This window comes from Mobula birostris, chromosome 9 (genome assembly GCF_030028105.1).
Source record: "Mobula birostris isolate sMobBir1 chromosome 9, sMobBir1.hap1, whole genome shotgun sequence".
NCBI lineage: Eukaryota > Metazoa > Chordata > Chondrichthyes > Myliobatiformes > Myliobatidae > Mobula > Mobula birostris.
The window spans coordinates 143,221,268-144,191,631 of NC_092378.1; the positions used below are offsets into that span (position 1 = coordinate 143,221,268).

At 42.8% G+C, this 970,364-nt stretch overlaps 1 protein-coding gene and 1 non-coding gene across 5 annotated transcripts; both read left to right on the forward strand.

Annotated features, from left to right (window-relative positions):
• Positions 1–370,474: 370,474 nt before the first annotated feature.
• cacna1ha (calcium channel, voltage-dependent, T type, alpha 1H subunit a) lies at positions 370,475–881,308 on the forward strand. 4 transcript variants are annotated; one of them, XM_072269033.1, is made up of 33 exons: positions 370,475–370,586; positions 522,183–522,316; positions 532,910–533,007; positions 559,247–559,406; positions 589,013–589,322; positions 637,774–637,866; positions 649,532–650,318; positions 657,367–657,758; positions 748,857–749,008; positions 753,043–753,228; positions 754,125–754,242; positions 758,885–759,040; positions 764,886–764,970; positions 765,059–765,267; positions 775,113–775,562; positions 777,933–778,033; positions 782,147–782,270; positions 782,483–782,551; positions 784,315–784,499; positions 795,136–795,262; positions 797,480–797,605; positions 798,841–798,930; positions 805,797–805,989; positions 810,593–810,744; positions 815,475–815,584; positions 833,513–833,646; positions 846,895–846,965; positions 849,804–849,882; positions 850,501–850,622; positions 857,330–857,659; positions 871,359–871,545; positions 874,985–875,049; positions 879,051–881,308. In XM_072269033.1, the coding sequence occupies exons 2-33, from the start codon at positions 522,222–522,224 to the stop codon at positions 880,224–880,226; spliced, it is 6,732 nt and encodes a 2,243-aa protein (XP_072125134.1). In that variant the 5' UTR covers positions 370,475–370,586; positions 522,183–522,221; the 3' UTR covers positions 880,227–881,308. The 4 variants fall into 4 exon arrangements, with proteins under 4 accessions (XP_072125134.1, XP_072125135.1, XP_072125133.1 ...); XM_072269034.1 differs by lacking the exon at positions 370,475–370,586 and adding an exon at positions 521,244–521,369; XM_072269032.1 differs by lacking the exon at positions 370,475–370,586 and adding an exon at positions 521,263–521,369 and having other exon boundaries at positions 798,841–798,882.
• On the forward strand, positions 492,035–492,139 carry LOC140203509 (U6 spliceosomal RNA). The gene has a single exon (XR_011887380.1). It is a non-coding gene; the product is annotated as a U6 spliceosomal RNA (small nuclear RNA).
• Positions 881,309–970,364: the final 89,056 nt, after the last annotated feature.

Genomic DNA, 970,364 nt, shown 5'->3' on the forward strand with positions numbered 1-970,364 from the left:
TGATTCCAAATCTCTAAAGGAACTCAGCAGGTCAAGCAGCATCTATGGAAATGAATAAACAGCCGCCATTTAGCACCAGGACTAATGAATGGTCTCGGTCCGAAATGTCGACTGTATAGATTTGCTTCAGTTCTTCCAGCATTTCTCCCTATTACCCAGGACATGCCCTCTTCTCATTGTTACTGTCAGGTAGGAGGTACAGAAGCCCGAAGGCACACACTCAGCGATTCAGGAACAGCTTCCCCTCTGCCATCCGATTTCTAAATGGACATTGAACCCATGAACACCACCTCACTTTTTTATTATTTCTATTTTTGTACTATTTTTAATTTAACTATTTAATAGTCTTATATACTTCCTGTAATTTAGTTTTTAAAAAATATATTTATCACATATTGCATTGTACTGCTGCTGCTAAGTTAACAAATTTCACGACATATGCCGATGATATTAAACCTGATTCTGATTTTGTGTGTGTAGAATTTAATCTGGAATTTAAGAAAATGTATTTATGATACCCATCCTTCCTGAGTGTGGCTGAGAAGTCATTTCAGGCATGAGACACAAGGTACAGCGGAGGCTGTAATCTGGACTTCAGACCAGGCTGAGGCTGGTTTCCATGTTATGCTGAGCTGTGTCCACACCTGTTTCCACTTTATTGTGTTCTTGTGCAGAGCAGTTACCATACCAAGCCATTACCCTTGAACCCATGAGACCGAAAGAAGAGAAATGCAAGGTTTGACTCAAAAAAGGACAGGAATGGGCAATGAACGTTTGTCTCACTATTAATGCCCGGATCTTGAATAAGGGACACATTTAAAATATTCTTCCACCCAACTCAAACTAAACGTTTCATGATTCTGGTCATTTTGTCCTAATAGATGCTACACCTCCAACCAAATTTAAAGACAGGACACAAGGATCATTTGAAATTTCTTTCATAGTAACTCCAACTTTGACCACTGTTATCTGTGCTCTCTTTCTCACTGAAAGTGTTAGATAATACAGTATATGTTTACTTTGATATCAATAATTAAAGTATACATCTGCTTCACAATTGTGTTAAATATTTTATTTTGGCCATAAGTATTTCAGCAGTGACATGAGAAATTCTGAAAACCTAAAGCAACACACACAAAATGCTAAAGGAACTCAGCAGGTCAAGCAGCATCTACAGAGAGGAATAAACAGTTGACGTTTTGGACTCAGACCCTTCTTCAGGACTGAAGAGGAAGGGGGAAGATATCAGAATAAAAAGGTGGGGGGGGGAGAGAGGAAGTTGAAGTCAGGTGGTAGGAAAGGTAAAGAGCTGGAGAGGAAAGAATCTGATAGGAGAGGAGAGTGGACAGTAAGAGAACGGGAAGGAGGAGGGGACTCAGGGGGGTTGGTAGGCAGGTGAGAAGAAGTAAAAGGTCAGAGTGGGGAATAGAAGAAGAGGGAAGGGAATATTTCATCAGTGCTGTCTACAATATCAGCTCTAGTTGTCATAAAGGGTTGTGGATCTGTGGAATGCTCTGCCTCAGAAGGCAATGGAGGCCAACTCTCTGGATTCTTTCAAGAGAGAGTTAGATAGAGCTCTTAAAGATAGCGGAGTCAAGGGATATGGGGAGAAGGCAGGAACGGGGTACTGATTGTGGAAGATCAGCCATGATCACAGTGAATGGTGGTGCTGGCTCGAAGGGCCGAATGGCCTACTCCTGCACCTATTTGTAACAGATTGGAGATATATGTTACCAACAGATCACTGCCTGCACTAGGAGTCGGCAGCCAGCTGCCGCTAGTATTTGGGTTGCCACGGTAACTCCGTCTGTAAGGAGTTCATGCACCCACCCCATGTGAATGTGTGTTTCCTCTGGGTGCTCCAGTTTCCTCCCATGTTTCAAAGACGTACCAGTTAGTAGGTTAATTGGTCATTGTAAATTGACCTGTGATTCGGTGAGGGTTAAATAGGCGGGTTGCTGGGTGCCATGGCTCATTGGGCTGGAAGGGCCTGTTCGGAGTTGTATCTCGAAATAAATAAAAATAAAAGTCACGTAAAAAGCATTCTGAGGGAAGTATGCATGTGTGGTGGCTCAAAGTAGATCAGGGCTGGGAGATCTGCGAGAGGGGTTATTATGGTGGATTAGCTCCATGCGCAAAATAAAATCCTCCCTCAGTTTCCATTTGGTCAGGGATTTTGTTAGACAGTGTGGGAACAGGCCCTTTGGCCCATCTCATCCATGTCCCAAGCTCTCTGCTTGCCCTACTTGCCTGTGTTTTACCCAAATTCCTCGTAACATCCATCTAACTGTCCATTCAACCCTGTAATTACCGCCTCCTCTGGCAGCTCATTCCATATACCCGCCGCCCTTTGCATGATAGGTTGTCCCTCAGGGCCATTTTGACCTTTTTCCTCTCACCTTATAAACCTTTATTTATTTTTATCGAGACACACTGTGGACTAGGCCCTCCGGCCCTTCGGGCAGTGCTGGCCAGTAACTCCTGGTTTAGCCTAGCCTAATCACAGGACAACTTATAATGACCAATTAACTGGTTCAAACTTCCTTATGCTGGGAAAAAGACTGAGACTATTCACTTCTTTTATGCCCTTCATGAATTTATTAATGTTTACAAAGTCATCCATCAGCCTCCTACGCTCAAGGGAAACCAGTGCCAGCCTATCCAGCCTCTTCCTAGGTTCAAAGTTCAAAGTAAAACTGGTTATCAGGGTACATTCATGTCACCCCATACAACTTTGAGATTCTTTTTTTGCCGGCATACTTATCAAATCTATCGAACAGTAACTGTAAACAGGAACAATGAACAAGAAACAACGCAAATGCAAATTTAAATAAAGAGCAATAGATAATGAGTATGAAGTAACAAGATAAAAAGTACTTAAGGTGAGACCATTAGTTGTGGGAACACCAGAAATAGAATGAGTGTAATTATCCCCTTTTGTTTTAGAGCCTGATGGCTGAGGGGTAGCAACTGTTCCTGAACCTGGTGTTGTGAGTCCTGAGGCACCTGTACCTTTGCTCGATGGAAGCAATGAGAAGAGAGCAAGGCCTGAGTGGTGAGGATCTTTGATGATGGATGCTGCTTTTCACTGGCAATGTTTCATGTAGATATGCTCAATGGTTGGAAGGGCTCTACTGTGATATACTGGGCCAAATCCAGCACCTTTTGTAGCATTTTCTGCTCAAAGGCATTGCTGTTTCCATACCAGGCAGTGATGCACAGTCATTATTCTTTCCACCACACATCTACAGAAATTTACCAAGATTTTTAATGACATGCCGAATCTTCACAGACTCCTGAGGAGGTAGAGGAGCTGTTCTGCTTTCTTTGCAATTATATTTATATGATGGGTCCAGGACAGGTCCTCTGAGAAAGTGACACCCAGGAATTTAAAGCTACTGATCCTCTCCACCCCTCATCCTCTGACGATGACTGGCTTGTGGAGCACTGCTCTCCAGCTCCTGAAAGCTGCAAATCAGTTCCTTGGTCTTATTGACATTGAGCGAGAGGTTGATGTTATGACACCACTCAGCCAATTTTTCAGTCTCCCTCCTGTATGCTGATTCATCACCACCTTTGATTCAGCCCACAACAGTGGTGTCATCAGCAAACTTGTATATGGTGCTGGAGCTGTACTTAGCCACACAGTCATAGGGATAAAGTGAGTAGAGCAGAGGGCTAAGCACACACCCCTGCGGTGCTCCTGTGCTGATGGAGATTGTAGAGGAGATGTTTTTGCCAATCCAGACTGACTGGGGTCTGCAAGTGAGGGAATCCAGGAGGTCTGTGACGTCCAGGTCCAGGTCTTGGAGTTTTCTGATTAGTTTTGAGGGGGTGATGGTATTAAATGCTGAGCTGTAATTGATAAAGGGCACACTGATGTCCAGATGTTCCAGGGCTGTGTGAAGACCCAATGAGATAGCATCTGCTGTGGACTGCTGTGGTATGTGAATTGGAGCAGTTCCAAGTCACCACTCAGACGGGAGCTGATAGGCTTCAACACCAGCCTCTCAAAACACTTCATCACTGTGAATGTAAGTGCCACTGGGTGACAGTCACTGAGGCAGGTTACCACACTCCTCCTGGGCACCGGCACTGGTATGACTGAAGCCTGCTTGAAGCAGGTGAGTACCACACACTGCTGGAGCGAGAGGTTGAAGATATCTCTGAACACACCAGCTAATTGGTCGGCACAAGTCTTCAGTATTCGGTCAGGCACTCCATCAGGACCAGATGCTTTTCTTGGATTCACTGTCCTGAAGACAGCCCCCTCATGTCAACTGCAGATACTGAGAGTAAAAGATCATTTGGAAACATGGGGGTGTGCGATGTTTCCTCCCCGTTCTGGTGGACAATGCAAACAGAGAAGGCATTGAGCTCATCTGGAAGTGAAGCTCTACCGTCCCCCATGTCGCAAGGTTTAACTTTGTAGGAGGTTATGGCATTCAAACCCTGTCACTCAGCCCTGGGGCCTCAGCAGCCACAGGTAAGAAATATTCATTTAAGACTCCTGCCCACTTCCTTTGGCTCAACAAAGGTTTACCCCACCGATATTTTAGGAGACCGGCTCTGTCCATAGCTACACTTTACTTTGAATATACTCCTAGTCATTGAGTACGTAGCACAGAACCAGGCCCTTCAGCCCATCTAGTCATGCTGAACTATTAACCTGTCTACTCCTATTGACCTGCACCCAGACTATAGCTCTCCACTCTGCTCCCATCAAATTTCACTTAATTACTGAAATCGAACCTGCATTCACAACTTCCACTGGCAGCTTGTTCCACATTCTCACCACCCTCCCCCTCGTGTTCTCCGAAAACATTTCATCCTCAACCTATGACCTCCGGTCTCACACAACCTCAGTGGGAAAAGGCCTGCTTGCATTTACCTTATCTACATCCCTCATAATTCTGCATACCTCTCTCAAGTCTCCCCTCATTCTCCCATGATCCAGGGAATAAAGTCATAATCTATTCAGTCTTACCCTATAACTCAGATTGTCCCTTCCCAGCAACATCCTTATAAAATTACTCTGCACCCGCTCAATCTTATTGGTATTTTTCCTCTAGATAGATGACCAGATCCGCACACAATACTCCAAATTTGGCCCCACCAATGTCTTGTATAACATCCCAACTCCTGTATGTAGTTTTATAACAGTGGGGTGGAAGCTGGTCTCGAGCCTGGTGGCTTTTGAGGCATTGATCGTGTGGATAGTCAGAGGCTTTCTCTCAGGGCTGAAATGGTTAGCACGAGAGGGCACAGTTTTAAGGTGCTTGGAAGTAGGTACAGAGGAGATATCAGGGGTAAGTTTTTTACGCTGAGAGTGGTGAGTGCGTGGAATGGGCTGCCGGCGATGATGGTGGAGGTGAATACAATAGGGTCTTTTAAGAGACTTCTGGACAGATACATGGAGCTTGGAAAAATAGAGGGCTATGGGTAACCCTAGGTAATTTCTAAAGTAAGTAATGTTCGGCACAGCATTGTGGGCCGAAGGGCCTGTATTGTGGTGTAGGTTTTCTATATTTCTATCTTCTGCCCAATAGATGAGAGGAGAGAAAGTCCAGGGTAGGAAGCAGTGAGAAGTATACTTGCCTGGGTTTCATCTCTTAAGTTACAGAGAAAGGTTGAACAAGTTAGGTCTTTATTCTTTGGAGCATAGAAGGTTGAGGGGGGACTTGATAGAGGTGTTTAAAATTATGAGGGGGATTGATAGAGTTGACATGGATAGGCTTTTTCCATTGAGAGTGGGGAAGATTAAAACAAGAGGACATGAGTTGAGAGTTAAAGGACAAAAGTTTAGGGGTAACATGAGGGGGAACTTCTTTACTCAGAGAGTGGTAGCTGTGTGGAACGAGCTTCCAGCAGAAGTGGTTGAGGCAGGTTCGATGTTGTCGTTTAAAGTTAAATTGGATAGACATATGGACAGGAAAGGAATGGAGGGTTATGGGCTGAGTACAGGTCAGTGGGACTAGGAGAGAGTAAGAGTTTGGCACGGACTAGAAGGGCCAAGATGGCCTGTTTCCGTGCTGTAATTGTTATATGGTTAATATGGTTATATACCATAGTCCTTTGGTGTGTGTTTCAGTGATTGTGGGGAGGGAGGAAGAGTTGCTCTTCCCAAGAGTTGATCCTACCCCCTAATGCAGGAACTGCAGTGGTCAGGTTGTACACAGGAACTCCCACTAACATTAGTTTTAGTAATGCTTGCTTGTAAGGAGTCCTTAGAAGTCAGTATCTGAAATTCATGGGAAATACATACCTAATTTATCATCCGTAGCTGTCAGGAAAAGTGACGATCCCTTGATTTTATAAAGAAGAGTTCAACATGATAATACTCCTAAAGGAAGTGCATAACAGATGAGCCACCAGCACTAACTTCAATCGGTACATGGGTATATCTACGTTATAAGATTTGCATTCTACACAGGTTAAACGGATGGAAAATTTATGCAATGATTTGTAAGCTTCATAGGTGACAAAGGGAGGAATAATATGCTTATTGGAGCCTAGGGACTTGTAAGGTGCAGGGCAGTATTCCGACTCCAGAAATGGACGACATTTCCATTGAGGTAAAGGTTGAACACATCCAAACAACCGAACTGCCGCTGAAGATAATCAAACAACCTTCCAAAATGCATAAAATGCTGTATTCATGCAAGGGTGTTGTGTTATTCTATTTCTAATCGGTTATACAACTATTAGCTCTCAAGTTGATGGTTATATAATCTTAGATGGCAAAATCAACATCATTATTGACGGCTGCCCCAATAGGAATGAGATTGAGAGTTATGAAATCACGAATGAGTTATTAGATTTTTGGACAATGTTATAGATTTATACCATTGTCCGGTTTAAGATGGCACTGGTGAAGCACAGCGACGACTTTCTGGCAGCAAAAAAAGCTATTCAATACTTTATTAATCACACTTTTTCTTGAAAATTATCACTGCAGTCAGTAGCCTGTAACTTCCCTTTTGGAGTTGAGCTTTTCAACTGCCTGTATAACCCTGCCATTTTTCAGTGTGAACTGAAGTCTCGATGGCGCAGGACAATTGTGGTGTGGTGTGTACAGGCAATGGGGCCTGAGCCTGAGAGTGGGGAATAAGCCAATGCTTGGCTGCTGAAGTGGACTTGGGGGCGATTTGAAGTGGCAGAACCAAGGTGAGGCAGAGTCAGGGCCTGAGAGCGAGGAACAGGTTGAGGTTTGACCAGGCCAGACTGCACAGGTCAGGGTATTGGGGCTGGAAACGAGGGGTGCGCTGGTCTGTGAGGTTTACTCATCTCTGCAATGAACTGAGGCTGTGACCTGCAACTAACGAGTTCCTGGATCGGCTGTCACTGATTTCACGGCTCTGAACTCTCTTTCGTGAACCTTCAGTTCTGAAGGTTATTTACTTACTTTTATTGCTTGCAGGATTTGTTTTTTTTCTGCGCAGTAGGTGTTTGATTACCTTTTTTTAATGGGTTCTATTGGGTTTCCTTGTTTTGTGGCTGCCTGTAAGGGGATGTATCTCAAGGTTGTGTGTGTGTGTGTGTGTATATATATATATATGTATATGTATATATATGTGTGTATATATATATGTATATATATATGTATATGTGTGTGTGTGTATATATATATATATGTGTGTGTGTGTGTGTATGTATATATATCTATATATATATATTTCATGATAAATGTACTTTAAACTTCTGGAGAGACAGAGGTGAAAGAAAGAGAGAGAGCGACGAGGGAGTTGCATTATTGATAAGGGGAACATCAGGGTCCCACTTAGAGAGGATGTCCCAAGGGTGTGTCCAGCAAAGGTACGTGGGTTAAATTTAGAAATAAAAAGATAGGAGGGGGGAATACTTTGATGGATTACTTGGATTTCTTTGCTTCTCTCCATGGATGCTGCCTGACTTGCTGAGTTTTGTGTCTGTTCCTCAAGATTCCCAGCAGCTGCAGAATCTCTGGTGTTTACTACTTTGATGGAACTGTATCATAGGCACTCCGATGCACAGAAAAATTTGGAGGGGTATGTATGTCAGGAAATCACAGATTGGAGTAGGAATAATAGGCCTGGAATAGTGGGTAGTTTAATCCCTAATATTTACCAAGACTGCCTTAGTGCTGGCGGCAGAATTTGTTAAGTGTATCCAGGAAAGTTTTCTGAAGCAATATGTAGATCACCCTACTAACAAGGGGCACAATACTTGACCTCATCTTTAGATCTAGATTTAGATTTAGAGACACAGCATGATAAGGGGTCCTTCTGATCCAATGAATCTGTGCTTCCCTATTACACCCATATGATCAATACATAGCCTCAAGATTCAGGGGAGTAGATTTAGGACAGAGATAAGGAGGAACTGCTTTTCCCAGCAAGTGGTGAATCTGTGGAATTCTCTGCCCAATGAAGCAGCGGAGGCTACCTCAGTAAATATATTTTAGACAAGGTTGGATCGATTTTTGCATAGTAGGGGAATTAAGGGTTATGGGGAGAAGGCAAGTAGGTGGAGATGAGTCCATGGCCAGATCAGCCATGATCTTATTGAATGGCAGAGCAGGCTCGACGGGCCAGATGGCCGACTCCTGCTCCTATTTCTTATGTTCTTATGTTACATCGTCAGAACATGGAAGGTAACCGCATGTGGTCTTGGGGAGAACATGAAAACTCCTTACAGACAGCGGAGGCAATGAACCCAGATCACTGGCACTGTCATAGCTTTACACTAAGCACTATGCTACCCTGTCACTCTTAGGAAAGAAGACATAAGACCATTAGATATAGGAGGTAAATTAGACCATTCGGCCTAATCAAGTTCTAACATTTCACCACTCCCAGGCTAAAGAAATTCCTCCTCATCTCCATTCTAAATGGACATTCCTGTATTCTGAGGCTGTGTCCTCTAGTCTTGAACATTCTGTCCATATCTTCTCTATTGAGGCCTTTCAACAGACAATGGGTTTCAATAAGATTTCTCCTCAGTCTTCTGAATTTCAGTGAGTACAGGTCCAGGCCCAGAGCCGTCAAACACTCTTCATATGATAAGCCTTTCAATCCTGGAATTAATTTTGTGAACCTCCTTTGAGGCTAGGCAAGTGAATCTGTGTTGATGGGAGATCATTTGGGACCTATGACCATAATTCAGTTAGTTGGTCCTCAATTTAAAGTCCTAAATTGGGAGAAATTGCTATCCAAGATCTTAAATGATATGATAGTCCCTTGTAATTTCCATGGCATCAGGCAAAAACTCTCAAAAGTTGAGTGGGAGAAGTTGTTTGCAAATCAGGGGATGTCTGGCAAGTGGAAGGTATTTAAAAATGAAATAAGAAGCGTTCAGGGCCAGTATGTTCCTGTTAGAGACCATAGGAGAAAGGAGTAGAATCAGGCCATTCAGCCCATCGAGTCTGCTCCGGCATTTCATCATGGCTGATCCATTTTCCCTCTCAACCCTATTCTCCTGTCTTCTCCCTGTAACCGTTCACACTCTGACCAATCAAGAACCTATCAACACCTGCCTTAAATACACCAAATGACCTGGCCTCCACAGCCACCTGTGGCAACAAATTCTACTGATTCACCACCCTCTGGCACAAGAAATTCCTCCTCATCTCCTTCATTCAGAGTGAAGGGTGAGGCTAGCAACATTAGGGAACCTTGGTTGATGAAGGGGATTAGGAAAAAAGAGAAGGCATATGTCAGGTATGGGCAGCTGGGATCAAGTGAATCATAGGTTTATAGAGCAATCAAGCATGAATTCAGGCCCTTTGGCCCAATCGGGCCATGCTGACCGCAGTGCCCACCCAGCTAGTCCCAATATTTTGGCATTTGACCAATATCCCTCCAATCCCCATCCTCTCAATGATGCATGCACATCTAAAAACCGCTGCATACATTAAACTGACATTCTTCGCTACCAAACTTATCCAAGGTCTTAAATAATATGATAGTCTCTTGTAGAGTATATAAGAAATAGGAAGACACTTAAGAAAGAGATTAGGTGGGAAAAAAAGGCCATGTGATATCCCTGAAAGATAAAGTAAAGGAGAAACCTAAAAGATTCGTTGAAACCCGGATCTGGGCCGTACCCTCCAAATATCCGAACCTGCATCTCGGTTTTTTTTGCACTACCTTACTTTCCATTTTTTAAATTTTCTATTTATGATTTATAATTTAAATTCTTAATATTTACTGTCGATTTGTAATCCAGGGAGCGGGAAGCGCAGAATCAAATATCGCTGTGATGATTGTATGTTTTAGTATCGATTGTTTGGCGACAATAAAGTATAAAGTATAAAGTAAGATTCTTTTAGATTTGAGTAACAGAGGATGAGAGGTGACCTGATAGAGGTGTACAAGATAATGAGAGACATTTATCGTGTGGATAGTCAGAGGCTTTTTCCCAGGGCTGAAATTTCTGGCATGAGAGGGCATAGTTTTAAGGTGCTTGGAAGGAGGTACAGAGGAGATATCAGGGGTAAGTTTTTTATGTAGAGAGTGGTGAGTGCGTGGAATGGGCTGCTGGCGATGGTGGTGGAGGCGGAAGTGATAGGGTCTTTTCAGAGACTTCTGGATAGGTACCTAGAGCTTAGAAAAATAGAGGGCTATGGATAAACCTAGATAATTCTAAGGTAAGGACATGTTCGGCACAGCTTTGTGGGCCGAAGGGCCTGTATTGTGCTGTAGGTTCTCTATGTTTCTATGTTTCTAGCGTCTTATAATAGTATAACAGTGGATAAGTACATAGAATGAGATTCGATGAGGAAATGTATCAAATGAGTCAGAGAATTTTTACAAAATTCTGGTGGGGGAAGTCTAAGGCCAGAGGACACAACCTCAGAATAGAGGGATATCCATTTAGAATGGAGATGAGGACGAATTTCTTTAACCAGAGAGTGGTAAATCTGTTCAATTCATTGCCACAGGTGACAAAGGAGCCTAAATCATTGGGTATATTTAAGGTAGTGGTTGATATATTCTTGATTAGTCATGGCATGAAGGGAGAAGGCAGGAGATTGGGGCTGGAAGGGAAATGTGTCAGCCATGATGAGATGGAAGAGTAGGTTCAATGGGCCAAATGGCCTAATTCTGCTCCTATATGTGATCCTCTTATGGTCTAATGGACCATAATATAAGGAAATCCAAGAAACTAGGGGCAGGATTAAATGGAAGTCATTTCACCTCTGTAAGATGGCATAAAAACAGTTAATTAAAGACTGGTTTAAATTTGTCAACAAAATAACCCTGAGGCAAATGCAACAGAAGAGTCAATGGATATTTTGAGAAAGGCAGATGCATTTTGCACCCCATCCCAAAGCACTTTCCATTCAAAGAGAAGCTCCCTGAAGTGTAGTACCAATCGTAGTATAGGAAGCACTGCTTGATCTGATCTGATTCTCATTGTTGAGGTCACCAAAAGTGAGAATCCGGAAAGACAAGCGAACATTCGTCCATCTCATTGTGGCTTGTATTTATATTGAGCAAGGTTAAAACAGCAGGCTCATTCAAAACCCCTACACCCACACCACTTCACAACTCTAGCAAATTTCTACGGCTGTCTGTGGAGAGCGTTCTGACTGGTTGTATCAACACCTGATATAGAGGGACCAGTGCACAAGATCAGGAAAAGCTACAAAGGGTTGTAAACACAGCCATCTCAATCATGGGCACTCACCTCCCCACCACAGGGCATCTTCAATAGTGCACAACCTAGCGATCCGCTGATTTAATCATGGTACAACTTATAATGACCAATTAACCTACCAACTGGTATGTCTTTGGACCGTGGGAGGAAACCAGGGCACCCAGAGGAAACCCACATGGTCACGGGGAGAATGTATAAGCTCCTTACAGGCAGCAGTGGGAATTGAACCTGGATCACTGGTACTGTAAAGTGTTGTGCTAACCACTACACTACCATGTTGGCCCAATGAACGTTACCTCACTAACTTTTTTCTCTTTGTTGTACTACTTATGCAAGTTAATTTTTTAAATATATTTCTTTCCTTAATTTATAGTATTTTCATGCATTGCTGCCACCAAATAACATTTATAATAAATCATAGGTCAGTGATAATACACCCGATTCTGACTCTGATTTAAAACAAACAAAATGCTGTTTGGTCAGGACATATTCATGACCTTCCAATTACCTGCATAAAGAAAAATGGAAGATGCATGGTCTGACTGTTTGTGCCTTGCTATTGGGTCACATTAGTTGCCCGACTATTCTGGCATTGGTTAGAGGGGTGTTGTGTTGTGAAGTGTTGGCTTGCGGGGTGTTAGGCTTGGTGAGTTTCGTCAGGTTAAATGTGGGGTGTTGTGTTGTGGATGTTGGGTTGGTGGGTTGTTGCATTTTCGGATATTGGGCTGGAAGGGTGTTGGGTCTTTGGTGAGATGTATTGTGGGGTATTACGTTGGTGTGGTGTTGTGTTATGAGATGTTGGCGTGGTAGCATTGGGTTGTTGGGGAGATATATTGCGGGGTGTCGCGTTCTGAGATATCGGGTTGGTTGGGTGATGCTTTGTGGGGGTGTCGGGTTGTGGGGTATTGGGTTGTTGGTGTTAGGCTAGTCGGATATTGGATTGTGTAGGGTGTTGGGTTGGTGAGATATTGCATTGCGTGGTTTTGTTTTGTGGGTTTTAGGTTTCATGGTGTTGGGCTGGTGCGGTGTTTCGTTGGCGGTTGTGGTATTGGGGATGTAAAGTTGGTGGGGTTTTCATCTGCTGTGTTGGATTGGTGTAGTGTTAGGTTGCTGGGGTGTTGAGTTATGGGTGTTGGGTTTGTGCTGGTGTGGTCTGGTGTGTTTCCTCAGTGCCATGTCAGGCTGGGCGTTTGTTGGGATTGTAGTGGGCAATGGTGGGTTGTTGGACTCATGTCGTTTGCACCTCTGGAGTGCTGGACTTTTGTGGCATTGGCTCAGCATACTGTCATTCTGGTGATGTTTACGGACCAGTGAGGTGTTGGGCCTGCGATGTGTTTATAGACGCAGTGTTGGATTTCTGAGATATTGAAAGTCTAGTTGTGGAATCAGAGGGGTGTGTCATTGGCGGATTGGTTTTGCCTGCGGGGTGCAAGGCCAGTGGCTGTTGGGCTGGCGAGTTCTTGCGCAGGTGAGATTTTGGACCTATGGGTGCCTGTCCTGCGAGGCATTGCCTCGGTGACTTGTTGGGTCAATGGGATGGTGGGTTGTTGGCCCTGTGGAGTGTTGGGCCTCTGAGGTGTTGTTGTTGATGTAGGTGTACAGGTCCGATTCCCACTGTTGTTAAACGTTCAGCACCTTGGAAATACGTAGGGTGCCATTCATCCAGAGCTGGATCTATTCATGTGAAAGGTTGGAGAGAGCACAAAACTGCTCCCTAAATTAGTTATGGGTTTTAAACAATATTAGAGGGTTAGTGCGATCACTTGAGTTGAGTACGATGTTCTCCTAAGGTGTTGTCTATTGGTGGGTCCCCAGTTGGCTGTAGAGGCCGATCTGGGATCCACATATTCTGGTGCAGTGTGGGCGAGAGTAAGTGGTGACTGTGGTTAGTGGTTGGGTCTTTGGGTTGTTCAATCTCTCCTTTCACAGCCGTCACTTGTTCTCTGTGGCAGAGCGGAAGTCGTTCTCATGTAACCCAGCTCCCTCTTGAACGGATTTCCTCCAGGTGCATCTATTGAAAGCAATGTCTTCCTAGCTTTTTAGATATAATGTTGAATTTCTTCAGCCTGATTTTGATGTTACGTTTGACACATTTCCCTTGGCCACCAGGGACTTGCTGAACTTCCTTCAACTGGGAGTAAAGGTTCTGTTTGGGGAGATGAGTTAGGCATCTGGATGACATGACCTATCCATCGGAGCTGGAGATGCTGTTCATGTTGGCCTCCTCCAGTACACTGGTGTTAGTGCATCTGTCCTTCCAGCTGATCCTCAAAATCTTTAGTAAGGATCTTACACTAAATTGCTAAAGAGTATTGGCAGGATAAACAGCAGTGTAGGAGTATTTGCAGCTGCATTTAAGCTACTGTTAATTGGGCCTAAGGCTCCAAAGCTCTGCTCATGCTGATGTTTAATGAAGACATCCACTGTTAGTTTAGTAAGAAGCCCCCACCCCTCATGCAATATGCAGTGTCTGACCTCACTGCTGAGTCTCATGTCATTATCCCGCATTTCGCTGCTGGTCTCAGTGATTGAGGTGATGGTTTTCGAAAATGCCCCAGGTGACGACAGCTCGATGATTAATTGTGTTGTGTGCTCTCAGCTCTCTTCTCCTTCACACTAGAGGTTTCCCACACGCTGTAATCCTGCGTATGTCTGAAGATTGTGTGGAAACCTCGTTCCGGCGATACGGCAAGAGCTAGTAAATCAAATCACGCGAACTGTCAACCCGTCTAATCTCTTTGAGATTGCTGACGTTAATAAGTGTATTTTTGTAGAGGCATATCTGCAAGACATGTAGACAATCACTGTTATTGTACATAAATTTCAGCAAAGCTCTCGTGAATTCATTAATGGTAATTGGAACATTGAGAGTACAAGTTGGTGTTTTCAGATTCAGATTTGTTTTTCATATTTACATTGAAACATACAGTGAAATGCATTGTTCGTGTTATCAAACAACACACCTAAGGCTGTGACGGGGACAGCAGCTAGTGTCACTACACATTCTGGCACCAACTTAGCTTGCCCACAATGCTCAGCAGAACAACACAGAACACAAGAAGCAACAAAACATGAGAGACAGGAATAAATCAGTCGATATTTTGTGCTGATACTCTTCAGCAGTCCGAGGAAGTGCAGGAGCAGCCGGCGAGGTCAGGAAGTGCAGGAGCAGCCCGTCAGTGTCACCATGCGTCTGGTGCGAACGTCCAATGCCCGCAGGATTCCTTAAAGGTTAGTTTGCAGGTTGAGTCGGTGGTGAGGAAGGCAAATGCATTGTTAGCATTAATTTCCAGATGACTAGAATATAAAAGTGAGGGTGTAATGCTGAGGATTTATAAAGGTGAGGTCTCATTTGGTGTATTGTGAGCAGTTTTGGGTCCCTATTTAAGAAAGGATATGCTGACACTGGAAAGGGTTCAAAGAGGTCCATGAAAATGATTCCGGGATTGAAATGCTTATCATATGAGGAGAGTTTGATGGCTCTGGGGCTGTTTTCACTGGAATTCAGAAGAATGAGGGGAGTTCTCTTTGAACAGTAATGTTGAAAGATTAGATAGGGCCGGGGGGAACAGTCTCAAAATAGAGGGACATCCATTTAGAATGGAGATGAGGAAGAAGTTCTTTAGCCAGAGAGTGATGAATCTGTGGAATTTGTTGCCACGGGTGGCTGTGGAGGCCAGGTCATTGCGTATATTTAAGGCAGAGGTTGGTAGGTTTTTGATTAGTCAGGGCATGAAGGGATAAAGGGAGATGGCAGGAGATTAGGTCTGAGAGGGAAATGAATCAGCCATGATGGAATGGCCTAATTCTGCTCCTATATCTTATGGTTTAATTTCTTAATTCTAACCTGTACGTCTTTTGAATGTGGGAGGAAAGCTGAACACCTGGAGGAACTCATGCGGTCACAGGGAGAATGTACAAACTCCTAACAGATGGTGGTGGGAATTGAATCTGGGTCGCTGGCACTGTAGAGTGTTGTTCTCACTGCACTGCTACAGTGCTGTCACCTGGAGATCTATCACAAATGCTTCTTCATCAAAAGCCTGGAACTCTGTGCCCCACCATCACTGGCGTACTGTAATCCTGAAGAAGATGCATGCTTAATGGCTTGGACAATGCATGCCTTTGAGATGATCCACCCATACAGAGTTCAGCCTGTTAAAGACATCAGGTCCAGCTGGCTTTGCCTGAAATATCACATCCTGTGAACGGACAACAGAATGAAAGTGTTTACCAGTGGCAGGTTTAAAAGTCTGAAGTCTATCCAATATCAAAAAGCCTGAACAGAGTGGGTGTGGAGAGATTGTTTCCTATACTGGGGAAGCCTAGGACCAGGGGGCACAGTCTCAGAAGAGAAAGACATTCCTTTAGAACAGAGATAAGGAGGAATTTTTCTAGCCATAGGTTGGTGAATCTGTGGAATTCATTGCCACATATGGCTGCGGAAGTCAAATTTTTAGGTATATTTAAAACAGAAGTTGATAGGTTCTTGATTAGTAAGGGTGTCAGAGGTTACAGAGAGAAGGAAACAGAATGTGTTTGAGAGGGATAATAGATCAACTATGATGGAATGACGGAGCAGAGTTGACAGACTGAATGGCCTAATTCTGCTCCTATGTCCTATGGTCTTATGATCTAAAGTAGTGGTCACCAACCTTCTTAAGCCCAAGATCCCCTACTTTGACCTTAGTGAAAGGCAAGATCTACCTACTAAATCATTTAGAGAAAAAAACAGCTCAGATTGTACTTCCAATTTGAGGCCTTTTATTTGGGCTAATTGTATTTGAATTACACAAAATACATTTGTCAAACTTCCAAATTAATTCAAACAAGAAAACACTGTAACTAGCATATCAAACAGGCCATAGCTGTCTTTCTTTAAGAATGTTACAATACTTCACACCTTTAATTCTAAGTTTCATTATTTAATTTTATTTCAACACGAAAAATAAATGAATAAAAATTGACTGTTGCACTCAGTGCGATGACTTGGGCTGAATACTTTCTGCTAGTTCCCTGAAATTTGGCTCATAACTACAGACAGCCAGTCTGAGACAGTCTGTGAGGTGTCTGTCAGTAAGACAGCTCCTGCACTTAGATTTAATAATTTTCATCTGTAAAAATGCAATTTGACATAGATAAGTTGACCCGAAGTAGGCACTGACTTTTAGTGCTATAAAACCAACGTGCACACCGTGCATTGCTGGGGCCCCATCAGTAGTAATTGCCACCAGTTTATGAATGGGGATGTCACTTTCACAGACATATTTTTTAAACTCATTGTAAATATCCTCACCTCTGGTTCTCTCCTTTAATTTCAAAAGAGTGAGGAAGTCCTGCTTTGTTGTAAAATTCTGGAAATCCATTCTGACAAATATAACAAGCTGAGCTGTTTGCATTACATCCAGGGATTCATCGAACTGTAGTGAAAAATATTCACGTCCTCTGACGTTGATTCTACCCTCCTTGTCACTGTTGCAGGGCCAAGCGGTATATTATGTATTGTGGTTGTGATGTCATTTTTGTTTCTAAAGTCATTAAAAACAGTCTCTGTGGTAATGGCCATTGCTTCCTTGAATAAGTCGCCATCTGTAAAAGGCTTCTTGTGTTTAGCCAAAAGGTGATTTACACGAAATGATGCTTCAATAGCAGCCTTATTTTGAACAGCATGTTTTGTGAAAAACGATTGCTGGGCCTTCAACCCAGATTTCAGCTCCTCAACTTTCCTGGCACGAATTGCGCTCTTTGGGGGGTAGGTGTCTTTAAGTTTCTGGTGGTTGGTGTTGTGGTGACGCTCCAGATTCCCTCTTTTAGTCAGTGCTAGTGTTTGGTGGCACAATGTACACGTACACACTTGTCTTTCACCGAGGTAAATAGAAATTCCTCTTCCCATTCTGGATGGAATTTGTACGTTTTCACCTTCTTACATGGAGCCTCCACCAGGCTGTCAGGATATCACGAGTGAGTGCCGTATATTGATGTTTGCGACAGTCTGTACTCTAATCTAATCTAATTGGTCACTTTGATGCAGCACAGGCTACGCTGAAAACGCGGTGCATGGCGGGGGAGCTACACACATGCGTACTAGGCAGAAAGAACGGAACTAAAACCCCGCAACCCGGAAACAATCTCTCTTTACAACCAGCTTTCAGTAGCGAAAGTATTGCTATATTACTATTATCCTAATTAGTATTACTTAATTTTTATAATACTCACATTATAATAGGGAAGGAGGGAGAAGATGGAGAAGATGATAGGGAGGGAGGAGAAAATGGCAGCACGACGCAGCTCGCAGCGGCTATCCAGTGGTGATGTCTGTTATTTGTCAAGTAGGGTACCGTGCACAATCCTGATTTGATGGAGATGTACGTGAGAGCACAGAGGAACATCTGGTGAAACTTCTGAAATGCCTGCTTCGCTGCTGCTGCTACTGTGTGGTCCAGAATCTCTGGAGGAGAAGGTCCCGAGTCCTCGGCTTTGCTTGTTGCTCAGCGGCCGGGGCGGGGTCGAAGCGCTCGGCAGAGGATGGTGCTTGGAGAGGCTGTGTCGGAGGGGCTGGTCGGAGGCTCGAAGACTCAGAGTCTGCTGCGGTCGGGTGCTTCCAATGGTGCTTTGGCGGCGCTTGGAGGTTTGTGGCAGGGAGAGTTTCTCCATTCTGCCACCTGTGTGAGATGATGAGTCTATTGGGACATTGAGACTTTTTTTTAACCGTGCCCTTGGTCTGCTCTTTATCAAATTATGGTATTGCTTTGCACTGTTGTAACTATATGTTATAATGATGTGCTTTTGTCAGTTTTAGTCTTGGTTTGTCCTGTGTTTCTGTGACATCATTCTGGAGGAACGTTGTATCATTTTTTAATGCATGCATTTCTAAATGACAATAAATGAGGACTGAGCATCCTCATAATCTAATCTAATCTAATTACAACAGTATCTGTGTATTTATTTTTGATTTTTTTCAGGATCTACTGGGAAAGTCTCAAAGATTGACTGGTCAATCGCGATCGACGGGTTGGCGACCACTAATCTAAAGGTACCAAATTTCAAAGTTCAAAGTTCAAAGTAAAATTTATTATCAGAGTACATATTGGCGCCACATACAACCCCGAGATTCTTTTTCCTGTGGCCATACTTTGCAACTTTTATAGAGCAGTAACTGTAAACAGGATCAATGAACAACAAACTGTGCAAATACAAATATAAATAAATCACAAGCATGAATTAACAAGATGAAGAGTACTTAAAGTGAGACCATCGATTGTGAGAAAACCAGAATGGAATGTGTGTAGTTATCCCCTTTTGTTCAAGAGCTTGATGGTCTAACTGTTCTTCAACATGTTGGTTCAAGTCCTGAGGCTCCTGTGCCTTCTACCTGATGGCAACAGCAAGAAAAGGGCATGGCCTGGGTGGTGAGGATCCTTGATGATGGATGCTGCTTTTCTACAGCAACGTTTCATGTAGGTATGCTCAATGGTTGGGAAGGCTTTATCCGTGATGCACTGGGCTAAATCCACTACTTTTTGTAGGATTTTCTGCTCAAAGGCATTGCTGTTTCCGTACCAGGCTGTAATGCAACCAGCCAGCACACTTTCCACATCACATCTATAGAGGTTTGCCAAGGGTTTTGATGACATGCTGAATCTCCACAGGCTGCTGAGGAAGTAGAGACACTGTTGTGCTTTCTTTGCAATTATATTTATATGATGGGTCCAGGACAGGTCCTCTGAGATAGTGACATCCAGGAATTTAAAGTTACTGACACTCTCCACCTCTGATCCTCCAATGATTACTGGCTCATAGACCTCTGGTTTCCCTCTCCTGAAGTCTACAATCAGTTCCTTGGTCTTATTACATTGAGTGAGAGGTTGTTGTTATGACACCACACAGCCAAGTTTTCAATCTCCCTCTTGTATGCTGATTCATCACCACCTTTGATTAAACCCACAACAGTGGTGTCATCAGCAAACTTGTATGTGGTGTTGGAGCCGTACACAGTCATATGTGTAAATTGAGCAGATCAGGGGACTAAGCACACATCCCTGTGGTGCTCCTGTGCTGATGGAGATTGTGGAGGAGATGTTTTTGCCAATTCAAACTGACTGGGGTCTGCAAGTGAGGAAATCCAGAATCCAATTGCACAAGTCCCAAAGGGGCATGATAATACGCTGGACAATTCTCCCTGTGACATTGCTCAGGCTGCTGAAGACTTGAGGTGATGAAAACTGCTCGGTAATTGTACACGTTCTCCGCACATGGTTATAAGTGATGGGACTTACACCTCGAGGGGTTTGATGTTATGGTGTTCATCGAGCTTGGCAATTAGCTTGCAGTCGTTTCATCACCAGTCGTGGGGACCGCGCATTTGTTGGTATTTCTCTCTGGGAGTACTTGTGTTTATGTAGCCCCCCACTCATTTGCCTCAATCCTGATTGGCTACCTCTTCAGTTGACCTTTGAATTCTATTGGCTCACATTTCTTTGGCTCTTGGGTGTCCCAGTGAGAAACACCAACAACTGTGCACTGAGAATGACACCTTGACTGTTGATGAAACATCTGCAAGCTCATTGCCAAGCTCGGCAAGCACTGTAACATCAAATGCCTCAAACCAAGCTACCAATATTCATCACCATCCTAAACGTCAAAGGCTTTCTCCATTGATCAAAATGAAGTCGAAATATCCATTCTGAAGGAAATTGTTGGCTTTGGTTGGCATCAGTTCTCAGAACATGAGACATTCTTCCTGTTAGATGCAAAACTGGTAAAAAAAAAACTGCTGCCCATTTGGTCTCACGTGTCAATGACCATCACAGAGGAGTCATCCTTCAGATATCGATTTAACAACGGTGCCTAATTTTCATCTTCAGTGGACTTGCCAAGGTACAATTGCACTCTCCTTTTATTTATTATCATAGGTTCTGGAGGATTTTGAGTTAATCTTTTTCCTAGTTAAACTTTATGGAATAATGGAAAACAAACCATTGATCTTTCAGATGGAAAGATCTAAATAGGTTCTCCCATTGCTGTTAGCTGAAACTCTACACTCAAAGTCTCTTACGCTTTGCTAATTGCATTGAACTCACTGGGTTCACTGAGCAATTGAGTAAATGTGATTGGATTCCATTAAGAATTGGCCTACAAGATTACATCTTAATCAGTTTTTGAGTCCACCATTGAGTTGCCCTTCACTTCCTCCTTGCAGCTGAGCATCTCTCCTCTCAGGTCAGCTACTTGTCTGTTTTTATTTGGTTTCTGTGCTTTGTTCAGTAGACAGAGTCACCAGATGAGAGAACTCAAATTTTAACCGTATTTGCCTATCTCTTGTTTGGTGATATCTTTGTGCACGCGGCTTATATACTGATGTGCTTTTTTTTTAAGCATTTAACCTACCAAAATACTTCTTGCTGCAAATAGAACCTTTACCTTGTAAGAGAAATACTATTACACCTTTCCATAGATGGCTAAAGAAATTCCTTCTAATTTCTGTTCTAAATGGACATACCTCTATTCTGAGGTTGTGTTCTCTGGTCCTAAACTCACCCACTATAGGAAACATCTGCTCCACATCCACTCTATCTAAGCCTTTCAATGCTTGATAAGTTTCAATGAGATCCCCACGCATTCTTCTAAAATCTAGCAAGCCAGGTCCTGAGCCATCAAATGCTCTTCATATGTTAAACTTTTCATTTCTGGAATCATTTTTGTGAATCTCCTCTTGATGCTTTCCAATGCCAACACATCTTTGCTTAGGTAAGGGACCCAAAACTGCTTACAGACTGACTTTGTGCAGTTTGACCAACCTCTTATAAAGACTCTGTGCCACATCCTTGCTCTTATATTCTCGTCCACTCAAAATGAATGCTAACATTACATTTGCCTTCTTTACCACTGACTCAACCTGCACATTAACCTTTAGGGAATCCTCCCAAATCCCTTTGCATCTCTGACTTCTGAATTTCCTCCCCATTTAGAAATTAGTCTATGCCTTTGTTCCTTCCACCACAGTGCATAACCATAAACTTCTCTGCACTATATTCCATCTGCCACTTTGCCCATTCTCCTAATCTGTCTAAGTTCTTCTGCAGGTTCCCAGCTTGCTCAACACTACCTGCCCCTACTTTAGTATCGTCTGCGAACCTAACCACAAAGCTCTCAATTCTGTCATCCAAATCGTTGATATACAGCATGAAAAGAAGCGGTCCCAATACTGACCCCTACGGAACTTCACTTGTCACCGGCAGCCAACCAGAATAGGCCCCCTTTATTCTGACTCTTTGCTTCCTGTCAGTTAGTCAATCTTTTATCCATGCTAGGAATTTTCCTGTAATACTATGGGGTCTTATCTTGTTGAGCAGCCTTATATGCAGCACCTGGTCAAAGGCCTTCTGAAAATCTATGTAAACAACATCTACTCATTCTTCTTTGTCTATCCTGTCCATTATTTCCCCAAAGGATTTCAACAGATTTGTCAGGCGAGATTTCCCCTTAAGGAAACTATGCTAACCTTGGCCTACTTTATCACACACTTCCAAGAACCCCGAAACATCATTCCTAATAATGGACTCCAATATCTTCACTATCTCTGAAGTCAGGCTAACTGGCCTATAGTTTCCTTTCTTCTGCCTCCCTCTCTTCTTGAAGAGTGGAGTAGCATTTGCAATTTTCCAGTCCTCTGGAATAATTCCAGAATATAATCTTGAAGGATCATTACTAATGCCTCCACAATCACTTCAGCTATCTCTTTCAGAGCCCTTGGGTATATTCCACCTGGTCCAAGTGACTGATGCAAAATATTTAGTAAATTTATCAGCCATTTTTTATTCTCCATTACTACCTCTCCAGTGTCATTTTCCAACAGTCCAGTATCTACTCTCACCTATTTTTATTCTTTATATGTCTAAAAAACTTTTAGTATCCTCGCTGATATTCTTGGCTAGCAGACCTTCATATTTTATCTTCTCTCTCCTTATGGTTTTTGAAGTTGCCTTCCGTTGTTTTTTAAAATCTTCCCAATCCTCTAACTTCCAACTCAATTTTTGCTATTTATATGCTCTTTCTTTTGGTTTTATGCTGTTTTTGACTTTCCTTGGCATCCATGGTTGTGCCATCTTGCCTTTAGAATCTTCTTCATCTTTGGGATGTAGGTATCCTGCACCTTCCAAATTGCCAACCAGAAGACACAGCCATAGCTGCTGTGACATCATCCCAGCTAGTGTCCCATCCAGTCAGCTTTGGCCAGCTCCTCTCTCATGCCTCTATCATTTCCTTTAGTTCACTGTAATACTGATACATCTGACTTTATATTCTCCCCCTCAAGATGCTGGGTGAATTCCATCATATTATGATCCCTATCTCCTGAGGTTCCTTTACTTTAAGCTCCCTAACAAATCTGGTTCATTACATAACACCTAATTCAGAATTGCCTTTCTCTTAGTGGGCTCAACCACAAGCTGTCTTTAAAAGCCACCTTGTATTCATTCTACAAATTCCCTCTCTTGGGATCCTGCACTAGCCTAATTTTCCTAATCTACCCTCATACTGAAATTCCCAATGACTATTACAACATTGTCCTTATTACATTCCTCTTCTATTTCCTGTTGAAATTTATATCCCATGTCCTGGCCATTGTTTGAGTGTCTGTATATTACTCCCATCAGGGTCTTTTTTACCCTCACAGTTTCTTAACTCTACCCACAATGATTCAATTCCTTCTGACCCTAAGTCACCTGTTTCTAAGGATTTGATTTCATGTTATACTAGCAGAGCCACCCCACCCTCTCTGCCTACCTGCCTGTCCTGTCAATACAATGGGTATCTTTGGAAGTTAAGCTACCAACTATGATCTTCTTTCTGTCATGCCTCAGTGATGCCCACGATATCATACCTGCCAAACTCTAACTGTGCTAAAAGATCATCTGCCTTACTCCACGTACTGCAAGCATTCAGATATAACACCATCATGTCCTGTATTCATCACCCTTTTCAATTTTGCCTCCAAGTTACGCCTTAACTTATCCCACTGACTGCAATTTTGCCCCATCATTTTCTTGTCCTTCCTCACAGTCTCACTAGTCATTGTGTCGATTTATATACCAACTATCCCATCCTCGCCCGTATCACTCCAGTTCCCATTCCCCTGCCAACTTAGTTTAAATCCTCCCCAACAACTGTAGCAAAGCTGTCCTCCAGGATATTGGTCTCTCTTAAGTTCAGGTGCAACCCATCCTTTTTGTAAGGGTTATACCTTCCCCAGAAGGGATCCCAATGATCCAGTAATCTGAAACCCTGCCCCCCTGTGCCACTCCCTCAGCCACTCATTCATCTGTACTTCCATCCTATGCCTGCCCTGACTAGCACGTGGTACTGGGTGTGATACAAAGATTACTACCTTTGAGGTCCTGCTCTACAGAGTCTTCCCTAACTCCCTATACCCTCTGCCCAGGACCTCTCCCACCCCCCCCCCCGCTACCTATGCCAATGGTGCCAATTCGCACCACAACTTCAGGCTGATCACCCTCCCTCTTGAGAACCTTCCGCAGCTGCTCGGAGTCATCCTGGACAACACACCTTCGTGCCTTCTCTTTCATGGCAACAGAATCTGCTGTCCATCCCCCTAACTATCGAATCTCCGATCACTATCACTCTGCCCAACTTTACTCTTCCCTACTGAGCCTCAGAGCCGGTCACAGTCCGAATGGCCCGCTGCTGCTGCTGTGCCCTGATAGGTCATCCACCACCACCCCCCCCCCAGCAGTATTCAAAGGAGGTAGACTTGTTGCTGAAGGGAATGGCCACAGGGGAACACTGCACTGACTGCTTACTTTTCTTACTTCTCTTGATGGTCACCCACCTACTGTCTGAAGACTGCACTCTGGGTGTGTCCACCTCAATGAAAGACTCATCATTGACATTTTCGGCCCCCTGGGTGCACCCAGCTCCAGCTCCATCTCCTTGAACTTGTCAGGCAGGAGCAGAAGGTGCGTGCGCTTTCTGCAGACGTAGTCATCAGGGAGACTGTCAGGTACCCTGAAATCTTACATCTCACAGGAGGAGCATTCCACTGCCTGAACTACCATCCTACCTACACTTGTTATGCCTCCAACTTCTCAAACTTAAGCTCTAGCCTGCGCCTGTTCTCACCAAAGCCTGACCACTCTAACACTGGCCCACACTAACAATGACCGCTCCGCTTAAACTTCATTCCTTTTCATTGGCCATTGCTAATTAATTCTGATTACTATTGACCCAAGCAATCTCCCGCTCCACAGTTAAGTCCCGCAGGCTCCGCTTTCTTTTTAAAACTGGCGCATTAAGTCCACAAGAAACTGTCTCCAGCTCACTCCATGATCACCCATTCCGCAGACTGGAGCCGTCAGGCCACACTCAATACAGATGCGTAATTCCTTGAAAGTGGCATCTCAGATAGATAGGGTCATAAAGAGAGCTATTATCGCATTGGTCTTTATGAATCAGAGTACTGAGCACAGGTGAGGTCTAATGTAGAGAATTAAACTATGTTCAGTTCTGGTCACTCACTTACAAGAAAGATTTCAATAAGATTGAAAGAGTGCAGTAAACAAGTTACAAGGATGTTGCCCGGAATTTTGGACCTGTATTGAATAGGTTAGGACTTTATCCCCTAGAGCGTAAGGGAATAAGGGGTGATATGATAGAGGTAATCAAAACTATGAGGGGTTTAGGGATATAGATAGCGTAAATGTAAGGAGGCTTTTTCCACTGAGGTTGGGTGAGACTAGAAATAGAGGTCATAGGTTAAAGGTGAAATGTTTAAAGGGAGCATGAGGGGGAATTTTTTCATTCAGAGAGTGGTGAGAGTGTGGAACGATCCGCCTGTGGAAGTGGCGGATGCGGGTTAGGTTTCAACATTTAAGAGAAATTTAGATCAGCACATGGATGGCGCGGGGTGCGTGTGGAGGGCTACAGTCTGGGTTCAAATCAATAGGATTAGGCAGATTAATAGTTTGACATGGACTAGCTAGGGGGAAGGGCCTGTTTCTGTGCTGTAGTGCTGTATTCAGGGGAAACCCAATGGCCATGGAGAGTACTTCGAACTCTATGCAGACAGAACCCAAAGTCGGGATTGAACCTGTGTCACTGGGGTCCATGAAGCAACATGCCAACCCGCTGAAATACATTGCAGGCATTGTCACGAGTTGTAATGTAGAAAATACGTTCATCATATTTAGAAATAAAAATGAGAAGTGTGTTAATTCCCTGCTTAGTTTTATTTATTTTAGTTAGAGATGCAGCAGGGTGACAGGTCCCCCGATCTATCCAATTATATCTATATGACCAATTAACTGACTAAAACATACGCCTTTGGACTGTGGGAGGAGACCAGAGCAGCTGGAAGAAACCTAGATGGTCACAGCGAGAATGTACAAACTCTTTAATTACATTTATTTCTCTGTATTGTATTTACTGACAGAGTGTTTGCTTCATGTGTTAGATGCTGAAAATAGGAGCTGGATTATGTTGGTCATGATTTCTTAGAGTCGTAGAACACTGCAATACAGTAACAGGCCCTTCATCCCATCTAGTCCATGCCAAACTATTGATCTGCCTACTCCCATTGACCTGCACCTGGACCGTCGCCCTATACCCATCCCATCCAAATCTCTCGTAAATGTTGAAATCAAATCCAAATTCACCATTTCTGCTGGCAGCTCGTTCCACACGCTCACCACCCTCTGAGTGAAGAAGTTTGTCCTCATGTTCCCCCGAAACAGTTCACCTTTCACCTTTAACCCATTCCTTTTGATTTTTGTCTCACCCAACCTCTGTGGAAAAAAACCTATCTATACACCTCATAATTTTGTATACCTCTATGAATTCTCCCCTCATTCTCCTAAGTTCTAGGAAATAAAGTTCTAACCTATTCAATCCTTTCCCAATAACTCATGTCCTAAAGTCCTGGCAACATCCTTGTAAAATTTCTCTGCATTCTTTCAGGCTGATTGATATCTTTCCTGTAGGTAGGTGACCAGAACTGAGCACAGTACTTCAAGTTAGGCTCACTAATGTCTTGTACCATTTCAACATAACATAGCAAATGCCGTTCTCAATACTTCGATTTATGAAGGCCAATGTGCCAAAAGCTCTCTTTACAACCCTGTCTACTTGTGACACCACTTCCAAGGAACTATGGATGTGTATTTCCAGGTCCTTCTTTTCTGCCACACTTCTCGGTGCCCTACTGCTCATCATGTAACTCTGTTTGGTCCTACCAAAGTGTAACACCTCACACGTCTGCATTAAGTTCCATCTGCCATTTTTCAGCCCATTTTCCCAGCTGCTCCAGATCCTGCTGCAAGCTTTGATAGTCTCCCTTGCTGCCTGCTTTGCCTCCAGTCCTGGTGTCGTCCACAAATTTACTGATCCAGTTTACCACATTATCATTCAGATTGTTGAAAAAGATGACAAAAGCAACAATGGACCTGGCACTGATCCCTGCGGCACATCACTAGTCACAGTCCGCCAGTCAGAGAGGCAATCATCTACTACCGCACTCTGGCTTCTACCGCAAAGCCAATGTCTAACCCAATATACCCCGTGGCCTATTTCTCATGCTCATCTCCCATTGGATGCCTGTAATTATATTTACCTACTGAGGCCGAGCGGATCCTCATGCTCTGCTGGTCTTGCCATTGTGGCTGCTCCAGGTGGCCACTGGGGTTCAGATAGAGGGAATCCAAGGCCTTGCCCATGGATGGTCTTGAAAGTCTCCTGCTATCAAAGCCTTTCTCAATGAACAATCTGCTGGGAAAACTCAACGGCCCAGAGAGCATCTGTGGGAGGAAAGGGATTGTTAGAATCATGAGGAGCATTGATAAGGTTGAAAAGCACAGTCTTTTTCCTCGTAGGAGAATCTAAAACTAGAGGGAATAGGTTTACGTTGAGAAGGGAAAGATTTAATGGGAGCCTGAGGGACAGGCTTTTCACACGTAGGATGGTGGGTACACATCAGAGGAGGTTGTAGAGGCGGACACAATAACAACATTTGAGACTTTAGACGGGTACATGGTTAGGAAAGGTTTTAGAGGGGTGTAGGATGAACACAGGCAAATCGGACTAGCTTAGGTAGACATCATTGTTGGCATTATTAGCTGTGAAGGCAATCTAACAACCTTCCTAAAAAAAACCGTGGTCAGCTGCCCTGTTGCCCATCATCCTTATGTTCAGCTCAAATCAGTTTGCAAAATAATTTTCCCCAGCAAAGTGAGGAACTCCCTGGAACTGACGTAATAATCACATCGAACAGTACAGCACAGAGTTAATGCGATTATTCGAGTTGAGTTTGGTGGGTCCTCAAGTAGCTGTGGTGGCTGATCTGGGATCCAAATGTTCTAGAGCATTGTGGACAAGAGGAAGTGGCAGCTATGCTAAGTGGTTCCGTAAAGTTGTCATAGCTGGGGGAGGTAGATGTGATGAACTCCCACTACCTACTAAATGTTCCCAATGGCGTGCATCTCAAATAGCCTCTGACAACCAAGTCCAGCTCCTGGCCTTCACGTGGGACTTGGTTACTAAGCCCGGAGGAAATGTTTCTACTGACAGGAGAAGGGGCCAGGTTACTGGCACTTTCAAACCGGTCACTTTGGGCAGATGGGGCTCGTCAGCTGTGGCTGGCAGCTCATCTAGGAGAAGAAAAACTGATCTCTAACATCTGCTGCCTTGCGGCTGTACCCACCCATGGTGAAAGTTTTGGGAATAAAACCTGAGGGAAAAATCCAGACGTTGAGTTCAATGCTGACTGGCAACTCCTGTGCCGCCACTGGTGCCAAACTGTATCAGTCCCTGCCGTTCCTTTGGATTCATCGGCAGCGTGGAGAGGAGGAGCCTGCTGCATGGGCAACAGCTTGCTCTCCATAACGTTCAGCTCTGGCTGCGTATCACGTAAACAGCTAGGACGCAACATCTTTGGTCAACCCCAATCAGCAGAGGGCCTCGATTAGTGTTCGGGTTTTTTGGTTATTCAGTACAGTACAGGCCCTTTGGCCCATGATGTTATATCAAACCTTTATCCTACTCCAAGATCAACCTAACCCTTCCCTCCCACATAGCCCTCTATTTTCCTTTCATCTGGGTGACTATGGTCTCTTCAGTATCTCTAATGTATCTGTCTTGACCACCACCCCTGCTAGCACATTCCCCACACTTATCATACTCTGTGTGAAAAACGTACCTCTGACATCCCCCTATACTATCCTCCCAACACCTTATAAGTATGTCAGCTGATATTAGTCTCTGGGACAAAGATGCTGGCTATGCCTCTTATCATTTTGTACACTTCTATCAAGTCACCTCTCATCCTCCTTCGCTCCAAAGAGAAAAGTCCCGGCTCACTCAACCTTTCCTCATAAGACATGCTCTCTAATCCAGGCAGCATCCTGGTAAATCTCCTCTGCACTCTCTCTAAAGCTTCCCCATCCTTCCTATAACAAGGCAACAATACTTTAACTGTGGTCTAACCAGGGTTTTATAGAGCTGCACCATCACCTTGCAGTTCTTGAACTCAATCCCCCGACTAACACACCACACATCTGTGACCATTTCAAGTGCTCGAGGATTTCCTTCACTGTTCATCACTTGACGAGACCGTAGCATAGCTCTGAGCTCAATAATGTGGACAATCCTGTGTCTTTTTAGTAGCTGCTTCTTCAATCTCCCTAGGGGTAAGCACTTGATGAGACAAGAAAAGATTCAAGATTGTTTAAGGTCAATTCCAGTACGCATGTTAAAGGAGAACAACATAATTGTAACTCTGGATCTGATACAGTACAAAAAAAACACAATATGATGAACATAGAATAATACAGCACAGTACAGGCCCTTCGGCCCACAATGTTGTGCCGACCCTCAAACCCTGCCTCCCATATAACCCCCCACCTTAAATTCCTCCATATACCTGTCTAGCAGTCTCTTAAATTTCACTAGTGTATCTGCCTCCACCACTGACTCAGGCAGTGCATTCCACGCACCAACCACTCTCTGAGTAAAAAACCTTCCTCTAATATCCCCCTTGAACTTCCCACCCCTTACCTTAAAGCCATGTCCTCTTGTATTGAGCAGTGGTGCCCTGGGGAAGAGGCGCTGGCTGTCCACTCTATCTATTCCTCTTAATATCTTGTATACCTCTATCATGTCTCCTCTCATCCTCCTTCTCTCCAAAGAGTAAAACCCTAGCTCCCTTAATCTCTGATCATAATGCATACTCTCTAAACCAGGCAGCATCCTGGTAAATCTCTTCTGAACCCTTTCCAGTGCTTCCACATCCTTCCTATAAGTGAGGCGACCAGAAATGGACACAGTACTCCAAGTGTGGCCTAACCAGAGTTTTATAGAGCTGCATCATTACCTTGCGACTCTTAAACTCGACTTATGAAAGCTAACACCCCATAAGCTTTCTTAACTACCCTATCTACCTGTGAGGCAACTTTCAGGGATCTGTGGACATATACCCCCAGATCCCTCTGCTCCTCCACACTACCAAGTATCCTGCCATTTACTTTGTACTCTGCCTTGGAGTTTGTCCTTCCACACAATAATAAAAAACACAATAAATATAGATACATAAAATAGCTTACATAGATACCATATACAGCCATATACAGTACAACCCTGAGATTCATTTCCTTAGGGCATACACAGCAAATCCAAGAAACACAACAGAATCAATGAAAGACCATATCCAACAGGGTGGACTAACAACCAATGCACAATAGACAACAAACTGTACAAATACAAATGAATAAATGATAATAAATAAGCAATAAATATCGAGACCATGAGATGAAGAGTTTCTTGTAAGTGAGTCCATAGGCTGTGGCAACAGATCAGTGATGGGGTAAGTGATGTTGAGTGACATTATCCCCTCTGGTTCAGGAACCCGAGGTTGAGGGGTAATAACTGTTCCTTGACCTGGTGATGTGAGTCCCGAGGCTCCTGTACCTTCTTATTAATGGCAGCAGCCTGGATGATGGGGGTTTCAACAGTGTAATGGTTGAGGGGTAATAGCTGTTTTTCACCCTGGTGATGTGAGTCCTGAGGCTCCTTCTTGCTGCACTGAAGGGAGAGCATATTCTGGATGGTGGGGGTCCCTGATGACAGATGCTGCTTTCCTGCAACAGCGTTTCATGTAAGCGTGCACAATGGAGGGGAGAGCTTTACCAGTAAATACAGTGCAGTATTGTGTACAATTTTAATCTTCTTGACCAAGATGGAGTGTCCTTGCTGCTATAAAGGTTAATGAAAATGTGGATACCATTTGCCTATTGTGCCCTGCCTTTCTTAAAATGTTGAGTGCGGGTTACTAATCCCTGAATAGCATAACATGCTGAAGGGATCTCTCTGTTCCTGAGTTTGTCATCCCTTTTAACAAAACAAGGTTTCATCCTCAAAAAAAAGAAAGATCACAGCCATTAGGACTACTTTCAGTGGTAATAGATAATGCAGTGAGCTCCGAAAGGCCCCAGTGAAGTTATCAAATAATGGTGAATGAAAAATGATTTGATTTTAGATTGCTTAATTTAAAGAACGCCCAGGGTTTCGCTGCCTCCAAAATTCGATTCATTCTTGGGTACTCTGAATAATTGCTTTGTGAAAACTTGAGGTGTTTTATAAGAACCTGCAGGCTGGTGTTAATTTCTCTGTTGATGGTCATTTATGAGGGAACCATTCCACCATATCACACGTTTATGAAGGGATTGTGAAAATTGTCTATTTCCTCATCTGGTGTTTTAGCAGGAGAATTAAATTTCATTTCCCACAGACTCGTTCGTTGTCCACCTCCGCTGTTTTCTGAAAAGGTTACTGCTTCTGTTGTGAGAGTGTTTCGAGGGTGCTTATTACTGTATAGACTGTGTTGCAGAAATCAAGTCTAAGACACTTATTTGTCTTGTGTGGCATTTATCATCTGCAAAAACAGATCAAGAAGAAAAGGTTAGTTAGATTGTCAGCTGGCTTAATGCAATTTTATTTCAAAACAAAATTTCAAATGAAACATTACACCAAATGCTGCCTACTTACAGAGGGTGCACAACTTGAGGTCACACAGTACACAGTCTCCCTCAGTAATCATCTGCCAAAAATGAAACTCTGTGGATAGATATGCACATAATTGCACAATTACACTGAGGATATATATGTGGTGTTCTCCTGAAAGCTAGCATATTTAAATTCTGTGTATTTCTTTTTTCTTTACTTTTTTTCCTCCTTATTTCCTTCCTTTCTTTTTTTGCTCAATTTTCCTGTCCATTTCTGTCTCTCCCTTTTCCTCCATGTCTCTCTTCCACCCTCTTGCTTTCTCTTCTGCTCTCTGCGTTCCTTCCTCCTCTTCTCCATATCCTCATCCAAAGTTTTCCCTGCCTCTCTATCTTTTTTTCCTACGTTCTCACGCTCTCTCCTTCCCCTCCTTCTAACCGTGCTCCGACAACTCATGATCTCATCCCTCTGCCAATCATTTTGCTCAGGCAGTTCCTGAAAAGACAGACCTGAAGGAACTCACATTTGTTTTTGTTTAATTGGTTTCTGGGATCTGAGTAGAGCTATTAGGACTTGATGTTTCATCCCTATGATAAGTTGGCACTCTCGATGTTGGCAGTGGGTTTGGAGTGGTGACAAGGAGGGAGGGTAGGTAGGTCATCAGGGTCATCAGGTGAGCACCCTCCTTCTTTGACATCTCGTTGATAAGCCCACGACGTCTCCAGAGGGCTCAACGGTGCTACCTGGCGTCCCAGATACACTGCCTTCAGTTCCATACCCTCCTGTCTTCATCTTGCAGCCCAGTTGTTGCCTTTCCTTTTAATCTAAATCCAATTGCTGCTTTCTTCTGCTGCGTTTGACAAGGACTTGATTGCTTGTTGGAGGGAGTGACACCTCACCCCCATCTTTTTCAATAGACTGGTCGTAGATGTAGCCACGAATCCCCTGCATCCCACTTCTACAGGGAAAATCTTGGTCTTCCAGCCGTTCTGGGCAGCTTCAGTTGCCAGTTCAGAGTACTTGGTCTTTTTCCTCTCATAGTCATAGTCATACTTTATTGATCCCGGGGGAAATTGGTTTTTGTTACAGTTGCACCATAAATAATAAATAGTAATAAAACCATAAATAGTTAAATAGTAAAATGTAAATTATGCCAGGAAATGTCCAGGACCAGCCTATTGGCTCAAGGTTTCTGACCCTCCAAGGGAGGAGTTGTAAAGTTTGATGGCCACAGGCAGGAATGAGTTCCTATGACGCTCTGTGTTGCATCTCGGTGGAATGAGTCTCTGGCTGAATGTACTCCTGTGCCCACCCAGTACATTATGTAGTGGGTGGGAGACATTGTCCAAGATGGCATGCAACTTGGACAGCATCCTCTTTACAGACACCACCGTCAGAGAGTCCAGTTCCATCCTCACAACATCACTGGCCTTACGAACGAGTTTGTTAATTCTGTTGGTGTCTGCTACCCTCAGCCTGCTGCCCCAGCACACAACAGCAAACATGATAGCACTGGCCACCACAGACTCGTAGAACACTCTCAGCATCGCCCGGCAGATGTTAAAGGACCTCAGTCTCCTCAGGAAGTAGAGACGGCTCTGACCCTTCTTGTAGACAGCCTCAGTGTTCTTTGACCAGTCCAGTTTATTGTCAATTCGTATCCCCAGGTATTTGTAATCCTCCACCATGTCCACACTCTCATAAGCTTCTTCGACACCATCTTCCCATGGTACTGTCAATTCCACAATGTATGCCAGCTTGGCTGCTGTGGACCACAGGACCATGTCTGGCCGGGCTGTTGTAGCTGCAATGTCTGGGGGAAACAGTACTTTACATGGCTCCGTTGCTGTTATAATATTGCAGACAGTTATTGACAGGAACGGTGGAGTAGATTGTTAGTCTATTCGTAGTCAATCTGATCAACCATTCTAGTGAGCTGCTCAGCCCCTTCTATCTCCTACCTCAATCACCCCACTACTCTGTAAACACTCTAAACCACTTTTTATAAAGCTGTTGACATTGTAAATACATGCTGGTATTTATGCACATTTTATTCCAATATCTGTTCTTTAAGTTTATCCTTTATATAATTGTCATGTGGGGGGTTAGTTTACTTGTCGGTTGAAAGCTGGTCATTGATTGGCCCGTTTGAAGGATGCAGTAGCTCCTTCCCATTGGTTGCCACGGCACCGGTGTCCGGTTTCAGGTGCGTTTCTCTTTGTCACCCGGCACTTATTTCCACATTGGGGTTGTGACCAGTGCTGAAAGTACGCTGCAGACACAGTGGGGCCCATGCTCACTCTTAGCTAAGTACTTGTCTGCTGTAGTTGTGAAACTTGACCGGGAGGGGGCTTAGGTGCTTGGTCAAATGTTTTACTGTTTGTAAATAAATGATTAATGTGCTCATTAGTAGTTAGTGTCTTCTGTCTCACTCGCCAAATCTGGGAACCTGCTTCCACGGTGCAATAATTCTTCATCCTTTATAAATGTTGAATGGTGTTTATTGTTGCATGTCATACCAACACACCACCGCAAGTTCCTAATATGTGTAAGTATATATGGCAAATAAAAATGATCCTTATATACAAGGCATATTTAAAATTCTTCCAGAACCCTAACTAGGGGTGACACAATAGTGTGGTTCCATTCCCGCCCCTGTCTGTAAGGAGGTTGTACGTTCTCCCCAAGACCACGTGGGTTTCCTCTGTCTCTTGCAAAAACGCCATCCCCTTCTCGCAATTCCTCCGTCTCCGCCGCATCTGCTCTCAGGATGAGGCTTTTCATTCCAGGACAAAGGAGATGTCCTCCTTTTTTAAAGAAAGGGGCTTCCCTTCCTCCGCCATCAACTCTGTTCTCAAACGCATCTCTCCCATTTCAGGCACATCTGCTCTCACCCCATCCTCTCGCCACCCCACTAGGAATAGGGTTCCCCTTGTCCTCACCTACCACCCCACCAGCCTCCGGGTCCAACAGATAATTCTCCGTAACTTCCGCCACCTCCAACGGGACCCACCACTAAGCACATCTTTCCCACCACCCCTGCTTTCTGCAGGGATCGCTCCCTACGCGACTCCCTTGTCCATTCGTTCCCCCCATCCCTCCCCACCGATCTCCCTCCTGGCACTTATCCTTGTAAGCGGAACAAGTGCTACACATGCCCTTACACTTCCTCCCTTACCACCATTCAGGGCCCCAGACAGTCCTTCCAGGTGAGGCGACACTTCACCTGTGAGTCGGCTGGGGTGATATACTGCGTCCGGTGCTCCCGATGTGGCCTTCTATATATTGGCGAGACCCGACGCAGACTGGGAGACCATTTTGCTGAACACCTACGCTCTGTCTGCCAGAGAAAGCAGGATCTCCCAGTGGCCACACATTTTAATTCCAAGTCCCATTCCCATTCTGATATGTCTATCCACGGCCTCCTCTACTGTAAAGATGAAGCCACACTCAGGTTGGAGGAACAACACCTTATATTCCGTCTGGGTAGCCTCCAACCTGATGGCGTGAACATTGACTTCTCTAACTTCCGTTAATGCCCCACCTCCCCCCCATACCCCATCTGTATTTTATTTATTATATATATATATATATTCTATTTCTCTCTCTCTCCTTTTTCTCCCTCTGTCCCTCTCACTATATCCCTTGCCCATCCTCTGGGTCCCCCCCCCTTGTCTTTCTCCCTGGGCCTCCTGTCCCATGATCCTCTCATATCCCCTTTGCCAATCACCTGTCCAGCTCTTGGCTCCATCCCTCCCCCTCCTGTCTTCTCCTATCATTTTGGATCTCCCCCTCCCCCTCCCACTTTCAAATCTTTTACTCACTCTTCCTTCAGTTAGTCCTATCGAAGGGTCTCGGCCCGAAACGTCGACTGTACCTCTTCCTAGAGATGCTGCCTGGCCTGCTGCGTTCACCAGCAACTTTTATATGAATTGGCCACATGGGTGTAATTGGGCAGTGCAGGTTGATTGGACCAGAAGGGCCAGTTACCACACCTGCATCTCCAAACAGACAAGTAAAGTTGAAATGTCTGCGCGAAACGGCTGTACTTTTCCAGAGATGTTGCCTGACATGCTGAGTTGGTGTGTGTTGCTTTGGGTTTCCAGCATCTTCAGGCTTTCTTGTGTTTGTAATGAATAAATAAATGCATATTATCTGATTTACTTATTGACATAGAGCATGGTATAGGCCCTTCCAGCCCTTTGAGCCGTGCTGCCCCAGTAACTAGTTAACAATAACACGTCACTTTTCTTCAGCTTGGATTTTATTATTTTTAATTCTGGTACTAGAAAGATTGCAGAATTTCCAGACCAACAGGGCTAGGCATGCCTGTCGGTTTGATTATACTCCTGTAAAGGAGCTTCATTATGGTAAAGATGCTAGATTTGAACAGTGATGTTACGGTACGTGGACATCGGGATGAGAGGAAATTACTAATCTGGGACAATGGAATAAAATAAAGGAATATCAAATTAGCTACCCAGTGCAGCCAAAAGTTAACATTCACAATATTGACCAATAGGGATGAATGATCCATGTTGGAAATAATGCTTCAAATGAGTATCCTCATGATCCACTACTGCTGCAGTGATTCAGAATGGAGGACCAACACGTCATATTCCATTTGAATGGCGATTTCTCAATATCCAGTAATTTCAAACCCTCCCATTTCTCTCCATTTCCATTCCCCCTTTTGGCTCTGGCTCTCTTCTCTTCACCTGCCCATCACCCCCATCTGGTGGCCCTCCTCCTTCCCTTTCTTCCATGGTACGTTCTCCTCTTCTATCAGATCACTTCTTTTGGAGCACCAAATTTCTTGGTGTTCACCTGGAGGAGAATCTCACCTGGTCCCTCAACACCAGCTCCATAGCAAAAAAAAGCCCAGCAGCATCTTTACTTTCTGCGAAGGCTGAGAAAAGTCCATCTCCCACTCCCATCCTCACCACATTCTGCAGAGGTTGTATTGAGAGCATCCTGAGCAGCTGCATCACTGCCTGGTTCGGAAATTGCACCATCTTGGATCGCAAGACCCTGCAGTGAATAGTGAGCTCAGCTGAGAAGATCATCGGGGTCTCTCTTCCCGCCATTACAGACACTTACACCACACGCTGCATCCGCAAAGCAAACAGCATTAAGAAGGATCCCACGCACCCCTCATACAAACTCTTCTCCCTCCTGCCATCTGGCAAAAGGCACTGAAGCATTCAGGCTCTCACGACCAGACTATGTAACAGTTTCTTCCTCTAGGCCATCAGACTCCTCAATACCCAGAGCCTGGACTGACACCAACCTGCTGCCCTCTACTGTGCCTACTGTCTTGTTTATTATTTATTGTAATGTCTGCACTGTTCTGTGCACTTTATGCAGTCCTGGGTAGGTCTGTAGTCTAGTGTAGTGTTTGTGTTGTTTTACGTAGTTCAGTGTAGTTTTTGTATTGTCTCATGTAGCCCTATGGTCCTGAAAAACATTGTCTCGTTTTCATTGTGTTCTGTACCAGCAGTTATGGTCAAAATGGCAATAAAAAGTGACTTGACTTGACTTCTTCAGCCCTTTACCTTTTCCACCTATCACCTCCCTGCTTCTCACTTCATCCTCCCTCCCCCTCCCGCCTACCTTCCCACTCACCAGGATTTACCTGTCACCCTCCTCTCCCCCTACCTTCTCATTCTGCCTTCTTCCCTCTACCTTTCCAGTCATGATGAAGGGTCTCGGCCCAAAATGTCAACTCTTCATTCCTCTCCGTAGGAGCTGCCTGACCCGCTGAGTTCCTCCAGCATCTTGTGTGCATTATTCCGGATTTCTGGCCTCTGCAGAATCGCATGTGTTTATGATACCCTGCTAACCTTATCAGCTGCAGCTTCTGATCTCTCTCAAAAGCATAAATGAAATGCAGATGCTGGAATCAGAGTTATAAAGCCATATGTCGCAAATTAGTCTTCGTGGGCCCATCAAGCCCAATGAGTGTTCACAGTTCTCCCATTTTATACTTTCCCTAACCCCACCCACAGTCCCATCAGTTCTCCTCAGATTCTACCATTCTACCGAAGAGCAATTAGGCCAAATGGTTTAACTGGTTTCTGGGACGCAAAGCAAATGCAATGTTAGCATTCACTTTGAGAGGACTAGGATACAAAAGCAAGGATGTAATGCTGAGGCTTTATGAAACATTGGCTAGACCCACTTAGAGTACTGTGAGCAGTTTTGAGCCCATATCTAAGAAAGGAAGTGCTGGCTTCAGAGAGGGGGGCCACAGGAGACTCACGAGAATGATCCTGGGAATGAGAAGGTTAACATATGAGGAGCATTTGATGGCTCCAGCCCTGTACTCACTGGAGTTTAGAAGTAAGAGGGGGAATCTCTTTGAAACCTATTGAATATTAATAGGCCCTGATAGAGTCGACCTGGAGAGGATGTTTCCTATAGTGGGGTAGTCTAGGACCAGAGGGCACACCCTCAGAATACAAGGATGTCCCTTTGGAATAGAGATGAGGAGGAATATTTTTAGGTGGGGGAGTGGAGGAGTGGTGAATCTGTGGAATTCATTGCCACAAATGGGCATGGAAACCAAGTTATTGGGCATATTTAAAGCGGAGGTTGATAGGTTCTTGATTAGTAAGAGTGTCAAATGTTACAGGGAGAAGGCAGGAGAATGAGGCTGAGAGGAATAATAAATCAGCCACGTTGGGATGGTGGAACAGACTCGATGGGCTGAATGGCCTAATTCTGCTGCTATGTCTTATTGCCTGTGGAAGCACCTTCACCATAAAAAATTAATTTCCATGAGGAAGCTCTCTGCTTTCTTCCCACGGGCAATTAGGGATGGAATGTCCAGCAACATCAGCTTCTAATAAATGAACAAAAAGATATTTTACAGGTTCCTCAACATTCTTTTCCTTCGTGCATTTCCCCCATAACTCATTCCTTTCAAGAAACACAAATTTACTGGTAAATTATGATTCACAAGCATCTACGTTATTCTTTGAATTCATGATCTGGGTCAAATTCTCTCAGATTCTATCATCATGAATTAAATGAGTGTTTGACCCAGATCATGAATCCAAAGAATAACATAGACACTCTCTCTCACTCCTTTTATTTTTATGAGTGATCTCTCCGAGAGAGACCTTTGGAAGACTGTTCCAGATTTGACTCCCATTTAGCACAGTTGCCCGACATTCTTTTCTACACCATTGTCCCACATATTTATAAGGGCAGAAAAAGACAGGAAAACAAGGACGCAGGAAGACAGTTTGCCTGGTTTTCTTTCGAAAGGCAGTCAGAGGGAGTCTGAGTCAAAATTGAGTCAAAACTAAAGCAAAACACTGCTGATGTCAGAAGTCTGAAATAAAACAGATTTATTTACAGCCTTGCAAGGTAGGGAAGTCTAGATTGATGTTACACTTGTATAAACATTTGTTAGACCACATTTGGAGACTGTGTACACTTTATGTGCCACACTACAGGAAGGATTTAGAGAGGGTGCAGAAGATTCTCATAGGAGCAGAATTAGACCATTTGGCCCATCGATTGTACTATGCCATTTGTTGATAACTGTTTTATTATCTCTCTCAACCTCATTTTCCCCACAACCTTTGACACTCTTATTAGTCAAGAACCACTCTAGAGATACAAGATCTATAACCTGGAACAAAAAAATTGCGGGTGGAATGTTGCAAGTTAGGCAGCCTCCGTGGAGGCAAAGGGATGGTCAATATTTCATGCCGGTCATGCATTGAACTGAATTGTCAACATATATTTGCCTTCACAGATGCTGCCTGTCCCGTAGAGTTCTGCCAGCAGTTTGATTTTTGCCCACAAAGTTGAAGTCAATTTATTATCAAGTACATATAGATTATCATATTGTATGGCATTGAGATTCATTTTCTTGCAAGTATTTACAGGAAAATAAGAAATACAATATAATTCACAGAAAAAATGCCTAAACAAAGACTGACAAACCACCAATTTGCAAAAGAAGACAAATTATGCAAATAAAAAAAAATAGCATTGAGTATATGAGTTGATGTGTCCTTGAAAATGAGTCAGTAAAGTGAATCCTTGAGTTTCTGATCCATAATCCTCTCTGGGATATTGATGGTGTAGAAAGTTGGTGATAGAAGTGCGATTCAAAGTTTGAAGTACATATATGTACTAGGTTGCTTGGTGAAGATGTGACTCTACAGGCACTCCTTCCCTGTACTAGACTGACAGCCACCCTTGGGCAAGGTGTAGCACCTGCTTAGCCCCTCTGATCAGGATCATATGAAGCCATGGGGGCAGATGGTGGATGGTGATAAGAGCAGCTGGTCCATATCACAAGTCCTTGTTTTGCGACTGCTAACGCCAGACAGACAATCTCTGAAGAGTACTTGTAATGTCTGGGGCTCCCCCGTCTTGTAAAGACACTGCCCAGAAGAAGGCAATGCCAAACCACTTCTGTAAAAACTTACCAAGAACAATCATGGTCACGGAAAGACCGTGACCACCCACACCATAAGACACGGTGCATAATGACGTCGATGACTGCAGAGGATCAGAAAAAGCTGCAAAGGTTTGTCAGCTCGGCCAGCTCCATCATAAGCACTGACTTGCCCACCATCAAGGACACCTTCAAAAGATGTTGCCTCAGAAAGGTGATATCCATCATTAAAGACCCCCATCAACCAGGACATGCTATCTTCTTATTGCTACCTTCAGAGAGGAGGTACAGAACCCTCGAGACGCACACTCAACATATCATTCTTCCTCTCTGCCTTCAAATTTCTGAATGGACAGTGAACCAACCTATGAACACTACTACTTCAGTAGTTTTGTTCTCATTTTGCACTACGTATATAATTTTATTTTCTTATTATAAATGATATTGCACTGTTCTGCTACCCCGACAAGATGTTAATGATAATAAACCTGGTTCTGATTCACTTTCTTGTCACTCCTCCCTGCGACTTGTGGCCCATCGGATGACAACCTTGCCATTTCTTTAGCATTTTGTCTGCTTTTTGCGAGGCCGAGGTGCTCACTCGACACTCAACCCGGCACGGAAAGAAAGCGTGCAAGGAGCTGGCGGGATTCGAACCTGGGACCGCTCGCCTTGAAGTCCAGTGCTGATACCACCACACCACCGGCTGGCATTCTCATTTTCATTCTTACTGGTCACTTAATTAGCCCCAGCTTGAATGATGTCCTGATCTTGCTCAGGTACTCAAAGAACTTCTTACTTAACTTGTCACACCCTTCATTTTACAATTAATACTAAAAATGATGATTAACCAATGTGGAATAATTATTTCCTCAGTCTCTTTTTTGAACTTGGTTGTGTCCTGTATATTAGGCATGGCTCTTGTCTGACCCAGACAACATGTTAAAACATCACAGGGGAAGTCACAGTAAAGGAGAAGTATGTCCCTTACACAGGAACCTCATGCTGTAGATAATTGAATGCAATTTAGTTTTAATGAAGTGATTTGATTGAATCCAATCTCCTGGGCTATAACGAAAAATTGCTTATTATGTGTTTTATAATCTAAGATTATTGGATTGGCTGCAATGAATTTGTGAATAAAGATGTATTAGTGCACATGCAGCTGTAAGCTGTGGAATAAAAGTCTGAACCAAATCCCTACTCAAAGCTAAAATATCAGGGAAGTGAGGCTTGGATATTTTTCCACAAACTACAACATATTTTCTGTGAGATGCAAAGGAATTTAGTGAGTTAATGGAATGCTTAATGCACAGAGGGACTTAATGCATTGTTGCTGGTGCATTCTGTATGAACACAAGAGATTCACTCAGTGTCGGCAAGACCAAACAGCTGATTGTGGACTTCAGAAAGGGATCACAAACCAATCCTCACAGAGGAATCAGTTGTGGAGAGAGTGAGCAATTTCAAGTTCTTGGGTGTCAATATCTCTGAGGACCTAACCTGGACCCAACATATCAATGCAGCTATAAAGAAGGCAAGATAGTGACTATATGTTCATTTGGAGTTTGAAGAGATTTCATATGCCAGCTAAAACACACAAAAACTTCTACAAATGTACCGTGGAGAGCATTCTGACTGGCTGCATCACCGCCTGGTATGGGTGGCGGGGGGAGGCTACTGCACAAGATCGAAGTGAGTTGTAGAAACTCGTTAAATTAGTCAGCTCCATCATGGGTACTAGCCTCCACGGTATCCGAGACGTCTTCAAGGAGTGGTTGCTTAGGAAGGTGGTGTTCATCATGAAGGATCCTCACCACCCAGGACATGTCCTCTTCACACTGTTACCATCAGGGAGGAGGCACAGAAGCCTGAAGGCACACTCATCAATTCAGGAAAAGCTTCTTTCCCTCTGCCATCTGATTTCTAAACGGACATTGAATCCATAAACACTACCACACCTCTTTATTATTTGTTTTTGCACTACTTTTAATTTAACTATTTAATAGACATACATATATATATACTCACTACTTACTGTAATTCAGTTTTTTCTCTATATTTATTTATCAGTACTGCTGCTGTAAAGTTACACATTTCACTACAAATGCCGGTGACATTAAACCTGATTCTGATTCTGCAGATGCTGGAAATCCAGAGCAACTCACACAAAATGCTGGAGGAACTCAGCAGGTCAGAAAGCATCTATGGAGAGGAATGAACAGTCGTTGTTTCGGGCCAAAAATTTTCATCAGGACTGGAAAGGAAGGGGGAAGGAGCCATCCTCTATGAAAGCCTCCAGCCCCTGCATTGGCATCAAATAACATGTGATGCACTTTGTAATGTTGTTTGCGCAAAATTCACTTTGCTGGCGTGGAGTTAAGTGGCGCTCATACGACCATCCACCACCTGCTCCCATGGCGTCACGTGACCCTGATCGGGGAGGGGGCTATCTACGCAGATGCTACACCTTGCCCAAGGGTGACTGTCAGGCTAGCAGAGTGCCTTACACCTCCTTTGGTAGAAACGTATCTCCACTCCTCCACCCAATACAGAGCTGTAGCTTAGCTAATAACACCATCTCCTCTTTGGTCTGATGGTTCAAATTCCTCTCTAATAACCAGAGTGGGCAAGATCTAGGCTGCTGCCCCACTGCAACATGGAGGGAGGGCAGTAGTGAAAGGTTCAAAGTAATTCTCTTACTCGAAGTATGTATATGTCACCATAAATGTACAGCCTCGAGATTCCTTTTCTTGCAGGCATTTTCATTAAAAGAAATGAAATACAATAGAATAGAATGCATATTGTTGTTAAATCAAGGCCCTGTCTATTCTTTCCAGAGAGATAAAGGATTCCACTTGATTGTTTCAGAGGAGGGCAGGAAAGTTTCCTTTTATATCCCTGCCAGTTTCCTCCTCAATAAATAAGTCAGGTTGTGAAAGGCCAGAATGTCACTCTCAGTCACTTGCACTAAATGCGTGTCACAAATACATCTTTTTGCTTACATGTTCTTTGTGGAGTTTTATTTTGACAGTGCAGTGTATTACACAGTTGCTATTATGCAATGATTGATTGATGGTCGTATCCGATGATGGCAGTTAGATTTGCGCAGTTCTTTGATGATGTGAACCGCACAAGGAAAGCTGTGTAGGCGAGTTTCTTAAAGTGGAAAAGCTGTTGAACTGGGATAGGTCCACTCTCTTGACCTCAGATGACCAGGTCCATTGACATGAGCATTTGGTTGTAGTGGGTGACCATGAATCCTAGATATGCCCTTTGCTCTCCATGAACGTTGCAGAACCACCTTCCTGGCCGCTGGATCTACCCAGTCCACCGGAGCGAACTTCACGTGCTAGGACAGGCACATCCCTATCTCATCAAGGTATGAAGCCCACTGGCTACCCTCACCTGGTTAAGCCCACCGGTCGAAGTGGTGTACCGGGGTGTGGCCGCTGTCGCATGCCAGCAGCTACTTGGTGGTCCGGTGGTATCATAAGTGAGTGAGCTGCCCCAGATTGGAGATGAGAAGCTCCTTCACCAGAGGTGCTACCTCTCCCTGGAACCCCATACACCCTTATACAATACACTTGGCTTAAATGAGTGAGGATTCATTCCCAGAAGTTCAAAAATGTCAGTTTTTATTCTATTAACTCAAATGGAATCCTTGCAGTCCAATGTTTTCAATCCATTTTGCAAGATAATGTAACTAAATATCCCCTGAAACCTTAGTTTACTTACGCATAACAGACAGTTCACAGCTAAAGTAACAGATTTGTGTGAGAAGCTTTTCAATGTTTGGAACAATCAAATTATGTACGTGCAATCTTTATTTATAAAAGCTGTGTTAGTACCTGTTTGTGAAGAAGCATTACCTAGAAATAAAGGTCTCGTGGGTTTATTTTCACATATACGTACCCACTGGGAAAGGCAGGCAAGGGCAAAGAGAGAAGTTCTATTATTCAGTTGCCTTTGTTGAAGTAAATGAAAATAGTCAATAGACTGAGACAACTAATTATTTTCTGCAAAAGAAATTAGTGCCTTTGGTTTGAGTTGCAATAATAGGGGACTTCAAAGCTCCTCGGATTTTTCAAATACCCCACAGCTACTAAGTGTCATAGAGGAAGTCATTCATATTCCTTAAAATGTTGTTATTTTCTCTTGGGCATTCTGTAATGTTTCTGCATTTGTGTTATCATCTTCCTCTGTCCTTGCACTCTACCTGTCTGTCTCTTCCCCCACCTCCAGGTTTCTCTCCCCTTCTTCCTTCATATTCTCACTCTCTCTTCCCTTTCTTTTGTCCAGCCCTCCCTTGCACTCTTCATCGATGTCTCCCTCAATTCTTGTTCCATTTCCCAAGCAATATTCTGTGTTTTCAGCACTCTCTATCTTCTCCCCCTCTCTTAAAAGAACGTAAGAAATAGGAACAGGATTTAGGCTTCCTGGCTTGTCGAACCTGCTCCTCTATTCAATAAGATCATAGCTGTTATGGCAGTGGACCCAACTTCATATTTTCCCCACAACCCTTAATTCCCCTGTTATGCAAAAATCTATCTAACTGTGTCATAGATGTAGTTGATGGAGGTGGTCTCTGCTGCATCCCTGGGCAGAAAATTCCACAGATTCACTACTCTCTAGGAAAAACAATTTTCCATTATCTCTATCCTAAATCTCCTGAATCATGAGGGTATGTCTCTTTGTTCTAGTGTTATTCACCAGTGGAAACAATTGTCTTGCTTCTATTTTTAAAAAATAATTTTATATATTTCAATGACATCGTCTCTTATTCTTCTGAATTCCAGCCATTATAGTCTCAAACAACTCAGTCTGTCCTCATAGGTTAACCCTCTCATCTCCAGAGTTAACCTGGTGAATCTCCTCTGCACTGCCTCCAAAGCCAGTACCTCTTTCCTCAAGTAAGGAGACCAGAACTGCACAGCAGTGTAATGGTTAGCACAATGCATTACGGTTCCAGTGACCTGGGTTTAATTCCCGCTGCTGCCTGTTCTCTCCGTAACCGTGTGGATTTCATTTGGGTGCTCTGGTTTCCTCCCACAGTCCAAAGATGTACCAGTTGGTAGGTTAGTTGGTCATTGTATATTGTCCCTTTATTAGGCTCTGATTAAATCAGGGATTGCTGGACAACGTGGCTCCAAGGACCTGTAAAGGGCCAGAACTGTGCAGAAGTCTTTGATATCCTAGCTATATATATGTTTTGCACAGTACATCGAACCTACTCCAAAATCAACCTTACCCTTTACTCCCACAATTTTTCAAGAATTGAGGGAGACTTCTATTTTTCTATCAACCATGTGTCTATATACAGTGCCTATAAAAAGTATTCACATCCCCCCCCTTGGAAGTTTTCATGTTTTATTGTTTTCCAATATTGGATTTAATCTGGTTTTTTTTTTTGACACTGATCAACAGAAAAAGACTGTCATGTCAAAATGAAAACAGATCTCTACAAAGTGATCTAAATTAATTACAAATATAAAACACAAATAATTGACTGAATTAGTATTCATACCCTTTCATATGATGTACCTAATCATCAATGGTGCAGCCAATTGGTTTTAGAAGTCATATAGAACAGTACAGCACAGGCCCTTCAGCCCACAAGGTTGTGCCAACCCTTAAACCCTGCCTCCCATATACCCTCACCTTAAATTCCTCCATATACCTGTCTAGTAGTCTCTTAAATTTCACTAGTGTATCTGCCTCCACCACTGACTCAGGCAGTGCATTCCACGCACCAGCCACTCTCTGAGTAAAAAACCTTCCTCTAATATCCCCCTTGAACTTCCCACCCCTTACCTTAAAGCCATGTCCTCTTGTATTGAGCAGTGGTGCCCTGGGGAAGAGGCACTGGCTGTCCACTCTATCTATTCCTCTTAATATCTTGTACACCTCTCTCATGTCTCCTCTCATCCTCCTTCTCTCCAGAGCATAAAGCCCTAGCTCCCTTAATCTCTGATCATAATGCATACTCTCCAAACCAGGCAGCATCCTGGTAAATCTCCTCTGTACCCTTTCCAAAACTTTCACATCCTTCCTATAATGAGGCAATCAGAACTGGACACAGTACTCCAAGTGTGCCCTAACCAGAATTTTACAGAGCTGCATCATTACCCTACAACTCTTAAACTCTAACCCTCAACTTATGAAAGCTAACACCCCATAAGCTTTCTTAATTACATAATCAGCTAAATGGAGATCACCTCTGTGCAGTCAAGGTGTTTCAACTAATTGTAGTAAAAATACACCTGTTTCTGGAAGGTCCAACTGTTGGTGAGTCAGTATCCTGGCAAGAACTATACCATGGAGGCAAAAGAACATTTCAAGCAACTGCATGAAAAGATTATTGAAAAATACAAGTCAGGAGATAGATACAAGAAAATTACCAAGTCACAGAATGTCCCTTGGAGTACAGATAAGTCCATCATCAAGAAATGGAAAGAATATGATACAGCTGTAAGGCTACCTAGAGCAGGCCATCCTCAAAACCAGAATGACTGTTCAAGAAGGGGGCTAGTGAGGGAGGCCACCAAGAGACCCATGACAACTCTGGAGAAGTTACAAGCTTCAGTGGATGAGATGGAAGAGACCGCGGATACAGCAACTTTTGCCCGGGTGCTTCACCAGTTGCACCATTATGGGAGAGTGGCAAAGAGAAAGCCATAGTTGAAAAAAAAAACTCATATGAAATCTTGGTTGGAGTTTGGCAGCAGGCACGTGGGAGACTCTGAAGTCAGCTGGACGAAGGTTCTATCGTCTGAAAATAAAATTGAGCTTGTTGATTATCAGACTAAACACTACTTTTGGTGTAAGACAAACACAGCACATCATCAAAAACACACCATGAGGCATGGTGGTGCTTGCATCATGCTTTGGGGATGCTTCCCTGTGGCAGACCCTGGAAGGCTTGTGAAGGTAAAGGGTAAAATGACTGCAGCAAAATACAGGGAAACCCTAGAGGAAAACCTGATGCAGTCTGCAAGCAAACTGTGACTTGGGAGAAGAGTTGTATTCCAGCAAGACAATGACCTCCAAGCATTAAGCCAAAGCTACACATGAATGGCTTAAAAACAACAAAGTTAATGTCCTGGAGTGGCCAAGTCGGGGTCCAGTCCTCAATCTAATTGAGAATTTCTGGCTGGACTTGAAAAGGGCTGTTCATTTATGATTCCCATGCAATCTGACAGAGTTTGAGTAGTTTTATAATGAAGAATGGGGAAAATTTGCAGTTTCCTGATGTGCAAAGCAGATAGAGACCTATCCACACAGACTCAAGGCTGTAATTGCTGCCAAAGGTCCATCTACTAAATACTGATTTGAAGGAGGTGGGTAATTATGCAATCAATTATTTTGTGTATAATAGTAATAAATTTAGACTAATTTGTAGAAATTAGTTTTGACTTTGACACAAAAGAGTCTCTTCTGTAGGTCAGTGTCAAAAGAGCCAAATTAAATCCACTGTGATTCAATGTCGTAAAAAATAAAACATGAAAACTTCAAAAGGTGGTGATGGTGGGGGGTGAATACTTTTTTTTATAGGCACTGTATGTCGTAAAATTTGTTAACTTTGTGGCAGCAATACAATGCAATACATGATAATACGGGGGAGAAAACTGAATTACACTAAGCATGGACATATACATATCTCATATAGTTAAGTTAAATATGTAGTGCACGATTAATAATTTCAGTAAAGTTTGTAATGAGTAACTGATGAGGAGTAGACTCAGTGTTGTCCCATTATGCACAAAACAATAATATTTCTTTGTAGAATAGCTTTCTGCATTCTAGATAAGAAAAACATTGGGCATTGAAACCTATGGAATAGGAAGGCCTAGATAATTTGGATGTGGAGAGTCTGTTTCCTGTAGAAAAATGGAGGGCTATGTGGGAGGGAAGGGTTAGATTGATCTTGGAGTATATTCAAAGGTTGCCACAACATTGAGGGCTGAAGGGCCTGTACTGTTCTTAAGGCATCCGTTAGTCTTGCGAGGCCATGGATCTGCGCCTGGAAAGTCTTCACTCTCCAGGGCGCAGGCCTGGGCAAGGTTGTATGGAAGACCAGCAGTTGCCCATGCTGCAAGTCTCCCCTCTCCACGACACCAATATTGTCCAAGGGAAGGGCATTAGGACCCATACAGCTTGGCACCAGTGTCATCACAGAGCAATGTGTGATTAAGTGCCTTGCTCAAGGACACAACACATTGCCTCGGCTGGAGCTTGAACTCACAACCTTCAGGTCACTAGTCCAATGCCTTAACCACTTGGCCACGTGCCCACACACTGTTCTATGTTCTGTGAAACAGAAATTTTGACAAAAGTTATTGAGGGTCATCCGAAAGAAAGGTAGTTTCATTAATTACAGGTCTACAGGAAAGTAAAGTGAACTGATTCCCTTTCACGCACTCAGACTATACTTCTCACCACTTTGGTTAAGCAACCAAGAGGATCAAAGATCCTCACCCATCCCAGACATTCTCTCTTCTCCCCCCTCTGATTGTGGTGAAGGTACAAAAGCCTGAAAGCACATACAACAAATCTCAAGGACAGTTTTATCTCTCTGTTTATAGAAGCATTGAACTGACCCCTTGTATGATGAGATGGATTCTGGGCCTCACCATCTATCTCGTTATGGCCTTGCACGTTATCTTCTGCCTGCAGTGTACCTTCCCTGTACCACTTTACTCTGCTTTCTGCTACTGTTTTCCCTTGTGCTCTCTCAGTGCAGCGATGTGATGAAATTATCTGTATGGATGGCATGCAAAACAGACTTTTCCACTGAACCTCGGTACATAAGACATTAAGACATAGGAGCAGAATTAGACTGCTTGGCCCATTAGGTCTGCTCCGCCATTTCATCATGGCTGATCCATTTCCCTCTTGACCCCATTCTCCTGCTTTCTCCCTGTAACCTTTCACTCCCTGACTAATAAAGAGCCTATCAGCTACTTCCTTAAATACATCCAATGACCTGGCCTCCACAGCCACCTATAGTAATGAATTCCACAGATTAACTACCTTCTGGCTAAAGAATTTCCTCCTCATTTCCATTCTAAAATGTACGTCCTTCTATTCTGAGTCTGTGCCCTCTGGTACTAGACTCCCTCACCATGGGAAACATCTTCTCCACATTCACTCTATCTAGGCTTTTGAACATTTGATAGGTTTCAATGAGGTTGTTCCCTGCCCCCCCCATTCTTCTCAATTCCAGCGAGTAAAGGCTCAGGGCCACCAATTGCTCCTTGTAAGACAAGCCTTTCATTCCTGGAATCAATTTTTGACAATAATAAACCAATTTACTGAAAGAGGGTGAAAAGGACTAATTTTAAAGTTCAAAGTCCATTTATTATCTAAGTATGTATACATTATACAATCTTGACATTTATCTCCTTACAGGCAGCCACAAAACAAGAAACCTAAAAGAATCTACAAAAAAATACTGACAAAAACCTCAGCAGGCCCACAGCCTCAGTTCAGCACATAGCGAAGTAAATGTCGTGGAGTTTTGAGGAGGCCCACAGCCCCCGTTCAGCACATAGCAGAGTAAATGTCGCAGAGTGCAGAGATAGGCCCACAGCCTCCATTCAGCACATAGCAGGGTAAATGTCACAGAGACCAGAGTAGGCCCACAGCCTCAGCCTCAGCCTCAGGTCAGCAACAAGCAGAGTAAACATCGTGAAGCAGTGAGCAGAACCAGCTGACCCTTGCCTCTGGCCCCAAATATGCCCCTCCTCCACTTTACAGGTCCTGACTCTCTCAAATATGGCTCCACCTTGCTCCGACGACTCCTCGAACATGCCTCGACCTCTCCAGCTCCGTTTCTCATCTACTCACTTCGATCCTCGACTGAGTCTTGCCTTTGCAAGCCTCTTCATTGTTTGCAGTGATTGTTTACCAGAATTTTTTTTTACAGAAAATGTTTGATTAATAAAGCATTTATTTGTATTTCTTTACGAACTGTGAGTAAATTGTCACTCTTCTTCAGCAGCGCCATCTTAAGCTGGAGCCAGTATGGAGGATGTGGGATGAATGGCCTCATTGTTATTGTAAGTACATAATATAAAAATGTAATAGATGCAGCAAGGGCATAATGTGCATATAATCAACCACTGTTAGCAATAAAGTGATCACTTTGATCAGCAGACAAATTAATACTTCTCTTTACCTTTTGAATAATGTTATCACGATATTCAGCCTTAATGTTGAAGACAGAATTATTGAGACATTGAAAAGCTCATTGCAAGAGGCAAGGGAATGAATATTCAGCAGAGTCATCTGAATTTCTTCCCATTGCTGATGTTCAGGAAGTGTTAATCTGTTCAAAGCAAATGGGATTAACTCCTCTGTTAAAACAGCAGAAAACCAGAATTTGACACAAATCCAACTGTGGAAATTAAGAGTCGGCCATATTATTCATGAGGACTGTGGTCTCTTCAACAAACGCACCCCAATTTACATGGCGTATACAGTTTTGGCAGCTGGTATGCAAACCAGTTCCTTGCCCGGGTCAATCTTTGGACTAAATTCCAGTTAATTTCTTTTTCATCTTTCTCTGAGAATTAGTATTTCTTCTCTTCAAGATCTAATTAGAGCCGTTGATTTGCAAGAGGGTAGATGGTCCTTCCTAGTGGATTTTAATCTCCCTGGAAGCCTCTTGCGGTGTTGTGCTGTTAATTAAAGGCACTTTGACACCCCCACTCCCACGCGTATTTACAGATAGTGAAGGCAAAGACTCTTTGCTAGGGCTTTACTCTTTGGAGAGAAGGAGGATGAGAGGAGACATGATAGAGGTGTACAAGATAATAAGAGGAATAGATAGAGTGGATAGCCAGCGCCTCTTCCCCAGGGCACCACTGCTCAATACAAGAGGACATGGCTTTAAGGTAAGGGGAGGGAAGTTCAAGGGGGATATTAGAGGAAGGTTTTTTACTCAGAGAGTGGTTGGTGCGTGGAATGCACTGCCTGAGTCAGTGGTGGAGGCAGATACACTAGTGAAGTTTAAGAGGCTACTAGACAAGTATATGGAGGAATTTAAGGTGGGGGCTTATATGGGAGGCAGGGTTTGAGGGTCGGCACAACATTGTGGGCTGAAGGGCCTGTACTGTGCTGTACTATTCTATGTTCTTGTGCGTTGAAATCTGCAGCCCCTTCAATCCCTGTGCTTTATCTCCCTCCTCCATTTTTGTAGCTATTACAGCTTGGAGTGTCAGAGTTTGAAGTCCAGTTCCGGCGTTCTCTGTAAGCAAGCTTGTTTGTCTCTCCTGGTGAGTGTGTGCATTTCCTCCAACAGTCCAAAGTCATACGGTTAGTAGGTTAATTAGTCATTTGTCTCTCCTGGTGAGTGTGTGCATTTCCTCCAACAGTCCAAAGTCATACGGTTAGTAGGTTAATTAGTCATTGTAAATTTTCCAATGATCAGGCTAGGGTTTTTGGGTGGCACGGCTTGTCAGGCTGAAAGGGCCTGTTCAGCACTATCTCCAAATAAATGACAATAAGGATGATGGTGAATGTTGCTAGCTTAGGTGGAGGCATTTGATGTCGCAATGTTCGCCGAACTGGGCAGTTTGTTCGCGGACGTTTCATCACCAGCTGAGGTGAGGATATCGCCTTGACTGGTTTTGTAACTGTACATTGAGGATGTCGCCTTGACTGGTGATGAGACGTCTGCAAGCTTAAAAATGAAAAGTCTGCCATCTAGAAATTTGTTGGTAGAACCTCAGATGGAGAGGAGACGAGAGGGCGTACGGTAGCGAGATACTCCAACTAGTGGAGTGGTGTCGCAGTGACAACCTGGCACTCAACGTCAGTAAGACGGAAGAGCTGATTGTGGGCTTCAGGAAGGGTAAGACAAAGGAACACACACCAATCCTCAGAGCGTTCAGAAATGGAGAGAATGAGCAGTTTCAAGTCGAGTGTCAAGATCTCTGAGGATCTAACCTGGTTCCAAGTTATTGATGCAGCTATAAAGAAGCAAGACAGCGGCTATACTTCATGAGGAGTTTGAAGAGATTTGGTATGTCAATGAAAACACTCAAAAACTTCTATAAGATGTACTGTGGAGAACATTCTGGTAGGCTGCATCACTGACTGGTGTGTGGGGGGGGGGGTTGCAGCTTTATGGGAGAGTAGCAAAGAGAAAGCCACTGTAGGGGGTGGGAAGGAGGAAACTCACATGAAATCTTGGCTGGAGTTTGCCAGGAGGCATGTGGGTGACTGAAGTCAGCTGAAAGATAGTCTGATGAAACCAAAATTGAGCTTTTTGGCAATCTGACAAAACACTATGTTTAGCATAAGGCCAACACCACACATCATCAAACACACCATCCCTACCGTGAAGCATGGTGGTGGCCGCATCATGCTGTGGGGATGCTTCACTGCAGCAGGCCCTGGAAGGCTTGTGAAGATGGAAGGTAAAATGAATGCAGCAAAATACAGGGAAATCCTGGAGGAAAACCTGATACAGTCTGCAAGAGAACTGCGACTTGGGAGAAGATGTCTTTTCCATCAAGACAATGACCCCCAAGCATAAAGCCAAAGCCACAAAGGAATAGCTTAATTACAACAAAGTTAATGTCCTGGAGTGGACAAGTCAAAGTCCAGACCTCAATCCAATTGAGAACTTGTGGCTGGACTTGAGAAGGGCTGTTCACTTACGATCCCCATGCAATCTGACAGAGCTTGAGCAGTTTTGTAAAGAAGAAAGGGGAAAATTTGCAGTGTCCTGACATGCAAAACTGATGAAGACCTCTCCACACAGACTCAAGGCTATAATTGCTGTCAGAGGTTCATCTACTAAATGCTGATTTGGAGGGGGTGAATACTTGTGCAATCAATTACTTTGTGTTTTATATCATAACTAATTTAGGTCACTTTTGTAGAAATCTGTTTTCACTTTGAGAGTATTTTTTGTTGATCAGTGTCAAAAAAGCCAAATTAAATCCATTGTGATTTAATGTTGTAAAACAATAAAACATGAAAACTTCCAAGGGGGTGAATACATTTTATAGGCACTGTAGAGGCATCAGAGAGCTGGTTATGGTGCCTACATTGGAATGTACAGTTATGTTCTTGCACTGTACTATGTTGTATGTTTAACAGTCTATCAATTTCTTCAGCCAATCTCGTTCAGAGTGCCCCAAACAGGGGTCCATGGACCCTTCAGTTAACAATAAGGCTCCATTGCATAAAAAGGTTGGGAACTCCTGATCTAATGATTTTTTTTTTCCATTAACACGAGAGATTCTGCAGATGCTGGAAATCCAGAGCAACACACGCAAAATTGCTGGAGGAACTCAGCAGGTCAGGCAGCGTTGATGGAACAGTCGATGTTTCATCAAGGCTAGGAATGAAGGGAGAAGATGCTGGAATAAAAAGGTAGGGGTGGGAATGAGGACAAATTAGAAAGTGATAGTTGAAGCCAGGGGAGTGGGAAAGGTAAAGGGTTGGAGAAGAAGGAATCTGAATGGAGAAGGGAGTGGTTCATGGGAGAAAGGGAAGAAGGAGGGACACTGGGGGGAAGTGATGGGAAGATGAAGAGAAAAAGTAAGAGGCCAGTGTAGGACCATTCCCTGGCATCAACTATCACCTTCTAGCTTGTCCTCACTACCCTACTCCAACCCATTTTTATTCCGGCATCTTCCCCCTTCCTTTCCAGTCCTGACTGCTTATTCATTTCCATGACCTGATTTCCTTCAGCATTTTGCATGGGCTTCTCTGGTCTGCTCATTGTTAGTTCATTCATTCAAAGTTCTGTTTCAGCATCTGAGGGGAGTCAGAAACTCATAAATCTGCTGCAATGGTATAAGGGGGATTAAGTGAACAGAAATGCTCTCCCTTCTAAATACCACCTTTTCTGTGGTGAAGAATTATTCAGCATTAATTCCTAATCTGTCTGATGTCAATATTCCATTAGAAGCAGCTTTGAAGCAACAGAACATTGAACAAAACAACCTATTAATTTGCATAGGCTAGGAAGTTAATTTTACTGCACTGTATCTGAAAAGTACTGCTTTTAAGAGAATAATGCAGATATTATTTTAAAATCTCCCAGTTTATTTCTTTTTGTACCAAAGTTGATTTACATTGATAGTTCGGAACAGTCTCCTCACCAACTGTAATGGGTCTCGAGCTGGAATGCTGCTAGGTTCTGCTCACATGACAGCTATGGTACACTGGCGCTAAACCGAGGGTGCTTATTCCAGTCTGACAGCAAGAAATCCACTGCATATGGTTCTTGCATCGTGTACATCATGTATTAATGGGTAATTACATTATAAATGCTTTCTATTTTTATAAAACCCTGTTTTATAGATGTACATTGTTCTTAGTTTTTAAAGGGGGTACAGTACTATGCGAAAGTCTTTGGCGCATATACATAGCTGGAGAGCCTCCGGCCTTTGTACTGTCAACGTGGAGTGGGGAGCAAGTTTGTAAATCTGGTGGGAGCAAAGGATAAGGGGAAGGGTGATGGTGGAGTGCCACAGGAGGGGTGTGGTACAGGTGACAGAGAAGGAACGCCATGGGCGGAGGGTGGCACAGATACGGACACACCCGGGCCTGAGACACTAGGCAAGGTCATTTGATTCCAAACAATTGATTTACTGATCATTACAGAATGTCTCCCTGGTGCTCCTTGCTCCCTCCCCTCTCCCTTCCCCTTTTCCCAACCAGGATTCCCCTCTCCCTGCTCCCTTCCAACTCTCAGTCCACAACAGAGACCCATATCAGAATCAGGTTTATTATCACTCACATATATCATGAAACTTGATCTTTTTTGTGGCAGTAGGACAGTGCAATACATACATAAAATTACTACAGTACTGTCCAAATGTCTTGAGCACCCTAGCTGTATATATGTGCCTAAGACTTTTGCACAGCACTCTAATTAACATTTTTTACAATAACAAAATCACTATTTTAATTTCTTAATCAATATCCATGTTTGGATATCTGCACTGAGATATTGGACCAGAATTTATTTCAGAAATAAATAAAATGCATCAAACCAAAGTTGTTTCACCTTTGAAAGGTAACTTCTACAAGTCATTTTAAGCACTTGTTTACATGTAAACAACATTATAAAAGGTGGTGTAAAGTGATTACAGTGCGGTGACGGGCATAGTAGATGGTGACTGGGCGGGGGACCTAACTAGAATGGGTTGATCAGATTAACTGCCCCTGAGAAGAAACTTTTTTATGATTGTGTGAAGTTTTTGTTTTAGTAGCCCTATAGTGCTTTCCAGATGGAAGGAGAATCCTAACGAATCATGGGGCCTTAGATTTTAGATTATGAAGACACGCAGTCCTCTTTTATCGTCATTTAGTAATGCATGCATTAAGAAATGATACAATATTTCCTCCAGTGTGATATCACAAAACACAGGACTGAAAAAACTGACAAAACCACATAATTATAACATAGTTACAAACAGTGCAACAATACCATAAATTCATGAAGAAGTCCATGAGCACAGTAAAGTTCAAAGTTTCTCAAATGTCCCACATCTCACGCAGACGGGAGAAGGAAGAAAAACTTCTCCCTGCCATGCCGACCACAAGCCGACTCTGAGTCATCCGAAAACTTCGAGCTCTGATCAGCTGTCCAACACCGAGTACTGAGCACCATCTCTGTCCAAACGATTCGACCTCCTTCTCGGTCGCCAAAAGCAGGCAAGGCCGGGGATTTTGAGGCCTACCCTCCGAAAGATCCCTGACCACACAGTAACGACAGCAGCGAATGAGCGTTTCAGAAATTTCTCCAGATGTTCCTCTGTGCTTTCACGTCATTCTCCATCAAATCAGAATTGCCCACGGCCCCTATTTAACAGATACGTTATCATTTTTCACTGAAGGGCTGCGCACACGCAGGCACGCCGCCATCTTCTCCTCCCTTAGAGAAGTAATGTCATCTCATCTAAAATGGCTATCCTGAGAATTTGTTCACTAGACCTGGATCTTCCCTGAGAGAAAAGAATCTTGCAGATTCCACACTATCTCAGAGTCTTCTCTGCTTCAACAAGATTACATTGCATTTTTGGAACCTCAGTCAGTAAAGCATCAAGATTTTTAACATTTTATTGTAAGTTAACACTTCCTCACCTGGAATAAGCCCAGCAAATCTTTTTTGAACTGCTTAAATGCAAGTATACCTCTGCTCAGATAAGGTGACCAAGCAGTTTGCATTATTCCAAGTATGATCTTACTAAAGTCCCTGGAGAGTTGTAGGAAAAAATTCCCATAGACCAAGATGTTATAGCTCTACAGTCCATCAAATTAACCTTTAACACAGGAAATCCAGAGCAACATAGCCAAAAGCTGGGGCAGCTCAGCAGGTCAGGTAGCATCTATCTTCTTCTTCTTGGGCCATTAGCTCCCAGTGGAGCGTAGGCTATTGACCTTCAGCCTTCATTGTCTAAAGTCGATGGTATGGTTAGAATTCACTATTGTATTCGCTGTACAGGGGATTGGCCTATACAGCTTCACTGGAGCCTTACCTGTTTCTACCTCTCACGATGGGGACATAGGGTTAGACTCTGAGAGGTGGCAGCAGCAATCATGGAGAGGAATAAAACAGTCTACGTTTCAGGCTGAGACCCTACATCAGGACTGGGAAAGAACCTTCTTATTCTGGCATTTTCCTACTTCCAGTCCTGATGAAGGGTCTTTGTGCTAAACATAGACGGTTTATTCCTCTCCACAAATGCTGCCTGACCTGTTGAGTTCCTCTGACATTGGATGTGTGTTACATCTAATTAACCTTCTACCATTCTGATAATCATTTGTTAGGGTTATAATGAAGTTATGGATTAAATGAAGTAATCAATTTCTATAAGTTCCTCTCCCGTCCGAGAAGAGGAAATCCCAACTGGCTGATGAGCTTTGAGAAGCACAAGGTTTATTATGATGAAGGATACTACACCTACATATGCTCTGCGTTAAGGTATCCACGCACACTGCTCGTTTTCTGAAGTAAACAATTCTACTTTTCAGCTGAACGAGTTGACAAATAACGTTGGACAGTTTGCATGATACACAACCGTTCAATCGTACACCATCCTTCTAAGGATTGGTTCATGCCAAGTTATTAAGTTCCTACAGCACTCTGGCAGAGTTAGTGTTGTGTCTTTCAATTAAGCCATTGATCAGCTTGTCGGAATTAATGTGGTTTGACAAAATGGTTCCTTTGCTTTCCTTCGCATGGACAGCAGTGTAAGCCTTGCTCTGAAAAAGTGGGCAAAGATTTCACAGGCACTTCTGAGGCTTTGGCATTGATGGATTGTGTAATGGAATCCAGGCAGTATTACATAACAGAAGCTTACGAGCAGCTACAGACTGATATATGAACAGTAAAAAAAAAAGTCTTCCCTCGCTTTTCAATGTTTTTTTTTTCAACCTCCATGGTACATGATATATAATTTGAATGTTTTACCTGTTGCCCTCCACATCATTCCCTAAAGACAAACGGACACATTTCACAGCTTTTTATTTCTGTGCCGGAGACAATTTAATATATATTTATTGCAAATGAAACCCCGACATTTCTGACTTTCAAGAGCTTTTCCCAGGAATATCAGAGGTTTTTGCAAGGTCCAATAGTGAATTATCTCTGTCCTCTTTTCCTGATTCTCAAAATTCCTTTTGGATTCACAATCAAAAAGGGAAAATAAGACCATAAGACAAAAGAGCAGAATTAGGCCATTCAGCCCATCAAGTCAGATCCACCATTCAATCATGGCTGATTTATTATCTCTTCTCAACCCCATTCTCCTGCCTTCTCCCAGTAATCTTAACTGACTAATCAAGAACCTATTAACTGCTGGTTTAAATGTACCCATTGACCTGGCCTCCTCAGCCGTCTGCGGCAATGAATTCCACAGATTCATCACCATCTGGCTAAAGAAATTCCTCCTTGTCTCATTATAAATGGATTTCCCTCTGTTCTGAGGCACATGGGTTCATGGAAAGGCAGGGTTTAGAGGGACATAGGCCAAGCACAGGAAATTGCTAGTTAGGTGAGCACTGTGGTCTTCACTTTCAGTGTGAAAAGACTACCCCTCAGGTTAGTCCCCCTCAAATCTATGACCCCTTATTTTGCACTCCCCCCTACCCAGGGGAGAGGACTGTTAACTCCCTCTTTATCCATACATTACTTAAACTTTGTTTCCTCCTTGAACTTTGCATGCAGGGCTGACTATTAGCAGACTATTCAGCCCATCTAGTTCAGTTTAGACTTTATGGGCCACATGATGCCCAATCGCCTTCAACTCTGTCTCTCAGCACACAATCTTCCATTCCTTTTCTCCTCCTGTATTTGTCCAACTTCCTCTTAAAAGTGTCACTGCTATTTATCCCAATTACCCCCGAGACGGGCATTGCTCCACACAGTGTGAGCGACACAGCAGCACACACAAAATGCTGGAGGAACTCAGCAGGCCAGGCAGCGTCCATGGGGGGAAAGAAGTACAGTTGATGTTTCGGACTGAAACTCTTCGGCAGGATTGGAGAAAAAGAGCTGAGGAGTAGATTTAAAAGGTGGGGGGGGGAAGAGAAACACTGGGTGATAGATGAAAACTGGAGGGGGAGGGATGAAGTAAAGAGCTGGGAAGTTGATTGCTGAAAGAGACAGAGGTCATAGAAGAAAGAAAAGGGGGGTGGGGGGGAGCTTCAGAGGGAGGTGATGGGCGGGCAAAGAAATGAGGTGAGAGAGGGAAAGGGGGATGAGAAGGGGTGGGGGGGGCTGGGGGACATTACCAGAGATTTGAGAAATCAATGTTCATGCTATCAAGTTGGAGGCTACCCAAATGGAATAGAAGGTGTCGTTCTTCCTCCAGACTAAGTGTGGCCTCATCATGACAGTGGAGGAGGCTATGGATGGACATATGGGAATGTGAAGTGGAATTAAAATGGGTGGCCACTGGGAGATCCCGCTTGTTCTGGTGACGGAGCGTAGATGCTCGGCGAAGCGGTCTCCCAATCTGTGTCCGGTCTCACCGATGTACAGGAGGCCACATTGGGAGCACCGAACACAGTAAATGACCTCAACATTCTCACAGGTGAAGTGTCGACTCGCCTAAAAGGACTGTTTAGGGCCCCGAATGGTAGTGAGGGAGGAGGTGTAGGGGCAGGTGTGGCACTTATTCCACTTGCAAGGGTAAGTGCCAGGAAGGAGATCAGTGGGGAGGGACAAATGGACAAGGGAGTCACATAGGGAGTGATCCCTGCAGAAAGTGGGGGGAGGGAAAGATGTGATTGGAGTTGCTTGGTGGTGGATCGGAGCAAGTGCCTGCTTGTATCCTGCTTTACTATTGGTTAGTTTACCCCTGTATTTCATCTTTTCCCTTCTTATAGCCTTTTCAGTTGTCTTTTGCTGGATTTTAAAAGCTTCCCAATCATTCAACTTCCCACTCATTTTTGCTACCTTATACGTCCTTTCCTTTGCTTTCATGCAGTCGTTAACTTCCTTTGTCAGATATGGTTGCCTACCCCTGCCATTTGAGAACTTCTTCCTCTGTGGGAGGTCTCTGTCCTGCACCTTGTGAACTTTTCCCAGAAACTTCAGCCATCTCTGCTCTGCCACCAACCCCACTAGTATCCTCCTCCAATCCACCTGGGCAAGCTCCTCTCTCATGCCTCTGTAATTCCCTTTATTCCATTGCGATACTGATACATGTGACTTGTGTTTCTCCCTCTCAAACTGCAGTATGAATTCAATCATATTATGATCACTGTCTCCTAAGGCTTCCTTTATGTTAAGCTCCCTAATAAGATCTGTGTTATTACACAACACCCAGTCTAAGATGGCCTTTCCCTGACGAGGCTCAAGCACAAGCTGCTCTAAAAAGCCATCTCATAGGCATTCAACAAATTCCCTCTCTTGTGATTTGACACCAACCTGAATTTTCCCAATCCCCTCACTTATTGAAGTCCCCCATTACAATTGTGTCATTACCCTTATTACATGTCTTTTCCAGTTCCCTTTGCAATCTCAACCCCACATCTTGGCTACTATTTGGAGGCCAATATATGATTCCCACAATTAATTTTTTAGCCTTTCTCTTTCTTAACTCCACTCACAAAGATTCAACATTCTCTGACCCTGGTCACCTCTTTCTAAAGATATAATTCCATCTCTTACCAACAGAGTCACACCACCGCCTATGCCTTCCTGCCTGTCCTTTCAATACAAGGTATATCCTTTGATGTTAAGCTCTCAACTATGGCCTTCTTTCAGCCACAACTTAATGATGCCCACAACATCATACCAACAAATCTCTAACTGCGCCACGAGTTCATCCACCTTATTCCGAATGCTACACGCATTTAAATACAGCACCTTCAGTCCTGCATTCTTCACCCTTTTGAATTTTGCCTCTGTGGTACTATTTAACCCTTTGCTCTATTTGAATTTGTACCCAATCATTGGTTTGTCCTTCCTTACTTTCATGTTACAGCCTTCATTGATTAGTAAACCTGCTGGCTCATCCTCAGCTCTATCATCCTGGTTGCCATCACCCTGCCATATTAGTTTAAACCACTCCCAACAGCTCTAGTAAATCTGCCCTCAAGAATGTTGGCCCCCCTCCAATTCGAGTGCAACAGGTCCCACCTGCCCCAGAAGAGGTCTCAGTCGTCCAGAAATTTAAATCCCTGCCTCCTGCTCCAATTCTTCAGCCATGCATTTATCTGCCACCTCCTTCTACTCCTATCCTCACTGCTGTGTGGCACAGGCAGCAATCCTAAGATTACTACCTTTGAGAGCCCTCATCTCAGCTTCCTTCCTAACTCCCTGTATTTTGTTTTTCAGGACCTCCTCCCTTTTCCTTCTTGTGTCATTGGTACCAATATGTACCATGGCTTCTGGCTGCTCACCCTCCCTTTTCAGAATATTGTAGATGTGTCCAGAAACATCTCGGACCCTGGCACCTGGGAGGCAAGCTACCATTCGTGTTTCCTTTTTGCGTCCACAAAATCGCCTATCTGTCCCCCTGACCATAGAGTCCGCTGTTACTGCTGCCAGCCTCTTCAGTTCCCTGCCCTGCTGAGCCACAGGGACAAACTCAGTGCCAGAGGCACGGCCACTGTTGCTTCCCCTAGGTAGGTCATTTCCACCCCCCCATCCCCCCAGCAGTACTCAAAATGTACTTATTGTTGAGAGGGGGGAGCAGCCACAGGGGTGCTCTCCACTATCTGTTCTCCCTTCCCACTCCTGATAGTCATCCATTTATCTGTCTCCTGCAGCCTTGGTGTGACTACCTCCCTGTAGCTCCTGTCTATCACTGGCTCATTTTCCCTAACAAGCCGAAGGTCATCAAGCTGCAGCTCAGTTCCTAAACATGGTATCATTATATGTTTTGATATACAGTCTACTAAAAGCTGGATATCTACAGGATCATAAACATGGGAAAGTCCACAGATGCTGGAAATCGAGAGCAGCACACACAAAATGGTGGAGGAACTCAGAAGGTCAGGCAGCATCTGTGGGAGTGAATAAATAGTCGACATTTTGGGCAAAGACCCTCCTTCTGGAGCATCTACTGGATGTTCCTCTTATACAAACTAATTTTAAGTCCCAGAACAATATTTTCAAGCAATATGATAACCATAAATTCCAAAACTGCGCCAAACCACTCAAGATATGTTACCTTGCAATTACTTTACAAGACAAAAGAGCCTTGGAGAGGGTGGTTAGGGGAGCAGAGAAGGTTATTGGGGTCTCCCTACCTTCTGTCCAAGACCTCTTTCAGAGTCAATGCCTCCAGAAGACACAGTACATCATTAAAGACCCCTCACACCCTCTCCATGAACTGTTTGTTCTTCTGCCATCAGGCAAACGTTACAGGAGCATCAAAACTAAAACCACAAGGCTACTAAACAGCTTCCTCCCACAGGCGGTCAGACTGCTAAATAGCTGCCCCACCTGACTCTGCTTTGGACACTTTTAACTTGCACTGGACACTTATAACTTGATTTTAACTGACATGTGGCTGTTGTGTTTTACTATTTATTGTTATGTTTATTAATTAGTGTTGCGTTTGTTATGATATGATTGCACTGCTCGTGGGAAACGCTGTCTCATTCTGCCCTGCAAAGCTGATGTACAGTTAGAATGACAATAAAGTTTTTTTGAATCTTGAATCTTGAAAACTTCTGGGCTCCTTCACAGCCAATGAAATACCCCTGATGGTTAAACAAAGGAGATTTAATGTTTATGAACTGTTGTGTGTTTGGGGGGGTGGGGGAGGAAGTATCTATTTTGCCTTGTGGTTCAAAAAAAAATTCCTCCTCCTCCCCTCTTCTATTCCTTACTCTGGCCTCTTACCTCTTCCCATCTGTCTATCACCTCCCCCTGTGTCCCCTCCTCGTTCTCTTTTTCCTATGGTGCAATCTCCTCTCCTATCAGTCCTCGACCTTTCCCATCCACCTGGCTTCACCTGTCACCTTCTAGCTACCCTGCTTCCCCTCTACCTCCCCCACCCAGTTTTTTAAAAATTCTGCTATCTTCCCCCTTCCTGAAGAATAGTCTTTGCCCAAAGTTGGGATCCAACTGGCCTATATAGAGCAAGTATGTCCTCCCTGTGACCACATGGATTTCTTCTGGGTGCTCTGGTTTTCTCCCACATTCCAAAGGTTAGGATTAGTGAACTGCGGCCATGCTATGTTGATACCAGAAGTGTAATGCCCCCAGCACAATCCTCAGACTGTGTGGGACATTGATGCAAAGGTGAGCATTTCACCGCATAGTTTATTTATCACGTACACCGCAACGATTTTTCTTTGTGTGACCAACCAATACGCCCAGGAATGTGCTGAGGGCAGCCCACAAGTGTTGCCACACATTTCGGGGCCAATATAGCATGCCCACAAAACGCTTGGTAGAACAACACAGAACACAGCGAAGCAGCACACACCAAGCGACAAAAAGACCATGAGCTATAGGAGCAGAATCAGGCCATTAGGCCCGTTGAGCCTGCTCTGATATTTCATCATGGCTGCCCCATTATTCCTCTCAGCCACAATCTCTTGCCCTCACCCTGTATCCCTTCATGCCCTGACCAATCAAGAATCTATCAACCTCTGTCTGAAATATACATAAACACTTGGCCTCCACAGCTTCCTGTGGCAAAGAATTCCACAGATTCACAACTCTCTGGCTAAAGAAATTTCTCCTCATCTCTGTTCTAAAAGGACAGCCCTAAAACGTGGTGTCCTCTGGTCCTAGACTCCCCCCCCCCCCCCCCATAGGAAATGTCCTCTCCTATGGCTAAACTCATTATGGACCAGGGGTTTCCAAAGCAACAGCGGGAAAAAAAGTCCCATTCCTCCCTCCCCACCACCCATGCACACAATTCTCTAACCCCCGTAATTTATTGCCTTGTTGGATATTTCTTTTCTGAGGCAAAACAAGAGAGCCTGATTTTTTTTTTTGCTTTTGACATAATTCAATACTTAGAAAGTGCCTGCAGTGACAATTTACACACCTGACAGCTTCCAACGAAGAGTGGAAGAATAGATTGGATTCACAGCGAAGGGTTGTCACCTTGACCCAAAGAACAATCTTAAAACGAAACAGATTTTACCACCACCTCCTGCTAATTCAGTTTTATTTGAGAAGATCTGAATAGGAAATGAAACAGAAAATGTGAAGGTAGAAGTGGAATGTGAAACACAGCAATTGTTCTCTTGAAAACAGATGAGATTTCCTCTCAACAAAGAATATCCCCTCTAGCTGGTATTGATTATTTTGAAGCATTCCTCACAAGCAGAGACAAATATGTAGCTGCAACACAATGGATTCTTTGTTAAAGACCCCTGTGTTTTGTCTGGCATGTCAGTATTTAACACAACCTGGCCTTTGTATTCCTCAATACGTGAACACTGGAATTCATCCACATCCTTGAAATACACTCAGTGGCTACTTTATTAGGTAAATCTCGTTCATGCAAATATCTAATCAGTCAATCATGTGGTGGCAACTCTGCATAAAAGCATGCAGACGTGGTTAAGAGTTTCAGCTGCTGTTCAGACCAAGCATCAGAATGGGGAAGAAGTGTGATCAATGTGACTTTGATTGCTGGTGCCAGATGGGGCAGTTTGGGGTTTTCACTCACAACAGTCTCTGGAAGTTACAGAGAATGGTGCCAAAAAAAAAAATCCAGTGTGCGGCAGTTTTGTGGGCAAAAACACCTTGTTAATGAGAGAGGTCAAAGGAGAATGGGTAGACTGGTACAAGCTGATATGAAGGCATCAGTAACTCAAATAACCATGCGCTACAACTGCAGTGTGCAGAAGGGCATCTCCGAATGCTCAACAGGTCAAGCCTTGAAGCGGATTGGCTACAGTAGCTGAAGACCACATCAGATTCCACTCCTGGCAACACTCACAACACGCTGCGTTCACCAGCAACTTTGATGTGTGTTGCTTGAATTTCCAGCATCTGCAGAATTCCTGTTGTTTGAGTATGAATGGCAGTGAAGTTTCACTACTAGATGAGCTCAATACCTTTTAAGTCTGCTTTGAAAGGGAGCATATAACTACAGCTGTGAAGTCCTCTGCTGCACCCAATGACCCTGTGATCTCTGTCTCGGAGGCCGATGTCAAGCTGTCTTTCAGGAGGGTGAACTCTCATAAGGCACAGGTACCGATGGGGTACCTGGTAAGGCTCTGAAAACTTGTGCCAACCAACTGGCAGGAGTATTCAAGGACATTTTCAAACTTTCATTGCTACGGTTGGAAGTTCCCACCTGCTTCAAAAGGGTAACAATTACACCAGTGCCCAAGAAAATAGTGTGCACTGCCTTGATGACTATCATCCAGTAGCACTCACATCTACGGTGATGAAATACTTTGAGAGATTGGTCATGGCCAAAATCAATTCATGTCTCAGCAAGGACCTGGACACACTGCAATTTGCCTATTGCCACAATAGGTCTATGGCAGACACACAGCCCTGGATCACCCTGTACAATAGAAATACCTGTGTCAGGCTACTGTCTGTTGACTACAGCTCAGTGTTTAACATCATCATTCCTACAGTCCTGATCGATAAGCTATGGAACCCGGGTCTCCGTGCCTCTATCTGCAATTGGATCTTCGACTTCCTAACCAGAAGTCCACTACCTGTGCAGATTAGTGAGACTGTCTCCTCCTCGCTGATGATCAACACTGACACATCTCAAGGATGTGTGCTTAGCCCACTGCTCTACTCCCTCCATACCCATGATTGTGTGCTAGGTATAGCTCAAGTGCCATCTATAATGCTGATGATACAATGATTGTTGACAAAATCTCAGATGGAGACAACAGGACATACAAGAGTGAGATATTACCAGCTAGTTGAGTGATGTCACAGTAATAACCTTGCACTTAACCTCAGTAAGACCAAAGAGCTGATTGTGGACTTCAGAAAGGGTAGGATGAGGAATCACAAGCTTATCCTCATAGAAGAATTGGAAGTGGAGAGAGTGAGCAATTTTAAGTTCCTGGGTGTCAGGATCTCTGAGATCTAACCTGGTCCCAACATATTGATGCAGCTATAAAGAAAGTAAGACAGCGGCTATATTTCATGAGGAGCTTCAGGAGATATAGTTTGTCACCTAAGACGCTCAAAAACGTCTACAAATGTACCACGGAGAGCATTCTGACAAGCTGCATCACTGCCTGGCATGGGGTTGGGGTTACTGCACAGCAGCAGAAAAATTTAAAATTAGTCAGCTCTATCTTGGGTACTAGCCTCTGTTATATCGAGGACATCTTCAAGGAGTGATGCCTCAGAAAGGCGGTGTCCATCATTAAGGACCCCCAGCACCCAGGGCATACCCTTTTCTCACTGTTACCATCAGGAAGGAGGTACAGAAGCCTGAAGACACACACTCAGCGATTCTTCCCCTCTGCCATCCGATTCCTAAATGGACGTCCAACTCGTGAACACTACCTCACTTTTATTATTTCTGTATTTACACAATTTTTAATTTAACTATTTAATACACAGATATACTCTTACTATAATTGATTTACTTTTTCCCTTACAGTATCATGTATTGCATTGTACTGCTGCCACTAAGTTAACAAATTTCATGACACGTGCCAAGGATATTAAACTTGATTCTGATTCATGTGGTTTCATTTATCACCTGCCAGCTTGTGTTCCTTTTTGTCCCCCACCTTGTTATTCTGGCTTCTTCCCTTTTCCTTTCTAGACCTGATGAGGGTTATGGTCTGAGAGGCTGACAGTTTATTCCATAGATGCTGCCTGACCTGCTGAGTTCCTCCAGCCTTTTGTGCACATTGCTCTGGATTTCCAGCACCTGCAGAATCTTTTGCGTTTGTTCTTCATTTCCTCTTTCTCTTTCCTGTCAGTTTTATCTCATGTCCTCAATTTTTATTTTCCTGTCCTTCTTTCAAAATGCTCCCTGGCCTCACCCATTCCTAAATCTGTGACCTTCTCAGCACAACGCCCTCTCTTTTAAGAGACTTTCAGATAGGTACAAGGAGTTTAGTAAAACAGAGGGCTATAGGTAAGCCTAGTAATCCCTAAGGTAAGGACATGTTCGGCACAACTCTGTGGGCCGAAGGGCCTGTATTGTGCTGTAGAGTTTCTATGTTTCTCATCTCAACCTTGCTCCAGTTCTGCTTTCATCCATATCCCTGAATTTAAATTCTCCACCCTCAATTCCACAGGCCTCTAAATACTGAGCTTCTTTTCTTTCTTTTTTTCCTTCTCTCTTTCTCTCTCCATCTATCTCTATCTCTTTCTCTATCTATATCTGTTCCCTCCCTATGTCCTTTTCTCTTTTTGCATCTCTTCCTGTCTATTTTTTCTGTTTCTCTTTCCTTGTTTCTGTCTGTCTGACTGTCTCTCTCCTCCTCTCTATTTCTCTTTCTCTGTATCTCTGTCTTTCTCTTTGCCTCCCTCTCTGTCTCTGTCTTTCTCTTTGCCTCCATCTCTGTCTCTGTCTGTCCGTATTTCTTCACTGCTCTTTCGAGGCTGTCAAATTCTGTTGGAGAGCTCTGCATGAAGCACTTTGCCATGTTCTGCACGTTACAGGTGCTTGGTAATCACAGGTTGTTGTTGTTGCCCTGTTGTCTGCGGTGAGCGTCTGGCACCTTTCCGGATAAAGCAAGCAGTCAAGTATTTTCCTCTCCTCCCCGACACTCCAGAATACAGTATCCAACTGGAACAGATTCAGGGCAAGGACAACGGCTGATCATTAATAAATACGTAGTAATAGGAAAGAGATAAGAGGTTATTATGCTAATTGATAGCCCCGTGGACTAAAATGGTATAATCACAAAGAACAACTTATTATGCATGAAGACGAAGGAACATGCATTTATTTAGCGCGTTATCACACATTCAAGAGGCCCCCGAGCTTTTGACACTTCAATCGTTTTCGATCGAGATTCATTCCTGATCTGTAGGCAAACAGAAGACGTATAAGAGCCATTGGGGGGGGTGGGGGGGGGATCATTTGGGATGAACGACATCCTAATCGTGTGTGCTGACTCATATATTTGACAAATCGCATTTTTGTCAGTTTATGACTCTTTCCAGTTATTTACGTGTGAGATTGCTTATACAAAACTACAAAAGTTTATTTACTCACAATCACGGTAATCAGGGATTCATTTCCCCCTCTCTCTGCGCATTGGGTGTTTGTCGGTCTTTTTTTTAAAATGGACTCTTTCGGGGTTCTTGCTTTGTGGCTGCCTGTAAGGAGGCGAATGTGAAAGCTGTATACAGTAGTTCGATAATAAATGTACTTTGAACTTGGAGCACACAGTTCCCTGAGTGGGTCACCGTTCTCGGAACACCCTCATGGTGTCGGTGCCCATCGAGAACGCATGCTCCTGCTCAAGCACATCGGGCAACGACATAACCCTGAAAAAGTGGCAGCCACTCGGCTCGGGCAGAATCCTCCGTTGCCCATCTCTGGGACTCGTGAATATCCAGTTTGGCCAGGCCCAGGAGCAAGGAGAAACCCTAAACGACCCACTCCTCTCTGTTTATGGCGTGAATTCAGCTAGGTTTCCAAAATTTCTTGGCTTTACATTTATATCTGTTTTATTATCTCATGGCAGAGGGATCTGTCAGTCACTCACTCACCTGGGGAATGTCCATCTGTTTACAGATTAACTCACTTTCTTAAGGACTGATATCGCACTAATATCTCTCTCCCTCTCCCTCCCTCCCTCTCCCACTCCCACTCCCACTCCCACTCCCACTCCCCCTCCCCCTCCCTCTCCCTCTCCCTCTCCCTCTCCCTCTCCCACTCCCACTCCCACTCCCACTCCCACTCCCACCCAGCCACCCACCACTCTGGGTTTAAAACGCCCTATTTAAGAACACCTTACATACGGCTGAACTCCCATAATATAGTAAATATCAAAAGTCCAACACACGTTCATTCCTACAAACGGCAGAACAAGCTTCTTCTAGTTTTATCAGTTTTATGTGCTTTTGATGTTATTCCTTACGATACTGTGGAGGTGTGGAACCATAGCGAGTGATTTCTTTGAAATTTCCTAATTACAGTCAAAACTGACTTTTGTAAAAGTGGGACCCATTCATTGCCTGGGAACAACCTGTACACACATCTGTTAGTCACAGGCAGCTGACATTAACGCCAGTATAGACAAATGACATTAACGCCAGTATTGTGGCAGTGAGGTTTAAAATCATTGTGATGTGTACCGTGTCATGAATGTAATATGGCTGCTGCCACTAGAGTTGAAATCACAATCCCAGCACAGGTTGTAGCCACGGTCGCCACAGTTTGACTGGCCGCATACCCTCATACGCGTATGAACTGAGTCATCAGTTTATCCTTCGTTTTAGGGAACGCTTCTTCCCCTCCGTCATGAATACTACGCTATTCCTCTTTTGCATTTTTTTTTAGCACTTAATAGTAATTTTTATGTCTTGCATTGGACAGCTGCTGCAAAACAGCTAAGAAATTCGCCATTTCGTCCATTTTTACCCATTTTTATCGATGCACCGTAGAAAGCATTCTGAAACTGCAGAGTTGTGGACACAACACAGCACGCTATGGAAACCAAGCCTTTCCTCAGTGGACTGTCTATATTTCTCACTCCTTCAGTAAAGCAGCCGGTATAATCAAAGACCCACCCACACCCAACAACCTCCCTTATCCTCTCTCCATCGGGCGGAAGATACAAACGCCTGAAAGTACACACCACCAGCCGTCTCTACCACCGTTGTCGGACCCTTGAGTGGATCTCGTGTCAGATAAAATGGCCTCTTACCCTCACAATCCACTCCGTTGTGATCTCGCACTTTATCATTTAGCTGCTCTGCACTTTTTCAACAGCTTCTACACTCTATTCTGCATTGTTATTGTTCAACCTTGTTCTACCTCAATAAAGTGTAATGATTTGATTTATATGAATAGTAGGCAAAGCGCACTTTTCAATGTATGTGACAACGATAGACAATAGGTGCAGGAGTAAGTCATTCGGCCCTTCGAGCCAGCACCGCCATTTACTGTGATCATGGCTGATCATCCACAATTGGTACCCTGTTCCAGCCTTCTCCCCATATCCCTTGGCTCCGCTGTCTTTAAGAGCTCTAGCTAACTCTTTCTTGAAAGAATCCAGAGAATTGCCCTCCACTGCCCTCTGAGGCAGAGCATTCCACAGATCCACAACTCTATGTGTGAAAAAGTTTTTTTGTCAACTCTGTTCTAAATGGTCTACCCCTTATTCTTAAACTGTGGCCTCTGGTTCTGGAGTCACCCAACATCAGGAGCATGTCTCCTGCCTCTAGCGTGTCCAATCCCTTAATAATCTTATACATTTCAATCAGATCCCCTCTCATCCTTCTAAATTCCAGTGTATACAAGTCCAGTCGCTCCAATCTTTCAACATATGACATTCCCGCCATCTCTGGAATTAACCCAGTGAACCTCAATAGCAAGAATGTCCTTCCTCAAATTTGGAGACCGAAACTGCACACAATACTCCGGGTGGGGTCTCACCATGCCTTGTACAACTGCAGAAGGATCTCTTTGCTCCTATACTCAAATCCCCTTGTTATGAAGGCCAACATGCCATTAGCTTTCTTCACTGCCTGCCATACCTGTATGCTTACTTTCAGAGACTGATGAATAAGCCAATATCTATGATGGACATTACTACCTCCTGACTGCACTGCTTGTAGATATACTCAATAATGGGGAGGGCATTTCCTGTGATGGAGTGGGAGATGAAGAGCACCCAGAACACAACCAAGGTGACAAGGAAACAGAAGGCCCATTGTGCCCATGTCAGACCTCCAATTACTCCCATGCCCCCTGCTTTTGCACTTTAACCCTGCTAATTTGTCCACTTAAGTACTTATCCAATTTCCTTTTGTCACTGTTGAAATTGTCCTCTCAGGCAAGGCCCGCCTTTGCTATTTTTACCTCTGCTCTCTTTATTCCAGTGTTCCTCCTCTTCCTCACTGAATAGGCTTGATAGAGATTGGTCCTCGTCCACATTGTGGTGTGTTTACCTATTGACTGACTGGTTGCAGCCCAGCCTGGAGTGGAAACACTAACGCCCAAGAACGGGAAAGCCTCCAAAGGGTAATGGATATGGCCCCAGTCCACCACAGGAAAAGCCCTCCCCGCAATTGAGCACATCCACATGGAGCGTTGTCACAGAAAAGCAGCAACCATCAGAATCAGGTTTAATATCACCGGCAATGTTGTGAAATATGTTAACTCTGTGGCAGCAGTACGATGCAATACATATAATGGACAAAACAAAGCTGTGAATTACGGTAAATAAGGAACCCCCATCATTAAGGCCATACTCTTGCTACTGCCAACAGGAGCCTTAGGACGCATACCATCAACTTCAGGAACAGCTATTACCCATTAGCCATCAGGCTCCTGAACCAGAATGGAAAACTTTACTCACCTCAACACTGAACTGATTCTACGGCCTATGGACTCACTTTCAACAACCCTACAACTCACGTTCTCAGTTTTATCTATCCTATTTAATTATTTGTATTTGTACAATTTGCCTTCTTTTGCACATTGGTTATTTGTCAGCCTTTGTGTATAGATTTTTACTGATTCTATCGTATTTCTTGCTCTATTGTGAATGCCTGCAAGAAAATGAATCCCAGGTTAAGTACATGGTGACCTATACTGTGAAAATAAATTTACTTTGAACCTTGAACGCTGGGATCACTTTATGAAACACACCTTTTAATGGTTTCTTTTAACACAGATTAGGTCATTCAGCCCTTGAGTCTATGCTAGCTCTCTGAGCAATCCAGTTACCAAACCCAACATCCCCACTTGTAAATTATTTTCTCTCACATGCCTGTCAGCTCCACCCTGATATACCTTGTGATCTACACATGAGGGGCAATTTACAATGTCTGATTAATCTACTCGCCCTTTGGCATGTTGGAGGGAACAGGAGCACCCAGAGGAAAGGCACACCTTCATAAACGTTACATTCAAATTCTGCACAGACAGCACAAGAGGATGGAATTAAACCTGGGTTATTAGAGCTCTGTTCCAGCAGCACTACCTGCTCTTCACAGTATCTAATAGAGCTTCTTGAGCAACACACACAAAATGCTAGAAGAACGTAACAGGTCAGGCAGCATCTATGGAGGGAAACAAAAGGTCAAAGTTTCAGACTGAGACCTTCATCAGTATTCCTGTCCTGTTCATGAGTCCTGGCCACAATCAGACAGTGAGTTCCAATGAAGGGTCTAGGTGTGAAATATTGACTAGTTAAAGTTCAGAGTTGAAAGTACATTTATTATCAAAGTATGTATACTATATACAAGCTTGAGATTCCTCTCCTTACAGGCAGCCACAAAACAAAGAAGCCCAAAAGAAACTATTCCAAAAAACAGAAGACCATCAAACACCCAATCTGCTGAGAAAAAAAAAACAAGTCATACAGATCCATAAAAGTAAGTAAATAACATTTAGAACCAGAGGGCACACCCTCAGAATAGAGGCATATCCATTTAGAATAGAGATGAGGAGAACTTTCTTCAGTCAGAGGATGGTGCATCTGTGGAACTCATTGCCACAAATGGCTGTGGAGACCAAGCCGTTGGATATATTTAAAGCAAAGTTGATAGGTTCTTGATTAGTAAGGGCATCAAAGGTTACGGGGAGAAGACAGGAGAATGGGGTTGAGAGAGATAATGAATCAGCCATGATGGAATGGTGGAGCAGATTCAATGGGCCGAATGGCCTATTTTTTCTTCTATGTCACATAGCCTTATTACCCATGAGACATTTTCTGTTCTTTGTTTTTCAGGTTTCTGGCATCAGCTTGATTTAAACTATGGAGTAATTTAGAATAGTCAAAGGTTCAAAGGTTAATTTTATTATCAAAGTATGTATGCAGAATACATCTCTGAGATTTGTCTTCTCCAGATAGCCATAAAATACAGAAAACCACAGAAGCAGCTAAAAGGAAGACATCAATTCCCCCCCCCATGAAAAGAAAAACAAAAACTTGCAAACCCAAACCATTCCCCAAACCCCCCCTCACACAAAAACTAACCGATTACCCACATGGAGAAACAACAAGAGTATCAAACCCCAAACCCCCAGCCCGTCAATCAGCAACAAGAAAGAATGGACGAGAATGTGAAAAAAAAACACAGAACTGAAAGAGGCCAATATGAACTACAGTTCAATCCATTAATCTCAGAATTTTGATAACATTGCCGAGAGCATTGAGACTTAGTGACCCCTCTGGGGGCAATATCTCAAACCAGCAGCCCTTCCCAGGGCAGCAACTCGAACCAACAGCCCCTCCCAAGCAGCGACTCAAACCCACTGGCCTCTCTGAGAGCTGCTCGCTCTCCTCCGCATTTTCCTTGATGTTTAAATCTTCCATGATGCTTTAATCAGTGAGAAATGTAGTCCTTCATCTCGTCTCTGAGCTTCTCCTCGTGGTAGCTCGTGCTTGCATTTCTCTCCTGGAGGTTTCTCGGCGACAGCAGAGCGTTAGCTCACTCGATTGAACTACAGACTGTAAGTCACAGGCTCCAACAGTTTCAGAAACAAAATAAAAATAAAAAGAATACATAGAAGGCGTAGCAAAATTGAAATGATTGACTATCAAGAAGTTGTAGCCCGAGAATTGTTGTTTGCTGGTGCCTTCTTGACCAGAAGCAATCAAGACTTTGCAGCACTGTATAGGAAGAAACAGAAATATTCAGGAGATACCCACACAGTCACAGGGAGAATGCACAAACTGGACACAGACCGCACCTGAGGTCTGGATTGAACCACTGTCAGTGGATCCATGAGGTAATGACACTGCCAGGATTTTGAGATTCTGTGTGTCATAGTTCTGCCTGAGCCAGTAATCAGCGAGGGCAGTGAAGTCATCTAAAATGGTTAACTTTTCTATAGTTTTATAATGCTATACAATTAGCATAGAAAGGCATCGGTAAGATGGGCTGAAGGGGCTTTCTTTGCTGTATGTTTCCATGAGTCTATGAGCGTTCCATCCTGTTCCAAAATTGAGTAACGATGTGACATTGACGGTGGAGGTTCCACTTTCACCAGAGGTGAGGAGAGTTTCGATGACTCAACCTTTCCCGCCATTGAGGACATCTTCAAAAGGCGGTTCCTGAAGTAGGCGTCGTCCATCATTAAGGAGCCTCACCATCTGAGACACGTCCTCTTCACTATAATCAGGGAGGAGGTACTGGAGTCTGAGATCCACACTCAGCGTTTTAGAAACAGCTTCCTCCTCTCCGCCATCAGATTTATGAATTGCCCATGAAACCTTGCTGTTCCTCTTTCACACTCTCTATTTCTTTATCTATTTATCTACTTTTTAATCTGCTTATCTATCTAGCATGTATTTGTTGACCTATCTATTGACTTGTTTAACTATTTATCTATTTTTGGGTGGCGGGGTGGAGATATGACTACTAGAGGAGGTGTAAAGCGCTCCTACCCTCTGGTAGCCTGCAGAACACCCTTGGGCAAGGCATAGCAACTACTTAGAACCCCTCCACACCACCCCGCCCCCCCCATCGCCGCTCAGGGTCACATGAAATCATGGGAGCAGGGGGTGGATTGTTGTATGAGCTGGTGGTACATATCACAAGTACTGGTTATGCGACCACTGACGCCAGGCAGACAATCTCTGAAGAGTATTGCTAATTCAGAAGGTAAAGGTGGAATACAAAAGTAAGGTACCCAATAACATTAAAAGTTTTTTCAGATACATAAAGTGTAAATGAGAGGTGAGAGTGGGTATCAGACCTCTAGGAGATGATGTTGGAGAGGTAGTAATGGGGGACAAGGAAATGGCAGAGCAACTGATTAAGTATTTTGCATCAGTCTTCTCTATGGAAGACACCAGCAGTATGCTAGAAGTTTGAAAGTGTTAGTGAGTGAAGTTGCCGTTACTAGAGAGAAGGTTCTTGGGAAACTGAAAGGTCCGAAGGTAGATAAATCACCTGGACCAGATGGTGTACACCCAAGGGTTCTAAAAAAAAAGAGGCTGAAAAGATTGTGGAGCCATTAGTAATGATCTTTCAAGAATTACGAGATTCTGGAATGGTTCCAGAAGACTAGAAAGTTGCAAGTGTCACTCCACTCTTCAAGAAGGGAGAGAGGCAGAAGAATGGAAATTATAGGCCAGTTATTCTGACCTCAGTGGTTGTGAAGGCGATTGTTAAGGATGTAGTTTCGGGGTACTTGGAGGCACATGATAAAATAGGCCATAGTCAGCATGGTTTCCTCAAGAGAAAATCTTGCCTGACAAATCTGTTGGAATTCTTTGAAGAAATAAAAAGCAGGATAGACCAAGGAGAATTCATTGATGTTTCGTACTTGGACTTTCAGAAGGCTTTAGACAGAGTGCTACACATGAGGCTGCTTAACAAACTATGAGGCCATGATATTACAGGAAAGATTTTAGCATGGATAAAGCAGTGGCTGATTGGCAGGAGGCCAAGAGTGGGAAAAGAGATTGTGGAGTCATTAATAATGATCTTTCAAGAGTTATTAGATTCTAGAATGGTTCTAGAAGACTAGAAAATTGCAAATGTCACTTCACTTTTCAAGAAGGGAGAGAGGGAGAAGAATGGAAATTACAGGCCAGTTAGTCTGACCTCAGTGGTTTTGAAGGTGTTGCAGTCGATTGTTAAGGATGTGGTTTCAGGGTACTTGGAGGCACATGATAAAATAGGCCATAGACAGCATGGTTTCCTCAAGGCAAAAAAAAGGCCTTAGATAGGGTGCCACACATGAGGCTGCTTAACAAGCTACGAGCCCATGGTATCACAGGAAAGATTCTAGAATGGATAAAGCAGTGGCTGATTGGCAGGAGGCCAAGAGTGGGAATAAAGGGAGCCCTTTCTGGTTGGCAGCCAGTGACTAGTGGAGGTCCACAGAGGTCTGCATTGGGACCACTTCTTTTTACGTTATACATCAATGATTTTCATGACATAATTGATGGGCTTTGTTACAAAGTTTGCAGGTGATACAAAGATAGTTGGAGAAACAGGTAGTTTTGAGGAAGTAGAGAGGCTCCAGAAAGACTTAGACAGATTAGGAGAATGGGCAAAGAAGTGGCAGATGGAATACAATGTTGGGAAATGTATGGTCATGCATTTTGGTCGAGGAAATGAAAGGGGTGACGATTTTCTAAATGGAGAGAAAATACAAAAAAACTAAAGTGCAAAGAGGCTAGAGAGTCCTTGTGCAGGATTCTCTAAAGGTTAATTTTCAGGTTGAGTCCATGGTGAGGAAGGCAAATACAATGTTAGCATTCATTTCAAGAGGACTAGAATGTAAAAGCAAGGATATAATTTTGAGACTTTACAAAGCCTGAAAGGTGTGGCCTCCCTTGGAGTATCATGAGCAGTTTTGGGCTCCTTATCTTAGAAAGCACACAGTGAAACTGGAGAAATTTTTATGCTTTACCTGCAGAAATCTATCCTGAAATCACTTGGAAAAAAGATTTGATACGCAGCTGCTTATGCAAAGTCATTTTCCTTATGAGCGTAATCCTTCACGAACAAAGCTTTAAAGCCGTTATAATGCCCCTGGAATCTTTAAGCTAACAATTATCTTTGACCTGATTAGTTAGAGTGTGAAAGGTTGTGGGGAGAAGGCAGGAGAATGGGGTTGAGAGGAAAATAGATCAGCCATGGTAAAATGGGAGAGCAGATGTGATGGACCGATTGGCCTAATTCTACCCCTATGTCTTACGGATCTTATGGACTTCTGATATGGTACTTGTTATAAATAGCAATGGTAAGAACTGGTGATGCATTCTATTCACATGCCCATTCCATAGCCCAAATTAACTGGGTTATTCTACAGCCCACTTTGCTAACATTAATCCGAAAGTAATTTGTTTCTGCGATATCATCAATTCTCCATTGGCCATTCTCTGGCCCACGTTTTATAGAGTTGACTCTGGATTTAAGATTGGTATCATTGAAAGGGGGTGAATTTGATTAACTCCATGTGAATAATATTTGTATAAAGGAAATTGTGGAGAAAGAAATTGACCACCTTAATGGTGAAACATAGATAAAGCTAATGATGAAGATGAGCTTTATTTGTTGCTCATACATCAAAACATAATGCGAAATGCGTTGTTTGCATCAAATCAAATCAGCAACGATTGTGCAGGGACAGCCTGTAAGTGTGGCCAACATAACATGTCCACAGCTCACTAACGTTAAGTGTACGTCTTTGGAATGTGGGAGGAAACAGGAGCACATGGAGGAAACACGTGCAGTCATGGGGAGAAAGTACAAAACTCCTGACAGGCATCAGTGGGAATCGAACCCCAATCTTACAGCTAACATTACGCTACTGTGCTGCGAATGAAGAACTGCCTTGGCAGTGGTAGGATTTGAACGCACGCCATCAAAATGATTGGAGATCATGGGACCCCATAGTCGAATTGGACTGTAAGTAAGATGAAACAAAAGCTAGTTTAGAAATGCCACTGGACTGCTTTCTTAACATTTTCCAGAAAATAACACGGGCTGAAATCCAGACTTGGAAAGATCAGGACACACCAGTATTTCATTCCTCAAGAACATTTTCATTGCTGTTCATGCCAGTGTCCTAACTCACTTAGTCATGAAGCTCAGGACCATGAAACTTAATGCAATAAACCATACCGGCTAAAAGTTTGTCTCCATATTGTCAAAGTGAAGATGTTCCATGCTGGAAACTGCATTAACAGGGAGCGCTGGAATTTTGTGTATGTTTCTGACTGTATTAGCATTAGTTGCTGATGTCTGCTTATTTTCAATTAGTTCTTTTTGTGTTCTCTAGTGCAGTTTTACTGGCATCAAACTTGCTCAAATTATGCCAACACCCAGAATTCATCATCCACAGGCGAGATTTTCAGCTACAACGGTCTGAAAAATGGCTTGCAGAAGAATCACCTCGCACTAACATTGACAGCTTAGAAATATGTGTTTTAAAGGACCAAACACAATGGCTAGCCTATTGCACAGTCCTTTGCATGCTGACTGCTCATTCTACACACGCCCATTGACTGCCATTACAAAGAAAGCACGACAGTGCTTATACTTTGTTAATGCAGGTCACCAAAAACTTTGACAAACTTATATAGATGCACAACGGAGAATATCCTAACTGGTTACATCGCAGTCCTGGTATGGAAACACCATTGCCCAGGAATGGAAATAACCACAGAAAGTGGTAAATACAGGCCAGTCCATCACTGGGAAGTCCTGCTCACCTTTGGTCACATCTACAAGGTGCACTCCCACAAGAAAGTTGCATCCATCAAGAAGGACCCAACCATCCAGGCCATGGTCTCTTCTTGCTACTACCATTGGGCAGGAGGTGCGGAAGCCTTAGGTTCCTTAGGTTGAGGAACTTCCTCTCCCTCTTGCGAGCTGCTGTCAGAGGAAAGAGCAGGAATCTTGGGATCCATGTTGTAAGGACTCATTTTGGGGGACTTTAAGGTTCATTTTGCATGTGTTCCTGGATTTTTTTTTGCTGTTTTTGAGCAGTTTTATCGATGTGGACTGGGCGCTTTGGGGAAGAATGGATCTGCGGCCTGTAGTGGACTAATGGGCTGTGTTAATCTGAACTAAACTGAATACTGCTGGACAACTGGTTTGGTGTTTGATATCCTATATGTTGTTCACTCGCTTTTTGACGTTTGTGCAATTTGTTCTTTTTTAGCACATTGGGTGTTTGATGTTTTATGGAACGGGTTCCATGGTGTTTCTTTGTTTCGTGGCTGCCTACGGGAGAACAAATCTCAGAGTTGTATTCTGTGTACATACTTTGATAATAAATGTACTTCGAACTTTGAATTTTGATTCTACAGCTACAGATTCACCCTGTCAAGGATGCTACAACTCATGTTCTCAGTATTATTTATTTCTTCTTTTTGTCCAATTTGTCTTCTCTTCCACATTGGTTGTTTGTCAGTCTTTGTCTATATATAGTTTTCATAAATTCCTATTGTATTTTTTTTACTTTCCTGTAAATCCCTGCAGGAGAATGAATTTCAAGGTAGTATATGATAACATATTCACACTTTGATAACAAATTTACTTTGACTTTGGCTCCTGCAAGAACAGTTGTATTGAACTGGTTTGTAATTGTCACATGTACTAAGGAACTGTGAAAATTTGTCTTGCATGCTGCTTATACAGATCAAATCTTTATACAGTGCATTGATGTAGAACAAAATAAAATAATAAAGTAAAATAATAGCAGTACAGCACCAGTGATCACCAGTTGGGGTTCAATCGTATCCTGTCTGGAAGGAGATTGTATGTTCTCCCCGTGACATGTGGGTCTCCTCAAGGTGCTCTGGTTCCGTCCTACATTCCAATGATATATGATTAGTATTAGCGAGTTATAAGCATGCTACGTTGGCACCAGAAGAACAGATAAACACAAGAGGTTCTGCAGATGCTGGAGATCTTCATTTCTTGGTCTAAAATGTTGACCCTACTCCCCTCCATAGATGCTGCCTGACTTGCTGAGTTCCTCCAGCATTTTGTGTGAGATAGAACATAAAAGCAGGCCCTTCGGCCCACTAAGGCCATACCATCAATGATGCACAAATCCCATGTTAATCGCATTTTTAATTCCCCTCACATTCTCGTCAACTGACCCCAATGCTCTGCCACTCACCTACACACTAGGAGCAATTTACTGTGGTCAATTAACCTATGGACTGGGGTTATTGTGATATGGAAGGAAAGAGAAACAGTTCTTGGACCAAAGAGTTCTTCGGTATTGCTATCATTCTCCTTTCCTCCAGCACCCTCATGACTTGCCTGTCACCTCCCTCCAGAACCCCACCTTGTACCTCTCCTGCCAGATTTGTTCTTCAGTCCTTTATCTCTTCCACATATCACTTCCCGTCTTCTCACATCTCTTCCCTAACCACCCACCTTCCCCCTCACCTGGTCTCACCCATCACTTGCCAGAGGGCTACTCCCTCTCCCCCCACCTTCTTATTCTGGCTTCTGACCCCTTCTTTGCTAGTCCTGATGAAGGGTCTCACCCTGAAATATCGACTGTTTATTACCCTTACAAACAGTCCGAGCTGCTGAGCTCCCCTAGTATTCTGTGTGCCTCGCTTTGGTTTTATTGAGGTTGTCGTTATGGCACCACTCAACCTATCTCTGCCCATGATGGACTGGGAGGTCGGGCTGACTCCAGCCCATCCTTGACTAGCTGCCCCAGCCAAGCTAGGGCAGCCATCTGAAGCTCTCTCTGGCTATCCATCCCATGGGATGATGATGATTCTTTTCAGTCAGTTAGTGGGGTGGTACGCCACTCCTCAGAAAGGAACAGCGCGTGCGTGAGTGGATTTTAGGTGAGTAGGTGGTTGCACAGGTCCAGACCCACCCTCTCGATATCCCCTCCCGGATCCAGCGGCATGGTGGGGTCCAAGACGGCTGGGGGAAGTTCTGTTGCAGTGAATGGCCAGACCAAGCTTCGACGCAAGGGATGCCCTTTCCGCGCCTCACGGCACGTGTTTGCTCGATGGCCGCTCACCCTACGAGAGGGTTCATCCGGCCTTGGACAGGTCTTGTTTTTCGTCCTGCAGGGTGTCTGGCCACCCTCCTCACCAGGCAAGCTCTGTGGGGGAGCCGGTTTAGTCGCCGACCACCCGACCATGCGACAGGTAGTACTGGGTTACACGGTGCTAACAGCACTCAGACGAGTGACCTGACTTTAGCTTAGCCATGAACAGGTCACTGCTGCTGGTTCACCTTGGAATTTCCATAGTTCTGTCAGACTTGATTAGGCCCATTACGTGTCTCTCAAATCAATCTTATGTGCTTTTAAGGCTGCTCATTACAATATTGTAGCAGGATTGTTACCATATGAAGTGATTTTTGTATATTTTCCAACTTAAGGTCAAAATTGATTTATCAAGTTCAAGTTTGTTATCATTCAACCATGCACGTGTATACAGTTAAAGGAAACAATGTTCCTCTTGGGTCAAGCTGCAAAACACATACATAAAGTCACACACATCTCATATAATTACGATTCAGCACATACAGTGCTTTGCAAAAGTCTCAGGCACAGTACTGTATTTGTCAACGTGGAGCAGAGAGTGAGTGTGGTAATCTGGCAGGAGCAAGGATGTTGTGAATGGTGAGTGTGGAGCTCCATGGGAGGGATGTGGGACAGGTGGCGGAGAAGAAGTGCCAGGTGTGGATGTTGGCACGACTGCAGACACACCTAGTCCCAAGACACCATTCAAGGTCATTTGATTCTGAACAATTAGTTTGTTGATCATTACAGAATGTCTCTCTGGTGCTTCCCGCTCCCTCCCCTCTCCCTTCCCATTTCCCAACCATGATTCCCCTCTCCCTGCCCCCTTCCCACTCTCAGTCCACAATAGAGACCCGTATCAGAATCAGGTTTATCATCACTCACACATGTCATGAATTTTTTTTTTGCGGCGGTCCAGTGCAGTACATAAAATCGCTACAGTACTGTGCAAAAGTCATAGGCACCCTAGCTGTATATATGTAGCTAAGACTTTTGCACAGTACTGTACAGTCGCAAGATAACATTAGCACAAGTGCTTGAGTGACATGGCCTGAAGTTTGGCTGTCTGTTAAAAAAGAGCCTGTTCCAGTAGTAGTGCCTCACCCCATGGGGCTACATGAGTTACAACAGTCTTCTTGATTTTAGGAAATGTAATAGCACCCTACTTAACACATTGTCTTTCAATGTAAGAATGAAAATTCTTGCAGAATCAGGATTATTATCACTGACATATGTTGTAAAATTAGATGTTTTGTGGTAGTACAGTACAATACATAAAATATGTATCCGTTAGTCTTGCGAGACCATGGATCTGCACCTGGAAAGTCTTCACTCTCCAGGGCACAGGCCTGGGCAAGATTGTATGGAAGACCAGCAGTTGCCCATGCTGCAAGTCTCCCCTCTCCACAACACCAATGTTGTCCAAGGGAAGGGCATTAGGACCCATACAGCTTGGCACCAGTGTCGTCGCAGAGCAATGTGTGGTTAAGTGCCTTGCTCAAGGACACAACACATTCCCTCGACTGGGGCTCGAACTCACGACCTTCAGGTAGCTAGTCCAATGCCTTAACCACTTGGCCACGTGCTCAAAATATGTATCATAAATTATAAAAAAGAATATATATAGAGAGAGAGAGAGATATAGAGTGATAAAGATAGACAGATAGATATCCTTTCGGTTGTTATAGCTGAGGGTGGTAGTGGGAATTAGCTCCAGCCATCTATTAAATGCTCCCAGTGGTGTGTGTCTCAAAAAGCCTCTGAGAACCAAATCCAGCTCCTGGCTTTCACTTTTGGCTTAGCTACTAAGCCTGGTGGAACCGCTTCTACTGACAGAAGAGGCAAGAGGTTGGTTACCAGTGCCATAAAACCAGCCATGTCGGGAAGACGGGGCTCTTCAGCCGTGATTGGCGGCTCAACCAGGAGAAGGAAAACTCTTGATCTGAAATCTTCACTGCCTTCCTGCTGTACCCACTCATGGGGAAAGCTTTGGGAGGAAAAATCCGGAACAGGATTCCTTAAGGCAGTCCCACGTTGAGTTCAACGCTGACTGACAACACCAATGGTGCAGCTGGTGCCAAACTGTCTCAGTCTCCGCCGTTCCTTTGGATTTATCAGCTGTGTGGAGAGGAGCAGCCCGCTACGTGGACAACAGCTTACTCTCCATATCACACTGCCCTGGCTTGCATAGCACGTAGACAGTTGGATGCAACATCCATGATCGATCCCGACTAGTGGAGGGCCTCCCCTCGAAAAAGATATATATCAAACATGTAGTCCAAAAACAGAGCAAGTCATAGTCATAGTCATACTTTATTGATCCCAGGGGAAATTGGTTTTCGTTACAGTTGCACCATAAATAATAAATAGTAATAGAACCATAAATAGTTAAATAGTAATATGTAAATTATGCCTGTAAATTATGAAATAAGTCCAGGACCAACCTATTGGCTCAGGGTGTCTGACCCTCCAAGGGAGGAGTTGTAAAGTTTGATGGCCACAGGCAGGAATGACTTCCTATGACGCTCTGTGTTGCATCTCGGTGGAATGAGTCTCTGGCTGAATGTACTCCTGTGCCCACCCAGTACATTATGTAGTGGATGGGAGACATTGTCCAAGATGGCATGCAACTTAGACAGCATCCTCTTTTCAGACACCACCGTGAGAGAGTCCAGTTCCATCCCCACAACATCACTGGCCTTACGAATGAGTTTGTTGATTCTGTTGGTGTCTACTACCCTAAGCCTGCTGCCCCAGTACACAACAGCAAACATGATAGCACTGGCCACCACAGACTCATAGAACATCCTCAGCATCGTCGGGCAGATGTTAAAGGACCTCAGTCTGCTCAGGAAATAGAGACGGCTCTGACCCTTCTTGTAGACAGCCTCAGTGTTCTTTGACCAGTCCAGTTTATTGTCAATTCGTATCCCCAGGTATTTGCAATCCTCCACCATGTCCACACTGACCCCCTGGATGGAAACAGGGGTCACCTGTGAGGCAGTGCTCTGGGTTCGTTGACCGTCCAGAAATCTGATGGTGGGAGTGGAAGAAGCAGTTCTTAAAAGCATTGAGTATGAGTCTTCTGACTCCCGATGGTAGGAATGAGAAGCGGGTATGTCCTGAATTGCGAGAGTCCTTATTGATAGACTCCACCTTCTTGATTGAGGCATCGCCTTTTGAAGAATTGCGCGGTTGAACATTGTAATTTTTGAAAAGTTTATTTTGATATTAAAAAACCAAGCTGTTTATTACCTAAGGACAATCTGGAGTGCCAGCCTCTCCTACCCTCCACAATTTTCCTGTGCGTAATCAGCCCGGTGTGAAATATATATATAGACACCCACGTATTAATCCTCCACTAATAGAGAAACGCCACACATGTGCACGGCTTGTGTGAAAGCAATAACCGTGAAAATCCCCGCCAATCTCAGCCTACGCAGAAAGATTCCCCTGCCATCCCGGGAGGATCCTCTGCCTTTCTCAGGCTCCGCTTTAGTGGCAGCTGCTCCGCTGACGAAGCGCTGACAAATGTCGGTTAGGCACAGTTTATCCAGCTTTATCCTTTGGCTAACGGGAGGGGGGCGGGTTGATATTAAAAAAGAACGCATTTCGAGTAGAAGGTATTAACCTCTGGGGGCTTGTTTACCTGCTTGAAGAAATTGAATTTGGCTGTAGCGTGGTGGTTTGGACTGGTGCTGATTACTTATGACACGTTGTCACTGAACCAGTGCGTAAATTAGACGGTGATACTTTACAGCTTGACAGATATTACCATTTTATAGTTAAGTAGACATATTAATCGTTGCCAATGGTTAAACGCAGACGGTCTGCTTGACCCTGATAGGAAATGGTTAGATTTCAAACCACTTTATTATCTGCCTCGTGAAGCAAGAATATCCGCAAGAAAACGAAATCTCGTGGTAGTATACGGTGACATATACAGTACGTCGATAATATACTTTGAAGCATAGATTTCGCCCCAAGCAGGCCCAATCAATCCAAAATGTTATCAGTCGTTTCAATAGAGCGCTTTGAATTCGGAACACTCGAGAAGCTGGTGAAAATCTGGACGATGAGACAACTAACTGTCTGGCAAAAAAGACTAACGCTGCACAGCTTCAGGCTGTGAAGGAAGGGGAATACTGTAGTGTTAAATCATGTCCTGTCAAGGCTTTGTCGTGCAGTCAAAATTATGAGGGGCATGGACAGAATAATCGGACATCTATTCTAACAATGGATAGTCAGAACAGAGAATTCTGAAAAAGGATCCAGGCCTGAAACTTCGACCGTTTATTTCCCTCCACAGATGCTGCCCGACTTTCTGAGTTCCTCCAGCATTTTGTGTGTGCTGCCTTGGATTTCCAGCACCTTCAGACTTTCTCGTGTATATAGACAGTCGGTATCTTTTACCCTGCATCACAGTGGAGTACTGGAGGGCTTGCGCTTGAAGTCAGAGGGAGCGCGTTCAAAAGGGGTGTGCTGAGCAAGGTTGTAACAGAGGGTGGGGGTTCCTGGATTGCGTTGCCGGGGGTGGTAATGGAGGTGGGTTGGATGAAGCGTTGAAGAGCTCCTTGGACGGGGACATGAATATGGCCGCCGATAGCGATTAGCACGGCGCTATTACAGCTCGGGGCATTCCGGGATTCTGAGTTCAATTCCGGCGCAGTTCTGTAAGGAGTCTCTGTACGTCCTCCCTGAGGGATGTTTGGGGTTTCTAGGTAAAGTGGTGATCGTAAATCGCCCTGTGATTAGGTTAGGGTTAACTGGTCTTGACGGGGGTTGCTAGGGCAGCGCGTCTCGGAGAGCCAGAATGGCTAAATAAATAAAAATGATTAATATGCAGAGAATGGAGGTGTATGGATGTGTGAACAGAAGGGACAAGTTCAGTAAGTTCTTAATTTCTAGGTTACTTAGTTTGGCACAGCATCTTGGACCAGTTCTGTAAGACGATCTTCAGGCGAGCCGACCCAGGGAGTAAACTCAGGACCCGATAGTAGAAATTAAGGAGGGATATTTATTGGAGAATAATAGAAAGAATAATCAAACTAAGAGCTCACTCAGACTTGAGCACGCAGGACGGCAGTTCACAGAGACCTCGAACGCATGACTCAGCGACGAGCGCTGGTCTAGAATAACCTTAAACAGAACATGAAGCACAGGAAACCAACGCCGATCGAAATACAAAAAAAAACGAATCACTTAAGGACGAGAAGTATAAGGACACCCCGTATTCACGTAACGGCCATCATGAAAAATACAGTGACGGCTTAGTGGTACAAGTGGTCATTAAACAACTCCAATAAACTCAAATAAAAGACGTTTAGGTGTATCGAGACGTGCTGCTACCCGGCGCCCCTCGCTGGTCCGAAGAGTTCATGACAAGTTCATGTGTGGTACTGTTCTGCGTTAGAATATAGAACCGTAAGATCATAAGACATAGGAGCAGAAGTAGGCCATTCAGCCTATCGAGTCTGCTCCGTCCTTCCGTCACAGCTGAATTATTATCCCTCTCAACCCCATTCTTCTGCCTTCTCCCCATAACCTTTGACACACTTACTCATCAAGAACCTATGAACCTCCGCTTTAAATATATACAGTGACTTCGCCTCCACAGCTGTCCGTAGCAAGGAGTTTCACGTACTTATTATGTTCTGCCTAAAGAAGTTCCCCCTCATCCATGTAAAACAGGAACTCCCAAACTGGGGTCCACGGACCCACACACGAGGAACTCTGCAGATGCTGGAATTTCAAGCGACACACACAAAATGCTGGTGAACGCAGCAGGCCAGGCAGCATCTATAGGAAGAGGGACAGTCGACGTTTCGGGCCGAGACCCTTCGTCAGGACTCGCTTGCTTGACGGTATTGGGCAATGTCAGAAAAAGTGTTTGGGAAGCCCTGCTGTTCTATGTTCTACCGCCTATTATTCTGCCTCCATTGACCATCTACCCACTGGGATTTCGGCATATTTGGAAAGTTAAGTGTGATTCTCTGCTAAAATGCAAAAGAAAATTCCAATATAATTTAAAGAACAGTTAGCTTTATTTGTTACATGCGCGACGAAACATTAAAAAATGCGTTGTTGGACACAAATCCGGGATGTACCGAGGGCAGCTTACAACATAGCATGCCCACAATTTACTAACCCTGGAATGTGGGAGGAAACCTAAGTTCCTGGAGAAAACCGCGTGGTCTCTGGGAGAATATACAAACTCTTTACAGTGGCAGTAACCCCGATTTTACAGCCGGCGCTGTAAAGCGTTACTCTAGAGTATCGCCATTTCAAAGCATCGAGGTAGTCCACTGATCTGAGCGATAATTCAAGCAGTTTTCCCTGCTAGTGTTTCTCCTTGCCGCTTTATTCTTGAAGATCTCTGAAATCTGACATGCCGATGCACCGGTCACATAAGCTACAAATGATAAAACATGATGCATTTATAATTTAAGTGTAAAGTAAAAACTTTATACTCTATCATAGAAGATTATATTTTCTCCCGTACATTGGAAACATTATGCTGGTGGGATTTTATTTTAGTCACGTGTTTGCTATTCGCAACCTTTGCTCCCTCTAGGAACGCACTATGGAAGTTGGTTATTAGATGGAAAAGAGGTTTCCTATTCTCATGTCTCCATTACAGCGATCAGATCCACATATATATATATACACATCTAGCTAGGCTACTTAAGAATTCTGCGCAGTACTTTAGTAATTGTATGTATCACCCTGTAGTGTTGCCGCGAAAAAAAAAACTAATTTCATGACATATGTGAGTGATGATAAACCTGATTCTGATATGGGTCTCTATTGTGGACTGAGAGTGGGAAGGGGGCAGGGAGAGGGGAATCCTAGTTGGGAAAAGGGGAAGGGAGAGGGGAGGAAGCGGGAAGCACCGGATACATTATTTGGAATCAAATGACCTTGCCTGGTGTCTCAGGGCTAGGTGTGTCTGCCCCCACCCCGACACTCCTTCTCTGCCACCTGTCCCACAGCCCTCCCGCGGCGCTCCACCCTCGCCAGTCCCAACATCCTTTGCTCCTGCCAGATTTACAAACTCGCTCTCCTCTCTCATTGACAAATACAGTACTGTGCAAAAGTCTTAGGCACCCTAGTATATTTATAGTCATAGTCATAGTCATAGTCATAGCCATACTTTATTGATCCCGGGGGAAATTGGTTTTCGTTACGGTTGCACCATAAATAATTAAATAGTAATAAAACCATAAATAGTTAAATAGTAATATGTAACTTCTGCCAGGAAATAAGTCCAGGACCAGCTTATTGGCTCAGGGTGTCTGACCCACCAAGGGAGGAGTTGTAAAGTTTGATGGCCACAGGCAGGAATGACTTCCTATGACGCTCTGTGTTGCATCTCAGTGGAATGAGTATCTGGCTGAATGTACTCCTGTGCCCACCCAGTACATTATGTAGTGGATGGGGGACATTGTCCAAGATGGCATGCAACTTGGACAGCATCCTCTTTTCAGACACCACCGTCAGAGAGTCCAGTTCTATCCCCACAACATCACTGGCCTTACGAATGAGTTTGTTGATCCTGTTGGTGTCTGCTACCCTCAACCTGCTGCCCCAAATGTGCCTTACACTTTTGCACAGCACTGTACACAGTTAGTGCATGTGATAATAATACTCCAGTTGCAAATTAAATCCTTCATAGTCTCACTTGTTCTGAAGAAAAGCACCCCTGGTGGAGTGGTCTATCCTCAAAACTATAGTTCGTCAGCCATGAATGTACAGTATATTTATACAGTACATCTCTTCTGGACCCATTCCAGAGCAACTCTTCCTTTCGTCTTTACCAAGTCAGACACTTCACATTAATACCATAAGAAATAGGAGCAGAATTAGGCCATTTGGCCCATCGTGTCTGCTCCGTCATTTCATCATGGCCGATCCAATTTTCCTCTCAGTCCCAGTCTCCTTCCTCCCCCCATCCCTTCATGCTCTGACCAATCACAAATCTATCAACCTCTGCCTTAAATATACATAAGGACCAGCCTCTACAGCTGTCTATGGCAAAGAATTCCACAGATTCAACACTCTCTGGCTAAAGAGACATCAAAGTATTATTTAAAAAGGCAGAAGATACTTTTTTTTCTGGAAAATTGTCTTCAAAAATTGGAAGTGAATAAGTGAACATCACAAGAACAGATGGAGAAGAAAAAAAAAGATCAGTTAAAAAAATTCATCTTGGCTGAGGCTGGAGAAGCTGGTAGATACTGGGGATTTGGTTTCACCAGTCACCTGTCTCCCCACTTCATCCTACCTCCCTCACCCACCTGCCTCACCTATCTCCTGCCAGCTTGTATTCCTTCCCCTCCCCACCACCTTCTTATTCCGACTCCTTCCCCCTTCTTTCCAGTTCTGATGAAGGGTCTCAGCTTGAAATTTTGACTGTTTCTTGCTCTCCATAGGTACTGCCTGACTTGCTGAGTTCCTCCAGCATTGTGTGTGTGTGTGTGTGAGTTGCTCAAGATTTCCAGCATCTGTAGAATCTTGTGTTTATGTCAGGCAGACTTGGGATTTCAATTTTCCTCAGCCAATTTCCCAACTCATTGACTTGAGATGTCAGTTTGAGCAACTTGAAGCCCTTATGGCTTCGAGTTTGTATTGTTCATCTGGGAGACGTGGTAGTGGACAATTTATTTCCCCTTATACCATTATTGCACAGTATTGATTTCAACAGAATGACTGCAACCCTCGACAAGACTTCTCTATCAATCTCGGTGCGCTGTGAAACCCAACCACAAATGTGCTGGCTAACCAATTGTGAAAATGTGATCATTTATTGAGACGAGTTGAATGGCCAAGGTCGATGCATTTATTGCAGGAGCATTAGTAACCTCTCAATGCGCTGTTTTAAACACTTCCTGTACAGGTATCAAGTAAATCGATGGAAAATACAGGGGAATGCCACATATGGGATGATAAGGCTGTTACGACAAGCACCCAATCACGCCAGCTTCTGGGGTTTAGAAGCTCTAACTCCCTGGAATATGGAAAGCTGGTGTGGCCTCTTTAAAGAGTCAGGCCTTCCCGCTAATTGGCAGCCATGTTTTGGCACCAGGTTTTTAATATTTAAAGAGCACTTGTACTGAGGTTATGCCCTCAATCATCAGCTGAACTTTGGATTATTGTCTATCATCTGGTTTAGAACCATGTCTTCACTTCAGTCAAATATTGTGTCTTGATTCTAGTTTTGGACACTCTAGCACTTGGGGTCCTAACCATCCTCGCCTAGGTCTCTCATCACAAAGACATTTTTTTCCCATAGTGTTGATTGTAAGGTAAACTAAATAACATAATAATGGTTATGAGAACACTTGATGCTGAATTCCAGTATACTCATTGGCTTTCCCCCTGTACCTAATAAAGTGACCACTGTGTGTATGTCTGTGGTCTTCTGTGGCTCTTTTCTTCAATGGAACGGTCACATCCGTGCTTGAGTCTTTACTGTGCCTGGCCAACATTTCACGTGGATTTACACTCAGTGGCCACTTTATTAGGTACAAGAACGTATCCCAGTGTAGCCTTCTGCTGCTATAGACCATTCACTTCAAGATTCAATGTGTTGTGCATTTGGAGATGCTCTTGTGTGCAACTATTGTTGTACCGCGTGGTTATTTGAGTTACTGTCACCTTCCTGTCAGCTAGGAACAGTCTGGTCATTCTCCTCCAACCTTGCTCATTAAGAAGGCATCTTTCACCCACTGAACTGCAGCTCGCAGGATGTTTTTCTTTGTATTTTAGATTAGATTAGGTAATGAGGACACTCAGTCCTCGTTTATTGTCATTTAGAAATGCATGCATTAAAAAATGATACAATGTTCCTCCAGAAAGATATCACAAGAAACACAGGACAAACCAAGACTAAAACTGACAAAACCACATAATTATAACATATAGTTACAACAGTGCAAAGCAATACTGTAATTTGATAAAGAGCAGAGCATGGGCACAGTTAAAAAAAAGTCTCAAGTCCTGATAGCCCCATCATCTCACGCAGACGGCAGAAGGGAGAAACTTTCCCTACCATGAACCTCCAAGCGCCGCAAACTTGCTGATGCATTGGAAGCACCCGACTGCAGCCGACTCTGAGTCCGTCCGAAAACTTCGAGCCTCTGACCTGCCCTCCGACACCGAGCACCGAGCACCATCTCTGCCGAGCGCTTCAACCCTGCCCTGGCTGCCGAGCAACAAGCAAAGCTGAGGACTCGGGGCCTTCCCCTCTGAAGATTCTGGACCACACAGTAGCAGCGGCAGCGAAGTCTTCTCCGTAAACTCTGGAGACTGTTGTATGTGAAAATCCCAGGAGATCAGCAGTTTCTGAGAGAATCAAACCACCCCATTGGGCACCAACAATCATTCCACAGTCAGTCATTTAGATCACATTTCCTCTTTATTATGATGGTTGGTCTGGACAGCAAATAAACCTCTTGATCATGTCTACATGTTTATATGCGTTGAGTTGCTGTCACATGATTGGCTGAATAGATATTTGCATTAATGAGCAGGTGTACAGGTGTCCCCTAATAAAGTGGCTATTAGTGTATATTGACAGGGTGGATTCGAATCCATAACCATTGATGCCTTTCTTATGTGATATGGGCCAACTACTGTTCCTCCATGAATATTTGGCAACTGCATTTACAATGGATGAAGTTATTTCAGTCTGTCTGTTAGATAGCTATAACTGCAAAGGTAAACAGTTTAATCACATTCAAGAGAAAATCTACAGTTGCTGGAAATCCAAGCAACGCACATAAAATATGCTGGAGGAACTCAGCAGGCCAGGCAGCATCTATGGAAAAAAGTACTATCGATGTTTCGGGCCTGAAATGTCAACTGTACTTTTTTCCATGGATGATACCTGGACTGCTGAGTTCCTCCAGTATTTTGTGTGAGTTAGTTTAATCACTTTGTTTTGGTCAAAGGACATTTATTAATCAAAGTAAATGAACTATATGCAACCTTGAGATCCGTCTCCTTACAGGCAGCCACAAAACAAAGAAACCCATTAGAAAAATGAAGACCGTCAAACATCCAACATGCAGAAAAGAAAACATATTATGCAAACATTAAAAGTACTGCAGTGAATTAAATAAAGTGCAATATGACAGAGGCACTTTCAATCAACTGAGCAAGAATGAAAAGAAGATTAGGTTCATTTGTCACATGGGAATTGAAGCATCATTTATGCCAAATCGAATCAGTGAGGACTGTGCTGGGCAGCCTGCAAGTATTGCCACGCTTTCAGTGCCAACGAGGCATGCCCACGCCGTACGTCGTTCGAATGTTGGTTGAAACTGCACTATCCGGAGGAAACCCACATTTCATGGGGAGGACATACAAACTGCTCAGAGACAGTGGCAGGAATTGAATCCCAGCCTTCTAGCTGGTGTGCTGTAGAGCATTGTGCTGACTGCTACGCTAGTGTGCTGTGAAGGTCTGAAAAGAATATACACTGATAAAGTCTCAACGTGGAGGGCATCTCCATTGTTTAAAAACATTGTAAAATGTCAGTGTTTTGATAGATCTTAATTATGAAGAGATATGAAGAGATGAAGAGATATGAAGGGTATGAAGAGATGTGGGGAGAAAGCAGGAGACTGGGGCTGAGAGAGAAAATGGATCAACCATGATGAAATGGCAGAGCAGACTCGATGGGCCAAATGACCTAATTCTGCTCCTGTGTCTTTTATAGTATTGATGAAGGGTCTTGGTCCAAAATGTTTTTTTCCATAGATGCTGCCTGGCCTGCTGAGTTCCTTCAGCATTTTATGTGGATTTCCAGCATTTGCAGATTTTCTCATGTTTGTGACTATTGAGTGAGCCCATTTATAGAGCTTCATTGTATTATGGATTAGGCTACCAGTTCTGATAATGAGTTCCTGTTCTTTCAGCCATCTTGTTTAATATGGGATTAATCACATTACAAGTACTCATCCAGAATGTCAGTGTTATCAGGCCTGCTCTTCCTTCACCCCTATCTTTCACCGTTCATCTCTGTGCTCAATCTTCAGCTGGGACTCCACTTTAATTAAAAATGTGAGGCTGGCAGGAACACTGAATAAAGTGCTTTATTTCCACAGTGGGCAACCCCCTGAAAAATTAAAACTCTCTTCATCTGTGCAGGGCATGTGAATCTCCCTCTGTATGATCTTGCGTGTCATAGAAGCTGAACAGATTTGAAAAGCCAAGCCGCCCACACATTGGCATGCTTGCCTAGCAACAAGCCACGAGGGAATATAAAATATTTTTTTTCACTAACAGCAGACGTAAATTGAAAGATGGAGAGCAAATCTGCCCTACATCCCTTCTTAGCTAATTTACCAATGCAATAAGCAGACAAATGCTCCTATTTCTGAGGTAACAGCAGGCAGATGAGGGAAAAAGTACTAGGGCAAATCTCCAATATATCTCCCACTTCACTATTGACATCCATTTCTTTAACTCCAAGTCCTTCAACTGTGGAAATACCTCATTAACCCTTTACCTCTCAAAGATACTTTTTAACCGTATAATCAAGTCATCTGCCTTTAATGTCCGTTATGTTTTTGTTTATCCCTTGTACTACACGAATGTACTTTTGTTTAAGTTCAAGTTTATTGTCATTCAACTATACACATGTATACAGCTAAACAAAACAACATTCCTCCGGATCAAAGTGCACAACACAGTACATATGACTCACACACAACACATAAATAAATATCACCACAAATAACTTAAATAATAAGGTTCATTTAAGACACAAGTTAAAATGTGAACAGCATAACATGGTGATTCCTGGGTGGTGGCAGGGAGTTCAGTAGTCTCGAACTGGGGTTGAAGCCATTTCCCTTCCTAACAGCCTGTGTTCTAACGTTACGGTATCTTCCGCCTGATGGTAGAGGGTCAATGAGATTGTTGGATGGATGGGAGGGGTCACTGACAATGCTAAGGGTCCTGCGTACACAGTGCTCCTGATAGATTTCTCTGATGGGTGGAAAAGAGACCCCATTGTTCTTCTCAGCAGTCCTCACAATCCTTTGTAGGATATTGCACACAGATGCCTTGAAGTTCCCGGAGCAAATGGTGATACAGCAGGTCAGGGCACTCTTAATGGTGCTCTTGTAAAAATTGCTTAGAATGGGGGTGGGGGAGAGAGGGTTGAAATGATCTCCATGGATGGCGTGCAAAACAAAGTTTTTCACTGTATATGGGACAGTAATAAACTAAAAGCAATACATACAAAATACTGGAGGAACTCAGCAGGACAGGCAGCTTCTATGGAAAGGAATATAAACAGTCGACGTTTTGGGCTGAGACCCTTCATCCTGACTGGAAAGGAAGGGGGATGAAGCCAGAATAAGAAGGTGGGGGGAGAGGAAAGACTACAAGCTGGCAGGTGATGGTGATAGGTGAAGTCAGGTGAGCAGCTAGGTCGGTGGGTGGGGGAGGGGTTGAAATAAGAAGCTTGGAGGTGATAGGTGGAAAGGTAAAGGGCTGAAGAAGAAGAAATCTGATTGGGGAGGTAAGTAGACCGTGGGAGAAAAGCAAAAGAGGAGAGGTACCAGAGCGAGGTGATGGGCAAGTGAGAAGAAGAGAAGGGTCTCGGCCAGAAATGTGGACAGTTTTTCATTTCCATAGAGGCTGCCTTACCTGCTGAGTACCTCCAGCATTTTGTGTGTGAAGTCAGAATGGGGAATGGGGTGGAAGTTACAGAAATCGATGTTCATGCTGTCAGGTTGGAGGCTACACAGACATGAGGAGTTGCTTCTCCAATCTGAGAGTGGCCTCATCACAGTGGTATAGAAGAGCATGGACTGACATGTCAGAATGGGAATGGGAAGGACAATTAAAATGGGTAGTCACAGGGAAATCCCGCTTGTTGTGGTGGACAGAGAGAAGCTAATAATCCAGTTACTATCTATCAGCTCTTCAGAATGCTACTGACTCTGAGCTACATAAGACATTAAGGATAGATGACTTGTTAAAAGGGCTAAGAAGGGTTAATGAGGTATTTTCAGTGTTGAAACACACACAGTTAAAGGAATGGTTGCCAATGGTGGAAACATCACTGGAAAACTGTAGGGCTGGGCAATGTGACTGGCCATAAGCTCCTGAAGCTGTGAAAGGCGACATATAACCAGACATCATTCTTTGCTATGGGCAGATAATCACCTCTGGAAGATTAGCACCCAGGCAGAATAGCTCCTTAAGACCATTCTCACAAAAGTGTGTCATGAAAAAGATCCAAAAATGAATGGGATTTAGATACCCACAGGTTCTGATGTCACCGGTAGGGCAAAGGGAAGGTGGTGACAAGGGGAGTATTTGTGGCCAAGGTTATGGATAGAACATGACAAGAGGCCTTGGAAAGCTCTGAAAGGCTGAGGGGGTGAAATGCATGCTGGAATCCAAAAATAAAAGTGAGGATTTTAATATTTAATGATTTGGGGAAAAAGAATCAGTATCTTGTCAAAGATGGCAGGAATAATGAAATTTAAAATATCCAAGTAGCCTTTTGGTTAATATATGGTACAGGCAATAAAATTGCAACCTGCAAACCAATATGTACAGTACTATATGTACAGCACTGTGCAAAACTCTTAGGCGCATTTTTATAGCTCGGGTGCCGAAGACTTTTACACAGTACGGTATTTGTCAATGAGGAGTGGAGAGTGAGCTTATAAATCTGCTGGGTGCAAAGGATATTGGGAATGGTAAGGGTGAAGGCTGCAGGAGGGGTGTGGGACAGGTGGCAGAGACAGGGTGCCAGGGGTGGGGGGCTGGTACGGGTGCAGACACACCCAGCAATGAGGCGCCAGGAAAGCTCATTTGATTCCAAACAATTGGTTTATTGATCATTACTGAATGTCCCTCTGGTGCTTCCTGTGCCCTCCCCTCTCCCTTCCCCTTTTCCCCAACCGCGATTCCCCTCTCCCTGCCCCCTTCCCACTCCCAGTCTACAATCGAGACCCATATCAGAATCAGGTTTATCATTACTCACATATGTCATGAAATTTGTTTTTTTTTGCGGCAGCAGTTCAATGTAATACATAAAATTACTACAGTCCTGTGCAAACTTCTTAGGAACCCTAGCTATATATATGTGCCTTACACTTTTGCACAGTAGTGTTTACACACACACACACCCATATGAATGTGAAACAAGAATTTGAAGACCTACCTATGTATGTTAATTCATGTCAACATATATGTACATACATTATATCCACACATACATACGAATGAGATACAAGAACATGGACACACAAACATTCACGTATATACAGTATGTGTAAATACTTTATACTTTTTATACTTTATACTTTATTGTCGCCAAACAATTGATACCAGAGTGTACTGTTATGTAACGGGCAACAATGAATATCAATCGAGACAGGTGATATAAAAACAACCGAACATTTATGAAACACAGATAAACAATAAAAAAAAAACAAACAAAAACCTTAACCGGAAGTTAACCGCTATGCAGCCGTTCAACAAATGGTCACTCTCCACTGGTTTTGGCAAGAGTTATCTTCGATGCAGGTCGCTACTCCTTCAACAAAGATTCAATAAGGTCGATCCTTTGTTAAACTGCCGAATGATACCGACTCCTTTCAATCCTTCAGGTCCTGTACTTGGATTAAGTCTTCACTCTCCCATGCTACTGCTGGAATAAGGTACATCAACACATCTAACAAAAATTTCCAGTCCAGCACTATTGTACCTTGCAACAGAACGTAACAACTGTTTTAAAAATGAAACTGCGTCATAAAAACAAATATGCAACAGAAACGGAGACACGGTACGTTCTAGCTGGAAATCTAAAAACTAAAAACTAAACTGCATCATCTGAGGTCTTCCCTTATATACCCGTGGTGCACATGTCATCACGTGACCTCACATCGGCAGGAAAATTACATCAGGTGACCTCCAAAAGACCATTGCATCATTCTCACAAAAAAACCACAGATCTCCTTGAGGCACGTACCAGTACAATCATCACGGCCATATTTGATTCTGTTCTTCGTGCTCCCTGGAGTACAAATTGATAGTAAATATTAAAAATTTAAATTATAAATCATAAATAGAAAATAGAAAGGGAAAGTAAGGTAGTGCAAAAAAACCGAGAGGCAGGTCCGGATATTTGGAGGGTACGGCCCAGATCTGGGTCAGGATCTGTTCAGCAGTCTTATCACAGTTGGAAAGAAGCTGTTCCCAATACTTGCATGTACTTGCATGTTGAGAGCATTTATCAGGCAGCTTTTGTTTTTGAAATTGATTGGGAGTTATTACATTATTGTTAGTAGTACATGTAATGCCTTATCTTACAGTGTAGATCACTGTGCCCTGCCCCCTCCACAGCTCTTTGCACCCGAAGTCATCACTGTATTCAATTGCATGCGTATACTGGAGAGAGAAAACTTGCACAGATGTACTGTTGAAAGTAACCTGACTGGTTTCATCATAGCCTGGAATGGCCTTTCAAATGTGCAAGTACGTAAGAAGCTGCGGAGGACAGTGGACTCTGTGTGATACATCAGGGGGACATCCCTCCCTACCACTGATGGTACTCACAGGAGGACCTGCTTCAAGAAGGCAGCATCCATTATCAAAGATCCCCCACATTGGGGCCATGCCATGTTTTCACTGTTACCACAAGTCCGACAACCACCAGAATTAAGGACAACTACCTCCCTTCAAGCATCTGGTTCTTGAACCAGCTGGCAAAGCCCTAATCACTCCCTCAGTTTAGCAACATGTTGACTACCTTGATCACCTCGCACTAAAATAGACTTTCATTTTTCTTCTAATTGTTTTCTTTCTTATAGAACTCATTTATAATTTATGTCCATGTTTTTCTTGTGACTGCTGCTTATCTGATGCTATGTGCCGGTGATGCTGCTGCAAGTGAGATTTTGATTGCATCTGTGCGTAGACATACTTGTACATGGTGGTTCACACTTCGCTTTATAGTACAGGTGACTGGGGTTCAATTCCCACTGTTGCCTGTAAGGAGTTTGTACGTTCTCCCCGTGACTGCGTGGGTTTCCTCCAGGTGCTCCGGTTTCCTTCCAAAATCCAAACATGTACCGGTTGGTAGGTTAATTGGTCATTGTAAATTGTCCCGTGATTAGGCTGGCGTTAAGTTAGTGGCTTGCTGTGCGGCGTGGTTCGAAGGGCCAGAAGGGCCTATTCCGTGCTGTATCTCAATAAATAAATATGGCAATAAATTCCACTTTGACTTTGGCTTTGACCCTTTGTTGGGGAGAGGATATTGGTTCTGCTTATTTATCTACCTGAACTGTTATCCTACTTCCCCATTTCGCTCCCTAAATTCTTTGTTATGAATTTTTATTGGAGTCCGGTCCCAGTACGCATTACCTGCATTTTGCTGCACAGTTTAATTCGTTGTGCCATGGTATTAGATTGCTTTCTTGTTATGCTGTTTACGTCTAAAACTCTGGAGCTGATGCGGGCTTTGCAGGGCCCATTAGCGGCGATGCAGTGTCAGTGGAGACCAGCCACTTCCTTTGAAACCATTTATGTTTTCCATTTGGTGGTGGTTGAAGCAATTGACAAGGGCACACATCCATTATTTTATAATTGCATTGGATATAAATAATGAACTAAATCTTAAATTCACGTCATGTTATAGTGGGCAGAGTACACCGCAGAGAATAAAGGTTAAACCAGCAGCATCCACACATGAATCACAGTTTCTGACAACAGTCTCCCTGACACATTTCAGTTACTTTCAAAAATTTCTCCTTTTCTTTCTTTTGCCGCCTCTGGGTATTTTGAACTCTTTCCTTGGAGTTTTATTTTTTTGCCAGAAAATTGGATCACGACTCAGTTTCAATTTCAGTTCTGTGCATTAGTAATGAAAACAATGCCGTCCCCAATTTATGTTTCTATTTGAATGTTATTGTGAATGATAAGCTGCTGAGATTTCCACAGTGACTCCAGAGAAGGGCTTCCTGACCTGGAGGTTCTCAGATCCCTCAGTTTTTGGTAGGGGCCCATGGCATAAAAAATGTCAGGGACCCCTGCTCTTGTGACATCTGTAGACAAAATGGCACCTTACGGAAACAATTCGCCGTTGTGTAAGATGATAAACATTAGCTTTATTTCTCACAAGTGCATCGAAACATACAATGTGATGTGTTGCAACACACGCAAAATGCTGGAGGAACTCAGCGTCTATGGAAAAAAGTACAGTCGACGTTTTGGACCGAGACCCGTCTTCAGGACAGAGAGTGAAGGGGGGCGTTGCCCGAATAAAAAGGTGGGGAGAGGGGAAAGCGACTTGCTGGAAGGTGATGGGTGAAGCCAGGTGGGTGGGAAAGTTCAAGGGCTGGAGAAGAAAGTATCTGATAGGAGAGGTGAGAGGACAATAGGAGAATGGGATGGAGGAGGGGATCCAGGGGGAAGTAATAAGCAGGAGAGAAGAGGTAAAACGTCAGAGTGGGGAATAGAGAAAGTGGGGGGAGGAAATTTTGTTCACTGGAAGGGGAAATGGATATTCACACCATCAGCTTGGAAGGTATCCAGTCGGAATATAAGGTGTTACTTCTCCACCAACCCTGAGGGTAGCCTCATCTTGGCGCCTCACGTCAGAACAGGTTGATCCATGGTCAAAGCAATGCGCTGTTTGCCTCAATGACCAACACAGTCCGAGGATGTGCTGGGGGCAGCCGGCAAGTATCACCATGCTTCTGACACCAACGCAGCACGCCCGCAGTTTGCTAACCCCCAACCCTTTCTTCCTTTGGAATGTGGGAGGAAACCAGAGCACCCAGAGGAAACTCACATGCTCAAGGCGAGAATGTGCTAGCTGCTTACAGATGGTGGCGTGAATCAAGCCCTGACTGGCAGTCACAGGCACTGTAAAGCAACTGCGCTAATCACTATGTTGCCGTGCCACCCGAGGACCTGGAAGAGAGTGGAGCAGGGGCGAAGCGGGAGGGGGAGGGGCAGCAGAAGGGGCTGATGGGAAGGAAAGGATAAGAGGGAAGCCAGAATGGGGAATGGGAAAGAGAGAAGGGGGAGTGGGTAGAAATTACTGGAAGTTAGAGAAATCGATGTTCATTCTGTCAGATTGGAGGCATCCCAGACGGAATATGAGATGTTGCCCCTCCAAGCCTGAGTGTGGCCTCGCTGCGGAGTAGAGAAGGCCATGGGGCCGACACTCTGCATAAGGGCTCAAGAGCAGGAGACTTAGTTAAAACGGTTCAGAAGCATACCATGCTACTCTCACATTGCTGCCCTCACAATATTACATGGACTTATTTTGAATTTATTCACAGCAACAAGATATTCAGCCCAATTAGTCCATGCCTGTCTTTATGACTCACCTCGTGCCACCACCAGAGCCTGACAACACGTACTTGTTTCCTGCAGATGTGCTTATGTCTGTAAATTGCTCACGGTGTGTAGCTGAGCATCAGAAGCCGATGGATTTTTACCAGAGGACAGTAAAAACTGCCGGGAGGATCACTGGGGTCTCCCTTTGTGACACCCACCAGAAGAGTTGCAGATGAAAAGGCCTGAAGCTTTGTTGAAGATCCCTGCCACCCATCCCACAATCTCATTGACCGACTACCATCAGGAAGGAGGTACAGGAGCATCAGGACTGGGACTGACAGAATGGGTAACAGCTTCTTCCCACGGGCTGTGAGACTAATGAATACCCTGCCACCACAGAGCTCTCGTCACTAGGACAGTGAGCAGTTTACCGTTTACCTGTTCTGTGCACTACATGGCACTTTGAATTACATTTTACTAATTTATCTGTGGTAATATTGTGTTTCATGTGCTGTGCGATGTATGTTTTGTGGGTCTGGAGGAATGCTGTTTCCTTTGGTTGAATACGTGCAGAGTCCGATGACAATAAACTTGAACTTGAGAGTCGGAGGAACCTGATGGGAATGTGGGGAGAAGAGGTTGTATAGAAAGCTAATGAAATGTGATTGCTGTGAGCCAGCTTGGAATCAATGAATCATAGTATCTTCCTTCAATGTTCCAAATAGACACAGAAGTATTTTTTTCTTCTCTTGTTGATATTATTGTTTCTTAGCTGAGATATAATATAGACCAGATTCAAACTAAAGCTTCCTTCACCCAGCCGCCACAATGAGTGATAGACACACTACACCACGGCAGCGTAACGATTACTGTGATGCTCTTACAGCTCAGGGCATTGGAGCTTGGAGTTCAATTCTGGCACTGTCTGTAAGGAGTTTGTACGTCCTCCCTGTGAACCGTGTGAGTTTCCTCTGAGTGCTTCGGTTCCTTCCCATAGTCCAAAGACACACCAGCTAGACATACAATAATTGTTCATTGTAAATTGTCCTGTGATTAGAGTAGGGTTAATAGCTGGGTTGGGTCCTTAAGATTGTTAGAGCCACGAGTGGTAATGGGGGTAAACTCCCACTATCTACTAAATTAGGCGGGAGGAGAGAGTGCAGCGCACTGCATGTGTGCAGCTCTCCGGTGAAAAATGATATCGTATCTGTTAAATGGGGGCCGTGGACAATTCTGATTTGATGGAGACAGACGTGAAAGCACAGAGGAACATCTGGAGAAATTTCTGAAATGCCCGTTCGCTGCTGTTGTTACTGCGCGATCGTGAATCTTCCAGAGGGAAGGCCTCAAAATCCCCGGCTTTGTCTGCTGTTGACGACGAGATTGAGGTCGAATCGCTCAGATAGAGATGGTGCTCGGTACTTGGTGTCGGAGAGCTGATCGGAGGCTCGAAGTTTTCGGATGACTCAGAGTCGGACTGTGGTCGGACATGGCAGGGAGAGTTATTTTCCTTCTCCCGTCTGTGTGAGATGTGGGACATTTGAGAGACTTTGAACTTTGTACTGTGCTCATAGACTGTTCTTCATCAAGTTATGGTATTGTTGCACTGTTGTAACTATATGTTATAATTATGTGGTTTTGTTAGTTTTTTCAGTCTTGGTCTGTCCTGTGTTTTGTGATATCACACTGGAGGAAATATTGTGTCATTTCTTAATGCATGCATTACTAAATGACAATAAAAGAGGACTGCGTGTCTTCATAATCTAAATCTAAATGCTCCCAGTGGCATGTGCCTCAAATAGCCTCTGACAACCAAGTTCAGCTCCTGGCCTTCACTTGTGACTTAGCTAGTAATCCTGGCAGACAGGAGAAGGGGAGCAAATGCAGGATTATTTCATCTTAAAATGAGTCACTTTGGGCAGATGAGGCTCATCAGTTGTGGTTGGCAGCTCATCTAGAAGGAAAATCTAATCTTGAGCCTCCGCTGCCTTGTGGTTATACCCACTCATGGATAAGGCTTTAGGTGTAAACTCTGAGGGAAATGTCTGGAGCTGGAGTCCCTAAGGTAGTCCTACATTGAGTTCAACGCTGACTGGCCACTCCTGCGATGCAGCTGGTGCCAAACTGTATCGGTGTCTGCTGTTCCTTTGGGTTCATCAGATGTGTGGAGAGGGGGATCTTGCTACACAGGCAACAGCTTGCCCTCCATATTGTACTGCCCTGGCTTGCGTATCTGGACAGCTAGGATGCAATATCTATGGTCGACCCTGACCAGCGGAGGCCTCAGAACAGCTGGGTTGTTGGGCAGTGTGGCTGGTTGAGCCAGAAAGGGCTGTTCAGCCCCGTCTCTAAACAGAAATATAATAATAAGGAATATATAAAACCCGGCAACATGTTAGAAAATCAGGAGGCTAGCAAGAAGGAGGAAATGGAGGAACTAAACACTAGTCATAATAATAGCACTAGGGAAATTGGTGAGCTTGAAAGCTGATAAATCGCGAGGAACTGATGGTTTACATCCCACTGTTTTAAAAGAGTTGATTTCAGTGCAGGCTCTGGTTATAATCATCCAATGATCTATGGATTCTGGAATGGTTCCTGTGGATTGGAGAACAGTAAATGTGACCTTGGTATTTAATAGGAAAACCAATGAACTGTTAGCCAAACATCAGCACTGGGGGAAATGCTGGCACGAAGTGGCTACTGAATGTACGTTCATGGTCTTCTGCTGCTGTTGCCCACCCACTTCAAGGTTCAATGCGTCGAGCATTCAGAGATGCCTTCTGTGTGCCAGGAGAGTACCTCTCCCTTTGAAAGTCTACTTTTTTAACAGCTTCTTTCAATTTAATTATCCTTGCATGGTTAATGAGTTCTTGGTTTTACTCAGCAGTGGAAACTTGTCTTGCATTTTTTTTTCTCTTTTGGATGCAGCAGGATATGACAAATTAATGTTTTGAAAAGTGTAAAGAAAATTTAATACTCACATGAGCAGTAAGTGGAAGAAATACATACCAGAGGTTAAATATGACGAGGATTATCTTTATTCATGTGAAGACTGTGTCCTTGATTCATTGTTTTATGCTAGTGAAGGAATATGGAATTACAATGGAAATAAATGTAGTTGACAGACTCTCATTCATTTATCACCTGTACAGTACTGTGTAAAAGTATTAGGCATATATATATTGCACAATACTGTGGTCATTTTATGCATTGCACTGTATTCCTGCCACAAAAAAGACACATTTTATGACACGCGAGTGATGGTAAACTTGATTCTGATATGGGACACTATTGTGGACTGAGAGTGGGAAGTGGGCAGGGAGAATCAGAATCTGGTTTAATATCACTGGCCTGTGTTGTATATATATACAAACATTTGCAAAAAATAGTTAAATTAAATATAGTGCAAAACAGAAATAATAAATAAGTGAGGCAGTCTTCATTGGATTCAATGTCCCTTTAGGGGTCGGATGGCAAAGAGGAAGAAGCTGTTCCTGAATCACTGAGTGTGTGCCTTCTGGCTTCTGTACCTCCTTCTTGATGGTAACATTGAGAAGGGGGCATGCCCTGGGTGATGGGAGTCGTTAATAATGGATGCTGCCTTTCTGAGGTACTGCTCTTCGAAGATGTCTTGGATACTACAGAGGCTAGAACCCAAGATGGAAATGACTAATTTTACAACTTCCTGTAGCTTCCTTCAATTCTGTGCAGTAGCCTCCCCAAATACCAGATGGTGATGCAGGCTGTCAGGATGCTCTCCCCTGTACGTCTGAAGAAGTGCGTGTTTTAGGTGACAAATCAAATCTCCTCAAACTCATAATGACTTATAGTCACTGTCTTGTCTTCTTTAAAGCTGCATTAATATGTTGAGACCAGGTTAGATCCTCAAAGATCTTGACACCCAGGAACTTGAAATTGCTCTCTCTCTCTCTCTCTAATTCTGATCCCTCTATGAAAATTGGTTCATGCTCCCTCATCCTACCCTTTCTGAATTCCACAATCAGCTCTTTGGCAGCACTGACATTGAGCGCAAGGTTATTGATGCAACACCACTCAACTAGCTGGTATATCTGGCTCCTGTGCGCCCTCTCATCTCCATCTGAGATTCTGTCAACAATGGATATATCATCACTAAATTTATAGATGGCAGTTGAGCTATGCCAAGCACACAATCATGGATATAGAGAGAGTAGGGCAGTGGGTTAAGTACACACCCCTGAGGTGTGCCAGTGTTGATCGCTAGCAAGGAGGACATATTATCACTAATCCGGACAGACTGTGTTCTTTTGGTTAGAAAGTTGAGGATCAAATTGCAGAGGGAGGTACAGAGACCCAGGTTCTGTAGTTTTTCGATCAGGACTGTAGGAATGATGGTGTTAAATGCTAAGTTATAGTCAATGAACAGCATCCTGACATAGGTGTATCGTCCAGGTGATCTACGGCCACGTGAAGAGTCATTGAGATTGTGTCTGCCGTAGACCTTTTGAGTTGGTAGGCAAATTGCAATGGGTCCAGGTCGTAGCTGATGCAGGAGTTGATTCCAGTCATGACCAACCTCTCAAAGCATTTCATCATCATAGATATGAGTGCTACTGAATGATGGTCATTAAGAAAGCTCACACTACTCTTCATGGGCACTGGTGCAATTGTTGCCTTTTTGAAGCAACTGGGAACTTCTGACCGTAGCAGTGAGAGGTTGAAAATGTCCTTGAATACACCTGCCAGTTGGTTGGCACAAGTTTTCAGAGCCTTACCAGGTACTCCTTTGGGGTCTGCTACCTTATGAGGGTTCACCCTCCTGAAAGACAGCTGACATTGGCGTTTGAGACAGAGATCACAGGGTCACTGGGTGCAGCAGGGATCTTCATAGCTGTAGTTATACTCTTTGTTTCAAAGCAGACATTAAGGTTTTGAGTTTGTCTGGAATCATGAATCATGGTTGGGAGGAAGAGGGGAAGAAGGGGGAAACATCAGTGAGACATTCTGTAATGATCAAGAAACCAATTGTTTGGAATCAAATGACCTTGCTTGGTATCTCAAGGCTTGGTCTGTCGGCATCTGTGTCACATTCCCCCTTCACCCCTGACACCTCTCTGCTACCGGTCGCAAACCCCTCCCATGGCGCTCCACCCTCACCATTCCCAACATCCTTTGCTCCCGCCAGATTGGTGAACTTGCTCTAAGTTGACAAATACAGTACTGTGCAAAAGTCTTAGGCACCTCAACCATATATGGTATATGTGCCGAAGACTTTTTCACAGTACTGTATATCATGACACACAGTGAAATATGTTACTAACTTTACAACCAACGCAATCTAACAATATGCTGGGGCAGCCAACAAAGGCCACCACACGTTCTGGTGCCAGGTTGGCCAGGTTGAGATGTTACTCTGTGTGGGAAGGGAGATGCCCACTTGGTTTAATATTCCCCTCTCTCCCAGTGAAAAAGTAGCTGATTGCTTTCCCTTTCTTTATTACCAAGTCAGAAAGGAGCTCGCAAGAAACCCGTGTAGGACAATCACAGCAGATTATTCAGCATGCACTGTTAGAATGAGTCCATTAATAAAGCTTTTAAGGCTCGCATCTTGTCTGATCTCTGTTCAGTTTCCACAGCTGAGCTGGCAATGCAGCGAGTGAAAATGCCACTCTGTAATTCTCTGTGGTTACTTAACAGCACACTTGCACAGTGGAAGAGCTGGGAAGTACAAATATTGATTTCAAACTGCTGAGGATAAAGGGAGAGACACTGGTTTGCCAATCTCTTGCTTGTAGGTTAACATCTACATGATAACTTCCTGTGGTAGATAATGAAAAACAAATCGAGAGCCTTTGCCCAGCCCTTACTGGTTGAGTGGCCAAAGAGCAACATAACCTCTACATCGATTTCTCCCTTTATTTGTCAATTAACTCTGAGGATATGGGTATCACCAGTGAAAGTCAGAACAATTACCTATTGAGTTATACAGCATGGAAATAGATCCTTCAGGCCAACTATTCCATGCTGGCCAAGATTCCTCATCCATGTTAGTCCCAATGGTCAGAATTTGGCTCTCAACCTTCTGAATCTTTCCACAGTGCGTATCTGTCCAACTGTCTTTTAAAAGCAACACACACAAAATGCTGGAGGAACTCAGCAGGTCAGGTAGCATCTATGGAAAAGAGTGGACAGTCGACGTTTTGGGCTGGGACCCTTGTTCTTGAGTCCTGAAGAAGGGTCTCAGACCAAAACATCGACTATCTGCTCTTTTCCGTAGATGCTGCCTGACCTGCTGAGTTCCTCTAGCATCTTGTGTGTATTGGTTGGGATTTCCAGCACCTGCAGACTTCCTTGTGTTTGTCTGTTTAAAGTTTTTGTGCCTGCCTCAATCACTTACTCTGGCAGCTCATTGCATATTGAAATGCAGAGCTGGTTCAAGGACATAGTGCTCTTTCTACTTATTTTTACATCTCTGTGCAAATCCCATGCTGATAACTGAAGATCAGTGGCAATACAGAGCACTCATGCTGGGGGTTCCATGACTCAAAACGAAAGTGTTAAAAGCCTGAGGACAATCAAGAGGCTTTGAATTGCCGATTCACTTGCACTGTGGTTTGGACTGTTGTGTCAAACTGTAACACACAACAGGCCCGACTTGGAATACAGGGCCATATTTCAAAGAAAATCAGTAGCTTGGAGCCCAGCTATCATTTGGACTTCTGAATCTGACATCAAATGGATTCAAAATGTTGGAGAAGCATGTCATTGTAGCTGTAGGGTATGTTCTTATGAAGCTGAGTTGACAGACGCCGTCAGAGAAATTCGGCATTGAAGCATGGCATTCGCTGTGTTCTACTCTGCTTCTCAATGTCAGCAAATAAAGTTACAGAATTGTTTCAGTGACTTGTTTTATTACTGGAATTCAAAGCCTCCCTCATATCTGTCTTTTTTTTGCTCCTTTACTCATTTGCATCGTGAAAGCTCAGTACAATCTAAGCCTGACTTGACTGGCAGTCAATCCCACACCCAAAATATTCTCTCTCTGTACATTCATCCTTATTATTGTTTTAGATTCAGCTACAAGCTATGAACATTCTTGGCAAGGTCAGCATTCACAACCCTTCTTGTCCCTCATCTATGGCTTGCATATACTATAAAAGTATTCTCATTGCTTTGGGATTGGAGGCACACATATAGGATGGTGGTCTTGCTTCTCTGTGGAAAGTCTTGCACCCAATATGTATTCTTGTGATGATCCAGTCATCTTGGCGTCACTCTTGTGGATCTGATTGCAATCAGAAATCCTCATGGTTCAGCATCTGACTCAGTGCCTTGGTTCCCACACTCTTCACTCCCCAAGGCCCCAATTTCCAAACTCCATTCCCTCCCCCCAAAGCCCCAATTCCTAATCTCCCATTCACTCTCCAAAACCCCAATTCCCAACCTCCATTTCACTCTCCAAGGCCCTCTCTCACTACATGCACGTGCAGCTCAACGCTTTGAGTGATTATGCAGAAAGTTTGAAGTTAATAACTCATCTCTTTCTACTGTAGGCCACGAACTTATCGTTCACCCCGATGAGTTATTAACTTCAAACTTTCTGCATAATTACTCAAAGAGTTGAACTGCATGTGCATGTAACGAGATGTATAACTCATCTCCTTATACCTTAGGCTATGAACCTATCAATCACCCCATGCTGTGGACACTTTCTGGAGGTCCAAGACGCCGACTTCTACAAAGAAGGGATCTGTATGCTCCATGACCACTGGACTAAGTGTGTAGATGTAGGAGGGGACTATGTTGAAAAATAAATGTGCTAGGTTTTCTAATATTGACTCCTTCTACCCCAGGCCACGAACTTATCAATCACCCCTCGTTATTTATTTATTTATTGAGTTGTATCGTGGAATAGGCACCTCTGGCTCTTCAAGAAACACCAGCCAGCAACTCCTGTTTTCGCCCTAGCCTGATCAGGAGACAATTTACAATGACCAATTAACCTACCAACCACTAGGCCTTTGGAATATGGGGGGAAACCGGAGCACCCGGAGGAAACCCATGCAGCCATGGGGAGAATGTACAAAACTTCTCGGATTCAGTGGCGGGAATTGAACTTGGGTCACCTGTACTGTAAAGGGTTGTGCTAACCACTATGCTACCGTGTTACCCAGGCCTTGCAATTTTTCCCCCCTTTCACTCAACCAGCAAATGGATATAAGTAATTTAAAGTTTCACTGAGTGATTGTGTATTGACTTGGTCTCAGTATGGAGGAAGTTCTTTATCTGTTATTGTATTAAATGTATCATGGTTGCCTGGCAGCTGCTGTGGTTTTCATTAATGAAAACACTAGTGAATTTACCTAAATTAACCTTGAATTATTTTCATAACAACTTATGTTTCTGATTTCAAAAACCCTGGCTATTCATTCATTTTATCAAGGAAAGTGAGAGGAAAGAAAGCTAGCATTCTATCTGTAGCTCTGCATATATATTCTGAAATAGATATCAAACAGTGAAACCACAAAAACATGGTCATATCACCATGGCAATTGCCTGTAATGCATCTTCACAGAAGCAATGAGGGTTTGCATTTTACGAGGTGGGATAATGCAAGGAGGATTGAGAAAGCTAAGTCTTTCACTGTTATGCCTGCTTTATAACAGCACCATTTATACAGTATCCTTAACCTAGTAAAAAATTATTGGAATTGCTTCAGAGGAGTGTTATCAAACATGAACTACTGAAGCCGAGCCATGAGGTAAAAGCTTGGCCAACGGGATTGGTTTTAAGGAGAACATTAAAGGGGGAAAAAGGGAGTAAGATCTGAGATGAAATTTTAAACTTGAGTGTACTCCAAATGTGGAGATATTAAATATGCAGACATGTAAACAGCCAGAAATGAAAATCATGGTGTAAGCTACTGGGCCAGCTAGCAAAGTTGTGGACCATAGCAAAGGGCACTACAGTAGCCTGGCATTAGCACGACGCCATTACAGCTTGGGGCATCGGAGTTCAGAGATCAATTCTGACGCTGATTCTGACTTCTGTAAGAAGTCTGTATGTCTTTTCCATGAAACGTTGGTTTCCTCTGGATGCTCCCGCATTCCAAAGATGTGCTGGGTAGTAGGTTAGTTGGTCATTGTAAATTTTCCAGTGATTGGGCTAGGGTTAAATAGGTGTGTTGGCGGGCAGTGCAGCTCACAGGACTGGAAGGGCCTGTTTCCTGCTGCATCCCTAAAACAAATACAAGCTTGTATTCAAATACTTAAATAAATCATGACTACCTTGTATTAGTATGGGTTTCACACAACTACCTCATTGTCAAGCGTATTAATGTCCTGACACTGTTAACCCTCAATGGGCGTCACTAAGAACGGTTATGTAGATGGTGGAGGGAAGAAGAAGAAGAAGAAGCCCTTAACTCTGAGTGGAGTCATTGGGACATCATCATGACGGTGTATTTTTAGCAGGCTTTCTTATTTTTATGAGACTGAGTTGCTAGCTGGATGCTCAACCCAGCACGGATGGAAAGCGTGCAAGGGCGGATGGAAAGCGTGCAAGGGAGCCGGCTGGATTCGAACTCAGGAGCCTTCGCTCCAAAGTCCAGCACTGATACCATTACACCACCAGCCGGCTGGGGGTTGGGGGGGCGCGGTGTGGAAGAAGCTGTTCCAAAAACAAAAGTAAGTGGATTCGGCCCAGTACATCACAGGTAAAGCCCTCCCAACCACTGAGCACATCTACATGAAACGCTGTCGTAGGAAAACGACAAACATCATCAGAAATCCTCACCACCTAGGCCATGCTCTTTTCTCACTGCTGCCATCAGGTGGGAGATACAAGTGCCTCAGGATTCACACCACCAGGTTCAAGGACAGTTACCACTCCTCAGCCACCAGGCTCTTGAACAAAAGGGGATAACTACACTCACTTGCCCATCCATTGAGATGTTTCCACGACCAATGATCTCACTTTAAGCATTCTTGATCTTATTATTTCCATGTGCTCATTTTTTATTGCTATTTATTCATATTTGCATTTGCACAGTTTGTTGTCTTCTGCACTCTGGTTGATCTTTCATTGATCCTGTTATAGTTACTATTCTATAGATTTGCTGAGTATGCCCACAGGAAAATAAATCTCAGGGTTGTATGTGGTGACATATATGTACTCTGATAATAAAATTGACATTGAACTTTGAACTTTGAGTGCATGTTTTCTGTCTCCTGTTCCTCCTCCCTGATGGTAGTAATGAGAAGAGGGCACATCCTGAATGGTGAGGGTCCTTAATGATGGATGCTGCCTTCTTGAGGCATTGCCTTTAGAAAATTAGAAAACACAAGAGATTCTGCAGATGCTGGAAATCCGGATCAACACACCCAAAGTACTGGAGGAACTCAGTGGGTCAGGCAGCATCTGTGGAGGAAGTGAACAGTAGATGTTTCAGGCTGAGACCCTTCAGCAGGACAGATAATGTCCTTTATCTGACACTACCTCCCCGTGGCTTATGGAAGATTACTCTATCAAAGTTGCTAGTGAACTTCTTACTTTGTTAAAATGTATACCTTTTAAAAAACACTAAATTGACGATGGAGAGTGTTTCGATCTGTTGCAGTCATGGGTGATGAGTTATAATTGCATGACACCGCTTTCAAGAAAAAGCAGAAATGCTGATTTGAACTGAATAAGGTGTTGCTTAGGTATACCTACAAGATATCTGGTATATCTGGTGTTTTAAGGCCTTATTAAATTATAAAGCAGATTTCCAGTTCATCCCCATTTTGTTTAAGTAGGTTATAGTAACCTAGCTTCTAGAGCAGGTGTTTCCAACCTTTTCTACGCCATGGACCAATACCATTAAACAAGAAGTCTGTGGCCCCAGGGTGGGAACCCTTGCTCTAGAGGAATGAATGAGCATCTGCAGTAAGCATTCATCGGTTAACAGCAGGAGTTCCAGAACTTCTGTCTGCTGCCTACCGTCCCCAATTGTAAATGAAGTATCTACTGAAAGCTGAGAGCTCAGCCTCAAGGTTGTGGAATTGAATTGTAATAAGTATACAGTAAAACCTATACCCCTTCCCCTTTCTCTCAACTTCCATTCCCCACTCTGGCTCCTCTCTTATCATCACCTGTCTATTACCTCCCCCTGGTGCCTCTCTTCCTTCCCTTTCTTCCTTGGTCAACTTTCCTCTCTTATCAGATTTCTTCTTCTTCAGCCCTTTACCTTTTCCACCTACCTTGCTCAGCTTCTCACTTCATCCCCCCACTCCTCCACCCACCTACTTCTCGCTCACCTGATCTCACCTACCTCCTTCTAGTTTGTACTCCTTTCTCTTCCACCACCGGCTTATCCTGACTTCTTACCCCTTTCTTTGCAGTCCTGAAGAAGGGTCTCGGCCCAAAGTGTTAACTGTTTATTCCTCTCCACAGATGCTGCCTGACCTGCTGAGCACCTCCAGCAGTTTGGATGGTTTACTCTGGATTTCCAGCATCTGCAGAATCTCTTGTGGTAACCCAGTAGAACTTATAAATATCCAAACATTTTAAAGTAAGAAAACTGAATTTAATTGGACAGATATTTAGAGGCGCATAAAGCTAAGGTATTAAGCATACTTATATAAAACTTCAGTTCCCCTGAGATTATAATTCAGTCCATCTAACTGAGAGAAATAACACTGTAATAATGGTTGAAATTTGTTACTATATATGCATTTATGCTGCAGAGAAAACCATTCAGACAGTAGAACATGTCCTGGGCATGTGGTAACCAAGGCAACAAATAGACAGCTAGAACAATCCACTTAAAGAGGCTGAACTTGTGAAGTGCCTGCAAGATGATAAATTGGAATAGTTGATTTAAAAGGAATCCCTGTTTCCTTTGGAAATTTCATTTAATATGGATTATTGATTCTGGGTTTGAACATTAATTCAGGAGGGTTCCTCGCTCTACGAGTGCACTGTTGGACCTCATGGCAGGTGAAAGTCCCGTTCTCGACCTTTGTTGGCCTCCAGACAGAAGTCTAGAACATTATTTCTTCTAGAGCAGCGGCATCCAACCTGGAGTCCATGGACCCCTCAGATAATGGTAAAGGTCCTTTGCATAAAAAAGGTTGGGAATCCCTGTGCTAGAGTATTCCCACTTTGTCCTACAGCCCTGATTCCAACCTTCAACCCAACATCAACCCCATCCCATAATCACTGGCTTTTGCCAGGTAACCATTCGTGGCATAGCAATGAGATCACCTGTGTTGTGTCTTTGCAAGTATTCTGTGGGTTGAAGTTATTGAAAACTGATGTCACATATGGGCACCAAGAGCTACAATGTAAATTATATTCTTCTTCTAAAGAAGGCCTTTAGAGTCAAGGAAGGCTACCTTTCATTTCCATTCCTCTGAGCCATTTGAAAGCTGCTGATGTTTTGTCAAGACGGGGCTGGTGCTTATGTATTTGGGGCCCGGGACACTCTTTCCACTGTTTATGTCAGGTTTCTATGTCTACTTGTGAAAAGGTAATGACTTGGGTTGAACAGTTTCCATTTCATACTTCCTTCTGTATTTTATGTTCAGAATGTTTGTTGGAGCCATGGCATAGCAAGAAAGACAGAGAAAAGTGTTGGGGCAATGACGTAGCCTAGCTCGACACCAATCTGCACTGTTTGTATCTGGGTACGTTGAGCCATGTGTTAAGTCCCAACCTATTAATGCTTTTCCTGTAATTCAGGTCCTGATATCCTGGCAACATCCTTGTAAATTCTCTCCATGCTCTTTCCATCGTATTGAAATCTTCCGTCCTTGGACTCACTTTACACCGCACGCTGTCGGAGCAGTGCTGCCAGGATAATCAAGGACTCAACCCACCCAGCCAACACACTTTTCACCCCTCTTCCCTCCGGGAGAAGGCTCAGGAGCTTGAAGACTTGTACGGCCAGATTTGGGAACAGCTTCTTTCCAACTGTGATAAGACTGCTGAACGGATCCTGACCCGGATCTGGGCCGTACCCTCCAAATACCCGGACCTGCATCTCGGTTTTTTTGCACTACCTTACTTTCCATTTTTCTATTTTCTATTTATGATTTATAGTATAATTTTTTAATATTTACTAATTTTTACTATTTTTAATATTTAATATTTGTATTCCAGGGAGAGGGAAGCACAGAATCAAATATCGCTGTGATGATTGTACGTTCCAGTAGCAATTGTTTGGCAACAATAAAGTATAAAGTATCTTTCCTGTAGGTAGGTGACCAAAACTGCACGCAATACTTCAAATCAGGCCTCGCCAATATCTTATACAACATAAACATAACATCTCAACTCCTCTACTCAATACTTTGCTTTATGAAGACCAGTATGGCAAAAACTCTATCTGCACGTGACAGTACATTCAAAGAATTATTGGATCTGTATTTCCAGATTTTTGTGGAGTTTTTTTTCCTATCTTATACATGATGCCAACTTCTCTGCTCTGAGGCTATGTGGGTGTAGAATGAGCTGCCAGCAGAAGTAGTGGATGAGGGTTTGATTTCAACATTTAGAAGAAATTTAGGAAAGTGTATGGATGCAGGGGTATGGAGGGCTGAAGGGACTAGGCACTATAACAGCTTGGCACAGACTAGATGGGCCAAAGAGCCTGTTTCTGTGCTGCTTTTGCTGTATGACTCTATGAGAAGGCCAGATTTGAGAAGCATGCCCCAATGCAGGGAGCAAATTTAATAAAGTTAAAAATGGTCATTGACGACATCCTATGCTTTTCTTTTGGAGTGGAATCACAGTGAAGATCATTTCCATTGTGTCTGTAGATGATGAGTGTGGCGCATGGCTAAGTGGTTAGGGCTTTGGACTAGCAATCTGAAGGTCATGGGTTCGAGTCTCAGCTCGAGGCAGCGTGTGTGTCCTTGAGCAAGGCACTTAACCACACAATGCTCCAGTCTACCCAGCTGAGAATGGGTACTGGGAAAAATGCTGGGGGTTAACCTTGCGATAGACTGGCATCCTCTCTGGGGGGTGGGGGGGAGTCTTGTACTCTCAGTCACTTCACGCCGTAGAAACCGGCATAAGCACCGGCCTGATGGGCCACAAGGCTCGTGACAGATTTTAACCTTTTAGTCTGTAGATGATGAGAATACACTCTACAGTTTATCAGCCACCCGACATTGGAGACTATGACTTTCCTTGAAGCAGACAGCAGAGAAGGTGCTGCAATTAGATTTGTCTCATTTCTCGATGACAGTCCTGTTAGATGTCCTCTCCCCGAATGTGGGTGTTGAGCTTGAGTTCTTCTCTGCCATGTTTCGGACTTTCATTAGGGATATCACTCTCAGGAACTGCTTGTTCGTAGTTTGTCGCATACTAACGGCCTCTCTAACCTTGTTGATTAACGATGGTAGTAGAATGGGTGGTTTACTGTGGATGGAGTTATGGTCACTTATGTCAAGGATAGAGTCACTTTTGAGGAATTCTTCCAGAATTTCCTAACTAAGTCCTTGTCCTTGATAATGGTGTCACCTAAATCCAAAGGGCAATAGGTTTAAGGTGAGGAATAAACAAATCACGAGGAGATCTGAGGAAAAAGAATTTCACTCAGATTAGTTGTCCTCTAGAATGCACTGACTGAGAAATGGTAGAGCCAAAGGCCCTTGTAACATTTAACAAGCATCTGGACAAGCACTTGAATCATGAAGATGTACAAGTAACAGGCCAAGAGCTAGTGAATGGGATTAATGTAGATGGGCTCTTGATAGTTGGTATGTACAAGGTGGGCTGAAGGGCCTGTGTTTCTACTCTGTGATCCCAAGTTGGCTCAAGGTGTTTGTTTCTCATATGTGTCAAAACCTTTAAACATTTAAAACATTGAGTATGGACACAGTGAACTGATTGATGTTGGACCAATCAAAATGTTATTAACTTGGATTTTTTACCAACTGCTAAAGCTGCATTAGTATTGTGAGTTATTAGTGTGTTGATCTTCAAAGTAATGGACGAAACCAGTAGGATCAATGGAGAGATGTTTCCATTTACAGGGGAGGTCTGAGCCACGGAGTATGAGCCTGGAGTCTGGGGTTTTGTCATCTGGAGGTCAAAACCGATGACTTAGGTATAGGTAAGGTAAATGCAAGTAGTCTTTTCCCACTGAGCTTGGGTGGGACAACAACTCGAGGTTTAGGGTTAAAGGTGAAGGGTGAAACATTTAAGGGGAACATGAAGGGAAATTTCTTCACTCAGAGGGTGTTGAGAGTGTTGAATGAGATCCAGTGCAAGTAGTGCATGTGAGCTCAATTTCAACATTTAAGGGAAGTTTTGATAGGTACATGGATGGTAAAGGTATGGAGGGCTATGGTCAGGGTGCAGGTTGATGGGATAAGGCAGTTTAAATGTTTCAGCATGGAGTAGATGGGCTGAAGGGCCTGTTATGTGCTGTACTTTTCTATGGCTCTATGGCCCTATTTGTGCTCAAAGGCCGAAGCGCAAAGGTCGAACAGAAGTCTGGAAGTCAAAGCCCGATGTCTGAAGCTTAGAGAATGGGGGCTGTCCTGGAGTTGGAGGACTGATCATGTATGTGAGTGGGTGGGAGAAAGGGCACGAAAGGGAAGAAGGCAGCTTATTTTGCTGTTGTGGTTTGGTTGCTCATCGTGCTCTGTTTTGTTGCATTCTGTGTTGTTCTAGAAGCATTGTGGGCATGCTACATTGGCGTCAGAATGTGGGGTGACACCTGCTAGTCTTTTATTTCAGAGTCCTGAGGCATTCTAGTCTCAACTAGGAAAACAGCAGTTGCTTGGTGATGTTATCCAACAGTGTCATAAATAATGAGGGCCTTGTGATCACTGCTTCTTCAAAACAATGTTTGAGTTCTGGTCTGCATTGGTAAAAAAATGGAAAGCTGTCAAAGAAGTCGTAGCTCTTTAGGTTATTAAACAGAAAGCTATGCCAATATTCCACATCAGACTTCCCAGACAATGAGGATTCAACATTCCTCCACGCTCTATTTTTAGTGTACTGGTGAAGATGCTTTTGTATCACATTCTTGTGTGGGTTATATTGAAGGGGTTAACAATTTTGCTAAGAAATCGAGTGTAAACATTTTTGACCGGTGTTTTAAAAATAACACCCAGGAAGGAATTTTAGTCACTAAAAATACAGTGTTACCTATTTTTCCATTGTTAGTATTGCTGTAAATATGGTTTATGAACTCAAGATTATCCGCTCAGGCAAGATAGGTGGCTAGATTCCAAGTTGTGCAGCTTGCAAAAGAATGCCAGATTGGACTGAAGTTAAAGAGATTGACAATCCAGTCTATCCAAGGTATTTTATTGATCTACGACACAATAAATCAATCCGCTCTAAATGCCTGAAAGGATTCATGCTATACAATGCTCTGTCATACTTCCCACATCACACTAAACTGATAAGCTTACATCTTTAATTCAAGTCCACCTCCTTCGTAAGTTCAGGCTATCTGACATTATAGATTGCAACATCCTGTGCACAGATTAATAGAGCAAGCTGGTCTAGTGCTTAAATTAGAATGGACTGCAAACTGGTTCTCTGTTTCATAGAATACATTAAAGAAAGAGGAAATTCAGGTCTTCAAATGCCACCTCTTTGAAAGGCCAGTCTCCCACTCTCTGATATTTCTATTTGCTTGGAAGTTTTGGCTAAAGTTTTTTCCACCAGGCACTACATCCGAGATCATGACAACTCAAGTCAAGTCAAATTTCTTATCATTTAACTATATACATGTATACTGCCAAACGAGACAATGTTTCTCCAGGCCAGGGTGTAAAGCACACTAATATACATAACACACATATAACACATAATAACTTAGAAAAGTAAGAATTAAATCCACAAATAAATTATGCATAGATAAACAAAGTAAAGTGCATTAATTAAATATTTTAGGGTACAGTACAAATTATCCAGTGACGCTTTGAATGAGTTCAGAAGCCCAATGTTCTGAGGGAAGAAACTGTTTCCCTTCCTGACCGTTCTTGTCATTATGCATCGGACTCTCCTGCTGGATGGTAGAATGTCAAAGGGGATGCTGGATAGATGGGTGGGATCCTTGATAATACTAAGTGTCCAAAAGCATTCCTGATAAATGTCCCTGATTGATGGTAGGCAGACCCCTATGTTCCTCTACTAACATAAGAGGAATAATTTTCTTGTTCTGCTCCTGTTTCTTTGGTCCGAACAATTCTATCCTTCGCCTCACTTCACAAACACTTGCTCACACTAAGAAAAAGATTGGAGCATGTCCACAATGAATCTCAACTGGACAGTGAGAAGAGAGAGTAGGATGTGATTTCCTCCCCACCCTCCCACCCTGTAGCTCTCCAACAGCTTTGGTGACTATTGGAGATGTAGAGGAGTATTGGAGGGCTTAGGAGAACCCTTGCTGAGAAGTTTATTCATTTGTCACTAAGGGTGAGGTGACCCATAGAATCACAAGAGGTGAGCTGTTTTTTGCTTTTCAAATTTGCTTCCATTAAACCCATGAGTCAAGACTTTGGAGGCAGCGTAGAGGGTATTGCTGCTGATATATGTTCATCAGGACCTATACATTCAGTGGGTACATTTGTACACCTCTGTGATAATGCAAATATCTAATCAGCCAATCATACGGCAGCAACTCAATGCATAAAAGCACATAGACATGGTTCAGTTGTTTTTCACACCAAACTTCATAATGGGGAAGAAATATGATCCAAGTGACTTTGACGGTCAAACAATTGTTGGTGCCAGATGGGGTGGTTTGAGTACCTCAGAAAATGCTGATCTCTTGGGATTTTCACATACTATTGTCTTTAGAGTTTACAGAGAATGGTGCAAGAAACATCCAGTGAGCAGCAGCTCTATGGGCAAAAATGCCTAGTTAATGAAAAATGTCAGAGGGGAATAGCCAGACTGGGTCAAGTTGACAAGAAGATGACAGTAGCTCAAATAGTGCAAATAACCACACATTACAACAGCAGAGTGCAGAAGAGTATATCTGAATGAGCAACAAATCCAACCTTGAAGTGGATGGGCTACTGCAGCAGAAGATCACACCAGATCCCATTCTTCTACCTAATAAAGTGGCCACTGAGTGTACATGGTCAATAAACTCTCCATGATTCAGAAAAGATGAAATCTTACAGAACATAGAGCATAGAACAGAGAACTGTACAGCACAGTACAGGCTTTGTTCCGTGACGTTGTGCTGAACTTACAACTTACACTAAGATCAATCGCACCTTAGTAATCCACATAACCAATTATTGGGGATCCAATGTTTTTGACTGTCATTCACTCCTTGGGGTACTCTTCTGCTTTCGTGGATGTCTGTGAAGACCAAGAATTTCAGGTTGTATATTGTATACGTTCTCTGATTTAAAATAGAACTATTGAACTGTTGAACCTTCCATTTTTCTTTCATCCATGTACCCATCTAACTGTCCCTAAAGTTCCTGCCTTTACCACCAACCCTGGCAGTGTGTTCCATGCACCCACTGCTCTATGTGTAAAATATCTACCTCTTGCAACCACCACCCCCATACTTTCCTCAAACCTCCTTAAAATTGTGCATTCTCTTGTCGCCTTTTCTGGTATGGGAAAAGTCTTTGGCTGTCCATTCTATCAATGACCCTTATCATCTCATGCACCTCTATCAGCTCTATGAGATGTTGTTGATTTTTTGTACGTTCATTACAATGCTGCCAAAATTATTACACTGAGGTAGTCTATGACATCAGCATGTTCTCAGCTAACCTATGTCCTCAGATATGATCTATTTCTTTATAGTCATCGAGCAATGCAGCACAAATACAGAACTTCAGTCCAAAAGTCCATTCCAGCCACAATGCCCAGCAAGCTAGTCCCAATTTCTTGTGGTCAACACATCTTTCTAAGCCCTGCCTCCCAAGGGCTTCTGAAATGATACTTGGGATGAGGGCACGTTGTTGGAATTTATTGCCCATCTTTAGTTGTCCAGAAGTTTTGATACGACTGGCTGGATTTGCAAAGAATGTTCCCATATGATCCCTTCTGTACCCAACCAACACATACCAAGCGGATAATAGCATTGAATTAAGGCCGGGTTCGTATCTGATCAGGGCTGCTAAATTGAACCTTGGCTTTCACAACCATCTCGTGTTCAAATCTAAGGTATAGATCCTCTATATCTAGGAAATCAGAAGCAAAAACAAACTAGAGATTCAGATTCAGATTCATGTTTATTTATTACATGTATATCAAAGTATACAATAAAATGCAACGTTTGCATTAACAATCAGCACAACCTAAGAATGTGCTGGGGGCAGCCCGCAAGTGTTGCCGCACATTCCGGCGCCAACACAGCATGTTCACAGTATTCAGCAGAGCAACACAAGCAACACAACTCACAGAACAACAGCAACAAAACAACAGCAAAACAAGCCCCTTTCCTCCCTCCCACTCACCAATGTTCCCTCTAATTTATAACGACCAGTATGCACAAAAATCTTGTGCTGTGCAATTTTTTTTGCCGAGCGACAACAACATGTACGCACTGAATTTTACATATATAGCAGTATTCATTTTAACAGCTCGCAAAACACTGTCAATAAGAACTTTGCTCTTCTCTGGGCCTGATCATTTTTGCTCTTGTTCAACTGCACTCTCACAAAACATACATAGCAGGCCTGTAGTGGGTAATGAAAGATTTCCTCAATGGAGCTTTTGCACACCATCCATATGTGATTTTTTTGCTAAATGATGCTTTAAAAAGTCAAGTTTCCAAATATCACTCCACTTCTTCCCACTTGCAAATTCTCCAGAAACTTTTTCATTGCAACAATACATGCAGGTAACACCAGTTTCTGTATTGTACATAAATATTTCTCGTAGCTGCACATTCCTGACCTCATGAGCTTTGGGTGTATCAGTTTCTACTGCTTCATTAAGCCATTCCGCTTTAAAAGAACTAGCAGTTCTTTTGCTCTTCACGCCCTTTGCCTCTTTGGAATTTGACATAGTGAATCAATAATTCCTTCAATAAAAGCAGTATAAATAAGGCACTAAGGCACACTAAAATCTGCAGACAAATCATTGCAAACTCCACGTTGTCAACACCGTCTGCATCAGAAATCAGAAAAGGAAATGCCAGTGAGGTAGAGGGTGACAACGTTTTGTGTGCAGTTTAAATTCCTTTGTGTGCTAGTAGCAAAAGAGGTGTATGCTCACAAACCTTAGTGGGAACACACACACACACACACACACACACACACACACACACACACACACACACACACACATATACCCTTCCATTCCCCAGGACAGGCTGCCTGCAGGCCTCAAGCCTCCAGTGGATGTCTAAACCTACAGACTCACACATCATGTGATGTGGCCATTGGGCCTCGACTTCCACACTTGCCAACTTCAGTTTTTGACCTGTAGGCTTCAGTCTTTGGTACCGACCCCAGGACTTGCCAATGATGGGACCCAAACTCAAGGCCTCAAATTCTGGACTGACTGAGTTGCTGACCTTGGGGAACATGGCCCTATATTTGCTGCTCCTTTTAAGCATTTGTAGATAACCAGCCTTAAGCATAGCCATGACATCCAAAGGCAGTGATAAATAAAATCAACCTTCCACTCTTCGATTTTTTTCTTGCTTAAAATAACATAGCAAGCTTTAAAAAAAAACAAATTAAACACACTTTAAATTTTATTGATGTGTCTGGCAATATCTTTTTGGTTTGTACCTATTAAAAGTTAGGTCTTCACCTTGTTCCTGGTATCTCCCCAGAACTATTAACCTTGCCACATTTTTGGTTGTTGAGTCCAGCCAATTAAAAATTCCTGGACTTCTTTATAGGTGTGATGGGATCCTGAATTACCCTTATGGACTGTGCTCCTTTATCCCTATTAACTGTGCTTTTGAAAAGAGAGAGAGAGAGTTATTTAACATCGATATCTTGTTTTGAAGAGAGGGAGAGAGAGAGACGAAGACTAACTGTTGAACTGTCACTTTAAGACACGAGGAAGAACTGGCTAACTTTTGGATTTCTGCTGAGTTGGAGAGAGAGATGGCACCGAGCAGCTTGTAAGTTGCTATGGTGACTGAAGGCGATGTTATTTGATGGACACTCGATGTTATGATTTTCGGCAGCGTGTTGATACTTCCCAACGACATGGCATGTTTGTACATTTCTTACACAGACAAAGGAAGGAGGAGTTACTTGAGTGTCATTTGGTGCTCAGCACAGGAAGATAAAATAGGAGGTCAGACGATAGACCTCAGACGCATGTTTTGGACACTGAATGAGCATTGTTGTGCCCGCAGAAAAAGTGGGTTTTGGAGGATCGATCAGACAGATCGATCAGTTGCTCTTGCAGTGAAAAGGAAAGGGGTTGACTGGTGGGAAGTTGTCCATGTGTCCACCCTCGGCTGGGTGATAGCTCCACCACAGAAAACCGATTCCCCTCGTTGTGGTCACAGTCGGTGACTTTTAAAGGAGTTTGGAGGACAACGAGGGGATTCGACGGCGTCAGCTCACCTGAAGACTCAAATTTCTCTTTCTCTCTCTTTTTCTCTTTCTCTCTCCATTACTACTCAACTCAATACCACGACCTGAAATGAACTGAACTTTATTCATCATCGTAAGACTGTATCTTTTTACCCCTAGACTTAAAGAAGCTTGGGTTTTTCATACATGTATTTCATCACTTATTGACATACTTACTTATGTATAGAATCATTGTTAACCTGTTTGATTTATCTACATTTATATTACTGTATTGCGTAGTTACTAATAAATATTATTAGTTTATAGCAATACTGGACTCCAAAGTGTTTTCCATCTCTGCTGGTTCTTTATTCCCATCACGGGGTATGTGACAATAGGCATATGTTAAAATAAAACATACTAAAAAATATTGGCAAACTGCATTCAAATGCTCACAACCAAAAGAGCCTATTTGACCACAACTACCATTTGCAAAGAGTTGTATTCCACTATAACTACATATGTAGTTCATTTTAATTGCAATGCAATTATTATTTTAACATGAGCAAAGCAAATACTGAAGTTAACCAGTCACTGACTAAATCAGGCAATCTATTCCACAAAGATTGTTTGCATTTAAGGGACCGGATTCTTCAATATGTGAATCATAATTCAGTGCCCTTCACAAACAAGGGAAAATCTGCAGATGCTGGAAGTCCAAGCAACACACACAAGATTCTGAGGAAGTCAGCATTTATGGAAGAGAGCACAGTCGATGTTTCGGGCTGAGACCCTTCGGTAGGAATGGAGGGAAAAAAGGTCTGGCCTGCTGAGTTCCTCCACCATTTTGTGTGTTATACAGTAGCCTTGATGCTTTTGATTTTTTTCCCCAGAATGTTTAATAAGTGGCTAAAGAAACATGAAGAGGGCACAAGATGGATGAAGAAAGTAGCTCAGTGGATACTCTATAAGGTACACCTGTACACCTGCACATTAATGCAGATATCTTATCAGCCAATAATGTGGCAGCAACTCAATGCATAAAAGCAAGCAGACATGGTGAAGAGGTTCAGTTGTTGTTCAGACCAAACATCAGAATCGGGTAAGAAATATGGTTTTAATGCCTTTGAACATGAACGTATCTCAGAAACTGCTGATCTGGAATTTTCACACCCAACAGTCCTTAGCGTTTACAGAGATTGGTACAAGAACATCCAGTGAGTGGCAGTTCTGTGGGTAAAAATGCTTTGTTAATACTTTATACTTTATTGTCGTCAAACAATTGATACTAGAACGTACAATCATCACAGCGATATTTGATTCTGCGCTTCCCACTCCCTGGATTACAAATATTAAATATTAAAAATAGTAAAAATTAGTAAATATTAAAAATTTAAATTATGAATCATAAATAGAAAATAGAAAAATAGTAAGGTAGTGCAAAAAATACGAGAGGCAGGTCCGCATATTTGGAGGGTACGGCCCAGATCCGGGTCAGGATCCGTTCAGCAGTCTTATCACAGTTGGAAAGAAGCTGTTCCCAAATCTGGCCGTAAGAGTCTTCGAGCTCCTGAGCCTTCTCCCGGAGGGAAGAGGGGCGAAAGGTGTGTTGGCTGGGTGGGTCATGTCCTTGATTATCCTGGCAGCACTGCTCCGACAGCATGTGGTGTAAAGTGAGTCCACGGACGGAAGATTGGTTTGTGTGATGTGCTGCGCCGTGTTCATGATCTTCTGCAGCTTCTTTTGGTCTTGGATAGGACAACTTCCATACCAGGTTGTGATGCACCCTAGATGAGAGAGGTCAGAGGAGAATGGCCAGATTGGCTCAGATTTTCAGGAAGGTAACCATAACTGAAAGAACCACGTGTTACCACAGTGGTGTGCAGAAGCGCATCTCTGAGTGCACTACACGTTGAGCCTTGGAGTGGATGGGCTACAACAGCAGAAGACCACAAATATCATTCAGTGCCCACTTTAATAGGTGCAGGAGGACCTAATAAAGTGAGTACAGAGTATAGTAACAAAGATATAATCTAGAAATAAAGACTAAAGTTAGAGATGATAATTTCACTGTTGGTGAAGATAAGCTCTAATCTGAAAATTTTGTCCTTATAAGGATGAGTATTAACTATTTAATTCACTCATTGCACTACCATCACGGACGCTCTGTGCAAAAGCCTCAGCCATCACTATGGAAACCAAATCATAATTTTTAAATCTTAAGTCCTGTTTGATATATGAATGGCTGGAAGCAAAATATCAGGAACTCCTATTATTCCTGCCTTTCGTTAATTTCAATGATAAAGCAGGAGTGCATAAAAGGTTTACTGCATTCAAATTTAATCATAAAATCTAAATCTGTAATGCTCCCATAGTTACTGATTTGAAATGTGAAAATTATAGGCAAACCCAGCATTTATTCCCTATTCTAAATTGTATTTGAATTGTGTCTGTGTTGCCATTCAGAGATAAGTTAAGAGTCAAAAGGTCAGTTACTGTCTCCAACCAGTAAGGCTGATCGACCCCCCCCCACAACCCACTAACCCACCCCACCACACCTCTGACTACCACTACTTTATCATTCCCTGTCAGGGTCACTTTATGTACAGGCACTCCTGTGCCCAGCGTCACTTTATGGACATACAATCAATCTATGTATATAAGCTATCTTATGTATATTTTCTGAGTTTTTAATTATTGTGTTCTTTTTTTCTGCTGCATTGGATACCGAGTAACAATTATTTTGTTCTTCTTTATACTCGTGGACTGGAAATGACATTAAACGATATTGAATCTTGAATCTTGAAATCCATTGCTTTGGTTAAGAAGTCACTGACAGGATAAGGATGATAGAATTACTTCTCTGAGGATTAATCTTTGTAAATCACATTGTGCCAGTGCTGAAGACTATACTTAAGGAACGATGTGAAGGCCTTAGAGAGCATGCAATAGAGATTTAATAGAATGTTTCCATTCACATGGATCCCTGTCAATTACACAGGCAAAATGGACATTTGGAAAGAGTGCAGAGGAGATTTACAAGGGCGTTGAGGGACTGAGTGATAGAGAGAGGCTGAGCAGGTGAAGACTTTATTCATTGGAGCATAGGAGAATACGGGGTGATCTTATAGAGCTGTGTAAAGTTATGAGTGGCATAGAGAGATAGGTTCTTGATTAGTAAGCGTGTTGAATGTTAGGGGAGAAGGCAGGAGAATAGGGTTGAGAGGGATAATAAACTAGCCATGATGGATTGGCAGAGCAGACTTGATGGGCCAAATGGCCTAATTCTGCTCTTATCCCTTGTGATCTTATAATGACAAGGTAATAGGGAGAAGGACCAGCAGGATCATTCTTTCACAGAGCCATCATGGACTAGAAGGGATGAGTGGCCTCCTTTTGCATGGTAACTATTCTGATATTCTACGAGCTTTAGTGTTCAAACAAATCCAACTCTCCCATTGCAAGTGCCAGAATTCCAGCTTGCCTTAATTGGCTGAATTTAATTGTTTGGTTGCTAAGGTGAAACCTGAACTCTTATCAATCTGAGTGCCAATCTTCTGGAATATGCTTTATTATTTGTTAATTTATTTGTGGTAATATTGCCTTACCTGTTGTGTGCGAGCTATATGACCCAGGGCAGCTTTGTTTCTTTTGGCTGTGTACATGTGTACAGTTGAATGACAATAAACTTAAACTTGAATTGTATTATTAACCCAATACCTTTGCCACTATGGCAGTGCATCATGCAAATGCATTGGCAAAACTGTCAGGATCTAAGTATCACTTTTCACTTCTGTTCATTTAAAATCGAGCCACAGACCACCAATAATTTCAAGGATATTGTCTTAGAGGACGAGAAAGGACACTGACATTTATAGCCTGGTCCTACAACTCCAGTGCGACATCTTGTCCAACCAGAGCAATTAATATTAATAATCGCTGCAGGGTTATCAGCACACATACTGGGAGCCACATCTAGGATGATTGTTATGAACGGCTGGCTGTGAGAAATTAAATTTCTAGCCTCAGTAATGCTCAGCATTATGTTTATTTGCACAGTTTGTCTTTCTTTGCACTTCAGTTGTCTGTCAGTCTTTGTCTGTTTATCACGTTTTTCAAAAAAAATTCTATTGTATTTCCTTTTGCCTGCCAGAACGTGAATCTCAAGGTTGTTTATGGCAACATATATATACTTAGCTGATAAATTTACTTTGCACTTTAAGCTATTTCTTCTATTGATATGGATACAGGGTGAGATTTCCTGGAACACAAGAGATTCTGCAGATGCTGGAAAACTTAAGCAACACACACAAAAAGCTGGGGATCAGGCAGCATCGTTGGAGATGAATAAGCAGTCGCCGTTTTGGGCCTACCTTCCTACTCTAGCTTCTGCCCCATTGCTTTTCAGTCGTGATGAAGCGTCCTGGCTCAAAACGTCGACTGTTTGCTCCTCTCCATAGATGCTGCCTGACCTGCTGAGTCCCTCCAGCATTTTGTGTGAGTTACTCTGGATTTCCAGCATCTGCAGAACCTCCTGCACCTTACGCCGAATAGTGTTCCTGCTCTACCGGGACATGGCAGGCAGACCAAAAAATAAAAAAATAACCGCCCATGGATCCTAGCGAGATGTATGCAATAAATTTATGCAGTGGGATAAACAGGTGACGTTTCAGGCTGAAACCCTTCATCAAGACTGGAAAGGAAAGGGGTTAGAAACCAGAATAAGAAAGTGGGGAGAAGGGAAGGAGTACAAATTGGCAGGTGATAGGTGAAACCATGTGAAAGAAAGGTGGGGTGGGTGGGGAGGGGATATGAAGTGAGAAGTTGGAACAAGATGGGTGGAAGAGGTAAAGGGAGAAGGAGTCCCATAGGAGAGGACAGCGCAACATGGAAGAAAGGGAAGGGGGAGGGCAACCAGGGGGAGGTACTGGCTTCTGCCCCCTTCCTTTTCAGTCGTGATGAAGGGATTCAGCCCAAAACGTTGACCTCTTATTCCCCTCCATAGAGGCTGACTGACCTGCTGAGTTCCTCCAGCATTTTGTGTGTGTGTGTGTGTGTTACTCGAGATTTCCAGGGATTTGTGTAAGACTATATCAGACACCCTACCCTGCAAAAACTCATTTCAGGGAGGTAGCGCCACCACCATCCCCCCAACCCCCCGTCAACTTCCAATGATGTATGTATACAAGACATTTGATTATGAAAGAACACAACAATTTATTTGATTACATATTGAAACTTTTTACAATCACACACACACACACACACACACACACACACACACACACATATGTATATTCCTTGTAGAGTAGTTCCTTAGCAACTAGCCAGCTAGTTTAAATAAAATTAGCTATGCTAATGAACGAATGACACCTGTTAAACTCACCTCAACATGTCTTTTACAGTCTTAATCCACCATGGGCAATAGAAAAGTCACTGTTGCAAACAGTGCAGCGAGCAACACTGTCATTATTTCTGACCCCTATTAGGCAGGGGTACACTTTAGTGTAGTCTGGGGTGACATACGTTTTATATTTTCTTTTTTTGGACACTCTGCCATGGCGCTGCAGGACACTAAACTGAACTGATGGACAATGAAAGAGAGAGAGAGATCGACTGTAAAGCCCGCCCACAGAGAAAACTGATAGGTCTACTTAGCACAAAGAGAGACCAGTCATCATTTTCATTCTCATTCTCCTCTCTTCTTCCCTCCTCTCCCCTCTTCTCTCTCTCTCTCTTCTTCCCTCCCCTCTTCTCTCTCTCTCTCCCCCCCCCCCCCCCCCCCCCCGCTCGCTCACTCTCAAAAAAATCGTTTTCCGGGATATTGTATATAATTTCCAGGTGTGTCAGAGAGCCGCTGTCAATATGCGGGGAAACTCCCGGAACTTCTGGGAGAGGTGGGATGTCTGCTACATATGCACAAAGAAGGGCAACATCACATTCTGACCTGATCTTTTTTTAATCAAAATAAACTTACTTCATAATAAATAAATGACAAGAATAAACTGTGCAACTCCTTTTACATTCACAATCAATATATTACATAGAGTTCTATTATGTTCCTTAAAAACAATAGGACTGTTGCCACCAGTGTTGCTCCCAGGGTGATACACTAGCCAGTAATTGAGGGGCCTCCTTACCCAACCCAGCCCCTCCCTCACCAGTAGCAGAAGAACTCAATAATGTAGTCCTACATTCTGATCTGATTTGCCTTCTCTAGAAGACTTGCACCAAAATTAATAATCATTTCCATCACTAAGGGGAAGAAACCTCTAACAGTCACCATCCCCACATTATACTTGAACTGAAGAACAGAATAATTCCAGGAATTCATATCAACAAAAAGCCCTGTGCAGTTGACTCATACCTTGGGTCAGAGCTTATGGTCGTCATGGTGATGGGCAGCAAAAGGCTATGAACACAATATGGTTCAGTGCAAGTTGATTATTAGGATCTTTGGTAAGATGGGAAAGGCAATTTAAAGGGATCAGTGAGGTAATGAGGTACACGTTTATTGTATACCATTTATTCCTCTCCATAGATACTGCCTGACCTGCTGAGTTCCTCCAGCATTTTGTGTGTGTGTTTTCTGGATTTCCAGTATCTGCAGGGTCTCTTGTGTTCTCCTTCATTTCCTCTTTCTCTTTCCTGTCAGTTTTATTTCATGTTCTCAATTTTTATTTTCCTATCCTTCTTTCAAAAAGCTCCATGGCCTCACTCATTCCTAAATCTGTGACCTTCTCAGCCCACCACCCTCTCTAATCTCGACCTTCCTCCATTTCTGCTCATCCACATCTCTAAATTTAATTTCTCCTCCACTGGAGACTCTGTCTTCAATTCCACTGCCACTAAATTCTGAAATTCCTTTCTTAAGCCTCTCTCTCCTGCCTCTATCTGTCTTTCTGTCTGTCTGTGTCTCTCACTCTCTCTCTGCCTCTCTGCCAGTGTCTCTCTTTGTCTCTCTTTGACAATCTCTTTCACTCTGCCTCTCTCTGCCTGTCTCCGACCCTGTGTCTCTGTCTCTTTTTCTGTCTCTCTCTCTCTCTCTCTCTCTCTCTCTCTTTCTCTCTGTGTGTCTCTGTCTGTCTGCCTCATCAATGTGCCATGAGTGATCATGGTCTCATGTCCATGATTGTTCTTGGCCAACATTTCTCCAGAAGTGGTTTGCCATTGCCTTCTTCTGGGCAGTGTCTTTACAAGACGGGTGACCCCAACCATTATCAATACTCTTCAGAGATTGTCTGCCTGGTGTCAGTGACCGCATAACCAGGGCTTGTGATATGTGCCAGATGCTCATACGACCATCCACCACCTGCTCCCATGGCTTCACGTGACCCTGATTTGGGAGTGAACTGCAGGCTTGCAGAGGGAAGGAGCACCTTCCACCTCCTTTGGTAGTGATGGATCTCCACCCTGCAACCTATAAACTGCACTGCACCCGTGCACTGTACTGCTGCTGCAAAAACTCAAACTTCACAGCATATGTTAGTGATTAGAAACTTGATTCTGGAAATGAACTAACATGGTCAAGATTACTTGCTGTTAAAGGGGAGAAAATTGTTCATTTTTCAGTTGTCCAATGAGAAAAATATAATCTAAATTTATACTTACAGTAAAACAGATGGCAGACATTTTGATAAGAGATAAATTCTATTTGGTAACTATATTATGTGCCAGGCAGCACGTACTGAAAAAGTATGCACCAATCAGTACAGATGCTAAAAATGCCCAAAGGAGCTTTTTGAAAAATAGGCATAGATTTATGGGAGCCATTTCCTTTCATGGTCTATCAACCAGCTATAATGGATTGATACTGTCAGTTCACTGTGAAAGGGGTTATGGAATTTATATCAGCCTAAATGGTGTGAGTGCATAAATTTAGTCAATATTGGGCAATCTACTTTTTACAGCACCTGTTATCTTTGCAATAATCTTAGTTGAAGGGAAAGCAGAATGCAATCGGCCAGCCAAAGAGACTTTATGAAAAGTAGGCATTGGAGCTGTCATTGGTAAAGTGTGGAAGGGAGAATTCTGCAAGCAGTGTGCCATCCACCGTAATACAAGATCTCTAGCAGGATGGCCATTTGCTTGCAATTTAATTCTAAGCCTTGCGTACTTAGTCAAAAATAACTACACTGTAGGCAAGGATTAGCAGAAAGAAAAATAGCCGCTTATGTAATCTGCTGACATAGAGTGAAGCCACTGGGGACTAAACAGGATTGTATTCGACTGGCTTGTGAAGGGAGAGGAAGTAGAAATTATCCAGACCATTGAATGTAAGTCCTGATGAGATGGTTAATACCAGCTCAATGGAGCACAATAGCAAGGCATGCATCATGCTTAAAAACCCTGGACAACAAGAATAAGGCATGTTGACCACTGATAAGGAAGGTGAAGAGCAGAATCAGAACTAGATTTAATATCACAAGCATGTGTCATGAAATTTGTTGTTTTGCAGCAGCTGTACAGTGCAATACATAAAAATGCTATAAATTACGATAAAAATATATATAGATCAAGAGAATTCTTAGAAGCTTGGTTCTGTTGAACTGGATGCAAATTACAAACCTATGTGTCTGCGGGATCGGGGCCGAGGGGTGAGCAGTGGGCACCCGAGGAACCAACGCTCACAATGACCGATAACCAGGGACACGGGCCAGCGGGGATCACTCAGCTTTCTGGTTGGACGGGACCCCAAGTGAGACTGGTGACCTGCACGAGGGCCAGCCAATCAAAACAGTGACTCGGGTCATAATGAAGGCCGGCACCCAGCAGAAGCAACACTGAATTGTGCAGTGATGGCATTACCTCGAACGGTGATAAAACGTTTGCGACCTAACCTCTAGGCTCAGCAAACAACCCGACCAAGAAGCAGCCAACCCGATCTACCAATGTATGTTAATTTCAATAAGTAGTGAAAAAAGACAGCAAAAACTAGTGAGGGAAGGTTCATGGGTTGGTTCCTTGTCCATTCAGAAATCTGATAAACTGTTGTACGTGTTTCTTCAGGTTCCTGTACCTCCTCACTGAAGGTAGCAATGAGAAAAGGGCATGTCCTTGGTGATGGGAGTCTTTAATGATGGATACTGCCTTTCTGAGTCATTGCTTTTTTGAAGATGTCCTCAATGTTGGGGAGGCTAGTGCCCATGATGGTAGGTGGCTGAGTTTGCACCTTGCTCTTTTTAATCCTGTGCATTGGTGCTTTCATATCAGACGGTGATGCAACCAGTTAGAATGCCCTCCATGGTACATCTGTAGAAGTTTGCTGGAGTCCCGATAACCTATTGGATTTATGACTCTGTGATTCCCTAGATGTCATTCAGTGAGGAGACAAGAAAACAGTCCGATATTGATTGCAAAGATGCAAAAGACCAGATCTATCCAAGTAAGACAGAGATAATAAAACAGAATTTCAGAACTGGAGTTAAATGGGTGTGTGTTACTAGATTTATCACAGAGAAAGTGAAAACTACTTCTGCCCATAAACCAATGAACAAACAAGCATGATGCTATACTGACAGAGTTGGCAATATAGATGGGAAAGTTTTAAAGATTATATCTGAAGATTAGCTTTATTAAGGATCTCAGCTTGAAATATTGACTGTTTATTCATTTCCATAGATGTTCTCTGACCTGCTGAATTCCTCCAGTATTGTGGGTGTTGCTATGGATTTCCAGCATCTACAAAATGTCTTGTGTTTATTAGTTTTATCTCTCACGTGTCCATCGAAAGGTACTATGAAATGAATCGTTTTGCGTCGAGGATGTGGCCAGGGCAGCCTGCATGTGTTGCCATGTTTCCAACAGCCACATACAATGTCCACGACTTCCTAACCCTGCCAGAACTGTCTTCGTCAACAGGGAGCAGAGAGTGAGTTTGTAAATTTGATGGGAACAAAGGAGATTGGGAATGGTGAGGGTGGAGCGCTGTGGGATGGGTGTGGTTCAAGTGGCAGAGAAGGAGTGTCAGGGGTGGGTTGACACAGACGCAGACATACCCAGCCCTGAGACACCAGTCGAGGTAATTTAATTCCAAACAATTGGTTTATTAATCACTACAGAATGTTTCTCTGGTGCTTCCCTGCTCCCCCCACCCCTTTTCCCAACCATGATACCCCTCTCCCTGCCTCCTTCCCACTTTCAGTCCTCAATAGAGACCCGTATCAGAATCAGGTTTATTATCACTCACATGCGTCATGAAATTCATTTTTTTTGTAGTAGCATTACAGTGCAATACATAATATTACTACAGTACTGTGCAAAAGTCTTAGGCAGACTAGCTATATATATATATGTAAAGGGTTTCTTTTTTTAGTCTAATTAAAATGGCTTCTTTGTTATGTTACAATTGAAAGGGCTTCTTTGTTATGTTAACTGCTGAGAAAGTCTTCCTGCTAGCAGTTTGTTTTTGGATTATCTATTGATAAGAGGATGAATGAACCAATTAGCATAGTTGTTATGCTTTCTGTGTAAGATATTGTATGCACGGGTTTTTGGGGAGAAGGCAGGAGGGAGCAAGACAGAGGATGGACCAGGTGCTGTGAGTCCGCTAATGGGATCAGACCCCGAGCAGGAGTCCGAGATCCAGGGTGTTTGGCGAGGAGAGGAGACGGAGACGGACTCGTGTGGAGCGTCTGGTCGACCACCGTTGTTGGTCCCAGGCGGCAGGTCGAGGTGGTCCGAGGGGATCGCAGAGTGAAGAAGGAGGGTCCTGAGCTCCAATTGTTTGTGCACGAAGAGATTGAACTTTGACAAGTGTGGCGCCTTTTATTTTCCTTTTATATTTTATTCTCTATTAATTATATAGTTCCAGTAATATCTATAAACTGTAAATCATTTAATCGTATCTGGTGCATTGTCTGTTATTTGGGCGGGGTGGGGTATATCACACAGCATCAACACAAACTAATTACCCAGTTTGGCGGGACTGAGGCTGTTTCCCTAGACGACAGCGAGCTGAGCGACCCTGAGGCTGGCCAGAGGGGCTACATATATATGCCTAAGACTTTTGCACAGTACTGTATATCTTTGGTACTGGATGGGTGAGAAAAGTGGAGAACTTGGAGGAAACCAACATGGTTATGGGGAGAACGTACAAACTCCTTACTGACAGTAGCAGGTATTGAAACCCAATCTTAAAACTGGCTCTGTAAAGTGTTCCGCCAACTGCTACACTACTGTGCCACCCTAAAACTGAAATTATTATTAATATTTTCACATCAGTGAAAAATTGTGAAATGCATTAACCTAAATGTTCCAACAAGCTTGTGGCTGTAGTGATGGTCAACTTCATAACTTGACCAAGTTCAAGTTTATCATCATTCAACCATACGCATGTATACAGCAAAACGAAACATCGTTCCTCTCCGGCCAAGGTGCAAGACACAACACATACAGTCACACACAGCATATATAGTTACGATCCAGCACGTAGACTCACAAAATAACAATATTAACATGTCCCTGAGTGACATGGACTGAAGATTGGCAGGTTGACATAAACTGCAAGGTGCATGTTTATGTACTTGCAGTATTTTGTATTATAATGTCCAATAGGATCTTGCAATCATACAAAAAACATCTGCGCCATGTGTTGGACACAGGGAGGCTGCTGCAACTAGACATGCTGCCATTTTGCATTTTTATTCTTGACGGTACTGGTGTGTTTGGAGTTTTGTGAAGAAACATTTGCCTTCTCCGCTGAGCTAATTCTCCTTCACAGTCTACACCTCTAACAGTGAGCACCTTTCAGTACTTCCATGACGGAAAAATGCTTTGGCGCATTTTCAGGACACGAGAAACACGGAGTCATTGTGATTCTTTCTTCCACTCACTTTGCTAAGAGTATCTTGCCGTGAAATTCATTGCAATGTCATTCCAAAAACACTTTGACGTCATATCTGCTCGGCTAGGCTCAAAAAGGGTATTTTCTTGCATTGGTCAATAATTATTTCTGAAGGAAATGTGAAAGCCTTTTGAGGACATTTTTATGGCCACACACCCTGATGATATTGATCAGATTTACTTTACTGAAATCCCAAGTTGTTGTAAACTGTTTAGTGCAGTTTTATTGCTTCTTGCTAGCTTGACATCAGGTCATATTTCATCAGAGAAAGCAAAACTTCAAAGGACAATAGTGAAGTCAGGAGCCAGTCATTTCTTTCAAATTTATCTACGCCCCGTTTCACTTACTTTCTGTTATAGCTTCCTGCTCCATTACATTTGATGAGTGTCTTACTGCAGCAAATACACTCAGTGGGCACTTTATTAGGTACCTCCTGTTTCTAATAAAGTGACCAATAAGTGTATGTTTGTGGTCTTCTGCTGCTGTAGCCCATCCACTTCAAGGTTCAGCTTGCTGTGCATTTAGAGATGTTCTTTTGCATGTTTATTGAATTACTGTTGCCTTCCTGTCAACTTGATCATTCTCCTCAGGTGTCTCTCATTAACAAGGCATTTTCACCCACAGAACTGCCACCCAATGGTTTTTAATTTTTTTGTTTTTCATGCCATTCTCTGTAAACACTAGAGACAGTTATGCATGAAAATTCCAGGAGATCAGCAGTTTCTGAGATACTCAAACCACCCCATCTGGCACCAACAATTATTCTCACAATCCTGGTTGAGAATTTGCAGAACCTGGGCCTCTGTACCTCCCTCTGCAATTGGATCCTTGACTTCCTACCTGGAAGACCACAATCCGTGCAGATTGGTGATAACATATCCTCCTCACTGACGATCAACACTGGCTCACCTCGGGGGAGTGTGCTCAGCCGACTGCTCTACTCTCTATATACACATGACTGTGTGGCCAGGCGTAGCTCAAATACCATCTATAAATTTGCTGACAATACAACCATTGTTGCTAGAATGTCAGGTGGTGACGAGAGGGTGTACAGGAGTGAGATATGCCAACTAGTGGAGTGGTGCTGCAGCAACAACCTGGCACTCAACGTCAGTAAGATGAAAGAACTGATTGTGGACTTCAGGAAGGCTAAGACGAAGGAACACATACCAATCCTCACAGAGGGATCAGAAGTGGAGAGAGTGAGCAGTTTAAAGTTCCTGGTGTCAAGATCTCTGAGGATCTAACCTGGTCCCAACTTGTCAATGTAGTTATAAAGAAGGCAAGACAATGGCTATACTTCATTAGGAGTTTCAAGAGATTTGGCATGTCAACAAATACACTCAAAAACTTCTATAGCTGTACCGTGGAGAGCATTCTGACAAGCTGTATCACTGTCTGGTATGGAGGGGCTACTGCACAGGACTGAAAGAAGCTGCAGAGGGTTGTAAATCTAGTCAGCTCCATCTTGGGTACTAGCCTACAAAGTACCCAGGACATCTTTAGGGATCGGTGTCTCAGAAAGGCAGCGTCCATTATTAAGGACCTCCAGCACCCAGGGCATGCCCTTTTCTCACTGTTACCATCAGGTAGGAGGTACAGAAGCCTGAAGGCACACACTCAGTGATTCAGGAACAGCTTCTGCCCCTCTGCCATTGGATTCCTAAATGGACGTTGAATCTTTGGACACTAGCTCACTTTTTCAATATATATACAGTATTTCTGTTTTTGCACTTTAAAAAAAATCTATTCAATATATGTAATTGATTTACTTGTTTATTTCTTATTAGTTTTTATTTTATTTATTATTATTTTTTTTTTCTCTGCTAGTGTCATAAGGAGGTGGCTGGGATGGGTCCAAGTGCAAGACACAGACACTGAAGTATGAGGGACGGGACTAGGATACAGGGTGAGGGCTAGGACATGGACACAAAAACCGGGAACCCGGAACAGGACTGGACAAGAGAGCTAGGAGCCCGGGCTTGGACTCCGAGTCAGAGACTGGACAAGGACCCAGAACCTGGGTCTTGCCTCTGACATGGACCACAGAACTAGGCAAGGACGAGACTTGGCGGGCAGGCAGGACGAGGCTGGAATCTTCAGACTTGAGGCGAGGCCTGAGACCAGAGGCTTGAGGCGAGGCCTGAGACCAGAGCCTTGAAGTGAGGCTTGGGGTCTTGAAGCTTGGCTTGGGGCAAGGCTTGGCTAGAGACTTGGGGGCTTGGAGCTCCTCCTGGGCAGGACACGGATCTCCACCCGATGGAGGCAAGGGACAGGAAGGGACAGGACCCACCACAGGGTAACGGCAATCTGGCGTGGCTTACCCGACAGAGGCAAGGGACAGGAAGGGAGCTAGATACAGGGTGGCTCCAAGACAAGACTGCAGGCGAGACGAGGCGAGAGTTACCAGCAAGACAAGGCAAGGCTTCAGGCAGTGCAAGGCGAGACAAGAACTTCAGGCGAGGTGAGAGTTACCAGTAAGGCAAGGCTTCAGGCGAGGAAACAGAGGGCAGGGGAAGGAATACAAGGAGTAAGGACAAGAATAATCCAGCCACCACACCTTGGTCTCTGGAGGTATTTATGCAGCCAGCCCCAACGAGAATCAGCTGCCTCAATTAGTGCTCAACAGGAACAGAAACAGGGTAGACAGGAAAACCTGGAGTAAGGGTCGATGGACTGGACTGTGAACTGGAATGCAGACTTCACGGACCAGACCATGACAGCTAGATTATGTATTGTATTGAACTGCTCCTAGTTAACAAATTTCACATCACATGCCAGTGATGATAAACCTGATTCTGATTCTGAGTAATGTGAGCAGTCTCGGATCCCTTTTCCAAGAAAGGATGTACTGTCATTGGAATGAGTGCAGATAAAGTTCATGAGAATGTTCCCAGGAATGAGAAGGTTAATATATGTGGACTATATGCCTCTGGGCCTGTACTTGCTGGAATTTAGAAGAATGGGGGCAGGGGGTGGATCTCCTTTAAATCTATAAAATATTGAAAGCCCTAGGTAAAATGGTTGTGGAGATGATGTTTTTCTCAGTGAGAGAGTCTAGGACCAGAGAGCATAGCCTCAGAATACAAGGTTGTCTCTTTAAAATAGAGATGAGGAATTTCTTTAGCCTGGGGGAAACTGTGGAATTAATTGCTGTGGAGGCAGGGCATTGGGCATATTTAAAATGGAGGTTGATAAATTATTGATTAGTAAGGGTGTTAAAGGTTATGGGGAGATGTTGGTAGAATGGGGTTGAGAGGGATAATAAATCAGCCATGATGGAATGGTGGAGACAAATTCTTCTGTCTTTTGGTCTTATACGGGTAAATCAAATAAAGATAGGACTTTCACAGTGAATAGTATGGCCCTGGGAAGTGTTGTAGAACATACAGGCTGTAGAGTCCAAGTACATGGTTCCCTGAAAGCAGGGTCACAGTTAGACAGGGTGGCGAGGAAGACTTTTGGTGTGCTGGCCTTCATAAGTCAGGGCATTAAGTCTAAATGTTGGGAGGTCATGGTGTGGTTGAAAGAAGACGCTGGTGAGGTCACACTTGGAGAATTGTGTTCAGTTTTGGTCACCATGTTCTAGGAAATACGTTATATAACTGTAAAGAATGGAGCTAAGATTTACGAGGACGTTACTAGGACTTAAGAGACTGAGTTCTGTGGAAAGATTGAACAAACAAGAGCATTTTTCCTTGGAGTGTAGGAAACTGAGAAGTGATCTTACAGAGGTGTATAAAATCACGAGGGGCATAGACAGGCTGAATGCATACAATCTTTCCTCCAGGGTTTGGGAATCAAGAACTAGAGACTGAAGATGGAGGGGGGATAGGGAAAGAATGAATAGAAACTTGAGGGGCAACTTAAACTGCAGAGACACTGGTGTGCATGTGGAATGAGCTGCCAGAGGAAGTGGTTGAAGCAAGTTAAATAACAACAATTAAAAGACAGTTGGACAGGTAATGGGTAGGAAAGGTTTCGAGAGATAACGGGCAAAAAGCTGACAAATGGGACCAATTTGGATGAGCTCTTGGTTAACATGGATGACTTGGACTAAAGTGTCTGTTCCCATGCTGTTTTACTCTGAGACTCTATATCTAATTTCTCTCTGTTCATTGGTTCCACCCCCCTCACTCTGATTGCAGTTATGCATTCTTTTCCCCAGAGTTCTGGAAAGTGGGTCACCTCGCGTAAGAATGAATGCAGGCTGAGCAACTGGATGTCTCAGTAGATTCTCATTTTATCTTGCCATGGGACACTGACAAGTGCAGTGCAGGCCTGAGAGGTGGCAGATAGATTTCAGCTTGGAAAAGGGCAAAATGATTCACTTTGGAAAGTCAAGTTTGAAGGCAGAGTACAGGGTTAATGACAGTATTCTTAGTAGTGTGGAGGACAGAGAGATAGCAGGGTCCACGTCCACAGATTTCTCAAAGTTGCTGCGCATGTTGATGGGGTTGAGAGAAGGCCGAGGGAGAATTGGCCTTCATTAGTCGGGGATTGAGTTCAAGTTGTGAGGTAATGTTACAGCTGTAAGAAACCATGGTTAGACCATATATGGAATATAGTGTTTAGTTCTGGTCACCTTATTATTGGAGGGATGTGGAAGCTTTAGCGAGGGTACAGAGGAGATTTACCAGGATGTTGCCAGGATTAGAGCCCATGTCTTGGAGGTTGAGTGAGCCAGGGCTTTTCTCTTTGAAGTGAAGGAGGATGAGAGGTGACTTAATAGAGGTGTACAAGATGATAGGAGGCATAGATCGAATGGACATATAAAGACCTCTTCCCAGAGTAATAATGGCTAATAATAGGGAACAGAATTTTAAGGTGAAAAAAGGATCTAGTACTTTCCTGGCGTAAATGACGAATAAAGTCTTCTCGGGCTTCCAGCCGGGTATAGACATCGATTTTAACCAATATTTCGATGACAAACTCTGCCATCTTGTAAATATATTATTTGATTAAGCATTATGTTGATTACATAATTAATTGCAAGTTACATGTAAAAGTACGTGAATGTCATGCTTCATCACGTGGCCACATTGTATGTGTGTGCCTCATTAAAAGTGCAAACTAAGCACGCACAATTTATTTCGTTCAGTTAGTTTTATGTTTCAGACAATAACAATAAACTTGTGTTTTAAACAAAACTTGTGCTTGGTTTATTAATCCTGGAACAGCACTTTTATGGAGTTAGAAGTGAATTTTCATGGAAACTATGCAGATCAGGACAATCTAAAGAGACAATTTAAATTCATTCCCATATACCGTACATCGGTTTTGCATTGCAGATGTGACAGCAAATATGTAGAAGTATTAGAACAATGGAGTGCTTCATATGATGAAGAAAGTAGAAGTCTCTTCATTAGTCACTGTGACATTTAACTGAGTGTTCATTGCTGCACAAGATTGGTGAATAAATTATGCTATGATTCTCATTTAATGTCAATTCCAATCTTCTCAATTTTCATTTTGAACATTACTATGTCTAGCCTCTGAATATCATATTGATTGGTTGACAGTAGTTCATTGACAAACATAATGGGGTGGGTTTCATAAAATCGGATTTACGACCCAGAAAGAGGACATTTGGCCCATTATCTCCTGGCTGGTTAAAAAAGCTATTCAGCCTAATTCATTTTATTTAAAAATGCAGCGTAGATCAGACCCACCTGTTTAACCCTAGCCTAAGCACAGAGCAATTTACAATGACCAATTAACCTAGTAACCGATATGACTTTGGACTGTGGGAGGGGAGCAGATTTCCCGGAGGAAACCCACGCCTATCACCTCCCACACTGGGGCCAATATTCTGCAAGTCACATCTTTTCAAGTACCTCTCCAGGCATATTTTAAGTGTGGAGTAGCTCCGTATGTACTGCCTCGCCACCCTCTTAAGCACCCTCTAGGTGTAAACTTTTCTTTTTGTATTGGTATTGAGACTAGTTTATTATTGTTGCATGTACCGAGAGGCAATGAAAAGCTTGTCTTGCATACTGTTCATACACAATTGAGGTAGAACAAGGTAAAAACAACAGTGCTGGAAGAACTCAGCAGATCAAGCAGCATCTATGAACAAGAGTAAACAGCCGGTGTTTTGGGCCGAGACCCTTCATCAGGATTGAAAAGCTAGGGGTAAGAAGGCAGAATCTGGAGGTGGGGGGAGGAGAAGGAGGCGAGCTAGTAGGTAATCTGCAAAGACACGTTCGCAGGATATGTGGCTGTGTAGGTGGGTCTGGGTGATTACATAGTCAAAGAGTTGGAGGGCAGCAGAGATCACAGAGGAGGAACAGTGAGAGAGGTTTCACTGATTTCCACTGGAGAGAAGATCATAAAGAGGTAGATTGTGAGGTCAAGAGTCCGTCTTATCATACAAGGTCCATTCAAGAGTCTGATAACAGCGGGAGAGAAGCTGTTGTTGAACCTGGCTGTATGTGCTTTCAAGCTTTTATATCTTCTGCCCAGTGGCAGAGGTGAGAAGAGAATGTTTCCAGGATGGGTAGGGGTTATGCTGACTGCTTTACTGGGGCAATGAAAAACACAGACAGGCTCCATAGAGGGGAGGCTGGTTACTGAATGTTAATGGAGTTAAGGATTATGTGGAGAAAGCAGAAGAATGGAGATGAGAAGTATCAGCTGATCGATGGGCTGAATGACCTAATTCTACCATTTTATGCTGCTACGTTGTCTGGAATACCATAGTATATAACATGCGGATAATCAGTCAGATTCTTACATACGATAATATTTCAGGTTAAGATAATTAGAACAATTGAATGTAATAATCTTGAGATGCTGGAGGAACTCAGCGGGTCAGTGAGAATCTATTGAGGGAATGGTCAGCAAACATTTCCGGTTGAGACCTTTCACCTAGACTGAAGGACAGACAGGAAATAACTGATATTAAAAGTTGCAGGGAAGGGGTGGAGCAAGAGCCAGCACGTGATTGGTGGATTCAGGTGAAGGGGTGGGGGGGGGGTGGTTGGATATACAGATGAAGATAGCCATATTCATAGTCATTGTCATACTTTATTGATCCCGAGGGAAATTGGTTTTTGTTGCAGTTGCACCAACCAAGAATAGAGAATAAATAAAGCAATATAAAACCATAAATAATTAAATAGTAATATGTAAATGCCAGGAGATGGGCTGAGTGGAGCCAGCAACAGAAACTGGGAGGTGACAAAGGGATGAAGATGTCAAATCAGTGAAGAGAGGAAACTGAAGCATGGAAACCAAGTAAGGAACATGGGGAGGGCAGATGGGAACACTGAGGGGAGAGGATCGAGTGGGTGGAGTGTGTGGGTGATGGACAGATGGAATTTGAATGTTGATAACATCCGAAGTTGGCTGAAAAATTTATTGAGAAAAGACTGACTCCACGGATGACCAAAGATACAGCCGCAAGACTTCGTGTAGACAATATGACCTGCTCACGGTCCTCTTGTAGTGTAAATAAAAGCTTTTAAGATCACGCATTGCAGGAAAGGTATTCTATTCAGTGATTCCTTCCATTAATCTAATTCTAAGGGAATTGGAGAAAATCTCACTTTGTCACTCTGCGATGTGGAAACTAATCATTGTATTATTAGAATTGATTGACGTGGTTTTCAAATGCAGTATTCCTCCACTAACAGCATGAGTTTGCACTCCTTGTGTCAGCAACTAATCAATGCAGGGAAGACCAAGGTAATTTCCATGCTACAGCTAGATTGCGAAGGAGTCTGTGTGTGAGTGTGCTCATTTTTTGCTGTAATGGTTGAGTGCATCTTATAATGGGCAGTAGATGAGGTGATAATATTTAGATACATTGGCTCAGGTGTACCAAGTTCTATTGAAATCTGAACATTATTTCTATAATACTGGATATATGATGCTTTGCCATGGAGGCTAACTCAGTAAATATATTTAAGACAAGGTTGGGTAGATTTTTGCACAGTAGGGGAATAGAGGGTTATGAGGAAAAAGGCAGGCAGGTGGAGATGAGTCCATGGCCAGATCAGCCATCATCCTAATGAATGGTGGAGCAGGTTCGACGGGCCGCTTGGCCTACTCCTGCTCCTATTTCTAATGTTCTTATGTTGTAATCACAGTCATGATCAAATATGTGAAAGATCAAATTGATCAAGGCAGAAGTAGTGTATATCATTTCTGATGCTGGTTATCAATATGTCTTATGATTCTAAATCGTTGGCCATACAAGTTGTTTAATCTGAATCAATCAGGGTATCTGATCTCTAAGAATCATACACTCAGTGGCCACTTTATTAGGTACAGCTGTAGACCTGCTTATTAATGCAAATATATAATCAGCCAATCATGTGGCAACTCAGTGTTTAAAAGCATGCAGACATGGTCAAGAGGTTTGATTGTTATTCAGACCAAACATCAGAATGGGGACAAAATGTGATCTTAGTAGTTTTGACCATGGAATAGATGTAAATGCCAGAGGGGGCGGTTTGGGTATCTCAGAAACTATTGCTCTCCTGGGATTTTCACCCATAACAGTCTCTGGACTTTACAGAGAATGGTGTGAAAACCAAAAAACATCCATTAAGTGGCAGTTCTGTGGGTGAAAACTCCTCTTAAGTGTGAGAGATCAGAGAAGAACGGCCAGACTGTTTCAAGCTGACAAGAAGGTGACAGTAACTCAAATAACAGAGGTGTGCAGAAGAGCATCTCAGAATGCACATCACGTCGGACCTTGCGTGGATGGGCTACAACAGCAGAAGACCTCATTGAGTTCCACTGAGCTGCCATTGAGTGTACTTGTATGTATTTAGTTCTCTCCATTGAGTCTAGATAGGCAGACATAATTTTTGGGAAGTCCAGTAAAAATGAATGGGATTACGTAAAGTGCTGTTAGTTCTCCCATCCAACCTATTAATCTATAGCTTCCTGTACTATTACACTGGGGCCTAACAGAGGCTGGAGGAACAACACTTTGCTTTTCTTCTAGGCTTAATATTGAATTTATGAACTTGATTGTCCTGTGTCAGTACATGAGATTGGCTCAACATACCTGTTCTTTTATTCCCCATTTCTTTCTTTTTTCTCTGTCTGGGAGTGGAGGCCATGTCCGTTCTGACCTGCCAGAAATTCCTGAGCCACATGCACAAGATGCTGGAGCAGCTTAGCAAATCAGACAGCATATATGGAGAGGAATAAGCAGTTGCCATTTTGGGTCAAGATCCTTCATGTCAGCATTTCATTCACCTCCACAGGCGTTGCCTGACTTGCTGACCTCCTTCGGCATTTGTTGTGTCTTACTCAAGATTTCCAGCATCTGCAGAGTCTGTCGCATTTACGATTTGCTGCCGGGCATTCTTCCTGCTCTGCAGTTTGCAACTTCTTCATTCTTTTTTAAGTTCCCCATTTCTGACTGCCTCAGTTCTCTCAGTGACCTTGTTGAAAGCTTATCGCCATGGTCACCCCAGTTTGACCCTTTCAAGTTCAAGTTACCCATTTAGCTATGTACAAGTATGCATGTATTCAGATATCTGGGAGAAGAAGCTGTTCTTCTACTGAGATATCTTTTGCCTGATGGTAGCAGGTCAAAGAGTTTGTGGGATGGATGGGAGGGGGCCTTGACAATCCTTAAGGCTTTGCAATGCAGTATATGTTCTGGTTTGTTGAGAGACCCTGATAATTCTTTCAGCCACCCTCACAATCCATTGCATGGTCTTTCAGGTAAATTCCTCTCCTGACTGTCTCTGCAACTTAACAAGTTTCTTTGGTTTCCCTTCAGTTCTCAGAAATGGTCTTTGACCTGAAACATTAACTCCAAGTTTTGCATACACTGCAAGGTTCAAGGTTCAAGATTGATTCATATCATTTCCAGTACAGAAGAATAATGGAGAACCAAATATTTGTTACTCCAGATCCGATGCAGCACAAAAGAACCCAATAAATATGAATACTTAGATAGTTTATATACATGGATTTATTGTATGCAAATAAAGTGATACTAGGCATGGGAGTATCTGTATATAAGGTGACATGACAGGAAATGATAAAGTAGTGGTGGTGGGGGGATGGTGATGTGGGTTAGTGGGTGGAGAAAGTGATCAGCATTACTGCTTGGGGAAAGTAACTGTTTTTGAGTCTGATGGTCCAGGTGTAGATGCTATGTAGCCTCTGAGTGGGACTAACAGTCCTTGTGTAGGGTGGGTGCAGATGTGCGACCTGACCAGCTGATTATTTCCAGCATTTTGTTCTAAATGTCTATGGCTTTGGGCAATTGTTTCACTTGGCGAACAGACCAAATCAGGGCCAGATCCCTGGAGACCGCAGAGAGGAAAGTGAAGAATTCAATATGGGCATTGACCTTTTGGGTCATGGTATGATAAAGGAGAGGTGAAGAGAGTGCAAAACAGCACCTGTTCCTGTCATCACGGAAAGCAGCTTTAACAACGTACACCTAGTGAAGCAACTCCAAAACCAGAAGTAATCTCAGCAGTGAAAGGGCATTTCTTAAAAAAAATAAATGTCGGCTAGACCGATAGATTTTTAACACCTGCAGGAAAAGAGACTTGATGAGGGGAACGAAAAGTGGCCAAATTCCCTGGAGCAGGGGGAAAAAAAAATTGGATTACATGACGGAGTTAGTGATTTAAGAAAACAACCTCGTTTCAATGTTTGTAATGCTTGATTGCTGTGATCTATCAGATAAGTTCACAATATGATATACACTCAGTGTCCACTTACTCGCTAGCTCCTGTACCTAATAAAATGGCCACTGAGTGTAGGTTTATGATCTTCTGCTGCTGTAGCCCATCCACTTCAAGACCCATTGTGTTGTATGTTTAGAGATTGCCTTCTGCACCCCACTGTTGTAAAGTGTGGCTATTTGAGTTATTGTCACCTTCTTGTCAGTTTGAACCAGACTGGTCATTCTCCTTTGACCTCTCATTAACAAGGCATTTTCACCCACAGAGCTGCCACTCACTGGATATCTTTTCTTTGTACCATTCTCTGTAAACTCTAGAGACTGTTCTGTGTGTAAACCCCAAGAGATCAGCAGTTTCTGAGAAACTCAAACCACCCCATCTGGCACCAACAATCATTCCATGGTCAAAGTCACTTAGATCACATTTCTTCCCCATTTTGATGTTGGGTCTGAACAATAACTGAACCTCTTGACCATGTCTGCATGCTTCTATGCATTGAGTGGCTGTCATATGTTTGGCTGATGAGCTATTTGCATTGATGAGCAGGTGTACAGGGTACCTAATAAAGTGGCCACGGAGTGTAGATCCTACTTTTATTTTTGATACATTTCTGAACTTCAACCTGGCTTGGATAAATCATCTCATGACGTACTATCATCATGTACTCAACCAATGGACTCACTTTCAATGACGCTTCATCTCATGTTCTCAATATATTTTAAAATTTATTCATTTACAGGATGTGGGTGTCGCCAGCTAAGCCATCATTTATTGCCCATCCCTAGTTGCCCTTGAGAAGGTGGTGATGAGCTGCCTTCTTGAACTGCTGCAGTTCCTGAGGTGTAGCTACACCCACAGTGCTGTTAGGGAGGGAATTCCATGATTTTGACCCAGCGACAATGAAGGTACAGTAATATGTTTTGAGTCAGGATGGTGAGTGACTTGGAGGGAGATTGCCAAGTGATGGTTTTCCCAGGTATCTGCTGTTCTCGTCCTTCCAGATGGTAGTGGTCGTGGGTCTGGAAGGTGCTGCCTTGGGAACTTTGGTATGTTGTTGCAGTGCATCTTGTAGATGGTACACACTGCTGCAAATGTTTGTCGATGGTGGAGGGATTGGATGCTTGTGGAAGGGGTACCAATCAAGTGGACTGCATTGTACTGGATGGTGTCAAGCTTCTTGAGTGTTGATCGAGCTGCACTCATCCAGGTGGGTGGCGAGTATTCCATTACACTCCTGGTCTGAGCCTTGTAGATGATGTACAGGCTTTGGAGGGTCAGGAGGTGACTTACATATTGCAGGATTCCTAGCCTTTGACCTGCTCTGGTAGTCATGGTGTTTATATGGCTAGATCAATTCAGTTTCCTGTCAATGGTAACCCCCAGGATGATGGTAGTAGGGGATTCAGTGATGGTGATGCCACTGAATGTCATGGGATGATGGTTAGAGCCTCTCTTGTTGGAGATGGTCATTGCCTGGTACTTGAGTGTCTCGAACGTTACTTGCCACTTGTCAACCCAAGCCTGGATATTGTCCAGGTCCTGCTGCATTTGGGTATGAACAGCTTCACTCTCTGAGGAGTCATGAATGGTGCAGAACATTGTGCAGTCATCTGCGAACATCCCCACTTCTGACCTTATGACAGAAGAAAGGCCATTGATGAAGCAACTGAAGATGGCTGGTCCCAGGACACTTCCCTGAGGAACTCCTGCATTGATTTCCTGAGGTTGAGATGATTAGCCTCCAACCAACTCAACCACCTTCCTTTCTGTCAGGTATGATTCCAACCAGGGGAGGGGTTTTCCCCTAATTCCCATTGACTCCATTTTAGCTCGGGCACTTTGATGCCATACTTGGTCAAAAGGGGAGGGGAAGAGAAGATGGCGGCGCGACGCAGCATGCACGCGGCAGCTCCGAATGATATCGTATTTGTGCAGTAGGATGCCGTGCACAATCCTGATTTGATGGAGACAGATATGAAGAAGCACGGAGGAACATCTGGAGAAATTTCTGAAATGCCTGCTTCGCTGCCTCTGCTACTGTGCGAACGAGAATCTCCTGAGACGAAGGCCCCAAATTCTCGGCTTTGCCTATCACCTGTTGCTGGGGCCGGGGTCGAAACACTCGGCAGAGATGGTGCTCGGTGCTTGGTGTCGGAGGGCTGGTTGGAGGCTCGGAGTTTTCAAATGGACTCGGAGTTGGACTGTGGTCGGATGCTTCCGGGATGCTTCATCGGCAAGTTGGCAGCGCTGAAGGGTTACTGCCTGCGTGAGATGATGGGACTTTCGAGAGACTTTGAGATTTTTACTGTGCCATGGTCTGTTCTTATCAAATTACGGTATTGCTTTGCACTGTTGTAACTATATGTTATAATTATGTGGTTTTTTGTTAGTTTTTAAGTCGGTTTGTCATGTATTTTCGTGATATCATTCTGGAAAAACATTTTTATCATTTCTTAATGCATGCATTACTAATTGACAATAAAAGGGGACTGCGTGTCCTCATAATCATAATCATATCATAAGGTTTTGTACTCTGGGAAGTCAGACCAGGGTAGGGCTTTCACAGTGAACCGTAGGGCTCTGTGGAGTCTTGTACAGCAGAGAGACCCAGGAACATGAGTGCGTTTTTCTGTAAATGTGATATCACAAATAGATAGGATGGTGAAGAAGATGTTTAGCACACTAGTCTTCATCAATTAGGGCACTGGGTCACACTGTTATACTGCATCTTTGCAAGATATTGGTGAAATTGCACAGGGAGTATTGTGTAAAGTTACGGTAACCATCTTAGTGGAAAGACATCATTAGGCTAGGAAGAGTGCAGTGAAGATTTACAAGGATTTTTCCAGAACTTGAGGGCCTAAATTACAGGGAGAGGTGGGCAGGCTTGGACTTCATTCCTTGGAGCATGAGACTGAGGGGTGACATTCATGAAGGGCATAGGTAGGATGAATATAGTCTTATTGACAGGGAGAAGAAATAGAAAAAAAACTAGAAGACGTAGATCTAAGGTGAGAGGGGAAATGTTTTAAAAAGGGCTTGAGGAGTAACTTCATTCAGAAGGTGTTGCATGTATGGAATGAACTGCCAGAGGAAGTGGTTAGAGGAAGTACAATAACAACATTTAAAAGGCAGTTGGACATGACTAGGAAGGGCTTAGAAAGATATAGGCCAGATGTGGGCAAACAAGACCGGATTATTTGGGGATACAATATATTCTGCAGATGCTGGAAATCCAGAGCAACACACACAAAATGCCAGAGGAACTGACCTACTGAATTCCTCCAACAACACACATCAAAGTTGCTGGTGAACGCAGCAGGCCAGGCAGCATCTCTAGGAAGAGGTACAGTCAACGTTTCAGGCCGCGACGAAGACGAAGGGTCTCGGCCTGAAACGTTGACTGTACCTCTTCCTAGAGATGCTGCCTGGCGTGCTGCATTCACCAGCAACTTTGATGTGTGTTGCTTGAATTTCCAGCATCTGCAGAATTCCAGTTGGTTGGTTACTGAATTCCTCCAGTGTTTTCTCTGTGCTGCTCTAGATTGGATGGGAATCTAGGTTGACATGGGCGAGTTGGGCCAAAGGGCCTACTTCTATGCTCTGTTGCTCTAAGAATATACTGTGAGGGCAGCATGGTAGTGTAGTGGTTAGCACAACGGTTTACAGTACAGGTGATCCAGGTTCAATTCCCGCCACTGCCCGTAAGAAGCTTATATGTTCTCCCCGTGATCATGTGGATTTCCTCTGGGTGCTTCAGTTTCCTCCCACAGACCAAAGATGTACCGGTTGGTGGGTTAATTTTTCATTGTAAATTGTCCTGTGACTAATCTGAGGATTGCTGGGAGGCGTGGCTGGAAGGGGATGTTTTGAGCTGTATCTCAATAAATAAATAAACAAACAAACAAACTATGACTTTGTGTTGCTGGAGCACTATTCATCAAATGTCCTTATTTTTACTTTGATTGAAATAATAAGTAACACCTAATCACCTGCTTTAGCCTGTCTGACATTGAGAAGTTGCCTCTTTATCTTCAAGTGGACTTTTCAAAAAAATATGCCACTACATGGCTTGCATTTTCTGGTTCTGCTTCTAGCCCAATTACCATATTTCAATTATGCAGTGATGAGGTCGCAATGAATCTAATTCTAAGCACCAAATGCATCCAGTGTCCATTACCTCTTAAGATAGTCAAGGATTTAAAGTATTTTAGCACGGGGATCCACTTATTAAAGATTGTTTTGTGTATCTACAAAGGAAGACAGACAGCTGAAGCATGAAAAAAAGGACAAGTAACTGAAGCATCGTTTAAAATACGCCCAATCACGGATAACGCTGAAATAAGATTATTGTCACATGTACATCGAAACAAGTGAAGTGCATCACTTGCGTCAACGAGCAACGCAGTCTGAAAACGTGCTGGGGCAGCCCACTAGTGTTGCCATGCTTCTAGCTCAGATGTTGCATGGGCACAACATACTAACCCATACGTCTTTTGGAATGTGGGTGGAAACTGAAGCACTCGGAGGAAACCCATGTAATCATAGGGAGAATGTACAAGCCCCTTGCAGACGTTGTAAGGAATTGAACTAGGTTTGCCACCACTGTAACGGCGTTACACTAATCATTACGCTTCTGTGCCACCGTCTTTTACCACTATAGGAAACTACTGCAGTATAATGTGAAGCTTCTAAATATTCATAAAACGTGCATATTCATGCAGCCAGCAATGTCATTCACACTTAATGAATTGCCTTTGAACTGAAGTCATTTCAAGTGGTGGCGAGGTGCAGCTATGACCTCAATTCAGTCACAGCAATTCATTGACCTATTGGGCGCAGGCAACTCCTTAACTGAACTGGGCCAGGCAACAAGATCAAACTGCCTTAAAAACTGCAAGATTCCTTCTCTAGCCACATAGTGGATTTTGTCTAAGGTTTCATTGTTGTACGTTATTAATATCTGTTCTTTATACAATTTTTAATAAATGAAGTACACTTAGGCAGCGCGGTAGCATAGCGGTTAGTGTAATGCTTCACAGTGCCATTCGCAGGGACGGGGTTCAATTCCTGCCGCTGCCTGTAAAAAGTTTGTGCGTTCTCTGTGTGACTGTGTGGATTTTCTCTGGGTGCTCCGGGTTCCTCCCATATTCCAAAGACAAACTGGTTAGGGTTAGTGAGTTGTGGGCATTTCATGTTGGAGCCGCAAAGCTCGGCGACACTCGCGGGCTGTCCCCCGGCACATATTCAGAATGCGTTGGTTGTTGATGTGAATGGTGCATTTCATTGCAAGTTTTGATGTACATGTTACAAATATAGCTATTCTCTCTGTTTAATCTCTACATTCCCCACTTGTTCCAGTGAGATTTGAGCTCACACCTCTGGATTATTAATTATTCAGTTTACAAATGTTTTGCTTCCTGGCTCCTTTGGGTCTATCTTGTGGATTTTGGGCTGCCGATCATGAATATCACCATCAAATTTCCCTATTGTACACCATTTATTAAACGTCACCTTTATTTGTTATTTCAATCCATAATTCAATTGAGAATAACTGATGCCAAAATTAAGAAAGGCATTTTTGTTGGTCCACAAATCAAACAGGTCATCAATGACAGGTAATTCAAAGAACTTCTAGTGGGACTGGAGAAAATTGCATGGAAAGCATTCAAGGATGTTGTTCAGGCCTACTGGGTCTGAACACCTCCCTCTGCAAATGGATCCTAGACTTCCCGACTGGGAGACCTCAGTCAGTCTGAATTGGTAGCAGCATCTCCAACACCATCACACTGAGCACAGGGGCCCCCCAGGGCTGTGTGCTCAGTCCACTGCTGTTCACTCTGCTGACCCATGACTGTGCTGCAACACACAGCTCGAACAACATCATCAAGTTCGCCGATGACACGACCGTGGTGGGTCTCATCAGCAAGAACGATGAGTCAGTCAGCAGCTAACGGACTGGTGCGGAGCCAACAACCTGTCTCTGAATGTGAACAAAACAAAAGAGATGGTTGTTGACTTCAGGAGGACACGGAACGACCACTCTCCGCTGAACATCGACGACTCCTCCGTAGAGATCATTAAGAGCACCAAATTTCTTGGTGTTCACCTGGCGGAGAATCTCACCTGGTCCCTCAACATCAGCTCCATAGCAAAGAAAGCCCAGCAGCATCTCTATTTTCTGCGAAGGCTGAGAAAAGTCCATCTCCCACCCCCCATCCTCACCACGTTCTACAGAGGTTGTATTGAGAGCATCCTGAGCAGCTGCATCACTGCCTGGTTCGGAAATTGTACCATCTCAGATCTCAAGACCCTGCAGCGGATAGTGAAGTCAGTTGAGAAGATCATCGGAGTCTCTCTTCCCGCCATCACAGACATTTACACCACAAGCTGCATCCTTAAAGCAAACAGCATTATGAAGAACCCCATGCACCCCTCATACAAACTCTTCTCCCTCCTGCCATCTGGAAAAAGGCACTGAAGCATTTGAGCTCTCACAACCAGACTATGTAACAGTTTCTTTCCCCAAGCCATCAGACTCCTCAATACCCAGAGCCTGGACTGACACCAACCTACTGCCCTCTCCTGTGCCTACTGTCTTGTTTATTATTCATTACTATTTATTGTAGTGCCTGCACTGTTTTGTGCACTTTATGCAGTCCTGGATAGGTCTGCAGTCTAGCGTAGTTTTTGTGTTTTTTCTTACATAGTTCAGTGTAGTTTTTGTATTGGTTCATGTAGCAGCATGGTCCTGGAAAACATTGTCTCATCTTTACTATGTTCTGTACCAGCAGTTATGGTTGAAATGACAATAAAAAGTGACTTGACTTGAAAATTTTCTTGGTAACTACAGAGCACCAAACTACGTGCAGCTGGGTGACAACATGCTTCATGCATACAAAACCATGAAGTGCAACATGTCACTAAAGATTCATTTTCTGCATTCCCATTTAGACTTCTTCCCTGCAAATCTTGGTGCTGTCAGTGACGAGCACGGGGAAAGATTTCACCAGGACATTGCAGTCATGGAGAAACAGTATCAGGACAACTGGAATCCATCAATGCTGGCTGATTATTGTTGGGACTCTTAAGTGAGAAGCCTCAGCCACTGAGTACAAATAAAAGTCATTAGCAAAACATTCTTAGCTTAATTAAACTATTGGAAAGCATCAGCACTGTTATGCAATTAAATGCATTCTATTTAATAAAAGTCAATTTTTTGTTTCTGCAAATTCCTACGTGATACAAGTAGTCTGAAATTATATTTGCGTTCAGCTTCAAGCAGTCTATCATAAACACAGATCATTTCTGAGGAAGCAACACTTTAGAAAAAATTTGTTGTCCAGCGTTGGCCGAGTGAATTAGCCACATGTTGTCACATCTTAGAGCATTGGCAGCAACAATTCTCAGGTACCTATTTGCAACAAATGAGAACTACGGCATCAAATTGAAATTACAACAATGTCATGGAATTGAATATCATTGCAGACATTCATTTCATTACCCTGAAATATCAGTGTATATGTCAGACGAACAGATTTAAAGTGAATGCCTCCCAAAAGACTGAAAGTCATAGCTTGGGGCTTTCTCTTTAATGTCAATGTATCATTTGACATAATAGTGCTGATTTATGTTGACATGTATGAACTAATTTTTCAATTCATCTGTAGCCCACTGATCATAAAACTATTTTTGTTGTTTGGCATTAGTAATAATAATAATACTGATAACTATATCAGACATTAGATATATCTGATCTTATTATGCTATTTGATAGAAATAATTTTAATATCTAATCTTGCCACAAAACGACCGATTCTGAACTAATTAGAAATGTTGCTTCTTTCATAAGTTCCTGAAAATAATGCAGGATTTTGAGGGCTAAGAGGCCTGGGGTTGATCAGTAATGAATTGTAGGACAGATTTGAGGGGCTGAGTAGCTTACTTCTGCTGCTTTGGCATGTCACCACTCTCTCTACTGCCCGTTACTGGCATTTAGGGCAGCAATGAAAGTCCTTCATCTCCAGTGGTGTTCAGGGCTTCCTTCATCATACCAGTAGCTCGGTTTTCATGCAAGTTCCAGGAATACCGTCACACTCAGATGAGGGAGGATTCTTCATTGCTGTTTCCGTAACGGTTTTGTTTTACCAGTCAGGGATGTTCGCCCTGAGCTGAAACCCCGAATCTGGAGGACTGGCGGACCACCTCTTAGTCTGGTCTCTACCCTTTGACCTGTCTGGCTTGGGTGGACCTACCAAGGGCCAAAGCATAAAGCCCTGATTCCAGTCAACAGAGCCCTCCAAGTCATTGAAGCATGCAAGCCTCCAAACCCTACAATGGGGTTGTGGTCCTCTTGGAGGAAGTCACCACAGACTCTGACAAACTCCTAGAGATGTACGGTGGAGAGCATTCTGATAGGTTGCATCACAGTCTTGTATGGAGTCTCCAATGCACAGAATCAAAAGAGGCTGCAGAGGGGTGAAGACGTAGCTAGCTCCAACATGGGCACAAACGTCCCCACCACTGAGGGCAACTTCAAGCAGTGGTGTCTCAAGAAGGAAGCACCATCATTAAGGATTCTTGCCAACCATGACTAGCCCTCCTCAATACGACCATCAAGGAGGTGGTACACAAGCCTGGTTTAGGAACTTCCCCTTTGACATCAGGTTTCTGAACCCATGAACAGAACCTCACTATTCTGTTATTTTACACTATTTATTTATTTCTTATTGTAACTTTATAGCAATTTTTGAAAACGTTTTGCACTGTACTGCTGCCATAAAACAACGAATATCACCACATAAACACGAGAAATTCTGCAGGTGCTGGAAACCCAAAGCAACGTGCACAAAATGCTGGAGGAACTCAGCAGGTCGGGCAACACCTGTGGAAATGAATGAACAGTTGACATTTCGGGCTGAGACCCTTCTTCTGGACTGGAAAGGAAAGGGGAAGACGCCAGAATAAAAAGGTGGGGGAAGGGAAAAGAGGATAGCTCGTAGGTGATAGGTAAAGCCAGGTGGGTAGGAAAGGGATGGAGCAGAAGGAACCTGGTAAGAAAAGAGAGTGGACCATAGGAGAAAGGGAGGAGGAGGGGACCCCGTGGGAGGCAATAAGCAGGTGAGAAGAGGTACGAGGCCAGAATGAGGAATAGAAGAGGGTTTTTTTTAGTGGAACGAAAAATCAATATTCATGTCATCAGGTTAGAGGATACACAAATGGAATATGAGGTGTGGCTCTTCTACCCTGAGGATGGCCCCATTGTGGCACAAGAGGAGGCCTTGGACAGATATGTCAGAATGGGAATGGGAATCGGAATTAAAATTTTACAATACACTGTATGTCAGTGAAATTAAACCTGATTCTGATTCTTCAGCTATAGCTTATATGTTTATTTAACAAATGAAAGTATTAAAGTAATGTAACAAAGAATTGTAAGTTTCTAAAAATAGTTATTTTCCTTTTAGAGATAATGGTTTAATATTGTGACTTCTAATGTGCATAAGAATGTATCAATTATCCTTCATCATTATGTTCCATATCGTATGACGTGGGAGATCTTGTTCTTTCCATGACCATGATTGTTCTTAGCAAACTTTTCTACAGAAGTGGTTTGCCATTGCCTTCTTCTGGGCAGTGTCTTTACAAGACAGGTGACCCCAGCCATTATTAATACTCCTCAGAGATTGTCTGATAGACGTCAATGTCCGCAAAACCACATTTTGTGATGTACACCAGCTGCTCATACGACCATCCACCACCTGTCCCCAAGGCTTCATGTGACCCTGATCAGGGAGCTAAGTAGGTGCTACACCTTACCCAAGGGTGACCTGCAGATTAGTGGTGGAGGGAAGGAGGCGTTACACCTCCTTTATTGAAGACATACCTCCACCCTGCCACCCAATATCAATTACTATAATTTCATTAATATGAAACTAACAAACAGTCAAGTTTCAATTGCTGATGATAATGATGAAGCAATTTTGTCCAGTCTGGCCAATACAGTTTAAAAAAAAAGACTGAACATCATATTAATGAGATTAAAGATTAGCTTTATTTGTCACATGTATAAAGAAACATTCAGTGAAAATGCATCTTTTGCATCAAATCAAGTCAGAAAGGGTTGTGCTGGTAGGGAACACACAGCTAACTCCACCATGCTGGCTATTAGCAAACTCCTTCAACCACCTCATACTTCTGTGTTGTTTCTCTACCTTAATCATCGGCAGGGAATTTGAAACATCACCACAGCAATTTGATTCTATAAGCAAAGACTCTTGGTCGATTTACCACTCCCATATGTGGATAAGGAATTCATGCCAGTTGCCTCCTTCCCACATCCACCATTATGTACTGCTTGGAAATGATGGTTTCGAAATGCTCTGTGATTTATGATCAGTGAAAGGCTCCAACTTAATGCTACAATATATCATTAATCTTTACTCTTGTATTATTTCTTGTGTAAGGATTAGCCCTTCATTCTGTATGTTGTCCATGTTAATTTACGATGGCAATATTAAATTCAACTTTATTGTTATTCAGATGTATACATGTATACCGCCAAATGAAACAACATTCCTTCAGACCAAGATGCACAACACAGTACACACAACCCACGCTCAACACATAAGGTAATATTACCACAAATACATTAACAAATAAAATATATTCCAGAAGATTAACATTAATATTATCACGTTAAGTCAGACAAGCCGCAGCATAATTTGGGAACTCTTCAATCAGCTACAAAAGAGAGCTAACGTTTGCTTGAACAGGAGGAGATATGTGCATTATGTGGATCCTGGATTTGCCTCTACAGCCCCTTGAGGACCCACCAACAGGAAATGCCTGAGGAGAACATCATACTCGGCTCGAGTGACAGTGCTACTAATGCTATTTCTCACTGCATTACCAGATTATGGGACTAAAGGAAAATAAATTAGAGAGGTATTCAGCTATAGTATCACAGTTAAAGTAATGGCATCTTTGAAAGATTGATATAAAGTTTACCTTATTCTGTTGACTATGAGCAGCCAAATAGAATAACTTGCACAAAATATGCTCTAAATATCCTGAGTTCCTCTGTAAAGGCATTTTAATTAATTGCTGAAAGCACACTCAGTGGCCAGTTTAATAGATAATTAAAACACCTTATTGTCCACCTGCTCTTCACTTTCTCTGTTACTGTAACACTATATTTTACGTTTTGTTATTGATTTTCCCTCTACTACCTCAGTGTATTATGATTCCAAATTATTTGAAACTGAAGTACAAATTTGAGATTGTATTATGTATGGACGACATGTCAAGCACAGTTTTTCAAAGTAGCTCGGTATATACACATAATGGCCACTTTATTAGGTACACCTATACACTGCTTGTTAATGCAAATATCTAATCAACCAATCATGTGGCTGCAACTCAATGCATAAAAGCATGCAGGCATGGTCAAGAGATTCAGTTGTTTTTCAGACCAAATATCAGAATGGGGAAGAAATGTGATCTAAGTGACTTTGACCATGGCATGATTGTTGGTGCCAGATGGGGTGAGTATCTCAGAAACTGCTGATCTCCCGGGATTTTCACAGACAACAGTCTCTAGAGTTTACAGAGAATGGTGCAAAAAACAAAGAAAACATCCAGTGAGCGGCAGTTCTGTGGGCGAAAATACCTTGTTAATGAGAGGGGTCAGAGGAACTCAACTTAACTCAAGTAACCATGCGTTACAATAGTATCTCTAAACACACAACATGTCGAAGCTTGAAGTGGACAGGCTGCAGCAGCAGAAGACCTCGAATAAGATTAGATACCTTCTGTACCTAATAGAGTGGCCACAGAGTGTAGGTCAATAATAACCCAATTATCTATTAAATTTCCAGCTGAATTAATCATAAACCCAGTGATCTCATAAGGCCAGCCACCCAATTTTTACTGTGTCCTAAGGTAAATGAGTGTTAATTCATGCTGCAGAGACACATCAGAGCTGTTCTAAGAGTTCCATAGACATTCATTAGCACGAGGCAGCAGTCATGTTCCTTAGGTATGTTTATTTGAGATTCCAGGGTAGAGCACATTGGCAGAAATCCCTGAAAATTAATGCTCTATAAAAAAGAAATTCGCACCTTTTTCCCCTAAATGCACCAATTAACTTGATAATGTCACACTTTACCCAGCTCAATAACTTTCTTTTTAAGTAAATAATCTGCTTGGAAACATAATTTTATTTAGCCCTTAGGGGTATTGTTTTATAAGGATTCTGATTAAAATTCTGGTGGATACATGAGACAGTGAAATTTCTAGTAAGCCTCAGAATGCAATGAAAGTATTAAATAACAATAGTATTCCACAGTTTAGTTTGTGTGAAGAAACATTTCAGGAGAGCACAATGCCATGTAATTGGAAATGTTGAGGAAACATGCTTGTTTATCCTAAAATTTAACAATGATATGGTCTGAACTTCCCAATATCTACTCAAGTAGTGTATTTGGTGTGGGCACGTGGCCAAGTGGTTAAGGTATTTGACTAGCGATCTGAAGGTTGTGAGTTCGAGCCCCAGCTGAGGCAGCGTGTAGTGTCCTTGAGCAAGGTACTTAATCACACATTACTCTGCGATGACACTGGTGCCAAGCTGTATGGGTCCTAATGCCCTTCCCTTGGACAACATCGGTGTCGTGGAGAGGGGAGACTTGCAACATGGGCAACTGCTGGTCTTCCATACAACATTGCCTAGGCCTGCGCCCTGGAGAGTGAAGACTTTCCAGGCGCAGATCCATGGTCCCGCAAGACTAACGGATGCCTTTTAGTGTATTTGGAAATATGGACTGCATTTTGTTATCTGCTACAGACATTTACTGGAATACCTTTGAAACCATAGCTAATGTTAATCACCCACTTAACGCTGGAGGAACTCAGCAGGAACTCAACTCTTCTTCAATTCTCTACTCTGGCCCCCGACCCTCACCTCTTCTCTTCTCCTCACCTGCCTATCACCTCCCTCGCTGTCCCTCTGCCTTCCCTTTCTCCTCTTCTATCATAGCCTCTGCCTTCCCCTCTGTCCTGTCCCACCTGGAAAATGGGCTCTCATATGTCAGGCTGTTGTTATAGACTTCATTTAGGTGTTTACCACCATCATACCCCAGAAACTGGTGAGGAAACTGTTCTCCTGGGTCTCAATGCCTCCCTCTGTAACTGGATCCTGGACTTCTTAACAGTAAGGCCACAGTCAGTTAGTGTGCGTAGCAACGTCTCTGGTCCCATTACATTGAGCACTGTGTGCTCAACTACTAATGTTCACACCGCTGGCGCAGGATTCAGCTCAAACGAATCCTGTGCGATCGAGTATCTCCAGAGGGAAGGCCCCAAAATCCCCAGCTTTGCCTGCTGCAGGCGACCGAGGCTGGGTTCAAAGCGTTCAGTGGAGATGGTGCTCGGTACTTGGTGTTGGAGGGCTGATCGGAGGCTCGAAGTTTTCAGACGACTCAGAGTCGGACTGTGGTCGGGCATGGCAGGGAGAGTTTTCTTCCTTCTCCCGTCTGCGTGAGATGTGGGACTTTCGAGAGACTTTGAACTTTTTTACTGTGACCTTGGCCTGTTCTTCATCAAGTTGTGGTATTATTGCACTGTTGTAACTATATGTTATAATTACGCAAACATGGGGAAATCTGCAGATGCTGGAAATTCAAGCAGCACACATCAAAGTTGCTAGTGAACGCAGCAGGCCAGGCAGCATCTCTAGGAAGAAGTACAGTCGATGTTTCGGGCCGAGACCCTTCGACAGGACATCCTGACGAAGGGTCTCAGCCCGAAACGTTGACTGTACCTCTTCCTAGAGATGTTGCCTGGCCTGCTGCGTTCACCAGCAACTTTGATGTGTGTTGATATGTTATAATATATGGTTTTTGTCAGTTTTTCAGTCTTGGTCTGTCCTGTGTTTCTGTGATATCACACCGGAAGAATATTGTATCATTTCTTAATGCATGCATTACTAAATGACAATAAAAGAGGACTGCATGTCCTCATAATCTAATCTAATCTAAAACTATATCATCATGTTTGTGGATGATACAACAGTTGTTGGCCTCATCAACAACCATGACGAGAGGAAGTGGAGCGACTGGTGTGAGAACAACAACCGAAGTCTGAACCTGGAGAAGATCAAGGAAATGATTGTGGATTTTAGGAAGGTACAGGTGAACCATCCCCTCTGAGCATACATAGCTCCTTTGTAGAGAGAGTTAAGTGCACCAGGTTCCTGGGAGTTCACGTCATCGATGACCTCACCTGGTCCCTCAACATCACCTCCCTGAGTAAGAAGGCACAGTAGTGCCTTCACATCCTGAGGGGCTTGAGGCTCACGAAGCCCCCCCCCCCCCACATCTTAACTGAATTTACGGGAGCACCATCGAGAGTGTCCTAGCAAGTTGCATCTACATCTGGAATGGGAGCACCAGGGCTTCGGACTGGATCTCCCTACAAAGGACTGTGAGAATGGCTGAGAGGCTCATAGGGGTCTCCCTACCATCCATTGGGGACATCTATCAGGAAATCTGTAAGGCTCTTAGTATTATCAAGGATTCAACCCATCCATCCAGCATCCTCTTTGACTTTCTACCATCAGGCAGCGGACACCGATGCATAAAGACAAGGACAGTCAGGATGGGAAACATTAGGCCTCTGAACTCTATGCCCCATCACATTCGAAGTATCATTGGATAATTAGTACTGTACACTATAATACTTAACTTATGCATAATTCGTTTGTAGATTTTATTCTTACTTTCCTATGTTGTTGCGTGTAATGTGCTTCACATCCTGGTCTGGAGAAATATTGTTTCATTTGACAGGATACATGTATATAGTTAAATGATAATGAGCTTGATGACTTGACTTCTTCTCCAGCCCTTTGCCTCTTCCACCTATCACTTCCCAGCTTCTTACTTCATCCCCCTCCCCCCACCCGCCTGGCTTCACCCATTCACCTTCTAGCTTGGCCTCCTTCCCCTTACCCCGCCTTCTTCTCTTGGCTTCTTCCCCCCTCCTTTCCAGTCCTAATGAAAGTTCTCAGTCCAAAATATCAGCTGTTTATTCACCTCCACTAGATGCAGCCTGAGGCCTAGTTCCTCCAGAACTTCGTGTATGTTGCTCTGGATTTCCAGCATCTTCAGGATCTCTTGTGTTTAACATTAATCACAGTTACGTTTTTAGAATTTTGCAATTCAGTATTGTTATGTGTTCCCTTTGTGCAGCTGGAGGAATATTAGGCCCACTTTTATCATCTATTGTTCAATGTAATTAGCTTATGTAGTTAACTAGACAGCATTGAAGACGAAGCAATGGAGATTTATGAAGATGTTGACAGGGCTGGAGAAGTATGATTATGAGGGTGAGTTTCCAGGCTGGGGATATTTTTTTTCTTTTCGCCAAAGACAAGGTTTAATTGATGTGCATAAAATAGTGGGAGGTTTAACATAGAGAACAGGAAGGGCATATTTCCCTGGCAGAGAGTCTGATAATTTGGGGATATAGATTTAATTTAATAGTTGGAAGCATCAGAGGAGAGTTGAGTAAAAAAATTATTCTCCACTTGTGGAAATCGTTGAAAGGATAGTGGAGCTAAAAACCCTTGCTATATTTAAAATGAGATGAGACCCTGAAGTGGAATAACTTACATGGGCGATTAACAGGGAGGTGGAAATAGCCTAAACTTCACTTTTGGCCAGTGTGGACACTTTGGACAACATAGTAAGTCTCAATGATGCCATGGATTTATGTTCAACTATTGACAGGTCCAGGTCACCTTCATGTCTGACTGTAGTTGGGATGTAATGTTAAAATTGTACAAGGCACTGGTAAGGCCAAATTTGGAGTATTGTGTACAGCAGTGGTCCCCAACCACCGGGCCGTAAAGCATGTGCTACCGGGCCGCGAGGAAACGATATGAGTCAGCTGCACCTTTCTTCATTCCCTGTCACGCACTGTTGAACTTGAACATAGGGTTGCCAACTGTCCCGTATTTGCCGGGACATCCCGTATATTGGGCTAAATTGGTTTGTCCCGTATTTCCCCCTCTAAGGTGGAGCGTTCCTAAGAAACCTTTCGTGCTGAAATAGTGTGAAGTGAAGAAGCAGTTACCATTAACTTACATGGGAAAAATTTTTGAGCGTTCCCAGACCCAAAAAATAACCTAACCAATCATACCAAATAACACATAAAACCGAAAATAATAACACTAACATATAGTAAAAGCAGCAATGATATGATAAATACACAGCCTATATAAAGTAGAAATAATGTATGTACAGTATAGTCAGGAAGATGAAGGCAAAAGCAATTTGTGGGAAAAAAATCGGCACGTATGAGCATTTGTTAGGTTATTTTTTGGGTCTGGGAATGCTCAAAATGCAGCAGGAGTTGCCAGTCAGCATTGAAATCAGAGTAGGACTGCCTTAGGAACTCCAGCTCTGGATACTTTCTCAGGGTCTACTCCCGAAGCCTTCTCCATGAGTGTGTATAGCCGCAAGGCAGTGGAGGTTTGAGATCAGGGTTTTTCCTTTTCCTAGATAGTTGTCAACCACGGCTGACGAGCCCCATCTATGCGAAGCGACTGGTTTTAAGGTACTTGTAACCCTCCTTTGCCCCTTCTCCTGTCAGTAGAAACAGTTCTGCCAGCTTTTGTAGCTAAGTCACACAGGAAGGCCAGGAGTTGGACTTGGTTGTCAGAAGTTGTTTGAGATGCATGCCATTGGGTACATTTAACAGGTAGTGGGAGATTACCCCCACAACCTCCCCAGCTATATCAGCCTTGGGAACCACATTGACCATCAAACTCTATTTTGCAAAATATACATTAATTCCTTATTGTATTCATGACAAATTGCCCTCAATTATACCCAGAGTCAACCACACAACACACTCTGGGGGCAATTTACAGTGGACAACTGACCTACCAACCCACATGTCTTTGGAATATGGGAAGATACTGGAATAATCATGCAGCAACAGGAAGAATATGAAAACTGCATACAGATGGCACCAGTGGTCAGAACTGAACCCTAGTTATTGGAACTGTCCTCCAAGAGGACCACAACCTTGTCGTGGTTAGGAGGTTTGCATGCCTCAATGACTCAGAGAGCCATGCTGGCTGGAGCCAGGGCTTTATGCTCTGGCTCTTGGTAGGGTCACCCATACCAAACAGGTCAAAGGGTAGAGGCTGGACTCAGAATGGTCCACCAGTCCTCCAGGTTTGTGGGTTTGCTCAGGGCTAAGAATCCTGACTGGTAAAGCAACACTGTTATGGAAACAGCAATGAAGAGTCCTTCTGCATCTGAATGTGATGATTTTCCCAAGTCTCCACTCAGAAATTGTATGACTGCTGGTAGTGGAAACCGAGTGGAGCTACTTACATGATGAAGGGAGCCCTGAACACCTACAGAGATGGAGGATTTTCATTTCCGCCCCAAACACCAGCAGCATAACGGGGAGTAACATTGGAACTGTAAGGTAGCTGTGACGGTACTGCTATTCTTTACAACATTGACTGCACTTCAAAATTATATTTTGTTGATGATCCAAAGGGGACATGAAAGATCAGGTATAAAAATAAAATCTGCTTTCTTGTTCCCCTCTGCCATCGGATTCCTGAATGGACAATGAATCCATGAACTATTTTTTCTTCTTTTTTATTGGCTCTCTTTTTGCACCACTGATGCTGACATACATTCCAGAATGCTCTGGGGCACATCACCAGTGATGTAACCTTGGGTCGCTGAGTGCTTCAGGTCTTTCAACATCAGACGCTCTCGCTCAGGTGACCCAGCGAAGGCCGATCAGGCCCTGGCTGCGTCCCAGCAGTATTGGTCAACGGGTCACAATTCTTGATCCATAGCCATCTGGAGGCTCGCTCAGCAGCCTCTGTGACGGTGCTGATGCCTCTTTTCTTTCCAGCCCCCGTAATGCCAAGGAGAGAGTAGGTGAGCAGCCAGCAAAACCTCTACACCCCATCTTTATAGGCTTACATTGTGCCCACCACCTCTGTCTCTGGCACTCCTCCACCAGCTCCTGGTTACTTAATTAATTCATTTTATATACATATATATTTCCTATTGTAATTTATATTTTTTTATTATTACGTACAGCTGCTTCTAAACAACAAATTTTATGATATATGCCAATGATAATAAACCAGATTCTGATTCCGTCAGTCATCTCTTAGCCCACTGAGAACAGTGATTACCATTATGCCTTTTTGTGACTTTGGAAGCTCATGTGGAGATTATCATTTGTGATGACATTAATACTTGAGGGTGGAAGACGGGGTTGTGCTGGCTTCTCCCCTACAGAGAGATTCCCAGCAGCCCTGCTGTAGGTAAGGTTCGTCACAAATTCCAGTGACAGCTACAAATGTCAGTCAGCATCAGGAGTTTGAATGAGGCGCCAAAAGTATGTGTCATTGAAGTTCAGTAGTTCAGAATCAGAATCACTTTATTGCCAGTATGTGAATTGATTATGATTCGGTGCCAAGCATAGGGCACAGGACAATACCATAACGGGCAACACAATAGCAACTAACAATTTACAAGATGATAGTGCAAACAGCCATGGGCAATCAACAATTAGCAGAACGGTCTAATGTTCAAACATTAATAAATGTGAACATATGAACAGACTCAATAATTATCAATAGAAAAAGAACAGGGAAGTCCATTTAACAAATTCACAGTTTAACAGAGTAGGTTTAACAGATATTTTACTTCAAAATGTTCTTTCTACATCTCCCCGTGTCATGAGGCATTTTTTTTTTGCTTTGGATGCACGTTAAAAGATTAAAAGAGATTTGTTTGTGATTGGATTAAAAGAGATTAGCTTTATTTGTCACATGTACATCGAAACATCGAAGTATACAGTGAAGTGCGTTTTGCGTCAACGACCGGCGCAGTCTGAGGATGTGCTGGTGCAGCCCGCAGTTGTCGCCTCGCTTCCGGTGCCAACAGGCCATGCTCAAACCTTACTACCCATAGACTTTGTGGGAGGAACCCAGAGCACCTGGAGGAAACCCATGCATCTACGTGCAAACTGCTTACAGACAGGAATTGAACCCCAATCACCGATCTCTGGTGCTGCAATATTTAAAAGAAATATTTATTTAGCAGTACAGCATGGGGTCAGCCCTTCGAGCCGTGCTGTGCAACCACCCCGGCAACCCTGGTTTAAACCTAACCTAACCATGGGACAATATGCAATGACCAATTAACCTACCCTGTACGTCTTTAGACCGTGGGAAGAAACTGGAGCATCCGAGGAAAACTCTCACATTCCTCAGGGAGGATGTACAGAGGCTCCTTGGAGAGGGTACCAGGATTAAACTCCAAACTTGCTAACTGCGATGATACCATAGGGTTACTCTAACCATTTTGCCCATTTTCACATTGCATTACAAAGAACATGGAGCGTAGATACATAATTATGAGAGGGATAGACAGGGTGGATAGTAAAATTCCTTTTCCCTTGGAGGGGCTGTTTAAAACAAGAGGACATAGGTTTAAGGCCAGAGGAGGATCTGACGGACGGCTTGTTCCACAGAAAGAGATCTGCCTGGGGGAATGTTGGAGGCAGGTACTCTCACAACCTTTAACAAGTATTTCGACAGGTGCTGCACTGTGCAGAAGCCCTAAGCACACACACATATATATATATATATATATATACATGTATATATACCTAGGCTGCTGAAGACTTTGGCACAGTTCTGTATTTCTCATTGTGGATTGGGGAGCAAGTTTGTAAATCTGGAAGGTGCAAAGGATGTTGGGAATGGCGAGGGTGGAGGGCTGTAGGAGGGAAGTAGGACACATGGCAGAGAAGGAGTGCTGGTGAGGGGGGGTGGGCAGGGAGTGTGGAGTGCATGCAGGCACACCCAACCCTGAGATAGCAGCCTGGGTTATTTGATTCCAAACAATTGGTTTATTGATCATTACTGAATGTCTCTCTGGTGCTTCCCGCTCCCTCCCCTCTCCCTTCCCCTTTTCTGAATCATAATTCTCTCCCTGCCCCCTTCCCACTCTCAGTCCACAATAGAAACCCATATCAGAATCAGGTTTATCATCACTCACATACGTCATGAAATTAGTTTTTTTTGCAGCTATACAGTGTAATACATAAAATTGCTACAGTATTGTGCAAAAGTCTTAGGCACCCTATATATATATATATATCTGTGTTTAAGATTTTTGCACAGTTCTGTACTGAATTGCCAATGCATAGAAGGGTACAGACCAAATACAGGTAAGTGCTATTGATACAGGTAGGTTCAATGGTTACCATGGACATAATGGCCTGTATGACTCCTTAAGCACCCCCCCACCCCCCTAGCTGTGGCTGTATTAATGCAACTATTCCCAATCCTATTTTTGAACCCCTACAATAATTTTATTCACGTAAGTAATCAGTTTGCATTTTATTGGATACATCTGTGTCAGCGATTTCATGTGCATGCTGGATAGAGAGTACAGTACTAAAACCATGCACCATTACATTAGATCAGCTTGACTTGCCATGTGCACATCACAACATTGCAATATACAGCGGAATGATTTGCTTGTAGCAATGGCCAACACAGTGTGGTGTGGCTGCCCGTAATTGTTGCTTTTCTTAGAACCATAGAACCATAGAACATTACAGCACAGAAGCAGGCCTTTTGGTCCTTCTTGGCTGTGTCGAACCATTTTTCTGCCTAGTCCCACTGACCTGCACCTGGACCATATCCTTCCATACACCTCTCAACCATGTACCTGTCCAAATTTTTCTTAAAGGTTAAAAGCTTCATCTGGCAGCTCATTCCATACTCCCGCCACTCTCTGTGTGAAGAAGCCCCCCCAATGTTCCCTTTAAACTTTTCCCCCTTCACCCTTAACCCATGTCCTCTGGTTTTTTTCTCCCCTAGCCTCAGTGGAAAAAGCCTGTTTGCATTCACTCTATCTATACCCATCATAATTTTATATACCTCTATTAAATCTCCCCTCATTCTTCTACGCTCCAGGGAATAAAGTCCTAACCTATTCAACCCTTCTCTGTAACTCAGTTTCTCAAGTCCCGGCAACATCCTTGTAAACCTTCTCTGCACTCTTTCAACCTTATTAATATCTTTCCTGTAATTTGGTGACCAAAAATGCACACAATACACCAAATTCGGCCTCACCAATGCCTTATACAACCTCATCATAACATTCCAACTTTTATACTCAATACTTTGATTTATAAAGGCCATTGTACCAAAAGCTCTCTTTACGACCCTATCTACCTGTGACGACACTTTTAGGGAATTTTGTATCTGTATTCCCAGATCCCTCTGTTCTACTGCACTCCTCAGTGCCCTACCATTTACCTTGTATGTTCTACCTTGGTTTGTCCTTCCAAAGTGCAATACCTCACACTTGTCTGTATTAAACTCCATCTGCCATTTTTCAGCCCATTTTTCCAGCTGGTCCAAATCCCTCTGCAGGCTCTGAAAACCTTCCTCACTGTCCACTACACCTCCAATCTTTGTATTATCTGAAAACTTACTGATGCAATTTACCACATTATCATCCAGATCATTGAAAAAGATGACAAATAACAATGGACCCACATTGATCCCTGTGGCACACCACTAGTCACAGGCCTCCACTCAGAGAAGCAATCCTCCACTACCACTCTCTGGCTTCTTCCATTGAGCCAATGCCTAATCCAATTTACTACCTCTCCATGTATACCTAGCGACTGAATTTTCCTAACTAACCTCCCATGCGAGACCTTGTCAAAGGCCTTACTGAAGTCCATGTAGACAACATCCACTGCCTTCCCTTCATCCACTTTCCTGGTAACCTCCTCGAAAAACTCTAATAGATTGGTTAAACACGACCTACCACACACAAAGCCATGTTGACTCTCCCTAATAAGTCCCTGCCTATCCAAATACTTGTAGATCCTATCTCTCAGTACTCCTTCCATTAATTTACCTACAACCGATGGCAAATTTACTAGCCTATAATTTCCCGGATTACTTTTAGAGCCTCTTTTAAACAATGAAACAACATGAGCTATCCTCCAATCCTTCGACACCTCACCCGCAGATACTGACATTTTAAATATATCTGCCAGGGCCCCTGCAATTTCAACACTAGTCTCCTTCAAGGTCCAAGGGAATACCCTGTCAGATCCTGGGGATTTATCTACTCTGATTTGCCTCAAGATAGCAAACACCTCCTCCTCTTCAATCTGTATAGGTTCCATGACCTCACTACTTGTTTGCCTTATTTCCATTGACTCCATGCCAGTTTCCTTAGTAAATACAGACGCAAAAAACCCACTTCAGATCTCCCCCATTTCTTTTGGTTCCATACATAGCCGACCACTCTGGTCTTCAAGAGGACCAGTTTTATCCCTTATTACCCTTTTGCTCTTAATATACCTGTAGAAGCTCTTTGGATTATCCTTCACCTTGACTGGTAAAGTAACCTCATGTCTTCTTTTAGCCCTCCTGATTTCTTTTTAAAGTATTTTTTTTGCACTTTTTATAATCCTCAAGCACCTTATTTGCTCCCTGTTTCCTATACATGTCATACATCTATCTCTTCTTCTTCATCAGAGTTCCAATATCCTTGAGAACCAAGGTTCCTTATTCTTATTCACTTTGCCTTTAATCCTGACAGGAACTCTGCACTCTCAAAATTTCTCCTTTGAAGACCTTCCACTTACCAATCACATCCTTGCCAAAGAACAACCTGTCCCAATCCACACTTTTTAGATCCTTTCTCATTTCTTCAAATTTTGCCTTTTTCCAGTTTAGAACCTCAACCCGAGGACCAGATCTATCCTTGTCCATGATCAAGTTGAAACTAATGGTGTTATGATGACTGGAACCAAAGTGTTCCCCTACACACACTTCTGTCACCTGTCCTAACTCGTTTCCTAATAGGAGATCTAATATTGCATTCTCTCTAGTTGGTACCTCTATATATTGATTTAGAAAACTTTCCTGAACACATTTTACAAACTCTAACCCGTCTAGACCTTTAACAGTATGGGAATCCCAATCAATATGTGGAAAATTAAAATCCCCTAGTACATGTTTCCTGCAGTGGTCTGCTATCTCTCTGCAGATTTGCTCCTCCAATTCTCGCTGACTATTGGGTGGTCTATAATACAACCCCATTAATGTAGTCATACCTTTCCTGTTTCACAGCTCCACCCATATGGCCTTGGTAGACAAGCCCTCTAATCTGTCCTGCCTGAGCACTGCTGTAATATTTTCCCTGACTAGAAATGCCACCTTCCCCCCCCCCCACCCTTCATTCCTCTGCCTCTATCACGTCTGAAACATCGGAACCCTGGAACATTAAGCTGCCAGTCCTGCCCCTCCTGCAGCCAAGTTTCACTAAGGGCTATAATGTCGTAATTCCATGTGTCAATCCATGCCCTCAGCTCATCAGTCTTCCCCACAATACTCCTCGCATTGAAATAGACACACTTCAGAATTCACACTTCATCATACACAACCCTTCTGTTTGTGACTTTGCATGAATTTTTAACATCATTTATTTTCACCCCCGCTCCACTCTCTGCTCTGGCACTCTGGTTCCCATCCCCCTGCAAATCTAGTTTAAACCCTCCCCAATAATACTGACAAACTTTCCTGCAAGGATATTGGACCCCTTGTAGTTCAGGTGTAACCCGTCTCTCTTGTACAGGTTCCACCTGCCCCAGAAGAGATCCCAATGATCCTGAAATCTGAAACCCTGCCCCCTACACCAGTTCCTCAGCCACGAGTTCATCCGCCAGAGCATCCAATTCTTACCCTCAGTGGCACGTGGCACAGGTAACAATCCTGAGATTACCACCCTCGAGGTTCTGCTTTTTAACTTCCTACCAAGTTCTATATACTCAATCTTCAGGATGTCCTCATTCTTTCTTCATACCTCATTGGTACTGATGTGTACCATGACATCTGGCTGATCACCCTCCCACTTCAGAATGCTGTGCACGCAATTGGAGACATCCCTGACCCTGGCACCCAGGAGGCAACAAACCATCCGGGAGTCTCTGTCATGACCACAGAACCTCCTTTCTGTACCTCTAACTATTGAGTCCCCTATCACTACCGCTCTCCTCTTCTTCCACCCTCCCTTCTGCACCGCAGAACCAGACTCAGTGCCAGAGATCCAGCTGCCGCAGCTTGTCCCAGGTAAGTCATTCCCCCCCCGCCCCCCAACAGTATCCAAATCGGTATACTTATTGTTGAGGGGAATGGCCACAGGGGAACTCTGTTCTACCTGCCTTTTCCCCTTTCCTCACCTGACGGTAAAATAATTACCTGTGGCATAGCTACCTCTCTGCAGCTACTATCTATAATCACCTCATTCTCCCGAATGATCCAGAGGTCATCCAGCTCCTGCTCCAGTTCCTTAACATGGTTTGTTAGGAGCTGCAGCTGGATGCACTTCTTGCAGGTATCGTTGTCAGGGACACCGGGGTCTCACTGACTCCCCGCATCCTGGAAGAGGAGAATTCCAACATCCTGCCTGGCAATCTACTCTGAACAATCAAAACAAAATTTACCGGAACTACCCTCCCCTCTGCCTGTTCACGCCGAAGCCCACTGAGCCAAAGCCGTCCCACTCTGCTCCCTCTCACTCCGCTGCCTGCTGTATATAGTGGTCTTTTTTTAAAAACCTTTGGCTCTCTAAGTCATGCGCCTGCGCAGTCTAGCCTCTTTTCCCCGAGCAGTGTAAAAAAAGGACTTCTCTCCGAGATTCCTTACTCCTTCACTCTCGGCCCATTGCTTCAACACAGTGTGGTATGGCCGCCCGTAATTGTTGTTTTTCTTCTGGCATCAACATTTCTTCCTAACTTACTAAACCACACATCTTTTGGAATGTGGGAGGAAACTGGAGTACCTGGAGGAAACCCAAGTAGTCAAGGGGAGAACATACAGACTCCTTACAGACGGTGGCGGGAATTGAATCTGGGTCACTGACACTGTTATAGTACTAAGTTAACCACTATTCTACCATGTCACCCATCTACCTAGTGAGTTGTTGGTCTCTACGGCAGGAGTGATTCCTCTCTTTCTCTGATTAGTGAGAGAGAGAACTTGTGGCATGTCTAACTATTGTGATGAACAGTGATTTTTGATGGTCCCGAGATCTTGATGGGGGCTTTCCTATTGTTTACATGGTTTGTAGTGGGGAGCTGATGCCTTTACTGAGGCAGTTGGGGGAGAGTTGATGCTTTGCTGCTACTTGTGCGTGAGATTGTTAGGGTTCTATTCTTTTGTTTTGACTATGCCTGTGAAGAGTAAGAGTTTCAGGTTGTATACTGTATACATTCTCTGTTATTAAATGGAACCACTGAACCATTGAACTGTCATAGAGAAATGCTATACCTATCTTTTATCACTGCACCATTGGTATGGGCTCCTAGGGAGAGAGTTTGCAGGCTCCTCTGTGAAGTTTTAAAGCACTTGAAGATGAGAAGTTTTCCTCGATAGGACAGTGAGGCAAGGACGGGAGTCAGCTATGGACAGGAGGCATTGAGAACCGCTCGCTTCTCTGTCATTGCTTACTGTTTCTTGACAGAGCTGCAGTTTTCTCTCTAACTCCCACTGACCAGGTCAACTTACATCAAACAGGATTCAGCTTCAGGCGGCACAGCAGCGTAGCGATTAGTCCAACGCCATTACGGTGCCAGAGACTTGGCTTCAATTCCACTGCAATCTGTAAGGAGTTTAGATGTTTACCCTGTGACCACGTGTGTTTCCCCTGGGTATCCGGCCTCCTACCACTTTCCAAAGACATACGGGTTGGAGTTAGTAAGTTGTGGGCATGCTATGTTGGCATTGGAAGAATGACGACACTTGTGGGCTGCCTCACCACATCCTTGAACTGTGTTGGTTGTTGATGCAAATGATGCATTTTATTTATGTTTTCAAGTACATATGACAAATAAAACTAATCTTATCTGAGATAAAAAAAATAAAGAAGATCCTTCACACTTCAGGTTGGCATCTTCCTCCTCAGCCTGAAATCTCACCACTTTTGTGTTTAGGAGAAATGCCATTAAGCTAGAAAGAGTGCAGGGGAGTTTTACAAGGACGCTGAGGGACTGAGTTGTGGAGGGAGGGTGAGTGAGCTGGGACTTCATTCATTGAAGTGTATGGGTGATATTATAGTTATATAAACTCACGACTGCACAGATAGGGTGAAGGCACACAGTGTTTTTCCCAGGTGGGGAGAATCAAGAACTAGATGGCATAGGTTTAGGGTGAAAGGGAGAGATTTAGAAGTAGCTGGGGTAAGTTTTCACCTGGAAGGTGATGCGGGTATCAGCTGTCAGGGGACGTGTTTGAGGCAGATACATTAACGACATTTAAAAGGCACTTGGACGGGTACATGGATTCAGATTCAGATTCATTTTATATCACGTATGTCAAAACATGCAGTGAAACGTGTCCTCCACTGTTGGGATGAGGCCACTCTTAGGTTGGAGGAAACGACACCTTATATTCCATTTGGGTAGCCTCCAACCTGATGGCATGAACATCGATTTCTCAAACTTCCAGTGATGCCCCCCCCTTTCACTATTTCCCATCCCCTTGTCCCTCTCTCATGTTATCTCCTTGCCCGCCCATTGCCTCCCTCTGGTGCTCCTCACTCCTCTCCCCTTTTCCTTTCTTCCATGGCCTTCTGTCTCTTTCACCAATCAACATCCTAGTTCTTTGCTTCATCCCTCCCCCGCCAAGTTTCACCTATTGCCTGGCATTCCTCTCTCCCCTCCCTCCACCTTTCAAATCTACTCCTCAGCTTTTCTACTCCGGTTCTGCTGAAGGGTTTAGCTCCGAAACTTCGACTGTACTTTTTTCCATAGATGCTGCCTGGCCTGCTGATTTCCTCCGGCACTTTGTGTGTGTTGCTCTGGATTTCCAGCATCTGCAGATTTTCTCTTGTTAGTGAAAAGTGTCATTTGTGTTAGCAACCCACACACCCTAAGGATGTGCTGGGGGATGCCCACAAGTGGAACCAAACATGGCAGTGCCAACATAGAATGCCCACAATACTCAACAGTAACAAGCAACAGTAACAACACCAAAACAAAGCAACAACAGCTAAACAAGCCACTTTCCCACCCACCCACCCAGAGAGGCCTCTGAATCCAGGACAGGCCATCTACAGGCCTCCGCCCGCCCATTCTGGCCTCAAGATCTCACGACATCAGGCCTCCACCTCCAGTCTCTATGTGGAAAAGATTTGGAGGGATCAGAATTAGAATCAGGTTTAATATCCCTGGTATATGTTGTGAAATGTATTGTTATGTGGCAGAAGTACATTGCAATACATAAAAATAAAATTAGTGAAGTAGTATTCATGGGTTCATTCAGAAATTGGATGGGTCAGAAATCTGATGGCAGAGGGGAAGAAGCTGTTCCTGCTATGTTGAATGTGGGTCTTCAGGCTCCTGTACCTCCTCTCTGATGGTAGAAATGAGAAGAGGGCACGTCATGGGTGATGGGGGTCCTTAATAACGGATGCCATCTTTTTGAGAGGCCAATGAAGGCAAACAGGTCTAGCTTAGATGATAGCTTTGGCTGTCATGTTCCTGTTGTGTTGAAGGGCCCTTTTCTGCAAGTCTATGATCTCTTTTCCTCTCGCAGATACTGTTTGGCCACTGAGTTCCTCCAGCATATTGTAAGTTATCTTAATACTGACTGTTAACCCATTCCCACACACATGGGGCTTTTCATTCCAGAACAAAGGAGAAGTCCTGCTTTTTCAAAGACAGGGGCTCCCCTTCCTCCACCCTCAACCACATCTCTTCCATTTCACGCACGCCTATCCTCACCCCATCCTCCCATCACCCTACCAGGGATAGGGTTCCTCTTGTCCTCACTGACCACCCCACCAGCCTCCTCATCCAGCACATAATTCTCCGTAACTTCCACCATCTCCAACGGGATTTCGCCACCAAGCATATCTTTCCCTCTCCACCCCAACACTCCCTGCTTTCTGCAGAGATCGCTCCCTATGCGACTCCCTCGTCCATTTGTCCCTCCCCACTGATCTCCCTCCTGGCACTTACCCTTGCAAGCAGAACAAGTGCAACACCTGCTCTTACACCTCCTCCCTCATTACCATTCGTGGCTCCAAACAGCATTTCCAGGTGAGGTGACACTTCACCTGTGAGTCTGTTGGGTTCATATACTGTAACTGGTGCTCCCGGTGTGGCTTCCTGAACATCAGTGAGATCCGACACAGGCTGGGAGATGGCTTTGCCAAGCACCTACCAGAAGAAGCAGGATCTCCCAGTGGCCACCCATTTTAATTCCACTTCCCATTCCCATTCCTATTCTAATATGTCTATCCATGGTCTCCTCTACTGTCGCGATGAAGTCACACTCAGGTTGGAGGAACAACATCTTATATTCAGTCTGGGTAGCCTCCAACCGGATGGCATGAACATTGATTTCTCTAGCTTCCAGTAATGCTCCCCTCTCCCCCACCTTCATCACTCTCCATCCCCTTTGTCCTGTTCACCTTATTCCTTTGCCTGCCCATCACCTCCCTCTGGAGTTTCTCCCCCTTTTTCTTTCTTCCATGTCCTTCTGTCCTCTCATATTAGATTCCCCCTTCTCCAGCCCTGTATCTCTTTCACCAATCAACTTCTCAGCTCTTCACTTCAACCCCTCCCTCCCAGCTTTACCTTTCACCTTGTGTTTCTCCCTCCCCTCCCCCTACCTTTTAAATCCACTTCTCATCTTTTTTCCCTCCAGTCCTTCTGGAGGGTTTCGGCCTGAAACATCGACTGTTTACCCTTTTCCATAGATGTTGCCTGGCCTGCTGAATTCCTCCAACATTTTGTGTGTGTTGCTTAACAGAATCCACAATAACACGACCTATTGAGCACAGTTTTTCATTGATTTTATTGTGATTCTTAGTATTTACTGTGAATTCATGCAAGAAAATATATCTCAGGGTTGTATATCATGACAAATATATATTTTGAGAATAAATTTACTTTGAAATTTGAATTGCTTGAGTGTTTTTTCCTTATAATGTTAGTTGTAGAAGACATCTCTTTGGGTATCTGCGCTGTCTTCTCAGAGCAATCTGAATGCACACAATAGTTTCTCTTGCACAGTACGAGCAGAAGCTAATGAACACGGATGATTATATTCCTGGATATTTGTTCTGGCTGCTTGAGGAATCGACATATGGCATCATAAAGTAATGCTGCATGCTCCCTGCCACAAATCAAGCATAAAGTGACTGGAAAATTATCATTTAAACTGCTGGAAAATTACAATAATTCAGTCCTTCTATGAGATTGCTATTGTACAAACTAGTTTGAAGACACTCTCATCTGTTGTCGGAAGCCGGCCACATGCTCTGTGTAATAAATTGGTTCTCTCTAAAGGTGATATTTCCAGTATGGGTAATGTCAGACAGTGGTTCACCGAGAGACATATTTGTTTTGGAAACACTAACAACTCCCAGTCAAAGGATTTACATGATCATTCTATTCTAATGTGTTTGCCAGGATGTATTTTAAAGGGTTGTGCATCACATAAAAAGAAATTTTTATGCTTGTGATGTGTCCACCATGACTCAACTTTGTTCCATGTTACTTTGTATCCACTGAAGTATAGTCATTTAATAATGTAGCAAGGGCACTAACCAGTTTCACGTTTCAAAGTTCAAAGTAAATTTATTATCGCAGTATGTATATGTCCTCCAAGAGGACCATGACCTTGTCGTCCGGGTTTGGAAGCTTGCGTGCCTCGATGACCCTGAGAGCGATGTTGGCTGGAGTCAGAACTTAATGCTTTGGCATTTCATTGGGTCAACATGCCAAACAGGTCAAAGGGTAGAGGACAGACTAAGAGTTGTCCGCTGGTCCTCCAGTTTTGGTGGTTCAGCTGAAGGCTAACAACTCTGACCGGTAAAACAAAACTGTTATGGAAACAGCAATGAAGAATCCTGCTACGTCTGAGTGTGACGGTATTCCTGAGTCTCCACCCGGGACTTGCATGACTGACAGTAGTGAAAAATGAGCTAGGGGCATGATGAAGGAAGCCCTAAACACTGTCAGAGATGGAGGACCTTTATGGCTGCCCTAAACACCAATGGACAAAAGGTATGTATATGTCACAAATACTACCCAGAGATTCATTTTAGAGGCATAGAGTCGTAGAGAAGTACAGCCCAGAAGCAGGCCATTCATCTAGTCCGCGTCGATCCATTTAAACTGCCTACTCCCATCGGCCATTTCTTGTAGAAGAGAAACACAATAGAGTCAATGAAAAGCTACACACAAAGACTCACCACAGCCAATATGCAAAAGAAGACAAACTGAGCAAATACAAAACAAATCCAACAAGTAATAAACAAACAAATAAAAAATAATGCTGAGATCAGGAGTTGCAGTGCCCTTGAAAGTGAGTCCATAGTTTGTGGAATCAGTTCAGTGTTGAGGTGAGTTCACGCTGGTTCGGGAGCCTGACGGCTGAGGGGTTATAACCATCCTTGAACCGCTCCTGAGGGCCCTGTACCTCCTTCCCAATGGTGGTAGTGGGGAAGAGAGCATGGCCTAGATGGATCTTTGAAAAAGTATGGGGTTTGAAGAGCTGAGAAGGATAAGACTGAATGACGTTGTGGTAATAATAACCCATTATTATTGTTTACCGCTGAGAGAGAAACATGCACCTGGTTATTGGAGACAAGTTACGAGTTCCTCTCCAACGACTTTTTAAAATGTTTAATGGAGAGAACGGAGCAGGTTCTTGATTAAGCAATGCATCCAAAACATCGTGCCTCCAAAATACGGCACTCCCTCAGATGCAAGCTTATATTTTCAATATGTTTGTGCTATCTTCTCTGGGGTGATGTTAGTAGATCAGTGAGGGTGCCAGAGGTTATGGGGGAAAGGCAGGAGAATGAGGTTGAGAGAGAAAATAAATCAACTATGATGGAATGGTGGAGCAGACTAGATGGGCCAAGTAACCTATTCATGCTCCTATATCTTATGGTTTTATGGTGATCCTTAGAGCCATAGAGTCATACATCACGGAGACGTAATCTCCATGCCAGCCAACTATCTATCTATACAGATCCCATTGCCCATGGTCTTCAATGTTGTTGTGTTCCAACAATCCATCTAATTGTTTCTTAAATGTGGAGACTATATTAGCTGGTTGCATCACAGTCTGGTATGGAAGCATCAATGTCCTTGAATGGGAAGTCCTATAGTAAGTAGTGTATATGGCCCAGTTGATCATGAGTAAACCTCTCCCACCCATTGAGCATATCACATGCAGTGCTGTTATATGGAACCAGCGTCCATCGTTGGGAAGCCCACCACCCAGGTCGTGCACCCTTCTTGCTGCTGCTATCAGGAATAAGGAACAGGAACCTCAGGACTCACACCACCAGGTTCAGGAACAGTTACTACCCCTCAGTCATCAGGCTCTTGAACCAAAGGGGTTAACTTCACTCAACTTCACTTGCCCCATTACTAAGCTGATCCCACCACCTATGGATTGACTTTCAAAGACTCTTCATCTCATGTTCTTGATATTTATTTATTTTTTAAATTATTATTATGTATTTATTTCTTTTTGTATTTGTATATTGGTTGTAAGACCAATTGGTGTGGTCTTTCACTGATTCTGTTATGATTATAGAATTTATTGAGTAACTTTAAATTCTGGGTGTCACTCTCTCAGAGGACCTGTCCTGGACACATGAAAGTATGATGGCACCTCTACTTCCTTAGGAGTCTGCGGAGATTCAGCATGACATCAAAAAACTTTGACAAACTTCTATAGATGAAAGTGCATTGACTGGCTGCATTATGGCCTGGTATGGGAACACCAATGCCTTTGAACAGAAATTCCGACAAATTCTGAGGAGGAGGAGAAGATGGCGGCGCGACGCAATGCGCACGGTCACTCCGGTGGTGATGTCTGTTATCTGTCAAGTAGGGTACCGTGCACAATCCTGATTTGATGGAGACAGACATGAGAGTACGGAGGAACATCTGGAAAATTTCTGAAATGCCTGCTTCACTGCCGCTGCTACTGTATGATCCAGAATCTCCAGAAGAGAAGGCCCTGAGTCCTTGGCTTTGCTTGTTTCAGCAGCCAGGGCGAGGTCAAAGGCGCTCGGCAGAGGATGGCGCTCGGGAGGCTATATCGGAGGGGATGGTCGGAGGCTCGAAGTTTTCAGAGGGACGGACTCAGTGTCGGCTGTGGTCAGGTGCTTACAATGCATCGGCAGTTGTCGGTGCCTGGAGGTTTATGGCAGGGAGTTTCTCCCTTTGCCGCCTGCTATCAGGGACTCGAGAGTCGATCGGGACTTTGAGACTTTTTTTTACCGTGCCCATGGTCTGCTCTTTATCAGACTATGGTATTCCTTTGCACTGCTGTAACTATATGTTATAATTATGTGGTTCTGTCAGTGTTAGTCTTTGGTTTGTCCTGTTTTTCTGTGATATCACTCTGGAGGAACATTGTATCATTTCTTAATGCATGTATGCATTTCTAAATGACAATAAATGAGGACTGAGTGTTCTCATGATCTAAAAAGACAATGGATTTGGCATGCGTACATCATGGGTAGAAGCCTACCAACCATTGAGCACATATTGGAAACAGTGTTGTGAGAAAGCAGCATCCATCACCAAAGTTCCTCACCACCCAGGCCATGCTCTTTTCTTGCTGCTGCCATCAGGCAGAAGGTACAAGAGCCTCAAGACTCACACCACCAGTTTCAAGAACAGTTACTACCCCTCAGCCATCAGGCTCTTAAACAAAAGAGAATAACTATACTCACCTATTGAGATGTTCCCACAACCACTGATCTCTCTTTAAGGACTCTTTATCTTGTTATTTCATTCTCTTGTTATTTATTGCTATTTATTTATATTTGCATTTGCACAGTTTGTTGTCTTCTATGCTCTACTTCATCTTAAATTGATCTTGCTACAGCTACTATTCTATAGAGCTGAGTATGCCCGCAGGAAAAAGGATCTCAGGGTTGTATGTGGTGACATGTATGTACTGTGATGATAAATTTTACTTTCAACTGTTAATCTGGGTGAAAAAATGCTTCATCATGTTTTCTCTAAGTTTTCTAAAATTTACATTAAATCTGTGTATTTTGGTTATAATTATCTCTGCTAAAGGGAGAGATCCTCACTATCAATCCTATCCAACCCCTCATAATTTTGTACAATATATTTCATTCAGGTTTCTCCTCGGTCTATCCCAGTCTAAGGGAAATTTTGACCCCTCTATAGCTGTAAACAAATCCAAATTAATATTTGTGAAGTTAAATTGCATACCATTATTACACATTTATTTTTACATTTCTCTGTGATTTGTTGGCATATCTGAACTTCTATCTTCGACTGACTGCTGGGAACTTGGACTGACAAAACAGTCTTAGATGCAGGTGAGACTCCAACATGTTTATCATAAAATTCTACTGTACACTCAGTGACCACTTTATTAGGCACACCTATACACTTGTTAACGCAAATATTTAATCAGCCAATCTTGTGGTCGTAACTCAATACATGAAAAAATGCAATCATGGTCAAGAAGTTTAGCTGCTGCTCAGACCAAAATATCAGAACAGAGAAGAAATGTGATCTAAGTGACCTCGACCATGGAATGATTGTTGGTGCCAGATGAATTGGTTTGAGTATCTTAGAAATTAGATTAGATTAGAATAGATTATGAGGACACACAGTCCTCTTTTATTGTCATTTAGTAATGCATGCATTAAGAAATGATACAATGTTCCTCCAGAATGATATTACAGAAACACAAGACAGACCAAGACTGAAAAACTGACAAAAACCACATAATTATAACATATAGTTACAACAGTGCAAGCAATACTGTAACTTGATAGAAGAACAGACCACGGGCACGGTAAAAAAAAGTCTCAAAGTCTCTCGAAATTCCCAACATCTCACGCAGATGGTAGAAGGAAGAAAACTCTCCGTGCCATGAGCTTCCAGCACCGCAAACTTGCCGATGCAGCATCCTGGAAGCACCCGACTCTCAGTCCGTACAAAAGCTTCGAGCCTCCATCCAGCCCTCCGCCACCGAGCACCGAGCACCTTCTCTGCTGAGCGCTTCAACCCCAACCCTGGCCGCCAGCAACAGGCAAAGCTGAGAATTTGGGGCCTTCCCTCTGGAGATTCTCGATCGCACAGTAACAGTGGCAGTGAACCGGGCATTTCAGAAGTTTCTCCAGATGTTCCTCCATGCTTCTGACATCCGTCTCCATCAAATCAAGATTGTGCACGGCCTCTATTTAACAAATACGATATCATTTTACCCGAGAGGCTGTGCGCACTGCGTCGCGCCGCCATCTTCTCCTCCTCCCTCCCAATTATTGATCTACTAGGATTTTCACGCAGAACAGTCTCTAGACTTCACAGAGGATTGTGCAAAAAACAAAAAAAAAATCTAATGAGTGGCAGTATAGTGGGTGAAAACACCTTGTTAATGAGAGAGGTCAGAGGAGAATGGTCTGAGTGGTTCAAGCTGACAGGAAGGTGACGGTAACTCAAATAACCATCTGTTACAACAGTGGTGAGGAGAAGAGCATCTCTGAATGCACAATATGTTGAATCTTGAAGTGGACGGTCTACAGCAGCAGAAGACCACGAACATACACTCAGTGCGGTACCTAATAAGGTGGCCACTGCGGGTATTTCATTTTGCTCTTTAAGTGCTTGCAAGAAAATGAATTGCAAGGTAGTATATGGTAACATATATGTACTTTGTTAATAAATTTACTTTGGATTTTGAACTGTCCTACTGCTGGAACATCTGGGAGAAGAGTACACGAGTCAGAAAGTCATTTTGCAGTTGTATTAAAACTTTGGTTTAGCTGTGCTTGAACTATTGTGTGCATTTTTGGCACCCCGATTACAGGAATGATGTGGAGCACTTGCAGAGGTTTCAGAGGACATTTAACAGGATGCTGCCTGGATCAGATAGTATTATCTGTAAGGAGAGGTCTCACATCATTTCCTTTCTTCCCCCCTCCCCTACATTCCCACCTTACCCCTATCACCCGCCAGCTTACCCTCCTCCCTCTCTCATTATCCTCTTATTCTGGCTTTTGCCCTCTTCCTTTCCAGTCCAGATGAAGGGTCTCAGCCTGAAATGTCATCTGTTTATGTCCCTCCACTGATGCTGCCTGACCTGCCAAATTCCTCCAGCGTTTTGTGCATGTTGTTGGATAAACTCAAACTGTTTTCTCTGGAGAACCAGAGGCTGAGGGGAAACCTGACAGAAGTTTAGGGAAGCATAGATGAGGTAGATAGTCAGAAAATCATTGTCCCTGGGTAAAAATGCTGAAAACTAGAGGGCATAGCTTTAAGGTGAAAGGGGGGAGGTTTAAAGGTGACGTATGGGGCAAATTTGACGTGGAAAGAAGCAGGTGACTGGAATATTCTGTTAGCGGTGGGAGTGAAAGCAGACATGAGAGTGGGATTTGAGAGGTTTGTAGATTAATATGCAGGCAATGGACCGATATCAATTTTATGAAGACAGAAGAGATTAGCTTAGTCTGATATTGTGGTCATCACTGACATTGTAGGTCAAAGGTGCTGTTCTTGTGTTGTACTGTAAATGAGAAGAAGGCTAAAAAGATGCGGGAGAGTAAAGGTACACTGTATGCCTCATTTAACAGAAAGACTTTCTTTCATTTGCTTCAGTGCTTTACTTGGCTAGTTCACAGCATAATCCCACAATGTAAGAATGTACTCAGAGAGGATTTGAAGGAGAACCAAAATCAGGCTATATCATTTTATAACCACAAGAGATTCTGCAGATGCTGGAACTCCAAAGAAACGCATGCAAAATTCTGGAGGAACTCAGCAGGTCAGGTGGCATTTATGGAGAGGAACAAGCAGTCAATGTTTCAGGCTGAGGCCCTTCGTTAGGACTGGAGAGGGAGTGGAAAGAAGCCAGAATAAGGAGGAGGTGGGAGGGGGGGAAGAGCACAAGCTGGTAGGTTAGAGGTGAGACCAGGTGGATGGATAGGAAGGGGGTGATGAAGTAAGAAGCTGGGAGATGATAGGTGGAAGAAGAAAGGATCAAATAAGAGAGGACCATGGGAGGAAAGGAAGGTGGAAGGTCACCAGAGGGAGGTGATTGGCAGATGAGTAGAAGAGAAGGGGTGAGAGAGTGGGGAATGGAAACAGAGAGAAGGGGAGGGGGAAGAAATTAGAGAAATCTGTGTTCATGGCATCAGATTGGAGACTGCCCAGATGGAATATAAGATGTTGATCCTACAACCTGAGTGTGGCCTCATCTTAACAGTAGAGGAGGACATTCCGATATGTCAGAATGGAAGTGCGACATCAAATTGAAATGGGCAGCCACCAGGAAATCCCTCAATCTGTGTTGAGTCTTACCGATGTAAAGGACCATTCTGGATGCAGTAGTATATTATTTTAAAGCATTATGAGTTTAAGGCATTATATTGTTAGCAAATTAAGAAAACAAATATTTTGACAGTTTAATGGCGCTATACATTGAATAGGGTGTGTAGAGAACTCAGTACACAAGGGCACACTTCTGCCACTGCATTACAGCAGAAGCCAGACCTATTTAAGCCAATTTCCAGAACAGTGAAATTTCTAATGCACAAGATACTTTGATTTGAAGGATGGGAATGCTACTATGATTGATTGCAAGGTGCTCCTACAGGATCAAAGTCAAGGCTTAGTGTTGAAAGATTAGCCTCATAAGGACGGTGAAGCATCAAAACATCCAGTTTCGATGTACACGTAGCAAATAAGTGCAGCTGAACTGTGGAGAGCATTCTGACTGGCTGCATCACCGTCTGGTATGGGGAGGAGGCTGGCTACCGCACAGGATCGAAACAAGCTGCAGGGAGTTGTAAATGTAGCTCCATCTTGGGCACTAGTCTCCGTAGTATCCAGGACATCTTCAAGGAGAGAAGCCTCAAAAATGTGGCATCCATCATTAAGAGCCCTCATCGCCCAGATCCTGCATTGTTCTCATTGCTACCATCAGGAAGGAGGTTCTGAAGCCTGATCCCACACACTCAAAGATTCAGGAACAGCTTCTTCCCTTCTGCCATCTGATTTATGAATGGAAATTGAACCCATGAACACTACCTCATTAACCCTCTTCTTCCTGAGAAAGCTAAAGAAATTTGGCTTCTCCCCTAAAACCCTTACTAATTTTTATAGATGCACCATAGAAAGCATTCTTCTAGGGTGCATCACAACCTGGTATGGAAGTTGTCCTGTCCAAGACCGGAAGAAGCTGAAGAAGATCGTTAACACAGCCCAGTGCGTCACATAAACCAACCTTCCACCCTTGGACTCACTTTACACCGCACGCTGTCGGAGCTGTCACACTCCAGGAAGTGTGAAGTGCAGAATCAAATATCGCTGTGATGATTGTACGCTCTAGTATCAATTGTTTGGCGACAATGAAGTATAAAGTATTTTTATTTTTGCACTACTTATTTAATTGAACTATTGAATATATATATTTACTGTTATTCACAATTTTTCTCTGTTATTATGTATTGCATTGTACTGCTGCCGCAGACTCAATAAATTTTACAACATAAGCCAATGATATTGAACCTGATGCTGATTCTGATTCTGTCTGCATCAATGGCCAACACAGTCTGAAAATGTGCGAGGGGCAATCCACAAGAGTCATCATGCTTTCAGTGTCAACATAGCATTGGGTGACTTGAGTAGACTGCTTTCAAAGTCTCACACACAAAATGCTGGTGGAACGCAGCAGGCCAGACGGCATCCATAGGAAGAAGCACAGTCGACGTTTTGGGCCGAGACCCTTCGTCAGGACTTTGTGTTTTCAAAGTCTACCTGATCTGAGCAAACTTGTTGGAAAGAGCTGAAAAAATTACTACAGACTCCACCTGCCCTAGCAGACACTTAATCACCAAATTGTCAGCAGGGAGATGCTACAAGCCCATCACCTCCAGGACTACACGTCATCTCTGAAACTTCTTTCCTGTAGCCACCCAGCTTCTCAACAAAATTCACTCGGGTGTAATACCCTCACTGTTCCTCCACAGCATGTGTCAACTGGTCTTTCCTGTTCTCCTTGTTCTGTTGATAATTATTTAATCTATTTGTATGTTCACATTTATTTAAGTTTGATTATTGACTTTTGCCCTTGTGACCGTTCTGCTAATTGTTCATTTCTCGTGGCCATTTGCATTATTGTCTTGTAAGTTGTTAGTTTGCTATAGTGTTGTCTGTTATGGTTAAGCTCATGAGACGATAAGATAAAGGAGCAAAATTAGGCATTTGGCCCATTGGGTCTGTTCTGCCATTTCATTATGGCTGATCTATTTTCCTGTCAGCCTCAGTCTCCTGCCATCTCTCCATATTCCGCCATGCCCTGACCAATCAAGAATCTTTTAACCTCTGCCTTAAATATTTCCAATGACTTGGCCTCCACAGCCCTCAGTGGCAACAGATTCCACAGATTCACCACTCTGTGGCTAAAGGAATTCCTCCTCATCTTCATTCTAAAGGGACATCCATCTATTCTGAGGCTGTGTCCTCTGATCTTAGACTTCCTAACCAAAGGAAACATCTTCTCCATGTCCACTGTATTGGGACCTTTCAACATTTGATAGGTTTCAATGAGGTCAACCCTCATTCTTCTGAATTCCAGGGAGTATTCAGAAGCGGCCCAGAGCTGTCAGAGGATCTTCATATGACCAGCCTTTCAATCCCAGAATCAGTTTCATGAACCATCTTCGAACCTTCTCAAATGTCAGCACATCCTTTCTTAGATAATGGTCCCAAAACTGCTCACAATACGCCAAGTGAGGCCTCACCACTGCCTTATAAAGCTACAACATTATATCATTGCTTTTATATTCTAATTCTCTCGAAATGAATGCTAACATTGTATTGTCTTGTGTTTTATGTCTGACACAGAACTACAATCAATTCTGGTATGTTTCACATACTGGCAATAAAATGATCCTGATTCTTATTCATTATCGCTTCAGCATAATGTTACCAAAATTATTCTAAGACACTGATTCCCCTACTTTGATCAGACCATATCAGACCTGTGTAGCAGGCTCCAGTTTCATCATGTTTTTAGTTTCATTTCTCTGGTTGCTACAGGTTTTAACGTTAATCTTACAGCAGTAATGTACCTGGCAACATCCCTATTCATGGTTAGCTAGCATTTGTTTTCACACCGACGTACAAACACTAAACTAAACTTGCTTTTGTGATCACGACTGCTGAGTTACCGGGCCCAGATCATCGGTCATCTCTGCAATACATTTATTTATTTCATAAGATTGTCCAGTGGTCAAGTGGTTAAGGCAGTGGACTAGCGACCTGAAGGTCATGAGTTCGAGCCCCAGCCGAGGCAACGTGTTGTGTCCTTGAGCAAGAAACTTAATCACACGTTGCTCTGCGACGACACTGGTGCCAAGCTGTATGGGCCCTAATGCTCTTCCCTTGGACAGCACTGGTGTCGTGGAGAGGGGAGACTTGCAGCATGGGCAACTGCTGGTCTTCCATACAATCTTGCCCAGGCCTGCTCCCTGGAGAGTGAAGACTTTCCAGGCGCAGATCCATGGTCTCACAAGACTAACGGATGCCTTAAGATTGTCCAACATTTTGAATAAAATCTAAAACACTTCTAAAGTGGTTTCCTATTTTGCCTCTGGAAGTGTAGTGTGCATATGGCAGGATGCAAACAGCTAATTCCTGGATCAGCCACCCACACAAACAACTTGCTATGTCTTTGAGTCCCGTATGAGTTTCAAACTGAATGTGTTTGCTGAAAAAATTGGAAGTATATGTTAATTGGGCAATCCTCATTAAATTAGAGAGAGAAGACTTTCTGCATTTAATTATTTGCTAATACTTCGCAGATCCTTTCTGCGGATCCAAGTTGTGAAAGTAAAAATCAGTGTGTTTGAAAGATAAAAGTGATTCTATTCTTCAAGAGTTGGTTCATACACAGCCCATATGGTTTAACACATTGATGACTATTAAATATTCTTCAGTTATAAAATTACTTGTCAAAATGAATAAGATCTAAAAAGCAGGATTGCAAAAGATCCTGCATATGCTGGGATCTACCCTCTTCTTTTCCAGTCCTGATGAAGCGCCTTGGTTCGAAAAGTTCATTCCCCTCTATAGACCAGGGGCTCCCAACAGACCCCCTTGCTCAATGGTACTGGCTCATGACATAAAAATGGTTGGGAGCCCCTGCTGCCTGACATGTAGAGTTCCTCCAACTTCTATCGATGTGCAACAGAGAGTATACGGACATATGGAATGACAGTGTGGTACTCTAGCTGCAGCAAGACGGATCACACAGCACTCCAACAGGTGATTAGTGTGGCTCAGCACATCACTGGGAACCAACTACCGGACCTGGAGACAATCTACAACTCTCGATGCCTATGGCGCGCTCGTAACGTCATTAAAGACCCACCCCATCCCAAACACTGCTCAATCTCCTGCCGTCTGGTAGGAGATATGAAAACATCTTAGCCAAAACAGTAAGGCTGAAAAACAGCTTCTTTCTGAGGGCTGTCGTGCAGCTGAATAATGCTGCACCCTGACCTGCCAATGGCCTTTGGGTGTTATGGAGTTTTATGGAGTGTTATTATTATTTTTTAACTAAGCCATACGGCATGCATTGTGAACATCTGTTTTAGCACGGAGTGAAGGAACACCGCAACCTCATTGTCTTGAGCAACGACAATAAAGTTCTATTCTATTCGAGTCTCCAGCATTTTGTGTGCATTGATCTGAAAGAAGGAGTAGGCCATTCAGCTCCTTCTGCCTGCACTGCTGTTTCAGAATATGCTGGCATTGGAGGGGGGGGGGTCCAAGGAGGGTCACGGGAATGATCCCGGGAATGAAAAGGTTAACGTATGAGGAGAGTTTGATAGCTCTGAGCCTGTACTCGGGGGACCTTAGAAGAATGAGGGGAGATATCATTGAAACCTACCGAATATTGAAAGGCCTGGATAGAATAGGCATGGAGAGCTTGATTCCTATGGTGGGGGAGTGTAGATGCAGAGAGCACAGACTCAGAATGCAAGGACGTCCCTTTAGAACACAGATGAGGAACCAGAGGATGGTGAATCTGTGGAATTCATTGCCACAGGTGGCTGTGGAGGGCATGTTATTGGGTAAATTTAACTCAGAGGCTGCTAGGTTCTTGATCAGTCAAAGGCTATGTGGAGAAGGCAGGGGAATAGGGTTCAGAGGGATAATAAATCAGACAAGACAGAATTGTGGAGCATCTCGATGGACCAAATTGTCTAATTCTGTTCTATGTCTTATGGCTTTATGGTCTATGGTATCAGATCCCTTTCCCATGTTCGTGTAGAAATTTACAATTGAAATATCATTGGTGTAAGATATTGTCAGCATAAGATATCAATCCCTGGTTACAAATCACTAAGTGGCCTTCAACCCAGTACCTAGATCCGTAACCTTCTGAGATCTTGTCTTTCCCAGTTCAAATTGCTCAGTCTTTTCCCCATCACTTCACAATTGTTAGTTGTGTCTTCAGCTACCTAAAGCCCTAGACTCTGTCTTGCCGAAGGGTCTTGGCCTGAAACGCCGACTGTACTCTTTTCCACGGAGCTGCCAAACGAAGTGGTGGAGGTGGATTCGATTGCAACATTGAAGGGGAGTTTGATAGGAAGGGTATGGAGGACTATGGTTTGGGTGCAGGTCGACGGGAGTAGCCTAAATAATAGTCTGGCATGGACTGGGCAAGGGACCTGCTTCTGTGCTGCAGTGATCTATGATTCTATGACTCTAAACTTACAAGATATTCAGAAAAAATGTTTTCCGGGAACATATCCCATGAGTAAGTGGAGAAGTAGCTGTAATTACTTGCAGGCTGCAGAGACAGTGGGAGGTGAGGAAGCCCAGATAACTTGCAGAATTGTAGGGATGTGAGTGACTACAGATACAGGGAGCGGAAAGGTCACGAAGGCATTCAGAACCTTCAGGCTGCGGCACTGTTCAAATGCGAGCCAATATAGGCCAGCTGTAGCTCCGTGTCACATTTTATTGCTTGCTGCTTGTGTAGATGTTATTCGTCATAAAATGCGCTAGACAAGTGCAAGGTGTTTCTGTGTTGGTTCTCCCATGGCAATACCCCCAGAGAACAAATGTAGTTTAGAGATGGAGAATGTGACCATCATTCAGGCAATACTTTAAAAACATATCTTTTACCCTTTAGGAGCTGCTCTCTTTCCCACCCCCTCTCACCATCCACTGTCCATCCCTCTCCTTACCTACCTAGTTCAGATGTTGAGCGTCCGTCCCAGTGCTCTTCAGTATTCGCACACCAGAGGCATGGATGAGTTATAGGTAACAAGGCCTGCTGCCGCACAGAGAGGTGCCCTCTCTGAAACACGCCAAGCATTCTTGACAGCTGGCAAACCCCGCTTTACCGGGTGCAAAAGTTTATTCTTTTACTTATTGAGCTGCAACCTGGAACAGGCCCATCCAGCCCTTCGGGGCATGTCGCCCAGCAACCCCTGGTTTAACCCTAGCCGAGTCGTGGGATAATCTACAATGATCGATTAACCCACCAACCGGTGCACCATTGGACTCTGGGAGGAGGAAAGTTGTCTGCAGTCACAGGGAGAATGTACAAACCCCTTACAGACAGCGGCTGGAATCGAACCCAGGGCACTGGTACTGTAAAGCGTTGTGCTAACCACTACTCTATCGTGCCGCCCTATAAATAATGTGGAATGTGTGTATTTTTAAAGGGCTGTGATATGGGGAATGGGGTTGCCAGCTGCATGAGAATTACTCAAAAAACTTACAGTACATCACACATTAGTATTCCATGCATAACCTTTAAAGATATTAGAACATTGAACAGAGAACATTACAGCCCAGTAGAGTCCTTTCGGCCCACAATGTTGTGGCACCATGTTAACCTACTCTAAGATCAACCTAACCCTTCCCTCCTACATAGCCCTCCATTCGCTTTCATCCATCTACCTCTAAGAGTTTCTTAAGTGTCCCTAATGTATCTGCTTCTACTGCCACTCCTGGCAGCGCATTCCACATACCCACCACATCCCTCTTGATGTCAGAGGTAAGATTAAACTGAAATCATTTAAGTCTAAATTTCTAAAGGACTTAGCAGTTTATTTACCTGTTCTGGATACTTTATGTTGTTGGGGGGAAAAAAAGGAAATCGCTTAATATTCCAAGAAATATTTGCTGGTTGCTTGACAATTCTGGATGCATAAGCACCAGACAAATGTGTTATGTGCTGTAAATCGATGCAATCAATTAACAGATTCAAAAATCTTTTAATATTACAAAATAAAATTAAAACATCAATGAGATATTTAAAACATTAAACAAAATGCCTTAAAAAGTAACCTTTGTCTGCTAATCTGAAGCACCAGAATCCCCAGTGAAATCATGGTGTCTCAGATCCTTAGCCGGGTGGGAATTTGCACAGAATATCCAGCTCCATCCCTGGACTCTATGTGGTGGACCATTTTGGTAGATTTGGCACCCCAAATCTGTCCGTGGATTTAGATTTATTGAAGCTTACCTGGTGAAACACTGACAAAATTGTTCCAAGCTCCCAGAAGCAGCCCAGTTTTTTGATAAACTTGAGAAAGTCTGCAGATGCTGGAAGTACAAAGCAACAAACACACAAAATGCTGGGGGAACTATGGAAATGAATAGATAGCGGACATTTTGGGCCGAGGCCTTTCATCAGGACTGAGAAGGAAGAGGGAGGATGCCAGACTAAAAAGGTGAGGGGGTGTGAGGGGAAGGAGGCTAGCTGGAAGGCGACAGATGAAGCCAGATAGGTAAGGAAGGTCAAGGGCTGGAGAAGAAAGAATCTGATAGGAGAGGAGAGTGGACAATCGAAGAAAGGGAAGGAGGGGACCCAGGGAGAAGAAATAGGCAGGTGAGAAGTAAAAGTTTAGAATGGGGAATAAAGCAAAGGAGGTGGGAAATTTGCGTACTGGAAAGAGAAATTGATACTCATGTCATCAGGTTGGTGTACCCAGATGGAATATAAGCTGTCGCTCTGCCCTGAGTGTGGCCTCATCTATATGTTATTCACAGGAATAGACCCACTGGGGGCAGAACAGCAAATTCGTATGGAGTGTGGAACGTTCCTGTTGCATAGACTAAGACACTGAGAAGTGCGTGTTGAAAACCTGACAAAATGCTGGAGGAACACACACCTAACTCTGGAAGAGCTCAGCAGGTCAGGCAACATCAACGGAGTGGAATAAACAATCAATGTTTCAAGCTGAGACACTTTATCAGGACCTGATTATCTGTTTATACACCTCCTTAGGTGTTGCCTGACTTGCTGAGTTCCTCCGGCATTCTGTGTGTGTTGCTCAAGATTTCTAGCATCTACACAATCTATTGTGCTGATGCTAAGAACCTTACTGAGGTGCTACACTGCCACTACTGGCAGGAAGGTGTAATTACAGCATGACGAGTTTACCACAGGCGGTTCATTATGCTTGCAGGCACACTTAATGGAAAAAGCTAAACCAAATAAGTATAAGATTTCATAGAGATAAAAAAATTAATATAAAGGTCAGATGTGTTTGTTAAGAGAAAGGCACTCTTGTAATGTAAAAGAATGTCAATGATCTGAACAAAAACAGTGTGAAAAAATATTGAGTCAAGAGACTTCATGGCATTCTGCTGAGGATATTAACAGTTGTAGTTGCTTACACCGTTGCTATGCTTACCATCGCTTTGTAACACAACAGTTAGTGTTGATCGTATTTGCAATACTTGCAATTCCAACCTGGCTCAGAGATGATAATTAACAATAAGCAGAGAAAACACCAGAAATGCAGCAAATCGGGCAGTAACAGAATGGGCAGCCCGTGCATTTTTCCCAGAGCAGCAATGGCCAACTGCAGAGGACATCTGTTTAAGGTGAGTGGAGGAAAGTTTAGGGGAGATGTCAGAGGTAGGTTTGCTTTACACAGAGAGTAGTGGGTGCCCAGAATGCACTGCTGGGGTGGTGGTGGAGACAGATACAATAAGGGCATTGAAGAGAATCTTAGATAGGCTCATGGAGAGTTATAGGATGTGTAGGACGGAAGGGTTGGATTGATTTTGGATTAATTTTATGTTGGTCAGCACAACATTGTGGGCCAAAAGGCTCATACTGTGCTGTCGTTATTTTCCAACAATTCTGTACAATTTTCTCTAGGTGCTCTGATTTCCGCGCACAATCCAAAGAAGTGCCAGTTGGTAAGTTAATTGGTCATTGTCAATTGTCCCCTGACAAGGCTAGGATTAAACCGAAGGATTGCTGGGCGGTGGGGCTCAAAGGACCAGAAAGGCCTATTCTGTGCTACATCTCAATAAATTAAAAATAGAATAAATAATTTTTCTAACAAAATCAGACAGTAGCTGTAGAAAGAGGAACAGAGATAATGATACCGATGCTCACTCCTAGGAAAGCGTGGTGTCCAGGTATTTCCTTTATCCAATCCATTCCCTTCACTGCTTTTCTAAATTCTAAAAAAAAACTTGATTCCTAACTTTCCCTGGTCCTGAAACTAATAAATTTACTCAGCTTCTCAACCCACAGACGCTGCCTGACCTGCTAAGTACTTAAGCATTCTCTGTTCTTATTTCAGGTTTCCAGCACCTGCAGCTTTTTTTTTGATTTTCAACATCATTTAGTGGTCATGAAATATTGACCTTCAGGTCTAAACAAAACATTTGGCCTACTGTGCTGTCAACCTACCTGTATTACTGTATAGAGCTGAATCATGGACCACCTATATTTTTTATACAGACATCCGTTAGTCTCTTGAGACCATGGATTTGCACCTTGAAAGGTTTCCAGGGAGCGGGCCTGGGCAAGGTTGTATGGAAGACCAGCAGTTGCCCATGCTGCAAGTCTCCCCTCTCCACACCACCGATGTTGTCCAAGGGAAGGGCATTAGGACCCATACAGCTTGGCACCAGTGTCGTCGCAGAGCAATGTGTGGTTAAGTGCCTTGCTCAAGGATACAACACGCTGCCTCAGCCCAAGGCTCGAACTAGCGACCTTCAAATCACTAGGCAAATGCCTTAACCACTTGGCCATGCGCCAACACACCACCTATAGTAGGCACCTGAAAACCCAGGAACAATACCACCAAGGATTGTTATGAAAGATTTTGAGGATCAGCTGGAAGAGCTGACACACTACCACTAGTGTACTGGAAGATGCCAAAATGAATAGTATCTCATGATCAGGCAATGTCGACTAAATGCTTAACTCACTTCTCACCAAACAGATCCTTCAATCCTAGTTGAAGCAAGGTCAGCGAGCCCCTGGTGGGCAAAAGAAACACCTCAAATATTACATCAAAATCTGCCTGAAGAAATCCAACATTTAATCCAAAAACATAGAAAATAGGTGCAGGAGTAGGCCATTCGGCCCTTCGAGCCTGCACCGCCATTCAGTATGATCATGGCTGATCATCCAACTCAGAGCCCTGTACCAGCCTTCTCTCCATACCTCCTGATCCCTTTAGCCACAAGGGCCATATCTAACTCCCTCTTAAATATAACCAATGAACTGGCCTCAACTGTTTCCTGTGGCAGCGAATTCCACGGATTCACCACTCTCTGTGTGAAAAAGTTTTTCCTCATCTCGGTTCTAAAAGGCTTCCCCTTTATCCTCAAACTGTGACCCCTCGTTCTGGACTTCCCCAACATCGGGAACAATCTTCCTGCATCTAGCCTGTTCAATCCCTTTAGAATTTTATACGTTTCAATAAGATCCCCCCTCAATCTTCTAAATTCCAACGAGTATAAGCCTAGTTGATCTAGTCTTTCATCATGTGAAAGTCCTGCCATCCCAGGAATCAATCTGGTGAGCCTGAACTGAAAGCTGAGAAACCTGAAAAACTGGGAAGACATTGAACTCAATAGATGCACCTGGAGAAAATCTGTTCAAGAGGGAGCTGCACTACATGAGAACGACCTCCGCTGTGCCACAGGGAACAAGCAGCTGCTTTGAAAGGACAGAATGAACAATCAAAAGACCCAACCACTAACCGCAGTCACTTATTTATGTCCACACTGCACCAGCATAGGTAGAAACCAGCTTGGACTCTATAGCCATCCGAGGACCCACCAATAGACAACCCCTTCGGAAAACATCACACTCAACTCAAGTGATTGCATTACTAAAGGTTACTAAATTCATAATCAATGCCCAAAAGGGTGAACTTTACTCACCACAACACTGAACTGATTCGCCATCCATGGACTCAATTTTATGGATGCTACAACTGTTGTTGATACTTATTGCTTATGTTTTATTATTATTATTATTCTTTCTGTTTTGTATTTGCATAGTTTCTTGTGTTTCGCAAATTTGTCTTTTGCTGGTCTCTGTTGTGTGCGTTTTCATTGATCCTCTTGTATTTGATTCTGTTTACTGCAAATGCCCACAAGAAAATGAATCTCACAGTTGCATATGGTGTCATATATGTCTGTCTGTCTAGGTACCATATCCGATGCGGACTTTGGTGGCCATGGTTTTCCATATAGATCTACCCTTCATTTTTTGGACGACTTCCATTTCCTCGATGTGTAGCCACCTGGCTATGCTTTTGATGTACATAAGCCGAGGTCTTCCTCTAGGTTTACTCCCCTCAATCTTTCCAGAGAGTATGAGTTTTTCTAGTTCATCTTTCCACATGATGTGCCCTAGGAATCTGAGTTGTCTTTCTCTCATTGTTGGTATGAGTGATCGAACTGCTTGGGCTCTTCTGAGAACTTCTTCATTTGATGTGTGGGTGGTCCATGATATTTTTAACATTCTCCTGTAGAATATATGTACTTTGATAATAAATTTACTTTGAACTTTGAAACATAATATAGCTGAGTGGTGATGGGTGAATAGAACCTGGTGTGAGCAGGGAAATGGGAAGCGGAGTTTTGCCTAAAATTATTTACAGAAAGGGGAGATTGACCAGAAAAACAAAAGGTAGAAGAGACATTTTATTTTTAATTTCAATGACTTATCATGCATGCCCTGATACAATCTGAAGGAAATGTTATAAATATCTAATCATGACGGGGCAATAGTTACATCAGACAATTTACTGGTCTGAAATCTACTCCTACGTAATGCTGTGAATTCCTGTCTGTAAACCGATGATTATAAACTACTGTGTGAAAAGAAAACTTTAACACAAAATGCTATGAATTCCAAGACTAAAAATATTTTGGGTCCTTGATTAAAATGTGTCATCAGTAATAGATTACAAATTTAATAATAAAATCAAGCACTTTACTAGGTGTTTGCGTGTAAATAAGCAATGTGAGAATAGTTATGCGGAGATCTGAGAATCCCCTCATACTCCATTTTCACAATAAATTGCACACTGATAGCAATATGATTGAAAGAGCAGAGAGAAAATTTACAATGATGTTGTCAGGACTTGCGTACCTGAGTTATTAGAAAAGGTTGAAAAAGTTAGGAATTTATTGTCTGGAGTGTAGGAGAACGAAGGGATATTAGATAAAGATATACAAAATTTAGGATGGCAGGTGGATGTATCTACCAAAGAAAGTGTAAGGCTCTCCTTCCCTCCTTTAGCCTGCAGGTCACCCTTAGGTAAGGTGTAGCACCTGCTTAGCCCCCATCCTGGTCACAAGAAGCCATGGGAGCAGGTGGTGGATGGTCGTACGAGTAGATGGTGCAGATCACAGGTTCTGGCTATGTGACTACTGACGCCAGGCAGACAATCTCTGAAGAGTATTGATAATGGATGGAGTAACCTATCTTGTAAAGGCGCTGCCCAGAAGAAAGTAATGGCAAACCACCTCTGTAGAAAAGTTTGCCAAGAACAATCACAGTCATGGAAGGACCATGATTGCCCACGTCATATGACTCACACATAATGATGATGATGATACAAAATTATGAGGGGTATAGTTCAGGTAAATGGAAGCAGGCTTTTCTACTGAGGTTGGGTGAGACTAGTACTAGAGGTCATGAGGAAGTAGCGAGTTTGAAGAGGGACCTAGGCAAATTGGGAGGATGGGTATAGAAGTGGCGGGTGGAATATTGTGTAGGGAAATGCATGGTCATGCATTTTGGTAGAGGGAATAAAAGCATAAACTATTTTCAAAATCAGGAGAAAATTCTAAAGTCAGAAATGCAATGGAACTTTGGTGTCCTTGTATAGGATTCCCTACAGGTTAACTTGCAGGTTGAGTTGGTGGTAAGGAAGGTGAACACAATTTAAGCCTTTATTTAATTTTGAGAGGACTAGGGTATAAGAGCAAGGATGTAATACTGAGGCTTTCTAAAGCATTGGTCAGAGCAATAACGCATTGCAGTATTGTGAGCAGTTTTGGGGCCCTTTTCTAAGAAAAGATTTGCTGGCATTGGAGAGGGTCCAGAGGAGATTCACGAGAATAATTCCGTGAATGAAAGGGTTAACTTACGAGGAGCGTTTGATGGCTCTGGGTCTGTACTTGCTGGAATTTAGAAGAACGGGGCTGGGAAGGGAGTGGAATCTCATTAAAACTTATCGAATGTTGGAAGGCCTAGATGGAGTGGATGTGGAGAAGATGTTTCCTTTGATGGGGAGTCTAGGAGCAGAGAGCACAGCCTCAAAATAGAGGGACATCCATTTAGAACAGAGATGTGGACAAATTTCTTTCACTGGAGGATGGTGAATCTGTGGAATTCATTGCCACAAATGGCTGTGGAGGCCAAGTCACTGAGAATATTTAAAGTGGATGTTGATAGTTTCTTGATTAGTCAGGGCATCAAAGGTTACGTGCAAAAGACAGGAAAATGGAGTTAAGAGGGATAATAAATCACCCATGATGGAATGACAGAGCAGACTCGATGAGCTGAATTGCCTAATTCTGCTCTTTGTATTATGGTCTTAGGTCCCTTACGGATAATGATAAAAGGTGAAATATTTGAGAGGAACATGAGGAAGTACTTCTTCACTCAGAGAGTGGTGAGAGTGTGGAATGAGCTGCCAGCAGAAATGGTGGATGCGGGTTCAATTTCAACATTTGGAAGAAGTTTGGATAAGTACATGGATGAGAGGAGTATGGCAGATTCTGCTCGAGGTGCAGGTTGATGGGACTACCCAGAATAATTGTTCAGCATGGACTAGGTGGACTCAAAGACCTGCTTTTGTGCTGTAGTGCTCTGTGACTGTATGTCAAGGGACTGTAGATGCTGGAAAATCTGGAACAATATACAAATGTGCTGGCGAAACTCAGTGGATCAGGCAACGTTTAAGGAGGGAAATCTCCATTTTTCTCCATTGACCCAATGAATTCCTCCAGTGCTTTTGTGCGTCGTTCTCACTTGCACAGTGCTTTCTTTTTTTTTCTTTTTTTTAACTGAACAGTATATCAATAATAATCAAAAAACCAAGTATTAAAGCTTTTTTTTGGAAAAAAGGAAAGAACGATGTTACGTACCCTGTAACTGGGTTGCCAAACCAGCAGAAATGGACCACTTAGTTGGAGTCTGAATTACTGGAAATAAGAAAGTTTTATTAAAGAAATAAGCAACACAGTACTCTAATCAAAAGGATATAAATGCAACAGTTTAGCAATGATAAAACACACATGTACACAGAACTAGGATAATAGGATCAATCAAGCTCTATCGCAGTCTAGGGGTAAATGATCAGTTTCAAGTGACGCAAAGTTCAGTTCAGTTCGCAGTAATCGCTGTTGTGCCGTTGGGGCGGGGAGAAGAGAGAGAGCGAAAGTGAATGAATATTCAAAACGGATTCCAAACAGATCTTCGATATTCCTCGCAGTTAGCTTTCGGGCGAGCCCTTTGTAATGTCTTCTGAGGTCACCGACTGTGACCTCTCCGTTCCAGATACGATCGTTCTTCTGCGGTGAACCCGGCACCCAGGCAAGGGCGGACACACACACCAGGTTCCCGCCCGACCGTATCTTTCCACCCTGTGCGTCTATGGCTGGTCCCGCGACAAGACATCCAAAACTCTCACCAACTTGTAGGGGCACACCGCTTCCAGGGTCTCATTACCTCGTGATGTCGTGTGCCTCTTGCCTTAGCGAACCTGTCCCTTTTTATCCCCCTGCTGGGGTATCGCCTGTCCATCAAACTTCAAACAGTTCAGGGTTCAAAGCCACCGATCTCTGACAATACTCGGAACTGTGTCTCCTTTTCGTTAATCCCTCTCGTCTCTCATTAACATTTCTGAATGTTCCCCCATTGTCCTCTTATCGGCATCAATCTTCTGATAACTTGGTCTGTCGTCACAAAGAAAAAAGTACCCCTACTAACTAAAACAGAGAAAACCCCTAATAACTAAAAAAAAGGGGAAAAAAACCCATTTGGAGCACAAACCCGGAGCTATACGCCATACAAGCTTCCATAAAAAAAGACATCAAACCGCCAACCAAATCCATATACCCAAGCTTCAGAAAAGGACCATCTTTATTAACTCAAGTCAAATGATAATAACAGGCAAAAGAACCCCACCTTTTCTCGAAGTCAAACTTAGGATCAAAAGTTCGACTTCTAATTTTTTCCAAACTAAGACATAACATCACCTGAGAGAACCATTGTATCAAAGTGGGAGCAGAGGCATCTTTCCATTTTAATAAAATAGCCCTTCTAGCCAATACTATGTCAAATGCAATTACGTGTTGGTCAGATATAGAAATACCGTGAATATGTTGAGGAATTATACCAAACAAAACTGTCAATTCATTAGGTTGTAAATTGATTCTTAAAGCTTTAGAAATTGTAGAAAAAATAGATTTCCAAAATTGTTTCAATACAGAACACGACCAAAACATATGTGTCAATGTAGTTATCTCAGTTCTGACACAGTGCGTTATTTTATTCTCAGCCACCTATCCCAGACCAATTTCACTCAGGACCATCAGGAAGAAGTTCCTTCTGATCTGTTTTAATCAGACTTGTAGACCTTGAGTGGCTATTAACATTTTTTTCCCTTAACTTTGCACGTCTGCCGTGTTCACTTTTAGCAAATTGCTCAATTTAATCTAGCTGTGCGTCAGCCTTTCTGAGAATTTCTTCTTCTTCACTTTACACCCTCCACCACCCCCCATTTGGCGAAGTACGCTCATGATTTGCCCACTATTACAAGCACAGTCAGATAACTGAGTACGTTAAGCAAATTACAGCTGAGCAATTCGAGTAGTTAATCAGAAGAATATTGAAAGCATTTCGCCAGACTGCAGATGTTGGAGATGTTGAAGTCATACAATTGTACCTGCCAGGGTGAGTGAAGATAACTACCTGGTTCATTACCATGCGGAGAAGAAGTGGGTGGCTGTTCTGTCTGAGATTTGATTTTTGTAATTCTTTCTTTCCGTAATGAATTCAGTGACGTATAATTGTGCATCTAATAAGTGAGACAGAGATAACTGGTGAGTCAGCACTGCCAACTAACATAAAATTAAATGTTATTGTCATTGGCAGAATAATAAAGAACACTTTATACATCATCATTGTAAAAGGAATAAGTTATTGATCTGAGAAGCTTCACATGCAGTGGACATACACAGAGTAAGAAGTGCATTAATGCTGATAAAAGATGGATCAACCAGTTTCAGTGTCCCCATAAAAGCTCCACCAAGGACGGTCCGAAGCCCGGCTGTGAAAGGAGCTGGGCTGAGCATGGGGCTAGCAACCCCATCCCATAAAAACCCAGAGCGACAGAAACACCAACAGAAGCTACAAAGACCTCATCCTTGGGAGAAGAAGGATCTCCACCTAGAAAACGTATGATGGGCCACACTTGGGGCAGCTTGGAAGACTGGCCCAGGACGGAGGACTCTGGTGAGCTGTTATGCTTTCAATGGGCTTAAGTAAAGTAAGTAATAATCCATACGGGATGATTTCCTAGGTTGTGGACAACTATAACAAACATCTTGCTGGATGCCAACCCCGAATATCTTGTCTCCACTTGCTGGAGAGGGGACCCCCTACCCGTACCCCTCTAACTCTGTGGCAGTGAGATTAAAACTATACAGACAGATGCTTCACAGTCCTGAGGAAGGGTCTCGGCCCAAAGCGTCGGCTGTTTATTCTCTTCCATGGATGCACCCTGATCTGCTGAGTTCCTTCAGCATTTTCTGTGTGTTGCTTTGGACTTCCAGCATCTGCAGAAATTCTTGTGCTTCCCTTTCTCGCCAACAGCTTTATGTCCTTTCACAGAACAGTCCATGATATCTGTACTGACCATGATGCCAGTATAAGTTGCACGTCTGTCTGCTTGTGGTCGATATCTTTAATTCTTTTGCCTGTCCATGTGTCTATCTATGTCCTTCTTAAGTGTTACTCTTTTACCTCCTCTACCACCTCCCCCGGCAGCTCAGCATAAAAATACATGCTGCATAAATCTCCTTTGAACTTTACCTCTCTCACCTTAAAAGCAATGCCCTTCATTATTTTGATATTTCTATTCCTGCAGAAAAAAAAAGTACAAACTCTGAATATCTATCCTCTCTCTGCCTCTCATAATCTCGTTTTAAGGAAGTCAGCACAGTACCTGGCAAAGAAGAAGTACCCAGATAATCTGACAGACTGATATCAAGGATCAACTTTATTTCCCATATATATTTATATGTATTAGAAATTTGCTGTGGTGTGTAGCTCAGGGCACGACATGCAACCATAAGACAACATTCAAGAAATATAAATAATAAAGAATTAAATAAAATATAAAGTTAAAGTATGGAGATGGAAGAAAATGTACATAAATACACAAATATGAGCATGAATTTATAAAAAGTGGTTTAAGGTGTTTACAATACAGTGCAGTGGCAGAGGTAATAGATAGAGAGGGGCGGGGTGGCTCACATGAATAGTAGATCAGATTAACTGCCTAGGGTAAGAAACTTTTAAAACGATGTGAAGTTTTTGTTTTAATAGCTCTATAGTGCTTTTCAGAAGGGTAGTGTCCGTAAAGGTTTTTTTTTTCTGCCTACTTCTTTGTCCAGGACACATACAAGTCCTGGACTGATGGTAGACTGCAGCCAAAAACTTTTTCTGCTGACCTGACAGGTTGCTGTAGTTTTCCGCAGGACCAGAGGACATAGGAGCAGAATTAGGCCATTCAGCCCATCAACTCTGATCACCTATTCTGCAATTCCATTGTGGCTGATTTATCATCCCTCTCCATATACTGTAAGAGGTTGCTGCCCCAAACCAGGCAGTAATGGCTGATGTGTGGATGCTGTCTTTAATGTCAATGTACAATTCCACCAGCACGTTCCTGAGAAGGAATGAATGGGGCATTCTCTCTGGCACAGAATTTTTGGACTGAATACTGTTTCCGAGCAAGATATTCCATGCATTGAGATTTAAATGTGTTGTAATGATGCATAACTTATTTGTCTTGTGGTGTTGAATTCAGTGGTGTAAACCTTGGATTGTTATGGCATGGCATAAAAATACACTCATTATGTGGTTGAGAGGTTAGCCATGGGACTTTCCTGCAGTGAGCAGCAAATCACCCGGGGTCGTTGATGCAGTACTGAGTTTTCTTTGACATTTTATACGAAAATTCTAATCTGTCTCAGTCACACTAAGAAAGCTTTACCAAATTCGTCTGCGTTTATCTGGATTCTCGGAAATGTAGATTATAATTAACAAAATTATATTGTAACATTAGGAGACAAGATAAGTGATCCCTTTAGCTCAGCCATAACAGTGTCTCCTTTGATTTGAAAAGCTTGAGCTCACTGTTGAAGCGTTGGTGAGTGTGGATCAGACTAAGAAGGGAAAACAAGTACTGCAGAGCATCATAGAGTGCTACATCACAGAACCAGGCCCTTCAGCCCATTTCATCCATGCCGAACTGTTATTCTGCCTAGTCCCATCCATCATATGGACCTGGACCATAGCCTTTCATACCCCTCCCATTCATCTCCTTATCCAAACCTCTCTCAAACATTGCAATCAGGCCTGCATCCAGCACTTCCACTGGCAGCTTGCTTCACTCTCTGAGCAAAGAAGTTCCCCCTCAGTTGCCCTTAAATATTTCACCTTACACCCTTAACGTATGAGTTTTAATTTCACCCAATCCCAGTGGAAAAAGCCTGCTTGCACTTACCCAATCTGTACTCCTCATCATTTTGTATGCCTCTGTCAAATCTGAACACAAGAGCTTCTCTGGGTACTGGAATTCCAGAGGACAGAGGGGCGTCCTTTTAGAACAGAGGTGAGGAGGAATTTCTTTAGCCAGGGAGTGGTGAATCTGTGGAATTTTTTTGCTAGAGGCAGATGCAGAGGCCAAGTCTTTATGTACCTTCCACTGTTGATGCTGTTCTATGTTCTATGTTCTATGTATATTTAAGGCAGAGGTTGATAGATTCTTGATTGGTCAGAGCATGAAGGGGTAGGTGGGGAAGGCAAGAGATTGGGGCTGAGAGGAAAATTGGATCAGCTGTGATGAAATGGCAGAGCAGACTGAATGGGCCAAATGGCCTAATTCTGCTCCTAATCTTATGGTATTATGGTTTTATAGTAACATATGCACTATACTTGAGGATTATGCATTCAATGCTTGAAACTCAGAATGTCTCAATCTCCCTGTCTCCATCTCTGGAGACTAACTGTCACCAAGCATCTTTTATAAACCTACCGACTCCCAGGGTTATCTTGACCACAGCTCTACCCACCCTATTTCCTGTAAAACTGCTGTTCCCTTTTCTCAGTTCCTTTGCCTCCACCGCATCAGTTCCCAGGGTGCAACTTTCCTTTCCAGGACATCAGGGGTGTTCTCCTCCTTCAAAGATTGGGGTTTCCCTTCTTCCACTGCTGATGTTGCCCTTGCCCCATCAGTGATAGAGTTCCTCTTGTTCTTACTTACCACCCCACGAGCCTCCATATCCAACACATCACCCCCCACAACTTCTGCCGTATCTAATGGGATTCTGCCACCAAACACGCTTTTACCATCCCCCCCCTCCCCCGCTTTCTGCAGGGATCACTCCCTCCGCAATTGCCTTGCAATTCATCCCTTTTTTTTTAGATTATGAAGACACGCAGTCCTCTTTTATTGTCGTTTAGTAATGCATGCATTAAGAAATGATACAATATTTCCTCCGGTGTGATATCACAAAACACAGGACAGACCAAGACTGAAAAAAAAACTAACAAAACCACATAATTATAACATATAGTTACAACAGTGCAACAATACCATAACTTGATGAAGAAGTCCATGAGCACAGTAAAAGTTTGGAGTCTCTCAAATGTCCCACATCTCACGCAGACAGGAGAAGGAAGAAAAACTCTCCCTGCCGTACCCGACCATGCTCCGACTCTGAGTCATCCGAAAACTTCGAGCTCTGATCAGCTCTCTGACCCCGAGTACTGAGCGCCATCTCTATCCGAACGATTTGACCTCCATCTCGGTGGCCAACAGCAGGCAAAGCCGGGGATTTTGAGGCCTTCCCTCTGAAAGATTCCCGACCACGCAGTAACGACAGCAGCGAACGAGCGTTTCAGAAATGTCTCCAGATGTTCCTCTGTATTTTCACGTCCGTCTCCGTCAAATCAGAATTGTCCACGGCCCCTATTTAACGGATACGATATCATTTTTCACTGGAGGGCTGCGCACGTGCGGCGCGCTGCTTCTCTCTCCTCCCCACTAATCTCCCTCCCAGCACTTATCCCTGCAAGCAGCCCAAGTGCTACACCTCCTCCCTCACCTCCATTCAGGGCCCCAGACAGTCCTTCCAGGTGAGGAACCACTCCACCTGTGAATCTGCTGGGATTGTCTATTGAGTTTGGTACTCTCGATGTGGCATCCTCTACATAGGTGACACCCTTTGTAAATAGGGGCCCGCTTCATCGAGCACTTCCACTCCATCCACCAAAAGCAGAATTTCCCGGTGGCCTATTCCTATTCCTGTTCTGACATGTTAGTCCATGGCTTCCTCTTGTGCCAAAATGAGGCTACCCTCAGCGTGGAGGAGCAACACCTTAAATTCCATCTGGGTAGCCTCCAACCTGATGGCGTGAATACTGATTTTGCTTTCCAGTTAAAAAAAAAATTCCCACCCCTTCCCTCTTGTATTCCCCTCTCTGGCCTTTGACCTCTTCTCACCTACCTATAACGTCCCCATTTCCTTCCAGTCCTGATGAAAGGTCTCGTTGTGAAACATCATCTGTTTATTCATTTCCATAAATGCTACTTGACCTGCTGAGTTCCTCCAGCATTTTGTGTGTGTTGCTCAGAATGTCTCAGATTGCAGCTAAATAAATCCTTCAGAACACAATGCAGGAATCATGTACACAGGACAATCCCATAATCATTAATGAAAGGATAACATTTAATTATAGGAAAGTAGCAGCCAATGTTTTAGTTCAGAGACCCTTTACCTGAGTGGATAAATGGGTTTTAACTTATAGAGAGGGAAGATGGACGGAACCGAGGGAATGTATATGATAGGGTGCAGACCATGCACATCAAGATAGCAATTCCTCAGCAAAACTGGCAGTTGGAACCAAGTGAAATATAAACATAGCAAATTGAAATAGAGGTATGAGCACATCTAAGAAAAATGGGGTTTCACCCTGAAATTGTTAAACTCAATACTAAATCCCATGGAGACACAAGAGACTGCAGATGTTGAAAAAAAAAATCAAGCTGTTGGAGGAACTAGACATGAATTGAGGCAGAATTGTGCTTTTTCCAGTTGCCATGGAAACGAATAGCTAAGTAGGTCCCATTCTATGTCATCCACCTTTATGATGCCATGCCACAAAAAATGTTCTAGAGTCACAGAATTGTACAGCATAGGAACAGGCCCATCAGCCTACTATATATATGCCAACAGTTTTGCCTATCTATAATAATCCCATGCTGGTATTAATTCCATATTCAAGTACCTGCCCACATGCCTCTTAAATGTTGTTAATCATCTCCTCTGGAACTTATTCCAGGATCCAATTATTCTTTGTGTGGAGGATTTACCCCTCAAGTCCCTTATAAATCTCCTCCCTCTCACCTTAAAATTATTGTCCTCTGGTTTTGGACATCACTACCATCTGTTTCCCATGGATTCTGACTATCTACCCTATCTATGCCTCCCATAATTTTAAATCCTTCTATCAAGTCACCTCCCAGGCTCCTCTGCTGCAGCCTACCCAATTACTCCTTTAAATAAAGCCCTCTAATCTAGGCAACATCAGACATCACACCTCTCCTGGAAGTTCCGGGAGTCTTCTGCATATTAATAGTGGCTCCCTGATGCCCGCAAATTATATACAATATCCCGGAAATCAATTCTTTTGAGAGCGAGCGAGCGAGAGAAAGCAAGAGAGAGCAAGAGAGCGAGCGTGAGAGCGACCACGAGAGAGAGAGAGAGACCGCGAGCGACCACGAGAGAGAGAGAGAGCGAGAGAGAGCGAGAGCGCGCCATGGCAGAGTGTCCAAAAAAAGAAAATATAAAACGTCTGTCACCCCAGACTACCCTAAAGTGTACCCCTGCCTAATAGGGGTCAAAAATAATGACAGTGTTGCTCACTGCACTGTTTGCAACAGTGACTTTCCTATTGCCCATGGTGGGTTAAGACTGTAAAAGCCATGTTGAGGTGAGTTTAACAGGTGTCATTCGTTCATTAGCATAGCTAATTTTATTTAAACTAGCTGGCCAGCTGCTAAGGAGCTACTCTATTGCAGACATCCCACCTCGGAAGTTCCGGGAGTCCCCCGCAAATTGATGGTGCTACCTCCCTGAAATGAGTTTTTGCAGGGTGGGATGTCTGCAACATCCTTGTGGATATTTTCTGCAACCTTTCCAACAATCACATCCTTCCTGTAGTGTGAAGATCAGAAGTGTGCACAGTAGTCCCAATGCAGCCCGGCCAATGTTTTGAAGATGCAACACCTTTGCTGATGAACGCAAACATACCAAATGCATTCTCCACCACCCCGTGTTGCCACTGTTACGTACCCCGTAACTGGGTTGCCAAACCAGCAGAAATGGATCACTCAGTTGGAGTCTGGATTACTAGAACTAAGAAAGTTTTATTAAAGAAACAAGCAACACAGTACTCTAATCAAAAGGATAATAAATGCAACAGTTCAGCAATGATAAACACACATGTACACAGAATTAAGATAACAAGATCAATCAAGCTCTATCGTTGTCTAGGGGTAAATGACCAGTTTCAAAGTGACGCAAAGTTCAGTTCAATTTAGTTCAGTTCAGTTCGCAGTAATCGCTGCCGTGGGAGATGGACAGTGGGGGGAAGGAGAGAGAGATCAAAACGAATGAATATTCAAACGGCTTCCACACAGACCTTCGATATTCTTCGCAGTCAGCTTTCGTGCGAGCTCTTTGTGATGTCATCTGAGATCACCGACCGTGACCCCTCCGTTTCCAGATACGATCGTTTCTCTGCGGTGAACCTGGCACCCAGCCAAGGGCGGACACACACCAGGTTCCCGCTGATCGTGCCTTTCCACCCTGTACGTCTATGGTTTGGTCCCGTGACCAGCCTTCCAAAACTTTCCACCGACTTGTGGGAGACGCACCGCTTCCAGGGTCTCGTTACCTCGGGGTGTTGTGTGTCCTGCCTTAGCGAACCTATCCCTTTTTATCCCCCTGCTGGGGTATCGCCTGTCCATCACTTCAAACAGTTCAGGGTTCAAAGGGGGAGCCGATCTTGACAGCTCTCCTTCTGTTAAACTCTCCCATCCCTTCATTAATATCTCCAAATGCTGCTCCATTGTTTTCCTTATCTCTCTCTCTCCTGAAGACAGGTGGCAGACCAACTGCTGATCCCACTGGTGCCAGCACAGGCCAGCTAACATCTTAATCTATGTGTATTCTCGTCACACCACTTTCAGGGAAGTATTTATCTGTGCACTTGGGTCTCCTTGTTGTCCCTGGATCTTGCTGCTGCCATCAGAAAGAATGTACAGAAGCCTCAGGACTCTCACCATCAGGTTCAGGAACTGTTATTACCTCAATCATCAGGCTTTTGAACCAAATGCAATAACTTCACTTGCTCCATCATTGAAATGCTCGGACAATCTATGAACTCACTTTCAAGAACTCTTCATCTTATGTTCTTGATATTTATTGCTTATTTATTTATTATAATCATTTCTTTCTTTTTGAATTTGCATAATTTGTGTCTTTTGCAGACTGGTTGAACACCCAAGTTGATGTGGTCTGTCATTGATTCTATTTTGGTTATTTCTCTGTTGGACTCAATACTACGAATATTGCAAGAAAATGCAGCTCAGGATTGTATATGGTGACATATATGTACTGTGATAATAAATTTATTTTGAGCTTTGAACGTTGTACAACAGTCCCCAGACCCTGCTCTTCATCGCATATGTTCCAGTTTGGTTTAACTTCCCAGCATGCGTCACTTTGCAATAGTCTGTGTTAAATCCATCTCCCATTCCCAGTTGTAACCTTGGACAATCTTCTTCACTAAGACCAAACCATTAATTCTTGTGTCGTTTGCAAAGTTACTCATCATGCCATGCAATGCAATCCATTAATCATCTCATGCAATGCGTTCATCGATGTGACAAAAAACAGAAGTCCGAGCACTGATCCCTATGGGTCAGCACTGCTCACAGACCTCTAGTCAGAAAAAAGGACCCTCCTCTGACATCCTCTATCTCCTACCACCAAGCCAATTGTGTGTCCAGTTGCTTACCGTGTGTTCTTACCTTCTGGACCTGTCTACCATGCAGGATCTTGTTAAAGGCCTTGCTAAAGTCTCATGCAGACAACACCTCTCACTCTGTCTTCATCAGTCCTTTGGATTATCGCTTCAAAAAAACTCAAAATAAATTGCGAGATGTGATTTCCCACACAAAGACTTCTCCAATTAGATCATACATGTCTTCTCTCTGAAGCACTTCCAATAACTTTCCCACCACTAATGTAATGCTCACTGTCCTTTTGTTCCATGGCTTATCCTGTCTGTCCTTCTTAAAAAAAAAGTCACAACATTGGCTATTCTCAAGTCTTCCAGTGTCTCACCTGTGGTTAACTAGTTATAAACTTGCTGCTAGGGACTCGGCATTCTCTTGGCTTGCTTCTTATAACATGGAAGAATGGGGCTGCATGGTAGTGTAGTGGTTAGTACAACATTTTACACAGAGAGGACCCGGGTTCAATTCCTGTCACTGCCAGTAAGGAGTTTGAATGTTCTCCCTGTGACCATGTGGGTTTTTGTCAGGTCCAGCAGACTAAAGACCTACTGGTTGTAAACACAAAATAATCTGCAGATGCTGGGGTCAAAGCAACACTCACAACATGCTGGAGGAATTCAGCAGGTCGGGCAGCATCCGTGGAAAAGATCGGTCGACGTTTCGGGCCAGAACCCTTCATCAGGACTGTAGGGGGAAGGGGCAGAGGCCCTATAATGAAGGTGGGGGGGGAGGGTGGGAAGGAGAAGGTTGGTAGGTTCCAGGTGAAAAACCAGTAAGGGGAAAGATAAAGACCTACTGGTTGGTAGGTTAGTTGGTCATTGTAAATTGTCCCGGGTTAAATCGGCGGGTTGCTGGGCAGCACTGATCAAAGGGCAGGAAAGGCCTATTCTGCGCTGTATCTCAATAAAGGATACACTTATTCAGGCTCCCAGAAGTCATCCATCTTGTGTTTCCGCAGCTCCGATACTTCACAATGCTGATTATCACCATGCACTCCCTGAGCTAACCCACTTCCTTGATAAGAAGTATTCACCTTAGGGAGTTTTAAACATGAAGTATTGTAGAACGTTTGCTGCTCTGTTGTTCTTTATAATAGAGACTAGAAGAGCCAGGAAGCATGTACAGCTGCGCTCAAGGGCAGGTTCAATACTGCTGTGATATGACAATTAAACAGATCTCTTCTATGTGAAAATGGACCCTTGAAATCAGAATCCACCTCGTTGTGGCCTTGCATCTTATTGCCTGTTTGCGCTGCATTTTTCTGTCACTGTATCACTTCATTCTGCATTCTGTTCTTATTGCTCCCGTGAGTTACCTTGATGTACCGATGCGAAGAAATCATCCCTATGAGTGGCTTGCAAAACAAAATGCTGCGAGGCTTGGTGAGTTTGTAACGCAAAGACTTCAAGCCAGCATAAATGTCACGAACACAAGAGATTCAGCAGATGCTGGAGATCCTGAGCAATACACACAGAGTGCTGGAGGCACTCAGCAAGACAGGGAGGATATACGGAGGGAAGTAAACAGTCAATGTATCGTGCTGAGAACCTTCATTGGAACCGTAATTCGGTGTAAATGTCAAGCAACACATACCTAAAGAAAGGTCTCAGCTTGAATTGTCAACTCTTTGTACCTCTCCGCAGATGCTGTCTGACCTGCTGAGTTCCTCCAGTATTTTGCCTGCGTTGCTTTGGATTTCCAGCATCTGCAGGCAGTGGCTTTTATGATGCACCACTGGTACCAGCACCCAAGCCAGACACAAGCGGAGAGTTGGCAAATTGGTTTATTATTGTCACGTGCATTGAAGTACAGTGGAAAAAACTTAACTTGTGCGCCATCCATAAAGGGAAACTCATTACAATGGGACAGTGAAGAAGGTAAAGCAATAACAGAATCCAAAAATTCTCTGTTAGTTAGAGCTTTGTTAGTGTCGAGGTAGCATGGCCGAGTGGTCAAAAGCACTGGATTTAGGCTCCAGTCATTTCGATGGCGTGGGATCAAATTCCACTGCTGCCAAGGCACTTCTTTCCATATGTGATAGGGAAATTCTAGGCAGCTTCTAGAATAGGTTACATGGTTGGCACAACATAGTGGGCTGAAGGGCCTGTAACATCCTGTAGATTTTCTGTGTTTCCATGTTAATATAATTATAATCTTCCTTTCTCGTGCATCAGCATTAATAATTGTGAGATATTTGTCAGCTTTTTGCTGCTTCTATTGACTAGGTATGATATCTAAAACTTTGGCAGGCTTCTATAGATGTGTGGTGGAGAGTGTATTGACTGGCTGCATCACAGCCTGGTATGGAAACAGCAATACCTTTGAATGGAAAACCCTACAAAAAGCAATGGATATGGCTCAGTCCATCTCGGATAAAACCCTCCCCGCCATTGTACACGTCTACACGAAGCATTGTCACAGGGAAGCTGCGTAAGTCCTTATGACATAGGATCAGCATTAGGCCATTCGGCCCATCAAGTCTGCTCCACCATTCCTTCATAGCTGATTTATTATCCCTCTCAACCCGATTCTCCTGCTTTGACTCCTTGATTAATCAAGAACCTATCAACTTCCTCTTTAAATATACTCAATGACTTGGCCTCCACGTAGAACATTGTAGCATACTACATGCACTTCGGCCCACAATGTTGTTTCAACCTAAACCAAAATCACTCTACCCTTTCCTCCTACATAGCCCTCCATTTTTTGACCATCCATGTGTCTATCGAAGAGTCTCTTTATTGTCCTTAACATACCTGACTCTACCACCACCCCCGGCAGTGCATTCCACACACCCACCACTCTGAGTAAAAACCTTAACTCAGACTTCCCCCTTATACTTTCACTCAATCGCTGTAAAATTATGCCAGTTTTTTGTGGGAGAAGGGGTGAGGGGTTTGAAGTTCCAGCTACCGTCTTCCGGATGGGCGATCTGTTAATTTTTCTGTGCGAGAAAGAGTTCGGTAGGTTTGAGGTTTGGGAGTTTTTGTTTCTTTTTCTTTTTTGTGAGGGGGGTGCAGTTGATGTCTTTTCTTTCAATGACTGCCATGGTTTTTTTCTGTATTTCATGGCTATCTGGAGAAGTTGAATCCCAGAGCTGTATTCTGCATACATCCTTTGATAATAAAATGAAGCTTTAAAGAAGAAACAAACAGAATAAAGAGTACAGTGTTACAGTTACAGAACATGTGCATTTCAGGTACACAGCAAGGTGCAAGGTCGCAGCCAGGTAGATTAGAAGTCAAGACCTTCTTATCATACTGGGAAACATTCAATAGTCTTATAACAGTGGGATAGAAACTATCATTCTTCTGAATGAGGGGTGACCTCATTGAAACCTATCGAATGTTGAAAGACCTCGATAGAGTGGATATGGAGAGAATGTTTCCTAGGTGGGGGAGTCTAAGACCAGAGGATACAGCCTCAGACTAGAGAGGCATCCTTTTAGAAGGGATATGGAGAGAAGGCAGGAGACTGGGGCTGAGAGAGAATACGGATCAGCCATGATGAAATGGTGGAACAGACTTGATGGGCCAAATGGCCTACTTCTGCTCCTATATCTGCCTGGTGGGAGTAGGGAGAAAAGAGAATAACCCTGGTGGGTGTGGTCTTTGATTATGCTGGCCACTTTACTGAGGCAGCAACAGAGTCTACAGTGAGAAAGCTGGTTTCTGTGACGCGCTGAGCTAGGAGCATGGCTGCACTTGTGGGCAGCCTCCAGCACATATTTGAACTAAATTGATCATTAATACAAACGACATGTTCCACTGTGTGTTTTGATATACATCTGACAAATAACGCTAATCTTCTCTCTGTTGGGAACCCTCAATAGAAAAATATGTTCCTGGAGGTCGATGTTTGCCTCTCCAAGTCTCAATGCCTCAGGCAGTGGTGAGGCTATCAAATTCAGTTGTTCTATTAATGTTCACAGTCAAGGACACTAGTTTGTCCTAGGGACAGTAATAAATTAATTCTTGTTAATTACAACTTCTCTGACTTAAATTCTATACCAGACTGATATCTGTTGGCGAATTATACACAGGCAATTTAATCCAATGTAAAATAATTTTTAGCTTTCCAGTTAAGGGTCTAACTGTTTTGTTTATGATTGAGGATATATGATTAAAGTTTCAAATTTACCTACAGGAGATCAGGAAAACCTTTACTGTCAAATACAATATTTTCACTGCATAAAACTCATAGAGTCTGGGAATCATGGAGACATACAGTGCAGAAACAGGCCCTTCAGCCCATCTAGTTTGCGCTATCAGCCACCCATTTACACCAATCCTACATTAATCCTATTTTATTCTCACCACATTTCCATCAACTCCCCCTAGATTCTGCCACAAGGGACAATTTACAGTGGTCAATTAACCCAGCACTCTGCACATCTTTGGAATGTGGGAGGAAATTGAAGCACCCGGGGAAACCTATATGTTGCTCTTCGAGATGGTGCCAGCGAACTACACAACTAATGACGACGCCCTGCAGACAGTTCACGAAACTACTTATTTTACTTTTTTTATTTCTTCTTGTTTCAAATATGATTCTACTATTAAGCTGTGTGCAATTGGAACCTGTGATTTACATTTTGGTGGTGTGTTTTTGGGCCAATTGTGCGATCTGACGCTCTGCTGTCTCTGAGGAAGTTCGGTGAGGTTGGGAGCAGAGCGTGCAGCCTGGCCACGAGGCACGAGCCCATGATCGACTCCTCTACTTCTCTCCAATCAAGCAAGGTTGAAGTCAACAAAGACGGGAGCGAAGGTGTTCGACACCATCTGCTGTGTTTGACCATCTCCCTCTCCCTCTCACAAGCTGCTGTCAGAGAAAAGTGCAGGAGTCTGAAAGTCCACATTGCAAGGATTGATTGGTGAGGCTCTTGGCTGTGGACTCATTTTGGGAGACTTGGAGGTTCATGTTGCAAGTGTTTCTGGATTCTTTTGGAGTTTTTGAGTGGTTTGATCGTGGCAATTGAAGTGGAACGGGTAGACTATGAAGTTAATAACTGTAACATAATGGTATAAATATTATGTTAAAGTTATTAGCGCATTCTTAGTTTGATTGATTGAAATATTGGATATGTCCCAAAATAAGACAGATATATTTGACAGCACACAGAAAATGCTGGAGGAACTCAGCAGCTCAGGCAGTATTTATGGAAATGAAAAGATAGTCGACGTTTCAGACCGAGACCCTTCTTCAAGACAGAGAAGGAAGGTGGAAGATGCCAGAACAAAAATGTGGGGGAAGGGGAAAGAGGCTGGTTGGAAGGTGACAGGTGAAGCCTGGTGGGTGGGTAAGGTCAGGGCTGGAGAAGGATGAATCAGATAGGAGAGGAGAGTGGACCATAGGAGAAAAGGAAGGAGGTGTGAACCCAGAGGAAGTAACAAACAGGTGAGAAGAAGTAAAAGGTCAGAGTGGGGAATAAGGGAATGGGAAGGGGGTGTAAATTTGTTTACCAGAAGTAGAAGTTGATATTCATGCCATCAGGTTGGAGGATACCCAGATGGAATGTAAGGTGTTGTTCCTCTACCCTGAGCAGGACCTCATCTTGGCACAAGAGGAGGCCATGGACCAACACGTCAGAATGGGATTGGGAATAGGGTTTAAAATGTTTGGCCACTGGGAAGTCCCACTTGCGGCGGATGGTGCAGAGGAGCTCGACGAAGTGGTCCCCCAATTTATGGCAGGTCTCACCAATACAGGGGAGGCCACATCAGGAGCACCGGACACAATACACAACCCCAACGCATTTGCAGGTGAAGTGTTGTCTCTGTCCCTTGAGTTTGGAGAAAGTGGGAGGAGTCGAAGGAAATATTGTTCAGGGTGAGGATATATTTGGCTTCAGTTTCTTATAAAATCCCAATTATAAACACTGTTGGACTGGCAGGTTCCAAGCAATTAAAACTTCATTCATTGATGCATTTTTTTTCCAATAAAGATTTCATCATTTGTTCTTGTATTTTATTTTGAAAACTAGCAACCCTAAATAGACTATGTCTGAACATTTACCAAGCAAAACTTTAAAAATTTAAATTCACCCCACATTCCCCCCATAACATTTGATGCTTGCAAACAAATCTAAAGTTGTCAGAGCTGTAGGATTTCTTGCTTTGCCTCTTGCCGTTCTGAGAAGTCAATGTCACTCATGTAAAACAATAAACATTTTCACAGCTCTTGTTAAGAGTCTTGTGGTTCAATTTGTCACTATAAGGGATTATTCATCCTTTGTAATTTTTGAAATGTGCTCAGTTTTTTACCCTTGTGTTAAAAATCTGTCAAAACAACAGAGGAACCAGATAAAAAAATTGGAATTATGCAATTGCTGTTGAGTTTAAACTCACAGCTGATTGTTGGTGCAAAATGACGCCTTTCACTGTAAGTTTGAATATTTCAGTGTACATGTGACAAATAAAGCTAATCTTAATCTTTAAATCTTTTTCAAAGACCGGCAATCTGAATGAATATGCAGAATTCTGGAAATACTCAGCAGCTGTGGAAAGAGAAAAACAAGAATTAAAGTTTCTGTTCAATAACATTACGGTATTACTGAATACTCTTTCTCAATCCATGGATGCTATTCAGTATTCTGAGCATATTCTGTTTTTATCATAAGGTCATAAAACTGAAGTGGATTAATCTGTAATATAAATTTATTTTAGAGGCAATTGTTATGATGAATTATAATGGGGATAGATTAAATAATGTAAAATTTGTACGAATGTCTTGTTACCATACGTCCCAGTGAGATGATACATCAGCAAGAGATGCCACTATAAATTGTTGTGCTTCCCTTGCAAGCAAGATTGGGTTGAGGGAAGCATGGTAGCATCACAGTTAGTGTATTGTTATTACAGCGCCAGCTGTAATGGCCTGGGCTCCATTTCTGCCATTGTCTCTATGGTATTTGTATGTTCTCCCAGTGATCGTCTGGGTTTTCTGTGGGTGCTTTGATTTTCTCCTGCATTCCAAAGGCGTGCAGGTCAATTGGGTGTAACTGGGTCTCATGGGCTTGTTGGGCTGGAAGGGTTTGATCCCATTCTGTGTGTCTGAAAAGATACTAGATGTGTGAGATCCAGAGAGGATGGAGCAGGAATTCATCTGTGCATTGTTCCAACAAACATCATAAAACAGAACATAGAACATAGAACAGTACAACACAGAAGCAGACCTTTCGACCCCCAGTGTTGTGCCAAGCTAGCTAAAAAATACATCAAAAACTAATGCCTCCTACCCAGAAAATGCCCATCTCCTTTATACCCATGTGCCTATCCCAATGTCTCTTAAAAGCCTCTAAGGTGTTTGCCTCTACCACCATACAAGGCAGCGCATTCCAGACATCCACCATCCTAATGGGGGAATTGTGGGCATACAACATCAGCACCAGAAACATGGTGTCATCAGCACAACCCTTGCTGATTTGATTTGAAACAAACAGTGCATTTCACTCCCCCCACTCTCTTTGACTTATCTTTTCTTCCAGTCCTCGGCCCGAAGCGTCGGCTGTCTCTTTTCCACAGATGCTGCCTGGCCTGCTGAGTTCCTCCAGCATGTGGTGTGTCTTGCTTGGATTTCCAGTATCTGTAGATTTTCTATTGTTTGGGATGCACTTCACTGTAGGTTTTTTTGCACAGGTGACAAACAATCTTTATTTTTAAACTTCAAAATTAAAAAAAATTCTTTAGAAGCATCTATTTGCTTGGGTGTGATGCAGAATTAAGCGGATAACATTTCTGCAGGGTCTTTCACGTTTTCAAGATATCTCCAGGCACCTCACAGCCAATCAAATACTTTTGAAGTTTTGCCACTGTTGTCTCATAAGAAACTCACCAGCCAATAAGTCCACAATCAGCTTCGAAAAGCTGCAGCAGGATAATTATCAGATCATTTGGTTTCTGTTTTGGTAGCATTGATTAGGGCAGACCACCTTTCAAATTTAAGATGGTGCCCTGGGTTAGTTTGTAGCCGCCTGAGAAAGCAGATGGAACCTCAGCTTCACCTCTTGACTTAGTTCGTGACTCACGTCCAAGAATGCTCCCACCATGGATTCGTTACAGCCCAACAGACAGACTTGTACATACTCTTGCCTTTTCTCCAATCTTATTTCTGGTTTGAAATTTTGTGGCAAATGAAGTATTCTGTAAAAAAAAATTAGGAATTTTAATTGGCTCAAGTACTCTCCAGAAGGGATGTGTACAAAAGTCCAAGGCCATTGTTACTGAGTTGTCATATTTCTCACTCTGTAAAGTGGAATTTCCCCTGATATTTTGTTGAAATCTTACAAACGCCAACAACAATCTTTGTTAATACATGAAAACAGAGAAGCCAGTGGTTTCTGCTTTAATTCCACTGCTGTTAAGAAGAAGAAGGAGCAAAGGAACAAAATATCAGAACTTAACTGCAGCTGCTTCCTTTAGAGGGTTCCCAACCTGGGCGCACCTGCCTCTCAGTTAATGGTAAGGCTCACTGGTATAGAAAAGGTTGGGAACCCCTGGGCCCGGGTGCCCAGACCCACTTTTGACCACGTCAACCTTTTAACAACACACAAAATCCTGGGGGGACTCAGCAGGCCAGGCAGCACCTATGCAAAAGAAGAAATGGTTGACGTTTTGGGCCGAGACCCTTCTTCATTTCTGAGAAGGAAGGGGGAAAAATGCCAGAATATAAAGGCAGGGTGGGGGAGGGGAAAGAGGCTTGCAGGGAGGTGATAGGTGAAGCCAGGTGGATGGGAAACGTCAAGGACTGGAGAGGAGAGTGGACCATAGGAGAACAGGAAGGAGGTGGGGATCCAGGGGAAAGTAATAGGCAGGTGGGAAGAAGTAAAAGGTTATAGTGGGGAATAGAGGAAGTGGGGGGGCACATGTTGAGCAGAAAGAGAAATTGATATTCATGCCATCAGTTTGGAGGTCACCCAGATGGAATATAAGGTGTTGCCGAGGTGCTCAATGAAGCGGTCCCCCAATTTATGGCGAGTCTCACCAAAGTAGAAGAGGCCGCATCAGGAGCACAACAGGCAACCCTAGCGTCTCAACCTTTGTGAATTATGAGTGAATCACAAACATGAGAAAACCTGCAGAAGCTGGGAATCCAAAGCAACACACACAAAATGCTGGAGGAACCCAGCAGGTCAGGCGGCGTCCATGGAAAAGAGTAAACAGTCAACGTTTTGGCCGAGACCCTTCATCACGGCTGGGATGGGAAGGAAGGGGGAAGGAGCCAGAATAAGAAGATGAGGGGAGGGGAGGAAGAAGTACAGGGTGGTGTGTGATAGGTGAGATCAAGAAAAGGGGAGGGGGTGAAGTGAAGAGCTGGGAAGTTGATTGGTGAAAGAAATAAAGGGCTGCAGTAGGGGGATTCTGATAGGAGAGGACAGAAGACCATGGAAGAAAGGGAAGGAGGAGGAGCACCAGAGGGAGGTGATGGGCAGGTAAGAGGAGAAGGTGTGAGAGGGAAACTGGAATGGGGAATATTGAAGGAGAGGAGAGGAGGCAATTACCAGAAGTTTGAGAAATCGATGTTCATGCCATCAGGTTGGAGGCCTGAGTGAATATTGGTTTCTTGAACCATCACCATGACAAGAGAAACAAAGTAATGGTCAGAATCAAAGATTTATTTGCTTGGTTGCCATTCAGTACCTCACCCTCCCAGTCTCTCCTTCCGTTTCTCTCCACTGTTCTCTTTGAGTCTTGCATAAGCTTCATCAAGGTAAAGAGACTAAAATCTGCCCCCCAAAATGCTGCGTGTGATTTATTCTGAGCAGTCAGCTATCCAGCAGCTTGATAACATGGATTATCAAAAGATTTCAACTTCTGTCTTATTGAAAACTAAAACATGGGAAATTCAATAGTACAGAATGCAAACAGGCTGTTCAGTCAATGGTGTGTTGAACTAACTTGAGTAATAATTAAACAGCTAGCAGAACTAATCACTTTTCCCCTACACAATCTCTATATCCTTCCATTTCCTGCACATCTAAGACACAGATAAATTCCTCTGTTGTATTTTCCTCCACTACTATTTCAGGCTAAACAGTTCAGCAACCACCAGTCTGTAAAAAAACTGCCCGACGCACATCTTATTTGAAGTTACACACGTAAAAGTTGCAGGTGAACGCAGCAGGCCAGGCAGCACCTATAGGAAGAGGTACAGTCGACCTTTCAGGCCGAGACCCTTCGTCAGTCACCAGCAACTTTTACGTGTGTTGCTTGAAATTCCAGCATTTGCAGATTTCCTCGTGTTCTTATTTGAAGTTATTCCCTTTCACCTTAAATGCATGTCCTCTTATATTAGACGTTATAACTCTGGGAGAAAAAAGATACTGGCTTCTCAAAATCTTACAAACTTTTGGTGGCGTGTTTTCAGGCGGTCTGAACGATCTAATGCTTCTCTGTCTCCCAGAGGCATCCATGAAGCTTGAGTGAAGCATGCATTTTCAAGGCCAAGAAGCCTGGAGCTCACGATGGAATCAATTTCTCACCGTTCTCACTGATTAAAGCACCTAGGAAGATTGAAATCACTGAGGTGAGAGTGGAAGGCAAGCGGATGTTCAGTGCTGTCTACCAGCCTCTCACCCACTGCAACTGGTGGAAGGCTTCTGTGAGTGATGGTCTCTCTCTCTCTCTCTCACTCACTGCTCCTCAAGGAAGGTCCCTGCATTCAAGTGGTCTCTCTCTCCCTTGATGCCGTTGGAGGATGGTGCTGGAGCAAGGTTGAATCGACATGGTTTGTGGATTAGACTCTGTAGGTTATGTTACGATGTGTTTCTTGTTTCTGTTTGCTCCTTTTTTTGTTGTTTTTTGGGTGATTTTGAATCCTGGCAGAAATCAAACTCTGGGCTGAACTCTGAATTAAATATGCCTGGACTCTTTCAATTTTGTGTTTTACGCTTGTGATTTTTTTTTGCCATTTGTGTAATTTTTGTTTTGTGTGTGGGGAGGGGTTGATGCTTTTCTTTGAACCAGTTCCTTGGTTCCTTTGTTTCATGCCTGTCTGTGGGGAAGACAAATCTCAGGGTTGTATACATACTTTGATAATAAATGTACCTTGAATCTTTGAATCTTCTATCTGATCTCTCTTCATTCTTGGGCACTGCAGAGATATTTGTCCAAACTCTTCTTAAAACAATGCCCTCTAGTACAGGTGGCATCCTGGTAAACTTCTTCTGTACCTTCTCCAAAGCCTCTATCTACTTCCTATAATGCAGGTGTTCCCAACCTTTTTTATGCCATGGACAGAGGGGTCTGTGGACCTTAGGTTAGGAACCCCTGCTAATGGGACAACCAACAAATTTCTGCAATTAGTTGAGTATGGACCTCTCACCATTGAAATAATGGCTGTTAACTTTTGTTGAAGAAATGCACAGAGAAAATAATTTTAAGTGGAGATGAAGGTTCTGTGGTCCTCCTAAAGAGGTATACAGATTGAGTTTGAAAGTGTGGGTTTTATTGGTTGACTGGCATTGTGCAGTGCCCATCATATAAGATGATCACAAAGCACAATGAAGGTGGGAAGAGTTGTTCACCAAATCTGTCTCCAGCTGCCAGGAGGGTTTAAGGTAAGATCTATCACCTTTCCTCAAATAGCAGTTAGCTGAGTTAACACTCAGTGACAATAAAACAAAGGCTGCAGATGCTGAAAGTCTGAAATAAAAACAAAGAGGTCTGCAATATGTAAAACAATTAACAGTTTCTCTTCTCCTGGATGCTGCAGATGCTGAAAATCTAAAATAAAACAGGAAGGTCAGCAATATTTTAGATTATGAGAACACTCAGTCCTCTTTTATTGTCATTTAGAAATGCATACATGCATTAAGAAATGATACAATGTTTCTCCGGAGTGATATCACAGAAAACAGGACAAACCAAAGACTAACACTGACAAAACCACATAATTACAACATGTAGTTACAGCAGTGCAAAGCAGTACCATAATTTGATGAAGAACAAACCATGGGTACGGTACATAAAGTCTCAAAAGTCCCCGAGTCGATCGATTCCCGAGTCCCCGATAGCAGGCAGCAAAAGGGAGAAACTCCCTGCCGTAAACCTCCAGGCACCATCAACTTGCCGATGCCTTGGAAGAAGCCGACACTGAGTCCATCCGTCCGAAAACTTTGAGCTTCCGACCAGCCCCTCCGATACAGCTTCCCGAGCGCCATCCTCTGCCGAGTGCCTTTGGCCTCGCCCCGGCCACTGAAACACGCAAAGCCAAGGATTTTGGGGCCTTTTGCTCCGGAGATTCCGGTTACCACACAGTAGCAGCGGCAGCGAAGCGGGCATTTCAGAAGTTTTCCAGATGTTCCTCCGTACTCTCACGTCCGTCTCCATCAAATCAGAATTGTGCATGGTCCCTTACTTGACAGATAACAGACATCACCACTGAAGTGGCCGCGTGCGCTGCCATCTTCTCCTCCTCTTTTACCTTGTAAAGTGTAAATATGTAGTATGTAAAATATGTAAAATAATTAGCTGTTTCTCTTCTCTATGCTGCAGACGCTGAAAATCTGAAATAAAAACAGATAGGTCAGCAATATGTAAAACAATTAGCAGTTTCTCTTCTTCTAGATGCTGCCTGATCTGTTGAGCTGTTCTGGCATTTTTTTCTGGTTTGATTTCCAATCATTATGTCATAGTCCGATCCATGAGGTCCACATTCCAGTTCATGGACCGGTCCATCAATTCTTATTCCAGGTTTTCTTGTTTTCTTTTGTTCTGTTGGGTGCTCTAATTGAGGCACATGATTCTCATTTGGGCAGACACATAAATACCTCCAGAGACCAGGGCTTGGCTACTGGATTGTTTCTGTCAAAACCCACTGTCTGAATTCTTTCCTTTCACCTTCCTCCTGAAGCCTTGCCTGCAACCTCTGCATGAACCCTTGGCCTGAAGACTTGCCTGTGTCCTTGCCTGTATTGCTGTCAAGTTCTACTGCTGGAGCAAGACCAGAGCCTTGCTGTGTATAGATAAGGAACTGTCTATTGTTGTTTGGAACTGTCTCTGTGTCCATGCCTTTGCTAGGTAGGTCTGGCTGTTTGCTGCTACCTTATGTTGGGAATTGTCTCTGTGTCTATGCCTTCACTAGGTAGGTCAGGCTGTTTGCTGCTACCTTGTGTTGGGAACTGTCTCTGTGTCCATGCCTTTGTTAGGTAGGTGCAGCTGTTTGCTACTACCTTGTGTTAGGAACTGTCTCTGTGTCCATGCTTTTGCTAGGTGGGTCTGGCTGTTTGCCACTACCTTGTGTTGGGAACTGTCTCTCTGTGTTCTGTGTATGAGTCCTGGCCCCACATCCTGTTCCCAAGGAGCGGTCCTGGCTCTGTGTTCCTGTCTCCCTTGACCAAGGCTCTGTGTTCCTGTCTCCCTTGACCAAGGCTCTGTGTTCCTGTCTCCCTTGACCAAGGCTCTGTGTTCTTGTCTTCCTTGACCAAGGCAAGGCTTTGTGTTCTCGTTCTTGTCTTCCTTGACCAAGGCAAGGCTTTGTGTTCTCGTTCTTGTCTTCCTTGACCAAGGCAAGGCTTTGTGTTCTCATTCTGTCCTATAGCCTCGCCTAGTCTTGTCTCCCAAGACCATGTCATGTCTTCATCTAGTTCTGGAGTCTGAGCTTGAGTCAAGACCCAGGTTCTGGGTCCTTGTCCAGTCTCTGGTTTAGAGTCCAAGCCCAGACTCCTAGTTCCCAGTTCCTTGTCCTGGTCCCACTTGCCTAGCCAATGTCCTAGCCCAAGTCTCAATGTCCCAGCTCTCTAGTCAAGTCCTGTTCCTAGTACTTCAGTGTCTGTGTCTTGCATTTGGGTCTGCTCCCAGTGCGGGCCCCCTCCCCCCTTATGACATGTTGCTCATAAGGAATGTAAACACAGCAGCATTTTCATAAAATAAGGGAGGGAAGTTCATCATTGGTCTCTAGTGCCTGCACGAATATCAGCTGTTGGCTGATATTGGTGGATGCTAGAAACCTTTTTATTTCAGGTTTCTAGCATCCACTGCATTTTGCTTTTGTGCACAGCAGTTTTGTTGAGTCAGCTCCACTCGTGGGGCAAAGCCAAATATTAGAGCCATTATGGAACTATAGAAAGCATTCTGTCTGGTGCAACAGTTCTGTACATGACTGCAAGAAACCACAGAGCTGTGCACAGAGGAACCAGCCTCCCCTCTATGGACTCTGTCTACTCTTCTCACTGCCTCAGTAAAGCTGTCAGCATAATTAAAGATCCCACCCACTCTGGACATTCTCTATTCTCCCATCTCCCATCAGGCAGAAGATATAAAAGTCTAAAAGTGCATATCACCAGGCTCAAGGACAACTTCTATTGCATTTTTACCAGATTCTTGAATGGACCTCTTGGATTCTTTGCCTAATGAACTACCTCCTCTTGATCTTGCACTTTATCATTTATCTGCACTGCACTTTAAAAATATTTTTTTACAATTTATTCTATCCTATTCTATTGTTTAACCTTACTCTACTTCAGGGGTTCCCACCCTTGGGTCCACGGACCCCTCAGTTAATGGTCCATGGCACACAAAAGGTTGGGGACCTCTGCTCTACCTCAGTATTCTGTGTAATGATTTGATCTTTATGAACATTATGCAAGAATTGCTTTTCACTGTATCTTGGTACATGTGACAACAATAAATCAATATGACTATCAAATGCCAAGTTAGAACAAGAATTTGCTTCTCTTTAAAATAGGAAGAAGTTGGCTTGCTGAGTGTTAGCACCATTATCTTTTTATTTCAGGTTTCTAGCATCCACTGCATTTTGCTTTTGTGCACAGCAGTTTTGTTGAGTTCAAAGTTGGTTCAAACATCAAATTATTTCAGAAGCTAAGATGCCTCCTAATTGCAATTCATCCCAGATTTAAGGATGACTTGTATTGACTTTCCATTGGCTACTTTAACCTGACTGGGGAACATCACAAGGGAACTATCAATACTGGACATTCTCTCTCCTCGCTGAAGCCATCAGCAAGAAGATTCAGGAGCCTCAGGACTCACACCACCAGGTTCACGACCAGTTATTACCCCTCAACCATCAGTCTCTTGAATCAAAGGGGATAACTTCACTCAACTTCACTTGCCCTATCATTAAAATGTCCCCGCAACCTATGGACTCACTTTTAAGGGCTCTTCATCTCCTGTTCTCAATATTTATTACTTATTTATCTATTATTTATTTTTGTATTTGCACAGATTGTTGTCTTTTGCATAAGTTGGTGGGGTCTTTCATTACTTTGTTGTGGTTATTATCCTATGGATTACTGAGTATGCCCACAAGACAATGAATCTTAGGGTTGCATATGATGACATATATGAACTTTGATAATAAATTTACTTTAAAACTTTAAAAATGTTTGTAGAAGTCAATCATCCCTGGAGCTTTCAGTGACTCAGACTTTGAACAGAGCACAAGAAGGAATTTGTGGCTTTTGTTAAAGACACCAGTTAGCAAAGTCCTTAAATTTCTAAAACAACCTGATCTGTTGAAACCAGCCAAATGAGGAATTTCAAAGTCAAAGTAAAAATCAGAATAAAATTTGTTATCAGAGTACATTTATGTTATTACTACCTTGAGATTCATTTTCTTGCAGGCATTCACAGAAAAATATGAAATACAATAGAATTTACGAAGATCTATACATAAGAAAAGACTGACAAACAACCAATGTGCATTAGAATACAAGTTGTACAAATAAAAAGAGTCATTGAAATTGAGTCTGTAGGTTATAAAATCAGATCAGAGTTGTGTTGAGTGAAGTTATTCACACTAGTACAGGAATCTGACTCTCATAGGGTAATAACTATTCCTGAAACATAGTGGTGTGGGAAGTTAGGCTTCTTTACATCCTGCTCAATGATAGTGAGATGAAAGCATAGCCTGGATGGTGGGTGTTTTTGTTGATAGATGCCGCTTTCTTGTGGTAGCACTCCATATGAATGTACTCAATAATGGGGAGTGCTTTGCCTGTGATGGACTGGGTTACATTCATCACTTTTGGTAGCCTCTTCCATTCATGGGCATTGGTGTTTCCATCTCAGGCCATGATGCAACCAGTCAGAAATGATCTTCACTGTGCATCTATAGGAGTTTCTCAGTTTTTGATAATGTTCCAAACCTGCACAAACTTCTAATAAAGTAGAGGTGCTGTCATATCATCTTTGTGATGGCACTTATGTGCTGGTCCCAGGACAGATCCTCTGATGTGATAGCAACACGCCTCGTGAATATCGACCCTGGATAATTCTGGCTTGCCTTTCAGTGTTAAATCTTCCTTTTCTTAATCCCTTCTACTTTTACGCATGTAATTCTTGGCCAACTTCTTTCTTATTTGCTATTGACTGTGAAGAGAATAGGTCAGCTAGTAACATGTCAGTGCTTTAGAATGTAATTACCTCTAACTCTTTTCAACAAATCTCCTTTATCTGAACCCAAATGCAGTACTCATATCATCTTGTGCATTGTAAACCTTATGGTGACTCTTTGATTTAATTCAATTGATTAAATATTTCATTTTTTAATGGCTTCCTTTGACATCCGGATTAATACTGATGTTGTTATATTCTGTTCCTCTTGCAGTGACATTATCTTTCTCATTTACTCAAACTTCAGGCAGGCTCTCTGCAGATAATTGCCCAGGGCTGTTGAATCTGTAATGGAGCCTTTTTTTCCTGATATATATGTGTGTGTATGTATATATACATATACACACTTGCTTTCTCAAGCCAATAGCTCCCATAGAACTGTTTTTCACAATCTAGCTTTCATAAAATGTATTGAGTATTTCCCCCCCAATCTTTACTTTTTCATTGTGCTCTCCCAGGGGAACTATCAATATTTAAACCTCTTATTTTGAATAACATTGGCATGATTGTGGTTATGTTCACCTTCTTGAACATAATTATTTTTTCAAACGAAGCACCTTATTCTCCAACAACAATGCTCGACTGCATTCTTCCTGCACTTCACTACTCCCTGGGTATAGTACATATAGAACATAGAACACTACAGCACAGCACAGTACAGGTCCTTCAACCCACGATGTTGTGCTGACCTTTTAACCTACTGTAAGATCAATCTAATTCTCTCCCACACAGCCCTCCATTTCCCTCCATTTTTCTTTTGTCTTTTTGCCGATGGGAGGGAGGAAAGTTTTTTTAATGTTGTTGTTTTTTGTAGCTTATGCAGTTCTGCTGTCCGTTGTGGCCATGCTATGCTGGCCTCATTTCATTATATATCATAAGACCATAATTAGCAGAATCAGGTCATTTGGCCCATCGAGTCTGCTCCGCTATTTCATCATGGCTGATCCATTTTCCCCCTCAGCCCAAATCTCCTGGCTTCACCCTGCATCCTTTCATGCCTTGACTAATCAAGAATTTATCAGCCTCTGCCTTAAATATCCCCAATGACTTGGCCTCCACAGCCGCTAAAGAAATCCCTCCTCATCTCCATTCTAGAAGGACATCCCTCTATTCTGAGGCTGTGTCCTCTGGTCTTGGACTCCCCCACCATAGGAAACATACTCTGCACAGCCCCTCTATCGAGGTCTCTCAATGTTTGATAGGTTTCAATGAGATTGCCCCTCATTCTTCTGAATGCCGGTGAGTAAAGGCTAAGCACCATCTAACACTACTCAAACAACAAGCCTCTCAGTCCTGGAATCATTACCAATGTTCATGTGATCAATAAATGAATCTGAATCTGAAGGGTCTGTTAAATGTCCCTGTTGCATCTACCACTATCCTGAGCAGTGAGTTCCACACACTTACTACTCTCTGTGTAAAAATAAAATATACCTCTAACATCCCTCCTGTAAAATTATCCCTCTCCCCCCCAGCTAATCTCTCACGGCCCTCATTCGAGACTTAATGTTTAGCACTTTTGAGCATTCTGTACAGCAGGCATCCCTCTAATGTTATGTCCTTTCTTTCTCTTTTCTTTTTTGCTCATTTTATTTTCATGCATGTCTGAGCTTGTATGTTCTTGCTGATTTTACTGTTTTTTTGAAAATTTTGAAAATAAAGTACAGTATTTAGAAAATTATCCCTCTCATATTAGCCATTGCTGCCCTAGGTAAAAGACTCTGGCTGTCCACTCTGTCTATGCCCCTTATGCACCTCTATAGAGTCATGTCTCACCTTTCTTTGCTCCAATAAAAAAGGCCCTAGCTCACTCAATCTTTCCAAATAAGACATACTCTTTAATCTGGGCAGCCTCCTGTTAAATCTCCTCTGCACCCTCTCTAAAACTTCTGCATCCTTCCTGTAATGAGGTGACCAGAGCTCAACACAATATTCCAAGTGAGGTCTAACCAGAGTTTTATAGAGCATTACCTCTCGGCTCTAAAACCCTACACGGGCAGAAAACCAGAAAATAAATGGAAATATCTCTGCATATTTAAATGCATGGATGCATCACTCAGGAATATATTTGAGAATGCTCAAGGAGTGTCATGAGCAAAATTTATCCTTCATCCCTGACCACCTCAGCAGTTGGCTTATTGGCCAATTGCTATACTGTATTCAAGTTCCTTTAGTGAAAGTGAAACACAGTATTTTGGGATATCTTGACAATCTAGTGGAGATAACAGTATAAATCATTGCCTTGCAAATGTAAGTGGATACTCACTGAAGAGAAAATAATTTCAGGGGGTGGGGAAAGGTTGGGAACGACTACTGAACACAGCTACAAACAGCACTGCCACAAGAAAACCCCCACCATCCAGGCCATGCTCTCTTCTTGCTGCTGCCACTGGGAAGAAGGTATAGGAATCTTGGGTCCCACACCACCAGGCTCAGGAACAGTTATTACCCCTGAACCATCAGGCTCCTGAACCAGAGTGGATAATTTCACCCACCTCAACACTGAACTGATTCCACAACCTATGAACTCACTTTCAAGGACTTTATAACTAATGTTTTCAGTATTATTTATCCCCTTATTTAGTATTATTATTATTTTGTATTTGCATAGTTTGTCTTCTGCATATTGGTTGTTTGGGTGTAATTTTAGTTTTATTTATTTCTTTAGTGACACACCCCTTCCAGCCCTTCAAGCCACACTACCCCAGCCACCCCACAACCCCGATTAACCCCCTAACCTAACCATGGCACAATTTAGCATGACCAATTAACCTACCACGGTCTTTGGACTGTGTGAGGAGACCAGATCACCAGGGGAAAACACATGCTTTCCATGGGGAGGACATACAGAGATTCTTTACAAAACAGTGCTGGAATTGGACTCTGAACTCTGGATAGTCTCGAGCTGGAATAGAGTCGTGCTAACCACAATGCTACCATGGTGCTCATCGATTCTGTTGTATTTCATTGCTTTACTGTGAACGCTTTCAAGAAAAAGAATCTCAGGGTAGTCTATTATGACATGTACGTGCTTCGATAACAAATTTATTTTGAACTTTGAACCTTGAAAACAGTTACCAATATACAATGTACATTTTTCGCATTTTAAGACAAACTTCCCAATTTCTGCTTTTGATTTACTTTCAAATCTTCATTTCCCTTGGCTGTAGCTCTCTGTTATAACATATAATTTAATATATGAATGGTAATAGCTTCCATATGATGTCATGGATAAAGATGAAAATTTATATCAGATTCTCATGTGTTGGAATGTACATTCCACCAGCTTAGAGCAGGATAACGAATCAATGGATTTCCTTTTCTATAAAGGTCTCTTGTCCACTGGAATTAAGTTTAAGAAAGTTGAAATTAAAGTGTGAATGAGAATTCAAAGGAAGAAAATCAATCCTTACATAATATTTTTAAACTATGGCACACCCTTCAGAAGAAAATTGGCTAACTATACTTAAACAAACCACTACAATGTAGATCCCAACCTGGAGTTCACAGACCACTTGCTTAATGGTATTGGTCCATGGCATAAAAAAGGCTGGGAACCTCTGCACTACATTATTGCTCGCTGTTGTTCAACTTGTCAGCCTGGCAATGACAACATTTCATATCAAAGTTTTTTTTATTAGCGTTATGCTGATCCGATTTAAGTAAATTAAAACACATTAATGCTAGTTTTGGGATAAATAGGGCAGCGGTCCATTCAGAGCCATTTGAATTTGATGGGACCATTAAAGAGCATTAAATGGAAATCTCAAATCCCAAGTCCAGAAGTTCAAATCAGAAATCTGGAAGATGAGACCCATTGTCTAGAGCAGAGTCTGCAAACCTCTATGAGTCCTCTGGAGAGATTGAAGCCCGGTGTCTGCAGGTCTGGGTTCATGTCTGTTGGAGGCTGCAAGCCTGCCCTGGGGTTACAGAACTGTCGATGTGTGTGGGTGGGAGGAGGGCACGGGGCTTGTTTTGCTGTTGTTGTTTGCTGTGTTCTGTGTGGTTCTGCCAAGCATTATGGGCTTCTCTGTTGGCGACACTGGCAGCCTGCCCCCAGCACACCCTTGGATGTGCTGGTTGTAAACACAAATGCCAGATTTCACTGTATGTTTCAACGTATACTTGACAAATAAACGTGAATCTTGAAGTTGCAGTTTTATATCATGTTTGTTTTTATTCTCCATTGAGTCATCAGTGAGTTAGTTTTGAACGCATACTGTTAATCTCAGCCTGATGCTGGTTTATGGATTTTTGCAGTACCTTGTCTATAAGAATCCCTACGGCTTACAGTACTGTGCAAAGTTCTTAGGTACATATATATAAAACTAGGCTACCTAAGACTTTTTGCACAGTACTAAACTTGTTAACATGGAGTGGAGAGCAAGTTTATAAATCTGGCCGGAGCAAAGATGTTGGGAATGGCGAGGGTAGAACACCGTGGGAGGGATGTGGGGCAGGTGGCAGAGAAGGGGTGCCTGGGTGGGGAATGGCCATCCCCAGCACTGAGACACCAGGCAAGGTCTTTTCATTCCAAACAGTTGATTTATTGATCATTACGGAGTGTCTCTCTGGTGCTTCCCACTCCCTCCCCTCTCCCTTCCCCTTTCCCCAATAGTCATTCCCCTCTCCCTGTCCCCTTCCCACTCTCAGTCCACAATTGAGATCCATATCAGAATGAAGTTTATCCTCACTCACATGTCATGAAATTTGTTTTTTTCTGCGGTAGCAATACAGTGCAATGCATAGCATTACTACAGTACTGTGCAGAAGTTTTAGTCACCTTAGTTATATACATATGCCCTAAGCATTTGCACAGTACTGTATATCATATAGTAGATTATTTTAATATATTATTTACACGTTAAATGTGGAATTGCATTATCAGTAGTTCTTATTCTTAGTAAAGTAAATTTGTAACATTCTGTAGACCTTCGAGTCATGTTTGAACATACTTTGGTGATACCTACATACAAAACTGAATAACTTTGTCCTCAATCTCAGTAACCCAATGACCCCTGATCTCAATATTTGGTACTTATGTTCGGTGCAATACGATGAGATGGGGCTGCATACGTTACACCTCTTATATGTGGGTGGTTCTTGTTTATGTTTTGTCACTTCAAAACATTAAACTAACTCAAAGGAAGACTCGGGAGTCCAAAATGTGTGTCTAACTTCATGTATACTTTAAGCGAGTCGTGCACTTATCACATGGTGGTATCGTCATGACGTATACAATTCACGTATTTTTGCATATAACCCATAATGAATTATTTGAATGCACAAGAATAAAAGGAAAGGTACGTCGCATCCGGAGTTTCTCCGGTTAGCGGGCGATTTCCCTCCACGCCTCTCTGACGTAGTGGGGAACCGTGTACGAGGCAATTTACAGCAGTAGTTTGCCATTGCCTTCTGCCGGGTGAGTTTCCAAAGAGATCACCAGCTCGTAACCCAGCAAGGATGGAAAACGTGCAGGGGAGCCGGCTGGATTCGATACTTAATCAAAAATATATTTACAATATTACTCAAATACTACTGAGATATTAAATACACAGCACTCCTAATGTAGTTAATGCCAACCTAGTCACTCTAGTGAAAAGAAAAGCCTAAAAACTTAATCGGTTGAGAAAGGACGTAATCTTACCCAGGAACCTGGCTCAATTTTCCAATATTGAATCAGAATCAGGTTTATTATAAAACCATGAGACATAGGAGCAGATCTGGCCTGTCAAGAATGCTCCACTATTTGGTCATGGTTGATTTATTACCCTTTCAACCCCATTCTCCTGTCTCCTCTTCATAACCTGTGACTCCCTGACGAATCAAAAATCTATCAGCCTCTGCTTTAACAATACTCAATGACTTGGCCTTTACAGCTGTCTAGCAATGAATTCTCCAGACTCACCACCCTCTGGCTAAAGAAGTTCCTCCTCATCTCTGTTCTAAAGGGACGCCCTTCTATTCTGAGGCTGTGCCCTCTGATCCTAGACTCCCTCACTATAGGCAGCATCCTCTCCGCACCCACTCTATCTCAGCCTTTCAATATTCAATAGGTTTCCATGAGATCCCCCCACCCATTCTTTGACATATGTTGTGATATTTATTGTTTTGTGGCAGCAGTAGTGCAGTACATAAAATATACTGTATATTACAGTACAAAGTATATTAACATTTTAAATAAGTCATGCAAAAAGAGAACAAAAATAATGAAGCCTGTAGGTCCACTATTAACTTTCCCCTTAAGCCTATTGTCCCTTTCATTAAGACCACACAGTGGTTAAAGGAGATGACTTACAAACCTCTTCTCAAGGACAATTACAGAAGGGCATTAAATGCTAGCTTTGCTGAAATATCCTCGTCTTGTATCATTGTCATATCTGTATAAGAAAATATTGATTCCAATCCCTGCTCACCAGCCAGAGGTGGAAAAACATAATAGATATCAACTGCATTAAATCCTCTCCCATTTTCACACTCACTGAAGTTCCCACTGTGAAAGGTTTCATCAGTCCCTGCATTCATATATTAACATGTCAAAACCGCACCATCTGATGTATTTAGCTTATATTGACTCATACATCTGCAACAGAAGAGAAATCTTGATTTTTTTTAAAATCCAGTATGCTTAAGCAATGTACTGACTGGTTGTACAGGCTGAAATTTTAACTTTGGAAACTTCTCGATTTAAAAGTTTTAAATGCTTCATTGGTAGTTTTGAGGCAGGAATGTGCTCCTGATCTTGGGGTATGTTAAAGGGTTGGCACAACATCATCTGGTAAAGGGTTGTCCTGTTCTATGTTCTACGTTCTCTTTAAGGAATCGGGTGCAATCTTGTGGCAGGTTCAAGGCACCAAATAGAGGTCACAAAGGTCCTCGAGAAGTGTTGTTGAGAAAAGTGGTGACCAAAGTGGCAGAGATGGGAATTGCTGTTTATGTTAAACAGATAAAGCACCAAAACTGCCCTTTTCACCCAATGAGTCTGTACTACCTATCAAGCTCCATTTTTGCACTGAGATTACCCGAACCCTTTTCATTCTCCTATCAGGTCCTAGAGTGAGGAGCAACCCGATCTTTGGATGATATAAATGTCAGGCCAGATGAATTGAAAAGCCAGGGTGTTGGGACTGGAGGCAAGGGTCGGTCTGGTTCTCTCGTTGCTCCGCTCTTCGCTGCACTAAAAGGCGGTAGGCCTGCTCCGGTTGCTCCAGACTTCATGTCTGTGAGCTCCGCGATGTTATGCTCAGCTGTGTGATAAACTGAGGCTGTGGCCTGTTCTAGCTACTCCAAGCTTCGTGTCTGTGGACTCAGTTGCTCGCTTCTATTGATTGCACGATTTGTGATTTTTTTTTTCTGTCTCTGTGCATTGAGCGTTTGTTACTCTTTTTTGTGTAATGGTTTCTTTTGGGCTTCTTCTCTAGTGGCTGCCTGTACGGAGATGAATCTCAAGGCTGTGTAATGTATACATACTTTGATAATAAATGTATTTCAAACTTAGAGGAGTCCAGTGCTCATCTACACTCTAGGAATAAGTTAGTGTGGAAAACTGGCCTGCCAAGCTGCACATTTTTTTGAAAGTGGGGAAAACCAGAGGAGTCAGAGGAAGAATGTGTAAACAGCATACTGTCAGTACCAGAGGTCAGGATTGAACTGGGGTTGTTACAGCTGCTCTACTACACAAGTCACTCCACACTTCTGAAAAAGGGGTCACTTCCTTTTACCTATGGCCACATATAGGCTGTAGGGTAGAAATCGGCAGCAATGACCAAGTGGATGTGGACAGGACATTTCGTCCACTAGAGCTAAGGGTTAAGATTTTAAAATAAGAGGTCATCCCTTTACAGCAGAAATGAACCTTTTTTTCCCTCTCTAAGCCACTGTTGTAAATCATTGGAACTCGTCTCCTGAGGAAGTTGGAAGCAGAATGTCTGAAAGTTCTTAAAGCAGATGTAGACAGAATCCTGATGATTGAGAGGTGAATAGTTATTGTGGCCAGAAGGCAATGTGGAGTTATTGAATGGCAGAACAGGTCTGATGGGCTGAATAGCCTTTTCCTGCTTCTAGGTTGAACATAGAACATAGAATAGTACAGCACAGTACAGGCCCTTCAGCCCCAAATGTTGTGTCGAACCTTAAACCCTGCCTCCCATATAAACCCCCTCCACCTTAAATTCCTCCATATACCTGTCTAGTAGTCTCTTAAATTTCACTAGTGTATCTGCCTCCACCACTGACTCAGGCAGTGCATTCCACGCACCAACCACTCTGAGTAAAAAAACCTTCCTCTAATATCCCCCTTGAACTTCCCACCCCTTACCTTAATGCCATGTCCTCTTGTATTGGGCAGTGGTGCCCTGGGGAAGAGGCGCTGGCTATCCACTCTATCTATTCCTCTTATTATCTTGTACACCTCCATCATGTCTCCTCTCATCCTCCTTCTCTCCAAAGAGTAAAGCCCTAGCTCCCTTAATCTCTGATCATAATGCATACTCTCTAAACCAGGCAGCATCCTGGTAAATCTCCTCTGTACACTTTCCAATACTTCCACATCCTTCCTATAGTGAGGGGACCAGAACTGGACACAGTAAGTGTGGCCTAACCAGACTCTTAAATGATTATATGTTTGCTTGGTGCTCACCTCAGCACCCATCACCCAGTCGCTGCCTTGGGCATAGATTGGAGAGCCAAGCTGATAATTGTCCAATGGGATCTAATACAAGAGATGATGTTTTTGTTTGGTAAGGAATATTACAAACTAAATAGTAGTGTTTCCTTGGATTGATACAGGTGTTCAAAATTATGTCACATTTGTGAAGAGTGATGCAAGCATTCAAAATCATGAAAGGTTTAATCAAAGTGAAAAATTAAAAGAATTGGAAGCCAGCAGACGTAGAATTAATGTAAAGTAAACTTTTGCAGCTGCTGGACACCTGAAATATAAATTGACAATGCTGAAGATGCTCAGTAGGTCAGGCAGCATCTGTGGAAAGAAAAGTATAGTAAATATAGTGTGTGTAAATTACCTTTTGTTAGACTGTGATTTGACAAATTGCCCATTTTGACAAATTACTTATTGTTCATTATTATTTATTTTATTCTTCTTTTATACTTGCACAGATTGTTGTCTTTGGCACATTGGTTGTTTGTTCGTCCTGAGTCTATTGTGTTTCTTGGATTTACTGTGTATGCCCACAAGACAAATCTCAGGGTTGTATATGGTGGCATATATGTCCATGTCATTAAGTTACTTTGAACTTTGAATTAGCAGGTGGGAGTTGAGGACAACTCTTTATTAAAGGAAAGATTCTAGCATGGATAAAGCAGTGGTTGGTTGGCAGATGGCAAAAAGTGAGAATAAAGGGAACCTTTTCTGTTTGGCTGCAGTGTCTTGTGGTGTTCCACAGGGGTGTGTGATGGGACTGATTCTTTTTACGCTGTAAGTCAGTGATTTGGGTGATGGAATTGATGGCTTTGTTGCAAAGTTTGTAGACAATATGAGGATAGGTGGAGGGGCAGGTAGTTTTGAGGAAGAATGGAAGCTACAGAGGGAGTGAGATAGATTAGGAGAACAGGCAAAGAAATGGCAGAAGAGATACAGGGTCGGGAAGTGTATGGTCATGCACTTTGGTGGAAGAAATCAAAAGGTTGATTATTTTCTAAATGGAGATAAACTATAAAAAACTGAGGCGCAAAGGGTCTTGGGAGTCCTTGTGCAGGATTCCCTAAGGGTTAATTTGCAGATTGAGTCTGTGGTGAGGAAGGCAAATGCATGTTAACATTCATTTCAGGAGGACTGGAATATAAAAGCAACGATGTAATGCTGAGACTTTATAAAGCACTGGTGAGGCCTCACTTGGAGTATTGTGAGCTGTTTTGGGCCCCTCATCTTAGAAAGGATGTGTTGAGACTGAAGAGGGTTCAAAGCGGGGTCACAAAAATGATTCCAGGGTTGAATGGCTTGTCATATGAAAAGCGTTTGATGGCTCCGGGACTGTATTCACTAGAATTCAGAAGAATGAGGGGTGAACTCATTGAAACCTATCGAACAGTGAAAGGCCTGGATGGAGTGGACGTGGAGAGGATGATGGGAGAGACTAAGACCAGAGGGCATAACCTCCGAATTGAGTGGCTTCGTTTTAGAACAGAGATGAGGAGAAATTTCTTTAACCAGAGAGTTGGAAATCTGTGGATTCTTTGCCACGGTCAGCTGTGGAGGTCAAGTCTTTATGTATACTTAAGGCATAGGTTGATATAGTCTTGATTGTTCATGGTATGAAGGGATACAGGGAGAAGGCAGGAGATTTAGGCCTGAGAGGAAAATTGAATCAGCCATGATGAAATGGCAGAGCAGACTTGATGGGCCAAATGGCCTAATTCTGCTCCTACATATTGTGGTCTTATGGTCTTACTACAACAGTTGGCAGTCATTGGCACTGTACAAGTCAATGACTGAAACACAAGTTACAGAAGAGCAACTTTATGTGTTTTGGGGAATAAGTTAACTGAAATTGATGGTATTAGTGGGTGATCTGTTTGAAGGCAGCAAGCAGGATTAGGGGGATTCATAGCCAAAGAAATGGAGCATAAATCTCAAGAGATGGTTCTGAAGTTTTAGGGAACTGCTTTCACTCTGAGTGGAGTCCTTTCTGAGTGTATGATTGCTGTATTATAACATGAGCCATCAGATTTTGCATACTTTGCAGTAAAGGCAAGCTAAATTGATAACAGGCTTAGAAGAGGAAAGAAGCTGGGAATTCTTATATTAAATAACAGATTCAAGATGATCGTACTGAAGTATCCAACACCTTGAAAGCTGTAAACAAGGTGACTTGATACTACTTCAAACATGGTCTACAATGAAGGGCAACAGTTTTAGGAAGGAGGCAATTTAGGATGAACTATCTGTGGAAAGAATTATTGATGGCAGTGGGTGACGTATTTTGTCAGCAAGTTGAAGGATGATGGATATGTCTTTGGAGGAAGATTTCCTGGTAGGGTGAGATACACACTGTGGCCATTTTGTTAGGTACCTCCTGCTCCTAATAAAGTGAAAACTGAGTGTATTGTCGTGGTCTTCTACTGCTGTAGCCCATCTTCTTCAGGGCTCGACATGTTGTACATTCAGCCATGCTCTTCTGCACACCAGTGTTGTAATGTGTGGCTAATTGAGTTACAGTTGTCTTCCTGTCAGCTTGAACCAGTCTGGCCATTCTCCTCCGACCACTCCCATTGAACAAGGCATTGTCACCTTCAGAACTGCTGCTTACTAGACGTTTTTTGTTCTTCACCCCATTATCTGTAAACTCTAGTGACTGTTGTGCATGAAAATTGCAGGAGATCAGGAGCTTCCAAGATACTCAAACCACCCTGTCTGGCGGCAATAATCATTCCATGGTCAAAGTCACTTAGATCATATTTCTTCCCCATCTGGATGTTTGGTATGAATAACAACTGAACCTCTTGACCATGTCTACATGCTTTTATGCATTGAGTTGCTGCAACATGATCTGCGGATACAATAGGGTCTCTTAAGAGCCCCTTATATAGGTAGCTGAGATAAATAGAGGGAAATTCTAGACAGTTTCTAGAGTAGGTTACACGGTCGGCACAACATTGTGGGACGGAGGGCCTGTAATGTGCTGTAGATTTCTATGTTCTATGATTAGCTGATTAGATAGTTGCATTAATGATTAAGTGTATGGGTGTAGCTAATAAAGTGGCCACCGATTGTAAATTGCAAAAATAAATGCAGAAAATGTTGGTAAGTTATGCCACAATTATGGGGAGAGAAACAAGGTAAAAATATCGTGTCAAAGACCCTTTAGTAGAACCGGTAAGGAGACTGGGGAAGCTTGTTAAGTTGTAGGGAAACTGGGGGAGGGAGGATAGACTGAAACTGTGTGTGACCTCAGGGACAGGCTGCAACGAGATTATCTGGTCAGTGGGGGTATGGCAGCAGTTAGAGAGTGAGAACATAGATGGAGAAATGTAAAGCTTGCCAAATGCAGAGCAGGAAGATGTGCCTGGTAGGTCAGTCTCAGAAATAAAACACCCAGAGGGTAAACCAAAAAAGGAATATTAAAGCAAACTAAGCCAGCATTGAAAGCCTTTTTTTCCTGGTTCTACTGGTCTGTCCTTTCAATAAAATACACAGCTGCATTCAAATCACGTTTGAAGATATGTACTTGGGAGAAATCTTACTCTCCAGTGACTTGCTATATAGTTTAAGGAATTACAGCAATCAAGTACTGCCAGCATCCCGGCCACGCTCTCTTCTTGCACCTACCATTAGGAAGGAAATTCAGGGGCACCAAATTCAGGAACAGTTGTGACCCCTCAACCAGATTGAGTAACTTCTCTAACCCTCAACTGATCCCACAACATATGGGTGCACTTTCAAGGACTCTACAATTCATGTACTTTGTATTATTTATTTACTTTTTTTATTATTATTTGTATTTACACAGTTTGTCTTTTTCACATTGCTTGTTTGTCAGTCTTTGTGTGAAGTTTTTTTTTATTGATCCTGTAGTATTTCTTTGTTCTACTGTGACCCTTTAGTAGAACTGGGAAGGAGAATGGGGAAGCTTGTTAAGTTGTAGGGAGACTGTGGAAGGAGGATAGGATAAAACTGTGTCTTATCCTAGAAAGATCATGAATCTCAAGGTAGTATATGGTGACGTGTATGCACTTTGATCATAAACTTACTTTCAAATTTATTCTGAGTAAATGAAAATGCAAAAAAAAATTCTAATTTCATCAACACCTAAAATAATTTGCATTTCTTTCACTCCTTCCATACCTTCCACATCATCTACAGTACTTAGCAGGCAATGGAATGCATTAGAAATATAGTCATTGATGCAATAAGTGAAGTTTAACAGTCAACATTTACAAAGCAAGCTCCCATAAACATCAAGAGAGCAACTATTAGCTAAAAAAAACTCTGCAGACGCTGGAAACCTGAAATAAAAACTTAAGTGCTGGAAACTCTGCATTGTTGAGAAAACAAAGCAGATTATATTTCAAATTTTTCAGGCTGAAGTATCTTCAACCTAAAATGTTATCTGTTTCATTTTCTGCCGATGCTCCCTGATGTGCTAAATGTTTCCAGCATTTTTTCTTTTTATTTCAGTCACAATTGTCACTTCTACCATATACAACCTGCAGTGCTTTTCTCTATGGATTTGTCCCAGGGAAAAGCTTGAAATAATACAGAACTTCACAGCAAAAGAAATTATATGAATAAACATGAAAACTCTACTTCAGTCCTTACATCAGCGGTAATTCTCAAACAACAGAGTAAGAGACACACAGAAATGTAATCACCTGCAAATCCCCACCTAGACACATAATATCCTGCAGTAGGAATACCTTCCTGCTCCTTTACCTCTGTCTAAAAATACTTCAGAGTGTCTTCACCAGACTGCATTGTTGTCTTCTGCAAGACAACTAATAAAGGGCTTAAACACTGACTTGCCAAAATCTCTTAAATTCCACTCAGTGGCCACTTTATTAAGTACAGGAGTAGAACCCAGTGTGGCCTTCTGCTGCTGTAGCCTGCTCACTTCAAGGTTTGACGTGCTGTGCATTCAGAGATGCTCCTCTGTACATCACTGCTGCAATGTGTGGTTATTTCAGTTACTATTGTCTTCCTGTCAGCTTGAACCGGTCTGACCATTCTCCTCTGACCTCTCTAAACCTTTTCACCCACGGAACTGCCACTCTCTGGAAGTTTAAAAATTTTTTTTCTCGCAGTTCTGTGGGTGAAAATAAAGTGGCCACTGGGAGTACTTAAACAAAGGGAATAAAAAGATGCATTGAAAGTTTGCAATCATGTGAAGAGATAACGTTTGTGTATTAGCACTAGTAGAGACCACTCAGTCCAAATAGTTTGCTTCTAGTACAGGTTATTGTACAGAATTATTACCTTCTACAGTATTGTTACCTTCTACAGAATTATTACTTTCTACGATGCACTGAAATAGCTATGGAAAAAGTTGATTTGATAAAATTCTTTCTCCAGTAGGGTCCCAGAATCAACTTGAAAGTCTTTGGAACAATGCAAGAATGGACAATTGAAACGCTGTCCTTGAGACAATCATATCTCCTTAAAGAGTCTGCAAGGGAACCGTTCCTTCTTCTCACCTCCTCTCATTTGGGATTATTTCTAATTCCTGCCACTTATTTTGCCCCAAATTCAGTTTTTCATTCATCAAGAGATAGATTAGGTTGGCACAATAGTATAGCAGTTAGCACATCAATATACAGTGCCAGCTAATCCCGACGGGTTCAGTTTCTGCTGCTGTCTATAAGGAGTATGTACATCCTCCCTGTGACTGCAGGGGTTTCCTCTGGGTGCTCCGGTTTCTCCCTCATCCAAGTGATGTATGGTTTGGTAGGTTAATTGGTCACATGGGTGTAACTGGGTGGGACAGGTTTATTGAGCTGGAAGGGCCTGTAACAGAGCTCTATTCTCTAATAAAATGATTGGTCTTGTGTGAAATTCAGAGAAAGTGTTGCAGAAATTCACCTGTGGGCATCATTCCAATAAGCATCACAGAATCTCGTGCCTCATCTCCTGTGTCAGCTGTGCGTTTCCTTACAGATATATTGCGGGCATACTACACTGGTGCCAGGAGCATGGCACCACTTTTCCGCTGCCAAGCACAGTCCTTGCAGTTTGCTTTGATACATACGACGCACTTCACTGTATGCTTTGATGTACATGTGACAAGTAAAGCCAATCTCTTTAAGAAATGGATTATATTCTGTTCACAAAAGATTGCAAAATCCATACAAAGCCACAGTTAAACAAAAATGCACTTACAGACCACAAGTGTGGAAGAGATTTTAAAGCAAGTCTAGGAGGATTTTCTCAAAGATATTTTGGAATATGCAAACGTTATAAAGTAGAAAATCATCTTATCCAGAATTCAATGCATTCCGGTTAAATTAATAGCAGCAAACACAAATTCTGGTCGGTATGGAGTTAGGTGGGTTAATAAATATAGCATATCAGCTGTAAACACATTACATAATCCACAAGCAGCAATTACTAAACAAGTAATAATAGTATTAATCTGGGGAGGAGAGTGCAGGATGACAGCATAGTGGCTAGCATAACACTACTATGGCGCCAGTGACTGTGGTTCAATTCCTGATGCTATCTGTAAGAAGTTTCTACCTTCTAGGTTTGGACTTCATTCCACAGAATGTTGAAGATTGAGGGGAGATTTGATAGAGGTATACAAAAATTATGTGGCATATAGATAGAGTAAATGCAAGTGGGCATTTTCCACTGAGGTTGGGTGGGATTGCAACCAGAGGTCATGGGTTAAGGGTGAAAGATGAAAAGTTTAAGGGGAACATGATGAGAAGCTTCATCACTCAGAGGGTCGTGAGAGTGTGGAACGAGCTGCCAGCACAAGTGATGCATGCAGACATGATTTGAACGTTTAAGAGAAGTTTGGATGGGTACATGGATGGTTGGGGTACAGGGGGCTATGGTCCCAGTGCAGATTGATGGGTACAGGAGTTTAAATGGTTCAGCATGGACCAGATGGGCTGAAGGGCTGATTTCTGTGCTGTACTTTTATATGATTCCATGTTCTCTTTGTGACCATGTGGGTTTCCTCCAAGTGCTCTGGTATGCTTCTACATTCCAAAGATGTACAGGTTAGTAGTTAATTAATGGTCACATGGGTGTAACTGGGCATCACAGGCTCATTGGGTCAGAAGGGCCTGTTACCAGGCTGAATCCCTAAATAAAAAATAAATAATAACACTGCAATTGAATATCGCAGTGACCAGCATGATCATTGTAGTTGATTTTGGTTTCAAGCCTGTATCCCTGCTTGGGTTAATAAATTAAGATCAATATCTGTGATGCCTTTTTGTCATGATGTGCACTGGCAATATCGGAAACCAAGTGCAGAGGAAGGACAGACTCTGATGTAGAGACGGTGACGAGAGTTTATTCATAATTCCAAAAGAACGTTGGTGGCTCAGCCAAGTGACAACGCAAGAAGTAACATTCTCAAAGCTAGGGCCCAGTGATTAGCGAGAATCGGGGTTCCACTTAAAAATGCAAGTTACATGCAATCCCTGAGCCAATCAAAATAAAGTTAAAAAACTTAAACAGAAGCCACCAGACCTCATGACAAAGAGTGAGTCACTCAAGAAAAGCGCAAGGAACTCTAAATGATTAATGACTGTCGTTAAACAACAATTAACCAATTCTGGTGCTCTAAACGTCTTGGTACCCAGTGCTCTCTGGCACCCCACACAGGCCCACAGAGCTCATTACACTTTTGGAATCATTTTCTTTTATGTAGGCTCATCTAATTGACAGAGAAAAAACCCTCAGAATACCTTCCTTAAACAGGATATTTGCTCGTCATTATCTCAGCATGAAACATAATTATGTCAAGTAGGTGAGTTAAAGAGCTATCGTTTTGTTATAATAACTTTATATCAAAAATTTGAAAAGCAAAATCAAACTTAGATTATGATAGGCATAAAGTATATTATTATGCAAATTCATTCAAAGCTGATGAATTATTTCTCCCAGTAAATCCTTGCAAGTCAAGTGATACAGAACTGACACTATTAAAAAGATTCCAGTTTCAGATGTTGGAGAGTATTAGCTCTCAGCTTTTGCCCAGGATAAAATATGTACAGCAGATCATAAATAGCCCCACCATGATTAATTAGATGAAATATTTCCCCAGTATCAAGTCCATAGGTGTGAAATGGTGCACCTTTACATGGACATTACTTTTACAGAACAACACACACACGATGCAGGAGGACTCAGCAGGTCAGGCAGCATCTATGGAAAAGAATAAAGAGTTGGCATATCAGTCCAAAACCCTTCATCTGGACTAGAGAGGAAGGGAGAAGAAGCTAGAATAAGAAGTTGGGGGGGGGTGGGGAAGAAGTGGCAAGCTACAATGTGATAAGTAAGACCAGGTGAGGGCGAAGGTAGGTGGATGGGGGAGAAGGGATGAAGTGAGAAGGTGATAGGTGGAAAAGGCTGAAGAAGAAGGAATCTGATAGGAGAGAAGAGTGGAGTATGGGAGAAGGGGAAGGAGGAGGGGCACCAGAGGGAGCTGATACATAAGTAAGCAGAAGAAAAGAGGTCAGCAGGGTGCCAGGTTGAGGAATGTAAGAAAGAAGGGGGAAAGGGGAAGAAATTAACAGAAGTTAGAGAAATGGATGCCCATGCCATCTGGCTGGAGGCTACCCAGATGGAATATGATACGTTGCACCTCCAACTGGAGAATGGTCTCGTCATGGCACAGACTGAAATGTCAGAATAAGAATGGGGATTGGATTCAAAATGGTTGGCCACCAGAAAATCCTGCTTGTTGTGGATGGAGCAGGGGTGTGTCTATTTTTACAAAACTTGTGGGATAAAATGTCCATTAATTTCCCTGTCAGTAGAAATTGAGCTTGAGAGAGGAATTAAGCATAAATTTATCAAGAGTTTCAGCGAAATGAAAGGAATATAGAAAAATTTTCATTTTGATAGGATAGGTTTTACTTAAAACAAATATAATGATTTTGTTTATTTTATTAATGTCCCATTTGCTGCAGATACTTCCTATTTTTCTGTGTTAAACTTGGTAGATCAATTGCAAAGAGGACTAATGTTCCATTTGCTCTAATGGTACTATATCATATGTTTAAGTAGATGCTAAATTCTCTTTCTTCAATGTGGCTTCATGCTGATAACTGCAATATTCCCTACGATCTGATTGTGTTGCCATAGTTGTATAACATACTGTTACTAATCACATAATTTTTTTTTTGCCTATCTTGACAGGTTGCTAAGATCACAGAAGTAGTTCCTTTCTGTGGTATTGAAGTGGTAAGTACATTAAAGTTCAAAGTAAATTTATTAACAAAATACATATATTTCACCCTATCCTGTCCCAAGGTTCATTTTCTTGCAGGCATTCACAGTAGACCAGAAAAAGTACAAAAGAATGAATCAAAAACTACATGCAAAGACTGACACATAATCAGTGTGCAGAAGACGACAATGGTACAAAAAGAACAAATAATTAGATAGATAGATAAATAAATAAATAAAACTGACAACATGTGTTGTAGAATCCTTGAAAGGCTGTGTTGGGGTGAGTGAAGTTATCCACACTGGTTCAGGAGCCCGATGGTTGAAGGGTAATAACTGTTCCTGACCTGATAGGAGCTAAGGTTCCTGTCCCCTGTTCCCAATGGCAGCGGTGAGAAGAGATCATGGCCCAGCTGGTGGGGGTGTGTGATGATGGAGGCTGCTGTCTTATGCCAGCATTTCTTGTCGATGTTTCCAATAGTGGTGAGGGTTTTTCCTGTGATGGACTGGACTGTATCCTTTACTTTTTGTAGGCTTTTCCATTCTTGGGCATTGGTGCTTCCACACTTGGCCATGATGCAACCAGCCAGGATACTCATATTCTTGATAAGAAATCAAGTAGGAGGATATGAAATAAAGATCTTGAATTTTGAATGAATCATGAAAGAGCATCATTAAAAGCAAACATCAGAAAATCTGCAGATGCTGGAAATCCAATAAGACACACACAAAATGCTGCAGGAACCCAGCAGGCCAGGAAAAGAGTAAACAGTCTGAAACGTTGACTGTTTACTCTTTTCCATAGGCGCTGCCTGATGTGCCGAGCTTCTTCAGCATTGTGTGTGTGTGTGCCTGCTAGCATCATTAATATTCCTGGATTTAAAACACAAACGAAGAACCTGTGAGGTGCAGTCACTATTGTAACATCGAAAGTTCACCTGTGATTCCTGAAGTATCAGTGATGGAAACTAAGGATTAAATTTGGTCATGACACTAGGGAGAGGGGTGTAGTCTTGAAGATGGATACAAGTTTGGAATATTAACATTTGAACGTGCTGCTGGTGTTGCAATGTTGTACATTACTAGATACTGTTTTAGTAATATTGTTTGAGGACATAAATATTGATCGAGCAGAAGAGACAAAAGACTGAAAGCATGTACCATCTGGCTCAAGCACTGTTATAAAGCTATTTACTGGTGCTCTGGTACGGTAAGTTGAACTCTTGTTCTCACAAATCTGCCTTGCAACTGCACTACACTTTTTGTATAACTTTAACAATTTATTCTGCATTTTTGCTGTTTTCCCTTGTGCTACCTCAATGCATTGTTGTAATGAAATGACCCGTATAGATAGCATGCAAAACTAAGTTTTTTTGCTGAAGCCTGGGGACAACAATAAAGTAATATACTGATTTAAATTTAGAGCAAACTTGCTAGTCCTTCAGGAAGAATTGCCTTGGGATCTGACAACAGGAATTCTGCGTTCGAATATCTGGATCTGATTTAGATTCGAAAGCTGTAATCCTATCAGTAAAGCCAGGCTAATTCCTAATTGCAATTAGAAACCTTGCCTCAAATGCTTGCTTTTACAAACTTATGGAGATTTCAATTCTTGATCAAACACCATCTCACCACTAGTTCCCTAGCTATTGAATCTCGAGGCTGAAGGGATTGTCTGAAGAAGAAAGAGTGAGTGACGTAGGTTCAGACAGGCAGGTGAGGAGAAGAGAAGGGGTGAGAGAGGAGCCAGAGTGGGGAATGGAAAAAGAGAAGGTGGTGATGGGGGGAATTACTGGAAGTTAAGTAAGTTGCGTTCTCCATTCTGGCTCCCTTCTCACACCTTCTCTTCTCTTCACCTGCCCATCACCTCCCTCTGGTGCCCCTACTCCTTCCCTTTCTCCCATGATCCACTCTCCTCTCCTATCAGGTTCCTCCTTCTTCAGCCCTTTACCTTTTCTACCTATCACCTCCCAACTTCTTACTTCATCGCTCTCATCTACCCACTCACTTGGATTCACCTATCACCTTTCAACTTGTACTCCTCTTCCCCCCCCACCTTCTTTTTCTGACTTCTTCCCCCTTCCTTTCCAGTCCTGATGAAGGGTCTCAGCCAGAACGTTGACTGTTCATTCTTCTCCATAGATGCTGCCTGACCTGTTGAGTTCCTCAAGCATTTTGTGGACATAAGAAAGCTAATGGCATGTTGGCCTTCATAACAGGGGGAGTTGAGTATAGGCTCAAAGAGGTCCTTCTGCAATTGTACAGGGCCCTGGTGAGACCACACCTGGAGTATTGTGTACAGTTTTGGTCTCCAAATTTGATGAAGGACATTCTAGCTATTGGGGGAGTGCAGCGTAAGTTCTCGAGGTTAATTCCCGTGATGGTGGGACTGTCATATGTTGAAACATTGGAGTGACTGGGCTTGTATGTACTGGAATTAGAAGGATGACAAGGGGATCTGATTGAAACATATAAGATTAGAACATAGAACATAGAACATAGAATAGTACAGCACAGTACAGGCCCTTCAGCCCACAATGTTGTGCCAACCCTCAAACCCTGCCTCCCATATAAGCCCCCACCTTAAATTCCTCCATATACCTGTCTAGTTGTCTCTTAAACTTCACTAGTGTATCTGCCTCCACCACTGACTCAGGCAGTGCATTCCACGCACCAACCACTCTCTGAGTAAAAAACCTTCGTCTAATATCCCTCTTGAACTTCCCACCCCTTACCTTAAAGCCATGTCCTCTTATATTGAACAGTGGTGCCCTGGGGAAGAGGCGCTGGCTATCCACTCTATCTACTCCTCTTATTATCTTGTACACATCTATCATGTCTCCTCTCATCCTCCTTCTCTCCAAAGAGTAAAGCCCTAGCTCCCTTATCAAGATTATTAAGGGATTGGACACGCTAGAGGCAGGAAACATGTTCCCGATGTTGGGGGAGTCCAGAACCAGAGGACACAGTTTAAGAATAAGGGGTAGACCATTTAGAATGGAGTTGAGGAAAAACTTTTTCACACAGAGGGTTGTGGTTCTGTGGAATGCTCTGCCTCAGAAGGCAGTGGAGGCCAATTCTCTGGCTTCTTTCAAGAAGGAGTTAGATAGAGCTCTTTCTTTTTAAATCTTTTTATTAATTTTTCAAAATTATAAACTCAATAACAAAGTTGGTACAAAGAGATTGGAAAGATTTTCATCAGCATATATAAAATGAATTTTAAGTAACATAGATATAAAAGACTTCCAAACTCATAATGAGATTAAGCATTAAAAAAGAAATAAAAAGAAAAAAAATAGATAAACAAAAAAAAACCTCAAAAGAAAAAAAGGAAAAAAAAACAGGGCTAGACCAACAGCTTGTATCGGACATGTTCAATAATGTCATTAACTCCGCTCCTCTCATCATATAATTTAAGTTTAGAAAAAAGATTCGGAAAGGTTAGATTACATCATATGAAAATGTTGCATAAAAGGTTTCCAAGTTTCTTCAAATTTAACCGACGGGTCAAAAATATCACTTCTCATTTTTTCTAAATTTGAAGTTAATATGGTTTGAGAAAACCATTGGAATGTAGTTGGAGGATTAGTTTCCTTCAAGTTCAACGAAATAGATCTTCTCGCCATTAAAGTAACAAAAGCTATCATTCGACGGGCTGAAGAAGACAAAGATCTATGTTCTACCATTGGCATTACCATTACCATTATCCAAAGATTGCCGTAATAGGATGGGGTTTTAAATCGGAGCATAGAACTGTTGAAATAATATCAAAAATGTCTTTCCAATATTTTTCCAAAAGAGGACAGGACCAAAACATATGAGTTAAAGAAGCCACTTCAGAGTGACATCTATCACAAGTAGGGTTTATATGGGAATAAAAATGAGCTAGTTTATCTTTGGACATATGAGCTCTATGTATTACTTTAAATTGTATTAAAGTATGTTTAACACGTATAGAAGAAGCACTAACTAATTGAAAAATTTTATCCCATTTCTCTGTAGGTAGGGAAAGTTGAATTTCCCTTTCCTATTCATTTTTAATTTTGTCAGATATATCTGGCTGTAATTTCATAATTATATCATAAATTATTGCTATTAATCCCTTCTGCAAAGGATTAAAGCCTAAAATTTTATCAAGAGTGCCAGAAGGATTGGAAGTCGGAAAGGTAGGCAACGGATAGAGCTCTTAAAGATAGCAGAGTGAAGGGATATGGGGAGAAGGCAGGAAAGGGGTACTGATTGTGTATGATCAGCCATGATCACAGTGAATGGCAGTGCTGGCTCGAAGGGCTGAATGGCCTACTCCTGCACCTATTGTCTATTGTCTGTTTCTGTATAACTCTATTATACAGGTATTTGGAACATGGTAGGAATGGGATCACCCAGGAGAATACTACACATTCACAGGGAGAATGTGAACTCCACACCAACACTACTGGACCTGGGGCAATGGTGCTGTGAGACAGTCAACATCTGTGGAGAGGGAATAACTGAGTTAATAGTACAGGAGGGTAGTTTTACATGGATACTTCTGATATAAAAGGTGGGTTAACTAAAAGTTCAATATTGAGGGCTGGATGATATCTGATTGCAAGTTGAGATGACCTTCCTTGAGCTTATTTTTGATCTTGCCAGAATATTGTTGGAGGCCAGAAAGAGAGGGAGGAAGGGAGAGGGAGAAAGGGAGGAGGGAGAGGGGGAAGGGAGGGAGAAGGAAAGAAAGAGGGAGAGAGAGGGAGTGGAAGGGACAGGGGAGGAGCTGAAAGGAGCTAGAGGGAGGGAGGGGAAGGGTGATGAGGTGGGAGAGAGAGGGAAGGAGGCGGGCAGGAAGAGGGAAGGAGAGAGGTGGGAGAGAGGGAGAGTGAAAGGGAGGGAGAGAGAGGGGAAAGAGGGAAGAGAGGGAGGAGGAGGCGGTGGAGGGGGATTATTGCCGTCTGATCCTATGAGAGCTCCTCCGCCAGCAAAATCATGCTTAGATTGGTAAGGGGGGGGGAACTTTGCCGCCACCCTCTCTGTGGTTACCTGAAACATTAACTGTTTTGCTCTCCGTGGATGCTGCCTGACCTGCTGGATGTTTCCAGCAGTTTCTGATTTTAATTCGGACCTACAGCGTTTATTCAAGTGCAAGTTCATCGTCGTTCGACCATACACATGTATACATCTAAAGGAAGCACCGTTCCTCCGTGCCAAACACAGAACATATAGTGGCACACATCGCATGAAGTTACGATCCAGCACAAACAGTCACGGCCTGACAGCTTGACATAAAGTGCGAGGTTTATGTAAAGCGGTGATTGTTACTGGCACAATTATAATAAAGCAACCAGTAGTATAAATATAAATACAGTCTGAAGCGTTTAGCTCTGCCCGAGTGGGTCGCTGGAGAAGGGAAGGAACCAGAAGAAGCGAGATTCTGTTTGGGGTGGGGAGGGGGGGGGGTGGGGAGTGGTGGTGGAAATCGCTGCAAATCATGTGCCCACGATCTTCTCTGTTCTTTCAAATTGACAGTGTGCTTTGTTAACAGGTAAGTCCGTGATCTGCGAAAACACTTGCGATTAGCTGGTTCCTGACACAGCAAAACCTCCGCTGATTGCGAAGAGCATTGGGGATAAATTAGCCGGTTCTGATCCCAAACTTCTGCCCCATAGAATTGATGCTGTAGAATCCTGTAATAAAGCGTCCGCTCGGTAAACGCTGTACCTTCCCGCCGACCAAAGCAGCAGTCAGCTCAAAACTCGTGAAAACAAAGACCTTAGACCCTGGCCTGTAAACTCACTTCCCGGGATCCTGCAGCTCACGTTTTCAGTACTTTAAAATTTTTTTTTCACGATTTGTTCTGTTTTTACAAGTTAGATGTTTGTCGGTCTTAATTATGTATGTTTTTCATGGATTCTGTTATATTTCTTTACTTTCCTGTGGGTACCTGCAAAAAATGAATCTCGGAGTTATACATGTTTACTTTGAACTTTAAGTTAGTTTCTCTATAAATGTTGTCTAAACTGCCTACGATTTACTGAAGGGTCTCAGCCCGAAACGTCGACAGTTTACCCTTTTCCATAGATGCTGACTGACTTGCTGAGTTCCTCCAGCATTTTGTGTGTGTTGCTAGGATTTCTCGCGTGCTTTTCCCCCCTCTCTAAGTAGATTTAAACTTGTTAAGTGTATAGAACAGGAATCAGAATCTCGCCGCATCAATTTACTTCAAGGTCATTTGCCACGTTCGCCATCAATGCGAAGCAAGAGCAGCAGCATTTGACGCTCGTTCTGTTTATACGTGGATTCACAGGGAAGCCCCGTTTTAAATCACCAAGTGGATTCGCTATCCGTGAATAACTAAATAAGTATTTAGTTATTATACACTCGCACACTTATTGAAATCCCACACACTGGGATTTGAATAGTTTAATGTCCAGATCCTGTCTTTAATAATGTTAAACCATAAGACGTAGGAACAGAATTAGGCTATTCAGCCCATCGGGCCTGGTCTGCCATTCGATCGTGGCTGATTTGTTATCCCTCTCAACCCCAGTCTCCCGCCTTCTTCCCGTAACCTTTGACGCCCTTATTAAATCAAGAGACTGTCAACCTCTGCTTTAACAATATCCAACAACTTAACCTCTACAGCCGTCTGTGACAACGAATTCCACAGATTCACCACCCTCTGGCTAAAGAAATTCCTCCTCATTTCTATTCTAAAGGGATGGCCTTGTATTCCGCGTCTTTGACCTCTGATCCTAGACTCTCCCACTTAGAAACATGTTGCATTGACCTCTATCACTAACCTTCACTGTGTATCTGCAGCATTCTACTTGCAAACCTGTTGATACACCTTAAGTATTTGACTAATAGACAACAATATTTTTAACATCAACAAGGACAGGGTACAGGTGTTGATCACCCTGACCCCTTTATAGGTATCTGCATTCAGTCGTTTTTATTACCGTTCTGTTTTAGCGCCACTCCGCAGGTCCTGGACCCGCAATCGTTATTGTTGTAATTAGGAATGAGTGGGAAAACAGAGAGACGCGTTAAAACCAGGAGGATATTTTTAATCATCTGACTGGATGGTGACTTTATAAGACTTTTTGGAAGACCTCTAAGGCGTTCATTAGATGGAAGCTTTGCGGTGTGCCGTGTCCGCGATCGAGAATCTGAAGCCACTGTAAAACTATACCTGCCCATGCAGTGCACTTAAATCTGCACGCTGAATCTAAAAGGCACGGAGCGAGGACACACCAGATAGACAGGAGTCCCATAATATCCAGGCGCTGCATTTCTATTCACTTCTAGAATACCAACCATGTGACGCCACTTTCTACTTTAACTGATAATATTTACTTTTACATCATACTCATGTCGCGACCTAAGCGCTTCCAGCGATGACTGAATTTCCTCTGTCGACATGCCCACGCAGGCTTTGATCATATTTTTTCAGCGACGCGAGTCTTTTCCCCCCATAGAAACCACATGGATTTCTCACCCACTGCGGGAATAAGTCTGTCTGGACCTGTTCTGGAACAGGATTCGAAATGGTGAAACATAAAGTTCTAGTTCGGTACAATACCACCGAGCGCATTGAGAACCAACTTCTACCGCCCCGACCCACAAGCACTAAACGGTACTCAATGCATCTTCAACATGACCCGTGTTTGCAATGGTGTTTGTTAGCGATAAATAGGCAAGCGGCGTACAATTTACACAGCTTGTCTGTGGTTTGCCTTTCAGGACAAGTAATGCAATCCCCCATCTACACAGATTAACACTGTAAAACATCTCGCAACTTTACTGGGGCGTGATGCTCAACTGCACAATATCTCCCGGTCTCTCCCTTGCCCGATAGAAGTCCCCGTTCTTTATTTCCGTGCTTGCTTATTCCCTCTACTCGTGAATTTATAACAGCCCCGGCCCCCACCCTCAGAAGGCGAACCTGGAGTTCAGCGAGAAAGCCGAGCGCAGGCGCTAAAAAAGACTTCACTTAAATTATTTACATAGCTGCGATGGAACACACTACGCCGTCGTCTGTTCGTTTCCATACAGTTAATAAGCCGAAATCTAACACATTAGGTTTCACTTCTCCGGGTCTCCTCTCCAAACTTTGAAACGGATGACAGCAAATCTCACGTGTTGTTAAATGCGGGCTGATTTATTCCGGTCTGCACCCTACTCTCCTTCCCCCTTTTCCGAACAGCCGGAGTCGAAGCGGGAAGCAATTAAACTCGCGTGGGCTTTCCGTTCAATTAACTCGCGGGAAGAGCGAGGGAGAAAGTCTTGCACTCGTTCGACGATTAATTGTGACGAGGGTGTAGTTCGCCGAGGCGTTGAGAGGTTAGAGAAGTAACGATTGAAGACGAGGGGAGGAGAGAGAGAAAGAAACACAGGACTGGTGAACCGGGATTTCATTTTGTTTTTATAACCACCTTTCCGAAGTGAAATTCGCAGCTGCGATCTAAGGATTGGTCTAACAATTCAACTGGCTAACCCTCTGTTGCACCTGAAGCTAACCTCCAAACAGCAGCGCTTGCGGGTAAACAATTCCCAACAGAGTTGGGTTTTTAAAAAAAAATCCTCAGTCTCAGATGGGAAAAAGCAAATCCGACGTATGCATCTCATAGCAAAAAATATACACTCGCGTCTTAAAAACTCAATTAGCGAAGGTCGGGGTGAGACTGCTTTGGTCTTGAGATGGATCCTCTCCCGGAGTAGGATGTGCCGCTGATTTTTCCCCCCTGTTCCGAGCACAGAATCACGTGTCTTCTTGGCACTCGGACTGAGGCAGAACTTTGCCCGGTGATCGGAGGTGAGGACACAGTGCCGAGACACACGTTCTGCCTTCTCCCTTGGAAAAGAAAACTCCGGATCGTTGGCCCCTGGTCACCTTTCGCACCGGCCGGTTGCTGGCAGTTCCCCACTTGTCCTGGTTTCCTTGAGTTTAAATCAATGTGAGACGGGCATGCATAGAACCGGTGTGAGCAAGGGAATTATTTATTTAATATAATCGAAAGACAAAGATTATACTTATGGGAACACACCACTCACCGATAGTAAGGTAAGGAGGCCTTCATCTTGTGAATAATATTATTTTTAAAAATATATTTAATGTTATTTTCTTCATTCAATCCGTAATTTGAATCAAGCGTGTTTGAACTCTACCCCATTCAAGACTTTTAGTGGGGCCCACCTATTTTTTAATCCCCATTTTAAACAACGGCGAAGCTTCCAGTGACAGGACAATTTTTAACTGTTAAGGGTCCAAACTTAGCGGCAAGGGTTGAATGAGTAAGCAGAGAATTAAAAAAAAACCTTGTCATGACGTTACCCTTTTAAGAAAGCACGAACTGGGGGTTCCCATTAAGAAAGTTCTGTTTTATATTTTTTTCCCTTGCTCTTCCTATATTGGAGTGATGTTTTGAAGAATTCCTTGGTGCTGTAGGAACTCTCATCAATATTTTGGCTGACTCTTGTTTGACTAGGTTTCCAAAATCTATGCTATTATGACTGATGGCGGGAGAAGAGAACCGGTTCAACCTCTGGGTAATGAGGATATTCGGGTCCCGGCTGACGCCCGAGTTGGCGATGAGGGATTATACAGCGACAGCGGTGGGAATATTGCAATGGAAAGTATGGGTCCATTGAGCGGCAGCAGTTACTCAGCCCAGGAGATCGGAGCAGTGGAGACAACGTCAGACCCCAGCACCGAGCAGCTGCCCTACCCGGCCCTAGCGCCCGCCGTATTCTTCTGTCTTAAGCAGACAACGCGGCCCCGGAGCTGGTGTCTTAAAGTGGTTTGTAACCCATATCCTTTCCCAGTTCCCTTTCACACTCGCGCTAACTCTGAAGAGCCCGAGTGTGCGGTTTGGGCAGCTTCATGATGCCATTCGCCTGCTACTGATTTGCAAAGAATCTGGCTATAATTTTACTGGAAGTTTATTCTTTCTTGTATTGTTTTTTATTTACGGGCGGGGGGGGGGTGCTTTCTGCCCTCTTTCCCTGCTCGTTTTATAACTAAGAGCTGCTGCCGTTTATGATCTGTACCGCAAGATGTCCTTGTAAATAAGAATTGTCTTAAAGGGATGCCATTTCCCATAACTGCTATATGTCAGGTCTAATTGGTGTTGAGGTTTTCTGTCACTTTTGTCTAGCACTTGGGGTTGCACTGATGCCGAGGCGAACATAAACTAGCTGGCACTAGATGGCTTGGTGTTTGTTCCTGGAGAGTCATCGCGTGTCAGTGACTCTTGCAAGTGGGAACACGGTTGGAACGCGTGCCTGTTACAAGTTGAACGAGTGTCAATAATGATGTATTTCGGATAAAAGTCAGACTGGATAAGGCGTTTAGTGTAATCACGTTATCGTCCCCGCCTTTTAGTTAACACTATCTTTGAATTAATCACGCAGGTAAACGATATTCTCCTCGATTTAAAAATCTGCGTGAATATCGCAATATTTGCCATTATGGTGCGCAGAGAAGTGTGTAACAAGTGAGGCATTTCAACGATCAGTAAAGTACATAAATAGTTACTTGTGCATATTTAATCCAAATATGCGTATGTCTTCCATATAACGGGGGGAAATGGCCTGAAGGCAAATGATAGACTATATGATTGTAGTTGCAGTAGTATTGTAGGTTTGGACAGTTATGGCTGGTCTACCATCAATTTCATAAACTGAATAATCCCACTGGCGACCCACATAGCCTGACTGGTAAGGTTTAGTCTTAGCGCCTCTGTGCTCCTGTTCAGCATCTTTGCCCCTAGCCTGAGGTCGGAAGGGACATTCTGACATTTTTCTGACCTTGTGGCTGAATCCTTATTTTTCCTGAAAAAAAACACGTGAATTTATTATTTTGCATTTGGATCTGTGGAAGAATCGGTTTAACCCATTCATCAGCCTCGGCTTTTGCATCCACTGATCGTGGATTCTATATTTATGGCTCAAAGAGAGCCTACATTCAAAATAATGTAAGTCAGAGTAATTTTAATGTACTGTACCGAAAAACAGATTTCATGATATACACTTAGTGGCCACCTTATTAGATACACCTGTACACCTGCTCATTAATCCAAATATCTTATCACCCGATCACGTGGCAACAACTCAATGCATAAAAGCATGAAGTCATGGTCAAGAGGTTCAGTTGTTGTTCAGATCAAACATCAGAAATGGGGAAGAAATGTGATCGAAGTGACTTTGACCATGGGATAGTTGTTGGTGCCAAACAGGGTGGGTTGAGTATCTCAGAAAATGCTGATCTCCTGGGATTTTCACACTCGACACACTCTAGAGTTTACAGAGAATGGTGCAATAAACTGAAAAGAAAACATCGAGTGAGTGGCAATTCTGAGGGCGAAAAATGCCTGTTAATGAGAGGGGTCAGAGGAGGATGGCCAGACTGGTTCAAGCTGACAGGAAGACAACAATAACTCAAATAACCACATGTTACAACAGTGGTGTGCAGGAGAGCATCCCTGAATGTACAACACATCAAACCTTGAAGTGGTTGGGCTACAGCAGCAGAAGAGCATGAACTCAGTGGCTGTTCTATTAGGTACAGGAGGTAGAGAATAAAGTATGTATGTCAGTGCTAACAACCACGATTCTGATTTCTGATCTTCTATCTTGATACCATTTTGCAGAACCAACTCTTGGTCTTTTAACTTCCTTAAAGCCCAGAAATAAACCAATGTTCCCATCTGATTGACTTTATGTTCTTTTTTGGGTAGAGGCAGTTATGACCACATTCCCTGGTCTAAAGAAATGATAAAACTGGGAAACATCCTTTAGAGTTTACCTGTTAGTCACCTGAGAGGACAAAGATTATACCTCAGCAAAGTTCAAGTTCAAAGTACACATGTCACCGTGCCAGCAGAGTGTGATGGCTCTGGGCTTCTACTCGCCGGAATTCAGAAGAATGACTAGTGACCTTATTGAAACCTGTCGAATATTGAAAGGCCTCAGCAAGGTGGATATGGAGAGGATGTTTCCTGTGGTGGGGGAGTCCAAGACAAGAGGGTGCAGCCTCAGAATAGAGGGACTCCCACCTAGAATGCAGATGAGGAGGGATTTCTTTAGTCAGAGAGCAGTGAACTGGTGGAATTTGTTGCCACATGTGGCTGTGGAGGCCAAGTTATTGAGTATATTTAGGGGAGAGATCAATAGATTCTTGATTAATCAGGGAATGAAGGGATACATGGAGAAGGCAGGAAATTGGGACTGAGACGGAAAATGGATCAGCCGTGAGCAGACCCATTGAGCCAAATGGCCTAATTCTGCTCCTATGTCAAGTGCTACCCTGAGATTTATTTTCTTGCAGGTTTTCACAGTGAAACAAAGAAATACAATAACATCAATAAAAAAAAACTATACACTAACACATACTGACAAACAACTAATATGCTAAAAAAGACAAATTGCAAATACAAAATAATAAATATGTAAGATTCGGAACATGGATTGTAGAGTCCTTGTAGGTGAGTCTGTTGTTTGTGGAATTAGTTAAGTGTTGAGGTGAGTTATCTTATCCACGCTGGTTCAAGAGCCTGACGGTTGTTGGGTAATAACTGTTGCTGAAACTGGTGGTTCTGGTTCAGGAACAGAGATGAGGAATTTCCGTAGCAGGAGGTTTTGATGTTACATTGCAGTTGTACAACAGTCTTCATCAGGGCTTGTCGTTTTCAGTTTTGGTGAACCAGTTATAGGAAAGATGCTGTGAAGTTGGAAAGAATGCAGAGGAGATTTACAAGGATGTTGCCAGGAATCAAGGAACTGAGCTATGGAGATGGGTTGGGCAGGTTAGGATTTATTCTTTGGACCATAGGAGAATGAGGGGTGATCTTACAGAAGTGTATAAAATCACGAGGGACGTTGATAGGCTGAATGCACTTAGCCTTTATTCCAGACTCAGGAAACTAAGAATGGCAGGGCGAGGGTTTAAGATTAGAGGGTCATTTAGCAACTGCAACTTGGCATGGTACAGGAGAAATGAATTGAAATTGGAGGAATTGATTGGCATGTGAGAGAGAGTCAGATGCAGGGTTACATGGTAATAACGAGATGGATGGCTCTGCTGGAAGCTGGCATGGATCCAATGGGCTGAACAGCCTCCTTATTTGTCATAAGATGACAGATGACTGGACAAAGGACTGGATAGCTTTGCTGGAAGCTGGCATGAACAGCCTCCTTATTTGTCATAATTATGGTACTCAAGTAGGCAAATAATTAGATAAGACTTTTCCTTTTCAAATCCATGCTGTTTATTAACCTGTTGCTCTCTAAATTCTTGTTTGTGTTGTCTTTCAGAAAAAGATCAATACTTTTGCACTATAAATATCAAGCTGACCATTAGTCATTAAAACTATCCCTTTCTGTTTTTCTGAACAGTGATATCGCGTCAACAATACTCCAGTCCATAAGTCCATAAGATGTAGGAGCAGAATTAGACCATTTGGCCCATTGAATCTGCTCCACTACTTCAACATGGCCAATCTATTTCCCTTTCTACCCCACTCTACTGCCTTCTCTTCATAACCCTTCATGCCCTGACCAATCTTGGCCTTAAATATAACCAATGTCCTCTGGTGCCACATCCGCAGACACTGAAAATCGATAGCTGGAGCCAATGCTTTTTCCTATCCTTGTTTCCTTTATTATTCTGGAATATATTTTATTTGGGGGCCTAGCAATTTATCCAGTTTGTAAAGACCTTTCAAATTCACCTTTAAAGTCAATGCCTATGTCATCGTCCTGTCCCATAGAGAGAAAGAATCTTCACCCACTTTTTATCCAACAGTAACTCTTAACTGACAGACCAGGTTGGGTGGACATTAAAACTGTTTTTAATTAGCATATAACATATGCCCTGAGCTCTTGCACTTTCTCATTATAAATTTCTTAGTAACAAATTATGTGAAAATCAAAAAAAGAAGAAAGTTTGATCAGAAATCTACATATGTCTCCTGCCTTAACCCTTAACACTAAGATTATCACTTTGGTCTCTCATTAAACCTAATCTCCTTTTTCATTTATTTTCATCTGTACACTTCCTATATCCTCACTCTTTGTATCTCTTTTTTCTTGTTTTATCCTGTAGGCTCAAGAACAGTTACTACCCCACTACCATCAGCCTCTTAAACAAAAGGGGATAACTATACTCACCTGCCCATCCATTGAGATGTTCCCACAATCAATGATCCCACTTTAAGGACTCTTTGTCTTGTTATTTCATGTCCTCTTTATTTATTGCTATTTATTTATATATGCATTTGCACAGTTTGTTGTCTTCTGCACTCTGGTTGATCGTGCATTGATCCTGTTTACAGTTACTATTCTATAGATTTGCTGAGTATGCCTACTGGAAATTGAATCTCAGGGGTTGTATATTGTGACATATATGTACTTTGATAATAAAATTTACTTTATGTTCCCTGCCAGTCGTAACCTGCTAGGAAAAGGAGCCCCTTTTGAAAACTTTTTGTTTCAATATGAACAATATTCCCTCCTTTAATGTCTCGCAGTGGTCTGTTTCCAGACCAGTTTTGCTAAACTGCCTCTCAGCCTAATAAACTTGGCCTTGCCCCCAATTTTAAAAAAGTGACTCCCAGTCTGTCTCTGTCCTGTTCCACATATTTGCTAACTCGAACTGGGTAATGATCACTGACCTCAATATTGTCCCTCATTTAAACCAAGTGCGGCTCTTTGGACATTAGTAATTTTAACTGATGCATTATAGTCAGACCTGGTTTCATCTGCCAAGGTCTTACACTCTGGATTTCTTTCCCTGCATCTTTCCATTCCTTTTTTCAGTCACATTAAGATTTGTCACCTCTGCAACATTTTTTTCTTCTGCCATGATGTATCATTATTGGTGCCAGTCTTGCTTGTTAGCAGTCTTGAGAAAAACCCTGGAATGTTTTATTGCATTAAAGCTGCCGTGTACATGGACATTTGAATATCTAACCCATGAGACCAAGTACTAGGAATTATGTGCACTTGAGGCTGTGATTAAGAATAGTTACATTTTTTTTCCATGTGTTGTACACCTAAATATATTAGCACCTAACATATTGTAGTTACAGATACACTGTAACAAGATTACTAATGACTAAAATATAATACAATAGCTAAATAATATCAATTTTTTTCTGGAAAAAGACTCCCCCCTCCCCCCCCCTCTTTTTCTGTTCCCCATTCTCACTCTCTTCTCACTTGTCTATCACCTCCCACTGTGTCCCCTCCTCCTTCCCTTTCTCCCTCTCCCCTCCTATCAGATTCCTTCCTTTCCATCCCTTTACCTTCCCCACCCACCTGGTTTCACCTATCACCTTCTAGTTACCCTCCTTCCCCTCCCCCACCTTTTTACTCTAATGTCTTCCCCCTTCCTTCTCAGTCCTGATCGGCCCGAAACGTCGACTGTTTTTTCATTTCCACAGATGCTGCCTGACTTGCTGAGCTCCTCCAACGTTTTGTGTGTGTTGCTAAATAATAAGGCACTATCTTTTCATCCTTTGCTGATTTTGCATCGGTGTTTCTGTTTGGAAACTTGTAACTCATCCACCAGTAATTATTTCTCATTCCTGGGTCCTCGTGTAATTAGACACTCAAATGTTTTCACTACACCATATTAAAGCTATAACTCCTAGGATCGGCCTATTGAGCTCAGCACTGACTGGAAGAAAGAAAAATTAAGGGACATTAACATTAATTCCAGGAGAAGTGGGAAGATGAGACCACACCTTGCATATGTTATTCTAACATCTCATGTTTGGAATTGTGTCTTAGACCTTGTTTCTGTGTTAAATGAATACTCACAATTGCGCTGCTGTGTACTTGGGGCATGAGACGGAATGGCTTTTGAAGTAACTGACATTGAGCTGACATTGGCGGGATTCGCAGATCAGACCGAAGCAAGTAAGCAGTCTGTCGTACAGGTCGCTTGGGGCTCAGCAAGTTTGGTGGATGAGGTGGGGAGGATCTCAAGAGGAAATAGATATTGGATGCTCAATAAAGCTTGCCTCAAAGACATTTCTTGAAAGTAACAAATTAAAAACTGCATTCAGATGCTGCTATAATCAATTTGACGATATGATCAGCAACTTGTAATGTAATTAACACTAGCTTTGAGCTATAAGCTCATAAAGTTCCTTCCAAATGACAACTTCACAGGGCACTTAAGGAAGCCGATTAGCTCATTCAGATGGTCTGCTCTACTCTTCTTTTCCCAAGAGCCTGCCTCTTTCCTTCAAGTACTTAACCATTCCCTTTGGAAGCTTGATATTGAATTTGCTTCAGTCATCCTCTTGGGATACATTATGGACTGTGTATGTAAAAGGTCTCCTTCATGCTAGCTCTTGTTCTTTAAATTTGCTGTCTCTTAACATTGATCCTTTTCCCACTGAAAGCACTTTCTCATTATGGACACCATTAATATCTTCATTATTTGAAGGAACAATCTCAGATCACTTCATTTTCTCTGCTCAGCTGCTGAGGGATGCAAACTCAGCCAACTCCATCACGGGTACTAGCTTTCCCAGCACTGAAGCGATACCTCAAACGAGTTGATTGGCTGATTAGTGGGCGGGTGTACCTGATAAAGTGGTCACTGAGTGTCGGTATGACGTGGCATGGGATAGAAAATAAGATTGTGTATCCGTATACATCCATGAAGGCAAGACCAATTGAAAAGGTGATTCATAAAGAATATGGGATCCTTGCCTTTATTAATTCAGGTAGAAAGTACAGAAGAAAGCAAGCCTTGCTTTTCATTTATAAAACACAGGTTAGCTCGCAGTGTGAATAGTGTGTTTGATTTTAGCCTTCACATTTTGCAAAGCCTCAAAAGGGCAATATCCATCACTAAGTGCCCCCATCATCCAGGACGTGCTCTCCCCTTATTGCTACCATCAGGGAGGAGGTACAAGAATCTGAAGACACACACTCAATGTTTCAGGAACAGCTTCTTCCCCTCAGCCATCAGACCTCTGAGCAGACAATGAACTACGAACACTACCTCACTATATTTTTGCTTTCTTTCTGCACTACTTACTTAATTTATTATATATAATTGTAATTTAGTTATTTTATGCCTTAAACTGTACTGTCGCTGCAAAGCGCAAATTTTGTGACATATGCCAGTGCTATTAAACTTGATTTTGGTTCTGATTCTAATCAGAATTACCAGTTTGGACTTTGTCATCTGTTAATTGAATGACCTCATTGCCACTATCCCTCTCCCTGCAAGTCCCTAATACTCATGTGTGTCATATAATATTTTATCAGGAATCAATTTCATTGCTAGGCAGTTAGTATTTATTATCCATCTCCACTTGTCTCTTGAAGGGAGTGATGGTGAGCTACCTTCATGAACTGCTGTTGCCTGTGTAGTGAAGGTGCTCCCGCATTGCTGTTGCCGAGGCTTTCCAGGCTTTAGACCCAGTGATTATGAAAGACTGCTGATACATTTCCTACTCAGAATGGTGTGTGACTTGGAAGGGAAACTGTAGGCGGTGGTGCTCCCATGTGGCTACTGCCTTTGTCCTTTTGAAAATCCAGATAAACAATATCAACTGCTTCCATGAATCTTATCTTTTCCTTGATGAAAGAAAAGGTTAGTTAAATATATTTTTGTTTGGGAAATCTGTTCTTTTAATTTAGCCCGGGGATAAGATACTGCCAGTGGCCAATCTATTTTGTGACTTTCTTATTGAAGGCCTTTTTGTAAGACCAGAAGACAATATGAGCAGAATTTGGCCATTTGGCCCATTGAGTCTGCTCTGCCATTCCATCATGGCTGATTTATTATCCCTCTTAAACTCAAGCTGCTTTCTCCCTGTAACCTTTGCCCTTGCTGATCAAGAACCTATCAACTTGGGCTCCACACCCAACTGTGGCAAGGAATTTCTCCTCATTTTTGATTTAAAGGGATGTCCTTGTATTATGAGGCTGTACCGTCTGCTCCTTAACTGCCCCACCCATCCAGCCTGAAACGTGGAGGCCAAAATTGAACACAATATTCACACTGTGACCTAACCTGAGTTTTACAAATGAAAAGCAAAACTTGCTTTCCTTTGTACTGTATTTGGTACCTGCATTAGTAAAGGGAAGGATCTCATATACTTTTAATCACCTTCTAAATTGGTCTTGCTTATTAGATTTATATGGATACACAGTCTTATTAACTATTCTCTGCCACATTACACCGATACTCTGTGGCCACTTTATTAAGTACACTTGTCCACCTGCTTGCTAATGCAAATATCTAACCAGCTGATCGTGTGGCAGCAATTCAATGCATAAAAAACATACTGAGATGATCGAGCAGTTCTGTTGTTCACAACAAGCATCAGAATGGGGAGGAAATGTGATTAAAGTGACTTTGACTGTGGAATGATTGTCGGTGACATACAGGGTGGTTTGTGCATCTCAGAAATGGCAGATCTCCTGGGGTTTTCATGCACAGTCTCTAGAGTATACAGAGAATGGTGCAAAAGAACCCCCAAAAAACATCCAGTGAGCAGCAGTTCTGTGGGTGAGAATGCCTTGTTAATGAGAGAGGTCTGAGGAGAATGCCCAGACCGGTTCAAGCCGACAGGAACTTCACCGTGGAAGACAATAGCAGTATGGTGGAAGTTCCAGGTAACTGGAGAGAAGGTACTCTGGAAACTGAAAGGTCTGAATGTAGATAAGTCACCTGGATCAGATGGTGTACACCCTAGAGTTCTGAAGGAGGTGGCTGAAGGGATCAAGGAGGCAACAATAATAATCTTTCAAGAATCACTAGACTCTGGAATGGTTCTGGAAGACTGGAAAATTACAAATGTCACTCCACTCTTCAAGAAGGGAGAGAGGCGGAAGAAAGGAAACTATAGGCCAGTTAGTCTGATCTTAGTGCTAGGAAGATGTTGGAGTGAATATTAAGGATGAGTTCTCGGCGTACTTGATAAAAAAGGCATATGATAAAATAGGCCATAGTCAGTACAGTACTGTTTTCTCAAGGGAAAATCTTGTCAGACAAATCTATTTGAATTCTTTGAAGAAATAACAAGCAAGGTAGACAAAGGAGAATTGGTTAAAGTTGCGTACTTGGATTTTCAGAAGGCCTTTGACAAGGTGCCACATATAAGACTGCTTAACAAGTTATGAGCCCATGGTATCACAGAAACAATTCTAGCATGGATAAAGCAGTGGCTGATTGGCAGGAGGCTAAGAGTGGGAATAAAGGGAGCCTTTTCTGGTTGACTGCCTGTGAATAATTGTGTTCCACAGGGGTCTGTGCTGAGACCAATTCTTTTTATGTTATATGTCAATGATTTGGATGATGGAATTGATGGCTGTTGCAAAGTTTGCAGAAGATGTGGAAATAGGTGGAAGGGCAGGTAGTTTTGAGGAAGTGGAGAGGCTACAGAAGGACTTGGACAAATTAGGAGAGTGGGGAAAGAAATGGCAGATGGAATACAGTGTTGGGAACTGTATGGTCATGCACTTTCGTAGAAGAAATGAAAAGTTTGACTATTTTCTAAATGGAGAAAAAATACAAAAAAAAAACTGAGGTGCGAAGGGAATTAAGAGTCCTCATGCCGGATTCTCTAAAGGTTAAGTTGTAGGTCAATTCTGTGCTGAGGAAGGCAAATGTGATGTTAGCATTTATTACAAGAGGACTAGAATATAAGAGCAAAGATGTAATACTGAATATTTATAAACACCAGTGAAGCCTCACTTGGAGTATTGTGAGCAGTTCTGGGCCCATTATCTTAGAAAGGATGTGCTGAAACTGGAGAGGGTTCAAAGGACGTTCATGAAAATGATTCCAGGATTAAACGACTTGTCATATGAATGATGTTGATGGCTCTGGGCCTGTATTCACTAGAATTCAGAAGAATGAGGGGTGACCTCATTGAAACCTATTGAACAGTGAAAGGCCTTGAATAGAGTGGATGTGGACAGGATGTTTCCTGTGGTGGGAGAGTCTAAGACCAGAGGACACAGCCTCAGGATAGAGGGCGTCCGTTTAGAATGGAGAAAAGGAGGAATTTCTTTAGCCAGAGAGAGGTAAATCTGTGGAATTCTTTGTCACAGGCAGCTGTGGAGGCCAAGTCTTTATGTATATTTAAGGCAGAGGTTGATAGATTCTTGATTGTTCATGGTATGAAGGGATACAGGGTGAAGACAGGAGATTGGGGCTGAGAGGAAAATTGGATTAGCCATGATGAAATGGCATAGCAGATGCGATGGGCCAAATGGACTCATTCTGCTTCTATGTCTGATGATAACTCAAGTACCCATGCAATACAACGGTGATGTACAGAAGAGCATCTCTGAATGCACAACATGATCCTTGAAGTGGATGGGCTACAGCAGCGGGAGACTACACCAGTTTCCCCTCCTGAACCTAATAAAGTGACCACTGTGTGCAAATAATTTTCTTTCATTCTTCATTCTTCCTGTCAAAATGTATCATATCACACTTACAAATGCCGAATTTAATCTAACATTTGTCTGTCAAGATTATCACCCAAAAATCATTGCTGTCTTCCAAAATTGTTCACATTTTTACATCTTGTATCTACTGTAAAGTTTAAAGCTATACCCTGTTTGTTCAATCTGAAGTCATCGATATAGATTAAAAACAGTATATTTTCATGAAATGGTGTTCGCAACTCCTCTTATTGTCCAGGTGCCAATTTTGCCTCCATACCATCTCTGTATGCCCATAGGCTTTAATGTGCCAATGGCTATTTTGCCGAACTCTATCAAGTGCCTTTTAAAAACATTGAAGCACTTTACCTTCAGTATCTCCTTCTGTTAGTACTTTGTGGAGCTGACAACTCCTTCAAACGTTATTTTCTTGCAGCTAATCTGTGCCATTGTTCAGCTGTTAATAAAATAGCAAGGATTTTTTCTTTCTCTGATTATAACTTGTATGATTTATGCTTCTTGCATTGCTTTAGTGTTCAAGGAGTTAATGGTAATCATATGCTTCAGGTACATCTTAGATCATGACTGTTAGTTTTTGTTTTGTGTCAACTGAATATGCCTGGATTCTTTCAATGACTTTGTGATTTGGTGTTTTGAATTGTGTTTTTTTTTGCCATTTGCATGATTTTTTTCTTATTTGGGTGTTGGGGGTTTGATGTTTATCTTTGAAAGGGTTCCAGGGATTTCCTTGTTTTGTAGGTGTCTCTGGGATGACAAATCTCAGGGTTGTATATTGCATATATACATAAATAATAAATGTACTTTGAATCGTGAATCTTTTTAATCTCTGAATTAAGATATGTGGCTTTTATCATGAAGGAGGACATATAGTGAAACAATATAAGGTGGATACTGGAACATACCTTTAGCAGTTGCTTTATTAGGTACCTTCTGTACCTAATAAAATTACTACTGAGTGTTTATTCATGGTCTTCTGTTGCTGTAGCACATCTACCTCAAGATTTAATGTATTGTGTGTTCAGAGGTGCTCTTCTCCACACCACTGTTGTAACACATGATTATTTGAGTTACTGTCGCCTTCCCGTCAGCTTAAACCAGTCTGGCCATTCTCCTCTGACCTCTCTCATTAACAAGGCATTTTCACCCACAGAACTGCCGCTCGCTGGAGGTTTTTTTTTGTTTTTTGCACCATTCTCTGTAAACTCTAGAGACTATTGCGTATGAAAATCCCAGGAGGCCAGCAGTTTCTGAGATACTCAAACCACCCTGTCTGGCACCAACAATCATTCAGTGGTCACAGTCGCTTAAATCATATTTCTTCACCATTCTGATGTTTGGTCCGAACAACAACTGCACCCCTTGACCTTATCCGCATGCTTTTATGTATTGAGTTGCTGCCACATGATTTGCTAATTAGATACTTCCATTAACAAGCAGATGCACAAGCGTACCTAATAAAGTGGCCACTGAGTGTACATTGAAGTAGTTTAAAGTGGATATCAAAAAAAAATAATACTCTGGATGTGTAATATACCAGCCATATCATATTCAATAGGAAACACAATTATAAATGAAGAGTACAGATCGTATACCATCAATCAAATGTTGCAATGTGCGCACAGATAAAGATAACAAGGAAACACTTAAAATGTGTTTACTTATCAGAACTGAAACCCACTTCAGTGAGGAGAATTGAAAGCTTGCCTTGATAGATTTTTAAATGGACTGATGTGTTTTAAATATTAAAAAATAGTTTTTTGTACATCTTGGGTCGAGATTTAAAATCATCATAACGGATATGCTTTCTGCACCATGTTTATCAATATGCATGAGTGTGGGAGCACAGAGTGTGGAGAAGTAGAAAAGTTTTGCTGCTTTATTTATTTCCATAGATGAACAAGCACACTGAGTCTTTTGCAGATGAAGGTTCTTTGTAAAATCATGCATCCAATTTTAGTAATTGGATAGATTTGAATACAGCCTGCATGAGGAGCATGAAGACAGAAAGGATTGTGCATGCTGGAATCTGGAACAGCTGAGGCAGGGGTTCACTATAACCTCTTCTAGTCTGGCCTGCCGCAGCCTTTGCTCCTGATGTGGCCTCCTGTACATGGGGAAACCAGGTGTAGCTGGCTGACTGTGGAACACCTCATTCTGATTGCAACAGGCATCCCAAGTTTCTCGTGGCATATTGTTTTAACTCACCTTCCCACTCTCTCACCAACTTCTCTGCCTCTTGGCCTTCTCCATTGCAATGGATTAGACCAAACGCAAACCAGGAGAGTCCTGATGAAGGCTCTTGCCCTGAAACGTAGGCTTTTTATTCCCCTCCAGAGATGTGGCCTGACCTGCTGAGTTCCTTTAGCATTTTGTGTGTGTTGCTCTTTATTTCTAGCATCTGCAAATCCCCTGTATTTTTGAGCAATATTTCATATTTCATTTGGGTGGCATGCAACCCAATGATATGAATACTAGACTTCCCAATTTCAGGCGAACCACATCTGCCCGGTGTTCTCCTCTCTCACACACTCACTTGTCCATCTAGTTTTCTCTTTTTGAGCAACCCCCCAATCCCTCCCACCCTCTGCCCATCGACCACTCCCCATCATGTTCCACCTGTTATCCTTACCCACTGCTGGTCTTCTGAGAATCCTCCCTGTTCCCTCCCAGTCCCGAGGCAAGGTCTTAACCTGAAATATTGACCTATAGCTCTTGCCTCCACAGGAGCTGCTTGACCCACCGAGTTCTTCCAGCATTCAGTTTCTGTGTGATGAGTACTTGGGTTTTGTGTTTAATGCGGAACATGAAGTTTGAAGTTTTCCACCTCTTTAGTCCCTTACCTGATCTCCGACCTGCAATACACAGTGTTGCTCACGTCATCCAGATCGATCCCTTACTTTGTCCATAGCCACTTTGCTACTTGCAATTTATTGAGAGATACAGCATGAAATATGCCCAATGAACCGCACCCAACTATTTAACACTAGTCTAATCACAGGACAACGTACAATGACCAATTAGCCTACTAACTGGCATGTCTTTGGACTGTGGGAGGAAACGGGAGCACCTGGCGGAAACCCAGTAGTTCATGGGGAGAACATACAAGCTCCTTGCAGAGGGTGCCAGAATTGAACTCCGACCTCTGGAGGTCCCCAGCTGCAACAGAGTCGTGCTAACTGCTATGCTACTGTGGTGCCCAAATTTAAGCCTTTGTTATGACTTGATCCTGAGCTGGTGCTCCTGACTCCTGAATAATCTGAAATCCTGGTGTCAGTTTCTCTCAGCACATGGTGCTGTACCTCATGGTGACCTTGCCAATCTCCACAACTCCAGAACAAGCCACACCATGTGCTCATTCCAGGGTCTGTCTTGGCTCACTGTCTGCCATCTGCATTCCAAGATCTTAATCCCTTCCGTACAAATATGCAAGGGAATTTATTTTGAGGATCAGCTGGAAGGACAGATGCACTAACACCAGCGTACTGGAGGAGTCCAAAATGAGCAACATCTCCACCATGATAAAGCAATACCAACTCCGGATAGGTCACATCACCCAAATGCCTAACTCGCGTCTCCCTAAACAGATCCTCTACTCTCAGTTGAAGGAAGGTCAGTGAGCCTTGGTGGGCAAAGGAGACACTTCAAATATGACATCAAAATACAGCCTGAAGAAATTCAACATTACATCTAAAAATTGGGAAGACATTGTACTCAATAGATGCACCTGGAGAAAATCTGTTCAAGAGGGAGCTGCACTACATGAGAACGACCCTCACTGTGCCACAGAGAACAAGCGGCAGCTGTGAAAGGAGAGGCTGAACAACCTAAAGACCCAACCACTAACCACAGCCACCGCTTACTCCTATCTACAGTGCACCAGAATATGTGGATCGTGGAACAGTCTCCTGAGGACCCACCGATAGACAACCTCTAAGGAGAACATCATACTCGACTCACGTGATCGCACTACTACTGCTACCAAGGGAGTATTCCACATCTTGGTGCTGTTAACCAGCAGTGCTAACAGTTCCAATAAGAACAGCTGGCCTTACAGAAAGCCTGCCATCCTGTCTTCTACTGTTACCCCTACTGGCAAACGTTACTAGGCAAAACTTTGGGAGGAAATAAACTGCGAGGTGTCAGTGCAACATGATGTCTCCCTCAGTGCATCCAGACCCTGCCAGTTTCTTGGTGCCATCACTACCCTGCAATGATTTTGCAGCCATTATCCCTTCCCCATCTCTTGGTAGCTGCCTCCCTAATGACTGACTAATCATTGGCCAAGCCTTAGGACTTATTCCAGTCAGACATTAAGTAAGGTCCAACATTACACACGCAGTGCTATTGAATCTATATTTTCCCTCACCTGAAATAGCCTGGCGCTATTAAAACCTTCCAGCTCTCACTCAGCTGCTGATAAACCCTATCGCTCTTGCTTGCGTTCCACATCTACACCTTCATTCTGTGGTGAGTATGTGAGCAAGTTAGTGAGAGCATAGGGTTTAACACTGTGTGTGTTGGTAATGATAGAAAATTATTTTTCTAGGGCATCATTTTCTTTTAGAAAGCTACAAAATTAATTACATAGAGGTAACAGAATGTCTACTTAAAGTGGAAAATGAGAAGTAATTGAACTTAAAACTCCTCAATACTTGGTAATAGAAGTAGAATTTCTCTTAATCATCCATTAGAATTGAACATTGCTGTACAATAATGTAAGCATTGACTCAAATTTATGTAATATGTACAGTGCGTATAAAAGTATTCACACCCCCCCCTTAGAAGTTCTCCTGATTTTATTGTTTTACAACTTTGGATCACTGTGGATTTAATTTGGCTTTTTTTGATCAACAGAAAAATACTCTTTCATGTCAAAGTGAAGACAGATCTCTACTAAGTGATCTAAATTAATTACAAATATAAAACACAAAATAGTTGATTGCATAAGTATTCACCCCCTTTAATATGACACACCAAATCATCACTGGTGGACCCAATTGGTTTTTGATGTCACATAATTAGTTAAATGAAGATCACCTGTGTACATTCAAGGTGTTTCAATTGATTGTAGTAAAAGTATACCTGTATCTGGAAGGTTCAATTGCTGGTGAGTCAGTATCCTGGCAAAAGCTACACCATGAAGATAAAAGAACACTCCAAGCAACTCAGCAAAAGGTTATTGAAAAGCACAAGGTAGGAGCTGGATACTAGAAAATTTCTGAGTCACTGAATATCCCTTGGAGTACAGTTAGGCCAGTCATTAAGAAATGGAAAGAATATGACACAGTTGTAAATCTGCCTAGAGCAGGCTGTCCTCAAAAACTGAGTGACTGTGCAAGAAGGGGACTAGTGAGGGAGAGCCACCAAGAGACCTATAACAACTTTAGAGGAGTTACAAGCTTCATTGGCTGAGATGGGAGAGACTGCACATACAACAACTGTTGTCCAGGTGCTCCACCAGATGCAGCTTTATGGGAGAGTGGCAAAGAGAAAGCCACTGTTCAGAAAAAAATCTGTCATGAAATCTCAGCTAGAGTTTGCCAGAAGGTATGTTGGGAGACTCTGAAGTCAGCTGAAGGAAGGTTCTATGGTTTGAAGGAACTAAAATTGAGCTATATGGCTATCAGACTAAACACTATCTGACATGAGCCAAACACAGCACATGATCAAAAACACATCATCCCTGTCGTGAAGCATGTTGGTGACTGCATCATGCTGTGGGGATGCTTCTCTGTAACAGGCCCTGGAAGGCTTGTGAAGGTAGAGGGTAAAATAAATGCAGCAAAATACAGGGAAATTCTGGAGGAAAACCTGTTGCAGTCTGCAAGAGAACTGTGACTTGGGAGAGTAATTGTTTTCAAGCAAGAGAATAGCCCCAAGTATACACAGGAATTGCTTAAAAACACCAAAGTTAATGTCCTGGAGTGGCCAAAGCTGAAAGAGTCCTATCTAGACAGACCCAAGGCTGAAATTGCTGTCAAAGGTGCATCTATCTAATACTGACTTGAAGAGGGTGAATACTTAGGCAATCAATTATTTTGTGATCTATATTTGTAATTAACTTAGATCACTTTGTGGAGATCTGTTTTCACTTTGACACAAAAGAGTCTTTTTCTGTTGATCAGTGTCAAAAGAAGTCAGATTAAATCCACTGTGAAACAATAAAACATGAAAACTTTCAAGGGGGTGAAGTCTTTACAGGCACTATATGTTGTATATTCATAGTGTACTGTATTCTGTTTTGGAATGATTTGCAAGATGGTGCATGCAGCCAGAAACAGACATGGTCAAGAGATTCAGTTGTTCAGACCAAATATCAGAATGGTGAAGCAATGTGATCCAGGTGGTTTTTTTGACTATGGAATGAATGCTGGTTTTTAGGTACCTCCTGTACCTAATAAAGTGGCCACTGAGTGTATGTTCATGGTCTTCTGCAAGTGTAGCCCATGCACTTCAAAGCTCCATGTGTTCTGCACACACAGATAGTCTTCTGCCCACCACTGTTCCAAAGGATGGTTGCTTGAGTTATTTGAACTTGAACCTGTCTGGCTATTCTGCTTTGACCTCTCTCATTAACCCTCATTTTCCCTCACAGAACTGCCACTCACTGGATGTTATTTGTTTTTGTGTGCCATTCCCTGCAAACTCCAGAAACTGCTGTGCGTAAACATTCTAGGAGATCAGCAGTTTCTGGGATATGCAGACCACCCCATCTGGCACCAACATTCACTCCACAGTCAAAGTCACTTGGATCACACTGTTGCACCATTCTGATATTTGGTCTGAACAACTGAATCTCTTGGCCGTGTCTGCTTACTTTTGTACATGGAGTTGCTGCCACATGATTGGCTGATTAAATATTTGCCATAACGTGCAAGTTTACCTAATAAAGTGGCTGCTGAGTGTAGAACAGCACTGCAGCAGAGGAATGGGTCCTCCAGCCTGCAGTGTTGTGCCAAGCTAATTAAATTAGTAATTAACAGCTTAACAAGTCCCTTCTGCCTACACAAGTCCATATCTTTCCTTCCTTAAAGGACGTCCCTTTGGAAGAGAGATGAGGAGGAATTTATTTTGTGAGAGGGTGATGAACCTGTGGAATTCATTATCACAGATGGCTGTCCAGGCCGAGTCATTTATTTAGTGGTCAGTTTCATAGGTTTTGATGAATAAGGACGCCAAAGGTTATGGGGAGAGTGGAGTTGAGAGGAAGATGGAGCCAGTGGGAGGAGAAGATGGCGGCGCAACGCAGCGCGCATGGCTGCTTCGAATTGATATCATATTTGTGAACTAGGATGCCGTGCACAATCCTGGTTTGAGGGAGACGGCCATGAGAAGCACGGAAGAACATCTGGAGAAACTTCTGAAATGCCTGCTTCGCTGCCGCTGCTACTGTGCAATCAAGAATCTCCGGAGGGGAAGGCCCCAAATCCTCGGCTTTGCCTATAGCCTGTTGCTGGGGCTGGGGTCGAAGCGCTCGGCAGAAATGGTGCTCGGTGCCTCGGTGTCGGGGAGCTGGTCGGAGGCTCAGAGTTTTCGGACGGACGCGGAGTCGGACTGTGGTCGGGTGCTTCCAGGATGCTGCATCGGCAAGTTTGCGGCGCTGGAAGCTCATGGCAGGGAGAGTTTTCTTCCTTCAACCGTCTGTGTGCGATGATGGGACTTTCCAGAGACCTTGAGACTTTTTACCATACCCATCGTCTGTTCTTCTATCAAATTACAGTATTGCTTGCACTGTTGTAACTATATGTTATAATTACGTGGTTTTTGTCAGTTTTTTTAGTCTCGGTTTGTCTTGTGTTTCTGTGATATCATTCTGGAGGAACAAATTGTATTATTTCTTAATGCGTGCATTACTAAATGACAATAAAAGAGGACTGCGTGTCGTCATAATCTAATCTAATCTAATCAGACATGATCATATGGCAATGCAGATTTGATAGGTCTAGATCTCCTATGTCTAATGGTCTTATCTCTACATATTCATATGCCTCTCTGAAGGTCTCTTAAACACTTGTCATTTCTGCCTCCAATACCATACCAGGCAATGCGTTCCTGGTACCCACCATTCTGTGTGTGTGTGTGTGTGTGTAACAAAAAACCTGCCAATTCCTTTAACTTAATCCCTCTCACTTAAGTGTGTCCTCTCTGGTATTGGGTATTTCAACCTCAAGGTGGCAGAGGGAAGGGAGATGAAGGTAGTTGCAGTCTCCTCTATCTACGGCTCTCGTAACTTATAAACCTCTGTCAGCTCTTTCCTCAGCCTCCGTAGCCCCAGAACAACCTGCACTAGTTTGTCCAGCCTCTACTTATATCATAACCCATCTAATCTAGGGAAACCTTTTCTGTTCTGTACTCCACATTCTTCACATCCTTCCTTTAATGGGGCGACCAGAATTGAATGCGGTACTCCAGAGGTGGCCTAACTCTGAGCTCCAGTTCTCCATAGCTGACAATCCCCTTGTCTTCCAAAAATCTAATCTGTTCAATACACTGAATGCTGAATGTCTTTATTGATGGATGCTATTTTCTTGAGGTACCAGATCTTGAAGATGACGTCGAAGGAGAGGAAGATTGTGCCATGATGGAACTGACTGAGTCTACAACTGTAGGTTCTAGTGATGCTGCACATTGGACGCTCCCTACCAGGTGGTGATGCAGCCAGTCAGAATGCTGTCCACTGTACTTCTACAGAAATTTACCTGAAGTTGGAAAATTCCGATTCCAAGTGGAATCTGAGATGCTGATCTTCTAGTTGGTGTTTGGCTTCATCATGTCAGCGAAGGTGGAGGGCAGACCCATTGGTTGGAAGTGGGAGTTGAAATGTCACACAGTTGTCAGCCCGCGAAGGTCCAGGTGCCCTGCAGATCGGCTGCCTGTTCTACGCTTGGTCCTGATCATGAGTGGAGGTCATGAGTACTGAACGCAGTTGTCGAGGTTGGAGGAGGTATTTGTGAACCTCACCTGGAAGGACTGTTTAGATTCTTGATTGGTGCTGGGGAAAGGGGTTTAGGGTAAGGACATAAATACAGAAAGGTGCTGAAAAAAGGCCAACAACATCATGAAGGATCCCTCTCACCCTGCTCATGGACTGTTTGTCCCACTTCCACCAGGGAGGAGGCTACGTAGCATCTACACCAGGACCACCAGACTCAAAAAGTTACTTTCCCCAGGCAGTAAGGCTGATCAACACCCTCACCCACTAACCCATCCCTCCACACCCCCACCCACCACCACCACCACTTCGTTATCTCCTGCCAGTCACCTTACGTACAGGCACTCCTTGGTCCTGTATTACTGCAGGACAGCCAACCAATCTATGTATGTCAACTATGTAGGTGGTGGGGTGGAGATATGTCTGTAAGGCACCTTCCCTCTGCTAGGCTGCAGGTCACCATTGGGTAAGGTGTGGCACCTGCTTAGCCCCCCAGTCAAGGTCACGTGAAGCCATGGGAGAAGGTGGTGCATATCACAGGTCCTGAGTTATGCAAATCACTGATACCAGGCAGACAATCTCTGAAGAGTATTGATATTGGCTAGGGTCACCCAACTTGTAAAGACTCTATTCAGAAGGAGGCAACGGCAAACCACTTCTGTAGAAGAATTTGCCAAGAACAATTGTGATAATTGAAAGACCACGATCACCTACATTATACGATGAGGCACATAATTACTGAACAAGCAGATGTAAGCTATCTTATGTATTTATACTTATTGTGTTCTTTATTGTGATTTTTTTTTGGGGGGGGGCTGCATTTGATCCGGAGTAATAATGATTTTGTTCTCTTTTACACCTGTGTGCTGGAAATGACATTAAAGGATCTTGAATCTTGAAGTGTTGCATCTCCTTGGCCAGGCAAAAGCACCAGGGTGTGGGGAAAGGCTGTGGGAGGGGATAGGTGAACCAAGAGTGGAGCGAGTGGTCCTCATGGAAAGGGTTGGAGGGAGAGTGGAAGATGTACCTGGTGGTTGGGTCTTATTGGAACAGATGGAAGATGGCATAAAGTGAAACACCAGATGCAGAGGCTAGTGGGGAGAAAGGCGAGGACCACCTTTCTGAGAGTGGCGGGAGAGCAAAGCTATTAACAAGTTGATGGCTGAGTGGTGTGAAACTGAATAAGTGAATTTTTTGCCTTTAAGAAATGGATCTGTTTTTCTGTTTCCCTTATTGATACAGAGCTGTAATCTGTTGTTTAACAGAACCAATTTAAGCAAAAAATGTCCAGAAGTAACGTTCCTTACAATTGAAAGAAATTTACCATTGTGGAGGTGGAAATTATAGGGACTGCTTTTCACGTCTCAAGTCAGTAAAATCTGAAGAGAAATGTTAAGTAGCTGTTGTGTAGGAAGAATAATTTATTTTGCTGTGTAAGCCTGGAGTTTTTAAACAAATGCCTTATTTATACAATACATATTTGATTTAATATAAGTGTGTGTGAATCTGTATTTGCAGATCTATTAGTGTTTGGTCTTTTTGCACTGATTTTATCTTTCCCTTTGATGTCTTTCCCTTTCATTCCCTTTTAGTTCTTCCACTATTCATGGTCTTTCTGTTCCTCTCCCCTCTCCTACAACTTGCTCCCTCTCTTTACCCATGTAGCCTACTTTTGTATAAATAAAAACAAGATTTGCTAGAACTACTCAGGTTAATTCTAATGCAGAGACGTAGTCACAACAGCAGAGAAACTGGCCTTCGGTCCATCTAGTGCAGGTCAAACTGTTATGCTGTCTAGTCCCATCAACCTGCACCTGGACCATAGCCTTCTATCCCTCTCCTGTCCACGTACTTATCCAAACTTCTCAAGTGTTGCAGTCAAACTCGTATCCAAAGCTTCCACTGGCTGCTCATTCCATACTTGTGCACCTTCAAGTACAGAAGTTCCTCGTCAGGCTCCCCTTAAATATTTCACCTTGCACTCTTAACCCATGACCCCTAGACCTAGTCTCACCCAACCTCATTGGGGGGAAAAAAACTGCTTGCATTTGGCCTAAGTATACCCCTCATAATTTTGTATGCCTCCATCAAATTTCCCCTCATCCTCCTATACTCCAGGGAAGTTCTTAACCCGAAATAGTCACTCTGTTTCTCTTTGTACAGACTCTGCCTGATTAGTTGAGTCCTTTCTAGATCTTCTGTTTTTTATTTCAGACTTTTAACATCTGCAGGTTTCTGATACTTGTGGGCAGAAGGGTAGTCTAGTGGTTAGCACAATGCTTTATAGTACCAGCTGGTTCCCGCTGCCGCCTGTAAGGAATTTGTATGTTCTCCCTGTGACTGTGTGAGTTTACTCCTGGCGTTCCCACAGTTTAAAGACTTAGCAGGCTAATTGGTCAGTGTAAATTATCCCGTGATTAAGCTAGGGTTAAATCGAGGCTGGGTGGTGTGGGTCAAAGGGCTGGCAGGACCTATTCTGCGCTGTATCTCAATAAATAAAATGTTTGATTTTCATTCACTGTACTTTTCTTACCCTATGACCACACACACATTTTCACCTTCCATTTCGATGCTTTTATCACCTGCCATGGCTTTATTCAAAGTAAGAAAATGTTGTATTAGCTGCGAAGTGATTTCTGCCTCCATATACTTTTAACATTGGTTTGAACTAATTTGGAGAAATCAATAGAGAATGGTTGTAAGGTATGAAACGTGATGTTTGCATGCATTGATAATTTTTTTTAAGATCCCTTTTTTATTCTACCTATGAACAATAGAGTGGTATTCCAGGAACCCCTAAGTGTGATAGTTATGTGAAAATAATACTTAGAGGCTAAGATCACCACAGAATAATATTTATTGAAAACAGTCAAGGACACAAGTGTTATGACTCATGTTTAATTATGCTAATCAGGGATATTGTTGTTCCTTTCTGCGCCTTGTGGTGCATTGGATGGCCACCTTGCTGTTTCTTTACCATTTTTGTTTGTTTTTTTTTTAATGAGGCCGAGTTGCTAGTTTGACAGGTGGAAAGTGTGCAAGGAGCCGGCCGGATTAGAACCTGGGACCGCCCGCCTTGAAGTCTGGTGTGGATGCCATTACACCACCAGCCGGCCAATGAGGGATATATGTTAGAGATATTTTTCTTTCATTAACTTAGTGAAACCTTTCATTGACTGTCTGATGGCATGAAAGGCAGACAAAAAAAAGCAATATTTTGCATAATTCACTTCACTGAAAAATTATTTATTGACAAGATAACAGTGAATAAATTTGAGTAGTAATAACGTGTATTGACCACAAGATAATTGCACTGAGAACAATAAGCATAGAGCACAGTTCTGATGCACTCTGTAAGATATTGGCATAAGTGTGCCATTGCACACTTTTGAGACATGGATGCAACATCTTCTGGATACATTAATGTCATCTTCTTGAGGTTATTCTGATCTGGAATGGTCATTGTACAATATAATCGTATCTCATGAGGTTGGTCAGGGCAAATCCGGCTCAGAAAAAAATTTTAAACAAAAGTTTCAATGGCTTGTCCCTATGTATTGTCAGCTGTCAAACTCATCCGGTGCTTTGAGTGTCTCTGATTCAAGGATGGATGGTAATCTATTGGAAGATGTTTCAGAGAGGCTTAACTAGACTCTTATTTGGATAGACAGATTTCTCATGGGGAAGTTGGATAAACTGGGTACGATTCCACTGGAGTTCAGGAGAGTGAGAAGGTACCTTTATTGAAACATAATATCCTGAGGAATTTTTGCCAATCAACTTTCCAGCTCTTAGCTCCAACCCTCCCCCTCCGACTTTCAAATCTCTTACTATCTCTTCTTTCAGTTAGCCCTGACGAAGGGTCTCGGCCCGAAACGTCGACTGTACCTCTTCCAATAGATGCTGCCTGGCCTGCTGTGTTCCACCAGCATTTTGTGTGTGTTGCTTGAATTTCCAGCTTCTACAGATTTCCTCGTGTTTGCGTGGATAGAGAGAGAGTCTTCCCCCTTTAGGGAGAATCCAGAACTAAGGGTCAGTGATTAAAAATGAGCAGTCATCATTTAACATAGAGTTCAGCTTTCTCCTTTTCCAAGGAAAAAATTGTCGTCATTCCTTTTGTGGCGCTTTGGGTGTCATTTTTGCTGTTACCATAGCATTTGGCTTTTTTTTTTTTTTTTTTTTGAGGTTGAGCTGCCAGCTTGACTCTCAACCTAGCACAGATGGAAAGTGTGCAAGGAGCCGGGCAGATTCGAACCCAGGACCCTTTGCCCGGAAGTCCAGTGCGGATGCCACTGCTCCACTGGCTGGCAAGAACAAAATTGGTTTGAAGTAAGTTGGAAAGATTAATAGAAAAACGTTGTAAGTTATGAAGAGTTGTGTATGCACTCATTGAGAATGTTTTTAAAAGATCAGTGTTCTACCTATCGCATGTGCTCATGGAGTGTTACTTCATTGACTCTAAGTGTGGTAGTTATGTGGAAATGCTAGTCTTTTTCTCTCCGAGGTTGTGAGTCTTTGGAACTCCCACAATGAAGGGTATTAGAGGCAGTCTTTGAATACCTTTGAGGCACGGGTGGATAGATTTTTAATGAGCAAGTTAGCAGAGGTAGATGGGAATTTAGAATTGCGGTCACAGTCAGGTCAGTTATGATATTATTAAATGGGAGAGCAGGTAGATGTTTGTAAGATACCTGTTGTGCAAACTGAGTGTGGTGTTTAGTTGGTTAGTGCAATAATTCACAAAAAGCATTACTCCCATCCTGGTTACATGCTGTAAAAGGTGGAGAATGGATATGTGATTATCCCGGACATTGTGGTTGCAATGTCTTTTGATCTAAGATGCTCTTTTGTGCAGAGACAGGTTCCACATTTCAAATAAGTCTTGTCTCTTTTTATTTGAAGAATATGATGTGTCATTTGCTTTGCTCTGATTTTTTCAAATGCAGACCACGTTGAGATTGAAAAAATGTTGGCACGGTGTGTTTGCCTGTGTACAATTGTCAGTTACTTTAACTGCTTCCATTTGGCTCGGGCTCCCTTCCATCTCTGGAAGTATCTTTGGCTTACGAGATCCCTGCATTTTAGCACACCTGCCTAGAGTGCTCCATCTCTTGAGGGAGACATAAAATTAAATGTAAATTAAATCTGGTCCAAAGAGAACAGCAGATTCTATTACCTCAGATAACAAATGTAGTGCTTCAGTGACATCGATACTACTGTTTAAATATTGCCTACTCTGTTTTTCATTTGCAAATCTTCGCTGTATAACATTTTATTGTATATCATGCAAATGTTGCAGTATTGAGCTGAAGGTTGTTTGAATGATCCCCTTAAGCACTGACTTCCTGTATTGGAGTCATTCCTTAATACCTGAAAGTGATGGATTTTTGGAAAATATTTTGTGAAAATTCAGTATTGTGGGTATTTTGTAGTGTAGAATATCCCTGTGTTCATGTCGCAAGTTATTCGTTATAGTGAAAATTCACTTTGCAAATTCAAGTCTCTAATAATATAAAATTTTAAACATACTGTATGCAAGTAGTAAGCAAGACTTCTGTTATAACAGTCATTCTAAATATGACAGATTGCCTTAATATTGTTAATTTTTACCAATAAAAAAATATAACTGCAGGGTTCAAGATAACATACCATTTCGTCATCAGCTGTCTAGTTTAGTCAATGCCGATCTAGAGTGGGATTTAGAACGTGGAACATAGAACAATACAGCAGAGGAATAGGCCCTCAGCCCTTCCTCACTGTCCATGCTGACTATTTAAACCTCACATGGTCCATATCCCTCCATTCTCTCCTTGTTCACGTCTGTCTTGTAATAATTGTTGTCGTATCTTCATCCACGACCTCTCCTTGCAATGTATGTAAAACAAATAGTCTTGTAAATCTCCTGTCAAACTTCCCCCGCTCAACTTAAAGCTATGCCCTCTAGTATTCACCATCTGCCTCCAGGGAAAAGCATTCTGAGCATCTACCATATCTGTCTCTTATAATTTCATACTTCGATCATGTCAGCACCCAGAGAGAGCAAGTTTAATTTGTACAACCTCTCCTTAGAGCTAATGCTCTTTAATCCAGGCAGCATCCTGGTAAACCTCTTCTGCATCTTCTCCAAAGCCTCCACATCCTTCCCGTATTGGGCCGATCAGGACTGCACACAATACTCTAGATGTGCACAATCGAAGTTTTAGAGAGTTGCAAGATGACTACCCAACTTTTTTTCTGCTCCCCTGACTGTGAAGGCAAACAAATGACATGTGTTCTTTACCAACCCATCTACGTGTGAGATGCTTTTAAGCAATTAACTGACTTGATGCCTACAATCCCTCTGTGCATCAATGCCCTTGGGCTCTTGCCATCACTGTATACTTTTTAAAAAAGATTTTACCTCCCAAGTACAACTCCTGTGAATTAAACTCCATCTGCCACTTCTCAGCACACAGTTACAACCCGTCCATATCCTGCTGAATCCTTCGACAACCTTCCTCCCTATCCACATTTCTGCCAATTTTTCTGTTGCTTGCAAACTTGCTAATCCACCCAGCTATGTTCCTATCGATATATAGCCGTCAACTGCAAGGTTTGACATGTACATTGAAAGATGCTTTCCTGCGCACCATTGTTGTAACGTGGTTATTGGAGTTACTGCCATCTTTCTGTTGGCTTGGCCTTTTTCCATTATCAAGGTATTTTTACCCACAGAACTGCTGCTCACTGGATGTTTTTCTTTTACACCATTCTCTGTAGACTCTGGAGCAGGGGGTCCCAATATTTTTTTTAAGCTGTGGACCCCTACTATTAACTGAGGGGTCCGTAGATCACGGGTAGGTAATCTCTGCACTAGAGACTGTGTGTGGAAAATCCCAGGAGGTCAGTAGTTTCTAAGATACTCAAACCACCCCGTCTGGCACCAACAATAATTCCTTGATCTAAGTCATTTAGATCACATTTGTTCTGCATTCTGATGTTTGATCTGAACAACAACTGAATCCCTTGACTGTGCCTGCATGCTTTTTATGCATTGAATTGCTGCCGCATGATTGGCTGATTAGAGGTGTACCTAACAAAGTGGCCACTGAATGTGTGTATCAATCACATTTGGATGTTAGATTTTGATGTTTACTTTCTAAATGGTATTTAACCATTCCATGAAGCATGCTCCTGCCAAAGAGTTACTTTTGTGGTTTTGAATTAAGGGAAGGAACCAAATAGGGTGAAGTAAGACATTTTGCACACCAGATCTTTGAATTGGGAAAAGCAATGCATATTTGATGATTCACTGTTTGTCTCTTCTCAAGACGTTATCTGAACCGCTGAAGAGGTTGAATACAAAAGGCCAGTTTCTGAAAGAGACTGGGATATTATGCTTATATTTACTGTCTCTGAATGCATCGTGAATCACTGCCAAGAGTGGTGTCAGACTTTAAACTTCTCTCATCGATGATCTGTTTATTTTAAAACATACTGGGATGCTCTGCTTGCTCAGCTTGTATAATGGTGTTGGGAGAAGCAGAGAGAGTTAGGTCAGTGAGGGAGTTGCCATTGTTTGGATGTGAGGGAAGGAGAGAATAGCACAGACATTACCAAATCTGACTAATGTTAATTTATGGCTGCATTGCCCAGAAATATGACACAGCAAGTATATTTTGAATCATTTTTGCAGAGTTTTACACCTCCTTAAAAGATTTTGTAGAAATGTGGCAAAAGATGTATATTTGATCACTGGTTTACTTTAAATTTATATTTGTGGAAAGTTTTTTTTAACCTATTATGGATTAATTAGACAATGGCACTTTAAACAATTAAAAGCAATTAGGACAGCATGGTAGCATAGTGGTTAGCACAATGCTTTACATTACAGGAGACAGACACAAAATGCTGGGGGAACTCAGCAGGAAAAAAAGTACAGTTGACATTTCAGCAGGACTTCGAAGGGTCTCAGCCCAAAATGTTGACTGTACTTTTTTCCATAGATGCTGCTTGACCTGCTGAGCTCCTCCAGCATTTTGTGTGTGTTGCTGGGATTTCAAGCGTCTGCAGATTTTCTCTTGTTTGTGATTACACTTCAGGTGACTTGGATTCAGTTCCCACTGCTTCCTGTGAGGAGTTTGTACGTTCTCCCAGTGACCGCATGGGTTTCCTCCGGGTGCTCCGGTTTCCTCCCACAGTCCAAAGATGTGGGTTAATTGGTCATTGTAAATTGTCCCATGATTAGGCTAGGGTTAAATTGGGTGGCTGCTGGGAGGCACCACTCAAAGGGCCTACTCTGTGCTGTAAATCAATTTAAAAAAAAAAATAATTTAAAAACGGCTTATCAAATTGTGCATTTTGTCCAGAAATATTGCTTCATATTTAGAGAAATATTCTAATGTTTTCTGAAGCTACTATCTTGTGCAACTCTGGGTAGTTACAAGTAAATTTCTATATATTGAATACAACCATGTGCACGTTAAGTAGTACCTTATTCAATAATGTTTCATCGTATAGGTGCCCATTATGCTTAAAGATATTTAAAAAACAGCTTTCTTTCACTGAAATATGCTGATTTCCAGACTAATAAATGCTTTAGGTTTCTCTAATGCTGGTTGTGTCTTTCAGTTTTCTCTCCAATAATTTCCTCTAGAACTTCTATATCAATATAATTCATCCTAACATCATCATCACTGTCATCATTATGTGCCATGTTGTATGACATGGGCGATCATGGTTTTTGACCCTGTTTGCTATTGGTAATTTTTTCTACAGAAGTGGTTTGCCATTGCCTTCTGGGGGCAGTGTCTTTACAAGACGGGTGACCCCAGCCATTATCAATACTCTTCAGAGGTTGTCTGCCTGGCATCAGTGGTCGCACAACCAGGATTTGTGATGCACCAGCTGCTCATACGACCATCCACCACCTGCTCCCATGACTTCACGTGACCCTGATCGGGGTGGGGGGGGGGGGAGGGGCGCTAAGCAGGTGCTACACCTTGCCCAAGGGTGACCTGCTGGCTGGAGGAAGGAAGGAGCTTCTTGCATCTCCTTGGGTAGATAACTAACTTTTTCCTCGCCTCCCCAATAATTCTATAAATTATAAATAAAAAGGGCGGCACAACACCTTATAGTATCTGCAACCCAGGCGCAATTGCTGCCACTATATGTAAGGAGTTTGTACGCTTTCTCCATAACCGCGTGGGTTTCCTCCGGGTGCTCCGGTTTCCTTCCACAGTCAAAGATGTGCCAGTTAGTAGGTTAATTGGTCATTGTAAATTGTCCCGTGATTAGGCTCGGGTTAAATTGGGGATTTCTGGGCGGTGTGGCTTGACGTGACGCAAAGGCCCGTTCTGCACTGCATCTCTATAAATAAATAACTCACTTGAATAAAAATAGGAGCTCAGTTGTGGAATTGTTAAAACTATCAAATCTAAGAAAGTGCATAGAGGTTCTGAATGTCCATTCCCACTGGAGAATTGACATAGGCGAGCATGGCATTGGTTTGAGGGTACTGGAAATCTATTTTTCTTTTTGGAGTTGGAATCGGTTCATTATTGTCACATATACCAAGGCACAGTGACAAACTGTGCTTTGTAGGACATTTCATTGCAATAGTGCATAAAGCCATGAGTGCCATCTCATGGATGGAAGTTTGTAAATCTGGCAGGGACAAAGGATGTTGGGAATGGTGAGGGTGGAGTGACAGAGGAGTTGTGTGGGGCAGGTGGCAGAGAAGGAGTGCAGGGGCCGTGTGGGGTGGTGGGGGGTGACGTGGATGCAGATGCACTCAGCCCTGAGACACCAGGCAAGGCCAGTTTATTCTATCTGAATGGTGTCAAGTTAGGAAAAGGAGAAGTACAACGAGATCTAGGTGTCCTTGTTCATCAGTCACTGAAAGTAAGCATGCAGGTAACAGCAGGCAGTGAAGAAAGCTAATGGCATGTTGGCCTTCATAATATGGGGAGTTGAGTATAGGAGCAAAGAGGTCCTTCTGTAGTTGTGCAGGGCCCTGGTGAGACCATATCTGGAGTATTGTGTACAGTTTTGGTCTTCAAATTTGAGGAAGGACATTCTAGCTATTGAGGGAGTGCAGCGTAGGTTCACGAGGTTAATTCCCGGGATGGAGGGACTGTCATATGTTGAAAGATTGGAGCGACTGGGCTTGTATACACTGGAATTTAGAAGGCTGAGAGGGGATCTGAATGAAACATATAAGATTATTAAGGGATTGGACACGCTGGAGGCAGGAAACATGTTCCCGATATTGGGGGAGTCCAGAACCAGAGGCCACAGTTTAAGAATAAGGGGTAGACCATTTAGAACGGAGTTGAGGAAAAACTTTTTCACACACAGGGTTGTGGTTCTGTGGAATGCTCTGCCTCAGAAGGCAGTGGAGGCCAATTCTCTGGATTCTTTCAAGAAAGAGTTAAATAGAGCTCTTAAAGATTGCGGAGTGAAGGGATATGGGGAGAAGGCAGGAAAAGGGTACTGATTGTAGATGATCAGCCATGATCACAGTGAATGGTAGTGCTGGCTCAAAGGGCTGAATGGCCTACTCCTGCACCTATTGTCTATTCTAATCTATTTGTTTATTGATCAATACTGAATGTCCCTCTGGTGCTCCCCAGTCCCTCTCCCCACTCCCTCTCCCCTTCCCACTCTCAGTCCACAATAGAGACCCATATCAGAATCAGGTTTATCATCACTCACATATATCATGAGATTTTTTTTTGCTTGCAGCAGCTGTACAGTGCAATACATAAAATTACTTCATTACTGTGCAAAAGTCTTAGGCACTAAAGAAGTACTTTTGCAAAGAGCTATACATATTTGTTTAGTACATTTACGTATTGCATTGCTGCACTATATTGGAGTGCTTGGAAGAAATTCATTCAGTCCCAGGGCGTGAACGTGCAAACTCCACATTGACAGTACCAATGGTCAGGATTTAACCCGGGCTGCAGAAGTCTTGAGGCCGCAGCTCTACCAGCCGCTCATTATGTTGTGTAGTTCTACCGAATTTGTCACCCTTAAGACTATAAGACATAGCAGAATTAGGCCACTTTGCCCGTTGAGGCTGTTCTGCCATTCAAACCATGGCTGATTTATTATCCCTCTCAACCCCATTCTCCTGCTTCTCCCTGTAACCTTTGATGCCCTGATTAATTAAGAATCTGTCAACCTTGGCTTTAAATATACTCAATGACTTGGCATCCACAGATTCACCACTGCTAGGTAAAATTAATTCCTCGTCATCTCTGTTCTAAAGGGTCATGCTTCTATCCTGAGGCTGTGTCCTCTGGTCCTAGATTCCCCCACTACAGGAAACGTCCTCTCCACACCCACTCAATCTAGGCCTTTCAAAAGACTTCAATGAGATCCCCTTTTCATTCTTATAAACTCCAGCGAGTACAGGATGCGAGCCATCAAATGCTGCACATACATTAACACTTTCATTTCCAAGATCATTCTTGTAAACTTCCTCTGGGCCCTTGCCGTTGCCAGCACATCCATTCTTGGATAAGGGACTCAAAACTCCTCACAGCACTCCAAATGCAGTCAGATCAATGCCTTTATAAAGCCTCCATGTTACATCAACACACACAAAATGCTGGTGGAACGCAACAGACCAGGCAGCATCTATAGGAAGAAGTACAGTCGACGTACTACTTCCTATAGATGCTGCCTGGCCTGCTGGGTTGCACCAGCACTTTGTGTGTGTTGCTTGAATTTCCAGCACCTGCAGATTTCCTTGTATTTCCGTGTTACATCGCTGCTTGTATATTCTGGTTCTCTGGAAGTGAATGTTATCACTGCATTTGCTTTCCTTACTAGTCACTCAACCTACGAGTTTACCTTGGGGAATCCTGCACTAGGAATACGAAGTTCCTTTGCTCATCTGATTTCTGAATTTGCTCTCTATTTAGAAAATAGTCAACACCATTATTTCTTCTACCAAAGTGCCTGATCATTCACTTACTTACACTGTATTTCATTAGCCACTTTGTTGTCTGTCTTAGTATCTTGTCTATACTACATCTAGTTATTCATAATATCATAGAGGATGTGTTGGCATTGGGGAGGGTTCAGAAGAGGTTCATGAGAATGATTCCAGAAATGAAAGGGTTACCAAATGAGCATTTGATGGCTCTGGGCTTCTGCTCACTAGAGTTTGGATGTATGAGGGTGGGGGTGGGGGGAAGGGGGTGAATGGCATCTCATTGAAACCTGTCAATTATTGAAAGGCCTAGATAGAGTGAATGTGGAGAGGATGTTTCCTGTAGTGGGGACAATCTTGGATCAGAGGGCACAACCTCAGAATACAAGGAAATCTATTTGAAAATAGAGATGGAGGAATTTCTTTAGCCAGAGTGGGGTGAATCTGTGGAATTCATTGCTACGGATGGCTGTGGAGGTCAAGTGATTAGGTATATTTAAAGAGGAAGCTCAAATGGCCTTATTCTGCTCCTATGTATTAGTCTAGCCCACTGCGAACGATCAGTTCTACTTTGATGCCGTGCCACATTGACAAAGGAAGATGTCACTCTGCAATGACACATTTTCTCCAGAGGTGGCTCTGCAGGACCTCAACTGCAAAATATCCTCCATTAGTTAGAGATTTTCCCAAGTGTGTTCTGTGAAAATAATTATAATCTTCCTTTCTTATTGCATTAGAGTACACTTTCATTCGCTCTTGTGCACCAGCGTTGCCAATAGTGTAACATTTGTCAGCATATTGCAATTTGTATTTGATCAACATTAAACAATATCGGATCTGATGTGAGCCCATGCTGAGAGGATGGGTGAGTGAGAATAGTCAGATGCATCTTGTCTAGGTCAGCACAAAGATAATCTGTAAATTAGTTTATTATTATCACATGTACCAAGTTACAGTGTAAAACAATATTTTGTCTGCCGTCCTATAAAGATAATTTTATCATATCGGTACATTGAGGTAAAAAGCAATTGACAGAATGAAGAATGTGTAGTTTCAAAAGGTTTCAAAGGTACATTTAATGTCAGAGAAATGTATACAATATACATCCTGAAATTCTTCTTCGCAACCATCCACAAAAACAGAGGAGTGCCCCAAAGAATGAATGACTGTTAAAACCCCAAAGTCCCCTCAGCTCCTCCCTCCCACTCATAAGCAGCAGCAAAGCAACGACCCCCTCTCCCCCACCGGAAAAAAAAGCATCAGCACCCCCCACCGAGCACTCAAGCGTGCAGCAAAGCATCAAGAAAGACACAGACTTGCAGTACCCCAAAGACTACTTGTTCACCCCGTGTTCGACATACCACAGGCTCTCACTCTAGCTAATAAGGGGAAAAAGAGGTGTTCCTGTTTCACAGTGAGAGGGGAGACATAACGAAACAACTCACCGATTTATGGTGTTAAAAGTCTGTTGCATCGCTTCTTCCAAGCTCTGCGCCCAAAGAACTCTGGTCTCTGGACACGCAGGCAGCAGCCAGCTCACTGCTTTCGATCTTCCGTCTCCCACGACGCATCAGATGACGGCGGCACCAGCCCTGAATCTGTCTGCCTCCAGAGCCACGAAAATTTGGCACCCTGAAGGCGCGCTAGTCTGCCAGGCCGCATCCTCGGCATATCGAAAAGCGGCCGATCGTGAGGCCCGGCGAGCAGGTCCCATTTCCGCAAAGAACCAAAGTCAGCGTGCAACTCCAGGTCAGGCTCTTCAAAAGAACCCTGAAAAAGGAAAAATGGGATATCAAAGCTGGAAATAGAGCTGTTTCCAAAGATATAAGCGAAGGAGTTGCCGTTAGGTGCCATCGTCCTCCTAAGCTCCGGGTGCTCTGGTTCCCTTCCACATTCCAAAGAAGTATTGGTCAGTTGGTTAATTGGTCATTATAAATTGTCATGTAATTAGGCTAGGGCTGTCGGGCAGTGCAGCTCATTGGGCTAAAAGGGCCTGTATCTCCAAATAAAATAAATAGTGTTATAGTTACAGAGTGCAATGCAGGAGGACAATAAACTTCAAGGTCATGGCAAGGTAGATTTAGAGCTCAAGAGCCCCTCATATTTAAAGAGAGATCTGTTCGGTAGCTTTATAACAGCAGAGGTGAAGCTGGTGGTACATGCTTTCAGTCTTTTGTATCTGCTACTCCATAGCGGACCTGGCTGGTGGCGTAGTGGCATCAGTGTTGGACTTTGGGACATAAGGTCCCGAGTTCGAATCCAGCCGGCTTTCCATCTGTGCTGGGTTATGAGCTGGTGATCTCCTTGGAAACTCACCCGGCAGAAAGGACTTGCCTCGTACGCGGTTACAGGAGGGACATTGTCCACTAACCGGAGAAACTCCGGATGCGACGTTCCTTTCCTACTTCATAGGGAGGAGGAGAAAAGAAAATGTCTGGAGTGGGAAGGGTCTTCGATTATGTTGGCTATTTTACCAAGGCAGTGAGAAGTGTAGACAGAATCTAGGGAGGGGAGGCTGGTTTCCCTAATGTGCTGAGCTGTGTCCACAACTCTCTGCAAATTTTTGTAATCTTAGGCAGAACAGTTGCCATCCCAAGCTGAGGTTGCATCTGGGTAGGATGCTTTCTGTGGTGAAGCTGTAAAAATTGGTGAGAGTTACAGGACCAGTGTGCTGAATAGACTTCTGTCTTCTAATTTTGCCATGAAATTGTATAGGGGGGGAAAAAAAAGTGGCCATTTTATTAGATATCTCTTGTATCTATTAAAGTAGCCACTAAGTGTATATTCGTGTCTTCTGTTGTAGCCCATCCAATGCAAGGTTGGGCGTGTTGTGCGTTCAGAGATGCTGTGTTGCACACTACTGTTGTAACGTGCAGTTATCTGAGTTACTGTCGCCTTCCTGTCAGCTTGAACCAATCTGGCCATTTGCTTCTGATCTCTCATTAACAAGGCACTCTGGCCCACGGAACTGTCACTCACTGGCTGTTTTTTTTTTTTTTTGCATAAGTCTCTGTAAACTCTAGAGTGTGTAGTGCGTGAACACCCCAGCCATTTCTGAGATGCTCAAACCACCCTGTCTAACACCAACGATCATTCCACGGTCAAAGTCGCATAGATCACATTTCTTCCTCATACTCATCTTTGGGCTGAACAAAAACTGGATCTCTTGACCATGCCGGCATGCTTTTGTACATTGAGTTGCTGCTGCATGATTGGCTGATTAGATATTTGTATTAATGAGCAATTGTACTGGTGTACTTCATAGTGTGGCCACTGAGTGTACAATTCATTTTGAAGTGACCATTGAAGAGTCTCTAACTTTGAAGGTAGCCAAAGGAATTGTGTGTGTTGAATTAATGGGGAAAGGCTTTACTTTCACAGTAAATACAACTGTTTTATTTTCTGACCAAATTACAGTTTTAAATAAAATTGGCACAAGATCACACATCACAAAAACACAGTAGCATAGTGGTTAGAACTATACAGTACCAGCGACCCAGGTTCAATTCCTGCCCCTGCCTGTAAGGAGTTCATATGTTCTCCCCGTGACCGCATGGGCTTCCTCTAGGTGATCCTACCGTCCAAAGACATTAGTAGGTTAATTGGTGATTGTAAATTTTCCCATGATTAGGCTAGGGTAATAAGAGGGGAATACTGGGCAGTGTGGTTCGAAGGGCCTGTTCCACACTATCTCTATAAATACATTGATTCTGTTCTGCTAATTGAGTGAGTTTGTCTTATTAATTTTAGCTGTCTTTCATTGAATTTATTCAAGCTTTTTACTGAAGGCCCCATTCTTTCACATACATCTGGAATTGGATAAAATAATCTCGTTCTGAACATTGACCAATACATCACCAATCCAGAGATGCCGTGCAAACACATTTCCAGTGGGTATCTTGCCCATTGGGAAATTAGACTGGATATTTTTTTGATGTGTTGGGCCCCAATCCATCTCCTTTTTATTAAAAAAAAATAAAAAAAAAAATAAATAAATTTGAATGTAATAACATCAATGTGCACCTTGCTCATCTCTAGCTGACTTGGAGATCGGAGTCTTCAGTAGTAGTGGTGTGATCTCTCGAGTTGGCTGTGCTCTCCTGAGGGATTGCCTGTTGATACATTCACAGGTGGCTGGAGAGGCTGATCTGGGATCTACATACTCTAAAGGGCTTCCATACCTCACAATTGTGCCCCCTTTGCCACTTGCTGATCGCCACAGGACTTAATCTGGGATGTTCGGCTAGATTCCCTTAGTCCAAAATGCCGGTGCGTAACTTTCTTTACCGTGGCGTGGGCAGGCATCACATGGTGTTTGACAGATCAGGATCAGGGTCTGGTGGCATGGAATGCAAGGATGAGAGGGGCCCCTTCCTCTGCCTTCACTGCCGTTGTGATCTTCCACCAGCATCACTGTTGAGGTCCGGTTAGATCTCGCTTGGTCTGGAATCTCCTCCTTGTCCTTACCGCCATGGGTGACCCTACCTGGAGCTAAGTGCTAGGTGGCTAAACTCTGGAGGGTGTTGCTTTCGGGATCTCAGAAGCCTCTCCACCACGACAAGGTGATGATTCTCGGAGAAGAGGGTCTTTTTTTAATTCCCTGTAAAACAAGGAAAACCCACACAGCATATTGGCATCAGCACATGAATAAAGCGAGTGAGGATGATTAGACTGATGACTCTGCCTCAGTAATCTATTTGTGCTGCATGTTTGTCCACAGGCTTACGGAAAACTTCCCAGTCTTGTGTGTTTTAGTGAAAGGTGTTCCCTTTGCAGGTATCTTAATAGCCCTGTACCTTGCAAAAGCATGGGGCCACTCAGGACACGGGTCCTTAGGGCAGGTTGTTGTGTTGGGACTTAGCATACCAGTACAGAGAAGAATGTTTGCTGCCACTCCATCTCCCCGCTGCCCCCCACCCTGTCTCAACCTCTCACCTTTTCCTTCATAGCCTTCATGCTATAGTCCCTGGGCTGCTAAGGGAGAGTGTACTTTAATGAGTTGAGTCACGCGTAGTGGCCAATATGTGAATAACATAGCATGCTCTGATCTCACTGCTGCTAACAAGGAGGTGGTACAGGAGCCTTGGGTCCCGCACCACCAGGTTCAGGAACAGTTATTACCCTTCAACCATCTGGCTCCTGAACCGTGGTGGATAACTTTACTCTGCACAACTCTGAACCAATTCCAGAAGCTACAGATTCACTTTAAAGGACACTACAACTCGCTTTCATGGTATAATTTAATATTTACTTTTTTTTGTATGTGTGCAGTTTGTCTTTTGCATATTGGTTGTTTGTTATTCTGTGTTTGTGTGTAGTTTTTTCATTGATTCTAATGTATTTTTTTTCTACTGTGAATGCCTGCAAGAAAATAAATCTCAGGGTAGTCTATGATGACATGTACACCATTTGATAATAAATTTACTTTGAACTAAGTCCCGCTGTCACCTTTGAGTTTTCCAACCTTTACTGTCACAGACTTAAACAACACCTTAGATTTAAGATCAACCCCTCTCTATCACTGTAACTGTTGATTTCTTTGTTCTACTGCGAAGGCCCACAAGAAAATGAATCTCGGGGTATTATATGGTGACAAAGTGGTTTGATAATAACATCACTTTGAACTTTAAACTCTAAGGAATGTTACCATCTTAAAGATTTTCCACCGTGATTTTCACTCCTTTCCATTGGTTTTGTGGGTTACCTGATAGGTGCCAGTTCTACATGCAATACTTTTCATTGCAATTGCCACCTTTTCTGGGGGAAATCTGTTGAAGGAACTTGGTTTGGAGATTAAAGGAAGAGATATCCAGAAGTCAGACTCCTTGATATACAGTGAAGCTTTCTGTTTTGGGTGGGTGGGGGGAGGGTGGTGTTGGGGAGAAGGAGGATCTTGATATTTATCAGTTCCAAATGGAAGATGATCTCTTGAGAGGAGAAAGAGGTCATGGGCTTGTAGGGGAAAACATTGTTGCTCACTTCAAGTGAGGTCCAAGTGCATTGACATCTGACTCTACATATATACAACCAAATGAAAAAGCGTTGCTCCAGACCACATAAACCAAAATATTACACTGTTCTTGCTAGCGAGGTAAATGTGCAGATTTTAGTGCTCCTTAATATTCATCAGTATTTCTCAGTCATAGAAAAGATGAACAGGACAAGAAATTTCACTGTTGGTTGGAACCAGAGTGGCTGTTGCCATCTTGTAACTCAGCTATGCAGGCAGGTTGCAATTGACCCCTCTCTGTCTGTTCGAGCTTCCAAAAATTGTAAACTAAGAGAGATGCAGTGTGGTGGTATTCATGGATTCGATGTCTATTCAGAAATCTGATGGCAGAAGGGAAGAAGCTATTCCTGAATCATTAAGTGTGTGTCTTTGGGCTCCTGTACCTCCTCCCTGGCAAGAAGAGAACATGCTCTGGGTTCTTCATGATGGATGCTTGCTTTTTGAGAATGCGCTCCCTGAAGATTAGATTAGATTATGAGGACATGCTGTCCTCTTTTATTGTCATTTAGTAATGCATGCATTAAGAAATGATAAAATTTGTTCCTCCAGAATGATGTCACAGAAGCACAAGACAAACTGAGACTAAAAAAAACTGATAAAAACTACATAATTATAACGTATAGTTACAGCAGTGTAAGTAATACCATAATTTGATAAAGAACAGACCATGGGCACAGTAAAAAAAGTCTCAAAGTCACTCAAAAGTCCCAACATCTCATGCAGACAGTTAAAGGAAGAAAACTCTCCCTGCCGTGAGCTTCCAGTGCCGCAAACTTGCTGATGCAGCATCCTGGAAGCACCCGACCACAGTCTGACACCGAGTCTGTCCGAAAACTTCGAGCCTCCAACCAGCTCTCCGACACCGAGCACCATCTCTGCCGAGTGCTTCGACCCTGGCCCCAGCAACAGGCAATAGGCAAAGCCAAGGATTTGGGGCCTTCCCCTCCAGAGATTCTCGATCGCACAATAGTAGCGGCAGCGAAGCAGGCATTTCAGAAGTTTCTCCAGATGTTCCTCCGTGCTTCTCACGGCTGTCTCCATCAAATCAGGACTGTGCGCGGCATCCTACTTCACAAATACGATATCAATTCAGAGCAGCTGCGCGTGCTGCGTCACGCCACCATCTTCTCCTCCCCTCCCTGGATGCAATGGAAGCTACAGCACAGTACAGGCCTGAGGCAGTGCAGGCTCAGCAACTGGGTTCATTCAGAACAGAGATGGAAAGCTTCCTGCATATTCAGGGAATTATAGGGTTTGTGATCCATGCAGCATATCAGAGCTGAGGTTGAAGATGGTCATGACATTGATGAACTGCAGAGCAAGCTTGAAGGTCCAGGTTGTCTATCCTGGCTTGTATTTCTACTTTATGTTACAATCTAACTGAGGTTTGGAGATGTGTTCAGGTTCAATATGAATTTAAAAAGTATTCCAATTCACTTCTCCTTAGTGGTTAAAATTCCTCCCATTGCATAAAATTAGAATGTTTCAATCCTACTTGTATTTTCATATAAAAGGTCATTGCTCCAGCTAATAAAGTCGAGTTTCACAGCAAAACACAGCTGTTTTATTTTTAAACCAGATAAATTGAGACTCAGCATTTTCTTGCATGTTAAAAGGGAATTATTTAGTAGGTCAAAACAGTACAGAGGATGTGCAAAGGTGCCTACTGACTGGATGTGTGAACAACATACAAGAAGGTCTTTAATGTTTAATTTATTTTCCTTCTCTCAGCTCCTGGGGATTTGCTGGGTTATTTACACCTGAACTGCCTAAAATTGTTTGTAGCACAGAAAATTCCTGGCTTGTATGTGAATGAAACCCAGGAGGGAACTCCCAACTAATTCTCATGTTTATTTGAAGGCAGACAAGCTTTCATTTCAGAATCCAAAATGTAGGTGTCATTGTACAGGTTCCAAAATGTGTTTAGAAGACTTAAAGCTTGGCATGGTGTATTAGTCATACTTGCTGCATTTGCGATTGCAGATTTCCAAAATAACTTCCAGAATCTTCCATTTTCGCTTGACTTCCTAATTGTGTGCAGCAAATTATCAGTCTATATTTAAGACAATTTACTGTCTTTTTAAAAAAAGAAGCTTCTTTTTTGTTCTATCAATAATTTACTAACATCATAGACACAGATGCTGGCCATCTTGAACAGCACACACAAAATCCTGGAGGAACGCTGAAGGTCAGGCAGTATCTATGAAGGGGAACAAACAGTTCTCAGTTTGGGCTGAGACACTTCATCAGGATTGGAAAAGAAGTGGGGAGGGGCAGAGCCATTTAGTTAGAGACGAAAAGATCTAGAGTGGGTTGAATGCCAGAGCGGGATGGCTTCTGTCCCCCCCATCTTTTCCAGGCCTGAAGGATCTCAGCCTGAAATGTTGACTTGTTATTTCCCTCAATAGATGCTGCTTGACTGCAGAATTCCTCCAGAGTTTTGTGTGTTATTCATGAACATCAAAATGTTAGCAATTCATTAGAGCTGTGAATATGCAATAGCTTTTCTTCAATATTCAGGACCTCGGTATTGCTGGAAAGACTGTCATTGATCATTGAGTATGGTGGTGAGCCACTCTGAGCCCCTTGTAATGATAGTGCTCCCATAGTACACCAGAGTGGATAGGGCTCATTAGCCATAGCTCAAGCTCCTCTAGGAGAAGGAAAACGCTGATCTCAAACCTTCACTGCCTTGTGGCTACATCCACTCATGAGGAAAGCTGCCAGAGTAAACTCCAAGGAAAATTCTGGAGCTGGGGACCCTAAGGCAGTTCTATGCTGAATTCATCACTGACTGGCAGCTCCTGTGAAGCCACTGGTGCCAATCTGTATTAGTCTTTGCAGTGCCTTTGGATTCATCAGCTGCATGAAGAGGGGGAGCTTGCTACATGGGCAACAGCTTTCTCTCCATATTGCACTGCTCTGGCTTGCATATCGTCTGACAGTGCTGCAGCAACAACATTGACAGCCCTATCTATTGTGTGCAGTTTTGGTCCCCTAATCTGAGGAAAGACATTCTTGCCATAGAGGGAGTACAAAGAAGGTTCACCAGATTGATTCCTGGGATGGCAGGACTTTCATATGATGAAAGACTGGATCGACTAGGCTTCTAAATTCCAGGGAGTATAAGATTGAGGGGGGATCTTATTGAAACATATAAAATTCTAAAGGGATTGGACAGGCTAGATGTGGGAAGATTGTTCCCGATGTTGGAGAAGTCCAGAACGAAGGGTCACAGTTTAAGGAAAAAGGGGAAGCCTTTTAGGACCGAGATGAGGAAAAACTTCTTCACACAGAGAGTGGTGAATCTGTGGAATTCTCTGCCACAGGAAACAGTTGAGGCCAGGTCATTGGCTATATTTAAGAGGGAGTTAGATATGGCCCTTGTGGCTAAAGGGATCGGGGGTATGGAGAGAAGGCAGGTACAGGGTTCTGAGTTGGATGATCAGCCATGATCATGCTGAATGGTGATGCAGGCTCGAAGGGTCGAATGGCCTACTCCTGCACCTATTTTCTATGTTTCTATGTTTGACCCCGACCAATGGAGGGCCTCAAGTACAGGAGGAGAAAGAATTCTAGAGGTGATGAAGGCAGTAGGAAGGAAGGCCAAGCAATGATGGAATGTGACATTGGAGAGTTCGAGGTGTTGGTCTGTTCATGTGCCCGCTCTCCTTGTCCTTTGGGTGGTGTAGGCTGCCTAGCTGTGACGTGTTATTGAAGTATTGGCAAGTGTGTTTTGTGAAACTTGTGCACGGTGATTGGCGCTGGGGTGAGTGACAGTTTAGGGTGGAGTTTGCTTTCTGATCAACCCTGTGCTATTGAGCTTCTGATGTCTAGAATTTGCCTCCAAGGATCAAGGTTCATTGTTAGTCATCATAAAATTTTACATGTATTAGGAATCTGCTATGGTGTGTTGGGCAGGACAAGACATGCAAAAAAAAAACCTGACTTCCAATAATGATAAAGAATTATATAAAATTAAATTTAAATGTTGAAGTATGGATATGGAATAAAATATACATAAATATCAGCATATATTTACAATGTAAAGAGCATTTAGAAGGTGGTTTAAAATGTTTACAGAGCAGTGTAGTAAGGGTGTTTGGACCATATGTCCATGGTCATATTCCCTGAGAAGGTGGCCATTCAGCCCATTAACTTTGCACTGGTCCACAGAACAATTCTATTTCCCCACTTAATCTTCCCTGTAATGCTTCTCCAGATATTCCCATCCCCTTGTAACAAATTCAGCTTGCAGAACACAATTATTAGATTAGATTATGAGGACACGTAGTCCTCTTTTATTGTCATTTAGTAATGCATTCATGAAGAAATGATGCAATATTCCTCCAGTGTGATATCACAGAAACACAGGGCAGACCAAGACTGAAAAACTAACAAAAACCACATAATTATAACATATACTTACAACAGTGCAACAATACCATAACTTGATGAAGAACAGGCCATGCACAGTAAAAAAAAAAAGTTCAAAGTCTCTCAAAAGTCCCACATTTCACGCAGACTGGAGGAGGAAGAAAACACTCCCTGCCATGCCCGACCACAGTCCGACTCGGAGTCGTCCGAAAACTTTGAGCCTCCAGCACCGAGTACCGAGCACCATCTCTGCCGAACGCTTTGACCCCAGCCTCGGTCACCAGCAGCAGGCAAAGCCGGGGATTTTGGGGCCTTCCCTCCAGAGATTCTGGATCACACAGTAGCAGCGGCAGCGAACCGGGCATTTCAGAAATTTCTCCAGATGTTCCTCTGTGCTTCTCACGTCTGTCTCCATCAAATCAGAATTGTGCACGGCATCCTACTTACAAATATGATATCATTTCACCGGAGAGCTGTGCACGCTGCATCATGCTGCCATCTTCTCCTCCCGTCGTAATATACCAACCTGTATGAATTTGGGATGTGGGAAGAAACCAGGAGGAAGCCCTTATGGTCACAGGGAGAGTGAGCAAACTCCACAATCAGGGCACCAGAGGTTAGATTTTCTCCTGGATACTTGGAGATGTGAGGTAGCAGCTCTACTAGCTGTCCCACTGTATCAAGTTTGGAGTGAGTTCTGGAGCTGAATAAGTACATTATTTCCCATGCCATCAGCAACACCTCCCATCCACAGCCAACTAAGAAGAGGTGGGTGGGGCAGAAAGTGACCAGAGTAGCTTTATTCTTCTCTCTCTGTTCCCAGGATGTAGCTGGGCAATTATCTATATTGGCTGTAAACTGATGGATCCTTTGTGAGGACAAGTGAAAAAGCAATTCATTCCACTTAAAACAAAAGCTGGCAGAAGAAGATGGCATTGCTCTTAATCCCTGGAGTGAAAGTGAAAGAGGGGAGATTTAAGAGAGGTATACAAAATTATGAGGGGTATGGATAGGGTGAAATGCAAGAAGGCATTTTCCACTAGAACTAGAGGTCCAAGATTGAGTGAAGAATTAAATGTTTGAGGGGAACATGAAGAGGAACAACTTCACTCAGAGGGGGGTGAGAGTGTGGAATGAGCTGCCGGAAGAAGTGATGCATGCAGATTCAATTTCATCATTTAAGAGAAATTTGGATAGATATAAGGATGGGAGGGGTATGAAGAGTTATGGTCTGGGTTCAGGTCGATGGAACTAGGTAGCATAATAGGTCGACGAGACTAGGTAGCATAATAGGTCAATGGGACTATGTAGCATGGACAAGATGGACCAAAAGGCCTGCTTCTGTTCTGTATTGTTCTATGACTGACTGTAAAACAAAAGCTGGGAGCAGAAGGTAGCCACTACTCTTTTTAATCTATAGAAGAAGCAAGAGAGTAATTGAATTTTAACTATCAAGAACTGGAGAGATATTTTTTGCTTTAGCTAATCTAACATGAATAAGCACATCACACAATGAGAGGGAATATTGCATTTCAATTTTTACAAAATAACACGCACGAACTGCTGGAGGAACTCAGCAGTATCTAGGGGTAGGAATAAACAGTCAACGTATCAGGCCAAAGCCCTTCGTCAGGAGTGGAAAGGAGAGGGGAAGAGGCCAGAATAAAAATGTGGTGGGGTGGGGAGAGGGCAGGGGTAGCACTTGTCCCACTTGCAGGAATAAGTGCCGGTTGCCTCCCCTGGAGCCCTGAATAGTGGTGTGGGAAGAGGTGTAGGTAGGGACAGGTGTAGCACTTGGTCCATGTGCAGGGTTCAATGCCAGCATCGAAGCTTACAGGGCGAAGTGTCAATTTTTACAAACCTATTTTCTGTGATTAAGTCTTGTATCAGTTACTAAATCTCATTATTTTAGAATTAGTGCTACAACAAAGGTCAGTGATGATCTAATTCCCATTGTTCAGCTTTAACATTAAAACACTTTGGCAGTGCAAAATGCAGAGAGACATTAAGGATATAAAGAAGAGGTGAGGGGTTGAGACAGGTTTTTTTAAAGTGAAATATGGCCAATGGAAACGGAAAGCAGATAAGAGGAAGGAGAAAGTAGGAAGGGATTAAAAAAAGGAAAATGAGATGAGTATTGTGATGTGAGGGCTAGCTATCAATGTGCCACACTTGTACTGCTGGTGCCAGTGAGCAAAGATAAATACAGCATAATGGCTGGCAGGGAAATGCAGCATGTTCATTGAATTGATGTCTTTTAGCAAAATCAATAGTCTGAGATTAAATCACTCCTTGCTTCTCCGAGCCATTCTTTATACTGGATAGCAATTTTTCAATGCCCTTCCAGCCCAGTGAGCCACACCGCCCAGCAAGACACCTGTTTAACACTATCCTAATCACAGGACTACTCTACAATAACCGAATAACCTACCAACCATTTTAAAAACGCAAACAACAGGAATTCTGCAGATGCTGGAAATTCAAGCAACACACATCAAAGTGCTGGTGAGCGCAGCAGGCCAGGCAACATCTCTAGGAAGAGGTGCAGTCGACGTTTCAGGCCGAGATCCTTCGTCAAGACTAACTGAAGGAAGAGCTAGTAAGAGATTTCAAGGTGGGAGGGGGAAGATCCAAAATGATAGGAGAAGACAGGAGGGGGAGGGATGGAGCCAAGAGCTGGACAGGTGATTGGCAAAGGGGATACGAGAGGATCATGGGACAGGAGGCCCGGGGAGAAAGACAGGGGCGGGGGGGGGGGTGGAGAAACCAGAGGATGGGCAAGGGGTATATTCAGAGGGACAGAGGGAGAAAAAGGACAGTGAGAGAAAGAGGGACAGAGGGAGAAAAAGGACAGTGAGAGAAAGAATGTGTGTACTGTTATTTATTTTTATACACATTCTTTCTCTCACTCTCCTTTTTCTCCCTCTGTCCCTCTGACTATACCCCTTGCCCATCCTCTGGGTTCCCCCCCGCCTTGTCTTTCTCCCCGGACCTCCTGTCCCATGATCCTCTCATATCCTTTTTGCCAATCACCTGTCCAACTCTTGGCTCCATCCCTCCCCCTCTCACTTTCTATCATTTTGGATCTCCCCCTCCCCCTCCCACTTTCAAATCTCTTACTAGCTCTTCCTTCAGTTAGTCCTGACGAAGGGTCTCGGCCTGAAACGTCGACTGTACCTCTTCCTAGAGATGCTGCCTGGCCTGCTGCGTTCACCAGCAACTTTGATGTGTGTTGCTACCAACCATTTTGTTTATTTGTTTGTTTAGAACGTTTATTTTTCCTCTCAACCCCACCTACCTGCCTTCTCATAACCTTTTACACCCCAACTAATCAATGGCAGCTTCAAAAATACCCACTGACTTGGCCTCGACAGCTGTCTATGGCAATGAATTCCACAGATGCACCACCCTCTGGCTTAAAAAGAAGATTCTCGTCTCTGTTCCAAGGGGACATCCTTCTATTATTTGGCTGCGCCTTCTGATCCAATTATAAAAAATGTCCTCTCCACATCCACTGTCCAGGCCTTTCAATATTTGATAGGTTACAATGTGACCCCCCCCCCCCCACCATTCTTCTAAACTCCAGCAAGTTCAGGGACAGAGCCAGCAAATAATCCCCATACGTTAACCATTTCATTCCCCGGATCATTCTTGTGAACCTCCTCTGAACCCTCTCCAATGACAGCACATTCTTTCTTAGACAAGAAGCCAAATAATGATGTGTGAGTAGTGGGGGTGGAGGTGATGAGGTGGGTTAATGGAGAAAGGGATTGTACATTAGAAATGGTCGCAAATTGAGGAGAGAGGAAATAAATATCTGCATAGTTCTCGATAAGCAGGAAGTGCTTACCTGCAGGAGTTGATGCAGTATATATTAGAATTTGTTAATGCAGGATTCATTTAATAATTGAAGCAGTGGTCTATTGGGTAAAAAGCGAATTACTCAAGCAAAGAGACATGCTTAGTGATGAGTTTTTTGATTTCATAATCCTCAAGTCCTGTGACTAAGTCAGAGGAACCGCCATTACTAGGCAATGATTAAGATGGTTAGTTTTTGTCATTTTTACTTAGAGCAGAACAGGCCCTTCCAGTCCAATGAGCCACACTGTCCAGCAACCCACCTGTTTAACCCTTGCCTAACCACAGGACAATTCACAATGATAATTAACCTGCTATCTGGTACGTCTTTGGACTGTGGGAGGAAACGAGCATCCTGAGTAAACCCACGCATTCCACAGGAAGGATGTTAAACTCCTCACAAATGGTGTCCAGTGAACTCTGAACTTAAATGACCCGAGACGACATGTTCTCATTTCTGGACAGAGAGAGACAGGTGTGATTGTCCAGAGTGGTGACAATAAGTTAAGGACTTTGTTACAATTATCAACTTGATAATAAACAGAGGTTAAAGTATATTTCTCAGTGTTTCGGGAACAGCTTCTTCCCTTCTACCATCCGATTCCTTGGACACAACCTCACTTTTTTTTAATAAACACTATTTCTGTTCTTTGTACGTTTTTTTGTAGCCCCCCTGGCCAGCCTCAGGGTCGCTCGGCTCGCTGTCGTCTAGGGAAACAGCCCTTGGCCCTGGCAAACTGGGTAATTAGTTTGTGTGGATGCTGTGTGATGTACCCCACCCCGCCCAAATAACAAACAATACACCAGATACAATTAAATGATTTACAGTTTATAGATATTACTGGAACTATATAATTAATAGAGAATAAAATATAATAGGAAAATAAAAGGGGCCACACTTATCGAAGTTCAATCTCTTCGTGCACAAACAGTTGGAGCTCAGGACCCTTCTTCTTCACCCTGCGACCCCTCGGACCACCTCGACCGGCCGCCTGGGACCAACAACGGTGGTCGACCAGACGCTCCACACGAGTCCGTCTCTGTCTCCTCAACTCGCTGAACGCCCCGTTCGGGGTCTGACCCCCGTTAGCGGACTCACGGCACCTGCTTCATTCATTCCCCCCCTTCCCCCCCTTCCCCCCCTTCCCCCCCTTCCCCCCCTTCCCCCCCTTCCCCCCCTTCCCCCCCTTCCCCCCCTTCCCCCCCTTCCCCCCCTTCCCCCCCTTCCCCCCCTTCCCCCCCTTCCCCCCCTTCCCCCCCTTTCCCCCCCTTTCCCCCCCTTTCCCCCCCTTTCCCCCCCTTTCCCCCCCTTTCCCCCCCTTTCCCCCCCTTTCCCCCCCTTTCCCCCCCTTTCCCCCCCTTTCCCCCCCTTTCCCCCCCTTCCCCCCCTTCCCCCCCCAACCCCCGTATACAATATCTTACAGATACACCAAAAACATAACAACTATCGCAATTGGTTCATAACATCTTATTAGTAACGTGATTCAAACAAACTGCTAGCGGGAAGGACTTTCCCAGCAGTTAACATAACAAAGAAGCCATTTTAATTAGACTATGCAGTGACATTAAAAAAAATCCTTACATTTTAATCTATTCAATGTACATATACTGTAATTGATTTACTTATTATTTTTTCTTCTATATTAGGTATTGCATTGAACTGCTACTGCTAAGTTAACAAATGTCACATCACATGCCGGTGATAATAAAGCTGATTCTGATTCTTCTCAAAACATTAATATTTTAAAGGCAGAAGACCATCAGCAACATGAATGAGGTGGATAAAATGGGAGATTTACGATGGAGTACACAGATGTTCACCTAGTGCTTAAGCTGCACTGCTTGTTTCTGTACTGTGTACTCGATGTAATTATAAGGAACTATTTTCAAACCTTAAGTACCTTTAGCTGTGTGTGATGAAATAATTACTTTCATTTCATTACTTGAAATTTAATTGGGGCTGCATTCTCTGAATCATCTGCATAATTTTTTTTAACAGATGTCTCCTAAATAATTTCATTAACTGCCCCTCATTCTGTTTTTGCCTTTCCACTGTTAGCATCTATGAATAATTTATAAAGCACGGTAGCAAACTAAATTCTGTAACCAGCTACAAAGGGTGGAACTGGCATGGACGTAATGTTGAATATAAGGAATTGGAACAGGAGTGGACCATTCGGCCCCTTGGGTCTAACATCCAAAGCCCCATGGCTAATCTTTGATCCCTCACACCATTTTCATGCCCGATTTCCCCCCCCATAGTTTCTTCATGCTTCTGATAACCAGGAATCAATGATTTCAATGCAATGGCTGAGCCTTTGCAACCCCCACTCCCCCCCCCCCCCGAGATGGGAATTGCAAAATTCAATAACTTTTGACTGTAGATATTTCTTCTCTTTACAGTTACCAATGCTCTCCCCCTTATTTTGAGACTGTCACCCTTAGTTCTAGACTCCTTGGCAAGAGGAAATGTTTTCCCTACATCTGCCCTGTTAACTCAGCTCAAGATGTTGTATGTGTCAATGGGATCACATCTAAGTTCTCTGCATTTAACAGTTCTGTCATCCTATGATCTGAGCTGGTGAATTTTTTTAAGCACTCCCTCTAAAATCAGTCAAAATAAAATTTATTATTAAAGTATGTTTATGTTACTATCTACTCCCTTGAGATTAATCTTTTTGCAGGCATTTAGAGGAACATAAATACAGTAGAATTTATGAAAAACTATACATCAAGACTGACAAACTAATGTACAAAAGAAGACAAATTGTGCAATTAAAAGTAGATAATACTGAGAAGATAAGTTGTAGAGTCTTTGACACTGGGTCTGTAGGTTGTGGAATCAGCTCAGAGTTGAGCTGAGTGGAGTTATCCACACTGATTCAGGAGCCTGATGGTTGTAGGGTGATAATTGTTCCTGGACATGATGGTAAAGGACCTACCTAAGGCTCCTGTAAACTCTTGACCGATGGTCATGAGAAGAGAGCGTGGCCTGGCTGGTGGGGGTCCATGATGGATGCTGCTTTCTTGTCGCAGTACTCTATCCATGTAATAGTACTTATTAGGGGTGAGGACCTTGCCTGTGTTGGACTGGATGATATCCACTCTCTGTAGACTTTTCTGTTCCTGGGCACTGGTGTTTCCATATCAGGCTGTGAATCAACCAGTCAGGACACTCTCCATCACTGATCCATAGAGGTTTGTCATAGTTTTTGGTGACACACTGAATTGGAGCACAGTAGACCATTCAGTCCCTTATGTCTGTTCTAGCATCCAAAAGCTCATAGCCAAGTTTTAACTCCTCATACCATTTTCATGCCCAATCTCCATATCCCTTGACACCTCTGATAACCAGCTTTTGGTCACATGCTGAATCTACAGAAACTTCGAAGAAAGTAGAAGTGCTATCATACTCTCTTTGTGATGGCACTTAAGTGCTGGTCCCAGCACACATCCTCTGATATCATAAATGCAAGGAATTTAAAATTACTGACCCTCTCCATCTCCATTCCCATAATAAGGACGGGCTCATGAACATCTAGCTTCTTCATGTAGTCAATAAGACCATACGATATAGCAACAGGATAGGCCATTTGGCCTGTCGAGTTTGCTCCACCATTCAATCATGCCTGATCCTTTTTTTCCCCTCTTCAGCCCCATTCCCAGCCTTTTTCCCCATAACCTTAGGTTCTTGATTGGACACAGCACCAATCAAGCTCTCACAAATACACCCAATGACCTGGCCCCCACAGCTGCCTGTGGTAATAATTTCCACAAATTCGCCACCCTCTGGCTAAAGAAATTTCTCCACATATTTGTTTTAAATGGACGCCCCTCTATTCTGAAGCTTTGCTCTCTTGTCCTAGACTCTCCCACCATGGGAAACATCCTTTCCACATCTACTCTGTCTGGGCCTTTCAGCATTTGGAAAGATTCAATGATTTGGAGATCTCCCCTCATCCTTCTAAATTCCAGCGAGTACAGACCCAGAGCCATCAAACGTTCCTCGTATGATAACCCTTTCATTCCCGGAATCATACTTGTGAACCTCCTCTGAACCCTCTCCAATGCCAGCACATCTTTCCTTAGATGAAGAGTCCAAAACTATTCCCAATACTCAAGGTGAGGCCTCAGCAATGCCTTATAAAGCTTCAGCATCACATCCTTGCTCTTGTATTCTAGACCTCTTGAAATGAATGCTAACATTGCATTTGCCTTCCTCACTATTGACTCAACCTGCAAGTTAACTTTTATGGTGTTCTGCACAAGGACTCCCAAGTCCCATTGCATCTCAGATTTTTGGATTTTCTCCCTGTTTAGAAAATGGTCTGCACTTTTATTTCTACTACCAAGTGCATGACCATGCATTTTCCAACATTGTATTTCACTTGCCACTCTCTTGTCCATTTTTCCTAATCTAGGTCCTTCTGCATCCTACCTGTTTCCTCAATACTACCTGCCCCTCCACCAATCTTTGTATTATCTGCAAACTTGGCAAAAAAGCTATCTATTCCATCAACTAAATCATTGATATACAACATAAAATGAAGTGGTCCCAACAACAACCCCTGTGGGACACCACTAGTCACTTGCAGCCAACCAGAACAGGATCCTTTTATTCCCACTCACTGCCTCCTATCAATCAGCCAATTCTCTAACCATGCCAGTAATTTTCCTGTAATGCCATAGGGTCTTACCTTAGCCAGCAGCCTTCTAAAAGTCCAAATATACAACATCCACTGATCCCCTTTATCTATCATGCTTGTAATCTCCTTAAGGAATTCTAATAGCTTCACCAGGCAAGAATTTCCCTCAAGGAAACCATGTTGACTTCGTCATATCTTATCCTGTGTCACTAAGTACTCCATAACCTCACTCTTAACAATTGACTGACATCTTCCCAACCACTGAGGTCAGGCTAACTTAGTTTATAATTTCCTTTCTGCTGCCTTCCTCGATTCTTAAAGAGTGGAATAACTGCTCTATAGCAACTATATGCTCTTGTACTGTGTATAGAAGGAGCTAAGACCTTTTGCGACACATACAAAAGTCTGAATTGCTGGCTTCAGCTGTGTCTGGAGACCTGGAGGCCTGTGCTGGAATTGGAGGAATGTTTGGGTGGGTGGGTGGGTGGGTGGGAGGGAGGAAAGATTCTTATTTTGAAGCTATAAACACGAGGAAGTCTGCAGATGCTGGGGATCCAAAGCAACACCTTCAAAATGCCGGAGGAACTCAGCAGGCCAAGCTGCATTGATGGAAATAAGTAAACAGTCAACGTTTTGGGCCGAGACCTTTCATCAGAACTGCAAAGGAAGGGGGAAGACACCAGAATAAAACGGTAGTGGTGAGGGGAAGAGGGATAGCTGGAAGGTGATAGGTGATGATGATGGTGTCGAGACTAGTGCTTGATTTGGATTTAAGTGAGGGAGAGTTGCACAGCGTCAGCCTCACTCTCTCTTCCCAATTCCGATCTGGATCCAGTGGCAAGACAAGAGTCGAGCCGGCTGGAGATGGGACTAGGTGCAGTGGGTGAGCAGGACGTCTTCTGTGTCTTGTTGTGTTCTACACGTCCCACAATGCTTGCAGAGACTGCCTTCTTGACCATTGGACCTTCCATTGGTCTCGTCCGCTCAATTTGCTGGAGTCTGTCTTCACATGCTGGGATAGACAACTCCCTATCTCATAATGGACTGGAGAAGAAGGAATCTGAGAGGAGAGATGTCCATAGGAGAAAGGGATGGAGGAGGGGACCCAGGGGGAGGTGATGAACAGGTGAGAGGCAAGAGGCCAGAGTTGGGAGTAGAAGCTGCTGAGCTTCTCCAGCAGTTTGTGTGTGTTGTGTTGAATTTTCTGCATCTGCAAGTTTTCTTGTGTATGTGATTTACTGAGTCCCTTTGAATGTTAATGTTTCCCAATCTCTCACCATATAAAAGATGCTCAAGTTTCTGTTTTCTCTATTGAAATGGATAACCTCTTAAAGTATATCTGATAGTTGTGTTTAAGAAGCTTTTGGAGAGGCACATGAATATGCAGACAATGGAGGGATATGGATCAACATGAATATGCAGACAATGGAGGGATATGGATCAACATGAATATGCAGACAATGGAGGGATATGGATCAACATGAATATGCAGACAATGGAGGGATATGGACCAACATGCAGGCAGAAGGGATTACTCTAATTTGGCATTGTGCTTGGCATAGGCACTGTGGGTTGAAGGGCCTTTCCTGTGCTGCACCTTTTGTTCTTTGTTCCATGTTCTGTGTGCATCTGAAACACCCACCAGAAATAGCCAGATGTAATTTTTTTTGCATAATTAAACTTAATTTTTCTTTAATCAGTATAAGCTTGCGTTGTTCACTATGATATTTCCTGATCCCTCTATCCTTACAAATCGTATCCCCGACATCCTTCTCCCTGTTTTTGAATTTGATGTGGATTCCTATATCCATGTCCATCTTTCCTGAAATCCCTGTGTAAATCTTCCAGTAACTTTTCCTCCCACACTACTGTACAAGAATAGTTGTTCCTAATCACAAATGAAATCCTGTAATGGTAACGACAAAGGTCATCAGCCCCCCTTTGTCCTCTCTATAAGCGTGATCATTTTTCCAGTGCCTCTAAGGACAACATTGGATTGCTTCCACTCTGTCTTGTTACAGCTGAGAAGTCGCTTGCTGTGGTTCTTCAACCACACCCTACTTCCTTATTGTCCTTGGTATCTCCCAAAGCAATGTCACCTGCGTGTGCAGTGGGTAATACGGCTGCCTCACAGTTCCAGCGACCATGCTCAATTCTGGCTATCTTTGTGGAGATTGCTCTTACGACAGTGTACATTTCCCCAGGTACTCCACAACCCTGGTTGATAGATTAATTGTCCGCTGTAAATTGCCCCTACTGTAAGTGAGTGATAGGCGAAGCAGGTGGAATTGGTGGACCTGTGGGAGAGAATTGATTTCAAGACAATAAGTGGGAAACTGGGATAGATAGAATCATTCTGGGAGCCAGCTTTGGAAATCCTGATGAAGGGTCTCAACCTGAAACTTTGACTATTCCCCTCCACAAATGCTGCCTGGCTTGCTGAATTCCCCCAGCGTTTGTGTCTGTTGTACTTTCTGAGCTGAATTGGCCCCTTTCTGTGTTATAAGCAAATATGAGGAAGTTCTACTTCACTCCACCTTCACTTAATTCCTTGCTATCTGAAATTTTGACTTGTTTAACGTCTAACAGAGTAGCAACAGAAACCTCCTCCAGATGTTGGGGAAAACAGAGGCTTTATTCTATCCACAAACAACATTCCCAAGTTGCTGACTGCATCTTTAAAGATCTTTATCATTTTAACATTCCTCATACTTCCATCCATAGGTCAAACCTTCTGTAAACCTGAGGTCATCTGACACTGCAGTTCGTGTCTTAATCTTGATCGTTCTGTTTATCCACCGTCAGGTCTTTGCTGCCCTTCAGTTAGCCACACTAACAAACTGTAAAATATTTGCTCTTTATTTTATTATTCTGTTTATTTATGGTCCATTCCCGCCTCTGTCTGTAAGGAGCTTCTATGTTCTCCCCATAACCATGTGGGTTTCCTGTGTTGCTCCGGTTTCCTCCCACAGTCCAAAGATGTACTGGTTGGTAGGTTAATTGGTCATTGTAAATTGTCCGGATATTAGGCTGGGGTTAAACTGGGGATTGCTGGGCAGTGTGGCTCAAATGGCTAGAAGGGTCTATTCTGCTCTGTATCTCAATAAATAATGTGTTTGCTGCTCTTCCAGCCCACACTCCTTCAATTCTGTCCTGTAGAGCAGGGATCCAAGGTTCCCTTGGTTATTGGTAGGAGTCCATGGCATAAACATGGCTGGGAACCCCTGCACTAGCTTTCTGAATTTTAGTCGCTAGTATTATCAAACATTCCCAAAGTTGCCATGGCTCTAGACTCTGGAATTCTTTCCTCAACCTTTCTGTTTCTCTCAGACTCTGTTCCTTCAAAACACTCCTTTGATCAAACCTTTGGTAACCTTCCTAAGTATATTTTCACTTGGCCCTCTGTCAAATGTGGTTTACAATTCTCCTGTGAGATACTTCGGCATGTTCTGCTGTGTTAAAGAAGCTACATAAATATAAGTTGGTGACTAATTAATTGTGTGAGATGCCTGTTTAAAATGTTTACACTCAACATGCTGGTGGGTTTTTTTTCTCTGCTGAATGCCAAAGGAAATTATAGAAGACTTTAGGGGAAGCTAGAAGTATCTTAATTATGTGTTTTACAACCATTATTGAGGGCCTTTAACATCCAGGACATGCCCTCTTCTCATTATCACCATCAAGGATGAGGTACTGTACAGGAGCCTGAGTATAGATGCTCAATATTTGAGGAATTGTCCTGTGATTAGACTAGTGCTACATGGATGCAAGAGATTCTGCAGATGCTGGAAAACTTGAGCAGCATACACTAAATGCTGGAGGAACTCAGCGGGTGACGCAGCATTTGTGGAAATAGATAAACAGTCGACGTTTTGGGCTGTGATACCTCTTCAGGGCTGAGGCTGGTGTGATAGGTAGGTTGCTGGGCAGTGACAAGTGGTGGGTCTGGTTGGGCTGGAAGGGCTTGTTCCAAGCTGTATCTCCAAATAAGTAAATAAACAAACTGATTCTTCCCCTATACCATCAGATTTTTGAATGGTCCACAGACACTACCTCACTATATTACTGTCTTTTTGCACTTTTTGAGATATTTTTATTGTAACTTGTATTAATTTATAGTATTGCACTGAATTGTTGCTATATATGTAAGCGATATTAAACCGGATTCTGATTTTGATTTTGATTCATCCAAACTGTATTAAGAAAGGATTCAAGATATGAAAATGTTGTTTAAATATTTATTGAAGCCAAGATGCTCTTGTACCGGAACTTAAACAAGTGAGGAAGGTATATACTTAAAAACACAAGGAAATCTGCAGATGCTGGGAACCCAAAGCAACAGATGCAAAATGCTGGAGGAACTCAGCAGGTCAGGCAGCATCTATGGAAAAGAGTAAGTGTCAGCTGTCGAATCCTGAGGAAGGGTCTTGGCCTGAAACGTCAACTATTTACTCTTTTCCGTAGATGCTGTGTGAACTGCTGGGTACCTGCTGTGTGTGTTGCCAAGGTATATACTTATGTGATTAGGGGACAGTCATTTAAAACTCAGGTACTTAGAAGTGACTTGGTTTTTGCCATGACGTATCTCTGGAAATTCTCTACCCTGGAAGATTGTGGAGGTGAGATAATTGCGGATACTTAAAGAGGAAGTAGATGAATTTCTGAGATAATTGTGGAAGTGAATGCTGTGGGGAACAAGTGGATAAGAGCACTGGGGCAGGTGTGCTTGTGATCTTACTGCACGGTGTTGGCCTTCTGCTGCTTCTATTCTGTCCTGGTGTTCCTGCATGCAGGAAATCAATCTTTTGATGAATATAGAGGATGTTGATTTAATAGTTTATCTCCTAGTTGATTTTTTTTTAAGGTGTGTACCTCATTGAATTACAACTCCTTCCCAAGGGAAATTTGACAGTTTCATATGGAATAAGAAGATACTAATTACGACTTATCTGCAGTAGCCATGGGAACTTGCTGCTAATGAATCTCCAGGGTTTCTTTACTCTTGTTAGTGTGGTTATGAGTTGACACCTCCGTATCATCAAGTTTCCCAGGAATAAAGTTACTATGGTAACAAAGTCACCCATACTCAGGTTTGTATAAATTACCCACAATAAACACATGAAAGACTTGCTAAATGCAAAGCTTGATTTATTTGATTTGCAAGTATGTGACATTAGAAAATAGTTACACTGGGATTTTCTGGGAGGCAAAATGTTTAACTCTTTACAAACTGCTGATTTTCATTAGACTCTTCCATTTTGTCCTGATTCTTAAGTACAAACGTTTGTACCTCAATAACAAAACGATTGTTTTCCTTCTCTTCATAAACTGATTCAAATTCAGATTCTGCAGATGGTGGAAAATGCTGGAGGAACTCCAGGTCAGGCAGCGTCGATGGAAAAGAATAAAGAGTTGATATTTTGGGCTGAGACCCTTTGTTGGGTCTAGAAAGTAAAGGGGGAGGCCCTTTTCTCAGTTAAAAATGCCATTCCATTTTCTCAGTTCCTCAGTTGCCACTGCGTCTGACTAGGTTAGGTGGGCACCTTTGTCGTCAGGAACGTGTTAGGCTGAAGGGCTTGTTTCTGAACCATAGCACTCTGCGACTCAATTGATTCAGAATCAGGTTTATTATCACCGGCATGTGACGTGAAATTTATTAACTTAGCAGCAGCAGTTCAATGCAATACATAATCTAGAAGAGAAAAAATAAAAATACTAGTGATAAATAAACAAGTAAATCAATTACAATGTACGTATATTAAATAGACTTTTAAAAAAAACGTGCAAAAAAGCAGAAATATTGTATATTAAAAAAAGTGAGGTAGTGTTATGAATCAGATGGCAAAGGGGAAGAAGCTGTTCCTGAATCACTGAGTGTGTGCCTTCAGGCTTCTGTACCTCCTACCTGATGGTAACAGTGAGAAAAGGGCATTCCCCTGGTTGCTAGAGGTCATTAATGAGACACCGCTCCCTGAAGATATCCTGGGTACTTTGTAGGCTAGTACCCAAGATGGAGCTGACTAGATTTACAACCCTCTGCAGCTTCTTTCAGTCCTCTGCAGTAGCTCCCCCCCACCCCCATACCAGACAGTGATGCAGCCTGTCAGAATGCTGTCCATGGTACAACTATAGAAGTTTTTGAGTGTATTTGTTGACATGCCAAATCCCTTCAAACTCCTAATGAAGTATAGCCACTATCTTGCCTTCTTTATAACTACATTGATATGTTGGGACCAGGTTAGATCCTCAGAGATCTTGACACCCAGGAACTTGAAACTGCTCACTCTCTCCACTTCTGATCCCTCTAGGAGGATTGGTATGTATTCCTTACCCTTCCTGAAGTCTGCAATCAGCTCTTTGGTCTTACTGACGTTGAGTGCCAGGTTGTTGCTGTGGCACCACTCCACTAGTTGGCATACCTCACTCCTGTACGCCTTCTCATCTCCATCTGAAATTCTACCAACAATAGTTGTATTATCAGCAAACTTATAGATGGTATTTGAGCTATGCCTAGCCACACAGTCATGTGTATACAGGGAGTAGAGCAGTGGGCTAAACACACGCCTCTGAGGTGCGCCAGTGTTGATCTTCAGTGAGGAAGGTATGTTATCACCAATCCACACAGATTGTGGTCTTCCAGTTAGGAAGTCGAGGATCTAATTGCAGAGGGAGGTACAGAGACCCAGGCTCTGCAACTTCTCAATCAGGATTGTGGAAATGATGGTATTAAATTCTGAACTGTAGTCGATGAACAGCATCCTGACATAGGTGTTTGTGTTGTCCAGGTGATCTAAAGCCATGTGGAGAGACATTGAGATTGCATCTGCCATTGACTTATTGCGGTGATAGGCAAATTGCAATGGGTCCAGGTCCTTGCTGTGACAGGAGTTCAGTCTAGTCATGACCAACCTCTCAAAACATTTCATCACTGTCAATGTGACCGGGCGATAGTCATTAAGGCAGCCCACATTATATTTCTTAGGCACTGGTATAATAGTTGCCTTTTTGAAGCAAGTGGGAACTTCCATCCGTAGCAGTGAGAAGTTGAAAATGTCCTTGAATACTCCTGTTAGTTCAGGGACTCCCAATCTTTTTTGCACTGCGGACTGGTTTAATATTGACAATATTCTTGCGGACTGGCTGACCCGAGGGGGGCGGGGTAGGTTTGCCAACGGACAAGAGTAGCGGTCAAATACGTTGTGTTTACCCAGAGAAGGACTACAATGACCATGAAGCCTTGCGCGGGCAGCAGTGCGCATGTGTAACCTGCGCATGTGTGTACCTGCCGATTTTTTTTTTTTTGTTTTGTTTTCTTCAAATCGTTTTTGGCAATTCTGTTCGGGAGGCGGGAGGGGTGTTAATCACGACCGGAATATAGATGATAAGTGGCTAATACTCAATTTTGTTTCTAAAAGGGATTATCTAACGAATTTAATATTAAACACACCGCATATTTTCCTCGCATGAATATAGTGATAAGTCAATTATCAGGGGAGCTTGAAGTAGAAGTGGCAGAAGCAGTCGATATTATCATTTAAAGAAAAATTGAATGGGTATATGGACAGGAAAGGAATGGAGGGTTATGGGCTGAGTGCAGGTTGGTGGGTCTAGGTGAGAGTAGTGTTCGGCACGGACTAGAAGGGCCGAGATGGCCTATTTCCGTGCTGTAATTGTTATATGGTTATATAAGTCACTTATAAGTCAATAGCATCATAACATTTTAAGTAACGTTTGGATATTAAACACACAACACACATTTTCCCCATATGAACATATAAAATCATTGCAACACACCAATATCACTGAATCAGTGGGAGCCCTGGGCTTGTTTTCCTGCAACAAGACGGTGCCATTGAGGGGTGATGGGAGACAGCGATACTCGAAGGGGGTTCCTTATGTCCAGTCTATTCCGCAATTTAGTTTCTGTTGCATTCATTGCAGAAAACTCCGCTTCACAGAAAAATGTTGGAAATGGAAGCAACGTTTTCAGTGCTTTCCTGACTATCTCAGGATATTCAGCCTTGACTTTGATCCAGAATGCCGGCAGAGATGTTATGTCAAACATACTTTTCAGCCCACCGTCATTTGCAAGCTGGAGGAGTTGATCTTCCCACGCTGACATGGATGACGCACGGGTAATGATCTTGCGTGCGTTCTAGCTCAACAGTGGGTGTGACAGGGAATGAGGAAAGGTGCAGCTGACTCATATCGCCAAATCATATCGTTTCCTCATGGCCTGGTAGCACATGCTTTGCGGCCCGGTGGTTGGGGACTGCTGTGTTACTTGGTTGGCACAGGTTTTCAGAGCCTTACCAGGTACTCCATAGGGACCTTCCGCCTTGCGAGGGTTCATTCTCTTTTTTAAAAAAAAAAACAGCCTAACATCAGCCACTGTGACGGAAATCACAGGGTCATCTGGTGCAGCAGGGATCTTCACAACTGTAGTTGTGTTCTCCCTTTCAAAGAGGGCATAAAAGGCATTGAGTTCATCTGGTAGTGAAGCATCACTGCCATTCATGCTGTTGGGTTTTGCTTTGTAGGAAGGGATGTTTTGCGAACCCTGGCAGAGTTGCTGTGCATCTGATGTCGCCTCCAACCTCATTCAAAATTGTCTCTTCACTCTTGAAATAGCCCTCCACAAATCATACCTGCTTTTCTGGTACAGGCCTGGGTCGCTAGACTTGAATGCCACAGATCTAGCCTTCAGCAGACGATGTACCTCCTGGTTCATCCATGGCTTTTGGTTTGGGAATGTACAGTAAGTCTTTGCATGCACACACTCATCCACACAGGTTTTAATGAAGTTGGTGACAACTGCAGCATACTCATCCAGGTTTGAAGATAAATCCCTGAATACAGTCCAGTCCACCGATTCAAAACAGTCCTGTAGGCGCTCCTGTGCTTCCCTTGTCCAAACCTTCTTGGTCCTCACTACTGGTGCTAAAGTCTTCAGTCTCTGCCTATACTCAGGGAATAGAAGTACAGACAGGTGATCAGACTTCCTGAAGTGAGGGCATGGAATAGCCCGGTAGGCATTCTTGATTGTGGTGTAGCAATGGTCCAGTGTGTTGTTTCCTCTAGTATTGCAAGTGATCTGTTGATTGTAATTGCTTAGTGATTTTTTTTTTCAGACTGGCCTGGTTAAAATCTCCCAAAACGATGGTGAAGGCGTTAGGGTGTGCTGTTTCGTGCATGTTGATCCCATTGCTCAGGTTCATCTAAAGTCTGCTTGACATTGGCCTGAAGTGGAATGTAAACTGCTACCAGAATGACCCCAGAGAACTCCCATGGTAGGTAAAAACAACTGCCCTTGCAGTTTCTTCACCTCCACCTGAAATCCAGGGCAGGAGCCACACTTTCCTTTGCCCATTCTCTGAAGGCAAATGTAGGTGGGAATTTCCTGCCAGAAAGCAGCCTGATCCCTGTCATTCCCACAGGAAGTGATGTCATATACTTCCCCCGCCCTTAATTATTCTGTGAGAATACTATTGGGGTAGATCTTGACCTAAAGCAGTTATGCATAGTACATGCGTGAGCAGGGCCAGATTGTCAATCCATGTGAAGTAAGTTTTACTTTAATCATATGTAACTATATACTCATAATTTAGTCCCATATTCTAATGCTTATTAAAGGCCCAATTTAGCCTATGATTCCTGCTCAGTAACAACAAATCAATATTGGCTTCCTTATTTACAATGCATGACTGTTGTTTTTCAGATGTATGACAGCCTGATTTGCTTGAAATCAATTTTAAAGCTCTTAGTAGTCCTAGTGACTCAATTATAGTCTGGGATTTTGATCCTATCAACAGCTCACCATGGATTTTAACAGTGTCATTGCTTTACAAAACAAGTATTCTTTTCCAGAGTAAACTTATTAAGTTGCCATTGTCTACTTTTTTTTTAATGCTTCCTCCAATTTTCCCTACTTGTCTCATCTCCAGATTTTACTTAGCATCATGTTTCTGTTTATTCTTTACCAAATAATCATCCAGCTTGTCACTTGGCAAGAGATTAAACCTCTTTCATGAGAATCTGCACTGTATATTTCTGACTATAAATTGAGAGAAATTTCTCACGTTTCCTCATGACATAGATTGGGGGGAGGGGCGAAGTGCTCTCAGCAATCCTATCAATTCCATCATGAATAATTTCACTCACCTCAACTTTGAACTGATTCTCCATCCTATGGACTCACTTTCAAGGACTCTACAACTCGTTTTCTCATTATCTGTCTGTCTATCTAGTTCAGGGTTTTTTTTCTACCTGGGATCTATGAACCCCTTGGAGGTCTGTGGATAGACTCCAGTGAACTTGTAACCACAAAAACAAAAAATCGAAATCGTTTGGATGTCCAACGTGACGTGCGTTGTTTTGTCAAAGACCACCCCACTCTTTAATGTTCTTATTCAAGCCTTCATGATGATGTCTTCAAAAAATAAAATTTAATTTTAACTTGCCTGTATTTTAAATGTATAATCTTGTTACTTAATGTGTTAATAAAGAAGCACATTTATTACTATATCACAAATTTATTTTATTTACTATTTTGAGAACTGTATTTCAATACAATTGGTTTCGTTTGTAATCCTAAGTATTTTATTTTATACATTTAAGTACATTATTCTGAGAAGTTGTCCATAGGCTTCACTGGATTGACAAAGGGGTCCATGGCATAAAACAGATTAGGAACCCCTGATCTAGATAGTCTTTGTTCCTGTATAATTTTTCATTGATTCTGTTGTACGGTGGATTTTGGTTAATGGTTCATTGGTTAATTAAGGCAGTCACTTATTTGGGACAGTTTTTAAAGAGCAAAAACTAATCAAGAAAGTAACACACATCAAAGTTGCTGGTGAATGCAGCAGGCCAGGCAGCATCTCTAGGAAGAGGTACAGTCCACGTTTCGGGCCGCAACCCTTCGTCAGGACTAACTGAAAGAAGAGCTAGTAAAAGATTTGTCTCAAATCTCTTACTAGCTCTTCTTTCAGTTAGTCCTGACGAAGGGTCTCGGCCCGAAACGTCGACTGTACCTCTTCCTATAGATGCTGCCTGGCCTGCTGCGTTCACCAGCAACTTTGATGTGTGTTGCTTGAACTTCCAGCATCTGCAGAATTCCTCATGTTTGCGTAATCAGGAAAGTAGCCTGGATTTCCTTTGTAGGCTGCTTAAATGGGACTGGAGACTGTTGCCGAACAGTTTCTAACTAGAGTCAGTCATGTGCACTTGTGTGACAGTTCGACGCTACACTGTGCTTGGAGTGAATCGTTCTTAAATAGCGTCGGTTGCGTGTGCTTGTATTATCTTATCCCTTTTGGGCTGATGGACGTCAATCTAAAGGTAATGATTTTTGATAGTGTTGTTTCCTTTAATTTAAAAAAAAATTTCAGACCCTTGCCAAGATTCCTTTGAAAAGATTTTGACACCAGTTGTAAAAATGATCCTACATGGCCGGATACACAGGATGAATTCTTCTGTCAATAAATAACAGGAACTAATAGTTTTATAGTACTGTAGTAATACTGGTAGTGCTCTAGCCTGTTCTGTATTTCACTTAAATACATTACTGGTTACTTAGTTAAATGACAATTTGTCTTTTTTATACCTTTTTAACTACTCCCATGAAACTGGCTAATTGGGACAGCTGCTCAGTTGGGCCAAAATATACTGATCCTGATGTATCTCAATTAGCTGAAATCCACTGTATTTCTTTGTTCTACTGTGAATGCCTGCAAGAAAATGAACCTCAGGGTAGTATGTGGTGACATGTATGTATTTTGATAATAAATTTACTTTGAACTTTGAACATCCATCCCCTTTCCTACCACTTGTGTTCTGTAATCTATTCTCCCTCAAGCCCAGTCATACAAGATGATGTGAATTATGCTTCTGGTTTGGTGGGGGTATTTCTGAATGTGTGTGTGTGTGTAGTGTTTTCTCTCCCTGACAGTACAGATAATCTTGCAAACACCGAGACTTGTGTACAGACCGTGCAAGTGAAGATGAGGGTGCGCAGCAGGACAGATTTGTCTGGCTGCTCTGGTGTTTCGGGCATCTTCTGCTGCGTGTGGGAACTCAGTCTGTGGCCACATTTCACAGGAATGAACCTCTGCTGTGTCCTGTACCCAATTTAAAATTGTTTCTATTTCTTTTTGGCCAAGCAACTCTCGAGAAACTAAAATCTGCTATCTTTGAATTTGCGTAACAAGATACTGACAAGGTAATCCAAAAACACTTCCAACATACAACTCTCAACTTTCATGTCATCGTTTAGCATTTCACAGTGGCCTACTCCTACACCCACTTTCTTGTGAGGTGCCTACATTGCTTGTCCTAGGTTTCTTGACATTTTGTCCCAAAAAATCATGGGTGTCAATATCTCTGAAAATCTGTCCTGAGATGTTGCTATATCAGTGGCTATATTTTGTTAGGAGTTTGAGGAGATTTGGTATGTCACCAAAGACATTTATAATTTTCTACAGATATTCCATGGAGAGCATTCTAACTGGTGGTATGAGGTTGAAGGGGGCACTGCACAAGATCAAAGTAAGCTGCAGAGAATTGTAAACTTAGTCAACTCCATCATGGCCCCTAGTCTCCGTAGTACCTAGGGCATCTTCAAGGAGTGATACCTCAAAAAGGCAGCATCCATCGTTAAGGACACCCGTGCTCTCTTCTCCTTGCTACCTTTGGAAAAGAGGTGCAGGAGCCTGAAGGCACCTACTCAACAATTCAGGAACAACTTCTTTCTCTCAGAAATCCAATTTCTAAATGGACATTGAACCCATGAACAGAACCACACTACTTTTTTAATTTCTATTTTTGCACTACTTATTTAATTTAATTATTTTATATATATCTATAGCAAATCAGTTTTTTTTCTCTATTATCATGTATTGCATTGTACTGCAGCCTCAACGTTAACAAACTTTACGACACCTGCCGGTGATATTAAACCTGATTCTGATTCTTGTTTGGTAAAGCACAAACCATTTAATAGGCACCTTGACTATAGTTTTTTTTCTTTTTCCAATATTTTTATTAAATTTCATATACGCAATTACAGAATTCATAAGGATACTTATTATAAATCAAAATAAGATAGCACAAAATGCACTATATATAAATCACACTGGTACAATCACAGTATCCCATATTCATGATCAATCAAATAAAACAAATTGAATTATGAAATGCAATAATATGGTTAATTATATTATTAAAAAAAATCTACACCCATGACCAAGACGAAGCTGATTGGTTTAAAAAAAAAATGAGGAAAAAAAAGAGTACTTTACCATAAACAACAGGAATTCTGCAGATGCTGGAAATTCAAGCAACACACATCAAAGTTGCTGGTGAACGCAGCAGGCCAAACAGCATCTGTAGGAAGAGGTGCAGTTGACGTTTCAGGCCGAGACCCTTCGTCAGGACTAACTGAAGGAAGAGTGAGTAAGGGATTTGAAAGTTGGAGATGGAGGGGGAGATCCAAAATGATAGGAGGAGACAGGAGGGGGAGGGATGGAGCCAAGAGCTGGACAGGTGATAGGCAAAAGGGGATACGAGAGGATCATGGGACAGGAGGTCCGGGAAGAAAGACAAGGGGGGGGGTGGAACCCAGAAGATGGGCAAGAGGTATATTCAGAGGGACAGAGGGAGAAAAAGGAGAGTGAGAGAAAGAATGTGTGCATAAAAATAAGTAACAGATGGGGTACGAGGGGGAGGTGGGGCCTAGCGGAAGTTAGAGAAGTCGATGTTCATGCCATCAGGTTGGAGGCTACCCAGACGGAATATAAGGTGTTGTTCCTCCAACCTGAGTGTGGCTTCATCTTTACAGTAGAGGAGGCCATGGATAGACATGTCAGAATGGGAATGGGATGTGGAATTAAAATGTGTGGCCACTGGGAGATCCTGCTTTCTCTGGCGGACAGAGCGTAGATGTTCAGCAAAGCGGTCTCCCAGTCTGCGTCGGGTCTCGCCAATATATAAAAGGCCACATTGGGAGCACCAGACGCAGTATATCACCCCAGACGACTCACAGGTGAAGTGTTGCCTCACCTGGAAGGACTGTCTGGGGCCCTGAATGGTGGTAAGGGAGGAAGTGTAAGGGCATGTGTAGCACTTGTTCCGCTTACACGGATAAGTGCCAGGAGGGAGATCAGTGGGGAGGGATGGCGGGGGGGAACGAATGGACAAGGGAGTTGTGTAGGGTGCGATCCCTGCGGAATGCAGAGGGGGGGGAGGGAAAGATGTGCTTAGTGGTGGGATCCTGTTGGAGGTGGTGGAAGTTATGGAGAATAATATGTTGGACCCGGAGGCTGGTGGGGTGGTAGGTAAGGACTAGGGAAACCCTATTCCTAGTGGGGTGGCGGGAGGATGGAGTGAGAGCAGATGTATGTGAAATGGGGGAGATGCATTTAAGAGCAAAGTTGATAGTGGAGGAAGGGAAGCCCCTTTCTTTAAAAATACTTTACCATATAGTGTTTTATAATAAAGGCCCAGATCTATAGTTTAATAACAATAACAATTCAAAGATTTTTAAAATAGTTCAGAAAGGGTCCCCATAGCATTTGAAAATCTTGGTTAGAATCAGAAATCAAACAATGAATCTTCTCTAAATTTAAAGATGACATAACATCGCATAACTATTGAGCATGTGTAGGGGTAGGGGGGACAACCTTCTTTCATTTAAGCAAGATTGCCCTCCTAGCCGGAAGAGAAGTAAAAGCCAGTACCCGCAAATAAGAAGGCTCCAAAATTATAGCTCTTTCCTCAACAATACCAAATAAGGCAGTCAAAGGATTGGGCTTAAAATTAACTTTAAAAAGTACAGAAAAAGTTTGGAATATATCTTTCCAATATTTTTCAAGGCTTGAACATGGACATGTGAATTAATGAAGCCTCTCCATTATTACATCTGTCACAATAAAGAGGTATATCTGCAAAAAAAAAACAAGAGAGTTTGTCTTTAGACATATGAGCCCTATGTACCACTTTAAATTGTAGGAGGGAATGATGAGCACATAATGACAAAGAATTAACCTTTTTGGAAATAGCCCTCCAATAGTTTTTAATGGAATTATAACCATATAACAATTACAGCACGGAAACAGGCCATCTCGGCCCGTCTAGTCCGTGCCAAACTCTTATTCTCACCTAGTCCCACCAACCTGCACTTGGTCCATAACCCTCCATTTCCTTCCTGTCCATATATCTATCCAATTTAACTTTAAACGACAACATCGAACCTGCCTCAACCACTTCTGCTGGAAGCTCGTTCCACACAACTACCACTCTCTGAGTAAAGAAGTTCCCCTGAACTCTTGCCCTTTAACTCTCAACTCATGTCCTCTTGTTTGAATCTCCCCCATTCTCAATGGAAAAAGCCTATCCACGTCAACTTTATCAATCCCCCTCATAATTTTAAACACCTCTATCAAGTCCCCCCTCAACCTTCTACACTCCAAAGAATAAAGACCCAACTTGTTCAACCTTTCTGTGTAACTTGGGAGATGAAACCCAGGCAACATTTTAGTAAATCTCTTCTGTACACTCTCAATTTTATTGACATCTTTCCTATAATTCGGTGACCAGAACTGTACACAATACTCCAGATTTGGCCTGACCAATGCCTTATACAATTTCAACATTACATCCCAACTCCTATACTCAATGCTCTGATTAATAAAGGCTAGCAAACCAAAAGCTTTCTTCACCACCCTATCCACGTGAAATTCCACCTTCAGGGAACTATGCACCATTATTCCTAGATCTCTCTGTTCTACAGCATTCTTCAATGCCCTACCATTTACCATGTATGTCCTATTTTGATTAGTCCTACCAAAGTGTAGCATCTCACATTTTTCAGCATTAAACTCCATCTGCCATCTTTCAGCCCACTCTTCTAACTGGCCTAAATCTCTCTGCAAGCTTTGAAAACCTACTTCATTATCCACAACGCCACCTATCTTAGTATCATCTGCATATTTACTAATCTAATTTACCACCCCATCATCCAGATTATTAATATATACAACAAACAAATTGCTTGTTAATAATTGACTGCAAGTAGCGTGACCACTTAAATTGGGAAATTAGTAAATTCTTTTATTATTGTCACACATACCAAGGTACAGTGGGGAAAACTCAGTTTTGTATCTACAGAGAAGATTTCATTACACAGTGCATTGAGGTAGTACAAGGGAAAACAATAACAGTTTCAGAAAACGTACAGTGCTGGCAGGCAGTGAGGCGTAAGGCCATAAGGTAGATTCTGAGAATCCATTTTATTGTACTAGAAGACCATTCAATAGTTTTGTAACGGGTAGAAGCTGTGCTTTAGCTTGACGGTATGTATTTTCAGTCTTTTGTATATTCTGCCCCACGGGAAGAGGGAGAAAGGAGAACGTTTGGGAGTGGGTGGGGTCTTTGATCACGCTGGCTGTTTTACCAAAGTGTAGCCAGAGTCCAGGGGGATGGAGGCTGGTTTCTGTGATGAGATGACCTGTGTCCACAACTGTCTGCAGTTTCTTAAAGATTAGCTTTCTTTGCCACATGTACATCTAAGAATTGAAATATACAGTGAAATGTGATGTTTCAGTCATGGCCAACACAGTCCAAAGATGTGCCTGGGAAAACTCGCAAGAGTTGCCATGCTTCCGGCACCAGCAGTGCATGCCCACAACTTACTCATCCTCATCTGTGGAACATGGGATGAAACTAGAGCACTCAGAGGAAACCCACAAGATCACGGGGCGGACATATAAACCTACTGAAAGTGTCGAGGATTGAACTCTTATCACTGATGCTATGGAGCATTGTGCTAACCACTATGCTACTGTGCTTGCAGTCATGGATAGAGCAGTTACCAAACCGTGCTGTGATATCACTGGGAAACCAGAGCAATTGAAAATGTTGTGGTTATCAACAAAGGTTTTACTAATAATAATTTCCAGTTGGTCAAAGAAATTGTAGAGGAACTGAGCTGTAACCTTAGAACAAAATCTATCATACAATGTAAATGACCCAGAGAAGTATAAATTTAAATAGTAGTTAAATATTACAGGATAAATTGGACACGGAAAATAGTCATAGTCATACTTTATTGATCCTGGGGGAAATTGGTTTTCGTTAAAGTTGCACCATAAATAATAGTAATATTACTATTAGTAAATAGTAATAGTCATAGAAATAATAATAGTAATAGAATAGTAATAAATAGTTAAATAGTAATATGTAAATTATGCCAGTAAATTATGAAATAAGTCCAGGACCAGCCTATCGGCTTAGGGTGTCTGACCCTCCAAGGGAGGAGTCGTAAAGTTTGATGGGCACAGGCCATCAGTTATTCTTCCATTAATCAGTTGTTCTTCCAGTAAGAAAAACCAGTTGTTCTTCCATTAATCAATCATTTAGTAAGTAAAGAGACAACAGCAGTATTGAATACCACCTTGCAGAAATCCATTTTTAAATGTTAGTCACTCTTTAAGTACCAAAGACATTTAACATATGAGCAACATTTGATGGCTGAGTCTGTATTCACTGGAGTTTAGAAGAATGAGTGGCGATCTCATTGAAACCTACCTAAGCCTTTCAATATTCGATAGCATGGACATGGAGAGGATGTTTCCTATGGTGGTGGGAGAGGGGGAAGCCTTGGAATAGAAGGACATCCCTTTGGAACAGAGATGAGGGGCAATTTCTTTAGCAAGAACCTGGTGAATCTGTGGAATTCATTGCCATGGATGGTTGTGGAGGCCAAGTCACTGGGTATATTTAAAGTGGAGGTTGATAGGTTTTTGATTAGTAGGAGTGTCGAAGGTTACGGGGACACTGCTGGAGAATGGGATCAACCATGATGGATTGGTAGAGCAGAGCGGTGGAAGTGGTGGATGCGGGTTCAAATGCAATGTTTGCTTCTGGGAGCCACGGTGGCGTAGTGTTTAGCGCGACCCTGTCACAGCGTGGGGTGGCAGAGCGGGGAATTCAGTTTTGGCGTCGGTGAGGAGTTGGTACGCTATCTCCATGACTGTGTGGATTTCCTCCAGGTGGTCCCATTTCCATCCACAATCCAAAGACATGCTGGTTAGTAAGTTAATTGCTCATTGTAAATTGTCCTGTGATAGGGCTAGTATTAAATAGGTGGGTTGTTACACAGTGCAGTTCATTAGACCTGAAGGGGCTGTTCTGTGTTGCATCTCTACGTTAAAAAAAAAATTAGGAGAAGTTAGATGGGAGGGGGATGGAGGGATACGGTCCAGGTGTGGGTTGATAGGACTAGGCAGAATAATAATTCAGCATGGACTAGATGGACCAAAGGGAATCTTTCTATCCTGTAACCATATAACAATTACAGCATGGAAACAGGCCATCTCGGCCCTTCTAGTCCGTGCCGAAATCTGACTCTCACCTGGTCCCACCAACCTACGCTCAGCCCATAACCCTCCATTCCTTTCCTGTCCATATAGCTATCCAATTTAACTGTAGTTTTCATTGACTATGACTATTGGCCATTTCTGTGTCTCTGCTGTCTCATGGAGTATGGTTAGCCATCACCTCTGAAATTCAATTCGAGTATTGAGATTAGGTTTTGTTGACTTCTGAAACCAAATTTCAGAGTAGTGTCGAATGTGTAAATGTAACTGTATCATGTTTAGTGTAGAGTTTCCAGGCATCTTAAATTTCTCTATTTTTATCTGTGGATTCAAACCTCTGGTATTACAGTTTTGACTTAAACCTAACCTGTCAAATGGGAAATAGATGGTGTGGGATTACTCCCAACTCAATTATAGCTACAATATATCAGCCAGCGCTGGTGTGAAAGTGCTGGCTAATCCAATCCTTTTTGGGAGGTTGAGTTAAATTAACCCCTGCTTTATTTGCATTTGAATGCTTTCTGTATGGTTTCCTGGATTTGCAAGTGTGATGACACAGGAGGTATTTAAACCCCTGGTCTGATCTGCCCACTGCAATTGTTTTATTTTAAAAAAAACAATTTTAGAATCTGATTGTGAGTCTGTAGGTTGTGAAATCAGTTCAGATCTGTGGTGAGTAAAATCATCAATGCCAGTTCAGGAGCCTGATGGCTGTAGGCTAATAACTATTCCTTCTGATTGGCGCCAATGCGTAGCTCCTGATGGTAGAGGCTGCTTTCTTGTGGTAGCGTTTCTTGTTTCAGTGACTTTGTTTTTCAGAGCAAACACGCGGGGGAATTCAGTGGATCATGCAGTAGCGGTGGGGGCAAAAGTTGACTTTTCCGGTGGCGATCCTGCCTCAGGACTGACACAGATTCCAACATCTGCAGTCTCTGTCTCCCCAGACCTGCTTTAGTTAAGGTTTCCGTCATCTGCAGCATTTTACTACCTTTAATTGTTGAATCTATTACTCAAAAGTTGAAAGTAAGTTTTTTATCACAGTACATGTATTTCACCATATACTATGCAGGGATTCATTTTCTAGTGGGCATTCACATTAGGTACAAAGAACCAAAGTGGAATCAATGAAAAATTACGTGCAAACGAAGGTGGACAACCAGTGCGCAAAAGACCAAAACTGTGCAAGTACAATAAATAAATAATATCAAGAACATGAGTTATTTTTTGTGTGTGCCATACTCTGCCAGAGCCTCGGCGACCACTTTTTCAAGTGGTTGTCTTGGAGGAAAGATTCTGTGAGTCCTTCTCACAGCGCAGTCTCTCTTTACGGGACCGAGTTGCGAGCTCGACACTCAACTCGGCACGGATGGAAAGCGGCCCAACTGGATATGAACTCGGGAGCCTTCGCTCCGGAGTCCGGCGCTGATGTCACTGCGCCACCAGCCGTGAGTTATAGAGTCCTTAAAAATGAGTAAATGCTGTAGATTGTAGAATCACTTAAGTGTTGAGGTAAGTGAAGTTATCCATTCTTTTCCATTCTCAACATTGGTGCTTCCATACCAGGCCATGGTACAACCAGTTAGAATACTCTCCACCGTGTACCTATAGAAGAAGATAAAAATGGAAGTATGACGAATTATTTGGTATTGCTAGGATCCGTTTAGATACTTTTCATTTTTACTGCATAGGGATATTTAGTGTAGGTGTTTCACAGCAGCTAAGGCTAGGTTTCTGATAATGAAGAAAGAAAATAACACTCCTGTGGATAGTTAGTCCAAAAGTTACCAGGAGCTAAGATTCCTATTTCAGAGGATAAGAAGGCCAGGCTTCTGACAAGGAACAGAAAGTGGTACAGACTGTATTGCTGAATTTATTACGTGATGTTGAACACTAACAGACCATTTTATTTCTCTCACCAAGCTGTTACTGAAGAGATTTTTAAAAAAAATTTCCTTTATGAGCACTAGTTTAAGTAAGTTAGAGTTGCTGTCAAAGCCTTTATCTTTGGAGTAAAGAGTCATTAAGTGACATGTACCGTGTCACACAGAACATCGCACTCTGGTTGAGGAGGAAAGATTGAAAATCCTGAGGCTGGGTTATGCCTGTGGAACCTGTGCACATCTGTGATTTATAAGAAGTGAAAATATGTGTTAGACCATAAGACATAGGAGTCAAACTAGGCCATTCGGCGTGTTGAGTCTGCTCTGCTATTCCATCATGGCTGATTTATTATCCCTCTCAACCCCATTTTCCTGCCTTCTCCCCATAACCTTTGATGCTCTTACCTATCAACCTCTACCTCACATATACCCTAGGACCCTTTACGACTGTCTGTGGCAGTCAATTCCACAGATTCACCACCCTCTGGCTAAAAAAAAATGTCCTCCTCAACTTGGTTCATTCATGCAATTTATATAATATTAATAAAAATACTGGAAAAGGAAACTTGATTCAAAGGGATGTCCTCATATTCTGAGGCTGCACCCCTTGTTGCTAGACTCTTCCACTTTGGAAACAACTCTCTGTGTCTGCTTTATCTCGGCCTTTCAATATTCAATAGGTTTCAATGAGATTTCCCACTGATTCTTCTTAAATTCCAGCAAGAACAGGCCTAGAACCATTAAACACTCCTCATATGTTAACCATTCATTCCCAGAATTTTTGTGAACCTCTTCTGGATCTTCTCCAATGCCAGCAAATCACTTCCTTGATAATGGGCCCAAAACTGTTCATAATACTCAAAATGTGACCTCACCAATGCATTGCATCCTTGCTTTAATCAAAATGCATGCTCTCAAAATGAATGCTAACATTGCATTTACCTTCCTTAGTGCCTACTCAAACTGCAAGTTAACCTTTAGGAAATCCTGCCCTATGACTCCCAAGTCCTTTTACACCTCCAGTTTCTGAATTTTCTCCCAATTTAGAAAATAGTCTAGCCTTTATTCCTTCTACCAAGGTGCATGGCCAAACACTGCCCTGTGTTATATTCCATCTGCCACTTCTTTGCCCATTCTCTAATTAAAAGTGAAAAATCCATCATGACAGTGTATTGGGTTAACAATGTTTTTGATTGCAGTATTACATAGCACACCTATATTTTTGTGTATCACTTCACTATTACGATACAAGTAATGGTCCTAATCTTTTGCTTTAGTTTTCATATTGTTATTTTACAGTGCTATTTTATCGGTGGTTAAAATGAAAGTCTTGGAGATCATTTTTATTTATTTAGAGATTCAACAGGCAAGGGCCAGTTTGGCCTAACGAACCACACTGCCCAGCAACCCACCTATTTAACCCTAGCCTAATCGCAAGACAGTTTACAATGACCAGCTGACCTACTAACTGGTACATCTTTGGGCTGAAGTGCCATTTCTGAGACGAGAGGACACAGCCATAGAGGACATCCATTTAGAACAGAGAAGAAGAGGAATTTCTTTAGACAGAGTGGCCAATCTGTGGAATTCATTGCCACAGGCGGCCGCAGAGGCCAGGTCATTGGGTATATTTAAGGCAGAGGTTGATGGATTCTTGATTAGTCAGGACATGAAGGGATATGGGGAGAAAGCAGGAAACCAGGGCTGAAAGGAAAATTGGATCAGTCATGATAAAATGGCGAGGCAGACTCGATAGGCCAAATGGCCTAATTTTTCTCCTATGCCTTAAGGTCTTACGGTCTCATTTCCAGTCACACTTGTTAAATAGCTTTCATCATGTTAGGTTCCCTGTCCTTCCAAATAATCCTGATTAAACTTTCTTTAGAAAATCACTTTTTAAGAATTCACTCCAATGCTTGGAGTACTTTGATCTTACTTAAAGATTTATGTGCTGGTGGAACTATGTGTTCCTTTAAATTAGTTTAAATAAATGGTGATTATTAATGGAGTTTCTGAATTTGGATTGAGCATAACGTGGTTGTAAAGCCTGAGAGCTTGTCATTATGTATTAGGAGCCAATGTGTTCAATGGGAACTACTTTGGAATCTTCCGTAAAGATTCAATAATATGTGAGTAGTGAATTGCCAGGGTTACAATACGGAGGCTCTGATGCTTTAATTTATAGTATTGATTAATTTTCCAGGATCTTGGCACTCATGGCAAGGTTAATATTCACTGACATCTCTAATTCCCTGGAAGAAGGTGGTGGTGAACCATTTCCTTGAGCTTCTCTAGTCTTGAGCACACACACAAAATACTGGAGGCACTCAGCGGGTCAGGCAGCATCTGTGGAAAAGAGTGAACAGTCAATATTTCAGGGCGAGACCCTCCTTCAGACCGAGAAGGAAGGAAGGAAGATGTCATAATAAAAATGTGACCAGCGAGAGGGTGATGGGTGAAGCCAGGTGGGTGCAAGTGGTCGAGGGCTGGAAAAGAGAGAATCTGATAGAGGAAGGTAGACGGTAGGAGGAAGGGAAGGAAGAGGAAATAATAGACAAGTGAAAAGAAGAAGTGGAGAATAGAGGAAGGTGAGGGGAGGGGGAAAGTTTGTTCACCGGAATTGATATTCATACCATCAGGTAGGAGGGTATCCAAATGGAATATAAGGTGTTGGTCCTCCACTCTGAAGGTGACCTCTTCTTGGCATGTGAGGAGGCCATGGATCAACACATCAGAATGGGAGCTAAATTGTGTGGCCACTGGGAAGTCCCGCTTTTTGGCGGACAGTGTGGAGGTGCTCAGCCTTCCCCCGATTACTGTAGTGTTAATGTGAATGCTGAGAAAATGGGACAAATGACTGTCTGGCTAGGTTACTCCAGAAAGCATTTAGATGTGGGTTCCTTTCTATATTGCATGTAAATCGAAGCATTCAGTGAAATGCATCGTTTGCGTTAACAACCGGCACAACTTGAGGATGTGCTGGGGGCAGCCTGTGATTATTGCCGCACACTCCAGCACCAATATGGCATAACCCCAGTATTCACCAGAAAAACACGAGCGGCAACAGCAACGGTGACAATAGAACAATAACAACAAGGCAGCAATAGCAAAACAAGACTATTTTCCCCTCTCTCACCAACTCACACCCACCGACATGCCTCCAACCCCAGGACAGACCACCAGGCCTCCAGTTGACTCCAGAACTCACAGACTTCGGGCTCTGATTTCCCCAGTGGACTTTAGCCATTGAACCTCGACTTCTAGACTCATCGACTTTGGTCTTCGATCTTCGGTATCCTCAGATGATGGGACCCCAAACTCCGGGCCTCAAACCCCACTCTTACCAAGTAATCAACCACATAGTGTGGGTTCGGAATTCCATATTGTCCACTGGAGACAAGGACAGTGGATTTTTTTTTCTCATGAAGGCATGAGAAAAAGTGTTTATAAGACCATCCAGTCACATTTTTGTGTGTGGTTACCCTTACTAAGACCAGTTGTTCCAATTTCCACATTAAATTCCACAGCTACCATGGTTGGATTTGAACTGGGGTCTTTGATTTGTTAGTCCAAGACTCTGGATTGCAAGTCTGGTAACTACACCATCATCCTATACTCAAGACCTCAATTTCTTGAAAACTGTAGTGTCCTTGAAATAAAGGAAGTTTGTTCAACAAAGCCCTGTCAAGTGCTTCAGTGACATTTTGTAGTGATCTCTGTTAAGTCTCCTATCACTTAAATCTTCGAAAGAGGCACAACAGCACTTTACTTCCTGAGGAGCTTGTGAGGATTCGGCATGACATCGAAAACTTTGACAAACCTCTATAAATGTGTGGTGGAGAGTATATTGACTGGCTGCATCACAGCCTGGTATGGGAACACCGATGACCTCGAATAGAAAACCCTACAAAAAGTAGTGGGAATGGCTCAGTCCATCATGGTAAAACCCTCCCCACCATTGAGCACATCTACACGGAGCATTGTCGCAAGGAAGGCAACATCCATCATCAGGGTCCTCCACCACCCAGACCATGCTCTCTTTTCGCTGCTGCCATCAGGAAAAAGGTACAGGAGCCTTAGGACTTGCATCACCAGGTTCAGGAACAGGTACTACCCCCAACCATCAGGCTCTTGAACCACTTAGCTTCACTTGTCCCATCATTGACATGTTCCCTCAATCTATGGACTCAATTTCAGGGACCCTTCATCTCATGTTCTTCATATTTATTGCTTATTTATTTACTTATTTATTTTTGTGTTTGCACAGTTTTTTTGTCTTTTGCACACTTCATCGATTCTATTATGGTTATTATTCTATTATGAACTTATTGAGTATGCCCACAAGAAAATGAATCTCAGGGTTGTATATGGTGATATATATGTACGTTGATAATAAACTTGAACTGTGAACTTAGATTTATACTCGGTGGCCAGTTTATTCTGTACAGTAGTGGATCCTGGCCTGCTCTTCTGTGGTTGTAACCCATTCATTGCAAGGTTGGATGTGTTGTGCATTCAGAGGTGTTCTTCTGCACACCACCGTTGTAATGCATAGTTAGTTGAGCTACTGTTGTCTTCCTATCAGCTTGAACCGGTCTGGCCGTTCTCTTCTGATCTCTTTCATTAACAAGGCATTTTCCCCCACAGAACCGCCGCTCACTACACACTTTTTCATTTTCACACCATTCTTTGTAAACTTGAGAGACTGTTGTTTTTTAAAATTTATGCATTTACGGGATGTGGGCGTCGCCAGCTAAGCCAGCATTTATTGCCCATCCCTAGTTGCCCTTGAGAAGGTGGTGATGAGCTGTCTTCTTGAACCGCTGCAGTCCCTGAGGTGCAGGTACACCCACAGTGCTGTTAGGGAGGGAATGCCATGATTTTGACCCAGCGACAATGAAAAGATGGCAATACGTTTCCAAGTCAGGATGGCGAGTGACTTGGAGGGGGATTTCCAAGTGGTGGTGTTCTCAAGTATCTGCTGTTCTCGTCCTTCTTGATGGTAGTGGTCGTGGGTATGGAAGGTGGTGCCTTACGAACTTCGGTGTGTTGTTGCAGTGCACACTACTGCAACTGTTCGTCGATGGTGGAGTGATTGGATGCTTGTGGAAGGGGTACCAATCAAATGGGCTGCCTTGTACTGGATGGTGTCAAGCTTCTTGAGTGTTGATGGAGCTACATGTATCCAGGTGAGTGGCAAGTATTCCATTACACTCCTGACCTGAGGCTTGTAGATGGTAGACAGACTTTGGGGAGTCAGGAGGTGAGTTACATGCCACAGAATTCCTAGCCTTTGACCTGCTCTGGTAGCTATGGTGTTTATATGGCTAGACCACTTGCATTTGAACATGCCAGTAGATCAGCAGTTTGAGATACTCACTCTGCCCCGTCCGTCACTAACAATCATTCCACAGTAAAAATCACTTAGATCACATTTTTTCACCATTCTGATGTTTGGTCTGAACAACAACTGAACCTCTTGACCATGCTTTTATGCACCGAGTTTCTTCCACGTGATTGGCTGATTAGATATTTGCATTAACGAGTAAGTGTATCCAATAAATTGGTCACTGAGTGCATTTTATTCCCATTTGTATGTCTGGTAGTAAAACTTTTTATTGCTTTTTAATATCAAATATCTTTTGCATGTTGTGATCGTATTTGTGTTATAAGTGGGTTTTATTTTCTGTTTCTCTGTTATCATCCACATGTATATCATAAGGCATGCACCAGCACCTTAGAAATGTTCTCCCACTTTAAGGCATCAAGTAACCATTCCGTTTTCCCCTCAGTAAAAAAAAATCTGATATTCAAGCTTACTTTTATTTCAGTAATAACATTTCAATTAGACAAAATCAACATGATAACATGTTGATAACAGGCTAGAAAGCCTGAAATCTGATCATCCTTTGAACTGCTTGGAGACAAAAATGCAGTAGTGAAGATACATCAGTCTTTTTCACATTTCTTTTGTTGTAATATGTGAACCAAAGGAAGTGAATCTATTCTGAACTAATAGATGTTATGATACGTCTAATGGTTTTACTGATGCCATTACCAGCAATTGTATTTTTTTTTCCCTAGTAAGACCATAAGATCATAAGACACAGGAGCAGAAATTAGACCATCTGGCCCATCACGTCTGCTCTGCCATTCAATCATAGCTGGTCCTTTTTTTTTTTGAATCTCCTCCTCAACCCCATTTCTTGGCCTTCTCCCCGTAACCTTTGATGCCATGTCCAATCAAGAACCTATCAATCTCTGCCTTAAATACACCCAATGACCTGGCCTCCGCAGTTGCATGTAGCAACAAATTCCACAAATTCACCACAAATTGGCTAAAGAAATTTCTCTGCGTCTCTGTTTTGAAAGGGTGCCCCTCTATCCTGAGGCTGTGCCCTCTTGTCTTAGACTCACCCACCATGAGAAACATCCTTTCCACATCTACTCTGTCTAGGCCTTTCAACATGCTAAATGTTTCAATGAGATCTCCACTCATCCTTTTGAATTCCGGCGAGTACAGACCCAGAGCCATCAAACGTTCCTTTCATTCCTAGAATCATCCTTGTGAACCTCCTCTGGACCCCCTCCAATGCCAGCACATCTCTTCTAAGATGGGGGGCCCAAAACTGTTCACGATACTCAAGGTGAGGCCTCACCAGTGCTTTATAAAGCCTCAGCATCACATCCATACTCTTGTATTCTAGACCTCCTGAAATGAATGTTAACATGGCATTTGCCTTCCTCGCCACTAATAATGGGTGGAATATGGTCAAATTCCATCAAATATTTTTTAATGTTTATAATACCAGCATCCATTAAAAGCAAATAGGATGATATTCTCTTGAAAATTTATCTTTCTCTATTTCTCTGATGAGATAGCCTCTTGCAAGCAATGCCTTCCTTTTTTTTTAACTTTCTGCTCTTGCTGGATATGCAATATTGTTATCTTTTGAGAAAAGACAGAGGTCAAGATTTATTAGGGTGACTCAATCAGTGGTTCCGTAGATCTGTGCGACTCACCACTAGAATATGAGGCTTTGCCTTTACTGATGATTAGAAATAAAAAAATGTATATGTATTTGCACGGAACTGTTGCCTACCTCCCAGAATCTAATATTGAAGATAAGCCTGCAGTTTTTGCTTTTGGATTTATTGCTGGCTTGAGAAAAAATGGGATTATGTGAAGGTTGACTATGTGGTTTCTGCTGCTGCTGTAGCACATCCAGTTTAAGGTTTGACTTTCCGTGCATTCAGAGATGTCTTCTGCACACCGCTGTTGTAAAGCGTGGTTTTCAAGTTGCCGTTGCCTTCCTGTCAGTTTGAATCAGTCCGGCCGTTCTCCTCTCACCTCTCTCATTAACAAGACACTTTCACCCACAGAGCTGCCACTCACTGGATGTTTTTTGTTTTTTTGCGCCATTCTCTGTAAATTCTAAAGCAGGGGGGTTTGGAACCTTTTTTATGCCATGGACCAGTGACATTAGAAAGAGGTCATTGTGCAGGTATATTGGGAAAATCAGGTTGGTGCTGGATTCCAGGAGGGGCATTTTCTAGACTGCCTATGAGATGGGTTTTTAGAGCAGCTCGTGGTTGAGCTCACCAGGGGATCAGCTATTCTGGATTGGGTGTTGTGCATTAAACCAGAATTGACTAGAGAGCTTAAAGTAACTATTATTTAATAGTTACTTTAAGCTCTCTATGCAGACTATTATTTAAATGGGGAAAGAATTCAAAGTTCTGAGATGCAAGGGGACTTGGGAGTCCTCGTACAGGATACCCTTAAGGTTAACCTCCAGGTTGAGTCAGTAGTGAAGAAGGCGAATACGATGTTGGCATTCATTTCTAGAGGAATAGAGTATAGGAGCAGGGATGTGATGTTGAGGCTCTATAAGGCGCTGGTGAGACCTCACTTGGAGTACTGTGGGCAGTTTTGGTCTCCTTATTTAAGAAAGGGTGTGCTGATGTTGGAGAGGGTGCAGAGAAGATTCACTAGAATGATTCTGGGAATGAGAGGGTTAACATATGAGGAATGTTTGTGCGCTCTTGGACTATATTCCTTGGAGTTTAGAAGAATGAGGGGAGACCTCATTGAAACATTTCGAATGTTGAAAGGCATGGACAGAGTGGATGTGGCAAAGTTGTTTCCCATGATGGGGGAGTCTAGTACGAAAGGGCATGACTTAAGGATTGAAGGGCACCCATTCGGAACAGAAATGCGAAGAAATTTTTCTAGTCAGAGGGTGGTGAATCTATGGAATTTGTTGCCACGGGCAGCAGTGGAGGCCAAGTCATTGGGTGTATTTAAGGCAGAGATTGATAGGTATCTGAGTAGCCAGGGCATCAAAGGTTATGGTGAGAAGGCAGGGGAGTGGGACTAAAATAGGAGAATGGATCAGCTCATGATAAAGTGGCGGAGCAGACTTGATGGGCCGAATGGCCGACTTCTCCTTTGTCTTATGGTCTTAAGTAAAAGAATCCTTCGAGGAAAGTGATCATAATATGATCGAATTCACCCTGAAATTTGAGAAAGAGAAGCTAAAGTCAGATACATCAGTATTACAGTGGAGTAAAGGGAATTACAGAGGTATGAGAAAAGAATTGGCCAGAATTGATTGGAAAAGATGACAGAATAGCAATGGCTGGAATTTCTGAAAGCAATTCAGAAGGCAAAGGAGATATATATATCCGAAAGAGGAAGAAGTATTCTAAGGAAAGATGACCCAACCATGGCTAACAAGAGAATTCAAAGCCAACATAAAAGCCATAATAGAGCAAAAATTAGGGGAAGTTAGAGGATTGGGAAGATTCTAAATACCAGCAGAAGGCAACTTAAAAAGTAATTAAGTTAAAGGTGGAATACAAAAGTAAGCTAGCCAATAATATTGAAGAGGTTACCAAAAGTTACTTCAGATACATAAAGTGTAAAAGAGAGGCAAGAGTAGATATTGGGCTGCTGGCAAACAACACTGGAGAGGTGGTAATAGGGAACAAGGAAAAGGCAGACAAACTGAATAAGTATTTTCTGTTTTCACTGTGGAAGACACTAACAGTATGGTAGAAGTTCCAGGTGTCAGGGTTCATGAAGTGTGTGAAGTTACCATTACTAGGGAGAATGTTCTTGGGAAACTGAAAGGTCTGAAGGTAGATGAGTCACCTGGACCAGATGGTGTACACCTTAGATTTCTGAAAGAGGTGGCTGAAGTGATTGTGGAGTCATTAGTAATGATCTTTCAAGAATCACTAGATTCTGGAAACTTTCCAGAAGACTGGAAAATTGCAAATATCACTCTACTTTTCAAGAAGGGAGAGAGGCAGAAGAAGCAAAATTATAGGCCTGTTAGTCTGATCTCAGTGGTTGGGAAGATGTTGGAGTCGATTGTTAAGGATGTGGTTTCGGGGTACTTGGAGGCACATAATAAAATAGGGATAGTCAACATGGTTTCCTCAAGGGAAAATCTTGCCTGTCAAATCTGTTGGAATTCTTTGAAGAAATAGCAAGCAGGATAGATAAAGGAGAATCAGTTGATGTGTACTTGGATTGTCAGAAGGCGTTTGACAAGATGCCACACATGAAGCTGCTTAACCAGCTATGAGCCCATGGTATTACAGGAAAGATTTTAGCATGGATAAAGCAGTGGCTGATTGTCAGGAGGCAAAGAGTGGGAATAAAAGGAGTCTTTTCTGGTTGACTGCCAGTGACTAGTAGTGTTCCACAGGGGTCTGTGTTGGGACCGATTCTTTTTATGTTATATGTCAATTTGATGTCTGATTTGATGGAGACAGCCATGAGAGCACAGAGGAACATCTGGAGTAACTTCTGAAATGCCCAGTTCGCTGCTGCTGCTACTCTGCGATCGAGAGTCTCCGGAGGGAAGGCCCCAGAATCCTCAGCTTTGCCGGCTGCTGGCAGCCGGGGCTGGGGTCGAAGCGTTCGGCAGAGATGGTGCTCGGTACTCAGTGTCGGAGAGCTCGTCGGAGCCCGAAGTTTTCGGACGACCCAGAGTCGGACTGTGGTCAGGTATGGCAGGGAGAGTTTTCTTCCTTCTCCCGTCTGTGTGAGATGTGGGACTTCCGAGAGACTTTGAACTTTTTACCGTGCTAATGGCCTGTTCTTCATCAAGTTACTGTATTGCTTGCACTGTTGTAACGATATGTTATAATTATGTGGTTTTTGTCAGCTTTTCAGTCTTGGTCTGTCCTGTGTTTCTGTGATATCACACTGGAGGAATGTTGTATCATTTCTTAACGCATGCATTACTCAATGACAATAAAAGAGGACTGCGTGTCCTCATAATCTAATCTAATCAATGATTTAGATGATGGAATTGATGGCTGTGTTGTAAACTGTGCAGACAATGTGAAGATAGGTGGAGGGGCAGGTAGTTTTGAGGAAGTAGAGGGGGCCCAGAAGGACTTATACGGATTAGGAGAATGGACAAGGAGAAGGCCAATGGAATACAGTGTTGGGAAGTATATGGTTGTGCACTTTGTTACAAGAAATGAAAGGGTTGACTATTTTCTGAATGGAGACTTTGTCTTGACACTATGACAAATACAATAAATGTTTGACTTAGATTAGTACAATATAATTTTTTACACCAATTATATATTACACTGCAAAAAATAAATAGATTAAATTCAAATCTATCTGATAAATGTTTTCGGTGTAATCAAGAAATTGGTACTTTTTTACATTCTACTTGGTCTTGTTTTAAAATCCAACCCTTTTGAATAAATTTAAGAATCTTATTGGAACAAATTACTGGAACTCAACTTCCACATAACCCTGTATTATTTTTATCAGGTGATATTGAAGGGATAAAATCGAAACTTAAATTGAATAAATATCAGAAAGAATTTATAAAAATGGCATTGGCAGTAGCTAAGAAGACTATAGCAGTTACTTGGAAATCTGATTCGTATTTAAGTATGGATCATTGGAATAATGAAATGGCTAGTTCTATTCCACTCGAAAAAATTACTTATAATTTAAGAGATAAATATGTAACATTTTTGAATATTTGGCGCCCTTATTTACAAAAGATAGGATGGCATATTTGAGTGCTCCGACAAAGACTTTGGTCACTTGGGGAAAGTAACGAATAATTATACCAAATTTATTTTGAATCCCATGGAGCATGTGGAAGCCTTCCAACACCCAGGCGGTTCTTTTCTTTTTTTTCTCTTTCTTTCTTTTTAGGTAGGACTATATATGGGGGGGGGGGGAGGGAGGAGGGTAGATTCTATCTTTTCATGTATTCTTTTTGAAAATTCAATAAAAATTATATTACAAAAAAAAAAGAAATGAAAGGGTTGACTATTTTCTGAATGGAGAGAAAATACAAAAAAAACTGAGGTGCAAAAAGGACTTGCGAGTCCTTGTGTAGGTTAATTTACAGGTTGAGTTGGTGGTGAGGAAGGCAAATACAATGTTAGCATTCATTTCAAGACGACTAAAATATAAAAGCAAGAATGTAATGTTGAGACCGTATAAAGCACTGGTGAAGCCTCACTTGGAGTATTGTGAGCATTTTGGGTCCCTTATCTTCAAAAAGGTGTGCTGAAACTATAGAGGATTCCGAGGAGGTTCATGAAAATTGAATATCTTGTCAAACGAAGAGCATTTGATGGCTCTGGGCCTGTACTCACTAGAATTCAGAAGAATGAGGGGTGACCACATGGAAACCTATTGAATGGTGAAATGCCTTGATATAGTAGATGTGGAGATGATGTTTCCTATGCTGGGAGAGCCTAAGACCAGAGAACACAGCCTCAGAATAGAGGGGTGTCCTTTTAATATGGAGAGGAGGAAGAATTTCTTTTGCCGGGGGTGGTGAATCTGTGGAATTTGTTGCCACAGGCAGCAGTGGAGGCCAAGTCTTGATGTGTATTTAAGGCAAAGGTTGATAGATTCTTGATTGATCAGGGCATGAAGGGATACGTGGCAAAGACAGAAGATTGGGGCTGAGAGGGACAATTGTATCAGCCATGATGAAATAGCGGAGTGGACTCTAAGTAAGGGCCTAATGGCCTAATTCTGCTTCTAGATCTTAGTGTCTGTGGGCCCCACGTTCGGAAGCCCTGCTCTAGAGAGTGATGTGTTTGAAAATTCCTGAAGATCAGCAGTTTCTGAGGTGCTCAATCCTCCCAGTCTGGCACCAGCAATCATTCCTCAGTCAAAGTCACTTAGATCATATACATTCCCCATTCTGATGTTTGGTCTGAATAACAACTGAACCTCTTGACCATGTCTGCATGCTTGAGTTGCTGTCTCATTATAGGCTGATTAGGTATTTGCGTTTACGAGCAGCTGTATCTAATAAAGTGTCCACCTAGTGTATTATACATTTATTTCTGAAGCACTGAGGAGGGGTTTGTTGAGCTTCCGCTGGGACTTGTCGCTACAGCCTTATATTTTATATAATGTGTTGGCTTAGTGAAGATGGTGGCAATGGAGTTATAGGGACACTTGTCTGTGCTTGCTTCTGTTTCTGGGCTAAGCTGACAGCTATTACAGCAGATGAAGTGTCTCAGCCCGAAACGTTGATTGTTTATACATTTCCTTTTTTTTTTTGGTGTGTACCTGCGTACGTGCGAGTCTGTGCGTGTGAGGTTGCATGTGCATGCGTGCGCGTCTGTGTGTGTGCATCTGCGTGTCTGTGATGATGTCTTTTTCATGGCTTTTACAAGGCGCGGAGCAAGAGAGAGACTGTGTGGTGCGCCACTCCTCACACAGACACTTTCGCAGTGTTTTCCCTTTATTTTACGAGGTCGAGTTGCAATCTCGACACTCAACCTGGCACAATTGGAAAGCATACTCAGGAGCGGACCAGACTAGTTTCGAACCCGTGAACCTCCACTCCCGGGTCCGGCGCCGATGTCGTTGCGCCACCAGCCGGTCCGATTGTTTATACATTTCCATAGATGCTGTCTGACCTGCTGAGTTCCTCCAGCATTGTGTGTGTGTGTGTGTGTGTGTGTGTGTGTGTGTTTCATTTCAGCTATTACAGCGCTAGCAGCCCAGGTTCAATTCCTCTGCTGTTTGTAAGAAATTTGTCCATTCTCCCTGTGACCACATGAGTTTCCTCTGGGCTCGCCAGTTTCCTCCCACATTCCAAAGATGTATGGGTTAGAAGGTTAATTGGTCACATGGGGACGATTGGGTGGTGTGCGCTATTTGTGTGGGAAGTGCCTGTTTACTTATCTCTAAATAAAAGTAAATTAATGTTTGATGAATTTCACTGGGATAACTTAGGTGAAAGCAAGAATCCTGCAGTAGTGTTTAGGCCGTTCAGGGAAAATTCAACAGCATTTAGTATATAATCTGTTTACTGAATAACGTATATTGTGGTTGCAGACCCAAGATTGGTAATACAAGGATGTTTAACCCCAATGTAATTCTCCGCTGTGGAAGGTTGTGGCGGCTGTATCACTGGAGGGATTTTAAGAAGAAGCAGATATATTTCGAAAGAACAGGAAACTGAGGGGAATGGGGAACACAGAAGAAGAGGTGAATTCCGGGCAGATCAGTTATTATCATATTGAATGATAGGACAGGTTTGAAGGACAGTGACCTACCCTAGTTCCTATTTTCTTATCTTATGTAGAGTACTATGCAAAAGCCTTAGGCACGTGCGTATTTTATATATAGTGTGGGCATATGGCCAAGTGGTTAAGACATTCGACTAGTGACCTGAAGGTCGTGAGTTCGAGCCCCAGCCAAGGCAACGTGTTGTGTCCTTGAGCAAGGCACTTAATCACACAATGCTCTGCGACGACACTGGTGCCAAGCTGTATCAGCCCTTGCCCTTCCCTTGGACAACATTGGTGTCGTGGAGAGGGGAGACTTGCAGCATGGGCAACTGCTGGTCTTCCATACAACTTTGCCCAGGCCTGCGCCCTGGAGGGTGAAGACTCTCCAGGCGCAGGTCCATGGTCTCGCAAGACTAACGGATGCCTTAAAATTTTATATATAGCTGAAGTGTCTGAAACATTTGCGCAGTACTGTAGTAATTTTATGTATTGCACTGTATTGCTGAAAGAAAAAAACGAATTTCATGACATATGTGAGTGATGATAAACCTGATTCTGATATGGGTCTCTATTGTGGACTGAATGTGGGAAGGCGGCAGGGAGAGGGGAATCATGGTTGGGAAAAGGGGAAGGGAGAGGGGAGGGAGCGGGAAGCACCAGAGAGACATTCTGTAATGATCAATAAATCAATTGTTTGGAATCAAATGACCTTGCCTGGTGTCTCAGGGCTGGGGGTGTCTGCACCCGCTCAACCCTCCCATCCCTGGCACTCCTTCTCTGCCACCTGTCCCACACCCCTACCCTCCCCATTCCCAGCATCCTTTGTCCCACAAGATTTACAAACTCGCTCTCTGCTCCACATTGACAAATACAGTTCTGTGCAAAAGTCGTAAGACACCCTAGTTATATACATGTGCCTAAGACTTTCGCATGGTACTGCATTTTACCCTTTCTATTAATTTAATCATTGTCTTCTAATACTGGTTCATGTGGCAAAAAATAGCAAATATACTGTCAATGATCAATTTTATTTGCATATACATTTTTTATATAAGAAATTTGCTGTGGTGTGTTGGTCAGGGCATGGCATGCAATAAAAAAAACAACATTCTACGAATATAAAGAATTCTATAAAAATAAGGTTAGAAGCTAAAAGATGGATATGGAATAAAATGAACATAAGTACATAAATACCAGCATGTATTTACTGTACAATGTAAACATTAAGAAAGTTTTTTAAAGTGTTTAGAATGCAATGCAGTGATGGGGTAATAGAGAGGATGTGGGATGGTCTAACTGGAATGGTTGATCAGATTAACTGCCCGGGGAAAGAAACATTTAAGATGGTGTGAAGTTTTTATTTTAGTAGCCCTGTAGCCTTTTCCAGAAGGGAGCTTTAGGGAAAGCCATTTATATGAGGTACACAAACAAAGTGCTCAAGGAACTCAGCAGGTTAGGCAGCATCTGTGGAGAGGAATAAACAGTCGACATTTTGGGCCGAGACCCTCCATCAGGGCCAGTTCATCTTGATCAGGTTTTTCAGAGCTTTGAAAATATGTGGCTGAAATCTATGTACAACATCCCTAAATTAATTGACTATGATAGGGTTTTTCCTGTGAGCATGCATTTGGATTAAGATTACTGTAGTACACTATGTCAGCTGCATAACTGCAGTTTACTTTGTAATTATGGAATAATGGTAACGTTTATCATTTGAAACGTCTTTAATGTTCTAAGGTTGGCAGCTACATCGTTTCTAAAGGGGCCATTCAAAGCAATGTTGACTTAAGTGAAAAGGAATTACTCAGTATTTTGTATGCAGTAGCTAAACCATTACGTTATGCAACATGTGTTGTTTTCTGAAAATGTGCTCCATGGTTTGTACTTTACGTTAAGTTCTCTTCTATCATGCCTGCCTTTATTTGTAAGTATTACAAGCTCCTGTTCATACAACTTTGCAGGAGATCGTGCTGTGCAAATTGATCTGAAACAGATAAGACAGTTCAGCACTGTCTCTTTCTGTCTCTTGCTCAAATCTGGAGCAGCAAACACTATGCTGAGGGAGCACAGCAGGTCAAGTAACATCTGTGGATGAAAATGGACGTTTAATCAATTGGGCTGAGACCCTTCATCTATATAGTGATAAAACAATGACTGGCACTTCAAACCTCACAGGTTGCTAAATAAATTAATCTATTGTAGTGTGTTCAGGAATAGCCACCAGGCTCCCAAACTTCACTCACCTCAACTCGAACTGATATTCCACTACCTCTTAGTCTCTACAGCTCATGTTCTCAGTATTATCTTTTTAATTTAATTGATATACAGCATGGAATGGGTCGTCTGTGCCCAGCAAACCCCCAATTTAATCCTAGCCTAATTGCGGGACAATTTACAATGACCAATTAACCTACCAACCAGTACGTTTTTGGACTGTGGGAGGAAACTAGAGCACCCGGAGGAAATCCATGTGGTCATGTGGAGAACATACAAACACCTTACAGGCAGCAGCAGGAGTTGAATCTAGCTTGCCTAACGTTGTGCTAACTACTACGCTACTGTGCTGCCCCATGCTCCTGTTCGTACAACTCAGGGGGATTATTCGATCAATTTGTCTTATTTTGCACATTGGTTATTTGTCAGTCTTTGCTTACATGTAGTTTTTCATAAATTTTGTTGTATTTTTATTTTACAGTAAATGCCTATAAAAATAAATCTCAAGGTAGTAAATGGTGACATATATGTGCTTTGATAATAAATTTACTTTGACTATAATTTAACTTGATGGTCAGTAAAGCAACACACATCAAAGTTGCTGGTGAACGCAGCAGGCCAGTCAGCATCTCTGGGAAGAGGTACAGTCAACGTTTCAGGCCAAGACCCTTTGTCAGGACTAACTGAAGGATGAGTTAGTAAGAGACTTGAAAGTGGGAGGGGGAGGGGGATATCCAAAATGATAGGAGAAGACAGGAGGGGGAGGGATGGAGCCAAGAGCTGAGTCTGAGTCAAGCCGAAGAAATTACAGATGGGGAGCAGTGAGAGATGGTTTCACTGAACTCCCGTCGAAGAGAAGATTTAAACTTCTTCAGTGTAGGCATCACCGGAAGAAGCTTCACAGTAGTGAATTTAAAAACGCAAACACGAGGAATTCTGCAGATGCTGGAAATTCAAGCAACACACATCAAAGTTGCTGGTGAATGCTGCAGGCCAGGCAACATCTCTAGGAAGAGGTACAGTCGATGTTTCAGGCCAAGAACTGTCGTCAGGACTAACTGAAGGAAGAGCTAGTAAGAGATTTGAGAGGGGGAGGAGGAGATCCAAATGATAGGAGAAGACAGGAGGGGGAGGGATGGCGCCAAGAGCTGAGTCTGAGTCAAAATGTGGTCGAAAAGTTGAAGAGCCGAAGAAATTACAGATGGGGAGCAGTGAGAGATGGTAAGATCACTTACAGTCTGAGTAAAATCCTTCATCTGGACTGAAAATAATCTTTTTCATTTTTGGACAGGACCTCCATTCTCCCAAATGCTTCCCCCACCCCCAACAACAATGTCGAAATGGTGACAACTGAAGCACAATATGCAATCTGTGCTTGCAATGAGATTTTCAACATTAATGAGTTTGACAAAAAAACACTACAAATTTTAAGATGATTGGAGGGAATTATAGGGGTAGAGGGGGAATGTCAGAGGTATTTTTTAAAATACAGAATGGAGAGTGTGTGGAACACCCTGCTAAGGGAGGTGGTTGAGGCTGATACAGAAGGGGCATTTAAGAAAATCTTAGGCATATGGATGTTAGAAAAATTGAGGACTTTGTAGGAGGGAAGAGTTGGAATGATGTTGGAATCGGTTGAAATGTCAGCACAACATCATGGGCTGAAGGGCCAGTACTGTGCTGTAAAGTTCTATGTTGTCTATCATTAATTCACAGAACAAAGATGTCTTCCTGACTTTGTTTTTCCTGTATGTATACTTTGAAAGGGAAACAGTCAAATACATTCCTTTGGTAATTGGTCTATTATTGTCCCGTGCATGGAGATAGAGTGAAAGGCTTGTGTTTGCCTGCTATGCAGATAAACCCTTCCTGACATAAATACAGCAAGATCAACATAGATGAAGGGTTTTACTGAGACCTTAAATGATGTTACTAACCACCAAGTGAATCCATACTACAATAGGTTAATTTATTTAGTATACTTGTGAGTTTGAAGTACCAATCATTGTTCTAACACATTGGAGACCAGATGAAGACCAGTCTCAGTTTGGAGGAGCACCACCTCATGATCCATCCGGGTAGCTTCCACCGTGATGGCATGGACACTGATTTCTGTACTTGCCATACTTCCTTAAGCCTGTCACCCCTCCTGGGGTATAAGCCAGAGCCCTCTGTCCTGGGCCAGTCTTTCAAGTTGTCTGCAGGTGTAGCTCATCATCTTGATGTACCTTTCCTCTCCCAAGGATGAGGTTTCTGGAGCTCCTATTGGTGTGTTTGCAGATTTGGGTTTTTACACGATGTGGTTTCTAGCTCCATACCCAACCCTCCTCCTTTCGCAGCTATGCCTGGGACTGCCAAAGGTGGAGTTATCGACTTATTTAACTTACAGTAATTTTCTGCCCTCCCCCTTCTCTTTTAACCCACTCTGGCTCCCCTCTTACCCCCTCTCCTCTTCATCTCCCCACTACCTCCTTCTAGTGTCCCTCGTCCTTTCCTTTCTTCCATCGTTCACTGCCCTCTCCTTTCATATTCCTCCTTCAGCCCTTTACCTCTTCTACCTCTCACCTCCCAGCTTCTTTCTTCACCTCCCCACCCACCTTCCCCCTCACTCGGTTTCCCCTATCTAGCTATTTCTCTAGGGTGCCTTATACTTTTGCACAATACTGTAGGAATTTTATTTATTGCACTGTAGTGCTGCTGTAAAATAAAAAAATCATGACATATGTGAGTGATGATAAACCCGATTCTGATATGGGTCTCCATTGTGGACTGAGAGAGTCTTTGTTGTTGACTCTATCAGTCCAGGTGCATTATAGAGCTGATAGGAATGTGGAGAGATCAGATTACAGAGAAAATAAGTGAGGAACCAGGATTGTTCTGTGAGCTAGCATTAATTCATTGGGCCAAATGGAGTTTTCCATATCATAAAGAAATATCCTACAAACTTAGAAGTACATTGAGTGGCCAATTTACCTCCTGTACCTATTAAATTGGCCACTGAATGTATGTTTGTGGTCTTCTGCACTCCACTATTTTAACGCGTGGTTATTTGAACTACTTCGCCTTCCTGTCAGCTTGAACCAGTCTGGCCATTCTTCTCTGACCTCTCTCATTAACAAAGCATTTTCACCCACAAAGCTGCCATTCACTGGATGGTTTTATTTGGTTTTTTTTTGCACCATTCTCTGTAAACTCTAGACCACAGGTTCCCAACCTCGGGTCTATAACCCCTTAGTTAATGGTATTTGTCTGTGGCGTAAAAAAGGTTGGGAATCCCTACTCTAGAGATGATCGTGTGTGGAAAATCCCAGGAGATCAGCATTTTCTGAGATACTCAAACCACCCTGTCTGGCACCAACAATCATTTGACTGTCAAAGTCACTTCGATAACATTTCTTCCCCAGTCAAGTCAAGTCAATTCAAGTCACTTTTTATTGCCATTTCAACCATAACTGCTGGTACAGTGCACAGTAAAAACGAGACAATGTTTTTCAAACATTCGGATGTTTGGTCTGGACAACAACTGAACCTCCTGACCATGTCTGCATGCTTTTATGCATTGAATTGCTGCCACATGATTGGCTGATTAAATATTTGCATTAATATACAGGTATACCTAATAAAGTGGCCACTGGGAGTATGAGTGACATAATTTCATTGCATTTGATTAACGTAACTCTCTCACTCTCATAACTGGCATGAACGACTTGTAACCAGATGTGAGTTGCAGGACTCAACCACCATTGGCCTGTAGAGGTGCTTCATGGTTTCATACCTGAAGGGCCTGGCCTGAAGTTTTACAGTAAAACAGTCAGCCAGCCTTAGGGTGATTTGCTGTCTGTTTACCTTATCATCTGCCTTTTGAACCTTAAATAGACCAGATCAACAAATAATACTCTAGATTAACATATACTCTATGACCAGATCAGATCAACATGTACTCTATTCTTGGTTGGTGCAACTGTAACAAAAACTAATTTCCCTCGGGATCAATAAAGTATGACTGTGACTATGACCATAACTTTCAAAATTCTGATAAATATTGCATTTGATTCTGGAATCTCTCCTCATAAAAAAACTGCAAATCCAGATTTAATTTGAAAGAATGCACACTGTACTCGCTCTTATTTGCTGAAGTGTGGTACTCAGAACCTCTCAGTATATTTCACATGTGGTACAACCTATTATGTGGCAAATTCATGGCATAACAATGCCCATTTTTATTTGAAACACCTGTACACCTGCCTGTTAATGCAAATATCTAACCAGCCAATCAGGTGGCAGCAACTCAATGTATCACAGCATGCAGGCATGGTCTAGAAGTTTGATTGTTCAGAGCAAATATCAGAATGGAGAAGAAATGTGACCATGGAATGCTTATTGGTGCCAGACAAGATGGTTTGAGTATCTCAGAAATTGTTGATCTCCTGGGATTTTCACACACAACAGTCTCAAAGAATGGTGTGAAAAACAAAAAAAAAACTCATCCAGGGAGTGGCAATTCTGTGGGTGAGATCACTTTAATGACCGAGATCAGAAGAGAATGGCCAGACTATGTCAAGTTGATAGGAAAGCAACAGTTACTCAAGTGACTACATATAACAACAGTGGTGTGCAGAGAAGCATTTTTGGATGCACAACACATCAAACTTTGAAGTGAATGGGCTACAGCAGTAGAAGACCATGAACCTACACTCACTGGCCACTATATTATGTTTCGGAGGTGTCTATAAAAGGGGCCTCTGTGTGTAGACATTAATTGACCAGAAATTAGAGAGTATTATATTTTTTTGCAACTGGCAATACAGTCGACACACAGGCATTAATCTATGTCACTCTTTCCAAAGCAATGAGATATTTAACAAAACAGGCACACAGAATGCATGATATATCTGTATTAGTGGGTTGAAATTGATTGTTTTCTCCTCCTCCGTGGTTAAACCGGAAAATGTGTGGGAAGAGGGTAATTTTGTGCTGCATTTTTTTAAGCATTAGAACAGTCATGGTCCTGACAAAACCTTTCTGAAGACCTGATTTTATTGACAAATTCAAATCATTTTAATGTTTACTTCAAGACAGTTGTCTTAGGTTTAGGAACAGATTTTACCCATCAAGTATCAGGCATCTTAACCAGAATGGATAACTTTACTCACCTCAACACTGAACTGATCACTGAGCACAGCCAATGGACTCACTTTCAAAGACTCTACAACTCGTGTTCTCAGTTTTATTTATTGATTTGTTTGTTTCTTTGTTTATTTATTTGTTTATTTTCGCTTTTGTATTTGAACAATTTTTCAGTGTTTGTATGCAGTTTTACTTTGATTCTATGGTTCTTTGTTCTACTGTGAATGCCTGCAAGAAAATGAATTTCAGGGTAGTGTTTGGTGACATGTATGTATTTTGATACCACAATTTACTTTGAATTTGACTTTCCATATATGCAGAATCTCTTTTTTTAAAATTTGTCTTTAAAAGTTAACATAAGTGTCTTCAAACAAAATGCTGGAGGAACTCAGCAGGTCAGGCAGCATCTATGAGAGGAATAAACAATTAATGTTTTTGGCTGACACCTTTCGCTGGCCTCAGCCGGTGACTTTTTCTTCCTCTCTGATGTTATAGGAAAAGCTGTTGCAGGAAAGCAGCATCCATCATCAGGGACCCCCACCACCCAGGTCATGCTCTTTTCTCACTGCTGCCATCAGGAAGGAGATACAGGAGCCTCAGGATCCAAACCAGCATGTTCAGGAACAGTTACTACCCCTCAGCCATCAGGCCCTTGAACCAAAGGGGATAACTTCACTCAACTTCACTTGCACCATCACTGAAATATTCCCACAACCAGTGGACTCTCTTTCATAGACACTTCATCTGATGTTCTCGATATTTATTGCTTACTTAGATATTACTTATATTTCTTTCTTTTTGTATTTGCACAGTCTGTTGTCTTCTGCACTCTGGTTGAACGCCCAAGTTGGGTGGACTCTCATTGATTCGGTTATTGTTATTATTATGTAGATTTATTGAGTATGCCTGCGAGAAAATCAATCTCAGGGTTGTATATGGTGATCTATATGTTCTTTGATAATAAATTTACTTTGAACTTTGAAATGTTGCCTGACCTGTTGTGTTCCTCCAGCATTTTGTGTGCGTTGCTCTGGATTTTTAGCACCTGCAGAATCTCCTTGTTTTTCATCAGTGTCCAGCCTTATTTTATCGTGCTTATGTAAGTGTTTCACTGCACGCTTCCTTTTAAAATCTGTTCTGTGTTAAGGAAATCACTGCTGTGCTAGAACAGTGATTGACACTTCAAACCTCTTGGTGATGTTAAATAAATTAGTCTCTTGTGATATAGAGTCATTTGCTGGTGAGTAACTGAAGATTTAAAGTAAGTGAGATGAGACAAGGATATTAAGGACATTTTGAACAAACTGTGACCCAAATATAAACATTTTATCTTGTTTTTTTAATCAATCAAAAAAGAATTTTTGGAGCACATAAAACTGATACAACTACTGAGAAGACACAGATGAGTAGACATAAAGTACAAGAATATAAAAACAACTATGTAATGCTAAGATTTGGTCAAACCACATTTGGAGTATTTTGAGCAGTTTTGCACACCATTTCTAAGAAAAGATGCACTGGTGTCGGAGAGGGTCCGGGGAGGCTTAAGAGAATGATCCTGGGAATGAAAGGGTTAATGTATGAGTTGAGTTTGATGGCCCAGAGCCTGTACTCGCAAAAAGAAAGGAATAATAGCATGGTGTTCATGGATCATTCAAAGGTCTGATGACCAAGGGGGAAGCTGTTTATCAATAACTGAGTGTGGTTTCTCAGGCTCCTGTACCACCACCTCAATGATGAGAATGGAATGTGTCGCAGACAGTGGGGGTCTTTAATGCCTGATGCCACCTTCTTGAGGTACTGCCTTTTGAAGGTGTCCTCCATAGTGGGAAGCTTGTGCTTGTGATGGAGGTGGCTGAATTTACAGCCCTCTGTTGCCTCTTTTGATCCTGTGCCTTGAAGCCTCCATACCGGGCTGTAATGCGAACAGTCAAATGCCCTCCACTGTAGAAAATTTCAGGAGTCTTTGATGACATATAGTACTGTGCAAAAGTTTTAGGTGCCCTTGTTATGTACAATGTATGTGCTTAAGACTTTTGCACAGTACTATGCTAAATCTGCTGGCATGCCTTCATGATTGAATATCCTCCACCCATCCCACTCCCACCCCTGGGTGAAAATGTGCTTCTGATATCCTCTCACATGTAGGAATACTGTCTTACTGTCTATCATAACTTCTTTGAAAGTTCAAGACTCCACTCATACTTCAACATTTTCACCTAAAAAGAGACCCGGCCCATTCAAGCTGTTCCTATAGATATCATTGCACATCTCTGATATCATCCTTGTTAATTGTTTTGGTCACTTTAAAATAAGACAATGTTCTTGTAATTTGGTGACCAGACTGCACATAGCACTACAAGTGTATTCAAACAAACCTCAGCATCAATTTTACACTGTTCGTTTAATTCCTCCAGAAATGAACCTCAGTATTGGTCTGTTTTTTATTGCACAGTAGTCTTATCTATCTTCTTAACAGCACCCTTATTTCCTGTGGAGCATCAAGAAAGCTCATCTGTGTCCCAGGAATCTGATGGACTTTTACCGCTGTACCATTGAGAGCATATTCACCAACTGCATCTCAGTGTGGTATGGCAATTGTCCTGTATCGGACCGCAAAGCACTCCAGCGTGTGGTGAAAACTGCCCAGCGGATTATTGGCACCAAATTGCCCACCATTGAGAACATCTACCATAAACGCTGCCTGGGCAGGGCGAAAAGCATTATCAGGGATGCATCTCACCCTAACCATGGACTTTTTACTCTCCTCCCAAACGGTAGGCGCTACAGGAGCCTCTGCTCCCGCACCAGCAGGCACAGGAAGAGCTTCTTCCCTGAGGCTGTGACCCTGCTGAACCTCACATCACAGCGCTAAGCAGTATTGCACCCATATTGTACTGTCTCAGTACTTCTATATTTGTGTGCTGTAGCACTTACTTTTTATTCGCAGTTATTTTGTAAATAACACTATTCTTTGTATTTCTGGTTAGATGCTAACTGCATTTCGTTGGCTTTGTATCTGTACTCGGCACAATGACAATAAAGTTGAATCTAATCTAATCTAATTAAGCTCATCACCCCTACCGAGGGTATAGGCCACCAGCAGCAGCTCACTAGAGTCCTCTGTTCTGCACCAGTCTTTCAAGTTGGCCCCAGGTGTAGTCCATCTACTTGCGAGCAAAGCTCCTTCCTCTCCTTGGGGTGAGGTCTTTGGAGCTTCTGTTGCCATTTTTGTAGCTCTGGGTTTTCAGGGATAGGGCTACCCAGCCCACCCCTCCTTTCGCAACCGGGCTTGGGACTGTCCATGGCGGAGTTTTGTCAATCTACTTTTAAAGATGTGCGTACTTGTACTTTAAGGTCACTTTGTTCTCCCATCCCCAATGATTTTTATATTTAAGTGATCTTTCCTTGTCAGCTTCCACTCCTCTGCCATCAGATTTATGAGTGGACAGTGAGCCAACCCATGTACGCTACCTCATTATATTTGCTGTATTTATTTATTTTTTATATACAGGGTACATTTCTTGCTGTAATTTATAGTTTTTTGATATAAATTGCACTGAAATGTTGTCGCAAAAGAACAAACTTCCCAACATACGTTACTGATATTAAACTGGTTCTAATTCATCTGATTCTGATCACTCGCCTTTGCTAGCCTTTACCCCTCTCTGTCCTTGCGCAGAAGCTCCATTTAATAAGCTCTGGAAGGTGGTTATATTTAACAAATCCTAAGAGGTATTTACCTCCATGAATTAATTTATTGTTTGATTGATTAGATTGAGGACACTCAGTCCTCATTTATTGTCATTTAGAAATGCATGCATTAAAAAATGATACAATGTTTCTCTGGAGTGATATCACCAAAAAACAAGACAAACCAAAGACTAACACTGACAAGACCACATAATTATAACGTATAGTTATAGCAGTGCAAAGCAATACCATAACTTGATAAAGAGCAGACCATGGGAACGGTAAAAAAAAGTCTCAAAGTTCCGATGGACTCCCGATAGTCCCCGATAGCAGGCGGCAGAAGGGAGAAACTCTTTCTGCCATAAACCTCCAGGCACCGACAACTGTCGATGCATTGGAAGCACCCGACCACAGCGTGGAACAGGCCTTTCTGTCCCAACAAGCCACGTTGCCCAGCAACCCTCCTATTTAACCGTAGCCTAATCATAGGGCAGTTTACAATGACCAGTTAACCTACTAACCAATGCATCTTGGCATTGAATATTTTCTTCACTATTTCTGATTTTTCCTGCAAATATACAAATAGTGATTCTTAGAAACTCTGAGAAGATCAATAGCAATTATGGATAATAATTGGAATAATAATTGTCCCTGTACTGATTCTTGTGGGGCATAGCTTTAATCTTCTTTTGTTCTACACAGCTAGACTTTACCTCTCCTCCGGTTTTATCCATGAGCTTTACTTAGCAGAATTCATAACACTTGAAAGAAAGATATAGTTAGTAAGTCGTTAATGTTTCCGGCAAGTATTGAAGGAAGTTGAATAATTGTAGGTGATTCCAAATAAAAAGCTTCCTTGATTTGCCCAGTGAGATTGGGCTCTTCTGAATGACTCCTGTAGAGGTCCATTGAGAGATTGCCTTTCCTTTTTTTTTTGAAGCAACACAGAATCCTTGTATTGCAATCTTTTTCATCTGTCAGAATGCTCAAAGATTTTTTTTGTGTGTATTTTAGGTAAAAAGAAATTACAAGTAATTTTTGTGTAGCAACTATTATTTGACAATTTAAACATGGGAGTGATCGTCAAAGTTACCTGTTGCTATGCAGTGCTTTAGACAAATATGTCAAATGCTCTCCCACCTCCAGGTTTCATAGCTCAGAGACCTTTGTTAAAAGGAAATTGTGTTCTTCGCAGGCCGGTCCATTTCTGCAAACAAATTGTCATTTTTATTGCTCATTTACTGACTATGTTGTAATGATGAGACCATTACGATGGGACACCATGGTAACACAGTGGTTAGAGAGACTATTATATCTCGGGGAGGTCTGGAGTTCAGAGTTCATTTCTGGCGCTGTCTGTAAGGGGTTTGTATGTTCTCTGTGTGAACTGTGTGGGTTTCCTCCTGGTGCCCGTTTCCTCCCAGAGTCCAAAGACTTCTGGATTAGTAGGTTAATAGGTCATTTTAAATTGTCCTGTAATTATGCTTGTGTTAAATAGGCAGTTGCTGGGTTGTGCAGTTCTTTGGGCTGGAAGAGCCCGTTCTGCCCTACATCTTTAAATAAACAAACACACAACAAAGTTCAAAGTAAGTTTATTTTTAAAGTACATATATGTCACCATATGCAATGCTGAGATTCATTTTCTTGCAGGCATACTCAATAGGATATTAACCGTAATAGAATCAATGAAAGACTGCACAACCTTGGGTATTCAGCCAATGTGCAAATACAAAAAGAATGAAATAAAAATAATGATGAATAAATAAGCAATAAATATCAAGAACATGAGATGAAGAGTCCTTGAAAGTGAGTCCATAGATTATTGGAACATTTCAGTGATGGGGAAGCGAAGTTAACTGAAGTTGTCCCCTTTGAACAGTACTTCTCAGTACAGGCTCTTCGGCCCACAATGTTGTGCCAGCCTTTTAATCTAATCCAGGATCAATCTAACCCTTTCCTCCCAAGTAGCCCTCCATTTTTTTTTTAAGATTTAGATTAGGCTATGAGGACACACAGTCCTCTTTTATTGTCATTTAGTAATGCATGCATTAAGAAATGATACAATTTGTTCCTCCAGAATGATATCACAGAAACACAAGACTAAAAAAAACTGACAAAAACCACATAGTTATAACATATAGTTACAATAGTGCAAAGCATTACTGTAATTTGATGAAGAACAGACCATGGGTACGGTAAAAAAAAAAGTCTCAAAGTCTCTCGAAAGTCCCATCATCTCACGCAGATGGAGAAGGAAGAAAAACTCTCCCTGCCATGAGCTTCCAGCACCACAAACTTGCCAATGCAGCATCCTCGAAGCACCCGACCACAGTCCGATTTCTGAGTCCGTCCAAAAACTGAGCCTCCGAGCAGCCCTCCGACACCGAGCACCATCTCTGCCAAGCGCTTCGACCCCGGCCCTGGCAACAGGCAGTAGGCAAAGCCGAGGATTTGGGGCCTTCCCCTCCGGAGATTCTGGATTGCACAGTAGCAGCGGCAGCGAAGCGGGCATTTCAGAAGTTTCTCCAGATGTTCTTCTGTGCTTCTCATGTCTGTTTCCATCAAATCAGGATTGTGCACTGCCCCATTTAACAAATACGATATCAATTCAGAGCGGCCGCGTGCGCTGCGTCGAGTTGCCATCTTCTCCTCCCCTCCAATGCTTTTTCTTTCATGCATTGGCCTTAAGCATCCCTATGAACTATTTTTCTTTTACATTATGATCTGTGTATGAAATTTGAATAAGATAGCTGATTAAATACAGAAGTATGAATTAATCAGTAGTTTATTGCATTGATGGTGCTTGAGAGGAGACAAAATCCATACATTTTTCTTAGTATTTGGTGTTTTGTTTGATTATTTAATGGCAAATGTACTCAGTGACAGATTGGCGGGGTAGAGATGCATCTCTACCAAAGAAGGTGTAAGGCAATCCGTCCTTCTGCTAGCATGCAGTTCTATGTGTAGCACCTGCTTAACCCCCTGATTAGGGTCATGTGGAGCCATAGGAGCCGGTGGTGCATATCAAAAGTTCTGGTTATGCAACCACTGATGCCAGGCAGATAACCCCTGAAAAGTATAGATAATGGCTGGGGTCACCCATCTTGTAAAGACGCTGCCCAGAAGAAGGCAATGGCATACCTCTTCTGCAGAAAAATTTGCTGGGAGCAATCATGGTCAATAGATGGAAGACCATGATTGCCCACATCATACGACATGGCACATAATGATTATGATGATCTACTCACTGTCATATAATCAGAAACTGCTGGAAGCATTCACAAAGCAATAAATAGAGTTAGTATCTTGGGCCAATCATCTTTTATCAGAATCTCTCGATGCTGCCAGATAAGATGTCTGCGTGTGATGACCTATCACTTGCTGTTCCGCCTCTATGGTTGAGTTCGTCCCCTCTCCCCCTCAGTCCATGAACAGAATCTGATCTGTTCAAAAAGAACATAAGAATGAAGGATCAACTTTATTTGCCATATACATTTACATCTATTAGGAAATTGCTGTGGTGTGTTAGTCAGTGCACAACATGCAGCAGGAAACAGCAGTCAACAATTCATAAAGAATAAAGAGTTGTACAAAAATAAAGAATTTTTATTCTTTATTCTTTACCAGCACAGTTGGCGTCATGTTTAGCACAACGCTTTACAGTACAGACGATGGGTTCAATTCCCGCTGCTGCCTGTAAGGAGTTGGTACGTCCTCCCCATGGCCATGTGGGTTTCCTCCGGGTCCTCCAGTTTCCTCCCACAATCCAAAGATATAAAGGTTGGTAGGTTAATTGATCATTGTAAATTGTCCCTTGATTAGGCTCAGATTGAATTGGGCTACTGCTGAATGGTGTGGCTTGAAGGGCCAGAAAGGCCTATTCCACACTGTATCTCAATTAAAAAAAAACAAAAATTTTAAAAACTAAGAAAGTTAGAGGTTAAAGGATAGATACAGAATAAAATATGCATAAATAAATACCATACAATAAATAAATTATAAAAATGGTTTAAAGTATTTACAGTGCAGTGGCAGGAGTAATAGACAGGAGGGTATGTGGACTAACTAGATGGGTTGATCAGATTAACTGCATGGGGGAAAATGGTGTGAGTTTTAAGAGGGTGTGAAGTAAAACTCTACAACACATATATCCCCCCTTCCCCCCCTTCCCCCCCACTCAAGACTTTTGCACCGTACTGTAAATCAGTTGTGTGCGTGTGATATCAGTACATGTTAACGGTCATTAGTCTGCAATAAAGTACAAGACTTTGTTCTGAACCTCTTGGAGATTTGTGGGGTTAGATTTCGCTATAAGACTGACTCTCAGACCTTATCCTAACACAGCATTAAGAGAGGACACACAGAACCAGTGATGTGTCCAATCTCACTTTCTTCTACATGGTACAAGCACAGCAGTTCCTCCAGTATCTCGAACGTGTTGTGGGGGGGGGGGGGGCAGTGATAGGCAGACTGAGGATGGTAGAGTGGAAATAGTGATTGAAGCTGGGAGGTGATAGGTAGAAGTGACAAAGGGCTGATGATGATGGAATCCAATAGGAGAGGAAGGTGTGTTAATGGTTGACCTGTTGTCTGGCTTTCCTACAAGAACCAAGTCAGTCAGGAATCCTGATGAAGGGTGTGGGCCTGGTATATTAACTGTTTACTCCCCTCCGTAGATGCCAGCTGACTTGCTCAGTTCCTTGTGTGTTTCAAGGAGGGTGATAGGCATATCGAGGCTGAGTGGAAATAGATTAAGGCAGAGGCAACAAAGGGCTGAAGATAATGGAATTAGACTTGATATTTAATTATTTTAGGCCAGTTGGCTTCCTTCCAAGGCAATCAGTAGTCCCGATGCAGGGTCTTGGCCTGAAAAGTCAACTGTTCATTCCCCTCAATAGATGAAGTCTGACTTGCCGAGTTGACCAGCCTGCTGTGTGTGTTGCTCAATAAATATAGGAGTGTTTATGCATTCCAATACTGAATGCGTTCTTAATTTCACTAAAATAAAATTTTCATTTTGGTGTCTGTCTCATTTGATTTATTCATAGTCATTTCCTGTAGTCAGATTTTTTTTTTTGACCTGAATCCAACTTAGAACTCAAATAGTCTGCAATACAGACAAGATCATCTGTTCCTTAGTTGGAATTAATAGTTTAGTCTAAATGCTACATGGTACAAATTAGTTTTGGTATTTAATTATTTCTATGACTGATGTTCTCTGCTCTGATAGATGTATTGAAAATACACACATTTACCAATTAACCATTCCTAAATATTCTTCATCCTTAACTGTGAAATTAAAACTGCCTGATTGAATCTCAACAGCAATGTTTTTTCTTGATGATTGATCACAGTTAGCTGGATCTATTATTGATTAAATTAGATGTGTAAGATGCTGTTAAAATATTGTTGAGAAATAGCTTAAGTGTTTCACACTGAAATTAGTCCAATTATGTGCTTGGGTGGCAGAGTGGAGATATGTCTGTAGCAAAGGAGGTGTAACGCGCTCCTTCCCTTTGCTACCCCGCAGGTCACCCTTGGGCAAGGTGTAGCACCTTCTTAGCCCCCTGATCAGGGTCACATCAAGCCATGGGAGCAGGTGGTGGATGGTCGTATGAGTAGCTGGTGCATATCACATTCCTGGTTATGTGATCACTGACACCAGGCAGACAGTCTCTTTAGGGTTCAGATAGTGGCTGGGGTCACCCGTCTTGTAAAGACACTGCCCAGAAGAAGGCAATGGCAAACCACTTCCGTAGAAAAATTTGCCAAGAACAATCATGGTCATTATCCATGAGCACCCACGTCATAATGATGACGAAGTCATTTAATCATCCTGTTATTTCTTTAGCCAGAGGGTAGTGAATCTGTGGAATTCATTGCCACAGATGGTTGTGGAGACCAAGTCTCATTGGGTATATTTATAGTGAAGGTTGGTAGGTTTTTGATTAGTAAGGGTGTGAAAGGTTCTGAGAAGACGGCGGGAGAATGGGGTTGAGAGAGAACATATATCAGCCATGATGAAATGGCAGAGCAGACTTGATTGGCTGAATGGCCTAATTCTGCTCCTATCTCTTATGGTCTTGTCGGTATGTTTGCCATCTTAAATTTCAGTGCATAATAACCTCAAAAGAAACATTTTGTAATGATTGATTGGTTGCTTAGCAACTGTTTTGTGCACCCATGATATTTTGCCAAATGGAAGGTCAGTAAATTTGAGCATGTTATTATTAGATAATATGGTATATAATTTATTTGATATTGATAGAATATACTTAAAACAAAATCATGCTTAGCTTGTGCAATGACTATTATTTCAAAATATTATTACAGCTTAAAAAAATAGCTTTAATCGGTGGTTTATGGATTATTTGAGAATTTTGTGACAAGTACCGGCTACTATATGAATCTCAAAGTGTATCCAAGCAATTTATAATATTAAATTTGCTGCTTTTCAGTACAAATACAGATCAATTGTTCTTCAGAAAGAATTGAGTACTGTAATAATGTGGTTCAAAAACAGAATCCAAGAAATAAGGACTGATGCTTTGAAATGAGGCTCAATGATTGTTCAACTTTTTCACTATCATTGGGAAGTTTATTTCAACTGTCTTCTGTGTAGTTATTCATTAGAAGTTTGAGGAGATTTGGTACGTCATCTAAAACACTCGCAAATTTCCACAAACGTCTGGTGGTGAGCATTCTGCCTGGCTGCATCACTGTCTGGTCTGGGGGGGAGAGACTGCACAGGATCGAAATAAGCTGCAGAGAGTGGTGAACTCAGTCAGCTCCGTCATGGCCACTAGCCTCCCCAACATCCAGGACATCTTCAAGGAGCGGTGCCTCAAAAAAGGGGTGTCCATCGTTAAGGACCCCCCATCACCCAGCTCATTCCTCATTCTCATTGTTATCATCAGGGACAAGGTACAGGAACCTGAAGACGCACACGCAATGGTTCAGGAACAGCTTCTTCCCCTCTGCCATCCGATTGCCGAATGGACATTGAAACCATAAACACTACCTTCCTACTTTTTTATTTCCATTTTTGCACTACTTATTTAATTTTTTAATATATATATGGTTGCTGTAGTTAATGTTTTTTCTCTGTTATTATGCATTGCAATGTACTGTTGCTGCAAAGTCAACAAATTTCATGACATCTGCTGATGATATTAAACCTGATTCTGATTATTCTGTATTATTAAGAATTCATAGAGTTATACAACACAGCAACAGGTCATTCAGCCCAACTTGGCCAAGTTGCCTATCTGAGCTGGTCCCTTTTGCCTGCATTTGGACAATATCCCTCTCAATCTTTCTTCTGCATGTACCTGTTAGTGCCTTTTTAGTGTTGTAATTGTACCTGCCTCTACCTCTCTGGCAGCTCGATCCATGTATTCGCCATCTTCTGTGTAAAACAGACTCAACACCCCTCTGGCTAAAGAAATTCCTCCTCACCTCCGTTCTAAAGAGTTGTCCTTCTATTCTGTATCTGTGCCCTCTGGTTCTAGACTTTCATACAACTGGAACCATCCTCTCCATATCCACTCTATCTAGGCCTTTCAATGTTCGATAGATTTCAATGATATCGCCCCTCATTCTTCTAAACTCCGTCAAGTGCAAGCCCAGAGCCATTAAATGCTTTTCGTATGTTAACCCTTCCATTCCTGGGATCATTCTCGTGAGCCTCCTCTGGGCCTTCTCCAATGCCAGCGCGTCCTGTTTAGAAACAAGGTGCTCAGGAACAGGGTCCCGGCCCAAAACATCGACTGTACCTCTTCCTATAGATGCTGCCTGGCCAGCTGCGTTCACCAGCATTTTTTGTGTGTGTGTTGCTTGAATCTCCAGTATCTGCAGATTTCCTCGTATCTGCGTTCAGGAACAGACTGCTTGTTCTGCAGCTTCCATGATCTTGAACAGGCAGATAACGCTCATAGTCTTGGAGGTGAGGATAAAGATTTGGAGATTAAAGATTAGCTTGAGTTGTTGCATTTACATTGAAACATCAAAACATACAGTATCAGCAACCAGCACAGGTTTTGCTGGCATTCATCGCAAAGCTGTGGAGGTTTGTTTACCAGGCCAAGTGATTTTATTTGTGTGTGTGTGTGTTACAGACAAAATCAACTTAAGGAAATCTGTAAAAGCTGGCTCTATTCATTATTCAGGGATGGTCTGTGGTAAAGAGTGCTGGAGAGTACCACAAATACAATAGGGGCATTTAAGAGGCTCTTAGACAGACACATAAATACCTAAATAGAGACTTATAGACCACATGCAAATTAGACTAGCTTTATTTGTCACATGTCTAATGAAACATTGAAGCATACAATGAAATGCGTTGTTTTTGAATAAATGACCAACACAACAGCAGATGTTTTGAGGGCAGCCTGCAGGTGACTCCATGGTTCAGGTACCAACATAGCTTGTCCACAGCTTACTAACCCTAACCAGCGTGTCTTTGGAATGCGGGAGGAAACTGGAGCACCTGTGGGGAAACTCACGGGGAATACATACAAACGCCTTACAGACTCAGCGGGATTTTAACCCTAACTGCTAGCATTGCATTAACCGCTACTTTACTGTGCACTCATTAACGTTGGAGAGGGAGCTTTGAGTTTGTCAAGGTGAGGATCAACTTGCCATTGCTTATGGTTACTAAGGTGATATTTTACAACGCTGGTGTTGTAATATATATATATACTGTGTGTGTATATATATAGTAACTGGGTTACCTATCTGGACACGCCTCTCTGCTGACTGCCCCCGTGGCTCCTCCCACAGACCCCTGAATACAGGCGATTGGGCCTTGGCTCCTCCTCTCAGTCCAGGGGCAGACACTAGGCATGCTGGAGGTCACATTTTACTGCGAATAAAAGCCTTTCAGTATTTACTCTACTTCCAGTCTTTTGGAGTTATTGATGGTGCATCAGATGGCTTTATTTACTATTTAGGCTTTATTTTTGTATTGTTAGCTGCTGATGATTTTGTGATCCAAAGATTCTTTGGATGTCGAGAATGAGGCTTAAAGCTTGTTGCTTACGATCATCTTATTAAGTGTTGCAAGAGAGAAGAGAAGACAAGAAGTGTGGTAAGAGACAATGGGGGGGGAAGGGAGGACTTAAGCGTAGTGTGGTCTTCTCATACTGTACTACTGTTAACAGACCTTCTGTTGATAACAGTTATCCAATAAGAGCCAGATTCAAGTAATATGACACCCACAAGGAAGATATTGTAAAACTTATGAACAATATGTCGACAGTGCTGTGCAAGAGTCTTAGGCACATATATATATAGCTGGGGTGCCCAAGATTTTTTCACAGCATTGTATACTGTATTATCATTCCAGTTCCCAAGTAACACTTAAGGCTACTGAGCTAATAGAAAGCTGAGTAGTCTTATTTCTGTTTCCCAACCACCTTCCTATTTTAACCAATATACAGTACTGTGCAAAAGTCTTAGGCCTAAGATTTTTGCAAAGTACGATATATAAGAGATTATTTTTAAAAAATTGCAGTCTGAAGAAATTCAACATTACATCTAAAAATTGGGAAGACATTGTACTTAATAGATAGACCTGGAGAAAATCAGTTCAAGAGGAAGCTGTGTTGCGTAGATATATACTTTATCGATCCTAAGGGAAATTACAGAGTCAAAGTAGCATTACAAGTGCACAGATACACAAATATTAGAAGAGAAGTAAGAAAGAATAAAGAATATGTTACTTCAAACAGTCTAACAGGAGGGGGTCACTTCCCTGGCTACAGGTTGACTCATTATAGAGCCTAATGGCCGAGGGTAAGAATGACCTCATATAGTGCTCTTTGGAGCAGTGCAGTTGTCTTAGTCTATTACTAGTAGTGCTCCTCTGATCAGCCAAGGTGACATGCAAGGGGTGAGAAACATTGTCCAGAATTGCCAGGATTTTCCATGAGGTCCTTTGTTCTATCACAGCCTCCAGTGTGTCCAGTTTGACTCCTATGACAGAGCCAGCCTTTCTAATCAGTTTATTGAGTTGCTGTAATCACCCATAATGATGCCATCGCCCCAGCACACCACCGCATAGAAGATTGTACTGGCAACAACAGATTGGTAAAACGTGTGAAGGAGAGGCCTGCATACTCCAAAGGGCCGCAGTCTCTTCAGGACGTAGAGGCGACTCTGGCCCTTCTTGTACACAGCCTCCGTGTTGGTGCTCCACTCAAGTCTGTCATCCAGACGCACCCCCAGGTATTTGTAGGTCCTCGCCATCAATAGTAGCAGGGAGCAGTGCAGGCTTAGTCATCCTAAAGTCCGTCACCATCACCTTTGTCTTACTGATGTTGAGCTGCAGATGATTCAGCTTGCACCATTTGACAAAGTCCCCTACCAGGGCCCTGTGTTCATCCTACATGAGAGCGACCTCCGCTGCGCCACAGCGAACAAGCGGCAGCTGTGAAAGCAAAGACTGAACAACCTAAAGACAAACCACTAACCACAGCCACCACTGACTCATGCTCACACTGCGTCAGAATATGTGGATCACGAATCAGCTTCTACAGTCAGCAGAGGACCCACCAATCGACCACCCCTGAGAGGAACATCGTACTCAGCGCAAGTGACCACACTACTATTGTAAAAATATAAACAAGCTTGAGAAAGTTAAACTGTAAGAACTTCACCACAATCCAGCAGTGTTCTCTAACCCCAAACTGATTATAAAAATTCTCAGCTGTTTGCATTCTGACTGGCTGCATCATCGTCTGGTTGTAGGGGAGGGGGTGGCTACTGCACAAGATCAAAGTAAGCTGTAAAAGTTGTAAAATGAGTCAGCTCCATCATGTATACTAGCCTCCCTAGTATCCAAAATATCTTCAAAGAGCAGTGTCTCAGGAAGGCAGCATCCATCACTAAGGACAGCCACCACCCAGGACATGCCCTCTTCTCATTGTTACCATCAGGAAGGAGGTACAGAAGCCCGACAGCACACACTCAGCGATTCAGGAACAGCTTCTTCCCCTCTGCCATCTGATTCCTAAATGGACATTGAATCCATGAACACTGCTTCAGGACTTTTTTTTTATTTTCTGTTTTTGCACCACCTATTTTAATTTAACTATTTAATATACCTATGTATCTTTTTCTATATTTATCATGTATTGCATTGTACTGCTGCTGGAAAGTTAACAAATTTCACGACCTATGCCAGTGATATTAAACCTGATTCTGATTCTCAAAATTGTATTCAAGTTATAGAATTCAGTATTTTGAAACTGATTCAAATATATTAGAGCTACTTCTTGACATATCTTTAAGTAAAACTTAAATTAACTCATAAACTCTTAGGCTTCCGGCCATACAGGTACCTGGCTGGAAGTCCAAGAAGAGTTACACGCACACGCACACACATACGGAAAGCACGAGATCCTTTTTAAATTAACTCCTCAAAACACTGCAATGAGTTGAAAAGGGCGTAATATGCATTCAGTATAATTCTGACATCCTTAGTAATATTCATGAGCAGATGAAGTGTATACAGAGAAAATGAATTATTTGGTATATTGCATACTTTTTGTAGGAGGAGAATTACCACTTAAGACCCAAATCAAGCTACGATGCCAACTGAACATCTGCTATTAACTTGTTTGGTATATCTAATTGATGTATAACAGCACGTTACATGGTCATGTTGAAAACTATGCACTTCAATCATTTTTGAGATGCAAGTTTCTTACATATGCAAATCTTATAGTTATACAATATGCGTTTCCATATTATAAGGTAATAAATAAATGCACCCTGTGATCTGTCAGAGGAAACTGCCGGAACATTATTGTTAGAAGTTGATTTCCTAGTCATTGGTCCTTGCCAGTATTCCCATCCAGAACTCATTTGATGATCATAGGACTGTGCTGAGTGCCAGGAGACGCAGAGTGCAGAACATCAAAGGAAAGTTTGGGAGCTGTAATGTTATTAAATGGGTGCCAGAAAATACTGAAAACAGAATGATTTGTTATATTAACAAAAGTATCCGAACATTGAAATGACAAAGGAAACATTGATCTTGGTAAAGTTTGGGAGGGGCGGATTTCTAACTGTAGAAAACTACTTGGCAACTCATTATGGAACAGCTGCTAAGGAATAGATTATTAATCATATTTTCTTTCTCTCCCTCTCTCCCTCCGACTCTCTCTGCCTCTCACTCTTACTCTCTCTTTTATAACACAGGGATACACTATGTATGTGAAAAAAGCTTAATAATTAATATTGTAAGAGGAGTACGTGTATTTTTCATGTGATTTTTAAGGTTCCAGGTACATTTATTATCAAAGTTTGTATACATTATGCAACTCTGAGATTTTTCTTCTCCAGACAGCCACAAAACAAAGAAAACCATGGAAGCAAACTAAAGAAAAATATCAACACCACCACCCCCCCGCCCACGCACAAAAAAAAACAATTGTGCAAATGGGAACAAGAACGTCAACTGCCCATGCACAAAATACAGATTGCACAAATGCCAACAAGAACATAATCATGCTATTTTGTGGAATGAAGCGCTCTTCATTGTCCATTTTGTTCCCGGAGGTTTAAGTACTATCAAGGACCAAGAATCAACTTTATTCACCATGTATTAGGAACTTGCTGTAGTATGTTGGTCAGGACATGATATGCAATAACATTCAACAATTATAAAGAATAAAGAATTATTTGAAAATAAAGTTAGAAGTTAAAGTACAGATATGGAATAAAATGTGTATAAGTACTTAGATACCTGTATGTATTTGCAACATTATAAAAAGCGGCTTAAGGTGTTTACAGTGTAATGCAGTGTCTGAGGTAATAGATAGAGGTGGGGTGGAGGAGAGGCTAACTAGAATACTCGATCAGATTAACCGCCTGGAGGAAGAAACTTTTAGGATAGCGTGTTTTTTTGTTTTGACAGCCCTCTAGTGCTTTTCAGAAGGGAGCTTTTGGAAAAGGCAGTTTGCAAGGTGGGTAGTGTCGGCAATAATTTTACCTGTCCAGACTATTATTTAAATGGGGAGAAAATTCAAAGTTCTGAGATGTGACGGGACTTAGGAGTCCTCGTGCAGGATACCCTTAAAGTTAAACTCCAGGTTGAGTTGGCGGTGAAGAAGGCGAATGCAATGTTGGCATTCATTTCTAGAGGAATAGAGTATAGGAGCAGGGATGTGACATTGAGGCTCTATAAGGCATTGGTAAGGCCTCACTTAGAGTACTGTGTGCAGTTCTGGGCTCCTTATTTAAGAAAGAATGTGCTGACGTTAGAGAGGGTTCAGAGAAGATTCCCTAGAATGATTCCAGGAATGAGAGGGTTAACATATGAGGAACGTTTGACTGCTCTTGGACTGTACTCCTTGGAGTTTAGAAGAATGAGGGGGGACCTCATAGAAACTTTTCGGATGTTGAAAGGCATGGACAGAGTGGATGTGGCAAAGTTGTTTCCCGTGATGGGGGAGTCTAGTACGAGAGGGCATGACTTAAGGATTGAAGGGCGTCCATTCAGAACAGAGATGCGAAGAATTTTTTTTAGTCAGAGGGTGGTGAATCTATGGAATTTGTTGCCACGGGCAGCAGTGGAGGCCAAGTCATTGGGTGTATTTAAGGCAGAGATTGATAGGTATCTGAGTAGCCAGGGCATCAAGAGTTATGGTGAGAAGATGGGGAAGTGGAACTAAGTGGGATAATGGATCAGCTCATGATAAAATGGCAGAGCAGACTCAACGGACCGAATGGCTGACTTCTGCTCCTTTGTCTTATGGTCCGCTCCTTTATCCTGGACACATACAAGTCCTGCAGTGACAGTAGACTGCATCCAATCACCTTTTCTGCTGAGCTGACAGATCAGTGCAGTTTCTGGATACTGTGAGAGGATGCTGCACAAAACTAGACAGTAATGGCTGATGTGAGGATTCTCTCTATGATGACAGTGTAGATACTATTCCCTTCTACAGCTGCCATGTATTATATAGACACCTTGAGATGTATTCATTAAAATAAAATTCTTTTATTTTAATATACCAATGTTTATGTCACTTTTTCCTGACCAGAACAAGTAATTTGCCAGAACCTTCTCATTGTCTCCAAGGAGTAATTATGTTCAGAGCTCAGGATGTGTTTTCCCTGTGGCAATGAGATTTTGCAGTTATATATAGGGAGGCCAGCATTAGCCCTCTTCCGCACTAGTCAGAGAATAAAGGACTGAACATCAATTGATATAACCTCTCCTATTACCTTGCTTTCCACAAGTAACACTGCAGAACATCAGCTAGTTCAAATAAAATACTTTTTTTCTGAGAGCTTCTTCAGGTTGTTTCATCACTGAGCTCTCTCAATTTATCTCATCCTTTCAACTTCAATAACTCGGTGCGTCATTCTGAAACAGTATAGTATGGAATGGCGCTGTGAGTTTCTGAGATACTCAAACCACCCCATCTGGTACCAACAATCGGTCACTTAGATCACAATTCTTCCCCATTCTGATGTTGGGTCTGAGCAACAACTTGACCATGTCAGCATGCTTATATGCATTGAGTTGCTGCTGCCTGATTGGCTGATGAGCTATTTGCATTACAAGCAGGTGTACCAAATAAAGTGGCCATTGAGCATAAGGAAAGTTAAAATACAAGATAAATAATAATTTAGGGTATAATATACCCATACCATTATTTATGAACAAATTGTTATTTCAACTTGATATCTATTTACGCCTATATAAAAATATCATTCCAGTGGTGCATGAATTTATTCATGAATTTATTCTTGATTACTTCCTCTAATCTTCCAACTTCCATTACACTGACATATTCTGTGTTTACTGTACTTTAATACAATATTGAGACTTCTGATTTGCATCCCTGAGGTAAATAATTTGCTGCTATGGACAGCTACAGACCTCAGGTCGACTCAGTCCCTTTGGGTTGAAACTTCCCTTTCGCATTAGTTCACTCCAGCCAATGCTCACGATGCTGTCTGCTCTGCCTTAGAGAAAGCAGGTTGAGAGATTGCTTTGCAGAACACCCAATGCGGAGTTTGCTGGGAATGATTCCGAGGTTCCAGGCATCTGTCAGTTTAAATCTTCAGCCACCACCCCCGCTTTCCCAGTCCAAACCCTCGGAATTAGGCTCTACAACAGCCCAGTGGACAACCTCTCATCTTTTGACTTGGCATGCCCCAACCTTCCAGATTCAAGATAATCAGCCATCCCAGCCTTGACCCTCACGTTTTGGGTCTTACTCTATTGTACTTACTGACTTAAGCCCAATACCCCTACTGGGGCATAGACCACTGATAGCTTGCCAGAGTCTTGTGTCCTGGGCCAGTCTCCTGAATGATAGAAGGTTGTACATCTTCCAGGTGAGGATCTTTCCTCTCCCAAGGATGATGTCTTTGGAGCTTCTGTTGGTGTTTCTGTCGCTCCGGGTTTTTATGAAATGGGTTTGCTAGCCCCATGCTCAACCCTCCTCCTTTCACAGTTGGGCAAAGTTTTACTCTATCTAACCTCCCTCATTTCTTTTAACATTCACCTTTTTCAAGCAATATATTTTATTTATCAGCCTTTGAGTATTCAGTTGATGTGAACCCAATAGCATGATAATTGAGTGGCCTACAGGGGCAAACTAGGAGTAGGGAAGGGCATAGCGAATGGGTAAGTGACTAAGCAATGTTTGATAGTAATCGGCTGTGGGGTGCAGCAATTAGTTAGGGAAGTCAGGAGAACTCCCACCCGTCCTCATCGAGGAGTCAGCAGTGGAAAGGGTGAGCAGCTTCAAGTTCCTGGCTGGCACCATCTCAGAGGATCTGTCGTGAGCCCAACACATCAACGCAACTGTGAAGAAGGCTCACCGTTGGCTATGCTTCATTAGGAGTTTGAAGAGATTCAGTATGGCACGCAAGTTTCGAGAGACACACCATGGAGAGCTTTCTGACTGGTTGCATCCTGGTTCAGAGGCTGCGATGCACAGGATTGCAAGAGGCTGCAGAGGTTCGTAGACTCAGTCAGCTCCTTCACGGGCACAATCCCCCCCATCGTGGAGGGCATCTTCAAAAGGCAGTGCCTCAAGAAGGTGGCATCCATCATTAAGAACCCTCCCCAGCGGGACATTACCACTTCTCATTACTGCCACCGGGGAGGTGGTACAGGAGTCTGAGGACCCACTTTCAATGTTTTAGGAACAGCTTCTTCACCCCTGTCATCAGTTTTCTGAACAATGCATGAAACCATGAACATCATCTTGCTATTACTCCCTTGTACTTTATTTATTTATCTACTTATCTATTTATTTACTCACTGTATCTGACAGTAATGTTTTAATGTCTTGCCATAAAACCACAAAGTTTTTGACATAAGTCAATGATAACCAGCCTGATTCAGGTTCTGCTGGAGCAGGGTGATTGGAAGTGGACTGTGCGATGTGCAGGGTGATGAGTCAGTGCAGCAGACAGTGCGAAGCACTCAACAGGCTGAAGAAACAGAGCAAGCTATGCAGGGCACGGAGGGAGCAGGGTGACTCATGGTGGATATGGTGAGCTGGGTGGGGACCTGAAGGGGAGAGGGCATGGTTGGAGCTCTGAGGTGGACTTGAAAGGGAGATGGGCTATGTATGGTGATTGGAAATGTGTAGAGGGTGTGGCCAGGCAAGGTGAAGCAGAAGAATTGACATGAGAAATCGGATTACTGTAGATAAAATTGCCTGAAAAGACCTATTACTGTGCTCAATTACACTTGGCATCCTTCATCAGTTAGCCAGTTGTACCAACTCCACCACAAGCCTTCTCACTTGCTCTCCCTGTCCTTTCTCCTTATCCATCCATGTCCGCCTTTCCGCACAAACCTTGTTTCATCTCTGCTCTAAGTGGACATCTTTCTATTCTGAGGCTGTGTCCTTGGGAGACTCCTCCACTATAGTCATAGTCATACTTTATTGATCCCGGGGGAAATTGGTTTTCATTACAGTTGCACCATAAATAATAGTAATAGAACCATAAATAGTTAAATAGTAATATGTAAATTATGCCAGTAAATTATGAAATAAGTCCAGGACCAGCCTATTGGCTCAGGGTGTCTGACCCGCCAAGGGAGGGGTTGTAAAGTTTGATGGCCACAGGCAGGAATGACTTCCTATGACGCTCTGTGTTGCATCTCGGTGGAATGAGTCTCTGGCTGAATGTACTCCTGTGCCCAACCAGTACATTATGTAGGAAACATTCTGTCCACGTCCACTCAAGGCCTTTCAATTTTAATGAGATCCCCACTCATTCTTCTAAACTCTGGTGCTTACAGTCCTAGAGCCATCAAACATCCCCCCCCCCCCCCCTTTATGTCAACCTTTTCATTCCTAGGCTCATTCTCATAAACCTCCTCTTGACCCTCTCCACAGCCAGCATGTCCTTTCTTAGATAAGGGGCCCTAAGCTGCTCACAATACTCTAAATGTGGTCTGACCAAAGCCTTATGAAGCCTCAGCTCTATAATTTAGATTATTGGCATCCATGGCATTCTGCATTTGGATCCCTGCTTTAAACTTTCTCAGCTTTTAAACATTTTTATTGCTTTTAATGTTACTAAATTGCAGAATTTCTTGAGATTGAGGTGTCTGGCAGGGAGCCCTCTTACAAAGTTATCACATGAGTGGCTGTGCCTAACTTGAAATTTTATCCTCTGCTAAATAAGGCAGCTTTTAAGTTACATAAGTGCTTTGAGTGCTTGAAAAAAATGTAAATTTTTAAGTACATAAAACACTTATGGTCTCTAGTGGTCAAAGCCTGGGATTATTTTAGTGCAATACAGGGCTATCTAAGAGCTTTTAAGTGTTTTGATCAAATGTCTTCAATTTAAGCAGCATTAATTGCTTTAATAAAATAGGAGTTTCCAATGAGTAGTGTGCAAGTTTTAGGTGTATATATAGAGCTAGGGAGCTGAAGACATTTGCACAGTACTGTATTTGTCAACATGGAGTGGAGAACAAGTTTGTAAATCTTGTGGGAGCAAAGGATCTTGGGAATAGCAAGGGTGGAGTGCTGTGGAGGAGGTGTGAGACAATGTTCCCTCTAATTCGTAATGACCAGCGTGCGCAAAAATCTTGTGCTGTGCAACTTTCTTGCCCAGTGTCGACAACGTGTGCGCGCTGAATACTTCCTTGGATAAAAACAGTACAATTAAGCTAGTTCTAAAATCTTCAGACAATCATTGCAAACTCCGCATTGTCGACACCGTCCACGTCAGAAACTGGAAAAGAAAATGTGACTCTGTATGATCGTGAAATATACTTAAAATGCCAATGAGGAAGTGGGTGACAACCTATTGTGTGTAGTTTAAATTCCTGTGTGCTAGTAGCAAAAGATGTGTGCTCGTGCACACGCTAACACCTTAGAGGGAATGTTAGGTGTGGGACAGGTGACAGAGAAGGGTTGCCAAGGGCAGACGCACCCAGCCCTGAGACATCAGGCAAGATTCCAAACAATTGGTTTATTGATCATTACAGAATGTCTCTCCAGTTCTTCCTACTCCGTCCCTTCTCCCTTCCCCTTTTCCCTTTTCCCAACCATGATTCCCTCCTCCCTGCCCCCTTCCCACTCTCAGTCCACAAAAGAGACCCAGATCAGAATCAGGTTTATCATCACTCACATATGTCGTTAAATTTGTTTTATTTTTGGTGTCAGAAGTACAGTGCAATACATGAAATTACTACAGTACTGTGCAAAAAGTCTTAGACACTCTAGTCATTGTTACGTACCCCGTAACTGGGTTGTCAAACCAGCAGAAATGGAACACTTGTTGGAGTCTGTGATTACTAGAAACTAATAAAGTTTTATTAACAAAAATAAGTAATACAGTACACTAACCGCAAGGATATAAATGTAACAGGTTGGCAATGACAGTGTACACATATACACAGAAATAGGGTAATAGGAATCAACCAAGCTCTATCGCAGTCTAGGGGTAAAATGATCAGTCTTAAGGTGAAGCAGAGTTCAGTTCAGTCTAGTGTAGTTCGAAGTAATCGCTGTTGTTGTACCGTTGGAGAGAGAATAAGAGATACAGTTGAGGTTTCAGGCAAACCTTTCAATGCCTTCTGATCCCGCTGTGGTCACCGACTGTGACCCCTCCGTTCCGGATGTGACCGTTCTTCCGTGGTGAAGCCGGCACCCAGGCAAGGGTGGACACACAGCAGGTCCCCACTGGTCGTATCTTTACACCCTCTGAGCCTCTGGCTGATTTCCGCGAATCGGTCCTGCAACTCCCACCAACTTGTGGGGCACAATGCTCTTTCCAGGGTCTCGTGGCGTGTGTGTTGTGCCTTAGCAAACCCACTATTTTTATCCCCCTGATGGGGTATCACCTGTCCATCAAACTTCACACTTCCTATTGTCTCAGCAGGATGGTTAATGTGGACTTTGCATTCTCTTTTACTTGAGTTCGTAGTTGTTCCTTTGTTCTCTGCATTCTTATACCACCATTGGCCAGTTGTACACCTGCTGCTGGTGTCCATAGGATCCTGTACACTGTCATTGCCTTTCTCCTTCCTACTGTTCCATCAGCCCAGCTGTATATCAGCTGGCATTTCCTCCTAGCCTCCCATCTCTGTTCACTCATCAAAGTTGAGCTTATAGTCAAATATCTCAAGAAACACTGGAGAAGCTCAGGATTTAGCACAGTAGTGTAGCGGTTAGTGTATTGGTTTACATTGGTCATGGGTATGCGTTTAATTCCCGCCACTGTCTGTCAGGAGTTTGTATGTTCTCCTCATAACTATGTGGTACATTCTAAAGATGTACGGTTAGGGTTAGTGAGCTGTGGCGTGCTATGTTAGCACCGGAAGCCTAGCATTACTTGTAGGCTGCCCACCACAATCATCACTTATTTGAGTTGACACAATTGACGCATTTCACGGTATGTTTTGATGTTTTATCGTACAGATGACAAATAGGCCTAATCTTTAGATTTTTAAAAATCAAGTCTGGTAACATCTGTGGAAGGAAATGAACCGTCAACGTTTCAGGCCGAGACCCTTCAAGAGGACTGGAAAGGAATGGGGCTGACGCTAGAGTGAGGATGAGTACAAGCTGGCAGGGGAGAAACTGGGTTCACCTCCATAGATGCTGATTTCCTGCAGCATTTTGGGTGTATTGCTCAAGATATACATCGTCTCCAGAATCTCTTTATTATCACTGCTCTGCGCAGACATTGTGGGGCGAAGAGCCTGTTGCTGTTCTGTACTGTTCTATGTTCAAGATAACAGGGGTGGATATCTGTGGGAATCTTTCTGGGAATCCCCAGCATCTTCAGGAAAGCCAAGGAGACTTTGGGAAAGTGCCATGTTGCTCACGTTTTGTTTCCCTGTTCCAAACGTGCGGCAGACGCAGGGAGTACCCCTGTGAAAACACAACTCACAGTCAGTTGCGGGTGAAATTCAAGTCACAGCCTGAAGCTTGGCAAACTTCTTTGGTGCAGATGGTCCGGCTTCCCAGCTGAAATACTCAGCAGCCAATTCTCCATCAAGCAACATACTATATGATTTGTTCAGGTATATGTAAATCAGCTTGTTTCATTGTACTTCAAACCAAAAGACTACAACTGCAGCAAGTCTATAATAAAACCAGAAAGTGTTGAAAGCACTCAGCAGATCAGTTTCAAGTTAGCATTCACTTTTTAGAGGACTAAAACATAAAAGCAAGGATATAATATTCAAGTTTTATAAGGCACTTATTTGGAGGATTGTGAGCAGTTGCGGGCGTCTTTATCTAAGAAAGGATGTGCTGACTTTGGAGAGGGTCCAGAGGAGGTAAACGTAAATGATTCTGGGATCGAAAGACTTGTCATATGAAAAGCGATTGATGGCTCTGGGTCTATACTCACTGGAATTCAGAAGTATAAGGGGCATCTCATTGAAACCTATCAAATGTTGAAAAGAACACACATCAAAGTTGCTGGTGAATGCAGCAGGCCAGGCAACAAATGTTCAAAGGCCTCAGTTGAATGGATGTGGAGAGGATGTTTCCTATGGTGCAAAATAAGACAAACTGCAAATACAAAACAAAAAACAAATAATAATAATAATCCCACACCATCCAGAACATGCCATCTTCGCATTACTGACATCAGAGAGGTGATCCAGGAGACTGAAGATCGCTATTCAATGCTTTAAGACTAACTCCTTCTCCTCTGCTATCAGATTTTGGAACAGCTCATGAACCCATCAATACTCCTTCACTAATTCACTCTCTTTTTGCACTATTTAGTTTTTTTTTGAATTCCTTATTGAAGCTTACAGTCTACTTTTATCTTTTGCACTGTACTGCTGCCAAACAACAACAAATTTCACGACATATGCCAGTGATCACAAACCTGATTCTGATATAGTCCAATTCTAGTTCCCCACATGAAGAAATGATTAACAAAAATCAGAATTCTGGTAGCTCATTGTAAGGCAGTAGTTAAGCTGCTGGGTGGTTTCTGTTATGTATCTGATATTTCAGTACAGTAATATTGTAAATATATTGTCTGATTAAGCATTCTTGTTCATTTAAATAATTTAATGCCAGTTGTATGTAAAAATGTGTGAATTTCATTTGTCACGACGCTTCCATCAGGTTCTTGAACCAAAGGGGAGAACTTCACTTACCCCCATCACTGAACTGGACTCCCTTTCAGGTTCTCTTCATCTCGTGCCTTGTCTTGTCCGTACTGCACCGACCGCCACCGCTGGGCTATAAATGTGCAGGAGCAATGTGTGGTTAAGTGCCTCGCTCAAGGACACAACATGCTGCCTCAGCTGAGGCTCGAACTTGCGACCTTCAGATCACTCGTCCAACGCCTTAATCACTTGGCCACACACCAAGTGGTTTATTGTTCTCAATATTGTGTTTTCTTTTCTCTTTCTTTTTGTACTTCCACAGTTTCTTTTTGCATATTGGTTGTTGTCTGTCCTGTTGGGTATGGTGTTTCATTGATTCTACTGTGTTTCTTGTATTTTCTGTGACTGCAAGAAATTGAATCTCAGGGTTGTATATGGTGACATATATCTCCCGTGATAATAAATTTACTTTGAACTTTGAGCTATGTTTCTATTTCCAATGACGTTCAAAAGTTATGATGCAACATATTACTCAATAAGAACTCATGGTATTAAAACCTGTGTATTACGGTGGGCAGAGAGTTGATTAACAGCTAGAAAATAAAGAATAGGGATAAACAGGCATTGTTTTTTCAGGTTGGCAAGTTGCAGCTAATGAACACCTCAGGGATTAGTGCTGGGACCTCAGCTATTTACATTAATGACTAGGAAGGAACATTAATGAGTGTAATGTTTCTGTGTTTGTTAATGATGCAAAGATACATGAAGAACTATATAAAAAAAGATATATAGATGTATAAACTGTAGATCAAAGATCCATGAAGAGGAATATAAAGGCTTTAAAAGTTTGTCCCATGGCCTCAGTGTGAGCAGTGACCATAATGATGTTTTAAAATAGTTCTGAAAAAAAACAGGTCAGGCAGCATCTATGGAGAGGAGTAAGCAGTCGATGTTTCAGGCCAAGACTGAGTTCTGATGAAGGGTCTCAGCCCAGAACACTGACTGTTTATTCCTCTCCATAGATGCTGCCTGACCTGCTGAGTTCCTCCAGCACTTTTGTGTGTGTTTCTCTGGATTTTCAGCATCTGCAGAATCTCTTGTATTTCTAAAAAAAAACAGTACATTTTTTAACATCAACTCCAAAGCATCATCTCCCTCGTCTAATACTCTGCTGGTTCAGGATCTTAAAATGAAATGGAAAGATGGTATAGCACAACACAGGAGTACACAAAAACAGCATGTCATTGACAGAGCCAAGTCATCCACAACCAATACGTCTGACTTAGCTGGGAGATCCATCTCAGCTTCCCCCTGAGATCCCAAGCATCACAGAGGCCAGCCAATTTGGTTCACTTCACATGACATCATGAAACAGCTGAGAGAACTGGTTACAGAAAAAGCTACAGGAGCAGAAAGCATCGTAGATGCAATACTTGGCTGTCTCTCCAGCCATGTTGTACCAGTGCAGTTTTAAAATGGGCATCTACCCAACAATGTGGATATCTGCCCAGGTTTGCAGTGGCAACAAAAAGCTGATCTGGCTAATTAAAGTCTGAAGAGTGCTCTCAATCATCGGTAAAGAGATGGTTGCTGTAGAAGGGGTTCATTAAATTGATTCCTGAGGTGAGGGGTTTAACCTATGAGATTCACGAGGTTCGAGTCAAGTCAAGTTTATTTTCATTTAGTTATATACATGTCTATACCGTATATAACATATAATGTATATAGAAATGAGAGAACGTTTCTCCGAACCAGGGTGCAAAGCACAGTGGTACATATTACACATGATAACTTATGAAGGTAAGGATGAAATATACAAACGAATCACACATAAAAAAAAACAAACTAAAGTGCATTAATATTAAATTTTGTAAGGTACGGAACGGATTAACCAGTGACACTGTGAATGTGATGCGGCAGGGAGTTCAGAAGCCTAATGGCCTGGGGAAGAACCTGTTTCACTTCCTGACAGTTCTTGTTTTTAATGTATCGTAGTCTCCTGCCTGATGGTAAAAAGTCAAAGAGGGTGTTGGATGGATGGATGGGATCCTTAATAATACTGAGGGCCCTGTGTATGCAGCGCTCCTGGAGATGAAGGGTTTAAACTATGAGGAGAGATGTTTGATTCTGGAGATAAGGGGTTTACTCTCTGAGAAGAGATAGTAGGTGGGGGTTAATTTATTTTTATTTACTGAAATACAGCATAGGGTGGGCTCTTCTGGCCCTTTGAGCCTCGGCACCCAGCAATCCCCGACTTATTCCTGGCCTAACCATGGGACAATTTACAATGACTAAATAACCTACCAACCGGTACATCTTTGCATTGTGGGAGGAAACCAGAGCACCCAGAGGAAAGCCACATGGTCACAGTGAGAACGTATGAACTCCTTACAGACAGTGGTGGGAATTGAACCTGGGCCGCTGGTACTAGAAAGCATTGTGCTAACTGCTACACTACCGTGCCGACCATTTTACTCACTAATTAAAATACTCACTGGTACCCAGTTTGGTGCCAGTGAGAAATACTCATCTTCAGTATGAATGTCAAATAATGAGCTGAGTTCCAGACGATTGATAATGAGGCAAATCCATTGTCTTCGGAGACTGTGGATACATTACTAGATCTACAGAATGTCTAAAACAGCAAAGCCTAGCAATTGAACCTATTTGCAGTTGTAATTTTCGCAAGATATGCACCTTGAAAAACATTTTTTGTGCATGTCTTAAAGCTGTTGTGCCAATTTCCTGTGGAAATCCCACCCATCAGTAAATTGGTACGAGGACTTCCAGGTGAGATTTCACTTAGTGAGGTGCCATTTTCTGTGTTGCTGATGCATACAATGATACACTTATTTCTTTGCTAAGAATTAAACTTTGTGTTAAAAATGTGCCATCGAAGAATGCCTTTTCTCACTCACTGGCAAACAAGCCTGGAGTCCCTCACCAAATCAATAGCCATAGCTAAATAAAAGGGACAACAATGTTTCACTCCTTCAGTGAGACTGTCAGTGCAATCACTAGTCTGATTAGTTTGTCAGGGTAATTCTGTACACCTGCTGCATTGTTTCACTGCCCAGAATTCTTCCTACTGTATATTATCAGGCGGGAGGAGAGAGAGCAGCGCGCGTGCGCAGCCCTCCGGTGAAAAATGATATCGTATCTGTCAAATATGGGCCGTGGACAATTCTGATTTGATGGAGAATGGACGTGAAAACACAGAGGAACAACTGGAGAAATTTCTGAAACACTCGTTTGCTGCTGTCGTTACTGTGTGGTCGGGAATCTTTCGGAGGGTAGGCCTCAAAATCTCCGGCTTTGCCTCCTGTTGGCGACTGAGGTTGAGGTCGAATCATTCGAACAGAGATGGCACTCAGTACTCGGTGTCGGAGAGCTGATCAGACGTCGAAGTTTTCGGATGACTCAGAGGCGAATGTGGTCGGGCATGGCAGGGAGAGTTTTTCTTCCTTCTCCCGTCTGCGTGAGATGTGGGACATTTGAGAGACTTTGAACTTTACCGTGCTCATGGACTTCTTCATCAAGTTATGGTATTGTTGCACTGTTGTAACTATATGTTATAATTATGTGGTTTTGTCAGTTTTTTCAGTTTTGGTCTGTCCTGTGTTTTGTGATATCACACCGGAGGAAATATTGTATCATTTCTTAATGCATGCATTACTAAATAACGATAAAAGAGGACTGTGTGTCTTCATAATCTATTCACCACATACATACATCTACATGTATTAGGAATTTGCTGTGGTGTTGGCATGACGTGCAACAAAAACGTTCAGCAACTATAAGAATTACAATGATAATTATAAGAATATAAAAATAAGAATTATATTAAAAAAATAAACTTTGAGATTAAGATTAACATTTGATCCTATTTCACAGCAGCTTGGGGGCACTGGGAGTGGATGCAGGGCTTTATAAAGCATTGCTCAGACTGCACGTGAGCCTTTTGACCCCCTTATTTAAGGAAGGATGTGCTGGCATTGGAGAGGGTCCAGGGGAAGTTGACAGAAATGATCCTGAGAATGAAAGGGTTAACAGATGTGGAGCATTTGATGGCTCTGGACCTGGATTTGCTGGAGTTAAGAAGAGTGGTGGTGGGGTGGGGGTGGTTCTCATTGAAATCTATCTAATATCAAGAAAGGCCAATGTAGAGTGGATGCGGAGAGGATGCTTCCTATAGTGGGAGATCTGGGACCAAAAGATACAGCATCGGAATAGAAGGACATCCCTTTAAACAGAGATGAGGAGGAATTTCTTTAGCCAGAGGGTGGTGAATCTGTTGAATTCATTGCCACAGAAAACTGCAGAGGCCAAGTTATAGGGTACAGAATGCAGAAGTTGACAGGTTCTTGATTACTAAGGGCCTCAAAAGTTATGGAGAGAAGCAGGAGAATGGAGTTGAGGGGGGACAATAAATCAGCTATGATGAAATGGTGGACCAGACTGGGCTTTACAAGAGCACCATTAAGAGAGTCCTGACAAGTTGCATCTCCATCGGGTATGGGAGCAGCTGAACGTCGGACCAGAAGTCAATATGAAGGACTGTGAAAACAATTGAGGGGATCATAGGGGTCCCCCTGCCATCCATCAGGGGCATTTATCAGAAGCACTGCATACGCAGGGCCCTTAGTATAATTAAGGATCCCACCCATCCATCCAGGATCCTCTTTGACTTTCTACCATCAGGCAGGAGACTGTGATGCATAAAAGCAAGAATGATCAGGATGAGAAACGGTTTCTTTCCCCAGGCCACTAGGCTTCTGAACTCCCAGCTGCATCGTATTCAAAATGTCACTGGTTAATCTGTTCTGTACCTTCCAATATTTAATATTAATGCTCTTTAGTTTGTTATTTACGTGTGAATCATCTGTAGGTTTTATTCTTACCTTCATAAGTTATCATGTGTAATGTGCACCACTGTGCTTTACACCCTGGTTTGGAGAAACGTTGTCTCATTTCTATATACATTAAGTGGTTATATACATTATATACATGTATATAGTTAAATGTCAATTAACTTGACGACTCAAGGAGCCGTATGCCTAATTCTGCTCCAATGTCTTATGGTCCTCTGGTTGAGGAGTGCAGAGAGGAGAGCCAAGTGCCTGTCCCTTTTGTACAGTGACTGGTCTTTACAGGCTTGACTCACTTTGCAAGGTCTGTATTGGCATCAATGTGGGCAGAGGCTGTCACAGCAGGCAGCTCTTGTTGACCATTGTGTAAGATATTATTAGCATGTAAGAACAAGGAGGCAACATCCTTACACTTACATTGAAAGGTAGATTTTGCGAACTTAGATAGCCTGATAGGTCTATTGATATGTAAAGAAATTCAAAAGTTCAAAGTAAGTTTATTTTCAAAGTAAAATGTGTCACTATATACTATCTCGAGATTCATTTTCTTGCAGGCATTCACAGTAGAACAAAGAAATACAACAGAATCAATGAAAAACTACACACGAAAAACGGGCAAACAACCAATGAGCAAAAGAAGACAATCCGTGCAATTACAAAATGAATAACACTGAGAACTTGTGTTGTAGAGTCCTTGAAAGTGAGTTTGTGGAATCAGTTCATTGTTGAGGTGAGTGAAGTTATCCACACTGGTTCAGTAGCCTGGTGGTTGAAGGGTCATACCAAAGATGAGTGGTCCCCAGTGTCAAGGTACCAGAAAGTCCCAACAGAACCAGCACTGCTGTGCCTCACATCTATACATGATGGAAATCTCAGTATAACACAGCAAAAATTAGTTCAGTTTGGGACATGCTTTGCACGGTGTGTAGTGGCAACGATGTGGCTTCTGAACAGCAGTCAGACCCCGTGGCACTCCAGTAGCACATCCTGACCACCAACGAGAAGGCTTGCATGTTCATTCCCGCTGCTGTGTGTAAATAGGGGTGGTAAGTTAGCGTCGCAATTAGCGTAATGCTTCATCGTACCAGCGATCTGGGTTCAATCGTAAGGAATTTGTACGTTCTCCCTATGGCTGCGTGGGTTTCCTCTGGGTGCTCCGGTTTCCTCCCACATGCCAAAGATGTATGGGTCAGTAGGTTAATTAGTCACATGGGTGTAATTGGGCGGTGTGGTCTCACTGGGCCGGTAGGGCCTGTTACCATGCTGTGTCTCTAGATATCTGAATGTACACACTGTAGGGAAGGCCTGAAGAAACTCTCCTTTTCTTCCATATAACCTGTACCAGTGGTCCATGGCTGGTAGCAAATCAGATTTATTCAGGTTCAAAGTAAATTTATTATCGAAGTACATATATGTCATCAAATACAACCTTGGGGTACATATTTATCACAAGTACATGGAAGTTTAAAGTGAAATCATAAACACAAAAGATTCTGCAGGTGGTGGAAATCCAAAGCAACACACACAACGTACTGGAGGAAATCAGCAGGTCAGGCAGCACTTATGGAGAGGAGTAAACAGTTTCGGGCTGAGACCCTTCTTCAGGATTCGGTGAAATGCGTTGTTTACATTTGCAGCCAACGCACCTGGGGGCAGCCCACAAGTCTCGCCTCACATCCCAGCACCAACACAGCATGCCCACAATGCTCAGCAAAACAACATCGGACATGGCAGAACGGAGCACAATGAGCAACGAGATAACAGCAGCAAAATAACACATGCAAAATGCTGGAGGAACTCAGCAGGTCAGGCCGCATCTATGGAAAAGAGTGAACAGTCAATGTTTCGATCCTGATGAAGGGTCTCGATTTCTCCTTCCAATAAACAAATTTCCCTCCTTCCCACCGTCCTCTATTCACCACTCTGATCCTCTACCTCTTCTCACCTGCTTTTACTTCACCCTGGGTCCCCTCCTCCTTCTCTTTCTCCTATGGTCCACTCTCTTCTCCTATCAGATCCTTCCTTCTCCAGCCGTTGACCTTTCCCCTCCTACGTCACCTTCCATCTAACCTCTTTCCCCTGCCCCTACCTCTTTATTCTGGCATTTTCCCCCTTCCTACTCAGTTCTGATGCAGGGACTCGGCCCTAAACGCTGACTGTTTACTCTTTTCCATTGGTGCTGCCTGACCTGCTGAGTTCCTCCAGCATTTTGTGTGTGTTGCCTTAGATCTCCAGCTTCTGCAGGCTTCCTCGTGCTTGTAGCTGCAAAACAAGAACGTTTCCTCCCTCACACACACACACACACACGGACATACCTCCAATTCCAGCACAGACCTTCAACTCCCCTGTCACAGCTGAAGCTGGCAGTTCAGACCTTTTCCCTGATCTTGGTGCTCCCGAGAAACACAATAAAGACATCAACTGAACTTGGATTTTAATATAGGTGCATCACTCATGGAAGGGTCTCATTATACAGAAATATAATTCTAATAATACCAATAGATTTTATAATACCAAGAATTAAACATAAGCCATTTGGTTTATTGAATCATAAGAAGTATTGTCTTGACAATATTAGATTAAGTGGACTAAAACAATACGTCCCTGTGTCTTGATATTAGCAGCATCAGAGGAAATAAATCGGCATTTTTTTAAACAATATATTTGCTTATGAATAATTGCACAGAATTTTATGAATAAATTCAGAACTGATTTGTTTTTTTCTGACAAAAGTGCAGCTTCTGGTTTGCATGCTGAATTAACTAGTCAAGTTGTACTGATTTTCAATAAAAAGCTATAATTTTCATTTATATTTCATGTCTCCTGAATAACTTAATTTACTTCCACTATATTATGACTTTAGAGGAACAGTGACTTATCAATACAAACACTGAAATTAGATATGGGATTCTGCTCTGTATATCTTTTCTATTATATTGTGTTTGGTGGCATATTAGGTTGCAACCACAAGTCTGCTGGATATGCTCTCGGCGAGAAATACTTGTGAGGTTGAGAACCGCACAATATTTGCTGCATATAGGATTTATTGTTGGTTATTCATGTTCCAGTTCGAGTTTATTGTCATTCAAGCAAACACATGTATACATCTAAATGAAACATTGTTCCTCTGGGGCCAAGATGCAAATCACAGCACATAGAGTTATGATCCAACACATACAAAATAATATTAGCACAAGTCCCAGAGTGACATGGCCTGAAGATTGACAGTTTGACAGAAAGTGCGAGTTTCGTATTTATCTAAGACAGTTTAATGTTACTGACACTATTATAATAAAATGAACGTTGTAAATGTGAATATAATTAAGAGTGAATTAAGAATTTCATAATTGTACACTTTGATAAGAAATGAACCTTTGACCTCCTCCACTCAGAGTGGGGTGTGAGTGTGGAACTAGCCACTAGCACAAGTGATGGATGTAGGTCCAATTCCAGTATTTAAGAGAAATTTATACAGGTATGTGGATGGGGGAACTATGGTCCGGGTGCACATCAATGGGACTAGGCAGATTAATAGTTCAGCACGGACAAGATGGACCGAAGGGCCTGTTTCTGTGCTATGGTGTGATATACTGTGATACTGTTCTGTGATGTACTGTGCAAAAGATCAGCAATATGAGATTGGAAAGTGAAGGTGTAGGATGAGAGTGTGTCCGTGAGTTGGGGAGTGGTGAGGGGTGGTGGCAGCAGGCCGTTCAGACAGGGTGTACATGTCTGCCATTTGATGAGTAATTTTGTATTCACTGTCTTTTATGGAGAGAATGTGTAAAGCATGTCTTGAATCGCAGGCTTAAAATGTACAAATTAATTACTCTGCATTTGAAAATAGATTTATCTTTAGTAAATTCTTCCTTTTGAATATACAATATCTTTTCGTGAGAAATTGAATTACATCTGCATATAGGTTGCTAGCTGAGGTATTGCTTCATAGTGCCAGCAACCTAGAATCAATCCTGATCTTGAGTGCTGTCTGCCTGGAGTTTGCACGTTCTCATTATGACCTCATGAGCTAGATCGGGTTCTCGAAAGATGTGGGAGGTAGCAGGTTTATTGGTGATTGTAATTTACCCCTAGATGGTAGATGAGTGGTAGAATCTGGGAGATTTGATGGGCATGTGGGAAGAATAAAATGGAATGATTATGAAATGGATGCTTGATGGCTAGTATGTGCAAGATGGGCCAAAGGGTCTGTTTCCCTACTGTCTGAGACTTTGACATGGTTTTGTTGGCACAGTAACTGGTTGCTATGGCACTTCAAATTAAATTTGCCTTGGTTCTGCAGTTAGACCTCACTGCTGGATTCTCGTTGTGTTTGGTACTAAAGAGAGACAGTTTCACGTCAACCTGAGAGCTCCACCTTGGCCTCTCCCTTTCAGGTTTGCTGAATGCTGCTGTCTCCCGTTCAGGTCCGCACCCAGTGTGACAGGATCCACTCCGAGTCATTTTGTGCTCTCCAACCTTGCATATGGCCCGTTCTGCTTTCTCAGCACGTTCAGTGCTTTACCCTGTCTGTCGCACTGACTCATCGCCCTGCACATTGCCTGGTCCGCTTTCAATCACAGTGTTCCATTAGAATCAGAATCAGTTTATTGTTACTGAGATATGTTATGAAATGCGTTGTTTTGAGGCAAGGCATAAAGAATTACTACAAGTGACAATGAAACACTAACTAGTGCAAAAGAAGAACAGTGAGGCAATGCTCGTGGGTCCATGCACTGACCAGAAATCTGACGGCAGATGGGAAGAAGCTGCTCCCAAAAACACTGAGTTTGAATCTCTAGGCTCCCATACCTACCCCCCCCCCCCCATCCCGTGGTTGCCAGTAATGAGAAGAGGGCATGTCTCAGATGGTGAAAGTCCCTACTGATGTACCCTGCCTTCCTCAGACACTACCTTTTGAAAATATCCTCAGTGGTGGGAAAGGCGTGTCCATGATGGAACTGGCTGAGTAATGTTCCCACTTATTTTTTTCTACAGCTCACAGATCAATCATTGCACTGAGCAGGAAATCTTTACACTTCCTGAGAACAGCACGGCACTTTAATTTTTTGTAATATGCAAATCAAACAAACACAAACTATAACTCGCAACACAAATACCTGATGTCAGGCAGTTTAAACAACTGACGAGCATAATGTTAAAAGTAAAAAGTTTTGACCAGACTGTGTTGACATTCAGCAAGCCGGCAGTTTATTGCTATTCAGCTACTGATTTCCATTCTGTGTTTATTGTTACAATTTGTAACAGTGTTTTAACTTGAAACCCAGACAATATAAATATGTTGAAGCGCTAAAATATTTCAAATTAAAAGCTGTGGTACATCTATTATTTAGAAAATTTATCAACTATATTTATTAGCATATAATCACAGGGTATTTCACAATTACATAAATATAGATTTCAAAATTATATTAACATTATATAAAAGAAAATCACAGCTGCATGGCAACATAGGGTATGTGCATGGGAACATTTTAGTTACTGTGCGGTCATGCACCTGCGCAGCTTAGAGGGAACAGTGTGGCTGAGTCTACAATCCTCTGTAGCCTTTTTGATCCTGTTGAGAATGTAACCAAAGGAAGTTGATCATTGCTAGGTAGTTTACCCCTTGTGCATAACTGAGTTGTAGAATCTTGGGAATTAATGGGAAGATTACAATAGAATCGGTGTAGGATTGGGTGTTCTTTGATTGGCATATTCTTGATGGGCTGAAGGACCTGTTTCCATGCTGTGTGATTCTGTGACTCTTCACTACAGTTAAAACTTAGTCCCACTCCATTTCTGCTACATTTATTGCTCCTTCTGGCTGTAATATTTGTTGAAAGTCTCAACTATATTTTTATTCCCGGGAGTAATTCCTGCTGTCAATGTCTTTTTGGAACACACATTTATTTTTCCTTTTCCATTTCTTATTATGGAAGCTCAATCTTTCTTTATATTTGTTGCTCATTTATCATTCCTTTTTTAAAGGATAGCAATGCACAATATGTGCATAATGAAATAACAAGGTTATGATTTACAATTACAAGGGAGATCACTTTTTTAGTAGTCCAAAGAACATTTTGTTCTCTATCTTTACAGCCAGAGCTGAACTGAACATATTAATGGAAGTTTCATTGCAATGTTTTATGTAATCTTCTCTTGAAAGAGTGTCATATTTCCTGTGAATACTTGGTTGAAATTACAGAATTATACATGGGTTTTACTGAATGATTTCCCGAGAGATTTCATGATAATTCCAAGTCGGGTGTCTTGAAACTAGTTTGTTCCGAGACTTCACACTATATCTATATCTTGTGTTTCATTCGCAGATTTGTGCAAAATAACTAGGCTTGCTGTAATCTTATGCAGTGCATAAAATCCTGTTCTGTGTTCCAATCGGCTAAAAATATATTGTGTCAAGTTCTTGTCATGGTAGTGTAGAGGTTAGGATAATGCCTTACAGTACGAGTGACCTGGCTTCAGTTTTCGTTGCTGTCTCCAAGGAGTTTGTATGTTCTCTCTGAGACTGTGTGGGTTTCCTCCGGGTGCTCTGGTTTCATCCCACAGCCCAAAGATGTACCAGTTGACAGGTTAATTGGTAAATCATCTCATGATTAGGCTAGAGTTAAGTCAGGGGCTGCTGGTAGTCACCTTTTGAAGGGCCAAAATAACCTATTCTGCACTGTATTTCAATAATAAAAAAAATTAAAAACACAGAATTACCACCAAATAGAAGCTTACCTTTGGAGCAGCGTATACTTATAACTTTCTTTGCAAGGAAAGAAAAAGGTACAAGAGCCTCAGGACTCACACTACCAGGTTCAGGAACAGTTACCATCCTTCAGCAATAAGGCTCTTGAACCAAAGGAGATAACTTCACTCAACTTCACTTGCCCAATCATTGGAATGCTTCCACAACCAATGGGCTCACTTTGAAGGACTCTATGTCTCACATTCTTGATATTTATTGCTTATTTGTTTATTATTATTGTTTCTTCTTTTTGTGTTAGCACAATTTGTTGTCTCTGCACCCTGGTTGAATGCCCAGGTTGGGTGGTATTTCATTGATTCCAGTACAGGTGTCCCCTGCTTTTCAAACGTTCGCTTTACAAAACCTCACTGTTACGAAAGAGACCTACATTAGTACCCTGTTTTTGCTTTCAGAAGGTGTTTTCATTGTTACGAAAAAAAAGCAGCACGCGATAAAAGGCAGCGCGTGCCCCGAACAGCCGCTGTCCCTCGGATTTGGAACGGCATTGCTTAAACACATGCCTGTGAGCAGCCATTTGCAAGATGAGTTCTATGGTATCGGAAAAGCCTAAAAGAGCTCGTAAGGGTGTTACACTTAGCGTGAAACTAGACATAATTAAGTGTTTGGATTGTGGTGAACGAAGTAAGGACAACGTGAGTTTGGCTTGTGGAAGCTGACGAAGATGATGTTGAAGAGGTTTTGGCATCCCATCACCAAGAACTGACAGATGAATTGGAAGAAAAAGGATAACAATCGAAACGGAATGAGTAATGATAAAGTACGACTTTAATTTTGAAAGGGTACATCAGTTTAGGGGATATTTGCAGGATGGTTTGAGTCCTTACAAAGAACTGTGTGATAGAAAAATGCGTGAGGCTCAGCAGTCAAGCAAGCCTTCCACATCAGCCACAGCAGACAACGAACCTCGACCTTCGACATCGAGGTGGGCAGAGATAGAAGATGACCTGCCTGCCCTAATGGAAACAGACGATGACAAGATGACACCCCAGTGTCCCACCACCCCAACCCCCAGGCCACGAACAGATACCGATTCGCGGAGAATGCAATGGTAGCTGGGAGGCACACAGCACATCTTTAAGAAAAAAACCGAAACAAACATGCTAATTAATTAGGTGCCGCCGACACGTAATTGTCGGCCTAGATCAGAGACGACGCAATCGGAAATCAGCACTGATCTGGGCCGACAATTACGTGCTGGGCAGCAGCTAATTAATTAGCATGTTTGTTTCGGCTTTTTTCTTAGAGATGTGCTGTGTGCCTCCCAGCTACCGCTGCACCGCTGCATGCTTCACGGCAATGTATCGCTCGGCGGCCTGGAGGGTGGGGGCCACTGCACCACCCCAACTGCGACGACTCAGCCTAACACACCACCATCAGTGTGCTCGGCGCTGTCTTCCTGATTCTGGTAAGTGATACTACACTGTAAATACATTATTTCTACTTTATATAGGATGTGTATTTTTACGTGTTATTTGGTATGATTTGGCAGCTTCATAACTTAAAGGTTACTGGAGAGTGCTTGCGCCGTGTTTTTGCCAACAGCGCTTGTGTGAGATTTCCTGCCGTCGGCGCTTGCGTGAGATTTTCGCTACGGAGAACAGTTCAGTAATGATTGTGGAAAAGTATTTCTACTTTATATAGGCTGTGTACTTATCATATCATTCCTGCTTTTACTATATGTTACTGTTATTTTAGGTTTTATGTGTTATTTGGCATAATTTGGTAGGTTATTTTTGGGTCTGCGAACGCTCACGAAATTTTCCCATATAAATAAATGGTAATTACTTCTTCACTTTACGACATTTCGGCTTACGAACCATTTCATAGGAAAGCTCTACCTTCGGATGGGGGAAACCTGTATAATTATTATTGTACGTATTTGTTGAGTATGACCACAAGAAAATGGATCTCATGGTTGTATATGGTGACGTATATGTACTTTAGTAATAAATTTTACTTTGAACTTTATGTGCTATCTGTTGGCTTGCAGGTACAACAGGTTAGTAAGAAGGCAAACGGAATGTTGGTTTTCATTGCTAGAGGGATTGAATTCAAGAGCAGGGAGGTTATGCTGCAACAGGGTACTGGTGAGGCCGAACCTGGAGTACTGTGTGCAGTTCTGGTCTCCATACTTGAGGAAGGATATACTGGCTTTGGAGGCAGTGCAGAGGAGGTTCACCAGGTTGATTCCAGAGATGAGGGGGTTAGGCTATTAGGCCTGGGACTGTACTCACTGGAGTTCAGAAGGGTGAGAGGATATCTTACTAGGAGAGATTAAGTCGCCTGGGGCTATACTCTCTGGAATTCAGCAGAATGAGAGGGGATCTTATAGGAGCATACAAAATTTTTGAAAGGGATAGGTAAGATAGAAGTAAGAAAGTTGTTTCTATTCGTAGGTGAGACGAGAACTAGGGGACTTTGCCTCAAGATTCAGGGGAGAAGATTTAGGACGGAGATGAGGAGAAACTGTTTTTCCCAGAGAGTGGTGAATCTATGGAATTCTCTGCCCAGGGGAGCAGTTGAGGCTTCTTCACTAAATATATTTAAGAAACAGTTAGATAGATTTTTACATAGTAAGGGAATTAAGGGTTATGGGGAAAAGGCAAGTAGATGGAGCTGAGTTTACGGACAGATCAGCCATGATCTTATTGAATGGTGAGGCAGGCTCGATGGGCCGGATGGCCTACTCCTGCTTCTATTTCTTATGTTCTTATGTTTATGTTCTTATTAGACCAGGACAGCATGGTAGTGTAGCGGTTTGTGTAACACTTTAGAGTGTCAATAATTGGAAAATTGGGCAAGGAAAATCACAAAGTGCTCTGTAGTTACCCTGGGACATCTGGCTTAGAGACAACTATAACCTCAGTCGCGATGGAGGTGACACTTATTCATAGAGAGGGTTATGCAGAGCGGGGAAAGTAAGTTGAAGGGAACTTCCAGACAGTGGTGTCCTTGAAACTATTTTGTAGAACCATGGGAGGTGAAAGCTTTGCCCAACAGGTTCTGAAGAACAGGGAGTAGAATAGCGTAGCGGTTAGTACAATTGTTTTACAGTGCCACCGATCACTAATCCGGGTTTGATTCTCACCACTGTCTGTGAGGATATTGCATGTTCTCCCTGTGACCTTGTGTGTCACCTCTGGGTGCTCCGGTTTCCTCCCTCAATCCAAAAATGTCCGGTCAGTGAATTGCGGCCATGTAATGTTGGCGCCAGAAGCGTGGTGACCCTTGCAGGCTGCTTCTAGCATATCCTTCGACTGTGCTGGCTGTTCGAAGTCAATTTATTATCAAAGTACATGTATGTCAACATATACAACCCTGAGGTTCATTTTCTTGTGGGCATAATCAATAAATCCAATAACCATAATAGAATCAATGGAAAGCTGCAGCAGCAGGGCGGAAGGCCAGTGTGCAAAAGATAACAGACTGTGCAAATACAAAACGGAAGATAAAGAAGTTAAAATAATGATAAATAAACATTAAATATTGAGAACATGAGATGAGGAGTCCTTGAAAGGGAGCCCATTGGTTGTGGGAACAGTTTGGTGGTGGGGCAGGTGAAGTTGAGTGAAGTTATCCACTCTGGTTCAAGACCCCGATGGTTGAGGGGTAATAACTGTTCCTGAACTTGGTGGTGCGAGACTGGAGGCTCCTGTACCTTCTTTCTGATGGCAGCAGTGCGAAGGGGGCATGTCCTGGATGGTGGATGCTAATTTCCTGCAACAATGCTTCATGTCAATGTGCTCAATGGCGGGGAGGGCTTTACCTGTGATGGACTGGGCCGTATCCACTTTGTGTCGGATTTTCCATTCAAGGGCATTGGTGTTTGCATACCAGGCTGTGATGCAGCCAGAAAATATGCTCTCCACCAGACACCTATAGAAGTTTCTCAAAGTTTTAGATGTCATGCCAAATCTTTGCAAGCTTCTAAGGCAGTAGAGGACCTGCCGAGCTTTCTTCGTAATTGCACTTACATGTTGATATGAGCAATGGATTTCACCGTATGTTTCAATGTACGTGTGGCAAATAAAACTAAAATTAATTTAATCTAATATAATCTAGTCAAATCCAATCTTATCTAATCTAAATGTCTGTCCAGCAAATGTTTGAACCTGAGTTACTAACAAATTAAATGTATCATCAGTTCTAGTTTTACAGTGGCAGTTTGTTCCCAGTACAGATTTCTGATTAGGTGGAGGTCTTTCGAATCTAGATCTAGAGTTTCCTGTAGTATTTCAAATAACTTATTGTGCTTCTCTTTATCAAATGCTTTGATAAAGATGGAGGAGTGAGTCAGTTTACAAAGATCAAGAGAGGCGATAGACAAGGGTGTGTTTTCTCCCCTGATTTGTTTAATGTGTACAGTGAATCAATATTACAAAAAATAAGAGACATCTTGGGAATCGAAGTTGGCAGTGAAAACATCAATAATTTCAGATATGCAGATGACTTTGTGTTAACTGCAAGTATGGAGGAAGAACTACAAAACTTGGTTGATACAGTTGTTGAAGAAAGTGTCTGGGTCTGTGGTCTGTCTATCAATTGTAATGGGTCTGTCTATCAATTGTAAAAAGACAGAATGTATGGTGATATCCAAAAAGGAGAATCCTATCTGCAGGCTGAGAATAAACGGGGAAGACATAAAACAAGGACAGAACTTTTGCTACTTAGGAAGCTGGGTGACATCAGATGGCAGGTGTGACATGGACATCAAAAGAAGAATAGGGATGGCAAAAGACACCTTTACGAGAATGAAGAGTATACTGACCAATACTAAACTAGGCATGACAACCCGCCTCAGAGTACTGAAATGTTACGTTTATCCGGTTATGTAATATGGATCAGAATGTTGGACAATATCTAGTAACATGAGGAATCGAATTGAAGCAGCAGAGATGTGATTTTTGAGGAGGATGCAAAGAATATCATGGACGAAACAAATATCTAATGAGGATGTCATGAACAGAGCAAACACAAAAAGAGAAATACTGTATGAGATCATGAAAAGGCAACTTCATTGGACATGTGATTAGAAAAGAAGAGTTAGAATGCACGGTAGTTATGGGAAAGATTGAAAGGAAGAAAGCAAAAGGAAGGCAAAGGCAAATGATGGTGGAGACAGCAGCCAGAGAACTGGAAATGAATACCAATGAATTGATCCACTTGACCCGAAACAGGAGTGTGTGGGTCATGACAGTCAAAGCTCACAAACTGGACATGGCACCTGATGATGATGATCATCATCATCAGTAATCTTCAGGAATACCTATTCCCACTTGTAGTGGCAAAACCAAACCAAGACCAAAACAATTGCTGTTGCCGGCGACCCCATTGCGGTTGTTATACTTGCATGATGCACCCCCAGCTTCAATGATTGCTCCAATAGTCGAGTCCTTTATTAGCAATTAGCAAACCTACAATCTTGAAGAGATGAAACTTAAGCGTAACCAAGTGTAAGCTAAGGGCAATTGAACATTCTTGAGCGGTCAGCAAAAGATATGACATCCACTGGTCCCAAGCTACAAACGGTGATGAACAATGCATGAAGACATAACTTGTTCCCTTCACTTTTACCACGCCCCCACTCATGTGACTAGTTACCATGGCAACACACAATACAGAGTAGATAGGGAACAGATGCTCCTACACTACTGTTAGTCAGGTGGCATGCCTCCTTCCTACATATCTGAGTAAAAGATTATCTATGTATATATTTCCCTTATCTTGTACACAGGGAGGATATTCAACCAGTTGAGTCCTTGCTAGTTCCTGCAGAAGCAACCCCACTACTCCTAATCCTGTTATTTCAATGTACCCTTGCAGTTTATGTTTATCAAATTCCATTGTGATTCTTTTATGTTGTTAACCAACAGCCATGTGTAACATACAGTGCCTGCTTGTTAGATGGTGAGATGGTGACATAACACTTAGTGTAATGCTTTACAGTGCCAGTGATCAGGGTTCAATTCCCACTGCAATCTGAATTGGATTGAATTGACTTTATTTCTTACATCCTTCACATACGAGGAGTAAAAATTACATCTCCGTCTAAATGTGCAATGTGCAATCATAGTAATTTATAATAAATAGAACAGTCAATGTAATATAGAGTACACTCGAATCAGCGTGAGTTCATCAGTCTGATGGCCTGGTGGAAGAAGCTGTCCTGGAGCCTGTTAGTCCTGGCTTTTATGCCGCGATACCATTTCCCAGATGGTAGTAGCTGGAATAGATTGTGGTTGGGGTGATGAAGGTCCCCAATGATCCTACGGGCCCTTTTGACACACCTGTCTTTGTAAATGTCCTGAATCATGGGAAGTTCACAACGACAGATGCGCTGGGCTGTCCGCACCACTCTCTGCAGAATCCTGTGAGTAAGGGAGGTACAGTTCCCATACCAGGCAGTGATGCAGCCAGTCAGGATGCTCTCAATTGTGCCCCTATAGAAAGTTCTTAGGATTTGGGGGCCTATACCAAACTTCCTAACCGTCTGAGGTGAAAGAGGATCTGTAAAGAGTTTGTACATTCTTTCCGTGACCTCGTGGATTTTCTCTGTGTGTTCTGGTTTCCTCGCACATCCCCAAGGCGTACGGGTTAGTAGGCTAATTGGTCACACGGGTATGATTGGGTGGTGCCAGCCTGTTGGGCCAGGAGGGCCTTTTACCCTGCTGAATCTCTAAATAAATAATTATGAACTTGGTAATAAATTCTTTGAGACACATTGATTGCAAAAACATCAGATGGATTACCAACAGTAAAAATAGAAGGAATTTTATAATTAAAAAAATAGAAGTTTATCAGTGTGATTTCAGAATGCAGTCTGCAAAATAACAATATTTTAGTTTATCGAATCACTGACTACATTTATTTGGAATTTAATTTTACAAGACAGCATGATGCTGTTGACTCCTGCTGACATGGCTCTCTGAAAGTTCAAACTGCTCTAAAGAATTCCAATGAGACTTTTCTGTTAATATTCCATTCATTTCTACCAGTCCGTGACACTGCATCTCCAGCAACTTCATGACACTGTTCATTTTCACTGGAGGCTCAGTATTAGCTGTCGTGAAGTAGCAGATGATCCTTCTGGAGATAAATGTTCCTTTTGAGCTTCCAAATATTGGAGAGATTGAGGCCACCAATCATACAGTTCATCGAAATGTCTAATAGAAAATGAAATTGGGAAACCTGAATTGTTTTGGAGCAAAGGATTAAGTTATCATCTTGACTACTGTTGCTGGGAGAGAAAGTGATTGCTGGTGATGATTGAAAATGACAGGGCGATAGAGTCCAACAGCACCGAGATAGCCCACTCTGACCAATAAATACCTATTATAGTTATCCCAATTACCAGCACTTGGTCTGTTGACTTCCACACTTTTGGTGATTCAAATACTTGTGAAGATGCTTGGACACTCACAGATTTCTACAGATATAGCTTGGAGAGTATTCAAACTGGCTGCATCAGCATCTGGTAAGGGGGGTGGGTGCACAACAGGGGATCGATATGAGCTGCAGATGTAACCCAGTCAGCTCCATCACGGGCGCTAGCCTCCCCAGCATCCAGGACATCTTCAAGGAGTGAAGCCTCAGAAAGGCGGCATCCTTCGTTAAGGATGCCCATCACCCAGGACTTCTCTATTGTTACTGTTAGGGAAGAGGTACAGGAGCCTGAAGGCACACACTCAATGACTCAGGAACAGTTTCTGCCCCTCTGGCATTAGATTTCTGAGTGGACATTGAACCCATGAACACTACCTCACTACTTTTTCTTTTTTCTCTTTGTGCACTGTACGGTATGTATATACTTACAGTAGTTTGCAGTTTTTTTATTATTATGTATTGCAATGTACTGCTACCGCAGTTGGATCCTGGAATTCCTCACTTGCAGACCCCAAGTTGGCAAAGCATCTCTTCCACGTTCTCCATCAGCTGAGGAGCACTACAAGGGTGTATACTTAGCCCCTGGTCTACTCGCTTTACACCTATGGCCGTGTGGCTACGTACAGCTCCAACACCGTATACAAGTTTGCTGATGACACCACTGTTGTGGGCTGTATCAAAGGTGGTGATGAATCAGCATACAGGAGGGAGATCGAAAATTTGGCTGTGTGGTGCCATAACAACAACCTCTCACTCAGTGTCAATAGGGTGAAAATAAAATGCCCCTAATGCATCCGCCTCTATCCACCCCCAACAGGGTGTTCCACGCACCCACCACTCTCCTTGTAAAGAACCTGCTTCTGGTATCCTCCTATACCTACCTCCGTTTGCCTCATGTTAGCTATTTCCACCCTGGGAAAAAGTCACTGACTATCCACTCAATCTATGCCTTTTATCAATTTGTACATCTCTATCAAATCACCTCTCTTCCAAAGAGAAAAGCCATAGCTTGCTCATCTAACATGCTCTCTCATCCAGGCAGCAACCTGGCAAATCTCTCTGCATCCTCTCTAAAGCTTCTACATCCTACCTAACCCTTCCCTCAATCTAACCCTTCCCTCCCACATGACCCTCTATTTTTCTTTCATCCATGTGCCGACCTAAAAGTCTTTGCCTATCAGTGGTCACAGTGATGCAATCCTTTGATCCGAATGTGCCTCTGAATGGATGAATGTGGCCTCCATTGGCCAGGGTTGACCATGGATGTTGTGTCCTGGCTGTCTAGATACGCAAGCCAGGGCAGTACAATATGGAGAGCAACCTGTTGCCCATGTAGGAGGCTCCCCACCTCCCCGCACTTGATGAATCCGAAGGAACGGAGCGATACAGTTTGGCACCAGCGATGTCACAGGAGTTGCTAGTCAGCATTGAACTCAACGTAGGACTGCCTTGCGGGCCCTGCTCTGGATTTTTCCCTTGTGGTTTACTCCCAAAGACTTCCCCATGCAAGGCAGTGAAGGTTTGAGATCAGAGTTTTCCTTCTCCTAGATGAGCTGCCAGCCACAGCTGGCCTCTTCTGCCCAAAGTGACTCATTTTTAGGTGCCGGTAACCCGTCTCTGCCCCTTCTCCTCTCAGTAGAAACCTTTCCACTGATCTTAGTAGCTAAGCTACATGTGAAGGCCAGGAACTGGACTTGGTTGACAAAGGCTATTTAAGACATACGCCATTGGGAGCATTTAATAGGTAGTGTGAGCTTGTCCCCATTTCCACCCTAGGCTATAACAACCTTCAGGAAACTTTTAATGAGTTGATGGATAATCTGTCTTCTGGCTCATACAGAATAACAGAGATGATTTGAAAAATTGAGGACTGGAGGGTTAATGTCCATCACTGTGCTTTATAAGAATAAGGTGAAAGCACATCTGAGCATTATTAAGTTGTGGGATCCTGGGTTATTTACTTCACACACTGCAACCTGAAGGTGAGAAGCCAAAGACTGAATTTTTTTCACTGTCTTGAGGGTCAAAAGAATGAAATAAGTGAGAATATATAGAAGGTAGAAGAGAGCAGATAATAAATATCGCACAGTCACTTAGATTTTTTTCTTCAGTTAAATGCTAAGCAGAGAGATTGTAGATTATATATTTCATTCAAATACACCTCAGGTTCAGTTGTAAAGCTGAATAACTTAATGAGAATGAGCTTCTGTTTAAGAAACGTGCCATTTGTAACCTTCATGGTGTGAGAGCCTCTGAAGATTTAAACAGGCTGTATGCTGGATGAAGACATGGACACCCAAATACTTTGTGTCCCCTGTCTTGGTGCCTGATGGACTGTATATAACTGGTCAGAATTCTCAGCAGTTCTGAGACTCCAAGATCAATATAAACCTTCCCTCCCACGTAATCTTCTATTTTTCTTACATCCATGTGCCTGTCTAAGATTCTTCTGAATGTCTGTAATAAATCTGCCTTCACCACCAACCGCAGCACTGTTTATGTAGAAAGATTACCTCTGACATCTCCTCCCACCTATGCTTTCCTCCGATCATCTTATCGGGTCTCGGCCTGAAACGTCGACTCTTTGTTCATCTCCCAACTTGCTGAGATTCTCCAGAATTTTGTGTGTGTTGATTTGGATTTTCAGCATCTGCAGAATTTCTTGTGGTTACTTTAAAGTTATGCCCTCTCATGCCAGACATTTCTGCCCCGGGAGAAAGGTGCTGTCTGTCAACTCTATCTATGTCTCTTATTGCCTTATGCACTTCAATCAAGTCACCTCTCTTCCTCCTTCACTCGAAAGAGAAAAGCTCTAGCTCATTCAACTTTTCCTCATAGGACGTGATCACTAATCTAGACAGCAACTTGGTAAATCTCCTCTGCATGTCTCTTGATCTTCCACACCCTTCCTATAGTAGGACTGCCCGAACTGAACTCTAGGTATAGTCTAATCAGAAATTTCTGGAGCTGCAACATTAATTGTGGGGGTATCCAGAACTAGAGGGCATTGCCTCAAAATTGAGGGGTGACCCTTTGGAACAGAGGTAAGGAGGAATTTTTTAGCCAGTGAGCAGTGAATCTGTGGAATGCACTGCCACAGACTGTGGTGGAGGCCAAGTCCATGTGTATACTTAAGGCTGAAGTTGATCATTTCCTGATTTGTCAGGGCATCAAAGGATATGGCAAGAAGACAGGTGTATGGGTTGAGTGGTATCTGGGATCAGCCATGTAGGAATGGTGGAGTAGACTCGATGGGCTGAATGGCCCAATTCTGCTCCTATGTCTTATGGTCTTGTGGTCTAATTTGTGGCTTTTCAATTCAACTCTCCAACTACAGAAGGCCAACACACTGGACAGCTTTTTAACCATCCTGTCAACTTGCGTGGCGACATTGAGGGACCTATGGATATGGACCCCAAGATCTTCTGCATTGCAAAGAAACCCGCCATTAACTTTGTACTCTGCCATCACGTTCGACACTCCAAAGTGTGTCATCTCACACATTTGCAGATTGAACTGCACGGGCCTCTTTTCAGCCCAGCTCTGTTCTGTTCTAGCCTGCAACAACCTTCTATATTATCCACAGCACCACCAAACTTTGAGTTATCTGCGTCACCGATGGAGGAGAGACTGATTTGTAGTTAATGCTGTGTTTATGATGGGGAGGTGTGCACAGCGCTGTTCCTGCTGTCACCAAGTGTGGTTAAAAGGAGGTCTATAATATGAGATTACTTTGATTGTCTTAACACAATGCATTGTCTCCTGCCTTGTCTCGAGGCTTCAGCTGTTGTGCTTCTTTCCCATGAGGCACTTTACCTTCTATGAGGCAAATTGCATGGCCACTAAGGCTTGTTCGTTAATTAGCTTTCACTCCCCAATGACTGTGTTTGGGATTCGAACTTCCATTTGAGAATTATTGGAGTCCAGGCCTGTGGGCCACTAATCCAGTAATATAACCATCATTGCTCTTAGACTCCCGATTATAATGTACTTGAAAATCCATTTGGAGGGGAGTTAGAATCCACACATTTAAAATTTAATTCTTTTGAGGCCAAAGAGGTCACAAAGTAATTATGATTTAGGACCCCACTTACAAAATCACTTTTCCACAGTGCAAAGAATCATGGAAGTTTCTGCTGACTTTATAGCATAAATAATTCTTAAATATATTAGGTAAGAGTCTCTTTCCCATTGAATGCAATGTAGTAATATAGTAGTGTCTATTTGTTGAACGATTTTTTTGTATGTCACTTTGTGCAAGAACAAGGGTGACAGGAGCGACTGCAACATCTACAGGGGTATCTTCCTCTTAAGTATTGTTGGCAAAGTCTTTGCTTTGTGTAACTCTGTAACGTCTACAAACCCTGGCAGAACAGGTCTACCCTGAGTCCCAATGTGGTTTTCGTGCAAGGAGGTCAACTGTCGACATGATTTTCTCACTCTGTCAACTCCAGGAGAAGTGCAGGGAACAACAGAAACCCCTCTATGTCGCTTTCATCGACTTGACCAAGGCTTTCGACCTTGTCAGCAAGGATGGGCTCTTTCAGATTCTCCTCAAGACCGGCTGTCCCCAAAACTCCAAAGTATCATCAAGTCATTCCATGATGACATGAGGGCTACTGTTCAATACGATGGCAGCTCATCAGAACCCTTCGCTATTCGTACTGGAGTCAAACAAGGATGCGTGTTGGCCCCAACATTATTCGGCATCTTCTTCTCTCTGCTATTGAAGCACATGTTTGGGATGTTGACAGAATGCACACCAGGTCTGATGGGCGGCTGTTAAACCCTGCGCACCTGAAAGCAAGAACAAAGGTGCAAAAGATCTTAATACGTGACATGCTGTTTGCCGATGACGCTGCTATAACCTCGCACACCAAACAGCAACTACAAACTCTCATGGACTGCTTCTCTAAGGCATGCAAGGACTTCGGGCTTACCATCAGCCTAAAGAAAACAAATGTCCTTGCCCAGAACGTAGTGGAGACACCAGTCATTACCATCGACAATTACGATCTCGAAGTGGTCCATGAGTTCACATACTTGGGGTTGCCCATTAGCGACAGTCTCTCCCTTGATGCTGAAATCAATAGGCTTATCGGCAAAGCAGCATTGATCCTTGCTCAACTCCCTTTGCTGGTCTGGGAGAATCCGAAACTCACTACAAAGACCAAGGCTGCTGTGTACAGTGCATGTGTTATCAGCACCCTCCTGTATGGTAGCAAGACTTGGACCATCTACTCCAAACAGGAGAGGAAACTCAATAGTTTTCACCTGCGCAGCCTTTGCCGCATCCTCGGCATCACCTGGAGAGACAAAGTCCCAAACTCTGAGGTCCTCTCCCGCGCTGGACTTCTCACAATGTTCACGCTTTGAAGACAACACAGACTGCGCTGGCTGGGCCACGTCCGTCGTATGAAGGACGGTAGACTGCCAAAGGACATCCTCTATGGAAAACCAGCAACAGGCAAGAGAAATGTTGGTAGACCCCAGCTTCGCTTCAGGGACCTCTGCAAGCGTGACATGAAAGCCTTAAAAATCAACACAAAGTGCTGGGAGGATACGGCAGACGACCGCAACAAATGGCGAGGTACTCTTCAGCAACACCTAGAGCAAGGCGAAAGAGTGATCCTGAGTCAGTTTGAGGAGCAGGGAGCACAGCGGACAACAATTCCGCGATGCCCTACACACGCAGCAACTGTGGCAGAGCCTGTCATTCCAGGATCATCCTCAATAGCCACAGTCGACGCTGCTCGACAAACCAGTGACTACCAGAGGCGCAGTACCCATGGTCGACCTCGACCGACAGAGGCCACACACACATTTGTTGAACACTGCTTTCTATATCTGGTTATGCGGAAGTCAGAGGAAATGAATTTCAGAAGTACTATCAATAAGTATATATTCAGTGGCCACTTTATTAAGTACCCTTGCTCGTTAATGAAAATATCTGATCAGCCAATCATGTCACTGCAACTCAATGCATAAAAGTATGTGGACATAGTCAAGCAGCTTAGCTGTTGTTCAGACCAAACATCCGAATAGGGAAGAAATGTAATCTCTAAGTCACCTTGACTGTGGATTGATTGTTGGTGCCAGATAGGGTGGTTTGAGTATTTCAGAAACTGCTGATCTTCTGGAATTTTCATACACAACAGTCTCTAGGGTTTAATAGTGGAATAAACAAAAATGCATCTGGAGAGAGGCAGTTCTGTGGGTGATAACTCCTTGTTAATGAGAGAGGGTCAGAGGAGAATGGCCAGTTGGAAGATGACAGTAACTCAGATAACCAATCGTTACAGCAGTGGTGTGCAGATGAGCATCTCTGAACGCACAGCACGTTGAACCTTGCAGTGAATGGGCTACAGCAGCAGAAGACCACACCAGATTCCACTGCTGTAACTGATTAAGTGGCCACTAGATGTATATTTGTTGAATACTGCTTCCTAGGTCTGGTTATGCTGAAGTAAAAAATTAATTTTGGAAATGCTGTCAATAAGCATAATTATTACATTGCTCTTTTAGTGTTACAACAACAACAGAAAGCCTTCTTCTACTTGAACTTTTATTAGATTTCTGAATATGCTGTTAGAAAAGCCTGAAGCATATTTGGAACTTCCATCCTTAATTATATATGTGTGTGCACTACATGCACCATTTTCAGCTTTGCTGTGTAATAGTGGTGAGCACTAATAGCTTTGCTGTCACACACACAAAATGCTGGAGGAACTCAGCAGGTCGGGCAGCACCAATGGGAAGGAATAAAGAATCAGTGATGAAGGGCCTCGGCCTGAGTCGTCAACTTTTTACTCCTCTCCATAGGTGTCGCCTGTCACGCTGGGTTCCTCCAGCATTTTGTGATGTTGCCTGGATTTCAGCATCTGCTGAATCTCCTGTGTTTGGTTTTGAAGTTAGGGCCATCAGTACTAATTGTTATTGAGGAAACTATTAAAAAAATCAAACAATAAAACTCTTTTAAGATAGTAATAAAGATCATTGTCTAGAAACTGGACATATTTGTGGACATTTTATGGGTGATTTGTGCATAAAAGGCCATTTTACATGTTGGCTAATGATAATTTCTCTATCTGTTAGCAATTAATGGGAAATTGGTCCAAGTACTTTTGTAGGGCCTGGCAGGAGGTCAGTTTCTGATAACTCGTCATGCAGAACAATTTTATTTTTTGATTTGTGATAGCTTCCTCCATAACCATCATTACTTACGGCATTGACTTCAAATTTAGGATGGTATAAATATTAGTGCTTACCACTGGCTATTTTCATGATCAGGGACAGAAATTGACTGTTAAATGTGTGACCTGTGACCTATGATTATCACTTGCAAAAGAATGTAGAGCAAACCACACAGGAGATTGGCAAGGAGTCGTGAATTAAAGTGCCCTTCACTGTTCCACTGATGTGGTATATCTATCAGCCTCAGGTTTTATTGCCGGGTGTTTTACACAGTACTGCTGACTGTCCCATTATTCATTGAAACCTTTGGGGATAATGCAGCCAAGGTGCATGTGGCAAACTCTGCCAGCATGATTTGTGGCTGCCTCAATTTGCCGGAGGGATTCCATATGCGTAATTCCATATGGCTTGGTATCCATTGGCGGGACTGAGTCACAAACCCAGGGTCCTTGACAGAGCAGAGACCACCAGTGTTGAGGCCATGGTTATAAATGCACAGTTTTGGTGGACAGGACATGTCATACAGATGAAGGATTCCCAAGATCCCCAAACATCTGCTATACGGTGAGCTTTCGCTGGGCAAGAGGAATCGAGGCAAGCCCCGTAAGAGGTTCAAAGGGAGCGTGAGAGTTAACGTTGCACACGCTGGGCTTGTATCAAAACGTGTGCAAGACCGGAGACTGGCTAGCGAGCCTTGGCTAGAAATGCTCACGACACCCTGGAGGAGAGACGCCCAGAAGTACTGATCGCTGCCCAACAAAGAAGGAAAGCAATAGCAAGGGCTCCACTTCCAGATCCAGCACTGATTTCATGTCCTCGTTGTAGACGTCTATCTCGCTCACAACTTGGACGCAGCAGTTGCCTTCGCACACACAGCGGAACGGCACTTGTCATCGTCGGATAAGACGGACAACCAACCGCCATTACACCAAACGGTCACTCAGGACGTCTGTGCAGACAATCTCAGGGCCTGATAGCCAGATATATTCAAGCCATGTTTTCACACCCTTCCTTCCTCCGCACCTACACATTAGCTTTTTGTATTTGTTCTGTGATTGCCCTGAGGTTATTTAAGGTTTTGCATTGCACCCAATTCTTTATGGTGACAGTTTTTATATTTTATTTAGAGACACAGCTTGGTAGCAGTCTCTACCGGCTCAATGAGCTCACGCCATCCAATCACACCCATGTGAACAATTACTTCCTAACCTGTACATTTTTGGAATGTGGGAGGAAACCAGAACACCTGGAGGAAACCCATGCAGTCCCGGTGAGACTACAAGCTCCTGACCCATAGCGGTGGAAGGAAACCTGGGTCACGGGCGCTGTAACAGCATAATACCAATCACTACACCACCATGCCACCTCTGTGACGGTGACAGGCCGGATTCAATGTTTGCAGACACCTACCATTGGGAATGTATAAGTGGTGATATAGCACATGATTCAGGATGAGGAACATCAGAAATAGATGCAGGAACAGGCCATTCATCTTCTTCAAGTTCAAGGTCAAGTTTAAGGTCCCATTTAAAGTTTTGACCACTTTACATGAATGAGATAGTATTTTCCAAAATATTTTGTATTAATTAAGCCCACTTGTAATTGATCATTGCACATAGTAGTCTGCTTTAGTATATAAAATAAATACATTTTACTTTTAGATGCTAAAACTGACTACTATTATATTTTTTATATTTATTTTATATAACTGAGCTGTCCTGAGCACGTTCAGCAGTTGTATTTCCATATGCATATTAGCCAGGTTTCAATAAGTAGGTACATTTAATGTCAGAGAAATGTATACCATATACATCCTGAAATTCTTTTTCTTCGCAAACATCCATGAAAACAGAGGAGTGCCCCAAAGAATGAATGATAGTTACATGTTAGAACCCCAAAGCCCCCCCAGCTTCCCCCTCCCATGCACAAGCAGCAGCAAAGCAATGGCCCCCCTCCTCCACCAGCAAAAAAAGCATCTTCACCCTCTACCGAGCACTCAAGCATGCAGCAAAGCATCAATAAAGACACAGACTTGCAGTACCTCAATGACTACTTGTTCACCTGGTAATTCAACATATAACAGGGTCTGTCTGTCTGTCTCCCTCTCTCCCTCTCTCCCTCTCTCCCGCCCCCCTAATAACTCTGTGGATCGTATTTATGTCTGATGTCCCAAAGAGATGCAGATCTTTGGATTTATTAGGCTATGTAATTAGAGTCATGGCGACAGCTGTGTAGGAACTGGGTTCATATTCTGGAGATGGAAAGAACAACCAGAAGACAGCAGAAGAGAGCCAGGAGAAATGCAGCCAGGGTTGCCACCACTACCACATATACATGTCCCACCTGCACTAGAGCTTGTGGGTCCAGGATAGGACTGTATAGTCATCAAAGAGCTCACCGTTTAAGGAATGGATGTCGTCATCGGATTTTGATGGACAACCGAAGAGAGGAGAGAGAGAAGAGTCATAGAAAACTACAGCACAAAAACAGGCCCTTTGGCCCACCTAGTCTGTGCCAGAACAAATTGCCTGCAGTGTGTCAGTGATGGATAACATCTGGAGAGAAATGATGAGAATGTAGGGACTATAAAAACTGGATTGATGTCAGTTTTGTGTTGAGTGGACTTGCAGGTCAAAAGGGCTGGTTTTCCATACCATATCTTTCTATCACACTGATTCTCTTTATTCCTCATGAAGAGATTTTCTTCCTTACCTGTGTCATAAATGGTCAGCCTCTTGTTCCGAGAAAGTGACCCCTGATTGTAGATAAGCCAGAAATCATCATCTTGGCATCTTCCCTGTCAAGCTCTGGATGAATTTTGAAGAATTTAGTAATGTTTGCACAAGTACTTGGCAATATTTATTTATTTATTCATTCATTCAAGGATATATCTATTTATATATTTATTTTTTAAATTTCTGGGTATTTATTTTTATATTTGCCATTTGTCTTTTGCACATTGATTGTCAATCTTTGTGTATAGTTTTTTAATAATTCTGTTGTATTTATTTGTATCTACTATGAATGCCTGCAAGGTAATGAATCTGGGACACTACAGTGATAACAAATTTAATTTATTTTGAGCTTTGAAGATCACTCTCAGTCTTCTAAACTCAAGAGAGCATTGGCCCAGACAGCTTCGTCTCTCTATCCATGACAAACTTGCCAACCCAAGATTCAATCTGTGGAAACCATCCTAAGAACTTTTATCCTATTTTATTGTTCTGGTAGTTTGCTGGTCATCTACTTTGGTGTCATTGCATTATATTAGCCCCATTTAGTCCAATGGAGAACTTTAACCCGAGGCACATATCTCAATCATTATATCTAATTTCCTATGTATTCAATTTAATTGGTTTATTCATGTCACATGGACTGAGTTACAGTGAAAAGCTTGTTTTGCATGCAGTTCACATAGGTCAGATCATTACACGGTGATTAGAGGTGGTACAATAACACCTGCAAAATAGAGTGCAACAGCCACAGAAAAAAGTGCAGTGCAGGCAGACAATAAGGTGCAAAGAACATAACAAGATAGATTGTGAAGTCAGGAGTCCATCTTGTTGTACTAGGGAACCATTCAGTAGTCTTACAACAGTGGCATAGAAGCTTCTCTGTGTAACAAAATAATCATTAGTCATTAGATTCATAATCCATTTCTCATTGCCCATTTTTAGCCAATCTTTATGTTTGTGCATTGTGCATGATTGAGAAGCTTCCTTTGGTGTAGTAAAATCTGATTTTGTTGTCCCTGTGCTGTTTTGGCACTAATAGATAATTGGCACTATATTTAATATTAATTTTTAAATGACAAAGAATATATTTTGAGATGAGATGAAAAATGAATATGAAAGCCAAAGTGATAATAATAGTACTAACTAATTAATTCATAACTACATTAACTGTATAATTCCTGATTCCCTATTTATATTATACTTTACATTCACTCAGTGGTAATTTTATTACCTGTACCTAATAAATTGGCCACTGAGTCTATGTTCATGATCTCCTATAGCACATGCTCTTCTTGGTTTGACGTGTGTTCAGAGATGCTCTTCTGCACACCACTGTTGCAAGGCATGGCTATTTGGGTTACTGTTGCCTTCCAGACAGTCTGAGCCAGTCTGGCCATTCTCCTCTGAAATCCCTCATTAACAAGGCATTTTCACCCACAAAGCTGTCATTCACAGGATGTTTCGTTTTCTCATTTGTGCACCATTCTCTGTAAACTCCAGAGAATGTTGTGCATGAAAATCCCAGGAGATCAGCAGTTTCTGAGATACTCAAACCACCCTGTCTGGTGCCAACTATCACTCCATGGTCAAAATCATTTTATTTCTTCCCCATTCTGATGCTTGGTCTGAACAACAGCTGAACCTCTTGACCATGCCTGTATGCTTTCATGCATTGAGTTGTATTTGGCTGATGAGATATTTGCATTAATGAGCAGGTGGACCTAATAAAGTGGCTGCTGAGTGTAAGTGTACAAAAAACGAGTGCTGCTTGGGGCTTCTTTCTCTTTTCTGTCATCCTACTAATAGGAAAGCTTGTCAACTTTATTGTTTAGGATCAGCTAATGCTATAGCATGATTATTGAAGTTATGCCTCCTTGCCGTGATTAAGATGGAGATGCACTTCAACTCTAATCAATTAGGACTGCTTTCTGCTGATTTTTGTGAATGGTTCAAGAATGAAGCACTTTTCTCCGGAGGTTGTAACAATCTGAAGTGTAGATCAAACAATATGAAGATTAGGCTAAAACTTCACATTGCAACTAGATTCTTCTTGGCATAATGTTAAGTACCACAAGGAATTAATGTCTTGACAAGCATTCCTTACGACGTTGGCCTTATAAATCTTAAAGTGATTGATTTCTCCATTAAAGTGCAGTTATTATCTTAATTTGCCTGCAGCTGCTGGTATTAGCACATTTCTATTAAATTCCAATTTGTTTTTATCCCAAAATAACAATAGCTTTTTAATGGAATAACAAATTAGGTTATTATCGTTTTAACTACGCCATGAGATTATTTTTCCGATAATGTTGTCAAGTTGCTTGCAATCTGAAATAGGTAAGCACGTGCCACTTCAGTCAATGTGGAGTTCACGGGATCTCACATCAAGAAAAATGTCTTCTGACAAAAAGAAAAGTTCATCTCCTTTTTATGGTCTTTTATAGTAAATCTGATTTATATTGTTTGTTTTGTTTTTGATTTAAACATAGAACATCACAGCACAGTACAGGCCCTTCGGCCCACGATGTTGTGCCTACTTTTTAACCTACTGTAAGATCAATCTAACCCTTCACTCCTACATAACCCTCCCATTTTTCAGCTGCTGCAAAGATAACAAATTTCATGACATGTGGCAGTGATAATAAACCTAGTTCTGATTCTGATTCTGATCTAAGAGTCTCTTAAATGTCCCTAATGTATCCATCTTGGCCACCACCCATGGCGGGGTGTTCCACGCACCCATCAATCTCTGTGTAAAGAATTTAAAGTTATCTCCAATCACCTTAAAATTATGCCCATTTTTATTAGCCATGTCCACCCTGGGAAAAATTATCCATTCAGTCCGTGCCTCTTATCATTTTGTACACCTCTATCAGGTCACCTCTCATCTTCCTTCGCTCCAAGAGAAAAGTCCTAGGTCATACAACCTATCCTCATAAGGCATGCTCTCTAGACCAGGCAGTATCCTGGTAAATCTATTTAGCCAACACACATCAAAGTTGCTGGTGAACGCAGCAGGCCAGGCAGCATCTCTAGGAAGAGGTACAGTCGACGTTTCGGGCCGAGACTCTTTGTCAGGACTATTTAGTATTGTATTTTATCTGAATTGTTGTTTCACTCCAATTCTACCTTCTGTCATCCCTCCTTTTCAATTTTTAACTACCCTTTCCTGCTTGGAATGCTGTTTGCCTTCAGAAATATTTCCATTGTTTGTAATTTTTGTTATGTAATATTCAAATTTTATGATACACATTCATATTATTAATATGCCCTCGCTAATCAAGAACCTATCCACCTCCATTTTAAATGTACCAAATGACTTGGCAGTGAATCCAGGCATGGCCATGAATTCCACAGATTCATTGCCCTCTGCTAAATAACTGAATCATGAGGGGGAACTCATTGAAAATATTGAAAGGCCTAGACAGAGTGGACATGGAGAAGATATTCACAATAGTGGGTGAGTCTAGACCAGAAGGCATAGCCACAGAATATAGCGGTGTCTCGTTAGAACAGAGGTGAGGAGGAATTTCATTAGCCAGAAGGTGGTGAATCTGTGGAATTCTCAGATAGTATAACAGGTGTAACAGTTGTAAAGATATGATCCCCGAGGTACACATACACTCAGTGGCTACTTTATTAGCTACCTCTTGTCCCTAGTAAGGTGGTCACTGAGTGTATCTTATTTGTTCTTTCCACGTGCACTCAGTGGCCGCTTTATGAGGTACACCTGTATACCTGCTCACTAATGCAAATATCTAATCGCCCAATCATGTAGCAGCAACTCAGTGCATAAAAGCATGCAGACATGGTCAGGAAGTTTATTTGCTGTTCAGATCAAACACCACAATAGGGAAGAAATGTGATCTAAGTGACTTTGACCATGGAATGATTGTTGGTGCCAGATGGGGTGGTTTGAGTATCTCAGTAACTGCTGATCTCCTGGGATTTTCACACATATCAGTCTCTACAATTTACAGACAGCTGTGGAGGCCAAGTCATTGGGTACATTTTAAGTGGAGTTTGATATGTTCTTGATTAGTAAGGGTGTCAAAAGTTATGGAGAGGAGTCAGGAGAATGGGGATAATAAATCAGCAATGATTGAGTGGTGGAGTAAACTCGATGGGCCCAATGTCCTAATTATGATCCCATGTCTTATGGTCTTATAGTTTTATATAATTACCATTTGTTTATAAACCTGTCAACGATAGGACACACACACACACACACACACGCACACACGCACACATGCACTCTCTCTCTTTATTTTTCTCCAGAGACGCTACCCGGATCGCTTGAGTTTGTGTCCTCAGTACTGTTTACATATTTTAATTATTTGCACTTTTACACATTGGATTTTTGTCAGTCTTTGGATTTTCACGGATTCATTTGTATTTCTTTGTTTTCCTGTGCATGCCTGCAAGAAAATGAAACTCAGTGTTGTATGTGGTATACAGTCCTGTGCTAAAGTCTGGGTGCATATATATAGCTAGGGTGCCTAAGACTTTTACACAGTACCGTAGTAATTTTATGTATTGCACTTTATTGCTGCTGCAGAAAAAAGAAACGAATTTCATGACATGTGTGAGTGATGATGAACTTGATCCTGATATGGGTCTCTATTGTCTGAGAATGGAAAGGGGAATCATGGCTGAGAAAAAGGAAAGGGGGAGGGGAGGAAGCGGGAAGCACCAGAGAGACATTCTGTAATGATCAATAAACCAATTGTTTGGAATCAAATGACCTTGCCTGGTGTCTCAGGCTGGGTGTGTCTGCACCTGCGCCACTCCCCACTCCTGACACTCCTTCTCTGCCACCTGTCCCACACCCCTCCTGTGGCGCTACACCCTCACCATTCCCAACGTCCTTTGCTCAGGCCAGATTTACAAGCTTGCTATCCGTTTCAGATTGAAAAATACATTACTGCACAAACATCCTAGGCACCCTAGCACTGCATATGTGCCTAAGACATTTGCGCAGAAATTATATACTTTGACAATAAATGTACTTTGGACTTTGAGTTCTTTCAGCATTTTATGCATGTTGATCTAGCTTTCCAGCATTTGCAGTCTCTCTTGTGTCTCTGTGGGACACTGTGATTAATGTTCCTGTAGCTGTGTACATGAAAAACTAATGCTGTTTGATGATTGTAATAATAATTATAATTACATTACGACAACTATATAGATGGCATCCAATAAAATTAAAAGCAGATGTAAAGATACATTATCTTTATAAAATAACTTGCTGGACTTATGTGGCATTACTCATTGTAAAGTAATTGGTGCTGGGATGGAGAATGGCAGAAGAGACACCACTATTTAAGGGACTTGGAAAGAAGTGAGGCTGGGATATTCTCAGATAGTATAACAGGTGTACAGTTTTAGAGATATGGTACTGCAGGTACACATACACTCAGTGGCTGCCTTATTGACTACCTCTTGTCTTTAATAAAGTGGTCACTTGGGTGTATTTTGTGCTTTCTGCATGCACTCAGTGGCCACATTATTAAGTACACCTGTATACCTGCTTGTTAATGTAAATATCAAATCAGACAATTATGTGGCAGCAACTCAATGCATAAAAGCATGCAGACATGGTCAAGAGGACCAGTTGTTGTTCAGACCAAATGTCAGAACGGGGAAGAAATGTGATCTAAGTGACTCTGACTGTGGAATGATTGCTGGTACCAGATGGGGTGGTGTGCGTCAGTCTCTAGGATTTACAGGGAATAGTGCAAAAAAAATCCAGTAAGCAGCAATTCTGTGGGCGAAAACACTTTGTTAATGAGAGAGGTGAGAGGAGAATGGCCAGACTGGTTCAAGCTGACAGGAAATGACAGTAACTCAAATAACCACATCTTACCACAGCAGTGTGCAGAAGAGCATCTCTGAACACACAACACATTGAACCTTGAAGTGGATGGGCTGCAGTAGCCGAAGACCTAGAACATACACTCAGTGGCCATTTTATTCAATATAGGAGTTACCTAATAAAGTGCCCACTGAATGCAAGTCTCTGAATCGACCAAAGTACAGTATTGGATGACAATGGACTTTATACGCATAGAGAAGAGAAGAGCCAATGAAACAACATGGAAGGACTGAGTCCAAATTAGCAGAGTCAAAGACGTAAGAGTTTATAACACGGAAAAGAAAATATAAATGGCAGAGGTATCAGCAGCTGTAGAGAAACAACAGATAGGTCCTACGGAGGTGTAGATGGTAATAGCTGGATCATTTTTGACGTCTGTTATGCAAACAATGGTCATTTTATTATAAGTCTAGTTGCTTAGCTGAAACATAAAGCTGGTAGTTTATTTCTTGTTGAAAGCAGCCGGAACAATTTGATTGGTTTTCCATCTTGCAGAGAAATTTTCACATTATCCACTTAAGCTAATAGTTAGCAATTAGAATTGATACGTTTACTTTGTGGTCAGTCAGCCGGGAACCATTTGCCTTGAACTTAAATGCATGTACTGGAAGGGAATGAATATCAGTCTTCTGGCATTTCAGGGTTTCGTGTAGCGTGCTTCAAAGAAATTGCAAAGAGCAAATGGAAGGTTTTGCAGAAAGTTGTGATGTTAAGTTCAAAATTGTGTGCCTACTGTAGTTATTTTTTTGAGCAGTTGAATGTGTCCCATTGTCTTGTACATAGCAAGTAGGAGGAAACAATGTCTTGTCCATTAGTTTGTTTTTGTACATAGTCACAGACACACACACACACACACACACACACACATACCCCTTTTCTGTTTAATTCTCCTAATAATATCTATTCCCTTTTCCACAGCTTTAATGAATACTTTGCATCAGGTTCAGATTTGTCATGTGTAAATCGAAACATATAGTGAAATGTGTCATTTGAGTTAACAGCCAAGGATGTGTCACCACACATTCCTGTGCCAACGTAGCATTCCCACAATGCTCGGCACAACAACACATAACACTACAAAACACAGCATAAACCGCAACCCTGTACTTTCCTCTTACTTTCCTGTTTCATTAATGATATCAACCTTAATATTTTGGACAGAAATGGTACAAGTTATAACTTCATCCAGAACGTTTCCTGAAAGCCAAATTACGTAAGCAAATACAGCACACACAAAATGCTGGAGGGACTCTGTAGGACAGGAACATCTAGGAAAAGAATACAGTCGATATTTTGGGCAGAAACCCTTCGGCAGTCATCTGGATCCTGCTGAAGGGTTTTGGCCCGAAACATCGAATGTACACTTTTCCTAGATGTTGCCCAGCCTGCTGAATTCCTCCAGCATTTTGTGGGTGTCACTCGGGTGTCCAGCACCTGCAGATTTTCTTTTGTTTGCCTCAGGCACGGTAGCTTAGTGGTTAGCGCCACACTGTTACAGGTCAGGGCAGTCTGGCGTTCAGAGTTCAATTCCAGAGCCATTTTGTAAGGAGTCTCTATATGTCCTCCCATGGGTTTTCCCTGGGTGCTCTGGTTCCCTCCCACAGTCCAAAGATGAATTGGGTTGGTTAATTCGTCATTGCAAATTGTCCTGTGATTAGATTGGGGTTGTCGGGATTTGCTGGGGCACCATGGCACAAAGGGCCATACTTAGCACTATATTGCTAAATTTTAAAAAAAACAGTCAGCTTTTCACCTGCAACCTAAAAGCAGAAACTTACCCAATTTTGTATCTGGCACTTTGCATTGCAAAGTAGAGCATTAGAGAAGCTTGAATTAACTTGTATAATTTATTGTGAATGTGCAAATTTTGCTGGTGTTGTCTAATTATATGTATGCATTTGAATTAAGGAAGTCATTCAGATATTCTTTATAAACTGATGCAGTCATCACAAAAATGACCTCTTCGTATATGATCAAATTTAAGGGAAAGGAAGGCTTGAAAGTGCTGTTTGAATCAGCTGAGGAAATGAATAATGAATGAGGAAGATGCTAAGTGGTTCAATTTGCATAAAATTAGGGTTTTAAATAAAAGTGCCATGGAGGTTTAAAGAGATAATGTTGAAATACTGAAGGGAATGGAATGAAAAATTGGCAAGATTCAGAGGAATGGATTGGGAGACTTTGTAGAGAGGAAGTGGAGTCATGTTGATTCAGGAGAAAACAGCTAGAGAAAGTGATCATTTGTGATACCGTGGGGAGCATTCGAGCTGGTTGCATCACCGTCTGCTGCGGAGGGGCCACTGCACAGAATCGGAAAAAGGCGCAGACAGTTGTAAACTCAGCCAGCTGCATTGTGGGCACTCGCCTCCCCAGCATCCAGGACATCTTCAAAAGGCGATGTCTCAAAAAGGCAGCATCCATCATTAAGGACTCCCAGCACATACCCTCTTCTCATTACTACCATCAAAGAGGAGATACAGGAGTCTAAAAACGCATACTCAACATTTTAGAAACCGCTTTGATGATATATTTTGTTTATTTATCGAGATACAGTGTGGAATAGACCCTTCCGGCCCTTTGAGTTGCACTTCAGGAACCCACGATTTAACCTAGCCTATCACGGGACAATTTACACTGACCAGTTAACATACCAGCTGGTATGTCCCTGGATGGTGGGAGGAAAACAGAACAACTTCAATTATGCCATCAAATTTCTGAATGGGCAATGAACCCATGTACGCTACCTCACTATTTTTTGCTCTCTTTTTGCACTATTTTTGCAAAATCCTCCCGGGAGGGGGAAGAAGATGGCGGCGCGACAACAGCACGTGCGGCCACTTTGGTGATGAATATCCGTTATTTGTCAAGTAGGGGACCGTACACAATCCTGATTTGATGGAGACAGATGTGAGAGCATGGCGGAACATCTGGAAAACTTCTGAAATGCCTGCTTTGCTACCGCTGCGACTGTGTGGTAACCGGAATCTCCGGAGCTGAAGGCCCCGAAATCCTCGGCTTTGGGTGTTTCAGCGGCCAGGGAGAGGTGGAAGATGCTCGGCAGAGGATGGCGTTTGGGAGGCTGTATCGGAGAGGCAGCTCGGAGGTTTCGGACGGATGGACTCAGGGTCGGCTGTGGTCGGCTGCTTCCAAGGTATCGGCAAGTTGACGGTGCCTGGAGGTTTATGACAGGGAGTTTCTCCCTTTTACCACCTGCTATCGGGGACTTGGGAATTGATCAACTCGGGGACTTTGAGACTTTTTTTTACCATGCCTATGGTCTGTTGTTTATCAAATTATGGTATTGCTTTGCTACATGTTATAATTATGTAGTTCTGTCAGTGTTAGTCTTTGGTTTGTCTTGTTCTCTGTGATATCATTCCAGAGAAACATTGTATCATTTCTTAATGCATGTATGCATTTCTAACTGACAATAAAAGAGGACTGAGTGTTCTCATAATCTAAAGGTATTTATTTATTTATTTTTGGCATGAACATGCCTGTGCGTCTGCGTATGCGTCCGTGCGTGTGCGCGATGATGTCTTTTTCAAGCCTTTACAAGGCGCGGAGCGAGCGAGAGAGAGACTGTGTGGCGCACCACTCATCACACAGGCATTTTCACATTACTTTTCCCTTTTTTATTTTATGAGGTCGAGTTGTGACCTTGACTCTCAACCTGGCACAGATGGAAAGCGTACTTGGGAGTGGCCCCGACTGGATTCGAACCCGGGAACCTCCGTTCCGAGGTCCGGCACCGATGTCAGTGTGCCACCAGCCGGCTTGCATTACCTATTTAAATTATTTATATATTTTTCATTGTAATTTATAGATTTTTATTATTTATTGCACTGTAACTATGTCTGTGATATTAAATTGGATTCTGATTCATTCATGGGCATCTATGGGCTCCAAGTTGTGGAAGAATAAAGGGCATTTCGGGTTTTATTTTAGTGTATGGTATGGTTGGATAGAGAAAGTCAGTTAACCAAAAAAGTTTTATGTGACATTTACTCAACAAAATGTCAAAGGTTGGTATATTAAGTTAGTCCATTTCCTTGCTCATTTCAACTGATAAACACGAGATTCTGCGAATGCTGGAAATCCAGAGCAACACCCACAATATCTTGGAGAAACTCAGCAGGTCAGAGAGGATTCACGGAGAGGAATAAAGAGACAAAGTATTGGGGCAGGACCCTTCAGCAGGACTGGGAAGGAAGACAGAAGAAGATGATGGGGGATGGGGAGGAGTACAAGCTAGCAGGTGACAGGTGAAACAGGGTGAGGGGGATGAAAGGTGAAAAAAAGGTAAAGGCCTGAAAAACAAAGAATTGAATAGAGGATATTATCTGAATGGTGGCCGATTAGGAAAAGGGGAGGTGCAATGAGACCTGGGTGTCATTATACACCAGTCATTGACAGTGGGCATGCAGGTACAGCAGGCGGTGAAAAAGGCGAATGGTATGCTGGCATTTATAGCGAGAGGATTCGAGTACAGGAGCAGGGAGGTACCACTACAGTTGTACAAGGCCTTGGTGAGACCACACCTGAAGTATTGTGTGCAGTTTTGGTCCCCTAATCTGAGGAAAGACATCCTTGCCATAGAGGGAGTACAAAGAAGGTTCACCAGATTGATTCCTGGGATGGCAGGACTTTCATATGTTGAAAGGCTGGATGAACTAGGCTTATACTCGTTAGAATTGAGAAGATTGAGGGGGGATCTGATTGAAACGTATAAAATCCTAAAGGGATTGGACAGGCTAGATGCAGGAAAATTGTTCCCAATGTTGGGGAAGTCCAGAACGAGGGGTCACAGTTTGAGGATAAAGGGGAAACCTTTTAGGACCGAGATTAGGAAAAACTTCTTCACACAGAGAGTGGTGAATCTGTGGAATTTTCTGCCACAGGAAATAGTTGAGGCCAGTTCATTGGCTATATTTAAGAGGGAGTTAGATATGGCCCTTGTGGCTAAAGGGATCGGGGGTATGGAGGGAAGGCTGGTACAGGGTTCTGAGTTGGATGATCAGCCATGATCATACTGAATAGCGGTGCAGGCTCGAAGGGCTGAATGGCCTACTCCACCTATTTTCTATGTTTCTAGGAGAGAGTGGACCGTGGCAGAACAGAGAGGAGGAGGGCCACCAGTGGGAGGTGATAGGCAGGTGAGGAGAAGAGAAGCGGTAAGAGGGGAACCGGAATGGGGAATGGAAGTAGACAGAAGGGGAGGGGGCAGAAATAACCAGAAGTTAGAGAAACTAATGTTCTTGCCATCAGGTTGCAGACTACCAAGATGGACATCTGATTCTACGGTGGAGGTTTCATAAAGCATTTGGAAAATTGTGAATCATTCTGGGCCCTACATCTAAAGAAAGATTATTGGCCCTGGAGGGAGTTTAGAGGAGGCTCACAAGAATGATCCCTGGAATGGAAGGCTTAATGTATGAGGAGCTTTTAGTGGCTCTGGACCTGTAGTCAATGGAGTTCAGAAGGATGAAGAAGATCTCACTGAAACCTACCAAATACTGAAAGGTCTGGATAAAGTGGACAAGACAAGGATGTTTCCATTAAAAAGTCCGGATTCTGAGGGCACAGCCTCAGAATAAAGGGACATTCCTTTAAAACTGAGGTGAGGAGGAATTTCTTCAATCAGAGGGAGGTAAATCTGTCAAACCTGTTACTGTGTAGAGCTGTAGAGGCAAATTCATTGAGGGCAGAGATTAACATGTTATTAATTAGTAAGGGGGTAAGGATTTATAAGGAAGAAGGCAAGAGAAGGTTCTTAAAAATGACTGAATGCCAGATCAGGCTCAAAGGGCTGAATGGCCAAATTCTGCTCCATTATCTTATGGCCTCTACATGATCGGCCTGAAAGGTAAGGATTTTCATGCTTGATCCAGTATGTTTTTTTCAAAGCAGGTATAGAGTGAGTCATGTTAGTTTAGTAAGCACAATAACTCAGGCTGTATCACGCTGAAAATGCTGGAGGAACTCAGCAGGTCAGGCAACAACTATGGAAAAGAGTAAACAGTCATTGTTTTGGGCCGAGACCCTTCATCAGGAAGGCAGAATGATTGATAGACCTTGTCTCGAAGATTGAAAGTACACTTATTATCAAAGTGTGTATGCAGTACACAACCCTGAGGTTCGTCTTCCTCACAGACAGCCATGAAACAAAGAGAAACATCAAACCCCGCCCCTCCCCCCACACGCAAAAAAAATTGCGCAAACCACAACAAAAATAAATGAGTGAAAACACAAAATATAAAACAGAAAATCGAAAAGCATATTTCAGTCCAGCCCGGTGTTTGTTATCTGTGGGCCACTCCAATACAAATATCAGCAAAGAGAGGAGTAGCCAGAACTAAAACGTATCATTAACCTGAACTAGTGTCCAAACCGCGGCGATTAAACCTTGCTCCAGCGCCATCCTCCAACTGCGTAGGGGGAGAGAAAGAGATTGCTCAAACGCATGTGCCTTCTCCCAAGAACAGCATGTGAGAGGCCGCCACACACACAGACACCCTCTTCTGGCGGCAGCGAGTGAGAGGCTGGTAGACGGCGCTGAACACTTGCTTGCCTCTGCACCCGCCTCTGTGGTTTTAGTCTTCCTCGGCACTCTCATCGCCCCGTCTCTGGGCTTCCTGGCTTCCATGCCGCACGCTTTGCACACAGTCCCACCGTACCTGCTTAGAGACAGCAATGCACAAGGTTGTTGGCCCAAAAATGCGCCACCAGAACGTAGACGACAGGCTCCAACAGTAGCAGAACCATGTTTAAAATATAAAGAAGACATAAAAGAAATGAAAGAAGTTGCTTTGTGAACCATCTTGAGAATGTCGACTTTGGTAGTGTTGTTCACTGGCGTCATCCTTTTTTGGAACCAATTATTTCATGACCACACGTGAAGCGTTTTTCTCTGGAACTTTCTACCAGTGCGGAAAATGGAGATGAAGGACAGAGTGGTGGGCTGCTGATTAGGCAATTTGGGTTGGAAAGGTGGGGAGAAGATTGGGATATGACCTGTGAAGAATACTATGAGTTGGGAAGAAATGGAAAAATGATTAGGAGAGGTGAAGACAAGCATGATGATTGCAATTAGAATTAAAATTGATTTATTATTGTCACACGAACTGAGATACAGTGAAAAGTTTGTCATACTGTTCATACAGATCAAATCACTACATAGTGCATTGAGGTAGAACAAGGTTAAATGATAACAATGCAGAATGAAATGTAAAAGCTACAGAGAAAGTGCAGAGCAGGGAAGCAATTTAATGCACGATCATAACGAGGGAGATTGTGAGGACAAGAGTCCATTCTATCATACCAGGGAAACATTCAATCATGTAATATGATTGAAGCTGCCCTTGATCCTGGTGATACGTGCTTTCAGGCTTTTTTACCTTCTGCCTGATGACAATTTCAATTGTCAAATAAGACATTTCATTTTGCACATCTGAATTGATTTGCAGCTATGGAGGTTTATTTGCAAAGCAATCTGGTTCACACTAAACTACCAATGGAAGGGGTAGGGAGGTAAATCAGAAGATTTGCTCTTAAATCACACGGGATTTGACTGAAAATCTAATCTTGCGCAGAATTTGACCCTTACCTATTGCACTGGCAACCCTTTATTTCCCTTGTCAGATTGCGACATTTCGGAGTGAAATGTGGAGCGGGGTTTTGATCTGTTGCCAGTGAATGTGTCAAAAATTATGTTTTAATGATCTCTGGCTAAAACATTTAACAAGAGAAGGTAACTTCTGGTGAGCTGATATTTCACAGCCTTCATTGCGTTTCCTGCATTTCATTTTCTTGGATTTTCTTTTCCTTTGAATATTCTTATCACTTTACAAAGTATGTATTAGATACTGAAAAACTGCCAGTATTGTATTTTTTTATAAAACATTTGCTATCTAAACTCTATAAGCCATGAATGAGCAAATTTACTAATTACAAATGAGTGAAATCTATGCAACTCTGAAAATGGGTAGTAAGGAGTTCAACCTGGAAAATTGTGAAGTGATTTACTTTGGAAAGCGAATTTTAAGACATTACAGGAGGACTCTTTATAGTGTGGAGGACAGAGAGACCTTGGGGTTGAATAGAGCCCTTGAAGCTACAGCAGAAATTGCTGGGATGGTTAACAAGGCATATGGTGTGTTGGCCTGCATTAGCTGAGGGATTGAGTTCCATAGCCACGAGGTCATGTTGCAGTTCTATAAAACCATGGTTCGACTACACTTGGAGTATTGTGTTCCTTTCTGGTCACCCCATGAGATGAAGGGTCAGGAAGCTTTAGAGAAGACGCAGAGGAAACTTACCCAGGATGCTGCCGTATCAAGAGAGCATGTCTAATGAAGATAGGTTGAATGGGCTGAAGCTTTACTTCTTGGAGTGAAAGACAATGAAAGGTGACTTGACTGAGGTGTTAAATTCTCATCCCAATCAACGACCACTGGCGCTGTAAAGCGATTGCACTAACGTCTATGCTACCGTGCCACCTTCTACCTTACAGGGACGGTAGTGTAGTGGTTAGCTCTACCTTACATGATCTTGTGATTATTTAAATAGAGACTATTGCCTCCATTAATTCAACGCCATATTGTGGGCTGAAGGGCCCGTTCCATTTCTGTCCAGCTCTACACCCAGTTGTCACTTTATTGGGTACATTTGTACATCTGCTTGTTAAGGCAAATATCTAATCGGCCACTCAATGCATAAGAGCATGCAGACATGGTCAGGAGGCTCAGAAATTGTTCAGACCAAACGTCAGGATGGGGAAGAAATGTGACTTAAGTGACTTTGACCGTGGGTCCAGGAGGGATGGTTTGAGCATCACAGAAACTGCCGATCTTCTGGGATTTTTGTGCATAACAGTCTCCAGTGTTTAAAGAGAATGGTGTGCAAGACAAAACAAAAATCCAGTGAGTGGCAGTTCTGTGGGTGAAAACACCTTGTTAATGAGAGGGGTCAGTGGAGAATGATCAGGCTGGTTCAGACTGACAGGAAGGAGACTTAAGGGGCGACTGGGTGTATGTCCGTGGTCTTCTGCTGCCGTAGCCCATCCACTTCAAGGTTTGACACGTTGTGTGTTCAAAGATGTCCATCTATACACCACCATGTAATGTGTGGTTATTTGAGTTACTGTTGCCTTCCTGTCAGCTTGAACCAGTCTGGCTTGGACCATTCTCTGTAAACACTCAAGTCTGTTCTGCTTGAATATCCCAGGAGATCAGTAGTTTCTGAGTTACTCAAACCACCCCATTGGGCATCAACAATCATTCCACAGTCAAAGTCACTTAGATCACATTTCTTCCCCATTCTGTTTTGACAACAGAATGTTTTGACCATGTCTGCATGCTTTTAGGCATCAAGTTGCTGCCACATGATTGGCTGATTAGATATTTGCATTAATGAGCAGAGTACAAGTGTGCTTAATAAAGTGGCAGAATGTCTTCATCGGCAAAGGGGAAGAGGCTGTTTCTGAATTGTTGAATGTGTGGATCCCTGAGTTAGTTGGTAGTGGTCCATGGCATTAAAAAGATTGGGAATCCCTGTTTAACGTACATGTTTGAAACTTGTGTGGTTAAATATGTTATAACATTTATGCAGGAGTGAGCATTTTTCAAGATACAGCAGCATTGATGGAGACAAGGAGATGGTTTACTTTACATATCGAGGACTGAGAACATAAAGAGGTAGATGGTAGAGGGTGTGGAAGGAGTTGGCAAGTGATTGGTGGTGTAAGGATCTTCAGACAAGCAGACCCAGGTACGGAGTAAACTCAGGACTCAATAGTAGAAATTTAACGATGAAGATTTATTCCAAGAATAATACAAAGGATAATCAAACTAAGAGCTACTTACTCATGACTTGAGCACACAGGATGGTAGTTCACACAGAGCTCGAATCCAGGACTTAGCATTGAGTGCTGGTCCAGAATAACCTTCAATAGATCATTAAACACAGGAAACCTGTGTGGGTCAAAATCAAAAAAGACTTGAGAAAGAGCAGCATAAAGAAACTGTATTTACATAATGAGCATCACAAAATACATAGTGACAGCTTAGTGATAAAAGTGGTCATTAAGCAAATCTAATAAAGTCAAATCAATGATGTACAGGTACGTCGAGACCTGCTGCTACCCGGCGCCCCTCTCTGGTGCCAAGGGTAAATGACAGGTGGAACCAGGTGGGGGGTGCAATGGACAGATGGAGTTAGGTGGGGAGGTGGGTGAGGAGACAGAGTGGATTCAGAAGCTCTAGGGTGTAGATTCCCTGTCGCCTCTTTTTATTGGTTATCTCCCCTGTAACGCTGTCTATCTTGATGTAGGGTCACAGCCCTGAAAGATGAGTCGAAGAAGGTTACAGCAGAGAAACAGGTCCTTCCGCCTATCCAGTTCGTAATGAACTATTAATCTGCCTTGTCTCATTGACTTGCCCCTGGACCATAGCTCATTCCACATTCTCATCACCATCTGAGTGAAGAAGTTCTCCCTCATCTTCCTCTTAAACTCTTCACCATTTACTGTCTACTTCTAGACTCACCCAGCCTCAGGTGAAAAAACCTGCTTGCATTTACCTTATCTATACCCTTCATATCTCCCCTCGTTCTCCTATTCTCTAAGGAATAAAGTGCTAAACTATTCAACCTTTCCCTATAACTCTGGTCCTCCAGTCCTGGCAACATCCCTGCAAATTTTCAATAATATTTACATCTTGCCTGGAGGTAGGTGACCAGAACTGCACACAATACTCCAGATTAGGCCTCAGCAATGTCTTGTATACATTTTCGACATATGAGGGGTGATTGTTAAGTTTGTGGCCTAAGGTAGAAGGAGATGAGTTATTAACTTCAAACTTTCCGCATAATCACTGAAAGAGTTGAACTGCACGTGCATGTAACGAGAGCTGTCTAACTCATCTCCTCAAACAACAGGAATTCTGCAGATGCTGGAAATTCAAGCAACTTTTATGTGTGTAACTCATCTCCTTCTACCTTAGGCCACAAACTTATCAATCACCCCTGCTGTGGACACTTTCTGGAGGTCCAAGATTCGTATGCTCCACGACCGCTGGACTAAGTGTGTACCTGTAGGAGGGGACTATGTTGAAAAACAAATGTGCTAGGTTTTGTAAAATTGACTCCTCCTACCTCAGGCCACAAACTTATCAATCACCCCTCGTAACATTAATTCAAATTTGTTTCTTTCATGATTGCTTGTTCATGATTTCTATTTTTTTTGTACGTGGGGGTGTGATCTGATGTTCTTGTCGTTGTTTGCGCGATTCTTTTTTTGCATGGGAGGTGGTTTTGAAGTTTTTCTTTGAATAGGTTCCATAGTTTCCTTAGTTTTGTGGCTGTCAGTGGAGAAGATGTATCTCAGGGTTGTATACTGCATGCATTCTTTGATAATAAATGTACCTTGAATCCTTTGAAATTGGGCCTCACCAATGTCTTACACAACTTCAACATAACATCCAAACTCCAGTACTCAGTGCTTGAACTTATGCCGGCCAATTATAATGACGCTGTCATCAACCCTTTTCCTCCATAGATGCTGCCTGGCCCACTGGCCTCCTCCCAGCACAGTGCAATGTCTGTAGTCTCTCCTGTCTCCATTTTTTGGCATGTCAGTGACATTGGGAGAGTAAGAATGCTAACGTTTAAATACATGGTCCTTCATGAGTTAAAAAACATCGGATGCATACATTCTTAATCTGTCTAATTTGATCTGTATTGAATGAAGGTAAATTTAAAAATAATTTGCAAGATGCTTTGTCATCTAGATCTGGCAGCACACACACACACACACACACACACACACACACACACACACACACACACACACACACACACACACACACACACACACACACACGGGCACGTATCCCTGAGATGCCTTAATGAATTTATTTTAAATGCTCACTCATTTGCTTTTGATCTATCTGCCTGAATGAATCTAAATGATACATAATTTAATTAGAGGGCAGAGAACAGAAGGGAGTCTGAAATTCTATTAGTTTGGTGTTTAGATCTTTGCTCTTGCTAAACTTTCTCTTGAAAAGTGTTCTCTTCAGTCACAGTGTGCCACAGACGGCTGTGAAGTCCAGGTCAATGGGTATATTTACAGCAGAGGATGGTTGGTTCTTGATTCATCAGGTCATCAAAGGTTACAGGGAGAAAGCAGGAAAGAAGGGTTTTTTTGAGAGGGGTAGTAAATCAGCCATGATGGAATAGCAGAGCAGAGTTGATTCGTATGTCTGATGGTCTTATAATCTAATGTGCTGACTAGGAACCACCACAGTATGCAACATTGTCATATGCACAAGTACCTGAAGGTTAGCTTTATTTTTCACATATATATCGAACCACACAGTGAAGTGCATCAATTGCCTCAAATCAAATCTGCAAGGATTGTACTGGCGTGACTGCAAGTGTCACCATGCTGCTACACCAACATAGCATGCCCACAGCTAGCTGACCCTAACCATAAGCCTTTGGAAGGTCTGAGGAAACCATAGAACCTAGAGGAAACCCACGTCGTCACAGGGAGAACTACAAACCCTTACAGACAGAATTGAGCTGGATTTTACAGCTGGCGCTGTAAACCATTGCACTAATTGCCAAGGTACCATGCAGCCTCAAACTCATGAATTTGTAATCTCATCTTTTGAATTCAGATGTTTAGAAAAAAAAGGTATTTACCCGTTCTTGAACTGCCTCAGACTGTGCTCTCGCCTGCCAAGGTGGTTTGAGCACAAAGCCATTGAGCAGTCAAGTACTGTACTACATGGCTAGCAAAATGGAGCTGCACGTCACAGGCTGGTCTCTGGAATACAAATACGTTGCAAGAGATGAAGATTGAATGGGATGGTTTCTCTGTGTGGTGTTTTGTATTGAGATCTGGGGAGAATAGTGATATCATATATTCTGACCACTTAGTGTCAATCTCTGGTCACAAATTGAATAATGTACAAGGCAAAAAGCATCGCAATTGCTCCTTGAGTTGATTACTATATTAATGGCATAAGAGAGTCAAAGAAAGTTAAGCATCTGATTATTTGCAAGAATCTTCAATTTTAATGGTAAGCACTGTTAGAGATATCTGAAGAACAGATGTAACAGGGAATGCAGATAAATGCAGTGGTTAGGGCAGCTCAAAGTCCAAAGTAAATTTATTATCAACACATATATAGATCACCATATACAACCCTGAGATTTGTTTTTTTTGCAGGCATACTCAGTAAATCCAAGAACCATAATGGAATCAATGCAAGCCCACACCTAACTGGCAGACTAATGACCAATGTGCAAAAGATAATAAACTGTGCAAATACAAAACAAGAAAAGTAATAAATAATATTAATAATAATAAATGTAGAGAACATGAGACAAAGAGTCCATAGGCTGTGGGAACAGTTCAGTGATGGGGTGAGTGAAATTGGTTGAACTTTTGGTTTCAGAAGTGGTTCAAGAGCCTGATGGGTGAGTGGTGAAAACTGTTCTGAGGCTCCTGTAACTTCTTCCTGATGGCAGCAGTGTGAAGAGAGCACGTCCTGGGTGGCGGATGCTGCTTTCCTGAGGCAGCGCTCCATGCGGATGTGCTCAATGGAGGGGAGGGCTTCACTCGTGATGGACTGGTCCGTATCCACAACTCTTTGTAGAAGTTTTCATTCCAGGGCATTGGTGCTTCCACCAGAATTGGGAAAAAAAATCAAAATGAAGCAAGTTTTGATTTGCAGAGAGGGTGCGTGTGTATGATCACGGGTGTGGAGGGAAGAAAGAGGAAATGAAGAGATGAGAACAAAAGGGAAAGTCTTTGATGGGGACTGAATTTTACCAGTGCTGTGATTTAATGCACAGCAGAAGTGGCTAAATGAGGATGGTAAGGGTTACTGAATAGCAAAAAGAGTGCAAGGGAAGGTGTGAAAAGAAGATGAGTTCCTTCAACATCGCTGGGTCAAAGTTCTGGAATTCTCTCCCTAATATCATTGTGGGTATAAGAAGGCAGTTCTAGAAGACAGCTCACCGCCATCTTCTGGAAGGCAATTTGAGACGAACCATTAAAGGGAAAGAAGGTAAAGATTAGTTTTATTTGTCACAAGTACATCGAAGATATCAAAACATACAGTGAAATGCATTGGTTGCATCAATGACCAACATTGTCTGAGGATGAGCTGGGGGCAGCTGGCAAGTATCGCCATGCTTCCAGCGATAACATAGTGTTTCCACAACCTACTAACGCTAACCCTAATCCGTACGACTTTGCAATGTGGGAGGAGCCTGTAGCACCCAGAGGAAACCCACAAGGTCACGGGGAGAACAGTTAATCTTGTTGTGGACAGCGGCAGGGATTGAAACAAAGGAATGAATCGTTTCGATAGATGCTGCCTGACCTGCTGAGTTCCTCCAGCATTTTATGTGTGTGGCAGGAACTGAAGCCAGATCACTGTCACCACCATGTCTCCTCAGCCTGCAAACCCCATATTCCTTGAATGAATAGAAAGACATCGTAAATAAGTTGTCCTTTAGGATGGAGCAGCTTCCTCCTCTCCCAATGGAAGTTTTCTTCCTTTGGGTCAAAAAGTCAGAAGATTATTTTTTTTAATCTCTAAAAGTTATTAACTTCAGAATTTAATTTCAAACAGCTTTAAAATGTTTTATTAACAAGCCCCTTTGGGGGATTTTGATAGTGATATTAAAGCATTGGGCAGTGGATGCCTTGTGTCACAAGATTGTTGTGATGTGATGTGAATCAAAAAATGGACAAATTGCATTTTATATTTCTCCGAAGCTGTTAAACCACTTCAAGGTTGGCAGTGGCCATCTGGGAAAATATCCGCATGGGTTTAATTACGTTAACAAATTGAACTACAGAAGATTGAGCAGAGCATTAGTAACATTTTACATGTATGAATTTAATTTGTGCTTTTTTTTTGCTCTTCGTTATCCTGTTTTCTTGAAGTTCAAAACTATGTTTTTAAGAAATTTATCCACAGTGAGAGGATAAGGAATGGATAAGAACACCATTATTTTTTTGCTGAATGTTATGGTGGAGTGTGCCATAATAATAGGCCTGCTTTGAAGCATCATTGATTTTTAAAGTAATTTTCAACACATAAGATGCTTATGTACTTGAAGTTTAGGAGAATGAGTGGGGGGATCTCACTGAAACAAATCAAATATTGAAAGGCCTAGATTGAGTGGATGCAGGGAGGATGTTTCCTATGGTGGGGGAGTCTAGGGCCAGGGGGCGCAGCCTCAGAGTAGAGGAACATCCCTTTAGAACAGAGATGAGGAGGAATTTCTATAGCCAGAGGGTGGTGAATCTGTGGAATTCATTGCCACAGACGGCTGTGAAGGCCAAGTCAGTGGGTATATTCAAAGCGGAGGTTGATAGGTTCTTGATTAGTAAGAGTGTCAAAGTGTACAGGGTAAGAGCAGGAAAATGGGGTTGAGAGGGATAATAAATCAGCCATGATGGAATAGCAGAGCAGACCAGATGGGCCGAGTGGCATAGTTCTTATGATCATATGGTCTACCAGATTAAATGGATGACAATGAAAATCTTCCATATAGTCCTGTGTGAAAAAATGCTTTAGAAGTTTAAAGATAGCAAGGTTTCCCTTGAAGGTGGAGCCTGATCAGCAAATGGCTGAAGATATCAGAGTTTCATCCATAATTATGCTTTTTGACCCATTGCTAAACATAGAACATAGAACATTACAGCACAGAACAGGCCCTTCAGCCCACAATGTTGTGCTGACCTTTTAACCTAATCTAAGATCAATCTAAACCTTCCCTCCTCTATTTCCTGAGGAGACTGAGGTCCTTTAACATCTACCGGACGATGCTGAGGATGTTCTACAAGTCTGTGGTGGCCAGTGCTATCATGTTTGCTGTTGTGTGCTGGGGCAGCAGGCTGAGAGTAGCAGACACCAACAGAATCAACAAACTCATTCGTAAGGCCAATGATGTTGTGGGGATGGAACTAGACTCTCTGACGGTGGTGTCTAAAAAGAGGATGCTGTCCAAGTTGCATGCCATCTTGGACAATGTCTCCCATCCACTACATAATGTACTGATTGGGCACAGGAGTACATTCAACCAGAGACTCATTCCACCGAGATGCAGCACTGAGTGTCATAGGAAGTCATTCCTGCCCGTGGCCATCAAACTTTACAACTCCTCCCTTGGAGGGTCAGACATCCTGAGCCAATAGGCTGGTCCTGGACTTATTTCCTGGCATAATTTACATATTACTATTTAACTATTTATGGTTTTATTACTATTTAATTATTTAAGGTGCAACTGTAATGAAAACCAATTTCCACCGAGATCAATAAAGTATGACTATGACTAATACCTCCACTTTTCTATCATCTATGTGCTAATCTAAAATTTTCTTAAATGCCTCCAATGTATCTGCCTCTACCAACACCCCTGGCAAGTCATTCCATGCACTCAGCACTCTCTGTGTAAAAATAAAAATTAATTCTGACTTTCCCCCTGTACTTTACATCAATCACCCTAAAATTATGTTGCCCTCATATTAGCAGTTTTTGCTCTGGGAAAAAGTTGGTTGTCTAATTCACCTATGTCTCTTATCATAAACATCTATCAAGCCACCTCTCAACATCCTTCACTCCAAAGAGAAAAGCCCTGGCTTGTTCAACCTATTCTCATACAACATAGCCTTTAATCCAGGCAGCATCCTGGTAAATCTCCTCTGCACTCCCTCTAACGTTTTCACATCCTTCCTATAATGAGGTGACCAGAACTGAACACAATACTCCAAATAGTTGTACATGTAAAAGTCTTGGTGAGGGGCACTTGGAGGATTGCGTTTAGTTTTGTTTATCCTGCGATTAGAGAAGATGTCATTAAGATGGAGAGAATGAATGCAGAAAAGATTTACCAGGACATTGCCAGGACTTGAGGAATGGGGTTAGAGGAAGAAGCTGGAGAAGCTAGGACTTTATTCCCTGGACCCCAAGGGACTGAAGGGTGATCTTATAGAAGTATATAAAATCACGAGGGGCATCGATAGGGTGTAAACACAATCTTTTTCCCAGGGTTGAGGAATCAAAAAAGAACATTGAGCATAGGATTAAGTTGAGAGGAATTTTTTTTCACGAAGCAGGTGGCATGGATGTGGAACGAGCTGCCAGAGGAAGAGGCTGATGCAGGTACAATTCATGGCTTGGCTTTGCGAACGAAGATTTAGAAAGGGGGATGCCCGCGTCAAGGATGGTCGTAGACGTGGACGCGTCCTTCGGCCTGCGCAATGGTATTTTAGGTGGAGTGCAGTGTGCGCGGTACTGGCCCCACCCTTTACACCCGGCCATAGCCTAGCAAGCTGGGACGGTGACTGCGAGGTCCTCGGGTCGTAGGAGTTACGTCGGAGTGTCCTTCTCCGAGGTGGATGGCCTGACAAGGCTAACGAGCACCACCTGCCCAGGTTTGGATTCGGAGTTGTCCTTCTCTTAGGCTGGCTGCCAACCAAGGCTAACAGGCCCAGCCTACCCATCCAGTTATACCGCCGGGCACTCGGTCACGCCATGAAGTAGCAAGCTCGGTGGAAACGGCACGGGGGGGGGAGGGCACCGACGAGAAGGTGTTGCTACGGACGCAATAATGGAGGAGAGGTCATCTGCAGTTGCCTCCTGCCTAGCAGGCCAGACAGTGACCACGTGGCGATCTCTACACCGGGAAAGGAGAGGCGATGTATTGCGTGTTCACTTTCCCTGGGTGAACGGGACATCAGGCCCAGACCTCACCCGCCCCCCAATAACAATACAATAACAATATCTAAAAAGTATTTTGGCAGGTACATGGATAGGGAAGATTTCAAGGGATAGGGGTCAAATGTAGGCAAATGTACGAGCTTTTTACCTCATAATTAGCTTAGATGGACGTCCTGGTTGTCTTGGATGAGTTGGGCCAAAGGGCCAGTTTCCATGCTGTCTGACTCTGTGACACTAATTTACAATAACCTTGGTGAACACATACAGTCCTGATGAAGGGTCTTGGCCCAAAATGTTGACTGTACTCTTTTCCTTAGATGCTGCCTGCCCTGCTGAGTTCCTCCAGCATTTTGTTTATGTTGCTTGGATTCCCAGCATCTGCAGATTTTCTTTTGTTTGATCCCTGGGTCTCAGTCCAAAAACGTGCCAGTAAGTAGGATAATTGGTCATTTTGAATGGACCTGTCATTAGGCTAGGGTTAAATCAGTGGGTTGCTGGGCAATGAAGCTCAGTGGGCTAGAAAGGTCTGATCCGTGCTGTTTCTCTAAATAAATAGATTAACAAACAAATAAATAAATGAAAATAAAAGAAAATTTGACAACTTGAGGCAATGAAGGCAACTACACCATGAAGATAAAAGAATGCTCCAAGCAACTCTGTGAAAAGGTTATTGAAAAGCACAAGTCAGGAGATGGATACAAGAGAATTTCCAAGTCACCGAATATCCCTTGGAGTACCGTTAAGTCAATCATCAAGAAATGTAAAGAGTATGGCACAGCTGTAAATCTGTCTGGAGCAGGCAGTCCTCAAAAATTGAATGACCATGCAAGAAAGGGACTAGTGAGGGAGGCCACCACTATGACAACTTTGGAGGAGTTACAAGCTTCAGTGGCTGAGATGGGAGAGACTGTGCATACAGCAACTGTTGACCAGGTGCTTCACCAGTCACAGCTTTATGGGAGAATGGCAAAGAGAAAGCCATTGTTAAAAAGAGCTTACAGGAAATCTTGGCTAGAGTTTGCCTGAAGACGTGAGAGATTCTGAAGTCAGCTGGAAGAAGATTCTATGGTCTGATTAAACCAAAATTGAGCCTTTTGGCTATCAGACTAAATGCTATGTTTGGCATAAGCCAAGCACCACACATCATCAAAAACACACCATCCCTACCATTAAGCGTGGTGGTGGCTGTATCATGCTGTGGGGATGCTTCACTGCTGCAGACCTTGGAAGGCTTGTGAAGGTAGAGGATAAAATGAATGCAACAAAATACAGGGAAATCCTGGAGGAAAATCTGATGCTGTCTACAGGAGAACTGCTACTTGGGAGATTTGTTTTCCAGCAAGACAATGACCCCCAAGCGTAAAGCCAAAGCTAGACAGGAATAGATTAAAAAACATCAAACTTAATGTCCTGGAGTGGCTAAGTCAGAGCCCAGACCTCAATCCCATTGAGAATTTGCAGTTGGACTTGGAAAAAGGCTGTTCACTCACAATCCCCATGCACTCTGACAGAACCCGAGCAGTTTTGTAAAGAAGAATGGGGGATAATTGCAGTATCCAGATGTGCAAAGCTGCTAGAGACCTATCCACACAGACTCAAGGGTAGAATTGTTAACAAAATGCATCTACTAAATACTGACTTGAAGGGGGTGAATACTCATGCAATCAATTATTTTGTGTTTTATATTTGTAACTAATTTAGATCACATTGTAGAGGTCTGTTTTCACTTTGACATGAGTCTTTTTCTGTTGATCTGTTTTCAAAAAAAAGCCAAATTAAATCCACTATGATTCAATGTTGTAAAACAATAAAACATGAAATCTTCCAAGGTGGTGGGGGTGAATACTTTTTATAGGCACTGTATGTCAATATATACGACCTTGTGAAGGGCTTTGACTGTGATGACCTGAGCTGTGTCCATCCCTTTCTATACACTTTTCCACTCCTGGGCGTTCGTGTTTCCATACCAGGCCATGATGCAACCAGTTAGGACATGCTCCACTACACATCTATAGAAGCTTGTCAAAAGTTTTGATGACTTGCCAAATCAGCACAAATATCTCAGAAAGTAGGGGAGCTCTCGTGCCTTCTTTTGCCTTATTGAAAGATGGTATTATGTAAAGAACAGTTGAACCTGAGGGTAGGTGTAGTCTGGGGGCTTTCATTTTCAGAAATCCTGAGCAGCAGGGCAAGTTAATAAGATGTTTAATGCATGGGATACTTGGCTTTGAAAGTATATAGACTGAGTATAAAAGCAAATACATTTTCACTAATGTGTGGATAAACCTTAGTCAGAATTCTGCTTTACATATCTTTGCAGAATACTCTTCTAAGTTAGAAGCTACATTATCCTGGTTTGTGTAATCTCTTGTGTAATTATCACTATAAATTTTAAATGACTTTTCTGCTTATCTATGTCCTGACTTGCGTAGGCAGCCAAGATGCAGCATCTATGATCGACCCTGATCAATGGAGGCTTGCTACCTGCAGGGAATGCTAAGTCTATATTGATTGTACTTCAAACCCACTTAGAAAATGGCCTGGTGTTTATAGTATTTTATTTTCAAAATTGACAACTTGCAATTCTCAAATAAAGGCAAAAAAAATTTTGGAAGCTCTCAGCAAGCCAAGCGGCATCTGTAGAGAGAAAAGCAGATTTAAGGTTTCAGGTCCATGAATCTTCACTAGAACTGGAAAAGTATTAAACAGGTTAGTTTTCAGTTGTAGCAGAGGTTGGGGATAGATGTGTAGAACAGTGTGGATATCTCTGGTAGACGAGTTCAAAATGGGTCAATATAGCAATTAGAAGCATGAGAGGGGTATGGAGGGCAAGAGTCCATGTGCAGGTCGATGAGATTAGACAGAATAACAGTTTGGTATGGACAAGTTGGGCCAAAGAGCATGCTTTTCTGCTGTAGTGTTCTATAACTCTGTCCACTGTAAGTGCTTTATGTTTCTTTTATCTGTGCTATGGGATGCTGATGGAAGGTCTGAGGGATGTGCCCATATTAACAGAGCCACACTCACAGTGCAAAGCCCAGTTCTGATATAGGGAGAAGGAAAGAGTGAGCGACTAAAAGTTGGAGGGTTTAATATAGAGATGGAAGACTACAGCATTCTCAGACAGAAGATGTGTTTTTTTTCCACAACTTTGCCCTGTGCCTCGTAACACTGCAAGAGTCCACAGGCAAACAAGTCAGAGTAGGAGTGGAGCCCTGATTAAAATGTCAGACAACAGGGGGCTTAGAATTTTGATCTTCCTTTATGTTGCATTTGTTATATTATTGCCTCGTTTCTCTTTCTTTCATATCCCTTTTGTACGTTAATGCTGTCACTCAGTCCATTGAGAGTGCTGCCTACTTTTGTGAGATTGCTAAACTTGGAAATGAAGCAATCTATTCTATTTTTTAAGTCACTTATAATCGTGGTGAATAATTGCAGCTTCAACACGGATGCTTGCAGACACCACTAATCATGCTTATTATCCCCGCTGTCTGTATCCTGTCACTCAGCCTGTTTCCTAAATCAGGTCAATTCCATCTTTTAGATTACAAACCCTGAATTTATTTCTTTGTTTAGTAAAGAAAAAGGGATATGCAACAAACTGATCTGAGGTATGGTCCAGTCATAAGTTAATTTAATTTCAGAATGGGGTTGAGGAGCCAGGTAGCCTACCGCTAATTCTTTTAATATTGGTATTGGTTTATTCTTGTCACATGTACAGTGAAGAGATTTTGTTTGCATACCATCCAGACACGTCATACTGTATTTAAATACAACGAGGTGGTAAAAAGAAAAACAATGCAGAGAATACACTCAGTGACCACTTTATTTAGGTACATCCTGTATCTAATAAAGTGGCCACTCAGTGTATTTTCGTGGCCTTCTGCTGCTGTTGCCCATCCACTTAAAAGTTCGATATGCTGTGCATTCAGAGATGCTCTTCTGCACACCATGGTTGTAATGTATGGTTATTTGAGATACTGTTGCCTTCCTGTCAGCTTGAACCAGTCTGGCCATTCTTCTCTGCTCTCTGTCATTAACAAGTTGTTTTCATCCTCAGAACTGCCACACACTGAATGATTTTTTTTATTTTTCACACCATTCTCTGTAAACTCTAAAGACTGTTTTGTGTGAAAATCCCAGACCCTCCATCAGCAGTGCTATGGGATGCTGATGGAGGGTCTGAGGATGTGTCCCTTCCATCAGAACATCTGAAATACTCAAGCCACCCCATCTGGCACCAATAATCATTCCACCGTCAAAATTACACAGATCACGTTTCATCCCCAATCTGATGTTTGGTTTGAACAACAGCCGAACGAACCTCTTGACCATGTCTGCATGCTTTTATGCATGAGTTGCTGTCACATGATTGGCTGATTAGATATTTGCATTAACGAGCAGGTGCACAGGTGTAACTAGTAAAGTGGCCACTGAGTGTAGTGTTGCAGTTACAAATTCAGGTAAACAAATAATTTAGGAAGGCCATGACAAGTTAGATTGGGGTGATCAAGTGCTCACCTTTTAGTGTTTGAGCGGTCTCTTCAATACTCTGCCAACAGCAAATTGAAGCTGTCCTTGAGTCCAGTGGTATATGTTTTTTAAGCTTTTATATCCCTGCCTGTTGAGTAGAACGAACGTCACTGTGGGAGGGCTTGTTGATTACATTGGCAGCTCTCCTAAAGCAGCCTGAATTGTAAGGCACAGTAGTATGGGGGTCACGGTAGTGTAGTGGTTAGCAGAACACTTTACAGTACCAGCGACCCAGGTTCAACTCCTGCCCCTGTCTGTAAGGAGTTTGTACATTCTCCCTGTGACCGCATGGGTTTCCTCCTGGTGCTCCGGTTTCCTCCCACAGTTCAAAGACATACTGGTTGGTGTAAGTTGTCCCAAGATTAGGCTAGGATTAAATCAGGGGATTGCTGGACAGCGTGGCTGTAAGGGCCAGAAGGGCCTACTCCGTGTCATATATCAATAGGAAAATAAATTGGCCAACGTGGTGCCAATAGTAGAAAGTGGGAAGACTAAAATTTTGCATTAATGTAAGAATAACGTAATGGGTGGTCGATGAGGAGGAATTTCGTTAGCCAGAAGGTGGTGAATCTCTGGAATTCATTATCATGGACAGCTGTGAAGGCCAAGTTATTGGGTGTATTTAATGCAGGGGTTGATAGTTTCTTAATTAGTAGTGACATCAAAGGTTACAAGGAGAAGGCAGGAAATGGCGATGAGAGGATAATAAATCAGCCATGATGGAAAGGTGGAGCAGACTTGATGGACCGAGAGGCCTAATGCTGCCTCCATGTCTGATGGTCGTATGGAATTAATGGTTGCCATGGAATCAGTGGGCCGAAGGGCCTGTTTCTGTGCTGTCTTTCTCCACTCACTCTAACAATAGAATTTCTTCTGTTTAAAATTCCTGTTGCTTGTCTGACTCATTTCCTGCATTAAAAAAAGTGCCCTTTTCAAATTTGTTTTCACAGATAAAAAACTGATTCTGGAAACAGGTAAAATGCCACTTTGTTTTTCTATATTTATCTCCTGCTCCCTCATTAGATCCAAAGACACAGAACTGAAACCTATATCCTTGAAAATAATTTACAGTCAGGATGAGCTTTCAGAATCAGCTCGTTTGTAACATCATTTGTAGTAAGGAAATGATATTCAATGGAGCATCATCACATTTACATTATCTGCTGTCATTCTAATGTATGAGTCCAATGGGACTGATATAGTCCATTCCTTAGAAACATAGAAAATAGGTGCAGGAGTAGGCCATTCGGCCCTTTGAGCCTGCACCGCCATTCAGTACGATCATGGCTGATCATCCAACTCAGAACCCTGTACCAGCCTTCCCTCCATAACCCCTGATCCCTTTAGCCACAAGGGCCATATCTAACTCCCTCTTAAATATAGCCAATGAACTGGCCAGAAACTAGCAACCAGAAACTGACCAATGATGGTTTGTGTTGGTAAATGGTGCACTGTTGATAAACTCTCACACACTGCGTGTTTGCTTGTGGTGTTTAACGCAGAAAAGTTCACTTGTGTGAAGCTAGTGTGAATGTGAAACTTTAGGAGTTGGGAGCTCTTTGCGGAAATTCAGCCTCAGCCTTGTTCAACTACTGAGCAAACCTTGGGGGAAGCTCTGATCTTCAAGTACGAGTTAAGTCGAGTTTATTGTCATGTGCACAGCTACAGTGAGGTACAGGTCCTTGTAGCAGCACCACAGGCACTTAGGTGCAGAAAACACTCAGAACATAGAATATTCAGCTTAGTACAGGCCTTTCGGCCCATGATGGTGTGCCGACCTTTTAACTTACCCTAAGGTTAATCTAACCCCTAACTCCTACACTACCGTCAAGCTTTTCCATCACTCGGGTGCCTATCTAAGAATTTCTTAAATGCTGTCAATGTATCTGCCTCTACCACCACCCCTGGCAGGACGTTCCATGCACCCATCACTCTCTGTGTAAAAGACTTACCTCTGACATCCCTCCTAAACTTTCCTCCAATCGGTTTAAGATGACCTTGCCTGGTGCCTGAAGGCTGGGTCTTTCTGCACCTGCTCTACCCCCCACCCCTGTTGACATTTGTGTGGAGTGCCAGGGGAGGGGTGTGGGACAGGAAGCAGGGAAGGAGTGTCAGGGGCGGGGATGGGGTGGTGGTGGTGCGGGTGCACACACACTCACCCCTGAGACACCAGGCAATGTCACAATAAACAACCAATAAACAACAATTGGTTTATTGATCATCACAGAATGTCTGTCTGTTGCTACTTCCTTGATTTAGCCATTTCTGCCCTGGGTAAAAGTCTGTGAGTATTCACTCAATCTGTGACTCTTGTCATCTTATACATCTCTATCAAGCCACCGATCATCATCCTTAGCTCCAAAGAGAAAAGACCTAGCTCGTTCAATCAATCATCATAAGGTCTGCTGTTTAATCCTGGCAGCATCTTGGTAAGTCTCCTCTGCATCCACTTTAAAACTTCTACATCCTTTCCATAATGACGTGACAAGATCAGAGCATAATATTCCAAGTGTGGTCTAACCAGGGGTTTATACATCTACAACATTACCTGACGGCTCTTGAACTCAATCTCCCTACAATAGTAGTGCAAGAGATCATCTGTAGTGAACTGTTTGTGAGAGAGGATTAGAATTGCGTAGATCGGTTCAAGAACCTAATGGTTGTAGGAATGGATGAGATCTGAAGACGAGGAACCCCAGCAAATGGATATAATTGTTGATATTGTTTGTCTGTTTATTTATTTAGCGCAACATCCCAGAATAGGCCCTTCCAGACCTTTGAGCCATGTCACCCAGCAACCCCCGACAACCCCTGAGTTTAACCCTAACCTAATCGCAGAACAATTTACAGTGACCAATTAACCTGCCAACCAGTATGTCTTTGGACTGTGGGAGGAAACCCATTCACCGGGAGAGCATAGAAACTCATTCCAAGCAGTGACGGAATTGAACTCCAAACCATTGCCCTGAGCTGCAATAGCATTGTTCTACCACTGTGCTACCTTGGCTGATAGCGGTGTCTCTGTGAAGGAAGCTTTAGTTTGAATCTGGTCTATATTATGTGATTAATCATGTTTCTGATGATAGATCTAGGAAAGCTCCCTCACTGAAAATGCTGTAGTTGGACTATGTTGATGATTTGGTTGGAAAGCATTCTGCCGAGCGTAAAGCTTAGGATTCCTTGTGTGCATACTTGTGGGTTGATTTGAGTTATGACTGAAGGAAACAGGATAGGCAGGCAGCTAGCATTAACCGGGAAACCGAATCGTTTGCCACTTACAGTCTCCTCCCCCTCCCCCTTCTTTCTTTTTCCGTTTCCCAATCCGGTTCCCCTCTCGCCCCTTCTCTTCAGCTGCCCATCACCTCCCTCTGGTGCCCTTCCTCCTTTCCTTTCTTCCATGGTCCACTCTCCTGTCCTATCAGATTCCTCCTTCTTCACCCCTTTACCTTTTCCATCTATCTCCTCCCAGCATCTTATTTCATCCCTCCCCTGCCTTCTCCCTAACCTGGTTTTTACCTTTTCCCTTCCCTACCTTCTTAATCTAGCTTCTTTCTCCTTCCTTTCTAGTGCTGATGAAGGGCCCTGGCCCAAAACATTGATTGATTATTCCCCACTATAGATGCTGCCTGACCTGCTGAGATTATACAGCATTTTGTGTGTGTTGTTTCAATTTAAACCGTACTGTGATGCTCAGGCATCATGTAACCTCTCCCCTATCCCCATAGCAGGAAAAAAACCCTTTTTTTCATACATGCACCATGATCTGTTTGAGTGAGAACTTTTTCTTTTCTGCCACACAAAATAATCAAATGAAAACATGCCTGGAGGGGGGAAAGTGTGGCTGAGGTTTCGGGCCAGGTCAGTGACTAAAATGTTAATGAGACCTGCTGATTAAACCTGATTTTGATGGCCAGGCAACAATTTAATTGGAATGGGTAATTTCCTGCTGAAGTTCTCTTGGCACTTAATTTCTACAGACGCTTTAATTTGTCTGGTTTAATCCAGCGAGTGAGGAGTTCCTGTGACAATTAACAGTTTGGATTCCGATCAAGTGGCTCCTAGAGTTTAAATATAGAGCAATATCAGAATTGCCTTTGTAACCACCAGGCTCCTGAAACCGGTGCAGTCAGCTTCTCTCACCTCAATTCTGATTCCCCACTACAGGAAGGCCATTGAGGCTTTGGAGAGGGTGCAGAAGAGGTTTACCAGGATACTGCTTGGTTTAGACAGCATGTGCTATTATGAGAGCCTGGAAAACTTGGGTTGATTTCTCTGGAGAGCCAGAGGCTGAGGGGGAGAGATCTGATACAGGCTTATAAGATTATGACGACATAGATGACTAGACAGGGAGCACCTGTTTCCAGTGGTACCAGAGGGCATGCATTGAAGGTGAGAGGTGGTGGGTTCAAGGGGGATGTGAGGGGTAAGTGTTTTACTCAGAGAGTGGTGGATGCCTGGAATGTGCTGCCTGGTATGGTGGTAGATGCAAGTACATTAGAGGCTTTTAGGAGACGTTTAGATAGGCACATGAATTTGAAGAAGATGGAAAGAGAGATTAGTGTTTGGGTGTTTTTTATTTGCTTTTTAGCTGGTTCAGCATAAGTCTGCGTGCTGAATGGCCTTTTCCTGTGCTGTACTATTCAATGTTTTATCTATGTTCCACAACCTATGGACTCATTTTCAAGGACTCTACAATGCATGTATCTATCCATCTACTTACAGTACTGTGCAAAAGTTTTAGGCACATAAATATATACCTAGAGTGTCTAAGACTTTTACACAGTGCTGTATTTGTCAACATGGAACGGAGAGTGAATTTGTAAATCTGGTGGGAGCAAGGGAAATTGGGAATGGTGAGGGTGTAGCACCGTGAGAGGGGTGTGGGACAGGTGGCAGAGAAGGAGTGCCGGGCTTGGCAGGGTGCTTCCAAACAATTTGTTTATTAATCATTACAGAATGCCTCTCTGATGCTTCCTTCCCCTTTTCCCAACCGTGATTCTCCTCTCCCTGCCCCCTTCCCACTCTCAGTCCACAATAGAATCAAGTTTGTCATCACTTGCATATGTCATGAAATTTGATTTTTTTTTGGCAGCAATGTGGTGCAATGCACAAAATTACTACAGTACTTTCGAAAAGTCTTAGGCACCCTAGCTATAAATATGCCTAAGATTTCTGCACAGTACTGTAAATTTGGAAAAACAATCATGGGATATGTCAGCAAGCCAAAATCTAATTTTATTTCCTGGAAATTTATGGTGTTTATGGTGCAGAGTCGAAGCCACTTTTGTCATGGCAACCACCAAGGGACAATTCAAAAGGAGCTAAAATGCTCTCAGTCCATAACCATTAAAGTTACATACTCCTCAGCTGCTCATTGATTAAAAGTCTCGGCCGGAAAGATCAACTGTTTAGTCCTTTCCATAGGTGCTGCCTGACCTGCCGAGTTCCTCCAGCTCTTTGTGTGTGTGTTGCTAAGGGTTTCCAGCACCTGCAGAACCATCCACTTCCTTACTTAACAATGTTGAGTGTTTTGTCATTGACCGACCTTTCACTTAGTGCGCTCTAGAAAATACCCCTGCCCCAGTTCCCATGTTTTTTTAAAAATCTTAAATAAAAATAGAAAACATTGGAAGCAGTCAGCAACCCAAACCCCTGTGGAAAGAGATGCAGAATTAATGTTCCAGGTCGATCACCTTTTGTCATTGACTGTTTTTCCTTGCACAACTTGCTGCGAGTTTCTAACAGTCTCTGCTTATATCTTTAACTTTCTTTTTAAAGCTTTAGAGAGAAATGCCACAAAAGATGCTCTTCAGCACACCAAGTGCATGCTGTCAGTCAGGCCAGGTTTCTTCCCTTTTGCCTTAAGCACGCTGATTCTGTCGGGATATAGTATACCAGGGCTAATCGGACTGTGGGTGCGGGAAAAGGATGGCAAATGGTGACCCAAGCAAAGTACAAAGTCAAAAGTAAATTTATTTTCAAAGTACTTATCTGTCACTGTATGCTACTTTGAGATTTATTTTGTTGCAGGCATTCACAGGAAAACAAAAATATACAATAGAATCAATGAAAAACTACACATTAAACAAAGGCTAACAAACAACCGAGTGCAACAGACAGACTGCAAATACCTCAGATGACCTTGCCTGGTATCTCAGGGCTGGGTGTGTATGCACCCGCATCACCTCCCCCCCCCCCCCCAACCCTAGATCTCCTCCTCCGCCACCTGTTCCACACCCCTCCTGTGGCACTCCACACAAATGCCAATGTGGAGTGGAGAATAAGTTTGTAGATCTGGCGGGAGCAAAGGATGTTGGGAATGACAAGGTTGGTGTGCAACGGGAGGGGTGTGGGGCAGGTGGCAGAGAAGGAATGCCAGGGGCGAGGGGTTGGCATAGGTGCAGACACACCCAGCCCTGAGACAGCAGGCAAGGTCATTTGATTCCAAACAATTGGTTTATTGATCATTAAGGAGTGTCTCTCTGGTGCTTCCCGCTCCCTCTCCTCTCCCTTCCCATCTCCCAACCATGATACCCTCTTCCTGCCCCCTTCCCACTCTCAGTCCACAATAGAGACCCATATCAGAATCAGGTTTATCATCACTCACATATGTCATGAAATTTGTTTTTTTCTGCAGCAGCTGTACAGTGCAATACATAAAGTTACTACAATTACTATGCCTAAGACTTTTGCACAGTTCTATAAAATATATATATATATATATATATATAATTTATTATTGTAATTTATAGTATTTTTTATGTATTGCATGTACTGCAACCTCAAAACAACAGATTTCACCAGATACTCTGGATATTAAACATGATTCTCATTTAGAGACGGACATTAGACTATCCCTTTAGACCTGATCACAGCACAAATATGATCTGTGGCTCGACCTCAATTCTTGTTCAACACAGAAGCCAACAACTGTAATCAGCTTTTGTGATGAATACTAGAATGATTTATTTATTTCGCAATACTGTGCAGGGTAGGTCTTCCAGCCCTTTGAACCACGCCACTCCAGTTACCCCACACCTTCAAATAACTTCAGAAACCTTCTTGCAGCTTGAGATCACCCTTGTTGCAATGTGACTTGGCACAATTAGTTTGAACTTTAGCTGATTTTTATTTGAGACTGGACATCTGATGTGAAAACTCTGCAGATGAAAGCCTAAAGATTGGAATATATTAGATATGTTGCGATTGGCAGTTTTGGTAGGTAAGGAGGTAGCCTGTGATGGGAAGCAAAGAGGGGTCTTGTTAATAGAGTTCAGTGCTGGATTCAGTAGTAGCAGTTGAAGTGTTAGTACCTTTCAACCATTAGGCTTCTGTCTATCAAATGCTTCAAATGGTTCCGTTTATTATCACAGAATCGATATAGTATACAACCAGAAATACTTAGTCTTTGCAGACATCCATGAAAAAACAAAAGAACCCCGAAAGAATGAATGACAGAAAAACGTTGGGACCCCAAAGCCCCCTAACCTCCCCCCTTCCCCCATGCAAGCAGCAGCAAGGCATCAAACTACACCCTCCCCCCCACCCATTTCAACAAAAGAAGTGTCAGAGCCCACCACTCACCAAGCAAAAGCTGAGTACCCGAGGAGAGACCATAATCTGCAGTCAGCAAAAACTATTGATCACCTGATAGTTTGTTCGGTCTCTCGGTCTCTCTCACTCACACTCACACTTACACTCAGACTCTCTCTCACTCACACTCTCTCACTCACTCTCTCTCTCACACTCTCTCTCTCTCTCACTCTCTCTCTCACTCTCTCTCACTCACTCACTCACTCTCTCTCACTCACTCACTCTCTCTCTCACAATGGAAGAGAGATCACAAACGAGAAAATCTGCAGATGCTGTAAATCCGAGCAACACATGTAAAATGCTGGAGGAACTCAGCAGGCCAGGCAGCGTCTATGGAAAAGCGTACAGTCGATGTTTTGGGCCAAGACCCTTCAGCAGGAGGGGATGATGTTTATTTGCAGAGTTTGTTTTCTTTTGCATGTTGGATGCATGCCAGTCTTTGTTTGTAGTTTTTAATTGATTCTATTGTCTTTGTTTGTGAATACCTGTAAGAAAATTAATCTCAGGGTGGTATATGGTGACATGTACTGTACATTACTTCAATAATAGATTTACTTTGAAGTTTGAACTAAGGGTAAGCTTTGCTGAGTTTAATGGCAAATTCAACCATGACTTACGTTTGAAACCAAAAGAGTGAACTTTCGCATCTGAAGCTCTTTAATTATCCTGCTATAATTTCACACAGTATATTATGCAAAGTTCATCTTCAAATACTTATTTTATCTGTACTATAGATCATAGGAATAGAATAATAATCGCAAGGAGTGTAGCAAAATGCAGCTGGTCAATGGAGTGAAGCCATAATGTATCATTTGCTTTTGAAGAAATGTCAGAAATGAGTAAATGGAATACTTGCATTGAAATATTTATTTCACTCTCCTTTAAAACGTTACCACAGTTATTCAACTTTTTGACAAACGCAATGATTTATTCACAGGTTGTGATCAGTCGCTGGCAACCATTTATTGTCCATCTTTATTGACCCTGGTTGAATGGCTTGCAAACTATTTTTGTTAGGAATTGCACTCTCCTGTTGTAGTTTGGCAGTTGAAGGACATTAATGAAACATGTGGATTTTAATGACACTGTGATTGAAGCTATGACTAAAGCTAGCATCTCGTTCAAAGTTTATTTAAGGACTTGGATTCACATTCATCAAAACTGGAATTCATGTATTTGGATCTGCGCATCTTAATATCTTAGTCACAATGTTCCTGTGAGACTTTATAAATTAGTAAGAGCCCATCAAGGTCACATATAGACAATAGAACATAAAACAAAGAATAGTGTGGGCCTTTCGGCCCCAATGTTGTGGCAACCTACAGTATGTTCAAGAGTCTTAGCACATACATATATAGCTAGGGTGCACAAGACTTTTGCACAGTACTGTAGTAATTTTATGTATTGCGTTGTGCTGCTGCAAAAGAATAAAATGAATTTCATGACATATGTGAGTGATGATCAACCTGATTCTGATATGGGTCTCTATAACGGACTGAGAGTGGGAAGGGGGACAGGGAGAGGGGAACCATGGTTGGGAGAAGGGAGGCGGTGGGAAGCCCCAGAGTCACATTCTGTAATGATCAATAGCTAGTTGTTTGGAATCAAATGACCTTGCCTGGTGTCTCAGGGCTGGGTGTGTCTGCGCCCCCCACCCCCCACCACCACTGCCCAGACACCTGTCCCACACCACTCCTGCGATGCTCTACCCTTACCATTCCCAGCATCCTTTGCTCGCACCAGACTTACAAACTCACTCTCTGCTCCACGTTGACAAATACAGTACTGTGCAAAAGACTTGTCATCCATACTGCTCACACAGATCAGATCATTACACAGTGCATTGAGGTAAAACAGTAACAAGACAGAATAAAGTGTGACAGCTACTGAGAAAACTTAGGTAAACAATAAGGTGCAAGGTCATAACAAGGTAGATTGGGAGCAGAACAGTCTAATTTCTCGTAGTAGAAAACTATTTAATAGTCTTATAACAGCAAGATAGAAGGAACTCTTATTCTTAAAAGTTCCAATCCACCCTCTGTTTTACACAGGATAGGAACATGAACAGGTCAGAACATCCCTTAAGGCTGCTTTTCCACTTTATTTCACCTTCTGGCCCAATCACAATATCCTTAGATTGCCCAGATTATCAAAAATTGTCAATCCCTGCCTTAGGGTTTTAGAGTTGCAGAAGACAGAAACAGGCCTTCAGCCTGACTTGTTCATGCCAACCAAAATACTGAACTAGAATATTTCCTTTTGCTGTGTGTGGCCCATATCCAGCAATTCCATTGCCATGGAGATATATTTTGTTCCTTGATCCTGAAGTCACTAATTCTTTTTTGCAGCCCCATCAGTTCCCACCTTGAAATCTCCTACCAGCATTAAGGACAGGAGAAGTCAAAATTATATGTTAGGCTTATATGCTCTTCCCTGTTCTATAAGGCATAGGACAGAATTGGCTATTTGGCCCATCAGATTTGCTCTGCCATTTGATTATGGCTGATTTATTATCCCTCCCAGAGCCATTCTCCTGTCTTCTCCCCATAACCGTTGATGCCTTCACTTATCAAGAACCTAATAACTTCTGCTTAAATCTACCAAGATACAGCTATCTGTGGCAATGAATTCCAAAGATTCACCATCCTCTGGCTAAAGAAATTCCTCCTCAAATCTGTTCTAAAGTGACACCCTTGTCTTATGAGGCTGTGCCCTCTGGTCCTATACCCGCTAACTCCTAGACTCAGCTTTTGAACACCCGCTTTAACTAGGCCTTTCAATATGCAATAGGTTTCAATGAGATCCCACCCTCCCCCATTCTTCTAAACTCCAGCGAATAAGGGGCCCAGGGTCATCAAACGCTCCCCATATGTTAACCCTTTCCTTCCCGGGATCATTCTTGTAAACCTCCTCTGGACCTTCTCCAATGCCAGCACATCTTTTCTTTGATAAGGGGCCCAATCTAGACTCGTAGTTAGTTTTCTTTCAAGAGGCATACTACCTTCGACCATAGAGATTATTCCCATCTTTAAAATTCCCTGGATTATTGGAGTAATTTCCTATCCTCAGGGTCAAGTAACCATTTCCTCCTGCTTTGCCTCTCTTCCAACGTTATACTCCTGTACTTGGTAACTTCCGACTATTTTGGATTAAGCTGTTGTGGCATTATTTCCTGCTACTGTTCCTCGCTCCCTGCCTTTGATTTCCAGGGATAATATGCCTCTGGGATGAGTGCCTTCTGAGCACCCGTGAAATTGTAGAAAAGGTTTGCACTGCCTTCTGAATAATTACATTGATCTCTGGCACAATTCTTTTGGCAGAGTCAATACATCACATCTGGAAGTTCTGTCCCACCACACTGCTAGTGGCCATTCTGGACCTCACGCCTTTCTTGGCTGCGATGTTTTGACCACTGGCCAAAAAAGGTAATAGATTTAAATAGAATTCACCTCAGCAACTGGCTGGTAGCAGAATTCTCTAAAGCATGATACTGGGGGATATGCGATATCAGCTTTGTACAGAAGGGAAAACAAAAAAGACTGTAAATTGCCCATCGTGTCAATGAATGGCAGAATCTAGGGAGAGTGGATGGGAATATGGGGAGAATAAAAGTGGGATTCATATAAGATTAGTGAAATACAGTCTTAAATGTGAAAGCTATACAAACATCCAATGTCAGAGAGTCCATAAGACATAGGAACTGAATAAGGCCATTCAGCCCATCGAGTCTGCTCCACCATTCCATCATGGCTGATCCCAGATCCCATTCAACCCCTTCTTGCCATGTCCTTTGATGCCCTGACCGATCAGGAAAATATCAACTTCTGCCTCAAATATACCCACAGACTTGGCCTCCATGGCAGTCTGTGGCAGAGGATTCCACAGATTCACTACTCTCCGGCTAGAAAAAAGATTGTGCAAGAGAACCCACAGCTTCAGGTTCCATTGAGTTGGGAGTTGGGATTGGCCTGATCGCTTAGCCTTACAAGGTGGATGAACATCATCACATGTCAGTTTCTTTGCGGTGATGCAGAAGACATAGTTTCATGCCATGAATGCTTGAGATCTTGCAGATGCTGGAAATCTTGAGCAACATGCAGAGAATGCATGTATTCATGGAGGGGAATAAACAGTCGGCGTTTTGGGCCGAGACCCTCCATCAGAACTAGAAAGGAAGGATGCAGAATCCAGAATAAGAGGGAGAGGATTGTATAGGCCGTCAGTGGATTGGTGAGACCAGGCGAGGGGGATTGTGGGTGTGCGGGGGGGGGGAATGAAATAAATAGGTGAGAGGTGATAAGGGGAAGAGGCAAGGGGCTGAAGAAGAAGGAATCTGATAGGAGAGGACAATGAACTATGGGAGAGAGGGAAGGAGGAGGGGAACCAGAGGGAGGTGATGGGCAGTTGAGGAGAAGAGAAGGGGTGAGTGGAATGGGGAATGGAAAAAAAAAGATGGGAGGAGGGAGAAATGACTAGAAATTAGATAAATCGATGTTCATGCCATTCAGGTTGGAGTTTAGTTAATACCACACCAGCTTTGGCTGTGTCAGCAGAAATGCTGATTTAAGTACACAGCCCTATATTTTGCACACTTTCCAGGGATTAAATCAAAATGATTTGGCTTTGTTTTCTCTTTGTTTAAAGTTTTATGACAAATGTGTCAAGAAGACTAGAACCCATGTGACATTAAATTGGATGATTTTGTTTGGATATATGATAAGCTATGTTATAAAACTGTTTCCCTCGTACTCTCCCTCTGTCCGCTTTACGAAAATGCCAAATATAAAAGAGTTAGAAGGGAATTTAAGCTAATGATAGCCATGTATGACCATCCCATGTTGAATGTCAAATTCTCCATTTGTGAAACACTACAGAATGTCTTAACGCAGTAGTTTACTGCCAGCATATACCTAACACAATGGCCTGTCACTTTCCTGTTAGAGGACCCATATCTAAACTGACTGAATCGAATTTAATATCATTCATTAAAATCCCCAGTGTACACCATGTCGGGAAAAATTAAAGCTATTCCTTTTGACATCAGCTTGACATCCTAACACAGAGTGACAAATGCTTTCCGTGTGGTTAGTCACTGTGACATGTAAAATTATTCATAAAGTGGAGCGGAATGAGTAGCCAATTGATTTGCTCAATTCCCTTGCTCATGATGGGCTTTTATCTGTCAGAGTCTGGCCTTTTCTGTAATTTCTAAGCTTCAAGCAGCTGATGTGCAATGTGAACATGGAACAATAAAACGGAGGAATAGGCCCTTCAGCTCTCAATGCTAAATTAGTAATCAAATGGCTACCTAATCTCTTCAGAGTACACAATCTTTCCATCTTCCTCTGGTCCTAGACTCCTCCTCTGTAGGAAATATCCTCTCTATGCCTTTCCATATTCAAAAGGCTTCAATGAGATCCCTCTCCTCATTTACCTGAACTGCGGGAAGTACAGGCCCAGAGCCATCAAAAAGCTGCTCATACTTTAACCCTTTCATTCCCGGTATAATTCTTGTGCGTCTCCTCTGGACTGTCTCCAATGCCAGCGCATCCTTTCTTAATTCTGGGGCCCAAAACTGCTTGCAATACTCCAAGTGAGGTCTGAACAATGCCTTACTTGCCAGTACTGTGCATCCTTCCTTTTATATTCCAGTTCTCTTGAAATGAAGGCTAACACTATATTGGCCTTCCTTACCACAGGCTCAATTTGCAGGTTAACCTTTAAGGAATTCAACACAAGGACTCCCAATTCCCTTTTTACCTCTGATTTCTGAATTTTCTCTCCCTTTAAAAAAATGGTCTATGCCGTTATTCCTTTTCCCAAAGTGTATAACCATGCACTTCTCCACACTATATTCCATCTTCCACTCCTTTGTCCATTCTCCTAATCCTTCTCAATCCTTCTGCAGACCCCCTGCTTCCTCAGCCCTACCTGCCCCTCCGCCTATCTCTGCATCCACTGTTGTGCAATGATGTCCCTTGGGATCAAGATGCATAGGAACTTCATGAACAAAGGTTATCACATCATGTTAATAACTCCTTTTATATACAGTGAATCTTGAGCAAGGCACATGTACTGAAACTTACATTGTAAGTCCAGGGTATTAGCAAATGACGCCAATATCTCTGCATCATCTGCAAACCATAACACCATAAGACCTAGGAGCAGAATTAGGCCAACCGGCTTCTTGAGTCTGCTCTGCCATTTCATCATGACTGGTTTATTACTCCTCTATAAGACCATGGGAACAAAAGATATAGAAGCAGAATTAGGCCATTTGGCCCATTGAATTTGCTCTGCCATTTCAACATGGCAGATCCATTTCCCTCTTCACCCCAGTCTCTTGCCTTCATGGCCTGACTAACCAAGAACCCCTCAACCTCTGCCTTAAATATACCCAATGATTTGGCCTCCACAGCCTATGGTAACAAATTCCAGATTCATCACTCTCTGGCTAAAAAAATTCCTCCTCATCTCCGTTCTAAAAGGATGCCCCTCAATTCTGAGGCTGTGTCCTCTGGTCCTAGACTCCCCCCACTATAGGAAGCATCCTCTCCACATCCACTCTATCAAAACCTTTCAATGAGATCACCCCCCCCCCCCATTCTTCTGAATTCCAGTGAGTACAGGCCCAGAGCCATCAAACGCTCCTCTTCTGATAAGCTTTCAATCCCTCCTTTGAACCCTCTCCAAGATATACAAGCAGAATTAGGTGAGCTGTAGAATTAGCAGAATTAGCCAGAATTAACTCACTGTCATTATGGATTAGCTTAGGAGATTTTGCAGGTCAAATCATATTTTGAATCATGCAATAATTATTGGTTTTGTCTTGGTGGATTGGATAAAGTTAAGCCCCAGGGAATTCCTAAAATGATCAGGATAGGTCTTAACATGCAGTCAAAAGCTTTATCAAGGATTTTACTTGACAACTTACATTTAGATAGATAACGGTTTGAAGATAAAGATTAGCTTTATTCGTCACATGTACATCGAGATATTCAGTGAAATGCGTTGTTAGCATTACTGTTCGTAATGTGCTAGGAGTAGCCTACAAGTGTCATCATGCTTCCAACACCAATGTGGCATGCCCTCAGTTTACTAATCCTAAACTGTATGCCTTTTTGGAATGCGGGAGGAATCCTGGAGGAGACCCACGTGGTCACAGGATCGAGGAGTACAAACTCTGCACAGAGAGTGGTGGGAATTGGACCCTGATCACTGGTGGTGTAAAGTGTTCTGCTAACCACTACGCCACCATGCCATGACAAAGTTATCTAATATAAATGGACTTACAGTGGAGTATATCAAATAATATATGTCCAATTCAAAGAGACAGTGAAACTTTAGGCAATATGCTGTGTCAATTCTAATGAAATACTTTTAATCTACCTCCCTTTGGGTGCACAACTTTTTTATCAGACTGTTAACTGGGAAAAGTAAAGTAAGAATTTGCAACTTTCAGATATCAAAGTGTAACTTAAGATGTTATTTGTGTATCTTGTTGGTATTATCATCTTTCATTCAGTCCTAGAAGGGCTTGTGAGCCAAGAATACAAGAAACAACAGATATGGAAGGTATTTGATCCCTCTACGTTGGGAATTCCCTGCTCTAGGGGTCTGATTCTTCAAGTTTGTTTTCCTTATCCTTTTTTATCCAAGAGCAAGGGTCCCCAACATGTGGTCCCTGAAGCCCTCAGTTAATGGTAGGGGTCCATGACATAAAAAAAGATGGAATCCCCTGTCTAGTTTAATAAACTAGGTCAATAAACTCAGAGGCAGCAACCAGAGCCTTACAATGTAGATGTATACTAACCTCTTTATAAAAAATTGAACCTTGTCCTTATCCTGATGCTTTGTCCCCTCCTACAGCACTGCATCACTGTTTCTAGACTGTCCGAATCAGGACATTAGAGCAAAAGAAGGTCGTAAACCTGTTCAATCAGATTTAGATTCAGATGAGGCCACCCTCAGTGTGGAGGAGCAACATTTTATATTCTGTCTGCGTAGCCTCCAACCTGATGGCATGAATATCAATTTCTCCTTGCAGTAAACACACCTCTGTGCCCCTCTCCTTCCTCCATTCCCCACTCTGATGCTTTACCTCTTCTCACCTGCCTAGTACTTCCTCCTGGGTACTGCTCCTCCTTCCCTTTCTCCTATTGTCCACTCTCCTCTCCTATTATATTCCTTCTTCTCCAGCCTTTTGACCTTTTCCACCCACCTAGCTTCACTGATCACCTTCCAGCTAGCCTCCTTACCCTCTCCCCACCTTTTTATGCTGACATCTTCCCCATTCAATCTCAGCCTTGAAGAAGGGTCTCGGCCCAAAATGTCGACTGTTTATTCTTTTCCATAGTTGCTGTCTGACCTGCCGAGTTCCTCCAGCATTTTGTGTGTGTGTTGCTTTGGATTTCCAGCACCTGCAGACTTTCTTGTGTTTAGAATCCGATTTATTTATTTCACGTACATCAAAACCTGCAGTGAAATGCACTATTTGTGCTAACGGTCAACACACCCGAGAATGTGCTGAGGGCAGCCCACAAGTGTTGCTACATGTTCCGATGCCAACACAGCACGTCCACGATGTTCCACAGAACAACAACAAAGCAAAACAAGATAACAATAGCAAAATAAACCTTTTCTCTGCCCCTCCCACTCACCCATTCATTCACACACCCAGAAAGACCTCCAACGCAGGACAAGCTGTCTCCTGGATTCTCAGAATCAGAGATATTGGGCCCCCAGTTTTGAATAACATCATGGTGATCTGATCTTGGCCTTGGGTTCACTTTCCTATCTTTCATCTGTAACCCCTTCAAAGTCAAGTGGAATTTATAGTCGTATGAATAAGTACACATATGCATAAGTACACGTATGCACAAGTACATGAAAACCTTACTTGCAGCAGTATCGCAGACATATAGCGTTAGAGACACAACCTTCACTATGAAAACAGAATTTAAACATACAGTACTGTACAAAATTCTTAGGCGCACACATATATGTATCTTGGGTGTCTAAGACTTTTGTACAGTTCTGTATTGGCCAACATGAAGTGGAAAACAAGTCTGTCATTTTGACAGGAGCAAAGGATGTTGGGAATGGTGAGGGTGGAGCACCACAGGAGGATTGTGGGACAGGTGGCAGAGAAGGAGTGATGGGGCAGGGGATGACGCAGGTGCAGACACACCCAACACCGAGACACCGGCAAAAGTCATTTGATTCCAAACAATTGGTTTATTGATCATTACAGAATGTCTCTCGAGTGCTTCCTATTCCCTCCCTTCTCCTTTTCCCTTTTCCAAACCATGACTCCCCTCTCCCTGCTGCTTTCCCACCCTCAGTCCACAATAGAGACTCATATCAGAATCAAGTTTATCATCGCTCACACGTCATGAAATTTGCGGCAAAATTTCACATATTTCTTTGCGGCAGCGGTACAGTGCAATACATTAATTACTACAATATTGTGCAAAAGTCTTAGATATACAAGTGTGCCTAATACTTTTGCACAATGCTGTAGATTATACAAAATCATACAAGTCGAAGGAAATTTACAATGGAAGTATATAGACGTCACCATATTCGACCTTGAGATTCATTTTCTTGCAGGTATTTATCGGAAAGTAAAGAAATACAATCGTATTTATGAAAACTATACATAAACAAAGACTGACAAACAACCAATGTGCAAAAGATGCCAAATTCTATAAATAACTACTCATATACAGCACTGTATATTATGTATTTCCAGTTACTAAATAACTCTTAATACTACTGAGCTAGTACAAAGCTAAATACTCTAATTTCTGTTTCCCATCCTCCTTTCTATTTTAAAAGTCTTAGGCATATGTAAATAAAATCTGTAAAGCAAAGATTCTTTGAAAGATAATGAAATGAAAAGTTTCTAAATATCAAAAGATTACTATGAAGAGCAGTAAACAGCAAAAAAACTAAATCAAAACAATATTAGGCATGACCACCAATATTTGGTCTTTAAAACTACATCAATTCTCTTAGGTACACTGTCATGAAGTTTTATAAGAAAATCAGCTGATAGGTTGTTCCAAGCACCTTGGAATTCTCCTGCAAACTTTGGCTCTCTGACTTGCTTCTGTCTCTCCAGGTACCTGCAATCCCAGACGTCCTTGATGATGTTGAGATCAGGGCTCTGTGGAGATCATACTATCTGAAACCATATAAAGAAACTCTAGGGTGCCTAAAACTTGCGCAGTACAATAAATATGTAGTTAAATAAATAAATACGGAAAACATAAATTGTAGAGTTCTTGAAAGTGAGTCTATAAGTTGTGGAATCAGTTCAGTGTTGAGGTGAGTGAAGTTATCCATGCTGGTTTGGGAGCCTGATGGTTGAAGGGTAATAACTGTTCCTGAACCTGGTGTTATGGGACCTAAGGCTCCAGTGCCTCCTGCCCTATGAAAGCACTAGAAAGAAGTATTAGAACAAAACAAAACAAAGTCCATTGTAGTACAAAGTGCTCATGGTGTTTTTGTACTGAGGAAGTGATTGGCCTTGACAGGTTAGACAATCAAATGGCTGGAGGGAAGTAGCTGTTCTGGAACTTGGTGGTGCGGAACCTCAAGCCCAATGGTAGCTGTGAGAGGACGGCATGTCCCAGATGCTGGGGATCTTTGATGACAGATTTTACCTTCTTCAAGCAGCTTCTCATGTAGATACTTTCGACGTGACGCTCAACTCAGTTCAGCGACTCAGCCTCAACACCTCTCTGAATTAGACAACTCCACAGATACTAGAGGAAATAAGCTATTCCGCAGAGGAGGCTTTCATTTAACCTATTTTATAGTCCCTTTTTTAGGATACTTTTTTTACTTTATACTTTATTGTTGCCAAACAATTGATACTAGAATGTACAATCATCACAGCGATATTTGATTCTGTGCTTCCCGCTCCCTGGATTACAAATCAATAGTAAATATTAAAAATTTAAATTATAAATCATAAATAGAAAATAGAAAAATGGAAAGTAAGGTTGTGCAAAAAACCGAGATGCAGGTCCGGATATTTGGAAGGTACGGCCCAGATCCGGGTCATTAGGTCCGCTGAACTAAAAGTAATTTTGATTTATGTTATTTAGTTAGGTTCTTATCTCTATTTGTCAGCCTGTGGAATAATTAGGTTAAATGAAAGCCTTCCCTGTGGAATGGCTTATTACCTTCAGTATCCTAATGCCAGCATCCCATGGATTGAAACCTCTTCTATCCATTCCACCTGTTGAAATTTTTGAAGCTCTATGCCTTTCTATTCAAATTCAAGTTCATGTTTAGTTGTCATTCAACCGTACACATGTATATAACTGGATGAAACAGCATACCTCTGGGGTCAAAGTGCAAAATAAAGTACATGCAGTCACGCACAGTTATGATAGGATATACATTCACAAAGTAATGTTAGCACAAGTGCCTGATTCTGTATGTGATTTAGCAAAAAAAAAGTTTGTTAGCATTTTAATTTGATCTGTTGCACATTTCATCTCGGTAGTCTCATATTCCTAGCTCCTTCCTATATGTTCCCTAACAACTGGATCTTTCCATTCCCACCGGGGAGATTCCTGTAACCCTGGCACTGGGTCCCTGACTTTTTGAAATTAGCCTTAACCCTTAGCTTTGCACAATCACATCTCAATTCAGTAAAGTACTATAAAATGTATTTCTTGTTATAGTACTAATGTATAGTAATAGCTTCAGCACAGTGAGTTTCACGAGGCGGATGAGTTAATCATTTAGTCAGATGTGGTGGTTACTGAGATGTCGAGGCACCTGTATGGTTGTGAATGCCAATTAAGTGTATTGAATCTTGTCATAGATGCTGACATTAAGAATAATTATTAACAAGAATAGGCCAGAGAAAATCCTGTGGCGTGTATCTTGCTCACGGTTTAGACAGCGGGTTCATTTTTTTCCATTAAACTGACTCTGCATGTTGACTTGTTTATCAGTACAATTCCCCCGAGGACAACTTTGCCAAAATAGAAGGCACATTTTACTGAGTCATGAAGATGACATACGCAGTTTCCATGCCTACATTTTAATAAAATTAATTTAACATTATGTGTAGTATACATTAACTTATCTGACAGCTCCGTAGCATCAGCGCAACACACAAAAACGCAGCAGATGCCGGAAATCTGCAGTTAAAAGAAAACAGAAACAGCTCGCAGGTCAGGCAGCATCTGTGGAAAGAGAAACTGGGTTAACATTTCAGGTTTGAGACTCTTCATCACATCACTGTGGGTATAAAAAGAGTTTCTTAAATTACAGAAGGAACGTCTCGGTTTAATGCGCAAAATTGAGAAAAAGGATTTTACAAATGCTTTGCCACATACCCTCACTCTCTCCGTAACAGGCAAGATTTCCTGGTGCCCACCCATTTTAATTCAAATCCCCATTCCCAATCCTGCATGTCAGTCCATAGCCTCAGTATTCCTAGTATTATTTATTTATTTATTGTATTTGTGCAGTTTGTCTTGTTTTGCATGATGGTTGTCAGTTTTTGTGTGCAGTTCTTCATTGATTCTATTGTATTTCCCTGTTCTACTGTGAATGCCCGCGAGAAAATGAATTTCAAGGTAGTGTATAACAATGTATACATTGAAGATAAATTTACTTTGAACTTTGAACTCTATGTGGAGTGTTCACATTCTCCCTGTAACATTGTTGGTTTCTATTGGGTGGTCCAGTTCCCTTCCACATTCAATAGACAACATTATTGGTTAATTGGCAGCTGTATATTAGAGTAGGCAAGTGGCAAAATAATTGCGAGTGGGTGTTGATAGACATGTGAAAAAGATTATGATGCAGGACCACAGGGAATGGGTGGATAGGATTAATAAGACTGATCTGCTGGGAGCAAGCATGGATCTGACAGATAATATGGTCTTCTGGGTCACAAAGAGTAAGTTAGCCCTACAAGCACAGCAATTTTTGATAAGGTGTATGGAAAATGTGTAAACGGGTCTTATTTGCATAAGGTGAGGTGTTGCATTGTGGGAAGACAAATGAGGGTGGGATTTTCATGGTGATTGGTCTGGCCCTGGCGAGTGTTGTAAAAGGTATGTGTTTCCCTGAAAGTGGTGTTACAGCCACACAGGGTGATGAAGAAGGCCTTCAGTGGGATGAATGGATCATGCTTTCATCCCAGGTTTGGGGATTCAAGAGATAGATGGCAGGTGAGAGAGGAGAGAGTTAATAGGATCCTGAGAAATAAGCTTTTCGCCCAGGGAGCAGTCAACATCTAGAATGAGCTAGCAACAGAGTGCTTTAGATGGGAATGTAGTCGTAGAGCACCACAGCACAGTTACAGGCCCTTTGGCCAATGTAGTCTGTGCCAACCTGTTACTCTGCCCAGTCCCATTTACCTGTACCTACACTATAGCCCTCCATACCCCCCTTATCTTTATACTTTATTGTCACCAAACAATTGATACTAGAACGTACAATCATCATAGCGATATTTGATTCTGTGCTTCCTGCTCCCTGGATTACAAATCGATAGTAAATATTAAAAATTTAAATTATAAATCATAAATAGAAAATAGAAAAATGGAAATTAAGGTAGTGCAAAAAAACCGAGATGCAGGTCTGGATATTTGGAGGGTACGGCCCAGATCCGGGTCAGGATCTGATCAACAGTCTTATCACAGTTGGAAAGAAGCTGTTCCCAAATCTGGCCGTACGAGTCTTCAAGCTCCTGAGCCGCCTTCCGGAGGGAAGAGGGATGAAAAGTGTGTTGGCTGGGTGGATCGTGTCCTTGATTATCCTGGCAGCACTGCTCCAACAGTGTGCAGTGTAAAGTGAGTCCACGGACGGAAGGTTAGTTTGTGTGATGTGCTGGGCTGTGTTCACGATCTTCTGCAGCTTCTTCCAGTCTTGAATAGGACAACTTCCATACCAGGTTGTGGTGCACCCTGGAAGAATGCTTTCTACAGTGCATCTATAAAAATTAGTGAGGGTTTTAGGGGACAGGCCAAATTTCTTTAGTTTTCTCAGGAAGTAAAGGCGCTGGTGGGCCTTCTTCTATGTACTTGCCTAAACTTTTCTTAAATCTTGCAACTGGACCAACATCCAGCACTCCTCTGGTAGCAGGTTCCACACTCGCAGCACCCTCTGAATGAAATGTGCTCCCCTTAAGTATTTCAAATTTAGTTCTATTCTCACCCAACCTGAGGAGAAAAAGCCTGCATTTACCCTATCTGTAGCCTTCGTAATTTTGTATACCTCAATAAGATCTCCCCCTATCCTTGACACGGTGTTTGGTGATGGCCCAAGTCCAGAGGGGGAGAGACAGAGGCAGAATGAGCAGCTCACTGAGTTTTAATAAGAACTGCACAGAACCAAAGGAAAAATAATTAAGGCTAGGCCAACTGTGCCACGAGCTAGAACTCTAAACTAAAATCTAACGCCATCACCGCAGCTCGGAAGCAGTAACTTAAAAGCAAATTAATACCACTCTTTTGCAGCGTCAATCTAAATTGTAATCTTCTGTCCCAGAATGTTGACTAAGGAAGCAGGGGGAATTGCCACCGCTATGGGTCAAGACTCGACAAGACTGAAGTGAAAGGGAAGGAGCTAAATACAACCGCAATGAAACACTAACTGGCTGGAATGTGTATACTCACGAGCGTGATTACTGAGCCTGTTCAGCTCTCCCCTGCAAAAGTCCCCAGACTCCACGGCAGAGACCGTGGTTGTGACAATTATCCTACACTTCAGGGAAAGAAGATCTAAGCTATTCAACCTTTCTTTGTAATTCAGGTTCTCAAGTCCCAGCAATATCCTTGTAAATTTTCTCTGTACTCCTTCAAGCTTATTAATATCTTTCCAGTAGTTAGATGACCAGAACTGCACATAATACTCCAAATTAAGCCTCAACTTTGTCTTACACAGCTTCAACATAACAACTCAATTCCAGTTCTCAGTGGTCCGATTTATGAATGCCAACATGCCAAACACTCTCTTCACAGCCCAGTCTTACAGGTAATTCAAGTAGTTATGGATCAGATCCCTTTGTTCAACCACACATCTCAATGCCCAACCAATTACTCTGCAAGTTCTACTCTGGTTTGTCCTGTCAAAGTGCAACACCTCACATTTGCCTGCCATCCCACATCAGCCATTTTTAGCCCATTTCCCTGATGTTCTAGATCATGCTGCGAGCTTTGACGGCCTTCCTGGCTGTCCACCAGGAGAGGTTTAGACTGCAGGGGTTCACAACCTGGGGTCCATGAACCCCTTGGTTAATGTTAGGGGTCCGTGGCATCAAAAAGGTTTCTCTTGGTTTAAAAATGCAAACACGAGGAAATCTGCAGATTCTGGAAATTCAAGCAACACACACAAAAAAAACCCACAAAACTTCAGCATTTTTTGTGTGTTGCTTGAATTTCCTCTTGGTTTAGAGGAATATCGCCAAATATGGGAATATGAGACTAGTTTAGATTGGTTGGCATGGATGAGTTGGGCTGAAGGGCCTGATTCTATGCTCTATGACTCTAAAACATTTCAAATTGCAAGGAAGTGTATATTTAAACTATTGAACGTTATCTGAACTTTCTGTTTTTACTTTCGAGGTCAGACATCTGTATCTTTTTTGTTTCTCAGTTGTATTGCATCTGTTTTGTGTCAGGGTCAAAATTAAGGGTGTAATTTGTTGAGTACAAACGTGGGTTTTTGTACATAAAATAACCTATGCTGATATTCATGGAAAAGAATTCAGTAACTTGTTCAGTGGCTTCACGTTTTAATAATTTCAAATATATATGGGTAAAATGGCATTTATTATTGAAAATTTGGTTTTCCAATTTGGAGAATGTTTTTAAGTGAAGATCTGTCTTTGCACAAACCGAGTCGGAAATAGTGAGGTAGTGTTCATGGACTGGTTCACAGTCTATTCAGAAATATGATAGCGGAGGAACAGAAGCTGTTCCTGAAATGTTGAGTATGTGTCTTTTGGGTTCCTGTACCTCCTCCCTGATGGTAGCAATGAGAAGAGGGTATGTCCTGGGTGGTGGGGGTCCTTAATGATGGATGCTGCATTTTAGAGGCATCAACTAACTTCAGATTATAGAGGCCTGGTGGTAATCAGATCAGATGGGCAAGGAACCTGTGTTTCAAAAAATTAAATGTTTCAATTGATTTTTCATTTCTATGATAAACCTAAAAAAAGGTATATTGCTGTGAGTTATTGAATGAAAAACCTGAAATTCGAGAGCAGGTCTATTCAAAGTCCAAATCTGCGCTGAGCAGGCTACTTTGTGACTGAGGGGACATAATCGAAATCAGGTTTATTATCACTGACATATGTTGTGAAACTTATTGCTTATTGGCTGCCATAGAATGCAATACATAAAATAGAAACATAGAAAACCTACAGCACAATACAGGCCCTTCGGCCCTCAAAGTTGTGCCGAACATGTCCCTACCTTAGAAATTACTAGGTTTACCCATAGCCCTCTATTTTTCTAAGCTCCATGTACCTATCCAAAAGTTTCATAAAAGACCCTATCATATCCACCTCCACCACCGTTGGCGGCAGCCCATTCCACGCACTCACCACTCTCTGAGTAAAAAACTTACCCCTGACATCTCCTCTGTACCTACTCCCCAGCACTTTAAACCTGTGTCCTCTTGTGGCAACCAATTCAGCCCTGGGAAATATCCTATAAATTAGTATAAATAGTACACAGAGAGCCAAAATAACGAGGTAGTGTTCATGGGTTCATTGTCCATTCATAAATCTGATGGCAGAGGAGAAGAAGCCACTCCTGAATCGTTGGGTGTGTATCTTCAGGCTCCTGTACCTCCTCCTTGATGGTAGCAATAAGAAGAGGGTAGGTCCTGGGTGATGGTGGTCCTTGACGAAGGAGTCCAGGATGCTGGTATCCATGTTGGAGCTGGCAGAGTTTACATCTTTCTACAACTTTTCTGATCTGGTACAGTGACCCTTCTATACCAGACGGTGAAGCAACCAGTTAGAATGCTCCCCAAGGTCCATCTGTAGAAATTTGCAAGTGTCTTTAGTGACATACCAAGTCTCCGCAAACTCCTAATGAATATAGCTGCAAAATAGCAGGAACAGAACTGCTGAGTGGAAATACTGTATATTTTCTTCTGTAATTGCTGCCTAGCAACCGATGCTGGATGTTGGTACATGGATGTGAGCAGAGCTGTGATACTTCCACAATCAAAGCTTCCTAACGATTGTTCTGATACATCAGTTGACATTGGCCTTGGAGCAAAATGCAAGCAGTAAAGAAATCGGTCCTCCAAGAGGACCACAACCTTGTCATGGTTTGGAGGCTTGCATGCCTTAATGACCCAAAGAGCTGTGCTGGCTGGAGTCAGGGCTTTATGCTTTGGCTCTCGATAGGGTCACCCATGTCAAACAGGTCAAAGGGTAGAGGTCAGAATAAAAGTGGTCCACTGGTCCCCCAGCTTTGGGGATTCAGCAAAGGGCTAACAGCCCACTCTGGTAAAACAAAATTGTGACAGAAACAGCAATGAAGAATCCTTCTATGTCTGAGTGTGACGGTATTCCCGAGTCTCCACCGGGACTTGCATGACTGATGGTAGTGAAAACTGAGAGGAAGCTATTGACATGATAAACGAAGCCTTGAACACCGTTAGAGGTGGAGGACATTCATTGCTGCCCTGAATGCTGGTGGTGTAATGGGCAATAGGTAAGAAGAAATCAGTGATGAAATGTGGAATGGTTAAATGTTTTTCATAGTCCACCAATCACTTGATTGTAATTGATTTTATAGTATCCGCTAACAAAATAGCAAAGGTTATTCCCACAACGCATGAATGGTCATAGATTTTTCAATATCCCTTTAAAATGAAGGTGATGCATCTTTAATGTAACCTTAATGCATAGTGTACAGTACTTCAGGAATCAAAATGAACTACCTTTCAAGAAAAATGTTGTAATTTCTTCAATGCTAATAGCTTATACATGCTGACTATGAAAACACTGCAGTAGATAATACGATTGGGAGAAAAAGTTGTAATCAATCCCATTTATTGTTCCAATGCAGATTTGTTTTTAATCTTGCAATAGGTATTTAGTTCCAATTTGTTTGTGCTGGAGTCAGCTTTGCCGTGGGTAGGCAGCTTTGGGACACTTAACAGTTCTAAGCCAGTAATTGACTGTCACTCTACTTTCTTCCCCACTTAAATTCTCATTAGTCATCATCTGGAGAGAGCCTTCTTCCTGAAAAAACCTTAGATGAGGTTGCCACAGTGTTTGCTAGTCAATTGTTCTTCCCTGTGGCTTTGCTTCAGGCAGTACTTGGGCTCCTGCCAGGCAACTGTGAAGTTACGCTCAGTGTCCAGTTTATCCAGCACCTAGCGTATGGCCACTGAGTGTATGTTTCATAGTCGTCTGCGTTACATCACTCATTACAACGGTGATGTGGAGAAGAACATTGCTGAATGCACAACACATCAAACTTTGAAATGAATGGGCTACAGGTATCTAATAAAGTGGCCACTGAATGTATATTCGCTGTCTTGTGCGATACAATGCGCATTACAGCAGGTTGTATCAAGTATTTCAGGTTGTCTACTATATACATTCTCTGACATTTGAACAATAGCGGTGTGAGGAAGAGCATCCCTGAATGCACAGCACATCACACTTTGAAGTGGATGGGCAACAGGTACCTAATAAAGTGGCCACTATGTTCGTGATCTTCTGCTGCTGTAGCCAATCCACTTCAAGGTTCAATGTGTTGTGCATTCAGTGATGCTTTTCTGCACAGCACCGTTATAACGTGCGGTTACCAGAGTTACCAACGCCTATGTCCGCTTGAACCAATCTTGCCATTCTTCTCTGACCTCTATCATTAACAAGGCTTTTTCGCCCACGGAACTGCCGCTCACTGGACGATTTTTTTTTATCGCACTATTCTCTGTAAACTATAGAGACCGTTGTGTCTGAAAATCCCAGGAGATCAGCAGTTTCTGAGATACTCATCCACCCCGTCTGGCACCAACAATCGTTCTACTTCAAAGTCACTTAGATCACATTTCTTCCCCATTGTGATGTTTGCACTGAACAACAACAGAATCTTTTGACCACATCTGCACGCTTTTATGCATTGAATTACTGCCAGAGAATTGACTGATTAGAAATTTGCATTAATGATCAGGTGTACAGGTATACCCAATGAAGTGGCCCCTGAGCATACTTGCAAGAAAACGACACTGGTGATAATATTGTATAGTTCAAATCTGACGACTGACTGACATGTTTGTAAATAGAGAAAACAAGGAAATTTGTCTTTCATAGTCCAGCTTCTGTTTTCCGTTGTCTCACTGTTATCACAAAATATAATTTTCTGAACACCGTTGGTGTGAGGAAATATTTAACCTTTCCAATAAGTCAGTTTTTAGTTCCTTTCTGATTCTCCAGTGCCTCTCCCGCCCTTCTCCCTGGGTTATCTCCCTCAACCACAGAGTCACTTGGCTGAGATTCCACCATGGATTTCGTCCTTGGAACTAAATCCCTCCAGGCAGAAACGTAGTAGTGAAAACACAAGACATTCTGCAGAAGCTGGAAAGTTTGAGCAACAAACACAAAATGGTGGAGGGACTCAGCAGGTCAGGCTGCACTTCTGGGGGGAATAATCTGTCGACGTTTCAGGCAGGGACCCTTCAGGACTGGAAGGGAAGGGGGAAGAAGCCAGAGAAGAAGGTTGTGGGAGGGGAAGGAGTACAAGCTACCCATTTCAATTTAACTTCCATTCCCATTTTGATATGTCTGCCCATGAATCCTCTATTGCAGCCATAAGGCTCTGGTTGCAAATGCAAAACCTCACCCTCCGTCTGGGTAGCCTCCAAAATCAATCTTTCTGTCTTCTGCTAATTTCTCCCCCTTTCCTCTTTCTCTCTTTCTTTCCATTCCCTATTCTGGTTCCCCTAAAATGCCTTCTCCTCACCTGCCCATTGCCTCCCTCTGGTTCTCATCCTCCTTCCCTTTCTTCCTGGTCTGCTGTTCTCTCCTATTAGATTCCTCCTTTTTTCCCCCCTCACCCCCACCCCATCCACTCACCTTCCTCCTCACCAGCTCTTACTCATCACCTGCCAGCTTGTACTCCTTCCCTTCCTCCCATCTCCTTATCCCGACTTTTTCCTCCTTCCTTTCCAGTCCTGAAGAATGGACTTAGCCTGAAACGTCGACTGTCTTCTTTTCCCTTCGAAATGTACATATTTGACATCTTGGGATCATGTTTTCTACTCCGTCTAGGACTTGCTCAAGATTCTCAGCAACACTTGTCTCGTTACTGAGGCAGGAATTTCAACTTTTTAACAATCCATGTCAGCATTAGAGCAATTTCATCTTGCTTAATTAAGATCTAACTGTGCACAAGCAAAGTAAAATTGATGTTGGAAAAGGAAATACAATTTTAAAAAATTCTCTCTGGACAGAGGTTTTTCTGAGCATTTCCAAATTCCTAATTTTTAAATACTTTATCTAACAGAGATCAAAATCACATCTTAAGTTGTCTAAACTAAATATATACACACTCAGTGGCCACTTGTACACCTTTTTGATGCAAATATCTAATCAGCCAATCAGGTGGCAGCAACTCAATGTCCAAAAGCATACAGACATGCTAAAGAAGTTCAGTTGATGTTCAAGTCAAACATTAGAATGGGGAAGAAATGTGATTAAAGTGACTTTAACCCCAGAATGGTAGTTTGATCATCTCAGAAAATGCCCATCTCCTGGGATTTTCAGACACAACATCTAGAGTTTACAGAGTGAGAAGCCTCTGTCAGTCAGAGTTAACCATGGATATTGTGTCCTAGCTGTCTAGATACGCAAGCCTTGGTGGTACAATATGGAGAGCAAGCTGTTGCCCATATAGCAAGCTCTCCCTCTCCACACATCTGATGAACCCAAAGGAACGGCAGAGACCGATACAGTTTAGTACCAGCATTGTCACAGGAGTTGCCGGTCAGTGTTGAACTCAGTTTACAGAGAATGGTACAAAAAACCACAACAACAAAAAGTGTCTTATTAGTGAGCGAGGTCAGGGAAGGATGGCCAGGCTAGTTCAAGCTGACAGGAAGGCAATGGTAACTCAGAAAACCACACTTTACAACAGTGGTGTGCAGAAGAGCATCTCTGAATGAACAAAAAATCAAACCTTAAACTGGATGGGCTGCAGCAGTAGAAGACCACGCCAGATTCCACTCCTTTACCTAATAAAGTGGCCACTGATTTTAAGTCAATGTTTCAATCCACAGATTAATTTTAATTTTATTTTATTGGAACTTGATCACTCATTTACATCTTCTTTTGATATTGAGTTACATTGAGTTAAACAATGAAATGTGGTCTTCTATTACAACCTGCCTCCCTCTCGTTTCCCTTGAATTAACATGCCCAACCATTCTGGGCAGTTATTGCACGTTGGTTGTTTGTCACTCTTTGTGTGTAATTTCTCACTGATTCTGTTGAATTTCTTTGTTCTACTGTGAATGCCCACAAGAAAATAAATCTCAGGGTAGCATATGGTGATGTATATGTTCTTTGATAATAAAATCACAAACAAGAGAAAACTTGCAGATGCTGGAAATCCAAGCAGCACACACAAGATGCTGGAGGAACTCAGCAGGTCAGGCAGCATCTATAGAAAAGAGTAAACAGTCAACGTTTCAGGCTGAGACCCTTCATCGGGTCCCAAAACGTCGACTGTTCTCTTTTCCATAAATGCTGCTTGGCCTGCTTTAGTTCCTCCAGCATCTTGTGTGTGTTTCTTTGATAATAAATTTACTTTGGACTTTACAACTTTGGCATCTATTCTGGTAGGTGTTAGGATACTGCCCAATGTAGGCACGATGAAGCAGTCTTGGTCTGAAGCATTAAATATTCCTCTCCATAGATGCTGCCTGACCTGCTGAGTTTCTTTAGCATTTTGTGTGTGTATTATCATGGACTTTTCAGGTTTTAGGTTACAAGTGGCTGACAGTTTTGAAGTATAGTTGGGTTCACACCACTTTCTTTTCCGCGTAGATTCTAACTGTATATCAACAGCTGACATTTCAATAACATGCATTCACTTGACAGATTGTCTCTGTATACCACATAGTAATAACATTGCCAGTGGGACCACTGCCGTTGAGGGCGAAAATCTGTTCTGAAAGTTGATGTCCTTCATATATTTGTCACACATCATGGTGCTGTTACAATGTCCACATCAGTTAATTCATTTTCCAGTTCGTAATTCCAATAGATAATTTCAGTCAAATCCACCTGATGCTGCTGTCATCATTTCCTGGGCTTCTTGTGATTGCAAACAAACAACGCCTCTCTCATTCTAACATGAGTGCAGTGCTAGTAATTTAGTTTCTTTATGAGGGGCATTCTGATTTTATCAGCCAATCTAACCCATGCTGTTAAACAAATGAGATTGACTGCTAAAAACATTTAAATAGGTGATGTTTGACATTTCACATCGGGTTTTAGTTAATAGCAAGTGAATCTGTGTGGCTCTGGGCAGAATTTAATGCCACAGATGCAAATTTGAACTGGACTGAGTTTTAGGATATCCTGAGAGTGTGGAAAAAAAATTCTTCGGCCTAGTTTTATATAATTATATTAGGTAATTTGTATTTTCATTCTGTGTTGGATATTTCTTTTATATAATGGGAATTGAATCTAACTTGGTATTTTGATTTCATTTTTGGTTTCACTTTTATTAATACAGTGTACAAGATGGTGTGTACAAGATTTTCAAAAACAATAAGTCGTGCAAGAAGGTATTAATGTCATGGGCATTTTTATTTGTTTAAAATTGGAACAGAATTTTAAATGTTCAAACTGATTATAAAAGTTTAATATCCAAATGTGACTGTTAAATATCCTTATAAAAACGTCTGCCAAAACCACAGTCTGTAGGTAGGCTGTGCGTGGAGAATAGCAATGTTTACTGAAGTTATTTTGATAATCAGGAGTTATTACTCTACTTTTGAAGGATCCTTGACTGATAGGCACTGTGGTATGTCTGAAATGCATTATAGTAAAAGGAGTAAATTTATTTTTTTTAAAAAGCATATTTTAGTGCCAGGATACACTTAGTGGTCACTTTATTAGGTACAGGAGAGGAACCCTGTGATCTTCTGCTGCTGTAGCCCATCCTTTTCAAGGTTCAATGTGTTGTGCATTCAGAGATGCTCTTCTGCACACCACTGTTGTAATTACAATTAGATTATGAGGACACGCAGTCCTCTTTTATTGTCATTTAGTAATGCATGCATTAAGAAATGATACAATTTGTTCCTCCAGAATGATATCACAGAAACACAAGACAAACCAAGACTAAAAAAAACCTGACAAAAACCACATAATTATAACATATAGTTACAACAGTGCAAAGCAATACTGTAATTTGATGAAGAACAGACCATGGGCACAGTAAAAAAAAAAAAGTCTCAAAGTCTCTCGAAAGTCCCATCATCTCACGCAGGCAGTAGAAGGGAGAAACTCTCCCTGCCATGAGCTTCCAGCACCGCAAACTTGCCGAAGCAGCATCCTGGAAGCACCCGACCACAATCCGACTCTGAGTCCGTCTGAAAACTTTGAGCCTCCAACCAGCCCTCCGACACCGAGCACCATCTCTGCCGAACGCTTCGACCCCGGCCCCGGCAACAGGCAATAGGCAAAGCCAAGGATTTGGGGCCTTCCCCTCCGGAGATTCTCAATTGCACAGTAGCAGCGGCAGCGAAGCAGGCATTTCAGAAGTTTCTCCAGATGTTCCTCCGTGCTTCTCGCGTCCGTCTCCATCAAATCAGGATTGTGCACGGCCCCTATTTGACAAATACGATATCGATTCAGAGTGGCCGCGTGCGCTGCGTCGCGCTGCCATCTTCTCCTCCCCTCCCGTGATACGTGACTATTTGAGTTACTACTGCCTTCCAGTCAGCTTGAACCAGTGTGGGCATTCTCCTCTGAGCTTGCTCTTTAACAAGGTGTTTTCACCCACAGAACTGCTTCCACACTTGTTGATGGCAATGAATTCCACAGATTCACTACCTCTGGCTAAAGAAATTCCTCCTCATCTCTGTTCTCATGCTTCTTCTCAATTGCTTAATTGAGATACAGTAGGAGATTGAAGAGATTGAAGACCCAGAACTAGCTGGTTCAGGAACAGTATTACCCTCCAACCGCTGGGCTCCTGAACTGACTCCACAATCTATAGACTCACTTTCAAGGACTCTACAACTCCTGTCCGAAATATTATTTATTTGCTAATTTCCACAATTTTTCTTTTGCACATTGGTTGTTTGTCAGTCTTTATTGTTTATAACGTTTCATAAATTCTATTGTAGTTCCTTATTTTCCTATAAATACCTGCAAGAAAATGAATCTCAAGGTAGCATCCGGTAGGATATGGTAGCATATACAAATCATGCAAACAAGTGAAGAGCACCGTTCCAAACCAAAATGGAGTCCTCAGATCCGAAGCCCAGAGCAGCCATGTTAAAAAGAAGTGCGAGGCACAATGCACTGTTTAGACAATTTAACTGCTGGCCCAGTTTGGAGGTGAGAGCCGATTTTGCTCACTCTCCGTGACGTTAACTCCTCTCTGCAGGGTGCTGGAGGTTTTCACTGTTGGTTGTTTGGTCAACTTAAATGCCGGCCCTGACAAACTGAAAAGACAGGGTGTCCGGATTCGGGATGAGAGACAATTTCAGTCGTTCTCTGCGGCGGTCACTCCTCTCTCCATGGCGCTGAGGCTACAAAGACTGCCCCAGCTGCTGTGCTCCGTACCCACTAATATGATGAACAGATAAGCGAGGCTTTGGGCCTAATCTGGGCTGCTCTGGGTTTCAGATCTGAGATCTCAACTTTGGTTCAAAATGTTGTCCACTTAATTGTTTGCATGATTTGTATTGTTTTCCTTTCTCTGTGCATCAAGTGTTAGTCTTTTATTTTTATTCTTTACTTTAATTGGTTTATTTTGGGTTTCTTGCTTTGTGGCAAGGTTCCATAATTTTATACATTCTTTGATAATAAATGTTCTTGAATATGCATGTTCTTATAATAAATTTACCTTGTTTATACTTTGAACTTGTACAAGTTTTTTGTGATGTTGGAGGGAAGCAGAGCACCTGGAGGAGGCCCGTGCAGGCTCAGGGAGATGATGCAAATACCACACAGGCAGTATTGGAGGTCGGCTTTGAATCTAGGTCAGTGGAACCTCTGGGTGGGGTGAGGCAGCAACTCCTCTAGTGCAGCAGTGTGAACGTGGAGCTTGTTGCCTGAAAGGACACTTGAAGCAGCAACCCTCATCTTGTTTAAAAAAGTACTTGGAATTTCATAAACGGCCCTGCCCTCAACATAGGCCACGGGCCTTATGTTGAAAGTTGAGCTTTACTTTTTTGACCAGCAGTAACAGAATGGGCTGAATGGATTCTTTCTTTGATGAAATGTTTCTATGATTGTACTTTAACGAGGGGCGATAGTCTGTCAGTACAGGACAGGGGGCAATAGTCTTTAACGAGGGGCGATAGTCTGTCAGTACAGGACTAGGGTCTGAACAGGCAGAGTGAATGGGAGAAGTGGAAAGAGCAACATGCGCAATTCAATCCCGCCGCTGCCTGTATGGAGTTTGTTTGCACATCCTCTCCGTGACCCCGTGGGTTTCCATGCCTTACAAGGCACAGATTGGAAGTCTGTGTGGGGCGCCACTCCTCACACAGACTAGAGCAATATGTGATTAAGTGCCTTGCTCACGGGCACAAACATGCTGCCACAGCTGAGGCTCGAACTAGCAACCTTGAGGTAACTAGACAAATGCCTTAACCACTTGGCCACGTGCCCGTGATTAGGCTAGGGTTAAAAATGGGGGGATTGCAGGACAGTGTGACTCAAAGGGCCTGGTCTGCACTGTATCTCAGTAAATAAATAAAAAGTGCATCAAATCCACCCACTGGGTTTGGCAGAGATACGCTGGAAGCTGTTCAGGGTCAGATAGTGATAAAATAGCCGCAAACATCTCGCAAGACTAACCAGTTTAAAATTGTTTCTCGGAGGACTTCTCTGCTCTGGGTTACCTTAACCAGAATATAACATTTCTGTAGTACAAGACTGGGTGAAGCAATGTAATTAGTGGTATTCATGGGGAAGTAAGAATGATGAAAGGTGATAGCTGACCTACCTTTAGGAATTGGAGAATCCCATTAGTTATACCTTTGTTGGTAGGCATTAAGCAACCAAACCTGCTGGTGTGCATATATGCGTGTGTGTGCACAGGCGTAGACAGTTAACTGTGAAAAAGGGATTAAAGTATAGATTGAGCTCTGAAGTATCACTAATAATAATCTATAGTCAGGTGTTGGAGTCAGTGCCAGAGGTGTTATGGTGCAGTGTTCATGTTGGAGTCAGTGCTGCCATCCAGGGTTCACTTGGCAGAGGACAACCTGTATAGTGTTTGACTGCAGACTGCTGCAACCTTCATGGACTCAGGGACTTGGATTACATTCTTATGTGTGACTGTATTTTGCTGCTATCTTATATGTCCTGTATGTACCTTGTACTGTATATCCGTTCTGTGTTTTTCACCTTGGCTCCAGAGTAACGCTGCTTTGTTTGGTTATACTCATGGATATTCATGTATGGCTGAACAACAATTAAACTAGAACTTGAATTTGCACTTAAATACCAGCTAGATCAATACACTCCTGTTCATTCAGGATGTGGGGATTACAATGAAAACTGCTGACTCTAACGATTAGATTCTGACTTGCAAAAGCTCACTTATATACAAATAAATATTAAAAAATAAGACAGTAGTCTGCTTTAGCATATAAAATTAAAATGTATTTAATTTTATTTACTAAAGTAGACTATTGTGTGCAGTGATCAATTATTTGTGGGCTTGATTAATACTTCAAAATATTTTGGAATATTCTATCTCATTCATGTAAAGTGATTAAAACTTTAGATGGGACCTAATATCAGTTGATATGCTGTTACTTTTTTGTCAGACTGATCTTTCTACTTAGTAAAGTGACATTTATTTAGGTAGAGATACAACATGGTAACAGGCTCTTCTGGTCCTATGAGCTGGGTGGGAAATGAACCCAGATTGCTGATGCTTTAAAGCGTAATCCTAATCATTACTCAACTGTGCTTCTAGTTAATCCTCTGCCATCACCTCTGTTTAAGAACGGCTGCTGGCTATTTACAACCCAGGAATTAATAATATGTTATGTTTGAAAGGGAATCAATATCTCTTACTTGTAGCACCATTGTTAAAATTCTAGTAACGTCTGTTCAGTTGATTTAAAATAAAAAAGAGCCAATTTTATGTTACTATGTGTGCCCAAGTCTTTGCATTATACTGTGTTAGGAGAGTCATACAGCACAGGAACAAGCCCGTTGGCCCAAATTATCCACAACAACAAAGATGCCCATCCAAGCTTGTTCCTTTTGACTGCATTTGGCACATCTACTTTGAAACATTTCTTATTCATATACTCTATTCAACTGTTGTACGTGCCTCAACTACTCTGCCTAGCAGCTCATTCCAAATATGTACCATCCTTTGCTTACAGAAGGTTGCTTCTCACATTCCTATTAGATCTTTCAAGTTCAGGTTTAATTGTCTTTCAATCATACATGAATACCCATGAATACAGCCAACTAAAACTCATTTGCCTGGGCCCAGGGTGCTAAACTCAGTGCCAACGGTCAAACACAGCACAAGGCACACGTAGCACCTGTTGAGATAGCAAGCACATGTAAGATATAGTCGGCCAGTGGTGTCCACACCAGACTTCCAGGCAAGTGGTCCTGGGTTTGAGTCTGGCCGGCTCCTTGCACGTTTTCCATCCATGCTGGGTTGAACGTCGAGCTAGTAACTCTGCCTCGTAAAAAAAAAAGGAGAGACAAATGGTAAAGGAGCAACACACATCAAAGTTGCTGGTGAACGCAGCAGGCCAGGCAGCATCTCTAGGAAGAGGTGCAGTCAACGTTTCAGGCCGAGACCCTTCGTCAGGACTAACTGAAGGAAGAGTGAGTAAGGGATTTGAAAGTTGGAGGGGGAGGGGGAGATCCAAAATGATAGGAGAAGACAGGAGGGGGAGGGATGGAGCCAAGAGCTGGACAGGTGATTGGCAAAAGGGGATATGAGAGGATCATGGGACAGGAGGTCCGGGAAGAAAGACGGGGGTGGGGGGGGACCCAGAGGATGGGCAAGAGGTATATTCAGAGGGACAGAGGGAGAAAAAGGAGAGTGAGAGAAAGAATGTGTGCATAAAAATAAGTAACAGATGGGGTGCGAGGGGGAGGTGGGGCCTTAGCGGAAGTTAGAGAAGTCGATGTTCATGCCATCAGGTTGGAGGCTACCCAGACGGAATATAAGGTGTTGTTCCTCCAACCTGAGTGTGGCTTCATCTTTACAGTAGAGGAGGCCGTGGATAGACATGTCAGAATGGGAATGGGATGTGGAATTAAAATGTGTGGCCACTGGGAGATCCTGCTTTCTCTGGCGGACAGAGCGTAGATGTTCAGCAAAGCGGTCTCCCAGTCTGCGTCAGGTCTCGCCAATATATAAAAGGTCTTGCCCATCCTCTGGGTTCCCCCCACCTCCTTGTCTTTCTTCCCGGACCTCCTGTCCCATGATCCTCTCGTATCCCCTTTTGCCTATCACCTGTCCAGCTCTTGGCTCTATCCCTCCCCCTCCTGTCTTCTCCTATCATTTTGGATCTCCCCCTCCCCATCCAACTTTCAAATCCCTTACTCGCTCTTCCTTCAGTTAGTCCTGACGAAGGGTCTCGGCCTGAAACGTCGACTGCACCTCTTCCTACAGATGCTGTTTGGCCTGCTGCGTTCACCAGCAACTTTGATGTGTGTTGCTTGAATTTCCAGCATCTGCAGAGTTCCTGTTATTTGCTAAAGGAGCAGCAGGGTTCCTGCCTGATGCTGCACAAAGTGCAGAGAGGAACAACAACCAATAAGACAGCAGTAAAATACAGTCACACAAAGAACTTCATGGTCCAAATCCCTGACTCCATGAATGTTGGAGCAGTCTACAGTTGAACTGAATGCAGCTTGTTTTCAGCCGAGTGAACACTGGAGAGGAGCACTGACTCCAGCTTCAATGCCTTCAGCATCCCGGTGGAGCACACTGACTCCGATGCCTCTGTAAACAGACAACACTGTGGCCTGAGGCCTAGACCTCGCTACGATCAATAGCTGCAACACCATGTTCAGCTTTCAGTTTATTTTCCTTTCCGCTTCCTCAATGCACGCATAGACGGAATGATCTCTTTGGATGGCACACATACAGAAGTCTTTCAATGTATGTCGGTAGACATGGGAATAAGACTATAAAACCTAGGAGCAGAATTAGGCCATTTGGCCCATAAAGTCCACTCTGCCATTCAATCATGATTGATCTATTTACCCTCTCAACGCCATTTTCCTGCCTTCTCCCTGTAACCTTTGACACCCTGACTATCAGGAACCTATCGACCTCTGCTTGAAATATACCCGATGGTTTGACCTCCATAGCTGTCAGCAGAAATGAATTCCACAGGTTCATCACCTTCTGACTGAAGAAATCCCTTCTCATCTCTGTTCTAAGGCTGTGCCCTCTGTTTCTAGGCCCTCCCATTATTGGAAACATCCTCCTCAGGTCTTTCATTGAGACCCCGCCCTCCGCCTATACCTTCCTCCCAATACTACACAATATCATAGTCATACTTTATTGATCCTGGGGGAAATTGGTTTTCGTTACAGTTGCACCATGAATAATAAATAGTAATAAAACCATAAATAGTTAAATAGTAATATGTAAATTATGCCAGGAAATAAGTCCAGGACCAGCCTATCGGCTCAGGGTGTCTGACCCTCCAAGGGAGGAGTTGTAAAGTTTGATGGCCACAGGCAGGAGTGACTTCCTATGACGCTCTGTGCTGCATCTCGGAGGAATGAGTCAATATAAACCAATACCAAAGGAATGGGGTCAGACACATTGATGCAGCCTGTACCACCTCAACCTCACAGCTCCTGCACTCCCCCGATTGACCTCTGACCTATGGTGCTGTCTGTGTGGAGTTTGCTCATTTTCACTGTGACCGTGTGGGCTACACTAGGTGTTCCAGTTTCTTCCCACAGTTGTGTTCCACCTCAAAGTTCAAAGCAAAATTTATTATCAGAGTACACACATGTCACCGCATACAACCCTAAGATTCTTCTTCCCGCAGGCATACTTAGCAAACCTATAGAATAGCAACTGTAAACAGGATCAATGAAAGAGCAAGAGCATTGATGTCAACCAAGTGCTGAAAAGCAACTATAAATAAACAGCAATAAATAACAGGAGCATGAAGTAACAAGATAAAGCAAGATCAGGAAATTTAAGTATCTTATTTCTCAATAGATGTGTGTAATTATCCTCTTTTGTTCAAGAGCCTGATGGTTGGGGGTAGTAACAGTTCTTGAACCTGGTGGTCCAAGTCCTGATGGCAATAGCGAGAAAAGAACATGGCCTGGATGGTGAGGATCTTTGATGATAGATGCACCTGTCCTTTGACAGTGTTTCATGTAAGTGTGCTCAATGGCTAGAAGCGTCCATGTGCTGGGCTGAATCCACTATCCCTTGTAGGACCTTCTTTTCAAAGGCATTGGTGTTGTCATACCAGGCCATAATGCGCACATCCATCACACATTCATGTTTTTTGACATGCCAAGTCTCCGCAGCCTTCTAAGGAAGTAGAGGTGCTGCCATGCCTTCTTTGCAATTATATTTATATGATGGGTCAATAGACAATAGGTGCAGGAGTAGGCCATTCGGCCCTTCGAGCCAGCACCACCATTCACTGTGATCATGGCTGATCATCCACTATCAGTATCCAGTTCCTGCCTTATCCCCATAACCTTTGATTCCACTATCTTTAAGAGATCTATCCATCTCTTTTTTGAAAGCATCCAGAGACTTGGGCTCCACAGCCTTCCACAGGTCCTTTAAGATAGTGACACCCAGGAATTTAAATTTACTGACCCTCTCCACCTCCGATCCTCCAACGAGGACCTCCAGCTTCCCTTTCCTGAAATCTTCAATCAGTCCCTTGGAACTGAAAGTGACTGCAGGCTTGAGGAGTAGCCAGCTACAACTGTTCTCAAGTTCACCAACTAGATTTGTATGAGTCCTGATGAAGGGTCTCAGTCCAAAACATCGGCTGTTTATTCCTCTCCATAGATGCTGCCTGACCTGCTGAGTTCCTCCAGCATTTTGTGTGTGTTGCTCTGGATTTCCATCATCTGCAGAATCTCTTGTGTTTAGATTTGTATTAGGTTTTATTTTAATATGTGTTTTAGTCTTTAATTGAATTGGAAACTGAATATTTACTGACTAGAATACAAAGGGTAATCACTTCAAATTGTACCTTTAAAGCTGAAAGGACATCCCCAGGAGCTTTACTACAATATAGGGAACATCTCAGGATATTTAAATATCTTATTTCTCCTTATTGCAATTCCCACTGCAGAGAAAATTGCAGCGTGACTTATAGTGTGGTTGATTAAAAGTTCAGTGCAAGAATTTGAATAAGTAATGCGGGTGGAAATCAGAAACAATTCTGTCCTCTGGGAATGGCAGTCTTGTTAACATTTAGTTGTGTCACCAATTTCAACAGTTTGAGCATGTTTATATTGATCCTGTGCATCAGGCAAACAAAAAATATATTTAGGAACAGGATTTTTATTTATAATAAGGCAGCAGAAATCTTCACAGTGACATTTCCATAATCTTGCCTTCGGTTTTAATTGAACACTGAAACAATGGTCTGACCCAATTAGTTGAATGATTAACAAATTGGCATTTGGAAAACTAAATGTGATTGTTAAATCTGTATTATAGATGCAGACTACACAATACACAAATCAAAAATAATTAACTCGTCAAAATAGTTTTCTACAAACTCAAAGAGGAAGATCTTAACTTTAAGAAAAGTTACAATTTCATTTTGAATGTCAAAGTGGCTACACAGGTCGATAAGGTGATTAGGGCTGTTTATGGAATGCCTTTGTTAGTCAAGGCATTGAGTTCAAAAGTCAAAAAGTTATGTTGCAACTTTGGTTAGGCCTCATCTGGAGAATTGCATACAGTTCTAGTTCTGTTCGCTCCACTATAAGAAGGATGTTGAGGCTTGGAGAGGGTGGAGAAGAGGTTTACCAGGATGCCACCTGGTTTAGATAGCATGTGCTATCACAGCTTGGGTTGTTTTCTCTGGAGTGTCGGAGGGCGTGGGGAGATCTGATAGAAGTTTGTAAGATTATGAAAGGCATGGATAGAGAAAACAAGGCATATCTGCTTCCCGGGGTTGAAATGCCTGATACCAGAGGACATGCATTGAAGTGTAGAGGGGATAGGTTCAAGTTAGATGTGAGGGGGAAGTTTTTTACTCAGAGAGTGGTGGATGCCTGTAATGCACTGCCTGGTATGGTTTAGAGTCAAACACATTAGGGGCTTTTAAGAGATATTTGGATAGGCACATGGATGTAAGGAAGATGGATGGAAATCAATATTGCGTAAGTAGGAGGGGATTAGTGTTTGGATATTTTTGATTTGCTTTTTAGCTGGTCGGCACAACATTGTGGGCCAAATGGCCTGTTCCTGTGCTATGTTTTTCTATGTTTTATGATCTATTGGCTAATCACTTGTATTTTCATTCTATGTAATCTATTTCTTGTAAAATGACCAGTGACACAGCCAGTAGAACCGTTGCTACACAGCGCCAGTGACTCAAATTCAATGCTGATTTGGGGTGCACTCTGCGTGTAAGTAGTACATTTCACTCAGGTGCCATGGTTTCCTCCCACGTCTCAAAGACACGTGTTTTGATAGGTTAGTTGGCCATAATGGTGCTCTGACTGTGAAGTTTGTATGTTCTCCCTGCAGCTGCAGGAGCTTCCTCACCACTCAAGTTCTCAAATTTCTGGTTGGTCGATTGCCAGTTTAATTTGCCCCTACTATGAAGATGAGTGGTACAGTTTTTTTGGGGGGGGGGGATTGGTACTATTGAGCATATGGGGAGAATAAACTAGGATTTTTGGTAAGATTAGTTTAACTGGGTGGTTAACGGTCAGCATGGATTTAATGGATCGAAGGGCCTGTTTCCATGCAGTACGTCTCTCTGACTCTGATAACTGAGATGCCATCAGCATTAATACAGACATCCCACGTCTCCCGGAAGTTCCGGGAGTCTCCCGCATATTGATAGCGGCTCCCTGATGCCCAGAAATTATATACAATATCCCAGAAATCAATTTTTTTGAGAGGGAGAGTGAGAGCGAGCGTCCTGATTGGTCTCTCTTCATGCTAAGTAGACCTATAAGTTTTCTCTGTGGGTGGGCTTTACAGTCGACCTCAAAATTAATGACAGTGTTGCTCGCTGCACTGTTTGCAACAGTGACTTTTCTATTGCCCATGGTGGGTTAAAATGTAAAAGACATGTTGAGGTGAGTTTAACAGGTGTCATTTGTTCATTAGTATAGCTAATGCTATTTAAACTAGCTGGCTAGCTGCTAAGGAGCTACTCTGTTGATGTCCTACGTGATGAAGCCAAACTCCCTGTAGACTTGCTTAAAGTTATAATAGAATAAACATGATAATATAATATAAGTACATAGTTTAATGTCACATTTTCTGCATATACCCAACTTGGTTTACAGATTAGATAAAATCACTAAACAAAGTATTACATACAGCCTTGGAGGTCGACCGGGGGAAGGGGGTATGGGGTTGTGGGGGTGGGGTGCTACCTCCTGAAATGAGTTTTTGCAGGGTGGGATGTCTGTTAGCGCAAGTGATGAAAGAGAGGTAACTAAAGAGCCAAAAGTTTCAGGAAAGTGAGGCCTATGCAAAGAATATGGGAAGGAAGTTTGTATGTATATTAGGGCAGATGTCATCTCTCTGCCACTGAGGAGGGGGTGCAGGAGCCTTTGGCCCCACACCACCAGATTCAGGAACAATTATTACACTTCAACCATCAGGCTCCTGAGCCAGTGTGGATAACTTCACTCACTTCCACACTGAACACAACCGATGGATTCACTTTCAAGGATTCTATAACCTGTGTTCTCAATATTATTTTTTTTGTACTTACACAGTTCGTCTTTTGCACATTAGCTGTTTGTCCATCTTTGTTTCTGAACAGTCTTTCATTTATTCTATTGTATTTCTTTATTCTCACATGTAAGAAAATGAACCTCAGGGTAGTATATGGTGACATATATGTACTTTGATAATAAATTTACTTTGAAATTTGAGATGTTGCTAAGTATATTGCAGGATTGCCATATATACTGCTATTATCAATATATTAAAGATGTTCAATATAAAATAATTTACCATTGTAACACAAAATTTTACCAAACAGAAGTGAAATGAAAGGAATTACCTACTGTATTCAAAATATTTAATAATGTATGGATAGATGCAATACTGTGCAAAGGTCTTAAGCATATATATGTGTGTTAGGGTGCCCACGTTTTTTGCACTACTGTCATAATTTTATGTTTTGCACTGTACAGCGGCTGCAAAAAAAAATCATGACATATGTGAGTGATGATAAACCTGATTCTGATATGGGTCTCTATTGTGGATTGAGAGTGGGAGGGGGGCAGGGAGAGGGGAATCATGGTTGGGAAAAGGAGAAGGGAGAGGGGAGGGAGCGGGAAGCACCAGAGAGACATTCTGCAGTGATTAATAAACCAATTGCTTGGAATCAAATGACCTTGCCTGGTCTCTCAGGGCTGGGTGTGTCTGCCCCCACCACTGCACTCCTTCTCTGTCACCTGTCCCATATCCTTCTCGTGGCGCTCCACCCTCACCATTCCCCACATCCTTTGCTCCTGCCAGATTTACAAACTCTCTCTCTGCTCCACATTGACAAGTACAAAAGTCTTAGGCACCCTAGATATATATATGTGCCTAAAACTTTTGCACAGTACTGTATAAATAACTGAATGTTAATAAACCAAAAGTCTATTAAATATATATTATATTTTGAAAGGTCTGTTCAAAGTTGGAAAGAATAGCAGCAATGATGTTGTTAGTTTTACTAATTAACACTTCTCTCCATTTAATTGTAACATTGGTCAATTGAAGGATCTTGTTCCTGAAATGTTAATGGTTTTGCACAATACAGTAGGTGATACTCTCAGACATCCCAACCTGCAAAAACTCATTTCAGGGAGGTAGCACCCCTGCCTCCCGCAACCCCATATCCGCCCCACCCCCACCCCCGGTCGCCCTCCAAGGGTGTATGTAATACTTTGTTTAGTGATTTTGTCTAATCTGTAAACCAAGTTGGGTATATGCAGAAAATATGTCATTAAAATATGTACTTATATTATCATGGAATTGTTCTTTTTATTTTATTACAACTTTAAGTAAGTCTACAGGGAGTTTGGCCTCATCACGTAGGACATCAATAGAGTAGCTCCTTAGCAGCCAGCCAGCTAGTTTAAATAATGTTAGCTATGCTAATGAACGAATGACACCTGTTAAACTGACCTCAACATGTCTTCTACATTTTAACCCACCATGGGCAATAGAAAAGTCACTGTTGCAAACAGTACAGTGAGAAACATAGAACATAGAATAGCACAGCATAGAATAGTACAGCACAGTACAGGCCCTTCAGCCCACAATGTTGTGCCGAACCTCAAACCCTGTCTCCCATATAAGCCCCCACCTTGGATTCCTCCATATACCTGTCTAGTAGTCTCTTAAACTTCACTAGTGTATCTGCCTCCACCACTGACTCAGGCAGTGCATTCCACGCACCAACCACTCTCTGAGTAAAAACCCTTCCTCTAATATCCCCCTTGAACTTCCCACCCCTTACCTTAAAGCCATGTCCTCTTGTATTGAGTAGTGGTGCCCTGGGGAAGAGGCGCTGGCTATCCACTCTATCTATTCCTCTTATTATCTTGTACACCTCTATCATGTCTCCTCTCAACCTCCTTCTCTCCAAAGAGTAAAGCCCTAGCTCCCTTAATCTCTGATCATAATGCATACTTTCTAAACCAGGCAGCATCCTGGTAAATCTCCTCTGTACCCTTTCCAATGCTTCCACATCTTTCCTATAGTGAGGTGACCAGAACTGGACACAGTACTCCAAGTGTGGCCTAACCAGAGTTTTATAGAGCTGCATCATTACATAGAAACATAGAAAATAGGTGCAGGAGTAGGCCATTCGGCCCTTAGAGCCTGCACCGCCATTTATTATGATCATGGCTGATCATCCAACTCAGAACCCTGCCCCAGCCTTCCCTCCATACCCCCTGATCCCCGTAGCCACAAGGGCCATATCTAACTCCCTCTTAAATATAGCCAATGAACTGGTCTCAACTGTTTCCTGTGGCAGAGAATTCCACAGATTCACCACTCTCTGTGTGAAGAAGTTTTTCCTAATCTCGGTCCTAAAAGGCTTCCCCTTTATCCTCAAACTGTGACCCCTCATTCTGGACTTCTCCCACATCGGGAACAATCTTCCTGCATCTAGCCTGTCCAATCCCTTTAGGATTTTATACGTTTCAATCAGATCCCCCCTCAATCTTCTAAATTCCAACGAGTACAAGCCCAGTTCATCCAGTCTTTCTTCATATGAAAGTCCTGCCATCCCAGGAATCAATCTGGTGAACCTTCTTTGTACTCCCTGTATGGCAAGGATGTCTTTCCTCAGATTAGGGGACCAAAACTGCACACAATACTCCAGGTGTGGTCTCACCAAGGCCTTGTACAACTGCAGTAGTACCTCCCTGCTCCTGTACTCGAACCCTCTCGCTATAAATGCCAGCATACCATTTGCCTTTTTCACCGCCTGCTGTACCTGCATGCTCACTTTCAATGACTGGTGTATAATGACACCCAGGTCTCGTTTCACCTCCCCTTTTCCTAATCGGCCACCATTCAGATAATAATCTGTTTTCCTATTTTTGCCACTAAAGTGGATAACTTCACATTTATCCACATTAAATTGCATCTGCCATGAATTTGCCCACTCACCCAACCTATCCAAGTCACTCTGCATCCTCTTACCATCCCCACACTGAGCCTTGCGGTACCCCACTAGTCACTGCCTGCCATCCTGAAAAGGTCCCATTTATTCCCACTCTTTGCTTCCTGTCTGCTAACCAATTCTCTATCCACATCAATACCTTACCCCCAATACCGTGTGCTTTAAGTTTGCACACTAATCTCCTGTGTGGGACCTTGTCAAAAGCCTTTTGAAAATCCAAATATACCACATCCACTGGTTCTCCCCTATCCACTCTACTAGTTACATCCTCAAAAAATTCTATGAGATTCGTCAGACATGATTTTCCTTTCACAAATCCATGCTGCCTTTGTCCGATGATTTCACTGCTTTCCAAATGTGCTGTTATCACATCTTTGATAACTGACTCCAGTAGTTTCCCCACCACCGACGTTAGGCTAACCGGTCTATAATTCCCCGGTTTCTCTCTCCCTCCTTTTTTAAAAAGTGGGGTTACATTAGCCACCCTCCAATCCTCAGGAACTAGTCCAGAATCTAACGAGTTTTGAAAAATTATCACTAATGCATCCACTATTTCTTGGGCTACTTCCTTAAGCACTCTGGGATGCAGACCATCTGGCCCTGGGGATTTATCTGCCTTTAATCCCTTCAATTTACCTAACACCACTTCCCTACTAACATGTATTTCACTCAGTTCCTCCATCTCACTGGATCCTCTGTCCCCTACTATTTCTGGAAGATTATTTATGTCCTCCTTAGTGAAGACAGAACCAAAGTAATTATTCAATTAGTCTGCCATGTCCTTGCTCCCCATAATCAATTCACCTGTTTCTGTCTGTAGGGGACCTACATTTTTCTTTACCAGTCTTTTCCTTTTTACATATCTATAAAAGCTTTTACAGTCCGTTTTTATGTTCCCTGCCAGTTTTCTCTCATAATCTTTTTTCCCCTTCCTAATTAAGCCCTTTGTCCTCCTCTGCTGAACTCTGAATTTCTCCCAGTCCTCAGGTGAGCCACTTTTTCTGGCTAATTTGTATGCTTCTTCTTTGGAACTGATACTATCCCTAATTTCTCTTGTCAGCCAAATCGCGACTCTTAAACTCTATCCCTCAACTTATGAAAGCTTTCTTAACTACCCTATCCACCTGTGAGGCAACTTTCAGGGAACTGTGGACATGTACCCCGAGATCCCTCTGCTCCTCCACACTACCAAGTATCCTGCCATTTACTTTGTACTCTGCCTTGGAGTTTGTCCTTCCAAAGTGTACCACCTCACACTTCTCCGGGTTGAACTCCATCTGCCACTTCTCAGCCCACTTCTGCATCCTATGAATGTCTCTCTGCAATCTTTGACAATCCTCTACACAATCTACAACACCACCAACCTTTGTGTCGTCTGCAAACTTGCCAACCCACTCTTCTCCCCCACATCCAGGTCGTTAATAAAAATCACAAAAAGTAGAGGTCCCAGAACCGATCCATGTGGGACACCACTAGTCACAATCCTGCAATCTGAATGTACTCCCTCCACCACCACCGTCTGCCTTCTGCAGGCAAGCCAATTCTGAATCCACCTGGCCAAACTTCCCTGGATCCCATGCCTTCTAACTTTCTGAATAAGCCTACCGTGTGGAACAATGTCATTATTTTTGAGGTCGACTGTAAAGCCCGCCCACAGAGAAAACTGACAGGTCTACTTAGCAGGAAGAGAGACCAGGATGCTCACCCTTGCTCTCCCTCTCAAAAAAATCGATTTCTGGGATATTGTATATAATTTCTGGGCGTCCGGGAGCCGCTATCAATATGCGGGAGACTCCAGGAACTTCCGGAAGAGGTGGGATGTCTGCACTCTGTAATCCAGGGAGCATTGTGATAAACCTCTCCTGGGTCTTGGCAGTCCCTTGGCAGCCAGTCTCTTACCCTACATCAGATTTTTATGAGTCATCTTAAACTCAAGAGCTTGGTAAAAAAAAAGTGAATGAATGTCAAACACTTGTTTGAAAAACTTTATGGGGACATTGTCACAGCCAGCAGCTGTGCCCGTCAAAATATTGCTTGGTGCTTCATGCAGCTATGGAACCTTTTGCAAGATGCATGTTTGTGTTGTGTGCAGTTAGCTCCTCACTCACTTTGGACCCAAGCAAGTTACATCATTACAAATGGGTAGTGAAATCTTGGCAATTTGCACGTGAGAATCATAAAGTAATAGTCTCTAATCTACTACTACTACGTCAACTCAGGCCTAGGGGGCCGGCGTCGGGCACGATGACAGACTCTCCACTTCTCCCTCTCCCTCATCAGTGTGTTCAGTTCATCTACATTAGCCTCACCACTGTCTTCTAGGAGTGTGTTGACCACAGTCTTGGGAGGGCGCCCAAGGTTCATCCTCCCATGCTTGGGCTCCCATATGTTGACTAGGCTGGCAGGTAGCTCGGGGTGGCATAGGCAGTGCCCCGCTAGTTGCAGTCTTCTCGCCTCAATTTTAGTGGAGAGCATCGGTAGGTTGTCATAGAGCTCGACGTTCGTCATGTGCTGTTGCCAACTCACGTCAAGAGCCATCCGGAGCATTCGTGTATAGCAACCATCTAGAGACTTTCGCATCGTCTTGATGAGTGTCCACGTCTCACATCCGTACGTGAGAATGGACTCTATGACTGCTATGAAAATCCTCTTTTTAAGCCCTCTGGTCAGGTTCAACTTCCAGATTTCCTTCATGTCGTTCATAGCCCTCCACGCCAGCGCCTTCCGTATCTTTATGTTCTTCTCTGAACTCATCATTCTTGACCCGAGGTACTTGAAGTCAAAGAATTTCTTAATGGTATCATTCTTTATGGTCTTGACAATACCTTTGTCGCAGTTAAACGCCATGTACTCTGTCTTTTTAGCATTTAGGTGAAGTCCAACTTTATTGCACTCAGTTTCCACTTTTGTCAGTAGCTGCTGTGCTTCCTCCATCCGGTCAGAGAGCAGGACTACGTCATTTGCAAAATCGAGATCTGTGAGCGTAACTGGTCTGAATTTTTTAGTTTGTCCTGGATTTATGGTAAAACCAAGCTTGTCATGATCTTTGGTGGCTTGACGCAGAGCGTAATCAAGGACGATTATAAAGATGTAGGGTGCCAGAGTGTCTCCTTGCAGCACAGCAGCTCGGAGCTCGAACACTGCTGTTTCACCGTCTGGTGATACAACTTTCGCCATGGTTTTGGTATACAGTAGCTAGATTCTTTTGTTCTCAGTAGACAGTCTGGCACTCCGTAAGCTTTCAGTACCTTCAGCATTTTACCTCGGTGAATGGAGTCAAAAGCTTTGCGAAAATCCATGAAAATAAGCACGGCTGGTAGGTTGTTCTTCTTGACTTCCTCGATGGTTCCACGGAGAGCAAGTATTTGCATTACTGTTGTGCGCTTCTGCCGAAAACCATTCTGATTGAATCTTAGCTTAGGGTCAATGGCGGTGCGAATCCTGTTCAAGATCATCCGAATTACCTAAAGTTGTAAAATATTTACAGTTTCTGTAGCGGTGTTAGTGATTCAAGTTTTATTGGATTGAGGACGAGTGTAAGTTCAATCCCAGAGTAATAAATCATGCATTTTTGAAGTCCCACCTTTGAATCAGTGTTTCTGAACATCTCTGCACCACTGCTGAGTTTTGTGAGCACAGGATATAGGAGCAGAATTAGGCCATTCAGCCCACTGAGTCTGTCTCGCCAATCTATCATGGCTTATTTATTACGGCCCTCAACCTCCTTCTCCTGCCTTCTCCCCACAATGCCATACTGGTGCCAGAACATGGCACAATGCTTTACAGTGCCAACAGCTGGTGACCAATTCCCACCACTGTCTGTAAGTTCCGCCCCGTGACCACGTGGATTTCCTCCAGGTGCTCGGGTTTCTTCCCACCGTCCAAAGATGAGATGGTTGGTAGGTTAGTTGGTCATTGTAAATGGCTCTGTTATTAGGCTAGGGTTGCTGCGTAGTGCAGCTTGAAGGACCGGAAAGTCCTATTCTGCGCTGTATCTCAATAAATAAATAAATGTGTGACGACACTTGCAGGCTGCCCCTAGCATACCTTTAGGTGTGTTGGTTGCTTATGCAAATGATGCACTTCACTGTATATTTCAATATACACCTGATCAATAAATCTGAATCTTATGATTTGTGATTCTTGGAGGTCTGGTTGCCAGTCATTAAGTGAAAGACAATTGGCAGTTCTCAGAGGTGAGATTTGATTTTGAAATGCTCATCCTGTATTATATCCAGCACAAGTCCAGACCTCATTGGTTCCTGTGCTATACTATTCTGTGCTCTAATTAAGCCATTTGGCCCATTGGGTCTGCTCCGCAATTCGATCATGGCTGATTTATTTAACCACTCAATCCCTTTCTCCTGCCTTCTCCCCATAACCTTTGATGCCCTAACTCATCAAGAGTCTATCAACCTCCACTTTAAATATTCCCAATAACTTGGCCTCCACAGCCATCTGTGGCAATGATTTCCAGAGATCCTGGCTAAAGAAATTCCTCCTCATTTCTGTTCTAAAGGGACATCCTTCTTTTCTGACAATGGGGCCTCTGGTACCAAACTCCTCACTATAGGAAAAATCTTCTCCATGCCCACGCTGTCTAGGCCTTTCTATATTCAATAGTTTTCAATGAGATCCCCTCTCATTGTTCTGAACTCCAGTGAGTACATGCCCAGAATTTTTGTGATCATTCTCGTGATCTGCCTCTGGATCCTCTCCAATGACAGCACATCCTTTCTTAGATAAGGGGCCAAAAACTGTTCACAATACTCCAAGTGCAATCTGACCAATGCCTTATGAAGCATTACACATTTGCTTTTATATTTTACTCCTCTGAAAATGAATTCTGACATTGTATTTGCATTCTTTACCACCAACTCAACTTGCAATGGTCAAAAAATCAGTCCATTTCATTCCTGAATTTATTTAACGATTTTGCTTCCATCACTCTCCAGGGTGTAGTATTGAAAAGGGTTACTGACCTGAGAGAAAAGATTTCTCTCTACTTTAAATGGGTAGTTTCTTATACAGAGACTCTGCCCCCAACTTTTAGATTACTTCATGAAGGGGAAACATCCTTTAATTCTTTGCTTTTGCCAAACCTTCACAGAGCTGTGTTTATTTCATTAAGATTACCTGAATCAGAATCAGGTTTAGTATCATTGGCGTATATTTTGAAATTTGATGTTTTTGAGACAATAGTACAATGCAATACATAATAATAAAAATATAATAATAATAAAATAGTTAAATTAAGTAAGTAGTGAAAAAAAAGTAGTGAGGTAGTGTTCATGGGTTCAATGTCCATTTGGTTATATGATGGCAGAGGGGAAGAATCTGTTCCTGGATCATTGAGTGTGTACCTTCAGGCTCCTGTTTCTCCTTCCTGATGGTAGGAATGCAAAGAAGGGATTTGCAGGGTAATGGGGGTCCTGAATGATGGTTGCCACCTTTTTGAAGCATCACCCCTTGAAGATGTCCTGGATGCTGGGGAGGTTAATGCCCATGATGGGCCTGTTCTGCAGCTTCTTTCGATCACCCCTCCTCCCCCACCCTCATATCAGATGGTGATGCAGCCAGTTAGAATGCTCTGCACAGTGCATTTGTAAAAACAAAAAATACTCTGCTGATGCTGGGGTCAAAGCAACAATCACAACACGCTGGAGGAACTCAGCAGGTCGGGCAGCATCCGTGGAAACGATCAGTCAACGTTTCAGGCTGAGACCTTTTGTCAGGACAAAGGGTTCCGGCTTGAAACGTTGACTGATCGTTTCCACAGATGCTGCCCGACCTGCTGAGTTCCTCCAGCATGTTGTGAGTGTTGTATTTGTAAAAATGTGCGAGTGTCTTTGGTGACATCATGTCTCTTTGTATCAGCATGGATATGTTAGGCCCAGGATAGATCTTCAGCGATGTTGGCACCCAGGAACTTGAAAATGCTCACCCTTTACACTTCTGATCCCTCTATGACGACTGGTCTTACACTTTCTAAGATCCACAATCAGGTCTTAGGTCTTACTGACATTGAGTGCAAGGTAATTGCTGCGACACCACTCAACTAGCTGGTGTATCTTCTCCTGTACACCTTCTCGTCTCCATCGGAGATTTTACCAAAAAAGTTGGCAAATTTATGGATGCTATTTGAGTTGCACCTAGCCTCAGAGTCATGCGTGTAGAGCAGAGAGCAGTGGGCTAAGCACACATCATTATTACCTGTAGTTCTCCTTTATTCCAATATGTAGAGGTTCAACCTGCTCTCTCTTTCCTCATAACACAACCTTTTCAACCCAATCATCAGCCTATTAAAACTTCTCAGAATTGCTGCCAGGACAAGTGTATCCATCCAAAATTGCCATTATGTTGGTGCGACATTTGTACGTCCTTGGGTGGTGTTGGTTGTTCTCGCAAATGACATATTTCGATGCAAATTTGATAGATGACCTCAATTCAGAGACTTGAGGGCTATATATTGGCATAGATTGAAACCCTGTTGATGAGAAATAAGCAATGACTAGTGGGAATCAGTGCTTGGGCCTTAGCTGTTATATCAGTGGTTTTGATGAGGATACTAAATGTAAATGATATGCAGATAACATAGAGGTGTCAGAGGAGGAGTTGGAGATGTGAGGGAGATCTGAGATAAATCCTGTGTTATTTAAACAAGCTTGAATGGGCATATGCTTGGGAGATACAGTCTAGCATAGATAAATGCTGACACAACACAAGAGTTACATTCTTAAGAAACCTTGCATTATAGAGAGTCTGGTTTAGTAGGACACGCTGTAACTGCCTTGAAAGCACATATTTTCCACTCTCCTACCCTGGGGAAAGGATTGCGATCATCCACCTTGCCTAGGCCGTTGTGATTTTATGTACATCTGTTTTCAAGTTTCTTGAATGTCTTTGGCCCTTCAGTCATCGAGGTGAATGGAGAATATTTCATCACAGTCCTGGCAAGTGCTAAGTGGACAGTGATAGGACCTTTGAGGGTCAGGAGGTGAATCTTTTGTGCCACAGTAAACCTGACCTGATGAAGGGTCTCAGCTCAAAACGTCAACTGTTTATTCCCTACATAGATACTGCCTGACTTGCTGAGCTCCTCCAGCATTTTGTGTTTGCTTAAGGTTTCCAGTATCTGCCAGATCTCTAGGCTTCACCATTTTTACGAGAATGGTTCAATTATGTTTGTCAGTGGTGAATTTCAGGATGTTGATAATGAGGGAATTTAGTCATAGTATTGTCGGGGGAAAGTAGTTAGAATCTCCTGATCATTTCTTACTGTGTTGTTATATGTGAATCCTGTCCAGGTTTTGCTGTGTGTCAGCTTCAGTCTTTAAGGAGCTGCTAATGGAGTTGAACATTATCCAATAATTAGTGAACATCCCCACTTCCGAACTTATGACGGAGGAAGTGTAATTAGTGAAGCATCGGAAGATCGAGGACACTACCCAAAGGGAAAAACAGTGATGTCCTTAATCAATCTTTTACTCACCTATGCCAATGCGCTTGTTAGCTTGCTTATGTGAAATACCTTGGACTACACTCACTGGCCACTTTAGTAGGTACATCTGTACAGCTGCTCATTAATGCAGATATTGAAATTATGAGGCAGCAACTCAGTGCATAAAAGCATGCAGACATGGCCAAGGGGTTCAGCTGTTGTTCAAATCAAACACCTGAATGGGGAAGAAATGTGATCCAAGTTACTTTGACTGTGGAATGTTTGTTGGTGCCAGACAGGGTGGTTTGAGTATCTCAGAAACGGCTGATCTCCTGGAATTTTCACCCATGACAGTCTCTACAGTTTACAGAGAATAGTGTTAAAAACAAAACAAAAAATCCTGTGAGCAGCAGTTCTGTGGGCGAAAGCATCTTATTAATAAGAGAGGTCAGGGAAGAATGGTGGTCCAAGCTGACAGGAAGGTGACAGTAACTCAAGTAACCACACGTTACAACAGTGGTTTGCAGAACAGCATCTCTGAGTGCACAGCACGTCGAACTTTGAAGTCGATGGGCTACAGCAGAAGACCATGAACATAAAGTCAGTTGCCAGGGTTTATTAGGTATAGGAGGTAGCTAATAAAGTGGTTGCTGAGTATAGTTTTGAATATTAAGGAGACTGCATAGATACGGGTTGTTATTACTATTGCACAAGTTCAGCATAGGTCACTCTCAGCAAAATAATTTGACAAAGCTTGGGGTTTTTTTCCTGGCAACTAACTTGTGGCTGTTATTGTAGTGCATCTGAGAAACAGTTCCTAATTGTTTGACATGCATGATGTTAATCACTCATGCTGAAATTTGTTAATATAATCTGGTTACTAAATGTTGCTGTAAATATTGGGCAGATCATCTGTTGTGCACTATTGTTCTTGCCCATGGTATTGTATTTGGTTGCATCTAATTTTAACCGTGATTTGGAGAAGGCTGCCTTGAAAATGGATATGGTTACTTTGTACAGATGCATTAAACTTTTAATCCCCTTACAAAAAAAGCAAGTATTTTTCTCTTTTAATTCAAGGCCAGCAGAAAAATGAGATTTCCATAGGAACAGATGTGGAACACTGCACTTTAGTTTTGACCTATTTGTCATTATTTTTGTGCAGCGAGGCATGGCTTTTTTTTTACTGTAGGTCTCGATATTCTTCATTAAGTACAAACATGATGGTGTCAAATCTATTGACCCCAATTTGCGAGTGAGTTTTTTTATAATCAAAAACCGTAAGATATAGTAAACAGAATTAGGCTATTTGGCCCATTGAGTCTGCTTTGCCATTCCGTCATGGCTGATTTATTATCCCTCTCAACCCCATTCTCCAGCCTTCTCCCCATAACCTTTGACTCTCTTACTAATCAAACTCTGCTTTAAATATACCTCATGACCTGCCTCCAAAGCTGTCAGTGGCAATGAATTCCACCAATTTATCACCCTGTGACTAAAGAAATTCCTCCTCATCTCTGTTCTAAATGGACGTCCTTCTATTCTGTGCTTATACTCTTGGGCAACACACACAAAGTGCCAGAGGAACTCAGCAGGCTAGGCAGCATCTATGGAAAAGAGTAAACAGTCGATGTTTCAGACCAAGACTGTTTACTCTTTTCCAGATTCTGCCTGGCCTGCTGAGTTCCTCCAGCATTTTGTGTGTGTTGCTTTGCATTTCCAGAATCTGCAGATTTTTTTAATCTTTATACTCTCGTGTCCTTGACTCCCCCACTATAGGAAACATCTTCTCCACATCCACTCTAAGCCTATGGTAATAGATACTTTATATTAACTACTATTGTAGTACAGTGGACTTATCTAACCCATTATTTTATTCTCCCTTTAAAGGAAAAGTATTATCAATAATATCTGTAATTACTCAAATTAATGTGGTTATTTATGTGTTAAAACTGAACTTGGGAATTGCTAGTTGATAAAAGACTATAATCCATCTGTCTCATTTTGTAACATCCTGATAACCATAAGTTGCCATGACAACAGTTGTTGACTAATCAAAGCAATCAATCTCTATCAATTAGCCTGTCACAGATTCAAACCTTAAGATGAAGAAAACCTAGAGGTGCCAAGTTTTGGGAGCTATAAACCTGATGATGCCTTCTGTCTTCCTGAATTCAACACTTTAATTATGTTGCACCTTAAACTGCACATTTTCCAAAACATTATATATTGTGAAATAAATCTACTTGATTTATAAATTTAGAAAATGACATCCCATTTCAGACTTTTTCCACTGAATTAACCCCATTACAGTCATGGCCACATTAATATTTATCCTTGGAGGTGGTTCTGGGAGCTTTCAAATGCTAATTGGCATGCTGTTCTTTGTTGAAACAAAGATATGAGAATATACTAAAGTTGAAAGAGTACGTAGAAAATTTACAAGGATGTGGCTGGGACTGGAGGACCTGAGTTATAAGGAAAGATTGAATATGTCAGGACTTTATTTCTTGGAATATAGAAAGTTGAAATGAGATTTCATAGAGGCATACAAAATTATGGGGGGCATAGATAGGGTAAATGCAAGCAGGCTTTTTCTACTGAAGTTTGGTAGGCCTACAACCAGAATTCATGGGTTAAGGGTGACAGGTTAAGGGCAATATGAGGGGAAACTTTGAGATCGGAGTAAGATGGAGAAAGTTGTAAAATTGTGTCAGCTCCCCCATCATGGTTACTAGCCTGTGTAGTGTCCAAGACATCTTCAAGGAGCGGTGCCTGAGGAAAGTGGTGTTCATCAGTAAGGTTGCCCATCACCCAGGACATGCCCTCTTCTCATTGTTACCATCTGGAAGGAGGTACAGAAGCCTGAAGGAACACACTCAGCGATTCAGGAACAAATTCTTCCCCTCTGCCATCCAATTTCTAAATAGACATTGACCCCATGAACACTACCTCACTACTTTTTTATATTTCTGTTTTGGCACTACTTATTTTAACCTAACTATTCAATAAACATACAGTGCCTACAAAAAGTATTCACCCCCCCCCCCAGAAGTTTTCAAGTTTTATTGTTTTACAACATTGAATTACAGTGGATTTAAGTTGGCTTTTTAGACACTGATTAACAGGAAAAGATTCTTTCGTATCAAAGTGAAAACAGATTTCTACAAAGTGATCTAAATTAATTACAAATGTAAAACACGGAAGTATTTGATTGCATAAGTATTCACCCCCCCCCCTTACTACAACACACCAAATCATCACTGGTGCAGCCAATTGGTTTTAGAAGTCACATAATTAATTAAATGGAGATCACCATGTGTCGTCAAGATGTTTCAATTGATTGTGGTAAAAATACACCTGTATCTGGAAGGCTCAACAACTGGTGAACCAGTGTCCTGGCAAAAACTACACCATGAAGACAAAAGGACACTCCAAGCAACTCCACAAAAAGTTATTGAAAATCACAAGTCAGGAGACGGACACAAGAATATTACCAAGTCACTGAATATCCCTTGAAGTACAGTTAAATCAATCATCAAGAATATGGCACAGCTGTAAGTCTCCCAAGAACAGGCTGTCCTCAAAAGATAAGTGAGCAGACAAGAAGGGGACTAGTGAAGGAAGCCACCAAGAGACCTATGACAATTCTGGAGGAGTTAGAAGCTTCAGTGGCAGAGATGGGAGAGACTGTGCATACAACAGCTGTTGCCCAGGTGCTTCACCAGTCACAGCTTTATGGGAGAGTGGCAAAGAGAAAGACACTGTTTTAAAAAAACTCACATGAAATATTGACTAGAGTTTGCCAGAAGGCATTTGGGAGACTCTGGAGTCAGCTGGAAGAAGATTCTATGGTCTGATTAAACCAAAATTGAGCTTTTTGGCCATCAGAGTAAATGCTATGTTTGGCATAAGCCAAACACCACACATCATCAAAAACATACCATCCCTTATCGTGAAGCATGGTGGTGGCTGCATCATGCTGTGGGGAAGCAGCAGGCCTTGCAATGCTTGTGAAGGTAAAGGGTAGAGGGTGAAAACAAACGCAGCAAATACAGGGAAATCCTGGAGGAAAACCTGATGTAGTCTGCAAGAGAACTGCGACTTGGGAAAGGTTTGTTTTCCAGCAAAACAATGAGTCCAAGCATAAAGCAAAAGCTACACAGGAATGGCTTAAGAACAACAAAGTTATTGTCCTGGAGTAGTCAAGTCAGAGTCCAGACCTCAATCCAATTGAGAATTTGTGGCTGGACTTGAAAAGGACTGGTCACTCACGATCCCCATGCAATCTGAGCTTGAACTTAATAGAGCAGTTTTGTAAAGAAGAATGGGGAAAAATTGCAGTGTCCAGATGTGCAAAGCTGATTGAGACCCATCCACGCAGACTCAAGGGTACCATTACTGCCAAAGATGCATCTACTAAATACTGACTTGAAAGGGGTGAATACTCAAGCAATCAACCATTTTCTGTTTTATATTTGTAACTCATTTAAATCACTTTGTAGAGATCTGTTTTCACTTTGACACGAAGAAGTCTTTTTCTGTTGACAGTGTCAAAAAAAGCCAAATTAAATCCACTGTGATTCAACATTGTAAAACAATAAAACATGAAAACTTCTGGGCGGTGGGAGGGGAGGTGGTTGAATACTTTTCTAGGCACTGTATATATACTTAACTGTAATTTGTTTCTTTTTCTATATTTTTCATGTATTGCATTGTACTGCTGCTGCAAAGTTAACAAATTTCAAGACATATGCTGCTGATATTAAACCTGATGCTGATCTTGATTCACTCAGGGGGTCGTGAGAGTGTGGAACAAGCTGCCAACATGAGCGCATGCAAGCTCAATTTCAACACTTAAAAGAAGCTTGCATTGGTACATTGATAGGTATTGAGGGCTGTGGTCTCAGTACAGGTCGATGGGAGTAGGCAGTTTAAATAGTTCAGCATGGTCTAGGTGGGCCAAAGTCCTGTGCTGTACTTTTCTATGAATCTATGACTTGGATCTACTAACAAAATACGTGTAGTCTGCATGCTGTTGTGAGTTCTAACTATGGATTTGTCATTATTGATCAGTGAAGAGGGTTTAGAATGCAACAGCAACCAAAACGAGCATGCAACCTGAAACTTATGAAGTACAACTAAGAACCCATAAATATCCCTACAATATTAATGGGTTTCCAGGCTGCTGCCTAGATTAGAAGATTTTAGCTGTAAGGAGAACTTGGACTAAATTGGATTTTTTTCTGGAGTATTGGAGGCTGGGGGTGGGTGGGGTGGTTGGATAACGGATAAATTTATAGAATCGTGAGAGACGTTGGATAAATGGCCAGAATCTTTTTTTTCCCCAGAGTACAAATATTGAATAGTGGAGGTCATAGCATTAGGTGAGAGGGGAAATGTTTTTAAAGGGGGTGTTCACAGCAGGTTTTTCTGCACGGAGAATACTACATGTCGGCAACTCCCTGCCAGGCGAGGGTGGTGGTAGAAGCAGGTATGATAGGGACATACAAGAGGCTTTTCGGTAGGCACATGAAGATGCTGGGAATGGAGAGATATGGACCATCTTCAGACAGAAGGGCTGACTTTAATTTGACATCATGTTTGACACAGACGTCATTTGCCAAAGGGCCTGTACTTGTGCTGTCCTCCTCTATGTTCTGACTGTTTAAGCCTCTCTTCCTGAAGAGTTTCGACCTGAATCGTCAACAATTCCTTTCCCGGCACAGATGCTGCTCTGCCTGATGAATTCTTCTTCCAGCAGATTGCTTCTCGCACCCGATTCCAGTACCTGCCATTCCTTGCATCTCAACCCTAATTCGGTCAAAACGGAACAGAATAAATTTGTGGGCCTGCAATGCCGGTGCCGGAATGCATGTCCCCATTTGTGGTTTGCCCCCTCTGCTCACCCTCAGGCTTCGCAAACACGAGGAAGTCTGCAGGCGCTGAAGATCCAAAGCAGCACACGCAAAGTGCTGGAGAAACACAGCAGGTCACGCAGCAACTGAGGAAAAGAGTGAACAGTTGACATTTCGGGCTGAGATCCTTCTTCAGGACTGGAAAGGAAGGGGAGAAGTCAGATTAAGAAGGTGGCGGGAGTGGAGGAAGAAGTACAAGATGGCAGGTTTGGGTCTGGTGACCCGGAAAAGAATAAACAGTTGAAATGTGTTGGTTGTTAATGCAAACAATGCGTTTCATTGTAGGCTTCAATGTACATGCGATAAATAAATTAATTTGAATCTGAATAAAGGAATCTGAAGGTAAGCTTGCGGAACATATCTAGAAGATAGCATGATTATTTTCTTCCAATTTCTCTAGGTGTTCCATTTCTTCACGTTATTCGAATAAATGCGGTAATCTGTGAAATTATAATAACTTGGATGTTTGCAGTGAGGGGTGAACTGACGTTCTTGCTGCCCACACAGATCTCTGGAGCTGAATTCAACCCCAGTTGCTGTCAGGCACCTTGTATGGTGCACTTCTGGAACTCAGTATCTGTGATGTGCTCAGGCAGTCTAGCAGATAATTACGATGAGATTTCTTACACACAGATTTGAAATGCTCTGAATTTTTAATCAATATTTAAAATACGATGCCAAATATGAAATAAAAGCTGTATTTGCATACCATAAGACATTGGAGCAGAAGTAGGCCATTTGGCCCATCAGGTCTGCTCTACTATCCCATCATGGCTGATCTATTATCCCTCTCAACCCCATTCTTTTGATGCCCTGACTAATCGAGAACCTATCAACCTCTGCTTTAAATTTACTCAATGACTTGGCCTCCACAGCCATCCTTTGTAATGAATTCCACAGATTCATTATCCTCTGGACAAAGAAATTCCTCCTCTTCTCTGTTCTAAACGAATGTCTTTGTAATCCGAGGCTGTGTCCTCATGTCCTAGCCTCCTCTACTATAGTTAGTGGTAGACAGTTACATAATTTAAGCAAAAACTAAAAAAGTATACTTTTATTTTAGAACCTGGAATAGCATTGGCCTGTACAGGCCATTTGGCCCAGAATGCTGTGCCAATCTTTCAATGTAACCCCTCCCTCCTGCACTGTCCTTCATTTGCCTGTCATCCATGTGTCCGTTTAAGAGTTTCTTAAATGCCCCTAATGTACCTGCCTCTACCACCACCCCTGCAGGGCATTCCATGCACCCACCACTCTCTGTGTAAAGAGCTTACCTCTGACAACCCTCCTATAATTTCCATCGATCACCATAAAATTATGCCTTAATTTATATGCTGGTGTTAAGTATAAGGCAATGACAGTCCATGCAGAAGAAGTCATTTTTATAGACCAGAGGGCAAATTAAGATCTTAGTTGCACCTCATTCCAGAAGGGTGGCATTGCAGTTAGCATAACACTATTACAGCTCTAGTGACCCTGGTTCAGTTCCCACCACTGTCTGTAAGGCTCCCAATGACCCTATTGGTCTCCTCTGGGTGCTCCAGTTTCCTTCCAAATTCCAAAGATGTACAAATTAGTAGGTTAATCAGTTACATGGGTCTGTCAAGAGGAGGGGCTGTACTGGACCTGATGTTGGGTAATCAGCCTGGTCATGTGACTGACCTTTCAGTTGGTGAGCAGTTGGGGAATAATGATCACAACTCCTTTAAGACAGCTCTAGGTCAGGATAAATATGGACCTCGCCGGAGAGTATTGAATTGAAGCAGGGCAAATTATGAGAGCATTAGGCAGGAACTTGGGAGAGTTCATTAGGAAGAGCTGTTTTCAGGTAAGTCCACACCTGACATGTGATGTTCTTTAAAGACCAACTGCACAGAGTACAGGGCAGGTATGTTCCAGTAAGAAGGAAGGACAAGGATGGTGAAGTAAGAGAACTTTGGCTTTCGATAGATAAATCTAGTCAGGAAGAAAAAGGAAAAGCAGGTAAAACTTAGGAATCTGGAATCAAACAGAGTCCTTGAGGATTTTAAATAAGCCAGCAAAAAGCTCAAGCAGGGAATTAGGAAAGCCAGGAGGGACAAGTAGGATTAACGAGAATCCCAAGGCATTCTATACATACGCACACCAAGAGCAAGTGAATAACTAGAGAGAGAGTAAGCCCACTCAAAGATGCTGTCTACATGGATTTTAGTAGGTCATCTGACAAGATGCCTCATGACAGACTCATTCAGAAGATCAAGACTCATGGAATCCATTCTGAACTGGCTACTTGGATTCTGAACTGGCTTCTGAACTGGCTACTTGGATTCCGAACTGTCTTCAAATTGTAAATTGTCCCGAGATTAGGCTAGGATTAAATCAGGGGTTTGCTGGGCAGCACAGCTTGAAGAGCTGGAAGCGCTTATTCCATGCTGTATCTCAATAAATAGATAGGGAAGGGTAAATAAATGGAAATTGCTCCCAATACCAGATGGCGTAACAACCCAAAGGAACAGGAACAGATTTAAAAATCTGCGCAGGAGGCAAAGTGGACCGATGAGGGAAATGTGCTTAAGCAGTGGGTAGTACTGATCTGAAGCTCACTGCCTGTTACAGTTGAGCAAAGTTAAGTTAAGTTAAGTCAATGTTTTGTGTTTAATCATCATATTCATAAGTATATGTATGTACAGGTGCAATGAAAAACTGACTGCCAGCAACAGTCACAGGCACAGAGATACAAATTAAGCATAAGTTAATGTGCCATTTTAACAAAAAGGGCACAGTTAGAATAACAAAAATAATCCCATGGCCGATGGGGAATTTAAATGCAAATAACCAAATTTAAGAAAAAGAATTGAAATTACAAAAAAGCAAATTTTGGCCCAGTATAGTATGAAACTAATGGATTGTTCTTAAAGCCTATCAGGGATAACACCATAACAGTCGCTTTACAGCACCAGCAATCACTGTTTTGGGTTCAATCCCTCTGCTGTCTGTAAGGAATTTGTACGTTCTTCTCATGACCAAATGGGTTTCCTCAGGGTACTCCAGTTTCCTCCCACATTTTAAAGGCGTATAGTTAAGGTTAGAGTTGTCGGAATTGTGCTGACACTTGGGGCTACCCCCAGCACATTGCAAGCGATGACGCAAATGAGGCATTTCACTGTTTTGATATACGTGTAACAAATAAAGCTGATCTTTATCTAATCTTTGATGTCCTTCAGGGTGGATATCTGTTATCTTCGCCTAACTATGACTACCACCAGTAGTTGGCTCTTAATGACTACCTCATCTTAGTGAAAAGACGGACTGGGTAATTAATGCAGATGCTGTTAGTAATTCCTTAAGGGTGTTATAGTCGGGGTGTTGTAGTCGGGGGTAGTAGTGGGTGTTATAGTCGGGGTGTTATAGTCGGTGTTATATAAGGGTGTTATAGTCGGGGTAGTAGTGGGGATAAGCTCCCACTACCTATTAAATGCAACCAATGGCGTGCATCTCACGAACCCCCTGATAACCAAGTCCAGCTCCTGACCTTCACATGTGGCTTAGCTGCTAAGCCTAGCAGAGCCATTTCTGCTGACAGGAGAAGGGGCAAGAGTGGGTTACTGGCACCTTAAGATTAGTCGCACATTAGTTGTTTGTTAGTTTTGGGCAGATGGAGCTTGTTGGCCGTGGTTGGTAGCTTTTGTTGGCCGTGGTTGGTAGCTTGTTGGCCGTGGTTGGTAGCTTTTGTTGGCCGTGGTTGGTAGCTTTTGTTGGCCGTGGTTGGTAGCTTGTTGGCCGTGGTTGGTAGCTTCTCTCGAAGAAGGAAAACTCTGACCTCAAACCTCTGCTGACTTTCGGGTACACCCACTCATGAGGAAGGCTTTGGGAGTAAGCCCCAAGGAAAACCCTGGGGCTGGAGTTCCTAAGGCAGTCCTATATTGAGTTCAACACTGACTGGCAACTCCTGCGATGCTGCTGGGGCCAAACTGTAGGGGTCTCTGCTGTTCCTTTGGGTTCATCAGCCTGCTACATGGGCAACAGCTTGCTCTCCGTATCTCACTGTGTATCACATAGACAGCGGGAATATAACATCCGTGCTCAACCCCTACCACAGAAGGCCTCAAGTTAATGATGAATGAATGGTGGGCGGGGGTGGAGTCAGTAAAGAAAAACCTTTTAAGCCACAAACCTTGTTTTGCAAGTACAACTGTGGAAATTTCCAGAATAAGTTATAGCCCCAGATGGTAGTGTCACTTTCTTAAAAAAGTAATGTTCAATTGATTTTGAACTTCCAAGTTAAAAAAAGATGGTGCAAAGCATAGAGAGTTACAAAGACAAGTGTGAGTAGCCATTAACCCTTCTAATCTACTTTACTACTCACTTCGATTGTTGGTGATTCTTTATGTCCATACTATATTCTTACTCTCTCTCCAGACTTTTGAGTCTAGTAATTAGTTTATTCTTGTCACAGGTATCATGGTTGTGCAGCGTTTACAGTGCCAGTGACCCAAGTTCAATTCTACTGCTGTCTGTACGTTCTCCCTGTGCCGGCAGGCATTTCCTCCGGGTGCTCTGGTTTCCTCCCACACTCCAAAGATATACGGGTTAATCGGTTTGTTGGTCACATGGGTGTAAATGGGTAGTTGGCTATAAAGGGCTTATCACCGTGACGTATCTCTAAATAAAATAAAATAAAAAAACTGTACAGCGATATTATGAAAAACCATACAGGTAATTTCAAAACATCAGTAAATCGAGGCAGTACGGTAGGAAGAGCAATGCAGAGTACAGTGTTAAAGTTTCAAAGAAAGTGCAGTCTAGGTAGACAGTGCAAGAACCACAACAAGGTAAAAGGAGAGATCAAGATGCAAGAGGTCGTTCAGTAGTGTCGTAACAGCAAACAGAAGCTGCCCTTGAGCCTGGTGATGTATGTTTTCAAGCTTTTTGTATCTTCCAACCAGTGGAAGGATACGAGAAGAGAGAATCGTAAACACAAAATAATCTGCAGATGCTGAGGTCAAAGCAACACACACAACGCACTGGTGGAACTCAGCAGGTCGGGCAGCATCCGTGGAAACGATCAGTCAATGATCAGGAGAAGAGAAAATACCTGGTGTGGGCAGGATCACTGATAATGTCGGCTGCTTTCCCGAGCAGCAGCAGCATAGTGATTAGCGCAACGCTGTTACAGTGCCAGCGCCTGAGGTTCAATTCTGCCGTTGTCTGTAAATGTCTCACATTCTCCCCGTGAGCGCATGAGTTTTCTCCGGGTTCCCGGGTTTCTTCCCACATTTCAAAGACACATAGGTTAGTAGGTTAACTGGTAACTTGGTTGTAATTGGGGTGGCATGGTCTTGTTGGGGTGGAAGAGCCTGTTACTGAGCTGTATTTCCAAATCAATCAAAGTGTAAACAGGTTCCGTGGAGGGAAGACTAGTTTTCATGATGGACTGGGCTGTGTTGACAAGTCTTGAGCAGAGTAGTCACTGTCGCAATCTGTGATGCAGTCAGCTGGGATATCTTCTGTGCTTTTATAAAAAAATGGTGAAGTCCACAGAGACCTGCCAAATTTCCTTAGCTTTTTGAGGAAGTACAGGCATAGATTGCTTCTTGCCTATTTATCTACGTCCTTTCTAAGCATGTTCAATGACCTCACCTCCATATCCTTCTGTGGGATTGAGTTCCACATGTTCACCACTCTCTGAGTGAAGAAATTTCTCCTCATCTCAGTCCTGAGTGTATTACTCCATAGTTTGAGACAATGCCTCCTGTTTCTACATCTCTCCCTCCCAAGCCAAGGAAAATGTCATTCCTACATCTCCTCTGTATATCTCCGTCAAAACTTAGATGTGAGAGTTGGTGTTACATTTTTAATAATAAATAACAGAAGAAAATTCGCATGGTCCCTCCAAGACCATTATTTGAATATGTAACTTTACAATCACACGAAGACATTTGTTAGGTTTGAGCGTCAAGAGGATTTGGAGCTTTGAAACAACTGCTGAGCTGATTTTGGACATGTGAGGTGTTCAATAATTTTTCACTTACATGCACTGTTTCAGCTGGGAAAAAGGAGGTCTAGAATAACATTGAAATGGAGGCCTGATCGAAGCAGTGACTTGCTTTGAAAAATGTGTTCGTAATCTAGCGGAGAGTAAGAATGCTGCAATAATGAAAAATTTACTTCAGCATCTGAGTGCAAGTAAGTTCTCCCTCCCTTCCTCTATTCGCCACTCTGACCTTCCACTTCTTCTCACCGGCCTATCACTTCCCGTGGGTCCCTTGCTTCCCTTTCTCTATGGTTCACTCTCCTCTCCTAGCAGATTCTTTCTTCTCCAGTCCTTGACCTTTCCCACCCACCTGCCTTCACCTATCACCTTCCAGCAAGCCTCTTCCCCCCACCCCCACCTTTTTGTTCAGGCATCTCCCCCCTTTCCCCTTCGGTCCTGATGAAGGGTCTTGGCCTGAAATGTCGACTGTTTACTCTTTTCCATAGATGCTGCCTGGCCTGCCGAGTTCCTCCAGCTTTTTGTGTCTGAATCGCTAAAGATTCTTGTAACCATGGTTTGTAAGTGCTTCAAGTACAACAGCCCAACAGCAAAGGAATAGAATACATTGGCAAGCAAAGTTTCAACACTTCTTGCCAATAATGTTAAGTTTGTTGTCATAAATTTTATTATTTGTATTTCTTATCGGTGAAAGTATACACAAAAAAAGCTGTGAAATGGTTGCAATGTTCTACTAAGACCAGGCAACTACCATTCCTGTGTGTCTTTGTTCAGTTGTACTACCCATTACCGAAACATTTTGGAATGACCATGGTATCTAAAGCAGAACTAAATAAAAGGACAAGTCTCCTTTTATGGATGGAGAGACATGAACAAATGAGGCTTTTTGTTTTTGCTTGTTTTGGAAACTTGGAAGAAGAAAAGTAGTTTAATTTTCAATGTACCTGAAAAAAAATTGTAAGTGCCTTCAGCTGCCATTCCTGCCGTCTTGCTTAATTACATCTTAATTAAATACTTTTTTTCTTTATAATAGTTGATATGTACCAGCTGGCAGTGACTTACATTGATTGACTTTGTTTACAGGACAAGAATCAAACTGAAGTAATTTGACGAGAGGAGGGGAGACTTTCTTCTGTTATTCTTTATATATACTGATCTAATGTCATTTCATACTTGGACAAGACAGCAGAAGCTAACATTTGACTTCAACCATCCATGTAGAAGGGGCAGATAGTTGAGTTGGTAGTTAAATATGCCACATTAATTTAATGAAATCACTTTTAATCTATAATCTTTATCTTTTTACAATTCCAGAAAGAATGGAGAGAAAAAACAGGGAACTATAATTCACTTAGCCTGCCATGCAACATCGGGAGTAGGAAGAGTACACTTAGAGAGACAGAGTCGACATGATTGTGCTGTAAAGCTGTTTGGGGTAAATTTATTAGTGACGTTTGAGGACGTAACTTCATGTGTTAGATCCTGATCATTTTTTGGAAGTTAAAAATGAGGCATAAAACTTGACCTTCTTCAGTCCATCACCCCTACTGGGGACAGCAGCTCACCAGAGTCCCTAGTCCTGGCCCGATAGATAGCTGATCAGCCCTGTGGTTTCCGCTTTTACCACTGGACTTCATGCATCTTTCCCAACCTTTTTTATGCCATGGGCCCCTACCATTAACTGAGAGGCCCATGGAACCCAGGTTGGGAACCCCTGTTCTAGACAAAGATCCTTCTTCTCCCAGGAATAAGGTCTTTGGAGCTTCTATTGGCATTTCTATCGCTCTAACTCTCCTCCTTTCACCATCATGCTTGGGGCCGTCCGTGGCGGAGTTATAAAACTTGTTGCTTAAGATCCATAGGACCATAAGGCATAGGGGCAGAATTAGGCCATTCAGCCAATCGAGTCTGCTCCACCATTCCATTCATTTTATAAAGTGTTACAAAGCCAAAGGAAATCAGGGGAGAAGCACGGTGAGAAACAAAGGGGGGGAAAAAAGAGCAGAAGAAGAGGGTCTAAGGAGAAGATCAAACAAAGGTGGTTTGGTCTTCTTGTACCAAACCATGGATTCTGTTGAAATTCCAACAGACAGCAGTTAACTAGTTAAATAGTCAGATTTAAGTAGTGTGACACCCACCACTGAAACCAAGAAGATTCCAGAAAAATATAGAGGCAACTGAAACCACTGAAAAACTCACTGAACGATTATATGAGTGCAAGTGTTTATATAAAGTATAAACAAGCATAGGAAGGATAATCGACAAGGCAATAACAATCCAAGGCATGGTTAAAGGTAGAAATCGGTGAAATTGTATGTAGGTGTCCAAAAATGTATTTGATGAGGTATAAAATAAAAGTTAAAGGCTCTGGTTACTAGAATAGATGAGGGAAAACAAAAATAAAATAACAAGCTGCAGCTGGAAACCTAAAATAAGAGCAGACAATGCTGGAAATACTCTGCAGGCCAGGCCTTATCTGTGGGAAGAGAAACAGGGTGAATGTTTCAAATTGAAGACCTGGGAAAGACGCAGAAGAAGCTCGTTAAGCTACAGCAAAGACGAGGGGATGGAAGGGGTTGTTTCTGACAGGAATAAGCCAGGGTAACTGTGGGGGTAAGCTAAAATCGATAGGTTAGAATGCAGACAAAAGAATGAAGAAGTTGCAAAATGCTGAGCAAGGTCACCTGCCCAGCAGGTCTGAATGGAACACCCTCCACTTCCAGAGAGAAAAAGAAGTGAGGGGGGTGAAACAATAAATATGCTGACTCAGGATCGGACACAGACATAGAATATTACAGCTCACTACAGGGCGTTTGGCTCATGATCTTCTAACTTACTATAGAGTCAAACTAATCCTTCCCTCCTACATAGCCCTCCATTTTTTCATAATCCACGTGCCTATCTCAGAGTTTCTTGGTCGCCCTTGATATATGTATCTGCCTTTACCACCATGCCGGGCAGTGGATTTCAAAGTTCAAAGTAAATTTATTGTCACCATATACAACCCTGAGGTTCATTTTCTTGTGGGCATACTCAATAAATCCATGATAGAATAATAACAGTAACAGAATCAATGAAAGACTGCACCAACGTGAGCTTTCAACCAGTGTGTAAAGCAACAAACTGCACATACAAAAAGAAGTAAAAAGGAGATGAGATGAAGAGTCCTTAAAAGTGAGTCCATTGGTTGTGGGAACGTTTCAATGATGGGGCAGGTGAAGTTGAAGTTATCTGCTTTGCTTCAAGAGCCTGATGGTTGAGGGGCTGGAACTGTTCCTGAACCTGGTAGTGTGAGTCTTAAGGCTCCTGTACCTTTTTCCTGATTACAGCAGTGCGAAGAGGGCATGACCTAGGCGGTGGGGGTCCCTGATGATGGATGCTGCTTTCCTGATTCAGCGCTCTGTGTCGATATGCTCATTATTGGGGAGGGCTTTACCCATGATAGGCTGAGCTTTATCCACTACTTTTTGCAGGATTTTCCGTTCTGTGTAAAAAAAAACTTACCTCTGCCATCCCCCTCCAATCACCTTCAATTTGTGCACTCCTGTAATGACCATTTCCATTCTGGAAAAAGTCACTGGCTGCCCATTCTATGCCTCCTATCACCTCATACACTTTTATCAAGTCACCCCTATCCTCTTTTGCTCCAATGAGAAAAACCCAAGCTCAGTCAACCTGTCCTCATAAGACATGCTCTCTAGTCCAGGCAGCAACCTGGTAAATCTTCTCTGCACCCTCTCTAAAGCTTCCACATCCTTCCTATAATGAGGAGGCCAGAAATGAGCACAATACTCCAAGTGTGGTCCAACCAGAGTTTTATAGACCTGCAACATTACCTCACAACTCTTGAACTGAATCCCCAGACTAATGAAGGCCAACACATCATATGCATTCTTAACCACCCCATTACCTTGTGTTGCTAATACAGACAGAGAAATCAAGTTACCCTAAGTTGTAGAGTTCTGTAGTGAGCCCAGTTTGCCTAAATGGAAGACAATGTTCCTCAAGCTTGCATTGTGCTTTATTGTAAACAAGACAGAAGACCGTATTAGACCAATATGTTTGAGTGCAATGGAGAATGAAAATGATGGGCAAGAGAAAGCTCAAGCCTGTCTCTATAGACTAAACTCAGGTTTTCCTCCAAATATTCACCCAGTCTGTTATTTTTTTTCTGCAAGGCCAAGGAGAGCACATTGTGAACACTGAATGCAGTACACTGGGCTGCATAGATAGATGATCAGTTTGAGGTTGTGAAGTAGTGATGAGGAGTTTGCCGCATAGATCAATGTGGAGATCTCAGCATTTACAAGCTTTTGTTTGTGACTCAGATGAGAGGTCCAAGTGAAATATATTCAGCTTTCAGAATCCGATTTATTATTACCGACTTAGATGGCAGGAAATTCATTGTTTTGCAGCAGCAATAGAGCGCAAAGACATAAAATTATGAAACTAAACAGTGTAAAACTAAAAGGTAATTTTCATAGATTCATGGACTATTCAGAAATCTGATGGCAGAGGGCAAGGAGCTATTTCTGAATCACAGATACAAAGATAAGTGGGAAATTAAGTAATGGAAATAAAACAGGCCATGCTCTCTTTTCACTGCTGCCGTCGAGGAGGAGGTACAGGAGCCTTAGGTCCCACTCCACCAGATTCAGGAACAGTTATTACCCTTCAACCATCAGGTTTCTGACCCAGTGTGGATAACTTCACTCACCTCAACACTGAACTGATTCCATGACCTTTGGACTCATTTCAATGACTGTACTACTGATGTTTTCAATGCTATTTATTTATGTATTTATCTATCTCTCTCTCTCTCTCTCATATATATATATATCTCTTCTTTCTCTATCTATATTTATCTAACTAGCGTTTGCAATTTATTTTCTATGCACGAGTTGTTTGTCCATCTTTGTGTGTAGTTTTTCATTGATTCTATTGTGTTTCTTTGTACTTACCATGAATGCCTGCAAGAAAATGGTGACATATCTGTATCTTGATAATGCATATACTATGAACTTTGAACAGTAAGTTTGCAAGGAGGAAAAGACTGGTTCGGAGGTGGGGTGGGGTGGAGGCGGTGAAGATAGACGCCTAATATGGTACAACTTGGAGGAATGCAAGATTATCCACTTGGAAATAAAGGAAGAACAGAAATTTATTTAGTTGATCAAGGCTAATGCTCGGAGGATCTGATTGTTCTTAAACAAGAAACATGAAGTTAATGTGTAGGTACAGCAAGCAATTAGGGAGGAAAATGGGAATTTTGGATTTATTGAAAGATAGATGGAGAATTGATGAGATCACCATTGGAGTGAGACACAGCATTGCTCGCTTTACTTAAGTAAAGATATTCTTATCATGGAGACAGTGCAAAGGAAGTTCATTAAATTTATTGCTGGGATGAATTTTTTATCTTTCAACAAAAGATCAAGCAGGCTGGATGTCTACCATCTGGATTTTAAAAGAATGAGAGAGATTCTTAATGAAATATCTAAGATTCTGACATGAAAGATGTGGAGAGGATGTTTCCTCTTGTGGGAACATCTCGAACCAGAGGTAGGAGTGTCATGCTCCAGTTTCCTCCCACAGCCCAAAGACGTACCAGTTAGTCAGTTAATTTGTTATTGTAAATTGACCTATGATGGGGGTGGTGTTAAATAGGTGTGTTTCTGAGCTCGTTAGGCTGGAAGGGCCAGTTCTGTTCTGCATAGAGAGGGGGAGCCTGCTCTCGGTATCTTACTGCCACAGCTTGCACGTTGACTTTGACACAGACAACTAGGACACGACATCCATGGTCAACCCTGACTAACAGACGTCCTTACCTTGCATTGCATTTCTATGTTCTATTGTGAATGCCTGCAAGAAAACAAATCTCACAAATGGTGACACATACAGGCTTTGATAATAGGTTTATTTTGAACTTGCTTTGGCAGCACATATACTAAAATTGGAATGATACAGAGAAGATTAGCATGGCCCCTGTGCAAGAGGATGTGACGAAACACGTTGATGAAGGTAGAGCAGTAGATGTAGTATATATGGATTTCAGTAAGGCATTTGAAAAGGTACCCCATGCAAGGCTTATTGAGAAAGTAAGGAGGCATGGGATCCAAGGGGACATTGCTTTGTGGATCCAGAATGGGCTTGCCCACAGAAGGCAAAGAGTGGTTGTAGATGGGTCATATTCTGCATGGAGATAGGTGACTAGTGGTGTGCCTCAGGGATCTGTTCTCGGACCCCTACTCTGTGTGATTTTTATAAATGACCTGTATGAGGAAGTGGAGGGATGGGTTAGTAAATTTGCTGATGACACAAAGGTTGGGAGTGTTGTAAATAGTGTGGAGGGCTGTCAGAGGTTACAGCGGGACACTGATAGGATGCAAATCTGGGCCGAGAAGTGGCAGATGGAGTTCAACCAAGATAAATGTGAGGTGGTTCATTTTGGTAGGTCAAATATGATGGCAGAATATAGTATTAATGGTAAGACTTTTGTCAGTGTGTAGGATTAAAGGGATCTTAGGGTCCAAGTACATAGGACACAGAAAGCAGCTGCGCAGGTTGGCTCTGTGGTTAAGAAAGCATACGGTGCATTGGCCTTCATCAATTGTGGGATTGAATTTAGGAGCCGAGAGGTAATGTTGCAGCTCTATAGGACCCTGGTCAGACCCCACTTGGAGTACTGTGCTCAATTCTGGTCGCCTCACTGCAGGAAGGATGTGGAAACCATAGAAAGGGTGCAGACGAAATTTACAAGGATGTTGCCTGGATTGGGGAGCATGCCTTATGAGAATAGGTTGAGTGAACTTGGCCTTTTCTCCTTGGAATGACGGAGGATGAGAGGTGACCTGATAGAGGTGTATAAGATAATGAGAGGCATTGATTGTGTGGTTAGTCAGAGGCTTTTTCCCAGGGCTGAAATAGCTAACACAAGAGGGCACAGTTTTAAAGTGCTTGGAAGTAGGTACAGAGGAGATGTCAAAGGTCTGTTTTTTTATGCAGAGTGGTGAGTGTGTGGAATTGGCTGCCAGCGACGGTGGTGGAGGCGGATACGATAGGGTCTTTTAAGAGACTCCTGCACAGGTACATGGAGCTTAGAAAAATAGAGGGCTATATGTAACCCTAAGTAATTTCTAAAGTAGGGACATGTTCAGCACAGCTTTGTGGGCCGAAGGGCCTGTGTTGTGCTGTAGGTTTTCTATGTTTCTATGAACTGTATTGCCTATCGTACTGCACCATGTCCAGCTGTGGAGCCTTGATAGCTGCAGAGAGGAGCAGGGTGCAGTTTGCATTCACTTCCTCACTTTGCACCATGAAGACATGACGTATGTTTAACAACTCCTTTCATTTACCTGCGGGTGCTGACCCTGTAAAACTATAGTTAAGCAGTGACTTTAATAATGTTCCTCATTATTTTTTATAGTGTCAGAAAATTTAACCATAGTGCTGAAATATATGACCTATCAAAGACTGTTGGAGCACTTGAGGGCAAAATTTCAGAATCCATCAGCTACTTGCCAATCAGTGTTTACTCCATCTCAGAGAATAACTCTGCTAACTCTGAGAAAGGGAAAGGGAAATCTGGGCAGGTGACAAGTAGGAGCAGCAGGCCAGGTTCAAACCAATCCTTATGTATACACACTTAGTAGCCACTTTATTAGGTACCTCTTGTAACCTAACGAAGTTAGCTACAGCGTGTTTGTTTGTGGTCTTCTGCTGCTGTAGCCATCCGCTTTGATGTGTTGTGCATTCAGAGATGCTCTTTGACCACAGACCATAAGGTATAGAAGCAGAATTAGGCCATTTGGCCCATTGAGTCTGCTCCACCATTTAATCAGGGCTGATCCAATTTTCCTCTCAGTCCCAATCTCCTGCCTCGCCCCACCCGCCATAACCCTTCATGCCCTGACCAATCAAGAATCTATCTACCTCTGCCTTAAATATACATAAACACTTGGCCTCCACAGCCACTTGTGGCAAAGAATTCCACAGATTCACCACTCTCTGGCTAAAGAAATTCCTCTTCATCTCTGTTCTAAAAAGTCACCCCTCTATTCTGAGGCTGTGGTCTTAGACTCTCCCACTATAGGAGACATCCTCTCCACATTAACTCTATTAAGGCCTCATATCGTTGATAGGTTTCAATGAGGTCACCCCTCATTCTTCTGAATTCTATTGAATACAAGCCCAGAGCCATCCAATGATCTTCATATGATCAGGCATTCAATCCTGGAATCATTTTCGTGAATCTTCTTTGAAACATCTCCAGTTTCAAAACATCCTTTCAAAGATAAGAGGTTCAAAACTGCTCACAATACTCCCAACACACAAAATGCCGGAGGAACTCAGCAAGCCAGGCAGCATCAATGGAAAAGAGTGCCTGGCCTGCTGAGCCCCTCTGGCATTTTGTGTGTATTACTTGCATTTCCAGCGTCTGCAGATTTTCTCTTATTCACAATACTGTACTCCAAGTGAGGCCTCAGCAGCGCTTTATAAAGTCTCAACATTACAGCCCTGCTTTTATATCCTTCTCCTCTTGAAATGAATGCTAACCACTGCATACCCCTGTTGTAATGCGTGGTTATCTGAGTTACTGTCTCAGATAAGTGGCTGCTCTGAACCAAATATCTACTGTGTGGCCAGGCAGCATCTGTGGGAGGAGGTGCAGTCGACGTTTCGGGCCGAGACCCTTCATCGACGAAGGGTCTCGGCCCGAAACGTCAACTGTACCTCTTCCTATAGATGCTGCCTGGCCTGCTGTGTTCACCAGCATTTTTTGTGTATTGCTTGAATTTCCAGCATCTGTAGATTTCCTCGTATCTACTGTGTGTTTGTTTGTGTATTCATCACCAACATCATCATTATGTGACGTGTGATATGATGTGGGTAGTCATGACCATGATGATTCTTGGCAAAGTTTTCTACAGAACTGGTTTGCCATTTCCTTCTTCTGGGCAGTGCCTTTACAAGATGGGTGACCCCAGCCATTATCAATACTCTTCAGAGATTGTCTGCCTGCATAATCAGGACTTGTGATGTGCACCAGCTGCTCATACAACCATCCACCACCTTCACCTTCGGTGTCACGTGACCCTGATTGGGAAGCCAAGCAGGTGGTACACCTTGCCCAAGGATGACCTGCAGGCTAGCGAAGGGAAAGAGTGCCTTACATCTCCTTTGCTAGAGACATATCTCCACCCTGCCACCCAATATATATAATTTTGTCTAGCACTGTGCAAAAGTCTTAGGCACGTGTAAGAAAAATTCTCTTAAACGGAAATGCTTTCAAAAATAATGAAATGAAAAGTTTCTAAGTATCAAAAAAAGTTCACTTTTTCCAGTCTTTCTCCTTCTATGTCCACATCCAGAATAGAAAGTACATTCATGACAAATATATATATTTGTTCATTATGGAATTTTCCCATCCTTGAGCAGATTTTGCCATTCATGAAAGCCATGACTGATTGTATACTCCCACGTCACTTTGCAACACCATGCTCATAATCCTTTGGATTGATAGATCTCTGTACAAGATTGTTTTGAATAAGCACAGGAAACAAGGACAATGCACAATTAAGGTTTTTAAATATGTATGTGTATCAACCATTCAAAATTGCCTTTTTTGTTGGTTTCACTCTGTGTAAATGTGGAAATATTTTATGCCTGCTGCTGGCCAAGATGGTGACATAATGGGAGTCTGCATGTCTACGAATTGTAAATTTAATAATATCAAATGATGATGGGATACCCTACATTTGTGTGATACAGTTAAAGATTCAAAAAAGTATTAAATTGGCTGGAAAGAAGTCAGCTGTCAAAAACTTTTAATAACAGAGGTGTTTAATTTGGCATGTGGAATAAGTTTGTAGTTTGAAGTCTACATTTGGACATAAAATGCTTAGTAACTTTTTAAGCATTGTAACAGTCATTTTACTAAATTGCTAAGTATTGGCAGAAAGATTAAAAATTCTCAGTTTGACATATCTTGCCACGATCACTGCAAACGATTGTACAGTTACATCTGTGCTCTATGTTAGGAACTAGATTGCAAACCAAATTCTTGGAGTCTATGTGTTACACTAAGATAAGTCAGTAGCCAGAGTTGAAGCAGCAGTTGAAATGAGATTATGCAGGCCTAATTTAGGGAAATAACTGAAATGAATGATCCTCAGTTGAATATTAGCAATTGGTAATCGCTTTCAAAGAGGCACAGTAAACAGGCTAAATGTGGTGGATATAGCCAAGTCCATCACAGGAAATCCCCTCCCCACTACTGAGCACATCTACAAGTAACACTGCCAGAAGAAACCAGCAGCCATCACTCAAGGACCTCTACCATCCAGGCCATACTCTCCTCTTGCTGCTGCCATCGGGAAGGAAATGCAGGAACCTTAGGTCCTACACCACCAGGTTTAAGAAAACCATAAGACCATAAGACCATAAGACAAAGGAGCAGAAGTAGGCCATTCGGCCCATCGAGTCTGTTCCGCCATTTTATCATGAGCTGATCCATTTTCTCCTATTTAGTCCCACTCCCCTGCCTTCTCACCATAACCTTTGATGCCCTGGCTACTCAGATACCTATCAATCTCTGCTTTAAATACACCCAATGACTTGGCCTCCACTGCTGCCCGTGGCAACAAATTCCATAGATTCGCCACCCTCTGACTAAAAAAATTTCTTCGCATTTCTGTTCTGAAAGGGTGCCCTTCAATCCTTAAGTCATGCCCTCTCGTACTAGACTCCCCCATCATGGGAAACAACTTTGCCACATCCACTCTGTCCATGCCTTTTAACATTCGAAATGTTTCTATGAGGTCTCCCCTCTTTCTTCTAAACTCCAAGGAAGAGTTATTACCCTTCAACCATCAGGCTCCTGAACCAACGTGCATACCTTCAGTCAGTTCAACACTGAACTGATTGCCCAACCTACGGACTCACTTTCAATATCTCTACAACTGGTGCTTAGTATTATTTATTACTTATTTATTGCTATTATTATTGTTTTTTTTTGTATTCACACAGTTTATTTACTTTTGAACATTGGCTGTTTGTTCATCTTTGTGTGTATTTTCATTGATTCTATTGTGTTTCTTTATATCTACTGTGAATGCCCACAAGAAAATGAATCTCAGGGTAGTATGTGGTGACGTACATACACTTTGATAGTAACTTTATTTGACTTTGAATAAATTTGGTATAAAATCCCAAGAAGGTCTATAACTTATCTGGGCTTGGATTTTGCCAAAAATTACATCTCCTTATACTCGGTGCCTCTCATCGACAGCACAAAGTGGAATCCAAAAATATTAAATTAAAAAATGGAATTGGATGTGCTATTGCTTTCTTTATGTGGGGACTGTGGAAATCAAGAAGATAAAAGTGAACTGAGACGTGGAACATTTTGCAACTCTTCAGTCCTGACAGCAGAACGGCGCAGAATGAGTTGCTAATATAAATCAGCCTTTCGTCTCTTTTTTTTTGTTCCAATTTTGAATAAGTCTGTGGTAGATTGAAAGTTTATGTCTTTACTCAGTTAATTATTGGTCTTGGCTGCAGAAAAATAATCTTCAATGCATAATGTTTTCAACCTTTCTTATTACCTCTTTTTAATAACAGCACATTTTTCATTTTTATGTCATCCCACAGGAGATATAGCAGCAAGGCTGATTATTGAAATAATATATTTGTACTTAATGAGAGACTACATTTATCTCCAGTAATCTGACATGTTTGGTTACAGTTAGGTGAAGTAACTAAATAGACCTTTGGCTGAAGATTACACCACAGTGACCCGAATTTCAACTTGATGTTTTAAACAATATCAACGTCCTCAGTGATGTTCACAAAGTTTATAAATCATTGAACATGAGACCATAAGACATTGGGCCATTCAGCCCATCGAGTCTGCTCCACCTTTCCATTATGGATGTTCTATTATCCCTCTCAACCCCACTCTCCTGCATTCCCTCTGTAACCTTTGGTTCCCTTACTAATCAGGGGTCCATCAACCTCTGTTTTAAATATACTGTAAAAAAAAAACGTAAGATATAGGAGCAGAATTAGACCAGTTGGCCCATCGAGTCTGCTTTGCCATTTCATCACGATTGATCCATCTTCCCTCTCAGCCCCAAATTCCTGCCTTCTCCCCCTATCCCTTCATGCCATAACTAATCATGAACTTCTCAACCTCTGCCTTAAATATACCCAATGACTTGGCCTCCACAGCTGCCTGTGGCAATGAATTCCAGGCTCTCCACCCTCTGGCTATAGAAATTCCTCCTCATCTCCATTCTAAGTGGATGTCCCTCTATTCTGACACAATGTCCTCTTGTCTTAGGCTCCTCCACCATTGGAAATATCCTCTCCACGTTCACACTATCAGCTATACCCACTCATGAGGAAGACTTCAGGAGTAAACCCTGTGGAAAAAATCTGGAGCTGGAGACCCAAAGACGGTCCTACGTTGAATTCAATTCAGTCCTACCCTTGCCATTCCTTTGGATTCATCAGCTGCACAGAGAGAGGGACCTTGTTGCACGGGCAACAGCTTGCTCTCCATATTATACTGCATTATCGATGTAGACAGCTAAGATGCAACAACCACGGTCGATCCCGACTAATGGAGGGACTCGGCAGTAAAGCAGATATGCCAGATATGCCAGATATGCCCAATGACTTGGCTTCCATAGCCATCTGTGGCAATGAATTCCTCAAATTCGCCACCCTCTTGCTAAAGAAGTTCCTGCTAATCTCTGTGCTGAAGGGACTGCCTTGAATTCTGAGGCTGTGCCCTCTGGTTCGAGATTCCCCCATGATATGAAACATCCTCTCCATGTTCACACTATGTAGACCTTTCAATATTTGATAGGTTTCAATGAGATCCCCTTTCATTTTTCTAAACTCCAGAGCCATCAAACACTCCTCATCCATTAACCCTTTCATTCCCAGGGTAATTCTAATGAATCTTCTCTGAATTCTCTCCATGATTTAGTTTTATATTTATTTTCTGCTGCTGTTAGTTCTAATAGAGATCCCTGATTGTCAAACTATAAACAACCCATGCAGCCCCACATTAACAAATATTATCTGTACTCAGGGCTAAGATATGAATGTATTTCACATCTGTTTGATTTGTTTTTGAGAAAACTCAAAGTTGCTAAAACATTCAATAACAGACAAATAGGTGAGTGAAAGTGCTGATTTGAAGTATTGTTTCTCAGATCCCGCAGGTCTTGTCAATAATGATTGCTAAGAGAACTATAAATGCAAAAAGAGATGAATCTTAAGCAACACACACAAATTGCTGGAGGAAGTCAGCAGGCCAGCCAGCATCTGTGGAAAAGAGTAGAGTCGACGTTTCAGGTCAAGACCCTTCTTCAGGACTGAGAAGGAAGGGGGAAGATGCCAGAATAAAAAAGTGGGGGGAAGGAGGCTAGCTGGAAGGTGATTGGTGAATCCAAGTGGGTGAGAAAGGTCAAGGGCTGGAGAAGAGAGAATCTGATAGGAGAGGAGAGTGGACAATAGGAGAAAGGGAAGAAGGAGCAAACCCAGGGTTAAGTAGTCAGCAGGTGAGAAGAAGTGGAAGGTCAGAGTGTGAAATAAAGGGTGGGGGTGAAATTTGTTCACCAGAAGGAGAAATATATATTCATGCCATCTGGTTTAGGGATACCCAGATGTTACTCCTCCACCCTGCGGGTGCCCTCATCTTGGCACAAGAGGAAACTATGGATTGACATGTTGGAACGGGAATGAGAATCGGAATTAAGATGTTTGGCCACCGGGAAGTCCTGCCTGAGGCGGATGGAGCAAAGGGCCTCAATGAGGCGGTCCCCCAATTTGCAACAGGTCTCACTAATGAAGAGGCTGCAGCAAAAAGAATATTTATTTATTTATTGACATATACCATGGAACAGGCCGTTCTGCCACGCTGCCCAGCAACCCTCCAATTTAATCCTAGCCTAATCATGGGACAATGTACATTGACCAAATAACTTAACAAATTTTACATTTTTGGAATGTCGGAGGAAACCAGAGCACCCGGAGGAAACCCACACACTCACGGGGAGAACAGACAAACTTCTTACAGGCAGTGTTGGGAACTGAACCCGGGTCACTGGTACTGTAGAGCGTTGTGCTAACCAATACACTACCTGCCACCTCAATACACAATAGACGACCCCAGCAGATTCACAGGTGAAGTGTTACCTCACCTGGAAGGACTGTTTGGGGCCCTGAATAGAAGTGAAGAAGGAGGTGTATGGGCAGGTGTAGCACCTAAGCAACTTCATTTTTCTTCACTTTTATGAAGTGTCAATAAATCGGGTATATTAATTTCTTGCTACCCTGGAATGCCTGTTTTCAGAATTTGGATTGTGCTTATTTATATTACACATCCCCATTATCATTTAAGATGATAGAAAATTTAAACGATTTAAAAAAGATTGCTGGGCTGGCTGGTGGCACAATGACATCAGTGGCGGACCCGAGAGCGGAGGTTCCCGGGTTCGAAACCAGTCGGGTCCTTTCGCGAGTACGCTTTTCCATCCGTGCCGGGTTGAGTGCCGAGATCGCAACTGGACCTCATAAATAAAAGGGAAAAATACTGCGAAAGTGTCTGTGAGGAGTGGTGTGCCACACAGTCTCTCTCTTGCTCTGCGCCTTGAAAAAGACATAATCACGGATGCACGCACGCACATGCAGACACACGCACAGACATGCATGCACGCACACACAGAGACTTGCACACACTCAGGCACATGCCAAAAAAAAAATTTAAAAAGATTGCAATTAAATTAGTATTTTATCTTGATAGTGGTTATATTTTTGAACAAAGCAAGTGAGCCAATTAGTCGATAATCTCTACTTTCAAAGTTATCTTGGAACTAATGAACAAATATTTAAATGGTTCAGATTTCATGATCTTCAGGCCTAGAAAACCATATGGTTGCAAGGATTCATAATCTGTGTCATATAGTACCGAAACAGGCCATTTGGCCCATTGAGTTCACACTGACAATCAAACATCCATTTACCGTGATCTTATTTTATTCTCCCCTCATTCAATCCCACTCATCTATACATTAGGTGCCATGTACATTGGTCAATTAACCCACCAACCCACACAATTTTAGGGAGGTGGAAGGAAACCAGAGCTTCAAACCCTCAATTCTAATTAACAAGTTCTAAAACCTGGGCCTCTGTACCTTCCTCTGCATCTGGATCCTTAACTTCCTCAACGGGAGACTACAGTCAGTCAGTGATAATATCCACTCACTGACAATCAACATTGGTGCATCTCAAGAGTATGTCCTTAGTCCATTATGCTATTCTCTCTACATCCATGATTGTTCCATCTCAAATGCTATCTATAAATTTGCCAACAACTATTACTGGCAGAAGTTCGGAGAGTGAGGAAGCATGCAGAAGCGAGGTAGATGAGCTGGTTGAGTAGTGTCACAACATCAACCTTGTACTCAGTGACACTAAGACCAGGGAACTGACTGTGGACTTCAGGAAGGGGAAGTCGAGGGAACTCACACAAGAACTCATCGAGAGATCAGCAGTGGAAAGGGTGAACAGTTTCAAGTTCTTGGGTGTCAATATTTCTGAAGGTTTATCCCAGGCCACATATTGCCACTATTAAAAAGAAGGCAACGCAGTGGCTATATTTCATCAGGAGTGTAAGAAGATTTGGAATGTCACCAAAGACTGGCAAATTTCTACAGATGTGTTGTGGAGAACATTCTAACGGGTTGCATCACCGTCTGGTATGGAGAGGCCACTGCACAGGATCGGAAAAAGGTGCAGAATGATGTAAACTCAGCCGGCTTCATCACGGGCACCAGCCTCCCCAGCACTGAGGACACCTTCAAAAGATGATGCCTCAAGAAGGTGGTACCCATCCTTAAGGACCCTCATCACCCAGCACATGCTCTCTTCTCATTGCTACCATCGAGAAAGAGATACAGGAGCCTGAAGACACACACACACACAGCATTTTAGTAACAGATTCTTCCCTTCTGCCATCAGATTTGTGAACGGACAATGAACCCCTGAGCGCTACCTCACTACTTGTTTTCTCTCTTCTTGCACATGTATACAGCTAGGGTGCCAAAGGATTTTCCACAGTACTGTATTTGCCAATGTGGAGCGGAGAGTGAGTTTATAAATTTGGCATGCGCGAAGGATGTTGGGAATGGCGAGGGTGGAGTGCCGTGGGAGGGGTGTGGGACAGGTAGCAGAAAAGGAGTGCCCCCCCCCAGGTGCAGACACAGCCAGCCCTGAGATAGCAGCCTGGCTTATTTGATTCCAAACAATTCGTTTATTGACCGTTACAGAATGTCTCTCTGGTGCCTCCCGCTCCTTCCCCTCTCCCTTCCCTCTCCCTTCCCCTTTTCCCAACCATGCTTTCCCCCCCTCCCTGCCCCCTTCCCATTCTCAGTCCACAATAGAGACAAATATCAGAATCAGGTTTATCAACACTCACATGTCATGAAATTTGTTTTTTTTTGTGGCAGCAGTACAGTGCAGTGCACGTGCGCGCGTGCGCGCGCACACACACACACACACACACCTCAAAGAGTTTTGTACAGTACTGTATATATTAATGTAATTTATAGTTTTTAAGATGATTGTGCACTGCAATGTACTGCTGCTGCAAAAACAAATTTCCTAGCATATGCCAGTGACATTAAATCTGATTCTGATTCTGAGCTGTGTCAGCAACCTTACAAACTGTGACTCTCCCTAAAGCATGAGTTGCCAGCCTAGCCACATTAACTTCACTTTAAAAATGCAGCAATAAAAACATCTCTGATTCAATAATAACTCTCATCACTGGTGAATAAGAGAACATACAAAATGCTGAATTAGATTTTTGGTTGCCCTTAACCTTTATCAGAACGAACACAATTACAACAAAAGAAAAATCCATTGTGTTGTAAAAGTGGTCAGAATGTTGCTAATCTGAGGTAGTAATTATGGTTGTGTAGTTTGATTCAGCAGCCGAATGGTTGAAGGATTTGAACCTGGTGGTGTGGGAATTGAGGCTTCTGTACCTCCTGCCTGGTGGCAGCTGCTGAAAGATGGCATGGCCTGGATCATGGGCATCTTTGACGAAAGGTGCTGCCTTTCAGAAGTGGCCTGTCACGGAGATGCTACTGATGGTGGTGAATTTCAATTTCAATGTAGATAGGGTTGTAAAGAGCGATTTTGGCCCATGGCTTTCATGAATCAAAGTATTGAGTACATGAGCTACGATGCTATGTGTCGAAATTATATAAGACGGTAAGACCAAGTTTGGAATGTTGTGTGTGGTTCTGGTCACCTACCTGCAGGAAAGATGTCAATAAGATTGAAAGAGTACAGAGAAAACCTACAAGGATATTGTATCAGTTTTGTGTGTTTGTAAGGATATAGCAGGGATTTGAAGACTGGAGTTATGAGGAAAGTTTGAGAAGGTTAAGGCTTCATTCCCTTGAGTGTAGGAAGAGTGTGGGAGATTTAAGAGAGGTATACAAAATCATGAAGGGTATAGATAAAGTAAGTGCAAGCAGTGATTTTCCACTGCTATTGGATGAGATAAGAACTAGTAGCCATTGGTTAAAGGTGGAAGGTGATATATTTAAGGGCAACCAGAGGAGGAACTTCTTCAATCTTCACTGAAGATGGTGAGAGTATGGAATGAGCTGCCAGTAGAAGTGATGGATGTTAGTTCAGTTGTAACATATAATGGAAATTTGGATAAGTTCATGGATAGGAGGGGCATGGAGGTTATTGTCCAGGTGCGGGACTAAGTAGAATAACAGTTCAACATGGACTAGATGAGCTGAAGGGCCTGTTTCTGTGGTGTGGTGCTCCATGACTATGACTCCATCGAATCACTAATTGTTCACCACAATAGGTCAATGGCTGTCCACACGGCTTTAGACCACCTGGACAACACAAACACTTATGTCAGGATGCTGTTCATCGACTATAGCTCAGCATTTAATACCATCATTCCCACAACCTGATTGACAAGTTGCAGAACCTGGGCCTCTGTACCTCCCTCTGCAATTAGATCCTCAGCTTTCTAACTGGAAGACCACAGTCTGTGCAGATTGGTGATAACATATCCTCCTCACTGACGATCAACACTGGCGCACCTCAGGGGTGTGTGCTTAGCCCACTGCTCTACTCTCTGGATACCCATGACTGTGTGGCTAGGCTTAGCTCAAATACCATCTTTAAATTTGCTGACGATATAAATATTGTTGGTAGAATCTCAGGTGGTGACGAGAGGGCGTACAGGACTGAGATATGCCAACTAGTGGAGTGGTACTGCAGTAACAACCTGGTACTGTGTACATACATCTACTGATGCTTCTGGACACATCTTCAGTGATGTTCCTGGAATCATCGGGTGTTTCAGGTCTTTCAACATCATACAACCTCCTCCAGGTGACCCAGCTGGGGCTGATCAGACCCCAGCTTGTATCCAGATGGCTAGCTACTTATGACTCCATGGCTCCCCTCTTTTGAGCCACAGCCATCTTGAGGCCCTCCCTGCCGCATCGGTGGTACTGCGGATGGCTCTCCTCTTCCTCTCTCCCTCGATGCCCAAAATGCCGAAGGCTCTAACTAAAGAATGGACTACGAATCCCCTACAACCAACCTCCACTGGGAGACACCTTGCTCTCCATCCAGCCAGTTGCTGACCAGTCCTGCGTACTTGGAGAGCTTCCTTTCAAAGGCCACCTCCAAGCGATCTTCCCATGGGACTGTCAGCTCCAGCATCACCATTTGCTTAGTAGACTCAGACACTAGGACAATGTCTGGTCACAGGGTGGTGGTTATGTATGGTTGGGGAACTTCAGCTGCCGTTCGAGGTCCACCAACAGCTGCCAGCTGCCAGTCCCTTACAGAAGTCAGGATGCCTGCAGATGTTCTTTTGGCAGGTATTGGCTGCTCCCCAGCTCTGACAAAGGCAATGGTCTGCTTGGAGGGTCAGGACCACTTCGTCCACTCAACTCCTGCGCTGACGGCTTCAGCGATGGTCATCAGAACCTGATCATACCTCCACCTGTACCGTCCCTCAACAAGTGCCCTTGCACAGCCACTGAGGATGTGCTCCAGGGTTCCTCGCTTGGAACACAGTGGGCACGCAGGTGACTCTGCCTTGCCCCATGTGTGCAGGTTTGATGGGCTTGGAAGCACATCGTACACTGCCTGGATGAGAAATTGGATCTCAACACCAGTAAGACGAAAGAGCTGATTGTGGACTTCAGGAAGGGTAAGACGAAGGAACACATACCAATCCTCATAGAGGGATCAGAAGTGGACAGAGTGAACAGCTTCAAGTTCCTGGGTGTCAAGATCTCTGAGGATCTAACCTGGTCCCAACATATCGATGTAGTTATAAAGAAGGCAAAACAGTGGCTATACTTTATTAGGAGTTTGAGGAGATTTGGCATGTCAACAAATACACTCAAAAACTTCTATAGTTGTACTGTGGACAGCATTTTGACAGGCTGCATCACTGTCTGGTATGGAGGGGCTACTGCACAGGACCGAAAGAAGCTGCAGAGGATTGTAAATCTAGTCAGCTCCATCTTGGGCACTAGCCTACAAAGTACCCAGGTCACCTTTAGGGATCGGTGTCTCAGAAAGGCAGCGTCTATTATTAAGGACCTGCAACACCCAGGGGAATGCCCTTTTCTCACTGTTACCATAGGTAGGAGGTACAGAAGCCTGAAGGTACACACTCAGCAATTCAGGAACAGCTTCTGCCCCTCTGCCATCCGATTCCTAAATGGACATTGAATCTTTGGACACGACCTCACTTTTTTTAATACACAATATTTCTGTTTTTGTACATTCTTTTAAATCTATTCAATATATGTAATTGATTTACTTGTTTATTTATTATTATGTTTTATTTTATTTATTATTTTTTTCCTATCTCTGCTAGATTATGTATTGCATTGAACGACTGCTGCTAAGTTAACAAATTTCATATCACATGCCGGTGATAATAAACCTGATTCTGATTCTTTTCAGAGTGCTCTGTTTAACCATGTTGGAGTGCAAAACATTGAAATGTCTCCAATCTTGCTTAAACTCAATTAAGATGTATTGACAACCCATGTTAAACTAGACCAGATGCAACATCCCAAAATAATGGAGTAAGGTCGATGGGATGTGAACATAACAAATAAAAAGTTGTTATGACAAGAAAAGAAATTTCAAAAATGTGGAGGGGTACTACTGGGAGGATTGGAGCAGGATTTCCAATCCCGAGCAAGACGGTCAAGCTGAAAAACTTGGGAATCAGCAAATGTTGGAAAGGTAATTGATAATAAAAGCAATGATGAATGAAAAGACTAAAAATAGAATGAACTTTTTTTCTTAATGTTATAGCAACTTAAAAATGTTTAAAAGGCTAATTATTTAGACTACATTGAAGTGGCCCTATTGCTTAATGATGTCCCAGCAAATAATTTGGCTTTACATCAGTTTCAGACACTGCTGTACTTCTGTTTTGGGTAAATATGCAATCTGTGATATTTTGGAAGCTTCAAGCTAAGTACACAAACAATATTTCACTATGTGCAGTTAAATTTAATATCTATTTCCAAAGACAAAGAAGTTACAGGGCTATTGTAAACACGAGGAATTCTGCAGATGCTAGAAATTCAGGCAACACACATCAAAGTTGCTGGTGAACGCAACAGGCCAGGCAGCATCTCTAGGAAGAGGTACAGTCGACGTTTCGGGCCGCGACCCTTCGTCAGGACACAGGGCTATTGTTTTTTTTCCCCAGAATTTAACGATTATTTTATCAAATGATGACTCTAAAAGTGAAAGAAAGAGACAAAGTATAAAGCAGTTGTTGAGGAAGGAAGAGAGATGAATACTTATACCAAATTGAATATACTCTTTCGATGTCTTTGTGATTTGATGTTCCGTATTCTGTGTTCTTCACTCGTTATTTTTCTTGCTGTTTGCGCTATTTGTTCTTTTTTGCATGTTGTGGCTTTGATGTTTGTCTTTAAATGGGTTCCATGGTTTTCTTTGCTTTGTGGCTGTCTATGGGGAAGATGAATCTCAGGGTTGTGTACTGCATACAGACTTTGCTAGTAAATGCACTTTGAGTCGCACTTTAAAGTAATGGCAGTTTTCCCTTTGTCTTATATTCTATTCAGTGATTGAAAGCAGGAGAGTGGAAATATTAAATAAAAATACTTGGCAGGTCAGGCAGCATTTGTGGGGAGAAACCCCAAGTTATTGTTTCAGCATGTTGATCTTTCATCAAAATTGGGTAAAGTTAGAACTAAAAAAGGTTTTAAATCGCAGGAAATGGGATGGGCGGCAAAGAAAAGAGGAAATGCTGTCACAGCACCATGCGATTTGAGATGAAAGAGCAGCCCTTTTACCCTTTAATTTCCCACCATACAGGGATCTAACCCTCCACCAGAGTGAAATGGTAATCCACTGTACTTTGTCAGATTTAGCATTTTATTTGGTACATGATGCAGTCTCTGTATTGGCAAAAAAAAAACAAAGATTAAATCACTGCTTTGGACAGCACCTAGTAGGGAATGCAAAGGCTAATGGTGAGATAATTGAGTCTTTTCAGAGCATTTTGAGTGACACAAAATTATTTTTGAGTGAATACACACAGGAACTTTGATTTTTGGACTCATTGAAACCCACCGTTATTAATTCTTTAATCTGCACATTTAAAAATCAGACGAGTAAATGTGCCAAGCTTCTTTGATAAATGTTTGCTTCAGTATGTTAACTGTCAATGTTTAAACCTACTACTATACGCTGGAAGTCCCTGGAGTGATTCCTAACCAGGAATAGTTATTAACCATCAGACTACAGACTTCACATCCCAATTCTGAACTATTTCCACAACGTACACATTCAGTTTCAACAACTCTACAATCCATTTTCTCAGTATTATTTTTATTTGTCTTTAAATTTTATTTTGCACAATTAGTCTTCGGTACATTGGTTGTTTGTCAGACATCGTTGAGGTATTATTTTTCATAAATTTTATTGTATTTTATTATTTTTTGACAATAATTTTACTTTGACTTTGAAAACATACTGCATTTAACAGTTGCTGTATAACTTAAGTAACTATTGAATTAATTTCTACAGATCAGTAAATGAGCAAATTTCAGCAATGTTGCATACATGCAAAAATAAAATTAACATCACAAAGCTAACTGCAAGTGAAGAAAGCTAAGTTGGAGGTGAGTGATGATTTGAGAAAATTAAGCACAGGCATCAGCGATCAGAGGGAGCACTGTGAGTCCTGACGAAGGGTTCCGGCCCGAAACGTTGACCGATCCTTTCCGCGGATGCTGCCCGACCTGCTGAGTTCCTCCAGCGTGTTGTGAGTGTTGTTGAGGTCTCTTCTCCACACTTCTCCCGCTCCCCACATCTCGGATATACAGAACATCAGAAGCACTGAACTCACAGATCCCTCAGTATTGTCAAGGACTCCCCCCCACCCCCCTAATCCATCCCATAATCTTTTTGACCTCCTACTGTCAGGCAGAAGGTACCGCAGTGAAAGAACAAGGACTGTTAGGCTGGGTAATATCTTCTTCCCTCAGGCTGTGAGACTGCTGAACACCCTGTTACCACCCAGTACATAATGTTTATGACAGCGTCAGAAATAATAATAATGTTGTATATATTTAACTATATGTCATATATGTACTTTGTGTCAATTTTTACATCTACAGAATATTTTTTATCTTTTCATATTATTGTGTTAACATTATTTTTATGTGCTGTATGTGATATATTGTGTTTCGTACCTCTGTCCCTGAGGAAAGTTGTTTCATTTAGCTGTATACACACACACATAGTTGAATGACAATACGAGGGGTGATTGATAAGTTCAGACGGAGGTAGACGGAGTCAATTTTAGAAAACCCAGCACATTTATTTTTCAACATAGTCCCCTCCTACATTTGCACACTTAGTCCAGTGGTCGTGGAGCATACGGATCTTGGACTTCCAGAAGGTGCTCACAGCAGGGGTGATTGATAAGTTCAGACGGAGGTAGACGGAGTCAATTTTAGAAAACCCAGCACATTTATTTTTCAACATAGTCCCCTCCTACATTTGCACACTTAGTCCAGTGGTCGTGGAGCATACGGATCTTGGACTTCCAGAAAGTGCTCACAGCAGGGGTGATTGATAAGTTCATGGCCTAAGGTAGAAGGAGATGATTTATACAGCTCTCTTTACATGCACATGCAGTTCAACTCTGAGTGATTATGCAGAAAATTTGAAGTTAATATCTCATCAGGGGTGATTGATAAGTTCGTGGCCTGAGGTAGAAGGAGGTGAGTTATTAACTTCAAACTTTCTGCATAATCACATAAAGAGTTGAACTGAGCGTGCAGGTAGCGAGAGCTGTATAACTCATCTCCTTCTACCTTGGGCCATGAAATTATCAATCACCCATCTGTGGACACTTTCTGGAGGTCCAAGATCCGTATGCTGCAGGACCGCTGGACTAAGTGTGTAATTGTAGGAGGGGACTATGTTGAAAAATAAATGTGCCAGGTTTTCTAAAATTGACTCCGTCTACCTTAGGCCACGAACTTATCAATCGCCCCTCGTAGACTTGAGCTTGAACCAACAAAATGTGCATTTTTCCCATCAGGTGATGAAAAAGCGACTTTAAGTTTCATTGGAGAAGGAATTCTTTCTAACTGTAACACTTCAAAAGAAATATAAATCCAGAAACGTATGATTCCACTGTCCTGAAATGCCTTTGGGCGAGTTCAATAAACAGAAATGTCACCCAAATGACAAATGTGTTGACAGAAACAGGTCAAAGTCACACATGGAGGTGCACCATGAAATATCAAAGGCATATGAAAGGTGTCATAGATACTTCAGCTTCAATGACATCGTCGTTGGAGTTCTGTCACCGGTTCAGTTCATTGTCATTTCTAATGTAGTACTGACCAAATTTGTGCAATTAATACTCTCATCTCCCATCTTATTCTCTCTACTCTCTTCAAATTGTTTATGATTCAATAGACAGTTTCCTTATGTTTTTCAGGTTCCTTAAGGTTGTCTGAGCCAGGGGAGGCATTGGGGATAAGCTCTTACTTTCTATTAAATGCTCCCAATGGCATGCGCCTCAAATAGCCTCAGACAACCAAGTCCAGTTCCTGGCCTTCACAAATGGCTTAGCCTGGCAGAACCATTTCTTCTGACAAGAGTAGGGACAAAGGTGGGTTACTGGCACCTTAAACCAGTCACTTTGGGCAGATGCGGCTCATCAGACTTGTTTGGCAGCTCATCTAGGTGAAGGAAAACTCTGATCTCAAACCTTTGCTGCCTTATGGCTATACGCACACATGGGGAAGGCTTCAGGAGTAAGCCCCGAGGGAAAAAGGCAGTCCTACGTTGAGCTCAACGTTGACTAGCCACTCCTGTGACACCACTGGTGCCAAACTGTATCTGTCTCTGCCATTCCTTTGGATTCATCAGCTCTATGGAGAAAAGGAGCTGGCTGCATGGGCAACAGCTCGCTCTCCATATCTTACAGCCCTGGGTTGTATACTGGCTTGCATATCATGTTGCCAGTGAGGATGTCAAATCCATTGTTGAGCCCGAGCAACAGAGAGCCTCAAAAGACCACTTTGATTTTGTCAAATGGTCTCTGTCTTTAAACTTGCATTGCTGCTCAATATACTGTATCCATGGATACCAGAGTGAACATTTGGTTAGATGCAGGTCCATCTGCGTATTACTGAGACATTAGAAGAATAAATTTAAATTGACAGGCAAGAGATAATTGTCACTATTTGTCAATTTTTTTTTGCAAAGGCACACTGATGTGAGTCTTCAACGCTTGTCAATTATCACCAGTTCTGTTTACACTTACCAATGGTATGCTTTTTAGTGTCATGTCAGTGTAGCAGCACTGCATCTTGAGAGAAGCAATTTGAAAAACAAATCTTGTGTTTCATATAGCAACGCACACAACATGCTGAAGGATCTCAGCAGGTCAGGCAGCGTCAATGGAGGCGAATAAACAGGATCATGTCAGCCTGAAATATTGACTGCTTATTCCTCCCCTGAGATGCTACCTGAGCTGCTATATGTGTTGCTTAAGAGTTTCATCTTCTGCAGAATCTCTAGCGTTTAAATTACATATACATGTCTTTGCAATTGAAATTATTCCTTTGTCATCTATTGTCTGATAATATCATCATAAACATATTCTTATCTTTATGACTATGGGTATTGACAGCAAATTACACTTATGAATTTCATGGTGCTGTTAAATGAATAGCCATTCCAAAGTACTCCATAGGTGGGTGGATACAAAATACTTGTTGAGCTGGTTAAGCAGAGACCAATGAGTAGCCATGGCAGATATCACTCACAAAATGCTGGAGGAACTCAGTAGGCCAGGCAACATCTATGGAAAAGAGTAAACAGTGGATGTTTCGGGCCGAGACACTTCATCAGGACTGATGAGTTCACTCTTTTCCATAGATGCTGCCTGGCCTGCCGAGTTACTCCAGCATTTTGTATGTTTTGCTTTGGATTTCCAGCATCTTCAGACTTTGTCGTGTTTGCGGATATTGCTGTTCTCTTGTGATTCTCAGACAATATAGCTCACTGTATGTTTCGATGTACATGTGATCTGAACCTGAACCAAGGCACTAGGAAGTTACCGTCAATACTGTCTGCATGAAGTGTAGCTATTTGAACGGAAGGCTAATGGAACTGATATAAACCTTTTCTCCTCCAGCAACAATCCTGGTACCCCCAGTTACAGCCAATCATTCAAGCTAAGCACAGTGTGTATATACTTGCCAGTAGTTCCCCATATCAGGCACTCCAGTCTCAGCTCTGATATACTGTGAGTCCGTAAGATTTCTTCATCATCATTATGTGCCATGATGTATGACATGGGTGATCATGGTCTTTCCATGACCACGGTCATTCTTGACAAATTTTTCTACGGACGCGGTTTGCCATTGTCTTCTTCTGGACAGTGCCTTTTCAAGAAGGCTGACCCCAGCCATTATCAATACTCTTCAAAGATTATCTGCCTGGAGTCAGTGGTCTCATACAAGGATTTGTGGTGTGCACCAGCTGCTCATACGACCATCCAGTACCTGCTCTCATGGTTTCACGTGACCCTGATTGTGGGTCTACACCTTACCCAAGGGTGACCTGCAGGCTAGCAGAGGGAAGAAGCGCCTCACACCTCCTTTGGTAGAGACATATCTCCACCCTGCCACCCACCATAAGATATAAGGGCAGAATTAGGCCACTCGGCCCATCCATGAGACACAATGATCGATTTTGTTTTCAATCCCATTCTCCCCTGCTGCTTTAAGAAGCTGTCACAGCTCACTAAAATCAAGCTGTTGAACTCCAACGTAAAGTCAGTTCTTCTGTCTGGGGTGGAGACTTGAAGAACAATGAAGACTATCATTGGGAAAGTTCAGACCTTTATTAATAGCTGTCTGAGGAAAGTCTTCTGGATCTGTCGGCGAGAAGTTGTCAGCAATACCGATCTACGGCAGAGAGCACACCTCCAGCAGCGGAAGAAGAATTAAAGAAAAGAAGATGGGGAGGATAGGACATACACTGCACAACATCAACAGGCAAACGCTGACATGAAATCCCCAGGAAAAGTGGAAGAAAGGCTGGCCAAAGAACACCTGGTGATATGACCATAAAGCTGGCATCGAGAAGATCGGCTACACCTGGGGACAATTTGAAAGACTGGCCCAGGACAGAGAGCTCAGGAGAGCTGCAGTCAGCAGCCTCTTGGTGATCAGCTGAACTAACTAACTGATTCTCCCTGTAACCTGGGTCTGCGAGACCGCTGGGAAAGTCAAAGCCCAACGTCTGCAGGTCCATGAGTCAGCTGCAGGCCGAAGATGACCTGTGCTAGGGTTGGAGGATTGTGTATGTTGGTGGGAGGGAGGGAGGGAGGGAGAACAGAACTTGTTTTGGTGTTGTTCTATTGCTGTTGTTGTTCTATCACTTGTTGTGTTCTGTGTTGTTCTGCTGAGCATTGGGGGCTTGCTGTGTTAGTGCCGAAACGTGTGGCAACACTTCCAGTCTGTCCCCATCACATTGTTAGGTTGGTTTGGTTGTTCCCAGAAACGATGCATTTCACTGTATGTTTTGACGTACACATGATAAATAAGTGGATCTGAAGGTGAATTTGTAACCCTTAATCTCTTAATGAATCAAGAACCTATCAACCTCTATTTTCAATACACCAAATAACTTACCCTTCACAGGCCTCTGTGGCCACGAACTCCACAGATTTCCACCCTCTGGCTAAAGAAACTCCTCCTCCTTTCTGTTCTAGGGGGAAGCCCTTCTATTCTGAGGCTGTACCCAAACCTTTTTTAAGCCATGGACCAATACCGTTAAGCAAGGGGTCCTTGAACCCCAGGTTGGGAACCCCTGCTCCAGGATGTTAGGAACCAGGCAGAGAGAGGAAAAGATTCAAAGCCTCCATGAAGAATAACGTTACATCCCCTCTGACGCTTGGATTTTCTGGCCCATGATTGCTCAAAGTAGAGAAGAAGAATTCAGGATGCTCACAGATTCACACAGCAAAACAGCACAGAAACATTCTGTTCAGCCCATCAAGTCTGTGCTGACCATGAGCCACCTATTTTGACATTAACCCTATGCAAACTCATTTTACTGTCCCCGTGTTTCCATGATCCCCACCGTTCAGGTCCCAAGTCTGCTCATCTGCGCAAAGGGATAATTTAAAGAGGATAAATAACCCATCATCCTGCATATTTTGGGATGTGGGAAGAAACCAGAACATCCAGTGGAAACCTATACAATTACAGGAAGAATGATGTGAATATCATTTATGTACTTACAATTCTCACAATAATAGTGGATACCTTTGGGACTTCTGCCATTACAAATAAGCCGTAGTTATTGTTGAAGTACCTGTCTGGACTGGAAAGGTAAACTTGCAAGTATGGAGTTCACTTCGGAAGAAAAGTATTAGTTGCAATTTTAAATATATGTACTTTTTTTTCTCTGCTCTATTTCCTTTGGTTTCTTGTACCAATTTTTATTTCATTTTCTGTATAATGATTTAAAGTAAATGTATTTCTTGAGTTTTGCTTCTTGCGAGCTAACCTGTGTGTTTAACTGATGGGTAAGGGTTGTCTCGCTGTTTGTCTTCTTCAGATGTCACATTGGATCAGATGCCTGACTGTTGATGAGCCTGGAGAAATTCTCTAGATAGTTGTATGAAAGGTGAATGGTGAAGCTCGCAGCAAAGTCTATTACATTACACCTGCTTCTCATTCCACTTGAACAGTCAATTCAGCAGAAAGTTTTATCAGTTTTGTTTAAAAACTTCCCTTTCTCTTGCTTTTGCTTAAACTCCTATGTGCTTGCTTCTTTTTGCCTTAATTGAATGTGAAGCAGTTTTATTTATATAGTTGAAGTGATACACACTCAGTGGCCACTTTATTAGGTACACCTGTACACTGGCTCGTTAATGCAAAATTCTAATCAGCCAATCATGTAGCTGTGACTCAATACATAAAAGCATGGTCAAGAGGTTCGGTTGTTGTTCAAGTTAAACGTCAGAATAGGGAAGAAATGTGATCTATGTGACTTTGACTGTGGAATGATTGTTAGTGCCATACAGGGTGGTTTGAGTATCTCAGAAACTGCTGAACAGAGAATAATGCAAAAAAAAACCCTGAAGAAGAACATCCAGTGAGCAGCAGTTCTGTGAGTGAAAAGACCTTGTTATTGAACGAGGTCAGAGGAGAATGGCCAGACTGGTTCAACTTGACAGGAAGGCGACAGTAACTCAAATAACCACATGTTACAACAGTGGTGTGTAGAAGAGCATCTCTGAATGGATAACGTGTTGAATCTTGAAGCGGATTGGGTACAGCAACAGAAGATCACGAACATACACTCAGTGGCCACTGTACCTAATAAAGTGGCCACTGAGTCTAAATAGTGCTCTCTTCCTTGTTTTTGATAAATATTGAGACAAAGATCACAAAAATGATTTAAAATAGTTTTAGAAATCAAACAGATGTTTCAACTATTACCTTGTTTTACTTAACTTTAGCACAGTTAAATGTGGTATTGCAATTTAGCTTGATTTTATTATTCAGTTTATTATTTTCTTGTTTAAAACATTTAAGCATCGCGCTGATCAAAATGCCATAAGTAGTAATGATATTTTCACTAATCACTTTATCTTACCAGCAACCTTATGTTAATGTAGACACACATTGCATGATTTAATACAAATTGTGAAAATTGGTTCTGTGCAGGCAATAATGTTCATGTACTTAGGAACCAGTCAAACAGTTATAGAACTGTACAGCACAGGAAAAAGCCCTTCAGCCTGCAATGTTGTGCTAAACTAATTAAATTAGTAACCAAATGTCCAACTCAAGTAATCCTCTCCTGCCTATCATATCCTTTCATTTGCCTATCAAAGAGCCCCTTGAACACCTCTATCGTATTTGCCTCCACCGCCACCTCAAGCAGCACATTTCAGTCATCCACCACTCTCTCATCCACAAAAACTTGCCCCACACATGTCCCTTGAAATTTCCTGTTCTCACATGGCCTCGATTGTTAGACATTTCAATCCTGGGGAAACAGGATTTATCTACTTTATCCATGCCTTTCATAAACTTATAAACCTCTATCCAGTTTCTCCTCAGCCTCCACCACTCCAGAAAAAACAAGTTTTTCCAACCTTTCTTATAGCACATGTCCTCTAATCCAGACAGCATCGTGGTACAGTCACCATGGAAACAACCAATGTAAAAATAAACTGTGCAAATACCAAAAAAAAATTAACAACAATAATAATAATAAAATTCTATGTGAAAAAAACTTCAGTTTATCTTGCATCTTTCTGAAACTTTTCATATCCAGAACTTTGGCAGTGGGTGGTGATGGTTTCATTTATGATCTCAAATTAATTTTAACCTGAAGCAAATTGTGTAAGTCATTGGTGAAATTGCACTAATTTAGAAACTGGATGGACACGTCCAGTTGAAATCTCGTTCCAAGGCATCAAAGTCAAAGTAAATTTATTATATAAGTGTATATATCACCATATATTACCTTGAGTTCATTTCTTTCAGTTGCTTATGTTAGTCTTTCAGTCAGCTAGAGTATGTTTGCTGTAAAGACTGTTGTTTTAACATGCAATAATTAATTGGAAACCTGGATGAGAATCAAAAGATTAGTTTTGTTAATTCAAGCCCTTTTGATTCATGCCTGGTAATATGACATGAACATTCTGAATGTGCCAGCTTTACAACTTGTTCAGGGGGATGGTTTGTATTTCTGTAAAGGAAAGGCTTGTATTTTTAACAGTGCTTTTAACATACCTCCCACAACCTCCTAAAGCTTTTTATAGCTGGAAAGTATGCTAGAGGTGTAGTCACTTCTGTATTATAAGAAATTTAGCAGATAGTATTTGCACAGCAAGTTCCTATAAAGAACATAGTAAAATTGACTAAATAATCTATGATCAAAATGTTAATTTTGGGATTGCTACAGTACTGTGCAAAAATTTTAGGCAGATATGATAGCTAGGGTGCCAAAGATTTTTGCACAGTATTATATCTGTCAATATGGAGCAGAGAGCGCGTTTGTAAATCTGGCAGGAGCAAAGGAGGTTGGGAATGGTGAGCATGGAGCGCCATGGGAGGGGTGTGGGACAGGTGACAGAAAAGGAGTGTAGGGGCAGGGGCAGACACACTCAGCCCTGAGAAACCAGGCAAAGGCATTTGATACCAAACAATTGGTTTTATTGATCATTACAGAATGTCTCTCTAGTGCTTCCCGCTCCCTCCCCTCTCCCTTCCCCTTTTCCCAACCATGATTCCCCTCTCCCTTCCTCCTTTTCCCAACCATGATTCCCTTCTCCCTGTCCCCTTCCCACTCTCAGTCCACAATAGAGACCCACATCAGAATCAGGTTTATCATCACTCACATATGTCATGAAATTTGTGTTTTTATGCGGCAGCAAGGCCGTGCAATGCATAAAGTTGCTAAGGTTTTAGCTATATACAGTGTATCTATGACTCCCTTTCAAATGGGAATTTTTGCATTCACTGTTTGGGGATGAGTCCACAACTGACTCCAAAGAATGACATGTCCAATGTAATCCCTTGCAAGGTACCAAAGTGTTGGCCTATATTTGTTAAGGTCAAGTCACTCAAACTCAGTCTCATAATTTCCTGACCTGGAGTGTCCCAGATACAGGAGGGGGAGGGGGTGTGTGTTCCGCAGATGGGGTAGTGGAAGGGGGATGTGGGTGTCCCAGAATTGGGGTTAAAGTATGAAAGGGCAGAAGGGTATGGGGGGAAACCCAGAGACTTTCAGTCCTTCACTCCGTAATTCTGCACTTCACTTGAAAGTAAAATTAGTCTGGGTTTAAAACCAGGCACTCCTCTGATTACTATTGCTCAGTTAACGTAAAGATACTACTTTGGCTTTAACCATTAGAAAACGCTAGTGCATCGCAAGCTATGTAAGGACACTTGAGTCATCAGTCTGCATGTGGAATTCAGTGAAAGGCAGAAATCTGAATCTTGGCATCTGACATAATAACAGCGAAAGCTGCAAATACTTAGCAGGTCAGTCAGCATCTGTGGAGAGAAAGAGAAAAAAACAAAGTCAGCTTAGATGAGTGCCCCTTCTTCATAATTATTCTCTATCCCTTCTCATGTACTTCCTGAACTGCTGGGTGCTTCCAGCATCTGCTCTTTTGCATTTAGACTTTAATCATTTTGCCTGGAGGAGAGTACCTATGAGTTTGGTCTGTGCAGATTTACTAATTTTCCAGGATGCACCACAGCTGTTAAATCAGCAATACTGATGGAATATTTTAAGATGCCTTTTCACACTTATTAACTCAGTCGTCTTTCTTATGATCTTTTTAAAATTGAAAGGATATTTTAAATTAGATCATGTATTTTGTGAATAAGAAAATTTTGTCATGCTAGCATAAAAATAACAAGTTCATTTTCACCTTCTATAGAATTCAGTAAATGTCTTAAAACAATAGTTAAAGTGCAAGGTTTTATGTAAATGTTAGTTCAGTTTTTCAAAACACACTCTGAAACCTGCTGATACAGTACCTTTGGTTTGCTGACAATTGGGAAAAAAATAATTACTAATTTTCTACACCTGGTGACTAAGAGTTGGCAATTAGTCAGACTCAATTAGGCTGAAAAGTTACCTTTGCACATCAAAAACATCTATAAATATGGTGGCTAAGGCATTCTTTCGTTAAGTCATCCAAATTAGCAATTGACAGCAGCTATATACAAAAGGTGACAGAAATGTGATAATACAGAAGTAAATAAGGTAGCAAATAATATAGATAAACGTAGACTAGAAATGCTTCTATTTTCTAATCCATTTCAGCAAGGCAAGTGATGCTAATAATAATAATAACTTATTTATAGAGCCCTTTTTCATACAAATGATGTAGTTAAACATACTTTACAGAATTTATGGTTCGATAGTTCCGTTTAATATCAGAGAATATATACAGTACACAACTTGAAATTCTTACTTTTTGCAGACATCCACAAAACAGAAAAAAACGGAAGAAAGAATGATAGAACCCCGATGTCCCCTCCCCCTCCAAAACACAAGTAGCAGTAAAGCATCGACCCTTCCCCTCTCCACTCTTCCCACTTGTTCCAGCAGGAAGAATCAGCACCTACCACACACCAAACAATCAATAGCAAAGCCCCAAAAGACAGACCATGATCTGCAGTTCAACAAAAACCATTGTTCACCCGACAGTTTGACATGCCACAGGCGCGCGCACGTGCTCACACACGCACACACACACACACACACACACACACACACACACGGGAGAAAGAGTTGTCTCCCCTTCCACAGCAAGAAGGGAGATGAACAGATCACAGTTTTGATGTTACAGTCGGAAGAGATGCTTATACAAGCTCACTCAACTCGAGAACTTGCAGACACTCCACCCCCACCCCCATCGAGAGCGAGAGATAGAGGGAGATAGAGAAAGAGTGATCGCTCGAGTATAAAGACCTCTGACAGCCATACCTATTGTCTAGATGCTCTGCTCTCCTGTGACATTGGTAAAAACTAGTAAATTTAGGAATAATGTTGGAAAATTCTTCACCTTGCCGTGAATAATCGGTTTGAGGTATGTAGATATGGGAATAGCAGAAGAGAATAAAGATAACCTGAGATTAGTGAAAACATTTGAATCAGCAGATTTGTGGATGACACCAAGACTGGGGGTGTAGCGGACAGCAAGGACGACTCTCATGGTTTGCAGCAGGATCTGAACCCGCTGGTAAAAAGGCAGGTGGAATTTAATTCAGACAAATGGGATGTTTTGCACTTCAGTAGAACCAACCAGGTAGGTCTTAAACAGTGAATGATAGGGCACTAAGGAGTGTGGTAGAACAAAGGGACATGGGAGTACAGGTCCATAATTTTTTGAAAGTGGCGTTACAGGTTGATAGGATCATAAGAAAAGATTATGGCACAGTGGTCTTCATAAATCAAAGCATTCAGTACAGTAGTTGAAGTTGTCTAAGACATTGGTAAGGCCTTATTTGGAGTATTGTGTGCAGTTTTGGTCACCTACGTACAGGAAAGATGTAAACAAGATTGAAAGAGTACAGAGAAGATTTACAAGGATGTTGCTGTGTCTCAGGACCTGAGTTATAGGGGAAGATTGAATAGGTGAGGACTTTTTCCCTTTATTGTAAAAGATTGAGAGGAGACTTGATAGAGGTATACAAAATTATGAGGGGGTATAAACAGGGTAAATGCAAGCAGGCTATTTCCACTGAGGTTAGGTGGAACTACAACTGGAGGTCATGGGTTAAGGGGAAAAGGTGAAAAGTGTAAGGGGAACGTGGGGGGAAACTTCACTCAGAGGGTCATGAGAGTGTGGAATGAACTGCCAGCACAAGTGGTGCATGAGAACTTGATTTCAATTTGAGAAGTTTGGATGATGGGGGTATGGATAGCTATGGTCCTGGTGCAGGTTGATGGGAGTAGACAGTTTAAATGGCTCGGCATGGACTAGATGGGCCATAGAGCCTGTTTTTGTGCTGTACTTTTCTATAACTCTGTGGTGTAGTGCTTGAAAAGTTCTTTAACTTGAAAAAGCCAAGGAAAGCACAACTTCTGATCAGTTAATTAATCTGCTCTCTTTACCTCTCCAAAGAGCCCTTGCCGAAATTTGAGATGGCAAGAGTGAAAGATAAAAAGAAAATGAGAGGTTAAGGTTTGCACTTCTATCTGCAGGCTTTACTGGAATGCATTGGATATACTGTAAGTGGGATTCATTAAGTTTGAGATTCTTTTTAAAAGGTCATTAGTTTTTTTGTGATTAATTCAGACAATTATAATTAACTCACTGGAACTATCAGAGGAAAAACTCAACATTGTTCTGTCAGTGTTCCTTTCGCTTACTTCCTCTGGTTTAATTCCGTTCTCCCAGTTTGTAGTTGTTTGGGATTATATTTTTATTTTCTTTTAATTTGAGAAACAGGCCCTTCTGGCCCAACAAGCCACAACCCACATATTTACACTAGTGTAATCACAGGAAAAACTACAATGACCTATTAACTTACTAACTGGAACGTCTTTGGAATGTGGGAGGATACCAGAGTACCCAATTCCTAATCTGGGGGAGTCTAGGACCAGAGGACACAGCCTCACAATAGATGGATGTCTCCTTAGAACAGAGGTGGAGAGGAATCTCTTTAGTCAGAGAGTGGTGAGTCTGTGGAATTCATTGCCACAGACGACTGTGGAGGCCAAGTCAATGGGCATATTTAAAGCAGATTTTGATGGGTTCTTGATTAGTAAGGGTGTCAAAGGTTACGGGGAGACAGCAAGAGAATGGGGTTGAAAGGGATAATAAATCAGCCATGATGAAATGGCAGAGCAGACTTGATGGGCCAAATGGCCTAATTCTGCTCCTATGTCTTATGGTCTTAAGTTCATCTTATCTGTTCCTCAGAATAATTTGCTTTGGATTTGTCAATCTACTTTCCATTTATGATTTGCTCATTGTCCTTAACTCGGTGATCTACATGGTTCGAGCATGTCAGCATGTTGGTTATCCTATTGAATTGTGTCACATTGGGAATGTTTCAGCCATGTGAAGATGTGAAATGTCAGTCTGAAAGGTGTACTATACTTCAGGTAAGAGGTCCCACCTTTGTTTTTATAAAATAAAGATTCAAGATTTGAGATTGTTCAATATCATTTCCACTACACAAGTGTAAGGGAGAGAAAAAAATAATTCTTACTCTGGATTCAAAGCGGCACTAAAAAGCACATTATGATAAAGAACACATTCATAAAAAAGCTCAATGAATCTGAATGCTTCAGGTAAAAGTTCCCACATTTGTTTTTATAAAATAAAGTCTCAAGGTTGTTCAATATCATTTCCACTACTCAAGTGTAAAGGAGAACAAAATAATTGTTACTCCAGATCCGAAGCAGTACAAAAAAAAACACAATAATATAAGGTACTCAATAATACGAAAACCCAATAAATTGAACACATGAGACAGCTTCTATACATAGACTGATTGTATATAAGTCAAGTGATGCTAGGCACAGGAGTGCCTGTACATAAGGTGACTCTAACAGGAAATGATAAAGCAGAGGTGGTGTGGATTGTTAAGGGGTGGGTTAGTGGGTGGAACTGTTGACCAGCCTTACTGCTTGGGGAGAGTAACTGTTTTTAACACATGCGTTAGCTGTTCAGAGACTGGTTACTAAATGCTGTTTGCATAATTCTGAAATGCAAAAGACAAGATAAGTGTTTTGATTTGATGAAACTAAATTTATAAAAGTAGACACGTTCATGATTTTACAATTTTGCAAAACCTTTGTAGAAAGATTTAACGTAATTTGAGAGGAGAATTTTTTTAATATGAATATTACAAGATAAGAATAATATGACCTTGCATGAATTTAAATGTGTTAAAACTCTTTTTAAACCATCAGGCCTTTGATGACTTTATTTTTGCATTCTTTGCTGTGGAAATGGTCACGAAGATGGTGGCCCTTGGGATATTTGGGCAGAAGTGTTACCTGGGAGATACATGGAATCGTCTGGATTTCTTCATTGTAATGGCAGGGTTAGTAATTCATTTACTCATTCAATAGAAATCTGTGCACGCGTGTTCATTGAATCTCATGGGGGTGAAGGTCATGATTGCATCTGCAGGTGGAGCACTTTTATTCAGAGATGTGCACGGTAACAGGTCCTTCTGGCCCAATGAACCTACGCTGCCCAGTAGCACCCATACAACTGATTAACGTACTGGCCTGTAGGTCTTTGGAATGTTGGGGGAAACCGGAGCACCCGGAGGAAACCGACAGAGACAACATACAAAATCCTTGCAGACAGCAGCGGCAATTGAATCTGGGTCACTGGTGCTGTAATAACTTTACACTACCGCGTTGTCCTATAGATTAATGGATGTTTAATAACAGATTGATGGATTTTAAAAAAGTTAGTTCAAAAGTTCAAAGTATATTTATTTTCAAAGTATATATATATATATATATATTTATACGAACTTGAGATTCGTCTCTTATCCGGCAGCCAGGAAGCAAAGAAACCCCAAGGGAACCCATAATAAAAAAGAAGACCCAATGTACAGAGAGAGTGAAAAAAGCAAGTCATGCAAACAAGAATTATTAGCAAGTAGTGTTCTGAACTGAAATCCACAAGGAGATTCTGGGATCCATTGTTCAATGCAGAGCAGAGTAAACGTCGCGGAGCAGTGGACTGAACCGGTCTGTCCCTTGCCTCAGACCCTGACACCCTGACCTTTTCAATCTGGCCCGGCGCCTAAATCAGCGTCCAAACATCGAGTTGAAGTACTTTCAACCCTTCCATCTTCTTTGGCATTTAAGTCTGTCGTAAACACATAAGTGGCAAATGTCCTCACTTTGTTCTCACCTGAATTCTCCTTACTGGAACCAGGAATGTTTGCTAGTGTGGAGCTTTTGAACTGCAACGTATAGAGGAAGGAGCAGGAGGTGTGGGAGATGTTGTCCCACAGGTCAGGATGCCCAAGGGGCCTCCTTTATGATGGGCATCTGTAAAGGGAGATTGCTTACCCTAAATCAGAGGTATACTGGCACAGAAGGAGCTCTTTTTGTAGAACTCCATGTCTAAGAATGCTGCAACCAGTCACACCAGTGAGATGTAAGTACTTGACCATAGGAAAGTCACCAAAGTCAAACGTTGAGTTTGTTGCCATGTACAGAAGTACATGTATATACAGCTGCAATGAAATGTTTGTAACAACATCAGACATACAATATACACAAGAAAATGCATAAATTAAGAAGATAAATTATACAAGAAATAACACAATTAGAACAAAAAGAACATCTATTGTAGCATAATGTGGTCATAGTGCTACCGTGCTGAGGTAATTATGAGGCTTGTGCGCTTGGTTCAAGAAACAAATGGCTGAAGTGATGTAACTGTTATTGAACCTGGGACTTCGAGTTTCTGTACCTCGTTCCCAATGACAGCGACAAGAAGGTAACTTGTCCAGACGGTGGGGACCTTTGATGACAGATATTGCCCTCATAAGGCAGCACCTCCTGTAGATGCTACCAATGATATTTACAGCAGCAGAATAGTTAGCTGTGTTAAAGTTCAAAATTCCAAAGTAAATTTATTATCAAAGTGAGAAAATGTCGCACTGGACAGCAGGACAAAGGCATACAGTAGCATCGCTGAAAAGCTACACTCAAAGGTGGACAAACAATCAATCTGCAAAAGAAGACAAATTGTGCAAATACAAAAAAAATTGGAACAATAATAACAGTAAATAAATAAGTAAATAAATGATACTGAGAACATAAGTTGGACATGGCATCAAAGGTTACAGGGAGGAGGCCGGGAACTGGGGTTGAGGAGGAGATGAAAAAAAAGATCGGCCATGTTTGAGTGGCGGAGCAGACTCGATGGGCCAGATGGCCTAATTCTGCTCCTATGTCTTACGGTCTTGCAGTCCGTGAGTCCATATTGTGGAATTAATTCAGTGTTAAGAGCTACTTGGCTAAATGTAGCTACTTGTCTAAAAGGAAAATGAACTGAGTTTGAACCAGCTGGAAGTGCCTCTTCCTTGGTAGGGAGGGGTGATGCACCACTCAAACAGTTGGTTTTGCCCGCTAAACCCGCCATGGAGAATAAACAGAAATGAACTAGTTTTTGAAGAGTAGGTGGATGCAGAGTAACCTCCCTATAGTGAAGGTACTCTTAGATACCTATATTAGACAGGGCTGCTTTTGAATTTAGGGTTTTGTGGACAGTGAACCCAATACAATCACATTTGGAGCCCCTCTTTTTTCAAAGGTCTGCACCCATAATTCCATATCTGTGATGTAATGTCTTCACCCAGCAGACAGTTACCTAACTGGTACTCAAGTACTTACAGGCACACAAACAGACCGCCTGAACTGATTTCCACAACATCTACCCACATTCTCTCCATAATCTGTACCGCATGTCCTCTGTGCAGGATTGCTGTGTCCCTTGCACCATCCTTAACTCTGCCTTTTATAAGAAGGATTTTTCACAGAAATCTATTATTTTCTGCTGCGGTGTGACTCTGGTATAACTGGGGCAGAGGGAACATTGGTACCATAAAATTACTCTTAACTATTTCGAGCAGGAGAAGGATACATGCACACTGCCTCTTCTTCGGGATGCATCCCACATACTCTGACTGTCACTGGAATGCTTTTGGTTCTATCGTGTTCTACCGCGAACGCCCACAAGAAAATGAATCTCAGGGTAGTATATTCTAATTCTAGTGTATTCCTAATTCCACTTCTATATCTCCTAATTCTGTTCCTATATCTTATGGTCTTATTCAAAGATTACAGGGAGAAGGCAGGAGAATGGAGTTGAGAAGGAGTAGACTCAATGGGCTGAATGGCCTAATTCTGCTCCCATGACTTATGATCTTATATGGTGACACACTAAATTTACTTAAAACCTTTGAACCCCATGGTCCTGGAGGAACATTGTTTTGTTTTTACTGTGTACTGTACCAGTATATGGTCGAAATGACAATAAAAAGTGACTTAACTTGACTTGACTCGAACTTTGACAATGATTTTCACAGGATAATGGGGTCTACTCAGTAATTACCTACATTAGAATCCATTTGTCACGATTGCCCAGCTATTTAATCAACTAATTGCTTTTTGTAAATCTAATACAAACTAATGTTCATAAAAGTAGACAACCCAATAACATATGTATAGTGGATTACAGACCTAAACCTTCTTTTGCAATTAAATTACAGTATAATGAGACATGATATTACAAAAATAATTTGTAAACAAGTTCTTTTAACCAATTTCATATCCAGCCTTGTGTATTATTGTTGATTGTACTACTTTAAATGGAAACAGGATCAAACGTTGAAAGTCTGTGTTCAATGTAACTTAAAGAAAAAGAAAGCAGCGGGTTTGCTAAAATGGGATCCCCTGTTTGTATTGATGCATATTCACCAATATTTTCCAGACATTGTTAACAAAATTCAAAAGTTTTTTAAGGAGTCACTGCTTTTGCAGATGTCCCACCTCCTTTAGCATAACAGGGCCGCCTGTCCCACACAAAGCAGAAGGTAACAAAGTTTGTAAAATGTGTTCAGGAAAGTTTTCTAAATCAATATATAGAGGGACCAACTAGAGGGGATGCAATATTAGATCTCCTGTTAGGAAACGAGTTAGGACAATTGACGGAAGTCTGTGCAGGGGAGCACTTTGGTTCCAGTGATCATAACACCATTAGTTTCAATTTGATCATGGACAAGGATAGATCTGGTCCTAAGGTTGAGGTTCTGAACTGGAAGAAGGCCAAATTTGAAGAAATGAGAAAGGATCTAAAAAGCGTGGATTGGGACAGGTTGTTCTCTGGCAAAGATGTGATTGGTAGGTGGGAAGCCTTCAAAGGGGAAATATTGAGGGTGCAGAGTTTGTATGTTCCTGTCAGGATTAAAGGCAAATTGAATAGGAATAAGGAACCTTGGTTCTCAAGGGATATTACAACTCTGATAAAGAAGAAGAGGGAGTTGTATGAAATGTATAGGAAACAGGGAGTAAATTAGGTGCTTGAGGAGTATAAGAAGTGCAAGAAAATACTTAAGAAAGTAATCAGGAAGGCTAAAAGAAGACATGAGGTTGCCTTGGCAGTCAAAGTGAAGGATAATCCAAAGAGCTTTTACAGATATATTAAGAGCAAAAGGATTGTAAGGGATAAAATTGGTCCTCTTGAGGATCAGAGTGGTCGGCTATGTGCAGAACCAAAGGAAATGGGGGAGATCTTAAATAGGTTTTTTGCGTCTGTATTTACTAAGGAAACTGGCATGAAGTCTATGGAATTGAGGGAATCAAGCAGTGAGATCATGGAAACTGTACAGACTGAAAAGGAGGAGGTGCTTGCTGTCTTGTGGAAAATTAAAGTGGATAAATCCCCGGGACCTGACAGAGTGTTCCCTCGGACCTTGAAGGAGACTAGTGTTGAAATTGCGGGGGCCCTGGCAGAAATATTTAAAATGTTGCTGTCTACAGGTGAGGTGCCGGAGGATTGGAGAGTGGCTCATGTTGTTCCGTTGTTTAAAAAAGGATCGAAAAGTAATCCGGGAAATTATAGGCCAATGAGTTTAACATCGGTAGTGGGTAAGTTATTGGAGGAAGTACTAAGAGACAGAATCTACAAGCATTTGGATAGACAGGGACTTATTAGGGAGAGTCAACATGGCTTTGTGCGTGGTAGGTCATGTTTGACCAATCTATTGGAGCTTTTCGGGGAGGTTACCAGGAAAGTGGATGAAGGGAAGGCAGTGGATATTGTCTACATGGATTTCAGTAAGGCCTTTGACAAGGTCCCGCATGGGAGGTTAGTTAGGAAAATTCAGTCACTAGGTATACATGGAGAGGTGGTAAATTGGATTAGACATTGGCTCAATGGAAGAAGCCAGAGAGTGGTAGTAGAGAATTGCTTCTCTGAGTGGAGGCCTGTGACTAGTGGTGTGCCACAGGGATTGGTGTTGGGTCCATTGTTATTTGTCATCTATATCAATGATCTGGATGATAATGTGGTAAATTAGATCAGCAAATTTGCTGATGATACAAAGATTGGAGGTGTAGTAGACAGTGAGGAAGGTTTTCAGAGCCTGCAGAGGGGCTTGGACCAGCTGGAAAAATGGGCTGAAAAATGGCAGATGGAGTTTAATACAGACAAGTGTGAGGTATTGCACATTGGAAGGACAAACCAAGGTAGAACATACAGGGTTAATGGTAAGGCACTGAGGAGTGCAGTGGAACAGAGGGATCTGGGAATACAGATACAAAATTCCCTAAAAGTGGCGTCACAAGCAGATAGGGTCGTAAAGAGAGCTTTTGGTACATTGGCCTTTATTAATCAAAGTATTGAGTATAAGAGCTGGAATGTTATGATGAGGTTGCATAAGGCATTGGTGAGGCTGAATCTGGAGTATTGTGTTCAGTTTTGGTCACCAAATTACAGGAAGGATATAAATAAGGTTGAAAGAATGCAGAGAAGGTTTACAAGGATGTTGCCAGGACTTAAGAAACTCAGTTACAGAGAAAGGTTGAATAGGTTAGGACTTTATTCCCTGGAGCGTAGAAGAATGAGGGGAGATTTGATAGAGGTATATAAAATTATGATGAGAAGAGATAGAGTGAATGCAAGCAGGCTTTTTCCACTGAGGCAAGGGGAGAAAAAAACCAGAGGACATGGGTTAAGGGTGAGGGGGGAAAAGTTTAAAGGGAACATTAAGGGGGGCTTCTTCACACAGAGAGTGCTGGGAGTATGGAATGAGCTGCCAGATGAGGTGGTAAATGCGGGTTCTTTTTTAACATTTAAGAATAAATTGGACAGATACATGGATGGGAGGTGTATGGAGGGATATGGTCCGTGTGCAGGTCAGTGGGACTAGGCAGAAAATGGTTCGGCACAGCCAAGAAGGGCCAGAAGGCCTGTTTCTGTGCTGTAGTTTCTATGGTTTCTATGGTAGCTTAGTTTCTCCCTGCAGAGATCCTTTCTTAGAAAGTTGCGATCCTAATTCACTAAACCCCCTTGAACCTTGTGGGGCATCAGATCTATGACCAGCATTGCTTTATGACTACTTGCTCCCTCATCAATATTCTTCACAATGATTAGGCTCTTCCCACTATGAATGGTTTCTGTTGACAACTTGCCATCGGAACACTTATTTGCTGGAGCCACCTAAACTGGGTTAGGAGAACTGTTCATCGTCAACTGTCAATGATTGTCTTAAGATGGGTCTGAAGATTGGCTGACTGGCCGGAGGCAAAGATTTGGAATAAAGGGAGCCTTTTCTGATTGGCTGCCGGTGACTGGTGTCCTGCAGGGGATCACTCCTTTTCCTGTTATATGTCAATGATTTGGATGATGGTATTGATGGCTTTGTGGCCACGTTTGCAGATGAACAAAGATGAGTGGCGGGGCAAGATGTGTTGAGGAAGCCGGGAGTCTGCAGAAGGACTTAGACAAATTAGGAGAATAGAAAAAGTGGCAGGTGAAATAGAGTGTGGGAAGTGTATGGTCAAGCACTTTGGTAGAAGGAATAAAGGTGTAGGCTATTTTCTAAAGGGGAACAAATTCATTATTCAGAGGTGCAAAGAGACTTGGGAGTTCTAGTATAGGATTCCCTAAAGGTTAACTTATAGTTTGAGTCAGTAGTAAGGAAGGCAAATGCAATGTTAGCATTTAATTCAGAGGTCTAGAATATAAAAGCAAGGATGGTGAGGCTTGATATGGCACTGGTCAGACCACATCGGAAGTATTATGAGTAGCTTTAGGCATTGTATCTAAGAAAAGATGTACTGGAATTGGAGAGTCTCACAAGAATGATCTGGTGAATGAAAGGTTTAATGTATGAGGAGCTTTTGATGGCTTTAGGCCTGTACTCACTGGAGTTTAGAGAAATGGATGTGGGGGTAATCTCACTGAAACCTATTGAATATTGAAACATCTAGCTAGAACGGATGTGGAAAGGATGTTTCCAATAGTGTGAAAGTCTAGGACCAGGGATTACAAACTCAGAATACAAGAATGTACCTTTAGAACTGAGATGAGGAATAATTCCTTTAGCCAGAGGGCGGTGAGTCTGTGAAGCTCATTGCTACAGACGGCTGAACTGTTCAAGTTACTGGGTAAATTTAAAGCAGAGGCTTCATATTATGTTCTTCACCCTTTTTAGCTAATGAATTTTATTTCTCATGGAAGTTTCAAGAAGGCACCAGATGATAAATTACTCGTTGACAATAAGCAGAAAAGCGATTAACATTTTTGTTTGATGTTCCTCTGGCATTTTAGTGGGAGGACATTAACCCATTTACTTTGAGTTATTGATTTTTTAAAATTTCGTTCTCAAGTGTATGTTCTTAGAATAACTTTATTTTGGTCCAAGAGGCAATATAACTAAAATGCAAAAGTATAATAAAAGGTAAGCAATTCTCTTCACTTTTCATGGTCCTTAAAGTATATTCTTCCTGCAAAGCGTGTTTTGAATTGTATATTTCTTTCCCTATATATATATATATTGAATTGTTTAACTTGTCACCATTGTTTTACTGATCTTCTTTCTAGCGTGACACAAGATCGATATTTGGTATAGTTTAACCCACAAACACTTTAGGGTGGTATTAGTGATGTTAGTTTGAATATCAATGACATGTATCCAAGTCAATGATTTGGTGATGAGAATGGTAAATGTGTGGAATTCATTGCCACAGGTAGCAGTGGAGGCCAAGTCATTGGGTATATTTAAAGCGGAGATCAATTTGTTCTTGATTAGTAAGAGTTCAAAGCTTATGGAGAAAAGGCAGGAGAATAGGATTGAGAGGAACAATAAATCAGCTATTACAGAATGGCAGAGCAGATTTATTGGGCCGAATGCCCTAAGTCCTGCCTGTATGTCATATGGTCTAATAAGAGTTTGGGCTATCAATTAATTATACTATACCTATTGGTCTTGGTTTGCAAATTAACAATATGAAAACTAGCAATATTGAATGGATGGACAGTATGAGTCTCTCAGCAATGTGAAATATCAAATTCCTCAGGCCATTAAGAGTCATTAACAGAGTTCATGATAAATTTAGGATCTCATAAAAGGGTCAGAAGACACATATGGAACCATACCACATCTTACGTCAGGACAGCAGTAACAGGCATGGATGCTGGGAGGCATAGTCTGCCGTCTCTTAGCTCCTGAGAACTGGGTCCAGTTCCAACCTTGGGTGTGGAATTTGCTCATTCTGTCCATGGGCTTGTCTCTCATTCCAACCACAGGTTGGTAAGTTCATAAACTAATGGAAATTACCCCTTAGTTATATACCCCTAGGTGTACACGATGATAAGAGGCATAGATCAAGTGGACTGTCAGAGACTTAGCAGCATGGAAATGAGTAATATTAGGGGGCGTAATTTTAAGGTGATTGGAGGAAAGTATAGGGGGGATGTCAGAAGTAAGTTCTTATCACAGAGAGTTGTGTGTGTGGATCGCCCTGTGGTGGTGGTAGAGGCAGATACGTCAGGGACATTTAAGAAGCTCTTAGACGGGCGCATGGATAATAGAAAGATGGAGGGCTATGTAGGAGGGAAGGGTTAGATTGATCGTAGAGTAGGTTAAAAGGTCAGCACAACATTGAGGGCCAAAAAGCCTGAACGGTGCTACAATGTTCTATGCTCTACATTCTATGTTCCTAGTTCAGAGAAATGGCAAAAGAATCAAAGTGGTATTGCTGGGCATGTGTGAGAAATTGCACGATATAGGGGTTTCAGAAAGTAAGGAGAAGAGAAATTGGGTCTAAGGGGATTACTCCCTGACAAGCCAGTACAAATCCAATGGGTCAAATAGCCTCTTTTCTGCCATTATAGGTAAGTTGCTTTAGGCATCAATGATTGTAATGAAATATTTTGTCAGCAGTGAGTGTTATGTTGGAGTTTATACTTAGTATAGGACCATAAGACAAAAGATTAGAATTAGGCCATTTAACTCATTGAGTCTGCTCTGCCATTCCATCATGGCCGATTTATCATCCCTCTCAACCCCCATTCTCCTGTCTTTTCCCTGTATCCTTTGACATTCTTACTAACCAAGAACCTATCAACATCCGTGTCAAATATACCCAGTGACTTGGCATTCACAGTCATCTTTGGCAATGAATTCCACAGATTCACCACCCTCTGGCTAAAGAAATTCCTCCTGATCTCTGTTGTCAATGGATGTTCTTCTATTCTGATGCTGTGCCCTCTGGTCGTGGACTCCCCCACTAGTAGGAAACATCCTTTCCATGTCCACTGTATCTAGGCCTTTCAATATTTGATAAATTTCAATGAGATTCCCCCCTCATTCTTCTAAACTCCACTGAGTATAGACCCAGAGATATCCAATGCTCTTCATATGTTAACCCTTTCATTCCCAGGATCATTCTTGTGAACCTCCTATGGACCTTCTCCAATACCAGCACATTAGAGGCCTTAAACTGCTCACAGTACTGCAAGTAAGGTGCGACCAAGTACTACCCTGCCAGTGTCCATGATAAGTGATTTGTTTATTCTCTTGTTTGAAGTGTCAGAGACTAAAACATCCCAGTCATCTTTGAACTGCCTGTGTTACACATTCATGGCCCCTTGGATTTTTGTTGAACAAAAAATAGATTATTTTGACATTAAAAGAAAATTATTTTGCTCTCTTTATTAGGTTAGTACAGTTGATGCTATTATGTAAGAATCTGAAATATTACCGGGCCATGGTTGAAGCAGATATTTGCCATAAATGTGCTTTGACTGATGTTTGTGATTTTGGTAGATTAGGGCTATTTTGTGGACTCAGTGCCTGAACTATATACATAATATATTTTCTGGCACTGATCATGAATACTCCTCAACTCCCAGACACACTCGCATCCTGCAGTGATCACTCTTCATCTTTTATTGCTGCTGTTTCACATATTTATGTGACTGTTTGTTTAATTATAATAATGCCTGTAACATTATACTGTCTGACATAAACACGCACCTCGCACTTTGTGTCAACCTGTCAATCTTCAGGCCATGCCACTCTGAGACTTGTGTTCATATTATTTTGTGACTGTGTGTGCTGGGTTGTAACTATACAGTCTATGCTCTGTGTACAGTGTTTCCCAACCATTTTTTATGCCATGGACCCCTACCATTAACCAAGGGATCTGCGGACCCCAGGTTGGAAACCCCTGGCCACAGAGGAACGAGGTTTCATTTAGTTGTAGACAAGTGTATGGTTTATGCCAGCCGGCGGTGTGGTGTCATCATCACTGGACTTCGAGGCAAATGGTCCTGAGTTCAAATCTGGCTGACTCACTTTCACGCCTTCCATCCGTGCTGGGCTGAGCATTGTGCTAGCAACTCGGCCTCGTAAGAGTACAGATGAATGCTAAACAAACGGCAAAAATGCTGCCCGATGTGCCACAAAGCGCGAAAAGGGACAACAACAATGTGTATGGTTGAATGACAATGAACTTGAATGATCATTTTAATGGACAACTATAGCAATTAAACAGAGAAATATGTTAAAAGTAAAAGCTAATTATTCCTCTGCAACTTAATTTACCACATTGTTTTTAATGATACTCATATTATAATATTTTGTTGGTTATAGGATGCTGGAATATTCACTGGATGGACACAATGTGAGTCTCTCAGCAATACGAACTGTTCGAGTCCTCAGGCCGTTAAGAGCCATTAACAGAGTTCCTAGTAAGTTTAGGATCTTATGTTATTTTCAATATTGGAGTAAGTTATTTCCGTCTGGATTCTGGTTTTGAGCGGAGAAGAGTTGACGTTATTGCAAAGTTTTATTCATGGTTTGGTCTCGGGGCTGCATCTACCTCCACTTAAGGGAGCGAAGCAGTATGAGAGGCAACTTGATAGAGGTGCATAAGGTGATAAGAAGTATAGAATAAGTGGACAACCAGCACTTTTTACCCAAGCAGCAATGGCCAATACCAGAGGGTAACCATTTAAGTTGAGTGGAGGAAAGTTTAAGGGAGATATGAGAGATTTTTTAAAAATAGAGAGCAGTGGGTGAATGGGATATACTGCCGGGACTGGTGGTGGAATCTGATACACTAGGAATATTTAAGAAACTCTTAGATAGGCACATGGATATAAGAAATATGGAGGGTTATGGTTTGTTTGGGAGGGAAGGGTTAGACTGATTATGGTGTTGATTTATGTTGGTCAGTACAGCATTGTGGGCTGAGGGGCCTATACTATGCTGTTCTGTCTATGTTCTTTGAGGAATAAAGACAACCTTTGGCAGTCTTTGATGCTGTAAATCTCTGATAACAGAGGGTTCAACCACCTAATTTTAATATTCAATTGCATTTCCATCTTTGAGTGGTCAACATTGTAAAGGTCACGATGGGCCAGAAACTCAACTGGGCCAGTCATATAAATACTGTTGCTATGAGAGTAAAGTTCAAAGTTCAAATACATATATGTCACCTTATACTACCCTGAGATTCATTTTCTTGTGGGCATTCACAGTACATACAAAGAAACACAATAGAATCAATGAAAAACCACACACAATCAGACGCAGAAGCAAGTAATGTGCAAAAGACAAAAAACTATGCAAGTAGTAAAAAGAAAAAAACAAACAATAATAATAATAAATAAGTAAGCAATAAATATCGAAGAGTTCTTGAAAGTGAGTCCATAGGTTGGGTGTACAGTTCAATTTTGGGTTGAGTGATGCTGAGTGAAGTTATCCACTCTGGTTCAGGAGCTTGATGGTTGAGGGGTAATGCTGTTCCTGAACCTGGTGGCGTGGGTCCTGAGGCTCCAGTACCTCCTTCCTGATGGCAGTGTCAAGAAGAGTACATGCCTGATGATGGTTTTTTTTGCTGATGGTCCTGGGTTGGGTGAGGATCTCATTTCCTGATCTCAATCTTTAGGTCAGGAGGGCAATGGGACGTTCTCCATCCCTCTGGGTGAATACAGCTCCAATAACTCTCAAGAGCTTGGCACCACTGAGAACAAAGCAATCAACTTCAGTGATTGTCTGTTCACCACCTTAAATAGTAATGCCCTCCACCACTGACATACAATAGCTGCAATATACAACATCTACAACATGCATCACAGTTACTCAACTTGGCCACTCTCATAGCACCTCCCATTTGTTCCACCTTTAACTTTAAGGAGGACCAGGATTTCAAGTCTTCAAGTCCCATGCCATCTGGCTTGAAAATTTATTATCTTTCCTTCATTATCAGTGAGACTCAAGGCTGTAAATCCCAACCCAACAGCAAAGTTGGAGTACTTTCACCAGTAGGATTGTAGCCGTTCAAGGAAGTGACTCCCAACAATCTCCTCAAGGATATTTCGGATGGGTGACAAATGTTGGCTTTGCCATCATGTCATTGTCTAAATCCAAGAAATGAATAAATGAGATAAAATCTGGAATTGGCTCATAAGTAAACCCCCTTGTTAACCCACCAAACTTTGCAGACTTTAGGAGGTGACATTCCCAAGGCTGTTGTGATAATCATGATCTTCATTGTATGTGGACTGAGATTCTGCCAGAATGATGGTATCATACACTGGAAAAGTTCTTTATTAGATCCATTACATTAGCTGAATTACTAAGTAGCTTATTCATTATGATGTGGCTGATCATGGTCTTTCCATGACCATGATTGTTCTTGACAAATTTTTCTATGGTTGACCATTGTCATCTTCTGGGCAGTGTCTCTACAAGATGGGTGACCCCAGCCCTTATCAATATCCTTGAGAAGTTGGCTGCCTGGCATCAGTGGTCGCATAACCAGGACTTGTGATATGCACCAGCTGCTCATACGACCATCCATCACCTACTCTCATGGCTTCATGTGACCCTGATCAGGGAGCTAAGCTGATGCTACACATTGCCCAGGGGTAACCAGAAGGCTGGTGCTAGGAAGGAACGCCTTACACTTCCTTTGGTGGAGACATATCTCCACTTCACCACCCATTACTAAGTAGCACAGATCTCAAAAACAAATTCTGCACGAAAAGCAAAATATTATGAAGAATATCAAAAAAAGGGTTAAACAAACAATTTTGTATTGAATTCAAATCAATGTGTTAGTTTATTAGTAACTTTGCAAAAAAGCCTACTACTAGATGAGAATCTTAATCCTAATTGTATTATTGTTATCAGTTCTAAAAATGACTTAATTATACAAAGCTTATCCTATTTATGTTTTCTTCCAGTTTTGTCGCTATGCCGTTTGTTCTCCCCAGTTGAGAATCAGAATCGGTTTAATATCATTGGCATATGTTGTGAAATTTTGTTGTTTTGAGATAGCAGTACAGTGCAATAAGAAATATATATATATGCAGACATCCCACCTCTCCCGGAAGATCCGGGAGTCTCCCGCATATTGATAGTGGCTCCCTGATGCCTGGAAATTATATACAATATCCCGGAAATTGATTTTTTTGAGAGGGAGAGGGAGATCGAGCAACCTGATTGGTCTCTCTTCGTGCTAAGAGTGGTCCCCAACCACCCGGCCACGAGAAAACAATATGACTTGGCGATATGAAACGATATGAGTCATTTGCACCTTTCCTCATTCCCTGTCACACACTGTTGAACTTGAACGCATGCAAGATCATTACGCGCGTGTCATCCATGTCAGCGCGGGAAGATGATCAACTTCTCGAGCTTGCAAATGACGGCGGGCTGAAAAGTATGTTTGACATAACATCTCTGCCGGCATTCTGGATCAAAGTCAAGGCTGAATATCCTGAGATAGCCACGAAAGCACTGAAAACGTTGCTTCCATTTCCAACATCATATCGCTGTGAAGCGGAGTTTTCTGCAATGAATGCAACGAAAACTAAATTGCGGAATAGACTGGACATAAGGAACCCCCTTCGAGTATCGCTCTCTCCCATCACCCCTCGATGGGACCGTCTTGTTGCAGGGAAACAAGCCCAGGGCTCCCACTGGTTCAGCGATATTGGTGTGTTGCAATGATTTTATATGTTCATACGGGAAAATATGCGTTGTGTGTTTAATATCCAAACGTTACTGAAAATGTTATGATGCTATTGACTTATTACCTATATTCCGGTCGTGATTAGCACCCCCCTGCACCCCCCCCCCCGGTCGGCCGGTCCGCAAGAATATTGTCAATATTAAACCGGACTGCGTACAAAAAACGCTGGGGACCCCTGCTAAGTAGACCTATAAGTTTTCTCTGTGGGCGGGCTTTATAGTCAACCTTAAAAATAATGAGTTTTGCTCGCTGCACTGTTTGCAACAGTGACTTTTCTATTGCCCATGGCGGGTTAAAATGTAAAAGACATGTTGAGGTGAGTTTAACAGGCGTCATTACAGCATAGCTAACGTCATTTAAGCTAGCTGGCTGGCTGCCAAGGAGCTACGCTATTGATGTCCTACGTGATGAGGCCAAACTCCCTGTAGACTTGCTTAAAGTTGTAATAGAATAAACATGATAATGTAATATAATATAAGCACATATTTTAATGTCATATTTGCGGCATATACCCAGCTTGGTTTGCAGATTAGGCAAAATCACTAAATAAAGTATTACATGCACCCTTGGAGGTCGACGGGTGGGGGGTGGTGGTGGTGGATATGATGTTGCGGGGGGGTGGGGGTGCTACGTCCCTGAAATGGTGGTGATACCTCCCTGAAATGAGTTTTTGCAGGGTGGGATGTCTGTATATGGTGGTTGCCTGACGATGACAGGGAACCTGTGCCGGACAATTTTTAAAGTGGGAAAGCCACTGCAGCGGGACTGTTATACTCTCTCAAACTCAGAAATCCAGAAGCAGTGGTAGGAACAAGCATCACAACCTGGGGCTTTCCTTGATTGCAGTGGATGACCGTGACGTCTTCTGTGCTTTGTCATGCCCTTCGCCCTCCACCGAACGTTGCAGTACAGCCTTCCTGGCTGTTGGATCTCACTGTAGATCTCTCCTGCCCAATCCATCAGAGCTTCACATGCTAGGACAGGTGTGTCCCTCTCTCACCAGGGTACGAGGCCCGTCATCAGCCCATCTGTTGAAGTGGTGTATGGGCCTTTGGTCGCTGCCGCATGCAAACAGCTACTGGGAGACGCATCTGAGAGCTGAGTGTCAGGTGAGGACCAAAGATGGGTGAGATACCCCGGAATGCACATAACAAGCCCCCTTCAGTGGAGGTGCCACCCCTCCCTGTGTGTATATACATGCACATCAGTGATCTTGAAGCAAATGCATTCGGGCACTCAGATCCAGCTTTTGTAATGTGTGACAAAATGGCTCCAACACCACAAGGGGATGCATGGCATACCAATCTGATGGGCAGGGAAGAGTCATAATGGGTGAGCAGTTCATCAGATGTTATTAGTCTCTTTGTTTCCATGAATGCTTTTTCACATCTTTCTGACCATTCCTACTTTGCTAACAGTGTGTTCAATGGATGCAGCACTGCAGCACTGCAGCAATGCTTGGGAAAAGACGATGGTAGTAGTTTACAAGGCCCAAGTATGACCTGAGTTGTGACACATTTTCCAGTTTGGATGCCTGTAGCACTGCTTCAATCTTCTCTTGTGACCTATGTAAGCCATGCTTGTCAATGACATCCACAATACGAAATTTCATTCTTGAAAAACTCGCATTTACCTCTCTTTGTGCACAGACCATACTCACTCAGCCTAGTAAGCACTTTAACAAGGTTCTGGAGCTGCTCTTCATCATTCTTGCCAGTCACAATGATGTCATCAAAGTAACATTGTGTTCCTGGGATATCTTGGAGCATTTGGTCCATTGCTCGTTGTCAAATTGCTGGAGCTGATGTGACGCCAAAGCCAAGACTATTATACTGGAACAGTCCCTTGTGAGTACTGGTTGTGAGGAACTTCCTGTTTGACTCCTCAATCTCCGTTAGCAGATAGGCTTGTTACAAGTCAATCTTTGAAAACCTCTGCCTGCCTGCCAAAGATGCAAAAGTGTCTTCTATTTACGGCAGGGGATACTGCACAGTACGCAACACCAGGTTGACGCTCACCTTGAAATCCCCACAAGTGCGAATGGCTCCAGCCTTCCCTTTCTTGATCACTGGGACAATGGCCATGGCCCAATCACTCCACTCAACCTCGAAGAGAATTGTAAATGCCTCTAAGTTCTGCACTTTAGCATCCACTTTAGGATGTAGTGCATAAAACAATGGACATGTTTTATGGAATCTTGGTGTTGCTGTTTCATCCAGTTTAATTCTGGCCTTCATACTTACGAATTTACCAATCCCCTTCTCAAGCATCTTCTCATTAGCATTAAGCATTGCCATTGCCTATTGATGTCACACTGAGAGCTTCGATTGAGTGCCAGTCTAGTTGGATTTTTCTCAGCCATTCACGTCTGAAAAGTGCTGGCCCTCCACTTTACAATGCATAAAGCTCTAACTGCTGTGTTTGACCTCTATACATCATATTTACCTTCAGTTTGCCTTTGGGAGACACCTTTTCACCTGTGTAAGTCTTTAGCATCACTTGAGGTCTTCTGTAATGGCATTTTAGGAAGCAGTCCATTGTAGTCAGCTTCTGGAATTATGGACAAAGTTGACCCCTTATCCAGATCCATTTTTAGTTTTACACTAGACAGATCTATTGTGATCCAGATGATTTTGTGATCTGCTTCAGTCATACTATGCAGTTCTAGGCATGACAGTTCATCTTTGTCAGACTCTATGTTGTCTGAATCTGTTTTACATTCAGTAACCTTATGCATTTGCTTAGATTTACGTTTGAGAGTTTTCAGTTGGTTGTGCTTTTTGTCTGCCTTGCACATTCTCTCTATGTGACCTTGTCTGTGACACTTTCTGCAGACTTTTTCTTTGAGCCAGCAGTTATTTACATCATGGGAGGATTTGCCACATCGATAAAATTTTGGGCTTTTTACACCATTCAGGGACATTTTGTGCATTTCACATTCTAACCTCTTTTTCTGTAGTTCAGTTGCATCCTTTGCTGCAGTCTCTAACGATATTACAATGGTCAATGCACGTTCTAAGGCTAGGTCTCTTTTGGACAGTAGCCTCTTTTGAGTGCTTTGACTATGCATGGCACAAACAAGCTCTTCCCTTAATGCACCAGAAAGTCCATCTCTAAAGTCACAGTACTGGGAACGTTTGCAGACTTCTGCAATGTATTCGGAAATGCTTTCAACTTTTGACTGGTGCCATTTGTAAAATCTAAATTTCTCAGCTATTACCAGCAGTTTAGGCCTCAAGTGATTTTGTAAAATTGTAACAATTTCATTGACTGTCTTGCTTGCTGGCTTTTCAGGAGTTACTAAGTTGTGTAAGAGACTGTAAATTCTTGGGCCCATTAAGCTAAGAAGCGTAGGAGCTTCTTTTGCTCCTCCATATTGTTTGCATTACAATACAGTTCCACCTTCTGGAGATACGGCTCCCAGTTTTCATTAGTGCTATCAAATCCATCAAGTTTCCCGACTGAAGCCATCACTACGTTATTTTCACTTTAAATTCAGTGCGTCTTTCACTGTTATTGTGCACTGTACTCTTGAATTTGTTAGTATCTGTGATGGCTTTCTGGTGCTGTTTAACTCTTGCTGTTTCGTCCCGTAGTTGACAGTGCAGTTCGCGATAGGTTTGTACAGGCTCGCATTGGTCACCAATTTGTTGTGTCTGTGCACAACTACATATTGAATAAATAAAAGCATGCATATGGGAGATGGCTCTAACTGGTATATTCACATTGGAGCAAGAGAGAGAGAGCAATGTACATGCGTAGACAAAGTGCATGTGCAAACAACAGATCAATACATAGTGCAAAGTGGGGGTGGGGGTTCATTGCTCTAAAAGAAATAGGCCCACACAGTACATTTATTCCTTAAATATTGGAGTCATAGAGCACTACGACATTGAAACAGGCCTTTTGGCCCATCTAGTCCATGCTGAATTATTATTCTGGGGTGTTCTTTTAAGTGCAGCACTGAAAGAAGCAAATGCAAAGAACCATTTTATTTTCTTTGAAGAGATTTTGAAAACCAATTTAGACCTTAATGAAAATACGATGCAGTCATAGTGCTTCTGCTGCTACCCATTTTGCAGTTTTTTTTCTGTTGTTAGTGCAAATGGAACATGATTTTCTTCGTTCCTGGAAACACCGGTAATTATGTTACCCCTTTGAACATTAATTATGCTAACTTAAATTGGTTCTACATGTTTCAGTGACATGTACAGTTAAGCATTGCTGGTTATAGTTAAATTACACTTACCTAAGAATTTAACAATGCAATAGAAGATAAAAGAAATAAAGGCTGAGATTTTAACAGCGAGTGCTTTCATTATAATGCATGTGAAGTCCGAACCAAGTGTAGTGGTTTGGTGAATACACCTCTGCCGTACCAAAAACAGTGGAATGAGGCTGGAATAAAGTGGACATTGTAGTCAGTCTACTTCATGCATAAACACAAGAGGTTTTGCAGATGCTGGAAATCCAGAGCAACACACACAAAATGCTGGAGGAACTCAACAGGTCAGGTGGTATCTATGGAGAGGACTATAGCAGTTGATGTTTCAGTCCGACACCGTTCTTCAGGACTGGAAAGGAAAGGGGAAGAAGCCAGTATAAAATGGGGGGGGGGGATGTGGAGGGAAGGTGATAGATGAAGTCAGGTGAGGGAGAAGGTAGGTAGGTGGAGGATGGGATGCCGTGAGAAGCTGGGATGTGGTAGGTGGAAAAGGTAAAGGGCAGAAGGAGAAGGAATCTGACAGGAGAGGAGAGCGGACCGGGGAGAAAGGGAAGGAGGAGAGGTATTAGAGGGAGGTGATAGGCAGTTGAGGAGAGCGGAGTTAGAGTGGGGACTGCAAATCGAGAGATGGGGGACGGGGAGAAATTAAAAAAGTTAGAGAAATCAATGCTCATGCCATCATATTAGAGACTACCCAGACAGAATATGAGATCTTGAGAGTGGCCTCATCATGGCAGGAGAGGAGGCCATGGACCAACATGTCGGAATGGGAATGGGGGTTGGAAGTAAAATGGTTAGCCATCAGGAAATCTTGCTATTTGCAAATGGAGTGAAAGTGCTCAACGTGCATATTGGTTTGCTTATTTTTTGTAAATTATGCATACAAATTCATAGCTCTTCTATATAAAATAGGAAAGATGAATTCTCCAGTGGGTTCTGCAACAGATCATAACATAAAATGGAGAACCAATAAAGCTGATAATCTAATGCCAATTGATCTCACTGACTTTAACGGCAGATTTAAACTCTGTAACTTGAATTACATTATGGTATACTGGATGTCATCATATCCCTTCCAAAGTGTTTAGAAATCTGAGTGAAGCTCTCCAAATCTCTTTTACTATTTTTTAAAGTAATTAACCACCATAGTTCTATGATATATAGAGAGAGGAGCCAGAAAGGGCTGGTAACATCATAAAGAATCCCAACTGCCCTACTCATGGACTGTTTGTCCCACTGCCGTCAGAGAGGAGCCTTTGTAGCATCCACGCCAGGACCACTAGACTCAAAAACAGTTACTTACCCCGAGCAATAAGGCTGATCAACACCCTCACATACAAGCCCACCCCTTCCCACCCCCACCACCACTAATTTGTCATTTCCTGTCAGAGTCACCTTATGTACAGGTACTTCAGTACCTAGAATCACTTTATGGACATACAACCAATCTATGTCTGTAATCTATTTTATGTATTTATATTTATCTTGATTTTATTATTATAATTGTGTTCTTTATCTTGTATTTTTTTTTGTGCTGCGTCAGATCCAGAGTAACAATTCTCCTTTACACTTGTGTACCGGAAATGATATAGATTCCTGAATCTTGAATCCTGAATTTGGATGGGAAATAGTTAATCTGCAATCATTTCCAGGGATTACAACACACATCAAAGTTGCTGGTGAACGCAGCAAGCCAGGCAGCATCTCTAGGAAGAGGTACAGTCGACGTTTCAGGCCGAGACCCTTCGTCAGGACTAACTGAAGGAAGAGGCTCTTCCTTCAGTTAAACCTGACGAAGGGTCTCGGCCTGAAACGTCGACTGTACCTCTTCCTAGAGATGCTGCCTGGCTTGCTGCGTTCACCAGCAACTTTGATGTGTGTTGTTTGAATTTCCAGCATCTGCAGAATTCCTCGTGTTTGCATCCAGGGATTATAATCTTATTTCCTTACAAGTTTTTAGAAATCAATCTTTAATGAAGGGAGATGTGTTTGTGAAGATTAATGGTCGGCTTTGAGTGTCTTTGGTGTGGTTCAAACATTGACAAATACTCAAATCAAAGTATGCAAAGAAATTGTGGTCATTAAAATAAAAAAATATTAATTTCAACAAGAGCTGTACCTAATATATGAATGTAGTTATGAAGAAAGCATGACAATAGCTGTATTTCATTCGGAGTTTGAGGAGATTTGGTATGCCAGGAAAGACTCTAGGAAATTTCTACAGATATACTTTGCAGAGTATTCTAACTATTTGCTTCACCATCTGGTATGGAGGGGCCACTGCACAGGATCAGAAAAAGCTGCAGAAAATTGTAAATTCAGACAGCTCCATCATGGGCACTAGCCTCCCCAACATTGAGGACATCCTCAAAAAAGCAGCATCTATCAATAGGGACCCCCACCACCCAGGACATGCCCTCTTCTCATTGCTGCCATCAGGGAGGAGGTACAGGAGCCTGAAGGTGCACGCTCATCATCTTAGGAGCAGCTTCTTCCCCTCCACTATCAGATTTATGAACAACTCACGAATAGTACCTCACTTTTATTTGCTCTCTCTTCCCACTATTTATTTAATTTATTTTCAAAGTTACACTCCCTATATAGAGCTATGGTTCAGAAGACTTTTGTACAGTACCGTATTTGTCAGTGTGGAGCGGAGGGCCAGTTTGTAAATCCGGCGGGAGCAAAGGTTGTTGAGAATGACGAGGGTGGGGCGCCACAGAAGGGGTGTAGGACAGATGGCAGAGAAGGAATGCCAGGGGTGAGGGGTGGTGTGGGTGCAGACACACCCAGCCCTGAGACAACAGGCAAGGTCATTTGATTCCAAACAATTGGTTTATTGATCATTCCAGGATGTCTCTCTGGTGCTTTCTGCTTAGACCATATGACCATAAGACATAGGAGTAGAATTAGGCCATCTGGCCAATTGTTCTGCTCTGCCATTCAATCATGGCTGATCCTTTTTTTTTCTCTTCCTCAATCCCAGTTCTCAGCCTTCTCCCCATAACCTTTGATGCCATGTCCAATCAAGAACCTATCAATCTCTGCCTTAAATACACCCCATGATCTGGCCTCCACAGCTGCATGTGGCAACAAATTCTACGAATTCACCACCCTTTGTCTCAAAAAATTTCTCCGCATCTCTGTTTTGAAAGGGCGTCCCTCTATCCTATGGCTGTGCCCTCTTCTCCTAGACTCTCCCACCATGGGAAACATCCTTTCCACATCTACTCAATGAGATCCCCTCTTCATCCTTCTGAATCCCAGTGAGTACAGACCCAGAGCCATCAAATGTTCCTCGTATGATAACCTTTTAATTCCTGGAATCATCCTGGAACCTCCTCTGGACCCTCTCCAATGCCAGCACATCCTTTCTAAGATGAGGGGCCCAAAACTGTTCACAATACTCAATGTGAGGCCTCACCAGTGCCTTATAAAGCCTCATCATCACATCCCTGCTTTTGTATTCTAGACCTCTTGAAATTATTGCCTTCCTCAAAACCAACTCGACCTGCAAATTAACCTTCAGGGTGTTTTACACAAGGACTCCCAAGTCCCTCTGCATCTTAGATTCCTGGATTTTCTCCCCGTTTAGAAAATAGTCCGTATGTTTATTTCTACTACCAAAGTGCATGACCATGCATTTTCCAACATTGTATTTCATTTGCCACTTTCTTGCCCATTCTCCTAATCTGTCTAAGTCCTTCTGCATCCTACCTGTTTCCTCAACACTACCTACCCCTCCACCAATCTTCCTCCACTCTCCCTTCCCCTCTGCCCAACCATGATCTCATTGAAATTCACTGAATGTTGATAGGACTAGATAGGGTGGATATAGAGAGGGTGTCTCCTATGGTGGGGGTATCCAGAACAAGAAGGTACAACCTCAGAATTGAGGGGCTACCTTTTAGATCAGAAGTAAGGAGGAATTCTTTTAGCCAGTGAGTAGTGAATCTGTGGAATGCTCTGCCACAGACTGTGGTGGAAGCCAAATCCGTGGGTATATTTAAGGCTGAAGTTGATTGTTTCCTGATCGGTCAGGGCACCAAGGATATGGCAAGAAGGAAGGTGCATGGGGTTGAATGGGATCTGGGATCAGCCATGATGGAATGGCAGAGCAGACTCGATGGGCTGAATGGCCTAATGCTGCTCCTATGTCTTAATGTCTAATGGTCTTATGATTCCCCTCTCCCTGCCCCCTTCCCATTCTCAGTCCACAAATAGACCACATCAGAATCAGATTTATCATCACTTACATATGTCATGAAATTTACCTACTTTGCAGCAGCTGTACAGTGCAATACATAAAATGACTACATCATCATTGTAATTGTGTGGCATGTAGTATGATATGGCGATCATGGCTTTATAGATGACCAGGACCGTTCTCGGCAAACATTTGTACATTGGTGGTTTGCCATTTCCTTCTTCTGGGGAAAAAATTACTACAGAAATGTGCAAAAGTCTTAGGCCCCCTAGCGATATATCTTTGTGCCTAAGACTTTTGCACAGGACTGTTATTTGTTTCTTACTGTAATTTATGGGTTTTTTATGTTTTGCATTGTACTTCTGCCGCGAAGCAACAAATTTCACGACATATGTCAGGGATAACAAGCTTGTTTCTTATTCTGAGCTTTCAGCAAAATTGCAATTCAGCACCGGAACTTCCTGTTTATTTGCACTCTGTAATGTGATAAACTAGAGCATAAACAATTTTTTCATTGGAAATGAGTAGGAAATGCAGGAATAATTGCGTTATGCGTGGCTTGATAATACATCTAAACTTAGTTAAACTGTCACACTTAGACATCCAGACCTGCTGATGTATTGACATTGGCCTGTCATTATATCTTCCTTGGATGAGAACAGGAAGGAAGAGGCACAGGGCCAGCAAAATAAACTTTAAGTTTTATATTTGACTCTTTTAAATTGCAAATTAATTTTATTGTGTCGGTCAGAAGGATCGTTCCCAAACGACCTATTTGAACAAGCATGTGGATAGGATAGGTTAAGAAAGGGGAATAAAATGAAAAGATTAGCTTTATTTGTCATATGTACCTCAAAACATACAGTGAAATGTGTCATTTGCATCAGATCAAATCAGCGGGACTTGCACTTGGGCCAAAAGTCGCCACGCTTCCAGCACCAACATGCCACAACTCTAACTCTGACCCTAATTGTACGTTTTTGGAACATGGGAGGAAACCAGAGCACATACAGGGTCACGGAGAGAATGTACAGACTCCTTACAGGCAGTGACCGGTATTGAATACTGATTCCTGATTCTCGTGTTGGGCACATGGCCAAATGGTTAAGGCGTTTGTCTAGTGATTTGAAGGTCGCTAGTTTGAGCCTCAGCTGTGGCAGCGTGTTTGTGTCCTTGAGAAAGGCACTTAATCACACATTGCTCTAGTCTGTGAGAGAGGTGGCGCCCCACACAGACTTCCAATCTGCGTCTTGTAAGGCATGAAAATGCCCCCCCGACGCAGGCCTCTCATGGTCTGAGTCGACGTTCCCTCCCCCCCCCCCCCACCCTGATCTCTGGCTGGCTCTGTAAGGTGATGTGCTAGCTGATGTGCTACCATACTGCCCCATACAAGGATATGAATCAAACGCCAGAGAAATGGAGCTGGGTTAGATGGACATCTTCGTTAGCATAGATAAGTTGGGCTGAAGGGCCTGTTTCCCTGCTGAATAACTCTGAATCTAACTCATAAAGGCAGCTACCTCCTCTCTCCTTGCACCGTATCTGTAGAATGGCCTACTGGTCAATCCCATGACCCTGTCCTCTTTTCAATGGACTGCATGATCTTCTTCCATGTCTTTGTACATCTCCTGGATACAAGCAGGTAGTCAGGCCACTGGGAACCAAATGAATTGTAGAAGAGAAGAATCGCAAGCCTTGGAACCTGGATGAAGATCCTCATGCCAAAACTGCCAGGGAATCAAGGTTTGGGTTTCAGTCTTTCCTTTGCTCTTGAAAGTTAGAGGAATCCAGACTGTGGGGAACCTCACACCCCTATTTCGTCAACACCGGTGACTGTTTTAACGTTGACTTACCAATTACCTTAAACTTCTTTTGTAAATTTTGTTCTATCACAGCTTTGCTTTATGCTAACTTATCCAAATTCTAGCAGGCAGATTATGTTTGCAAATCTGTTATTCTTAAGAATTTTGGAGCCGTGCTGTCTGCCTCATGCTTCCTTGGAATTTAAGCATTTGAAATAGTGATCTCCTGTTTATGAAGGATTCCATGTATCTATCAAACTGCAGGTTTAATTTTATCTTGTTCCTGCTGTTATTACAGCAAGAAACCTGGTATAATGGCTGTGAAATAATTTTTTTCCAAGATCAAGAACACTACAGCACAGAAACAGGCTTCCTCTGGCAGCTCATTCCATATTCACACCATTCTGAGTAAAAAAGTTTTTCCTCAGGTTCCCTTAAATAGTATTGTTTTTACTCTAGTGAGGCATACACTTATGACGTAGTGCCGTAATGATGTATGCCATTCACGTACTCCATACATATAACCCATAATGAATTATGTAAACAGAGAATGCTTAATCAAACAATATATTTACAATATTACTCGAATATTACTGAAATATTAAATTCACGACACTTGTCTTACCAAACCTCAGTGGAAAATGCCTTCCTGCATTTACCCCATTCCTACCCCTAAAACTTTTGTATACCTCTATCAGATCTCCCCTCATTCGCCTATGCTTCAAGGAATAAAGTCAAGTGACTGGTGGAATATGAAGTTAGAGCAAACCTTTTTAATTCCCCAAATTGTGCAGAAACTTTTGATATTGACTTAGTTTGGTGTCCATCATGTAAAAACAAAAAAAAAATCTGTGGGAAATTTGTTCTTTTAAATTTACTAGGTTTTGCTTATGTCAGCAGATGTTGACACTGAAATACTTAAGAGCAATAATGTAATATTTAGGCAATTGGAAATTGATCCCAATTTAAAGAGTTCATGGAACTATCCTTTGGGGGGGAGCCACTAACTATATCCTGCCCCGTTCATTATCACCCTCCCACTCCTGATCAATTGCCAAGATGTTTATCCAAAGGTTCCCATAAGAATCTTCCAAGAACACCCACTGTTTCTCCTCACCCTTTTGAGCCTTCAAGTCAGTGATAGACAGCATTTCTTCCTTGATACTTGCATCAGGAAGAAGCCATCGGGATTTTCAAGTCCTTATCTAATGTGTATCTTGAATTGTTTATAGCTATTTTCCTGACAGCATTCAGAGGGTCGCTGCCCTTGAAGAATCTCAATTGCAAACTTGTGATTCATCTTTATAAATGTCAGCTCATTTCATGCATAAGTATTTCTTGAAAGAGCAAATTAAGACCAGTATTAGAGAATTTTCATCTGAAAAGGTGAATGTTCCTTCAGGTAAATGGTAGATTTGTGTTCCTTCACATAGTAAAATATTAAGGGCTCCTTTTCCTGTTGAATCAGGTACCAATTATTTTTCTGAATAACATTAAGTCTGCTCACTTTTTGTCTGTGTGAACATCAGGTCAGTTTGAGGGCAGTGTGGAGGGCTGGGATTAATCATTTAAAAGCAAATAAGAGTCCTGATACCATTCCAGTCTGTAATCTTTTATACAGCGCAGCACAACAGTGAAATAAATCATATATAAATAATGAGTATTAGAACATTTTGTTTGCTTTTGTCATGTTTTGACTGCAAAAGGCAGGATCTCTTATTCCTTGTCTCCTTAAGCTGGAGTTCAAAGTGATCAAATACCATTTGCTTTTGTTTTCTCAGAGAACCTAAGGTTACTGAATGATAAAGTGATGAATTACTTTCAGCTCAAGAGCGGGATTTCGGTTTAGTTTAGTCGTCTGTGATAACAGCTTTCTCTTCTCAGAGAGTTTGCACTCCTCATTGAAATTAAGTTTTGATTCCTCTGCATGAGAGTGGTGAGCTGGACAGTTCAGTCTGCCTCGCAGACAGTTCAATGTTAGGGGAGAGCCAGCTCTTCTGACTGAAGCATATTATTGTGTTGACCGCAGTGCTACTGGTTGAATCACAGGAGATGGAACCGGGGGCAGGGCCGGAACTCTTCAGACTTGCTTTGCTCTGCACTGTATTCCACAATCGGATCTGTGCTCATCACCCTCCAGCAGCTCCCTCTTCAAACTCCTCTCCTCATCTGCCTCAATCCCCTGTTTGCTTCCACCTATCACCCACCTGCCTCCTTCTACCAACACCACCGCTCTCCCTCACCCGTGGTTTCATCTGGTGGTGGAAGTGTGGTGACACTTGCAGATGACGCAGCACAATACTCCCTAACTTCACTCTGTGTTGTGATGTAGTGTACATGTGACAAATAAATAAATCTAATCGTTATCACCTTTTAAAATCTTTTCTTTGTCTGCCCACCCTCCTTCACTCCCCCTCGGTCTATCTGGCCACCGTCTCAGCCCTCTGCCTCCCCTCTCTATTTTTATGTTTTCTTCCCTCTCCACTCTCTGTCCCAATGTAAGGTTATGTCCCGAAACACCAAGTTCCACCCCCCACCCCAACACCCCAGCAACCCCCACAGATGCTACACAAATCGCTGAATTTGGAATCAGAATCGGGTTTGATATCATTGGCATGTGGTGTGAAATTTGTTGAGTTTGCGGCAGCAGGTCAATGAAATACATAATAATAGACCATAAGACCACAGGACCATAGGACAAAGGAGCAGAAGTTGGCCATTCGGCCCATCAAGTCTGCTCCGCCATTGTATCATGAGCTGATCCATTCTTCCATTTAGTCCCACTCCCCCACCCTCTCACCATAACCTTCGATGCCTTGGCTACTCAGATACCTATCAATCTCTGCCTTAAATACACCCAATGACTTGGCCTCCACTGCCGCCCGTGGCAACAAATTCCATAGATTCACCACCCTCTGACTAAAAAAATTTCTTTGCATCTCTGTTCTGAATGGGTGCCCTTCAATCCTTAAGTCATGCCCTCTCGTACTAGACTCCCCCATCATGGGAAACAATTTTGCCACATCCACTCTGTCCATACCTTTCAACATCCGAAATGTTTCTATGAGGTCCCCACTCATTCTTCTAAACTCCAAGGAATACAGTCCAAGAGCGGACAAACGTTCCTCATATGTTAACCCTCTCATTTCTGGAATCATTCTAGTGAATCTCCTCTGAACCCTCTCCAACGTCAGCACATCCTTTTTTAAGTAAGGAGCCCAAAACTGCCCACAATACTCCAAGTGAGGTCTCACCAGCGCCTTATAGAGCCTCAACATCACATCCCAGAGAATAGGGAGAGAAAAAAATGCAAGTTACTGTAAATATATGTACATATTTATATAAAGTAGTTAAGTTCAATAGTGCAAAAAAAAAAGACATTAAAAAATGGTAAGGGAGTGTTCATAGGTCCAGAAACTGGATGGCGGAGCGGAGGGGGGGGTAGGAAGAAGCTGTTCCTGAATCGTTGAATATGTGTCTTCAAGCTTCTTTACCTCCCTTCTGATGGTAGCATTGAGAACAAGGCATGATCTGGGTGATGGGGGTCCTGAATGATGGACAACAACTTTTTGAGGGATTGTTCCATGAAGATGTCCTGGATACTATGGAGGCGAGTGTTTTGATAGAATTCCTCCAGTGAGCTGCTTTTAGCTTCAGTTTCTCTGTGTTGCCCATTCAGAGCAGAGATGTGAAGAAATTTTTTTAGCCAGAGGGTGGTGAATCTATGGAATTTGTTGCCACAGGTGGCAGTGGAGGCCGAGTCATTGGGTGTATTTAAGTCAGAGGTTGATAGGTATCTGAGTAGCCAGGGCATCAAAGGTTATGGTGAGAAGGCAGAGGAGTGGGACTAAATGGGAGAATGGATCAGCTCATGATAAAATGGTGGAGCAGACTCGATGGGCTGAATGGCCAACTTCTGCTCCTTTGTCTTGTCTTATTTCCTCTAGCTCTAATAACCATTTCTAACTCCTGTTGGCGACATAGTAACATAGCAGTTATGCAATTGCTCTACAGCAGCAGTCAGTGATCACCAAATCAGGGTTTGATTCCTACCACTGCCTGTAAGGAGTTTGTACGTTTTCCTCGTAACCCCTGCGTTTCCTCCCGCTGCTACGATTTCCTCCCACATTCCAAAGATGTACGGTTAGGTTTTGGGATGGTACGTTGGATTCCGCAAGGATCATCAAGTTCTGGAGACCCCAAGGGTGATGCCGTCTGGAGATGAGCTCCTGGTCATGTCACCCATGGTGGTGCGGTCCAGGGGGAGGTTCCAGATGAAGAGTGATCCAACCAAGACTTAACGGTGGAGCTAATGGAAGATGATGACACATCACAAATGGCAGTGGAAGTGGAGAAAGGCTGAAGTTGTCTTGCATTCCATGCCACTAAAACCTAAACCCGATCTATCAAGGACCGTGTGGTGGCTGCCTGTGCATCAGCCTCCCCACGTTAAACAAAGTCAAGTACAGACATTCTCCGTTAAGGGAACAGCCCCTGCGGCAGAACATCACTCTCAACATGAGTGATCGCACTACTACTACGTGGGCACTGGAGCTGTGATGACACCTGCCCCCAACACAATCCACACTGTAGTGATTTGATGCAAATTTCTATTTTGCATTTTGCTATATATTTTGATGTACAAGTGACCATTAAATCTTATTTTTAATCATTACTTAACAATTTGACTTCAACTGTACTCTGTAATAGAGGATTTCACAGGTTCCACCATTCTCTTGTGGGAAGAAGTTTCTCCTCATGTCAATATTAAATTATTTATTGACCAGAGATGGTGATTCCTGGACTTGGACTCTACTTCCATCAGGAAGATGTCTCCTGCATCTGATCTGGTGGGTTTGTTCTATGAGGAGAAGCAAAGCAGCATTTAGAAGATTGAAAGGATGTTTCAATAGACAATAGACATTAGGTGCAGGAGTAGGCCATTCGGCCTTTCAAGCCAGCACCGCCATTCACTGTGATAATGGCTGATCATCCACAATCAGTACCCCGTTCCTGCCTTCTCCCCATATCCCTTGACTCCGCTATCATTAAGAGCTCTATCTAACTCTTTCTTGAAAGCAGCCAGAGAATTGGCCTCCACTGCCTTCTGGGGCAGAGCATTCCACAGATCCACAACTCTCTGGGTGAAAAAGTTTTTCATCAACTCCATTCTAAATGGTCTACCCCTTATTCTCAAATTGTGGCCTCTGGTTCTGGACTCCCCCAACATCGGGAACATGTTTCCTGCCTCTAGCGTGTCCAATCCCTTAATAATCTAAAATGTTTCAATAAGATCCCCTCTCAGTCTTCTAAATTCCAGTGTATACAAGCCCAGTCGCTCCAATTTTTCAACATATGACAGTCCTGCCATCCCGTGGATTAACCTCGTGAACCTACGCTGCACTCCCTCAATAACAAGAATGTCCTTCCTCAAATTTGGAGACCAAAACTGTACACGGTACTCCAGGTGTGGTCTCACCAGGGCCCTGTACAACCGCAGAAGGACCTCTTTGCTCCTATACTCAATTCCCCTTGTTATGAAGGCCAACATGCCATTAGCTTTCTTCACTGCCTGCTGTACCTGCATGCTTATTTTCAGTGACTGATGAACAAGGACACCTAGATCTCATTGTACTTCTCCTTTCCCTAACTTGACACCATTCAGATAGTAATCTGTCTTCCTGTTCTTGCCACCAAAGTGGATAACCTCACATTTATCCACATTAAACTGCATCTGCCATGCATCTGCCCACTCACCCAACCTGTCCAAGTCATCCTGCATTATCACGACATCTTCCGCACATTTCACACTGCCACCCAGCTTTGTGTCATCTGCAAATTTGCTGATGTTACTTTTAATCCCCTCATCTAAATCATTAATGTATATTGTAAATAGCTGCGGTCCCAACACTGAGCCTTGTGGTACCCCACTAGTCACCGCCTGCCATTCTGAAAGGGACCCGTTAATCCCTACTTTTTGTTTCCTGTCTGCCAACCAATTTTCTATCCATGTCAGTACCCTACCCCCAGTACCGTATGCTCTAATTTTTCCCACTAATCTCCTATGTGGGACCTTATCAGAGGCTTCTGAAAGAACAGGTACACTACATCCACTGGCTCTCCTTTGTCCATTTTCATAGTTACATCATCAAAAAATTCCAGAAGATTAGTCAAGCATAAATGTTCAGAATTCTTATGGAGCCTTGCATTGTAGATGTAAAGGATGATATTTCATGTACAACTAGGACTCATGGTCTCGAAATAAAGGACCAGCCACGAGGAGCAGAGATTCTGGGAAATTTCTTCATCTAGAGCAGGGGTTCTCAACCTGGGGGTCCATGGCATTAAAAAAGTTGGGAACCCCTGATCTGGAGCATATTGAATCTTCAGAATTCTCTTCTCAAGTGTTATGGATGCTCTGTTCATGTGTCTGTTCCTGATGGAGATAGGTAAACGTTTAGACATTCAGATTCAGAATATGGTGCTAGTGCAAGAAAAATGTGCTGATGTGCAAGATCAGGATTGATCTTATCAGGTGGCAGAGCAGAGACAAGGGGCAATTGGCTTTCATCTGCTTCTATTTGTTATGTTCCAATGCTTGGGTTTCAAAGTTCGAAGTGAATTTATTATCGAAGTCTGTCTGCCATATATAACCTTGAGGTTCATCTTACAGGCAGCTACAAAACAGAGAGACAATAGAACACACAAAAATCCGCACACATCAAAGACCATTAAACATCCAAAGTGCTAAAAAAGAACAACTTGTGCAAACAATGGAAAAAAAAATTAAGTAAATAATGCACAGAACATGAACCGCAGAGTGTCCAGAACTGAGTACACAGCTGTTGTGAGTGAATCTGGTCCAGGAGCTTGATGGCTGCGGGCCAGGAACTACTCCCAAATGTGGTAGTGTAGACCCAAGGCTTGTACACCAGCCAGTGAGAAGCGAGGGAGACGGGACATGCTCAAATGAGGGATCTGGGCTGACATGGAGAATTCAGCTGAACATTGGCTTGCCCTCCACTCCTGGCCTTGTAGCTTAGACTGGCTAAACATCGGTTTGTTTCCTGCTCAATCCGGCCTGCAGTCCTCCCCAGCAATGGCCGCCATGGCATTCTCGAGAGTCCAGTTCGCTGAATTGCTCAGGAGACTGTAAAAACACCAGATCATCAGACCGTTCCAAAGCACGCCTTCCAAAGGGAAGTTACAGGCCGTGGATTGCAGTGATCATATTCTAAAAGAAATATATCTAGTAGCATATCTAGTAGTTTCGTCAGCTGTCTATAAAATGTTGCCATATATCACCAGTGCCATCTTGGGTTTGACTGAATTCTTCAGCAAATTCTCATGAGGCTTGGTGAGAGGAAGACAGTTTGAAATGGAGCAGTGCCAATTTATGATAATGACATGATATTGCAAGAAACCTACTGGATCCTTATAAGTGTGACTCATTAAATCAAAACCGACATTAAGCAAGTCTTGTTGCCTGTTGCATTGACTTGAAGTTGGGCTGTTCAAGTTGTACATCGGTTTTGTGGTGATAGGTTGGTAGGTAGCAGTGGCACTGATATGAGATTCATAAGAGCTTTATCAGAATCAAATTGCTATTGATGTACATTCAGTGTCCACTTTAGTAGGTACACCTGCTTGTTAATGCAAAAGCTAATCAGCCAATCATGTGGTAGCAACTTTATGCATAAGAGCATGCAGACATGGTCAAGAGGTTCAGTTGTTGTTCGGAACAAACATCAGATGGGGGAAAAATGTGATCTAAGTAACTCTGAGTATCTCAGAAACTGCTGATTTCCTGGGATTTTCATGCATGACTGTCTCTAGTGTGTACAGAAAATGGTGCGAGAAACAAAAAAAAAATTCTCGTGAGTGGCAGTTCAATGGGTCTGAGAAAGGTCAGAGAAGACCACAAACATATACTCAGTGGCAACATTATTAGTTCCCTCTGGAATGTATCTCCAACAAATGTAGGTGGCTATGCGTGTGTTCTTTACTTCTATCCTGGATAATGCAAAGTATGTAGAAAGTCCCAAGGAGGTATGTTGGATTGTTAGAACATGTGCAGCTGGTTGACTTGGTGAAATGTTTACAAAGTGACTGTGCATATAAACATTCACAACATACAGTTTCCAGTGAATGGTGCAAAAAAATCCCCCAAAAAACATCCAGAGAGCGACAGTTTCGTAGGCGAAAATGAGAGAGGTCAGAGGAGAATGGCCAGACTGATTCAAGCCGACAGGAAGGTGACAATAACTCACTGACAACGTGTTTCAGCAGTGGTGTGCAGAAGAGGATCTCTGAATGCTCGACTCATCGAACTTTGAAATGGATGTGCTACTGCAACAGAAGACCATGAACCTGAGGAGGAGGTACCTAATAGAGTGGCCACTGAGTGTAGTTGACATGAAATTCATTGATTTGCAGCAGATGTACAGTGCGAAGATAAAAATACTATAAAGAAGTTTATTTTCCTCTCCGGTCTAAATGATTAACTCTTTATACTGATGCAGAAGGATATAATGTAGGCATGACAAAAGCCTGCTTAATGGATTGAAAAAATGCAGGTTCTGAGGAACTGGGAAAAAAATGGAATGATAAAATGCTGTAGAACAATGGGAGACTTTTAAAAAGTTCCTCAGTAGCATGCAGGCAAATTTATATCTTATTAGAAAGAAAGAATGAACTATACATTCATACAACTCCATAGATGAATAGAGGCATACAGTAACAATTGGTTATAAAAGACCCCTGCAGCGTAACATCAGTGGGAGGAAAATAATGGAATATCTAGTAAGGGAGAGGAGCAGAACAGGCAGAAATGAAAAGTATAAAAAGATTTTCACATAGTGAGGTCATGCTTATTCAAGTTCAATGGTTTGAATAAGAAACAGAGAGCATTTCATGCCTATCTCTCCTAACACTGTTTATCTGTATAAATTCTATATCTCTGTGTCCCCCGCATGTGTGTATAACTGTTAAAATGCCCTTTAAATTTTATTACTGTTCCTGCTTCCACCACCTTTTATGGCTGCTTATTCTAAATATTATTTGTCCCCTTTCTGTGTGAAAAATTTACCCCTCAGTCCTCCCCTGTACCTCCTTTCCCTCACTCTAAACCCATGGTCTTTGGTACATGGGAAAATAAAGTGCTAACTTGAGAGATAATATCATCAGTAAATGAATGAAAGTATGATTTAATGAACTGTGGGGAAGGCATCAGAAACTCTCTATTCTCTATATCCACCAAAGTCCCCTCTAATTTCTCGATATCTACCAATGTTCCCTCTAATTTTTTTTAAATGGCTACATGGATCATGGCTTTGAGCAGGAAATTTTTACACAGCCTGAAAACTGTGCAGCATTTTAAACTGTACCGCCGTTCAGTGGGCCGGCGGTTTCTTAACAATGAGCTACCAACCTCCATTCTGTGTTTATTGTTACAATTTGTAGCAGTGTTGTAACTTGAAACACTGACAATGTAAGCGTGTTGAAGCTCTGAAATGTTTCAAAGTAAAGGTTGTGCTATGTTTATTATTTAGAAAACTTCTGAATTATATTCATTAATGCATAATTAATTACAGGGTACCACAATTATATTAACATAGATTTCAAAATTATATTAGCATAACTTTAAACTTGTATTAACAGTATATAAAAGAAAATTCCAGCTGCGCAGCTCCAAAGGCTATGTGTGCGGGAGCACTTCCATTACTTCATGGCTGAGCACCCACACAGCTTAGAGGTAACAGTGCCTCTTATAATTTTATGTACCTCTATCATGTCACCTCCCAGTCTCTTTCGCTCCAAGGAAACAGATTTAGCTTATCCAATCACTTCTGATAACTCAAACCCTCCAATCCAGGTATCCAACGTCCTTGTGAATCTTTTCTTTAGCTGCTCCAGCTTAGTCACACCCTTTCTGTAGTGTGGTGACCAGAAATACACGCATTTACCTTAACTAGAATACAAAAAAAATAATTGCATGTGACAATTTAGGTGTGGTTTTGCACAAAAATTGTGTGGAATTGCAGCAAGATTTGCTCAACCCTGCTTCCAGCCCTCTGACACAAAATACCACCAGTCCTTTTCTCTCATTTCTGATCCATTGAACTATATGTTTCGTGAACCACAGCACATAGATTCCACTGTACGTCAGGGATCAAAGGTCAACTATATTCTCCATATACATTCACTTGTATTAGAAATCTGCTGCAATGCATTGATGTGACAGGCAGCATAAAGCAGCAACTTTCAACAATTATAAAAACAAAAGGTATATTTAATGCCAGAGAAATGTATACGTACTGAAGTTCTTTTTCTTCGCAACCGTCCACAAAAACAGAGGAGTGCCCTAAAGAATGAATGACAGTTAAATGTTAGAACCCCAAAGCAACCCCCCCCGTTCCCCTCTTCCATGCGTATGCAGCAGCAAAGCAACGATACCCCCTCCCCCACCAGCAAAAAAAGCATCGGCACTCCCCACCAAGCATTCAAGCGTGCAGCAAAGCATCAATAAAGGCACAGACTTGCAGTACCCTAAAGACTTATTCACCCAGTAATTTGACATACCACAGGTTCTCATTCTCCCTAATAAGGGAGAAAGAGGTATCCCCATTTCACAGCGAGAGGGGAGACGTAACAAACAACTCGCTGATTTACGATGTTAAAAGTCCGTTGCATTACTTTTTCCAAGCTCTGTGCCCAAAGATCTTGGGTCTCTGGGCACACAGCTAGCAGTCAACTTGTTGCTTTCAATCTTCTGTCGCCCACATCACACCGATCTGCGGAGGCACCAACCTCAAGTCCACCCACCTCCAGAGCCACGAAATCCCGGAACCTTAAAGGTGTGCTAGTCTTCTAGGCCATGTCCTTGATATGTTGAATAATGGCCAGTCCTGAGACCGGGTCCCATTGCCGCAAAGAACCGAAGTCAGCATGTAACTCCAGGTCAGGGTCTTCAAAAGAACGCTGAAAGGGAAAAATAGAGATATTAAAGACAGAAACACAGCTGTTTCCAAAGATGCAAGCGAAGGAGTCGCCGTAAGCGTCAGCTTCTCCTAAGCTTCACGGTTAAAGTAGGGATATGGAATAAAATATGCATAAGTACATAAATACCAACATCTATCTACAATGTGCACAGCATTGTTATCAAAAAGTGGTTTAAAGTGTTTACAGTGCAGTGCAGTGACTGAGGTCATAGATGGAGGGTGGTGGGGGTTGCTGTCTAGTATGGTTGATCAGATTAACCGCCTGGGGGAAGAAACTTTCAAAATGGTGTGAAGCTTCTGTTTTAATAGCCCCATAGCACTTTCCAAAAGGGAGTTTTTGGAAAGGGCAGTTTGCTGGTTGGGTGGTTCTGCCATGATTTTTCCTGCCCATTTCCCTGTCCTGGACACATACAAGTCCTGCAGACAAAGAAGCATCAATATCAACATACATTTGATGAGAAAAAGTATTCTTTTTTTTTATTTATCCCATAAAATTAACCAAATTACATTTGTTTCACATTATGTGTCCCATTTGATTCCTCTTGCCTTCTCTCGACATGTCCTTATCCACTTTACAGATATTTGGTGCCCTCCTCTCTTCTCATCTACTTTTGTTGGAACAAATAGAAAGTGAGATATGTAGATCGAGAAGCCTGGGATTAAGTATATTGCTTAGTGCCTTGAACAGAGCAGTGGTGATGGCTAATGGCTTTAGAATTGAAAATGATAGCATCACATGACCGAATAAATTATGGGCTGTTTCTATCATAAAATAGTTTATTTTTTAAATGGGATGAATTCTTGGATCACTTTGCACTGAAATATATCATCCAGGGACATACTCACAGTGCAGCAGATCTAGCTGGTAGTCTGCAAATTATATATAATCCTTTGTAATATGACTTACATATATTGAGGTCTATTACAACATACAATCAGATTATGATGATAATCTTGAGTGAATTCCTTTCTGTTTTATTTTAACAGAAAGATTAGTTTACTTGAAATAAAATGAATTTACATTCGCATTGAAATTGAGACTGAGTATGAATGCTGGGATGTCCAACTTTAGCAAGCAATTGTTAACTTTTGAACTGGTCCTGCAAAATGTTGGCCAGCATTTCATTGTCCTTTTTAGATTGCAATCATATTTCAAAGTTCAAATTGGCTTTGAAATTAATTATGCATTTAAAGTTCAAATTAAATTCATTATCAAAACATTTAAATGTCAATATATACGACCCTGGCATTTATTTTCTTGCCGCGAGTTGCAGGAACAAAGAAATTGATAGAATCAATGAAAAAGTGCACACAAACAAAGACTGACAAACAACCAATCTGTAAAAGACAAACTTTGAAAATACAAAAAATAATAAATAAGTAATACTGAGAACATGAATTGTAGAGTCCCTGAAAGTGAGTTTGTGGAATCAGTTCAGTGTTGAGGTGAATGAGGTTATCCATGCTGGTTCAGGAGACTGATAGTTGAAGGGTAATATCTGTTATAATAACTAAATATCTATTTCGATAGATTAATTATCATAGAACTATAGATCAGCACATATTGACATTTTTCATAGAGCAGACTTGGTCAACATTGACAAAACTGGAAGAAAATGAAAAGGAGTTACATTTGTCATGAAAGTGACTGTTAATTTTAGATCATGTTATGCTTAATACTAATTGTGTGTTTGCATTTCTATATTTTACAGGTATGAGGATACTAGTGACTTTGCTATTAGATACTCTGCCTATGTTAGGCAATGTTCTTCTCCTTTGTTTTTTTGTCTTCTTTATATTTGGGATTGTCGGAGTGCAGCTCTGGGCTGGACTGCTGAGGAACAGATGTTTTTACGAAGACAGCTTTGCAATGTAAGTCATCTCTCTAAAGTCACTTAAACCTGCAGGCAGCATTGTTCTTGTAAGAAGTTTTGAATTTCTAACGTGAAGTGGATGACAGTGTTCTAAAATCGTTGGCCCTGTTGCAGAATCACATGCATAAAACTTTATTTGCCATATGCATTTATATGTAATAGTAAATTCCTAATAGATGTGTGTATATATATATATATATATATATATAGCAAATAAGGTTGATTCTTGATCCTAAAATAATCTATGATAAAATACTGTGTACTTTATGCACGTATATATAGCTAAAGTGCCTAAGACTTTTGCAAGGTACTAAACTTGTCAGGATGGAATTGAGAGTGAGTTTGTAAATCGAGTGAGAACAAAGGATGTTTGGAATGGCGAGAGTGGAGCACTACAGGAGTGGTGTGGGATAGGTGGCAGAGAAGGCGTGCTGGGGAAAGGAATAGGAATGGCACAGGTGCAAACACACCCAGCCCTGAGAGACAAGGCAAGATCATTTGATTCCAAACAACTGATCATTACAGAATATCTTTCTGGTGCTTCCCGTTCCTTCCCCTCTTCCTTCCCCTTTGCCCAAACATGATCCCCCTCTCCCTGTCCCCTTCAAACTCTCAGTCCACAATAGAGACCCATATCAGAATCAGGTTTTGTTACCAGGTTCGGATATGGCCGAAGCGCGTAGTGAGAGGCACTGAAGCAGGTCGATAGTTCACAAAACTTCAATGTGAACAGTGTTAAAGGGAAAATAAAACAATAAATGCTAGGCCAAACAGGGCCGTTAACTAAAACTCTCCAATGGAAAACAAAGCCTATACTGCAGCTGAAAAGAAAATCTAAATATTAAACGAGTATCAGAGTCAGTTGACCCGAAAGTCCAATTTCTCAGGGAAGGCCGACAGCAAACAGGCAGTGAAGCATTGCTGTGCTCTGTCCAAGTGTCGACAAGCACTATGATGACAAGTATGGAGTTAAATGCTGTCACGATTAAATATAATTAGCTGACGTGCAACTTCACAAGCGCAATTGCTATATCTACTGCGCTGCCGAATCCGTGGTTGTGACATGTTTATCATCGCTCATATATGTCATGAATTTCTTTTTGTGGCAGCAGTACAGTGCAATACATAAAATTGCTACAGTACTGTGCAAAAGTCTTACGCACCCTAGCTATGTGTGCTGTATTTTCTAAACAAAATACATAGGAAGCCGTGTCTGATTTGGATGAGTATTTTTTCAGTGAAACCCAATAACCTGTTAAAGAATCTGTAAGAGCAATGTACTGTGGACCTGCACTTGTAATGAGGTGCTTTTCACAGTATGTGGAGGGCTATTTTTACCAGATTAAATGAGAACTTCATCTTCCATTGTAAAGGATTCTGGACTTGATCATTGCAAATATTGCAGAGAGCTATTCATTCCTTTACTCTTGCAGCTCCAAGATGATACCTCTGCACTTGTAGAATATTAAACACAAAATAATCTGCAGATACTGGGGTCAAAGCAACACTCACAACACGCTGGAGGAACTCAGCAGGTCCGGCAGCATCCGTGGAAAAGATCTTCTGGTAATTCCCTCCCCCTCCCTTCCCCTATCCCTATGTCACTCTGCTCCCTCCCCCAGCTGCCTACCACCTCCCTCATGGTTCCGCCTCCTTCTACTACCCATTGTGTTTTTCCCTATTCCTTCTTCACCTTTCCTGCCTATCACCTCCCTGCTTCCCCTCCCCTACCCCTTTATCTTTCCCCTTACTGGTTTTTCACCTAGAACCTACCAGCCTTCTCCTTCCCAGCCTCCCCCCACCTTCTTAATAGGGCCTCTGCCCCTTCCCTCTTCATTCCTGACGAAGGGTTCCGGCCCGAAATGTCGACTGATCTTTTCCATGGATGCTGCCTGACCTGCTGAGTTCCTCCAGCGTGTTGTGAGTGTTACTTGTAGAATATTACTTTGAGCTCTGAAAAATGCAAGAGCTTGAAATTGAACACAACCAGTGCAAGTAAGTGGAATGAGAGGATAGAAAATGCTTACTTCCAGAACCAGAATCAGAGCATTTTATCTCTGACTTACTGTATGTTGTGACATTTGTTGTTTTCAGTAGCAGTAAAGTGCAAGACATAAAAGATTATTCTAAGTTAATATAAGAAATATATAAAAAATAAAAAGAGGTGCAGAGAGTGAGCAAAATAATGAAATAGTGTTCATGGGTTCATAGACCTTTCAGAAATCTGCCAGCTTCTTGTGGCACCATCTTTTGAAGATGCCCTCGATGGTCTGCAGCTTTTTCCAATTTGTTTCTGGGCATTGGCATACCAAGCACTGTCACAACCAGTCAGAATGCTCTCCACAGTACATGTGTAGAAAATTGCTCCAGTCTTTGGTGACATACCAAATCTCCTCAAAATCCTAATGAAGGGCAGCTTCTGGCATGCTTTCTTCATGGTTACGTCAATGTGTTGGGCCCAGGATTGATGTTCTGAGATACTGACACCCAAGAAACTTGAAGTTGCTCACCCTTTCCACTGCTGACCCTTGACTGACTGACTGGTGTGTTCTCCCAACTTCCCCTTCCTGAAGTCTACAATCAACTACTTCGTCTTAGTGATTATGCTATTACAGCAATGTGCAGTGGTCTCTCCAAACCAGATATTGATGCAACCAGTTAGAATGCTATCCATGGTACATCTGTAGAAATTTGCGAATGTCTTTGGTGACATTCTAATTCTCCTCAAGCTCCTAATGGAATATAGCTGCTGTCGTGCCTTCTTGGTAATTGCTTCAATATGACACTTACAAACTATTTCCTGAACATAAAGCACAAAGCATTTCTTAAGCATAAAGGATTTCTCAAACACAAGGATTAAGGTTTTCCAAAACACAGGTATTTATTTGTATCTTTTATTTAGAGATGCAGTGCGGAATAGGCCCTGCGTCCCTTTGAGCTCTACCACTCAGCAACCCCTGACAACACTCGATTTAAACCTAACCTAATCACAGGACAATTTACAATAACCAATTAACTTTTGTCTTTGGGCTGTGGGAGAAAACCAGAGCACCTGGAGAAAAACCCACACACTCACAAGAAGGAATGTACAAATTTGCTACAGAAGATGCTGGAATTGAACTTCAACCTCTGATGCCCCTAGTACTAACTGCTATGCTAACATGGCCCCGCAATTCCTATAAACTAAAAAGTCAGACCACAATGCAAACAACAAATCATCCATCACAGGAACTGGAGCAGGAAGAATAGATTCTAGTTTAGTGAATAGGTTCTAGTTTCATCCATGTTTCTTCTTGATGTTCCTTACACACTCCTAATAAGCCTGAACTGCTCTCTACATTTATAGCCTTTTTCTCCCAGTTGGCTGACTTCACACACGTATGATATTTCTTCAGATATCCTTTTAACATAAATGGACTGAAAGCGTCTTTTGGAGACTTAGACCTTAGCTAGCCACCATTGAGACTGTAAATGCTGTGAATCTAACTTCTTTGAGCACATAAAACCCTTCCAACTATAAACACATCAGATATTGATATGCTAAATGATATTATCCATCTGTTCTGCAAGTTTCCTCAAACTAAGCAACTTATGAGTCAGCCTGTCTGTTTGAAACAACTCCAATTCTGTAATCCATTGTCTTATCCTGCTTCTCAAGTTGTAAAAAGCAGGTGATGTGTCTCTTTACAGACAGTATCTTCTATCTATAGAGCTATTTTCAAACTTGTTCTATAGAGAGAGCTTTTCAAGCTGATTACTGTTTACCATTTACATTTAAGAACTGAAAACTGACTTCCCTTATGACCAGAAATTAAACAAAGCAATATAGTTGGAAGTTTACTTTTAATAATAATAATAGGCATCCATTAGTCTTGTGAGACCATGGATTTGTGCCTTGGAAGGTTTCCAGAGCGCAGGCCTGGGCAAGGTTGTATGGAAGACCGGCAGTTGCCTATGCTGCAAGTCTTCCCTCTCCACGCCACTGATGTTGTCCAAGGGAAGGGCAGTAGGGCTGATACAGCTCAGCACCGGTGTTGTCACAGAGCAATGTGTGGTTAAGTGCCTTGCTCAAGGGCACAACACGCTGCCTCAGCTGAGGCTCGAACTAGCAACCTTCAGATCACTAGACCGACACCTTAACCACTTGGCTATGCGCCAACACTGGAAGTTTACTTACAACAATATGATCTTACAAGTGACAGCTGTGTTTAGAAAGCAAGCTTAGCAAACAGCCAAGTGGCCTACAGGCCAGGAGTGAATAGTCATCATAATCTCCCCTCCCCCAGCTTTACCCCCTCACCTGGTCTCCCTGTCATCTGCCAGTTTGTACTCCTTCTCCTCCTCTCACCTTCTTGTTCTGGCTTCTTCCCCGCTTTCTTTCCAGGCCTGATGAAGAGTCTAGAACTGAAACATTAACTATTTAATCCCAAAGAAATACTGCATGGCTTGTTGAGTTCCTCCATTGTTTTGTGCATGTTGCTCAAGACTTCCAGCATCTGCAGAATCTCTTGTGTTTAAAGTTTCCAGCTCTTGTCTTAAACTATTTTGTGTGTTATATAAGAAACATTTATTCCTTTGAGATTACTGTGAAGAAAAATTGACTCTGGCAATTACACTGAAAAATATGTACTTAGATGGTAAAATTTTACTCTAAAGTTTAACCAAATTTCTCTTTGAAAGTCCTGGGTTGATATTTTTGTTTTATGAAGCCAATATCATCAGCCTATCCAGGAAACCTCAGGGGAAATTGATTTTCAGTGAATTTGCTATAAATTTACTTCTGTCCTTGGTAGGACTCTTGCTCAGCAGTCCCAGATTTTCCTCCCAAGTTTTTCTGAGTGCTCATAGATTGAAATTAAGATTGAATCACTAAGGAGATCAGGTTTTAGCACTAGTTGCTGGAACTTACAGTAATGCATTGATTTTCGTCAGCTATAGTTAATACATTAACCAGGATCCTAATTTTCTGCTTCATGCGCTTTGTTTACTTTGAGATGTCACCAGACCTGTTTGTACTTGGGTTCTGAGTGTTTAATGTAACCCTTATTTGGGATGACCAGACTGCAGGGAATGCAAAAAAATTCTGAGGGCAAATGGTAAAACCAGAGACCCATATAGGAATGAAAAATCACTAGCATAGCAGTTCTTCAAAATAAGCCAGACTCGCATTAGAAACCTCTTAATGGGGCCATCCATCATCAGTGGATGTTTTAAACATTCATCAGTAAACGCCTTCGTTATTGTTCAGGTTACATTGAAACATTGGTGTTTATATTCTTGTTGACCATCTACTGGAAATAGTAACCATCATCTATCTGCCAGACCCCAACATGTCGAGGCTAGGTTACTTCTGCTGAATTGTTTAAAGTGGGAGGAAAAGAACGAGAGGAGACTTGATAAGATGTGCTCAAGATTTATTTATTTCTTTATATAGCAATACAGCACAAAGTGGGCCCTTCCAGCCCTTTGAGCAGTTCTGCCCCAATAAAGTTGATGAACCCTAACCTCATCACGGGACAATTTACAGTGACCAATTAACCTAACCAGTGTGTCCCTAGGACTGTGGGTGGAAGCTGGAGCACCCAGGGAAACCCTACGTGCACATGGGAAGGAACGCACAAACTCCTTACAGTGGATACCTGAACTCTGAACTCTGGCACCCTGGGTTGTAATACTGTCACGCTAACTGCTGGGCTACCATGGTGCCCAAAATGGCAAGAGGCATTGATTAAGTGGACAGCCAGAGACTTCCCCCCTGGAATGGACATGGCTAACACGACGGGGCTTGATCTTAAGCTGGTTAGAGGGAGGCATGGGAGAATGACGGGGTAGTTTTTTTTTACACAGTGGGTGCATGGAACACACTTCCAGGGTGGTAGTAGTTGCAAATACATTAGAGACATTTAAGAGACTCTTAGATAGGCACTTGGATAAAAGGAAAGTGTTAAATTGACCTTGGAGTAGATTAAAATATCGGCACATCGTAGCTGACAGGGCTGTACTGTGCAGTAATGTTCCATGTTCTATAAAAAAAGCCAACTTCCCCCCACTGACTTTGTCTACATTTCCTGCTGACTCCAGAAAGCAGCCAACATAATCAAAGACCCTTCCCATCCCGATCATTCTCTCTTCCCCTCCCTTTCTTCAGGCAGAAGATTCAAAGGCTTGAAAGTTCGTACCACTAGGCAGCTTCTTTCCCACTGTTGTAAGATGCTCGAACAGAACTCTTGTGCAATAAGTCACAATCTTCTTCAACATTTGCCTGCCTGCACTTTCTCTGTGACTGTAAAATTACAGAGAATGTTACGGTTCTCTGTAAAAGTACACTCAGTGGCCACATTATTGGCACACCCGTACACCTGCTCGTTAATGTAAATATCTAATCATCCGATCATGTGGCAGCAACTCAAGGCCTAAAAGCATGCAGACGTGGTCAAGAGGTTCATTTGCTGTTCAGCCCAAACATCAGAAGGGGGAAGAAATGTGATCTAAGTGACTTTGACCGTGGAATGATTGTTGGTGCCAGATGGGGTGGTTTGAGTATCTCAGAAACTGCTGAACACCTGGAATTTTCATACATACCAGTCTCTAGAGTTTACAGAGAATGATGCGAAAAACATACAGTGAGCGGCAGTTCTGTGGCTGAAAACAGCTTGTTAACGAGAGGGATCAGAGGATAATAGCCAGAAAGTCAGTGCTGCCTGTCCAAACTCTATGTTAGGCCTCCCTGGCATAGTGTAGATAACCTGAGAGTCACACACGTGACGTGGAAGTCTAAGCCTGTGCTCAGTGGTTTCCAGCTCAATGCTTAAAGCCTGCTTATCAGTGGATGACCAGTACCAAGGAGTACTATAGGCAGTGATGGTACATTGAATAAAGGGTTTTTAATTAATGGTCAAGTTCAGAGTATGACTTTAGGTCATTGGCACAAGTAAACTATCAGATCCTCTGCACCGTGATGATGTCAGCCAGTCAGAGTTAGGGAGCTGTCTGCAGTGCAGTGGAGCTGCTGTATCTTTGATCAGGTGGAGCTCACAGATAAATACACATTCGCATCATCGCTGTGAGAAATCTCTGTGAAATTTGAAATGATTGTTTCTTCCTCGTATAACTAACCTCCTGCTCAGGAGTAGAAGCGTTAGAGTTGTCTGCTGATGGTATCAGAAAAAGAATGCTTAATATAAGCTCAGCACCTTGTCAAAATAGTGGAACAAATGAGCGCTAAGCCGATGCATCGAGTGTCACTCTGCTGATAATAATATTAACATTTGAGTGTGTTAAGTTCATTGCACTTTGAGGGACTTTAGTCCAGAATGGCACAAGGACAAAACAAAACTTTTATGAAATCAAGTGTCTTTTAATTTAACCAAGATATAAACATTGCCAAGGATATATGTACATTCAGAGTATTTTCTCTCTCATTCTAACTATCCTTCATTTTAAATAACAGAGAAGGATATGTTGAATTTGGTGACATGTGCTAATTATACAATCAGAGATAGTGCACTTGCCAGGATGGGTTGTAATTATACCTTTTAATCAGTGTCATGATTGACTAATCTTGTGTTATCCATCGGACATTCCTTGTAAAGCATATTCCTGCATCTCTGCTGGCTGACCTATCTATCTTCATACTGCGCGATTCAGAGGGATGTTTAAGAGGGATGGGTATCTTTCATCCTATTAATTATACTTAATTTGAGTACATTCTCCTACTAGAAAGAAATGGTCCATCTTATAAGATCATAAATGTTATTTTTTTTTTCATTAGTAAGCACGATGAAAAGATGTTTGGAATCTTACTGTGGTGAAGCATAGCTAGGATTTGGGACAGGACGTAGACTGACACCCAAGTTTATCCGAGTTCTGACTCATGCAGTAAACCATTCTGTCATCAGTGTCTGGATTAAAAAAATCAATCTTTGTTGCCATTAGTTTCTGAGAAAAAGCTGCACTATCAAGGTGAAGAGTGAGAGAGAGACAAGGTGACAAGAGTGATTGATGAAGGTAGGGAGGTGGATGTTGTCTACATGGATTTTAGTAAGGTACTTGACAAAGTCCCTCATGGGAGGCTAATCAAGAAGATTAAAGTGCATGGGATCGATGGCAAATTTGCTGCTTGCATTCAGAACTGGCTTGCGCAGAGGAGACAGAGGGTAATTGCTGAAGGCACTTATTCGAGATGGAGGTCTGTAATTAGTGGAGTTCTGCAGGGATTTATGATGGGACCTCTGCTGTTTGTAATGTATATAAATGACCTAGAAGAAAATGTAGATGGGTGGGTTAGCAAATTTGCAGATGATACCAATACTGATGGAGTTGTGGATAGTGTAGACTACTGGCAGAGAATACAGCATGATATAGATCAGTTGCAGATATGGGCTGAGAAATGGCCGGTAGAGTTTAACCCAGATGAATGTGAGGTGTTGCACCTTGGTAGGACAAAAGCAAGGAGACAGTATACTGTTAAGGGCAAGATCTTTAACAATGTTGCTGAGCAGAGAAGTCTTGGCATCCAAGTTCATAGCTTGTTGAAGATAGCTACACAGGTCAATAAGGTTAAGAAGGCTTATGGAATGCTTGATTTTGTTAGTCGAGGCATTGAGTTCAAAAGCCAGGAGGTTATGTTGCAACTTTATAAAATTCTGATTAGACCACATCCAGAGTATTGTACACAGATCTGGTCACCCCATCTAGGAAGGATGTTGAGGCTTTGGAGAGGGTGCAGAAGAGCTTCACCAGGATGCTGCCTGGTTTAGACGGCATAGACTATCACGAGAGGCTGGATAAACTTGGGTTGCTTTCTCTGGCGAGCTGGAGGCTGATCTGATAGAGGTTTACAAGATTATAAGAGGCATAGATAGAGTGAACAGAGAGCATCTGTTTCCTAGTGTTGAAATATCTAATACCAGAGGGCATGCATTGAAGGTGGGAGGGGGTATATTCAAGGAGGATGTGAGGGGTAAGATTTTACTCAAAGAGTGGTGATGCCTGGAATGTGCTGCCTGGTATTGTGGTAAAGGTAAATACATTAGAGGCTTTTAAGAGACGTTTGGGGATAGGCACTTGGATGTAAGCAGGATGGAGGATATTGATATGGTGTAGGCAGGAGGGATTAGTGTTTTGATGCTTTTGATTGGCTTTTTAGCTGGTTTGGCACAACATTGTGACCTGTATAGCTTGTTCTTGTGGTGTACTCTTCTACGAAATTCTATCAGAAACTTTCCATTCCCATCCCTCCATTGTGGACGTGGAGAAGATGTTTCCTGTAGGACCAGAGGGCACAGACTCAGAGCAGAGGGACATCCATTTGGAACAGAGATGAGGAGGAATTTCTTTGGCCAGATGGCTGTGGAGGTCAAGCAGAATCAAATTGTGTGATATCACAGAGTGGCATAGCATTAAAACAGATCCTTCAGCTCAAATTGTCTACTGTGAAAGCCAAATTATTGAGTATATTTAAAGCAGAGGTTGATAGATACTTAGTCAGGATCAGTATCAGAATCATGTTTAATATCACCAGCATAGGTTGTGAAATTTGTTAGTTATTAAGGGTGTCAAAGGTTATGGTAAGAAGGCAGGAGAATGGGGTTGAGAGGGATATTCAATCAGCCATGGTGGAATGGTGTTGAAGACTCAATGGGCCAAACAGCCTAATTCTGCCCCTATATCATTTCCTTTCTGACATGTCTGTCTGTGACTACCTCTACTGCCCTGACAAGGACAAACTTAGGACCAACATTTGATATTCTGTCCGGGTAGCCTCTCACCAGCTGGCCTGGCTAACTTCCAATGATTTCTGCCCTCTCCCTCATTCACTATCTTTCCGTTCTCCATTCTGACTCCCTGCTTACCCCTTTTCTTTTCCTCAGCTGCCCATCACCTCCCTCGATTTTCCCTTCCTCCTTCCCTTTCTCCCATAGTCCACTGTCCTCTCCAACTTGATTGTCTTCTTCAGTTCTTTACTCTTCCACACATCCCCTCCCTGATTCTTATTTAATTTCCCCTCCCCCACCTACCTACCTTCCTCCTCACCTAGTCTCATGCATAGCCTGCCAGTTTGTACACCTCCCCTCCTCTTCCCCACCTTCTAATTATGATTTCTGCTCCCTTCCTCATGAACCTTCTCAGCTTAAAACTTCAACTGTTCATTATCGTCAAGCGATGCTGCCTGACTTGCTGAGTTCCTCTTGTATTTTGTGTGTGTTGCTCAATATTTCTAGCATCTGCAGAATCTCTTGTGTTCATGCACTATCAAGGATGCTGTCTTTCAGGTGGGGTATTAAATAGTGGGCCCACTACCGTCTGAAGTAATGGAAATGTAGTGTTCTACCACTCTACAAATTTGGATAGGTTCATGGATGGGAGGGATATGGAGGGGTATTGTCCGGGTGCAGGTCGATGGGACTAGACAGACTAAAGCTTCAGCAAAGAATAGATGGGCCAAAGGGCCTGTTTCTATGCAGTAGTGTTCTATGACTCTATAAATGATCACAATGCACTGTTTTGGCGTCGTTATCCTACTGACCAGAAAAATAAAACTTCTTCATCCAACGTTGTTAAAACAAAATAAATTGGCTTCTCATTATCATGTTACTATTTGTAGAAACTTTCTGGTTGTGATGCTGGAATACATCCTGGGATATTCTGGGACACATCATCGGTGATGTAACCCAGGGTCATCGGATATCTCGAGTCTTTCAACATAAAATTCTCTTTCTCAGGCGACCCAGCCAGGTTGATCAGTCCGTGGCTTGTGTCCCAGCAGCACTGGTCCACGGTCACGCCTCTTGACTCGTTGCCATCTGCAGGCTCGCTCAGTAGCCTCTGTGATGGTCGTGACAGCTCTTCTCTTTGCATTCCCTGTAATGCCAAATAGGTTCTGTACAGCGAACAGCCAACAAAACCCCTACACCCCACCTCTACAGCCTCACTTCATGTCATCCACCCCCTGTCTCTGTCACCGCTCTACCAGCCGATTATTTGGCTTCCTTATGGTCAAACGCCTCCTCAACCCGGTCTCCCCGAGGAACTGTCAGTTCCACCATGATCAGCTGCTCTGAGGTTTCTGACAGAAAAACCACATCAGGCCTCAGTGATGATGATACTATGAAGTCAGGGAACTAATTGCTTGACCAAGATCAACTTTCAGTTGCCAGTCAGATGCTGTGGCGAGCAAACCTGCTGGTGGTCGGGGATGAGACTGTGGTTAGTCTCCAGCTCTGACAAAGGCTATGGACTTTCTGGATTAGCGGATGAGTCTACTGTTGTTGATAACCAAGGAGATACTTACAGCACCTCAACTGCTAAATTTCCTATCATGTGCCTGGGGCCACAGTTCAGAAATACTTTGAGGTGTTACTGAGCATCTTGAAAGAGATGTGCAAGGCTCTATAAAAATATTAGTCATCCTTTATTTTTGGTATAGTTCTTTGCTGTGAAACAGCGTACTGACAAAGCACCTGCAGAACTATAACCTCATATTGGATTGTAACTGTTCTGCCATCAGGATGTCTGTTGAAACTCATACATAAATCTGCTCTTTTCTCTCCTCTGGCAACACACGAACAATAGCTTGTCCTGAATTTGACTGCAGAGAAATCCTCACGAGAATTTAGTTGGCACTTGGCCTCTGCAGTATATTTGGAATATTCATGGCTCTGAATGTTCTTTTTTTTTCCTTCTGGTGCATATTCTGAATCTGAACAAGTGGTCCTCAGGCTCTTGGAAACAAATACTGCTATTATTTCCATCAGGGTTTTCTTGTCCTTTCTGTGTGCAATACAACAAAGAGTTGCCGTGAACCAAGTCCTTTTACCCATGCAAATTTGTGAAACAATGCAAAACAAAATTGCATGATACAGTTCAAAAAATGACTTTGAGCAATCGTAAAAAAAATCAGGATTCAAAATTCAAGTTTATTTATCACGTGTACATCGAAATATATAGTGAAGTGTATGTTTGGGAGCGTGGCTGCCTGGGGTGGTGGTCAAGGCAGATCCATTAGGGACTTTTAACAACACATGGATGTGAGGGAAGTGGAAGGATATGGACATGGTGTAGGTAGAAGGGATTAGTTTAGTTGGTCATTTCATCACTAATTTAATTGATTCGGCACAACATTGTTGGTCAAAGGGCCTGTTCCTGTGATATATGTTCTGTGAAATGCATTATTTGCATTGGTAGCCCACAAGTGTCGCCACACATTCCAGCATTAACGTAATGCTCAGCAGAACAACACAGAAGGGAACGGACGGCAAAATAACAGCAGTAGAACAAACCCCACTCCTCCCTCCCACTCACATACATACACAATCCTCCAGCCCCAAGACAGACCACCTCCTTCAGCCCCAAGACAGACCACCTTCTTCAGCCCCAAGACAGACCACCCTCTTCAGCCCCAAGACATACCACCTCCTTCAGCCCCAAGGCAGACCACCTTCTTCAGCCCCAAGACAGACCACCTTCTCCAGCCCCAAGACAGACCACCCTCTTCAGCCCCAAGACATACCACCTCCTTCAGCCCCAAGACAGACACCTCCTTCAGCCCCAAGACATACCACCTCCTTCAGCCCCAAGGCAGACCACCTTCTTCAGCCCCAAGACAGACCACCTTCTCCAGCCCCAAGACAGACCACCCTCTTCAGCCCCAAGACATAACACGTCCTTCAGCCCCAAGACATACCACCTCCTTCAGCCCCAAGACAAACCACCTTCTTCAGCCTTCACCTTCCTTCAGACTTGGATTCGTACTTGAGCAGGGGCAGCATCCATATTTTAATTTTAAATATCACCAATTTTGTCTGCGTTTTGGGAGCTGTAGCTTTACTTTACTTTATACTTTATTGTCGCCAAACAATTGGTACTAGAACGTACAATCATCACAGCGATATTTGATTCTGCGCTTCCCACTCCCTGGGTTACAAATATTAAATATTAAAAATATTAAAAATAGTAAAAATTTAAATTATAAATCAGAAATAGAAAATAGAAAAATGGAAAGTAAGGTAGTGCAAAAAAACCGAGAGGCAAGTCCAGATATTTGGAGGGTACGACCCAGATCCGGGTCAGGATCCATTCAGTAGTCTTATCACAGTTGGAAAGAAGTTGTTCCCAAATCTGGCCGTATGAGTCTTCAAGCTCCTGAGCCTTCTCCTGGAGGGAAGAGGGACGAAAAGTGTGTTGGCTGGGTGGGTCGTGTCCTTGATTATCCTGGCAGCACTGCTCTGACAGCGTGCCGTGTAAGTGAGTCCACGGACGGAAGATTGGTTTGTGTGATGTGCTGCGCTGTGTTCACGATCTTCTGCAGCTTCTTTCGGTCTTGGACAGGACAACTTCCATACCAGGTTGTGGTGCACCCTAGAAGAATGCTTTCTACGGTGCATCTATAAAAATTAGTGAGGGTTTTAGGGGACAGGCCAAATTTCTTTAGTTTACTGGGTACTGAACTCCGATACTGATGGACTGAAGATTCAATAGCCCCATTCTCACACTTAGCAACACAGAATAGAAGGCAGAGGTCTGTGAATTTTATATGCGATACACTAACTGATTTGAAATCTGAGCTTGATTTTTCTTAACCATGCTGTCTATGCCATTCTTAACCTCGCTGCTTAGGTAAATCAGTCAGCATAATTAGAGACCCTGCATATCCAATATTTTGGAATTAGAATTGGAATTTGTTCATTATTGCCCACATGTACTGAGATACAGTGAAAAGTTTCTCTTGCATGCTGTTCCTACAGATGAGATTATTACACAGTGCATTGTGGAACTAGGTATAACACGAACAATGCAGAATAAAGTGTAACAGCTACAGAGAAAGTGAGGTGCAGGCAAACGATAAAGTGCAAGATCGTAATGGGGCAGGTTGTGAGGTCAAAAGTCCATATAATTGTACTACAAGCAGTCTTATAACAGCAGGATAGAAGCTGTCCTTGAGCTTGTAATGCTTTACGGCTCCAGCAATCAGGGTTCGATTCCCACTGCTCTCTCTGAGCAGTTTGTGCGTTCTCCCCGTGACCATGTTGGTTTTCTCTGGGTGCTCTGGTTTCCTGTCACATTCCAAAGGTGTACGGGTTAGCGTTAGTAAGTTGTGGGCAGGTTATGTTGGCGCTTGGAAGCATGGTGACACTCATAGGCTGTCCCCAGCCCATCCTTGATCTGTGTCGGTCGTTGACACAAACGATGCATTTCACTGTACGTCTTTTGATGTACGTATGACAAATAAAGCTAACTTTTATTTAGTAATCTTTCTTTATTGAGGCAGCAGGAAGTATAGAGAGAGTCCATGGAGGGGAAGCTGGTTTCTGTGTTGTGCTGAGCTGTGCCCATAGCTCTCTGCAATTTCTTGCAGTCACTTTCAGAGCAGTTGCTATTCCAAGCTGTGTTGCATCCAGATTCTTTCGTTCTTCCTCTTCCCATTTTCCGGTTGAGCAATCAACGTCTTGTTTATCTTCGTGCAATGAGCTTTCATCTGATTTACTATGACTGATGTGTAGTTAACTCCATAAAGTTGAACAAAAAAAGCCTGCAAAAATATAAAGTTAATTGGAGTGTCCAATAGCCTAAGAGTTTTGCAGTGCTTAATTGGCCAGCAGATTGTACTAATGGTAATATGCTTATAATACACAGGACTCAATACCTCAGAACTAGAACTGGCAGTATAAAACTGGATTAAAATTCTATTGTAGCTTTTGACAGAAATAATGCAGAAACATAAATGTTTTGCTTCTGTATATTTCTTTAGCCAGAAGGTGATGAAACTGTGGAATCTATTTATTTATTTAATGATACCGTGCAGAAGAGGCCCTTCTTGTCCTTTGAGCCAGGCGGACCCAGCAACCCCTGACAAACCAGATGAATCCTAAGCTAATCATGGGACAACTTACGATGACAAATTAACCTACTTGGTTCATTTTTGGACTGTGGGAGGAAACCAGAGGACCCAAAGGAAACCATAGCATTCCATGGGGAGGACGTATGGAGAATCCTTACAGAATGGTACCGGAATTGAATTCCAAAGTCTGGAATGCCCTGAGCTGTAATGGCGTCATGCTAACTGCTACGTTACCACGGCGACTGAATTCACTCCCACAGACGGCTGTGGATGCCAAGTCTTTGGGTGTATTTAAAGCAGAGGTTGTTAGGTTCTTGATTAGTAAGGGCATCTAAGGGGAGATGGCAGAAGAATGGGGTCGAGAGGGATAAAAAAAATCGGTCATGCTCGAATGGCAGAGCAGATTCTGATTCTGTTCTTATAGCTCATGGTTTTATGGTCCTAATCAAAATTGTGGGGCTCTTGCAGTGCAATAATGGAAGTATTATATGTTTCCTCTTTCTCTTCCTTCTCCCATTTCAAAGTTCAAAGTGCATTTGTTATCAAAGTATGTATACTATATGCAACCTTGAGATTCGTCTCCTTACAGGCAGCCGCAAAACAAAGAAAACCGATTGAACCTATTAAAAAATGAAGACTGTCAAACACTCAATGTTCAGGGAAGAAAACAAATCGTACAACCAATGTAAGTAAGCAAATAACATTCAGAACTGAAGTTCACAAAAGTGAGTCCACAGCCACGAAGCCGGTCATCACCGCAGCCAACCCGGGAGCAGGCCATAGCGCAAAGACGAGGAACCCTTATGGATGAGCGAGCTGAACTAGCTTGTCTCTTACCTCCGGCCCCAACACCCTGATCTTTTCAATCTGGCCTGGCGCTTAAATTGGCTAAACCTCGGTTTGGTCCTTGTTCTTGGACCTGTGTCCTGCTACCTCTGTACATTCTTGAGCCTGGACCACACTGCCTCATCTCCGCCTTGCCTCGGTTCTGCTGCATTGAATCGCCTCCAAGTTCATTCCAGCAATGGCCAAACATTGGCTCCTTCCCCACTCTTGGACCAGGCCCCCAGCGCCTCGATTCAGCCTGTTTGTTTTTGCATTCCTTTCCTTCTCACTCAGAAAGTTGCTGGAGATTCTGGAGCAGGCACTGTTGTGTATTTATTGAGAAATCTTGCTTATTTCAAAATCAGATGCCATCCAACTGAGCTTTTGATTAGAATTTCAAAACCAGAGTTTGCTGGAAGACAATAAGCTTCGCAGCAAGAACTTTTCAGTCTGCTGCCGGTTTGTAGATGTCTTCCATTCCTTCTCACTCACAGGATAACCCAAGCTGAGGTCAACAAAGTTCAGGGATCAAATCTGGAACGTGAAGAATGTTGGAAGTAATTCATTTATTTGTGTAATTTGTACAGATAAAGAGAAACTTGCAACACTTTGTGATGAAATAGATGGGAAGTAAAATTTAACAAATACAGTATCAACATGTTTGGTTTGTGACTGTCACAATTGCTCAATTCTTAGTCTCTTCAAATAGAAATTATGAGATTCAGCAGCCTGTATTTCGATGGCTAACACCAGCTTCCTATATTTCCCACTCCCCTCTATTCCCAGACACTGGAATCTCAATGCTAGTCTTAAAAATTACGATAATTTACAATAAGAGATTTTTTTTAACAAGCAACTAGGCAATGCAAAAAAAGAGAGGAAAAGTAGCAAAGTTGAGTTTATGGGTTCTTGGACTAGTCAGAAATCTGATGGTGGAGCTGTTCTTAAAAAGGTGAGTCTGTGTTTCCCTCTATCTCAGAGGTTTCCAAACTTTTTTATGCCATGGCCCGAAACCATCAAGCAAGGGGTCCATGGACCCTAGTTTGGGAAGCGTGGCTCTGCCTCATCGCTGATGATAGTAATGGGAAGAGGGCAAGTTCTGGATGGTGCGGGTCCATAAGATGGAGGTTTCAATAGGCGCATTTAATGTCAGAGAAATGTGTACAATATACATCCTGAAATTCTTTTCCTTTGGAGACATCCATGAAAACAGAGGAATGCCCCAAAGAATGAATGACAGTTAAACGTCAGAACCCCAAAGCCCTCTCCCACGCACAAGCAGCAGCAAGGCAATGACCACCCCACCTCCACCAGCAAAAGAACATCAACACCCTCCATCCAGCACTCAAGCGTGCAGCAAAGCATCAATAAGGACACAGATACAATACCCCAAAAACCACTCACTCACCAATAATTCGACATACCACAGGCTCTCTCTCTCCCTAATAAGAAAAAAAGAGGCATCCCCGTTTCACAGCAAGAGGGAAGTCATAACAAACAACTCTCTGATTTACGATGTTAAAAGTCTGTTACGTTGCTTTTTCCGAGCTCCGAGCTCAGAGAGTCAGCACCAAGAAGGCGCAGATCTTTGGACACGCAGCCCCCGGCAGCTAACCTGCGGCTCCTGCTATTCCGCGTCCCCCCGTGATGCTTCGGTCAGGGGCACCGGCTTAGAATCAGCACGTCCCCAGAGCCGCGACCTTGGGATATCAAAAAGCGACTGGTCGTGAGGCCCTGAGAGTGGGTCCCATTCCTGCAAAGAACCGAAGTCAAATTGTAACTCCAGGTCAGGGTCTTCAAAAGAACCTCCCACATCCTGTAAAGATAAAAAAAAAAGAGATAACAAAGATAGAAATAAAGCTGTTTCCAAAGGTGCAAGCAAAGGAGATGCTATTTAGCGCCATCTTAACTTTGCCCTGTCCCAAGTGAGCTATTGATTAGAATTTCTAAACCAGAGTTTGCTGGAAGACAATAAGCTTTGCTGACAGTAACATCCTAGATAATTCTAGGTTATTCTATTGGGAGGATTTTGATTCCCCAGATGCCCAAATGGGATTTGAACTTGTATATTTGGATATCCTAGTTTCCGGATTGTTAGTCTTGATGGTTTGTCTGTAATGGTTATCACCAAGCATGTGTCAGTAAAATAAAATGTCAAACAAAACCATGGGGGGACACGAAAAAGTCTGCAGATACTAAAAATTCAAAGCAACACATACAAACTGCTGGAGGAACTCAGCAGGTCGGGCAGCATCTATGAAAAAATAATCAGTCGACGTAACGAGCCAAGGTCCTTCTTCAGGACTGAATAGGAAGGGAAAAAAACGCCAGAATAAAAAGCTGTGGCGGGGGGGGGGGGAAGAGGAAAGAGGATAGCTATAAGGTGATAGGTGAAGCCAGGTGGGTTGGAAAGATAAAAGGATGGAGGGGAAGAAGTCTGATAGGAGAGGAGAGTGGATTTTGGGAGGAGGGGATCCAGGGTGAGGTGATCGACAGGTGAGAAGAGGTAAGAGGCCAGGGAGGGGACTAGAAGAAGTGACGGGGTGTGGGTATTTATTTTATTGGAAGGGGAAACCGATATTCATGCCATCAGGCTAGAGGCTGCCCAGACAGAACTAAAGTTATTGTAATTGGTCCTAATCTATGAGGGGTATAGGTAGGGTGAATGCAGACAGTACTTTTCCATTGATTTAAGGTGAGATGGGATAAATATAATAGAAACTTGTGGGGCAACTTTACCACCCAGAGGGTGGTCAGTATATGGAATGAGCTGCCAGAGAAATTGGTTGAGATAGCATTTGAAAGGCACTTGGAGAGGTACATAAGTGGGAAATTTTTAGAGGTTTATGAGCCAAACACAGACAAATGGGGCAAGCTTGGTCAACATGAAGCATTTGGGCCATGTGGCCCATTTCTGTGCTGTGTGATTCTGTGACTCTATTCAAAGTCAAAGTAAACTTATTATCAAGGTATATGTACATCACCATTTACAACCTTGAGATTTATTTTATTGCAGCAGTTATAGGAAAGTAAACAGATACAACAGAATTTATGAATAATTATGCATAAATAAATGCTTGCAAACCACTAATTGGAGACAAAAGAAAGAAGACAATTGTACAAATAAAAGAATAAATAATTCTGAGAGCGAGAGTTAGAGAGTCCTTAAAAGTCAGTTCATAGGTTGTAGAATCAGTTCAGAACTGAGGTGAATGTAATTTCCCACACCAGTTCAGGAGCCTGATGGTTGAAGGGTATAATTGTTCCTGAACCTGGTGGTATGTGACCTAAGGCTCTGATAGTATTAGTGACAAGAGAGCAGGGTCTAGACAGTGGGAATTCTTGATGATGGGGGCTGCTTTCTTGTGGTAGCTTTCTTTGTACATGCGCTCAAAGGTGGGGAGTGTTTTGCTGTTTTGCCTGTGCTGGACTGGGCAGTATCCACCACTTTCTCTCGACTTTTCCATTCCTGGGCATTGGTGTTTCCTATAGAAGTTCGTCGAAGTTTTCAGTGACATGCCAAATGTGCGCAAACTCTGAGAAAGTAGAGGCGCTTTCATGCCTTCTTTGTGATAGCATCTACGTGCAGGTCCCAGGACACATCCTCTGATGTGATAGCACCAGGGAATTCAAAGTTACTGATCTTCTCCACCTCCGATCCTGTAATGAGGACGGGCGCAGGGACCTCTAGCTTCTTCTTCCTTTACTACGATGAGATGGAATATAAATGGATGAGTCTCTTCCAGGGCTTCTGTAAAATTTTGTTTGTTTTCTGCCAGTCTGTACATGTTTGCTGTAATTGACTGATTTCCACTCCGTGCAGCACGAGGATGATGAGGAGAGCTTCCAGCGAAGGAGTTCATTCCGTTTGCTTCTTCATTTCTATTTCGCTTTGTGAGCGGAAAACAAAATGTGAATAATTGCAAGGTATTTCTAATCATAGATCTGTATTTAAGAGCACTTCAAAGCTAGACAAGCGATAATCATGCCTTACCTAGTCTTAAGTGTCCCAGATTCTGTAGAGGCTGTATCATTAGAGCAGATAATTGGTATTGCAGGCAATCGTACTGCCTTACGCTGTTAGAATTAGGCTGATGGTATCCGTCTGTATATTATACGCAATATCTTATTTGGTCCAGACTTGGTAAATGCATAATTCTTGTAACACAGGAAACAATTTTCCCCAAGAACAGGAAATAACACCAGATTCCATCCTTATTTTACACTGGCTTCTAATTAAATGTGTGAGCTAAATTACATAGCCGTCCTTTTTTTTCTTTTAATTACTGCTCCAGGAGTTAATATTTTCAGTTAAAGTTGTAGAGCATGCTGCAAGGAATTGAATGTTCCATCCTAGCTGTAAGGACAACTCATCAGGAAGCAAATTGTCTTTGTGCATTGTTTTTATTTTCGTTGAATTAATTTGCTGTGAGTCTTGGACCTCCTGGTTGTGTTTGTTGCAGCTGCAGTTGTTTACCTGCCTCTCTAATGGGACACGTGGAGTGGGATGGGGAGCAAGTAATGAAAATCATGGGTGGTTATGTTACATCGTTACGATATGCACCCGACCACATCAGCTTCTGGGGTTTAGACGCTCTAACTCTTCAGAATATGGATAGCTGGCGTGGCCCTCTAAAAACTCAGACCCACCCCACTAATTGGTGGCCATGTTTTGCTGCCAGGATTTTAATATTGAAAGAGCACCTGAACTGACATTCAGTGCTTAAACATAAGCTGTGCTTTGGATTCTTATCTAATTAAGAACCCTGTCCACATTTCGGTCTTATATTATTCTCAATTCTAGCCTTGGATACTCCAGCCCTTGGGTGCTAACCAGCCTCGTCTAGGTCACAGCATCCTTGCCTTTGGTGCAGACAATCTGGTGTGTGACCTGATTCACATTTATTGATGCCCTCCGTCTTCATCGGTAGGTGGATTATGCGCTTGTTCCATAGCTGACAATAAATGAGAAATTTGGCATTGGTTAGTTTATTAAAAAGAATTGCACTCAGTAGTCACTTTATTAGATATGCCTGTACAGCTGCTCGTTAATAAAAATACCTAATCAGCCAAATCATGTGGCACCAACTCAAAACAGGCAGACATGGTCAAGAGGTTCTGTTGTTGTTCAGAGCAAACATCCAGAATGGGGAAGAAATTTGACTGAAGTGACTTTGACCGTGGAATGATTGCTCGTGCCAGATGGTAGCTCAGAAACTGCTGATCTCCTGGGATTTTCATGCACAACAGTCTCTAGAGTTTACAGAGAATGGTGCAAAAAACAGTAATAAAAAAACATCCAGTGAGTGACAGTTCTACGGACAAAAAAATGCCTTGGAGGTCAGGGGAGAATGGCCAGACTGGTTCAAGTTTGACAGGAAGGCGACAATGATCATAGCGGTGTGTGAAAGAGCATCTCTGCACACTCAATACATTGAACTGTGAGGTAGATAATCTACAACAGCAGCAGACCACAGTGAGCTCACTCCTGTACCTGATAATGTAGCCACTGAGTGTTGCTCCAACAACAGTATCCCAGTTCACTCAAGGTAAGGGAGAAAAGTTGATGAAGGATCTCAGCCGGAAACGTCGACTCTTCATTTCTTCCCATCGATGCTGCCTGACCTGCTGAGTTCCTCCAGCACTTTGTGCGTGTTGCTCTGGATTTCCTGCATCTACAGAAACTCTTGTGTTAATGACCTTTATTTCGTGTACGAATGAAAAGTTGACTCCATGACACATTTGTACTTGTGTTAACGCCAGCAGGACACGTGCGTAGAGGGGTCGCTGCACAGGAACGGAAAAAGCTACAGAGGTTTGTAAACTCAGTCTGCTCAATCATGGGCACTGGCCTCCCCAGCATCAAGGACATCTTCAAAAGGTGGCGCCTTAAGAAGTTGGTGGTATTGTCCATCGTGTCCAACAATGACAGGAAACCTGTGCGGTAGAGTTTTGAAAGTGGAAGAGACATTGCACTTGAGCAGTTCCAATCTCCCGACCCTAGAAGTCTGGGTCCCGTGGTACAAACAAGTGTCACAAACTGGGGTCTTCCTTGATTGCAGTGGATGACCATGACCTCTTCTGACCCTTGTCAGGCCCTTCGCTCTCCACAGAGCGTTACAGTACAGACTTCCTATCCATTGGATCTCACTGTTGATCTCATCCAGTCCCTATCTCACCGGGGTATGAGGCCACCAGCTACCCTCACCTGGTTTATCCTGCCTGCCTAGACGGTGTACATCCATCATTAAGAACCCTCACCTCTCAGGACATGCCTTCTTCTCATTATTACCATCAGGAGCCTGAAGACGCACACACTCAATGCTTTAGGAACAGCTTCTTCCCCTCCACCGCCAGATTTCTGAAAGGACCGTGCATCCATGAACGCTACCTCACAATTTTTGCTCTCTCTTTGCGCTATTAATTTAATTTTTTTATGCACTGTATATTTATTTTATTTTACTTTATATATTGCACTGTACCACTGCAACAAAAAAGAAGCAAATTTCATGACATACTGTGGAGGAGGAGAAGATGGCAGCACAACGCAACGCGCAGCGGCCACTCCGGTGAATGATATCTGTTATCTGTCAAGTAGGGTGCCGTGCACAATCCTGATCTGATGGAGACAGACGTGAGAGCACGGAGGAACATCTGGAGTAACTTCTGAAATGCCTGCTTTGCTGCTGCTGCTACTGTGTGGTCCAGAATCTCCGGAGGGGAAGGCCCTGAGTCCTCAGCTTCGCTTGTTGCTCGGCGGCCGGGACCAGGGTCGAAGAGCTCAGCAGAGGATGGTGCTCGGGAGGCTGTATTGGAGGGGCTGGTCGGAGGCTCGAAGTTTTTGGACGGACTCAGAGTCGGCTGTGGTCGGGTGCTTCCAATGCATCAGCGGTTGTCGGCGCCTGGAGGTTTATAGCAGGGAGAGTTTCTCCCCTTTGCCGCCCACTATTGGGACTATCGGGAGTCAATCGGGACTTTGAGATTTTTTTTACAGTGCCCATCATCTGCTCTTTATCAAATTATGGTTTTGCTTTGCACTGCTGTAACTATATGTTATAATTATGTGGTCTTGTCAGTGTTAGTCTTTGGTTTGTCTTGTTTTTTTTTTGTGATATCACTCTGGAGGAACATTGTATCATTTCTTAATGCATGCATTTCTAAATGACAATCTAATAAACAGGATTCTGATTCTGTAATGTATGTCTACACATTAACATGTGCTGTGTGTCCACAGTTTTACCGTATCAGTAGAAAACATTTCTGAGTATTTTAGGTTTTCTAAGTTTCAAGGAAACCCAACTATTAACTGATTTACAATTTTAAAGTCCCCAGTTTTAATGATGCAGTCTGGATGGTCCTTTTTAGCCACTGCCTGGGGAGTCCACCATCAAGGAACCCAGTCCTCAGCCAATCAATTCACTCTTTGCTCTCGATCACTGCACTATAGAAAGCATCTGGAGGCTTTGGAGGGTGTGCGAAAGAAATTCACCAAGTTTCAGAATCGGATTTGGATTTAGTTTCAATATTTATCACAGCAAAATACGTTGTTTGGTTTAGCAGCCAACACAGCTTAAGGATGTGCTGGGGCAGCCTAGAAGTGTCACTGCCTTTTGCAGTGACAACACAGCATGCCCACAGTGTTCCACAGAACACCACAAGCAGCAGCCGTAACAACAACAAAACAGAGTAAGATAACAATGAGGAAGTAACTTCCCTCCCGCCAGTTTGTATTGGAGTGCATTAGCAAAGAGAGGAGATTGGACAAATCTGGATTGTTTCTTCTGGAATGTCGGAGGTTGACAGCAACACTTGATAGAAATGTGTATAAAATTATGAGCAGTGTAGGTTAGCTAGTCAGAATCTTTTTCCCGAAGGTTTATCATCACTTATGAAACCAGCTTGGTTTCCTTCGCTGAATAAGTCTAAGGAATACACTCTCCGGTCCCACCAAACCCGTGAGATTGAGACGGCTCTCCCACCCCAAAGCCCGGGTTGTGTGGCTGCTGTGTGATTTGCTACCCTGTTACAAATGCAGTGCCAAGAAATAACAGACAGCACACTGCAAACGATTAAAGGAATTATATTTATGAATCTGAACTTAACTAAAGAGTTAGTAAAGAAAAGGGCCCATTATAATTACACAGTTGAACGTGAACAAGTTGGAGCTCAGCTCTTCCGAAAGTCACACATATTCACCGATCCTCAGTAGAGCCCGGCACCTTGCTCTATCAAATCGCGTTCCCCCCACCGGGTCAAATCCTATGGCTGGTTCTCCCCAGCGTCTTCTCTCTTCCTCACCCGCCGAACAAAAGACCCCAGATCACACCGGTGTCAGGCACACAACACAAAAACCTGCTTCCCTGATTAGATGGCTCACATTCCAAAGCACCCATTATCGCTAACGATAACTCAAACGCTTCTTCTACAGAAAGACCATCTTGTTAGCAGTCAACCCTTTCCCAGGGTCTTATACTTACATATGGACTGTTTATTCCCATCCATAGATGCTGCCTGACCTGCTGAGCTACATTGTGTGTAGGCTCCAGTTTTACAGCATCTGCAGTATCTTTTGTGACTATGTCATTAAATTAGTTTCTTTTTGCAGCATTAGTGCAGTGTAATACATATAATTACTATAGTACTGAGCAAGAGTTTTAGGCACCCTAGCTATATATATGTGCGTAAGACTTTTGCACAGTTCTGTAGCAGCACAAAGGAACCCCAGTCATTAAAGGCATAGAAAGTGCTGTCAGGCAGCACCTGATCTCTGATACCCTGTACCAGTAATAAATTAATCGGAATCGCAATCTCAATTGCAATGCTCGGTTTGGATTCCGCTGAAGCACCTTAAGTGAAGTGAGAAGAGCCATTAAGAAGCAGCTCAGCCAGGAGGAGAGGGGGTGGTGATGGTCAGGGAGTGCATTGGCTGCTGTTCAGGGAAGAAGTGGGAGTTCGGTGGTAGGAGGAACTCAGCTGTAATGGATGAGAAGCACACAGTGCCAGCAAACTTGAAATTGTTAAAAGCAATGAAGAACATCAGAGGAGTTCCAAGTGAAATTCAGGTTTATTATCACTGACATATGGTGTGAAATTTGTGTTTCTGTGGCAGCAGTACAGTGCAACACTTAACAAAAAATTACTATAATTTGCAAATAAGAATTGAAGCCCTCATGCGTGCATCACATAGACAATCACATTTAATCTGAAATTCTTTCCCATTTATTAAGATCATGGCCTGAATAAAACTCAGCTTAACATTCCAACCTTCCCTCAGTAATCTGTCACCATCTTACTCATGTGTCCATCAGTCTCTGCCTTAAATATATTCAAAGCCTTTGCTTCCAAAGCCATTTGAGAAGAAGAGTTACAAAATGTTATGACCCTCAGAGAGGAAAATATTGCCTCATCTCTGCTTCAAATGGGAAATTAATTATTTGTGAACAATGTCTCCTGGTTGTAGATTCGCCCACCAGCAGAATCTATCATCAGAGATGCCCACCACCCAGCTCATGCTCTCTTCTCACTGCTGCCATCAGGTAGAAGGTACAAGATCCTCAACACTTGCTCCACCAGGTTCAAGAACAGTATCTACCCCTCAACCATCAAGAACTTGAATGAAAGATGATAATTACACTCACTTGCCCCCTCACCTAAATGTTCTTACAACCAATGACCTCACTTTAAGGACTCTTTATCTCATTATTTCATGATCTTATTATTTATTGCTATTTATTTAATTTGCATTGCACAGTTTACTGCCTCCAGCACTCTGGTTGATCTTTCATTGATCCTGTTATAGTTACTATTCTATAGATTTGCTAAGTAAACCTGCAAGAGAACGAATCTCAGGGTTGTAAATGGTGACATATATGTACTTTGATAATAAATTTACTTTGACTTTAATCTCTGAAGAAGAGAAATCCCTTGAACATTCACCGTTTCAGGCCCCGTCAGGATTTTCAATTATTTATTTTTATTTTAGTTCGGGGTACAGTCCCTTCCGGCCCAATGAACCTGTGCTGCCCAATTACACCCATGTGACCAATTAACCTACTAACCCGTCCATCTTTGGAATGTGGGAGGAAACCGGCACACCCCGACAAAGCCCACGAGTTCACGTTGAGAACATCCAAACTCTTTACAGACAGTGACGGGAATTGAACCTATGTTGCAGCTGCTGTAATAGTGTTACGCTAACCACTAAGTTATCGTGCCCTCCCCCCCCTTTTTATATTTCAATAATGTTTTGGAATTGACTCTTTCTGAAGTAAACATCCTCCATGAGATTTTTAATTAAAGATTAATTTCTGCAAATATCTGCTGATTTGAAACAACATTGGATGCAAATCGGTATATAATTGCTCTAATATATTATGAGCATGGGTTTTGTACAGGTTGTGCAAGGCAGACGGTGGGAGTTGAAGATATTTATTCTTAATCTCTGCCAATTTAGTTACTCAGAAAAACAGTATTTAGCCTGAGGAAAAATCATGGCTTCTGATTTTTAGCAAAAGAACTCTGTTGAGTGTGCGCATGATGGGAATCAGTTGACGGTCTTTTTTTAAATGGTTTCTTTTGGTGTTTCTTTGTTTTGAGGCTGCCTTTAAGGAGACAAATCTCAAGGTTGTGTATGAATATATACTTTGATAATAAATGTACTTTGAACTTTGACTAAAGTCATGACCATATGGTCAAACAGACCACACCTGGTACCCATGAAATCTTGCCTCGGCAAGGAGACAAAATGACGGGAATTCAAACCTGATCACATGCGCTAAATGCACAGCTCATGCATATTGCTCATCATTTTCAAAATACGTTTCCGTTGAAGTCAATGCAATTTCAGAAGCTGAATTTGGTGAACAAGTGCTACCCCACTGTAAACTTTGACATATGCAACTGGTTTCTATCTTGATATCCTCAAGAAATAAGATTAACTACTTCAAAGTATGAATTTATTGGAAACAAAGGTGTCCATTAACAGAAGCTAATGGTGTGGGTAATGAAACTAGACACATGCGTTGAAAACTGCTCTCCCAAACTCATGATCTTCAGAACACATGTATTGGCCGCATGAGAATATCTTTCTCCCAAATATATCTTCAAGCTAAGTATTATCCTGACCTGAGCAATAACAAAACATCGACTGGTTATTCATTTCCATAGATGCTGCCTGATGTGTTGAGTTTCTCCAGCATTTTGAGCGTGTTGCATTGGAGTCCAGCATTGGAAGACTTTCTCATATTATTAATGACCATAGTTTAGTTGCATTGGATCACAATCTTGGCACCATACCCACCAACAACGTGGGTATCCCTTCTCTGTAACAGATCACGAAGGTATGCTATCTTTACCTTCCCAGCCACAACAACCTTGCACTCAGCTTCAGTAAGACTAAGGAACTGATTGTGGACTTCGGGGAGGGGAAGTCGGGAGAACACACACCAAGGCTCATGGAGGGGTCAGCAGTGGAAAGGGTGAGCAGCTTCAAGTTCCTGCCTGTCAACATCTCTGAAGTTCTATCCAAGGCCCATACGAAGAAGGAGCGCCAGCAGCTATATTTCATTGGAAGGGGTGAGGAGATTTGGTATGTCACCAAATACTGTAGCAAATTTCTACAGCAGATCTACTGTGGAGAGCATTCTAACTGGTTGCATCACCGTCTGGTACGGAGGCTCCAATGCACAGGATCAGCAAAAGCTGCAGAAAATTGTAAACTCAGACAGCTCCATCATGAGCACTAGACTCCACAGCATCAAGTCAAGTCAAACTTGTTGTCAATTAACTACATACATGTAGATAGAGATGAAACAATGTTTCTCCAACCAGGGTGTAAAGCGCACAACACACATACCACTCAATAACTTATGAAGGCAAGGATAAAATCTACAGATGAATCACCATAAATAACAAACTAAAGTGCTTTAATATAATATATTGTAAGGCACGGAACAGATTAACCAGTGACACCTCGAATACAATGCAGCCTGGAGTTCAGAAGCCTAATGGCCTAGGGGAAGAAGCACCAAGGTCATCTCAAAAGCTAATGCCTCAAGGAGGCAACATCCATCATAAAGGTCCCTCACCATCCAGTAAATGCCCCCTTCTATTGCTACCATCAGGGATGAGGTACAGGAGCCTGAAGACACATGCTGAGCATTTTAGGAACAGCTTCTTCCCCTCCGTCATCAGATTTCTGAATAGTCTATGAATCCTTGACCACTACCTAACGTTTTGCTCTCTTTTTGTACTACCTTTTAAAAAAAAAATTCTTATTGTAACTCAAAGTAATTTTTATGTATTGCATTGTACTGCTGCCACAAAACAACAGACTTCACAACATATGTCAGTGATAATAAACTTGATTCTGATTCCAAAGGAAACCAGAGGTAGCCAACAAATTTTGGCCTCCCCACCCACTCGTGAACTATTATTTCTGAATGAAATCCATAGCAGTTACCGTAATAATCTTTGCTAAGCCTGATAAGAGCTAGCTTTAACACTGAGCCGCCATCATCCAAAGTGAATGGCAGAGATGAGCATTCAGGTTATCAAGCATATATATAGGCATCAGTTAGTTTCATGAGACCATAGATTTGCGCCTTGGAAAGTTTCCAGGGCGCAGGCCTGGGCAAGGTTGTATGGAAGACCAGCAGTTGCCCATGCTGCAAGTCTCCCCTCTCCACACCACCGATGTTTTCCAAGGGAAGGGCATTAGGACCCATACAGCTTGGCACCAGTGTCGTCGCAGAGCAATGTGTGGTTAAGTGCCTTGCTCAAGGACACACACGCTGCCTCAGCCAAGGCTCGAACCAGTGACCTTCAAATCACTAGGCAAATGCCTTAACCACTTGGCCACGCGCCAACAGCATAAGAACGTAAGGAATAGGAGCAGGAATTGGCCATCTGGCCCATCGAAACTGTTCCACCAGTCAATAAGATCATGGCTGATCTGTCCGTGGACTCGACTCCACCTACTGTACCTGCCTTCGTAGTGGTCAGCTTGCTGTTATTACAGCACTAGTGACTGGGGTTCAATTCCCCCCGCTGCCTGCAAGGAGTTTGTAGGTTTTCTCCATGCCTGTGGAGGTTTCGTCCAGGTGCTCCAGTTTCCTCCCGCATTCCAAGGATGTATGGTTAGAGTAAGCATGCTATATTGGCGCAGAAAGCATGGTGCAGCACAATCCGTACTGAATTCAAACACTGTACATTTCAATATTTTGATGTACATGTGACAAGTAAAGCTACTATTTAGATCTTTATCTTTTCCTCATAACCCTTGTCCCTTGTTATGCAAAAATCCATCTAACTGAACCTTAAATATGTATAATGATGCAGACTCTACTTTGGGTAGAGAATTCCACAGATTCACTCCTCTCAGGGAAAAGCAGATTCTCTTCGTCTCTCTCCAAAATCTACTCCCCCGAATCGTAAGGCTAGCTCCTTTAAATCCAGTTATCAGTCAATAAGTTACTAACTGAAAGACCTCGATTTGAGTGGATGTTTCCTATGGTGGGGGAGTCTAAGACCAGAGGACAAAGCCTCAGAATAGAGTGATGTCCTTTTAGATCCAAAGAGTGATGAATCAGTGGAATATTGTTGCCACAGGCCAAGTCATTGAGCCTATTTAAGGGCAGATGTTGATGGATTCTTGATTAGTTAGGGCATGAAGGGATACAAGGAGAAGGCAGGAGATTGGGGCTGAGAGCGAAAGTGAATCAGCTGTGATGAAATGGTGGAGCAGACTCGATGGGCCAAATGGCCTAATTCTACTCCTATATCTTAGGGTCTTATGGTCAATTAATGACATGATCATGGATTTTTCTTTCCTGTCTGTGAAATATAGACCTTTTGGAAATAAATTTACCTGAAAATACACTGTAAATGCAGAATTGAAGAGAATGAAGTTTGACTAATTCCCCTCTCATTTTATTTCTTAGGTATTACAATATTTCTTTACCTCTGTATTACCAGATTGATGGTGATGAGACTCCATTCATTTGCTCACTGCCACGGGATAATGGCATGCAGAAGTGTCAAGACCTTCCAAATCTGAAGGAAAATGGAGCTGAATGTCTTCTTAGCTTAGATTCTAACAACCACCCAAAGTATGGCCTGGAACCGAAGAATATTAGTGGCTGCATAAACTGGAATCAATATTACAATGTGTGCCGAACCGGAGACGTAAACCCACATAAGGGTGCCATTAATTTTGATAATATAGGATATGCCTGGATTGCCATTTTTCAGGTAAGAGCTGGGGGCAGGGGTGGTGAACCTATGGCACGTGTGCCTGAGACGGCATGCACAAAATTTTTGTTATCTTGCAGCATGCAGTGCCGAGCCTCAATTATTTAACCACACCCATAACAAAAAAGATACATAATGATTTTCTTTTACTGCCAAATGAAGCATATGCCTGGATTGCTATTTTTCAGGTAAGATCTGAGAGCAGGAGTGGCAAACTTATGGTATGGGTGGCCAGGATGGCACATATGCAAACATTTTGTTGGCATGTGGCATACAGTGCCATCCTCAATTCTTTAAACCTCACCTACAATAAAAAACAAAGATACATAATGATTATCTTTACTACAACTGAAGCAGAAACTGATTTTTTACAACCTGAGAGCAGTGAGATGTTTTCATAGGAAATGTCTCACGCCAGCTGGGGACTAGTTGATGGTTATGAGAACATATGATATTAGATGATATATTTCAAAATCCTCTCAGTCCTGGTGTACATATCAGTATTTTGATAGTATACAGTTACTATAACAATAGTAGTTAGAAATTATGTTATTTTTAAAAGTTTTATGTGAGTAATTTTTGAAAAAGTTTTAAAAAATGCTTCATTTATTTCAATCTGCCTTTGTTGTACTTTTATTAATCATAAAACAATGAATACACATAAATAAGCAACAGGACTCACCTTTTTCTTTTAAAAAAGTTGATAATTATTGTTAGTATTTTATTAGTTAATGATACTCTCTCATCAAAATGACCATAGCATAGGAAAGCATTTTTCAGAAGACTAGCACCAGTTTGGGTACTCACTGTCAAAATGGTTCGCCAACACTGCCCTGCAGCATCAATATATGTACTTATTTTCTTTTTCTGTTCCTTTTAGGACAATAAGTAAGAAAATAATCTGCATTTGCAAATTAAGTTATTGTCTTTGAGCTATTCATCTGATTAAATTCCATAATTTAGGTCTTCGTAATATGTGTAAAGGCACGACAAGGTACGGTTTGGAAAGATCACCAGAGGGATTGTAAATATTTTATTTCATCCAAGAAATAGATATTAGTGCAGTATTGCTCTAATGCCTGTACCTAATGTTGTTCATAGGAGTGAGGCTATGAATTTGATTATGTTATGACTGACTCACCTGGTAAAGAACATTGCTATGAGTCTGCCTGGGCAGCAACAATCTCTGTCAGGGTTTCCCAACCATTTTTATGTCATGGACCCCTACCATTAACCAAGGGGGTCTGCGGACCCCCAGATTGGGAACAGTGTTGTACGTGATACAGGACTGGCCATTGCTATGCAAGGTTATTTTCTCTTGTCACACGGTAGATCCCTGCCCGGAGACATTGGGAAGGTGGCATGCAAGCAGGTGGTAAAACCAGACGATGGCCTGTAGAGAAGTTGGACAAACTGGGGTTGTTTCCCCTCGAACCACGGAGGCTGAGGGGAGATTGTATCAAGTTATGAGAGAATACTTCTCAGTTTTGAAATGTCTCATCCTAGAAGGCCAGCATTGAGGGTAAGTTCAAAGGAAAAGAAACAGGTAGACAGGGTGGTGAAAAACGGCAAACAGCACACAGGACTTCATCAGTCAGGGCACCAATGTTCCATTCCAGTTGTATAAGTCACTACAGAGGCGGCATATGGAGTACTATGTACAGTTTTAATCACCACCATACAAGATGTGTTTGAATAGGAAAGAGTGCAGAAAGAATTCACAAGGACTAGGGGGCTTGAGTTATAGCAGACATCCCACCTCTCCTGGAAGTTCTGGGAGTCTCCCACATGTTGTTAGTGGCTCCCTGATGCCCGGAAATTATATACAATATCCCATAAATCGATTGTTTTGAGAGCGAAAGGAAGAGTGAGAGTGAGCATCCTGATTGGTCTCTCTTCGTGCTAAGTAGACCTATCAGTTTTCTTTGTGGGCGGGTTTTACAGTTGACCTCAAAAATAATGACAATGTTGCTCGTTGCGCTGTTTGCAACAGTGACTTTTCTGTTGCCCACAGTAGGTTAAAATGTAAAAGACATGTTGAGGTGAGGTTAACAGGTGTCATTCGTTCATTAGCATAGCTAACGTTATTTAAACTAGCTGGCTAGCTGCTAAGGAGCTACTCTATTGATGTCCTACGTGATGACATCAAACTCCCTGTAGACTTGCTTAAAGTTGTAATAGGATAAACATGATAATATTATATAATATAATATATGTACATATTTTAATGTCACATTTTCGGCATATACCCAACTTGGTTTACAGATTAGACAAAATCACTAAACAAAGTATTACATACACCCTTGGAGGTCGACCGGGGGTTGGGGGTGGGGAATATGGGGTTGCGGGAGGCGGGGCTGCTACCTCCCTGAAATGAGTTTTTGCAGGGTGGGATATGGGGAGAATTGATCAGGCTAGGTCTTTAATCATTGGAATGGATGAGAATGAGGGACGACCATGTAGAAATGTTTAAAATTATGAGAGGCATGGATAAGGTAGGAGAACCAAGACCAGGAGTCATAGATTTAGGGTGGGAGGTGAAAGATTCAAAAGGGACCTGAGGAGCAGAGGATGGTGAGTATACAAAACAGAACATGCTGCCAGATGAGGTGGTCGGGGTAGGTAGCGTAGAATCAGTACCATAGTATGAGTCCTGCCGAAGGGTCTCAGCCTGAAACGACGACTGTTTACCCTTTTCCATAGATGCTGCCTGGTCTGCTGAGTTCCTCCAGCATTTTGTGTGCGTTGCTTGGATTTCCAGCATCTGCAGGTTTTCTCTTGTTTAGCATATCAGAAGGTTTTGAGTAGGTACATGAAGAGGTGGGGCTTTGAGGGACATGGGCTAAACACAGAATGGGAGTAGATGAGTGTACACAGTGGTCAGTACGGGTTGGGCCGAAGGGTCTGTACTTGGTTCTATTGTTCTATGACTCTATTGCTATGACTAGTATTTACATGAGAACTTGTTTCCTCATATTTTCTCACGGGACAAAAAACGCCATTGAGCCAACAGAGCAATCAGAGTACTCCTATCACTCCCATTCTCCCACTTATTTCCCCACACACCCATCATCTTCCTCCCCCCACCCCCGCCACATACACTCCTCCCAGTTCACCTCTACACCCAGCTACACTAGGGATCACTTACAGAGGCCAGCCAGCACATTTCTGGCTTGTAGGAGGAAACCGGATTGCCCATGGGGCAACTTTGCAAATTCCGCATAATACAGTTTTCTTGTCTTGTTCACGTAGAACTGAAGTCTGAAGTCCCTGATCCCTGGGACTAGAGTTCCAAATGATGAAGTATTTTATAGAAACTCAGCATAAGTAACAACAAACTTCACGACAGATGTCAGTGATACCAGACTTGATTCTGATTTTAAGCAGCTCTTTTCTTGCTGCCTCAGTACAGCAGCCAGCATAACCTCATCCACCCCAGACCTTCTCTCTCCTCTCCTCTTCCGCTGGGCAGAAGACACAAAAGCCCAAAAGCACGCACCATCTAGCTCAAGGACAGCTTCTATCCAGCTGTTGTCAGACTCTGGAATGGACCTCCTCTGGACTTTTCAGGATAAAGTGGACTTTTCTCCTCACTGTCTACCTCATTATGATCAAACACTTTATTGTTGACCTGCACTGTACTTTCTCTGCAGCTGTTACACTTCATTCTGCTATTGTTCTACCTCAATGCACCGTGGGCATGATGGTAGCGTAGAAGTTAGTGTGACGCTAGTGCGGTTTGGGCTGTTGGAGTTTGGGGTTCAATTCAGGTGTCCTCTTTTAGGTGTCTGTACATCCTCCCCGTGAACCGCCAGGGTTTTCCCTGGGTGCTCAGGTTTCCACCCACAGTCCAAAGATGTACTGGCTAGGTTAACTGGTCACTGTAAATTGTTCTGTTGCCAGGTTAGGGTTAATCAAGTTTGTGCGGTTGCTGGGGCAACGTGGCTCGAAGGAAGAAGGGTCTACTCCATGGTGTATCGTGGTGTATTGATATGTATAAATAGTATGCAAGCCAAGCTTTTCACTCTATCTTGGTACATGTCATAATAACAAACCAATACCAATACTTTTAAACTCCATACTCCAGACAGCATAACATCTTAGGGGGTCAGGCTTTGCTTTCTTTAATATTCTTTCCACTTGCCGTGATTTGTGCATAAGGTTATTTTGATATCTGAGTAGCTTTGAAACCATATTAAACATTTTATTTAAGAAAAAATAGCAGGAACATTTTTTTGACAAATGAAACTACCTGAGTTGAAGTATTGGCTGGCACATCATACTCAGCCTGGATACTGCCTGTAAGGATAGAGGTTTGGACTGTGGTTAACTCATTCCTAGAAATATTTAAAACAAAAATCATCAGAACTTGAGATTCTTAGTACCAAGTAGCTGGTTCCACTCAGCATGACCACTGTTTTTGACTTTAAAAACTGCAAAGTGGAAGAGAGGGTGAAATCAAAAATTTACATGTATTAGTCATATGTAATACCATTACTAAAAGCCAATATAGGTTACCTGCTTTTGTTAATAGGGAATCTACAGTACCATTGAAAAGTCTTAGACACACATATATATAGCTAGGGTACCTAAGATTTTTGCCTAGTACTGTAGTAATTTTAACTATTGCACTGTACTGCTGCTGCAAAAATAAACAAATTTCACAATTGATGATAAAATTGATTCTGATATGGGTCTCTATTGTGTACTGAGTGTGGGAAGGGGGCAAGGTGAGGGGAACATGGCTGGAGAAAGGGGAAGGGAGAGGAGAGGGAGTGGGAAGCACCAGAGAGACTTTCTGCAATGATCAATAAACCAAATTACCTTTGCCTAATGTCTCTGGGCTGGGTGTGTCTGCACCCATGTTACCCCTTGCACCTGGCAGTCCTTCTCCACCATTTGTCCCACAGCCCTTCTGCGGCACTCCTCTCTCACCATTCCCACCATCCTTTGCTCCCACCAGATTTACAAACTCGCTCTCTGCTCCATGTTGACAAACGCATTACCGTGCACATGTCTTAGGCACCCTAGCTAAGTATATGTGTGCCTGAGATTTTTGCAGAGGACTGTATTTAATAGAAACTGTTGGGAAAAATGTGAGTTCAAAAAGTAAAATAATAGAGCAACATACACAAAATGCTGGAGGAACTCTGCAGACCAGGCAGCATCTATGGAAAAGAGTAAACAGTCGACGTTTTAGGCCAACTCCCTTCTTCAGGACTGAGTTTTGTCTGCACATGTACTTGCCTTTGCGTGTTCCCATTTCAGTTTACCATAATTTAGGGAATGATTACAAATAGATTTCTTACTAAATATTTGCAGTAACATGTGATACTTTTGCCAGAACGACTGAGCAGTTCCAGAAGGCAGCTCACCAGTACTTTCAAGGTTCAAAGTAAATCTATTATCAAAAATGCGTATATGTCACCATATACTACCCTGAGATTCATTTTCTTGCAGTTATTCACTGCAGGACAAATAAATAGGACAGAATTGATGAAGAACACAAAGTGCAAAACAACCAAAGATAAACTGTGCAAATGCAAAAAAAAAAACCAAATATTAATAATAATAACAATATTATTAAAATACACATATAAATAATACTAAGAGCATGAGTTGTAGAGTCTTGAAAGTGAGCCCATAAGTTGTGGAATCAGTTCAGAGTTGATGTTGTTTCAGAAGCCTGATTGTTGATGTGTAATAACTGCTCCTCAACCTGGTGATGTAGGACATAAGGCTCCTGTACCACCTTCCCAATAGAAGCAGTGAGAAGAGAGCATGTCCTGGATTGTGGGGGTCCCTGGTGATGGATGCTGATTTCTTGTGCCAGTGTTCCTTGTCGATGTGCTCAGTGTTGGAGGGGACTTTACCAGTGATGGACTGGGCTGTAACCACTACTCTCTGAAATTGGTTAATTCATGTTAGGGTTTGTTCCCAATGACAATCATACCTAGAAGATAAACACATATATGAAATGAATCTAGATTGATTCCCTTTCATTGATTCCCAGTATTGGGATGTTCCTTTCTCTCCTTTGAAGGTGACAGAACTCCTCGCAGGGGGATAATGACAGTGAGGAGTTTCAAGTTTGAAAGATCTGTTGATTCCATCTGGTTAAATTTCAGTGTGCCTACTTTTGTCTTGTTTGTTTTTGTACCATAGGGATGGAGTTGATTCGCCCCACATAATAAAAAGCCCTAATAAATGCTACAGTGTTGGCATCTGAACTCTGATTCCCAACAGATGTTTCAGCTCCAGTCTGGTTGACTCTGCCAGACTGATTCTTTTTAATGCAGTAATTCACAGGTATCCTCAACGGTCAAAAGGAGACAAAATGTCTTTCAAATATTGATATACTTTTTTCATCTTACCTCTGGTTAATAGAGGGCATTTCAGCCACTGAAGACAACATAAAGGAATACAAGAGAAAAATACACAAATTGGCCACTTTATTTGGTACCTCCTGTACCTATCAAAGAGGCTACTGAGTGAATGTCCAAGGTCTTCTGCTGCTTTAACCCACTCACTTCAAGGTTCAACATGTCATGTATTGAGAGATGCTCTTCTGCACATCACTGTTGTAACATGTACTTGTCTGAGTTACTGTTACTTTCCGGTCAGCTTCAACCTGTTTCCATCATTTTTAATGACCTTGCTCATTAACAAGATATTTTTGCCCACAGAACTGGATGATTTTATTTTGTTTCCTGCATCATTCTCTGTAAACTTTAGAGACTGTTGTGCATGAAAATCACCATAGATCAGCAGTTTCTGAGATACTCAAACCACCCTGTCTGACAGCAAAAATCATTCCATGGTCAAAGTCACTTTAATTGCATTTCCTCTCTATTCTGAAGTTTAGTCTGAACAACAACTGAACCTCTTGACCGTGTCTGCATGCTTTTGTGCATGAGTTGCTGCCACATGATTGGCTGATTAAATATTTACATTAATGAGGAAGTGAACTTGATAAAGTGGCCATTTGAGTGTACTTTTCCTACTGCAGATTAACAAACACTAAGAATGGCTTCACTGATTCCAATCTTCCAAACTCTGCGATGCAAAGTTGAATTGCATTGTGATGCTTCCTGGTCTCTTCAATGTACTTTGAGTTCCAGTCTAAGACTGATTGAAAAGCATCAGATATAAAAGCAGGTTTAGGCCATCTGCTCCTTGTGCCTGTTCTGTCATTCAATGGGAACATGGTGGATCTTTTTCATTATTTCATCTTTTTCTACAACAAATCCCATATTTCATGATTCCATAAGATATAGGGGCAGACTTAAGTCATTTGGCCAATCGAGTCTGCTCTGCCATTCAATCATGGCTAATTTTTTTTCAACTCCACTTTCCTCCTTTTTCTCTCTAACCCTCAGCTGCTGATCAATCAAGAACCTATCAAACTCTGCCTTAAGAACATCCAGCGATTTGGCCTCCACAGTGGTATGTAGCACTCTCTGAATTTACTCCCTGAAATAGTCCACTGTCCCTGCAGGCTTCAAAACAACCACCATCAGTCCAGTGTGCAAGAGAGCAGTGATAACTAGCCTAAATGATCACTGCCCAGTGGCACTGACTTCGACAATCATGAAGTGCTTTGAGCGGCTGGTAATGGATCATATGAAATCGCGCCTTCCAGCTACGTTGTACTCTTTCCAGTTCCTTTACTGCTAAAATTGTTCCACTGATGATACCACAGCCTCCCCCCTGCACTCTGACCTGTCCCACCAAGAAATCGATGCCCTGTACACCAGGATGTTCTTCGATGGTTTCAGGTTAACATTTAACACAATCATCCCTTAGAGGCTGTTGGGTAAACAGTCCTCAACGCCCCTCTCTGTAACTGTATCTTGGACTTTTTGATAGAAAGATGCTAGCCAGTCCAAGTTGGCAGCAACATCACAGCTCCATCACACGGACCACTGGTGCTTCCAGGGTTGTGAGCTCAGTCTGCAGCTGTTCACGCTGTTGACTCATGACTACACTGCCAGATCCAGCTAAAACCACATCATATAGTTCACTGGTGATACTATAGTGGTTGGTTTTATCAGCAACAATGATGAGTCAGTTAACAGGGAGGAGGTAGAGAAGCTTGTCAAACAGTATGAGTCTCAATGTGGATAAGACAAAAGAGATGATTGTGGACTTCAGGAAGGCACGAGTTGACCACCCTCCACTGCACATCAATGGCTTTACTGTGGCAAGAGTGACAGCCACAGAGCTCCTTGGTGTGCATGTAACCGATAATCTAACCTGAACCCACACCATCTCCTCACCAGTCAAGAAGGCACAGCAGCGTCTACACTTTCTGAGGAGAATGAGGTGTGCGAGGCCCCCCAACCCCATCCTAACATCTTTCTGCAGAAGCACCACTGATGGCATCCTGTCTGGCTGCATCACTGTGTGGGATGGAAGCTGCAAGGCATCAGGCCACAAGACCCTACAGAGGACTGATAAAGACAACCAAGAGGGACATCGGGGTCTCCCTCCCCCGCTGCTTGTGACAGTTACCAGGAGCATTGCAGGCAAAGGGCACGAAGCATAGTAAAGGATCCCTACCATCCATCCCACAATCTCTTTAACCCATTACTGTCAGGAAGGAGGTAGAGAAGCATCAGGGCTAGGACTACCAGACTTCTTCCCTCAGACTGTGAGATTAATCCAACCACCGAGGTCTTGTCACCAGGACTGCAAACTGTTTGCCTGTGCTGCGCTCATTAACTTATTTATAGTATAATATTTTGGTTTATCTGCTGTGTGGGATGTATGCTGGGAGGGAGCACCATGGTCCAAATGAATGTTGTTTTATTTGGCTGTATCTATGTACAGTCAGACGACAATAAACTTGAACTTGGAAGTTAAACAATGAATTCCATAGATTCATTTGCTTCTGGCTGAAGAAATCCCTCCTCATCTCAGGTTTAAAGGCTCATTGCTTTATTCCTATTCTGGTAGACTCTCAACTAATGGAAACATGCTCTCTTTATCCACTCTCTGTATCCAGGCTTTTCATTATTCGGCAGGTTTCAATGAGATCACCCACTAATCCTTTTGAGCTCTAATCAGTACAGGCTGGAGACATCAAAAACTCTTCGTGTGTTAAGCTTTTCATTCCTGGCATCATTTTTGTGAACCTCCTCTAGACTCTGTCCAAAGCCACCACATCTGGATTAGATAGGGTGGATGTGGAGAAGACGTTTCTTATGGTGGGGACATCCAGATCTAGAGGGCACAGCCTCAAAATTGAGGGGCTTCCTTTCAGAACAGACGTAAGGAGGATCTTTTTTTGGCCAGAGAGTAGTAAATCTGTGGAATTCTCTGCCACAGACTGTGGTGGAGGCCAAGTTTGTGCGTATATTTAAGGCGGAAGTTGATCGTTTCCTGATCGGTCAGGGCATCAAAGGAGATTGCGAGATGGCAGGTGTGTGGGTTTAGTGAAATCTGGGATCAGCCATGATGGAATGGTGGAGCAGGCTCGCTGAATAGCCTAATTCTGCTCCTATGTCTTATGGTCTTATGATTTATCCTTAGATACAGAGCTCAAAATTCCTCGCAATATTCCAAATGCAGTATGACCAACACTTTATAATACATCAGCAGTACATCCTTACTTTTTATTCTAGTCTTGAAATGAATTTATTTAATATCTTAAAATATATTGGGTATACTCTGTTGAGCATTCATGATCCTCTCTGGTAGTGCACAGGGAAGATTGCCTCTCCCTGTGTGAAGAATTTTTCCCCCATCTCAGTCCTGAAAGGCAGACCCATTATATCTCTTTCACAACCAGATGTTTTCTCATTTCCTCGTCTGCATGAGTTAATTCCTTTAGTATTCTGAGCTTTGCTGTATCTTTTCCCAAATGGCTGTTCCAGCAACTGAACTTTGTGGTAATCAGCAAAATATTTCACCACAGTGAGGTCTGGTCCTTCCCTCAGCTACTGTCTAAACCGCTTACAGTACACGCCAACAGCAGAAACTGTATTGTTATCTCTGTAATCTCCTTCAGTCCTACAAGCCTTTGAGATCTTTGTTCCTATATCTGTGGCTCTTGTACTGCACCTCGTTTTCCTTCCGCCACCACAAGAGTTATCCCTTTGGCAATTTAAGGTCTAGAACTTACTTCTTATGTTTGTTTCTCCCATTCCTTCTTGAAATCTTATCTTTGTTTATCTGAGCTTTGGGCATCATTTCTAATCTCTCAAAGGCTCCCGTACCAATTTTTTTTCTGGTATTCAAGGTTCAAAGTACATTTATTATCAAAGTATGTATGTTATATAAGGTGAGACATGAAGAGCTTATAAAAATCCTTCAGCACTTGGACATTGATGGGAAAGTTATCAGAATCACCAGAAATTTGTTTCGGGAACAAGGTGCAAGAATGAGAGTTGAAAAGAAGACAAGTGATTTTTTCCAGTTTAAGAGGGGAGTCAGACAATGTTCTCTCGCTCGACCTATTTAACTTTTATAGCGAGGAGATTCTAAGAGGAAAGAGGAGTATTCCAGCTATGATAATTGGTGGATACAATTTGAACAACCTGCAATACACAGGCAATACAGTACTGATAGCTACTTCTAAAGAGAAGCTCCAAGAAATACTAGACAAGTTTGTCGAAGAAAGTGCAAAGACCATCAGCTGCAATAAAACCAAGTGTATGATTGTCACAAAGAAGAAAGAAATACAGAAATGTGAACTGAAAATGAGCAACAAAACAATTAAACAAACATAGAATTTCAATTACTTAGGGAGCACGATAACATCTGACGGTGGGGCTTATGTTAAAGTTAGAAGAAGGATTGGGATTACTAAATGCATGTTCGAGCGTTTGAGCAAGATACTGAAGAATAACGTAATTTCTATGGGTTTGAAACTTAGGGTGCTGCGATGTGACCCTCGTTCCACAGTAGTGTATGGAAGAGAATGTTGGACAATATCAAAGCAAAATGTAGAATGCTCAAAGCTGCAGAAATGTGGTTTTTGAAAAGAATGATGAAAATATCAGGGAAGGATAGAGTAACAAATGAGGAAGTGTTATGAAAAGCAAGAATAAGAGAGTTAATATCGTCAATCAGGAAACAGCAGCTGGAATTTCTGGGACATGTATGAAGGAAGGAGAAACTCGAACATCTTGCAGTGATAGGAAAAATTGATGGAAGAAAAGGTCACGGTTCACAGCACATGACATTCATGAGTTACATCAAGGGATGGACAGAAATAAGTTATGAAGAGCTTATTAGAACTTCTCAGTTTAAAGACAGATGGATGACAATAATCGCCCATGTCATGTGACAGAGCACAGAATGACAATCATGATGCATACTATGTACAATCCTGAGACTCATCTTCTAGCAGGTAGCCTCAAAATAAAGAAATACAATAGAATGCATGATAAACCACACACAACAAAGACCAACAAACATCCAATGTGTGAAAAAAGAATACCACGTGCGAACAGTAGAAACAGTGAACAAACAATACACAGAACATGAACCACAGAGACCCCGAAAGTGAGTCCACATGTGGAGACCATTCAGCACTGAGTTCGTGCCAACTTTGGGTTTTTCTACATTAAAAGAATCAGCTAATTTGTTATTGTTTTAAATGGTGACCAGGAATGGGATTCCTAATTCAAATCAGCTTCATAATGCTGGCACTCCAATGCATAACTGGCTTATATCAACAGAAAACAAATAAAAGTGACTGTTAGAAATGGCTTAGGTGAGATCAGCATTGCAACAGTTGGATATAAAGAAATTGATAAATAGACATGTTTCTAAATGAAAATTAGTCATACATTATTGTTGGAAAATGGGGAACTGATGAGTAATTGTGGGACTTCATGAACTTCTAGACCAGGAGTTCCAGTTGTGTTTGTGCACAACTATATACTGTATCAATTAAATAAAAGCATGCACGTGGGAGATTACTTTAACTGGTGTATTGACAATGCAGGGAGAGAGAGAACAATGCACATGTGTGGACAACAGCGCATGCACAGACAATAGATTAATACATAATGCTAAGGGTGGGGGGTCGTTGCTCTAGAAGAAATAGATCCGTACATTACACTTCCTCCCCCTTTAGATTAATTCAACATAAAAATGTATATGTACAAAACATTTAATTTCCCTTTCATAAACTCATATTCCGAATAAACATGCTTTCATAAAATCAGTCCATAACTAACTTCGCAGTTCTAAAGGTTCAGTCTTTTGGGTGGCACTCTGTTTCTTTCAGAATTGTGCCGCTGGACCTGTGGAGTGGCTTCAGGTTTGGTAGGGGTCTTGTCTGAGACAACGTTCTCGGTTTCCGTTGTCAAGTTACTGTCAGTGACATCATCACTGAGAAGTAAATCCGGTGACTGTAATATGCCCGCCTTATTGAATGCAGTCGACTCAGGTGTGTTCTTTGGTTGACCATCCAGTGTCTGGCCACATGACATCTCCATGTCTGATCTCCAGTATCCACTGTGTATATCAGTGGTCGAGTTTTTGTAACTAGCCTATCGGGTATCTACTTGTCTACTCAGTAATCACATGCTAGGACATCCTGTCCAATCTCAAATCTCCTTGCTGCTTCACTTGGCAACTGGTTGAACTGTTTATTCTGCACTTCCCTCTGTAGATCTGGTTTCAGGAGGTCTATGTGAAAACTCAGATTCCTGCTCATGAACAGCTTTGTAGGTCTTTGATTTGTCATCACATGAACAGTGTTCCAATACACAGAAAGGAAATTGTCCACCTTCTGCTGTAGAGAACTGTCCTCCTTGTCCATCGCTTTAGTAGACTTCCTGAAGGTTTGGATAAACCTTTCAGCTAACCCATTCATTGCTTGTGGTAAGGATCTGACTTGAAATGTCTGATGCCATTTTCCTTCATGAACAGTTTGTTCTGGTAAGCTATTTCTGGCGGAGATAGTCCTCAGAGTGGAGACAGTCTTTGCTGAGATGGTTGGCTTCATTGGTGTAACCTCCAGCCACTTCGAATGAGCATCCACAGCAATCAAGAATATGGAGTCCATGAATGGCCCAGCGAAGTCAATATGTACTCTTTGCCATGGTGAAGACAGCCACTCCCATGGGTGTACCAGTGCCTGTGGGGGGTGGATTTTGAAATTTTTGGCATCCTAAACAGCTTTTGGCCAAGTTTTCAATCTGTTTATCTATTCCCTTCACAAACACCTTCTCATTAGCATTAAGCAGCTGTGACAGTCTCTGGTTAGTGCTACTATTTGGGTTGCAGTTACTTGTTGATGTCACACTGAGAACTTTGATTGCATGCCAGTGTATTTGGATTTCTCTCTATCATTCATGTCCAAAAAGTGCTGGCCTTCCACTTTTCAACACACAAAGCTCTAACTGTTGTGTTTGACCTCCATACATCAAAATTGCTTTCAGTTTGCCATTGGGAAATACTTTTCTGCCTGTGTAAGTCTTTAGCATCACTGAGGTCTTCTCTAATGGCATCTTAGAAAACAGTCTGTTGTAGACAGCCTCTGGAATTATGGACAAAGCTGACACTGCATCCAGCTCCATTTTCAGTTTTACACCAGACACATCGTTGTGATCTAGATGATTTTGTGATCTGCTTCAGTTATACTATGCAGTTCTGGGCATGACAGCTCACCTTTGTCAGACGCTATGTTGTCTGAATCTGTTTTACGTTCAGTATCTTTATGCACTTGCTTAGTTTTGTGTTTGAGACTTTTCACTCGGTTGTGCTTTTTGTTTGCCTTCAACATTCTTTCTATGTGACCTTGTCTGTGACAGCTTCTGCAGACTTTTCCTTTGAACCAACCGTCACTTACATCATGGGAAGATTTACCTCATCGGTAACATCTTTGTCTTTATGCACTATTCAGGGACATTTTGTGCATTTCACATTTTAACCTCCTTTTCTGTAGTTCTGCTGTGTCCTTTCCTGTAGTTTCTAACAATATTGCAAAGGTCAATGCCCATTCTAAGGTTAGGTTTCTTTCTGCCTATAGCCTCAGTTGAGTGCTTTGACTATGCATGCCACATACAAACCTGTCTCTTAGTGCATCAGAAAGTCCACCTCTGAAGTCACAGGACTGGGAAAGTTTGCGCATTTCTGCAATGTATTCAGAAATGCTTTCATCTTCTGACTGTCTCCTTTAGTAAATTCTAAATCTCTCAGCTATTACCAGCAGTCTAAGGCTCAAGTGATTTTATAAAATGGTTACAATTTTGTCAAATGTCTTGCTTGCTGGCTTTGCAGGGGTTTCTTAGTTATGTAAGAGACTGTACTCTCTTGCACCCATTAAACTAAGAAGTGTAGAAACTTAATTCTGCTTCTCCATGTTGTTCACATTAGAATACAGTTCTGCCCTCTCGATATACGACTCCCAGCCTTCATTAGCACAATTAAATTTATGAACTTTCCTGACTGAAGCCATCGCCACATTATTTTCACTTTAAATTCAGCGTATCTTTCGCTGTTACTTGCGGGTCCTTCGGCTTTCTCGTGCTGTTTAACTCTCGCTGTTTCATCTCATAACTGTTGGTGCCGTTTGCGATATTTTCCGACGTTCAGGTTCGTACTTGTTGCCAATTTGTTATGTCTATGCACGGCTACATATATATTAAATAAAAGGACGCACACAGGTGATGCCTTTAACTGGTGTATTCACATCGTAGAGAGAAAGAGAGCGAGCAATGTGCATGTGTAGACAACAGCGCATACGCAGACAACAGATCAATACGTAGTGCCAAGGGTTGGGGTTGGTCATTGCTCTAAAAGAAATAGATCCATAAAGACAGTTCTCAGTCTTTCTCATGCCATGGAGCTTTACCATTAAGCGAGGGGTCCGTGGATTCCAGGATGGGAACCCTTGTTCTAGAACAACGGGCTGAGTCAGATACAATCTCAACATTTAAAAGGCATTTGATAGAGCTCGTGGAGAGGAATGTTGGCCAATCGCCAGCTTAGTTGTGGCTCTTGGTTGCCATGGACTGACTGAACTAAGGACCTATTCTGTGCTCTGTGGCTCTATAGCCATACTGCCTTTCTCGGGTCTTGTAGACAGAACAGGCCAACCAGGCGTCCCTTCTCAGCAGGGAAGCATTTTGAGCTGCATAGGCAGGGTCATCAAATACAGGATTATTGTTCTTGTTCAGAGACAGAGAACAAGGTGTCTGGCTTGCACTGTCGAGTGACCCAAGAGCTCTCTGTTGACTGTCTGTGAGATGGTAGAACTGCCTCCTGTTATTTGTAAGACAGCTGATTGCATATGCATAAAATATATGGAATAAATCAGTAGGTAAATTGGTTGGTAATAAACTGGGAGCTACTGGAGAAGGATATAATAATAATGGATTTTCCTTTTTGTTCTGTGGACCCCTATGATACTCAATTGCTTGCTTCTTCTAAACCAGGGGTTCCCAACCTGGGGTCCGTGGACTCTTGATTAATGGTAGGGGTCCATGGCATTAAAAAGGTTGGAAACCCCTGCTCTAAACTTACTTACTTAGTTAAACTAATCATTTCTACTGGGCATAGACCACCGACAGCAGCTCACTTGAGTCCTCTGTCCTGGGCCAGTCTTTCAAGTTGTCCCCAAGGGTAGCCCATCTTGTTGGCGTCAACTTCAGGTTTGCCTAGCCAGGTGTTTTTCAGTTGGCCTCTCCTCTGCTTTCCCTGGGGATTTTACATCAACGCTGGCCTGGTGATGTTATTCAGTGTGTGTCCTATCCATCCCCTTCTTCTTTTCCTGGATGATAGAAGGTCAATCAGCCCTGCAGCTTCCACAGATGTGCGGCTTTCGCCATGTGATGTCATACGTCTTCTGGGTGAACGTCTTCCCTCTCCCAGGGACGAGGTCTTTGGAGCTTCTGTTGTGGTTTTTGTAGCAGTGGTTTTGTATGGGATGGGGTTGTTCTCCCCATGCCTAAGTCTCTCCCTTTCACAGCCAGGCACCGGATCATCCATTGGTGGGTAGTCCTATAAATAGCAGTGCATAAAATTACCAAAATACTCTGCTTCTGGCGTAACTGTTAGCAACTAGCACAACTGAAGGATATGTGGGGCAGCCCATAATTGTGCCGCATAGTACATTGTCAATTAACTCGCTGGAATTTAGAAGATTGAGGGGGGATCTTATTGAAACGTATAAAATCCTAAAGAGATTGGACAGGCTAGATGCAGAAAGATTGTTCCTGATGTTGGGGAAGTCCAGAACGAGAGGTCACAGTTTGAGGATAAAGGGGAAGCCTTTTAGGACCGAGATGAGGAAAAACTTCTTCACACAGAGAGTGGTGAATCTATGGAATTCTCTGCCACAGGAAACAGTAGAGGCCAGTTCATTGGCTATATTTAAAAGGGAGTTAGATATGGCCCTTGTAGCTAAAGGGATCAGGGGGTATGGAGAGAAGGCAGGCAGGTACAGGATTCTGAGTTGGATGATCAGCCATGACCATACTGAATGGCAGTGCAGGCTCGAAGGGCCGAATGGCCTACCCCTGCACCTATTTTCTATGTTTCTATGTTTCATACGATAAGGTTCAATAAATACTTAAGCCCAGCAGCCCTACTGGTGCGAAGGCTGCCGACAGCAGCTTGCCAGGGCCCTCTGTCCCAAGACATCTTTCAAGTTGCCCCATCTGTAGCCCGTCTTCGAAGATCTTTCCTCTCTCAGGGATGAGGTCTTTGGAGCTTCTGATGGTGTTTCTGTAGCTCTGGGTCTGTGTGGGATGGGGTTGCTAGCCCCATGCCCAACCCTCCTCCTTCTCCTTTCGCATTCGGGCTTGGGACCATCCATGTGGATTTGCATCTTCAAAAGGTGGCTCTAATATTTCATCCCTGCATGGTTCTACTTCTAAGTCAATTGAATGCTTGGGAGTATTACTGAACTAGAGTATCTAATGTTTAACTTCAACTTCAATGATGATGATTAACACTATAGCACTTAGAAAATTAATTTTTGTACTTCATCTAAATGCATTTCTGTTATATTTGTTCATCAATACGCCCAGTGATGTGTGATGATGAAAATTTAATTAAAGATCCAATGAAGTTAATTTAGCTCAGAACAATGTGTGGGCTGGCCTGTATTCTGACAGCTGTGAAGTCATAAAGAAAAGACAATCAGTTGCCTTGTTGAAGTTATTTTTATTCTAGACAAGAATGCAAGGGAATTTGAACCAAGTCTTTAAATACAGAAAGAATGTCACTTAAACTTGATGTTGATTATAAAAGGCAAAAATATCATGGAGTACCACACAGGAATTTCAAGTTACAGAATACTGCCAATTCCTCTAAAAAGTAGTTTTGTTTTTGGTTTCTGGTTCAAATTTATTCGTACACATGTATACAACTAACCAAAACAGCATTCCTCTGAGACCAAGGTGCAAAGCACAGTACATTTATCACATACAGCACATAAAATAATATTAACAAATAATAAAAAATATTCTGTAGGTGTACAAGTTAAGATACAATTAAATATACAAGAGTATAATGCTACTGGTGCTGTCATAAGTAACATGTACTGTGTGGTAGGAGGGTATCAGACGTCTCAGAGTCTGAAGGAAAAAGCTGTTACCCAGCCTCACAGTCCTTGTACATGTACTATGGTATCTTCTGCCTGATGGTAGGAGGTCAACAAGATTGTGGAATGGATGGGAGGGGGTCCTTGACAATGCTGAGGGCTTTGCAAATGCAGCACTTCTGGTAATTGTTCTGGATGGCAGAAGACCCCAGTGATTCTCTCGGTAGTCCTCACAATACATTGCAGGGTCTTGCGGTCAGATGCCTTGCAGTTCCCACCCCAGTTGGTGATACAGTTGGTCAGGACCCTTTCGATGGAGTTGTTGTGGAGTGTGTTTAGAATGGGGGTGGGGAGACTCACTTGCATCAGTCTCCTCAGGAAGCGGAGGTGCTGCTGTGCTTTCTTGACGAATGAGGTATGTGGCCGTTACTGGAAGTACCAGAGTTTATTGCCCATCCCTTGACAATGTGGTGGTGAGATGCCTTCGTGAACCACTGCAGTCTTTCTGACGAAACTGCAGTGGTTGAAGAAGGCATCTCACCACAGTACGAATAGAAAGACAATTTAGGCCAATCTTGAGGGGGCAAGTCCAGACCTTTCTGAAACCCTAGTAGGAGAGGCCGCAGATGTTGCATAGGCAAGTTAATGCAGTGCATTTTGAAGATGGTATGTGTGAAATATTGGAAGCAATCAAACCTTGGAGTCTTATATAAGCTCCTAGTCAAACAGACTAATTTGTCCTTTGATCTTGTTGAGATTCTTAAGAGTTGCTGGAAGTGTGTTATCCATGTACTCTATCAATCTCTTGACTTGTGCCTTGTGGATAAGGTTTTTGGCCAGCAAGAAGTGAGTTATTTGTCACGGGAAGCACAGGCTATTGTCCAGATGAACTTCGGTCAATGATGAAGGATTCATCTATAACACCGTTGTCATTGGTAGAAAGGTTTAAGCACTCTATTGTTGGAGGTCATTGTTTGCCATTTCTGTAACACCAGTGCGATTTGCCACTTACTTGCCTCTGTCTGTATGTTGTCTTTCTGCATGTTTCTCTCGCTGAGGAGTTGTGAATGGATTTGAACCTCAGATCACTTCATTTAGCTAACCATGTCATTCAAGCTTCTGAGAGCCAGAGGGGTGACATGAAGAAATGGCTGAGAGCTACATCATTCCTGTAATATTTAATTGTACCCTGGTTCCTCAAGGTTGTCATAGCCAGAGGAAGCAGTGCAGACAAACTCCCACTACCTATTAACTGTTCCCAATGGTGTGCACCTCAAATTACTTCTGACAACCAAGTCCAGCTCCTGGCCTTCACATGTGGCTTAGCTACTGAGCCCAATGGAACTGTTTCCAGTGACAGAAGAAGGGGAAAAGGCTGGTTACTGGTGCCTGAAAACGAGTTGCTTCAGGCAGATCAAATCAAAAATCAAATCAAATCATATCGTTTAATTATCATTCAAACTATACAGTTGAATGACACAGTGTTCCTCTGGGGCCAAGCTGCAAAACGTTCAAAATAGTGAGCAAACTTCAAAATAGCAAGTAACATAATTCAAAATAGCGAGCAAAGAGGCATATTCACTTGACATAAAAACATGTATATAGTCCAAGACCCTGAGTGACAATGTCTGGCAATCGATGGTACAGTCTCCTGGCAGTGTGCAGATGCAGGCTGCTATTCACCACCCAAACACAGGAGGGCAGCACCGATGGGAGGAGCCAGGCCCCAGCCTTGCGGCTTTACCCGCTTATGGGAAAGACTTAAGGAGTAAACTCCAAGAAAATTCTTACGCAATCCAATGTTGAGTTCAATGCTGACAGGCAACTCCTGTGACAACACTGGCAAACTGTATCGGTCTCTGCTGTTCCTTTGGATTCATCAACTGCGTGGAGAGGTGGAACCTATCTTGCACATCATCCATGATTGACCCCAACCAATGGAGTGCCTCATAATTATACCCATTCCTTGCCCTCAGTTATTAATTAAATTTTTCCTATCTGGGCCCTCAGTTTTATAAACTATGATTAATTATGCCACAGCCTTCCATTCTGAAGTAATGGATCTCTAGCCTGGCCTACACTTCTCCAGCCTTAACAACATCCTTGTAAATCTCCTGCTTCCTATCTGGCTGTACCAGTCCTTTCCTTGAGGAGACCTAGGTTGCTGAGGCCTCAACAGTTTGAGCAGTTGTTTGGTCAGAGCATGAAGGGTTATGGGGTGAAGGCAGGAGACTTGGGGCTGAGAGGGAAATGGATCACCCATGATGAAATGGTGGAGCAGAATCGATGGGCTGAATGGCCTAATTCTGCTCCTATATCTTATGGACTTATGGTCTAACAGGAACTGTCTGATACCCTGTGCTGAGGCTTAGGAAGATATTCTGTGTATCTTCTTAACTATATTTACTATCTGCATTGCTGCCCTGAGTAATTTGTAGACATGAACACAGGACACTTCAAGGATGTGTGCTTGGCCCACTGTTCTGCCCGCTCAACACTCTGGCTTGGCACAGCTCAGATGCTATCTATAACTTTGCTGATGACACAACTATTATTGGCAAATCTCAGATGGTGATGAGAAGGCGGACAGGAGGCTGGTTGAATGGTGTCACAACAGCAACCTTGTACTTATCTGTTCTAAGACCATGGAATTGACTGTGGACATAAAGAAGGGGAAGTCTAGATATCACATGCCAGTCCTTATTGAGGGGTCAGCGGTGAGAGGGGTGGGCAGCTTCAAGTTCCTAGGCGCCAACATCTCAGAAGACCCATCCTGGGCACAACACATTGATGCAATCACAAAGAAGGCTCTGGTTCATTAGGAGTTCGAGGATATTTGGCATGTCACCAAACACTCTGGCAAGTTTCTACAGATCTACCATGGAGAGCATTCTGACTGGTTGCATCTCCATCCCGTATGCAGGCCCCAAAGCACTGGATCAGAAAAAGCTGCAGAAATTTGTAAGCTCTGACAGCTCTGTCACTAGACTGCACAGTGTCAAGGTCATCTTCCCAAGGTGATGCCTCAAGAAGGCAGCGTCCATCACATCACCAAAGTCCCTTGCAAATTCCTACAGGTGTACCATGGAGGGCATTCTAACTGGTTGCATCACCGTCTGGTATGGAGGGGCCACTGCACAGGGTCAAAGAAGCTGCAAAGGTTTGTAAACTCATCCAGCTCCATCATGAGTGCAAGCCTCCCTGCAGTTGAGGACATCTTCGAAAGGCAGTGCCTCAGAAGGGGGGTATCCATGATTAAGGACCCTCACCCTCTTCTCAATACTACCATCAGGAAGAAAGTCTGGGAGGCTGAAGACGTATGTTCAGCTTCTTCCCCCCTGTAGTCAGATTTCTGAACAGTCAGTGAACCCATGAGCACTACCTCAATGTTTTCCACCTTTTTTGCATTATTTTATATATTTCTCATTGTAATGTAGTAGTTCTTTATGTATTGCACTGTACTGCTTTTGCAAAACACCACATTTCATGACATACATTGATTGTGATTCACAGCAGGATCTTTTTGTTCCTCTATGGATTCTTTACCTTGTTTGCTTTCAGTTTAAACTCCTCCATACTGAATTCAGTTTGACAGTTTACTGCAGTCTGAAGGTTTCTTCTCCACACAGGCCTTTTTTGAAACACAATTACTTGCATTGCAAGTACAATTGGACTAAATCCAAGGAAAAGAGTACAATCTCTCTGAGGCATTATCTTGACTCTTTTCCCCATTCCACACAATTAATTATCTTCGCTTTGCCCTCTTCTGCAGTCGAAGGTCACCTGCTGAGCTGCCAGTCCTACACCAATGCCCAGAAACAGAAAGGTCTCCAAAAAGCAATGGACACAGCCCTGTCCATCACAGGAAAAGCCCTCCCTACTATTGAGTACATCTACAAGGAGCACTATCAAGCTGTAAGAAATCAGCATTCATCGTTAAGGACTCCCACCATCCAGGCCATGCACTCTTCTTGCCCCTACCATTGGGCAGGAGGTACAGTAGTCTTCGGTCTCTCTCCACCAGGCTCAGGAACAGTTATTACCCTTCAACCATCAAGCTCCGGAACCAGTGCGGATAACTTCACTCACCTCAACAATGAACTGATTCTGCAGCCTATAGACTCGAGAGCCTCAGGATCTGCATACCAGGTTCAAGAACTGTCTTTAGATTCTTGAATGAAAAGGGATAACTACACTCACTTGCCCCATCATTGAAATGTTCTTACAACCAATGATCTCACTTTCAAGGATTTCTTATCTTATTATCTCATGTTCTCGTTATTTGTTGCTATTTATTTATTTTTACATTTTCACAGTTTGTTGTCTTCTGCACTCTGGTTGATCTTCCATTGATCCTGTTATAGTTACTATTCTATAGGCTTGCTGAGTATGCCCACAGGAAAATAAATCTTAGGGATGTATAGGGTGACATTTATGTACTCTGATAATATAATTTACTTTGAACTTTGAACTTTCAAGGACACTACAGTCGTATTTATTTATTTTTCTTTGTATTTGCCTGGTTGTCCTCTTTAGCACATTGGTTTTCAGTTTTTATGTGTAGTTTTTCAATGATTTTACTGTATTTCTTCGTTCTACTATGAATGTCTGCAAGAAAGTGAATGAATCTCAGGGTAGTATACGGTGATATACTCGTACCTTGATAATAGATTTACTTTGAATTTTGACTCCTGCAGGGAGCTGAAGGATGGGGTGAGTTCTGTTCATTTACCACACACCGGCCTGGATTTCAGAGCAATCTGTGGCAAACTGATATGCAGCCTCAATGAAAGGCCTGCCAAAGAATATTTTTCATAAATTACATTCTGTCTACATTGCTTTCACAGTTGTCTCTCATTTTAGCAGTCGAGAACACAAGTTTCTTTCACAATTACAGCAACTGTTGTACTGCAAGTCACAATTTGATTTGATAAATTATAATCAAGTGGAACATAGTGTAGGTACTACAATATTTGTGCTTTGAACCAGTCTTCAGAATTAATTTGACAGTTAAATTTCAGTTCCCCTAGCTAAGAGGAATTAAAGACCGAGATTGGTTCAGGCTGGAGCAGGAATAAACTGCCAAGGAGTTGAGCAATTGATCTTTTTCCTTGATTCACAGGGTTTATCGGTGCTACTTTCAGGCAGGAGCAAGGTGATAGTCCATCATCAACGAATGGTTCTGACAAGTTGAACTAACTTACTTATTTAAAGATATGGCGTTAATGGCTCCTTCCAGCTCAACGAGTCGAAACACCCAGCATCCCACCTACTTAACACTAATCTAATCACAGCACAATTTACAATGACCATTTAACCTACTATCTGGAACATCTCTGGACTGTGGGAAGAAACCAGAATACCCAGAGGAAGCCCACGCGTTTTACGGGTTGAACAATCCCTTGCTGCTGGTGCTAGAACTGAACTCTGAACCCCGAACTCCGGAATGCCCCATGCTGTAATAGTGTCACGCTAACTGCAATGCTATTTAGGTCACCGCATTATAGGAAGGATGTAGAAGCTTTAGAGAGAGTGCTGAGGAGATTTGCCAGGACACTGCCTGGTTAGAGAGCATGGCTTGTGCGTATAGGTTGAGCCATTTAGGGCTTTTCTCTTTGGAGTGAAGGAGGATGAGAGGCATCTTGATAGAGGTATACAGGACGATAAGAGGCACAGATTGAGTGGATAACAAGAGATTTTTTCCCACTGTGGAAATGACTATTATGAGGGGGGAATAATGTTAAAGTAATTGACCACAGTTTAGGGGAAATGTCAAAAGTAAGTTCTTTACAGACAGAGTGCTGGATGTGTGGAATAACCTGGTAGAGACAGATATATTTTGGGCATTTAAGAATCTCTTAGGTAATCACATTTAGTTAAAGTCTGTCCCAAGTCTTGTGGCCCATCAGGCTGGTGCTTATGCTGGTTTCTGTGGCGTGAAGCGACTGAGAGTACGAGACTCCCCCCCCTCCCCCCCCCCACAGGATAGGACGCCAGTCTGTCGCGAGGTTAACCCCCAGCATTTGCCGGTACCCATTTTCAGCTGGGTGGACTGGAGCAGTGTGTGGTAAAGTGCCTTGCTCAAAAACACAACACGCTGCCTCGGCGGAGACTCGAACCCACGACCTTCAGATCGTGAGCCCAATGCCCTAACCACTTGGCCATGCACCACAGGTAATCACATGGATGATAGAAAAATGGAGGGCTATGTGTGAGGGAAGGGTAAATTGAATTTAATGTTGTGTAAAAGGACGGCACAACATTGTGGGCTGAAGGGCCTGTTCTGTGCTGTAATATTCTATGTTTTCATACTTGTTGAACAGTTGACAGGTTCATAGCTGTTTGGCATTTCACCTTTTCACAACCCTCCCATCCTGTTGTTAAAAGTTAGATATTGTGTCCACAGATTAATTTACTGTGCAAACTGCCATCTTTCCAATATGGTCAAAAGTTAAAAAGTTAAGTAATTAAAGTATTTAAGGTTTGATAAATTGTAAGGTGTAGCACAGTGGTAGGGCTGGTAGCAGTGCTACCTCCCAACACCAGCAAATTGGGTTCAACTCTGACTTCTGGTGCTGTCTGCGTGGAGTCTGCACGTTTTCCTTGTGACAGTGTGAGTTTCCTCCCAGTGCTCCAGTTTCCTCTTACATCCCATCGGGTGGTTAGAATTCGTGGGGAGTTGACAAGATTCTTTGTTATTACTGAAATGGAAGCTGTAGGAACTCAATGGGCCAGGCAGCATCTGGGGAGGGAAATGGTAAATGTTTTGAGTTGAAACACTTATAAAAAAAAATTAGAATGTGCTGTGCAAAAGTCTTAGGCACATGTAAAACAATTCTGAAAAGTGAAAAAGCTTTCAAAAATAGTGAAATAAAAAAATCACTATAAAGAGCAGTAAACAGTATAAAACATATCAAATCAATATTTGGTGTGACTAAATATGCTTTTGAAACTGCATCAATTCCTTAAGTACACTGTTGTGCAGTTTTATAAGAAAATCAGCTGGTAGGTTATTCCAAGCATCTTGGAGAGCTTCTGTTCTCCTACAGACAACACACATCAAAGTTGCTGGTGAACACAGCAGGCCAGGCAGCATCTGTAGGAAGAAGTACAGTCGACATTTCAGGCCAAGACCCTTCATCAGGACTAACTGAAGGAAGAGCTAGTAAGAGATTTGAAAGTGGGAGGGGGAGGGGGAGATCCAAAGTGAGAGGAGAAGACAGGAGGGGGAGGGATGGAGCCAAGAGCTGGACAGGTGATTGGCAAAGGGGATATGAGAGGATCATGGGACAGGAGGTCCGGGGAGAAAGACAAGCGGGGGGGGGGGGAACCAGTGGATGGGCAAGGGGTATAGTCAGAGGGACAGAGGGAGAAAAAGGAGAATGAGAGAAAGAATGTGTGTATAAAAATAAATAACGGATAGGGTACGAGGGGGAGGTGGGGCATTAGCGGAAGTTAGAGAAGTTGATGTTCGTGCCATCAGGTTGGAGGCTACCCAGACGGCATATAAGGTGTTGTTCCTCCAACCTGAGTGTGGCTTCATCTTTACAGTAGAGGAGGCCGTGGATAGACATGTCAGAATGGGAATGGGATGTGGAATTAAAATGTGTGGCCACTGGGAGATCCTGCTTTCTCTGGCGGACAGAGCGTAGGTGTTCAGCAAAGCGGTCTCCCAGTCTGCATCAGGTCTCGCCAATATATAGAAGGCCACATCGGGAGCACCGGACGCAGTATATCACCCCAGCCGACTCACAGGTGAAGTGTCGCCTCACCTGGAAGGACTGTTTGGGGCCCTGAATGGTGGTAAGGGAGGAAGTGTAAGGGCATGTGTAGCACTTGTTCCGCTTACACGGATAAGTGCCAGGAGGGAGATCAGTGGGGAGGGATGGGGGGGACGAATGGACAAGGGAGTCGCGTAGGGAGCGATCCCTGCGGAAAGCTCCTACAGACTTTGGCGGTCTGCTTGTTTCTGTCTCCAGGTAATCCCAGATTGTGTGTGTGTGTGTGTGTGTGTGTGTGTGTGTGTGTGTGTGTGTGTGTGTGTGTGTGTGTGTGTGTGTGTGTGTGTGTTGTTTATTTATTTATTTATTTATTGAGATTACAGCTCAAAACAGGTCATCTGGCCATTTGAGCTGCACCACCCAGCAATCCCTGGCCTAACCCTAGCCTAATCAGTAGACAATTTACAATGACTAATGAACTAACCAACTGGTAGGTCCTGGTGGGAGGAAACTGAGCACCCAGAGGAAACTCATGAATACATATTGTTAAATTAAATATGTAGTGGAAAAGAGACAGAGAAAAAAAAATAGTGAGGTATTCTATTCATCTGGATTAAAAGATAGAGGGGAGATAGTGTGAGCAGGGAGAGGGGTTCTCACAGAACTCCCATCAAGATGTCAATCACTTTCTCTTTATTATTTGTAACATTGACAGGCATTGCAGAGTAGTACCGTACACAAGAAATCAGTTTGATAGAGCACACCCTTTAAACATTCCTAAAGCCTACGGGATGCGCTCCTGCTTTTTTGAGAAATGATAATGAGGGTTGCTTGTAGCTTTCTCTTGGAAATTCTGAATTCATCTGTCGGTAGAGAGAGTTTACACAGCACCTCAACGTGACAACATTAGCTGAGAGCTGACACCGGGCAAAGGTCAGTAATAGTAAAGGGAATCATGCCAAGAGGTACTGAAGCCAATATCCTGACGGTCACTAATCAACCTAAAAATGTTTGCCTAGGCAATCTAATGTGAGTAAAACAGCTTTTACACACAATCAGTACATTAAAAAACACGTGTAAATGGGTCCAATTTCCAGGATAAGGTCCCGTGTGACATGCATTTGGATGTTTACCTTGCTGATAGTACGTATGTACACAGCAGTAAACCAACTCAAGTTGAAGCCCTTGAGTTATTTCACTTTCACAGCCCCCAGGCTAATAATTGAAAATGAAATCAAGTAGGATTTCTTCCATGATCCACTGTGCTCTCCTATTAGTTTCCCTTTTCTTCAGCTCTTCACCTCTTCCACCAATCACCTCTTAGCTGCCTACTTCATAGCCCCCATCTCTAACCTCACCTGATACCTGCCAGTTTATACTGCTTCCCCTTCTCCTACCTTCCTATTCTGGCTGCTGCCTCCTTCCTTTCCGGTCCTGATGAAGGGTCTTGGACCGAAATGTCGACTCGTTAACCCCTTCTGTAGATGCAATGTGCAATAATGTACAATAATAATGTACTAAATAATAAAACAGAGGCTATCGTACAACGATATGTGTTCTCCTTTTGCACAGAGATGAACTGTTGTATATGCTTATTGCATTTAGTAGGAAAGATTTTCTGCAACAATCCTTGAGCTGAATGAGTTTGTTTGAAAGGGTGCTCCGCTGCTTATTCAGTAGGTCATGGAGACGATGTGCCAGATTGTCCATTATGAATAACAGTTTGTTCAATGACCTCCTTGCCACCTTGACTCAGAAGAGTCCGGGTTGTAGCCAAGGATGGAACCAGTCTTTTTGATGAGTTTATTTAGTCTTTTTGCATCACCAGCACCAATGCTGCTCCCCCAACATAAAGCTGCAAAGAAGACTAGTAAAAGATCTTCAACATCCTGCTGAAGACATTGAAGGCTTCTTTAGAAAATAGAGTCTGCTCATCCCCTACTTGTAAACAGCCTTCGTGCTGGTTTCCCAGCCAAGTCCCTCGATAGATATCGCCTGACTTTAAAGTTCAAAGTGAATTTATTATCAGTGTACATTTAATGTCACCATATACAACCCTGAGTTTCATTTTCTTGTAGGCATACTCAATGTATCTATAGAATAGTAATTATAACAGAATCCATGTCGGACCACATCAACTTGGACATTTAACTGGTGTGCAAAAGACAATAAGCTGTGCAAATACAAAAGGAAGAAATAATAATAAATATATAAGCAATAAATATCGAGAACATGAGATGAAGAGTCCTTGAAAGTGAGTCATTTGGTTGAGAGAAGAGATCAATGATGGGGCAAGTGAAGTTGATTGAAGTCGTCCACATGCTGAGTTCCTCCAGCATTTTGTTCAAGATTTCCAGCATCTGCAGTATCTCATGTATCTATGATCCATTGATGAATCAACTTTTCTTAATATGCTACTTGTATGTTAGACACTTCTGAAAGCCTTAAATGTGCTAAATGTTCCCACAGAAATTACTGGGTGAAGGTAATCCTAACTTTGTTCAGTTTGGGTGAGTTTCTCTGGTGTTTTGTGTGTGTGTTGCTCAAGATTTCAAGCACCTGCAGAATCTCTTGTGCATCCACGAGCGAGTATCCAAAAAGGAAAGAAACCATGCTCCAGGGAGAAGGCAAGGAAGAGGAACTAATCTGATTTACCTTACATACAGCCAGTACAGAATTAATGGGCTGAATAGCCTTCCTCCCTGAGTTCTGTGATCTCCTGGAGTAGATTCAGTCTCATGCCACTTCTTTGCTTTGGGAGTGGATTCTGCATTGAATCTGAGGGCTACGAATCTGTGGTGTTACCAGGAATATTCTGTTCCAGTGATGGTTGCTTGTCCGCGTTCCCACAGCAGAACAGGGCACCAGCTGTAAACTGGAAGGCAGCAAATCACTATCTGCTGTATGGAATGGCAGTGATTTCCTGCATTAATCCCTCAGGGTCATTTATTTGGGAATGAAGTGTGTACGGTATGCATATTTAGCTATACCTCTCTTCTGTCATGCCAGTCATAGTGCTGTTGGAATTTCCAGCCAACAAAATTTTAGATAGAACCAATAGGAACTTACTTTTTCTCAGTGAGAACTATTTATAAGTTAAAAATAGAAAGAAACAAACTTTGAAACAACTTAAAATGGCATGGGAAAGCAGTATATATAATTGAAGATTATTGAAGATAATTTGACTGCTGTTGATGTTATAATATAAGCTATTTTGCAGACATTTTGTCTCCCAGTAATATAATAACATCAATCTATACACTCAGTGTCCACTTTATTAGGTCCATCTATACAGCTGCTCTTTAATGCAGAGGTCTAAACAGCCAATCATGTGTCAGCAACTCAATGCATAAACATGCAGAGGTGGTCAAAAGCTTCAGATGTTCTTCAGACCAATCATCAGAATGGGGGAAGAAAATGTGATCTAAGTGGCTTTGACTGTGGAATGATTGATGGTGCCAGACGGGGTGGTTTAAGTGTTTCAGAAACTGCTGATCTCCTGGGATTTTCATGCACAACAGTCTCCGGAGTTTATAGAGAAACATGTGTTTAAAAAAAAAAGCATCCGGTGGGATTTTCTCACACACACAGTCTTTAGAGCAGGGATTCCCAACCTGGAGTCCACAGAGTCCTTGGTTAATGATAGGAGTTCCCATGGCATAAAAAGGGTTGGATACCCTTGCTCCTGAGTCAACAGAGAATGATGCAGAAAGCAAGAAGTATGCAGTGAGCAGCAGTTCTGTTGTCAAAAACACCTTGTTAATGAGGGAAGTCAGAGGAGAATGACCAGACAATAACAACGGGCGACAACGTGGTGTGGACAAGGGCATCTCTGAACACACAAATCATCGAACCTTGAAGTGGATGGGCTGCACCAGCAGAAGACCACGAACATACACTCAGTGGCCACTTTACCAGATATAGGAGGTTGTCGTGGGTTAAACCCTGTTGAATCAATGAAGGATGTTATCAATCAACCATAACTAACATCTAAATATGGTCATACACCGAATGTATCAAGCAAACTAATAGCTAACCCCAGAGGTTAAACGAAGTTCCTTTAAACTAGCAAAGATCTGTTTATCCAAATCCCAGATGAATTCCCTCCTCATTTCAGATTTTACTATTCATTAAAAGAAAGATTAGAGTTTGTGTTAAACCCAATGATCTGGATCTGTTTATCTTGGAAATTCGGAAATAATTGACTTTGGTTCAGAGGGATGTAATGTTGTGTTTAGCACGGCATGTTTTACTGAAAAGGGAATTCTGAAACTTTAACAAAGTCAGATGGAAAGTTAACAAAAATTGATAGACGGCAATGTGATTTTAACTGAGCATGAGTATGTTCCAAATGTATCTAATTATGTTAATTCTTAGTCAATATGCAAATTTGTGATAATGAGGGTAATGGAGAAGTTCGGCCTTTACTAAAAAGTAAAAATTATTAAAGTTATCAAATACAATTGTGAAAGGCAGCACTTTAAATATTATTGTGAGGACTGCTCAAATAGTACAGAAACTTGTTATACAGAAAAGGTGAGAGGCTGAGGTGAGGATTGTAAGGACCAAAGTCCTGGTGTATCGGAGACTGGAATTGAATCAGAATCAGCTTTATTATCACCGGCATGTGATGTGACATTTGTTAACTTAGCAGCAGCAGTTCAATGCAATACCTAATATAGAAGAAAGAGAAAAAAATCAAGTAAATCAATTACGTATATTGAATAGATTAAAAAACGTACAAAAGACAGAAATACTGTATATTAAAAAAAGTGAGGTAGTGTCCTAGGGTTCAATGTACATTTAGGAATCGGATGGCAGAGGAGAATAAGCTGTTCCTGAATCGCTGAGTGTGTGCCTTCAGGCTTCTGTACCCTCTACCTGATGGTAACAGTGAGAAAAGGACATGCCCTGGGTGCTGGAGGTCCTTAATAATGGATGCTGCCTTTCTGAGACACCGCTCCCTAAAGTTGTCCTGGGTACTTTGTAGGCTAGTACCCAAGATAGAGCTGACTAGATTTACAACCCTCTGCAGCTTCTTTTGGTGCTGTGCAGTAGCCCCTCCCCCCCATACCAGACAGTGATGCCGCCTGTCAGAATGCTCTCCATAGTTTCAAACTCCTAATGAAGTTTAGCAGCTGTCTTGCCTTCCTTATGACTACATCCATATGTTGGGACCAGGTTATATCCTCAGAGATTTTGACGCCCAGGAACTCGAAACTGTTCACTCTCTCCACTTCTGATCCCTCCATAACGATTGGTATGTGTTCCTTCATCTTACCCTTCCTGAAGTCCACAATCAGCGCTTTCATCTTACTGACGTTGAGTGCCAGGTTGTTGCTGTGACACCACTCCACTAGTTGGCATATCTCACTCCTGTACGCCCTCTCGTCACCACCTGAGATTCTACCAACAATGGTTGTATCGTCAGCAAATTTGTAGATGGTATTTGAGCTACGTGTGGCCGCACAGTCACGTGTATTTAGAGAGTAGACACGATTTCGAGACTGAGATGAGAACAGGGTCCTTGACTAGACGAGAACCTGACAAGAATCCTTAGCTCAATCGCAGACTGAACCAAAGTTGAGCTGACAATAGAGCACCGAATCAGAGTTCAGGTGCTCTTTAAATATCCAAACCTTGGCGCCAATTAGCAGAGTGGGCCTGAATCTTTAAAAGGACCACCCCAGTTACCCATGCTCCAGAGAACTGGAATATCTAAACCCCGGAGGCTAGCACGGTTGGGTGTGTGCTATAACAGTTCAGTACAATCGCTTTAAATTCCTCAAGGCATAAATCAGCCTGACCAGTCCATGTAACATTTACATTCTAGTCCAGTCTCCTCCCCTGCATTTTCATCTACTTGTATTAAACTACTTTGCCATTATCTCATACATTTTTTTCTGGCTACCCCTTGAACAGATTTGTGCTATTTGGCACAATTTTTCCCTCTTACCTCCTTCCTTTCTCCTCACCTCCCTCCTCCTTTCTGCCATGATTCACCCTCCTCTCCTATTAGATTCTTTCTTCTCCAGCCCTTTTCCTCTTCTATATATCCTCTCCCAGATTTTCATGTTATCCTCCTTTCTCCCAACCACCTACCTTCCCCCCCCCCACCTGGTTTCACCAATTTGCCTGCCAGCTTGTACTCCTTCCTCTCCCCTCAGCCCCTCAGCTTCCTATTTTGGCTTCTTCCCCTTTCCTTCCAGTCCCAATGAAGGGTCTCAGCCTGAAACATTGACTGTTCATTCCCCTCCATATATGCTGCCTGACACGCTGAGTTCCTCCAGCATGTTCTATGTGTTTGTTTAGAGTGTGAGCCCTTTGGGTTAAGACAATCCCTGAATTACCAGTTTGATTTGTGGGTGCTTTGTCCTTACCCCTTCCACCAACAGATATATACACTCCATGTCTGCTCTATTCAGGCCTCCATCTTTACATCTTTACATTGTCTCCCCCTGTAGAGAGGAAAATGATCCAGGACTTATGGGAATGCCTTGAGAATCAGCATGAGCCAGTGGGACAAACTTCCTCCTCCTCTGACATACATATGAGTCATACATATCCATTATGTAAGATTAATTGATGGAGAAGTTCCTCAAGAATGATTCTGGGGATGAAAGGGTTAATGTACAAGGAGTATTTGACTGCTCAGGCCTTGTATTCACTGCAGTTTAGAAGAATCGGGGGACCTCATTGAAACCTGTCGACTTACTGGATGGTGGAGAGGAGGTTTCCAATAGTGGGGGAGTCTGGGACCAGAGTACACAACCTCAGAATAGAAGGACGTCCCTTTAGAACAGAGATGAGGAGGAATTTCATTATCCAGAGGGTGGTGCTGATTCTGTGGAATTCATTGCCAAAGACACTTCAATGAGATTCCCTTTCATTCTTCTAAGCTCCAGTGAGTGTCGGTGCAAACATCAAACGTTCCTCTTACAGTAACTACAATTACAGTTACTGTAATTTTGACTTTGGGGTGCACTGGTGAGCTCCGTGTGTACTCAGCAATGATTTCAAAACCCTTTGGGTAGCCTCACTATTTCAGTTTGATGTTGTATTGTCAAATACACCTCAATATCTATTTGCTTTACTCACTGCCATTGAGCTACCCATATTTCAGTAGCTCGATCTTCCTCATCAATCCTTTCACTCCCTATCTCCCTAGATCTCCTTCCCTTTATCAAGATATGTCTGTACCAAAGGGAGGTATAAGGCACTCCTTCCCTCCGCTAGCCTGCAGATCACCCTTGAGCAAGGTGTAGCACCTACTTAGCCTACTGACCAGGGTCACGTGAAGCCATTGGAGCGGGTGGTGGATGGTCGTGTGAGGATCACAAATCCTGTTAATGTGACCACTGACGCCAGGCAGGCAATCTCAGAAAGGTATTGATAATGGCTGGGGTCACCCATCTTGTAAAGGCACTGTCCAGAAGAAGGCAATGCCGAACCACTTCTGTAGAAAACTTTGCCAGGCATAATCATGGTTACGGAAAGACCATGATTGTCCAAATCATATGACAGCAGCAGATAATGCTGCTGATGACGAGTGCTGCGTATCTCCACTTATTTGCATTTCGCTACAATTAATTTTATTTGTCGCCATTCTGTTCAATTCCTGTAGCTTGATATGTTAACTTTTCTATCTACTTTAATGAATTTTGTAGCAATCCGCAATTTAATATTTTTATTTGAACCTTCCGCCTAACTGTGAAGATATTAAACTAAAAAATGTTAAGTGGATCTTTTTTCTCTGTTTGGCACGGAGTGACCTCCATGGGGATTGGTACTGTCACCTGGCTCTTTTCCACAATTTATCTAAGTGACCAGGATGAGGACACTAAATTTGTTCAGGACAGATAGATAAGGAAACAAACTGTGAAGAGAGCACAGGGTTAGAAACAAAGGTACATAGATTAAGTGGGCAGCAAGAATCTGGCAAGCAGAGGGTAAAATAGAGGAAATGAGAAACGGTCCATTTCGCCAAGTAAAATTTTAAAAAGTCAGTTCATCATCTCAATGATAAAACATAGCAGAGTGCTGGGATTCAGAGGAATCTAGCTGCTACAGGTAATTTAAAAGGCCGGTAAAAGATTAGCTTTATTTGTCTCAGGTGCATTGAAACAAACAGTGAACTGCATCATTCTGCGTCAATGGCCAACACAGACTGAGAATGGTGCTGGGCACAGCTGCACATGATACTGCGTTTCCAGTGCCAACATAGCCCAATAACCCTAACTGTACGTCTTTGAAGTGCAGGAGGAAACCAGAGCACCCGGAGCAAAGCCACACACTCATGGGGAAAATGTACAAACTTCATACAGTGGAGGGAATCAAACGCTGATTGATGATCACTGGCTCTGCGAAGTGACTGTGCTAACTGCTATGCTATCGTCCTACCATATAGCAGGAATTCGGGAATGGTACTGTTTATTAGGGAGGTTACTGTGAGTGAGTGGGTGGGAATGTGGCATTGAAGTAACAGACAGATCAGCCATGATCTTACTGCATGTCAGAGGAGGCCTGAAGGAGAAAATAAGGCCTACTCTTACTCCTAATTTGTACGTTTGTCGCAGAACAAATCTACATGTTGACAGCTCCTTATTGGTGACTGTTCGGCAAACCAAATTGACTGTGAGATACTTCCCTCCAGCTGAGCAAATGTTTTTAAATGAGAGCAACCTTTAAAGGGAATGGAGGGAATGGGATGTCGGGGCAGCACATCGCTTTACAGCGTCAGGGATCACTGATTCGGCCTCATTTTCCGCCGCTCCCTGTAAGGAATTCGGAAATTCTCCCCGTGATGGTATGGATTTCTTATGGGTGTACCGGCCTCCTCCGACGCTCCAGAGACCTACAGGTTAGGGTTGGTACGTTGTGGGCACGCTGTGTTGGCGCCAGAAGCATAGTGGCACTTGTGGGCTGCCCCCAGCACATTCTTGGGCTGTGTTTACCATTGGTGCAAAAGATGCATTTCACTGTGTCTTCCCATGTTTCAGTGTACATGTGACTATTAAAGCCAACCTTTATCTCGATATAGACCGTGTGCATACAGAGTGCAGTTTCAATTGGTTTGCATAGACATTGTGGGCCAAAAGCCCTGTTCCTGTGCTGAACTGTTCTGTGTTCTATGTTCTAACCCTGGTATGTGGTAGTTGCATTTTCCTGGTCTTATTTAAACTGCTAATTCAGAGAACAAACCTGATGTTTGTACTCACGAACTAATAAAAAAAAATACCTTTGTTTTTGCTTGGGTGCTGGGCTGGAGATACGTCTCCATCAAAAGAGGTGTAAGGCGCTCCTTCCCTCCGCTAGCCTGCAGGTCACCCTTGGTCAAGGTGTAGCACCTGCTTAGCACCCCAACCAGGGTCAGGTGAAGCCATGGGAGCAGGTGGTGGGTGGTCGTATGAGCAGCTGGTACAGATCACAAGTCCTGGTTACACGACCGCTGACACCAGGCAGAGAGTCTCTGAAGAACATTGATAATGGCTGGGGTCACCCGTCTTGTAAAGACACTGCCCAGAAGAAGGAAATGGCAAACCACTTCTGTCGAAAATATTGACAATAACAATCATGGTCATGGAAAGACCGTGATCACCTCTGGCACGTAATGAATGAACTTGTTTCGCTGCTCTGGATCTGCCCGTACACCATGTTGTGCCCTCATTCCACTTTTGCTCTGTCTCTCTGTCATTATGTCACCTTCTCTGTCCCTAACTCTTATTCCCTTCAATACAATTCCACTTTCACTCCACAAGCATCATACTGGCTGAACTCAGCAGACTGAGCATGGGAGGAAAGGAATTGCCAGCACTTCAGCTCCTGACGCAGGGTTTTGATCCAAAACGTAGACAGTTCCTTTGCATCCTACGGGTACCGCCCCACTTGTGGAGATCCTACAATGTGTCTCCACATTGTAGTCATCCGTGGTCACTTGCATCTCCACGCTCATTTAAGGATCAACTTTATTTGCCATATACATTTAAATGCATTAGGAATTAGTTGTGGTGCGATGCTGCAACATGCAACAAAGAACAACATTCAACCATTACAAAGAATAAAGAATTATGTTAAAATATGTTTAAGGTTAAAGTACAGATAAGGAATAATATGTACATAAATATCATCAACATTATGAAAAGTGACTTAATCCATTTACAGTGCAATGCAGTGATGGAGATAATAGATAGAGGGGGGTGTGGGGCCTAACTGGAATGGTTGATCAGATTAACTGCAGGGAGAAAGAAACTCTTAAGATGGTCTGAAGTTTTTGTTTTATAGTACTTTCCAGACGGACCTTTTTGGAAAATGCAGTTTGCTGCGTGGGTAGAGTCTGCAATAATTTTTTTCCTGCCCTCTTCTTTGACCTGGACCCATACAAGTCCTGCAGACAAAGAAGTTGTATATATATCAGCAAATACTTGAGTTTAAAAAAAAAGTTTTCTTTATTTTTATTCATCCCGCTAAATGAACCAATTTATGTTTGTTCCATGTTATGCCCCAGTTTAATTGCCTGGGGAAGAAAATTTTAAGTTGGCATGAAGTATTTGTTTCAATAGTCCTATAGTGCTTTCCAGAAGGGAACTCACCTCCCCCCCACCCAAATGAATCTCCTCTTCTTTGTCACCCTCCCACTCTTTCACCCCCTTACACTTTCACCCCTTTGAATTTGTACTTGATTTGCCCTCATGCACTCCCTTCATATCCTCTCCCCCTCATCTCGCTCGGTTCCTTAAATGGAATGTTTCTAACTGACAGGACCGGATGTCCGTACCGGTCTTGATCCGGTTCTGCTTTAAACATGTGCCTTTTCTCTGACTTCAAAGACTGTATTTCACTTGGAGAAATGTAAATTTCTGCTGACTGGGTTTGCTGAATATTCAGCAGTTTTATTGCATAATTACACACACTGATAAATAATTAGTGACCACCTACAGGGTGCCATAATTCAGCTTGATTTGTTAAATAGTGTTTGTGAAAGTTAAGAAGATATGCTTCCTGTGGTTCTTAAACATTTTACAAAGCAGCAGGAGGGAGCAGCACTCTTAAGAAGAGGCGAGAACCTGTAGGTATTCAGGATCCGTTCCGTTCTGCAGAAGGTGGGAGGTTGTTACTGTACAGCCATCATACTCAAACACGAGGAATTCTGCAGATGCTGGAAATTCAAGCAACACACATCAAAGTTGCTGGTGAACGCAGCAGGCCAGGCATACTTCTTTTTTCAAAATCATTCAACCTGTCACGATGTGGAGAGGATGTTTCTGAGAGTGGGAGAGTTCAGGACCAGAGGGCACACCCTCAGAATAGAGGGACCCCTGTGTAGAACAGAGATGACGAGAAATTTCTTTAACCAGAGTGTGATGAATCTGTGGAATTGATTGCCACAGATGACCATGCAGGCCAAGTCACTGGGTATATTTACAGCAGAAGTTGATAGGTTCAAAGTTATGGGGAGAAGTCTGAAGATGGAGTTGAGAGGAATAGTAAATTAGCCATGATGGAATGGCAGGGCAGACCTGATGGGCCGAATAGCCTCATTCTGCTCCTTTGTCTCATGGTTTTATCATCTTACGGGTTTTGCAATCACCTCCGCTGCTGGCAATTCCAAAATGAATCTCTCCGGGCATCAACCAGGCCACCCAGTGCGACCTCCTTTATATCGGTGAGACCCTACAGAGATTGAGGGACTGCTGTTGTCGAGCACCTTCGCTCTGCCTTCCACATCTCCAGTGACCAACTACTCCCCATTTCCATTCCACCATGTTGGTCCATTACTTCCTCTACTGCCATGATGAGGCCACTCTCAGGTTGGAGAAGCAACACCTCATATTCTGTCTGCGTAGCCTCCTACCTGACCACATGAGCATTCATTTCTTTAACTATAAGTAATCTCCACCCTCCCCCTTCTCTCTTTTCCCATTCCCCATTCTGGCTTTCTCTCCTTCTCTCTCTGGTGCCCCTCCTCCTTCCCTTTCTCCCACAGTCTACTCTCCTCTCCTATCAGACTCCTTGTTCTTCAGCCCTTTACCTCTTCCACCTATCACCTCCCCGCCTCCTCCCCCAACCTACGCCCCACCTGGCTGCACCTATCACTTGCCAGCTTGTACTTCCTCCCCTCCCCTGACACCATCTTATCCTTTATTCTTGCCCCTTCTTTTCCAGTGCTGATGCAGGGTCTTGGCTAGAAACAGCGATTGTTTATTTACCTTCCATTGCTGCTGCTTGATCTGCTGAGTTTCTCCAGCAATGTGTGTGTGTGTGTGTTGCTCAACATCCTAACATCTGCAGAATTTCTTTGTATCAATGATCAGTTTAATTGTACTGTTTCGCCCTGAAATGAAGTTGGCAGCACTGATGTGACTTAATCTCTGGTTGGCCGTTAATAAAGAAAAAAAACTCAATGCCAAATACTATTCGCTGTGCTTAAAAAGTACCCTGTGCTGTCTCTCTTCTGAACAGAAGCAGCATAAATGCAAAAAGTACATTTGCGTTTTTTTTTTAAAACACTCTGGTGTCAATGCCACACATTAGGGATTAGAAACATGACAGGAAATCCAATAAATAAACAGCGTACAATATGCTGTGGGTATCTGGTGTCTTTTTAGCAATAGCTGTAAAGAGAAGGCAAGCATCTGCTCTCACAGCTGCGATGCAATGCTGCACGCAGTATTGCCTGCTAGATTGACATCTTTTTTTTGTTTAATATGCTATAACCTCAGGATTTTGCAGTTCTTTATCTGTGAGATGGATTCCCTCATAAAGCTGAGTCAGGGGAGACCCACTAGACACCACACTATTGGCAAAAGGAATTGGCTGAGAAAGAAATTTTACTTCACAGAATATTATAATTTATTTATATATACACATATATGTTGTACAATTTGTCTTTTACACGCTGGTTGTCAAACGTTACGGGGAGAAGGCAGGAGGGTGGGGTTGAGAGGGATAATAAATCAGCATGATGGAATGGTGGAACCAATTCGATGGGCTGAATAGCCTAATTCTGCTCCTAAGTCTTATGGGTTGCTGCAACTGCGTGATAGCTGTTTTGAAGGATAAGCTGCTGATAAAGGGCTACTCCTCTGTGTATCTGCTTCTTATGTTTTGTCACTTTTTAGTTCTGTTTCTTTTTCTTAAATTCTATTCTATTTCTTCACTTTTCCGTAAATGCCTGCAGAGATTAGCATAATGCTTTACAGTATACGCGACTTGGGTTCAATTCGCACTGCTGCCTGTAAGGATTTTGTATGTTCTCCCTGTGACCACACGGGTTCCCTCTGGGTGCTCTGCATCCCTCCAGATGCTCCGGTTTCCTCCCACAGTTGATAGGCTAATTGGTAAATTGTTCTGTGCTTCGGCTGGGATTAAATCAGGGGATTGATGGGCAGTGCAGCTTGAAGGATCGGAAGGGTCTAATCTGAGCTGTATCTCCTTCATCAATCAATCAATCAGTACATCCATGTTCGTCCATCATCGTCGTCAATGAAGACCTCTACACCATAGATGGTGTCGAGACTACCGCATGATTTGGATTTAAGTGAGGGAGAGTTGCGCAGCGTCAGCCTCACCCTCTCTTCCCAATTCCCATCTGGATCCAGAGTCGAGATGGCTGGAGATGGGACTAGGCGCAGTGGATGACCAGGACGTCTTCTGTGTCTTGTCCTGCTCTACACATTCCACGACGCTTGCAGAGACCACCTTCTTGACCGTTGGACCTTCCATTGGTCTCGTCGCTCAATCCGCCGGAGTCTGTCTTCACGTGCTGAGATAGACAACTCCCTATCTCACTGAGGGTTTGAGACCCATCAGCTACCCTCACCTGGTTTAGCGGGCTTGTCGAAGCCGTTACCCGGGGTGTGGCCGCTGTCGCATGCAAACAGCTACGAGGAGCCACTGGTGAGAGGTGAGTGCCAGGTGGAGACCAAAGGTGGACTAACCGCCTTGAAAAGGACACAACATATTCCCCCACCAGAGGTGCTACCCCTCCCTGACACCCCATACACCCCAATCAGTACATAAATAAATAACTAAACACATACATACACACATAATCTCAGGGTAGGGTGTGGTAACATATGCGTACTTTGATAATAAATTTATTTTGGCTTTGACTTAGAATCCAGTGCTGGATTGAGCAAAATGGGTTTGTGTAGAGCTTCAACTTACTTGCCTCATACAAAATTTGAATTGTTGTAGTCAGGCCATGAGATGGTGGTTTAATTGAAAGAATTCCACCAGAATTAACTTTTAAGATCTTGCCTTATCTCCCTTTTCCAGTATTTTCTAGTTATATTTTGAGCTTCCTAAACAGGAGAAGATCTGCAGATGCTGGAAATCCGAGCAACACACGCGAAATACCGGAAGAACTCAGCAGGCCTGGCAGCATCTATGGAAAAGGAACACAGTTGACGTTTTGGGCCGAAAGCCGTCGGCAGGACTAGGGAAAAAGGGCTGAGGAGTAGATTTATAAGGTGGGGGGAGGGGAAGAGAACCACCCGGTGAGAGGTGAAACCTGGAGGGGGAGAGATGAAATAAAGAGCTGGGAAGTTGATTGGTGCGGTGGTAGCAGGTTTGGGTGAACACGTGGTCGAAGAGTCGGGGAGCACTGAGAGAGGATTTCGCTGAACCCCTGTCGAAGGGAAGATTTAAACTTCTTCAGGGTTGTCATCCCTGGAAGAACTTCGCAGTGCAGTGATCTAATCACAAACAAGAGAAAATTTGTAGATGCTGGAAATCTGAGCAACACACTCAAAATGCTGAAGGAACTCAGCAGGCCAGGCAGCATCAATGGAAAAGAGTACAGTCAACTTTCCGGGCCGGAACCCTTCCTAAACATATTATTCCCTCTCTTTTGACATGTGTACTCCTTGAAGCTTTTGTGCAATGTCACAGGTTAGTTTAAGTGAGGAGGCTACAGGTGATTAGGCGTACAGTTACATATGTAATACATTAACAGCAAATTACCACCAGAACTTTCACTGTAGACATAGAATGCAATAATATGCATTCAGTGTCCACTTTATTAGGTACCTTCCTTACCTAATAAGCTGGCCACTGAGTGTGTGTTCATGGTCTTCTGCTGCTGTAGCCCATCCACTTCATGGTTTGATATGTTAACACCAGAAGGCCATAAGTTATAGGAACAGAAGCAGGCCATTTGGCCCATCGAGTCTGCTCCGCCATTCAATCATGGGCTGATCCAATTCTTCCAGTCATCCCCACTCCCCTGCCTTCTCCCCATACCCTTTGATGCCCTGGCTAATCAAGAACTTATCTATCTCTTCCTTAAATGTACCCAATGATTGGCCTCCACAGCTGCTCATGGCAACAAGTTCCACAGATTTAACACTCTCTGACTAAAGTAATTTCTCCGCATCTCTATTCTAAATGGACGTCCTTCAATCCTGAAGTCATGCCCTCTTGTCCTAGTCTCCCCTCCCACGGGAAATAAATTTGCCATATCTATGTTTGCCATATCTTTGCCATATGTTGTGCATTCAGAGTGCTCTCCTACACATCAATGTTATAACATGAGGTTACTTGAGTTATTGTCACCTTCCTGTTGGCTTGAACAACTATTCTGGCCATTCTCCTCTGACCTCACATTAGTGAGGCATTTTTGCCTTCAGAAATGCCCCTCACTGGATGTTTCATTTTGTTGTTATGCACCATTATATATAAACTCTTAGAAACTGTTGTACTTGAAAACCCCAGGAGATTAATAGTTTCTGATATACTCAAATCATCCCATCTGGCACCAACAATCATTCCATGGTCATAATCACTTCAATCACATTTCTTCCCCGTTCTGATGTTCGGTCCGAACAACAACTGAATCTCTTGACCATTTCTGCATGCTTTTTGCTGCCACAGGATGGGCTGATTAGATATTTACATTAATGAAATGGTGTACAGGTGTACCTAATAAAGTGGCCACTGAATGTAAGTCTATTTAAGAAAAGTGGTGGTAGATTGGAGATACGTCTCTACCAAAGGAGGTGTAAGTCGCTCCTTCCCACTGTTATCCTGCAGGTCACCCTTGGGCAAGGTGTACCACCTGCTTAGTTCCCCCCCCCCCAACCAACTGGCAGGTTCATGTGAAGCCATGGGAGCAGGTGGTGGATGGTCGTATGAGCAGCTGATGCTTATCATAAGTTCTGGTTATGCGACCACTGACGCCAGGCAGACAATCTCTGAAGAGTATTGATAATGGCTGGGGTCACCCATCTTGTAAAGACACTGCCCAGAAGAAGGCAATGGCAAACCACTTCGGGAGAAAACTTTACCGAAAGCAATCGTGATCGTGGAAAGACCATGATCCCCATGTATTATGGTGTATAACAAATGAACTTAAGAGAAAATCTGAGAACAGCTACTAGTAATTCCAGCAACTTTGGAATCTTGAAGATTAAACTGAAATTGTTCCATCTATAAGGAATAGTACAGTGTACTGATTGAACTATCTTCCAATGTGTTTAATCCTTATTAGCAGCCGCCTGAATCTTGTAATTATATTAATTTGAGGAAACCGTCAGTTTGAATATCCTACTAATTTTCCCCTAAGTGTGGAGGTGGTTCTGTTTCAGATTTACAGACCGAAGAAACACATTGAATGGTCTTTGAGTTCATCTCATTGTCAATGTCAAGAAAACAGCGGTTTCTAATTGAGCTGGCAGTTTTCAATAACTCAACACTAATTCTCTCATTGCTTGCATTTTATCATCTGCTTCCTAATGTGAAACTGTTGACAAATTGGAGCGTTATCTCATTAAAAATGGAAGGTTGAATGGTGTAGTTAAATTAACACTTATTTTAATGAACTACTAAGTTTGTTTTTCTTCATTTGTGTGTTTTCTTGTTAGCTGCCCTACTCAGTCACATATCTGTAAATTAGATGCATTTCTAGAGCAGATTGTAAATGTTTGGGAAAGAGTCGTCTCTCCTTGTTAGCGAAGACTTTTGAAAAATTGAGTCATAGACGAGTGCAGCATGGAAACAGGATCTTCAGCCCAACTGATCCTATGGTGGCAGAGTCTAAGAGCAGAGGACACAGCCTCAGGAGAGAGGGATGTCCTTTTAGAATGGAGATGAAGAGGAATTTCTTTAGCCAGAGGGTGGAGAATCTGTGAAATTCTTTGCCATAGGTGGCTGCGGAGCCCAAGTCATAGGCCGCTCTGGCCTATGGTCAGGCCACACTTAGATCCCCTCCAGTTCGCCTACCAGCCCCGACTAGGAGTTGAGGATGCCATCGTCTACCTGCTGAACCGTGTCTACGCCCATCTGGACAAGCCAGCGAGCACTGTGAGGGTCATGTTTTTTGACTTTTCCAGTGCGTTCAACACCATCTGCCCTGCTCTGCTGGGGGAGAAGCTGGCAGCGATGCAGGTGGATGCTTCCCTGGTGTCATGGATTCTTGATTACCTGACTGGCAGACCACAGTACGTATGCTTGCAACACTGTGATCAGCAGCACTGGGGCTCCACAGGGGACTGTCTTGTCTCCCTTTCTCTTCACCATTTACACCTCGGACTTCAATTACTGCACGGAGTCTTGTCATCTTCAGAAGTTTTCTGATGACTCTGCCATAGTTGGATGCATCAGCAAGGGAGATGAGGCTGAATACAGGGCTATGGTAGGAAACTTTGGCACATGCTGTGAGCAGAATTATCTGCAGCTTAATGTGAAAAAGACTAAGGAGCTGGTGGTAGACCTGAGGAGAGCTAAGGTACCGGCGACCCCTGTTTCCATCCAGGGGGTCAGTGTGGACATGGTGGAGGATTACAAATACCTGGGGATATGAATTGACAATAAACTGGACTGGTCAAAGAACACTGAGGCTGTCTACAAGAAGGGTCAGAGCCGTCTCTATTTCCTGAGGAGACTGAGGTCCTTTAACATCTGCCAGACGATGCTGAGGATGTTCTACAAGTCTGTGGTGGCCAGTGCGACCAAGTTTGCTATTGTGTGCTGGGGCAGCAGGCTGAGTGTAGCAGACACCAACAGAATCAACAAACTCATTCGTAAGGCCAGCGATGTTGTGGGGATGGAACTGGACTCTCTGACGGTGGTGTCTGAAAAGAGGATGCTGTCCAAGTTGCATGCCATCTTGGACAGTATCTCCCATCTACTACATAATGGACTGGTTGGGCACAGGAGTACATTCTGCCAGAGACTCATTCCACCGAGATGCAACACAGAGTGTCATAGGAAGTCATTCCTACCTGTGGCCATCAAACTTTACAACTCCTCCCTTGGAGGGTCAGACACCCTGAGCCAATAGGCTGGTCCTAGACTTATTTCCTGGCATAATTTACATATTACTATTTAACTATTTATGGTGCAACTGTAACGAAAACCAATTTCCCCCGGGATCAATAAAGTATGACTATGACTATATTTAAGGCAGAGGTTGATTGATTCTTGATTGGTCAGGGCATGAAGGGATACAGGAGATTGGGACTGAGGGGGAAAGTTGATCGGCCATGATGAAATGGAGCAGAGTTGGTGGGCCAAATGGCCTAAATTTGCTCCTATATCTTATGGACTTATGGTATTGGTTTATTATTGTTACGTGTATCGAGATATTGTCAAAAGCCTTTGTTTGCATGCTTTTCAGACAGATCGTAAGTACACGGAGGTAGTAAAAAAGGGAAAAAAACAGAATATAGTATTACAGTTATGAGAGAGTGCAGTGCAGATAGACAAATGAAGTGTAAGGGTCACCATGATGTGGATTGGGAGATCAAGAGTTTATCTTTTTGTTTAGGAGTGGTCCATTAATGGATCTGACAACAGTGAGATAAAAGCTTCCCTTGAGTCTGGTGGTTCAGAGCATGGAACATAAAACAGTGCAGCACAGTACAGACCCTTCAGCCCACAATATTGTGCTGACCTTACAACCTACTCTAAGGTCAATATAACCTTTACCTCCTACATAGCCCTCCATTTTTCTATCATCCATGTGCCTATCTAAAAGTTTCTTAAATGTCCCTAATGTGTCTGAGGAGAAGATGATGACGTGACGCAGCGCGCGCGGCTGTTCCGAATTGATATCGTATCTGTGAAGTAAGATGCCGTGCACAATCCTGATTTGTTGGAGACAGACATGAAGAAGCACAGAGGAACATCCGGAGTAACTTCTGAAATGCCTGCTTGGCTGCCGCTGCTACTGTGCGATCGAGAATCTCCGGAGGGGAAGGCCCCAAATCCTCGGCCTTGCCTGTTGCCTGTTGCCGGGGCTGGGATCGAAGCGCTCGGCGGAGATGGTGCTCGGTGCGTTGGTGTCAGGGAGCTGGTCAGAGGCTCGGAGTTTTCGGAGTCGGACTGTGGTCGGATGCTTCCAGGATGCTGCATCAGCAAGTTGGCGGCGCTGGAGGTTTACCGTCTGCGTGAGACGATGGGACTTTCGAGAGACTTTGAGACTGAACCGTGCCCATGGTCTGTTCTTATCAAATTACGGTATTGCTTTGCACTGTTGTAATTATATGTTATAATTATGTGTTTTTCAGTCTTGGTTTGTCTTGTGTTTCTGTGATAGCATTCTGGAAAAACATTGTATCACTTCTTAATACATGCATTACTAAATGACAATAAAAGAGGACTGCGTGTCCTCATAATCTAATCTAATCTAATAACACCACCCTTACAGCACACCCACCACTCTGCGTAAAAAAAACTTACCTCCGACATCCCTCCTTTACTTACATCCAACCGCCTTAAAATTATGCCTTCTTATATTAGCCATGTTCACCAAGGGAAGAACTCTCTGGTTATCCACTTGATCTGTGCCTTGTGCACCTCCATCAAGTCACACTTTATCCTCCTTCACTCCAAGTGTACTTAAGCTTTTGTGCCTCCGACCAGCAGAAGTGGGAATGACCAGGGTGGGAGGGAGTTCTTGATTATGTAGGCTGCTTTGCCAAGGCAGCAAGAAGTGTAGGCTGAGTCAGTGGAAAGGGGGCTGGACTGCATGATGGACTGGGCTGTATTCACAACTCTACAATTTCTTGTCAGTCTTCGAAAGGGCAGTTGCCATTCCAAGATTAATTAGTATTCTTCCTTTGGTGCATCTGTGAAAATCAGTAAGAGCGTTTTTGTAGGAAGAATGAAGGGGGAGAGTAAAAATTGCTCTAATTGAGATGCAGGAAGAGAGGGGCCTCAGAATATGTGTGTATCTATCAATGAAATTGGTCATGAGGGTTGAGAAAACAGTTAATACAACATGCACAGTTCCCGGCTTTATCAGTATAGACATGGAGCACAAATTCGAGAAAGTTATTCCGAACCTTTATAAACACTGCTCCAGCCTTAACTGGATATAACTTTCAATTCTGCTGGCCTCATTGTAGGACAGATGTGAAGGGATTAGAAATGGTCCAGAAAGGATTCTTGAGAATTGTTTCTTGCATGAGGACTGCAGCTTTGAGGAATAATTAGAGAGGTTAGGCCTGTTCTCTGTGGAAAAGTTGTGGGGAGATTTGACAGAAATATATAAAATGGCGAAGGACTTGGATAGAGAGAATAGTGGCAACCCACACAAAATGTTGGAGAAGCTCAGCAGGCCAGGCAGCATCTATGGAAAAAGGTACAGTCAACGTTTCGGGCCGAGACCCTTCAGCAGGACTGGAGAAGAAAAGATGAGGAGTAGATTTGAAAAGTGGGGGGTTGGGAGAGAGAAGCACCAGGCGATGGGTGAAACCTGGAGGGGGAGGGATGAAGCAAAGAGCTAGAAAGTTGATTGGTGCAAGAGACAGAAGGCCATGGAAGAAAGAAAAAAGGAAGAGGGGGGAAAGGAGTACCAGAGAGAGGCGATGGGCGGGAAAGGAGATAACTTGAGAAAGGGACAAGAGGATGGGAAATTGTGAAGGTGGGGGAGGCGTTACTGGAAGTTTGAGGAATCGATGTTCATGCCATCAGGTTGGAGGCTACCCAAACATAATAGGAGATGTTGTTCCTCCAACCTAAGTGTGGCCTTATCCCAACAGAGGAGGAGACCATGGATTGACAGATTGGAATGGGAATGGGAAGTGGAATTAAAATGGGCAGCCACTGGGAAATCCCGCTTGTTCTGGCAAACATGCTTGGTGAAGTGGTCTCCCAATCTACGCTGGGTCTCACCGATATACAAGAGTCCACACCGGGAGCACCAAACTCAATATATGACCCCAGCAGACTCACAGGTGAAGTGTTGCCTCACCTGGAAGGACTATTTGGGGCCCTGAATGCTAGTGAGGGAGGAGGCGTAGGGGCAGGTGTAGAGCTTGTTCTGCTTGCAAACATAAGTGCCAGGAGGGAGATCAGTGGGGTGGTATGAATGAATGGACAAGGGAGTCACATAGCGAGCGATCCCTGCGGAAAGCAGAAAGTTGCGGGGGAGGGAAAGATGTATTTGGTGGTGGAATCCAGTTGGAGGTGGGGGAAGTTTCGGAGAATTATGTGCTGGACATGGAGGCTGACGGAGTGGTAGGGGAGGACAAGAGGAACCCTATCCCTGGTGGAGTGGCGGGAGGATGGGGTAAGAGCAGACATGTGTGAAATGGAAGAGATGCAGTTGAGGGCAGTTTTGATGGTGGAGGACATCTCCTTCATTCTGGAATGAAAAGCCTCATCCTGAGAGCAGATGCGGTGGAGACGGAGGAATTGAGAGAAGGGGATGGCGTTTTTACAAGTAGCATGGTAAGGCAAGGTATAGTCCAGGTAGCTGTGAGAATCCGTAGACATCTTCCATTTCCTGCACGTCTGCTCTTACCCCATCCTCCTGCCATGCTGCCAAGGATAGAGTTCCGCTTCGCCACCTTCTTGAGGCACTGCATTTTGAAATTACAGCTGTAAAACGGAAGAGAAGGAATTAAAAGTGACACAGGGTAAAATTTTTTCAGAGAGTGCTTGGGATCTGGAAAGCAGTCACTGCAGATGTGGCTGAGGCAAGTTCAGTTATGACCTTCAAGAGGAATTTAGTTAAATATATATCATGAAGAAAGATTTTCAAGCCTAAGTGACAGTGAATTGTAGAAATCCAGTGCAGGATTGATGGACTGAATGGCCTCTTTCTGTACAATAACCACTCAATAACCATGACGGTCTCTGCTCAAAGATTTCTTTTTATTATTGAGATACAGCATAGAATGGGCCTCTATGGCCCTTTGAGGCTCACAGCTGAGCAACCTTGATTTAACCCTAGCCAAATCATGGGACAATTTAACAATGGCCAATTAACCTACTGACCGATACGTCTTTGGACTGTGGGAGGAAACCGGAGCACCTGGAGGAAACCCATGTGGGCACAGGGAGAACGTACAAACTCCTTGCAGGCAGTGACGGGTATTGAACCCAGGTCACTAGTACTGTAAAGTGCTGTGCTAACCACTACGCTACCGTGCCACGCCAAGATATAACTAGACAGAGAGGGATGCCAAGACAGGATGGTATAAGTGCCTATCAGTCCAACAGAAAATCATAAAGTGGCTTGTGTCTGGCTTGAACTCACATGAATCAGGTTTAATATCACTGGCATGTTTCGTGAAATTTGTTAGCTTTGCAGCAGCATTACAATGCAATATATGATAATAGAGAGAAAAAAGAAAATTGTGAACTAAGTAGTGCAAAAAAAATAGGAAATAAAAAATATTGAGGAGGTGATCATGGGTTCAATGCACATTCAGAAATTGAATGGCAGAGAGGAAGAAGCTGTTCCTGAATCACTGACTGTGTGCCTTCGGACTTCTGTACCTCCTTCCTGATGGTAGCAATGAAAAGAGGTGGTGGGGGTCCTTAATGATGGACACCGCCTTTCCGAGACACTGTTCCATGAAGATGTCCTGGATACTATGGAGGCTGGTGCCCATGATGGGGCTGACTAATTTTACAACTCTCTGCAGCTTACTTTGATCCTGTGCAGTAGGCCCCCCCCCCCAGCCCATACCAGACGGTGGTGCATCCAGCTAATAGTCCTTGATTGGTAACATGATCTTAAGCAGAACAAGAAAAAGTTTCAGAATCGTTCATCAAAAGTGTCTCCTAATCTCTTCATGTTTCATTACTATGTGCAGAATGGAGCACTTAATAAAAATTTCAGATTTGTGTTGCATTATTAAATACCTTTGCTCTCATCTGATGATATTGTACAAGATTGAATAGGAAAATGATCACTGTATCTCTTTGCCTTGATTATTCTTCTCATTTGTTATTTAAATAATGTAATATTTCTTTGCTTTTTCCCCAGGTGATTACCCTGGAGGGATGGGTGGATATTATGTATTATGTTATGGACGCGCATTCTTTTTACAATTTTATATATTTTATACTGCTTATAATAGTAAGTATGTCTCATTTAAGGCTTTAAATCTTTCTGCTTTTTGAAATAGTGACAATTGGTATACTTCTGTCCAAAATGTGACTTGGGATGATGAAGTTTAGTTTTTGAATACTGTTAGAAACTATAAACTTAGGGTGATGTTCAGTGACTTTTGATTTATTATGATAAATAATTAGTTTAATTTTAAAGGACTGCTAAGTTTTTAAATTTTTTATGCATAAGTTGTTGGGGCAGATATAAAGTAGGTTATTTGCCAATTGAAAAGTACATTTCAAGGATACTGAAATTGAATTGAGAGATGTTACAGAGTTAGACATGGCATTAAGACAGGCCTTCAGCCCAATTAGTCCGCTGTGAAGGCCAAGTCATTGGGTGTATTTAAACCAGGGGTTCAAAGATTCAAAGTTTCATTTTATTGTCAAAGTGTACATGGTCAATGCAACTCTGATATTTGTCTTCTCCAGATAGCCATGAAATACAGAAAGACCATGGGAGTTGTTGAAAGAAAATACATCAACTTCACCCCCCCCCCCACCCCGCCCCCCCGGCACGAAAAAGAGAAAAGCAGAACTCGCAAATTCTAAAATCCTCCACCCCTCCCTTGCAGAAAAAAATGTGACAATAGCATCAAATCCCTCTCCCCTCCCTTTTTTATTCCATAGGCCAATACCATTAAGTAAGGGGGAACCCTTATTTAAAGAAGAGGTTGATGGGTACTTAATTAGTAAGGATGTCAAAGGTTATGGGGAGTAGACAAGAGAATGGTGATGAGAGGGAAAATAAATCAGTCATGATTGAATGGTGGAGCAGATTAGACAGGCCAAATGGTCTTATTCTGTTCAAGTGTCTTATGGTCTTATGCTAACTGTGTTGGTCAGAAACACAGTCACTTTTTTGCCCCATAGACGTTGAAGTCACTCCCATCCATGCACTGATCTGTATGGATTTTAAAAGTTGCTAATGTGTCCATCTCAACCTCTGCTTCTGACAGCTCATTCCAATTACCCACCACCTTTGGTGAAAATAAGCTGCCTCGATGTCCCTTTCAAATCTCCTGCCTCTGATCTTAAACCAATGCCCTCTTTTCAAAGATTCAAAGTACATTTATTATCAAAGTATCTATGCCGTATACAAGTCTGAGATTCATCTTCCTGCAATCAAACAGGAAACAAGGATTTTCCGGAGAAAAGAGATGACATGCTTTTCCCCTGTCTGTGCCCCAAATGATCTAATATACCTCTATTGGGTTGCCCAGCAATTTCCGATGTCCCTGCGAATATGTCCTAGACTTCACAACCTCTCTTTGCAAGTCACATACTGCTGCCCACTTACATGCTTGCCAACATTTCATGCTGAAGTTAAATTTATTTATTTATTAAGATAGAGTCTGGAATAGGCCTTTCAAGCCACGCTGCCCAGCAATCCCCCTATTTAATCCTGGCCGAATCGCGGGACAATTTACAATGAGCAACTAACTACCAACAGGTATGTCTTTGGACTGTGGGAGGAAACCAGAGCACCCGGAGGAAACCCACAGTGCTACGGGGAGAACGTACAAACTCCTTTCAGACAAGCAGCAGGAATTGAATCCAGGTTGCCTGTACTGTACTATACTCCTAACCATTGCACCTCCATATGTGTTGTGTTTTAAAATATATGTGTTGCTTAGTGAAATTAATTACAGTTCACATTTCAGTGCATCAATGTGGCCCCGTGGTGTAAATATCATTACTAGTGACAGAATCATTACAGCATAGAAAATAGCCCTTTGGCTCATCCTGTCCATGCAGAACTTCAAGTACTCATTTAAATAACCATATTGATTGGCCCTTGGTGACTCAAGTGCTTGGCTTCCCCCACAGTTCTCTCATGTTGTGTGAAACATAGAAACATCGAAAAACTACAGCACAATACAGGCCCTTCAGCCCACAATGCTGTGCTAAACGTACTTACTTTAGAAGTTACCTAGGGTTACCCATAGCCCTCTATTTTTCTAAGCACCATGTGCCTATCTAGGAGTCTCTTAGAGACTCTATCGTATCCGCTTCCACCACCGTTGCTGGCAGCCCATTCCACGCACTCACCACTCTCTGTGTGAAAAAACTTACCTCTGACCAGTTTCAGCTTCTAACCGCTTTCTGGATTAAAGAAGCTTCCTCCCCAAATGCACTCTAAGCTGGTCACCCCTTACGCTGAACTTCTGCTCTGGGGAAAACTTTACCCCATCTCTACCCCCTCATCATTTTCCATCAGGTTCCCCCTCGGCCTCCTCTACTTCAAGGAAAACAAACCCAATTTCCCCAGTCTTCATAACTAAAATGTCCCAGCCCAGAACATATCCTAGTGAATGTCCTTTCCACTCTCACCTCTTCAGGAGCCTTGCATTCTGTGGCAAGTTTCGGAATCACAACTTTGCAAAGCTTTCCACCATTATTCTCACCATGACATATACGACTAATTCTCAGGTTCAGATTTAGATTTAGTCAATGCATGTATATCAAAGCATACAGTGAAATGCGTTGTTTGCATTACAACCACCTAAGGATGTGCTGGGGGCAGCCCGCAAGTGTTGCCACACATTCTGGTGCCAACATAGCATGCCCACATTGCTGGGAGGAACAACACAGAATACTAGAAGCATTAAAGCAACAACAGCGAACCAAGCCCTGTTCCTCCCTCTCTCGCAGCCACACACTCACCTACACAGTTCTCTATCCCCAGGACAGGTCGAGTCACCAGTGAGCTTATGGATTCACAGACACTGGGCCTTGACTTCACCAGCAGACTCGCAGAGATATGCAGACTTGGGGTTCCAGCTACTGGGCCTCGAATGGACCTCCAAACATTTTGCCGCGTTCACCGAGCTTCCTTTAGTAAATGTGCCATTTATTGTCCAGTTTCCAGGAGCTCAGAGACACGAAGAATCATTCTATATCTTGTGCATGGGTAGCAGCCAACTAACTTTGGGCAAAAATGCCAGAAGCATACAGAAACAGATCAGCATCATTCTCATCACCAGTTCTTTGGGGAGATGAACAGATGCTCTGGCTACTGTTAAGTGAATGTAGGGATTCATTTGTACTGATAAGTGAACCAAAACATTTATAAATGAAAACCAGAGCATCACACTTTATGAGATAGCAACCTGACTAAACAGAAAACATATTAATGGGAAAATAACTCGTATGTCAGTTTGAATTAGTTAAGGCAAAGGTTTTCATTCTATTGGCAATCAACACCAGGCCGATATAATTAAAATTATACATTTTATGAACTGATGTATGAAATAGTTCCTCTATTTACTCAACTGTCAATGAAAGCAATTTTCTAGCTTAGAATTCAATTCTAGTAAAAAAGCACAAGTTCAATGTGCTGAGTCAGAAATTCAAAATTTAATATTTGTTCAATTAAATTCTATATTTTGAAATTTTATAATGAGCCTTTTTATGTATAGAATGTGTCTTGCAGAGAGACTAAAATTGCATTTTTCTGTGATGGTTGCAATAAGTTTTAAGTGCTTGCTATTAAAATATATCATGAATTTGTACTGCAAATGTAGAAAGACCAAGAAAGTGTGGATGTGGAGAGGATGTTTCCTGTGGTGGGGGAGTCCAGGACCAGAGGGCACAGCCTCAGAGTACAGGGATGTCCATTTAGAACAGAGATGAAGAGGAATTTCTACAATCAGAAAGTGGTAAATCATTGCCACAGATGGTCATGGAAGTCAAGTCATCTGGTATATTTAAAGCAGATGTTGATAGGTTCTTGATTTGTGAGAGTATCAAAGGTTACGGGGAGAAGACAGGAGAATGGGGTTGAGAGGAATAATAAATCAGCCGTGGAGGACCAGGCTCAATGGGCTGAATGGCCTAATGCTGCTCTTTTGTCTTATGGTTGCATTTTCTGCAACTTTAGGTATCATTCTGCATCAGTAGGGGAAAGGTAAGCCTAGATTTTAACTTCAGTGGCATGCAACTTGGGCTGATCCTTTGCTGCTTAGTTGGCCTGGGCATGGAAATTTGCAGTAATCTGAGATTTGTTTGTGGAATTTTTCTTCAGGATTTTGAAAGAGCAGGAAAGCAACTGTAGATCTCTTTACCTAGTCGAATTGAAACCTCTATGTTGTAAAATATAGGTGAAGTGGTGGAACAGGAAAACCTTAGATGCTGGAAATACCCGGCATGAGCCTTTGGCAAATCTGCACTCTTTCCCTATCTTCACTGTAATTTTATGCCCCTATATTTATTCTAGCAATATTCATAGAGTCCTACAAGAGCAGCAATTAAAATCCATGATTTTTATCATACTTATTCTATACTGATTACCATTTTCTCATTCTTTAAAGTAGTTTGAGATATGTTCACCTATCTTAGTGTCCAAATTTTATTCCTTCACAGACACAGGCATTGGGTATATTTAAAGCAGAGTTTGGAAGGTTCTCGATTAGACAGGGTGTTAAAGTTTATCGTTAGAAAGTAGGAGAATGGGATGGAGAGGGATATTAAATCAGCCATGACAGAATGGGGGAGCAGACTTGATGGGTTGAATGGCCTAATTCTGCTTCTATGTCTCACAGTCTTATTCTGGCCAGGCTGGCATTAATTACCTAGTTTGGGAAAGTAGGGAGAATAATATAAAAGATAGGTGTAAATTAGATTGGATTATGAAGACACGCAGTCCTCTTTTATTGTCATTTAGTAATGCATGCATTAGGAAATGATACAATATTTCCTCTGGTGTGATATCACAAAACACAGGACAGACTAAGACTGAAAAACTAACAAAACCACATAATTATAACATATAGTTCCAACAGTGCAACAATCCCATAACCCGATGAAGAACAGTCCATGGCACAGTAAAAAGTTCAAAGTATCTCAAATGTCCCACATCTCACGCAAGCGGGTGAAGGAAGAAAAACTCTCCCTGCCAGGCCTGACCACAATCCGACTGAGTTGTCCGAAAATTTCGAGCCTCCGATCAGTTCTCCGACACCGAGTACCGAGCACCATCTCTATCCGAACGATTCGACCTCAATTTCGGTCGCCAACAGCAGGCAAAGCCGGGGATTTTGAGGCCTTCCCTCCAGAAGATTCTCAATTGCCCAGTAACAACAGCAGCGATCCTGCATTTCAGAAATTTCTCCAGATGTTCCTCTGTGCTTTCACGTCCGTCTCCATCATGCTTGACAGTCAGTACAGATTAACTGGGCTGAATGGCCTGTTCCCATGCTGTCTGAATTTATGACTCTAAGTTCTTTTGAACAGCTGGTGATGAGATTCCCTTCTTGAACGCCTCTGAGCATGTGGTGTAACTTGCTGCTGCCATTTCGGAGACTCACCTGTTAAGAGTCAAACACATCAGCTCAGCTCAGCATCGCAGATCTCCTTTCCCATCCAAGGACATTAATAAACCTGATGCGTTTTTACAAGAAACTTGTCATTTCATGATCCTATTAGTGTTCCTGTCTTTTTGGACTATTTTCAATTAAGCAAGTGAACTCAATGAACACCCAATTTCTGCCCCCCCGATTTGGAATCAGAATCAGATTCACCATCGCTGATATATGTCCTGGAACTTGTTGTTTTGTGGCAGCAGTACAGTGCAAGACATAAAAAAAACTATGTTACAATAAGATTTTATTTTAAAAGGTAGTGCAAAAAGAAAGCAAAATGTGAGGCCTCACCTTCTTCCCAAACCCCCACCTTTTTATTCTGTCATCTTCCCCCTGCTCTTCCAGTCCGGAAAAAGGGTCTCGGCCCAAAGCGTCAACTGTTTATTCATTTCCATAGAAGCTGCCTGACCTGCTGAGTTCCTCCAGCATTTTGTGTGCGTTACTTTGGATTTCCTGCATCTGCAGAATTTGTCATGTTCACAAAAAGTGCGATGGTATTCATGGGTTCGTGGGTCCACTCAGAACTATGATAGTGGAGGGGAAGAAGCTGTTCCTAAAACATTGGATGTGCGTCTTCAGGCTCCAGTACCCTTTCCCGGAATGAGAAGAGGGCATATACTGAGTGCTTTGTATTCTTAATGATGGATGCCACCTTCTTGAGGCCTTGCCTTTTGAAGATATCCTTGATGGTGGAGAGGCTTGTACACATGAGTTTATAACCCTCTGCATTTTTTTCCTATTCTGTGCATGGCCCCCTCCATACCAGATGGTGGTGTAACCAGTCAGCATGCTCTCTATGGTACATCTGTAGAAATTTATTAGTCTTTTCTGACATGCTAAATTTTCTCAAACTCCTAATGAAGTATAGCCTTTGGTGTGCCTTCTCTGTAATTGCATCAATGTGCTGGGCCTAGGATAGTTCCTCTGAGATGCTAACACCCAAGAGCTTGAAGTTGCTCACCCTTCCCTTGTCCCTTGTTCGATCATGAAGCAAATGGCTCTGCCATAGTAGTTATACCTACACTTCCACTCTAGAGTTTCTTCATTATGCTCCTTGCCTCTTTTACAAAGCTCCATAAAACTTGGTTCTTTGTTGAAGCATTTGGACATGGTGGTGCCATTTTAATCAATTAATGTTTATAAACTCTTCTTGAGCTTCCAGCTGGGTACGGGTATCAATTTTAAACTGCATTTCGATGACAAACTCTGCCACCTTCATCAGTGATGATGCCTGGGCACGTCTAGTCCGGTGGTATTTATACCCCCGTCATCTGTCCCTCCTGATTGGCTAGCCCTCATCGAATCAGGTTTTCGCTGTCCCACCTGGTTTTATTTCAATGACTTTCTTCACCAGGTGGTCCTAAAACCCAAACCGATACATCTCCTTTGCTCCTTGATGCAGGTTTCCACCGTGCATCCCTGCTGGTCAATATACGCTGCTCCGTATTCACAGGGAATCCTGTAAATGCCAGCCATCCTGAGAACCAGGCGGTGTATCCATTTGGATTACCTGGAGAAATCGGCAGTAGCAGAACACTGCATCCACAATGGCCATAGGAATGACTTTGACGGCACAATACTGCTGTGCCACACCAATGGCTTTTGGGACCGCTTAGTGAAGGAAGCCACGAAATAAAATGAGAGGAAAAAAATTTTAACAAAGATGTAAGTCTCGCTTTAAGTAAGAACTGGAATTCAATTGTAAACAAGATGGGACTGCGGAGACCTGATTGGATGAGGACTAACCAATCAGGACGGACAGACGATGTCGGTATAAATACCAGCGGACTAGGCATGCCCAGGCATCATCCCTGATGAAGATGGCAGAGTTTCCCATTGAAACGTTGGCTAAAATCGATGCCTGGCTAGAAGCCTGAGAAGAGTTTATTTGTCATATACGCCAGGAAAGCACTAGATCCTTTTTCAGTTAATGTTTGTTGCCAAATCTCTTGCGAACAGCCTTAGGTTTACCATTCTAATAGCAGTACTTAAATTAAAGTTTTGCTAAGAGAGAGCACAGCAACTTTCTCCCCCAGCTTTCAAGGGACTGCAAACTCCCAGTGTAATAGGATGAGAGGGCCCATTGTAGTGATATATGTTCAGTGACCATTTTTTAGGTACACCTGTACATTAGATTAGATTAGATTATGAAGACACGCAGTCCTCTTTTATTGTCATTTAGTAATACATGCATTAAGAAATGATACAACATTCCTCCGATGTGATAAAAACACAGGACAAACCAAGACTGAAAAACTAACAAAGACCACATAATTATAACATATAGTTCCAACAGTGCAACAATACCATAACTTGATGAAGAACAGGCCATGGCACAGTAAAAAAGTTCAAAGTCTCTCAAAAGTCCCACATCTCACGCAGACGGGAGAAAGAAGAAAACTCTCCCTGCCATACCCGACCACAGTCCGACTCTGAGTCGTCCGAAAACTTTGAGCTCCGATCAGCCCTCCGACACCAAGTACCAAGCACCATCTCTGCCGAACGCTTCGACCTCAGTCTCAGTTGCCAGCAGCAGGCAAAGCCAAGGATTTTGGGTCCTTCCCTCCGGAGATTCTCGATCGCACAGTAGCAGCGGCAGCGAACCGGGCATTTCAGAAATTTTGTACACATTTCTGAGCGACTCAGTTCCCCTTTTGTGAATATATCTCAAAGACACAGGATACTACAGATATGGAATGTGGAGCAAGCTAAAACACTGCTGGAGAAGCCATTTTACTGATAATTCATCTCGTGTTATTTATTTTGCTGATGATTTGAGGTTTGACTTGTTGTTTGGCCAATTTAAGCACCAGGCCAGATTGAAAAGATCAGGGTGTTGGGGTCAGAGGAGAGGGATGGGCTGGTGTTCAGCGAGGTTTACCCATCTCTGCACTGAACTGAGGCTGTGTCCTGCAACTAATCAGCTGTAAATGGTTCATGGCTGTGAACTCGCATTCACGAACTTCAGTTCTGAATGTTATTTGCTTCCTTTTATTGTTTGAATAATAGTGGATGTTTCACAGTTTTCTTTTTATTATGGGTTCCGTTAGGTTTCTTTGGCTTGTAGCTGCCTGTAAGGAGATGAATCTCAAAAATACCTTGATAGTAAATGTACTTTGAACTTTGAGGATGAGAAAATCTGCAGGTGCTGGAAATCCAAGCAACAAACACAAACATACTGGAGAAACAGTCCACGTTTCAGGCCTAGGCCTTCATCACAACTGGAAACCCTATGGTGCTCCTCAACCTTCCCTTTCTTCCATGATTTTCTACCATCTCCTATCAGATTCCCTCTTCTCCAGTCCTTTATCTCTTTCACCTGTCACAGACATCCTACCCTGCAAAAACTCATTTCAGAGAGGTAACGCCATCAATTTGCGGGAGACTCCCAGAACTTCCGGGAGAGGTGGGATGTCTGCAATAGAGTAGCTCCTTAGCAGCTAGCCAGCTAGTTTAAATAATGTTAACTATGCTAATGAACGAATGACACCTGTTAAACTCACCTCAACATGTCTTTTACAGTCTTAACCCACCATGGGCAATAGAAAAGTCACTGTTGCAAACAGTGCAGTGAGCAACACTGTCATTATTTTTGACCCCTATTCGGCAGGGGTACACTTTAGGGCAGTCTGGGGTAACGTATGTTTTATATTTTCTTTTTTGGAACACTCTCCCATGGTGCGCTCGCTCTCTCACACCCTCGCTCTCTCGCTCTCTCTCTCACGAGCACTCGCTCTCTCTCTCTCTCGTGGTCGCTCTCGAGCTCACTCTCTCACTCTCTCTTGCTGTCTCTGAAAAAAATTGATTTCCGGGATATTGTATATAATTTGCGGGCATCAGGGAGCCACTATTAATATGCAGGAGACTCCCGGAACTTCCAGGAGAGGTGGGATGTCTGCCTGTCAGCTTCACAGCTCTTTACCTCACCCCTTCCCCTCTCCCGGTTTCACCTATCACCTACCACCTTGTACTTCTTCCACCCCTCCCCCACCGTCTTGCTGTAAATTCTCTTTTTCCAGCCCGGATGAAGGGTACCAGCCTGAAACGTTGACTGTTTATTCTTTTCCACAGATGCTGCCTGACTGCTGAACTCCTCCATTTTGTTTGAGTTTTGGACATAGTTTGAGAGATTTTGTTCTGTCTGGCATTATCTTCTGCTATAGATTGTTTCCAAAATGATGTCAACAGTGGCATAACATGCAAGTTTCATATTTTGTGAGCTTTACAGCCTCATTGGTCTAAAAGGGAACACTTCTAACTTGCTCAATAACAGTCAGATTTGATTTTGTCGGGCAGCTCCACACCATCCACCAAAAGCAGGACTTCCCGCTGGCCAAACATTTTAATTCTGAATCCCATTCCCATTCCAATATGTCAATCCACGGCCTCCTATTGCGCCAGGATGAGGCCACCCTCAGGGTGGAGGAGCAACACCTTATATTCTGCCTGGGTAACCTCCAACCTGACGGTATGAATAGCAATTTCTCCTTCTGGTAAACACCCCCCCCCCCCCACACACACACTTCCTCTATTCCCCACTCTGACCTTTTATTTCTTCTTCCTCCAGGTCCCTTCCACCTCCTCCCCTTTCTCTTATTGTCCACTCTCCTCTCCTAACACATTCTTTCATCTCCAGTCGTTGACCTTTCCCACCCACCTGGCTTCACCTATCACCTTTCACCTTTCACCTAGCCGCTTTCCCCTTCCCTAACCGTTTAATTCTCTCCCCTTCCCTCTCAGTATTGAAGAAGGGTCTCAGCCCAAAACGTCAGCTGTTATTCTTTTCCATAGACACAGCCTGACTTGCTGAGTTTCTCCAGCATTTTGTGTGTGTTGCTTTAGATTTCCAGCATCTGTAGTTTCTCTCGTGTTTGAGATTTGACTACCTTCATTTTCCCTGATACAGTATTATTTAAATGGCTATCAATTAAACTGCCTTCATTGTCAGCAAAGGGATTCATGATCTCCTGTATCTCAAAAGGATGAGGTGGCAGGAGATGATCTCATAGAAACATAAGAATTGCTGGCTTCGCAGGGTGAATATGGAGTTTGTTTCCCCTGGCTGAGGGAACAAGATTGCAAAATACAGGATTAGCTATCCAGTAAATGAAATTAAATTTCTTTGCTGAGAGGGTGACCAGCCTTCAAACTCACTACCCATGAGGAGGCTCATTTGCTGGGAATATTCAGGACAGAAATCAATGGCAGTTTAGATACTCAGGTATTCAAGGGAATTGGAGTTAGTGCAGTAAAGGGGCGCTGAGTTAAATTGTTGCGTATGATCCTGTTGAATGGTAGAACAGGGAGGAGAGACTGGGTAGCCTACTCTTGCCTTTGGTTCTTGTCTTATGTTTGCCTGTTCCGACAGCTTGCTCAAAGTGCAGGTGTTGAGAGGCTCACCTGTGCCCTTATCCTCCTGCCAGGAGTTCCCTCGTGAAGGTTTTTGTGTCCCCTTTATCCACAGAATATGCTCTGTTCTTCATCGGCCTGTCCAGGTCCTTCTTTTCCGTTAGGGACCCTGTCCCACCCAACACATCTACACTCCTTGTGTAGCAACACTGCCTGGTAGCTCGAAGAGTCTTGTTTCTCCTTTTAAGAGTGCAGGTGCTAGGCTACATGCTGGTAGCCACACAGACGCTGCCAATTCGTCAATGAAAAACACAAGGCTGAAACCATCAGGGGCTGTTCTGTGAACCTCACACTCTTAATGTGACTCTCACAAGTAGTGTCAAGTAACCCATCTTATAGATCGACTCCGTAAGAACACATCAATTTCCAGCCCATATTTCCTCCCAAGTTCCTACACAGTTATAGTTACATTATTCCTATCAAAAGGTATAATTTCAGATGAATTAATACAACTTGTACAACCAATGCAAAACGGTTTGGGCGGCAGTTAGCGTAACATTATCACCCAGGTTCAATTCCCGCCGCTGTCTATAAGGAGTTTGTATGTTTCTCCCTGTCCCCGAGTTGGTTTCCTCTGGGCCCTCTGGTTTCCCCCCATGTTCCAGAGATGTATGGGTCAGTAGATTAGTTGGTCACATGAGTGTAATTGGGTATATCTCTAAAATAAAAATAAGAAGAAAGAACACACATGTGTAAGGCATCGCTGAGATATTTATTCTGTTGAGTGCATGATAAATTCCATCTATTTTGTTGCGATCATAATATTATAGCGCTGTAGCATAATTGTTGCTATTGAGCATTTTCTTGTTACCAGTTTAAAACTGATTATGTATATTTTTATCTCTCAAAAAATTTCTTTAGGTCGGTTCATTCTTCATGATTAACCTGTGCCTGGTTGTCATAGCAACGCAATTTTCCGAAACAAAGCAACGCGAAAATCAATTAATGCAGGAGCAGCGAGCTCGATTTCTTTCAAACGATAGCACAATTGCAAGTTTCTCTGAGCCAGGGAGCTGCTACGAGGAACTCCTTAAGTATATTTCCCACCTCTACCGGAAGGTGAAGCGCCGAACTTTGCGGCTTTACAAGAGCTGGCGGAACAAGCGGCGCAAGAAGGTCAGCTCGAGCAGCTCAAGCGGGCAGGAGAGGAAGTGCCAGCGTAAAGGGCGCATGAGGTCGATTCATCATCTCATTCACCACCATCACCACCACCACCACCACCATTATCATATCAGCAATGGCAGTTCAAGGGCACAGCAGGGCGGCCCAGAGCTCAGTGACGTGGAGATGAACGCAGTGCGGGTTGACAGCAGGCTCATGCTTCCTTCATCTGCGCTGAGCCATCAGAGCCCCACTTCAGGGCCTGAGTCCGTCCACAGTATTTACCACGCTGACTGCCACTTTGAAGGACCACAAGTTGCTTGCAAGTCTTCCACTGCAGCTAACGTTAAGCTAATGGCCGGCCTTGCACACCGAGGGGGCACCAACTATCCAACTATTGTTCCATCTTTGATGAGCAGGAACAGCTCCACACCAAAGGCAAAGGACAAGAAAAGCGGTAACACGTCCTTCGCTGTGGGCAAAGTGAAGCCCAAGATGAACTTGACTGATTCCTTTGGCAAACTACACCACTTGGTGGGAAACCATGGTAAGCGATGTCACGATTCTGTAGCCACCCCAACATCCATCTGAATGGGTTGAAGGCTTCATAACGAAGTGAATTGATTTCACAATTGCTCTGACATTTAAAATCCATTAAGCAGGATTACTAAAGAGATTAAGAATAATGCAGACTTCCAACTGATCGCCTTGGCGCACATTGCTGAATTAGACCATAAGATATAAGAGGAGAGTCAGGCCATCAGGCCATCGAGTGCACCACCGTGTTTCTCACATCAGCCCCTCTCCCCCTCACCTGTCTTCAGGTTGTACTCCTTCCCTCCCACCTCCTTATTCTGGTTTCTACCTATAAGATTTTAAGACCCTAAGAAAGGAATAGAATTAGGCCATTCAGCAGATCAGATCTGCTCCACCATTCCATCATGGCTGATTTATTTTCCCTCTCAACCCCATTCTCCTGCCTTCTCCCATAAACTTTGACACCCTTGCTAATCAAGAACCTATCAACCACCCCTTTAAATAGATCCACTGTCGTGTCCTCCACAGCCATCTGTGGCAATGAATCTCAGAGATTCACCACCCTCTGGCTAAAGTTCTCATGAAGTCAATTGATAGAACCAAGTTCAACAGTAAATGAAGCTCGAAAAACTGGAGAAACAGAAAATTAGTGGTGGTGGACAACGCTGGAAGCACTCAACAGATCAGGCAGCTTCTGGAAAGTTCAAAGTAAATTCATTATCAAAGTACTGATATGTCACCATATAATACCCTGAGATTTATTTTCCTGCAGGCATTCACAGTAGAACAGAAAAATAGAGTTAACATTTTAGATTATTCAGCACTGGGAAACAATGAAAATAAGTTAGTTTTAAGTTGCAGTGATAGATGTACCACAATGAATCTTTCTGATAGGACGAGAACAGGTTTGCTAAGGTGTTTAATCTACAACCAGATAGCTTCAGTTAATTACCACAGCAACCCTAACATCACCCTAACTGAGATATACCCTGCATTCTATCCACTGCTCCCTGTCTTGTCTCCACCTCAGAACTAACTTGTCTCCTCTCTGACAAAGGGTCTCTACCTGAACTGTTAACTTTCCACAGATGCTGCCTGACCTGCTGCGTGTTTATAGAATTTTCAGTCTTTGAACCTAAGTTCAAATTCCTTATTAGAACTGTACACAAAACAATGGCCTTGAAAATATTTGTATTATTATTTATATCCAGCATTGTTCATAGTGTTTTATTTTGTTCTTTGAACAGCTCATTCGTTGCTAGGGACAGGTCATGCAGCAGATATGTCTGATTGGTATTCGATTGATCTTAGAGTAGAGTTATAGAGCACAAATGCAGGACCTTCCACCTATCTAGTTCATGCCAATCTATTAATTTTTCTTTTCCCATCGATCTGCTCCCAGATCACAGCCCTCCATCCATGTTGTTATCTGAATTTATCTTAAATGTTGAAATCAATCAATCCCCACTTCCATTGTCAACTCGTTCCACACTCTTAAAATCCTCTGAGTGAAGAAGTTCCCACTCATGTTACCCTTAGACATTTCACCTTTCACCCCAATCCATAACCTCTAGTCTCACCCAACCTCTGTGGAACAAGCCTGCTTGCATTTGCCCTATCTATATCCCTCATAATTGTATAATTCACAAGAAAAAAAAACAAAAAATATACACAATTTTAACAAAAAAATTAAACACATAAAACAAATCCTACACACATCTGGATTAAGGCCTTTTGTTGGTGGTGCTGGGGTTTATAACATTTTCAAGGTCAGAGAAATAGTGGTAGGATTTCACTGCCAAAGGTAATGATGTGTGAGCAATTCTTTAATTCTAAAGTAATAGGATCTTAACATCAGCCAGCCAGTGGCATAGTGGCATCTGCACCAGTCTTCGAGGCAAGTGGTCCCGGGTTCAAATCCAGCTGGCTCCTTGAGCACTTTTCATCTGTTCTGGGTTGAACATCAAGTTAACAACTCGTTAAAAAACAGATGATGCTAAAGAAACAACAAGGTTGCCACCTGATGCACCCCAAGGCATGAAGAGGAAGAAGAACAATAGGATCCTTACATTAACTTGCCTTAACCCTCTCTTTAGCCCTCATTATTTCATATACCTCCATCTCCCCTCATTCTTCTATGTTCTAGAGAAGTAGATTAAAGTATCAGCACAACAACATAGACCAAGCCTGTGCTGTGTGGCACCATTTTATGTTCAATGTTCTTTGTTCAGAAGTGAAAACTTCTTGCTGCTTTTCTACTTACCTGTTCATGCATAGATGCTTCATATCTACTTGCTATATTTCTTTATGACATAGAGCAGGGGTTCCCAACCTTTTTTATGCCATGGACTCCTACCATTAACTGAGGGATCTGTGGTCCCCAGATTAGGAAATTCTGACATAGAGGATGTCTTTTAGGCCACCATGTTAATATCAGCTCACAGAGCAAACCCATTCTACCACAAATTTTCCCCATGATCTTCTTACCTTCTCCCTCCTGAATTGACCATTCAATTACCTCATTCATATATGCACTATCATATGGGTGATCATGGACAATGACCATGATTGTTCTCAGCAAATTTTTCTACAGAAGGGATTTGCCATTGTCTTCTTCTGGGCAGTGCCTTTACAAGACGGATGACCCCAGCCGTTATCATTACTCTTCAGAGATCATCGGCCTGGCGTCACCAGGACTTAGGATTATGCACCAGGTGTGATGACCACCATCTGCTCCCATGACTTCATATGACTCTGATCGGGGTGGGGGGGGGGGGTCGGTGCTAAGCAGGCATTACACCTTGCCTAAGGGTGACCTGCAGGTTAATGGAGGGAAGAGGCTCCTTACACCTCCTTTGATAGGGATGCATCTTCACTCTGCCACTCAAACTTATCTTAAAATAATTGTGGCTCTTATTATTTCTGATTCCTTTCTTTTAACTGAAAATAAAACATCTTTTTCTGTTCCTGCATGTTCCATGAAAATAAGCCTTTTCTTCCAATATAATTTTGTCTTTTTAATTAAAATCCCCGTTCAGCAGTTTCTGAGATACTCAAACCACTCCATTGACGCCAACAGTCAATGTCACATTTCTTCCCCATTCTGATATTTGGTCTGAAACAACAACAGAACCTCTTGACCATGTCTGTATGCTCTTTATGCATTGAGATGCTGCTACAAGATTGGCTAATTAGATATTTGCTGAATGGGCAGGTATATCTAATAAAGTGGCCACTGAGTGTAGAACTAAAGGCAAGATAGAGCTAACGGAAGATGTGAAAACTTGATGAAAAAGACAACCTAGTTATGCGACCACTGACGCCAAGCAGACAATCTCTGAAGAGTATTGATAATGGCTGGGGTCACCCGTCTTGTGAAGACACTGCCCAGAAGAAAGCAATGGCAAACCACTTCTGTAGAAAAAATTGCCAAAGAACAATCATAGTCATGTAACCATGATCACCCACGTCATATGACATGGCACATAATTACGTTGAAGACTTCAAAGTAAATCTCCAGCCCCCTGTCAACTCCAATTTTGCTGGGATTTGAAATCACAATTGCCCATTGAACATGCCACAGGAAGCAATTGGGATAAATGCACAAATTGTTACATGGATCTTACAAAGTTTGATTGTGGCCTGAGGTGCCATTACCTCAAGTACATGAAAGTAAAATTCCATTAAGTTCCTCCTGTGCTCCATCAGTTATACTTTCACTGTGACTTGATTATTGACTTTCTTCCCCAATTTCCGATAGTCTGTTGCTTCTGATCACCAATATGTCATATGCACACTTTAAACCAAGACAATTTAGGGAAAAAAGAACTCTATTAAAAGAAATTCTGTTGAAATCTTATACCTGTTCCTTATGCAATAGTTTATTGTTTTCTGTTTATCATTTATTGCAGTAGTTTATTGTTTGGCCACACATACACTCAGTGGCCACTTTCCTGGGGACGGGGTGGATGTCCGTGGTTTTCTGCTGCTTTAGCCCATCCAGTTCAAGGTTTGACGTATTGAAAATTCAGAGATGCCACTATTGTAACACATGGTTATTTGAGTTATATTTTTTCCTCCTATCAGCTTGAACCAGTATGGCCATTCTCCTCTGCCCTCTCCCATTATCAAGGCATTTTTGCCTACAGGACTGCCACTCACTGGATTTTTTTGTGTTTCGTACATTCTCTGTAAACTCTCGAGCAGGGATTCCCAACCTTTTTTTAACACGGACCTCTCGGTTAATGCCACTGACCCCTATCATTAACTGAGGGGTCCATGGACCCCAGGTTGGGAACCCCTGCTCTAGAGAGTGTTGTGAGTGAAAATCCCAAGAGGTCAGGAGTTTCTGAGATACTCAAACTACCCTGTCTAGAGCCAACAATCATTCCATGGTCAAAGTCACTAAGATCACATGCCTTCCGCATTTTGGTGTTTGATCTGACCAACAGCTGTACCTCTTGATCGTGTCTGCATGCATTTATGCATTGAGTTGCTGCCACGTGATTGGCTGATTAGCTATTTGCATCAATGAGCAGGTATACAGGTGTACCTACTAAAGTGGCCATTGAGTGTATGCACAGTAAACTTTCCCTGATTGGAGCATTTACTCTATACATACTTTCTGTGATGTGTACATTGTGTTTTGTGGAAACTTTCTGCAAGACAGCCACCGCAGAGAGACAGACTGTGTTCTGCTTATGTTGAATGGTTACGTTGTAGAAGAGACATCTGGTGAATCTGAAAATGTTCATCAGCAGAACCTTGGAGAATAAACATCAAAAATTGTGCTTTTTTTTGCCAAATTTGGGTTTGTAGCCGCTGAATCTGAAACTATCCACATTCTCAATTCATCATGTGCTCTAACATCCAAAGATTTAGTTTTTGAGCACCAAACAGAAAATATGGTCCCAGATGCCATGTTTTAATTTGGCTATTCTGTCTTCCTGTTGCTGGAAGTGGCCTAGTAATGTGTGTAGGTATAAGAGGGCCAAAATGGTAATATTTTATTACCATGGTTATTCTCTCTCTCTCTACTAAGAAAAAAATGTTCTCAATGTTTTATCTGTCTTCACTTTTTAACTGTGTTCAAAACTAGTTTTGATGTAACAACCACTTCTCACAGAGTTGTAGATTTATACAGCACAGAAACTTCCCCTTCAGCCCAACTTGCCCAAGATGATTCTTGAGGTAGCCCCATTTGCCTGCATTTGGTGCTTATTTCCTCCCAACCTTTCCTCTCTATGTACCTGCCTAAATGTCCTGTAAGTGTTGTAACTGTATCCACACTTATTCAATAAACCTACCACCCTTTGTGTGAAAAAACTTGCCTCTCAGACACTCGTAGATCTTTGCTCTCTCACCTTAAACATCTGCTTCTAGTTTTAGACTGCCTTGCTCTAGGAATTGCACTTTATTTGTGCCCCTCATGATTGCATAGACCTCTATGTCCCCCCTCAGCCTCCCTTGGTCCAGAGACAGCAGTTCAAAGTTCAAAGTAAATTTATTGTCAACGTACATATATGCCACCATATTCAGTAAATCCAAGAACCATAATAGATTCAATGAGAGGCGGCTGCCAACAGGATGGACAAGTAACCAATGTGCAAAAGACAACAAACTGTGCAAATACAAAAAGAGAAATTATAATAATAGTAAATAAATTCAAAGATTCAGAGATGCAGATTGCAGTTATTATCAAAGTATGTGTACAGAATATTACTCTGTGATTTGTCCTCTGGCGGGCCACCATGAAGCAAAGAGGCACCATAGAACCTATTTAGAAAAAACATCAAACACCCAACACACGGAAAAAGAACAAATTGCGTAAACAGCAAAAAGCAAGCAAACATCACACAGAATATCAAACCAGGAGTCCAGTAGTATTCAGTTTAGTTCAGTTCAGTGCCACGCCACTAGCCACTGTAGACCGCAGGGGCCACTCTTTGCCAAAGCCCCCCCAGTCCACATCAATCGTCCCAATCAAACCGCTCAAAAACCGGAAAAAAACGAGTAACCAGAATGCAGAGACATGTGCAACATGATAAGCAATAACTATGAGATGAAAAGTCCTTGTAAGTGAGTCCATAGTTTGTGGGAACAGTTCAGTGATGGGCCAAACGAAGTTGAATGAAGTTCGAGGCTATCCAGTCTCGCCTCATAGCTCGGGCATTTCAATCCTGGCAACACCCTTGTGAGTTTTTTCTACTCACTCCCTGCCTTAACAAATCTGATCTTTATTGAGTCAAATATAGAAGACGCTGTTTACATTAGTTTTATGGCTGATTTTGATTAGCTGTCTTTATATTTTATGGTTTGAATGGAAATGGGCTATTCAGTCAGATTTACTGATTAACAAATGGATTGGACATGAATCTCCTCATAAGACTACATGAAACAAAGTTGAAATACAATATTCAAAAGTGTCCATTGACATAATCTATTTATGCTCATGAAACACAGTCCTGTGCAAAAGTCTTAGGCACCCTAGATTTTTTATAGGGTTTCAGATGGAACGGCCTCCACAGAGCCCTGATCTCAACATCATCAAGGCTGTCTGGGATAACCTGGAGAGACAGAAGTAAACAAGACAGCCAAAGTCTGCAGAAGAACTATGGCAAGTTCTCCAGGATGCTTGGAACAACCTACCAGTTGATTTTCTAATAAAGCTGCACAACAGTGTACTTAAGAGAATTGATGCGGTTTTAAAGGCAAAAGGTGGTCATATCAAATATTGATTTGATTTAGTTTTTTTTTACTGTTTACTGCTCTTTGTAGTATTTTTTTGATATTAAGAAACTTTTCATTTCATTATTTTTGAAAGCATCTTTGCTTTACAGAAGTTTTTTACTTGTGCCTAAGACTTTTGCACAGTGCTGTAGATGACTAGTTCGTACCTTTAAGCTGGCAGTTTATGTGAACAGGAGATGTGTATCACATTGCCATGTTATAAATATAATAAGAGAGAGCGTTATTAAGGTTTGCAAATAAGTGATAAACTGAAAACTCAGTAAGTTCTATCGTACCTTGATAGTTTTGTCTGGGTGTCTCTATTGAAGGAATCTTTCGAGCTGCAAGCAAGTTGTCAGGGCTCAGCGTGCCGTGTTCCACTGCCAATACTCAGACTGGAGACTTGACCTGTGAGCTTCAGAACTGCCCATATTGTGCCCGTGTCTTGGAAAACCCCGAGCTCGAGCTCAACGATTCAGAGAGTGGAGACTCTGACGCCGACGGTGTGTACGAATTCACGCACGATGTCCGGCAAGGCGACCAAAGAGATCAGATACGGAAGAACAAGAAGAAACCAAAGGAAATGAATAAATGTGTGCTGCTCTGGACATTGTTCTCCGAAAAGATGAAAAGAATTGTTGAAAGCAAATATTTCAACCGTGGGATTATGATTGCCATTCTGATAAATACACTGAGCATGGGCATTGAGTATCATGAGCAGGTTAGTGGCTGCAATCACTTGCAGAAGAAATTTTGCACTTCAATATTCTTTGATTTGGTTATGCTTTCCTGCTATTCTGCTAAGTAAGCTTTGAAAACTAATCAGACTGAAATTATTATTAATGTTTATCACTTGAATGAAGTTATTTGCCATTGAAAGCCAATTGCCTTGATGAGATTATTGCTTTTGATTAAAGTGGAGCAACCAGATAAAGTAGCGAGTACGATTATCTTCTGGTGTAACACAACCATTGTTGGGCTACTGGAGTGTAACGTTGAAATTGTTGTCCTGGAGTTGAATAGTGACAGAAAATGCTGGAAAAGTACTGCTGAATCAGGCTGCATCTGTGCAAAGAAAAACAGAGTTAACATTTTTAAGTCAAGGACCCTTAAGTCAGACCTGAGAAAGAGAGAGAACAAGTTGGTTTCAAGTTTCATTGAAGATGGCGGAGAGAGAGGTAGGATAAAGGGAAGATCGCTGATACGATGCAACTAAGATTGCCATGGCGATACATTGTAGAGGTCATCTGGTTGGTTAATGGGGGCCCTTGGAGAAAGAGGATGAGTAAAAACTATGAAATTAGGGAGGGGGAATGCTGTGAAATGGAGGGCTGTGGGATGTGCCCAGAACACATAGAGAGAAAAGGACTCAGTCAATATCACAGTTGGATGACTTCCAGCAGACATGACCAGTTTTGATATAGACAAAGAAAGTAAGTTACCTGAAATAGTTTAAGTTCATAAGGTAGCAACGTGTCCAGATAATGCTTAAATTTGCATTATACCTTGTTATGAGAGGATAGGAAGCCTCAGACAGATGTCAGAGTAGGGATGCAGTAGAAAATTAAATCTTATATTAGGCCACAGGAAGCTAGTGTCACTCCTTCAGAATCAATGCTGGTGATCTGTAGAGCGGTGACCCAATCTGCATTTCGTTTGTCCAGTGTGGAGGAGACCACATTTTGAGAGGTGAATGCAATATGCGAGATTGAAAGAAGTACAAGTGATTTGTTGCTTTGGCTGTTTGGCTCTCTGGTTGATGGGAAGGAAGGAAGTGAAAGCAGTGGTGTTGTATCTCTGGGCAAATGGGCCTAGTTTGGATGGGCATCGTGGTTGGAATGGGCCAGCTGAGCTGAAGGGTCTGTTTCTGTGCTGTATGCCTCTACGGTGATGTGTTTAGATGGAAAATTGCTGAGAGAGTGACTGGTGGAGACAAAAAAAAAAAACAAATTTTGAAACTCATAAAGCTCTTGGACTCTTCTAAATAATGAAAGGGAGAGGGAGGGGAATATCAGAGGTATAGGTAGGGTAAATGCAGACATGCTTTTCCCACTGAGGTTTGGTGAGATTAGAACTAGAGGTCATACAGTAGGTTAAGGGTTAGAGGTGAAATATTTGAGGGAGAACTTCTCTCAGAGGACAGTACAAGTGGACAGCAAGCTGCTAGTGACAGATGAAGATTTGATTGCAACATTTAAGAGAAAATTGGATAAATATATGGATGGGAGGGGTACAGAGAGTTCTGGCCTTGTTTCTGTGCTATCGTGCTCTATGATTCTGAGTTTATTAATGCAATCTTTTTGAAGCTTACTGAAAACGCAAATGATGACCCACTGAATGCAAAGGCTGGTGGTGGGGAAGACGAGGTGCAAGGGAATGAAAGTTTGCAATTGACTGAAATCACACATTATACTTCGGAGAAACGTGGAAATATTTGGGAGTCAGACATTCAGTTATGATTTAAGCATCACTCAGTGGAAAATTTTAGAAGTTGTGTGAACTGAGGAAATATGTGGATAGAAGATAGAACACAGAACACTACAGCACAGCACAAAATGTTGTGCCAACCCCTTAACCTACTCTAAGATCCATCTGAGCTTTCCCTCCCGCATACCCTTCACATTTTTATCATTCATGTTTGGACACTTTAAGGGCATTTCTCAGGAATCAAGTGGAAATGTTATTATAATATGAGATTGCTTATAACACTGGACAACAAATTTTTTTTAGAAGTATTCCCTCCTCAAATTTTTTTATATGATAGACCACTTGAAGCTGAACACAAATATAATTTCAGGCTACTTGTATCACATGAAAATTTGAAGAATTAAGAAATTAACTTTTGCTGAATATAATGTGTTTAATTGCGTAACAGTGCTGACACTTTGCAAAAGTTCAACTAAGATAAAATTATGTCATTGATGATTTTTGTCTGAGGCTTCTCACTTAAGTGTCCAACAATAATCAGCCAGTGTTGATAGATTCCAGTTGCCCTAATACTGTTTCTCCATGAATCACAATGTCCTGGTGAAACTTCTCACTGTGCTCATCAGTGACAGGGCCAACATTTGCAGGGAAGAGGTCTAAATGGGAATGCAGAAAATGAATCTTCAGTGACATGTTGCACTTCATGGTTTTGTAGGCTTGCTGCGTGTTGTCAACCAGCTGCATGTAGTTTGGTGTCTTGTAGTTGCCAAGAAAATTTTCAGCAACCTCCTTGAATGCCTTTCATGCGAATTTTCTCTGGTCCCACCAGGAGTTCTTCAAATTGCCTGCATTGATGACCTGTTTGATTTGTGGACAAACAAAAACGCCTTCCTTAATCTTGGCCTCAGTTATTCTGACTTGAATTATGAATTGAATAACAGATATAGGCAATTTTTAAAAATGGTGCATGATAGGGAAATTTCATGGTGATTTTCATGTTCAGCAGCCCATAAGACAAGATAAACCCAGAAGTATACAGGAGGTTGTCCAGTATAATAAATACTGGGCCATCATGTTTCATTTTCATCACTGTTGCTACCTGACACCAGATGCCTGATAGCAGAGATACAACATTAGAGCTTCAACAACATTATTTCTTTGTTTTAATACCAGTCAAGTTTTGAATGACAACTTTTATTGCATTTTCTTTTAGTAGTGAGTCTTACTAAGACTTAATTTTACAAAAGTTTTGGCTTCTGTTTGGACATTGTAAGGCTATTTTCTCGTGAACAAGTAGAAAGTTTCTTAAGAAGTTAAGATTTGCATTGTAGTATTAGCAGTACGATCACTCAAGTTGAATATGATGTTCTCCTAAGGGGGTTATTCCCTTAATGGAGAGCATGACTTTGTTTAACGTGGGGAGGCTGATGCGCAGGCAGCCACCCACCATCTTTGACAGATTGGGGCCAGAGTCCAGTGACATGGTGTGCAGGACAACTGGGGATCCTTCACTACTACAGCATTCCTTCACCATCACTGCCGTTGTGATGTGTCATCATCATGGGACAGCATGGTAGCTTCGTGGTTAGCACGCTCAGTTCCTGCCACTGCCTGTAAGAAGTTTGTATGTTCTGTCTATGACCGCGTTTGTTACTGGTCGGTAAGTTAATTGGTTATTCTAAATTGCCCCGCGATCAGGCTAGGATTAAACTGGGGGATTGCTGGGCAGCGTGGCTGGAAGGGCCAGAAGGGCCTATTCCACACTGTATCTCAATAAATAAATAAATAAATAAACAAAAATCTTCTGCCAGCTCCACTGTTGAGGTCTTGGTTGAATCACACTTTATTGCAACCTCCCCATGGGCGACCCTACCAGGACCTAAGCTTCTGGCCACATTGCTGTTAGGATCTTAGGAACACACAAGCCTCTGCACTCACAACAAGGTGACGATCCTTGGAGAAGATTCCATTATTGAACTGAACGTTAAGCATTAAAACACATGACTTAGAACACAGAGCAAAGCAATTCTAGTTGTTCTCTGCAACCTCACTGTCCTGATTTAGGAAATGAATTTACTACAATGCATACAGTGTTACCTTTTTCAGGATGTAAAGCCCTTATTAACAAGTAAGCATTTGTTCACAACTTCTCTTATCTGGGATATCCTTTTGTCTTCAACACATGAATTGGCTCTTTGTGTTCAACTTTATTTGCAGTAACATGTAGACTAATAAAGGCGAATGGATTAATTCTGCTGGAAGGAGATAATTTTGTGGTAATTATATTTTATAGGATGACAACTTGCTTTATTAAAATATTGTATAGTATTTCAAAAAGGGGCATCATTATCCTTAACGTTTGATGGTTAAGCAGAGGAAATTGCCAAGCAATCCAGACCACTTGCAGCATCTGCAGTCTCTTGCGTTTTTATTTTTGCAGCTTTATTATTTTTTATTATTTAGAGGTACAGCATGGTTATAGCATCTTTTGGCCCAGTAAACGCACACCAACCAATTACTCCCACGTGACCACTTAAGCTACTAACTGGTACGTTTTTGGACTGTGGGAAGAAACCAGAGCTCCCAGAGGGAAGCCATGTGGATACGGGGAGAACGCACAAAAACTCCTTACACACAGTGGTGGGAACTGAATCCAGGTTGCTGGCATTATAATAGCATTATGGTAACCACTACACTGCTGTTCCTCCCCAAATTCACCCAAATCAAGCCTTGTTTCCCTTGACTCTCTCTTTTTGTCATCTAGCTTTAAAGTAGCATGCAGAATAATCTGCAGTTTTAATTTTCTTCAGAATGTGAGTAGAAAAAATCTTTTTGATCTGAGGCAGCAAAGTTGGGCTCTTGGGAAACAAGAAATCACAGACGCAGGAATCTGGAGCAACAAACCTTCTACTGGAGGAACTCGGCGGCTCGAGCAGCATCAGTGGGCGTGGAGGTGGGGGAGGAATTGCCAATGTTTTGCGTCAATACCCAGTCGAGTTTTGAACCAGAACCTCGAGAATTCTATTGCTCCACAAGTGCCGCTTGACCTGCTGAGTCCTTCAGCAGATTGCTCGTTGCTTTTGGGTCCTTTTAATGTTCGATACTCCAACCAACATGTCTGGTGAAGGTGCTACTCTGTATGTCAGTTGGATGTCTGTCAAAAGCTGTATTACAGAGTAGGAAAGTCACTTTTGTCATTCAATTTGAAAATTTAGTTTGAGTTGGTGGCGAAGGGGTTTTTTTTTGGTCTTGTTGTTGTTGCTTGTGTTGTTCTGCTGAACATTGTGACCATGCCAGACATTCCACCCTGCAAAAACTCATTTCAGAGAGGTAGCATCATCAATTTGCGGGAGACTCCCGGAACTTCCGGGAGAGATGGGATGACTGCATTAGAGTAGCTCCTTAGCAGCTAGCCAGCTAGTTTAAATAATGTTAGCTATGCTGGTGAATGAATGACACCTGTTAAACTCACCTCAACATGTCTTTTACAGTCTTAACCCACCATGGGCAATAGAAAAGTCACTGTTGCAAACAGTGCAGCGAGTAACACTGTCATTATTTTTGACCCCTATTAGGCAGGGGTACACTTTAGTGTAGTCTGGGGTGACGTATGTTTTATATTTTCTTTTTTTGGAACACTCTGCCACTCTGACTTTTTTTGGAACTCTCGCTCTTGCTCTCTCTCTATCGCGCACGCGCGCTCTCTCGCTCATGGTCGCTCTCACTCATGCTTGCTTTCTCGCTCTTGCTGTCTCTCTCTCTCTCTCTCTCTCTCTCACGCTTGCTTCCTCACTCTCTCTCGCACGCGTGTGCTCTCTCGCTCTCTCTCTCGTGGTCGCTCTCACTCGCGCTTGCTTTCTTGCTCTTGCACTCGCTCTTTCACTCTCCCTTATGCGTTCTCTCACACTCGCTCTCAAAAACATCAATTTCCGGGACATCGTATATAATTTGCGGGCATCAGGGAGCCACTATTGATTTGCGGGAGACTCCCGGAACTTCCGTGAGAGGTGGGATGTCTGCCATGCTATGTTGACGATAGAAGGTGTGGCAATGCTTGTTGGCTGTCCCCAGCACATCCTTACATTGAGTTGGTTAGACCGTAAGACCACAGGACATAGGATCAATATTAGGCCATTAGGCCCATTGAGTCTTCTTTGCCATTTTATCATGGCTGACTTATTATCCCTCTCAACTCCATTTTCCTGCCGTTTTCCTATAACCTTTGAAGTCCTTACTAATCAAGAACCTATCACCCTCCGCTTCAAATATATCCAATGTCTTGGCCTCCACAGCCGTCTGTGGCAATGGATTCCACAGATTTACCAGTCTCTGGCTAAAGAATTTCCTCCTCATCTCTGTTCTAAAGGGATATCCTTCTGTTCTGAATCTGTACCCTCTGGTCCTAGACCCCCCCCCCCCACTATAGGAAACATCCTCTCCACATCCGCTCTATCTTGGCCTTTCAATTTCAGTGAGATCTCCCCCCCTCTCATTCTTCTAAACTCCAGCGAGTACAGGCCAGAGCCATGAAATGCTCCTCATACATTAATCCTTTCATTGTTGGGATCATTTTGATGAGCTTCCATGGGACCCTTTCCGATGCCAACACATCTGTTCCAAGATATGGGGTGCAGAAGTGCTCTCAATACCCCACAAGTGCGATCTGGCCAGTGCCTTATAAAGTCTCAGTACAACAGAGGTTGCTGATGCAAAATGGCACATTTCACGATATGTTTCAATGTCGATGTGATAAATAGATGGATCTGAATCTGATGCTGCTTCTCAAGGGCACAACATCTTGTAAAAATCCCAACATAATGATTCATGGTTGAACATGTGTTAAGACTCATTCTGCAGCACAAGTTTTTGGGGTGTAGAAGCAATCTGCAGATGTGGGGGAGTCTAGGATCAGAGGACACAGTCTCAGAATAGAAGGACATCCCTTTAGAACAGAGATGAGGAGGAATTTCTTTAGCCAGACAATGCTGAATCTGTGGAATTAATTGCCACAGGTGGCTGTGGAGACCAAGTCATTTAAAGTGATTAATAGATTCTTGATTAGTAATGGTAATGGTGTCAAAAGTTACAGGAAAGGAAAAATAAAAATAAAAAAAGAAAAAAAATAATGGGGTTGAGAGGGTTAATAAATCAGCCAGGATGGAATGGTGAGCAGACTTGATGGGTCAAAGGGCCTAATTCTGTTCCTATGACTTATGTCTTATTAGAACCATAGAACCATAGAACACGACAGCACAGAAAACAGGGCATTCGGCCCTTCTAGTCTGTGCCAAAACTTTATTCCGCTATTCCCATTGACCAGCACTCAGTCCATAACCCTCCAGACCTCTCCTATCCATATATCTATTCAATTTATTCTTAAAACTTAACAGTGAGCCGGCATTTACCACGTCAGATGGGAGCTCGTTCCACGCTCCCACCACTCTCTAAGTGAAGAAGTTCCCCCTAAACCTTTCCCCTTTCACCCTAAAGCCATGTCCTCTTGTATTTATCTCTCCTAATCTAAGTGGAAAGAGCCTACTTGCATTTACTCTGTCTATACCCCTCATAATTTTGTAAACCTCTATCGAATCCCCCTCATTCTTCTACGTTCCAAGGAATAAAGTCCTAACCTGTTCAATCTTTCCCTGTAACTCAACTCCTGAAGACCCAGCAACATCCTAGTAAATTTTCTCTGCACTCTTTCAATCTTACTGATATCCTTCCTATAGTTAGGTGACCAGATCTGCACACAATACTCCAAATTTGGCCTCACCAATGTCTTATACAACCTCACCGTAACATCCCAACTCCTATACTCAATACTTTGGTTTATGAATGTAAGGATGCCAAAAGCCTTCTTTGCAACCCTGTCTACCTGTGACACCACTTTCAGGGAATTATGTATCTGAACTCCCAGATCCCTTTGTTCCTCCGCACTCCTCAGTGCCCTACCATTTACTGTGTATGTAATACCTTGATTTGTCCTTCCAAAATGCAACACCTCACACTTGTCTGCGTTAAATTCCATCTGCCATTTTCTGTCCCATTTGTCCAGTTAGTCCAGATCCCTCTGCAAGCTTTGAAAGCCTTCCTCGCTGTCCATAATGCCTCCAATATTAGTGTCATCAGCAAACTTGCTGATCCAATTTACCACATTATCATCTAGATCATTGATATAGACAACAAACAACATTGATCCCAGCACAGATCCCTGAGGCACACCACTAGGAACAGGCCTCCGGTGTGAAAAGCAATCATCCACTACCACTCTCTGTCTTCTCCCACACAGCTAATTTTGAATCCAGTTTACAACCTCTCCATGGATACCTAGTTTCTGAACCTTCTGAACTAACCTCCCATGTATGACCTTGTCAAAGGCCTTACTAAAGTCCATGTAGACAACATCCACAGCTTTTCCTTCATCTACTTTCTTGGTAACCTCCTCGAAAAACTCTACAAGATTTGTTAAACATGATCTACCATGCACAATGCCATGCTGACTATCCTTAATCGGTCCTTGGCTGTCTAAATACTTGTATATCTGATCTCTCAGAACACCTTCCAATAATTTACCTACTACTGATGGCAAGCTCACCGGCCTGTAATTACCTGGTTTACTTTTGGAGCCTTTTTTAAACAATGGAACAACATGAGCTACCCTCCAATTCTCTGGCACTGCACCCGTGGCTAAGGACATTTTAAATATTTCTGCCAGGACCCCTGCAATTTCTACACTAGTCCCTCTCAAGGTCTGAGGAAATATCATGTCAGGCCCGGGGGATTTATCCACCTTTATTCGCTGTAAGGCAGCAAGCACCTCCTCCTCTTTAATCTCTGTATGTTCCATGACACTACTGCTTGTTTCCCTTCCTTCCATATACACTATGCCAATTTCCTGAGTAAATACTGATGAAAAAAACTGTTTAAGATCTCCCCCATCTCGTGAGGCTCCACACATAGATGACCACTCTGATCTTGTAGAGGACCAATTTTGTCCCTTACTATCCTTTTACTCTTAATATACTTGTAGAAACCCTTCGGGTTTACCCTCACATTATCTGCCAAAGCAACCTCATGTCTTCTTTTTGCCTTCTTGATTTCCTTCTTTAGTATTTTCTTATATTTTCTATACTCTTCAAGTACCTCATTTGTTCTTTGTTGCCTATACCTGCTATACACCTCTCTCTTTTTCTTAACCATATTGCCAATATCCCTTGAAAACCAAGGTTCCCTATGCCTGTTAACTTTGCCTTTAATCCTGGCAGGAACATGCAAACTCTGCACTCTCAAAATTTCGCCTTTGAAGGCCTTGCACTTACTGAACACATCCTTGCCAGAAAACAACTTATCCAAACCCACTCTTCCTAGATCCTTTCTCATTTCCACAAAATAGGTCCTTCTCCAATTTTGAACCTCAACTCGAGGACCAGACCTATCCTTATCCATAATTAACTTGAAACTAATGACATTATGGTCACTGGTCCCAAAATGTTTGCCGACTCATACTTCTGTCACCTGTCCTGTCTGATTCCCGTCTCGTGGTCTTTACTCTTTTCCATAGATGGTGGCTAACCTGCTGAGTTCCTCCAGCATTTTGTGCGTGTTGCTTTGTATTTCCAGTATCTGCAGGTTTGTGGTCATATGATGTTAGAAAGTTCAAATAATGTCTGAAATTGCTGGAAATACTTAGCAAGAGCGAGAAATATCCTTGGGAAGAGACTTGAAGCTTTGAGTAAGTGACAGTTTATTCTGAGTGTCTGATCCCTTTCAAAGGAGTCGTGAACTCCATTCGTGTTAGTGGTCGATTTATTCCTTCCCTGCTGTAGCTGTGATTCAGTGAGTGATTGATACTTGTAGGAGCTGATTCAAGTGTAGACATCTGTGTGATGCAGTCTGGCAGGCGCTGAAGGAGTTCTTGATGACTATAGACTTCTGTGCAAATGGATTGTTATTGGACGGGGATGAACGCACTGAACTACAGGTTACCTAAAGGGATCCATGGTGTTGTCAGAGAGAGGGGGTGGGGGTTGGGGGGGGGGAGGGGAGAGGATTTTCCATCCCTTTGATGCTGAGATGAAACACATCGTCAGTGACGTAACCTGGGTGATCAGGTGTATCGAGTCTTCCAACACCTGGCCCTCTCGCCCAGGCGCCCCAGCCATGGTTGATCAGGCCCTGGCTTGTGTCTCAGCACGGGTCACACCTCTTGATCCATATCCATCTGGAGGCTTGCTCAGCAGCCTCTGTGACGGTCCTGGTGGCTGTTTTCTTTGCAGCCCCCGTAATGCCAAGAAGAGAGGAAATTCTGCACAGCAAGGAGCCAGCAAAACCTCAACACCCTGAAGTTGTTCTGAATCAAGTTGCTGCTCAGGAGAAAACAACTTTTCTGAAAATATCAGATATATGCAGCCAAAAGCACATAAAATGAAAATAATTACTTTAACTCTCAGAAACCACACAGCTGGGCAGAGTATAAAGAGAATAAAGCAAGAAAATATCAAAAGAAGTATTGAGAGCTTGTCAGAACGCTGATTAACGGAACACCCTTCTACTCCAGCCCTTTACCTTTCTGTCACGTCACCCCGTGACAAGGGTTAAGAACCAGCAGAGATGGAAAACACTTTGGAGTCTCGTATCGCTACAAACTACTAATATTTATTAGTAACTATGCAATACAGTAATATAAATGTAAATAAATCAAATAGGTTAGCAATGATTATATATAAAAGTAAGTGTGGAATATATATGCGTATGAAAAAACCAAGCTTCTTTAAGTCTATGGGTAAAAAGATACAAAGTTCAATTCAGTTCAGTTCGTGGTATTTAGTTGAGTAGCGATGGGGAGGGAGAGAGAGAGAGAGAGAGGGAGAGTGAGTTGAGTCTTCAGGTGAGCTGATGCTGTCGATCTTCTCGTCGTCCTCCGAAATCCTTTACAAGTCACCGACTGTGACTTTAACCAGGGGGACCGGTTTTCCTGTGGTGGAGCTATCACCCCGGCAAGGGTGGACACATAGACAACTCCCCACCAGTCAACCCCTTCTTCACCGTTGGAATGGCAATTTGGATGGATCCGCCTGATCAATTCTCCAAAACCCACTTTCTCTGCGGGCACAACAATGCTCATTCAGTGTCCAGATCATGTGTCTGAGGTCTATCGTCTGACCTCTCATTTATTTCACCAGGCTGAGCAACATCTGTCATTCAAAGAGTCCCTCCCTCCTTTGTCTGTAAATGAGTGCAAGCAGGCAACATGTCCTTGAAAGTAACATCAACAACCAGAAACCATAGCAACCTTTGAGCTGCTCGGTTCTGTCTCTAACTCCAAACTCAGTAAAAATCCAAAGTTACTTCCAATGCCTTAAAGTGACAGTCCAACCGTTAATCTTCGTCTCTCTCTCTCCTTTCCAAACAAACCATCAATGATGAATGTCTCTCTCTGTCTCTCTTCAAACAGTTAATAGGGGCACTCCTGGATCCCCTCACATTTCCCACCCACTTGGCTTCACCTATCACCTTCTAGCTATGCTCCTTCCCCTCCCTGCATCCTTCTATTCTAGAAACTTCCCCCTTCCTTTTGAGTCCTGAAGAAGGGTCTTGGCCCAGAATGTTGACTGTTTACTCTTTTCCATAGATGTTGTCTGACCTGCTGACTTTCTCCAGCATTTTGTGTGTGTTACCTTGTACTTCCAAAATCTGCAGACTTTCTCATGTTTACAGTGCTTTAGTGGCTAGCGCATCACTTTACAGTAGCAGCAATCATCAATCACGGTTCGATTTCCGCCATGATTTGTATGTTCTCCCTGTGGTGTAGCATGGAGGTTTGTGGTTCAATTCCTGCCACGTTTTTTATGATATTCATATGGGTGCTCCTCTTTCCAAAGACCTACCAGTTATGGTTGTTGGCATGCTGAGTTGGTGCCAGAAGCATGGCGACATTTGCAGATTGTCCAACACAATCCTTGTTAATTTGATACAAATGACACATTTCACTGCATGTTTCAATATTTTGATGTACATGTGTTAACTCTAGCTAATCTTTAATCATGAAGAAGTGTAATCTGTATGTAGACTAGATAAGGTCGATGTATCCTTGAAAAGGATTGGTATGGTATTTTCAGGATACTTTCTTCAAACAACTCTTCGGGCAGCCAGCCAGATAGCTGGTTATACTGGAACCAATATTGAATGTTAAAATGGAATTAATTGTAGAGGCATCACTGGTAACAGCATGATTAAAGTTTAAAATCAGTTGCAGGGAGAGAAGACCGAGTCCAAGACTAATAATTGAAAGAATATAAGGGTATTGTAAGCAGGGCTAGCTAAAGGGAACTGGCACAGTGAACTGAGGGTGAGTCATTCAAGATGTTGTGGCAGACATTTATGGAGATGTTTCAAAAATAAGAAAATAGATACGTGCCACTGAGAAAAATAATTAAAGGGATAGGCCCATCATCGGCCATTAACTTAAAATGAAAATGATCATATCAGACTAAAAAGATAAAGCAAAGACATGTGGCATGCCAGAAGATGGTAGAAAAGAGCAAAGATTGACAAGAAGATTAATAAGGAAGGGAAATACAGTATGAAGTAAAGTTAATTGGAAATGTAAAAATAGTACAGATTTCTAGTGTATTTTATAAAACGATGAAATTAACAAAGTGAGCATGGATTTTATAAAAATAAAAGCAGATGATGCTAGAAACATTCACCAGGTTAGGAAACATCTCTGTGGACAGAGGAACAGACTTAGCATTTCAGATCCAAGACCACAGAAATGTTTCAACTGAACCATGGGCCACATGGCAGCATAGTGGTTAGTGCAACTGCTTTAGTGCACCAGCGATTGATGATCAGGGTTCAATTCCCACTAAGGAGTTTGTACATTCTCCTATTGACTGCATAGGTTTCCTCTGGGTGCTCCAGTTTCCTCCCACATTCCATAGTCTTTTCTTCCAAAGAAGTACTGTTCGGATTAGGGTTACTAAGTTGTGGCGCCTGGAACGTGTGGACTCTTGTTAGTTAGGAAAGTAATTTGTGAAGGCCATTTAAAAGAATTCATAGCTTTCACTTAAATTTTTTTGTGTTTTTTCCACTTAAACTAATTTCTCTTCCATGTACAAATATGGAAAGTTGGCTGATAGAATAATCGTAATGGCAGGCAAATATGACATATGAACGGGTGTTGGCCACTTAGTCCCAGGATTTTATTTATTATTTGGAGATAAGGGCCTGCACTGCCCATTTACTCCCATGTGATCAATTTGCCTGTTAACCCGTACGTCTTTGGAATGTGAGAGGAAACCAGAGCACTCGGAACAAATCCACATGGTCACGGGGAGAAAGTACAAACTCCTTACAGACTGCAGCGGGAATTGACCCTGTAAAGCGATGTGCTAAACAGTACGCTACTAAGCCGCCACCTCATTTCGAAATGGTCATGGCTGATCTGATATATACCCCACCTTCTCTTGCTCGATATTGCCCTCTGGTGCTGCAATTCGTCAATTTCAGATTCATTTTCATGTTATTCCTCTTTTGTATATAATCGTGTTCATCTGCTGTGGAGTTATTTTAGAAAGGGGTACCACATCCTGCCCAACACTTTTGCACAGTACTGTAGGAGTGGAAAGCGAGTTTGGAGATCTGGCGGGAGCAAAGGATGTTGGGAGTGGTGAGGGTGGAGCGCCATGGGAGGGATTTGGGATTGGTTACAGAGAAGGGTCACTGGCAATGTAAAGCATTACATGAACCGCTACATTACCATGCCACCCAAAAGATAAAGATGAAACAAAACATGAAAGACAAAAACCAAAATTGTCATATGCTCAAGTACATGTATGAAAAGCTTACAGCTGCATCACAGACGCATAGTATCGGATACTCAATTTTTACAAGAAAAATATAAAAATGAACAAAAGTTATACACAGTTTTTCCAAGAAAAGAGCATGCCTTCTGAATTGGGGCGAACTTTACTAATGGCGAGTTTGCAGATCTGAGCTGATTGAGCCTGCTTTTCTGCCCACAAGTTGAAACCCACTGCCATATTTCTGATTCAGTTCTGACGACATCACCTTCTAAAGTTAGCCTGCTTTACCTTGGCGCTGATTTGACGTCTGATTTGTGGAGTTACACTTGACATGCCTGGCTGCGTCTGATACTCAGAGTTCGTTCAATCTGATCAAACCAGCAGCAAAGACGCAGGGAAGAAGAGATATATAACATGGGTACATTATAAATCTTTTCGCAATGATAACCATCAGTGGTCTGTACCTTCCATTTCATAATGGCATATGACCTTTAACCTTCAGTCATTGACATAATGTATTATTTCACAGAATGATGAGAAAAAACATAATTGCTCATGTGAGTGATGAAATTGTGACCTTCAAAAGTTATTCAGCAGAAATGTGTGATGTATGTTACTTTTAGCATGAAATATATGACCACAAGATAATTGCACAAGTGGGCAGGTTCCTTTGACCAAAGATGTTGTGAATGACATTGTTGTTAGATATATGCAATCAAGCACATACTCTGCATTTTAACATCTTAGTAACAGATGGCATCATTATCAGAGATTTAATATCTTTAGAATAGTTTTTAATTACGGATGCCATTTGATTCTTCAGTACCTGACATCTTCAACTATTGTGCTAAACTGCGTCACCAACTAATTGCAGAGGGCAGTGTGTATTATGCAACCAAATAATATGGTATTTAGTGGAATTATATGCCTGATTTTTCCTTTTTCTGTAGTCTCTTTGAATGAAGCAGTGAGGTAGGTTAATGGGAACAAAGAATATTCTTTGCATCACTTCCTGGTCCTAATGAAGTGGCCATTGAGCATATGTTCATGGTCTTTTGCTGCTCTAGAACATCCACTTAAAGTTATGCATTCAGAAATGTTCTTCTGGACACCACTGTTGTAACACTGTGGTTATTTGAGTTACTGTTGCCTGCCTGTCAGGTTGAACTACTCTGGCCACACTCCTCTGACCTCTTGCATTAACAAGACATTTTGTTGCCCCACAGAACTGCTGCTCACTGGATTTTTTTTTTGTTCTTCACACCATTCTCTGTAAACTCTAGAGACTGTTGTGTGTGAAAAACACAGGAGATCAGCAGTTCCTGAGATACCCAAATCATTCTGTCTGGCACCAGCAATCATTAACTTTACTTTATTGTCGCCAAACAATTGATACTAGAGCATACAATCATCACAGTGATATTTGTTTCTGCGCTTCACGATCCCGGGAGTACAAGTCGATAGTAAATAGTAAAAATTTAAATTATAAATCATAAATAGAAAATAGAAAAGGGAAAGTAAGGTAGTGGAAAACAACCAAGAGGCAGGTCCGGGTATTTGGAGGGTACGGCCCAGATCCGAGTCAGGATCCGTTCAGCAGTCTTATCAAAGTTGGAAAGAAGCTATTCCCAAATCTGGCCGTACGAGTCTTCAAGCTCCTGAGCCTTCTCCCGCAGGGAAGAGGGATGAAAAGTGTGTTGGCTGGGTGGGTCGTGTCCTTGATTATCCTGGCAGCACTGCTCCAACAGCGTGCGGTGTAAAGTGAGTCCAAGGACGGAAGATTCGTCTGTGTGACGTGCTGGGCTGTGTTCACGATCTTCTGCAGCTTCTTCTGGTCTTGGACAGGACAACTTCCATACCAGTTTTTACAGTCAAAGTCACTTAGATCACATTTCTTCCCCATTCTAATGTTTGGTTTGAACCACAACTAAACCTCTTGATCATGTTTTTATGCAATTGAATTGCTGCCACATGGTTGGCTGATCAGATATTCTCATTAACAAGTAGGTGTATTTAATAAAGTGGCCACTGTGTGTATTTGTTGACAATTACAAATGTTAACCAAGTTCTCAAGATTGTCTCCTTGTCATCTACAGTTTGTAATATTGCTGTCAGAAGGTAGAAGCGAAGGACAGTGTTCATTAGGTTCGCTGTCACCTTATCCTTTACTATTGTTAATATTAGCATTCCAATCACACTGCAACTTTGCCTTTGAAATGTAGCTCTGTTTGAGAGAAACCCAAATGTATTCAGAAGGATTTCATGTGGAGAATTTAATATCTATGTCAAAAATATGAACTTGGCTGAAATTTCCAGGGATTTGTAAAAAAATGTCTTCTTAGCACATTCCATCATTGTGGTAAGCTACATATCAAAAGACAAGTATTTTACAGGGTTCCATCCCTGCCACGGTAGCATAGCGGTTACTGCAATGCTATTACAGCTCGGAACGTCAGAGTTTGGGGTCCAATTCCAGCTTCCTCTGTAAGAAAGTTTGTATGTTCTTCCCATCTGTGTGTAGGTTTCCTCCAAGTGCTCTGGTTTCCTCCCACAGTCCAAAGACCTACTAGTTAGTAAGTCATTGTAAATTATCCTGGGATTAGGCTTGGGCTAAATCATTGGGTTGGTGGATGGTGCGGCTCGGTGAGCTGGAGGGGCTTGCTCTGCAGCGTATTCCTAAATAAAAATAAAGTAAGTATCTAATTTCCTCTTCTCCATGATTTCTATCAGGGTGCATTTGCACAGGTGTTGACGCCTTGCTCTCCTTTCCACACATACTTGGGCTGAGATTGTTGACAGCTTGTGTAACATGGAAGCAATTGCCTGATGTGAAGGCAGAATATCTGTTCTTATTCAGATTCCACAAGATAAAACAGGTCAGACTCACCAAGCAATGGCACAAGTTCTGCTTGTGCATCACTGACAGTCCTTGAGTACAAAGGTTAGATGTTGTTCCTCACACCTGAGTTCAGGTAACTCAGAAGACACCAAGAAACCAATAAGATCCTTCTTCAGTCCTTTACCTTCTCCACCTATCCACCTCCCAGTTTCTCACTTCATCCCTCCTCCCCTATCCACCTATCTTGCCCTTCGCCTGCCTTTAACTGACTTGATTAATAAGGGTGTCAAAGGTTACAGAAGAAGGCAGGAGAATGGGATTGAGAGGGAAATAGATCAGTCATGATCGAATATCAGAGCAGACTCAAGCTTCTATGTCTTCTCTCTTATAGTCTTATGGTCCAACAAGGAGCCACTGTGGACACACTGAATGGCCCATGAAGGATCCCACCCACCCTGCTCATGAACTGCTTGTCCCACTCCCGAAGGTTACATAGCATCCACGCCAGGACCAGCCAGACTCAAAAACAGCTACTTTCCCCAACGGGTTAGACTAATTAACACCTCCACCCACTAACACTCCCTCCCACACACCCCATCTTTATCATTTCCTGTCAGTCACCAGATACTCCTGTGCCTAGTGTCACTTGATGTACCTACAATTAATCCATGTATATAAGCTATCTTATGCATTTATATTTATTGTGTTTATTAATATTATTATTATGTTCTTTACCTCTACAGCACAGAAACATCTAGTCTGTGCCGAACTATCGGCCTGCACCTGGCTCACAGCCCTCCACTACCCTCCCATCCAAACTTCCCTTCAATGTTGAAACCAACCCTGCACCCACCACTTGTGCAGAAAGTTCATTCACACTCTCACCGCCCTCTGAATCAAGGGTTCCCAACCAGGGGTCCACGGACCTCTCAGTGAATAGTAGGGATCCATAGCATAAATAAGCTTCTGAGTGAAGAAGCTCCCCCGCCCCATGTTCCACTTAAACATTTCACCTTTCACCCCCAACCCGTGAACTCTAGTTATAGTCTCACCCAGCCTCAGTGGAAAAATCTTGCTTGCATTCACCCTATCTATACCGCTTATAATTTTGGGTACTTCGATCAAGTATTCCCTCAATCTTCTATGCTGTGGGGGATAAAGTCTTAACCTATTCAACCTTTCACTATAACTCAGGTCCTCAAGTCCCAGCAACATCTTCGTAAATTTTCCCTACACTCTTTCAATCTTACTTACATTTTTCCTGAGAGTAGGTGACCAAAACTGGACACAATACTCCAAATGGGGTCATCTTATACAATTTCAACATAACATCCCAAGTCCTGTACTCAATACATTGATTTATAAAGGCTAATGTGGCAAAAGCTTTGTTTACGACCCTACCTACGGTGCTTGTGATGTCACTTACAACAAATTATGTACCTGTATTCCCAGATCCCTTTGTTCGACCACGACACTCAGTGCCCTACCATTCACTGTGTAAGACCTACCCAGGATGGTCATACTGAAGTGTAACACCTCACACTTGTCGGCACTAAATTCTATCTGCTATTTTTCGGCCCATTTTTCCAGCTGGTCCAGGTCCTGCTGCAAGTTTTGATTGTCTTCCTCACCGTGCACTACACCCCCAATCTTGGTGTCATTCACAAACTTGCTGATCCAGTTTACCACATTATCATCCAGATCGTTTTCCCACCACTGACTCCTGCAGCTCAGCATTAGCAGACGTCCCACCCTGCAAAAACTCGTTTCAGGGAGGTAGCACCATCAATTTGCGGGAGACTTCCGGAACTTCCGGGAGAGGTGGGATGTCTGCAATAGAGTAGCTCCTTAGCAGCTAGCCAGCTAGTTTAAATAACGTTAGCTATGCTAATGAACGAATGACACCTGTTAAACTCACCTCAACATGTCTTTTACAGTCTTAACCCACCATGGGCAATAGAAAAGTCACTGTTGCAAACAGCGCAGCGAACAACTCTGTCATTATTTTGACCAATATTAGGCAGGGGTACACTTTATGGTAGTCTGGGGTGATGTATGTTTTATATTTTCTTTTTTTGGAACACTCTGCCATGGCATGCTCTCGTTCTTTCTCGTTCGCGCTCTCTCTCTCTTGTGGTCGCTCTCATGTGCACGCTCTCTCGCGTTCTTGCTTGCTTTCTCTCTCGCTCTCTCACTCGCACACTCTTGCTTGCTTTTGCTCTCTCTCGCGCGCTCTGTCTCTCTCGTGGTCGCTCTCGCACTCTCTCTTTCTCTCTCTCGCTCACTCTCAAAAAAATTAATTTCTGGGATATTGTATATAATTTGCGGGCATCAGGGAGCCACTATTAATATGCGGGAGACTCCTGGAACTTCCAGGAGAGGTGGGATGTCTGCATTAATCACAGGCCTCCAATCAGAGAGACGGCTGTCTACAAGCACCCTCTGGCTCCTTCTGCAAAGCCAATAATAAATCCAATTTACGACCTCATCTTGAATCCCAAGCAACTGAACCTTCTTGACTAATCTCCCATGTGGCACCCTGACAAGGGCCTTGCTAAAGTCCATGGAGAGAACATTCACTGCATTGCATTCATCAATTTTCCAGGTAACTTCTTCAGAATGGTTAGACATGACCTACCGTACACAAAGCCATGTTGACTACCCTAATTACTTCCTCTCTATCCAAATACTTATATATCTGGTCTTTTAGACTATCTTCCAATAACTTTTCCACTACTGATGTCAGGCTCACTGGCCTATAGTTTCCTAGCTTATTCTTAGAGACTCTCTTAAGCAATGGAATAATATTAGCTGTCTTCCAATCCACTGGCACCTCACCCATGTCTGAGAATATTTCAAATACCTCTGCTGGGGCCCCTGAAATTTCTACACTTGCCTCCCACAGGGTCTAAGGGAGCACATTATCAAGCCCTGGGCATTTATCCACCCTGATTTGCCTCAAGACAGCAAACTCCTCCTCCTCTGTAATTGGTTTAGGGTCCATGATTTTGCTGCTGCATTGCCTCTCTTCTGTAGGTTCTGTGTCCACCTCCCAAGTAACTACAGACACAACACCAGATTCCCCCCATCTCTTTCAGCTCCACACATTGATTACCATTTTGATCTTCCAGAGGACACATTTTGTAATTTGCTATCCTTTTGCTCTTATTACATCTGCAGAAGCCCTTAAGGATTCTCCTTCACCTTGTCCACTAGAGCAACCTCATGTTTTCTTTTAGCCCCCCTGATTTCCTTCTTAGACCATAAGACTGTAAGATACAGCAACAGAATTAGGCCATTTGGCCCTTCGAGTCTGCTGTACCATTTCGTCATGGCTGATTCACTTCCCTCTCGACCCCATTCTCCTGCCTTCTCACTATATCCTTCATGCCATGACTAATGAAGAATCTATCAATCTCTGCCTTAAATATACCCAAAGACTTGGCTTCCACAGCTGCCTGTGGCAAGGAATTCCACTGATACACGAATCTTTGGCTAAAGAAATTCCTCCTCTTCTCCATTTTAAATGGACATCCCGCTATTCTGAGGCTGTGTCCTATGGTCCTAGACTCCCTTAGATACCGCATTAGATCTGGAGTAACAACGATTTTGTTCTCCATTACACTTGTGTACTGGAAATGACATTAAATAACCTCAAATCTCAGATCTCCTGTGCTTTAACCATTTTATGAGTCAGAATATTGAGAATAAATATTCTCAAGTTTCTAATCCAGGTTTTGTTCTTTTTTGAATTAATTGGTGGTGGATACTTCTTACCTTTGTGTTATTCAAAGCAGAATTTATGCCATGGGTCACAGGGACCTGTTTGGGTATAAAGTTAAAGCACAACACCAATTTGAGCCCAGGAGAGAGATTTTTTAGCAACACATATCAAAGTTGCTGGTGAACGCAGCAGGCCAGGCAGCATCTTTAGGAAGAGGTACAGTCGACGTTTCAGGCCGAGACCCTTCGTCAGGACTAACTGAAGGAAGAGCTAGTAAGAGATTTGAAAGTGGGAGGGGGAGGGGGAGATCCAAAATGATAGGAGAAGACAGGAGGGGGAGGGATAGAGCCAAGAGCTGGACAGGTGATTGGCAAAGGGGATATGAGAGGATCATGGGACAGGAGGTCCGGGGAGAAAGACGGGGGGGGGAACCCAGAGAATGGGCAAGGGGTATAGTCAGAGGGACAGAGGGAGAAAAAGGAGAGTGAGAGAAAGAATGTGTGTATAAAAATAAATAACGGATGGGGTATGAGGGGGAGGTGGGGCATTAGCAGGAGTTAGAGAAGTCGATGTTCATGCCATCAGGTTGGAGACTACCCAGACAGAATATAAAGTGTTGTTCCTCCAACCTGAGTGTGGCTTCATCTTTACAGTAGAGGAGGCCGTGGATAGACATGTCAGAATGGGAATGGGATGTGGAATTAAAATGTGTGGCCACTGGGAGATCCAGCTTTCTCTGGCGGACAGAGCGTAGGTGTTCAGCAAAGCGGTCTCCCAGTCTGTGTCGGGTCTCGCCAATATATAGAAGGCCACATCGGGAGCACCGGATGCAGCATATCACCCCAGCCGACTCACAGGTGAAGTGTCGCCTCACCTGGAAGGACTGTCTGGCGCCCTGAATGGTGGTAAGGGAGGAAGTGTAAGGGCATGTGTAGCACTTGTTCTGCTTACACGGATAAGTGCCAGGAGGGAGATCAGTGGGGAGGGATGGAGGGGACGAATGGACAAGGGAGTCGCATAGGGAGCGATCCCTGCAGAAAGCAGAGAGAGAGGGGGAGGGAAAGATGTGCTTAGTGGTGGGATCCCGTTGGAGGTGGCGGAAGTTACGGAGAATAATATGTTGTACCCGGAGGCTGGTGGGGTTGTAGGTGAGGACCAGGGGAACCCTATTCCTAGTGGGGTGGCGGGAGGGTGGAGTGAGAGCAGATGTATGTGAAATGGGGGAGATGTATTTGAGAGCAGAGTTGATAGTGGAGGAAGGGAAGCCCCTTTCTTTAAAAGAGGAGGACATCTCCCTCGTCCTAGAATGAAAAGCCTCATCCTGAGAGCAGATGCGGCGGAGACGGAGGAATTGCGAGAAGGGGATGGCATTTTTGCAAGAGACAGGGTGAGAAGAGGAATAGTCCAGATAGCTGTGAGAGTCAGTAGGCTTATAGTAGACATCAGTGGATAAGCTGTCTCCAGAGACAGAGACAGAAAGATCTAGAAAGGGGAGGGAGGTGTCGGAAATGGACCAGGTAAACTTGAGGGCAGGGTGAAAGTTGGAGGCAAAGTTAATAAAGTCAATGAGCTCATCATGCGTGCAGGAAGCAGCGCCAATGCAGTCGTCGATGTAGCGAAGGAAAAGTGGGGGACAGATACCAGAATAGGTATGGAACATAGATTATTCCACAAAGCCAACAAAAAGGCAGGCATAGCTAGGACCCATACGGGTGCCCATAGCTACACCTTTAGTTTGGAGGAAGTGGGAGGAGCCAAAGGAGAAATCATTAAGAGTAAGGACCAATTCCGCTAGACGGAGCAGAGTGGTGGTAGAGGGGAACTGATTAGGTCTGGAATCCAAAAAGAAGCGGAGAGCTTTCAGACCTTCCTGATGGGGGATGGAAGTATATAGGGACTGGACATCCATGGTGAAAATAAAGCGGTGGGGGCCAGGGAACTTAAAATCATTGAAAAGTTTAAGAGCGTGAGAAGTGTCACGAACATAGGTAGGAAGGGATTGAACAAGGGGGGGATAAAAGATTTTTTCCTGTATCTGACCTGAGCTGACCGCATGTGTTTTGTAGAAAAGTAGGAGCAAAGACTTGCGATGGCACTCAAGGATTGCCATTGGCGGGTGCTATGACACTCTGCACATCAAACTGACCTGAATAAATGAACTTGCCGGACCACTCAGGCACAGCCTGAGCAGGCGATAAATGTATTATTAGAATGTACACCCATCTAACCCAAGCCCAATATGGGTGTTTATAGGTCAGATCAGGTAGCCAGCTTGATCTGCTCAGGATGTTAAATCTTTTGCTAAGCTGAAACTCAGTGGTTGAAGGGGAAAATGATCAGTCAATGTTTCAGGTCCAGATGCTTCATCTGGAATATTAATTTATGATTCTTCAAAATCATCAGAAAATTTAAAATATCAAAATCCAGACGAAGGATAGAAACCATAGAAACTATAGAAACTACAGCACAGAAACAGGCCTTTTGGCCCTTCTTGGCTGTGCCGAACCATTTTCTGCCTAGTCCCACTGACCTGCACACGGACCATATCCCTCCATACACTTCCCATCCATGTATCTGTCCAATTTATTCTTAAATGTTAAAAAAGAACCCGCATTTACCACCTCATCTGGCAGCTCATTCCATACTCCCACCACTCTCTGTGTGAAGAAGCCCCCCCTAATGATTTGACTCAAAATGTCATCTGTCCATTTCCTTCCACAGATGCTGCCTGACTCATTGAGTTCTTCCAATATCTTGGTTGTTGCTCCAGGTTCCAGTATCTGCAGTCTTGTTTGTCACCATTAAATCCTTTTTAGGATGATCTCTCCAGACTCCCACGATTCACTCCTTAGCTTAGCACCAACAATCCCTCCCCCACTTTGTGGATTTAATCCTCCTTTTTCCAAACCTCCTCCCTCCTTGCTGAACGTCTGGCCCATATAACATAGAACCTGGAACAGTACAGCACAGTACAGACCCTTCGGCCCACATTGGTGTGCTGACCCTTTAAACTACTCTGATCAATTAAACCTTCCTTCCTACAAAACCCTCCATTCTTCTTTCATCCATGTGCCTATCTAAGAGTTTCTTAAATTCCCCTAACATACTTGCCTCTACCATTGACTCTGGCAGGGTGTTCCACGTACCCACCCCTCACTGCATAATAAAACTGCCTCTGACATCCACCCCAAACTTTCCTCCAATCACCTTAAAATTATGCCCCCCCATCTATTTCTGCCCTGGAGAAATGAGGCTTGTAGTCCACTCTATTGATGTGGACGTACCATCTTATATACGAAAGTCCCTCTCGTCCTCCTTTGCTTCAAAGAGAAAAACCCTAGCTCACTCAACCTATTTTCACACGACATGCCCTCATGTTCAGAGAGCATCCTGGTAAATCTCTTCTGCACCCTTCCTAAAGCTCTACATCCTTCCTATAATGAGTTGACCACAACCCAACAGAACTGAACACAATAATCCAAGTGTGGTCTAACCAGGGTGTTATAGAGCTACAACATTACCTCGCAGCTCTTGAAATCAATAGTCTAACTAAAGAAGGCCAACACACCATACACCTTCTTTAACCGCCTTACCAACTTACATGGCAGCTTCATCCTGACTCTGATCTCTTCTGTAACTCTGGAAATCCATTGGCAAGAATGCCAACAATAATATTGGAGCAACCAGAAATCACAAACACATCATACCTCGTAACATAAGCTACAGGTCACTTAACCCGAAATCCTTCAAAAAAAAACTTTGTCTGTATCTGCCCTTGAGATCCTCTTTCAAACTTGCCTCTCTAATTAGACTCTTGGCCTCCTTTCTCATTTCTCTGTCGGGGTCCTGGCACCCATTTTAGTTGGTGTAAGCTTTAACATTCAGTACAGTTTGAGAAAGTAAACAAATACAACTGTTATTAAAAGAACACACAGGAAAAATTGGAAAGGTTAATATTATAAATAAAATAAGAACAGTATGGGGCACTAGACAGGAAAACATTTGGGCTTGACAGAATATTAATTTGTGATTCTTCAAAATCATCGAAAATAAAAATACCAAGATCCTTCCAACAAAAGCTCATTGTGGAGTGAGCTTGTTATTATGGAAACTGAAAATGGTATTTTCTCAAATAAACAATCATTCTGTCTTTAAAGATGCCAAGAACTGAAAGCTAGGAGATTCTGGGAGCTAACCGTCAATGATATCTGCAATATTAAACAAAAGTAAATTTATGATCAGAGTACGTATATGTCACCATATACTATGTTGAGATTCATTTTCTTGTGGGCATACTCAATAAGTGTATAGAGTAATAACCATAACAGAATCACTGAAAGACCACACCGACTTGGGTATTCAACCAGAGTGTAAAAGACAAGAAACCGCAAAAACAAAATGAAAGAAATAATAATAATATTAATAAATAAATAGAAGCAATAAATAGCAAGAATGTGAGATGAGGACTCCTTGAAAGTGAGTCCATTGACTGTGGAGCCATTTCAATGATTGAGCAAGTGAAGTTACAGATTAGATTCTGTACTTAAAAATACTATACTTGAAATATGAGGTCATATTATTTCCCTTCTATATATAAGCTGGATATTTGAGGAACTTAAAAATAAATATGAAAGTAGTGTGGCTCAAGTGAGACTGTAAATGTGAAAGTGGTTTATGCTGACAGTGGAGAACGTGTGGCACTGTCTCCCAGTAGAAGTAACTAGCTCCATTAACACCATTTTGGGGCAGCATAGCAGCGTAGCAGTTAGAGTAATGATATCACATTGCCAGCAGCCCAGGATCAATTCCTGCCACTGTCCTTAAGGAGCTTATATATCCTTCTTGAGACTGGGTGAATTCCTCCAGGTGCTCTGGTTTCCTCCCACATTCCAAAGAAATACTGGTTAGTTGGTAAATTGGACCATAAGACATAGGAGCAGAATTAGGCTATTTAGCCCATTGAGTCTGCTGTCCTGTTCCATAATGACTGATTTCCTATCCCTCCCAATCCCATTCTCCTGCCTTCTCCCCATAACCTTTCATACCCTGACTGACCAAGAACCTTCCAACCTCCGTTGAGTTGGACAGTGCAAGATCATGAGGCTGGAAGGGCCTGTTACCATCCTGTTTCTCTAAATAATAAATACATAAATAAGTAAACAAATGCTATCTAGCTCAGAGGAAGGTTCAAGGTTTGGACATCTTAACTGAATGAAAGGTAAAAATAAAGCATACTGTAAGTATATTGCTGGTCAAAGTTTTGCATAGTGATCACAAAGTCATTGGTTCTCGTTGCATTCTCTGTTATTAAATGTCACCATGTTTTGTTATTTAAAATATTAATCTCTCTGCTGTTTACTCCGAACTGTATTTCCCAACATAGACTGACAGATTTGTTTTTCCCTCAAGTCCAAAGGTTATCATTATTTAAAGATGTGAAGGACCGTACATCTTTTGTAGTCCCACTATAGTGTAACATTCCCTGAGGTTTAAGTATCAGAGAATTAATACAAAAAAATGTCATTTGTTGGTAGAGATAACCGAGTGACCACTTTATTAGGGCTTCTGCTGCTGTAGCCCATCCACTTCAAGGTTGAATGTGTTGTACATTCAGAGATGCTGCTCTTCACACCACTGTCGTAATGTGTAGTTAGTTGAGTTGCTGTTGCCTTCCTGTCTGCTTGAACCAGTCTGGGCATTGTCCTCTGACCTCTCATTAAGAAGGCATTTTTGCCCACAGAACTGCCGCTTGCTGGATGTTTTTTTCTGTTTTTCGCACCATTCTTTGCAAAGTCTAGAGCAGAGGTTCCCAACCTGGGGTCTATGGACATGGACTCCTTGCTTATTGGTTTTGGTCAATGGCATTAGAAAGGTTGGAAACTCCTTCCCTAGAGATCATTGTGCATGAAAATTCCAGGAGGTGAGCAGTGTCTGAGTCACTCAATGCACCCCATCTTGCACTAACAGTCATTTCACAGTCAAAGTCACTTGGCTCATGTTTCTTCCCCATTCTGGTATTATGTCTGAACAACAATTGAACCTCTTGACCATGTCTGCATGCATTAATGCATTGAGTTGCTGCCACAGGATTGGCTAATTAGATATTTGCATTAATGAGCAGGTGTACAGGTGTAGCTAATAAAGTGATCACTGAGTGTATTTGTAAAATATACCTGTGGCTTTTACTGCAAAGAGCTGTCAGTTATTTTAGAAGTCCCAATGGATGGTGGCAATGACTGTTAAAGGCATGAGGAGAGGCAGAACAGATTTATGACACTGATTGGATCTGTCAAAGCAACTAGGAATGGATTTATGGAGTACAGCCATTGGTTTCCCAGCAATTTGCAATCTTGCAGAGGCATTCATTGAACTTCCACTGTGAGAGTTAGCACATAAAAATATTATGCCTCCTTTACCTTTTTTTCGCCCTTTTTATTTCTTTTCTGAATATTTCACTATTAATAAACTGATAAAAGAATTGTTGATTGCTGGCAGAATAATGTTCAATTATCCCCATGGAATTTATTCATCATCAGGAGAAAATTATCTGAGGATGAAGAGTTCATCACAAAGGTACTGATCGTAATTTTGAGAAGGTTAACAATTGTAATGGGTGGCAGGGTGGGGATACGTCTCTACCAAAAGAGGTGTAAGGCTGTCCTCTCTCTGCTAGCCTGCAGGTCACCCTTGGACAAGGTGTAGCACCTGCTTAGCCCTCCCCCGATCAGGGTCACTTGAAGCCATGGGAGCAGATGGTGGATGTTCGTATGAGCAGCTGATGCACATCACAAGTCCTGGTTATGCAACCAGTGACACTAGGCGGACAATCTCTGAAGAGTACTGAAAATGGTTGTGGTCACCCGTCTTGTAAAGACACTGCCCAAAAGAAGACAATGGCAAACCACTTCTGTAGAAAAAATTGCCTAGAAAAATCATGGTCATGGAAAGACATGATCACCCTCGTCATATGACATGGCACATAATGTTGATTAACTATTGTAAGTAGCTATAATGTGAGTGAATGTGTGTTTTTAGTCATCTAATTTTCCTGAAATCATCTCTCTTCTATCTGGCAAAACACACTTCACAAATAACTGGTTCTACTCAGCATTAACACTAGTTTTGGTATTGAAAATGGCAGGTAAGCTGAGATGGTGAGTTAAAAAATGTAATACATTTTACAGAGTAAATTACAGAAAGGCAATAAATGCTACCTACTGATCATATTTCAATATGAAAATAGAAGCTGTTTGGCACCGTGGTAGCGTAGTGGTTAGTATGATGCTATTAGAGTGCCATCGACCTGAGTTCAACTTTGCTGCTGTGTGCAAAGAGATTGTACGTTCTTCTTATCATCCTGTAGGTTTCCTCTGAGTGCTCTGGTTTCCTCTGATATTCCAAAGATGTATGGGTTAGTGAGTTAATTGTTGACATGGGCTAATTGGACCCATAGTGGGCTCGTTGTACCAGAAGTGCCTACTACCATGCTGCATCTCTAAATAAAATCAAAAGAAAATTTAAAAAATAAAAAAACGCCCACGGCTATGTGCCTTGAAGATAAGCTGGTATATCATTTAGGAATCATCATTCCCTGTGTAGCTGAATCTATGACACGCAATGTCTTTTATGACCATTATTACAAAACTCTTCCATTCAACCTGAAAATGCCTCAGGCAAGTTGGTGATATGCATAACTCGCAAATGCTTCTTACAAAAAATAATGCACCTTAAAAGCTAAAATGTCAAATAAATTACTTCCTATTTCTCCCATGAGATGATCTTGTGGTTTGAACATCAGGATGCTTCCTTATAATGTGCCTGGTTTAGTTTATTGTACTGTGTCCAGTCACCAAAGGAAATTCCTAATCTTGTATATATGATGCATCACATAATTTTGATAAGAATTCTTTATTAATCCATTGGTATTGATCACCGGTCATTTCTAGAATTAAATAAAGTTTTTCACAATAATATCAAATATTTATATTAATGATTCCAAAGTGAATGCACAAGATTCAAGATTGTTTAATGTCATTTCAGGTACACAAGTGTAAAGGAGAACAAAATAATTGTTACTCCGACTCTGATGTAGCACAAAAAAAACAGAATAAGAGAAAGAACACAATAATAATTAAAAACACAATAAATATATAAAATAGTTTATATACATAGATTGATTCTATGTCTATGAAGTGGCAATAAAGCAGGCTGAGGGTAGCAGACACCAACAGAATCAACAAACTCATTCGTAAGGCCAGAGATGTTGTGGGGATGGAACTGGACTCTCTGACGGTGGTGTCTGAAAAGAGGATGCTGTCCAAGTTGCATGCCATCTTGGACAATGTTTCCCATCCACCACGTAATGGACTGGTTGGGTGCAGGAGTACATTCAGCCAGAGACTCGTTCCACCGAGATGCAGCACGGAGCGTCATAGGAAGTCATTCCTGCCTGTGGCCATCAAACTTTACAACTCCTCCCTTGGAGGGTCACACATCCTGAGCCAATAGGCTGGTCCTGGACTTATTTCCTGGCATAATTTACATATTACTATTTAACTATTTATGGTTTTATTACTATTTAATTATTTATGGTGCAACTGTAACGAAAACCAAGTTCCCCCAGGATCAATAAGGAATGACTATGACTATGGCTTGGGGAAAGTAACTGTTTTTGAATCTGGTAATCCTGGAGTAGATGCTACGTAGCCTCCTCCCTGATGGGAGTGGGACAATCATCCTCCTGAAGTTACTGGCCTTTTTCCAGCACCTTATATATATGTATATATATGTGTGTGTGTGTGTGTTCTTGATTGTGGGTAGGCTGGTGTAGTGAGGCTGTTTTCACTACCCATTGTAGAGTCTTCCTGTCCACTGCAGGGCAGTTTCCATATTATGCAGTGATACGACTTGTTTGAATGCTCTCTACTGCACATCAGTAGAATGAAGTGAGTTTAGATGTGCACAAACCAGCTCTCTTCAGCCTCCTTAGAAGATCTGTCGTAGAGCAGTTCTGCATATTGATGCGTGTTCAATGTGATAGGAATGGAGTTTCTGGTATGTGCCATTATCAGTCAGTCAAAGCACTTCATGATGATTGGTGTTAGTGCCACCGGGTGGTAGTCATTTAGTTTTGAAGGCTTAGAGTGCTTTGGCACAGGGATGTGGGGACAGCAGCCTGGATAAGTGAAGTGTGGATGATGTCCATTAATATGTCAGTGAGCTGGTGTGCACACTCCCTGAGTACTTGGCCTGGGATATCGTCTGGCCCGAATGCCTTATGGGGGTTGGCTTTCTGCAGTGTCCTTCTCACACCTGTTGCTCTTGGAGACAGTGGCTGCTCACCTGGGAAGGGCATAGCTTCCATAGTCAGTGTTGTGATGCATGCCTTGAAGTATGCATATAGGTTGTTTGGAGAGGCAGGGAGAGAGGCGTCACTGATGCAGTCAATGCTGTTTTCCCTTGTGCAGTCAGAACTGCCCCTGACGCCCAGCCACGTGCGCCGGGGAGCATTATTGGACAGGTGGTTTTGAGTTCTTTGTGCATAGACAGTCTTTGCCCTCTTGATGCCCAAGAAAAGGCTTCTCCTGGCTGTTCCGAGAGCTGTTCTGTTACCAGACTTGAAGGCAACCCAGTCCTTTAGTAGGGAGCGCACCTCTGTGTTCGGTCAGGGCCTCAGGTTGAGGCATGAGATGACCGTTCTTGAGATACTAACGTCAACCATGCATTTACTGAGGTAACTGGTGACAGATGAGGCATATTCTTCGAGGTCTGTGTCTTCTCCATTTGTGGTGGCCTTCCTGAACATCTGCCGGTCAGCTCGTTCAAAGCAATCCTGAAGCATAGAGATTGCCCCATTACGGTGGTCCTCTTGACCGGTTTCTCCATTTTTAGCAGTGGTCAGTATGCTGGGATTAACGTTATGGAGAAGCGGTCAGGGAGGCCACGATAGGGCATGGGATGGCTTTTTAAGTATCACGTCTGTTTGTATAGCCACAGCCCTGTCTGTTTGTTCTCCTTGTGGCCATGGTGATGTGTTGGTGGAATTTGGGTAAAATGTCCAACAGGTTAACATGATTGAAGTTCTCCGGCAATTATGGAGAGACCGTCCCGATGCTTGTTTTGTAGAGAGATGATGATACTGTAAAGCTGTCTCAGTGCAGCCTTGGCGTTTGTGCTTGAGGGAGATGTAGACTACAACAATACGTCCCTGAGCAGGTGATGTGGCCGGCATTTAATTGTAAAGTGTTCCATTGCCCCAGACCAGTGTCTGCTAACTACAGGTGAGTTTGTGCACCAACCTTTGTAATGCACACACAGATTCCACCTCCTCTGGATGTCCCTGACAGGGAGTTCACGTCTGCGGAAGAGTCAGCCCGCTGAATCGGGCATGTTGTTGTTTTAACCACGTCTTGGTGAAAACCAGAATGCAGCCGTTTCTCATCAGCTTCTGTGCGTTCATTCTCAGCCTCAGTGAGCCCATTTTACGTTGTCGCGAGCGGACGTTGGCCGGGAAGAGTGATCTTACCGCCAGTCTGGTTGGGTTAGCTCCCAGCCTGGCTAGTGCGCCCACGCTCTTGCCTCTTTTCTACTTCCTCTCGCGCTGCCTGGGTCTGCTGCTTCCCTGGCTGAGCCGTGTAGCCAGGTTGCAGTCGCCAGCTCTGGTGTTCACGGAATCCCTTGGCTGTGGAGCCCCACGGTTAGCTCTGCTGCTGGCAGCTTAGAAGTAATTTTGTCCAAGAGTTCAGTGACACTGTATTCATGGAGCTTTGCCCAACTGAAATCCATGACTAGAAACTTTGAAACACTATCTAAGCATTTAAAACTAACACCATTATTGGAAGCCGAAGATGCTGCTGCATCTCTGTGCACCACTATTTTAATCATTCGGTCAGAAGGTTTGCAGATGACATGAAATTAGGAGGTGTTGTTGATAGTGAAAAAAGTTGTCGTGGACTGCAAGGTGATCTTGATCAGAGGGGGAAGTGGGCCAAGGAGTAGCAAATGGATTGAAATGTGGATGTGTGAGGAGATGCATCCCAGAGAGTTAAGCTAGCGTAGAACTTATACTATGAATAGTAGGGCACTATGGGGTGTAATGGAATAGAGGGAGGTAGCGTTGTTTATTGGGAGGGGTGAGGTAGACCTGTGGTGGAAAAGGCATTTAACACGCAGGCCTTCATCAGTCAGGGAACTGAGAATGGACATTCTGTAGTCATTGTATGTCATTAGTGAGGCCACTCTGGTGTCTTGGTAAACTTGAACAACAAGTGTAGAGTGTAGGTTGTCCTGTTATGGGGAAGATGTGCTTAAGCTGGAAAGAGTGCAGAAAAGGATGTTGAGAGGACTAAAGCTGCCAGTGGTTGGCTTGTAACACATACAAAATGCTGGAGGAACTCAGCAGGCCAGGTAGCACCTATGTACTTTTTTCAATAGATGCTGTTTGGCCTGCTGAGTTCCTCCAGCATTTTGTGTGTGTTGCTCGGATTTCCAGCATCTACAGATTTTCTCTTGTTTGTAACGGTTGCCTTGTACTCATTGGGTCAAAAGGTCTGCACAGAGGTGCAGTATCATTCTATGACTCCATATTGACATATGATAATCCACAGAGAAATTGATCTTCTTGATCCTAAACTTTAGTGTTACAATTATAATTTACCAACATAAATGAATTATCAAATTGTACATTGTGCAAGAAATTCATGGGCAAAATTCCACTTGGAACACTTTTGAGTTTGAATTCTAGCTGTGTGTTCAGACATGAACTTGATACTAATATTGCTGTGGTATATTTTGCTAATTTAAATGTAAAAAACATGCTGTTCAAGTTTATTTTGTTAATTTAAATCCAAAACTTACTGCCCATTACACCTCTGGCGTTTAGGGCAGCAATGAAGTTTGCCCATCTCCAAGGTTTCCTTCATCATGGCAGTAGCTTCCTTTTGGTTTTCACTACTGTCAGTCATGCAAGTCCCAGGTGGAGACTCAGGAATACCGTCGCACTCAGATGTAAAAGGATTCTTCATTGCTGTTTCCATAACAATTTTGTTTTACCAGTCAGGGTCATTGGCACTGAGCTGAACCCCTGAAACTGGAGGACCAGTGGACCACCCTTCATCTGGCCTCTACCCTTTGAGCTGTTTGGAATGAGTGACCCTACCAAGAGTCAAAGCATAAAGCCCTGACTCCAGCCAACATAGTTCTGCGGGTCATTGAGGTACGCAAACCTCCAAACTAGAAGTTTATGGTCCTCTTGGAGGTTAGGTGCAAAAAGATGCACACAAAATGGAAAAATTATCATTATTTATGTGGGGAAATGTGATCATATAGTTTATTTGGTTTCTACTGTTTACTCTTAATTCATCCACTTCAGCGATGTGACTAGTAGACTCCCTTTCTGTGGGTGTACAGCTAATAAAGAGTGGCTGATTGGCAGGAGGCAAAGAGTGGGAATAAAAGGAGCCTGGGCTGCCAGTGACCAGTGGTGTTTCACGGGGGTCTGTGTTGAGACTGTTTTTTTTACATTAAATGTCAATGATTCGGATAATGGAATTGATGACTTTGTTTCAAAGTTTGGGGATGATACGAAGATAGGTGAAGGAGCAGGTAGTTTTGAGGAAGTAGAGAGGCTACAGAAGGACATAGATAGATTAGGAAAATGGGCAAAGAAATGGCAGATGGAATATAGTGTCAGGAAGTGTATGATCAACCACTTTGGTAAAAGAAAACAAAGGGTTGACTATTTTCTAAATGGAGAGAAAATACAAAAAGAAACTGAGATGCAGGATACTCTGAAGGTTAAGTTGCAGGTTGAGTCTGTGGTGAGGAAGGCAATTGTAATGTTAACATTCATGTCAAGAAGACTAGAATATAAAAGCAAAGATGTAATGTTGAGACTTTATAAAGCACTGGTGAAGCTTCATTTGGAGTATTGTGAGCAGTTTTGGGCCCCTTATCTTAGGGAGGATATGCTGAAACTGGAGAGGATTCAAAAGTGGTTCATGAAACGATTCCAGGATTAAAGTCTTATCATATGAAGAGCGTTTGATGGCTTTGAGCTTGCATTCACTGGAATCCAGAAGAATGAGGGGTAACCTCATGGAATGGTGTAAGCCCTTGATAGAGTGGATGTGGAGAGGATGTTTCCTATGGTGGGAGAGTCCAAGAGCCGAGGACACAGCCTCGGAGTAGAGGGACGTCCTTGTAGAATGGAAATGTGGAGGTATTTCTTTAGCCAGAGAGCGGTGAGTCAATGGAATTGTCGCCACAGGCGGCTGTGGAGGCCAAGTCTTTGTGTCTATTTGAGGCAGAGGTTGATAGATTCTTGATTGATCAGGGCATGAAGGGATACGGGGAGAAGGCAGGAAATTGAGGCTAAGAGGAAGATTGGATCGGCCATGATGAAACGACGGAGCAGACTCAATGGGCCAAATGACTTTATTCTGCTCCTATGTCTTATGGCCTTAAGATCTAAAACAGAGAATGACTTATGTGAGTGGGTGCTCGTTATTGAAACAAAGCAGGACATATGATTCAAAAATGACTAATTCTTCCTTTTGTAAACTAGCCTGATCTCACAGAAGTGAACTACTGTATAAGACATCTCATCCGTTACCATCAGCTCTTGTATCATTATCGAGATGTTTCATGAGATTTGTCTTGGATTGTGGAGGCCAAGTCTTTGTGTATATTTGAGGCAGAGGTTGATAGATTCTTGATTGATCAGGGCATGAAGAGATATGGGGAGAAGGCAGGAAATTGAGACTAAGAGGAAGATTGGATCAGCCATGATGAAACGATGTAGGGTTTATGGTATCACAAAAAGCCTGTCTAAGCTCGTTCCATTTGCCTGCATTTGGCCCGTGTCCCTTGGACCTTTTCTCTCCATAATCTTGTCCAGTTGCCTTTCAAATGTGGTAAATATACCCGCAGGGTGGCGAGGTAGAGATTGTCTCTATCAAAGGAGGTGTAAGATGCTCCTTCCCTCCACTAATCTTCAGATCACCCTTAGACAAGGGTTCACAACTGCTTAGCACCCCCTTCCACTGAATCAGGGTCACATGAAGCCATGGGAGCAGGTGGTGGATGGTCATGTGATCAGCTGATTCATATCACAATCCTGGTCTTGCAACCACTGACACCAAGTGGACAATCTCTGAAGTGTATTGATACTGGCTGAGTCACCCGTCTTGTAAAGACACTGCTCAGAAGAAAGCAATGGCAATCCACTTCTGTAGAAAAGTTTGTCAGGAACAATCATGGTCATAGAAAGACCATGATCACCTGTATCATATGACACAGCACATAACCAACAAATGAATATACCTGCCTTAAACATTTCCTCTGGCAGCTTGTTCCCTATACATACGACCTTCTACATGAAAGAGTTGCCTCTTAGGGTCCCTATCCCCTTTCACCTTCAAGTTCAAAGTTCAAAGTGCATTTATTGTCAAAGAATCTATAAATTATACACCTTGAGATTTGTATGCTTGCAGCAAAGCAAGAAACTTGAAAGAATGAAACTTAAAAATTAAGGCCAGTTTAAATTATCCAAACTTCATACTAGGACCTGGGCCCTGCCACCACAAATAGTTCTGGACCTAGATTTCGCTGCCGAAGGAGCCATTCTTGACCTCTCCAAATTGCCTTAGCGCCCAGAGCAATCCAACCTCGCCCGATTCTCGATACCCTGCCTTTCCAGTCCATATTGTCCAAACAACGAATTGTACCTCATATTGGGACCCTGGCCTCGTTACGGCGAATTGTTCTGAGCCTGGAACGCGCCACCCAGCGATTCGCTTCGGGCCTAGATTTCACTGCTGAAGAATCTGTTCTTGGCCTCTCCAAGTCAATACGGTGCTTAGAGCAATCCACCCTCGTACCCAGGCCAGCAGGACGGGCATCAGAGTTTGTCTGCTCCCCTCTGAATCGTTCACTCCAACTAGCATGGCTCCAGCTTCAAGTGCGTCAATTTTGCAGCGCATCCCAAAAATTTGCTTTGCCCTCGCTCACTTCTTCATTGTCTGCACTGATAGTTTACCACAATTTACTTCAAAAAAGTGTTATTAATACTAGTGTTATTAATAATAGTTTTAATCGAACACCTTTGCTTTTGAACTACCACTAAGTTGTCATACATCTTCTATAGCGCTATTTTAAACCTAAGCCCTCTAGTTCTAGATTTCCAAAATAAAGGAAAAAGACTATATGCATTTGCCCTATCATTGCCCCTCATGAGGGAATGTATCTCTATAAGATCACCCTTCAGCATCCTATCTCCAAGTAATAAAATCCTAGATTAGCCAAACTCTCTCTTTAATTCTGTCCCACAAGCTCTGACAACAAAAATTTAAGATCATAAGACATCAATCAGAATTAAGCCATTCGGCCCATCAGGTTTGCTTGGCCATTCCATCTTGGCTGATGGATTATCCCTTTTGACCCCATTCTCCCGCCTTCTCCCTATAACCTTTGACTCCCTGACTAATGAAGAGCCTATTGAACTCTGCTTTATGTATACCCAATGGCAGCCTTCTGTGGGAATGAATTCCACAGCTTCGCCACCCACTGGCTAAAGAAATTCCTTCTCATCTCTATTGTAAATGGATGTCCTTCTGTTCTCAGGCTGTGCCCTCTGGTCCTAGACTCCCCCACTATAGAAAACATTCTCTCCACATTCACTCTATCTAGGCCTTTCAATATTCGATAGGTTTCAGTGAGATTCCCCCCTCGTGCTTCTAAACTCCAGCAAATACAGGCCCAGAACCATCAAGCGCTGCTCATGGATTTATCCATTGTCATTCAGGCTTGAGTTGAGCATTACTTTTCTCATCAGCCTGACCCTTGAAGAGCAGTGAGCTGAGTGTGGTCTGCCAGGTGGTAACCAGGGATATTTCTGCAATGCAGCTGGGAGGAGAATCGGTACTTGGACACGGTAGAGAGTGAATCACAAGGCAGGAGTGAATATTTGATCAGCGCAGTGGGAGGGCAATAGAAAGTGTTTATTCAGTGGCACATCTGTTGAGGAGGCAAAGAGATTGTTTCATCTTAATGCCAGCATAGTTAATTAAATGGTCTGCCAGAAATTAAAGAATAATATTTGAGCTCCACGCACTGCTTCGGGGGAGTGGGAAATTCCTAGAGAAAACTTCAGCAGGAGGAACTCAGGAGGTCAGGCGGCATCTATTGAGAGGAATAAACTGTTGATATTTCAGGCTGAGACCCTTCATCGGGACTAGAAAAGAAGGGGAAAGAAATCAGATTAAGGAGGTGAGGTGAGGGGAAGGAGTAGAAGCTGACAGATGACAGGAAAAGCCAGCTGAGGAGGAAGGTTCTCCCATGATCCGCTCTTCTCTCCTATCAGATTCGTCCTTCTTCAGCCCTTTACATTTTCCACTAATCACCTCCTAGCTTCTTATTTCAACGCCATCCCCCCACTCACCTTCCCCCTCCTCTGGTCTCACCTGTCACCTGTCAGCTTGTGCTCCTCCCCCACCTTCTGGCTTCTTCCTCCTTCCTTTCCAGTCCTGATGAAGAGTCTCAGCCTGATTATGTTGGCTGCTCTCCCGAGACAGTGGCAGGTGTGGGCAGAGTCCGTGGACGGGAGGCTGGTTTGTGTGAGGGACTGAGCTGCGTCCACAACCCTCTGCAATCTCTTGTGGTGTAGGGCAAAGCAGTTAACCTGCCAAGATGTAATGCTGCAGGACAGGATGTTGCCTATTCAAAGTATATTTATTACTGAAGTGTGTAAACATTATACAACCTTGAGATTCGTCTCCTGATAGGCAGCCACAAAACAAGGAACCCATCAAAAAAAGACCAACAGGCAGAGAGAGAAAGAGAGGAAAAAAGACAAATTGGGCAAACAGTAAAAGTTAACAAATAGCATTTAGAAGGAAAATGAGCCCTCAGACACGAAACCTGGAGCAGGCCGCCGTCTCAGCCTCAGTTCAGTGCTTAGCGGAGTAAACGTTGCGCAGCCCCCAGACACGAAGCTCGGAGCTGCTGGCGCAGGCCACAGTGCAACATAGAGCGCGGTGCGGCTGGAAAAACAGGTGGGGGACATTCTGAGAACTGGCCGAATCCCCTTTGCCTTCTGAGGAAGTAGAGGCTCTGGTGAGCTTTCTCAGCTTTGGTACCCTCATGGTTGGGCCAGGACAAACTGTTGGCGATACTTCAGCACCATTCACGTTGCGGGGAGTGAGGGGTAAACCTGAGCTGTGCGCAGTGCAGAAAGAGTGGGTGACTGATCAAAAGGCAAAGAACCGCAAGCCGGCAGCACATCAGGTTGTTGAAGAGAGGGAAGCGTGCTGTGTGAGGAGATGGGGGAGCATATGGGGCATGGTTAAAATCTTTCTTCTTGTAGAGATAAATTACTCCGCATGAGCTGGAGTGTCTTTCACTGCCTTATGATGAAAGGCTGGAGCAGAGTAATTCTTTTTTGTTTATTAGATTCCAGAGATTGTGCCTGGCAACCAGACTGTAATCTTAACAAGGAAAGCAGCATGCAAGGCTCACTGTCTCCAGTTCCCATACGGAAACAGAAAAATCTGAAGTACTGCAAAGTGTTTAGAAATAGATGAAGGACAAACTACCGATAACTGCACAGACCCAGGGATTAAAAATCCTGTTGTTAGAACATTGAGGGAATGCAGACAGTGGAGGGCCCAGAAAGCTGGGCACCTGCTTAATCTGTGGCACAGGAATTCCTCCCCAATAGTTTAGGAGGAAATCATGAACATTTCCAATGAATTTAATTATTGCAGTCTATAAAGATCAATGGGGTGGAACTATAATGCTGTTACAGCGCCAGCTATGAGATTGGGGTTCAATTCCCACCGCTGTCTGTAAGGATGTTCTCCCCATGACTGTGTGGGTTTCCTCCGCCTGCTCTGGCTTCCTCCCCTTTTACAGCGGGTCAGTAAGATGTGGGTGCCCTGAACATGGCGACATTTGTGGGCAGCATCCCACACATCCCCAGGCAGTGGTGGCCTTTAACACAAATAATGTACTTCACCATATGTTTCAACATTTTGCTCCACACACGACCCATAAAGCTAGTCTGTCTCCCTCCCTTTCCAGAAACTGAGACCATAAAGAACTTAGAAATTAATTATAAGAAGAAATTATCAGAAGTGATCAAAAATGAAGAACAGATGGGATATTTTAAATAAACGCATGGACTCACTTTTCCTAACTTGCATTTAGATAGAATCTCTAACATAGTTTGTTGCTGTTTTGTGTGATTTTAATTGGGCCATACTAACGTTGCAGCCTGCAGATAGCGAGAGACGTGACACTGGATTGAACTGAACTGAGTATGCTTGGGCTCTTTTGATGTCTTTGTGATTTGGTGTTTTGTATTCTGTGTGATTCCCTTTTTTTGCCGTTTGCAAGATTTGATTATTTTTTCTACACTTTGGGGTTTGATGTTTTTCTTTGAACAGGTTCCATGGTTTTCCTTGTTTCGGTGGGACTAGGTGGGAGTAAGAGTTTGGCACGGACTAGAAGGGCCAAGATGGCCTGTTTCTGTGCTGTAATTGTTATATGGTTATGTTTTTCTTTGAACAAGTTCCGTGGTTTTCTTTGTTTCATGGCCGTCTGTGGAGAAGACAAATCTCAGGGTTGTATATTGCAAACATACTGTGATAATAAATGTACTTTGAATCTTTGGGTTGAATGCACTGGTTGAGATGAATGGTCTGTATTAGCAGCAAATTCAGGCCAAACCTGAGAAGTTTTATAAAGAAGCCATGTAGTGAGCTGTCAGGACAGGTGGATTTTTAAAAGATGTGCCTTAAAGGGGAGAACGAGGGAAGTGGCAGAGTTTACGAGGGGTAATCCAGAGATCAGAAGAATTCACGAGCTCAGTGCAAAGTAGGGGCACCAAAAGTGGAGTATTAAAACTGGAGCAGAGCAAAAGAGTGCAGAGATCGTGAGGTGCTAATTGCCCTTGTTAATTTAGGTTTAACTCAGGTGGCATCTAAGAGCCGATGTTTAGGGTGAGGCCCTTCAATAGGACTCATCAGGTTCCGATGAAGGGTCTCGGCCCAAAACATTCCTCCCCATAGACGCAGCCTAACCTGCTGAATTCCTGAAATGCAAGGCCTGCATCTTAAATGATTCCAATTCACTAGCAGGAGTTATCCAGAAAGTAATAGTCATACTTTATTGATCCCGGGGGAAATTGGTTTTTGTTACAGATGCACCATAAATAATTAAATAGTAATAATAAAACCATAAATAGTTAAATAGTAATATGTAGATTATGCCAGGAAATAAGTCCAGGACCAGCCTATTGGCTCAGGGTGTCTGATCCTCCAAGGGAGGAGTTGTAAAGTTTGATGGCCACAGGCAGGAATGACTTCCTATGACGCTCTGTGCTGCATCTTGGTGGGATGAGTCCTTTCCTTCTGTTTGCCTCACAATAGCTTCATGCTGATTCCTCCAGCATTTTGTGTGTGTTACTCTAGATATCCAGCATCTGCAGAATCTCTTGTGTTTGTGTTTCGGATTTAAGGTACTGGCTTTGGTTAAACCTATTGCAGTTTAACAAGGCCAATAAGCACCTCAGGATCTCTGCACTCTTGCTCAGCTCCAGTCCTAATGCTCCACTTTTGAAGTTTTCACAGAGCTTTGAAGTTTATGTGTTGTAAACGTCATGATTTTTCGGATTAATTTGACAACTGTAAATTTCCTGGTACAGGTTGATTACGTCTTAGATGAAATTCCAAGATCCAAAAATGTCCTAAATCGGATTGTTTTTGAGCTCTGACATGGCGTCACAAATGAAAAATTCCATAAGACAGTGGGAAAGTTCCCAGGCAATGTGCAGTTCTCCAAACAATACAGACAGTTCTGAGAAGTGACCTCACATATGTAATGAACAGAAGTTAGTAAAAAATAGACACTGTACAAAGTGAAAAATGAAGATCTCGATCGTGTATCATCAGCATTAGAGTGAACTGACGATCAGCTGTTTGACAGTATGCTGATTATGAAACAAGTAAAGATCTATCTCAAACTGAAAATTGAAGGTAATTGTGAATATTCAGCAGGCTGGTTGCAAAAATTTAAGAAAAGGCATGCATGGCATTATATTTTTAAAGCATCTGCTGATCACGAAAATCTAGCCCAAGAACAAGTCTACGGCACGGATTGTTTTTATATCTTACATGACAGCATTAAACTTTTAAAGTCTTGCTGATGAAACTCTAACACCAGAACAATGCTGACTGTTTTCATACCTTACATAAAACCAAAGTAAAGTAAAATAAAGAATACCATCGACTGTAAATTTTTAATCAAAGTATGGCATCTTAGGTGGAGACTGAAAGCCTGCTAAAGTTTGCTGTTTTTCAACAGCTGATTCAGGTATTCTCCCAATGTTGCTGGGCTGCTTTTGGTACTCTGCCCTCATTATATTAATGATGTGTAATAATTTTTACTGTTAAGTACCTATGTGAGATGAACAAGTATAAGACAAAGACTGCTGGCACATAAATTCAGAGTTGGAAATGATGGTGATCGCAAGCTAACTCATTAAGTACTCCAAAATCTGAAAATATCCGGTCCAAAGCACTTCTGGTCCTAAGCATTTCGGATAAGGGGCACTCAACCTGTATAAATAATTAAGTTCCTTTTGAGGCAGAGGATTTTTGCCCTGCAAATTAATCACGAGGAGTTTTCTCAGAGACAAGAGACTACTGATGCTGGAATATGGACCTAAAAACAAACTAAACTAAATAACGCAATATTCTCACTTGGTCATTTCTTTTGGATAGGTTATCATATTTAAGTTCTGTCCGTTTAGTAGTATCTAATAGACATGCAGCATACTAAGGAAAGTTTATTTATTAGCAAATCGTAGATAGGGAGGAGAAGATGGCGGCGCGATGCAGCACGCACGGCCTCTCCGGTGAAATGATATCGTATTTGTGAAGTAGGATGCTGTGCGCAATTCTGATTTGATGGAGACGGATGTGAGAAGCACAGAGGAACATCTGGAGAAACTTCTGAAATGCCCGCTTCGCTGCCGCTGCTACTGTGCGATCAAGAATCTCCGGAGGGAAGGCCCCAAATCTTTGGCTTTGCCTGTTGCTGGCGGCTGGGGTTGGGGTCGAAGCGCTCGGCAGAGATGGTGCTCGGTGTTGGAGGGCTGGTTGGAGGCTCGAAGTTTTTGGACGAACTGAGAGTCAGACTGTGGTCGAGTGCTTCCAGGATGCTGCATCGGCAAGTTTGCGGCACTGGAGTTTTCTTCCTTCTACCGTCTGCATGAGATGTTGAGACTTTCGAGAGACTTTGAGACTTTTTTTATAACCGTGCCCATGGTCTGTTCTTCTATCAAATTACGATATTGCTTGCACTGTTGTAACTATATGTTACAATTATGTGGTTTTTGTCAGTTTTTCAGTCTTGGTCTGTCTTGTGTTTCTGTGATATCACACTGGAGGAACATTGTATCATTTCTTAATGCATACATTACTAAATGACAATAAAAGAGGACTGCGTGTCCTCATAATCTAATTTAAAGAGATTCTGCAGATGCTGGAAGACTTCAGCAAAGCACACAAAATGCTGGAGGAACTCAGCAAATTTATGAAGAGAAACAAACAGTTGGTACTTCAGGCCGAGACTCTGCATCTGAATTGGAAAGAAAGGATGCAGAAGACAAAATAAGAAAGTGGGGGAGGGAGAGAAGTACAAGATGATTGGTGATGAGTAAAATCAAGGTTTCCACCTATCACCACTCAGCTTCTTGCTTCATCCGCCCTGCTCCTCCCGAACCCACCCATCCTCCCCTTCACTTGGTCGCATCTCCCAGGATTAGATAAATACAGGCCAAATATGGGCAAATTGGACATCAGCTCAGAGAGTAACCTCTGCCTGAGTAGCACTAGTGAAGCCTATGCAAAATTAAGGAAAGGAGTCTTTGAAGACAATGGCCTACAGGTACAAACTAATTTTTTGGTTTATAGACAAACAGAAGAAAATCTGCAGATGATGGAAATCCAAGCAACACACATACAAAATACTGGAGGAACTTAGCAGGCCCCGAAGAGTTTCGACCCGCAATGTCGACAGTACTCTTTCTCTTAGATGCTGCCTGGCCTGCTGAGCTCCTCCAGCATTTTGTGTGTGTTTTTTTGGTTTATCGAGCAATCTTTCTTCCTACGTTACTGTATGGAGCAGAATCATGGATTACCTACTGTAGGCATCTGAAAGCCCTGGAACAATATCAGCAAAGGTCCTCATGAAAGATTTTCAGGATCAGCTGGAAGGGCAGAGGCGCTAACACCAGCGTACTAGAGGAGGCCAACATGAACAGTATCTCCACCACGATAAAGCAACACCAACTCCAATGGATAGGTCATGTCGTCACGTCTCCCCATACAAATCCTTTACTCCCAGTTGAAGTTGAAGGTCAGAGATCCTCTGGCGGGCAAAGGAAACACTTCAAAGGTGACATCGAAATCAGCCTGAAGAAATATGCACATTTCATCTAAAGACTGGGAAGACATTGCACTCAATAGATACAGCTGGAGGAACTCAATTCAAGAGGGAGTTGCACTATATGAGAACGACCTCCGCTGTGCTGCTGGAAACGAGTGATAGTTGTGAAAGGAGAGGCTGAACAACCAAAAGGCCCAACCAGTAGCCACAGCCATCACTTACTCTTGCCCACACTGCAGCCCTCGGTGCTGAATTGGCCTCCACAGCCACCTGAGGACCCACCAACAGACAACCCCTTAGGAGAACACCATGCTCGACTCAAATGATCGAACTGATTCTGTTACTACTCAATGGGATTACTTCAGACACACATCTTAGTCAGCAAGGACAAGCTGGAGCAAACGGCCTGTCTCCCACTCTCCAACTGACCCTGAGTTTAACAAGAAATGTTTTTTTTTTATTTATTCACTTTACGAAATCCAGATGTCCCCGGCAATGCCCATTTTTATTGTCCACCCTTCACAACAGCTCAGGGTCAAATGCATTGCTGGGTTTTGCAGTCACATTTAGGTCAGCAAAGGAGAAGCTGGCAGATTTTCTGCCCTGTGACAAGCCAGCAAAGCAGATGAGTTTTAAACCATTTCAGTGATTTCATGACCATTAATCCCAAGATCATTAAATTCCAGGATCATTCCAGGGCGCCACAGTAGCGAAGTGGTTAGCACAACACTTACAGCTCAGAGTGTTGGAGTTCGCAGTTAAATTTTGACATCAGCTTTAAGGAGTCTGTACGTCCTGCCTGTGGAATATCAGGATTTTCCCCCAAGTGATCCGGTTTCCTCCGACTGTCCAAAGACATACCAGGTAGGTTAATTGGTCATTGTAAATTGTCCCATGATTAGGTTGTGGTTAAATTGGCTTTGTCATGTGTTGCTGGGGCGATGCAGCTCAAAGGGCTGGAAAGGCCTAACTCTGCGCTGTATCGCTAAATAAATATTTAACTACTAGATTATAAATTCCCCAGCTACCAGCTGTATTTCTATCAGGAACTGTGGTGTTAGTCCAGTAATTTAAGTCCTACGCTACCTCAATTCTTTCCCCATTAAGGCCCATCATGGTTTCTCGTTCCATCATGCATCAGTTACCATAGCAACATTGCATTCAGGTAAGTTTCTGTACTCGTTCAGAGTTTGCTGCTAATGGAGGCTAATGATCTACCAGATTGGATTTGATTAGATTTATTCATTGCATGTACTTCAAAACATACAGTGTACTATGTCGTCTTGCATTGCGGATGTGCTGGGGTCAGCCCGCAGGCATCACCACACTTTCAACACCAACATAATGTGCTCACAATTTACTAACTCTAATCTGTGTGTCTTTGGAGTGTGGGAGGAAACTGGAGCACCTGGGGGAAACTCACTCAATCACGAGGAGAGTGTACAACCCCCTTACAGACAGTGGTGAGAATTGAACTCCAGACTTACAGCTATAAAGTGTCACACTATGTGCTATTCTACTGGAGAATATAGGCTAATAGGAATTATTCTGCATTGTAGCAACACACTTCAGGTGATGGAATTCTGAAATAAAATTGAAAATGTTGCGAACACACTCAGCAGCATCTATAGAGAGAGAAACAGTTAACGTTTCAAATCAACAACCCTCCATCCAAAATTCCCTCTAATTTTTTTTACATAGCTGCACGGACCAGCCATTGTTCTGAGCAGGAAATTCTTATATGGCCTGAAAGACTGAGCATCACTTCAATAAAACATAATATAGAAGAAAATTCCAGTTGAATGGCAACAAAAGCTATGTGCATGGGAGCGTTTCAGTTACTACATGGCTGCGCAGCTTAGAGGGAATAGTGCCTCCTTCAGAAGTTTATTGAAAGGCCATGACCGAACATTGACTCCATGGATGCTGACTGATGTGCTGAGTGTTCCCAGCGTTATCTGCTTTTGTTAAAAGATTGTTAGCTGCAAATGTTGAGGAAAATTGATGATGTTTCACCCAAATTAGCAATGATGGAGAATGGAAAAGTTAGAGGTTCAAAGTAAATTCAAAGCTCAAATTAAATTTATTATCAAAGTAGGTATACTATATACAACCTTAAGATTCACCTTCTTGCAGGCAACCACAAAACAAAGAAACACAATAGAATCCACGAGAAACCATACACCACAAGGACTAACAAGCATCCAATGTGCAATTAATTTTTAAAAAGTAAACGAAGAATACATAGAACATGAGCTGCAGAGTTCCCGAAAGTGAGTCAGTTCAGCACTGAGGGAGGTGAAGTCAGTCCTGGAGCCCGATAGCTACAGAGCCACAACGGCTCCCGAACTTGATGGCGTGGGACCCGAGATTCCTGTACCTCCTGCCTGATGGTAGTAACAAGAAGAGAGAAGGAAAACTCAACATGACTCATTCATCAATAACTAAAAAGGTCTCATTTGCTTTAATCATGCATACAACAGACCACTGTTCATCCCTTTATATCTGTGCCTGCTGATAGAAAGAGCCATTCAGTTAGTCCCACTCTGTGTTTTCTCCCCAGTCCTGTAACTTCAATGTCATACAGCCTTGTGAACATTAACTCTTCAATCAATCTCCAGGTATCCCGATCACAGAAATTCACTGCTTGAAAAGCATTTTCCTCATCTGCCTGGGACCAGAATGTAAGTGGCAGCACAAAGAAGGCACAGTAGTGCCTCTACTTTCTTAGAAGTTTGCATAGATTTGGCATGTCACCAAAAACTTTGGCCAACTTCTGTAGATACACAGTGGAGAGAATCCTAACATCATGGTCTGGTGTGGAAACACCAAAGCCCTGGTATGGAAAGGTCAACAGAAAGTTATGGTTACCGCCCAGACCAACACAAGCAAAGCCCTTGCCACCAAAGAACATATTTACATGGAGCGCTCCCACAAGAAAGCAGCATCTGTCATCAAGGATCCTCACTCTCCAGGCCATGCTCTCTTCTCACTACTACCATTGGACAGGGATACAGAAGCCTTAGGTCTTATACCACCGGGTTCAAGAACAGTTACTATCCTTCAACTATCAGGCTCCTGAAATGGCATGGATAACTTCACTCTCCACAACTTTGAACTGATTTTACGGACCCACTTTTGAAGAATCTATTAGTAGGGCATTCACTCGAATACAATGTTCTCCTGAGGCAGGATTTCCCAACCTTTTTCATGCCCTGGACCAATACCATTAAGCAAGGAGTCCATGGACCCCAGGTTGGGAACCTCGATAAGGGCTTATTCCCTTAATGGAGAATGCCCATGCATGACTTTGTTTAATGGGGAGGGTCATGTACGGGCAGCCACCACACGGTCCTTGACAGATCAGGATCAGGGTCCAGAGGCGTGGAACGCAAGATGACTGCGGACCCTTCGCTGCCGCAGCCTTCCTCCACCTTCACTACCACCGTGACGTGTCATCATCTTCCGCCAGCTCCACCACTGAGGTATTGGTTGGATCGCTCTTTGTCTGGAAGCTTCCCCTGATCTTACCACCATGGATGACCCTCCCAGGAGTAAAGCTCAAGACTTCATCGCTCTTGGGATCTCAGGAATTCACAAGCCTGTCCATCACGACAAGGTGACGATCCTCAGAGAAGAAGTCAAGGACCTTACGCGTGTTCTCAGTTTTATTTGCACAAATTGTCTTCTTTTACACATTGATTTTCAGTCTTGGTTTACGTACAGTTTTTTTGCAAATTCTATTGTATTGTTTTAATTTTTTTGTAAATGTCTTCAAGAAAACGGACCTCAAGGTAGTATATACGTACTTTGATAATAAATTTTACTTTGACTTTGACTGACTGTAGTTCAGACTCTAGACTGAATGTAGAGAGGATGTTTCCTATAGAGGGGGGAGTCAAGGACCAGAGGCCACATCCTCAGAATAGAGGGACATCCCTTTAGAACAGAAATGAGGTTGAATTTCTTTAGCCAGAGTGTGGTGAATCTGTGGAATTCATTGTCATGGACAGTCATAGAGGAGAAGTCATTGGGTATATTTAAAGTGGAAGTTGATAGGTTCTTGATTAGTCGGGGTGTCAAAGGTTACAGGGAGAAGGTAGGAGAATGGGGTTGAGAGGGATAATAAATCAGCCACGATGGAATGTTGAGCAGATTCAATGGGCCGAATGGCCAAATTCTGCTCCTATATTTTATTGTCTTATATTTGCTTTGCCACTTGCCAAGCATTTCATTGCCGCAGCAAGAATCTCACGTTCATTTTTTAGTTCACTACTTTCCAAGAGATGTGCAATCAAAGTGAAAGAAAATTAATCTTGCGGACTGCATGAAGCAGTGTTGCTAGCAGATTACTCCACTACCAGCTCAACTAAATATAACCGCTTTGGATAAGGCACTTAATTACAATCTGCCAGCATCACTGACAGCTATTGTTTTAGCTGAAGGATTGTCACAGGGGATGTCCTGGAGTCAGATATAGCTGGATATTTATAAAACTTGATACGTCTTTTCATTCGGATAATTGCAAAATACGACATTCTGATGGTTTGTAACAGGTCGATGTGAGTGGGATTTGATCTGGTGGACATTTTGTTTTCCGCAGCGGAGTCTCATTTCCTCTGCCTCTCTTCATCTTCCCGAAGGGGGAGGGAATTTAGTTTTCCTAACTGGAAAAGTGAAAGAGTGCTTTGTAATCAACAGAATTGTGGAGGTGTGTTCTTTGACATGCTCCACTGTTTGGATCCTGATGCTTTTTGCGACCCAAATGTAATTTATTTATTTAGCAAAGTAGATCCTTCTGGTACTTTGAAAGCTACACTGACCCAGCAACCCTTGAGAAATCTGATTAACTTCCACCTAATGACTCAAAAATTTACAATGACCGATTAACCTACCCGGTAAGTCTTTGGACTGTGGGAGGAAACCAGAGCATCTGGAGAAAACCCACACATTCTACGGGGAGGACACACAGAATTCTTACAACGCAGCACCAGAATTGAACTCTGAACTCCAGAATGCCCCAAGCTGTAATAGCGGTGCGCTAACCACTACGCTACCGTGACACCCGTTGTTCATAATGTTCTTCGGGAGTCAAGAATGAAGCATAAAGCTTCTTGCTTGTGGCCATTTTATTAAGTGCCACAAGAACAAAAAATGAACATGAGAAAACTGAGAGAGAACAAAGTAAAAAACAAAGGAAAAGCCATGAACACACGAGATGCTGGAAATCCACAGATACACATACAAAATGCTGAAGAAACTCAGCAGGTCAGGTAGCATCTACGGAGGGGAATAAACAGTTAATGTTTTGGGCCAAGACCCATCATCAGGACTGGAAAGGAAGGGGACAGAAGCCAGAATAAAAAAGTGGGAGGAGGGAAGGAGTACAAACTGGCAGGTGATAGGTGAGACCAGGTAAGGGGGAAGATGAAAGCAATTGTGGTGGTCTCAGACTAGAAATAACGAACCTTTAAGTGAAAACAATTTACCTATAAAATAAACATGAGAAAATGTGCAGATGCTGGAAATCTAAAGCAACACACATAAAATACTGGAGGATCTAAGCAGGTCAGGCAGTATCTACAGAAATGAAGAAAAAGTCAACGTTTTTCAGGACTGGAAAGGAAGGGGGAAGACACCAGAATAAAATGTTGGGGGTTGGGGAAGGAGGACAGTGAGAAGGTGATAGGGATTATCACCTACTGTTACCTGTGGTGTGTCTGGTGCTTGATGGAGCAGGTCAGAAGGCTCTGTTGTTCAACATTCCATGTTCCTCCTGGAGAAACTTGAAGTGCTCCTCCAGTTTAGGAATTCTATTGGAAATGTTGCATATTCCCTGCTGCCTCCAGCAACCTTTCACCACGACAGAGCTTGGAGTAAGGTACTTACTTTGGGCATCAAGTGTCAAGCAGGTGGAAATTGCAGCTTGCACACCAAAGATGGTTGAATATGATCAGGCTTTCCATGTAAAGTTGTCGACTAGGGATAGAATGAAGATGTCAATTTGTTGTATTGCCAATTGACTGAGAGAACTTTCTGATGACAGCAATGACGGTTTATCTGGGTGTCTTTACATAGAACATTGGCCGTACAGCCCATGACATTGTGCCAACCTTTTAACCTTTGAGGTGTGTTTTGTAGGTAATCCACATGACTGCCACTTGGTGAATCAGGAGCTTGTTGAACTGTGGGTCTGGGGATGATGCCGAGGATTGAAGCCCAAGGGTTGCATCAGAAGTCGGAAAGTTGAGGCTCATTGGAACACGAATCTCTGCAAGTCCACTGGGGAATTCAAAGCCCCAGTGTCTGTGAGGCTCAGCCTGAGTCCGAGTCTGCTGAGGGGTAGAGGCCGAAGATGGCCAATTGTGAAGGAGGAGTATTGTGTGCGTCCGTGGGTGGGTAGGTGGGAGGGAGGAATGGGGCTTGTTTTGATGCTTGTTGTGTTCTGTGTTGTTCTGCCAAGCATTATGGGTATGCTATATTGGCATCTGAATGTGTGGAGACCCTTGTGATCTACCCCCAGCACACCCTTGGGTGTGTTGGTTGTTAACACAAACAACACATCTCACTCTATGTTTCGATGCACATGAGATACATAAATTTGAATCTTGAATCTAGGTTTCAAGTATTGTTCTTGAAGTATTCTTTCCCTCAGTCAGCTGTCACATGGTGTGAGCAGAATTATCTGCAGCTTAATGTGAAAAAGACTAAGGAGCTGGTGATAGACCTGAGGAGAGCTAAGGTACCGGTGACCCCTGTTTCCATCCAGGGGGTCAGTGTGGACATGGTGGAGGATTACAAATACCTGGGGATATGAATTGACAATAAACTGGACTGGTCAAAGAACACTGAGGCTGTCTACAAGAAGGGTCAGAGCCGTCTCTAATTCCTGAGGAGACTGAGGTCCTTTAACATCTGCCGGATGATGCTGAGGATATTCTACAAGTCTGTGGTGGCCAGTGCTATTATGTTTGCTATTGTGTGCTGGGGCAGCAGGCTGAGAGTGGCAGACACCAACAGAATCAACAAACTCATTCGTAAGGCCAGTGATGTTGTGGGGATGGAACTGGACTCTCTGACAGTGGTATCTGAAAAGAGGATGCTGTCCAAGTTGCATGCCATCTTGGACAATGTCTCCCATCCAGTACATAATGTACTGGGTGGGCACAGGAGTACATTCAGCCAGAGACTCATTCCACCGAGATGCAGCACTAAGCGTCATAGGAAGTCATTCCTGCCTGTGGCCATCAAACTTTACAACTCCTCCCTTGGAGGGTCAGACACCCTGAGCCAATAGGCTGGTCCTGGACTTATTTCATAATTTACTGGCATAATTTATATATTACTGTTTTAACTATTTATGGTTCTATTACTATTTATTATTTATGGAGCAACTGTAACAAAAACCAGTTTCCCCGGGATTAATAAAGTGTGACTATGACTATGACTGAAGTTTTAATCTATTTGCATTCTCTACCTTACCTGACCCAAAATAAAGCACTTGGTTGGCTGTAAAGTATTTTGAGAAGTCCAGAGACTGTGAAAGGTGTTAATAACACTTGTTTTGTTCTGCTGCTTTCTACTTTAATGATAGAGTTACATCTTATCTTATCTTGACCTGCCCTGCATTTCTAGTGAACTTCTAGTAATCAGTCTAAACATATCATACTTGCTACTGTTGGGCCAGGCTATAGTCCAGTGTCATAAAAATACACTGAAAACAAATGTTTAGCATCACCAGCAGACTCTTCTGGCAAGATATATAGACCAGGTTTTATGGCATAGCTCTAACTGATTGGTTTTCTGATGAAACGCTGTTTGAAACTTACCAGGTTATCTTGAAGTTTGCAATTTAGTTTGCTGAGGCTTGTGAGTGTGTCTGTGTGTTTATATATCAGTATGAGCAAGTTTATGAATAAATATAAGAGATTCTGCAGATGCAGGAAATACACACACAGAACATGAGTGTATGTTTAAGAGAGAGTTCAAAGTTCAAAGTACATTTATTATCAAATTACGTATACATTATACAACCTTGAGATTCGTCTCCTTACAGGCAGCTTCAAAACAAGAAGTTCAAATTACAGGCAGTTTCAAAACAAGAAGCCCAAAAGAATCCATTAAAAAGACCAGCAAGCATCCAATATGCAGAAAGAGAGAGAGAAAAAATACAAATCATGCAAATGACAAAAGCAAGCAACAGCATTCAGAACGAAAGTGAGTCCACAGACACGAAGCTTGGAGCAGCCAGACCAGGCCCACAGCATCGGCCTCAGTTCACCACACAGCAGAGCAAAACATCGCAGAGCTCACAGACAGGAAGCCCAGAGCCGACGGAGCAGGCCCACAGCCTCAGCCTCAGTTCATCTCACAGCGGGACAAAACATCGCAGAGCTCACAGACACGAAGCCTGGACCAGCTGCACCAGGCCCACAGCCTCAACCTTAGTTCATCTCACAGCAGAGCAAAACATCGCAGAGCTCACAGACACGAAGCTTGGAGCAGCCAGATCAGGCCCACAGCCTCAGCCTCAGTTCATCTCACAGTGGGACAAAACATCGCAGAGCTCACAGACACGAAGCTTGGAGCAGCCGCACCAGGCCCACCCACAGCCTCAGCCTTAGTGCTGTGAAGAGCGGAGCAATCAGTATAGAGCAGCCCAATCCTCACCTCCAGCCTGACACCCTGCCTTTTCAATCCAGCCCAGCGTTCAAATCATCCAAACATCGGACCGTTCCTCGCTCTGTGTGTATTCATGTGTCAATTTCTGCATGTATTTGACAAAGTGAGAGAATGATTGTGTGTGTGTGTGTGTGCGTTAAGACCTGACTACATGGAGGTGCCTCAACATGTGCAACTTCCTTGAACTTCCCCACAGGACTTCGCTCTTGCGTGCACAGCCCACAGATGGTGCAGTTCCCTAACACTGAAACAAACTTTACATCTAACGTCAGACTGACTTTGGCATGAAGGGGCTCTCTTGATCCCAGGCTCCATCTCGTTGAGCCTTGGGTTGGGGTCGTCTACGTCTCATGGCCTTATTGATACATTTCTGGACCCCACACTACAAGACACTGATAGTATAAGAGAAGATGCAGAGAAGATTTACCAGAATGTTTCCAAAGCTGCAAGAGATTGATTGATTTATCTATCTATCTATTTATTTATTGAGATACAGCATAGAATAGGCCCTTCTCACCCTTCGAGCCGCGCTGTCCAGCAATCCCCAATTTAATCCCAGCCTAATCACAGGACGAGTTACAAGGATCGATTAACCTACTAACTAGTAGGTCTTTGGAACGTGGGTGGAAACTGGAGCACCCGGAGGAAACCCATGCAGTCACGGGGAGAACGTACAAGACTCCTTACAGGTGGTAGCGGGAACTGAACCGGGGTCGCTGGAGCGGTAAAGTGTTGTGCTAACCACTGTGCTACCATGCTGCCCTTAATGATATGAAGAGAGATTCTTTGGAGCAAGAAAAACTGAGGGGTGACTTAATTGAGGTATGTAAAATTGAAAGATGAACAGACAGGGTAAAGTGTATTAATTTATCTCCCTTTCCAGAGATTTACTGTAAGTTAAGTGAGAGAAGGATTTGCGAGGTGCTGAAAAATTTTATTTTCATTTAACAGGTGGTGGAGGGGTTTACAAATCATTGCCTGAAAGGGGGGCTTAAAAATAATTAGAAGAATAGTTGAGGAGCTGTCATCTTCCAGGTTATGGACAAAAAGTACACTCAACTGTGCCTGTAGTCTGAACATATAAAAAAAGGGAATTATTGTCCTATCTATGAATTTGGATGAAATTTTATAAGATCTCTCAAATAGCCTGTGATACTGTGCACAACAGCAGTAAATACTTCAATGTAGCAGTGAAGAAAGCTGTAAATATAGCAATAACTCTAAATATAACTGGCTTCAGCACCAAGTTGTTAACTTGGTTAACAATCACTCCTCGTTGCTGGTGTTCATGATTTTAAATTAATTTTTTGTGCCAGGATGAGGCCACCCTCAGGGTGGAGGAGCAACACCTTATATTCCATCAGGGTACCCTCCAACCTGATGGCATTAATATTGATTTCTCCTTCTGGTGAAAAAATTACCCCCCCCCATTCCCCACTGACTTTTTACCTCTTCTCACTTGCCTATTACTTCCCCTGGATCCCCTCCTCCTTCCCTTTCTCCAAAGATCCACTCTCCACTCCAATCAGATTCCTTTGTCACATGGTGTGAGCAGAATTATCTGCAGCTTAATGTGAAAAAGACTAAGGAGCTGGTGGTAGACCTGAGGAGAGCTAAAGCACCGGTGACCCCTGTTTCCATCCAGGGGGTCAGTGTGGACATGGTGGAGGATTACAAGTACCTGGGGATACGAATTGACAATAAATTGGACTGGTCAAAGAACACTGAGGCTGTCTACAAGAAGGGTCAGAGCTGTCTCTATTTCCTGAGGAGACTGAGGTCCTTTAACATTTGCCGGACGATGCTGAGGATGTTCTACGAGTCCGTGGTGGCCAGTGCTATCATGTTTGCTGTTGTGTGCTGGGGCAGCAGGCTGAAGGTAGCAGACAACAACAGAATCAACAAACTCATTTGTAAGGCCAGTGATGTTGTGGGGTTAGAACTAGACTCTCTGACAGTGGTGTCTGAAAAGAGGATGCTGCCCAAGTTGCATGCCATCTTGGACAATGTCTCCCATCCACTACATAATGTACTGGTTGGGCACAGGAGTACATTCAACCAGAGACTCATTCCACCGAGATGCAACACTGAGTGTCATAGGAAGTCATTCCTGCCTGTGGCCATCAAACTTCACAACTCCTCCCTTGGAGGGTCAGACACCCTGAGCTAATAGGCTGGTCCTGGACTTATTTCCATCTGGCATAATTTACATATTATTATTTAATTATTTATGGTTTTATATTGCTATATTTATACTCTATTCTTGGTTGGTGCAACTGTAATGAAACCCAATTTCCCTCGGGATCAATAAAGTATGTCTATGTCTATGTCTATGTCTTCTTCTCCAGCCCTTGACCTTTCCCAGCCACCTGGCTTCACCTTCTAGCTAGCCTCCTTCCCCTCTCCCCACCTTTTTATTCTGCCATCTTTCCCTTTCCTTCTCAGTCCTGAAGAAGGGTCTCGGCCCAAAACATTGACTGTTCATTTCCATAGATGCTGCCTGAGCTGCTGAGTCCCTCCAGCATTTTGTGTGTGTTACTTTGGATTTCCAGCATCTGGAGACTTTCTCATGTTTATCAATTTCAGAAACTGTTTTCATCACTCCATGTAACTATGAGGTTTGTTTTTAATGTGCTGCTCTTTTTCAAGCCCTTTCCTCTCCTTGGTCACCTGGGCCACCTGAGCTGTGTGTTCTCAGTGAGTTGTTCATGTTTCCATCATCCAAGGAAGATGAGTTGTGTTTATAATTTGTTAAAATCCCTCATTGAGAGCTTGTTTTACAGAATTCAATCGTGAAAATTGATAAAACATGCAGTTATAAGTCTATTGAATGGTCCCCTAGTATCAGAAGCTGGATGCTTGACCTCACAATCTATCTCATTATGGCCTTACGCACGGTTGTTTGCAGGCTCTGCGCTTGTTTCTGTAACTGGAACATTTTATTCTGCAACACACATCAAAGTTGCTGGTAAACGCAGCAGGCCAGGCAGCATCTCTAGGAAGAGGTACAGTCAACGTTTCGGGCCGAGACTCTTCGTCAGGACTAACTGAAAGAAGAGCAAGTAAGAGATTTGAAAGTGGGAGGGGGTGGGGGAGATCCGAAATGATAGGAGAAGACAGGAGGGGGAGGGAAGGAGCCAAGAGCTGGACAGTTGATAGGCAAAAGGGTCTTCTCCTATCATTTCGGATCTCCCCCTCCCCCTCCCATTTTCAAATCTCTTACTAGCTCTTCCTTCAGTTAGTCCTGATGAAGGGTCTCAACCCGAAACGTCGACTGTACCTCTTCCTAGAGATGCTGCCTGGCCTGCTGCGTTCACCAGCAACTTTGATGTGTGTTGCTTGAAATTCCAGCATCTGCAGAATTCCTCATGTTTTCATTTTATTCTGCATTCTGTTTTTGCTTTCCTTTGCACTACCTCGTTGCACTGCTGTAATGGAATATTTAAGGGGATTTTTAATGGTATCTTCTTCACTCAGAGGGTGGTCTGAGTCATAGAGTCATAGGAAACTACTTTGGCCCGTTCAGTCTGTGTGAAACCATTTAAACTGCCTAATCCCATCGACCTGCACCCGGACAGTATCCCTCCATACCAACTCCCATTCATATACCTATCTAAACTTCTCTTCAACGTTGAAATTGAACCCGCATCCACCACTTGTGCTGGCAGCTCGTTCCACACTCTCACCACCCTCTGAGTGGAGAAGTTTCCCCTGATGTTCACCTTTCACCCTTAACCCATGACCCAGTGGAACAAGTCGCCAGTGAAAGTGGTAGATAGAGGCTTAATTGTAACATTTTTTTAGAAATGTGGATTGTTACATGGGTGAGAAAAGTACGGGTAGCTATGGTCCAGTTGCGGGTAGGTGGCAGGGGGCAGAAGATCAGGCTGCATGGACTAGATGGGCTGAAGAGTCTGTTTCTATGCTGCAGTGCTCCAGAACTCTTCTAAAATCTGTTCAATAAGGGTTTGTGTAGCTCCATTGAAAAGCACATCCCACATGCACAATATATATTAGCACATGCATTTAGCCATGTCTTAGTAGTATATGCTCAGTGGCCACCGAACGTATGTTTGTGGTCATCTGTTGGCATAGCCCATCCACTTCAAGGTTTGCTGTGTTTGTGCATTCAGAGATGTTCGTCTGCACACCACTGTTGCAATGTGTGGTTATTTGAGTTACTGCCACCTTCCTGTCAGCTTGAATCAGTCTGGCCATTCTCCTCTGATCTCTCTCACTCACAAGGAGTTTTTGCCCAGAGAACTGCCACTTTTTTGTTTTTTGCACCGTTCTCTGTAAACTTTAGAGACGGTTGTGTGTGAAAATCCCAGGAGATCAGCAGTCTCTGAGATACTCAAACCACCCCGTCTAGCACCAACAATCATTCCACGATCACGCTGTCGGAGCAGTGCTGCCAGGATAATCAAGGACACGACCCACCTAGCCAACACACTTTTTGTCCCTCTTCCCTCCAGCAGGCGGCTCAGGAACTTGAAGACTCGTACGGCCAGATTTGGGAACAGCTTCTTTCCAACTGTGATAAGACTGCTGAACGGATCCTGACCCGGATCTGGGCCGTACCCTCCAAATATCCGGACCTGCCTCTTAGTTTTTTTGCACTACCTTACTTTCCCTTTTCTATTTTCTATTTATGATTTATAATTTAAATTTTTAATATTTATTATCGATTTGTACTCCAGGGAGCACGAAGCGCAGAATCAAATATCGCTGTGATGATTGTATGTTCTAGTATCAATTGTTTGGCGACAGTAAAGTAAAGTCACTTAAATCACATTTCTTCCTCATTCTGATGTTTGGTCTGAACAACAACTGAACCTCTTGACCATGTCTACATGCTCTTATACATTGAGTTGCTGCCACATGACAGGTTGCTTAGACATTTGCATTAACAAACAGGTGCACCTAATAAAGTGGCCACTGAATGTATAGGTAGAAGAATGGGCAGGAAGCAGAGAGCAGGAATCTTCACTCATCTCAGGATGAAAGTGCTGGAACATAAGTGCTACAGCAGGGAAAGAGGCCATTCAACCCATTTACTCAGCACTGACCTTCAAGCAACATCAATCATATCTTAATCTCCCCTCATCCCCCCAGGTTCTACCATTCCTTGAACAAAGTACAGCAGCCAAGTACACTACTAACATGCATGTCTTTGGGATATGGCTGGGGGTGGCTCAGTACCATAGCAGTTAGCAAAACGCTATACCAGTGCCAGCAATCGGTATGTCCAGGATCAATTCCTGCTGCTGTCTGTAAGGAGTTTGCATATTCTCCCTGTGACCGCATGGGTCTTCTCCCACATTCCAAAGGCATGCAGGTTACGGTTAGAAAGTGGTGGACATGTTATGCTGGTTGCCAGAAGCAGAGTGACATTTGCGGGCTGCTCCCGGCACAGCCTCAGACTGTGTTAGTCGTTGACGCTAATAACACACTTCCCTGCATGCCTTGATGTGCATGGGACAAGTAGAGCCAATATTTAAACCTTTAAACTGGAGAACCTATAGAAAACTCATACGGTGCATGAAGACTGTGCAAACTCCCACTCGGACAGCAACGGAGGCCGTAAGAGAATCTGTTGCTGGAGCTTTGCGTTTGTTATTTAGAATTTTAGATTAGATTATGAAGACACACAGTCCTCTTTTATTGTCATTTTGTAATGCATGCATTAAGAAATGATACAATATTCCTCCGGTGTGATATCACAGAAACACAGGACAGACCAAGACTGAAAAACTAACAAAAACCACATAATTGTAACATATAGTTACAACAGTGCAACAATACCATAACTTGATGAAGAACAGGCCATGGCACAGTAAAAAAGTTCAAAGTCTCTTGAAAGTCCCACATCTCACGCAGACGGGAGAAGGAAAAAAACTCTCCCTGCCATACCCGACCACAGTCTGACTCTGAGTCGTCCGAAAACTTCGAGCTCCGATCAGCCCTCCGACACCGAGCACCATCTCTATCCGAACACTTCGACCTCAGCCTCGGTCACCAGCAGCAGGCAAAACCAGGGATTTTGGGGCCTTCCCTCCGGAGATTCTCGATTGCACGGTAACAGCGACAGCGAACCAGTATTTCAGAAATTTCTCCGGATGTTTAAACTGTTAAGTGAGTACTCTGTCTATCTGCTTGCTGTGAAGTCATCATCTGAAAGATTGTATTTGAGCATGTTTAGCTGCCTGTTCTCTGAAAAGCGTGGGCAGGCAATGGGATATCAGGGAGTGGAGGGAAGAGCATCTAGGTTATTTGGATGGTTACACATAATGTAAAGTTAGGAGGAGGGATTAGTCTAAATTGGTGCCACGTTCAACACAGTCATCATGTGTAGAAGGGCCTGTTTCTATGCCGTATACTTCTAAGTACTTAGGTGCCTCAGATTGTAAAAATTTGTCTTGATTCTGGGTGTGGCTAACAAGCCAGCATTTGTTGTTAGCACAAGGGTTTCTGCAGATGCCGGAAATCCAAAGTAACACTCACAAAGTGCTGGAGGAGCTCAGCAGGTCAAGCAGCATCTATGGAGGGGAATAACCAGTCGGCCGAGACTCTTCATTAATTGTTCTTCCCTAATTACCCTTGTGACTGTGGTTGTGGGCAGATTTCCTTGATCACTGCAGTGCCTCTGGTGAAGGTGCTACCTCGGTGCTGTAGGGCGGGGTGGGGGTGCTCTAGGGTTTAGGGTTGGCAATATATTTGCAAAATGTGGGGCTTATACTCTTAAAAATGTGGAGCAGAGCCTGCAGATGCCCCCAGTCCCTAGATCCATCTTGATATGGCGGAGGCTGTTGATTTGGGAGCAGTAATCAGAGTAGCTCGGGTGCAGTGCATTTGGTAGATGGTGCGCACGGCAGCCGCTATGCGATAGTGATGAATGAGTTCAAATTTATGATCAAAGTACATTTTCGTGCAGGCATTGCAAATATTCAAAACGATTTTTAAAAATTAGCTTTATTTGTCACATGTGAAACATCAGAACATACATTGAAATGTGTCGTTTGCATCAAATCAGTGAGTTTTGTTCTGGGGGCAGTCCACAAGAGTTGCCACACTTCCTGTGACAACTTAGCCTTCTCACAACTCACGAACCCCAATCACCCGTCCTGGGAACGCCAGGAGGAAACCGGAATGCCTGGAAGAAACCCGCGTGGTCATGGGGAGAACATACAAACGGTGCCGAGGATTGAACCCCCAATCAATGATCAGTGGTGCTGTAAAGTGATTGTGCTAATGGCTAAGCCACCGTCCTGCCTCAGTCAGATTCATGGCATGTCAGTCACGCAGACTGCTTTGTCCTTGATCGTGATGTAAGGTTCCTTGGCAGGATGGCATTGCATTGATCTATGTGTATTCCATCACACTCCTGGCTTGTGCCTTGTATATGATAGAAAGCTTTCAGGGTGCTAGCGGGTGAGTCATTCAGCACAGGATATCTAGACGTGCAATTCTAATTTGTCTGCTCTCTTCTCATGACTTAAGCCTTTCAAAGATGCAGTATCCAGAATGCCTAACAGTACATCCCAGCCAACACGTCTCACTCATTCCACTATTCAGCCAGCAACACTATATATCAATTAGTTAGACTGGATTAAAGCAAGGCCCTTTCCTCTCTCCCACCCACCCACACAAAGGGACAGTTCTCCAACCCCATTACACGCCTCTAGCCTCCAGTATCCAGGCTTTGAGTTCTGAATGTCCAATTGACCTTTGGGCTCCAATCTTTGACATTGACCTCAGACTAGCTGGTGACAGAACTACAACCTCCAGGCAGGCTCCAGTCTCGAAATCCAGATGTGACACCTGACCTGCCCTCATGCATCTTGCTTGCATGGCCTTTTGCGCAGAGCGGAGGCTTGGACCGCGGTTGTCCTTCACCGCCCGTCCAGGTCACCAGCCTTCGAATGCTGACCAGAGGCCTGGACCAAGTGCTAGAGACACAGTATTCGCAGGGAAACCACGAACAGAACTGATGCAAGTCAACATGTTGAGTACGTTGGAGAGGAATTTGTAGGCGTGGTGATCCCATGCACCCCCTGCTCTTGTCTTGGTGGCGGACATCACAGTTTTGGGAGGTACTACCAGGGTAAGCCGGTGAGTACCTGTAGCACATCATGTAGGTGTTGCACCCTGTGTGCTGGAGGTGAGGTAAATGTTTATGGTAGATACAGCCCAGTCCATTGCAGGCAAAGCCTTCCCCACCATTGAATACATGGAACATTATTGCCACAAGAAGCCAGAGTACATCATCAGGAACCAGTGTTCCCTCATAGTGTGCACGTGTGCACTTGCACACGTCTTTTGCTACTAGTGCACAAAGTAATTTAAACGGCACAAGAAAAGGTTGCCACCCTCTACCTCATTGGCATGTTAATTATATTTCACAATCATCTTCAATCATATTTCCTTTCAAGTACCCAATTTCCCTCGGGATCAATAAAGTATGACTATGACTATTTTCCAGTTTCTGATGTGGATGGTGTTGACAACACGGAGTTTGCAATGATTTGTCTGCAGATTTTAGAACTGACTTAATAAATACTGTTTTTATTGAAGAAATTATTCAGTATGCGTATGCTGTTGTCACTGGGCAAAAAATTGCACAGCACAAGATTTTTGCGCATACTGGTCATCGCAACTTAGAGGGAACACCGTCATGGCCCCCTACCATATGGGCATGCCCTCTTCTCGCTACTAACATCAGGAAGGAGGTCCCACACCACCAGGTTCAGGAACAGTTATTACCCTATAACCCTGTACTGAATGGTAAGGGTCTTTAATAATGGATGCAGCCTTTTCGAGGCATCGCCATTTGAAGATGTCTTCGACAATGGACAATTTCAACTTACTAAATCATTGAGTTAAGTTTGCCAGCAACAAGATGCTTGAGGAGCTCAGAGGTCAGCTGGCATCTATGGAGGGGAATAAAAAGCTGACACTTCTCAGTCCAAAACATCGACGATTTCTTTCACTCCCTAGATGCTGCCTGACCTGCCGAGTCCCTCCAGCATGTTGTGAGCATCTGCAGAATCTCTAGTGTCTCAGTAAAATTTGTCAGATTGTTATTTTACCCATAAAATTCCATCAGCCTATTTCTGAGCAGGTTTCTTTCATGTTTGGTTCCTTTTTAACAGGCCGTCACTATTTGGGTGATGTGTGATGTAAATAGTGGGAGATCTGATCAAGATATACTGTAGATTGGCAGATCACGAGCAGTAGGCATTGAAAGGTATCTAACAGGCTTTCAAAGGGACATACCTAATCATCCTCCGTTCCAATATCAATAAACTGTTGCTGGATTCCAATCCAGTACTGGGGAGTGTAGGGCGTGGGTGGTTTGGACAATAAATATTACACTAAATGGATTGTAAAAGATTGTAATTAAGACTGGTACGATTTATAGCATTTGGGAGCAGTAACGTGGCTACACATAACCACTCTCTCTCCCATGGGGCATTAATCAAGCTTTTAAAAGGACATCCACTTAAAAAGGATATCCGTGTTTTTATCTCTGTAGATATTTGGTCAGTAGAATTCCCTGGCATCTATTAGCAGACACACAAATGTGGCTGTGTGCCCTGGAGAGCTGTAAGCCTGTAAATAAACAAGGGGCTACACCAGCTTTTCTTTATTGATTGCATATGACAAATGAAACAGTAGACTGAATTTGAGATTAAATTTTTAGCGGCAATTCATAGCCTGCCATCTGTTTCATAAATTAATTGTCTACAGTAACCACAGGAGGTCATTGTTATTTTGAAGCAATTTTTTGCAACATCTCAATTTACATAGTGAAGTCGATTTTAGTTCTGTTTACAGTTTTTCCCCAACTAAAATGACAAATCAATGTGTTAATGCCCAATATTCAAGCAGGTTTAACATATTAAATTGCAATGTGTGTGAATGCATTAAGCACATCAAACAGCCTCGTGATGAACATAGTCCAATATAACATGCTTCACTCTTAGTGTTCTTGAAGGAACTACTTCACCGTTCCCCAATCCAGTTTCCCTCTCTCACCTTATCGCCTTACCTGCCCATCAACTCCATCTGCTGCTCCTGGCCCTTCCATTTCCTCCATGGTCTTCGACCTTCTCCTATCAGATTCCCCCTTCTCCACCCCATTATCTCTTCTGCCAATCAACTTCCCAGCTCTCTACTTCATCCCTACCCCCTCTCCCGGTTTCACCTGTCACCTGCCACCTTGTACTTCTTCCTCCCCTCCCCCCACTTTCTTACTCTGACTTCTTCCCCCTTCCTTTCCAATCCTGATGAAGGGTCTCAGCCCGAAATGCCAACTGCTTAATCCCATCCATAGATGCTGCCTGACCTGCTGAGCTCCTCTAACGTGTTGTGTTTATTTCTCTAGATTTCCAGCATCAGCAGTACGTTACATGTCTGGAACGGCACTTATGTCGTGAAATTCTAACCAAAGTAACGCTGTAACGCAAAAGGCATTCATCCACACTAAGCCTTGAATCTATAACCAGTGGCCACTTTATCAGGTACACCTGCTCATAGACGCGAATGCAATACTCTGCAAAAGTCTTAGGCACATATATATAGCTAAGGTGCCTAAGACTTTTGCACAGTACGATGGTCATTTTATGTATTACTGCATCCACAAAAAAGGAACAAATTTCATGACGTATGCGAGTGATGATAAACCGGATTCTGATGTGGGCCTCTACAGAGCATAGAACATAGAAATCTACAGCACATTACAGGCCCTTCGGCCCACAATGTTGTGCTGACCATGTAACCTACTCTAGAAACTGCCTAGAATTTCCCTACCACACAGCCCTCTATTTTTCTAAGCTCTGGGTACCTATCTAAGAGTCTTTTAAAAGACCCTATGAAATCCGCCTCCACCACCATTGTCGGCAGTGCATTCCACACACCCACCACTCTCTGTGTGAAAAACTTAGCTCTGACATCCCCTCTGTACCTATGCCCTCCCATGTTAGCCGTTTCAGCCCTGGGAAAAAGCCTCTGGCTATCCACACGATCAATGCCTCTCATCATCTTTTACACCTCTGTCAAGTCACTGCTCATCCTCCATCGCTCCAAGGAGAAAAGGCCAAGTTCACTCAACCTATTCTCACCCTCGCCATTCTCAATATCCTTTGCTCCTGCCAGATTTACAAAGTTGCTCTTCGCAGAAGTCTTTGGTACCCTCGCTATATATATGTACCTGAGGCTTTTGCACAGGGCTGTCTTTCAATGCATAAAAGCATGCAGACATAGTCAAGAGGTTCAGTTATTGTTCAGACCAAACATCAGAATAAGGAAGAAATGTGATTTAAGTGACTTTGACCATGGAGTAATTGTTGATGCCAGATGGAGTCATTTGAGTATCTCAGGAACTGTTGATCTCCTAGCAATTTCATGCTCAACAGTCTTTAAAAGTTTACAGGGAATGGTGTGAGAAACAATAAAAAACATCCAGTGAGCAGCATTGATTTCCCCTCACAGTACAAAGACGTACTGGTTAGTGGGTTAATTGGCCATTGTAAGTTGTTCTGTGATTAGGCTGGGGATAAATAAGAGGCTTACTGGGAAGTACGGCTCAAAGGGCCAATTCGGCCCTGTGTCTCCAAATAAATACCTCCGAAGTATAAATTGCATTTGTACTTTTCAAAATCTGTTTTAATACTCTGTGGAGTGTTTTATTTGTCTCAAAAATAACTTCAAAAGCATCAGTGAGAGCATTGTCTCAGGAGGGGCTTCTGTACTTCGCTGGTGACGGAGCTGAATTACTGTTACCATCCGTAAACTTGAGTGTTTCCAACAATCTTGTCATTCAGCTCATCTTTATTCAGTTAGAACATAGAACATAGAATTGTACAGCACAGTACAGGCTCTTTGGCCCACAACGTTGTGCCGACCCTTAAACCCTACCTCCTATATAACCCCCCACCTTAAGTTCCTCCATATACCTGTCTAGCAGTCTCTTAAATTTCACCAGTGTATCTGTCTCCACCACTGACTCAGGCAGTCCACTCCATGCACCAACCACTCTCTGAGTGAAAAAACCTTCCTCTAATATCCCCCTTGAACTTCCCACCCCTTACCTTAAAGCCATGTCCTCTTGTACTGAGCAGTGGTGCCCTGGGGAAGAGGCGCTGGCTGTCCACTCTATCTATTCCCCTTAATATCTTGTATACCTCTATCATGTCTCCTCTCATCCTCCTTCTCGCCAAAGAGTAAAGCCCTAGCTTCCTTAATCTCTGATCATAATGCATACTCTCTAAACCAGGCAGCATCCTGGGAAATCTCCTCTGTACCCTTTCCAATGCTTCCACATCCTTCCTATAGTGAGGCAACCAGAACTGGACACAGTACTCCAAGTGTGGCCTAATCAGAGTTTTATAGAGCTGCATCATTACCTCGTGACTCTTAAACTCTATCCCTCGACTTATGAAAGCTAACACTCCATAAGCTTTCTTAACTACCCTATCTACCTGTGAGGCAACTTTCAGGGATCTGTGGACATGTACCCCCAGATCCCTCTGCTCCTCCACACTACCAAGTATCCTGCCATTTACTTTGTACTCTGCCTTGGAGTTTGTCCTTCCAAAGTGTACCACCTCACACTTCTCCGGGTTGAACTCCATCTGCCACTTCTGCATCCTATCAATGTCTTTCTGCAAACTTCGACAATCCTCTACACTATCCACAACACCACCAACCTTTGTGTTGTCTGCAAACATGCCAACCCACCCTTCTACCCCTACATCCAGGTCGTTAATAAAAATCACGAAAAGTAGAGGTCACAGAACCAATCCTTGTGGGACACCACTAGTCACGATCCTCCAATCTGAATGTACTCCCTCCACCATTACCCTCTGCTTTCTGCAGGCAAGCCAATTCTGAATCCACCTGGCCAAACATCCCTGGATCCCATGCCTTCTAACTTTCTGAATAAGCCTACCGTGTGGAATCTTGTCAAATGCCTTACTAAAATCCATGTAGATCACATCCACTGCACTAACTTCATCTGTATGCCTGGTCACCTCTGCAAAGAACTCTGTCAAGCTTGTTAGACATGATCTGCCTTTCACAAAGCCATGCTGACTGTCCCTGATCAGACCATGATTCTCTAAATGCCCATAGCTCCTACCTCTAAGAATCTTTTCCAGCAGCTTTCCCACCACAGACGTAAGGCTCACTGGTCTATAATTACCCGGCTATCCCTACTACCTTTTTTGAACAAGGGGACAACATTCGCCTCCCTCCAATCCTCCAGTACCATTCCCGTGGACAACGAGGACATGAAGATCCTAGCCATTTCCTGAAAATTTTATACTTTGTCACCACTTAGACATTCTCAATGGACAATGTACCTATGTACACTACCTCACTAATTTTGCTCTCTTTTTGCACTACATATTTAATTTAATATTTTAATAAATATATTTTACTGTAATTCATATTTTTATTACAACATTTTGCAATGTACTGCTGCCGCACAACAACAAACTTCACGACATATGCTAGTGATAGTAAACCTGGTGCTGAGTCACAGAGCACTACAACACAGAAGCTGGCCCTTTGGCCCATCTAGTCTGTGCCAAACTGTTATTCTGCCTTGTCCCATCAACCTGTACCTGGTCCATAGCCCTCCATACAACTCCTATTCTTATACCAATCCCAACCTCTGTTCAATGTTGCAATCAAACCTGCATCCATCACTTCTGCTGGCAGCTCGTTCCATGCTCAAACCACACTCAGAGTGAAGAGGTTCTCCCTCATGTTTCCCTTAAATATTTCACTTTTCACCCTTAGCCTATGTCTCCCAGTTCTAGACTCACCCAGCCTCAGTGGAAATAGCCCGCTTGCTAACCCTATCTATACTCCTCATAACATTGTATACTTCTATCAAATCTACCCTCATTCGCCGATGCTCCAGGAAATAAAGTCCTAGCCTATTCAACCTTTCCCTATAACTCAGGTCCTCTCGTCCCAGCTATAGCCTTGTAAATTGTCTCCGTACTCTTTATAAGTTTTCTCTATACTCTTTACAAGAGTCCCTTGTAAAACTGGCGAGTCTTTGGTTAATTGCAACACAAGACAGGATCTTGTGTTTGCTCTGTTGCTGAAGATAGTGGCACTAATTGAGCTTTCTACCAACCATTTTACTGCCATCACCATATCATAAGCAAACAAACTGCCGCACATTACTGAGCTAATTTCTTTGAAATATTAATGGGTATGATATTACACACTGATGAAACCCTGGAGGAGGTGTGAAGCTTGAAGCAGAAAATCAGAGAGGAAGGGAAGTTTGGAAAAACTGGCAGAGTGGGACAAGTTTCAGTGGCCTGGGACTGTCTCTATCAAAAGCCGTAAGTCACAGGAGCAGAATTAAGCCATATGGCCCATCGAGTCTGCTCCACCATTCCATCATTATTCCCCCTCAACCCTATTCTCCTGCTTTCTCCCTGTAACCTTTGATTTCCCTACTAACCAAGAACCCTATCACCCTCTGCTTTAAATCTACCCATTGACTTGGCCCCCAGAGCTGTCTGTGACAATGAATTCCACAGATTCACCACACAATGGTGAAAGAAATTCCTCCTCATCTCTGTTCTAAAGAGAAGCCTTTCTACTCTGAGGTTGTGCACTCTGGTCTGGGACTCCCCCACTGTAAGAAACGTTTTCTCCATGTCCACTCTATCTAGGTCTTTCGATATTTGATAGGGTGCAATGAGATCCCTCGTCAATTTTCTAAACTCCAGCAAGTTTAGGCCCAGAGTATATAATATAATAATAGAATAGAAATAGCAGAATATAAATGCTCTTCATATATTAAGCCTTTCACTCCCAAGGTCATTCTCATAAACTACATATTGTATCGCCCAAATTACATGAAGATTCCATTTTGACTGTTTTCTCTTCCCACTCTCTGTTACTCTGCTTTGGCTATCTGTCCAAACTCTGACTCCACTCCTTACCTTATTTTTCACCAGGTTCCTTCAAAGTTCACAGCATAAAGTAGACTTATTATCAAAGTACATATATACTGCCGTATACTCCACTGAGATTCATGTTCTTCCAGGGATTCATAGTAGAACAAAGAAATACAATAGAATCAATGAAAAGCTACACACAAATGAAGACTGGCAAACAGCTAATGTGCAAAAGAAGACAAATTCTGCAAATACAAAAGAAGCACAAATAATAATAAGTAAGTAATATTGAGAGCATGAATTGTAGAGTCTTTGACAGTGAGTCCACAGGTTGAGGAATCAGTTCATTTATGATGTGAGTGAAGTTATCCATACTGGTTCAGGAGCCTGATGGTTGAAGGGTAATAACTGTTTCTGAATCTGGTGGTGTGCGACTTAAGACTCCTGTACCTCCCTCGCAGTGGCAGCAGTGAGAAGGGAGTGCATTCTGTGTGAGGCCGTAGCAGTTAAGTATAATAACTAGGTGGTCTGCTCTCTGAAGTTCGTGGTCAAGTTCACCAGGTAGCCTTTGTTATTCAGCGACCTCCTTTAGGTTTGTTGTTATGATGTGTAGCACGTTCACGCGAGTCGAGTAAGAAGTTCCTGAGGGTTCCTCAGGTGGCTGTAGAAGCTGATCAGAGATCCATGTAGTCTGGTGCAGTGTGGGCAAGAGTCGGTGGTGTCTGTGGTTAGTAATTGAGTCTTTTCACAGCTGCTGCTTGTTCTTTGTGGCAAAGCGGAGGTCGTTCTCATGCAGCGCAGCTCCCTCTTGAATAGATTTTCTCCAGATTTATTTGCTGAGTGCAATGTCTTCTCAGTTTTTAGACGCAATGTTGAATTTCTTTGGGCTGGTTTTGATGTTATGTTAGAAGTGTTTCCTTTGCCCACTTCGCTGACCTTGCTCCAAATGAGAGTAAAGGATCTGTTTGAGGGGACGAGACTTACGCATCGGATGACGTGACCTATCCATCAGAGTTGGTGTTGCTTTATTGTGGTGGAGATGCTGTTCGTGTTGGCCTCCTCCAGTATCTGGTGTTCGTGTGCCCTGCAGTGTTATGAGCATAACAGTAAAAAAACAATGAAGTCTTACACTTAACATTTTAAGAGCAGTTTCTTCCCCCCAGCTGTCAGATTTCTGAAATATCCACCTTACTATTCTTCTTTTGCTCTAATCATTCACCTGTTTACAGTACTGTGCAAAAGTCTTAGGCACATATATGCAGCTGGGGTGCCTAAGACTTTTATACAGTATTGCAGTAATTTTATGTATTGCATTGTACTGCTGCCATTAAAAAAATCATGACATCTGTGAGTGATGATAAACCTGATTCAGATATGGGTCTCTATTGTGGACTGAGAGTGGGAAGGGGTCAGAGAGAGGGGAATCATGGTTGGGAAAAGGGGAAGGGAGAGGGGAGGGAGCGGGATGCATCACACAGACATTCTGTACTGATCAATAAACCAATTGTTTGGAATCAAATGACATTGCCTGGTGTCTCCGGGTTGGGCATGTCTGTACCCATGCCAACCCCACCCCTGGCAGTCATTCTCTGTCTTCCATCCCACACCCCTTCTGCGGCACTCCATCCTCGCCGTTCCCAACATCCTTTGCTCCCGCCAGATTTACAAACTCATTCTCTGCTCCACGTTGAGAAATGCAGTACTGTTCAATAATCTTATGCACCCTAGCTATGTATATGTGCCTAAGACTTTGCAGAGAACTATATCTATGTATCTGTTATTTTAACTTATAGGGAGGAGGTACAGGAGCCTGAAGACCCATATTCAATAATTCAGGAACAGCATCTTACCCTCTGTTATCAGATTTCTCAACGGTTCATGAACAAATAAACACTACCTTGCTACTCATACTTTGCACTATTTATTCATTCTTATTGAAACTTGTAATATTTTTATGCCTTTCCTCAAAACAACAAATTCTATGGCTTATGTCAGTGACAATAAAGCTGATCCCAATTCTAATGCAAGATGTTCATTGTTTGCCTTTCCTAATGTGACTCACCCTATTGTTGTTGTTCCTCTCTGCACCTTGTCGCACATTAGGCAGCAATTTTGCTGTTTCTTCAGCATTTTGTCTTTTTTTTTAATGAGTCCAAGTTGCTAGCTCAACGCTCAACCCAGCACAGATGGAAAGCGTGCAAGGAGCTGGCCAGATTCGAGCCCTTGGAGTTCAGTGCTGATGCCACTCTCCAACACCCGGCTCTCTCAACTTATAGTGCAAGCAGATATATTGGATAGACAGCCTCCAGGGAATGAGTAAATGAGGAAAGTTGCCACTATGGCTATCCAATAGACTGGTCTGGCACTGGGAGATGTAAGTTAAATTTAAAATGGTAAGCAATGTCAAAGCACTCTGCTGTAAGGAGTTTGGTCTTTAGTTTTAAATAACCATTTGTGGGAATTATAACGCTGGACACCATTTACTTAACACTACTTCCTCAGATACTACTTGTGATTATGATAGATTGCTTGAAGCTGAACGCAACTGTGATATCAGACTACTTTTATCACAGAGGACTTTCGAGAAACAGGAAAGTGATTTTTATTGAATATAATGCATAATAGTGCTGACAGTTTGCAAAAGTTCAACAAAGCTAAGCATGTTTTATTGATGGTTTTTGTTTGTACTCCATGTCTGAGGCTTCTCGCTTAAGTGTCCAACAATAATCAGCAAGCATTGATGGATTCCAGTAACGCTGATTTCGTTTCTCCATGACCACAATGTCCTGGTGAAACCTTTCACCATACTCATTACTGACAGCACCAAGATTTGCAGGGAGGAAGTCTAAGTTGGAATGCAGAAAATGAATCTTTAGTGACATGTTGCTCTTCATGGTCTTGTATGCTTGAAGCATGTTGTCAACCAGCTGCACATAGATTGGGGCTCTGTAGTTGCCAAGAAATTTTAAACAACATCCTTGAATGCCTTCCATGTGATTTTCTCCAGTCCCACTTGAGGTCCTTTGAACTGCCCGTCACTGCGTGTGGGCCAACAAAAATGCCTTCCTTAATCTTGGCTTCAGTTATTCTCACTTGAATTATGAATTGGCATAACAAATATAGGCAATTTCAAAGAATGCTGCATGATAGGAAAATTTCATAAACAAGAGTAAATTTGCAGATGCTGGAAATCTGGGCAACACACAGAAAATGCTGGAAGAACTCAGCAGGACGGGATTATGGAAAAAAGCATATTTGACGTTTCCGGCCAAAAACCCTTTGGTAGGACTGGAGGGAAATTTCATGGTGATTTTCATGATCAGCACCCCAAAATCCATAAGATATACCCAAATGTAGTCAGGAAGCAAAATCTTTGTTGAACAATGTTTTTTTTTCAGGCACAAGTAGGGTGGTGGGGTTAGCATTCCACCTTTAAACTTAATATGCTGAAAAATAACTTTGGAAGCAATAACCCCTCTCTTCAATGGACTTGAACCTGCTTCCAATTGCCATATTATATTGACCATATCGAATACATTATTTAAAAGACCGCTGAATCGCTTTCCGTTGTGTGAATCAACACTCCACAGAATGCAGATTTATTTTTTAGACTGACTGCCCACCCCCAACAACTCACAATATTGGCCACAACCGGCAAGATTTTTAAGACAGATGGCACCGTTGTGTAGTGGTTAGCGTAACACTTTACAGTGCCAGCTGAAAGATTGGATTTCAGTTTTCCCCCATCCCTCCCCCCAGGGTTCAATTTCCCCCTGTTCTCTCACCCCCCCCCCACTGTCTCTATGGAGTTTGCATGTTTTCTGCATGACTGTGTGGGTCTCTCTTTCGGTGCTCCGATTTCCTTCCACAGTCCAAAGACAAGCAGGTTAGGGTAAGCTGTGGGCATGCTACGTTGGCACTGAAAACGTGGTGGCACTTGTGAGCTGCCCCCAGCACGTCCTTGATGCAAATGATGCATCTCACTCTATGCTTCAATGTGCATGACAATTAAGCTAATCCAATCACAACAGGTATGTGCACCTGAATTTTGCTGACTGATTAATGCTGTTCTAAATGAACATGAAGATCTCCGCACAAGTTCAGTTCACAGCTTGAGTTTAAATTCGAGTTCGAGTTCAAGGGTGGTTGCCATTCAACTATATACATGTATACAGCTAAAAGAAGGAGTATTCCTTCGGGCCAAGGTGCAAAACATGGATATGCAGTCATAAACAAGAGAAAATCTGCGGATGCTGGAAATCCAAGCAACACACCCAAAATGCTGGAGGAACTCAGCAAGCCAGGCAGCATCTATGGAAAAAAGTACAGTCCACGTTTCGGGCTGAGACCCTTTTGCAGGACTAGAGAAAAAAGGATGAGTAGATTTAAAAGGTGGGAGAAGGTAAAGGGAAACATACATACAGTCATACACAGCGCACATAGCTACGAAAGCACATGCAGACATAAAAAAAAATTAGCACATCCCTAAATGGCATAGCTGAAAAGCTGTTGGTGTATGGGATGCTGTCCTGGAGCCATTTTCCAGTAAGAACAAGTACATAGCAGTTCCTCATCTCACTTTGGTTTGGCAGACGAAGATAAATCAGCCTGTCTCGCACTGAGTCAGTGCAGGCAGTCCAGCTCAACATCCAGGGAGCGAACACTGGAGGCCAACACTGATAGGAAGGGCCGGCCTGGATTACAGGACACTCACACACCTCTGATCTCTCTCGCACCGCCTCTGGCAGAATAGAAGAAAACTTTCCCCTAACAGTCGGGTGATACTATTAATTGAACAACTTAGCTAATACAAAGAGACACTGCGCATCCTTAATGAACCCACATGAGAACAAATAACATGGTCGACAACTCATAGATATTAATTTTATGTAAGCAATAACGGTTCTTATTTCCATAATATCCCTTTGGCTGTGAGCTTCCATTGTAATAATATTTTTCATTCATATTCAAGCTTATCAGTTAGTGATATTTCACACACACTCAGTGGCCACTTTATTAGGTACAGCTTTGGAACCTGGTGTGGTGCTCAGTTGCTGTAACCCAACCAGTTCAAGGTTTTGTGCATTCAGAGATGCTCTTCAGCACTCCACTGTTGTAATGCATGGTTACTTGAGTTATTGATGTCTTTCTGTCAGCTTGAACCAGTTTGTCCATTCTCCTCTGATCTCTGTCATTAAGAAGGTGTTTTCACCCATGGAGCTTCAGGTCATTGTTTTATTTTTTGTTTTCTACACCATTCTCTGTAAACTCTAGAGATTGTTGTGCATGAAAATCCCAGGAGATCAGCAGTTTCTGAGATACTTAAACCACCCCATCTAGCATAAACAATCATTCAACAATCAAAGTCAGAATAGTATAGAATAGGCATCCGTTAGTTTCACGAGACCATAGATTTGCACCTTGGAAGGTTTCCAGGGCACAGGCCTGGGCAAGGTTGTATGGAAGACCGGCAGTTGCCCATGCTGCAAGTCTCCCCTCTCCACACCACCGATGTTGTCCAAGGGAAGGGCATTAGGACCCATACAGCTTGGCACCGGTGTCGTCGCAGAGCAATGTGTGGTTAAGTGCCTTGCTCAAGGACACATGTGCTGCCTCAGCCAAGGCTCGAACTAGCGACCTTCAAATCACTAGATGAATGCCTTAACCACTTGGCCACGCGCCAACACTGGTATCTAGTCATACTAGTATATACTTACTTTAATTCAGTTTTTTTCTCTATTTATCATGCATTGTCCTGCTGCCGCAAAGTTAACAAATTTTGCGACAAAAATGGGTGATATTAAACCTGATTCTGAATTGTTGTTGGGCCTTTTTATTGCACGGGAAAGGTTTCTGGGGGTGTGGGGGAAGCAGAGATACATCCGTCTGAGACTCAACACTGACTTGTGCTCATTGACCTGATTGGACAACATGGTAGAGTGGTGATAAGCGCCCCAGCAATCACAATCAGGGCTCAATCCTGCCACTCTCTGTATGGAGTTTGTACTTTCTCCCCGTGACCGCATGGCTTTCCTCCAGGTTCCCTGGTTTCCTCCCATATTCCAGAAACTTACGGGTTAGGGTTAGAAAGTTGTTGGCGCTTCAAAGCATGGTGACACATGTGGGCTGCCCCAAGCATAATCCTCAGACTGTACTGGTCAACGAATCATTTCATATTACGTTTCGATGTACATGCCACCAGGTTCAGGAACAGTTACTATCCCTCAACCATCAGGCTCCAGAACCAAAACTTGACACAGTTGCTCAGGTTCCCAGACAACTGATGTACAAAAGAAGGCCAGCTGTGTAAATACAAGATAGATAGATAGATACATAGATAGATAGATAAAAAAAACTGAGAATGTGAGTTGTAGAGTCCTTGAAAGTTAGTCCATTGATTGTGTTTAGTGGTCAGATCAGTGTTGGTGTGAGTGAAGTTATCCACACTGGTTCAGGAACTTGATGGTTGAAGGATAATAGCTGTTCTTGAACCCAGTGGTGTGGGACCTAAGGCTCCTTTATCTCCTCCCGATGGCAGCAGAGAGCAGAGAGAATGGCCAGGATGGTGGTGGGTCCTTGATGGTGGATGCTGCTTTCCTGTGATGGTGCTCCGTGTAGATGTGCTCAGTGGTGGGACGGCTTTTCCTGTGACGGGGTGGGTTGTACCCATCACATTTTGTAGGCTTTCAAATTTACAGAAGACGTTGCGTATTACGATTCAAAAGTTGCAAATACCAAATATTTGACCTTCCAGTGTGTAGGGGTAATTTTGTTTGCTTTTAATTAACTTAGCCATTTGGATTCAATATATTTTGATATCTTAGTGAAGCCATTATCATTATGCGGTGTTGTTTTCAAACACATTGTCAGCACTCAATGAACCTGAAATGGAATTCGACTGAACAGGGCCGGAATGACATTTCAGGAGAACAAATACTATGCTAAGATAAATATACACTCTGTGACCTCTTTATTAGGTACCTCCATTACCTAATAAAGTGGCCAATGGGTGTATGTTCGTGGTCTTCTGCTGAAGTAACCCATCCACTTCAATGCTCAATGTGATTCTCTTCTAAACACCACTGTTATACTGCGTGATTATTTGAGTTATGGTCACCTCCCTGTCAACGTGCACCAGTCTGGCCCATTCACGTCTCATCTCTCTCATTTATAAGGTGTATTTCCTCACAGAGCTGCCGCTTACTGGACGTTTCTTTTTTGGGATTCTCACACAAATCTCTGTGAACTCTCGCGAATGTTGTGCATGAAAATCCCAGGAGATCAGCATTTTCTGAGATACTCAAACCACCCCATCTGGCACCAACAATCATGCCACAGTCAAAGTCACTTTAATCAGGTTTCTTCTCAATTCTGATGTTTGGCTTGAACAACAACAGAACCTCTTGACCACGTATGTGTGCTTTCATGCATTGAGTTGCTGCCACATGATTGGCTGATTAGAAATTTGTACTAACGAGTAGTTGTATAGGTGTACCTAATAAAGTGGACGCTGAGTATATAGCAAAATGTAAACGTAGTTGAAATTGCTTCAGTAGTCAACTTCCAAATCATAATTCGAGGAAAAATAATCCAGGAGAAAGAAAGAAAAGAACGTAAGCACTGCGTAGTAGAATGATGGAACAGAATCAGTCAGTGGCTTCAAAGGGGAATCGGATGGACATATCAGAGAGAATATTTTGCAGACTGTGGGGAGAGAGGGAGAGAAACTGGACTCGTAAATTCGTTCTTCTCAGATTTTGCATAAATTTGGTGGGCTAAATTACTCCCCTGGTAGAGTTACGTTTCTTCAATTCTTTCTGCAGGAAGGGGAAAATTTTACAGAGCATATGGGTAAAGAATAGAGGATTGAGACTAAATTAGGAACTTGTTCGAAGTGCTATCATTGACATGCTCCAACCAAGTGTCTTTATGTTGTATGATGTTATGTTGATTATATGCTAGTTTCAGTAAACTTCTTTGATGGTTAATTTTAAATGATAACATTAACATCAACTTTAAATTATCCCAGGAATGAAAGAGTTAATATACGAAGAGCGTTTGATGGTTCTGTGCATGTACTCACTAGAGTTTTGAAGATTGACGAGGGATTTCATTGAAACCTATCGAATTTTGAATTGCTTAGAGCGAGTGGATATGGAGAGGATGTTTCCTATAGTGGGGGAGTCTAGGACCAGAGGGCACAGCCTCAGAGTACAGCAACGTCCCCTTGAAAGAGAGGTGAAGAGCAATTTCTGTAGTCAGAGGGTGATGAATCTGCAAAAAATTCATTGCCACAGACTGCTGCGGAGACCAAGTCATTGAGTGTATTTAAAGTGGAGGTTGATATTTTCTTGATTAGTAAGGGTGTTAAAGATTAGATTAGATTAGATTCAACTTTATTATCGTTGTGCTGAGTACAGATGCAAAGCCAATGAAATGCAGTTAGCATCTGACCAGAAATGCAATGAATAGTGTTATTTACAAAATAACGCGAATAAAAAAGTGCTACAGCACACAAATATAAAAGTACTGAGACAGCACAATACGGATGCAATACTGCTTAGAGCTGTGATGAGAGGTTCAGCAGGGTCACAGACTCAGGGAAGAAGCTCTTCCTGTGCCTGCTGGTGCGCGAGCGGAGGCTCCTGTAGTGCCTACCGGATGGGAGAAGAGTAAAAAGTCCATGGGTAGGGTGAGATGCATCCCTGATAATGCTTTTCTCTCTGCCCAGGCAGCGTTTATGGTAGATGTTCTCAATGATGGGCAATTGGGTTCTCAATGGTAGGCAAAAAGGTTATAGGAAGAAGGCGGGAGAATGGGGTTGAGAGAGATACTAAATAAGGAATGATGGCATGGCAGTGTAGACGTTAGGGGCTAAATGGCCTAATTCTTTCCCTTTGTTTTATGGTCTTATAACACAAAAAAATGCTGGTAGAACTCACTAAGTCAGGCAGCATCTGTGTGGGGGAGTAATCAGTTTTGGGTCCCGATGAAACGTCTCAGCCCGAAGCATTGACTGTTTATTCCCCTCCGTAGATGTGTCCTAAGCTCTGACGGCATTTCCATGCTTTTCTAAATACTTCCTACACCTACAGAATCTTTCGTGTTTATGATAACATAGCATAAATTTTTTATTTAATGCCATCTTTCATGCTGTACATTTGGAAAGAAGATGGCTTTGTTTCTGATTTTTAATAATTGCAGAGTTATGCAATAACAGCAACCAGGATTATGGAATGAATTAGATTGCTTGTCTTGGGGTTCAAATGCAGTTCCAGAATGCTGGGATGAAAAGCTTCTGTCTCTGACAGCTGTTAGAGCCTATGTCCAAATCGTCTGTTTCCAGCGGGAACAGGTCCACAACAGAAAGCGTTTAATATTCACAGATGCAAAGTTGGCAGTCTCATACGGAGGATACAAAGAGGTGACATATACATGAACTTCAAAACTTCTCAAGTGTGCAGCAAGAATTTTTCAGATCCGTAGACTGGAGTAGTGACACATTGTTGAGATACTTTCAAAACTTTCCTGTGGATCTGTTGTTAATCTTTGCTCATTCTAAATTATGGGGAATAAAGTGACCTTTTAAATGTTGTTTTTAAAAACGCAAACACGAGGAAATCTGCAGATGCTGGAATTCACCAGCAACTTTTATGTGTGTTGTTTTAAATGTTGTAATGGGCCCGATTTACCCATTTCCAATTTTGGTTACAGCTTCTCCGGCTTATTGAAATGATGATATAATGGCAAATAAATCTGCATTCTCCTATACTTACATTATTTTACATATCTGCACAGCTCAGAAAAAAAACAGTAAATCCCATACAGTGTTATCAGTAATTGGCAAAAGTGCAACCACAACATTTCAAAAATCCTAGGTTTTCATCAGCTGATTTAATGGTTATTTAATTATTTATTTGGATACAGCACAGAATAGGCCCTTCCAAACGCGTTGCCCAGCAACCCCCGATTTAACCCTTGCTTAATCATGGGACAATTTACAATGACCAATTAACCTACCAACTGGTACGTCTTTGGACTGTGGGAGGAAACCAGAGCACCTGGAGGAAACCCACACAGTCACGGGGAGAACATACAAGTTCCTTGCAGGCAGCAGTGGGAATTGAACCCGGTTCGCTGGTACCGTAAAATGTTGTGCTAACCATTATGCTGCCATTTTTGATTTATCCCAAGCTGCTATTTTTCATGTATTAATTCCGTGGCCTGTAACTTTGAGTTACCCACCACATACACTAACAGAGTTGCTGAGGTATATCATACTTGGGGGAGATAGTGGGGACAAGCTGTCACTGCCTATTAAACGCTCCCAATGGTGTGCGCCTCGAATGGCCTCTGACAACCAAGTCCAGCTCCTGGCCTTCACGTGTGGCTCAGCTACTGAGCCCTGCACCATTTCTACAGACAGGGGAAGGACAAAGGTGGGTTACTGGCATCTTAAAACCAGTTACTTCAGGCAGATGAGGCTCATCAGGCATGGTTGGCAGCTCGTCCAGGAGAAGGAAAACTGATCACAAACCTCCACTGCCTTGCATCTATATACCCACTCATGGGTTAGGCTTCGGGAGTAAACCCCAAGGAAAAATCCAGAGCTGGAGTCCCTCAGGCAGTCCTACATTGAGTTCAACACTGACTGGCAACTCCTGCAGCAACACTGGTGCCAAACTGTATTGGATTCTGCCATTCCTTTGGGATCATCAGCTGTGAGGAGAGGGGAAGCCTGTTGCAACTGAGGGCCTCACACTAACTGTGTGTGCTCCAAGCTTGGTTGATTAATCATGGTTAGCAATATTACATGACTAAGAACTGTCATTAATTGGAATTTCTTCCTAATTTCTAACCAATTAGAAATTAGTCCACTTCTTGTCCACAAACCCCAGCAGAAATAATCTGAGCAACTGCTTTGTATTATAAGTACACTTGAAATTCTGGTGACAATATTGGTAAGGTTAAAGATTACTGTCATTCATCAAATGTACACTGAAACATACAGTGAAGTGCTTCGTTTGCATTGAATGAAATCAGTGAGGACTGCCCTGGGCGTAGCACACAAGTGCCACCATGCCTCTGGCATCAACATAACATGCCCTCAGCTTACCAAGCTCAACTGTATATCTTTAGAATGTGGGAGGAAACCAAAGTACCCAGAGGAAACCCACAGAGTGATGGGGAGAGTACTCAGACTCCTTACAGAAGGCAATGGAAACTGACCCCCGATCAGTTACTGCTGTCACTGTAAGGTGATTATGCTAACTACTCGTTGTCGTGGTGGCTATCCCTCGAGGTTGAGGATGATGGTCTTCATTCTGTTAATCTACTTATGGGCTCTCAAGTGGCTTATGAGTCCAATCTTGGCTTTGAAAGTTCTTCTGCATTCAGGACAGTTAGCTCCAGATGGCAGATCGGGCTTTGGTTGTTGCTGCCTCTCTTTCCATTTTCTTCTCTTTTCTTCTAATTCTGCACATCTGTTGGCTTCGAAAGTTGCTGTTCCTTCTCGGATGATGGCTTGCCAGAGTTTCCTGTCCTTGGCATTGGTTTCCCAAATGTTGATGTCGATGTTACATTTCTTCATGTTGGCTTTTAAGGTGTCTTTGTATCTCTTCTGTTGTCCACCTGTTTATCATCAAGAACCAACTAAGATGGAGCAGTCATGTTGTTCGGATGAAAGGCGAACGTCTGCCGAAACAAATCTTCTACTCCCAGCTGAAAGAAGGCAAACGAGGCTTAAAGAGGCTAACCACTACATTACCAAACGAAACACACACAAAATGCAGGCTAAGCAACATCTATAGAAAAAAGGACAGTCGATATTTCAGGCCAAAACATCGACTCTTTTCCTAGATGCTGCCTGGCCTGCTGAGTTCCTCCAGCATTTTGTCTGTGTTGCTTGGATTTCCAACAACTGCAGATTTTCTCGTTTGTGATTGGACGTTACCACGCTGCCCCTTCTTGGCGCTTTCTTATTCAGAAAATCTATCACATCTGTGGAGTTATGACTTTGAATGAGTCACACAGAGACTCTAGCTGTAGAATTCAAAGGACTTTCTTCAACGCAAGTTCAGACACAGAGGGAAATTCTCTTGGCTGAATCCCCTGGGAGAATCTCTCTGAACTCAAAAGTGCATTGAGATTTTGTGAATTTTAGGCACAAAAGCAGGTAATTAAACGTGGCTTTAATCCTCATCGTTACAGGATTTAATTCAACAGTTTGGTTGTAGACAAGTCCTTTCTTTACAAGAGTTTCTTTCAAATGATGACAGTATCACAGCCTCTGATTTTTTTTGACTGCTGTACTGTGCAACCATTGCTCTGAGCAGGAAATTTTTACACAGCCTGAAAACCGTGCAGCACTTTAAATGCTTTCTTTTGTAATATGCATTCTGTGAATATTGGTATACTACTAGACTAGGTCTAGTAGTAGGATCGTGGCTAGCTGAGTCAAGGAGGTAAGCTTGCCTTTGCTAGTTTGTAGGTTAGGCTGCACCCAACGAGGACGCCGGCAGCAGGGCGTCTGATGGCGTCTGGGGCAGATGAGTCCAAAAGGGTCAATGGTACAGCCACCTTGGTGGCATGTGGAGGAACCAGAGTGCTGGTCAACAGATGGCATCACAAGACTAGTTAGTTGTCACTGCGGAGCAGCTTTCTTATCCGCGAAGTCTGTTACACTCCTGTGTACCACTTAGCGTCAGACGTGGAAGCCCACCACTGTATGGTGTGGGCGCGACACCGTCTGTCTGATTACTGTGCAAGGTGTGTAAAATACAGTCAACATCGAAATCGATGGACAGCCGAAGAAGACTGTGGATATTTAACATGAAAGCTAAAAATACACATACCATAGATTTTATTTATTAATTGAAGGGTATAACGAAATACAGAACAACGAAGAAAATCTTGCACATTTTGTAAACTTTTTCTAGCTACGCAGCAGCATAGGATATATGGGCAAGAGCATTTCAGTTATTATGTGTCTGTGTGCCAGCACAGCTTAGAGGGAGCAGTGATCACAGCAATACAATATCATACAAAGTTATGGAACAGTATTATACACACTACTTACAGTTTCAGGTTAAAATACAGTCAGCAGAGCAGACAGGTTTCCTGTCAAATTACATACTTACATTGGTGGTAGTCCTGCAAATTTGAAGGAGACACTCTGAAACCTGTGCGTGATGGAGTTTTAAGTGGGACAACCGTTGCGCAGGGGCAATCCCACTCTCTCGGCAGAAGAGACCTCGATCCAGTGGCATGGACAACCATTACGGCTGAAGACCTCTCCTGCTGCAGTGGATGACCAGGACGTCTAAGTGTCTTATCGTGCTCTTAGCACTCCACACTGTCTGCTGGGCCTGCCTTCTTGACCGTTGGACCATTAATCGGTCTCCTCCGCTCAATCTGCCAGGGCCAGACTTCACTCTTACATTAGATACAAATCTCAAATGACAAGTCACCTGTAAATAGTCAAGAACACAAGACATTCTGCAGGTGCTAGAAATCTGGAACACACAAAGTGCTGGAGGAACTCAGCAGGTCAGGCAGCATCTATGGAATAAAGTATAGGACCCAACAAAGGGTCTCGGTCCAGAACATCAACCCATGCTGCCTGATCTGCTGAGTTCCTCAGACATTTTGTGTGTGTAACTCTGAATATTCAAGCACCATTTTGGTAATCCAGATATCCAAAAGAGTCTTTGTTTACCATGTATTGAGGGCTTTCTCTCTGGTTAAACAAATGCCTCAAATATTGATTTACAGAAGATGTAAATTAGACTGTCTGGAACCTTTCCAGATTTCATCATGGAGTTTTCAATGTGATCCGAATAAGAATCAAGGATCGAATATCAACAAACTCATTCGTAAGGCCAGTGATGTTGTGGGGATGGAACTGGACACTCTGATGGTGGTGTCTGAAAAGAGGATGCTGTCCAAGTTGCATGCCATCTTGGACAATGTCTCCCATCCACTACATAACGTACTGGTTGGGCACAGGAGTACATTCAGCCAGAGACTCATTCCACCGAGATGCAGCACAGAGCGTCATAGGAGGTCATTCCTGCCTGTGGCCATCAAACTTTACCACTCCTCCCTTGGAGGGTCAGACATCCTGAGCCAATAGGCTGGTCCTGGACTTATTTCCTGGCATAATTTACATATTACTATTTAACTATTTATGGTTTTATTACTATTTAATTATTTATGGTTTTATTACTATTTAATTATTTATGGTGCAACTGTAACGAAAACCAATTTCCCCCGGGATCAATAAAGTATGACTATAACTATGACTATTTGCCATATACATTTACGTGTTAGGAATTTGCAGCGGCGTGTTGGTCAGGATGTGACGTGCACCAAAACAAAATCAACAATTATAAAGAGGTTTGAAGACTAATATGAAATAAAATGTCGGGAAGTATATGGTCAAGTACTTTGGCAGGAGAAATGAAAGAGTTGACTCTTTTCAAAATGCAGAAAAGATACAAAAAAAACGGAGGTGCAAAGGGACTTGGGGATCTTTGTGCAGGATTCCCGAAAGGTTAATTTGCAGGTTGAGTCCGTGCTGAGGAAGGCAAATGCAATGTTTTTCATTCATTTTAAGAGGACCAGAATATAAAAACAACGATGTAATTTTGAGATTTTATAAAACACTGGTGAGTATTGAAGTATTGTGAACAATTTTGGGCCCCTTATCTTAGAAAGGATGTGCTGAAACTGGAGAGGGCTGAAAGGAGGCTCACAAAAATGATTCCAGGATTGAATGGCTTATTATATGAAGAGTGTTTGATGACTCTGGGCCTGTATTTACTAGAATTCAGAAGATGAGGAATAATCTCATTGAAACCTATCGAATGGTGAAAGACCTTGATAGAGTGTATGTGGAGAGGATATTTCCTATGGTGGGAGAATCTAAGACCGGAGGACACAGCCTCAGAATAAAGGGGTGTCCTTTTAGAATGGAAATGAGGAGGAATTTCTTTAGCCAGAGAGTAGTGAAAATGTGGAATTCTTTGCCACAGGCAGCTTTGTGTATGTTTAAGGCAGAGGTTGATACAGTGCATGAAGGAATACGGGGAGAAGGCAGGAAATTGGGGCTGAGAGAAAAATTGGATCGTCCAAGATGAAATGGTAGAACAGACTCGATGGGCCAAATGGCCAGTTCTCTCCTATATCTTATGGTCTAAAATATACATAAATACCAGCATGTATTTACAATGTAAACAACATTATAAAAAGTGGTTTAAAGTGCTTACACTGCAAAGGAGTGACAGGGGTAATAGATAATTTATACTTTATACTTTATTGTCGCCAAACAATTGATACTAGAACATACAATCATCACAGAAATATTTGATTCTGCACTTCCCGTTCCCTGGATTACAAATCGATAGTAAATATTAAAAATATAAATTATAAATCATAAATAGAAAATAAAAAAATGGAAAGTAAGGTAGTGCAAAAAAACCGAGAGGCAGGTCTGGCTATTTGGAGGGTACGACCTGGATCCCAGGGTGGGGTGGGATGGGGATAACTAGAATGGTTGACTATAACTGACAGGGGAAGAAGCTTTTAAAATGGTCAGAATCAAAATTTGTCGACTTAGCAGTAGCAGTACAATGCAATACATAAAATACATTAATAGAGAAAAAACATGAGTTACAATGTACAGATATATTACTGTAAATAGTTAAATTAAATAAATAGTGAAAAAATGGAAATAAAATGGTGGGAAGTTCCTTTTGTTTTAATAGCCCCATCGCATTTTCCAGAAGGGAGCTTGAGGAAAAGACAATCTACAGGGAGAGCCGTGTTTGCAATGATTTTTCCTGCCCACTTCTTTGTCCTGGGCACATTCAAGTCATGCAGTGATGGTAGACTGCAGTCAGTGACCTATTCTACTGTCCTGACAGCTCACTGACCATGGAAAAGTATCTATCGTTTCCCTCAGTGTTCAGAATGATGTCTCATTCAGGATGTCTTACACCTTGTATTTACATTTGAACAATCTCAGGACCAATTCTTTCTATTGCTGGCTGCCGCCCCTGTGACTCCTGATTAAAATTGTTTAACACTTCCAAGCAATTGGCTTCAGAATATTGAATGAAGTTTTGGCTTGATGCATTATTGCACCTGATAATGAACATTAACAAAAGCCATTCCAACAGTTTAAGGCTTCAAATATCCCACAGTCTTTATATTTTTCACTAGCGAGACAATTATGGTAATTATTGAATCTTGATCTTATTTTAATTATTACCCAATATTCATTCAGGCAGTCTTGAGATGAAATGCTTTAAATAATTTGGCAAAGTCCTGTTAGTGATCGAATTCATCATAAAACTAATTTCATGAAACCTTTACAACGTCCACAGAGGTGGATGTTCATTGGCCAATTTGCAAATCATGTTGCAGGAGCTCCCACACCACTCCCAAATGGGAAAAGCTATCAGGCATTGTTAAAATAGATTCTATGTAGAAGTATATAAATTAATTGAAATTAGTACATTGACAGTCAGCACTGATAAGATTCATTATTTCTGTGTTGTCTAAGGGGGAATACATTATTACATGACTCATAGAATAATTTTTTAATTAGTTGAAAACTACAACCATATTGCAGATAAACTAATTTCTCACTTGCAATGAGCAATTGCCTGTGAACACAATTCTCTGTACGGCATGAATTTTAATTGTATTTTGAAATTGTTTTAAAAGCAAACATCTTTTATTGCTGCACTGGTGACAATGTGTGCACAGTGCCAAGCTGTTGCTAAGAGAAAGAGAAGTGTGAGGTCACTCTGTGGAATTGGAGAGGACACCCCGGGTGGAACTGCTGTGGGGAATGCATATTCGCAGACCCTTCCCATGTGCGGGATCTTCCCCCTGCTGGTGAAGATGGCCTGGCGCCCTTTTTTTGGGGCCAGCCTCTCTGCCGGCACGCGCCGTTTTGTGGGCCGGTTCGGGTGTGCTGGAAAGTGGGTCGCCACATAACCGCACCCCCCCTCCCCCCAGAACCGGCGATACCTCCCCCAATGTCCACAGTCTGGATCGGCCTCTGTTTCGGAGGTCTTGCCCTGCGCCGCTGTGCCTGAGCCTGGACCGGCTGCGCCAAGTCCACATGGGCCAGTTTGAGTCGGTCCACCGTGAAAACCTTCTCTCTCCCCCCAATGTCCAGCACGAACGTGGACCCGTTGTTCCTGATTGCCTTAAACGGCCCTTCATAGGGTCGCTGTAGCGGTGTCCGGTGTCCGCTCCGTCGTACAAAAAGAAACTTACAGTTCTGCAGGTCTTTGGGTACGCAGGTCGGGCTCTGTCCGCACTGTGAAGTGGGTATGGGCGCCAGGTTACCGAGCCTTTCGCATAGTCTGTCCAGGACTGCTGTGGGTTCTTCCTGTTGCCCCCTTGGGGCTGGTATGAACTCTCCTGGGACGACCAGGGGCGCGCCGTACACCAACTCGGCTGACGAGGTGTGCAGATCCTCCTTGGGCGCCGTGCGGATTCCGAGCAGGACCCAGGGAAGTTCGTCCACCCAGTTAGGCCCCTCCAGGCGGGCCATGAGAGCCGACTTCAGGTGACGGTGGAAGCGCTTCACTAGTCCGTTCGACTGTGGGAGGTAGGCAGTTGTGTGGTGTAGCTGCGATGCTAAAAGGCTGGCCATAGCCGACCACAGGCTGGAGGTGAACTGTCGGAGGTAATGTGGGCCGGTACCCCGAAACGGGCTACCCAGGTTACGATCAGTGCTCGGGCGCAGGATTTGGAGGTGGTGTCGGTGAGCAGGGCTGCCTCTGGCCATCTAGTGAACCGGTCTATCATAGTTAGGAGGTACTGCACTCCTCGCGACACTGGCAGGGGCCCCACGATATCCACATGGATGTGGTCGAACCTCCGGCGGGTGGGTTTGAACTGCTGCGGCGGAGCCTTGGTGTGCCGCTGCACCTTGGCCGTTTGGCCCTGCGTGCACGTTTTGTCCCATTCACTGACCTGCTTACGAAGCCATGCCCACACGAACCTGTTGGTGACCAGCCGGACAGTTGTCCTGATGGAGGGGTGCGCTAAGTTGGCGCTAAGTCCCAGGCTGCTGGGACGACGGGGCGGGGTTGGCCGGTAGCTACGTCACATAGTAGGGTCCTCTCACCTGGGCCTACGGAGAGGTCTTGGAGCTGCAAACCGGAGACTGCAGTCCTGTAGATGGCCTGGCGCCCTTTTTTGGGGCCGGCCTCTCTGCTGGCGCATGCCGTTTTGTGAGCCGGTTCAAGTGCGCTGGAAAATGGGTTGCCACAATATCTTTTTTTTTATTGCTGTTTTGTGCAATTTTGCTCGGGGCACTGCTGTGCGAACTGGCTCTACGGCCTGCAGTCAATGAACGACAGAGCGCTAAATTGAACTGAACTGAACTCAACTCAACATTCCTAGACTGTTTCAAGATTTGACGTTTAACATTCTGTGTGTCATCCACTCATTGTTTTTGCCGTTTGTGTGCTTTGATCTTTTTTTGCACGTTGGGTGTTTGATGTTTTCTTTGAACAGGTTCCATGGTGTTTCCTTGTGTTGTGGCTGCCTGCAGGAAGATGAATCTCAGGGTTGTATGTACTTTGATAATAACTGAGTCATTTGCCCATCAAGTCTGTTCTGCCATTTGATCATGACTGATTTATTATTTCTCTCAACCTCATTCTCCTGCTTCTCCCCATTATTCTTGTCATCCTTACTAATCAAGAACCTATCAGTGTCTGAAGTGCTACCTGACCCAATGGGTTCCTCTAGTGTTTTGAGTGTTACTCCAGACTCCAGCATCTGTAGCCTCTTTTGTCTCTCTTTTTAGCACTTCTTACCATGATGGACTTGTTAGAAGAAACATTCTTAATTTGATAGCCTAAACTTATGTTGCAACAATAACATTTATCAGTTTATGATGTTCATTTGCAGTAAATCCATAGTCGTATTCAGTGCAGAGGTCCGTCGGTTCATCGTGTCTCAACTGACCCTCAAGTAGCTCTCCACACGGAGTTGTAAGTGCACTCGGCTCCATCGAGGGCACCAGCCTCCCCAGCATCCAGGACACTTTCAAGGAGCGATGCCTCAGAAAAGTGACGTCCATCATTAACGACAGCTGCCACACAGGATAAGCCCTCTTCTCACTTCTGCTATCAGGAGGGAGGTACAGGAGCCCAAAAGTACACAGTCAATGATTCAGGAACAGCTTCTTCCCTCTGCTATCTGATCGGATTTCTGAATGGACATTGAACTCATGAATATTACATCCGTACTTTTTTTTTCTCTTTTTGCATTACTTATCTAATTTAACTATATATATGTGTGTGTGTGTGTGTGCGTGTGTATACATATATATATATATATATATATATGTATATACTTTACTTTATTGTCGCCAAACAATTGATACTAGAGCATACAATCATCACAGCGATATTTGATTCTGCGCTTTGTGCTCCCTGGAGTACAGATGGATAGTAAATATTAAAAATTTAAATTATAAATCATAAACAGAAAATAGAAAAGGGAAAGTAAGGTAGTGCAAAAAAACCGAGAGGCAGGTCCGGATATTTGGAGGGTACGGCCCAGATCTGGGTCAGGATCCGTTCAGCAGTCTTATCACAGTTGGAAAGAAGCTGTTCCCAAATCTGGTCGTACGTGTCTTCAAGCTCCTGAGCCTTCTCCCGGAGGGAAGAGGGATGAAAAGTGTGTTGGCTGGGTGGGTCGTGTCCTTGATTATCCTGGCAGCACTGCTCCGACAGCGTGCGGTGTAAAGTGAGTCCAAGGACGGAAGATTGGTTTGTGTGATGTGCTGCGCCGTGTTCACGATCTTCTGCAGCTTCTTCCGGTCTTGGACAGGACAACTTCCATACCAGGTTGTGACGCACCCCAGAAGAATGCTTTCTCTGGTGCATCTATAAAAATTAGTGAGGGTTTTTGGGTACTTATTATAAGTTACAGTTTTTATTATTATGTATTGCAATGTACTGCTGCTGCATAACAACAAATTTCATGACATATGCCAGTGATACTAAACCTGATTCTAAGCACTAATCACATTTACCAGTTTTTGGCTCCCCAGTCTATTAGGTTGTGCCTGACTGAGAAAGGTTATGCACCCTGGCAGCATAGCAGTTAAGCGTGACGCTATTTCAGCTCGGGGCATCGGAGTTCAAACTTCAATTCTGGCATCAACTGCAAGGCTGTATGTCCTCCCCATGGGATGTGTGAGTTTTCCCCGCGCACTCCAGTTTCCTGCTACAGTCCAGAGACATACTAGATAGGTTAATTGGTGATTGGAAATTGTCCCGTGATTAGGTTCGGGTTAAATTAGGAGGTCTGTGTTAGGCATCTGGCCAAGTGGTTAAGGCGTTCATCTAGTTATCTCAAGGTCGCTAGTTGGAGCCTCAGCTGTGGCAGCATGTTTGTGCCCTTGAGCAAGGCACTTAACCACCCATTGCTCTAGTCTGTGCGAGGAGTGGTGCCCCGCACACAGACTTCCAATCTGCGCCCTGTAAGGCATGAAAATGCCCGAAGCAGGCCTCTCATGGTCTGAGTCGACGTTCCCCTGGGGGTCTGGGTGGTTGCAGTGGTGGCATGGCTTGAAGTGCTGGAAGGGCCTATCACTACAGAAAATGAAATAACCCCATTTAGAAGTATAGTGAAGGGAATGTGATGTAAGTATGAGACTATTTCAGAATTTGTTCAATACCTTGGATGTTACAGTTTAAGGTAGGTAATGAATTAGGGTCCACTGATGGGGATATTACATTGATCTGTTGTTGCCGCTGTACCGCAATACAATGAAAAAGCTTGTCTTGCACACTGTCCACGCAGATCAAATCATTACACAGCGCATTAAGGCAGAACAAGACAAAACCGTAACAATGCAGAATGAAGTGTAAAAGCTACGGAGAAAGTGCAGTGCCGGCAAGCAACAATGTTCAAGGCCATAACGAGGTGGATTGTGAGGTCAAGAGTTACCATACAAGGGCTCCGTTCGGGAGTCTGATAACAGCGGGATACACGCTAATTGTACGTGCTTTCAGGTTTCTGCACTTGTCTGCCAGATGGGAGAGGGGAGGAGAGAGAATGTCTGAGTGGATGGGGCCTTTGATTATACTGGCTGCTTTTCTGAGGTGACGAGATAGATAATACAAGATAATACAAGCAATAGAATGTTCTGCATCTCTGTCCTGGAATTTAATTTTCCCAGCGGAAATATTAAAAAATGTCCTTAATTACCCCTATTAAGTTGATGGTGGCCTGTTTCCTTGAACTGCTGGTAAAAGTGCTTTCAAGTCAAGTCGAGTTTAATGCCAAATGCACTCTGGAGGTAGCTGATAAAGGAGGCTCTTTATCTGTGGTATGTTTGTGGTCTTTTGCTGCAGTAGCCCATCCGCTTCAAGATGTGATGTTTTGTCCATTCATCGATGCTCTTCTGCACACCACTGTTGTAATGTGTGGTTAATTGAGTTACTGTTGCCTTCCTGTCAGCTTGAACCAGTCTGGCCTTTCTCCTCCGACCTCTCTCATTAAACGAGGCATTTTCACCACAGAACTGCTGCTCACTGGATTTTTTTTTGTTTGTTTGTTTTTTGCACTATTCTCTATAAACTCTGGAGACTGCTGTGCATGAAAATCCCAAGAAATCAACAATTTCTGAGATACACAAACCACCCCATCTGGCGCTAAAATCATTCCACAGTCAGTCACTTACGGCACATTTCTTTCTTCATTCTGATGTTGGTCTGAACAACAACTGAACCTCTTGACAGTGTCTTCATGTGTTTATGCATTGAGTTGCTGGCACATGATTGGCTGATCAGATATTTGCATTATGAAAATGTATGCAGGTTTACCTAATAAAGTGGCCACTTAGTGTATCGATTTTGTTTACTGTTGGTGTTCCTTTCCACGCCTTGTGGTGCATCGGGCAGTAACCTTGCCCTTTCTTTAGCACTTTTTGTCTGTTTTTACGAGGCGGAGTTGCTAGCTCAATGCTCAACCCAGTGCAGATGGAAAGCTTGCAAGGAAACAGCCGGATTCGAACCTGCGACCAGTCGCCTCGAAGTCCAGTGCCGATGCCACTACACCACTAGCTGGCCAAAGCGTGTATAGATAGTTAATCAATAATCAATGGCTTATTTAACAAATGCCTTGTATTTTGTTCATTATTTCCATGTGAGCAATTAGCTGGAAGTTTAACTAATAATAACCACTAACATTAGATGTGTTGATGGTAAAAGCAATGAGAAGTAGAAAATCCTCCCTCAGAATTCATAAATAAACCTGTGAAAAGATTCTTTTATGGATGTCAATGTGGCCCAGAATTGGGATGTTCCATTTAGTAAACTCATAGAGCACTACAGTACAGAAACAGGCCCTTTGGCCCATCTAGTCCATTGCAAACTGTTATTCTGTCTAGTTCCATTGACCCACACCTGGTGCATGAACCTTGATACCTCTCAAATTTCACAACACATGTCGGAGATAATAGAACTATTTTATTTCTTTTATTTATTTATTGAGATGTAGTGCAGAACAGGTCCTTCCAGCCCTTCGAGCCACACCACCCAACGGCCCCCAATTTAACCCTAGCCTAACCACAGGACAACTTACAATGATTGATTAACCTGCCAACCAGTACGTCTTGGGACTGTGAGAGGAAACTGGAACACCTGGAAGAGACCCCCGCTGTCCTGGGGAGAATGTACAGACTCCTTGCAGACGCGGTTGGAGTTGAACTCCTCTCGCTGGTACTATGAAGCGTCGTGCTAACCACTACGCTACCATGCTGCCCTTCTGATTCTTATTCAGGACCTGCATGTTTGTTGGGGTACGGGGAGAGGGTTGGGGAAGCACAGTGCCCAGGGGCAAACCCAGAGAGCACACGGAGAGAACTCCACACACACATACACAGGAGCAGAAGAGGCAGGGATCGAACCCTTATCCCCAGAGCCCCGAGGCAGCAATCCTGCCCGCTGTGCCACTGCTTTCAAACAAGAGCACAGTATTTATATCCTGCAGACGCTGCACTATTAATGTTCCTCAATCTACAAAGACTGTTTCTTTGACATTTCACTGCAAGCTCTCCTTTGACTGAACATTGTGTTAACAGTGCAGCCATTGTTTATCATCTTGAGTGACTAATTGCCAAAGCAAATGTTCCATTTTTAGGACACAAAATTATAGGTTGTGACTAACAAGTACCTGGAGGCTCACTTTTAACTTCCGCACCACATGACATTTGTAAACCCTCTGGAGTATCGCTGTGTGGTAAGTGACATCATCCCCATCCAGCAGTTAATGTGGCATATACCGGGCAACTCTAAATGAATGTTTCCGGAGCTAACATCCACTTTATTGGAAAGGATCCACTTATTACCTGACAGATTATATCTAATGTGCAAGATATAGTTCTGTGTAACTGGTTTCTCCAGAGCAAAATCATGAGATTGCATAACCATAAAGACGTCTACATATGCCATTGTGTTTAAGTGGTACTTTTGCTTCTATATCACTAGCTTCTGTAATATCCAGAGAGTTATAAAATTAGTCAACTCCATCATGCAATAGCCTCCATAGTATCCAGGACATCTTCAAGAAGCGATGCTTCAAAACGGTGGCGTCCATCATTAAGGACACCCATCACTCAGCTCACGCCTTGTTCTCATCAGGAAGGAGGTACAGAAGCCTGAAGGCACACACTGAATGATTTGAGAACAGCTTGAACCCATGAACACTACCTCACTACTTTCTATTTCTAATTTTGCTCTACTTACTTAACTATTTTATATATATATATATGTACTTCATGTAATTCACAGTTTTTTCCTCAATTATTATGTGTTGCAATGTACTGTTGCCTAATTCTGATTCTAATTCATCTTTTTCTCATTTATATATATATATTTCTTATGGTAATTTATAGTAAATGTATTATTGTACTCCACTGCTGACACAAAGCAACAGATTTCTCAACAAAGCGTATTTGCATAGTTTGCCTTCCCTTGCACATTGGTTGTTCTTTCGTCCTTGTGTGTAGTTTTTCAATGATTCTGTTGTATTTCTTTGTTCTGCTGTGATTGCCTGCAAGGAAATGAATCTCAGGGTAATATATTCTACCTTCTCCCCATAACCCTTGGCACCCTTACTATAAAACTCCGTTTTAGATATACCCGGTGACTTGGCCTCCACAGCCAAGTCTGTGGCAATGAATTCCACGGATTCACTGTCCTCTGCCTGTAGAAGCGTCTCTTCTTCCCTGTTGTACAGGTACATCCTCATATCTTGATGCTGTGCCCTCTGGTCCTGACCTCTCCTGCTATCAAAAACACCCTCTCCACGTCCGCTTTATCTGGGCCTTTCAATATTCAGTACTGTTGACAAGGACTCAAGTCTGCAATCCTCTGATGACCTCACTTCAAACTCTGAAGTCAAATGCCATTTTCCCATTCGGCCACGCACTTGAACTTGGTGATCATAATGTTATATTGAGCATTGTCTGTTGCTATTCACCTGAGTGTTGAACCACTTCCCTCTACTGTTTCCTGCATGTGTTAACGTCTCTGTTGTGGAGGGAAGTCATTTGTCACTGAATCGATAAGTGCAAATTATAAACTTTGCAAGTTGATTTAAAAGGGAGTACATCATCCAGAAAGCACTGAATCCAGAGCGATTTAAAGGGAGGTTTTAATACAGGGCCTTCCAACCTGGAGTTAACGGTAGGGGTCTATGGCATAAAAAAGGTTGGGAAACCTCATTATAATACCATAAATCACACAATGGTTCCTCTACGATTTTTATCTAACACCCACAACACTAGGTGAGATCAGCAATAGCTAGATTGTAGCACTGCATCATTTGGGCAATAATAATTCATTATTGTAACAAATCAGTAGAATCATTTTATCAAATGTTTATTGAAGTATTTCAACTTTTCTCACAGCCTGAAGAATTGACCAATGCCTTGGAGATCAGTAATATAGTCTTCACCAGCATGTTTGCAATGGAGATGGTCCTTAAGCTTCTTGCCTTTGGTCTTTTCGGTTACATCAAGAACCCATACAACATCTTCGATGGAATTGTTGTCATTATCAGGTAGACTGGCATCATCTTTTTTTTTACACTCTCTTATTGTTTTATGACATGCAACAACAACCTCAACTGCTTCCATTTAAGGAACAACTTTCTTGAGAGGAAAGGGAGCCCACAACGTTTCGCGCAGGGCTTATGACCGGCTGTAGGAGGGGATGTCAGAGCAGACGGCATGGCAGTGTAGTAGTTTCCACAGCTATTACAGCTTGGGCATTCCAGAGTTCAGAGTTCAATTCTGGTGTCATGCATAAGGAATTTGTACATTCTCCCCCATGGACTGCGTGGGTTTCCTCCGGGTGATCCGGTTTCCTCGACCAGTCCACAGTACCGGTTAGTAGGTTGATTGGTCATTGTAAGTGGTCCTGTGATTGGGCGAGGGTTAAATAGGTGGGCTGCGGGGCGGTGTGGCTCGTTGGGCTGGAAGGGCCTGTTTCACACTGTATCTCCAAATAAATAAAATATGAGCACGTAAGATGTTCAAAGCTTGGTCAGAGGGAGGTTTTAAGGAGCATTTTGTGAGGGAAGAAGTAGGCAGCATGATGTGGGGAGAGAAATCCAGAGATTAGGGCCTTAACAAATGAAAGCACAATTGCCAGTGGTGGCCCAATTAAACATGAGGGTTAAGCACGAGCTCAGACTATAGCAAAAGTTATCCTGGAGAGGGTCAAATTAGGTTCACAAAAATGATTACAGGTTTGAACGGCTTGCCATATAAAGAGTGTTTGAGAACTCCGGGCCTGTATTCATCAGAATTCAGAAGAATGAGGGTTGACCTCATTGAAACCTATCAAATGGCAGAAAGCCTTGATAGAGCAGATGTGGAGAGGATGTTTCCTCTGGTAGGAAATTTTAAGACCAGAGGACACTGCCTCAGAATGGAGGGGCGTCCTTGGAGAATGGAGGTGAGGAGGACTTTCTTTAGCCAGAGAGTAGTGAACCTGTGCAATTCATTGCAACAGGAAGCTGTGGAGGCCAAGTCTTTATGTATATTTAAGGCACGGTCAGGGCATGAAGGGATATGGGAAAAAGGCAGGAGATTGGAGCTAAGAGAAAAAATGGATCAGCCATGATGAAATGGTGGAGCAGACTCGATGGGCCAAATAGCCTAATTCTACTCCTATATCTTATGGTCTTATGTTCTGAATCCACGTACCTTATCCCCTTAATAAAAGTCGAAAAACCCTATTTCTGATGTTTTCACATGACTTTCAACTGAAGTTCAACAGGCTCCTTGTCAAGGCCACTTCTGTGGAAGCTTTGGTTGGGTGTATTTTCTTGCAATGAAGGGATCATAATTAAGTCTTACTGGAGTGATAAATCATAAAGACACACAATTCTACAGAGGCTAGAAATCCAGAGCAACACACACACAAGTGCTGGTGGAACTCAGCAACTCAGGCAGCATCTACGGAAATGAACAGTCGACGTTTCGGAGCAAGACCCTTCTTCGCAACTGGAAAGGAAGGGGGGAGATGCTAGAATAAAATGGTGGGGTGGGGGGAAGAAGGACGAGCTAGGTGGCACCTGGAGTAGCAGTTCATATGTGAGAGTAATCAGACCACATATTCATTCGAATTTAGAAGAATAAGGGGGAATCTTAAAGAAACCTGTAAAATTCTAACAGATTACACATATTCTCACAGTTGAGAGCACCTTTATTACATCTAGCCAGAGTATTAATTCTATTTAGCTTTTGTTCTGATTGCTGTTTAATTACTATCATTATCTGCACATTTTGCTTCTCTCTCTCTCTCTCTCTCTCTCTCTCTCTCTCTCTCTCTCTCTCTCTGTGCACACTGGATGTTTCACGGTCTTCCTTTTTTATGGGTGCTTTTGGGTTTCTTTGTTTTGTGGTCGCCTGTAAGATGAATCTCAAAGTTGTATGATGTAAACATACTTTGATAAGCAGTGTACTTCGAACTTTGAACTTTAAAGGTGTTCCTGATCACTAGGAAGTCCGGAATCAGAGTCACAGTTTTGGGGTACATTAGGAAATGAGATCAGAAGGAATTCCTTGATGCAGAGGATAATGAACCTGTGGAATTCTCTGCCACAGAATCCAAATCATCAATATATTCAACAAGGATTTATATTTTTGACAGTAAAGGGTTCAAGGAGAAGGTGGGAAGAGGATACTGAATTTATCATGGACTTCAGAAAGGGTAAGGCACACCAGTCCTCATTGAAGGATCAGAAGTGGAAAGAGTGAACAATTTCAGTTTCCTGGATGTCAACATCTCTGAGGACCTAACCTGGACCCAATATATCGATGCAGCTACAAAGAAGGCATAACAGCGGCTATATTTCATTCTGAATTTGAGAAGATTTGGTATGTTGCCAAAAAACACTCGCAAATTTCTTCAGATGTACCGTGGAGGTCATTCCAATTGGCTGCGTTACCTTCTGGGATGGGGGGTGGGGTGGGGGCTACTGCACAGGATTAAAATAAGCTGCAGAGAGTTGTAAAATTAGTCAGCCCCATCACGGGCACAAGCCTCCATAATATCCAGAAGATCTCCAAGGAGCGATGCCTCAAAAAGGTGGTGTCCATCATTAAGGACCCCCACCATCTAGGACATGCCCCCTTCTCATTGTTACCATCAGAAAGGAGGTACAGAAACCGGAAGGCACACACTCAGTGATTCAGGAACGGCTGCATTGTACTGCTGCTTCAAAGACGACAAATTTAACGACGGTGACATTAAACCTGATTTTGGTTCTGATTCTGATTCTGATGATCATATTCAAGGGTATAACAGACTTTCTATTTTCTACGCAAGCACAAGGAAATCTGCAGATGCTGGAATTTCAAGCAACACACACAAAAAATGCTGCTGAACGCAGCAGGCCAGGCAGCATCTATAGGAAGAGGGACAGTCGACATTTCGAGCCGAGACCCTTCGTCAGTATTTTCTACGTTCTTATTTCTGCAGATTATAGTGTTAATGCTTTGTGTTATTTTGTTTTTGTTTAGAAATCAGCATGACAGCAGGGCCTCCTCCTGTGCTGCCCAATTACACCATGTGACCAATTAATCTACTAACCTGTATGTCTTTGTGGGAACACCCGGAAGAAACCCCTGCAGTCTTGGGGGAAGCCTACAATCTCTCTAAAGTCCTGAAGAAGGGTCTTGGCCCAAAATGTCAACAGTTTATTCATTTCCATAGATGCTGCGTGACCTGCTGAGTTCCTCCAGCATTTTTTGTGTGTTCCTTACAGACAGTGGGGGGCACTGAACCCAGATCGCTGGAACTGTAATAGTGTTATGCTAACCACTATGCTTCCATGCCTCTACTAGTTCTGTATGAACATCTACTAATTCAACAGCGACATAATGTAAATTGAAGCTGAGGAGAATATGTCAGTCACCATTTTCTCCCAGTTTCTGTGCCAAGACATGAGACACCCACTGTGATCGACTGTTTATTCAACAATTAAAAAGGAATAATGTTCACTTGCCAATGCAGTCAATCTTTATCCCTCATATGTCTGGCCAGAACAGGAAAGTAGATGATTAAATGACATTGACCATAAATTGGAGATACTCCCGTCAGCTTTGTGTATTAAAATTAGTCAATGTTTAACATGGCAAAATTTATGTGAAAGAAAGGCTGTGACGTAGACATTCTGGAACACTCTTTGTCACTGTTCCCTTGCCCTTCCTGGAACAGCGGAACTCAAACAAGTTTTTGCTCCTTCCCCAGTTACATTCTCGTTGATAAAGGGCCTTGGCCTGAAACATCTCTCTACAGATGCTGGGCTCTTCCAGCATTTTGTGTGTGTTTCTCAATGATCTGTGTCCTCCTTAACACCGAATCTAGTTCCCTCTACTCAGACTCTCGTGTCACAGAGTAACAAAACTACTCAGTACGTTTCTTCACCCCAGGATCCCTCATCCAACTACAGTGGGTTTAGACCTACAGAGGGAATTGAACCTGGATCGTCTGTACTGTAAAGTGTTGTGCTAACCACTATGCTACTGTATCGCCCCATATGATAATTGAATGCAGTAAACATAAATTTCTTGGTATTCACAGTGTTTGGGAAATTATTGGCCAGTCAGATGGTGGTCTCTCGGTACTGAGAACCTTCAGGCTCCTCCGGGTTTTGAAGCTAGTCCGTTTCCTACCAGCCCTGCGGCGGCAGCTGGTGGTCCTGATGAAGACCATGGACAATGTGGCCACGTTCTGCATGCTGCTCATGCTGTTCATATTTATCTTCAGGCAAGTATGAGAACTCGTTTGCATGCTAATTCAGCATACGGAAATGGTCTTGGCAGTGAAAGGGTTACCATGAGGAGCTCTGGGCCTGTACTCAGAATGGGAGGGGTGGGGTTTCATTGAAACATGCTGAATATTGAAAAGCCTCAGAAGAGTGGACATGGAGACTCTGATTCCAATACTGGGAGAGCCTAGGACCAGAGGGCACAGCCTCAGAAGAGAAGGAAGTCCTTTGAACAGAGATGTGAATACATTTCTTTAGCATAGGGTGGCAAATCTGTGGAACTCACTGCTAAAGATGGCTGTGGAGACCAAGTCATTGCATATATTTAAGTCAGCAGTTGATAGGTTCTTGATTGGTAAGAGTGTCAAAAGAGAGAAGGCAGGAGAAGGCGATTGGAAGGGAAAATAAATCAGCCATGATCAAACAGGGGAACAGGGGAACAGATTTGATTTAGTTGAATGGCCTAATTCTGCTCCTCAGTTTTCTGGTTTTGTGGTGTTATAATGTACCTATACTCGCAACAATTAATTTAGCAGGATAGCCATGGACCTGGACTCACTCACTATAGGAATCATCCACTCTGGCTAGAACTTTCAATAGTCAATAGGTTTCAATTAGATTCCCTCCTCATTCTTCTAAACTCCCCAAAGACATCAAAAACTCCTCATGAATGAACTCTTTTGTTGCTGGGATCATTCCCCTGAATGTCCACTGGACCCTTTCCAATGCCTGCATATCCTTTCTTAGATATGATTCCCAGAACCGCTCACTATATTGCACTATCTCTGTCTTTGGTGGCGGTATGATTTATTGTAGAAGGGTTATTGGGCTCCGGATGAGATACTGTGGTCTGCTATTCCTAATTTAATAAAGGTATTTTTCTTTTGACACACAGTATTCTGGGCATGCACCTGTTTGGATGTAAATTCAGCTTGAAGACCGAGAGTGGAGACACGATTCCAGACAGAAAGAATTTTGATTCTTTGTTGTGGGCAATTGTCACCGTGTTTCAGGTGAGACTCTCCCAGAAATGTGAAAATTGGAATTGCTGAGTTACGTATAATGGTGAGAAAAATTAAATTGAATATACACTCAGTGGCCGCATCATTAGGTACACCTGCCTGTTAATGCAAATATCTAATCAGCCAATCATGTGGCAGCAACGCAATGCATAAAAGCATGCAGACATGGTCAAGAGGTTCAGTTGCTGTTCAGACCAAACACCAGAATGGGGAAGAAATGTGACTGTGGAATGATTGTTGGTGCCAGATGGGGTGGTTTGAGTATCTCAGAAACTGCTGATCTCCTGGGATTTTCACACACACAGCCTTTAGAGCAGGGATTCCCAACCTGGGGTCCATAGACCCCTCAGTTAATGGTAGGGGTTCATGGCATAAAAAAGATTGGGAACTCCTGCTCTAGAGTTTACAGAGAATGGTGTGAGAAACAATAAACGTCCAGTCAGTGGCAGTTCTGTGGGCAATTGGATCCTCAACTTCCTAACTGGAAGACCACAATCTGTGTGGATTATTGATAACATCTCCTCCTTGCTGACGATCAACACTGTTGCACCTCAGGAGTGTGTGCTTAGCCTCCTCTCTATATCGATGACTGTGTGGCTAGGCACAGCTCAAATACCATCTATAAATTTGCTGATGATACAGCCATTGTTGGTAGAATCTCAGATGGAGACGAGAGGGCATACAGGAGAGAGATATACCAACTAGTGGAGTGGTGTCACAGCAACAACCTGGCACTCAACGTCAGTAAGATGAAAGAGCTGATTGTGGACTTCAGGAAGGGTAAGATGAAGGAACACATACCAATCCTCATAGAGGGATCAGAAGTGGAGAGAGTGAGCAGTTTCAAGTTCCTGGGTGTCAAGATCTCTGAGGACCTAACCTGGTCCCAACATAGCGATGCACCTATAGAGAAGACAAGACAGCAACTATACTTCATTGGGAGTTGAAGAGATTTGGTATGTCAACAAAAACACTCAAAAACTTCTATCGTTGTACCATGGAGAGCATTCTGACAGGCTGCATCACTGTCTGGTATAGGGGAGCTACTGCACAGGACCGAAAGAAGCTGCAGAGGATCGTAAATTTTGTCGGCTCCATCCTGGGTACTAGCCTACAAAGTATCCAGGACATCTTCAGGAAGCGGTGTCTCAGAAAGGCAGCATCCATTATTAAGGACCTCTAGCACCCAGAGCATGCCCTTTTCTCACTGTTACCTGAAGGCACACACTTAGCGATTCAGGAACAGTTTCCACCCGTCTGCCATCTGATTCCTAAATGGACATTGAACCCGTGAACACCACCTCACTTTGTCATGTATATTATTTCTGTTTTTGCACCAAAATATATATACTGTAATATATTTATTTATTCTTCTATATCAGTGGTCCCCAACCTCCGGGCCGCGGACCGATACCGGGCCGCAAAGCATGCAGTGGTACAGCGGTAGCCGGGACGCACCCAGCACATCTTTAAGAAAAAAGCCAAAATAAACGAGCTAATTAATTAGGTGCCGCCCGGCACGTAAGTGTCGGCCCAGATCAGAGGCAATTGCTGATTGTGTAGAGCAAATGAAATCGGCAATTGCCTCTGATCTGTACCGACATTTACGTGCCGGGCACCACCTAATTAATTAGCTCGTTTATTTCGGCTTTTTTCTTAAAGATGTGCTGGGTGCATCCCGGCTACCGCTGCACCCCTGCATGCTTTGCGACCCGATATCGGTCCACGGCCCGGGGGTTGGGGACCATTGTAGATCCCCACTTGCATTGAGCTGCTGCTGCTGCTAAGTTAACAAATTTCACGACACATGCCGGTGATAATAAACCTGATTCTGATCCTGATTCTGAAAAATGCTTGTTGGTGAGAGAGGTCAGAGGAGAATGGCCAGACTGGTTCAAGCTGACAGGAAGGCAGCTCTAATTCAAATAAAACAGTGGTGTGCAAAGAGCATCTCTGCATGCACAACACATTGAACTTTGAAGTGTTTGGGCTACAGTAGCAGACCACAAACACACAGAAATACACTCAGTGGATACTTTATTAAGTACCTCCTGTGCCTAATAAAGTGGCCAGTGAGTGTATGTGGGAAAAAAAAGCTCTCTACCTGTGATGAATTCACAATCCATTCTTCCAAAGTCAGAGTCAAGGTTATTGTCACATTCACGATGCATACATGTAAAAGGAGGTTAGCTCTTTATGTCACACGTACATCAAAACATAGAGTGAATGCGTGGTTTGTGTGCAGAACCAGCACACTTTGAGACTGTGCTGGGGGCAGATTGCTTTCCAGCACCACAACTCACTAACCCTACCCCATACATCTTTTGAAGATGTGGGAGTAAACTGGAGCAGCTAGAGGAAACCCACACTGTCACGGGGAGAACATACAAACTCCTTGCAGAAAGTGACAGGAATTGAGCCCCGACAGGTGATTGTTAACTCTGCATTAACTAATATGCTACCATGCCGCCCTATGCATAGGTCCAACGAAAAACTAACTTGTGGCAGCATCTCAGGCATATAGGATCATATCAGCACCATTCACAAGAAAGCATACATTAGACATAAATCACACAAAGTTTTTCAAGAGAGAACACAATTAGAACAAGCAAAGTCAATTTTAGTGCAAAGAGATTAAAGTAGTCATCGTGTTGCTAAACGTAGTTGTACCAGTTGGTTCAAGAGAGGAATAGCTCTTCTTGAATCTGGTAGTGTGGAAACTTGTGTTTCTGTAGCTCCTGCCCAATGACAACGATGAGAAAGTGGCTTTGCTCAGATAGTGGCGATCCTTGACACTGGATATTGCCTTCTTGGGACAGCAGCTCCTTTCGATGCTACCAGTGGTGGGAAGGGTTGTGCCCAGGATGTACTGGGCTAATACTCTCTGCAACTCTTTACATCAGGGTCAAGTTCGTTATCACTAACTTACACAAGGTGACGCTTGTTGTTTTGCAGCAGCAGTAAAGTGCAAATATAGAACAATAACTACAAATTACAAAATAAATTAATAGTGCAAAAAAAAAGAAACAGCTTGGTAGTGCTCAGGGGTTCACTGTCCATTCAGGAGCCTGATGGCAGAGGGGAAGAAGCTGTTCCTGAATCAGTGAGTGTGGGTCTTCAGGCTCCTGTGTGGGGATAACTGTGCATTACTATTAGATTGACATTACTTACAGGTGCATGCTTATTTTCAATTATTAATTATAATTCTGATCAAGTCAAGTCACTTTTTATTGTCATTTCGAGCATAACTGCTAGCACAGTGCACAGTAAAAACGAGACAGCGTTTTTCCGGACGTGGTGCTATGTGAACAGTACAAAAACTACATTGAACTACGTAAAACAACACAAAAACTATTCTAGACTACAGACCTACCCAGGACTGCATAAAGTGCACAAAACAGTGCAGGCATTACAATAAATAATAAACAAGACAATATGCACAGTAGAGGGTATAGTAGGTTGGTATCAGTCGAGGCTCTGGGTATTGAGGAGTCTGATGACTTGGGGGAAGTAACTGTTACATAGTCTAGTCGTGAGAGCCCAAATACTTCGGTGCCTTTTTCCAGATGGCAGGAGGGAGAAGAGTTTGTATGAGGGGTGTGTGGGGTCCTTCATAATGCTGTTTGCTTTACGGATGCAGCGTGTGGTGTAAATGTCTCTAATGGCGGGAAGAGAGACCCCGATGATCTTCTCAGCTGACCTCACTATCCGCTGCAGGGTCTTGCGATCCGAGATGGTGCAATTTCCGAACCAGGCAGTGATGCAGCTGCTCAGGATGCTCTCAATACAACCTCTGTAGAATGTGGTGAGGATGGGGGGTGGGAGATGGACTTTTCTCAACCTTCGCAGAAAGTAGAGATGCTGCTGGGCTTTCTTTGATATGGAGCTGGTGTTGAGGGACCAGGTGAGATTCTTCGCCAGGTGAACACCAAGAAATTTTGTGTTCTTAACGATCTCTACGAAGGAGTCGTCAATGTTCAGCAGAGAGTGGTTGCTCTGTGTCCTCCTGAAGTCAACAACCATCTCTTTGGTTTTGTTCACATTCAGAGACAGGTTGTTGGCTCTGCACCAGTCCATTAGCCACTGCACCTCCCCTCTCTATGCTGACTCATCGTTCTTGATGATGAGACCCACCACGGTCGTGTCATCGGCGAACTTGATGATGTGGTTCGAGCTGTGTGTTGCTGCACAGTCGTGGGTCAGCAGAGTGAACAGCAGTGGACTGAACACACAGTCCTGGGGGGTCCCCATGCTCAGTGTGATGGTGTTGGAGATGCTGCTTCCAATCCGGACTGACTGAGGTCTCCCAGTCAGGAAATCTAGGATCCAGTTGCAGAGGGAGATGTTCAGGCCCAGTAGGCTCAGCTTTCCAATCAGGTGCTGAGGAATGATTATGTTGGATGCTGAACTGAAGTCTATGAACAGCATTCGAACGTACGTAATGTATTATAAAGTATTATAGTGAAATTTGTGTCATTGTATTCTGAACCGTTTGTGTCTGTGTGGATCTGGTTTTGAGTGGCGAATGACAAACATTCACTCAGTGTTGGTATATATTGCGTTGGCATTCCAGAAGATGAATACTGGGAAATCTGGATAACCCCCTCAGTAATATTCATACGTCTGTCCTCAGATCCTTACTCAAGAGGATTGGAATGTGGTACTGTATAATGGAATGGCTTCAACCTCGCCCTGGGCTGCCCTCTACTTTGTGGCTTTAATGACTTTTGGCAACTATGTACTTTTCAACTTGCTGGTTGCTATTCTTGTGGAAGGGTTCCAAGCAGAGGTATGTTATTTACTGGGCTTCGCTTTAACCGTCTGATCTCAGCCGACATTCTCCCAATGAGATTCAGGCTTTAACTCTTGTATTGTATTTCTGTCTGGCTGCTCTGCACGTAGCTGCTGGAATTCCACCTTCTGAAGATTTTCATGCGTTCCCCCTCTCGCCCGCTTACATAAACCTCCAGTAAGAGTTCAAGTTCCAGTTTAATTGTCATTCAACCACATACATAAATACAGCCAAATGAAAGAGCATTCCTCTTTCCAAGGAGCAAAACACAGAACCATCAGTCACACTGTGTATGGCACATATAATTATGATCACAGAAAGAAATATAGCTACAAAAAATATCAAAATGTAATAATATAGCTCAAGTCTCTGAGTGCCATGGCCTGTAGATTGATGGTGCATGGAATGTGTCCTGGAGCCATGTTTCTGCAAAACAAGCACACCACAGTTTCTCACTGGAACTATAGCTTTGCCAGAGGAAGGAGAGTGGAGGCACATTCAAATGGAGTCTCCGTTTCTACTCCTTATGTACAGCCCAGAGTTTAGTCATTGCTGCAAAAAAACGTTTCTCTTCATGTTTTTAGTTCTTCTATAAATCATTTTATTCAATGAACCTTGAAAAGGTACTATTGGATAAGATATCCAGGGAATAAAGGGATATAGCGGTGCAGCTGGAGATTGACAGAAAGAGAGGAAAATCACCAATGATCTTATTGAATAGTGGATCATCCACAAACGATTAGATTGTCAATTCCCGTTTTTCTTTCTTCGCATTCATTGAACTGATTTATGGGGAAAGGTTGAAAAGGTTAGGACTTTATTTCCTAGGACATAGGAGAATGTGGGGAGTAGATAGGGTAAATACAGACACGAGAAAACCTGCAGATGCTGGGAATCCAAGACAACACACCCAAAATGCTGAAGGAACTCAGCACGCCAGACAGCATCTATGGAAATTAATAAACAGTCGATATTTCAGGCCAAGACCCTTCATCAGGACTGATGAAAGGTCTCTGCTCGAAACACCAACTGTTTATTAATTTCCATAGATGCTGCCTGACCAGGGTAAATCCAGGCAACTGTTTTCGTTGAGCTTGGGCGAGACCAGAACTGGATGTCGTAGGTTAAGGGTAAAAGGTGAACTGTTTAAGGGAAACAGGAGGGGGAACTTCTTCATACAGAGATTGGTGAGAGTGTGGAGCAAGCTGCCAGCACAAATGGTGGATTTGGGTACAATTTCAACATTTAAGAGAAATTTAGATAGGTAGATGGATGGGAGGGGTATGGCTGGAGTGCAGGTTGATGGGCCTAGACAGATTTGTATTTCAGCACAGACTGGTTGGTCAAAAGGCCTGTTTCTGTGCTGTAGTCAGGGGTACAGTGCTAGCAAGAGCACATCCAGTACCTCTTTAAGAAAAAAGCCGAAATTAGCAAGCTAATTAATTAGGTGCCGCCCAGGGTGACTTGAGTATCTCAGAAACTGCTGATCTCCTGGGATTTTTATGCACTACAGACTCTGGAGTTTACAAAGAATGGTGCCAAAAACAAAAAAGACATCCAGTGAGTGGATTTAACAAGATGTTTTCACTCATAGAACAGCCACTCGCTGGATTTTTTTTTGCTTTTGGCACTATTCTTTGTAAACTCCAAGTCTGTAGTGCGTAAAAATCCCAGGAGGTCAGCAGTTTCTGAGATACTCAAGTCACCCTGGGTGGCACCTAATTAATTAGCCTGCTTATTTTGGCTTTTTTTCTTAAAGATGTGCCGGACACGCTCCGGCTAGCTCTGCACCCCTGGCTGTAGTGTTCTATAACCCTATGACTTTATGTAGGGTGGCCGGTGGAATTGATGGAAAGGTGCAAAATTAAATTTATTACCTGAGAGATATGAAGAACCTTTATTAGTCAAGTGATGGGAAGTTATAAAACACTAGCTAGACACATTTGAAGAATTGCATTCATTTCTGGTCAACCCATTACAAAAAGGATGTGAAGGCTTTGGTGAGGGTGCAAGAGAGGTTTACCAGGATGCTGCATGGATTAAAGAGTTTGTGCTATAATGAGAGGTTGGGCAGACTTGGGTTGTTTTCTCTGGAGGTGTGAGGGCTGAGGAGAGATTTGACAGAGGATTATAAATTGTGAGAGTCATAAACAAAGTAGACCGCCAGTATTTTTTCCTCTAGGATTAAACTAACTAATACCAGAGGATGTGCATTTAAGATGAGCGAGTAGATTCAAAGGGATGTGAAGGGCAAGTTTTATATCCAGATAGTTGTCGGTGCCTGGATGATATGAAAGGCAAATATGAAAGGGGTATTTAGGAGGCTCTGAGCAGGTCAGGCAACATTTGTGGGTGAAAGGAATTGTGGATATTTCAGATTGAAATCCTGCAGTGGGATTCTGTCAGGGGTGAGGCTCACTAGTTTGACAAAAACAACAGTATTGTGTTTAGTTTTGGGCATAACAAAATTGAAGAAAGATATGAAGTGTTTACAAAGGATGCAGAAATGATTTACTTAGAATTGATTCCAGGGGTAAGGAACTTTATTAATGCGAATAAACTTGAGACACTGGACAGACTCCAAAGGATTCCAGCGATAGAGGTGTTTACAATTATGAATTGTAAGAATATTTTGAAAGAAACAGCCCTCAGCATGAGAGATTCTTCCCAGGAAAGAAGTGGCTAATACAAAGGAAAATTGTTTTAAGACGATTGGAGGAATGTATGGGGGGATGTCAGGTGTAAGTTCATTGGACAGCAACTGGTGGGTGCATGGAACACGCTGCCAGGGGTTCTGGTAGAGGCAGGTACATTAGGGACATTTAGGAAGCTCTTAGAGGGGAACATGGGTGAAGGAAAGATATAGGACTACAGTACTGTGCAAAAGTCTTAGACACATATGTATAGCTAGGGGCCTAAGACTTTTGCACAGTATTGTATATTGGTTAAATAGGAAGGTGGTTGGGAAACAGAAATAAGAGTACTTAGCTTTATATTAGCTCAGTCAGTAGTATTGCGTGTTGTTTGGTAACTGGAAAGACATAATATACAGTACTGTGGAAAAGTTCCACCTTTTATAAGACTTTTGCACACTACTGTATGTGGGAGGGAAGGGTTAGTTTGACCTTCGAGGAGATTAAAAGGTTGGTTCAACATTGTGGGCTGAAAGGTCTGTACTGTGCTATACTGTTCTATGTTCTATGAGAAGGGTTTCATTGACAGAAGGTTCAAAAACCAAGGTTTATTGGATAAAAAAGACTTACAAAAGAGCTAAAAACAACATGAAAAGAATTTTTTTTTTGCAGCAGCAGGTGACTAGGCTCTGGACTGCACATCTAGGAGTGGAAGTACAGACTATATTAGAATCTGTCTCCACTCTCCTTCCCCTGGGAGCCTGTCAGACAGGTTGGTTGTGATGAGTGTGCACCTTATACTCACCAGAAATGTGGGATACAAGCAAGCAAGCATACAATCCATTAGCTTAAATTAAAGGACTCCATTAACCCAATTTGCTTCTATCATGAGAGTAATAAGTTATTTCTCATGAGATTTTAAAAAAGACTGCAGATGGCAGAAACAAGCCAGACGTGTTGGAAATACTCCGCAGTTCAGGATGCATCAGGAAACAGTAAGCTGTGGTATTGAATTGTACAGCTAGCGTGACATGATTTCTCTGTCTGTATCAGTCATCTGTCTGTGATGTTGGCTCAGTTTGTTGATTGCTCTTTCCCTTGTCTTCTTGTTTTTCTCCCCTCTGGGAGTAGAGGACATTCCTGGCCTGAGATGCTTGACTACCCATTCTGCATTTCACAAGCTCCATTCTTTTATCCATGTTCTCACTTGCAAACTACTCCCTTTCACTCATTGGCAAGGTAACCTTGTCTCTTCTCCATGAGCACCCTGGTTTTAGCCTAACAGAGACATCCACATTCCCACATTCTCCCTCTAGCTTAACAAGAATTATTTTTCTCTTTCCTTCCCATTTCTGACAAAGGTTCTTCAAGCTGATCGTTAACCTTGTGGGTCGAAATTGCTTTGTACTGGCTCTCTCTACCCACTCAATCCTGTTGCAGGGTCTTGACCTGCAAGGTTTTCCCTTTTCCTCAAGAGATGCCGCATAACCCTTTGATTTCCCCCAGCAATTTATTTTCTTTGCCTCTGGATTACAGCAATTGTAATCTCTTGTGTTCCATTAACTGTTACTCTTCCCACAGATGCAGCCTGCCTTGCTGAGTATTTCCAACGTTATCTACAACACAGAACAGTACAGCACAGTGCTGGCCCCTCTGGCCATGAGGTTGTGTCAAACCCTTCATCTGCTCCAAGATCAACCTAACCCTTCCCTCCCACATAGCCTCCTTATTTCATTTGTTCACGTGCCTATCTAAGAGTCTCATAAATGTCCCTAATGTATCTGCCTCTGCCTCTACCACCACCCCACCAGTGCATTGTATGCACCCACCATTCTCTGTGCAAAAAGGGCCCACCTCTGATAGCTCCCCTATACTTTGACAAGGTTGGATAGATTTTTGCAGAGTAAGGGAATTTAGGGTTATGGGGAAAAGGCAGGTAGGTGGAGATGAGTCCATGGTCAGATCAGCCATGATCTTATTGAATGACGGAGCAGGCTCCACGGGCCAGATGGCCTACTCCTGCTCCTATTTCTTATGTTCTCCAGCAACACTCACAACACGCTGGAGGAACTCAGCAGGTCAGGCAGCATCCGTGGAAAAGATCGGTCGACGTTTCAGGCCGGAACCCTTCGTCAGGACTGTAGAGGGAAGGGGCAGAGGCCCTGTAAAGAAGGTGGGGGGAGGGTGGGAAGGAGAAGGCTGGTAGGTTCCAGGTGAAAAACCAGTAAGGGGAAAGATAAAGGGGTGAGGGAGGGGAAGCAGGGAGGTGATAGGCAGGAAAGGTGAAGAAAGAATAGGGGAAAACACAATGGGTAGTAGAAGGAGGCGGAACCATGAGGGAGGTGATAGACAGCTGGGGGAGGGGGCAGAGTGACATAGGGATAGGGGAAGGGAGGGGGAGGGAATTACTGGAAGTTGGAGAATTCTATGTTCATTCCAAGGGGCTGGAGACTACCTAGATGGTATATGAGGTGTTGCTCCTCCAACCTGAGTTTAGCCTCATCATGGCCGTAGAGGAGGCCATGTATGGACATATCTGAATGGGAGTGGGAAGCAGAGTTGAAGTGGGAGGCTACTGGAAGATCCTGTCTGCTTTGGCGGACGGAGCGGAGGTGCTCGACAAAGCGGTCCCCCAATCTGCGTCGGGTTTCACTGATGTAGAGGAGGCTGCACCGGGAGCACCGGATGCAATAGATGACCCCAACAGACTCACAAATGCAAGTGTTGCCTCACCTGGAAGGACTGTTTGGGGCCCTGAATGGTGGCGAGAGAGGAGGTGTAGGGACAGGTGTAGCACTCACGCTTACAGGGATAAGTGCCAGGTGGGAGATCCGTGGGGAGGTACTTGTGGACCAGGGAGCCGCGGAGGGAACAATCCCTGCGGAAGGTGGAGAGGGAAAGATGTGCTTAGTGGTGGGGTCCTGTTGAAGGTGGCGGAAGTTGCGGAGGATAATATGCTTCCTCATATGAGCCATTTCCACCCTGGGAGAAAGATGTCTGTGTCCACTCTATCTATGCCTTTTTATCATCTTATGCACCTTTATCAAGTCTCCTCTTATCCTCTTCCATTCCAACGAGAAAAGCCCTACCTCACTCAGCCTTTCCTCATAAGACTCATAAGACATGTCCTCTAATCCAGAAGTAATCTTTCTATTTTAAGCTGTCTCTTGCTGTTGGGGTTAACATTGTATAATAAAATAATGTTCCAGGGAGATGCCAACAGGTCAGAATCAGATGAAGAAAAAACCTCAACGAATTTTGACGATGAAGGTGAACGATATAAAGATCCTTCTGGTGAGAATGGTCGTTATTGATCAGGTATAGAGAAACTTTCCATTCATGATGTCTGTCTTTGTGTAAGGACCCTTTCTACCTTCCACAGAATTAAAAATGTATTCAGTTGTCATGACATCAAACGGACACCTGGATTCGCGAGGCAGCGTACCACCACCGATTATTATGCGGACTGCTGCAACTCCGATGCCTACACCGAAGAGTTCGCCTTACATGGACTCAGTTCACACCTATGCAGAGTCCAGAAGGGGGAGCAGCGCATCCATTGATCCTTCGAATTATGACCAGAGATCTTTGGTAAGCTGCTGTGGACAGAAATCCCTGGGGCTTGACATTTTATTTTGTCTGAAAACATAGCAGCATTGAGCAGGAAGTGTTTTGTCATTTCTATGTCATGCACAGAGTTTTTTGCTGTATAAGAGATCAAAATAATGGGGAAAGTTTTTCTGGCACACCACCCAGAATAAGAAATAATTTTAACATTAAGGAAATAAAAAATTCTGTCAGGCAACAATTGTGGAGATAGAAAGTCAAAAAACTGCAGATGCTGGAAATCTGCAATAAAAACAGAAACATGCTGGAAGTACTTAAAAAGGTCAGGCAGCATCAGTGGGAAGAGAAACAGAAACACAAGAGATTCTGCAGATGCTTGAAATCCAGAATTATACACACTCTGATGGTCCTGATGAAATGTCTTGGCTTGAAACATTGGCTGTTTGTTCCTGTCCATAGATGCTGCCTGACCTGTTGAGTTCCTCCAGCACTTTGTTTGTGTTACTCTGGAAGAGAATCTCCCAGTGGCCACACATTTTAATTCCACACCCCATTCCCATTCCCATTCTGACATGTCTATACACAGCCTCCTCTACAGTCAAGATGAAGCCACACTCAGGTTGGAGGAACAACACCTTATATTCCGTCTGGGTAGCCTCCAACCTGATGGCATGAACATTGACTTCCCTAACTTCTACTAATGCCCCACCTCCCCCTCATACCCCATCCATTATTTATATACACACATCCTTTCTCTCTCTCTCTCTCTCTCTCTCTCCTTTTTCTCCCTCTGTCCCTCTCACTATACCCCTTGCCCATCCTCTGGGTTTCCCCCCCTCCCTCTTTTCCTTCTCCCTAGGTCTCCTGTCCCATGATCCTCTCATATCCCCTTTGCCAATCACCTGTCCAGCTCTTGGCTTCATCCCTCCCCCTCCTGTCTTCTCCTATCATTTTGGATCTCCCCCTCCCCCTCCCACTTTCAAATCTCTTACTAACTCTTCCTTCAGTTAGTCCTGACGAAGGGTCTCGGCCTGAAACGTCAACTGTACCTCTTCCACAGATGCTGCCTGGCCTGCTGCGTTCACCAGCAACTTTGATGTGTGTTACTTGAATTTCCAGCATCTGCAGAATTCCTCGTGTCAGTGTTGGTGTTCAGGTTGAAGGCTCTTCATCTGAACTGGGAAGGAGACACAAGGAGCTATTAAGGTGTAGAGAGTGCTGGTGCAACAAGATGTCTCTGATAGGGTAAATCTGAGGTAAATCAGCTCACCCACACAATAAGTGGAGATGATATCTCATGTCAATGGACTTTCAGTAGAGCTGAACACAGGTAGAGCTCTAATTTAAGAGAGGTTTTGGCAGATGGAGGAAATCTGCACTCTCTGGTAGATGTCAAATAAGAACAAGATTATTCTCTCTGGCAAATATTTATTCCAATGATACTAAAGAATAAATGATCTGGTGATTGTTGAGGTGGTGCAGCGTAAGACAAGAGGGCACAGCCTCAGAATACAAGGATATCATAGAGTTATGGAGTCATACAGCACAGAAACAGGCCCTTTGGCCCATCAAGTCAATACCAAAACCATTTAAACTGCCTACTCCCAGTGACCTGCACCAGGACCATAGCCCTCCCTATTCCTACCATCCATGTAGCTATCTAGACTTCTCTTGAAATCGAGCTCACATGCACCACTTGTGCTGGATGTTCATTCCGCACTCTCGCGATCACTCCCATGTCCCTCTAGAACAAAGAGAGAAGAGGAATTTCCTTAGCTAGAGGATGGTGACTCTGTGGAATTCATTGCCACAGCTGGCTGTGGAGGCCAAGTCATTGGGCATGTTTAAAGCAGAGGTCGATAGATTATTCTTTGGAGTCTAGATTCCCCCATCTTCCAAAACCCCACTTAAAATAGAGCTCTACCTATGTCAAAGGTTATAGGGAGAAGGCAGGAGAATTGGGGATGAGAGAATCAGCCATGACGTAATGTCAGAGCAGACTTGATGGGCCAAATGGCCTAATTCTGCTCCCATGTCTTATGGTCTTTTGGACATGGAGGATGCTCTGTGATAGAGTAGAAAGCTGGAAAGATTCAGTGAGAAATGGATTTTGCTTTGCGATTCAAAGAAGATAGAAAAAGGCCAAGGAAGGATTCAGGAGGTCAGTCTGGAGGTGTAGATGCAGAGTAATCACTGAGGTACCAAAGGGTGATGCCAGGAATGCTGGAACAGTGTAGGAGGCTGAGGACTGAGAGATCAGACTCGGTGTGAGCTGGAGACTTAAAGTAGCAGGCAACGATTTACTGAGAGTCAATCATTTTTGCATATTGGTTATGTCAGAACTGTGTTTAATGATCTGTAAAATCATGTGCACATCTAATCGACTATGAATTACAACTATTATTCCAATAGATGTGACTACTTCATATTTGCAATTCTTGGTAAAAGCCAGTTGTTTCTGATTAATTTACAATTATCTCTTCCTCATGCAGCATTAAATCTTCACTTGAAAGACAAGTCATTTGTTCTGAGTGCATACATGTGGACACCTGTGACTGTAGGTCTCTGCTGAACTCAGAATCAGGTTTATTATCACTGACAGAACTCATGAAATTTGTTGTTTTGTGGCAGCAGTACAGTGGAAAACATAAGAGATTGCGAGAAGTGACAATGAGAAATTTCAAAATAAATAGTGCAGAAAGAGAGCAAAAAGTGAGGTAACGTTCATGATTTCATGGAAATATGATGCCAGAGGGGAAGAAGCTGTTCCTAAAACATTGACTGTGCATTTTCAGGCTCCTGTACCTTCTCCCTGATGGTAGCAAAGAGAAGAGGGCATGTCCTGGATTGTGAGGGTCCTTAATGATGGATGCTAATTCTTGAGTTATCGCCTATGCAGATATCCTCAGTGGTGGGGATGCTAGTGTCCATGGTGAGGAAGTTCATGCCCATGGTGGATCTGGCTGAGTTTATAAACCTTTGCAGTTAGTTTTAATGCTGTGCATTGGCACCTCCATAACAGGCGGCGATGCATCCAGTTAGAATGTTCTCCACAGCAGATCTGTAAAAATTTGCAAACGTCTTTGATGACACACCAAACCTCCTCAAACTCCTCATGGAATATAGCCGCTGGCATGTGCCTTCTTTGTAACTGCATCAATATGTTGGGCCCAGGATAGATCTTTCAGAGACGCTGACGCCCAGGAATTTGAAGATGCTCACACTTGTCCCTTGTTTGTCCATTAAGGTAATCACTCTACCATTACCAGTTGTGCTTAAACTCACTAAAGCCCTATGCTCTACAATTTCTTCATTATGTTTCTCACCTTCCAATGAAAAATATTCTCCTCACTTCCCTTCCAGCCTTTCTAACAATGACTGTAAGTCTGTGCCCATTAGCTATAGATCCCTATGCCAAAGGAAGTAGTCCTTCCAATTTACTTTATCCAGAACAAAGATGTATAACCTACACTCAGTAGCCACTTTATTGAGTACCTCCTTGACTTAGTAAACTGGCCTCTGAGTGTATGTTCATGGTGTTGTGCTGCTCGGGCCCATCCACTTCCAGGTTCGACACGTGTGCATTCAGAGATGTTCTTCTGCACACCACTGCTGTAATGCATGATTGTTTGCGTTACTGTCGCCTTCCTGTCAGCATGAAACAGTCTGACCATTTTCCTCTGGCCTCTCTCATTAACAAGGTGTTTTCACCCACGGAACTGCTGCTTAGCAAATTTTTCTTTTTTGTTTTTCGCGCCATTCCCTGTAAACTCTAGGGCAGGGGTTCCCAACCTGGGGTCCATGGACCTCTAGCTTAATGGCATTGGTCCACGGCTTAAAAAAGGTCGGGAACCCCTGCTTTAGAGATTGTTGTGCGGGAAAATCCCAGGAGATCAGCAGTTTCTGAGATACTTAAACCACCCCGTCTGGCACCAAAATCCATTCCACAGTCAAAGTCACTTATATCACATTTCTTCCCCATTCTGATATTTGGTCTGATTGACAACTGACCCTCTTGACCACGTCTGCATGCTGTTATGTATTGAGTTGCTGCCACCTGATTGGCTGATTAGATATCTGGATTAACAAGATGGTGTATAGGTGGACCTAATACAGTGGCTATTGAATGTATAACTTCTTAGTGTGCAAGATGGATAAATTTTAGCAGCCTAGTGCACATTATATATCTCTTTATCTAAGAGTTTTTATCAAACAAGGAGCACTGATGCATTTTCAGTTAATGACTGGAAGGTGGTCCTAAACTCGGCAGTGTATTGAAGTTGAAGTAATTCCTTTGCAAGTACGGTTGTTTAGCATGGATACAAAGATAATTGTTTTCTCAGCTGCTTTCTGTCAGTGTTAAGCTAAATGACACCTCTGAGCCAAAATTACCAGTGATATCATCAGTGAAGACCAGAATAAACCCTCCTGTTATTTAGCGCTATATTGTATCTCTAAGTAACGCCTCATAACACTTCACTTGTAATAAGTTAATTGGAAATGCACTAATTGGTCTCAAGAATTCTCGTGCACCAGAGAAATAATATTGAAGGAAAATGCTGGAAAACTTGCAAATTTAAATTCAAGTTTATGTTCATTCAACGGTACACATGTATATCGGCAAACGAAAGAGCTTTACTGTGGATCAAGGTGCACAACACAGTACATATAACTCAACAGATAAGTCATATTACCACAAATAAATTAACAAATAATAAAATATATAGCAGAAGATTGACATTTAACTTAAGGCAAATTTATGACACAAGTTATCAATTAATCAGTATAATGCCACTAGCACTTCATAAGTAAGGAGAACTGGATGGCAGCAGGGAGTTCGGTCGTCTCACACCCTGGGGGAAGAAGCTGCTTCCCATCCTAACAGTCCTTGTCCTAATGCTATGGTACCTCCTGCCAGATGGTAAAGAGGGGGTGGGGTCAAAGAGATTGTGGGACAGTTGGGAGGGGTCCTTGGCAACGCTAAGAGCCCTGCGTACACAACACTTCTGATAAATATCTCAAATGGGTGGAAGAGAGGCACCATTATTCCTCTCAGCAACTGGATACTCATTGGATTTTTTGTTTTGTTTTTCACACCATTCTCTGTAAACGCTAGAGATTGTGGTGCATGAAAACCCCAGGAAATCAACAGTTTCTGAGATACTCAAACCACCCCATCTGGCACCAACAATCATTCCACGATCAAAGTCTCTTAGATCATATTTCTTCCCCATTCTAATGTTTGTTCCAAACAACAACCGAACCCCTTACTATGTATGTGTGCTTTTATGCATTGAGTTGCTGCCACATGATTGGCTGATGCGATATTTGCATAATGAGCAGGCATACAGATGTACTTAACAAAGTGGCCACTGAATGTATATAATTAGCTAGTTAAGTTTAATAACACTAGATTTGTACTTAACTACAGTAGTGTAAAACTTAATATGAACTCATTTAATGATCCTACTTCCCCTGATAATTCTTCATTATGATTTCTAATTAACCCTGGCTCATTACACGATATGAATCTAAAATATCCTATTCCCTCGCCATACCTTTAAGTACTTTGCCGACTCTTGCACAAAGTTTTTTTTTTGCATAGAGTATGCAGCAATTCTCCAAAGGCATCTCTAATAGTAAGGATGTGATCTTTCATAATGATATGCTAACACGTAAAATGATTGAGAGCAAAAGCCGTTGAATACGGCTAAAACTGACCTATGTATAGGATATAAGATCTCTACAACACCTCATTTTGTTGTTATTCAATGCTGGTGCTGGTTATGGGTATTAAGTAGTCAGCAGGAGACACATGTTCTCTGACCAGCTGATTCTTGAAGAATTTCCTCAGAGATGGATGCTTAATGGTTCCTTACCTAAGGTACACTTTCAGAAAGAGCTAACAAGGTGCTGGAGGAAAACAGCATGTAAGGCAGCATCTATGGAAATGGATAGATAGTTGACATTTTGGGCCAAGACCCTTCTTCAGGACTGAGAAGGAAGGGGGAAGATGTTAGAATAAAACAGTGGGGTGGGGGGAGGGGAAGAAAGATAGCTAGAAGGTGATAGGTGAAGTCAGGTGGGTGGGAAAGGTCAAGGGCTGGAGAAGAAAGAACCTGATAGGAGAGGAGTGGACAGTAGGAGAATGGGAAGGAGGAGGGGACCCAGGGGAAAGTAATAGGCAGGTGAGAAGAGGTAAAAGGTCAGAGTGGAGAATAGGGGGGGTGGGGCGGGGAAATTTGTTTAACAAAAGGAGAAATCGATATTCATGGCATAAGATTGGAGGCTACCCAGATGGAATATAAAATGTTGCTCCTCCTTTCCTGTAACTGATTTTCAACACTAATTCCTACAATGTAGCACTTTCTCGAATATCTTTAAACAGCCAACGTTTTGGGCCAAGACCTTCTTCAGGATTGCATGACCTGCTGAGTTTCTCCAGCATTTTGTGAGCAAGGAGATAATGCTGAGCCTTTGTAAGACAGTAGCCAGGCCGCACTTGGAATATTGTCAAGAATTTTGGGCCCCATATATCAGAAAGGATGTGTTGTCATTGGAGAGAGTCCAGAGGATGATTCCGGGAATGAAAGGGTTAACATATGAGGAACATTGGCAGCTTTGGGCGTGAGGATCTCATTGGAACCTACCGAATGTTGAAAGGACTAGATAGAGTGGATGTAGACAGGATGTTTCCTGTGGTGGGGGTATCCAGAACTAGGGGGCACAGCCTCAAAATTGAGGGGTGACCTTTTGGAGCAGAGGTAAGGAGGAATATTTTTAGTCAGAGGTTGTAAATCTGTGGAATGCTCTGCCACAGACTGTGGTGGAGGCCAAGTCTGTGGGTATAGTTAAGGTGGAAGTTGATCATTTCCTGATCAGTCAGGGCTTCAAAGGATATGGTGAGATAGCAGGTGTATGGGGTTGAGTGGGATCCGGGATCAGCCATGATGGAATGGCGGAGCAGATTCAATGGGTCAGAGTAGAGAATGGCCTATTGGCCTAATTCTGCTCCTGTGTCTTATGGTCTTATTCTTGTATGTTCCTTTTTGATTTCCAGCATCTGCAAAATTTATTGTGCTCAGAAAATCATTCTGTGAACCTCTGCAAATCTCAACCATTTTGAAATATTCTATATTGCACTATTGTATCTTCTTGATGAAAGCACTTTGGTTTTTAAATCTTGCTGAAGTCCTGTTTCCAATTTTAATATTTTCAAGAGAGAGCCCAGATTTTCTTGAGTCAGGCCTTCTGCCCACACCCACCTACTCTGCAGAACATGCCCGTGGTCTTCTTCTGCTGTAATCCATCCACTTCAAGGTTCAACATGTTGTGCATTCAAAGATGCTCTTCCACACACCACAATTGTATAGTGTGGTTATTTGAGTTGTATTGCCTTCCTGTCAGCTTGAACCAGTCTGGCCATTCTCTTCTAATCTCTCTCATAACAAGGCACTTTTGCCCACAGAGCTGCCACTCACTAGATATTATTTTTGTCTTTCACACCATTCTCTATAAACTCTAGAGAATGTTGTGCACGAATATCCCAGGAGATCAGCAGTTTCTGAGATACTCAACCCACTCTGACTGGCAACAACAAATGTTCCACAGTCAAAGTCACTTCGATCACAATTCTTCCCCATTTGGATATTTGCTCTGGACAACAACTGAACCTCTTGACCATGTCTGCATGCCTTGAGTGGCTGCCACATGATTGGTTGATTAGATATTTGCATTAATGAGCAGGTGAACTGGTGTACAGGCCACTGAGATAACCTGCATTTGGGCCAGATTCTGCAATGTGGTGAAGCTGAACGTAGGGGCAAAAGCTCAACTGATGTGTCAGCGGGTCAGGATAATCCCCAATGCACTGGAAGCCCTGATTAATGCCAGGTCCTCAATACACAATCTGAAGTTTTAGCTGTCTGTCAAAGCAAAATGGTTTTTTAATGATCCCAAGTCTCTTTTCTTCAATAAAAACATGTAGATAAAGAAGGCAGCATTTATTATCAAAGATCTCTACCATGTGGGCCATGTCATCTTCTAGCAACTACCATTGGGCAGGGGGTACAGGAGCCTGAAATCCCACAGCGCTAGATTCAAAATCACCTTTCCACCTCACCTCCCAGCTTTTCACTTCATCTCCACCTTCCCCCTCATCTGGTCTCACCAATCACCTGCCACCTTGTACTCTTTCTCCTCCCCCCCCCACCCCATCTTTTTCTTTTGTTTTCTACCCCTTTCCTTTCCAGTCTTGATGAAGGGTCTAAGCCCCAAATGCCGACTGTTTGTTCCTCTCCATAGAGACTGCCTGACCTGCTGAATTCCACCAGCATTTTGTGCGTTGCTCAAGAAATAGCTACTTCCTTTTAACCATTTGGTTCTTGAAACTGGCAGCCTAATCACTACCTCAGTATAACGACATTATGAACACAATCACCACCTTGCAATGCAATGGATTTTGTTCGTTATGTTCGAATTGTGCTCTTTCTTGTATAATTTATGTTTTTCTTGTGAACATTATGTCTTTAATTATGTACCTGTGACATTGCTACATGTTAAGTTTTTTGTTGCACCTGTGTTCAAAGTTTACTTTGAACTTTGATCCTTGCATATGCCCATAAAATTGACTAAAGCCAAAGTAGCAAACGACTAAGAACACTTCAAAATAATGAATAAATATTAAAGCAAAGGAATAGACCAATTGCATTTTATCTTTTTAGACCATAAGACATAGGGGCAGAATTAGGACATTTGGTCCATTGAGTCTGCTCCATCATTCCATCATGTTTGATTTATTATCCCTCTCAACCCCATCTTCCTGCCTTCTCCCCATGACCTTTTGACCCCTCCTTACTAATCAAGAACCTATCAGCTTCTGCTTTAAGTATACCAAATGATTTGGAAACCACAACCATTCCCAGCATCGTTTGATCCCTCTGGATTTTCAAAATCGTTCTCCACTCCACGTTGACGAATACAGTACCCTAGCCATATTTTTGTGCCTAAGACTTTTACTCAGTTCTGTATGAGAGGCGTGGATAGTGTGGATTGGGTTTTTTTTGGATTTGGAATTGGTTTGTTATTGTCACATGAAACTGATTATTGTCTCAGGAAACTGATAATTTAGGGATATGGGTTGACTATTAATGTGAGGCAACATTGAGGCAGATATATTTACAACATTTAAAAAGCACTTGGACAAGTGTATGTATAAGAAAAGTTAAGAGGGATATCAGGATCAGAATTAGGCTTATTACCACTGACTTTTGTTGCGAAATTTGTTTTACGGCAGTGTTACAGTGCAATATATAAAATACACTATGAATTACAACAAATATATACCAAAAATTAATTAGTAGTGTAAAAAGAGAGTAAAGTAATATTCATGATTTCATTATATGTTCATAAATCTGATGGCAGAGGTGAAGAAGCTATTCCTAAAATGTTGAGTGGGGGTCTTTAGGCTCCTGTACTTCCACTCTTATAGTAGTAATGAGAAGAGGGTATGTCCTGGGTTTTGAGATCCCTTAGTGATAGAAGCTGCCTTTTTGAGGTATCATCTTTGCAGATGTCTATCTCTGTGGGATGTGTGGAAAATGCAGGCAAATAGAACTACCTTAGATGGGCGTCATTGTTGGCATGGAACAGTTGGGCCAAAGGGCCAATTTCCACACTGTTTGACTCTGACTCTATTTATGGAACTATGCCGCAGAGAAAGTATGGATGGGTGAAGAGGTTGGAAGATTCAGGAGAGGAGGAGAGTAAATAATTCAGCGGTTAGAAAAATGGAAAAGTTGGTGCTTTATTGCAGCTTATATAATTCACCTTTTCACTCTTCTGTTGCCAATTCTGCCTTTGTTTTCCAGTCCAGCATTCGCAGTTCGCCCTGTGCCCCCTGGAGCACCAACAGTAACTGGGGCAGTCGCCGATCAAGCTGGCACAGCCTCGGAAGGGCGCCCAGTCTGAAAAAGAAGAACCAGTCGAGCGAACGGGAATCGCTCCTTTCAGGTGAAGGGCACGGAAGCTATGAAGAAGATGATGGGTCGGAAGACGCAAAGTCCAGCAAGGCCGGCAGTCTGAGTGGCTGGTCCTTGCAGCATCGTGCCGAATCTCTGGACACCAAAGGGTCCCTAGACCTGCCTGAGCTACTTCAAGTACCAGTCGTGCGGCATCCTGCCACACTGAGTCCCATAAACATAACACCTTGTGACTATCAAGACTGCAACGGCAAAACCTTACACGTTCCAAATGAGGTCTTCCTTCGAGTGGATAACCACAGAGAAGACCCAAATGATTATGAAGATGAGATAGATGATGTAATTTTTTTTTGCTACTGATTAATCCTTTACATTTTTAGGCTGCATGGAGTTAAATAAAGGATTTTATATCCTAAAAGCTTATGAGAAAGAAAGCCTGAGGGTCTTATTTACTCATAAGTTTTCAATATATAAAATGATTCTTTGTTTAAATTAGATGAAAGTCTTTACAATGGTGAATGATTTTGATGGAGGAAGAGCAGAAGAAGTGTTTTCACATAACAAGTGGTCATCAGTATAACATAGCTACCGAGAAATCCAATACAGAATTTAGAAGTTAGATCTTTTACTAAAGACCAGTGAAAGTGTGGAACTTGGTCACACAGGAATTGGCTGAATGCATTAACATAGATGCATTTAAGGGGAGGCTGAATAATGATATGACGGGCACAAAAGATTCTGCAGATGCTGGAAATCTGCTCAAAATGCGGCAGGGAACTTAGCAAGTCGGGCAATATCTATGGAGGGGAACAGACAGTCCCATCTCAACATCTCAGGACTTGAAGGACTTCACCACCAGTCCTGACGAAAGGTCACAGCCCAAAGTGCTGACCATTTATTCTCCTCCTTAGGTTCTGGCTGACTTGCTGAGTTCCTCCAGCATTTTGTGCGTGTTGCACAATGGTGTGAGGGAGAAGGGAATAAAATGTCTTAAAAAGGGAATAAGATAACAGATGGTACGAACATCAATTTTTCTGACTTCCAGCAACTACGCTCCTCTTTCCTTTTCTGTTTCCCCCATCCTAGTGGCTCTCTTACCCTTTCTTTTCTCCTCCCCCACCCTCATGATCACTTCCCTTTCCTCCACTGGTCTCTCCTATCAGATTCCTTCTCCTTCAACCCTCTACCCATTCCATTTTTATAGCCCCCAGTTTCTCAAATCAACCCCTCTCCCCAAACCACCCACTTTCCCCCTCCCCCCTCACCTGTTCTCCTCTATCACCTGCCAGCTCACCTCCCCCACTTTATTCTGGCTTTGTCCTCCTTCCTTTCCGGTCCTGATGAAGGGTCTCAGCCTGAACTGTCGACTGTTGAATCCTCTCCCTAGAGCCTGCCTGACTTGTTGAGCTCCTCCAGCATTTTGTGTGTTTTACTCAAGTTTTCCAGCATCTGCAGAATCTCTTGTGTCAATAAAAGGTCTTGTTGACATAGTCAGATCAGGAGAAACGGTAGGAGACTAAGTGAAGCATAAACACAGGTACAGATTAATTGGGTAAAATGGCCTGATCAGTTTTGCACATCCAACATAAATATGAAATTGCATCAAGAAGTTAGTACTAATTTTAAATAATTTAGTGCCCTCTTAACAAAATCATACAATTCAATGTGGTATGAATGTTATATTGTGTTAGCATAATCCTGATTTTACTTTATAAAAAAGTAATTATTACTATCTCATGGATAGAACACAGAACAGTACATCACAGGAACAGGCCCTTTGGCTCACACATTTGTGCCAAACCAATTGCGTATGTAATAGAATGGCCACAAATCTCTTCTGCCTGTACAATGTCAATATTCTTCCGTTCCCTTCACAATCATGTGCCTTACTAAACATCTCTCAATGTATCTGCCTCTACCACCACCCTAGGTAGTGCTTTGTCATGTGTTTAATAGTTTGACGAAATTCTAAATGTAATACTGCAGCATTTGATGTTAACAGGCAATCTGCAAAATAGCAATGGTAAATTTTGTTGGTGGCTTGCACTAGTTAATCTGACTTGGTTGATTAGTTATGAAAACTCACCAATTGTTCCTCGGTGGATGGTAAATGTAACAGCCTCAGCCTCACAATTACAACTATGAGGTTCCTCTTGCTGCAAATTTGTGGATTAAGCAGGAAGGAGATCGATAAGATTGAAAGAGTGTAGAGAAAATTTATGAGGATTGTTGCCGGACGTGAGGACCTGATTTATAGGGAAAGATTGAAGACATTAGGACTTTATTCCATGGAGTGTAGGAGAATGAGGGGAGATCTGATAGAGGTCTACAAAACTATGAGGGGTATAGATTGGGTAGTTGCAAGCAGGTTTTTTCCACTGAGGTTGGACGAGATTAGAACTAGAGCTCATTGGTTAAGGGTGAAAGGTGAAATATTTAAGGGGAACATGAGGGGGCAAATCTTCACTTAGAGGGTGGAATGCAGTGGCAATGGAATTGGTGGATTTGGGTGTTAATTTCAATAGTTAAGAGAAGTTTGGGTAAGTGCGTGGACGGGAGGGGTATGGAGGTCTCTGGTCCAGGTGCAGGTCAATGAGACTGGGCAGAATAACAGTTCAGCACAGACTAGATGGGCTGAAGAACCTGTTCTCCTGCTGTGATGCTCTATGACTCTTTGATTCTAATTTGTGTTTTTTCTTTCCTTTCCAGAGTTACTGTTTGAGAATCCGTAGATTCCTGGAGCCTTACAAACCGACGTGGTGTAAAACACATGAGGACTGGGCTCTCTACCTATTTGCTCCCCAAAACCGGTACTCTGAATTTCCTTTCCAGATCTCCTTTTACCCTTGCTCTGACTTAAAGTGCATTATTACCAGACAGTCACACAAAGATTATCCTCTTTATATAACTTAGTCCCAAGTTTCGTTATATAATATTCTGCAAAATTGCATAAACTTATTCAAAAATGTTAAGTGCTTCTTCCCAAGTTTCAGTTATAAAGGTTGCTGTTCTTGAATTAACAAGGGAATGGAAAACATTGGTGTAAAATTTTCAGGCCCTCCTTTGGTCAGGGTTGACCATAAACGTTGTGTGCCAGCAGAACGATATGGAGAGCAAGCTGTCACCCAGGTAGCAAGCTCCCCCTCTCCATGCAGCTGATGAATCCAAAAGGAATGGGAGAAACTCATACAATTTGGCACCAGCGGAATCGCAGGAGCTGCCATTCGGTGTTGAACACAACATAGACTGCCGTAGGGCCTCCAGCTGCCGATTTTTCCTCAGGGTTTACTCCCAAAGCCTTCCCATAAGTGGTTATAGTGGCAAGGCAGCTGAGGTTTGAGATAAGAGTTTTCCTTCTCTTAAGTAAGCTGTCGACCATGGCTGATGAGCTCCACCTATCCAAAACGACTGGTTTTAAGGTGCCAATAACGTGCCTTTGCCCCTTCTCCTGTCAGCAGAAACGGTTCCACCAGGCTTAGTAGCTAAGCCACACGTTAAGGCCTGGAGCTGGACTTGGACATCAGAGGCTAATTGAGGTGCATTTAATAGCAGGGGGGACTAATCCTCACTATCACCCCCGGTTATAGCAACCTTAAGGAGCTGCTGTGAAACACAAACTGCAAATCATAATGAATTAGTCCAATCATTCTGAATTGAATTATTTAATTAGATAGAAGTATGAAAATCTTGTCCATTATTAAAAAAACTGAACAACTGTATAACAGCTTTAAAAGAATAAGATTATAGCTTTAGAACATAGAACATGGATCAGTACAGCACATGAACAAGCCTTTCAGTCATCATGTTGTGCCAAACTAATTATGCTAATGGTCCCTAATCCCTTCTTCTACATATCTCTCAATTCTCTGCATATTCATAGCCTAAGAACCTCTTAAATGCCTTAAATCATATCCGCATTCACCGGCTTCCTTGGCAGCACATTCCAGACACCTCCCACTTCCTGTGTCAAAAAAAGTTAGACCTACACATCTCCTTTTGAACTTTCCCCCTCTCACATTAAATAACAGACACTTTGACCCCACGAAAAACTACCAGCGGTTTACTCTATCGATGCCTCACATAACTTTACTATCTTCTATCTGTTCTTCATTAGCCTCTGACGCTCCAGATAAAACAAACTCTATCCTTGGGTGGAGGGATGGTGATACATCGCTACCAAAGGAGATGTGAAGTGCTTCTTCCTTCTGCTAGCCTGCAGACCACCCTTTGGCAAGGTGTAGCACCTGTTTAGTCCCTCAGTCAGGGCCACGTGAGCAGCTGGTTCATATCACAAGTCCTGGTTATGTGACCACTGACACCAGGCACACAATCTCGGAAGAGTATTGATAATGGCAGGGGTCACCCGTCTTGTAAAGACACAGGCCAGAAGAAGGCAGTGGCGAACCACTTTGTAGAAAATTTTACCAAGGACGATCATGGTCATGGAAAGACCATGATCACCCACGTCATATGACATGGCACATAATGAATATTTGATCTTGTTGCCTGTAGTAGAGGACACGTCCTTATAGCACATGCCCTCTACTACAGGCAACAAGATGATAAACCTGTTCTGCACCCTCTCCATAACCTCCACATCTTTCCTATAATGGGGCAACTTGAAATGAATGCAATGTACCCAGAACGCTTTGCAAATGTTCATATTGAAGCATGAGTAACAGAGGGTGATGTTGATTAACCAACTCCTTTAGCCTCTTCCAGTGTTCAATATCACGATCAAAATCAGGGTCATTATCACTGTCATCTATCATGAAATCTTGTTTTGTGACTGCAGTACAGTGCAAGACATAAAAATCGCTGTAAGTCACAAAAATAAATAGTGTAAAAAAGGAATAGTGAGGTAGTGTTCATGGGTTCAAGGATCATTCAGAAATCTTTTGGTGGAGGTGAAGAAATTGTACCTAACACCCTGAGTGTGCATTTTCTGGCTCTTGTACCTCCTCCCAAATATGGGTGTGCCACAGTAGCATAGCGGTTAGCCCGACGCTATTACAGCTCGGGACGTTCAGAGTTCGGAATTCAATTCCAGCACCATTCTGTAAGGAGTCTCTGTACATCCTCCCCGTGGAATGCATGGGGTTTCCCCGGGCGCTCCGGTTTCCTCCCGCAGTCCAAAGGCGTACCAGGTAGGTTAACTGGTCATTGTAAATTGTCCCGTGATTAGGTCAGAGTTAATTGAGGTTGTGGGGTTGCTGGGGCAATGTGGTTCAAAGGGCAGGGAGGGCCTACTCCACACTATGTCACTACATAAGCAGGATAATGAGAAGAGGGCACGTCCTGGATGGTGAGGGCATTTAATGATGGATGCCACCTTCTTGAGGCACGGCCTCTTGGAGACATAGTCAGTAATGGGGAGTTTAGTGCCCATGATGGAGCTGATTGAGTTTACAACCTTCTGCTGTGCATTGATCCCTCCATACACGACAGTGATGCAGCCAGTCAGAATGCTCTCTACAGTACATTTGCTGAAAGTTGTCAGGCTTTGCTCTCTTACCAGATTTCCTCAAACTCCGAACGAAATACGGGCATTGGCCTGTCTTCTTTGTAATTGCATTAATATATTGTGCCTAGAATAGATCTTCAGATTTGTTGACCCCAGGAACTTAAAGGAGGTCTAAGCAATGTCAAGAAGGTAAATTAGGAGTCCTGATAACAGGGAGCAGAGAGGACTGCTAGACTTGCACTCAGAGGGAAGTCTTGAGTCCTGATAACAGGGAACAAAGAGAACTGTTAGACTCCTGCTGAAATGATTGATATGTTTCAAAGGTCTCAATGTACATTTAATGTCAGAGAAACGTATACAATATATATCCTGAAATGCTTTTTCTTCGCAATCATCCACGAAAACAGAGGAGTGCCCCAAAGAATGAACAACAGTTAGACGTTAGAACCCCAAAGTCCCCCCCCCCCAGCTCCCCTCCCTCCCGCGCGTAAACAGCAGCAAGCAACAATCCCCCCTCCCCCACCGGTAAGAAAAAGCATCAACACCACCACTAAGCACCCAAGCGTGAGCAGAGCAAAAGCAAAGACACAGACTTGCAGCACCCTAAAGACTACCTGTTCACCCAGTATTCGACATACCACAGGCTCACTCTCTCCCTAATAAGGGAGAAAGCGGTGTCTCCGTTTCACAGCGAAAGGGGAGGCATAACAAACAACTCACTCATTTACGGTGTTAAAAGTCCATTGCCTCATTTTTTCCAAGCTCTGTGCCCAAAGATCTCGGGTCTCTGGGCATACGGCCTTAGATCTTCCATCTCCCACGACACACCAGTCTCCAGCTCGGACACCAACCCCTCATTCACCCCCCCCCCCAATCTCCAGAGCCATGAGATCCCAGGCCTCCAAAGGCAAGGGGAGCTCTTAGGCCAAGCCCTTGGCATACTGAACAATGGCCAGTTGTGAAATCCCAAGAGCAGGTCCCATTCCCACAAAGAACCGTAGTCAGCATGTAACTCCAGGTCAGAGACTTCAAAAGAACCCTGAATGGGAAAAATAGAGATATTAAGGATGGAAATTATGGAAATAGAGCTGTTTCCAAAGATGCAAGCAAAAGAGTCGCTGTTAGACGCCATTAACGCTCCTAAATTCCACCTTATTTTAAATGATTGATCATGCACTGACTGTGGGATGCTAAGCAAAGTCATGTGAAGTTGTTTGTCTTGCTGTATAAAGATGAGCTCGGTATAACCTAAAATCAGAGTCCTGGTGATGGTGGAGACTGCTGCAGACTCTCCATGATATCACGTTAATAAACTCTTAAAGCGAAACTTAAATTCACTCTGGTGTTCTTAGTATTTCCATAACAAAGGGCTGGGATGAATAGCACGCTTCTGAACAGTAAAGATACTCTTGTTAATATTTGCAAATGAATGACTTGTCCTTATCTTCATTGGGTTAAGATTCCGCATTATGTGTCAGAAGGTCATCGCACACAAAATGTTTGATCATGTGGTACTGGTTTTCATATTTCTCAACTGCATCACCATTGCCCTTGAAAGACCAGAGATTGACCCTAGCAGTACGGTGAGTATCTTTCAATCCGTCTCTGCTGACTTTATTCATGCTTTCACTTCACTTCACTTTCTGCATATGATAATCACTTTGCTTACCTTCAGCATGCTTTGTACTGTTTTAGTAGTATAATTAGAAGTCTTGTCAAATCGATGGATGTGTTACATTCACTCCTCTTATCGAACACTTCAGAGCATTATTGCTTTCTTTTGCTTTCTCAACAGGAGCGGATGTTTCTGAGCGTCTCAAATTACATCTTCACTGCTATCTTTGTGGTTGAAATGACCCTTAAGGTAATCTCCCTTTTGGTTGCTTTGGTACTTCCTCACTTCATACACATAACCAATTGGATGACCAAAAAAATCTCCATTTGATGCTCAAAATACTCTGCAGGTCAGGCTGCATCTGCAGAGAAAGAAACAGTTAACATTTCAGGTCATTAAAGCTCTGAGGTAAATTCAAGAGTGTAGAATATAGGACTTTACAGCACAGTAGAGGCCCTTCAGCCCATAATGCTGTGCTGACCTTTCAACCCACTCTAAGACCATTCTAACATTTCCCTACAACATGGCCCACCATATTTCTATCCTCCAAATGCCTATCTAAGACTTTCTTAAGTGTCCGTAATGTATTTGCCTCTACCGCCGTCGAGTTGATCGTTCTCTCTGCAGTTTGTGAAAAGGAAGACGATTAACCCCTCTTAATTAATTCATTCAATATGTCTCATCATCCGACCTTGATGAAGCGTCTGATTTTTTCTTGAAGTCATCAAAGTTTTGTGCATCTGCACGTTTCAAAGTTCAAAGTAAATTATTATCAAAGTACATATATATCACCCTGAAGATTCATTTTCTTGCAGGCGTTCACAGTAGAACAAAAATACAATGGAAACAATGAAAAATTACACACAAACATTGACTGACAAGCAACCATTGTGACCCTTCTTAAAGTGAGAATACAGGCTGTGGACTGCAGTGATCATAGTTAGAAGTATATCTCGTAGTTTTCTGAGCTGCCCACATGTGAGTCACCATGTGTCACCAGTGCCGACTTATTCCACATGTTCTACACCTTTAGGGCAGGAATTGTCTGATGTGAATCTTATTACTTTTACTTCTGTGAAGTCATGTTCTCCACACCAATCGCACAGTCTAAGTTGAGGTAAAACTGGGTTAATTTTTTTTTATATTTCTTAACTCTACAACAATTATATCCTCTCAGATGCTTCCACAGAAGGTGATAAATTGAGTATCTCCCATCAGCCCTTATAACTCGCACAAATGCAAGATGAGGCATCAGCAATGTTTAATGGTGTCTCTTTCTTGTGCATTAGACACTATTTAACCAGAACACTTTACAATCTTATTGCTGTTGCCTATGTATAATTCCAGCCTTTCAGCTCTGTACTTTAACCTCCAATTAGTTTTATTCATATTTCACATCGGCCAGCAATGTTCTGTGTCAGTTCACAACATTCTGAGGTCTTGTTCATCTGTTACTGCAGGGTTCATAATGCTGACAATGATAATTCCTCCACTGTTTTCCGTGTTCAAAGTTCAAAGTAAATTTATTATCGAAGTACATCTCTGTCAACATATACTACCCTGAGGTTCATTTTCTTGTGGGCATACTCAATAAATCCATAATAGAATCAATGAAAGACTGGACCAACTGAGCATTCAACCATTGTGACAACAAACTGTCCAAATACAAAAAGAAAGAAAGAATAATAAATAAATTAATTAATTAATATGCGATAAATATTGAAAACATGAGATGTCCTTGAATGTGAGTCCATTGGTTGTGGGAACAGTTTAGTGATGCTGCAAGTGAAGTTGAGTGAAATTATCCCCTTTGGTTGATTATTGAGAGGTAATAACTGTTCCTGAACCAGGTGGTGTGAACCCTGAGACTCCTGTACCTTCTTCCTCAGTGAGATGAGAGCATGTCCTGGGTGGTGGGGATATCTGATTATGGTCACTGCATGTTAGTACATATAGCCACTGTTTTTGCTATGGTAAGGCGTTGTTCTATTGAAACTGTTCTATATCTTCAGGTGGTAGCCTTAGGATTCTTTGCTGGTGAAAGTGCCTATCTCCAGAGTAGCTGGAATATCTTGGATGGCATCCTGGTCTTTGTCTCTGTAATTGACATCATCGTCTCCCTGGCATCAGCGGGAGGGGCGAAAATCCTTGGTATTCTCCGGGTGCTCCGTCTCTTGAGAACTCTGCGCCCCCTCAGGTAAGGACATAGAACATTACAGCACAGTACAGGCCCTTCAGCCCACAATGTTGTGCTGATCATTTAGCCTACTTTAAAATCAATCTAACCCTTCCCTTCTCTGTAGCTCTCCATTTTAACCTTTAGTCTTTGCACACACTGATGGATGTGGCCAGTAGAAATTCTAAGGCTGTAGGATCCACAGGAGTTTAACATTTTTAGATCATTTACTTGCATACTACAATTTTGTCTATGAGTGTGTGTGTACAGTAGCAAACTGAAAGGCCACATGGATTGGGGTTCAAAATAATGTACAATTTATTTAAAAACTGATAAGCACTAGGAGACAGTAAAAGCTGATCTACCTGGTCATGAATCAGGTACAGCTTTCCAAGTTTGTTTGAGATGCAGTTTACATTCTGAGTTGATGAAATTACCAGGAAAAAAAATTCATAATAGAATGGTGGCCACAGGAAGACTTAATTAAGTTAAAAATACTGTAGGTGCTGATTACAGAATAAAACGATTATCCACAGGTCTAACAGTAAGTCCAGTTTTCTATTCCAAAACTGCGTGCACACTATGACATAATTAATAAATTTTCTGAAATTTTGGTGTTGTCACTGCTACATTCCATGTCCCTGCTTCTAAGCTAACACACACACAGTGCTGGAGAAACTCGGCAGGTCAGTCAGCATCTATGAGGAAGAAAACAGAGCCAAAGTTTGGAGCCTGATGAAGGGGATTGGCCTGAAACATCAGCTCCTTGTTCCTTTCTGTAGATGCCATGTGACCTGATGAGCGTATCCAGCATTTTGTGTGTGTTACTTTGGGCTTCCAGCACCTGCAGAGTCTCTTGTGGTAGTGATCTCTACTTCTAGGCTTTGCCTATGATTTCCTGTTTCCACATTTGCACAATCCACATCCCTATTTACTGGTTACTACCCTTTCTCCTACAGCAGAGTGTGCACAGGGCTGAGATCATGTGTCCATTTGAATGGAGGTGTGTTTGTGTGGGCCCGTGTATGTGTGTGTGTGTGCACGCATGTGTAATTGTCTGCATGTCTATGTGCTTGCGTGTGTGCACGTGTATAGTCACAGTCATAGTCATACTCATACTTTATTGATCCTGAGGGAAATTGGGTTTCGTTACAGTTGCACCAACCAAGAACAGAGTATAAATATAGCAATATGAAAACATAAATAATTAAATAATAATATGTAAATTATGCCAGATGGAAATAAGTCCAGGACCAGCCTATTAGCTCAGGGTGTCTGACCCTCCAAGGGAGGAGTTGTAAAGTTTGATGGCCACAAGCAGGAATGACTTCCTATGACACTCTGTGTTTCACCTCGATGGAACGAGTCTCTGGCTGAATGTACTCCTGTGCCCAACCAATCCATTATGTAGTGGATGGGAGACATTGTCCAAGATGGCATGCAACTTGGACAGCATCCTCTTTTCAGACACCACCGTCAGAGAGTCCAGTTCCATCCCCACAACATCACTGGCCTTACGAATGAGTTTGTTGATTCTGTTGGTGTCTGCTACCCTCAGCCTGCTGCCCCAGCACACAACAGCAAACATGATAGCACTGGCCACCATCCAAATCTATGGAAATATGCTTACATCTGCATGCACTTGTGTGTGTTTGTGTGCATGCATAGATGTATATTGTCCATATGTGCATGTGAAATGTGCTTTTCACTGTAACAACTCAAACCCGTAATGAACAGCTTGGAAGAATCATAAAAGACCATAACACAGAAACAGGTCCTTCAGTCTATCTAGTCAATGCCAAAATATTATTCTGCCCCGTCCCATCTTCTTGTACCTGGAACATAGCTCCCCATCGACCTTTCATTCTGTGCCATGCCATATATGTGGGCAATCATAGTCTTTCCATGACCATGATAGTTTTTGGCAGATTTTTCTACAGAACTGGTTTGCCATTGCCTTCTTCTGGGCAGTGTCTTTACATGACAGGTGACCCCAGCCATTATCAATACTCCTCACAGATTTACTGGCTGGTGTCAGTGGTCGCAAAAGCAGGTCTGGTGATATGCACCAGATGCTCATACGACCATCCACCACCTGCTCCCATGGCGTGACATAACCATGATCGGGAGGGGTAAGAAGGTACCATACTTTCCCCAAGGATGATCTGCAAGCTAGTGGAGGGAAGCAGTTCCTTATTTCTCCTTTGGTAGAGATGTATCTCCACCCCGCCATCCAATAACATTCCATACACCTCCCATCCATGTACTTATCCAAACTTCTCTTAAACGTCAAAGTAAAATGAGATAAAGGCTCATACTTCTCCCATTTTACTCATTCTCCAAGTTTAATTTAAATGGATTTAATGTATTTTCCAACATAATTTTCATGAATTATTGAAATCAGAATAATTTCCAGTCACCTGTTGTGTCCGTGCAGGTTTCTGCCATCCGTGAAATTTATGAAATATTGTTGTTTGAACCAGAAGGAAATTGACTTGCCTCATTTTTTTTCTGGTAAACCTAAAAAAATTGCTGTAGGGTAACTTGATATTAAATTCATTTCATCAAGTTTTTCAAAGTCAAATGGAAGAATCTAACATCAGGTACTCTTTCTCTTTGGTTACTCTGTGGGACAATTTTCTTCGTTCACTCTTAAAATTAAGCCAGAAATATTCACTCAGTGGTCACTTTATTGTTCACATCTGCGCACCTGCTCATTAATGTAAATATCCAATCAGCCAATCATGTGGCAGCAACTCAATGCATAAAAGCATGCGGACATGGTCAAGAGGTTCAGTTGTTCAGACCAAACATAAGAATGGGGATGAAATGTGATCTAGGTGATTTTGACCATGATTGTTAGTGCCAGACAGGGTGGTTTGAGTATCTCAGAAGCTACTGATCTCCTGGGATTTTCACACTCAACAACCTTTAGAGCATGGGTTCCCAACCTGGAGTCCACAGACCCTCCCCTCCCCAGTTAACGGTAGGGGTTCATGGCATAAAAAAAGTTTGGGAACTCTTGCTTGTGAGCTTACAAAGAATGACAATAGACAATAGGTGCAGGAGTAGGCCATTCAGCCCTTCGAGCCAGCACCGCCATTCACTGTGACCTTGGCTGATCATCCACAATCAGTACCCCGTTCCTGCCTTCTCCCCATATCCCTTGACTCCGCTATCGTTAAGAGCTCTATCTAACTCTTTCTTGAAAGCATCCAGAGAATTGGCCTCCACTGCCCTCTGAGGCAGAGCATTCCACAGATCCACAACTCTCTAGGTGAAAAGGTTTTTCCTCCCATTCTAAATGGCCTACTCCTTATTCTCAAACTGTGGCCTCTGGTTCTGGACTCCCCCAGCATCGGGAACATGTTTTCTGCCTCTAGTGTGTCCAATCCCTTAATAATCTTATATGTTTCAATCAGATCCCCTCTCATCCTTCTAAATTCCAGTGTATACAAGCCCATTCGCTCCAATCTTTCAACATATGACAGTCCCGCCATCCCGGGAATTAACCTCGTGAACCTACGCTGCACTCCCTCAATAGCAAGAATGTCCTTCCTCAAATTTGGAGACCAAAACTGTACACAATACTCCAGGTGTGGTCTCACCAGGGCCCTGTACAACTACAGAAGGACTCCTTTGCTCCTATACTCAACTCCCCCTGTCATGAAGGCCAACATGCCATTAGCTTTCTTCACTGCCTGCTGTCCCTGCATGCTTACTTTCAGTGACTGATGAACAAGGACACCTATAGCTCGTTGTACTTCCCCTTTTTCTAACTTGACACCATTCAAGTAGTAATCTGCCTTCCTGTTCTTGCCACCAAAGTGGATAACCTCACTGTTATCCACATTAAACTGCCTCTGCCATGCATCCGCCCACTCACCCAACCTGTCCAAGTCATCCTGCATTATCACGACATCCTCCGCACATTTCACACTGCCACCCAGCTTTGTGTCATCTGCAAATTTGCTAATGTTACTTTTAATCCCTTCATCTAAATCATTAATGTATATTGTAGTCCCAGCACCGAGCCTTGCAGTATCCCACTAATCACCACCTGCCATTCTGAAAGGGACCCGTTAATTCCTACTCTTTGTTTCCTGTCTGCCAACCAATTTTCTATCCATGTCAGTACCCTACCCCAAATACCATGTGCTCTAATTTTGCCCACTAATCTCCTATGTGGAACCTTATCAAAGGCTTTCTGAAAGTCCAGGTACACTACATCCACTGGCTCTCCCTTGTCCATTTTCATAGTTACACCCTCAAAAAATTCCAGAAGATTAGTCAAGCATGATTTCTGCTTTGTAAATGCATGCTGACTCGGACCGATCCTGTTACTGCTATCCAAATGTGCCACTATTTCATCCTTTATAATTGACTCCAGCATCTCCCCCACCACTGATGTCAGGCTAACTGGTCTATAATTCCCTGCTTTCTCTCTCCCTCCTTTCTTAAAAAGTGGGATAACATTAGCTACCCTCCAGTCCTCAGGTATCAATCCTGAATCTATAGAACATTGGAAAATGATTACCAATGCATCCACGATTTCTAGAGCCACCTCCTTAAGTACCCTGGGATGCAGACCATCAGGCCCTGGGGATTTATCAGCCTTCAGTCCCATCAGTCTATCCAACACCATTTTCTGCCCAATGTGAATCTCCTTCAGTTCCTCCATTACCCTAGGTCCTTTGGCCACTGTTATATCTGGGAGATTGTTTGTGTCTTCCCTAGTGAAGACAGATCCAAAGTACCCTGTTCAACTCGTCTGCCATTTCCTTGTTCCCCATAATAAATTCACCCGTTTCTGTCTTCAAGGGCCCAACTTTGGTCTTAACTAATTTTTTCCTCTTCACATACCTGAAGAAGCTTTTACTATCCTCCTTTATATTCTTGGCTAGCTTACCTTCGTATCTCATCTTTTCTCCCTGTATTGCCTTTTTAGTTATCCTCTGTTGCTCTTTAAAAGTTTCCCAATCCTCTGGCTTCCCACTCATCTTTGCTATGTTATACTTCTTCTCTTTTATTTTTATACTGTCCATGACTTCCCTTCTCAGCCACGGTCGCCCCTTTCTCCCCTTAGAATCTTTCTTCCTCTTTGGAATGAACTGATCCTGCACTTTCTGTATTATTCCCAGAAATACCTGCCATTGTTGTTCCACTGTCATCCCTGCTAGGGTATCTTTCCAGTCAGTTTTGGCCAGCTCCTCCTTCATGACTCCATAGTCCCCTTTGTTCAGCTGTAATACTGACACTTCCGATTTTCCCTTCTCCCTCTCAAATTGTAGATTAAAGCTTATCATATTATGGTCACTACCTCCTAATGGCTCTTTTACCTCAAGTTCCCTTATCAAATCTGGTTTATTACACAACACTAAATCCAGAATTGCCTTCTCCCTGGTAGGTTCCAGTACAAGCTGTTCTAAGAATCTATCTCGGAGGCATTCCACAAACTCCCTTTCTTAGGGTCCAGTAGCAACCTGATTTTCCCAATCTACCTGCATGTTGAAATCCCCCATAACAATGGTTTGAAAAACAAAAAGACATCCCACGAGGAGCAGTTCTGTGGGTTAAAACATCTTGCTAATTAACAAGGTCAGGGGTGATTGGCCAGAAAGACCATGATCTGCTACTACTACTATGTCGACTCAGGCCTAGGGGGCCAGCGTCAGGCACGATGATGGACTCTCCATTTCTCCCTCTCCCTCATCAGTGTGTTCAGTTCATCTACATTAGCCTCACTGCTGTCTTCTAGGAGCGCGTTGACCACAGTCTTGGGAGGGCGCCCAGGGTTCATCCTCCCATGCTTGGGCTCCCATATGATGACTAGGCTGGCAGGTAGCTCGGGGTGGCGTAGACAGTGCCCCGCTAGTTGCAGTCTTCTCACCTCGATTTTAGTGGTGAGCATCGGCAGGTCGTCATAGAGCTCAACGTTCGTCATGTGCTGTTGCCAACTCACGTCAAGAGCCATCCGGAGCATTCGTGTATAGCAACCATCTAGAGACTTTCGCATTGTCTTAGTGAGTGTCCACATCTCACATCCGTACGTGAGAATGGTCTCTATGACTGCTATGAAAATCCTCTTTTTAAGCCCTCTGGTCAGGTTCGACTTCCAGATTTCCTTCATGTCGTTCATAGCCCTCCATGCCAGTGCCTTCTGTATATCTTTATGTCCTTCTCCGAACTCATCATACTTCAACTGAGGTACTTGAAGTCAAAGACTTTCTTAATGGTATCATTCCTTATGGTCTTGAGAGTACCTTCGTCGCAGTAAAACACCATGTACTCTGTCTTTTTAGCATTTAGGAGAAGTCCAACTTTATTGCGCTCATGATCTGCAGTATAAACAAAAACTAATCATTCACCTGACAAACTCGACATACCACAGGGTGTCTCTCTTCCTAAGTAAGGAGCAGAGCGGTGTCACTCAGTGAGAGGGGAGACTTAAACAAAACAACTCACTGATTTGTGATGGTGGCAAAAACAGGAAAATAGATTATTATCTGAATGGTGGCCGATTAGGAAAAGGGGAGGTGCAACGAGACCTGGGTGTCATTATACACCAGTCATTGAAAGTGGGCATGCAGGTACAGCAGGCGGTGAAAAAGGCAAATGATATGCTGGCATTCATAGCAAGAGGATTCGAGTACAGGAGCAGGGAGGTTCTACTACAGTTGTAAAAAGCCTTGGTGAGACCACACCTGGAGTATTGTGTGCAGTTTTGGTCCCCTAATCAGAGGAAAGACATTCTTACCATAGAGGGAGTACAAAGAAGGTTCACCAGATTGATTCCTGGGATGGCAGGACTTTCATATGATGAAAGACTGGATCGACTAGGCTTATACTCGCTGGAATTTAGAAGATTGAGGGGAGATCTTCATTGAAACGTATAAAATCCTAAAGGGATTGAACAGGCTAGATGCAGGAAGATTGTTCCCGACGTTGGGGAAGTCCAGAACGAGGGGTCACAGTTTGAGGATAAAAGGGAAGCCTTTTAGGAACGAGATGAGGAAAAACTTCTTCACACAGAGAGTGGTGAATCTGTGGACTTCTCTGCCACAGGAAACAGGAGAGGCCAGTTCATTGGCTATATTTAAGAGGGAGTTAGATATGGCCCTTGTGGCTGAAGGGATCAGGAGGTATGGAGGGAAGGCAGGTACAGGGTTCTGAGTTGGATGATCAGCCATGATCATACTGAATGGTGGTACAGGCTCGAAGGGCCAAATGGCCTACTCCTGCACCTATTTTCTATAAAGTCTGCTGCATCGCTTTTTTTTTCGGGGTTCTCCAACTCAAGAATCAGCAACAAACTCTTCCCCCACCAATGAGAGGGAGAGATTGCTCGCAATTTGACAAGTACAGAGCCGAGAGCTGGTCTGCCATTCCTGATGTTCCGTTCTCTCCTGACACTTCAGTCAGTGGCGCCCTCATAGAGTCAGTTTATCCACAGGGCCGTGAGGCCTCGGAACCCCTGGAACCCCAAAGGTGTGCTTGTCTTCTAGGCCGTGTCCTTGGGACATCGAAAGGCAGCCGTCGTGAGCCCCCAGGAGTGGGTTCCACCACCGCAAAGAACCGAGGCCTGAGTTTAACTCCAGGTCAGAGACTCTGACAGAACCCCATCCGACCTGAAAAAGAAAAAGAAGAGACATCAAAGGCAGAAATTAAACTGTTTCCACAGATGAGCTTGAAGGAGTCACTGTTAAGTGCCATCGTAGTTCCAACCCTTACCAGATGCAACCAGATGCAATCTCCTTGTTTCTTTGAATCATGCAACTTTAATCTTGTTATGTGAATTAATATGTAATAACGGTGAGGTAATAATGTGATTTTCTCCAAACATCCAAACCTGGCAGGTCAAAAGAAACCGAATTGTAGTCTGCTGTCACAGACCTAGCAGTAGTGAGAGTTTGATTTATTATTGGAATCTGATAGGAGAGGAGAGATGACCATGGGAGGAAGAGAAGGAGGAGGAACACCAGAGGGAGGTGATGGGCAGGAGAGGAGAAAAGTAGGGGTAGGAGGGGAGCCAGAATGGGGAATGATAGAGAGATGGGGGAGGGGGGAAAAGTAACATCCATGTACAATAAATTATGCTTGAGGAGGTCAGTTTTCATTCTAAACCCCAGCTGACTTTTACTTTCAATATCGTCAATGCTTTTGTTAACTTTTTCCAGCTGTGACATTAGAGGCAATCTTATAAAAATCATCTCCTTTATATCTAGCTAAATGATTACTTGTTCACTATCATTAATAGTTCAAAGTTCAAAGTGAATTTATTATCAAACTATCTATATGTCACTATGTACTACCATGAGATTCATTTTCTTGCAGGCATTCACAGTGGAACACAGAAATATAATTGTATCAGTGAAAAACTACAGACAACCAATGTGCAAACAAGACAAACTGTGCAAATATAGATATTATGTGCACCACAGCCCTGAGGAGTCAGTGGATTGGGTAGAGGGAGAAAGAGAGAGTTTGAAAGATGTGAGTGGGGGCAGTTGGCAGATTTTGTGTGCCACAGTCCTGAGGTGAAATCAGATTGTGTAGAGGGAAAAAGAGTTTAAAAGAACGAAATGTAGGCATTCAGCTCAATTTGCATGCCACACTTCCAAAGGAGACATTGAATTGCACAGAATTGGTAACTAGGCAAGTACCAATAAAAAAGAATTGAGGCTTAGGCAGAGCAGCTATTGTGGGAGTGGTCACTGTGTGGGTGGGCCTCTGCTGGAGTGGGGAGTTGAGGCTTGGGCTCATTGAGACTTCGGCGATGAGACGCATAGGCCGTGGGCAGATTTTTTTCAATATTTAATCTTTCCTTCTTCCTTATTGCACATTTAGAGCAGTGGGAATGCCAGGTAGGATAGTGGAATGCTCCTTTTTCTGGATGTGGGAAGGCAGGGAGACCTCCAGTGCCCCTGATGACAACTGCAAGAAGTGCATCCAGCTGGAGCTTCCACAGACTGTGTTAAGCAGTTAAAGCTAGAACTGAATGAAGGGAGGTTGAGGGCTTGATAGGCAGGACATACAGGGAGATAGTTACTCCCAGGATACAGGACACAGGTAACTGGGTGGCCATCAGGAGGAGGTAGCCAGTGCAGAGTACCCCTGTGGACATTTCCCTCAACAGGCACATTTCTTTGGATACTGCTCGGGAGAGATGACCTAGCAGGTGAAAGCCTCAGCGGTCTGGCTCTGTGGCTCAAAAAGGAAGTGGGGAGCTTTGCGGGAGAAGCCAGAGTGATTACAGATGGTTGCCTCTCTGATTGGAGGCCTGTGACTAGAGGTGTGCTACAAGGATTGGTGCTGGGTTCATCTACATCAACGATCTGGATGTTAATGTGGTAAACTGGATCAGCATATGTCACCAAGATTGCAGGTGTAGTGGACAGAGAGAAAGACTTTCAAAGTTTTCAGTGGGATCTGCACGAGCAAGAAAAATAAGCTGAAAAATGGCAGATGGAATTCAATGCAGACAGCTGTGAGGAGTTGCACTTTGCCAGGGTAAGTCTTATAAAGTGAGCAGTAGGACACTGAGGAGTGTGGTAGATCAGAGGGATCTGGGAATACAGATCCATAATTCCTTGTGTCACAGGTAGATAGTGTCGTAATGAATGTTTTCAGTACACTGGTCTTCATAGATCAATGTACTGAGTGCAGGGAGTTGGGATGTTATTTTGAAATTGTATAAGATGTTGGCAAGGCCTTATCTGGACTACCGTGTCCAGCTCCGGTCACCTACCATCAGGAAAGATGTAAATAAGATTAAAAGAGTGCAGAGAAAAATTTACAAGGATTTTGCCAGGACCTGAGTTATGAGGAAATATTGGATAGCTTTGGACTATATTCCTCGGAACGCAGAAGAGTGAGAGGAGATTTGATAGAGGTATGCAAATTTATGAGGAGTGCAGATAGGCTAAAAGCAAGCTGTTTTTTTTCCCCCAATGAGGTTGAGTGAGCCTACAACTGGAGGTCATGGGTTAAGGGTGAAAGGTGAAATGTTTAAGGGGAACATGAGAGGGAGCTTCTTCACTCAGAGGGCGGTGAGAGTGTGGAACAAACTACCAGCGCAAGTAGTGGATGCAGGGTCGATTTCAACATTTAAGAGGAATTTGGATAGGTACATGAATGGTACGGCTATGAAGGGCCATGGTTCAGGTGCAGGTTGAGGGGATTAGACGGATTAATTGATCAGCACACTAGATGGGTTGAAGGGCCTTGTTCTGTGCTTTAATGTTCTGTGACTCTTAGTAGATAGATAGATAGATAAATAATACTGTGAACATGAGTTGTGGAGTTCTTGAAAGTGAGTCCATTGGTTGTGTTCAATGACCAATTCAGTGTTGATGTGAGTAAAATTATCCACGGTGGTTCAAGAGCCTGATGGTTGAGGAGTAATAACTGTTCCTGAACCTGGTGCTATGAAAACTGAGGCTCCTGTACCTTCTTCCCAAAGACAACAGCGAGAAAAGAGGATGGCCTGGGTGGTGGGGGTCTTCATGATGGGCGCTGCTTTCTTGTGGCAGTGCTCCTTGCAGATGTGCTCAATGGTGTGGTGGAGTTTTCCTGTGATAGACCAGGTTGTAACTTTGGGAGCTTCCATTTCCTTTGACAAAGATTACTGACTACAGTTTCTTCTTTTTTTTTCCAGAGTCATCAGTCGAGCTCCTGGTCTTAAACTGGTAGTGGAAACCTTAATCACTTCTCTGCGACCTATTGGGAATATTGTCCTCATTTGCTGTGCTTTCTTCATCATTTTTGGAATCCTGGGGGTCCAGGTATATTTGATTTGTTAATGGGGGGGAGCAAAGCATTTTCTTTCTCTGACTTCAGCAGCTCCGACTCCAACGACAATCCCATTCCCCGCCAACCAAGGAAAATGACTTTCCACCAAGTAGTTCAAGCTGGATTTAGATGGAGGACAAGATATCCTGTGCATCGCACACAAAATGCTGGATGAACTCCGCAAGTCAGGCAGCATAAATGGAGGAGAATAAGCAGTCTACATTTCAGGCCAAGACCCTTCATCAGGACTGGAAAGGAAAATGGAAGAAATCAGTTTAAGAAAATTGGGGGAGGGGAAGGTGGTAGGTGATAGGTGAAACCAGGTGAAGGGGTAAGGTGGGTGGGTGGGGGGGGGAGGGGATGAAGGAAGAAGCTGAGTGGTGATAGGTGGAAAAGACAAAGGGTTGAAGAAGGAGGAATCTAATAGGAGGTGACAGTGGACTGTGGAAGAAAGGGGAGGAGGAGGGGAACCAGAGGCAGGTGATGGGCAGGTGAGGTGCAGAGAGCTGGAGGAAGAATGAAGAATAAAAAACAAAAGGGGAGAGGGGTGAGTTTACTGGAAGTTGGAGAAATCGATATTGATACCTTCAGGTTGGAGACTAATCAGTTTGAATATAAGATTCTGCTCCTCCAAATGTCCCTTGGCCTGATATATCGATGGCTTTTCCCCTCCATACATTCTGTCTGACCTATGAAGTTCCTCCTCCATAGATTCTGTCTGTCCTATGGAGTTCCTCCAGCATTTTTGTGTGTGTCACTCAAAATTTCCAGTATCCACAGAATCTTTGATGTTTAAGTTATATTATGTTGCACCAAGTGACAACGTACCTTCATGAAACTTCATCAAACTTCTAAATTATTTTAAAAGTACAAGGGGTGATTGATAAGTTCATGGCCTAAGGTAGAAGGAGTCAATTTTAGAAAACCTAGCATATTTATTTTTCAACATAGTCCCCTCCTACATGTACACACTTAGTCCAGCGGTCATGGAGCATACGGATCCCTTCTTTGTAGAAGTGGTCCACAGCAGGGGTGATTGATAAGTTCATAGCCTAAGGTAGAAGGAGATGAATTATTAACTTCAAACTTTCTGCATTATCACTCAAAGAGTTGAACTGCACGTGCATGTAACGAGAGCGTCTTGGACCTCCAGGTGGTCCATAGCAGGGGCGATTGATAAGTTTGTGGCCTAAGGTAGAAGGAGATAAGTTATACTGCTCTTGATACATGCACCTGTGGTTCAAGTCTTTGAGTGAAAATGCAGAAAGTTTGAAGTTAATAACTCATCTCCTTCCACCGTAGGCCACAAACTTATCAATCACCCCTGCTGTGGACACTTCTGGAGGTCCAAGACGCCGACTTCTACAAAGTAGGGGTCTGTATGCTCCACGACCGCTGGACTAAGTGTGTACATGTAGGAAAAATAAATGTGCCAGGTTTTCTAAAATTGACTCCTTCTACCTTAGGCCACAAACTTATCAATCACCCCTTGTACAAATTAAATCGGTTTAAGGCGTGTGGAGTAACTCAGCCTGGCAGTTAAGGTGGTTCTTTGCCACCTGATCTGATACAACTTTTTTCCTCTTGAATCTTTGGGACCCTCTTTCACAAAAATGTAGAGTCTTGGAATATTTTTAAGAAAAAAATTCTAATGAGGAAGGGAGTGGGAAGATACTAGGAGGTAAACAAAGTCCAAAGTAAATTTATTATCAAAATACATATATGTCACCATATACTACACTGAGGTTAATTTTCTTGTGGGTATACTCAGTAAATCCAAGAAACATAATGGAATGATTGAAAGAATCCACCCAACAGTTCGGACAAACAAACAGTGTGCAAAAGGCAATAAACTGTGCAAATATAAAAGAGAAAAAAAGAAATATTAATAATAAAAAATAAATAAGCAGTAAATACTTAGGACATGAGATGAAGAGTCCTTGAAAGTGAGTCCATAGCAAGTCCATAACAACAATTAATTTTGAGCTTACAATCAGGACTTGGTCTTATTAAATGGCAGAGGAGGCTAGAAAGGTGAGGGGTTGATTCTTCCTCATGATTTGTGTTCATAAATTTTTGGATAATTCCTTGGAATGTCAATTTGGAAGGGGTGGAAAAATCACTAGTAAGATTAAAGGGGAGGTCAGTAATTTTCTTTTTCTTTGTTGTGTTATAGTTTAAATTTTCACTGTGGTCTATATGTCTTGCAGCTGTTCAAAGGCAAGTTCTACCATTGTGTTGGACATGACACCAGAAACATCACAAACAAGTCCGATTGTTTCCAGGCTAACTTTAAATGGGTTCGCCGAAAATACAATTTTGATAATCTGGGACAGGTATGCCATAAGCATGTACATTTAATGGAAAAATACATCAAAGAAAGCATGATCCATATAGGGAAGCATATTGCATTAGTTAATGTACAGTTCACGTGAAGCAATAAGACTTGAAATTGCAAAGTAATTGGTTTGTCTATGTTGCTAGTAGATACTGGTGTGTCTAATGTGAGGGGTGTGGAATTGGTGTAGAATCTTTATGAGCTCTCAATTAACTGTGCTTTACTCATTCAGCTACAGAAAACTAGGCAGACAATATCGTCTTTATTATCATTTACAAGTAATACTGTTATCCTCAATGGAATACAATTTCAGATAATTTTGTTGGAAGTGGTTGCGTTTTATCGATCAAGCCTTGTACTTGTATCACTTCTGATCTTTTCTTGCTGCTGTTTCTCATATTTATATGACTGTTTGATTTATTATAATAGTGTCAGTAACATACCATCTTACATAAGCCATACACTTCATATTTTATTTCAACCTGTCAATCTTCAGGCTATGCCACTTAGGGGCTTGTGTTAATATTATATTGTGACTGTATGTGCTGGATTGTAACTATATGGCCTCAGAGAAACAATGTTTCATTTTTCTATATATGTTAAAGTCTGTCACGAGCCTAGTGACCTATCAGGCTGGTGCTTATGCCATTTCCGTGATGTGAAGCGACTGAGAGTACGAGACTCCCCCCCAGATAGGACGCCAGTCTTTCGCGAGGTTAACCCCCAGCATTTTTTTGCCAGTACCCATTCTCGGGGCACTGTCTACACCACCCCGAGCTACCTGCCAGCCTAGTCATAATATGGGAGCCCAAGCACGGGAGGATGAACCCTGGGCGCCCTCCCAAGACTATGGTCAACACGCTCCTAGAAGACAGCGGCGCGGCTGAAGTAGATGAACTGAACACACTGATCCTCATCATCATACCTGATGCCAGCCCCCTCAGCCTGAGTCGACGTAGTAGTAGTAGTACCCATTCTCAGCTGGCTATACTGGAGCACTGTGTGGTTTTGAGTGCCTTGCTCAAGGACACACACACTTCCTCGGCCGAGGCTAGATCCCACGACCTTCAGATTGCTAGTCTAACACCCTAACCACTTGGCCACGCGCCACACTTACCTGTATACATGTGTATGGTTAAATAACAATAAACCTGAACTTGTGTTGAAAGGCAAGAAAAATCAAAACTTCAGGAGAGATAATATGTTTTCTTTTCTCTTTTGGCTTTTTTATAGGCATTGATGTCTCTCTTTGTTTTGTCCTCCAAGGATGGCTGGGTAAATATAATGTACCATGGTCTCGATGCTATAGGGATAGACAAACAGGTAATATTGTTCAGAATGCCTTTCTAATTACTTAACTCTATTGACAGGTTTTAAGTGCTTTATTATGTAACAAATTGCAATAAGTTTAAAGTTACTAGAATTAATGTCATTTTTTTCTTCATGGTACAATCAACACTATCTGATTACACAGTCATTAACCATATACCCAATCATTGGAACCCAAAGCTAGATTGGTAACTGTAAGATAGTTGCCAACACATAAACCAATCTCCACTTTCCGGAGGGATTTCCCTCCATGATTTCCTTGTCCATTCGTTCCTCCTGGCACCTATCCCAGCCAGTGGAAAAAATGCCACACCTGTCTCTTCACCTCCGTTCAGGGCCCCAGACAGTCCTTCCAGGTGAGGCAACATTTCACCTGCGAATCTGTTGGAGTCATCTACTGGATCCTGTGCTCCCAATGCGGATCGCTGTATATTGGTGAGACCTGATGTGATTGGGGAACCGTTTTGTTGAGCACCTTCGCTCCATTCGCAAGAAGCAGGATGGGCACCACATTAGCGTAGCAGTTAGCAAGAGTCTAAGACAGCTGAGGTCTTGAGTTCAGAGTTCAAATGCAGCACCATTCTGTCAGGAGCCTCTGTACGTCATCCTCATGGTCTGTGGGAATGTCTCCAGTTTCCTCCCACAGTCCAAAGATGTACCAGGTAGGCTAATTAGTTATTGTAAATTGGCCCATAATTATGTAGGGTTAACTGGGGTTGTTGATCTCATGGCTCAAAGGGTTGAGAGGGCCTTCTCTGCGCTGTATCACTGGATAGATATATATCTTCCTTTCTTTCTCTTTTTTTTTGGTGGCCAACCATTTTAATTCCAATCTCCATTCCCATTCCAACGTGATGGTCCATGGCCTCCTCTACTGCCATGACGAAGCCACTTTCAGATTGGAAGAGCAATACCTCATATTCCATCTAGGCAGCCTCCAACCTGATAGCACGAACATGAATTTCCTTCGTTCCAGTAATCTTTCCCCTTCCCCCTTCCCTCTTCTTCTGTTCCCTACTCTGACTCTCCTCTCTCCTCTCCTCCTCTCCTCACCTCCTCTCCTCCCACCTGCCTATCATCTCCCTCGGTTCCTTTCCTCCTTCCCATTTTCCCATGGTCCACTCTCCTCTTCTATAAGATTCCTTCTTCTCCAGACCTTTACCTTTTCCAGCTATCACCTTCCTGCTTCGTACTTCCTCCCCCACACTCCTGGCTTCACCTATCACCTTCTAGCTTGAACACCTTTCCCTCCCTCCACTTTCTTATTCTGGTTTCTTACCCCCCTTCCTTTCCGGTCTTGATGAAGGATCTCGACCTAAATCATCAACTGCTTATTCATTTCTATAGATGTTGCCTGCCCTGCTGAGTTCCTCCAGCATTTTGCGTGTGTTGGTCAGTCATGGGTAAACAATAGAGAGTTATGCGGAGGGAACAGTGATACAACTCATAGAGTCCACTGCCACAACAAAGTAGCAGCAACCAAAACTCACCCAGTCCTCATGTACTATCTGTGTGTAGATAGATAGCACTAGTCCATCCACTAGCTCACCCAGTCTTCATGTACTATCTGTGTGGAGATAGATAGCTCTAGTCCATCCACTAGCTCACCCAGTCTTCATGTACTATCTGTCTGGTTTGGAACTGCTGAACCACGCCATGATGCAAACAGTCAGGATACTTTCAACAGTTTGCCAGAGTATTTGGTGACATACCATATATCCTTCATCTTTTTAGAAAGCTCTTAATGATTGATCTGGAATTTCAAGCTGTTGACTCTCTCCACTTTTGACCCATCAACTGCTGTATGGTCTCCCAACTTCCCTGACAGAGGGCAAATTTGGGAGGCACCTTTGATAGTTATCAATAATATTAATATCTTTTCAAATGTTACAGACAATAGAGCAGTAAAGCATAGGAACAGGCCCTTCAGCCCATCTTGTTGTACTAATATTTAATCTAATGCCTGCTTAAACTAATATGTTCTGCCTACGCAATGTCCATATCCTTCCATTTTCAGAACATTCAGGTGCCTAATGGTCTCTTGAAGGCCTCGATCATATTGGTCTCCACCACCACCTTTGGCAGATTATTCTAGGCACCCACCACTCTGTGTAAAAATAACTTGGCCTAAACATCCTATTTGAACATACCCCCTCCCACCTTAAATGAATGTTCTTTGGTATTAGGCATTTCAACCCTGGAAAAAAGATACTGCCAGTCTATTCTAACGATGCCTCACAGAATCATATAAACTTCAATTAGATCTCTCTTCAACCTCTGCCACCCACTCCAGAGAAAGTGAGCCAGGTTTGTCCAACGATTCCTTATAGCACATACCCTCTAATCTAGGCAGCTTCCTGGTAAATCTCTTCTGTACTCTCTTCAAAGTCTAAACATCCTTCGTAAAATAACTACCAGGAATACATAACATGTTAGCAATTAAAAACATTGAGCTACAGCAAAATAATTGAGAAAAAAAATCTCACCTTAGGTTCCTGTGCTAGACCAGACCATGAGAACCCAGTGACAGAATTAACCTTTAGGTTCAGCCTTCTGCATCTGTCAGTAAACCTCAGATTTTATTATTCTGCAGTGTTTATGGGCTAACTTTTATGTGAATAGTTAACTGAGAGCTTTAGTCAGACCTTAAGTGTCCATCAGCCTTCCGTGAATCAGTTTTGTATGCAAGAGTGAGAATTTGTGGCCTCAAAAGAGATGCCAAGATGGTGTGTTGCCTCCCAGGTCCTAGGGTCCATGATATCTCAGGGCAGCTGCATCTCAAGAGGGAGGGTGAGCAGCCAGAGGTCATGGTGAACATTGGCTCCAATGACATTGATGGACAGCAAGGAGAAGGTCCAGTGCAGTGAGTCTAGGGAGTTAGGCAGGAGGCTGTAGAGCAGGACCTCCAAGTTAGTAATCAGTGAATTACTTTCAGTACCACGTGCTAGGCAGGGCAGGGATAGGACGAAAGTACAGATGAATGAGTGGCTGAGGAAATGGTGCAGGGGGCAAGAATTCAGATTTCTGGATCATTGGGATCTCTTCTGGGGAAGGTATGACCTGTACAAAAACGATGGGTTACATCTAAACCCAAGAGGGCTCAATATCCTTGCGGGAAGATTTGCTAGAGCTGTCGAGGAGGGTTTAAAATAACTTGACAGAGGGATGGGAGCCAATGTGATAGGGCTAAGAATGGTATACAATTGATGCCTTGTGTAGGGAGACTGTGAGTACTGCAGGGGTTATACTTGAATGCACATAGTTCACAGAGTAAGCCAGATGATCTTGTAGAACAATTAGAGATTGGCAGATATGCCGTTATGGGCATCACTGAGACGATAATAGAATAAAGCAGATTATAGTTGGGAGTTTAACATCCAAGGAAACACCTTGTATCAAAAGGACGTGTAGTGAATCTGTTGGTAAAAAAACAAAATCAAATCCTTGGAACAGAATTAAAATATGTCAAATCCTTGTGGATAGAGTTAAGAAACTGCAAGGATATAAAGACCCCAATAGGATTATATACAGGCCTCAAACAGTAGCCAGGATGTGAGATATAAATTACAATGGGAGATCGAAGAGACATTTAATAAGGGGAATGTTATGATAGTCAAGGGGGATTTCAATATGCAAGAAGTCTGGAAAAATTAGGTTAGTGCTGGATCCCAAGAGAGAGAATGTATAGAATGCTTAAGAGATGGCTTTTTAGAGCAGCTCATAGTTGAGCCCACTTGGAGAAAGGCAATTCTGGATTAGGTGTTGTGTAATGAATCAGATTTGATTAGAAAGCTTAAGGTAAAGAAACACTTGGGAGTCAATAATCATTATATGATAGAGTTCGCCCTGCAGTTTGAGAGGGAGAAAATAAAGTCAGATATCAGTATTATAGTGGAGTAAAGGGAATTTCAGAGGCATGAAAGAGGAGTTGGCCAAAATTGATTGGAAGTGGACACTGTCAGAGATGAAGGCAGAACAGCAATGGCTGGAGTTTCTTAGGACAATTCAGAAGGCACAGGATAGATACATCCCAAAGATGAAGAAGTATTCTAAAGGGAGGATGAGGCAAACGTGGGTGACAAGAGAAGTCAAAGTCAGCGTAAAAGTGCAAATTATATGGCAAAAATTAGTGGGAAGGTAGAGTATTGGGAAACTATCCGGACGTAACGAAAAGAGCCATAAGGAAAGAAAAGATAAACTATGAAGGTAAGCTAGTTAATTATATAAAAAAGGATACCAAATGTGTTTTTTTTCAGGTTGTATATAATGAGTAACAGAGAGGCAAAAATTATATGTTGGACCACTGGAAAATGACATTGGAGAGGTAGTAACAGGAGACAATGAAATGGCAGACAAATTTAATAAGTATTTTGCATCAGTCTTCACTGTGGAAGACATTAGCAGTATACCAGAAATTTGAGAGTATTGGAGGCAGAAGTGAGACCAGTATATCGTAGTATTTGCTGCTTTGAAATAGTCCACTTCTTTTTATATTATATGTCGATGATTTGGATAATAGAATTGATGGCTTTATGGCCAAGTCCAAAGTAAATTTATTAACAAAGTACATATATGGCACCATGTACAACCCTGAAATTCATCTTCTTGAGTGCAAACACAGCAAATCCAAGAAACACAATAGAATCAATGAAGGACTGCATCCACAGAATGGACAAACAACTAGCATGCAAAAGACAACAAAATGTGCAAATATAAAAGAAAAGAACTAGAATAAATAAGCAATAAACCATGAACTGAAGAGTCCTTGAAAGGGAATCCACAGACTGTAGGAATATTTCAATAATGGGATGAGTAAAGTTGAGTGAAGTTATCCCTTCTGGTTGAAGAGCCTGATGGTTGTGGGGTAATAAATGTCCCTGAACCTGATGGTGTGGGTCCTGAGGCTCCTGTATCTCTGTATCACCTGTAGTTTGCAGATAATACGAAGATAGGTGGAGGGGAAGGTAGTGATGATGGAGCAGAGAGTCTGCAGAAGAGCTTAGGCAGATTGGGGTAAAGAAGTGGAAGAAGGAATATAGAGTAGGGAAGAGTATGGTTATGCACTTTGGTAAAAGGACTGCACTTTTTGGGCCCCTTATCTATGAAAATATATGCTGGCACTGGAGAGGATCCAGAGGAGATTCAGGGACTGAAAGGGTTAACGCATAAGTACTGCTGCCTCTCAGTTCCAGTGACCAGGGTTCGATTCTGTCCTTGAGTGTTGTCTGTGTGGAGGTTGCACATTCTCCCTGTGGCAATGTGGGATTTGTCCTGCTGCTTTGCTTTTATCCCAATAATGAGTTGGATGTTAAGCCAAATTGGTTCTGTCAATTACCCCGGCTATAGGGGAGCGGTGGCAGAATCTGGATAAAGTTAATGAGCATCTGAGATTGAATAGACTCTAGGGAAATAGGATTACATAGAACAGACCAGTATATCGTAGTATTTGCTGCTTTGAAATAGCAGATCATCATTCTGGAGGTAAATACTCCTTCTTAGCTTCCAAATATTGGAAAGATTGAGGCCACTAATCATAAGGATCATTGAAATGTCTAATAGAAAATGAAATTGGGAAACTTGAATTGTTTTGGACCATGGGATTAAATTATCATCTCTACCATCTGATCATTATTGCTGGGAGAGAAACTTGTGGCTACCTATGATTAAAAATGACAGAGTCATCGAGTCAAACAGCAAAGAAACTGCCCATTCTGGCCGATAAAATAAATAAATAAAATAAGAAGTTTATTTAGAGATAGAGTGCAGTGCAGGCCCTTCTGGCCCAATGAGTCGTGCTGCCCAACAACCCACCTGTACAACATTAGCTCTATCACAAGACAGTTTACAATGACCAGTTAACCAACTAACCAGTACATCTTTTGAATGTGGGAGGAGGCCCATGCGCTCTCGGAAGGACATACAGGTGGCGCTGGAATTGAACTGCGAGCGCCGATTCCCAGCACTGTAATAGCATCACGCTAACTGCTACACTACTATTCTCCCAATCACCATCACTTGGTCTGTACCCTTCCACACTTTGGTGATTCCAGTACTTGTAAAGATACTTGGTGCATAGGCATAGAACATTACAGCACAGTATAGGCCCTTTGGCCCCTGATGTTGTCCCGACCTTTTAAACTAATCCAAGATCAATTTAACCCATCCCGTCACAAATTCCTCCATTTTTGTTTCGTCCATTTGCCTATCTAAGAGTCTTTTAACTGTCCCCAATCTATCTGCCTCTACTACCACCTTTAGTCATGCATTTCACACAGCCACAACTCTCTGTGAAAAGAACACCTACCCCTGGCATCCCCCTATACTTTCCTTAAAATTATGCCCTCTTGTATTAGCTATCTCTGTCTTGGGAAAAGATCATTGGTTGTCCATTGTGTCTGTGCTTCCTATTATCTATGCACTGCTATCAAGTCATCTCTCACCCTCCTTCGCTCCAAAGGGAAAAGTCCCAGCTTGCTCAACCCAGCCTCATAAGACATGCTCTCTAGTCCAGGCAGCATCTTGGTAAATCTCCTCTGCGCCCTCTCTAAAGCTTCCACATCCTTTCCATAATGAGATGTCCAGAACCGAGCACAATACTCTATATGTTGTCTAACCAGAGTTTTATAGAGCTGCAATGTTACCTCTCAGCTCTTGAACCCTGACTAATGAAAGCCAACACACGATAGGCCTTCTTAACCACCCTATCAGCTTGCGCAGCGACTTTGAGGGATCTGTGGATCCGGACACCGAGATCCCTCCGTTCCTCCTCACCAATGGAATTCCTCTGAGAAATGAGATGGGCTTGATGGCCTCCCTCATGTGATATGTCCTAACTCTTTGCCTTTCTTGCCGGCTGACAGCCCCAGAGGAACCACAACCCATGGATGCTCCTGTACTTCATCTCCTTCCTGCTGATCGTCAGCTTCTTCGTGCTGAACATGTTCGTGGGCGTGGTGGTGGAGAACTTCCACAAGTGCCGGCAGCACCAGGAGGCCGAGGAGGCCCGCCGCAGGGAGGAGAAGCGCCTGCGACGGCTGGAGAAAAAGCGCCGCAGTAAGGAACTGTGCCTAACTGGTCGGTAGTACGTTTGGTCTTTCTGAGCCATGCCTGCTCCCAAACTGGGAAGGAATTGCGATTTCCCCCACCCCAACAGCATGCCAGTGCACGCCAAGTTCACCCCGCATGAAGATCCAACGAGCCTGGTTGCATTGCCGTTTCGTTTTGACGAATTTTTTTTGAAATATAAAAAAAATTCCTAACCCTTCCGAATAAAGATCCGCACAGAGCAGAATATAAAAGTGGAGATGTAATACTGAGGCTTCATAAGGCATTGGTCAGGCTGCACTTGGAGTATTGTGAACAGCTTTGGGCACCTTGTCTGAGAAAATACATGCTGGCCTCGGAGATAGGCTCCAGAGGAGGGTCGCAAAACTTCTGGGAAGGAAAGGGTTAATGTATGAGGAGCATTTGATGGCTCTGGGTCTGTACTAGGTTTACTAGAATGAGGGGAGATCTTATTGGAACCAATTGAAATTTAAAGGCCTAGGTTGACTGGATGTTTCTCATAATGGAGGAGTCTAGAACCAGTGAACACCCCTACAGAATAGAAGTTGTCCCTTTAGAACAAAATGAGGAGGAATTTCTTTAGCCAGAGGATGGTGAATCTGTGGAATTCATTGCCACAAATGGCTGTTGAGGCCAAATCATTGAGTATATTTAAAGTGGAGGCTGACAGGTTTTTGATTAGTAAGGTTGTCAAAGGTGACGGGAAGAAAGCAGGAGAATAGGGTTGGGAAGGCTCATAAATTAGTCATGATGGAATGGCATAGCCGGCGCGATGCGCCAAATGGCCTAATTCTGCTACTATGTCTCATGGTCTTATAGATTTGTGATGGGAGGTTAGGTTACAGTACCTACCTGCAAGTCAAGATCCTGGAGACTAATTTCCCAGTCACATGATTCAATAAATACAATGCACTTGCTCAAATGCATTGAAACATACAGTGGAACAGTGTTTAAATAGATACTCATTACGGGTGCTATAGTAAGTGTAGCAGTTAGCATGACACTATTACAGCTTGGGGGCATCGGAGTACAACTCTGGCACCGTCTGCAAGGAGTTGTATTGTTCTCCCCGTAACCACGTGGGTTTCCTCCAGGTGCTCTGGTTTTCTCCCACGGACCAGAGTTGTACCAGTTAGTTGGTTAACCGGTCACTGTAAATTGTCCTGCGATTAGACTAGCGTTAAATAGGCGCATTGCTGGACGTTGTGGCTCATCGGGCCGGAAGGGCCTGTTCCAAATAAATAAATAAATTACCGGACTATCATTTGTCACAAAATCATGGCATATTGTAACACTTACCTCATGAGGATATAGGGAAATAGAGGGGAAAAAAGGGCTTGATCGTAAAAGCAACTTATTTTTTTCTCCATTTTGCACTTGCCATCTGCAGTAACCTCGAGAAATCCCAGGGTTTTGGTGGAAGGCGGCAGACTCAGAAAGATGTGTGACGTGTGCTGTCTGTTTTAGTCCTGTCTTGATGTTGTGCCCTGTTTATCAAATGGTAAAGTGTAGGTGTTGTGGTTGGAAGGAGTATGTATCGTTACAACTCTGCTTTCAGCTTGGCTGAAGAATTGTGGACTCCGTTAATTGTGTTGTCTTTGTCCACAACTTCTCATAGCAGTGAGATATGACACTCATACTATGTATGATACATGATCTCATCCTATGACCTATAGCTAGTTGTTGTACTGTTTGGAACAACTTTTAAAGACAGCGATTCTGCAGATGTTGGTAATCCAGAGAAACACATGCAACCTGCTGGAGGAACTCAGCAGTCAGGCAGCATCCATGGAAACGAATAAACAGTCAAAGTTCTGGGCCAAGTTCCTTCATCAGGACTGGAGTAAATTAGCTGGTTAGACCACTTCCTTAACTGAGAAGGAAAAAAAAATGCTGGAAATACCCATCAGGTGAGGCAGCCTGTGGAAAGAGAAACAGTTAAAATCCCAGATCCGAGACCCTTTGTTAGAAGTGGTCTCAGAATTAGTCAAGAGGTCTCAGACTGAAATGTTAGCTTTGTTTCTCTTTCTGCAGCAGCTGCTTGACCTGTTGAGTGTCAATGTCAGAATCAGAGTCAGATTTTTAATCCCTGATTTATGTCATGAAATTTGCTACTTTGCAACAACAGCACAGTGCTGCTTTGACATTTTCTGATTTTGTTTTGGCTTTCCAGCATCTGCAGTGTTTTTGATTTTCACTTTTGGATCTTGTACTTCTTTCTCAGAACATGAGTGTCATTGTACATGTTTGAGAAGGTACGAAGCTTATTCTGTTGACCCTGGCATTGGGGGAATTGCATGATCCCCTGTACAAAATGAAATAGTATTTATTGCTTGGTCTGCTTGATCCGATCCTGAACTTTTTATAAATATAGTGAGGACAAACTTCAAGTAAATGAGCAGAATGATAATTCTTTTTCCATGAAAAAAGGTCAGTATTACACACTTCAGGAAATGCGATTATCTACATAACATTTGGAAACAAAGACAAAATCAAACACCTTTCAGGTCTCTCACCAACTGATGTTTAACCAACCCTTTTCTACGAATGTATCCCATTATGTAACTAACTTGTATCATTTGAAATGACAGATTGGGCAATGTTTGCCCAATCCAGTTTAAACCTTCACAAACTCCCTCACCTTTGCCAGAGATTTCATTTACAATCGTAATGGAAAATTATATTAAACGGGGTAGAACTTGGTTCCGTGCATCACCGGTATATTTTATAGTGGTGGCTTTTCACGATGACACCTGAAGGTAGCAATGAATGTTTAGGTCATGGAAAGGAAGTGCCACAGTGCTTTGCATTAATTAAAAAAACGGTGAGAAGGGAAGGGTCCCTTCCATATGCACTAGATTTGCCATTGCTTTCTCCATTCTCTCAGCTAAGACTTCCCTCAGACCCAGCACTGTGCAATGCAACAGTGCATGGTAAATTGCATGTGTTGAAGCAAAGCAAGCATGTAGAACGTGCATGGTATATTAGTTGCAGTGGAACGAATTTTGTGAACACGACATTCACGTTAGCACAGCTTTGGTGCTTTAAAACATTTATCTTTCTCTTTGTCCCAGAACTCTGTGACAAAGTTATTTGAATGACCAACATTATTCTGTTTCATATGTATTAATGTTAAGACGTATTAGTGGCTTCTCATTTTATTATTATATTATGTATACACATATTTAATATACTGGAGGCACAATGTTGCATGTGTGTATTTTGCCCACCAACATATTCATTTCTACAATTTTTGAATATTCATTCTCTCACGGTGAATCATGACCTCAGACATTCTGCACTGAGTTATAGGAAAAGTTTGAACAGATAACGACTTTATTGCCTGGAGTGTAGAAGATTGAGAGATTTAATAAAGGCGCACGCAATTATGAGGGGTATAGAGTAGATAGGATAAATGCAAGCAAGCTTTTTCCACTGAGATTGGGTGAGACCGGAATATAACGACTTTATTGCCTGGAGTGTAGAAGATTGAGAGATTTAATAAAGGCGCACGCAATTATGAGGGGTATAGAGTAGATAGGATAAATGCAAGCAAGCTTTTTCCACTGAGATTGGATGAGACCGGAAATAGAGGTGATGGGTTAAGGGTGAAAGGTGAAATGTTTAGAATCAGAATCAGGTTTATTATCATGTGATGTGGAATTTGTTAACTTAGGGGGAAATATGAGAGAGAACTTCTTCACTCAGAGGGTGGTCTGAGTGTGGAACGAACTACCACTGGAAATGGGGGATTTAGGTTTGATTTCAACATTTAAGAGAAATTTAAGTAGATGGATGGGAGAGGGATGGGGGCTATAATCCAGGGGTAGGTCAATGGGACTAGGCAGAATAATACGAGGGGTGATTGATAAGTTCGTGGCCTAAGGTAGAAGGAGTCAATTTTAGAAACCTTAGCACATTTATTTTTCAACATAGTCCCCTCCTACATTTACACACTTAGCCCAGCGGTCCTGGAGCATACGGATCCCTTCTTTGTAGGAGTCAGTATAAGATGATGAGAGGTATCGATGGTGTGCTTAGTCAGTAGCTTTTTCCCGGGGCTGAAATGGCTAACACGAGAGGGCACAGTTTTAAGGTACTTGGGAGTAGGTACAGAGGAGTTGTCAGGGGCAAGTATTTTATGCAGAGGGTGGTGAGTACATGGTATGGGCTGCCAGCGATGGTGGTGGAGGTGGATACGATAAGGTCTTTTAAGAGACTCTTGGATAGGTACATGGAGCTTAGAAAAATAGAGGACTATGGGTAACCCTAGGTAATTTCTAAAATAAGTACATGTTTGGCACAGCATTGTGGGCTGAAGGGCCTGTATTGTGCTGTAGGTTTTCTATGTTTCTATGTATATCCATTTCCGCCCTCTCTTTATTTGCCCCTGAAACAGCAGTATCTGTGAGTCTTCAGTTTTTGTTAATATTGGTAAACGTTTAGTAAACGTTATGTGCAAGATTCTTAGACACCCTGGCTATATATATGTACCTAAGACTTTTGCTCCGCACAGAATGTGAATATTACTGTTTACTATTAACCTCTGTAATGTTACAAAGTTTCTGTTCTTTGCTTTTGTCTCCTCCAGAAGCTCAACGTAGACCATATTACGCTGACTATTCTCCTGCGCGACTTTACATCCATAAATTATGTACCAACCACTACCTGGATCTGTTCATTACATTCATTATTGGGATAAATGTCGTCACCATGTCTATGGAACACTATCACCAACCAATTGTAAGTGTGTGCAGCTGATAGGTGGACCCACAGCCATGCTTAACCATGCTTTAAATGTCCACAAACCAATTCGTAATTCAAATTTCATTCATAAGTGTGTGAAATGGATCTGTATTAGCACATAATGATTCAGCTACACGCATAAAAGTTGCTGGTGAACGCAGCAGGCCAGGCAGCATCTCTAGGAAGAGGTACAGTCGACGTTTCAGGCCGAGACCCTTCCTAGAGATGCTGCCTGGCCTGCTGCGTTCACTAGCAACTTTTATGTGTGTTGCTTGAAATTCCAGCATCTGCAGATTTCCTCGTGTAATGATTCAGCTTCAGGCTTTCAACAAGTGAATGTTTTAGAAGTATTTATGTTAATATTATGCTAATATACTTGGTGGTGGGGTGGAGATGCATGTCTACCCAAGGAGATGTAAGGCACTCTTTCCCTTCAGTAGCCTACAGGTCACCCTTGGGCCTCCATGGTTCCTCTGGTGGGAAAATTTGAAAGATCCATAAATCCCAACTCCACCTCATCCCTCAGGGGATGAAATTCCTCATCATCTACATCTTAACTATATCTCCTGGTTCTAGATTCTGGCATGAGAGGAACCCTAGTCAGCATCTGGAGAAGTATTACCAGCATGGTGTTAAGTACATACGTTTTAGTGCTGCTGTTATTTATCTTGGGTGGCAGGGTGGAGATGCGTGTCTACCAAAGGAGGTGTAAGGTTTCCCTTCCCCCCACTAGCCTGCAGGTCACCAGTGGGCAAGGTGTAGCACTTGCTTAGCCCCTCCCCGATCATGTGAAGCCATGGGCGCAGGTGGTGGATGGTCATATGAGCGGCTGGTGCATATCAGAAGTCCTGGTTATGTGATCACTGACACCAGGCAGACAGTCTCTGAAGAGTATTGATAATGCTGGAGTCACCCATCTTGTAAAGACACTGCCCAGAAGAAGGGAATGACACACCATTTCTGTAGAAAAATTTGCTGAGCAATTGTGGTCACGAGACCATGATCTCCTACATCATACAACAAGTCATATAATGATGTATTCCCAGTTTGTATAATGGTGTTAGGGCAGATACAGTATAGTTTGGAAACTTCAGATGGTATTAGCGGGCATTTCCAATTTGCTTTACCAATCCCACTGTAGTGCCTTTAAATGTGATGGTTTGCTATTGGTAAAATAAGATCTACTTTGAGCTAATGAAAGTCTTCCAGCCCAGCAGAGTAGAATAGAATATGGAACATCAAACATTAGAGCACAATACAGACCCTTCGGCCTATGATGTTTGTCAACCTTATAACCTACCCTAAGAACAATCTAACCCTTCCCTCCCCCATAGGCTTCTGTTTTTCTATCAGCCATTTGCTGACCTAAGAGTTGCTTAAATGTCCTTATCAATCTGCCTCTACCACCAACCCTGATAGTGCATTCCAGTCATTCACCATCTTTGTATAAGAAACTTATTTCTGATAGGCCCCCCACCTATACTTTGCTCCAGTCACCTTAGCATTATGCTCCCCCATATTAGCCATTTCCGGACTGGGAAAAAATCTTTTGTTATCCACTCAATCTGTGCCTTTTATCATCCTGTATACCTCTATCAAGATGCCTCTGATCCACCTTCACTCCAAAGAGAAAAGCCCTAAATCACTCAACCTACACTCGTAAGCCGTGCTCTCTAATCAGGCAGCATCCTGGCAAATCTCCTCCGCAGTCTCTCTAAAGCTTCGACATCCTTCCTGTAATGAGGCGACGAAAACAGCATAGCAGTTGGCGCGACAGTATTACAGCATGGGGCATTCCAGAATTCAGAGTTCAATTCTGGCACGGTCTGTAAGGAGTTTGTATGTTCAGCCCGGGCTTGCTCTTAGTATTCTGGTTTCTTCCCACAGTCCAGAGACGTACCGGTTAGTAGGATAATTTGTCATTGTAAATTGTGCTGTGATTATACAAGTGTGCCCCCCCCCAGCTCCCCACTCCCCCACGTAAGTAGCAGCGAGCAATAATCCTCCCTCCCCCACCAGCAAAACAAAAGGTGCACCCGCTACTGAGCACAATCATGAGCTAAGTGATAGCAAGGACACAGACCTTGCAGTTACCCCAAAGCAGTTCATCCAGCATTCAGCAACCCACAGGTTCTCTCTCTCCCCAGTAAAGGAGAGGGAGGTGTCCCCCATTTTCACAGTGAGCAGGAGAGACTTTTTACGATGTTAAAAAGTCCGTTTTGTTGCTTTTTACGAGCTTTGTGCCCGAAGATCACAAACATCTCGGATCTCCAGGCCCACAGCGAAAGATTTTCAGGCCTCCCCGACGATATACGAGTCTCCTGCCATGACACTGACCTTCGATCCACCCATCTCCAGAGCCACGAGATCTTAGGCTTCCAAATACTAGGCCGCCTCTCTGGCCGACCCCTTGGCGTGCCGAACAACGGCCGGTCCTGAAACCCCAAGAACGGGTCCCATTCCCGCAAAGAACTGAAATCAGTGTGTAACTCGAGGTCAGGGTCTTCAAAAGAACCCTGAAAGGGAAAAATAAAGATATTAAAGATGGAAATAGAGCTATTCGAAGATGCAAGCCTGATTTCTTCGGCCTGATTCTAAAATTCATTATCACTAGGTTGTGATCACTTCTAATATCAATACCTGGGAATGTCTTTGATGTGGCTGTCTTGATCCCAGACCAAAACTGGTTCTGCACCAGTATGTGATCGATCTGGCTATGATGTATACCACTGGGTGCATGCCAAGTCCAGCGTCATGTTGCCTTGTGCTCTCCAAGAGTGTTCGCAAGCACCATGTTGTTGTAGCTGGCGAACTCAAGTTGGCATAATCCTCGCTCATTGGTTACGGCATTACAGGAGGAACCGCAGAATTCCATCCCGTCTTTCAGTGCGTCTGCACCCACCTTGGCCTTTCAGTCCCCCTGAATGATTACAATGTCCTTTTTGTCCACCTTGACGATAACGCCGTGGAGTTGGGTGTAGAACTCCTCCACTTGGTCAACTTCATAGACAGTTGTTGGTATGTAGGCCTGTATTTCTGTAATGTTGGAAGATGCTGCTCTAAGGTGGATGGAAATAAGCCTGCTGGATACTGGGTGGCACCCGTATGCTGAGTTCTTGGTAGTGTGGAGGAGCAGAGGGATCTGGAGGTACATGTCCACAGATCCCTGAAAGTTGCCTCACAGGTAGATAGGGTAGTCAGAAATCTTATGGGGTGTTAGCTTTCTTAAGTCGAGGAATAAAGTTTAAGAGTCACGAGGTAATGACGCAGCTCTATAAAACTCTGGTTAGGCCACATTTGGAGTACTGTGTCCATTTCTGGTTGCCTCACTATAGGAAGGATGTGGAAGCATTGGAAAGGGTACAGAGGAGATTTACCAGGATGCTGCCTGGTTTAGAGCGTATGTATTATGATCAGAGATTAAGGGAGCTAGGGCTTTACTCTTTGGAGAGAAGGAGGATGAGAGGAGACATGATAGAGGTGTACAAGATAATAAGAGGAATAGATAGAGTGGACAGCCAGCGCCTCTTCCCCAGGGCACCACTGCTCAATACAAGGGGACATGGCTTTAAGGTAAGGGGTGGGAAGTTCAAGGGGGATATTAGAGGAAGGTTTTTTTACCCAGAGTGGTTGGTGCGTGGAATGCACTGCCTGAGTCAGTGGTGGAGGCAGATACACTAGTGAAGTTTAAGAGACTACTAGACAGGTATATGGAGGAATTTAATGTTGGGGGTTATATGGGAGGCAGGGTTTGATGGTTGGTACAACATTGTGGGCCGAAGGGCCTGTACTGTGCTGTACTATTCTATCTATGTTCTATGTATGTTCTTGATGCTCCTGTTGAGAAGAAATCCTATGCCATTGGCATGTTTGTCAAATTCTCCACAGTGGTATAGTACATGGCCTTCCTCAGTAAGATGTTCACTGAGGTTTTTCCACCTTGTTCATAGAGCCCCACGATGTGCCAGGTAGACCTCTCTTGCTCATATGCGAGCTCCTGCAGTTTCTCCACTTGGGCAAGTTCCATGTGGCTAATGAGATGTAGTCTTTCCCATGGACCTTCTGTGCTGGGGTTACAGATCTTTAGATAAATAAATAATGCAGAATTCAATACTCCATGTGGTCCAACTAGAGTTTTATAGAGCTGCGATGTTACCTCATGGCTCTTGAATTCAATTCCCCCCGACTAATGAAGGCTAACACACCATAGGCCTTCTTAACATCCTTAGCTAGTTCGAACTTATTTTGCCAAGGTGAAAGGCCAACTGCTTTGATATAACTAAATAGACATTATGAATAGATCTTTGAGAGTTATAAATAATATTTTTATTTCCTCTTCCAAAACGCTTTCTTCTGCTTATGGCAAGAGCATGTAAATACATGTGCACTTTATCTGGAGAGACAATCAACAGATCAAAGTTCAAAGTAAATTTATTATCAATTGCATGCTGTATATATTGTATATACTACCTGAGATTCATTTTCATGCAGGCATTCACAGTAGAACAAAGAAATACAATGGAATTAATGAGAAACTACACACAGATAAAGATGGACAACCAATGTGCAAAGGAAGACAAACTGTGTAAATACGAAAAGAAAATCATGGTTAAACAACAAGCTTCTGCCTGTCTAATAAATGGTTAATAATCAGCACATTATCTCCCACTGGTCACCCTAATTTGCTGTTCATGAACTAACAATGTTCCTTCTCTTGTTCTCCCCAGTCCCTGGAAGAGGCTCTGAAGTATTGTAACTACGTTTTCACCATAGTCTTTGTCTTCGAATCTGTTCTTAAGCTCATTGCCTTTGGCTTCAGGAGATTCTTTAAAGACAGGTACGTCACACTTTTTGGTTCTCTTCTCAGTGTTGCTATATTATAAAGATCATAAAGATGGGAGTATCATAAAAAAGTGAAAATAGGAGCAGTAATTAGCAACCAGGCCTCTCAAGCCTAGCCCACCATTGAATATGATCAATCCTGATCTGTATGGGCTTCCACTTCTCTTCTGTATCAGTTCCCTCATCTATCTCCACCTTAAATACTCTCAGTGACCACTTCACTAAGTACCTGCTCTACCAAATAAAATGGCCACTGAGTGTCCATTCATGGTCTTCTGCTACTGTAGCCCATCCACTTCAAGTTTTGATGTGTTTAGAGATGCTTTTCTGCACACCACTGTTGTAACGCGTGGTTATTTGAGTTACCGTCGCCTTCCTGTCAGCTTGAACCATTCTGGCCATTCTCTTCTGATGTCTCTCATTAACAAGGTGCTTTTGCCCGCAGAACTGCCGCTCATTGGATGTTTTTTGTTTTCCGCACTATTCTCCGCAAACGTTAGAGACAGCTGTATGTGAAAATCCCAGGAGATCAGCAGTTTCTGAGATATTGGCACCAACATTCATTCTACGGCCCAGGTCACTTAGATCACATTTCTTCTCCATTCTGATATTTGATCTGAACAAAACTGAACCTCTTGACCATGTCTGCATGCTTTTATGCATTGAGTTGCTGCCATATGATTGGCTGATTAGATATTTGCATTAACAAGCAGGTGTAGAAGTGTACCTAATGAAATGGCCACTGAGTATACATCTAATGATGTGGCCTCTGCATCTGCAGAGAACTCCAAGATATACGACATCACCTCTGAGAGAATAAATTTCTATGCACTTCTGTTTGAATTGTAGGCTCCTTATTTTGTGCCTGTGTATCATGGCTCATGAGGTGCTTACTCTTCAGAACTAATCGAACATAGAATATAGAACTGTGTAGCATGGTTCAACCCCCTTGGGCCATGATATTGGGCCAACCCTTAACCTACTCCAAAATCTTTGGAGAGGAGGAGGATGAGAGGAGACATGATAGAGGTGTACAAAATGATAAGAGGAATAGATAGAGTGGATAGCCAGCACCTCTTCCCCAGGGCACCACCGCTCAATACAAGAGGACATGGCTTTAAGGTAAGGGGTGGGAAGTTCAAGGAGGATATTAGAGGAAGGCTTTTTACTCAGAGAGTGGTTGGTGCATGGAATGTACTGCCTGAGTCAGTGGTGGAGGCAGATACACTAGTGAAGTTTAAGAGACTACTAGACAGGTATATGGACGAATTTAAGGTGGGGGGTTATATGGGAGGCAGGGTTTGAGGGTTGGTACAACATTGTGGGCCAAAGGGCCTGTAATGTGCTGTACTATTCTATGTTCTAAAATCAGTCCCATATAACCACCCATTTTCCTTTCATCCATTTACCCATGTAACAGTCTATTAAAAGTCCCTTGTGTATCTGTCTCTACCAACACATTTGGCGGTGTATTCCATGCAACCTCCACTCTGTGTAAAAAAATCCTACTTCTGACATCCCGTTTATACATTCCTACAAACAGCTTAAAGTCATTTCCCTTTGTATTTGGTATGTCTGCCCTGGGGAAAAAAGTTTCTGTCTGTCCACTCTAATTATGCTTCTTATTCTCTTTTACACCACTTCAAGTCACCTCTCATCCTCCTTTGCTCCAAAGACAGAATCCTTAACTCGCTCAACCTAGCCTCCTAAGCCATGATCTCTAATCCAAATCGTGTCCAGGTAAATCTCTCCAAAGCTTCCACGCCTTTCCTTTAGTGAGGCGACCAGAACTGAACATATTGCTCCAACTAAAGTTTTACGGAGCTGCAATATTACCTTGTGGCTTTTGATCTCAAGCTCCTGACTAACGAAGGCCAACACATCATACCCCTTCTTAACCACCCTATCAAATTGTGCTGTAGCTTTGAGGGACCTAAAGTTCAAAATACGTTTATTATCAAAGTATGTGCACAGTGTACAATCCTGATATTCATCTTCACACAAAACAAGGAAAGACCATAGAACCTATTCTAAGAAAACATGCACAAAAAAAAAGAACATATCACACAAATGGCAAAAATAAGGGAAAAACACGAAATATACAACATCAAACCACAGAGTCATTGAAACAGTCTAGGAGTGTTCAGTTTAGTGCCATTCAGTTCAATTTAGTGATCTGTCTGTGGACATGGACTCCAAGACCCCTCTGTTTCTCATTAATGTTAAGATTCCTGTTGTTAACTCCGTATTCAACCTTCAAGTTTGACCTTTCAAAATGAATCACTTCACGCTTTCCTGGATTTCTGTCATTTTATCTTGAACTCCTTTTCCACTATGTTTTACAAGGTTTAATATGAATCTGGCTGCAAGATGAACAAAAATTGGGAATAGAAACATCTAAGCACCATACATTGAGAAGGAATTGAATAGACAAGGAGAAATAAGTGGAAGGAAAGACTTTTAAAATATATTAAAAGTAAGTCATTTAACAAGAGTGACAACAAAAAGGGAGCAGAGAGTTAGAAATGAAAAGAAAATTGTCAGTTTGGAGGAAAGAAGTACTTAAAAGCCTTTTGCACAGGCTGTTGCTTGAGCAAATAATATGAAAGGGGAGATGGTTGACATAATGATATTATGATCGACAATAGAATTTTATGTACATGTAACTTGGCTAAAGGAAGTAAAAAAAAAACAAACAAGCATCAACATACTAAAGGAAAACACTTTTTTACAAAATATGTCCCTGAGGAAGAAATTGTGGGAACTCTCAAAATACTGTCTCTTGAATCTGAAGGTTCAGAATTAGCTTAATTCACCGTACACGTTTACATGTATTTGGAATTTGCTGTGATGTGTCAGCGTGACATGCAACAGAAACAACAACATTCAACAACTGTAGTGAATAAAAAACTATATATAATTTTGAAATAAGTTAGAGGTTCAGTATATTTGTGGTAAGTTTAGCTGTTATGTATTGGAGTATATAAAAACACAGGCAGAACTATTAAGAGTCCAGTCAATTAACAGCAATGATCATAGAAAATAAATATTTTAATTAAATATGATGCTAATGGAAGAATATTATTTGGAAGTAGGCAGCATGACTGAGCTTAATGGGCCTTGGCAATTTCCCTGCAGCAGAAATATGCATAACGATGGTAATTATTTGCAATGATTCTTGTGTACGTGGACTTAGGCTTAATTACAGGAGAACAGGAGTTCCCAAACCTTTTTTATGCCATGGTGCCTTGGGGGTCCATAAGCCCAGGTGGGGAACCCCTGCATTAGAGGCAGGAGATGTAGAGTAAAAGGAAATATGGCATGAATCGGAGAATAGTTTGGAAAAGGGAACTGGAGCATGGAACTTAAGAGTTAACTTTACAGTTTAATTGATGCTTCTTTGAAAGGAAATTTAGCTGATATTGATATTTATATATCAAGTTCAATTTGCAGTTTGTTGTCATTCAACCATAGACATGTATACAGCTAAACAAAACTTGTCCTCTGGGGACAAGTTGCAAAACATACAGTGTATTCAATGGTTCAAAGGTTTATTTATTAACAAAACATATATCCATATACAACTCTGAAATTTGTCTTCTCCGGATAGCCACGAAACAAAGAAATATCACAAAAACCATTCAGAGAAAAACATCAAGCTCACCCTCCACCCCCCGCGCACAAAAAAGCACGGCATCCCGATTATCAACCCCAAAATTCCCAGCATAGAATGAAACAGGAACATCGATCCCCCCAAAAAACAACCCCTCCCCCACACAAAAATCGAACAGAACACAAACCCCCAAACACCCTCCCCTCAAACAACTAAATGGAAAAAGAATAGGAGTGATAAAAAACACAGAATATGAAAACCATGCCTGAAAAATGTCACAGTCCATAAACGCAATCGTCCAATCCATAAACGCAGAACCATGAGACCATCCTACGACATCACCGGCATTCGTTGAAAGAGAGGGAAAAGAAGAGTACCAGCCTGCCACAGTGAGCCACACAGTGATAGGCCGCTCACAGGCTCCTTCTCTGGCAGCGATCAAAAAGAAGTCAGTCAGTGCTAGATCCCGCTCGCCTTCAACCTTTGCCTCGATGTCTTAATCTTCCTTGACATTTTAATTGGTGATTAATGGATGCTTTAACCAGTGAAATAGAGTCGAATATTGGCTTGTGCCCCATCTCGAAGTTTCTTCACATTGAAGCCATCCGAGTACATGCTTGCTTCCTGGAATCTTCTCGGAGACATCCAAGTGCTGGATCACTCAAATGATCTCCAAAGTGTAAACCACAGGCTCTAACAGACCCAGAAACATACTTAAGGTGAAAATCAGATTTAAAAGAAGGAAAAATACATTTTCATGAGCTATCTGGAAGATGTGGACCAAGGGAGTATTGTATGCTGGAGCCATCTTGACTGGAATTCATACACGCACTTAGCTTTTTTAAGTATATAAAAGTTAAAAGAGAGTTGAGGGTCGATATAGGACCAATAGAAAATGACGCTGGAGATATTGTAATGAGAGGTGCAGAGATGGCAGAGGAACTGAATGCGTATTTTGCATCAGTCTTCACAGTGGAAGACCTCTGCAGTATACCAGACATTCAGGAGTGTCAGGGAAGTGAAGTACATGCAGTGAAAATTACGACTGAAAAGGTGCTCAGGAAGTTTAATGGTTTGAAGGTGGATAAGTCTCCTGGATCTGATGGAATGCACCCTCGGGTTCTGAAGGAAGTAGATGGAGAGATAGCGGAGGTATTAACAATGATCTTTCAAGAATTGATATGTTCTGGCATTGTAACAGATGACTGGAAAATTGCAAATGTTACTCCGCTATTTAAGAAAGGTAGGAGGCAGCAGAAAGGAAACTATAGACTTGCTAGCCTGACATCAGTAGTTGGGAAGTTGTTGGAATCGATAGTTAAGGATGAGATTACAGAATACCTGGAGGCACATGACAAGATAGGCAAAGCCAGCATGGTTTCCTGAAAGGAAAATCCTGCCTGACTAACCTACTGCAGTTCTTTGAGGAAATTACAAGCAGGGTAAACAAAGGAGATGCAGTGGATGTGGTGTACTTGGATTCCTAGAAGGCTTTTGACAAGGTGCTGCACATGAGGCTGCTTAGCAAGATAAGAGCCCTGGAATTACAAGGAAGTTACTAGCATGAGTGGAGCATTGGTTGACTGGCAGAAAACAGAGAGTGGAAATAAAGGGATCCTATTCTGGCTGACTGCTAGTTACCAGTGGAGTTCCACAGGGGTCGGTGTTGGGACAGCTGCTTTATACGATGTATGTCAATGATTTGGACTATGGGATTAATGGATTTGTAGCTAAATTTGCCGATGATACAAAGATAGGTGGAGAAGTGGGTAGTGTTGAGGAAACAGAGAGCCTAAAGAGAGACGTAAATAGTTTAGGGGAAGGGAAAAGAAGTGGCAAAGGAAATACAATGTGGGAGAGTGTATGGCCATGTACTTTGGTGGAAGAAATAAATGAGTAGACTATTTAGATGGAGAGAGAATTCAAAATGCAGAGATGCAAAGGGACTTGGGAGTCCTTGTGCAGGATACCCTAAAGCTTAACCTCCATGTTGAGTCAGCAGTAAAGAAGGCAAATGCAATGTTGGCATTCATTTCTAGAGGTATAGAATATAAGAGCAGGGATGTGATGTTGAGGCTCTATAAGGCATTCGTTAGACCACACTTGGAGAACTGTGTGCAGTTTTGGGCTCCTTATTTAAGAAAGGATATAGTGACATTGGAGAGGGTTCAAAGAAGATTCACAAGAATAATTCCAAGAATGAAAGCATTACCATATGAAGAATGTCTGACAGCTCTTGGGCTGTATTCCCTGAAGTTCAGGAGAATGAGGGGGTATCTCATAGAAACAGTTAGAATGTTAAAAGGCCTGAACATATTAGATATGGCAAAGTTACTTCCATGGTAGGGGAGTCTAGGACAAGAGGGCACGACTTCAGGATTGAAGGACTTCCATTTAGAACAGAGATGAGGAGAAATTACTTTTAGTCAGAGGGTGGTAAATCTGTGGAACTTGTTGCCACGAGCAGCTGTGGAGGCCAAGTCATCGGGTGCATTTAAGGCAGAGATAGATAGGTTCTTGATTAACCAGGGCATCAAAGGATCTGGGGTGAAGGCAAGGGAGTTGGGAGTTGGGAAAAAATGGATCAGCCGTGATTGAATAGTGGAGCAGACTAGATGGGCCGAATGACCTACTTCTGCTCCTATATCTTATGGTCTTATAGAGTTACGATCCAGCACATACAGTCAAAAATATTATGAACACAAGTTCCTGAGTGGAATGGCTTCAAGGTTGACAGGTTGACATAAACTGCGAGGTGCAGGGTTATGTACTTTAATAAACATTCTAACAGTCATTTCATGGCTTACATAATGCTATTGTCGCATAGAGCAGAAACTGAACATGAATAACCTGTGAGTATTACTCAATTAGACATAGAGTCTAAGAGTCATAGAAAAGTACAGCACAGTATAAGACCACTTGGGCCATCTAGTCCGTGCCAATCCACTTAAACTCCCTACGCCCATCGACCTGCACTAGGACCATAACCCTTCATACCTCTCCCACCCATGTACCTATCCAAACTTTTCTCAACATTGAAATTGAGCTCACATGCACCACTTGCACTGACAGCTCATTCCACACTCTCACAACCCTCTGAGTGAAGAAGTTTTCCCATGTGTTGCCCTTGAACTTTTCACCCTTTAACCTATGACTTTCAGTTGTAGTCCCATCCAACCCCAGTGGAGAAAGGTCTGCTTGCATTTACCCTCTCTGTACCCCTCATAATATTGTATACCTCGATCAAGTCTCCTCTCAACCTTCTACATTTGAAGCAATAAAGTCTAAGCTATTCAGTCTTTCCTTATAATTCAGATCCTTCAGACCCAGCAGCATCCTTGTAAATTTTCCATGTAAGATTGTAAGAGTACAGAGAAGGTATGTAGTGAAGTAATAGGACCCTACTGCCTTGAAATGTGCGCCAATTCTATCTGAAGTCAGAGACCTTGCAAGGAGACCTCACTTGGAGTACTGTGGGCAGTTTTGGTCTCCTTATTTAAGAAAGGATGTGCTGATGTTGGAGAGGGTACAGAGAAGATTCACTAGAATGATTCTGGGAATGAGAGGGTTAACATATGAGGAACGTTTGTCCGCTCTTGGACTGTATTCCTTGGAGTTTAGAAGAATGAGGGGGGACTTCATAGAAACATTTCGGATGTTGAAAGGCATGGACAGGGTGGATGTGGCAAAGTTGTTTCCCATGATGGGGGAGTCTAGTATGAGAGGGCATGACTTAAGGACTGAAGGGCGCCCATTCAGAACAGAGATGCGAAGAATTTTTTTTAGTCAGAAGGTGGTGAATCTATGGAATTTGTTGCCAGGGGCGGCAGTGGAGGCCAAGTCATTGGGTGTATTTAAGGCAGAGATTGATAGGTATCTGAGTAGCCAGGGCCTGAGAAGGCGGGGAGTGGGACTAAATGGGAGAATGGATCAGCTCATGATGAAATGGCAGAGCAGACTCAATGGGCCGAATGGCCGGCTTCTGCTCCTTTGTCTTATGGGATGAAAGAGTCAGGCTGACACTGTCACCAGAAGTCATAGTAATGCAATCACTGGAGTCGAGTATGATGTTCTCCTAAGGGGTCATCTGTTGGTGGGTCCTCAGTTGGCTTAGATGCCAATGTGGGACCCACATATCCTGGGCCAGTGTGGGCAAGAGTAAGTGGCGATTGTGGTTAGTGGTCAGGTCTTTTGGTTGTTCAGTCTCTCACAGCTGCCACTTGTTCTCTGGGGGTACAGTGAAGGGAACTCTCATGTAACACAGCTCCCTCTTGAACAGATTTCCTCCAGAAGTACAGCGAAGAGATATTCAATGGTTAAGTGCTTATGTGACACACAAGCTGTCTTTTCTAGTAACTTAGATAAAGCATTGCCCATGCACACAGAAGGATGAAGATTGCAAGTACTTCTGTGAGCTGTCAAAACCTAAGTCAAATGTTCAATGTAATAAAGAGACATTTCTTTTGTCAAGAGAGGAAAGAGTATTGAAATGGTAGTTTGTGCCAGTATCAAAATGCGGTGGTGATTCCATAATCATTTAAAGGGCCTTTATATCATAAAAGAAACAAAATTGCTTGACCAACTCTTCTTCAGATTATAATTATTTAACATTGAACACTTATTATTTGTAACATGTTCATCAAATTGTCTCTGCTGGGGGAAATTACGAACTTGCAGCGCTTACTGATCACTTTATGCCTCTTGCAAATCCTTTGTTCCAATACTCTTCAGTTCTTAGCCACAGGAGGTTCTGCAGATGCTGGAAATCCAGAGCAGCATACACAAGGTGCTGGAGGACCTCAGCAGGTCAGAGAGAATCTTTGGAAGGAAATGAGCAGTCTACCTCGTCAGGACAGGAAAGGAAGAGTGGGGGGAAGGGCAAAGTCGACAAGCTGGCGGGTGATGGGTGAAACCAGGTGAGGGGGAATGTGGGTTGTTTGGGGCAAGTGGGGGGCATAAAGTAAGAAACTGGGAGGGGATAGGTGGAAGATGAAAGGGGCTGAAGAAGAAGTATTCTGATAGGAGAGGACAGTGAATCATGGAAGAAGGGGAAGGAGGAGGGGCACTTAATTCTTAGCTCTTATCCTTCATTATTTTTAAGAATTCGTGGGAATTGCATGTTAATTGTCTATTAAACTTGCTGCAGACAGTTGGTAATTCAGAGCATATGTACCTTTATTAATCATTTAGTTATCATTAATGGATTGCCAATTAAACACTCTGACAAAGAAAAGGAACAATGTTAACTAGTCTCATTCCTTTGGGCAGTGAGAGGTACTGAAAAAATATATAAAATTATAAATGCTACAGTTTTTTGCACCCCTTTTTTGCTGACTTAATCTATTTTATTCTTCTCCCATTTTCTTTTGTTTGATTTGACTCTAATTCATGTCTTTTAATTCAGCCTCATCAACCCTTGATCTTCTCTGTTTGTGCCATTGTCATGGTCATAGAGCACTACAACACACAAACAGGCCCTTCAGCCCATCTAGTCCGTGCCAGACTGTTATTCTACCCGCTCCCATTTTGACCCGCATCCAGACCACAGCCCTCCATACCCACCCATCAATGTACTTATCCAAAAATCTCTTAAATGTTCAAATTGAGTATACGCCCACTATTGGCAGCTTGTTCCGCAGTTGCACCACCTTCCGAGTGAAAACATTCCTCCTCAGGATTCGCTTTAATATTCCATCTTTCACCATTAATCTACGGCCTCCAGTTGTAGACTCACCCAACCTCATTGGAAAATGGCTACCTGGTAACAGCCCTTCCAGGTGAGGCAACACTGCACCTGTGATCTGTTGGGGTCATCTACTGTATCTGGTGCTCCCAGTATGTCCTCCTGTATATCGGTGAGACCTGACGTAGATTGGGAGAACGCTTCACTGAGCACCTACACTCCATCCACCAGAAAGTGCTGGATCTCCCAGTGGCCACCCATTTCATTTCTACTTACTATTCCCATTCCAGCATATCAGTCCCTGGCCTCCTCTACTGCTGTGATAAGGCCACACTCAGGTTGGAGGAGCAACACCTTATATTCTGTCTGGGTAACCTCAAACCTGATGGCATGAACATTGATTTCTTGAACTTCTGGTAATTGCCCTGCCCTCCACCTCCTTCACCACTCCTCATTCCCATTTCCCTCTCTCATCTTATCTCCTTACCTGCCCATCACCTTCCTTTGGTGCTCCTCCCCCTTCCCTTTCTTCCATGGTCTTCTGTCCTCTCCAGTCAGATTCCCTCTGCTCCATCCCTTTATCTCTTTCACCAATCGACTTCCCAGCTCTTTACTTCACCCTTCCCCCTCCCAATTTCACCTTTACTTACTAGCATATACTTTCTCCCCTCCCCCCACCTTCTTACTCTGACTTCTCATCTTTTCTTTCCAGTCCTGATGAAAGGTCTCGGCCTGAAACATCGACTGTTTACTCTTTTCCATAGATGCTGCCTGGCCTGCTGAGTTCCTCCAGAATTTTGTGTGTATTACTTCGATTTCCAGCATCTGCAAATTTCCTCTTGTTTGTGGAAAATGGCTGCTTCAATTTACCCTATCTATACCCCTCCTAATTTTGTATAGACCTATCAACTCTCCCCTTATTCTGCTGCGCTCCAAGGAATAAAGTCCTAATGTACTCAACCTTTCCTTATAACTCAGGTCCTCAAGACCCAGCAACATCTAGTGACCTTTCTGTGCACTTTTTGATACCATGGTTTCTATACATGCTGCCTTGCCTGCTGAGTTCTTCTAGCATTTTGTGTGTGTTGCTTGGATTTCCAGCATCTGTAGATTTTCTCTTGTATGTCCCTTGCTTAATAGTATTGGTCCATGGCATAAAAAAGGTTAGGAGCCCCTGCAACAATGAAATCCGTCCCTTTACCTAGTCTGGCCGATACTTGTCTCTAGATACACCAGTGCAATTAATTCTGAACTGCCTCCCATGAATTAATAAATAGTTTTGAATATCAACATACAGAGAATTCAAATACTCTCCAGAAACATTGCCACTCTTTTGCTTAGTCATTGGATGCAATAACTAATGTAAGGGACTTAAAGGTGCCGTAATCAGTATCGACATATAATATCTCAACTTGGAGCAGAATGATAGTCTCAACGTTAGCACAACACTTCGCAGTACTGGTGACCCAGGTTCAACTCTGCCACTGTCTGTAAGGAGTTTGTACATTCACCCTATGACCATGTCAGTTTCCTTGGGGTATTCCAGTTTCCTCCCACAGTGCAAGGACATGCTAGTTGGTAGGTAAATGGGTCATTGTAAATTGTTCTGTGATTAGGCTAGGATTAAATTGGGGGATGCTGCCATTCCATTTGCCTTCCTCACTATCAATTCAACCTGCAAGTTAATCTTTAAGGAATCCTACACTTGGATTTCTACTCAACTCAATCCTTATTTCCTGCCTGTTATGCCACTAGCATTCAGGGTAGCAATGAAAGTCCTTCATCTTTGGGTGTGTTCGGGGCTTCCTTCATCATACCAGTAGCTTCTTCTCAGTTTCCACTTCTGTCAGTCATGCAAGTCCTGGATGGAGACTCAGGAATACTATTGCACTCAGTAGAAAGATTCTTCATTGCCGTTTCTGTACTAATTTTGTTTACCAGTCAGGATTTGCTAGTCTTGAGTTGAACCCCGGAACCTGGAGGACTGGTGGACCACTCTTCGTCTTGGCCTATACCCTTTGACCTGTTTTACATGGGTGACCCCACCAAGAGCCAAAACATAAAGCCCCAACTCCAGCTAACATAGCTCTCCAGGTCAATGAGGCATGCAGGCCTCCAAACCACAACAAGGTTGTGGTCTTCTTGGAGGACACAACTCAGTAGTGACAGGATTAATTCAAAATGTACCTAGAAACACATACACATTAACTGTGCAAAGATGAATACTTTTAGAAACCAACTCTGAGTATTTTTACTTTCTGCTTTTAGTCAGCATTGTATGGCACCAGCTTCTTTGCAACAGCATATAGCAGCTTGGAATAACATTATTCATTGTTAATAGTGACAATAAAATCTCATATATAATAACTTGAGTATAATATCCATTTTCTAAAAGCTATTTCCAGATTTGGTTTTGTTTTCGTATATTCTATATCAAGGAGCAGGATATCTGTGCTGTTTAACGTTCAAGATCGAGACTGTGGGATATTTTAAAATTAGAATTAAATTAGATTTAATGCTTTGAATTGCAATGATGGAACTGTTTAATAGAAAGGGTATACCCGAAGAAAATGTATCAGATAATCAGAAGTTATTATTCCGTGACTAAAAGGCTCATTCTTTCAAATATTCCCCGGATAATTAAGACCATAAGCCATCTTGCAGTGATGGGAAAAATTGATGGAAGAAAAAGTTGCAGTTGATAGTGCATATTCACGAGTTACACCAAGAGATGGACCGGTAAAAGTTTTGAAGAGCGTAGTAGAACTTGTCAGATTAAAGACAGATGGAAAACCATGCTCACCCACGTCATACGAGACTGCACATAATGATTGAATAACTGAAGACCATAAGACTTAGAGGCAGAATTTGGCCATTTGGCCCATCGAGTCTGCTCCGCCCTGCCATCATAGCTGATATATTATCCCTGTTAACCCCATTCCCCTGCCTTCTCCCCATAACTTTTAATGTCCTTACTAATCAAAGAGCTATGAACCTCCTTTTAAAGTATATCCAATGACGCCTCCACAGACGTCTGTGGCAATGAATTCCACAGTTTCACTGCCCAATGTAATTATAAACCCACTAACAGCTGTTTAGTTAATTCAAAACTCTCTCAAAATGGTACAATATTGCTTCTGTCAAGACACAGGACTTATGTTTCTCCCATTTAAAGTTACAGAAAAGTTGACTGGGAAATTTAGGATATTTACAGTATTTCAACATAGAGTAATTCTTGGGGGCTCTTGTTAGGTTCTATGCATAATGCACTGAGTTTTTCTACATTCAGTGTGTTACAGAAGCACATTAATTTTATTATTATTGCCGCATATACCATGTACAATGAAAAGCTTGTCCTGCCTGTAGATCAAATGATTACACAGTGTATTAAGGTAGAACAATGTATAGCAATAAGAACACAGAATAAAGTGTAACGGCTACAGAAGAAGTGAAGTGCAGGGAAACAATAAGGTGCAAGATCATATCAAGGTAGATTATGAGGTCAAGTGTACATCTTATCAAACCAAGGAGCAATTTACTAGTCTTCAAACAGCAGGGTAGAACCTGTCCCTCGGCTGGTTGGTGCACATGCTTTCAGACTTTTGTATCTTCTGCCTGAGGTAGCGAGCAGTATAGACAGAGGCTATAGAGGGAAGGTGGTTTCTGTGATGTGCTAAGCAGCATCCACATCTCTCTGCAGTTTTTTGCGGTCGGGCAGAGCAATTGCCAAAACAAGCCACTGTGCATTCAGATCTGATTGTTCTATGGTGCATCGTTAACAATTGGGCCGGGGCGATAGGGTTAGGCCAACTTTCTTCAACCTCCTGAGGAAGTGTAGATGATGGTGAACTTTCTTGACTGTGGCTTCTACATGGTAGGATCAGGACAGGCTGTTGGTGATGTTCACTCCTAGGAACATGGAGCACTCAACCCTTTAATACTCAACACCAGAGCTACTCAGGAGCATGAAGGATAGGTTACAATCCATTGCATTTCAAGTATTGATCTTTCTTCTTTGCCTTCTTCAGTCTTTCAAGTTTAAATTCATGTAAGAGCATACGAAAATGGCATACATGCCATGAAAATTAGCTTTTTGCAGCAGCAGCATAGTACATTATTAAATGACAAGCATAAATTACATCAACTTAAATTAACATAAATTATGCGTAATTTATGTGACAACACATAAATAAACATAACAACATTAGTGAAAGCACAAGAGCCTGCAGATGCTGGATTGTGGAACTATATATACAATCTGCTGGAAGAACTCAGTGGGTTGTTTCTCCACCTGCAGAGTTCATCTGGCATGTTGAGTGTTACATGATAACATTAGTGCAAGTTGAGGAAAATGAAGTCTGGGGCAGTGTTCTTTTCTTTCAGGTCAGTTCAGGTCCCAGTGGGGAAGAAGCTCTTGTTGAGGTGTGGGTCTTCAGGCTGTCTAACTCCTGCCTGATGGCACCAATGAGAAGAGGGCATGTCCGCGATGGGGGATTCATCCTTGGTGATGGATGCTAACTTCCAAAGACACCTCCTTCCACACTTATTACTCTCTCCAGCTGTCCTCCTTCCTGCACTTGCTCTCTTTCTAGGACCAAAGGACACAGCCTCAGAAAACAGGGACATCCACTTAGAATGGAGATGAGGAGGAATTTCTTTAGCCGGATAAAGGTGAATCTGTGGAACTCATTGCCACAGGCAGCTGTGGGGGCCAGATTTTTGGGTATATTTAAGGCAGAGGTTGATAGATTCTTGATTAGTCAGGGCGTGTAGGGTTATGGGAGAAGGAAGGAGATGGGAATGAGAGGGAAATGGATCAGCCATGATGAAATGACAGAGCAGACTTGATGGGCCAAATTGCCTAATTCTGTCCTATATCTTATGTTCTTATTGCCTTATGGTCTTTCCATCCCTCTTCACGTCCCACAGTTGCCCTCATCTAATGCTGATGGTTAATGCCATCCAAGACTGTGTTAGCCTTACAATGGACCTCCTCCATTGGTAGAGGAAGCAGCTATGCAGATGCACCATGTTATTGCCCAGCCATGTTCTCCCAGTGAGGGCAGCTCACTGTATATTGGAGTATCTCTTGCCGATCAATATCGACTGATTCAGCTTTGTCATTGGAAGGTCAATCGCCAATCATTAACATCTCAGTGGGTGCACTAGAGATCCAATCCCAGTTCAGGCTCTAGTCAGTCAGACATGCCTCATTGCTCCAAACCATTTCTAAATCTTCCTCATGAAAATATTGGACTCCTTCTTCAACAAACTTCCCACTGGTTTGGAGCTAATGTACTAGATGGATGAAAAACCATTCACTTTGTTACTTCCACTCAGAAATTAAGGACATTCCACCCTCAGCTATGGGAATGCAGCCAGGAGACAAGATTTGTGTCTGTGCACATTTGCAAGCCAAGCTACGGATCTTCATTGACTTGTTCACTATACAAGAAACCAGTGCTTAAACTTTGCATCTATGGAATAAAGGTCCTCCATCTACCTATCCCTCTGACAAACATCTCCCACCCTCCCCGTGCAATTATGAAGGTCCATGACAATCATCACAGGCAAAGCCCACCACTCCACTGAGCACAGCCACATGGAGTGCTGTCGTCGAAAAGAAGCATCTATCATCAAGGTTCTGCTTGGCCCAGGCCATGCTGTCTTCTCCTTGCTGCCATTGAGAGGAAGGTATGGAAGCCTCAGGACCCACACCACCAGGTTCAACAACAGTTATTACCCTTTAACCATCAGGCTCCTGAACCAGAGGGGATAACTTCACTCAACATCATTTGTCCCATCATTGAACTGTTCCCACAACTTAGGGACTCACTTTCAAGAACTCCTCATCTCACGTTCTCGATATTTATTGATCATTTATTTTTTTTCTTCTTTGTATTTACAGCATTTGTTGTCTTTTACACCATGGCCTTTGTCCATCATGTTGGATGCAGCCATTCATTGATTCTATTGTGTTTCTTGGATATATTGAGTATGCCCACAAGAAAATGAATCTCAGGGTTGTAAATAATAATAATAATGATTAGAAGAAGTATTTTATTGATCCCGAGTGGGAAACTCTTTTGTAACAGAAGCAACATTTAAAAACGCTTAGCAGTGTACAGGCTTAACTAATAATAATGCACAAAATAATAAAACAGAGACTATTGTACTATGATGTGTGTTCTCCTGTCGCACAGAGGTGACATTATTGTATTTTGATAATAAATTTACTTTGAAGTTTGAACTGTGAACTTTGAAGACCCTGGAAAATGTGGATATATTACCAGCCCAACTCAACAAAGGCAGACATCAATGATGAAATTCTCAGACACTTCCACAGTCAAAGAGCATTTGAAGACCAGGACCTCAGGCTCAACACTATGTTCCTGTTCTAATGGGCAGCAGGATCCCCAACCTCACTGGACATGTGAATGACCTCTGGCAGGGGCATTAAACCCTTTCATCGGTATACACTCATTGGCCACTTTATTAGGTCCATCTGTATGCCTATTCATTAATGCAAATATCTAATCAGCCAATCATGTGGCAGCAACTCAATGCAAAAGATGATGCGGACATGGTCAAGAGGTTCAGTTGTTGTTCAGACCAAACATCAGAATGGGGAAGAAACATGATGAAAGTGACCCTGACTGTGGAATGTTGGTGCCAGATGGGGTGGTTTGAATATCTCAGGAACTGTTGATATGGGGTTTTTCACACATAACAGTCTCTAGAGTTTAAAATAAATGGTGCAAAAAACAAAGAAAAATCTAGTGAGCGGCACTTCTAAGGGGAGTGGGGGGAGAACACCTTGAGGAGGTCAGAGGAGAATGGCCAGATTGGTTCAAGCTGACAAGAAGGCAACAGTAACTCACATAACCACACGTTACATATAGGAGATACCTAATAAAGTAGCCACTGAGTACATATGGCTTAGGAAATTCGGCATGTCCCAATGACTCTTTCCAATTATTACAGATGCACTAATAGAAAGCATTCTACTCGCTTGCATCACTGCCTGTAATGGCAACTGCTCTACCCAAGGGCACAAGAAACTGCAGAAAGCTGAGAACACAGCCCTGTTCATCATGTAAATTTACTTCCCCTCCATTGAATGTGTCTACACTTCCAGCTTTCTCAGGAAAACAGCCATCGCATTCTGGGATCCCTCCAAAACCATGGTCATTTTCTCTTCTCTTTTCTCGCATCAGGCAGAAGGTGCAAGAGGTACGACCATGCTTAAGGATGGTTTTTGTCCAACTCTTAAATGGACCTCTTGTACAACAAAAGATTAACTTCATCTCCAAATTAACTTTGCCGTGACCCTTGCATATTACTTGCCTTCCTGCACTGCATTCTCTCCGAACACTCTATTTCATTCTGTTTTTCCATTTTTACTATCATGATGTACATATATATGGAATGATCTGTCTGAATGGAAAGCAAAATCTTTTCACTGCGCCTCATTACATGTAGTAACAATAAACCAATTCCTATTAATCAGGTCAGGAGTACACACACTTGTTCTCATTGAGGGATCAGCAGTGGAAAGAGTGAAGAGCTACAATTTCCTGGGTGTCGGCATCTGGAGGATCTGTCCTGGGCCCAAAACATTGATGCAATTGTGATACAGCACGATAATAGACCCCTTCTGGCCCAACAAACCTGTGCTGCCCAATTACATCCGTGTGAGCAATTAACCCAGTAACCTGTGCATCTTTTGGGATGTGAGAACCGGAGGACCCCAATGAAGTCATGGGGAGAATGTACAAACTCCTTACAGACAGTGGCAGAATTGAACAGGGGTTGCTGGCACTGTGACAGTATTATACAAACCATTACACTCCCGTGACATTCTGCTGTACGAGATTAGCATTAATTACACTTCAATATACACTTGTTGCCTGCTTTATCCGATACCTCCTGTACCTAATAAAGTGGCCACTCTGTGTACATGTGTGACTTTCTGCTGCTGTAACCCGTCCACTTCAGGGTTCGATGTGTTGTGCGTTCAGAGCTGCTCTTCGGCACACCACTGTTGTAATGTGCGGTTAGCTCAGTTACCATTGCCTTCTTGTCAGTTTGAACCAGTCTCGCCGTTGTCCTCTGACCTCTCTCATTAACAAGGCATTTTTGCCCACAGAACGGCTGCTCACTGGAAGTTTTTTGTTTCTCACACAAGCCTCTGTGAGCTCTAGATACTGTTGTGCGTGAAAATTCCAGATCAGCAGGTTTTGAGGTACTTAAACCACCCCGCCTGCACCAACAATCATTCCATGGTCAAAGTCACTTAGATCACATTTCGTCCCATTCTGATGTTTGGTCTGAACAACAACTGAACCTCTTGACCATGTCTGCATGCTTTATGCATTGAGTTGCTGCCACATGATTGGCTGATTAGATATTTGCATTAACGACCTGGTGTATAGGTGACCATTAAGTGTACGTCACACATTTCTCTGTTTTATTTGTTCATTCCAACTTTGATCTTATTGAAACTTGCCCAAGTTCTGAAGACAGGGCACTAACTTGAAAAGTCAGCCCTGATATTTTTCTCTGGAGATACTACCTGACCTGTTAATTATTTCTGGCATTCTATGATGTTTATATATTTTTTTCAGGTGGAATCAACTGGATTTGGCTATTGTGCTTCTCTCTATAATGGGGATAACCCTGGAAGAAATTGAAATTAATGCCTCCCTTCCAATAAACCCCACGATCATTCGCATTATGAGAGTACTACGGATTGCAAGAGGTACCATTATCTCCTATGTCTTTTAGAGGCTTCCTGTTTGCACTGGAACTTTCTTTTTACTGATTGAAACATTTTGGTAATTAAGTCTATTTATTTATCTCTTTGCAGTCTGCACGTTCCGCATTGCCCATTATTCCGAGCAATTGTGCATGTTATAAAGGGTAATAAATAGAGAAAAGAAAAAGCCTGTGACATTTTCTGTGCTATCTGTGCATGGGAATCAAATGATACCTGCTACCATAATTGGCTGTCATTGGTACAGTTCATTTATAGAGTTTCACTCAAGATTTGAGCTGTGCCAATGACACTGGCAGATGGCAACTCAAACCTTTAGCCTAATTTACTATAAAGGAAGACTCTTCTGGTCGGCTGACTAGTGGTGTTCCACAGGGGTCTGTGTTGGGACTGCTTCTTTTTACGTTATATGTCAATGACTTCGATGACAGAATTGATAGCTTTGTTGCAAAGTTTGAGTACGATACAAAGATAGGTGGAGGGGCAGATAGTTTCGAGGAAGTAGAGAGGCTACAGAAGGACTTAGACAGATTAGGAGAATGAGTAAAGAAGTAGCAGATGTAATACAGTAAACAACAGGAATTCTGCAGATGCTGGAAATACAAGCAACACACATCAATGTTGCTGGTGAACACAGCAGGCCAGGCAGCATCTGTAGGAAGAGGTGCAGTCGACGTTTCAGGCCGAGACCCTTCGTCAGGACTAACTGAAGGAAGAGTGAGTAAGGGATTTGAAAGTTGGAGGGGGAGATCCAAAATGATAGGAGAAGACAGGAGGGGGAGGGATAGAGCCAAGAGCTGGACAGGTGATTGGCAAAAGGGGATACGAGAGGATCATGGGACAGAAGGTCCGGGAAGAAAGACGGGGGGGGGGGGACCCAGAGGATGGGCAAGAGGTATATTCAGAGGGACAGAGGGAGAAAAAGGAGAGTGAGAGAAAGAATGTGTGCATAAAAATGAGTAACAGATGGGGTACGAGGGGGAGGTGGGGCCTTAGCGGAAGTTAGAGAAGTCGATGTTCATGCCATCAGGTTGGAGGCTACCCAGACGGAATATAAGGTGTTGTTCCTCCAACCTGAGTGTGGCTTCATCTTTACAGTAGAGGAGGCCGTGGATAGACATGTCAGAATGGGAATGGGATGTGGAATTAAAATGTGTGGCCACTGGGAGATCCTGCTTTCTCTGGCGGACAGAGCGTAGATGTTCAGCAAAGCGGTCTCCCAGTCTGCATCGGGTCTCGCCAATATATAAAAGGCCACATCGGGAGCACCGGACGCAGTATATCACCCCAGTCGACTTGCAGGTGAAGTGTTGCCTCACCTGGAAAGACTGTTTGGGGTCCTGAATGGTGGTAAGGGAGGAAGTGTAAGGGCATGTGTAGCACTTGTTCCGCTTACACGGATAAGTGCCAGGAGGGAGATCAGTGGGGAGGGATGGGGGGACGAATGGACAAGGGAGTTGTGTAGGGAGCGATCCCTGCGGAATGCAGAGAGAGGCGGGGAGGGAAAGATGTGCTTAGTGGTGGGGTCCCGTTGGAGGTGGCGGAAGTTACGGAGAATAATATGTTGGACCCGGAGGCTGGTGGGGTGGTAGGTGAGGACCAGGGGAACCCTATTCCTAGTGGGGTGGCGGGAGGATGGAGTGAGAGCAGATGTACGTGAAATGGGGGAGATGCGTTTAAGAGCGGAGTTAACTTTCATCCTGCCCTCAAGTTTACCTGGTCCATTTCCGACACCTCCCTCCCCTTTCTAGATCTTTCTGTCTCTGTCTCTGGAGACAGCTTATCCACTGATGTCTACTATAAGCCTACTGACTCTCACAGCTATCTGGACTATTCCTCTTCTCACCCTGTCTCTTGCAAAAACGCCATCCCCTTCTCGCAATTCCTCCGTCTCCGCCGCACCTGCTCTCAGGATGAGGCTTTTCATTCTAGGACGAGGGAGATGTCTTCCTTTTTTAAAGAAAGGGGCTTCCCTTCCTCCACTATCAACTCTGCTCTTAAACGCATCTCCCCCATTTCACATACATCTGCTCTCACTCCATCCTCCCGCCACCCCACTAGGAGTAGGGTTCCCCTGGTCCTCACCTACCACCCCACCAGCCTCCAGGTCCAACATATTATTCTCCGTAACTTCCGCCACCTCCAACGGGATCCCACCACTAAGCACATCTTTCCCTCCCCGCCTCTCTATGCATTCCGCAGGGATCGCTCCCTACACAACTCCCTTGTCCATTCGTCCCCCCCATCCCTCCCCACTGATCTCCCTCCTGGCACTTATCCGTGTAAGCGGAACAAGTGCTACACATGCCCTTACACTTCCTCCCTTACCACCATTCAGGGCCCCAAACAGTCCTTCCAGGTGAGGCAACACTTCACCTGTGAGTCGACTGGGGTGATATACTGCGTCCGGAGCTCCCGATGTGGTCTTTTATATATTGGCGAGATCCGACGCAGACTGGGAGACCGCTTTGCTGAACATCTACGCTCTGTCCGCCAGAGAAAGCAGGATCTCCCAGTGGCCACACATTTTAATTCCATATCCCATTCCCATTCTGACATGTCTATCCACGGCCTCCTCTACTGTAAAGATGAAGCCACACTCAGGTTGGAGGAACAACACCTTATATTCCGTCTGGGTAGCCTCCAACCTGATGGCATGAACATCGACTTCTCTAACTTCCGCTAAGGCCCCACCTCCCCCTCGTACCCCATCTGTTACTCATTTTTATGCACACATTCTTTCTCTCACTCTCCTTTTTCTCCCTCTGTCCCTCTGACTATACCCCTTGCCCATCCTCCAGGTCCCCCCCCCCACTTGTCTTTCTTCCCGGGCCTCCTGACCCATGATCCTCTCATATCCCCTTTGCCAATCACCTGTCCAGCTCTTGGCTCTATCCCTCCCCCTCCTGTCTTCTCCTATCATTTTGGATCTCACCCTCCCCCTCCCACTTTCAAATCTCTTACTCACTCTTCCTTCAGTTAGTCCTGACGAAGGGTCTCGGCCTGAAACGTCGACTGCTCCTCTTCCTACTTGGCCTGCTGCGTTCACCAGCAACTTTGAGATGTAATACAGTGTTGGGAAGTGTCTGATCATACACTTTGGTAGAAGAAATCAAAGCGTAGACTATTTTCTAAATGAAGAGAAAATTCACAAAGCTGAGGTTCAAAGGGATTTGAGAGTCCTTGTGCAGAATTCCCTAAAGGTTAATTTGCAGGTTGTGTCTGCGCTGAGGAAAGCAAATGTGCTGTTTTTCATTCTTTTCAAGAGGACTAGCATATAAAGGCAAGGATATAATGTTGAGGCTTTATAAAGCACTGATGAGGCCTCACTTGCAGTATTACGGGCAGTTTTAGGCCCCTAATCTAAGAAAGGATGTGTTGACATTGGAGCGGATTCAAAGGGAGTTCACAAAAATGATTCCGGGATCGAAAGGCTTATCATATGAAGAGTGTTTGATGGCTCTGCACCTGTACTCACTAGAATTCAGAAGAATGAGGGGTAGCCTAATTGAAACCTATCGAATATTGAAAGGCCTCAACAGAGTGGATGTGGAGAGAACGTTTCCTATGATGGAAGAGTCTAAAATCAGAGGACACAGTCTCTGAGACTGAAGAATGGTCTTGGCCTGAAACGTCCACTGTTTACTCTTTTCCATAGATGCTGCCTGGCCTGATGAGTTTCTCCAGCATTTTGTGCGTGTTACTTTAGTACAGGATAATTGAGCACAGCGGGAAGTGAGTAACACAGGAAGAATCTCTGAACAATTAGTTCAATAGAAGAACTGAAGTCAAAGTCAAAGGAGATTTATTGTCAACGTACATACATATATGTTATATTCTATCTTGAAATTCATTTTCTTGCAGTCATTTACAGGAGAATAAAGAAATACAGTAATATTTATGAAAACTATACATAAGCAAGGACTGATAAACAACCAATGTGCAAACTAAGACAAATTGTGCAATGACTGAATCAATTGAGTAACAAGTCATTGAAAGTGAGCTTGTAGATTGTGGAATCAGTTCAGTGTTGAGGTGATTGAAGTTATCCATGCTGGTTCAGGAGCCTGATGGTTGAAGGGAGATAACTATTGCTAAACCTGGTAGTGTGGGAGACGTACCTCCTTCCCGATGACCACAGTGAGAGGAGGGCCTGGTCTGGATGGTGGAGGTTCTTGATGATGCAGGTCCTCTCATGTGGCAGCGCTGCTCATAAAAGTGCTCAATAGAGGGCAGAGAAAGATTCTGGCAGGACTGAAATGCCACAGGGAACGAACAAAATCAGGAGGGAGTGAACAAGAGAATGGATGTGTAGTAGGGGCTATCTATGGGCAGACCACTTGGTCTTCCAGATCTTTCTGAACACTGTTGGATAACTTAGAACCCACATTTCAGACCAGCCGGTAGATGTAATAAATATTATTTAATATTAATTATCTTATATACAGTATGTATTCTAACTACAAGCTAAAAATTATATTGCACAATAACTATAATAATATTATATGTTCTATATGTTCTATATATTATATATCCTAACTACCAAATAAAAATTACATTACACAATAGCTATAATAATATTATATGTAATAATATCAGTCAGCGTAAAGAAGCTGTAGAAGGTTGTAAATCTAGTCAGTTCCATCTTGGGCAGTAGCCTACAAAGTACCCAGGACATCTTTAGGAGTGGTGTCTCAGAAAGGCAGCGTCCATTACTAAGGACCTCCAGCACCCAGGGCATGCCCTTTTCTCACTGTTACCATCAGGGAGGAGATACAGAAGCCTGAAGGCACACACTCAGTGATTCAGGAACAGCTTCTTCCCCTCTGCCATCCGATTCCTAAATGGACATTGAATCTTTGGACACTACCTCACTTTTTTTAATACACAGTATTTCTGTTTTTTGCACGTTTTAAAAAATCTATTCAATACACGTAATTGATTTACTTGTTTATATATATTATTATGTTTTTATTTTATTTATTTTTTTCTCTCTCTGCTAGATTATGTATTGCATTGAACTGCTGCTGCTAAGGTAACAAATTTCACGTCACGTGCTGGTGATAATAAACCTGATTCTGATTCTGATTACAATGCCGGAGACCCAGGTTCAACTCGGCCACAGTTTGTACCTTCTCCCCATGACCGTGTGCATTTCCTCTGATTTCCTCCCACATTCCAAGGACGTACGGGTTAGTAGGTCCCATGGGTGTAATTGGGTGGCTCATTGGATCGGAAAGATCTATTTCTGTGCTGTATCCCTGATTAAAATCAGCAGAGGATGCTCCGAATAAAATTTCCCACTTTACAGTGCAGCCTTGCAAAAGAAAGAGAAAATTGCACGTCAATTTGGAAAAATATTGAACAAAGGAAGCACTGAGCAGTAGGTAGAAACAGCAGGAATGAAGGACAGAGACGTAAGAACATGCTTGCAATGACCAGCTTCACAGGAATATCCATAACATTCAGCAGGAACTACATTTAAACTTATACTCTGTTCTAAGTTACAGCATTTTTAAAAGAAAATATATTCCATTCTATTTCTCATGTTGAGAAACATCTTTTAATACCTCTCTATATCTGGGAATTGAATGACTTTCTGTATACAGAGTAAATGAAATAAAATACAGTGCTGTGCAAAAGAATATACTGTATATATAACTAGTATTGCACAGTACTGCTGCCGCAAAAAAAAACAAATTTCATGACATATGTGAGTGATGATCAACCTGATTCTGATACGGGTCTCTGTTGTGGACTGAGAGTGGGAAGGGGGCAGGGAGAGGGGAATCATGGCTGGGAAAAGGGGAATGGAGAGGGGAGGGAGCAGGAAGCACCAGAGAGACATTCTGTAATGATCCATAAACCAATTGTTTGGAATCGAATGACCTTGCCTGATGTCTCAGGGCTGGGTGTGTCTGCACCTGCGTCACCCACACCAACACCCCCCCCCCCAGCACTCCTTCTCTGCTACCTGTCCCACACCACTTCCAACCCTTGCCATTCCCAAATCCTTTGCTCCACCAGCTTTACAAACTCACTCTCCATTCCACGTTGACAAACACTGTACTCTGCAAAAGTCTTAAGCACCCTAGCTATATACAGTATGTGGCTAACCCTCTCGCACAGTGCTGTATGTATTGTTTCATTTATTCTGTACACAAAAGATCATTCAATTCCCAGTTATGGACAAATCATCTGCTTCTCAATATTCAAAATTTAAAGGAATATTTTCCCTGTTAAAAAAGCCAAAATTTAGAGCAGAATATGGGTTTAAATATTGTTCCTGCAGAATGTTATGGGGCAAATTTTGCCATATGGAGCTAACAATCGTAGAAAGTGCCAGCTTTCATGTGCTGAAATTTCAATAAGACTCAAATTTATATGCAAGTTCCATTGCCAAGTATGAAGACCAGGAGTTACTGACCGACACATCGGTGCCACATCTGGTATCACAGTACAGCATGGGAGCAGACCATTTGGCCCATCGTGTCTGTGCGGACCATGATGCCATTCGAAGTCAAAGTCGAGCTTGTTGTCATTTAAAGATCTTGATAAAGATTTGCTTTATTAGATGTACGTGGAAACATCAAAACACAGAGTGAAATGTGCCATTTGCGTTAATGGCCATCACAGGCCGGGGGTGTGCTGGGGGCAGACTGCAAGTGTCATCACATTTCCAGCACCAACAGAACACGGCCAGAACTCACCAACCCTGGCCCTAACCATGCGTGGTTTGGAATGTGGGAGCCACGGCAACATAGCGGTTAGCCTGATGCTTTTATAGCTCAGGGCATCGGAGTTCAGAGTCCAGTTCCAACGTCATCTGTGAGGGGTCTGTACCCCGTGGAATGTCAAACGAGAGAAAATCTGCAGATGCTGGAAATCCAGAGCAACACACACAAAATGCTGGAGGAACTCAGCAGGCCAGGCAGCATCTGTGGAAAAAGGTACAGTCAACGTTTCGGGCCAAGACCCTTCGGAAGGATCCTTCAACTCGAAACCTCGACTGTACTTTTTTCCATCGATGCTGCCTGGCCTGCTGGGCTCCTCTGGCATTTTGGGTGTGCCCCATGGAACGTGTGGGCTTTCTCCAGGTCCTCTGGTTTCCTCCCACAGTCCAATAACGCACCAGTCAGTAGATTAATTAGTCACTGCCCTTTGATTAGTCTAGGGTTAATTCGGAGGTTGCTGGGTAGTGTGGCAGAAGGGGCTGGAAGACTTGATACTGCACTGTTTTTTTTAGGCATCCGTTAGTCTCATGAGACCATGGATTTGCGCCTTGGAAGGTTTCCAGGGCGCAGGCCTGGGCAAGGTTGTATGGAAGACCAGCAGTTGCCCATGCTGCAAGTCTCCCCTCTCCATGACACCGATGTTGTCCAAGGGAAGGGCATTAGGACCCATACAGCTTGGCACCGGTGTCGTCGCAGAGCAATGTGTGATAAAATGCCTTGCTCAAGGACACATACACTGCCTCCACCAAGGCTCGAACTAGTGACCTTCGAATCACTAGACAAACACCTTAACCACTTGGCCACGCGCCAACACACTGCACTGTATCTTTATCTAAAAGAATGAATGAATTAATGAAATAAACCGGAGTGCCTGGAGGAAATGCACACAGTCATGAGGAGAATGTTTGAACTCCTTACAGACAACGGCGGAATTTGAACCCCGTCTGCTGGCACTGTAAAACGTTACACTAACCTCTATGCCACCATGCTGGCCCACAAGTACATGTGTGTGCAATGAAACATTTACATGTGCAGCATCACAGGCACGTAACTTCATCTCAGCAGCATTCACAAGAAAAAAATACATTAATCATAAATATTACAAAATTTTTACTGAGGTTGCATACATTTTCTAACAAATCCCATTTGTTTGCACACGTCCATTCTTCCTCCACACTTTGCCTGTCTGTGTGTCTATCTAAATGCCTCCTAAATGTTTTTACGTGTATCTGCTCTAGGTATCTGCCATTCTCTGTGTAAATAAACTTGTCTCACTTGTGACTCCTTCAACCTTTCCCCCACTGTATTGAAGCTATACTGTCTTGTATTTGACATTTTCACCCCAGGGAATGGACCGGCTATTACCCTATTGATACCCCTCATAATTTTACATATCTTTATGATGTTGCCTCTCAGCCTCCAGTGCTGCAAGTTTGTCCAACCTTTTCTTATGACTAATAAAGAGATTAGTTTTATTTTTCACACGTACAGCAAAATTTACAGTGAAGTATGTCATTTTGCGTTGATGACCAACACAATCTAAGGATTGTGCTGGGATAGCTCACCACGATCGCCACACTTCTGGCACCAGAGTAGCGTACCCACAACTCACTAACCCTAACTGTACATCTTCCTGGAGCAGCTGAAGGAAATCCACTGGGAGAACCTGCAAACTCCTTACAGATAGCAGCAGGAATTGAACCAGACCGGTGATCACTGACACCGTAAAACAATTGTTTGACTGCCACGCTGCCGTGTCGCCCGTACTTTGTGAACCAGGCCACATCCTGGTGAACCTCTTTTTTTGCATCCTTTCCAAAGCCTTGAAACGCAGTGAGTCGAACTGCACCCAGTGACCTAAATGTGACTAAACAAAGTTTTATGGAGCTGCACCATGACTAGCCACCATTCACATTCAGTACCCGGTAGCGTCGTGGTTAGCACAACACTTCACAGTACAGGCGATCTGGGTTCAATTCCCGCTCCTGCCTGTAGGGAATTTGTACGTTCTCCCTGTGACTTCCTCCGGGTGCTCCAGTTTCTTCCCACAGTCCAAAGACGTACCAGTTGGTGGTTTAATTGGTCTTTGGTAAATTGGTAAATTGTCCGTGATTAGACTAGGATTAAATTGGCTGATTGTTGGGTGGTGTGGCTTGAAAGGCCAAAAGTGCCTAATCTGCACTATATCCCAATAAATAAATAAATAATGAAAGCACTCATGCCACTTGCCTTCTTTACCAGCAGGTTCATTTGTGTCGCCACTTTCAAAGAGCAATGCACCTGCACCATAAGGTCAGAGTCTGACTCGGGTTTATTATCAATGATGTACGCCATGGAATCTGTTATTTTGTGGTGGCGGCATAGTGTAATACATAATAAATGATTATCAATTACAGTAAGAAATATAATAAACAGTGCAAATGAGGAATAGTGAGGTAGTGTTCATGGACTATTCACAAATCTGATGGCAAAGGGGAAGGAGCTGTCCCTGAAACATTAAGAGTATGTCTTCAGGCTCCACTACCTACCCCACTGATGATAGTGAAGAGAAAAGGGCATGTCCTTAATGAGAAAGTCCTTAATGACGGATGCACCGGCTTTTGAAGACTTCCTCAGTGGTGGGGAGACTTGTGCCTCTGATGGAGCTGGTTGAATCTACAACTCTCCCCAACCTCTTTTGATCCTTCATGTTGGAGCTTCCACTGTGGGCATTGGTTCAACCAGTCTGAACGCTCTCCACCGTACATCTTGGTGTCATATCCCTGTGTACTAATCTGTAACATACCCTATGTAATTAGTGAACAGTATCTGCCCACTTCCCATTGGAAACCTAGTGCTGTGTTTAATTTGAGGCCCAATTGACATTCCTACTCAATGAGAATTCAATGATGCAACTTTGGACTGGAGAGCGTGTTATCCTCTGCTACCATTCTGGGAACTGATAGTGACATTTTTTGGTTCATTCCTTTGTTACATTAAAGAGAGAGGCCATTCAGCCCAGTGAGTCTGTGCCAACTTGCATTCTCACACTAATTTTTCCTCTAATGGTCCCCCATATTTTTTATCAATATATCAGTACACCCTAGATTCCAATGTTCACCTCTGTATATTGTCACTGATTGCCTTCGTTTGCACATTGGTCGCTTCTCAGTATTTGTTTGTGTGTAGCTTTGCATTGATTCTATTGTATTTTTTTAGATTACGAGGACACGCAGTCCTCTCTTATTGTCATTTAGTAATGCATGCATTAAGAAATGATACAATATTTTTCCGGAATGATATCACAGAGACACATGACAAACCAAGACTGAAAGACTGACAAAAACCACATAATTATAACATATAGTTACAACAGTGCAAAGCAATACCGTAATTTGATAAGAACAGACCATGGGCACGGTAAAATCACTGAGTCTCTCAAAAGTCCCATCATCTCACGCAGACGGTGGACCTCCAGTGCCGCCAACTTGCCGATGCAGCATCCCGGAAGCATCCAACCACAGTCCGACTCTGAGTCCGTCCGAAAACTCCGAGCCTCCAACCAGCTCCCCGACACCGACGCACCGAGCACCATCTCTGCCGAGCGCTTCGACCCCAGCCCAGGAAACAGGCAATAGGCAAGGCCGAGGATTTGGGGCCTTCCCTCCGGAGATTCTCGATCGCGCAGTAGCAGCGGCAGCGAAGCAGGCATTTCAGAAGTTTCTCCAGATGTTCCTCCGTGCTTCTTCACGTCTGTCTCTATCAAATCAGGATTGTGCACGGCATCCTACTTCACAGATACGATATCAATTCGGAACGGCCGCGCGCGCTGCGTTGCGCCGGCATCTTCTCCTCCCTCCTTTAATTTGTATTGTATTTCTTTGTTCTACTGTGAATGCCTGCAAGAAAATGCATATCAGGGTAGAATATGATCACATGTTCATGGTTTGATAATAAATTTACTTTGAACTCTAAACCAGGCCCTTTTGGAAGATCTCATCCATGCTGACTGCGATGCCTATCTACACTAATCCCATTTGCCAGTCTTCTTATGTAGGCAACTGTTCAAGTGCCATAGAAATATTGTAACTGCACCTGTCCTCTACTAGCTCGTCCCAGGTAGACCCCACTCTTCGTGTGGATAATCTTCATTTTATTTTATCTAGCGATACAGCGCGGAGTAGGCCCCCCACCCCTTCAAGCTGCACTGCTCCAGCAACCCCCAATTTAACCCTAACCTAATCACAGGATAATTTACGATGACTATTCAACCTACCCGGTACACCTTTGGTCTGTGGGAGGAAACCAAAATACCTGGAGAAGACCCATGCATTCCACGAGACAGGTGTACAGAGACTCCTTAGAGAGCACACTGGAGTTGAACTCTAAACTCCAATGCCCCAGGCTGTAATAGTGTTGCGCCAACTGCCCAGATTCTCCGACCTCCTTTAATTTCTTCCCTCTCAGTTTAAACCTGTGCCTTCTAGTTCTAGATTGCTTTGCCCCGGAAAAATACTCCCATCTATATTACAAAGCTTTTTCAGATCATTCTGACGCAATTTAAATAGAAGAGCTTAGAATATAAAACCGAGGATATGATGCTGAGGCTTTGTAAAGCACTGGCCAGACCACATCTGGAGTTTTATGCCCCGTGTCTAAGAAAGCATGTGCTGGCATAGGAGAGGGTCCAGAGGAAGTTTAGGAGAACGATTCTGGGAATGAAAAGGTTAATGTATGAGCACTGTTTGATGACTCTTGGACTGTGCTTGCTGGAGTTTATAAAAAAAGAGAGGGAATCTAATTGAAACCTAACAAATAATGAAAGGCCCTGATAGAGTGGACATGGAGAGGGTGCGTTCAATAGTAAGAAAGTCTAAGAGCAGAGGGCACAGCCTCGGATTAGGACATCTCTTTAGAGTGGAAATGAGGAAGAATTTCTCCAGCCAGAGGGTGGTGAATCTGTGGAATTCATTGCCACAAAAGCCTGTGGAGACCAAGTCATTGAGTATGTTTAAAGCAGAGGCTGATAGGTTCTTGATTGGAGTGGACATCCAAGGATATAGAAAGAAGGTAGGAGAATGGGGTTGAGAGAGATGATAAATCAGCCATGATGGAATAGTAGAGCAGACTCGATGAGTAGAATAGCCTAATTCTGCTCCTATGTCTTTTGATCTAATTAGCAGAATGTTTCATTCTGGAAGACGCATGGCTCATATCGGAACCTTACCAGTTTTAACAGAAAGGAAGTTAAGTGGGTTCGTCGATGAATATGTGACTTTCTGCCAAACTTCCATGCTGGTGCTGCCCCCAGAACATGCTTCCTACCCAGGCGAAACAGACGGAAATGCCAGAATGATATTTGTGTAACGCTAGCAAGGAAGGCTAATGCATAACACCTTCTATTTCCTTTTTGCAACACTCAATTTATAGTGTTTACATAATGATGGTTTAATATCACCGGCATATCTTTCAAAATTTGTTAACTTTGTGCTAGCAGTACAATGAAATATATGGTAAATAAATATAGAGAAAGTAAAGAATTAGGTGAAGTATATGATGATGATGGCTGTTTCTTCACTTGCGAAGATCAGGAGGGAAAACTCCATCGCTGTCGGACTTTTCTTCCCTCCTGCGCTGTGCAGGTTTATAGCGAGGATCAGTGCACGCAGACCGATTACACTCATTAGGTCTGGGACATTCCACAATGGCACAGCGAGCCGCAGCGACTGCGGTGACCGCAGGGCTGTAGGTTGAGTATCGGAGTTTTCCTTCTCCTAGACAGACTGCCCGGCAAGGCTAACAAGTCCCATCTACCAGAGTTTGGAATCAGAGTTGTCCTCCTAAGGTGGCTGCCGGCCAAGGCAGATGAGCCCAGCCTGGCTGCCCGGTTGTACCTCTGGAGACTCGGTCACACCATGATATAGCAAGCTCAGTAAGAACAGGGGCGCCATGTGAAGGCGTTGCTATGTGCACAGGAGTGTAGGAGAGGTCATATGCAAGTGACTTCCTGCATGGCAAACCAAACAGTGGTCCTGTGGCGATCACTACACCTGGAGAGGAGAGGCTATGGGAGATACTTCACATACGTATACATATATATATCCTTAATATATATACCGGGTGCTCCAGTTCCCTCAACAGTCCAAAGACATGCCAGTTGGTCATTGTAAATTGTCCTATTATTAGGCTGGGTTAAATCGGGTAATTGCTAGCGGCGCAGGCCTGAGGGGCCTACTCCACATCATATCTCAATAAATAAATACACAGATTTGTAGTTTGGTTCGCTGGAAATTGGTTGCATATAAATGTCAACAGTAGAGTTAAAAGCGTATTGATGCAAATTGCCTTTAGTTTTAGCGAGGGTTAGCCTGGGGGGAGCTGTTCGAAATGTAGCGGGAGCAGTACTCCTGGTTGCCCGATGATTAGTATGGATGCAGTGGGCAGAAAAGCACATATTAACTTAATGATTTTTTGACATGATCTATATTAAGTGCATCTTGTTGATATTCTATATTTCTAGTGTTGAAACTGCTCAAGATGGCGACTGGAATGAGAGCTTTACTTGACACAGTTGTGCAGGCTTTGCCTCAGGTATGAACGACAATTTTAATATTATTTCATAATTATTGTAAGTTTCAATAAGAAATGAAGTAAATAAATAGTCAAAGCAGGAAGACCGGAAGAGAAAGACCAAAGCAAGATGGCACCAGAGGGAGGCTGACATTTTGTGTACAGCTCTAACACTGTGACTCTAGTTATCAGAATAAGTCAAATGCATCTCCTGATTGCCCAACAAACTGAAGTGTGGTAGAATGAGTGGATGATCAGCACCACTCTGTGAGTACATCACTTCAGAAGGAGCTGTCTATCACCGCCCCCTGGGTCTCCTCCGCCTTTCCTTTCTCCCATGTCCACTTTCCTCGCTTATCAAATTTCTTTCTCTCCAGCCCTTTACCTTTCCTACCCACCTGGCTTCAGCTGTCACCTTCATTCTCCTTCCTTCCTCCTCCCACCTTTTTATTCTGGTGCATTTCCCTTCCTTTTCAGTCCTGAAGAAGGATCTCGGCCTGAACCATCGACTGTTTATTCATTTCCATAGATGCTGCCTGACCTGCCATTTTGTGCTTATTGCTTAGGATAATGTTGAAGCCAGTTTGGCTCAATTTCTTAGCTACCAGTGTAATTATTGCAATATGCTGTGGGGGTGGGGTGGGGGTTGGCATAAATTGAATTTTGAGCAAATTGAAAATCCAGATATTTCCTTGTGTGTTTGTTTTAAAAAGATTGCGCTTGAAGAACATACTGTTCACAAAATGGTTCCAGGCTTTCTGCGGGATTCATCCGTATTGAGTATCCACTCACTCACATATTGTGCCTTCAGGAGGCTTCAGAAAATAAACCACAACATTTCCAGAAGGACACTAGTAGATAGTTCTTGAAAAACTATGTAACCAAGCCCCAATCTACCAGAACTGTTTCTGGCTAACATGTAAATGTTTCCGGTTTTATATATACTTCTCTTAAAGGTAGTGGAATCAAAGGTTATGGGGATAAGGCAGGAACTGGATACTGATTGTGGATGATCAGCCATGATCACAGTGAATGGCGGTGCTGGCTCGAAGGGCCGAATGGCCTACTCCTGCACCTATTGTCTATTGTCTATTGTCTATTCTCAAATGTCACTTGTTGGATTGACACAATCATTCAAAATGCTTTTGTTTTATGTGTAGCCCAGGGAAAAGTACACACTCAGGACAACAAAGGTTTTCTCGGGTTTTAATTCCTTTATCGGTTTTCGATGTTTAAGTGCCAGAAGAGGGTCGTGAAACAAAATGAACAAATTTACAACCAGTTCTTGTCGTTACAATCTCAGTTTAACTTCCGATTCACAACCTAGTATATGGACAGAATTGTGTTTGCAGTATAAAAATACCAGAACTAATACGGTACAAATACGGTAGTGGCAATCCTACTTGGATGGTGAGGAACTTGGTATAAGCCACTCTACCCAGCGTTGATTTCTTCACTCGTGAAAATCTTTCCTCACCATGCCCAGCACACTCTGGGAAGAACCCCAATTCCAATGCCTCACCACATCTTCAGCAGAAAACAAAATGGTCTCCACACTATCCTGCGCGTGTGTAATGACATCACCGTCTCCTTAAAGGCACAGACAACTATTCTAGCATTACCCGGATGGATGCCTAAGTACACTTTTAACGATACTGAATACCGACGGTCACCCGGTTACATATATGACAATCCTGTTTTCAGTTGCATTACTCAACTTTTCCAGCTACCAGTCCAAAAAATACAGTACTGTGCAAAAGAATTAGGCACATATATTAAGCTAGGCTGCCTAAGACCTTTGCGGTATATTGTATTTGTTAACATGGAGCAGAGAGCGAGTTTGTAAATCTAGCAGGAGCAAAGGATGAGGGGGGATCGCCGTGGGAGGAATGTGGAACAGGTGGCAGAGGAGAAATGCCAAGATCTGGGGTGGTATGAATGTAGACAAACCCAACCCTGAGACACCAGGAAAAGTCATTCAATTCCAAACAATTAGTTTATTGATCATTACAGAATGTCTCTCTGGTGCTTCCCGTTACCTCTCCTCTCCATTCCCCTTTTCCCAACCATGATTCCCCTCTCCCTGCCCCCTTCCCACTCTCAGTCCAGCATAGAAACCCACTTCAGAATCAGGTACCTGTATATGTCATAGGTCATAACGCATATGTCATAAAATTTGTTTTTTCTTGTGTGGCAGCAGTACGGTGGAATACATAAAATTTCTACAGTACTGTACAAACATCTCAACCACCCCAGCTATATATATATGTGCCCAAGACTTTTGCACAGTACTGTATCAAGAAATACACACAATGGCCACTTTATTAGGTACAGCTGATTGCACTAACCATGGCATAGTAGCATCGTGATTAGTGCAATCGCTTTGAGACGGCAGTGTGGCAGTTCAATCCCTGCCACTGTCTGTAAGGAAGTTGCACGTTTTTCCTGTGACAGCATAGGCTTTCTCCGGGTGCTCTGGTTTCCTCCTACGTTCCAAAGACATACAGGTTATGGTTAGTGGGTTGCGGGCATGCTGCGTTGGCGCCGGAAGTGTGTCGACACTTTGCAGGCTGCCCAGAACATTCCTTGCTGACTTAATTTGGTGTAAACGGCGTATTTCACTATATGTTTCAACGTACACGTGACAAGTGAAGCTAATCTTTGATGTTTAAAATTTGACATTAGATCTTACAAGGCTGAAGACCATTCAGCCCAGTGAGTGTATCCTATCTCATTGGAGGAAAATGCAGTTCGTCCTATACATTAGATGCCTGCAGAATTTAAGTGACATTATGAATCAGTTTATGCACATACACCTCTCTACATTCTCTAAGAAATCTTGTTCTTTTTATATTTCAGGTGGGAAACCTTGGCTTACTGTTCATGCTTTTGTTTTTTATCTATGCGGCTCTTGGAGTTGAGCTCTTCGGAAAGCTGGGTGAGACCTTAATTAACCGATCTCCTCATTACATCCATTGAGAAGGAGTAATTATTATTTGCGAGCTTATGTGTTTTATTTTAAAGTAGATGAAACCACAGCAACTTATTAAGCAGGACAGTCTGGCAGGGTCTGATAGAGTGGAACATTCGTCATTTGAAATACAATCTGTGAAAGTGCATCCCTTTTGCCTGCACCATATTAGAACCTGGGGGCATCAGTTACCTTGATTCTATTGCAGCTCAGGTGTTGTGGAGTTTGGAGTTCAAATCCAGCACCATCTGTAAGGAGTTTGTACGTTCTCCCTGTGACCATGTGGGTTTTCTCCCACAGTCCATAGGTGTACCAGTTACTAGGTTAATTGGTCATTGTAAATTGTCCTGTGACTAGGCTAGGGTTAAATAGGTGGGTTGCTGGGTGGTGCGGCTCATAAGGTCGGAAGGGCCTGTTGTGTACTGTATCTCTAAATAAATTAAAAATAATTCAGATCTAAATGTTAATATAAAACAGCAGGTATTCAAATAAAATGTGAACTATCATTAATGGGTTTTTGGGATACGAACATGATGGAATCTTTTCAGTCTTCAATAAATGGAATTGGATTATTTTGCCCGGCAGTGTGTAACGACGAAAACCCGTGTGAGGGCCTCAGTCGGCATGCAACTTTTGAGAATTTTGGGATGGCGTTTCTTACTTTATTCCGAGTGTCTACTGGTGATAACTGGAATGGAATAATGAAGGTATGTAATTAATTCAGTTCAGGCATTAACAATTCACCCGGAGCCTATTAATTAGAATGTCCTGACAGAAACAGAATGATCTCACTTGCCAATATTTACACTCAGTGGCCACTTTATTAGGTACAGCTGTACAGCTGCTGGTTAATCAGCCAATCACGTGGCAGCAGCTGCTTTCAGACATGGTCAGATTTAATTCACTGGCATACAGTACATGGTGAAACTTGTTGTTTTGCACAGCAGTGCATTGCAATACATAATAATAAAAGTATAAATTACAATGAGATGTAAAAATATAAAAAAATAAGTAAGTAGGGCAAAAGGAGAGGAAAAAGGAATAGTGAGGTAGTGCTGAAGGTAGTGAGGTAGTTCATTATCCATTCAGAAATATGATGGGAGAGGGGAAGGAGCCGCTCCTGAACTGTTGAGTGTGGGTCTTCAGGCTCCTCTACCTCCTCCTTGATGGTAGCAATGAGATGAGGGCACGTCCTGGGTGATGAGGGTCTTTAAGGATGGATGCCGCCTTTTTGAGACGTTGCTCGCCTTTAGAAGATGTCCTCATTGCTGGGGAGGCTGCTGCCATTGATGGAGCTGGCCCAGTTTACAACTTCCTGCAGCTTTAGCTGATCCTGTGCAGTGGCCCCTCCACACAAGAGTGTGTTGCACCCAGTTAGAATGCTCTCCACGGTACTTTTGTAGAAATTTGCCAGAGTCTTTGGTGGCATCCAAGACTCCTCAAACTCCTAATAGAATATAGCTGCTGTCATGCCTCCTTTGTAATTACATCAAAATGTTAAGCTCCCATTAGATCTTCAGAGATGCTGACACCCAGAAGCTTAAAGCTGCTCATCCTTTCCACTGCTGATCCCTCCATGAGGACTGGAGTGTGTGATCCCTCGACTTCCCCTTCCCGAAGTCCACAATCCATTCCTTGATCTTACTGACATTGAGTGCAAGGTTGTTGTTGTGACACCACTCAACCAGCTGATCTATCTTTCTCCTGTACAGCTCCTCATCACCATCTGAAATTCTGCCACCAATAGTTGTGTTGTCAGCAAATTTGGAGATGGCATTTGAGCTGTGCCTAGCCTCACAGTTGTGGTTATAGAGAGAGTAGAGCAGTGGGCTAAGCACATATCACTGTGGTGTGCCAGTGATGTTTGGAGAACGGGGAAGAAATGTGGTCGAAGTGATATTGATCATGGAATGATTGTTGGTGCCAGATGGGGTGGTTTGAGGATCTCAGAAACTGCTCATGTCCTGGGATTTTCACACACAACGGTCTCTAGAGTTTACAGAGAATGGTGCAAAAAACATCCAGCGAACGGCAGTTCTCTGGGCAAAAAAATGCTTTGTTAATGAGAGAGATCAGAGGAGAATAGACAGAGTGTTTCAAGCTGACAGGAAGGCAACAGTAACTCAAGCAACCATGCATTACAACAATCATGTGCAGAAGAGCATCTCTGAATGTACAACACTTTGAACCTTGAAGTGGATGGGCTACAGCAGCAGAAGATCACGAACCAACACTCAATGGCCACTTTTTTTTTTAGGGTCAGCGGGTACCTAATAAAGTGGCCACTGGGTGTATATGTATATTATGGCTACTGTTTGTATTGCACTGTACTACTGCCACAAAACAACAAATTTCATGGCATACGTCAGCGATTATAAACCTGGTTCTAATTCTGAAATGGTATCAGAATCAGAATTAAAATCAATTTTATTATCAGTGACATAATATATGTTGTGAAATTTGTTGCTTAACTCCAATACATAAAAAGTTGCCATAAGTTGCAATAAGAAATATATAATAAACAAGTAGTGTGAAAAGAGAGCAAATGGTGCGGCAATGTTCAGGGGCTCTTGGGCTGCTCAGAAATCTAATATGCATAACTGATGGAGATTTGATGGCTGGCATTGATATGGTGGGCTGAAGGGCCTTTTTTTCTGTGCTGTATGACTCTATGAGAGCTCCATCCTGATGGGTGACTTCTTTTGGGCTGAGTAATTATTCAAGTCACACTCCAACACTTCTCCGGACCCCAATTGAATCTTCTTGTCACTGACAGAGCTCCCAATAACTGTATTTTTACAGCCTTCTTGCAAAATCTAACTACAGGCTGGTTGAATTGGGTAAGCCAGCACTTATGAGATTGACAGGGCTACAAGCCCAAAGTATGAATGACATATCACTGGGAACCTAACCAGAGTGGATAGGAATTCAGAGAAACTAATCACATTTTGTAGATGAGCTGTGACCTTTATGAGTGTTTAATCTACTGAGGAACTATATCTGTCACAGGGAGGAAGATACTGGTATTTTATCACCACAAGGCTGAAATAAAAATAAACCTTGCTGCTATATCCTTCACCTTTATATCATTCCGCTAAGGTTTATACAGTGGATTAAAATCAAAGTGTTTAATTATGCTTTTCTTGAAGCAGTTACATGCCTTATCAGGTTACACACCTGAGATGTGTTTTGAAAAGTAAGAGCTTAAAACTACAGTGGCTGCACAGGTCGATAGGGTGGTTAAGAAGGCATGTGACATACTTGCCTTTATGAGTTGGGGCATTGAGTTCAAAAGTCAGGAAGTTAGGTTGTAGCTTCATAAATCTCTAGTTAGACCACACCTGGAGTATTGCATACAGTTCTGGTTACCCCTCTATAGGAAGGATGTCAGGGTTCTGGAGAAGGTGCAGAAGAGGTTTACCAGGATGCTGCCTGGATGAGAGGGCATGTACTGTCGCAAGAGATTGGACAAAGTTGGGTTGTTTTCTCTGGAACGGCAGGGACTAAGGGGAGATCAGATAGAGGATTATAAGATTATGAGAGGCATAGATGGATTAGTTGAGTGGCAGGGTGGAGATATGTCTCTACCAAAGGAGGTGTAAGGTGCTCCTTCCCTCTGCCATCTTACAGGTCACCCTTTGGCTAGGTGTAGCACCTGCTTAGCCCCCCAGTCAGGGTCGCATGAAGTCATGGGAGCAGGTGGTGGATGGTTGTATGAGCAGCTGGTGCATGTCACAAGTCCTGGTTATGTGACCACTGACGCCAGGCAGACAATCTCTGAAGAGTATTGATAATGGCTGGGGTCACCTGTCTTCTAAAGATACTGCCCTGAAGAAGGCAATTGCAAACTTCTTCGGTAGAAAAAATTGCCAAGAACAATCATGGTCATGGAAAGACCATGATCACCCACATCATACGACATGGCACATAAGAAACGAATGAGATACATTAGACAGACAATATCTTTTTCCCAGGGTTGAAATGTCAAATAGCACAGAGCATGTGTTTAAGGTGAGAGGGGTAATTTTAAAGATGTGAGAGGCAAGTTTTTTTTACGTGGGGAGTGTTGAGTCCCTGGAATGTGCTGCCTGGTAGTGGTAGAAGCAGATACATTGTATCAGGGATTTTTGAGAGACATTTAGATTGGCGCGGTGGATGTGAGGGAAATGGAAGTATACGGGCATTGTGTAGGTAGTAGGGATGAGTTTAGTTGGGCCATTTGATGACTAATGTAATTGGGTCAGCACAACATTATGGGCCAAAGGGCCTGTTCCTGTGCTGTACTGTTCCATGACCTAAAACTGAAATTTTACAGATTGTAGTTATTTGAATTAATAATCTCTTTTCAAAATGATGACATCAGCATTTCACCGAAAGTGAAAGAATCTTCTTTTGAGAACCCTTAAAAATGTGAATGGTTTTGGGAAAAATTATTATAAATATGACTGAATCCGATACAGCAGCTTCGCGAGTCCAATACAGGAGAGAGAATTGACCAAGGTCAGCTCAAATTCTCTGAGGAGATAAAGTGAATAGTGGTCAGAAGCCACCTCATAGAAGGAAATACCCAGCAGTTTCTAAAAGAGAGACCCACTGCTTAACCATACTGACTAAATGTACTATTAGAGATGGTCAGGAATAGTTGTTGTACCGATTTTATCATTGTGACTTTAGGTTGGCTCACAAAGATGAGGTGTGATTGGTTTATCAGCGTCCCCTGAACCTTTGGGTTACTTGCAAACCCCTAAGTGCACATATTTCTTAAAGGAGCATCGCAATGAATATTAAGCTTTGTTAGACACAGTAAAATGATTACAGGTTCTGTTGAAGGAGTAAGTGCAAATAATGTGACCTCCTGCTTTACAAGCAAGTACAACATTATTTTCAAATTCTGATGTAAAAAATCTAAAGGAGTGGAGACCTTCACATCTACTGCACTTAATATTTCCAGCAGTTTCTTTCTCAACACACATTCCTCATGTAAATTTATCATTCATACCTCATCAAGATCATTTGTAAATCCTCTCTTCCACTAGATTTTCAACAGTCTGGTGTACTCTTTCACTTTCACTCTCTATCTATCTATCTATCTCCCATTTGTTCCCTCTCCCTCTCATTCTCTGTCTCTCTTTCTCTCTCTCTTTCTATCTGTCTTGATTTTCCTCTCTCTCTGTTTCTCTCTATCTCTCTAGTTCTCTTTCATTCTCTCTCTTTCTTCCCCATTCTGTCTTTCCTTCTTCCTCTCTCTCTCTCTCTTCACCAATCTATCTCACTCCCTCTCTCTAGATCTCTCTCCATCTCTCCCTCTCTCTCCCCCTTTCCCTCTCTCCATCCCTCCCGCTTTCCCCGTCCCTCTCTCTTTCATTCCCTCTATCTCTCTCTCTCTCTATCTATCTCTCCTCCTCTCTCTAACTATCTCTCTCCCTTTCTCCCTCCCTCCTACTCTCCAGTTGTAGTTTCTGAAACTGTAAAGATTAGGAATATGAAGAGGATCCAACCAAATGCCTCCTTGAGACTGGTCTGTCATTCATTAAGATCATGGCTTGACCTGATTTTGACCTTTACACCACTTTCCTGCCTGATCCCCATAATCCTCTGCTTTCCAGAGTTCCAAAGGCAATCTCCCTCTGCCATTAGATATTCATTGATTCAGATCACATAACTCTTTGGAAGCGAGAATACAAAAGATTCGTGACACTGAGGAGAAGAAGTTCCTCCTCAGCATCTTAAAATAGAGACCTCATTTTTTTTCCACCCTACAGTACTTTGGGAGCCAAAGCTATGAGCTGTCTTGGCCTCGACCTCTTATTAAATCTCTCACCATGATGCCTCTCTCATCAGAAGCCAAAGACCACATATTTCACTGTGACTCTCCTTGCCTGAACATCTTCCATCCACATTCAGCATGTACATTGGTAAACTGGTTTTAGCTACACGTACCAAGGTTCAGTGACAAACTTTGTTTTGCTTGTTATCAATACAGATCATGTCATTGCCAAAGGGCATTGAGAAACAATAACAGAATACGGAATAAAGTGTAACACTTACAGAGAAAATGCAGTGCAGGCAGACCATGAGGTGCAATGGCACAATGAGATTGATTTTTCTGTTCAATACTCCATTTTATTGTACTAAGGGACTTTTCAATAGTCTTGTAACAGTGGGGTCGAAGCTTCCCTTGAGCCTGGTGGTACATGCCTGCAGGATTTTGTATCTTTTGCCCAATGGGAAGGGGTAGAAGAAAGAATGTAATCGATGGGAGGGGTTTCTGATGATGCTGACTGTTTTACTGAGACAGCAAGAAGTGTAGACAGAGTCCATGGAGGGGAGGCTGGTGCCAGGACACGCTCAGCTGGGCCCACAGCTCTGCAGTTTCTTGTGGTCTTGTGCTGAGCAATTGCCGCACCAAGCCGTAATATCGGGATAGGATACTTCCTGTACAAAGTTCAAAGTAAATTTATTGTCAGAGTACCTACATGTCACCATATACTACCATGAGGTTTCATTTTCCTGCAGGCATGCACAGCAAACTGAAGAAGTACAATAGATTTATGAAAAGCCGTAAATAACAAAGACTGCCAAACAACAGAAGAAGGCAAATCACACAAATAACAATTTAAAAAGAAAATAGATAGTACTGAGTATATGGTGCATCAATAAACGTGTCCAGGGCAGCATTGCAGTTAGCACGATGCTATTACACCTGGGAGCATTGGAGTTCTGAGTTCAGTCCCAGCGTCCTCTGTAATATGTCCTCCCTGTGGAATGTATGGGTTTTCTCGACATTCTCCGGTTTCCTCCCACAGTCCAATGACGTATTGGGTAGGTTGATCGGTCACTGTAAATTGTCCAGTGATTAGGTTAGGGTTAAGTCAAGGGTTGTCAGGGGTTGCTGGGCAGTACAGCTCAAAGGACTGGAAGGACCTATTCTGCCCGGTATCTCTAAATTGTCATCGCTATGTGCCATGTTGTATGACGTGGGCGATATGATCTTTATGACCATGATTGATCTTAGCAAATTCTTCTACAGAAGTGGTTTGCCATTGCCTCTGGGCAGTGCCTTTCCAAGACAGGCAACCCCAGCCGTTATCAATACTCTTTACAGATTGTCTGCCTGGCATCAGTGGTCACACAACCAGGACTCGTGACATGCACCAGTTGCTCATATGACCGTCCACCAGCTACTCCTATGGTTTCATGTGACCCGATTGGGGGGCTACACCTTGCCAACAGTGACCTGCAGGCTAGTGGAGGGAAAGAGCGCCTTACACCTCCTTTGGTACAGACTTCCCTCGAAATAAAAATAAATAAAATATTTGAATACCTTGAGCACTTGTTACCTCATTGAAAATGTGTATAAACATAAATCATTGTTGCTAATAACTGACTCATTACTCCTCGGTATTTTTTGCAGGATACGTTGCGAGAATGCGGAAGTGATGACAAGCATTGCCTCACCTACCTCCCCTTCTTCTCGCCTGTCTATTTTGTCACATTTGTTCTGATCGCTCAGTTTGTACTGGTCAACGTCGTGGTCGCCGTGCTAATGAAGCACTTGGAGGAGAGCAACAAGGAAGCGAAAGAAGATGCCGAGCTTGATGCCGAAATCGAGCTGGAGATGTTACGTGCGCAGGGAACTCCAACTAGCAACACTGGGCAGAACCCCAGCCCTGACAATAGAGGCATGGGATCTAGCCAGGATTCACCAAGACTTGAATCACCCGTACATGCAAAGCAATTAACAGTAAGTGAGATTTTATCTGAATGTTTTATTCAGTGTGAAAGATCACCAGTTACCTTATGCTGGCATTGGAGAGGTTCCAGAGGAGGTTCATTAGAATCCTCCCAGGAATTAATAGCCTAATGTACAGTATAAGGAGTGTTTGATCGCTCTGGGTCTGTACTCACTGGAGTTTAGGAGAATGAGGAGGAATCTCATTCAACCCTATCGAATATTGAAAAGTCTTGATAGAGTGGATATGGAGAGGATGTTTCCTACAGTAGAAGAGTCCGGGACCAGTGGACACAAGCTCAGAATGGAAGGACATCCCTTTAGAACAGAGATGTCGACTTTCTTCAGCCAGAGAGTGGTGAATCTGTGGAATTCATTGCCACTGACAGCTGTGGAGGCCAAGTCATTGAGTATATTTAAAGTAGAGATTAATAGATTCTTAATTGGTAGGAGCATCAAAGGTCACAGGGTGAAGGCAGGAAAATGAGGTTAAGAGCGAAAGTAAATCAGCCATGTTTTAATGGCAGAACAAACGATGGCTGAATGGCCTAATTCTGCTCCTGTGCCTTATGGTCTTCCAAATTTCTCATCAAGTCTTTGTGGTATAATTGGAAGTGTTTAGAATTACCTCTCTCAGAGATGTACTACCTTCACAGGAAACACAGGATCAAATAAGAAAAGTGGGCTTTTATTTATTTAAAATATAGTACATAGAAAAGTACAACAAAGGATAGGTCCTTTGGCCTACAATATTGCGCCAATTTTTTAATCTATTCCAAGATCGATCCAAAGCTTCCCTCGCATTAGACTCCATTTTTCTTTCATCCATGAGCTTATCTATGAGTCCTTAGATGTCCCTAATGTATTTGCCTCTATCACCATCCTTGGCAGTACATGCCACCCACACACCACTCTCTGTGTTAGAAACCTACTCTGACATCCACTCCCATACTTTCCTCCAATCACTTTAAAATTGTGTCCTCATGTATCAGTCATTTCTGCCCTGGGGAGAAAGGCATTGGCTTTTATCTTATCATTTTATACACTTCTACCACCCATTCTCCTTTACTCCAAAGGGAAAAGTTCTAGCTCGCTCTGTATCCCCTGCTCAATGGTAGCTATGAGATTCAAAGTTCAAAGTAAGTTTATGATCAAAGTACAGATACAAAGCCTATAAAAGTATTCACCCTGCCCCCCAGAAGTTTTCAAGTTTTATTGTTTTAAGATTTTATGTAGCTTTTTCCCAACAGTGGCTTTCTCTTTGCCACTCTCCCATAAAGCACCTGGGCAACAGTTGTGTGCACAGTCTCTCCCATCTCAGCCACTGAAACTTGTAACTCCTCCAGAGTTGTCATAGGTCTCTTGGTACCCTCCCTCACTAGTCCCCTGCAACATACACAAAATGCTGGAGGGATTCAGCAGGCTAAGTAGCATCTATGGAAAAGGATACAGTTGGTGTTTCGGGCTGAGACCCTTCGGCAGGGTCTGCTGAGTTCCTGACGCATTGTGGGTGTGTTGCAGATATTCCCTTGTTTGTGATTGGCTCACTAGTCCCCTTCTTGTGTGGTCATTCAGTTTTTGATGACGGCCTCCCAAACAATCTCCCAGATGTAATAGTGGCCAGAGGACCTAGGGTATCAGAGGAACTGAAGGAAATTTGCATCAGGCACAAAATGGTGTTGAGTAAACTGATGGGACTGAAGATTGATAAATCCCTGGGGCCTGATGGTCTGCATCCCAGGGTACTTAAGGAGGTGGCTCTAGAAATCTTGGACGCATTGGTAATCATTTTCCAATATTCTATAGATTCGGGATCAGTTCCTGCGGATTGGAGGGTAGCTAATATTATCCCACTTTTTAAGAAAGGAGGGAAAGAGAAAACAGGCAATTATAGACTAGTTAGTCTGACATCAGTTGTGGGGAAGATGCTGGAGTCAATTATAAAAGATGTAATAGTGGCATATTTGGATAGCAGTGGCAGGATAGGTCCGAGTCAGCATGGATTTAGGAAGGGGAAATTATGCTTGACTAATCTTCTGGAATTTTTTGAGGATGCAACTATGAAAATGGACATGGGAAAGCCAGTGGATGTAGTGTACCTGGACTTTCATAAAGCCTTTGATAAGGCCCCACGTAGGAGGTTAGTGTGCAAAATTAGAGAAAATGGTATTGGAGGTAGGGTACTGACATGAACAGAAAATTGGTTGGCAGACAGGAAACAAAGAGTGGGGATTAATGGGTCCTTTTCAGAATGGCAGGCAGTCACTAGTGGGGTACCACAAGGCTCGGTGCTGGGACCGCTGCTATTTACAATATACATTAATGATTTAGGTGAAGGGATTAAAAGTAGCATTAGCAAATTTGCAGATGACACAAAGCTGGGTGGCAGTGTGAAATGTGAGGAGGATGTTATGAGAATGCAGGGTGACTTGGACAGGTTGGGTGAGTGGGCAGATGCAGTTTAATGTGGATAAATGTGAGGTTATCCACTTTGGTGGCAAGAACAGGAAGGCAGATTACTATCTGAACAGTATCAAGTTAGGAAAAGGGGAAGTACAACGAGATCTAGGTGTCCTTGTTCATCAGTCATTGAAAGTAAGCATACAGGTACAGCAGGCAGTGAAGAAAGCTAATGGCATGCTGGCCTTCATAACAAGGGGAGTTGAGTATAGGAGCAAAGAGGTCCTTCTGCAGTTGTACAGGGCCCTGGTGAGACCACACCTGGAATATTGTGTACAGTTTTGATCTCCAAATTTGAGGAAGGATATTTTTGCTATGGAGGGAGTGCAGCGTAGGTTCACGAGGTTAATTCCCGGAATGGCGGGACTGTCATATGTTGAAAGATTGGAGCAACTGGAATTTAGAAGGATGAGAGGGGATCTGATTGAAACATATAAGATTATTAAGGGATTGGACACGCTAGAGGCAGGAAACATGTTCCCGATGTTGGGGGAGTGCAGAACCAGAGGCCACAGTTTAAGAATAAGGGGCAGACAATTTAGAACGGAGTTGAGGAAAAACTTTTTCACACAGAGGGTTGTGGTCCTGTGGAATGCTCTGCCTCAGAAGGCAGTGGAGGCTAATTCTCTGGATTCTTTCAAAAAGGAGTTAGATAGAGCTCTTAAAGATAGCAGAATGAAGTGATATGGAGAGAAGGTAGGAAAAGGGTACTGACTGTGGATGATCAGCCATGATCACAGTGAATGGTGGTGCTAGCTCGAAGGGCTGAATGGCCGACTCCTGCACCTATTGTCTATTGTCTGTTGTCTGCTCTAAGCAGCTTTACAGCTGTGCCATATTCTTGATGATTGACTTCACTGTACTCCAAGGGATATTCAGTGACGGTAATTTTCCTGTGTCCGTCTCCTGACTTGTGCTTTTCAATAACCTTTTCACAGAGTTGCTTGGAGTGTTCTTTTGTCTTAATGGCGTAGTTATTGCCATTAAGACCAGCAGTTAGACTCTCCAGATACAGATGTATTTTTACTCTAATCAATTGAAAGACCTTGACTACACATGGTGTTCTCCATTTAGTTAATTAGGTGACTTCTGAAACCAGTTGGTTGCACTAGTGATGATTTGGTGTGTCATATTAAAGGGTGTGAATACTTATATTTGTAATTAATTTGGCTCACCTTGTAGAGATCTATTTTCACTTTGACATTCAAGTCTTTTTCTATTGATCAGTGTCAAAAATGCCAAATTAAATGCACTGTGATTTAATACTGTAAAACAATAAAACGTGAAAACTTCCCGGGGGGTGCGAATACTTTTTGTAGGCACTGCACGTTGCCATATACTACTTTGAAATTCACTTTCTTGCAGAAATTTATGGGGAAAAAAGAAATACAAAAGATTTTATGAAAAACTATACATAAACTGACAAACAATTAAGAAGACTGAGCAAATAAAAATAATACTGAGCACATGCATTGCAAAGAGTCTTTGAAAATGAGTCAAGCAACACACATCAAAGTTGCTGGTGAACGCAGCAGGCAGGCCACACCTTGATGTGTGTTGCTTGAATTTCCAGCATCTGCAGAATTCCTGTTGTTTGCGTTTGAAAATGAGTCTGTAGGTTGTGGAATCAGTTCAGAGCAGCGGTGATTGGAGTTATCCATGCCAGCTCAGGAGCCTAATGGCTGTTCAGGATTTAGTGTTGTGTTACCTAAGACTTCTGTACCTGCTGCCTGGTGGTGGTGGCAGCGAGAAGAAGGCATGGCATGGATGGTGAGTGTCCTTAGTGATGGAGACTGCTTTCTTGTGCCAGTGCTCCATGTAAATGTACTCAATGGTGAAGATTTGTGAGACGTGGAGGTGAGAGTGTTGCTAGTGACTCGTTTGCAATGTATAAAATATTGTGTTGAAATAATCTATCTTCTTCTTTAAAAAGCATAAGCCTTTCTCAAATATGCTTTGTCATCAGAATGTTTACAAAACTCAAATGATAATGACTTATAATGCAAATCAGTTGCTTCAAGTGATGTACCTACTGTGTCTATTAATAAGTGCCTCATAGAAACTAAACAAGGGCAAGCGATTATCCCAGATGGCAGTGATGGTCTGCAGGTCTCTGACACTCATGCTCTGGGTTTCCCTACCTCTTTTAGGCCATGGACCACTACCATTAACCAACGGATCCATGAACCCCAGGTTGGGAACCCCTGCGTACTGATTTCTCTTTTTCTCTTGTTGTTTGGCACGGGGAGAGGCCGTTCGACCTATGAGGTCTGTGCCAGCTCCCAGAGTAATCACAGCCTTTCTCACGAGCGCATCAATCCTGGCCTGACTCTCCCACCCACGCAACGGGCAGTTCACAGCGGCCAATCAGCAGACCAGCTAGCACTCCTTCGCGATGTGGGAAGAAGCCGGAACCTGAGGTTGAACCCATACAGCAAAAGGCGAAGAAGGTACAAGTTCCTTACGGAGAGAGCTGGAAGTCAGGATTGGATCTTCTGACTCACTTCTCTGAGGATCATCAACTTGTGGTGGAATGTCTTGGCAGAATCAGAATCAGGTTTAATATCATCGGCACATGGTGTGGAATTTGTTAACTTAGCAGCAGCAGTACAATGCAATACATGATAATAGAGAAAAATAAATAAGTAAATCAATTGCAGTAAGTGAATATGTATTTTAAATAGTTAAATTAAAAATAGTGCAAAAACAGAAATAATTTTTCAAAAAGTGAGGTAGTGTTCATGGGTTCAATTTCCATTTAGGAATCAGATGGCAGAGGGGAAAAAGCTATTCCTGAATCATTCAGTGTGTGCCTCCAGGCTTCTGTACCTCGTTCCTGATGGTAACTATGAGAAGAGGTCGTATCCTGGCTGATGGGGGTCTCTAATAAAGGACGTGCCTTTCTGGGGCTCTACTCCTTGAAGATATCTTTGATACTTGTGAGTTCTGGAGATCGTGAAACCGATGCCGTCCGGAGTTTGGCTCCTGGTAGGGTCACTCATGAGAGTAACGTCAAGGGGAAGGTTCCATACGAAGGGAGATTCAACCAAGACCTCAGCAGTAGAGCTGGTTGAAGATGATGGCATGTCACAACAACACTGAAGACGGAAGAAGGCTGGATCAGTGTAGTGTCCCCAGTCATCTTGCACTCCATGTCACTGGACCCTGTCCCTGAGCTGTCAAGGACCGTGTGGTGGCTTCCCTTGCATCAGCCACTCCATGTTAAACAATGTCATGCACAGGCGTTCTCCATTTAAGCAATAACGCCTTAGGAGAACATCATACCTGACCTGAGTGATGGCACTACTAGAGTTATGAGGCGGCAGTTCTAATGGATAGGAAGAAGATGTTTCCTTTGGTGGGGAAGTCTAGGACCAGGGTGCAGGGCCTCAAAATAGAAGGGTGTCCAACTAGAACAGAGATGAGGAGCAGTTTTTTGAGTCTGTGGAATTCATTGCCACAGGCAGCAGTGTAGGCCAGGTCACTGTGCGTTTAAGGTGGAGATTGATACGTTCATGATTAGTCAGGCTGCGAAAGGCTATAGGAAGAAAGCAGAAGAATGGGGTTGAGAGGGAAGAGGATCAGTCATGATAAAATGGTGGAGCAGACTCGATGGAGGAGCAGACTCGATGGGGCATATGATCTAATCTTACTCACTGCACCACCTTGCTTGTCTGTGCGCAGAGCTCAGAAACAAAAATAGAAAATGCTTGAGAGGTCAGGCGGCATCTGTGGAGAGAGAAACAGAGTGACATTTATGACCTTTCAACACAACCCATGATAAATGCTTTCTGGTTGACACAAACTTCCTCACTCTGTCAAGAAATTTCACCAGCAATGATTTTTGTTCTTGTATATTTATTGCAGAATCCACTTTGTATTTTAAGTGGGATAGATTCAGCATTAGAAAGATCCAGCTTAATTTTGTTTTATATTCATATATAGGATCTGTGCTTTAGTGGTAAGGCCGGTATTTAGTTGCCATCCCTAATTACTAGAGTGGCTCCTGTTTTCTGAATGGAGCTTAAAACAATAACATGCATTAACTGTGGTATTTGAAACAATGGTGTATATTTCTCAGGTTGCAGAGAACATTTACAAGAATTCATGTAGTGTTTTTGAATATTCCACATATGTGAAAATCTGTAAAATCTACAGGTACATTGTCCTCACTACCACAGATCAAGAAGGTCTCAGGTGTGCTAAGGCATTTAAGGACAGACATAATGAAGTCAGGTGAAGCAGCAAATAATCTCCCAGCACACACAAAGGGCTGGAGGAACTCAGCAGGTCAGGCAACATTTATGGAGAGGAACAAACAGTTAATGTTTCGGGCCAAGAACCCAAGACCCCTTCATCAGGTCTGGAAAGGAAGGGAGAAGAGGCCAGAATTTGAGAGTGCGGGGCAGAGGGTGGAGGGGAAGGAGTACAAGCTGGCAGGTGGTAGGTGACGCCGGGTGACGGGGAAGGTGGGAGGATCGGGGAGGGATGATGAAGTAAAAAGCTGGGAGGTGATAGGTGGAAGAGATAAAGGGCTGAAGAAGAAGGAATCTGTTGGAGAGGAGTTTGGACCATGGAAGAAACGGAAGGTGGAGTGGACCAGCAGAGGTGTGGAGAAGAGAATGGGTAAGAGCGGAACCAAATTGAAGAATGGGAAAAGCGAGAAAAGGGATAAATTACTGAATGTTAGAGAAATCAATGGTCTACTGTCCCCTCCTATCACATTCCTTGTTCTTCAGCCCTTTACCTCTTCCACCTATCACTTTTCAGTTTTTTACTTCATCCCTCCTCCCCCATCCACACACCTCCTCCCTCACCCGGTCTCCCCAGTCACCTGCCAGCTTGTACTACTCCCCCTCTCCCACCTTATTCTGGCTTCTTCCACCTTCCTTTCCAGTCCCGATGAAGTATCTCAGCCCAAAATATCGACTGTTTATTCTTCTCCAGAGATGCTGCCTGAACTGCCGAGTTAGCCCGCCACTTTGTGTGTGTTGCTGAAGAGTTCCAGCACCTGCAGCATCTAAACACAAAAGATTCTGCAGTTGCTGGAAATCCAGAGCAACGCACACAAAAGACTGGAAGAGAGACCTTTAGAATCTCTTGTGTTTATGATAATCTCCAAAATTAGTCTTACTCCAGGAAAAGAAATAGTTTGTCAGCAGTTCCACTTTAAATCTCACATTCCAATGAGGTTTAGCAAAGCCTTGTCCAACTGAAATTAATGCGAAAGGAGCAAAAGAATGTTCTGGAAAATTAAGTCGAGAAGTTAATGGAGTATCTTATATCAGACTAAATCAATTGGCATTATAACCGAGGTGGATATTCATTTTCTGCAGTCTACTACCCTGTGGGATGCTTGGTTGGAGGTATGTCTCTACCAAAGGAGGTGTAAGGTGCTCCTTCCCTCCGCTAGCCTGCAGGTCACCCTTGGGCAATGTGTAGCATCTGCTTAGCCCCCCGATCAGGGTCACGTGAAGCCAAGGGAGCAGATGGTGGATGGTCATGTGAGTAGTTGGTGCATATCACAAGTCCTGGTTATGCAACTACCAGGCAGACAGTCTCTGAAGGGTATCGATAATGGCTGGGGTCACCATCTTCTAAAGACACTGCCCAGAAGGTGACAATGGCAAACCACTTCAAAAGAAAAACTTGCCAAGAACAATCTTGGTCATGAGACCATGATCACCCACGTCATATGACACAGCACGTAATGATGATGGTGATGGTGATCATTTTGTGTTTTGCTGCATCTGTTCTCTTACCAAAACCCAGGAGATCTGCCATTTCTGAGATACCCAAAGTTCGAAGTTCAAGGAAAATGTATTATCCAAGTTACATATATGTCACATATACAACCCTGAGATTTATTTTCCTGTGGGCATACTCAATAAATCCATAATAGAATAATAACCATAATAGAAACAATGAAAGAACGCACCAATTTCATGTTCAACAAATGTGCAAAAAACAACAAACTGTACAAAAACAAAAAGAAGGGAAAATAATAAATAAATAAATAAATAAATAAATGTTGAGAATGTGAGAGGCCCTGAAAGTGGGTCCATAGGTTGTAGGAACATTTCAAAGACGGGACAGGCGCAGTTGAGTGAAGTTATCCCCTTTTGTTCAAGAGCCTGATGGTTGAGGGATAATGACTGTTTCTGAACCTGGTGGTGGGATTCCTGAGGGTCTTATATGTTCTCCCTGATGGCAGCAGTGAGAAGAGAGTATATCCTGGGTGTTAGGGTCCCCTGATAATGGATGCTGCTTTCCTGCGACAACATTTCGTGTAGATGTGCTAAATACTTTATACTTTATTGTCGCCAAACAATAGAACGTACAATCATCACAGCGATGTTTGATTCTGCACTTCCTACTCCCTGGATTACAAATACTAAATATTTAAAATATTAAAAATAGTAAAAATTAGTAAATATTAAAAATTTACATTGTAAATCATAAATAGAAAACAGAAAAATGGAAAGTAAAGTAGTGCAAAAAAACCGAGAGGCAGGTCCGGATATTTGGAGGGTGCGGCCCAGATCCAGGTCAGGATCGGTTCAGCAGTCTTATCACAGTTGGAAAGAAGCTGTTCCCAAATCTGGCCGTACGAGTCTTCAAGCTCCTGAGCCTTCTCCTGGAGGGAAGAGGGACGAAAAGTGTGTTGGCTGGGTGGGTCGTGTCCCTGATTATCCTGGCAGCACTGCTCTGACAGCTTGCGGTGTAAAGTGAGTCCAAGGACGGAAGATTGGTTTGTGTGATGTGCTGGGGTGTGTTCACGATCTTCTGCAGCTTCTTCCGGTCTTGGACAGGACAACTTCCATACCAGGATGTGATGCACCCTAGAAGAATGCTTTCTATGATGGGAAGGGCTTTACCCATTATGTACTGGGGCGTAGACACTATTTTTTCGTAGGATTTTCCATTCAAGGGCATTGATGTTTCCACACCAGGCTGTGATATAGCCTGTCAATATACTCTCCACTACACATCTATAGAAGTTTGACAAAATTTTAGTTGAATCTCCACAAACTATCCACCCTATTGTGACTAATGAATGTATGGTTTGGAAGGTATCTTCTGACTGTTGATGGAAGTATTTTAAATAACAATAATATTTCAGTATTTATGACTGGCACTGTGAAGTGTGTTTGCACTATTAAAGATGCAGTTAATTCAACACTTAAATCTGGTAAGAGGATACAGTTTTATAAGAAGCTCAGCTGAGTTTATCTTTAATAACAGCTTGTTGTAGTATTGTTGAAATGCAATAATCTGACTAAAACCTAACTGTATTAGTGCCATTTGCAAGAATGTGGAAATTATGTTTGCAATCCCAGATGCCCATTGCATTGTTTGGATGTGGGCAGCCTTTAGCACAGAAGGAGGGATGCAGCATAAATCAGGTCAAAAATTTGATATCAGCTCACACATAAAATGGTGGAGAAAATCAGCTGGTCAGGCAGCACCGATGGAGGGGAATAAAGAGTCAAGGTTTTGGACCAAGATCTTTTATCAGGACTGCAAAGGAAGGGGGTTTAAGCAGGAATAAGAAGATGGGGGAGAGGAAGGAGCAAGAGCTGGCAGGTGTCAAGTAAGATAAGGTGAGGAGGAAGGTGGGTGTGTGGGGGAAGGGGGAGTGAAGTTAGAAGCTGGGAGCTGATAGGTGGACGAGGTAAGGGGCTGAAGAAGGAGATACCTGATAGGAGAATACAGTAGACCATGGAAGAAAGGGAAAAGGAGTGGAAACCAAAGGGAGGTGATAGGCAGGTGAGTAGAAATGAAGGCATGAGAGGGTGTCCACAATGAGGAATGGAAAAGGGGGAGAGAAGGGGGAAGTGGGAGTAAATCTTGAAAGATGGAGAAATAAATGTTCATGTCATTAGGCTGGAATATGAAGTACTGCCCCTTCTTCTGATTCCCTAGCTGCTTCCCTTTCTTCCATAGTCCAGCAAGAAGAGATTATGGAACCCAGTATAATTGTTCTCCAGACAGAGGGTGCTGCATTTAGTCATAGTCATACTTTATTGATCCCGGGGGAAATTGGTTTTCGTTACAGTTGCACCATAAATAATAAATAGTAATAGAACCATAATAGTTAAATAGTAATATGTAAATTATGCCAGTAAATAATGAAAAAAGTCCAGGACCAGCTTATTGGCTCAGGGTGTCTGACCCTCCAAGGGAGGAGTTGTAAAGTTTGATGGCCACAGGCAGGAATGGCTTCCTATGACGCTCCGTGCTGCATCTCGGTGGAATGAGTCTCTGGCTGAATGTACTCCTGTGCCCACCCAGTACATCATGTAGTGGATGGGAAACATTGACCAAGATGGCATGCAACTTAGACAGCATCCTCTTTTCAGACACCACCGTCAGAGAGTCCAGTTCCATCCCCACAGCATCACTGGCCTTACGGATGAGTTTGTTGATTCTGTTGGTGTCTGCTACCCTCAGCCTGCTGCCCCAGCACACAACAGCAAACATGATAGCACTGGCCACCACAGACTCGTAGAATATCCTCAGCATCGTCCAGCAGATGTTAAAGGACCTCAGTCTCCTCAGGAAATAGAGACGGCTCTGACCCTTCTTGTAGACAGCCTCAGTGTTCTTTGACCAGTCCAGCTTATTGTCAATTCGTATCCCCAGGTATTTGTAATCCTCCACCATGTCCACACTGACCCCCCTGGATGGAAACAGGGGTCACCGGTACCTTAGCTCTCCTCAGGTCTACCACCAGCTCCTTAGTCTTTTTCACATTAAGCTGCAGATAATTCTGCTCACGCCATGTAACAAAGTTTCCTACCGTAACCCTACCGTATTTGTGGAATTTCCTGCTGCTGAGGGCTATGGAGGCCAAGTGATTGGCACCATGATCTGCATGGATGAGACAGGCCGAAAGGCCTGTTTCCATGTTACATGGCTATGCCGATGATGGCTCTGCTGATGACACCTTGGCTATGCTGATGATACCTTGGCTACGCTGACGATACCTTGGTTACGCTGACGATACCTTGGCTATGCTGATGACACCTTGACTATGCTTACGATACCTTGACTATGCTGACGATACCTTGGCTACGCTGACGATAGCTATGCTGATGACATCTTGCTTGGATTTCAATTACAAATAATGATGACACAGTGGTACAGCATAGAACAGCCACGGTCTTCCAGCTCCAGAGTGGTAGGTCTCGTCAGTGTGAAATTGTCACGTTCTCCCTGTGACCACATGGGTTTCTCTCGGGTACTCTGGTGTACTCACATCTCAAAAATGTTCAGACTAGTACCTGATTTATTTATTTTATTATTTAGTGAGTAGGCCCTTCTGGCCCTTCAAGCCACTCTGCTTCAGTAACCCTGACAAACCTGATTAATCCTAACCTAATCACAGGACAATTTACAATCGCCATTTAATCTACCTGGTACATCTTTGGACTGTGGGAGGAAACCGGAGCACTCGGGGGAAACCGTTGCATTCCATGAGGAGAACATACAAACTCCTTACAGAACGACACTGGAACTGAAGCTCGAACTCTGGAACGGCCCGCACTGTAATAACATCTGTGACAAAAGACCAAGTTATCAGAAGATTGATGCCGATAAGAGAGACAATGGGGAAACATTCAAAATGCTAATATGAGAGATGAGAGAGATTAACGAAAAGAGACACAGTTCCGAGTATTGTCAGACCAGTTGCTTTGAACCTGAACTGTTTGAAGTTTGATGGACTGACGATACCCCAGCAGGGGGATAAAAGGAACAGGTTCGCTAAGGCAAGGGACACCACGACACCACGAGATAACGAGACCCTGGAAGTGCGGTGTGCCACCCCACCCCCCCCCCCACAAGTTGGTGGGAGTTTTGGAGGTCTGGTCACAGGGCCAACCATAGACGCACAGGGTGAAAAGGTACGATCGATGGGAACCTGGTGTGTGTGTCTGCCCTTGCCTGGGTGCCGGGTTCACTGCAGAAGAACTATCATGTCTGGAATGGAGGGGTCACAGTCGGTGACCTCCGAAGATATTGCAAAGGGCTCGCCCGAAAGCTAACTGCGAGGAATATCAAACGTCTCTTTGAATCCGATTTGAATATCATCATTCACTCTCTCTCTCTCCCCAATGGCACAACAGCGATTACTACGAACTGAACTAAACTGAACTGAACTCTGCGTCACTTGAGACTGATCATTTTACCCCTAGACTGCGATAGAGCTTGATTGATTCCTATTATCCTAGTTCTGTGTACATGTGTGTTTTATCATTGCTAGCCTGTTGCATTTATATCCTTATGATTAGAGTACTGTGTTACTTATTTCCTTAATAAAACTTTCTTAGTTCCAGTAATCCAGACTCCAACTAAGTGGTCCATTTCTGCTGGTTTGGCAACCCAGTTACAGGGTACGTAACACATCGTACTAACTGCTACACTACTGTGGCACCCCAGTTAGTTGGCCCAGTGTATAGGTGAGTGATAGACGGCAGTGTGCAGTCTAACAGCGAGTGATCGCCTCAGTCGCTTTTCTTGTGATCGCAAGACCCTGTTGGACATTGGTAATGTGGGATACTACAAGTCCGACTCAATGACTTATTGGCTAATGGTAGGGTGTCTGCATGGTCTTGGTCATAGTAAGGACTAGGCCTCAAGCTGCTCTTCACAGTCACCGAGGAGAGAGGCATCAGAGTCGGTGTGCTCCACTGGTGGTGGTGTAGTGTGGTGTCCAAGCTGGAGTCAGTGCTGCCCCCCAGTGTTCGCTTGGCAGATGACAAAGTGTATCGTGTTCAACTGCAGACTGCTACAGCTTTCATGGACTCAGGGACTTGGTCTATATATTTTTTTGTGTGGCTGTATTTTACTGATATCTTATACGTGCCAGATGTGCCTTGTGCTGTGTATGACTGTTGGTACTGTGTTTTGCTCCTTGGTCCCGGAATTGAATCCCGTTCTCTGATTCACAGGTACTGTAAAACATTGTGCCAACGCTATAGCCATCCTATATCATTCTAATCTTAGCAATGCTCTTTAGTTTCAGGAAAATAGGGATGGAGAATAAGTATCAGCAACATCCTCATCCTGTGAATGAATAAATAAAAATATTCTTTTTGGATTTTATGGGCTGTCATTTCCAAATGTATTGAGGGGTATGCTTCTCTATGAGATCAGGCCCAGTGTGAATATGACTGTAGTAATGCTGGTAAACTTGTATAACGTTACATGACACAATTTACAGTCCTGTATTGTGACCTTTGAACAGGAGGATCCTCAAAATAGCAATTGCGGAGAAGAGAAGCAAATGGAAAACATGCTAACTGTTCGGAAGGCCTCAGTGTCTCGAATGCATTCTCTGCCAAACGACAGCTACATGTTTCGGCCTGTTAGATCAGTGCAAGCTCGATTTCCGCTGCCTGAAGTCGATCCCTATCAACTTACATCACTCACAGGTAGTTACTTAAAATCTTGTAGAATTGTGTTTTTCTTTTATTGAGAAGCTCAGTTGCTTGAGTCAAACAGTGGAGACGTCCCAAAATATCTGTGAGCATCTAGCTATCCTTCTCCTCTCCCTACCTTCTTGTTCTACATCTTCCCCCTTCCTTTCCAGTCCTGATGAAGGGCCTCAGCCTGAAACATTTCCATAGATGCTGCCTGTCCTGCTGGATTCCTCCAGCACTGTGTGTGTGTTGCTTTGGATTTCCAGCACCTGCAGAATTTCTTGTGTCTCTGCGCGTCTGTCCAAGTTATGGCTGCACTGATTTGTGAAAGCTCTTGGCAGAGAACCTCCAGACACAGAACCCTAGAGGCCTGATGCACTGCCTTCAGCTGACCAGGCACAGGCAAGGGGTCTGGAGGACAAAGTACTGGGCCTCCTGTTCTATCTGCATAAGGACCTTGACTGCTCCCATGACCTCATATCTGAGGGTCACTTTGAAGCACTCTATTCCCCACCTGGCACAGTCCCATTTACACCCATTTCCTCGGCTTGGATTATTTTTCTTACTTTCAATCAAGCTCACTTTTTAATGAGAGCATACCAGCTTCAGTAGTGTGCTGAAAGCAACTTAGTCTCCAATTCCAGAGACTTCTGACAACAATCCTTGACCATCACGCCATGTGTGGCTGGATGGAGATGGATCAATACCCAGTCTTAAATACATCTAATATCTAGTGGGTTCCCACAGGTTTACTCAATATTTAAGATTGTTTAATGTGATTTCCAGTGCACAAGTGTAGAGGGAAATGAAATAATTGTTACATACAAAAAACAATGAAAATAAACAACAGAACAAAAAAGGGGGTCTGCATTATCAGTGCACAATTTTTGGACCTAAATGTTTAACACCTGTGTTATTCAGAACAAGCAAGCTATAAGTCAAGATCTACGACACGTGCAATCTAGGTCTCTGAATTCTCCCTTGATAATATAGTTGTTTCTTTGATAGCGAAGGCTAGCAGAATAACGTTTTTATAGTCCCTCTTTAAGGTTGTTATAGCTGGGTGTGATAGTGGGAATAAACTCCCACTACCTAAAAGTTCTCCCAATGGCGTGCATCTCAAATAGCCTCTGACAATCAAATCCAGCTCCCGGCCTTCGTGTGTGGTTTAGCTATTTAACACAGATACTTAACACATTGTTTATGAGGAGAATGGCCAGACCGTTTCAAGCTGACTGGAATGCAACAGTATCTCAAAGAACTACACGTTACAATGGCAGAACAGTAAGTCTAAATGCACAACGCATCAAACCTTGAAGTGGATGGGCTACAGCAGCAGCAGATTCCCAACATACACTCAATGGCCACTTTATTAGGTATAGAAGGTAGCTAATAAAGAGGTCACTGAGAGTATATGGTGAATAAAGTTGATCCTCAACACTCAATGAACCAGTTTATAAGGCCACAAGATATAGGAGCAGAAATATACCATTTTGACCCATCAAGTGTCCTCTGCCATTTCATCGTAGCTGAACCATTCCTCTTTCTGCCCCAATCTCATGCCTTCTCCCCGTATCGCTTCATGCTGTGACTCATGAAAATTGTATCAACCTCTGCCTTAAGTATACCCAATGCTTGGCCTTTACAGCTGCCTGCGGCAAAGAATTCTATATTCACCACTGTTGGCCTAAGAAATTCCTCCTTATCTCTTTTCTAAATGGACGTTGCGCTATTCTGAGGCTGTGTCCTCTGGTCGTAGACTCACCCACCATAGAAAACATCCTGCCCACAGCCCCTGTATTGAGGCCTTTCAAAATTCAATAGGTCTCAATGCAATCCCCTCTCATTCTTCTGAATTCTTGTGAGTACAGGCCCAGAGCCATCATACACTCCTCATTTGATAAACCTATCAATTCTGGAATCATTTTCATGAACTTTCTTTGAACTCACTCCAATGTCAGCACCTTTTCTAAGAAAATGGGCCCAAAACTGGTCACAATATTCCAAGTGAGACCTCACCAGTCTCTTATAAAACCTCAGCATTACATCCTTGCTTTTATATTCTAGTCCCCTCAAAATGAATGCCAACATTGTATTTGCCTTCCTCATAACCAAACTAATTTGTAGGGAATCCCGCACAAGGACTCTCAAGTCCCTTTACACATCAGATTTGTGAATTTTTTCTCCATTTAGAAAATTTATTTCTTCTACCAAAGTGCATGACCATACACTTCCTGACCCTGTATTCCATCTGCCACTTATTTGCCTAGTCTCCCAATCTGCCTAAATCTTTTTGCAGTATCTACTTCCTCAAAACTGCCTGCCTGTCCACCTGTCTTTGTGTCGTCCACAAACTTGGCCACAAAGCCATCAATTCCATCATCCAAATCTTTCATGTAACACCATGGGCTGTTAACTTGTTAAGCAGCCTCATGTGTGGCACCTTGTTAAAGGCCTTCTGAAAATCCAAGTAGATAATATCCACCAGTTCTCCTTTGTTCATCCTGTTTGTTATGTCATTAAAGAATTCCAACGGATTTGTCTGGCAAGATTTTCCCTTGAGGAAACCATGCTGACTACAGCCTATTTTATCATGTGCTTCCAAGTCATCCTTCACAATTGACTCCAACATCTTCCCAACCACTGAGGTCAGACTAACTGGCCTATAACTTCCATTCTTCTGCCCCTCTCCTTTCTTGAAGAGTGGAGTGACATTTGCAATTTTCCATTCCTCCAGAACCATTCCAGAATCTAGTGATTCTTGAAAAATTGTTTTCCCACATACTAAAACTGTAATCAAAATATAAAATAAAAAATGCAGGAAACACTCAGCAGGTCAGGTAGCATCTGTAGGGAGAAAAGCATTTAATGTACCAGATTAATAACTTTTAATTTTCTATTTTTATTTCAGATTTCTGTTTCCTGTATTTGTAATTTTTTTGCTTTTTAATTACAGTTATAATCAGTAAGTATAGCTTTTGCAAGAAAGTTGAAGGATTGTTCATGTTCAGTCAAAGTTCAAGTTTATTGTCATTCAACTATACACATGTATACTGCCAAATGAAACAACATTATTCCAGACCAAGGTGCACAAGACAGTACATATAACTCACACACAACACATAATGTAATATTACCACAAATAACAAAATGTATTCCAGAAGACTGACAATTAGCATAAGGTGCATTTGCAACACACGTTAAAAAGTAAACGCTATAACACCCCTGGCACTTCATACGTGATGAGACCTGGGAGAAGAAGCTGTTTCCCATCCTACCAACCCTTGTCCCAATGCTACGGTACCTCCTGCCTGACGGTAGGACGTCAGAGTTTGTAGGACAGATGGGAGGGGTCCTTGACAATGTAAGGACATTGTGGGTCAAACGAAAAGAATCACTTCTTTGAAGCTATTTAATTTGTTTCTTTGTTCTTTAACTTGTTTCTGAATAGGCTCCATGACTTCGGTGCATTCCCAGCCTGTCGAAGTCTCTGCTTCTCTTGGAGTTCCCTCTGAGGTAATTCATCATAACTATGCTTCGACCAACCGCATCGCCCTCCCCAAAACCTCTCCTCCACAGCGACCACCACGATCACCCAGTATAAACAGGCTGCTGAATAGGCAGGTATTGATCGACCTTGTTTTCAGAGAACCTTCACAAATTGTACTAACGCAGCTTGGAATAGAAATCAGTGGCATTTGATTTTAATTTGCACACAGTGGCTGTTTTGTAGACCAAGTTATAAGTGAATTTGACCTTACACAATAACCCCCCCTTTCAAAGTTCAAAGTCTGGAGTAACTTTCTATCAGAGTACATCCCACATGTCACCATGTACAACCCTGAGATTCATTTTCTTGCAGGCATACTCACTAAAGAGGAGGAACTCAGTAGGTCAGGTGGTATCTGTGGAAAAGAATAAACAGTCAACGTTATGGGCCAACACCCAACATCAGGACCCAACCTTGACTGTTTATTCCTCTCCATGGACACTGCCTGACCTGATGAGTACCTCCAGCATTCTCTTTATTCATTCCAGATTAACGGCATCTGCTGAATCTTTTGTGTTTAGAGAATGCAGAATATAATGCTAAAATTATAGAGAAAGTGCAGCCAGGTAGGCAGGTGAAGATGTAACTTGGGAGACCAAGAGTTCATCTTCATTGCACCAGAGGTCCAAATAAGAGTCTTATAACAATGGAGTATATGTTGCCCTTGGAGCTTGGTGGTACAAGTTTCTGGGTTTTGGAAGTGGAGTGGTGAGGTTGGGGGATGAAGAAAGAATGACTGGGGTGGGAGGGGTCTTCGATTATGTTGGCTGCTTTCCCGAGGCAGCGAGAAGTGTAGGCCATGTCAATGGAGAGGAGACTGGTTTTCATGATAATAGACTGTGTTCACAATTCTCAGTTATTGCTTGAGTCCAAGTAGAATACTTTCTCATGGTGCATCTAAAGATGTGAGAGTCATCACTCTGGTGCTGAATTTTTGAGGAAGTAGAATTATTGGTGTGCTTCCTTGAGCTGCTTATATTGGGCTGGTGAATGCAAAATCCAGGACATTTCTTTCAGAGTTATCCTGCTTATCACTGTACGGTGATCAGTCAGGATGTTCATTATTCAAACAAATAGATATCTACTAAATATGCCAGCAAATATAAGGGCTTACCATTCTGGTGTATGTAAGTAAAGTAATTCTGAATTATGTCAGAAATCTTAAATGTTAACTTCTAATATCTAAGGACTTGATATCTCAGATTTTAATTGTTATTGGAGCTTACTAGTTTTCTTTCTGTTTTCTAGCCTTCTCTCTGTTCCAGTTTTCTTGTCCTTGATTCTGCTTTCTGTGGTATTGAATTACATATTATAATGGGTCTGGACTCCAAACCGTTCAATAACAACTTATATAAACTTCTCAGTAAGCTTCATCATGGCAGTAGTGTAGACCAGGAGTTGACATATTGGAATCCTAACAGAAGTTGGTATTCTAGCTTCAGTTATTACCTCAGGGGCATCAAATATTACAGATTAATGCCATTGGCTTGCACCTATCTCACCTTTTAACTATAACTACATTTAAAAATATGTGTGTTACTTGTATGTCCTCCCTTGGCTATCTGAGAAATTCAATTCAATTTCAAAAGCATGTAAATGAGAAAAAAAGCGGGTTTCGTTAAAAGCAGCAATAATTTATTAATTGCCCCAAAATCAGACATGGTTCATCTGTGTCCATTATTGAAGATTATCAGTCTCCTTAGCTGGTCTGGTCTGTATGTAACAGGACTCTTGAGTTAAAATGGACTCTTGAAAAATATTAAAAATGCTGCAGATGCCGGATATCTGAAAATCGGTAAATACTCAAGCTGCTCAGCAACTCAGGCAGCATCTGTGAAGAGAGAACCTGACTTAGCATTTTAGGTCAATGACTCATTGTTGGAAAGTTGGCTCTTAGGAGCCCTATAAAGTGAACTGGAGACCAGCGCCTCATATTGTATCTGGTAGTCTACAATTTGAGGATGTGACATTGAATTCTCCAATTTCTGGTAACCTATTCCCCCTCACTCTATTTTCTCTCCCCTTTTGATCGACACAGTTTCCCTACACCCATGCCACCCCTGCCCACCATCTCCCTATTTCTTTCCCCTCCTCCACCCAGTCTCTCTGCCCATCACCCACACACTCATCCCTTTGACTCTCCCCCATTTGCCCTTCCCAATTATCTTATTTTGTTCCATGCTCCACCTTCCCCTCTTTTCAGATTCCATCACCTGCGGCTCTTTGTCACCTTCACCCATCACCTCCCAGCCTCTCTCACTATTCCCATCCCTCCTCACCCAGATCCACCTATCACCTCCCAGCCTCTCCCACTATTCCCACCCCTCCTCACCTGGATCCACCTATCACCTCCCAGCCTGCTGTCTCTTCCTCTACCTCTTCCCTTCAACTCTTCATACCAGCTTCCTCCCCACAATCTTTCAGTCCAAATGAAGGGTCTTGATGTGTCTGTTTTCCATCTCAGACTGACCATTGAGTTCCTCCAGCATCTTGTTTGTTGCAGTAAGCCACCGAGTTATATTGAACTGAGCTTGAGTAACTTTTACTGTGGCAACAGCTTTTCTTCAAATAAAACTTGTTAGTTAGTTAGTAGCTGCACAACAAAGGTAAATCTTTCCAATAGCCAACACAAGAGATTCTGCAGATACTGGAAATCTTGAAGAACACACACAAAGTGCTGGAGGAACTTAGCAGGTCCGGCAGCATCGATGAAGAGGATTAAACAGTCAAGGCTTCAGGTTGAGGCCTTTCATCAAGACTGGAAAGGAAGGGACAGAAGCCAGAATAAGAAGGTGGAGGGAGAGAAGGGAGTACAAATTGGCTGGTGACAGGTAAAACCAGGCAAGGAGGAAAGTGGCTGAATGGGGTAGGGAGATGAAGGAAGAAGCTGCGAGTTGATAGGTGGAGGAAGTAAAGGGCTGAAGAAGAAGGAATCTGATAGGAAGGATAGTGGTCCATGGGAGAAGGGAAGGAGGAAGGACACCAGAAAGAAGTGAAGGTGGTGAGAGGGAGCTAGAATGGGGAATAGAAATAGAGAGAAGGGGGAGGGAGTAGAAATTAGCAGAAGTTAGAGAAATCAATGTTCATTTCATCAGATTGGAAGCTACCCAGATGAAATATGAGGTGTTGCTCCTCCAACCTGAGAGTGGTCTCGTCATGGCAGTAGATGAGACCGTGGACCGACACATTGGAATGGGAAGTTGAACTGACGTTAACCTTTCCACATCATATCTTGGGCCTTAGGAGAGGAAGTGATGAATTACTCGTTGGGTGGCTAATTGTGCCAAGAATGTAGAGGTAGAGTTACCTAGAAACCAGAGGCCAAGCATTTAAGGCAAAGGGGGGTAAGTTCAAAGGAGACGTAAGGGACAATTTTTTTTGCACAGAAAGTGGCGGGTGCCTGGAATGTACTGCCTGGGGTGTTGGTAGAGGCAGAGACATTAAGAGACATTTAAGTGACACTTGGCCAGCTGGTGGCGTAGTGGCATCAGCGCCAGACTTTGGAGTGAAGGGTCCTGAGTTCGAATCCAGCCGGCTCCCTTGCACGCTTTCTGTCCGTGCTGGGTTGGGTGTCGAGCCGAGCAACTCTGCCTCGTAAAAATAAGAAAGCCTACTAAAAAAACACCGTCAAATGACGGTCTCCCAATGACTCCACTCGAAGTTAAAGGGCTTTCTTCTTCTTCTTCTTAAGTGACACTTAGATAGGCACATGAATGTGAGGAAGATAGAAGGATAGGGACATTGTGTAGGCAGAAGAAATTAGATTAACTGGCATTTTGATTTCTAATTTAATTGGTTCAGCACAACATTGTGAGTCAGCCTGTTCATGTGCTGCACTGTTCTATGTTCTATGTTCAATAAGCCGTGGTTTCAGTTCATGGTGTTTAATAGAAGAAAGAGTTTACAAATTATTGATGAGAAACTGTCAGTAGTATCAATTCTCTCTTCATTTTCTCCCCTACTCTAGGAGTCAATCTGGAATGATTCTGTGGGTTGTCTGAGTGACGATTCGAAGAACGTCATTCAGTCCACTGATGGTCTGCACCCAAATCCTTCAGCTCATCGCATCCTGGTTCCGCCGCTGATACACCCTACCCCATTGTCTCCAAAGGTCACCCCCCAGTCCTCGCCGCTGCTAGTGCAGCGTGGCAAGCAGTCGAGTGTCCATACACGCAGCCAGGTCTACAGCCAGCGAAGCATCCCCAGCCACTCACCCAGCCACAGCAGCGGAACCAGCAGCTCGTCCAGCTCCCTCCTCAACCCGCCGGACCCAGCCGATGAGGAGGTGCGGCACATCAGCGACTCTGCCAGGAACTGGAGGAGGGAGCCCGAAGCCCAGAGCCTGTCGCCGTCACCTTTCCTCTCCCCCAGCCCGCCCGAGGTGGCCATAAGGAATTTCAATAGCACAGCCAGTCTGGCCGAAGTTGTTGGGGAGAAGGACTTAAGGAAGTTCCTTAACACCGATGCCAGGGAACAACTGATGAAGCCTTCTTGGGCTGTTGACCCCAGGAGACATTCCATTGAAATATGCCCCTCAACTGATCATGAAGATGCTGACTCCGAGTTTGAAGGTGAGTCTTCTGGTGAAGATAGGCCAGAGCCTTCCGTCCATGTCCAGTCAGATCCTGGACGTGTTCTTAATGCCCAAAGGAAGGAGAAGATGAGTCCACCTTGCATCTGTGCCGAGCCGCTGGCAGAGAGTGAGAGTGGGCCAGCATCTGAGTCCCAAGCCAAGGTGCATCTACGCAGGCGCACACTGTCCAGTGAATCGGTGGTCCACAGAGACGCTTCAGAGCCGGCAGATCTCACGCCTGGGGCACATCCATCCAAGCCGGACCGTCATCTCCCCCCTGCTTGTCAAAGGAAGCATCTCACCATCCCAGACTTTTCATTCGACCTTCCCGACGCCGATTCATTAAGCAATTTGTCCAACCTGTTTCCTAACAGTGACCACTCAACCCCTTCGGCAGATTCCACCGAGCCGAAGAAAGCGGACCACTTAAAAAAGCCAGGTGAAAACTCTGACCCCAAGAGGGTTGAAACCAGTAAAGATGTTCTCAACATCGCCAAAAGCCCCCTTAGGAAGCGGGGACTTACTCGAATGAATAGCACACAGGAAGACACAGATGATCTCGAGGTATAGCCAACATAGGGCAGAATGACTGAATTCACGCCAGTTAATCTGCATAAGACAGAGACAGTTACTCTGGCTAATGGTTCCTGTCGTTTGATCTCTTGTCATTGCTTCAAGGAGTTTGTAAAGGGATGCAACAGAAAAGTGGGATATGCAAACATTTTTTCGAATGGAACTTGATTAGCTCCCCATAGCTCAATCACATTGATTTGAGTCGGAATTGTGTACTGGCACATTATTGTGCAAACCCACAGTATACAGAAGTGCAGAAAAAAGATGAGAACTGTACAATACTGTAATGTTTGCAATGTACATACAAAATAATTATGTATTAGTGACAGATAATTTAATTATCTCTTCATAATGCACATATTTTTATATAGAACAGTAATGTTTTGCACACTTAAAATTGAAATCAAAGTTGAGTGGTGTTTTCTGGTGTTTGAGTGGAATGTATATAATTTAGATTTTTATTTTTGTTTCCTTTTCTGCTTGCTCATACTAGCTCTATATTCTAAATGTTTACGTTTTTTTTAGCGTAAAGCTCCTTAACCGAGAACCAAATTACTACTGGATTGTAGTCAGTGCAATAATAGATTAATTCATTGTTCAATTTCTTTTAAACAATCGTGTTTCAACCAGTCTAATTTGCAATAAATTAAAGAAACCATAGAGAATAACAAGGCATACTGATATTAGGAACATGTTGAACAAAAGGAAAATTAAAATTAAACAGCAAATTATTTATTCAATTGCATTTTCTTTGCTGTTCGGTAAGTTATTGATGGTGTTTGTAACGTTACATGCATTTGCTGGTCAGTGGTGTTCTGTGTAGCCTTTGAACGCATACCTCTTTATGTTACATATACCATGCCAAGGGAGAGCCATTACTTCTTTCCTAAAGGCCTGTTTCTGTGTTCGACTTTTATTTGAGCTTTCCGCTAATCTGTTTCACATAAAAGTATGTTCCAGTTGTTTTTAAATGTACAATAAATCAGCGCTTCTGTCTTTAAAAAAATCTCTGCATATTCACTGCGAAATTCTAAGTATCAAGAATAACACTGGACATCAAAGATTTTGCTTCCTGAATATTTTTGGGTGTACCTTATGGATTTTGGGCTGCTGGTCATGAAAATTGCCATGAAATTTCCCTAAATCACACCATTTTTTTTAAACTCGTCTCTATTTGTTACTTAAATTCATAAATTCATAAATTCATAAAGCAGAATAATTGATGCCAAGATTAAGGATGACATTTTTATTGGTCCACTAATCAAACAGGTCATCAATGCAGGCAATTTGAAGAACTTCTAGTAGGACCGGAGAAAATCACATGGAAGGCATTGAAGGGTGTTGCTGAAATTTTCCTTGGCAACTACAAAACGCTGAACTACATGCAGCTAGTTGCCAACATGCTTCAAGCGTACAAAGCCATGAAGTGCAACATGTCACTAAAGATTCATTTTCTACATTCTCATTTACAGTTCTTCCCTGCAAATCTTGGTGCTGTCTGTGACAAGCATGGTGAAAGGTTTCACCAGGACATTGCGGTCATCAGGGCAACTGGAATCCATCAATGCTGTCTGATTATTGTTGGACACTTAAAGGAGAAGCCTCAGACATTGAGTACAAACGAAAGTCGTCAGCAAAACATTTTTAGCTTTAGTTGAACTATCGCAATGCGTCAGCACCATTATGCAATTAGATGCATTATATTCAATAAAAGTTGATTTTGTGTTTCTTCAAATTACTATGTGACACAAGTAGTCTAAAATTATATTTGTGTTCAGCTTCAAGTGGTCTATCATGAACAAAAAGAGTTTCTGAAGGAGCAGCACATTCGAAAAAAAAATTGTCCAATGTAATTGAAGATAATTGCTGGATATAAGAAAGTTAATTTTTTTAATTAAGACAGATGGTAACAGTCTTTTCCCCAGGGTAGGGAAGTCCAAACCAAGAGGGCATAGATTTAGGTTGAAAAGGGAGAGATTTAAAAGAGACCTGAGGAGAAACCTTTACATATGGACGGTGGTGAGTAAATGGAATGAGCTGCCGAACAAGGTGGTTAAGCCAGTAAGTAATTGAAAAAAACAATTGGACGATACATGGAGGGAGGAGGCTTGGAGGTGGTTGGACACTGTGGTAGGGTCAGCATGGAATTGTTGGGCCATTTTGCTCTGTAACTATGATTCTATGTGCTGTTTAAACAGGGTTTACTTTTCCAATCTGGAAGAGAAGCAATTCCAATAAGTAGTTTTATGAAATTTGGGATAAGATCAAATGTTTGCTTAAGGGGATTTTAAAAGACCGTGGCCTAGAAATTCTTAGCTCATAGTTAGTGTAATTTTAACTAAAATGCTCTCACCATGCCATGAATGCATTCTGTATTTGAAGATTTGCAGTGAAAGCAGTGTGTACGTGCTGTGACTTCAAATGACATGTAACATGCAATAGTGGTCAGATTTTGCTATTGTGAATGCAGAACTTCATTGGGCTTCAATCACAGCTGCAGGCTGTCATCGCTGATTAAACTGGACTCTGGAAACGCACCTCGTTCCTTCATTACAAGGAGAGCAGCATAGCCTCTGTCACCACACTTTTCTAAAGTCTGGACAGAGAAAAGCCATTTTTATACAGAGTTGACTAACTCATTGTCATTGCGTGCCTTGTTGTAAGACATAGACGATCATGGTCTCGTGACCATGATTATTCTTGGCAATTTTTTTCTTTAGAAGTCGTTTGCCAATGCCTTCTTCTGGGCGGTGTCTTTACAAGATGGGTGACCCCAGCCGTTATCAATGCTCTTCAGAGGTTGTCTGCCTGGTGTCAGTAGTCAGATAACCAGGACTTGTGATATGCACCAGTTGCTCATACAGCTGTCCACCACCTGCTCCCTTGGCTTCACATGGCCCTGATCAGGGGGCTAAGCAGGTGCTACACCTTGCCCAAGGGTGACCTGCAGGCTAGCAGAGGGAAGGAGTACCTTGCACCCCTTTTGGTAGAGATGTAACTCCACCCCACCACCCTAACTTGACTACCAGTTATGAATATTGACCATTTGGTAAACTATATGCTTGGATTCTTTTACTTACATGATCAATCTCCATTCACAATAGAGATGTTAAAATTCAATAGAAACTACTAATGATGATTTGAAGTTAGTAAATTAATTGTCCCTTAGTTGGTCAGGCAGCATTTAAGGAAAAGAGTACAGTTGACATTTCAGACCGAGACCCTTCAGTAGGTCTTGCTGAGGGTTATGGCCCGAAACGTCAACTATACTTTTTTCCATAGATGCTGCCTGGCCTGCTGAGTTACTCCAGCAATTTGTGTGTGTTGCTTGGATTTCCAGCATCTGCAGCCTTTCTCTTGTTTGTCCCCTTAGTTGTTATGTGTTTTGCACCCTTCTGTTACAGTTTTATCTCATCTTCAGTAAGTGAACCTGCTGTAAAATGGGAAGCTATACTCTTCAGAGAACTTCCTAACCTGGGGTATCTGCACTCCACCTGTAATCTATCCTTGCCTGGAGGATATTTTCACCCTTGCTTTGCCATAACTTTCACAAGGCCTTCACTGGAGGATGGTAGCTTGTTCGTGCATTAGTGAAAGGCAACATTTCAGGGAATCAACTGGAGAAGAGATGATGGGTGGTTCTAAGGTCATCCTTTTGAAAGACAAGTCATTCTTCCTCCTTCTGACTGGAAGGATGCTGTGACTATCATGATACCACCCCAAGTATTATGTGCTGTGTGTGATTTCAGCTTTGTGGGTGCGCTGGGTCCAGAGGAACGTTGTTTCATTTGGTTGTACTGTCTAAATGTCCAGTCAGATGACAATAAATTTGTACCTGAAACTGGAGGACCCAGTGGAATCCCACATAAGATCGCAAGACATAGGAGCAGAATTAGGTCATTTGGCCCATTGAGTCTGCCCTGCCATTCGATCATGTCTGACCCTTTTTTGCCCTTCTCAGCCCCACTCCCCAGCTTTCTCCCCATAACATTTGATGCCATGTCCAGTCAAGAACTTGGCCTCCACAGCTGCCTGTGGTAATAAATTCCGCAAATTCACCACCCTCTAGCTAAAGAAATTTCTCCACATCTCTGTTTTAAATGGATGCCCCTCTATCCTGAGGCAGTGCCCTCTTGTCCTAGACTCCCCCACCATGAGAAACATCCTTTCCACATCTATTCTGTCTCGGCCTTTCAACATTCAAAAGGTTTCAATGAGATCCCTCCCCACCATCCTAAATTCCGGCGAGTACAGACCCAGAGCTATTGAACGTTCCGTGTATGATATAACCCTTTCATTCCCAGAATCATCCTTGTGAACCTACTCATGACCCTCTCCAGCACATCTTTTCTTAGATGAGGAGCCCAAAACTGTTCACAATACTCAAAGTGAGGCCTCACCAGTGCCTTATAAAGCCTTGGCATTACATCCCTGCCCTTGTATTCTGGACCTCTCGAAATGAATGCAAACATTGCATTTGCTTTCTTCACCACTGACTCTACCTTCAAGTTAACCTTTAGGGTGTTCTGCACAAGGACTTCCAAGTCCCTTTGCATCTCAGATATTTGGGTTTTCTTCCCATCTAGAAAATAGCCTGCAAATTTATTTCTCCTACCAAAGTGCATGACCATGTATTTTCCAATGTTGTACATGGTCACAGGGAGAACATACAAACTCCTTACAGACAGCAGCAAGAATTAAACCTGGATCGCTGGCTCTGTCAGGGGTTACACTAAACACTCAACTATCGTACCACCCCACACAGATTAAAGTTTGTGCTTGGCACTCAACTTTGAGCCTAACTGGTGACAACACATGATAATATAGCAAGGCTTGTGGAATCATGATTATTCACGTATGTCCCCTCATTACTCTGAAGCCCTACAGATAAAACTATTAAATGGTAGACAAAGTATGCTATTAGTTCAAAGTTTAATGTAAATTTATTATGAAAGTGCAGTACATATATGTTGCTATATGCTACCCTGAGATTTATTTTCTTGTGGGCATTCACAGTGGATACAAAGAAACAATTGAATCAGTGCAAAACTACACACAAAGATGGACAAGCAACTAAAGTGCAAAATACAATATATTGTGCAAATACAAAAAAAAAACTAAGTAATATCGAGAACATAAGTTGGCCTGGGTGGTAGGAGCCCTTAATGAGTTTGAACTCTCGGGAAAATAATTGGAAGAGTACTCAATACTGGGATTATATTGGAGGAAACATTTTCAAAAGAAAGTGAGTTAGGCTGTCTGGAGATTACTTGATTAAAGTCTGTTAGTTCTAAGTTTTGATTACTCTGATTTCTAATAAATATTTCCTATGTTCTTTCCCTATGATTAAAGATTAGCTTTACTTGTCACATGTAGATCAAAATACACAGTGAAATGCATTGTTTTTCCATCGATGAGCAGCACAGTTCAGGGATTGTGCAGGGGACTGATCGCAAGTGTCGCCATGCTTCCGACACCATCATAGCATGCCCAAAACTTACTAACTCTAAAGTGTACATCTTTGGAAACTGGAGCACCCAGAGGAAACCCGCATGGTTATGGTGAGAACGTACAAACTTCTTACAGACAGCGGCGGGAATTGAACCCCGATCAGTGATCGCTGGTGCTGTAAAGTGATTGCACTAACCACTACACCACCCTCAGATGAATACTTAATTGTATTTTGTAATGAAAATGGCAGTCAGACTGAGGGATTTCAGTTACAGAGTTTGCTGAGTTATCAGAATCAGGTTTATTATCACTGATAAATGTGAAATTTGTTGTTTTGCAGCAGCTGTACAGTTCCATATATAAAAAAGTACTATGAATTACAATATGAGTAGAAAAGAGAGGAAATATAAATGAGGTGGAGTTCATGGGTTCATTATCCATTGGGAAATCTGATAGTGGCAGAGATGAAGCTGTTCCTAAAATGTTAAGTGTGTGTCTTCCGGATCCTGTACCTCCTGCTAGCAATGAGATGAGGGCGTGTCCTGGGTGGTGAGGGTCGCTAATGGTAGACGCTGCCTGTTCAAGTTAGTAGGAGTACTGTTGTGGACTGGATTAGCATTTCAATCCATTTGACATCTAATAGCTAAAACTGATATCTCGAGTGTATTTTGTGGAGAATGTTGTTTGCAGCGAGAGATATCTGGGAAATAAGCATCAATCAAACTCCGATCATAACACTTGATCACAGTCTGTGCTGTTCCAAACTGTGTTTAACAGTAGGCCATCTCAACCCCATAAATTGTGATAATAATGTATACAATATAGCAATGTGATGTTGGAAGTTTGTTCATTGTTTATTTTTCCTTGTTCAGTCTCACTTTCCAAGACATTTATCAAATACTTTGAAGACTTAGAATTAGTGCTGAATTTAAATGCCTTCCACATGTCGGTGGGAGCAATTGATTCATTGGGTTGGAATGTCGTCCGTTTGTCTCTAATGTGTTGATTAAAATGCAGCCCTAATGTGATGAAAGCCTTTACAATTTTACCAAGTACAAAGTAACATGAGTTTTGTTTGGCTCCCTCAACTTCTAAACAAGCACAAAGCTGTTCACAATTTGGTACTAATTGGTACTGATAACGTCAGTATTACTTTAAAAGGGGAGAAGGATTGCTGAGAAGTTCAGCATTGTATAGTCGTGAGTGTTTAGATTAAGCCTCATTAACGTTGAGGAATGAATTTATTTCGCCTTTATCTCCATTTGGCTGACCCGGGAGTGCTTGTTAAAAAAGAAGAATCATTTTCCATTTCTGCATCACCATGAGCAGCAGTGGATTAAAAAAGTCATTATTTTAAATTATTTTTAATAGAGTATATTTTCAGGGCATGATCCTGGATTTGAACTTCTTTTGCTATTCAGCGAACATTAATGAATTTGCTATTTCTGAATAATTCTGTGACATTTGAAAATTCCCAGTGAGGAGCATGGTGGTTTAAAGAATTCAGAGGGTGATGAATTTATTTAACAAATTAATAATTTATACTTCTGCAGGGAGGTTAATATACTCGTCCTTGTGTTTAAAGTAATTTCTGTGAAGTGGTGAATCTCCCTTTATATTCTAGATCTTGGTCTGAGCTTCCTGCACAGACTGGGGACCAAGTACTGGGAAACAGGATTAGTATACACTTAGTGGCTACTTTATTACCTCCTGTACCTAAAAAAGTGTCCACTGAGTGTATGTTCATGATCTTCTGCTACTCTAGGCCATCCACTTCAAGGTACGACATCTTGTGCATTCAGAGATGCTCTTCTGCACACCACTGTTGTAACACGTGCTTATTTGAGTTACTGTCACCTTCCTAGCAGCTTGAGCCAGTCTGGCCATTCTCCTCTGACTTCTCTCATTAACAAGGTGCTTTCACCCACAGAACTGACATTTACTGGATATCTTTTGTTTTTTGCACTGTTCTCTGTAGATTCTAGAGAAGGGGTTCCCAGCCTAGGGTCTGCAGACCCTTCCCTTAATGGCATTGGCCCCTGGCATAAAAAAGATTGGGAACTCCTGCACTAGAGACTGTTGTGTGGGAAAACCCCGGAGATCAGTAGTTTCTGAGATACTCAAACCACCCCATCTGGCACCAACAATCATTCCACAGTCAAAATCACTTAGATCACATTTCCTCCCCATTCTGATGTTTGGTCTGAACAGCAACTGAACCACTTGAACATGTCTATGTGCTTCTATGCAATGAGTTGCTGCCACATGATTGGCTGATTAGATATATGCATTAAAGAGGAGGTATAACAGGTGTAATAAAGTGGCCACTGAGGGCAATTAAGTATTGATGGTTGGCATGCACAAGATGGGCTGAAGGGCCTTTGTCTGCACTGTATGCCTCTGTGACTATCACAGGTCCATCACTCCTTTCCATCCAATGCATCAGGAAGAATAACAGTATTATTGTTAAGAGTTCTTAGGGTTCAAAGGGCAAGAGTTCTGTTCAACATAGCCAAATGACAGGTTTCTTGGGTGTGTAACTTCATATGCTGCTTGATATGCTGAATATTCCTGGTGATTTTTTTCCTGTTTATGTTTGACTCCATTTTGCTCACTGTGGCTAAAGTGCACACCATCTGCAAATGCTCTACGATTGCCCTCTATGGCCTCTCAATTAACATGTCACAGCCATGTAACCCGTACCCCCAAGAAGGACAAGGGCAGCCGTTCCGTAGGAATGCCACTGCTGACAGGTTTATCATTCTGATGTCCTGCACAGCACAATTTTAACATGCCTTTTAATGTGCTGAAGTATCTCTAGCCCCGTTTCTCTCAACTGAATAGAACTATGAACGCTAGACAAGGAATGTTAACAGTTCAAAGCTCAAAGTAAATCTATCATCAAGGTAAGTATATGCCACTATACTACCCTAAGATTCATTTTCTTTCAGACATTCACAATAGATATAAAGAAATACAATAGAGTCAACGAAAAACTACACATAAAGATAGATAAACAACCAATGTGCAAAAGATAATATATCATGCAAATATAAAAAGAAAAAGAAAAAAAAATAATAATAATGTTGAGAACATGAGTTGTAGAGTCCTTAAAATGAGTCTATAGGTTCTGGAATCAGTTCATTTTTGGGATGAGTGAAGTTATCCTCTCTGGTTCAGGAATCTGATGGTTAAGGGGTGTTAATTGTTCCTGGTAGTGTGGGTCCTAAGGCTTCTGTATCTCCTTACTGATGATAACAGTGAGAAGAGAACATAGACCAGATGTCCTTGATGAGCTTTAGTATTAGTTTGAACTGTTAAGGAAATGATTGGAAAGAGTATTCAATATAGGCATTATAGAGAAATAGGGATTGAGCTGGAATGGATCCCAGTATGTTGGCAAAGTTAATTTAAAATACATTGAAACAAAACATACAGTGCCTTGTAAAAGTATTCAGCCTCCTAATCCCATAAATCAGTATTACAACCAGGGATTTTGATCAACTTAAATTAAATTATTTATTTATGAATCACAAGCTCCATTTTTTCACAGTGGAGCCCCCAAAACAATGAAGATTGCAAAGCGTGAGAAATTAAAAATTTAAAACCTGCAATGTCAGCAGTTCAGAAGTATTCACCCTCTCCACCCCTTTTGATCTCAATACTTAATTGCACCACCTCTCATAGCTATTACAGCCAGTAGTCTTTTTCGATAAGTCTCAATTAGTTTTGCTCAGTGTGATAAAGCAAAATTTGCCCATTCCTCCTTGCAAAATTACTCAAGCTGTGCCAGGTTAGTTGGGGAGCAGTGGTGGGCAGCAATCTTGAGGTCTTGCCGGAGACGTTTGATTGAATTACGGTCAGGACTCTGGCTGGACCACTCAGGAACATCAATTTTCTTCATATGAAGCCGCTCAGTGGTTGCTGTAGCAGTGTGCTTTGGGTCGCTCTCCCGCTGAAAGACAAGCTTCCTCACCTGTTTAAACTTTGTAGCAGAGGCGAGCAAGTTTTTACCCAGGCTCTCTCTGTACTTGGCAGCATTCATCTTCCCATCAATCCTGACCAGATTTCCAGTCCCTGCTGCTGAAAAGCATCCCTATACCATGATGCTGCCTCCACCACTCTTTACAGTAGGGATGGTGTTACTGGCTGATGCACAGTATTAAGTTTATGTCACATTTACCGCTTAGTGTTGAGGCCGAAAAGTTCCAGTGTAGTCTCATCCGACCACAAGGCCATCTTCTGCACCTTTACAGTATCTTCTAAGTGACATTTTGCAAAAGTCTTTACAGACTTTTTTAGCCAGGGCTTCTTCCTTGCCACTCTTCCATAAGTACCCTTTTTGTACAAGGCTTTAGAGATTGTGGAGCCATGAACTTCATCTCCTGTTGCAGTCAGTGACTTCTGCAGCTCACTTAGAATGACCGTTGGCATCACAGCAGCTTCTCTTACAAGTGCTATTCATATCCGGTGACTAAGTCTAGAGGGATGGCTGTGGGTTCATAATTCTTCCACTTTTTCCACAATGGACTGCACTGTATGTTCAGTGCCTTTGAGATGGTCTTGTACCCTTCCCCAGACTTGTTCTTCTCTTATCATTTCCATAACTTGTCTTGAATGCATATTTGTCTTCGTTTTGGTTTGGTCTGTTGAAAACCTGCCATACTGTTTGACCTTACAGAGAGAGGGGGTATTTATTCTTATAAACTCATTGAAATAGGTGCTCCTCCAAATTTTTTACATACATGAACAAATTGAGTGAGTTGTTAAGGTATATTGCATCTGAGGAAATTTATCATAATAATTACAAAAGGGATGAATACTTTTCTTCAGCCTGGCAGTTTCAGTTTTTAATTTTTAGTAAATTGTTGACATGTTTTGGAAATTTTCTTTTGATTTGATATGAGGCACTATGTTTTATAGATTACTGAATACTTCTTCAAGGCAGTGTACAACAGCAAAGTCAAAAACAACATTGTGCAAGTCAGAGGAAGGCGCAACCCAGCTGAGTTGCTCTGGTCAGATCATTCCTCCAATGATGCGATCACAGCTATTGAAAATGGAATTGGAATTGCTTTATTATTGTCACAAATACCACGGAGCAGTGAAAAATTTGTCTTGCATAATGAGGTAGTAGGAGATAAAACAATAACAAAATGCATAATGAAGTGTCACATGTACTGAGGTACAATGAAAACTTTGTCTTGCAAATTGTTCATACAGATCAATTCATCACACAGTGCATTGAGATAGAACAAGGTAAACAATAACAGAATGCAGAATGAAGTGTAACAGCTATGGAGAAAGTCAAGTGCAGGCAGATGATAAGGTGTAAGGTCAAAATGGGTTAGTTTGTGAGGACGAAATTCATACTAGTGAATTGTTCGGTGGTCTTGTAATAGTGGGGTAGAAGCTGTCCTGAGTCTGGTGGAGTGTGCTCTTGGGCTTTTGCATCTTCTGCCCGATGGGAGAGGGGAGAAGAGGCAATGTCTGGATGGGTAGATTCCTTGGTTATGCTGACTGCTTTACTGAGGCAGCAAGAAGAATAAACAAGTCCATAGAGGGGAGGCTGGTTCCTGCGATGTGCTGAGCTGTGTCCACAACTTTGCAGTTTCTTGTGAAATTATTAAAGTGGAGAGAGACATTTAATCTCAGTGAATAGTCCCAAGGTTGATCTAAAGTGCTTGGTATCTAAGTACTGAAGAAATGTTCTTAATAGCCTAGTAAAGATGGATTCTGATAAGCTATCTTAAAAAAATAACAAAATTACAGGAGGGGAAAAGTTAATGGAATGGTAAATAAAATTAAACTTTTGGAGTAAAGCATAGGACACAGTTTCAAACTATATTATTACAGGCCTAGAGAAATTGTTTGTCATCTAATTGGGTATGAATGCCAAGGAGAAGGGCAGGAAACAAGACCATAAGACATAGGAACAGAATTAGGCCATTCAGCTCATCGGGTCTGCTCCGCCATTCCATCATGGCTGATCATGGATCCCACTCAACTCCATACACCTGCCTTCTCGCCATATCTTTTGCTACCTTGACCGATCAGGAAATAATCAACTTCCGCCTTAAATATACACATGGACTTGGCCTCCACTGTAGTCTGTGGCAGAGCATTCCACAGATCCACTACTCTTTGGCTAAAATAATTCCTCCTTACCACTGTTCTAAATGGGTAACCCTCTATTTTCAGGCTGTCCCCCTTAGTTCTGGATAACCCCACCATTGGAAATATCCTCTCCACACCCACCCTATCTGGTCCTTTCAACATTCAGTAGATTTCAATGAGACCCCCCCCCCCCACATTCTTCTAAATTCCAGTGAGTACAGGCCCAAAGCTGCCAAACGCTCCTCATATGTTAACCCCTTCATTCCCAGGATCATCCTCACGAACCTCCTCTAGACTCTCTCCAGTGACAATACATCCTTTCTGAGCTATGGGGCCCAAAACTGTTGACAATACTCCCAAGTGCAGCCTAACTAGTGTCTTACAAAGGCTCAGCATTGTCTCCTTGTGTTTATATTCTACTCCCCTTGAAATATTTGCCAACATTGCATTTGTCTTCTTTACCAGAGACTCAACCTGCAAATTAACCTTCTGGGAGTCTTACACGAGGACTCCCAAGTCCCTCTGCGCCTCTGATGTTTGAACCTTCGCCCCATTTAGATAATAGTCTGCACTATTGTTCCTTTTACCGAAACGCATTATCATACATTTCCCAACACTGTATTCCATCTGCCACTTTTTTGCCCAGTCTTCCAATACGTCCTGCTGTAATTGCATTGCTTCCTATGAACTATCTACCCCTCCATCTATCTTCGCATCATCTGCAAACTTTGCCACAAAGCCATCAATTCCATTATCCAAATCACTGACAAACAATCTGAAAAGTAGCGGTCCCAATACTGACCTCTGAGGAACACCACTAGTCACTGACAGCCAACCAGAAAAGGCCCCTTTTATTCCCACTTGCTGCTTCCTACCTGTCAGTCATTCTGCTATCCATGTCAGTATCTTTCCTGTATCGGCATAGGATTTTATCTTGTTAAGTAGCCTCATGTGTGGCACCTTATCAAACACCTTTTGAAAATCCAAGTAAGTGGCATCCACTGCCTCTTCTTTCTCCACCCTGCTTGTTATTTCCTCAAAGAACTCCAACAGATTCGTCAGATGAGATTTCCCTTTACAGAAGCCATGCTGGCTCTGACTTATTTTATCATTTGTCTCCAAGTACCCTGAAACCTCATCCTTAATAATAGACTCCAACACTTTCCCAGCCACTGAGGTCAGGCTAACTGGACTATAATTTCCTTTCTTTTGCCTTCCTCCCTTCCTAAAGAGTGAAGTGGCATTTGCAAACTTCCAGTCCTCTGGGACCATGCCAGGATCAAGTGATTCTTGGAAGATCATGACCAATACATTTGTTATCTCTTCAGCAACCTCTCTCAGGACTCTGGGATGTAGTCCATCTGGTCCACCTTAAGACCTTTGGCTTTGCTTAGCAATTTTCCTTTGTAAAAGCAATGGCACTCACTTCTGCACCCTAACACTCATGGACCTCTGGCACACTGCCAGTGTCTTCCACAGTAAAGACTGATGCAAGGTATTCATTAGGTTCATCTGCAACTTCTCTGTCCCCCATTACTACCTCACCAGCATCATTTTTCAGTGGTCCAACATTAACTCTCACTTCCCTTTTACTCTAAATATAACCGGAAAAAAAAACTTTTGGTATCCTGCTTTAGTCTGCCCTCATATTTCATCATTTCCCTTCTTATATCTTGTTAGTTGTCTTTTATTGGATTTAAATGCTTCCCAATCATCCAACTTCCCACTCGCTTTTGCTACCTTATATGCCCTTTCCTTGACTTTGATGCAGTCCTTAACTTCCCTTGTCAGTCACGGTTATTTACGCTGCCATTTAAGAATTTCTTCCTCTGTGGGACATATCTATCCTGTGTCTTGTGAACTATTTCCAGAAATGTCAGCCGACTCTGCTCTGCTATCATCCCTGCCAGTATCCCCCTCCAATCCACCTGGGCAAGCTCCTCTTTTATGCCTCTGTAATTCCCTTTATTCCATTGCGATACTGATACATGTGAGTTATGTTTCTCCCTCTCAAAGTGCAGTATAAATTCAATCATATTATGATCGCTGCCTCCTCAGGGTTCCTTTACATTTATCTCCCTAATAAAATTTGGTTTATTACACAACACCCAACCTAAGATAGTCCTTCCCCGAATTGGGTCATGCACAAGCTGCTCTAAAAAGCCATCTCGTAGGCATTTAACAAATTCCTTCTCTTGCAATCCGACACCAACCTGATTTTCCCAATTCCCTTGCATATTGAAGACCCCATTAGAATTGTGTCATTCCCCTTATTACATGTCTTTTCCAGCTCCCTTTGCAATCTCAACCCCACATCTTGGCTACTATTTGGAGGCCTATATATGATGCCTATCATGGTTTCCTTACCCTTACAGTTTCTTAATTCCACCCACAAAGATTCAACATTCTCTGACCCTATATCACCTTTCTAAGGATGTAGTTCCATTTCTTACCAACAGAGCCACACCACCGCCTATGCCTTTCTGCCTGTTTTCTCGATACAAGGTATGTCCTTTGATGTTAAGCTCCTAACTATAGTCTTCTTTCAACCACGACTCCATGATGCCCACCAAAACGTCACACCGACCAATCTCTAATTGTGCCACGAGTTTGTCCACCTTATTCCAAATGTACGCACATTTAAATACAGCACCTTCAGTCCTGCATCCTTCACCCTTTTGAATTTTGCCTCTGAGGTAAAATTTAACTCTTTGCTCTGCCGGATTGTACCCAATCATTGGCTTGTCCGTCCTTACATACATGTTACATACAATACATCATCTATTTGTAATCCTGCTGGCTGAACCTCAGCTGTATCCTGGGGTTCCCAACCACATACCATATTAGCTTAAACCACTCCCAACAGCTATAGTAAACCTGCCCGCAAGAATATTGGTCCCCCTTGGATTCAAGTGCAACCTGTCCCTTTTGTACTGGTCTCACCTGCCCCAGAGGTCCCAATTATCTGGAAATCTGAATCCCTGCCCCCTGCTCCAATTCTTCGGCCATGCATTTATCTGCCACCTCATTCTATTCCTATCCTTACTGTTGCGTGGCAGAGGCAGCAATCCCAAGCTTACTACCTTTGAGGTCCTGCTTCTCAGCTTCCTTCCTAACTACCTGTATTCTTTTTTCAGGACCTCCTCCCTTTTTCCACCTACGTTGTTGGTACCAATATGTACCATGACTTAATATGTATCATGACTTCTGATTGCTCACCCTTCCTTTTCAGAATATTATGGACGCGTCCAGAAACATCACGGACCCTGGCATCTGGGAGGCAAACTACCATCGTGTTTCCTTTTCGCATCCAGAAAATCACCTATCTGTCTACTGTACCTGACTTTAGAGTCCACTATTACTGCTGCCAGCCTCTTCAGTTTCCTACCCTTCTGAGCCACAGGGCCAAGCTCAGTGCCAGAGGCACGGCCACTGTTGCTTCCCTCAGGTAGGTCGTCCCCATCGAATTGTACTTAAAATGGAGTACTTATTGTTGAGGGGGACGGCCACAGGGGTCATCAATAGCAAAGAGGGAATAAGCTAGTTACAGTGGGTTATGTTGATACTGCTGCAGACAGATGAATTAAAAACTTTCTGAGCTGTAATTATCATGTGGACTTGCAACAGTTCAATATGTTGGATCACAAAACCTTAACGAACTTTCATTTATTTCAAAAGCTGCCATCTGGTGAACTTGATATTTTGGAAGAGATAATCGAATTAACACCGGAATATGAAACAGAATGCTTCCTGTGGCTACAAATGATTCATTTTGGCATTAAGGACTGAGCGGTATAATCTAAGTTTCTTGGTGACACACTGTCTATTTAACAAGCACAATCCGTACTATGAAAGAAATGAGACCCAGAGGCATAATAAACTACTTGATGTGAATTTGTAATAATTATCCAGCAAAATATTGCAACAAATATGGTCTTTAATCATCATGTGAGATAAAAAGAGGCAGAAAATGTCCTAGGCGCATGACAATCAGACCAGGAATGTTGACCTACACTCATAACTTACCAAATGTCACTGGGGGGAAAAAATGGAATCAGTCTGTTAGCTTATTGTGAAACAAGGAAACAGTGAATTATCTTTAGTGCCAAGTATGACAGGGACTTGCCATTTGCTTTATGATGCATTTTATTTTTTTTAGAGATACAGCGTGAAAGGCCCTTCCAGCCCAATGAGCTGAACCACCCAGGAACCCACCTATTAACCCACTAGCTTAATTACAGGACTGTTTCTTTGGATTCATTGACTGCATGGAGTGGGGGAGCCTGCTGATGGGCAACGGGTTGCCCTCCCTACCGTACAACCCTGGCTTGCGTATCGACTTTGACGTAGACAGCTAGGACGCAGTATCCACGGTCGACCAATGGAAGGCCTGAAGGATAAAATCACAGGACAATTTCCAGAAAACCAATTAACCTACTAACCGGTCCGCCTTTGGACTGTGGGAGGAAACCAGAGCATCCGGAGGAAACCCACATGCAGACTCCTTACAGTAGGTGGCAGAATTGGAACATAGAACATAAAGCACAGGAACAGGCCATTTAGCCCACAATGTTGTGCCGCACCAGCTAAAGAGCAAATCAAGAACGCCCAGATACTAATCTCTCCTACCTACACCATGGTCTTTACATTCATTTGCCTTTCCCAATGACTCTTAAATCCTCTAATGCATTTGCCTCTACCACAATACCAGGCAGTGCATTCCAGGCATCTATGATCTTCTGAGTAAAAAACTTCCCCCCTCACATCCCCCTTAAACTGACTGCCTCTCACCTTCCATCCATGCCCTCTGGTATTAGCTTGACAGCCTCACTCGCTCATCCTAGTCTACCTGGATCCAAAGGCAAGACAAAAGTCCAGACGATTGGAGATAGGTCACGGTGCAGTGGACCACCAGGGTGATCTACGTATCTTGCTGTGCTCTTTACGTGCCACAACGGGTGCTAGGAAACACCTTCCGGCCCGTCGAACCAGCTGCTGGTTTCGTCCGCGCAGTCCGGCAAATCCAGCCTTCACGTGCTTTGGGTAGACAAGCCTAAAGTCGCCAAGGGTTCAAAAAAAACCCCCGACAGCTATTCTCACCTGGTTTGCCCGGCCTGTCAAAGCCATTGCCCGGGGCGTGGCCACTGTCGCATGCAAACAGTTTACTTGGAGCCACAGGTGAGAGCTGAGTGCCAGGTGAGGACCGAAGGTAGAGGACCCACCTTGGAAAGTACAACAGGTCTTCACACCAGAGGTGCTACCCCAGCCTGACACCCCATACACCCCAAAAGCATTGTAATAATGTTGTGTGACTGCTGCCCACAGTTCCAAAGAAAAGTGACACCCCCCAAGTGCTGAAAAATTTAGATTAGATTATGAGGACACGCAGTCATCTTTTATTGTCATTTAGTAATGCATGCATTAAGAAATGATACAATGTTTTTCCAGAATGGTATCACAGAAACGCATGACAAACCAACTTAAAAACTAACAAAAACCACGTAATTATAACATATAGTTACAGCAGTGCAAAACAATACCGTGATTTGATAAGAACAGACTGTGGCACGGTAAAAGTCTCGAAGTCTCTCAAAAGTCCCATCATTTCACGCAGACGGTAAATCTCCAGTGCCGCCAACTTGCCGATGCAGCATCCCGGAAGCATCCGACCACAGTCCGACCTTGAGTCCATCTGAAAACTCCGAGCCTCCAACCAGCTCCCCGACACCGAGCACCGAGCACCATCTCTGCCGAGCGCTTCAACCCCATCCCCAGCAACAGGCAATAGGCAAAGCCGAGGATTTGGGGCCTTCCCCTCCGGAGATTCTTGATCGCGCAGTAGCAACGGCAGCGAAGCGGACATTTCAGAAGTTTCTCCAGATGTTCCTCTGCGCTTCTCACAGCTGTCTCCATCAAATTTGGTTTGTGCACAGCTCCTAGTTACACATAATCGATATTATTCGGAACGGCCGTGCATGCTACGTCACGCCGCCATCTTCTCCTCCCTCCCTATTCTCAGTTATTCCAGTACTAAAACAAAATTCTTGATGTATGTGATAAGCCAAAGGGAGGTTCTGCTTCGCCGATGCCAAAAAAAAAAGCTGTTCAGCATTTACCAACAATCATTTTCGGAGATTTATAAAATAAAGGTAAAGGCCCCTGAGCCATTGATTGCAAAGGCACCAGATGAGCAGAGCAATCAGGAGATTGCTGTATACAGATTTCTGATGACCGATACAGAGAGAAATATTCTAGTTCAGCTTGACTATTAAATGTCAACAGCGGGTATTATAAAGTGGGTGGGTAATCAGTTTAAATGTTTGTTACTCAAAAATGGAGGGCTATGTAGCAGGGAAGGGTTAGATTGATCTTGAAGGAGGTTAAAAAGTCAGCACAACATCGTAGACCGAAGGACCCGTACTATGCTGCAGTGTTCTATGTTCTATATCCGTGTACAAGTAAAAATACTGGATAGGAAATCACTTGTTATGAAGTCCTTGTGACTGCTGCTATGTGTCTGTGATGTTGCTGCAAGTAAGCCTTCCATAGCATTTGTGCATATGACAATAATCTTTGACTTTGATCTTCCTCTTGTCAGGTTGCTATGTATTCTATTCAGCATTATCAACTTTAGAAAAAGTTTCAAAACTTAGCTATTAATTTTTCATTTTTCTTTTCTTGTCTGCTCCACTCTCTCCCAGGCCAACTTCCCTCTTCGAAGTTCCCTCTTCATAGACATGACGCATCCAAAGCAGACCGTCGTACTTCGCCTGAGCTCACTAATCTCCTGGTCCTGCGGGAATATTGGGCCTCCATTTTGTAACTATCGTTCTGGTGCACCAACCCCACCATCATCACACCCCTCTCGGTCTGCATAATCTCCTCCACTCGCACAAAACCTCACTATATCTGTGCTCACATAATTCTAGTCCTAGCCTCTTAAATGTTCCTGATTGTTTATTTTAGTTATTGAGATACAGCACAGAATAGGCCCTTCAACCCTCTAGCCGTGCTGCCCAGCAATTCCCAATTTAGCCCTAGCCTAATCACGGGACAATTTTCAATGACCAAATTAATCTACTAACCAGTACATCTATGAATTGTGGGAGGAAACCCACCCTGTCATGAGGAGAACGTACAAATTCCTTACAGACAGGGGCAGGAATTACCTTTACCCCATCATTAATGGGGTCGTCATCAGATTATGAACATAGAACATAGAACATAAAATAGTACAGCACATTACAGGCCCTTCGGCCCACAATGTTGTTCCGACCCTCTCTTAACCTTCTGGCCTTCCTAGTACTCCCTTCTCACTGACCAGCTCTTTAAAGTTATCCCAAATGTGACACATTACCAGATTTTGGCTGATAACAGTCCTGTGTAGATCTTTGGAGCATTTTACTACAGTATGTTAGCACCATTGCACTAATACAAATCATTGTTATTAATGCTGCTCCCATTTTGTTGTATTGCACCATTCTCCATAAACTCTAGGGACTGCTCTGTGTGAAAGCAGTTTCTGAGATACTCAGACCACCCCTTTAATAATAGTAGGCATCCATTAGTCTCATGAGACCATGGATTTGCGCCTTGGAAGGTTTCCAGTGTGCAGGCCTGGGCAAGGTTGTATTGAAGACCAGCAGTTGCCCATGCTGTAAGTCTCCCCTCTCCACGCCACTGATGTTGTCCAAGGGAGGGGCATTAGGACGTCGGTGTTGTCACAGAGCAATGAGTGGTTAAGTGCCTTGTTCAAGGACACATGCTGCCTCAGCCAAGGCTCGAACTAGCGACCTTCAGATCGCTAGACGAACGCCTTAACCACTTGGCCACGCACCAACACGACCACCCCTTATGGCACCAACAATTATTCAAATCACATTTCTTCTCCATTCTGATGTTTGGTCTGAACAAAAGCTGAATGTCTTGACCATGAACAAGAACAGAACCTCTTAACCACATCTGCATGCTTGAATGCATTGAGTTGCTGCCACATGATTGGCTGATTAGATACTTGCATAAATGAGCAGGTGTGCAGGTGTACCTAACAAAGTGGTCTCCGAGTGTACCTCTCTGGATGTGTTCGCAAAATGCCACGTACCAGACTGGCTGAGGTGCAAGTGACTCACTTCTTCAACTGTAAGTCCTGTTCCAGAGTTCAGCATCTTTGCATTCGGACAGCAGTTACACCTAAAAATACTTGTGTGTCAGTCAAGTGCTTGAGATGTTCTGGAACATCCATTTGGTGCCATTTGGATTCCCAAAGAGACAAGCTGGCTTTACAGCACCGATCTGCTGACAAGCTCCCAATGCTATAAAGTGGATCTTCATGGTTATGTAGTGGTTAGCACAAATTTATTACAGTTCCAGTGACCAAGGTTCAATGCAATTTTTGCCACTGCCTGTTAGGAGTTTGTATGTTCTCCCTGTGACCATGGGGGTTTCCTCCATGTGTTCTGGTAACCTCCCACATTCCAAAGACATATGGGTTAGTAGGTTAGATGGGGCAACACCTTATATTCCATCTGGGTAGCCTCAACCTGATGGCATGAGTATCAATTTCTCCTTCTGTTAATAAAAATTCCCTCCCCCTCCCCACTTCTTCAATTCCCCGTGCTGGCCTCCTACTTCTCCTCACCCACCCATCAACACCCCCTGTGTCTCTTCCTCCTTCCCTTTCTCCTATGGTCCACTCTCTTCTCCTGTCAAAGTCCTTCCTCTCCAGCTCTTTACCTTCCCCACCCACCCTGGCCTCACCCTTCACCTTCTCGCTACCTTCCTTCACTTCCCCACACCTTTTTATTGTGGTGTCTTCCTCCTTCCTTTCCAGTCCTGCAGAAGGATCTTGGCCCAAAATGGAGACAGTTTATTCCTCTCCACGGACGCTGCCTGACCTGCTGAGTTCCTCCAGCATTTTGAGTGCGTTGCTACAGGTTAGTAGGTTAATTGGTCACATAGGTGTAATTGGGTGGCACGGGCTCGTGGAGCAGTAACAGACTGCCACCACGCTGTCTCTCTAAAACGAAATTTTAAAAAACTAAAAGGTGACAAAGTAAAGTGACAACACTCCCGGTCGTGCCTCAGTAGAGAGGAAAATTAAGCAGTGTTGTAAAAATCTACATTCTCCCATTTTTGTGTGTTGCCTACAGTGAATCCATGATCCATGAATGCTTTGTCAAAACTTTTAGCATCCTTCAGGAATTGCTTGCTCTCCTGATAACACTCCTGTATCCACTGATTTAATTAGCCCTCTGCTCTTGCTCTCTCTGATTACTTCTGATCCTGTTGATGGTATCAAATTGATATTGTTACTTCAGAAATAAATCATGCCTGTGCTCTGATGTTTTCCCTTTGCTCCCTCATGCGGGCTAATGAAGTCAGTCTCAATTTAAGTCAGACAAGTCAGTCCTCACAGATGACAGTGGCAGCTGCTGTTTCTAGGCGATGAACAGTCTCTTCTCACACCCTGCTGCAAATATCACATGTCCTTTGCGGTCCCGGAGCTTAGGAAGTTTTAATGACATCGCAATGACAACTTGAGTGTTTAGTCTCATTACTAGCCATGACTTGCAGCAGATCAGCCTCATTGTCGATGGGAAGGTCGCAGGGGCATCCCTATTAAAAGAGAGGTCTGGGGGAGGACAAGGCTCTAAACAGTCCCATCAGCCCATCTAGTCCGTGCTGGCCTGTTTCTCTGCCCAGCACCCAGAACATAGCTTTTCATAACCCTCTCATCCAAACTTCTCTTAACGGTTGCAATTGAACCCACATCTAATAACTCCACTGGCAACTCTTTCCACACTCACCTGAGTGAAGAAATTCCCCCTCATGTTCCCCTTAAGTCAGTGAATCCCAACCTTTTTATGCCATGGACCAATACCACTAAGCAAAGGGTCCAGGAAGCTCAGTTTGGGAACCCCTACCTTAAGTATTCCACCTAATCCTATGACCTCCAGTTAACAGTCTCGGCCAGCTTTAGGGGTAAAAGCCTGCAAACATTCACCTTATCTATACCTCTCTTCATTTTATGTACCTCTATAAGATTTTCCATCATTCTCCTACACTTCAGAATAAAGTCCTAACCTATTCAACTTTTCCCTGTAACTCAAGCCCTCAAGCCCCAGCAACAGCCTTGTAAATTTTCTCTGCACTCTTTCAAAACCTACTGAGATCTTTCCTGTAGGTGCTGGGAAAAGAGCCAACAGGATACTTATCATTGCTATCATTTCGGAAGATCTGCAACAGCCATCCAGTTATTGATGCCAATTCGAAAATTTAGTATTGGAAGTGCACAGCAGGTGAATTAGGTCAGAGTCACAGAGTTATATAGCACAGAAAGAGGCCCTTCAGCCCAAACAGATCATACTGACCATCTAGTTTAGTACCTTTTACTGCATTGGGCCTATATCCCTCTAAATTTTTCCTATCCATGTACCTGTCCAAACGCCTTTTTAAAGTTCTTGATGTACCTGCCTCAACCACTTCTCCTGGCAGCTCATTGCATGTATAGACCATCCTCTGGGTGAAAGTGTTATTTTCAGGTTCCTAGTTGATCTTTCCCCTCTCATCTTAAAAATATGCCCTCTAGTTAGACCATAAGAATTAGACCATGCAGCCCATCGATCTGCTCTGTCACTCTGCCGTGGCTGATTTAATGTCCCCCTGAACCTTATTCTCCTACCTTCTCCCCTTTATCTTTGACACCCTGACCAATTAAGAGCTTATCATCTCGCTTTAAATATACCCAATGACCTGGCCTCCACAGCCATCGGTGGCAACAAATTCTACTGATTCTCCACCTTCAGACGGAAGAAAATCCTCCTCATCACTGTTCTAATGGTAAGTCTTTGTGTTCTGAGGCTGTGCTCCCTGGTTTCGCTCCGCCATTGTTAGAAACATCCTCTCTACATCCACTCTATCCAGGCCTTTCAATACTTCATGGATCTCAATAAGGTTCCGCCTTCACAACAAAATGGTTGTTGTGACATGTCTAGTGTGCAAGTGTAGTGGGTAGTGCTTGTCACTCTCACTTTCAGTTTCCACCACTGCCTAGCAGTCTGGTGAAAAGGAGAGGTGAATGTGTAAGTTTCTCCCTGCCAGTACATAGCCTCTCCAACAGCAAGCCTCATGTCGTGCTTCCTCGCTGGCAACACACAGAAACTGAACTTCTTTTGGACGTGTAGCATGCAGGCCCACCAGCGTGTGGACATACCCTGGTACTCGTGAACCAGATCCCCAGCTATGGGTAAGTAGTCCCACTGCCTTGTGGGAAGTCTCGGGAGAGACCAATGCTACGGGAGTAAACCCAGACAGCAAATCCATAGTGGTGTCCCGGAGGGTGTCATTGAACATCCTTCTGACAGCTCCTTTAGCCAAGCTGGTGCCAAATGTATTGCTCCATAAGCTTTTCTTTGGACTACACTGGTGAGGCTGAGAGGGTGATCTTGATGACCGGGCATCTCAGGATCTCCATACCTTCCGCCCAGGCTTGTGATAATGATGATCATCATCACCCATTGTCCTTCGAGTCAGGTGGATGCCAAACACCCCCCTCATTTCTCTAAACTCCCGTGAGTACAGACCCAGAGCCATCAAACACTCCTCGTACATTAACCCTTTCAGTGCCAGGATCATTCTCATGAACCTTTTCCAGACCCTCTCCAATGGCAGGACATGCTTTCTTAGATAAGGAGCCCAAAACTACTCACAGTACTCCAAGTGTGGTCTGACCAATGCCTTATATAGTTACAGTTCTTGATTCCTCGACCCTGAGAAAAAGTCAAAGTGAAAGTGTTCACACACCTATCTATACCCACCGCAGCTACATTTCCCATCATACTGTAAATTTAAGTTGGTTTATTATTGTCACATGTACTGGGGTGCAGAGGAAGGTTTTGTCTTGCATCCCATCCATACAGATAATTTCATCACACAGCACATTGAGGCAGTACATGGGAAAAATGATAACAGAATGCAGAATAAAGTGTCACAGTTATAGAGAAAGTGCAGTGCAGGTAGGCAATAAGGTGCAAGGCTGTAGTGAGGTAGATCATGAGGTCAAGAGTCCATCTTATTGCACTAGGGCAGAAATTCCCAATCTGTGGGGGCTGGAGACCCTTCAGTTAATGGTAGGGGTCCATGGTATAAATAATGTCGGGAACTGCTGCACTAGGGGACCATTCAAGTGGGGCTCTTCTGTTGTTGCTGTCTTGTTTTGTTTTGTCCAGCATTTTGGTACACTTGGTTGGCCCCAGAATGTGTGGCGACACTTATGCGCTGCCCCCAGCACAACAGCACGTGTTGGTTGTTAACGCAAATGACGCGTTTCACTGTAAGTGTGACAAGTAATATGAATCTGAATCTGAGCTCTCTCCAGAATCTACCACATCCCTATAAAAATGGAGCGAATTACAGTGGCCAATTAACCCGACAAACTCTATGTCATTAGGATACGGGAAACTGGAGCACCCAGGGGAAGCTCATATGGTCACAGAGAATATACATTCTCCACACACATACAGGAGCACCCAGGGGAAACCCTGAAGTGCCAAAGGGAAGCCCAGTGGTTACAGAGGGAATGTACAGACTCCAAACACACAGGAGCACCCAGGGGAAACCCATGTGGTCACGGAGAGTGTGCACAGTATCCACACACTTCAGCTGATGTTGGCATTGAACCAGGTTAGTGAAGCTGTGAAATGGCAGCACTACAAGCTGCAATATCTGTTATCTGTTATCTACCCTTTCATCTGTTTATTTATTTTGAGACCCAGCACAGTAACAGGCCTCTTTGTCCCAACAAGTCTGCACCTCCCATTTACTCCCATTTTCCCTGTACCCTGCTTCTCTCTTCTACCATTTCCCTTCTGGTCACCTCTCACCTCTTCTCCTCTCCCGTGCTTATAATGTGCCCATCACTTTCTTTTGATGCCCCTTTCTTCCACGGTCCATTCTCCTGTCGAATCTCTTGTGAGTGAGCGAGCGAGGCTTACGTTGATCATGGTCGACCATGGATATTGCTTCTGAGCTGTCCAGATACACAAGCCTGGGCAGTACAATATGGAGAGCAAGCTGTTGCTCACGTAGCAAGCTCCCCCTCTCCACGCATATGGTGAACCCAAAGGAGTGGCAGAGACCAATGCAGTTTGGTACCAGCAGTGTCACAGGAGTGGCCAGTCAGCATTGAACTCAATGTAGGACTGCTTTAGGGACTTCAGCTCCAGATTTTTCCCTCTGGGTTTACTCCCAAAGCCTTCCCCATAAGTGAGTTTAGCTGCAAGGCAGCGGTAGTTTCAGATCAGAATACTCCTTCTCCTAGATGAACTGCCAACTGCAGCTGACGAGCCCTATCTGCTCAAAGCAATGGGTTTTAAGGCGCCAGTAAACCACCTTTGCCCCTTCTCCTGTCAGTAGATATGGTTCTCCAGGCTTAGTAGCTGAGCCACACATGAAGGCCGGGAGCTGGACTTGATTGTCAGAGGCTCATGCCATTGGGATTATTTAATAGGTAGTGGGAGCTTGTCCCCATTACTACCCCTGGCTTAACAACCTTAAGGGACCAATCTGATGTGTCATGGATAGATTCAACAAGGAATTCTGGAGAGGAGTCTTTAGTAATTAAGACATCAAGATTTAAGATTCAAGTACATCAAAACATACAGTAAAATGCATCATTTGCATTAACAACCAGCATACCTAAGGATGTGCTGGGGGCAGCAAGCACCAACACACATTCTTGCGCCAACATTACATTCCCACAATGCTTCACAGAACAACACAGAACACTGCAAGCAACAAAAAACACGACAGCAAAACAAGCTCCATTCCTCCCGTCCACTCGCCCGCCCACGCACATACATGGTCATCCAACCCCCAAGACATTACTACTACTTCAATGAATTCGACAACACTGAGTGACTGAGGTGAGTACACACCCACATGCACATGAACCTTTGACAAGGTTCCACACGGAAGGTTAGTTAGGAAGGTTCAATCGTTAGGCATTAATATGGAAGTAGTAAAATGGATTCAGCAGTGGCTGGATGGGAGACGCCAGAGAGTAGTGGTGTATAACTGTGTGTCAGATTGGAGGACGGTGTGTAGCGGTGTGCCTCAGGGATCTGTACTGAGTCCAATGTTGTTTGTAATATATATTAATGATCTGGATGATGGGGTGGTAAATTGGATTAGTAAGTATGCAGATGATACTAAGATAGGTGGTGCTGTGGATGATGAGGTAGGTTTTCAAAGCTTGCAGAGAGATTTAGGACAGTTAGAAGAGTGGGCTGAAAGATGGCAGATGGAGTTTAATGCAGAAAAATGTGAGGTGCTACATTTTGGTACAACTAATCAAAATAGGACATACATGGTAAATGGTAGGGCATTAAGGAATGCTGTAGAACAGAGGGATCTAGGAATAATGGTGCATAGTTCCCTGAAGATGGAATCTCATGTGGATAGGGTGGTGAAGAAAGCTTTTGGTTTGCTGGCGTTTATTAATCAGAGCATTGAGTATAGGAGTTGGGATGTAATGTTGAATTTGTATAAGGCATTGGTAAGGCCAAATCTGGAGTATTGTGTACAGTTCTGGTCACCGAATTATAGGAAAGATGTCAATAAAATTGAGAGAGTATAGAGGAGGTTTTCTAAAATGTTGCCTGGGTTTCATCTCCTAAGTTACAAAGAAAGGTTGAACAAGTTAGGTCTTTATTCTTTGGAGCGTAGAAGGTTGAGGGGGGACTTGATAGACGTGTTTAAAATTATGAGGGGGATTGATAGAGTTGACGTGGTTAGACTTTTTCCATTGAGAGTGGGGAAGTTTCAAACAAGAGGACATGGGTTGAGAGTTAGAGGACAAAAGTTTAGGGGTAACATGAGGGGGAACTTCTTTACTCAGAGAGTGGTAGCTGTGTGGAATGAGCTTCCAGCAGAAGTGGTTGAGGCAGGTTCTATGTTGTCGTTTAAAGTTAAATTGGATAGATATATGGACAGGAAAGGAATGGAGGGTTATGGGCTGAGTGCAGGTCGGTGGGACTAGGATAGGGTAAGAGTTCAGCATGGACTAGAAGGGCCGGGATGTCCTGTTTCTGTGCTGTAATTGTTATATGGTTATATATGGTTATATGATGGAGGAAGGAAAAGGAAGATATTCTTTTGGTTCTGATAGTGTTCTGTCCTTCAGACAATTCTCTTATACTTCTCTAGTTGATTAAGCGCATTCAGATTTTATTTTAGTGAGCAGTTTCAGATCTGTATTAGGTCACTTCCTACACAGCCAGGAAGTAGTAAGTATAAAAGCACATTGGCTGGCAGGAGACCAGAGGTTTATGTTAGGAGTGAAAGAAGTTTGTACATAAAGCTATCCTGTAGTTTCCCAAACAGAAGCCTTGCTTGTGAGTTAATGTTATATTGTTTAGAAGTCAATCTAAAGGTATCAATAAGATTTTGCTGAAATAGAATGTTATTTTTGAGTTTATTAAACACTAACCACGATGATAATGGGTTACACATATTATTTACCTCAGGTATTTGCTTGTCAGAATCTTATAATATTTACCTGCAGGAAACTTAGCGAAGTTCTTATTTGCCTGTGTTTATTTACCTGTGTGAATGGAACAATGTGGTAATTGCACTGTATTTTGTTGTCTTCAGTTTCACTCCTCACTCACTGTTGAGTCTGCAATAAACCCAAGGAGCTAGGACACTATATACTCTCGTGTCATTTTTAAATGGAGTTTGGCTGACTGTCTAGTTGATCTTACAACAGAGGAAGAGAAACCAAGAAGCAGGAAGAGTACTAAAGAGTACAGAGAAAATTTACAAGGATGTTGCCAGGTCTGGAGGACCTGAGTTATAAGGAAAGATTGAAAATTTTAGGACTGTATTCTTTAGAACATAGAAGATTGAGAGGAAACTTGATAGAGGTACACAAAATTATGAGGGGTATAGATAGACTAAATGCAAGTCGGCTTTTTCCACTGAAGTTGGGTGGGAATACAACAACAGGTCATGGGTTAGATTAGATTAGACTAGATTATGAGGACACTCAGTCCTCGTTTATTGTCATTTAGGAATGCGTGTGTTAAAAAAATGATACAATGTTCCTCTGGTATAATATCACAGAAACACAAGACAGACCAAGACTAAAACTGACAAAAAAACACATAATTATAACATATAGTTACAACAGTGCAAAGCAATACAGTAATTTGATAAGAGCAGACCATGGGCACAGTAAAAAAATAGTCTCAAAGTCCTGATAGCCCCAACATCTCACGCAGACAGTAGATGGGAGAAACTCTCCCTGCCATGAGCTTCCAGCGCTGCAAACTTGCCAATACAGCATCTTGGAAGCACCCGACCACAGTCTGACTCTGAGTCCGAACGAAAACTTCGAGCCTCCGACCAGTCCTCCGACACTGAGCACCGAGCACCATCTCTGCCGAGCGCTTCAATCCCGGCCCCAACCGCCAAGCAACAGGCAAAGCCGAGGATTCGGGGCCTTCCCCTCCGAAGATGTTAGATCACACAGTAGCAGCGGCAGCGAAACAAGCATTTCAGAAGTTTCACCAGATGTTCCTCCATGTTCTCACATCTGCCTCCATCAAATCAGAATTGTGCACAGCCTCCTACTTGACAGATAACAGGTTAAGGGTAAAAGGTGGGAAGTTTAAGGCGAACATGAGGGGAACTTCTTCACTCAGGTGGTTGTGACAGTGTTGTGACAAGTGGTGCATGCGAGCTCGATTTCAACATTTAAGTGGAATTTGGATAGGTACGTAGACGGGAGGGGCAAGAAGATCTACGATCCCGGTGCAGGTCAATGGGAGCAGGCAGTTTAAATAGATTTAGCATGGACTAGATGGGCCGAAGGACTTGTTTCTATGCTGCACTTCTCCATGAATCTAACACCTCAATGAGGGCAGTACAGGTAGGATTTGATACAAATTGGTTCGAACAGAAATACCAGCATGGAGCTTATGGGCTGAATGGCATGTTTCTGTACATATTAGGGACTCATTTTGAAGTCATTCTTGATGCTAGTATACTGCTTAAAATTGGAGTAAGTGCAATCTGTGTCATCCAATCCCCTATATTAATTGCCATCTCATCCTCATTGTGCATTATAAAGAGAGTAGAAATGTCAAAGTGTAATTGCGATATTGTGTATTTGTGGGAGAATGTGACTAATCTATTTTCAGACGTGTCGCTCCTGTCATATCCACTGCCATTTTGGGAGATTCTAATTGGAGAATGTAATGAACCTTTTAGTACATTTCGTTTAATTAGTGATAAAAAATAGCAATGAATTTGTTATAAGTAATAGTTTTAGATTTTTCTGTCTCTTCGAGTTAGTGACTCCTAACAGATTTTTGCAGTTAACAAGTCAATGGTGTTTTCTTAAATGCTTTTTTTATGTGCAAAATATTTTAATTTCAGGTCAGCTCATTCCTACCAATGACAACAATCGCCTGAGCTGGCCCGAAGACCAAAGTTTAAATACTTAATTAGGATAAATAAACAGCTTTTCTTTTGTATAGTTAATGATTAGGATTGTCAAAACACTTGCTGAAAGGGGCGTGGGAAGAGATTGTTCGTTAATTTTCAAGTCAAGCCAAGTTCAAGTTTATTGTCACTCATCTGTATACTTGTATACAGCCAAACAAAACAATATTCCTCTGGGTCAAGATGCACAACACAGTAACATAAAATTCACACACACAACACATAAAATTATATTACCACAAATAAATCTGCAAATAATAAAAAGAATTCCTGAAGATTGATGTTTAGAAGATTAATATTTATTTCAAAAGGGGACTTATTTAAAATGGGAAATAAAAGTAAAATCTATGCTAAAAAAGCATTAGAGAGGGACAAGTTGAATATAATTGATTTTAACACAGCATTCCCCTGTTCTAAAGCAATTATGTTGGGTGGACTATGATGATAATAGAGAATAAAGATTTTTTATTTCATATACCATCTATAAATATCCTTCACTCTGAATTTTCAATTGCAGAAATATTACAGAAAAGAGTATGTTAGTGAGCTAGTTTTCTTTGGTGAACTGCCATCCAAGAGTCAACTTGGGATCAGAATTAAAACTTTTTCTCATTCTCAGCCCAGTATTGGCTATCCAAAGCCAATCCCAGCCCAAAGATTTGTAATTTAATTTGACTACCAATCTGGTCCAGACTCTGCATGTTCACCTCGGGTCAGTCAAGCAGGATTGACATCCAGACACTTCTCGTCAGGAGAAGAGGGCAGACCCAAGACTAAATCTAACCATGACCTTTAGCAGAAAACATTGATCAGACAAGACACAAGGAGGTAAACACACAAGAAAGCAAAGACCAAAAACATATACTTAAAATAAAACTTACAAAAATATAGACATATTTTGGAAAATGAGTACTTAATATAGACTGCAGGATATGAAAGGTGCAACAATGTCATTGGATATTAGACCGTAAGACATAGGAGCAGAATTAAGCCATTGAGCCTATCAAGTTTGCTCCACCATTCAACCATGGCTGATTTAGTTTCCCTCCCAACCCCATTTTCCTGCCTTCTCACTATAACCCTTGACACCCTTACTAATAAAGAGCTTATCAACCTCTGCTTTAAACGTACCCATTCACTTGGCCTCCGCAATCACTTGTGGCAATGAATTCCACAGATTCGCCACCGTTTGACTGAAGAAATTCCTCCTTCTCCTCCCTGTTCTGAAGGGATGGCCTGCTCTGATGCTGTGTCCTCTGGTCCGAGACTCTCCCACAACTGAAAACATCCTCTCCATGTCCTCACTTTTCAGGTCTTTCAATATGCAGTCAGTTTCAATGAGATCCTCCCTCACTTTTCTAATCTCCAGTGTGTACAGGCACACAGCCATCAAATGGTTCTCATATGTTAACCCTTTCATGCCCAGGAACATTCTCATGAATCTCCTCTGGACGCCCTCCAATGTCAGCGCACACTTTCTTAGATATGGTGCCCAAAACTGCTCACAACCCCGCAGGTGTGTAAAATGCAATTAATAATTTACAGCAGCTCTGATTAAGATTGAAAGACCTGGTTCCATTGCAGCTTCACATGGTTGAAGGATGGACTTGTTGAATGGCAGGTTTCTATTTATCAATGGTGCTTCCTGCAGAGTGATGATTGGATAGCTGCTGCCTCCTCAGTTCTTACCCACTCCATTATTTGTGTGCTGAGAGATGAATGCCACATCACAGAATGCCAAGGTCCTCTCACACTGTGTGTGTTTATTACTGGTAGCTTTGGGCTTCTTTTTAGATTTGTTTGGCTTTCACTGTACTAGTTAAACACAGATTAACACCACAGGTATTTTTACCTGCAAACCTACCTCGTCGTCATGATAGGAATTAGCAGGAAAAGGCAAGTTCTTTGGGTTGGGGTCTAGGAGGGAATTAAGGTATGTCATACACTCACATGAAGAGCTTATAAAGATCCTTCAGCATTTGGACACTGATGGGAAAGATATCAGGATCATCAGAAATTTATATTAGGAACAAACAACGAATGAGAGTTAAAAATCAGATAGGTGATCTTGTCCAGATTAAGAGGGGAGTCAGACCGGATTGTGTTCTCTCACTCAACCTATTCAACCTTTATAGTGAGGAGATTCTAAGAGAAATGAGCAGTATTCCAAGCATGGTAATTGGTGGATAGAACTTGAACAATCTGCGATACACAGACTACACAGTGTTGATAGCTACTTCTGAAGAGAAGCTCCAAGAAATACTAAAGTCGTCGAAGGAAGTGCGGAGAGAGGGTTGACCATCAGTTGCAAGAAGAAAGAAATACAGAAATGTGAACTGAAAGTAGGCAATGGAACAATTAAACAAACAGAGAAGTTCAATTACTTAGGGAGCATGATAACATCTGACAGTAGGGTTGATGTTGAAATTAGAAGAAGGATTATGATTTTCAAATTGCACATACAAGCATTTGAGCAAGATACTAAAGAATAACATACTTTCTATGGGTTTGAAACTCAGGGAGCTGAGGTGCGACATGTGTTCCACACTAACGTATGGAAGTGAATGCTGGACAATATCAAAGCAAAATGAGGGAAGACTTGAAGCTGCAGAAAAATTGTTTTTGGGAAGAATGATGAAAATATTGTGGCAAGATGGAGCAACAAATGAGGAAGTGTTAAGGAAAGCCAAAATAAAAAGAGAACTGATAACTTCCATCAGGAAATGACAGTGAGAATTTCAGGAACATGTACTGAGGAAAGAGAAGCTCAAACATCTTGCAATGACAGGAAAAACTGACGGAAGAAAAAGTCACGGTTGACAGCACATGACATTCATGAATTATATCAAGGCATGGACAGGAATAAGTTCTGAAGAGCTTATTAGAACTTCTTAGTTTAAAGACAGATGGAAGACTGTGATCACCATGTCATACGACATGGCTCGTAGAGAGGGAGAGACATACTCAGTAGCAACTTTATTAAATAGCTCCTGTAGCTAATAAAGAGGCCACTGAATGTATACTTTACTTCACTTTATTGTCACCAAACAATTGATACTAGAGTGTACAATCATCACAGCAATATTTGATTCTGCTCTTCGTGCTCCTTGGAGTACAAATCGATAGTAAATAGTAAAAATTTAAATTATAAATTATAAATAGAAAAGGGAAAGTAAGGTAGTGCAAAAAAACCAAGAGGCAGGTCCGGATATTTGGAGGGTATGGCTCAGATCCGGGTCAGGATCCGTTCAGCAGTCTTATCACAGTTGGAAAGAAGCTGTTCCCAAATCTGGCCGTATGAGTCTTCAAGCTCCTGAGCCTTCTCCCGGAGGGAAGAGGGATGAAAAGTGTGTTGGCTGGGTGGGTCGTGTCCTTGATTATCCTGGCAGCACTGCTCCGACAGCGTGCGGTGTAAAGTGAGTCCAAGGACGGAAGATTGGTTTGTGTGATGTGCTGGGGTGTGTTCACGAACTTCTGCAGCTTCTTCCGGTCTTGGACAGGACAACTTCCATACCAGGATGTGATGCAGCCTAGAAGAATGCTTTCTACGGTGCATCTATAAAAATTAGTGAGGGTTTTATTCACGGTCTTCTGTTAATTTAGCCTATCCACTTCAACTTTCAACATGTTGTGCATTCAGAGTTGATCTTCCACACAACACTGTGCAGAGAGTTATCTGAGTTACTCTTTGTTGCCTCTCTGTCAGTTTGAACCAGTTTGGCCATTCTCCTCTGACCTCTCTCAATAACAAGGTGTTTTCACCCACAGAACTGCCACTCACTGGATGTCTTTCTCACTGGAGAAAGGTTGAACAAGTTAGGTCTTTATTCTTTGGAGCATAGAAGGTTGAGGGGGGACTTGATAGAGGTATTTAAAATTATGAGGGGGATAGATAAAATTGACGTGGATAGGCTTTTTCCATTGAGACTGGGGGAGATTCAAACAAGAGGACATGAGTTGAGAGTTAAAGGGCAAAAGTTTAGGGGTAACATGAGGGGGAACTTCTTTACTCAGAGAGTGGTAGCTGTGTGGAACGAGCTTCCAGCAGAAGTGGTTGAGGCATGTTCGATATTGTCGTTTAAAGTTAAATTGGATAAATATATGGACAGGAAAGGAATGGAGAGTTATGGGCTGAGTGCAGGTTGGTGGGACTAGGTGAGAGTAAGAGTTCAGCACGGACTAGAAGGGCCGTGCTTCCATGTTGTAATTGTTATATGGTTATATGGTCTTTTTGTTTTTCACACTAGTCTTTGTAAACCCTAGAAACTGATGCATGTGAAAATCTTAGGGGACCAGCAGCTCCTGAGATATCCAACCCACTCAACCTGGCAGCAACAACCGTTCCATGGTCAAAGGCACTTAGATTACATTTCTTCCCCATTCTGATGCTCAGCCTGAGCAAAAACTGAATCTCCTGACTATGTCTGCATGCTTTTATGCATTGAGTTGTTGCCACATGATTAGTTGATTAAATAGTTGCATAAATGAGCAGGTGTTCAGGTGTACCTAATAAAGTGACCACTGAGTGTACAGCATGGAAGCAGGATCTTCAGCCCACTGGGTGTATGTCAGTCATCATACACCCATTTTCACATTGATCTTGCCCTAACTCTTTTTATTCTCCCCACACTCCCATCACCTCCCTCCCTGCACATAGGTTCTACAACCCTTCAATTTATTTGTTATTCCTCTCAGCCCTCGGCTTCTCTCTGTAACCTTTGACACCTTTACTAATCAGGAACCTATCAACCTGCACTTTAAATGCACCCATTGAACTGGCTTTCACAGCCATCGGAGGCAGTGAATTCCACATATGCATCTCCACCTGGCTAAAGAAATTCCTCTTCATCACTGCTTTAAAAGGACATCCTTGAATTTTGAGATTGTGCACCCTGGTCCTAGAATCTCCTGCTAATAGCTCACAAAAGATTCAAAAAAAAACAGGTAATGATAGAGATCTGGAAGATTATAAGGCTAGCTGGAAGGAGCTTAAGAAAGAAATTAGAAGAGCCAGAAGGGGCCATGAGAAGGTCTTGGCAGACAGGATTAAGGAAAACCCCAAGGCATTCTACAAGTATCTGAAGAGCAAGAGGATAAGACGTGAGAGAATAAGACCAATCAAGTGTGACAGTGGAAAAGTGTGTATGGAACCAGAGGAGACAGCAGAGGTACTTAATGAGTACTTTGCTTCAGTATTCACTATGGAAAAGGATGTTGGTGATTGTAGGGATGACTTGCAGTGGACTGAAAAGCTTGAGCATGTAGATATTCAGAAAGAGGATGTGCTGGATCTTTTGGAAAGTATCAAGTTGGATAAGTCTCCGGGACAGGACGAGATGTACCCCAGGCTACTGTGGGAGGCGAGGGAGGAGATTGCTGAGCTTCTGGCAATGATCTTTGCATCATCAATGGGGACGTGAAAGGTTCCGGAGGATTGGAGGGTTACAGATGTTGTTCCATTATTCAAGAAAGGGAGTAGAGATAGCCCAGGAAATTATAGACCAGTAAGTCTTACTTCAGTGGTTGGTAAGTTGATGGAAAAGGTCCTGAGGGGTAGGATTTATGAACATTTGGAGGGACATAATATGATTAGGAATAGTTAGCATGGCTTTGTCAAAGGCAGGTCATCCCTTACGAGTCTGACTGAATTTTTTGAGGATGTGACTAGACACATTGATGAAGGTAGAGCAGTAGATATCGTGTACATGGATTTCAGCAAGGCATTTGACAAGGTACCCCATGCAAGGCTTATTGAGAAAGTAACGAGGCATCGGATCCAAGGGGACATTGTTTTGTGGATCCAGAACTGGCTTGCCCACAGAAGGCAAAGAGTGGTTGTAGACAGGTCATATTCTGCATGGAGGTCGGTCATCAGTGGTGTGCCTCAGGGATCTGTTCTGGGACTTCTACTCTTTGTAATTTTTGATATATGATCTGGATGAAGAAGTGGAGGGATGGGTTAGTAAATTTTCTGCTGGCACAAAGGTTAGGGGTGTTGGGGGTAATGTGAAGGGCTGTCAGAGGTTACAGAGGGACATTGACAGGATGCAAAACTGGGCTGAGAAATGGCAAATGGAGTTCAACCCAGATAAGTATGAGTTGGTTCATTTTGGTAGGTCAAATATGATGGCAGAATATAATATTAATGTTAAGACACTTGGCAGCGTGGAGGATCAGAGGGAGCTTGGGGTCCGAGTGCACAGGACAGTCAAAGCTGCTACGTAGGTTGACTCTGGTTAAGAAAGCATATGGTGCATTGACCTTCATCAATCATGGAATTGAATTTAGGAGCCGAGAGGTAATGTTGCAGCTATACAGGACCCTGGTCAGACCCCACTTGGAGTACGGTGCTCAGTTCTGGTCACCTCACTATAGGAAAGCTGTGGAAACCATAGAAAGGGTGCAGAGGAGATTTACAAGGATGTTGCCTGGATTGGGGAACACGCCTTATGAAAATAGGTTGAGTGAACTCAGCCTCTTTTCCTTGGAGCGACGGAGAATGAGAAGTGACCTGATAGAGGTATATAATATGATGAAAGGCATTGATCGTGTAGATAGTCAGGGGCTTTTTTCCAGGGCTGAAATGGCTAGCACAAGAGGGCACAGTTCTAAGGTGCTTGGAAGTAGGTACAGAGGAGATGTCAGGAGTAAGTTTTTAATGCAGAGATTGGTGAGTGTGTGGAATGGGCTGCCGGCGACGTTGGTGGAGGCAGATATAATAGGATCTTTTAAGAGACTCCTGGACAAGTACATGGAGCTCAGAGAAGTAGAGGGCTGTGGGTAATCCGAGGGTAATTTCTAAGGTAAGGACATCTTCGGCACAGCATTGTGGGCTGAAGGGCCTGTATTGTGCTGTAGGTTTTCTATGTTTCTATCCTCTCCATGTTCAGATTTAATGTTGTGAGATTTGTAACTTTATGGCAGCAGCAGAGTACAAGTTATGAAAAGAATTACTACAAATTGCAGATGGAGTGATCAGAATCCTGATGGCGGAGGGGAAGAAGTTGATCCTAAAATATTGAGCGTGGGTCTTCAGAATCCTGTTCCTCCTCCCTGATGGTAGCAATAAGAAGAGGGCACATTTTGTGTGGTGAGGGTCCTTCATGAGTGGCACTGCCCTTCGAAGATGTCTTCGATGGAGGGGAGGCTTGTGCCTACGTTTACAACCCTCCCTTGCAGGGTCTCTCAATCCTGTGGATTGAAGCCTCCATACCAGGCAGTGATGCAGCCAGTCAGCATGATCTCTGCCGTAATTTGCTAATCTTTGGTGATACACCAGCCTTCAAACTTTTGGTAAATTAAAAACCAGAGCACCCAGGGGAAATCCACGCAGTAGTAGGGAAAGCACGCAAACTCCACACTGAGTTCCGCAGTGAGCATTAAACCTCGGTCACTGAAGCTTTTGCACTGAGTTACTGCCACATGATGGACTGATTAGATATTTGCATTAGTGAGCATTTTATGTACAAGTGTACCTAATTAAGTGGCCACTGACTGTATATCACTTATAGTAAGTTTTTTAATTATTGCAATGCAGATTGCTATGAAAGGTTGCATGAGGATTGAGAGGGTCAAGAAGATGTATTGTGTGTTGCCCCTCACTGGTCGGGAGATTGAGTTCAAGAGACCTGATGCAATGTTCTAAAACCCTGGTTAGACCACACTTGGGACGTAGTGTTCATTTCTGGTCTGTTTATAATAGGAGGGATGTGGAAGCTTTAGAGAGGGTGCAGAGGAGATTTATCAGGACGTTGTGTGGATTGGAGAGCATGACTTATGCCTAGAGCTGTTCTCTTTGGAGTGAAGGAGAACAAAAGGTGACCTGATAGCATGTACAAGATGATAAAAGACATAGATAGAATGGACAGCCAGAGACTTTTATCTAGGGCAAAAATGGCTAATACAAAGAGACATGATTTTAAGGTAATCAGAGGACAGTATAGGAGGGATGTCAGGGGTAAATTCTTTTCACAGAGTGGTGTATGTCTGGAACATGCTGCCAGGGTATGTGGTGGAAGCAGATACATTACAGGCATTGAAGAAACTCTTTGGCACATGGGTGATAGAAAAATAGAGATCTATGTAGGAGGAAAGGGTTAAATTGACCTTAGAATAGGTTTGAAGATCACCACAATATCATAGGCTGAAGGGCCATGAAATGTTCTATGTTCTAAGTGCTTTAATGCCTTTGCAAAAGAAATACACATTTATAAAATACATGCACAGTTGCAGTTGCGTTCTACTAATTTCAAGTATTTGAATAATCTAAATATATAAAAAACTTCAAAAAGTTATTTTTAGCTATGCCAGTTGAGTCGTCCAAATTTGAGATTCCATATAGCCAGTCTTCTCCATATACAGTTGCTATTGAGTTCTGATGAAGAAGGTTGGCAGATTGAGTTCTGCAAAAGGTCAATGGTTGTTTCTCTGTCGTCAACAAAACAACAACTTCAATAGAACGATGTAAATCTGTGTCCCATGGAAAATGATGGGAAACGAAAAGACTCGTAGCCTTTGAATAATTTCTCTGGGGATTCTAATTCCTCAACTCTTTACCATGGGAAAATCTTCCAGGCTCTCAGAATAAAACTGCTGGCATTCAGAATCAAAATCAGGTCTATTATCACTGACATATGTCGCAAACTTTGTTGTTTTACGGCAGCAGTATAATGCAATAATTATAAACTATAAGTAATATACACTTGGTGACTATCTTGTTAGGTGCATGTGTACATCTGCTCACTAATGCAAATATCTAATGAGTCCATCATAGGGCAGAAACTCAATGCATAAAAGCATACAGACATGGTCAAGAGGTTCAGTTGTTGTTCAGACCAAACATCAGAATGGGGAAGAAATGTCATGTCAGAGACTTTGACCATGGATTGTTGGTTGGTGCCAGACAGGTGGTCTGAATATCTCAGAAACTGATCTCCAGGGATTTTTCATGCACAACATTCTCTGGAATTCACAGAGAATGGTGCTAAAAAACCAAAAAAAAACATCCAGTGCAGCTGTTCTGTGGGCAAAAACGCCTTGTTAATGAGTGAGGTCAGAGGAGTATGGCCAGACTGATTCAAGCCGACAAGAAAGTTACAGTAACTCAAATAACTATGTATTACAACAGTGACGTGTAGAAGAGCATCCTTAAATATACAACACGTTGAACCTTAAAGTGGATGGGCTACAACAGCAGGAGACCATGAACATACACTGTTTATTAGGTACAGGAGGTAACTCATCGTCGTCATGGCTATCCCCCGAGGTCGAGGATGGTGGTCTTCGTTCCATACAGAGCGAAGATGCCTGTGTGTGTATTTGTTTAACGTGTACTTGATGTTGCACTCCAAGTTGCACACGATACTTCACAAATCAACCAAGTGATTCCAACGGCATGGAAACCACGATGATTGGACCTGATGGATCTGTTGCAGCCTTCATCCGCCTTCACAGCCGTTGGGTTTGAAGTAACTTCGTCTGCCTGTCCCACCGTTGAGGTCTTGGTTGGATTGTTCTTTGTCAGGGACCTCACCCTCGACCTTACCGCCATGGGTGACCCTACCAGGAGCATGGCTCCAGACGGCATTGCTCTCGGGATCTCAGGACCACACAAGCTTCTCCACCGCGACAAGATGACAATCCACGGAGAAGAGGAGGTAACTAATAAAGTGGCCACGAGGTGTATAAAAGAATATACAAGAAATGCATAAAGGGAGCAAAATGGGAGGTAAAGTTCATGGGCTCAGGGACCCATGAAATTTGATGGTGGAGGGAGAGAAGCTGTTAGTCAAATGTTGAGTGCCTGTCTTCAAGGTTCTGGATCTCCTCCCTGTTAGTAATGGCAAGAGGACACGTCATGGATGATGAGGGTCCTTAATGATGGATACCGCCTTCTTGGAGCATCACTAGCTTACGTACCTCATACTCTAAGCTCTAGCATGTGCAAGGAATAGAATTGACAGTTTATGATTGTCACATGTACAGTGAAAAGCTTTTGTCTGAGTACCATCCAGACAGATCATGTCATAGATAAGTACATCAAGGTAGTGATAAGAAAACTAGAATGCAGAATACGTTGCGCAGTTGCAGAGTAAGTGCAGTACAGGTAAACAATGGAAGTGCGAGTTAGATTAGGAGTTGAGTGGAGGGGTGGAAATACATGCTTACCAAAGGCATAAGGTGCTCCTTCTCTCCGCTAGCCTGCAGGTCACCCTTGGGCAAGGTGTAGCACCTGCTTAGCTCCCCCGATCAGGGTCACGTGAAGCTATTGGAGCAGGTGGTGGATGGTCATATGAGCAGCTGGTGCATATCACAAGTCCTGGTTATGTGGTCACTGACACCAGGCAGACAATCTCTGAAGAGTATTAATATTGGCTGGGGTCACCCGTCTTGTAAAGACACTGCCCAGATGAAGGCAATGGCAAACCACGTCTGTTTTTTAAAAAAAATTGCCAAGAACAATCATGGTTATGGAAGGATGATGATTCCCCACGTCATATGACATGGCACATAATGAACAAATGAGATTGTGAGGTCAAGGGTTCAACATTTTGTATCCAAGACATCCATTCAGGAGTCTGGTAACAGTAGTGTAGAGGCTTGGTTGCATGTGCTCTTGCGCTGTATTCTGAGCACATAATAATCTCAGCAAGTCTATCAAATAAAAATCAGACTTGGAGGAGTTTTGTAAGTGATATTCTTCAGTAAGTCAAGAGATTCTGCAGATGCTTTAATCTTGAACAACGCACACAAAGGGACATGAGCTGTCAAAACGTTGGGATATGTTCCAAGTGAAGAGACAGATGCTGAAGCGGGTCAGCAGTTCACTGATCTTAATGAGAGCTGTTGCAGAATCTAAAGGAAAAGGAAAACAATAAACACTAGGCCAACGGGGCTGTTATCTGAAACTCTCAAACTGAAAGTTAAATGCCAACATTGTAGCTGAAAGCAATAATTAAATACTAAATGAACACCACTCCTTTACAGCGTCTGTCGAAATAGTGGTCCTCTTTCCCGGACAAGGATGATGGGTAGGCAGTGAGTGTAAATGTTACTCTGTTTTTGGTCAAGACTAGAACAAAGAAGGAGTTAAATACCACAATAATTAGCTGGAATGTGCATACTCGCTGACACAATTGCCAAGTCTGTCTGCAGCCCGCCTGCACAAGCGCTGAGTCCGTGGCTGTGACATGGACAGTCAATGTTTTGGGCCAAGACCATTCAGCAGGACTGGAAAGGGAGAGGGCAGGAGCGATAGTAAGAAGATGGGGAGGAGCACAAGGTGATAGGTGATAGATGAGAGGGCGGGAGCGAATGATATGAGAAACTAGGAGGTGATGGGTGGAAGAAGGAGGAATTTGAAAAGAGAGGACAAGAAAGAGAAGGTGAAGAGCCACTGGGAAGTGATGAGTCAGTCATGAGAGTAGGGGAGAAGAAAAAGAAGTGTTGAAAGGGCCATCAGAATGAGGGAAAACAAAGGGGGAGGAGGAGTGGAAACAGCAGGAAGTGGTTACTGGAAGTTAGAGAGATCAATGTTAGTGCAAAGGTTGCGAATACCGAAACAGAATAGAAGTTGGAGCTCCTTGAACCTGTGTCTGACTTCAACGTGGCAGTAGAGGAGGCTCTGGATAGACATGGTGGAGTGGGAGAGGAACTTAAATGGGTGGCCACCGGGAGATCCTGGGGACATAAATATGAATATGCAGGGTCTGGAGCAAAATGGATCTCATGCAGGCAAAACGGATTTTGCTTAATTTGGCATCATCTTCGGTGCAGACATTGTGGGTTGAATGGCCCATTCTAAGACAGGGTGTGGAGGGCAGAGAGGGATGTTGAGGTGGTCATTGTAAATTGTCCCATGATTAGGTTAGGGTTAATTGTGATTGTGGCATTGCTAGGGCTGCACGACTCAAAAAGGAAGGGCTTAAAAAAAACATAAAACATATAAAAATTGTCCATGCCAACCAAGATGCTTTTGCCTGTGTTTGGCCCATATCCCTCAAACCTTTCCTGTCCATGTAACTGTGCAAGTGTCTTTTAAATGCTATTATAACTGGCTCGCCCACTTCCTCTGTCAGCTCGTTGCATGTATGTACCACGCTCTTTGTGAAGACATTGTCCTTCTGGTCCCCGAGGTACTGAACACTCCCAGCGATGTAGGATCCAGATCTGGCGTCTTGGATTGCAATCTCAGGAATCCTGATCCACTGTGGGTGGACCAGGGGAGATGGGCCCTCTCTGGCTCCACAAACGGCAAATGCAATCGAAGCAGTTAAGCCCGTGGTTCATAGGGAGACCTGGTTGTACATGTGACCGAGAGGCACATCTTCCCATGGTTTTGCAGGGTGGTCTGGCCATGGTAGTATTGAAAGAGACATGTAGTATTACAATGAATGCTCTTATCCAACATCTACAGACTGGAGAACAGGGAAAGAGGTTTTCAGAAAAAAGTGGGATGTTAAGAAACCCGTTTCTTAAAAGTCTTCCAACAATGTTCAGCATCAACCTCTCTAGTGAAGTTTAAGAGATTACTAGACAGGTGTATGGAGGAATTTAAGGTGGGGTCTTATATGGGAGGCAGGGTTTGAGGGTCGGCACAACATTGTGGGCCGAAGGGCCTGTACTGTGCTGTACTATTCTATGTTCTATGTTCTAACTATCCTGACCAAAGAGCAATTACAGAAAATTGCACTTTGAAAGGAATTCAGAACAACATTAGATGTGTTACTCTAATCAAAAGGCAGGTGCTGGAAATCTGAAACAAAACAAAACTAAAAGTACAAGCGACACTCACCAGATCTGCTGAAAGAAAAAAAATCTATATCTGCCAAGTAGTTTTGGGTTATTTTGTATAAAATAAAACACACTATTGTAATATTGAATATAAGTCATGGGGAGTGCATGAGGTTATAGTGAAGTGCTGCATATCTTCTACGTTCTGCAACAACAAAGACAAACAGGCTATTATACATACACTAGGAAAATCTATCATTCTCAGTCTCTATCTTTCCTTTGTCCTTTCCTTCTTTGAACAACGTTATTTGCAGTGAATAACACACACAAAGTGCTGGAGGAACTCAGCAGATCAGGCTGCATCTACAGAGAGGAATAAAGTGTTGATGTTTTGGGCTAAGGCCCTTCAATAGTCCTGATGAAGGGTCTCAGCCTGAATCATCGACTCTTTATTCCTCTCCATAGATGCTGCCTGACCTGCTGAGTTCCTCCAGCATCTTGTGCGTGTCGCTCTGGATTTCCAGCATCTGCAGAATCTCTTGTGTTTACGATGTGCTATTTACTGTGAGTTTTTATTCCACTGCATTTAATCATAGTTTAAGTGAGTGAGAAATGGGATCTAGTGCTTTCCCAGCATATATGACGAATAAACTGGTGAAGACGGGGAGCTTGTCATTGAAGCGTCAGTTAATATCGATACCTGTACCTAGCTGGAAGCCCGAGAAGAGTTTATTGAGTAAGAAATGTTCTGCCATAAACAGCATAGACAGATTGTCCGTCACATATTTTCTTTTCTAGTGACAGAACATATTCTGTTTGGATCTCAAAGCAGGCAATTCCCCGAACAGTTCTCAGGATGTGATGAGGTTCGATTGTAGACGTTTATCTTTCTCCCTCGTGGCAAAATTACCTTTCTCTTCTCCCTGGTGGATGACGTTAGAAGGCCTGGATGGAATGGATATGGCAAGGATTTTTCCTATAGTGGGAAATGCCTAGAATTAGAGGGCACAGCCTCCAAATAGAAGGGCATATAAGGAGATTTTTTTTTAGCCAGAGGGTGCTGAATCTGTGGAATCTATTGCCACAGAGGGCTGTGGAGGCCAAATCATTTGTGTATATTTAAAGCGGAGGTTGGCGTTGTTGATCGGTAAGTGCGTCAAAGGTTAGGGGAGAATGGGGTTGCGAGGTAAAATAAATCAGCCATGATGGAATGCCAGAGCAGACGATGGGCCGAATGGACTAATTCTGTTCCTATGTCTTGTGGTCTTATGGACACAAGTAGTGGGGTCAGCCTTAATCTGTCTCACTTAAGGATACCATCTTGTAGAGAGTAGAAAATGCTGGAAATCCTTGACAGGTCAGGACAGACTGGTGAGGGGAGTAATGATTCCTGCAAATGAGTTTTCATTAAAATTAGCCAAAGTTAGAAAACTTTGAGAAGGAGTTTAAAGTTGAAAGCAAATTTATCATCAAAGCTACCTTGAGATTCATTCCATTGCAGGCATTCACAGGAAAAAATAAATACAATTTCTCAGAAAACTATATATATATATATATATCCCAACCCAGCAGTCCTGACCTGACCCCTCAGTGGGTTTCCCTTCATCCTATCATCCTATCATATACGAAGGGTGATTGATAAGTTCGTGGCCTGAGGGAGAAGGAGTCAGTTTTAGAAAACGTAGCACATTTATTTTTCAATATAGTCCCCTCCTACATTTACACACTTACTCCAGCGGTCGTGGAGCATACAGATCTTGGACCTCCAGAAAGTGTCCACAGCAGGGGTGATTGATAAGTTCGTGGCCTGAGGTAGAAGTAGATGAGTTATACAGCTCTCCTTACATGCACATGCAGTTCAACTCTTTCAGTGATTATGCAGAAAGTTTGAAGTAAATAACTCATCAGTTAATAACTCATCAGGGGTGATTGATAAGTTTGTGGCCTAAGGTAGAAGGAGATGAGTCATTAACTTCAACCTTTCTGCATAATCACTCAGAGTTGAACTGCATGTGCATGTAAGGAGAGCTGTATAACTCGTCTCCTTCTACCTTAGGCCACAAACTTATCAATCACCCTTGCTGTGGACATTTTCTGGAGGTCCAAGATCTGTATGCTCCACGGCCACTGGACTGAGTGTGTAAATGTAGGAAGGGACTATGTTGAAAAATAAATGTGCTAGGTTTTCTAAAACTGACTCCTTCTACCTTAGGCCACGAACTTATCAATTATCCCTCATATAAATGACTTTTATAAAAATGTGGATGGGTGGGTTAGTAAGCGTAGAATTTCGTGCTGGATATGGAGACTCATGTGATGGTAGGGGAGGACAAGAGGAGCTCTAGTCCTGTTAAATTGGTGGGAAGATGGGGTGAGCACAGATGCCTGGGAAATAGAGGAGATGCGAATGAGGGCAGTATCAATGGAGGAGGAAGGGAAATCCCATTCTTTGGTGAAGGAGGACGTCTCTGAGGTCTTGGAAAGGAAAACCTCATTCTGGGAACAGGTGCAGTCGAGAGGAAGGAATGGAGGAAAGGAAATAGCATTTTTACAGGAGACAGGGTGGAAAGAGGTATAGTCAAGATAGCCATGGGAATCAGTAGGTTTATAAAAGATATTGGTAGACAGTTTGTCTCCAGAGATGGAGACGGTGAGATTGAGAAAGGGGAAAGAGGTGTTCGAAATGGACCAAGTGAATTTAAGGGCAGGGTGGAAGTTGGAGGCAAAGTTGATGAAATCGATGAGCTCAGCGTGGGTGCATGAAGCAGCATCAATGCAGTTGTCAATGAGGCACAGGAAGAGTTGGGGACCATTACAGGGGAAGGCTTGGAACACTGACTGTTCCTCATAGCCAGTGAAAAAGCAGGCATAGCTGTAGCCCATGGATACTCCTTGAGTTAGGAGAAATTAGGAGGAATTAAAAAAGAAATTGAGTGTGAGGACCAGTTTGCCAGTCGATGGGTGGGGGGCGGGGGGTGGTTTGGATCTCAAGGCTGTTTATAGTATATATACTTTGAACTGGTCAGGTCTGTTGTCATGGAGGAAGCAGAGAGTTTTAAGGCCTTCTTGATGGGATTAAAAGTGTATAAGGACTGGACATCATGGTGAAAATGAGGCGGTCAAGGCCAGGGAATTGAAAGTTGTTAAGGAGATCGACAGCATGTGATGTCATAGATATTGGTGGGAATGGACTGAACCAAAGGAGATGAAATGGAGTCAAGGTATGTGTCCATGAGGTCAATGAGACAGGAGCACGCAGAAGCAAAGGCCCTACGTGGACAGTCAGGTTTCTTTACCTTGGGTAGCAGGTAGAAATGAGCAGTATGGGGTAAAGGAACTGAGGTCGGTGGCAGTGGATAGGAGATCTCCAGAGTTGATGTGGTTTATGATGGTGCTGGAGACAATGTCCTGATGGTCCTAAGTGGGTTCAGGAGCCTGATAACTGTTGTTGAACCTGGTCATGTTGGACCTAATGCCCAATGGCAGAAGAGAGCATGGCCTGGATGTTGGGGTAATGATGATGGATGCTGCTTTATTGTGGCAGCATTCCTTGTAGATGTGCTCAATAATGCAAAATTGGACAAAATATTGCTTTGTTTTTGTTTTCTCTCCCCATTTGAGGTACAAAATCTGTGCCTTGAAAGGAAACCATAGAAACCACAGAAACCATAGAAAAACTACAGCACAGAAACAGGCCTTTTGGCCCCTCTTGGCTGTGCTGAACCATTTTCTGCCTAGTCCCACTGACCTGCACACAGACCATATCCCTCCATACACCCCCCATCCATGTATCTCTCCAATTTATTCTTAAATGTTAAAAAAGAACCCACATTTACCACCTCGTCTGGCAGCTCATTCCATACTCCCCGCACTCTCTGTGTGAAGAAGCCCCCCTGATGTTCCCTTTAAACTTTTCCCCCCTCACCCTTAACCCATGTCCTCTGGTTTTCTTCTCCCCTTGCCTCAGTGGAAAAAGCCTGCTTGCATTCACACTATCTATACCCATCATAATTTTATATACCTCTATCAAATCTCCCCTCATTCTCCTACGCTTCAGGGAATAAAGTCCTAACCTATTCAACCTTTCTCTGTAACTGAGTTTCTCAAGTCCCAGCAACATCCTTGTAAACCTTCTCTGCACTCTTTCAACGTTATTTATATCCTTCCTGTAATTTGGTGACCAAAACTGAACACAATACTCCAGATTCGGCCTCACCAATGCCTTATACAACCTCACCATAACATTCCAGCTCTTATACTCAATACTTTGATTAATGAAGGCCAATGTACCAAAAGCTCCCTTTACGACCCTATCTACCTGTGACGCCACTTTTACGGAATTTCGTATCTGTATTCCCAGATCCCTCTGTTCTACTGCACTCCTCAGTGCCTTACCATTAACCCTGTATGTTCTACCTTGGTTTGTCCTTCCAACGTGCAATACCTCACACTTGTCTGTATTAAACTCCATCTGCCATTTTTCAGCCCATTTTTCCAGCTGGTCCAAGTCCCTCTGCAGACTCTGAAAACCTTCCTCACTGTCTACTACATCTCCAATCTTTGTATCATCAGCAAATTTGCTGATCCAATTTACCACATTATCATCCAGATCATTGATATAGATGACAAATAACAATGGACCCAGCACTGATCCCTGTGGCACACCACTAGTCACAGGCCTCCACTCTGAGAAGCAATCCTCCACTACCACTCTTTGGCTTCTTCCATTGAGCCAATGTCTAATCCAATTTACCACCTCTCCATGTATACCTAGCAACTGAATTTTCCTAACTAGCCTCCCATGAGGGACCTTGTCAAAGGCCTTACTGAAGTCCATGTAGACAATATCCACTGCCTTCCCTTCATCCACTTTCCTGGTAACCTCCTCGAAAAACTCCAATAGATTGGTCAAACATGACCTACCATGCACAAAGCCATGTTGACTCTCCCTAATAAGTCCCTGTCCATCCAAATGCTTGTAGATTCTGTCTCTTAGTACTCCCTCCAATAACTTACCTACTACCAACATTAAACTTACCGGCCTATAATTTCCCGGATTACTTTTCGATCCTTTTTTAAACAACGGAACAACATGAGCCACTCTCCAATCCTCCGGCACCTCACCTGTAGACAGCGACATTTTAAATATTTCTGCCAGGGCCTCTGCAATTTCAACACTAGTCTCCTTCAAGGTCCGAGGGAACACCCTATCAGGTCCCGGGGGGTTATCCACTTTAATTTTCCTCAAGACAGCAGGCACCTCTTCCTTTTCAATCTGTACAGTTTCCATGATCTCACTACTTGTTTCCCTTAATTCCATAGACTTCATGCCAGTTTCCTTAGTAAATACAGATGCAAAAAACCTATTTAAGATCTCCCCCATTTCCTTTGGTTCCGCACATAGCCGACCACTCTGATCTTCAAGAGGACCAATTTTATCCCTTACAATCCTTCTGCTCTTATTATACCTGTAAAAGCTCTTTGGATTATCCTTCACTTTGACTGCCAAGGCAACTTCATGTCTTCTTTTAGCACTCCTGATTTCTTTCTTAAGTATTTTCTTGCATTTCTTATACTCCTCAAGCACCTTATTTACTCCCTGTTTCCTATACATGTCATACAACACCCTCTTCTTCTTTATCAGAGTTGCAATATCCCTTGAGAACCAAGGTTCCTTATTCCTATTCACTTTGCCTTTAATCCTGACAGGAATATACAAAATCTGCGCTCTCAAAATTTCTCCTTTGAAGGCTCCCCACCTACCGATCACATCTTTGCCAGAGAACAACCTGTCCCAATCCATGCTTTTTAGATCCTTTCTCATTTCCTCAAATTTGGCCTTCTTCCAGTTCAGAACCTCAACCCTAGGACCAGATCTATCTTTGTCCATGATCAAGTTGAAACTAATGGTGTTATGATCACTGGAACAAATGTGCTCCCCTACACACACTTCCATCACTTGTCCTAACTCATTTCCTAACAGGAGATCCAATATTGCATCCCCTCTAGTTGGTCCCTCTATATGTTGATTTAGAAAACTTTCCTGAACACATTTTACAAACTCTAACCCATCTAGACCCCTAACAGTATGGGATTCCCAATCAATATATGGAAAATTAAAATTCCTTACCACCACAACTTTATGTTTCCTGCAGTTGCCTACTATCTCTCTGCAGATTTGCTCTTCCACTTCTCGTTGACTATTGGGTGGTCTGTAATACAATCCCACTAATGTGGCCATACCTTTCCTGTTTCTCAGCTCCACCCATAAGGACTCAGTAGATAAGCCCTCTAATCTGTCCTGCCTGAGCACTGCTGTAATATTTTCCCTAACAAGCAATGCTACTCCCCCACCTTTCATTCCTCTGCCTCGATCACATCTGAAACATCGGAACACTGGAACATTAAGCTGCCAGTCCTGCCCCTCCTGTAGCCAAGTTTCACTAATTGCTATAACGTCATAATTCCACGTGTCAATCCACGCCCTCAACTCATCCGCCGTCCCCGCAATACTCCTAGCATTGAAATATATACACTTCAGAAGATTTTTACCACCACTCACAACCTTTCTATTAGCGGATTTGCTTGAACTTTTAACATCATTTATTTTCACCCCAGCCACACTGTCAGCTCTGGCACTCTGGTTCCCATCCCCCTGCAAATCTAGTTTAAAGCCTCCCCAATAGCACTAACAGAGTTCCCTGAAAGGATATTGGTCCCCCTGTGGTTCAAGTGTAACCCGTCTCTCTTGTACAGGTCCCACCGGCCCCAGAAGAGGTCCCAATGATCCTGAAATCTGAAATCCTGCCCCCTACACCAGTTCCTCAGCCACTTGTTCCTCCTCCAGAGCATCCTATTCCTACCCTCACTGACACCTAGCACAGGTAGCAATCCTGAGATTACCACCCTTGAGGTCCTGCTTTTCAACTTCCTACCAAGCTCTCTATACTCACTCTCCAGGACCTCCTCACTCTTCCTTACTATGTCATTGGTACTGATGTGCACCACGACATCTGGCTGATCACCCTCCCACTTCAGAATGTCATGCAAGCGAGCAGAGACATCCTTGACCCTGGCACCCAGGAGGCAACAAACCATCCTGGATTCTCCGTCACGACCACAGAACCTCCTATCTGCACCTCTAACTATCGAGTCCCCTATCACTACCGCTCTCCTCTTTTTCCACCCTCCCTTCTGCACTGCAGAGCCAGACTCAGTGCCAGAGATCTGGCTACTGCAGTTTGTTCCAGGTAAGTCATCCCTCCCAACAGTATCCAATGTGGTATACTTGTTGTTGAGGGGAATGGCCACAGGGGAACCCTGCTCTGCCTGCCCTTTCCTCTTCCCTCGCCTGACAGTGACCCAATTTCCTGTCCTCTGCTCCTTTGGTGTAACTACCTCCCTGTAGCTACTATCAATAATCTCCTCATTCTCCCGCATGATCCGCAGGTCATCCAGCTCCTGCTCCAGTTCCCTAACGCGGTTTGTCAGAGCTGCAGCTGGATGCACTTCTTGCAGGTGTCATTGTCAGGGACTCCCTAACTTCCCACATCCTGCAAGAGGAGCATTCCAACATCCTGCCTGGCATTCTCTCTACTCTTAACAATCTGAACAAAAAACTTACTGGAACCTACCCTGGCCTCTGCCTGTTCTCACCGAAGCCTGTTGAGCCAAAGCCGTCCCACTCTGACTCAGGCCACTCCGACGATGGCCGCTGTATATCGTGGTCTGCTTTTAAACCTTGGGGTGCAGACCCTTCTCCCCGAGCAGTGTTTTAAAAAAAAATGACTTTTTCTACCCGATTTCTTCACTCCCTTCTTCTCAGCTGCTTGCTTCGACTGGAGTCCATGTTCACTGATTCTGTCCAATGGATACTTCCAGTACTTTCTGCTTTTATTTATTCTCCACTAATGTGCATGAAAGGACTTGACAGGATTAGGGTAAAAATGGTTCCAGTTGAATCCACTCCTTATTGGAGTGACACTGCTCTCTACATATCTGACAGATATTCTTTCTTAGAGTTAGCAATCTGTTGAATATAAAACAAAATTCTGTGCACTCCTTAATATGTAGTGCCTGTCAAACCCCCATGGAGCATGAGATGAAGCAAATATATTCACCTCTCCAGCTATGAATTGCTACTGGTTTACTCAAGTTTAACTTCAACCTCGGCGGTGGAGCTGGCAGAAGATGATGACACATCACAACAGTAGTCAAGGTAGAGGAAGGCTGCAGCAGTGAGGGGCCCCCAGTCGTCTAGCACTTCATGCCTCTGGACCCTGATCCTGATCTGTCAAGGACCATATGATGGCTGGCCGTGCATCAACCTCCCCACCATAAACAGAGTCACATACAAGCATTCTCCATTAAGGGAATAGAAACATAGAAAACCCACAGCACAATACAGGCCCTTTGGACCACAATGCTGTGCCGAACATGTACTTACTTTAGAAATTACCTCGGGTTACCTATTTTTCTAAGCATGTATTAGGAATGTACCCTAATATCCCAGATTAAGTCCCGTGGTGATCAGCAAGTGGTGAAGGAGGCAGTATTGTGAGGTATGGAAGCCCTCAGAATATGTGAATCCCAGATTGGCCTCTACATCCCGGAAGGCCCACGAATAGACAATCCCTTTGGAGAATATGTATCACACTTGACTCAAATGATTGCAGAATCTTCTGCGGAACATGATCCGTCCAGAACTAAGTCCTCTCCTTGTTAAGATTTCAAAGTTCAAAGTAAATTTATGATCAAAGTACATACTGTATATGTCACCATATGTCACCCTGAGATTCATTTTCTTGCAGGCATACTCAGTAAATGCAGGAAACATAATAGAATCAATGGAAGACCATACCCAACAGGACGGACAAACGACCAGTGTGCGAAAGACAACAAACTGTGCAAATACAAAAGGAAAAATGAGAAATAATAATAATAATAATAATAATAATAATAAATAAATAAATAAATAAATAAATAGTGAAAAAATATCGAGAACGTGAGATGACGAGTCCTTGTAAGTGAGTCAGTACCTTATGGGAACAATCCAGTGACTGGGCGAATGACATTGAGTGAAGTTATCCCCATTGGTTCAAGAGCCTGATGGTTGAGGGGTAATAACTGTTCCTGAACCTGGTGATGTGGGTCCTGAGGCTCCTGTACCTTCTCCCTGTTGGCAGCAGTGAGAACAAAGCTTGACTTGGGTGGTGGGAGTCCTTGACGATGGATGCTTCTTTCCTGCCACCGTGCTCCGTGTAGATGTGTTGAATGGTGGGGAGGGCTTTACCAGTGATGGACTGTGCCATATCCATTAATTTTGGTAGGATTTTCTGTTCAAGGGCATTGGTGTTTCCAAACCAGGCCCCGATGCAACCAGTCAATATACTCTCCACCACACATCTATAGATGTGTTTATCAGAGCTGTAGATGCCATGCCAAATCTTTGCAAACTTTGAAGCAAGCACATTGTAAGGAAGATGTCATCGTTTGAAGCTAGTTGTTACCAACACTGTAACACGGCACTTGCTAAAGGTATTATGACAAATTATGTTTATATAAATTTGTTAATTCAAAGTATGTAATTTTCTTGACCACTTCTGGAATATTGTCCCAGGCCAGTTAAAGATGTGTTGCAATAGTGCGCTGCTATTTCATCCGTGCCACCTTCAACTCCAGTAATCTGTGTGAATTTAGATGGATGGTGGATGGTATCCGACCCATACTCTGATTCATACTCCGATTTCTCAGCAAGGACAGCTTCTTTCTTGGAATGCCAGCATGTGTCCAAGTAAGCAAAGGACAACACGATCACTAACGTGCAAATGAATAAAAGTCCACTGGTTGTAGCGTGCTTTGGGTGTCCTGAAGATATAATAGGACAAGATGTGAATGTCTGATTATTGATAAACAGTCGTGCAGTGCGCTTCCTATTTCTTTTAATGTGCTCTTCACTCTCGTCTGCAATTGTTCTGATTACTTGTCATCATCATTACACACCGTGTCATATGACATGGGCGATCATGGTCTATAGCCATGATTATTCTTGGCAAGTTTTTTCTACAAAAGTGGCTTGCCATTGCCTTCTTCTGGGCAGTGTCTTTTCAAGACGGGTGACCCCAGCCATTATCAATACTCTTCAGAGATTGTCTGCCTGAGATCAGTGGTCGCATAACCATGATTTGTGCTATGCATTAGCTGTTCATACCCTGATCAGGGGACTAAGCAGGTGATACACCTTGTCCAACAATGACCTGCAGGCTAGCAGAGGGAAGGAGTGCCTTACATTTCCTTTGGTAGAGACGTATCTCCACCTCATTACCCCACTACTTACTAGACTAAATAATTGGAGATGCGAAGGACTGTAGATGCTAGAATCTGGATTGACACAAGGTGCTGGATGAAATCAGCAGGTCAGGCAGCATCTATTGACAGAAATAATTTCAGGTGGAGATCCTCAATCTGGATTGCTGAAGGGTCTCGACCTGAAACATAGTCTGTCCACTTCCCTCCGAAGATACTGCCTGGCTGCTAAATGCTTTAAATTGCTTTTCATTGCTGGAGGTTTTGTGAAAAGTGGTAAAGATGTTTCTTTTATTTTTATTTTTATTTATTTAGAGATACAGCTTGGTTATGAGCCTGTGCCACCCAATAACCCCCATGTGACCAGTTAACCAACTAAGCCATACATCTTTGGAATGTGGGAGGAAACCCACATTGTTTATAGTTAACAAAAGCAAATCCAGATTTCCTGAGGTAAACTCCGAGAATCCATAGCAATTGTCAGACGTTTGGAGAAACCGTGGTCTGCAAATAGTGGGGCACTGGAAAGGTGAGAGTTGTCTGACCCTTTAAAAATTAGCTTTATTTGTCACGTGTACATTGAAACATCAAAACATACCAAAAAATTCATCGTTTGTGTCAACGTACCAACAGAGTCCGAGGATGTGCTAGGGGCAGCCCGCAACTATCGCCATGGTTCCAATACCAACATAGAATGCCCACAACTTATTAACCCTAACCCACGAACCTTTGCAATGTGGGAGGAAACCGGAGCACCCGGAGGAAATCCACGTGGTCACAGGGAGAACATACAAACTCCTTACAGATAATTGAACTCCAATTGTGATTTTAAAAAAATGCTTTAACCACCCTTGTTACTTTCAGTGAAATGATACAGCAGATTCTAACATTTCTTTCTTGTTTCATATATCTCTGTTGAATCTGCTCACTCATCTTATATAATAAGTTCCTCTCCTCTAGCCAAGACAGAAGGTCATTGTTGGAGTAAGCTGAAAGATCACCTGGAGCTGGTATTTGAAATGACAGGTGAGTTATTAAAAATTGGTTTGCAGCAGGAGACCAGCCAGAGCTGTTCTACCTGAGCATGAATTTAGTACAGCATTTACATTCTCAAAGTACATTTATTATCAAAATACAAATATTACTGAGGTCAATTTCTTGTGGGCATACTCAGTAAATCTATAATAGAATAATAACCATAATAGAACCAACAAGTATCTGTGGAAAAAAAAGTACTGTCCTGATGAGGGGTCTCGGCTGGAAACATTGATTGTACTCTCTTCCGTACATGCTGCTTGCCCTGCTGAGTTCCTCTAGCATTTTGTGTGTGTTGATTTTGATGCCTGCATGATGGTTACAGGAAGACTTAAGCGATAGACTAGATCCTGATTACAGAATAAAATGATTATCCACTGGCCTAACAGAAAATCCAGTTATTTTTATTGCAGCAATGGGTGCACACTACATGATTTGTGAAATCCCTGAAGCTGTCTCTTCTTTGCAGTTCCCTGTTAAAACATTAGCACGAACCGCTTCTCTATTTAGACTAGCCCTCACTATTCTTTCCCCTAGGCCAGTCAACAAATGGGAACATGGTAGGGAGGAAAAGGGTTAAAGAAAACTTGTAAGCTACAGAGATCGTTAAAGACCAGACCACATGCTCACTGATGCCTCATTGCCAGTTGCTGCTGTTATGAACCTCAGTGTCTATTGGCCAATGAACCAATTTCTCTGTAGGAGGGAAGGTTTAGGTGGATCTTGAATAAGTCAAAAATCAGCTCTACACTGTGGGCTGAAGGGCTTGTATTGCACTGTAATGCTCTATGTTCTATCTGCTCTCTACTGCCCATTACACCGCTGGCGATCAGGGCAGCAATGAATGTCCCCATCTCTGGTGGTGGTCAAGGCTTCCTTCATGTCAGTAGCTTCATCTCAGTTTTCACTTCTGTCGGTCATGTGGGTTCTGGGTGGAGACTCGGGATACCCATCACACTCGGATATAGAAGGATCCTCCATTGCTTTTTTTCTGTAACAATTTTGCATTACCAATCAGGATTGTTAGCCTTGAGTTGAACCCCTGAACCTGGAGGACTGGTGGACCACTCTTAGCCTGGCCTCTACCCTTTGACCAGTTTGGAATAGGTGACCCTACCAAGAGTCAAAGCACAAGGCCCTGACTCCGCCCAACACAGCTCTCCAGGTCATTGAGGCACACAAGCCTCCAGACCATGACGAGGTTGTGGTCCTCCAGGAGGTCTGTGCTCCATGTTCAACGGGAAAATCTTCATGATACAACCAAAGGCAGTTCTGTTTGTTGATAATTCCCTCTTCGAGTGCAGTCACTTTGTCACCTTATGAAATGCACCTTAAACCTATTCCTTTAAGCAGAATTAAACAAACACTTGTAAGCAGTAGATGTAGTTGAAGACCCCAGACTACATGCTCACTGACGCCTCCTCTCCACCGTGAGGTTCACGGAGGCAGCTGCAACTGTGATAAATCTCAGTGCCTACCGGTCAACGAACCACGTCTCTGTAAAGCAAGAAGCCCACAGCAGTTCAACCACGGGCTGTCACTCTGACACATTTAAAATGAGGTTGGTAGGGAGTCAATGAACAGATTGTAGAGAGGGACGAACAGCAGAAGGAAACACTGGGAAGCCATTTGGAAGGTGCAGATGTGCTACTTTGATCCAAATATCATTGCTAAATAAATTTTTGCACTGCTTCTTCACCATTAAGGGACTGAAAGCAGCACAAACACCACCCTGGATCACAAATAATTAACATAGATTCCTCTGTTATGCATATTCTCATATCCATTGGACTAAATCACAGATGGTATTCAATTATGGCAATAATTTCCTCTTGCACCAACTGTGCACTAATTTGCAGTAAACACACATCACAATCATATCACCATAATAAGATCTATTATAAATCGGCTGCTCAAGAAAGGCAACACACACACAAAATGCTGGAGGAGCTCAGCAGGTCAGGCAGCATCTATGGAAATGAATAAACAGTCCTGATGTAGGGTCTCAGCCGAAATGTCGATTGTTTATTCCTTTCCAAAGATGCTGCCTGGCCTGCTGAGTTCCTCCAGCATCTTGTGTGTGTTGCTCTGGATTTCCAGCATCTGCAGACTTTCTCATGTTTGGGCTTGAGGGGGGCAGTGTGCGTATGTTTCTATTGTAATGTTCTCAAAATCTGGGTGGCAAAACACCGCATGTAGTAGAACGTAATGGTCAGCACAACACTTTACAAGATAGGCGACAATTCCCACCACTGCCTGTAAGGAGTTTGTACACTCTCCCCATGAACTGTGTGTGTTTCCAGCAGGTCCTCCGGTTTCCTCCTACAGTCCAAAGCTGTACCGGTTTAATTGGTCATTGTACGTTTTCCCGTGGTTAGGCTAGGGTTATATTGGGGGATTGCAGGGTAACACAGCTTGAAGGGCCAGAAGGGCCTATTATGCACTGTATCCCAATAAATTAAATGGGGGGGTTCTTCTAGGAAAGCCCCTCTAGTCTCACCTTGCCAAACTCTTCGGAGTACCTCCAGTCTGCTGAGCTGATAGTGACCACTCCTGATATAGAAACATAGAAACATAGAAAATAGGTGCAGGAGTAGGCCATTCAGCCCTTCGAGCCTGCACCGCCATTTATTATGATCATGGCTGATCATCCAACTCAGAACACCGCCCCAGCCTTCCCTCCATACCCCCTGACCCCCATAGCTACAAGGGCCATATCTAACTCCCTCTTAAATATAGCCAATGAACTGGCCTCAACTGTTTCTTGTGGCAGAGAATTCCACAGATTCACCACTCACTGTGTGAAGAAGTTTTTCCTAATCTCGGTCCTAAAAGGCTTCCCCTCTATCCTCAAACTGTGGCCCCTCGTTCTGGACTTCCCCAACATCGGGAACAATCTTCCTGCATCTAGCCTGTCCAATCCCTTTAGGATCTTATACGTTTCAATCAGATCCCCCCTCAATCTTCTAAATTCCAACGAGTACAAGCCCAGTTCATCCAGTCTTTCTTCATATGAAAGTCCTGCCATCCCAGGAATCAATCTGGTGAACCTTCCTTGTACTCCCTCTATGGCAAGGATGTCTTTCCTCAGATTAGGGGACCAAAACTGCACACAATACTCCAGGTGTGGTCTCACCAAGGCCTTGTACAACTCCAGTACTCCAGTAGTACCTCCCTGCTCCTGTACTCGAATCCTCTCACTATAAATGCCAGCATACCATTTGCCTTTTTCACCGCCTGCTGTACCTGCATGCCCACTTTCAATGACTGGTGTATAATGACACCCAGGTCTCGTTGCACCTCCCCTTTTCCTAATCGGCCACCATTCAGATAATAATCTGTTTTCCTATTTTTGCCACCAAAGTGGATAACTTCACATTTATCCACATTAAATTGCACCTGCCATGAATTTGCCCACTCACCCAACCTATCCAAGTCACCCTGAATCCTCTTAGCATCCTCCTCACAGCTAACACTGCCACCCAGCTTCGTGTCATCCGCAAACTTGGAGATGCTGCACTTAATTCCCTCATCCAAGTCATTAATATATATTGTAAACAACTGGGGTCCCAGCACTGAGCCTTGTGGTACCCCACTAGTCACCGCCTGCCATTCTGAAAAGGTCCCATTTATTCCCACTCTTTGCTTCCTGTCTGCTAACCAACTCTCCACCCACACCAATACCTTACCCCCAATACTGTTTGCTTTAAGTTTGCACACTAATCTCCTGTGTGGGACCTTGTCAAAAGCCTTCTGAAAATCCAAATATACCACATCCACTGGTTCTCCCCTATCCACTCTACTAGTTACATCCTCAAAAAATTCTATGAGATTCGTCAGACATGATTTTCCTTTCACAAATCCATGCTGACTTTGTCCGATCATTTCACCGCTTTCCAAATGTGCTGTTATCACATCCTTGATAACTGACTCCAGCAGTTTCCCCACCACCGATGTTAGGCTAACCGGTCTATAATTCCCTGGTTTCTCTCTCCCTCCTTTTTTAAAAAGTGGAGTTACATTAGCCACCCTCCAATCCTCAGGAACTAGTCCAGAATCTAACGAGTTTTGAAAAATTATCACTAATGCATCCACTATTTCTTGGGCTACTTCCTTAAGCACTCTGGGATGCAGACCATCTGGCCCTGGGGATTTATCTGCCTTCAATCCCTTCAATTTACCTAACACCACTTCCCTACTAACATGTATTTCGCTCAGTTCCTCCATCTCACTGGACCCTCTGTCCCCTACTATTTCTGGAAGATTATTTATGTCCTCCTTAGTGAAGACAGAACCAAAGTAATTATTCAATTGGTCTGCCATGTCCTTGCTCCCCATAATCAATTCACCTGTTTCTGTCTGGAGGGGACCTACATTTGTCTTTACCAGTCTTTTCCTTTTTACATATCTATAAAAGCTTTTACAGTCCGTTTTTATGTTCCCTGCCAGTTTTCTCTCATAATCTTTTCTCCCCTTCCTAATTAAGCCCTTTGTCCTCCTCTGCTGAACTCTGAATTTCTCCCAGTCCTTAGGTGAGCCACTTTCTCTGGCTAATTTGTATGCTTCTTCTTTGGAATTGATACTATCCCTAATTTCTCTTGTCAGCCACGGGTGCACTACCTTCCTTGATTTATTCTTTTGCCAAACTGGGATGAACAATTGTTGTAGTTCATCCATGCAACCTTTAAATGCTTGCCATTGCATATCCACCGTCAATCCTTTAAGTGTCATTTGCCAGTCTATCTTAGCTAATTCACGTCTCATACCTTCAAAGTTACCCCTCTTCAAGTTCAGAACCTTTGTTTCTGAATTAACTATGTCACTCTCCATTTTAATGATCTGTGATTAATATCTGTGATTCCTCTGTAACTTGCTCTGTTTACAGTTCAAAGTACATTCATTAGCAAAGCGTGTGTATGTTATACAACCTTGAGATTTGTCTCCTTTCAGGCACCCACAAAACAAAGACGCCCAAAGGGACCCATTTACAAACAAGATCATCAAACAGCCAATGTGCAGAGAAAAAAAAACATGGAAACAATAAATGTAAGTAAATAACATTCAGAACTGTAGTCTCTTACCATTAACAAATTTAAAAATCACCTAGTATCATATTTGTTTACTGAAATGGGTGACTTCGTATGTTTCCACACAATACTCAATCTGCCATGTCCTTGTTCACGCACTTGCCTTGTCTACACTCAGCGGCCACTTTATTAATCACCTCCTGTATCTAATACAGTGGCCACTGTGTATTTTTGTGGTCTTCTGCTCCTGCAGCCCTTTCACTTCAAGATTTGATGAGTTGTGTGTTCAGAGATATTTCTCAGCACACCACTGTTGTAACGTGAGGTTATTTGAGTTACTGTCACCTTCCAGTCAGCTTGAACCAGTCTGGCCATTCTCCTCTGACCTCTCCCATTAACAAGACATTTTCACCCACAGAAATGCTGCTCACTGGATGTTCTTTTGTTTTTTTTCTTGCACTGTTCTCTGTAAACACTAGAGACAGCTGTGCATGAAAATCCCAGGAGATGAGCAGTTTCTGAGATACTCAAACCACGCCATCTGGCACCACAATCGTTCCACGGTCAAAGTCACTTCAATCACATTTCTTCCCCGTTCCTGCGATTTTCACTCACCAGCTCAGGTTGGCCAGATTGGTTTGAATTGACAGGAAGGTGACAGTAACCCAAATAACCATTGTAACAACAGCTGTTTGCAGAAGAGCATCTCTAAACACACATCTAACTTGACATGTTGTGCATTCAGCAGCAGAAGACAACGAACACAGAGAACATACACTGTGACCACTTTATTAGCAACCTCCTCTACCTAATAAAATGGCCACTGAGTTAAACTCAGTGTGAAACTCTCCATTATATGATCCGAAGTGGTATTGTTTGTTGAATTCCCTCACTAGTGTGGTAATTACGTCACCTATCCACTTATAAAATGCACCTTAAACCTATTTCTTCAAGCAGGATTTGATGTATCTATTCCACCTAATAACACTCCTGTGAAGTGCCTGGGGATGTTCCTTTGTATAACAATGTATCACTGAAGCTTATTGTTGCAACCAGAATTTCCCACAGGGCAAGATTCTGATGTTTAGTTGTAATGGAATGGTTACAGTGTGATTCTCTGGTTCTTGACATTCCCTCCAACTACTGTAACAGATTCTCTTGATTTATTCCGTGTATATTCTTCAGGATTTTTAAAATCCCGCTGTAAGATTTGCTTACGAGTGCCACTGATCCAAGGGTATCAAAACCCATCTCCTCCAGTCAAGTTGGGGTGCTTCCAGTCAAGATGGTGCCAATCTGTGTTGGTTGTTGAGGTTCCAGTTTTGCAAGTTTGTAGGGATGGTTTCGAGGGCAGGGTGAGGAGTTAGGTGACAGAGTGGGGTTTGGGGATGAGTTCGAGGTAAGGGGCAGTTAATAATGGCATGACAGGAGCCAGAATCTAGGTCAGAATGCTCCGCAGTAGAAGGCCAATAATGCCCATAGACCAGGGGTTCCCAACCTTTTTTATGCCATTAAGCAAGAGGTTCTTGGATCTCAGGTTGGGACCCTCTGCTATAGATGGATATCAGGTCATCAGGCAAAAATATAGACCAGAGATCAATGATGGAGTTCCACCCCCCCACCCCAAAGTCAGTGAGTACCCCCAGGTCAGCAACTTGCAGAATCAGAGGTATGTGTGGGCATAAGGCACAAGGATCTGTGACACTGTCCCCATCCCCACCCCCTGGTCCACAAGTCACAGGGTCAAAGGTTTGAGTCCCACGTCCTGATTTTGAAACCCGGCATTCCAATTCCCAGGATTGGCAAGTCCTGGGGTCGATGCCAAAGGTCAAAGCCCGAAGCTGGCATGTGTGGAAGTCAACGCCCCTCGCCACCATGTCCAGAAGTTGGATTTGCGACGTCTGTGAGTCTAGACCAGGGGCTGATGTGTGGAGGCCCAAAAGCAGTTTGTCCTGAAGACCAGTCTATGTGTGCAAGTGGGAGAAAAGGTACTTGTTTTGTTGCTGTTATTGCATTTTATCCTTGCTTGTTTTTCTGCTGAACACTGTGGGCATTCTAGGTTGGTGTTGAAATGTTTGGCGACACCTGCAGGCTGACCCCAGCAAACTCCTTACAGACAATGGAGGAAATTAAACCCCAGTCTTACAGCTGGGGCTGTAATAATGTTACACTAACCACTACGCTAACGTGCCACACTCCTTGATTGGTTACTTAGCTCTCCGCTGCTGCCCAAAAGTTATGCATGGCAGAACAAGAGAGCTTTGATCAGTTTTGTCACCTCGGACTATACTCACTGGAATTCAGAGGAATGAGCAGGGATCTTCAAAGCTCAAAGTAAATTTATTATCAAAGTATGTACTTGTCATCATGTACAACCCCGAGATTCATTTTCTTGAAGGCATTCACAGTAGAACAATTAAATACAATAGAATCAATGAAAAATCACATACAGACTGACAATCAATGTGAAACAGAAGGCAAACTATACAATTACAAAAAAGGTAATAGTAAATGATATTGGGAACATGAGTTGCAGAGTCCTTGAAAGTGAATCCATAGGTTGTGGAAACATTTCAGTGTTGAGATGAGTGAAGTTATTGCTGGTTCGGGAGCCTCACACACAAAATGCTGGAGGAACCCAGCAGGCCAGGCAACATCTATGGAAAAGAGAAAACAGTGGAGGTATTTGGCCGACACCCTTCAGCAGGACTGGAGAAAAAGAGATGAGGAGTAGAGTTAAAAGCTGGAGGGAGGGGGGGAGAGGAAGGAGAAACACAAAGTGACAAGTGAAACTGGGAGGGGGAGGGGTGAAGTAAAGAGCTGGGAAGTTGATTGGTGAAAGAGATACAGGGGGAGTCTGATAGGAGAGGACAGAAGGCCATGGAAAAAAGGAAAAGGGAGGAGGAGCTCCAGAGGGAGGCGATGGGCAGGCAAAGAGATAACGAGAGAGAGGGAAAACGGGATGGGGAATGGTGAGGGGGTGGGGTACCAGAAGTTCGAGAAATCAATGTTCATGCCATCAGGTTGGAAGCTACCCAGATGGAATATAAGGTGTCGTTCCTCCAACCTGAGTGTGGCCTCATCGCGACGGTAGAGGAGGCCGTGGACTGAGATGTTGGAATGGGAATGAGAAGTGGAATTAAAATGGGTGGCCACAGGGTGATCCCGCTTTTCCTGGTGGATGGAGCCTAGGTGATTCGGGAGCTTGATGGTTGAAGGGTTATAACTGTTCCTGAACCTGGCGGAGCTGGCATCACGATGGCAGTGAAGGCAGAGCAAGACTACAGCAGTGAAGGGTCCCCAGATGCCCTGCGCTCCATGCCACCGGACCCCAATGGACCCCAATCTCTCAAGGAATGTGTAGAGGCTGCCCATGCATCAACATCCCTAAATTATACAAAGTCATGCACAGGCAATCTCCTATTAAGGGAAAACACCCTATCGTGGACCAGTCTGTACAGGTCCCAGCAATATTTTTTATTTAATTGAGATATAGTGCAACCCCCGATTTAACCCTAGCTTAATCACAGGATAATTTACACTGATTGATTAACCCACTACCAGTCGGCATTGACGGAATGAGCATACAAACTCCTCCCAGGCAGCAGCAGGAATTGAATCCTGGGTCGCAGGAACTGTACAGCGTTGTGCTAACCACTACACTACTCAACTCAAGTGATTTCACTGCTGGGCTACATATATATCTATATATCATCCATTAATCCAGCACGAGGCAAAAAGGCAAATCTGTCACCATGAAAGTGATTAATTATTACACAATTCTGTACAGCTCAGACTGGATGAAGTGTATCCCTGTGTCATGCAGCAGCTGCAATCACTCCGCGGACTCACTCGACAGTGAATAAATACCTCTTCAAAAAGATACCTTTCAGATCTTGCTGTTCCCGGCAACAGTTATTGGTCTGCGTTTTAAATATTTATTTATGATAACAAATCCAATTAAACAAGCAGCAATTGTCAGAAGATAAGACACCTGTTAAATGAACCTTAAACTACCCTGTCGTAGCAGGCTCACGGATTGTGCAATCGTTCGACTGAGGCATGGTAAGCAGCACTGCCATCTAGTGGGCACATGGTGAAAGTCTGCTTAGTGAAAAGGTAGCAAGACACACAAAACCGAGGAAATCTGCAGATGCTGGAATTTCAATCAACACACACACAAAATGCTGGTGAACGCAGCAGGCCAGGCAGCATCTCTAGGAAGAGGTACAGTCGAAGTTTCAGGCCAAGACCCTTCGTCAGGACTGACTGAAAGAAGAGATAGTAAGAGATTTAAAAGTGGGAGGGGGAGGGGGAGATCCGAAATGGTAGAAGACAGGAGGAGGGGGAGGGATGGAGCTAAGAGCTGGACAGGTGATTGGCAAAAGGGATACGAGGCTGGAGAAGGGAGAGGATCATGGGACGGGAGGCCTAGGGAGAAAGAAAGGGGCAGTGGGGGGGGGGGGAACCCAGAGGATGGGTAAGTAGTGAGAGGGACAGAGGGAGAAGAAAGAGTAGGGAAAAAAAGGAAAGAATAAATAAATAAATAGATAGATAGATAAATAAGGGATGGGGTACGAAAGGGGAGGTGGGGCATTAACGGAAGTTAGAGAAGTCAATGTTAATGCCATCAGGTTGGAGGCTACCCAGACAGAATATAAGGTGTTGTTCCTCCAATCTGAATGTGACTTCATCTTGACAGAAGAGAAGGCCGTGGATAGACATATCAGAATGGGAATGGGACGTAGAATTAAAACGTGTGGCCAATGGGAGATCCTGCATTCTCTGGCGGACAGTGTGTAGGTGTTCAGCGAAACAGCAACACACAAAATGCTGGGATAACTCAGCAGGCCAGGCAGCACCTATGGAAAAGAGTACAGTCGACATTTCAGGCCGAGACCCTTCAGCAGGACGGAGGGAAAAAGAATGTTGGCTGTACTCTTTTCCATAGTACTCACCAATGAGTTCAAAAAGCCAACTGGAGCTAAACTATTAGAGTGGGGGTTCCCAACCTGGGATCCGCAGATCTCTTGGTTAATGGTAAGGGTCCATGGCAGAAAAAAGGTTGTGATCCCCTGTATTAGAGGAAGGATGGGAACTCAAATGACAAAGGGGGGAATTTAGTTAGACAAAGTGGTTCAAAATTTGAAGTAAATTTATTATCAAAGTATATATATGTCACAATATTGCAACCCTGAGGTTCATTTTTTGTGGGAATACTCAATAATAGAATAACAACCATTACAAAATCAATGAAAGACCACACCAACTTGGGTGTCACTCTGAGAACCCACACCAACTTTGGTGTCCAACCAATGTGCAAAAGACAGCAAACTGTGCAAATACAAAAAGAAAGAAATAATAATAGCAATAAATATCAAGAATGTGAGATGAAGAGTCCTTGAAAGTGGGTTGATAGGTTGTGAAAACATTTCAATGATGGGGCAAGTGAAGTTGAGTTGGTTCAAGAGCCCAATGGTTGAGGGGTAATAACTGTTCCTGAACCTGGTGGTATGAGTCCTGAGGCTCCTGTACTTTCTTCCGGGTGGCAGCAGGGAGAAGACTGTATGATGATGATGGATGCGGCTTTCCTGAGGTCCTTAATAAGTTTTTTTTCACATTTGTATTCACCAAGCAGAAGGGCAAAGATGAAAGTGAGATTGGGGAGGGTATGTTGGTATCTCAGGAGAAGGATGTGGGAGCCTAGGAAGCCATTAAGATGCATAAGTCTCCAGGACATCATGGCGAAGCTGTGAATTGTGAAGAAAATTGTCAAAGGATACAGTTGGATATAAATCAGATGGAAATTTAGGCAGACAAGGACTGGCAGTTGGAGAAGTTGAGGTGTTGTATTTTGGTGGTTCAAATGTCAGAGAAAACAGGCCCATCTGTTCCATTCCAAACTATTATTCTGCCTAGTCCCATCAACGTGCACCTGGATCATATCTCTCCACATCCCTCCCATCCACACACTTATCCAAACTTCTCTCGAAAGTTGAGACTGAACCCGCACCCACAGCTTCTGCTGGCAGCTCGTTCCACACTCTCACCACCCTCTGAGTGAAGAAGATTCCTCTCCCCCCCCCCCACCCCGCCATTCGCTTAAGCATTTCACTTTTCACCCTTAACCTGCAATGTCTAATTCTAATCTCACCCGGCCTCAGTGAGAAAAGCCTGCTTACATTAAGTTACACATGCAAAATGCTGGAGGAACTCAGCAGGTCAGGCAGCACCTATGGATATGAATAAACAGTCGACATTTTGGGCTGAGACCGTTCATCAGGACAGTAACATGAAGTGACATTTTTATGGTACATGTGAACTAAACAGCAAGGCGAGTATCTATGATGTACTGAAGGCTGTTACTTACTGATGCATCTGATTGCTTTAGTGAGGGTAAAATTCAATCTACATCTCTTGATAATAAGGTTGTTTAAACTCATTTTTTATACACTTGTGGTGGCTGTGGTAAAGGAAAGCTTTGCTGGAATCATCAGGCTGCGCAAGTTGTGCAAATGCGCTGATCCCGGGAGGATTAAATCAGTCCGCGCACAGTGATGAGATGAGTGATTAGTACTCAGCAAGGTTCCGGCTGTGAACTCTCAGGACCCGCCAAATAACAGCATCTTAGTCAGCCCGAGAAGAAAGAGAAAATCAAAGCTCTTTTGAATTATTGAATGCAGACTTGAGATCCTAGCTCTCGGGTGTATTCAGGAACAAAGCCACTGTGACCTTTGTTCAGTTCTGTGATGTTTCGCTTTCAGCCGTACTCAGTCAGGGCTGATTACAAAAATATGCCAGCAAGGGGTATGGCTAATTTAAATATCCCTAGAGGGGCATCACAGTAGCATAACAGTTAGCGTCACACTTTACAGTGCTAGTGACCTGGGTTCACTTCCCGTCGCTGTCTGTAAGTTTTACATTCTCCCTGTCGGTGGTCTCAGGACACTCTTGACGCTTTTGTTTCCTCCCACCTTCCAGAGGCACACGGGTCAGTAGGTTAATTGGTCACATTGGGCTGGACAGGCTCGCTGGGCCATGGGTACGTGTTACCAAAGTAAGTAAATAAGATGCTCAGTGAGCCCTGGAGTAGAAGCCTAAAAGTCGAAGTTCAAATTCCTGGGCTCTGGAGGTAGAGGCCCGCAGGCTGAAGCCTGTGAGTTGGTTTGTCTGGAGGTCAGGGACCTGAGGTCTGCAACTAGAGGTTAGATTATGAAGACACGCAGTCCTCTTTTATTGTCATTTAGTAATGCATGCATTAAGAAATGATACATTATTTCCTCCGGTGTGATATCACAAAACACAGGGCAGACCAAGACTGAAAAAACTGACAAAACCACATAATTATAACATATAGTTACAACAGTGCACAATACCATAACTTGATGAAGAAGTCCATGATCACAGTAAAAAGTTCAAAGTTTCTCAAATGTCCCACATCTCACGCAGACGGGAAAAGGAAGAAGAACTCTCCCTGCCATGCCGACCACGGTCTGACTCTGAGTCGTCCGAAAACTTCGAGCTCTGATCAGCTCACCGACACCAAGTACTGAGCGCCATCTCTGTCTGAACGATTCGACCTCCTACTCGGTCACCAAAAGCAGGCAAGGCTGGGGATTTTGAGACCTACCCTCCGAAAGGTTCTCAATCACACAGTAACGACAGCAGCAAACAGGCGTTTCAGAAATTTCTCCTGGGCTGTGTTCCCCTGTGCTTTCACGTCCATTCTCCATCAAATCAGAATTGTCCACAGCCCTTATTTAACAGACACAATATCATTTTTCACCGGAGGGCTGCGCACACGCAGGCGTGCCGCCATTTTCTCCTCCAATGTCCACAAATCTGAGAGTCCGGGGCAAAGGACTGGAGGCCCAAAGCTGGCCTGTGTGTGTGTGTGTGTGTGTGTGTGTGTTGCCTGTATTGCTGTGCTGAACATTGGGGCTTGCTCTGTCAGCATGGGAATGTGCGGTGACACTTGCAGGTTTTCCCCGGCACATCCTTTGGTATGCTGGTTGTTAACAGAAATGACAAACTTCACTGTGTATTTGCATGAATGTTTGGGAATCAAATCTGAATTTAAATCGGAATCTGAGTCTACAAGCCATGTTGTGAATTACCTGTCTTCAGTCAAACAATTCTGGATTATATAGTGGAATGAAAAACCAGATTACTCTGAATAAACACTGTCAGTCTGAAATGTTGACTGTTTATTAATTTCCATAGATGCTGCCTGACCTGCTGAGTGCCTCCAGCATTTTGTGTGCGTTGCTCTGGAATTCCAGCATCTGCAGATTCTCTTGTGTTTACCATTGCCAAAAAGTTATTTTGTGCCTTTTATTGGGAAAACAATATCATTCTCACCCCTTTGTTCCTTTCAATGAGAAGATAATCCCTATTGCAGGGTACATAATCCTGGGATGGTTTTTGCTGGAATCACTTAATCCAGGAGCAAGGGTTTCTCTTTCTCATTTCCAAGGCACAAACATCATGAAATTGACAGGAAGCAAGTCGACCAATCCCTCTATGAAGTTTGCACAAGATGCAAACAGTCTGCATTGCTTGTGCTCTGTGACACTATCAGGTACATGGGTGGGAGGGGCATGGAGAATCAGAATCAGGTTTAATATCACTGACAAATGTCACAAAATTTGGTGTTTTGCGGCAGCGGTACATTGCAAAACAAAATACACTATAAATTGTAATGAAATATACTATATTTAGGCCGGCCGGTGGTGTAGTAGCATCAGCACTGGACTGCAAGATGGATGCTCCCGAGTTCGAATCTGACTGGGTCCCAATTTGGGCAGCAGCAGTATCTGTGTGGAATAATGCCTGGCAATCTACTTCCGTATCTTGCCACGAAAACCCTCTGGCCATCTCAACAGCACTCAACAACAACATATTATATATACTGCATAGTTGTATGAGGATAAATAAATATAGTTACAGTGCCGCTCAAAAGTTTTAGGCAGCCTAACTACATATGTATGTGCCTAAAGGCTTGTACGTACTAGTTTACGCCGTAGCCTACACAAGTGGGCTATGCTGTTGCGAGCATTTATACTTGTGCGTTGGTGTGTCTGCGTCGCTCTGCAATTCACCGCCAAAACGCTAGTTGGCGGTGGGGTCTCTATTCCACTGTGTTGAGTTTCTTCATGTTGAAACTCAACACGAAGAAATTCAAACTTCAAACAATGGTGACTGAAACTGAAGGAGGGTGAATTTTCTGTGCTTGTCCGGCCACTGAGAGACATGGACGAGGAAATGCACTTCAAATATTTTCGGATGTTGGCAGGTAGATTTGACGATTTGGTTCATCGTCTCCAACCATCTACTTCACATCAGTGTACACACAGTATACTCAGAGACTGGCAATCACCATTCAAGTTTTAGCTTCAGGTGGAAGTCAACAGGCTGTTGCAGCTAGCTACAAAATGGCGTCAAGCACAGGGTCCTCCATAGTTTCGGAGGTCAGAGTTCCTTCCCCGACCTTCCGTCGCCCAATGGGAAGCTATTGGAGCGTTGGAGGAAATGCGATGCTGCCAAGTGGACCAATCACAGTTGTTGTGGTCTGCGTCGCTGCGATGCATGGTTACATTTTGGGAGAGGTGTGCGTCAGGCCACAGCGTAGGGTATGGTGCAGGGTACGCGGCTACACCGTACCTACGGCATCGATTTGACGCACAAGTATAAATTGGCCTTAAGGCTTTTGCACAGTACTGCAGTAATTTTATGTATTGCACTGCACAGCTGCCAAAAAAAAAACAAATTTCATGACATATGTGAGTGATGATAAACCTGATTCTGATATGGGTCTCTGTTGTGGATCGAGAGTGGGGAGGGGGCAGGGAGAGGGGAGTCAAAGGCGGGGAGAGAGTGGCAGGCACCAGAGAGATATTCTGTAATGATCAATAATCAATTGAGCCTGGTGTCTCGGGTCTGGGTGTGTCTGCGTCCACACCACCCCCCAACCCCAGCGCTCCTTCTCTGTCACCTGCCCCGCACCCCACCCATGGTACTCCACCCTCACCATTCCCAACATCCTTTGCTCCTGCCAGATTTACAAACTCACTCTCCCCTCCACGTTGACAAGTACAGTACTGTGCAAATGTCTTGTGCACCCTAGTGATACGTACGTGCCTTTTGCACAGTAGTAAAAAAGTTACTTTAAAGAAGTAGTGCAAAAAGAGAATAAAGACGTAGTGAGGTAGTCCATTCAGAAATCTGGTGGTGGAGGGGAAGAAGCTGGTCCTGAATTGTTAGGTGTGTAACTTCAGGGACCAGCTTGGCTACAGGGGCTGCCGGAAGGATGTTCGATGACGTCCAGCCACCTTAGGGGCTCCACTCCGGATTTGCTGTCTGGGTTTACTCCCGTAGCCTTCGTCTCTCCCGAGGCTGCCCACAAGGCAGTGGGGCTATTTACCCACAGCTGGGGATCTGGTTCACGAGCATCGGGACGTGTCCTCACACCAGTGGGCCTGTCCCGTCCTCTGTAGTTCAGCCCGAGTCTGAAAGGAGTTCAGTTTCCATGTGTCACCAGTGAGGAGGCACGACATGGGCTGGAGTTTGCTGCTGGAGAGGCTGTGTACTGGCAGGGAGAGAGTTACACATTCAGCTCTCCTTTTCGCAAGACTGCTGGCCAGCAGTGGAAGCTGAAAGTGAGAGTGGCAAGCACTACCCAGTACACTAGGTGTGTCACAACAACATTTTGACACCTTTTTTTTTGAGCAACCCGCACGAATTGCAGGAGCAACCCAGCAGGTCAGGCAGAGTCGATAGAGAGGAATAAAAAGCCATTGTCTTGGGCTGACACTCTTCATCAGGACTGACTTCCAGCATCCGCAGAACCTCTTGTGCCTACCTTTTCTCAATGTGCACAGGAACTCCGAACTCAGTGTTGCTTTTGTGCAATATTGTCACAGAATGCCGATTGTTCCCTTGTCATTACCACTGCAAGTTGCAGGCTATTGTTAGACACAATATGTCATAAGGCTTCAGTACAGCAGGACCTGAAGCATCACATTCATCAGAGATCCATGCTGCTGAGTCTCCTGACCTCAAGAAACTGACCCAGCTGCTTGTGAAAAGGAATACCTTTGAAAAACTGCCAGCAGGCAATCTGCCTCCAAAAGTTAATCAAAAGTGAAGCACAGCGATCCTGCATTAGTATTAAGAAATTAAAGAAAGGGGAGACTTCAGACAAAATATACAAGTTTGTCACCTTGCTAACAAGTAGGCTATTAAGTATGTTTGGTGGTGGGGGGTGGGAGGAGTGAAGGGAAGGATAGATCCAAGCTCAAAGTAAATTTGCAATCAAAGTATATATATGTCATCATATACTAGCTTGAGATTCATTTTTTTTTTGGAAGGCATTTACAGGAAAATCAAGGAATACAATAAAGCAAGGAGTAATTCTGTAAAAAAAAGATTGCTTATTTGTACACAGATGACTAGAAACACTCAGAAAGGCAGCATCCATCATTAAGGACCTCCACCACGCAGGACATGCCCTCTTCTCATTGTTACTGTCAGGAAGGAGGTACAGAAGGCTGAAGGCACACACTCAGCGATTCAGGAACAGCTTCTTCCCATCTGCCATCCGATTGCTAAATGGACATTGAACCCATGACCACAACCTCACTACATTTTTTATTTCTGTTTTTGGACTGCTTGTTTTAACTATTTGATATCAATATATCTACTTAATATAATTCATTTTTTCTTTTTTTTCTATATTTATTATGTATTGCATTGTAGTGCTGCTGCAAAGTTAACAAATTTATGACATGTGCTGATGATATTCAGCCTGATTCTGATGACCCTATTGCTCAAAAATGCTCCCATTACTTTTGACAATAGAGACATTCTCACAGAGGGCGGCGGTGAGTGATCTTACACTGAAGCCACCATTCAAACTTCTAAGAGCATAAGACATAACAACAGAATTAGGCCATTCAGCCCATCAAGTCTGCTCCACTATTTCATCAGGGCTGATTTATTATCCCTCTTAACCCCATTCTCCTGTCTTCTTCCCATAACCTTTGATGCCCTGACTAATGGGGGAGGGGAGGGGAATGTCGACTCAGACCATGAGAGGCCTGCGTTGGGCATTTTCATGATTGGAAGTCTGTGTGGGGCGCCACTCCTCGCACAGACTAGAGCAATGTGTGATTAAGTGCCTTGCTCAAGGGCACAAACATGCTGCCACAGCTGATGCTCGAACTAGCGACCTTGAGGTAACTAGACGAGTGCCTTAATCACTTGGCCATATGCCCACTGACTAATGAAGAACCAATCAACCTCTGTTTTAAATATACCAGATGACTTGGCCTCCACAGCCTTCTGTGGCAATGAATTCCACTAGCTGGCTAAAGAAATTCTTCTTCATCTCTGTTCTAAAGGGACATCCCTCCATCCATCCTGAGGCTGTGGCCTCTGGTCCTAAACTCCCCCATTACAGGAAACATCCTCTCCATGTGTACTCTATCTAGGCCAGAGGTTCCCAGCCTTTTCTCTGCCATGGGCACCTTCTATTAACCAAGGAGTCTGTGAACCCAGGTTATGAACCTCTCTGGTCTTGGCCTTTCAATATTTGATAGCTTTCAGTGGGATCCTTCCTCAGAGCTCTGAACTCCAGCAAGTATGGCCCGGAGCATTCAATCACTCCTCAAGGTACAATTGCAAAGGTAAAGGGTGTTTCGATAGGTACATGGAGGGGAAAGGTTTGGAGAGCTATGGGCTGAACATGAGCAACTGGGACTAGCAGGGAGGATGTTGTGGCCAGCATTGACCAGTAGGGCTGAAGGGCCTGTTTCCATGCTGAATTACCCCCGACTATATTTTGATTTGGTGGTTAAGACTCAGGACATATGTTGATCATACACAACTGCAGGATATGTGGCAACTGCTGTTTCACTTATTCTCTTCCCACCATCCAGGGCCGGAACCAGATCTTACAGGCCAGGCAGCAATTCATTTGCATCCCTTCCTATTCAGTGTGTCACAGTACTGCTTACAGTGTAGCCTCCACTTCTTTGCCTTGGGTGACCACTCTGTGGATCTCATCCATCCCACTTGGCAGGCTCACCCTGAGCTTCCACTTGCCTGTTTACTTTAATTCTCTGCCCCAATTACTCCCCCGACTGCTCCCGCATCCTCCACTATCATAGAACAGTGAAAATGGAGGGCACTGTAAATAGCCTTCAGTGTGAATGAATGGGAGGACAATTCGAATGCATTTGATCAGAGATCTAAGCTAATTTATTACCAAAGTGCGTATACATCATCCTGAGATTCTTCTTGCGGGCGTTCATGCTGGAACAAAGAAATACAATAGAATCAGTGCAAAAGGCAAACTGTGCAAATACAAAAGAAATAAATAAGTAATACTGAAAAAAAATGAGCTGTAGAGTCCTTGAAAGTGAGTCAGAGACATTTTAGAAATTCCTCCTATTGGATTCCAGCATCAACTGATTTTCCCAGTCTACCTGTATATTGAAATCCCCTATGACTATTGTAACATTGTCCTTTTCTATCTCTCATTGTTACTTATAGACCATATCCTTACTACTGTTTGGGGGTCATCCCTCTGGTTCTGGATACCCCCACCATGTAACTCCCATCAGGGTCTTTTTACCCTTGCAGTTCCTTAGCTCTATCCACAACAATTCAACACCTCCTGACCCTATGTCACCTCTTTCTAATTATTTAATCTCATTTTTTTTTAAAAACAGAGCCACACCATCCCCTCTGCCTTCTTGCCTATCCATTTGATATAACGTGTACCTTTGGACATTAAACTCCCAGGTATAAACTTCTTTCAGCAGTGATTCAGTTATCCCTACAATATCATATTTGCCAATCTGTAACTGTGCTGCAAGTTCATCGACCTAATTCTGTATACAGTGAACATTCAAATATAATACCTCTAGTCTGCAATTTTGCCCAATCATCAGCCTCTCCTTACTAGGAGTTCCACTACGCACTGCCTCTGTTTGTAAACCAACTACCTCATCTTCAGCACCATCACTCTGATTCCCATCCCCCTGCCAAATTAGTTTAGATCACAAGACCATAAGACATAGAAGCAGAATTAGGCCATTCAGCTCATCAAGCCACCATTCCGTCATAGCTAACCACAGATCACACTCAACCCAATGCACCGGCCTTCTCGCCATATCACTTGATGCCCTGACTGATCAGGAAACGATCAACTTCCACCTTAAATATTCTCACAGTCTTGGCCTCCACTGCAATTTGTGGCAGAGCATTCCACAGATTCACTAATCTCTGGCTAAAAAAGAAATCCTCCTTACCTTTGATCTAAAAGGTTATCCCTCAATTTTGAGGCTGTGCCCTCTAGTTCTGGATACCCCCACCATAGGAAACATCCTCTCCACACCCACCCTATCTAGTTCTTTCAACATTTGGTAGGTTTCAATGAGATACCCATGCAGTCTTCTACTTTCGGATGAGTACAGGCCCAAAGCTGCCAAACGCTCCTCTCTTGTTAACCCCTTCATTCCCAAAATCATCCTCGTGAAGCTCCTCTGGACTCTCTCCAACGACAACACATCGTTTCTGAGATATGGGGGCCCAAAACTGTTGAGAATACTCCAAGTGCAGCTTGACCAGTGTCTCATAAAGCCTCAGCATTATCTCCTACCTTATATTTTCTATTCTATTTATATTCTATTCTAGTTTAAAACCACTTCGAACAACTCCAGCCAACCTGCTCACATTCATCACGTGCATGTCAAAACATGTGTCATTTGGCATTAATAACCAGCTCACCCAAGGGTGCGCTGGGGGCAGCCCACAACTGTCGCCACATATTCTGACGCCAACATAGCATGCGTACCTCGCTCAACATAACAACATAGAACACAACAAACAAGAACAGCAAACTAAGCCCCCATTCCTCCCTCCCACCCATGCCAATACACACAACTCCAACCGGAAGGCAGTCTTCTGCTTCTAGTTCTGGCAGACCTGCTGAATGCTTTCAGTATTTGTATGCCTTTTTGTTTGTGCTGAAGCTGTGTTTGTTCTACACGGCACTATAATTGGTTTTTGATCGCTTTTAGTGACAAAACAATTTTTTTTAAGTGACTGAGAACGAAGATCTTGTACTGTAGTTAGAATTGATGCAAGTCAGTACATGTGAACAATGAGATTTACCACTCCGTGAAGTGAACCCACAGCAGCAGAAAGCCCAACATAAATGCATTACCCATGCATGGCAGCAATATTGTCAAATCACCTTTATTTGCAATCCTCACACCCTTCTGCGGTTTCATCCACTTCCTTGAAATTGAATATTTCAACAAAACATAAATAAGGTAAAATGCAGAACGTAGAAGAGTACGGTGCCATACAGACCCTTTGGCTCTGGTGTTCTCCCACATTTCCAAAGACGTGCAGTTAGGGTTAGTGAATTGCAGGCATTGACGTTGGTGTCGGAATCATGGCGACACTTGGGGGCTGCCCCCAGCACAATCCTCAGATTGTGTTGGTCATGCTGACCTTTTTATCTACCCTTCCCTCCTACATAGTCTCCATTTTCCTATCATCCAAAAGCAGATGTCCTATTCTTTACAACAAATTGCGTAGATAACTGAGGGAATGGGCAGTGTGGCAGTGTTGCATTCAACAGCACCAGTGATCACCGATCAGGGCTCCATTCTCATCGCTGTCTGTAAGGGGCTTGTACATTCTCCCCGTGACCATTCTCACCATTCTCTTGGTGCTTCATTGATGCAAAACAATGCCCTTCACTGTACGTATTGATGTTTCGAAGCACTCGTGACAAATAAAGCTGATCTTTAATCTATTGAAATAAATGCTACACTGTTAAACCTTTGGGGAGGAGGTTTCGGTGAATCGAAGAGTGGAATATGAAAATAATGATATTTAATATCATTATGGAAATGGAAATAGACCTCTTCAATAAGTTGAGTTGGGCTTCGAGCTGTTTTAAAGCAGATTTCATGTTTGACAGTGCTGGAGAGTTGCTGTGTGCTATTTCAGCATCTTTAGCAGTACTGACTGTGAAACTGCTAGCCTTTGCCCACAAATTCTCATTAGAATCAGCAGTTCTGCAAATAATAGTGAGTGCAGATGAGGGCTTCAGTGGCAGATGAGCTGAGTCAGGGGCACAGCTGGTTTAGAAGGATGAAAGCAGGTGATCTCGCCAGCACACGTCATTCATGCAGAACAGAAAATGAAAAAAAATTTAAAATAAATTTATTATCAAAAGGTATATACTGTATGTCACCATATACAATCCTGAGATATGCTTCCTTGCGGGCTTACACGGTAAATCCAAGAAACCATAGAATCTATGAAAGATCGCACCCAATAGGATAGACCAATACAAAACTGTGCAAATACAAAAATAATAGTGATAATAAACAAATCAAAAAGGACCAGGTCGAGACAACAGGGACTTATGGAGAAGAGGAGTTCGGTGGGTAATAAAATGGACGAGTTCACGGCGCTAGCCAGGCGTCAGAGAACATTTCGGGAGAGCAGTGTTATGTGTTTCACTGGAACGGGGCTGCACGAGGACATATGTGATCAAAACTTCTCCATGGATGGCTTCCAGACCGTTCCAGCTGACCGGAAGTGCACTGAGAGTGGTAAGCGTAAAGGAGTTGGGTGCTTACTGTTCTAGTTAACAACAGATGGTGCAATCCAGGTCATATTACGATCGAGGATCGTGTTTGGAGTCCGGATATTGAACTTTTTACTGTTGGACTTCAGCCACTTTCCACCAAGATACAACACTGGGTGGCACGGGAGGTCGTTCCTGCCTGTGGCCATCGAACGTGCAGCTCCTCCCGTGGAGGGTCAGACACCCTGAGCCAATAGACTGGTCCTGGACTTATTTCCATCTGGCATAGTTTGCATTTTGTTGTTTGATTGTCTGTGGTTTTTGTACTGCTATATTTACGCTATATTCTTGGTTGGTGCGGCTGTAACGAAACCAAATTTCCCTCGGGATTAATAAAGTATATCTATCTATCTATCTATAAGCAATAAATCTTCAGACCATGAGATGAAGAGTCTTTGAGATTGAGTCCATAGTTTGTGAGAGCTGTTCAGTCATTGGGCAAGTGAAGTTGTCCCCTCTGGTTCAATAGCCTGATGGTTGAGGGGTAATAATTGTTCCTGAACCTGGTGGCATGGGTTCTTGAGACTCCTGTACCTTCTTCCTTATAGCACCAGTGAGAAGAGAGCATGACCAAGGTGGTAGGGGACCTTGATGTTGGATGGTGCAGCCGAAGAAACAACTGCCAAGGTCAGTTTTAAGTCATCTAGTGTGTAAATCATTTGTATGTCATGGACAACAGAGAGGATATTTAAATGTTGTAAGAATGTTTAATGTTTTCACAACTATACAATAAAATCAAAAGTGCTTGAAGAGATTTGACTGACTAAGTTAGCACCAATACCAAAAAACAGAAAAGCCAATGAAAAGTAATGGACACAGGCTGGTCCATCACAGGAAAAAGCCCTCTACACCACTGAGCACCTTTATCATGAGTGTCGTCACAAGAAAGCAGCCTCCATCATCAAGGTTTCTCACAATCCAGGCCTTGCGCTCTTTTCCCTACTGCCGTCAGAAAGGAGGTGCAGGAGCCTTAGGTCTCAAAGATTCAAAGTGCATTTATTAACAAAATATGCATACAGTATACAAGCCGAAGATTCTTCATTCTGCAGACAGCCACGAAACAGGGAAAAACCATGGAAGCCATTCAAAGAAAAAACATCAAGCACCCATTGCGAGAAAAAGGTGCTCAAGGGAAAAATAAACTAGTGAAAAACACAGAATATAAACACCAACCCATCCCGCCCCCCCGCAAGTCATTGAAAGAGTCCACACCACCAGGTTCAGGAACACATGTTACTCTTCAGCCATCAGGCTCCTGAACCTGTGTGGATGACTTCAAAGTTCAAAGTATGTACACCATATACAACATTGAGACGCATCTTCTTGCAGGCAGCCACAAAACAAAGAAACACAGTAGAAACTGCTAAAAAAAACCTACACAGCAAAGACTATCGAGCACCCAATGTGTGAAAAAAGAACAAATCATGCAAACAATAAAAAAACTAGACATATAACACACAGAACATGAACCGCAGAGTCCATGAAAGCGAGTTCAGAGCCGCGGAGCCAGTTCAATAGTTTGTCCTTTGCACTCGGCTCTGATGTTGTGATCTTTTCAATCTGGCTCAGTAATTAATTTTTTAAAAAATCGGCTCCTTTTCCACACTCGGACCCAAATCCTGCCTCTTTGATCCAACCCCAAGTCCACTCAGCAATGGCTGCCACTGCCGTACCTACCTTCTCAGGAGTCTAGTTCGTTGAACCCTTCAGGGTACTGAAAAACCACCAGGTCGCATGGACCGTTCAAACTCCCAAAAGGAAATTACAGGTTGCGGGTTGCAGTGATCATAGTCCGGAAAAAGCGTAATTAATAGAATAGTTACTAGTTTTGTTTGCAGCACATAAAATGTTGCGTGTCTCACCAGCGTTCACTTCAACTTCACTCACCCCACACTGAACTGATTCCACAAACTATGGACTCGTGTACACAGACTCTACAACTCGTGTTTCAGTAGTATTGAGCACGTTTAAAGCAGAGGTTCAATGGTTCTTGATTAGCCAATGTGTCAAAGGTTGCGGGAGAAGGCAGGAGAGATGGGGTTGAGAGGGAGAATAAATCAGTTGATGAAATAGCAGAGAAAACACAATGGGCCAGTTGGCCTAATTCTGCTCCAATGTCTTCTGCTGTTATTTATTTATTATTTTTGTATTTTTATTTTTTCTCAGCTCAAGCTGGTAAAACCTAACGTACAGGCATAGCCAAGCACACTCATTTCTCAAATGCTAGGAACTTTCGGACTATTCTAGTGGTGTTTAGTATTGTGGCTTTCTGAAGATTTACATAGGTATTACTGTGTAGCCCTTATTGTTTAATGCTATTGTGTAGAGCCTTTGGGATGACGCCAGTTGTAGATATTATTATTGGGACAAAATATACCCTGTTCATGTTCCAATGCCTTTCAATTTCCTCTTTTAATCCAACATCTTTCTGGTATTTTTCACTTATTGATTTCTGTAAGTTATGTGTGTTTGGAATGGTTGTATCTATTAAGTAAGTTGTTCTTGTTTGTTTATCCTGTAATATTATATCCAGACGGTTATTATGGATTGTCCTATCTGTAGTAATTGATCGGTCTTTATATAACCTGTGGGATTCTGATTCTAAAACTGAATCAGCTTGTATTTATAGTAAGGCATGGTTTATTTTATGAGTTTGTTTTTTAAAGCAAGACTTTGGTGAATAACGCTTGCCACTTGATTGTGCCTGTATACGTAATCAGATCTTCATTTCAGTTCTAGCCACAGACAAGGTCCCAGGTGACTGATAGGTACCTGATGTTGTTCCATTATTCAAGAAGGGAGCCAGAGATAATCCCGGAAACTATAGACTGGTGAGTCTCATGTCAGTGGTAGGAGAATTACTAGAGAGACTAGGATTTATAACCATATAATCATATAACAATTACAGCACGGAAACATGAAAAATGTATGACCGTTTGGAAAACTGTGGCCTAATTATGGAGAGCCAGCATGGCTTTGCACTGGGTAACTTATGTCTTACTAACTTGATTGATTTTTTTAATTGAGGTGATGAGGGTGATTAATGAAGGTAGAGCTGTGGATGCTGTCTACATGGGATTTTAGTAATGTGTTGGACAAGATCCTTCATGGGAGGCTCAAGCAGAAGATTAAGATGCATGGGATCAATGGTGATTTGGCCATTTGGATTCAGAACTGGCTTGTCTAGAGAAGGCAGAGGTTGGTGGTTGAGGGGATCTGTACTGGGACCTCTGCTGTTTGTGATATGTATAAATGACCTGGATGAAAATGTAGGTTAGAAAGTTTGCAGATGATATGAAGAAGATAGTGTTATGGATAGTGTACAGTGGCAGATACGGGCAGAGAAATGGCACATGGAGTTTAACCCAGCCAAATATGAAGTGTTGCACTTTGGTAGGTCAAATGTAAAGATATAGTACACTGTTAAAGGCAAGATCCTTAAAGGTATTGACGAGCAGAGGGATCTTGGGGTCCAAGTTCATAACGCCCTGAGAATGGCTACACTGAACCATGGAGTGGTTAAGAAGTTATATGGCCTACTTGCCTTTATTACTCAAGGCATTGAGTTCAAAAGTAAGAAAGTTATATTGCAGATAGGTCTCTAGTTAGGTCACATCTGGAGTTTTGTATGCAGTTCTGGTCATCCCATGAAAGGAAGGATGTCAAAGTTTTTGAAAGGGTGCAGAAGAGGTTTACCAGGATGTTGTCTGGATTAGGGGGCTGTTGCTATAATGAGAGCTTAAACAAATTTAGGTCATTTTCTCCGGAGTGGCAGAGTCTGAGGGGAGATCTGAAAGAGGTTTATAAGATTATGAAAGGCATTGATAAAATAGAAAGACAATATCTTCTTCTAGAGATTCAAAAGTCTAATACCAGAGAACATGTATTTAATCTGAGAGGGGGTAATTGTGAAGGAGATGTGAGGGGCAATTTCTGAGCACAGAGCGTGGTGGGTACTTAGAATGCACTGCCTGGGGTGGTGGTACAAGTGGAAACATTTGGGACTTTTAAGAGACATTTTAATAATGTGAGGAAAATGGAGGGATATGGACATTGTGTAGCCGGAAGAGGTTATTTGATGACTAATTTAATTGGTTCAGCACAACATTGTGGGCCAAAGGTCCTGTGTATCAGCACCGGACTTTGAGGCGAATGGTCCCGGGTTCGAATCCGGCCGGCTCCTTGCGTGCTTTCTATCCATGCTGGGTTGAGCATCAAGCTAGCACTCATAAAAACAGACTTGCCCTCATAAAAAACAGACAAATGGTAAGGAAACCACAGAAAATGCCACCCCATGTGCCACAGGGTGCGAAAAGGAGCAACGACAGTGTTGCTTTGTATATTTCCCTCAATTTGCATTAATGTATGTGTTTAGTTTTGTCCATTCTGTCATGTACGTTATGTATAATCTATGTTAATTTAAGTTTATATTATTTAAGTCTGTATTGTAATACTGATTTTTAAAATTTATTTTGAAATACAACGTTGAATAGGTCTTTCTGGTCCTTTGAGCCGCACTACCCAGCGACCCATGGCAACGCCAATTTAACCCTAACCTAACCATGGGACGGTTTGCAATAACCAATGTCTTTGGACTGTGGGAGGAGACTGGCATCTCTGGAGAAACCCGCACATGTACAGAGACTCCTTATAGAGGATGCTGGACTTGAACTCCAAACTCTGACACCCCAAGCTTTAGTAGTGTTGTACTAACCGCTGCGCTACCCTTGCACTGAGGTACTACTACAAAGGGCTAATTTTCATGGAATTCATACCCTGGGTAATATACGGCCATTACAATAAACTTGAACGTGAACTAAACTCCTGTATGAGCATTAGCCACTGTTTGTATTAATCTTCATGTATTTGCTCCTGACTGCAGTGAGTGGCTGATACTTGTGTGCTGGCAAACACAGGAAGGTTATTCCCATAACTCTTTATCATAAACCAGATGGCCAGACAACTCATGCAAGATCTTCAGTATGTTACAGGGCGCAAGATTAGAAAAGTTTAGCCAAGATTTCTGCTTATGCATAGCATTTTTTTTGAAATCTACGTGCCCTTGCTGTAATGTAGTCTCCTGTTCTTATTTCATGATACCTGTTACAAATTTTGAACACTTGTCGATACCTAAAACCGTGCCTAAAGCTTATCTTCCCTTATTTTCTAGTTTCTCATTTAATCTATTATATTTCTTTGTTCTACTGAGAATGCCTGCAAGAAAATAAATTTCATTGTTGTGTATGGTGCCATATATGTACTTAAACAATATTTTTTTAAACTTTTAACTTATTTTTAATGGATCATTCTTCTAGCATTAACATTGACATTAGACCAAGGATATTGTCGCGGTTGCCTCATCTGGTAACTGTTCGGACTTAGAGTCAGATATTGTCAAATGCCCTATTGCATTCTGCAGTGACCTATCAACCTCCACTTTAAGTATACCGAATGACGCAGCCTCCACCGCTGTCTGCGGCAATGAATTCCACAGATTCACTTCCCCACCAAAGAATTATACATAATTGAGGAAATTAACATAACTGATAGGGAAGGAAGAAGGGCCGGTATTGCCTGAATTTTAGAAGAATGAGGGGGGATCTCATTGAAGCTTACTGAATATTGAAAGGCCTGGACGAAGTGAACATGGAGAGGTTGGTTCCAATAGTGGGAGAGGCTAGGACCAGAGGGCACTGCCTCAGAATAGAAGGACAACCTTTAGAACAGAGATGAAGAGGAATTTTTCAACTAGAGGGAGGTGAATCGGTGGAATTCATTGCCACAGACAGTGTTAGAGGCCAAGTCATTGGATATGTTTAAAGCAGAAGTTGATCGGTTCTAGATTAGTGAGGGCATCAAAGGTTACGGGGAGATGGCAGGAGAATGGGGTTGAGAGGGAAAATAAATCAGCCATGACAGAATGGCAGAACAGACTTGATGAACCAAATGGCCTAATTTTGCTCTTTTGTCTTATGGTCTTATAATCCTACATTTCTTCGTGTTTATTTATCCTGCAGCTTCACAGTTTGGTGCCATAAATGGACTTAGTTTGCCTCTATTTCTGCTTCCAACTCCTGTACAATTACACTCTGCTTCCTGGCTGTATGAAGCATATAAAAATGTGAGGAACCACTTAAAGCCCAACAGGAAGCTTTCAATCCTTCAAATTGCGTTTACACTGCTTAGATTTTCATACTTGCTGCCGCAAATCTGCTCAGGGTTTCCCAGATACTTTCCCATAAATAATTAGCATAATGCCACACTGGCTCCTGGCTTCTCACAGCGCCTTCAAAATTAAAAAAAAATCCAGGGAGCACGTCAACCCGGCCAGAAAACACTTCATCTCTTCTCTTCAGTAGGATTTTATATTTTATTGCCTTAAATGTACTCGGTCATCTTGTACTCCCAATAAATAAATCATCTTTGTGAGGCATGTCCTGTAGACTCGGGAGCCTGCAGAAACTGTCAGCAAACTCTTTTAGTTTTACAGTATGGTTTCATATTTTCACTGTACATGCTGGTATGACAGTGAGGAACAGAGAGCAGGGTGTTGTCACTTAAATATTTATTGGTGCCCTGGCCAACATTTATCCATCCACCCATCATTTTAAGGAGTGCCTCATTTCTATTTGTGGGATCATTCAAAGTTCAAAGTAATTTTATTATCACAGTACATATATGTCACCATATACAACTCGAAAATTAATTTTCTTGTGGGCATACTCAACAAATCTATAGAATAGTCACTGTAATAGAATCAATGAAATATCACCCAACCAGGTCGTTCAACCAGAGTGCAGAAGACAACAAGCTCTGCAAATACAAAAAATAATAATAATAAAATAATAATAGGGTTAATTATGATGATGAGGCGAGAGGAGAAGATGGCAGCGCGCTGCGCGTGCGCAGCTGTCCAGTGAAAATGATGTCATATCCGTTAAATAGGGGCCGTGGACAATTCTGATTTGATGGAGAATGGACGTGAAAGCACAGAGGAACATCTGGAGAAATTTCTGAAACGCTCGCTTGCTGCTGTCGTTACTGTGTGGTCGTGAATCTTTCGGAGGGTAGGCCTCAAAATCCCCAGCCTTTCCTGCTTTTGGCGACCAAGAAGGAGGTCGAATCGTTCGGACAGAGATGGTGCTCAGTACTCAGTGTCGGAGAGCTGATCAGAGCTCGAAGTTTTCGGATGACTCAGAGTGGGATTGTGGTCGGCATGGCAGGGAGAGTTTTTCTTCCTTCTCCCATCCGCGTGAGATGTGGGACATTTGAGAAACTTTGAACTTTACTGTGCTCACGGACTTCTTCATCAAGTTATGGTATTGTTACACTGTTTGTAACTATATGTTATAATTATGTGGTTTTGTCAGTTTTTTCAGTCTTGGTTTGTCCTGTGTTTTGTGATATCACACCGGAGGAAATAATGTATCATTTCTTAATGTATGCATTACTAAATGACAATAAAAGAGGACTACGTGTCTTCATAATCATAATAATAATAAAAATAATAAAATAAATAAGTAATAAACATCAAGAACATGAGCTAAAGAGTCTCCAAAAGTGAGTTAATTGGTTGTGGGAACACTTCAGCAATGAGGCAAGCAAAGCCACCACTCCCCACATCTCCCCCCCCCCCACCCGCTGTTCAAGAGCCTAACAACAGAGGGGCACCTGAGCCCTGGTGGTGCAAGTCCTGAAGCTCCTGCATCTTCTTCCCGATGGGAGCAGTGGGAAGAGAGCATGTTCTGAGCGTTGGGGGTCCCTGCTGCTTTCTGTGCCCATAATGAGAACACTCAGTCCTCTTTTATTGTCATTTAGAAATGCATACATGCATTAAGAAATGATAAAATGTTTCTCTGGAGTGATATCACAGAAAACAGGACAGACCAAAGACTAACACTGACAGAACCACATAATTATAACATATAGTTACAGCAGTGCAAAGCAATACCATAATTTGAAGAACAACAAACCATGGGCACCGTAAAATGAAGTCTCAAAAGTCCCCGAGTCCCCGATAGCAGGTGGCAGAAGGGAGAAACCCCTTGTTATAAACCTCCAGGCACCGTCAACTTGCCGATTCCTTGGAAGCAGCCAACCACAGCTGACACTAAGTTCATCTGTCCGAAAACTCCGAGCCTCCGACCAGCCTCTCCGATACAGCCTTCCGAGCGCCATCCTCTGTCGAGCGCTTTCGACCTCACCCCGGCCGCTGAAACACGCAAAGCCGAGGATTTCGGGGCCTTCTGCTCCGGAGATTCCGGTTACCACACAGTAGCAGAGGCAGCGAAACGGGCATTTCAGAAGTTTTCCGGATGTTACTCCGTACTCTCACATCTGTCTCCATCAAATCAGGATTGTGCATGGTCCTCTACTTGACAGATAACAGATATTATTCACTGGAGATGCCGCGCACGCTGCCGTCGCACCGCCATCTTCTCCTCCTCCATCCTCCATCATGTTTATGGGCGCATTGGGAGTTAAAGGGCAAAAGTTTAGAGGTAACATGAGGGGGAACTTCTTTACTCAGAGAGTGGTAGCTGTGTGGAATGAGCTTCCAGCAGAAGTGGTTGAAGCAGGTTCGATATTGTCACTTAAAGTTAAATTGGATAGATATATGGACAGGAAAGGAATGGAGGGTTATGGGCTGAGTGCAGGTCGGTGGGACTAGGTGAAAGAAGAGTTCGACATGGACTAGGAGGGCCGAGATGGCCTGTTTCTGTGCTGAAATTATTATATGTTATATGGTTAACATTTTCCTGCCATATAATACTGACTGTCAACAGTGACTCATTGGCTGTAAAATATTTGGAGACATTTTAAAGGTTCTTTATAAATGACAGAGCTTCTGAATCTTTTCTGTGCATTAATGGTCAGTGGCATCATCGCCTAGCGGTTAGCGTAATGCTATCACAGCACCAGTGATCGGGGTTCAACTCTGCTACTGTCTGTAAGGAGTTGTTACGTTCTCCCTGTGACTACTCAGGTTTCCTCCAGGTGCTAAAATTTCTTCCCACATTCTAAAAACCTACCTGTTAGCGGGTTAGTAGGTTAATTGCTCACATTGGTGTAAGTGGGCAGCGTGGATTTATAAGGCCAGAAGGGCCTGTTACTGTGTTGCATCTCTAAATAAATAAATTACCCAGTTATTACCCTTCCTCTGAGAATGGAATTGGTTTATTATTGTCACATGTACTGAGGTGCAGTGCAAAACTTGTCTTGCATTTTGTTCATACAGATCAAATCATTACCCAGCGCACGGAGAAGAAAAGTGTAAAGCAATAACAATACAGAATAAAGTGTAACAGCTGCAGAAAAGGTACAGTGCAGGAAAGCAATAAGGTACAAGATCTTACTTTATACTTTATTGTCGCTAAACAATTGGTACTAATAAGGTAGATGGTGAGGTCAGGAGCCCATTTCATCATACTAGGGCTCTCTCCCACTCGGAAGATCAGATCACAACCTGGTTCACCTCATGCACTTGTATAAGCCCAAAGTACAGCAACAGCTAGCTACCATCTAGATAGTAAGGAAATGGTCTCCAGAGGTCACCAGGGCTTTGAAGGGCTGCTTTCTGAGTGGAATGAGCTTTGTGAACCATTATGGGGAGGACATTAACGGACTTATTGATTGCATCACTGGCTACATCAACCTTGGTGTGGACACACCAAGGACTGTTCACCGCTTCCCTAACAACATTGATCTAAAGGCTCTTCTCAACCACAAATAGAGAGTCTTTAGATCAGGACACAGGCTGGAATTGAAACATGCCGAGGGAGCTAAAGGAGGAGATCAATGTGGCTGAAGAAGAATACAGGAGAGAGCTGGAGAACATGCTTGGGCAGAGTAGCGCACGGGAGGTGCAGAAAGACATGAAGAACACCACTAGCTTAAATCAGCCTGGCTGTAGAGCCTCAGAATGCAGCCATGAATGGGCTAATGAGTTAAACCAATTCTTGAATAGGTTTGACAATTGCCCTCCTGTTCACACACCCCCCTCAGCACACCAGTCCAGCTGCCGAGAGTCCTGCTTGTTGATGTTGCACCCCTGCCTCTTTAGTTAGATGCCAGTTCAATTGTAACATTTAGCAGGAGTTTGGATAGGTACATGGATTTGAAATGTATCGAGGGCTATGGGCCAGGGACAGGTAGATGGAAATAGACAGAAAAATAGGCTAGTATGAACTAGATGGGCCAAATGTCCTGCTTCTCTCTTGTAGCCCTTGACAACCCTATAAACTCCTTTAAATCAACAGTGTCTGGATAAGTGCCACCAAGTACCCGCATGGTTGAGGCATCCGACTAATGTCAGTTAAGCTTTCAATATGGCGTCCAAGGATGTGCTGGGGGAAAGTATGATAAGACTAGGGTTAAATTGGTGGGTTACTGGGTGGCATGACTCATTGGGCCAGAAGGGCCGGGTCCACACTGTATTTCTAAATAAATGTACGTATATTGAGTTGTACCTCTGATGGACTGTCTCACCAATATCCCACTTCAGTCTCTTTGTCAGTGTCTTCTCTCTCATTCTCTTGGGTTGTTTCTGCTTGCCTCTTCCCAACGAGGAGTCAGAATGCAAAGTACGAGCCTGCTTCCGTTCCAGCAGCTCACGGATCCATTCTCTCCTCTGAGCTGGTCTGGAATGGTCTCAAGCATTTTTAAAGCGTACAATGCGCCAACAATTCTGCTGATAGGCTGGTTTATTCAGTGGTTATTCTTGCTCCTTGCAAAGAACACTATGAGGCACTTGGAGTATTGTGTGTGTAGTGACTGTCTACGAAACCATCGGAGAGACATGCTGCTGGGAGGATAAAAGTCTTTATTCATTGCACAGAAGCTGACAGTATTTGGTAAATCACTCTGGAGAGAGGCTTCCTGACCCAACATTACATTACATTTTTATATGCTAGAGATCAAATGTAACAGCAGGACAATTTCTATAGTTACAATGCATTCATAACGTTTCCTTTGATTACATATATTTTCAAACACTTAGGTGTTCACGGCAACACTCCAGACACCCAAAGTGAAAGCTAATTACTGCAGTCTCCGTGCTGCATTCATGCATTTGCAGAAATCTCAAGACAATGGGGTGTTTCCTGTTTTAAAATCAACCCCAGTCTGCAGCCCCAGGAAGACCATGATTCTGAGCTGCATTTTAAGTTCAATCTACAATCCACATTCAGATCTGAAGACTGGTTGCTGTTGAAATTAATACTTGCTCTATTCTATAACTCAAGGAAACACCCTAATCATGTGCACTTCTTGTAACCTTACTGTAGGAAGAATGTGACTGCACTGTGTTAGTGACCAGAGATTCAGTGGGATGGAGCCTGTAAAGCAGGACTTTAGTTATGGGGAGAGATTAAATGGTCTGCGTTTGTTTTCTCTGGAACAACGTCAAGTTTATTGTCATTTAACTATATACATGTATATCGGGGCTCAGGGGTGACATATATAAGATTATGGGACGCATAGATAGGGTAGACAGGTATAAGGTGAGAGGAAGGAGTTTCAAGGTGGATCAGAAGAGCAAGAGTTTTGCACTCTGAGGGTGGTGAGAGCATAGAACAAGCTGCCAGTGGAAGTGGCGATTTGATTTCAACATTTAAGAGAAATTTGGATAGGTGCATGTATGAGAGGCGTATGGAGGGTTATGGTTGGGTGTAGGTCGAGTGGAGTAGGCAGAACAATAGTTTGGCACAGACGAGATAGGCCAATAAACCTGTTTCTGTGCTGCGATACTCTCTGACTATACAGAGAGTGACTGATACCTAGAATTTGCTGGTGAATCAGATACAGTCACTATCATGGGGGCATTTCACAGACATTTAAACAGGCACGCTGTGGTAGAGTAGAGACCTCCTGTGGGCAAGTGGGATAACTGTAGACGGCAAAAGCATGGTAGGCTGAAGAGGCCTTTCCTGTAGTACACAACTCTATGATTCTGTGACTAAACCTGAGCTGATCAGATGTGTTTCAATATGTTTGTGTCATATGGGGTGGTTGGCCCCAAACAGCTTTGTTTCTGTGTAGTTTTTCAGTTGATTCTATTGTATTTCTGCGAATGACTGCAAGAAAATAAAGAAGTACTTTAATTTACCTTGAACTTTTGAAATAGTGCTGGGTTTTCAGGAGTCCTTCTTCCAATAACCCTACACGTTTGATTTTTAAATTTTTATTTATTTATAGATACAGCGCAGAACAGGCCTGTCTGGACCAACATGCCGCACTGCCTAGCAACCCACTTAGCCTGATCACAGGACAATCTATAATGACCTATTATCCTAATAACCGCCACGTTTTTGGACTCTGGGGGGCGGGGGGGAACCAAAGCACATGGAGGAAACCCACGTAGCCACGGGGAGAATGTGCAAGCTCTTTACAAGTGACATTCGAAATGGACTCTGAACTCCAGCGCCCTGAGCTGTAATAGTGTCGCGCTAACCTTCATGCTACGGTAGCGTCACTTTTAGAATGTACTGTTGATTCATGGCTATGAGACATGAGAATGCAATTCAATTAATTTAACAAACTAAGAAGCAGGAGCAGGGATCAGTAATAGTGATCAGTGATTCCAATCAAATATTGACCTAATTTCCTCAAGTCTTTTAAGGAAGGAAATTTGCTGCCCTTACCAGGTTTGCATTATGTAATTTTGAACATGGAGTAATGTTAACTGCCCCCTGAGATGGGCCATCCAGCCTCTCCCTCAGGGTAATCACCATTCATTTGTTATGTGCCATGTCCCCTAAAACCCTCACTAATTTTTATAGATGCACCATAGAAAGCATTCTTCTAGGGTGCATCACAACCTGGTATGGAAGTTGTCCTGTCCGAGACCGGAAGAAGCTGCAGAAGATCGTAAACACAGCCCAGAACATCACACAAACCAATCTTCCGTCCTTGGACTCACTTTACACCGTACGCTGTCGGAGCAGTGCTGCCAGGATAATCAAGGACTCAACCCACCCAGCCAACACACTTCTTGTCCCTCTTCCCTCCGGGAGAAGGCTCAGGAGCTTGAAGACTTGTACGGCCAGATTTGGGAACAGCTTCTTTCCAACTGTGATAAGACTGCTGAACGGATCCTGACCTGGATCTGGGCCGTACCCTCCAAATATCCGGACCTGCATCTCAGTTTTTTTGCACTACCTTACTTTCCATTTTTCTATTTTTCTATTTATGATTTATAATTTAAATTTATAATATTTACTATCGATTTGTAATCCAGGGAGCAGGAAGCACAGAATCAAATATCGCTATGATGATTGTACGTTCTAGTATCAATTGTTTGGCGACAATAAAGTACAAAGTATAAAGTATGGCATATGAATTGGGTGATCACGGTCTTTCTATGACCATGATTGTTCCTGGCAAATTTTTCTACAGAAGTGGTTTGCCATTGCCTTCTTCTGAACAGTGTCTTTACAAGATGGGTTTCCCTAGCCATTATCAATACTCTTCAGAGATTGTCTGCTTGGTGTCAGTGGTCACTTAAGATATGCACCAGCTGCTCGTACTACCTGCTCCTGTGGCTTCACCTGGCCCTCATCAGGGCACTAAGCAGGTGCTATCCCTTGCCCAAGGGTGACCTGCAGGCTAGCAGAGGGAAGAAGCACCTTACATCTCCTTTGATAGTGTCGTATATCCACCCTGCCACCCAAGGGTAATCATAGACAGGCAGTAAGTGCTACTACAGGCAGCATCATCCCCGTCCTGTCTTTAAATTGATAAGTAAATTCCAGTAGTTATATGATTACTTTTTATTGAATTGAAATTGAATACTACAAAATCATGAGGGGCTTAGATAGGATAAATGCATCCAGTTTTTTTCACAGAGTTGAGAAATCAAGAACTAGAGGGCATGGGTTTAGAGTGAGAGGTGAGAGATTTAATAGGAAGCTGAGGGGGATCTTTTTCACCCAGAGGTTGGTCAGTATATAGAATAAGGAAGTGGTTGAGGCAGGTACGTTTACAATAATTTAAAAACACTTAGACAGGTACATGGTGGCCAGTGCCATCATGTTTGCTGTTGTGTGCTGGGGCAGCAGGCTGAGGGTAGCAGACACCCACAGAATCAACAAACTCATCCGTAAGGCCAGTGATGTTGTGGGGATGGAACTGGACTCTCTGACAGTGGTGTCTGAAAAGAGGATGCTGTCCAAGTTGCATGCCATCTTGGTCAATGTTTCCCATCCACTACATAATGTACTGGGTGGGCACAGGAGTACATTCAGCCAGAGACTCATTCCCCTGAGATGCAACACAGAGCGTCATAGGAAGTCATTCCTGCCTGTGGCCATCAAACTTTACAACTCCTCCCTTGGAGGGTCAGAAACCCTGAGCCAATAGGCTGGTCCTGGACTTATTTCATAATTTACTGGTATAATTTACATATTACTATTTAACTATTTATGGTTCCATTACTATTTAATTATTTATGGTGCAACTATAACAAAAACCAATTTCCCCCTGGGATCAATAAAGTATGATTACTACTATGGATAGGAAAGACGAATGCAAGGACAGAAGTAAGGAAGTGCAACTGGATTCTTGGTTAGCATGGCCATCTGGGCTGAAAGGCTTCTGTGCTGTATGACTCTATAGTAATTATAATATTCAAATTATCTATGTAGATCTCAAAGAGTCCTTTACATTATAACATCAGATAATGCTGGAAACACTCAAAGGGATTCTATGGAGAAAAATGGTGTGTGTGTATACACACACACACACACACACACACACACACACATACACACACACACACACACATACACACACACACACACACACACACACACACACATATAAAATAGTTTAAATTAAGTAAATAGTGCACGTGCTGTCACGAGAGGCTGGATAAACAGGTTGTTTTCTCATGAATGGTGAAGGCTGAGGGGAAATCTGATTGAGGTTTGTAAGATTATGAGAGGCATAGGTAGAGCTGACAGGGAGTATCAGTTTCTCAGGGTTGAAGTGTCTAATACTAGAGGGCATGCATTGAAGGAGAGAAGGGGTAGATTCAAAGAGAATGTGAGGGGTAAGTTTTTTACTCAGAGAGTGGTGGATGCCTGGTACGGTGGTAAGGGCAAATATATTAGAGACATTTAAGAGACGTTTAGATAGGCACATGGATATAAGGAAGATGGAAGGATATGGACATGATGTAAGTAGGAGGGATTAATGTTTAATAGATACATTTGGTGTCAGAGAAATGTATACAATATATAGTGTTTGGGTGTTTTTGATTTGCTTTTTAGCTGGTTCAGCACAACATTG

Bases quoted from the DNA above. Each gene is read 5' to 3' on its own strand.
- cacna1ha (XM_072269034.1), top strand. From the start codon at position 521,277: ATGTTGGTTATCCTATTGAATTGTGTCACATTGGGAATGTTTCAGCCA. The intron at 522,317-532,909 runs GTTAGTAATTCA...TGTTGGTTATAG, and splicing joins TTCTTCATTGTAATGGCAGG to GATGCTGGAATATTCACTGG. The intron at 784,500-795,135 runs GTAAGGACATAG...TTTTTTTTCCAG, and splicing joins AGAACTCTGCGCCCCCTCAG to AGTCATCAGTCGAGCTCCTG.